At 38.8% G+C, this 1,153,433-nt stretch overlaps 8 protein-coding genes, 3 non-coding genes and 5 pseudogenes across 36 annotated transcripts; 5 read left to right on the top strand and 11 right to left on the bottom strand.

Annotated features, from left to right (window-relative positions):
- Nucleotides 1–117,131: 117,131 nt before the first annotated feature.
- Nucleotides 117,132–117,243, bottom strand: LOC116569774 (annotated as a pseudogene).
- Nucleotides 117,244–126,407: 9,164 nt separating this feature from the next.
- On the top strand, nt 126,408–302,001 carry PTPRZ1 (protein tyrosine phosphatase receptor type Z1). 4 transcript variants are annotated; one of them, XM_032305161.1, is made up of 30 exons: nt 126,408–126,941; nt 184,179–184,244; nt 219,021–219,200; nt 221,367–221,518; nt 224,623–224,718; nt 225,225–225,291; nt 233,007–233,164; nt 233,317–233,467; nt 242,847–243,031; nt 244,530–244,656; nt 251,988–252,034; nt 255,589–259,168; nt 263,964–264,108; nt 271,186–271,277; nt 273,948–274,033; nt 276,927–276,947; nt 277,126–277,222; nt 280,462–280,544; nt 281,835–281,969; nt 282,761–282,895; nt 283,165–283,328; nt 285,160–285,295; nt 286,753–286,899; nt 293,062–293,155; nt 293,470–293,543; nt 295,232–295,360; nt 296,146–296,292; nt 297,791–297,933; nt 298,879–299,014; nt 301,052–302,001. In XM_032305161.1, the coding sequence occupies exons 1-30, from the start codon at nt 126,884–126,886 to the stop codon at nt 301,190–301,192; spliced, it is 6,972 nt and encodes a 2,323-aa protein (XP_032161052.1). In that variant the 5' UTR covers nt 126,408–126,883; the 3' UTR covers nt 301,193–302,001. The 4 variants fall into 4 exon arrangements, with proteins under 4 accessions (XP_032161052.1, XP_032161053.1, XP_032161055.1 ...); XM_032305163.1 differs by having other exon boundaries at nt 126,414–126,941; nt 255,589–256,588; XM_032305162.1 differs by lacking the exon at nt 276,927–276,947.
- Nucleotides 302,002–311,744: 9,743 nt separating this feature from the next.
- AASS (aminoadipate-semialdehyde synthase) lies at nt 311,745–364,128 on the bottom strand. Of its 3 annotated transcripts, XM_032304933.1 has the most exons (24): nt 364,046–364,128; nt 357,102–357,326; nt 353,189–353,365; nt 350,013–350,097; nt 346,617–346,684; nt 346,370–346,516; nt 345,261–345,339; nt 345,007–345,134; nt 343,492–343,640; nt 341,903–342,025; nt 341,429–341,540; nt 331,923–331,982; nt 331,697–331,764; nt 329,181–329,302; nt 328,866–328,992; nt 326,370–326,480; nt 326,168–326,276; nt 324,441–324,581; nt 318,700–318,867; nt 317,360–317,455; nt 315,680–315,795; nt 314,904–314,992; nt 314,235–314,411; nt 311,745–313,026 (listed from the first exon to the last, which is right to left on the bottom strand). In XM_032304933.1, exons 2-24 carry the CDS (start codon nt 357,309–357,311, stop codon nt 312,908–312,910), a joined length of 2,781 nt encoding a protein of 926 aa, XP_032160824.1. In that variant the 5' UTR covers nt 357,312–357,326; nt 364,046–364,128; the 3' UTR covers nt 311,745–312,907. The 3 variants fall into 3 exon arrangements, with proteins under 3 accessions (XP_032160824.1, XP_032160825.1, XP_032160827.1); XM_032304934.1 differs by lacking the exon at nt 357,102–357,326 and having other exon boundaries at nt 364,046–364,124; XM_032304936.1 differs by lacking the exons at nt 357,102–357,326; nt 364,046–364,128 and adding an exon at nt 354,604–355,209.
- A 63,970-nt stretch (nt 364,129–428,098) lies between these two features.
- Nucleotides 428,099–429,465, top strand: LOC116568738 (annotated as a pseudogene).
- A 57,371-nt stretch (nt 429,466–486,836) lies between these two features.
- FEZF1 (FEZ family zinc finger 1) lies at nt 486,837–490,168 on the bottom strand. The gene is made up of 4 exons (XM_032305879.1): nt 489,056–490,168; nt 488,687–488,821; nt 488,313–488,445; nt 486,837–487,883 (listed from the first exon to the last, which is right to left on the bottom strand). The coding sequence occupies exons 1-4, from the start codon at nt 489,854–489,856 to the stop codon at nt 487,525–487,527; spliced, it is 1,428 nt and encodes a 475-aa protein (XP_032161770.1). The 5' UTR covers nt 489,857–490,168; the 3' UTR covers nt 486,837–487,524.
- A 14,538-nt stretch (nt 490,169–504,706) lies between these two features.
- CADPS2 (calcium dependent secretion activator 2) lies at nt 504,707–1,040,431 on the bottom strand. 21 transcript variants are annotated; one of them, XM_032305737.1, is made up of 32 exons: nt 1,040,093–1,040,431; nt 905,917–906,030; nt 840,450–840,782; nt 816,622–816,702; nt 808,600–808,836; nt 803,584–803,705; nt 760,053–760,164; nt 736,020–736,159; nt 688,841–688,907; nt 666,014–666,122; nt 664,789–664,989; nt 661,145–661,153; nt 655,437–655,573; nt 652,993–653,180; nt 632,306–632,407; nt 626,097–626,160; nt 622,330–622,453; nt 620,335–620,355; nt 597,484–597,587; nt 595,770–595,778; nt 583,665–583,821; nt 569,344–569,485; nt 569,099–569,218; nt 564,210–564,365; nt 562,308–562,455; nt 561,603–561,617; nt 555,955–556,029; nt 545,797–545,880; nt 545,658–545,690; nt 531,963–532,070; nt 511,082–511,186; nt 504,707–505,697 (listed from the first exon to the last, which is right to left on the bottom strand). In XM_032305737.1, the coding sequence occupies exons 1-32, from the start codon at nt 1,040,429–1,040,431 to the stop codon at nt 505,527–505,529; spliced, it is 3,927 nt and encodes a 1,308-aa protein (XP_032161628.1). In that variant the 3' UTR covers nt 504,707–505,526. The 21 variants fall into 21 exon arrangements, with proteins under 21 accessions (XP_032161628.1, XP_032161632.1, XP_032161639.1 ...); XM_032305741.1 differs by lacking the exon at nt 561,603–561,617; XM_032305748.1 differs by lacking the exon at nt 569,099–569,218.
- LOC116569746 lies at nt 550,102–550,205 on the top strand. The gene has a single exon (XR_004277175.1). It is a non-coding gene; the product is annotated as a U6 spliceosomal RNA (small nuclear RNA).
- LOC116569769 lies at nt 581,178–581,313 on the bottom strand. Its single transcript, XR_004277192.1, has one exon.
- Nucleotides 590,312–591,752, top strand: LOC116569453 (annotated as a pseudogene).
- Nucleotides 724,213–725,661, bottom strand: LOC116569493 (annotated as a pseudogene).
- On the bottom strand, nt 725,675–726,473 carry LOC116569457 (kinesin-like protein KIF22). Its single transcript, XM_032305764.1, has one exon. The coding sequence runs from the start codon at nt 726,304–726,306 to the stop codon at nt 725,782–725,784; it is 525 nt and encodes a 174-aa protein (XP_032161655.1). The 5' UTR covers nt 726,307–726,473; the 3' UTR covers nt 725,675–725,781.
- LOC116569757 lies at nt 761,895–762,000 on the top strand. The gene has a single exon (XR_004277181.1). It is a non-coding gene; the product is annotated as a U6 spliceosomal RNA (small nuclear RNA).
- On the bottom strand, nt 857,260–881,592 carry LOC116569456 (annotated as a pseudogene).
- On the bottom strand, nt 858,357–860,344 carry RNF133 (ring finger protein 133). Its single transcript, XM_032305760.1, has one exon. It carries the CDS (start codon nt 859,873–859,875, stop codon nt 858,745–858,747), a length of 1,131 nt encoding a protein of 376 aa, XP_032161651.1. The 5' UTR covers nt 859,876–860,344; the 3' UTR covers nt 858,357–858,744.
- Nucleotides 862,374–865,176, bottom strand: RNF148 (ring finger protein 148). The gene has a single exon (XM_032305761.1). It carries the CDS (start codon nt 863,454–863,456, stop codon nt 862,545–862,547), a length of 912 nt encoding a protein of 303 aa, XP_032161652.1. The 5' UTR covers nt 863,457–865,176; the 3' UTR covers nt 862,374–862,544.
- Nucleotides 1,040,432–1,121,079: 80,648 nt separating the features above from the next.
- Nucleotides 1,121,080–1,122,962, bottom strand: TAS2R16 (taste 2 receptor member 16). Its single transcript, XM_032304408.1, is given in 6 exon segments — nt 1,121,080–1,121,470; nt 1,121,472–1,121,733; nt 1,121,736–1,121,789; nt 1,121,792–1,121,946; nt 1,121,948–1,122,074; nt 1,122,926–1,122,962. Coding segments are annotated over 6 exon segments (1,026 nt in total).
- Nucleotides 1,122,963–1,153,433: the final 30,471 nt, after the last annotated feature.

Raw genomic sequence — 1,153,433 nt, 5'->3', positions numbered from 1 at the left:
GTGCATGGCCCAGCGGGGAAAAGCAAGAGTGGCTCCTTCTTGAGGCTGCACATTTTCAGTATGGCTTGAGAACAGAAAGGAGCAGTGCGGAGGGCTGTGGAGGGGGAAAGTAAGGAAAAACTCAAGTTGGAAAGTAGTTTTGATTTGGGACCTCCTGGGTAGTCACGGAAGACTTTCAAGCAGGAGAAAGCAGTGATAATGGAGGGCACATATTGCATGGAGCACTGGGTGTGGTGCAGAAACAATGAATTTTGGAACACTGAAAAAAAATTAAATTAAAAAACAAACAAACAAACAAAAAAAACCTCCCACTGGCTGGGTACCTGGGTGGTCCAGTTGGCCGAGTGCTGATTTCAGCCCAGGTCATGATGTCAGGGTCTTGGGATTGAGCCCCAGTGTGAAGCCCAGGTCCAAGCCACAGCCTGGGGTTCTGAGCCCAGTGGGGATCCAGCTTGAGATTCTCCCTCTCACTCTACCCCTCCGCCAGTGCACAATCTCTAAGTAATAACTTCTTTGGAAAAAAAAAAAAAATCCCAGTGGCTTACTTTTGAATTATAGAGAGAGCTATCAATTTTACTTTTTCTAGAGTATTATTTTTGTAATATTTCAAATATTGTTATTAATGTTTAACTCCACATAACCCCCAACTAGCCTCAATACAACTGACTTTTTATTACAAAACAAAAAAGCCTTTTATCTTGGACGAGCATGGTCTCTATAAAGAAGAAAGGCATACTAAAACAAACAAAACAGGGTATAAAAACTAAACAATAAAAATGATCTGCTCCCTTTCTCTATGGTTCTTTCTTGAGACAAAGTAAAGAGAGCAGAATACAGTACCATAATGCGTCTTGAAAAGAGTTAAGTTTTCAAGTAGGCTAAAACCTCTGAAGAGGATATCATCTTTCAAAGGATAAGCAAATAATCAGAGCACGATAGAATAAAAATGATTTAACAGAGGGTTTTTTTTTTTTTTAAATGCACGCATGATCTTCAAAAGTAGGTTACTTACAGCTCTGGGATTTAACAAAACTATTTACCCTTCTTTTCTAATTAATTTTCAAAGCTCTTTCCACTACATTCTCTCTCCCTTTTATCTCTAGTCCTGATGCCTCTTGTTGAGGGAGAACAAAAACAGGGAGCTTAGTGCTGGAGTACAGGGGAAAGGGGCAAAGCGAAACATTTCTTCCTGCAGGATAGGACTGAGACCACTGGAAACACTGAGTATGGTTTTAGGTCCCCATATCCTCCCCCGTGATTCAATCCCTGATTCATACTTAGTTATTGGGTATAATCTCTCCCCTCTTACCATAAAGAAACTCACTCAGAACAGCTAAGTGTGGTCTGAGTGCATGGGCTCCAAGAGTTTGATCATGATGCCAGGCTATCTTGAATTTCTAAAGGCAGTTTTCTTTCATCACTTTTAAAAAAAAAAATTCCTTCCAGAACTAGTATAAGTGGTATTCACTCACTCATTAATTCAACAGCTGTATATGGATGCCCATACAGTCACTGTTTTGAATGTTATTCTCCTAAAATTTCATCTCTAATATCACAAGGTATTTGTGCTTTTCTTGTGTGTTGGTTAGAAGAATATCACTAGCCATAAGTGGTATGTAGAACAAAAAGAGATGCCTACAATAATTCATTCTGTCAGACATAAAGTTGTCATGTGAGTTGAACCATAAAATCAGCAAATAGCTCAAATGCAAAGTCACTGCATATGACCTTATTTTAACCAGAGTGAAGATGTTCTTATTTCTAAAGAAGGGATGTGTATTATAGAATAAATGTTTCTTAGCCATGAAAGCATTAAAAAAAAAAAAAGATTTCCTGAGACAAAAATCATTTCTCATCCAAGCTCCACAAGGGTGGGGAATGAGGTTACCTCATGGATCAAGATGAAGAAATAATCCTTTTGGCCCCTGCCAAAGAATAGGTGAGGAATATATATAGGTATATAGGTATATACCTATATACCTATAATGGAACCCATCAGCCTGGCAGAATCCAATGGTACATTTATATCCTATAACCAAATCCATCTATTTTGGTTCCTTGTTCAAATGGAAACTTGAGCATTTGATTTTTCCCAGTGGCTTGACCATAGGGAGAGAATTCACTGGTGAAATTGATGTTAGTATTAGGTCCACTTGGCAGTTGTGGTTTTCATTGTGAATTAAACTTTCCCAGTTTGTATCAGTCACTTGGTTGCTTATTTAGCATAAGTGGTTGTTCCTAAATCCAATCCATTCCAGAGCATTGGCAAACTCGAATTCTGATTCTCTTAGCCTAACAGCCAGTCTCTGGTCTTCAATGAGTTCAACGTGGTAAATATTATCTGGTAAGATACAGCAGGGGCCACCACTTGTGATACCTCTGTCGCATTGCTTAATGCACTTTTTAAACATCAATACCAAGCTTACAAAGAGATGTGGTAGGGTGACAAATGTTCTTCCTTCCCTTTCTGGCTAGGGATAGCAGTACACATAACTGATTAGTTGACCAGGGGTGGCAGAGGACAGTGCTAAGTGTTATAAATGGGCTGACTTAGTAAGATCAGTTCTGCGTTTAAAATAATATTTGAAAATAGCAAAGATTTCCATTTCTGTCTCTGCCCCCATACACCCATTCAAAGCTATTTTTGTTTATTCTTTTGTGTGAATAAAAATTTGAGAGCAGGTTTTAATGACTCCGAGGAAAGTGAGCAGTTCGATGGAACAAAACGGAGGCTAGATTCTGAATTATCTGCATTCACTTTAAAATATTTTAAGCAATGTGATGCGTATGTATGTAAGTTAATTTTATCTACTACCCTGGGGATCAGATGGGCAGCAGTGGGGTTGGGGCGAGGGGTAAGTTAGCAAGCATTTTAAAGACTCTCATCAAATATATATACTTCAAGGATGTTTCATTAGTATCTGAAAAGCTCTGATCAGATTCCAGAGGTGCTTCTAAAAGTTTCAACACTCCATACCCAACTCTTCCCTAGAGGGTTCTTAACTGCATGAAGGATATCAGGAATGATTTTTAACTGGCAAAATGAATGTGTCTGAGATTTGTGAATTGGCATGAAATATTGTATAAGCACTTCCTTTGCATAATCTGTCTGAGTGCCTGAGGCAAGGATTTCAATTTAGTGCTGGGTCTCACCACTTGAGGATACTGCAGATCTCACTCAAGTTTCTGGACCTGAATTCTGACAAAAGGCTAGCTAAACCCTGCTTCTAGAATAGTTCGCATCTGTCTTGAGTGAACATTTCATACAAAATACCAGAGTATGCATAAAAGGACTGAAACCTGGAACTTTCCTCGGGGGGGGGGGGAAACCCAGAATAGTTAATGTTTTGGGGTCTGCTTCCTCATCAATCTTTGTGCTGGGGTATATTTGTCCTGAAACTTGCTCTGATTTGAGCTTCCATGTGCGAAGGCATGGAAGAGGAGATCTGCAGACTTTTCCATCTCTAAGGTGCGGTTCTTCTGATATCGCACAATGGCGAGTAGCCAAATTGGCTTAGGTCGGTTCATAACACCATGGATCCAAGTGAGAATGTACCCATTTTACAATTTTAATTGTAGATCCAGAACCTGCCCCGATTAATCACTGAAGAGACACAGACTAGTGAACATCTAAGCATGATAATAATTTTATTTTTGCCATTGAGATATAAAAGTGGAGTAACATGTGAGGTGCCAGTAAGGTTTTCCTCCACTCACTTTTTATTGCTCAGACTCTTCAGGAGTTACCGTTTTCAAGGAATGAAAACGAAATGCCAAAATTGCACTGGCTTTGTGTTGCCAGGAAACGAACTCAAAAGATTCCCTTGCTGGTGTTTCTATCTCAAGCCTCAGAATTTGTGTGTCTTGGGTTTTCTCTCCCTCAGAGACTCCCCTCTCACATTTGAGTAATAGCTTTTTGCAGGTGGGGGGTGGGAGGGGGCCTTATGTTTCTTTCCAGGAAGCTCCACGTTCCTTTCATTGACCGGTCTCAAATCCCTTTTCCATGAAGAACAAGGTGGGAACACCTGCTACTCAACTCCCTTTCTTTTAAGTGCATCTAGGTGCATAATGTAGCTCCTCTTCAGGGAAAGAAACCAACCATCTAGTATATTCATTAACTAACCTTGAGAAACAGCAAGAGATTCAGTTTCTTAGCTGAAGTCCCAGATAATCACTGGGTCTTGGGGACTTACTTTGTTTGCTTACACTTTAGTTCCCAAGGTAAGAAGGGTCCCAGGATAGCTTTCTAGGAAATACTTGGCCATGTTTCAGCTAGCAAGGTCTTTTAATGAGCTTTCTCATTTCAGTATTCTACTAAATATATTGGAAAGCAGTAGAAGCCTTTCCGGAGGCTACTGGGACAAGGGGGAAGAGAAAGACAAGAGGGAAAACTGGGAAAAGGCAGGAGACAGGAAGAAGAGTAGAGCTCGAGGAAGGCAGGAATTGAACAGCATCACATTTCCATTCCCCGCAGAGGCCTGAAGAGAGTCCCATCTGTTGGGCTCCTGTGGCTATCCTGGAAGCTACCATATGTACCTTCTGCAAAGACATTCCAGCCTTGATTAAGCTCATTGGTCAGTTTTAAGCTACAGGTGAAAGTCTTTATATTTTTCCATTTATCATTGTGCTGTGTTTTCTTGGCACCATTGTCTCTGAGTGACAAGAAAATTCTCCATTTAAAAAATGTTTTAGTTTTTGCACTAATTTTCTAGGGATGCTATAACAAAGTACCAAAACTTGATGGTTTAAAACAACAGAAACTTATTCTTTCATAGCTCTGGAGTCCAGAGTCTGAAATCAAGTTGTGGGTGGGGCCGTGCTTCCTGTGACTTTTCTAGGGGAAGATCTTTCTTGTCTTTTCAAGCTCCTGATAGCGCTAGCATTCCTAGGCTTATGGCAGCATAACCCCAGTATTTGCTTCCGGTGTCACACACTTTCTTGTGTGTGTTTCTCTCTGTGTCTCTTCTCATAAAGGCATCAGTTATAATGGATCAGGTTCTACTCTAATGACCTCATATTAACTTGATTAGATCTCTCAAGAGCCTTTTTCAGAAAAAAAGAAAAAAAAGATCCTTTTTTCAAATACTGGGTATTAGGATTTGCGCACAGCTTTTGGAGGAATAACAGTCTTCCAGATATGGAAATTTAAGAAGCACTAAGTGAGGCAAGAAGGACAACAGTTGCCTAGGGCACTTAATTTATCCGACGTCAAATTGCCAGCCTATGATAACAATTATAATATATACTACCTGTAATACCTTTATGAATAATATTATTTTATTTTGTTCTCTTTAAGAAACCGTGAACTCTCACAAATGAGGGAGGCCAGTATGATCTTTTATTTTCTAAGTAATAACAAAAGATCCTGCCCACCTTGTTATCAAGCATCTCACTTATCAGGGTTATGTCTTTCTGTCCCATGAATTGTCAAATGTCATGCAGTTGACAGTAGTGGAAAGGAAGGGGTCAACCCAACTTTTACATGGAAGTGGGGAGAACACTGGAGACTTCAGTCAAGGCTGCTTTTTCTTCTCTCTGCCACATGGTGTCACTCTTGAGAACTGGTGCTGCACTGGTGACTGCAGATCCCACCCAGAACCTTGTGCATCTTTGTAGATGGCGGGTCTCATTCTCTCAGACCAAGTCAGCCTACAAGATTCTGCAGCTGAGCATTCAAGTTTGCATCTCTGAGCCCTAATTTTCAGACCTTACACCATCATTCTCAGGTTACCCTCTGGCCTCAAGAAAGCTGTTGAGTCTAATAGCCACCCTTTCCCTCCATGGGGATGCCTTGCTCTGTCTTCACAGGTCACCTTGTCTCCAAGGTCAAGGTGGCTTGGACTCGTCTCCTGCTACAAATACAAGAAAGCTTTGGAGAATATGCCGTAAATGGGCCCAGCAATCCAGACTTGGAATGCAAAGAAAGAAGCCTAGTCCTCAACGACAGTCCTCCTTCAGAGCTGATGCTCACAGGGCATCAGTGCCTCCTTGCTTTCAGTTCACTTTCAAAGCCACATCCTGAGCCTCCCAGTGACCTTGAGAACACTGTGTCAGAATTGCTTCAGCAGTTTTCCACTTTTAGGATCTTGAATCTCATTCCTATCTCCCCAAGGGAATCTTTCTTACTCAGATCTGCCAACTTTTCCACTTTAAATCCTGGAGAACCACCCCCTCTTTCCACACTAGATAAAGTTATAGTCTGTAATTGCCAGCTACAAAGGGTCTCATTATATGTCCCTGTTGTCAACAAAAGGGCCAGCTACCCTATCTCTGCCCTTCTGAACACAGCTATCTCAGTGACAAAATGTCCTACTCCTCCACATTCAAATGGGGTGGAGGTCGCTTCTCTCAGTAAATCTTAGATGGTGTCCTCCTACTTCTGTTTAAGAGAAAAATGTTAATCTTTAGCAGGGCCCCGTGCTGTAAAGATAATGATATTACTTTACGTGAGAAACTGTCTGAAACCAATCTGGCCAACTCAAAACTGTTAGGTTTGGGGAATGTGAAGTGGATGGAGCTATGTATCTCCTCCCCCACAACCGCATGAAGCGATGGAAAGCAAGTCTTAGTCTATATCTTGCCTTTTGTGCAAATATTTATCAGCAGGCAGGCACTAAAATAAGTCATCCAGCCTTTTCTGTAAGCTGGGGAAGTCCCAGTTCTTGTCCTTGCAAGGACTGATAAAACCTGGCAAAAGGAAGAAAATCCTGCCATCGGTGAAAGATGTTGGTATTATTGCCCCCATTACCAGAGATTGTGATTCAATAAGTCTGAGCCCTTCAACAGCTGAGTAACTAGTTACAACAAAGATGTACAGCCCACAAATCCTAAAACATTTAGTACCAGACCTTAACAAAAAAAAAGCCTGTTGATCCCTTGTCTAGAGCAGTCCTTTTCAAACTCTCTGGGTTGAAGGGCTGGTTTTTAAATTTTTTCTTTCTTTGATCCCAATTTCCAACCTGTAGTGGACCAACACTTTTATTTATATGCAGTAAAAATGAATTTTTACAAAATGAAAAGATACAAAAATAGAAGGCCTGCTTTTGTTAAAAATTAGATTCAACAACATAAAATTTACTTTGTCAAATTACGAAGAACCTCTGTCAAGCGCTTACTCTTGACGTCTGTCCCTTTGCAGACCGACTCCTATTTGCAAGATGAGCTCTGACCTGCAGACAGCAGCTCATGGCTTAGAGGAGCACAGTCAGCTCCCAGCATATGTGCAACCTGTCGCAACCTGCCTTTGGACAGCTTGGTTGGTTGCACGACAATGAAACCTAGGAATTATCCATGTTTCCTGTGTCTAGGATGCCATCACTCTTTGGTAAGATATTTCTTTTAAGAACTTCAGCTGATGTTTTATTTACCACTCTCTCATCACAGCTGCTAGTTTCCATCTGCCTTCTTATTTCAGAAATGTATGCAGCCGCCACCGCTACTTTGCATTAAGTGGTGCACACTAACTTACTCCTGAGCTTTCAATTTTAAATATAGTATCTATGCTCACACTGCTGAAAGAACAGAACCCCCAAAGGATATCACTCTGCATACAGGGAGAACTCTAAATTTTGTTTTCTAATTGACATGCAGAGAAAATGGAAGACTCCAGAAAAAAAGATACAGGAACACACTTTGCAAACTCCTCCTGGAAAAATTACCTGCAGTCTAGGAAAATAAAAAGCCTCCAACTCCCCTTTATTAGCTAGTGTCATGTTGCTAGGCAACAAGCACTCACTAGCTCTTGGCCTGTAACCCGCAGTCAGGAGTCAGGGTTGTCTCTCCTTAGTTCCTGAGAGTCCTCAACTCGGACTCCCATCTGTCTTTTCCACCTCCCGGTGCGTTGCTTTTAGGGGACTGCCTGATTCTGGGTTCCTAGCAAATCTCTCACCTACAGCCCAACAGAGCTATGTTCCTTAGGAATCACAGGTGGGAGAAAACATAACAGGACATCTGCCCCTGTGTTTGTGGCCTGGAAGAAACACTGCAGGCCATCACACGGCGTTGTGGGCTGACCAAATGCTTTTATGCAGACCTCTTGGAATCTCAAATGTGTGCATGAAACAGACTGAGAGTATATATAGGACAGGGGTAGAAAGCACACTGGGTCAGAGAGTGGTACCTCCTGCCAGCACACAACTGTTCTCTACTTATTCCTCTTCAAGGGCATGAATAGAGCTGTCCATCATCGTAGAAAACAAGTTTCCAAAGCCCAGAAAGTGGGCATTTTTGCATTATCTATACAGCGCACACTGCTAGGTAGGCACATAAATAAAAGGTAAATATTAATAAATGTTACTTTTTAAGACATAAAAGAATAAGATCAGATGCCAAGTAAAGTTGCTGTAATAATAGTTAGTAAATTTCAACAGTATGTCCCATTTATCACCATACATAGGATCGGAAAAATTGTCCAAGACCTGCCATCAGCACATCACAATTTTGAGCATAATTTGGCCCAAATGAGAAATTCAGGAGAGAAAGGGGACTGAAATCACATAGTTTTCCTGATGAAGGTCAAGAAGGAAACTGTGTTTATTGCTCTGGTAAAATGCAACTATTCATTGAGGGCTTACAATGCACCAGGCCACTTATCTGATCCTGACAATAGTTAAAAGTAACTACCTTAAGTAGTAAAGGTAAGTAAACTTCTCGTCTGAAAAACAAGGACATGGATGCTCACTTAAGTATCTTATCCAAATTGGAGTTTTTAAAATGGCAGAGGCAGTATATGAACCTGATCTGTTTCTGCTCATTCTCTTTCTACTAATCGTAACATCTCTATTAGTGCCTCTTTGGTTGTGAATCCTAGTGCTTAGACAATTAAAGGGTCTTAAAAATATAGTTGGAGTTGGGGGGAAAAACAACAGGGTGCCTAGGTGGCCCAGTTGGTTAAGTGTCCAACTCTTGGTTTTGGCCTCAAGGCCAAAATGATCATGACCTCCAGGTCATTGGATCGAGCCCCATGACCACTCCATGCGCAGTGTAGAATCTGTTTGAGATTCTCCCTCTCTCCCCCTCTGTCCATCCCACTCATGCTTGCTTGCTCTACCTAAAATAAATAAACAAAATCTTTATAAAAACCACCAATATCTGAGACCATGATACAGAACAAAAATAGCAGGGCAGGAATCCTCAGTTAGGCTTTCAATAGCAACTGCAGAATGGAGATGGGATGGGTGGGAGGGAGGACTAGGAAGACTAGAGTAAATGCATCAATGGAATTTGAAACTCCCTTTGAAACTTCTTGTGCTTTGCTTCTCAGTCTCATCTGGCATCTAAAGTGTTAAATCTATTAAAATAATAGCTTCTGAGAATAGATTCAGTACATGGTGTTTTCCAGTTATGTTGTACTTGCACATCAAAGGGTAAACATTTCAAGCTAAATTATTCAGTGAGGATTTAGTATTCATCTATTGCTGCTGAATACTAAAGAGAAAATGAGAACAAGGTTTATCATTTTCTATTACAATAGAAGGGAAAGCTATTGTCAGAATCCCTGAGAAATGTCTTTCCTAGGTCACTAGCCTTTAAATATTTTGAATTATCAAGCAAGAAGCAAATGTTTATAAAGTATCAATTATGTATGATCACCACCAGGGAATGCGTATGTCTGGATACCTAAGTGTCTCTACAGCGTGTCTGCAGTATGTGTGTGAGACAGTGTGAATTTGGGTACTGAAAGCATGGGAATCCAAACAGGAGAATGACCTGTCCCTAAAGAACTAACATTTAGCTGAAGAAATGACACATATACATAAAAAAAAAATCCATCAAGGCAATAGTTAATAGTTTTTCAGGAATGACAAGATCTTGATTGTCCCTTGTCCCCTTGAACCTCTTTCTCTCCCTTTAGATGGCTTCTTCCTATCAACATTTAAACTTTTTGAAGTTTTCCATTAACAAAACAAACACAAAAACATTTCTTTCAACTTTATGTTATAATTCAGCTGTCACCTTATGTCTCTCTTGTCCTTTGCAATAGAATTTCTCAATCCAGTGCCTACCTCAGTACCTTCAATCATTCAATCTGGTCACATTCTCCATTGTTCCAATAACCGCATCCTCTGGACTGATGTTTACCAGATCACCAGATCCAATGCACCTGTTGTTACACTGTTCCACTTTTTAGCTGAAATACACTTTTTTTGCTCCCACCCCTACTCTCAGTTCTCTGACGTCTCCTTCTCAAATTCTTTGACTGGCTTCTACCCTAACCAATTTTCAAATGTTGGCATTGCTAAGGGACTTTTCTCTTCTTATATATACTTTCTACCTCTCTGCTATTTATAATGGGTTTAATTATTCCCCACCTATATGACCTCTAACTTTACGCAAATTTTCCCCAAATCTGCATCTGGAGTCCCCATCTTGTTTTGCCTGAATTCCAGGTACAAACACATTTCCCTATTCAGCACCTCTACTTTAATGTCTCTTAGGTACCTCAACTCAAAATATGCTAATATGGGGCACCTGGGTGGCTCAGTGGGTTAAGCCTCTGCCTTCAGTTCAGGTCATGATCTCAGGGTCCTGGGATCGAGTCCCACATCAGGCTCTCTGCTCAGCGGGGAGCCTGCTTCCTCCTCTCTCTCTGTCTCTCTGCCTCTCTGCCTACTTGTGATCTCTGTCTGTCAAATAAATAAATAAAATCTTTAAAAAAATGTGCTAAGATGAATTCATAATCTTTCTTTCTGCCTTCCCCAACAAATGAAAATGAAAACACAGCATTCTGAAACTTATGGATGCAGTGAAAGCAGTGCTTGGAAAAAAGCTCTAGCTGAAATTTTTTAAAAAAGAGGGGCCCCTGGATGGTGCAGTCAGTTGAGTGTCTGACTCTTGGTTTTGGCTCAGGTCCTGATCTCAGGGTCATGAAATCCAGCCAGACGTTGGGTTCTGAGCTCAGCAAGCAGTCTGCTAAAGTTTTTTTTCTCTCTCTCTCTCCCTCTGCCCCTTCCTGTCCTCACTTTTTCTCTCTTGATCTCTAAAATAAATAAATCTTTGGAAAAAAAAAAAAGAATAAAGATCTCAAACCAACAACCTAACTTTATACCATAAAGAACTGGAAAAAGAAGAGCTAATTAAACCCCAAACTAGTAGAAGAAAGGAAAAAAATAAAGATTAGTACAGAGATAAATGAAATTGCAAATAGAAAAGCAATAGGCAGAATTGACAAAACCCAAAATGCTTCTTTGAAAAGATTAATAAAATTGACACATCCTTAGCTAGATTGAGAAAAAAGAGAAAACATGCAAATAACCAAACTCAGAAGTGAAAATAATATTTCAGTGTGAAATTAAATGAAAAAGACATTACTGCAGCCCCACAGTAATAAAAAAGATTATGAGCATGCTATGATCAATTGCTCACCAACAAAACAGATAACCTAGATGAAACAGAAAAATCCCTAAAATATACAAATTACCAAAACTGACATAGGAAGAAACAGAAAGCCTGAAGAGACCTATAAAAAGTAAAGAGATGGAATCAACACAAGGAAAAATTCCAGTGAGATCTACAGTCTCACTTGACAACACTTCTCCCTTTCTGGATGGCCCTGGAAGGTTGGAAGAACACCCTCCATAAAATCTACTTTTCTGAGACAGCTTTGAGGAAACACCAATTAACATACATAATGGGGCCACTACAAAGCCTTGATTCTGCCTCCAGAAGTTGACTGGGTAGGAACACCATTGCTTTGTAGAGGAGGTTGGCACTTTGGCCTCTACTCAACTAGAAAATATCCAGAAGTGCTTGAGCTAGCCAGATGTGATACCATTCCTCTATGACCTGTAACTCCAAGAGCAAGAGTCAGCCCATGCTTCCTAGCAGGACAAACCTGTACATTTATGGTCAACTGATTTTTTGAGAATGGTGCCAAGATCATTCAGTGGGGAATTAATAATATCTTCAATAAATGGTGCTGAGACAACAGCATAGTTACACACAAAAGAATGAAGTTGGACATTTCAGTTATGCAAAATGAGTAAGTTCCAGAGATCTAATGTGCAACACAGTGATTATAGTTAATGATACTGCATTAAATACTATTAACTTGCTAAGAGGGTAGCTCCAAAGCATCCTCATGAAAGAAAAGAAAGAAACAAAGAAAATAGTAACTCTGTGAAGTAATGAATATATTAATTAGCTTGATTGTAGTGATCATGATCACAATGTATACACATATCAATGTACACATATGTCATGAACTATTAAGGCAGGAAAAAAACAGAGAAGAATCTTAAATGCATGTTATTAAGTGAAAGAAGCTGATCTGAAAGGGCTACAGCATTCTGGAAAAGGCAAAACTGGAAAGAGTAAAAAAATCAGTGAATGCCAGTTTTTTGAGGGGAGGAGGTGAAAATGAGTAAATAGAGCATAGATTTTTTTTTTAATTTTTTCAATTTATTTATTTTCAGAAAAACAGTATTCACTATTTTTTCACCACACCCAGTGCTCCATGCAATCCGTGCCCTCTATAATACCTACCACCTGGTACCCCAACCTCCCACCCCCCCGCCACTTCAAACCCCTCAGATTGTTTTTCAGAGTCCATAGTCTCTCGTGATTCACCTCCCCTTCCAATTTACCCCAACTCCCTTCTCCTCTCTAACACCCTTTGTCCTCCATGGTATTTGTTATGCTCCACAAATAAGTGAAACCATATGATAATTGACTCTTTCTGCTTGACTTATTTCACTCAGCATAATCTCTTCCAGTCCCATCCATGTTGCTACAAAAGTTGGGTATTCATCCTTTCTGATGGAGGTATAATACTCCGTAGTGTATATGGACCACATCTTCCTTATCCATCCGTCCATTGAAGGGCATCTTGGTTCTTTCCATAGTTTGGCGACCGTGGCCATTGCTGCTATAAACATTGGGGTACAGATGGCCCTTCTTTTCACGACATCTGTGTCCTTGGGGTAAATACCCAGAAGTGCAATTGCAGGGTCATAGGGAAGCTCTATTTTTAATTTCTTGAGGAATCTCCACACTGTTCTCCAAAGAGGCTGCACCAACTTGCATTCCCACCAACAGTGGAAGAGGGTTCCCCTTTCTCCACATCCTCTCCAACACATGTTGTTTCTTGTTTTGTTAATTTTGGCTATTCTAACTGGTGTGAGGTGATATCTCAATGTGGTTTTAATTTGAATCTCCCTGAGGGCTAATGATGATGAACATTTTTTCATGTGTCTGATAGCCATTTGTATGTCTTGATTGGAGAAGTGTCTGTTCATATCTTCTGCCCATTTTTTGATATGTTTGCCTGTTTCGTGTGTGTTGAGTTTGAGGAGTTCATTATAGATCCTGGATATCAACCTTTTGTCTCTACTGTCATTTGCAAATATCTTCTCCCATTCCGTGGGTTGCCTCTTTGTTTTTTTGACTGTTTCCTTTGCTGTGCAGAAGCTTTTGATTTTGATGAAGTCCCAAAAGTTTATTTTCGCTTTTGTTTCCTTTGCCTTTGGAGACATATCTTGAAAGAAGTTGCTGTGGCTGATATCGAAGAGATTACTGCCTATGTTCTCCTCTAGGATTCTGATGGATTCCTGTCTCATGTTGAGGTCTTTTATCCATTTTGAGTTTATCTTAGAGCATAGATTTTTAAGACACTGAAAACACTGTATGATGCTATAATGATGGATACATGTCATTATACATTTGTTCAAACACACAGAACATAAAACACCAAAAATGAACTCTAATGTAAGCTATAGGCTTTGGGTGATTATGATGTGTGAGTGCAGGTTTATCAACTACAACAAATGTAGCACTTTGGTGGAGAAACTGTTGCTAATGGGGAAGTTTATGGCTGTGTGAGAACAGGGGATATATAGGAAATCTGTATATCTTCATCTTAGTTTTCCTGTAAAACTTAAAACTGCTCTTTAAAAATAGTAAGCCTTTAAATTTTGTAAAAAGGAAAGAAAATAGTAACTATGTGAAGTGATGGGTATGTTAGTTATCTTGGTTGTGGGGATTTCATAGTGTATATGTATTATCAGAAAATTAAGTCGAACATCTTAAATATATACAATTTTTGTCAATTACATCTAAATAAAGCTGAAAAATATAAGAATAACTCAAAACACAATAATGACTTAAATCTAAGAACTACTAGTATAAAAACTCTTAGAAGAAAACACAGAAGTAAATCTTTAGAAACTTGGATTTGACAATAGATTCTTAGATATGGAAACAAAAGCACAAGTCACAATAGGAAAAAAAATGACAAATTGGACTTCATCAAAGATTTTGTGCATCAAAGGACATAATCAAGACAGCGAAAAGACCACCTAACAAATGGGAGAAAACATTTTCAAATCATATATTTGATGAGGGTCTACTGTCCAGAATATATAAAGAACCCTTACAACTCAACTCAACAACAAAAATATATATAACCCAATTTAAAAATGGGCAGAAGAACTGAGACATTTCTCCAAAGGCATAAAATGACCAACAAGCACATGGAAAGATATTCAACAGCATTAGTCATTAGGGAAATGCACACCAAAACCACAATGAGATACCATTTTATATGCACTAAGATGTTATAATTTAAAAAGAAAAAAAAAGGGAAGCTAACTAGTGTCGGGAAGACCCCAGAGAAATTAGAATCTTCATACACTGTCGGTGGGAATGTAAAATGCTGCTGTGGAAAATCTGCAGTTCCTCAAAAGGTTAAACATAAAATTACTATGTGACCCAGACACTGCATTTCTGGATATATACCCACAGAACTGAAAACCATACTCAAACAAATACTTATGCACCTATGTTCATAGTAGCCCCACTCACAAGAGCTTAAAGGTAGAAACAACCCAAATGCCTGTCAACAGATGAATGAGTAAGTGAACTGTGGTGTATGCACGCAGTGGGATAATTGCATGAATGAAGTGTTGATACATGCCACAACATCCTGGAACCTCAAAAACATTTTGCTAAGTGAAAGAAGACAGACACAGAAGATCACATATTGTATGATTCTATTCATTTGAAATGTCCAGAATAGGTAAATTCTTAGAGACTGAAAGCAGTCTGATGATTGCCAGGGACTAGGAAAGGACATAATAGGGAGGAACTGCTTAATGGATATAGGTTTTCTTATCAGGTGATGAAACACTTTGGAACTAGACATAGGTGATGGTTTGCACAACACTGTAAAATGTACTAAATGCCACTGAATGTACATTTAAAATGGTTGATTTTATGTTATGTGACTTTTACCTCAAATTAAAAAAAAAAGCAAAAGCAGGGGTACCTCGGTAGCTCAGCCGGTTATGTGTCTGCCTTCAGCTAAGGTCATGATCCCAGAGTCCTGGGATAGAGCTCTCCTCACCCACCATGGGGCTCCATGCTCAGTGGAGAGTCAGCTTCTCCCTCTCCTTCTGCCCCTCCCCCCACATCTCATGTTCTCTCTCGCTTGCTCTGCTCTCTCTCAAATAAATAAATTCTTAAAAATCTTTAACAAAATAAATACAAATTTAAGAAAAACAAAACCAGAGGATATATGAGATAGGAAGATAATCAGCAACATCTCCCTTCTTTCCCAAACACCCTTTAAAAATCAGTAACTCAGTTCTTATACCTTATGTAAGAGTAAAATTTATAATTTTTTCACACCTTGAAATAAATGCACGATTAAAGAAACTAATTTAGGTATTTTAATTGTATAGTTTCACCTTTTCTTGTTAAATTCAATGGCTTGTTGACAAATTAGATTACTTTAAGCTTTATTTATTTATATCAGAGATAGAGGGCAAAGGGAGAGAGAGAATCCTCAAGCAGACTCCCTGCTGAGTACAGAGCCTGATGTGGGGTTCTATCCCAGTACCCCAAGATCGTGACCTGAGCCTAAATCAAAAGTCATCCGCTAAACCAACTGAGCCACCCAGATGCCCCCAAGTAATATTTCTTTTAACCCACAGAATTAAGACTTTTTTTTGTATAGTTTAAATTAAGATGATAGAAAGTCTAGTATTTCAGATTTCTTGGGATGTCATGTATCTTCCATCTGTTTAGGTTTGTTAGCAGGCCAAAGAAAAAGTAAATTTTTTTCCTTTCTTTTGTTAGAGTGAAAGTAAAAGTAAAATAAAATGATCCAAGGAAAACAAATGTAATAGCACATGAACTGAAAACTTCCAGCCCTTGTACATCTTATCTCCCTTTCTAACAAAAGTTATAAAAATAGTCACAAGAACACATTTCATCACAATCAGCAAAGGAAGTGGGTGTCTGGTATTTGGTATCTTGATTAGACAGCTTCATTTTTATTTTTCATTTGATTGATAGATTTAGAGAGAGAATGAGTGTGCATAAGTGGGAGGAGGACCGGCAGGAGAGGAAGAGAGAGAATTCTAAGCAGGCTCCATGCCCAATGTGGAGTCTGATAGGGCTTGATTCCAAGACCCTGAGATCAAGACCCGAGCTGAAATCAAGAGCTGCATGCTTAACCAACTGAGCTACCAGGCACTGCTTTGATTAGACAGTTTTAAATGGACCTTTCCACAATGGGTTTTTCTTAAAAAAAAAAAACAATGTTTTTAGGGCCTCCTGGGTTGTGCAGCCTGTTATGTCTGAGACTCTTGGCTTCAGCTCAGGTCTTGGTGTCTGGATCATGAGATCAAGTTGCACTGGGCTCCTCACTCATCATGGAGTCTGCTTAAGACTCTCTCTCCCTTTCCCTCTCCCTCTGCCCCTCCCCTTGCTCATGATCTCTCTTTCCCTCTCTTTCTCTAAAACAAATACATAAATCTTTAAAAATAACTTTTTTTATTTGAGTATAGTGGACACAATGGGTTTTCTTTAAATGTAACTCATTTCAAAATGTTCTCTTCAGATGAATGGAGACCAGGTGCAATTAAAACAATCCTACAGCCCTCAACTATTATTTTCATAGTCTGTATGTGGAGTCCTATGATATTCTTTTTTCACTGTTATATATTATTTATGACTTAAATTATTTAAACTTCCAACAACAAAAGAGGAAAGTGAGATCGACACAGTAACAATGTGGCATGAAAAATGAACTACAAATCCTCAGATCTTTTCTTAGTTTGGACTCCCCAAAACACACCCTGGAATTCATAATGAGACCAAGCCCAGGAAGTCAGTGAGAGAGTGAGAAGGTTGAGAATGAAGGAGAGAGTGGTCATAAACCACTCATATGAATGAACACATTACCACTGCAGGCAACTGGAAGTAAATGTCCTTGAGGACCATCTGATAGACTGGAGGGACTAACTCCCAGTTTTCTCTCAGAAAAGTGAGAAGGCTGGGACATTTGTCCACCAATTCCCTGCCATTTCCATCCTCTTTAGGTGGGGCACTGCTCCTGGATATTAACTACCAGCTTTTCTGTCTGAACCCAAAATAACTGAGTATGCTTCCACAACTAGAGAACACCTTTATGCAGAGACACACAAGAAGCTGGCCATATGGTCTGCAACTGTCTGTAGAAGACCTCTCTGGGGGGGGGGGGCAAAGGGATACTAGCAGGATGCTGTTACAGACTGGGTTCTCCTGGAAGCAGACTCTGACATGAAGCACAATGCACAGGATGTTACCTAATGAGTGCCCTTGGGATCAAAACTATGATAGCAAAGAGCGGGAAGAAACATTAGTCAGAGGGGAAAGTCAAGCTTCTACGATGTAGCACATTTAACTTAGATGGAGAGAATGAGAGCAGCCTACTTAGAAGAGTGAAAAATCTTTATCATAGGATATTCCTAAAGGAGTATGGCCAAATAGAGGATTTTCCTACCCTTCTGTTAATAATAAACTGTAATCTATGTGAACTTGCCCTATTATCAAGAGTGCTCAAATGCAAATAGTTAACATATTAAAGCAAATAAGTTAATTTATAAAACACCTTATATGTTACTGCTAATTGACTTAATTTTAAACTCGTCAAGTTAAAATGATGAACTTTTTCTTTAAATGATGAACCTTTAAATACAATGCGTAACTTAGAAACATTAAATTAATTATATATGTTCCTCATACCACTCTTGAGTGCCTTTCTAAGCTGCATCAGCATGGGAATAAAAGTGGAGCACACAGGGGCACCTGGGTGGCTCGGTCAATTAAGCATTTAGCTTTAGCTGGGGTCATGATCCCAGGGTCTTGGGATGGAGCCCCATATCAGACTCCCTGCTCAGTGGGAAGTATGCTTCTCCCTCTTCCTCTGCCCCCTCCCTGCTTGTGCGCTCTCTCAAATAAGTAAATAAAAATCTTTAAAAAAAAAAAAAAAAAAAGAAGTGGAGCACAAAAACACACACTTACATAGGTTTCAGACCAAGGTGGTGACTGTGTCAATGTGGAGCAAATTTTAACATGCTAAAGACTTCATTCAGCATGTTTGTTTAATTTTCAGATGTTGGTATTCTTTAAGAAAAAAAAAACAACTTTTCTGGGGGTATAATGGACACACATAAAATTGGACATATTTTATGAATACAATTTGATGAGTTTGGACATAGGCAAACCCACATGAATATATCACCACCATTAATCATAGACAAATTAATAGATATATTTCACTTCCAAAGTTTCCTTGTACCTATTTTTGTTTTGTTTGTGGTAAGAATGTTTAACATGAGATTTACCCTCTTAAAAATGGTTTAAATGCCTAATAAAATATTGTTAACTATAGACACTATGTTGTCTATAGTGCCACACCACATGCATCCATCATCAGATGAATGTATCTTTAAGGGTGGGCTATACACATATGATGGACTACTATTCAGTCCTGAAAAAGAAGGAAACCATGCCATTTGCAAAAATGCTTGCGTTCTTACCACCACCTCCAGTGATGCTGATGAAATAAGTGTGAGCAAAGTACAATTAAATAAATATTCTACACCATTCTCAATCAGTATTCCAGGTACCAAAATCATGAAACACTGAGTTATGGAGGGTATAGAAGGGCTAAGCATTTTTACAGACAAGGAAAGGGAGATCTTTAGGATATTTTTTTTTTTACATAATTTACCTTTGAATCACTGATATTTTCAGCCCAAATCAAAGCATTTCAAAAATTAGCTTTATTTTGCTCTCTTAAATATTTCTGGTAGTAAGTCAGGGTAGGGTACAATGAATATAATAGCCAACAGCCTAAATTAACAAACCACAAATAACAAAGTAAATGGACAAGTTTTTAATTTTCTGATTCAAATTTTCTTCTTTTGTTTAGAATCTTATGCTAAAAAGTGATAAATGGGAATATGTGTCAACAGGCTTATTTATGTTTAGAAACTTACTTAGATTTAGTACTGTTATGTACAAATAATTAAATAATATGGCAAAGTCCTCAAAAATGTTATTATTTTAAAAGATCTTCTTTATTTATTTGACAGAAAGAGAGATCATAAGTAGGCAGAGAGGCGGGGGGTCAGGAGGGAAGGAGGCTCCTGCTGAGCAGGGAGCCTGATGCGGGGCTTGATCCCAGGACCCTGAGATCATGACCTGAGCCAAAGACAGAGGCTTAGCCCACTGAGCCACCCAGGCGCTCCCAAAATGTTATTTTTATCACCAAACCTTTCCTCTGTAATTTTGGCACTGTATTTAATTTTCTTCCTTCCTGCCATTTTCTTATAGATAAAGTAGAATGAAATGTAAGCTCCATCCAAATATAGTCAAAAGGATTAATTTTAACTAATTATTAATAATAATTATTTCTAAGAATCTCTAAATTATTAATAATAATTTCTAACTAAACACTTTTATATACATTATCTTTTGATCCACCCATGAATTCTATGTGGAAAGTAGAACAATTTCAGTTCTTATTTTTATTTTTTTTAAGATTATTTATTTATTTATTTGACAGAGAGATCTCACAAATAGGCAGAGAGGCAGGCAGAGAGAGAGGAAGGGAAGCAGGCTCCCCACCAAGCAGAAAGCCCAAAGCGGGGCTTGATCCCAGGACCCTGAGATCATGACCTGAGCCAAAGGCAGAGGTTTCAACCCACTGAGCCACCCAGGTGCCCCTCAATCCTTATTTTTAAAAAGATAATTGAATAGATCGATTGAACAGAAAGAACAGAGAGTCCAGAAATGGACCCTCAACTCTATGGTTAACTAATCTTCGACAAAGCAGGAAAGAATGTCCAATGGGAAAAAGACAGTCTCTTCAACAAATGGTTTTGGGAAAATTGGGCAGCCTCATGCAGAAGAATGGAACTGGACCATTTCCTTAGGCCACACACAAAAATAGACTCAAAATGGATGAAAGACTTCAATGTGGGATAGGAATCCATCAGCAACCTCTTTGACCTCAGTCACAGCACTTCTTCCTGCCAAAGGCAAGGGAAGCAAGGGCAAAAATGAACTATTGGGACTTCATCAAGATCAAATGCTTTTGCACAGCAAAGGAAACAGTCAACAAAACCAAAAGGCAACTGAGAGAATGGGAGAAGATATTTCCAAATGACATAGCAGATAAAGGGCTAGTATCCAAAATCTATAAAGAACTTACAAACTCAACACCCAAAGAAAAAATAATCCAATCAAGAAATGGGCAGAAGATATTAACAGACACTTCTGCAAAGAAGACATCCAAATGGCCAACAGACACATGAAAAAGTGCTCCAAATCACTCAGCATCAGGGAAATACAAACCAAAACCACAGTAAGATATCACCTCACCACCAGTCAGAATGGTTAAAATTAACCAGTCAGGAAATGACAAGTGTTGGTGAGAATGTGGAGAAGGGGGAACCCTCCTACACTGTTGGTGGGAATGCAAGCTGGTGCAGACACTTTGGAAAACAGTATGGAGATTTCTCAAAAAGTTGAAAATAGAGCTACCCTACAACCCAGGAATTGAACTACTGGATATTTACTCCAAAGACACAAACGTAGTGATACAAAGGGGCACGTGCACCCCAATGTCCACAATAGATGAACTATGGAAAGAACCTAGTTATCCATCAACAGATGAATGGATAAAGAAGTGGAGTGTGTACAGTGTACACACACACACACACACACACACACACACACACACACACACACACGGGAATATTATGCAGCCATAAAAAACGAAATCTTGTCATTTGCAATGACGTGGATGGAACTAGAGGGTATTGTGCTAAGCAAAATAAGTCAATCAGAGAAAGACAATTATCACATGATCTCACATGATATGAGGAGTCTGAGAAATAAGACAGAAGATCATAGGAAAGGTAGGGGAAAATGAAATAAGACAAAACAAAGAGGGAGACAAACCATAAGAGACGCAATCTCAGGAAACTGAGGGTTGCTGTAGGGTAGGGAGGTGGAAGGGATGGGGTGGCTGGGTGATGAACATTGGGGAGGGTATGTGCTAAAATAAGTGCTGTGAATTATGTAATACTGATAGAATCACAGACCTGTACCCCTGAGACAAATAATATGTTACATGTTAATTAAAACAAAATAAGTAAAAAATTAATAAATAAATAAAAAGATTATTGCAATTCAAAGAGTTTAAAAGATGTGTCCATGGTTACAGATAGCAAATGGAGTAGGTGGAATTAGAAACTATGTCTCCTGACTTTAAATTCTATTCTCTTTCAAATATACCACTTTGATTTTCAACTTAAAATTATTTCTTAGTATGAATCACATCAATGTACAATTAAATTCAAGTTCAAATGACTACAGAATAAGATTTTACCAATTAATATGGAGAGAGGTATATAGCAAGCTAGGAAAAAATGAAGCTAGTTATAATCTAACCAACACTCATGGATCCACTCTCAATTTTACAGCCAAGCAAGGCTGGTTGTCTTGGAGGGAACCAGAAAGAGGCCAAGATCTTTCTCTATAGATGGGCAGAGAAACAATACAGTGTCTTTGTTGGAACTACTAACAAGAAAATTTTCTAGCAGCAGAGGTTAGTACCATGTTGTAAAAAGCAATTTTCTTCCCAAATATCATTTCATAGCATAGTTTGTGATCCTTAAATTTTATGTATGTTAATGAAAGTTACAAACTATTACAGTTTCACATGATTTTTTATTCTGCTCATTTTCTTTATGGTTATCCTCAAGTCAAAAGGATTTAAAAGGGAAATTAAAAAAAAAACAAGATTTTTCATGAAACAGTTAAAAATGAAATGCAATATTTTAAACCCTAGACTTCTTTGCATCAAGTGAGGAGGCACTGCCTGAAGCAGCACTCTCTTATACCTGGGAGCTGCAAGGGAGAAACCCTCAGACAGAAAAGAATCTTAAGATACACATGACCAAGAATCAAATATAAGAGCCTGAGAACTTCACCCTGGCAGGATTCTGTGTTCCCAGTCTGCCACAATGAGCATTGCCCTACTACTGTGGCTCTACAGAGTTTCCCTTAGCTGTCCCCACGTCTCCATCCTCACTGCTGCCATGAGCATATCATTCCTGCCCTCAACCTTTTGGATCTGAGCATGATGAGTCTTGAGACATGTTTACATCCCTGTCCTTGCCATGCTTCAATATCAAACACCTAATGTTTTCCCCTGCACATGTTATGCACATCCGTGTGTCAATCAATGGCCTTTGCCTTCATTGCTCCTCTGCCTGAATGTTCTTCCTGAAAGAAAATTCTACTAATATCTGAAGTTCTCCTTTATCCTAACAGTATAATCTATATCTTGTCTGCCTCCTTGAACTTATGTTTCTCTTTAAGCACTTTTTCCACTCTACTGTATATTAAACTTGCTTGTTAATACGCTTATCCTTGCCAATAAATTCTAAGTAGCTTAAGGGTAGTGATGGTGTTTTTTATATTTAAATTTCTGAGAGCCTTGTAAAGTATTTGACTCATGGGGGCATTCAAAAAACATTGATTAGTTACACTTTTAACATCAAAGTGGTTTAAAACTGAAGACAATAGGAAATATGTCTTTATTTGGCAAAAGTAAAACATTCAAATAGTGATTATAAAAATATAATTATTTGCATTGATATTTATTTTAAGTCTTAAAAATAAAAGTGTGTTAAACAAAGAATGAGATTTCATGTACCTGTCTTAAATAATCATAATGGCTGACATTTATGAAATGCTCACTATGTGCCATGCATATAGATTAAATTATTTGATCCTTAAAACCATCCCAATCAACAGATGACGAAACTAAGATGTGGAGGAACTAATAATTTCCCCAATGTCCTAAAGATAGTAAGCGACAACACAAGGATCTGAGAAAAAAAAGAATAATATAGATGTAGAAAAATCGCATCATATTTTATTGATTTTTATTCACTGAACTTCTTTTTAAAAATATTTTATTTATTTGTTTATTTTAGGGATAGAGACAGAGATAGAGACAGAACGAGCAATGTGGATGTTTGGGAGGTACAGTGGGAAAGAGACAAGAAAACTATGCACTGAGCATGGAGCCTAACACAGGGCTTGATCTCATGATCCTGAGATCATGACCTGAGCAGAAACCAAACGTAGATGCTCAACCAACTGAGTTACCCAGACGCCCCTTCTCATTGAATTTCTTAAAGTAACTGATGTCACTGTGGTTAAGAAACCTACCATTTATTTCCATTGCCAATTGTTCAATGGATCCTTGCTGTTTTAAAAATAAAAAGCTCTAAATCATATGCCCCATTAAATATATATTTAAGAAACACTCCTATACAGCACATTTCAAAGTAAAAGTAAGTTCGAAATTTTACAAAACATTATGGTAATACAGTTGCTTGAGGAAGTGTTTGATTCTGAATATAATTTTCTACTCTTAGATTAATTTCCTGGAGGTCAAAATATTATATTTGGGGGGCATTTATTTGCATTTTTACCACTGCTCCTTCAAAGTCAAATGCTATTGCTCAGTTAAAATGACCCCAAGCATTAAAAAAATGAGAATAATGTAAAATGATTTCTTATCTCATAAAAGCAATAGTCACCACGACTCCACATGTAATTCTATGTTAGTTCTGTATTTGACTCAAGGCAAACATCTGTAGTAGAACATTAGGCATATGGCATTTTTCAAAGAAATCCCAGCGAGCTTCAACTCTTCCATCAGACACTAATGGAGGCCTGAGTTGTGCCCCAGGTTTTCAGCCAAAGGAACTGGAATGAAGAGATAGAGGTTTAATCCAGTCCTGAAATACCATGGCTTCAGCATAATTTAATATTTAAGCTCTGGGAGAGAAGTGAGGGGAAGAACTACACATAGTTGCACAAGATGTGACCCCTGACACAACTCCCATCGAGTGTGAACCCCCGTCAGCCTGTCATCATCAAGGGACACACAGTTAAACAAGGCAATTGAAGCGGATCATAGCATCACCAAGTTTAGAACCTCATTCATTCTGTTTTCCCCTTTTTACAAATTCCAATCTTTTTTCTTCATTGCTTGTGGTTCCACTAACAAAAATAGTTCCTTATATAAAAGGAGACTTTTAAAAAAGATTTTATTTATTTACTTGTCAGAGAGAGAGAGAGAGAGAGAGAATGCACAAGCAGGGGGAGCCACAGACAGAGGGAGAAGCAGGCTCCTGGCTAATCAAGGAGCCTGATGCAGGGCTCTGTCCCAGACCCTGGGATCATAACCTGAGCTGAAGGCAGATGCTTAACTGCCTGACCCACCCAGGAATCCCATGAAAGGAGATGTTTTTTCTAAAATGGAAATGGCTGAACCTTCCTAAAATATAACAACTAGAAGCATATACCTAGATTTCACTTTAACTTCTTATTGCACATCTTAGTAATAGAATCAAGTATCAACAAACATTATGTGTTTCCTTTATGTGTAGCACTGCTTTTAGTAGGAGTCCAAGAACATCAGGGAGTCCAAGAGCAGCCCATGAGAATACTTCTTATATTTGTACATTTGTCTTATCAGTTATCAAATTCTTTCACACATATGTAGCTTTAGCATCATAACAGCCCTATGAGAAACAAGGTAACATTACCATCATTTTATTTTAAAGAGGTACAGAAATTGAAGCTTGAGACATTGATTCCTTAGGTCTCGTGCATGGTCAGTGTGACGATATAGGATAGAACCCACATTTTATAAGGCAAGCTTCAAGGATGGCTATATATGTCCCACAAACAAGCATGAAACTAAAGATAGAGCTGGATGCATTTATCAAAATAACAGGCTTAAGTCAGGGAAATATTAAGAAATATAGAGCTCAGGGGCACCTGGGTGGCTCAGTGGGTTAGGCCTCTGCTTTTAGCTCAGGTCATGATCTCAGGGTCCTGGAATCGAGCCCCACGTCAGGCTCTCTGCTCAGCAGGGAGTCTGCTTCCCCCTCTCTCTCTGCCTACCTCTCTGCCTACTTGTGATCTCTCTCTCTCTTCAAGAAAATAAATAAAATCTTAAAAAAAAAAAAAAGAAAAAAGAAATATAGAGCTCAGAACCAAGGCATGGTCTGTTTGATGTTGAGTGCTCATATTATTTTAAACTACTTTGATAATAGGACCGATATTGTGATTATTATTTATAAGAAATATGTATTTGGTCTTTGTTCCCATTTCTTGCACAGAGACTCTAAAACTCCAGGAATTTCCTTTGATGAGGAGCGCAATAAAGGTGTCCTTCATTATGTTAATGAAGTGACTTTAGGAAAGGGCCTGGGGATGGGGGCTGGTTGCCAATGGTACCAACCACGTGATTAGAAGGTTAGAACTTTTACTCCCACTCCCCAACCTCTGGAAAGGGGAGAGGGAGGCTGGGGGTTGAATGGCCAATGAGTAAAGCAATCATCCTTATGTAACAAAGCCTCCATAAAAACCCAAAAAGATGGAGTTTGGAGAGCTTCTGCATTGGTGAAGATGTGGACATGTGGGGTAAGTGGTGAGTCTGAAGAGGGTGTGGAAGCTTGGGCCCTTTCCCACATGCCTTACACTATGCTTCTCTTCCATCTGGCTGTTCCTAAATTATATTCTTTTATAATAAACTGGTGATCTGTTGAGTAAAATGTTTCTCTAAATTCTGAGCCACTCTGGAAAATTATTTTGAATCTGAGGAGGGGTTTGTGGGAACCTCTGATTTATAGCCAGTGGGTCAGATGCATAAGTGACACCTGTGTTTTTAACTGGTGTTCCTCAACCTGTGGAATCTGATGCTATCTCTGGCTAGGTAGTGTCAGAATCAAGGTGAATTATAGGACATCCAACTGGTCTCAAAGCATTGGTTGAATATGTGTGGAGGCCCCACTCCACATTTAAAAATAGAGTACAAGAACTCAAAAGAGGTATGTTAATGATATACCAAAACAAATGATACTTACCAGGATTATACCAGGAAATGGGACACAAAATCACCCAAGCTAGATTACTGTGAGTAAGCCCTCATAGAAAAGTCTGGGTATTTGAGGACAGAATTCCCAAAATGGGAACCCAAAACTATTTGTTATAATATACTATAATTTTATAATATTATAAAAGTGACTGGAGGTCAGCAGAGAACAAATGGTGAGAGGAGGAAATAGACTGAACACTGTCTCTGGATCTAGTAAATGGAGAGGAGCACCTAGGTGGCTCAGTCAGTTAAGCAACTGACTTTTGATCTCAGCTGAGGTCTTGGTCTCTGAATCCTGAGTTCAAGCCCTGTATCGGGCTCCACATAGGGTGTGGAGACTATGTAAAAAAAAAAAAAAAAAAAAAAAAATTTAAAGGTAGTAAATAGAGATGCAGAGTATTGTAATAAAAATGACTATAATAATGTGAATGTCTACCATTTATTGAGTTGCTAATGGCCCAAACCCTAAAACTTACCCATTGCCACCCTTATTTTACATATGAGAGAACTAAAGTTCATAAGGTTTAGGTTATCTACATTGCCTGAGCTAGTAAAAAACACAGAGTGATTTTGAACCCAGGTCACTCTGACTCTTAAAAAATTTTTTTAGCTGTGGGGTAAAAGGACCAATACAAAACAAGTTCTTATTTGTGGTCTAGAAACGCAGAACTCAAGAGGTAGCCTGAGTGTCAGAGGCAAGAACAAGTTGAAGAAAAGGGCTAGTAGCCAAGGTCAAACTAAGTAATCTAGAGGCAAGTCAGAGTCCTATGAGTAAAAAGGGTGAGTCTGTCAATATAAACAGTCAGGGTGCTACAGAGGAGGGATTCCACTGAAGTTTTCATCTTCATCTCCTGCATCATTCCTCATCTTAAGGCTTTGTGATAAAACTTATTATCATATGAGCCTGAGTACTCAGAAAAGGGTATCTGAATCCCTGACTCAACATAATATTGCTGCTCCAGGGTCTGAGATCGGAGAATAAAGGAAGGTTAGTCTAGAAATGAATGTGAATATGCCATGATCTCTGGGGACAGAAAGAAGAATAAAATAAGTTGAGTACAGAAGGAGGTTCCTGTCCATAGAAATATATCTGAGCCAAATAAAGAAAACATGATGAGAATTTGCATTAGATTAATAGTGTGATTAGAACCCAGAATTTTGCCCAGGCTGGAGTCTCTAGATTAAGGTTAAATATGTATTGGATTCTGTTGACCTCTGCTCTTAAGTTAAACGGGCACTGAAGTCCAAAACCTTGTCCCAGGATTTTCAGAGCCATGGCAAGGGTATTCATAGGAAAGGACTGAAATGGAGAACAGGCAAATCATAACAAGTAGGATCAAGTGGAAGCACCCAGAAATGCTTCCAGAGGCCATCAGATGCATTGGGAACACTTTTGAGACACACATGAATAGACAATGAGCAATTAACATCATAAATCAGTCTGCTTAATAACCCTAAACTCACTCGGGTTTTAGTAAAGCTTAGCACACACTTGAAGAGACCATGAGTGTACCATTTAGTAGACACTGTCTTAAAGGCAGGTAGAGGTATAATCAGAGGAACACCAGCAGGAAAGACCTTGATAGCAAGGATGTAAACTCCCATGGGGGATGATCCACAGCTCTTTAGGATCCTGCTATGGTGGCTGAGGTCTTAGAAATTGAGCCGGGACACACTTTCTTGACAGAAGCCTTGAGAGGGCTGAATTCCTCCCAAGAATGTTATTTGCATATTTGGGGGTAAGTCTGGTCACAAGGAAAATGAAGTGTTTTGTCAACTTCTTCCACAGTCACATGTCCTCTACACTTTGTGGCTCCTCTCTGTAGCCTTACACTTTGTGCATGTCCTCCCCAGAATGACCCTTCTGGAGACTACAGAGGACCTGAGTAAAGGGGCATTTTGAATTCCTGAAGTGACGTTTCTGATGTTATTATTTGTAATATGTCCCACTGATTGGAAGATGCTAACATTAATAAAATCTTGTTATTTCTTTGCAGTTGGCAGTAACTGGTAGTCACAAGTATCATGATTTGTATGAATGGGCTGAACAATAAACAGCCATATTTTGATTAAAGTAATAATTACCATTTCTTCATTAATTCATCAACCACATGGGTCTTTGAAGCGTCTCTAGTGATGTCATCTCATGTCATTCTCAGTGGGGAATAAAATCCTGATTGATTTGTTTCACTCTCTCACAGTTAATAGAATGAGCTTTGATGTAGGCTACTAAACTTTATATAATGAAGTGTGGTAAGGAAATAGAACTGGGACAAAAAAGATGTTTTTATAGACTGTTACTGTTGTTATTTTGATGACATGTCATTCTCCCCATGGGTTGCTACAGTCCCAGTGCCTTTTATCAGGGGTGTTCAAAGCAATGTCTTAATCCTATAGAGTATTCTTAAATCTACCTATCTTAATCATGCCTGTAAAGCCAAATGAATATATATGTATAGTGTATGGATGTATATGACTTTATACACAGATCATCCTAGATTTATGATGGGTTACAACCAGATAAACCTACATTAGCTGACAGATGGGCAAAATCACCTAACACAAAACCTATCCTATAATAGAGTGTTGAATATTTTCTATAATTTATTGAACACTGTATTGAAAGTGAAAAACAGAATGGTTGGATGGGTACAGAATATGAGTTATAAGTGGATCATAGTTTGCCCTCATGGTTGGGTGGCTGACTGGGAATTATGGCTGGCCACTGTCCAGCATCACAAGAGAATACCATACTACATATTGCTAGCTTGGGAAAGATCAAAATTCAAAATTTGAAGTGTGGCTTCTACTGAATGCATATTACTTCTGCATAATCATAAAGTCAAAAAATCACTGAGACATTGTCAATTGAGTACCATCTGTATATGTAGATGTATACATCAATATGAATATTTTATATACCACATGTATGAGGAGAATTATTTAAAATTTAGAATAGTTCCACATTTTCTAAACGGAGCAGGATTCAAGAACAAACCTTCATCAAGTTTGGGAATGAAAGTAAAATTTAAAGACACCAAAAGAAAGTCAAATTTCACTTCATAGGTAGAGTCGGATGCCAGGAGCTGAGATAACGAAGGGGAGGCTTACAAAGGGAAAAGGATGTAGCTGACATGGCTAGAGGATAACAGACGAGTGCTGCAGTGACTGACACTGGAAGGGAATTCTGGGGAAAGACCAGACAGTTCTCAAAAACGCCCCTTGCAGGTCTCACACCATCACCCCAAGATGCATACCAAAATATTTCTTCCAACATATACAGAACTCTCCCTATGAAGAACTCTAACAAGCATTTAAGACAGATATGTAAGAAAAACTATCACAGATGTAAATGCGCTTTCGTTAAAAGGAAAATGGGAATGTGATGTTGTGATTGTTGATTTATATGTTTACTTGACTAGGCTAAAAGATGCCCAAATAGTTGATAAACATTCTTTCCAGGTGTGTCTGAGAGGGTGTTTCCGAAAGAGATGAGCACTGGAATCCACAGACTGAGCAAAGATCACTCTCACCACTGCAGGGTGACATCATCCAACCTCTTGGGGAACTGAACAGAATGAAAAGGTGTAGGAGGATAAATCTGCTGTCTGCTTGAGCTGGACATCATCTTCTCCTGCCCTTGCACATCTGTGTTTATGGACTAGACTGAATCACACCCCTGGCTGTCCTGTTCTTCCAGCGTGCAGATGGCCGGTTATGGGACTTCTCATTCTCCATAACTACATGATCCAATTCCTATAATCTCTTTCCCACCCATAAATACACACACACACACACACACACACACACACGTAGGCACCCACACATCTCTATATATATCATGGATATGTCACATATCTATCTATACCATAACGAATCTATGTAGGTTCCTATTGGTTCTGTTTTTCTAGTGAACCCTGATACAGATGTGCTAATACTTACTGATCTTAGCAATAATCCATTAGGCATTTACTGTTTATCAGGCACTCTGCTATATTGTAAACATCTCTTTGAGCCCAAAAATATAAGCTGTAGGTATGGCTAGGTGGTGTAGTCGGTTAAGCATCTTCCTTCAGCTCAGCTCATGATCCCAGGGTCCAGGAATCGAATCCCACATTGAGCTCCTCGATCAGTGGGGAGCCTGCTTCTCCCTCTACCATCTCTCCCCCTGCTTGTGCTCTCTCTCTCCCTCTGGATAATTAATTAATTAAATAAAATCTTTTTTATTTTTAAGATTTTTAGGGAAAGATTTTAGACTAGTCAAGTAAACATATAACTCAACAATCACGACACAATCACAACATCACAATATCATCACATTTTTGAGAACCGTCTGGTCTTTCCCCAGAATTCCCTTCCAGTGTCAGTCACTGCAGCCCTCATCTGTTATTCTCTAGCCATGTCAGCTACATCTTTTTCCCTTTTTTTCGAGATTTTATTTATTTATTTGACAGAGAGAGACACAGTGAGACAGGGAACATAGACAGGGGGAGTGGGAGAGGGAGAAGCAGGTTCCCACAAGCAGGGAGCCCAATGTGGGCTTAATCCCAGGACCCCAGGATCATGACCTGAGCCGAAGGCAGGTGCTTAATGACTGACCCACCCAGGCATTTCCCCCACTTCAAAAAACAAACAAAAAACAAACAAACAAACAAACAAACAAAAAACCCTATAAATAAATAAATAAATAAATAAATAAAAGCTCTATTTTACAGATGAGGAACTACGTTTTAGAAAAGTTAACTAACAGGGGCGCCTGGGTGGCTCAGTGGGTTAAAGCCTCTGCCTTCAGCTCAGGTCATGATCTCAGGGTCCTGGAATCGAGCCCTGCATCGGGCTCTCTGCTCAGCAGGGAGCCTGCTTCCCTCCCACTCCTTTCTCTCTGCCTGCCTCTCTGCCTACCTGTGATCTCTCTCTGTCAAATAAATAAACAAAATCTTTAAAAAAAAAAAAAGAAAAGAAAAGAAAAGTTAACTAACATGCCCAGTATTACATAGCTAATAGATATGGGATCTAACATGATTCCAGACCTGACCCCAGAATTAAAGCTTTAAAAAAAGTATGCTAGTATAATTAAGATAGGGTGTCCTATTAGTTTCAAATATATAATACAGTGATTCAACAATTCCATACATTACTCAGTTCTCATCATAAGTGGATTCTTGATCTCCTTCACCTATTTTGCCCATACCTACCCCCACCCCCGACCTGGCAACTATCAGTTTGCTCTTTATATTCAAGAGTCTTTTGTTGTTGTTCATTTGTTTTGTTTCTTAAATTCCACATGTCAGTGAAATCATATGGTATTTGTCTTTCTCTGACCTAGCATTATACTCTCTTGATCTATCCAGGTTGTTGAAGATGGCAAGATTTCATTCTTTTGTATGGCTGAGTAATATTACACCATATATATGTGTGTGTTTATGTCTGTGTGTGTATACATATATATGAGATATATATATATATAAATTGAGGAATATTACATCATATATATTGAGGAATCTCCATACTATTTTCCACAGTGGCTGTAGGAGTTTGCATTCCTAGAATGAATACTCTTAAGTACAATGTCACAGTATCTCTGCTAAGCTGCGTAGTGCACCATGCAGTCTCCTACACTTGAGATGATCTGATTCTATTCACCTGAATTATAGAATTTTCCAACAAAATAAAAGCAATTCTCAACTGGACTTTGGCAAAGTTTCCTTAGCATGAAGTGGAAGAAATCTTAGTAATCTTCATAGACACCTATTAAACTACTGAGCTTTATTTATTTTATTTTTACCAGAAATTGGAAACATTATTTTTTAGTGGTAATTATTTAGAGCCTCTGTTAAAAATACCATCCCCTCCAATTCACTCAAAAATATATTCCAAATCATAATATTTAGTCTTTAGGTAGGCAGATTCAGGAATATGCAAGTGTATAACTAAATTAATTATAGTTAAGGACTTGATCATTCAAATGTCTAACTCTGTATGCTTGAAGTAGTAACCCTTTGAAGTCATGGCTTCAGAGGTATATAAATTAAAGCTAAGTACATCACCACTATTTGTGAATGCCAAAATTAATTCCATTATGGGGTTCTATTTCTGAAACGACAGAACCAACCTCTAATGTTCTGAGAATATGACAGCAAAATAATAGATTCTATATCCACAATTGACTCATCTTGCCATACCAGTGGATTAGAGTGAAGGAGATCTACGTGGCATTTATTATAACCATCAATCATTGAGATTATTGCTAGCATTCCTATTTTTAACCATCTTCACTTTCCTTCTATTTCCATGGTTCTCTAACTTGAATGTCAAAATATTAACCTGTAGATTCCCAGGCACAACCCCCAAATATTCTGATAGTAGGTCTGGCATGAAGCTTTGATAACCTTTTTAAAATAGAAAGCTGAGATGATTCTTATATAGCTTATCTCTGCCTCACACTTAGAAAGATAGTGTTTCACTTAAATATTAGAATAATTTGTCCCTTATTTTGTGTTTTTGGTGAATGAAATTGGTGAATGAAAAATATGGCTTTTACTTAAAAACCATTCAACAAATATTTCATGAAAATTTGACAATATGGAAAAATTTTTAAAAAGGCAATAACTGTTACCTATTGGTTATCTGTTAACTCCTTGGTAAGTATCTTTTGGGGGTTTTCTTTCTTTTTCTTTTTTAAGAGTTGTTTATTCATCAGAGAGACAAAGAAACACAGAGCACAAGCAGGGGGAGAGGCAGGCAGAGGGAGAAGCAGGCTCCCCACTGAGCAGGAGGCCTAATGTGGGACTCCCCAGGGTTTTGAGATCATGACTTCAGAGGAAGGCAGATGCTTAACCAACAAGCCACCCAGGTGTCCCTTGTTTTTTTATTTTATTTTTATTTTTTTTTAAATTTTGTTTATTTAGAGATCACAAGTAGACAGAGAGAGAGGGGGAAGCAGGCTCCCCGCTGAGCAGAGAGACTGATGTGGGGCTGTATCCCAGGACCCTGGGATCATGACCTGAGCAGAAAGCAGAGGCTTTAACCCACTAAGCCATCCAGGCACCCCAATGTTTTGTTTTTTTAAATTGGATGTTTCTATTGCTCTATTTCAAGTTCACTAACTTTTTCTTTGGTTTGTACCCCGAGGGCTCATATAGAAGTTGTTGGATGCAATGTTCTATATCTATCCCTTAGTCTATTTACTGATTAGGTTACTCAAATCAGAAGATACAAATGCAAGATTTCTTAACTGATTTTTTTCTTTGCTTGTCTTTCAATCACTGAGAAATTTATGCTAAAGTATCCCATTATAATTTAGATTTGTCCGTTTTGTATTTCCGTCCATTGTGTTTTCTGTATTTTGAAGCTACCATATTTAGGTGCTTATAAATTATAAATTGTGAGATCTCACTGAAATGAAATTTAATCATTCTTGACTCTCTTTGTCTCTGCTAATGCTTTTTCGTTTTCATTCCATTTTGTCGATTAATACAGATAAATCAGCTTAATCTTAAAGCAGCTCTTTTCCATTATTTTTAAACTTAAATGTTTCTCTGTCCTAACGGTTTATATGTGTCTCTTCCAAATGACATTATTAGTTTGAATCAAATGAAATTGTAATTCCTGTGGTCAGAAAATTACCAGCTATTAACAATTCCATATGATATAACCTAGTATTTGTTATTTTTTTTTTCCATGCAGTCAGACAACATTTGTCTTTTAAGGAACGTTCAGTCCTCTTCATTTAATGTCGAGTGCCTCCTGTGGCTTTAAGTCTGCTAACCTATTTTGTGCTTTCCATTTATCACACTTTCTCTATTTCTTTTCTCACCTTTCTTCTTCTTCTTTTTTTTAAAAGGTTTTACTTATTTATTTGACAGACAGAGATCACAAGTAGGCAGAGAAGCAGGCAGGACAGGGCGTGGTGGGGAGCGGGCTTCCTGCTGAGCAGAGAGCCTGATGCAGGGCTCGATCCCAGGACCCTGAGATCATGACCTGAGCTGAAGGCAGAAGATTAACCCACTGACCCATTCAGGCACTCCATCTTCCTTCTTTTTAAATACATTTTTAATATCTTAAATTTCTTCTTATTGGGGAAGTTATATATATACAGTTCTTGTTTTTTTAATTCATAGTCTAGAAATTTCTACATACATTCCTAAATTATAAAGTTTAATATTAAGGGATGTCTGGGTGGTGCAGTTGATTAGGCTGGGGTTGTAATCTCAGGGTGAGCTCGAGCTCCGTGTTGGGCTCCATTTCAGTGCAAAGTCTGCTTGGGGTTCTCTCCCTCTCCCTCTGTCCTTCCCTCCCCTCTAAAGTAAATAAATCAATCTTTTAAAATAAACTTAATGTTAATACTTTTACCCTATTTTTGGACAAATTCCTTACAATAGTTCCCTCCTACTCCCCTCTCAAGTCCTTGTCATTTTTTATTGATTTCAGTTTGATTTTAAGAGACTTCAGAGCATCATTATTTTTACATGCAGTTCATACTGATTTATATATGTCAACATATTTACCATCGTTGTTGTGTTCTTTCCTATTCTTAGATTTCTGATTTCCATCTGAGATAATCCTTCTGCCGAAAGCAGATTTTTATAATTTCTCTTGAAATTGTCTTTTTTTTTTTTTTTTCCTTGCCTCTATTCTGGAAAATATGTTTTCTCAGTATGGAACTCAAGGATGGGAAATTATTTTCTGCCAGTACATTGAGATTTTTATTCCACTGTCTTTTGGCTTTCTTTATTAGGAACTATATTAGAAACTGGTTCCATAAATCCTTACCATCTTGTTAAGGTTTTCATACTTTGAAGGTGTTTAAAAAAAATTTTTTTTGTAGGCTTCATAGATGTACCTAGTGGGAAGGTTGGTCATAATTTCCCAAAACACCATTACTGAAAATAGTAAGTTGAGCTTTTAATTTTTTACTCTATTTATTTACTATTTAAACATTTATATGGAAATTATTCATGTGCTATTTACACACTAAAAACATACCAAAATTACCTATAATATACTTTTAGTGGCTGAATTCTGTTGTATAATACATATATTTTTGGCATATTTATTAATCTGTTACTTGTTTCTTGTCATAATTTTTTCATTTAAGTAATAAATACATCTTGTGGGTGAATCTCTAAGTTCATGCTTAATTATTTCCTTAGCATAAATTTCTAGAATTTAATTGGTTATGTCAAATGATTTGTATCATTTTAAAGTTTTTGTTATATATTATTCATATCCTTTATATTCCCATCAGTGTGCAAATTTCTCCACATTTTCTCCAGTACTGAATCCTACAAATGTGGTATATCTGTAGTAATTTTTATAATTTTAATAATTTAGGTCTTTCATAGGAAGGGAATACATTCTGCAGAAATTAATAATTAATAATTTTTTTTTTAAAGAATAGAAATGTACATAGGAGTTTGCTTTAGGCCAAATTTTAAATTTGCAAATTGCATGAGTTTGCCCAAATTATTTCATGTGCTGGAATATTATTATACAGAATACTACTTGAAATAATAGGAAATTAAACAAATTAGAAAAATACAAAGAATTAGCAGTGTTGCTGTAATGTAAATGAAATAATCCCTTTTCAAAAAGATTCTTTCTGCAAATACCTTGCTATCCATAAACCTGTCTTCCTAAAAACGATTCCTCACACTAATTGCCAACACTTATATGTCATGCATCATGAAGGACTGTTCTTCCTTTATTAAATGGAAATACATCTTACATATCTAATATATATACACATATATATTGCATATACATAATATACATATTTTATATATATAACTTGTTTCCATAGTCCATGTGATTTAGTAGAGCATTGGCCTAAACACAAGCTCTAATCATGAGCAGCTTATTGTGAAAATATTAAGCAATTCAGTGTATGGTTCACAATAATGCTAATTGTAATCCCATATCTCTTTGTATAACACTTTGAAATGCCCAGGTACCTCTCACATTCTTAGCGCAAAAGGACTCCCTCTTTTCTATGAACTAGTTCCCTCTTTCTCAGGGCTTCTTCCAAGCTATGCTCCCAGCACGTCACATTTCCCTCCAGGGGAAGGCAGTCAGTCTTTCTCTAGGACAGCTTCACTCAAGAGAGTTGTACTCTTCTCTTTTTGGAGGGTAGTAGGTGGAGACAAGATAAACTGGCCATATCTGTTTGTTCTTTCCCAGATTGAGGGAGAGGGAAGGCTGTGATCTATGAGGTCCCCTCCAAAACACACACACCAATAAGCCCCCTCACCGCCACTTTTGCCCAGCTGTCATCTATTCGAAATAGGAAAGCTCTTATCAGGGCTTTCTAAGACTTCAAAATTTAATGATCATGTCAGTGTGCCTTTGTTTTAAGCACAAAATAATGTATAAAGTATGCACTTATTCAAAATTAAATTAGATACTATTTTTCCCTTTATACAAGGGTACTTCACATATCTCTTTTAAGTAGGCAGCTATTCTGGTACAATTATAATGTAATTCCAAATATAGAATAAATACATCTGTGATTTTAGAAAACTGGTAATAACATAACAAAGTTGAGTTTCAACTCCAAGAGATTAATTTATAAATATATGTATCATATAATCACATCATATACTTGCCCCATATAAGTGGGGTCCTAAAGAAAACCTATAGTTCAAGGATAACCTGGGTGAGGGCATGGGAAAAACAGATAAAGGGAATTAAGAGGTACAAACTTTCAGTAATAAAATAAGTAAGTTCACGGAGATGAAAAGTATAGCATAGGGGATATAATCAAGAATATTGTAAATAATGTTGTATGTTGACAGAACAGTGACAACACTTAGCATGGTCAGCACTGAGTAATATATAGAACTGTCAAATTCTACATTGTACACAAAATTGTACATGTTGTACATCTGAAACTAATATAATACTGTATTTTAAATATGCTTCAATTTTAAAAAGGATCATCTTCCCTTCTGGAATTTAAAAATTTTCCAAACATTGAAATTACATCGCATACTTGAATATAGAACCCTTGATACTAATGGTTATCATTTATACTTAGAGTCTTATCACCGTGGCACAGTAACATTTGAGCATTTAAAAAAATTTATTATTATTATTGCAGGCCTTGATATATCAACAAGTTCATCAAGTAAGGGGCCTCGGGCAGCTGTGCACAAACTGTGTTTTCCCCTATATTTGAAGTGCAGAGCTAGAATCCTTGATGAAATAGTGACTAGGAAAAGCAGAAGCCTCCATTTTGGTGTTAACTCTGAAAAACTATTTTAATGAACTAATGGACTTGTCAGGCATTAAATCAAAACCTATTAAGAGAAAAAAACAAATATTCACTTTTACCAGATATTGAACATTTCCAAGTTAATATTTTCTTTTCATCCCCCACCCCCCCCACAAAAAAAGCTGCAAATAGTTTTGAGGAAATGTTTTTTAAATGCAAGATTTTTCTATAAGACAATTTTCAGCTAGAATTACTGATCTATAAAACCTATCTCCTCTGCAATGTCATTTCCTTCCTCAAGTAGGAAAAAAAAAAATGCTCCTTCTGGCAGTTTCATTAAGTACTTTATTAGTCTCAGTTACAGAATTTATTTAATGTTTACTGGCACTGACATTTTATTCCTTCTAACTCATTGAAGGCAGAACTACATCCTTATTCCATTCTCTCCCCACAGTAGCACTGAGTTTAGTGCATTTTTTCATCTGTATTGAATTAGTAAGTTTGGGAGTATTAAACATATTGTTTATAAAGTATTATGTCATAAAAATATGTTACCTGAACCACAGAACTAGAAATAAGACCTCAGAGAATTAAATGATTAAAGGTCAATAGCCAGTTAATGGCAGAAATAGATTTAAATCCCAAGCCTCAGTAAAATATTCTTTCCTTAACCAAAGTTTCTTGAATATTTATTCAAATATTAACTATAAATTTACATTTGAATTTTACTTTAAAAATTTTTAAGTACTGGGGACTCAATATAATTGATGTATTTTCACTTCTTAATTGTGGCATTTTTAAGAACAGTCTATATTGGATTATTTTTATATTTTTTCTTTACTTTTGTTGCTCTCATATATAAAAACAAGTTCCCAGCAACTTTAATTTTTTAAAACATATTGTGTTGCTAAATTTCATTCCCAGGGAGTATAAACTGGATATTTATGATGATGCTGTTGTTCTACAGTAAGTGAATCAAATGAAGAACTCTAAGAAGAGCTAGTTATACTTCCTCTAGTCTGGTCTTCCTCATACAGTCTGGTCATTCTATACAAAGAGGAATGTTTTCATGGCTACAAGATAGCTCTTCTTTATCAGATTAAGAGTTAAATTAATTTGCATTTATAGGATACTTTATGGTATAGAAAGAACTCAATACCTCTCATCATGCAAATGTTGAATGAATATTGAATATAGTATGTGTAGGTGATTCTTTTATCTCATTGAATCTTCATGTCAACTTCATGAAGTAGGCATGCATTTACTTACATCACAAATGAGCTTATATAGGAGAGGGCTGAGATTTTAGTTCAAGTTACCCTATTAGGGGGGTGCCTGGGTGGTCCAATAGGTTAAGCGTTCGACTCTGGATCTCAGCTCAGGTCATGATCTCAGGAGTTTAGGCTCTGCGCTAAACATGGAGTCTGCTGGAGATCCTTTCCCTCACCCTCTCCCTCCTCCTCCAGTATTCCCCCTGCTCACTCTCTCTCTCTAAAATAAATAAATAAGTAAAATAGTCAAGTTATCCTATTCAAGTTATCTCTCTCTAGTAACATTCACATATGCAAATTTCACAAGATGATATGTGTAAACCATATTTTTGCCTTAAAGTATTTATAGTACAGAGCTGTTGAGATTGTGCTTATTATTCATTTCAGTCAGAGCCATGACAAAACACACATGGCCCATTCTACTAGGTTTTGAAGGGGATTTAATAAAAGAACAATGTACAAGGGTGTGACAGGATGAAGAGAAGCCAAAAGCTAATGATGAAGGATCTAGGGAGCTAGCCACTGTGGGTAGGGAGCTCTTGCCATCTCTTGCCTAAAGGGCAAAGGGAGTAGATGGTGGTTCCATTCTTCCAGCCACGTGAAGAGAAAAAAGTGGAGACTGAATCAGGATTGGGGATCTGCCCTCAATGCCTACCTGGTTTATTAAAAAAAAAAAAAATGAATTGGAGAAAGACAGCAGCAGGGGGACTCTACTGAAGTAGTCTGCACTGCTCAGATAGAAACTGCCAAGAGGGTATCCATGCTTGAGTTGTTTTACTAATATGAACAAGCACGCCACAGCAACAGGAGAATATGAGAGGTAACCTAGAGCAGGAACCGGGTAGAACTCTTTAAAAACTCACACTTGCACTCCAGGTAAGAGAACCGGTCTCGGAATGCAGGTGTAAACATTTGGCCTCTCTGATATTTCTCTTCCCAGTTTCCAACGGAGGAGGAGAAAAGTAAACCCGGAAAGGGATGGAGCAGAATTAGAAAGGGAGAAGAAATGAAAGAACAGGACTCACATACATACATATCTCCACAGGGTTGTTTCCTTAGACTTCTAAGCACAAGACCTAAAGAGAGGAACTGTGCTAATTTGCCATGTAGCTGAACTTATGTCATTACAGAATAGAACAGATATTTTAATATCTTGGAATGGATGAAAAGTTACAGAAAAAAATCTAAGTTAATTTTAAGAGGACTAGAAAGAGTGATTTAACAGAGCATGGTTGAATACAGCAATTGGAGAACAAATAAAATCATTTTATGCTTATACCTCACCAGGGTGAAACTCTTTAATAAACCAGTTACCTATATAAGCAGGGAGCACCATCAAATATGTATTTGACAATGGTACTGCAAAGAATTAACTGCAAATAGCTTTCAGCCTTGTTAGCCCTATATTACCAATAAGCTTGGGTAAGAAAAGTGACCATAAATCTTCAGTTAATAAGAACTCGTGTTTTACTATGTATTATAAAAATGTATTTAAACATAATTTACTGTTTGTCATCAAATGCATATAGACTCCTATTATTTAAAAAACCGAAGTTCATTTTTGTTTTACCTCCTCTGTGAACGTCAAAGTCACAGAGCCAGGAATTAAGTGTCAACTTTAACTTCTGACTTGTTTTCACATTCCTCTATGTATTTTAGGTAAGCATAGAAATGAGCTTTTATCTGTTTTCCACAAGATTAGATTCTTTACTCTTTTCCACTTCCAGCCCTTTGAAAACTAAGCAAGACGAGTGAAACATATCCATCAGCTCTGTATCAAGTCACTAAGAACAGTCCAACTCTTTAACAAGACTGATCCCCCTAAAGGTAAAAGCATAGTTAATTCTTCCAGCTGGAAATTGGGTTGAACTGCTTACCTTTAGCCTCTGAGAATTATAATCATCCAATTTTTTTCAGCCATATAGCTTTCAGCAGGAATATTCTAAGAATCAAGACTGTACATCACTATATAACCCCCATATTAAAATGAGTATTTATCTCTTTGAAATACAAAGTCCACCCTCAAATTTTTCAGTGAAATATCAGATAATTTATTTTTAAAAAAAGAAAAGCAAATTTCTTCCCTCTCCTCTGCCCCCAAATGAATGAATTTCCCCTGAGCTTTCACATTCCCAGCTTTGTTTTTGGTTTCCTTGACTACAGTTGACCCACTTGGTCACTGTTTCCCTGAAATCTTCTTTCTCCTCTGAAAACGTGATATTCCTATTTCCCTATAGTTTCACTCTTACCCATCCCTTCTCTTCTTGACCCATCCTGCAAGGTCAATCAAAGCCCACTTTAATATTTTGTTCTCCTCTTTTTATGGATTCTCTATATTACCTATTCTTGCAGTTTTCAGCCATCACACTTAATGTTGGTAATTCTGAAAGTTTACAACTTACGTCTTAACATTTCATCCTTTCCCATCATCTACGTTAGAGGCCATGTCTCACGGAGCATGTGACATCTGAAATGTAAGTAAGCCTTAAATCCAGCCACATGACCTCACCCCTGTAATTGACCCCTGAATCTGCCCCCAAGTAATTCAAATGCTGTCCTGCCCACAGCTCCACCCCTGCATTTGTATCTTCCTTTTCCTTTCCCTAGAAACCTCTCAAGAGTAGACCTTCATCTCATGGGGATTGCTGCAGGCCCCCAACTATATGCTAAGCCTCTGGCTTCTGAGCCTGCCATTCTATGCTAATAGAGCTGCCAGCATTATCTCTTTCATCTCCTCTCTTATCCTGCCAGTCTCTTGGAATCTCTTTTTCTTGCCTATGACATCTCATCTAAATTCTTAAGTCTGGCATCTAAAACCCTTCATCAATGGAGTCCACAATCCACATGTTTTCCAGTCAAATGTCTCATTATTCTTTGACATACCACTGCTCTACCTTCATCAAGTAAATGCTCACTTCCCACATGTATCTTAATCATCCCCCTTGTGTTTTTTTCACAACCCCAAATTCCCTTCTTTGTCCTTCTTACTGACCCATGCTTATTACTGGCCATACTTACTATCTTTAGCCATATAATTACTATAGCATTGTCATTCCTGAGACTATAAAATTTCCTCTACTCTCAGCCTATTTTTTTATTTTCCTTGATGGTCTCATGCTTAGCAGTCATCAGAAATAACCTCTATATGTTGCTGGCAATCCCATATCATTATTCAAATAAATTGTCAACCTAAATGTAAACAAACTATGTATAATTTCAGATGAGTGGACTAACACTTAAAATGCTTCCTTTATTCATGAAATCAACAAACATTTATTTAGCATCTACTATATGACAGTGACTATGTCGGTAGCTAGGAATAAAAAGATATATTTTAAAAACCCTCCTCAAATAAAAAAATGCTCAAGAGTTTGAAAAGCTCCTCTTAAAAATCATTTTCCCATCCAAAAGCAGGCACTAGTCATTTTTGAAGTTTAATTATAATTGGGTCACTTCAATTATGCCCTTTATTTCTAGAAGGAATTATCTAATAGTTAAAATAATTCCTTCATTCAACAACTATTCATTGAGTATACCTACTAGGTGCCGAATGCATGAATGAGTGCGGTCCTCAAGGAGGGGAATTTTTTTATGTTTGTTAACATATTGTATCCTCTGTCAGAGGAAATATATTTTACCCTTTCAAAAAAATGTTGACAAAGCATATAAGGACATGGAATTCTTGCTTTTAAGAGCATTAAAAGTCACTCTCCATATTTAATAATGTTGCGTTAAATGAAAATTCCAAAAACCATCCTTATAATAACATCAATGATCTGAATATCAACTCTTCCATCTTCAAAGGCAAACCAAAACCAAAACCTTATCTGCCCTCCACTCCCATATTATAAAATTCTCTAGAAACACGTAAGTGTAATTTTCTTAACTTCTGAAAGAAAAAGATATTTTAAGCTGAAAGCAAGAATGGCATACTTATTTTATACAATTGAACTGTTTACATAATTAAACTAATTAAGACTCCAACTAATTGTCATGGAAAGAAATCCTTTGGGTTCTAAAAAATGTTCTTAAAGTAAATTATCACAATTCCTCAGTGAATGTGTTACATTTTAATTACCCTGTTAAGTTTCTAGACTCTTTTCTGTATACTTTCATTGTACAGGTCTGTTGGCTTCCCTTAAATTATCTGCTTTGTCAGTTTTACCATGTACTTATCCAGCGGCAATAAACCTATGAACTCCACGTTGACCCCAACAGCTCTGGCCACATACGCAAGTGTCAATGAACTGGATGTGTCCAGCTGCTGCCTCTTAGTGTGGTTTCTCATTTCTCTTACATAATATATATGATGAACGGGTTCTCTTTTCACCTCTTAATAGCTATGTATTAGAAAAGCAGGTAACAGTATTTGTGCAATCAGAACTATTAGAAGGCAGTCCTATGTTGGAAAACTCTGCTCTGTTCCTACCTTATCTCTGAAATGGGTCTTTCTAAGGCAATCACTCTGATCTAAGTAGCAAACACTACAGTGTTCCAACGACCATTTGTTTACAGAATGTGTATTTCTAAATTGTCCAGAAAGAGTCCTGTTGCCTGTATGAAATTGTGAACAAACTACAGAATAAGGGTCAATCCAGATTTCGTTGGGCCAAAGCTCATATAACACTGGGAGACCCTCCACAAAGAGATACAGAAATGCAGGACCTCCTGGGTGGCTCAGTCAGTTAGGCGGCTGACTCTTTGTTTCAGCGGGGATTGTGATCTCAGGGTCGTGATCTTGAGGTCATGAGATGGAGCCACACAATCTCCATGCTTAGCTTGGGGTTGGCATGAGATTCGGTCTCCCTCTCCCTCTGCCCCTAAAACAAATAAATCAACTGAAGGAAGAATGGAAGGAAGGAAGGAAGGAAGGAAGGAAGGAAGGAAGGAAGGAAGGAAGGAAGGAAGGAAGGGAGGGAGGAAAGAGAGAGAGAGAGAAAGAAAGAAAGAAAGGAAGGAAGGAAGGAAGGAAGGAAGGAAGGAAGAAAGAAGGGAAGAAAGAAAAGAAAGAAATGCAAAGACAGTATTAGGTACAAAAGTGGACATTAGCTCTCTCTTCCCTGCACTGCAAGCAGCTCTCCTGCCATCCCCATCCCCTGAAAATAAATGCTTGTGCAAAGGGAGTCTTCACCTTCTTCTTAGCCAGGATCACCTCTCAGCAGCTGAACCCATCACTGCCTGCAATGTGCTAAAGCTACCAGAGACACTGACAGAGCAGAGCCTCGGCAGCTGGGCAAGACCCACATACCCTGACCTCACTTATTCCTAGCTTCCAAACCAGTGCCATTTCAAGAAACAGTGACAGAGCAGCCAAGTTCATTGGAGCTGGGGCACAGTAGGAGTGGCTGGCTCTGGTGCTGGAATTGGGGGTGTCTGGGAGCCTGGGACTGTGTCTGGGAGTTTCATCATTGGTGATGCCAGCAACCCTCCTCTAGGGCAACAGTTCTGCTACATCATTCTGGGCTTTGCCCTCCTGAAGGCCACGGGATGCTTTTGTCTGAGGTTGGTAACACCTCTTTACCATGTGATGAAGCCTTCTCCATCTTCCACAGGTCTTTCTTCCCTTCTCATCTAACCTGTATGTTCCTTTTCTTATACCTCCCCAGGCAACCTGGGGAAAGTGGTAGGCTCAGGGTTTGACAGAGATAAGACAAATAAAAATTGTATTAATAAGAAAAAATGTGGACACTTACATAGAATTAGAAAATAAACCACCAAAAATTGATACAGATCCAAGTCCTTTTCTTTGGAGATCTTTTGGGCCATTTACCAGAGATACCAACAGAGAAATAATCCTGTTGGCAACCTGGCTTCCTCCCTCTACCTGAAACTCACAATAACTCTCAGAAACCCTAGTACCCACCAGATGAAGCACCCTGAAGCTTCAGTTCATAAGCTGCATGGTAAATTTACTTCTGCTTAGTTGAAACAAACAAAAGAACTAACAGAACCTTAATCCTCTTTAGATGATTTCTTCTATCCTAGTCTTGGCCTTCTACTAAGCTTCAGACCTTTTCCGAGTTCCCTAAAATGTGATCATCACCACTATTAAATAAGCCAATTTTCAAGCTGCAGAAGAACGTGGTATCCAGGGACTACTGGACTCGTGTCTCTACAAAGCTGTCGCCACTTCCTCTTATCCCTCACTGTGCAGAGGAGGCCAGCCTGACAGCTATGCAGCCTTCGTTTTTGCGTCCACAGATTCAGTCTGCATCTTCCAGACTAACATCCAAGCATTTTGACTCTTTGTTTGCCCTGTTTATTTTCTTGAACTTCTCCGTGTCCACCATCAGTATGGCATCTGGGGCCGTATACCCTCAGAACTAGGCAAGCAAAGGGTACTAAGTTCTTAGGTCCTCCAGCTTCCAGGAGTACCTGTAGTACAACAGCTGTGGCAAGACATTGGCTGAAGCCAAAGAGAAACATTTCCAAGAGATATTTCAGATAGTAAAGCAAAATTCCTTTACGTACTCTAGAGAACCATGGTGCAGTTTACAAAATCGCCCAGTTTCACAAAAAATTCTATGTTGCCTTTCTCTTGTACCTATAAATTTACAAAATGGCTTATACCAAAAGTATATTTTCTGATTTTTAAATAGCATATTTAAGCACACTATTCACTGGGAGATCTTGAGTCCTCAGTGAGCTACAAATAGTAATGCTAGACTGCCATTGGAGACAATCTCATAAGGATAATGAAAATAAATTTTGCTTTGATAGTTCAGGTCAGGCTTTTAGGAAGACAAGCTGGGAAAGAGCCTCAGACTGGAGCTTGGCCCCTATGGGTTAATTTCTAGTTTCTGGAAAAAAAATGTCTTTGGCAGTTAGTTCACACTAACCAACTCTAGTGAAGCTCATTAAGAAACTACTGGACATTTTTGTTATGATTTATTTGAAGGTATTAAGTTGCTTTTTCTTTTAAGAAAAAAATTTGGTTTGCCTCCATTTTAACAATCCTAAAGCAAATTCAAAATTCCAAGCTGTCTTTGTTAGAGGCCAAGCTATAGAACCTGCAGCACCATTATGGAAACTGAGTAAAAGAAAATTTTCTTTTATATAAATATATTGTTAATCATTATGCAGCTAAATTTGCTGGAAAAACTAGCTTCCCAAGAGAATAATGTTATGTTTGGGAGTGGATCAAACCCTTATCAGTGTCTGTTAATAGTAGAAATTTATACATAACTGATAATGTGCTTATTATTGCTATTTTCTTTTTATATTTTTTAAGTAAGTCCCCTAAATATAAAACTGGTCATTCCTATTAGTATTTATAGGATACAAATAGCTAGTACCTTCTAAACATGCATTGCTATTGGATATCCTAACCTAGGACATTTTTTCCAAGGTGAGCATGTTGAGATTCAACTTTATTAATATACAGATATAGAAAGCATATTAATAAATCTGCCTCTTGAGAAAATAATCCCAGTGGTTTTCCTTTTGGGAATGAAGTCATAGATCAGTGACCTTCCAAGTATAACCCAAGGACTGATACAGAGGGCCTCCTCAATATTTAGAAACTTACTAAGTGAGTATTAAAGTTTATTCATATTTTCCATTTATAAACCAAAATTACTTTGTTAGACATTTTTTTTTAAGATTTTACTTATTTATTTGACAGAGAAAGAGAGCACAAGCAGGTAGAGCAGCAGATTAAGAGGTAGAAGCAGGCTCTCTACTGAGCAGGAAGCCTGATGGGGGGCTAAAATTTTTCTAAAGGCTTTAATGCAGTGTTCTGTTAAGAAGCCTGGATGTGGGGTGCCTGGGTGGCTCAGTGGGTTAAGCCTCTGCCCTTGGCTCAGGTCATAATCTCAGGGTCCTGGGATTGAGCCCTGTATAGGGCTCTCTACTCAGCAGGGAGCCTACCTCCCCCACCCCCCCCACCCCACCCCACCCCTCTGCCTCCTTATGATCTCTGTCTGTTAAATAAATAAATTAAATTAAAAACAACAACAACAAAAAAAAACAAAAACAAAGAAGAAGCCTAGATGTTGTGCTATGCTTGATAATGCTGTAAAGTCCTACTGGGAACATCCCTTCATGCAGTTAAGATTCTTGAGATCTTCTAGCAGAATTTTACACTGTTATCAGTGTGTTGTCAGTGTAGCTTTTAGTCATTACAGCATTCACTAGCTGCTATTCTTTCTTTGTCTTTAATACTATATCATTATTCATTTTACTTTATTATTAATTTTTTGTTATAGATTGTTTTGTTTTTTCTCTCCTTTAATTTGTACTGATGCAGATTTTCATACACCTCTGAAAAGGATCTCAATTTCAATTGTCATCGAGAAGTTCAAAGGAAAACTAAAAAGTGTGGCTAAAAATGAAAAAAATATCTGGGTCTACATCTATATAATCTCTGCAGATACCATAAAGCTGAGTGTATTCTTACCACAGTTAGGGAGAGCACACTCCTGAGAGAGTTTTAGTAGTATCTCAGGAAAGGGAATAGAAACATCAGGGTATTTATGAGAATCAGGAGCCTGCTTTAAGGCTGACAGCCAATGAAGGGGCTGGATTAGGTTTGATATGGATCAACATAATTTAGTGCTGGTGGACACAGCAAGGTGAAGATTTTGAAGTATGAGTTTCAAAGAGTTTAGGGAAGTATACAGTTGTTTAATGCTAACTGTTAAGCAGTTTAACAGTTTGATGTTTATTTATATGTTTTTCTCAAAAAGTCCCTGAACAAACTATAAAGTTACCTGTGTCTTTTATTTTCCTAGATTAAGAGTTCCCTGGAATAGTAAATTCATGCTGATGAAAAACAAATGAAGTCAAGTTAAGGAAAACAGTCAAATAAAATCATGTCTATGTAGACCATAAGCAATATGTATGTACACGGTTTCAGTTCTTACTGTCCCACTGTGTGGTCATTCTTTAGCCTGAACTATGAGAGGGTTCATTAACATCCGGGGATATGTTCAGTCCAAATTCTCATCAATATTTGAGCTACCATGATACTGTATCATGTTTCCAAGGATGGCTGTTTCAATCTCCATAAGTGTCAGGTTTTCTTTTTGTTGGAAGATCATTTGTTGGGTCATTCAATGGCAGAGGGATTGCTCAGCAATATTCACAACATCTGGTGATCACACATCTGAACTTTAGAACCACATAAGTATTAAGGGAATAATAATGATTAAAGTTTATAATTCACTTGTCAGCCAGGAGACAAGATGCTCAAGTTAGACAGAGGACATATCACATCCCTAAACCAAAGAGCCCACATACCAGATAGAAGTTTATTAGCTAAACTGACAATCCTATGGTTTCTTCTTTCCCGAATCTTTTTCATGATTAAGTAAAGATATCAAAGAGGTCTGTAAGGATCTAACCACAACACACTTAACCTAAAACATCACATTTTCCCTTTCAACTGGCCAATATTATATCAAAAGAGGCTCCATTCTGAACCAGCATCTGTCCAATTTAATGAACTTCTCAAGTGGCACTTCTCTTGATGATTCTCTAGTTCTTTAGCTACTTTGTAAACCATTCCATGTTGGAATCTTCCTATTCCCTGAGCCTATTTTAAAGCACATGGTGAAATTTTTCTAAAAGAGAAAAATGATGGGCCAAAATGGTCCTAAGTGATGCTGAGACTATCCTAAAGAAAGGAATCAAATTACCAATATAACAAGTCTCTGTCCAGTTGGCAGTTAGAAATGAGTAATCCTTTGTATGCAAATCTAATACCAGTCATTGGGAGCCAGTCAATGATCTGTTTTTATTCAGTCTACCCCAATGGACTGTCGGTGTTGTAAAATTTGGCACTATCTGTCAAGCATGGTTTAGTATCAAGCAAAAATCTGCAGTACTGAGATCCTTAAGTGGACATAAAGCAAAAGAAAAATAGTATGTCTTTCTTTGAAGTTTTTTAAAAATTAGTTGGCCTTCCAATGTATACCATCTGTACTCTAGCCCTTGTCTCAGTTCTATTTTTGTGTAAGCTCAATTTTAAAAGTGAGGCCCAACAAAAGATCACTGAATATTGTTTCAGTGGAGACAGGAACTTTCTCTTCTAAGTACAATGTGATATGGGGTTTTAGATTTCTCACTCTCTGGTCTGTTGTGGGTTTTCATTCTGCAATGTTAGCTAACAGTAAAGTACAATTACCCCAGAAACCAGTGGATCTATTATAAGGAACTGGTACCAAAGGAAGCTGGGTGGCTCCAAATGGAGAAGTGTGTTTTCCATTGCTTTAGTCCTATGCATAAGCTTATTAGCAAATTGTAGCCATGTATGGGACTCACATAATGGAGTGACTAAAGTGGAAAGCATTAAAATTAGGAATAGGGTTCTCATAATAACTTAGTTAAAGCTTTACATAAGCAACAAAGGAAATAAAATGTCCAGAAAAATAAAGAACAAAAAATGCACATTAAAGCATTATAATCTACAGTACTATTCTGTGAATCTTAGGTGAAAGCTGTCTACATACCATCTAGTCATCTACTTGGCCTAGAGAGCTTGAGTTTAAATTATCTCCTTCTGAAGATTGTTTGCCTCTGGAGCTATCCAAAGAATCTTCATCTTGAGATCTTTGCTAAGGACCATCTTCTAGCAATTCAAAGATAGTTTGTGCCTCTTTATTTGAGAGACATGAATCCAAGAATCCACCACTTGGAATTGTTTTGCTAGTCATGAACAGTACCAACCGGACTCTTTCTAGAATACCCGATCTCAGGTTTTAGATCATTCTAGCATTGTTTAGAAGGAATATAAGAAAAGATGGCTCAACTCTCTTGATCAAAATACTGCATGTATTCCCTGAATTTCCTGCAATATTGGACTATTTTTTTTTAATTAAATGGAGTCCAGAATTGCAAGTGAAGTTTTAGATATATGAGTCAATCATTATTAACTGATATGGGACCATCAATGAATCCCAGAGAGAGTTGATCTCAATGGGAATATCTTAAGACTTAAAAGTTTGAGAGTCTCTGAGAAATTTGCCAGTTTGAGTTCTACAGTTCTGTTTGTTCTTTCTTCCTTTTCTAGAGCTTGGGGGCAAAATGAACAGTAAAGTTTCTAAGTGGCAGGATTTTGCAAAACTTTTAACAACAGTCACAATAAAATAGGTACTCTTGTCACTAGAGAGATAGATTAGAAATTCCTAGGTCAGGAACACAAAATTAAGTAATATTTTTGATACTGTTTCTAGCTCTCCAGGGAGAAAATGCTTCAAAAATCCTGAGAATAAGCAATGACCAGAACATACTAAAAATCTACTGGGCCAATGCAACAGAACAGAAAGCTCAGAAATAAAATCATGCATAAACAATCAACTGATCTTCAACAAGAGTGCCAAGTATATACAATAGGGGAAGAATAGTCTCTTCAGTAAATGGCATTAGGAAAAGCTCTCTGCTTTCCACATGTGAGGATACAAACAGAAGCAGCGGTATGGAACCAGGAAGAGAGCCCTCATCAGAATTGACTATGCTGGTACTCTAATCTCAGATTTTCTAGCTCCCAAAAATGTGAGAAATAAACTTTGATTGTTTAAGCCATCCAGTCTATGTTATTTTTGTTATAGAAGTTAAACTGAGATAAGGACTCTGATTCTCATCACCAATTCTTATGTGTGGGTTTTTTTTGCACCACACTAAGGAATTTTCTGACACCAGCTGGATATTCTACAATTCAGTTCAGTTCTGACACAAGCACCACCAGATCCCCCTTATATTAGGAATCTAAAATAGTCAAACTCATAGGAGGTGGTTACTGGGGGCAGGGTAGAGGGGATGTTGGTCAAAAGCATAAATTTTCAATTATGCCTATAATTTTCAATTATGCTTATAAATTTTCAGTTATGCCTATAGCTAACAATACATCCTTAAAAACTGCTTAAAAGGTAGATCTAATACAGCATTCTTTAACCCACTGAGCCACCCAGGCATCCCTTTATATAGTATTCTTATCACAAAAATAAATAAAGCAAGAAGAAATTTGTGGAGGAGATAGATTTGTTTATGGCATAGATTATGGTGATCTTTTTTACTGCTTTATCTGCAAACTCATCAAATTGTATACATTAAATATGTACAGCTATAAGTATGTCAATTACACCTCAACTATGAATAGAGGGTTGAAACTCTCAGTCCTACCCCCAATTTCCAGAAGGGGAGAGGGCCTAGAGCTGGCCTAGTGTTCAAATTAAATTTCATCAAAATCATCAGAACTAATATCTTACTATAGTCCCTCTTGACTCAATGACAAACACCTACTTATGATGTCCAAGGGCAATAGCCACAGTAGCTAAACCAATGGAGGCTTCTACCATCTTGGTTGGTACTATATGCATGTCAACCATAACTTTATTCATGGTTGGTCCCCTTGGCAACCAAGCCCCAACCATAGGTGCTTTAGAAAGTCACCTCATAAGTATAACCCAGTTGTATGGAAAAGGGCTTCTTACTAATAATAAGACACCCATTTCACCTTTATGGCTCTGAAGTATTTTCAGGAACTGAGGACAAGAAACCAAATATAACAAAAAAACAAATACAACAATGTTCCCATTGTTCTTATCTCTCAGGAAATTCCAAGAGTTTGTGTTATTGTGAGCCAGGAACAGTGGGTAAAGATCAACTATATATGAGAAATGACCAAATATATATAAGAAATAATCAAACATGTATTTCTTGTATATCACAATGCTGCAGTAACAAGGCAGAGTTCCAGAAAGAATAGGAGGTTTACAAGTCTGATTAAATAATAAGAGAGTTCCTTTAGAGGCTTATGAAAAGTGGGAGGGTATTTTGTTTATTCCTAAAAGACAAAGTCAAGTCACTATTTGGGGAGCTAAAAGAATAGGAAAAAAGGAAAGAAAGAGAGAGAGAGAGAGAGAGAGAGAGAGAGAGAGAAAAGAAAAAGATAAAAAAAGAAAAAACAGAAATAGGAAGTTGGGCCCAAAGCAATATCCCAAGTTGAAAGTTCAAGAAGTCTCAAAGGATTACTCTATTTCTAGATTGAGAATCTTGGGTTGCAGAAGTGTGATGTCTTGATCAGATCTCAATGGGCCTCCAAGATTGTCAAAGAGCAGCTTGCTATTGACATCACCAAAATAATCTCTTGATGAGACAAAGCTGAATTTCTTCTTCATGAGATAAAGGAGAACACTACTTTGTCAGTGTTTTTGTAGACTTTCTGATGTGGGGGGTGTTGTGGAGAGAGGGTTGAGTACAAAGTTGAGAGATGCATGAGATTTTGAGACTGGTTTAAGACAGCCTTTCAACACAGAGAATTTCATTGATACTGTGTAAGGATCATGATATAATAGATTAGAACTGGTGAAAACAGCAAGGAGAAGTTTTCTAGAGGAGGGTTTCAAAGAGTCTCGAAGAGTAAAAATCATTTGATGCTATCAATGGAAAAGTTGAGCAATCTGATATTTATTTAATTTGGTTTTCTGGTAGCTCTCAGAGCAGATAACAAAGCTATTTGCGAATTATATTTCTTGAGCAAGGGTTTCCTGAAATAATAAAGTCATGTTGATAAAAACAGTGAAATAGTAAAATTATGTTAGTGAGGACAGCTGAATAATGGACATACTAATGTAATGGTAAACTGTCTAGTTGCCAAAGTTTTCACTTCTCACTTTTATTCTCTCCCATAGAACAGTCTGTTTTCTATAGACTCCAAGAGCTTTGAAGAGTGGGAGGGCATTTTGTTTATCAGTAAATAATGACTGTTCTTAAGAACCCATAGAGATCACCATCTCCCGTCTAAAACTCTACAAGAGCATCCTCACTGGGCTCCTTCCTTCCACCCTCGCCCTACTCCAGGCTACTTTCTAAGTTGTAGCCAGAGTGAGACTGTGAAGATGAAAAGTAAAACACTTCAGTGTTTTCCCACCTCTGTTAACATAAAAAGTCAAATCCTTACCAAGACAACAAAGCCTCCTGGTACCATCCTTAGAACCCATCCTACTGTATGTGCCTTAGAGGGCCATTTTGGCTTCTTCCCCCTATACTACCTGCTGCCCCCACCTGCCCAACACCAGATGAGGAGTCTACAAGTTAATGGAATGTGCATAACTGGAGACTACAGCCCACTTACAGAACACACCCTGGTTTTCCTAAAGGCCCAGAGTTCCCTGCTCAGGTAACTGCCAGCTTGCCTCTAAGTCTGCCATCTATTCTTGTATATGATCCAAGACATAGACCCAAGAGGTGGCTGAGAGGCAGCTGTTTGCAGGGGTGAGAGTGGATCTTGGAGGCAATGCTCTGGGATGTCCATGTGTACATAATATCTCAGGATATAGAATAGAGCTGAAAATGGAAAGAGAAGGGGACAGACCAAGGACAGGGGCCAATTCCTTATTCATCAACCTGGAATAATGAATCTAAGAATTCTACATTTAAACCTGGACTCCTGGGTATTATAAAGGTTAAAAAAGGAAGCTAGAACATGTTTTATTTAAGAGTATGTTAGCTTGATTTATAACCTTTAAATATTCAGACATGTCATATATGGGCCTCCTTTTGCTTTTGCCCCTGGTCTCACATGTGTTAAGTGTGAACTGCCTCATAGTTAGTGCATCTCCTACTACTTTCTTCCTCCTTTACCCTGCTCCTATGGGTTGCCTTTTGGTTACTCAGTCATACCTGGCCTGCTTCTGCCTCAGAGCCTTTGCTCTTAGAGGTGCTTCTGTCTGGAATGCTCTTCCCCAGAAAACCAAAAGCACCGGTCTCAGACATCATTTACATCTCTCCTCAAAGAGGAGGGCATTACTTAAATTTCTCCTCCCTAAGGAGGCCATCTTTGAAGAGATGACCCACTGAGCCACCCAGGTGCCCCGAGTGATGTTAATTTTTTACTCATTTAAAATCCTCCAAACAAATGACAGTGCAGTTTCTCAGAGATGTACAGAGGTTGGTGAGTGAGGGAGAAGAAGCCATTTGCATGGACTAGTGCTTTAAGTACTTTTTATCACTTAATACATAGTATGTGGGGGGTGCCTGGGTGGCTCAGTGGGTTAAAGCCCCTGCCTTTGGCTCAGGTCATGATCCCAGGGTCCTGGGATTAAGCCCCACATCGGCCTCTCTGCTTAGCAGGGAGCCTGCTTCCTCCTCTCTCTCTGCCTGCCTCTCTGCCTACTTGTGATCTCTGTCTGTCAAATAAATAAATAAAATTAAAAAAAAATACATAGTATGTGGGGGCAATGAAGCCATAAAAGCTAAAGAGGAGAGAGAGTTGCTACCTGATATACCACATAAAATAGAGATCATAATATATGCATTTATATAAAATAAAAACAGGAAAAATAAGAGGCTGTCATCTTTAACTTTCATGTGTGTAATTCCTATATTAAAAATGTAATGTAAGATATACTTTATGGGGCACCTGGATAGAGCAGTCAGTTAAGCAGCTGACTCTTGGTTTTGGCTCAGGTCCTGATTTCTAGGTCATGAGATCAAGCACTGTGTCAGGCTCCACGCTGAGCACAGAATCTGCTTGAGACTCTCCCTCTTCTTTTGCCCCTCCCCATCCCCCCAAAACAAATAATTTTTTTTTTTTAAGTGTACACTTTGGGATGCCTGGGAGGCTCAGTAGATTAAGCATCTGCCTTGGGCTCAGGTCATGATCCCAGGGTTCTGGGATCGTCCCGCAGAGGACTCCCCGCTCAGCAGGGAAACTGTTTCTCCTTTTCCCTCTGCCCCTCCCCCCGCTTGTGAGCTCTCTCTCTGACAAATACATAAATAAAATATTTAAAAATAAATAAATAAAAATTAAAAAGGGTACATTTTCTATGAGCTCAAACTTTGAAATATAATAATATATTTAAAATATGAAGTCATAATGTTATTTATAATATTTATGATACAACTTATAATATTTATGATATTTCCAATACTCATAATACTCAGAATATGCATATAAATAATTGAGATGATTTAGATATTTGGTATAGGACTTTAAAACCTAAAGGATATATGGCAGCTGAACTAAGTACTGGATATACGAAAATATCAAACTACTTTACAGTCCCCTCTGATAATCTATTACGGATGACATAAAGCTGACTCTGGTTTTTCAAGATAGATACACACACACACGCCCTTTTCTTTTTTAACATTTATCCTTAATGCTTAGTCATTAGCTGGTACTTCAAAAATATTTCTTAAATAAATAAATGAAGTAGAATTGTCTAGATTAATCTGGATCCAAAAAAAAAGATAAATATACAGAAACAGAACAGAGAGACAAACACTGAAAACAACAAAAGGAAAAACACAAAATGACTGCTTTATTTATTAAAACAATAGAAAAGGGTGAAGAAACATACATTAAAACACCCATAGTTAGGAGCTAGAAGCCTCGATTAAATATATATATATATTTTTTCTAAATTGCATTCTGAATTAGTATCAAGTAATTTCCTTGACTTTTTAAATTTGCATTGCCTAATTAGGTTGTATAGGTTCCCTATGAGGAGGCTATAATTAACTCCTGTAGATTAAACGTTTGCAAGCACAATAAACATTTTATCACAGCTTCCCTATCACTGTCTTACTCCAGAGTTCAGCCATTATCTTTCCCTCTTTCATAAGAAAAACACCCTTAAACCAAGCCCCAACTTGCTTCAAGAGTGCAGAAACATCCTTTATGTGCTGTCCTATGTCGAGTACTGAGGCATGGGCCTTGAGGCTTTATGTTCCGACCTGAGAAAAGTTTAGACTTGTATCAGGGATTCCAAGGTAGAAATCACCCTCATTTTTTTTTTTCACATCAACTGGCACACTGATTGTTATCTCCCCTGAACCATGACTCATCAGTGACTAAAAAACAGAAACAGTTGCTCAGGAGTTCTGGCAGATTATTCACAAAAGACCCATCTTTATCCATCATCAATTTCCACCCCACAGAACAGTCACAGTAAATCCAAGATGTGTGCAACAATAAAGTATAGGCCTAATGCCTACAAAAATGACCTCTCCTGGGTCAGGCAAGTTTCGGGCTCCAGTGCATTAATTCTTCAAAATATCAGTAATTTCTGTTCACCCATTCAGTTTGAAATGCACAGGAATCACTTTGGGAAAATGAACAAGTCATGGCATGATTACAAATTATAAAACATTGCATTTCTCCTTTCTCCCCTCCAGCCAGTAAGCTCCAGGAGAGCAGGGACCGTGTCTGCCTTATTTACAATGTACCTGGTATGAAGCAGGCACCAGATAAATATTTCTTATTTAAAATAACTAAAAGGATGAATTAAAAAAAGTCTTTGCTAGCAGTTCTCCTTTAACAGCGACAAAGATACTTAAATCATACTTAAATATGGGAAAACTATGTGTCTGGCATCTCTAATTGGTGGCCATGAACTGAGAAGGACCAACATGGCACCTGGTAGGTCTCCAGGTAATTAAGCAGCCCCAGCTTCCTATTTGTATTTCATCATGGCTCTTTTTTCTTTGCCATAAAGCCTCAGAAATGAGAGTCATACAACCAGTATATCTGAAAACAAGTAGAGATCTCCTAAGGCTCTACCTGTAAAAAGAAAGTCAACATTTTGGGGGCGAAAAAGGTACAGTGTCCTCTTATTTCACACCATAACTGATTTCTGAACAGCCAGTTTCAGGTGACATCTGACTATAAATATTTGATATATCCATCTTAACATTAATGTCTGAGGTTTCTCTTGCAAACTTCATGGAGGATAACCTAAGCTTTTGAAGCATTTGGTTGTCAATCATCCCACTGGCTTTGGGGAGTATTTCCCCAGAAGTGAGATCTTTGGGTTACGAGTCCAAGGAGAGTTCCATGGGGGTAGGGAGAGAAGGAATCTTTCTTCAAAAAATGATAATGAACATTAGTGTAATTCTGAGAAGTCCTGCAGTTAGAAGTTTCATTTTGTTAAGACCAGAATTTCCAACCGAAATTTATTTAATCTGGAAATTTTCTTTTAAGTCAATTTTTTTTCCAAAAAAGTCCATTTTAAGTCAAAATTTTCTTTTAAGTCATTTTAAGTCAAAATATGTATACACCTATCATAGAACAGTCTTAAGATAGTAGCACTAGCACAGACTGCTTTATGTAGTTCCATATCTCCAAAATCAACCTTGTTAAACTTCATGACAAATAGTGTTATGTTGATGTATTTTTTTAAATGCTTGGATCAGGATTATGAGACTATTTTGTTCATTCTAAATGTTTGCCATGTTGTCTTAGAAGTCTTAATCCATCTCTCTGTGGGCAAACTGGAAATCTTACCAGGGTCCTACCTCTGTCGTTAAACAAATGTTCAGTACCTGGAGACGCAGTGTGAGATTATAATTTAATGTAATCCCAAACACAGGAAAATACCATGGAATGAAGGACAAGAATTCCTGGGAATTTCCTGGGAAACCCGGGGAAATGCAAATAAGCTTCATTTCCTCTTCCAGACAAATGACGTGAATATCCAATCAAAGTGTGCTTGGTGATAAAGGAAAAAGAGGAAGCCTTGGGCTGTCCATGTGAACCCATCCAGTGCGCTGCCTTTATTAAGCGCCTACCAGTGAATGAATCTATATTTTAGCCTCCTTAATAAAATCACTATATAAACCAGTTTATGATTTTCTTTCTCCGATCTTCGCAGCTGGTCATTACTGAGAACGATGATCTCAGAGTCGGCTGTTCCTGCCAGAGAGCTCGCACACAGAGAGATGCCTTTGTGAAGCCAGCCATAGAAACCTGCATAAAATTGGCCTTCTTTCCTTAATAGAACCACACGAACAAAGATGAGTTTGTTGCTGACTCAGAGCTGAAAGCTTTGTTTTGTAAAGCTCTCTGAATGTATTGCACTCTGCCAAAGGAGAAGGGCTCCTTCTTAAAAAAAAAAAAAAAAAAAATGAAGAGGAACAGTAAGCGGAAACCAGACAACAAATCAAAGTGCTCACCCTTCGGATGGATATTTGTGACTAAAGTGGCCTGAAACTTTCTTTTTTTTTTTTTTTTTTTTTTTTTGGTGAATACTGGTCACATTTCACAAGCTGAATAAAAATGAAAGGAAAAGGAACTTTAATTAATGGGATGTCTTTTGATTTGCAGAGCAAAACTGCCAGAGCAGATGTACTAGCAAAGAGGATTAGATTGTCCCTTCTATGATGCACTGAAATTTTCCTTTTTCCCCTGTAGTAACCCCATTGAAGAGAGGCTGCCTTTAGTGTCTAAGATTCAGCACTGCAAAGAAACCGTTGTCCTTGGGCACAATGGGCCACTCTCACAAGACTAGACAGAATATGTGAGGAGAGAACTAATATCCCTTTAAATATTGGCAAGACAGTTTCAGTTTTACTATTTTTAAATGGATAAAAGAGAAATTTGTGATGCATTCAAAGTTGATAAAATATGCATTAAATTGAGCCTTAAAACATTCATGAATACCGTTCATCAATTTGAAAACGCAAATTGAATCAAAAAGGACTCACTGCTAATTTTCCTTTGCTTTAATTTAATTAGTCCTAGGGTGTTTGGGAGGGTTTTTGTTTTGTTTTGATTTGTTTTCTGATTATTATTGAAATCTAAAAAGATAGAGCTATTTCCATTAAAAGGGAATAATTACCAGAATGTTGACCTTAATTGCCATCTGAGAAACCAAAATGATCTGTAAATCATTCAGATAGTAAATGGTGTGCTTCAATGAGTCTTAAGTGAGGGGAGAAATAATGTGTTGTCTCTTTTGTTATCCTTAATATGCTTCTGGGAGGAATAAGAGAAGTGCAGAAGTGCATTTGTTCTTAGTGTCTAGTGCCAGGCCATTTTGTATTTCTTCAGTTCTGGGAAAAAAGTAAAAGGGCAGAATGCTACTCAGCTGGGGTCTGATTCTACTGAAAATCGCTGTGGTTCTCTGCACAAATCAGGTTGTGGAAAGCCATGAATGCTGGCACTACCACAGAGTCACTTATTCAAGGGAAAAGTGAGGTCAAGCTACTGCGGAAGTGAAAGAAATAATCCTCTCTCTCCTTATCCTCCCACTAGGGCTCCTTAGTATGAGGTGCAAATCTGCCCTAGGGTAGGGAGAAGTATTTATGCAAATGATTTCTCTGCACTCAGCTAACTCTGGGGTCCTCTATCTCTTTCACATCGATGAGGCTTTGTCTTCTGACAACAAGTAAATATGTAATTCACATACCTGCAGACAACCACCACACAAATAAGTCTGGGTCCTTCACTCCCATTTTAAATAGCAAAACTGTATTTGTGGGCAATTATTGCTCCTTAAGACAGAATTAATGTTCCCGTGAAAAGTAACTTTCACATTCTGGTCTAAGTGATTTTTCCAGTAACATCTATTCCACTGGGTACCAGTACAGGCTGACTGAACAGCTAATAAATGGTGACCCCATTCTTCCTTCTTCCCATTATCTTAAATTTCTAAGAGAGTGGCCAGTCTTATTCTGACAGGTGGAGCAAGTTCTGAAGTTTGCTTTGCCATATCCTGGATAACTGTATAATACATTGTTGGATTTCTCTCTTCCTCATACAGACCAGCATTGCCATAAGGTGTCATGAGGACAGAGCACCGTCATCCCAGGCCCAATCTAATCATGATCATTCGCTACATGTACATAAAGAGCATACATTTGGGAGGGGGGCCTGCATATAGACCAGAGAACAGCACTCTAGAAGATCCTTGAAAGGCAATGTAACACCAACTAATGTTTAAACGAATTTCAGACACATGGACAATGGCCCAGATACTGGTCATTCTGTATTCTCACATACCAGCTTAAAAAAATCCTAATGGCCTATAAAATGTCATCTCTCCCTTTGTTTATACAAAGTTACATGGACACACTGTGGACAAAGAAAACATCCTGATGTTGAAAACTTAAGTAAAAGAACATTGGACAAACTACATTGTATTCTTAGTTTCACCCTCAGTATGACCAGAAAACAGCTGGGAATCTTCCTTTGCTTAATATCTATATGTATATAACTAAAACCTTTTATTAACTTCCCTAAATCCTTTCATTTCCATGCTAAACGATCCCAGTTTCCCTGATCGTTCTCTAAGTTTTTGTTTTCCAGATCTCTAATTTCCTTGTATGTGAACTCTTTCCAACTCTTGCAATCATTTCTAGGAGCATGTTTCACAAATGCAACTGGTTTCCTCCTCCAGGCTACAAGACCCCTTTTCATAGCTTCATTTCTGCAGTTTAAGCAAGTAAGTACTCAACTGTGAAACCACTGGTTACTGTGGAAGAAGCTGTTGGGGTAAGTAGTCTTACAAGTAAAGATCCAGTATCCAGGAAGTTCACAATTTCTTGGCAGATACAGATTTGTACCAAGTAGGCCTTGACTCAAGACAAAATGAAATAACTGCTTTAACAGAGGTTCAAGAAATACGCCATGGCTGGGCAAAGAAATACGTAATGATATTGGACTAAGGGACAGGGAAAGCACAGTCCATGTTTAGGTGACATCTGAGCTTGTATTGGAAAGGAGTAAGATTTTACTTAGGTAATGCCTGATCGCTAAAGGAATGCTTGGTGGGTAAAACTCAGCCTTAAAACAGTCCGAGTGTTATTTGACACCTTTTCTGCAACCTTCTCAGCAGGATGACTGGTAGAAGATTGCACTCAAGCTTTGCCTGAGGACAAATGGGACTCTGACCTCCTCAGTCTATTAGTGGGGCTCCCTGGGTCCTATAAGCAAGGAGTATGCCTTTCTTGTTTTTCTTAATCTTCCCCCTTTCTCATCAATGCCAGGAGGTTGGTAGATGAACCTGTTCAGAAATTTTTAATAGCAAGATGACATGAAAATGAGCTGAATGTTCAGAAAAGTTAAGTGATCCAGTATGAATAGTTCAGTCATTGAAAAACTGCGGGGCACCTGTGTGGCTCAGTCAGTTTATAATCTGACTCTTGGTTTTAGCTCAGGTCATGATCTCATGGTTCCTGAGATTGAGCACTGAATCAGGCTTTGATCAGCAGGGGGCTGTTTGGAGATTCTCTCCCTCTGCTCCCCCTGCTCCTTCTCTCTCTCTCTCTCTCAAATAAATAAATGAATCTTCAGGAAGGAAGGAAGGGAGGGAGGAAGGGAAAGAAAGAGAGAAAGACTGAACACAAAAATTAATATCACACCTATCTGCTCACTTCTCAGGCACCCTATTTTTTGGCCACATTTCCCAGGTGGGCTTTAGGAAAGGGTGGCTGAAATATATTTTCCATGGTTCTTTCCTCTCTGGTTTCCACATACTGTTTCCATGCTGTAAGAGTCCCCCTGCCCATCTCCAACCCCTCATCTGCTTGTTTTCTGTAACTTGCTCAGCTCCTTTAAGATCTGACTACAAATGTCATGTTCTCTGTGGCACCCATCTCAAACTAGATCCAAGCAGAAATGATCAGTAGCTCCACTGTGCTCTCAAAGCACTTCGCACTTAAGGTGAAGGTCTCTTATCTGTACTTAACAACCTTGTAGCAGCAAGCTGAATTCACCAACATCCTTTCCACTCCCTCTGAAGGATATAGACAGTTGTCCACTGCCTACTAATCAAAGATCTTGACCAATAATCTCTCTCCAGTGTGGCTACATCCTTCTGCCTCTACTAGGAGGCATATCCCACCACGAAGCAGTTGATTTATTCCCAAACTTCATTATGCCATTTGTATTTAACACTTGAATTATGTATATAGTATGTAAGCCAGTAAATTATGAATGAAATGAAAACCAAATAACCTGGTGGGCAAGCCTCTAAGAAAAACTTCTGTTGAGTTAGATATGGGTGAGACAATAATAAAAGTTTAAGGGGAAAAAAGCATTAAAAAATGACAGGCTTCTGTAACTGTCTTTTTAAGTTTGTCTGTTTTCCAAGTATCTTTAAAATCTCATTCTACTTTAAGAAAATTGTAATTACTAGGAGTTATATAGAATGTCTTATAGGTTATGGTTTATGGAAGAAAGGGAAGTCAGAAATTCGTTCTGTAGAGTCATACTCAAAGGAATTATACAAAATATTAAAAGATTGATCAATAAATGTATATTTATACAGGCTGAGTTGAAGACATATATGTATCATTTCATATGATATTTACTTAAATTCACTTTTTTTGGATAACCAACCCTTTATCAGTCCTAATCTAATGGGTAAATGGGTTTCTATTGTATCTCTATTGTGTACTTATTATGATAAGCGGCCATTGTTTATATGTCGGATTCCCTATCTGAGGGAAGGGACTGTGTCTTACTCATTGTTATACCCTTAATGCCCAGGAGATTACCCGACACACCTTGTTCCATAATGTTTCTTCAATAAAAGGTCCTAGGTTATCTCCGTTGATTTTTACAACAATTGGTAAAATAGCTAATGTGGAAATTATACTCATTCTATAAAGGAAGAAACCAAGTCTCAGAGGTTGAGTGATTGTGTAGGGACAAGAACTTGATGTAAAAGAAACCAAGTCTCCTATGTTCTGGTCAGAACTCTGAAGAGCTTACGGCATCATAAGTTTGATGGAGGAAGTTTGCTTTGGTGATTTCCAGTGGAAGCTGGATCTTGTCTCTCATGGGAAGTCCGACTCCATTCAGTGGCCTGTGTAGAGCTATTTTTCCTTCTCTAACCAAGTCTGTGGAAGCCATGTGTTTAATTCTTTTGGTTACAAAGTCTACATAAGGGGAGCAAATTGATGAACTTAGAGTTCCAGAAAGGTTAGAATTTTTGGATCCCTGTTGTTGCCTTAAATCTTCAAAAGTCAAAAGGAAAATCAACACCCCCACCCACTGATATCCCAAAAAATTCTCTGAGAGTTGAAGCATTTGGTTTACTCATTCTACCTGTGCCTTCACTTAAGAAAATAGCATGGGGAGAAACAATAATGGAACTGAGGGAATTGAAAACTCTCCTGAAATAAGAAGTAAATGTGAATCTTCAGTTCACGAGCATCTGAGGAACTGTTAGCATTCAGGAAATCCAGAGTTGACGGAGTCAATGGGCAGGGCCCTCAGTGAGTAAAGACCCTGAGGCTAAGTCAAATGGGAAAGGAAGACTGTCTCAAGCAGAAGTGAGAGGAAACCAGCTTTCACCACTGCGCACCTGTCTTCTGAAGGGTTCCTGGTATTTTTGTTCTCTTCCCAACTGCGAAGACTAATCTGATATTAATCATTGCCATCTCAGTATGAATAGTTTTAGATTCAGAACAGATAAAGAGAAAATGACCTAGGCCTTCTGATTAAGAGTTTCTGGAACTACAGGAGCATGTTTGTAGCAGTAATGTTTCTGGATTTCATAACAATTACATAGAATTTGTGGAACAATATCAAAAGGTTGTTTTCAGCCTGCCTTAGATATCTAAAAATCATTTCTTCTGTTTTTTTTCTTCTATAATAAAAACTACTGTTTTTTCAGTACTAAGTGACACGTGCTCTACATACAGAGTCTTATTTAATTCTCATAATAAACTGCCATTCTTCATTTACATGTCAGATACCTGAGCTCCCCTGACTAAAGAGAAATGTGATGAAATATTGATCAGGTGACTAACCCCTGCTAATGTGTCAGCTAGCTAATTTGTAACTCTGGTGTTTAGAGGGAAAAAAATATATTTATTTACTTAGGATATATGTATTACCAGAGGGTAACTAATGGCAGGAATTTCAGATCAAGTAAATATGAATCAAATTTGTATTCATGCTGGCCTTTTGAAGGCCCTCAGATTAAACAAAGGAGCTGCCTCCTCTGTTTCTTTACAGAACCAGCTCTGCGGAAAATATGTTCAGAGGGCAGGGTGCTTCAGTAACCTTAGCAATGACATGTGAACACCCTCCCCATAGACTCTCCATGACTCATCAGAAAGTGCCAATTGGACAATTTTAGTTGAGGCAAGCAGCCAGCTCCCAGGCAAACTCTTGCCCACCCTTTTCTGTCAATAGCTGTAGAACCGGATTTAGAAGACGTGTGCCTCTAAACATTATGTAACTGGATGTAACAGCTCTTTAGCAATGATAGAGACATTAAACACCAGGAACAGCTATGGAGCTTGACACAGAAACTCAAGCAGTCTCCTGCCAAGCCCCCTCTGACCCCATTTATAGCAAGACATCTGCCACAAGGATATAGTAGAGGAACAGCCCTAGAAATAAATTTAGGAAGAAACACAGTTCATTAAAGAGACACATTTGAGGAAGAATCAGAGTTCAGAGAAGATTTAAAAGCACTGGATCTTGAAATCATAGATCTTTGTTTTGTAGAATTAGTACTTTTGAGGACTTGACTTAAGTTATATGAACAGACCAGAAATAACATAGGGTACTGACAAAATTTTAAGAAGCCCCAGAACCTAGGAACAGGGTGAGTAAGGGAGGTGGTGAGGGAGTGATATTTAAGGAGAGGAGCCAGGAAGTCCTTGAAGAGGTGACATGTAAGCAGAGTATAATAAAGTTAGAGAGAAAACATTCCTGAGCACAGTCTCCCAAAGTGGTATCTCTGAAAAGACACTAGGAAGACTACAGTAAAAAGTCATTAGAGATGGCCGTGTGAAATTCTTAATGGGAAGAACGTATGGAGATAATAATTGGAGGTCACATGGTAAGTCACAGTAAAAAGGTAGTAACTGAGGACAGATGTTGATATGTAATCACACCTCTCCAATCTATAGCAGCCTCCCCCTCACCCAGCATTAGGACACAGATCCAGGTGAAGTTTCTGAGTCATTCCAAATGTCCCTGATGCCCTGGTTTTCAAGTGCTTTCCCCAAGAACTGATCCAACTAGACTCCTCCCAACGGAACCAACTAAAGGTTAGTCAATGTTGTCAGTATTTTCCTCTTTAGTGATTCAGTAATTATTCATTTCATGATTAACCCTTGAATGAGTATTTTTACAGTTACCAACCACTGTTCTGATACCATGGAATTTATGTTTAAGGATTCCTTTTCCATGGTGCAAGTTCCTAACTTAAATGACATTATATACTCTTTCTCTCGACCAGTGAGTGCTGTTTTCGTCTAAGGGAAGACCCTCTTCTGATACAGACGAAATTGTTATTATGAATAAACAGACCATTTTCCTGAAACTGCAACCTTTAGGAAAGCATAGAGGAGTGGATTTAGATGAGCGACCTATGAATGATTTTTACTAGGTGACTCCAGATATGGTCAAATAGGAAATTTCAAGGAAGAATCTGTGTTTGTTTCTGGAAATGTTCAGGATTTTAATGAATCTGAAACACATTCATTTGCTTCTCTCCAGCTTTCAGCTTACCAAAGGTACCTGTGGAATTTTATCACCTTTAATAAATTTATATCCTTATATAAACTTTAAAACTTAGTGTGATGCCCCCCATAGAATGCATTGTCCTCCTGTTTACTCAACAATACTCAGGACATTGACTCATTTTAGAGTATAATCAAATACTATAAAATGTACTTTAGTTTGATACAAAAGAATAACAAGGGCAAAGATGTATTAAGTATGCTATATGCTCAGTGCTCTACATGAATATTTTATTTAATCCTTACAACAACCATATTAGGTAGGTATGATGATCATCTCTCCTACTTTATAGATAAAGAAATTGAGGTATGGTGAGGTTATAGTAATTACCTAGATTTGCACAACGGGGTAGTATGGTCACTAGTTTCAACCACACTCACATGTACAACTGCCAAGCCATACTGCCTCCCTTTAGATAGTCCCCTAATTAAATTCTGAATCTCTAGAACTTTAACACAAATATAGTGTGTGATGTCTGGCACTCTAATCTCTTGATATTATCATATTCTCTCCTATGCCAGCAGATCCTTGTGAGCTAAGTGGGCTCTGACTCATAGCAAGCCTGTTTATGCAATTATACGTCACCTCTATCATTGTAACCTGATATATTTTTTTTTCTCAAGCTTCTACCATCACACTGTTTATCAAGAAGAAACCCTTCATTCTTTAATACTGCTGATAAGGTCATTATTCAAAGTATTAATACATAAACCTGAAGATAACTCAAGGGACATAGGGTATTTCCTATATTAGTGCTATTCAAAATGCTGTCTGAAGACCAGCTTCCTGTCTATGAAAGGTTTTGTTATCCCTAAGTGATGAGATAAGAAACTTGTGTCAGAATGTAATTCAACTCTATTCCTGTCTCCGTCAGTTCAGGTTACTATAGTAAAATACCATAGACAGGGTAACTTAGAAACACCAGAAATTTATTTCTTACAGTTCTGGAAATTGGAAGCCTGAGATCGAGAAGTGGGAAATTTGGTGAGAGCCCACTTCTAGACAATTGTCTTTCTGCTGTGACCTCACATGGCTAAAGTGGTAAAGGAGTTTCCTTGGGCCTCTTTCTTAAGACCACAAATCCCATTCATGAGAGCTCTATCCTCATGATCTAATCACTTCCCAAAGACATCTCCTAACACTATATATAATCTTAGGGGTTTGAATTTCAACATATGAATTTGGGGGGGATATAAACAGTCAGTCCATAGCAATCAATAAGCACAGTATCTAGTCCAGCTGCCATTTTCTTTTTCCACATTAAGAATTTCTCAATGAGGGATGTAGTGAATTGATTTACATTCTCATGCAAGCTTTTTATTTTATCATGGGTTGGCACTTAAAGAAGCATGGCCCCATATTAGATGAAGCCTGTGGTTGAGTAAGCATTATATTTTACACTTGTCCCATTTAAATAAGTACAAAATGTGAGGCATATTACGTCTTTTCTAGATTTATTGACTCTCCTTTTTGTCATCAGTATATTCCCAAACATAAAATCAGGTTCTTCAAGCAGGCCAAGAATCTTTAGTTTGTTCATAGTCAATATAGCATTTTTATATGAGTAACTAGAAAAGGATCATCTGGTGGCCCAGAAATATTTTGACATACACATTTAAATTGGTAAAAGCCAACAGGGAAATAAGTGTGTGCCTATCTTTGCTTTCTTGTTAAGGTGAGAATCAAAATTAATACACATAGAATTTAAGAATTATCTTGAATTTACAGAATGATGGAATAATTTCTCTTAATCTATAAATTCAAAGTATAGATATTTATCTATATAATAAATATTTCTTGTCTTCTTTTGCATCAACCAGTATTGAATGATATATAAAAGCTACAGAGTTCCATAATAATTCATTAATTAGGAATTAGGGGCACCTGGGTGGCTCAGTCATTAAGCATCTGCCTTGGGCTCAGATCATGATCCCAACGTCCTGGGATCAAGCCCCACATCAGGCTCCCTTTTTGGTAGGAAGCCTGCTTTCCTTCTCCTAAACACATACTTATGTTCCTACTCTCACTGTCTCTCTTTCAGTCAAATAAATAAATAAAATCTTAAAGAAAAGGGGGGGGGTAAGTTCAAGTACTTATTTTGGTTCTCTAACTCTGAAAGAATAATTCTCAGATTAATCCCAGGAAAGGTAAAAACTTTTTTGAAATGAAAGCTCTCACAGAATATCCATCTTTAAAATATATAAAGGTATAGTCTACTAGTTGGAGTAAACTCAGAGGGACTGAAAATATTTCTAACCCCAACCCCCACCCCTAGGAAGCACTAGGAGGAGCTTCCTAGGATTCCATGCAACACAGTTTTGAGAATCACTATTACAATCACCAAGTTCTGGGATACCATTTATAGATTATAGTTATGTGGAGTCATTTTCATCTGCATTTTGAATTGTCACTGAGAATATGTCACAGAACTGCTCATCTTTCTCCATGCTTCTAACCTTAGGATCCAATTGCTAGAAGTGACCATGATAAAAGGCTTATCAGTGCTCAAAACATGAAATGTCATGAAGTAAGGTCCCCAAACATTCCAACAAGCATCGTTTCTTCTCAATTCTATAATTTTCTCCAGCCAAAGTTCAAGAGATTTTTCTCCTAATACGATAACAAACAACCTCTAAAAATAAAATTTAACTTTTAGTAGTACATTAGGTCAAAAGGAACCACTTACTCATCCCTAGACTATGTTCCAGAGTTTTGACCCAAAAATAGGTTCTAAGCTTATAACCAATCCACCCTAGCAATTTTGCCATAAATTCCTCTTCTTTCTACAAAAAGAAGTGATTTTTCTTATAAGTTATAATGTGGAGGTTAGATGTTGTTTTTCTACAGACACTTCCTAAGATATTTATCTCTCCCTCGATTTCAAAGATCATTGAAGATCACAGGTCAATAATCGAACTGACCTCCCTCCTAATCATCCCATCCACTACATAATAGTCTCCATATCAGTCTGCAGAAACCTTTGATATTTGCCAGCCATCATCATGATTTACTGATATGTCTGATATTCCAAAGTTTTCCCACTTAAAATTCAGAATAGCTTTGAATTTTTATATCCACACATCTATTTAATCCTTAAATGAAACTGTTATGCAAGTATTTGATATTTCCTACGCATTTTTTTTTTTTTTTGGATACAGCATCAAAGGAGTGTGGGAGGGGGTGAAGAGAAGACATAAGCCTTATTTTATTTGATACGTTTTCTAGCATCTTGATCAAGAAGTTGTACTGAACTCTGAATTTTCAAAAATTGAGAAACACTGGTAGAATATGCACAGTTGTTTTGTTTTGTTTTTATTTCAGTGATAGAAGAAGATTAGTCTAAGAATGAGCACTGTTCTGGTCCCTAACAAATCTTAAAAGCAACACCTGAGACAATCAATTTCTCAAAAAAAAAAAAAAGTAACTATGTCACAGTACAAAGCTCAAGAATATTTGTAAAAATACAAACATATCTAACAACCAAGAAGGTAAAGTTGAGATGCCTGGCATCCAGTCAAAAATTACTAGGTATGCAAAGAAACAAGAAGATATGACTTATAAGAAGGAAATAAATTAACTGAGGAAAAGCAACCCAGATCTGATAAGTGTGTTAGAATTATCAAACAGAAACAGTAAAAATACAAGTTATACTTGTATTCCATGTATTCAAAAAGTTATGTACAGACATGGAAGATATTTTAAAAAGAGTCTAGTCAAATTTCTAGAAGTTAAAAAACACCAGGTGGAATAAATGGCAGAAGGAAAGATTAATATACTAAAGATATGGCAACAGAAACTATCAAACATGAATTTATAGAGCAAAAAGGAATCAAGCAAGAGGTTAAAAAAAAAATCAGAGAGCTATGGGACAATTTTAAGCAGCCCAATATACATGTAATTGGAGTCATAGAAGGAGATGAGAGGGAGAAAGGGACTGAAATTTTTTTGAAGAAATAACGCTTAAAGATATTCCAAATTTGATGAAAATTATCATCTCACAGACTGAAGAACTCAATAAGCCCAAGGAATGATACAGAGGAATAAAACTACATCAAGGCATTGTAATTAAATGGTTCAAAACCAGTGAGAAGAAAAACTTAAAAAGAGTCAGAGAAAAAAAAAATGACACACTATGTAAGAGGAACAAAGATGAGGATAATGACAGATCTCTCATCAGACAATAGACAATGCAAGTGAGAAGACAGTGGAGCAATATCTTTATTACAGTGAAAGAAAAAACTCAGATAATACCTTTCAAAACAAAGGCTAAGTAAAGATTTTTCCAGATATAAAAAGGATGAAAGAACTCATCACAAGCACACCTGCACTACAAGACATGTTAAAGAGAGAACCTTGGGCAGAACAAAATGATACCAGAGGGAAGAGAATCTGTACCAAGAAATGAAGAGTACCAGAAACTATAACTTCATGGGTAAAAAATGAAAATTTCCCCCCATTATGGAAAGCTCTTTAAAAGATAGTGATTATTTAAACAAAAATAAAAACTGTGTATTAAGGAGTTTATAACAGATATAAAAGTAAATCTATGTTAGTGTTAGCTCAAAGGTTGGACAGAAGAAATGGAAGCATGTTAACAAAAGGTTTTTTTTTTTAAAAGATGTTATTTATTTCACTTTTTAAAAGATTTTATTTATTTGTGAAAGAGAGAGATTGAGAGAATGAGTCTAAAGAGGAGCAGAGGGAGAAGTGACTCCCTCTGGAACAGGGAGCCCAGTGTGGGACTCGATCCCAGAACTCTGAGTCATGACCTGAGCCAAAGGCAGACACTAACCTACTGAGCCACCCAGGTGCCCTATTATACTATTGATGAAATGGTATTGCATTTAAAGTTAAAGTATAATAAAGCATCTACTAAAATCATAGAGCAAAAAAATCATAGCTAATAAGCCAAGAAATGAAACAAAATTAATCACAAAAAAAGTATTCAATTAATCCCAAAGAAGACAGAGAATGTTGGAAAGGGGACTAAAGAACTGGTGGGACAAATAGAAAGCAAGTAACAGGATGATATATTTACACTAGAACACATTAATGAACACAAAATATATAAGCAGCCTAAACACCCTGGTTAATAAGCAGAGGTTTTCCAACTGGATTAAAAACAAAACAAAACAAAACAAAAAAGCAACCACATCTACAGGTTGCCTATAACAAGTGCACTTTGACTTAAGAACAAAAATAGGGTGAGTATGAGAATGATACAAGATATACCATGCTGGGTGCCTGGGTGGCTCAGTGGGTTAAGCCTCTGCCTTCGGCTCAGGTCATGATCTCAGGGTCTTGGGATCGAGTCCCTATTGGCAGGGAGCCTGCTTCCTCCTCTCTCTCTCTGCCTGCCTCTCTGCCTACTTGTGATCTCTGTCAAATAAATAAATAAAATCTTAAAAAAAAAAAAGATATACCATGCTAACACTAACCAAAAGAAAATTGGAATGGCTGTATCAATATCAAAGCAAATTTCAGAACAGAGAATCCTGCCAGGTATAAAGAAATCATCTCATAATGATAAATAGGTCAATTCGTCAAAAGGACATAATAATCCTAGGCATTTATATGTACAATAAGAGAACTTCAAACTACATGAAACAAAAACTGATAGAGCTGCATAGAGAAATAGATACAAACATAACAGTAGTTGGAGATTTCAATACCCTCCTCTCAATAATTGATAGAACAAGTAGAAAAAAGATCAGTAAGGATACAGATCAGTAACTCTGAACATTATTAACCAAATTGGCACCACTCATATTCATAGAACATGATACCCAACCATGGAACACATATTCTTATCACACGTACACATTATATTTACCAACACAGACTATATTCTAGGTTTTAATGAATGTCCCCCAAAACTCAAAAGAATTCAAGTCATATGTTTTTTACCATAATAGCAGTATATTAGAAATCAATAAAAGAAAAATCTCTAGAAAAAATTCCCAAATATTTAAAAATTAGACATACTTTTTTTTAAGATTTTTTTATTTTAAAGATTTTATTTATTTGACATATAGAGATCAGAAGTACGCAGAGAGAGAGAGAGGAGGAAGCAGGCTCTCCGCGGAGCAGACAGCCCGATGCGGGGCTCGATCCCAGGACCCTGGGATCATGACCCGAGCCGAAGGCAGAGGCTTTAACCCACTGCGCCACCCAGGCGCCCCAAAAATTAGACATACTTCTAAAAAAACCCATGGATCAAAAAGAAATAAAAAGGTAAATTAGAGGGGCGCCTGGGTGGCTCAGTGGGTTGGGCCGCTGCCTTCGGCTCAGGTCATGATTTCAGGGTGCTGGGATCGAGTCCCGCATCGGGCTCTCTGCTCAGCGGGGAGCCTGCTTCCTTCTGTCTCTCTCTGCCTGCCTCTCCATCTACTTGTGATTTCTCTCTGTCAAATAAATAAATAAATAAAATCTTTTAAAAAAAAAAAAGGTAAATTAGAAATTTTAAACTGATTAAAGCATATAAAAATTTGTGGCTTGCTGTTGTAAAGCAGTATTTAGAAGAAAATTTTAGTACCAGATGCTATATTAGAAAAGAGAAAAAGTCCCAAATTAATGACCTCAGCTTCCAATTAAAAAGATTAGAAATGAAAAGCAAGTTAAACAAGCTAAATGAAAGGAAGGAAATAATAAACACCAGAGAGGAAATCAATAAACTTGGGAACAAAAACAATAGAGAAATCAATAAAATTAAAAGCTGGCTTTTGAGGGGCGCCTGGGTGGCTCAGTGGGTTAAGCCACTGCCTTCGGCTCAGGTCATGATCTCAGGGTCCTGGGATCGAGTCCCACATCGGGCTCTCTGCTCAGCAGGGAGCCTGCTTCCTCCTCTCTCTCTCTCTCTCTGCCTGCCTCTCTGCCTACTTGTGATCTCTCTCTGTCAAATAAATAAAATCTTTAAAAAAAAAAAAAAAGCTGGCTTTTGAGATCACTGAAATTGATAAACTTTTAGCCAGACTTACAAAGGACAAAAGTGAGTTAACACAGATAACAAACACTAGGAATGAGAGAAGGGAGATCACTACACATTCTGAAGATATTTAAAGGATAATACAGCAATATTATGGACAAGTGTATGCTATCAAACTCAACAGCTTCAGGTGCGCCTGGGTGGCACAGCCAGTTGAGGTCCAACTCTTGGATTCAGCTCAGGTCATGACAGCAGTGTTGTGAGACCCAGCCCACATCTGATTCTGTGGTCTGTTTGAAATCCTCTCTCTCCCTCTCCTTCTGCGCCTCCCCACACACCCTCTCACGTTTTTTCTCTCTCTCTCTCTAAAATAAATGAAGCTTTTAAAAAATATTCAACAACCTGGATAAGTGGACAAATAACCTGAACGAGACCAAAACAAAGCTCATTCAAAATAAGCTTGAATATCCTGAATAGCCTCCCTATGTCTATTAAAGAAATTGAGTTCATAGTCACAAAACTTCCCACCGAAAAAAACTTCAGTTACAAACCTTTCCACAAAGAAAACTTCACAAAGAAAACTTAAAGACAGCTTCACTGGTGGATCTTCCCAAACAGTGAAGGAAAATTACTCTTCTACACAAACTCTTCCAGAAACTTGAGAAGAAGTGAATACTCCCCAGCTTTTCTAAATAAGGCTAATATTACTCTGATAACAAAACTAGACAAAAACATACCAGAGGAAAAAATCACACATAATATAGATGCAAAAATCCTCAGCAACATACTGGCAAATCAAACAGAACAAAATATGAGAATACATGATGACCAAATAGCGTTTATTCCAGAAATGCAAGGTTGATTCAATATACAAAAATCCATCAATATTATTTCCCATACCAACAACCAAAAGAGGAAAAAACACATGATTGTCTCAATAGACAGAAAAAGCATTTGAAAGAATGCAATATCCATGCCTGATTGGAAAAACAAACCAATAAACAGCTCTTACCAAAGCAGAATAGAAGGGAACTTCTACAATATGTTATACATGCTTAAATTTCTAGAGCAGCTCACAAATCTATTTCGTCCTTGTATAAATTATTATATCCACTGTAATTATAAAGAACCGGAGGCAGCACTGCTGAGATCTATAGCCTGACATTTAAGCTACACATATTCCTTCAGCACCAGGGTCCCTTGGGGGTAAGCTGGCCACTGTCCCAGCAAGCTTGGGCTTGCCTATGAAACTCAATGACATTAAAGTGTAAATAATTAGTGCCAGCTCTGTCTTGACTCTGTTAGAGGGGTGAAAACAGAAGACCATGGAGCATGGACAGAGAGAGGGAAGAGGCAATTGGAATTGCTTCCCTTTTTTAATCCTATTAAAGGTTCTCTTTGTCTACCTCTGTCCCAGAATAAAGGCAAGGCTTTAATAAGTGTAGAAAACCCTTGGGAGTAGAGATTATAGAGGAAGAGGGCTTATCCAGACTACACCAAACTTGAGCAGGCTAAGATTCACTGACGTCATAGATCTGAAGGAGGGAAGATTCTATCACAGGATTTTCATCCCATTAACCAAAACAGTTCTTGTGCTCACTCTGGCCTAAAGCCAAAGTTGATCTCTGCTCAAGGCCTGTGCTGTCCTGCAGAATCTAGCCCAATGGCTTGCAGTTCAGAAACCTAAATGGAAGGAAATGTACAATTTAGCTCTCAATAATAAAGGTCCTCATAATCCTTCAGACTCCACGGAAGTAGTCCAGAATGAAAGAGAAAGAAGCTATGTGTTTATTTCTCTTGGGTAAGTGACTGTATGTGTCTTTGCAATACACACCCCTACCAAAACTCACAAGCACAAATGCAAGACTCTATGTGCTTCGGCACTGTCTAACCTCTTCACTCCTCTCCAGAAGTCGCCCCACTGGTTCCCACCGCTGACAGGGACATGAGAAACCGGTGCTGGATGTGCCATTCATATACCACAATGAACTGAGATATATTTCTAGAACCCACAGAGGGAATGAGAGGGAGAATGAGGGGTTGCAGAACCACAGAACCCATGTAAAGGAGTAAGAAACTCATCCGCTTCATCTTCTGATGGAGTGCCAGTCCTCCTGACAGCCTTCAGCTACAAAGAGATTATTAAATACTGACTGAAGAAGGTCAGTGTTTGGCAAAGAAGTTTCTTTGCCAAAGAGGCAAACAGCTTAGGGGATAGAGGCTACTTGCCATCCCATATCTCACTTCTTTCCTCCCTTCCATAATTATTGAATGTCTTCTGTATGACAGGTACTGTGTCATACAGTACAGGAGAATTATTTCTAGGTTCTAGGGGTACAATGACAAGTGTAGCAATGACTAGTGTACAGTTCTTCTCCTTGAAGAATTTGAAGTCTAAACAGAGGCAAACGGGCATGATGACATATACAGGCAAAAAACAGTAATGCAACGACTGAAAATATTACAAGAAGTAGATATTGCTAAGGAAAAAAAGCCAGAACAAAGAGAGTTCATACTGGGCACCTAGGTGGCTCACTTGGTTAAGCATCTGACTCTTAATTTCAACTCGGGTTATGATCACAGTGTCATAGGTCAACCTCCATGGGGCTCTGTGCCGGGCAAGGAGTCTGCTTAAGATTCTCTGTCTCCACCTCCCTCTGTCCTTCTGCCCCCTTTCCACTACATGCACGGGTGCTCTCTCTCTCTCTCTCTCTTTCTCTCTCTCAAAAAGAAAAAAAAAAGAGATTTCATACTAAATAATTCTCCTGATACATATAATATATATATATTATACATAATACATATTATATATATATTATACAGCATATATATAATTATACAAAATGTAAATGAATTCTAATGACAGAAAGTAGACTACTTAGGGATGGAGCAGAGGGGATCAGAGAGAGCAGTGGGGAGAGATTACAAAGGGGCACAAGGAAACTTTTAGGAGTGATGAATATACTCATTATCTTGATTCTGGTGATGTTTCATGGGTATTTACATATATCAAAACCTTTAAAATGTGCACTTCAATTATGTGCCATTTATTGTGTGTCAGTTGAACCTCAAGAAGATTGTTAAGAATATATTGGGGGTACAAGTGGACACAAAGGATGAGATGCTCTGGGGAAGCCTCCAAAACAGAAATTGTTATACCCCGTTGCGGCCCTCTGTATTTGACAGGGTCTTCCCATTCAAATTGTGTGATCTGGGAAGAGAATAACAAAAGGACTATTGGGCGCCTGGGTGGCTCAGTGGGTTAAGCCGCTGCCTTCGGCTCAGGTCATGATCTCAGGGTCCTGGGATTGAGCCCCGCATCGGGCTCTCTGCTCAGCAGGGAGCCTGCTTCCCTTCCTCTCTATCTGCCTGCCTCTGTCTACTTGTGTTCTCTGTCTGTCAAATAAATAAATAAATAAATAATCAAAAACAAACAAACAAACAAAGGACTATTTACAAGGGTGTGAAGAAGAAAAGGGAAAATATGAGGGACAGCTCAGTATCCCATGGCTAGCTGCAAAAGACAGAATTTTCCCTAGACGAGAACTGGAGAGGAGAAGTGGTTCCTCAAATCTGGGCAGAAGGTGTCCCACAAACAGGGACACTTAAAAGGGAGCAAAGGCCTTAGAGAAAACATCCAACCTGCACCAAACGTTCAGGAAAGGAACTGAGGCAGAAAGACCTCAACGGTACTCTCCTCCCTCCCTTTCCTCTCGTCCTGATGCTCCCCACTGCCCATCCCCAACCCAAAACCAGAGAGTAAGAAGGCGCCCATCACGTCAACCTCCTCAGCTGCAGAGCAGCATGGAAAATGCATGTGGAAAGACAAGCAGATGACAGACAGTCTGATACTCATTGTAGTCTGCTCTCTCCTTTTCTGGGCCAGGCTCAAAAGATGTAAAATTATACAAAAGTTACACAGAATTATAGTTTTCCTCTGGAGAACAATTAGCTCAGGGTTGGTCTTCATACTCTAAGCCTTAGTGCTTACGCTGATTGGATAATCTCAGCTCCTACATTTGGACTGTTACGGACAGCATGAGTTTGACAAGCAGTGTCCTTCCTATGCCAGGAACTGACAAGCCGAATGATGGCTTGTGGCCTCAATCTGGCCTACCACCCATTTTGCATAGCCTACAAGGTAGGAATGGTTTCTACATTTTTCAATGATTAAAAAAAATATCAAAAGAAGAAGATTTTTTTACACATGGAAATTACTTGAAATTCAAACTTTAGTGTCCACAAATAAAGTTCTGCTAGAACCAGGAGTGCCCATTATTTACGTATTTTCTGCTACTGCTTTTACACTACAGTGGCAGAGTTGAGTAGTTACCCACAAAACTGAAAATCTTTACTCCTTTGCCCTTCACAGAAAAAAAAAAAAAAAATTGGTGATCTCTACCCTATGCTAAAGAAGCTAGAGATGAGAGACAGATTTACCTGAGACCAGACCCTGGCTTTGCCACTACTTGGATGTGTCATCTTGACATGTTACTGAATTTCTATGAGCTTTGGTTTGTGGGTTGTTTTTTTTTTTTCTTCGAAAGGGGAAAATGATAAAAGGGGAATGATAATGTCTACTATATAGAGGGACTATTGAGGATTAAGTCATGGAACAGAAGTAAAATATCTATAGCCTGGAGGCTAATACATACAGAAAATTATTTCTGTCCTTAAACAAATAACAAAAGTGAAAAGCCATGCAACATAAAGCAATGCAAGTCTTTTTACCCTCCTCTTCCTATACCTTTTTAAACTTCACCATATAGTAAACATTTCTATCTTCTCAACATTCCAACTAGTTTCAGAGATTTACCTTTTATCTAAAGTTGCTCCCTTACCTGCCCACGGTAAATCCAATTTCTTTCAACCTGTTTAGATAATAGTTTTTTAATCTTAGTGTACTTAAAATTCATCTGTGTGTTAAAATACAGATTCCAGAGCCAAGTGAGGAGTCTGAATTTTAAAATTACTTTACAAAACATTGACATAGGATTCTCCAATCGCTTTTCTTCTCTCTCTCAGAAGATACACATACACATACACAAACCCTTCCTATCTAACATTTTCCCATCCCTTTTTTTCATAGACTCCCTCCCCCATCAGTATCCTTTATCTTAAAAAAGATCAGCCCTCCTACTGTCCCAATATACTTTCTGGCTACCTTCAGAACTCTTTGACTTTCACCATCAAACTCCTCCTGTGTGCAATCTATGACATATCTGAAGCTATTTGGGGAAACTTATTGTATGATTATTATATCTGTTAAGTTCCTGTATTGTCTCTCACTTTCCATCTATTTTTTCCCTCTTTCTTTCTTTTGCTAGCTCCTCTTTATCCTTGTTCCATCCAACACAGGACCTCCATTCTTCATTTTACTGCCATACCACCCGTTACTTTCATGAACTCCTCCAGCCCTGGTCAGACCCATCTCTAGGGAAGTGCACAGTGAAAGGTTAACACACTTCCACCACAGGCATGGGAGTTGTATTCAATGTATCCAGACATGGTTCCCAGGTTGTGAGTTTAGATGGAGCTCAAGAGGTAACATCCATTTTTCCCAGCCTGAGTTAACAGAAGAGCTAGAGAGAGAGAACACAAACAAAAAGAAAAAAAAAATATATATATATACACACACACACACACACACACACACACACATATATATACGCATGTGTATATATGTATTATACACACACACACAATAAAGAGGATATGTATATATTTGTAATAAGGAGGATATATATACACACACACATACACACACACATATATATACTCATGTGTATATATCACACACACATATATATACGCATGTGTATATATATGTGTGTGTGTATGTGTGTGTGTATATATCCTCCTTATTACAAATATATACAAATATATACAAATATATATGTATATATATACAAATATATATGTATAATATATAAATATATACATATATATACACATGCGTATATGTGTGTGCGTATATATATCCTCCTTATTACAAATATATACATATCCTCTTTATCATATATATACGCATGTGTATATATATGTGTGTGTATGTGTGTGTATATATACATCCTCCTTATTACAAATATATACATATCCTCTTTATTGTGTGTGTATATATAATCTTTATTATCAAAACAGCTGATTGTGGAAAAGATGGGTTATGTCAGCAGTCAAACAGGCTTTGCAATACTGAACTGCTGACTTGGACAGATTTATACACCGAGTCTCAGGCTTTGCTGGGAAACATCAGAAATGTAAAAGATTCCCTCAGACAACTGTGAGTCCACTCAGAGGAAGAAAGACTCTCTACCAAATCTTAATCATCAATGAAGAACAAATTGACAATGTGGAAATGCAACAGTATTGGGTAGAGGCTGAAATGCCACAAAAGACTAGGTAACAGTGATTCTTACCAAATAACAGTAATGGAAAGTTCTGTTGGAGTTTAGGAGCGTGTATTTCCAAAGTTAACAGAAAAAAACATGCTGCTATCAAGGGACAGGACTCGTGATAATAGGGATACTCTGGAATGGTCTTGAGGGAAATAATCTTAATTAAGTAATCATTTAAAATGCTCTAAAATTTTAAGGAGAGAAGAAACTTCCAAAAAAGAAACCTTCTAAAAGACACTAGGACAATCAACAGAATGTGGACACACAACCAAGGCTAAGGCAAAAGATGAGGGTGAACTTGTATGAATAGTATCAGGAAGACCAAAGTCCTCACTGAACAACGGGAGGCTCAAAAATTCTAAATACAACAAAGAAAACTTTAAAGATGTGTTCCAAATAAAAAGAAAGAGAAATAGTCTCAGGGAATATGATGTAATGGTCACAGCTGACAAAGAAAAGGCAACTGACTCAATCTTCCTCTTTGGGCACATCATTTCATCTCTCTATGGCACAGTTTCCTGCATCATCAACAGGTGAAAAGTTACTGGATACCAAGGTCCCATCCAACTTAATTTTGTTTCCAGTATTCATAAAGGAGAATGATTTTCAAGCTAGGAAACAGAGTATATATACCAGAGAGCTCTAATTATATTCATAAAATAGAGAGATAATGTAGGTTGAATCAATAAATTGAACACCTACCGTAAGCACGCTTGAAAATAAGGCGTGTCATACTGATTTCGTTTCTGCGGACGTGTTGAAAAGAAAATGTCACTGACATAAATTTGCTTGATTTCAGTGATGTGTGATGAATTCTCCAATGATATAATTTTAGATAAAACAACTGAAGAGAAAAATAAGAGTGGAATTAAATAAAAATAACGGTAGTATTATGTATCTTTATTGGTCTAACTGTGAGCTTGTAAACATTACTGTTTACCAAATATGGGTCTGCTTCCTAAATGGTTAAAAAAAAAAAAAAAAAGCACCTGGGCTGTTTAATTCTGAGCTGATTTCGTACGCCAAAATTCAAAGATTCTAAAGTTCTAATAATTTGATATCGACATATAAGAAGACCTTAGTAGACTATAATAAGACTGCCTTGGTTTTGCATTGTCCAGGAGTTTTATCAGAAACTTTCTTGAAGATAATGAAGAGTGCTGATGGAATCTAGAGATAAAAAAAATCTAGATTGGGTAACTAAAATGACACAGTGCGGAAACAGGATTTCAAAAAGGCTTAAGAGAGTAAAATTTATAGATTGCTTTTGCTCAAGTGCAAAGAGAATCGAGACTCTGGAAGCTGGAAGTTGTCATTTGAGTCCCTGAATATAGCTCTACATGGAATCAGTTTATCTCCCACTCTAGAATTTTCAGCTGGTAAATTCCTGATAAATTTATATTTGGCTTTGCCTATCTGAATGCAGCTTTCAGGCTCTTACCGCCCCAAGTATTCTAATGATATGGTGGGGTAAACTGACAGTAAGTCTAGGGTTTACTATCAAGGACACTGATGGGCCCTCTGACCAGCCTTACCCACCAGATGAGGGAGGGAGTCAGAGTCATCTAGAAATCCAATGAGGTAGACATTCCTCCATTAAGGTGGTGAAACAAAAAAGTCAAGGTGGCCTTCGGAGCCCATGCCGCTAGCAACTTTCCTGGGAGTGGAAGCAAACTGCAATGTGAAAACCCTGAGGCAAGAAAGTGATCAGAGGAAAAGCTCAAGGTCAGTGTCTCCTGGAAGGATGATTTGGGTTTCAAATTGTCATTAATTAGAAATGGCAAAAAGAGCCATAAAGCAGGCATTGAAGCTCCCTGTGCAATGACAAGGAGTGCAGCTAGTTGTACCCTAGGAACATTTTCTCATAGCTTGGACCTCACCACAAGACAGCCATAGGGTAGCATATGATGCAAAGAGGAATGCACTAACTGTAGAAAAGAGTAGCAGTGGTCCCAAACCCTAATGGTGAAAGAGCAACTGCCAACAGATCCCACGGAAGGGCTGCTGGCAATTTCTTCAATGCAGGGAAACACCCCAGTACAAAAGCAAGCAGGGCCAGTACCATGATCCCCGAGCAGCTGGTCAGTGCAGACTGTGACAGCAGCCTAGATCTGAGAGGAGGGCTAAGATCTAAGACCTGGAGCAGAGTGAAAGGAAAGGCACGAGTAGCAGCTGATGGACTGAGAAGGGGCAGTGGGAGGAGCCAGCCAGGAGTCTCAATAGCTTACAAAAGAGTAGGAACCTCAGTCCCACTGTCCGGCAGCTGCTCGACACGGAAGCTAACAAACACCTGAGTTAAATGGCAAAGTGACTCTTCTGTATCTAAAAACTGGTATTTGAGGGTATGGAATTCTGTGTTACTTCCTTCTTTTTTTTTTTTCCCCCTTATCTTTATTTCCTAATTTTTCCATAATGACCATAAAATGTATAATTTTAAAAAGTTATACATATGTATATATATAATTTCATAAAATGGCAAAAAAAGGACTTTTCACATGCATTAATAAAAAGATAATGTCCTGATCTAAGGAATTCTGCAACTGGACATAATAGCCATATTTTAACCTTTGCTTATCAGCTTGCCTCTGCATACAATTTTCACGTCACACTTTAAAGGCAAAAATGATAAATTAGAGGGAGAATGAGAGTAGGAAAAAGGATTTGACACCACATTTCTTTAAAAGGAGTAGTTGAAATAACTGAAATAAATAGCCTGGACAACAGACTTCTGAATGGAGAGAATAGTAGTTATATCTAGGACAACGCAGGTGCTTATTTCATGTTTATAAGTAATCAGCAATTAAATAAATGACATTTAACTTGATTAAATAGCTAACTAGATTATAAACTTCTTATGAGACGAAATTACAAATTATACTTTCTTCTCTCCCTTCAGGGCCTATTACCATTCTTTGTGTATGGTGAAGTTCCACCACTCACCACTAAAAAACTTCATCTTTTTATCTCCAGTGACCTCCACCTCTAATCCACTTGATCTATCCAGGGCTCCTCATGTTGGTATTACCCACTATCTTGCACTGCTCTCCCAAGATTTTAAACTCTGAAATGCCCATTGCATTGTCAAACTTCTAAACAAATGGCCTATCAGTGCCTCTAACATGACTGAGACTAAATTCATCATCTTGTCATCTAAACTTGTTCATCCCATGGTTCTCCATGCTTCTGGGAGCAGCACCATTATTGCCCTTTTAACTAATGTTTACAGCCCCCAAGTCATCACTCTCCCAAATGCAAATGTTCTTCCATCAATACTCTTTCAATCTACATTCTGGAATTTAACTACAGCATTCTAATTTGACCTTTTACTTCCTTCTTACCACCACAAATCTTTCCTATTGCTCTCAGACTGGTCCCCCCAAGGCCTCACTCTGATCATGGTATTTCTCACTGAAAAGCCTTACTTTCAGGGCTCGCTTTCTAACTACACAGAGTCTAATCCTCTGGTTTGTTACACAAAGCTTTTGACAAATTTGTGGATCAGTTGACTAGGGTCACTATTCCAGAACGATTTCCAACAACTTCCATAAATCAGCCCTCTGCTTCATATAATTTGTTCTACCTAAAATCATCCATCCATGCTTCTCAGCCCCTCCACTTTTCACTTTGCTGTCCTATTTTCAAGTCCCACTTCAAATACCATCCCCCTGCCTTGTAACCTATTCTAACCTCCACCAAGATAAATTTCTCCTCCCCCAAAATTCTGTATCAGTTTCTTCCTCCCTTGTAACTCTTTCCTCTTCCTCATATTCACATAGAAATGTATAAATGTGGCTGATCTTTCATGATGAAATATATAATATAGTGAGACCTTGCATTATACATCCCTGTATTAGTTATTCACCAATGATTTGAAATGTTTTTTGAGCATCTCATATGTGCTAGATGATGGGGATAAGGAATGGACAAGATGGCTTTGTCCCTACCCTCTCAGGGCTTCATTCAGATGAAGGACTGTTGATAAGCAAATGACTAAGTAACTGACTAATTAAAATTATGATAAATACTAAAAATAAAAAGCATATAATGTTATATGAATTGTGTTTGAAAGTGGACATATATTATAATTTTACTTTATACTTCAAAACACCCTTTCAAAATGGAATCATATTTTAGTCTAGCTTAAAGGTATTTGCTAGTTTAGTGGAAACTATTCTCCTTGATTTATAGCATGATCTGACCATTATGAGTAAAGACAATAATATCTGAAGGATGAAATAGGAAACTAGATTCCCACTCCTGGGCAAACATAACTGACTGACTTAGCTGCAAACCTAAGGCAGAAGTCTAATATTGCCTTTTTCTTCCTGTTGTTTTACTCTAGAGCAGCTATTTTCTGCTTTTACCAGTTGCACGGAGCCATCCGTCAATCATGGCCAGTAATCTCCAACAAAATAAGAAGAGCAAAATATAAAGAGGCAAGTGATTCATCACCAAGCCCTATGCCAGCTGTAAGGGAAAGAGCCCTTTCTGACTTAGAACTGGCAGGCACAATAGCACATTATTCCCAAAGGAACTATGACTTGAAATTTCTGAATGGGCTCACCACCAGTCTCAGCTGGCTGCCTGCTACGCTATGCATGTACAGGCATGTAAACTCCTCAAATATTTTTCCCCCACTGTGGGAACTGTTCCTGGTATTTCTGTGATCATCAAAAGACAAGGTTAGATTTTCATTTTTGTTTCCTCCGACTGCATTAATGCTTCTAATTGCGAGAGTATGAGGTTTCCTTGAGCTCTCCGGAACAGGGCTTTCTTTTTCGAACACAAGGTACCAGATATATTTTGGCAGCTCTGAGTGTCAGTACAGGAGTACTGAGAACAACAGACTACAGGCAATTGATAGACATATAAATGGAAGCAAGAAGGCCACCATCACGGTCACTTTTATAGTGTGGCATGCGGTTGAAAGAAAGGACACTAGGACAGAAGGCAGCATTCTAGGTAGAGGCTGCCCCATTGGGAATGAGACTGCCTAACAGAATTACTCACACAAAAGGTTACTAGGGAGAACTAGCTATTCTGCGGCCCTGAACTGAAAAGAAAATGCAGTGAACTAATAAAAGCCATTGTCATTGTGTCTTATAATTAAATGTCATTTACAAGAACTTGAGGACTATAATGAACACACAGGGCATAGAGGAAATTTTCCACATGAGCCATAAAGGTTGCCTCTGCAAACAGGGGCAAAGGGGGAATGGAAAAATAAAATATGCTTTTCCATGCATGTCCCCCTTTTCCTTAGGGAAAAAAAAGAGCGAATTTTTGTGGCAAGCATATTGGAGACATTGTTGAAGAACAGTTCCTCTTCACATAAAGGTTACCTCTGTAAAGCTGCCAAGGTCGGTGCCCTGGTGGATTATCTGCCAAGTAAGTGCCAGTTGTGGGATCTATACTGTGGCGGGCATGGAGGCAGGCTACGTTCTCCCAGCCTCCTTATGAATCACCGTTCTTTGCTCCTTTGTACCAGAGTTGCCACTTTTCCCACTCTCTGCCCTCCCTTCTCATTGGAGAGGTCTCTTTCCTCACATATTAGCTGAATGTTCCGTTGTTTGCCAGGAAGCCGGGCTTGCTGAATGCTGATTTCATGGAAGTCACACAAGAGAAGCAAACAGTAATTTTCTAAGCAATCTACATAAAAAGTGACCTTACAAAACATGAAGTGCTCAACTTGGGCCATGATGCATTATTTGTGCTATTTTATAGGAGAAGAGGAATATATATATATACAGATAAAGGCACAGATACAGATACATAAACACATGTATGCATGCATGTATATGTATGTGTAAAAATGTACATGTATATATAACATACACATAGACTTTTCACACACACACATATATTCATGTTTTTATTTCCATTTTTTGGTTGAGTGTTTTAAAGGGTTTTGTCTTTTATATCTAATGACTTATTTTTTCTCTTTTTATAAAGAACCACGAAAAAGGGCAACTTCAAGCTAGTTGTTCCATTCTTTATCTTCTTTAATATATTCAGAACACTCAATATCCAATTTCTAGGATATAATATGATGAAGGGATCTATTTCATTTCTTTTATTTTGACAAATAAAATGAAAATGGCCACTCAAAAGAAGCATATAAATGTTCAACGAAAGATACACTCCTAATATACAAGATACCTTCATAGTTATCTGGATATTGTATTCCTTTCTATAGTCCTCAAATGTAAAAATGTTTAGTATATGTCATCTCTAACTATGACCCTTTGGGCATTTATTCAAGTTATTTTTATGCTGAGACTTAACACAAATTAAAAGGAGACTAGGTAAAGCTTGTAGTAAGCTGTGTCTTTTTTACTCTAAATAGCTCCGTAAGGTGAACTGTCACTTACCTTTAGGTCATCTTGTCATTAAGGTTCATGTGGCTTGATAAATTCACAGGGCAAACACTGCTTGATTGTAATGACTTGTTTTTACAGGGCAGAAGGAACAATTTCAGAGTTATATTTTGAATAACACATGTCATAGGTATAATTCTTCAGAACCCTGTAAAACACGGAGATTGCCTATAAAGAAAAGCACACCTTAGTATATCTTAATATCAATTGTCTATATTGTGCTAAAACACAAACTATGTCCAATTTTCATCTCCCTGACATCACATACTTTCTTAATGATGAAGCAGTGAAACTACCCCAAACTGTCTTATTTAATGTTATATCCTTCCATATAATTTTAATTTCACAATTTCACAAAAGAGGGAAATGTATTTGTTGAAAAATTCAATACCCATCTGACACTAAATTGCAAATTGTGACAAGGACAAACACTGAGAAATGAAATATCCACGTTAATAGTAGTATGAATCCACCAGAGATATTTTTCATCGTTGTTATTCATTTTTCCCACTGTTTTCACTAATGAAGCCAATAAAAGCCATCAGAATTAAATCTGATGGGAAGTCAGATCACTCAGAACCTGAGAGAAATAAAGACTTAGTGTAAGCCTGACTGTTCAGCTCAGCTCAGATCGACAAACAGCTAAGAGCCATTTGGCACTCTGTTGGCAATCTTGGCAGAGATTTGAAAGATTGAATAGAGATGAATTCTTAATGACTTCCTAACATTTAGGTGGGGGGCTCTTTCCAGAAGAAGACTGAGACACAAGAATTACAATTACAGAATGAGGGAACTGGGTACTTTGAGAACTTCCCCTCGGGATGGAAATAGAAGTCAATTGTCAGCACATGCTAAGATTCTGCCATTAGATTTAAAGGAAAACAAGGGAGTTCTCAATATACATTAAAATATTAGTGTCTTTTGGGGGCGCCTGGGTGACTCAGTCAGTTAAGTGTCTACATTCAGCTTAGGTCGAGATTTCAAGGTTCTGGGATCCATCCTGGCCTGGGGTGCTCGCCTGGGGCTCTCTGCTCAGCAGGGAGTCTGCTTTTCCCCTCTCCTTCTGTGCTCTCTCTCTCTCTCTCTCTCTCTCTTGCTCTCTCCCAAATAAATAAATAAAATCTTTAAAAATATATATTAGTTTCTTTGGAACAAAGAGCATTTGTGTTGGTTGTCTTCTGAGACTTCTTAAGATACTTAAACACAGCCATGCTGCTTTCTGAACTCTTTTCCACCCTAGGATATCCATTTTTCTTTCTGATAAATTTCAACTGGAAACTACACTGATATTTGATATTTGGTCTGAATGCTAGGGATCTCTAGGTGGTCAAATTTGAATTTTAAGGAGCTGAAGTACCATGTGCTAGATTAAGTATCCTTTGCCCAGTTTGTATATTTTGGAAAGTGGTTTGAAAATAAAAGTCATCACCAATCATGAGTTGCAGAATGAGAATATCTTTCTCTGTGCAGCCACATTTTCCTTAAGTCAGATTGGCCATACATCCTCCTAGTGTCCAAAATGGAAGGCAGTTGCTGCAAGGGGCCATTTAGCACTTGATTTTGAAAATGTTGTATGAAAAAAGAATGAAGATACCTCAATACATGGTTTATACTACTTGCATGTTGAAATGATATTTTAGATATGTCATGTTAAATAAAATATATTATTAAAATCATTTCCAATTGTTTGTCTTTAGTTTTAAAAATAGGGCTGCTAGAAAATTTGAAATTACATATGTGGCTTACATTGTGTATTTTGAGACAGTACTGGTCTATATAGCTATAGCTAATAGTCAATATAGCTGCAAATCCTGAGAAAATCTTTCAATGTCTTTTGCCCAGCCCAATTCATACCTTTCATACAGCCTACAGAGATATTTTGTCTGGGAGAATCTATGAAGATCATGGTAGGCAGAATCATTTAACATACAAAAAATGGGGGTGCTAGGTGGCTCAGTCAGTTAAGTGTCTGCCTTTAGCTTAGGTCATTATCCCAGGGTCCTGGGATTGAGCCCCACATCAGGTTCCATGCTCAGGGTGAAGCCTGCTTCTCCCTCTCCCTCTGCTCCTCCCCCTGCTCAAGTTTACTTGCACACTCTCTCCCTCTAATAAATAAATAAAATATTTTAAAAAAATAAATAAACAAAAACAAAGCAAAAAACAAAAGATGGCCCTCAAATCAGCACTAGCATTATGTTCTTCAGGAAAGAAGGGTCCTTAATAATTGAAGTGATGAGCATAATCATTGATTTATCCAGAACCCCAAATCAGAAAGAAGCCCCTGAGACCACAGGCACATCTCAAAACGGGAACAGAAATTCATTATATGAAAACAATCCCTTTAAAATAAATACAAGAAACTACAAAATTTTCTGAACATTGAACTTAACATTTTCTAGTCTCATTAGAGAGCTCAATTTCTGGTTTCTGTGGTTTAAAAGGGCAGAATACAAGAACTTTCTATTAGTTTGGTGTCTACATCTTCAAGTATTTGGTAAATTAAGTAAATTTTTCAAACAATTTTTCATTTTTAATTTAAAAGCCTCTATATTTCCCCAGATCTTTAATTGTCTGCAAAATTGAACTGACATTCCCCATGTAACCCACAGCACATGTTCCTTTACTGGTCATTCTGGGAACTCGTAACAAGTCATAAAAGATATCAGACTAGGAAACAAATTCTCTTTCCATAGGACAGATTTCAATTTGTTGAAATAACTTTCTAGGCCTAGGAGGAAGCCATTCCTCTCAGGGTGACACATCACAAACTAGGTTGACTATGTGGGCCCTGTCAATCAGATATTTTCCTATTTTTTTCTTCCTTGTTCTTTATTGTTTATTGTATAAAAGCTTCTTGTCAAGGGCCTCATTTCGCACTTCTTCAAAAGGAGGCTATCAGCTTCACGAAATGTTAAAGTTTGTTTCTATCACCTAAACTGTCATCTTTAATTAGTTTTTAACAGAATTAATATTATTTTCTTTACACATAAGTAAAAACTTTGCCACTCACTAGTTATGTTCAATTCTAAAAGATGTCTGTCGTGTTTTTAAGCTAATACCTTACTTATATTTATTTCATTTAATCCATATCAACAACTCTGTAAATAAGTATTGGTGTCTTCATTTTATAGATGAGGAAACTAAAGACCAAAATGGTCAATAATTCACCCAGATTCACACAGCCTGTGAAAAATGAAGTTCTATCTGCCTCCCAATGTGTTCCCTTTAGTCATGTAACTTCACTGCCTTTCAGTGTATGAATTATGCACACCAAAGCCAGATGGTGCATATGTTCTAAATTTGCAAAACATTTCATCTGCCTAGTGAAAAGTGTGAACAAGAAGAGGACATGATTAGTCATCTTTTAATGTAAAGAGGTTGGATTGCGCAAAGGGTACTTTTTTCCTCAAACACAGAACAAGAAACTTGATAAAAATATGTAGCTCAAACGAACTGGATTTTTAATAGAATAACAAACCTAAGAACCAAGAGAATATAAAATAGTTAAAAAGCAGAGAATTATAGATAACTTATCAATTTAAAAATCTGTCTTTTCTTAATACTGAGTGCTTTGGAAAGTATTCATTTCTGTCTATACACTTTTTAAATATTTATGTTTGACTCACAAAGAGCAATGTATACATACATGATTTTGCCTTCAAATTCTCCTTTTATGCCTTTTTTTCTTTGAGAATGTTTGATAAAACTGCCTTTAGAATGAGTGCATTTTTCCTTTCGGCTATGGACTCCATCTGTCATTGTGTACAAAGTCAGGGGGCAATTAACAGAAAGAGTAGGATAGAATTTCATTGGAACAAGTAGGGAATCTTTCTGATCATTTTTTGAGTAATTTGCTCTTTTTAAATAAATATACCTGGCTTAATATAAATTAACAGCTGGTCAATGCATGACACAATAAAATAATAACAAGTTCCACCCACAAACTAACAGATTGCATTTTAGGTACTAAAAAAAGGCAGTCAAATTTACTGATTAATTTTTCAGTATCAGAAAAAAAAAAAACTTTAGCGTGTTTTAAGTAATCTCTACAGGGAATAAGGTGCTTGAACTCATGACCCCAAGATCAAGGGTCACATGCTTTACTGACTGAGCCAGCCAGGTGCCCCTAAATATACCATTAAAGTAAATAAATTAACTTTGACACATCAATTTTTACATATGTATGTATTGATTTGAAGAGTAAGCTCCTTTTAGATTCTAAATTGTTTCTAATAGTTTCACGTAGGTCATCTTCTCTTCCTTCTGTCCCATCTTTTGGCATTCGATTATATGTTTCTTTAATATCCAAGCCCTGCCTTCTTTTATTTTTTTTAACAATCTGTGACATAAGAGAATATATTTTTGGTCTCTGCCCCCTGTTCATGCACAGAGCTCCCAAAACCCTTAGAATTTCCCAAGTGATAAGGATGAGAAGGACATTTTTGTTACTTATGATAAGCCCTGCTTAATGATACCTGAGTTTATGATAATGAGGTGATTCTTGCAAAATGGAGACTGGTTGCCAAAGGAACCAACTGTGTGATAGGAGGGTTGGAAACTTTAGCCCCAACACTTTATCTCCAGGGACAGGAGAGGGGCTGGAGATTTACGTAATCATCAAGGGCCAATCATTTCATCAGTCATGCTTATGTAATGCAACCTCTATAAAAAAACCTAATTAAGTGGTTTGGAGAGCTTCAGGCGAAGTGGATCTATGAAATGCTGAGAAGGTATCATGCCAGGAGAGGACATAGAAACTCCATGCTCCTTCCCCATAGCTTACTCTATACTTCTCTTTCATTTCATTGCTCCTAGGTTATACTCTTTTTTAATAAGTTGGTAATAGTAAAGTACTTTCCTGAGTTCTGTGAACTGTTCTAGCAAATTACCAAACTCAAGAAAGGGGGTGTGGGAACCCCTGACTTATAGTCAGTAGGTCAGAAGTGTCAGAGGTCTGAACTTTCAAGTGGTTTCTGAAGTGGGGGGACAATCTTGTGGAACTCTTCACTTTAACCTGTGGCGTCTGCACTAACTCCAGATAGTTTCAGAAGTATTGTGAGTAGAGAAATAACTTTTTCTTTTACTACCCCTAGTCTATAAGAATCAACACAGGAGCAACCATAAAAATATTCCCTTCAAATATTTGAATGTATGCATGAAAAAATAATAAACAATAAGGAAAATCAGTGTAAACCTAACTTATGGAAGAAAAATTTAAGTTAAGCTAAATATTTTTAGACTATAGAAAATCAACTCAAAGAATACAATATATGAAATTAAACATTATCATTGTCATTTTTTCCTTCAGTCCTCTTACAAAAAGGCCTACTGTTTCCTAGAGCCTCACACAAATAAAATTTTTATAATCTAGCATATGAAATATATTAGCTATAAATGTATTAAAATATTCACCTACTTTTCAAAAAAATATTTGCCCGCATTTCCATATTTAAATTATCTTTGTATTTTTACTTGCTTTTATTTTTATTTACTTCATTATGTTCAGTTAGCAACTGTATTTTACTTGCTTTTAGATCCTTTCTACAGAGACCTGATCCAGCTTCCATAAAAGAATGGCATGAAATCCTCTAGCCTTCCTAGTCTGTGGGTCAAAGGTAAAGAGGTAAACCTGCAGTTATTCAATATTGCTTATTAGTTAGTCTTCTATGTTTTTTTTTTTTCAGATGATAGTGGTTTCATTAAATGTCCATATTTTTTTAAATAATGAAGACCAGTGAGCATTATTGGGGGTAGGAGGGCAGGACAAAGGGAGAGAGAGAATCTTTAGGAAATTCCCATCCAGAGCGGAGCCCAACATGGAGCTCAATCTCACAACTCATGAGATCATGACCTGAGCCAAAATCAAGAGTGGAATGCTTAATCGACTGGGCCACCCAGTTGCCCCAAAATGTCTGTATTTTAAAACATTGGATCTTTGAATATTTTTTATCCTTGGGGCTTAAAGGTGGGGGTAAAGAGAATGGGTATGTGACCAGAGGCTGTGATGGACAAAAGGAGGTTCTATTTATCATGACTGAGCACAGACCTATTGATATTTCTTACTAGCATTTTATGATTTAGGTTATTTATTAACTCAGGGAGAATTAGCATGTTTACAAATTGCATCTTTGTAATCTAGAGCATTGTAGTGCATTTCCATTTTTTCAAATATTCTAGGCTTTATTGGGTATGTGTATCTCTTGAAGAGCTTCTTATAATTCTTTGGATAAATTGGCACATTTTATGTTAAATTATTCTTACCTACATTATCTTTAGTTGTTATTGAAAATATGTTTTTTTGTTTTATTTGTAGTTGCCTAGATTTTCTTTACCCATTCTTTTATTTTTAACTTTTTAATCACTTTAGTATAGTGGTCTAAGTCCTGTTAAATTCTTTGACATCTTCTCTAGTTTGTGTATCCTAATTATTCATTCTGTTGTCTGTTTTCTTAATTTTGGTATATGATTCTCCTGAAAACTGAAAAGTGTTATATTCTGTTCTACATAACTTGTTACCTATATAACTTTATGTATTAAACTTACCATGTTCATTTGGGGTAATATATTTTTAAATTTCCTTCTAAAAATTATTTATATATCTTAACTGTACTCCCTCCATTTCTTTCTCCAACTCATTTTAGGTAATTTTAATACTTTAATAGCTTTCTTAGTTTTTGTATTTGTGCTGATATATATATATATATATATATATATATATATATATATATACCTTAATTGGTATATAGGCTTATAATTATCTTCATCTAATAAAAATAAAGAAATTGGCGCATTGACATCAGCTCCCATTTTCTTTCTCCTTTGCCTCCTACTGTTTATTAGACCATCTCCTTTCCTGCCTTCTAATTTTTCTTTTGGTTATGTTGTGGCTATAAGCACCAGCTGTACTTCAAAGTAAACTGTGCAGATTTTGAAACGTACCAATGACTGGGCTCCAGCCCAGAATTTTTTAAATTAGCATATAATGTATTATTTGCTTCAAGGGTACGGGTCTGTGAATCATCAGTCTTACACAATTCACAGCACTCACCATAGCACATACTCTCCCCAAAGTCCGTCACCTAGCCACCCTATCCCTACTCCCCCACCCCCAGCAACCGCAGTTTGTTTTGTGAGATTAAGAGTCTCTTATGGTTTGTCTCCTTTCCGATCCACCTTGTTTCATTTTTTCCCTCCCTACCCCCCACAACCCTCCATCCTGACTCTCAAATTCCTCATTTCAGAGAGATCATATAATAACTGTCTTTCTCTGATTGATTTATTTGGCTCAGCATAATACCCTCCAGTTCCATCCATGTCATTGCAAATGACAAGAGTTCATTTATTTTGATGGCTGCATCATATTCCATGTACATACCACATCTTCCTTATCCATTCATCTATTGATGGACATCTAGGTTCTTTCCATAGTTTGGCTATTGTGGACATTGCTGCTATAAACACTGGGATGCACGTGCCCCTTTGCCTCACTCCATTTGTATCTTTAGGGTAAATATCCAGTAGTGTGATTGCTGGGTTGTAGGGTAGCTCTATTTTCAACTTTTTGAGGAACCTCCATACTGTTTTCCACAGTGGCTGCACCAGCTTGCTTTCCCACCAGCAGTGCAAGAGAGTTCTCCTTTCTTGGCATCCTCGCCAACACCTGTCGTTTCCTGACTTGTTCATTTTAGCCATGCTGACTGGTGTGAGGTGGTTATCTCATTGTGGTTTTGGTTTGTATTTCCCTGATGCTGAGTGATGTTGAGCACTTTTTCATGTGTCTGTTTCCAGCCCAGAACTATTAAAAAAAAAACCCACAGATATGGATTTGGGACACTGGTATGGCTTAGGAGTTCCACAGGTGATTCTAATAGACAGCCAGGCTTGAGAACCACTGATTCACATGATATTATTTCACTGTTTTCATTCACTTTGCCAATTTGCTTCCATTATCCAGTGCCTCACCATTTCTCCCATATTCTTCCACAGAGTGGCAGTTTTCTTTTTTATGCTTTTCATGGTGAAGGTTTGACAGTTTTCTAGTATTTCATAACAACTTTCTGATGAAGGTTTTGCTTTTGTGTATTTGTTTTCTTGTGTCCTTCCTTCCATTTTGTGATAGTATCTCTAATTAAATCCTCTGCTGATTCTTCTTTATTTCATATTTTAAGGAGGTGAGATTTTTTCTAAGAAAAAGAGTTCCATTGAGGCAAGATTTCATAGATATACAACATGTACAGTAGTACAACATCCTTTGCATGGAAAGGCTTTGTGCTTAGTTTAATACTCTGCTTGACACCAAGCATAGTGTTTTTAAATTTTTTAATAAAATTTTTAATTCCAACCAAAAGACTGACATTTTCATTTTGCATCGGGCCTTGAAAATTATCTAGGTAATCCTGCACTGAAGGAAGGGAAAGGAAAGAGTTTTAGGCTAGCAAGAATTTTCCTTATGACTCCCGTGGAGATACACAATGTTGGATTTTTATAATAATTGCTTTCCCACTGAGGTTAGAGAAACAGTCTTACTTCCTAGTAATGTGACTTCATCATCACATAGTTCCTGGTTTAACCTTGAATCTTCTACCCCTTGGAAGAGACTGCAAGGAAGTCATAAAAGTCATAAAACAGTTTGGGTAGCACATTCTGATTGCAGCCAACAAGGGACTTAGGATAGGATATGTCTTTCATAACATTCTGTGGTTGGCTGCTGGGCGGCCCTGCTTCCTACTCCTTGTCTTACTACTGCTTTGCCAGCTTTTGCTCCACTTTGGGAACTTAAGATCTTTGTTGCTACCTCATTTAGAAGAAATGAGCAAACTGGTATTTGTAGTTTTAGTTTTTATTTTCCTCATTGTTTTGAATGGTTTGTGGGTGAAAAAAAGAGAAATACCTCACTTTACATGACCATCTTTAACAGTAGATCAACCTTCTGTGACCTCCAGGTTTTTGCAGACCTTCGGTATATAACATATAACCAACCATCTTTTAGCTCTGTGTGTGGGCGTGAAGGGGAGGTTTACCAACTCACATTTACTTGTACTGATATACTTAACCTTAACTTTTGTATTTACTGATATAAATACTGATATATATAATATTCATTCCTTCATGTCTTCTTGCTTTCTCATGGCATTTTTCACAAATAAGATTTTCCCCCCAGTACTGACTTGACTGTTATTCTATTTTCATTGTTAGTGATATTCTACAAAGTAACATGCATATTTAACTTAACAAGATCAACATTAACCAGTGCCTACCTTCTTTTTAACATATATCTAACATGTAGGGCTTTAACTCCCATAGCACAGCTCCTATCTAATGTACTTTTGTCCAGAAACAAGTTTTATTTAGTTGTTTACTAACCCCACAAATTACACATTGTTATGGTTGATAATTTGTGGCTAACCCACATGTTTTAAAATGTCTTAGTTTTTCATTCTTAATTGCAACTTAGACTTTGTTTAGTCTGATACATTTTTTTCTTCTTTCTGTGATAGTTTCTTCTAACACTTGAAATTAACTCCGTTTTTTGTTTGCTTGAAGATATGTTCCTCGATCCTGAGAAATAGTTTGCTGAGTATATGATTCTATGTTGATAGGTCTTTTTCTAAGCCTTATTATGGTACTATTAATTGTCTTCTGGTTTTTTATTATTGCTTTTGAGAGGCCTCTAGTGAATCAAGATGACATTTCATAGGTAGGCTCTCTTTCCAGGTGTTTTGATATCTTCTCTTTACCTCTGGAGTTTTACAGTTTGCTAAATATGTCTTGAATTGGATTTATTTTTGTTGATCCTTTTGGGATTTGAGGTGCTTTCTGAACCTGAGAATTCATTTCTCCTCAATCTGAGAATAATCAGCCACTATCTCTTCAAATATTACTTCTCCTCACTCTTGCATTTTCTACTCTTTGGGAACTCTGATTAGATGTATGTAACCCTTTCTCATCCTACTATCCACATGTCCTAACTTGTCCTTTCTATTTTCCTTCTCTTTGCTGAATCCTTAATAATTTCTTCAATTCTATCTTGCAGTTTCAGTGATTATATATATATTTGTTAATTTCTGGTTTGTTCTTCAGATTTGTTTTGCTATTTTAATCTTATTGCTTGCTTATTTTTGTGGGTTCCTATTTTTACTTCCTTAAACATGCATTCATAAATTGTTTTGTAATATATTCTGATCACTACTATGTTTGGTTCCTTGAAGGTCTAACTTTGTTATTTGTTTTTTGTACTGATGTTTGTTCATAGCAGCTTATTTCCTCTTCTGTTTTTGAAATGTTGATTTATTAGATCATTTTTTCTTTTGGCTTGCATCTAAGAAAACAGTGTTGGACATTAGATGAGGACACATCATTTCAAAGAAAATTGGGTTAACTTCTCTTTTCTCTTGACCTATCTGTCATATTTTTCCATCCCTTTATTTCTCTGTATTTCCTCCCCCCCTCCCACCCCGGAAATTTCCTTGACCTTTTGTACAATTTGCTAACACTTTTTTCAGTTATTCACTCTGCTCTGTAAACCACCCATTGTTTATTTTTAATTAAATATTATTTTTCATTTATAGAAATTCATCACTATGTTCCAAATATTCCTGTTCTAGTTTCACACTGCCCAGGTCTTTCCTTTTGTTTCTTTTTTAAATTCCCTCTATTTTACTTTTAATAAAATACTTGTTACATATTTATTTTGTATATAAACCCACACACTAGAAAGTACTCCTGAAATGTTGAAATCTTTGTTGATGTGGTGAATTCGATGCTATAATTAAGAAATCATGAGAAAAAAGAGCTAATAATAGCTGAGAAATGGCCTCTTCTATTGCCAACTTCCTATCATTGAGAGTTTTTTTTCCTTTTTTTAATTCAATTTTTTATATTTTTAATTTATCATTTAGAGTTTTGATAGGAGTTACAGCAATTACTTTACAATAATACATCATTTTATCATCAACCATATAATATCCACAATCTTTCACCTTGATTTCTTGGTCAATTTCTGAGTGCAAGACAATGGGATATTTACTCTTTCATTGACCTCACTGGACCTTGTAAAACGGTACTACAGTCATGCGTGGATACAGCTTTGTCACTGCTCCAGGGTCTTTGGTGCCTGTTACTGTGTCAATGGAGACTGCCTCAGATTCTAACTGCAGCCTCTGGTTATCTTTGTAGACATCAGAAATGCGGTCTCTTACTTCAGGGATGGCACTATATGGGGATTCAAGTACAGAAAATGTTTCTCCACCCAACTGATCAATAGTTACTCCCTTTTTAAAAATTTTTAAAGTTTTAAAAATTATATCTCTTTGGTTTAAAAACCGTGGATCATTTTTGATAATAGGATCTGGACAGTTTTCACAACAGGCCTATTTTACTTTTTAGATGCCTGAGGCTTTGAATTGTTTGTTCATTACCTGTTATATCTTCTCTTTTCCTACTGAGGCTTGTTAAATGGCCTCCATTAAATTTTTATTGATGCCCCTGGAAATTTAATATTGGGTTGCATTTCAGCTATTCCCTTATGGATGTCAGCTATTTTAAAATCCATATCACCTCATTTTAAACTTCAATTTCCATTAATTCTATAAACAAATGAGAACCTCCTATTTCACTGTCCTTAGGAATGTTTTTGGTAATTAATCATATTGCCACATATGAAAGAGCAGACAAAGCTAGGATCCCTGCATTCATTAATCTAAACTTTCAATGTAGACCAATGACATAGACATGTACCGCCCAATACTGTAATCATTGCTTACATGTGGCTATTTAAACTCAAATTTAAACATAAATAACTTAAACCAAAAATTCAGTTTCTCAGATATTCACATTTCAAGAGTTCAGGAACTACATGTGACATGTGGTTGGTGGCTACCATAATGGGCAATGCAAATATAGAACATTTGAATCATCAAAGAGAGTTCTACTGGAGAACACTGCTATAGGGGATGACCCATTTCATTCAAGGACCTCAACTGTGACTCTCATAGTGAAAATAAGTATCTTTGTGAATAACAATATAAAAAGCTTTATCTGTGAGAGCACGACACCCAAGTTCTTTTCTACTTACATGAATGACTTCATCAATTTCATTAGTTATATTAAGTAGGAACCTCATAATGCAACATAAAACTTGTACCTCTTATCCCATTTATAGCTACTGTGATAAGATTAGACTTCACAGTGAATTCTAATGAATCAAATATGACCATACAAAGTGCCAGCAATTGTCTTCTTTAAAGTAGTGCTGACCCATGAAGAGTTTTAAACATATCAACCTGACAATATTTATTTTTAAGTGCTGTCATATTTCAACCATTATACCTTCTGTAGTCATTCAAATAATACTTCTAAAAACCTCTTGTAAAATGATATTAAAGGATTCTATTCATATGGAATGACCTCTAGAAAATTTCATTTGGTTATCCTCAGTATCCAATAGTATCTTCTTGATAGCTTTCTCTCTGGAAATTTTAAGTGTTCAAAATTAAGGTGAAATAATCTTTCTTCCCAAGGTGAGTGTGTGACTGTATTTCACAATTTCTCAGAAAGCAGTAAATAATGTCTGACTTACCTGTTTTGTAACACCAATTTCTTTTACTCAAAGAAATTGAGTAAAATTTCTTTATTATTCTATATTTTCCTTTTACCTAAACTATTCACTGGGCAGACTTCACCACCACTCTGATGCTCTGGCAGGAATCCTGTCCTGATGCACTACATTTTTTGCAGATACTTTCAACTTAGCAATCTGACTTTTTGGTGCTTCTGAATCCATCAGTTTTAAAGTATGATAAGACATTGTGTGTGTGTTTACATTATGTTAACACATTCTCCATCAATCATTCCTAATTATATCACTCCAACAATACCCATTCCAAGAAATATCTCATAACAAGAGGGCTACAAAAGCTCCATTGTTTGATAGCACACCAGGTTCATTAATACCATCTGCTGCAAAAAATTACAAAAGAATTATGTTTCATAAAACTAGTCATCTGGAAAAAGATGCTTACTTGAACCATCTAATACTCACTTGTAACCATTTCTTTGTCAGAGAAACCAACCTCTCTTCCAAGACAGTACATGGGAATGCCACCTACTGAGGTAGCTTTCTTTTTATTGCCAACCACCAAAAACATGAACAGAGTGTGAAGATTTTGTTTCATTGATCACTGCGACCATCACTTCAGGGTCACCTGACTGTACCACAATAAAATCATCCACAAATCTAGCCAGTTTTCTTAAGAAGACTCTGGATTTACTCTGGCCAAAGTTCATAGCCACATGGTTAGAGCTCACCCCCACTTTCCACAGCACTGGACACCTCCACAGATGAGTATATAGGAACCTAATCTGGCAGGTGGAGGATTGGTTGCTAGTGGGTTGAGTCACAAGAAGCACCCCATAATCTACACTGGCATAATATTTAACTTCTAATTAATTGTTCTCATATTTCTAGTTATTGTCGTAAAAGCCCTCTTATTTTCAAAATTTGGTAACTCTCTCTATAGTAGTTCTTCTTATGGTGTGTGTAGTTTTTAACTGTAAGCATAACAATTGTGTGTGTGTGTGTGTTTGTGTGTGTGTGTGTAAGAGAGAAAGAGAGAGAGAATCCCACAGAACTTGAATTATGGAAATGTCCATATACCAGGGTTTTCATAAATCCTATACCAATTTTTATATTAACTTCTTCTGATTTCAAATCTTTTACTGGGGCCACTCCTGCTATTCCTTAAGCTGCTAGGTATAAAGCATCACTATCTCCACATTTGATTTTAATCATAAATTATGTTCAAGCTTGTGCCATATACGAATTGATTTTAGAGTAGAATCATCAATCAGGGATATGTGCTATTCTGAGAGCAAAAGGATGAAAAAATAATAGGAATGAAAGAAGGGAGGAATGGGGGGGAAGAAGGAAAGAAGAAAGGACTCGATAGTTTTCTCATGGGACAAATACGGCCTTACACTGAGCTCTACCCTTGCTACGAGGACCATGTAATTGGACTAGATTCCATTCCTCTGGAAAGAAAAGATCTACTCAGTAACAGTCACTGATTTATCCCATATAATATGGGATAGGGGTAGGTTCCTCCTGGAGGATACAAGGAAGAGAATAGTAGCAGGCTGTTATTAGAGATTGTGGGTTTTAAAGAATAAGTCAGTTCTCACTCCCCACTTCACCTTCTTCCTTGGCCCTACCTCTTTTTCTCACATTAGAATTAAAACTCTAGCTCTACCTTCCAAATCCCATAAGTCACGTTGGTATGGGCACCTGTTTAGTGCTTTGTTTTGATCCCCCTCAACCCTTTCTGGCATCTAAAATTTACCTGTCTCTGTTGAGTTCAACTCTGTATTTTGTTTTGTTTTGATTTTGAGCTGTACTAAAAAACATTGCTTCTAAAATGATTCATTACTTACTATATGATTAATTTTGCATGAATGAAAAATCTTTCAACATCAACTATGGATTTATTGACAGAGAACAGTTTTCAGGATTCAAAATGTTGATAATTAAAGGAAAAGGTAAAAATCAGTTAAAAATAAAATCAAGCAAAGACCCCTGGGTGGCATAGTCAAGATACTTGGTTCAGGTTATGATCTCAGGGTCATGAGATCAAGCCCTATGGGGGGATTCAATACTCAGCAAGAAGTTTGCTTGAGATTCTCTTTCTTTCCCTCTTTCTCTGACCCTCCCCTACTCTCTCTCTCTAAAATAAATCAATAAATCTTTTTAAAAATAAAATAAAGCATTACAAAGTGTCCTCTTTTATAATCCAAATAAATGTTAGAGGTCAATTGGGCACTTACGTAGTCAGGGTCAGGGTCCCCAACAAGAAAGCAAAATAGCCAGGACAGCTAATTCAAAACTGCACTAGCATCCTGTTCTACAGCTTAGACAAGACCACAACAGCATCCTGTCTCGCAGCCCCTGCAGAAGTAACTTTTGCAAAACATCTTGAAACACAACATTTAATCATAAAATATTGGTCACTATCACAAATTGAGGCAGTTACTCTCTAAGTATCAGTCCAAAAGTCAATCAACATGTGAACAATAATCCAATAGGTAGACAGGTACATGATCATCAAAACCCTGATTGGCACACCTTAGCAGCCAATTCAAAGGGGGCCCACACTCAGAATGCCTAAGATAGTTCACTGAAAGAGTTTATAAAATCCCCTTTATTTAAGTGCCAAAATGGCAACCCTCTTGGTTTCCTTCCCTCTCTGGGAGCTTTTTTTTTTTTTTTTTTTTTTTTTTTTTTTTTTTTTTAGATTTTATTTATTTACTTGACCGACAGAGATCACAAGGAGGAAGAGAGGCATTCAGAGAGAGGGGAAGAAGCAGATTCCCTGCTGAGCAGAGAGCCCAATGTGGGGCTCGATCCCAGGACCCTGGGATCATGACCTGAGCCGAAGGCAGGAGCTTTAACCCACTGAGCCACCCAGGAACCCCTCTCTGGGAACTTTATACCAGTCTCAATAAACTTTGCTTTGCTGCCCACCACTCTTCATCTGGTCTACCTCTTTATTCTTCAAAGTGGCATGATGGAGAACCATAGGCTATAAGGGAACAAAAATCCTGTAACATAAATACTCTCTGTGTTCATAATATAGCATTTTTTCTTTAATGAATAATAAAAACTGGCATTACATCATTTTTTTAAGGGAGGGAGTGGGGATGGGGCAGAGAGAGAGGGAGAGAGAGAATCTTAAGTAAGCTCCATGCTCAGCATGCTGCCCAAGGGGGCGGGGGTGGGAGAGCTTTATCTCACGACTCTGAGATCATGACCCAAGCCAAAATCAAGAGTTGGATGCTTAACCAACTGAGTCACCCAAATGCTCCAGCACTACATCAATTGCTTCAGAATTTGATGCCTCTGAATTTTCGTTAGACCTGATCTGGATTTCAATACTTTTCAAAGAATGCTCACCAATTAGGCTGCCATTTTGTCTTACTGCAAGTACTTCTCCAGGTTTCTACTTTTTTAAACTATTATTTCTCATGTTTCTTTACCAAATTGCCTTTTTAAACTATGAGTCTTATCAGACTTTAGTGCCTATAATTAACTTTTTTGTGGACCTAATAGTTCTTAATATTGTGTCTTTGCTAACGCTATGTCATAACATTGGCCAACTGTCTTAGAGAAGAAACCCTGAAAATGAGGGGATGGTGGGAGAAATGTAGTAGCAAGAGGAAACCAGACCTATTCCCTCAGCACATACATACACCCACATGTGAACCTATGTGCACCCATTCCCAAAAAGCAGAACAAAAAGAGGGCTGCTCCCAATGGCCATGGTCGCCAAACTGTGGAAAGAACCAAGATGCCCTTCAACAGATGAAAGGATAAGGAAGATGTGGTCCATATACACTATGGACGCCACTATCAGAAAGGATGAATACCCAACTTTTGCATCAACATGCACAGGACTGGAAGAGATTATGCTGAGTGAAATAAGTCAAGCAGAGAGAGTCAATTATCATATGGTTTCACTTATTTGTGGAGCATAACAAATAACAAGGAGGACATAGGGAGATGGAGAGGAGAAGGAAGATGAGGGAAATTGGAAGGGGAAATGAACCATGAGAGACTATGGACTCTGAAAAACAACCTGAGGGTTTTGAAGGGGAGAGGTGGGAAGTTTGGGGAGCCAGGTGGTAGGTATTATGGAGGGCACGTATGGCATGGAGCACTGGGTGTGGTATATAAACAATGGAGTCTGTTATGCTGAAAAGAAATTAATTTTTAAAAAAAGAGGGCTGCTCCCCTCAACTCCAGTTTTCCTATTCAATTCACTCAAAGATAAGAAAGAACAATAAGAGCAGCAAAAAATTAAAACATATTTACCACTACAGATATTTACAAATCATCAAATACCTACCTTTCATGTGTCACCTGGACCTATGGGGAGACCATCTATAAAGTTAGTCATACAACCAGAGACTAAATGAGATTTCTTGAAACTGACTCCAGTGTTATGAATAATGTGTGGAGAGTTGTAGCAAATACCTTTCACTGAAGAAAGGGAGGAGCCCTCATATTGGGATAGAGGGCAATGCTTTTAATAATTTGGAAAATAGTTCCCAAGACCAGGCATTTGAATCCACTAACTTGCTGCAGTTGAAGCCCTTGTCTTTAGTAATTAATATATGATTCAACTTAGGTCCTCATTTCCCCATTACTTTTCTCATTTCATTGTTGGGGTTTTGGGGCAGGAGCAGTTAGAATTTTTTTTTTTAATTGTGTTTAGGCTCTATTTTCTCAAACTGCAACATTTTGCTTGACTCCTCGCACAGACTTTACAGCTCTACCTCACTCATAAAACCCGGCTTCATAAACTGTACTTTCTAAGGGCTTGAGTCACTGTAAGCCCCTCTCCTCAGTCAGACCCTCTCCTCAATAAGGGGATGCAGGAGGCTAGGGAGATAGGCTTGTAAATAGTCATAGTGATAAAGGAGAAAGAAGGGAATAGGTGGGGTGAGGTGCCATAAAAACATCGCAGAAGCCTGTATGTAGTTGTAACGCCTTAGATTCAATCACAGATTTGCTCATTTCTAATTTAAAATGGGAGTTTTAAAATTATACCAAATAAAATTATTTTGATATTATACCAAATAAAATCATACCAAATAAAACTCAAAGGTTTTCCAATTCCTCTCCTCCAGATTCTTCCTTCATTAAATACCCATTATCTTTTGAAATTTTAAGCTTCTTTTTCTCCAGTTGATTAAAAGAAGAGAAATGGAAGACAGAATGAGTGCAGCTAGAACTACATTTGGAAATAAAGTAGAGAGAAACTGAATCAGCTCCAGAGGGTGGGTTCTATTTCCTCCCTAGAAATTTTCTGCTGAGAGTTGAGGGGGTTAGGACGGAGACAAGTCAGATATTTAAGAATAGAAAAGGAATGGAATAGCGTGTAATGGAAGAACAAGCTGACTTGGAAAATGAGATCAGGTCTCTGGCATATCTGGGGTACACTTGAATTTGATTATTATAAATTTATAATGAAATCTATACACCCTGTTTTGGATTTTTCTTACAGTGCTCTAGCTGTCACCCGAAAGCATAAAGAAATAGATAACTGGGTTCATCCTAGTTTGGCATTGTTTCAAATAAAGGGAAGTGACTTTGGGATATTGGCAACAGGAAAATTAAAATGATGGACTGTAGAAGTGAAGAGGATAGAAAGGGAAGAGGAGACAGGAGAAGTCTGATAGAGGGAAGAAAATATGGGGATAAATGGACTAGAAATCACAATAGTGTTTAAGCACAATTTCAATACAATTAGTTAAATAAGGAAGTTGGAAATATCAGTTGTGATTAAAGAGCAGATGATTTAAATTAGCTCTTTTGAAAGTTGGAGAGGTTTTAGGTGAAGAAAATTTCCATGATGTGCACGGAGTGAGCATGTAGTAAAGGTGGAATGGAAGTGAAAATCGTCAGAGAAGAGGAAGTATATTCGTTGGGGTAGGAATGCTCTCTACACTTATGGAGTCAGACAAGAACCAGAGTTATGTTAAGGAAAATATAAAATACTATGGGAGTGTATGAGATAGTCTGTGGGCTTCCTTAACATAGCTTTAATCATTGTAAATATCTGGTGCTTCTTTGTCTCCTTGAATGTAGAAACTACATTTATCTTGGTTATCTTTAAGATCTAACACAGTTTGTGGAACACAGAAAGACTTAATAAGTGTTAGCAGATGAGTGAATGCATAAATAAGTGAGGGAATGAAGGATGTAATGGAAGGTGATTGTAGCCACCTTCGAAGATGACTCCCAATGAACTTTAGCTTCAAGTATTCACATCTTTAAGCAGTCATGTCCCACATTTTATTAAGGTTGATTTGTGTGACCAGTCGACTGTGGAAGAAGGGAAGGTATGCCAATTCTGCAAGTAGTGTAAAGCATACAGTCTCCATCTTGGATCACTTGCATTGACAGAAGATACATCATGAGCAGCACATGGTGAGGAAATAAAGCTTCCTGTCACATCAATATGAATGAACTTGGAAGCTCATCTACCAATGCCACTCAAGTTTTCAAAGACTGGAGTTCAGCCAATAGTCTGACTATAATCTCTGAGAGATCCTGAGCCAGAACCACCCAGCAAAGCCATTCCTAAATTCTTAATCCTCAGAAACTATGTGAGACAATTATGTTGGTTGATTTAAGCTGTTAAATTTTGGGGTTATTTGTTATGCAGCAATACATAGCTAATATAGATGATAAGCTATTTTCACAGAATATTTCACAACTTGGTCTTCCACTTTTGCTCCACCCAGAAGGATTCCCCAAACTTCCCCCATGCTTCCTGCCCCTACTTTTGATTGGTATCATTCCAGGAAGAGAAGTCTTTTCAGCCTACAGGTGCATGGAAGAATCAGGACACAACAATTGTTCCCTAGTCTCAGAGCACAATTTACATTTCCTCCTATTTGTGTACAGAATCATAAACAGTGTCTCCTCTTTTTCTCTGTGTTATAATAACTTTAAGAAACTTGTATTTCTTCTTTAATAATAAAGTATCACATGAGTACAAATTTTGTGTTTGAAGACATAAAATACCACTACGTTATGGCACAATGACTTACTTTCTCATTCTGTGAGATTGTATAGGCTGATGCAGAAAGTGTAGAAGACTTTTGAAATTTCAATGATTGCCTAATCCACACTGATTTATTGCCATATTTGGCACGTTCTTCAGTTTCTCTCAAAAGCAAGTCAGTATAAGTCATAATTGACACAAACCACAATATGCACTTTCAGCACAGGATGACTCTACTAAAATTTAGTTCTGTTCATCCCATTTTTAACTGTAAGTAATTAAAGCTTCAATAATAATAAATCCAAAAATAAACTGGAGACTTTAGGGTAGTTAATATCAGATATAATACAATTCCTGCCCAAGTATTATTTTCAATTCATCATATCCCTTTAAAAAATGAAGCCTTACATGATAAATAAAACATATTATATTGAGGACAGTTTCATAATTCATTATATTTGTCAGAAAAAGCAACTAAATGAATTAAAAGGAATACTGCCTATTTTGGAGATAGGCATGTTTATTTTCAATGGATATTTTAGACAACAGTTTCAGAATAAAAATTTTAATGAGTATCAAATTAACAGTAAATTGATAATTTCTCAAATAAATTTTTAAAACAAAATAACAGTCATTTTCTAAAAATATAATTTTACCACATGAGGTTTCTCATCTGTATAAAATATAGCGACATAAAATAAATTTTTAGATAATACTGTTTCCTCTCTATATATAATGGAAGTACATAGTGTTTCCTCTGTATATTAAAGATAATATATATTAAAAACCTGGACCTACCTTTATTTATGAGATTGAGTGGATTAGGATTATTCTGTATTTTTTGCCAAATTTTTCATATTCATGAAAGATGAGAAAAATATTATCAGTTTATATAACATAGTCTAATTTACCAAAAAATGTTTATGCTTACATTATATAGTGTTATCTTAAGTCACAGTAATATATTATGATTGAGTTTACATTTGTTTTTTTTTTAAGATTTTATTTATTTGAGAGTGAGAGAGAGAGAAGGAGAGCACAAGTGGGGATGGAGGAGCAGAAGGAGAGGGAGAGGGAGAAGGAGACCCCCCCACTGAGCAGGGAGCCTGACATGGGGGCTTGATCCCAGGACCCTGGAATCATGACCTGAGCCAAAGGCAGATGCTTAACCAACTGAGCCACCCAGATGCCCAACGTTTGTTTTATATAATAGCTGGATGACAATTCAATTCTTTTGTTAGATTTGACTCCGAAAAGAGATTACTTTGAAGGACAATTAACGTTGTGAAATTTGCTCTAAAATCATTTCAACACACATTTAAACTTGCTCTTGTTCACCTACAACGTCAGCATGTATCATTATATTTTGCAACTCACCTACCCTGTATGACAGCTTGAAAAATCAACGTATCAGACAGAATAGAGTGCCCTAATGCTCAATCAAAAATCTATTTCCATAATAAAAAAGAGTACATTCTTGGGTATATCCAATAGCCACATCTAAAAAGAATATGTTAAACATAAGCGTTATAAGAACCATAGCTGAAGAGATGTCCCATTTGCTTATGTGTACGTTTGTACTAGAGACTTCAGCACTTCCAACCCACATTTACAGAGAGCAAAACTGCAACACATGTATACTCACACAATATATGTTTCACCTAACGTCCACCTGGCTGGTATTCATTAATTTAGAGTTTGACAGTTCCTTGAGGGCTAGGACAGATACCTCTCATACTTCTTAGTACCTACTTTCTCCCCCCATCCCCAGGGTATCTAGAACAATGTACAAAACAAGTGATTAATACACACATTCAGTTGAGTTGACAAATGGTTATGTAAACATTTTTTTTTTCAATCTGATAGCTTTTTATCTGCTGCTGGGTCTTATTTTGTGTTAACTATGTTAGAGATAAATTGCAACTGAACTTATTTATGTTCCTAGTGCTAAATATTACTTTAGACATTTTAGTTCTGCCAAAAAATCTCATGAAGATAGATATAAAATGACTCAATCATTAAGCTAAGAATACTAGAGTTAACAAAGCAAATACATATATATATGCATACATATATAGATATGGATATAGATATAGATACAGATATATACATATATAGCTAACAGACTTTAGTCCCATTGAGTGTAGCTGTTAGGTACCATTTGGCTATTCACACAAAAGAGCTCTCAATCTCCAGACACCCCTGACTGAGACACTAGATCCCAGGTTCACACATGAGAAGGGGCCAGCCAGCTCACCTCACCAAGTGGCCCACCCTTAAGCTGTGCTCTTCGAGTGTGGCTCTGAAAAGTGGCATAGTCTCCTGCTTCCTCCCTTGGTGCTCCCAATCATCAACACATCCCTATTCGTTCAAATTATTTTAGTAAACATTACTAAGGAAAACTGGGAAAGTTTAATGATTTAAAATGGGAAATTTCAAAATTTTCATACTTGAATAAAAATCACATGTTCTTTAAATAGCTATTTGAATCTACCTCTATAAATGACTGTAGATGCTAATTTTTCTTCTCAGGGTCAGCACATGATTGGAATCGTTCCATAGAGAAGAGTCTTCTCAGCCTGTAGGTATGTGGATGAAATCAGGACAAAACAATTGCTGTCCTGCCTCAAATAAGACCACATTTCTTCCAGGTTGTACATCCATCCATTTCTGTGTCCTCTGCCCAGAAGAAGCCCCTTTACAGGCATCTCTTCCTAATAAAATTCTATAAAAGTGAGCATGCCCTTCAGCTCATAATCTCATATCTATTAATGTATCCTCAGGAGTGAAAATTTTACTGGAGATTACGCGTTCAGAGTTATGCTCCAACAATATTCATAATAGTAAAAATTGGAAGAAATCAATTAATAACCCACAATGGAGACATTTTTAATAAAATTATGATTTAGTCACTTCATGAAATATCAAGCAAACATAATAGTTATGAATATTATATTGTAAAGTATAAAAATCTTCTGCCTCTGATTCAATAAGGCATCTGTGCAATGGGGAACTTAGTCCCAAACAGATGCCAGTCCCAGAATTATGCCGCTGCGCTGCTATCCGCACCGGTGATAAGGGAAAGAGCACATGCCTACCCACACTCACTTCCAAAGATGTTTCCCTCAGGTTATCAGATAGTGTAATTCTAGCTTTGAGTGAATCTGAGAAATGCAGTCTTTAGCTTTTCAGCTTCTGTGTGCCATAAGGGGTTAGAATACATGCAGAGGGAGATCATCCACAGGACCCGTTGCTGCTGTGAGGAAATCAACAATTGCGTTTATCCAGCGTAGTCATGCAGGCGAGGAAGAGCCAATGAGGCACAGGTATAGCATCAATGGGAACTTTTTAGGAAGCATAATTTCTAGAACTAGCATTTTCAGGAAAAAGATCTATTATCATTTTAATAAGAAAATGTTTAATAATAGAATGTTCGCCAGTGACTAATATATTCTAAAGTCCTGTCAAGTGAATGAAATCAGAAACAATAGAACTGACAGCCTACCATTGTAGAAAGAGGACTAAGGGATCCATAGATTCCTGTTTCAGTTCTGGTTTTATCACCAACTTAATAAATTACTTAGTAACTTAGTCATTTAAGTTAATAACTAGTTACTTATATGAGATCTCTGCATAATACCAGTTTATTGAAATATAGAAGAGGGGACTTCTAACTTTCTTTCCTATTCCTAAAAAGCTTAAATTTCACCATTATTATTATCATGCTCATCTAAGCTATCGAACTTTTCCTGTTAATTTTAGTTTATTTAGACTTATTTTTATGAAAAGGGGAGGCCGCTTGTGCCATGTATACCGTATGTGCATAGTTACCCTTTTTCTATAATAATGATAATTATATAAACTTTAGGTTCTTCCATGTAATTGTCTCCCCTCCCCCCCGAAAATGTTTATGCTGTGCTGGAATTTCTTTGGTACCTTATAATTGTTCATTACTGATGGGGCATTTATCTTTCTTCCTTGGATAAAGAAAGCTACTATTTATGGAGTATATACTGTACCAGACACTGTGTTAGATAGTCCTAAAATGCAAGTTGGATTTCCACGGAATTTTTAGATTTATGAAGGACATTCACAAACCTTATCTCACTGAGTCCTCATAAGAATCCTGTGAGATATAAAATTTTTTACCAAAGCAGCAACGGAGGTTTAGATAAGTAATCTGCCCAAGGTCACATAGTAAGCAAATGGCAAAGTTCTGATGGGTCTCTGTGCCTCAAAACCCACATCAGGCTTTAATTTATAACCTCCTGACTACTGCACATGAAGAAAAACCTTCATTAAATGACACTACTCTGCTCAAGGTCATTTCTCCCTTTTGCTTTAGGCAAAGTGGCTCAATTCCAGACAAAGCCAGCACTTGCTCCCATTATGTTTCTTTCCTGATTGGCGGCCTACAAAATGCAGTCATCACCTTTGACAAAGAGTGAAGCTTCACCTTGCTAAGTAAGCACCTTATATCAATTTACAGCAGCACAGTACAATTTTACTTTATTTTACTATGATTGAATTAGAATAGTACTAACTTATTTAAATTTTTGTAAAAAATGATATTGTAAAATATTGTCAAGAGACATGAGCAAGATCAGGGAAGTACAAATCAAAACCACAGTAAGATACACCTCATACCAGTCATCATGGCTAAAATTAACTAGATAGGAAACGACAGATGTTGGCGAGGATGTGGAGAAAGGGGAAACCTCCTACACTGTTGGTGGGAATGCAAGCTGGTGCAGCCACTCTGGAAAACAGTATGGAGGTTCCTCAGAAAGTTGAAAATAGAGCTACCCTAGGACCCAGTAATCACACTACTGGGTACTTACTCTAAAGATACAAATGTAGTGATCTGAAGGGGCACATGCACCCCTATGTTTATAGCATCGATGTCCACAATAGCCAAACTATGGAAAGAACCTAGATGTCCAGTAACAGATGAATGGATAAAGAAGATGTGGTATATATACACAATGGAATACTATGCAGCCATCAAAAGAAATGAAATCTTGCCATTTGTGACGATGTGGATGGAACTAGATGGTATTATGCTGAGTGAAATAAGTCAATCAGAGAAAGACAGTTATCATAGAACTCCATGATATGAGGAATTTGAGAGGCAGGGGGTCGGGGAAGGGAGAGAGAAATGAAACAAGATGGGACTGGGGAGGCAGACAAACCATAAGAGACTCTTAATCTCAGGAAACAAACTAAGGATTGCTGGAGGGGAGGGGAAAAAAGGGATAGAGTGGCTGGGGCATGGACACTGGGGAGAGTATGTGCTATGGTGAGTGCTGTGAATTGTGTAAGGCTGACGATTCACAGACCTATACCCTTGAAACAAATAATACATTATATATTAATTTTTTAAAAAGGAGACATGTGCAAGATATATAAGATGAGAAAAACTTTCTTCAACCAACATCACACTTGCAGTAAACTTGTAAGACCAAAATGAAGGGTGAAAATTAACTCCAGGCATTAGGCACAGAAGCAATGGAGTTGTCTTTTGGATAATCTTGTCACTGAGGAAAACCCAGCACTACCACTGTCAAAAGGGGAAAAAATTTGAAAAAATAAGAAACCCTTGTATGTAAAAATTAATAGATCAATAACCTATTTTCCATCATCTAGAAAAATATACTCACATTTGAATTTACTTCATAATAATAGAATAATATAAAAGAGGGATGTCTGAGTGGCTCAGTTGGTTAAGCGTCTGACACCAACTTCCGTCAAGATTCCAGGTTCCCAGATCAAGTTCTGCGTTGGGCTCCCTGCTCAGTGGGGGGTCTCCTTCTCCCTCTACTCTTCTCCCTGGCTTGTGATCTCTCCCTCTCTCTCAAATAAATAAATAAAATCTTTTTAAAAACATAGTAATATAAAAGGACAATGACCACAAATAAAAATTATTATTGCTGGAAACAGATACAGTCTAGGGTGAGCTCCTTAAATGGAATCAGAGAGCATTAAAAAGGGAAGTGATTTACAGAGTTATAAACCATTAATTATGATACCATTTAACCTTACATCCTGAGAATTTATGATGTATGTGTGCATGTTCAAGGGATTAGAACAGGTATTAAAACTGTCCTAAACCAGTAAGCATTTTTAAAAGGTAAGAAATGAAAAATGAAATACTTCAAAATATAGTAAGTGTGATTTCTTTGATTTGATTTAAAGTCTTATGCAAGTACTTTTCCTACAAGTCCTAATCCAATACTTCCACTCTTTAAATCACACAATCACATGTTATGAAGCATACCTAATCAGATCTTCATTTAGGATGACATATGCATTCTGATCCCCATGTAAACAATATTTGAAGATCTGCGTGAGTTTGTAGGAGCATAAAAACAAAAAATTTTTTTCCTACTCTTACGTTTAAGGCCAAAGATACAAGATAATCAAAAGGCACAGGTGAAAGATCTCCAAACAAATTAACTATCAACTGATTACTCAGAACAATTCTATAATTTAACTTAGGGGAGAAAAGACTTCTTACAAAAGAAATAATAACCAGTTCAGTATACAATAGGATATTGACTGGCATTTTCCCTGTCATCTCAGAATTTTAGCTAACATGCAAAGCCGAAACTTAAATGGAAAATTCTAAAACAAAACAAAAAAATTAGAATGAGACCCTTAACACAAATTTTCTAAGAGGCTATAGAAACAGGTCTGCAACCACCAATTGGAGAATTATGGAGAGTGCTCAATTCTCTAAGAAGTGTAGTGTTTGTGCTGAGAGGGGTTTCTTTCTTTGTACTATTGTTCCCCACCCCCAAGTCAAGTGATAAGAATTGGGAGGATGATTCTAAGTGAATTGTTCATAAAGATGTGTGGTGCCATCCCAAGTAAAGATGTTAAATATGGTCAACTAAACATGTATCTTTATCCTACTCCTTATAAAAACCCTACTTAAACAAGAGTTTACAGAATTTTTTTTTTTGAAGGAATGATACCATGAGAACAAAGAAAACAGGAGGAAAAAAATTGCAAAAGCAAATTGAGAAAAATCAGAATTTGAAAATCAGAATGAATGTTAATGCATCTACCAGCCCTGAGAGAGCTGTAGTCTAAACTGGCAGTGGTGAAAGCCAATAAGCAACCAATTTGCATGCTGATCCCTGAAAACACTCCAGTAGCTGGAAGCACCAGATGCTTCCAACTGGTAGAAATAAGGGGAAAGACGGTTTTTAAAATAGCAGATTGGCTGAAAGTCTGTTTAAGAAGAAGTTAGAATCTCAAATCCTCTCACTTATTTCATATATTCAGGTTAGTGTATCTTCTCTAACCTGGTAGATAATGGAAGGTTTTAGTTTCTGGAGAGGATAAAATAGATGGTAAAATGCAGCATTCATGAAGCAATTAGAGGATGCTACTTTTAAAGTATATTTAGAAGCCAAAAAAGAGCCCTTGAGAATTAAAAATATGGTAAGAGAAACCATAAACTCAAATGGCGAGTTGAAAGTGAGCTGAAATCTCCCTGGAAGCAAAATCTCTCAAGAAAGAAAAGAAGGAAGGAGGGAGGGAGAGAAGTCAGGAAGAAAGAGAGGAATGGAGGAAGGGGTGGGGGGAGAAAGGAGGGGCCAGAGAAAATAAAGTTTAGAGAGTACTTTAGTCTGTTTGGACTGCTATAACAAATACCATGGACTGGAAGGCTTATAAACAGTAATTTATTCCCCACAAATCTAGAAGCTGGAAAGTCCAAGACCGGGGCACTGGCGGGTTTGGTGTGTACTGAGGACTAGCATCCTGGTTCAGAGATCAACCCTCTTCTCCCTGTAACCTCACATGGGGAAACAGGGCGCTCTGGTTTCTTCAACGCCATAAAAGGGCACCATTTCCATCCCTGAGGGCTCAACCATCATGACCTAATCATCACCCAAAGGTTCCACCTCTAAATACCATCACACTGGGGATTATGTTATAACATACAAATTCTGGGGCAGACAAATATTCAATCTATAGTGGACTGTCAGTCTAGGAGAGTCAATATTCAAATAATGAGAATTCAGAAGAATGGAAGAAAATGGAAGAGAGGTAATCATCAGGAATACTTCAAGTACTTTACATACAGAAAAATAAACATTTGTAAATTATAAGATCTGAGTGCCAAGACAATGGGCTCAAAATAGAGCTACACCAAGAGAAGATACATTATTTTCCAATTTAAAAAAGAAGAAGAAGAAGCAAAGAAAGAAGGAAAGGAAGGATGGAAGAGAGAGAAAAAGAAAAAAAGAACGAGAGAAAGAAAGAAAGATTAAAAAGGGTCTAAATTTTGGGAGAGATGGGGAGAGGGTATAGAGATTACTCAAAAAAAATAAAAATAAAAATAAAAAAAGAATGGCTTTGGGAGCCTATCATCAACACTGTTGATGGCTGGAAGAAAATAGAGCAATTACTTCAAGATTCTGAGCAAAAATTATTTTCTTTTTCTTTTTTTTAAGATTTTATTTCTTTACTTGAGAGAGAGAGAGAGCATGAGAGGAGAGTCAGAGGGAGAAGCAGACTTCCCGACAATCAGGGAGCACAATGTGGAACTCAATTCCAGGACTCTAGGATCATGACCTGAGCTGAAGGCAGTCGCTTATCCAACTGAGCAACCCAGGTGCCCCCAAAATTCAACTCCCAAACAAAATACATTCAAGACAAGGGTAGAGATGTTTTTAGATAGACAAAATCCTCAAAAAACCTCCTAAACACACTTTCTCCATAGTGGACCCTGGAAACAGATCAGGTAATAAGCCAGAGGTGCCAAGAATCCTCAGGAAGATAATGAAAGGAAATCCAGGATGAATGGTTTGCAAAGACCTAGAAACAACCAATCCAGATTAAAGGAGATCAGTTTATGATGGTGTTTTCTCCAAAAATACTAAAAATAGAACCCTTGTTGTGTCTAAAAGCACTGGAAGAGGATTTACATTACTTGGCAAAAACTTGAGGAAGTATAATGTGTACATGGAAAATAAAAAAATAAACAGAAAATGCAATTTTAATTCCAGAGATTATGAAGAGTTACACAAGAAAATAATCGTGGTATACTACATGAATATTTACATGATCGTAACAATGTAAATTCTTAATAACGATTAAGGCAAAATTATAACATAACCCTCTTGGGAGGACGGCAGGAAGGAAAGTTTCTGCATGGTGGGCAAACATGTAGATAAAGTATATTTAAGTTTTCCATTATGGGAAGTCAACAGATACAGAAAGATCAAAAAGTAGCAGTATAAGCATGTACTTGGAGGTATGACTATGAAAAGAATAGCTAAATGAATTAAAGTTGGTTGCCCCCAAATATTGAGAGTAAGGACAGAAAGAGGCTGCTGTGCTTTTGGCCAAGAGCTTTATAAAATATTTACCCCATTTATGTACGCTTTAGGAAAAGAATAAACTTGTATGTAAAAAGAAGACCACTGCTTGTGTGAAGGGACCGTGCAATGGGTTCCCTGTATAGACAGGTACCTGGGCTGTAGAATTGTTAGTCTGGACTTTTGCCACCCAAGCTGAGGAAAGGGAGCACAGGGCTCATAGAAGAGGAAGGAGTTGTTTGGAACTGCTGGCAGCACTGGCATGGCAAGAATAGAAGGTTTGTCTAGTGTATTAGCTTTTAGCTGCCATAAAACATAACCACAGATTTAGTGCTTTAAAACTAACTGACAGTCTTAATTTACTATTTTATAGTTCTGTAGATCAGAAGTCTGACACAGGTCTCACTGGACTACAGTCAAAGTGTCAGTAGGGCTACCTTCTCTACTGAGGTCTCCAGGGAAGACATCTATTTCTTTGCCTCTTCCAGCTTCTAGAGGTCACCCACATTCCCTGGCTCATAACCTTCTTCTCCCACCTTCATAGCTAGTAAACTGGCATGTCCTTGTATCTTACCACCCTGACCCAGCCTTCTGCTTCCCTCTTCCATTCTTAAGGACTCCTGTGATTTTATTGGATCCCTCTGGATAATTCAGGATAATCTCTCATTTAAAGTCAATTGGGATCAGCAACGTTAATTCTGTCTGCAACCTTAATTTCCCTTTGTCACGTAACATGACATAGCCATAGATTCCAGGGATTCAGACGTGAAAATCTTCAGAGGACTACCTGTTCTTATCATCACTTAACACACCTAGGAACAGATTGTCTGAAAAACAATCTGAGGGGTTTGAAGTGGCGGGGGTGTGGGAGGTTGGGGTACCAGGTGGTGGGTATTATAGAGGGCACGGATTGCATGGAGCACTGGGTGTGGTGAAAAAATAATGAATACTGTTTTTCTGAAAATAAATAAATTAAAAAAAAAAAAACCACCTAGGAACCGAATGGACAATTCAGAAGGTAGATGCACTTCAGCTATCTTGCTAGTACTTCACCTGAAAGAGAGTCCCGCTGATGAACTGTAAGTCAATCAGCCACAAAGGTAGACCAATGGTTGTGTGCTTTAAAGGGGAAAAATGGAGACAACTCTAGATCATACACAAAAGAAAATTTTGTAGTGGAAAAGCTCAAAAGAAGCCATATATTTGGCTAACCATCAATAGTTAGATTGAATATTCTCCATAAAGCATAGACAGCCAACCACTGACAGTCAGAAAAGTGACAAAAACAAAACCAAAACAATTAGAGGATTGTGTATTCATACAGACAAATGGGGAGAGATTTGTCACTTTGATCTGTATCCCAAGCCCAGAAGATTCAGAACTTTTACACGATTTAGGAGTAGAATCCTGTAAGAAGAATACACTACCACCAAGTTACTCGACTTTATCCCTAGAGAAGAAGAGCTTTGAATCCTAAGATATTGATGCTCTAGACTTGATCAGGATTTTAAACAAAAGTACCTGATACAAATGTAGTGATCCAAAGGGGCATGTGCACCCGAATGTTTATAGCAGCAAAATGTCCACAATAGCCAAACTATGGAAAGAACCTAGATGTCGATCAACAGATGAATGGATAAAGAAGATGTGGTATATATCTACAATGGAATACTATGCAGCCATCAAAAGAAATGAAATCTCACCATCTGCAATGATGTGGATAAACTAGAGGGTATTATGCTAGGTGAAATAAGTCAATCAGAGAAAGACAATTATCACATGATCTCTCTGATATGAGGAATTTGAGAGGTAGGGCAGGGGGTCATGGAGGTTAGGGAAGGAAAAAATGAAACAAGATGGAATCAGGAGGGAGACAAACCGTAAGAGGCTCTTAATCTCACAAAACAAACTGAGGGTTGCTGGGGGGTTGGAGGGGAGGGACAGGGTGGCTGAGTTATGGACATTGGGGAGGGTATGTGCTATGGTGAGTGCTGTGAAATGTGTAAGCCTGATGATTCTCAGACCTTAACCCCTGGGGCAAATAATACATTATATGTTAATAAAATTTTTAAAAAATAAAAAATAAAAAGAAAGTGCCTGGAAAATTTACAGACTCTGACAAAGATGCAGTAAGAGATGGAAAAAGTAATTTATAGCATAGTAAATGTTAGTGAAAAAAAATTTTGTTAAAGATTTTATTTATTTGAAAGAGAGAGAGAGAGAACGTGCAAGCATGAGAGGGGAGAAGATCAGAGGGAGAAGCAGACTCCCTGTGGAGCTGGGAGCCCAATGCGGGACCGGGATTCCGGGATCATGACCTGAGCTGAAGGCAGTGGCTTAACCAACTGAGCCACCCAGGTACCCAGTCAGTGAAAAAATTTTAAGTTTCTTATATTTTTACCTGGATAAGTTTATATTCTTCAACAACCTGTTACAAGTATATGAAACTGGAAAGCCAATTCCATTTGTATGTCACTCAGATTACATTAGCTCTGGGGAGTACAACAGAGAGGAAAAGGACGCCCCCCAAGTGAGCTGGAGGACCGTGTTCTTTCCTCAGGCTCTTATTTCTAGCAACCATTTTCTTGAAAACTATATTCTCACTGTAAAATGAAAAAAAAAAATGGGGCTCCAGGTAAAAGTGGTGGAATCATTTTTCATTTTCTAAGCAGTGACAGAATGACTGGTGCTGTTATAAATACAAGCAATGAGTTCATGCCTTCATGATCTTAAAGTATATAAATGGAATCAACATTTTTCATTTCAAAGGTAAAAAAGAAAAAGTAGGAAAGAATCAGGGAAGTGATTTGCTTTTGCAATACAAACTATTTGCTCTGCTGTCATAGTCAGTCTCTTTACTCTTATTCATCCACCTCTTCAACCTCCTACAAAAAGCCTTCAGGGATGCAGCAACTTCTCAAAGAGTGACGGAGGGTACAGGTTAACATTTGGTGAACTGTTTCAACTTTAACAGTGGAGATGTATGTATTTTTGCCCTGAAAGACTGTAGAATAATTTTCAACATTCAGAACCTAAGATAGAAAAAACAATTATCAAGGCATTATGCAATCATAAAACATGTTCTCTATTTTCTTTCTTTCTCTTTCTCTTTTCCAAATTTTGCTCTGTGTAGGAGACATCTCTATTACACACCCCTGTTTGTTTCTCTTTTCCTTCTAGGCACATTGGAGAGCCAATGGGCTGGAAGTGAAGTGATACACGCCATGTCTGTGTTGAGATATTTAAGTTGGCAGTGCAAGGCCCCACCAGCACTCTCTTTCCCTGAAATTGTGAAAATGCATGTTGAGAAGCAGTTGGCAAAAGCTCAAAGCAGACTGGGCTGTCAAACAACAACACTCAAGGCAGACAGCCTGGACAGGTAGACAACCCTCAACTGGCTTCAGGTGAGCAAGAAACAAAGCTTTGTCTGTTCACAGAGAGTTTAATTTTTTGTTGTTGTGACTGTATTATAACCTCGCCCATCCTGACTGATATACTCACTATGCATAACCTATTTCTCCATTTTGGTTTTCATCTTAAGTTGCCCTTAGGCATTTCTTTCTCTCTCTTCTCTGTCTCTCTCTCTTTTGTTCTTTTTCCCCACATCAAACTGGTAATGTGCAGAGGTGGTAACAAGGTTTGAGGGAGGCACATGTCACACAGTACCATGAATACCCCATCACCCAATCATCACATTTATGAACTACAAAAGGATCTATCCATAGGCCTTTCTTCACCCTACTAAAAATGTGCTTGATCAATCCTCCAATTTCCATGTGTCAAACATACATATATGAAGAGGTACAGGCATAAACGCAATAAAGAACAAGTTTCTTTGGAATATAAAGCTAGTAGGAATCTTGTCGACTCTGTCTGCACCACGAATCCTCACTAGGTGATAACAGTAAGTATTGCGCTACCATTTCTTGAGAAAGATGGCTTCCTATGACTGACAATTCAAAGTAGGGTAATGGAAAAAGCACACACACTGGAACCATTCAATTCTACTACCACAAGTTCTTTGATTCTGAGTAATGCTAAATTCTTGCAGCCTTGGAAAACATCTGCAAAATGGGGAACGAGACATCTAATTTGTGGGGTTTGGGAGTGAGTAAAGATAATGTACAGGCAAGAATATTTAACATAGAGTTAATGGTCAAGAGGATAAATATTACTGTCATTATCTGTTTTCTGATAAGATTTTGGAAACTTACCAGGTGGTAGAGGCCTCGGGTTAGAAAACAAAGTTCCTAATGATATTCCCTTGTTCTCTAGTTTTGATGTCTCCTTCTGCTCAGTTCTCCTACACTGGTTTCCCAAATTTCTGCAGGGATTAGTTCCAAATCAATCTACATAGGTAACCGAAGAGAAACAAGCTCGTACAGCAATCCCCACTTCTGGGCGGGAGATACAGTCCAAGCCCCCTGGTGCCTGGACAGTGCTGAACCCTACCTATACTATGCTTTTCCTGCACCTACACACCCATGACAACGTTTATTTTATCAATTAGGCACAGTAAAAGAGTAACAACAATAAGTAATAAGCAACTAGAACAATGATAAGAGAGAACAATGATAAGACACTGTAATAAAAGTTACGTGAATGCGGTCTCACTCTTAAAATCTTACTGCCCTGTACTCACCCTCCTTCCGACGAGGGATGATAAATCGCCTCCACGAGACGAGGCGAGGTAATGACCGAGCGTCCTGACGTAAAGTTAGGCTTCTTTTGACGTTCTGCCGATTCGTCAGAAGGAGGATCATCCATCTGCAGACCCCGGTTGATGGCTGGGAAGTGAAACTGCAGAAAGAGAAACTGCAGATAAGGGAGAGTTACTGAATTCTTCTCACGATAATAATAGGTTGGTTTTTTATTTTCTGGGTTTTTTTTTTAAGATTTTATTTATTTATTTTTAAGATTTTATTTATTTATTTGATAGACAGAGATCATAAGTAGGCAGAGAGGCAGGCAGAGAGGGGCAGGTGGGGGTGGGAGGGGGAAGCAGGCTCCCCGCTGAGCAGAGAGCCCGAAGCGGGGCTTGATCCCAGGACTCTGGGATCATGACCCCAGCCGAAGGCAGAGGCTTTACCACTGAGCCACCCAGGCGCCCCTATTTATTATTTTAGAGAGACAAAGAGGGAGCTCCTGAACAGGGGGGAAAGTAGAGGGAGAAGCACATTCCCCACAGAGCCAGGAGCCAGACACAGGACTCGATTCCAGGACCCTGGCATCACAACCCCAGCTGAACGCAGAGACCCTCAACCGACTGAACCACTCAGGTGCCTAATAGTAGTCTTTGGGCAAACAGCACATTGGAATTCCTGAAATGGCATGTGCTCTCACATCACACGTTGTTCATGTTACTGACACTGACTTGCGGCAAGCTTTGTGGAGTGTATTATGTATCCGGAAAGCAAGGTAGGAACACGTCTCTGACCATGTAAGGCACCGGTCTGAGTGTGGGAAGGGGTTACTTGGCATAGGATCTCTTGATTGTCTTCAGGGAGAGGTGGTGTAGATTAATAATTAAGTGTATGAGTTCATGCCGGAGGTCTGTCACTTACAATCTATGTGACTGGACAAATAATATTGCCTCGTGTTTTTTTTTTTTAATGAGATTAGAAAAATGGTAATGTCACACACCTTTTGCTAGGGGATTGAACAGTTACATACAGCATCTTTACAGCAATGCTCAGCACCTACTAGGTACGATGTTACTGTGGCTATAATCACTATTGGGTTAAAAGGAGATTCGGTAGAGGGTTGATCATAGTTTTCTAGAACTTTCATTTATGTTTACACCAGCTTCTCAACTGCACTTTACCTGAGTTATATCCTTTCTTATGAGAATAATAAGACAATCCTCTAGGGCTATGGGACTTCTCAGCTTCTATTCCTATTTCTGTTCTTTAGAACAGAAGAAGCTGTCTAGAAATAATGCAAGTAAAAGTGCATGCTTATCGGGAATGGCCAATGGCAAATGTCAGGGTTTTGCAACAGCCCAGAAATACAGATATTTTTTAACTCTCCAAACTTAAAATAAATAAAGGCCAAATACTGCCACTGGAAACACTGGGGAAATTTTGAAGTTCTCAGGCCTGGCTGGTCTTCTGCTTGAGTAGAATCAGCAGAGAAGTTAATTGTGAAGGAAGAGGAGAGGATAAGATTATAATAGGCTAGGAATGCACTGGGGGTGTTCTAGGTCTTCTAGCCACACTGTCAGTTGAAGAACAAAAACTACCCGTGTAAGTTCTAAGTCGTGCAAATACATATAAAGTCTAAGTCTGTCATCAAGGGAGAGGGGAATGCCTCCTTAGTCTGAGGGTTAGTCTAAGTTAGTGACCAGGAACTGACAAGGGAACATCAAGGAGCTTTCTGGAACCTCGTTATAAGCAGCCACAAGAAGCAGTTGGTAGAACTGGCCTAAGAGCTGTCCTTCTTTGGCAAGTTAGTTCATATATTTAAACATTTATTAATCACTGGCTATAAATTCCAGCCCCATTGATTATGTGAAGCAACAATGATAGAAACAGAATAGAATTTAAAAGTAAGCTATGGAACTTAGTGACTGATTGGAGGGGTGAGGAAAAACAGCTAAGGAGACTTTTCAGTTTTGTGGATTCTAGAAAATACCATTTGGGGAGGAACGATGAGTTTTTAGTTTGGGGTGCACTGTAATTGCAAGGTATTAGAATGTGATTTTTCTTACCTTTTAAAGACCACTATAAATGGAATAAGGAAGGCAGAAACCTAATGTTAGTGCTTCAAGAGAAATTGGAAGGTAAGGAAATGGAGATAATGATTATGGTCTATTCTTACAAGAAAATTGTGAAGGAAGACACACCTGGTACTATAATTATATAATGAGACATGCAGTAAAGGATTTTTTTTTAGGAAAAAAATAGTTTAATAGCTTGATGAGAAGAATAAACTTGGAGACAGAGATTCAAAGAAATGATGGATCATTGACTCCAGAAGAGTTGGGGTTCAGATCAAGTTTATAAAGAGAAGGGAAATCTCATTATTTGGGTTTAGAGGAAAACAGAATTTTTTTCTACAAGGAAAGGGAAGGAAAGAGATTTGTTCTGGGTCCCTAAAATCAAATGGAGGGCTCTTAAAGAGATCATATTTTGGCTAAACATATAGACAAACAAAGTGGTTTTTAATGTCAAAAGTATAATGGATCATCTAGAGTGGTTTTACATTATTTTTGATTGGAGATAAGCAAGAAACACCTAAATGACTAATTATCAGAAATGTTTATACATTTGAAATACAGCAGCTCATTTGAATGACCCAGTCCAGTGCTGATTTTCTGATCTGCAGAACTTGTTTTACATGTTTGCTTTTTACTCTAACACCATCTTGGAGATTTTTCAAAGACCCAGAGAGCAGACAAATATTGATTTTAAATTAAGCTTCTTGGAAGACTTGAAATCCCATGCTTATATCTGGTAGGGGGAAGTACATTTTCACCTTTGAATGGCAAGGAAATCGAAGTAGCATTTAGGTTTTTTAAACCTAAATTCAACCATCTGGGTCTTTGTAATGTAATACAAATTTGAAGACACATGCCCTTGGAACTTATTTGAATAATGGAGTTCAGATGATGTTGTTGGGGTAAAAGAAAAATATGATTATGCTGTTTCATAATAGGGATGGTTGTGAGGTAGGGAGAAGGGAGCCAGATTTGTAGATGTTGAAATATCAGTCATCATAGGACCAGCACAGTGCAGAAGAGGAATCATGTCTTCTAAAGAGTACAATGAACAATTACCTTAACACAACCAACAATTAACAACATGGCACATTTCTGACTTACATTTAAGCAATATTCATCCACAAATAGTTTTCAAAGTGTATGGTTATGTTTTGACTATAATTTTAATTTTAAACTATTTTAAAGTGAGAATACATAAAATATGAAAAAAGATTATTCTATTAATACACAGAGGAAGAATTATGCTGAATCTTGTACTATGCTAAATCTTTCTGACATGGACAAAAAATGATTCCTACCTTTTTGTATTTTTATTACAATTTTAATCACTGAATTATATACTTTGCACACAATAAGTTATTTTGTAGTCGATGAAAATAAGACACTAAAAGGCAAAGTACGTAGTATACCTATGGTATTCTCTTAATCATAGTTATGCTTCTTTCAAATGGACTCAGATGACCACATCACACTCAACTCTAAACTTATCACCAAGTAGCCTCCTACCAGTTTTCAGCCTAGGAAAAGGCAGAAATGGGCCATCTAACTAAACTCCTGAGAGTCATCAGGCAGGTAGGAAATAATTGCTTATTAGGTAGAAAGTTACTAGTAGGCCAAATCCAAATAAAAGGATTGACTATGTTACAGAAAGTAAAATTACTCTTAACTCTTTTCAGAAATTTCACTACAAGTTGCCATAAGTAAATGCCATTATGTCTATCAGAGTGAACAAAATTTGTTAAGATACCAAACACAAGGTAAATCTATCTACACAATCTAAAATACAGAGCTTCAAGTAACATGATCTCCTTCTGACAAACATCTTATAATTCCAAAAACTGTCTTTTGCTTCAAAACAAGTAACAATTACTTTCTCAACCTGTAAGCATTTAAGCAATCCAACCTAATTACGTCGACTCAAATATATTTGTCAGTGACAATGAATAAAAATAAGCAATAATGTATGTGAGTCAAACAGGAACAACTTGTTACAACCATAGTATAAGAAGTACAGATACTTTACTTCCCCTTTAATTCCATTTTTTATTTAGTGACTGTACAATATTCTTAGTTTCCTAGCACTTTTTTTGAATTTATGAGCTAAGCAGATTCTACAGAGAAAGTACTCTCCTTCTTTGCCCATCTGCCCCTAACTTTATTCATATTAGAGATACTTTGGAAATAATTTGTAGAGTAAGGAAACTAATGGGAAACCTGGACATTTCACAACCACAAATGATTAGCTCTTACATTAGACAATTCCCAGACACATCAAAGTGAGATGGTCAGCTTTAGCAAATAAAAATACAAGACACCAGTAATTAAGCTTGAATTTCAAATAATAATTTTTTAATATAAATGTGTCCCAAATAGTGCATGGAGTGCACTAAAATATTACCTTGTACTAAAAAATTATTCATTATACCAAAAATTATTCACTAAATATAGTACATCATAGTGTGCTAAAATTATTTTGTACTAAAAAATTATTCACTTTTAACCAGGCATCTTGCATTTTACCTGGCAATCCTCCACAGAGACATTTTGTAGTAGCAATATCTTTTTTTTCCTATTAGACTGTGTGTTCCTTTATGGTAGGGATGGAGTAATTCGTACTTGAACAGTCAGCCCCTAAAGCAATGTCTGATACATAATGGTTATACAATAAAAATGTATTGAATGAATGAATGAATGAATGAATGTAAAGGATGAATTTAAAAGAACTGATATTGATAGATATAAATATTTACTTTGTAGCTTATTTTGTTGGCATAGCTCAACAAAATAACTATTAGTGGTACTATGAAAGAGTGAAGCCAGAGTTGCAGACCCAGCAGAGTTACCACTTTAGCCAACTGGTATGAGAAACAGCACACCTGCTATTCTCTTTCTGGCTACAGCTGTGGCTGTGCAGTAAATGGAAATGAACATAACCTTTCTTTTATGCCTGTGACCACTGGATGCCCAGCTGAAACTTTGGCTACACCTGAGAAAACCACAGCTCTAGCCAAAAACTAAGATGAAGACCCCCCTAGAAGATCCACATCTTCATTTGCATATTGGAGGATTAAGGAGCTTATGGTGAAAACTGAAGAACTGAACAAGTCTCCCATGAATTGCCACTGGCTGATTCTGGATGCAAGTCACTCAAAAATCCCAGATGAGACCCTCAAAAAACAAGATTTCCATTCATCTATGCAACCATCATATTGATTGTATCCTGGTTTGTTATTGTTTGAGGGGAAGAAAGTATGTCCCAGGAATGTGCAAAATGCTTGCATGTAAATACAAACTCTCAGGACTGAGAAGTGATTGACATGAGAGAGCATAACGTAAATTAACTTTACCAGCACTCATGCACACACCCACACACAGGCCATGCACAGAGTATAAATATATATTTTTAAAAGATACAATTATGTTTAAAACTTATAGGATATATATCTTCATATTTTTATCTGTTGATATATCGAAAAACAGATAAAAAGATAAATAAATCTAAACTCTGAATAAAACCATGTGGTTTTACAGGTTTATAACTTTAACTCACAATGGCTAATGCATATTGACTATGATGTGTCATAACACAACTCCGGAATGATCATGACCCCCAATAAAGTTGTGAAATGTGAGATACAGTATGTTTTTGTTGTTCCCACCCTTCTGATACCTTCTCTTCTCCCACACTTGGACTGTTGCAGTGACCTAATTTTCTAAGGACCTGAGCCTCTGGAGCTTCCCACTCCACCACCCTCCCCAGGACTATCAGATCCGCATTGGTTGGTCCTCCAAGTCCATTTTCCATCGTCACTCAGTCACATGGAATTGGTTGCCATTCCTCTCCCTGTACAAACCTTAATAGCACTTTGACCACTCCCCAAGGTGACTTTTGTGCCTTTCCAGGTAAATAACAATCTTTTTAAATATGGGAATGAAATTAGCAGAAACCACAGGATCTACCTGCCCCTTTTACCAGGATAGCCTTGATTTCAGCAGTATCTTTGTTTTGTGACCTAGCTCAAAAGAGTGATTAGTGATGTGACATTTTGACCAAGTAAGGGGAGATGGGAGGATATTTGTTATTGTTGGATTCTTCTGGAAGGCTGCTAGCACAGACTTGATCATTGAGACCACTTGGAACACCATGTATGCCCCTGAGCAAGCCTACCTTCTAAACAACTGAAGTTCTTGGAACTTCACTAAGTAAATATAGTGCATCATAGTGCGCTAAAATTGTTTTGTACTACAAAGTTATTCACTTTTAACCAGGCATCTTGTATTTTACCTGGCAATCCTCCACAGAGACATTTTGTAGTACCAATATCTTTTTTTCCTATTAGACTATGTGTTCCTTTATGGTAGGGATGGAGTAATTCATACTTGAAGTCAGCCCCTAAAGCAATATCTGAAGTTTCTCCTATGTTGGAAGTTTCTCCTATGGCTCTTTCTTGCTTATTACTTCAGATACCATCTCCTCCGCTAGGAAATCAGTGTTTCCCATAGTCTGACTCCACTCAATCTGCTCAAATTTAATTCACACTGTTTTTATAGCACATGATATCTGCTTTTCACTTCCACCTCCACCCCCATACACATCAATTTTTCTCCTGGCTTGTCCTCCTCGATTAACTACACATCTCTAGGAAACCTTCTCTGCCTACTCCAGCTCATGTTAACGCTTTCTTTAAGCTCTCAGCACGTTTCTAGTTTATATCTACACTTTTTGCTAATGGTAGCAAAAATTTTCTTCTTAGGTGGAAACTCACATGAGCAATCATCAATCCCCATTATAACGCTTAGAAAAGTTACAGCATTTTTATGATAATTCATGGGAAAAACAAGATCAAGGCTCAATTCCTTAGTACTTAGATGTACTCCTGAATAAACATTCCAGACAGATTTGAAATTTGTTATTACATGGCTGTAATCAATTCCTGAAGCAACAGCAAATGACATCATTAGCTCTGAACATTCAAACTAGTGTTCAGAGGCTGTGTATATTAGTGAGAATTGGTAGTAATACTCCAAATACATTCAGAACTCAATTTTGTGTGTGATAAGCTTTCTTTAAATATTTAAGCTGAAATACTATTTTAGAACCAAGAACAGGACACAGGAGTACACACTGTACCGATAACCTACATCAAATGGTTCCTAAGAATAAGGGATAATTCCAGAACTTGACTTTCAATGCCTTACAGTGGATTCCTAAAAGGCTCCAAATTGGGTCTCACATAAGTAGAAAAACGTACTTAACGCCTAAAGGATATGTAAATGAAAAGCTCGGAAAAGCACACAGATTTTCAGGGCTCTGGGCAGTCAGCCTCATGGAGGATACCCGTTGTCTTATCTTTTCATTTAGGCTTCAGATTAATCCGACAAACATTTAGGGTACACCTACTGACTATTTTGCCTTTGTGCTAGGAGCTGGGTTAGAATGATGAATAACGCGAACTCCCTGCCATCAAGGAGTTCAGTCTAGTTAGAGAGACCACTATAGAAACAAGCAATACGGCGTGACATTTCCAGCTCTGAGGCAGCAGAACGCAGGTGTTACAGTTCTTGTGTATATCCATCAATCACGCAATTAAAAAATCTTTCCGTGCAACCCTGTGCGAGGAGTTACTTGGGTAGTGCCCTCTGGGAGGAACATTCATGGAGTTGAAAGTTCTCCAAGCAGCTGTGCACAGCACGACAGTTTGACTGGAGCCTGAGGAGGGGGCAGGGTCTCACTGGTCACAATCAGGGCCAGAGATTATTTGCAGTCAACTGCCCCAGAGGTAATGGGGTTTGGAACTACTTTGGTGATTTGGTAAAAGAAAGAAAACCGAGAGGGGAACCCAGCTTACCCGGGAGCCCCCACCACTTGCTGATTGGACCCACTTAGCATCTACAGGAAGGACAACAATAAAATGAAAAAAAAAAAATTCCAGGGGTGAACCCCAAAGGTCAATCTCTGGCTGTGCGGGACAATGGGGGTCTGGCCTCCTCTTCTCTTCCCAAAGGGTGAAGGAGTCTTAATGAAGAGACATTTTCTCCGCGAAGATTCTAAACCCCAGCGGGTTCCACTAACTCCAGAGCAGCGAAGCCACGGGCAGGGACCGGGGGAGGCGGGGGGAGGGGTGTCGCTACGTAAAACGCTACTCTGGGGCTGGGACTCTGAGCAACAGCCGCACCCCTGCACCCCTCCGCCCGCCGCGCGCGACCCCGGGCCGGCTGCACGCTCCCAGCGGCGCGGTGCTGCGCCCCCGCCCCCGCCGAGCCGCGGCGCGCACACCCGGGCCGGAGCGCGCCCCCGGCACTCGGCATCGCCGCGCTCGGAGCGCTCAGACCTCGGCCGCAGCGGGCAGAGGAGACCAACTCCCGCGCGCCCGCCCGCATGCGCCTCGGGTAGCGGCACCGGGTTCCCGCGACCACCGCGCGTCCTGCTTCCAATTATTCCCGTCTCCGTCTCAGTCCCTCTGCTGGCGCTCTCTCTCTCTCTCTCTTTTTCAGACACACTCACACACGCACACACACACAATCTCACACCAATCTATACACTGGAGAAGAAAACACTTCCTTCGCGCCTCCTCCCTCCCCACCCTAAGAAGCTGAGCAGCCGCGTGGTGGGGGCCCCCCGGACCGTCTGGAAATGCTAATCCTAAAGCGCTTCCTCGCTTGTATCCAGCTCTTCTGTGTTTGCCGCCTGGGTGAGTGATCAGACCTCAGTGGGGTTTCATCTCCGGGATCGTTTGGGACGCGGTGGGGGGATTGGAGAGCCTTAGGTGCTTGCTGCCGCCGCCATCTAGCAAGGAGGGAAAACGCACGGTGGGCTGAGGATCCCACGGAGCTGGCGGCGCCGCGATGGGTGTCAGCGGCTTGGGAGAACGCACCCCCTCCCCACCTCGCACCTCCGCCACCTTCTGTCCGCCCGCGGGGTGCTGGGCCAGAAGAGAGCGGCTTCTCATTCTCGGTTGCTGTCCGCACAGCTCTTGTCTCTCCTGTTTTGCAAAGTGTGAAAAGAGCCTTTTAGGTACACAGAAGAAAACTACAACCAAGGTGCGGGGCTACGTCTTAGAAATGTTTTGCTTTTAGATTCATTATGAGCTTGAATGAAAAATACACGTGCCCTATGCGAGTTACACACACACACACACGCACACACGCACTCCCAAAAGGTAGTAACAGGAACAAGCACCAACCTGACTTTTCAGTGTTTTCCTGTACTTTTAATTTAGTCACATTCAAGTCTGGGCAGTTAGGTTAAAAAATAAAAAAGTTTCAATCAAAATTTCTTTCAGTGTTCTGCCACTGCTGCCAAAGTCAGAGGAAAGCTGCAGGTTGATGTATTTATTCATGGATTTGTCTTTCGTCCACCACCTTCCAGGTTACACATTCAGTAGTGAAATTGTGCTTTGAAACAGCCAGTCAGAATTATTTACCTGGAATGCAGATTCGAGTGTTCCAGTTATTTTCCAGAAGGATTGTAATATTGGATTTTGACATTTTATTTTAAAAAAATCTTTTTTCCTTCATGAAGATTTTCTATTACGATGGACTATAATAGGTTTGGAGGTATTGACCTGAAAGTTAGAAAATGTATCTTAACTTGTGAATACACATATTTTTCACTCTTTTCATTTTGAGGATCCCAGGTTTTTTTTAAATTTTAGATTATTCATTGTAGATATTAACCTACATTTTTATTCAGTATAGATGGTGGTGCTCTTGGCACACAGTAAGCTTTACAAGGAGAAATCATCCTCATAGTCTAACTATTGAGAGTTACATTTCAAATATGGTGATAATTGCCACCAGCCCCCCCACCCCGCCCCCCCGCCACACAGATACATGGACATAATTTAAATTCTGAAAGCTTTACAAAAATACTCAGGGGTGATGTGATACACAAGGTTGACATTTAAGACTAGCAGGAGAATCTGGTCTTGGTTTTCTCTAAAACCACAGAGTTGAATCTGGGGTGTTGGGGGCGGGGGGAGTGGGGAAGACATTTTTTGGAAGTGCTGTACACGTCAAATACACACCTGTTGAATCTGCATTTCTGTTATAGATCTGTTTTAACAAGGAAGCCAGATCCTTTTGTTATTTGGATTATTATTTAAAATAAATCTCACCATAGTACAGATATAAACCAGAGAATATTGCTTTGTATGCCATCCAAACTACTGCTTTGAATATATTGTGAATTTTTAAAAAATTGAACTATAATTTGCATAGCACACGGCTCATCTTTTTCAAGTGTACAGTTCAGTGGGTTTTAATATACTGACAAAGTTGTACAACCATCACCACTATCTAATTACAGAACATTTTAATCACCCGGAAAAGAAAATCCATTAACAGTCATTCCTTATTCTCTCTGACCCCAGCCCTGGCAACCGCTAAGCTTTCTCTTTTTGTAGATTGGCCTATTGAGCATTTTTATATAAATAGAATCATACGGTATGTGGCCTTTGGTATCTGACTTCATTCACTTAGCATAATGTTTTCAGAATTCATCCCTGTTGTAACCTGTATCTGTACTTCATTCCTTTTTGTGGCTGAATGATATTCCATTCCAATATAACATGGTTTGCAAAGGCTTTTCTCAATAAAGCATTATTTATAACCTATTATTTTTGGTTATACAGATTTTGATTTATTGGGTGTTTTCTTTAATGCTTTGATGATATAAAATTTAAATGTAAAGAATGAAATTGTTTAATAGTATTACAAGTTTATGTAATGATATTGCATATAAGCCTGTATTAGAACTCAAAATGTGCTTGTGTGTGTGTGTGTGTGTGTGTGTGACTGACAGGTGACAACTTTTGTGTATCCCTTTCCATTTTAACAAAGTTGACCTCTTACATTGTTGCCCGCATGTTGACCAAAGGGCCTTGTCCATCTCAAATCACATGACTATCTTGATTTCAAGGTAATATGTTTTGAAACACTGAAGCATATTATCTACAAATAAAACATGCAGCCTCCATTTCAGTTATTTCTCCCTCAACAATTACTGTAGCATTTGTAGATATATTTATTGCTCATCTTCAGTATTCCTGGGGCCCATGAGGTGGCCTGGTACAGGTAATAAATGCTCAGGAAAGGTCTGTCAACTGAGAGGTACCATGTTGGATGAGCTCTCCAAGACAGTTTAAATGAACGTTAGGCTGCCATGCTTATCATTATCCTAGAACGAGTTGCAGCTTTCACTAAGGTGTTCCTTGTTAGCAATTAAGAATGAGTTAGCAGTTAATGACTTTACCACTTTTTGTGTTTAAAATGTCCTGATGTTTTGAACTGGACATATAGACCAATTGTTTCTTTCAAATAACTCTCCAAATGGGGAAAAAATAATTAAAGTATTCGGACTGGCACAAATCCTTTCTTTCCAAATTAATATCAAGGATAACTGGAGACTAAAGAGGAACAAAATTGTTTTTGGTTTTGTTTTTGTGGGTGGGGGTTAAATGTATTTTGGGTCCTTCTGTTTGGGTAATTCTGTCTGGATTGGCCTGTTGTCTCAACACTCTTCGCCAGAACGAGTTAGATCATGGATCTCACACTTGAGTAAGCATCAGAATCACCAGGAGAACTTATTAAAACACGGATTTAGGAACCCACTCCTTAGAGCTTCTGATTCGGTAGTCTGGGATGAGGCCTCAGAATCTCATTGTCTAACAGATGCCTAGGATATGGTCATGCCATTGGTCCAAGTCCATACTTTGACAACTGCTGAGCTAGTTTGCATTTAAATGTTAACAAAGTTTCTGGATTACTAACGAGGTTTTATAGTGGACTTGATTTCCGATACCCAACTTAATAATATTTTAAAAAATTCTAGGAGTTAGACACATTGAATGTTATTCAGCTGAAGGCGATGCTGAATCAGAGACGGAGAAATTGAAGATGACTCCAGGATAATTCCCTAAGGGAATTTCAACCTTCTTAGAATAATTAAGAGGTTTTCTACTAGGTGGAGAACTAATCTAATGGCATCGCAACTCTCATTATTTAATCTTGACCCACTGAACAGGTAATAGGAAAAACTGCAGGGCTTTCCTGTAAGGAGGCTTAACTATGAGTCATAGAGGAGAGGTAGGTGTTTTAAGAGCTTTAAAGGAACAGTTTCTCTCAACTAATGAGAATTCAGCATGTTTGAATTAAGGGTGTTATAGCCTTGCAAGGTACACTAAATTTAAGTGTTTAAACACTGTTGTGAAATACGTAATGAATCAGATTCTGAACTTTTAGGTCATATCTTAAACTGCTTTAAGGAACACATTAACTACAAATTATACCCAATTCTTTTGCAAGAATTAATTGCTTAATTTGTCCTGAGTATGGAAGCATCAGAATCCAAAACGTTGTGACTCTCAGCTTGGTCTGTTTATTCTCTGAAAACAAATTGTAACCAGGAATAGAAAATATTCATGCTTTTTCTCCCCAAGTAATAACTAGTCTCCATTCAGAAAATTAATTACTTTTGATTTGCAGAGTAGCAATTTTCTTTATTTCATGTCTCTCCTTTTTATGTAGACTGTACTTGCTTTCACTTAGGGAAGTTTGCCAGGATAAATCATTTCATTGACGAATTCATTTATGTTCTCATGTCTGCACTAAATATTTGGGAACGTGCTTAAAATTTTATGTTGTGGGAATTTTGCTTCTGGCAGAAATTCAGGTTTTTCTGGAAACATGATCTGTGTTTCCCCATTCCCCTTACTCCAACAAGCTTTGAGTTCTGTCTAACCTGGTAGCTTTGCTTGACCACCCGTTTACCAACCGTTCAGACTGTGGTAAGGAAACGGAACCCCCTCATTCAAAACCAGATGATCTCGAAAGAAGGGCTTGGTCAACACAAGCTCCTCTTGTGTTTTATTTCCATTTACCATCTACTCAGTGTTTGCCAGGTGCTGAATATTTTATGTACAATTTTCTCATTTCGTTCTCCCCCAGACTGCTGGAGGTAGGTGTCTTCATTTTACACATTTTATGCTTGAGGAAAGTGAAACACAGAAAAGCCACAAAAAACTGGCTTACTTAATTTCACACAGCCTATCTTAGTCTGTGCATTCCTTCCGACTCTCGAGCCTGAACCTTTTTCTCTTTTCTTTCCTAGGAGACCAGTTTCCTGTTTGGAATTTTCTAGCTTGCTTCCTAAGAGATGTGATGCTACATTTCCCATTCCATGGGCTTTCTTGCAGTTCTCTATTCATGATTTTCTTCGTGTGTTCCCATATTTTGTTTTTCCCCCTTTAAAAAACAAAAAAACCAAAACTAAGGCATAATTTACTCTAGAAAGTGTACCATCTTGAAAGTTCTGACAAATGTGTGTGGTCACTTAACCAGCTGGATCCAGATGTAGCATGTTCCTGTCCATAGTATTCTAACTACTCTTGTTACGTGTTTACTGAGTGCCTGACATCGGCTAGGCAGTAAAAATTAAGCAGTCCTAACATTCATCATGCCTCCAGTCCGGCTGATCTGATTCAATCTCCACAGTGAAAACCCTCCTTAAATCTCACTTTTAAGATACTTTCTACATTTAGAACTAGTTGAGAATAACAGGCTTTCTGAAATATCTCTTAATGTGTTAAATATCTTAACTTTCAAATATTTTAGAACGTTTCCCACTTCATCAAGAAAGCCTGTGGTGAAAGTCAAAGTCATTTTAAACAAGACATAGACATGTTTAGATTGTGCTTTCAACTTTTAATGTTTTATTGGGAGTGAGCCCTAGCCCAGTTTCAGGTTATGAAGGAAATCAGTTTTTATCCACGTTTGTAATTCTTCTGAGACATGTATAACATACTGTTATAGGCATTAAGGGCAGAATTATTTGATCATATTTCAAAATCCTAAAATACTTATATTTTGAAACTATGATTTCTAATGCCATAGCCACTAGGCATATGTGACAGTTCAATTTTAAGTTTATTACAGTAAGTTAATTCAGTTCCTCATTCACACTAGCCACATTTCAAGTGCTCTGTGGTCATATGTGGCTTGTGGCCACTGCATGGTGTGGAGAACATTTCTATCACTGCAGAACATCAATTGAACAGCTGTTTTAGAATCACAAAAAAGTGGATAAAATGTTGAGTGTTAGTACTGACGAGAAGTTGTCAACAACGAAAAATGCTTCTAAAGTCATTAAAATTATTTAAAGTGTTGCATTACTTTTGTCCTGTATTGCGTCAGCCATATAAGAACCACAAAGAGGTTCTGGTGGCCTTGGGTAGAGAGCAGCAATAGAAGAAGAAAATTCAGTGACCGCTTGGTGGTCTTTATGGACTCAGGCTTCTAGTTGAGGAGTGAGGGTTCTGTCCTCACTGCTCACGTCCCACAGTTTGTTCTAGCATTCACTCTAATGTTTTTGTTTTATCTGTCTGTCTCCCGCACTAGACTAGCTTCATGAGGGCAAAGACTTTATTTCATTCATCTTTGGACTTAGTATTCTTGGCCTTAGCACCTACAGACCATGCTTAATAAATCTTTAATGCACAAGATCATAGAGAGAGAAGTCTGTGAAGCTTCTTAGCAGGACCTTTTTGCTGTTGGGATCAGCCAGTTTCCTCTGGTCTTTCCTGCTTCTGATTCTTATCCTGATCTTTTGAGTTAGGTCCGCATTCACCTTGACCCATCCATCTTTAATGCCACTTCTAATGGCACCAGGGCTTCTCTTTCTTTGATTGTCCCATGAATGCACATGAGTATCACATAGATTCGGGAACTCTCTGCATGGAAAATAAAGTCCCCATGATTGATACTGCATGTGTAGTGGCAGGAGCAATTTTGACATTTAATTATTGATGTCTTGGTACCGGTGAAGCTTGGCTATGTCCCTGGGGGTGGGGCATCAGGTCAGTGCGTGTGTGCACACATGTTCACCTGTTACAGAGGATCAGATAGTGAGGGTTAAGGGCTGGTCAGTAATGAGAAACGAAGCATCTTGAATCCATGCAGACTGTATTTTCAGTCAGTCAACTGCCCAAGACAGTTCTGGAAACTGGACAAGGGACAGGAAGTGCGGTTTTATCATGTGGCTATGCATGCTTTTAGAATGTGTCTATAGTTTTATCATTAATCACGGAGATGATGTGCTGCGCCTAGCTTAGCCCCGCATGTGGATGTTCAACAAATATTTGAACTGAGTTGAATGCAAACGGAACACATAATGGGATGAGTTAGAAATCCTCACAGGAGTTAAAAACAGAAAAAAGACTTGCTCTTCTATTGGGATATTTGCTTTATTTTCTCTCACTCACCATCCTTCCTTTCTTTTGGGGGATTGTATATGTGTATGCCTTCTTTATTCCACCTTCACTTTCTTTAAGTATGAATCTAAGATTAAAAACAACAACACTCCACATTGCTCAGCATCTTGATGAAGAGTTTGATAAAGAGGAGACTGATACTATTTGATACCATTATTTTAAAATATTTTTACTGTGTTAATATAATTTGGGGAGCTTCATAGTTGACATTATTTTTTTTTTCTTTTGGTTCTTATGTATTGATTGAAATAATCTCTACACCCAGCCTGTGGCTTGAATTTACGACCCTGAGGTCAAGTCACATGTTCATCCAACCGAGCCAGCTGGGCATCCGAGTAATTAATACGATTTTTAAAGTATGGGTTAACATTTCCTTCTTCCTAAAAATTCTAATATGTTAAAGTGGGCAGGTTGCTTTGGATTCTTTGGGGTTTTTCCTTCTGATACTTGGCAGAGATATTAGAGTAAATTCAGTTATTCAGGGTCCTTGTTAATGTGAACCTTCTGGTCTCATTCAGTAAGCATGGGTCAATTTATGTACACATTGGAGAAAGATAAAGCTTTTACAAGTTTCCTTGGAAATATAGTCTTCATATATTTGTAAAGAATAATTTATTAATTAGCAATAAAGAATGATTTTCTATTAAAATATCAATAACAATGACTACAGATAGCTTTCCACTCTTGGAGTATTATTCTTTCCTTCTCTTTCTCTGCTTTTCCTGTTAACATTTACTCCATAATTTTTCTGTTCTTTCACCGTCACTGACTGGACTGCTTGTTTCTTAAATTCTGAAGCTCTAATATATTTAACTCAAGATAGGGCTTGATTCTAGACCTTTCCTCTGAAGTGATCAACTCAATACCATGAGTAGGAATAAAAGAAAATGTTGCCATTTTAAAATGACCTTTTCTGGGATGCCTGGGTGGCTCTGTCAGTTAAGCATCTGCCTTTGGCTCAGGTCATGATCCTGGGGTCCTGGGATTGAGCCCCATATTGGGTATAGGTTCAGTGGGGACCCTGCTTCTCCCTCTTCCTCTGCCTTCCACTCCCCCTGCTTGTGCTTTCTCTCTCTCTTTCTCTTTCTGAAAAATAAATACATCTTTAAAAGAAAATTAAATAAAATGACTTTTTTTAAAGCAGAGAACGTGATCACCACTGGAGTCCTGATTGTGTGATTATCATAACAAAATCCTGCCCAGATATAAAGAACTTTCTAGATTTTCTCATGGTTTTCAATCACATTGTCATCAGAAAATTGAAAGTGATTTCCGTAGGAACATTTTCACCCTCTTGGATTTCTGGAATGGGATATATAAAAGGGGCATTCCCCTGACACATGACTTGTACAGACTCTCGGTCTGCCCATAGGAGCATACTGCACATGCAATATGGTTGTGTTTGTTTCAATGCAGAAAAACAAACTGATCACCACTGATCTCGGTCAGTAGTTCACAGTCCTGGCTGTATTGTGGAATTATCTGGTGTCGTGAACTGAATGTTTGTGTCCCTCCCAACTCCTGTTTTGAAGTCCTACCACCCAATGTGTCTGGAGTTTGGAGGTGGGGCCTGTGGGAAGTAATTAGCTTTAGAGGAGGTCATGAGAGTGGAGTCCCCATGGTCGAATTCCTTTCCTTATAAGAAGAGAGACACCAGAGCTTGCTTTCTCTGTTTCATGCGAGGACAGAGTTAGAAGGTAGCCATCCGTAAGCCAGGAAGAGCTCTCTCCAACTAGCCCCTTGATCTTGGACTTCTTAGCTCTACAACTGTGAAAACGAACATTGTTTAAGCCACTCAGTGTACGGTATTTTGTTATAGCAGACCAGGCTGACCCTGTACCTGGGAAACTTTTAAAACATACTGATGTCTAGGCTCCACCCTGGATCAAGTATATGCGTGAGTGCAGAGCCCAGGCATGAATATATCTTTTGAAACTTCCCAGGTGATTACAGAGTACAGCCAAAGTCTGAAAAACCACCATTCTAGGTCAGCCTCATGATACTGCTAATCTTAGTTCATTTGTCTTAAGGTAGAGATACTGGCAAGTTTCATGCTGTCCTAAAACAAAGCTAGTGCCACAGGACAAAGGCCCTGGAAGATTTCCCATCCCTCTCTCCTCTTCTTAAGGCAGTTTCAGTTTCAGGGTAACCTTAGAAGGAGGAGTATGGACTACAGTGGTTGACCTCATAGCCTTTGCAAGCCAGAGAAACTTCAAGAGGCCAGGCGTTCTTGGAGTTGGTCCAAAGATGGGAGTCTGTGAGGACGTGGGACAATAACTGAACCAGACTCTGAATTGGGAGGCAGTTGGCATTTATCAGGACATGGGCACATGACAGCTTTTATTTTGTCAATGATGCATATTCTTGTTGTCCCCTTGTCTTGTTTATTCTCTTTCTCCATGTAGAATTTGTTAGAATCAGAGTCATTTTTGGTTATGTAGTAGATACAAGATTTAACTGCGTTCTGGGAAGGTTTCTAGGAGGAGATGGGGTTGGATGTAGACCTTGCAAGGTGGCTGGGTAGGGCACTAGTAGGGTGGAAGGCATGGAAGGGTATTAGTGGCAAAAATAACAGTATACATAGAAGCATGGACTGGGAATGAGGGTGCTTTTTAGAAGGAGGCAAAAATTGGGAGACGTGTATACTAGCGGAAAAGTACCAAATAGTAGGAAGGATTTCCTTTGGCTAGTTGAAGGGTTTGGAGTTTGGAATTTATCCAGTACATAGTGGGAGACTCTTGAAGCATTTTGAGTCATGGGATGACTTGAGTTGGTCTCTTTATTTTAGGAAGATAACTGAAGTATCAGTATAGGATGGCTTAGAGCAGCGAGACTGGGTCTCAGGAAGCTCAATTAAAAGGCTTTTACCGTGTGACAGTCAAAGGGAAATGTGATGGATCATTTGGAGGCTTAATAGTATCATCTTTATATAATACTTCAGTGCTTAACAGATACTTTGAAATGCATGATCCCGTTTGATATTAGTGAAGTTGGTGTAGTTGCTGGGAGTTGGTGCCACTCTTGGGAGAGCGGGTCATTGGTAGTCTTCAAGGGAGTGTCTTCCCTGGAAAGGTGAGGGTGTAGCAGGGACCACTTAGGGTCAACGAAATAATCCAGGAAGGAAAAGTAGAGGCAGGAAATATGTGAAAGTCCTACAGAAGTTGATAATTGGGAGAGAAGAAAAGAGAGAAATAGAGGTGGGTAGCTTGAAGATTGCTCATGTACTGAATGGTAGAACTCCAAATTTGTTACCAGAAGATGAAGGATTTGAAGCTAAACATTTCTTCTGAACTGATTAACTCAGGGCCTTGAGAATTCATAAGAAGAAATAGTGCCACTTACAATGATCTGTTTTTATCTCTTTTAGTAGAGGTCTTAGTGATAACAACACCACCAAAAAACCCAACCTTTTTTCCCCTAAGTTTGGGAGGAATCTTGAGTATATTCATAGTGCCAGCCTAATTTTATCAAGTCTTATCAAAACTATTTACTTCACCTCTAAAATTCTTGTATTTGTGCTCTTAAAAATGAGCAGCAGGTACCACTGAGGCATTTCAATCAGCCGCCAGCCAATAAATAGGCTTTCTTAATATCCACAATTTCAGATTGCTTGAAGGTATCATATTCCCACTGCATAAACTGGTATGTTCGTAAATTGCCTGCAACTTGTATTTTCCGTAAAAGCAGTGCAATGAAAATAATCCACAGAATAGGCTTCCCAGAATTCTTAAAATTGATTTTAGCAATTGTTTTAATCTGTGAAAAATGCAGTCGGATTTTGTTATCTACTTTATGTCTCTTAACATATATTAAGGATATGTGAAGTGATAAATTAACAAATCATTAAATTTAGAAAAGGGATAAAGTGGTAGCTGTCAAGAATAAAAATGTTGGCATGTATTAACTTGTGTCATGAAGACACATATCTATATTATGCTATATAGAAGTTGGATGCAAGACTTCTGTATTTAATATATAGACCTAAATAGATTCTTTTTTTTTTTTTAAAGATTTTATTTATTTATTTGACAGAGAGAAATTACAAGTACACTGAGAGGCAGGCAGAGAGAGAGAGAGAAGGAAGCAGGCTCTCTGCTGAGCAGAGAGCCCGATGCGGGACTCGATCCCAGGACCCTGAGATCATGACCTGAGCCAAAGGCAGCAGCTTAACCCACTGAGCCACCCAGGCGCCCCAGACCTAAATAGATTCTTAATGAGTAATATTTGCTTATGGTAGTTTCCTTTGCTGGCTTTCAGAGTGAGGAAATGACATGTGATCTGTATACACACACACACACATACATATATAATGCAAATATATAATATAAACAAAATATAAATATGTATTTAAGTATTTTTATATATTTACATGTATATATGCATATATTATTTATTGTATCTATATGCATATATATATACTCACACATAAATAAGGATATATATGTATGTTTTTCTACATCTCAGTGCTTTTATGCTTTATTTTGAGCATTAAAAGATTAAATCCTTTGGGAAAATTATTACTCTTAATGGTGCAGATTGTCCTGGATGTTTTTGACCTGACTTTTTCTTGCCTCCAACATAAAGAAAGGAGAGGCGGAAGGTCTGCTTCTTCTGTGAGCTGAATCCAGTGCTGTCCTTCTTCAAAGAGGTCGAGTCTGGGTGAGATCAGTGAAACTTATTTCACCAGATGATTGAACAGCCACTGTGTGCTTAAAACTGTGCTTGGACTTCACTGGATTTTTCTCTTCGAGGAGCTAATCTGGTTACAGATATTAAATGAACACTGGTGGGAGCACACCAGAATAGAGAATAATGAAGTAAATGTTAGACTCTGTGAATCAGATTTTAAGTCTTTGGAAAGTCGTTAGGGGAGGCCAAGATGTAAATTCATCTTTAAAATGTCTCTGTGAGCATATGAGCATCACTTCCACCTTTTGAACATGGAACGTTTACTGTTTCGTTCAATGATTGAAGCCTCTTTTGTGTTCTCTCTCACACACGCCTCCTTTTTTTTGTTCCACGCAAAAACAAAAAGATACATCTATATTACTCATTTTAGATTATTCACTCAAAGAGAAGCTTGAATCCCCAAATTGGTTGGATTTTGCAGCTCTAATCTGAAATGCTTTAAACCATTCTCCTCACTACCCTACACTACCACATTCAAAATAATACTGGAAGCAGCAAAATGTCCAAGTAAAATGTGCAAGTTAAAACACTCCTCTTGTGTGTTCAATTCAACACCTACTGCTATGAAAATGTCACATAATTTCCATAGTGGAATTCTGTCCCAAATTGAGGCTTAATTTTGGTGGTGGCAGCAGCTATTTTGTGACAAAGGTAAACTCGTGGTGCTAATATTTCAAAGAATGACTCGATATGCATATGATTCTTGGCTAAAAGTCTATCAAAATGGGACAAGAATTTTGGACAGGGATGTCAGTGCTGTCTGCAACATGGATTCCTGGAAAGAAGCACAAAGGATAAAATGAAATCACTTTTAATTAGCCAAGAATGACTAGCACATGTTGCCCTGAAATCCTTTAAGACACAGCACAATCTGGGCGCCATCCATCCCACCAGAGAGATGGCATGGTCCGTCTCATCAGCCTTCTTTCTTGCCTGTGATTCCAATTTATTTTCTTCCCAACCTTTCATTGCATTTTAGCTATTTAGTATTCTTGGCAGAAGAAATCAACAAAACACAAGATGCTTCTTTGTTCCTCAGTAATTTATTCAAATTTTTATACTAACCCCTCTACCCCCCCCACCCCCGCCCCAAAATGATAAAACAGCATTCCAGTTCCCTGTCTGGCAGGAGCTTTCCAAGGCTGCAGCTTCTCTCTCTCTCCTTCCCCTCTCCCTCCCCCACCCACCCTTTACATATTTTAATTAGAGTTTTACAGCATCTGTCAATTTGAAAAAATAAAACAACTTAGTTTTTACAAACATGATGAGAGATTAAGTCGTATTAGACTCAATGGCATTCAAGCAGGTGAGGATTCAAAATTCTGTAGCCTGATAATCTCTGCACTAATGATAATGGCATTTAAAAACCCTTTTCCGGTGAGACAGGTTGGGTCTTCTCTGAATGCTGGCAGAGCAAGTATACCCCTAGTCACCCAGTTTTCCTTTAAAGATACATGGGGAGTGCTGGTTGGTTTGTTGGTTTTTTTTTTTTTTTTTTTAATGTGAGGCTTTGAGACTTTAGTACACAGTCTGCTGGAGATTTGTTTGGGTGACTGCATTACTGGAGAAAATGCACTGAAAATAGGTCATCAAGAAAAGATTGATATAGACTTTCTTGTGTGGAAGTAATTATGCTTGCTTATTGCATTCTGCTTACAATCCAGTATGCCAGACTGTGCAGTTTCAGTGAGAAAATATGTTCACATATAATCCCAGTTAGGGTTTTTAGACTGGAGTGTAAGGTCCCACTGTTTAACCCTCTCAAGATTCTACTGTGGTATTCAATAGTAAAGAATGGAGAGTTTTTGCATGTTATGTATGTTCTTGCTTAGTTACCTGTGAACCCTATACACACCAATTCGTTGGAAAGTTGTATCTTATTAAATATCATCCACACACATGTACAGAGCCAGGAAAACAGCACAGACACATCCCTGTTAACCTAGGAAATCCTTACCAGCCTGTTCTCTTGCCAAAATGTATACAATTCAGTAAACACACTATAGTCATCACGTGTTTGACATAAACTATTGCTTGCCTCAGGCCAATGTTAAAAAGGCATTTTGCCAAACTGAGGTTTGCTGGAGGTGGGGGGGGAGGTACATCGGAGGGAGGGGACAACTGGTGATGGACATTGGGAAGGGCATGTGATGTAATGAGCACTGGGTATTATATAAGACTGATGAATCACAGACCTGTACCTCTGAAACCAATAACACATTATATGTTAATTAATTGAATTTAAATGTTAAAAACATTAAAAAAAATAAATCTAAAGGGGAAAAAAAGGCTTTCGCAAACTCATAGCATTGGATATTGGAATGCTTTTAGGAACTTGCATCTTAGGAGAAGGACTTTTCCTCTTACATGGTGTATCCCTGTAATTGTCAGAAAGAAGTTCTTCTGCAAACTGACAAGTAATGAAACACAGTAGAGGAATAAGGGTCTCCATCCATGGAAACCATTAAGAAAATAATGGTTGGGATTTTGTGTTGTTTCTACTCATCATTAGGAAGGACCCATAGGTTCATGTCATCCTTGATGTCAGTTGATTTCTTTACAAGGGTATACAAGGTCCTTCAAAACCTGGACTCTGGCTCCCTGTCTAGCTTGACCTGAAAGTCCACATCTATCCTCCTTTCATTCTGGCTCAAGCCTTTCCTTTTTCTTTGGTGACTTGTGGTCCCTTGCATTCCCCCTTATCTTTCACCCCTGCTGTGAAATCTTCACTAGTGTATCTCTGTTCTTTGCCAGAAAAGGGGAAGCATCACTCACCTTATATTTCAGTTGTTTCCATAGCTCTCTTCCCTGAAGGAGTCTGTCTTCAGAAAGAAATGCACTGGGCTCTAAAGACCCCTGTCCCACATAGTAGGTGCTCAGTGAATACTTACAGCATAAATCAGTAAATGCAGTGCCTTCCAACGCAGTCACTTTTCAAAAACAGGAAATCCGGTAGGATCTGTCCTGTCCAATGTGAAGTGTTGCCACCACCTCAGCTCGTTCAGCACCCTCTTTAGCCGAAGAAACTTGGGATCGCGTTTCCAGCATTTGGAATTAGAATTCAGTTCACCCTCAAATTCACTCAATCCCTCTTATTTTAAAATGGTAAACTAAAAGTAGGTCAATCAAATTACATTCTCATTTTAACAGGTCCAAGAGTCTATATAGATTTTGAACTGAATTGGCACACGATCATGGACAACTTCCTAAGGACTTTTCCTCTTGGCATTCAGACTTTGAAGAAAGAAAATTAAGTGATTGGAATAGAGTACAATAGTGAATACAGAAGAAGGGAAGAAAGATGACTGTGGCCAGAAACATGAGAGAAAGAGAACTATAAGTTTCTTTATCCGGAGTAGCAGTGGGAGAATCTACTGGTTGGCCTGCACAGTGGATACACCATTTCTGTGGCTAAGTTTTCCCTATGTTTCCTGTCAAGCCCGGGTTTTCATGAAACAAAAAGATACCGGATCCTTCTCGCTAACACCTCCTCATCCCTCCAACACTCCAGCCTGGGCCAGCCAAGAGCATTTCTCTCAGTTCCTTTTATCCTTCTTTTATTTATTTATTTTTTTTTTACCAGGAACAGGATCTGAGATAACGTGAGATCCTGTTTGATTCAAGCTGGGAGAAAGCGCTGTATGTGTATTTCACAGCAGCTGGTTACCTGTCGCTGTCAATAGCTCCACTGTCAGAATTTTTCTTGTGGATCCAATGCATCAACATTTTTGAACGGCAGCAGATCTGTAGAGTAAGGCTACTTTCCTTTGAAAAGACACCAGTATTCTTGATACCTTCAAGCTTAAAAAAAAAAAAAAAAAGCTAGAAAAGCAGAATTATGCTCTACCCTGTGGGGGACCGAGAGGGACGTTCTAAAACTACATCTTGTGACAAGAATCAGAGTTTGTTCTCTTTGGACCACTGGCCTCGTTGACAGCGTAGTTGGAGAGGGCACAATAAGACAGGCAAAACATGAAGAGATTATGAAGAAATAGTTGGATAAAAACAAGAGTCACAATGGGGCAAAGGTTCAATGAAATGCTATAGAAGCTAGCATTCTATGCAATAAAAATAATTTACTTAGGAGACTAATAGGCAGATAAAAATTATCCACACAGACTTCTTTGACTTTCCAATTCTATGGATAAGAAGGGTGAGAAACCCAATTCAGGAAAACCAGTCCTGGTTAGAATAGGACAAAAGATGCAAGGAAATACATAATCATGATACTGAACAAAAAGGTCATTATTTTAACTTAGTGCGTATTGTACTAATATTGAATCATAGATGACTTAAATTTTTTGAGGGGCGCCTGGGTGGCTCAGTGGGTTAAAGCCTCTGCCTTCAGCTCAAGTCATGATCCCAGGGTCCTGGGATCGAGCCCCACATCAGGCTCTCTGCTCAGCGGGGAGCCTGCTTCCCTTCCTCTCTCCCTCTCTGTCTGTCTCCCTGCCTCCTTGTGATCTCTGTCTGTCAAATAAATAAATAAAATATTAAAAAAAAAGAAATTATTTTGAAATGTTTGTTTTAACATCTCCAGGACAAAATGGAATCATTATAATTGAAGAAATACAAAATTAAGAGAAAATATCACATCTGAGGAAAATAATGATAATATGCAGGGACGCCTGGGTGGCTCAGTTGGTTAAGCGGCTGCCTTCGGCTGAGGTCATGATCCCAGCATCCTGGGATCGAGTCCCATGTCGGACTCCTTGCTCAGCAGGGAGCCTGCTTCTCCCTCTGCCTCTGCCTGCCTCTCTGTCTGCCTGTGCTCACTCTCTCTGACAAATAAATAAATAAAATCTTTAAAAAAAATAATGATAATATGCAGATGTTTGATTAGAAGATGCTGAAGAAAGAAGGTGTTTGTTGAGCTAAATAGCGATGCTTGGTAGGATATTAACCAGGCTATTATAAGTTTAAAAAGCTAATATTTTATTGTATAATAGCTAGAGGCAGCAATGTGAGATCTGATGAAGAACTGACAAGTAGCCATAAGCCATGATTAAGATCCTTGTGGGACTTCCTTTGGGAGAATCGGATTTTAAAATACAATTATATAGGAAATGAATTAAATTATTGAAGCAGAGACAAAAAATGGGTGGATTTAACATTAATTTTTAAGGGATATTATATTTTCATTCTGCTGTTTAAGGAGACTCTAATTATTTTCATTATTTAAAATGAGGTGGAATATTCAGTATGAGAAGCTTGGCCCAAAAAAAAAAAAAAAATCTGCCATTACAGTCATGATTCTTTGGAAGTAATATTAGTCATTCAGTATGTGTAGTCTCTGTTTTTGGAAAAGCTTACTCTGACTCCAGAAGTTTTTGGTAAGAAATTGTGTTCTGGGGCACCTGGGTGGCTCAGTTGGTTAAGTATCTTTCTTCAGCTCAGGTCGTGATCCCAGAGTCCTGGGATCGAGTCCTACTCAGCGGGGAGTCTGCTTCTCCCTCTCCCTGCCACCCCTGCTCGTGCTCTCTCTCTCTCTCTCTCAAAAGCAAATAAATAAAATCTTAAAAAAAAAAAAAAAAAAAAGAGGAAGAGAAAAGAAAAGAAAAAAAAAAAAGAAATTGTCTTCTGGGCAAAAGCAGCATTCTGTGAGTGACTTTGGAAGGACTTCTTCCCATCCTGACGCAAGGCTCTGTGTGAATGCTTACAGCTAAAGCTCACATGTTTCCATATGAATCCAAAAGAATCCAAAAAAGGATTCTTTTTTTCTTTCTTTGTATTATATCCATTCACAAAGTGTTGGTTTCAAATTATTAGCTTAACATATGATAATACGCATTAATCAGTAAATGTGGTTAAAATAATGGGTGTTTGTTAACATACTATTGTTTTTACCATTTAACAAAAATTTTCTCAACTTCTGCTCCTGTTTCTCTCCTTCCACTGACAGCTGAACCTTTGAAAAGTGTTTTCTCTACTCACCATCTCTATTTGCTCTTTTCCCATTTGCCCTTGAACCTTCTCTAAACAGGATTTTGTTTCTACCATTTCAAACAACTGTTCTCGTTAATCTCACCAGGCTGTCTACATTGCCACATCCAATAGTCCGTATTCATGGTGCTCATTTTATTGATCTATGAGCAACTTTTGACAACTCTCTCTTTGTCTCTGGTGACGCTCTGTCCTCTTGGCTTCCAGAAAATCGCACTTGCCTGGTTTTCCTGGCTGTCTGACTGGCCACCTCCTTCACTTTTGCTGGTTCCTTCTCATCTTTTAACCTCTTCATGTGGGAGACCCCGAGACTCATTCCTTGGGACACTTCTCTTTTTTGTCTACGTGACTCACACTGCTATCGCTTCCCTATAGTTGGTACGTGAGTGATTCTCAAGGTTGTATGGCTAGTCCAGGACTTCTGCCGGAATCGCGGTTACATAGCCAACTGTCCCCTGCTCAAACTCAGCCTGCCCCAACTTGATCTCCCCCTCTTCCACCACTGCAGTTCCTAACTTCCTCTGGCTTCTTTATCTCAGCAAATGACAACTTCACATTTTAGTTGCTCAGTCCAAAATCTTGGAGTCCTTTGGATTCTTCCTCCTCTCTCATAGCCTACCTCTCGTCCATGGGCACACCTCAACGTGTCTCTTGGATTATCTTTTCTCCAGCCACCACCGCCATCTGTCCAAGCTGCCACCACCTCGTACCAGGGCTGATTCACTAGCTCTCCACTGGCCCCGCTACGTTGTCTCACAAATCAGCCACGGTGGGTTTGTTCAAATGTAAGTCAAATTGTGTCACTCCCCAATTTCCTGTTTCATTCAGAGAAAAAGTCCTGATCTCTGCAGTTTTCATGAAGCCATGAATGACCTGGCCCCCTTTTAATTCTCTCACGGCCTCCCCTGCTCCACACCCTCGTTCTAGCTTCGCTGGTCTCCCTGCTGCTCCTCTGGGCTGTGTTTTTGGCGTTCCCTCTGTTTGAAATGCCCTTCCCTAGTTCTTCACGCGCCACTTCCTTACCCTCTTTGGTTTTCATTCAGTGTCACTTTTTTATTGAGGACTTTACTGATCACTTTGTGGTAAGCTTGTGATCACCTCCCCCTACCAGATGCCTTCTGTCTACCTCCTTTTCATTTTCTTCCTTGTGCTTAACACTTAGGTATTTTCCTAAAGGATGTTTTTTATCCCTTCTTCTTAGTAAGCCTCAGGAGGGTCTGTGTGTTTGTTCACTCCGGACCCAGTCGCTAGCACAGTGCCTAGCACAGAACAGGAGCTCAGTGAGTATTTGTGAAACGAATAAATAAATAACACAACCCCTATTTTGTTTTGTCTCGTTTGATTTTCCTTGAATTCTACTTTGGCTGGTGCCATCATGTCATTCTTTCATTTGCACTGTCATGTATTTTTTTTTAAGATTGTATTTATTTATTTGACAGAGAGAGAGAGAGAGATCACAAACAGGGAGAGAGGGGGAAGCAGGCTCCCTGCTGAGCAGAGGGCCCCATGTGGGGCTCAATCCCAGGACCCTGAGATCTGGACCTGAGCTGAAGGCAGAGGCTTAACCCACTGAGCCACTCAGGTGCCCCTGACTGCCATATTCTTAAGCTGTTCTTTTATTGTGCACATTTCATGTATCTTTTCATTAAACGACCCTTACATATCATGTAGTCAGTTTTGACTTAATCTGAAATCTCAAGGTTTTTTTTAAACATCTTTCCTTCATCTTGTATCATTCTATCATATTTATGTGCCCTCATGGTCTACATCCTCTCTGATTTTTGTTTTATGCACTGTCTAGACTTCGCATTTATCTTTTCCTGGGTCAGATTTTAAATTCTTCTTTCATGTAACCAGCAGAATGTTTTAAAACCTTTTCTTCTCTGACTGGCCAGAGAAAAACTGTTGCTCTGAATCCTTCACCACAGCAGACACGAAATGCATTACCCACCACCAACAGCCTGTTTCCCTCTCCCCCAGCCGGCTTCCTTCCACTTCTCTGTGACTGGTACTTGGTGTCAAAAATACAAGTAAATATATTTAAATATAGAACATTGTTATTAAGTTAGTATTTTTTACATTTTTTTAGGCTTTCATGATTTAATTCAGCAAAGAGCTGTCTAAGATACATTTGGAATGAGTACTTCATATGCCTCAGAGGTTACAGTTTTGTTGTTTTATACTATGATTTTATCATTCTTTGTTGGGTTCCTCCTGGATGTCATTGTTTAAAGGAGACTTGGGTGACTTGTCTTCTGTACCTAGATATATACATTAAAACCTCTTTTTTCTTAACATTTGAAAGACAACCAGGATGGACATGAAATTATTTGATTGCAACCTTTTCTTACAAAACGTGCTTTCTAATATGATAACCCTTAGTGTTTCTGAGAAAAGAGTAAAAAGTTCCACAAAAGACCCCTCCTTTTCTGCCAGAACTGCATAGTTGACGGCTGGAAAAGAAGGCACGGCTGGGGGGAGTGGAGCAGCCTGGTTTCCTCAGAACCTAATGCCAGCTGTCAGAGGAGGGGACACAGACATCTGATTGGTTGAGACATTAGATCTGCAGAATGTATCATCTCTTCATTGTCAAGATATTTAAATACATGAAAAATTATGTATTTGCAGGGCACCTGGGTGGCTCAGTCAGCTGAGTGTCTGCCTTCGGCTCGGGACATGATCTTGAGGTCCAGGGATGGAGCCCCAAGTCAGCCTCCCCAATCATGGGGAGTCTGCTTATCCCTCTTCCTCTGCCCCCTCCATCCATTTGTGCTCTTTCTCTCTCTCTCTCTCAAATAAAATCTTTTAAAAAATTATGTATCTGTAGCACAATACTTAACATGGTTATTTCACAAGTATTAAATTTGGCTTTTCTGTGTCACCATTTGAAAGGCAAAGTCATTCTGCCTGGTAGGTCATGGAGTTCTACAAGCATTTCTCATACACACCCACACACTTAAATGTGTGTATACGTGTGTGTATAAATTTCATGTAGTAACTCAAGAAAACAATCCAGCCTTTCTGATAAGGCACTTGGGATTTGCCCAAAATAAAGATAATAATCATTTTAAAACTTTTCAAAATGTGCTGACCTTTCAACAGTGTATAATATTTTCTGCACGAGAGTGAGTTTCCTTGTTCTTTGCAAATATCTATTTCGTGATTATGAAATTATCATTGCAAATATTCAGAAATTGCCTAAATATATACAAACAAGGGTCCCCCATAATTCCATCAGTGATAAATATTTTTACATTTTAGTTTACCTCTTTCCTGACGTTCTTCTATGTCCATACGTACACAGACCACACACAGAGAGGGCAAGAAGGAGGAAAGCATGTGTTTTAAACAAGTTTGCCCTAGGGGGCGCCTGGGTGGCTCAGTGGGTTAAAGCCTCTGCCTTCCGCTCAGGTCATGATCCCAGGGTGATGGGATCGAGCCCCGAGTCGGGCTCTCTGCTCAGCAGGGAGCCTGCTTCTCTTCCTCTCTCCCTGCCTGCCTCTCTGCCTACTTGTGTCTACTACTACTGTCTGTCCAATGGATAAATAAAATCTTTAAAAAAAAAAACAAGTTTGCCCTATACAAATGGTGTGTGCCTTTTGAATTTAATATATAGCAGATAATTTGCCATGTGATTTTAAATTGCTGAATTAGTTAGAATATAGTTTTATTATGCAGGAGAAACCCCAAGTGACTGTGGGACCCAAACAAGAGTCCTTATCAGTCTTGTCCTTGTCAGTGCAGACTTGACGGGGCTCTTTCACCTCCGGTCATTAGAGATGGTGGGTGCCGCACAAGGTCAGAGCCCAGAGTCCTTTCATCTTGTTCCACCATCTCTGGGGGATTATCCTCTTCCCTGTGTCTCTGGTGGTTCACAGCCACGTGGGATTTCCAGCCGGCGGGAAAGGCAAATAGGGAAGTGGCATGGTCTGCATTTTTCCTTTAAGGATCCAGTATGGAAGTTGAACATTTACTCTGCCAAACGTACCTATGTTTCCACAAGGGAGACCTGAACATTTAATGTGTCTTTTGGATGGCTGGATGCTCAGCAAAACATTTTGCTACTGTAGGAGAGGGGGAGAATGATTGTTGGGGGGTAACTGACAATCACCGTCAAAACAGTATTTCATTCAACTGTGTTCTGACCAGTTCTTTTGCCATAATGACAATGTATTAATGAACATTCTCATAATTCCATATCCATTCCCTTCTTAATATTAACGTCTTAATGATAAGCAAGATTTTCTATTTATCAGGTGCTAGATAATATGCTAATAGATTATATATGTCTTCTCAGCTGAATGTAATAATCCTATTAGGCAGCTACCCTTTATCCTCATTCAGGGATAAGACTGTAAGGAAGTTGAGAAGAGTAAGCCTTGTGTAGGATTCATAGAAAGGGAAATGAGGTGTTAAATAGCTTAATCAAATTCACAGACTAATAAATGGCTGATTAAAATGCGATTCAGATCCAGGACTAGCTGACTTCTGAATCCAAGTCCTAATAGCTACTGTCTAAATACTATTTTAGGGTAAATTATTGGAAGAAAAGGTTCTACCACAAAGGTGTGCATATGTCTAAAATTGTTGATGCGGACTGTCAAACTGCCCTTGGGAAAGCAGGCGGCATTTGGTGCTCCTGTCAATAGTGGATGAGAGGGTCCCTTTGTGGTTAGATATTTAGAGGATTAAAAAAATAATAATAGGGGCACCTGGGTGGCTTAGTGGGTTAAAGCCTATGCCTTTGGCTCAGGTCATGATCTCAGGGTCTTGGGATCGAGTCCCGCATCGGGCTCTCTGCTCAGCAGGGAGCCTGCTTCCTCCTCTCTCTCTCTCTGCCTGCCTTTCTGCCTACTTGTGATCTCTGTCTGTCAAATAAATAAAATCTTTTAAAAAAATTAATAATAATAATAAATGAAAGGAAAAAGAAAAGAAAGAAAAAAAGTTCTACTTTTGTTTTAGTTTACATTTATTTATTGATGAGGAAGGTTAAACACATTTGTATTTATTATTTATTTTAGTTTTCTTTTGTTGTGTTGTCTTTGTACAGATCTTCTGCTCTTTTTCCCATTAAGAGTTTGTTCTTTTGCTAACAGAGTACTAGAATTCTTTATGTTATATATATATCTGTATCAGATTTTCCCCCATATCCTTGGATTTTGATATACTCCATTGGATTTGGGGGGGAAGAGTATATTGTTTACATTCATTATTGTTGTTATTTAGCTTCTAGACTAATTTTGGGACTTATCATTCTGAAAGTGAATGGACTCTAAAAGCGAAAAATACCCTAAATGTCATTATAGCCAACTCTTCTTGTAAGTTATTTATTTATTTATTTATTAAGCTTTTATTTATTTATATGACAGAGAGAGAGAGAGAGATCACAAGTAGGCAGAGAGGCAGGCATAGAGAGGGAAGCAGGCTCCCCTTCGAGCAGAGACCCCAATGTGGGGCTCGATCCCAGGACCCTGAGATCACAACCCGAGCTGAAGGCAGAGGCTTTAACCCACTGAGCCACCCAGGCGCCCCTCTTGTAAGTAAATATTTTGGAAATTATTTTAAAATTTATAATAATTACCAAATTATTACCAAATAATTTTAATTTGGTAATTATTTTAAAAAATAATACCTCTCTCCTAGAATGTGGAGGATGGAAGTGAAATATATTCTTATATGTCTTTTATTTGCATAAGTTGATTCTCTCCTTTATTTAAATATCTTTATCTGTTTTGAGATCTAAATGCTTAGAAAAGTTATGTTACTTCTCTTTGAAAACAGAGGATGCACTCATGGCTTTAGGTCCCATAAAAAAAGCCATTGGCCTAACACAAGTCTGGCTGTGACCCCTAGTGAGAAAAATAAACAAGACCTGTGTCTCCTTGCTGTACTCCTCTAGTCTTGTTTTGCCCCCCACTCAGAGTCTGCGGGTGTAGGATAATCAGATGGTATTTTTTGGAGACAGGTATTAGAATTCTAGTGTAAGAAAATGAGAGACTATGGACTCTGAAAAACAATCTGAGGGTTTTGAAGGAGCGGGGGGTGGGAGGTTGGGGTACCAGGTGGTGGGTATTATAGAGGGCATGGAATGCATGGAGCACTGGGTGTGGTGCAAAAATAATAAATACTGTTATGCTGAAAATAAAAAATAAAAGAAGAAAAAAAAAAGAAAATGGGGACATGTAAGAAGTTGACATGTTGGGTGGGATTGATCCATAAACTGATTAGAATTCTTTCCGACATTTACAACAAAAATAGCAGTGCTCATTTTTCTTTTTCTTTTTTTTAGGTATTTATTGAGAGATATATTAAAAAATAGTATTTTAAGGAAATATGAGCTATTGGCAGAGAGGAGAGATTTTTATATATTGCATGTTGGAGTGAAGGCTTTGTGTGAGAGGTTGTTATATTAAGTGTATCATTGCTGTACTTTCATGAATGTTCTAGTGTTGCACATGATTAATCGCAGAAATAAAGACCTCTTGGTCTTTTTTCTCATTCAAGAGTCTTCATGAGGACGCAAATGGACTTTTTGAGGATAGGATATACAAAGAACTGGCAATCTATAGTTTGCATACCAAAAAGTTTTAAGAGAATAATTTCTAAGACTGGGTCTTTCAGACACCCAGACAAATCTTTAAAAAAAAAAAGAAGAAGAAGAAGAAGTTTAGCTTAGCATCTTTCTTCACCCTTGACTTATTCTCCCCCCCCTCCCAGATATATAATGCTTCAGGCTGCGCTTGGAAGGCCAGGGTCCACTCTTGCTACACCTTCTCTGGGTCCTTCTTGCCAAGTGTTTTGGCCTTCCTAATTAGTCAGTTGTTCTTCCTCTTTTCCCTATGAAGTCTCGTATTTCTTTTTCTTGACTACTCGGTTGCATATGTCTTCACTGGTTACCTGATCAATATGCTTAATTGTAAATAACCAAAATTAATAAGGACATACATACACTTTAAGAGAGAAGCACATTAGCAATGATGATTCTGTAATTGGTGTAAGTACCAGGTAGTATGTTGGAGGGGTTGAGGCAGTAGGCTCTTTGGGGTGGAATGTTTTCATTGCTCCATACCTATGCAGCCAGTCTTTTTTCTCTATAGTTCATTTCCCTTAATCTCCAAATTGGCAGTCGATTTATTTAATAATCAGCATTGCCAATGAAGGGAGACATCAGCTTAACATTTTCATTATTGATAATAACCAATTTTTGAGACATACATGGGACCAGACACTTTGTGTGTTTCTCATATAATTTATAATGCTGTGATAGACATTACTGCTGTTCTTCACCTTATACATCTTTAGCTCCCTTAAATGCATACCTGGAAGGTGGCAGACCTAAGGTTTGAACTCAGTTCTGCTGATTCCAAAACTTCTACTTTGAACCCCTGTATCATCAGTAAACATGGCTTTACTCGTAATAGTGATAGGAATTAATGTTTGAAATTTCTTAGCATACACAGTTCAAAGCACTAATTCGCTTGGAGAAAAAAATGGAATACTATTTTTTCCAAAACCAGAATCTGGAGTTTTTTACATAGATACTTTTGGTTTCAGGCTTTACTGCTGCCGTGGTGCTTTTGGAAGTACGGACATTTGTCATTGTCATTCTTCTACCTCCCTTTGTGTATCCCTCTCTCCCTGGAGAGAGGGATAGCCCTGGGGCACAGCGCAGTCTGGTGTCTCTGTCACTGCCTGTCTTACACCTGTATTTCACCAGGATCCCTCCGTTTAGTTAGCTTACAAGGTCTTCCTCACTTTCCTCACCCAGAGGGAAACCTGTCACCCTCCTCCTGCCTGTCTCACAGTATTCCTTCCTCTTGAGCTGTGCACGCCGTCTTTCTCTACCTCTTTCACAAGCAACGTGCAGTGGATGTTTCTGCTCACTGGATAAAAAGTGCAAGTGATCCACAAACACTAAGCAATTGTGTTGGCCAGAAATACAAAGAGGCATGATGGTAGGTATAAGGCAAAGTTATCCATTTCCTGCATTTATTACTCATTCAGTATTCAATTAGAGTTTTTAAACAGTTGTCATTTCCCTTGGGTTTTATGGTACCATTGGTTGACTTAGATCAAGGGGAAAAAAAGAGAGAGGAGGAGGAGGAGAAAAAGAATTTTTTTCCTCAGTAAGTGGGAAAATAACATCGATTAGTGGTATATTTGAGAAAGTAATAGCAGGGGCGCCTGGGTAGCTCAGTGGGTTAAAGACTCTGCCTTGGGCTCATGGTCCCAGGGTCCTGGGATCGAGCCCCTCATCAGGCTCTTTGCTCAGCAGGGAGCCTGCTTCCCTTCCTCTCTCTCTGCCTGCCTCTCTGCCTACTTGTGATCTCTGTCTGTCAAATAAATAAATAAAGTATTAAAAAGAAAAAAAAAAAGAAAGTAATAGCAGAAAGTAATACCTGAAAATGTGTAGAGTCGGTACTGAAAGAGTGAGCTACTTAAGCATTCAGGGACATCCAAGAATATGTGCAGCTCTCACAGATTTCCCCCTACCTGTTGAATTCCCTCCAGAGAAGATCTCCGTTAACCATGAAAGTATCTGATGGATTTTCTCACGTTTTGTGTGGTGTTGTTATGAGACAAATTAAAAGAAGCAGGACATAGATGTTTCCCTCAATCCCAAAATGGTATTGTTCCCATACATTTCAGAATGTGTTGTCTCTGCAACTAAAGGAAGTTCTTGGAAGTCTTTTAATCTGCTGTTTTGAGTAATTATACTATACATGTAATAGCGATCATCTCTGGCATATTCAAATAGTAATTTCCAGAGCATGAGAAACTGCAGCTTGTTGTCAACCTCTATTGTTTTTGTTTTTGTTTGTTTTGTTTTGTATTTTTTAAAGATAGAGACCACAAGCAGGCAGAGCAGCAGGCAGAGGGAGAGGGAGAAACAGGCTTCCCCACTGAGCAGAGAGCCCGATGTAGGGCTCGATCCCAGGACCTGGAGACCACAACCTGAGCCAAAGGCATCCGCCCAACCAACTGAGCCACCCAGGGGCCCTGTTTTTGTTTTTTTGCATAGTGTTTTTCTTCCTTAATAGTGGCAAGTTCAATTTTATCACCATACTCCCTTTGGGTAGATGAAGGAATATTTTTTAATGTGTTTCTTTTGAGTAAATTGAGAAGTCTTTCCAAGAAGTGCCACTGATTTATTCATCAGAACAAGGTGAATGTTCCTCAAAGAATAAGCACATCTTGCTACAAAGGGAAGTATTTTGTATACTTATAATCTACCAAAGAGTGCAAGGGAGCTGTTGGCAAGTGGTTCTGGTTGGTTAGGTTTAGGAGAGAACTAAGGCGGAGTCTATGTGTGAGAAGTAGAACAAAACAGCTCAGGAGAGTTCAGGAGGAATTGCTAGGAGGTGACACTGCAGAAAGAATCCAGAAACCCAGTCTAATGCTTCTGCTTATTCGTTATTGTAAAGATGCAAATCATTGTTGTATCTTAAATTGTCTTAGATAAAACCTGTCATCACTGCTTTCTTCTCTCTTTCTCTCTCTCTTTCAGCTTGTCTTACCACTCAAGTTCCAGAGTATTAAAAATTCTTAGCCTCAAAGGCCCTTCAGTACTCTTGGCTTTCATTGGACTGAAACAGCGGGGATGAGAACGTATCTCCATTTTTCTTCCTGTTCTCTGCAAATCCTGTTAGGCGTTGCAATTCGCAGCCTGATTCAAATTGATTCCATTTATTTTCAGCCATGACTCAAAATGTCTCTAAATTCCAATGCTTAGAAATCTATTCATAAATGATTTCCAGATCTCTTAAATACGTTTTCTGCATCTGCCTTGCTTTCTTATGTGTTTTTTTTTTTTTTTTTTTTTTTTTTTTTGGACAGAATTGGTATCTTTATAAGAAGAGGAAGAGATACCTTACAATTCTCTCACTCCACATATACACACACACAAGAGGAAAGGCTGTCTGAAGACACAATCAGAAGGCAATATTTTACATGTAATGCTGAATATGTAGATGATAAATTCTGCTATCTGTACAAGTTCACATGATGTTAATGAAGTTTTGTTTTATTTTCAAAGTTACTAAAAGCTCAGATTTCATTTGAATGGAATGATTATTTAGAAACTTGATCTAGTTTCTTTCAACTCTCTCCATTCTGAGAGAGCTTAGATCCTGGAGCTCTTAGGAGTTGGAACTGAGGCTAGGAGATGGTGGCGGCTGTCGACCCGGGTCAAGGGAGACCCAGGCCTTTGCCCAGGCAAGGACCAGATCTGGCTGGAAAGCCCTGAAACTCTGTACAGGCCAGGCCCAGGCTGTGGAGCAGCTTTCAATGGGAGCTTGACCGATCCCCTGAAGTAGTGTTACATGGAGCATAAGGATTGAGGGTTCCTTTCATGGTTTATTGAAGACCACACTTGGGACCTGAGACAAGAGAGAGCTTTTAAAATGCAGGCAAATTCCAGAAATATCATTTGTGACTCAGGACCTAGTTGTGTGACCACAGTGACATCTGTTTTGTTTACCCATCTCCATGGGTAAATACTGGGACCTGCACTGATCTTGGAACAGACCCAGAACCATTTTCTGAAGAAAATTCTAGGGGGCACCTGGGTGGCTCAGTGGGTTAAAGCTTCTGCCTTCAGCTCGGGTCGTGATCCCAGGGTCCTGGGATCGAGCCCCACATCGGGCTCTCTGTTCAGCAAGGAGCCTGCTTCCTCCTCTCTCTCTGCCTGCTTCTCTGCCTACCTGTGATATCTCTCTCTGTCAAATAAATAAATAAATAAATAATCTTTAAAAAAAAAAAAAAGAAAAATTCTAGAAAAAGCTTGGTCGATAGATACTCTCATGGCAAAGTCTGGGTAGAGATAAGACTGAGGCAGTTCCGAGTTCACTGAGGGGGTACGGGAAATAAGAACAAGCACTGAAACCTGAGAGACAAGTGTCAAGAATCCGTATTTGGTTTACAGAGTGCAGAGGTCAGGCTTAGGACCTGGAAGGAAGGAAGAAACATGACCGTGGAAAGGGTAAATAGAAAGGGTGAACTGAAACTAGATCCACACAGTCATAAATATGAACGAGGTCAAAGCCTTGGCAACTCAGAAAACCACGACAACCCGGGAGAGGCCTCTCACCCTTCATGACAGACACAAACATGGTGTATCTCTGATTCCTTTCTCAGGGTCCCAAGAGGGTCACTGCCTCTTTTGTGAAATCGTATGGTTCTGATGTACCTCCTATTGTTTGGAACCCATTATATAATAATTGCACATTTCTTTTCTTGTTCTGGGCTATGAATTTCTTGGTGCCAGAGACTAGCTTACCGCATGGCATAGGAATGATTCTGAATTGTCAAAAATATGTGGGGAGTATCTGTATCTGTTTGTAGAGAAAAACAACCGATAGCCTGATACGTTGGTTCATTCTGGGATATAGGTAAGGTTAAGCCATTGTGCCCCAAACCATTTAGATGTCTCTGCCTGCTCTCAGTCTTTGCACTGGTGGAAGGGCATGGGAATATATGGATATACCTAGCACCAGAAGGTGTGTTTATTTTTTTGAGAGGCACTATAGTCAGTGTTTGAGATACAAAATGAAGATGATGAAATCATTACCTGTAAGGTCTGATAGTAAGCACGATGACCACTGTTTCTTGCACATGACCCTCGTGTTAGGCACTACTAAGTGGTTTTCATTTTTTTAAAATGTAATTTCACTTTAATGACAGACCAAAAGCTTTGTTGTATCCATTTCACAAAGGAAGATGACGTATAGAGAGGTCAAATAACTGGCCCAGTGTCATGTAGCTAGTAAGTAGGAGAGCTTGGACCAAAGTGTCTGAGCTCAAGGAGAAGGGAGGATCTCAGTATAGCCCTGTGTATGTATCCCATTCTCTGTTTCTAATATTTACCACCGTGAATGCCCTTAGATTTTGAGTAATGCGTCTTTCTTAAGAATGAAAGTAGTAACAGAGAGCGGTATTTTAAGAAGTCCCTTCCATAATTCAGGCAAAGACATGATGCATGCCAGTAATCTTATTTTCATGTTCACAACCTACTCAAAGTGAGAAAGCAAAACTAAAAATAGGGATGAGGCAATGTAATGTAAAGTTCCTGAGCAATATAATAAAAGCTAAATTTAGGTAAATATTATCGCAAAAAGAGATGTTCTTTGTTGAAGTCGTTAGTAATTGGGAAAACAGAACAATGAGCCCATAAAATCCTTTCTGTGTGTTTCTCCCAGGATATAATAGAAAACATAGATCATTTTTTAAATGATTCTGTGAATATAAAGGAATTGTAGAGTGACCAAAAAAATGTTTTGGTTAGTATATTCTAAAATTTGATGTAAGAAATATTTCACAAATTAAACCAGAATTTGTTTATAATTAGGCTTTTGAAAAAAATTTTTAAAGATTTTATTTATTTATTTGACAGACAGAGATCACAAGTAAGCAGAGAGGCAGACAGAGAGAAAGGAGGAAGCAGACTCCCCAGCGAGCAGAGAGCCCGATGAGGGGCTCGATCCCAGGACCCTGGGATCATGACCCGAGTGCAAGGAAGAGGCTTTAACCCACTGAGCCACCCAGCCTCCCTGGCTTTTGAAATATTTTTATTGCAGGGGAGTGTTTTTAGAAAATATCAGTTACTTGGCCTTTGACTTTACTTACTGAAATTGTTGTAGGAATTATTCTGTAATGCACACCAGAGCCTGAAAGATTCTTTTGTCCTTGTCATCTGTCCTCCTAAATTTTCTTTCACCTTTTCTAATTCAGTGTCACGAACAGGTGGTTATTCATTTCTTTATTTTGTTCATTTATAAAGATTTATTTGTAATATCCTTCTTGCATTCCCACAGTGAAGCAAAAACCTTAGAATATCACTTTCTGTATTTCTTCTAAATTCCATAACCATGTAGAAAAATCAGCAGATTTACTTATTAATATGGGAGAACGAAAAACCAGAGCTGCTTCTCACAGATTTCCTGTTTTGAATGCTCTGTGCGTTCATTCCATACAGAGCACTTATTCCCGTGTCAGGCTCTGGGACTCAGTGCTGGGAATACCGAGGAGAACCAGACTATCCAGTCCCTTGCCACAGCAGAACAGTACTATTGAGCATACTTTCCACTAATACAGTGCAATTATGCTAGCATCACTTAATTAAGTTTGGGCAACTGTTCTTTGTGGCTAAGTATCCTGTAATATATTGAATGGTGTTTTTATAAATGAATGTATTAATTTGATAAGAATGCATACGTAGTTTTTTTTTTTTTCCTGGCAGGTGTGACTTTGCTAGGACTTCTCTAGTTACCACTGATCAGTTACCATATTGTTTACTTACTTAAAAAGTCATTATCATGCTCATATTTTTTAACCATGAAAAAAATGGTTATGATAGACTTTTCCTGTTGTTAAAGCACAGATTTCTGTTTTGAACCGTCAAAGATCACTAGATTTTGAGACAAGTTGAAGGAGAGCGAAGGTTCTGTGGTTCATTTTGGAGTAAACTTGTAACTCTTGAGTATCAACTCAGTGGCGTACAGATAAAGGCATGTTTCTCTTTGATAACGTCATTATGTCCAAGTAGGCTAGGCTGAATTTCACTTTCCCATCATATAATGACATCTTGAGCAGGCTCCACAATTTTCTGGTCACTCTTGGTTTTTAAAGATCCAGTTCTGGCACCTGGGTGGCTCAATGGGTTAAAGCCTCTGCTTTCGGCTCGGGTCGTGGTCCCAGGGTCCTGGGATCGAGTCCCACATCGGGCTCTCTGCTCAGCAGGGAGCCTGTTTCCTTCTCTCTATGCCTGCCTCTCTGCCTGCTTGTGATCTCTGTCTGTCAAATAAATAAAAAATAAAAAATTTAAAAAATCTATTTCAAACTCAATTCCAACCCCATCTTTGACTCATTCCTTAGCTCAGACCTGCAAAATGTGAAGGATAAAGGGAGATTTAATCCACCCTTTAGCCCCTTTCCCATCCTCCCTCTCGAACACTGCTCTAATTTGAGAATCACAGAGGAGGAAAAAGAAAGGATTATTCTAGTAATCCTCTCCTTGTTAGTAGTTGCTCATTCTCCATGCCCCCATGGGTGGGGCCCAAAAGCTGAATCTCTTTTGGGGCAAGTGTACATTGCTTTGCAGGCTTCTGCGGGCTTGCACAGATCCTTAATATGGGAGACCTGGTTTCAGACTGTCGTCTTCCTCCCGTCTAAGCGTTGGAACAGTGATCACCACCAGTGATCCCTTCTGGGCTGTCCTCAACAGGCAGGAAGCCACTTGAGAAGGACACCTGAAAAATGACTCACCCTCCCTTATCTCCCCAAATCCCTTTTCCCCTGCTCAGGGGGGAAGTGGAAGATCAACATACCCTTTTTCTAAACATGCCCAACAGAATGAGAAGCTTGGAGATCTATCAGTGAAGACTTTAATGCATACACATTTAACAGAATAATACAGAAAAAGTAATCTGTAGTCGAAGGATGGCTTTCATTCGGATTTCCATTTTTACCTTTTTTCTTCAAACTCTTAAGGTCCACACACCTACTGCTTTTGTGACTTAAAGACTGGAACGCAGTTAATGTATTTCAGAATAACTTTCAGCGAAACCTTGAATTTAATTTCTTCTGCTTATTTTATTATTCATTTATTGATTTCTTCAACTGATATTTAGAGAACATCTGCTATGTATTATATCTTTTTTTTAAATTTTATTTATTTAAGTAATCTCTACACCCAGCATGGGACTTGAACTCACCACCCCAGCAGCAAGAATCACAAGCTCATTGGACTGAACTACCCAAGCATGCCTATATTTCTTCATGTACTGGTTTTGTGGTCTCATTATGTTCTTAGATGACCATAGGTAATATAATAATTGTTTTGAACTTTAACAGTTTTTTATCCATTTTAACACAACAAATAATTTTAACTCTTTGTTCCCATGAAGCAGGAAATGTATTTTAATTCTTTACTAATAAAATTTTAATGACATAATAATAGAAGATACTCAGATAATTTTGTTCCTGTAAGTTTGGAAAGATAGCTTCCAAAGTTTCTAGAATTTGGAGAAATAATTTTATAATTTCTAGAATTTATGGTTTGGTGTTATAAATAATGAGAACCTGACTTCGGGAAGGAAACGTAACTTTCATGTCAAAGCTATTTTAATAAATGCAAGCACAATTTGTTCAATTACTTAGAAAAATAACTACATTATATAATCCATAATATTTCAGTTTTTAATGTACCTAAGAACTATAGGTTGGTACTTAGCTTGACTTTGATAGATTGAAAATAATTTCATTTTTTGCTGCTTATTAAAGTTATTTAGTGTCTTTAAAGATTTTTGAAGTGAACTATGTTTCTGTAGATACATCTAGCTTTAAAACACTTGATCTTTTGCTGATTTGAGCTGTAGTATATACTTTCATGTTAACTTAGCCAAAGACACCATAGATCATTTAATTCTGCAATAAGATGCTGAGAAAGACATTTCCTTTTGCCAGGGAATTGCTGATATTTGTCACTGGGTAGAGACAAAGCTGCTTGAGTTCCAAGTTCTATAGAAAACCAACAGCTGGAGGCAGCCCCTTCCCCAGGGCATATAAAGAGAACAGATCCTACTGAGGTCAATTATCACCCCCCATCCTTCGCATTACTTTCTAGCCTTTGTGAGGACGGTGCTGGAGGGAGAGAGAGAAGGTGATTCCTGGTACTAGGCTTACTGTTAAGGATGCTTCACCTTGGGTCACCTGGGTGGCTCAGTGGGTTAAAGCCTCTGCCTTCAGCTCGGGTCATGAACTTGAGGTCCTGGGATCGAGCACTATATCGGGCTCTCTGCTCACTGGGGAACCTGCTTCCCTTTCTCTGTTTGCCTGCTTCTCTGCCTATTTGTGATCTCTCTCTCTTTCTCTCTCTCTCTCTGTCAAATAAATAAATAAAATCTTTTTAAAAAAATTTTTTTAAAAAGGGATGCTTCTCCTTACTTCCCCACCTCAGGCTGCAACAAAACCATATAAATATGGGACCCAATCATTCAGAACGACCTGTGATTTCTAAAAGAAACTAACAGTCAAAACTTTTATCCTGTGTATTTTTTTCTTGGAAGCCATTGGAGGATGTGCTTCAGTACTCCACCAAAAACAAGGGAATGAATCAATAAGGGGGAGTAATGAAATTCAGGAGACCAGGGGTGTAACCAATGAAAGAGCGATCAGAAGGAAAACCTGAGGATACGGAGTGGGCAGCAATCTATGGTGCCATCATTTGGAACAGAGGGATTTCAAAGGAAAAAATAGAAATACTGTATGACCTACTCATTGACCACATCAGACAATGTTGAAATCTATAGGTGCTTTGGTGATCTGGAGAGATTTTACAGATTTGGGGAGAATTAGAAAATGAATGAAAAATTTTTGAAAAGGCGTTAACTGCAGGGGAAAGAAACAGTTGATTAGAAAGTGTAATCATAGTGCACTACTTTGCTTGGCAGTCATCAGTATTTACGTAGTTTTAATGCTGAATATTCTAAAAGACGATCTCCACAGCGCCAGTTTGGAGAGGATGGAGGGGACTATTTCAATCGGAAGATAAACACATCATCAAAATTAAAAAAAATTCTCATCAGAATAAAAAGCCAATATATAATACTTAAAATTTGTAAGATAAGAAATCACAGTTAAACTGTGACAAAATTATGAAGATAAATTACATAAGAGATAGCTGTAATGATGAAGGTTAGTTGGAAAAAAGGCAAACAGGGACAAGGGCCACTCTCTTCCCCAGCCCTAAGAGAGAACCACCCTTAAAAGGATTTTACACCACCCTGGAAGGAGCCCAGGTTATAGGTAGATGGCAAAAACCTGATTGGATGACAGGCGCACGGAGGGTTAATCTGATTAAAACAGTCCACCAACAAGCCCCCAAAAAACCCTAGACTTAGAAACTACGGTGGCAACCCTTTCGCGCCCCCTGGGTCTTGGAGAGCTTTGTACTATCACTCAATAAACTTTGTGCTATCATTCAATAAATTTAACTTTGCTGCCCACCACTCTTGGTCTGGTCTACCTCATCATTCTTTGAAGCCTCATGACCAAGAACTGCGGGCACTTTTAAAAAGGAAAAGAAACCTTTAATAGTAAGAGTTGAAAATTGTGGTCTCAGGGAAACGAGATGCGAGAGGTTGAGTGAGGTAAAGTAGGGCTGTTTCTCATTCTCAGAACTTGAGGTTTTAAACTACATTTACGGATTATTTGATAAAATCAGGTGTTTTTTTTCTTTAAGAAAAAAAATTTAACTGTGGTAACAGCTGGAAATTTTTAGAGTAGGCGAGAATAGGCCATTTTTGTCTTTTCATGCTCAATTCCTTTTTTTTTTTTTTCAAAAGATTTATTTGCTTATTTGAGAGAAAGAGAGAGAGAGAGAGCGAGCGCGGGTGCGCGCGTGTGTGTGCGGCGGGGAGGGAGAAAGGCAGAGGGAGAGGGAGACTCCCAAGACTCTGAGCTCAGTCTCACGACCCTGAGATCATGACATGAGCTGAAACCAAGAGTTGGATCCTTAACCAACTGTGCCACCAAGGCACCCATCCTAATTTCTGACTATTCTTCTCTGCCCTTTCTCTGCCTTAGCCATTCTGGCTCCTTACTGTTCCTCAGATCCCCCTGGCAGCATCCTGTCTTAGGGGCTTTGCACCAGTGCCAGGACTGCCCTCCCCTTAGGTATCTGCAGGTGCACTCACGCATCTCCTTCAAGTCTTTGAATGGCATGTTCTAGCAAGGCCTTCCTTGAGCATCCAGTGTGAAATTGTATCTGCTCAGTCATCTGCCTTATTCTGCTCTAATACTTTTCTCCAGGGCACTTACCACCTTCTTAAATACTATATGACTAACTTTCTTTATTTACTTTCTGCCTCCCCTTACTAAAATGAGAGCTCTGCAAAGACAGGATATTGATTGGCTGGTTGGTTGATTGTTTGGTTTTCCACCAAAGTATCCCGGGTATCTAGGGTGTGGGGCTCAGCACGCAGCAGGCAATCAGTATATATTGGGTAAGTGAGTCCATTGACTAAATTAAGGGATTGAAGGAAGGCAGGACAGAAAGAATGGAGGGCTGGGCAAAACAAATGACACTGGTAAGGAGGCAGTTACAGTAGTTCACAGGCAATGGTGGCAGTTTGAGTCTGGGTAGAGGCAAAGTAAGTGGTGAGAAGTAATTTGAAATGGGTTTTGAACATGGAATTGACAAAATTGTTGGAAAATATGTAGTATGTCTAAAACCAAATTTCAGAAAGTTTGCGAGAGAAAATACCTGAGTAAAATACCAGAATACTAATATTTGTTATTAAAAATGAACAGCATTCATAACCATACAGAAATGAAATAAGAATAATTAAGTTATGGGGCGCCTGGGTGGCTCAGCTGGTTAGGCGTCTGCCTTCAGCTCAGGTCATGATCTCAGGGTCCTGGGATCAAGACCCACACTGAGCTCTCTCCAGTCAGCTGGGAGTCAGTTTCTCCCTCCCACTCTCCCTCTGTGCTCTCTTTCTCTCTCTTAAATAAATAATATCTTTTTAAAAAAGATTAATTTTTACTTAAATCCACGGAAGTTCTGAATTTGGAATGAAAGAATGGTATAATAACTTAGCTAATAACAACAAAAAACTTTTGTCAAAAGTTTTCCAATACATTTCTTAATCTATTTAGCTTGGATGTATTTTACAAAGATGATGACTTTCCTGCTTTAGGAAGTAAAAGTTCATATCTAAGGTTAATGAAAGGTTGGACTTATTATAGTCTTTTTTATTAAAAGGGTCAGTTCTTATTGATGACAATTTAGGGAAACAAATTATCACCTATAACCATCTATAACATTTGCTTAGAGAAGAAAGCCTATACATTTCTTGATAATTATATACACAGTTATGACCTACACTGATTTATTAAACTGTGAGATAATTAGAAAAAGATTCTGTTTTCATTTTGACTATGTAAATGAAAACACTGATTATGGGTTAATGTGATTACGTTATAATCAGCCAGTTTAATAAAATAAACTCCTTCGTTTTGTTTTTGTTTTTGTGGGTTTTTTTGCCCCAAGGATAGTGATAACTAGTATATATACCTTATGGTTTTCTTTCATATTAAGAATAAATGCTCTAGGGCGCCTGGGTGGCTCAGTGGGTTAAGCCTTTGCCTTCCACTCAGGTCATGATCTCAGGGTCCTGGGATCCAGTCCTGCATCGGGCTTTCTGCTCAGCAGGGAGCCTCCTTACCGCCCCCACCCCTGCCTGCCTCTCTGCCTACTTGTGATCTCTGCCTGTCAAATAAATAAATAAATTCTTTAAAATAAAGAATAAATGATCTATATTGAAAACATACACAGTTAGTATTGCCTAAATCCTCATGCACACCCAGAGCAGATAGATATACGCAGCAACCCTCCCACTATCTCTGATTCTTAACTTCTTCCTTTTCTTGTCCTTTCATAGTCCCTCCCTTTTCTGGAACCTCCCTCTTCTGGAACCTGGGTAGCAGGGGCTGGTAGGAAAGTGGTAAACTTTTCAAGGTCTCTTCAAACTTTTCAAGCCCTTGCCAAGGGCTTCTAAGAAGTTTCAAAGTGAAAAGAAAAAGTTACAGGGGAATTAATCCCATTCTCAAGTGTTTTGCAATATAAACACAGTTGTTTTCATAACCAACTGATTGTAGCTTTCCTTCATGACTGTCCCTTTCAGGACCTAAGATCTGTCGTCTCATGTGTCATACATCCTATAAGAAAAAGCATCTTCCCCCGTGTGTGTGTGTGTGTGTGTGTGTGTGTGTGTGTGTGTGTGTGTAAAGCCTTATATACACACATACATAAATAATTTTCATTTTAAGGAGCTTTTCAATATTTTGATAAGCTATTCAATATTTTAGGCACCTCAACCACTGGAAAGCAGTCACTACGATTATCTCAGTGACAAATTCACACATTAATGAATTTAATGGTAAAATTCATTAAAGCTCTATTAAAGACTTGGTAATAAAAAGTAGAGCTATTTTGGAAAGGGAAATGTTTGTTTCCATGTTATATTTGAAATAGAAAACTATAATGAAACATTTTCCAGTAGTATGAACACAAAGATTCTTTTATCCATAAAGGACTAGTTTATAATGAAGGATTTCAATAATTGAATAGAAATATTAGATAAATTTTAAAAAAACTTGCCAACTCTGGAGCGAGTATGAAGGAAATTTTATATGTATTTTTAAATTTTATATATTTACTTTAAATAACAGCCATTTTCCATGAAAATAATGACAAGGCAAAGTTTGCATATTGTTATCATTGTTGTATCCACTGTTCTTTGAGAGTAGTTAAGTACGGGAAACAGAAAATAAGGGATATTTATAACGTTGATAATGTGTTTAGTACTGCTTTGCTCAATTCTCTATGCAGGGATTTTTAAAAAAAATAATTTGTGTTAAATATGTATTGAGCACTTATTCTGTGCCCAGTACAGAGAGGATCTAAGGATTCACTGATTTCTGCTCTTCAAGTAATCACCAGACAGAAGAAATAGAGCCAAGTATCCATTCACTGAAGGAGGGTGACAGCTGCCATTACAAAAGTATATGCAAGAGCAGATGCTTAGTACGTTTGGTCAAGAGGAGCCAAGGGAAGGGAAATTTTTAGGGTACCAGATTTGAATGTGTTTTAAGAGCCCAAGGAAACAATCCAGTAAAGAGGGAGAAAAGTTCAAGAAATTTTGTAGGAGGCAGTAGGATGGGAAAGTGTGGGGACACCTTCCTCTGGGGGAAAGATGTCTAGGAGTGAAGATAAAAACTAGTTACAAAGTGGAGAGAAGGGAACTTGCAAAAATTCCTATGCAATGGCTTCTGTTTTCTCGGTGCTAACAGGATGCTGGGTCAGCACCAAATAGCAAAGGGAGAGACTTAGCACAGTCCCTGGAAAATATTGATGACTAGAGAGAGGTAAATGATTACAAATAGCAGGGAATATTCCTCTGTGGTTGTAAATCTTAAATTTTTGTAGTTTATTTACCCAGTGAATATTTCTTGAATACTACTGTGTGCTTAGATTGGGTACTGAGCATACACCAGAACAAGATAGGCGCATTTCAAATTCTCGAGGAGTTCACAGCCTGGCACAGTAAACAAATATCAAAAAAATTATTACACAAATTATTGTTCAGTAATAATTGTGAGAAAGACTGTGTAGGACTCATAGAAGAACTTCTCCGCAGAAGTGATATTAAGATGTTCCATGAAGGATGAGGAGGATTGGGTGTGGGAAAGGAGACAGAGAAGGGAGACAGTAGAGATATGCAGGCAGAGAAGTGGCTGAGCAAAGGCCCTGAGGTAAGTTGTTTAAAGGTATTAGTGCCGTGCTTCCCACCTGTGATGCTGCCATACCTGTAGCAGGTGATGAGTGTGCTTGATATTCATCTGTTCAGTTCTAATGTGCTACTTCTGCACACTGCAAAATTATCATTTTCTGAGTCATGGCATGAAAAAGTTTGGTAAGCTCTGCCTTGACCCTGAAGCGTGTTCATCTGTATCACCAGCAAGATGCCTGGAATAAATGAGGTATCTGACACTTAATTTGACACTTTTCGTGTTTACAATCATTTAATTCATTTATTTGGCAAATATAAATTTGATAAAGTGATGCTAAATTTACCCTGTGCTAATCTGATAAATGTCTCCACCCAGATGGCATGTAAAATGAAAGTTTATTTTGGGATTACTTACAAAGAGAATAAGAATTCTTCTACCTTACACAATAGGTACGGGGAAACTTTTTCTCTCATTTCCTTTTCATTGAATACTGTCAGAACAATAGGATAAGACTGAGTGGAATTTCAAATTATTAATATTTAACCAAAAGAATCCTGAATTTATTTACACAGACTCAATACATTCAGGAAATTATTCATAAAGTTTGGACGAAAGTAATCCACCTCCATTGCTTGAAAACATTGGCACTGTTGCCGGAATTATCCATCTATACAGACTCTATTTATTTTAAAAATTGTGTATTTATCTTCTTTACCTCTCTCTACAGTGCCTATTTTTAAAAAGTAAAAACCTGGCATTGCTTTTCTTAGCTGCAGGTTGTTATACCCCTGTGAAATCATTTATGTTTACCACTGTCCTAAATCATTGGTTGGCGATTGGTTGATATTATCTGAATCTTTAAAGCATCACTTTTTTTTAAAATTTGCGTAGAAAAAATTTTGAGTGTACGTTAGAGCTCTGGGAGTGATTTTGCATTGTCCCTTACAAAGGTGCAAATCGTTTAAGGTCCTAAGTAAGTAAGCTTCATGCATAGAAAAGATCCACTGCTTTTTCTTCTTGTACCCAAATGTAAACTTCTGGAGACCCATGGAGTGTGAAAGGCATGGGAGTGTGTGTCCATGGCAATTTGTTAGCTGTGTGCAGGAAGTTACAGAGGCATTAAGCCATGAAAAGGATCAATTGTTTTTGTGAAAAATCCTCAAGACATGCCTTGAATTCAAAGAATCAAGTTCATTAAAATCATAAATCATCTACTAATCTTTCTTTTTTTTTCCTTTTTGCTGAAATGTCCTTGCTGGTCAGTGACGTTTTAAAGACCCAAAGAAACAATAATGATTAAAATCAGAACATAATAGGATTGTTGAAATCCATGGAATAAAATCTTCAGTGCCTTTTCTTCTTGAAGAGTTGTTACAGGATCCTTGCTGTACGTCTCCAAACTGTAGAACTGACCCCTGTGTGTGAAGTTTATAACTTTCATTCGTTTATTTACTCATATGCCAGGCACCGTTCTGGTTTGACACATTAAAAAAAAACCCTGAGGTTTTCTTGTTGTATCTTAAAGCACTGCTGCTAGGTCTTCCATAAATAATTCGGTGGATTGGGCATTCAGAGCAACATTATAGGGGCGCCTGGGTGGCTCAGTCGGTTAAGCATCTGCCTTTGGCTTAGGTCATGATCCTGGGGTCCTGGGATCGAGCCCCACATTGGGCTTCCTGCTTTTCCACTTTCCACTGCTTTCCCACTTTTCCTCAGTAAAGAGCCTGCTTCTCCCTCTTTCTCTGCCCCTCCAAGCCACTTGTACTCTCTCTCTCACTCTCTCTCAAATAAATAAATAAAATCTTAAAGGGGGAAAAAAAAAAGAGCAACATTATACAAGGGACTAATAAGATAATGTTGGTTCCTATTCGATGTTGTTCCTCCCCAGGGAACTGGGGGTCGTCTCTCACTCTTTGAGGAGAGATGGATAAGCAAGGCCTACCAGGGCATCACAATACACTGCCCACAGTCTCCTGCTGACGGATGGGGCTGTGTGGGGATAGGAAAACTGTGTCAGGGTGATGGTATTCCCAACAGTTTTCCTCTGTGGACCATCGCCACAAGTCACCAGACACTCCTTGATCAGGAGGGAACCGTTCATTCACTGTGATAACTAGGGGGTTTCAGTGGAAAGCGAGGGCACTGTCTCAAGGGCTGTGGCTGGGATGTCCTTGGAAAATGCCAGACTTCTTGGCCTGCCAATGCGTCTTGCTCTGATACCAGAGAGGCTTTGGGACATTCCATCCTCATAGGAAATATTCCTTCCATTTAAATGTTATGTGAAGCAAACATTTTAGTTAGTTGGAGGTACATAGATACTACTTAAAACTGAAGGAGCTGACTGTGTGAGCTGGTTGGTTTTTTGAGGTTAAAAAAAGTAGTTTAAAGTAGTTCTTATTTCAGGGGCGCCTGGGTGGCTCAGTGGGTTAAGCCTCTGCCTTTGGCTCAGGTCATGGTCTCAGGGGCTTGGGATTGAGCCCCGCATCGGGCTCTCTGTTCAGCGGGGAGCCTGCTTCCCCCTCTCTCTGCCTGCCTCTCTACCTACTCATGGTCTCTCTATCTCTCTCTCAAATGAATAAATAAAATCTTTTAAAAAAATAAATAAAAAATAAAATAATTATTATTTCAGTAATTTCGATTTTCTTGTCCATGAGTTTGAATGATGTGTTAAAGAACTTTAGACATTATGTTGCTAATTTGTGGCCTCCCTTGAAGAGGCCCTGTTTTTTTTTTTTTTTTTTTTTTTTATAAACATATAATATATTTTTAACCCCCGGGGTACAGGTCTGTGAATCACCAGGTTAACACACTTCACAGCACTCACACTTTCTCCCAGCCCCCCTCCCCCCAGCAACCCTCAGTTTGTTTTGTGAGATTAAGAGTCACTTATGGTTTGTCAGGAGGCCCTGTTTCATTTAAACTGTGCAACCCTAGTGCATGGAGTTTAATAAAAGTCACTAACTGCTAATTATACATGACATTCCATTTGGCATCATTCTGGTGGAATGGGGCATTCTCCAGAACTGAATTTTTTAAATAACTAATGTGTATCCTCTAAAACACAAAATATTTGTTTAGAAATCTCCCCAGTTTATGATTAAAAAGTCTTTCTAAGATAAAAATGGATTTTCCCACTTTGCTAAAAATATCTTTAATGTAATGTAACTTTTTAAATGACATCTATAAGGGTATTCTCAGCTGTAATAATTCCTTAAGACACCATTGAAGAATGAATGTCATTTTTCATGTCATGGAAGAGTCCATTACTATTCTTCAGGTTCTCTTTTTGATTTGTGATGGTTGTTGGGTCAACTTCATCAGCCATCTGCTGTCACTTTTTGATGCTGTTTGAATTTCTTGCCTTCACATTAGATAGTTTCCCAAATTAGGTCTTTTTCTGTGGGATAGTCTTTGTGACTCTTACTTTCTTCTGGATTCATTACACACACACACACACACACACACACACACCCATAGAGAGAGAGAGAGAATGTCAAAATCTAAACCCCAGGTATTGCAAATGTGATATAAGGGGGAATCAATGTACTCATTTGCTCCGATGCTATTTCTATAACTATTCATCTTTTGAAATGAATTGATTTCAGTTTACTTACATTAAAATTGTATATTATTGATTGTTTCTCCTTTGGATCTTTTCAACTAGATTGAGTATGTTACAGAGTAAAACTGACTATATTAACATAGTGGAAAAAATGTGTTCTTCTACTTGTATTGAAATTCAGTGAACATACTCCTGAAAGTGTCTTTGTGTAAGATGACTCGCCACTCCCTATTTGTTGGCAAATTAAGCTTGTTGTTTTGCACAGAGAACAATGAATTGGTGAAACTGCTGAAACTGGGGGGAGAAAAGCAATAGCAGAATGAACTCTAAGTGAAATGCAAATATATAATAAATATATATATATATATAATTACTTACCTTACATGTATAATTACATATCTAACATATATTAATTAATTATAAATTAATATAATATATTAACATAATGTATACGGACTAATGGCTATATGTGCTTTATTCCAAGCATATGTTAATATAATTATTATGCCTATTCTGTAGGTGTAGGAATTGAGACTTAGAAACTTTGGCTTGCCCACAGAGACGGTAAGCAATACAAGAGCCATTTTAAACAATGTAATCAGGTACTATCTCACATGGGACATAAAAGAAAAGATAGAGAACACTCCAGTCTTAGCAATACATGAAATAACCATTGTTCATTTTAGAAAATTATTTGTAAATACTTTCAGCTTACTTCCCAGATGAAAGCATTTTTGTTTATGTCCGTATACAGTCTTATCCTTTATAAACACATTCAAATTAATTAATTTGAATTAATTCATTTAATTCATTCATTCATTCATTCATTCATTAATCAATTAATTCATTTGATTCTAAACTCACCGATAGAGGAGGACCTTATATTTCAAATAGGGGAACTGAGATGGCAAATGACTCTTCCGAAGGTCCACAGCTGGGAATTTTTAAAGCCAGGGTTTATATTCCGAGTTCTTCTGGCCCCATCTCCCATACCTATCTCTTTTCCCTATGATACACAGCCCTTAAGAGTATCACAAAGGAAAACCAGCTTTTTGTTTTGGGAGAGCCACCCTTGACTGGAGACATTGAGGCATTACAGGAGGCAAGTAGCTATCAACTAGATAATGTGAATGTAAAATCTTTAATGAAATGTTAGAACCACATGTTAAAGACACAAGGTCACTGATTATTCTGCTCCTGACTTTTCCTTCTGTAATCCATATTCAGTCAGTATGACCACTTAAATAATAAATATGGGAGAAGAGAAAAGTATTGTTTTTAGGCAAAAGTTTACCATGGTTATACTTTATCTTTTTGAGGGGGGAGGGGCAGAGGGAGAGGAAGAGAGACTCTCAGGCAGACTCCAGGCTGGGTGTGGAGCCAGACATGGGACTTGGTCTCACAACCCTGAGATCATGACCTGAGCTGAAATCCAGAATTGGATGCTTAACTGACTGAGCCACCCGAGTATCCCCCATGTTTATACTTTACACTTGGAGTAGCATGTGGAGCATTTCTTTATAATCAGAGATCTGTTCAGTCACTCCATTGTTTTCTATTGCAAAAATTAAGACATCAGTAAAATATCATTCCCTTGAACACAAAATGGGTATCATGAGATTTTATTTCCAAGGTTAAATCAGGATGTTTTTGGCTAGACAAATGAGAGGTGACCCAATTAAATGTTTTCCACCAAAAAAATATTTGTCGTTAGTGAAATTAATGGCAAAAGTTATAAAAGTCACAAAGGTGTAAAGTCACTTAGGTGTTTAAATGTATATTAAAGGAAACGCAAGTTTTATTTCAATATCTCAAGCCTTCATGATACATCATATGTAAATCCAAGGCTAAATCTCTTCAATAAGAAAAACACCTTTTCTTTTCCCTTCAGGTACAGAGGTCCTACCCTTGATCTGTTGTAGGATGTTCTTTTTCATTTAACCACCACGGTGAGCACATCAGACACTGCAGGAGTATGTTAATTATCTTGAGGTGTCCCAGTGGCCCAGTAACTTGAGGGCGAAATGCCAGCAGAGGCCTGGTTGCTGTCCAGGTTGAAAACACCGCATTAACTTGTTCAGTCTCTTGACATCTTCACAAACAGAAAGGTAAACCTGGAGAGAAAACATATTCATTCCAACTGAGTTAACTGCTCCAAAATAAATAACTTCCAACCTCTGGCCAGCCATTTGTGATTGTGTATAAAAAGTAACTAATGAGATGCGTTCTCCAAGGCTATTAATTATGTACTAACAGGAATGCTTTTTAAATACTGTTCCTCTGAGTGCAATGAACCTGGGCCATCTAGGCAACCTAATGAGCATCTTTGAGCATCTGCCGCTGCAGAGAACTTTCAGGCAAAAGTTGGGAAAAGCTTTTGCAACAGTGGTCGAGTAAGACCCAGTAGTGTCATTGGTGAGGATAGGTCACCAGGGCAAGACTTGAAGATGAATGTGTTGTGATTGATGGTTGAACTGACTCCTCTTTTTTAGACTTTGGTGGTTCCCAGAATGAGCATCGTGGAGACACCAGTTTCCAAGGAGAATGCACATATCTACACGAGAAAGATAAGAGAACACGTAGGGATGCTTTACAAAGAGTAGAGGCATGGTGGTGGTGGGAGTGGAAGGAGCAGGGTGAGGGGCATAAAAGTATCAAGCAGAAGAAGGTAAAGCCAAAAAACTGATCCTGCTAGCCAGGATGAACACCCCTACATTATGCCAGTCAGTTCAGCCACTAGGATTTCCACAGTTTCCACTCACTTCAAATAACTTTTACAACACGACAAATAAGAAGATGCGTGACCTGAAACAAGATGGGATCCGGAGGGAGATGAATGATAAGAGACTCTAATCTCACAAAAACAAACAAACAAACAAACAAAGCTGAGGGGTGGGGGGGGCGGTGAGAGGGGGGTGGGGTTATGGACATTGGGGAGGGTATGTGCTACAGTGAGTGCTGTGAAGTGTGTAAACCTGGTGATTCACAGACCTGTACCCCTGAGGTTAATAATACATTATATGTTTGTAAAAAATAAAAAAATTTAATGCATAAAAAAAGAAGATGCATAACAATTATCACCCGATAGTCTAGTGATAATGAAACATCTATACCAAAAAAGCAACCATGTAATCATCTTCATACAGTTATGAACAAAATCAGTGACTAATATAGGTGACTGCTTATCAATTAAAAGTCAGTAAATTAAGGATGTTATCAAAGCATTTAATTCCTTAAAATTGGTATTGGGGATGGTGGTTCTAAAATGAAGAACTTGAAGGCCTGGGTGGCTCAGTCGGTTAAGCGTGTGCTTTTGCCTCTGTACATGATCCCAGAGTCCAGGGATCTAGTCCTGCATCACGCCCCCTGCTCTACGGGGAGTCTGGCACTCTTTCTGCCCCTCCTGCTCATGCATGCTCACTCTCTTTCTTGCAAAAAAAAATTTTTTTAAAATCATAAAAAAAAAAGTCCTTTTAAAAAATAAAATGAACTTCTTTAAAATGTAAACAATATGAACTTCTAAATAAAAAATGATCTTAAACTGCCTTAAGTCTTGGGGCGCCTGGGTGGCTCAGTGGGTTAAAGCCTCTGCCTTCGGCTCAGGTCATGATCCCAGGGTCCTGGGATCGAGCCCCGCATCGGGCTGTCTGCTCTGCAGAGAGCCTGCTCCCTCCTCTCTCTCTCTCTGCCTGCCTCTCTGCCTACTTGTGATCTCTGTCTGTCAAAATAAATAAATAAAAAATCTTTATAAAAAAAAAAAAAAAACTGCCTTAAGTCTTATGAAACAAGGAAAATATAAATATTCTGAAACCTTTGCTTTTAAAAGTGTATTCATTTTGGAATATAGCTAGGAAATTAGATGATGGTAGTCTCTTTATGTTTAATTAAAATTAAATATTATGGGGCACTTAGGTGGCTCAGGCATTAAGCGTCTGCCTTCAGCTCAGGTCGCAATCCTGGGGTCCTGGGATCAAGCCCCACATAGGGCTCCTGCTCAGCAGGAAGCCTGCTTCTCCTTCTCCCACTCCCCCTGCTTGTGTTCCCCCTCTCTCTCTCGCTGTCTCTCTCTCTCTGTCAAATAAATAAATAAAATCTTTTTTAAAAATTAAATTATATTTTATGTTTTTCACCATTCACATTTTTCTTGGAGGACTCAGTTCAACATTTGAATATAGGGAGTTGTATTTTCCATCTGCACTGAGGATCCTTACCTATCTTTAAGACTAGTATCTTTAAGAATAGTATCATCTAAGAACCAGACAACAACAGTAAACAAATAAATAACTTGGTAACTGAACAAGCATATGCTGTCCATATGACATAAACATCACATTGTTTTTCTTTGAATTTTGCTTCACTCTTGAAAGAAAAAGGAAATACTTGAAAAATAAATTTAGGAAGTGATATGAGATAATATAAGCTTATGAAGAGTTATGAAGAGTGCAAGTGGTTTAACATATGCCCTATCTTTTGTTACAGTATCCTTGTTAGCAAACAGGAGAAAGCTGTTACCATTTTATAGTTGTAGATAGACAATTGTTTGTCCTAGGTCTGGACTCAAAGGGAGAGTCTAGATTTCTGACCGTAAGAATTAGTGAAAAGAGGCACCAAATACTGATACTTGTTTATAGTTTAAATTAGATCTACCGTGCTTGCCCTGATTTATCTTTGAAAGCCTGAGTAGTCTTAATGAGCAATGGCATGTGGCTTAGTTCGCTTATAAAATATATTGGCAAATTGAAAATATTTTAAATCATGAAAAATCCATTTAAAAATATCAGTCTGCTTATTCAAAGAAATATGTTTCTTGTAAATAAAAGTTTTCTTTTCCTATAGCACTAAAAGAAAGTCTTAAAAAATTAAAAGATAAAAATGAATTTTCAGTCAATACCCTGCAAAGTAGTCAAGAACATTTTTGACCTTGCCGGGACATAGCTATGTAGAAATCAGTTATAATATAGGATCCACACCTATTTCAGAATAGGTTGCCAACCCATAAAGTTACCAGATTTGCCTGCTTAATGGATAGATACTTATATGGGCTTAATTTTAGCTTAGCAAAAGAACATTGTTTTAGAAATAAGGCACAAATAAAAATAAGTCTCTTTCCTTTTTTTTTTTTAAGATTTATTTATTTGCTTATTTGACAGACAGAGATCATAAGTAGGCAGAGAGGCAGGCAGAGAGAGAGGAGAAGCAGGCTCCCCGCTGAGCAGAGAGCCCGATGTGGGGCTCTATCCCAGGACCCTGGGATCATGACCTGAGCTGAAGGCAGAAGCTTAACACACTGAGCCACACAGGCGCCCCATAAAAATAAGGCTTTTTCAAGGTTTACCCCAAAATAGATGATTCAGTCAGTCTGATCATCATGGCCTATAGGATGATCTGTGAGTTTGCTGCATTAGACAATGCACGGCTCTTGTGTTTCATTTTCTTAGGAGCCGAAATGCTCAGCCATATGTAGACTTGGCTATGATTTCCTAAACTTAAGTTAAAAATGTTGTTAATACTAACTACTGCATGCTGTCTCTTGTGAATAGGAGAAGCTTTTACTGCAAAATCCAAAATAAGAAATGGAGCCACCTGGGTGGCTTAGTGGATTCAACATCTCCCTTTTAATTTTGGCTCAGGTCATGGTCTCAGGTTCTGAGCTCAAGCCCTACCCTGGGCTCTGGGTTGGGTGTGAAGTCTGCTTGGTATTCTCTCTTTCTCTCTCCCACTCTCTCTGCCTCACCCACATGCACATTTACTCTAAATAAATAAATTAAGAAATAAGAAATGGAAAATGGATTTTTAAGTTTTTCTTTACCCCGTCTTCAAATGTTTATATATTTGTCTCTAATCTATTTGACTGTGGAATCAGATATTCCTTTAGAAGTGCATATACACTTTAAAATTTTTTTAAATTTTTAACTAACATGAATTGGTAAGATACATTGAAAGCATAAGAACTTATAAAAAAAGTAAAAACCACTCCCAATGGCATTACACATAGAAATTTGCATTTCTGAACAAACAATAGATTTAAAATTGTATCATAACTGTTGGTAATGTTTTATATCGTGTTGGTAGTGTTTTATATCGTGTGACTTTCTCCACATCTATAGTATTTTGAGACATAATTTTAATGAATTTATGTTATTTCATATTGTGAACAGTATGTAATTTATTTAAACTTCCCCCACTTTTTGTGCATGAACATATTTTCCAATTACTGACTTTTACTTAAACTATTGTAAACATCTGGGTTTATGACAATTTGTTCTCATCTCTTAATATTTGACAGCATATTCCTGGAAATGAAATTACTGTTTCAAAGTGTATGAAGCACTTCAAGCCTCTTGATAATTCTTGCTACAGCTTACTTTTCAGAAACTCCATACTAGTTCCTACTTTCACCTTTCGATAAAGGAATGTCTCAAGATATTTTGGTCATTATTGAAAATTTTAAAAAAACAAATAACACTAATAAAACTTGGCCAGTTTCATAGCTGGAAAAGATACTATCTGAGTACCATTTTAATCTGTTTCTTTGATATCCACTAAAGTCTAACAGTTCTTTATAAGTTTATTAATTAATATGTCTGCATTTTTAAAGCTTATCTGCTTGCATATTTTCCTTTTTTGATTTGTAAAAATTCTATACGTTTGTACTATGTCGTATTTATTTGATGCATTTTAGCAGTTACCAATAGCTTAACATTTGTAATTTGCAGTTCATTAAGATTTTTTCTGTACAAGTTTTGAGTGTTGGTTAATCAAAGCTATAAATATTTCCTTATGATTTGTTTGTGTGAAGAAAGGTCTTCCCCACTTAACAATAAATTAAGCATTCACTTATATTTTTTCCAGTAGTTTTGTGCGTCCTTTTTTATCAGTCATTTTAATCTGTTTGGACTTAATGTTGATGTATGTATGAAGTGTGATTTTTTCCCCAAATAACCAGTGTCCCCAATGTTGGTTGACCTTTATACTTTCCTTATCTGACCATGGTATTTCCCTTATCTTGGATTAAACTGATATCTATAGTAGGTCCGATTTTAGTACTCTATGCTTTGTTCCATTGATCTGCCTGTCAGATTGTCTTTTAGTAACTGGTTAACCAAGCCCCATTCTTTCAGTCTTTTTCTAAACTTTCTTATTGTGTATTTTTTTTACATTTAGATTTGTATATAAACTTTAGAATAATTTTGCCAATTAAAAATACCTCATTGAGATCTGACCGATATATTCATTATATGGAAAGAATTGATATTTTCCCCGTATTTTAGTGTTCCCATCTAAGGATAGGGGTGGGTCTCTTTATTTATTCACATTTTCTTGTATATTAATAATAGTTTATATTTTTGCTTATTTATGCATTTTATTGGTGTTTTATGCTTTTCAGAGTAATGTTAATGGAATCCCATCATATTCTCTAATTAGTTATTTTAGCATGCCAGTTGTCCAGAACTTTCCAAGTGATCCTAACCATAGAGCTATGGAACAGACATCCTTGTCGTGCTCCTGATTTCAGGGAAAGTGCAAGGACATAAGACTTTACAACAGAAACATTAGTTATATTGGCAAATAAGAGCACACTATTATTGTATGGGTAATAATATAACAGTATAATAATATAATAATACATAACAAATATAATGGCACATTATTTTTGTAATTTGATAAATTCCATGTTTTCTATCCACTTTTATCCGCTTTTTCCTATACAGATTTGGCTGTCTGCTAGCTCAGTATTTTTAGCTCTTTTTCTAATAGTTGTTTTTACGCACGTTGTTATTTCTGTCTCTGCGGCCATCATCACTATTTTATCAACAACTGGGTTTTCTCTTATGGTGGAGTAAATTTACTGCCATGCTATAGCAATGAGTTCGTGCCATTTTAGTGTTTTCTTGGTGTGGTGGAAGAAGATTGATAGGGGGAGAAGGTGGTCCTTAATCTCCTACAGACTTTATTGTCTACATAAAGCTCATACTAGCTTAGTGGGAACTTTCATTCCTCATATCATTTAAGGCTAAGGAATAAATTTTCTAAGATTAAATCAACTTTTTATTTTAATATCCCAAAGCAGAGAATTATTTAAATGAAACTCTTATGATGCTGGGAAACCATATTTATTAACTTGAGAAGATATCAGTTATTTATCACTAGATAAGAAAATGTGGGTCAGCAAATAATTAAATGATAAAATACAATTTCTGTAAAGTGTAAATTTTCTATAGTGCATACTTTAACATCCAGAAAAACATACATATGTAAAAAATGGTAAAGAATGGTTACCTTTAGGAGACCGGATTATATATGATTTTCAAAATTATTTTTGCTTATCTTTGTTTTTCTAATTTGTCTGAAAGAGGCATGTATTATTGCTCATGTGATCAAGATCCAAATTATTAAAATGTTTGTAACAGAAAATACCTCAATTTAGGAATATAGACAAATCACATCAGGTCAACACATATATCTATGTATTAGAGAAAAAACACCAGCTGCTTTTCCAAGACAAGCCTGTGAAAAATTTTGAACTTCATTGAAGTTTTGAATAGGTTTTGGTAGACATCCTGTCAACTTACAAATCCTTTCTGTGAAAGCATACACCGTCTTCAGTGTTAAAGGACAATAAAAATCTAATTGCTTTCCTCTAAGCTCTTCCTCAGTCCTATGAGAAATATGTATTTAATTGGATGTCTGACTATTAAAACAAGCATATGGAAGAAATGGCTTTTGCTTTCTTACATCGTCCATATGCTCAGTGTTTCCATCTGCTTTGATAATTTTCCATTCGACTTTTTGTTCATATAGTGCCTCAAACACCTACTTTTTTCATCTCTTTAACCTTATCCTTGAATAAATCACTTGGACTCTAGAAACTCGTCTCTTCCCAGAATTCCCTGTCCTTAACAATGATTTCACGTGCTGTTGTCTTTAGCAGTAAGTTACAATTTAAGTTTCGAGACTGGAAAAAGTACTTTTATTTTTAATCCTTGGTGGAGGGGAAAAAACCAATAAAACTCTTCTTCTAATGCTAGAAATCAAAGGGCATTAGAAAACAACTTGGGGGAAATTAAATGCATCTGTTTTAAAAGCAGTATGTTTTTAGGACATTCAGTTGTATCTGAAGTGACTAACAGTAAATATGCTTGAGCTGTAACTGTGTCCTAAACAAGCCTGTCCTTTGAATTACCATAATCAGCGAAATTATGTTTGGCAAATGTCTTTGCATAGATACCAGAGAAAAGTGTGTATTCCAGATAGGTAAAGACAGGATCTATTAAGACACAGTTTGACAGCAAGCTAATGCTTAACATTTGATGACAGGGAAATCCATAGAGGACAAATCTGCCCGGTGTGATAGTATAGATGCTATCCTATATGCATGGGCAGATGTAATTTTACTTGGAAAGTTTGCCTCCATTCACCAGACAAGGTTTTGGGTGAGATCACTTGGATCCTAAACTCAGCTCTCCTATCAAACCCAAGGAAACATTTGCAACAGAATACCTGCAAAAGTAAAGAAGCTTCCATAGTCAGGTCCTGTGTCCACATGGGTTCTTCAATCAAAAGCTGATTCTCTTTGTAAAGGAACGCCTATTTTTGGTTTTATCTTTTGTTCTCTGAGAGAGGTCTTTTACGGCTTTATTTTCAGTAAGAGACGGTTGTGACTGCCATGCTGTCAGCCTCTTTCATCACTGCCACCTCAGTCTTGGGCATGTCTGTACCAAATGATTTAGTGGATGATAACTGCTCTGATGCCACTATAAACAGTCTCCAAGGCTTTCCAAGCCCTTCTCCCAAGTGGTCAGCAACTGCTTACCTCTCTTCACCCACCCATCCCCAGCTTCTCTCCCTTCAATTTCATTCATTTATTCATTCATTCATTCATTCAATAGTCTTCCTTAAAATTTTGAAAATATACTTAAATATGAATAGACACACTACTTTTTTTTTATCAGTTCAGCAGACTATCTCCTTTCCTTTTTCAAAAGAAATCTAGGTTAAGAGGCAACAGGAGGATGAAGGCAGAAAGTGTGAAAATTGATATCACCCTTGTATCTTGGTGAGCTGTCACCAAGAAGTCCCTGATGACCTATATACAGACTGCACAGGAGAGCCCAACTGGCACCTCAAACTTTCGGTTCCACACTTTGCCACTTGTTAGTGCACATGCTTTTCCTCCACCTGGAATGTTTCTGTCCTTCTCCGCAAGTCTGTCAAAGTGTTATTCAAGGACTTTAAAAATTCATCTCTAATTCTGCCCCTTCTCCTCTGCCTTGCCAGAGTTCTATCATCAACTAACATCCTTTACTCGTTCTCTGTAGTTCTTTAGTGAAATATGCAAGTATCATTTATGACAGGAAAGTCCACCTTGAGAAATCTAGTTTTAAATCCTCATCTTCAAATGTTATCTGTGATTATTTCTACCTGAAGTTTCTTTTTCAGAGGACCAGTCTATTTCTTCTCACTGTCATGTTTGGCCACATTATAGCATTAAAATGTGTGTGTGTGTGTGTGTCAAAGTACTCTACTCAGAGTACTCTAGATTATAGAGTAGGATGCCTCTGAAATTATTAATCAACATGAAGCAGAGACTTTCTTTAGGGCAAATTCAGAGGCATTTTTATAATTCAAAATTTTTAAATTGTTTTTTGTTTTTTAATTTTTGTTGAATTTTAGGGAGTCTCGGGATCCAACAAGGGGCTTGAACACACAACCCTGAGATTGAGAGTCACATGCTCCACCGGCTGAGCCAGCTAGTAGCCCCTATAATTCAAAATATTTATAATGATATTTTTAGTAGGAAGTAAGCATCCAGATTTTTTTTTGCTGTTGTTTTAAAAAGAACTTGAGCAAAAAAAAAAAAAAAGGAAAGGAAAAAGTAGGTTAATCTATATCTTCTATGTGGTAGACTTTGAATTCCGTTATCTGAATGTAAGGAAAAATAAAGGACACACACACACACACACACACACACACACACACGCATATTTGCATATCTGTAGGTGCTTAAGGTAGGAATAAGATGGAATATGTTCAAACAGGAACACTTAAGGGTGCCTGAGATTTCTTCTAATTTTGGTAGCAGATCAAAAGGCCACTTCATGAAGAATATTTTTTCAGAACAAATTTTAGGGTAGCCTTAAGAAATTTAATAATGTATATTTGCTTGTACATTGCACGTACAATTCATTCCTGAAATTTCTTTTTGAGTTTTATCATTACAAAACACTCACACCAGCACAGACCTGGCAAATACTTTTAAATTGAAAGAAACAAAACATGAAAGTGAAAGAAACTAAAATTCACAGAAACCACAAAAAACATTCTATATTTCATCATTTTAATTGATTTAAAAACATGTAAGCACTTTGATAGTTTTATTTTATATAGGATTTACTGGTTTTCAAAGTATATAATACAACAACAACAAAGTGAAGCTAGCTTCTTTTTTCTTGTTCATTGAAGCTATCACATCTCATCTATCAGACCTCTAAGTAGAATTTTAAAAGTGGGGTACTCTCTCACGCCCAAGGACTATGTAATTAGCATATGAATGTGCAACGGATTGTTTGAAGTAACAATTAAGGGAACAATACATAAAGGAATTGAAGAGAGCTACCAACACCTGGGAATCCTGTATTGAATAAAGCTTTCTTAATGTAAGTAATTAAAAACCAAGGACAAATGCTCATTGTGTAGCGATAAAGCCCTACAAGGAAAGCTAAAATCTGCTGATATTTTGCTGTCATCATTTAGACCAAATCATTAAAACAAGAGCTTACAGTTTTATTTATTTCAATGGATTAGCTGTTAAATGTAGGTTTTGATCTTCAAAATGCACTTGTTTGACAAAAATGTCTTGCTTTTAAGAAATATTTATATTTAAAATATATAATAAATGACAATACATGTTTTCCTTCTGGCCAGTGCAAAATTTCAGAGGAAAATTTCAACTCACAGCCAGGTCAAAAAACATATAATCAATTCTCTATAATTTTTTTGTGCAGTTAATTTCTTCTGGTTAAAATCTAGGCCACTGTATTGTTTTACTTCGTTTCTCTTGAAAGCATACATATTATAAGGGTTCCTCTTCAGGCAAAGCACCTTAAAAGAGTAACCAATAGGTCAAGATTGTCAGGGATCCTTAATATTGGGGAAGGCTCCCTGAAGTAGGAGCCAGAGTCATCCCTTATTGCTTCCACTTTTCACTTACTAGCTGTACAAACCATTTACATTTTGGCTGCATGAATTACCTTATCTCTAGGAATTATTTTTTTGTAGACTGGTAAAGTCTCAGTCAAATGACTTTTGAGCCCTCTCTAACATCTAATTGTGTATATTTCTTGATCATGAAGAAACACTTGCTCCCAGAATTTAACCTTAAATGATTATCATTTTATTTGACAACTGTATTTGAAAAATAAATTATGAACCTAATATTACTTTTTAAGCAGAAAAACAAACATAGGCTTGAATATTAATAGTGATATTCATAGGGGCGCCTGGGTGGCTCAGTGGGTTAAAGCCTCTGGTTTTGGCTCAGGTCATGATCCTAGGGTTCTGGGATGGAGCCCTGCATCGGGCTCTCTGCTCCGTGGGGAGCCTGCTTCCCCTTTTCTCTCTCTGCCTGCCTCTCTGCCTACTTGTGATCTCTGTCTGTCAAATAAATAAATAAAATCTTTTTAAAAAATAGTATTATTCATAACAGCCAAATAGAAGAAAAAACCCGCGTACCCATCAGTTGATGAATGGCCAAATAAAATGTGGTATATCCATTCTCGAAACAAAAATTTCACTGGAGAAAATTAAACAAGAGGGACACTTTATTCAGGGTTGTTGCAATGAGGAGAGAAGACAGAACCGAGTCAGAACTCAACTTTGATGAAGTAGAAGGGTAAATTTTTTGAGGGCTGATGTTGAGCCTCCATGAAAGTAAGGCATGATATTAGAAGGTGGTGATAGGCCATTTGTTTGATAATTGGCTTTAACCAAAGGAAAAATAAATTCATACTTTCATTACAGGAGATAGTTTTTGCACCTTGGAGTAAGGTACCCTACCAGAATAAAGCTCCTCCCCTTACACAGAAACTGGGACATAAGGGTCCTATTTCCTGTCAAAGAGATGATTCCCATGTCCTTGAGTAATACATTTCTGGTTGTAAAACTGGCACATGGCTATTTAAAAAAAAATTTGCATCTCAAAGAGGCAGAGAAGGTAATGTACAGTTATAAGTTTTCTAAACTAAATGCTCTGAGGTAAGGGGGACCAACGGCCTAGAGTCAGGAAGAAGCCTGCCCAAAGTTTAATCAAGCTGAAGAAAACATTAAGAGCATCTTGGTTACCATACAATGGAGTACTATTAGGCAATCAGAAAGGATGAATTACTTGTATATGCTACAGCATGGATGAACTTTGAAAACATTAATTGTGCTAAATTTAAGAAGCCAGTCACAAAAGGCTGTATTGTGTGATCCTGTTTGTATGAAATGTCTAGAATATCCAATCTGTAGAAACAAAGTAGATAGTGGTTGTCTAGACCCGTGGGACATGGGGGTGGTATTGGGGATGGCTTGGGGCAGCTAAAGGTTGTGGAGTTTCTCATGGGGGTGATGAAGATGTCCTAAAATTGTGGTGATGATTGCATAAGTCTGTGAACATACCGAAAAACATTAAATTGCATACTTTAATGGGAGAGTTGTAAGATGTGTAAATTGTATTTCAATAAAGATGTTATAAAAATAAATATATGCTGTAATGTGCTATACGGGCAATAGAATATTTACCTATATTTATGAACAAAGTTTTACAACAAAAAGAAAATCCTTATTACTTAAAAGTAAGTTTTGGTTTTGAATGATCTATAGATTCAGAAGATGTATTTCTGATAGCATATCTGCTTTCTAGCTTTTATGAAATAGTTTAGCAGTTATTTATTATCATGCTGTACTAATCAGAGAGTGTATAACATGGGTGAATGGAAAATAATTTCTGCAGTGTCCTTGGATATTTGCATTCCTGAAATTGAGAATTATCAGTACAGAGGAAAACAACTGTGTAGCAAGAATAAGAAGAAATAGAGAGTTTCTTTTCCCAAATGATGAGGGAGATCATACCTATATTTAAATATAGGGATAGCATGATCTGGTTTAAAATTCTTGTATTCAAATGAAAGCTGTATTGATAGAAACTCCATTTATGAATAATGTTCTACACCTTTATTTGTAAACTAGCTAGTTATTCTGCAGCCTTTTCTACAGAATGTTTTGTCAACAGTGATCAGGTTTTAAATCTAGCTCACAAAGATTTATTTTGCCACAGTGTAGCTGAACTGGAGAGGTAATTTTAGTACAGCCTGGGCTTAACAGGCAACGGCACAAAAATGAGGACGAGTTACCACATCCCAATTTCTTGAGTGTGGGTGTGGCTCCTGGCAAAATTTTGAATTATGCAGAGTAAAACTTTGGCTTCTATCCATTTTCCTTTCTGTCTCACTTGCCCTATGTTCTGATTTAGAATCACTCTCTTGGGGTCCTGAGGCATCCACTTTTATGATGCCTGCACTCCCCACTGTATTACCTCACTTGGGCATCTGGGTTTCTCTAAGAGACAAAGTCACCTACGCGGTTTAACACAGCCTTTCTCCCAACCAGCATTTACACATTTAAATTCTCATTTTCTCAAAGTGGCTAACTTCACTTTTTGGCAAAAGGAAACAAATTTTGAAAAAACATCTGGGTATCCTTGATGCACCGATGGCTCAAACTTGGTTTGTAAACCTTAAAGTATCTCTAATCAGCAGGATCTCAGATATTTGACTTAGGGAATGCTGTAAGAAAAATTTAGAGATAGGACAGATGGTTCTTTCTGACCCATCTTTCTTTGGGATTAACCCCCTCTAGTCTGCTCCTGCTTTCCTCAGAATATTTGCTTTGTCCCCAACTCAACTTCAGGATTTTTTAAATGTGTCCCCTAAAATTTATACTAACTATGAGAACAGGAACAACAGAGACTATAGTGATGGTGGTTGGCATTGAGAGGAGTCATTGGGAAGGTGACATGGGAGATAGTAATTGAGGAGCATCTGTGGTATGAATGATTTGGACATCTGATGTATTTTTAATTTGGACACATATATTTTTCTACCCATTGATCAATTGATTTTTCTTGGTTGTAGATTGGGCTTATGGATACTACAGACAACAAAGAAAACTTGTTGAAGAGATTGGCTGGTCCTATACAGGTAAACATATATTGAGATTTGATAGAAATTTTTATTGTTTTGGTATCTTTTTATGTGTAAAAGAGAACTTTGTAATTCAACACATCATTTTTACTTAGCTTCATGGATATTCAGTTAGATTAATTAATAAAAATATATTATAGACAAAATGATTTCTAGTAGACCATCCATTATTAGCAAATTTGGTAGTGTAGAGCATACTGGGATCAGACACCTCTGGAATTGAATCCCAAGTCAACATTGGCCTAACCGCCTTGAGAAATATATATAACCTACCTGAGGCTCAGTGTTTTCATCTGTGAAATGGAGGATTGTTCAGAGCATTAAATGAGATCAATGGAGTTGACACAGGCCTTCTTATCAATACAAAGCTCTCAATCAATGTTACTTGCCATTGCTGTTATGATCACAGTAGTGGTTGTGTTCATTCACTTAACAAATACTGATGAAATTCTTGTTCTCCACAGGGCTTCCTTCTAAGTTATTTCTGCTGAATTAATTGGAAATCAGGGTCCAAAATGATTTTTGTATGATTGCCAAACTTGGTTAAGATCATCATGAATCTCTGAAGTTGGCCTAAAATGGCTACAGTCAAGAATTAGGATAGCAGAGGAGAAGCTCTAGGCCTGATAAGAAGAGCCCGAGGCAAATCTAGATGGCCTGTGACAAGCCTGGTGACCTTATGAAACAGAGTTGGGTATTCATTAGAAATATGATTGGGCTGATGTGACGGGATTACAGGAGCTTTAACTTGAGCCTAGCCAACTTGGACCTTATTTTACAAATGAAGGGCAGCTGCACAATGGATTTAGTAGATAAGCATGCATTTCTTTTCTCCCTTTTTTAATTCTTGCTTTAAAAGTAGTGAATGTTGGGGCACCTGGGTGGCTCAGTTGGTTCGATGTCCAACTCTTGATTTCTGCTCAGGTCTTGATCTCAGGATTGTGAATTCAAGCCCTATGCTGTACAGAATGCTTACTTTAAAAAAAAAAAAGTAGTAAATATTCACTGTGGAAAATTTAGAAAATACAAACACCAATATAAATAAATAAATAAATAAATAAATAAATAAATAAATAAATAAAAATCACTATTCATTCCATGGCTCTTCACTTAAAGAAAAAAGGAATATTCCTTTCAGGCCAGTTTTTATTGTATTATATTTGTATATCTTATATGTAGAATTATGTATCCACTCTACTCTAGAAATTATTTTGAACATTTCCTCATTTCAATGATGATTCCTAATGGTAATAATCCTTAAGGTATGCCTAATATTCCATTGAATAAATATTTTATTTTTGAGCATCTATATTTTTAGATATTTAAGCTACAATAAACAATGACAAATGGATGAATAGTTAGATGTGTGTTCTTTGCATGTTTCATACATATTATTTTAATTTTTATTGTTTATTAGATAATCTTTGGTAGGCACTTACTAAGCAGAAAAAAAAATAAATGCTTTCAACATTCTTGATACTATGGTTTAATTGCATTTTAGAGAGATTATACTAAGTCAGTGACTGCCCAACTGAATACTAACCAGGATTTAATGATTTTCATTTTGAAAATCTTCACTAATTTGATAGGTTAAAAAAATGACACTTTGTTTTAATTTGTTCTGTTTGATTATCATTGAAGTGGCAAATTTTATGTACTTTCATATACAATATAAATAATATTTATAATAAAATATAAGTGTTTTTTATATATATCATATATACTTTGTAATTTTCTATCTGACAACCATAACCTGTTTTGTATTTCTTTTTATCCAAAATAGAAATTCTAGTATTTTCTAGGAGTTACAGCTAATTTTTGACTCCCCATAACTATAAGAATCGTATTAGTTAAGACTCTGAAGGCTTGGAGTTCATGCCTAACCATGGAAGATGGCATCACAATGGCCAGCACCGTGGTTCTCCTGGAAATTACTTGCTGTTGTCACGATCTGGGCATTATTTATGCATCTTCCATTCTCCCCAAACCTAGAACTAGAAAGTGGAGGACCTGTAGCCTAGAAAGAGGAAGGGTTAGAGTTCTCACCACCCCAAGCAAGGGCCTACATGTGGAGTGGTAGAGGCACGGGTTTTTTGGCAGCCCTGTCTCCTTGAGCCACTGGATATGCCCCATCAGGTCAGGAGAAGACAGCAGTCTTCCCAGTGGGTTTAGGCACATGCTGTTGAGTGTATCTTAGGAGGAGGCCACAGGGCTCTTCCTTTTAATGGACTAGCTGTGTTTGGACATGATGCTTCTGGAGCAAACAGGATTTCGTAGATGGGTCTGTGCATAAACAAGTCACAATTCTTTGCTTCATCATCAGGTTCATCCTCCTACTCATAACTTGGGGCCTCCTGGCTTTAGCTCCTTTAGAGGACAGTCTAGTGATCAAAGGGATGGACTCATTAAGAAGTGCCATTTGGTGGCAGGGGAGGGGGTAGAGATTGTAGGTCTCAAGAGGGGATATTCCAGAACGGAGGTGAGGGTGGAAGCTTGTCAGAATTTTAAAGAATGGATTGCTCTTCTTACACTGGTGCTTCTTGCTGGGTTGGAAGATTATTTGTTCCTAGAATATTTGAGGATCCTAGGAAGAGACTAGAAAGAGTTTCAGGTGAGGACATTTTACAACTGCTTAGCCCAAAGTGAGCATGGTTGAATTATTTTGTCTGAATTCTTAGAGTGTCAGAAAGAAAACAAATGAAAGCCATTATCCAAATGAACACATCGCTTCTAAGCAGATCACAAGAAATCCAGGCATTGAAAATGTGGATTCTTTGCCATAAATTTAATATCTCTTTTTATTTTTTAATACAAGTCATCAAAGGTTGATAGTATTTTTTTTCTTTCTATACTTATTATTCCACCTAGAAAATGAAAAACCATATTAACTGTATAAAATTTCAGGATAAATTAGTTTTAAGATTCTTTTTAAATTTTATTTAATTAATTAATTTATTTTTAAAGATTTTATTTATTTCTTTGAGAGAGAGTGAGAGAGAGAGCATGAGCAGGGGAGTAGGGGCAGAGGGAGAGGGAGAAGCAGACTCCCTGTTGAACGGGGAACCCAATTGGAGGGCTCGATCCCAGGACCCCAGGGTCATGACCTAAGTTGAAGGTAGACACTTAACCGATTAGTTTTAAGATTCTTAAATTTAAGTAATTTTATGAATGACCCAAGTAAGTTTGTTTTGACCAGATTTTCGTCCAAGATCTGTTCGTAACAGCTTACGTTTTGGGCTCTGTGTTTCTGTTCTTGCGGGATTGTTATCCCCTAAATTTGTCAGATTAGCTGCAGTCTCAGAAGGAAGGACTTACCCTTGAATGTTTGTACATGTATTATTCGATTAATAATAATTACTAAGAAAATCATAACATCTGTCTGTAAGAGAGCTCATGGCTTTACCCTAAGCCATTTAAAAATACACAGCAAATAGCCAACATTATTGAAATGGAATCATTACGGCTAAGGTTGTTTGTGTAGGATTTTGCAATTATGTGAAGAAACAATGCAGATCCTCTCTGGCTATTGAAGGGGCGGAGAAACAGTGGCTGGAAGGGGAGGAGAAGGTATTTACTCATTCAGTTGTGTTTTTTAACATAGGTTAAAAACAACTTTTCTATTTGGGACGTATGCTGTAATTATGCTGGGAAATGACAGGGTTGGTAAATACAGCCGACTATCCCATTTTTAAAGTTATTACAGGAAGGTGAGCAAGGTTTGTTTGTCACACTGCTATAAGAGAGTGAATTATAAATCTGGGAATGTCAGCACTAAAATCTAGTTCTTTCCATAGTAACTGCATTTAATTTAAGGATTTCAGAAAATGAATTTCCTTCCTATTAACCTTAAATTTTCTGTGACAATGCTTAAAAAAAGACAGTTCAGTGAAAAAAAATGAGCCATTTGGTTTTTCTTTTTCTTGTTTCTTTTTTGAAATCATGAACACATAGCCCGCAATTATATGAGATGTTAAAATTTGCCGGAGGATGGGCAAAATGGGGGAAGGGGTGTGGGAGATACAGGCCTCCTGGTATGGAGGAGTAAGTCACAGGGATGAAAGGTACAGCCCAGTGGATATAGTCAATGGTTTGTAATAGCATTATATGGTGAGGGACGGTAGCTACATTTGCGGTGAGCTTAGTGTAATGTACGTAGTTGTCGAATCACTGTGTTGTACATCTAAAACTAAAGGGATCTTTTCTGTCAGTCATACTCAAAGGCAATGCATTTGCCTTCTGTTTGTGTTGTTAGACCTTTCTAACTTCAAGCAGTAAGATCATCTCAAATGGAGGGACTTCTACCACTTCGTCCTAGAAGTAGTCTCTATTGAAATATAGTCTTTAGTTCCTGGACCTTAAAAAATATTCTGTTGTTTCCTCTCCAACAGACATTAAAGCAGCTTAAAATTGAAAATTTTCTATTGATATATCTCAACTGTTCTTAAGCCTAGACACCTTTTAAAGGTTAGCTGAAGAGTCGCATGGGGTGAAAGCAGGAAGTCACTATTAGACGGGAGTCACTATTAGACGCTGGGCTGAATATACCAAAGTGCAAGAGGCTTTAAATACTGAATTTATTCGTTTCCTAAAATAGACTATTCTGTCTAAATAGTATTTCCATTCCAAGAAGTATATAGACTAGAAGATACTACTTACGGAAAACAAAAGAGCCGTAATATAAGGGGGTGTATAATGTGATTAGATGTTGGCATTTATTTTTGGATATAGTTAGGCTTAGTGTTTTACTTCTCTCTCTCTTTTTTAAAAAATTTTATTTATTTATTTGACAGACAGAGATCACAAGTGGGCAGAGAGGCAGGCAGAGAGAGGGGAAAGCAGGCTCGCTTCTGAGCAGAGAGCCCAATGCGGGGCTCAATCCCAGGACCCTGAGACCATGACCTGAGCCAAAGGCAGAGGCTTAACCCACTGAGCCACTCAAGCACCCCTCAGCACTCATTATACTAAACAGACTGTTCATGTCTCATTTCTAACTTAGGAGTGAAAAAGCAAGTTCCAGAACTCCACACATAGCATTATGTCAGTTCTGTAAAAAAACATGTATTTATACAAACACAGAAGAAAGGACTGGAAGGAGACACACCAACCTGTTGACATGGGTGACCCCTGAAGAACGGGACTATGGAAGGCCATTGGAGCCGGGAGATTTTCACATCTTACTCTATGCTGTTTGGATGGTGTTAATTTTTTTATAAGTTGGTCAAAACCAATGTTTTCAATGTACTTAGATTAGTTTTCTGAGAAGGGCAAGCTAGCTTAACAAGAACCACAGTACTGTGTTGTCAGCAGTCAGAATGTAGGGCCTCTGCTTAGCTGTTGGAGGTAGACCTCAAACCAGAGCACAGAATGCACTTTGCAGCTGACTTCCTGGACATCACTAACATCCCAACAGATCTGGCTACACCACTGCTGTGTAGTTCAGTTTTCTTACCAGTTAAAAGCCTAGGACATTAGGACTACATGTAGGGCTTAATGTCCTTGTACATAAATCAAATACCTGTTTCACATTGTCAGAGGAGATCTCCTTGAGCACATTTACTACAAATCCAAGTGATAATGATTTGACAGGGTCTTAATTTGAGCCTAAACAGATTAAACAAGTCTGGGTGTATCTGATAATCTCATGAGAGGATTTAGGAGTTGACTGGCTTGAATGCGTATTAGAGACAGGTATTTCCTATCATCTGTATATTTTTAAAAGTTTAACAAAGATTTTATATTCTGGGCAAACTTTCATAGGCTAAATGTGGTAAGTAGAGCGTGCCTCACTGCAAAAATTGAATAGAGTTCAGTTAAATGATGTAAAATTCAGAATTTATTTCTATGCAACTCTCACTTAGTATAGAATGGAAAAAAAATACACAAGGCTGCAGAATAGCATCACAATTAAATAATCATTGCTAAATTTATCTAATAGTAAAACTGTATACTCATGAGTATTTCCCAGCGAGTAAAGCTGAAATTGCCTAGATTCTCTGGTGCAGACTCTTAGCCGCACCTGCCGACAGCGTCTAGTAGAGTTGGATGCATTGGACGTCATCTAGCAGCTCAGAATGAGAAAATCTGTTTCTCCTTCTCTCTGTGTGCAGACTTCGGGGTGTGTGCCTGGATGTTCACCTTCTCTTTTCTGGACTTCTTTTGCCTCACTCTGTGTTCTCTACTCTGGCGTGCTCTAGTCCATCAAACACATCTTTCAGCAAAGGAAAAGGAAAAGAGAGGACTACATGGTTCAAAAAAAAAAAAAAAAAGTCCAAGATTAGGCTACAGTTTGTGTTGTCATACAAAGTTCATTTAAATGTTTTCAACTTTTAGGCAAAGTACCATTGCACATATTTTAAGGTGGCCTTTGTCACCCTTCTATTCTATGACTCAGTAAAGACAAAGTGCAAGGCTTACTTAAGGTTTCTTATTTTTTTCTGTATGGTAATTCTGACTCTTCAAACCAAGGATTTTTAAAGATGAAAAATATGTGACTCATTTCTTAAATGCAGAAGGATTTTTTTTATAAAGTGAACTATATTTTTATGACTGAAGCACAGAATTATAATAATGACCTTGAAATATATTCAGATCTGTTTAAGATTCATTGACTTTATTTCCTTTTTCCTTTGAATATATCTATATGGTTGTTTCTCTACCCTGCTACCTATGAATCCTAAGTTTCTGTTTTCACCATGAAGTGTGTTTTGTTTGGGTAAGGCACCCCTGGACTGCAGGACTGGCATGTTTCCTGGCTGGAATGCATAGAATCTTACAAGTCCTCCATGGCTTCTGCCATGCCAGCCTGTGAACTGTTGTAGACTGCAAGGAGTTTCTTAACTATCATAGCATATTCTGGGACGCTTTTTTTAAAAAATATTTTATTTATTTGACAGAAACACAGCAAGAGAGGGAACACAAGCAGAGGGAATGGGAGAAGGAAAAAGCAGGCTTCCTGCCGAGCAGGGAGCCCGATGCTGGGCTCAAACCCAGGACCCTGGGATCATGATCTGAGCCGAAGGCAGCCGCCTAACGACCGAGCCACCCAGGCACCCCTGGGACACTTTTGACAACTGCTCAGAGTCATTACTCAAACTGTATAAGCCTCAGATTCAGGGGAAAGGGAAGGGAACTCGAAGCCTATTTAGAGTTAGGGTTCAAAGAAGTGTCTGATAACCTAGGGAAGGTGTGCCAGATGGACGCCAGAACCTAAAGAGAGGCCATAGGGAGCCCCTGAGAGGCAGTTTTCCTGACTGGGGAGGAAACCTGGCAGCAGATGCTGAGAGCAGAGCCATGTCCGGGAGAGTGGGTTCCAGGTTCCCTGTGATGCTCCTGGTTGCTTTGCTGGGCCACTCTCCACCCAGAGCCTCCCTTGCTCTTAAATGTCTGTAGTCACTGGGCTGGGAACAGAGGCCTAGCAACTCCATTGCGGGCTCCTTCTCAAAGAGCTTGAAATGAGAAGAGGAGAACCCTGGGGGTTCCCAGGCCGACACAGGGAGCTGATCAGCGGGGTGCAGGCATCCAGTCCAGTCAAGTGGCTGCCATGGCCAGGATGGCCACCGATGGTCTGGAGCCAGGAGCAGCAACCTTGGACTTAAAAATCAGATTCTGATCTACATGGGCTAAACTTTATTCCCTTAGCGAATGCTATTCCGGTCTCTGATTTAACAGAATAACTTGTGATGACAAATGGAGAAAGAGGAGACTGTACCCCGGCTGAGGACACCAAGCACGACTGCACTCTCTAGATGACTTTCTGATGAGTTTCCCCCAGCGATGAGCTCTACAAGTCTTGAGTTCTGGGCCATTATCTTAATGAATACCTAAAGTGCCAATTTGCTATATGTTCTTTCCCCAGGTGAAAACCACTGCATTTATTTCTGATTATAAGAATAATACAAGATCTGGGGCCCCTGGGTGGCTCAGTGGGTCCTGGAATCGAGCCCTGCATCTGGCTTTCTGCTCAGCAGGGAACCTGCTTCTCTCCCCCTTTCTCTGCCTGCCTTTCTGCCTACTTGTGATCTCTGTCTGTAAAATAAATAAATAAAATCTTTAAAAAAAAAGAATAATACATGGTCATTTAAGAAAATATCATATATATGTAATTTATATAAAAATACACATTGACTTACACATAAATATTTAAAATACATGAATATATATACATATACATTCACAAAAATAAATATGATGTCAATATAACAAATATATATATATGAATATTTTAAAATGTATTTGTGTGAATATATTAAACATACAAATATTTTAATTTAGGTAAATATAGATTTTAGATAGGTAGTTGGAATTTCATCCTTCAGAGATAACTGCTATTAATGTCTTCTGTTGGGGAAATACAATTAAAAACAAAGTCCCCCAACCCATAAATGTTCTTTTTGAAGATAGTAGAGAAAGAAAACAGTTTTATTATTGAATAAGCATTAAACCAGAATGTGATACGCGTTAAGACAGTCCACTAAGAGATTGCAGAAACAAAAGGCGTCTCACCCCCTTATATAGCCAACCAGATACAACCCATTATATACATGTTTTCCAGATAAACAATGACTATTCTTCAAGAAGAGACTTGACAGCAACTTTGGTCACACATAGTTCATCCTAACCTAATTTTAACCTGGTAATTGGAACGGCTACATGGGTTAGTTTACTGGCTTTCTCCGGAAGAAAAGCAAACCTCACATTTTTATGATAGCAGGTAGCTTTGCAACTTGGAACAAGGCGCCTGCCAAAATTAGACTCCTACCTTTCCAAAGAAACTAGGAGATTGGGTGTTATCGTCCTCCACGTTTACACTTCATCAAAGATGGCTCCCCGGTCCTTGAGAAAGACATTCCTGGATCATAAAGCTGACAAAAGACATATCAAGTTTTCAGAAGGATTTATATATATTTTAAGGAGAGGCTAAAGTACTTCTGACAGTGATAATTTTCTAAAGTCAATGCTCTACGAAAAGGAAAGGGAGAAATCTCTTCCTGATATTCAACAAGGAGAATTGTCTCTAATTTTTAGTATCTATTTGTCCTTCCTAATTTTATCCTTTCTGACATTATATGGCTTATTACATGTACTGCTCCGAGACCTGCTTTTATCTTAATAATAGTTTGTGATTATCTTTCTGGTATTGTAACCAAGTCTAAGTAACTAAGTGTAGGGGAAACAGAGAACGAGGCTCCGACTAGAGCATAGCTTTATTTTCTTCAGTGTATCTCTATTCCTAAAGCAGACCTCATATGTAAGTGCCCAGTAAAAGGTAGTTTTTATCCAGATTTGTTCAGTCTCACTAGGACACAGAATTAATTTTACCTGGGAGGAACTGTGATTAGTAATAACACAATTTTAGAGAACCCAAATCTTTCTTGCAATAGATAGGGAAACACAAAAAATCAATATCATGGTGTGAAGTCAGAGAAAGTTCTAGTATATGAGAAATAGCTACTGGAAAACAGGAAAGGCTGTACTTCAAAGCCCTCTGCTACCTGGAAATAGAAGCAATAAGCAGAGCCACCCAGAATCAGCATCAGAGCAAATTCAAAAAGTTGGCATATGCCCAACTAGATATTCTCTAAACTGGGAATGACTAATCTAGCTTTTTCATAAGTGTGTTTCCTGACCTCTCATATTTCATAAGCATCCCTAGGAAGAAAGAGCCGCTTGCAGCAATTTTTTATAGGTAACATGTAGTTTTTCATTTTCAAAACCCCAGAAGTTTGTTCTAGAAGATCAGTTACATTTATGGATATAGTGCACTCCCATATCCTTGAGAAGATTTTTAGGTTTAGTTAAACTGTGTTAGAATGTGAAGGAGTCAGTTTCTTATCACTTCCCTGACTTGCCCCCTACCTGAAATAGACTCTATATTCTTCAGTAAAGGAAAATTTAAAGTTTTGAGGTCATTTCTTTTAATTATCTACTACTGAGATTATAACATGAGCCAAACACTGTGCCAGTCTCTGGGGAGGCCATGAAGAATGAACAGTCACAAGCATGCCCAACGACAATGATTACAAAGGATGATAAATGCCTAGTGGTAGATTGTGGTGACACAAGGTCTAGGAACGCCTATATAGCTTAAGAGGTTCAGGGATGGGGCTCCTGGGTGGCTCCGTGGGTTAAAGCTTCTTCCTTTGGTTCAGGTCATGATCCCAGGGTCCTGGGATGGAGCCCCACATCGCATCGGGCTCTCTGCTCAGCAGGGAGCCTGCTTCCCCCCTCTCTCTCTGCCTGCCTCTGCCTGATTGTGATCTCTGTCTGTCAAATAAATAAATAAAATCTTAAAAAAAAAAAAAAGAATTTCAGGGACAGCTTCCCAAAGAAAAGTATTCGAAATTGAGATTAAAGTGTGAGGGGGCTCTAACCCAACATGGGTGAAAGATTATTCCAGGTAAAGGGGCAGCTTTGCTAACCTGTGAGGTGAGGGGAAAATATGTAAACTTCTTCCTGCCTTTAGACAGAAAACTAAGGGTGTGATAAGACAAAATTCTTAGAACTAATTCTGACTTAGCTCAGGTATCCTTGAGCTAAGGATATCCTAAGGATAAGCTAAGGTATCCTTGTCCTATCCAAAATTCTGGGTAATAAAATGTACACCGTATTTTGAATGAGGATACTTATTTGCATTAAGGGATATTAGACAGGATTTTACAACAACATTTTAGTTAATAAACCAAAGAAGAGGAACTAGTGAGAGAGACCAAAAGAGGTGGTATGAGGAAGGGGAGACTTTTCAGAATCCAAGTGGGAGTTTCCAGCAGACAGGACTAATCAGCATCATCACCTGACTCCACAGGGAGTTCTCAGCGCAATAAAGGTTGTAGGACTGACCACATTGTAAGGAAGCAGGTTTCACTGGGGATTCTTTTGCTAGTGTGTCTGATGAAGGACACACTCTAGGGCTGGACTGTCTGAATGCTTGGCTTCAAATCTGGACTCCATAGATTTTCCCTCCTGTCAGTTTCCCCGTCTGTAAAAAGAAATAATAATAGTACCCACCTCATAACGCTCAGCGATGATTAAATGAGGTAGTATATACAAAACACTTAAAACAGTGCCTGGCACATATGAAGGGATCAATAAAGGTTCGAAAGTCAGACGAATCTTCTATAGTATCAGAAACTTATTTGATATCAGGTTTATATCCATCACACTATTACCTTTCTGAGGTCAGTTGTGGTGATATTACTCTCCTTTTAAAATCCCTTCCATTGACTCCCAGTCATTCATACAGAATGAAAAATGGACTCTTTAGTCTAGCTTATAGTGGCTCTTATGATCTGGTTCCAGCCCACACATCCATCCCCATAATCTCCTTACCCTTTGCCTGTTGCTATACCAGGCTTTTCTTTACTTTTATTTTTTTTTTAATTTAATTTTTTTTCATTGATCCAAGATTCATTGTTTATGCACCACTCTCAACGCTCCATTCAATACTTGCCCTCCTTAATACCCACCACCAGGCTCACCCAACCCCCCACCTCCCTCCCCTCCAAAACCCTTAGTTTGTATCTCAGAGTCCATAGTCTCTCATGGTTCGTCTCCCCCTCCGATTTCCCCCAACTCACTTCTCCTCTCCATCTCCCAATATTCTCCATGTTATTCCTTATGCTCCACAAGTAAGTGAAACCATATGATAATTGACTCTCTCTGCTTGACTTATTTCACTCAGCACAATCTCTTCCAGTCCCGTCCATGTTGATACAGAAGTTGGGTATTCATCCTTTCTGATGGAGGCATAATACTCCATAGTGTATATGGACCATATCTTTATCCAAAAGCAGGTCTCTCTAATTGTTCTTCCCTGTTTTGCCTGAATAACAAACCTCCGTAACCTCCTTCAGGATGTCAAGCCTTCCTGATTACTCTGCCCCTCAGGGCTGGTGGGGATCCATCACTTTTGTGAACTATCCCTGTGCCCTCCTCTTGAGTACCTAACACAGGAACATGGGCAGTCAGTGTTTATGGCATGAATGAACAAAGCTGAGAAGACAGAGTTTGCGTTTTACAAGTGTAGAAACAGAGAAATGAAGTCTCTTGCCCAGAAGCACCAAGTGAGCAGAAGACTTACTTGAACCTGGGTCTTGGTTCCCAGCGCTCTTTCCTGAGAAGCCCGTGGGTGCATCTCATTCCTTTGTTTCAGGGATATGGCTGATAACATAAGCACGACGCTGTTAGATTTTTGAACTTTTGCGTAGATATTAAAAAATGTTGACCCCAGAGCCATTGTGTTTGATATGGTCTTTTTTGTTGTTGTTTTTCGTGTGTGTGTGTGTGTGTGTGTGTGTGTGTGTGTGTCTTCTCAAGGAATTGTGTCACTCTTCAAGGAATGTTTGAAGAGCAGCCACTCCTGAAAAGTGGGAGCCTATTATTTCATCTCTTTGCTCGTCCATATCTTCTAGCCTGTCTACACCAAACGTGTGCTCGTTTTATAATCTAGCTGAAGAAAAGAGAGCTTAAATGTCTAATTAATATAACATAAATCTATTTGAATTAATTTTTATTCCACGGGGGTTAACAAGTGGGTTTGCACTGCAGGAAGTCTTCTCATCCGTATTTCCTCACTCTGTAAAGGTCTTATGGTTTATGTATCCAAGGGGCCTATATATCTATGTGACCATAGTAGGTGAACTTCTTTCCTTTCTCTTCTTTACATTATCAGTAATAGCAGAAATACGGTGTTAGTCATCTGTACCCTGAAAGGGAAGATAAATTATAATTCATGTGGAAAGAGATGATATTGCCTTAGAAAAATGGTCATACGATTGTATATTTGCATTTCCCCTGGACTTCACCTCGCCAGGGTTCCACAGAGGGCGCTTCAAGGATCACACGACTTGAGTTTCTTCTCTGTTATGGCACATAATTTTCATTTCACAATCTGGAATCATTATTCCCGTTCAGTGAGAATCGATTTCTCATAGCTGACTGTGGAATCCCTGCCAGCTCGGTCCCGTTTTCTACATCATTTACCAGAAAGTATAGTTTTTTTTGTTTTGTTTTTTAAGTCAGAACAATTATGCAGGTAACCTGTAGCCTTGATATGCCCTCCAAATTCTCTTCAGAGCGGCCGCCCACCCCTAGAGCTCAAATTCTTCTCCCAATTGATCTGCGATGTTGCTGACCTGTAGATCAAAGTACTCCCCACCCCAGTGCACCATTTTCTAAGTGCGTCTCAATGGACATGAAAGAGCTCATTCTCTTTTGAAAGGAGAACAGTTCAGTTCGTCTTTAGAGAACAGCCTCCATTGTTTCCTTTTAGCAGAATAATTACATCTCTAATTTCTGTGGAGATAATGAAGAAAGAACACATCCCATTTTGGGATGTGCTTATGTGGCTTCAGAGTAGATGAGAAGAGAAGTTTCTATGACTTTTAAGTATGATCTTTTACCCCCCAAAATGTGCATGTTTCAGGAAATTACAATAAGTCTCCTACTTCTTCCATTTATGGTGATTGCTTCTTCATGTTTAAGCATGAGAAAGAAAGCTGGATTTAAAATAAAATCTAAGCTCTATTGATGTGTTCTTATGCCATCAACATTTTTAAAAGTAAATTGAGTAGAAAATTAAGTTCTGGCATATTGTGCAAATTCCTCTAATGTATCTGGCCTTTGTTTAATCATTTATGAGTTATCACTGCAAGAGAGTTATATAGATTAGATACCACAGAGATCTAAGGAACTATATTTATTTGATCCTAATTAATATTTGGCCTTAAGTAGACAATCATACCACTTTCCAATTTCCTAATGTTAAGCAATTAAACAGCAAGCAGCTGTTGGCCAGATAAATGTTAAACTTTGCCAGATATACGCAAGTTTTTCACCACATCTGGACTATAGTAGGATTAATTAGAAGACATGTTGAAAATTCACATACCTTAGATTGTATGTTCTAAATAATCATTGAAAAATTATGTTTCCCGGTGTTAAGATTCGTGCTAAGTTATCACAGATAGTTCTTTAGTGCATGTTTGCTCACAGTATATGAACATACGTCAAATAAAAATAACTTTTGTAACAATAAAGTGCTGGATTAGTAAGGAATTCTATTTTCTCCATTGGAGTGCTTCTAAGCCTTTACATTTTGCTCCTTTGAAAATGAAATCACCAAAGCAGCAATTGCAACAGTGAGGAGTAAAGGGAGCAGTAAGTGTTGATGGTCTGTAATTTAGAACAGTGGTTTCTAAACTTTGGTGTGCATCAGAATTACCCGGAGAGCTTACTAAAATAAGATTGCTGGGTGTGACTTACAGGATTTCTGATTCAGTAACTCCGAGGCGGAGGCTACAGATTGAACATCTAGCAACTTCCCAGGTGATCCTGGGGCTGCTGGTTTGGGAACTCTTCCTTTGGGGGTGTCCAGAATCTACCCCAGTCTCTCCTTCCAGTGCTTTAATTGGTGGAGTGAATGGAGGAATGGTAAGAGTCAAAAAGAGAAAGCATATACTTAAACAAATTAATATTTGTGAAAGCGCTTTAGTTCTCCAGCTGTGATGCGCTGATGCGAAATGTGATGGCTTCCATTCAGTGTATAGTCATGTTACATAATAGTGCTAGTTTCAAAACCCGCTATCTGTATCAGCAAAGATGTGAGGTCATTGAATAACGGGGAATACAGCTTCCATTACTTTGCTTATCTAGACAGGGGCCGCTTTCCCTGCATAGGGAAGTTCCTGGCCTACGTGGGTCCACAGGGAATCCCCTCACTAGTGAGTCTGGCTGCAAGATCTCTTCACCTTGAATTATTCTAGACACATTCATCTCAAGCAATTTGCAAGGAACATTCTTTCTCATAACCTTTTTAAAATCACTTTTTATTGACCTGGCTCCCAAAGGTCCTGGGTCCTGGTGATAACAAGATTATCAGTTCTTTCGTCTTTCCTTCTTTCTTGTTTTCTTTCTTTTTTCTTGTTTTCAAATTCAAATTTCAAATTATAAAGTGTTCTAGCCCTCCTAAACTCTCTTGTTAATAATGACTTTCTCCACGTTTTTTTGGCTGTTGGTAATATACATTAGTCCTACCTTCAAAACTGTTAAATTGGATAGAAATATTTCTGGACTTCTTTTTAGTAACGGTTGTTATCCATTCATTTTTCTTTTTTCTTTTCTTTCTTTCTCTCTCTCTCTCAAATATAAATCTTTAAAAAAAAAAGGTCTAATGTTTGGCTCACCCTGCCTGTGACAATTCCGTCTCCCAGTACTTGTTCTCAGATCCTGTTTTTCTGGCTGATGAACTTCACTCTGGTATGTTACTAAGAACTCATGCGTTCATGGAAGCCCTTTCAGGGAAGATGTTTATCCTTCAGATTACCTTTATAGGTAGAATCCTTAGAAGAATAATTTCATGAGAATTTCAGGCAATGTGTCAGTTTGTGAAGGGGATAATTTTGATCAGCGAGCCTTTTTGTGCCCATCAAATCATACCAGATAAAAGAATAGTTTCATTTTTTTTTTCTGACAAGATTGGACATTTTGCTTGTTATTTCATGCTTGAGTGGCCTTCTAGAAGCCATAAATCAAAGAAGTTATTACTGCCTTATAGTTTCTCTAACATTCGTCACTCTTTTAATGTGATGAGATTTCTATAGTGAGATTAAAAATATAGGTGTGGAAAAGATGTTAATTGAAGTTTGGGTTTCGATGAGGAAAATTGGAATCAGTCAAAATGTCGAAGACTAGAAGAGGGGGTGACCATACTGTGTGCGTGTGTGTGTGTGTGTGTATGTGCGTGTGTGTGTTTGTAAGATAAATTACAGTAGATTCTTCCTGTGGAAACCATGCAGCCACTTTAAAAAAAATGTGGCAGTGATCTCAGAGACATTAGTACTGAGAGACAACAAGTACATCATATTGACATACTTAACATGATCTCATTTATCTAGAAAAATAAGAAAAATGATTATAGGTATATACACACCTATCGCAATATAAGTGCATGGGCAAAGATCTGGAGCTCCTCCTCTCTTCTTTCCTTCATTTCCCTTCCATGTGACTACTTCTGTCTTAAAGCCATCAGGAGAAGCCAGGCAAAACAAATGCCTTTGGCCGTGGAATGGGCAATGGTGGCCCAGAGCCAGGTGCCAGACTCCAGGCATGATGAAGAAGGCTCCCACGAAGGAGGACTGGCCAGGGCGGAGTGTAATATAGGAGGGCTACTTGGGGTGGGGTGTGGGAACCCACATAGGGTGAGGAAGGTGTCATCTGGAGTGGTGGCTTGGCATTAATGGGATATTCCATGACACGGAGGGAGGCGGATGTCCACACTAAGGGTGGCTTGTGGTGGAATGTCAGAGCAAGGTCACGTTTAGAAGGGCGTGAGGGCGAGGGGAGCCCTGTGTGGGTGTCAGAACCTGACAATGGAGGCAAAGGCATCTCCACAGAGGCACCATCCTTGCAGATGGTTCAAGAAAAAGAAAATGCTTTCTGTACTTGAACCTTTTCTGTTAAGTTTGAAATTATTTCCCAAAAAAAGAAAGAAAAAGAAAAGAAAAAAGGTTATACCACAACCAGTTAATAGGACTTAACTTTTAAAATAGGTGGAGGTGCTAGAAGTTCATGTGTGTTGTCTACCTTGGATTCAGCTGCCTTTGCTTTGGTGACTCCAAATATATATATATATAATATATATTACATATATATATATTATATATATTTCTGAGCTGAACAACATTGACCCATAGATAGAGACATCTCTGTACCCCTATTCAGCAGGAAGAGATATAGAAGTTAAGACTCTCCAGTCTCCAGGACCTTAAAGATGTACAGGTCAGAATTGTTCAGGGGAGAATGATGAGAAGAACAGACAAAAGGAAAAGTAGCTAAAATTAAACTCCCTTACCACGTGCAGCCCATTCACAAATACTTAAAACAGGCAGAGTACGACCTTCCTCCCCAAATTCCCAACTGTCTAAATGTTAATGCTTTGCTGGAGGCAAAAAGCAATCTTCACTTAACAATAGCCAGGCCCCTAGGATCCTGCGAGTCTCTTTTAACATACAAAAATCCTTTTGGAAACTTCCTTTGTCTCTGCCCCTCCCAACTTAAAAGTTCCTTTCTGCCCCCCTGGCCCTGTCCAGCCTTGCTTTAAGAAGACCACGTTTTTTGTACCAGGAAGAAAATAAATTATAAAAAATAAAAGAGGAGTAGCTGGTGAAGAAGGTTAAAATGGAGGCTTTTGCTGTTTTACTCGTGTTGCTCTTTTCACTTGAAATACATGCAAATTTTAATTGTTTAATTAAAAAAGGGAAAAATAATATCATAGAGCCTGCAAATGTGTGCCTACCAAAGCAGAAATTCAATTAGTTTCAACTATTGAATTACCGTCTAGTTTTAATTGAAAAACAAAGATAATTGAATTGGTAATTCTACATTGAATTTAATGATTTTTCTATAGAAATAGTTTGGATTAGGAAATAATACTGGAGCCTCAAAAATACGTCATTTAATGTGAGCGGCCCTTTATTCAAATCTGCCAAGGATTCTAACCGAAATACATGAAAACAGGATGTTGCAGTGAGAACTTGTTTTGTAACTCTTTAAGACTTCGTTATTTAGCCTCTGTTCGAAGAATTTTGTTTGTCAGGCAAAATCCAGACTAAATTAAAATGATCTGCCACAGTTACATTATCATTCTGGGTTCTAAATAAGTGTTTTCTTTTCATCCGCATACGGAAACTTCCTAATACGACTGACTGGGGCACATGAAATGGAGTTTTATGCTCCATTGAACTGGATTCTCTGTAGCTGCTTAGAAATATTTGGAGCGTTTTAGTGGATTTATTCATTGTAGTGACCACGTTTCCCCTTACCTTTGTGAAATGCATTTTGCTGCACCTTTTAGTTATTCTAAAATATGAATTCGTTTATCTGCCTGCTGCAGAGAGCACTCATGAGAACTAAGAGAAATGATAAATGCTCACAAATACCAAAAAAAGTACTAATTGGAGGTGATACTCATCAGTGTGTTCAGTTGGTAGTAGTCTCTGTAAACAGAACTGTTGACAGAGCACATAAGGTACCTGCTCTGATTAAGCTTGCATTCTATTAGGGAAAGAAAAACAACTAAGTAAGCAAGGTAATTGCAGAGTATGAGAAGTATGATGAAAAGAATAAACACAGCAAAGTTAGTAAGTAGGTAAGAGCTTAGCCGAAGTGGGAGGGCCTTTCCAAGAGGGGGATATTTCAGCTTTAGATTTGAAGAAAGGAGGAGCCAGCCAGTGACACACAGGGGAATGCGTGTTTCAGGCAAGGGCATGGCAAGTGCAAAGGCACTGGGACAAAAACAGAGTGTATGGTTGAGGAAGATTGGAGTGTGGTAAAATGGAGAAAGTACATAACCCCTTATTTTGTGTCAAGCATTGTGCTAATGGTTTCCTCTGTCTGAGCTCATTTAAGCCTCATAGTAATCCTATGAACCTCATCCTATTATGGTCCATATTTTTAAGTGGGTGATACTGATGAACAGAATGGTAGAGAAACCTGCCTGGGATTCGTCAGCTGGTGAGTGCTGGGGACTGGATTTTCACCCAGAAAGTCTGACTTCAGACCCCATGCTTTCAGCCTTAAACTATGCTATTTCCCAAAGAAAGCATCATACAAAAGTAAATCATTATTGGTATTACTATGATAAAGTTCAGTTACCTTTTATAGCTTAAAAAAAAACCCATCTATATTTCCATCTTTCATTCCCTAAAGAATGTTGTGTCCTGCTCCATTTGCCAAGCTTTACAAAGAAATGTAGACAAATCGGAGAGTATTTGGAAGAGTTAGTGAAGAGTCTTGACACATGTGAAGCAGTGTGACTCTCATGAAAAAGATGAAGCTCCCGAGACTATTTGTCTCTTTGTCACTATTCATATATTTTCAAGGGCATTGGGTGGAAAAATAACTAAACATTTTGTTGGCTCCCCCAGTAGATACAATTTGGGGAGAAATTACTTTTGGAGAGGAAGTTACTTTCATAGAAGAAATGACTTCTAGCATCAAAAAAAAAATCTAAAACTGGAATAAGCTATGCTGGGCGAGATCAAGAGAGTCCAACATCAGAGGCATTTAAGCTGAGGCCAAAAAAAAAAAAAACAAACAAACAAAAAACAACAACCTGTTGTTAAGAGTGTTGTATAGAGGATTCAGGCAACCATCGGATAATTGAACTTAGGCGGTTTTTCCCAATCCTGAGATTCTGTGATGGATTGATCAGAAACCATGAGAGTCAGATGTGGCAGAGCAGGGCATGATGACCTCCAGTGCCAGATGCAGCTGAAGAAACAAAGTAGGATCCCAAACAGGAGGGCTCCACTTAGATATGGAAACCCCATTGTCTTCTCTGGTTATCAAGGGGATTGGTGATCTGGGGGGACTGAAAAGCTGGAGTAATCCTGTTTTAGTGAACAGACACTCAGCTTTCTACTCTCAATATCCTAAACCAATCCTGACACTCCAGGGAACAGATGCTATTTAATGTCTTTCTTAGATTCACCTGTAATTCTCAATGCATTGATTTATCTATATGTCTTCTAGACCTTAGGTTCAGTGAAGGAAAATTCGTATTTTTGTTTTCAGATTTAGAGTATTAAGAGAAAGTAACAGACAGTAAGTAGCAAGCCCTTACAGGTCCAGAGCATTGGATCAGAAAGTCAACTTGGAGTTAGAAATGTGTTTGTGGCCAGCGTTCACTTTCCAATTACCCACCAAGGTCCTAGATGGTGCTCCTTGAAGAGAAGACTAAATCACAAAGTACATTTTTCATTTAGGAGATTATAAAATCCAAGTGTTTCAGTAAAATACATGATGAGTTGTGATAGAATTAGGTCTTAGATCTGGAAGACTTTCTTCATTTGTTCTAGAGTTCTACCAAATGAAATTACAGTGAACTGGTTGAAAATAAATGTGTATGCTAAGGCTATTTGTCAATTTTTATAGAGATATGGCTTAATGTCAACTTCTTTGAAATTCCCAGCATTTTAGATTTCATAAACATGGAATAGCAGTGACTTCTTAGAGTTGGGATGATTATAACCTCTTTGCTACCTACCCCTGAAGAAAAACAATGCTTTGTATGCAGTACTTTTGGTATTACTAAACTTCTTCAAGTTTGGTGTTTGAGCAGTGGGAAAGAGTGACTTATTTGAAGAACTTTTTAAATGTGACTGTCTTGAATACTTTCTAGAAGTGGTGTTTATTATTTGGTAGCGGCATTTGTGAAGATGTGGTATTGCGTGAACTAAACCAGAGCAAACAGGAATTGGCTCCTCTGAGAGTGCATTGTTGACGTGCACCTTGCTCTTAAGTTAGGCCGTCTTTCATTATCAGATAGTTAAAAATGTCTAAAACAGATGTCAGCTAGAGCCTTCCAGCCTTTCAAAGATGTCGGTAATGCTGACTCAAAAGCCATTCTGCCTCTTCATTCCCTCATCTTCCACTGCCTTTGGAAATCCTAAACCCTCTATAGGCCTTCTGTACCTTCTCAAGGGGTTTCCCGTCTCTGTGCCTGATTCCCTTCCTTTGGCCAAGCACTATGCAATCAACCAAGAGCAAGGAACCTGCTCATCGAAGAAGAAAATCTACTGGAATCTGTCATTACTGGAAAGGTTGTTAAGGAATCTTCCACTGGCTAGACCCAAGTTAAGATACATTTGAATCCATGCAGTTTTACCTTTATTTTGCGTAAGAGATAAAACCTTAAATAATCAATTTATTAAAAATCAAATATACTTGTCTTGCATGACAATTTTATCTTTATTTGGGATTGATAGTCCCTTGGCAGGGACTCATACCTTCTAGGTTAAAACACTTTCTCTTCTTTAGCCTTTTTAGGTATACAGGGAAAGAGTAGGGGCGCTTGCTAATTTAATGGACTATTGCAGTAAATCTCTTTGCAATGTAAATTGGTTGCCAGCTTGTTTTATCAGATTTACAAATTGCCATGGACTGGAATTATTTATATTCAAAAATTTTTTTACTTAAGCATCATCGGTAAGAAATACATTAAAAAAAGAAAGAAAGAAAGAAAGAGCCAGTGTTTGGACTTTTGTTCTTTTGCAGGAGTTTTCTGACTGAGACTAATCAAAAAATAAGTGGAGATTTGAGAAAACAGAAAGGCTGGAAACATAGCAATAGTCTCTGTCAGTCTCACAAGCTGCTTGATGCCATGTTTTTAAAAAACCACTATAAATCACAATTCAACTTTAAGATTTTAAGAACCAAGCAATAAATTTGCTCTTAAAAGAGAAGTTTGGTTTCATTGTCACTTACACACTTTTTGTTTTCTTGTTTCAGGCTTTTAATTTAGGTGATATTTTTCATTATCTATTTCTTTTATATTTCAGAGGTTCTGTTTGCTCTCCCTTTGGACTGTTTATTACAAATTGCTTGTGAAGAAATACATTTGAGTTGTCATTTCCCTTAAATAATATCCTTAAGAGTGTCTGTCTATAGAGTCCTTTCCCTTGCTGTGGAAGGACCATGATACAATATAGCAAGACTGAGGAAAGGGAATTTTTGCCAAAAGCAAACAGACTCTTAAGACGACTTGAATAAGAGCATGCCACCTGCAACTTAAATCCCTTCAAAAGCCCAGCAGAGAAAGTTCAAACCCCTTGTCCTGGCATTCAAAGCCTTTACATGTACTTGACCTTAACCTCTTTCCTTTCCCTGACTTGTGCCTTACATGTCAGCACATAGAACCCCCTACTGTTCTTCTGAAATAACCGTTCTTTCTTTTTCCTATGCTCATGCTGCTCCCTCTTCTCAACTTTCTTCCCACCTTTAATTTGATAATACTAGCCCATGGTTAAGACTTACCTCAGGCATCTTGTCGTTCAGGACGCCTTCTTTGTCTTTGGTCCTGTCTCGTTCAGAACAACTCTTTTGTGTCCCTGGAATATTCTGTGCATATCTCTGCTCTTGTACTTACTAGATTATATTCTAATTCATACTTGAAATGCCTTGGGTCCTAACTAGGACTTGGAGTTCTTTTTTTTTTTTTTTTTAGATTTTATTTATTTGTTTGTTTATTTATTATTTATTTATTTGAGAAAGAGAAAGAGCACGTGCATGTGAGTAGGGGAAGGGGGTAGAGGGAGAAGCAGAGAATCTCAAGCCAACTCTGGACTGAGTGCAGACCCCGACACGGGGCTCCATCTCATGACTCTGAAAATCATGACCTGAGACAAAACCAAGTGTGAGATGCTTAACCGACTGAGCCACCCAGGCTCTCCTGGAACATGAGTTCTTGATGATGGTACTCTTTTTGAGTTATTTTTTTACCAGACTTACTTTCTATCTAATTAAACAGCCCATAAATATTCGATGAATGAGTGAACAAATGAACAAATAAGAACTGTATTTAATGGAATGAAGTTTTGACGGGAGATAATTCCTGGTGGGAACAATGGATTTATGGTATTTACCCACAGGTTCTTTCTTAGTCCTTGCTTGTGATGGTGCATCTGGGAGATTCGACTTCTGAGAGTATCTTGTGATAGATAGCATACAGAGAGGAAGAGCTGATGGTTTTATACAGGAAGTAAGGCAGCTTCTTTGGTCTTACAGGGAGTATGCTCTTTAAACAAAAGAGTGAAACAACACCATAGGAAAATTGGTCTGAAGCTCTATCACAAATAGATGGATATCAGGTTATAGCCGTGTCTCAGACTTCAACTCTGAACCCCCGGTCCTCAGACCAAAAGTAGGAAAAAGACAAAGAGTTGTGGTTTTTGTTGTTGTTGTTGTTGTTGTTGTTTTATCTTCTATTGCAAACCAAGGAGTAATTTCTGGGGCTCTTTTTTTTTTTGATTCTGCATTTGTGATGTCATCGGTAGTAGCCAGACTATCGCAACAAAGAAATCTCGCTCTGTGAGTTTCTCCTCAATCAACATTGAGGTCAGTTCGTTAACAACAAATGCTACAGAGAAATCGTACAATTAATCAGCCTACATTGCGTTCAGTCTCAATCCTGAATGTTAAACAGGGGACTGGTTTGGAGAGGATCAGGCAAATATAAAGGTCATAGCATTAATCACAGAGTTACCTAAACCCTCAGACTTTTCTTTCTTTGAGAAGTGGTGCCTTGTGAAATGATGAAGGAGCAGCAAGAAGTTCCCATAGTTTTTGGTCAGTGTTACATTTCAACAAGGATTTTTCTGATTTTAATTAGTTAAATATTCCATACCAGCCTATCACAGTAGAAACACTGTAGCATGGGACTTCTTGTCACCCTTATCATTTTCTAACTTAAAATGTAAGATGGCAGAAGATGCTGTGATTGTAACTGTCAAGTAGCTTTTTTTTTAAAAAATGACCTTTCCTGGGGTGCCTGGGTGGCTCAGTGGGTTAAAGCCTCTGCCTTCGGCTCAGGTCATGATCCCAGGTCCTGGAATCGATCCCCCCATCGGGATCTCCGCTCCGCGGACAGCCTGCTTCCCTCTCTCTGCCTGCCTCCCTGCCTACTTGTGATCTCTCTCTCTGTCAAATAAATAAATAAAATCTTTAAAAAAATGACCTTTCCCCATATCAGATTTGAGATGGGGGGGCGGAGCTTCGGGTTCTCTGACCTTGAGGATTCCTTCTCACCCAGGCTCCTATTGGCTACTACAGGACTGCAGCTCCCTAGTCTCTGTGCTTGCCCATCAGGACCACTGAACTTGGGAAAACAAAACACACAGGGACACACTTTCGAGGGGTGCCACTGCAAGTTCATGGCCTCCCCCATCAGCAGAGCCAGTGGGTGCCTTCTATCAGTCTTATCTGCACATTATTGCCTTCTCCACGATTTTCCTCAAGCCCAGTCCCCTCCCTGGCTCTCCCCGCACAGCGGATGATCCTATCTCCCTAACAGTTTTCTTGAGAAAATAGGGAAAGGGGGTAAGGAGATTCATATATCCTCCAGTCCGTGCACATATAGTATCTCATTCAGTTTGCACAGCCTGAGAGTGAGAGATTATGATTCCTGTTACAGGTAAGGTCACAGGTGTGTGGTGCCTCTAAAAGGCGGGCTCCACTCCCACGCTTCTTGTCCTTCCGTGTGATGTGATCATGCTTTACAGCGGAAGCTCTGTGCTATGAACTACCAGATTTCTCTTTTTCGCATTTCTAAACACTTAGATACAAATCCATATTTCTTTGGTAATTGTTTTATGTTTCTTTGCTTCTCCTCCATCTTCTCTCCTTACGTGGACCTTGATCACGGACCTCCCTTCACTTCAAACTCTTTCTTGTAATCATTGTATCCCCTTTACGCATCTGCATGCTTGAATCTCTTTCTGCGTTAAAATCCATTCCACACACCCCTGCATCTCCGGATGCACCCCGATGATTGTTCTTCCCTCCACAGGAAGCTTTTAGAAAGCATTTTCTTAACTCTGCTTTGTCACCTCCAGTTCACTCTTCTACACACTGCAGTCTGAATTCCAGGCCCATCATTTCACTGAAGTTGTTTTGTTCCAGGAATATGAGATTTGCAGTTTAAACAAAATCACCAAATCCAGTAGTTACTCTTCAATCATGATCCTTCGGGCTCTCAGGTGCTATGATCTCTACTTCGGGACAATCTCTCATTGTTGAAACGATCCTTTGTGACTTTCCCAACGTCCTTTTCTCCTAAATTCGCAATTCTTTTCTGGGCCATTCATCCTCAATTTCTTTTGCTGCTGTCCCCTCCCCTTCTGCTCCTTCAGTGTTAGCGCTCTCCAAGGTCTTATCGTTGATCCTTTTCTTCACCTGCCAGCTCAAAATGAAATATATCCACATCCATTAAATTACCACCATAGAGAGAGACAGTTCAGAAACTTACTTCAAAGTTCCTGTTTAAAATTTTAGGACTTTTTCAAGTTAGAAAAATTCAAAATGATGCTGTTCCTCAACCTCTACCTCTAGTCCTCTTAATGGCTCCCAGACCCATATTTTTTATTGCCTCATGAACATCCGTGGGCATCGCAAAGTCTGTAGGCCCAAAACCAGATGCAAAGTCTTTCTTTCCATCCGTTCTCACAACCAACATTGACTGGTGCTGATGAGGGAGCAGGAGGCTGACTGAGGACAAAGCAAAAGCTGGCACCTTGCACCCCCTCTCCACCCGCTCCCCTTGGTAATATGTGTAACATTCCTCAGGCCCCCCTGACCGCCATATAGTTGCCTTGCAGAGATCACAATCCTGTAAGACAGAAATCTCCCAACTATCTTGATGTGAATGGCTTGCCAAAAGACAACATTGACCAAGCCTCCATACCTCTGATAAGGACACCTTGTAGGCTCTCCTTAGCATACAAAAGCTCCGTTGAAACCTCCCTTCCCCTCACCTTCCCCCAACCGCAGGGTACATAACCTGCCATCCCTCACAACCCAGGGCAGCAGCTCTTTCTGCCCACAGGTCCTGTCCCCGTGCTTTAATAAACCACCATTTTGCACCAAAGATGTCTCAAGAATTCTTTCTTGGTCTTCGGCTCCAGACCTCAGCCCACCAAACCTCACCTAGGTTCTAGAACTTCATCGGTACCGTTGTCCACCCAAGTGTGCTCTGGTCAGAATTTTGGAAGTTGTCATCCTTTGCCCTTCTCTTTTGCTCACTTCCAAATAAGAATCCTTTAAAATATTCCTGAATCCTCAACACAACATCCTGCTTTTAGTTGTTTATTGCATCAGTTTGTAACCTCCCCCCCCCATACAAACTTCTTGCCTTAAATAAATTCTTCTTTACTTCTTTATAGGATTTATTTCATTTTCGGATTAAAGCACTGGTTAATTGTGACCTTTTATGAGCAGCATCCTCTTGTTCTACTTATTGATTTCATTTCTACCCACCACAGATTAAGAGTAATAGTATTTACTCTTCTATATTAAGAGTAATAGTATTTTGCTGTGTCAGTGTCCTTAGATCTTTCCAGTTTCTATTTTTATCTTTTCCTTGTGGTCTACAAAAACCCAAGTTTATTGTTCATTGCATTATAGAGCAGTAGTTTTTACTGTGAATTGTTTTTTAGGGTTTTTTGTTTGTGAATTTTGGATTTTTCTAACTTGAAGAAGTCCTAAAATTTTAAACAAGAACTCTGAAGTAAGTTTCTGATCTTTCCGTCTCTATTTATACTAAACGTCAGTTAATAATTTCTTTTTTTTTTCCAAGAAAAAGTTAAGCTATGCAAGCTACCATCTGTCACCATACAGTGCTATTATAATACCACTGACTATATTCCCTGTGCTGTATCTTTCACCCCTGTGACTTCTTCCTCCATTACTAGAAGGCTGAACCTCCTACTCCCTTTCCCTCCTTTGTGTCCATCTCCCCCCCGCCCTTCCCTTCTGGCAACCACCAGCTTGTTCTCTGTATTCATGGATCTATTTTCTTAAATATTTTAATGCTTAAGGAACATTTGTGCTAGCATTTTTCTAGATAAATTGGTATCTACCTTCCCTGACATGTCTCAATTGGATATATGGACCAGGCTTGCCAAGATTTTCTGCTATCCTGATGTGAGGGTCCCATTAGAACAGAAGATAAAGGAAAATGAGGTCTTGGGGCGCCTGGGTGGCTCAGTGGGTTAAGCCGCTGCCTTCGGCTCAGGTCATGATCTCAGGGTCCTGGGATCAAGTCCCGCATCGGGTTCTCTGCTCCGCGGGGAGCCTGCTTCCTCCTCTCTCTCTCTCTGCCTGCCTCTCTGCCTGCCTCTCTGCCTACTTGTGATCTCTCTGTGTCAAATGAATAAAAAAAAAAAAAAAAATTTAAAAGGAAAATGAGGTCTTGACTAAACAGCTTCTCATTCTGAAGTTGTTTGCATTTGATCTGCTTTCAGTCCAGTTCTAATAACAACCATTATCTATATTCGCCAACTGCTTTGCTCTTGGGAGCCCCAGAAAACCTCTGTTTGGCCAGGAACAGAAACAGCCGTGCTAATTTGTGCATGTAAATGCATCCTCATTCTTGCTTCCACCATGGGAAGTTAGCTCAGACATCCTTCTTTGCTTTTAGTTTATGTGATGACATTTACTGATATGTTCTTGTTTCTGATCTTTGAGGAAGCCCCCTTTCTCAAGCAGATGACCGCAGCATCTGAAAAGTGTCTCCTTAAATATATCATCTTTCCTTTGTGCTGGAGTTCTAAATTCTGTATTGAATTTTCATTGATAATAACACTGATTTGTTTCATTTTTATATTGGATTTAACTGATATTTGACCCAAGTCATTCACTACCAATAGCTTTATACTATTTCAGTGACTTATATTTTGGTTTTTATTAGATTCTTTAGCATATAGGAAGGAAGCCCCTAGTAATTTATAAAGCTGCAACTTACAGTGTGTGGAATTTCGAGTGGAGTTAATTCAAGGCAATTAATAATAGATGCTACAGTCCTAACCACACTCCACACTTCAATATTACATTTCTATCGGCTCATTAATATTTTTATATGTAAATATGAAGACATGCAAACATTTTCTTACATCAAAACTGGGCTAGAAAAGTAATTCATTAAGATTAAAAGAAGTATATATTTTTATTGACAATTTTGTGGTCTTTAAAGAATCAGTTCTAAGTGTCCTATTGTTCAAATCTTGGTAAACATCAGCAGTTTATGGTAACCTTAAAAAAAAGTAAATGTTGGGGGGCACCTGGGTTAAAGTGTCCCATTAAAGTGTCCAACTCTTGGTTTCAACTCAGATCTGATCTCAGGGTCTTGAGGTCAAGCCCCAGCTCAGGCTTTGTGCTTAGCACAGTCTTTTAAGATTCTCTCTTTCCCCTCTCTCACTCACCCTCTGCCCTCAACCCCCCTGCTCGCTTACTCTCTCTCTCTCTCAAATAAATAAATCTTTAAAGAATAACAAGTAAACGTTGGGATTTTTATCATTTCTAGGAATTTTCAGTGGCTCTCTGCTCAATACTTTACCCAATACTATAATTATTATAAATATATGTATTAAAATTATTTTATCCATTTTTCTGATACTGGAAGGTAGGATTCAACAGGTATAATGCACAAAGAAAGCAAAATGGTTTTTTCTTTGAATTTCCTTTCATTTCCATCCCTTTCTCACTTTCTTCTCCAAATATTAAAAACCTGCATTGGCTTTTTGTTGTTGTTGTTGTTTTTAACTCATTCCTCTTTATTTTAAACTTTGGTTTTCTTTGGTTGATATTTTTATACCAGGTACTGGTGGACTAATATTTTTCTACACAGAATGTATTTAAAACTGTGTTTCAAGTTAGAGAGCTCATTGGTCAAGATGTGTAGTACAAGAACACCGAAGGGTAGGTAACTGCAGAGATCTTATCTGAAGTACGGATTCATTCGAGAAACAATTATTTAATCCCTAAGTGCCAGATTCTAAGAAAGGTACTGAAATTACAGTGTGATTAAGAGACAGACAAATAAGTACAACAAGGTGTTTTAGCTGTTCAGGCAGTTATCACAAATACCAGGGACTAGTAACTTGTAAACAACCTAAGTTTACTTTTTATGGTTTTGGAGGTTGGAGGTTCAAGATGAAGGCGCTAGTGAGGGCTGCTTCCTTAGATCACTATCTTTCCACAGTAACCTCACAGGGTGGGGGGAGGGGATGAGCGATCTCTCTGGGATATCTTTCGTAAGGGCACTAACCCCATTCAGAAGGGCTCTGCCCTTGTGATCTGATCGGCTTCTAAAGGCCCCATCTCTGAGTACCATCACACTGGGGATCATGTTATAATTTTTAACATGAAATTTGGGGCATTCAGTCCATTGCCCAGGGATTCTGTAAGAATCAAATGAAGACAATAGAAGATGCGTTTGAAATTGCCCCAGATTAAGAAGTGTCTCTGTTTCTTCCTTTCCCGCCTTCCTGCTGGCTTAATCTAATCTCTCTGATAAGGCAGCTGTGAGTTCCTAACTCTTCCTGAGTCTCTGTGCTTCCCGTTGGCCTATCCGGGGACAATTGATCAATCTGCCTTTCCTCTCCTTCTAGAATTGCTTGATGTCCACGCTTGCTCATTGGACCAAGCTAGATGGCTCACTTCTTTCTGCGCACTGCCCGAACTTTTCTACCACCCTGGTTTGATCTTGGTTCCTTCTGCCGGTCAATATTCTATGCTTCCCTCAACGCCTCCATTATGTGCTTTTGATCTCACATTTATTTCCATCCTGTCTACTCCTTTAGGCATTTGTCTACTTCAGACTTCACAGCCCCCCCCCGCCCCCACCTTCTGGAATGCAAGAATAAACAGACCATCAAACAAACGTGAACTCCTGCAGATCTCCCACAGAGTCTAGAATTACTTTCCATTCTGTTTGGAATAGAGAAGGCACAGAATGTAAATATTGAATATATTCATTTGGTGCACAAGGACTATATCACAAGTATTTTATTTATTTCTGCTATGTGCCAGACTCAAAGTTTGGCAATACCATATAGATGAGTTAGATAAATTAACAAACAAAATACAGTCTGTGAAGTGCTCCCATAGAGGAAAGCAACAGGAAATTTATAGGAATGATACTAATTCAGATGAGGCAATATGTGGATGAAAGAATGTATGGGTATGTGAATGAGTAATTTATTTTAATTGTCTAGAGCTGACATTTAATACTCTGCAGTCCTCTTTATGGGTAATCACCCTGATAATCTTCTGTTGCAACCACAGCGAGTCCTAATTTCTCCCTTCACAATAGTTGCTAATAACACTCAGGTGGATACAATCTAGTTCTAATGAATTCTGTCTGTACACCTGCTTCCTCAGGTACATCAACCTGCCTTTAACCGCTGACGTTTCCAGTTGTGACATTAAACCTATTAATTTGAAAATTTAAAAAATAATGTTTAAGCATAAGATTAATCTAATATTTCATTATTAAAGATAGGTAAAATCTACTTAGTGTTTCTTTGATCTATGCTTCATTCTTGTGCACAATTTTAACACTTCATTAGTTTACCTCGCTTGGCTTTCTACTTATAACGATTTGAAACAACCTTGTTTCTAGAGTCCTTTGCAAGAAGAACCTCAAGTTATTTTTATGAACTTTTTCTGTGTTACAGACTTTTGCCGAAAAAGCTCTGGATTTTTTTTTTCATTTTGGTCTTTTAATCACAAAAATTCAAAGGTCTTTGTTTTTTTCTTCTTCTTTTTAGTTTGTTTGGGTTTTTTTGTTTTGTTTTGTTTTGTTTTTGAGTGGGTGGAGGAAGGGGAAGTGCTGGAGAAGGAAAAGGTCAGAGGAAAGCCAGGTGGGAGGGGTGATGACTCAGTCAGGACCCAGTGGGGGCAGTGCCATGAGGCCGGTGACCCTGTTCTTAAAGGCAGCCCTAAGAATGGAAAGGTAAGGGGTTCAGAAGGAGGCAGGCCGCCTGTTGGGGGAGAGGGCAGCAGAGCGCAGAAGGGGCTGGCAGGACAGAGGGCTGATTGGGGAGAGGGGCTGGGAGGTGGGCATGCGCCGAGGTTGGGGGCGACCCAGAGGTGAACGTGGGGTTCCCGGGGCCTCGTCCCAGCCTGCAGGATTCCTGGCCTGAACCTGCCCTCGCCTGCCCTTCAGGAGTCTTCTTGAATGTGTACTGTCCTTGGCACCGTGATCTAGTTGGTGTGTTAAACTGGGTCCACACTCAGTGTAATCGTTTGATACACTTCAAACATAAGCCAGTCACTTAGCATTATTGGGATATAAAATGTCTAAATTTACAGATCTTGAAGTTTATTAGGACTAGCCCACAAAGTTGTCATGTCATGAATGGTCAAATATGACTTACCGCTGATTTTAGAAATGTTTCTTTAATTGTTTATTTATTTCTGTTGACATTTCATGTTAGATCTCTTTGAGGTTTTACACTTAGGAAACAAAAGCAATGATCATTTTTTATTTGTCTGATTTTAGGCATTGAGCCAGTATTTATGGAACATGTACTATGTCCCAGGCTTTTTTTTATTTCTAGCTTCTGGGGTGTGGAAACAAATAAATAAACATAATATTTTAAGAGAATAAAAATAAAGTAAAGAGAGAGGATTGAGAATGACCAAGGGAGGGAAGTGTTTTTTTATGCAGGACATTCAGACAGAGTCTCCCTGAAGAGATGCATTTGAGCAAAGACCTGATAGAAGTGGGAGAGTGAGTGAGTGGGCCTTGTGGGGAGGGTGGGGGGTATTGGGGGGTTGGGCAAAGCAGTCCAGGAAGTGTTCCTGGAAGAAGTGACAGCAAGTGCCAAGAACCATGGCTTCCCACGCTCCAGGGAAAGAAAAGAAGCCTGTGTGACTGGAGCAGAGTGATTAATACTGGGGGCTAGGAAATGAGATGGGAGAGAATAGGAATGATGGTATCTTAGAGAACCTCTTGGTCCTGGTAAGGAGCTTATATTTTCTTTTGAGTGGAATGAAAGGTATTAGAGGGACCCAGATCAGGAAGTGACACATGATCTGATATATACATTAAAAGTTTACTGTAGATACTAATTGTACTAGTTTTCTGCATAACAAATTCCTACAAATTCAGTGGCTTTTATTTTATTGTTTTAAAAGATTTTATTTATTTATTCATTTATTTATTTAGAGAGTGCAAGCAAGGGGAGGGGCAGAGAGAGAGAGAGAGAGAGAAACTTAAGCAGACTCCCCATTGAGTACGGAGCCTGACACAGGGCTCCACTCGGGGTTCAATCTCACGACCCTGAGATCATGACCTGAAAGGAAATCCAGAGTCAGACGCTTAACCGACCAAACCACCCAGGCACCCCAAATTGTGTGGCTTTTGAACACATTTATTATCTCCTAGTGTCCATGGGTCAGGAGTCAGAGAGAAGGGACTACTTAACTGGGTCTCTGCTCAGGGTCTGCTAAGTCTACAGCCAGGATGCTATCAGGGCCATGTGCTCCTGCACGGCCTAGGGCTTATACAGCTTGTCGACAGGAGTCACTTCTTTTTTTGCAGGATTGAGATCCAGGTCCCCATCTTTTGTTTGTTTGTTTTTGCCATCTTTACCATTTTTTCCACTGTGGTAAAGAACATAAAATTGTCTATATTAGCCGTTTTTTAAGTATACAGTTCAGTAGTGTTAAATGCACTCACACTTGTGAAACACATCCCCAGAACCTTTTCATCTTGCAAATCTGAAATTCTGTACCCATTCAACAGCTTCCCCTCCCTGTCTCCTGGTAACTATTCTGCTTTCTCTCTCTATGAATTTGGTGACTTTAGCTACCTCATATAAACTGACTCACACAGCATTTGTCTTTCTGTAACTGACATATTATATGTTTGTTTTTCTGGGCTGTCAGCCTGGGGGCGCTCTCAGATCCTAGCTGTATGTACCCCTCTTCCAGCCTCGCGGCCTACTGCTTCAGAGCCAGCAGGAGAATCTCTCACACTTTGAATCTTTCTCTCCTGTCTCCAATTTGCTGTGACTGAGCCTTCTGTAACAGAACATTATCGCAGCAGGGACTCCCATCACCTTTGTCATATAACGTAACCCAATTAAGGGAATGACTATCCCATTATATTCACAGCCTGCCCACCTTTGAGTAGAAGAGATTAGACAGGACCTGTATAACTGAGTGTGGGAGTTGGCCAGGGGCATCTCAGAATTTTGCCTACCATGTAGGTGGAGAACAGATTTGGAGATGGGGGACCAGAGAAGAAGCTGGAGACCTATTAGAAGGCACTGGAGATATCTAAGCCATTGCTTCTCAAAATTTAATGTGTATATGAATCTTCTGGGGATCCGGTTAAAATTAGATTCTGACTTAGCAACGTTAGGATGGAGGCCTGACGCTCCCTAACAATCTCCTAGGTGATGATGATTCTGCTTGTGAGATAGCAAGACAGAGACAGGCTCACGGGGACTGTGGCTTGGACGAGGCTGGAGACAGTCGGGATGAGAAGCTGGCTGATAAGGATATAATTTGAGAGTCGACCCAAAAGGGCTTGGTGGGAAGGAACCAGAGGCACAGGGATGACTTTCATGTTCAGAGGATGACCGAGATCGTAGGAGGAGTTTACTTCAGGGCAGAAATCCAGGTGTTTAGTGGGATTAGCCAGATTCGAACACACACAGAGATGAACACTAAATGATGTGGGAAATAGCAGGCTTATTAATCATATGCAGTGTTACGAGACACTCAGTGTTTGTGGCACCACAACCATGAGACTCTTCCTAAGGGTCCTTGAAAATTTCTTGCAGCACATTAAAAAATGTAAGCAATACAAAGGGTCTTGTTGGTGCATGTGTGGTTTCTCCGCTTCTCTTGTACTGACATTAGTGAAGCAAACAGTGTTTTCTTTCCCACGTGCCAGAGTTCTTTACAGTGAAATTAACATATCATTACTCAAATCATTAAAGCTGTTCCTGGAAGCCAAAATATGCACCCCTGGGCAAATTTAAAGCATACCACATTCCAGCTCTCTCTAGGAATAGAGCTAGATTTTAAAATAAAATGAGTTTTCAGCACCTATTGATTTTCGTAGATGCTCACAAGGAGATGAATTACCTCATTTTTCCTGGCTATCTAGGCCATTTAATGGCATGACTAATTAACATTTCTTTCCTGGGCTAAATTATGCAAAGTTCACTTTGTCACATTATGAGTGCTTTGCATGGAAGTGAAAATCTTCTCTGAAGCCTTTATCACAAAAACAAGATGGCAGAGTCTAGGGCTTTGTGGAGGATAGGCTTACTTCTAATTTCTCTAAACATTAACCATGTAAAATCGTGGCTTTACCCACACTCATTTTCTGGTTTTTGTTTATTGTTTTTTAAGATTTTATTTATTAGAGAGAGAGAGTGAAAGAGACAGCATGAGTGGCGGGGAGGGGCAGAGGAAGAGGGAGAAGCAGACTTCCTGCTGAGCAGTATGCCTGGAGGAAGAGCTTGATCCCAGGACCCTGACATCACAGCCAGATCAGAAGGTGGAAGCTTAACTGACTGAACCACCCAGGCGCCCCACCCAGGCCCATTTTCTAAAAGAGAAGCCTTTGAAAGGGAGATAAGCCAAAAACTGCTACCACCCTGTTCTTGGGTGGGATCGCGGGAGACATGTAGAAAGAGAAAAGTTTAAGACTTTTAAATAAAACATACCTGTTCTTTGTGTTGCTTGGGCTCTAGCTAAGGTCATATCCAATGACAAGGTTACAAGAGGTAACCTTCATTTCATAACCTTTATTTCAGGTAGCATGAAATAAAGGCAGCACAGGGCAGCTTTGCTTTAAAGGACGGGGCATTCTGTGGAACAGGTGGAAATTTACTTCAGCATAGGCAAAATCTTTATAGAAACCTTGTTTTCTGTTTCATAAAACCTGGTAGACTTCATGACCAAAAAAAAAAAAAAAAAAAGAGTGAGAGAGAGGAGGAGATATTTCAAGGAAAGCATAGTGATTATGTTTTTATAAATCAGACCCTGAGCAGATGACAGTTAAACCAGATCATTGAAAGGCAGGGGTGACAGAAGGTCTGAAGGAAACTACTCCCATTGAGAGTGCTAAGGAAGTCAGAATTTAACACCTGCCATCTGGACACATTTCAATCTGGAACCTGGGCTCATCCAAACTACCTGATACAGCCGTTAGGCTTTCTGTTGATTTGGAAGAGTCTGATGGCTAAGCAAAGCCATTGTTGACATAGCTTCTCTTATAGTCCTCTTTTTATAGTGTATCCCAATAGAGCCCAGAACCCATACCCATGCACATTGGTTTAATGAACCGATTCAAAGAGATTCCATTTTTTTCTACTATTGTATCTATTTTTATGGAACATATGAGCAACTCTATAATATAAAATGTAGCTTTTGCATAGTAATTTAAGAAACTAACTTCTTACTCTTTCCTTTCCTTAGGAGCACTGAATCAAAAAAACTGGGGAAAGAAATACCCAACATGTAGTAGCCCCAAACAGTCTCCTATCAATATCGATGAAGATCTTACCCAAGTCAATGTGAATCTAAAGAAACTTAAATTTCAGGGTTGGGATAAAACGTCTTTGGAAAACACATTCATTCATAACACTGGGAAAACAGGTAAACTGTTTGCATTTTGTTTGTGACTTTAATATGTTCATTGGGCTTACAGTATGTTTATATCAGTTTCATTTCATTTTCATGTCCTTCATTTTATTTCATTTCATTTTCTTTGTGTGATATTCTATGAACTGCATAGAAGCTAAAGGTAGAAGAAACCAAATAAAACACAGTAAATGGGAAGTTTCGATAACATTTTGAAAATGTGTATAAGAATAAAATGACCAAAGTCATCACATCGTATTCTTCAATAATAAAACAATAATGATGCCTCCACCAGAGGGTATGGTAAAGATAATGCAGTATACAGCTTATATCTTCCATCTCTGGTTAAATCACTTAGTTAATCAGAATTTCCTTTTCTTGGACAACGTATTGGCTCTGGTTGCTCAGCGTCATGCTACATTCAATACTAGGGTACAAAAAAAGGCAATCATCTATAATTAAATTTTAACAAAGAAATCAGTAGCATTTCTATATAGAAAGTTTAAAATTATATACTGTCCTTAGGAAGCACTCTGTAACTGCTTTTTTTAAAAAGACTGTCTTTTTTTTCTAAACATGCAAATTATAACACCATAAAAAATTCCAGTGAACAGTAGAGGGACAAAATAGTCTTGAAAAGTAAAGAGCATTCCTTCTCTGATACCATATTTTAAATAAAGTTGTATGTATATCAGGAAGTTATAGAATAAAACAAATAAACTCATAGGAAAAATATTCTAAGTTATAATAGGAGTTATGTTGAGTGGTTTTATCATTAGTGAATTCTTTCTCTGTTACTGATATTTTGGTAATGCAATTATTTGAATGTAGTAATTTCATTTTAGGTCCCATAAGGGTAAGAATTTTTCTATATCAGTTACTGATACATAATAAACATTCATTGTTTCTCAATGAATGAATAATTAATAAAATTATTATATATTGTAAGATGTTAACTAAATTCATAAAAGCATGTTGTCTCAAATCTTGACATTTTCATTACCAGTTTTGAAGGATGTTACAAAGACGTAAAGCGTGTAACCTCTGCTTTATTTTTCTTAGTGGAGTGTGTTCAAGGTCAATTTATCCTTAGAGCATGCTTTTTAGGTTCACTACTGGCACTTTAAAGTGGAACTATGAATTGTGAAAACTTTAGCAAATTATTTAAGCTCTCTCTGATTCAGTTTCCTTATCATTAACATAGACTATAATGGTATCTCTTCCTTCATTGTGTGAAGTTCTGTAAAAATCAAATGTTTAACACATGTAAAGTACTCTGTGTGAAGTATAGCACATTGGAAGTGACCCATGAATATTGCTGTTGTGCTTGTTGTTGTTATTATTACTGAGGGAAGTTTAGACCTTTAGCTAGCTAGCTGCAGTGTTGGATTCAGTCCCTAATGCCAACAAGTGGTTCCTGCCTGATAGAACAAAGACTATTTAAATCTGATGGAGGGACATTAAAATCTAGCATAAGGCTCTCAAAAGAAACATTAATCTTTAGATCATTTGTAAAATAAAGTCAAAATATCTGCTGTGGAACTCAAATAGGAGAGTTTAAGATTCTGAGTTGCCAAACATCACATGGCCAAGACCCATCAGTGGGAATGGGATTTCCCACCTGCTTTGCCACGGTGTGGGACAGAAGTTCCAGAGCCTGATGAAGCCTGGGATGATGCTTGCTTGTAGGGATCAGGACATGGGACGAAAACACCTGCCTGATAAGGAGTAGGAAGGGTTGAAAGTGAGAAGTAGGGGGCACTCCCAAGAGATGATTTTCTCCTCCACTATTCTGTTCCTTCTCTCTTTGCTGTGTCCCCTCACTACCATCAAATGCCTTAGGAAAACAGAGCTCTGGGGTAATGGCAGTCTTAGGACACCAAATGGAAGAGGGCAGGTGGACTGGTGTCTTCTGCTGTTAGAGTCAAATCGAAGTTTGTTTTAGTTTATATTTGGGGCAATAAGATACACAGAATGTATTTTGCAGAGTTACAAGTTCAGCTTCCAAATGGTGACTTCTTTTGTATTTATTTTATTATTATGATTACTTATTATTACTATGTTACTTATTTATCAAATAAATGACTTTCTTAGTGTATCTTTGATAGGAGAAAATTTAGTTGAAATTTATAATTTTGATTTTCTGGAGCATAGATACAACTTTGTGTTTTTTCTTTTAAGTGGAAATTAATCTCACTAATGACTACCGTCTCAGTGGAGGAGTTTCAGAAGTGGTGTTCAAAGCAAGCAAGATCACTTTCCACTGGGGAAAATGCAACATGTCTTCTGAAGGATCGGAACATAGTTTAGAAGGACAGAAGTTTCCACTTGAGGTAAGTCCCTGGTTCCACTGGCCACTGTTTCATTTTCTAAATCATTGAGATTTTATGTAGCATATAATTTGATTAACTTCTAATCCAATTTTATAATTTATAGTTATATTTTGTTTCTTGTTTAGCATCTTCCTTTTTCATTAGACTAAACTCAATAACGATCATACTTGATTTTCCACTTCCTGGCAACTCAGAGGGCCACCCTGTAGACATCTGACCAGCAAATGCTGATGAGTGAAGAAATAAATGAAATTCCTTCCACAGCTCAGGAGGGGAAAAAAGGGGAAATTTTATCAATTTACTGGAGAATCAAAGAAATGCTAAATAAATGAGAACATTTTTCAACTTTAAAATTGGTTATATACATGTATATAATTCTAATAAATAATGAGTATGCAGTAAAACAAACACTTTCATACATGTGTGGAAAGAGTATTAAATTGGTAGTTTGCTTGTTTTTATCCAGAACTTTAAATGTTTCATTCCCAATGCCCACCATTTCCACTTTTAACAATTTAGTCTAAAAAATAAGACATGCTCAAAAATGTATGTGCCAAGATTTATTTACAAAAATAACAAAAAGTTGAAAGAAAAGGAAATGATTATAAATACATTATGATGGAAAGGCTCCTGGCTGGCTCAGTCAGTAGACCCTGCTATTCTTGATCTCGGGGTTGGGAGATTACTGAAAAATAAAAATATATTTTAAATTCCATTGTGATGGAATATTACAGGTCTTATAAAAACCGTATGTTTGAATAATTTATTTACACAAAAATTCATCAAAAGATATTAATGGGTTTTTCTTTTTTAAGATATTACTGCTTTTTAAAAGCAGGATGTAAAATAGTATGCACAGTATTTAATACTCTGATTTTGTGAAATGTGAAAATAAATTAAATAGAGACTGAGGGTCCAGAGTCTAAGTTGAATGGACTAGGTTTGAATACTGACTTCACCATTTAGGTGTTATAGACGTGACGTTATACAAATATTTAATTGACCTAAGCTTCCGTGTCTCGCTTGTGAAATTGACATAAGAGTAGCACCTGTCTTATGAAGTTATTATGAGGATTAAATGAGAGAGGGAATTATTACTGTTGTAAAAATAATTGAGGGAAACCGAGAAGACATGAGTAGTGATTTTTCCCTGGGTGATGGCATTTTAGGTACCTTTTCTCCTATCCTTTAAAATTCCCATGTTTTTGAAATTATTTATAATGAAACTGTATTACTTTTATAGTCAAAATAGTTACTGATAATAAAAATAAGACAAGTGAATTATCTGTTAAAGGACTAAAAATTTTTGATGTGGATAAGCACATTCAAATTTATAGTTTATAAATTTATGTTTTTCAATATATTAAATATCCTTAAGGAAAAGCACATTTATCAAATTTGGTTTGTCAAAGAAATAGAAGTCAATCCATTAAACATATAACATTGTCACTTCAGGGAGTTTGCTATGTCACAATACTACTTATTGAGAGCAAAGAGAAAAAATCAAGAAAAAACCCTAACAACAAGAAAAGCCCTAAACCAGCCATATAAATGGTACAGAATCTGTGCATTAAACCTCAGATATTTTTCTTATTTAAAAAGCCTCTCAAGTTCTCAAGAACTTGAATCTTAAGAGGGATTGTTTGTTGCTTCTCCTTTTTAAAACTCTCTCCATGTAATTGTGCAAGCAGCAGAACTCGGGGATATCCTTGACTTGGTCTTTTTTTTTTTTTTCCTGGTCTCCTGCATCCTACAAGGAGGTCTTCTCAGTTCTGCTCCTAAATGATGTGGGAGGGCAGAAGAAAGTTCAAATTACCTTCGTCGCTAACTTAGATTGTTAAATGTCCCCCAGCTGGTCTCCCTCTCTCTCTAGTCTTATTCTCCTCCATTCTGAACCCTCTTCCCCGAAAGGCCTGCCACCTCCCACTCCTGTTAACCGAAGTGCATCCAGTGTTCTCTGTTGCTCTCAAGAGCAAAGGGTTGGGACTATCTCATGGGCTTCCTGGCGGGGCCCCTGCAGCCCCGTCTCCTCTTCTGTCCCACGTGCTCAGCCGCAATCACAACCAATTACTTCCCGTTTCCCACAGTTCTTCTTTCTTGCCTACTGGCCCCAGTGACTTGAACATACATTCACCTCTTCTGCTTTTTCATCATTCAGTTTTTATGCTGCTTATCCTTTAGGGGCTAGTTGAGCAGTCCTTTCTCTGAAAAGGCTTTGCGATTACCCAAGGCAGGAGCCACTGCCATTCTCACAGCAGCCCAACACCTGCTGTTTCTGCAGTCATAGCCCCCCAGCCACGCATTGGTCTTCACAGAGGCTTTCTGCTCTCCCCTTAATTATTCTCCTAACTAGCTACATTACCTGATTTCCAAGCTCATGACATGGGGAGCACCGAATTATAAGCGAGAGTAGGAGCCATTGTCAACAGACACATGGGCTGAAGTAGAAATTAACAAGGAATATAGTCCGGCAGGAGAAGAGGACACTTAAAATAAGGAACTTAAAATTCTTCTTGGTATCTTTTTAAAAAGACACCAAGTGAAACTCCTTTCGAGTTTCACTATTAATAGCATGTACCTGGGGGGTGCATCCGCTCTCACTCCTTCTCCCTCTGCCCTGCCTCGTGCTCTCTCAAATATATAAATAAATCAATCTTTAAAAAAAAAAAAGAATGCAGTATGATAATGTCCAAAAAAGGTAACTCAGACCCTCAAGAGAGGTGTGTCCCATCAAAGAATGAAACCATATTTGAAAGAATTCCAGCAAAATAGTTAAAATAACATTTGAGAATTTATAACATTAGATAATTGTTCTAGTGTATTACTACCCCAGTATGCCCTGGTAATGTCAAAGTGACCATTTCTCTCCCAGATGTGTCTAACTTTGCATTTCCCTCCTCACTGAGGATGATAAGTGATAGTAAGTACAGTTGTACATACATGGAATTCATAAAATATTTTGAAACTCTACAGAATATAGGATTATACAGTTTACAGAATTTTTCAAATAGTATTTACTGAATTGGTAAATTATTTTATTGTCTCTTTGGTGACTTTTGTGATGTCTTTGTGTATGATAAAGCTGTCATTGTTATATTTCATAGATGCAGATCTACTGCTTTGATGCGGACCGATTTTCAAGTTTTGAGGAAGCAGTAAAAGGAAAAGGGAAGTTAAGAGCTTTATCCATTTTATTTGAGGTAATCATTATATATAGATTTAATGCTAACTTAATTCCTTCTTTAATCACACGATGTGACATAACAAGGCATATTTTTTAACAAATACAAGTGCTCGCAGGTGGAATAAGTTGTGATCATTTTCAAACAGAACCACTCCTTGGCTGGTGTGTTTTTAAAAGGGGACCCTTGCATTCATTAATTGGGTACGTCACTTCCAGCTGGAGCAAATGGTTCCGGGAGTGCACAGATTTGCTTATGTGTACATGCAAGACATCATAATGATATAGAGCAGAGACTGGGAATCAGCATTTTTAAACTGTATTTTTCGCAGTGGAAAACTTCAAAGGTAGCTCTTTTTTCTTTATTTGTTTTTATCTTGCTGTGGGAAAAAAAAAAAAAAAAAGTATGCCTTGGGAGGATTTTACTTTTGGAGACTTAAAATGGAATTCACTAATCTTTTCATTTTATTGAAGAGTTAATCAAATATTTTATTCCATTCTTAGAGTGTCTCTTTTCTTTAATAGGTTGGATTAGAAGAAAATTTGGATTACAAAGCAATTATTGATGGAGTCGAGAGGGTTAGTCGTTTTGGTAAGCTGTTTGGAGAAATCTTTTTCTTCCAGATTTCTGTTTCAGATGCATATGAATTTTTATTATATTACAAAAATCAGTAATTCCAAAAGGAGGAAGGAAAGACCTTTTCAAAGAGGACCCATCTTTTTATACAATTTATACACGTCTCACTAAAGAACATTTTATCCGAAATTTTTGTCATGTAAAAATCATAAAATGTCAGGGCGCCTGGGTGGCTCAGTGGGTTGAGCCGCTGCCTTCGGCTCAGGTCATGCTCTCAGGGTCCTGGGATTGAGCCCCACATTGGGCTCTCTGCTGAGCAGGGAGCCTGCTTCCTCCTCTCTCTCTGCCTGCCTCTCTGCCTGCTTGTCATCTCTCTCTGTCAATCTTTAAAAAAAAAAAAAAAAATCATAAAATGTTAATGTAAGTAGGAAGTCGAAGTTTTCTAGTTTTATTCTTGAAAATAATCTAATTCCATCGTGCATTTAAAATATGTTTCTCTATGTCAGGTGCCTGGGTGGCTCAGTTGGTTAAGCGTCCACTCTTGATTTTGGCTCAGGTTATGATTTCAGGTCTTGGGATCGAGCCCCAAGTTGGGCACCATGCTCAGTGAGGAATCTCCTTAGGATTCTCTCTCTCCCTCTCCCTCTGTGCCTCCCTTGCACTTGCCTACATGCACATGTGCACACGCTCTCTCTCAAATAAGTAGATCTTTAAAAAAATAAAAAGTAAAATGTGTTTATCTATTCTGCCTGCACTATCCATTTGTTAAAGACTCTAATTTATAATCTGAAATCAGTTAATTTTATAAAAATCATGTCTTAAAGTGAAAGGAGAATTGATACTCGGGTGAAAACTTATTTTCTGGTGGTTTCCTCCATAGTCCCTTCGCTTTACCATTATGACAGGGGTTTTTTGAAGAAGGCAAACACTTACACAGAAAAAAGATGCCATGTGCTCTGAAACTGTTCTGCCTGCTATGTCATGGATCTTGTCATTTGCCACAGCGAATGCTTGTAACAACATTGGCAAGAGACAGCAAACCTGTTATTATTGTTATTTTATCTTTCGTAAGCATCCACATACGCAGTATTAACGCAGCCCTGAGTTATTAACAAAATAAGGATTATTCATCTCCAGGAAGCTGCAAACTCTTGAAATTGGGAACCAAATTCATATATATCCTTTTGGAAAGCTAAAGCCGGGTCTAGGATTGATTCATCTTTGTCGATCACATGTAAGGACCTTAACTGACAGAGCTTTTCAGAAGTCAGGAATTTCTGAGCTCACGCAGCGCTGCTCTCATCGGGTTTTTATGAAAGGTACAATCGACGCAAGATGGAAGCTGTTCTCTCCCTCCGTCCATGAGATTGTAAGGCTCAGCACTGAATGCCGGAACCACTTACTCTTTCCCTCGTTTAGTCAGAAAGTGGATTCTGTCAAGACTGAAAGAAGGCAGCTGGCTTGCATTCCTACACTGAAACTGGGGTAAAATATGAAGCCTGAATGTCCCCGGGCCTCGCATCAGCCCGTGGGCCCAACGAGAGGGGTGTTAACACTGGTTCGTTAGTCCCGACTTGGGGCGCTGAGGCAGCGTGGCCCCTTCTTCTCGAGGCTTCTTCTGTGATTCCTGGGGCTCTCTAAAAGGGTCCTCTGAGGGTCCTGTGAGCTGAAGAACCACTTTGCTCATGTTCTTCAGCTAAAGTTTACTTGTTAATATTGACTCTCTGCCAGCCATTGAGAGAAACACTTCATCAGAGCCCCTGCTGCCACTGAACAGCCTCCCTGAGAATCTGGATGGCCGGCAGCGCGCCTCTGCCTCCAGCCTGGCTCTGCACGTGGAAGCAGAACGTACAGTCTCGTCGCCTGCCTGGGAACACACCCTCACTGGCCTGCCTTCACTCTGTGTTCTGTCTCCCCACCCTGCTACTTGTGCACCAACTTCTTCCTCCTCTTTCTCCACCCTCCCCGTGTGTCACCTCACCCACTAAATACTTAATATTGCGACATATTTGGCGAGGACACCTAAGCGTCTACCGCTGGTCAGTGGGAGTGGAGCCGGGATGGAGCTCCTGGTCTGCCCACAGAGTTGTTCCACCACATTGTGGAGATGTGTATTAGTGTCAGTTTGATTTGAATGGTTGTTAGATACAATCTGGACAAACTAAATAAGTTCTCCTCAAGGTAAATGTTTCTATTTTGATAGCTCTTAGACTAAATCTATTTCAGAGTCTAGAAAATCCGCTCATGCCCAATAAACAGAAGGCTTCCCAGTATCAGCCCTCAGCCATTGCTGCTGGGAGCCAAGGGGACTGAAGGCAGAGCTTCTCTGTAGGCAGGGACACCGGAACTGTAGCAAAACTCCCAAACCCTGCTTCATATTCTCCATATAACGTGAGTTGTTCAACAAACCACATTTTCAGCCATCATCAGGATTATAAAATCTGTCTCGTTCCAGTGTGGGCTGATTACTGATTTCCTGTATTCCTCTCCAAGAGACAAACCCATTTCCAGTTCCTTCCCTCCCTCCAACCTTTCATTCCCTTCCTTCCGCCGCACCTGCTCTTTGTTAGGCATTGTCCTACCCTTGGAGCGGAGAGAGAGAGAGAGGGTGAGGTTGTATTAATACAAAGAGAGCATATTAATGTCCCATAAGCAGAGTCCGGAGAGAAAGAGAACTGTTGGTTAAATTCTTTCAAGTCACAAAGGAAGAGACGCACCCCAGGTAACATCATCGGTGATTCTCAAATGGGAGTTGTCATTAGAATGGTTTCTGGTTGTTTCTTTTCTTTTTTTTTTTTTTAATATTTTATTTATTTGACAGAGAGAAATCACAACTGGGCAGAGAGGCAGGAGCAAGCAGGCACCCTGTGGAGCAAGAGCCCGATGTGGGGCTCGATCCCAGGACCCTGAGATCGTGACCTGAGCCAAAGGCAGAGGCCCTAACCCACTGAGCCACCCAGGCGCCCCTCTGGTTGTTTCTTAATCACAAATTCAGCCCAGGAATTTGTATACCGAAAAGCCCTCTCAGACGGCGTTGACATGGCACCATCTTAAATCTTATTGTCCTAAGTAGGAAGAGTTGTCTTTTTTTAAAAAAACTTTTTAAAATTTAAATTCAATTAATTAACCTATATTATTGGTTTCTGAGGTCTGTGATTCATCAGTTTTATATAACACCCAGTGCTCATTACATCACATGTCCTCCTTTAAAGGTGTTTTCTTTTTTTTTAATTTACTTGACAGACAGAGATCACAAGTAGGCAGAGAGGCAGGCAGAGAGAGAGGGGGAAGCAGGCTCCCTGCTGAGCAGAGAGCCCAATGCGGGGCTCGATCCCAGGACCCTGGGATCATGACCCGAGCCGAAGGCAGAGGCTTTAACCCACTGAGCCACCCAGGCGGCCCGACATCACATGTCCTCCTTGATGCCCATCCCCCCACCCCCCTCCCCTCCAGCAACCCTCAGTTTGTTTCCTCTGATTAAGTCTCTCACGGTTTGTCTCCCTCTATGGTTTCGTCTTGTTTTATTTTTCCTCTCTTCCCCTAAGATGCTCTGTTTTGTTTCTTAAAATTCCACAGTAAAAGTTGGTTTTAACTATTTAGTGGCTCATGCCAGGTGCTTGACCCTGTTGTGGTCTTCGTCTTTATCTCCTTGACTCTCTCCCCACTCATCTTCCCCCTCCTGCTCTCAGCAACCTATAAAAGGGGAGCGCTGACTGACTGGTTAGTCACCAGCGTACGTTCAAATGAACAGTGACTGAATGATCACAATTCAGCAGCATCGAGTCAGGTGTGATTCTAGCCTGTGTTCGCTCACAGTACTGAGGTGATTCAGATGAAGCAAACGTTTTTGCTAGACACAGATTCAAAAAATCATCTTATTCCAATTTTCACGGAAGACGGGAGTCTAATCAAAAAGCTCTACTGTAACTGAAAAGTCCTGTGTTATTCAAGTCAGAAGACAGACATTTAGGACATGTATGTAAATGACATTATTTTATTTTCATTTTTTTAAAAAAAGATTTTATTTATTTATTTGACAGAGAGATCACAAGTAGGCAGAGAGGCAGGCAGAGAGAGGGGGGAGGCAGGCTCCCCACTGAGTAGAGAGCCCGATGCGGGGCCCTATCCCAGGACGCTGAGATCATGACCTGAGCTGAAGGCAGAGGCTTTAACCCACTGAGCCACCCAGGTGCCCCTGTAAATGACATTTTAAAAATAAGGTACAAAACAGTTAGCATTTCAAGAAAATTCTCTATTTCACCATCCCTATTCAGGTCTTACCTCTCCCTTTTCTGGCCTCTAGCTTTCCTGGTGTCATTTCATTTCCCGCCTAATTTAGCAGTGAGTCAATGTTTGGGTCCTTACTTAATTAGTATTCTCCACATCCACATTTCCACAGAACATTTGTAGGATAAATTTTGTCTTCAGCAGAAAAAAGAAACAATTGTAGCACACTGATGATTAAAGAGGTTATTTAATCACAACATTTTTCACATATTAAAAGCATAAATCTGAAAATGGGAAACATTCACGTATTAAAAATATTTTTCTCAGTTTCAGGGAACTTGAATCCAAGTCTGAATTCTGATCATCTCAGGATGATTAAAAAGAGAGGGGGAAATACTTTTGGAAGTTACTAATTAATCCATGAAATGGAGCATAATCTGAATTTTCTAATGGATTAAAATTAGATTTAGGTTGTATATACATGACATTATCAATTCGGCCAAGCAGATTTTTGAATTCAGACTGAAAGCAGTTATCTATAATTTTAATTATTACCAGCATCCCTCCTTCCTTCAAGAGTTTCTGGATTGTAGAAAAATGGAATTTTTCTTTTCTTTGAGGCTTTCTGGATATGTCCAATCTTCATGGAGTTTAGAGCTGAAATTAAAATAATATAGGCAGGTTATTTTACTTTATAATATGGAAAGTGGATTCAAAAAGACTAACATATCCCAAAGGCTTCCCTCTACTTTGGGGTTACAACGCTGGCTGCAGGGTTAAATCAACAGGGGATGCTTTCTTGAAAATGTAAATGTCCAGGCCCTACTGCAGGAGATTTAAATTAATATGGTCTGGGGTGGGGTCTGGAACACTGATTTGTTGTTCTGTTTTGTTTTGTTTTGTTTTTTAAATCTCCCCAGATTATTCGAATAGGGATGCAAGTGTTAACCTGCAGGGGGTTCTGGAATTTCTCAGTTCTTGTCTTCTTGAGGGAAAGAATTCAGTCAAGAGACCCGAGAGAGTTTTGAAGTAGCAAAGTTTTGTTTTTCACTTCGCAAAAATCGACAGTACACCCCTGAGGCAGAGGAGCGGGCTGACCCGGGGATGGGTGGAAACGCGCTGAGTTTCTCACTGTGCTCTTCTATGGGGGTTATCGGGTCTCCTCGCTCCCTCCCGTCTCATCATTGTCCGTCCACCCTTGGACCCTACTTGGTTTCCTCTGCTCCCACTTTTCCCCACAATTTAGTCATTTTCCCCTGAGCGCCTAAGCCCAACCCTGGACCGCAATGCAAAGGATATTATAATGATATTATGATAGCGTCAGGGTTCCTAGCGGGGGCGGTCTTTCGGAAGTGCGCATGCTCCTAGTTGAGGCGGTCCCTGTAGCAGGTGTGTCCTGCTTATCCGTCTGTGCAGTAGAGCGCGAGGGGTTGGTGTGCGAGGGATGGGGTGGTTCCCTGGGCGGAGGAGACCCCTCCTGGTCAGGACTAACTGCCCACTCTAACAGAACTGCTCTGCACGGTGCCACCGCTAAAGCTAGATTAAATTGGATTCAGAGACTACTTCTTAATGACTTAAGTCTCCTGGAGGGAACAGAGGACATGCATTGGGCTAGATAGAACAGGAAAAGGAGTTACACCCAGATCTCGCCGGCATGCAGATTGCTGCTGAGACGAGTGAGGGCTGGTGCACAAAAAGCTAAGTGGCGAGGACAGTGCTTTTGAAAAGTGCCGCGGGAGAGGTCCGAAAGCAAATACGGGACGACTTAAGGAGAAAGACTGTTTCAGAGCGTAAGGCCACATGGCCTTCGTAGGAAAGCTCTACTAATTTTTTAATAGGGATTTTCTATTCTGGATACAAGATAGAAAATAAATATTATTGTATCTATAAATAAAATCTATTTATTATCCTATATATTGTATCCAGAAGATGCTTTCCACTCTTTATCTTACCATTTATTTCCTTAATAGTAGCTGTTGATGAACAGATCTTAATTATCGTGTATTAAAGTTTGTCACTTTTCTCTTTACGATGAACACTTTTTGTGTGCCATTTCAGAAATCTCAGCCTACCTTATGGTTATAAAAAGAATTTTCTGTTTTCCTCTAAAAGCTTTAATATTTTGTTCACGTTTAGATCTGCGATCTATTTAGAACTCACTGTTTTTACCTTGTGAAGTAGGGAACCATGATTCTCTTTTTTCCATAAGGATATCCAATTGATATATCACTGTTTACTGAAAAGGCCCTCCATTCCAACTACATAATAATTTCTCCTGTCCTAAATCAAGTGACCATATAGGTATGGGTCTGGGTTCCCTATTCTCTTTCATTAATCTCTTTGTCTATCTTTGCATGAATATTTCATTATCATGATCTCTATAGTTTTATATAACAGATCTTCCTACCTGTCATGAAAGTTCTCCAGTTACTTTGCTATTGCTCAAGATTGTCTTAACTTTTATTTCCATTACCATTTAAATTTTAAAATCAGCATGTCAGTAAATACACACACATACGTACATGTACAAAAGTCTCTGGGATTTTGATAAGATTTGTTGACTCCATAAATCAGTTTGGGGACAATCAACACCTTCACGATACTAAATCTTCCTATCCATGAACTTGGCATTTCCTATCATTTTAAGGTTTTTTCTAATTCTTTCAAGAAAATTTCGTAATTTTCAATCTAGATGTTGTACACATCATTTGTTAGATTTACTTGTATTTGATATTTTGTTGTTATGAGATATATTGTTTTAAATTTCATTTTTTACTGATTGATATTGGTACATAGAGATATAATTAATTTTGGTATATTGATCTTATGTACGGTGACTTTACTAAATAAATTTACTAATTCTAAGCCTGTAAATTCTTTTCAGTATTTTACATGCACAATCACGTATTTGCAAAATACAATGGTATCATTTCATCATATCCAATCTTTATGACTTTTTTCTTTTTCTTACTATATTGTGCTGGCCCAGTCCTCCAGTTCAGTGTTAATTAGAAATGGTGATAGCAGGATTTGTTTTGTCTTGTTTTGTTTTGTTTCATTCTATATCTCTAGGGGGAAACCTTGCCCAATAAGTCATTTTTAAATATATCATTTATTATAGGCTTTGGAAGATAATCTTCACCAGAATAAGGTTTTATTTTTGTTTTCTTCAAACTGATATTAAGTCTTCTCAAATGATTTTACTGTATCTCTTAAGATGGTTATATGATTTCTGAATATCTTTTTTTCTGAATATCTTTTGTATTGAAAATAATCTCTCCAGCCTCTTGCTAGTGTAAAGTTGAAACATTTAACCCTATACATATAAGGAAATTCAGAATATGTTGGTTTTATCACTATTTTTGAATATATCTAAAATATTCTTAAAATTTCATTTATTAAATTTATAACAAAACCGATGTCTCTTGTTTCATAGAAGCTTTGAACTTCTAAGTTCCAGTATTGAGATTCCAACTGAGATATATGTTTTTACTTCTTTGTAGGGAAACAGGCTGCATTAGATCCCTTCATATTGCTGAACCTTCTACCAAACTCAACCGACAAGTATTACACTTACAATGGCTCATTGACATCGCCTCCCTGCACAGACACTGTTGACTGGATTATTTTTAAAGATACAGTTAGCATCTCTGAAAGCCAGGTAATCTTGGAATTTCAAACAAATGCAGAAATTTGAAGCAATTTAAAAATAATTATTTTCTAAGCTTTACTACTGAATATCTATTTAAAAACATTTACAGATGCCTTTGAAGCAGATACGTTAAATTGTATGTTAAATGATCTTTTTTCCAGTTGGCTGTTTTTTGTGAAGTTCTTACAATGCAACAGTCTGGTTATGTCATGCTGATGGACTACTTACAAAATAATTTTCGAGAACAACAGTACAAGTTCTCTAGGCAGGTGTTTTCCTCATATACTGGAAAGGAAGAGATTCATGAAGCAGGTATGTATTGAAATATAATTTTTCTAACACTTTTATAGATTCAGTGTTATAGGAAGTAATTGCAGAATAATGGAAAATACAGAAGACAGATTTTTAGAAAAATTTGATTATTAGCTTTATAGCTTTAGGTAAGCTGTTTTACTTCTCTGAATCTCAGTTACCACATTTATGAAATAACGTTTAAAAACAGCTGTTCTGGGGCACCTGGGTGGCTCGATCTGCAAAGTGACCTTCTGCTCAGGTCCTGATCCAGGGTCCAGACAGTAAAATCTGCATTCTGGGATCAGCCCTCATAGTGAGCTCCCTGCTTCTCCTTCTCCCTGGGACCCTCTCCGCTGCTCGTGCTCTCTTTCTCACTCTGCTCTCTCTCTCTCAAATAAATAAACAAAATCCTTAAAAAACATTTAAAAATAGAAATAAAAACAACTGTTCTTGGGGGCGCCTGGGTGGCTCTCTCACTTAAGCCTCCCACTTTTGTTTTGGCTCAGGTCATAATCTCAGGGTCGTGAGACTGAGCCCGACGGCGGGGTCTGCACTCATGCAGCCTGCTTGAGATTCTAAATGAATGAATGAATGAATAAATAAATAAAGCTGTTCTTCCCCACACATATAACCCCATTTTGCGGGTGAGAAATACTGAGATTCAGTAAGCAAAGTGATTTTTTAAAACACATAGTAATAGATGGCAAAGCCACATACGCCAACTTCCAAATTCACGTTATGGTGTTTGTGCTAAGAGCTCTAGGAAATGAATGAATAAGGGGCAGAGGTGCGCAGAGTTTGGGGAGATCCCTTCTGCTTGGGGTGGGCAAGAGCCTGTCTGAGAGAACGACATTTGAGCTGAGTTCTGGCGCATGATTGGGGTTTTAAAGCCTCATCTTTATGTGGGCAGCTCTGAGGGGAGAGCGTAGCACGCAGCAGTGATGGAGAGTAAACACACTGAATCGTTAATGAATAAAAAGGGAGTCTTTCCTTCAGTTTTTCTTCAGGGGAAAAGAAGTTTGTTAGGCCCAAGCATTGGAGTGGACACGAGGGTCAAGTCTCCACACTGCCCTCTGTGTCTTTTGAAGTTGACCCACAGTCAGAAGCCTTTGAAAATGTCCAGAGGACACGATCAGATGCATCTACTGACTTCTTTTTGGTTTACACGGAGCGTGTACTGGTTGATGAAAGAAATAGGCGAAGTGGCCTTTGCTTTGTGGACTTGAAATATTTCCAAGGACATGGGCTTCTTTGATCTCAGCTGTACAGTGAATTCTTGGCCATCTATAATATTAATCTAATAGTCATCTGCTTTTGAAGATTAGCATTAAAACAGCATGCTTTTATTATTTCAATGTAATGTTTGTGAGAATTATTTATCCTTTAACAACAACAAAACAGAGCACAAGATAACAGTGATGACTAAGCTACATTTAACATGACCATAAATTTCTAATTGAATTGTCTCAAAGTGAAGAAATTTCATTGTATTTCTACCAGCAATACTAAATACTATAATATTCTGTCTGGCAAATAATAGACAATTGTTTAGGGGAAAAAAAAAAACCCAGCTACACTTAATCATCTCCTTTTAGAAAATACAGTAGATCAAGTAGCAAATGAAATAAGTTTGTTTGGGGTGCCTTGGTGGCCCAGGGGGTTAAGCCGCTGCCTTCAGCTCGGGTCATGATCTCAGAGTCCTGGGATCGAGTCCCGCATCAAGCTCTCTGCTCAGCAGGGAGCCTGCTTCCTCCTCTCTCTCTCTGCCTGCCTCTCTGCCTACTTGTGATCTCTCTCTTCAAATAAATAAACAAAATTAAAAAAAAAAAAAGAAATAAGTTTGTTTGTTTTTAGATTTTTGTTCATTTATTTGACAGACAGAGATCACAAGTAGGCAGAGAGGCAGGCAGAGAGAGAGGAATGGAAGCAGGCTCCCCACTGAGCAGAGAGCCCGATGTGGGGCTGGATCCCAGAACCCTGGGATCATGACCTGAGCCGAAGGCAGAGGCTTAATCTACTGAGCCACCCAGGTGCCCCGAAATAAATATTTTTATTTGCTATGTACTTTTGTCAGTTGTATTTCATTAAAACTCTTCGATGGCTTTCCACTGACTCTAGAATGAAATCCAAACCATTCAACATTGCCTCGTCCTGCAGAGCACTTCCTAGTCAGGCTTAATTCTCTGCCATGAGCTTCCTATTCTTGTACCGAATGAACTGTCTGATGTCCTCTGAAGATGGATGACCAGCATCTCCCACGTTACATATTACGTGCTATTTCCTTGCCACGGCATGTTCTTCCCGTCTGTCTCCACTTGCTTGCCTCCTCCTCGTTCTTCAAGACTTAAGCCGACTTTGCATCACCGAGTCTATCTCTGAGTCTATCTGAGACCATCTCTGAGTCTATCTCCATCCTCATCAAAAGGGATGGGCACTCATGAAGGTCATGGCCACAGAGTACAAAGTCAGTGATGCTCGTCTGGTGTCGTGTCATGTTCTGTGCATCTGAAGTGCATAGCATTTGCCACAGTATGACAATTGTCCATTTACTTACTCATCTCCTCCATCGGACACTAAGCCCTGTGGAAGAAGTAAATAAGTCTTTACCTCCATTGAGGAGCTAACATAATGCTCTCATTCACCAAATACTCACTGAATGATGGAAAGAATCCATTTTCATATAATAAAAACATAGCAGGGGTGCCTGGGTAGCTCAGTTGGTAGGGCGTGCAACTCAGTCTCAGGGACTTGAGTTCAAGGCTCATATTGGTCATGAAGCCTACCTTAAAAAAAAAAAGAAAAAGACAAGACATTGGCCTTTTTCACAAACTGAAACGATTGAATTCTTAGTTTTTCCATCATGAGTATTTACATTCAAGAAATCTTTATTATCTTTTGCCATGGGTATATTATGATGGTTTTCTTCTTAATAGACACATTATCCCACTTCTACTTTTGGGGACTAAATTTGAGAATAAAAATTAAGGAATTGTGTTTATGTTCAGGATTTAATCTTTATTAAATTTAATATGAAAATAAGTTTTTACTACATGAACATTATTAAAAAGGCATGAAACACAGAAAAACACACAGGAAAAAATTAAAATTCCCTGTAGTGTCACTACTCAGACCTAACCACTCTAAGGATTTTGGTGAATATCCTTCTAGGACTTTCTCTTAAATCAAAAATATATTCTTCTATCTCACAGAAATGAGACTTACTACCTATATGTTTGTTGATTTTTTTTACTCAATGATACAAATATATTATGCACCATTCTTAATTTTGTGTAGTATTCCATTGTATTGTCATAAGAATTTACTAAACCAGTTCCTCAATTTTGAGGACACTCAAGTTTTATTTATATAGTTTGATTTTATAAATATCTAGCATCCTCATTTTGACTGGGAGTGAAGGGGTGACATGAAAATTGTCACAATTCAGCCCTCAGTAAATACATTGTGGAAAAATATATTTTGCAAAAAACATTGCAAATAATTGCAAAAAACGTGTGAGGTCTGTATGTCTATGTAAGCTTCTTGAGGGTAGAGATTAAGCCTTATTCATTTTTGTATAGCAGGATCTCAATGAACTCAATGTTCCTGTATAGCAGGAACTCAATGAGTGTTTGGGAATGAATGCATATTTTACCAGCACTTCAGTCCTCTATTTTTGCATTTTTTAAAAAGATTTTATTTATTTATTTGAGAGAGAGACAGTGAGAAAGAGCATGAGAGAGGAGAAGGTCAGAGGAAGAAGCAGACTCCTTGTGGAGCAGAGAGCCTGATGTGGGACTCGATCCCAGGACTCTGGGATCATGACCTGAGCTGAAGGCAGTCACCTAACCAACTGAGCCACCTAGGCGCCCCTATTTTTGCATTTTTATGTAGAGCTGCCATTTATTAGAGATATTTCTTTTTGGCATGATGGAATGGACACTGACCATTCTAAGAATCACAGAATTTAACAGAACCTTAAAGGAGTTAGTAAAAACTGTCTTTTAGATAATGAGGAGCATGTGTGAATCACCATAAAAACACAGCATGAGTGTAAAGTAGGTGAAGTTCAAGGTCATCTCATATTTCCCAGGTACCAGATGCTTTCCTGCTGCCTTCTTAGCAAGCCTCTCCCACTAAGAAGCAAGGACATCCTGCAGCACTGCGGGGAAGACTCTGGGTTTTGAAGTCTGGTAGACTTCTGATGTCAAACCTTGCCGGCCAGTGTTTATTTGTTAAATAAAATTTGTCAAGTTATAGGACGCCTGGGTGGCTCAGTGGGTTAAGCGTCTGACTTTTGATTTTGGTTGTGGTCTTGATCTCTGGGTCGTGAGATTGAGGCCCCCCCTTCGGGTTCAGCGCTCAGAAGGGAGTCTGCTTAAGCTCTCTCCCTCTCCCACCGCACCTCCCCCCTGCTCAGGCACACGGACTCAAATACATAAATAAAGTATTAAAAAATTGTCAAGTTACTTCACCTATAAAATTAGAGTTAAAAAGGCCCCTTTGTTGTGAAGTTTAAGTGGGCTAAAGTTTGCAAAGCAGTACAGTCCCTTAAACATAATGTGTCCCAGACTTAGAGCTATATTAATATAATGTGTGTATATACACACTTGTGTGTGTGTGTGTGTGTGTGTGTGTGTGCACATACATATGGGGGCAAGCAATCACAGCAAGTTGGGGGTGCCATTCAGTTTTCCATGTTTAAGGCTTTTGCTTGTTGAATAAAATCATAAATGCAGTTCAGATCTCATTTGCTAGACTTGCAATATATTCAATGCAAATTTTCTTTTTCTTTTTCAAGATTTTATTTATTTGTTCATGAGACAGAGAGAGGAGGGAAGAAGCAGGCTTCCCACTGAACAGGGAGCCTGATGCGGGACTCAATTCCAGGACGCCGGGATCATGACCCGAGTCGAAGGCAGACACTTAACCATCTGAGCCACCTAGGTGCCCCAGTGCAAACTTTCTTTAAAAAAAGAAAAAAAAAATTAAAAAAAATATATAAAATGCTTTTCAAGACAGATTTGCATGAAAGAGTGTCCCTGTAGCCTAATAATGTATTTGAGCTGCGAGAAATTTTCTGTACTTTCCTGAAAAATGTCATGATGAATTAAACATCAGTAGACTCACCTTCTTGAAGGTCAGTAATTTTAAGTAGCATTCGTTAAGGTCACGTGAATGTTAACACTGTGCTTCAACTACATGCAGAAAAGCGACCTGAAGATTATTTACTTCTTAGACGGTTGTATATTTTGTTGATGAAGTTACAATGTGTCCCTAGAAAAGACTGACTGAATTAGGTAGAGTCTGAAAGATTCCTTTTGGCTACTTGTCTAAAGTGAGTAATGCAGTCATTGAGAGGTACAGATCAATGGCGGATCATTTCTAGTTATTGTTTTTAATATTTGTGGCAATGTTTACATGTAGTTTCATTAAGATCTGCTGCTGCCTGAGGGGAAATCACGACCTTAATATTGGTTGTCTTCTGAGTCTGTAAATCTTCAAGTTCTTTGTAACGAAGTCATCAAAACACCTGTCTCAGTATTTTTTGAAGTAAGGCTCGTCCGCCTCAAAGGAGGATATGGTGGGTTTATCAGTGTGTATCACAGAGTTCTTTTGTCTTGGGCTGTGTTGAACTGCACCAAACATCTGCTCATTGGGAACTAAACTGGGTAAAATCTAGTGACATCTTAGGTGATTGTGACCTTTTCTCTGCCACTCCCCAAGAATCACCATTTTGTCTTTTCAGCTGCATCCACAGTCTAACCCTTAGTCCGTGGAGCTAAGGCTGGACCTTCTCCATCAGGCAATCTGTCCTTCCTCTAAACCAGGCACTTAGAACAGCAAAGGTGGAAAGAGCCTTGTTGTCTCCCTTGGCCATCAGCATCAACTTTTGTGCTTGGCTGAGAGACATGTCCCAGCTGGAGTTGTCTATACTCTCTTCATCTGTATTTCTCCTTCTTTAGTTTCCTTTTCTTTTTCCACGTTTTCCCTTTTCCCTTTTAACACTCAGTGCTTCAGTCTTTGGTACCCGCTCTGCAGGTCTTGTGTGTTCCTCTGTGCGGCGCATTCACTCTCCATTTAAGCTCACAGAAGTCGTGAGAAAACACATGACCTGGTATCAGCTGCAAGTGTGTGAAGCTTTTACAACTCTTAAGTGGCAAAAACGTGTAATTTTGAAAGCACAGCCAAACTTGGTCTCAATGGCATATTTCTTTTACAAGTTTCTTTTGCATTCTTTTAGAATGGGGTCTAGGACATAGAAACTCAAAGCACCCATTACATTTAATAGCTTACTAAATTTAAAGGTTAGCAGCTGTCATAGGAATGAGTTTCCTAAAGGCAAGAACAGTGCCATCTTTATTTGTATGTCCAGAGTGCCTGGAACCAAGGAGATGAGCATTGAATGTTAAAAATCGGTTTTGAAGTCAGAACACTTATAGCTCCCTTAAAAAGAAAACTACATACTCGTTCTTTCCATGTGAACAGACTTTGCATTTGTACTGAGGCACTTACTTGTATTCTGTGTGACTTGACATGGACCCCAGATTTGTCACAGCCTGGCTCATTGCCAAGGGCTGCAGGAACCAGATTCTCCTTCTTGGCCAGTGTTCTTGAAAAAATCCATCACTGTGACCCAGATCACGTGAAGCTTGTGGAAAGGAATAGGGCATGGGATTCAGTCTTAAAGAAAGAAATGAAGACTCAGTATGGATCTGAACTCCCCATAATCAAGGAAATTATTTTTTTGTTACTGTCTTATTATATCACTCAGTAGCTTGTATTTGGTGTCTGAGTAAATGTTGATCCTTGATTTTCAGTCCAGATGATGTGATGTATAGAGTATATATCCTTCTAATATGATAAGCAAATTTTAATAAGAAATATATAAGGTAAACCTGGAAAATTTAGTGCAAATTAATAACTTATTCCACGGTCATTACCCACTTTTTTGTATGAACACCAAGTAGTGTATATGAAATGAACTAGATTATTATTTTAAAAATCCATTCCTACCTTATAGAAAGGCAGCCCTTTGGCAAGATCATAAACAATATACAGAAGTACCGGTTTTTCTCTTGAATACGTTCTGAAGTTTATTATCTTTTTTCTGGAAGATCCCTATTTCAGCCAGCATCTAAAAGATAAAATTCAGCTGCCACTTTATAACATGTTGCTAAGCTATTGATTATCACAAAAGAAACATCTAAAAAAGTAAATTTCTCATTAAAATGTGAAATCTCAACTATTAAACAAATTACCCGTAAGCTCTAACATATTTATAAAGCAGAAAGCTAAGAAATAATAACTCAGTGACAAGGAAATACAAGTTTCTTTTTAAAGCCCTACTTTATATTAATGCTGATTCTTAAAATTCGAAACATCTGCTGATTTCAACTATTAAGGCGAAATAAACACAGACATCCCACCAAAGTAATTTTCTGCTAATTAGGCAGCAGTCCTTTGGGTATTTTTGCAGCTAATAATTTTATATTTTCTCGAGAGATTTTTGCTTTGTGTGCATGCATAAAACTTTAATGCATTTTAAGATCGTTTCATTTGGGGGGAAGAGAATAGTTCCCTTTAAATCATTCCTACTCACTAAAAAGAGGGATTGACTTTTGTAGGACAAAATCTACAAATGATATTGTCCAGAATTGCTTTCAACCTTCTAAAAATGAGCACGGGGTTCATTAGAAGCAAGATTGAGGCAATCCTGTTCCTCCAATGATATAGCTCACGTGAGTAGCGAGCTCACTTTTGAGATGCTCGATGATCTTCTGCCATCTGGTGGCCACCAAAGAAGGGCCACTGGACAGAGTGACGACGATGTAGTCTAGACCTAAATTAGAATGCATTTTCTTATTCTACATTCATGCCTCTTGATGAATTCATGTTTTTGGAGAATTGTCCTCTTACTCCGAAAGGACCACCTCACCCTAAATCCTTAATAAACAAACTAAAAAACCTATAGTTTTTACAGTGAGTAGTCCTGTCTCTAATTCATATAAGATTATACATGTATTATTTAAAGTATATATATTTATATTTTTCTGGGACACTTATATACCATTGCTAGCATAGCATACATAGGCTAAAATTCCTATTATTAAATACTGTAGATACAATTTAAGTTTCAATTGACGAGGTCACTTGTTAGTTTTGGCTGCCCTCTTGTGTTCACAAGCGAAACTACAAGTTAGTATAGACAAAAGGCTTTTCGGTCCCATTCTGATGATGCTGTTGCAATATTTTCACTGAGTCTTTAGCAGTTGACCATTGGTTGACTTACGTTAACTGCATGGTCTCATGTAGTGTCTTTGTAACTTCAGGCATCTCCTAGAAACAAAGCTTAGACTCTGTGAGCATATCAATCTTTAGCTTTAGAGAACTTTCTCCCTCTCTTTTGCAAATTTATCTGGCCTATGAAAAGATTATACTTATTGATTTGCTCCATTAGCACAATACCATAAAATTTTATAATTTTCATCCTCATAATTAGCCCAAATTACCACATTATGAATGTATTTAAGAAAGTATCAGAATACTCTTTTTGATGGTATTAAATCTTTGGCATGATTCCCAGCATGGGCTTGAATTTGCTGTAAGAAGTCCCTGAACGATTTTCAAAGTATTTTTTCAGATCAGTCAAACAAATCTTCTAATTTCCTAAAATTAATTGCTTAATCTATTTAAAAATGCCAAATTGGGATTTTTGTCCGCAGTTTCAAAACATACAGAAAGGATAGTTTTAGTTGTTCTCGTATGGTTTTCTCTGATAGAGAATTTTACATTATTTCCAGGATTTTGAAACAACATAATGTTTGGCAATAGACCCTGTGTTATAATTTTAAATGCTCTTCATCCTGAGCCAAAGATACCTGTCAGGTACCAAACAAGAGAAATAAAAACATCATGGGATTGAAGATATCCTTTGAATTGGCATGCCAAATGTATTCAAGACAGTGTTCTAAACAATAGAGAAATAAAAAGCTGTGGCTCTTCTGTTTATAACCTGCTGCAAGACGCAGGACCTGTTCAGGAAAAAATAATATAAGAGAACGTGCAATTAATGCAATAGTAGTGTTAAAGCAAAACGTACAGTTGAAAATGACACAGCTCACTTCACATTGATCAGAGCATGTGTAGCAGGAGGGAACATTCGACCTAGACGTTCCCTGAATGGGAAGGTAGGAAGCAGATAAAGGAAGGAGGAAGGAAGAAGTGTTTCAGATCTACGAAATGGCATAAGCAAAAGCTCCATATTGGAGAAGTGTTAACTTTCACCTTCTGTTAAAATAAAAACACAACAAATTTTCGTAGAATATGTGTTTTTACTTGTTAAAATGCTAGAGGCTGACATTGTAATAATAACTGGACTTTTTGTCTCTCTCTGAAGTCTGCAGTTCAGAACCAGAAAATGTTCAAGCTGACCCAGAGAATTATACCAGCCTCCTTGTTACATGGGAGAGACCTCGAGTAGTTTATGACACCATGATTGAGAAATTTGCGGTTCTCTACCAGCAGTTAGAGGGAGAAGACCAAACCAAGCATGAATTTTTGACAGATGGCTATCAAGACTTGGTAACTATGAAGATCAGTTATTTCGTGTTTTGATAACATTGTGGTTTAATTTCCATGGAAAGAACTTAGAAGACTTTTTAATTATATCATGTACTGATAGCACTAGAATTTAGTGTTCAAGGTAAAAATTAGAAATGATTACATATTGTTGCCCTAAACTTTGTGTGAAACTCTCCAGTGCAGAGGAGAGGAAGCAGAAACTATACTAAATTAGGTCAAAACTTACAGGGAATTGCACTAGGTTCTTATTTGTCTTCAGTTACAGAAAGGTCCCAGCTTTGCCAACAACAGCATTATAGAGTAGACACTTATACAAGACTTAGGACCTAGAGTTCCTCTAGGGTAGTCTCTCTTTACAAATAAAGGGACTCAGAGAACAGTTAAATACCTTGACTGTGATCTCGCAGTTGTGGAAATAATTGAACCTGGAATCTCAGTGCTCTGATACTGTCATATATCATTGCCCCACCATAGTCTATCAGCAAGAGAAACTAGAGTAGGGGACTCTTTGCATCACATTCCCAAGTAACAGATGTGAAGTCAATTGAGTCGGAACTTTTGGAATCTGAGGCAGATTCCAAAGGAATCTGATCCACTCCCTTCTCCTTTCCACCCACGCACACACACTAAAGAAAATAAACTACAGTATGAAACAGTTGAATCACTGTATTATACACCTGAAACTAACATTGTATATTAACTAACTGGAATTAAAATTAAAACTTTTTTAAAAAGTTCAGGTTCCTTCTGTGACCTGATTATCTCAGTATTAAACTTTGTCTTGATAGGGAAACATTGGCCATAGATTGGGGTCTACTTGAGAACACCTTATCTGGGTATGGCCCTAGGAGAGCCCCAATGCAGGCCAAAGGCGTTACTGAACTGTGCATTCACACAGCTGGAGTCCCACCAGGTCGAGGAACCTGCATTTAAACAAAAACTGTCCTTGATACCATGGTGTTGAATATTGTATGGAAAAAACTGATAAAATACCTAATGACTTTTTAATCCAGGTGTCTAGAACAGAGATATTATGAACTATGCATGTCATGCAATTTTGAGAATACGCGATTTTTTCATTTCATAATGATGTTAAGAAAATAATAATTCTATTACTGTTTGGCTTATGTATTGTTATCATAAAGAGGTAGAGTGGTTTTTCATTGTATTTTTCACATTTGCCCTTTGCAAATGGTACATGTTTATTTGTCTAAGATATTAATTTGTAGTTTAGGGTACTCATTTAAGAATCTGATGAGTTCTAGTTAAAAATAAAACTTTCTAAAACTAAAATTGATTTTTCAAAAAAAACAAACAAACAAAAGCCTAATTCGCAAATATCACAAGTTCAATTTAACAACATTGTGGTTCTTCTTAGATTAATAAAATATATTTTCCATTAACAGATGAGAAAATGTTTTCTAAATTCAGATGTCTGTTATGTAAGTGTCCTGTTGAGAATAATACATCAATATAACTACTGACATCTTTCTTTTAGGGTGCTATTCTCAATAATTTACTACCCAATATGAGTTATGTGCTTCAGATTGTAGCCATTTGCACTAATGGCTTATACGGAAAGTACAGTGACCAGCTTATTGTTGACATGCCTTCTGATGACCCAGGTAAGTCCCCTGTTATGCCTTTATATCTACAACAATTGAGGCTAGTTTAGTTATAGGATACAATGGTGCTTTATCTCTGAATTTATATTGTTTTGGCCAGAAGGCAAAATGATTGTTTTGGGGTTTTTTTTGGTTTTTTTTTTTTTTTTGGTCTGGATCATCAGCTAATTTTTTGAAGCATGGAAACCATTTTCACTCAAAAGATCTGGTGCAGGACAATAAGTAAATTTATTCTAAATGTTGACGTTTTCTGTTTGTGAAATAAGAACAGCAAAATCTGTTGTTATGTCTGTAATGGTCATCAAGTGAAAATACCCATGTAAATATTAAGACTTCTATTTTGATAATGAAGAATTGATTTCATTTGTGTTCATTTCCTTTTTCAGCCCCCAAAGCATTTTGTAGTAAGTATATACGTGATCATAAGATCATGTGAGGTACTTTGACATATTTATACAAAACATCTAATAGTTTGTCTTGGGTCCTTTCTTTTTTCTTTCTTTTTTTTAAATGATATGTGTATCTTAGGTATTTTCTCTCACTTTCTATAATTCTGTGTGAAGGGGTTAGAGTGCTTTCCTCTTAGTTGGTTTGCCAGGATTGTTTCACAAAGTGAAGCAAAGATGTTGCTTCTAATGGTATTTTATTTGCATGCATTTTTCTGTAAGTATTATGGGAAATTTTGATCTAAAACCTTATGCGATAATTAAAGAAAGTGCAGACCATGATAATTTGACAATTTACAAATGTATATAATTAAAGCCTTCCTTTTGTTAGCATAAACAGTTTTAAGGTAAGAGAATGGAATTATGCATGTATGTATATGTGTATATTTATATACATATAGACCTCATGCTTATGCATATTCATAAATACATGCAAACGTGCATACACAAATGTAAATATTCTGTGGTCATCCCATCATACCATGAGTCAACTCACTGATATTTTTATACATTTTTAATGGATGGTAATATATTAATTAAAGCCTATTCCAGTTTGCTGTATTGAAGAAACACTGGTATGCTGATGAGCCTTTGGTCTCTATGATACAGCAAGGACTTTGCTCCATTACAAGCTTGTTCATGGATTACCTCAACTGGGGTGTTCTCACTAGTTAAATTTTTAAGCTAAAGTATGTTTGTCAGAGCATTAGATGATAGATTATGTATCCTCCTAAACCGTAGGCTGCAGAACTTGCCCAGATATTTCCCAGATTAAAATGTGGATGGCTATTGACTATTACGACTATCACGATGGCAGTGTCACTATTTAATATTTCTTAGGGTCTGCCTCATGGCCTGGGTATAATGTATTGTTTTTATTTAGCATTGATTTTCAGAAGGAGGTTATTGTTAAACAGAATGTGAGCTCTAAATCTTATGGAAACTTGAGCACCCAGTTAATTGGCCCGTTAGCAGTTATCCCATACCGTGCGCCCCCACTGGCTGTCCTCCCTCCCCAAAGTTCCCCACATGGATCCACCCAGAAAATGACGTGTTTAACATAGCAACGTTGACTATATTGGGCCAATGTCGTATGTGAATTGATGAAATCTGGCGTATAAAAATCCCCCTGAATGCTGTTGTGTATTTTAGGGTATGAATTATGTTAAATACATTCACTTAATTTGCTACTGTCATTTAATTATACCACTCTCATTTCTGCCCATAAAACAATTTCCCAGGAGTTTACAAAAAATAATTACTTCTAGCTATTTGTGGCATGTCTTTCGGACTCTATCCACTATGTCAGAATTTTAAACTTTAGGAATTTTTTTCTCTTTTTATGTTGGTGAGATGCTTATTGCATAAAGAAAAACAGACTGAATGTTTATTTTCTGCAGAAGTGATTTCTGAGTGCTCCTGTCCAACTGAGTCTCTATTGGCCCAAAGTACAACATCCTTGTATCATATGTAGCATTTATATGTAATAACAAACATTGTAACTTGATTTCCATTTATTCAAAGGCTGAGGACACTGTTGTGTCCTCAGATATGAGGATTTATTATGAGATATGAATTTGGGCATAGCATTTAATCTCCATGGATATCTCACTCCCTTAAAGCACTTTATACAGTAATGATGTTTTAGTAAAAGATGGTATTTGATTTGATGTTCCACTATGATATTCCTCTTCCAAGCTAATGTTAAAAACTTACATAAGTTAGTCCTTAATTATTTCTACCAAAAAGCCCTCCGTCAAAAGCCAACTTACCCAATATTTGGGGTCTTCTTATTTTTCATAAAGAAGACATTTGTTCTTTTAGAACTCATTTTTCCTGATCTAAAAGGTGGTAGTGGCATTTCAATTCATATATTTCCAATTTGTTATTAAAACTACATTATCTTAAATATTGTTTCTGTGGTAAATATATCACAGTAAAAATCTTGACCAAAGTACTCTCTTGTGGTTTAGTGTGATGATATCTACAAGATTTGTGAGTTTTATGATTTATGTGGCTAATGGAGATATAGGTGGCCTTTGAGTTTGCTGCTTATTTCATCGTTTTTATTAGTACCATTTCATCCTGTTAATCATGTTGTTCATTAACTTAGTACTATTATAATGTATCCTATTGAATTATTTATTATTATTTCAGATAAGCTTTCTTCTAAATACTGTGTGTAGTTTTTTGCTTTTGTTAAAAATAGATGAAGGAGGTCATTTTATAGCTGCCTCATTCTTTCAATGGTAGATTTCAAATATTTTAATCCATATCCATGAAAGAAAACTCAACCTTCCAAACTGTGAGTTTAACTTGGGCTAATTTGATTGTTGTTTGTGCATTTTAATTACACTTGTGTACCGCAATGTCACCATAAGACTAGTGGCCATGAAACATTACTACAAATTGCCATTTTCAAATACATGCATAAATTTATATTAAGAAACAATTTGATTTTGTCCAGGAAATCTTGTTAAGGTTAAACTGAAATGTATATTCTTTGTAGAAAATTATATTTATGAATAAGTAATTCATAAATCTATTTATTTCATTATAACTAAAATAATTGTATCATTTCTACATAGAGTTAGTTATTATACAATTATAGAGGAAATTATTTAAGTACATGTTGTAGGGCCTTGATAATTGTATGTGTCAAATTTAAATGCATGGTGAATTAGATCAACACATTTTTCTGTTGTTGTGTGCTTTTCAGTCATATTATAGTTGTGTTTGTTCAATCACTATACATTTGTCCTTTCTCTGCTGTACCATCCTGTGCTATGGGTGTTATTATATAATAATATTTGAAATCACAGTTTGAAGAGATTGCAGTCTACATTGCTTTGCCCTTTTGCACTGTGAAACTTGGCTTCCTTGAATTAAATAAGCCTTGCCTGCCAACCGACGTCAGTGTTGCTTTTTTGTGTTATGGAATATTATTGTGTGACTAACGTGTTTTTTTAGAAAACTTAACATTACATGTGCCTCCAAAACCAGAATGAATCAATTGCTTTTGTTCAGTTATCACACTTAAACGTGAATTTTAAGTGTTCACTAGAAAGAAAAAATATTAACCATCTTTACTGTTGGACATTTTATAGCCTTCATGCAGTCTGTTTTGAGAACGTGAACGAGAAGACTGTAAACTAGTATAATTTTGAACAACGTAATGTATCAGTATTGCCTGAATCAGGTCAGTGGCTACTGAAACAGCAGTTGTTTGTGAGGAAGCAGCTGGCCAGAGGGCACCCAGTATGAGATCTTGTGCCCATCACCAGAATGACACCTTGGGTGCTGGGAACTCTCCGAGTTAGAAATATGGCCTCAGAATCTCCAGGAAGAGAGGAAACATTTTCTAAAATTATTTTATTTCCAAATTGTTCTGAAGAGGCCCAGGAGCAGATTTTTGGACTATAATGGGGAAGAAGTATTCCAGGGCAACCCCAGAATTTTGGTCAATTTGAATAATCAAATTGGAAACCAAAACGAAGATCCTTCGAAGTGGGTTAATACTTACAGATATGAAGTCATCCACGCTTGGGGTATTTACCCATGAGAGTGCCATGAAGCAAAGAGGGACCCAAGGACTGCTTGGAGCCATACATTCTGCCCCTCGGGCCTAAAGCAGGCCCAGAGGAAATGTCTCACTTCTTATAGGGGTGAACAGTAAAGCTAGTTTTTGTAGAACTCATTGATACTCTTCAGGGGAAATGACTGGGTAAAATCATGTATTCTAACTTACAAGAACCCAAATCCTTATAGTCAGTTTGTGCTGTGGTGAAGGGATAAAAATAGATCCCATGCAATGACATACTCTGAGAATATAGAAAGAAAAGGAAGTCAGTCCTTAATGTGGTAATTATATATACCCTACCCCAGCCTTGACAATCAGTAAGAAAATGTTTTTGCCCATTAGAAATATGAAGTTAGGTAAACTTAGATCATGGTTTGCTTGCTTGTTTTTTTTTTTTTTTTTGTTTGGTTCATTGGTTTTTTTTTTTTTTTTTAGATTTTATTTATTTATTCGATAGACAGAGATCACAAGTAGGCAGAGAGGCAGGCAGAGAAAGAGAGGGAGGGGGAAACAGGCTCCCTGCTGAGCAGAGAGCCCAATATGGGGCTCGATCCCAGAACCCTGGGATCATGACCTGAGCTGAAGGCAGAGGTTTTAACCCACTGAGCCGCCCAGGTGCCCCATGCTTGCTTGTTTTTAATTTTTAAAACATTTCCTTAATCATGTTGAAGAGAACGGATTATCACTGAGACTTTTTTCCCCACAAAGACAAATTTTTTTCCCACAGAGAAAAATTGACAGTATCATATAAGTATCACTAGCAAATATTTGTTAAGACTTGCCCTTATTAATATTAAAATATTTTAAAAGTACATGAAAAGGTGTAACTCCATTTAGAAGCATTTCAGTAAAATTATGCATTGTGTTACAGGCTGAATTTGAAGGCTTTCATGTCCATGAACTTCTCTAATTGTAGTTTATAGAAAATCATATGAAGGTTCTTGTTTGTCTTTTACAGTTTCACTGCATCCATCCCGTCTTTAAACTCACCTGTACTGATTTCCTTGGAGGTTATAGAGACACAAATGTTTAAAACTATTGAAATCAGTTTAATTTTAAAACATAAAGAATAAAGAGCATGAAAAATAGAAAATGGAGAACATTAATGATCCAAATAAAGGATCCAGACTCTTTCATGGTTGGTTTTAACAAGAAAGAAAAAAAAAATAGAGTATTGAAATTTAACTCAGGGCTAAATTAACATTGTTCAGGGTAAGTAACTTTGAGATAGCCAAAGAGTCAAAGGTATTAATTTTATCTAACTTCTCCTGAGAGGGTGAATCACTTCTCAATTTTTCTTGACTCCTCTAAGTACAATCCATGCTTAGGACTACGTGATGGTCTTATATTTCTTGCTTTTTTTTTTTTTTTTAGGGTCTTACATTTCTTAATGCCTAGAAATTTTCTGATAAAAATAAACTCAAAAAAGTCTGTGGGTTTTTTTTTTTAACTTTTCTGTATGTATATTTTATTTTATTTTTTATTTTTTTATTATGTTCCATTAGCCAACATATAGTACATCATTAGTTTTTGATGTAGTGTTCAACAATTCATTAGCTGCATATAATACCCCGTGCTCATCACCACAAGTGCCCTCTGTAATCCCCATCACCCAGTTACCCTATCCTCCCACTGCCTTCCCTCCCATAACCCTCAGTTTGAGTCCCGGAGTCTAAAGTCTCTCATGGTTTGTCTCCCTCTCTGATGGCTTCCCGTTCCGTTTTCCCTCCCTTGCCCTGTGATCCTATTCCTAATGTTCCACATCTGAGTGAAACCAAATGATAATTGTCTATGATAATTGTCTCTTTCTGACTGACTGACTTCACTCCGCATAATCCCCTCCAGTCCCGTCCATGTTGATACAAATGGTGGGTATTCATCCTTTCTGATCGCCGAGTAATACCCCATTGTGTATATGAACCACATCTTCTTTATCCATTCGTCTGTTGAAGGACTTCTCGGCTCCTTCCACAGTTTGGCTATTGTGGGGGGGTGGGGGGGATAAAGGAAAGAAAGGAAGCCTGTGTTACAAAACAGGCCTGGATGTGATCAACATTTCATGTTAATTCACTTTGAAAACTTTAGAGCTTATGCATTTCCCGGGAGGATACCTAGAGGTATAAAGCCTAGAACAGAAGCAGCCTTGGGATAGTGAAGAGCATGAATTTTGGAGATGGAGTGAGATGCTTTAGAAGCTTTCTTTTAATAATGCTCAACTCAAGCTGAAGCCATTGCAGCCCGGATGAAGCGTGAGGAACAGTGCTTCTCCCGTGGGCCCCTCCGTAATTTGGCATCGGGTCTAGAATCCTCGTTGGAGAGAGAACCAGCTCCTAATCTTTCCTCACATTTGCTGACAGGTTTTGTTTCAGGACTGAGATATCCATGTCCTGGAGATAGACTGATTCTGGTCATTGGGAACTGCAGGCTTGAACGATCCTGGCCAGTGCGTTGTTTGCGTAGACAGCACTACTGAGTTTCCCTGGGGAGGAGGGCCTGGAGTGACTCTGGTCAGTCGTTCCTGTCCATTTGGTGTGACACCCTGTGTACATATATATTAGCGTGAGCCCAGATTCACAGTAGTAAAGGAATCATGTGACCCTCAACCAGAAGAGGAACTGAAGGAATAAGTAGCTGAACAAGAAAATAAATCGTGTCAATTCTTTTTTGTTGTTAAGATTTTATTTATGTATTTGAGAGAAAGAGTGAGCGAATGAGAGAGAGAAAGAGCACACATGTAGGGGGAGAGGGAGAAGCAGGCTCCCCACCAAGCAGGGTGCCTGATGCAGGGCCCGATCCCAGGATCCTGGGATCATGACCTGAGCCGAAAGCAGACGCTTAACCGACTGAGCCACCCAGGCGCCCCTAAATCCTGTCAATTCTCTCCCTAATCCCTGGCATTGCACGAACTATCAGCCCTGCTAAGGATGAAGCTCTACACGGATGAAAAATTATTTCAGTTTTTTATACTCAGTAATATCAGCCTGTCTGCCTCTCCCTTCTTAGCTTTACTCCCACACAGAGGGGAGGGGGAAGGAGAAGGGAGTTGGAGTCGAGGATAGAGATAAAGGTTTTGAATGCAGTTTCAGATAGCTGTGCGTAACGGTGTGTTATGTAGTATTCAATAATATTGAAACCTAAAATCTGAAATTTTTATTTTTGGAGATTTTGTATTTTCAAAGCTAACAAGTCTTTTTTTTTTTTTTTTTTTTTTTCCTCTCTCTCTCTCCCCTTTCCATCCAAAGGTAAACCTGCAGGGTTGGAATTGTTGGATAAACATTTTAATAATTTTGTTTTTGATTTCGTAGAACTTGACCTCTTCCCTGAATTAATTGGAACTGAAGAAATAGTCAAGGTATTGTAGCTATTTTTATATTAACATGTTATAAAATTAAAAAGTCTTTTTTCAGTGATTGGTTAAGTTTCAGATGTTGCATCAATCAAAGTTCGTGATGCATTATTCATCGTACGGTTAGTTGCTGAGCTCTGTAGACGGCCACGTAATTGATACACAGGATTCTTCCCTGGAAGAACTGGAAGAGACTTTGATAGAATCATAAAAATAACAAAAAGGGATGATGATGAAAAAAATGAACTTTAAAGATAATTATAGCTATAAACTAAATCTATAATTTAGAATTTTTTCAGTGTTCAAGTTTTTTCTGAAAGACTAATATTTAACCAGTTCTTAATATTTCTACAGATTATTTATAAATACTTTAATGATTGACAGATTGATAATAAATATGAGCACAAATACAAGTTGTATATGTTCTTTTGCCCATTCAATATAAATAATTGTGTTTGGATTGTTCATCTGATGAGTGTCTGTTGCTAGCATAATGTCTTATATGTAGGTATTCAAGAATATTTATAAATTTTAACATCGTCTTAGTTTTTAAAATAGAGAAGATATGGTGGATGCACCTTCTGTTTCATCCTCAGCCAAAATGTACTGTTCATCCTAACTGAGATTATATGTTAAATCCAGGTGCTATTCTTAATGTCGTATGAATGTATGCATATGTACACGTGTGCATGAGGTCACAGAGTGTGGTAACTAATGCTGCCATGTGGCAATAGATGGCAGTTAGATTGTGTTCTCAAATGTATAATTGTCTCAATAATTTATATATCTTATGGCACTTCCCTCCTGCGAAGGATTATTTTATCAAAGTGAGCCATCTACCTTTCAACAAGAGTTCACAAAATTCAGCTAAAGGTATCTTTGTGTGTGTGTGTGTGTGTGTGTGTGCACATGGATAGGTGTCTACCTAGAAATGATCACCAGGTTGCAGACTGACAGCTTCTCATGGTATCTTCACATGGCAGTGAACAGAGCAGAAGAAGCAAGCTCTCTCATGATTCTGACTATAAGGACATTAATCCCATTCATGAAGGCTCTACCCTTAAGACCTCACCTAATTTCAGTTACTTCCAAAGGCCTCAGTTCCTAATACTGTCCCTTTGAGGGGTAGGATTTCAGCATACAGCCTGGGGGGAGGGCATAAATGCTTCGTCCATAATACTAGTCACTACCATTGATTCATGCAGGCGTGAATGATGGAGGTTGGCAGATTCCTGGAATTACAGATGTAATGGTTGCTAAAACTGAATTTGGAAGTGAATAGTTTGGGGGATGTTTCTTAGATTGCCTTCAAATAAAAATGCATTACTTTGAAGGAAAAAATATCTCCAGCATGATCAAGGCCTTACAGTAAAATTTTCTAAGTCGAAGCTGTGAAGAATTACAGGTGTGACACAGTTCAAAACCATAGTGGAAGAGAGATTCACAGTAACTCTGTAAGAAAATGTAGGGAGTATACATTAAAATATTTGTGGTTTCAGGTATGTATAAAGTAATCATAGAGAACGAATGATCTGTTCTTCTTGAAATGTTGACATGAGGTCACGTGACTTCATAGGTAGCATTAATAAATGGTGCATCATTTTTTTAAAGACTTGTATTTTTAGAGAGAAAGAGGGAGAGTACACATGCGCGAGTGGTGGGGGGGAGGGGCAGAGGGAGAGCTTCTTAGGCTCAGTGAGCCTAGAGCATGGTGTGGGGCTCGATTCCATTACTCTGAGATTACAACCTGAGCCAAAACCAAGAGTTGAGCGCCTAACCAACTGTGCCACCCAGGCATCCCCATCTTCATTGGATTCTGAGAGTTATCTGAACATGGTTTAAGATTCAGATTCTTTCCATGATACTGGTTTAGTTCTTACAAATTTGTACTCTGTCAGCTTTCTTCTTTTAAGGGACGTGACTTTAAAAGATCTAATAAATGACAGTGTTAGCAAACTGGCAAAATCATATCCCATGTGGACTAAAAATGCCATGTATCTTTAGTTTAGTATCTTTAGTTTAGTTTTCTTTTTTTTTTAATATTTTATTTATTTATTTGACAGACAGAGATCACAAGTAGGAAAGACGCAGGCAGAGAGAGAGGGAGGGTAGCAGGCTCCCCGCTAAACAGAGAGCCCGATGCAGGACTCGATCCAAGGACCCTGAGATCATAACCTGAGCCAAAGGCAGAGGCTTTAACCCACTGAGACACCCAGGCACCCCTGCAGTTTAGTTTTCTAAGCATATGATTAGATGTATTATAAAATGCACAGTTAAAAAAAGGGGAAAAAAAAAGAGCAGAAAGCATGGGTCTTGACTGACCTTTAGCTGGAACACTCCTGGGCCATTACAGGGACAAGTGTTCCTAGAAGATCTGGGTCACCTGAATGGTGTTTCTAAGGAAAACACAAAATTAAATAACTAGTGCTAGAAGCATACTTTGACAATTTGTCTTTAACAAAATGTCTGCCCATGGGGGCGCCTGGGTGTCTCAGTCAGTTAAGCGTCCGATTCTTGGTTTTGGCCCAGGACATGATCTCAGGGTCCTGAGATCAAGCTCCCTGAGATCAGTATCTGCTTGTCTCCTCTCCCTCTGCTCCTCCCCTCCACCCTCTCTCTCAAATAAATAAATAAAAAATTTTTAAAAAATAATATATGTTAATTCATTGAGTTTAAATAAAATAAAATAAAAAATAACTATAATAAAATATCTGCCTATGTCTTGAGTGGAAACATTTATTTATTACGTTTTAAAAAGATTTTGTTTGTTCTGCTCGCTTAGGCAGCACATATACTAAAAAGATTTTGTTTGTTTATTTATTTACTTACTTACTTATCAGAGAGAGAGACACAGCAAGAGAGGGAAGGCAAGCAGGGAGAGTGGAGAGGGAGAAGCAGGCTTCCCGCCAAGCAAGGAGCCCAATGCAGGGCTAGATCCCAGGACCCCAGTATCATGAGCTGAAGGCAGATATCCAAGGACTGAGCCACCCAGTAGCCCCAGAGTGGAAAATATTTAAAACAAAATGAAAAACCAAAACTTCTTCTAGTCTTAAGTTTTCCTTTTGTGAGGGGTTAAAAATTACGATTTATTCTGAATGTAAACAGTGAAATATTCTGAATATGCAGCTCGTTACATCTTTGAAATAAATTGTTTCATTTCATATTATGAGAAGCTAATTGCTATTCAATTTGTTGCTGGATGAGCTGAACAGAGAAACATAATACAAAATAAGTACCATTTTAAGTAACACTATCAATAAATAAATTATAATGCACCTTTCTTTCAAAGCTGTGGTACCTACTAATTTAATTACTTTCACAGCATTAAAATAAAGACAGTCATAAATAGGAAGTTTTCATTAAGTTTAATGAAAACTAGTGTCCGTAGAACGTGGACGATAAAGGCTATAGGATAGAGACATGGCTTCTGTGGGATGGTGCTTTATGAGGAGAAGTTTCCACAAGTGAAGATGAACAGTATAATGCAGTATAAGCTTTATTAAGAAGTCTTTTTTTCTTATTTCCTTATGTTCCACTAAATCTTGTTTGCCTTTCAAAAGGAGGAAGAAGAGGGAAAAGACATTGGAGAAGACACTGTTGTAAATCCTGGTCGAGACAGTGCCTCAAACCAAATAAGGAGAAAGGAACTCCAGATTCCTACTACAACAAACTACAATCACGTAGGGACTAAATACAATGAGGCCAAGACTAACCGTTCCCCAACAAGAGGAAGTGACTTCTCTGGGAAGGGTCATATTCCCAACATATCTTTAGATTCCACTTCCCAACCAGTCACTGGATTAGCCCCCCAGAAAGATGTTACTTTGACTTCTCGGACTGTGACTAAAATGCCACCTCACCCTCTGGAAGGCAGTGCAGCCTCTTTAAATGACAGCTTGAAAACTCTTCTCAGGGTTCCACAAATGAACTTGACTGGGACCGTGGAATCTTTAAATACAGCTTCTATAACGGAATCTCAAGAAGTCTCTACTGATATCAGTGAGGATGAGAGTTTATTGACGAGTTTCAAGCTCGATACAGGAGCTGACGATTCTTCGGGCTCCAGTCCGGCAACTTCTTCTATGCCGTTCCTCTCTGAGAACATATCCCACGGGTATGTGTTTTCTTCCGAAAACCCAGAGGCGATCACATATGATGTCCTTCTACCAGAATCTACAAGAAATGCTTCCGAAGGGTCAGCCTCTTCGGGTTCGGAAGAATCTCTGAAGGATCCTTCCATTGACGGAAACGTGTGGTTTGTTAGCACCACAGATGTGGTAACACAAGCCGACGCTGGATCGGGCAGAGAGAGCCTTCTCCAGACTAACTACACCGAGATACGTACCGAGGAACCTGAGAAGACAGCTGAGTCTTCATCTCCGGGCCCGCTGGTGTCACAGGGTGCCCCGGTCACGGATCTGGAGATGCCACCTTATTCTACCTTTGCCTACTTCCCGACTGAGATAACCCCTCACGCGTTTACTCCATCCTCTGCGCAACAGGACTCGGTCCCCACTGTCAGCTTGGTACAGTCGCAGACGACTCAACCGGTGTACAATGGTGAGACACCTCTTCAACCTTTCTACAGTAGTGACATCTTTCCTCTAGTCACCCCTTTGTTGCTTGACAATCAGAGCCTCAACACTACCCCCGCTGCTTCAAGTAGTGATTCGGCCTTGCATGCTACGCCTGTATTTCCCAGTGTCGGTGTGTCATTTGACTCCATCCTGTCTTCCTATGATGGTGCGCCTTTGCTTCCATTTTCCTCTGCTTCCTTCAGTAGTGAATTGTTTCAGCACCTGTACACGGTTTCTCAGCTCCTCCCACGAGTTACTTCAGCTGTTGCGAGCGATAAGCTGTCCCTGCATGCTTCTCTGCCGGTGGCTGGGGGTGATTTGCTGTTAGAGGCCAGCCTTGCTCAATGTTCTGATGTGACGTCACATCAGCCCACTGCTCACGCTGCTTCGGAGACCTTGGAATTTGGCGGTAGTGAATCTGGTGTCCTTTACCAAACGCTTATGTTTTCTCACGCCGAACCACCCAGCAGTGATGTCGCGGTGCATGCACGTTCTTCGGGGCCTGAGCCTTCCCGTGCCTTATCTAGTCAGGAGGGCTCCCCACACTTCTTCACGGTGCCCCGCAGCTCGGCAGTCCCCGTGCATGGTTCTGTGGGTGTCTCTCTCCCGGCTCCCCCGTTTAGCAGCCCTAGCCACGCTCCGGCGCCTCCGTCTTCGTTCATAACCCCGACCGCGACCGCGTCCTTGCTGCCACCTCCTCCCGGCCCCTCCGGGGATGGGGAGTGGTCCGCAGCCTCCTCCGATAGTGAATTTCTTTTACCGGACACAGATGGCCTGACAGCCCTTAACGTGTCTTCACCTGTTTCTGTAGCTGAATTTACATACACAACATCTGTGTTTGGTGATGAGAATAAGCCGCTTTCGAAAAGTGACATAATGTATGGAAATGAGACTGAACTGCAGATTTCTTCTTTCAGTGAGCTGGTGTACCCTCCGGAAAGCACAGCCCCGCCCAACCTGTATGATACCCCAAATAAGTTGACCACGTCTTTACAAGAATCCCCCGTTTCCTTTTCTAGCACAAAGGGCTTGTTTCCAGGGTCTGTCGCTCCTCCTGCCACTAAGGTTTTTGAGCATGAAATTAGTCAAGCTCCGAAGAATACCTTTTCAGTTCCACCTGCCCATGCCGCCTCTCGAGCGTTCGGTGACACTTTGCTTAGACCTGCGCTCAGTGCGAGCTCAGAGCCAGGCTCCTCTGACCCCGCTTCTAGGGAAACATTAGCTGCTTCAACTCAGCTCTTCCTTCATGAGCCCTCGGCTCCTTTCCATGCTGACGTGTTGCTGCAGCCCTCTATTCAGGCTTCTGGTGTTGACTCGTTGCTTAAAACCGCTCTGCCCCCCTTGCCTAGTGAGCCACAATCGATCGAGACCCCCAAGGTCGATCCTGTTAGTTCTACGGTGTTGCGTCTCCTGGCCTCCAGCTCTGCTTGGAGCGAGAACACGCTGCTCGCTACGTCTGTGCCTGTTGCCCATGTACTGCCTGCTTCTAGCGCACACGCTGCTTCACCTCAAGGTTTAACCATTTCTTACGCGAGTGAGAGATACTTTGAACCAGTTTTGCTTGACGGCAAAAGTTCCCAGCAAATGGTACCTGAGTTGTTCCCAACTGCCGATCTGGAGATGAACCAGGCCTTTCTCCCGAAAGGAAGGCATGCGTTTGCTACTCCTGTTTTATCGATTGATGTGCCACCAGATACGCTTATAAATAAGCTCACGTATCCCGATGATGATTTCACCTCCACCAAGGGGTATGTCACTGACGAGGTGTCCGCTGGTAGCCCAGCCGTTGTCTCTGATACACCCGTAACTGCCGCTCGTCCTGTCCCTTTAGGAAGTGTGTATGTTTCCGTTCCAGCGGTTCCTCCCGTCGAAGATGCCGCTGTCCCCACAACCAAGTCACTGTTCCCTTCTCAGACAACTTCTGAGCTGATTCAGAGCGCCACCTCTGACGCTGATCCGGTGGGTGGTGGTGACGATGGTGATGTTGATGATTATGGTGATGATTATGATGACAGAGATAGAGACGGCTTATCCCTAAGTAAGTGTATGTCGTGCTCCTCCTATAGAGAATCGCAGGAAAAGGTCATGAATGATTCAGACACCCAAGAGAGCAATCTTGTGGATCAGAATAACCCAAGCTCATATTCACTATCTGAAAATTCTGACGAAGAAAATAAAGTCCCAGGTGACCTCTCAGCCAGTCAGACCGAGAGGGACAGGAGTCCCGATAAGTCACCACCAGCAAAGGTGCTTCCCCAAAAGCCCAGTGATGGAAAACAGCACAGTGACCTTCAGACGGGTAATGCCCTGCTTCCTTTCACTCCAGAATCCGAAGCGTGGGCCGTTGTTGCAAGTGATGAAGAGAGTGGATCAGGGCAAGCTCTCTCAGATAACCTGAATGATAATGAGACCTCCACAGATTTCAGTTTTCCAGACATTAATGAAAGAGATGTGGATGGGGTCCTGGAAGCAGTTGACTCAGAAATCACTCCCGGATCCCCACAGTCCTCGGCACCGACTGTGACTAGCAGGCACGCAGACGTATTCAACATTTCAGAGGCAGGTTAGTTATGGATCCCAGAGATAGACCACGGTGTGGTGGTTTTATTCCCCCAAAATAGAAAAATCACGGAAGGAGAAATTTGGTAAAGTGGCACATCACTTTGTTTTTTTCATCAAGACACTCAACAAGGCCATTTGCAGTTTTTTAAAGTGTGATTTTACTCATTGTGAATATTCAACACGTTTTGGTTAGTGGCTAGTTAAACATTTTTTATTTATTGTCAATTTTTCATATTCTGCAAAATGCTAGTTACACGCGGGAACAATTATGTGTGCGTAACGCATTTTTAGTATACTGCTTTTTAAATGATAGATTGGAGTGTGCTGTTCTGAGACAGTTTTAATTTTTATAGTCACTTATGTTCTAAAATAAGTTGTAACCTAATTTCATTGAATTATAAAATGGATTATTAAACTCCGATAAGTAATATGTCATAAACACCTCTCTGACCCACCCCACAGTAAAGGTATGATAATTTGCATATCCACCTCAGCCTGAGGACCTTTAAAAAAGCTCTGTTGCTGAGTTTTGAGAGTTAGTGGTAAGATTTTTTTTTTTTTTTTTAAAGAACGTTTTAATTTTTGTAGGTTGTCTTTGTTGGATTATCTTAATGTTGCCTAAAGAGGGCAGTGTGAACTAACAAGATACTTTCTACTTCGTACTTGTGTTTATACACCTTTCTAAGAAGTTAGATAACGGTCATTAATATGCAGAGTCTGTATAGGTATTGTATGACAAGATGTAAAACATTAGAACACTTTCTGTAGACATGCATTTCATTTGTTAATGTATCTTATGCAAATTAGTTTATTGGCCAGATGTTTCTTCGAGTAGATTCCTTGCAACCTATATATTACAGATGTTTGCTTTAAATGCCAATGGGGAGGAAAGGGCAATTCAGTGCCATTAGGCATAGGAAATACTAGATAATTTCATTGACTTGATCATAAGAATTTTATAATATGCTTTTATTAAATTTTAAGGAATTCTTTAGCAATGAAAATATTTCATTCTTAACATAGTAAGTCAAAAGATAGGTTCAGGTAACATCTTGCAATCTTATTGCATAAAAGCAGATATGTGCAAGCCAGATCAGAGAGATCAGTCTCATTAGGATTATTTTTCTCTTTGTTATTTCCATCCTTTCTGTTAGTCGTGTATTTTTTCCTTCAGTCAGTGCAGCAGCAATTAAAAGTTTGTACCTTTTGATAGAGAAGTTTTTCTACATTCTGACTTGATCCTATTTAACATTGCATTTCAGTTTAAACACACTCTGATATGTGAGAACTAGTAATGATTCTATAGGTCACTATATTCATTAGTGTTGCCATATACATAAATTATTGTCTGGCTTCAATTATAGTACTGGTTTTTTTATTTTTATTAGATTTATTTTAAAGACATATCAGGAATTCATCCTTTTTTTTCCTGTCTTACTAGGTAGTGACATCATCATTGCATCCTTGCTACGTTATGCTTTTACGGAGAAACTATATTGCAAAATGCCAACCCTAGAATTATGAATTCAAACTTTGTGATCTCTTATCATTGCACTAATTTGATTAATTATTAAGAGTGTGTTCTCCCACTGATGAGGAGAAAAACAGTAGGAATATAATTTCCAGTATCATCAGGTAACATAATTAATGGCATAACTAAGATCAGACAAGATTAGGGAAGAATTCTTGCCTGCTTTTAAAACTGTATCTACAAAAAATCATCTGTACTCTCTCTTACAAAGTAATGGAATATGGCTCTTTATCAAATGCGTACAGACTAATTTGAAACTTATTATTTTATTATGTACTTCTAGAATGTAGGATAATTTATAATACATGTTCCCTAAAACAAAATAGATAAGGCAAATACAAGTATCTGCAATTTATGAATGCATAAGGTGAGACCCGAGACACTAAGTTACTTGATTTAGGTCCTATAGGCAGTTAACACAAAACTGAGACTGGAATCATGTGTTATTGGTGTCTGTCTCTTGGAGACTTTGCTTTCGTTATCGAGGACAATAAAATATACATAATGCTTAATTTGTCATACCAAAATTATACTGTTTTATTCTAAAAATGTATTTTAAAGAATTAATCTTAACTTTGTTTACTGATCATCTATCACTAGATTCTTGTCTTATCCACATAGCTACTGGACCATATTGAAATAGGTCTTTTAGTCTCTGCTAATGACTCTAAAGATCAGTACAACTAGTTGTTCCTCATTACAGTATGTAAAGCAACCAGTTGATTGTACTTCCTTTTTTATGAATATATTTTTTTTAATTTGGGGGGATATATTTTATTTTATTTTTTTTTTTTTAAGGTAGTCTCTGCACCCAACCTGGGGCTTGAACTCATGACCCCGACATCAAGAGTTGCATACTCGACTGACTGAGCCAGCCAGGGGCCCCTGATTATCTATACTTTCATGTGGTATCTCATCTTGAATAAAAAACCTAGGTTTCCTAATATGTAATTACCATGGGTTTATCATTCTAACTCCTCAGTGAAAAAGTTTATTCTAAAATCAGATGTCCCAGAGAACTTATGAGTAAAGTCTGTTGCAAGTTTATGTTGTGTGCATGTGTGTATATAGTGCATGTGTATAGTGTGTGTGATATATATGGTAATTTGTTACATATGTTACGTGTTATATATCTCACATATATGTCACATATATGATCAGACCTATCTCATATATGTGTATGTGCATACATATACACAAATGGTATATGTGTCTCCATGCATGCATGCATATATATACACATATATACCTATATACATATTTCTATAATTATTTGTGGTCACTGAAGACCACCGTAACTATATAAGCTCACTTTGTATGTAAATTAATGTACATTATTGGTTCTCAAACATGAATGTGGATCAAAATCACCTGGAAGACTTGTTAAAACACAGATTGCTGGGTCTGACCTACAGAGTTTCTGTTCAGCAGCTTTGTGATGGTTGGCATGGGGCCCCAATTGGCCCCTGGCGATGCCGATGGCAATATTCTAACAAGTCCCTGGCGATGCCGATGGCAATATTCTGGGAACCACATTTCAAGAATGACTAATGATATTAACCACCATTTGTAATTTCTAGGTACCCGGGACTTTACTAAGTGGATTAGTTCATTGTTTAGCCACAGAATTTCCATTGAGGTAACAATCATTTTAATAGAAAAAATGTGAAGACAGTTATGTATTGAAACAAGATGCTTTCCTAAATTTTATAAAGAAACTTTCAGTGCTTTCACCATCAGAGTTTTTAGGCGTCTAGATGAGCCTCATCGCAGTGCGTAATGACCAGAGCATCTGACTGACAGAATAGAAGCTCAAGTCTGGTCTTCTCTCATGAGAGTACTAACTACAGCTCAGGGAGCAGTTGATTTACAGTATTCCCACTTTTTATTCAGTTTTATGATTTTTAATCCCACCTTTGGATTCTACTGTTTTCTAGCAAATGCATCCGTCATTGAGAGCAAATGTCTAGGGAAATTTGGGTGTCATTTGTCATACAAGAAATGTATCAGTGGATTAAATTCTTGACCTTTTCTGTTTCAATTTTCAGGAGGAAGCTACCATTTTAAATCTTAAGTTCTCTGCCGATAGATCTACTTCAGGGCTGTGTTGAGAAATTTGTTACTCTCAAATGTATCCTTAAATCTTTGAATTAAACCAATTCCCTTTGTCTCCTATCACTAAAGTGAGAAGCTTGGTATAAAAGCACCTCATGTGCCAGGAGCCTAGAAAGCAGTGTAGACTCCCATGGGGCCCTAGGAGGTTGTTCTTCCCGACTTTCTGCAGGCAGACACTACGAGCACTTTGTCGCAGTGTCAGCATCTCGTGGCAGAGCCGTTCTGATGTCCAGTTGTCTGGGCTCCCCACTGCCCACGCGTCACAGGAGAAGGGAAGCATTGTGACTAGCCACAGACACTCTGAAGTTCTGAAACTATTTTGAGCAACCTGGAAGGATGGCGCCAAATCATTGCAATTATTTTGAAATCATTGATATCGTGTGATATTGCATGATAATGCGTTCAACTGGTCACAAAAACAGTCATGTGTCGTCTTCAAAATTAACCCAAAGAAAATTTAACCTTTTCCGTAATTTACACTTGCATATTGGGAAAGAATTTCTTCCTTCCATCTATGTATTCCTTCAGTTCGCATGCAATAGTATTATTTCTGATAGAGAAAAATAGTTGATAAGAAGGGCATTCAAATTGACTCTGCAAAAGCAACCCACGTTTAAGTTTTTAACAGTTTTTAATAGTGTTCTGGGTTGAATGGTTATCCTAATGTAAGAAGGGTTATCCTAAGATTCCCTCTTTGTGAAAGTATTCATTAATTATTAATAAATTATTAATTGCTCTGAGCTACTTATTTAATTGGAGGAGTAGAAACATTAAAATTAAGTTTGGAAAACCAAGACTATATATGGTGCAGTAAGTAGCATTGTTTTTCCTGATCATTGTATTTATAAACTGGACAGTCTTCTTATTTTAGTAGTTCTGTTTTCTTTTAAGCAAGCTTTTCAAGGCAGTTTTATGCTCATTTCTTGCCACAGCACCCATACCTAGGTGCCAATCTCTGCTCTGATAGCCTGACTTCCTTTTATACTTTGTTTTACTTAAACTGGCTTGTAATTGTAGACATGCTTTGTGTCATAGATTTGAAATTGTCAAGGTAAGCAACAGCAATGAAGGTTGCAATTGCTCGGTTGAAAAATGTTGTGACTTTTTCTTAAGCTTAAATATCAACTCTCTCAATTTTCTCCGACTACAGAGGCCAGTAATAGTAGCCATGAGTCTCGTATTGGTCTAGCTGAGGGGCTGGAATCCGAGAAGAAGGCAGTTATACCCCTTGTGATCGTGTCAGCCCTGACTTTTATCTGTCTAGTGGTTCTTGTGGGTATTCTCATCTACTGGAGGTAAGTTGAGTGCTTGTTCTAGACATGTGTTTCATAAAGCTTAGATTTTGCCTGTTTTTTACCTGAAAGTTCTTCAAAGCGTATTCAGAATTCGTTTTACTTGAGAGCGCTGTTAATTTATCTATGAATAAGGTGATTTTGTAAATCCAGAGACATAAAAGATTTGACTGTTCTTCATACTTCCGTGAAACAAAGTTAAAATGGAGGAACTCTGGCTTCAGTTATTATATAATCCAGTATTTTGACAGCATACTTTCTTATTAATCTCATTAACATTCAGACATTATCATGACGTTCAACGTAAATCTAAGCTTCTCAGCCTAAATGCTCCAGCTGTTAATAATTTCAAAAGTTACTGTTTCAGAAAACATAATTTTTGATATAGTAAAAACATAGTTTATTTATAATAGGATTTTATCACATCAAACCTCATACTGATAACCAAAAACATTTTATGATTACATATAAGTGAAAATCAAGTAATTAAAATATGAATATAATGAGAAAATAAAGTTGATGGCTCTATTAAGATGCATGGAATTTAAAAATTAATTATAATTTGCCTTGGGGATGAAATACAGCTTTTCTATCATTGATTCCTATTAAGACACTTAAAGGACAAAGAAAATTGCACCCATCAGAAGCTTCCCTTCCCATAGCAAGCAGAACACACTGCAAATTAGGGAGTTTACTGGGGAAACAATGAAAGTCAGTAGAACTATTATAACTGTCTCTAAGAAAACAAAAACTTTATGACAATATAAGGAATCATAGCTTAGTAATTTCTTCCTATGTTTTAAAAGAGAATTTTGTTCAGAAGTTTTATAATTAATTCCTTTCTTTGCAACATCTTTCTGTGAGTTCATAGGACACTCTTTATGTGTTATCCTAAAATTGATTCCCTCAGTTTATTCAAAAATATTTACCGTGTTTACTATTTCCTATGTGTGCAGTACGATGTTGACTACTATGGGAAATATAAAAAATGAATGAATGAATGAGTGAGTGAATGAGAGTCACTATGGCTGGGAAATTTATGCTATTGAAAATTTTCCATGAAAAATTTATAACATACTATATCAATGAAATTGCTAATGGGAACAGTAGTCAGAGAACAAGGGATCTTGATAGTCCCAGAAGACAGCCGCAGCTGGGTAGGACTCAGAAAGCGGAGACAAAGGAGATGAGCCTTCCGGGCAGAAACACCGCAGGCCGGAAGGATGGAAAGCAGGGGGCAGCGGGGTGTGTCTGAGACAGTGAGATCTGGAGCATGTCATTGCATGTGGTTGGACATTGGTTGGCGAGGGTAGAATGTTTCCATGACCAGCTGTATTTCATCTCTGACTACCTTGACAGAAAAGAGTAAACTGCAGAGTACAGAGAACAGATCATACTTTTGTTATCACACATGAGTTGGGAGTCCGTTTTGTGTAGAACGTGATGCAAACAAAGCTGGTTTCTTCACTGATTCCTGTAATTGCCAGTGACTCTTTTTATGGAAGATTCTGTGCTCAGCAGAGTAGCATGAACCCCGTACACAATCCATAAATGCTTGCTCAACAAGAATTCATATTGCTTTTCTCCCTACTCCCCACTAAGTTTGTTGGCCAAACTTTTTACCAACACTGATTTTGTGTTTGTTCAGATTTCTGGTTTCTATCTCATCTGATTTTCCCTGCCAAACCAATTTTTGAAGTTAATTGGAATTAGAGTTAATTTTAAAAAATAAGTTGGAAAAAAAACCCAAATTATGCTTCATTAAAAATGGTATTCTAATAAATTTCTAATAACAATTCCAGATGGTTTGCCGTTATAATGTTGCAATAATTAGAATGAAAATTTTAATCTTTTTGACTTAGTATTTCAAGTTTATTTTTTGCAAATTTGAAAGTGTCTTACTTAATATGATTTGGTATTTCATGGAATATTAAAATCTGTAATGGTTTTTATATTTTATTCATAATGGGTCACCTCATCTGTGTTATGTGCAAAAAAAGGATAGAAATTACCAGTTGAAAATATTAAGTTGACTTTCGCCAATAAGATATTTCTCTTTTCCTTGCAAATAACACTTTCTGTACCTTGAATTCAGTGCATTAGCTTAAAATATGAGCACTCTGATGATTTCATGTGTATATTTTATATCTCTCTATCACATAGTTTGATAAAACCTGTCACTTGTTTACTTATCTATTTAAAATTTAACATAACTGCCCTTGGCACATCCATTTGAAATTAACTCACTTCAAAATGTAACTTTTTAGATCAGTAATACACCAGGGATATTACTTGGTGACACAAAATGACAATGTTACTGCATTCTTCAAGGTTTTTGTGAGGTATTCAAATTCTGGTGTAGAACCATATGCTTTCGCTAGCCAGTAAGAAAATGCTTTAGACCTTTGTGGAAAGAACAGCCTGTGGAAAAGTTACAAAACAGAATGGCATACCAACAGAAGTCCTAGTAGTAAACAGTCCTTATGAGTTTTTCCCGAGCTGATATATTAAAATGTTTTTCTAACCTAATTTCTTAGAAAAGGTAATTGTAAGGTGATATAATGAGTCTTTTGTCTCTTTACCTAACTCGAGCTGGTCCCCTAAGTTTTGAGAACGAACGAGAGGTGATAAAATCTGAGTCCCTTTCTCAGTTCTGCCGGCATTAGTTCTATGATTGTGGGCACGTCACTTAGCCACCTAGGAACTGGTTTTCCTCTCTCTACCATTTCACGGGAGGGTTCATTAGATCGTGTCTAAGATTGCAGTCAGCCCTTCTTTAGGATTTCTGTGGTGAACGCAGCATAAAGAATAAATATGGTTATAATTGTATAAGGATACAAAAAATGGAATTATAATTACACATTTCTAGCTTTTAATTTTAAGTACTTACTGTGATGAAAAGGTGTAAATCAAATAATCAGATTAACATTGATTGATAGGACCTATGTCTACAAGTTTAAAACAGTCATCACTTTTTTCATCATGGCTGAGTGATAATTAGCAAGAGACATAGTTATCAACACTTAGCACATAGACGTGAAGACATTCACTGCTTATACAGAACAGATGGACTATAGATATTGAATCTTGTCATACATTAAATAATATGCCTTGAAATTATTTTCCAGATGTTTTAAGGTAGAATTTACATGAGCCAAATCGTTAAGTTTCTAAGTTGCAAAATGACTTCAATATGGAATATTGTCAAAAAAGTTCTTTTTAAAGAAGACAAAGGACAAACTTTTGAGAGCTTTTTAAATAGTTGGAACCTAAAAAACACCAAAGGTATAATCAACAAAATAGCACTCTATCAAAAGCAGTATTGAAAAAAACTTTATGTGGACAGTTGCAATAATTGGCTTTGGGAAGTGAGAAGACAAGCAATATGAGTTCTCTCTTGATCTTAAATTTGAATTTATGAGTCTCTAAGGAGAGCCACCAACCCAGAATGGAGGCCTACCAGTACCATGCTGTCTCTATTAGAAAGTCACTTCCTAGGTGAAACTGCACAATACAATACACTGAAGCAATATATTTTTACCTTCATCAAGAATTTATGCTACGTATTTTAACTTTTCCCACTTACAGATTTTTTGGTATGATTTTATAACATTCTTTTGTGGCTTGTTAATACAAGTAACACCAACGGACCACTTAGTTGCTGGACCAACAAATACTTGCTTATATAACTAAAAAAGAATAGAGTTGCTATTTACCCAGGTCCCACAATGAATATTAAATATATTAAACCCTAATGCCTATAAGTTTTAGTTTACCTTTTTCTGTTCTGTGAGGTGCTGCCTTCTTTCCGTTTTCTCTGACCCATCCTCTCTCTATGCATCCATCCGTCCATCCATCTGTCCATCCATCTTCCTCTGGATACATATATTTCACCTCTCCCTCCCAAATGTTTTGAGATTTTACGTTATCCCATTTGAGGCCCACGTAGGCAAGAAGTCTAGGATGCAGCTGAATAGCCTATGGCTAATGGGGTTTAGTTACTCCTGGAAATCCATCTAATCATTCAACATTTAACCCCTTGTACTCTTGGTACTGTAAACAGAGCATACACTATTTGATTTACATAAATCAAAAGACATGGCCCCATCTTTTAAAAACCATAATGAGTATACAGGCACAAAACAAGTATATTGAAAAATAATAACCCTAACTAACAATTAATTTAAAATTTTTTTTTAATTATGTAGAATAGAATTAGAAAGCAAAGGTCAACCTTGGATTAATTAACCATATTTTTCAAAACAGTCTTTGTAAAGAAGTGAAGGTTTGTGTTGGGTGAAGTGAAAGGAGAGAAACCGGAGTGCTGGAGGCTACTTAGAAATGAAAAGCTTATTCACAGAGAAGATACCACCAAGCTGGTATCTCAGGGGGATGGTGTTTGCCTGGCATGTTCACGAGTGAAGCGTCTTGGTCAGGAGAACCATGTTTAAAGCAGGGTATAACATACTGAGTGAGGACAGGACAAGGCATGTTCAGTGATCTGCAACTTGTTTGTATTATTGGAGCGTAAACTTCAAGGAGAAAGTCAAAACAGGTGAGGGCCATAGCTAGGTAGCATCGAAGTACTGAAAGATCTTGGGTGCCAGTATCTAAAAATCTGTCAAGTACAGAACTTGAGCCAATATATCAATGTAATAAGGAGATAGATTTTTGGCTTGATACCAAAAAAAATATCAACAAGTAAGAGGCATAACAGTGGAACAAAAAAGGCCTTCTCTCTGGGTACCACTTAGAGGTACTTAGAACGAGTTTTCAGTTAGTCTGAAAAGGAAATATCTAGCAGCTAAAGATGACTCATACAGGAGCGAGGTCCTTGTCACAGGCGATAATCTTTCTATGTCAGAGAGATTCTTAGATCTGTGATCTAGCGCTCGGTCCCTTAAGACATTTTACCACTTTAAGATTCATTGAAAAATAAGCAGAAACCCGTTTACCAGCTTGTGTGACCCCACTGTAAAGGAAACAAAGAGATTTAACTGGGATCTTAAGAGAAGTATCAAACCCAGTGTTTTCCTATCGGTGTGGCAGGACCTGCTACTTTGGAGGTTACACAGATAAACCAAGTCCCCCCGCCCCCCGCCCCCTAAACTGTAGTTTCTGCTCCAGTCTGTCTCAGTTATGCTCAAACGCGGACTTCCAGCTGGGTAGTTCCTTTATCATGAGACCTGTGGCCCTCAGCCCTCCCGTTCTTCATAGTCTGCTGTACTCTTTCCACTTTCCAGGATAACCTAGCTCAGGTCCCTCTGACACTTGATGCCACATCCATTCATCTTCCCCTACACCACTTGTTCTCTCTTGAAGATGTTTCTATGTTCTCTTGATTATCTGTATCCTCTTTCAAAGGCTTATATGATCACAGCAGAGGGCTGGTTTTTACAACACACATCATTGCTTTTGGTTGTTTTTTTGTTTTTTTGTTTTTTTTTAGCTTGTGATATTAAGGTTACAAATAAACTACATAATTTTTTACTACTCATACTTACAGCAGTGAACTCCTTGAGCAAATATTTTGGGGCACCTACCACTTTCAGATGGGGGGGGCACCTACCACTGCTCTTTGCACTGAAGACTAACACTGCGTTTAGACAAAGCCCCTTGCCTTCGTGTGGCTTACATTCTGATGAGGGCAACTAAAACCATGTCAGACAAATATATAAGTAGGGAATTTTGGAATGCGATAAGTGACACAACGCAGACAAAAGGGAAGATAATAGTGACTTGGAGGCATGAGCTGGTACTTTTCTCAACATGGTCAGGGAAGGACTGTCACAGGAAGTGGCATTTGAGCTAGTGCAAAAATGATGGGAAGGAGGCAGGTGACCAGAAGGAATGTCAAGAGCCAAGGCCCTAACGTGAACTGATGGGTCCTCTTACACGGAGAAACAGAGGACCAGTGTGGGCCTGGGCCTAGTAGTGGGGGGTGTTAGGAGAGGACACCCCTATGTAGGTGGGGGACCAAGTCACGGAGGGTCTTATAACCCTCGCTGAAGTAATCAAATATCATTCTATTTCCATGGTGAGGCCACTGAAGAATTTTATGCAGGGAACTGATTACTGAAAGAATTTTACAATTGAGGTGTGTCCTGTAAGAACAAGTGTTATGTTAAAGCGCATTAGAATAAATATCTTGTAGCTTGAATCTTAAATGGAAAAGGAGATTGGCATTTTTACCCAAACAGATATTTCTATTTAAGCCTAACCACTCATGAATAATATTTCAAATTAAATGACCCACATCAAAGAGTGTCATTAGCAGTTCTAATTATCTAAATTTTTTTAATTAAGTATGGTTTGCATTAGTTTAAAGCAGCAGTTGGTTCTTTGCTCTTCTCAATAGTGTGTAGTGTGCTCTTACCAGATGTTACTCTTATTATCTGAATGAAAATAGATTCAGGTGACATTGCAGGTCATAGTTGTCGTTGATTCCCAATATATTCATTCTCAAAACCCTCGTCAACAAGGCTAGCATCTGTTGGAAAGAAAATCACGCCTCTTTTTGGTTATAGGCTCATTATTTCCTCACTTTGTTCTGTCGTTACTGCATTACCATACTCACAGTGCAAAGCTGTCTTCCTTTTCCATCAAAAGATTACCACTGTGGAATTACATCTCTGCATAGTCATAGCTACCTTTTGCTAGCAGCTGAATATGCTCAAAAAGGTAGGGTCACTTAAATAGTGAATGAAAAAAGCTTTAGGCTTTTTTCCACTCCAGTCCAGTCCAAGGTGGCGGAACACACTGCTAGGTCACAACGGTGGGAGAGTAACCAAGGTGTTGAAGTGTCCTTAGCCAGGCAAAATCTCACGGGTGCCAACCAACTACAACTTCAATTGCCATCTCTGCTTTCAGCGTGTCTGATAGTTCCTCACTTGGTGGCATCTGACACATGTAGAATTGAGATCCATTTGGAGGTCATAAAAGTCTTTAATACTTCATGTTTTGTAAAATAGAGATAGCTTTCCATTATGTTTTAATTCTGGCAATTTCTGCCATAATTTTCAAGCAGCTCAGAAGGTGTCTTATGGCAGCTAGTAAATAAATTGCTTTTTTTCTTTCCAGGAAATGCTTCCAGACTGCACACTTTTATTTAGAGGACAGCACATCTCCTCGAGTAATATCCACACCTCCAACACCTATCTTTCCAATTTCAGGTAATAGCTTCAGGTGTGACCACGAGTAGCAGCTAGATGTTGAGTGAAAAGGATAATGCAGGAAGGTTTGTCCTGACTGAAATACTTTGCAAATGGCTCTGAAGGAGATGCTTAAATACTTCAGGCGCCCAAAGCATTTACTACTGCCATGTACCAGGCATTAAGGTTTCTATCTTATTCTCATTAATTTTGAACATTCTTAACCATATAGATGATATGGCAAAATAACTCAATATTCAGGTATAGTCTGTTAACCATAAACATAGCAATAAAATATTATTTAGGAATAAGGCTGACCTTCAGTCATTTCTAGTATTTTAGTGGAAACCGGAACCACGACAGTCAGACTAAACCAATGCAGTAAGGCTGCATAGGACAAAATAACAAAGATAAGGATAAAGCTCAGTTTCTTTCCCATCATCTGAATTTATGTGAGAAGAGTTTCCTTAACTACCGTAGGGGAAAAAAAATTATAAAATAGTGAGAGTAGAAGAAAAACACGAGCGCACAAAGAATGTGTAATTGCCTGAAATTCTTAAAGTCACAATGTCAATCAGTTTGAAGACTGTCTATTTTTAGCAGAACTTACCTGGTTAACAATATTGAGGAATTAGCCAGGGTCATTTTGACTGAGACATCCGTTGACCCTCGAGTTCACCCTGCTAAGATCACAGGCACTTATTTGATTAACATTTTATAACATTTCAGAATGAAAAGTGGTAACAAAAAAGGAACTGCCTAGAAATATGTGAACCACGGAAGAAGCTCTGGAGGGTAGAGGATAAAACAAAGACACAGAAAACCACCGAACCAGGGAAAACAGAAGGAAGTCTTTTTAAATTGACTGAGACTCTATATGTTATTGGTAGAGGCCCAAGTTCCACAGGATGTTATCTTCTGAAACCTTATGATTTAAAAAAACATTTTTGAAAAAGAGAGAGAGAAGCACTTTCTGTGTAATTTTCAGGGGGGCATAGGAATTAGAAGTATTTGGCTTATTTCTTTGATGCACTCTGAGCCTAGCCACCACTTATTTCTGTTTTTCTAGAATATTTTAAAACTCTGTTACCGTTATTCTAGTACAGCACACTTTCTCATTAACACCTTCAGAATTCTGAGGTGGGCAGCTCTCAGGTGTCTGTTGCATTTTGGTTCCCTTCCCCTTCATACCTCGTCTACAGACGCCGTCAGCATGGGTAAGCAAATTAACATGCTATCACCCCAAGTCCCATATCGGTAATTATTATCAATAAATAATCCCAAATCAGGACCTTGGCCAGGAACTCCAAGAGAAGCCCCTGTCTTGCTTCTCATAAGATTTGGGATCAAGGGCATTTCCTCATGTCACCCGGGCTGCAGGTCACCCAGAGACCTGCCTTTTCATGTAGAATCAGAAACTAAAAGCTGTGTTAGTCTCACTTGCAGACCAGTTCATGAAAGAAATGACCAAACCACGTGACGGTAACTAAAAAGTAGTCTGTTTGGTTGTGAAAAGAGGTTCACGGTGCAGGATAACATCTATGGGATTGAAGGACCCTTTTGAGAAGAGCTAATGATTTAGATGTGACAAGTTATTTCTGTTTTCTTGTCTAATTATAAAAGCTACTTCCAGGCAAGATCCTTAGGCAGATGTGAAAGCAGAATTACACCTTCGTCTTGTGTTTCTCAAGCTTAACTGGCTAATTCAATTTTAGTATTCAGGTACGCTTATCTAAGAGAGAGAACAGATGGAGACTACTTTTTAAAAAAATCAACAAATTCTTGGTAACTGAAGCTTAAACATATTAAATGGCCTAGATGCTGAACATCTGTTGATGTAAATAAGTGTTTCTAGTGAAATGTGTTTGATATTTCCTTGTCAGAGAAATCACTTGTGAAATTGCATACTGTGAACCAGTAATATGTTTAATCTAAGAAAGTCTTTCCAGAGGGGGGGAAGAAAAAAACAGAGCCAGTAAAATAATTTGGCCCCTTCACAATTAATTAACAGATCCAATGACTTTGTTTACATAGCATATTTTCAAGTTAGAGTTCTTGAAATCTTACATATTAAAAGTCCCAAAGGTTTTTGGCATAATCCTTAATGAATAGTCTGCATATCAATGTTTTATTTATAGAGAGAAGGAAGAAATGTTTTCACATGTAAACATCTGACTAACTGTAAAACATTAAATTATGTAATTTTATAAAACTGAAATTACACTATATATTAGGTCTAGTTCATGGTAAAATTGAAAATATTTCTACATTTTTTTTTTACCCAGAAATCATATTCATGTTAAATGTGTTAACAAAAATGCAACTCCTACTCATGTTAAAGAAAGTTACCCAAAAAAAGATGCACTCCCTTGATAAGATGTGACACTTTGGTGGTATTCATTATTTAACGTTAAAAATTAATTCTTGTTTCTTCAGAGTGTGAACAGAAAAGAGATTCAAGATCAAATCAGAATTATAAAATGCAAGTTATGATGGATAATAAATTTGGAGGAAAATTGATCATTGTTGCTTAATGTTTCATTGAAAGCTGTAATTACCTTGGGATTATAGGAATAATTGAACTTTGAAGCTGTTTGAGAAGAAGACACTTTATAAATTGTATAAATGAGGGGCATATTCCTTTCTGTTGAATTATCTTTTCCAAACTAATTTTTTTTTTAATTTACTTAGATGATGTTGGAGCAATTCCAATAAAGCACTTTCCAAAGCATGTTGCAGACTTACATGCAAGTAGTGGGTTTACTGAAGAATTTGAGGTATGATTTTAATATGCCTATTTTAAATAATATGGAAAATAGCAAATTTAAAAGATAAAACAGTAGGCTGTTTCTTGACTTAAAGACTATTTTCACTTCCAGGAAGAATATTAGTTCTGTAATCACTTATGTGTTTAGATGTGTTATGTTTACCGTATAATTTAGAAAACTGGTTTTCCATTTTAAAAGCCAAGTTATTGTTGTAGATAAAAAACTGCTAATTTCCTCCCATAAAGTACAGAATTCCACTATTCCTCTTTTAACCTGAATTAGTAACACTGACTCCTTTTAATTTTTAAACTATATAAATTATACTAAACTACTAAATTTCATGATTTTCAACCAAAGTACATTTAAACTCTTAGTTGTAAATATTACATCAGTATAAATGCAGAAGCATTTATTATGCAAGGTCTAATAAATATTATTCAAGGTAAAGTCCCATCTTATCCTCAAGAAAATATGCATTTCTAAAAAACATTTGAACTGCACAATCAGTAAAAATTTTTCTAGTAATATTCCATAAAATGCTTTTCATTAGAAGAGGCAGAGAAATTTGCTGCAAATTTATCATGGCCCACTGAACTATCAGTTAATTTCAAAATGAGGAATCATAAACCCAGAGTTAACAATGACAACCGCACAAACATAAAAAGTTACCATTTTTGAGCACTCCCTAATATGCCGGTCCCCACACTAAACTGCTTCTATATTCAATCTTCACCCAGCTCTGGAAGTTGATTTTTATTTCTGTTCATATTAATGATAAAAATCCGCTTCCATAGAAGTCAGTTAACAACTCCAAAATGGCAGAGCTGGGACCCTTATCATGATGAGCCTTGAGCGATGTCTAGAATCAATGAATCATTATACTGTACACCCGAAACTAATATAACCCTGCATGTTAACTTTACTTCAATTTAAATGAAAGACTAATTAATTTTAAAAAATAGCAGGGCTTGGGATTCAAACCTGGGTCTGTGATTTTCAAACATAATACTTTCCATTCCACCAAACAAGGGATCCTGAGCCTCCCCTCCAGCCCCTCCCCTCTAGGAAACATCACACTGCTTTTCTGTCCACACCACCCCCACAACCCAGAAGTGTTCTACGGACTTCCCTCTTCGAAGCACTTGGAGTTCTGATCCTGATCAGAGGGTGTCCCACTCTCTCCCTTGCACCCAGCAACTGCCTCCCAGGAGTCACAACAGCCAAGATATGTTTAGGGAAGGAAAATGCCATAAATTAGAAAACTTTAAGAAATCAAAAGAAATAGAAGTGAAATGTGATACATTTTCACTAAATTAAAAATAATAGAAGCCAATTCATAATTTTTTTTTAGAGATTTTATTTATTTATTTGTCAGAGAGAGAGACTGAGAATGTGAGCACAAGCAGGGAGAGCAGCAGGCTCTGCTGAGCAGGGAGCAGGACTCGATCCCAGGACCACGGGATCATGACCTAAGCTGAAGGCAGACGCTTAAACAACTGAGCCACCCAGGCGTCCCAAGCCAATTCATTTAATCTTAAAAGAAATCTCAGTCATTGAAATAGAAAGCAGTATGAGGTAATGACTAAGTAAAGTGGAATAATATAAAGAATTACATACTTAAAACATCAAATTATTTTTTCTTACCATAATAGAGATCAGAGGGTAGGTGATGCCGTGTTAACTTACAAAAACTGTTAGACTCGCATCAAACAAATCGTAATTGAAAGAGGGAGAATGTGTCAAGGAGGGGTTTCATTTTTCAGATGTTAAAAACCACAAGGAGAAATAGACAATTTATAATAAAAGTTGCTGATAGCACATGCACAAAGGCAAATTCAGAGTTTTAATGACTATAAAATCGTTTTCAATATTATTTATCAGTTCACAATAATTAAATTAATAAAATAACCACATTTTTACTCAAAAGTTATTCTTAATTCCATTGCTTTTAACTCACAGTCTAATTCAAGAAAACATTTCATTAACTTAATAATTAGCTTAATAACTAATAAAGCTATGCCTTTTAAGTGGTTCATAATATTAAGTTGTATTTAAATCTAGAGTCAGAATGGCTAACTGCAAAAAAGGCCTGAAAAGCTTATCTATAGGAGGTCTGGGCCATTTGCCGATGAGTCAGATTCACGTTTGGGTTATATGCTTTCTCAGAAATTATAAAGCTTTCATGTTATTATCTTAATACTAAATAATTGTAAGTTCCTATGTAATGTATTTAGATAGAAAACATCTCTGAAAAGGATTTTAATTCATTTAAAAAAGATAATTGGCAGAAATAATTTCTCTGAACCCCTCAAAGTTTAAATTAAAAAGAGGTCTACTAATTAAATATGTTGAAAGTAATGCTATCTAAATTTTGTTTCAAAATGATATAGTATATGCAATTTAAAAATTTTTATAAGAATTTTTAATGTTCTGACAGCTCTAAATCTGTTATAAACCACCTAATAGGAAGCTGTTTACTCTTTAAAATTGCTCAAAATAAATAAAAAAATGTGTCACTAATTCAGAGTTTCAAATAGTGCTATAGTGGCCAAATAATACTGTATTTGGATATCAGCAAATCCAATTAATGCAACAAAATGTGTCATCAAATATATGGTGTTTCCCATCTGCATTTTTTATATTCATATTATTATACCACTGTCCCCTTTTAAAAGTGTTATTGTTTTTCCTTTTTACATAATTTTAAGGTTCCCAATTGTTAGAAGTTTTGATTTGCATGCAACTGTTTGAAACATTCCGTTTTTGTTACGATTTGACAAATGTATATATTGCATGATCATAGTTTTCCATTGTAAACCTAATATGAACGCTTTTTTTTCTCATTTGTCGTGTGCTGTGGAATTTGATTTCTTTACTTTTTTGGCATTCATTCCCTCATTAGACACTGAAAGAGTTTTACCAGGTAAGGCATTATTTCACTGCATTTTATTTTAGCCAAGAAATAGTTATAACATGTAAAAAAAAAAAAAAGTGTTTTGGGGGATAGCCTAATTTGTTTGTGTTGTCTTCTATGTTATATTTTTAAGGCACTTTGTCTGCAAGGGTAGGTGTTCAAATGTCCTACGTACCTTTCTTTACAGGAAGTGCAGAGCTGTACTGTGGACTTAGGTATCACAGCAGACAGCTCCAATCACCCTGACAACAAGCACAAGAACCGGTACATCAATATCGTTGCCTGTGAGTGTTTTCTCAGCTCTGTCCGGGCTCTGTTAGCGTTGCCAGTCTCGGGGTCTTCCGCGCTGTCCTCACCTCTGCCAGAAGACCTCGGTAGCGCTGTTCGCGGACCTGGGGATCAGGGAATCAGGCTTGTGTGAGCGAGCACGTGGCATTAGAGTCCTCTAACTGAATTACAGCCTGCAATTAACGACAGGTCTCCTTTAAACAAAACAAACTCCAACTGTAGTCAAGACACTTCTTTAAGCCCCGTGGGCTCTAAATCTGTTCTTAGGGTCTCCCTCGTCTTTTCTATTCCCTAGTCCTGTTTTCACTTGAGATCTGTTTACTTCTAGGTGAATTTACTAACCAAATAGATTTTCTTTAGAATTTATTTTCCCTTCTAGCCTTTTCTTCCCTTTCTTGCCATTCTTCCTGGGGTCTTATAAAAGGCTAGTTGTTCTTTTTTATTCCTGCTTTCCCTTTATTTTCTTGGCTGTTCTCTCTCTCTCTCTTTTCCCTAGGAGCAGCTGTCTCTTTCGTTTAATACAAATTTATCTGTTCTTTTCCCTATGAAATTTACCGTATTTTTCCATCTTACAGCATCTCATGTTTACTTATGTTCCCTCTTATTTTCCTATATAGTCCCCTCCATCTCTAGAAATCCATCTACAGCCCCTCCCCCAAAACTCATACTCCTCTCCTTCCTTACAGTGAGCCTCTCTGAATCCTATGAACACAGTGTTACCAGCTTATTTATTTAAGTTCTGGTTCCATCCTGGAAGCCAGTGAAAGTGAAATTGCACTCCTTTTTCTTTAAGTTTTTATTTAAATTCCAGTTAGTTAACACACAGTGTGATATTGGTTTCAGGTGTATAATACAGTGATTCAGCACTTGCACACAACACCCAGTGCTCATCACAAGTGCCCTCCTTAATCCCCACCACCCATTTAAGCTATCTCCCCTCCACCTTCCCTCCGGTACCATCAGTGTGTTTCCTATAGTTAAGAGTCTATTTCTTAGTTTGCCCCTCTCTCTCTCTCTTTACTTCCCTTTCCTCATTTGTTTTCTTCCTCATATTCCATTTATGAGTGAAACTATATGTATTTGTCTTTCTCTGACTTATTTTACTTAGCATAAAAATTTAGTTTCATCCAGGTTGTTGCAAACAGCAAGGTTTCATTCTTTTTCTTGGCTAAGTAATATTCCTCTGTGTGTGTGTGTGTGTGTGTGTGTGTGTGTGTGTGTACCATTTTTTTCTTTATCCATTCATCAGTCCATGGGCACTTGGGCTATTTCCATAATTTGGCTATTGTAGATAATGCTACTGTAAACCATTGGGGTGCATATATCCCTTTGAATCAGTATTTTTGTATTCTTTGGGTAAATACCTAGTATTGCAATTGCTAGATCATAGGGTAGTTCTATTTTTAACTTTCTGAGGAACCTCCATACTGTTTTCCAGAGTGGCTGCACCAACTTGCATTCCTACCAACAGTGCAAGAGGGTTCCCCTTTCTCCACATCCTCTCCAACAACTGTTGTTTCTTGTGTTATTGATTTTAGCCATTCTGATGTGAGGCGAAATCTCACTGTAGTTTTGATTTGCATTTCCCTGATGATCAGTGACAATGAGCATCTTTTCATGTGTCTGTTGGCCTTCTCTATGTCTTCTTTGGATAAGTGTCTGTTCATGTCTTCTGCCCATTTTTTAATTGGATTCTTTGTGTTTTTTGGTGTTGGTTGTTGTTCTTTATATTTTTTGGATACTTACCATTTTATTATCACATTTTCTTAAGTAGTTTGGATAGTTGCTGCTTCCTTTCCACAGGGATGACACAAATTTTATTAGAAGGGTTTGGTAGGACATTCTACTTCATGTTTGTCTTCCTCAACGGAAGCAGCTTTCCTGGCTGCACATAAAAATTCACTGGTTGCTTGGACAGGGTGAGGTTGTTCAACTCTTCCCTCTGTAAGCTAAGTAGAAAACACCTACCAAGGAATTCAGAAGGGGATGGAGACTAGCATTTGTTTCACACCTTCTATGGACCTGACTCTGTAAATACATGATTTCATTTAATCCTTGAAATGACCTGGCACATAGATAATCACAGTCCTATTGTAGAAATGAAGAAAATGTACCCAGTAATACCCCTCTAAAAATTCTAGAACTAAAATACACCCAAAAATAGGTCAGCCTGGCATCAAACCTATCTTTCCATTGCCATATATCTGTTGCTGCAGCCGTTCCCTGCTCTCCGAGCTGCTCTTGTCCTAGAAGCAGTAATAACCCAGGATAAAATAGGTCAGCCTGGCATCAAACCTATCTTTCCATTGCCATATCTCTGTTGCTGCAGCCGTTCCCTGCTCTCCGAGCTGCTCTTGTCCTAGAAGCAGTAATAACCCAGGATGTCTCCCTACTGTCCCAGTTTGGACTGTAGTCACTTTTTTTTTTTTTAAATTCATGTCTTCATTCTTGAAAAGAATAAATAAATTCTGCCCCATGAAACTACCAATTTTCCTTCCAGAAGCACTTCCCTTTCTTATCATGTCATTCCTCCAAATGCATATAATTTCTCTGTAGAACTGAAGTTAATCTCAAAGTCCCCATTTCAGCTCATTTTCATTTCCACAGTTCGCCTGAGTTACCGTCCTTTCGCCGGACAGCCATTCTCCTGCCTCACTGTGCGCAGCAGCTCTTTGAGGTTGTCCTCTTGAACAAGCTGTTGGCTAGAACCCTTTACAGAAACTTCCCAAGTCCCTTCTACTTCCCTCTCGACTCTCTCTTCCTCTACCAGCCTCCTGTTCGGGAGTGTATAGGCTGCCATCCTTCCTTAGCTTTCTGAGACACCCCTCCGACACCCTTCTCTCCCTCTCAATGGCTCTCCGCTGTTCACAGCCCCAAGATCCATCCTTAGAAACGCACGTAAGACACCAATGTCACCTTCCAACCTTTATGAATATGTTTATTATCATCCCAAAGCCACACAATCTCTGTCTTCAAGTCCCCCCTCATGCTTTGCACCTCCCTTGATGCCCAAGCGTTTTTGTTCTGGACAGAAGTCCATGCTCATGATCTGCATTAGACAACTTGCTGAAGGATTGGTCTTTGTCATCTCCGTATCACCATAAAGTCTATGAAAAGTAAATTATATTTGCACTTATTTTAATTGTATTTGATGTATCGTTATGTAAACATATATGACCTTCATGCTGAAAAGTAGTCCATGGTATAGTGAAATATTTTCTTTTTCTTATTACAGATGATCATAGTAGGGTTAAGCTTGCACAACTTGCTGAGAAAGATGGCAAACTGACTGATTACATCAATGCCAATTATGTTGACGTAAGCATGCTTCAATTGAAACATTTATGAAATTGTGTTGAACTATGAGTTTACTATACCACTGAGCTCTACTTACATGGTGCTTAATGCATGGGTTGTATGATAGATAATAGAAGATACAAATCAGCAATAGGACATTCCATGGGTAATAGATTTCAGATTGAACCTTGCCCTGCTTCCTCTCGTGGGTGAGAGGTCATCCAGGTTGGAAATGAATGTCCAAGGTAGAATGTTTATATACATTTGGATAGGTTTAAAACTCCTTAAATGTGAGGGACAGGACATCCGCTTATTTAGAATGTCACACAGTTCCCAGCCAAATATTGTCTCGATAGCACATGATCAGCAAATCCTGATGGAGAGAATCCCAAGGCAGTCCTGGCTAAAAGGCAAACATGTGATTACTAAACCAGCTATCGACCTTATCATCTCTGGCACTTCTCAGGATACCAAGTTATGTGGGACTTATTAGAGCTCTCCGGGGACCACAGACCACTGACTAAGTTGACTGGTTTTTCACTGCGATCAATTGCATGTCAGAGGAGCTCAGTTATTTTCCTGACCCTGACCTCGCAGTCTAGCTGCCTTCAAGTTCAGTCTGTGTGGAACAGTTAATTTGAAGTGAGCACCACATAAAAACATACAGCAGATTTGGTAGAGGCAGCCCCCCCTTGTTTCCGGAGGGTGAAGTGTGTGCATCACATCCAACACAGGCTTTGGGGTTAGAACCAGTTTTGCATTCCACCCTGTCCCTGAGTGGCCAGGAAAGCTCGGAAAGCCGCTTAACTCCCCTGAGCTTCTCCCCGTCTCCAGATCAAGGGTGATGCTTCCATTTTGCAAGGATTTGGGTAAATGTCTGTAAAGCATCTGGGGTGCCAGAGGGAGCTTGGTGGAGGGTAGCTGGCAGTGATCAGCCCGGCTCAGAACCAGCAGGGAGACGGGATTTCCCAACTCTGTAGACTGCTGAGCCGCAGATGCCTTTCAGAGCATCACAATTAAAGACCCGCATAGTAAATAGACTTAGATTAAATGTACTTAGACTAAAGGTGTAGAGAAGAGTGTCTGTATCAAAGCAAAGACAACTTTTTTTTTTTTTTTTCCAAAAGGTCGTAGTTAAAGAGTTGCTGTCTTTGCTAGTACTACCAAGTTTCTCCACCATTGCAGGATTCTTTTTTATGGTTTCTCTTTATAGAAGAAAATGCACTGTCCTTAAAAACGTATATATTGAACAGCAAAAATGGTAGAGAATCAGTAATTTAGTAAAAAAGTGATTGTCATTTGTTTCTTTAGGGTTACAACAGACCAAAAGCTTACATTGCTGCCCAAGGCCCACTGAAATCCACAGCCGAAGATTTCTGGAGAATGATATGGGAGCACAACGTGGAAGTTATCGTCATGATAACCAACCTCGTGGAGAAAGGAAGGGTATGTAGGTAATCTATTATCTCATCCCCCAAATAGTACTCAGAAGTGCTTTAAGTTGCTTTTAATAGAGTCAACATCAGGAAGCAGCAGAAGTTAAGAAGGCTAATCAGGATTCCTTTCTAGTAAGTACGACAGCTGAAAGGAAACTTAACGTTGTAGGATGGCAAGTTTCATATAAATCAAGCTATCTGCTATTTTTTTTTTTTTTAGTATTTATTTATTCTTAGAAAAAGAGAGAGTGAGGGGGGCAGGGTGTAGGGGAGAGGGGGAGAGAGAGAGAGAATCCTTAAGCAGACTCCCCACTGACCATGGAGCCAGATGCAGGGCCTGATCCTAGGACCATGTGATCACCACCTGAGTGGAAATCCGGAGTCCAACAGTTAATTGATTGAGCCACCCAGGCGCCCCCTAGCTGTCTGCTACTTAAATGCATTCTTCATACAGTGAGAAAATGGGGCTGGTTGCAAAGCAGTGCAGAGTGAAATAGATTTTAATTCCCTGCAGCTGGATTCTAGTTCTGCTTCATAGTGACTCAGTACATCTGGCCTCCCTTTCCTCATCTGAAAGGGGAAGTTTGGACCAGATCCTTTCAAGTCTTTCAGCTCTGTAATTCTCTCCCCGGTCTCCCTAAAAATCCCTAAAACTCTTTTCACATAGAGAGAAAAGAAACTGTTTGGAAGAGTGAGGGAGTCCATTCCTGTCCCGCTGTTAGACTTCTGCTGATTTCAGGGATAGCTCTTACATCGAGCATCTGAAATAGGGAAATAGCATCTTTACTTTCTCGTTTGCAGAGAAAATGTGACCAGTACTGGCCTGCTGATGGTAGCGAAGAGTATGGGAACTTTCTGGTCACTCAGAAGAGTGTTCAAATGCTTGCCTATTATACTGTGAGGAGTTTTACTTTAAGAAACACAAAGATAAAAAAGGTGAGTTCACAAATGAAGGACATCGTCAGTTGAGTAATACAGCTGGTGTTTTTTTAAGTGAGCCGGTGGTACAAGCAAACAGGCAGAAAAGGTAGAGAATTAAAGGCATTAAGAGTTCTTATCACAGCCACATCTCATCCTCAGAGGTGCCTGCGAGGTCCTAAGGGCCCATCATGGCTTTGGAGCCACACCGGTGCGTGTGCATGTGTGTGTTTGCGGGCGCGCACATCTGCATGGACTCCTGTGACCAGCTCTCTGAACCCTTGCAGGGCTCCCAGAAGGGACGACCCAGCGGGCGTGTGGTTACACAGTACCACTACACTCAGTGGCCCGACATGGGGGTGCCGGAGGACTCGCTGCCCGTGCTGACCTTTGTGCGAAAGGCGTCCCACGCCAAGCGCCACGCGGTGGGGCCCGTCGTTGTCCACTGCAGGTGAGTCTCAGAGCCACGTTTCAAAACCCACAGAGTGGCTTCCGCTAACAAAGAGGGAATCCGAGGAACAAAAGTTTTACCAAAATCAGGATGATTTCGTGGAGTGAGGGGGGTGAGAGTGCATGCCCATTTTCAAAAGCTTTGACCGCTAGGACATGAATATGCCAGACTCAGAGTTTGATTGCTGAACATTTCAAGGCACCAGATACTTTTTTTAGGATGTTTATTATTCTGTTGAACTGTTGAATTGGATTTTAACGTATTAAATGTGTGAGGCAGGAGGAACAATGTTTTGTCATTAAAGAAACGTTTATTACGACATAATGTCATAGGATAAAAATGCTTGGGACATTCTCTTGTAGAGTTGTTATGTCAGGTTTATATGAGAGAAACCAAAAGGCACAGAGGGTGAAGAATTTGGCAAAATACTTTTAAGTTGTTTTTAAACAGTTTGGGATCAAAATTCTTTTCTCATTTTTTTGAGTTCTCTCCAATATATTAAGGTGTTATCAACTCATCTGTACTCAATTACTTTATTTCCAAGGCTAATTTGATGAAGAGATAGAAGGATATTTCAGAAAAAGAGAAAAAAATGTGTCAGAGGTTTTAATCGAATATTTTTCAGTTAAAATAAAAATAACAAGGCGCCTTGGTGCCTCAGTCATTAAGCGTCTGCCTTCAGCTCAGGTCATGATCCCGGGGTTCTGGGATGGAGCCCCGCATCAGGCTCCCTGCTCAGTGGGAAACCTGCTTCTCTCCCTCCCCCCTCCCCCTGCTTTTCTCTCTCACCGTTTCTCTTTCTGTCAAATAAATAAATAAAATCTTTAAAAGAAAATAACAGTTAACATTTCCTGATTGTGTGCCAAGCTTTCTGACCACACAAATCAAGCTGATTTCTATGTACACTATTTTTATCAAAGCGACGTGTGTGTTTTTACAGAAGTAAGTGTTTTCCTTTGATAAACAGCTTATCTGACACATTCTAATTATCTATCTCAGGAGTTATCCTCAAAGTTTGAGAGACCTATCTTGAGTTTTTTCATCTGTTAGCCTCATGATAAGCTGAGAGAAGGAGGAAAATGCAAGAAGAAGAGCTCTGAAGGTCAGGGATTGTTTCTTAGCAAATGGAGGAGGACCAGGGTATTGTGAGGAGCAGGTGCTAATTTTCCACTCTAGCACTTCCTACTTGTCGGAGATTTGAAAAGACTCCCTGTCTCTGAATTCCGTCCCTCCGGTAGAGGCTTTGAAGAAGTCCATAGATAATGGCCCTTTAGAAATGACTGCAGTTATGCTTTATTCCTCACGATCTCCCTGAAACGATATTTTCAGCTGAAAGCCTTATCAAATTCTTTTTCCAGTTAATGTGAAAACCTTTACACAAACATGTCTGCCCGGCAACACAGACCCAGGACCTCTTCTTTTCAGAGTTGGGTGAAGCCGATGCTTTCATTTTCCTCAGATGAAGTGTCGAGTTGCTGGGCTCTGATACGGAATATTTGCATTCTCTATCCTATATGATGATTAATAAATGCAATTACTGAAAACCTTAGACTCTCGAAGGAGTGAATGAATGAATTAAAAATCTCCCACAGAAATAGGCTGTTTTACAGTTTGACCTGGAGCCCCACATTAGAAAGCAAACAATTCGTTACTTGAGGCATTGTGCTTAACAACGAAACCGTTTGGTTTGGGATTGCTAAATTATGTATTATGTGGCTCAGTCGCTTGGGGAAGAAAATCATTTTAATTTCCAAGATAGCCAGGAGTGACCTGTCTTCAAATGTACCTAATGCTTGACGTTGAAGCGGTTCTTGCTTTGCGTCCTCTCCAGCGCCGGGGTAGGAAGAACGGGCACGTACATCGTGCTAGACAGTATGTTGCAGCAGATTCAGCAGGAAGGAACCGTCAACGTGTTCGGCTTCCTAAAGCACATTCGTTCGCAAAGAAACTATTTGGTGCAGACCGAGGTACGAGAAAAAGGATCCTTGTTCTTGTTGTTGCTCTTCTTCCCCTCCCCCAACGAGAAGGACACTATTTATCTAAGGGCTGGAGGTGTCACAGGACGCTAACCCTGGATGGACCAGACTTTGTTTTACTGGGTTGAGTCCTCTCTTAGGGCTTCTGTATTAAAGTACTGCCAGGTGGGGGGGTGGCTGACAACAACGGAAACGTCCTGCCTTACAGTTCTAGGGGATAAAAGTCCAAAAGCAAGGTGCTGGCAGAGCCATGCTGTGTCTGGAACCTCGAGAGGATGATTCTCCCCGGTCTGAGTTTCTGGTAGCCCTGCCTGTTCTGGGCGGTAGCAGCCTGCCTTCTTTCCGTCTCTGCCTCCATCTTCCCAGGGCTGTCTTCTCTGTCTGTGTGTCCAAATTCCTTTTTCTTAGAAGAGCGACAGTCACTACCTCATCTTGACTAGTTGCATCTGCGGCAAACTTGTTTACAAACACGGTCACATTCTGAGGTCCTGGTTGGGGGTGGTTAGGGCTTCAACATGTCTTTTGGGGGGACACAATTCAACCCATGACACTAGGTAATTGCAGTATATGTCCTAGATGGACCAGCTACATTTTGTCTATTTAGTGACCAAATGGGGAATAACTCTGAAATGACACTGATGACAGAGAAGATTAAAAAAAAAAAAAAAAGAGTCAGTGGATCAGGTAGCGCCCCTCCCTGGTAGCAAAACCTCAGATTTTTCCTGAATATAGTGAGTAAGTACATTCACTTTCATATTTTAGAAGTATGAGTTATGCTTAAATTATATCCCTTTTTAAGCCCATATAGTGTATATGATGCAGGACAAAAGTCTGTATATCTCTATTTTTTCCTCCTGTTTCTAAATAAAAATGAATGTAAGTTGGAAAGTATGTATGGCAGCTTGAGAGCAATCAGAGACAAATGGCCATGTGGGTGATAATCAAACCAAATAAACTTCATTCCATGGAAAAGATGACACTGTAGTCAGATTAGACCGGGGAAGAGTCCCATACAGGAAATAAGCAACAACTATTAAAAACTGTACGTAAAAGTGCAGTACGTTATATAGGACTGGCTAAAAGGAGACTTGGAATGGACAGAAGAAGAAGACCCATGAGAAACACAGAATCAGGAAAGTCCTCATGCAAAACATGGAAGTAGGTGGCAGGTTTGAAGGCTGGGCAGAGCGCGTTGTTTTCTCTCTTTCCCACCAACGCCAACACATACGAAGGAAAGAAATGAGGGGCGAGAAGAGTTGTGTTGTCTCCTGACTGCTTCCTCTCCTACATCTGATTACCTGCCAGGTCCAGTAAGCAATCTTCTGTGGGTCCATCCCTGCCATTATGTAGGACTCTTTTTGTCCATCAGTGAAAAATATCAAGTTTCGTACTTCAGTATGTTTAAAGAAAACCTGAAATAAGGTTCCCCTTTGTCATTGTTTTTCCAGGAACAGTATGTCTTCATTCACGATGCTCTGGTTGAGGCCATACTTAGCAAAGAGACTGAAGTGCCAGACAGCCACATTCATGCCTATGTCAACACGCTCCTCATTCCTGGACCAACAGGCAAAACGAAGCTGGAGAAACAATTCAAGGTGAGTTCTCTTGGAAGCCTCTTGGATGCTACCATTCAATTAAGTGTTCCTGCATCTTCTTATTTGAGTTGACAAGGCCATGTGGGTGGGTTCAGAGCACAGTTGGTGCAGTGCCTTTGTGGTGTTCTTTACAGTGGGCAACAAAGCCACGTGGTGAATTTCAAGGAGAATCTTAATTTTGACTAGCAAGAAGAAAAGTTCTCAAGAACTCTAGATTAATGTTTGCAACGGCAAACTTGGTCCAAGAAAGGAGGACACAGAGCATAACAGAAGGGACAGGCAGACCTCCTAATACAGACTGCAGAAGTGCTCTTTTCCCTTTGAAAAACCCAGACCACTTCACGACGAGTGATCCGGCTCAGGCTGTTCGTGCCACTCGTGGGGAAAAATCTGTCTCACTTGAAGGCCCTAGACTAGAGAAGAGGCCACCCCAGAACAATAGCTCTTCAACCCCAATTTCTCCTACCTACCTTGTTACAAGGTAGTGAGCTAGAGAAGGGAGTATGTTTTGTTCGATACCATACCTTCTACAATCCTAGTTCTCTGGCTTCCAGAAATCTGTCAGCAAAGAATTCAGAAAGTAGATCTTACGGGACCCTGTAGCTATGCTAGGGAGATTTGCCTAGTTGTGGTTTGCCCACAGAATGGATATCCTAACCTCTTCCCTCCCAGGATTCCCAGAGAAACAGGGCCAGTTTCTGAAGAAGGAATATCTAGAAAAAAAAATCGAAGGACCCTGGAAAAACCCAGGAGAGTGAACAAAGTTTGAGATCTCAGGGTGGTTGTTTTCGTCTTCTCTCCATGCTACAACATAAAAGATATCAGTCACTACGAATTCCTTTTGATTTTGTGTCTATCAGTCAGCACCTCTTGTGCCTTTGGAGGAGTAAAGAAAGATGAGAGGTGAATGCTGTGCTTTGAACCTCCCGACAGGAAGATATAAATGTTTTTATTCAGCAAAGCTTATCTGAGTGACAACGGAACACTGAAGAAAGAGAAAGTATGAAGTTTGGCTTCCAGAAATAGATAATAAAGGAGTATAAAACATAAACATTAGGTTGTTAGGATAGCTTTCTTCTAAATTAAAAAATGTAAATTTTTTTTCATTTTCAACAGAATTCTCCTTTTAGCATGACTTACCCCTACACAACTGTGTAAAAGAATTGATATGGCTTATGTTAGATAACCCAGGATCAAAATGGAAATATCAACTCTGAGGCCAGAAGCTTAATTAAGAGAGGAACATTTGACTCTTTTCTCTTCACGCCTAACTGCGGAGATACAGAGTGTGTGTGTGTGTGTGTGTGTGTGCGCACGCGAGCATAAGATATTGGTCATTCAGGTTTCTCCACAGATACAGTTCCTTGAAGTAAGTTACATGTCTGTTTATTTCTGGGTATTTATCTGCAGAAAACAAAAACACTAACTCAAAAAGATACCTGCACTCTTATGGTCACTGCAGCATTATTTACGGTCGCTAAGATATGGGAATAACCTCAGTGCCCACTGATGGATGAATAGATAAAGAAAATGTAGTGTATTACTCAGACATAAAATATAATGAAATCTTGCCATTTGCCACAAGATGGATAGATCCCGAGGGCATTATGGCAAGTGAGGTAAGTCAGAAATAACTCAGGGAAATAAGTCAGAGAAAGACAAACACCATATGATACCACTAATATGTGGAATAAAAAAAAAAGTTCATAGATGCAGAGAAAAGACTGATGGTTGCTGGAGGCAGAGGGGGATGGGCCAGTTGTGAAGAGGGTCAAGCTGTACAGACTTCCAGTTATAAAGCAAATAAGGCACAGGGATATAAGGTACAGCATAGTGACTATAGCTAATAATACTGTATTGCATATTTGAAAGTTGTTAAGTGTGTAGATCTTAAAAGATTTTGTAGCTATGCATGGTAAAGGATATTTATTAGACTTATTGTGATTATTTTTCAATGTATACAGATACCAAATCATTATGGTAGACAACTGAAATTAATGTAATATCATATGTCAGTTATACTTCATTTTATTTTTTAATTTTTAAAATTTTCTTAAATTTAATTTCAGTTAATTAACATGTAGTATATGATTAGTCTCAGATGTAGAGTTCAGTGATTGATTAGTTGTATATAACATAATGAGTTGACTTTAAAAAAATAAAACAGAGATTACTTTAAAAAAAAAAATTAATGGAAAGAGATCCCTGGCCATGGGTGCATGGGGGAGGAGAGATTACTAGAGGGAAAGAAGATCCCGAGAAGGGGCAAAGGGGCAGGATTCAGAATGAGGGATTGGGGAAAAATGCAGGGACACTTAAATGGGTGTGGATAGCAGGAAGTGTACGGGCTCCAAAGCTGGAGACTGAGGTAATTATTAATTCTGAGGTAATATTAATTCTGCGGCTTCTATTCCCTGTGTGACATAGAAGGGGTGGGGGGGTATGTGTGTGTGCATGGGCATGGGGTGTACCTGGGTGTTTGTACACATATTCTAAAATGAAGATGTTAAATAGCTACTGGAGGCGGAAGAGTTAATGTCAAGCAATCGGTACAGAGCTAACCCTATTCTCAGCACCTAATCCAGTCAAATTAGAAATTGATCATGAAAACCTGCCCAGAAAAGAATTCAGATATTTGGACAATGAAAATGTTCTTTTAAATAATTGAGCTATTAAAGAGCCAATTATAAAATCTTTAGAATTTAAGGTCAACAGAAGCATTACATAGCACAACTTGTACAATACAACTGAAGTTGTATCTAGAAAGAAATTATAGCCTTAAACAATTCATTTGAGAATAAATAAAAGCAAATGAAATAGGCACATCATGTAAAAATGAGAAGAGAAACATGGTACACCCAAAGAGAGAGACAGAAAAATTTTAAGAAAATTAAAGCTTTATTAAATTAAATTAATATAGATTAAATTAAATTAAATAGAAAGTTAAAGTAATTAAATAGAAACAGAGATGAAACAAAACCAGATGTAAGTTCTGTCAAGACTGTAAAACAAAGAAACCTGTAGCCAGATTCATGATAAAATGAAAGAGAGAGTACACAGAAATAAATATTAAGATAAAAAACAGAGATGTAATTATAAATATTTTAGAAGTGTTTTTTCTAACTTAAAAAGCATAGTATGAACATATTTGTGACAATACATTTGAAAACCTACATGAAATAAATTTTTTTAAGAAAAGTGAGCAAGATATACTTACAAAGAAATGAGAACTCCAACTAGACCAATAACCATTAAATAAATTGTATCATTGGCCAAAAATCTCACCTCCAAAATAAAATCTGAACTGAAATAATTACCAAACTTTTAAGGGACAGAAAATTCCAAACTCTAGGGTAAAATATCTAGGTAGAAAACAAACCCATCTATTTTACTGGAAAAACTTTGGTACCAAAACTGTACAAAGATAGTATAAATAAGGAAATGTATTGGCTAGTTTCATTTATGAACTTAAATACTAAAATTCTATTTAAAAATATTGGGGTGTTTGGGTGGCTCAGTGGGTTAGGCATTTGCCTTTGGCTCAGGTCATGATCCCGGGGCCCTGGGATCCTGTTCCCTCCTCAGTGCAGAGCCTGCTTCTCCCCTGTCCTCCCCCTCCCCTGCCCATGCTCTCTCTCACACTCTCTCTCTCAATAAATAAATAAAATCTTTTTAAAACATCAGCAACTCAAATCCAGCAGTGTGTTTTTCTTTTTGAATATTATGACCAATTAGGGTTCACAGAGTTTGTTTCAAGAATGAAGTGAAGATTTAACATTAGAAAATATGAACAAATTTAGTTACGAGAATTGTATAGCCCTCTCAAAAAATGTAGAATACACAGTAAATAAAATTAAGTGCTATTCATAACAAAAACTCTTAGTAGGTTAGAAATAGAAGGAAGCTTTCTCCATCTTACAGTGGCTAAAATATACATGTCACACACAAAATTTAAAGTTGGAAATTTTCATAGGTTAAAAAAAACAAGAAATGCCAGCTGCTGACATTATTAGTCAACATTCTACTGGAAATCAGGTTAAACAAAAACAATGTATAGAAGTAGAAAAGAATTTGCAGATGATACACTTGTCTATATAGAACATCAAAAGAAACAAAAGTGAAGATATTTCTTATTAGAACTCAACTCGGGACGCCTGGTTAAGCAGCTGCCTTCGGCTCAGGTCATGATCCCAGCGTCCTGGGATCGAGTCCCACATCAGGCTCCTTGCTCCGCAGGGAGCCTGCTTCTCCCTCTGACTCTGCCTTCCACTCTGTCTGCCTGTGCTCGCTCTCGCTCGCTCTCGCTCGCTCTCTCTCTGACAAATAAATAAATAAAATCTTCAAAAAAAAAAAAAAAGAACTCAACTCATTACAGGTCAACAAGTATATATGAAAAACAATAGCATTGTAACTCATTAGCTATCAGTTGTTAGATAAAATGTTAGAGCAAAAAGAGCCAATTCAACAACCACAGCAAAGAGAAACAAAAATTCTGTGGTCTCAAAAATAAATTTAACAAAAGATGCAATGAATGTGTAGATGAAAAAACTATAAACCTGAAATGAAGAGCATAGAATTAGACCCAACAAATGTAGATACAATTTTCCTGAATGGAAATATTATGAAGATGTTGGTTCTCCTAAATTAAGTATAAAAATCAGTACCGTACCAGTCACATTCCCTCGAGATTTTTCATGGGAAATCAAGAAGTGGTCTTAAAATTAACATTTAGAAAAGTAAAGAGCAAATACATCCAAAGCAATACTAAAAATAAAAAATAAAATAGAAATGTGTTATGCAGGTATGATATGATATGATATGATCCACTAACATTGAAAAACAGACAAATCAGCCAGAGGAACCATGCATATGTGGAAAGGGTTATTGGGTAGATAGGACACCATAAATCAATGAGGGAAAGACAGACTAACCAGTAAGGGAAATTGGGACTGTTTCCATGTGGAAATAAGTAAAATTAAGTTCTTACCACACCTTAAACACTAAAATTATTCAAGATGGATTAGTACCTAAAGGTAATAGCAATGTTTTATAACTATTTTTTTTTAAAGATTTTATTTATTTATTTGACAGAGAGAAATCACAAGTAGTTGGAGAGGCAGGCAGAGAGAGAGAGAGGAAGAAGCAGGCTCCCTGCTGAGCAGAGAGCCCCATGCGGGACTCGATCCCAGGACCCTGAGATCATGACCTGAGCCGAAGGCAGCGGCTTAACCCACTGAGCCACCCAGGCGCCCATTTATAACTATTTTAAGAACATGATCAATATGTATTTTTAAGACATCAGGGTAGAAAAAGACTGCTTAAATAAAAACATAATTTGCAGAAATCTTAAAAAAATTATTTGGCTCTGAGTGTCTCTGTGATTAAAGAGAACAAAGACCTTAACAACTTTTTAAACAGATTATAGACTTACATTCAAGACATCAAAACCCTCTACAAATTAATAAACGATAGTGAAGTAGAAATACAAAAAGGCAATCATCAAAGAAGAAACCTAAATGGCTAATGAATGCTACAATTCACAATTTCACAGTAATGAAGGAAATGCAAATCAAAACCATGGTCTACCACTTATCGTCTATCAGACTGTCAAAAATTAAATGCTGATGACTCCTAATGCCATGTGTGGGTGTTAAGAAGCATACAAGAGATGCTCATTGCTACAAATTTTAGAAAAGCAAAATATTGGAAATAATCCTGACATTTGCTAGTTGGGGGAATAAACATCAAATAGATTATTTGTGACATGGAGTACGAAAAGAACGAATGAAATCCAACTATATATACACATATATACACATATATGTATACACACACACACACACACACATACACACATCCCATGCAATTTACCCCCAAGTGCAGTGTGAGATGTAAGTAGAAGGCAGAGTGCCCACCTATAGAGGAAACCATGGGGAAGATCCTGCTAGGGCTGGACATCAAACTAGAGGACGTTCTGTGCTGCTTCTGGCTCCCCTCATGTAGAGAACATCGATGTGCCAGGGAGTAAGTTCAAGGAATTCTTGCAAAACCAGATATATGCATATTCAGTATCTTATCTTGGTTTCTTGGTTGGGTCGCATGTGTGTGTGTGTGTTTGAGTGACTCAAATAATCTATATTTTTCCTTGACTTCCTTTCTCAGCTCCTGAGTCAATCAAATATACAACAGAGTGACTATTCTACAGCCCTGAAGCAATGCAACAGGGAAAAGAACAGAACTTCTTCCATCATCCCTGGTGGGTTATACTGAATCGGGGGGGGAAAAAGTCTTTTTTATAATAGAAGCTTTGAGGCAATATGACAGTATTTTTACATCTTGGAGTGAATTGATTCGCTCAGTATTTTTCTAATTTTGCCTGATAATGTGTCTGTTAAAAAGGACTCTTAAATCCTGAAGTCCATCTAAAAAATGTAAAACACATAGAAAAACTACCTTACAGATCAAAGACACTCAACTTGAGACATGCAGCTGTGCTTTGCAATGTGGGGGTGGGGGAAGGGGTATGGAGCCGTGAGCATGGTGGTTCATGATGCATGTTCTGTGTTCCAGTGGAAAGATCAAGGGTTGGCATTTCATCTCTGAGTGGGGAAGGCACAGACTACATCAATGCCTCCTATATCATGGTAAGTCAGAGGAATCACTGGAAAGCTACCTACCAGCTTGTGCTACCAGAACCCAAACCAGCATGGGCTTCCTGAAGCAGTGGCTGCAGATATAGGTTAGCACCACTGGTGGGCGGAAGTCAAATCTAATGGCCGCAGACCACTGCCTATATGGGCGGATAGAACAACAGCATTCCTTGATGTTTTTATGTGTGCTGGGACTGGAGAACCCTCAAGAAATTCAAATCAGTAAGTGCAGGAACCAAACTCCCCATCGAGGATTGATGAGAAGATAGAACGCGTCCACTCAGCCATCTAAGAGGCTCCATTTCATTTACCCTGAACAGACCCAGGACAGGGCAGCTTCAGAAAAGCCTGTCTCCCACCATAACCCAGGGGTGCAGAAGTATTGACCCAGCGGACTGGGCTCATTTGGAGACCAGGATTTCTAAAGACAATCCTTTCCTTCTGTGTGTAGATTTTCTATGAGGAAGGCGGGGGTGGGTTTAGTGGGCTGTTTTGTGCCCATCGTTTCCGTTTCAAGTCTTTCAATCGTAGAGCTTGGCCTCAGATGAAAAGGTTGTAATTCCCATGCCAGAATCACTGTTTCGTTTATCCAGCAAAGAAAACATATAGCACTATTCAATTAGAGAAAGACAGTTATCTTATGATCTCTCTGATGCGAGGAATTTGGGAGGCACACCAGGGAGTCATGGGGGTTGGAAGGGAAAATATGAAACAAGATGGGATCTGGAGGGAGACAAACCGTAAGAGACTCTTAATCTCATGAAACAAACTGAGGGTTGCTGGGGCGGTGGGCGGGGAGGGATGGGGTGGCTGGGTTACGGACACTGGGGAGGGTATGTGCTTTGGTGAGTGCTGTGAAGTGTGTAAGCCTGACAATGCATAGACCTGTACCCTGGAGCAAATAATACATTATATGTCAATAAAAAAGTAAAAAATAAAAATTAATTTAAAAAATTAAAAAAATTAAAAATACAGACTATTTAGGACTATCCATGCAGAAAACAGGGAGATGTGTGGGCGTGACATCTGAATACATGCCACATCCAATGAGACCATGGGAAGTAGGGACAGGAACTCAGAGACCCAGAGCAGAAGAGGTCAATGAGCCATGATTTTAGTGAGCAGCAGCATGGACATCATGACCAATCCAATAGCCCCAGGTTCCACGTTTCTGCAGCAAAATCTGCAGAGTGCCTCCTGATTCCTCTCTGATGGAGGAAGGCAGGGTGTCTGGACACCAAGGGGGTTCTGTTGTCAGTAGGTGTATGATCTGGCATCTTGCCTTGGGACTTGTGGAAACTGAGAAATATAAACCCCCCTCCGGATTTCCATTCTGTCTAGTGTAGGAGACGTGGTCCATGTGCCATCTTGGTAAGTCTGCTCCTAGACGTGGTAGCTAGGTAGACTTGGGCACAACATGTAACTTCTTAAGCCTCAGTTTCTGTCACATAATACTTCTGTGAGACGTAGGGGACTCAGGAGGCAGAAAACGCTAGTCCTGTGCCTGGTGTATAGAGGCATATAGAGTGTCTTGTAGACATCAGCTATAACGATCACGTTGTTATTTACCGACACAATCTAGAAATAAAAAGACTCCCTTGAGTTAAGGTCCATTAGCTTAAACACGTATTTGGAACATTTAAAGTCATATGCCAGACTCTATCTTCTTTTTGGTTTCGTAGGGTTACTATCAGAGCAATGAATTCATCATCACCCAGCATCCTCTTCTCCATACCATCAAGGATTTCTGGAGGATGATATGGGACCATAATGCCCAGCTGGTAGTTATGCTTCCTGATGGTCAAAACATGGTAAGCCCCTCGCCCCCAGTGGCTTTTGGTACTTGCCTTATAGGAAGTAGCAAGTCACAACACCCAGAAGGCCAAGCATACCAACAAATTATGTAATTTTTTTCGGCTAATTAACTAATGTCACTGGAGTTGCACCTTGTCTATTATTGGGCCTCATTTGGTTATGTCACCTCCCAGGTCTGACGTTGTTGAATGACAGTTTTTAAAAACAGTAAGTTGAAATGAACTTACATTTAAGTATTCTGTGATACTGCTGAAGAAAAAATAGAATTGCAACATGCCGTCAGTCCATATGCTTCTGTTTACATTTAAAAAAAATAATAAAACTTGGGATATTTGGAGAGTCCCTCAGTTTAAGGAGATCTATAGAAGTACAAAAAAAAAAAAAAAGGCCTACTTTGTTCAGGCTTTGCACATATACTTAACTGGGAGATTTATTTCTTAGCTGTAAAGTTAGACTGACCATTCCAGATGACACGGGAAGCTGCCGAGCTCTTAAAATCACTTGAATCTTCTCTACTCAGTTATCGTTTACAGAAGTAACAACTTACCATTGTTACTGATGGGCTAAGCTCAAAACAACAAAGCAACAGTTTGGTGTCTTAAGTGTGATATTTTATTCTCCGCATCAAACTTGTGTAAGCCTCAGTATTTGAAGGGTATGGTTTGAGATCCAAAGAAACATTCGAGTTGAATTTTCTGTGTCAACCAGTTAATTTCATTTCGCAGTCTGACCTATTAAACATTTGATGAAAATCCTACTTCTTTGTTATTTAATCCTCTAGGCAGAAGACGAGTTTGTTTATTGGCCAAATAAAGATGAGCCTATAAACTGTGAGAGCTTCAAGGTCACTCTTATGGCTGAAGAACATAAATGTCTGTCTAATGAAGAAAAACTTATAATTCAAGATTTTATCCTAGAAGCTACACAGGTATGGACATAATTGACAAATTTTCATCTTAAGCTTTCAAGTTATGTTAAATATATGCTGGTTTAGGGGTCTTCCCTAGAAATAAAAAGGAACCTAATTTCTTACAAAACTGATTACCCAAATAATCAGTTTTACCTTACTTTTCACTTTCATTTTGAAAATCCTATAGAATCATTAAACGTTCATCGCCACTGCACTGCACCATTCACAAACAGGAAATCAATGATTTCTCTTTGACTCCAGAGTAGTTCTGACAGAACTTAAATTGAGAATAAACTCAGTAAAAAAATAATAATAATAATTTCATTAATCCTAATTCTCATGTTTTAAGGGAAATTTTTATCTTGAATTCTTCTAAGTAAAATGGGAAAAATATTATCTACCAAAGTGAGCTTACTGCTTTCTACCAAGAGACAGTGTGTTATAAATGAAGAAGCGCTCTGACAACGTGTGGTATAACGAACTAGGTTCGTTTTGCTAATTCTTGGTTATCTGCAAGACAGCAATCTGAATTCCTTGTCAAGAATTCGTTTTAGGGGGCGCCTGGGTGACTCAGTGGGTTAAGCCGCTGCCTTCGGCTCAGGTCATGATCTCGGGGCCCTGGGATCGAGTCCCGCATCGGGCTCTCTGCTCAGCAGGGAGCCTGCTTCCCTCTCTCTCTCTGCCTGCCTCTCTGCCTACTTGTGATCTCTCTCTGTCAAATAAATAAATAAAATCTTAAAAAAAAAAAGAATTCTTTTTAGAATTCTAGTACAGTACATAATCTATTATACAGCTACAGCAGATTGCTAACAGATACTAATAATAGGGAGTAAGGCATGTGAGATGCAGAGTACGTCCCCAGTCGGAGAAAGGTTAAATCATGTCTTAGATGATTTCAGTGTTGCACTTTACTATACTGTAGTTCTGAAAGTGGCAAACCGTATAGAATTTAGGTTCTGTCGCTTATTTCCCATGTAGCATCTGACTGAGTCCACTTTAGGAATCTGGGGGTCGGAGGTTGGAGGGCTCTAAAGCCACGCAGCCTGGGCTAGTCCCTGATGCGCGAACCGGCAGACTGGATGTCCGCCCCCTTGCCAGCGTCCCCCCCCCACGTCATAGAATCCCACTGTCCCCTCCACTGATGCTGGTATTTGTAGGGATCTATGCTATTTTTAAAACAAATGTGAACACTGAAGATGTCTTTTTTGTATTAAGTAGTGGCGCAGAGACGTCTTTGGTACATGGTTTCAGAGTTCGATTGCCATCATGAACCCACCAATAAGACTTATTTTTAGAATGAAAAAGAGATTACATCTACACATGGGAAATGAGGCATCACAGCAGTTTCTTCCCTCCAAGACGGAGGATGCGCCGTAACCGCTGCTGTTCCCCCGTGCGTGTGATTCGGTTTTATTACCTTCCTGTCATTCCTGATTTCCCTAGTTATTCCACTCGTCATAAACTGTTTCACCAGTAAGACTCTTCTAAAAATATTGATCTTTCTCTCTTCTTACAGGATGATTATGTACTTGAAGTGAGGCATTTCCAGTGCCCCAAATGGCCAAATCCAGATAGCCCCATTAGTAAAACTTTTGAACTTATAGGTATTATCAAAGAGGAAGCTGCCAGCAGGGATGGGCCTGTGATTGTCCATGATGAGTAAGTTCCTCTCTGCCAACTCCTTCACGCCTGAGCACTGTCCAAGTGGTCAGATAATTGTTTTCTTGGTACTAACATAATGCTCTAGGCCAATTGTGGTGACTCAGTCAGGGGAGATGATCTGCTTTTTATAAACAAGGTTAATATAGAGTCCGTTGTTTTGTTTTGTTTTGTTTTTTCACTTCTCTTGGAGCTCCTGTGGAAGGCAGAAGATGGGTACCTGATCACAGGAATACGCTCTTCCCTTGTATGCTGAGAACCCTTTGTGTGATGAGTCAGTGTTTTGGCACTTGGATTTTCACAGGTGCTAACCAGAGAAACATTTCTAAGTTATTGACGTACCAGATAGGATTAAAATTTTTACAGATTTTATTTACCAGGAACAGGAATCTGTCCAATAGATCTTTCCAGGCTCCTGTTATGAACAAATAAAATAAAAGCCTATGCTAGGATTACATGTTATAGATATATTAGATATTAGTTATAACTTGTCAGATCATTGTGATTTATTGCCAGCCTCTTCCAGAGTATAAAAATAAATGTAGGGGTGCCTGGGTGGCTCAGTGGGTTAAAGTCTCTGCCTTTGGCTCAGGTCATGGTCTCAGGGTCCTGGGATCAAGCCCCACATCAGGCTCTCTGCTCAGCAGGGACTCCTCTCTCTCTGCCTGCCTCTCTGCCTACTTGTGATCTCTATCAAATAAATAAATAAAATATTAAAGAAAATAAATGTATAAGCAAACGTTAAACTTCTATAAAGGATCCTGTTACTAATATCATGAACACTTGCTAATGTTTCAAATTAAACGTTAGTTCTCTACAAGATAAAGAGACTTTTCATTAAAAATTTCTGTGTTCCCACTACAAAGTGGTCAAGGCTTTGTGAGTTCCAAATGTGAATGTTTGATGCATCTGAATGGAGTCTTTGTCCCTTCCCTTTGCTTCAAGGCATGGAGGAGTGACGGCAGGAACTTTCTGTGCTCTGACAACCCTTATGCACCAACTAGAAAAAGAAAATTCCATGGATGTTTACCAGGTAGCCAAGATGATCAATTTGATGAGGCCAGGAGTCTTTGCTGACATTGTAAGTAAAAGAACAGTGAACCAAACTTTCACTGTTAGAGTGCTGCTTACTCTCTAGAGTCTGCCAAAATCATTTTATCTTTTTTCCAAAAAACTCACATATTGACTCATAAATATTACCAGGTAGTATCTGAGCTGAATTACAAGTTAATCAGTGCACAGTCTATGGAACTGGAGTAATAATAAACATTTAAAGTTTATCTTCCAGAAAATGGATGGATAATTTTTTTTTTTAATTTGACATGTCTCTTTTTGCAAGACTCACCGTAATTCTGAAAAATACCCTCAGTAGAACCACCGACTAATCAACTTACTCCCCAAAATAGTTACCTTGAGGTGGGGTTCAAGTTCTGGAAAGCCTGAGCACAGTCAGAAGACAGATCTCGAGGACTTAAACATTGTAACTGTTTACTTTTTTTCTGAAGCCGAATTCAATTTTGGTACTTAACGTGGCTAATTCCTGGGTACTTTTTTAAAAAAAATTTTTTATTTTTACTGAATCTTTTTTTTTTCTTTTTTTAATGTCCTATTAGCCAACTGGGCACTTTTAAAAAAGATAAATGTGGGGCACCTGGGTGGCTCAGTGGGTTAAGCCACTGCCTTCAGCTCAGGTCATGATCTCAGGGGCTTGGGATCGAGTCCCACATCGGGCTCTCTGCTCAGCAGGGAGCCTGCTTCCCTCTCTCTCTTTCTCTGCCTCCCTCTCTGTCTACTTGTGATCTCTCTCTGTCAAATAAATAAATAAATAAAATCTTAAAAAAAAAAATTTCTTAAAAAAAAATAAAAAAGATAAACTTGTACAATCAAGAAAGACAAGTCTCAACTCTGAAAATAATTTGGAAGTTTTTAATATTGTAGAAAGAAGGGCTGTAAAGACCATAGGGAAGCTCATGCAAATGCCCCAGCAGGAGACCCGTGGGTGGATACAGTAGTCACAGACACAGCTCTGGCTCCCTGGTCTGTGGACATATAAGCGCCCACCTCTAACGCTTCATTCAGTCCAGACCAGTTGGCCAGGAAGCACGGTAACCCTTGCACACACTGCACTTCAGAGGAGCACTTATTAAAAGTCATTCAGGCCAGTTGAGTTATATCAAGCTGCTCCTATGTGGAATTGTTTTCCAGAGACTGAACTTCCAGCTGGCTCATGAATGCATTGAATAATGCACTCATTCACACGTGGGCCCATAGATTTTCCACTATGATCTTCCACTACTGCCTCACATTCTCTGCAACTGCCTTTGTCCCCACCCCCAGCCCCCCATAACCACCCAAATTGACACCTGTAAGAGAACTCCTTATTCTTCTGTGTCTCTACTCTGAGACCATAGCAGGGCGCATGCTCACGTTTGCTCACAGCAGGGCATAGGACGAGGCTGGTTGAGTGTGAAGAATATTTGGAAAAAAGAGGGTAAAAAAAAGAAAAAAAAAAGTAGTAAAAAAAAGAAAAAAAAAAAGTAAAAAAAAGAAAAAAAAAAAGATTCTGCATGAGCCCCTGAGATGACAGTTCAGTCCTTTCTGGGACCTCTCCATAAACAGAGAAATCTAGTGGATTTCCTCACAGCTGGAGAAAGGGGAACGCGTAAGTTATGATGAGTAAGGCTTATTATGAGGAAGGCTTACAGGTGAGTAAGGCTTATGGGTAAGGTTTACAGGTGAATAAGGCTTATGGGTAAGGCTTACCAGGTGCCTCGTACCAAAGGGTTACACTCAAGCTGATAAATCAGAAACAGTAATCTGTCACATCACCTTCTGGGTCCATGACAGACATGACTAAGAATGGAGCGCTTACCTTTGCCAAAAGCATCTTGGCCAATTTTCTAGGTCAATGAATATCGGCTACCTGAAAAGCTACTTTAAATTTCATCTGAAAAAGATAGTAATATAGATTATGTACCTCTGCAGCCTGCAACAGACCCCTTAACACAATGCCCTTCCCTGAACAGGGCCAAAGCGTGAATGAAAACATTCCTTCTTTTCACAAACATGTGTCTTCAGTGAGCCGCTTGTTTATAACCTCACATTTTCTGTCCTCCAGGAGCAGTATCAGTTTCTCTACAAAGCAGTCCTCAGTCTTGTGGGCACAAGGCAGGAAGAGAATCCATCCACCTCTCTGGACAGTAATGGTGCAGCACTGCCCGACGGAAATATAGCTGAGAGCTTAGAGTCTTTGGTTTAGCCCAGAGAGGGGTGAGGGGAACCCTACCTGAGCATTGTTTTCCTCTTTCTACAACTGCAGTTCTTCTGTTATCTGTTTACTTGCCGTCACCTGACAGTAATTTTCATGACATAGGATTCTGCTGCCAAATTTACATCATTAACAATGTGTGCCTTTCTGCAAAACTTCTTATAATTCACTTCTTGTGTTTAAACTAAAATGGTTGAATTTTACAGTATTTCTAAGAATGGAATTGTGGGGGTTTTTTTTCGTATTGATTTTAACAGAAAATTTCAATTTATAGATATTAGGAATTCCCAACTACAGAAAACATGTTTGTTTTTAGTGTCAAATTTTAGCTGTATTTGTAGCAATCATCGGGTTTGCTAGAAATATAACTTTTAATATAGTAGATTGTAAATAAAACACTCCGTTCCCTCTGATATTCAATGTTTTACAACTGCAGTATTCACCTAAAGTAGAAATAATCTGATACTTACTGTAAATACTGCTCTAGTGTCTCCGTGGACCAAATTTATATTTATAATTGTAGATTTTTATATTTTACTACTGAGTCAGTTTTCTAGTTCTGTGTAATTGTTTAGTATAATGATGTAATTCATTACCTGGTCTCACTCTACAAGTCTCCTGATACCCTTTCATGTTATCTCAGTAATTAACTCTGTCTTAGCATGTGACTTTAACTTTTATGGAAAATAGAAATACATCTGTTTTGAAAGATGTTTTTATGAGAATAACACCTTACCCAACATTGTTTAAATGGTTTTTATCCAAGACATTGCAAAAATAAATATAAATATTGCTATCGACTTGCATTTGTTTGGTGTGTGTCGTGCTGCGGCATGTGTAGCCGAAAATTGTAGACACTGGTCCCCTTTGGATGCTGAAAGTGAAAAAAGATGGAGGGAATGCAGCAGCAGAGAGAGCTGTGTTCCCAGTCTGTGCATTGAGGCACACAGGAAACTCACTGATGCTGTACAATTACTATGATTAACTAATTTGGACCTAACTACTTACCATGTACCAAGAAATGTTGGGAAACTTTTGTCTGGAACCAAGCTGGGACTTAGAATTAGGCAGATTTGCTTGTCAGGGGGAAAAAAAAAAATGCTGACTTGGAAGCCAGATGAATTGACAAAGACCAGGAACTCTTAAATCCCCAAGTGGAAAGAAGGTAAGATGCCCTATGTTAAGGCAAATTGTCGGGATCCAAAAGCTGTGTGGAGCTAAAGTGCAGGAAAACAGAGTCAGAGTGACAGGCCTCCTGGGAGACGGGAGGCAGTCCCTCGCCTCAGCTGGGACGCATAGCGCTGCCTGATGAGGAGGGCACTGGGCCTCAAGAATGCCCAGAGCAAGAGGTCAGGACAAGTTTCCTTTCAACTCATGGCTCTCAGAGTATGTGCCCAGACCAGCAGGAGCAGATCAACCTGGGAACTTGTGAGAAATGCACATCCTAGAGCTCCATCCCAAACCTAACATATCAGCAACCCTGAGGCTGAAGGTCAGTGATCTAACGCATGCTAAAGTTCCAGAACAGCTGCTCAATAACAGCAATTCAGGGAGCCTCCGGTTTCCTTAAGCACTATCAGGAAATGGTCACCAAATCCTTCAAATAGAACGAAAATTAATTAACTTTCCTTTTAAAGCAACAGTCATGAAGAGAAGAGAAACAGGAAAAGGCTCAAAAATAGTGTCTCCAATCACATAATGTTGATAAGCACGGCTTTACCAGGCATAAGAAAACAAAATGTGCAGCTTTCTCACCTTCCCTGGGAGGAAAGCCACAAAGTTACTTTTGATTTCTTGGTTGCTTTTCTGACCTTATCTCCTAGTCCTCGTATTTTTATTCTTTCCCTCATAAGCCACAATGTTTATTTTTTTATTTTTTTAAGATTTTATTTATTTGACAGAGATCACAGGTAGGCAGAGAGACAGGCAGAGAGAGAGGAGGAAGCAGACTCCCTGCTGAGCAGAGATGCGGGGCTTGATCCCAGGACCCTGAGACCATGACCTGAGCCAAAGACAGAGGCTTAACCCATTGAGTCACCCAGGCGCCCCAAGCCACAATGTTTAATCATAAGCTGATCTGAACCAGGAGTACGTGTCACCTTAATTATTTTGTCTGTTTCTCCCTGGGCCTTTGTCCCAAGAACACATACCCCTTGGGGGGATATGGAATTTTTTTTTTGCCTTCATGATTATTTATCAATAAGGTGCCTTGTAGAATCTCTTCCAAAGCAATTATGCAAGTAACATGTACGGTAAGTCAACATTTCATAGACAAAATCTAATTAATATACCAGAACTAGAAGGTCCATCACAGTTGCAGTGTGACACTCCCTGAGAATTTATGGCAGCTCCTCCTTCAGATGTAATTAATACAAACATTTCATACATACATATTCTACTCATTATTCCAGCATAATATTCTTCATTTTCTTATTTCTGATCTAAAACTCCCTAATTTGTTAGCATATAAAATGCCTGAGACTATTTCTCTAATATTCAGAACTTGGAAATTAAGATCTCTTTATATGCAGATCTATTTTTAAATATTTCATTAGAATTGAATTCCACTTGCAGATAGAACACAGAATCAGAAGTACTAATCATTTATTGGATTAAAGTGAACTTCTTAGGGAAAATCGGAAAAATCCACATATTTGTCAAAATAAAACACATTTTTTATTATTATTATAAACCATGACTGAATATCATCCACTAACTTGCTAATTGCAAAATATTCTGGTGCATCAGAGGTCTTCTCTTCATTAGTACAGTATTAGAGTGTTAGAGTAGGTGGTATTAAATGGTAACGCATATAAGTGACACATAATACACCAGCTTGAAGAAATTAGACATCCTTCGCATTAAATTAGAGTTAGTCAGGTTTTCTTTACAGTAATCATTTTTTAAATGAAAAACAAGATATGAAAGTGGGAGTTAAGAACGGCTGTGGGTGTGAATTGGAAACTTCTCATCGCGTACACAACAATAAGTTCTGGCTCAGTCCATCCGTGGTGACACATTCTGAGCAGGCCACAAGAGACACAGACTGACCTTTGAAAAACTTCTCAAATGTGCTAATTTGCAATACTTTCCTCTCCGACTCTGGAGGTGCCATTCAGCCTATCTCTCAGATTCTTACAGTCCTGCTTCAGCCTAGAGGAGTCGCCTCAGTTCTGAATTAAACACAGAGAGAAATGAACAGATGCAAGACCTGTCTTCCTTGCTGCTCATTTGTTTAAGGAAGCCATATACCCAAAACTATAGCATTAAAGTTCCTAACGAAGCATGTTAGACTAGAAAAGACTTTCATGGCGCATTTACTTCAAGTAAATGTTTTAATGGACTCAGGAAGTTAAACCTGCCTTTCCTGGACTTTTTAGAGAGGAAATGAGAAAGCTTCCACCTTTTTTCATTACAGTATGTCCAGGTCTAAGCTCATGGGGAGACATAAAAAGGATTTGAAGAACTAGTTAGAGAAAACATAAAATGGTTAGAAAATAATTAAGGCCAATGAGGAAAGATTGATAATTGGGATCATTACCATGTCTTTGCAGAATCCCCCCACATGCCACTGTCCTTCTAGGGTGCCTTTCTGTGGCAGATGGCCTTTTCCAAAAATAGCTCAACAGTACCTTCCATCCCATGTATGACTTTTTGAAACCCATCCCGTTGAGCAGTGGCGGTCTGTGGTCCCTCCCCTTGAACGTGTACGGACTTGCGATGATGAGGAAAGTGATGAGATGTGACTTCTGAGGCTAAGTCTTAAAGGGCAATGCAGCTCTGCCTAATTCCTTTGGGATGTTCGCTCTTAGAACAGTGCCACCATGTTGGGACAAAACCCTGGCATCTAAAGATCCACATGGAAAGAAGCCAAGGTCCTGGTTCCCTGCCCCAGCCGAGCTTTCGGCTGACAGCTAGAACCACCTTGTCAGCTATGGGAACAAGCTGTCTTGCAGGGGATCCCCCAGCTCCTGGTCGACACACCCCAGATGAGACTGTCTGGAGCAGAGATAGCTGTTCCCCTGAGTCATGCCCAAACCGCAAGCTGATGAATAAAATAAATGACTGCTGTTTTAAGCTACTACATTTTGGGGTAGTTTGTTATGCAGTGATAGTATTTAGAACACTTCTTACACTTCAAAACCAAAAAAGCTGTCATGTACAGTCCTGACTCCATTGCAGTTACGGGTGTGGATATGAATCACATTCCACCAAATTCAGGGAGCCATAAAGTCTGGAAACATAGACAATACTGTTTACCATGCACTGTAATGTAATTTTAACCAATTTATTATATATTTGCCCATACTTCTTGACTATCTGGCCACTCTCAAAATACAATCACAAGATGTAGAAGACAGAGATAAGGCAGAGGCCATCTTCCTACGTTCTTTGACCCCGCTGATAAAAGGAAGCAAGGTTGTAGAGACAGATGTGGCTCTCTGCAGCCGAGTTCCAGTGAATTGAGAACCAGTAGCAACCATGACAGGACGACCAAGTCCTTTTTTTAAGAGATAGAGACAGAGAGTGTGAGCAAGGGGAGCAGGGAATGGGTAGAGGCAGAGGAAGTGGGAGAGAATCCCAAGCAGATGCCATGATGAGTGTGAGCCTGATGAGGGGCTTGATCTCACAACCCTGAGATCATGACCTGAGCCGAAATCAAGAGTTGCATGCTCAACCGACTGAGCCACCCAGGTGCCCCTCGACCAAATACTTCTGATTCATGCTTCCCAATACATGGGCCCCAGCTATGAGTGTAAGATCTTGCTCCTACTGCCTTGTATGTCTTTCTCTTTTAAAATGTCTGGGGTAGTTTCTGTTTCCTCTTTTAAACACTGATTCAGTAGCTGGAGAAATATCTACATGATGTTCTTTTCTTTTCTTTCTTTCTTTTTTTTAAGTAACCTCTTTCTTCAGGTACTGAGTGGCCTCTGCACATCTCACCCTCTCACTCTGTCCTGAATCCCTCTCAACCCTGGAGCCAAAGCTAACTTTTAGAAGCACAAATCTGACTTTACCAGCCTCCTGGATTATGACTGACATAATCTCAATCTATTGTGCCACAATGATTGTTACAGTTGGGGCTGATTCAAGTATCACAAAATGATGCCCTCTACTCATCCTTGTGCTTTGGGGAAATTTCAACAAGCACTCTAAGAGGCAACAAACGAAAGGGAAAAATATGCTTCTTCAACATTACTAGCTAATGTTAAAAAATAAACTAAAACTGCTTTATATACAAGCAGAGCTTATAACAACCTTCCCTATCTACACTTCCACCTCTACCACACCTTGCCACCATATGGTAAATATGTCAGCACATGTACATATCTCTATATACGTATATATACACTACTACATGCCAGACCTCATGATGGGTGCTAAAAATATACTGGAATCTTAGTTTGAGCTCCCACAGAAGCAGGCCCTGAGACAACGTTTCAAGGACAAGTAGTTAATTTGGTAAGTGATCCCAGAAAATACTTGTAATTAGGAAAATGAGTCAAGGAAATATCATCATATTTGTACCTTTGAAAGACTAATGTGTCTGCTGAGGAGAATGGACATTGAGAAAGTAATTCTGGATGAGGCTAGCTGTACATGCATAGAAAGACAAGGATGGATTCAGTGGAGAAGATGAAGAAGTCCTGATTTGCTGAATATGGGAGTAAGAGAAAGGAAAGCATCAAGGGTTGCATCCCGAGCAGGAAGAGGATAGTGGTCGCCATTTCCTGAGATGGGCAATGAGGAAGAACTTCTTTTGGGGGCAATTCCTAGACTGGCCCCACTGAGAAACACTAGTTTATACTACAAACTCTTGAATCAACCCTAAGTTTAAGAAGTCAGGGAGATACCCCAACAAAGATATTGGTAGGTAGTTGTATCATACTCAGCAGCTCAGATGAGCAAGTTGGGGATTCCCTAGAGATAGTGATAGTCAAAGCCACAGGGTGGGATACATACATCCAGAGAGAACATACAGAGGGAAAGAGAACAGAGGCTGGGAAAGAACTCTGAAGACTGTTATCCTCTAACATAAGGACAGATGAATACGACCCTGAAAAAGACCACTATCTTCATTAAGCTTTTTACAGATTGAACCATTTGCATAATGGTTGTGTAATTCCACCAACATTAAATTTCAAATCTCATAGACTAGAAACTAAATGGAACCACTCTGTGCCAGGCAACATTTTTTAGTTTTTTTTTTTTAAACATTATTACAGTATTTTAGTAATCCATGCCCCTCATCTTTTCTCTTGATCTTCTGTTTTATAGTCTATTCCAGTTTTTTCCTCTATCAAATCCCATTTCATTTTTTTTAAAGTATTTTCTTTTAAGTATTTTCCTCAACTTAAGAAGAAAAAGCTCCTTTTGTCAACAGTTTGCTAATAAGACAAGCACGGTTTTTCTTTATTGGAGTTATTGTGTTCTGATCAAGTATGGGGGCTTGCTTCACCCTGTGCCAGCTTCACCAAGAACCTGGCTTAGAAGTAATGAACTTCAAAATGAATTGAAGCCAAGTGCTGGGCTGCTGCATTAGTTGTACCTGGCAACAGCCCAGAATCATCTTCAATTGCACAAAGGGAGGGGCAGTATCAATGAGGTTTCATCAGGTTCAAGGCTGGCAGTGGGATTCTCCGGGTTGATGCAGTGATGTAGCATATTTTATCAATCAGCAGAACACTGGAAGACACCAGAATCTTTCTTTTACTAACCCAATAAAATAGAGGGTCAGAACCTGTCAACCTTCAAAGTTAGGACTCAACACTGTTTCGTAACTCTTGTTAATTAATAAAAATTAAAAAATCAGTGTTAGGACTAAAACAAAATTGGAAAAAGGAAGTTAGTAGATGAGCTGTCAGTAACTAACAAGCATTTCTCTAAAACAGGGAGCTTTCCTCACTGGGTCCTTCCCAGTGGAATTCATGTCTGGTAAATGTAGTTTCACTGCAGACAATCCACAAATGTAAAGCCTTGTAGAGAAAGGTGATCTATACAGTACAGAGAATATTGGCTACTTGTGTGGTTGTGCAAATTGTGCACTGCACCTAAGGGAGAGCTAATCACATCATAGGCATTGAATATTATGCCATGTACTTAAATGATCAATAATGACGGTAGTAATGTGTTTGTTCTGATAGATTACATGTTTGACAATAATTTTTTGACAGAAGTGTCTTGAGAAGAAGTGCCTTTCTCCAATTCTCAAAAAGGCACTAACTGGTCCAGTGGTGGTCCTAATAACCCACCATAAAAAAGGTTTTATAAATTAAAATGCTTTCCAAATTTTATCAAGTATTTTGAATGACTTCAAATGATCGAATTTCCATATTAATTTTTGTCATCTTAGGCAAATCATTTAACTTTGTGAGACACATTTTCTCTTCTGTAAAATCAGCGGCCCAACCAGGTGATTATTCTGGTCCTTTCCATTCTACTGTTTTAAGATTCTTCTTATGGAGCAGAAATATCTATAGCTTGTTTGAGCAGCATGGATCCTTGAGGATTCTTCCAAAGGTATCCAAATGATTGAAAAAAAAAAATCTCTAAGCTAAAATTTCATTTAATATAAATGTCAGGCAAAATGTTACCGCAGAAGAGGGAAGAACACTAGTTTTGAACATCTACGAGGTACCACCCTTTCCTTTACATTTGCTCATTCATCTTTATCATCATCCTACAAGTTACAGTTATCCTTATTCTATGGAGAAGAAAATAGCTCCTTTATCATAGAACCAACCAAATTACTCTTTAGAAGCTCCTAGTATCCACTTTGTCTAGGACAAGGAAAACCGGACAACTTAAATATGGATTCTGTATGAGAGAGACCAAAAGAGACCTAGAAGATATGAGCATTGAGTCTACTATAATGGGAGGGCCAAGGGTTAACAAACTATGGCTCAAGGGCCAAATCTGCCCGTTGCTTGTTTTACTAGAACATAGCCATGCCCATTCATTTACGTAGTCTAGGGCTGATTTCCCACTACAAAGGCAGAAATGAGCAATTATGGCCCCTGCTGACCTACAAAGCCTAGAATACGTTATATTGAGTCCTTTATAGTAAAAGTTCGCTGACCCCTGAGCAAGCCGTGTGCTTATAACTATAACCTGCTCATTCATCCCCAGATCTTACCACCATCACCTTCATTTTTGAAAACATTTTTTGAAGATTTATTTATTTGACAGACAGAGACACAGTGAAAGAGAGAACACAAGCAGGGGGAGTGAGAGGGAGAAACAGGCTTCCCACTGAGCAGGGAGCCCGACGCTGGGCTCGATCCCACGAACCTGGGATCATGACTTGAGCCAAAGGCAGACGTTTAAAGACTGAGCCACCCAGGCGCCCCTCATTTCTGAAATTTCTGCTAGAAAACTTATTGGGAGCCAATGAAGTGCGTGATTACATCCATCTTTACTCAAGCTTACTGACATTCCTTTTCTATCACTGACAGTAGACTAGTTCCTTAATCATATCTCCTTTATCATTCATTGTTATTAAGAAGCCAAACCAGTTAATTAAACTGAGCACTCAACACTCTTCCCTCACTCACCTGAAGTGCTAGTTCCCTAGTTCCCACCACATCTGGGCATTGTTCCAGATTGGAGGTAGAATCAACGTGACACTCCTATTTCCTGACTTTGTTGAACTCAGGGTTGTGATTTAAAAAAAAAAAAAAAGTGTCATAACACAAATATTTTTACTTATTAATATTGATCTACATATATTATTTTTGACAGGTAGGACTAGGCCTTCATCAACCTAGATCCTTTTCAAATATCTTAGCTGTTTTCTGAACTTCTTTATACCCCACGCATAATACCCGCTTATTTCAAGGGCAGAATTTGTTCCATACTAGGATATGTGTATAGTCCTAGAATGGCAAACAAGGGTTTATTCTATATTTCAAAAGGAATATTTAGTTTATATTTTTCCCCAAGGAACAAAAAGTTTTTTTATTTATAATCATTTTATAACAACTTGAGATATAATTCATAACCTATATAATTCACACGAAGTATACAGTTTAGTGATCTATATACTTTGTGTAGTATATACACAAAGTTGTGACACTGCTACCTCAATCAACTCTACAACATTCTTATCACCTTAAAAAGAAACCCCAATTCATTAGGAATCAGTCCCACTCTTCCCCAAGCCCCCAACTTGACTATCTGGACAATTTCATATAAATGAGATCATACCATACTGTGGACTTTTTGTCTGGCTTCTTTCACTTAGCATAATCTTCTCAAGGTTCCTCCATGTGGTAGCATGTATCAGAACTTCATTTCCCTTTTATTACCAAATAATGTCCCATTGTATGGATATGCCACATTTTGTTTATTCATTTATTCGTTGATGGCTTGTTTTGATATTTTGTTATTGTGAATAAAGCTGCCATAAACATTTACTTACAAGTTTTCGTGTGGACGTATGTTTTCATTTTTCTTGGGTATGTACCTAAGAATGGAATTGCTGGCTCCTATGGTAACCCTAGGCTTAACTTTTTTTTTTTTTAAATAACATTTTTTTTAAAGATTTTATTTATTTATTTGATAGAGATCACAAGTAGATGGAGAGGCAGGCAGAGAAAGAGAGAGAGAGAGAGAGAGGGAAGCAGGCTCCCTGCTGAGCAGAGAGCCGATGCAGGACTCGATCCCAGGACCCTGAGATCATGACCTGAGCCGAAGGCAGCGGCTTAACCCACTGAGCCACCAAGGTGCCCTATGCTTAACTTTTTGAGAAACTTCTGTCTTCCCAAGTGGCTACATAATTTTGCATTCCCACCAGCAGTTTATGAGGGTTCCAATTTCTCCACATCCCCACAAACACATTCTATCATTTTCATTATTAACTATCCTGATGAGTATGAAGTGGTATCTCATTATACGTTTGATTTGCATTTCCCTGGTAGCTCATGGTGTTGAGCATTTTTCCATAGGCCTCTTTGTCTACTTATTAAGCTGCAGTCGTCCTTTATGCAGGTTCCTCCCTTACCTGATTCATGATTTGCAAAAATTTTTTCTCATTCTACGGGTCGTCTTTTTGCTTTCTTGATGGTATCCTTGGAAGCACAGAAGTTTTTAATTCTGACAATGATGTGCAATTTATCTATTTTTTTCCTTCTATTGCTTGTGCTTTTGGTTTTAATTACTTGAGAAACCATTGCCTAGTCCAAGGGCATGAAGACTTCCATCTATGATTTCTTTTTTTTAAAGATTTTATTTATTTATTTGACAGAGAGAGATCACAGGTAGGTAGAGAGGCTGGCAGAGAGAGAGAAAGAGGGAAGCAGGCTCCCCGCCGAGCAGAGAGCCCGATGTGGGACTCGATCCCAGGACCCTGAGATCATGACCTGAGCCGAAGGCAGCGGCTTAACCCACTGAGCCACCCAGGCGCCCCTCATCTATGATTTCTTAAGTTTTATGGAGTTTGCTCTTATAATTAGGTCTTTGGTCCATTCTGAGTTCATTTTTGTATATGCTGTGAGGAAGGAGTCCAACTTCATCCTTTTGTACGTGGATATTCAGTTGTTCATTTGATGGAAAGACTGTTTTCCTCTATTGAATTGTCTTAGCACCTTTTTCAAAAATCAACTTGACCATAAATATGAGGATTGTTTCTGGACTCACAATCTATTCCTATTTTTTTGTGTGTGCTATGGTAAATTGAATTGGTTTTTTTTCCCAGTATCATTTTTGTTTTGTTTACTGATATTATATAGAAACATAATCAATTTTGTACATTACTCTTGTGTTCTGCAACTTTGCTGAATTCACATACTAGTTCTAATATTTTCTTAAAGTATTCTTTTGGATTTTCTCTGTATAGGATTATACCATCTGCAAATAGAGATAGTTTTATTTCTTCCCTCCAAATCTGGATGTATTGTATTTCATCTTTTTGCCTAACTGCCCTGGCTAGACCCTCTGGTACAAGCTGAGTAGAAGTGCCAACAGCTTCATTTTCTTGTTTCTGATTTCAAGGGGAAATCTTTCAGTCTTTAAGTAAGTTATGATGCTGACTATGAGTTTTTCATAGCTGTATTTCATCAGGTTGAAAAAGCTCCTTTCAATTCCTAGTTTGTTGAGTCTTTTTTATTACAACAGGGTGTTAAATTTTGTTAAATGCTTTTTCTGCCCCTAATGAGGTCATCATGTGGACTCTGAATTAATCCTATTTTCTTTTCAAACACTCAAGAGAAAACTATAAAAAATGTCATTTACTAGATAAATCATAATTTTACCGAAAAAACATAAAACAGAATTATTGCAAAGGCTTATAAGATGGGTAATCTAAGAGTATCTAACTGAATCCATGTGAAAAATACAAAAATATAACTGTGTGAAAAAAATTTTCTTACTAAAAAGATAAAAGTTTATCTGCTGATCATAGGAAAATATATTCTTATAAGAAAAAAGTTGCACAATAAATTAACATACAGCACAATCATCACTTTTGCATACACATGAAAAAAATACATGTAGAATTATTAAAGTTTTCTTGTAATTACTGGCATCTCCTGCTCCAGATGTTTTCATATTAAAATAGAGACTTACATTTTAAAAACATCATTGTATTGACTGACTCAAAAAATATCAAGCTTTGTATTTCAAAGTAGCACATTAGCAAGTAGGTTTGTTGCACAAATGTTCAGAGCTATGTTGCCTGGGAAGATAAAAACAAGATATAATTCTTAATTACAATTTGATTGTGCTCTGTGTTGTATATATAATGCCTTCTGCTTTAATTCGCTCCAATATTGGTCCATAGATGTCCTTTGAAAAGGGCCCCATCAGGCCTTTAGCTTTAATTTCACCTAGAAGAAAATAAATTTGTAGTTACCATTTTAGAGGTATTATTGAGGTTCATTTCCATAGCAAGAGTCTCCATACCCCAAACAGGGAAAGGTGTTAACTATAGACTGAAAGCAGAGCTGGACTAAGGGATAGTATCAGAATTTGTATTTAACTGTATTAACTATTCCCAAAATGATCAGAGAATCAAGTGAATCAAGAGTAGTAAGAGAATCAAGTGTAGTAAGAAAGAAAAGTAAACCTAACTTATCTGCTTTATTTGCTGATGGTTTAAAAAAAAAAAAAAAAAAAAGGCAAAACACCAACAGAATGAATTAAAACCAATCTGATTATCTGGGCACAGGCTTTTGTGAAGATGACCGAAACAGAAAGTCTGAGTACTTTCCTTAAAGCCCGTGATGACCTCACCCCTCATCACCTCTTTACTCTGGTTCCTCAATAACTAAGTTATTCAATCATTTAATCAATATAAGGTCATTTAATTTGATATTAGTTGATATGCTATTATAGATACATTTTTTTCAGTATTTCACATTTAGTTGCCTGATGTTGTTACTCCCTTCACACACTCACAAGGACCAAAAGAAGGATTATACTCAGAGGTAATGCTTAAAAGGTACAGATGACCTTAAGGGGAGAGGCAAGAGTTGAAATTTGAATTCACTTCATTCAAAATATTTATTGAGTGCTGATAACATACTGAGAAATGAAGATTAATAAAACATGGTCTGTATTTCTGGGGATCTGGAAGCAAATACCCTCTGCTCTTTCAGTGTTAGCACCCCTAAAATATGAAGGGAAATGAAGGGAAGAAAGGAAGAGTTACCATTGCCTGGGGCATCATGTATGTGGTAGGAGCTTTATGTATTATTTCATTTCAGCATCACAAAAAACCCACAAACTATGAATTTCTATGACAATCCCCATTTTAAAGACAAGGGAGCTCTAGAGTTCAGATATGCTGAGTAACTTGCACTGCATCACGCTGCCATCTTGTGAATGAACTGAGCCAAAAATGGGTATAACTCTAAAACCCATGGCTTTTACTCACCATCAGGTGACCTTCCAGTCAAGTCAGTACTTAAACTTCTGAGACAGCTCACTTTTAGTGAACACCAGTCTCATACTCAGGAGTAATTATTTGATATCCAGGCACTGAATGACTTGGGGATGAATGGGGACAGAGTCAGATCTCCAAAAAAGAACTTACCATCGAGTAACATTTTGGCTGCCATGGCAGTGGGTAACCCCACAGTTTTAGCCATGGCTGAAAAGCCATTGATGTCCCCATAAACCACAAGATCGATAGTTTTATTTTCCAAATGTCCAGAAGGATGTCTGATTCCAAAACTGTCTCTCATCACAATCATATCTTTCTCTCCAGGGCCTTAAAATGAATAAACAGACATTCTTAAATGTCATTATCATTACAACTCCAATAATGAAATTCATCTGCTCCTACCCTTCTGCTCCCATCATATGTGGTCCTTAGACAATTATCTATACTGCTCTTTAGCCCAAAGGCCAAGAGAAAAACTCAAGAAATGATAACTCTAGCCATGTTCCCTTGTCTAGGTCGGTATCACTGTTGCCAGGCTATAGACATGAAGGTGCCCACTCTTCCCCCAAAAATGTCCCTTCAGCATTTTCCTAATGCATTAAAAATATTTGTTTGTTCCTTTCCTATACCCCCCAAGTTCATTCCTACTTGATAGTTCTCTTATTCTTCCCTCAGGAAAAATAGCCCAAGTGTTCTTTCCCTCCTAGCGTACTTCCCCATCCTTACTGGTTGGCTCCAGCCCTCCCCTCATATTCACCAGTGGCGCTGACTGCTTAGGATGCTGCTTCTGGGATGTGTAGCTAATACCCCACAGCCTACCATAGGAGAGTTTCCTGGCCAAATGCTTGGAGAGGGCATCCACCACAGACTCTGCTTGAGGGACTTGTTCATCCCCAAGTAAGCCCAACCTGAGAAGCACAAGAGGTAGCTGTGTTAGGTGAAGTCCTACACAAAATCCCACTTGGGAAGAAGAAGGGAGCTCTTTGGATTTTTATCCTGACAGGGAAGAATCACAAGATGACAGTCCAAGTTATAGGACTCTCCTCACTGTAAATAACAGTAAAACAGTAATGTTTTAATCTTTAGAATCATCAGACACTGGCCCCCAAAGGCAGTGCTCCCTGGAGCTGAACTGACACACTATAAATCCACACTATTGTAAAACTTCTCATGAGATGAATTTGCAGGTTAGTTCTCCCACATTAAGGAGACCAGCATAATGTGCCAAAGGTGTGTGAATGAACATTTTAAAGTAGTTGCAGAAGACTAGGAGAATCTCCTAAGGGAGAGAAAAAAACATCCCATCTTACTTGGGAACTGAGGAGTCAAGTGCCTCAAAATAAGCATTTCCCAAGTTATAACTGCCACTGAATTTCTCTCTTTATCTACCTTTTATCCCCACATGAACACAGTAGATGCAGCAATCTCTCTACAACAAGCCAACATTAGAGCAGCAAATTAATCAAAGACATTGTAAAATGTCTGGTTCTATCTTGACCCTTTTTGACTAGAAAGGGCTGAAAAATCATTGATCTTTGTATTGATATTGAAGGAATTCAGTATTTTGCTCTCTAAGTCAACTGGTGGGTACCTACCCCTCAGCGGCCTCCAGCTGGGTGTTGTCTCTTCCTAGTTTCTCAAAGACAGCTTCCTTGAGCACATCATGCTTGGAGGAGGGGGAAATCCCAACCAGATCACAAAGGAGTTCTTTCTGGTCATAAAAATAGAGATAAAATTCTAAGTTCCTAATAAATAATCAGTTGAGAAATTATTGTATTAAGACATCTGTTCACAAAGGCACCTCAAACTTTAAATTAGAAATGACTAGAAATAGTAAACTGTAATACTTACACATACATACACACACGTCTACACACTCACCCATCAATAAATGATATTCCAAACAGTTTTCAGCAATGAAAATGGGTCATAACATGAAATCAATACTAAACAGGTGGCACCATATTTACCATCACGTCCTCTCCATTACTTTTTCACCCATTCTCCCTCACCTTCCAGTAGTCCATTTCGGTCAGGATCAAGTGGAAGGGACTTATTGCTACAGTTGCCAGTAGCAACCAGAGTTCTTTTGTAGGTTCAAGAGACGAGAAAGACCTTGCAGATAATAAAACCTCAAAGCAATAACACTTAAGCTATGGTCATAGCTTTTTCTACTTTCTAAATGAGAGTTTTTTTCCAGGATTTCAAGGGGAAAAGTTATGCTCTTGATTAAAGAAAAACAAACTGGTTCACAGGCCAAATTTGGCTCGTCACCTGGTTTTGTAAAGAAAAATTGTATTAGAAGATAGCTGTACTCATTTATGTATTTGTCTATGGCAGAACTGAGTACATATGACTCATGAAGCCTAATATATTTACAATCTAGTCCTTTACACACACACACACACACACACACAATGTTTGCTAGCTCCTATTCTAAATTGTAGCTACCAAAATACTGCGACCACCCCCCTAAGAACACCTGTAAAAACCCTCCCAATCCAGCTGCCTCGAACTCGGAATTCACTCTATAGATGTTTATTCACTCCTGTCCAACCTGTATATTTATGGAAGGTAAAAAGAATTGGAAGGCTCTCAGATACATGGAAAACTGAATCTAAAGCAATGGCTAGCAAGAATGCCAAAATTAGCAACACTGATCTTTTTCTCCTTGTGGTGAACTGCAGGCATTTCCACTGGAATACGGGCACACTAGTTCAAGTTGGATGACCAACTATTAACAGCTAACAGTAGGGGAAGCTCCGCTTTACGTTTAATTCCAAGTCTTCAAAGTCCCTTCCGACCTGGAGACTCTAAGATTTTAATGCAACACAAATACGGGCATCCATTCTATAACTGAAAACTCAAATTACTCATGGCTAAAAATGACCAACAGAGAGAACTGATGGGATTTGGGGATAGGGAGTCCAGTCTGTGATGCCGCCAATAGCTCTCCTGGGTTATCAGTTGTAGGAGGCCCCAGTGTATCTCCTGTCACTGGGTGACCACTGTGGTCGACAAGTGGCAGAGCCCAGAGCCCAAATCCATCTCTTCACAAGGCTGAGGAAGGAAGCAATCTAGCAGTACAAGCTGCTACAGGAACGAAGCCCAGTCGGTGCGGCCCATGATCTCCCCCTCCTTCCACAACAAGGAAAGATCAAGGGTTGGGAGGGTTAGGGTTTATCTAAGCCACAGGTACCTTTGCTAGTCCAAACCCAAGTGCAAACCTGAACATCTCTGAAGAACCGCAAACACGTAATTCTGGAGTCACTCACCCAAGTGAGAGGGCTGGCCTCAGGTCGAAGGGCGGGAAATGCATCTCTATTTATAAGACCCAGTTTTACAAATCCATTCAAAGCTTTGGCATACCCCTAAAACAAGAATTATTAAGTAGAATATGAAATATTTCCCTTCAAAGAAAAAAAATTTAGAAGTTTTATTGAAAAGAGGGACCTGTCCTTGTAATTCATATAAAAGACAGGCTGAAAGTAGTCATCTGACTTGCTTACTGGACGCAAACATCTCATGTTCAGACCAGAATCAAAAGTGTCACAGCAATTCTGCTGCTTTACGTAACAGCTCTTCAAAGACTCGGATCTTTACTTCTGTTTCTGGGCAACATGGGAGGGGTATTCCTGGCAGCAGAAGTGTAAGTGTCCTCCTGTATTATGTACTTCCAGTTTAGCAGAATAGTATTTACTAGAACAGTTCCCTCTCTTATAATGGAAGAAGGAGCTTGTAAGAATATTATACTCCCCCAAACAGATAAGCTATTCTGCTGATTAGGAGCCACTATCCTAATGCATAGACCAGGCAGGGTAAGAGGTAGGAACCAGAGAGCTTCTTCTGAAATCACATGAATGTGAGGGAGGAGAGTCAACTTGTGACCCTGAGAATGGTGAGAGAACCAATTTCTGTTGTTGTAAGCTACATGGTTTGCAGTAATTTGTTAAAACAGCCCTAGGAAACAATTACACTGATGGTCTTAAACTGGTCATACTTGTTACTACTCCTTTGTCATTAATCCTTAAATGTGTGGTGGACATTTGTGCTTATGCTCCAAGAATCTACACCCCATTTTGTGGTAAAAACATTTTAAGATTTTCTCTGGGTAAAATGATGCTGACTACATCTTCAGTTTTAGGGACATGAAACATAACACAAAAGCTAATTGGCATTTTTTATCCCACTGACCTCATGGGCTAATGAAAAAAAGATGGTATTTTTAACCACTCTTTCTCATTCTCACTGGATTTGAACCAAAGGGACTGGGGATGCTGCCATCACCATGCCATCACGTAGAGCCTGGGACTGCGGTCAGCACTCAAAGGAAGAGATAAGAGTCTCCATGAGGTCACCTGACCCCAATCTTACTCCACCTGAAGGTGACCCTTCACCTCCCCCGCCCCCGCGGCCCAACTCCTCATTAGTCAAAAGCTCTCTTTTGGCTCAGGCCTTCCTGAGTCGTCTCCTAAAACCTTCGCTCAAAAATAGTCTTGAGAAAACAGACTCCAACCTGGTTTATTATCTTATTTTGATTACCAAGATAAATTAAGCATACATATCACTTACATCAAAGGAGGAAACATGTTTCATCTCAAATACAGCTGCTTACCTTGTATCTCAGCGTCCCCCGCAGCAAAGTGTGAGCTGATGGAATGCCATATATCTCGGCGTATTTTGTACTGTCTCTGTTAGGATAGCCTTCCAAATTCAACCCGGGGAAATAATCCATGGGAGTAACCGCATCAAGAAAGGAGATGCCCCCTGCAACATTCACAACCTGAAGAACAATGGAAAGGCACAATGGGGTTACAACACTGTGCTCCCCTCAGGACTTAACCTGGATTACTAGGATAAAAAATAAATCAACATTTTAAAAGAAAGCAACAGAGGATTTGAGAAAAAAAAGCTAATGAAACTACCATAATTGACATCCCATACTCAAGCTATTTCACTAACGATTCAGAAGGCCATGATTCTCCCAAGCTCTAAAATCTGACTTAAATCTGGTAAGATGGCACTGAATTATGTCTCATTAGGGGTTTGCTTTTAAATAAACAATAAGCTCAAAGAAACAGACACATTTAAAAAGCTGTGCTCGGGTAACAGTGGCATCTTCACTTCATTCTCCACTTACACACCCCTCTGAATGCTGTCTGTCGGGCACCAGTCTTGTACATGTCTGTCACAGCTCACATAAATGGGACACCTACCACCTATGTGCCAGGATCACACTCATTGTGGAGGGAAGGAGAGTGATGAAGTTGCAATCTCTGTCTTCACCCCTTCCTTCATCCACTGAACACACATTTACTGAACGTCCACCAAGTGCCAGCTGTGCCGGAGCAAGCGCGAGGAGCTCGCGGCCTAGACTAGTCAGCCTACAGGCGTACGCTGGGGATGGCAGTGGGAGAGACGTCCCCTTACAGGAAAGACAGCACAGGAACAGACCGCGAAACTCAAAGTTAAGTGCTACCCATGGTCTTACTGATGCTGAGAAATCAATTCCCAAGCTCTTCTGATTTCTCAGTAATCCTCTGACTCACTCCCTCCCTAATCTCACACTCAAAAGGCACCGAAGCGTGTTTTTCCCTTTGAGTCTGATGAAAGGACTAATGTGTTCTTTGGGTGTGTGAGGTTTATGAGATGATGGAAAACACCTTCGTGCGATCAAATCAGGGCTGAGAATCTGGGGGCTGCTGGCAGAACTGGGTTTGTCCCTCCTGCACCACTGGAAACAGCTTCTGGCCATGTGTCTGTAGCTGCACAGAACCATAAACAGGAGTCTTCTAGAAGCTCAATCCCATGAGCCCTGGAGCTTATGTATAGATGGGTTCTGCGAGTGCCTTGTCCTGAGAGAGGAAAAGGAAAGGGCTGTGGAGGTGGCTGCAGGCCCAGGAGGGGCCAGGCCTTGGTGGCATGTCTGCAGTTAAAGGCTTAGGTTTGCAGAGCACCAAGCCCCACTACAACTCCAGGAGGGAGAAGCCAAAGGACGCCAAGGGCTTCTCATTTAACTTTCTTAGGAAACTCTGCTGGACTGCACAGTGAACATTTCCAGAGGGACCATTTCTGCCCTAGTGCTTTCACACTCATCTCTTCTATCAGAATAGTAAAATTTAAAAAAAAATCTAGCAAGAAGGCAAACGTTAACTTTTAGGGTCTCCACATACATCTCACTTCTAGAACTCATGGCAATTCTAAAGTTTGCTTATTTGTTTTTTACTTATTTGGAAATAGTCTTAAAGAAAAATTCAATAGAGACTACTATATTCCAGCACCTTACTAATCAGAAGTAAATCAGCTGGATCATAAGTTTATCATGAGATCCTTGGAAGAAAAGAGGGAAATACCAGCTGAACAGTAATGATTCATTTCGAGATTGACAGCTGCCAAAACAACTTGTCCTCCAAATTACTGGGTAATCACTGTCATCTGGCATCAATACAGAGGTCAATACAGAGATACAATACAATTAATACAGAGATACGTGGTGTATCGTGGGGTTCACGAATAAGCCCTATCCTGTTTACTATTTTATTAATGGTTTGGATGAAGAAAGACATATTTATTTATTTGGCAGACAATATGCAGTTTTTTCTGACTCGACAGTGGCTCACTCCCAACACCTACTGTCAACAGAAACAGTGGCCCATTACCCACTGCGGCTGCCCTAAGTCCAACTCTTCCCACACCCACACGTCTCCCAGCCACTGACTGACAGTAAGCTTGATTGATAAACTGACAAAACATTTAAATAAAGGAAATACAGGACTCATTCTGTGCCTGGTGCCTTATATACATTACCTTTAGTTCACACCAACCCATTTTTCAAAGGCGGAAACTGGGAGTCCCCCAGAGGAGGATGTGAACCTGGTCTGACTCCAATATCCATGTGCTTTCTACTAGACCATACTGTCCCCCTAATTGTGCTTATTTGTGTATCAGGATTTTGAGAAGGCTACTCGTTGACCAGGTGTGGCATTCCAGATCACGACACCAGTGACACACCTGCAAACTGCACGCAAAATGCACTGCAGGCAATGGAGAGCAGCGGCTCTTCCTACAAAGGAGGGCTGGGCGCTGCCCAGGTAGAGCAGGCAATGGGAAGAAAGCTACAAAACCTATCTCAGAGTTGTGTTTTCAGAGCAAGCAGGACCTGCAGAGTATTTGTTTTACCAGGAGTGGCTTGGGAGTGGAGGCTGAAGGAGATGATGGCCAAGTTCTTGCCACGTCGCTCCTCAGTGCCACCAATGTCCCACTACCCTCGGAGAGGACAGAACTAAAATACGTGGAAGGGAATCCTAGTTGCTAGAAACACCATCAGAAGTTAGAAGTTAAAAATGGTGCCAGTGGCTGGAACAATGAGCTACATCCCAGATCACAGACCACAGCCTGAGTTGCTGGAAAAGTTTAAGCCTTCAACTTTAAACAGAAACCAGAGAGGTCACCTGACCCTCCATCCCTGAATCATATGCTGCTCCGTGGCGGGGGTGACAGCGGCAGCAGGATGAACGGACAAGAATACAAGAGAAGCTTTAAGAAGTTTAACTATCTGGGTTGGGAGACAGACAGATGCACTTGAATTACTGAGCGAATAATACAGCATCCGGAAGCTTCTTACACACATACAAAGTGTAGGAGTCTGGACAAAAGAATAGTGAATGGGGGCTGGAGTGGTCAGGAAAAGCTGCATCCACAAGAGGGAACTCGAGTGGGACCTTGAAAAAAGTATCATTTTAGCAAAGAAAAGCAAAGCATCATGTTTTCTCTCAGCCTCCTCCGCAGTGTCAGGGAGATGCAAAAAGCATTCCTTTTTTACAAAAGGAGTTTGGGATAAAAGGGAGAAACTTCAAATTCAATACACACAACTTCTGCTGCCTGAAAATAACCTCTTGCTTCTCCTGAGTACTCACCACTATCGATGTCTTTACATAGCTAATTTCTGCTGGAGACTTAACGCCCTGCCGGAGAACCCGCTGTTGGGCAGACTGCCATCTATGGGAGCCCAGCGGCCCCACTGCAAGGACCCCACACAGCCTTATCTTCAGACAAGGAACCCAAAGCTAAGAGAGATTCACAGATGGTTCTAGTGCCACCCAGCTGGTCATGGTAGAGTTAGAGCACAAAGCCAGGCCCACTAACATCAAAGCTCCTACTCTTCCTCCCACGCCGGCTGCACTCTGCTGACCCTTTCATGCTTATCCCCTTCTCCCTGATATGGCTTCCTGAAAACAAGCATTTGCCCGAGGCAAGCAAGAATGTTCCCTGCATTCACATGTTAGTGTACACCCAACAAGGGCTAGTCTCTTTTTCAGGATCGCTGAAAGGAAGGAGATGAAGCAGGAGCTGAAAGCAGGAAGATGCTGCTACCCGTGACAGGAGGCAGGCAGTGGATCTAAGGATGTGCTTTGCAGAACATCAAGACTGTCTCAGGCCCAAACCTTCATGATTCTTAGAACTGGAGAACTGGGTGGGATATCGGTAGCCACATCACCATCAGGAGTTAGTGCCCAGTGGATCTTTACCATTGCCCGGACTTTGGTGGTGCCATGAGGGATGTCAGCACTTGGACCAGCACTCAGGGGTCCTGGTTCGTATCCTGAAACACATGCATGTCTTTCCAGCATCAGTGTCCTGCCTGTTTGCTAGTGTTGTTGGGTTTGTTTTTTCTTTTTTAAGATTTTATTTATTTATTTGACAGAGAGAGATCACAAGTAGGTAGAGAGGCAGGCAGAGAGCGAGAGGGAAGCAGGCTCCCCGCTGAGCAGAGAGCCCGATGTGGGACTCGATCCCAGGACCCTGAGATCATGACCTGAGCCGAAGGCAGCGGCTTAACCCACTGAGCCACCCAGGCGCCCCTGTTTGCTAGTGTTTTAAGTGCAGCCGGATACGGTCCTCCAGTCGCTAAATCAGCTCTTCTCAAATTCAGCTGCACAGCAGAATCATCTGGGGAGTTTCTGAAGATCCCCAAACCTAGGCAAATCAGCATCTCTGGGGATGGGCCCAGTCCTCATTATTTTCTAAACTGCTGGTGAGTCCAATTTGCAGTTAAGGCTACAATATACACTCAATGCATTGTAAGCACAGAAGACCATGCCTGATAAGAATGTTCACTTTGTGTCTTGAGAACTTCTTTCGACTTACTCCTTTTGAACACAAAATACGTTTAAATTCAGATACACTGGGAATTAATAATACGGCTGCTTGAATAATCTTTGTAAGACACACAGCTGATCCCACCCTGCACCACTCCCTGCAGGGCTAGGGAGAGGTGAGGTGCCCAGAGCACAAAATTTCAAGAGAAGCTGACAGTCCAGTTACACGTGTTCTTCAGGGGAATCCTTCCTTACAGATACAAGCATGAACTAGGAAGGCAAACCAAGTGCTCTGGGCCCCACCTGTGCCACCTGTGGTCTCGGGGACTGTGGCTGAGTTAGCCATGCTTCCTTCGCTTCCTACTGAGTTGGCCAGGACACCCACTGGGCGGTCGCAAGGATCAAATGCAGTTGGCGCTCAGCAGCAGGGAGGCAGTGTCCCTGCCCAGCCGGCACCTGCTTACCCTCCCAGGCTGAGCACGTCTCCTGCTGCCAACTTTCTCCCCCAGCCCCGCCAAGGTCACATCAACTGCTCTCTCCTTCGTATCCCGTGGCACTTTAGCTCCCTCTAGAACTTCTCCCACTGGACCTTAGCCGTTTATCCCAGTGCGTCTTACCTCCCATGAGGTAATCTGGTAAAAGAGAAAACACTTTGGGATTAGTCAGACCTGGGTTTGAATCCCAGCTGGATGTCTGAGCATTCTCTTCGAGCCATGGCTTCCTGACTGCAAAATGATGAAAATAACACTGAATGCCAAGGGCTCTTGTATTCTGGCACATAGCAGCTGGGAAAGAAAGTCAGTTTCTTTCCCTAATCCACTAAACCCTCCATTCCAAGAGCCATTCCAGCTATGAGTCCTTCGAGGTCAAGGACTTCGTTCAGCGTGACCACCTTTGGCGCCTTGCACTTAGTAGGGACTCAGCGCATATTTAGGACCCAATAAATGTCCTGCTGAAAGAAATCACAAGACAACCTGTATTTATACATGCAGACAAGCTGAGAAGTAAATTTTCAAACTGCAGGAAGAACTTGGAAGAAGGCGAAGAAGAAAGAATGAGCACAGGCTTTGCTGGGAACAGCCGGCAGACCACACTAACTGGAACAGACAAGACCCACGGGGAAACACTGGTGGAGGAGAGAACGGAGGACACAGCACAGCCAATAGCAAAGGCCTTGGTTTCAGGGAGGATGAGTCTGGACTTTCTGAGACAGTTACTGCAGGTGTGTATCTCTAAAGCTTTGTTGGTAATCCTGTACCTTTCCATTGAGCAGGTAGGTGGCAGGCTGTGTTATGTTCATCAGAACTCCCACTGGACTCCAGCTGAATTTGTATCTCAAAGGATTGTCTGAATGTTCAGGGGCTGGAAGCCCACCACAGTAGGAAATGTAAGATTCAATCTGAAAATAGGGATGAAAGACAATGACAGAAATGGGATAAATGAGGTGAACCTGCTGCGTTTTTCCCTGACATTTACAAAGGCTTTCAAAAGCCTTTCTTAAAGCCTTTAACCCTTCCTTAAAGCCAAACTCTATTTATTAAGTCAGTTATATTTACATGTATAAATATATATATACATATCTGTGTATTTATGCTATATATGTGTGTATATATACATAAAATCTTTAAAAATTTTGTAAATATTTAAAAAAAATTTTTAAATCCACTGGAGATTATGACTAATATTTTGCTAGTTAAAAATCCAACTATTAATTCAATTCTGCTTGGTCAGTTCCTCCTGACTTTTGTGTTCAAATGATACATTTGATTATAATTTTTTATATATTTGTAATATGTAGGTATAAATAGTATTAGTAAAGAATTAATAGACAATATAATTAATCTCTATTTAAAATATAATTCTAATTAACTTGATTCTATATGCGATTGCATACATGTTACATATATATAACCTAAAGTATTTAATCTGACTCACCACATTTTCCTTCTCATGAATAAAAGATACTTTATATACCAAAGACAGAAAATATTCCAAAGAATTTTTCCCACTTTTAAAAGTTAAGCCTTTATGCATTCATGGATGAAGAAGATATGGTATACATATACAACAGAATACCACTTAGTCATCCAAAAAAAAAGAAAGAAAGAAAGAAAGAAAGAAAGAAATCTTGCCATTGCAATCTTGCCATTGCAATTGCCATTTGCAATGACATGGATGGAGCTAGAGAGTATTATGCTAAGCAAAACAAGTCAATCAGAGAAAGACAATTACCCTATGATCTCACTCATATAGGGCATTTAAGAAACAAAACAGATCATAGGGGAAGAGAGGGAAAAATAAAACAAGACAAAATCAGAGAGGGAGACTAACCATAAGAGACTTTTAACTATAGGATTAAGAGTTTGCTGGGGAGGAGTGTGGAGGCATGGATGGGGTTGCTAGAGGGTAGGGGGGTGGGTAACTGGGGGATGGGCATTAAGGAGGGCATGTGATGTAATGAGCACTGGGTATTATATAAAACTAATGAATCACTGAACTCTACCTCTGAAACTAATAATAAACTTTATGTTAATTAACTGAATTTAAATTTTAAAATAATTAAAAATAATAAAAAACAAATCAAGTGGGAAAAAATTAAAAATGATTGTTCTTAAGGCTACTTTAAAAAAGAATTAAAAAATAAAAATCAAACCTTACTATCTCCAAAAGCTGTTTAAAACCTTTCATTAAAACAAATGTTATAGTAGCATCTATTTCTCTAAAAATCTATTGTTAAGCCTTGGACACTGTTTTACCACATAGATAGTTCTGCAGTTAAAGGATTTTACTAGAAACTTCTAGTCAAAGTATGCGTTAGAATATAGCAGCTTCCTTAATTAAAATTATAAGGAGACTATTCTGTACATAAAAATCTGGACCTTTTAGTATTTTCCTAAATGGAAAGTATTTAGTATTTAGTATTTTAGAAAGTATAAAGTACTTAGTATTTTCCTAAATGGACCTTTGGGTGTAAATTGGGCTCACCGTGGCTCCCACTTCCTTGGCCTTATCTATAGTTTCCATTGCCAGCATATGATCAAGACCAGGGTCCAATCCCAGTTCACCAATGACTGTGATGCCAGCATCTTCCACACTACAACAGGCAAGAAGGGGAGGGAGAAAAAGTTGGATATAAAATAAAAATAATGCCATGGAGCTACTTTGCTGAAAATGACTTGAAACTTACCTCTTTTCTAATTCTTTTAGTGCTGGTGTGATGTAGCTTGCAGTGATCATGTTAACTTTGCTTGTGATGCATGCCTTCGCCACAAGAGGATGCAATGCGTAAGGCAACAAGCTTAAAAACAGAGAATAATCAGAAACTTTCCCAACCCTACCTTTCAAAGTACCTTGAATTGAACTAAAGCTGAGACATCACTCTGATTATTCTAAGTGACCAATGACTCTTGGAGAACTACAGAATAAATTCATCCTGTTATCACATTTAAAACCCACCACAATTTGACCTTCACCTAATTTTTCCATTTTTCTCCCACTATCTTCTTCATAAACCATATATGGGAACCAAAGAACTTACCATAATTCTCCACCCACAGTCTGTACTTTTCCAGCTCTGGAACTTTACTATCACTGTACCTTCTACTTGGAATATTATGTCCACCCACTCACCCCCAACCAGGTCATACCCTACTTAAAGAAATGTCTGAAAAGGCATCTCCACCAAGAAGCTCTCCCAGATTTCCCCAAAGCCAGATCTTCTTCTGCATTCATTCAGCTATTTCTTTGCAACATTTAATGGAATTTATTTCATTCATCCTTATATTTCTATGATTTTCTGTCTTGGTTCCCCTACTAAAAGAGAAGGTTCCTTTTCTTTTTCTTCCATATTTCCCAAATGGTTATCAGGTTGATTAAACTAAGTCAAAGTGACCCATATGTTACACTACAGAGTATAATCTAACAAAGTCCAAAAAAACAAATAAGCTTTAATGGTACTGACCAGTGTAAAAGCTATCGAAACGGTTAGAAATCTATATGCTAAACAAAAAAATGAAACTGTGTTCAAAATTTAACTTCAATTCGGTTTTCTTAAAGTCTGGCTTTGGTATTTTAATTTGGCGCTAGGACTACACAATCACAAAAAATGAATTTCCATAAATGTTAATATAAATGAATACATTCATGTTCTATCCAAGGAATAATAAAACATCCTGTCAACTGCATAACAATATTCAAGTTCCACGAGCTTCACAGTACAATGAAAATAAAAATACAACTAGAAACATGATCACACTGTTTTACTGTATTCGTCAAATTCATCCTGCAAACTTTTTTTCGAGGCCATCGCTTTGCTAAACTTCCAAACTATGCACGTATTAACAGATTATTATCTTGTCATATTTTGCTTTGGATTTAGTTTCAAATGTGCCTTATAATGTTTTCTTTTTTTTATGGAAAAAAAAACAATGTTTTATTTAGGTACCTATATGTGGTGAAACAAACTCCCTTTGTTTTATTCAGGAGGCTAGAACATTCCATTATGAATCATAATCATATCACTGACAGGCAAGATCTTTGGGTCACCAGTAAATTCTTGCTGCATAAAAATTATTGCACATTAAATTTATATAAATAGAATAACATTCTAAGTGCCTAAAGTGAGCCTATAATTTAAATACATCAAGAAATATTACACAAGTTTCCTACTGTGTGTTTTCGAAACCTATATTGTTTTTTGTTTTTTCTTTTAAAGTAGGACATCACAGAACTTCCTCCAAGATATCACTTCAATCTGATCTAACTATTAAAGTCACCTAATTATGGATAAGCAGGTAGTTTTTTTCTTCCATCTTGAAAAAATTATATTCTAACAATAAGTGACTATTCTCATCACTTTGGTATTTTAAAACACAGTTTAATTATAGCATACCCTCATGTAGCTCTGTACCTATAAGTTACATCTGCATTTTTATCAGTAGTAAACACTATAGTTCAAGATCTGTTCCTCCAATAAAATTGAAAATAGTCATAAGGCTATAGAATCTACTCATTTTCACTTAAGCTTTATAAGTCCAAACAACAAAAGAGCCACCGAAATATATGAAACACTAATACTTCTGACATACCAATTCCACCTCTAGATAAATATCCAAAGGAAATGTGTATATATGACAACCAAAAGACAAATACTAAAATGTTCATAGCAACACAATTCATAATAGTCAAATTCCAGAAACAATCTGAATATCCAACAAAGGGATAATGAGGGTATATTCACACAATGAAATGATACATGGCAATGAGAATGAATAAACTATAATTACATGCACCAACACAAACAGCTCTCACAATCACAGTATTGCAGAAAGAAGGCAGCCACAGATTAGAACATACTGAGTTGTTCCAATTGTACAAAGCTGAAAACTAGCAAGAATTAATGTACGCATGAAAGGCCAAGATAGTGCTTACCTTTGAGGGATAGGGCTACTAGTGGAAACAGACACACGGAGGGCTTCTGGGGTACCGCTATTCTGTTTCTGGATGTGGATGATGGTTATGAAGTGGGTTCACTGTGAAAATTCACTGAACTATATACACTTATGATCTGGGCATATTTCTGGGTACATACTTCAATTGAAAATTTACTTAGGAGAGAGAGAAAATAAGGAGAGACATAACAATAACAACAATACATGGCAATCATCTCTTCCTAGATACTAACCTGATGACAAGATCCTGTTTTGCCACCAAGGAGTTCAACTTCTCTTCTTGTTTACTAATGTCCACGCTAATAGGATTAATATTATATTTCTTGCCTAACTGTTCAATTTGGTTCTTCATGTCAGAGCCTATTTCGAGGATACGAAAGTCCAGTTTTTAGATTACCCTTCACTAGTCAGAGAGTAAAACACATTTTAATATCTCCAAAAATAATTTCTCAAAGTTTAGAAACAAGATAGTCATCTAAAATTCACGGAGTAAGCATGCACTGAAATCAGTTTCCCTTCTTCTTCTTTAAAAATCAGGGCTTATTTACCTACTGTGATTTCGATCTTGTTATCTCTTGACAGATATTCCAACACAGGTTCAGATACATAACCAGATCCAAGAACCAAGACCTTTTTCTTGGTGCCCATTGAAAGTGACTGAGCAAGTTCCCTATAAATAAAAGAGGGGAAGGGGAGAAGAACTGAGTAACAAAAACATATTTAAGTAACAAAATCTTGCTGTCCCACAAACAAATCAAACCTTAGACTATGAAGCAACATTTCTTATAGTAAGAACCTCAACAGGAGTTCCCCAGACCAACACTTTTCATTAATTATTTTAGATTTTGTACAATGATTAACAGACCTGACTTCTCTGAGGTATACATCCATAGATTTCCATGAATTCCCAACCAATGGTGAGATGCACATGAAGGACCACTGCCTGGCTTACCCACAATTGAGTAACATGGTTTCACACTTTATCCTTCCAGGGGACATGATTCAAAATCATGCCACGGGCTATGCATCAGAAACCTTACTCCTCACAACAATTTAAGGGGACAACAATCTGAGAAGGAGATTATTATTTGCCACATCAGGTATCGTTTTGTCATTTGTCATTAGGGTCACTTGAAAACAATTAAAACCAGACTTTTGAAATCACAAATGCCATGGGTTAAATATAAAAATTTAAGATGAATTACTAGGCAGGATTTTAATGCTTGCAACAATTTATTCTGTTGGAATCTGTCCCTTCCTGACAGAATAACTCTCTGCCTTTCCTACAAGCTATGGCCTCCAAAACCATGACTATCTTATTAATGTTCAACAAACTTTGTCTTAAATATGGAAGATATTCATTAAAACTCTGTTCAATCAAATTCACAGATATTGATGCAAAACCATGGGAATGGCTTGGTGCCAGGGACATAAACAGAAGGCTCTGTTGTTGCAATCTTTTTGGGCAAGATGTCCTTAAACTTTAACCTTTCCATTAATTCTAAGTGAATAAAAATAAATTTAAATACAAAATGTCCCTGCTCCTCTTCACCCTCAACACTCATATTACTGGTGAAGTGAGTCTCCTTTAACCTCCCCTCCATCCATTTCACCCCACAGAAAAGAACACAATTATTTGTTCTTGTATATGTTTTCTAACAACATTTTCTATAGTTTACGTAATTAAACTATATTCTTTTGATGTCCAAAAACACAATGTTCAAAATACATTTTTTAAAACTCGCTCTTAGATTTTAATTCCGTCCACCCCATCAGCTATTTCAAACACTCGAAGTTAATAATCACTTCACTAAGTGATGAAGAGAATATTCACATAAGGCAGATCTTTAAGGTAACTTAAATTTCCTTTCAATATACAATCCTCCTTATCAGTCTCGACAGAGATTCCACCAGGAAGGAAGGTTGTAAGTCCTAGTAGATTTGCTGCTACAAGAAATATGGTGTGTAAGAGTGAAAACATCATCATGACCAGTCATGTTAGACATGTTATTAGGATTAGTAATATAAGAGATCATCAGATAGTAAGAATCAAAAGATACAGAGAGTTATGAAAAATGAATATAGTGAAGTTTCCCCTACAAGAAACACTCCTACAGGACTACAGTGCTAGCCAGTTTAAAAAACAACAACAAAAACAAATCTCTCTTGATATATTATGCCAGAATATTTCACCGACACATCAAAAGTAACTGTAAGAAAACGAACACAGATGGACAAGCACAGCAGTAGTATACTTGATCCAAGCAGATCTCTTTATTTACTTCTTACAGATAGAAGAGCTGAGAAAGAAGATAAGGCAGTTTGTTCGCTTCTTTTTAATTGTCCCACTCTGGTCTCTCCTGAGACTTCAGTGCATGGGTTATTTTGTTAAATGTGAATAGACCAATGGAGCAGACATAAACATAAATCAAGTACAATCAGCTGAAGAGGACCAGAACATTCCAAAGAAATGTCAATGTTTTCAAACTCTGAGTAGTAAAATCAATTAAGGAAACAAGGGCCTTAGCTAAGTACCTTTCTAAGAGAACTATTCTCTAGGGTACATTTACCATATTACTGTTTGGCACCTTCCTCCTAAGAACTCCCAGGGAAAACTGACCTCTCGCCATTTTCTTTCTTCACTACTTCTCTTCATTTCTAAATAAGAGACCACTTGCCTAAACATTATGCTATACAAAATAGAGTCCAAACCCTCAACTAAAAATCAAACAGAAAGTACCACAGGAAGGATTAGTGTGCTTATTTTCTTTGAGAAAATAGCTGATATTTGTATATCAATATACAAAATGCTAGCGAAAGAACAAGGGGTTACCCAAAAGACAACTTTTTTAGACTCCTGCTTGCTTACACCCAAGTCCACAACAGGAATTTAGCAAGCCAAAATGATGTTCAGAGAAAAATAATTCCCAGTGGTTTCAGCTAGTCACATAGTTTGGATTTCCTGTATCTAAAGACATTTTCAAAATTGTGTAAACCTAGTATCATGAACTCACAAAGAAACATTTAAAAATACTAAAAAAACCAAGATAGGAACAGTGCTTACCTGCTCTCTCGGAGTTTCTGGATATATTTATACTTATCAGTCAATACACCATTGGATGTAATCACTGCCTAAATGTGTATGACACAAGATATTTTAGTGTCCATATATTACACCCACAACAGGGGCTCATGTAACAAAGATGGAGAGAGGAAGGGAAAGGGAGAGAATGAGAGAGGATGGTGGTGGAAAAAATACAACCATGGAAAAAACTATTTTCATAACTTACATCTCGCACCACAGGAGAAAAATTCTGACTTTCAAGAGGCTGTGTGGCATCTGATAATATCTGAAAGGAAAATGAGACTGGTAAGAGACAAATGACATTGCAGAGAAGATCTTGGTGTTTATTTCCATATTAAAATATTAGTCAAAGGAAAAAAAGAATTTACAGGAGTTTCTGAAGATCACTGAATACAAATAATTGGTAATTGAAGTCTACAAGCAATGAATTGTCCCTCAAGAACCTACAATTTCAGCACAAGCCCCAATTTTAAAACTAAAACTTGATTACAATCATCTTTGCTTGTTAAAAACACTAAATGGTCTATCTTTTCCCAACAGTTCGATGTGTCATACTGAACATGCTGGCAAACATCACCACAAGTTTTACCCACTCCAAGGGCCTGAATCCCACCCCAAAGGTTCACACTGTTCTATCAGAAGAGAAAATGGGCCTTTCAGACAAAAAGCCGTTAACCCTGCAATAGGGAGTCTCCCTCAGGTCCCTCCGGTTCTAGTATAGGCACATCAGCATTTCAAAAGCATGGAGATTCCCATTATCTCACAAGAATGAGTCCTGTGGAAAACGACAAAAGCCACATCTCTCAGATTAACACCCACCATCCTTCTAATCCTCCTCTTTTCTTCCAAGGTATCCAACTCCTGAATAGACTGCCTAGAGTATCATGTCAGTTAGTAGTATTGCTTCTGATGGTCAGGACCTTTGGGTCAATGGGACAACCATTCCTTCCTTACCCTTGTGGGTTAAAGTCTAGAGTGGTCACCCAGCTGAGAAAGAGCAAAATTTACCTACCAGATAATGGCAGAGAAATATTTATTTACTGTATTAAAATAAGTATCAGGGGCACCTGAGGGGCAGAGTCAGTTAAGTGTCCAACTCTTGGTTTCAGCTCAGGTTGTGATCTCAGGATTGTGGGATAGAGACTCCTGTCGGGCTCTGTGCTCAGCATGTAGTCTGCTTGAGATTCTCTCCCTCTCCCTCTGCCCCTCCCACTCATGTTCTCTCTCTCTGTAAAACAAATAAATAAATCTTAAAAAAAAAAATAAAACAAATATCAAAACTACTTTCATGTGTCTAAAACATACAACACTTATGCTATCTATTCCAAGCATATGGGCATTTTAAAAAAAGATATCTATCTATAAGACCGGTAGAGCATCTTTGGGGAAGCTCATGGAATTGGCACAACTGGTGCCCTCCACTGCTTCTTTCACCCAACCACCTATGACTATTCCCTCATCAAGCTGACTCCCCCACGTACCAACCCCGCCTCCTACCAGGAGCCATCAGCAAATAACAACGTGTGATTCAAATTTTACTTGTCATATGCCTAAACTACCGAATTCTTGTATATCCTTCCATTTTCTCTGTTTATACGTAATTCTGCGGCCTTACTCAGGTCTTTCTGAGTCCAGGGGAACTACCTCCCACCTCTCTCCTTCCATTTATCTTTAATCTAAAACACAAACCTGATTGTTTCTTCTGTGTCTATTTAAAATAATCTAGTACCTTTCTAATACCCCCAAGATCCAGTCTCTAGTTCCCTATGTGGCCCCCAGACTTTCCTACAGTCTGTCTCTGCCTCTCCAACCTTAATTCTCCCTTCTGTCTCATACGCAAAACTCTAGTCCTATCAACTAGACTAAGGCTCATCTGCATTAGCATTCCCATGCCTCTGTACTAGAGCATGTGGATGCTTCACATGCGATGCCTCTGCATGGAATTCCCACTCTTCATCCTCCAAGATACAGCTGAAGAACTGCCTCCTCTGTGAAGCCTTTATCAAAATCCGCCCCTAAGCAGACTGAAGCTAAGAACTGCACTTGGCATCTTGCCTGTGCAATAAAATGGTAAATATTCAATAAATATATAAATGGATATATGCAATAATTGCATGGATTTTTTTCCCCAAGAAAATGAAATAACTATCTTGAGTCCACCCAAAGAAAAGCAAACAGGAAAGACAACAAAAGGCTGCTGAATGACTGCATTTAACCTGCTGGAGTTCAACCATGACAAAAGTGCAGGCACAAGGGTCCTTGTCACTTTCACATATAACACCTTTGAGAGCTCATCACTTTTTCCTAAATCAATTTCAAGCTCTTTATGCTGGTATCAAGACCCCTTCTAATGTAGAACCAACATACTTCCCTTTATGTACCTTACTTCACAGCTCACAGAAACCCTCTGTTAAATTAACTCCCACCTTTGCTCTCCTGTCTCCATCACATGCCTCTTATTCCCATGCAAATGAACAGATCCTATACATCTGTCAAGAGCCAAATCAAATGTCACACCTTTCATAAAACCTTTCTGGACTTTACCGAACAAGACGGAGCCTCTCCCTCCACAACTTCATTAGCATGTTCCTAATGGCTGTTGTATTCCACCTTATGGCAGGGTTGCACACTCGTCTCATCCCTTCCTAGACCTCATGCCTCTATTAGATCAGAAGGTGTATTTTAATTTTCTTCATCCATATGTGTGCCTTGTTCCAGCAGACAAAAAATATGTAACTAATTCAAGTGAAACAAACTTCTCTATTGGTTCAGAATGATAGCCTTTAATGCCACAGGGTCTGAACCTTATGTCAAAAAGGAAAATCTAGGGGTAAAAGACAGTGCATATACTTTTTTTTTAAAGATTTTATTTATTTGAGAGAGAGAGTGGGGAGAGAGGCAGAGATGGAGAAGCAGAGCCCCATGCAGGGCTCGATCTCACGACCCTGAGATCATGACCTGAGCTGAAACCAAGAGTCAGATGCTTAACGGAGATGAGCCACACAGGTGCCCTGATGGTGCATATACTTTAAATACAGTTCCCATACAGTTATCAGAGGAGAACACAGACAACTTAATTTTTTTAGTGGTAAGCAGAACACACGTATCGAGACTACAATATAAAGCCATAAATTTTCAAAAATGTCCAGTGCTTAAAGACTGTGCTGACAAAGATGCCCCCAAGACAATCCCACCACACTGTTCAGAGGACTATCATGATGTATAAAAGGAAAAAGGTGTGACAATTTAGAGAAGCCAGCTTAGTCATCAAACATCTAAGCAATATCACCTGTTTCAGTCTGATCAAAAACCTCCAACACTTCACTGTCAGATAATTTTAACCTTCTCACATTGCCTAAGAGTCTATTAACTGCCAGTTTATGTAAGCAAAAACATACCACCTTTTTAAATGTACATTTTATCTCCAGCAAAGGTGAATTCGTTTTTTCAGACCAATCTTCCCATTGAGTAAAACCAGGTAAAATGAAAAGCCTCAGTTTTTCGCTTCAAAGGGTAGATAAGACTTTTTTTGCTCTAGGGAAAATAGTGGAAAAGGAGGACCCTAAGTTCACCTCTTACCACAGACACAATTAGATGACAATCACATCAATTTAAATAACCCAGAAAATGACTTTAAGACTGGCGGAACAAACTCTCCACAGCTAAATGAAGAGAAGATGCTACACTGAAGAGGGTAGGAAGGGCTGAGATGAAGGGATTTGAAGGACTTTCCACAGGAGGGAGGGACAATACAGGCACAGGGAAGGGAGAGAAACAGACTTTCACATGGGGAAACCCACACAGGAAAGATGAATCCCCATAATTTTTGCTTTTAAAACTAGAAGGACTGAATTTTATAGCTTTTTACAAGCACCGGTACTTAAAACCTGGAACTTTAAAAATCTACAGGATTTTTAAATCTTTGGGAGAGCGCAGAGGCCAAGATGAAACTGAGTCCCTACCCTTAAAGAAACAGCATAAGAAAAAGCCCTACTGAGATATAGCACAGAAGGAGTAGTTTAAAAAATGCCTGGGGTATATGGGAGGAAGATATGTTTACTAATCTCAGAGCATGTGCTGGGGTGCAAGGTTCCATGAGAGACTTCTCCAGGAATAAAGAAGCTGGCCTGCACTATTTCCCTGCCCCACCCCTCAGCCTAAACACATGCCACAGCTGAAAGCAGCATAGGACCTACACTCCTACCTAACTTGATAACAGTGTGTCTACCCGTGTGTTCCCCTATGGACACACTCCCTCAAGCCAGACCTCAGCTCAATGTCTCCTCCCATGGAAGACCTTTGCAAGTTTTGTTAACACCCCGCAAGTGACCCAACAGTCTTCTGCAGATCAAACCCCTCCAATACAATCTTGGTCTGAGCCCATCCAAAACAGTACCATAAGACCGCCAGTATGCAAGCAGCCCTGATGGACCTGCACCACTCCAAAGTGATGCCTGCTCCAGGGAGAGGGACAGAGAACTACACACACCAGTCAGACTGAACCTCAGCAGTGGGCTGGGGACAGATAGCTGATCTGAGAGCAGGCCCCACTTACCCACAAAAGCTTTACAGAAGACAAAACAGGGAAAGCAACCTACACCTCAGTGCTACTGCATCTATGGAAAATGCCAGGTCTGACACAACTTAAACCCAAGGCATCCCCAGACCAACCTATTAATGTCACAGGGACCAAACACTGCCCATAATAGGCAAATAGGGCCATTGCAGATGATGACTGGAAAAAAAAGTGTCTCAGCCACAATAGCAGAGTGCACACAGCACATAGAGGAGACACCCCTGAAGTACCAGTTCTGATGTACAGGGAACACAGCACTGCAGGGCACTGCAGGGCCTCTTCTTCATAAGGCCACTACTTTCCAGAGCAGGAAATATAGCTGATTTTCCTAACACATGGAAACAGACACAGAGAGTTACACAAAATGAGACAGAGGAATATGTCCCAGATAAAGAACAGGACAAAATCACAGCAAGATACGTAAGTGAAGTGGAGACTACCTAAGTAAGATGCTCTTGAGGAAGGAGTGGAGGGCTCAGTGCAACCCTTAACAAAGAGAGAGAAAACATAAAAGAACCAATCAGAAATGAAGAACTCAATACCTGAAGTTAAAAATACACTAGATGGAATAAATAGTGGGCTAGAGAAAGCAGAAGAAAAGATCAGGGACCTGGAGAACAGAGTAATGGAAAACAATCAACCTGAACATGAGAGAGAATAAGTAACAATACAAAATAAAAACAGCCTTAGGGAACTCAGTTACCCAATCAAGTATAATAGTTATATTACAGGGATCCCAGAAGAAGAAAGAGAAAAAGACACAGAAAATATATTTGAAGAACAGCTGAAAACTTCTTTCTTCTGGGGAAGGAAACAAAAATCCAGATCCAAGAGACATAGAGAATCCCCCAAAAAGCTGACCCAAGGAGATCTGCACAAAACCACATAATAAAATGGCAAAAAGTAGTGATAAAGACAGAATTTTAGAAGCAGCAAGAGAAAAGAAAACAGTTACATATAAGGGTAACCCCACAAAGCTGTCAGCAGATTTATCATCAGAAACTTAGCAGGCCAGAAGAGAGTGGCATGATATATTCAGAGTGCTGACAGAAAAAAAACCTGCAGCCAAGAATTCTCTATCCAGCAAGAATATAATTCAGAATAGGAGGAAAAATAAAGTTTTCCAGACAAACTAAAGGTAAAGGAATTCATGATCACTACAACAGCCCTACAGGAAATGTTAAAGGAGACTCTTTGAGTGTGAAGGAATGACCATAAGTAGGAGTAAGAAAAGTAGGAGGCATAAGAGCAGTGAAATTAAGTATATCTATAAAAATCAGTCAAGGGACTCACAACATAAAAGGATGTAAAGTACAACTTCATGGACCTAAAATGTGGGAGGAAGAGGAGTAAAGAATGGGTTCCAACTTAAGCAGCCATCATTTTAATACAGACTACCATATGCAGATGTTATATACAAACTGAAAAGGAACCAAATATCAAAAATCAGTAATAGATATGCAAAAAAATAAAATAGAAAGGACCCAAGATCACCACTAAAGAAAGTCAACTAATCATGAAAAACCAACAGCTAACATCATACTTCATGGGAAAAAAATGAGAGCTTTTCCCTAAGGGTGCGAACAAGACAAAGGTGTCCACTTTCTCCATTTTTATTCAAGATAGTACTGAAAACACCAGCCACAGCAATCTAACAAGAAAGGGGATAAAAGCCATCTAACTTAGTAAGGAAGAAGTAAAACTTTCACTATTTGCAAATGACATCATGCTATATATAGAAAACTCTAAAGACTGCCATAAGAACTGCTGGAACTGATAAATGAATTTAGTAAGGTTGCAGGATACAAAAATCAATGTACAGAAGTCCACTGCATATCTATACACTAATAATGAAGCAGGAGAAACGGAAATTAAGAAAACAGTCCCATTTACAATTATACCAAAAGGAATAAAATATCTAGAAATAAATTTTAATGAGGAAGTGAAAGACCTGTACTGTGAAAACTATAAAACACTGATGAAAGAAACTGAAAATGATACAAACACATAGAAAGATATTTCATGTTCACTGATTGGAAAGACAAGTATAAAATATCCATACTACCCAAAGCAATCTTCAGGTTTAATGCAATTCCTATCAAAATACCAAAAGCATTTTTCACTAAAGTAGGACAAACAATACTAAAGTTTTAGTACAATACAAAAGATAGTACAGTACAATAATACAATTTAGTACAATACAAAAGACCCTGAGTGGCCAAGCAATGTTAAAAAAGAAAAACAGGGGTGCCTGGGTGGCTCAGTTGGTTAAGTGTCTACCTTCAGCTCAGATCATGATTACTTGGTCCTAGAATGGAGCCCCGCATTGGACTCTCTGCTCAGCGGAGAGTCTGCTTCTCCCTCTGCCTCTCCCCGTGGCTTGTGCTCTCTCTCACTCGCACTCTTTCTCTCTCTCAAATAAATAAGGAAAATCTTAAAAAAAGAAAAAGAAAACTGGAAGTATGACAACTCCAGATTTCAATGTATAGTACAAAGCTGTAGTAATCAAAACAGTATGGTACTGGCACAAAGTAGACAACAGATCACTAGAACAAAAGAGAGAGCCTAAAAATAAACCCACAATTTTATAGTCAATTAATCTTTGACAAGGGAGGCAAGAACACACTATGGGGAAAAAGTCTCAAACAAATCCTATTGTGAAAACTGAACAGCTACATGAAAAAGAATGAAACTGGACCACTTTCTTACAACATATACAAAAATAAACTCAAAGTGGGCTAAGGACCTAAATGTAAGACACTAAACCTCAAAAATCTCAGAAGACAGCACAGGGAGTAATTTTTCTAGCATTGGCCATAGCAACATTTTTCTAGATATGTCTAGATACATTTTTCTAGATAGGCAAGGGAAACAAAAGCAAAAATAAACTATTGGGACTTACATCAAAATGAAAAGTTTCTGCACAGTAAAGGAAACAATCAACAAACTAAAAAATGGGAGAAGATATTTTTAAATGATCTATCTGATAAAGGATTAGTATCCAAAATATAGAAAGAACTGATACAACTCAACACCAAAAAAACCAAATATTCCAATTAAAAAATGGGCAGAAGACTTGAACAGACATTTCTCCAAAAGAAGACATACAAATAGCAAACAGGCACATGAAAAGATGCTCAGCATCAGTCATCTGGCAAATGCAAATCAAAATGACAATGAAACAGTACCTCACACCCAACAGAATGGCTAAAATAAAAAATACAAGAAACAACAAGTGCAGGAGAGAATACAGAGAAAAAGGAATCCTCTTGTACTGCTGGTAGGAATGCAAAATGGTACACTTGCTATGGAAAACTACATGGAGGTTCCTCAAAAAACTGAAAATAGAACCACCATATGATCCAGCAATTCCACTACTGGGTACTTACCCAAAGAATATGGAAATACCAATTAGAAAAGGTATATGTACCCCTATGTTTATTGCAGCATTATTTACCATAGCCAAATCATGGAAGCAGCCCAAGTATCCATCAATAGATGAATGGATAAAGAAGATGTGGTATAAACAGATATGTGTGTGTGTGTGTGTGTGTGTGTGTGTGTGTGTATACACTCATATACATACACACACACAATGGAATATTATTCACCCATGAAAAATGGAATCTTGTCATTTGCAACAACATGAATGGAGCTAGAGTGTATACAGTGCTAAGCAAAATAAGTCAGTCAGAGAAAAACAAATACCATATGATTTTCCTCATATGGGCAATTAAAGATACAGAACAAAGGAACAAAGAAAAAAAAGAGACTCTTAACTACAGAGAATAAACAGATGGTTACCAGAGGGGAGGTGGGTAGAGTGATGTGTGAAACAGGTGATGGGGAATAAGGGTACACTTTTCATGATGAGCACTGAGTAATGTACAGGATTGTTGAATCACTATATTGCATACCTGAAACTACTGGAATTAAAATTTTTTAAAAATAAGGTAAAAAAGACTTGCTCCACCATAATTCTGGGGAAGAAAACCCAAAGAGATGAGTCTAGCATCTGGCATGACCTTTCATGGGTATGGCAGGAAGAGAACCTAGAGCAACCACAGCCTCCAGAATGTGAGTGGAAAATGCCAGAAAGGGCAGACTCAGAAAAAGCAAAGCCCAACTTTCATGTGAACTCTGTTTAAATCTCTGGATAACCCCCAAACTGAGTGTGTGTAGGTAAGCAACCCAGGTAAAGATGAAAGAACTGAATTTTTATTTGAGCTACCCCCAACCTTAGATGAGGCAAAGTGTTCAATTTAAGTCTAACTAGTCTAAGTCTAACCTCTGCTAATTAAAAAAAGAGAATCAACCCCTTCCAGGAAAATGTAACAATCTAGAATCTCCACAGCGTAACTATTCACATCATCCAGGATACAATCCCAAATTATGCAACTGGAAAAAACCAGAAAACTATGATCTGACCCATTTTTAAGGAAAAAGACAATCCATAAGGCTCAACCCCAAGCTGACATGGAATTTTGGAAATATGATGCAAAGACTATAAAGAGACTTTTCTAACTCTGTCCATATGATAAAGAACAGTACACTCAAAGTGTATGAAAAGATAGAAATTCTCAGTACAGAAAGAGAAGAGTATGCCTAACATAAATACTGAAATAAGAACACTTATTTCTGGCAAATGAAATAGCATTTAGATAACACAGTCTTTTGGCAGTCAATCACTGATCACAATGAAAAATACAGGACCAGAACAAAAGCTGTCACTTTACTAAGCATTAGTGACAAACATCCAATAAAATTTTCTGTATTTCTGATTTTTCAAATCTGTTCATCACAGCACAGTAAGAATGTTCTAACATGAATTGACCTAGACAGCAGAAGAGTGAAAAAAAGGAAATCTTATCTCAATGTCATGAACATTCTTAATAAAATATGCATAATGAGAGATAAATTCAATTATAATTAATCATGAAGGCAGTTATATAATCATATTTCCCATAAGACAAGTAAGCAGAATATATAAATGAATGTCTATAAAAACTTTTGAAGGAGGGCTGGCATTTCATTTTACAGCAGATTTCTTAGGTATTGGAGACCAGAACATTCCCAAGATCCCTCCACAGTCCTATTTAAAGCCACAGAATTGTGGATGCTACCAGTCAGCTTACCATTTCTTCAACGTAAGGGTAAAGCATGTCTCCAAAGTATTCTGTAGCTTCAATCGGAAGCTGTGCTGGCAAATTGTCAATGGAACACATCAGAATCCCAGAACCTTCAACACTAGGAGAAGCAATACGCTTTATTCAGATGTATAAAATGTTATTTGTAAGCTCTAACTTTTCCAGGTGTCCACTCCATTATGTGTTTCATAATAATTTATAATTGTGTACCAAAGTATAAAAGAAAATAAGCAAAACTTTCTTCAGCCACCCATCTCCCATTTAAATATAATTTACATGTTTTTAAGTATTTGAATTTGCATGTAGTTTTTCTACCATATTTTTTAATATGTTTGAGCAAAGCTCTGGATATTTGTATAGCCATCATAAAAATGTAAAACATTGAGATTTTAAACTACTACATCAAGGTTAAGTGATGTATTACCATCTACCTCTTGCGATCTGCAGCCTTAGCAAACTCACCTGTCATGAATGATATGCTGGTCTGCATCATACATACAAAAGGGATGTTCTATTGTTGTACATTCAGTCATAAACTCTATGGATCCTCCTGTGTCAGCTGAAATGTCACATATCGCCACAAGTCTGAAAATAACATGAATACTCAGATCAGAGCATGGAACTTCTCAACAAGATTAAAGATGAATGAAAATGAAAGGTCCTTGAACAACTTTCAGTGTGGGAGCCAAATATTTCCTGGGCTCTTCAGTTCTTTTTCCTACAGTTCACTGTTCAGGACACTGTATTCTTCTAGGATATGGACAATCTTCCCAATACAAGTTTTAGTATCCATACACAAAAGTAAGAAGAAAAAGAAGAGCAGGTGAAGAAAAAAGGAAATCAAAGTGGAAAACCCCATCCCTAGAGAAATCATAAGAAACAATCTCGTTAAAATTAACCTATTCAGCCAACTCTAAATAATTTATGAAGGTTTGATTACACTACCTCCACCCTGCTTAGCGGCACAAGGTTTATTCTGAGGGGGACTCTGCATGACCGAAGACTACAGAACACACAAATACATTGTTCTTCATACAAGGTGAGGCCAGTGTGTCCCATCAGAAGGTTTGGAATTGTAGGTAACTTTTTGTATCATGGGGATAGGTCTGTGCCTATCTAGCCACATAATTCTGTGCCTATCTAGCCACATAAATCTGTGCCTATCTAGCCACATAAATCTCCAGAATTATGAACAGAAATCTCAGCCCAGCTTTTGAAATCCTTTAGTGGTTGACCAAAAATGTCCTGCCCCAACCTCCAACTACCACTTGCCTTTATAAACCCTGCACTAGAGCTAGACTGTTAGACTCGCTGTGTCTTAAATTGTGCTTTGGTGGTTCCATACTTATCAAGCATCAATCCTATCCACCTGCAATTAATTCTCTTTCTCCTCAGTCTTCCCTTTCAAGGCTTTGCTGAACCCAATGTTCCTACTTTCTTCTAAATTCTTGAGCTATTTATTGCTCCAAAGTATTCCCTTGGCATTTACATCATGCCAGCTGCATGCCTGAGGGTAGCAATCATATTTTTTCTCTATACTTTAGCTTAGCAGAGTGCCAGGTAGATGAGGTATTCACAATTTACTGTGATTAATTGATTTATTTATTGACTAATTATGTAATTCAACATTTAATAATTATTTGAATACAAACTGTATGTCGGGCAATGTACTGGGTACTTGTCGCCAAAATAAATAGGACCCCTATCCTTAAGATTAAATTTTAACGGGAGGGAAAAAAATAATAAACATAAGAAAATAAATAATCATGAATTTCGGGGGGGGGGGAAAGTAACAGACTAGAGAGAGATGGGGACAGGGACATAGAAGATCTTTCTAAGGAGTTTACCTTTGAGCTTCATGTAGAGTTGAGAAGAGAGTTTTAAGAAGAAGGAAGGTGAACTGTCAAATGCAGCAAAGAAATTGAGTGAAATAAAGCAGACCACTAGTCTTTAACAGTCAAGTCCTGTGTATGTGAATCCCCTGTAGATGATACCCTAAGAGTGGGCTGTGCTGCTGAAAACTGCCATCCTTACTGAAGTAAAGTCCTTACTTGTGTGGTAATGCAGGGCAGCCTTCCACACCGGCAACAGAGGACTTGCCTGGAACCAAGAGAGTCTGGACATCTTGGCGAGTTAGCAGACGAGGGGTGTTTTGCTCCCAGTAGATTCCGTTAATTAAACAAGTTGTATAGGGTGCAATCTGTAAAGCAAGTGCCGACTTGAACAAGATAGGCAATGGCAAATTTCAAAGCAGCAGGCTGAAAGAGAGCTATCAGTAAAGTTCATGAGGAATAATTTAATATTACTTCAAACTGACTTTATTATTTGCCACATCAGTGGTCATTCTGTAAGGTGAGGACAATAAATACCCACCCAGATTTCAGTGTAGAATTACTCCATGCAAGGTAAGTCTATGAGCATAGATATATTAATATTTCTGTTTCCTAAGGTAGTGCATGGCCAAGAAAAGGAAAAGGACAGAATCAAGTGACCTAGCCCTCTATTTCCAGCTCAACCACCGGTAGTATGATCTACATCATGCTACTTCAACTTCTCTGGTCTCTATTTTCCTTACCTGCCAGACTGGGATAACATGTACCCCATTCCTCAAAGGAATGCTGTGAGGATTGAGTCAGATAACATCTATAAGCTCCATGGACAAACGTGCTACACACATGTATACATGGTAACTAGGTCATTATAAATTTTAGGAGGCATCCAATCACCAATATTTCTATGATTGGGGGAAAAACAAGGGATGGGAATGTACTAGATTCTTAATTTTTCAGTCTGAAACTAGTTTCAGAATTTTTCTTTCCCAAACATCTCAAGCATTCTCAAGCTACAGGTAAAAGTCCTTCTCTACGACATGCTCTACATGCCGTAACAGCTGTATTTCAGACCAGAATCTGCTATCTTACTGTTCAAACGTATTTCTGAACTTTTTATTTTGAACTTTTTATTTTTTGGTTTGCTGATTTTGAGGACGACTTCACAGTGACTCCTACATACATACATTTTTCTTCTTAGAAGATACAGCCAGTATGTCCCCATCAGAAGGTTCTGTATTATAGGAAACTTTCTGTACCGTGGGGACAGGCCTGTGCTTATGTAACTGTGCTGTTTCACTCTAGTCCTCTGTAATCAATGCCATGGATTCCAAGACAACTGTCTGAGGTTATGACTGCAATTTGTGTCCATAGAAGGGATGACCCTAGGTTGAGATGAAACCTCATAGACATTGTGCTTTGCCAATTGCACTGACCAGTCCAAGGTAAATACAGAAAAGAGTATTCCACAGGAAATGATTTAGAGTTATTGGGCACATGCAGACCTGAAGCAGAAATAGAGATATTGAAACTAAGGGCATATCCAGCAAAACCACTAAGTAAAGCCCGCTCCCAACATCGATAAAAGCCAACAACTTCTAAGGCCAACCCAAAGGATTCACAAGTCAATATGGGGAACTGAAAACCAATATATACATTAGTAATCTCTCTCCTTGAAAACAGCCTAACTATAGCATATTAGGAGCAACGAAGTGAGAAGCTGAGTGTGATACTCACGTCAGTATTAAAACGACTTATGTAGTGCTCAGGGTATTTGTCATACTCTACAGGATCATACACACCATCTGTTTTCCTGACAAGATGATGATGGCGACTTAACACCGTCCCATACACTTTTCTCAGGTCTTGGAGAGGAGAAAGAAATTAGTAAAGTAGGTGACAAATGATAAAGATTTATGGTGATAAAGTATTATAACACAGAAACTGTTAAAAACAGTAAAAGATACATACAGTCATTCCCCTCCCCTTACCTCCATTTTGGGAAACTTCTTTTAATTCATGTGGTTCCACATATTCACAAGGCAACTCACTGAAGATTTCTTGGGCTCCCTGTAAATAATGCATGAGTAAAAATCTAAAAATCAATAGGAAAGAAGCCAACATGTTTTCCTGCAAAGATTCCAATTCACTTTTCCCACAATTATTAGCTCCATTTGTCCTGCCCAGAGACGAAGTGTGCAACACAGAATTACAGATAAGCTTCTTTCACACAGCCTACAAACCAACTTTTATTCCAGTAGGAACAGCATCCATTGGAAGGAGCTTTCATTTTTTTTTTTTTTTTAACTAAAGTTACTCAGAGTAGACACAAAGGTGTTTAAAAATGAGGGCACAATAAAATATTTCTATTTACTTTTTGTGTCATTGCAGAGTTACTTCAAGTGACAAAACTGTATTTCCTCTGAAAAAAATCAGATGCCTATCTCACAGTATAATACGGCTCAGGTCAAGATCTCGGGGTCCTGGGATCGAGTCCCACATCGGGCTCTCTGCTCAGCAGGGAGCCTGCTTCCCTCTCTCTCTCTCTCTGCCTGCCTCTCCATTTCTCACAGTATAATACAAAGAGTGATGTCCTATTAGTAATATGTTTTCATTGAGAGAAGATCCCTGCAGGATCACAATCGCCTTCTCAAAACCATCCCAGAAGGAAGAAAAAGTATGAATTCTGATCCTGTATTAAGCTTCCTAAAATCTTCTTGGCGAAACTTCAAATCATAAAGTTTACATCCTGTGCTCACTTCCAAATTTCTGGCTATCTTTGTGATGAAGGTAAAAGAGATCACCTTAAGAACAGACCTATGTACCACTAACAATGATTTATTTCTTTAGAAAGAAAAAGTGTTCAAATACTGTGACAGACTGGAGTCAAACGACAGCAAAGAAAGTTAAGTTTGGACCATTACTGCTCTATACTGGGGAAAGGTTACCTAGGTAAAAAAAAAAAAGTACCAAAAACAGAACGCCTACTCATCCAGAAGCAAGGCTCTGAGATGACCAAAAATGTTCACATTCCTTGGGCTAGTTTCAGAGTTCGGGCTGCTTTCCAGAAAGACTTCCTTAGAAACATCGAAGAAGTTACCTTAGATACATTACCAGTCCCTGTGAACACAAATGTTAAAGGCCCTATCGACTTTGGCATCAAACCCAGAGATATTTCATAGCCAGCATCGCGGACAGCTTGCACGGCCTGGCTGCTGTTCCTGTAGTTATGGGCCATGCCAATGTGCTGCAGGCAAACACACAGGAATTAAATCAGTCAACTGCCTGAGACATTGTCCAAAAAATGATACACATTTTCCAAAAAATGAACAAAATACACATCTCACCATAAAAGGTGTGTGATGTCCCAAAGCGAGGAGCCTTAGCCCCATTCCGTGTAAAATGTTGATCATCCCTATTGCAGAATCAGACCAACAGAAAAGCCATCAGTCAGGGGTTGAAGCTGCTCTCCCCCCCTCTGCAACCTGCTCGGTGCTCTGATGAAGCACAGACCGCAGCACTGTGGATTCGGAAGGGGCCCCAGTGGTCACCGTATCCGTCCCCTCCATCGTCTGCCATCGAGAGCACTACGCAGCGGCATCCCTGTCTAGTCCCTTCCACTTTCAACCCTGGCAAATGAAAAGGGTCCTTCTTCTTTTCTAAGGTTATTCTCTCCACCTTTGCTCCAAATTCCATCCCTTCCCATTCCTTCTCTAAGGAATTCACTTTGGAAATTATTCCTTTCACTGTCCTTCCTTATTGGCTTAGTTTCTTTTTAAATTAGCATACACTGTATTATTTGTTTCAGGGGTACAGGTCTGTGATTCATCAGTCCTACACAATGCACAGCGCTCACCATAGTACATACCTTCCCCAGGGTCCATCAGCCAGCCACCCCATCCCTTCCAACCCCCTCCCCTCCAGCAACCTTCAGTTTGTTTCCTGAGATTAAGAGTCTCTTACGGTTTGTCTCCCTCTCTGGTTTCATCTTGTTTCATTTTTCCCTCCTTCCACTATGATCCTCTGTCTTGTTTCTCAAATTCTTCATATCAGTGAGATCATATACTTGTCTTTCTCTGATTGAGTTATTTCTCTTAGCACAATATACTGGCTCACTCTTATTAACATTTAAAGACACTTAGATTCCTCTCAAACCAAAACTAATGAACAAACAAATACAATGTCAGCACTGACCTTATGACTGCCATTGGCAATTTTAGTTATCTAAATAGCTAAACTCAGGGAACAACTGTCAGATCTTGACTTACCTGTCAGTGGTATCTGGCAATGTGAAACCCTCACTTCCCCAAGGATCCCTAACTTGAAAATTTTCATCCTACATTTCTATAAGTGCCTCTTCCCATGCCCATTTCTTTCTGTGTCCTCTGCCCTTTCCTTAAGGTCCTTTTTAAAAATTAGCTGGCCTCAAGATTCTGTCCAGGGACCTACTCTCTTCAATCTCTATATATTTTTTTTCCTTAGCTAATTTTATCCAGTCCTAAATTTCAAGTATTCTGTATACACTGATGACCCCAAGTCTGTATCTCTAACACAGGTTATTTTATTTCAAGACCTGATCAACTATCTTACGAATTTTTCAGTTTGGACTCAAATAGTTAAAACTCAGCATACCCACAGCAAAGACCTCAGCATCCATTCTCCTCTTCTTTTTAGGAACAGAACTTTCCTTCTCTGTATCCCTTCCAAATGTTCTTTGATCTTTTTTCTGAAGTCAACTTTTAAAAGAGTAATTTATATTCAACAAAATGCACCAATTTAAAGTGCATGGTTTGATAACCGTGAACATATGTATGCACCCGTATTACCACCAACATAACTGAGATATACAATATTTCCATCACCCCAGTCAATCCTCCCCAGCTCTTTGCCCCAGAAAAGTACTCGTTTTACTTCTCTCTGTACAGAGTAGTTAATTCTACAGTTTCATATAAGTGAAATTATTAGTATATACTTTTTTTATGTGTCTGCTTTTACTCAGCATGTTTTTGAGATTCACACATAATTCAGTGTAGTTTCAGTATTTATTTATTCAGTAGTTTACTTCTTTTTATTGACAAGGAGCTTCCATTTTATGGGTATATCACAACTTATTTATCCATTCTTCTGCTGATAGACATTTGGATTATTTTTACACTATTAGAATGAAGCTACTAGAAATAAGTCTTTGTAAAAAAAAAAGTAATTCATTTCTCCTGATAAAAGCCTATGAGTAGAATTTCTTATGTACATTGATATTCAAGTTTTTTATTTCTTGAGTTGGTTTTGGTCATTTTCATCTTTCAAGGATTTGTCTATTTGATCAACACTGTCAAATTTATTAGCCTATTCATAATATTTTCTTTCCCTTTTAATGTCTATATGAAATATAGTGATGACCCCTCTTGTATTCCTAATATTGGTAAATTGTGCCTTCTCTATTTTTCTAATCAGCCTAACTGGAGGTCTATCGATTTTAGTGATTTGCTTAAGAAAAAAAAAAAAAAACTAGCTTCTGATTTCATTGATTTTCCCTCTTATCTTTATTATTCTTTTCCTTGTATTTGCTTTGGGTTTAATTACTTCTTCATTTTCTTGCTTCATAAGATGGAAGTTTAGATCACTAATTTGGACTTTCTTCATTTCTAATAAAAGCATTAAATGTTATAAATTTCCTCCCAAGCACTACCTTATCTGTACCCCATAAATTCTGGTATGCTGTTTTAAATTTTCATTGAATTCAACGTATTTACTTATTTTCCTGTGATTCCTTCTTGACTCATCAGCTATTCAAAAATACATTGTTTACCTTCCAGGTACCTGGAAATTTTCTAGGTATCTTTCTATTATTATTTCAACATCAACTTTATTATAGTCAGAGCACATACTCTATGATTTAAAAGATTTTATGTTTATTAAGAACTGTTTTGTTCTTATGGGCCATCTGGGTGAGTGGCTCAAGAAGCCTCAATTATATCAGAGTAGCTGATGGTGTTTTACTGTTCTGTATTTCCACCAATTTTCTACTTGTTCTAACAATTACAGACCTTCGAGTTCTAATCTGATGTAGAGTTATAACATGAAGTGATGTTTCTTCAACTAAAGAAGGCTCAAAGTACTAAGTGGGCCAAAAGTCAAGAGGACTTTCCCCCCAATTCCAGTTCTTATCCTTTCTTCTCTTGATTCCTGCCCCTCTATCTTTTCCCTCTCTTTCCCCCCTTTTCTTCTCCTCCACAACTTCTCACCACCAAACTGACCTCTCCGAGTCTTCCAGATAGAGCTACCTTAAAAGTCAGATCCTATTCATAGTTGTTCTCCTTTTCCCTGCTTTTTCTTTCTAACTTTTGTAATAAAGATATGTAATGATTTACTTTTTTATTCCCCTAATATTCATCACCCTTAGCTGTATCCCTATGTTTATTTTTTTTTTCTTTTAAAGATTTTATTTATTTATTTGACAGAGAGAGATCACAAATAGGCAGAGAGTCAGGCAGAGAGAGAGGGGAGGAAGCAGGCTCCCTGCCAAGCAGAGAGCCCGATGCGGGATTCGATCCCTGGACCCTGAGATCATGACTTGAGCTGAAGGCAGAGGCTTAACCCACTGAGCCACCCAGGCGCCCTCCCCATGTTTATTTTTATCGGTGGAAATGAACACTTCCCTGCTCTAGCCATAGAAAAAAAGAAAACACAGTTACTTCCCAGGTAAATTTAAAAAGTGGGTGCTGTAAAAACCCTAGCATACCTACCTGCCACACCTGCCCACTGTCCAAACGCCACTACCCGTGTTCCTCTATGATCCACCATTTTCTCGTAATCAATAAGTCGGATTTCCTGAAGAAAGGATAAAAAATTTTCACCCAGACCAACTAAGCTTAATCTCAATGAGTAAAGCATATATATGAGAAAATAAATATATCACATTTCTTCCTCTTATAAAATATATCTTGACTTTGTAAGTTACCATCAGGTGCACCATGAAATATCCAGAAAATGCTGGGTCACAAACCACTAATAGGTCTGTGATTAGAGATGGTCCCAGTAGGGTGATAAATGCCCCCTGAATGTGGTCAATAAAATTGGGAAGGCATGATTTCCTTTACGTTTTAGGCCAGCACAATCTACATATCTATCTACAGTCCACTCATCCCCACATCCTTCCTTCTAGTCTCAAAGAAAACAAGTCCCTCCCAAGGCTAATCCCTGTGAACTGGATCCCAGCTTTTCCCCATGTCTTCCAAGACCACGCTTGGAACTTTTCCTTTCCTGCATTACCCCTTTGTACACTGCTCCTTCCTACCTTAAAAATGACAACACCCCCTTCTCAAGTCCATACACACAAATCTCATTTTCTCTCTCCCTTCCTCCTTCCCTCTTTTTTCTCTCTTCATCCTTTTACAAGTAAACTTCATTTACAAAGTAGTACATGCCACCTGCTTTTCATTTTCTCACCTTCACGGAAACCACATTCTTCTGTCTTTGGGAATCTTCCCTCTCAGCAATGTTTTATTAACTCACATTAAAAGCTACTGATATACTGTAATTACAGAATGCCTTAAATAGTCACTTTATCTCCTCAAAGAGCATATGATTTTTACCATGTGCCTGAATATAAGAATGTTTACTATTCATCCAACTCTAAGTAACTGGTTACAAAATACTGCCAAAAAGCAGTTGTTTTTGTTCAGTTCTCTTGTAACAAACAAAAGTTCATGTAACAAAAAAGAAAATCCTTCCTAAGTACTTTTATTTATTTTTTTTTTAAGATTTTTTTTTAATTTATTTGATGAATAGAGATCACAAGTAGGCAGAGAGGCAGGCAGGGGCGGGATGGGGGGGTGGGGGGAAGCAGGCTCCCCATTGAGCAGAGACCCTGATGCGGGGCCTGATCCCAGGATCCTGAGATCCTGACCTGAGCTGAAGGCAGAGGCTCAACTCATTGAGCCACCCAGGCGCCCCTCCTAAGTACTTTTAAAGGAGTTTATCTGCTTAAGGTGAAACCTTTTTCTTGTAGCATTATTTACATTAATTACTTTTTGAGTTTGTTTTTCAAAACCACTGGGAATTCACTAGCAGAGGTCTTGTAAATTTGAAATGATAGAATGTATTCTATAGGCCCATACAGAACACAATTTCCTCTCTTCCTTTTACAGTTTGTGAGGTCTCCTGTCCTCTGCCTATCCTTAGATTCTAGTCTAGTTTCTAATGCTCTAATCTAGCATTCTTACCCCAGGGCTTAGACCTTGGACTTCTCTATCTACACTTACTGCCTACCCTCATCAAGTCTCCCAGTCTTAGATGCCATCAAGCCTCTAACAACCGCAAATATGTATCAGGAGGAGTCGCCTGGAGCTACAAACTCATTATCAATGGCTCCCTCTTTAAAATTTAATGTCTAAAGTCTGAAATCTGCTTAGATGTCTAATGGACCAATTAAACTCAGCAGCCCTAAACTCAACTCCTGACTCCTGGTGGACCCACCCAAGCCTGCTCCCTCTTGCAGTACCATCATCTCAGTCTGTGGCCACTCCTTCAAATTACCCAAGCGAAGACCCTGGACTCCTCTCATTTGCTCTTTCTCTCATATTCCACATTTGTTTCACCTGTAACTTCTGCAGGATCTGACTTCTAAAATACAGTCTTTGTATCACCACCTCTACTTCCACACTTCCACTCCCTTGTGCAAGCTACTGTCATTTGGAACCTGGTATCCATACTAGTCTAGACTAACAATCTTATCAATTTTCTCCTCCCATCTCCAATATTATCCATACGGCAGGCTGAGTAAGCACTTTAGAACATGATTTACTGGGACGCCTGGGTGGCTCAGTGGGTTAAGCCGCTGCCTTCGGCTCAGGTCATGGTCTCAGGGTCCTGGGATCAAGCCCCGCATCGGGTTCTCTGCTCAGCGGGGAGCCTGCTCCCTCCTCTCTCTCTCTCTCTCTGCCTGCCTCTCTGCTACTTGTGATGTCTCTCTGTCAAATTAAAAAAAAAAAAAATCTTTAAGAACATGATTTACTAATCCTCCACTCAGCCAGACCCACAGGACCTTGCACTAGTATGCTCTCCACTTGGAAAACTCTTACCTGACAGATATGACTTGATCCTTCACATCCTTTGAATTTCTGCTCAATGCCAAATTTGCAGTGAGGCTCCCCCCGATCGTCCTATTTAAACTATCATCCACCCACATTGCCCAAAACCCCCTTTTTCCTTCTGTATTATATTTATGTCCAACACACATATCTCCAAGTGACAGATGAGATATCTTATTTATATATTTATCATCTGTCTCCTCCCACTAGAATGTAAGCTCTGTGAAGACAGAGTTCCTTTATTGCCACTGCAGTGAAGAAGATCAGTCACAATGCAGACACTAAGTATTTGTTGAATTAATACTTTAGAGTTTTTGTATAGTACTTATATCTCAAAAAATGATTTCTTCCTTCATGAATGATAATAAATGTAAAAATAATTCCCAGTCCAGTTCTGGCACTACAGAGCTGTGCAACCTCAGTCTAGTCACTTCACCTCTCTGGGCTCCATCTGAGAAATGAGGGAAGTGGATTTTTTTGATCCCCGAAGCTCTTTTCAGCTCTCAATTCTACTTGGTAGTATCTGACCAATTGGCATTATAAAATGCTAATCGTTTGGGGGGAACACTTTTATCATTTTTTTTCCATTTCAGTACAAAAGGAATGAAATGTTTGGTTTCTCTTATTAAATTCCAAACATGCACAGCAGAGAAGCCCTAAGAGCAGCAGAACTATTCAAGCACTAATTCACAGATCACCTTTCCTACTGAGGTGAATAACATGATGTATTTCCTACATGCTGAAAGGAAACTAAAACTCCACTTGACATTTAAAGATAGAAAGAAATACTATTTCTATATTAACATTTATGATTACTGGTCACTAATTACCTGTCTCAGAATCTCATCCAGCAAGCCCATATTGGCCTCCTGAGCCTTTATTGTGTGGGAGAAGAATGCATAAGTCTTCTTAGACATTAATTTTTCCTCTGGGGGTCTTTTAACTCCCAAAATTAGACAAGCTTCAGAAATATCCTCCTGAAGAATGCCACCAGCTTTGACATATTCCTGGGAATGCAATTTTGGTTAAAAGTTATTTCCCTAATTTGTTGTATTCTTATTTTCTTTAATAAATAAGTGTAGCAATTAAAGGCACAATCTTTTGAAGGCATAAAATCTGTATGGATCAGAACAAATAGTAGAATAGCTACTTCTAGTATTTTACTTTCTTGCCGAAGATCAATTTAACAAGTTTGACTTTTATAGCAAAAAAAATTAGAAAATTCACCACCTACTCCTATTTAAGAGCAGAGAATAGTGTGTCATAACTACTAGCACATATGATTTTAAAATATTTGTGAAATGTATATTTTGTATCAACAATGCACTGAAATGTTAAATGCAAAATAGCAATTTGCTACTCAGGTGTATTTTGAAAAGAAAGACATATATCTGCAATATTTACTTTTTTCTTTTCTTCTTTTCTTTTTCTTTTTTTTTTTTTTTTTTTGTTCAATTAGTATTTATTACTGCCCCACTCCATCCAGCAGACTGTGCTAGAGATGAGATGGTAAGACACACTAAAAAGGCAGACAACATCCTTCCTATAAAGAAGCTCATGAAATACAGTAAAAAGAAGTTAGGAGCATAGTAAATGAGGCTGAATTCAAAAGAATTATGAACAGCAGAATCTAAGTGATACATTAGTTTAATGGATACTGAGATAATTCCTGGGTGAGATTATCAAGGAAATATGAAACTTTAAAGTAATCTAAAAGGCTAGGTAGGATTTGGAGAGATGGGAGATGCAAGGTGGTAGTATCAGTAGAAAGAATTGAAGAAATATATACAAATATGGAGGCAGGAAAGTAAGGAGATATTTAGGGCATAGGGGATGAGTCAATTTGGAAAAGAAGACTATTATGGTGAATATGGTCTTTACTGGATAAAAAATTAAAATCATCATCAACATTTATTAATAAATTAGTAGTTGCTTTCCTAAGCTGTTTTCAGGAATTATCTCATATAATTTTCCTAAAACTCCCATGAGGTAGGTATTATTATTACGGCCATTTAATCAATGGGAAACCTGAGGCTTACACATTTAACTGAGATTGGGTATCTAGCACATGGAGGCAATAGAAGTCATTTCAGACTTCTAAATAAAGGGTTAGCATGATCCAGGCAGAATTAAAAGAGCATCAAAAGTGGCAGCTGAATAAGACGAAGATGAATCTAGTTAGGAATCTACTTTAAAGGAAACTACAGATGGACAGATACTACAAGAGTGAACATATGATTCATACCTGGTTTCTTTGAAAACAATCTATTTGTCCATTTGTAGTAGACTGGTTAAATAAATCACAAATCACGGAGTAATTATGACATTAAAACACAGCCATTAAATAGAATGAAGCGGATCTCCATGAACAGACAAGAAGTGAGTTCCAGGACATCTCACTGACTAAACAAACAAGGTAAGATAGAGTATGTATAGTTTACAACCTTCTATGTAAGACTAAGGGGGAAACTGAGAACACACACACACACACACACACACACACACACACACGCTCATTTTTACAGAAAGAAACATAGGAATAATAGGTCAGAAACTAATGACAATGGTAAACTATGGAGAGGGTAGGAACAGGATGTAAGGGATTAAGATAAGAAGACTTTCTACATTGCATCATTTTACATAGTTCAAACATTTGAAACTTTTAAATGTTTCACTTATCTTAAAAACATAATTAAATCAAAAAGGATTTAAAGCAACCTTGAAAATGTATAGAAAAAAATATATAAATCCAACTGAATATCACATAGACAATATAACTATATAGAAAGAATAACTCAAATAACTTTAATACAGCAATCTGAATATTCTTTGTGAGATATATTCTAAAAGCAGAAACACTTTGTTTATTCAAAAAATACTAAACTCCATTTAATAGGTTTATTTTTTATTGAGGTATAATTGACATACATTATATAGTTTCACATATACAACATAGTAATCGATATTTGTATGTATTGCAAAATGTTCACCAAAATAAATCTAGTTAACATCTGTCACCATGCACAGTTGCATAAGAACTTTTAAGATCTACTCTGTTAACATTTATAGGTTTATTGTTAGTTATAATAATAGCTATCATGATTCCAAAACTATTTCATGTATAATACAAGATAAAACAAAAAGCATGCCTTAATATTATAAAGAATTAAAATTTTCACTACTGGAGAAAATAGGTGTAAATATAAAATTTTAAAGGTAAGAAAAACCTGCAATGTTAAAAATTGTAGTTGGCAATATCCGTATGGATTCATGATGAAGTAATATAAAGTAATATATATGTATATGTATGTGTAATCTTATTTCTTAGCTCTATTCACTAAAAGTGCTAAGAGCAACAATATCTCAGTAAAAATAAGCACACTTAACACCAGATATCAGATCTTGGTTTCTATATACTAAAAGAAATCAGAGCTCCCTGGTGAGATAGTTGGCTAATCCCAGGTGCGGGGCAAAAAAAGCACAAGGTAAGACTAAGACCATTTGTTGGTGCAGGAAACAAGAAAGTTGAAAGATCAAGTGCTCCAAAGGACAGAGGAGCACCCTTAAAGGAACCCTCTATCTCGAATTTGGGATAACTGGGACATTAAAAAAAAAATGGTTAATAGATTATCATACATTAAATGAAAAAGGTCCATACAGCCATAATGATACTCAAAAGAGCAAGACAAAAAAAGTAAGGGCAATCTCTTTTCTATAGAAGAAAATCAGCAAGTAAACTTAGAAGAGTGATAAGGTCAGAAAATCATCACTTCGCAAGCTTCCGTGTTAAAAATAATTCAGGAAAGATCATCAACGTATCCTAACATCTTTAGCAAAAGGTAGCTGAGAAACAAACACAAGATTCACAGGTCTCAAAACATCACTCCGCAGAAGACTCAGTAATTACAAACAGAAAAAGGTATGTAGAGAATGGAGAGACCTGGTGGCAACTACCTCAGCCAAGTGACCACGAATTCCTAACCTTGGGACAACCTGGTATTTTGTGTCTGATGTGATAGAGTGGAAAGAACACGCACCACCTGGGAAATATTTGTATCAGAAGTGTTTTAACCTGAATATAATCGCCAGTAACACCCAGAAGCAGACCATTCTACAAGTCAAGTAGTCTGGACTCTTCAAAAAGAGTCAATGTCTTAGAAACAAACAAATCAAAAGGGCGCACAGATCTAAATTAAAAGAACAAAAGAGACATAACAATAAATGCAATGAACCTTAATTAAGCCTCAATTAAAATAAAAGACCATAAAGACATTTGAGAGAATGGGGAATTTGAAATGGGCTATGTGAGATGATATTATGGAATTACTATTTTTTTAGGTCTGATGGTTATGCAGGAGAATGATTTATTCCCAGGAAATGTAGTAATGTCTTAGTGGCCTTAGGCTCCCCAGTCCCAGAACCAGGGCTGCACATGGACATAATGATTAAAGGACATCGCTCCCTTCTAAAGGCAATTCCTCTATCCCTTACCTGGAGAAAGCATGGAATAGGGTGGAAAAAAAAAATACTTAACTCATTAAATTCTGGACTCAAGTAAAAATTCTAACTAGAAATCTCATTATAATGAAAACAAAGGAATATCATCATGTGGTGTTTAAGTACATTGGCAAACATTTCATTTTTATTCAGATGTTCCTTGATTTCATAAACATTGCATTTTTACTCGGATGCTCCTTGATTTTCATTTTATTCCCACATATTTAAAAAATAAGAAATATTTACCTTGTCATGAATGGCTCGCCTATTGGAAGGCTGTATGAGGACTTTGTATCCCAGGTTGGTGATCCCTTTGATGTGCCGGGGAGCCAGAGGCGCCCTCCTCTCCCAGGCATTCACATCCTCCCTCCTCAGGGCCACCACCGCTTTGTGGTGAAGCCCTTTGGAGAAGCTGAGCCCCAGCCTGCCCAGTTTGGTCCTTTGTACTCGCAGCATCTTAAAACCTGCTGACTGTAAAGACATCGTAAGAGAACAGGACAACAAAGGCAGGAGGGCTCACAGATCATTTCTGGTCTCCTGAGAAATCTGCTGTAAAATCCAACCAACTCAGGTATAAAACAGACACAAGATAGAGAAAAGGGGAGGGAAACCTTGGATGACGTGAAGTGCTCCCTTACCCAACAAACCCAAACTTCCACAAATGAGGTTATTTCCAAAATAAAAATGTACAGAGTAAATTATAGGACACTAGCCAATATTTGCCAAACCAAAAGAGTTTTTGAAATATGTTTCATCAAACATGTATTCAGCACAAAAGTTTTAAGCATGTTAACCTATGATGCAAATACAAAAAGATAATTTATGCCTATTTTGATGGCACAAAGGCTGGAATCCTTTAATTGTGTGCAAGATTCTTGACAATCCAGCTCCAACCTCTTTGGAGTTTCATCTCAGACCATTCCCTAAACTGGTGCTACTCCAAGTGTGTCTGGCAGCCTGTTGGCAGTCGGTGACCTGCTCTTTACGGGTCCTGGATGAGCAATGCACAGAAATAGAAAGGGAGTTCTTGGAAACCTCTATATCACATGACCATTTTTCTAGTAATTCAATGTTAATGCATTTTAGAAAAGTATTGGTCCTGGCAGATTGGAAATTTAAGAAAACAAAACAAACATGTTTCTCCATGACAGGTGTTGAAAGGTTAAGAAGCACTGTCCTAGTCCCCCGCCCCCTTTGTTGCTATAAACATGCTGCTCCCCTTTTCAGGGTTTCCCCTCCATACCACTTCCTCCTGCTATTATATTAAACCCAGATCTGCCTCAACCAGTTTTCTGCTACTCCAGATTGCATAACTCATTTATTCAATCAAGAAACTGAATAAACAAGGGGCTTACTATGTGCCAGCACAGAGTCAATTTTATATAGATTTTTAAAGCATAAATATCAAACAATAGTCTGTCCCTCTTCAAATGGTTACATATACTTGATAATTTCAGAGGATAATCTGCTGGATCATTTCAATGCTAAGCCTTAGTTTTTTATGTTTAAGGTTGGCATCAAAATACAGAAATTGAATTTCACACTTCTAGAAATTTCCTACCAATCACTACCAACATACACCAAAATTCTTATGAACACATTTCTGTTACATCAGATTGCAATCTCTACACCAGACCCACTTTACAGATGGGGAAGTTCTGTCTAAACAGCGGCGTATACAAGTGGATTTTCTGGGAGCAACTACTTGCCATTTGAGATAGAAAATTTATAGGTCAAGTCCCAACACAACAGACTAAAAGAACAAAGCAAACAGCAAGGAGATCAGCTAAGAAGACTTTAGAAAGAAGAAGGACAGTAAGAAAAATGATGCACACAGCAAGCAAACATACTGATAAGAAAGCAGCTCAGGCTCTCTCACTTGGCCAAAATACTAATGAGCAATATTCTGGTAAAAGACTGCTATATACACTATCTGATTTTTGTTTTTTTTATACAGCTTTGTTTTTTAAAATTCGTCTTTTTTTGAGAGAGAGAAAGAGAGAGAGAAAGCTAGAGAGCATGCGTGAGCAGAGGGGAGGGGCAGAGGGAGAGAGAATGCCAAGCAGCCTCCACACTCAGCACAGAGCTCAACACAGCTTTATCTCGCCACCCTGAGATCATGACTTAAGCAGAAATCAAGAGTCAGAGGCTCAACCAAAAGAGCCACCCACGTGCCCTTATACAGTTTTGTTTTTAAAAAAGATTATATCAGGCCCAAACTCAAGCCCAAGTCCATAGCACTCATTCTTCCCCAAACCAGAGGAAAAACTGCAACAATACCATAGGACTTAAATCCCAATGGTTCTTAAATAAAACCAATTCCAAAGATAAGTGAGTTTTGTTTTGTTTTGTTTTTAACACACAGATAAGCCTAGAAATGGTCCCATCTTTCCCACAGGGCTCTATTTCACATACCGTAGGTGACCAAGTGACCCTGCATCCTCTATTCTTAGCAGCAATTCTTGGAGCCAATATGAGGGAACACGTTCAGATAATTTGGTGTCTCTCCTCCGCCCAAACTTGATTTATAAGCACTGCCTCACCTCCCCCAGTGACCATCATCCTGTCTCTTCCTCCCTACCTCCCTTGTCCAGGATAGGGAATATGGTGTGGAGACACAGACACATACACACAAATAATACACACATATCTATTTGCAAAGGCAGACTTTTTTTTTTTTTAATAATAAAGATTATTCATTTAAGAGAGAGAAAGAGAGACAGGGAGGGCAGATGGGAGGCAGAAGAAGACTCCCTGCTGAGCTGGGAGCTCAACTGGGGACTCTTCCCAAGTCCTGGAGATCATAACCTGAGCCGAAGGCAGCTGCTTAACCACCTCAACCACCCAGGTGCCCGGCAAAGGCAGACTTTCTATGGAGACTAGAAAAGAAGCGTAGCAGGGAGTAGATCCTCTCGTTTCTTTGGGAAGCTGCTTTCACTTTCACTTTTTGTAGGGAATTCTCAAATCATAATCCTAACTTTGTTTTTAAATAAACATAACAATAGACACCATGCTAAACACTATGCTGAACACTTTCCAGACATTATTTCATTTCCTCCTTGCAAAAACCTTAATCAGTAGATACTATTATTATTTTCATTTTACAGGTGAAAAAACTTAACTGGAATCTGCCTGGAGCTGCTGCTTCTAAGTAGAAGCAGGATTCCTGGGTTAATATTTAACACTCAGGATTTTTCTCTTAGCCAAAGCCTACAGGTCCACACCATGTAGATCTGATGTATGTTAACTGCTGCCAGCTCATTTCTGAAATAAATTAGATTCATATGGCCTCGACTTTAATAGAGTAAGTGATCAGTTCTCTCCCCAGCATGGGGTGCTTCTACCGATCCCTTTCCTATGGGCCACGGAAAATCCTTCCTGAGTCATTGCCAAGGTAAATTCTCGGTTTCTGGGTACTTAGAACAAGAGATTTAATTGCATCAGGTATTACTGCGTTAGTAATTGCTTGAACTTCGAAATTTGGTCTCAACGTGGTAAATCTCCAGGCCCACAATTCATTTCATTCTAAGGTCATCAAGAAACTGCAGCAGTGAGGATTTCTTAACTGTTCTTAGAGCATGGTGGGTGTCTATTTCATGGAAATGTCTAGGTGGACTGTGTTAGATTTCCCTGTCCTGAATTTTGTGGGCCTTTCCAAGAATATCAGGCAGTAAATGTGAGGTATATTTCTGGCAATGCTTTCAGTGAAACAATGCACGAAGATCCCTGGTTTACCTACTGGTTCTAGTGAGATCACTTGTCAGTACTACCGACAGTCTGTAGGATGAGCGAGGAGGAGGTGGGAAAGCAAGAAAAGGAGATGAAGAGACAAAGAGCGAGCTAGGGAAGATAAGGAGGAGGATGAGAAGAGGAATAAAGGGTAGAGAGAGAAGTGTCACATAGCAGAGGGAAATAACTTCCCCTGCCAATTTCTAAACAGTCTGTTTCCTTCAACACATAAAAGGCCACTGTTCCAAATAGCACAAAAATGAAATTTAAAAGATTCTTCTCTATGTTTTGTAAACCAAGAACAGCACTAAGGTATACATTTTTTTTAAGGTATACATTTTTAATCAGGAATTTGAAATAACTCTAAAAAGTCACGGGAGGATTACAGTGAATTGCACAGGCATGCACTGAGATAGGAGGACGATGAGTGGATGCACTTAGCAACAGAACATCTCTATGATACCACCATACCTCTCTTCCCATCTTTCAATGGGGAAAAGACTTAAGAACGTCTTTTAATTGACAAATTATCGATCTTTGCAATGTATACATGACAATGTGCCCCAGGGAGGACATCTTTAGATGTTCTTGGTATTTTCTACTCTTTTCAGAAGTGAAAAGGAAAATGGTCATTAGAGATAAAGATGACAGATAGATAAATAGATGGAGCAAGCCCAGAATTCCATACATACCCCACCACTTTCTTTCAGTTACTATGAAATAAACTATGATCACTGATTGTATCACCATCCTAAATCACATGAAGGAAGCAAAGATTTTGTGAGATGTATTCATAAAAGATTATATCTAAGTAAAAGCTGCCTTCAAGAGCAGAAGCCACAGCTCCACCACCATGAGTCGTGACCCACAATACATATTTGGTTTCCAGACCATAATAATCCCAGAGGCCCAAAAGGGTTCCAAATTAACAGAACACCTGGTGATGGCCTAGAACAAATCCAAATGCCTCCCAACCCCAAGGCTTGCCAGAACAAGCCTTGGGCAAGCAGCAACACCATCCTCCAGACTTTCACTTCCTGTTGCATAGGTACATTCTTTTAATGCTTCCATGTTAAATTCCTTATAAAACAGTTAACCATATGTTAAAAAACAAACAAAAAAACAGCAGACTTGGGGCAGGAGGAATCTACTAATATTAATTAATCTGGTCTAAGAATATTCATGTTTTCAAGCAGCTACTCAAAGTCATCCAAAGATCTCTAAAACCCATGACTCTTCTGGTCTTTAGCCCACAAATTTAGTATCATTGAGATGGACTGCAAAGTTAATTTTAAATTGGACTCTAATCCAAAAAGTTTACCTGCTTATTTGTCTTTTTGCTAAACTATGAATGTTTACTCTGTGACCTTGGTACATAACTGGGCCTGTTTGTGCCTCATCTGCAAAATGGATTCAGATTAGTATCTACCTTGGAGGGCTACTGTGAAGTTTATCTGAGCCAATATGCACAAAGTACTGAGTACTATCTTGCACACCATTAATACTTAATAAATGTCAAGAAAAGAAGAAGGCTCCAAGCCTGCTTACTCCTTGAGGGGGGGACAACCACACCACTAACAGAAAACACCACCTTCCCTTTCTCTTTGTCACAGTGTAGGAAGACCTTCACAATGGCTCCACATTGACCCCCTCCCTCCTTCTTTTCATTTGTCAAGGAAAACAAAATGGAGCCCAGTAAGCCCTCTCCTCAATTTCACCCTTCAGGCCTCGCTGTTCAAAATATATATAACTTAGCATTTTAATGCAGTATTTCATTAAATTTATAACACATTTTTCATATTTTAGCCCTAAAATAGGGATGTATTTTATTATGGATGGTATCTTAGATTCAATGAAAACAGTAATGTTATTTCCTATGCCAAATGTACAGTTTCTTAATTCCATAGAATTTTCTTGTGATCTCACCAAAAATACTTGCCACTGTATGCAATGTTATTTGTATAAGATAATTAATAAGGGATTTTCTGGAAAACTTTTCTGTTAAAGGGGGACTGCACACATGCCAAAGGTCACTTCCAAAATCCTGAGCTGTTAAGGACTGTTAAGGCTTAACAGCTTGGGAGTGGGGGAGGAGGCGGGTAAAAGGGCTCCACTGCAAATAAATCCAAGTAAAGTTCTGATAATGCTGATACCAGTAACAAGTGAGACTGAAAACAAGTATGATTTTCTGGAGAGTGGTAAAATCACTAGGGAAAATTGGCCTAAATCTTTGTCCTCTAACTCACTTTGCAGAATGGCCACAAACTTTACACTGCCAGAAGGTCGTACACCCCTAGATTCACTCATCTATGGGGAAAAGGCAGAGGGGGAGTGCAAGTGACAAAACATACACGCAGAGACAGAGAGGCATCTATGCAAAGTGCTCCTGCTAACTTTTTATTTCTACCATAAAATATGTGAAAGTTACCGCCTGAGTAAATGATCCTTCAGTCCCCTGAGTAGCTACATGGGCATAATTATAGCCACAACTTCCCCACTTTCTGATAACTGATGGCCCACAATATCAAAAAATGTCCACCTTTGTTCAGGTTACTCAACGCTCTCTCCCTTCCTTCTTTCCTCTCTCCAAGCCCACCCCACTCCCACTCCCCTAAAATCAGTGTCTGAAAAACACATCACTTCTGGAAGTTGTTAGGGCATTTAGCCCAACTCAGTCAGGCAGAGGAACTGCGCCTGCTTGTGCCCCTTCCCAGCCTAAGTGCTCACACTGGACACACAGGCCCCGCAAGGTCTCAGGAGTTGAGGAGTGCCCAAATTTCTTAAATCTTCTTTGTCCGTTAGAGTATAGCCAAGCAACAGCAGTATGCTGGGGGGGACGGGGGAGTTGGAGAGGGTGTTGGTGAGAGGAGTCCCCACCTCAAAGAGAATGGCCAGCCCGAGATGGTCAGGTTGAAGAGTCTGTGATCAGAGTTTGTCTAAGCAGGCCAGAAATGGAAAAGTCGACCGGCAACCGCATACAGAGAAAGCTGGGGTTAAGGGAGAGGGCTGCCCCCCAAAATCTCCATCAACCACACCCCGCCGCCAGCCAACCCAAATAAGTATACAGTCCGAGAATTAACAGGGTGTTCGTTCTGCAGCTTCCACATCTATCCTTTATTCCCCAACGACTGCCCTTGCTTCCCCGGCCAAAAAGAGAGAGAGAAAAAAATAATTGCCATCCCTTCCCTTTGCTATTCAAAATTCCAGGACTGCGCTGACAGCCCTCCCTCGCTCCAAAGGAAACGCTCGCAAGGGAGCTCGCCACCCTCTCCTTCGCCCGGTCCGGGAAACCGCTGGGTTCCGCGGAGTCGCCGAGTGGCCCGCGGCGCAGGGCGTGGGAGAGGCAGAGCTCGCCCGCCCCTCTCGGAGGACAGTCGGAGCTCGCGGGCGATCTCCAAGCGCATCTCGCCGGCTGAGCCCACCGCCCGGCGGCTCAGCCCCCTCCGGGCGGCCCTCCTCACCTCGTCCCCGCTGAGGTGCCGACCGGTCCCGCCGCCTCCGAGCTCCGGAGAGGGTAGGTTCCGAATTCCCAACCGAAATTGGGATGCGGGCCGGGAGGAGGAGGTGTTTGCTCAACTTTTGAGGACGTCATGCCGCTTCTTCCCGCAGCCAATCAGCGGCCGCCCTGAGGGAACAACCTTCTCCTCCGCCAATCGGCGGCGCTGCCAGGTGCTAGGTCATGCCCTGCCCCTGCTCCTCCCCGAAAATCCCTCTGCCTTCTGGATCTCTGACCTGCGTGCGTCCTTAGCTGGGGGCATCACAGTTATTGACCACGTTTGTAACTGTCCGTAGCAGAGGACAGGCGGAAACGCAGGAGGACGAAAACAGTCCGGGCATTACACACTAGAGAGATGTGTGTCTCTCCCGGAAAAAAGTTGTGAGCTCATGTGTATTACGTTTGTTTTAGCGATACACACTTTTCAAAGCATTTCTCAGCTTCATAATAAGCCTGTGAGGCCAGACGACAGTTCCTAGAACAGTTTTAGAGTCCAACAAAATGAGACTACCAAATTAAGTGTAGTGTATCTATACCCAGTGAATATTAAGTGTAGTAAGTGGCAAAGTCTACTAGTCTTAAAAAGTCCTAAGTGGCCCTACAGGGACAGGAGAAATGCGCTTCATAAAGACTAGCCTCAGTGCTAGTGGCTGAAGAAATGCCAGACACCCATCTGTGGTCCTTCTAGGAAGTCAATGGCCTAAGGGTAATTGCCCCTCCTATTCTCATAACTTTCTCCAACAGACTTTTCTTATACCTACCTTTTCTCATACCTACCACTGAAACAGATGTGTTTCACCATGGAACTCTTGTGTCAATAATCTAGAGCCTAGAACATTCTTATAAACTCCAAGTGCGGAGAAAATTAAAATCTTTTCTGGAAGCTGAGACTGTCCTCTGTATCTCTAGATTCATATTCCTAATGACTCCTCTACAGCCTTCCCTTCGTATTAGGTTTCCCAGCTCCATTCTTGATGTCACCAGCTTCCTAATTACCACTGAGCCAGGCCTGAAACACGAAATTTGCTTCAGTTCTTCTTCCATCTGTCAACCCTACCTCTGGTGTTGACTCCGACCTTTAAAATCCCTCTGTGATCTGTCTCACCCAAACCCCTTTTATGTACTGACTAGGTCATATTTCCTTAAGCACACAACTCTGATCATCTCATTAGCCTGAGCAAAAGCCCCTGGGACTATCCACTATTTGTAGACCACTGCCCCAAGTCCTTCACACAGCATGTGATTTGCTTCAAGATTCAGCCAAAATCAGCCATCTCAGCTTTATTTCTATGGTAGAACCAGCCTTAAACTGACACTGAAAGACAATCCGTGCTTTGCTATATCGCTAAGGGTTAGGAGTCTGAATCAGAAGCCTTAATTTCTCCCTCAAGTGATAAATCATGAGGAAGTTACTTCATTTTCAGAAAAGCCCAGGTTCCCTTATCTGTTAATAGAATAATAATAGGAACTACTTCGTGGGGTCATTATGAGAATAAAATAAGCTGACATCCAAAGTTCTCAGCCAAGTGTCTTAAGAAACGGACAATTATTATTTCTCTCCCCCAGTATCTCATGCTGTCCACTTTTCTGTAATTCTCATTTACAAAAATGTCCACCTCTCCAAAACTAATCCATCCTTTAGGGTTCAGCTCAATGAATCTGTCCCTGAATAACAAGCAGATAAGATCTTTCCCTTCTCTGTGTCTGCCTCTCTTAATGTCCTTACCACTGTTCTCCTTATACAATAGCCATTTGTATCAAGCCTATCTCCGTCCCTTACCTGTTGTCACTGTCAGCTCACAAAAACCTTAATAAAAGCAATACATATGTGAGCTATATATATCCTTACTCCTTTTTTCCCCATTTTGCTTCTAACACAATACTATGCATGTCGTAGATCAGAGTCTCAGAAGGAAACAGATGGCACAATCCAACCGAGTAAGTTAGGAGACAGAGAGACATGAAAGGAGTAAGTGTGTGCAGCAATAGAGGAAGGCAACAAAAAGATGCTGCCCTCCCTCTCACGCCCCAGGGACTAGCAACAGTGAGAAGTACCCACAGGCCTTCATGTGGCCAGGTAAGGGATGGACACCAGAACTCAGAAAGAGCTCAGAAAGAGCTCAGAAAGAGCTCTAGCTAAAGCTATGGGGGAGTGCCACTTGATAGTGGTGGCTTTAAGCCATCATGGAGGGAGCTGCCTAAGAACAAAAAACTCCACCTAGAGGGAGCTGTCTAAGACAGAAGTCAATAAACTTCTTTTTGCAAAGGACCAGAAAGGTCTCTGTCACAATACCTCTGTCATTTGGAGTGTAAAAGCAGCCAGAGACAATACTTAAGTGGAGAGGCATGGCTGTGTGGCAATAAAACTTTATTTATAAGAACAAGCTGCAGGGCAGATATGGACTGGGAGTCATAGTTTATAGACCTCTGGCTTAAGGAATGAATAACCTCCCTTCATTCTCCTATCCTCCCATCTCCTGCTGGTGCTGTCTACAAACTGAACACAAGAAAAACCAGAGGGTTGATGCAGTCCACAAATGTTAGTCCCTCAGGGATAGAGCAGGTAGAGAAGGGGGCAGAAATTCTAGAAGATTCCAAGGAGAATATTCAGCAAAAAAAGGAATTCAGCAAACGCTTGTTGAAATTAATGATTCATATTGATTGGTTACTGTGATCACTCTGCAAATGGTTGAACACTCATGGGAAAGCTATCAAAATTGCTTCCCTGAATGCATGAATTTGGGAAAGGGCCCTGGGCCATGGTGACTCCACAAAGGACCCATGAGGCTCAGTCAGCTTCTCTCCTGCTTTACTTTGAAACCTCATCACTTCTGACCTGCCCCCACCTTGAAGAAATATTAACCTGGCCCAAATCCCTCCTGTGTGAATTCCAAACTACTGTTCAAATGCTTATGGTATTCAGGAATTTTGCAAAGCATGTGAATGAGAAATACTGTTCTTAAAATGGGGAATTCAAATGTTTTTCATCATACTAATATTTGTTGTAATAAATATGACAGTTCTCATAAAGAGGAAGAGCAACACATGAGATTAAAAACAAGACTTGGATTCACCCCAAGCTGGCTAGCTCCCACAGTCAACCCCTCAGACACCTTCAGTATAGGAGACCCCTGCCACCCATGTGGGGTGCTAAGTTGACACTCCTAAATTAGAAAGCTTGTTTGGGAGCATTCAAGCTGCCTCTCTTTCTCCCACCATCTTTGGCTTCTCTCTTCCCTAACTGTTCCTTACTTTGGTTCTGTCTTTCCTGAGACACTATGAGGGTAGTTAGGCATCTGAACACTGCAAGTGAGCAGGACCTAGACTTAATCCCTCCTTTTCCACTCACTAACAAGCTATTTCGTCTCTTCATTTTTCTTGTTAGGACAGTGGTATATATCATAGAGTTCTCAGAAAGATTAAGTGAAGCATGTTCTCAATATATGTTAACTATTATTAGTGCTTACTATTTTATTCTGTCTTATCTTCTCCTTAGAATCCACTCTCAATCTTAAGTAAACTCTGCCATAAAGAGAAAACCGATGGATATTTGGAAAGAGGAAGTGGGAGCAATCTAGCGTGCAACTAAGTTTGCTCTATTTTGCAAGACTTTATATTTCTTACGTGAACGGCAATTTTTATTATATTATCTATAATCGTCCCACCCTAGTAAATTATTCTATTACAAAGACAAGTTTCTTGTAGATAGTGCAAAATCAAAATTAAAAAAAAATAGTTTAGGAAGGCAAAGTTTCTAAATGACAATTACTATTGTTGCCTCCCCAGTTATCTTAGGTATGAAACAGATCTTCTTTATCTTCAAGCAATTTAAAACTCTGATCAAGTAAAGCAGAAGCAGGAAACACCCACAGATAAACCGTAATTCCTGCAAACAGACTCTGGATGGAGACAGAGATGACCTGGGTCATCCTTTTGTAAAAAAGCAGAGAAATCTAATTCCTAGTTTACCTCCTCCACTATTAGCAGTCCTTAACAAGCATTCCTGACGAAAATAAAATTCAAGAAAACGGAAGTTTTCAGCAGTTCCAGCATCAACCTTTACTGGTTTTTAATGTTTCACAGAGTCATCCAGGGTCTTGCCATCCTGTGAGAGTTACGCGTGTGTAGGTGTACCTCACTGCGTGAGTTTGCTGCCCATCATTGCTTGCTTAGTAACTGGTATTAGAAGTCTACTAGGACTTGTAGTTTTCAGTTACATACCACTGTATATTATAAATTGGTTCAGAATTATAAGTTATAATAATATTAGAAAATTTGAGGAATGCAAATTTTGGAGTATATGTCCCTGACAAATGATGGACCTAATAAATCCAAATCAAGGAAGAACACCCAGTGCTTTTCCTCTGAGTCTTGTCTGAATGAAAGTCTCAAGAGAAAAGGTGACTGAGGGACTGAGAAAAGACTGGAGAAAGAAGGGAGGAGGTCATCAAAACAAAAATAAAACCCAAGTATAGTTTTTCTGGAGTACTTGTAAATGTAATTAAGCCAGAGACAACTAGCAGGCCAGGTTCAGGAGTCAGGACCTTCTCATTCTAGTCCTAGTCCTGGTGAGGTACTGTATGAAACCAACCTCTTACTGTTGTCATCTAACCATAGAACTAGGAAGGAAACACACACACACACACACACTCTAAAATTTGTGGGTTTTTGCAATATAAGAAGTAACAGCTAAGAGAAATAAGCTCAGCATAGGCAAGGTCACAGCAGGAAGCAGAAAATCAGGTGCAGGAAGCAGAAAATCAGGTGCAGAAAATGTCCAACATTGAACTGACTTTCATAATTTCCATTTGTATAGTTACTCAGAAAAATGTAGACAAATTTCAAAAGAACAGAAAAAGGACACCAAAGGAGGATATTCCTGTTGGATGGTATACTGTTGACATGGCCCATGGTAGGCACAGGCCTTTTTGTCACTATCACTTACTAGTACCGAAGGACCCCAACCCTCTGAAATAAAACAGATAAAAGGCAAAAGAAGAGAATTTACAAAATAGCCATACAAAATAGCTGCCCAGACTAATATACATAGACTAACTCCAAATGTTTATTAGGTATTTTGTAAACATTTACTTTAAATAAACACTTCCCTACCCTAAGAAATTAAATGCCCACAATGCCAAAGATATATCAAGACAAACACCACACCAGTGTATAAACTCCTAGGAGTCAGAGACTCGCTCTTTGTCTTTGGAATCCACCAGTGTCTACTGTTCACGCTACACACACCATGCTCGAGGGATCCATGCAGTAACGTGAAAGAAATAGGCCTGGACCACCGGTAAAACAGGGAAATGAAAGAACAAAATGAGGGAGAGTGGAAAAAACAAGGATAAAGAATGAGGTGAGTGAAGGGGGCCAGGCTTCCAGCAGAGAATTAAAGCAAAATGTATTCACTGTGTGCAAGTCCAGTGCAAGGGAAACAAGAAAGAGCCGCCATTGAGAATAGGAATGTATTTCAGAAAGGGAAAAAGAGTCAAAGGTTTTGTGAAAACACCCAAATCTTAGAGCTTCTCTACTGAATTTTAAGAAGGGAACTAGTTTGGGGGCGCCTGGGTGGCTCAGTCTGTTAAGTGTCCAACTGTTGGTTTTGGCTCAGGTCATCGGCGGTGAGACTGAGCCCCGCATTGGGCTCCATGCTAAGCTTGAAGCCTGCTTAAGGTTCTCTCTCTTCCTCTCCCTCTGCCCGGCCACTTGCTCACACTTGTGCTCACTGTCTCTCTCTTAAAAAAGAAAAAAAAAGAAGAAGGAGGAGGAAAAGGAGAAGAAGCAGCAGCAGCAGTAGCAGCAGCAAATTAGTTCAGGAAACCTTTCACAGCTAGCAATAACTTCCGTTCCTTAATACCCTTCTTTCTAGGGCACAGGCTGCCCTTGCCTCCTTACAGCCTCAGCCTCTTCCTGGCTGCTGGGAAGTCTCCTTGGCTTGGCTTGTGAAGCACGGCTGTGCTATCCGCTGAGCCACAACGCTGAACCTTCTCACCTGAAAGGAAGGGAACTGTGTCCCTAAGCACCTAATGGACTTCCACGCCTTTATATTGAGTTGAATAATGTCTCCCCAAAATTCATGTCCACCCAGAACATCAGAATGTGACCTTGTTTGGAAACACAGTCTCGGCAGATAAAATTAAAGTAAGAGTTAAGATAAAATCATATTGGATTCAGGTGAAAATGCCATGATAAGAGACAGAAAAGAACACACAAAGGCACAGGGAAGATGGCCATGGGAAGACAGAACCGAAGACTGGAGTTATGCTGCGCCAAGCCGAGGAACCCTAAAAGCACCAGGAACTAGAAGAAGCAAGAAAGAATTCTCTCCTTCTCCCCCTCAAGACTACAGAGGGAGCATAATGGTGCCAACACCTTGATAGTAGACTCTGGGCTCCCGAACTGTGAAATAATAAATTCCTGTGGTTCTCACCCAGTGTGTGGCACTCTGCTACAGCAGCCCTAGGAAACTAATATACTTGCAAATCGCCAAAGAGCCAGGCTGCCATCCACTGCTCGGGTGATTATTCGTGTACTACTATCTGAAGACACAAAACAAAATCATACAATGAATAAAAAAGATTAAAACGTACAATAACCGCATAAGCAGGAATTTAAAGTCAAGATCACTTTGTTAGATTGATCTTTGAAAGACTATTTGCTCTAAATGTCTAGAAAAACTGAAGTTGACTTAGAGCTCCACTGTGAGCTCTAAAATCATTTTGAAATATAGGTACAATGAAGCTCTTTGATCCTATTTTTAGAAGACCTCTGCCTAGGGATTTTGGAGAAAAGGCCTTATCCCTTCAATTTCTACAGACCCATTTAGCAAGAGTATCTCACTTACAAAAACCTGTGAAAAGAAAAGTGGTGGAAGCAAACTTGTTTTTATCATTTCATTCTTGACAACTTGTCAGTAACTTACGTTCCCTCATTAGGTAGGCTGAAAAAAAGCTTATCAGAGAAATGGTGAATTCTATCTTGAAAACAGCATCATTGTTACTATAATACATGGTACACTGGGCACAATAACCCCCAGAATGTGAGAAAAAAGTCAGAAAAGTATCACCGTCGAATGAAACAGACGAACAACAGTAAAAAAGAGAGAAGTGGCCAAATTTAGAAATTGTTTTTTAAACAAGTTGCTTAAAGACTAAGAAATTTCCCAGCTCTTCTTTAGGAGACCCTGTTGTCTTCTCATGAAGATCTCTATGGGATACAATAATATAAATGAACTGTAACTTAATTGCTTGTTTTCTGCCTACAGGAATAATGTGATTAACAGAAGAGCAGTCAGATACATGGAATCGAAAAAAAGGTAAACAGGACCTTGTGCAATGAACAGCATGTCCTCTGGCCAAGCCAGCAGAATGTCTATGTCCCTACACTAGAGACACAGGGGTAGATCCAGACTTAGAGGAAATACAATTTGGAGGACCTTCTTTTGCTTGCTTGCTTTTTTTCTTTCTTTCTTTCTTTCCTTTTTTTTTTTTTTTTTTAAAGTAAGCTCTACACCCAACATGGGGCTTGAACTCACAACCCTGAGATCAAGAATCAAATGCTCTATCAATTGAGCTAGTCAGGCCTCCTCTAGGGACCTTTATTTTTTCTTTTCTTTCTTTTTTTTTTTTTTTTAGATTTTACTTATTTATTTGACATAGAGAGATCACAAGCAGGCAGAGAGGCAGGCAGAGAGGGGTGGGGAAGCAGGGTCCACACTGAGCAGAGATGTGGGGCTCGATCTTAGGACCCTGAGATCATGACCGGAGCTGATGGCAGAGGCCTTAACCCACTGAGCCACTCAGGTGCCCCTAGGGACTTTTCTAATATAAAAGGCAAAATTGTGAATTCAAAATTAAATAAAAAAGTAAATATTTATACAAAGACAAGCATTCACCATGAATTATTAGAGACTTGCAAATTCAAGTCCCATTCTTCTGAAATCTCTTTAAGCAATTTACCAAAAATGTGTCTATAAAAAGTCTTCTGGCTTCCCCTCTCAACCTAGAACACACTACAGCTCCCAACAGTTCCCAGCACTTACATTCCTCACGTACAGAAGGGGCCAAAGCTGGAGGGTTTCTACGTTATGTTATATCTACCTCTGTAGAAGGTTGCATCCAGACTGTATCGTAACACAGACTTCCCTGAGCAGGAGAGAATGCACTGTCAAGCGATGGCATGTACTTCTAATAGCAGATTAATAATAAACAGACATTCTGGCTTTCAATCTTTTTTGAGTTCAATCTGCATAAGATAGTCCCTAAGAACAAAAAGTGCTGACAACAATGAGGGAAGTTGAATATTGGGGTTCCTAGAAAATAACGGCATACTGAGATTCATAGTTGGCCAGCCAACCACACTGAATTTTTGACATCTTCACCAGTCCCACCAACTTCCAAGACCATATATCCACTTAGCAAGAAACACTTGATTCTTCCCCTTCCCAGACACACACACACACTCCTCACAAGATACAGCTCACTTCATTCCCTAAAGACTATGATCTTGGTTTAGGGTGAATTTATATCTAATACAGTGGTTCTTGCCCTTGCCTGTGCATGAGAATCATAAATAAGAAAAACATTCTGATAACAATATACAAACAGATTTTTTAAAAAAGAGGAATGCCATTGGACCAAGGGATAAACCAGTGCCTTTGTTAAAAAGAATCACATCTTGCTTCCCTGGTCCAAGGTCACAGCAGTGCTGTTTATGAAATGGAATGGTAGAGGAAGGGATGGGCTAAGAACAAGAGTTAAGTTTCATGCATATTTCATTTGCGATACTACAGAATATGTCTAGCTACAGATATCTTGTCACCACGTACTGCAATTACATTCATGCGTGTCTTTACCTTCTGGTATACTGTGAGCTCCATGAAGTCAGATAATGTATCTTATTCACCTTTATAATCTTGGTGTCCATCTCATAGCCTACAATACAGAAGGAGCTCAATAAATAGTTTATGAATGGATGAACAAATACACAGACATATGAAGTAAACAAACCAGTGTTTGATTATCTGTTTAGGAACTGAATCATCTAAACTGAAGCTTTTCCATGCACTAGCCAAGCCCCAGAGACAAGAACTCTGGCACCTGAAGCCTTGATGTCTGGAAACCCTGATTCTCTCATTCTCTCTGCCTGGTCACCAGATTCTCCCAAAGACTACCTTCTCTTAGAGTCTTCACTCCCCTACTCCACATGCTCATCAATTCACACCACTACTCCTTGCTATTACTCTGTAATGCCAATTGCTCATCTAGAATGCCAGCTAGTTACCTGCCCATATTCTCTGTATTCTGTGTTCTGCCTTCCAAGCTGCATGTCCCCTACCACTTGTAACTGTGTCCCAATGCCAACGGCACGCCTCACCCGATCCCTCTCAATTTGTCCTTCTTTCCATGGTGTATCAGTCCATGTACTAGCAGGAAGGAAATGGTAAGCACAAAGGCTATACCTGAAAGGGTTTAATGGAAGTATTATTTAAAGAACTATAGACCAGAATGGCTAAAATTAACAAGACAGGAAAAAACAAATGTTTGCAAGGATATGGAGAAAGGGGAACACTTTTATACTGCTGGTGGGAATGAAAGCTGGTACAGCCACTCTGGAAAACAGTATGGAGGTTCCTCAAGAAGTTAAAAATAGAACTATCCTATGACCCAGCAATTGCACTACTAGGTATTTACTTCAAAGATACAAATGTAGTGATCTGAAAGGGCATCTTCACCCCTGTGTTATAGCAGCCCTGTCCAAAATAGAGCCAAGATGTCCATCAACAGATGAATGGATAAAGAAGCATATATATATATATATACACACACACACACACACACACACACACACACACACACACACACACAATTGAGTATCACTCAGTCATCAGAAAGGATGAATACTTACCATTTACACTGACATGGATGGAACTGGAGGGTATTATGCTGAGCAAAATAAGTCAGTCAGAAAAAGCGATTATCATATGGTTTCACTCGTATGTGGAATATAAGAAACAGTGCATAGGATCATAGGGAAGGGGAGGGAAAACTGAATGGGAGAAAAACTTGGAGAGACTCTTAGCTATAGGAAACAAACTGAGGGTTACAAAAGGGAGGGGTGGAGGATGGGGTAACTGGGTGATGGGCATTAAGGAGGGCATGTGATGTGATGAGCAGTGGGTGTTATATGCAACTGATGAATTACTGAACTCTACATCTGAAATTAATGATGTACTACATGTTGGCTGATTGAATTTAAATAAAAATAAATAAATAAATAGATATGGTCAAGGCTAGGAGGAGCAAAAGGCCTAGAGAAACACCCAGGGAACAACAATAGTGGGAAATCATTGTCAACCCCAACTGAAGAGGCAAGAATAGGGAGCGCTGTTGCCAGAAACTGGAAGAAGTTTGGAGCCATAGAAGAACTGCTAATAGAAGCTATAAGCTTAGAATACAGCCTCTGCCAAAACTGTGGCCAAGTAAGGGTGGGAGAGGGGGAATAAATACCTTAACCTCTTTCTCTTCCAACCTTCCAACACTCCATGGCTCTCTTCCTTCGACCAACCAAACTGCTCTAGAAGCCAAAGGGCAAGGGGACACTGGTAATGGAATCCACAGAGGTTGGTGGTCTGGGGCACACAAGGTGAAGGGCATGGTATGAATCAAGATATGGGTGGGGGGAAGAAAACTGAGAGTAACCAATACAGTCCATCTCCCTTTTGCTACTCAGTTTCCACTCTTGACTTTTAAATGGATGGAGAACTTCTGATCCCACCACAAAGAAACACAGTCTCATCAGCTACAGGCTCATTGTTGAGTGATCTCAGTTCTGCCATACTTCCTACTGGAACCTAAACTGTAATGTTAGCCACCATTAGCACTCTTCTTATAATGTAAGGGGAAAAAAAAGAAGAAAACAGTTAATGAACTTAAAACTAGCTTCTACAGTGCTCTGAAGCTGGTCATAAGACCTAAACTGATAACAATAGCTTCCCTGTTTTATCACTCATTTCCTTGCCCACTACCAATACTTGGCAGTACAGAATATCTTTTTTTTAATTTCAGTATATTGACACACAATGTTATATTAGTTTCAGGTGTACAACATAGTGATTCAACTTCTCTGTATGTTATCTTACATATACAACTTACATATACATATTACATCTTACATATCATACATCTTACATATACAACTTACATATACAAGTGCAACTACCATCTGTCACCATACAATGCTATTCCATTATCATAGACTATATTTCCTATGCTATGCCTTTTATTCCCATGTCTTACTCACTCTTTAACTAGAAGACTGCATTTCCCACTACCCTTCCCCCATTTTGCCCATTCCGCCAAGTCTCTCCCCTCTGGCAACCATCTGTTTGTTCTCATTCATAGATCTGATTCTGCTTTTGTTTGTTTAGTCATTTGTTTTTTTAGATTCTACACGTAAGAGAAATCACATGGTACTTGTCTTTCTCTGTCTGGCTTATTTCACTTACCATAATACCTTCTAGGTCCATCCACATTGTGATAAAGGCTAATCTTATCGTTTTTTAAAGCTGTGTAATATTTCTCTCTGTGTGCGTGCGTGTGTGTGCGTGTGTGTCTGTGTACATACCTGTCAGAATGACTGAAATAAAAGACACAAGAAGTAAGTGTTGAAGAGGCTGTGTAACAAAAGAAAAAGGAACCCTCATACACATACACTGTTGATGGAAATGAACAGAATTCTTTATCTACTAAGTTAATCAAACATCCTTTACTGCAAATTCTGAGTTCTTAGTATTTCTGACTTTATTAAGCTATTGCAATTTCTCACTAACTAGTGCTTTGAGCTGGGAATTGTAGAGTTTACGTCTATCCCTTTTGTACACTCTCCAAAGCAGCCAGAAGTGTCCAATCCGTTTCACAATTTAATTTCATGGTTGCCACGGCAACTAAGTGCCACAGTTATTTGATCTCTCTTTAGTCCCCTCCCTGTATTCCATCACATGCTACCCTCAATAATAATTTGAGTAATGTGATGTCATCACGTGATACAGTATATCCTATTTTGCCCCCCAAAGGAAGTTCTCCATACACTCTAATATGTGAGCATTGCAATCCTACAAAGCCACTTTGAGGATCTGCCTCCTGGGGTCACTTCTCAGAACAGTATCAGCCATGGTCTCAGTAGAAACACGATAGTTCACTCAAAGAGTCCCTCAGCATTTTTTTCTTCCCATACCCCAAACTTTGGCGAGAATATCTCATCAACCCAACAAGAAAACTTAGGGAAAACTCTGGTGATGCAATCCATAAAGGTCACAGAACAAGTCAGAGAAACCTGGAGGATGGGTGGGGTGGAGCAGTCAGATAATAATGAGACATTTTTTAAATGGTAACTTGTTTTTGTAAGTTGTAACTCCTGAATTATAAAATTTAAGCTTAAGAAGATTTTTAAATCTTCTTTAGTGGATAAAAATATCAATATCTGTTTCTTTAAATCAATTGATGTATGAGACTACATGTGTATGGAAGACACTCTCCGTTCTAGAGGCCTGGGATCCCACTATCTAAGTCTGTATCTTTGCAAACCATAAGAGACTCTCAACTATAGGAAACAAACTGAAGTTTGCTGGAGGGGAGGTGGGCAGAGGGATGAGGTAATTGGGGGATGGGCATTAAGGAGGGCACTTGATGGAATGAGCACTCAGTGTTATATGCAACTGATGAATCACTTAATTCTACCCCTGAAACTAATAATACACTATATGTTAACTAAATTGAATTTAAATAAAAAATTTTTTTGAAAATCCATTTCTTAATGGGAAGATTACTTGGCGAATGCCAACATGACTTTATAATTATTTTCCTTTGATTATATTTTCCTTTTGAGGTTTAATGAGTTGAATAATTTGTTGGTGCAATTTTGTTAAAATGAAATTTATCAGTTTTAGAATATAATTTTATTACAAATTATATTTGATATAATTACAAGTAGAAATATTCCTTCAATAATACTGTACGTGTTTGCCAATGCTATTTAGAGCAAATAAAATTACCAGAGCAAATGTGACCTTTTTAAAAATTTCTCATCACCTGGCCAGAACGCCTTTATTCCCACCCAGTCATATCCATTTCATAGAGCCAAAAACAAATCTGAGGAAGAGTGGGCAAAAACCTTCATTTCCTGCATGTCCTTCTCTCAGCCTCTCACCAGCAACACCTATTATTGCTTCCCATAAACTTTCCATTTTGGGTGAAGGAGAGGAACAGGAAATAGGTGGCTTGTGTTCAGGCTTTCCTGTTGTTGCAAAAATAAATAGATTCATTTCAACATATGTATATTTAAAATGACATTAGCATGATTTAATGACTCTTGTGTATACTATCATCTCAATATATGATGAAACTAGAGAAATGACATTTCCTTTTTTCTATACTTCATTATGATCACCAAATTTGTCCAGGGTCTGTCTCACTGAAGCTTGATCATGAATATTGATGTCTTGTGCCATGAATACATTTTACTGTTTTTATTGATAATGTTATTTTATTGATAATGTTAGTTTCCTTGCTAGCATCTCTGTAACAAAATACCATAGACTGGGTGACTTAAACAGAAATTTATTTTCTGGGCACCTGGGTGGCTCAGTTGGTTGAGCAACTGCCTTCAGCTCAGGTCATGATCCTGGACTTCCAGGATCGAGTCCCGCATCGGGCTCCCAGCTCCTTGGGGAGTCTGCTTCTTCCTCTGACCTTCTCCTTTCTCATGCTCTCTCTCACTCATTCTCCCTCAAATAAATAAATAAAATCTTTCTAAAAATTTTATTTTCTTACATTTCTAGAGGGCACAACTTCAAGATCAATATGTCAGCAGATGGGATTTCTTCCACGGCCTCACTCCTTGGCTTATAGGTGGTCAGCTTCTCAGGGTATCCTCACATCCTTCTTCTGAGCTGGTTCACCCCTGGTGTCTGTATGTACTAATCTCCTCTTTTTGTAAGGCTGCCAGTCAAAGTGCCTCATTTTATCTTAATAGCCTCATTTTAACTTAATCACCTCTTAAAAGTCTCTTCAATAAATGGTGTTGGGAAAATTGGACAACCACATAGAGAAAAATGAAATTGGACCATTTCCTTAAACCACACATGAAAACTCAAAATGGATGAAGGACCTCAATGTGAGAAAGGAATCCATCAAAATCCTTAAGGAGAACACAGGCAGCAACCTCTTCGACATCAGCCGCAGCAACATCTTCCTAGGAACATTGCCAAAGGCAAGGGAAGCAAGGGCAAAAATGAAATACTGGGATTTCATCAAGATCAAAAGCTTTTGCACAGCAAAGGAAAGAGTTAACAAAACCAAAAGACAACTAAAAGAATGGGAGAAGATATTTGCAAATGACATATCAGATAAAGGGCTAGTGTCCAAAATCTATAAAGAACTTATCAAACTCAACACCCAAAGAACAAATAAGCCAATCAAGAAATGGGCAGAAGACATGAACAGACATTTCTGCAAAGACATCCAGATGGCCAAGAGACACATGAAAAAGTGCTTCATATCACTCAGCATTAGGGAAATACAAATCAAAACCACAATGAGATAACACCTCACACCATTCAGAATGGCTAAAATTAACAAGTCAGGAAATGACAGATGCTGGTGAGGATGCAGAGAAAGGGAAACCCTCCTACATTGTTGGTGGGAATGCAAGCTGGTGCAGACACTCTGGAAAACAGCATGGAGGTTCCTCAAAAAGTTGAAAATAGAGCTACCCTATGACCCAGTAATTGCACTACTGGGCATTTACCCTAAAGATACAAACGTAGTGATCCGAAGGGGCACGTGCACCCAAATGTTTATAGCAGCAATGTCTACAATAGCCAAACTATGGAAAGAACCTAGGTGTCCATCCACAGATGAATAGATAAAGAAGATGTGGTATATATACACAATGGAATACTATGCAGCTATCAAAAGAAATGAAATCTTGCCATTTGCAACGATGTGGATGGAACTAGAGGGTATCATGCTTAGCGAAATAAGTCAATCGGAGAAAGACAACTATCATATGATCTCCCTGATATGAGGAAGTGGAGATGCAACATGGGGGGTTAAGGGGTAGGAGAAGAATAAAAGAAACAAGATGGGATTGGGAGGGAGACAAACCATAAGTGACTCTTAATCTCACAAAACAAACTGAGGGTTGCTGGGGGGAAGGGGGCTGGGAGAAAGGGGGTGGGGTTATGGACACTGGGGAGGGTATGTGCTATGGCGAGTGCTGTGAAGTGTGTAAACCTGGCAATTCACAGACCTGTACCCCTGGGGATAAAAATATATGTTTATAAAAAATAAAAAATTAAAAAATATATATATATATATTATATGTTTATAAAAAAATTTTTTAAAAAGCTTATCTATATATACCTTATATGAGGTATTAGTTTATAATATCACATAATATGCATCCTTAACTGCTTGTTACATGAACTGTCAGTAATGTAATAAGTATAGCTAATGGATATATTGGTATTAAAATGAGGAAGAGAAAGATAAGTACACAATATTATTTAGGATCTAGTTGATAGAAAATTAAAGTAAAATCAAACTAATACTTTTATTTCTTATCTATAAAATATTGTGTAAAATTTAAATACTATATTCGATATAGTATATATATACAATAACCCTTAGTTTTATCTGGCATTTTACTAATTTGACAATAAATGTATAAAATGGTTATTGAATTTATTTTCAAATCATTTTCTAATGAAGTGTAGTTTTAAGTAACACCTATTAATGTTTATAGCTGTCATGTGATCAAACTATTTTACAATTGAATTTAGCATTCATTTCAACTAATTTGGTTTTACGTTGTTGTAATTTCAACATGATACACAAAATCATTTTGTCCAAAACATCAGATGTACTATCTTTTTCATTTATTTACTATGGTTAGCATATGACTCTGTGGGATTTATAGGTTATTTTCTTAACAAATTATCCATAGTTACAACAACATGGACTGTCAATATACTTAAATTTTGTTTCGGTTTCAAGCATCAGCTTTTTACATATAACTACTATTAGAGCTTTTTTCCCCCCCAAATACCATGTTTCTTTCTCAATGTAATAATAAAGCAAATACAATAAATATCATTTTATTAGAAAAAAAAAAGTCTCTATCTCTAAATACAGTCACGTCTGAGGTACTAGATGTTAGGGCTTCCAACATAGAATTTTTTTTTTTTTTAAGATTTTATTTATTTATTTGACAGAGAGAAATTACAAGTACACTGAGAGGGAGGCAGAGAGAAAGAAGGAAGCAGGCTCCCTGCTGAGCAGAGAGCCCGATGCGGGACTCGATCCCAGGACCCTGAGATCATGACCTGAGCCGAAGGCAGCGGCTTAACCCACTGAGCCACCCAGGCGCCCCCAACATAGAATTTTGAGCGGCATACAATTCAACCCGTAACTGGTATGTTTATACCGCAACATCAGCCTTGCACCGTGTACAAGCCATATTCCTCCTTCTCTGTCAACACCAGGCTAACATTTACCTCCTTTTCTTTCCTCCTTGCACTGACTGACATGCAGTTCTTATTTTGAAAGCATATGATGACAGCCTAGTAACAGGTAATAAAAATCAGACTCTAACCCCATGCCAATATTTTTATAACTAAGTGATTCCAGAAAGGTATCAATGTATCTCAAAAGACTAGAGTCTGACTCTGTAGATAGTAGAGAATCCTGGGGACTACATGCTGAGGTAGTGAAGAAGAAAAAGGGTAACTAACAGAGTATGATGTGAAACTAAAAGGGGCAATACAAGGGGAATTTTAATGTAAGAAGAGTAAGAGAGTGTTTGAAGAAGTTTCCAAACCAAAGTGTAGGCAGTTGAAGAGACTTTTCAATTTTCATGACCGTTGACATCGCTGTGTCTGGGCACTTGAAAAGCAGAAAAAGAATGTATAGGCATGAAAAGCAAGGTTCATATTGATAAGAAAAACAGTGCAGTGCTACAATCAATAGAACTTTGAGGATGCCTGGAAACCAGGGGAAGACAGGGGAAGAATCAGCAGAACTGAAAACAACTGAGTAGGAGGATAATGCCTACCACAGCAGACAGAGTTGAAGAGTTGTACTAGAAAATCCAAATGCAAGGGCACCTGGGTAGCTCAGTCAGTTAAGCACCTGCTCTTGATTTTGGCTCAGGTCATGATCTGAGTTGTGGGATGGAGCCCCATATCAGGTTCTGTGCCCAAGGGAGAGTTGGCTTGAGGATTCCTTCACTCTCCCTCTGCCCGTCTCCCCATGCATGCTCTCTCTCAAATAAATAAATAAATCTTAAAAAAAAATCCAAATGTAATGTTCCAGCAAGATACCTACCTGACCATATACAGGGAAATTCAAGACTAGAATTAGAGAACTTAAGGCTGTTGATAAGGATTTGGTGTGTGTATACAAGGCAACACAAACCAGGAGTTGGTGAGGATACTGAAAGCAAACAAAAAGAAAAGTAGAGGACACAAACTCTTCTGGAACCCTTCTGGAGTGCACTATGGTTCCATTTATATGTAATTCTTGAAAAAAAACAAAACTATAGCAACAGAGGAGAAATCATGGGTTGCCTGGGGTTAAGGATGGGAATAGGATGTTATTACACAGTATGTCACTAGCATGAGGAAGTTTTGTGGATGATATAACTCTTCTGTATCTTGACTATGGTGGTAGTTAGGGTTTAAGAATTTATACATATACTAAAATCCATAAATTTGTTCTCAAAAAAGGGTAAATATTACTGTATTTTTATTTTTATTTTTTGAGAGTGTGTACAGTAGGGGGGCAGAGGGAGAGAATCTTAAGCAGCCGTCACAACCAGTGGAGAACCCAACACCCCGTTGGATCATACAACCCTGAGATCATGACCTGAGCAGAAACCAAGAGTCAGATGCTTAAATGACTGAGCCACCTGGGAGCCCCATGTACATTCATTTTTAAAATAAAGTAACATACACAAGTTCTTACTTTGATTTTTTTCTTCCCAATCAGGTGAAAGACACTGATTTTCTTTCACTTGCTGACAAACTTCTCAAGACTACTGAACACAAGAACTCCCCAAACTGGTTTACTCAGGGAAATGATTCAAGAGAAATTAATAGCTTTGACTGTGGGTAGGGGTGGGGTGGGGTGAAGAAGGGACTTTCTTGATGCAGTCAAACAGGTTGCTTTTCTTTTTTATTATGATGAAGTATTTCCTAGATTCTTTAATATCTCATTGTTTCTTGTGAAGCTCTGAGAGAATAATTTACGACACATTACCCAAACTTCTATGACTAGAACATCTATTATTCTTGGTGTATTAACATATCCCTGAGGTAGCAGTTGTCTTAGCTAAATCTGCTACAGCAAAATACCATGGACCGGGTGATCTAAACAACAGAAATTTCCCATAGCTTTGAGGGCTAGAAGTCCAAGACCAAGGCACCAGCAAGTTCGGTTCCTGGTGAGATCTTTCTTCCTAATATGTTATGTGTTCATTTGCTACTCAGGAGGGGGATTATGAGGTTTATGGGAACCTTAACTTTATAAACCACTGCCAATCTGTTTTCCAGAATGGCTCAATCATGTTTTATTACCACCAGGAAGCCAGAAGAATTAGTTTTTCTGCATCCTCACCAGTACTCAGTATGTTTAGTCATTGTAATTTCAGAAAGTCTAAGACATGTATTAAAATTGTGTGGTTTTTTAAAAATATATATTTATTTATTTACTTGAGGAAAAAACAGAGCAAGCAGGAGAGACAGAATTGTTCTATCATGCTTTTAAGTTTTACACTTGAACTTATGACCCATTTAAAATTATCATGTAAGATGTGAGGTTATATCAAGGTTTTTGTTTTTCGTTTTGTTTGGTTTTTTGCTAATGGTTATCTAATTGCTCCAGCATGGTTTAAAAGTCTACCCCTTCTCCACTGAAATGCCCTTACATCTGTGTCAAAGATAAACTGACAACACTTGTATAACTCCATTTCTGGACTATATATTCTGCTCCATTGATGTATGTGTCTCTTTGCCAATATCACACAATCTCAATTGCTCTACCTTTATAGTAAATCTTAAAATCAACTATTATAGTTCCTCTGATTTTATTCTTCCCTTTTAAAGTGTTTTAACATCCTAGTTCTTTGGCCTTCACACACAAATGTTTACATATATGTATTAAAAAAAAAAACCTTGTGATTTTCATTTGAATTACATTAAATCTATAGATCAATTTGGGAAGAACAGATATCCTCATTTTTAAGTCCTTTAATCCATGAGCATTTATTTAGGCCCTCTTTGAGTTCCTTCCTCAAAATTTGCAGTTTTCAGCATACAGATCCTATACCTTTTTTCATTAGCATCGTGCTTAAAGTTTTGTAGTTATTAAAAGGCAATTTTATTTTATTTTTTTAAGATTTTATTTATTTATTTGACAGAGATCACAAGTAGGCAGAGAGAGAGAGGAGGAAGCAGGCTCCGTGCCGAGCAGAGAACCCGATGCAGGGCTCGATCCCAGGACCCTGGGATCATGACCTGAGCAGAAAGCAGAGGCTTTAACCCACTGAGCCACCCAGGCACCCCTCAATTTCCTAACTTTTAAACATATTACAAAGCTACAGTAATAAAAAAATATGGTACTGGCACAAAGACAGACATATATATCAATGAAACATAATAGAGAGCACAGAAATAAACCGACACTTCTGTGGTCAAATGATCTTTGACAAGGGTGACAAGACTACACAATGGGGAAAGGAAAGTTTCTTCAACAAATAGTGTTGGGAAAATTGGATACACACATATGCAAAAAAATGAAACTGGATTCTCACCTTACATCAAACACAAAAGTCAACTCTAAATCCCTTAAAGACTTAAATGTAAGATCTGAAACTTAAAACTTCTAGAAGAAAATATGGAGAAAAAGCTTTATAACATTGGGTTTGGTAGTATTTCTTGGATATGATGTCAAAATCACAGACAACAAAAGAAAAAATAGACATATTGAACTATATCAAACTAAAAAGCTTCTGCACAACGAAGTAAACTGAGCGAAAAAAGAGCTATGGAAAGGGAGAAATTATTTGCAAACCATGTATCTGCTAAGAGGTTGGTATCCAAAATAAATAAGGAAGTCCTATAACTCAAGAGCAAATAAGCAAATAACCCAATTTAAAAATAGGCAAAGTACTTGAAGAGGCATTTCTCCAAAGAAGATATAAATGTTCAACAGGTATATGAAAAGATGTTCAATCTTACTAATCACCAGAGAAATGCAAATAAAAACTTTAATGAGTTACCACCTCACCTCACTTGTTAGAATGATCATTATAAAAAAAGAAAACCTCAAAATAGAAAATGATGTGTTTGAGAGGATGTGAAGAAATTGAAACCCTTGTGCACTGTTGATGGGAATGTAAAATAGTGGATCTTCTACGGAAAATAGAGGGAGGTTCCTCAAAAAATAATAAGCATTATTACCATATTATCCAGCAATCTTATTTCTAGGTATTTATCCAAATGAATTGAAGAGAATCTCAAAGGGATACCTGCACTGTCATGTTCATTACAGCATTATTCATTATAGCCAAGAGGTGAAAACAACCTAAATCTCTATTAGTAAATGAATGGATAAAGAAAATGCCACACACACACACACACACATATCCATGCATGCATGCAAAAACAAGAACATTATTCAGCCTTAAAAGAAGAAGGACATTCTATCATAAATTGTATCATGGATGGACTTTGTAGACAATCTGCTAAGTGAAATAAGTCAGTCACAGGAGGACAAATACTGCATGAGTCTATTTTCATGACGTATCTAGAATAGTCAAACATTCTCAGATGAAGGAACACCAAGAGACTTTGTTGCCCCTAGAGCTGCTCTAAAATAATTGCTAAGGAACATTTTTCAGACAGAAAGAAAATGATACCAGGAGGAAAGATGACATATCAGGAATGAAGGAGCAGCAATAGAAATGGTAAACATGGGGCGCCTGGGTGGCTTAGTGCTTTAAGCCTCTGCCTTCAGCTCAGGTCATGATCTCAGGGTCCTGGGATGGAGCCCCACATCAGGCTCTCTGCTCAGCGGGGAGCCTGCTTCCCCCTCTCTCTCTGCCTGCCTCTCTGCCTACTTGTGATCTCTCTCTGTCTATCAAGTAAATAAATAAATAAATCTTTAAAAAAAAAAAGAAAGAAAGAAAGAAAGAAATGGTAAACATCTGGAGGCACCTTACCTTGGTGGCTCAGTTGGTTAAGCATCTATCTTCGGCTCAGGTCATGATCTCAGGGTCCTAGGAATGAGCCCCTCATTGGGCTCCTGCTTGGTGGAGAATCTGCTTCTCCCTCTCCCTCTGCCTCTCCCTCTGCCTCTCCCTCATGCTCTCTCTCTCTCTCTCAAATAAATAAATGAAATCTTAAAAAAAAAAAAAAAGAAATGGTAAATATCTGAATTAACATAATAGAATGTTTACTTCTTTCTGAGTTCTGTAAAATAAGTTAGATGGTTGAAAACTGAATATAAGACCAAAGAAGATAAATGTTCAACAGGTATATGAAAAGATGTTCAATCTTACTAATCATCAGAGAAATGCAAATAAAAACTTTAATGAGTTACCACCTCACCTCACTTGTTAGAATGATCATTATAAAAAAACCAACCTCAAAATAGAAAATAATTTGTTTGGGATCCCAATACAAAAGTATTGATTGTATTTCTACATGTTAACAATAACAGTTGAAACTGACATTTCATTTTATTTTTTAAAATATTTGATTTATTTATTTGACAGAGAGAGTACTGAGTAAGGGAACCTGACATGGGGTTCAATCCCAGGACTCAGAGTTCATGACATGAGCTGAAGGCAGATGCCTAACTTACTGAGTTACCCAGGCATCCCTGAAACTGACATTTTAAAATTGCCTTTAAAATTGCTCTCTGCTCAGCAGAGAGCCTGCCTCCCCCCTTCTCTCTGCCTGCCTCTCTGCCTATTTGTGATTTCTGTCTGTCAAATAAATAAATAAAATCTTAAAAAAAAAAAAGTTAGGAAATTGAGGCCTCTAGTTTTATTCTTCTTTCTCAAGATTATTTTGGTTATTTGGGGTCTTTTGTTATTCCATATGAATTTTATGATTTTTTTTCTATTTCTATAAAAAATGTCATTAGGATTTTGACACAAATTACACTGTATATTGAGTCTGTAAATTACTTAGGGTAGTACGGAAATTTTAATAATATTTTCTCTTGGAACACTTCTTAACTCATTTTGTGAGCTCAGTGTTACTTTGATATGAAAGCCAGGCAGATGTTACAAGAACATTACAAGTCAATAGCTCTTATGAATATAGATGCAAAAATTCTCAACAAAATACTAGCAAGAAACATACACCAAGCACATTTTAATAATATTTTCTCTTGGAACACTTCTTAACTCGTTTTGTGAGCTCAGTGTTACTTTGATATGAAAGCCAGGCAGATGTTACAAGAACATTACAAGTCAATAGCTCTTATGAATATAGATGCAAAAATTCTCAACAAAATACTAGCAAGAAACATACACCAAGCACATCAAGAAACATACACCAAGACACCTGGGTGGCACAGCAGATTAAGTGTTTGACTCCTGGTTATGACTCAGGTCATAGTCTCAGGGTTGTCAGATCAAGCTCCATGTCAGGCTCCGTGCTCAGCATGGAGTCTGCTTAAGACTCTCTCTCCCCCTCTACCTCTTCCCCCTCTAAAATAAATAAATAAATCTTTAAAAAAATAAAAGGAATATACACCATGATCAAGTGGGATTTTTATGAAAAATGCAAGGATGGTTCCACATATGGAAATCAATCTGATACATCACATTAATAGAACAAAGGATAAAAATTACACAATCATCTCAACAGATGTAGAAAAGGCCTTTGACAGAATTGAGACCCTTTCATTATAAAAATACTCAGAAAACTAAGAGTAGAAAGAAATTACCTCAATATAATAAAGGCCAAATATGAGAGGTCCACGGCTAACATCATTCTCAATGGTGAAAAACTGAAAGATTTTCCTCTAAGATCAGGAATAAGATAAACATGTCCAGTCTGGGCATTTCTATTCAACATAGACTGGAAGTCCTAGCCAGAGCAGTTAGGCAAGAAAAAGAAATAAAAGGCATCCAAATCAAAAAGGAAGAAATAAAATGATTCCTGTTCACAGATGACATAATCTTATATGTAGAAAACCATCAAGATTTCATCTCAAAAATTGTTTGAACTAATATACAAATTTAGCAAAGTTGCAGGCTACAAAATCAACCACAAGTATGTATACACTAATATCTCTATACACTAACAATCCAAAAAGGAAAAAAAAAAGAACCAGCATTTACAATAGCACCAAAAAGACTAAAATGTTTAGGAGAAACACTTAAGCAAAGAAGTGAAAGATCTGTACACTGAAAACTACAAAGCATTGATGAAAGAAATTTTAAAAAACACAAATAAATGGAAATAATATTTTGTGTTCATGGACCAGTTTTACTCTAAACACAGTGCACCTTGTACTTGTGACTTCTTGTCCCCCTTTTGTTCCATCTTACCATATCATTACAGAATATCATCTTTTTTAAAAGGATATTTATTTATTTATTTATTTGAGAGAATGCAAGAGCAAGGGGTGGGGAAGAAGAGAGGGAGAGGAAATCTCAAGCAGATTCCACACTAAGCATGAAGCCCAGTGCAGAGCTCCATCTCAGGACCCTGAGATCATGACCTGAGCTGAAATCATAAGTTGGATGCTTAACTAACTGAGCCACCCAGGCACTCCCAGAATATCATCTTTTAACTATTTATTGCACCCATGATTTTTTGTCCCTTCCTGTTCTCCAGTTCTGAAAATCACTAATGACTAGAATTGCTACTTTAGAATGAAGGGTTATAAACTTGTGCTGGAAATGGTTAAAAGGAGTAATAAAAGTAACCTCATGCTCTTTTATCTTCATCCTGTGATAAAGGGCTAAAATATCTAATAAGGTACCCAAAGTACTATAAAACATAAATATAGTTTCATCAGACAAAGCCAGGGTTTTGTTGAGTAGAAAAGTAATAGGATTATTAGGAATATTTTGGAGTTTGGTAACAACAGTCTCTTGGTTATGGATAGACACAGAAACATAGGAAAGAAAGGGAAATGTTTTCCTTTTTCCACAGTAGTTAATTAACCCAAAGATTTCAACAGGACCACTGGTGTCAGAAGAGTACCCTGTACAAACAGAATCATAGGATCATTTTAAACATCAAGGAAATAGAATTAGTTATGGGGTTCTAGTATTTTTTAAGTGAAAACAAGGTCAGCTGACTTGATTTTCAAGGAAACTCATGAATTATGGAACAATGAAAACAGTAACCAGATGTTCACTGCAATTTATTCTTTTTTTAAAAGATTTTATTTATTTATTTTTGAGGAGGGGAAGGACAGACACAAAGGGAGAGAGAATTTTAAGCAGACTCCACGTCAAAGGCGGAGCCTGATGTGAGGCTCAATCTCACAACCCCAAGATCAAGACGTGTGCTGAAATCAAGAGTTGGACACATAACCAACTGAGTCACACAGGCACCCTCATTGCAATTCATTATTGAGAAATGAAAGTTTCCATACCTTACTTCATGAACTGGTACAACCTTCCCAAATCATAAGATGCTATCCCTTATCTGTCCCTCAGTTTACATCCCAAATTTTAAGTAACTTCTTCACTTCAAGAGTGAATGATAAATTCCTTGTGGACCAGAACATATTAATTAATCTCTTTATTCTCATGAACATCTAACATGGTGGCGAACACAGAATAGAGGTTCAATAAATGTTCATTCAATTAATTAGAGAAGGAAATGAATAGCAATGTACTGGAACCAACTGGAGCTGGATATCACTGATGGTTAAATATTTAGACATTTTGAGAGCCACTAATAGCTTAGAAGCCACCATGATGGAAGTATTTACACCATAGAAATCAGCAAACACTGGGGCACATGGGTGGCTCAGTGGGTTAAGCCTCTGCCTTCTGCTCAGGTCATGATCTCGGGGTCCTGGGATTGAGTCCCGCATCAGGCTCTCTGCTTGGCAGGGAGTCTGCTTCCTCCTCTCTCTCTCTCTGCCTGCCTGTCTGCCTACTTGTGATCTCTCTCTATCAAATAAATAAATAAAATATTTTTTAAAAATCAGCAAACACTATGAAATCATGTTTTTTTGTTTGTTTGTTTGTTTATTTACTTACTTACTTAATTTATTTAGAGGGCTAATTTTTTAGCACACCACTGCCCATCTCTATCACTGCCACTCACGCTAATCTTTCCACTGTGGGAATATCTCTCTTCCAGACCTAAACCTAAGTTTATTAACTTCTGACAGATGGCAATACAGCCAAATGTCTTTCTATTTTGCATTATCAGGTATACTTTGTTTGGTCACATCTTAAGAAAGTGTCAAAATATGGATGTATTAAGAGCTTTTTTTTTTTTTCAAAGATTTTATGTATTTATTTGACAGAGAGAAATCACAAGTAGATGGAGAGGCAGGCAGAGAGAGAGAAGAAAGCAGGCTCCCTGCTGAGCAGAGAGCCCGACGCAGGACTCGATCCCAGGACCCTGAGATCATGACTCGAGCCGAAGGCAGCGGCTTAACCCACTGAGCCACCCAGGCGCCCGTATTAAGAGCTTTTAATCAGGATTTAAAGATATATGGATGTGTATTCTTCCCCCTTGGTTTTAAGTATATATTCATGTAGACTTTTTTGAAAGCCTAATAGTTAAAAGTTAGCATTGGTCAAGGGAACCCAAGGCAAAAGCTAAATAAACTCTGGCAAACTAAAAGAATTTATGAAATTACAAGTACACATAAAGATTTACTGACATGGGGCGCCTGGGTGGCTCAGTGGGTTAAAGCCTGTGCCTTTGGCTCAGGTCATGATCTCAGGGTCCTGGGATCAAGCCCTGCATCAGGCTCTCTGCTCAGCGGGGAGCCTGCTTCCCCCTCTCTCTCTGCCTGCCTCTCTGTGTACTTGTGATCTCTCTCTCTCTCTGTCAAATAAATAAATGAAATCTTAAAAAAAAAAAAAAGATTCACTGACATGATGGAGAAAATAGTGAAGCTATTTGTTCCCATGCAGAAGCAGCCTGTTTTGTGCCTTGAACAAAAGGAATAAAAATTAATCCTTCAAACACTTTTACCAACATTTCAAAGCCAAGGTCCAAATATATTGAATACTGCCACTTATAAGCATTCCTGAGGCTCTTACAAAATATCACTCAGCCTAAACTCTATATATGAAGGAAAAAAGGAGAAATTAAGTGCCTAACCCTAATGCACAATGTTTCAAAAGCATTATTTGTGTCTCTGGTATTTATTTTAAATGACTCCTTTTTTCAATTCAATGAAAAAATGCAGTCAAATAGATTGATTTTAAAAGATCACTAGTCTCAGAACCCTGGTAATTTTCATTGCCTTCCTGATATTGAAAATTCTTTATTTTTTCAGAAAACTAGACCCAGGCAGAGAAGAGTGAGCATTTAGAACTAACAAAATTTCTCACAAGTTAGCTACTCATAGGTACTGACCTTTATTATTCTTAAATACATAGCAATAGAAGCAAATGACTCTATTTACCCTCCCTATTTGATATGCTACTTCATATAACCATGAATTTCCCATTCCTCAGGGGTAAAACACTGGATCATCTGGAGCAATCCAATGTAATTCCTTCTATAAATTCAACCAAGAGAAATCACTGAAGACTAATGGAAATTCATGAAATAAATGGCCTAAGTAAATAAATGAGGTTATAAGACTTATCTGATCCAAAATTGTTAAGTTTTTCTGGATAAATCTTCTTCATGCCTTCCTTCTCCTTCTCTATGTCCTCCCCAGGCAGAAATTTATCTAAAGTGAATGAAGTTTTTTATTTTAGCCAATCTGACAGGTATGAGGTGATATCTCATTGTGGTTTTAATTTACATTTCCCTGGTGATTAGTGATGTTGAGTGTATTTTCTGTTTCTGTTGGCCATCTGTATGTCTTCTTTAGAGAATGGCTAAAATAAAAAAGACAAGAAAAAACAGCGTTGGTGAAAATGTGGAGAGAAAGGAACTGTCATACACTTTTGGTGGGAATGTAAATTGGTATAGCCACTGTGGTAAACAGTATGGTGATTCCTCAAAAAATTAAAAGTTGAAGTAACAGCCTAGAAATAAACATACGATTATGTGGTAAATGAATCTTTGACAAAGGAGGCCAAAATGTACAATAAGAAAAAGACAGTCTCTTCAACAAATGATGCTGGGAAAACTGTACAGCTATATGCAAAAGAATGAAAATGAACCACTTTCTTACACCATACACAAAAATAAGCTCAAAGTGGATTAAGGACCTAAAATGTGAGGCCTGAAACCATAAATATCATGGAAGAGAGCTATAGGCAGTAATTTCTCTGACATCAGTTATAGCAACATTTTTCTAGACAGCTCCCTTGAGACAAAGGAAACAAAAGCACAAATAAACTTGGGACTACATTAAAATAAAAAATCTAAATACAGCAAAGGAAACAATAAACAAAACTAAAAGATAACACACTGAATAGGAGAAGATATTTGTAAATGACATATCCGATAAAGGGCTAGTATACAAAATATTCAAAGAACTGATACAACTCAATACCAACAAACCAAATAATCCAATTTAAAAATAGGCAGAAGACATAAACAGACATTTCTCCAAAGAAGAAATACCATATTGTATACCTGAAACTAATATGACACTGTATGTTAACTATACCGAATCAAAATTTTAAAAAATTTAAACAAAATTAGTAGAAAAATCAATCAATTAATGAAAATCAAAATAGAAATACCATATGTTCTAGTAATTCCACTACTGGGTACTTATCAAAGGAAAAAAACTCGCTTACTGAAAATATATATGCACCCACAAGTTTACTGCAGCATGATTTACAATAGCCAAGATATGGAAGCAATCTAAGTGTCTATTGATAAACAAATGGATAAGTAAAATGGGAGATATATACATATATAATAAAATATATATATATGGAATGGAATACGAGATAGATAAGATAGATAAATAACGAAGTATTACACAGAACATAAAAAAGGATGAGATTGCACCATTTGCAACAACATGGATGGAACTAGAGGGTATTATGCTAAGTGAAATAAGTCATACTGAGAAAGACAAATGCCATAGGACTTCACTCATATGTGGAATCTAAAAAACCAAATGAATAAACAAACAAAAAGTGGGATCAGACCTATAAATACGGAGAAGTTATGGTGGCCAAAGGGGCAGGGGGTAGAAGGATGGGCAAAATGACAGAAAGAAAATGAGAGTACAGGTTTCTAGTTATGAAATGAATAAATCATAGGGAAAAAAAGGTACAGCATAGGGAGTATAGTCAATAGTATTGTAATAGCAATGTATGGGACAGATAGTAGCTACGCTTGTGGTAAGCAGGGTGTCCAATCACCCTGTTGTACACCTGAAATTAACAGGGTGTGTCAATTATACTCAGACAAAAAAATAATAATAACAAAGTAAATGAAACTTAAGCTTCAGGGTCTCTCTTACGTGGACCATCCTAAAGGCTGGAAATGTTCCCTTCATGGTTAAGCTTTTTGAAAACTTTGCTAGGCTACAATCCCCAATAATTCAATCACACACTAATCTAGGTATTGCTGTGGACATATTCTGTAGATATGATTAAAGTCCACAATGAGTTGACTTTAAGTAGGCATTTTACACATTGAAGGCCTTAAGAGCAGAGCGGAGATAACCCTGATGAAGAAGAAATTTTACCTCTACAGAAGTTTCATGCCTGAAAGCTCCAGCCTGCTCTAAAGATTTCAGACTTACCATAACCATATAAATCTATTTTTTGTAACCACTCTCTTGCTATACCCCCTACTGGTTCTGTTTCTATGACTGAACACTGACTGTGTGCATATGTTTTTTTCCAAACACAGTATGTAAGATATTTCAATCACACCACATTGCAACAATGATCTCTTTCCACTCTGACTTGCCTACAACACTGGTGGAGCAGTGGAGCAAGTGTTGCAATTGCCACAGGCATCTGGGGGATCTTGCTAAGGGGAAGATGAGCTGGAGATATATTCAGTTTGAGTTTAGTCAATATATTTATGAAGCAGTCACTTCCATAAATCATTATTTCTAGCTATTGCAACACGGGAATGCCTTCCTAAAGATAGTCCTAAAATTTCAATGTTGCAACACGTCTGGCATCTGATAGAAGAGTGAAGAGCCAGAGGTCATATCAGATATAGATGTGTGTCGCGGCATCTAGGACAAGATACATGTGGGTAGCAGAGAGTTAGAAAGCTTGAAAGGTATGCAGCCAGAAGCCAGCGAGTGAAAAATCCTTCCAAAGGTAAAACATGTAAAATTTCAGCAAAGGAGATGATTCTCACTGACATCTTGTGTAAATGGAAGCTCCCTGAGTAATACATTTATGTACCATCATAATAAATGTACTGAACAATGATTTTTTTATGGAAAGTACTTAAAACAGAATTTATTATAACCCCTATGATTATAGTGTACAAACTTATAGCAGTACTGTAAATGTTACATGTTTTATGTTTCTCAACAGTCAAAATACAAATTTCAATTAACCATGTTAGACGAAAGACTGGACTAATTTTCTATTCTCTTTAAACCAAATGTCATTTCATATGAAGTGATTAAAAAATAATAACTATGGGGAAAAAGTATTAACAAAGTGTGTCACTTAGTTTTTCTTGATTTTGTTGCATTTACCACCTTTGAATGTATAACTTGTTATTTCTTTTCTCCTTCTAAATAAATATAACTTTTGTACCTAATTGTGCATTTATAATTTTGTGTTATTTTTCTTAAAGAGGGTCCTTCAAACTGTTTAAGCTTCAGACCTCACAAAACCAGGATCTACCGAATCCATAACTACGTTTGCGGTTTGTCTGTTTTGGGGTCTCTCAACATTTTTCCCACTTCATCATGCTACTCAGAGCTCTCAGTAAGAACACACTTCTCCTTCCTTAATTCCTATTTCCTTTTCCTTCCCCAAACAAGAAGAATTTGCCAATATTCATGCCACTGTAAAAACTCTCTTGGTAATAAATACTATAGGACTGGAATTGTAGAAAAGATGGTTATAAATGAGAGCCATGCAGTCAGGTGATCAAGCATTGGATAAAGTGTTTGGACGTGATCACATGAAAGGATTTTCCAAACTTGAGATTTCTACAATTACAAGAATCTTTATTCTAACATGCATTCTCTTAGGATTCTCTTCTCTGTCAGAGACTATAAAACAGTTTGAGCTAAAGGCTTAAAGATAAATGTGCTTCAATGTATGCTATATTAACATAAACACAGAGAACAGTTCACATTAGGATACAGAGATGTGCCCTTATTTCAGAATCAAGAGATTCTCCTAAGAATAAATTTGTTTTGGGTAAATGGCACATGGAGAGAAGAGCACAGAAGCATGAAAACTGATAGCAGCTGAGCTTCCCTTTCTTTAAAAAAAAAAAAAGCGTAAAATAGTCTATGTAAAATATGAAATTATATATTCTCTAGGTTTTTTTAAGGATGATCTTAGTGAAGAAAGCGTAGTAATTAACAGATTATAGTAATGAGAAAGTCTAACCTGTTCCAGTATGATGGGATGGAATCTCACAAAACAGTTGAATTTCATTCAAAATAATATTTAGGTGATACTGTCTTGCTGCTATGGTTCATTCAAGGAAGTAGTGGCTCTGAGTTTGACACTATATATACCACTAAGTGGATGCTCTTAGAAAAACCAGGAATGACAGTCTTGGGAATAAGGAGATGCAAGGCTCATGATGCAGGCCTAGAAGAGCTCCAGTACGAGAGAAAGGGAAAGGTCAGGAGAAATTTTTAAAGTTTAAGGTCATAATGATAGAGCTGTCCCACTCATTCTTGCCCACTCTTCCTATGTACTTACTGTGAGCAGGTCATTGTACCAGACATGGGGAATTTCAAAGAAAGTAGAACCTGCCCTGAGTAAGAGGAACAATAACACCTTCAAACATCACTAAGTTAAGTATGTGCATAGTTCAGGGAATGGCAGTATGCAAAGGAATTTCAACATTTTATGCCCAGCACCCAGGAAGTTAAAATCTGAAACAAAACCAAAATGCTCAGTTTTTCAGGATGAATTACATCCTCCTCTTCGGGGGTCGTGCATGATTGATTTTCTATTATCTGCTCTGTGCTATTGCTGTGTCTATGGAAATCAACTTCCTTCTAAAGAAACAGACTGTGTTTTTTTCACATTTCCTCACACCAGGCCGCAGAGTACCTATGGCAAAGATGGCTAGCAACAACATTTCCTAAGGGCCCTGAATGGGCATGTGACCCATGTGACCAGTTCACCAATGGAATCTTCGTGGAAGAGTCCTGCTCGGTGCCAAGGCTTTAAGAAACACACGCACCTTTACCTTCAGCAGCTAGATTCACGTGACTACAAGTGTCCAGGATGGTGAGGTCACAAGATGGAGTTTGGCTTCCTGACTCATTGCATGAGTGAGAGTCAGCTAGGAACACCTTCTTCAAATTATTATGTCCCAAGAAATAAATGCTATCATGTATAAAAAGCAGACATGCCCAGGTCTTCTTGTTCTGCAGTCAAGCAATCAGATACAGTGCCTATATAAATGCACCTAATATAAATTTACTGAATTAAAAGTGACAGGCTAAGACAAGCATTCAAGTCCTTGCATAGAGCCACACACACATCCTATTTCATGCTCTGTAGTTACTCAAGGGAAGGAAAAAAATGATGGAATGCATGACCTGTAAATTAAGGCCATGGTAAACAGAAGGTAGAAAAAGATGCAATGGCTGAGTTTTAATTAGTCATGTGAGGTGGGCAGTTACAGATTTGCCAGCTGACACCCACTCCCCATTCCCATGATCATCATCTCAGTTGCACTTGGCACGCCCAGTTTTTCCTGCCCTCAGTCCAGGAGCTTAAGATGGGGCTCTACTTCAAGCTCCAGGGATTTCAATGTGACTCATACCAAACCTATCAGAATTCCAAGTTCGCTTTGTCACAGTGACTGGTTCAGGAATGAATATGAACCCAATTAGTACAACAACTTCATCTCACTAACTATAAAAGTTGGCTCAGGGATAGGTATGTGACACAAGTCTGTCCATTTCTCATGAATACATGGAATTACAGGGAAGTTCACAGGAAGAGAAGTCCCTGGCCACTTCTGGGTGACAATATGAAGTTGGAACTGCTGTAGCCATCTCCCTGTGGCAAGGTGAGAGCCCATTTGAAAATGATATTAACCTGTGGAACAGAACAATGCCAAGGGACAGAGATAGATCACGTTTAGCCTTTGAAGCAATGTGGACCTAAAGCAGGCACTATCCCTGTACATGTCTCTCATAGTAGATAAAAGCTCTGACAAATATATCATAGAAGGTTTTAGGGTATAGGCAATATACTCTGCCATATCTGGGTGCAGCTAGCAATTCTGTGAGATCTCTCTCATGGGCAATCAAAAGCCTAAGCTGGAGAACAGGGTACTGAAATCTGTGGTGCTTAAAAATGAAGGTCTGGGGCTATGCCACAGTTTTATTCCCCACTCCCATATGATTTCCATTAATCATCTATCTCTAAGCCATCACCAATATTAAAATAGACCAGAATTCCTGGGTCCAAGTATTTTCCCGATTTTATCCCTAAGTATCTTTTTAAAACTTTGCATTTTAATTGCTCTGTAATAAAAAGCTGAATCAAAACAATGTGTTAGTCACACATGAGCAACTTGTCTACAGCACCCAGCCCCTACTCTTCTACCTTCTCGCCACCCCTATGCTTTTCCCAAAGAGAAATTCCAGAATTACACCAGCTTAAAGCGAGTTGACAATTTTGCTCAGTAGAAAAAACCAACAGCAGGGCCAAAATGGCTCTTCAGCATCTAGAGGAAAGATCTAAGATTTTCAGTGAGATTGGCACTGAGTGCCAAGGACCAGGAGCTGATGACCTGATAAAGAAGACATGGGTAGTGAGAAGGAATGAATGGGATGCTGTCTGAGTTGCTTTGGAGACAGTCAGTAATGAGAGCAACCAGTCTTTCATGTGATTTTTGTGACATGTCCCATTTGTTGCCTTGATCTATTTAAAGAAAAAAAGAAAGTGACCAAAACTGGGGCTTGGAACATTCACTTGAAGTTCTAAAGACACAGTGGACAACCGCTATTTATATCAGCATTGCTAAATCAAATACTCAGACTTTTCACAATTTTGTTTCTCTGCCTCCCCACGCCTTATACTGAAACCCTATATAAGCATTAATAGGCAGCACAGTCTTGGTTCAGCTCCCCCAGACTTTGTTTAATGGACCCCTTCCAACTACCAACCCATATTCTCACAGATTCATTTTAGATAACCTATTGAGAAAGGTCAGGAAAGAGACCTGCTCTAGCTACAATGTAAGGAGTCACAAGTTCATATTCCATTTATGACTCCAGTAATTGTATTTGTTTCTATTGCATTAGATGTTCCAAGATAATGAATACTTCCATAGCAACAAAAGTCGACAATAAACTGTTACCTTGATTTTCACATTTTCCAAGAAAAATCCAAACCAGAAATCTCAGCAATGAATGTGCAATAATGGCTACAAGGTGAACAGTTTTTCTATTCCTTTTTCTTAGCAACATCATTGATTGATTCTCTCAGAAAGGAACATAGATTAGATTAGATGATTTTTTTTTCAGTTGTAGAGCTTGTCACTAGCAATTAAAATATGTAGTCTCTTTTGAACAGTACAGGTGACATCAGTGAGATTTATTACATTCTAACAGAAATGATTTACAAATGAAATTTTATTTTAAAACTCCCATTCTTTCTGTCTCTCTGGTTACAACTGTCAAAGTATTCCAAAAGCAGAAAGTATGTGTGTAACTGAAGAAGAAGTACAAAATATTTTAGATAGTAAATGCTTTATAGGCTGAATGCAAAGGACTGCTACGGCTATATCTTTTTATTTTTTTTTAACCAATCACCTTTCTTCTTGGCACAACATGGCGGGGGGGTGGGGGTGGGCAACCTCCTTTACATTGTGGAAAACCAGGAAATACTTTGTAATGAATTATAGTCAAGGGAAGACTACACCTGTCAGCCACAAGGAAACTGAATTCTGGCACCTGGAATTTAAGTCCTGGAAACGTTGAGGGGTCAAGACTCCCAGAAGCAGCAGCTGCCTTTGTAAGGGTTAGACTGGACCCCCATATAGAACACAGGCATGTCCAAGAGAATCCCTGAAGATTCAGAGCTTCAGTGAAGTCAGCATAAGTCCTAAAGTACAGATTCCTAAACATCTGCCTTAAATGTTTCTAAACCAGCTTTACTAGCTCACTTAAAAAGTAAGGATTTCATTTTTCTGGACCTTGCGATTGCAGTTTTAGAGGGCCAATAAATTGCACTCCTCTCTTTCCTAACCCAGAAAGATGCAGGATTCTGACGAAAGCATGAATTTCATTTTTTTAAAAAGATGTCTTTGAGAAAGAGAGAACATGAGCAGGGGGAGGGGCAGAACGAGAGGGGGAGAGAGAGAATCCTCAAGCAGACTCCCCACTGAGTGGGGAGCCTGATGCCAGGCTCCTTCCCAGGAGATCATGACCGAAGATGAAGGTAGACGCTTAACCGAATGAGCCACTCAGGCACCCACAAAGCATGAACTTTATTAATGATAAAACTACAAGGATGAGGCTTAAATGATCAGTCTCAGGGCGCCTGGGTGGCTCAGTTGGTTAAGCAGCTGCCTTTGGCTCAGGTCATGATCCCAAGGTCCTAGGACAGAGCCCTGTGTCCAGCTCCCTACTCAGCAGGGAGTCTATTTCCCCCTCTCCTTTTAGCCCTCCCCCTGCTTGTGTGCGCGCTCTCTCTCTCAAATAAATAAATAAAATCTTTTTCTTTTTTTTTTTTTTAAAAAAGGTCAGCCTCAATCAATTTCCCAACACTGCCACCATATTGAGCTTGTGCTTAGGAATATTCCAGTGAACTCACCATACTGGGATCTGAGACAAGCACCTACTCCTTGCCTGAATCAACAGGCAAAAGCGGGGATGATCACACGGCTAGGGGTTGATTGGTGAAAATGGGGAAATTGAGGTTGCTAATACATGAAAGAAATGAGTTTGGAAAAGAGAAGTTCCTGTAGGACACTTCTTAATACTATAATGTCCTGTGAGTAAAGTTTACCGAAAACAACAATTTAAGTAGAAATGTAATGATTCAGATCCTTCGAGGATGAGAATTAGTGTCCCCTCACCAGGCAAAGAATCAAAACTATGGAGGTAAATGCTCACAGCAAAGGAAATATTGAAGGGGTAGTAGAAGGCAGTTATAAATATTAGCTACATCCATGTGACCTGTTGCAGAAATGAGAACTGAAAAAGTTACCAGTGTTTTTACTTAGCTTTATATGACTATTTTTGTTTTCTTACCTCCTTCCCCTCTCATTATCTAATATAAGATGTGTTAATAGTAGTTAAATAAATACTCAAATTAACAGGATATCAAAAGGAGAGTGTAAACCAACTAGGAGAAGAATGAACACATAAAAAAGAGACTTGTAGAAATGGATGAACTCACTTAGGGAGCTAAAGAGAAGAAAGTGATCTGAGAATGGAAAATGAAAGAGGACAAAGAGTTGGAAAAATGAAATTGATCTGCCAAAAGGAGATTAAGAAGGAGCAACCAGTGATGTGGAGAAAATGGTGTCCAACTGTGTCAAATGCTTCTATAGATCAAGAGAGATAAGGACCTAGATATACCACTGAATTTAGCAATGGAGACGTAATTTCTCACTTCAATTAGAACAAAGTGATAGAGATGGAAGCCTGACTTAGAGTGGATTCATGAGGAACGGGAAGAGAGGAACTGGAGACTGAAAACATGGTCTACTTTTCTGAGAAAATCTGCTGTTAAGGGGAGCAGAGAAATGGTGGAAGCCAGTGGGAGGGAGGGGGTCGTAAGAACATTTTTTTTTTTTAGGTGAGAAACGCTAAAGCACATGTATATCCTAATCTGAATGATCATATAGATCAATATAATTTAATAATTCAAGAGGGAGGGGAGAATTTGCTTGAGCAATGCCCTTAGGGAGGTGAAAAGCAATGGAATCCAGGGCACAAGTGGAGAAAGTGGCCTTAGATTGGTACTTAAACTGTTCATCTCCTTTAAGTGGAGGTAAGAGTGTTATGTGGGTTTAGATATAGAGGCTTTCGTAGATTAGGTAGTGGCATCCTGTGCAAGTTCCTTGCTAATAACTTCTATATTCTCAGCAAAGAAAAGATAAGCATCATCACTTGATCCTGTGGTTCAAGGAGGGGAGTGCTGGAAGTGTAATGAGATAAGAGAAGAATGGGGTATTCATCTGGGGGAGTAGGAGTGGGACAGAACTGGGAAACTGTGGTACAGTCACTGGGAGGAACGTGAGCTTAGTTAGCAGACATGAAGGTAAGGACACAGTCCACGTCAGACTGCTATACTACGCCTCAAGGACCAGGATACAGTTTCTTTTTGCACAAACAGAACTCAGAAGGGGGAGAATGTGAAGGAGCAGAGCCAAGCATACTCAACTTCTCCAAATCTCTCCACTCAGGTAATTCAATCTTCTCAGAGGGAGAAGAAAGAAAAGGAATAGGGAGAGGATGGAAGTGTTCCACTTGTAGGTTTTCCCTCCTTGGGAGGAGAATGGAAATTCCCTTCCTTCTAAGAAAACATGAGGAGTTAGGGGTAGATGGTCCCCTAACCTGGAGGAGCATTTAACAGTACCCCAGTGGGATATAACCTTCTGCATACTGGGCTAAGGGATTTCTTTGAGACATTTCTTAAAGAATCTAGCCAAATTTATGCAAATACTAGACAGATCTCACTGTTGAGATTCATTTTAAACCATAACAGAAAACAAAAACAAAAACCTTTGACCCCAAAAGTGGAAATCTGGAGCACAAAGAAATTATTGGTTCTAGTAGGTATGTAGCCAACAACTTCCTGGTCAAACTGGATTACATCAAGCTTCTAAGGCTCCCAGTACAACCCAGAATAGCCTATGTGTTGGCAACAGTAGAGAAAGATTATGGTTTCTGAAGAGTTTTTCCATCAATAAAATTGCCTCTCTCTCAAATCTTTTAATGACAAAAGAAAGTTTTAACCATTTAACTGTAATCAAGTTATTTAAAGCTACCTAACAAGTGAAAATGTTAGGAAATTATATACAAACACAGGTGTGTAAAATGGTAGTTAATTTTATTGCTGATGCTACTTTAACATACCAGTCGAAGTTGGGGCAAATTTGAGATTCAGTGAAGTGCTCATATGAGAGGACTAAATCTACAACATAGTTATAGTTTCTTATCCCAGAAACTGCTCTTTTAATCTCACAGAAATGCTCCATAAATTCGAGTATAAGTGTCAGTATGTAGAGTGGCCAAAAAAAAAAAAAAAAAAAAAAAATCACAGAAGAAACTCTTTTCCATCTTGAGCAGAGATGTTCAGCCCTACTTACAATCAGAATTACTTCAGAAACTTTTTAAAAACACAGATGCCTGAAATCCACTCCAGATTAACTTCAGCGTAATGAAATGAAGGGTGGGATGGGGGATGGGCACAGATATACTTTTAGAAGTCACTCATGTGATCCTGAGATACACCAAGTTCTAGAACAATGGTTCTCAATCTTGATGCAGTTCGAATCACCTAATGAGGTATTTATTGAAATTTGTTGATGGCCAAAGCACACCTTAGACCAATTAGATTAGAACCTCAATTGCTTGATTCAGGCATCAGTATTTTTCAAGCTCCCTTAGTGATTACAATATGTAACAAAGGCTGAGAACACTGCTTTTGAACTATTGGTTAAATGAAACCAGTTGCATTGGTTTACTTTCTTTCTTAATTTTGGTATAATTAAATTAATTAAATTAATGTATACATGTATATTTCACAAAGAGAAGAGTATATTGGCTTGTTTTGACCAGATATTCTATTTTCTAAGAAAACATGAACTTATCAGGCACAGTAAGTCTTGAACCATACTAGTCCTGAGAACTGTCCTCTGCCCATTTGCCTCCTATGGCTTTAAAGATGGAGAAGTATAGAGAAAGCCATGGATGAAAAAGGAACAAGGCAGCCATCATAGACAGAAGCTGCATGTTCAAGATCACAGATAAAAGAAGCCTGGGTCTTGATATCCAGGATCTATAAAGAACTCCTGAAACTCAACACACACAAAACAGACAATGATATCAAAAAATGGGCAGAAGATATGAACAGACACTTCTCCAATGAAGACATACAAATGGCTACCAGACACATGAAAAAATGTTCATCATCACTAGCCATCAGGGAGATTCAAATTAAAATCACATTGAGATACTACCTTACACCACTTAGAATGGCCAAAATTAGCAAGACAGGAAACAACATGTGTTGGGGAGGATGTGGAGAAAGGAGAACCCTCTTACACCGTTGGTGGGAATGCAAGTTGGTGCTGCCACTTTGGAGAACAGTGTGGAGATTCCTCAAGAAATAAAAATAGAGCTTCCCTACGACCCTGCAATTACACTTCTGGGTATTTACCCCAAAGATACAGATGTAGTGAAAAGAAGGGCCATCTGTACCCCAATGTTTATAACAGCAATGGCCACGGTCACCAAACTGTGGAAAGAACCAAGATGCCCTTCAACGGATGAATGGATAAGGAAGATGTGGTCCATATACACTATGGAGTATTATGCCTCCATCAGAAAGGATGAATACCCAACTTTTGTAGCAACATGGACAGGACTGGAAGAGATTATGCTGAGTGAAATTAGTCAAGCAGACAAAGTCAATTATCATATGGTTCCACTTATTTGTGGAGCATTACAAATAGCATGGAGGAGAAGGGGAGGAGGAGAGGAGAAGGGAGTTGAGGGAAATTGGAAGAGGAGGTGAACCATGAGAGACTATGGACTCTGAAAAACAATCTGAGGGTTTTGAGGATGCGGGGAGTGGGAGGTTGGGGGAAACAGGTGGTGGGTATTGGAGAGTTCACGGATTGCATGGAGCAGTGGGTGTGGTGCAAAAACAATGAATACTGTTAGGCTGAAAATAAATTTTTAAAAATTAAAAAAAAAAAAAAGAAGAAGCAGCAGCAGCAGCAGCCTGGGTCCTGGATAATGACAGACATCGTAGAATAGTTCCCTAGTCTAAATCACCTACTCAGACTTTAACATGAGAGAGAATTTATCTCTATCTTATTTAAACACTGTTATTACTGGATGACTTCCAACAGCCAAAACTGCATGCTAACTAATAAAAGTTCTGACCTGTCAGTCTTGCTATGAAAGTGGATCTCCTGTTCAAGGAAGTGTTTTTAACCCATAGGGTTGTCATTAAACTGGATGACAAAAAACTTCCCAGTACTGCCACAAAATACATCCGTTAGCAGAAAGGGTCTCTTACACAATGGGTATTTTCACTCTTAATTTTGGCACTTAGAGCAATATTCCTTGTATTTCACCTCTGAATGACTTTCAAAAGTTCTTTCAAAAGTTCAAGGCTCTTATAAGTGGAATAAAACATTTAAAAAATCTCCAGGGGTGCCTGGGTGGCTCAGTCAGTTAAGCATCCAACTCTGGATTTTGGCTAAAGTCATACACAGGGTTGTGAGACTGGGGCTCCCCCACTGGGCGAGGGGCTGGATGTGGAATCTGCTTAAGATTCCTTCCCTCTCCCTCTGCCCCGTCCCCAATATTTTTTCAAACATGTAAATGTAAAGATGTTATTTAACAGAGCGTGATACACAAAACTTGTTTATAATCAAATTCAGTCAATGCCAAAGTATGATATGTAATTGTAATTTATATCTTAAAAATACAAATTGTCCAGCTCTCTGCCATCATGTAGGTAACATTCCGATCTCACAAATGAAACAACTCCAGAACATGTCTCCAGTCTCTTAATTCCAAGTTTTAATTTTTATATTATATTATGTTGCAGTTAAATGTAATACCAAATTTATGCTATTTTTCTTTTATAATTATTAATATCTCTGTGAATTACAGGATATAATAATGAGCCAGTTACCATTTCAATTTTAAATCCTTTCTTCCCAAGTGAGCTTGTGCTGCAATTTGCAATTTTGCCACTGGATGGCACCAAATTTTACCTTTTAAAATCAACTGACTCCATTGAAATGGAGACCGGTGCACAGCAGTAAATATAAATTAATCAAGTTAATCAAGAACTAAATGCTTTAATCAGGTAAAATCACACCCTGATCCCCAAGTTAGTGCTAAAAAAACAACACTGTTTCATCACTTTGTAACTGAAGAAACAAAGTATGTATATAGTGAACATTTCAATTCCAGAGTGCTGACTCAAAGTAAATTCTATGTAACAACACTAATGAATGTTTAAACTTGAAATTAGATTAATCCAAAGGAAAACTGTGCAAATATGTAAGTCACAATAAACTCTAAATCAGTATAAAGACACATAAAGTAATGCAAATATGCTCCAACTTCGTGAATTCAGGTTGGAGAGTATCTAAAGCTTATGATAACCACCTATTTTCTTGAACAATCTGCTCTAAGAGTTCTCTCCCATGTTTTGTGCCCTTGATAGGTTTTCTCAGTCCTTCTGTGGTCTGAGAAGTCATCTTTTGATTTCCCTATCAAAGTGGCCTTCTCTTAAAGGGAGTGAACCTTCTGATCCTTCCCTTTCTTCTCTGATGGTAATCTATACATTCAATCCAAAATTATATTTTAATAATTTCATAATATACACATATGTATCAAGTCACCACATTCTGCAATGTGATGACTTAAACCTTCACAATGTTATATGTCTATTTCAGCTGAATAAAACTAGGGGTAAAAAGCTGTACTTTGTATATGGGTTGGGCTGGGCATGGTAACCAGCCTTCTCAAACACTACCGAGAAAAACTGTGCACAGGAGAAAGAGAACACCAGAAAAGGACAGCTCACAGGAGACAAGAGAGAAGTCCTGCAAGACAGCTCCTTTCTCCCAGTTGCCTGGACAAGAAATACATGGTATTATCCTTGACTCCTCTCTATTTTTCACACTAATCCATCAGCTCTATTTCCCAACCTGCAGGACTGCTATGGTCTGAATATTTGTGTCTCCCTAAAATTCCTATGTTGAAATCCTAATGCCCAATGTGATGATATTAGGAGATGGAGCCTTTGAGAGGTGCTTAAGTCATGAGGGTGGAGCCTTCATGAATGGGATTAGTACTTTTCTTTGAAGACTTTTTTTTTTTTAAGTGATCTCTGTGCCCCACATGGGCCCCAAACTCACAACCCTGAGATCAAGGGCTGCACGTTCCACTGAGCCTGCCAGGTACCCTGGGATAAGTACTTTGATAAGAAGACCTCACAGAGGCCTGGTCTCTTCTGCCACATGAGAATGTAACAAGAAGTCAGCAAGCCTTCACCAGAACCCAACCATGCCAGTACTGTGATCCTGGACTTCCAGCCTCCAGGACTGGGAGAACAGATTTCTGCTCTTTATAAGCCATTCAGTGGGAGGTGTTTTGGTATCAGCAGCCTGAAAGGACCAAGACAAGGACTCAGTCACTTCACCCTCCTCCTCCTGTAACCCTGTGCTGAGCCACCACCATTTCTTGCTTCCATTTATCAACAGCCAAATAAGAGCCTCTACCACCACCTTCCCTCCCTGCAGCCTACTGTCAGCACAGCTGCCAAGGATCCTGCTAAATGGGAAGTATCACTCTGCTGCTCAAAAGCTTCCAATGGCTTTTTCTTCTTCATTGAGTGGGAAGGTTGTGATTTTTAAGGTAAATCTTTGTATTTCCTGACAGCAAAATTTACCTTCCTGAAGCAAACCTGTAAAGAGTCAAGCTACCTTCAGCATAGCCCCTTCCTTAAAGCATCTGCCTATCCTACTGTAGTAAAACCAACATCAATGATGAAGAGAATGATAACAGCATGTGTATATATATATATATGCCCGGGCTCTGTGGTATGTGGTCAACAACAACCAAATGTTCTCAACATTATTTGAGATAGGTATTATTATTTTCTCCTTTCACAGAAGAGGATCCTAAAGTCCTAGTAACTGTCCAGATAAGCAATAAGGTCATGACCCAAACCTGGATCAGCCTATCTTTTTTTTTCTTTAATTTTTTTAAAATTTTTTCAATTTATTTATTTTCAGAAAAACAGTATTCATTATTTTTTCACCACACCAAGTGCTCCATGCCGATCTTTATGCCATTGTCCTCATAATGCCCTCTTGCACTGTTGCAGCGGGGCGGGGGGGGGGGGCGGGCAGTGGGCAGAGGCCACAGCAGCTGGTTCTTCTCTGTGTTTCAGATTCCATCACTCCTTCCACCTCACTCAGATCAGAACTCCCTAGCTCTGCCTCAGCTCTGGGCTGGGAAATTTTATTAACTGATCTCAATGACAAAAACTTGGTTTATGAATTCTAATGTTTATTTTTAAACACAATTATATTGTTTGGTATAATTCTCTTGTTGTAAAGATAAAATGTCTTCAAGCAAAAGAGTGGCCTTGGTGCTGAGCTCTGTGGCAGAGGCAGATATGTGGGGTAAGAGAAGTTATTTCCAATGAAAGGCAGGAAGTTGGGGCACCTGAGTGGCTCAGTGGGTTAAGCTTCTGCCTTTGGCTAAGGTCAAGATCTCAGGGTGCTGGGATTGAGCTCCACATTGGGCTCTCTGCTCAGCAGGGAGCCTGCTTCCCCTTTCTCTCTGCCTGCCTCTCTGCCTACTTGTGATCTCTCTCCATGTCAAATAAATAAATAAAATCTTAAAAAAAGAAAAGAAAAGAAAGGCAGGAAGTTGAGGGGCAGAAGAAAACCCCCCTGCAGGACACTTCCTGTCATGCCTAAACATTGCCCACTAATCTTAATCTTTACATCAAAATGAATTCTCTCCATATTTTTTATTAACTCCATTTCACTATTTACCTCCAAGGAAATATGCTGGAAATACTCGGGAAATATACTGGAATTGCACAATACATAATACAGACGAGTTATAAGAAGGAAAGCCCCCAATATTAAGTCTTGGGTTCCATTATCTTTGAGGGTCAGTGGAACCCCAATCTCTTAAGGGTATTTTTAAGAATTGTAGCAATGCCTATCATCTACTTCCAAAACTCCTCTCCAGCATGTATGAACCAAACTTGGAACAGTTATGCCTGGGAAGAATAATTAACTTTCAGATTTCTCAGGGATTGATTTATGTTATTTCATAAGCTTCCTTGCATGTTTTTCATATATGTATTATATTTCTATGTTGGTCAGAACTGTTAGTTGAAAATAACAGAAAGATACCTCAACCTGTGTTTTCAAACCAAAACTGTAATTAGGAAGTTCAAACACAGCGAATTTGAGGGCCCCAACAAAGGCCTTGGTGTCTCCTTCCCCTATCTCTCAACTCTGTGCTGCCTTCTGTGCTGGTATCCTTCTCAGGCATGTTTTTGTTGCTGTAGTTACTTTGCCTTTTCTGATGACATTTGGTTTTGGCTTTGTTTTTTGGGGGCTTTTAAAAAAGATTGTTTGTTTGTTTATTTATTTATTTATTTATTTGAGAGAGAGAGAGAGTGCGTATGTGTAAGAGCAGGGGGAGGGACACAGGGAGAAAGAGAAGCAGGCTGCCTGCTGAGCATGTAGTCCAACATGGGGCTTGATCCCAGGCCTCTGGGATCATGACCTGAGCCAAAGTCAAAAAGTTAATTGACTAAGCCACCCAGGAGCCCAGGGTTTTTTGGTTTTTTAAATGATGGTCCATGAGCAGCTTTAGACTTAAATTTCCTGGGGTAACAATTTATACAAAGAGTCTTTCCCAACTCCTCCAGCAAAAACCTTAGTTTATTGAGCTGATGTAGGTCTTATGCTCAGTCTTGAAGCAATCATGAAACAATCATGATACCTTGGAACTGGCCATCTCCAAAAGGCCCAGCCTGTGACATAGATGCCTACCTCTGAAGAAGCCCTAACCCCACATACAAATTTAGAGTAAGGTGGTCAAGTCCTGAAAGGGTGAGAAAAGATGCTGGACAGGAAGAGAAGAAGAAGAAAAAAAATTTTTTTAAGATTTTATTTATTTGACAGAGAGAGATCACAAGTAGGCAGAGAGGCAAGCAGAGAGAGAACAGAGAACAGAGAGAACAGAGGAAGCAGGCTCCCCTCGAGGCCTGATGCAGGACTCAATCCCACGACCCTGAGATCATGACCCAAGCCAAAGGTAGAGGCTCAATTCACTGAGCCACCCCGGTGCCCAGAAGAAAAAAAAAAATTTTAAGATGTCCTTAACTCTACAACATCTGTATCTTCACCAGGCTATAAACTTACCAAGAGTAAGGACTATTTGTGACAATTACTTGTACTCCCAAGATAGTACCCAAAAGCATAAAAGCTTATAAATAAATGTTTATTTAAAAATTCCCTAGGTGCCTGGATTTAATGGGTTAAAAGTGACCTTTCTCTAGATCAAAAGATGTGTTTCCCTCCCTAAGTAAGTTACTTCTTAAATTCCACCGTCTGTGCAGTAAAAAACACGCACAAGACATACATATGCTTAGTGTTTTGATGCGTATTATTTCACGTAATAATGAGTCCAACCATACGCTAAGTACTATTTCTTTTACAGAATAAGGAAACTGAGCTTCTGAGAGGTTAAGCAATTTGTTTAAAGCCTCCCAGTTTATAAATGAGGAGGGCCTAGGGAGGTTTTTCATTCTAATACCAAATTATTTCCACTAGACTAGAGGTAGACATTTAAAGGTGACAGAATTGTGTGGACAGAAAGCTATGTTAAATAACTGAAATGGGATGCTTTTAGGAAAGACTTGTATTCATGTTTATGGTATAAATCGATCTTAAATGACTTAGTGCTGAAGTCCTCGTACATTTGATACTTGCCTGGTTACCAGAAGCATTTGAGTTAGGGCTCTCTACAGGACTATGAGGGGCTTAGAGAAAGAAGCCATTCGTGCTCTATAACTTCACATCAATGTTACTTCCTTGTTAAAATGAACAGTATTTATACACATTTGCAAATTACATCTAAATTATCCAGTATTGGAGGGCCTGGGTAGCTCAGTCAGTTGGGTGGGTGACTCGATTTCGGCTTGGGCCATGATCTCCGGGTACTGGGACTGAGCCCTGTGTCTGGCTCCGCGCTCAGCAGGGAGTCTGCTTCAGAATTCTCTCTCGCCCTCTATCCCCTTCCCACTAACTTGCACTCTCTCTCTCCCTTTCTAAAATAAATAAACAATTTTTTTTAAAAAGACGTAAGCTGTCTGATATGAAATAAACTAATAAATAAATAACAGTATTGACAGAGTCAAAGAAAAACAGAACAAAATGGTGAGTACAAAAACATACAAATTTATATGATAAATGTAAATTTAAATTTTCCTAATCAGTAGGAAAGGATTGGCTATTCAGTAAGTGGTACCACCATAAATGGCTATTCATTGGGGAGGAAAATTAAATTTGGTTTATATGACACATAAAAGGAAATTCTAAAAGAAATGTAGTACTAAAAGAAAATATATTTAATAAGAGATATTTTCATAATTTGGTGGTGAAGACTTTGTAAGCATATTATGAATGTCACAGCCACAAAAAAAAAAAAAAAAAAAGAGTGAAATATTTGACTAGAGAAAGTTAGGACCTTCCATGTGATGGAATGAATTACAAGCCAGTAGCAAACTATGGGGGCCAAAGAGTGCTTGTAAAACTGATGAAATCAGAATAAACTAGGTGGCATGTGCCAATGTCAATTTCCTGGTTTTGACCGTGTACTATCATTACACAAGATGTTACTATTGGCAAGTCTGGGTGAAGAGCACATGGTGTCTCCCTATGCAGTTTGTGTGTAGCAACTTTGTATGTATCCCTCTTTTTTATTTTTTTAAGATTTTATTCATTTAAGTGACAGAGAGAAACACAGGGAGAGAAGAACACAAGCAGAGGGAGTGGGAGAGGGAGAAGCAGGTTTCCCACCAAGCAGGGAGCCCGTTGTGAGGCTCAATCCCAGGACCCTGGGATCATGACCTGAGCCGAAGGACACTTAACAACTGAGCAACCCAGGTGCCCTTGTGTATATCTCTAAATAATGGTTAATTTTATGTATCAACATGACTGGGACATGGGGTGCTCAGATTAAACATTACTTCTGGGTATGTCTGTTAAGGGTATTTCTTGATGAGATTAGCATTTGGAATAGTGGGTTCAGGAGACTGTCCTCCTTAATGTCCTCCTGTCATCATCCAATCCATTGAGGGACTGAATAGAACAGAAAAGCAACGAAAAGAAGAGCCCACTCTCTCTGCCTGACTGGCTGAACTGGAATATGAGTAGTTTCCTGCCCTTGGATCAGGACTTACACTACTGACCCTCCAGTTCTTGAACTATACCACTGGCTTTCCTGGGTCTCCAGCTTGCAGACAGCAGTTCGTGGAACTTCTCAGCCTCCATAATTACATATATATTTATATCCTCTTCCTGGTTCCGTTTTTCTGGAGAAACCTAACATGCCATAGTTATTTTAAAGTAAAAAGTTTTTAAAAAGCTAAATATGATGAGTGTGTGAACTGAACAATTAAAAAAAAAAAAACTTGTGTTTAGTTGTGGGAAGTGATAAATAACATGAGTATCTGTAGAGAAGATAAGCAAACACACTTAATATTCCCCTGGAACAGCACTGTCAAGGAAAGTCCAGGCTTGACAACACTGGAGCCCAGCATCCTCTACTGGGCAAGAGTAGGCAAGTTCCTCAATCTCTAAATGCTTCTGTTTCTTATCTATAAAATGGACCTCAAAATAGCTATCACATTGGGGCTGTTGTGAGAACTGAATGAGCTAATATCTGTAAAGCACTAAGACCAGTGGCTGGCAAGTCGTAAGTAATATTTGCTCAATACATAAGTAGTTAACAATTAAAATTATATTCATTCATATTTAACTATGCTGTATAAGTGTCAATATCTATATAATTTTGGGTTTTGTCACAGTTCTAAACCTAGTACAAGTCTAAAAAATGGTATGAGAGTTATTTTCAAACTCATTTTTGTATTAGAACATAATTTATGAAATCCTTATACAAGACCACTGGAGCTTTAATTTTCTTCACTCTCTAATTCTCAGCATGCTAGAGAGTGTATTATCCTATGGGCTATTTAGACTTGGAGTTTCGTTCACACTGTCCTCAGGAACTGTTGCCAAGGTGCACAGAAAATCAGAATTGTGAATCTTTCTTACCAATATCTCACTGCTAACTCCACCTCTGATAGTTGGTCATGTTAAAAACTAAAGTGAGTTGTTATAATGTGACTTTTAAATTGCATAATCCTTTTATTCAAAAAGCTTTATTCAAATGGCAGCAGAGAGCCCAGAGTCCACATCTGCTTACAGAGTTTTTGAATAAATATAAGTGATTTTCTGTACTGGGGAGAAAACACAAAAGGACTAGATATTGGAATGACTAATGAAATGGGTGTGATAGACAACTTGATAAAGGATAAAGATACAATTAAATGTCACTGACCAATCTCATTACCACTAGGACATCAGATTTTTTTGGAACATTGTTTTTACAAGCAAGTACTGAAAGCTGTTTGGGTGAAAACGATCACCATTGGGTGAAAGCAAACATAAGGAAAATTCAGGCTTAAAATTCTTCACATAAGTCAATCAGTTCATCATTTCAAACTATTTGACTGCTAAATTTTTAAAAATCAGAATTTATATTTCTATTTAAAACTTTAGATGTGACATGCAAAAAAATGAGTAAGATTTAAATTTAAGTAGTTGTCAAACAATACATTCTAGTTAATTGAGAGACAGAATTATATAAGCTTTTGTCAGGAACATAAGGGATTCTAACTAAAATGATTAGTTCCATGATTACATGAAGAAGGACATTTGCTCTGAAACCTGCAGGCTGCAGCAAGTATTCAGGAAGCAGCTTTCTCTAATAGAAGGAAGAAGTTGCAGACTCTAACATTTTTTTTTTTTTTAAGATGTATTTATTTATTTGAGTGAGTGAGTGCAGGGAGAGGAGAGGGTAGAGAGAGAATCTTAAGCAGACTCCACACTTAGTGCTCAGTGTGGAGCCCGACAAGGGGCTCGGTCTCAGGACCCTAAGATTACAACCTGAGCTGAAACCAAGAGTCAGACACTTAACTGACTGAGATACCCTGGTGCCCCTGCAGACTCTAACTTTCAATATCAATTATACCAGCATCCAGGCATTTGAAATTTCCCAAAGCTGACTTGTAAAAATTCTTAAGAATTAATTCTTAAGAAAGTATGGTTTGCCCAAAATGAAGTTCATGTTATGGCTTTATTAAGGATCCTAATTTGGGCCTCATTTTGATTTGCACAACATTTATGGTTAAGCAGCCCTGGCTACTTCTCCCAAAACCCACTGTACAGTGTCTCCGGACATGGACTACATTTATCATTTCTTAAGATTGGTCAGGACTCTTCTTATTGTGAGTGACAGAATTCTTACTCAAACCAGCATAAGGAATAAAACAAAAGAAAATATATGGGCTCATATACTCATTAGTTCCATTAGAAAGTGATATTTACTTAATGCTCAACCCATTTTCCCATTCTTTCCCTCTTTAACCCATAAAATGTGATAAATTTCTTCATTTTTATTTATTTTTATTTACATTATGATCTAAATATATGAATGACTACAATTGCTACATTAGGCAACTATTTTAGCTAAGGAAGATCAAAAAGGCCTAAAAGTAACTGATCCAGCTCAGTCACTTGTTCAACTTAAACAATTATGATAATTTGGGACATTCTGATAGGCTATGCCCAAATTATATGCCCAAATCTTGTGCTTTCTCAGATGAAGGGGGAAGGAGGGTATAGGTACTAAAAGCAGACTGGGGTGTCTAGGTGGCGCAGTTGTTAAGCATCTGCCTTTGGCTCAGGTCAGGATCCCACGGTCCTGGGATGGAGCCCCACATTGGGCTCACTGCTCCGCGGGAAGCCTCCTTCTCCCTCTCACCCACCCTGCTTGTATTCCCTTTCTCACTATCTCATTCTCTGTCAAATATAAAAATGAAAATCTTAAAAAAAAAACACCTAAATTAGTGCCCAACTTTTAAAAATTTAATTATCTATTAGGTATTTAAAACATGCCATGCACTATAATTATGATAAATATAATAACTATAATTATAGTAATATATACTCATAAATATTTATATATGATAAACACATATTAAATTGAATAAACAAAATAATGCAATGCACATTTATGTATCAATTATTGATATACTTAAAAATATAATTATATATTTCAGCTTATACAATTTCATATTATATAACTATATAATAATATATAGATATAATGCATGTATAATTATGCTTATATATATTTATATAAACATTATAATTATAATTAATATAAATAGTAATCCTCGTATCCCTAGGGTTGCTTCTCATCCATTCATCACCACTAAGAATCAAGTGTTACTCTTAACTTATAGTCAATAACACTAAGGATTCAAGAGTTACTAAGTAACTTCTCCAAAGTCTCACAGCAAGTGGAGGCACCTAGACAGTCCAAGTCCCTCTTGACTATTACACTGTGCAGTTAGTAGCACAGCTGCAGCCCTCTTTACCTTCTGGTGTTTCCTTATCTAGTAAAATATGCAATCCCTTTGGTTTTCAAATATCTGGCTTTCACCTTTTTCCTATGAAATATGAAGTACTAGGAGAGGCCAGATGGCAGAGGAGTAGCGGACTGAAATGACATCAGGTCACAGGAGTTCAGCGAGATAGTTACCAAACCACTCCGAACACCTACAAACTCAACAGGAGATAAAAGAGAAGAGCAGCAATTCTAGGAACAAAAAATCAACCACTTTCTGGGAAAGGTAGGACATGCGGAGAAGTGAATCCGAAGCAACAAGAAGATCAACCGCGGGGGTAGAGACCAGCTCCTGGCAAGCAGCAGAGCAGTGGAGCACAAAATCAGAACTTTTAGAAGTCTGCTCCACTGAGGGATGTTGCTCCAGAGGCTAAGTGGGGGTGGAGCCCTTGCAGGGACAGTGTGGTCTTAGGACCCACGGGGTCAATGAAAGATCACGGGTGTCTGAATGTGGCAGAGCTCCCAGGTATCAGAGCAGGTAAACTGACTACAGAGACAGAGCAGAGGAGTGAGCTCTCAGCTCGGGGTTACCTTAAACCGTGATCTGTGGCACAGTCGGACCACTGCTCTTTGAGCAGGGACCCCACAAGTGGCAGATTCAGGGAGACTCACCTTCCTCCTCTAAAGGCAAGAATCTGTTGGGTTTGGAGACTCCAAATGGGGCTGTGCATCAGAGAGAGAAACGCTCAGTCACAGGCCCAGAGAGCCCAGAGCGTGGCTGGAGAGACCAGGGAGACAGGAGTGATTGACCCCTTTTCTCTGAGAGCACACTGAGGAGTGGGGCCCCGAGCTCTCAGCTCCTCTGGGCTGGAGACTGGGAGGCCGCCATTTTCATTCGCATCCTCCAGAGCTCCATGGAAAGCATTCAGGGAACAAAAACTTCCCAGAGCAAACTCGAGCGGATTTCTTAGCCTGGCCCCTGGCAAGGGTGGTGCAATTCCACCTCGGGCAAAGACATTTAAGAATTACTACAAGAGGCCCCTCCCCCAGAAGATCAGCAAGAACATCCAGCAAGACCAAGTTCAGTGATCAAGAAAAATCAAAGAAACACATTCACAATAATACAATAATAGTAAGGAACATTAATACCATCCTCACTGAAATGGACAGATCATCCAAGCAAAAGATCAACAAGGAAATAAATGACACATTGGACCAGATGGACATCACAAATATATTCAGAACATTCCATCCCAAAGTAACAGAGTAACATTCTTCTCTAGTGCACATGGAACATTCTCCAGAATAGATCACATCCTGGGTCACAAATTACATCTCAACTGGTACCAAAAGATTGGGAACATTCCCTGCATATTTTCAGACCACAACACTCTGAAGCTAGAACTCAATCACAAGAGGAAAGTTGAAAAGAAATCAAATACATGGAGGTTAAAGAGCATCCTACTAAAGAATGAATGGGTGAACCAGGAAATTAAAGAAGAATTGAAAAAAATTCATGGAAACAAATAATAATGAAAACACAACTGTTTAAAATCTGTGGGACACAGCAAAGGCATCCTGAGAGGAAAATAAGCCTTTCTCAAGAAACAAGAAAGGTCTCAAGTATACAACGTAACCCCACACCTAAAGGAGCTGGAGAAAGAACAGCAAAGAAAGCCTAAACCCAGCAGGAGAAGAGAAATAATAAAGATCAGAGCAGAAATCAATGAAACAGAAAAAAAGAAAAGAAAAGAAAACAAACAATAGAACAAATCAATGAAACTGGGAGCTGGTTCTTTGAAAGAATGAATAAGATTGATAAACCCCTGGCCAGACTTCTTAAAAAGAAATGAGAAAGGACCCAAATAAATAAAATCATGAATGAAAGAGGAGAGATCACAACCAACACCAAAGAAATACAAACAATTATAAGAACATATTATGAGCAACCCTACACCAGCAAATTTGACAATCTGGAAGAAATGGATGCATTCCTAGAGACCTATAAACTGCCACAACCGAACCAGGAAGAAACAGAAAACCTGAACAGACCCCTAACCAGTAAGGAGATTGAAGCAGTCATCAAAATCTCCCAACAAACAAGAGCCCAGGACCAAGACACCTTCCCAGGGGAATTCTACCAAACATTTAAAGAAGAATTAATTCCTATTTTTCCTGAAACTGTAGAAATGGAAGGAAGACTTCCAAACTCATTTTATGACACCAGCATTACCTTGATCCCAAAACCAGACAAAGACCCCATCAAAAAAGAGAATTACAGACCAATAATCTTGATGGATACAGATGCAAAAATTCTCACCAAAATACTAACCAACAGGATCCAACACTACATTAAAGGATTATTCACCACGACTAAGAGGGGTTTATTCTTGGGCTACAAGGTTGGTTCAATATCCACAAATCAATCAATGTGATACAATACATTAATAAAAGAAAGAACAAGAACCATATGATACTCTCAATAGATGCTGAAAAAGCGTTTGACAAAGTACAGCATTCTTTCTTGATCAAGAAAGGCGCCCCCTTAGTTGCACTTTTAAATAATATTCAGAAGAATGTTGAAAAAGAAAGCCAAAGTTCGTGGCATCACAATTCCAGACTTCAAGCTCTATTACAAAGCTGTAATCATAAAGACAATATGATACTGGCACATAAACAGACACATAGGTCAATGGAACAGAATAGAAAGCCCAGAAATAGACCCTCAACTCTGGTCAACCAATCTTTAACAAAGCAGGAAGAATGTCCTGTGGAAAAAAGACAGTCTCTTCAACAAATAGTGTTGGGAAAATTGGAAAGCCACATACAGAAGAATGAAACTGGACCATTTCCTTATACCACACACAAAAATAGACTCAAAATGGATGAAAGACTTCAATGTGAGACAAGAATCCATCAAAATCCTTGAGGAGAACATAGACAGCAACCTCTTCGATCTCAGCTGCAGCAACTTCTTCCTAGGAACATCACCAAAGGCAAGGGAAGCAAGGGCAAAAATGAACTATTGGGACTTCAACAAGATCAAAAGCTTTTGCACAGCAATGGAAACAGTCAACAAAACCAAAAGACAACTGACAGAATGGAAGAAGATATTTGCAAACAACATATCAGATAAAGGGCTAGTATCCAAAATCTATAAAGAACTTATCAAACTCAACACCCAAAGAACAAATAATCCAATCAAGAAATGGGCAGAGGACACGAACAGACATTTCTTACAAAGAAGACATCCAAATGGCCAACAGACACATGAAAAAATGCTCGACATCACTTGGCATCAGGGAAATACAAACCAAACCACAATGAGATACCACCTCACACCAGTCAGAATGGCTAAAATTAAGAAGTCGGGAAACAACAGATGTTGGAGAGGATGCAGAGAAAGGGGAACCCTCCTACAGTGTTGGTGGGTGCATGCTGGTGCAGCCATGCTGGAAAACAGCATGGAGGTTCCTCAAAAAGTTGAAAATAGGGCGCCTGGGTGGCTCAGTGGGTAAAGCCGCTGCCTTCGGCTCAGGTCACGATCTCAGGGTCCTGGGATCGAGTCCCGCATCGGGCTCTCTGCTCAGCGGGGAGCCTGCTTCCTCCTCTCTCTCTCTCTGCCTGCCTCTCCATCTACTTGTGATTTCTCTCTGTCAAATAAATAAAATCTTTAAAAAAAAAAAAAAAGTTGAAAATAGAGCTACCCCACTACCCAGCAATCACAGTACTGGATATTTACGCTAAAGATACAAATGTAGTGATCTGAAGGGGCACGTGGACCCCAATGTTTATGGCAGAAATGTCCACAATAGCCAAACTACAGAAAGAACCTAGATGTCCATCAACAGATGAACAGATAAAGAAGATGTGGTATATACATATAGGAATACTATGCAGCCATCAAAAGAAATGAAACCTTGCCATTTGTGATGATGTAGATGGAACTAGAGGGTATTATGCTGAGCAAAATAAATCAATCAGAGAAAGACAATTATCATATGATCTCCCTGATATGAGGAATCTGAGAGGCAGAGTGGGGGGTTTGGGGGGTAGGGAAGGAAAAAATGAAACAAGGTGGGATCAGGAGGGAGACAAACCATAAGAGACTCTTAATCTCATAAAACAAACAGGGTTGCTAGGAGGAGGAGGGGTATGGAGAGGGTGGTTAGGTTATGGACATTGGGGAGGGTATATGATATGGTTGAGTGCTGACAAGTGTGTAAGCTTGACAATTCACAGACCTGTACCCCTGAGGCAAATAATATATTATATATTAATAAAATTAGTTAATTTTTTAAAAAGATATTAAGTAGTTTTGACAGTCTGATCTATTATTCAGGATATCATGGCAAGGAGAGGGGCCTCAATTTATACAAGTGAAGAAACCAGAACACTAAGATACCTAGTAAAGATTGGACAGCTCAGGGCGCCTGGGTGGCTCAGTGGGTTAAACCTCTGCTTTCGGCTCAGGTTATGATCTCAGGGTCCTGGGATCGAGCCCCGCATCGGGCTCTCTGCTCAGCGGGGAGCCTGCTTCCCCACTCCCTCTCTCTCTGCCTGCCTCCCTGCCTACTTGTGATCTCTGTCTGTCAAACAAATGAATAAAATTAAAAAAAAAAAAAAAAAAAGATTGGCCAGCTCTGTCTTTAAGCAGAAAGCAACCTAGAACTAGGAGCTCACACAGCCCTGAAGACAGAAGTATCCCAACAGCAAGTCCCAGTTAGAGATGAAACAGTCAAAGGTAAGATGGTGGAATGGTTTTCACTTTCTGATATAACTATTTGCCCAGCACATCCATTCAGGAGGATAAGAACACTTACACTCTAGTTTAACTGATATCAGTAATGCTGCTCAGAATCTGCAAGACAAATAAGCTTTAGTCTTCTTTTAAAGCTATCTGAGCTCCCCAAATTCATACCTACTAAAAATGCAATCAGCATACTGATGTCCCCTTGCCTTGTGTGAATCAAAGAGCTCAGAGTAGCATAAACAGTACAAGAAGAGAATAAATACAACCAGACGTCCCTTGTTCTCAGTCTTTGATCATAACAATGGAATAGTCCCTAAATGATATGTGAAGGGATTATACTAAATTCTTATCGAAACTTTCCTTCAACTGTTTCCTTCATTAACCAATTCTGAATTGGTATTCCAGTGATGGTAGTATATTTTATTAAAAGCTTATATGGAAGCATAAATACTATCCAAGATATATGCCTAGTAAGGTGATAAATGACTTCTCCAGAAATGCATGCAAATTAAATTAACATTGGGAGTGAAGTTCTTTTTCAAAAGAATCCCACACAATCTACTGCTTTCCCCCCTGCTGAGAGTGCTAATTTATTTTTTCTTAACTAGAAAACCAGGAGAAGATCTCTCTTAAGACTGGGTTTTCTGTTTATTAATTTCTTTCATTGATTCTAAGATACTTTAACAACAACAGTGCATCAATGGTTACAGTATTTTCAAGCTATTTAATATAATGTCAGACAATATGTTTCATAGCAGAAAGAGAATCCCTTCGGAGTGTTATGCAGTTTGCCTCCTTGTACAAGGCATCAAAAGACAAACAGTAGCGAGTGTTTATCACAGCCTCAGAAGCCTAGTGATTGGACAGGATTTTTTGGTCAAGGACAGATACGGAGGTATTAATATCAACTTTCCAAGCATTTTATTTGTAAAGCACTTCAGGCAAACATGTTCTGTTAAATAGTATTAATACTGGCTGTTTATGACTTTTCCCTCTGTTCACAGGAGCCGAAAAGCTTAGGAAATTAAAAAACAAAAACAAAAATCAGCACTGCTCTGTTTGTCAAATGTAATCTATATGAGACGTAGTTAGTGAAGACACCCAGGTTAAATGATTTATATGTGTCTCCAAAGCCCAAGATTCCAATTTGAAAACTGCTTCTGTTCTAAACATCAATCTGTAGCTTTACACAAGTGAGGGAAACCAGAACACTAAGATACCTAGTAAAGATTGGAGAGCTCTGTCTTTCAGCAGGAAGCAACCTACAACTAGGAGCTCACAGAGCCCTGAAGATAGACACATCCCAAGAATTAAATATTGTCAGGATAGGACATATAGTTGTGTGATCTTGGTCAAAAACTTAGTTTATCTGAGTTCAATTCTTCATATACAAAATGGACCTTATTTGGGGTGCCTGGGTGGCTCAGTGGGTTAAGCCTCTGCCTTCAGCTCAGGTCATGATCTCAGAGTCCTGGGATTGAGCCCTGCATTGGGCTCTCTGCTCAGCAGGGAGCCTGCTTCCCCCCACCCTCTCTGCCTACCTCTCTGCCTACTTGTGATCTCTCTGTCAAATAAATAAATGAAATCTTAAAAAAAAAAAAAGACCTAATTTCTAACTTATAGGATTATTGTGAAGATTTAAAATAATGAATGCATAATATTTAGTACACTTCCTAGGAAACAGTAGATGTTATACAGAAAATAGCCCAACAAGGCCAATTTAAGCCATTTTAAAAACTGAACACAAATATTAAATATGTTAGTATCAAACAGTTATCAAGAGTATACAGGTTTTTTTTTCAACTTAGCTTCCTACTGAAATATAAATATGAATAGCAACATACACAAGTAATAAGTGAATTACTCAATAAGTATTTAAAATATACATGGACCCAAACTGAGAAAAAGAACATTACCAATATTTCAAAAGCCTATTCTTTTGTTTTTCTCTTCCCTGTCACCGATTCCTTCTCAAAGGTAATTGGTGTTCTGACTTCTAACACCACAGTTTAGTTTTTCTCATTCTTAAACTTTATTGAAATGGAATATACAGGGGTGCCTGGATGGCTAAGTGGGTTAAAGTCTCTGCCTTTGGCTCAGGTCATGATCTCAGGGTCCTGGGATCAAGCCCCACATTGGGCTCTCTGCTCAGCAAGGAGCCTGCTTCTTCCTCTCTCTCTGCCTGCCTTTCTGCCTACTTGTGATCTCTGTCTCTGTCAAATAAATAAATAAAATCTTTTTAAAAAAAAAAAGAAGAAGAAGAAGAAGAAAGAAAGAAATGGAATATACAGTATGTACTGTAGTGCCGGGCTTCTCCGCCTTCAGCATTATGTCATGAGATTAATCTCTGTTGCTGTGGTGTCACAGTTCTTCATTTTCATAGCTCCATGTATGACTATACTACAATTTCTCTATCCATTTCAGAGTTGATGGATTATTGGAGCTATCACTGAATAATGCTACTATGAAGATTCTCTGTATGTCCTTTTTAGTGCATATATGTCCACTTTTCTGTTGGGAGTGGAAGTTCTGGGTCATAGGGTATACATATGTTTATTTTCAGTAGATATTCCCAAACTGTTTTCCAAAAATGTTGCATCAGTTTACACTCCCAGTTGCAGCATATAGGAATTCCACATGTTCACAAACAGTTGGGATTGCCAGTCTTTTTTATTTTAGCCATTGTGTCAAATGTATATTAATTATTTAATTTAAGTTTTAATTTCCCAGCATCCTAGTGATGTTGAGCACCTTATTATAGGCTTATTGACCATTTGGAAACCCTCTTTTGTGAAGAACCTGTTCAAGGTCTTTGCCCAATTATCTAATGGCTTGAAATTTTCTTACTGATCTAGAGGTACTTTCTTTTCCCTTACTCTAGATATGTCTTTAAACAGATATATGGGTGCAAAAATCTTTCTAAATATTTACTTTTAATTTATTAAAGGATTTGTTTTAGATTATATTTATTTATTTGAGAGAGAGAGAGAATAGGCAGGGGGTTGAGGAGAGGGAGAAGCAGAACTCCTCACTGATTAGGGAGCCCAATGTGGGTTTCTATTCCAGGAACCCCAGATCATAACCTGAGCTGAAGGCAGACACTAAATTGACTGAGCTACCCAGACGCCCCTTAATGGCTTTTCTCGATAAATTAAAGTTCTTGATCTTAATGTGATCCAACTGATCTATATTTTCCTCTTTAGTTACAAGACCCATGAGTAACAAATTGCATTAAAAACAAACAACAGAGGGGTGCCTGGATGGCTTAGTCAGTTAAGCATCCAAATCTTAGTTTTGGCTCAGGTCATGAACTCAGGGTTCTGAGATTGAGCCCCACCCCAAATGGGGCTCCACATGCAGTGGGGAGTCTGCTTGAGATTCTCCCTTCCTTGTCCTCTGCCCCTCCCCCCCCAATAAAAATAAATAAATCTCAAAAAAAAAAAAGATTCAGGAAACTAAAGGCTTCAGATATTGAAATTAAGATATATAATGTCAAATTACTAGATGGAGAATATTTTGAAATAGAAAACAAATTTTTTTTTTTTAATGAGAAAAACAATTATTTAAAACTTCCAACTGCCAGAAGAGAAAGGGTGGGCGGATGGGCAGAATAGGTGAAGGGGATTAAGATGTACAAACTTCCACTTATAAAATAAATGAGTCACAAGGATGAAAAGTGCAGCATACAAGTATACTTAATAACACTGTAATAACTTTGTATAGTGACAGATGATAACTATATTTATCATGATGAACTCTGGGTAATATAAAGAATTATCAAATCAGTATGCTGTACACCTGAAACTACCATAACACTGTATGTCAACTACAATAGAAAATAATAAGAATAAAATAGCCCAAAAATAAAACATCTGAGGTAATTTGGAAACTTTTATTATTTTTATTGGAAATTAGGTGTACAGAGTTGGCTTAATCATAACCCTTAACTGATGACACATTAGAATCATTTGCCAAGAATGGCCTTTTTAAATTTTGATCTATGTTAAAAATATAATGAGCACTTGGAAATTCACCACTAATCTAAGAAGTATTAACTTACGTTTATTGCTGCTACTACTACTACTAATACTACCTCAGTAGATAGGTTAAATGCATGTTAAGTACAGTTGAAAGCAAACTGAAGAACCAAAAAAGAGAGCTTTAAAGTTACCATAATGCAACACAAAAAGGCAGGAATATGAAAAATATGAAAGAAATTTAAGAGATAAGAAAGTTCAAATAAGATGGTCTAATTGGAGTCTAAGAAAAGATAAGAGGGAAGATGGAAAAAAGGAACTATGAAGAGTTAATGGCTAGCAATTTTCAGAACTAATAAAAAAATACCAAGTCTCATATTTTAAAAATATCAAAACCAAGCAGACTGTATAAAATTCACACCTGGAAATGTTGTAACGAAACTGGAGAAGTTTGAAGGAAACATTCCCAATTTAAGACCTTAAATTTTTACAACAGCTGGAAAGCAAGGGCTGATGGACAGACCAACAGTCACTATGCTAGTATCCATAGTTGCTAAAAAACAGTAAAATAATATATTCAGAGTCCACTGAAGAAAAAAACTAGAACCCTCAACCTAAAAAATAAAGGACACATATTCTGTCCACTACACAAGAAACGAAAAATTGACCACAAGCCATAAAATAAGGCTCAAGAAACTTTGTTATCATTCAGACCATGATTTCTTTTTTTTTTTTTTTAAAGATTTTATTTATTTATTTGACAGAGAGAGATCACAAGTAGGCAGAGAGGCAGGCGGAGAGAGAGAGAGGAGGAAGCAGGCTCCCCGCTGAGCAGAGAGCCCGATGCGGGACTCGATCCCAGGACCCCGAGATCATGACCCGAGCCGAAGGCAGTGGCTTAACCCACTGAGCCACCCAGGCCACAGTACAAATACGTTGGAAATTAATAAAACATTAAGACCATGTATTCTAACCATAATGCAAATATTTTGGAAATTAATAAAACATTAAGACCATGTTTTCTAACCACAATGCAAATATGTTAGAAATTAATAACAACAAAAAGCTATAGCCACAAGGCAAACTTAAAACAATTCTAAATAACTTCTGGGGTCAAATATTTTGTTATAAGCACTGAATCTACTCTAATATAGAACTAAGACAAACAACTATGGAAATATGATTGCAGAAAATGAAGGCTTTAAATTTGGGCACTTATAAAATAGTAAGTAACAATTTGGAAGGTACATGGGAATAAATACAAATTTTATACTTTTAGCACTTTTCTTAGTGAATAAAAATATTCTTATTGTGATAAATGAAGATTTATTTTTTTAAATACTACCGAACTACCAAAAGTGACTGAAAATAAGAATGTAAATAATAACATTTGGAAAGTGGGAGCTAAGAAAAGAGCTAAAAGAAGTGTAATCTGCTGGTTTTCTTATTTCCTACTACTGTCTAAAGTTGCTAAATTTAAAAATAAAAGATTAAATGTAATATATAAAGTTATAAATGTAAATAGAGTTTTAAAAATAAATAATAATTGTCCAAATTATAAGAAACACACACACGTAAAAAAAAAAAAAAAATCCATGCAGCAAAAGACAGACTATGGAGAAAGCATTAACAACTTAACATAAAATAACAATAAATAAAACACAATATATTTGTTATATCAATAAATACAATGTATAAGAGATGAATCACTAAATTATACTCCTGAACCCAATATTACACCAAATGTTAACTAACTAGAATTTAAATTAAACTTTGGAAGAAAAGAAGAAGACAATGAAAAAATAAATATAGTATAAATTCATTGGCTAAAATGAAAAATTCAGATATTTTTTAAAATTATATATTATTTATAAGAACACATTTAAAACAATGTGATTCAGAAGAAGTTTTAAAAATGAGAATATATAAAAATGGTTACAAAAAGGTAAATAAAATAAAACAGGAATTAAAATATAAACTGTTTTGTCATTGTAATTTGAAGTGGTACATGCACCCTAATGTTTATGGCAGAATGTCCAAGTAGCCAAAACATGGAAAGATGTCCGTCGACAGATGAATAGATAAAGAAGATGTGGCATATATATAATGGAATATTACTCAGTCACCAAAAAGAATGAAACCTTGCCATTTGCAATGACATGGATGGAACTAGAAGATATTATGTTAAGCAAAATAAGTCAGTCAGAGAAACAAATACCATATGATTTCACTTGTATGTGGAATTTAAGAAATAAAACAGATAAACATAGAGAAAGGGAAGGAAAAATAAAATAAGACAAAAATAGAGAGGGAGGCAAACCATAACAGACACTGAACTCTAGGAAAAAGACTGACAGTTGCTGAAGGGGAGATGGGTGAGGGGATGAGGTAATTGGGAGATGGGCATTAAGGAGGGCACTTGAAGTAATGAGCCCTGGGTGTTGTATGCAACTGATGAATCACTAATTTCTATCTCTGAAACTAATAATACAGTATATGTTAATAAAATATAAATTTTTAAAATAAAAAAAGAAAATATAACCTATTTTGATAATGAACTATCAGAGAGAGAAATTAACAATCCCATTTACAAAGCATCAAAAATAATAAAACAGGAGTAAACTTAAACAAGGAACTGAAAGACCTATACACTCAAAACTATGACACTAATGAAAGAAATTGAACACACAAATAAATAGAATGAGATTCTAGGTTCATGGATTGATAAATGCCCATATTATCCAAAGCAATCTATAGATTCAATGAAATCTCTATCAAAATTCGAATGGCATTTTCCACAGATATAGAAAAAAAAAATTCTAAAATTTGTGTGGAACCACAAGACTCCAAACAGCCAAAGCAATCTTGAGAAAGAAGAATAAACCTGGAGGTATCACATTTCCCGATTTCAAACTATATCACAAAGCTAGAGTAATCAAAACAGTATGGTATATCTTCTCCCATTCCATGGGTTGTCTCTTTGTTTTGTTGACTGTCTCCTTGCTGTGCAGAAGCTTTTGATCTTGATGAAGTCCCAAAAAGTTCACTTTTGTTTCCTTTGCCTTTGGAGACATGTCTTGAAAGAAGTGGCTTTGGCCAATGTTGAAGAGGTTACTGCCTATGTTCTCCTCTAGGATTTTGATAGATTCCTGCCTCATGTTGAGGTCTTTTATCCATTTCAAGTTTATCTTTGTGTATGGTGTAAGAGAATGGTCAAGTTTCATTTTTCTACACATAGCTGCCCAATTTTCCCTGCACCATTTATTGAAGAGACTGACTTTTGTCCAGTGTATATTTTTTCCTGCTTTGTTGAAGATTTTTTGACCATAGAGTTGAGGGTACATATCTGGGCTCTCTACTCTGTTCCACTGGTCTATGTGCCTGTTTTTGTGCCAGTACCATTATGTCTTGGTGATCACAGCTTTGTAGTAAAGCCTGAAATCAGACAAAGTGATTCCCCCAGTTTTGTTTCTCTTTTTCAATACTTCTTAGCATAAGGAGTAACATGGAAGACATTGGGAGATGGAGAAGAGAAGTGAGTTGGGGGAAAATGGAGGGGGAGACAAACCATGAGAGACTGTGGACTCTGAGAAACAAACTGAGGGGTTTGGGGGGCGGGGTATGGTGAGCCTGGTGGTGGGTATAATGGAGGGCACATATTGCATGGAGCACTGGGTGTGGTGCATAAACAATGAATTTTGGAACACTGAAAAAAATTAAAGAAAAAAACTGATCTGGGAATTTCATCACTGACCAACCTAATGTGAAATTTTGGGAGTAGATCTCAGCTATATAACTCAACACCCAAAGAACAAACCAATTACAAAATGGGCAGAAGACACAAACAGATATTTCTCCCAAAAAAAGACATACAGATGGCCAATAGACATATAAAAATATGCTCAACATCACTCATTATCAGGGAAATACAAATCAAAACCACAATGAGATTTCACCTCACACCTATCAGAGTGGCTAAAATAAAAAACACAAGAAACAAGTGTTAATGAGGATGTGGATAAAAAGGAACCCTCTTGCACTGTTGGTGGAAATATAAACTGCCATAACAACATTTTTCTAGATATGTCTCCTGAGGCAAGGGAAACAAACAAAAGTAAAAATACACTACTGGGAATACATCAAAATAAAAAACTTCGGCATAGCAAAGGGAACAACCAACAAAACTAAAAGACAACCTACTGAATGGGAGAACATATTTGCAAATAATACATCCAATAAAGTATTAGCATCCAGAACATATAAAGAACTGACAGGGGTGCCTGGGTGGTTCAGTCATTAAGAGTCTGCCTTCTGCTTAGGTTGTGATCCCAGGATCCTGGGATTGAGGCCAGAGGTGGGTTCTCTACTCAGCAGGAAGTCTGCTTCTCCCTTTCCCCCATCCCTCCCTCCCCACTTGTGCTCTCTCTCACTCTCTCTCAAGTAAATAAACAAAATTGTTAAAAAAAAAAACAAAACAAAACCTGATACAATTCAACCCCCTCCCCCACCCCCCCAATAATTGCACTGCTGGGTATTTACACAAAGAATACAAAAACTCAGGACACCTGAGTGGCTCAGTTGGCTAGGTGTCTGCCTTTGACTCAGGTCATGATCCTAGAATCCTGGGATCAAGCTCCACATCAGGCTCCATGCTCAACAGGAAGCCTGCTTTTCCCTCTCCCTCTCCTCTGGGTTGTGTTCCTTCTCTCTTATCTCTCTCTCTAACACATAAATAAATAAAATCTTTTTTTAAAAAGATATGGTATACGGAAATATATATATATATGATGAAATAGTCTTCAGCCATAAAAAAGAATGAGGTCTTGCCATTTGCAACAATATGGATGAAGCTAGGGAGCATAATGCTGAGGGAAATAAGCCAGTCAGAGAAAGACAAATACCATATGACTTCACTCATAAGCGGAATTAAACAAAACAAATGAACAGCAACCAAAAAGAGACAAACCAAAAAAGCAGACTTTTAACTGTAGAGAACAAACAGATGGTTACCAGAGAGGAGGTGGGTGGGGAGATGAGTGAAGTAGGTTATGGGGATTAAGAGTACACTTATCTGGGTGCCTGGGTGGCTCAGTTGGTTGAGCGACTGCCTTCAGCTCAGGTCATGATCCCGGACTTCCAGGATCGAGTCCCGCATCGGGTTCTCAGCTCCTTGGGGAGTCTGCTTCTCCCTCTAACCTCCTCCTCTCTCATGCTCTCTCTCACTCATTCTCTCTCAAATAAATAAATAAAATCTTTTAAAAAAAAGAAAAAAAGAGTACACTTATCTCGATGAGCACTGTGTAATATTTGGAACTACTGAATTACTATATTATACACCTGAGACTAATATAACACTGTGTGTCAACTACACTGGAATTAAAATTTTAAAAATTACATTCTGGTTACAAACCACATGACCTATTTTTAGTAAACATGGAAATGAGGAAATTCAGCTTAAGATTGTAGAGGTTATATAGCATTGCTGTTACTCTGCAGAGAGAACAGTCAGTAGAGGAATGCAAAAATGCAACAAAACCTTTAACTCAGAGAAGCAAAGCCGTACTCCAAGGAACCATCATCAGCGTCACCAACAGCAGCGACAGCAGCAGCCACCACCACCACCAGGACCCGCAAATGGACAACAAGCCAGCAGCCAAAATGAACTCTTGACTATTAACCTGAAGAATTTTAGGAAACCAGGAGAGAAGACCTTCACCTGACACAACCAGCTCTTTGTGGGCAGTCCTCCTCCTGATCTCACTGAGGATGAGACGAGGAAACTCTTTGAGAAATATGGGATGGCAAGTGGAGTCTTCATTCCTAAGGAGAAGGGCTTTGGCTCTATCCGCTGGCAAACAGGAACACTAGGGGAGATCTCGCACGCAGAGCTGGTCAATGTGCCGCTCCATGGAAAGCGGCTGAGTGTGTGCTCTGCCTGCCACAGCGCACCCAGTGCAGTCCGAAACCTTCCTTGGTGTGTTTCCAATGAACTGCTGGAGGAAGCCTTTTCCATGTTTGGCCAGGTGGAAAGGGCTGTCGTTACTGTGGAAGGAACTTGAATTCTCAGGGAAGCCAGCTGCTCGGAAAGCTCTGGACAGGCAGCGAAGGCTCCTTCCTGCTGACCGTATTTACTCAGCCTGTGACTGTGGAGCCCATGGACCAGCTGGATGATGAAGACGGACTTCCCGAGAAGCTGGTGATAAAGAGTAAGCCGTTTCACACGGAGTGAGAGCAGCCACCCAACTCTGCACAGCCTGGCTCCTCGGAGTATGAGTATGCCACGTGCTGGAAGGCACTCACTGAGACGGAGAAGCAGCAGCAGGACCAAGCGGACTGCAGCATCAAGGGACTTGTGAGAAGCTGGAGTTGGAGGCTGCCCGCCGTGACACCAGCTCATGCTCATGAGACAGAATTTGATATAGCATCAAGAACTTTGGGGGATGGAAGCGCTGCACAACCAAGAAAGGCAAAAACGGAAGTAACTGGAGCTCAGACGGGAGGAGGAGCGCAGGCGCTGTGAGGAGGAGATGCGGCGGCAACAGCAAGAAATGAGGCAGCTACAGTGGGAAGGATCCAAGGGAACGTGCCCTGATGCAAGAGAACAGGAGATACAGATGGGCCGGGTGGCAATGGGAGGTGCTGTGGGCATCAACAACAGAGTCACCGTGCCCCTGCTCCAGTGCCAGCTGGCACAGCTCCTCCAGGACCTGTCACCATTATGCCAGATGGAACCTTGCGATTGACCCCACCAACAACTGAACGCTTTGGCCCAGCTGCTACAGTGGAAGAAATTGGGGCAATTAGTGGAACCCCGCCTCACCCCCACCCTGCGTTCAACCATGCAGCTCCTGGAGCTGAATTTGCTCCAGACGAACATCTCTGATACTAACAAAAATCTCCATGTCTAGTTTCCCATAAACCCTTAAGAGAAGGACCCTAGCCTAGCCTGAATTCTGCCATGGAAAAGTGTTAGGGGTTTCTCCCAATAGTTGGGTCTTCCTTGCCTGCACTACTCTGAGGGAGTTTGCTGGAGGCTGAGGGTGAGGGAGGGGCGGTATTTAACAAATCAGTTCTGTGTGGTTTATCATTTAACAAGTTGATTCTGTATAGTGCATTCCTGAAGTCTCCCTTGATTATTGAGCGCCTGGGTGTGTGGGTGGGGAGGAACTATGGCAAAATGGATCCAGTTAGAGCTCCTATTAATCTTGATCATTCCAATCTTTACTCATCCTGTTGTATTTGCTTTCTCATTCTTATACTCTCCAAACCCAGGGGCACTGCCACATACCAAAAAAAAAAAAAAAAAAATCCCATCCCAAGGACCTTAGTCCTATTGTCCCATTCACCTGCAGGTGGGAATTCAGGCAAATGTCCAGAGAGATCACAGACAACAAACATAAAGTTCTATTCTACCCCATACATCACCCCTTCGTGTCCTAAGGAAGACATTTTCTCTTAGAGATTTTCATTTTAGTGTATCTTTAAAAAATCTTGTGTTAAGTTTCCTCCATCTTTTTTCTTGGTAAGGACAATCCAGGAATGGCCCTTTTGTGTCTGTGATATTGCTATTCACATATTTTCTTGATAGGTCTAGTACAATCTTGGAAACAAGCTTACTACGTGCTGAAGGTCAAACAGTCACTCTTAGCCTTGCCTATCTTAGGTAGTTATGCTGCGCATTATTTTTTACTTGTATACTATGTTTGACTTGTCCCTGATATCTTTGGAGTTTTCTGAGAAATGGAGCAGTAATGCAGTGTCTACTTATTAAAATACATTTTAAACCTTTAAAAAAGGAAATGAGAAATTTTGTGCATTAGATATTATCATTAATTTTTTCAAAAATTCTTCCATCAAGTTCATACTTTTATAATATTAAGTAAATTGTCAAAGAAATAAATTTACCCAAGTCCTAGTATCTTAAAAAAAAAGTATGGTACTGGCATAAAGGCACACAGATCAATGGAACAGTATAGAGCACAGAAATGAACCTGTGCTTATATGGTCAGTTCATTTTCAACAAAGGAGCCAAAAATAAACAGTAGGGAAGGACAAGCTCTTCACCAAATACTGCTGGGATAACTGGATGCCCACCTACAATAAAATGAAACTGGACTCCTATCGTATACCACACAAAATCAACTCAAAATTTTTCCAAAGAGGACATACAAATGACTGACAGGTACAACAAAAAAAAAATGTTCAGCATCACTAATTATCAGAGAAATGCAAATCAAAACCTCAATGAGGTATCACCTCATGCTTGTTAGGATGGCTCTTATCAAAAGGCAGATAACAAATGCTGGTGTGGATGTGGAGAAAATGGAGACTTTGTGCTTTGTTGGTGGGAATGCAAATTGGTACAGTCATTATGGAATATAGTATGGCGTTTCCTCAAGAAATGAAAAAATAGAACTACCATGTGATACAGCAACCCCACTTCTGGATATATATTCAAAGCACACAAATCTATTTTCTCAAAGAGATAACTGTACTTTCATGGTCATTGCATCATTATTCACAATAGCCAAGATATGGAAAGATAAGGAAACAACCTAAGTGCCTATTAACGGATGAATGGATCAAGAAAATGTGGTATACGAACAAACAGGATTTTTTCCTGGGTTACAAGGTTGGTTCAACATCCACAAATCAATCAATGTGATACAATACATTAATAAAAGAAAGAACAAGAAACATATGATACTCCCAATAGATGCTGAAAAAGCACTTGACAAAGTACAGCATTCTTTCTTGATCAAAATTCTTCAAAGTGTAGGGATAGAAGGCACATTCCTCAATGTCATCAAAGCCATCTATGAAAAATTCACAGCAAATATCATTCTCAATGGAGAAAAATGGAGAGCTTTTCCACTAAGATCAGGAACATGGCAGGGATATTCACTATGACCACTGCTATTCAACATAGTACTAGAAGTCCTACCCTCAGCAATCAGACAACAAAAAGAAATTAAAGGCATCCAAACCACCAAAGAAGAAGTCAAACTCTCACTCTTTGCAGATGATATGATATTTTACGTGGAAAATCCAAAAGACTCCACTCCAAAACTGCTAGAACTTGTACAGGAATTCAGTAATATAAATCCAGTACAGGAATTCAGGATATAAAATCAATGCACAGAAATCAGTTGCACTTCTATAAACCAACAATAAGAGAGAGGAAAGAGAAATTAAAAAGTTGATCCCATTTACAATTGCACCCAAAACCATAAGATACATAGGAATAAACCTAACCAAAGTAGCAAAGAATCTGTACTCAGAAAACTATAAAGTACTCATGAATGAAACTGAGGAAGACACAAAGAAATGGAAAGGTGTTCCATGCTCATGGATTAGAAGAACAAATATTATGAAAATGTCTATGCTACCTAAAGGAATCTACACATTTAATGCAACTGCTATCAAAATACCATTTTTTTCTTAAGAACTGGAATAAATAATCCTTAAATTTATATGGAACCAGAAAAGACCTCGAATAGCCAGAGGAATATTGAAAAAGAAAGCCAAAGTTGGTGGCATCACAATTCCAGACTTCAAGCTCTATTACAAAGTTGTCATTATTAAGACAGTATAGTACTGGCACAAAAACAGACACATAGATCAATGGAACAGAAGAGAGAGCCCAGAAATAGACCCTCAACGCCATGGTCAACTAATCTACAACAAAACAGGAAAGAACGTCCAATGGAAAAGACAGTCTCTTCGACAAATGGTGCTGGGAAAACTGGACAGCCACATGCAGAAAAATGAAACTGGACCATTTCCTTACATCACACACAAAAATAGACTCAAAATGGATGAAAGACTTCAATGTGAGACAAGAATCCATCAAAATCCTTGAGGAGAACACAGACAGCAACCTCTTCGATCTCAGCCACAGCAACATCTTCCTAAAAACATCACCAAAGGCAAGGGAAACAAGGGCAAAAATGAACTATTGGGATTTCATCAAGATCAAAAGCTTTTGTACAACAAAGGAAACACTCAACAAAACCAAAAGACAACTGACAGAATGGAAGAAGATATTTGCAAACAACATATCAGATAAAGGGCTAGTATCCAAAATCTATAAAGAACTTATCAAACTCAACACCCAAAGAACAAATAATCCAATCAAGAAATGGGCAGAGGTGGGGGGGTGCCTGGGTGGCTCAGTGGGTTAAAGCCTCTATCTTCAGCTCAGGTCATGATCCCAGTGTCCTGGGATCGAGCCCCGCGTCAGGCTGTCTGTTCCGCGGAGAGCCTGCTTCCTCCTCTCTCTCTCTCTCTGCCTGCCTCTCTGTCTACTTGTGATCTCTGTCTGCCAAAATAAATAAATAAAATCTTTAAAAAAAAAAAAAAAGAAATGGGCAGAGGACATGAACAGACTTCTCTGCAAAGAAGACATTCAGATGACCAACAGACACATGAAAAAATGCTCCACATTACTCGCCATCAGGGAAATACAAATCAAAACCACAATGAGATACCACCTCACACCAGTCAGAATGGCTAAAATTAAGTCAGGGAATGACAGATGCTGGTGAGGATGCAGAGAAAGGGGAAGCCCCCTACTGTTGGTGGGAATGCAAGCTGGTGCAACCACTCTGGAAAACAGCATGGAGGTTCCTCAAAAAGCTGAAAATAGAGCTACCCTATGACCCAGCAATCATACTACTGGGTATTTACCCTAAAGATACAAACATAGTGATCCAAAGGGGCACGTGCACCCAAATGTTTATAGCAGCAATGTCCACAATAGCCAAACTATGGAAAGAACCTATATGTCCAGCAACAGATGAATGGATAAAGAAGATTGGTATATACAATGGAATATACAATGGAATATACAATGGTATATACAATTGAATACTATGCAGCCATCAAAAGAAATGAAATCTTGCCATTTGCAATGATGTGAATGGAACTAGAGGGTATTATGCTGAGCGAAATAAGTCAATCAGAGAAAGACAATTATCATATGATCTCCCTGATATGAAGAAGTTGAGAGGCAACGTGGGGAGCTTGGTGGATAGGAAAGGAATAAATTAAACAAGATGGGACTGGGAGGGAGACAAACCATAAGGGACTCTTAATCTCACAAAACAAACTGAGGGTTGTTGGGGGGAGGGGAGAGGTGGGGGGGGAGGGTTATGGACATTGGGGAAGGTATGTGCTATGGTGAGTGCTGTAAAGTGTAAACCTGGTGATTCACAGACCTGTACCCCTGGGGCTAATAATACATTATATGTTAATAAAAAAATTAAAAATTTTTTAAAAAAGAAAACGTGGTATATACATATATAATGGAATACTATTCAACCTTTTAAAAGGAGGAAATCAGGGCGCCTGGGTGGCTCAGTGGGTTAAGCCGCTGCCTTCGGCTCAGGTCATGATCGCAGGGTCCTGGGATGGAGCCCCGCATCAAGCTCTCTGCTCAGCCGGGAGCCTGCTTCCTTCTCTCTTTCTCTGCCTGCCTCTCTGCCTGCTTGTGATCTCTCTCTGTCAAATAAATAAATAAAATCTTAAAAAAAATAAATAAAATAAAATAAAGTAAAAAAAAATAAAAAGAGGAAATCTTTTCATTTGCAACAACATGGATGAAACTGGAGAGCATACTGCTGTGTGAAATAAGCCCTACAGGGAAAACAAATGCCGCATGGCATTACTTATGTATGAAATCTAAAACAAACAATTAAACAAAAAACAGTAAAAAAGTGGTTGCCAGGGGCTTCAGGGTGAGACAAATAAGTACAGGTTGATAAAGGGGTACAAACTTGAAGTTATAAGATAAATAAGGACTAAGGATCTAATGTATGACACAATAACCATAGGTTGGTGACACTGTATTGTACAACTGAAATTTGCTAAAAGAGTAGAACTTAAACGTTCTCACCAAGAAAAGGTAATTATGTGATGTGATGGATGTGTTAACTAATCCTTTCACAATGTATACATATATCAACTTTGGTTTGTACACTTAAATATCTTAGAATTTTATTTGTCACTTATACCTCAATAAAACTGAAAAACAATCTGTTTGGCATAAGCAGTAATTGTAGTTTATATTTCCTGAATGCAATATGCCAGGAGTATGTTTAACACAACACATTCAATCCTAAAAGTAACCCTCTAAGGCTTATTAGCTCCATTTGACAGATGAAAGTACTGAAGCCACAGAGAGACTAAATAACTTATTCAAAGTCCCACAATGTCATTGGAGGAGACAAGATTCCAGCCCAGATTTTCTAGTTCCAGAACCTGACTCCCTGGCAGGCTTGCGCTGTTTTTATAGTCCAATAAAAGGAATATGTACAATATATATTTTAAATGCTTAGAACATTTTCAAGAAAGATATACTAGAAAATGAAAAAATAGTAGTTTCCTTTAAAGAGAGTACCTAGGGATAGAAGTTTTTACTTTTCATTTCAGTCAGTTTTTGTTGTTCACTTATTTTTATTTTTTATTATTATTATTGTTGTTGTTGTTGTTTTAGAAAGAGTGCATGGACAGGAGATGTGGGGCAGACGGGTAGAGGAAGAAGGAGAGAGAGAATCTGAAGCAGACTTCATGCCCAGCACGGAGCCTGACATGGGCTCAATCTTACCATCATAACCTGAGCAGAAATCAACACTCAGATGCTTAACCAGCTAAGTCACCCAGGCACCCCATTTCTTAATCATTTATTTGAGGGAGAGTTAAAGATTGGCATCCATGTAACACTGGATGCATACAAAACTAGATATGAAAAATTTACATATATTTTGCAGCACAATAATAAAAAGAATTCCTGTGAATCACACATTGTCAAACATTACCAATACTATATGTTACCAATACACCAAGAGCCCTATTGTAACTTTCTAATCATATCACTGTAGCACTTTGTCTTTTTGTACTGGAGATACTTGGATGGCACAACTGCCTCACTTTTGTCTTCTTTATACTTGTCCAAATATTTAAGAAACTAAAAAGTAAAGTGGAGAGGTAGATTAGAATGTTACATTCTCAAAAACTTAATAGCTGTGCACCCCAGTCACATTGTATGTGAGAGCATATTAAACCTAGCAATGCCCTGATTAAACCCGTATATTCCTTCAGGTGCCTGGGTGGCTCAGTTGGTTAAGTGGCTGCCTTTGGCTCAGGTCATGATCCCAGGGTCCTGGCATCCTGCCCCACATAAGGCTCCTTCCTCAGCGGGGAGCCTGCTTCTCCCTCTCCCTATGCCTGCAGCTCCACCTGCTTTTGCTCTATCTCTGTCAAATAAATTTTTTAAATTAAATTTAAAAAAAAACCTATATTCCTCACCTGATGCAATGTGAGACACTACTGAAATATCTACCATAAAGTTCATATAACAGGTTATTCTACAACCTCTCAAAGGGTAAGTTAGTTCCAAAGGGAAAAAAGCAATTTTATGCAAGGACTTTGCTTTTTAAAAAATACGTATATGAAAAAAATTGCCCATGTTTAAAGACTGTTATCACTATTAACGATAACATGAGAACTTATCTCCACAGGTACTATCTGCTTTTGTCACTCTACTCATTGTCATTGCCAACATCACTTTTCATTTAAAAAAAAAAAAAAAAAGAAGAAGAAGAAGAAAAGAAAAAAGCAACTGAAAACCTTGAAACCCAAAGATTTTTTTTATGTGATTCTGGGATGAACAAACAAGTATTGTTCAACTGTTCCATAATAAGGTTAAGGACCTTCAATAATGTCAGTGCATTGATGATACTGTCAAAAGCTTTATTCTAATTCTGAACACACAGGCAGAATAAACTGTTCACTGGTGCTTTTAGGTGTTCTTTTAAAAACCTTTAAAAACCTGGTGCCATATGAAATCTTTAGCACTTAATGGAGAAGTTTCAATTCTTGAGAAAGCGACTTATATGAAATAATGGTTTTTTTTCATTAGCAAATTGAGACCCAGCAAAATTTTTCAAATAAATTCAAGTTTCTTAGAAACACATTTTATATAATACATTCTTTTCAAGTGATAGTTTACTTCTTTCACTGCAAAGTGTTAAAATGACAATTCAGGAAATTGGATGTGAAGATGCTATTTGAAACACTACACACACAAAAAACATATGCTTCAGCATAATCTTGGCATTGCTGGTGCAGAGATGATTTCAGTAGAAGGATCTTAAAAGTATGAGCCAACACAAGCCATGTTTCTAGAATAATCTATATACTGTTATGTTCACTTTAGAATACATTTTAAATACACATAGGAGTCACTTGAAATAATTTATCACTCTGCTCCCAAATAGTTATTACTGTTACTATTTATATTATCATTACTGTTTTCTGAACACAATTTATTTATGTTCTAGTAGATGCCAAGAACCTACTAGGGGCCTTATATACACTTTCTCTAACCCACACAATTCTACAATTCTCTCATGAGGAAATGAAAGGTGTCCCAAGGTCCCACTGCTGGAAAATGGCAGCACTGGCTGGTAGCCCGAGCCCAACCACCTCAAAGTCTCTCTTTAATGACCTATACATCCTTGCATGTTTCTGTATATAAACCATAGTTTTTCATCTGGGTTAAAAATCAGCCTACACTGTAATTTTTAATAATAATTTTATAACAAATTACAGAGAAAATGATACTTTCCAACCAGCTGGCATTTTTAACAATTGAGGCAGCTGATCAATTTGTAATAAGCTGGCATTTTTATTTCTGACCACGGTGCTCTCCATCGGTCTTCCTTCCCTCTCTGCACACAACACTTCAAATCCACCTATCCACACACTTTTATGATAAAATCAGATGCTATGAAGTGCATTAGGGATGACCCAGAAAGCAAGATAAGAGACTGATATATCCGGCAATTTGAAAAGTGATTAAAAAAAATTATCTGTGGCATAGGCCAGCTTTATACATCAGCTTAGATAGTGGCTCAAGAGCAAGATTCTTTGAAGTTTTAGAAGTTTTTGATAAATACTGCCTTCTGGCATAGATTGGAAGCTGACTCTGAAACCGTGATTAGCCTGCAGAAAGTTACCGAGGAGTGGTCTGGGCATCACCCTTGTGTAAGACAGGGGTAAGAACCAAGACGGGGTAAGGCGATAAGGTGGGATGGGATGGTTCCCACAAAGGCCCCACCTGACCCCATAGGAAGCGTGGCAGCTGGGATGCCCATTCAGAAATATCCAAGCTGGGATAAAGGTGCTGAGAAACCATACCCACTCATTGCTCAGTTTTTTTATCCAGACTGCCCTAGAAGGAGCCAGATCGCTGGAGAGGTCGTTTTCTTCAGCTGGTGGCAATGCCAGGAAGGTGTGATGGCTGCATACCCTCTTCTAGCAGTATCTTCAGCAGCTGAAAGGGGTCAGGGCAGCCCATCACAAGTTCATCACATGTTATCGGCTGAATTGTGATTCTCCATTTATGTTGAACCCCTATTCCCTAGGACCTCAGAATGTGACCTTATTGCAAAAGTAGTTAGTTGAGAGGAGGTCATAGTGGAGTAGAGTGGGCCTTTAGTTCAATATGACTGGTGTCCTTACAAGAGGGAATTTGGAGACACACACACTGGGAGAACAAGTTCTCACTCAAGACCCACAAACCCATGTATAATTCAGTGATTCATCCCAGATATAGACCTATACACAGGTGCATAGATAAGATGTAAAAGTTATAGGGGTGCCTGGGTGGCTCAGTTGGCTAAGCAGCTGACTTCAGCTCAGATCCTAATCTCAGGGTTCTGGGATTGAGCCCCAGGTCAAGCTCCCTGCTCAGCAGGAGTCTACTTCTATCTCTCTCTCTCCTTCAGCTTTTATCTCCTATTTGGGCCCTCTCTCTCTCTCTCAAATAAATAAAATATTTTTTTAAAAAGATGTGGAAGTCATAAAGGGGCTTTTCCAGACATCTTCTGGAATTCTTTTTAGCTAAAATTCAGAATAACTGCTGTCCTGACTTTTAGAATGCTTTAGCTTTCCGAAGAGAACAAAAACTGCTTCTGATGAGAGCTCCTAGAGTAAGCACATAAGGCTCTGACCTACCTTTTCACCATTTGTTTTAATAATTTAGGTAAGACACTGATACCATGTTGTAAGGACCTATTTAGTCAGAGCACTTCCATCAGTTAAACGATAACTTTGTTGTCTAAAACCTAAACTGTCCCTGCTCTCCTTCCCCCACAGGGGACTTACTTAAAAACAAGTCCCAGAAACCAGCCCTAGGTAACAAAGCCCAGATACAAGGGTGGGTCAGGCCAGGTGGAGACATTCGATCAGTGGGGGGATGCATACTGTCTCCCTAGTTACCAAGGAGCATGGGCCCCGCCCTTTGGGCACCTTTTGGGTGCCAATTCTAACCAAGGTGATAGGCTAGGTCAAATGTCTACTATAGGGTAAACTGTAATTCAATTGGTCACTTATGTGTGACCTAACATGACTGTGGAGTTTCCTCTGTGTGTTACAATCTCATTGGCCACCTGTGTGTGGCCAGGCCCAACCACATGGCCTCTGCCCTTAAAAGTTAGTCTGTGAAACAGAGAAAGGTCGCCCTCTCTTGTAAGAGGTGCAGCCCCGAACATTTGGTTTGATTCTTGATGCATGGCACAAAATAAAGCTTTGCTTGACCTTCGCTTTGTATCAGTCTCGCTCCTTTAATCATGGACACTCATTATTGGGGGACCTATCATTTCTACCAGTGGAGGGAAGGGGCATCCCTGCATCCTCTCCAGCCCTGGGGAGCATGGCTGTGTCCAACTTCTCCCTGGTGGGCTATACTTTGGAGCTCCGTACCCAGACAGACAGATTGATCTCACAGAGTAAAATCTGGAGACCTTACCTCCGGAGGCTTTTTCCAGAAATTCTGATGCTGGCTCAGTTCTCGTCATTTAATCTCAGACGAGCCCCCAAATGATAGGTCCCCCAATAATGTATAACTTCCCTGTGTCTGTTCTGTCATACAGAAAAGAGAAATTATAATAGTACCTACATTACAGTACTATTATAAAGACTGAATGTGTTGGGGCACCTGGCTGGCTCAATGGAAGAGGTGCAACTCTTGATGTTAGGGTTGTGAGTTCAAGCCCCATATCAGGTGTAGAGATAATACCTAAGTCAATATTTAAAATAAATAAATAAAGATTAAATGTGCTAATACGTGTAAAACACTTGAAACAGCACCTGCCAAGTAAATGCAAAGTAACTGTTAGCAAATACCACCTTACATACACTTCCTTCTCCATCCTAGGCTTCATGTTTTCCGCAACTCCTTGTGCTTTTTATTCCTCTTCCCCCCACAATACATTCACCCATAACCTTAACTAAGGTGCTGCCAGGAATGGTTTTGAGTATAGGCAAGAGACGCACACTATGGTGAAGCTTGTTCCCTGTTATTCTTCCATCTGGACGATTTCCCCTACTGCATCTTATAAAAGTAGTAGTAAAAATAGTTTCCAAAGGCCCATTTCCTGAACTAAATCATGTCACAGCACTGGTAAAATAACATTCTACAGGAGAAGTAGTGATGAAAACCATCTTCTGCTCGCTCTCTCTCTGCCAAATGTCACCTTTTCATTCATGCTGCTGGTGATAACATTTCTCCAGTGGCTTATTGTACCAGCAACCTTCTAAACCAACCATCGACACATAGACCACAAGCCCCCAAATCAATCAGCCTTGTGTAATAATTACTTTGCTAGCCTTTACAAACCCATTTCTATCCCCACCTTTACCCCACCATTCCTGAAAGACCTAAAAGGATAGGAAGAGACCGCCCTGTTCAATTGCTATCATTATGATCACAAGTTTATTAGGAACCACAAGGGAAAGGTGTCTTTCGTAAGAGAAAATACAAATAACAGCACGAACCTAAGTTATTGCCATCGGAAACTAAAACTCCCCATGTTGCTAGTCTCTCCCTTTCCTGGATGTCGTTCACAGCCAGCATGCCCCAGGCCCACCCGCATTTGCTCCTGGCAGCTACAGCCCCATTCCTTCCAAGCCTTCAGCTGGAAGCTTGATTCCTTAGATTACTTGAAACCCATCACTTATTTTCCAGAGCCTTAAAAGTTGCTTTCTTTGCTGTGATACCATATGCCCTGTCCTGCGCTCATCACACTTCCCCATTGTAGGTCCCTGGTTGGGGAGGGGGTGATGCAGGGGCAGAGAAAAAAGTTGAAAGGCAATCACCAATCACCCTTGGCAGGAATTCTGTAACTCACAGATCCCACACCGACACTACCATAAGAATAGTTCTTTCCAACTCATACCAGGTTATCAACCAGTGACAAGCCACATATGAACTTGTTGTTTACAAGCTGTTAATTACAATACAGCCTAATTCTGTTTCTAACATGGCTCTGGCTTGGTAGGCAGACCATCTCCTGCTACACCCTTGAGAGAGAATGACTCAACGGGAGAAGCCAAAGTATCTTTTATTACAATTCATGATGGTTAATTAAGACAACCTTAGGAGTGATGGAATAACCTTCCTGCTTACCTACAAATTCTAGGCCTATAGAAAATTAGAATAAACCTAATCTTTGAATGATGGCTGATTCCATGGAGCACAGAAAAATCCTTTCCTCCAGGGGATTCTGATCTAGATGCAGTTAGACCTGTTGGAGATTATCTTGAAACAATTTAAATAATGTTTCCAATAAAAATCCAGTAATGCTGTACATAATTTTAATTGATAAGTCTAGGTATTTAAGACTTTTAACTGTAAGTAGTTAATTAATTCAAACCCCCAAATCAGATACTTAATAACATTTTAATAGGAAAACCTAGTAGACCACAAATGTCTCTCAATTAGGAAATGTGTAACATGGGGAAAATTAGGCATATATGTGTGTATGTGTATGTGTGTGTGTTAAGAAGTAGGACCCATGGGCCCCATTTTAGGTTAACTGAAAAAATAAACCAGGGATGGAATAAGCTTAAAACCCCAAATATTAAGTTTTTTTTCTTTCATTTCAGGTAGGCTCCATGCCCACCTGACTGAGCCAGCCAGGCATCCCAAATGCTAAGTTCTTATCACTTTCCAAGCAAATGCTTTTTGTAACCTCAAAGACAGTCACCATTCTTTTTCTTTTGATAATTCCCATTAAACAGATAACAGGATGGAGGGGGAAATGTTTAAATGTGCCAAAGAACTTGAACTGTTGTAAATATATTTCTTTTTAAAAACTGAGTTGAAAGTAAAGTCAAACAAACTAAAAACAAAACAACAACAATAAAACAATAAAAAAGAGAACTTGAGATTGAGTCTTTTTCAAGATACCAAAGACAAATACCAGATTGCTTTAATGATATTTAAGTTTTTATGAAAATATAAGGACAGTCACTGGTTTGGCTGATATGTCCTTAATGGAATTGTTTGTTCAAATAAGCAGCCTGGTTTGCTACTAAGTAGATCTATCTTAGACTTTCTGAATTTATTCTTCTTTTACTGGTACTACTTTTTAACACCTTTTGAATTACCTATTTGTTACTTCTGGCACCCGGGTACATAATATGGGAAGGTTTCTAGCCACTATTTTTCATGCAGTATAAAAACTAGAATCTAAAATAAGTACTTGCTCTCCTGAACATAATGACAGCCTCATTTCTGCAGTCCAATTAGGTAAGTCATGGTGCTTGATATAAATTCTCCTTCTGCTAGATCTAATTGGTAACAATTAAATTTCACCAGTAGGTCTATTCCATATTATTTTAAGAGGTACCATCCCAACTTAGCCACAGGTAATAGATGCTGTTCTGAAAAGGACTCTCAAAGGTAAGGCTACTTTGCAATTACAGGACAGCGTGAAACTTCCATCTGTCTGCCCTTCTGAATTCAACAACCACAGTCCTTGGGTTACAGCCAGCTAACAAAAGACAATATATTATCATCCTTCTTATTAGATTATCCTGTTGACAGTATGATAATCCATGTGTGTGAGCAAGGCTGAAAAGAAGGTGAGTGAACAGAATTGCCTTTCTTCACAGCAAGCCTGTGGAAAACGTCATTTGGATTTTGGCAAAAGACACTGCCCTCAGAGCATCCCTGGTTGTAGTTCTGCGACTGCACTGTTGAGATTGTATCATCAAAACATCTGCTTGATTTGTTTGTGCTTTGCCCCATCCCCACCCCATGTTGTCAGCTTATTGAAGGCAGGAAATCCAGTGTGTATTTCTCTGAGATCCCTAGGGAAACTGTGATCTTCTCTGAACACTAAGTAATCAATGAGGACTTGTTTAACTAATTTGTTTGCAACTCCTGTTTGCCAACAGTTCACAGCTACACCATATTACTTGATATTGTGCTTCAGTGAATCCCATAAAGGTCCTCAAAACAATGTCACATAGTGGAGAATGTGGGAGACAAGGGATCCTAATACCTGCATTTGGGTCCCTCTTTGCTGCTAAATTAAGTGTAATGGGAAATGTTCGGAAAAAGTCCCTTCATTGGACCTTCAGACTCCTTGCCACCCTCCCACAGAGAATCTATAATATCACCTTTTTCATGAGATCTTTCCTAACTACCTTAGTTAAAATCACAACTACCACCAGTTCCAATCCAGAAGCTCTATCCACTGTTCTTGTTTTATTTTTCTCCATAGCACCTAACACCATCTCACACATTAACTTATTTATTGACTGTTTCCCCTCACTAGACTATAACCCCCATAAAAGCTTTTGCCTCTTTTAACAAAAGTATCTCCACTACTTGGAACAATGTATGGGTGACTATAGATACTCACTGAATGTTTGTTAATAAGCAATATATAACTACCCTTCCCCCCTGGGAAGAAGATGGAATTAATAGATTGGGACTAGACTAGGGTCCATGGCTTTAAGATTTGTGGGCTCTTTCCCAGAAGACAAACTACATATTGCAACAAAGAAAGAGAACATATAATATTTCTAAATTTCCTATTATAAGTCCCTCTTTGTTTAGAAATTATGCAAACCCATCTTTGTGTTTCTTCTGGAGAACAGGAAGAGACTTTCCCTCTAGTGTCCTGTTTAGTAGAAATTATCAAGAAAAAATGAGTGATGACTAGGTCCCGGGTTATGTAAAGCATTTGCTGGAATTTGGCATCCCAGAAAAATTCAACAAAAGGGGTCATATCTCTTTTGGGAGACAGCACTTCAATACAGCACAGTCTCAGTTGCAAGTTTCAAGAACCTCTCTGCTCATAGCCCATTCCCAACATGGCGAGGGTAATGTCAATTCATGGCTCAGAATTCTTCAAAAACTGAAGAATCCTACCTTTAGGCAAAGGAGTGGGAGCAGTAATGAAACATCTCAGTACTGCTCAGCATTCTATTTGATGGTATAAATGGATTGAAAAGATCTTTAGCATGTTCTGTCTCTTGGCATCCTGCAATTTTCCATTTAATGTCACTTTAAAGAGTTAGAGAATAATGTAACCTAGAGAGAGAAGTGCTGTGAGAAAGAGCCATGCAAAGTCTGGCAAGTATATATGATAAGAATTCTTCTAATCCTTCCCCAAAGGCTCAGAAGCCCACATACTTGGGTAACAGTAAACTTGGGAGAGGGAATGCACAGTTTGATTTGTTGTTTTTGTTATGCTTTGTTTTAGGACTCTTGGATAAATGGCCCAAGTTGAAACTGATACCCAGGGACTTGAAGTGCCATTAGAGTCCAACTGTTAGAATGGAAACATATGGGAATTAAATAATACATGGTGTTCTGACCTAGATTTGATTCATGGCAGATCCACTGAATCCAGTTAATTCATGGTCTCATCAAATGGTCATTTCTCTGGACCATGAATGAATATACTTAGTGCATGGCACAATGAACACATTAATTCCTTATATAAGAGCAGTTACATTGAAGGAAACCAGGTGGAATCTTCTGAATCTTCCCTTACCTTACCTGAACAGAAAAGCAAAAGACTTTCACTTCCAGTTACACACAGTAATGAAACCACTGCTCCAACATCATTGCCAACAAGCTAAAAAACTAAATTATGGCTTTATTCAACTGATGAAAGGGCTTAGAACACAAACCAAAGTAAACTAAAAAACAGAAAGAGCTGAGCTACTTCTGTTTCTGACAGAGCAGTAGGAAGAGGAGGAATGTACCCTCAATAATGGCAAGGGGAATCCGAACAAACCTTTAATAAGCCTCTGATAGCAGAACATGTGGACTGGAATCCCAAGAAGTTCCCAGCCAAGAGCGAGTCTGCACCTACCCTAGGCTAACATTTTCCCACAGGTTTTCACCAAGTGCATAAGGATTATAAATCAAAGATTGGTGACAGTGTGGCGGAACCAAGTGAAACATTCCCTGAAGTCCTCTTCAGCAGCACTGACACCTGGCAAATAGGCTATGGAACCCAAAGACTCTAGAATCTGGGCAGAACTCAAATACTAAGCATGGCTGAATGAAAACTCCTGATGTTGCCCCCCCAAAAAAGAAAAAAAATTCAAAACAGAGGTGAATTGAATTTAACTAAGTCCAGATTCAGTTCAAAGCCTAGATTAGATTGCCTAAAAATCTTACACTGATGACCTACCCAACGAAGGATCACCATAGTATCTACTTCAATCTCTGCTATTCTCTTACACACAATGTCTGGCCATATAATCCAAAAAACATAAGATACAGGAAGAAAAAAGAAAATCTGATTCACGGCCAAACAAAACAGATTAAGAGATACCTCCTACTATAAAATATCCCACAATTAAAAGCTAGTGATTTTAAAGTACTTATAATAGAGGCCCTGGGTGGGTCCGTTAGTTAAGCATCTGACTCTTGATTTCAGATCAGTTCATGATCTTGGGATTATGAAATCAACCCCAGCATTGGGCTCTGTGCTCAGTGGGGAGTCTCCTAGAGATTCTATCCCTCTTCTTCTCCATCTCCCCCGCCTGCTCGCTCTCTCTCTCTCTCTCTCTCTCTCCGAAACAAATAATCTTTTAAAAAATAAATATGATATTAAGAAGAGATATAGAAAAAACAAAATATGAAAACAGATAAAGAATTTTAGAAGATATGGAAACTATAAACAAAAGTTTAAAAAATTACTATAAAAGAAAAATATGGTATCAAAATTAAGAATTCAAGCAATAGACTTAATAGCACAATGGATACGGCAGAAGAAAAAATAAGTAAACTTGAAGATAAGTCAATGACAATTACCTGAATTGATATGTCAAGAGAATAAAGAATGAAAAATGAAATAGAACATCTTAAATTACTGGGACAAATACCCAGGACTCTGATATACATATAAGCAGAGTGCCAGAGTAAAGGAGTAAGAAAGTAGAACAGAAGACATTAAAAGAGATAATGCAATTTTTCCCCAAAATGATAAAAATACATCATTCCATGGATCCAAAAATTTCAGTGAACCACAAGTGGAGAACAAAACACACACACACACACACACACACACACACACTCACTTATGCACAACATAGTCAAATTCCTGAAAAACAAAGATAAAGAGAAGATCTAAAAAAGCAGACAGAACAAAAAGCACATTATATACAAAGGAAATCTGGTATCACTTCTCATCAGAAAAAATAAGAAAACTAGTGGAAAAGACCAAAAGAGAATGGAAAAATATTTGAAAATGCTGTAAGAAAAAGAAAAGGCCAACCTACAATCTCATACCCAGCAAAATCATTCTTCAAAGATGAAGATGAAATAAAGACGTTCTCATTAGTGGCCACCTAAAAGATTTTTTTCACCAGAAGATCTGTATGGGAAACATTAAAAGAAGTTTCTCAGGCTGAAGAAAAATACTATCAAATACTGGATATGAGGAAAGAAAAAAAGCGCTAATATATAATCACATATTAAATTTTTATTTAAAAGATTATCAATTATGAAAAATAAAAACAGTAACATTAGTAATGTAAACTTTATAGCAAATACAGAAGTAAAATATGTAAGAATAAGAGAACAAAGGTCAGGAGAAGGAATAAAAGTACTTGCATTGTTTTAAGATTATTATAGTTTTCATGAGGTAATAGGATATTACTTAAAGATAATCTATAACAAAATACATACCATAATCTCTAGAGAAGACACTAAAATCAAATGCAGAGATAGAGCTAAAAATAGAGGAGATAAATGAAGTTTCTAAAAAATAACTTCATCAAAAATAAGGCAGCAATGGGGAGTAAAGGAAACAAAATACCAATGGTAAAATTAGGGAAAGAAAGTAGACAAATTCACAATTATAGTCGGAGATTTTAACAGTTTTCTCGCAGTAACTGCGAGAAAAATTATACCCCTCCAAAATCACTAGGGATATAGAATATTTGAGTAACACTATCAAACAATTTCATCTAACTAACATTAAGACTAAACCACAGTCAAAATTTCATAATACACATTCACATGCATAAGGCCTGTATTTAAAATGATAAATATATAACAAAGTATGTTCTCTAACCATGATGGTTTTAGATCAGAAATCAATAAAAAAATAAGACACACAGAAAATCCCTAACAGTTGTAAATTAAGCAATACACTTCTAAATAACCCATGAGTCAAATAAGAAAAAACTATAAGAAATACTGGAAAATATTCTGTACCAAAATATCATGAAAAGATTATATTAGAATAACAAAATTTGTGAAATACAGCAGAAGTAGTGCTTCGAGAAAAAATGTATTGGTTTAAATACTTATATTAGAACAAAAAAGTAAAAAATCAATTAGCTAAGATTCCACTTTAAAAACTTATTTTTTTTTAAAGATTTTATTTATTTATTTGACGGAGAGAAATCACAAGTAGTCGGAGAGGCAGGCAGAGAGAGAGAGAGGGAAGCAGGCTCCCTGCTGAGCAGAGAGCCCGATGCGGGACTCAATCCCAGGACCCTGAGATCATGACCCGAGCCGAAGGCAGCGGCTTAACCTACTGAGCCACCCAGGCGCCCCTAAAAAATTATTTTTTAAGTAGAATAAATTACATCCAAAATAATGGAAGAAAGAGGATAATAAAAAGAATGAAAATCAATACAATCACAAATAGACCAAAAAAATCAACAAAATTTTTTAAAAGTTTAAAAGTCTAACTGAATTTATAATCCTCTAGTACGATTTATTTTAAAAAATAGAAGACACAAATTACTAATAGTAAGATGAAAGGGGGGACTTCACTATAGATGCTACAAATATTAAAAAGACAGTAAGTGGATATTGTGAATAACTTCATGCCAAAAAATTTGACAACATAAAGGAAATGAAAAAAATCCTTAAAAAATACAACTTTCCAAAGTGGACAGAAGACAAATTAGAAATCAAATAGCCTTCTATCTATTAAAAAAAAGTATATTTGTAACCAAAATCTGGTAACAAAAACAGCTGCAGGCCCAGATAGCACGACCAGTGAATTCTATTAAATACTTAAGGAAGAACTCATTCCAATTTCACACAAACTATTTCAGAAAATGTAAGAGGAGGGAACACTTCTCAAATCAATTTAAGAAATTAGAGTTGAAAAGATACTAACAAGAAGTGAAGGCTACAGGGAACTTTAACACTCCCCTCACTGAAATGGACAGATCATCCAAGCAAAAGATCAACAAGGAAATAAAGGCCTTAAATGACACACTGGACCAGATGGACATCACAGATATATTCAGATCATTTCATCCCAAAGCAACAGAATACACATTCTTCTCTAGTGCACATGGAACATTCTCCAGAATAGATCACATCCTCGGTCCTAAATCAGGTCTCAACCGGTATCAAAAGATTGGGATCATTCCCTGCATATTTTCAGCCACAATGCTCTGAATCTAGAACTCAATCACAAGAGGAAATTTGGAAAGAACCCAAATACATGGAGACCAAACAGCATCCTTCTAAAGAATGAATGGGTCAACCAGGAAATTAAAGAAGAATTGAAAAAATTCATGGAAACAAATGATAATGAAAATACAATGTTTCAAAATCTGTGGGACACAACAAAGGCAGTCCTGAGAGGAAAATATATAGCGGTACAAGCCTTTCTCAAAAAACAAGAAAGGTCTCAGGTACACAATCTAACCCTACACCTAAAGGAGCTGGAGAAAGAACAAGAAAGAAACCCTTAACCCAGTAGGAGAAGAAAAATCATAAAGATCAGAGCAGAAATCAATGAAATAGAAACCAAAAAAACAATAGAACAAATCAACGAAACTAGGAGCTGGTTCTTTGAAAGAATGAATAAGATTGATAAACCCCTGGCCAGACTTATCAAAAAGAAAAGAGAAAGGACCCAAATAAATAAAATCATGAATGAAAGAGGAGAGATGCCAACTAACACCAAAGAAATACAGTCAATTATAAGAACATATTATGAGCAACTCTACGCCAACAAATTTGACAATCTGGAAGAAATGGATGCATCCCTAGAGACATATAAACTACCACAACTGAACCAGGAAGAAATAGAAAGCCTGAACAGACCCATAACTAATAAGGAGACGGAAACAGTAATCAAAAATCTCCAAACAAACAAAAGCCCAGGGCCAGACGGCTTCCTGGGGGAATTCTACCAAACATTTAAAGAAGAACTAATTCCTATTCTCCTGAAACTGTTCCAAAAAATAGAAATGGAAGGAAAACTTCCAAACTCATTTTATGAGGCCAGCATCACCTTGATCCCAAAACCAGACAAGGATCCCATCAAAAAAGAGAACTACATACCAATATCCTCGATGAACACAGATGCGAAAATTCTCACCAAAATACTAGCCAATAGGATTCAACAGTACATTAAAAGGATTATTCACCACGACCAAGTGGGATTTATCCCAGGGCTGCAAGGTTGGTTCAACACCCGCAAATCAATCAATGTGATACAACACATTAATAAAAGAAAGAACAAGAACCATATGATACTCTCAACAGATGCTGAAAAAGCATTTGACAAAGTATAGCATCCCTTCCTGATCAAAACTCTTCAAAGTGTAGGGATAGAGGGCACATACCTCAATATTATCAAAGCCATCTATGAAAAACCCACGACAAATATCATTCTCAATGGAGAAAAACTGAAAGCTTTTCCGCTAAGGTCAGGAACACGGCAGGGATGTCCATTATCACCACTGCTATTCAACATAGTACTAGAAGTCCTACCCTCAGCAATCAGACAACAAAAGGAAATTAAAGGCATCCAAATCGGCAAAGAAGAAGTCAAACTATCACTCTTTGCAGATGATATGATACTATATGTGGAAAACCCAAAAGACTCCACTCCAAAACTGCTAGAACTTGTACAGGAATTCAGTAAAGTGTCAGGATATAAAATCAATGCACAGAAATCAGTTGTATTTCTTTATACCAACAACAAGACAGAAGAAAGAGAAATTAAGGAGTCAATCCCATTTACAATTGCACCCAAAACTATAAGATACCTAGGAATAAACCTAACCAAAGAAGCTAAGAATCTATACTCAGAAAACTATAAAGTACTCATGAAAAAAATCGAGGAAGACACAAAGCAATGGAAAAATGTTCCATGCTCCTGGATTGGAAGAATAAATATTGTGAAAATGCCTTTGCTACCTAAAGGAATCTACACATTTAATGCAATTCCTATCAAAATACCATCCTTTTTTTTTCAAATAAATAGAACAAATAATCCTAAAATTTATATGGAACCAGAAAAGACCTCGAATAGCCAAAGGAATATTGAAAAAGAAAGCCAAAGTTGGTGGCATCACAATTTCGGACTTCAAGCTCTATTACAAAACTATCATCATCAAGACAGCATGGTACTGGCACAAAAACAGACACCTAGATCAATGGAACAGAATAGAGAGCCCAGAAATAGACTCTCAACTCTATGGTCAACTAATCTTTGACAAAGCAAGAAAGAATGTCCAATGTAAAAAAGACAGCCTCTTCAATAAATGGTGTTGGGAAAATTGGACAGCCTCATGCAGAAAAATGAAATTGGACCATTTCCTTACACCACACACAAAAATAGACTCAAAATGGATGAAGGATCTCAATGTGAGAAAGGAATCTATCAAAATCCTTGAGGAGAACACAGGCAGCAACCTCGTCGACCTCAGCCACAGCAACATCTTCCTAGGAACATTGCCAAAGGCAAGGGAAGCAAGGGATCTTGATTTCATCAAGATCAAAAGCTTTTGTACAGCAAAGGAAACAGTTAACAAAACCAAAAGACAACTGACAGAATGGGAGAAGATATTTTCAAACAACATATCATATAAAGGGCTAGTATCCAAAATCTATAAAGAACTTAGCAAACTCAACACCCAAAGAACAAATAAGCCAATCAAGAAATGGGCAGAAGACATGAACAGACATTTCTGCAAAGAAGACATCCAGATGGCCAACAAACACATGAAAAAGTGCTCCATATCACTTGGCATCAGGGAAATACAAATCAAAACCACAATGAGATATCACCTCACGCCAGTCAGAAGGGCTAAAATTAATAAGTCCGGAAATGACAGATGCTGGCGAGGATGCAGAGAAAGAGGAACCCTCCTATACTGTTGGTGGGAATGCAAGCTGGTGCAACCACTCTGGAAAACAGCATGGAGGTTCCTCAAAATGTTGAAAATAGAACTACCCTATGACCCAGCAATTGCACTACTGGGTCTTTACCCTAAAGATACAAACATAGTGATCCGAAGGAGCACGTGCACCCGAATGTTTATAGCAGCAATGTTTACAATAGCCAAACTACGGAAAGAACCTAGATGTCCATCAACAGATGAATGGATAAAGAAGATGTGGTATGTATGTATACACACACACACACACACACACACAATGTAATACTATGCAGCCATCAAAAGAAATGAAATCTTGCCATTTGCAACGACGTGGATGGAACTAGAGAATATCATGCTTAGCGAAATAAGTCAATCGGAGAAAGACAACTATCATATGATCTCCCTGATTTGAGGAAGTGGAGATGTAACATGGGAGGTTAAGGGGGTAGGAGAAGAATAAAAGAAACAAGATGGGATTGGGAGGGAGACAAACCATAAGTGACTCTTAATCTCACAAAACAAACTGAGGGTTGCTGGGGGGAGGGGGGTTGGGAGAAGGGGGTGGGATTATGGACATTGGGGAGGGTATGTGCTATGGTGAGTGCTGTGAAGTGTGTAAACCTGGCGATTCACAGGCCTGTACCCCTGGGGATAAAACTATATTATATGTTTATAAAAAATTTTTTAAAAAAGAAAGAAATGAAGGCTACAAAATAACATTCTTTAGGAATACAAGAACAAAATAATCTTAACAAAACATTAGCAAATCAATTTGGCAGTATATATATATATATGGTATATACATATATAGGGTAATACAACATGATCAAATGGGATTTTTTTAAAAGATTTTATTTATTTGACAGAGATCACAAGTAGGCAGAGAGGCCCAGAAAGAGAGAGGAGGAAGCAGGCTCCCTGCTAAGCAGAGAGCCTGATTCAGGGCTCGATCCCAGGACTCTGGGATCATGACCTGAGCCGAAGGCAGAAGCTTTAAACCACTGAACCACCCAGGCACCCCCATCAAATGGGATTTTAACCCAAAAATTCAAGGTTAGCTTAACATTTTTAAATTAGTCCATGTAATTCACCATATTAATAGAACAAGGGGGGAGGATCATATTATTATCTTAATAGATGGAAAAAAGTATTTGACATCTTAATAGATGAAAAAAAAATTATTCATGATAAAAACTTTTAGCAGAGGCACCTGGGCACCTCAGGCACTGGCTCAGTCTGACTCTTGATTTTTTTTTTAATATTTTATTTATTTATTTGACAGAGAGAGATCACAAGTAGGCAGAGAGGCAGGCAGAGTGAGAGGGAGGAAGCAGGCTCCCCACCGAGCAGAGAGCCCGATGTGGGTCTCAATCCCAGGACCCTGAGACCATGACCCGAGCCGAACGCAGAGGCTTAACCCACTGAGCCACTCAGGTGCCCCCTGACTCTTGATTTTGACGCAGATCATGATCTCAGGGTTGTGGGATTGAGCCCTGCGCCAGGCTCTGTGCTCAGCATAGAGTCTGCTTCTCCCTCTCCCTTGGCTCCTCCCCTTGATCTCTCTCTCTCTCTTTAAATATTTAAAAAACAAACAAACAAACAAACAAAAAACTCTTAGCAAACTAGGAAGATAAGGAAACTTCTTTTTGATAAAAGGCATCCATGACAAACCATAGCTTAACATTACACATGATGGTGAAACACTGAGCTCTTTTTCATTAATATAGGAAGAAGTACAAGGATATCGCTGTCACTTCTTCCCTTCAACATTATAATGCAAGTCTCAGCTAATGCAATAAAGCAAGAAAAAGAAATCTTAAAAAATATTAAAAAGGAGGAAGTATAACCATTGCTATATTCCAACAGCATGTAAGTATACATAGAAAACCCAACTGAATCTCCAAAAACACTAATAAAATTACTAATAAAATAAAATATAAATAATACTAGTAAGAAAAATACTAATACTAATGAATTTATTAAGTATATATACTAATAAGTACTCTTACATATAATACATGTATAATATATAAATATTACTAATAAGTATACATATTTTTTTAAATTTTTATTTATTTATTTATTTGACAAACGGTGCAAGTAGGCAGAGAGGCAGTCAGAGAGAGAGGAGGAAACAGGCTCCCTGCTGAGCAGAGAGCCCGATGTGGGGCTCGATCCCAGGACCCTGGGATCATGACCTGAGCTGAAGGCAGAGGGTTTAACCCACTGAGCCACCCAGGTCCCCCATTAAGTATACATATTAATGGATATGTATTATATATACTACATACAATATCTAAGTATATATACACTAATGAATATATTAAGTATATACAGTATGCAAAAATTGACAGTAATCCAACACACTTCAAAATAACATTTGAAAATATATAGTATATAATTCCATGGGAAACATCATACAATTAAGAATAAATCCAACAAAGGGTATGTAATACATCTACATTGAAAACTACAAAAACACTGCTGAAAGAAACTAAAGAAGACATAAACAAATGGAAAGATATATGCCATCGTGTATTGAAAGAGTCAATGCTGTAACTATTCCCTGTCTTTCCAAATGCAATGCAATCCCAGTCAAGATTCCAGTAAGGATTTTCATAGAAATTTATGAGCTGATTCTAAAATTTACAAGAAAGTGCCAATGAATTAGAATATCTAAAACAATCTTGAAAAAGAAGGACAAAGTAAAACACTTACACTGCCTGACTTAATAATTTTACAGCTACAATAATTAGGACAATGTTGTATTGGCGCAAGCATAGATGAATATATCAGTGAAAGAGAATAGAGTCCAGAAATAGACCAACATACATATGGTCAATTCAATGGGATAAGAAAAGTTTTTTTCCCTAACAAATGATTCTGTAACTGCATAAACACATGGAAAAAATGGACCCAACCTCTATGTAATCATACACAAAAATTAATTTGCGATGGATCACAGCCTAAATGTAAAAGCTAGATTCATAAAGCTTTTAGCAGAAAAGTAGGTATGTATCTTCACGACTTCAAGGTAGGAAAAGGTTTCTTAAATCACGGAAAGCATTAACATAAAAGAAGAATTTCTGCTCATCAAAGTCACCTTAAGAAATGAATAGCCAAGGGGCACCTGGGTGGCTCAGGTGCTGATCCCAGGTCCTGGGATTGAGCCACATAGCCCTGTCTGGATCCCTTCTCAGTGCGGAGCCTTCTCCTCCCTTCTCCCTCTCCCCCAAGCCCCCCGCCTTCCTTGCTTTCTCTCACTCAAATAAATAAATAAAAATCTAAAAAAAAAAAAATGAAATAAATAGCCTAAACAAACAAACAAAAGAACAGACTCTTAAATACAGAAAGCTAGTGGTTGCCAGAGGGGAGGTGTATAGCGGAATGATAAAGGGGATTAAGAGATACAAACTTCCAGTTATACAATAAATACGTCATGGAGATGAAAAGTACATCATAGGGAATACAGTCAATAATACTGTAATACCATCTTATTGTGACAGATGATGATTACACTTACTATGGTGTGCACTGAATAACGCATAGAATCATCAAGTTACTATGTTGTACACCTGAAACTAATATAACATTTCATGTGAAATATACTTCAACTAAAAAAAATGAAAATCAACCCATAGACTGGAGAAGATACAGCATATCCTTAAGAAAGAACTCATAGCAGCAATGTACTTTTAAAAATGGTTACAAACTAACTATTAAACAAAATCTTTTTGACGGACCATAGAATTAAACAGACACTTAGTAAGAGAAGATTAGGTATAGCCAGATTACATGAAAAGGTGTTCAAAATCTTAAATCACGGAAATGCAAATTAAAACCACAATGAAATACCATTTCACACCTCTTCGAGTGGCTAAAAAATACCATCCCAGTGCTGAATGTTGATCAGGATGTAGAGCAACTGATACACTCATATATTGCCAGTGGGAGTGAAAAATTAGTACAGTCTCTTTAAGAGAACAATTTGCAAGGTAACTTTTTAGTTAAACAATTTCTCTATGACTCAAAAATTCAAATTTTAAAAAATTTACTCATTATAAATGAAAACATATGTACACACACACACACACACACACACACACACACACACTAGATAGGAAGGTTAATAGCAGCTTTACTCACAATGGCCATAACTGGGAGATAATTCCAGTGTCCATTAACAGGAGGATGGACAAAAAAATTATGATACATTCATTTACTGGAATACAGCTCAATTATAAAAGGGATAAACAACTGATACCAGGAACAATACGAATGAATCTTAAAACATTTCAGTGAGAGAAAGAATCCAAAAACAAAATGGAAAAAAAAATCATACTGTATGATACCATTTATATAAAACTCTAGAAAAGCCAAATATAATATATAGGCAGAAAGTGAATCAATGATTGCCTGGGGTCAGGGTTGAAAGGACAGGCAGAGTTAACCTGAAAATGGTATACAAAAAACCTCTTTAGATGTAGAGATGTTTTATATCTTGATTGTGGTAGGTTGTACATAACTGCCAAAATTCACTGGACTATACACTTAAGATTTTATTGTATGTGAATTATACTTCAGTGAGAATCAACCAACCAAAGTAACTGAATATACACTGTTTTGAAAACAGAGTAGAGATTTACAGCATCCTTAAAAATCTAAAGGTTGTAGGGGTGGCAGTGTATAGCCCATTTTCATTTAATTTACTTGTGTGGCCCCTATAATATGATGGATCCTAAAGAATGACAGTAGATATGTTCAAGTTCAAGCCAGTAGTAGCCCCGAATGTACTTACGGCCCCAGATATGAAATACTTTCTAGAGAAGATTAACATGATTCCAGATATATGATATGTAACTATTGGTCTGGCAAATGCTTTCTTTTCCATCCCTCTCAAGGAGGACAGGAAACAATCACATCCACACAAGACAGACAACAGTATACCGTTACAGTCTTTCCCCAAGGCTATATTAACTCTCCTGCTCTCTGTCACAGTATAGTCCAAAGAAGCCTAGATCATTTGGATATTGACATCCAGTGTGACATAACACTGACCCACTCCACCAATGGTATCATGAAAATTGGACCAGTTAAGCAAAAGCAGCTAGTATGTCAGAGACATCCAGTAAAGCTGTTTTTTGTTTGCTTGTTTCTCGGGATTTCAGTGGTCTGAGGTATGCCAGGATTATCACACATGAAGTTCTGAAGACAACACACTTCGCACTTATAAATACTACTCCAACCTAATTACCGAGTGATGTGGAAAGTTGACAGCCTGTAATGGCATCCAGACATGTAGACGACTCTGTGGCAGGTTTAGGCTGTCGTACAAGAAGCCCTGTCAGTCAGCCCATATAATCCAACGACCCTAGAAGAATCTGTGATGAGAAAAGTATGGATTTCATGGCAAGTTCCCATAGAAGACTTACAACATTAGATATCTAGAGTTCTGGAATAAGGCCATGGCATCTGCAGGAGAGAAGTGGCCACAGTAAGATATAAGTGGTACTTCAAAATCAATCATAAGCAAGACCAGAGAGCACCAGTAAATGCAGGAGCAGATGAGCCAGATTCCTACGACATCCATTTTTACTGCAATTATGCCTCCCCTCCGCTCACAACTATAGCAAGTATTATCTTAGACCCAGAGTCTAGAGGTGGAAAAAGGCCATGCTGAGTTCACAGATGGGCTGGCTCAGTACATTTGTACAAGCCAAAAATTGGCTGCTACTGCACTGTATCCTGACTTGGGGGAGGGAAGGTGTCCGAGAGAAAATGGCCCATGCCATATAGAACATCCTCCTGAAAGGCAGGTTTGGACCTGGACTTCCCCTGGAGAAGGGGCGATTCAAAGGCTCAGCCCCCTTGCCTCACTTGAGGACCTCTCTGCAGAACTATGCTAGCTTCTTAGTACACCAGGGGTTCAGCCAAGGCTTTTGTTATAATTGCATCACCGTTCAACTTCTCCCTCTGCCCCATCCTGCTTCCCTCACATGCTCACAGATGTCTTTCCCAAGAGCATATCTCAGTAATCTCCAACTCAGTCTGTTTCCCAGGAAACCCAACTTGAAACAATTAACACAAAGAATCAATGTAATAAGTCAGGATTAAAAGTTCTACATTTAGAAAGTTTGTGGGAGTCAGGTAGGAATGGCTGTTCTGCTTGGAAATCCAAGTTCTCCATTTTCACACTTAAGTTTTTTAGTTCTTTTGTTCTGACAGGGGAGACACAAAACCTTGTGCTGCAGCCTAGACTGGTGACACTCAAAACAGGACTGTCACACCACTCTCTGAAGGCAGAGGGCGCTTTTGCCTGGCACATGTGTGAACAAATTACTTTCTCACTATTTTTCTGCAGCAAGGGGAGAGTATCTCCCAAAAGGCTAATGCTTGCTGGTAGAATTGAGAGTTCTCTAGAGAGATTCACTTATTATACATATTTATCTGTATTTAAAGACAGGAAGAATAATTAATGTTCAATATTGAGTGAAAGAAACATACCATACAGGAACAGCCATGCTTAGAGTCTGCTACTCAAAGGACAAATATTTCTTTAACCCTTTCCTTCACTGTATTTTTAAAACTGGACCTCAGGTGCACAGAACTGCTTTAATCATAACCCTAAATTCATAACAGGCTTCCATCATTTATACATAGAAGGTTCTTATTTATTTATTTGTTGTTCATTTGGCTTGTTGATTTTAATAATAAACAATTGTGAAATCAGCACCCAACAAAAATTAAAATGATGACAACAACTGATCATCAGATCCCTGACCATCCTATCCCCCTGCTCCTCACCTCAAAACTTGAGTTCATTGTTGCCTTGCTTTCCTTTGGATGTTGTTATATTACGCTTACATGTATTTATTAATAGCATATACTCTCGGTTTGGTTGTTTTTAAATGTCTAAAAAGGGTATCTCTATACACTTTCAGTGTATTATATCTCACAGTAAAAAGGGTTATTTAAAGGTATCATGCAGGATGTAATTTCTGGGGACTTTTCACCTAAAATTATATTCTTAAAATTCTATTATATTATTATCATATGTAGCAATATTTATTCATTTTGTTTATTGACTTCCTTTCCCACTTTTTTTTTCCTTTTAAGGATTTTATTTATTCACTTATTTGAGAGAGAGGAAGAAACAGACTCTGCACTGAGGACAGAGCCCAACATGGACCCTGAGATCATGACTTGAGACAAAATCTAAGAGTCAGAGGCTTAACCAACTGAACCACCCAGGTGTCCTACTTCCTTTTCCATTTTAAAGACAAACTGTTAACACAGAGCAACACAAAAAACCTCACCCATTTCTGGAAATGCATCTATAGATATCACCTTTTTTTTTTCATCTCCTCCTTTAAAAACATTAAATTTTTGTTCTTTACTTCCTCTCTTTTCAACAATATTCTCATTTCACTTTACTCAGTAGCTTGTACATGCCTTGCTTTTTCTTTTTCCGACGTAGTTTCAAGGAACCCTGGAACCTGTTCTTCAGTCTCAGGAGGAAGGGTGCTTGTTTTTTAAAAACTCAGAATAGAGAAATTAAAAATGCCTTTAATATAATGCCACACTTGAATATCCCCTGTGCCTATACATAAACCTTGTTCTTGTGGGTCCCTTAAGCCCACCTGAGGCCTTACACCAGTTGAGCTGTTTATAAAGATTCATTTGGTTGGGCATAAAGAAATCTCCTGTGGTATTGAAAACACATCCCTCAGAGAATAAAGGACCAAGCTGTTGGGCATAATGAAAATCAAATATAAACCTAAGCCATACTGGCACTTCATACACCTGGAACAACAGCCTGATGCTTTGGAGAGACAATGGCAGAAAACGAATCTCATGTGTATTCCAGATGGTTCTGAAGGATCACAGACAAAAAGCATTCATCCCCACCCCCTTTTCAGAGCAAGTCCAATTAAAATTTCCTCCTACTCTCAACTCAATACTAAAAGTTAATAAGCCCCAAGGATGTGACAGGTGATCCTTGTCCCACTGACTTACATGTGAATGTGAAGTCATCTTGCAGGAAGAAATGACAAACACCCCAACTGTAAGGTTACACTGACTTCTTCTTTGTGGATGTAATGACCAACAGAATACGCAGATTTCCACACTGAGATGAATGCAGATGAGAGCTGAAAATGACCTGAGCTCCACAGTGCTGGAGAGGCTGGGCAGGACAGAGAAAGCCCCAACTTGAAAGGGTGGCAGCAGTGGACAGCTCAGCCACATTTCTGCAGATACAGAAAGAATACACTTCCACCATTCACAACAGCTTTTAAAAGAGCAAATATTTTCTATTCAATCTAAAGAAAATTATGTTTGTGAGACTAGAAAATTGTGTGGATGCAAATTCTCCAACCTGGTAATTATCTCTGATCCATTTCAATAAGCAAAGGTTTGGGGGAATTATTCACATATGAATCATTTTCACTGTTTTTTATTTGCAGAATAGATTGGAACTGTATGAATAAGAGACCTTCAACTCCTATTAACATTTTTGCATGCAATTGAGGCTCTCCAGAAATTGAAAGACAAACATTAGTAAATCAATAAGAGAAAACATTATTTTATTTCACCTTGGGCTCAGCCACCCACTGCCTATCTTCTCTCCGTCCCTGGAAATTTTTCTATTGAGCTGACCCAGCTAGAATATAGACAGGTGGTGAGGAGGTAGGAGTGGGCACTGCAGGTAAAGGGAGCTGCTTGAGCAAAGGTGAAACTTCATGGAGGGGGGAAAAAAACCAAAGTGACTCCTTTAGCTGGACTGAAGGGTTCATGTGGGGAAGTGGTAGCTTGTAGAGGAGGATGCTATTTGTGGATGGATTTGAATGTCAGGAAATTGGAAGCCAGAGAGGCCAATGGAGTGAGTAAGGGGGGGGGGGGGCATGAGTGCCAGCCAAGGACTTCGGCTAACAAGGGACAGCTGGTAAGTGCCAGTAAGTAGAACACCACAGTGAAAACTGAAGGACTGGTATCAGACCAACCACAACTAAAATATTGGTTCAGCTACTCCCTAACTCTCTACTCCCTTGGGCAAGTTACTCACCTTGTCTAAGTCAAAAATTACCTACTTTCTAAAATGGGGATGATATTAGCAAGTCCTAATTCATGGATTGATAGGAGAATTAAAAAAAAAAAAAATCATGTGTAGAGGGGTGCCCGGGTGGCTCAGTCAGTTAAGCATCTGCTCAGGATGATGTCAGGGTCATAAGGCTGAGCCCCATGTAGGGCTCTGCTCTGAACGTGGAGCCTGCTTAAGATTTTTTCTTTCTCTCCTCCTCTGCCCCTTCTCCCTGCGTGCGCTCTCTCACTCTTAAAACAAACAAACAAACTATAGAAAGTACTGATCACATTGGAAGATTAAGCATAAATATCAGACACCATCATTATTATCTTCAGTATTACAATTATTATTTCAGGAAAATTAATTCTATGAGATGAGTAGAAATATCCATCCACTACTGCATGGCAGAAAGAACCCAATTATCAGCAATTATATAAAGCAACTGTTTTCATTTTGAATAGCCTTTAAAAAAATGTACCTTTCTTGGAATAAGCTATTACAAATTCCATATTTAAAATGTCCTTAGGGTAAAGTGAACTTTACCACTTTAAATTACAAAGAATAAACACAGGTGAACTTCAACTTAAATTTCTCTGTAAATTTTCTGTGGGAAAAAAATTGGCCCAAATCTAGAAAAAAGAGCTAACTCACATGCGAAAGGCAAGTCTGTGCAGAGAATATACAGTATTGGCTGCATCAGCCAGGAATCACCTCCCTCGGGGAGGAGCAGGGTAGCTACAGATTGTAGCAGATGGGGATCATGTTTTCTTTGTTTGGCTTTATGGGTCTGAGGCACAAGAACACGGTGGAACACAACTGCAGAATTAGGCAATTCCATACCCACCTAGTGACTCCAGTTTTCTTTTTATTGAAGGAATGAGGAAATTCAAAGGAACGGCCATGCTCCTTTTCTAAATAAGTTACTTAAAAGTCAAGATTTATGTTACTTATTTTTGTGGGTGGGTGTGTGAGGCAGAAGCAAGCTTGGTGACATAAGGATAGGATAACTCAGGTCAGATCCCTGCTCCTTACTTAGGAGGGACAGATTGTGTACTACCTGATCCATAAGAAAGGAAGAGAATTTGAATTAGATGATCAAAAAATTTCCTCCAGATCTCAAATTCTGATACTACATTAGCCACAGTTTACATAGTAATGTCTCCTAATTCCTCTAAACCACTTATGATCTCTCCCTTCATTAAAAACCTGTAAGATTTTCCTCTTTTTTAGAACACTTGCTATGTTCCACCTAGTTAAGCATGTGTCTATCTCTTTAGTCCCCTCTAATTAACTATAAGATTCTTTAAGGCAGGAGATTTTTTTTAAAATTCATATTTTATTAATCCAACAATGTATAGAAAGATGTACCACAGCCAAATGGAATTTATTCCAAATGTCCAAGGCTGGTCAACTTTCAAAAATCAATTAGTTTAATCCACCATATCAGCAGCATAAAGAAGAAAGGTCATATGGGCATATCAGCTGATGCAGAAAGAGCATCAACTTTCTACTTTAGAGAGAAAACAGGAACACCCAATAGTGATAAAAACTCTCAGCAAACTAGGAATACAAGAGAACTTCCTCAACTTGATAAATAACATTTATATATGTTAACTAAGTGCAATTAAAATAAAAACTTAAAAAAATAACACTCACAAAATATCTACAGTTAACATCAAGTTTATGGTGAGTGACTGGATGCCTTCCTCCCAAGACTGGAAACAAGACAAAGATCTTTTCTCTTACCACTCCTATTCAACATTATACTAGAAATCCTAGCTAATGCACTAGACGAGAAAAAGAAATAAAAAGATATACAGATTTGAAAAGAAGAAATAAAACTATTTTTAGTGATAGATGACATGATTGTCTATAGAGAAATCCCCAGAGATTCCAAAAAGAACTTCTGGAACTAGTAAGTTAGTATATCAAGTTCAGAGGATACAAAGTCAATGTGAAAAAGGAATTTTTTTAATGTACCAGTAATGAATATTTATAATCTAAAAATGTTTCTTAATACTATTTCCAATAACATCAAAAACATATATACTCTGGTATAAATCTAGTATAATATATACAGAATATATATGTGGAAAACTAGAAAAATCAATGAAAGAAATTTTTAAAATCTAAAGAAATGAAGAGATGGTGAGAGAGAGAAGAGATCCCCATGGATTAGAAATCAATCACGGAGAGGGACTGAACAGATGAGGCACAGATTTTGTGGGGTCTTGAAATAATTCTGTGTGGCACAACAATGGCCAATATATGATACTATGTATTTGCCAAAACCCACAGAACTTTATAGCACAAAGAGTAATCTTTAATATGTACACATTTTTAAAAACATGACTTAGAAGATCTTGGAATCCCAAGAAGGCAGGCAGACTGGGCGAAGATCATCTCACTGTATTACAAATACGGAAGACAACCTCACTGAAAGGAAAGGGATAAAACGTGCTGACCTAAGTAATGCTGGAAGTAAGTGGTCAGCGTAAGACAAAATTAACTGTACATAAGCGCTACATTCTAGCTGATGAAGGTTTTTTTTCCCCATAGGTGTACAGGCTACCAGTTCAGAAACCATACCTGAATAAATCAGTAAGTGGATAATAGAAGGAAGGAACCAGATTTCTCACTGTTTGAATGGAAGATTATAAAGGCGGTGTAGAATGATCACTGTGCTACTTGACTCAAGTTTGAGACATCAGTACAAACTCATGTTTCACTTCATATAGATACACATAGAAATACTTGTAAGTATGTATATATATATATGCCAGTTATTGTTAACACCCATATATCCTTGTTCTGACAGCTCTCAGGGACTGAAAGCAATGAGAGCCCAGCAGCAGAGTGCCCAAACCTTGACTTCTTTCTCTTTTTTTTTTAAGATTTTTAAATTGATTTTAGAGAGAAAGAGAATGAGGACAAGGGAGAGAGGATCTGGAGCAGACCCTGTGCTGAGTGTAAAGCCCACTGTGGGGCTCAATCCACAATCCTGAGATCATGACGTGAGCTGAAACCAAGAGTCAAACACCTAACTGACTGAGCCACCCACGTGCCGCACACCCACCCCCAATCTTGATTTCTAATGTCATTCTCCCAAAAAAAAAAAAAAAAAAAAAGGAACCAGGGATCCTTGGGAAAATGATTGCATTTATGACTAGAGAATGAAATTTGCAAGATGAGCCTGGAACATCTTGCTGTGCCAGCATATAAGGGAATACTCAAACACACACACACACACACACAATGATGGGGTTATGTTAAAGGGACAAGGGAGCCGACTGAAAAAGTTCCCAACTGCCAAAGCTGGAACAATTGGAGCAAAAAATAATGATAATAATAATAAGTAAACTAGTATTGTATTACAACCCAAGATATAAAGTGAATATCCACGAGGTCATACTGATATACATAGATGATTAAACAAATAAATGAAAAAAAGGCAAATCTCTCATGCAGAAGAATTCCAAATAATTTACGTAGATGCTCTGCCTTCAGAGAGGTGGAACTCCTCACCTGAGATTGAAACCAGTCACATTAGTGGCATAAATCCATTCAGTTTTGTAGTTTTTTCCAGCAGCATGTTAGCAACCTATGTACAGTATGAGAGAAAGCAGGTACATGAATTGATTCAAGACTGAAGCTCAAGGTGAGGGGGCAGTAAAATCAGATTAGGATGCTGAAAATACTGGTGAGCAAGTGGCTGACATTGTGCACTGTGAAGCATAGGCCAATTAGGGAGGGAGGCAAGACCATGGGGTGGCAATGACCTAGATGAAAAAAGATGAAGAGGCCTCAGAGAAATGTAGTGAAGAGAGGTTAGCAATGGAATTGATGAATGGCTTGAAAGATGACAATTACTTTGTGTAAGAGCAAAACTGACCAGAGAGACCTGCATTTTGGGTGTGGCACAGGATTCAGGGATAAGAAGACAGCAGGACTGAATGGTCTTAAGTCTCATATTTTAAGCAGGCTCATTGGAAGCCCTTAAGGGTGTCAGCGACTATATTGTCCCTAACCGAGTAGAGTACCTCAGATGTTTAATGTCACAAATGAAAGGGTAGTAAGTAACTACGTGGCTGCTTTTGAAAGGCTGAAATTGGAGCTGCCTATTTTTTATCCACCTCTGAGAAGCTGGTCATTTCTCAAAAGCATTGGCAGTGTCCTTCATTGACTATGAGTCTCAGTCTTTTTTTCTCCCAGCTTTATTGAAGTATGAATGACAAAGCTGTATACATTCAGTTTGTACAATGGGATGTTTACACTGTATACTTTGCAACACATATTGCAAACATTACATTGTATATTTACATGTGGTAAAATGATTACCACAATCAGGCTAATTGACACCTATATGCGGTGACATCCATCACCGCATATAGTTACCCTTTTGTGTGTGTGATGAGAACACCTGAGATCTACACACTTTGCAAATTTCAAATATATCATAGATGTGGCTAACTATAATCATCTCCAGATGATTATAGTCCCCAGAATGTATTCATCTTTTTTCTAAAGATTTTATTTATTTATTTGACAGAGAGAGCACACAACTAAGGGGAGCAGCTGGCAGAAGGAGAGGGAGAAGTAGGCTCCCCACTGAGCAGGGAGGTCGATATAGTGCTCAATTCCAGGACCCTGGGATCATGAACTGAGCCGAAGACAGATGCTTAACCAACTGAGCCACCCAGGTGCCCCCAGAATGTATTCATCTTATAACTGAAAGTGTGTACCCTCTTACCAATATTCCTCCTTTTCCCCCACCCTCTTGCCATATGTAGCCATCACTGTCTTCTCTGCTAGTATGAGCTCAACTTTTTTCTTCAGATTCTACATATAAATGATACCATTCAGTATTTGTCTTTCCGGCCCTGGCTTATTTCACTCTGTATACTGTCCCCCAGTTTCACCAATGTTGTTACAAATGATAGGATTTCCTTCTTTTGAGGGGCTGAATAATATTCCATTGTGTATATATATGTTCATCTGCTGATGGACACAGATAAATACATTCGTCTGTTGATGGACACTTAGGTTGTTTCTATATCTTGGCTATTGTCAATAATGTTGCAACAAACATGGGAGTGCAGGTATCTCTTTGAGATAGTAATTTTATTTCCTTTGTATATACAACCAGAAGAGAAACTGCTAGATCATTAGTTCTATTAATTCTATTTTTAATATTTTGTGGCACCTCCATACTGGCTACACCAACTTAAACTGCCACTAGTAGTGCATAAGGGCTTCCTTTTCTCCACATCCTTTCAGCAATTATTTTCTTGAGTCTTTCACTTTCAAGAGTTGAGGTGCATCCAGTCCCCAAAGAAGACACAGGCTCATGTAGCAAAGGCAGGACATTGTAATCCCTGAAGAAACCAGCAGTACCCACCTAAACAAAATTCAAGCTCTATCTTCCAAAATATTCTCAGTCTATTCCACCACAGTCCTGATTCTTTCCCCATTTTGGAATCTGAGCTTCTCTGATGTGCACTTCATACCAGGTTCTGTGCTGGTTGGATAGATGGATGGATGGATGGATGGATGGACGGACGTGTGGATGGGTGGGTGAGTGGGTGGATAAACATGGATAAATGTTTATTTATCCTATGCTTTAAGGACCTGTGCTTTAAGGACCCTCTTGAATACTATCTCTTCACTGAATGTCTCCTTATTTCCTCAAATGAAAAGCAACCTCTCATTTACCTGTAAAACTCATGGAAAAATTTTTTGTCTTACTTATTCAAAAGAGTACCTCCATCCTCTTATTGGCACTAAATAAGCCTTGAATTAAATAAGCCTTTGAGGGGTGCCTGGGTGGCTCAGTGGGTTAAAGCCTCTGCCTTCGGCTCAGGTCATGGTCCCAGGGTCCTGGGATCGAGCCCCACATCAGGCTCTCTGTTCAGCAGGGAGCCTGCTTCCCCCTCTCTCTCTCTGCCTGCCTCTCTGCCTACTTGTGATCTCTGTCTGTCAAATGAATAAATAAAATCTTTAAAAAAATAAAAAATAAAAAAAAATAAATAAGCCTTTGATTACACTACCACAGAATAGGTAACAGTATATATTCAATTATAGTTTATTCTATAAATAAGTATTGAGCTGAAATTTCTATAAAGGCAAAACTCACATTTGGTCCTAATTTTTATTTCTTTTGGCTCTTACCACTATCTTACCAGTAGTAGATGTTCAACTAATGTTTGTAGAATCTAAAGGTATTAAGAATAACATACCTGTGACACCTGCATAGCTCAGTCAGTTAAGTGTCTTGATCTCAGGTCAGGTCTCACTCTCAGAGTTGTGAGTTCAAGCTCCGTGCTGGGCTCCACACTGGGTATAGCGCCTACATTAAAAAAAAAAAAAAAAGAATGACACACTTGTCCAACTTTTCTCCAGGATCTGCAAATCAACATCCTATAATATTCCTCTAGAATTTCCTGGTATAATTTAAGGGTCTGATACCAGCCAGTTACAAATTTGGAAGAAATATTTCTGAGGTTTTCAGGCTGTATAAGTGACCACTGTTAAGTGAGACCTAAGCAGATTTGAAAGTTCATCAATAAGAGAAGTGTGCACTGAAAAAGGGTTTCCTTATGCTCATCGTAAGGAAGAATAGTTAAGGATCATAGTCCAAAGGGGAAGTCAATGCTGACTAGACTCATGATAGGGAAGCTTCAGATCATTAATTTTTCAATCACAATCACCAAGTCCAAATGCCAATAACGAGGACTAAATGAGGGTTTATAGAGAGGGCCTGACCCAGCAAGGAATCCCAAAACCCCTTTCCATATTTATGCTAGAAATTTCTGTCCCTTAGCCTATACTAAGCTACTTTAATTGAATTGACTCTATTCACATTTATTAATTACTTTGCAAGGCCAATACTACATAATATCTTATTACCCTTGACTACACCTCTTCAAGGTTTCTTGATTTCATAATTTGCCCATTGCAGCGCCCCACCATGATGATATATTGCTGCTTCCTCTGCTCTAGACCCAAGGCTGAATGCCACCAGGTGACCTCCAATGCTATTGTCTGAGTGGGTTCTTGGCAGCAGTTAATCAAGGAACAAAAAGCAAGAAGCCTGGTAAAAGAACTGCAGAACTCATGAGAGATTGGTGCTTAGTGAAGGAGAGGTAGAAACAAGAGACTCCAACGGAAACCAAGAGAACAGCAAGCTCCAAAGCCACACAAATATGCAGAAAGCAAGACTGATGGAATTGGAATGTGCTGGAAACTGGGAACATGCTGGCAGATGGAGATAGCTAGCAGCACAAAAAAGAAGCTTGACAGCAAGAATGTGTTGACCCTCAGTTGATTCCTGATTAACTCAGGAGAGCATCAGACCTAAATAAGACTCGCTAAGCGGACTATGGCAAAAGATTGCAGATTGCCCCTGGTTTGGGAGGCAGGTCAGAGGCAAGAGTCCTGCCCTCTAGCAGAGTCACTCCTTGGAAACATAGGCAAGACCAGCAAGTGCTCAGCAGCAGCAAAAAGCTGGAAGTTCTACTGAAAATGAGACTCCAAAAATTAGACAAAGGGGAGCACCTGGCTGGCTCAGTCAGTAGAGCATGTGACTCTTGATCTCAGGGTTCTAAGTTTGAGCCCCACTGTAGACATGGAGCCTACTTAAAAACAACAGACAACGGACATAAGCAGACAATGCACTGATGACAAAAATTTATCAGTGGTTAATGAATATGCAAAAACTATTCAAGTTCATTATCAATAAAAGGACATCAAAATGCCTTTTTTTTTTAAAGATTTTTTATTTATTTATTTGACAGACAGAGATCACAAGTAGGCAGAGAGGCAGGCAGAGAGAGAGGAGGAAGCAGGCTCCCCACTGAGCAGAGAGCCCCATGCGGGGCTCGATCCCAGGACCCTGGGATCATGACCTGAGCCAAAGGCAGAGGCTTTATCCCACTGAGCCACGCAGGCGCCCCTCAAAATGCTTTTTATTCTGTCATTTAAGTTTCAACCTTTATGAAAATGGTACTTAATGTTGGATAGGGTGCTGGTGAGAGTATGAAGGGAAATATCTCTGAAAAGCAGTTCCATTATCTTATATACATATATTAAATATGGAATAAATTCACTTACTCGTTAATTACACAGTTTTCTATTGTATGCCCTGTGATAGGTATTATAATCAGCACTAGCCCATTAACCTTGCCATTAGAAGCCTGCAGTGTAGTAGGGAAGAGAGAAATTAATCAAATAACCACAGAAATGTATCACTTCACTCTGTGATTAGTGCTATAAAGGAAAATTATAAGAAGCTATGAAACCATAGAAGAGTTCTGACATAGACTTAGTGAACCAAGAAAAACTTCATTCCTCAAGGAACTGATATTTAACCTGAGATTCAAAAAGTTGAATCAAAGGAAGCGAGGACTGAGGGTCCCTGCAGAGAAGAGAACGAGAGAGGATACAGCAAAAGATTTAGAGGTGATTACTCCACCTTTGACCTGAAGAAGAACTTTGTTAAGAATGACCAAAAAAAATTATTCTGAGACCTCCAGAATATCTATAGATCTATGCCCATATATTTATATCAATATCTATATTGGGATGAAAATGTTCTAAAGCTAGATTTTAGTAATGGCTGTACAACCTGGTGGATTTACTTTAAAAAATTAGGCTGTACACTTTAAGTGGATGTTTTTTCTCATATGTATATTATACTTCAATACAGCTGATTTAAAACTTGCTTTGGGCTTTTCCTGATCTTGTTCCATGTTTTAAATTTACAGAGAGGAAATGATTTTAAGACAAGTTCCACCAACTCTCAAAGCCATGAAGTTCATGTCCAAACTTTAGGGTCATGCTGGGTGGCAGGTGTTACGCAAAATAAAGATTTCTTTTCTCTCCCTTCTACTGTAATAACTTGAGGATGGCAGCTCCCCAAGCTAACAGTATAGCCAATTTACTGTCCCAATTGGCTATATATTTACAACCAGTTTATCTTGGAAAGTTCATCTATAAGCAAAGTTTTATCACCCAATGTTATAGACTATAGAATAATCTGAGGTTTCATGGGGGCAGGGTAGTTGTTTGTTGTGTGTATGGGGGTTGTGTGAATTGTTGTTGTTTTATGGCTGAGGTGAGTATTTGGTTATAATTGCTTTGAAATTTCTCTAGGCTAAATCCAAAACAGCTCTGCCCTATAACAGAAAAAAAATGGATTTCAAGATTCATTGTAGATAAGAGCAAAGTCTCAATTTAACATCCTACAGGAATCTTGTCCCTGTATAAATGTATCCCTCAGACCTCCTCTATGCCATTGTAGTGTAGCAATCTATTCCATCGCGTAACTTAATCCGATTACTCAATTTTCATAATGGGATTTTAATGCAATCCTCCATCTCTACTGATATTTAAAACATCGCTTATTGATTTAGTTAGCAATACATATTACAGGTTACATAATCTTAACTTAATTTTCAGTTATGCTGAAAATATTTTCAATCTCCATTAGGGGAGACTCAACATTCATGAAAAAGTACCTGAAATACAGTCTAACCATACCTACAGAATCTCTATTTTGGAGGGGGGGCGGGGGGGTGAAGAAGAAGAACCGAATTCCTGAATCAAAGGGCTAGGCCCTCCTGTGGATGTTCTGTTAAGTTTTACTTTCACATCTCATCAATGACCCAAGCAGAGCAAAGCAGTAGGACACACTTTTTAAGAGTTGGGTGTTTACGGTAAGGGACCCTTTGAGGATGAAATTCCCTACCTCCACTCTGTGGCAACCTTCACCTTGCCTCACTCCGAGTGTAGTTTACTTCTTTGCAGCAAATTTTGGTATAGAGACAGTCATACCACTGATGATTTCTCCCTTTTCACGTTTCTTTTCGAACGCATAAAACAAAACTTGTGTCTCACTGCCCGTAAAGCAACTAACATTTTGCCAACACAGTTTAATGTCCTAAACCCAGTTCAGGCTTGATTTTATCCTTCCTGGCTTCATTTTCCCATCTGTTAACTTTAGACTTTATTTTCTTATTGTATTCATATATTTTAGTAATCTATTTTACATTCCTCCTGAAACAAACAAAAAAAATCATTTTTAATGCTCTTACAGAAACTTTTCTCAGAATATGTTTCCTTCCTAAAATTCTGAAGGCATTTCAGATAACCAAGTAGGAAAAAAAAAATTGTATTTTATCAGAGGGGTCCTCCCTTAAATGCTCCTCTTCAATGTACTCTACCAGTCTGCATAGAATGTTGCCGTGGAGGAAGAAAGAAAGGATCTTTTGTAACTCATTTTTGAGGAGTTTTTAATGAGCCTTGGATCTATAACCTGGGGAAGCTCAGGAGGATGAGTGGAGTAAATATCTAAGCACGGTTCTCTGAAAGGCCAATGTAGTATTTCTGGCCAGGATTCTTTGTTCTGCAATATTAGCACCGGGACCCACGGCTGTGCTGGTGTTAGGTATCCAGCGGCAATGGTGCCTATGACATTCTCCTGTGCCGAATCTTGACTACTCCTTGCCTCTCTTTGCTTCTGAGTTCAGTTCAAAGCTCTGTGATCCAAACTGTGAGCAACTGAGTTGTAAGTCAATTTCCACTCAACAAATCCCTTTTCTTCTCAGATACACAGATCCAGTTTTATGGGTTATCCTCCAAAATCCTAATTAGTTACACAGGGCCACTCACTTTCTAAAGGAGAGAGGCCCCACCCTCTGATTCAAAAGTAAATATGATGATGATGATACCTGGCTAGTGGGTCCCAATTGTGAGACTATGCTCTGACAAAAGAGGGAAAAATAAAGAAAAGACAGAATTTATTTTATGTCAGAAGACGCTAAAGGATATAAACACCACATTACCTCTTCATTTTTAAGATGCTTTTAGCTCCAAATAACAGAAATCACAAGTGAAAATGACTTCAACAGGGGAAGATCTTAGGTATATACAAGCATTAGGAAAGCAAAGCTTCTACCATTTTTGCAGCTCTCTCCACATTTGGCATTGTGGTGGGCATGTAGTGGTATCTCCACTACATTACAAATTTAATACTGCTAGGCCAGGGGCGCCTGGGTGGCTCAGTGGGTTAGGGCCTCTGCCTTCAGCTCGGGTCATGATCCCAGAGTCGTGGGATCAAGCCCCGCATTGGGCTCTCTGCTCCATGGGGAGCCTGCTTCCTCCTCTCTCTCTGCTTGCCTCTCTGCCTACTTGTGATCTCTGTCTGTCAAATAAATAAATAAAAATCTTAAAACAACGAAACAAACAAACAAACTCCACTGTGCTTTTATAAGCTAAAAGTAAACAATTAGAAAGTTAAATTTAGAAATAATTCAATCTACAATAGGACCAAGAAAACATGAAATATTTAAGAATAAATTCAACAAAATATGTAAGACCTCTGTACTGAGAACTGTGAAACATTTCTCACAGAAATTAGATACTCTCTAAACTGGAATGCCTGGGTGACTCAGTCAGGTAAGCATCTGCCTTCAGCTCAGGTCATGTTTCCAGGGCCCTGGGATCAAGTCCTACATTGGGCTCCTTGCTCAGCAGGGAGCCTACTTCTCCCTCTGCCTGCCACTCCCTCTGCTTGTATGGTCTCTCGCTCTATCTGACAAATAAATAAATAAGTAAATAAATAAATAAAATATTTTAAAAATAAAATAAATAAAGAGATAAACCATATTCATGGATTGGAATTTTCGGTGTTGTTAATATGTTAATTCTCACTAAACTGATTTATAAATCCAGTATAGTTCCAGCCGTACTTCCAGCAGGTTTTTGTAAATAACAAGTGATTCTCAAAGAGGTATAAAAATCCAGACTTGTCTAGAATAGTAAAAACAGTCTTTAAAAAGTAATAATAAATACTATAAAGCCACAGTACTCAAGATGGTATACTGTTAGAATAAAGATAGTCTTTGGAATTAATCAATGGAATAGCATACCAACTCCAGCTATAGACCCTCAACTATATAGTTATTTTATTCTTAACAAAGGCACCAAAGAAATCCAGAGAGAAAAAGAAAGTTTCTTGACAAACAGTTCTGGGAAACCTGGATATGCATTTGGAAAAGAAGTGATCCTCAAATTCCTGCTTCATATCAAACTCCAAAATTAAATTAAAATGGATTCCAGACCTCATCATAAAAGCTACAACCATCATACTTCCATAGAAAAGCAGAAAAAAACATCATGACTTTGAGGTAAAAATACATCTCTTAGAGAGAATGAATAAAAGAAAAAAATTCATAAATTAAGTTTCATCAAAATTAAAAACTGCTTATCAATAATCACCATTAAGAAAATGGATATGGAAGCTACAGGCTGGGAGAAATACTTGCAAAATTATTTCTGAAAAAAGACTGGCATCTAGGATATATAAATAACTCCAACAACTTAGATATAAAAATGAGCAACCCAACTAAATAAATAGATAAAATGTTTCAATAAATATTTCATTAAAAAGAATGAATAGCTAATAGGCACATGAAAAAGTGCTCAACATCATTAGTCCTCAGGGAAATGAGATACCACTACATGCCCACCACAATGCCAAATGTGGAATACTTGGGGCTTGCATTATTTTTTGTAAACACCTTGGAAAACTTTATTATAAAATTAAAACACATTTTCCTTTGGCCCAACAATCCCACTTTTAGGTGGGTACTCAAGGGAAATAAAAAGATTTCCACAAAAAGATTTATATAAAATGTTTATAGCAATTTTACTCAAAATAGTCAAAAACTGGAAAAATCCCAGAAAGCCACTAATAGAACACACAAACAGTGGAATATTCATACAACACATTCTAGTAACTACTACTAGTTACTAGTAATTACTAGTACAGTAATACTACAGTATTACTATAATTTAAAAAGGAATCATTGACACATACAACAATGGAGATAAATCCCAAAAACCCTATGCTGACTGAGGAGTCTTACACAAAAGAATACATAATATATGATTCTATTTATACAAAATTCTAAAATAGGCAACATTATAATAAAAAAAATAGAAAGATGCTTCTTGGGGGAAGAGGTGAGGATTGACTTAGAAGGAGAATAAGAGAACTTTCTTGAGTGAGAACAATGTTCTGTATGTTGGTGAGAATTTGGGTTACACAGTACATATGTTTATCACTTGAGATTTTTTACATATAATTTGTAAATTTTATTTCAAAAGAAAAAAATTATAAACAGATAATGAACTCTAGTTAATATTATACATGCTGATATATCTAGTGAGAAGGGTATTGACATCTGTAATTCACTCTGAAGTGCATTAAGAAATAAGACAGATCAATGGAGTTATAGATGGGTAGATATACGATAAACCAAATATAGTAAAGTATTTTTTACTATGAAATATTTTGTACTATCTATCATCTAGTAAAATCTATCATTTACTATCTATCATCATCTAGTAGAATCTAGATGAGTATATATGTTAACTGTAAAAATCTTCCATCTTTGCTAATTGTTTTTTCACAATAAAAAGCTGGAAAAGCCCCCAGAAGAAAAAGGATTGTTTTGTTCTTCTGAATCTCTTTTGATGAGTAATGAAAGCTTTCCCCCCAATAATTCCCAGAATAATTTCCCTCATTTCTCACTGGCAGAAACAATCAGATGTTCACTCTCAGGGGTGTGTTGTAGCTGGCTCATACTGGTTTGCGAGAGTCAATTGTTAAATTTTCAGGAATTCTGTGAGCCAGTTGATGTCACATTGGTAGACTCAATCAGCCACAGTGGGAGTATTTACACCAGGGAAATTGTTTAATGTTAACAAATCAGGACTTTTTTTATTTTTTTAAGATTTCATTTATTTATTTGAGAGAGAGGCAGTGAGAGAGAGAATACAAGGGGGGGGGGAGTGGAAGAGGGAGAAACAGGCCTCCTGCCTTCTCCACTTGCGGGGTGTGGGGGTAGGGGGGATCTCAATCCCAGAACCCTGAGATAATGACCTGAGTAGAGACAACTGCTTAACTGACTGAGCCACCCAGGGGCCACTGGCTTTTTTTTTTTTTTTTTTGAAAGCCAACCACTGCTCACTCTTAAAAACCTCTGACAAGGTTGGGGCGGGGGGGGACCACCCAGTATGATAAGCACAAATTAAGCAAAATATACCTAAGCTAAAAGTCAGACTCTGATGTCACAAGTCAGAATGTGAACACGTGCACCCAATCAGGTCTATTCCAGCGTGGAAGAAAGGAAAACAACCGATAGGCTAGGAACGTGGTCGGCCACACACATACAAGGACTCACAATTCGAAAGGGTGTACAATGCACTTCCGGTTCAAAAGAGGATACGGTAGGGGCGCCTGAATCGCTCAGCCATTAAGCATCTGCCTTCCGCTCATCTAGGCCCCCATCCTGCTCCCTGCTTGGCTGGGGAGCCTGCCTCTCCCTCCCCCTGCTCATGCTCCCCCTTGCTCCCTCTCCCCTTCTCTCTCACAAATAAATAAATAAATAAAATCTTAAAACAAAACAAAACCGAAAGGATATACAGTAGTCTCCCCTTATCTTCAGGATATAATATTCCAAGATCCTCAGGGGGTGCCCACAACTCGATGATGAGTCTAAGGTACCCAACCCCGTATATACTCTGCTTTGTCCTATATATGCACACACCTATCATATGATTTAATTTATAAATTAGGCACAATAAGCGATTCATAACAATAAATTAGTAAAAGAAAACAATTATAACAACAGACTATAATAAAAGTCACGTGAATACTGTCTCTCCCTCTGTATCTCGAAACACTCTGCTGGGCTGTACTCACCCTTCCGGCGGTGACGCGACAGGCTAAAATGCCTACCTGATGAGATGAACCGAGGAGAATGACGTCGCATCCTTGAGGTAAAGTTAGGCCGCTATTGACGTTCTGCAGATTCGTCAGAAGGAAGATCCTCTGTTCCTGAGTTGCCTTGGCCAAAACTGCAGATAGTGAAACCGCAGGTGGGGGGTGATGATGTAGGTAAAACGGGCCCCCCCACTTTCCCACCCTTACAGCTGCCCATTCTCGGGTAAATTACCAGTTTCTTGCATATCCTCCCAGGAATATTGTGTTCATGTACAAGTAGAAGACATTTATTTCCCTCTCACGATGATAACTGTAAAACTTTTATTTGGTTTTTATTTTTTTAGTTGGTTAAAAACTATCCTGAAGGGGTGCCTGGCTGGCTCAAAGGAGCATGTGACTCCTGATCTTGGGGTCCTGAGTTCGACCCCAGTGTTAGGTATAGAGATTGCTTAAATAAAACTTTTTAAAAAACGGTTTTGGGGTGCCTGAGTAGCTCAGTCAGTTGATTATCTGCGTTCAGCATGGATCATGATCCCAGAGTCCTGGGACCCTGTCCTGCAAAGGGCTCCCAGCACGGAGGGAGTCTGCTTTTCTCTGCCTGCTGCTCCTTCTACTGGTTTCTCTCTATCTCTCTCATAAAAAAATAGAATCTTATTATTATTTTTTTTTAAAGAACACAAAACTATCTTGAAGGTAATTTTTTAAAGATTTATTTATTTATTCATTTGAGAGACAAAGAAAGAGACAAAGAGAGCACAAACAGAGGGAGAGGCAAAAGGAGAGGGAGAAGCAGATTCCCTGCTGAGCTGGGAGCCAGACATGAGGCTCAGTCCCAGGACCTGGAGATCACCATCTGAGCCACCCCAAAGATAATTCTACTCTCATTATATATTTAAAGCCTTGAATTGTCCTCAGATTTAGATGTATCCTAGAGGTTCCAAAATGTAGTGATTTTTCTAAATCTTTTTTTTTTTTTTTTTTGAAACTGAGAAGGGGAGAGAGAGAGAGAGAGACAGAGGAGGTGTGGAGAGCATCTTAAGCAGGGTCCACACTGGACACAGGACTCAATCTCAGGTTCCTGAGATCATGACCTGAGCCGACATCAGAAGAGTTGTTCACTTAACCAGATGAGCCACATGGTGCCCTAAACTTTTTCTATTAAGTATTAATCAGATGGAAAATAATAGCTATAAAATCTATCAGGAATTCATCATAGCCAACATCTCTGTAATAGTCTATTTGAACAAAAAGACCTTAACTAATAGCATTGATACCTCCTGCATATCCTTCCTCATTTGTTTATTTCCTGTTATTCCAAATTTCAGTTCAGCTATTCCAAATTTTTTGTTCTTCATTCTTGGATCTTATTGGTAGCTTTATCACAGATGCTTTTAAAATTTTTTATTAATGGATTCACATAGTGTGCATCCTTCAGTAACCTACATATTTACTCAAACTGTGTTCCTGAGATTTATCCATGTTGTTACATGTAGTAGTCATCATTTATTTTCACGCTGTATACTATTACATTGTGTAAGCGTACCACAGTCTTTGTATTTTCCTGTTAATAGACATTTGAATTGTTCCCAATTTTTTATAATTATAACAGTGCAATTATGAAGACTTCTACCCTTGTACCTACATGTCCCTGGTACCATGTACAAGAAGTTCTCTAAGTTTCACAGCTAATGGAAAAATTTTGAGGTGATAGGAAGTGTACAGATAAATTTGCTAGATAATGCCAACATGCCTTCTTTAAAGTTATTTCTAAAACTATTATGGGTTCCTTCCCCCTCAAGAACATGTAGGTATTGTGGGTGCTCTTTGTGCTCACCATTCTTGCTGTTGTAAAAATTTTAATTTGTCCAATTGGTTAAGTATGAAACTGTATCTCACTGGGGTGATAAATTTGCATTTTGAGGATTACTAAGAAGATTAAGTGTCTTTTCACATGGATACGAGCACTTTTGGTTTCCTCCTTTGTAATTCCTTGTCAAGTTTTTGCTTGTTTTTCTATTAGTTTTGTCATTTCTTTTTTTTTTTAAGATTTATGTATTTATTTATTTATTTGACAGAGAGAGAGAGAGATCATAAGTAGGCAGAGAGGCAGTCAGAGAGAAAAAGAGAGGGAAACAGGCTTCCCGCTGAACAGGGAGCCCAATGCGGGGCTCGATCTCAGGACCCTGAGATCATGACCTGAGCTGAAGGCAGAGGCTTAACCCACTGAGCCACCCAGGCACCCCTGTCATTTCTTTTTAATTTACAAGTTTCTTTATATATGTTGAATAGTATTAGTCAGTTATGTTTGTTGAATGGTTTACCCATTTTATTCATTGCAAATACCTCCCATAAATTCACTACATATTCACAGGTTCCATTTTCTTGCTATAATAGTTCTTGATCTAAAAAATTCATGTGGCATGAAGGTAAATGAGGAATTTAGAGATTTCATGGATACAAGTGCTGGCAAAAGAACACCATGTACAAGACAGACAAACTGCTATACATGACAAATGTCTACTCCAGCAAGGACAACACTCCCTCCATGAGGAGGGAGTCCAGTGCAATCAGTATATCTCCATGTAGGCAGTTGGTCCTGTAGTACCATACCAAAAGCTCTTCATTAGATCCCACTATTAGCAAGGATGTCATTCATCCACGAAAGCCACATCAGTCTTAGTGACAAGGAAGTCCATTGAGCCCATACATAACTTTCACCCTTGTCATCACGGCCACTTTGGGGTTTTTTTGCTTTGTTGTTGTTGTTGTTTTTAAGATTTTATTTATTTGACAGAAAGAGAAAGAGATCACAAGCAGGCAGAGCAGGCAGAGAAGGGGGAGGAAGCAGGCTCCCCACTGAGCAGAGAGCCTAATGCAGGGCTCGATCCCAGGACCGTGAGATCATGACCTGAGCTGAAGGCGGAGGCTTAGCCCATTGAGCAACCCAGGCACCCCCACAACCACTTTGTTTTTGAGTCCAGTGGACAGGTATGGGATCACTGGGGAAAGAGGTAGTCTTGTCTACCTGATAATAATGATGTTTCATCACAGTTGTGGATTGTCCCAATCATATAGGACAGAAATATCCTCAGATGTGGGGCTACTCAGAAAGGTCCATTCACATGTCTGTTTCTGGGGATTATAGTGTTCCAGGTTTCACTTCTGACTAGTGTCAGCTTATCATGTGGAGCAATCTTTATACTAGGCTCATACTTTTCTTTTCTCAGTCAATTATTATAAAGAATGCTCCCCAAAAGGGCATTCTTTATAATAGTCTTATAGACTTGCAATTTCCTGCTCAACAAAGCTAGTCAACATGATATAATCAATACAGTGGATCGACATGATTTCCTAAGGGATAATGAGACTCAAGTGTCTAGTAGTTCAGGTTGTGCAGAGAACATGAGAAATTACATAGCTCAAAGGTAAGACAAAGTATACTGCTATCCTTTCCAAGTGAAAACAAATGGCTTCAGGCCGTCTCTACTCATTATTACAGAAGAAAGGAGTATTCGATAGATAGATAGTGATATGCCAGCCCAAGGTACATATTTATTTACTCCCCAAGACAGTCAATGGACAACAGCTATAATTAGAAACAGCCCCGATTAAGTTTCATAATCCAAGTATCATTCTTCAAGATCAACCTATCTTTGGCACAGCCAAAAATTGTTATAGAAATGCTTATATTCCTTATCTTTTGTATGTTTGAGATTAATATTTAAAACTGCCCCCAAGATATCCAGGACTAAATGTGGATTTTGAAACTAAGAAAAGTCATTTGTTTCTTGAAAAAGCCTAGATTTTAAGACTTGTCTCACCATAGATTCTAAAGACCAACTCTGAGGTTCAAAGTAGAATGGTAAACTTTTTGTTCTAGAATTGTATTTTCTTCCATTCTCTAAGATATGTCTCTTGCCAAAAAAGATAGGGTTTTTTTTATTTTTATTTTTATTTTTTTAAAAGATTTTATTTATTTATTTGACAGACAGAGATCACATGTAGGCAGAGAGGCAGGAAGAGAGAGAGGAGGAAGCAGTCTCCCTGCCGAGCAGAGAGCCCAATGTGGGGCTTGATCCCAGGACCCTGGGATCATGACCTGAACCGAAGGCAGAGGCTTTAACCCGCTCAGCCACCCAGGCGCCCAAAAGAAGGAATTTAGACAAGGAAGACCCATAAGGTGGCAAAAATGCTCCCATTAAAATCACTTCCTCAGGAAAGCTTTTTCAAATACCCTCTTCTCCCACTCCAAAACTTTGTTATAGCCTCTTCAAGAGACTCTCAGTTCTTTCCCACAGTACTTTTTGTACTTCTAATTATTTTTAGTTACTTCTAAACACGTATTTATTTCTAATATTATATTTTAAACTCACTTTATGAAAATATTGTGCTTAATTAAACAATATATATGCATGTATGTTGTATAAATATGTGTGAAACTGCATCATGGATTATGCAACATTTTCTGCCAGCTTGTATGAGATTAAGGGTCATCCTGAGTCCTGGTCCACTTCTCATTTTACTTTTCTAATTTTTTATATAAATGATTATATAAATGAAAGAGTAAATTTCCTCAAAGGTAAAAATACCCAGCCACCCCACCAACCACATGGTATTCCATCTTCTACCTTTAGTAATGGAGACTTTTTACAAAGCAAGGCACAGGGAAGTGAGTCCAAATAGAAAGCAACCATCTTGGGGTGACTGGGTGGCTCAGTCATTAAGCGGCTGCCTTTGGCTCAGGTCATGATCCCAAGGTCCTTAGATTGAGCCCCGCATTGGGCTCTCTGCTTGGCAGGAAGCCTGCTTCTCCCTCTCCCACTCCCGTTGCTTGTATTCCCCCCTCTCTCTCTATCTTTCAAATAAATAAATAAATAAAATCTTAAAAAAAAAAAAAAGAAAGAAAGAAGGCAAACATCTTGCTGGATGGAGAAACATACCAGACTGTGGGACTGCTGAAGTGTCTGGAAATTGGAGAATAGAGTAAGAACTGTATAGAGGGAGGCTCTCCAGAAATATGCCTGGGGTCTCCTTGAGTCTTTGGCCAAATATTAAGCTCTATATGTGTAGAGAGAAATTTTATGAAGCCTGGAAGAGAATAACTGGGGGACTCTGAGCTACACAGAGATTTTATAGTTTGCCAATGCTGAACATTGTTGGAATTCTGATCAGCAAGAGTGGAGAGACTTGCTGAATATCTAAGCCTTAAAACTGAGACCTCAAGAAAACTACATCTTAACTATGGCTACTACGCACTATTCTAACACAACATAAATCCCAGCTTAAACTGGATCATGCTGATTCACCAGCAAATTAACTGTGTATTTTTAAAAATATTCATCACTATTTAAAAGATATAAAAACTAATAATATAATAACTCATATTACATATCTAGTAAACAATAACAAAATTAATACACCTAGAAGCAAAAAAAAAAAAAAAAGTGACATAAGATCTGGAGAATAAGCTATAGAAACATACCCCAAGATGACAAAGATGTTGGTATTAGCAGGAAAGGACTCTGAAACAACTATTATAAAAGTTTTCAATAATTCAAAGAAAAATATTAGGCATAATGAGCAAATAGATGGGGAATCTCGGTAGAAAAGTACAGGAGACTACAAAAGAAGAATAAATGGATATTCTAGAACTGAAATGTATAATATCCAAAATAAAATTTTTACTGAATGGGCTAATAGCATACTAGACACTGCAGGAGAAAAAATTGATACTTTTGGCCCCGATGTCGTAGACTCATGAATCAATAACCAAACAAACAGGTCAAATGAAGACACTGAATTGACCCCATCAGAACCTAATGAGGAATTAGACCCTCTAAGATCAGTTTCTCAATCTTGGCACTATGGGCATCTTGGACCAGATAATGTTTTGCTGAAGGGAAATGTCTTACACATTTTTAGGATGTGTAGTGGCATCTGTGGCTTCTACTCAGTAGATGCCAGTTGAACTACCTTTACATTTGCAGAAACTGCAATGTCCCCAGACATTGCCAAATGCCCTCTAGGAGAAAATTGCCCCCAGATTGAAACCACAGCTCTAAGTGAATGAAAAGAAATAGAACGTTAGATTTCAGTCTGCTCCAAAGATCAGTCTTGTTATCTGAAAACATAGTACTCTGTTCACACTTATGAACAACTTAAAATCATTGTTGACTTCTATTTCCCTTGCTAGAATATAAATTCCAGGAAGATAAAATAATCTGAGTCTTATGTTCTATCACACATCTAAGCTGGTGCCCCTTGCACTTTGAATGAATTGATGAAATGATGAATGCAGAGTTTATGTTCTGTTTTTTGGGGACTCAGAGTGACTATACAATGCTGAGATAGTTTCCCTTTATGTATCACCTTTCAATAAACCCCTGAATATTGGGACACCTGGGTGGCTCAGTTGGTTAAGCACTCAACTCTTGATTTTGGCTCAGGTCATGATCTCAGGGTTATGAGTTCGAGACCTCATGGATCTGGTCAGCCAGGAATCTGCTTGAGATTCTTTCCCTCTGCCCCTCCTCCTTCAATTGATGGCCGATCTGATTGATCCAGACCTAAATTCACTTCCCTTCTCCTGTATTATTTTTAAGCAAATCCCAAACATATTATCATTTCACCCTTAAATAGTTGAATACATAGCTCTAAAAACAGTTTTTTTTTAACAAAACCAAAATCCTTTCTTCACATCTTAAAAAGTCAACATAATTCCTTAATTTCATTAAATACCCAGTCAGTGTTCAAATTTCCAGTACTCTCAAGTGTCATAAGTGACTTTTATTTTTACAGTACATTTGATTGATTTGGGATTGAAATGAGCATCATATATAGCAATTGGTTATTCTGTTTTTATTTAATTTAAATTTATTATTATTATTATTATTATTATTATTATTATTATTTTAGAGTGAGAGGGGAGGGGGCGGGAGCAGGGGGAGAGGAAAGATAATTTTTAGCAGGCTCCATGCCCCATGGGGAGCCCTATGCAGGGCTCCATCTCACCATCCAGAGATCCAGAGCTGAAATCCAGAATGGAACACTTAACAGACTGAGCCACCCAAGCGCCCCAGTATTCTGTTTTCAAAATCTCTTTTAAATGATAGGTTTTCTTGTTCTCCCTGTCCTGGTCCCCTCCTCCTCCTTTTGCCCTGCCTTCTTCCTCCCCTTTCCCCTCTTCCTCTTCTTCTCCCTCTCCCCTTTCCTATTATTCATTAAAGAAATTGGGTTCTTTGTCCTGTAGAGGTTTGTCCCAAACTCTGGGTTTTGCTGAAATTTTAAAGATGCAAATATTTTTTCAGGGATTTGTGTAAAAAAATTACATTTGTAGAATGTCTCACCTACTCCAGATTTGGTTCATATTTAGTGGAAAAATTACATTTCTATGGTATGTTATCAGAAGATGTCACCATATTTGTTATGTGATCTGAGGGATCTGCATCAGAAGGGTCTGAACTTTTAGACCATTTACACACAAAATGTCTATATTATTGTTACCAAGAAGAACAGTTAAATCAAGCTGAAGATCTGTTCTTCCTTTTGTGATAGATTTCTAGCTCCACTTAGGAGCTGTTACATGGTGTTTTCTCTCCCCACTCCTACCTTTGTGCCCAGGAGCAGCATTTGTTTGTTTGACAGAAAAATACTAGCCCTGAAGACTTGTATTGACAGAATTTTATTTCATCTTTATTTAGTAACTTGATCTGCATAAGACCAATAGCAATTTGATTTCATTTGATACCAATGTCACCTCAAACTTGAACGACAATATACATGGGTATTTGTAATAACTTAGTGCCCGTTCAAGTGTATGAAGGATTCTGACTTTTGCTTGAAGTTCATTATGAGCAACATGTCACAATACAAGCAGAAAAATATAATAACAGAGGCAGATTTTCCTGTCAAGGTCATTTAAACACCGGCTTTCTCCTCTTGTCTATCGCCTGGAGTAAGATAACCTACCATGGTTTGAACTGGCAAATTGCTTCAGCACTAGGAGTACACAAATGACGAGTGTGTTGATTAATATATCTTTATACTATTTGCTTTTAGTTAGTATGCCCTGGAGCTGAAATGAACATATACATTGATTCTCAAAACAATGAGATTCATAATAAGGTATCTTCTACTTACAAATATGGTTTATTTTTTGGTTTAGTTAACCTAATGGAAGTATACAATTTCTTGTGTGAAAGTAATCTGTGGTTTGGCAAAAATATACCAGAAAGACAGTGTTTTATCTGGTTCAATTTTTTTTTTCAGGACTACTCAACAACTTCATATTCTTACCCATTAAAATTTAGGATTGTCTTTAATTTTCATGCTTTTAAATATGTACTGTTTGGTAACAGAGTAAGTCATGATTCCTTAAAAATCATAAACCTGAAGTGTAACAGAAATTGGCAAAGGTTTACAAATGTGACCAAGAAAACATTTTTTGTTTGTTCCCCAATTTTGAGTTTAAGATTATTTATATTTTATATTGTCTATTTGGGGATGAATGCTTTACAAAGACAAAACATACCCATTACAGTTATAATTTACTCAGAGCTTTGAGTTGTCACCAATTCTAACAAAATTGTGATTTCTGACATTGCTAACTACCACTAAGAAAGAGGCATCTATCAGACAGGGTGCAAAGATTCTGAGAATCATGACTCTGTTACACCTTTGAATTCATTTCTTCCACATTCGTACAGGAGCAAATCTCTATTAAAAACTCATAAACCTTCAAACTTCACTAACAAGTAACTCCTTTGATTAGGGCCCTAACTAATACTTTCCTTTACTACTGGAAAAAATATAACACCTTAGTTCTAAACTTGCACAATAACTTGTTCTCAAACTAAAATTTTGAGTCTAAACAAATTATATCCTTTGGGAAGAGATATTTGGAAATAAGGATTTGCACTGAGTTAAAATTGGTAGGAATTAACTACTTACATTATTAGTTCTGTTCCGCATTACTTCCAAAACTGACCAACACATAAAACTTCAGGTGAGTAACTTTTTAAAACTGGTCCTTGAAGACCTATGGTCAGCCTTCCTCTGTACCAAAAGTCAATTTCAACAGAGAGAGCTGAAGATAAACCATTTTCTTCAGCAGATAGTCTGAATGTTGGCCACTCTTCCTTATTAAACGTGAGTAAGTTTTCTGGTAAAAAGAAGGTGGGCTGGGATAAGCCAATTTACTATTCATACTTTTATGATACGTGTTTCATGAATGAACATCAACATTATGTAAGCACGTACAGACACACACACACACACATACAGGTTGGACAGCTAAGGGGCAAAATCACCTTTTAGTATTTGTTGGAAGGGGCAGAATTGTAAGGTCTTCCATTGACTATTGGCCAAGTATCCCTCTTCACCAATTTCTATCTGCCCACCCCCCACTTAATCTCTAAACTCCTACTGTCTTTAAGGAGATTCTCCTTGATGTTTAGTAAGCTCTAACAGCTTTGTCATAAACCAAAGTTCATTGATAATTCGCCTCCTGACAAGTAGTTCTCCTGAGTGCTTATTTTAGAGAATTTACTTCTGGCTTCTTCTACTTAATCACCACCACTTCAAGCTACTCAAACCTGTAAGCAGACAGACAACCGTTTCCTTTCGCCTGCTTTCTCTGGAACTGCTGTACCATCCCAAATTAGACCTATACAGTCATTCTGGTTCACAATAACAGACCCCGCCCTCAACACACACACACTGTTTCTCTCTCTCTCTCTCTCTCTCTCTCTCATTCTTTCCCCCTCTCCCCCACCCACCGAAACCAACTCTATCCTTCCATAGAAGACTTCTGTTTTCAATATTAAGTCAAAGCACATTAGCATGGGTTAGAAGGTGGGAATACCACATGTAAGTACTTCCTCATTGTAAGTATTTTATGGTTTAGTAATTTTCCTCAACAATGTTCGGCTTGCTTCTTACCAGGACAATCGTGTCACCTTGAAAGTCTGCAAGAATTACATCCTGGGGTTTTGAGAATAAGTTGAAATACTTACTGAGGATAAGTTCACGAAGCAAAGGCCATTTTCTGCCCTTTAAAATGACCCCTGACCTCATTATGTTTACTCAAGGAGAACAAATGCTTTCAAGATCCACCTAAGCCACCTCCAGAAGGTGGTTATCTATAAACTACGACATTTCCAGAAACTCCCTCTCTGTGGCGCGGGCTGCTGTGAGGGAATGTAGCCAGCGCCTGGGACGAGAGTTTTCCATCGGCGGCGACATTGGGAGAGAGGCTGCACTTCTGCCAGCCCCGTCGATTCGGAGTCCACCCAACCACGGAATTCCCCAACTCTCCATCACTTTCTGAGTCAAATCTAGCATGGACCTGGTCGCAGCAAAGGATAAGATGAGGTGTGGGGGTGTCAGGAAAAGAGAAACGTGGGGATTCGATGTAATAATCGCTGGGCCTGGCCTTAGAAGCCCCAGTGCGCGAGAGCTATGGGATGGCGAAGGGCGTGCGTCCTAGGGTAAGAGCTGGGGGCTGGTGGGCCCCAGTCCTGCGCGGAGAAGCAGTAATTCCCTGTTCTCCGAACCCTCCGGTACGACTCCGCGCTCCGCGTCTTGGGCTTCCCCAACCCGAGAGGGACCGGGGTTGGACTTGGCGTGGATATCCAGCGGGGCCCGCTCACCCCCTCGCCCTCGGTCCTCTCCGGGGCTGTCGCCTCCTTGCCCTTTGGGCCGTCGAGGAGCCCCTCAGGTCATGGGCGCACGGCACCTGCGTCAATCTTTCCCTGCCTTGAAATGCGGATTCTGGTTGCTAAGGAAATCGAGGCCGTGCCCCTGCGGTGCCCCTTGCCCATCTTCGTCCTTCGTCCCGCCTTTGGCTGATGGCGCCCCATTTCCTTGAGCTCCGCAAGACGGCAAAAGTGAGGCGGGACAGCAAATCTTAGACTCATTCCCCGCGCCTCCCTCCTGCATCCGTCGGGGCGCTCCAAGAGTTGGCGACGCTGCCCTGCCCCAGGCGCAGGAAGGAAGTCTTGGGTTCTCTGGAGCCTAAACCCGTCGCCTGGAACTGCGGCGGATAGTCGGCGGCGGCCAGGCCTGCCGGGAGCACCAGGCCGAGGGAGGGGCCGAGACGCACCCAGCAGGCCGGCAGGGGTGCGGGGACCGCGGTGGCGAGGCGGGGACCCCTGCGGCCCGCTTTCCCCAGCACCTCTCCCCGGACGTGGTCCCGCTGCGGTGGGATGGCTGCGCTGCGCTGTGAGTTTGTCTGGCAGCTTCTACTGAGCAGCTAATAGTATAACAACCCGGCTTTGATAAATCTGAACTAATTACCCCTCTTAATTAAAGTCTTTAGCAGTTGTTTCACTGTTTTGGCAAGAAAACAGGAGAGACTTGCAGTTAGAAAACACCAGAGCCCGAGCTCACAGCGGAGCTGCTGATTAACACTTGAAGCATTTCAAGGACCTGGCACCCTCCACACTTTGGTTTTCATCCATGTTTGCTCCTTGAATGGAAGTATATTCGTCTATAAACACATATACACACATAAAAACATGGAGGCTCTTTTTGCCAGCTGCATAGAAGTCAGTATGTGCCTTCAGGATGCAAACAATAGACATCCTTCTGAATGGTATTGTCCTAAAGCCTGTTTGGTATGTATATTACACACCTCTCCTAGATACGTTGTTTCCGTTTAACTGAGCGCTACAAACGTATCAGATGGCCCAGACATGTTTCTATTAGAAAATCCACATCTACTGTCTCTAAACTTTGTCAAATTTCATTACTTTACCAAAGTTATAACTGTTTAAAAAGACTATTGTTTGTTCTTGGTGAATATTTCAGATCAAACCTTAGGTGATATTAACCCAGAGTTGGGCTTTTAAAAAATATGAAGGATGAGGGGGTCAGAAAAGTGATCTCTAGTTGGATCATATGAACAGAACCCTAAAGTTTGTTGATTAAATAAGCATGTTCCAAGTCTTTATTTCCAACAGTCAATGAATCAATTCTCACGTGCAATAATCAAAACCGAAATTCAAATTCATCCATAATGAACCACCTTTCTCTAATGTGTATTTGTGTGTATGTGCTCACGAATGTGGAACGTGCCTTTACAGGCACACACATCTATGCGTGTATATATAACATATACACAGTGTCTCGTTACCTCAGGGAAAGAGGAAATGATAATAAACAATCGGCAGGCATCTTGAGACAGCAGAATAACACAATGGAAATATATACAATCATAAAATTAAAATGGTGCAGCATTCCCGGGTAGGATAATACAGATCTCAATAAATACAGCAGAATTTTGTTTAAAAAACAAAACAAAACAAACACCATCTCTCCACCCGAGATGAAGTCTTTCCAAATTTAAAAAAAAAAAAATGGAAACAAACCCCCAAATTTTCTCATAATTGTTAGTGCCTATATAGGATATAATACACAAAACCATTTAGCAGGTGCATGCAAGAGGCGAAAGGCCAGGAAATGCAGAGGCTTCTGATCTGCTTTAACATGTGGGGCCCAATATGCCCAGGGGTCTGCAGACAAGCTTGGATCTGCATGACCCAGCTCTATTCCCTTGTTGCCTCAGTAGTGGGGACCCTAAAGGGGCTGGGAAGGGACTTTGGCCTTGATCACTGATGGGCCGGGTGGAGCCCGGGCTGCAGGGGCCCAGGGGGTGGCAGCGGTGGTGGAAGAGGTGGCAAGGTCGCAGGCGGCATCTGCTGTAGAGGGGGCGATGGGTCGGTGCCGGGCTCCCCAGCAGACGTGCGGGCCAGCCCCAGGCTGCTGTCATGCAGCTTCCGGACGTGCTTCTTGAGGTCAAAGTTCCTGCAGAAGCCCTTGCCACACGTGGGGCAGGTGAAGGGCTTCTTGTCATTGTGAGTGTGCATGTGGAAGGTGAGGTTGTAAACCTGGTGGAAAGCCTTGTTGCAGATATTGCACTTGAACTGCTTCTCCCCGCTGTGGGTCAACTTGTGGTTTTTGTAATTCCCTGAAACAGACAAATGACAGGGATGTGGATCTGAAAAGAGAGCTTGAAAAGAGAGGAGTGGACCCTTGGAAAGCAAGAGGAAGAGCAGCCACAGCTCGGACAGCAGGTGCAGGGCTGCCCTCCCGCCTGCACTTCTCTCCCCAAGTTTACTTGTAAATATCAACAATGAGGCCGTTCCCTCCACATATTAAAACATATTTATTAATCCAATTTTATAAAATAAGAACAAGCAGTTAGGAAATACCCCCTCAGTATATAAACTATGCTTTTCTCTAATATTAATCAGTCACACAGCTAAGAGGTTGAAATGTCAACGTAGGTGCCAGTAACCACCTGCACTTCAAAACATCATTTTTCTCCCCCTAAAATATCTGGAAAAGATTAGAACTTTCGGTAAGACTGCCGTGAAAAGCCTCCTGGGTTCTATACCTTTTTGATGAAATCCTTTGCCACAGAATTCACACACAAACGGTTTGTAGCCTGCGTGTATTCGGGTATGTGTGTTTAAAGTGGAACTTCTATTAAATGCTTTGCCACACTGGTTACATTTGTGAGGTTTTTCCTGAGAGAAAGGAAAGAAAAGTAGGAAGTTAGGGTATTTTGTTAAGAGGAGCCCTGCAAACTCAAAAACACAGTAATGCTGTCTCTCGTGCTTTTAAGCAGAACAAAGGCAAAAACATAGCATTTCCCCCGTCCAGCTAGCACATTTCAAACCTTATGCTAAAGAAGAAGAGTTCAGCAGCTATTTTTCTACAAACTGTTTGGAAGTAAGCCAGTTGAAATTGAGACAGATGAACACACACCTGGGTGTGAATGATCTTGTGCCTGCACAGGGTGCTGGCTTGCCGGAAGCCCTTTCCACAGACTTTGCAAACGAAGGGTCTGGCTCCTGTGTGCACTGGCATGTGACGGGTTAAGTTATAGTGTGCGTTAAAGACCTTAAAGTTAAACACACAGAGAACAGGTTAGCCCAACAAGCACTTTGAAATCAAACCTGGCAGGGTGGGGGGCGGTCCGGGGAGGGGGTAAGGAAATAATCTTATAGCAAATGTCTACAAATAATAACAAAATAAAATGAAATTTGAAAGGAGGGAAGGAAAGGGGGAAGAGCGAAGGAAAGAAAGAAGTAAAGGAAGGCAGGCGGGCAGACCGTCCTTCTACAGAGTACTTGCCTTTCCACACACTTCGCAAGTGAAAACTTTGGGCTTGGTATTAGGAGAGCCTCGGGTGAAGTCAGAGGTTTTGAAAGCGATTTTTTCCGACAGAAGCTGGGCGCTTTCTTTCATATAATGCTGCAGTTGAGCCTGGGACAAGTCTTTGAAAGCTACTCCCGAGGGGTACTTCTCCACCGCCGGGACCACCAGTTTATTCCTTTCAGCTAAATACGTTTTTGGCTGAGGGTGCAGAGGGGAACTGAGGAAGTAGGAGGCCACCGGGTGGATGTTAACGCCGGCCGCCGGGTGGCACGGGCCATCACCTCGATTCAGGTAGCACAGGGCTCCCATGGCGTGGAAGGAAGAATGGTTGACCACGCGCGGCCTTACCAGCTTGTACTGCTGCAGCGGCAGCGCGTCGCGGGCCAGGTCGCCCTTGAGGCTCAGCGCGCAGTTGAGCAGGTCGCTGCAGCTGAACGCGGGCGCTGCGGGCGCCGCCGCCGGGGCCGCCGGAGCCTCCAGGCTCGTTTTCCGCGGCTCCGAGCCAGCCATGCCGGCCTTGGAGCTCGTGTCGTACGCCACAGGCACGAAGGGGATCATGCAGGGGATCGACGAGTTAAGATGCAGAGAGTGCTTGGGGTCCCCCTTGGGCACGGCTCCCTGCAGGAAGTGAGGGACGGGCAGGGCCTTGGGCTCGGGAGTGCGCGCCATGATTCGTTCGATGGAGAAAGCCAAGGGTTTGGAGGTGCTCATCATGTTGCCCCGGGCCGGAGCAGTAGCTAACATTTTGGCAGTCGCGTTGTGGCAGGTACTGTCCATGACTGAGTCGCCAGCGTCCGTCAGCCGGGGCCAGGCTGCGCCGTCGTTGCCTTGTTCCCTGCTTGTCACAAACCTGCGGAGAGGAGGACGGGCACCATCACCACCAGCAGCCTCCTCCTCCGCCTCCCCAGCATCACCAGCCGAACCTGCCTGCCCAGCCCAATGGACTCCTGCCAGCCCATCGCAGAGTTCTTGGCGCACCAATGACTCGAGGACAATCACTACTTATTTCTATCAATAGAAAGTGTTGTGTCAATAACGCAGCCAAGATCTCGCCAATCGTTAACTTCCAAGAGGAGAAGGTAAACTAGATAATTGCTCAATTCGCTTCCAACAGTCAACAGGAAAACTTTTTTTTTTTCTCTGCAGTCAGTGACTACTTTTCATTGGTGAGTGAAGTTCCCCCGCCCAGAAGAGGCGGGGGCGCTCTTCGCTGCGCGGCACGCCCTCCCCTCGGCTCAGTCTTTCCGGCGCACACCTCGCCATCCTCCCCCGCCCCTTTGCTTTTTCCTCTGTCTTTTTAATTCTCAATCTGCTTAACCAGGCTTTAAAGGCCAAGCAAATCTGAGATCAATTTTCTCGTTTAGCTCTAAGTGACATCATCTAAAATCATTGTGCAAGGGCTAAATAAGGAAACAGAGTCTAATTCAGGGGCAAACGCCAGGCTATATTTATGAAACGCCAGGCTCCAGAAAGCCACGGCCAGGAAGCCGACCTCAGCGAAATCCGAGCTTTCCCTGCACGGTTCCGCCGGGCAGAAACTGGGCCCGGGTCAGAGCAGCGCCGCCTCCTCCGCAGCCCTCTTTCTAGGGCTCCTCTGGGGCGCGGGGCTCGGGACTACCGCATCCCAGGGTCTCTGGCCCGAACCGAGTCTGGACCACTTGGAAGACGCCAGCAGGTAACTGGCCTCACAAAACGTCCCTGAGTATTAAAGACCTTGGGAGGCTTGTTATGTGTTTGTGGTTTTGTAAATGCGGTGTCACGACAGGAGCTTGGGAAAGACGCACTCCATCCACAAAGTTGAGGAGGAGTTGCCAGGAATAAGCGGGTGTCACACCAAAAGAAGCCTTCGCGACGGCCGGACCCCACCCCTGATATACACCAACACACACGCGCGCGCTTCCTCACCCACTGAGAGCACGGAAAATGTATTTAAATACCTGCTCTCAGAGCTCTGTCGGAGCATTTTAAACATTGAAAGTTGAGCTGAGAAGGGAAACAACTAGGTGATCCCACCCCCAGGCCCCCATGTCCCTACTAGTGGAGTCCGAACTCCTCCAGCCAGCGGCGCAGGAGGCAGCCAGGGGTGTGTGTGCACCGCGAGGCGGCGAGCACCGGGACCTGCGGGAGGGCGAGCACGCGGAAACCTATCCCCTGCAACTCCCGCGTATGCAGGCGCCCGCGGGTCTAGCGCCCGGGTCAAAACTCTCCTCCGGGAGTGGTAGAGCCTAAGGAGTGTTCCGGAAAGATTCCTCTGGCTGCTCCTCCGGCTGCGCGAGGTCTCGAAGTCTAGGCGGGCGCAGCCCGGAGCGCACCGAGAACAGCCGCACTCCAGTCCGTGGCTGCTCCCCTTTGCGAGCCTGCAAACAGGCAGAGCATAGCCCCGGACTAGCGGCAGCGCAGCGAGGAGTCGGCGGCCGGGAGCTCAAGCCAGCGAGTTAAGTGGAGGAAGAGCGCAGAGGTGCCAGCTCAGAACCTGGCGGCCTGCACGCCCCGGTGAGTGGTCGCCCGCAGCAGTCCAGGGTGCCATCTACCTGGTGAGTTACCCTCAGCGAGTGCGCGCAGAACAGGTGGTGACGGGTGCCAGACATCGGGTGGGTGAGATGAAAAGGAGGCTTGCAAGAGCCCTGAAAAGGAGCCCTGAAAAGGAGGCTGGATGCAAACTGACTAGAAACCTTGGGATTGTTGAGCCCCTGAGGAATGCCACCCCAAAACGCGAAATTGGACCTCAAACGGAGGAAATTAACCTCAACACAGTCCCTCCTCCCTACCCCATTGCTCAGTCCAGGCCACTCACACGGGCTCTTCGGGAGGGTCTGCCCCGCCCCCGCCCGGCGAGCCCAGAAGGGCAGAAACCGCAGAGAGCCGGGGCTGGGAAGGCGCCCTAATGCCCAGAGGCAAAGCAGGGCAGCTAGAGGTGTGGTGGAGAAACTCAATTGCTAAGGATGTGGGGGAGGAGGCGTGAGTCCTATTGGAAGTTGAAGGCAGCCAAAGGGCTAAATGAGGAGAAAGGTCTGGATGCGACTGGCCATAACAACTAGGCCAGGGAAGTGCCTCCTGTCAGGTCTTGGGGTGGCTTCGGGCTAGGAGGACAGATGAAGGGGTACAGAAGTGCCGACTGACTGAGGCAAGCGTAGGGCACTAAAGCGCCACGCTACTTCGGGGCAGTTCTTGGCCCGGGCTCGGTCACCCGGGGCGCGTCCACCCTGCAAAATCGTCCTTCTTTTTGCTGTTGGGGCCTCAGAACCTGCCTCCTCTTCTTCCCCGCTCAGACAAAGAGCGCGGGACGGCTTTGCTAGGCGAAAAGGCAGGGTTGGGGGTAGGGTGCGCCCCACGACAGATGGGTCGTGGTTAAGACTTTAATTGCTGCCTTTTGGGGCAGATCAGATTTCCTCTCCTACCTGCCACTTCCCAACATCGAAAAATCCCCCTCATGCCGCACTGCTCCCACATAGGGCCAGGTTTAAAGAAAAAAGCAACGAAGCACGAAACGGCCTGGCTCTGGAAAGCTTTGGAGCCCCCAGCTGACTTGTACAACTCACCCGCTTCCGGAGCGTTACCTGCCTTCTGGACTGAATGCCACCAGTTTGTTTTATGTTCGTCGCGTGTCCCTCCCTTTCCCCTTTTTCTCCCCTCCCCCACTCCCTCCTCCTTAAGGGCAAAAGAGCCTTGCTTTAACCTCAGTAAATTTCTCCTTCAGTGGACACTGAACAAAAAGGGAAAATTATTGGCTAAGGGGTATAAGTGTTTTGTATAGTTAATATTTCAACTATTTGCAATTCACCGGTCTTTTCGGGATTTGCCTTTTTGACAAGTGTTTGAAAGTATGGTGTCATTCGAGTAACACGAACATCTCAAAGTAGCAATTACGCCCTTCCTTTAAAACATCAGACCCGAGCTTGCTAATCCTGAAGACTGAAGAGGTGCTTTTATAAATCAAGGTCTTGATATTCCAACATTTGTTAATGAGTATTTTCTATTCAAAACCTAACCTAAAACTGTTAATTTAAAAAAAAATCTCTATTAACTAAGGATTACCTTAAACAAAATGCAAAATGTATTTACAAAAGGCTTCCGTCTTATTGTCAAATCTGTCCAGTACTTGGGTTCTTCCCCCCCAAACACATTTGAAAGATAAAAAACGAACAAACCAAAAAACAAACCAAAAAAACCACCCAAGAAAAGCAGAGCATATTTGGCAAATTTAGAAGCTTCTAAAACGGTCCAACCCTTTAAAATTGTTTATTCAAAGAATGCAAGAGAACCTTGTTCACTTCATTAATGGCAAAATAGAAACTCAGTTGTAGTTCCTTTGGATTTTCTCGGAGAATCTTATAATCCCCTCTCTCTTGGTCAGAGCTGGTGATTTAAGTGTCCCTCCTCTCCCAACCACAGAAAGGAAGTATTTATTTGCCTCACTTTAAATCCTTATAGGAGGTGAGTATTAAGTGTGGGGCTTATCCTGCATGAGATGTACTGAGGAGAGCAAAGCATTCCTCTATATGAACAGACCAGATAAACTCTGAGTTAAGACCTTTTGAGAAAATAAAAGGTGCTATTCCTCTAAAATAATTTAAAGCTGTCGTGTGGTTTTTTGTTTTGTTTTGTTTTGCTTTTGTTTTTGTTTTTTGTTGTTGTTTTGTTTTGCCTACAGAAGCTAATTTTTATTTCAGTGCTACCTAAACTGCATTCTTGATTGCTCAAGAACTTGCATGATTTTCACAGGCTTTTTATTTACAACCCTATCCCAAGCAAATGCAGTTTTTGGTCAAGATTATTGCAATCTGAAATAAAAGGCAATACAGTGGAGCCTTCAATGACCAAATAATCCAGAATCTTTTATCTCTTCTTCCTTAATAAGTCACAGAATATCCTGAATTTTTAAAAAAATGGATTGAGAAATATTACAACCTATCTCACCTGCCAAGTGCATTACTTCATCTCTGGTCATGCTTTTAGGATTATCAGACCTTTCTAACATCCATGACCTCTGCCTCTTCATCAAAAATAGCAGTCTGATTTTTTTGCTTCTTATTAGGGGCTGTGAGCTAAATGGGGGAGACAAGATTATTATTTTGACCACCCCCCCTCCCCAGGCACTCAGACCCATCCACATTTCTTCCTGTTTAATAAATAGCAACCTACCTTCCTTCTAGAGAGGCAAAAACATTCCTAAATTCTCCTACAGTTTTGCTCAGTCTTTATCTCTGACTGGTCTTTTGTTATTTCTTGTGGTGTGTGATGGAGGCAGGGTGTTGGAGTAGGCCCCAGACAGGAGGGTCTGCAAGGTTCAAGGAAAAAGTCTTGTTGAGTACTTCAGATTAGCTAATGAATACACAGTGAGAACTAACTTTCTAGCACATCAACCAACACTTAGGCAACAAGTTCAAATTTAAGGCTGCTAGTGTACTTTTAGTACGGAAGCAGATAAAGGGGTTTTTTCCCCTAATTTTGTAGAGCTTGTGAAGGGCAGTGTCACTGGTTAGTTGTAAAGGAGGGGTCGGTTACCTCACAGAGCCCTCCTTTCTTTTGGGGGAGGGGAGGCAGGCCAGTGGTTCGTTGTTTATCTTTAGACCTTTATTTTTACCACTGTTTCTTCTTTAGTAGGGCTTCCTTGCAACCTAGTGAAATTATTGTCCTCAGAACAGTATTTACATATAAAATCCGTTTGTAAAAGTAAACGAAGAGCCCCAAAGGTGAGAGCTGTTAATGAGCCCGCAAACATTACAGACAGGAATCACCTGCCTGGGTTTGTTTCTGCCCCTGCACTAATGCTGGGATTTTTCTCACCGTTCCCACAGGCCTGTGAGGTGTGTTCCCTACAGACTCGACTCAGGGCTGGAATTGATGGAAAAAGAAGTTTATAAACAAGCAACCCAATTTCTCAACTTATTCGAGAAGCTGCCTAGAAGTGAAGCTACAAAAGCCAGACAAGTTTGGCTTGCAATTTCCAACGGTGTTGTTGAAACCTGGGACGTGATCAGTTAGAAGAGGACGCCCCAAATATGCGCTCTCGTTCTACACCGAGAGCTGGTTGTGCAATTGGCTGATTAGCGTTTTTGCGCCAGTCCCCAGATAATTTTTTGTGGGCAAAATAAAAACTACATTCAACACAGCGCGATTCTTTCCTTGATAACTACCCAAGAGGGTTAGAGCAGTTTTTTGGGTTTTTTTTGTTGTTATTTTCAAACTTTCTTCCTTATTTCCCGCGAAATAAATGTCTATAATAGATATTCAAATAATACAGAGCAGAGCGTGAGGTTAGAGCAATGGAGAAGCAGAAGAAGTAAATCAAAATCCTTGAGCTAGAAATCTCTGAGAACCGTTTAACAATGTAGTTACCTCCCGGCCCCCGGTCGTCGGCGGCTCCCGGCGGGGAGCGCCCCGCGCGGACCAGCTGCCCTCGGCCGCGGGGGCCTCCATAACCGCGGCGACCTCGGCGTCCCCGGCCCCGGCCTCGGACGGGAACTGCGTTCCCGCTGCGGGTGCCGGCGCAAAGGTGCCTCGCCTCATTCACGATGCGTTGCCCGGCGCAGAGCCATTTAACGGAAGCCCGAAGTGGAACAGAAAAGCTGATCCCTCTCCCCCGCTGGATTCTCCACTTATTGGTCCTGGCTCAGGAGTCCCGAACAGTTACAAAGGCGTTGGCGAGGCCGAGGGCGACCGGGCTCTGTGACACTGCCTTGGAGGGGCTGCGGATGGTGACTCAAGCGGCTTAGAGGGGACTGGGAGCTGGGCCGCCGCTCCCGCAGCCCGCCGCCAGCCAGACCTCCCCGCCCGCCCCCTGCGCCGCCGCGCGTCCTGCCGGGCTCTGGCGCCCACGCGGGGCCTCTCCGGTGCCCCGACTGCCTGCGCCGCGCGGTCGCCACCCGCGTCCCCCTGACCTCCGGCCTCCACACCTTCGCCCCCCGCGGTCCTTTGGGGCGCGATCGCGCTCCTCCCTCTCCCCGCCGCACCCCCGCGGATCCTGCGGCGGTTCTGTCCCTCCCCTCCTCACCCCACCCCGGGGCTGGGAGAAGGGGGCAGTCACCAAAGAGTTTCGGGAGGGGGTGCGGGATCAGGTTTAAAGACCAAGTAACAGATGGCGGAGGACTCCCGTTTGAAAAGTTTTTGAACAGAACAGTCGCTAATAGACTTGCTTTGACGACTCAGAGTGTTACTGAAGGGTCATTTAATCTAGATGTCAAGAGAAAGAAAACAGGGCTGACGCTGTGGCACGCCCAAGAAGCAACTGGAGCATTTTTTTTTTTTTTTAAATAAGTTTTGCCTGTCATTTTCAGTTTCCCGGAAAACACTTTCTTAAACCGATGTTAAACGGGGTTGGGGTGGAGGGTCGGGTTGGTGGGGAGGGTCACCTCTGAGTTCTACTCCAAAACCCTTTCATTATCCGTTGTCATATATTTCTGTACCCACCCCTGTCCCCGTCGAATCCTCCCTTCGGAGCCGTTTGGCTTGTGCTTAGAATTACTGGGTATCTGCTGACGGTTTCGGGGAAAGCGAGAGGATTTTCTAACTAGATTCTTTGGCTGAAGAGTTTCCTTTTACCTCCCCCTTGGGGCCCCACCCTCCAATTTGTCCTTTCATTCCGCTTCCTGAGCTCTCCCGGCCAAGCCCTCTTCTTCCTTGCTAAAGGGGGAGGTGGGATGGCTGTCCTCCGCGCACGGTACCCCTCGGCCACCTCCAGCTGGCTTCCACAGTCCCTGAAAGAGGGAGGGAGACCCTCAGCCACTGGCCGCCCCGCTTCTCCTGATACAGGTGGATTACCCGCCAGGCCTCTCTCAGACCCGATCCCACAGGCATCGCCCACATTTCAAGAGTTGAGATGTAAATGCCAAGAAGAGATTCGATCCGTCTTTAAGGAACCTTACTAACTTTGACCATGTTAAATTGTTGCTGCCTTGCTTTGAATTAAGTTGGAAGTCGTTTTTCTTTTTCTCTCCCCTCCGTGTCCTCTTTAAGCTCAGTTCACTCGTTGACTTCCACTAAGCCCTCCTAGTTTCCCACTAGACTCGGACAGGAAGAGGGTGCTGGAAACACTGCAGAGCGTCAATGTAGACGCGGGCAACAGGGGAGCGGCACCTCGCGGCCCGCGGTGACCTCGTGGGGCCGGCCGGCTGATGTCACCAACGTGCCCGCCGAGGCTCCTGGGGCCTGCGTGGCAGCTCTGAGGTCCTGCAGGCCCGCGGGGTCGACGCTGGGGAGAGGGGCTGGGTCTGCGTTCAAAAGCCGGAAGAAGAAGAAGAAGAAGGCTGTGCGCGTCATTCAAAGACTGAATGGGGTCGGTTCCTGCTGCCTGTGGAGGGGGGAGAAACCCCTCCTCTACCTAACCCTGTGATTCACAGCTTCTCACAAATTTACATAATACAAAGGCGTGGATGTAAACCTAAAGGACAAAAATAATAATTCAACAGCACATATTCCATTTTCGCACCGTGGGCCTGGATATGTTCCCGGTGTTGGCACATTAGCTGATTTCCAAAGCTTTTTACTCATGACAGAGAATAGCTGAACTTTCACACCACTGTTGAAAGAAGAGGCAGAGAGGGAGAAAAAAGGGAGAGAAAGAAATTGGCTTTAATGACGCCGATTTAGATTTCTTAGGAACGGCGAAAAGAATTTTAAAAATTAAGAGCGTATTCTGTGTTCAAAAGGCGGTAGGCTTGATGATAACTGGGGTTCCTTACTTTCCAAAGGCTCTCTTCCCCTTTTATTTGGCAGATACCGACGTTTTGTTTGAAAAGCCAAATCATTACCCTCTAGTATTAATAAGACATGCCAATTTATTATTTCTCAAGATAACTGAAGGCCACAACATTTACTGGCAGAGTGACCCCGCTGTCCGCCGGGCTCCCACTGGCCAATTGAAATATAAGATGGAAAAGCGAACCGTGGCAGCTGTACGATACACGTGATTGCTGTCGTTGCCGTTCTAGGGTTAAGGCTCTTTCTTTCTTTCTTTCTTTCTTTCTTTCTTTCTTTCTTTCTTTCTTTCTTTCTTTTCTTTTCTTTTCTTTTTTTTTCTTTTTCTCCTGAGTTTGAACTTAGATACCCCTGGTAAATTCAAATTCTGGAGCTCTCTTTGAGGCATTTTTTTAGTGATTCCCTGTGGAACGCAGGGCAAGGGCAAATCCAGACGCAACATCTGTGGGACACTAGCGTCCCCTTATTTTAGCCACGACGGCCGCGGTGGTGCTGGGGCCCTTGGGTCTGGCGCTAGGCCTCGGCCAATGAGTCTCCCGTCCAGCCGCGGGTGAGCAAGGGCGCCCTCGTCCCCCTGGTTGGGTGCGGGGCGGAGGAGCTGGTGGTAACTGGAAATTCGCAACACGGAAGACCCTCTTCTCTACTCTCTTCTGTCTCTTACCGTCGTGCTCCCGGTTTCCCTTTTCTCTGCAAAACTGGCCATATTCTATAACTTGCAACCAACCCCTCCGAAGTTTGCAGTTGTTGTTTACATTAATTTCCAGAGCTTTTAATTAAACCTGTAAGGGCAGGAACTTAAGAGGAGAAAACATGCACTTTTTCAAGTAGGCAGTGAATTCTGCCCCCACTTGCCCCACAATTGCTGCCTCATAAAAAATACATTGTAACCCCCTTGGCTCCTCCAGGTGCCTTACTATCCTTTTAAAGCTGGATTCTTCAATTATCCATTGAAATGGAGAACAACTTCTCCCCCTTTCTAAGAAAGTTCTTCATAAGTACTTTTACCAATTCGTCCAGACATTTTGAGGGCTAGAATAAATGATGCCAGTTTCCTGCCCTGTTTTGGCCTCCTAAACTAGGGTGCCTTCCTCTGGGGAAGGCCACACAGCTAGTGGGCTCCTTGTTAACCAGAACAGATGGTGGCAGTTCCCTTTGCCTTGAATTGTTTTTCTGTGAAATGGGACTAAATCAAAGCCCACTTCATTCTTGGGAGGCTTGGAGATTGAAAAGAGATTTTAAAATTAACTACTTTACATATGAAAAGCTACCTATCATCTTGTTAAAAAGTTAGGCTATAAACTTTTCCAAAATATTTTTCAGACAACTGTATTTAAAAAACAACCCTTCTGCTCAATGATTCAGGGTTAGATACATAGACCTGTTAAAATACATACAAAGAATCACATTTGTTAAATTATTTTTCACAACTTTGAGGATTTTCCTTATCCTCGGGGGCCTGCTCTCCCACATTCAGTCCTGAGGTCCCCAGGGGACACTTTCTTCTAAAGAACGACGAATTAACCTTTCACAAAAGCTTTTCAAAAATCCCAGTTTGATTAAAGCAGATTTCATCTCTTTAGAGGCAGTTATGCATTTCTAAAATTAATCAACTTTCTGATAGACTATCCTAATTATACGGAAGAACACACCTAGCAATCACACAATGTAACAACAATTAAATAAGAACTGGGCAGTTTGAATGAATGACAATGAAAGCAGTTCTTCAATACAGCAACTTTGAAGTGTGTTTTAAAATTATTACCAGGCTTTGGGGGTGGGGAGGTTCTAACAAAGCTCTCTTTTGCCACAATCTGCCGCTACCCCAGCCTTTCCGTGTTTCACTTTCCACTTTCTGAAATACAGTCCTGTTGGGTTCTGACCTTTTCCTAAGTAACCCCCCTTTTAATGAAACTTTTCCTACTTCCCTACCAAAATCTTGTTGCAAAGTTACAATTAGTTTTGCTTCCTTGGCGTTTTAGAGAAATGCCCTAAACAACAAATTTCAGCATTTAAATGTATCTTTCTGCCAATCACACCCAAGAGAGGTGTTGACTTATTGGGTCTTAGTAAGGAAGTAGTGTTAAAAGACAAACTAGAACTGATTTAAAGCAGAAAAGGACATAATGGGACATACAACTCTTAATTTTTGCAAAGGTACACAGACTGTGTAGGGACTCCATAAAGCAAGTATATGCCAGAGCTCAGGAAAGGGGAACTACCCTGCCTGAAGATTCTTGAATTCGAGATCAACTCTTCACTTCCGCTCTTGACTTGAGAACCACGGATCCTAGGGATGGAAACTTAGACAATATGAGAATGTGTTTGTTACCTCTTAAAAGTCACCCACAAATAAGCACATAAATACAGTCATACAGTCACTTTTAATGTAAAGTTGCAAAGTACAGGGAGATTAAGGGCATCTGCGGTATTCCGGAGTGGGGTGTGTGTGTGTGTGTGTGTGTGTAAGTAAGTAAGTAAAATTCTTCCCTGGGTCTGGAACTCAGAAGCTGAAGGCAGCCTACCTTAAGGGAATGATTAAAATGAGAAACATCCCTTCGGTTAAAAAAAAAAAAAAAAAAAAAAAAAAAGTAGCTCTAGTCCCACCCCAAAGCTGGGCGAGGCGTCTTCGCCTCTGGTAAGCGATGGGTTTCTGCCTCCCCGAGGCCACCGAGTGCCTGGCCCCAGCACCACCAGGGCACGCTCTTCCTCGTCACGGACACGCTGGGATGTGACCCTGGGGCGTGCCCTCGGCCCTGACCGGTCTCCAAGTTACTGGCTTTTTCCTGACAGCCTAGTAGCGCTGTCAGTTCAGCACTTTGGGCCAAGACTCTGCACTGACTGTGGCCCTCAGTGTCCGGGGTTTTTGCTCGGCTTCCGCGGCTGCGGGCAGCTTGGGGCACGCAGCGACGGTTTGCTTTCCCTTGCTTCTCTCTCGGTCCCGCTACGCGTTTTCCAAGCGCTTCTTGCGTGCTCATCTCTGGGCTCAGACGCAGGACGCCAGCCTAGGTTTCCTTCAACGTTGGGAAACGTTAACGAACACTAGTTTGCCCCTTAAATTTTCTTCAACTTGACCTACTGGGTACGGGCCGAGGTCTGAGTCCCTTGCTTATACGTCTAGCATGTCTGGATCATACCTGTCCGGTTTCAGAGCCCCTGACCAACATCATGCCCTCGCGGCCTAAAGGCATGTCTCCAGCTGCCTCCCTTCCCAACCCCTGCTCCAAGGGCTGCTGTCGGCACTGCCGGCCCTCGCAGCAGACCCGAGCAGGTTTGCCCCTCCCCGTCTACTCCTCTCCTCCCACTTGGCTGGCCTTATATATAACCCAGGAACCGGACAATTCTAGCCAGTTCACGGACACGCCAAGGTGAGACCGGTCTGAAGATCCGCGGAGCCGGCTCTGATATCAAAGGACCCTGAAACCACTCCGGGGAGAACGGCCAGAGAGTAGTGGTGCACGTTGGCAAAGGCAGGCCTACCACGATGTCTTCTCAATCCATTCCTCACGAAGAGCTAGTTAGTACTGGCCACAACTTGCTACATGCCTCTAATTCTCACAGTCACCTCCGTGATTAATTGGCCATTTTACGGAGAAGTGAAGTGACTTGCCCAAGGACACAGAGCTCAGACGCAGGCAAGAGTGTATCAGTTAGGAGGCAAATCCAGGGTTTTCTGCCTCCAAGGCCCTGCTCGCTACGATTTACCAAACTGTCTCATGTACGCCTGGTTCTGGGGTATTTCTCTAAATCTGGGGTCTTCTTCATTTGGGAAGCACATCGAATTCTTCTACCCTCACTTCCTCTTTTCTCAGTAGTATAGTCTCACGCTCCAGAGCCTATTCCCTTAGAACGATCACAAATTGCACACGGACTAAGGGCGCGATTGACTGTCAGTCCTGACTTCGGGAACCCAGGCTCGGAGCGCTGAGCTCACGGTCTGTATCCGCTTCGGTTCCTTTAAGTATCTTAGTTCAGCGTCACTGAGAAGAACAGATTAAGTCCTCTTTGCCCCCCATCTTTCAGCCAACGCTGGGGGAAAGCCTCACCCTTGGAAGTGGGTGGAGTGGGCAGACGCCGGCCGTGCGCTTCGGGGACTGCGGGGTTCCCAATCCCTCTTCGCCTCCTCCCTGCTGCCCGGGTCCTTGGGCTCCACTCTACTTGCCGCAAAGGACCAGAGCCATCTGAGCCGTCCGCTTTCCCCAAGGTTCCTGCCCGGCCCGCGAGCAGAGCTTGAAAGAAATAGAAGACCGGTTCCCGACCGCGGCTCCCCGCACAGCAGTCGGGCAGGGGGTGGGGGTGAGGTAGGGGGACCCCATGCAAAGGTAGGATGAACACTGTCTTCCCAAACTGCCACAAATCAGGCCTTCAAACTCTGCACACAACTAGTCCACTTTTTTGTTTGTTTTTTCTTGGCCCCGGTGGGACGCGCGGGGGGCTGCAGGAGGGGGTTCGGGCGGGCGGTGGAGGCAGAGCGCGCAGGGGCCCACCCGTTTGCTCTCCCCGCGAGCGCTCGCCCCGCCGGCGGCGGCGGTGACCGTCTCTCAGGAACATCGATCTATCGCTTCCCTTAAGGGACCCGGACCGGGAAATTTCCATTTTCTGTTTGGGGAGTAAGACATGAAAGAGACCGAGCTCTCGCTCCAAACTCCCCGCTCTGGTTCTTCTACGAAACGCGTGGCGGGAGGGGCTGGGAAGGCAGGCGCTGGGCTCCGGCTCGCGGGGAGCCGGCTCGCTTGGCCCCTGCGCCCAGGGCCGGCCCCGGATCCCCGCGGGTTTTCGCGGCGGGTGGTTGGGGGCACGCGCCGCCCGGAGGGCAGACGGTCGCGGCAGGGGAGGGCTCCGTGAGCAGCCGTGGCCGGGTGACCTTTCTCACCAAGCGCACCTTCCAGGAGCTCACGGACCCTTCAACCGAAGACTTCGCGGGCCAAGGAGGGCGACGCCGGGCCAGGCCGGGCTCTGACCGTGGGGGGCGGGGTGGGAGCCCTAAGACACTTTGCACCGGCAGCGTTTACTGCAAAAGTAGCAGGAAATCCTTTCTGCAGAGCGAGGGACAATGAACAAGAACTAAGGGGAATTCAAGTGGAAAAATCCGTGAACACAAGAACGACCCACAGCTGGAGCTGAGAGGTTTACGTTAAGCTCTGCGTGGTTCTTTCCCTTTCCGGGAAAAGGGGTTATTATTATTTTTCTCCATGAGTTTGGAGAAACTTTCCTTTTAGACGTGTTATTTTAACAGACCCATTCCAGCTGGATATTAGACTGCATTATTTTCTCATGCAACACTTCTTAAAATGCCCAAGGGATGCACTTTTGGCCCTTCCCCCAAGGAAGGTAGAGCTTTTTCTCTACCATTTAGGAGGGTAGAGCTATTTCTTTTGAGTTAAAAATGATTTTCATTTTTTAAAAAATTGTAAGATTTGTTAGGCTTTCAATTAAATCCCTTTTAATGAACTAATACTTGAAAAATAACACTTGGCTTCATTTAATAGACAGATGCTTGGGTATTCACCCTAACAGTTACACAGACCAATGAACAATTATTAAGTCATTTCAAGCAATTTGCAGTTATGTTGAAGAGAATTTCTGGGCAAAATCCCAAAAATGACTTTTTATTCTTTTTCATTTACTTTATAAATTTCTCTTCATACACCTTTCTATGGCTCAAAGGCTGGTCCACAAAGTCGTCATATACCCGTGAGCATCTCCACTACCTGCCTTCGTTGCTGTCCTCTCTGTGGAAGCTACTGGACATTGGACTGGGGAATGGAGCTTTTAGATATCTCCTGGGCACAGAAGGGAAGGAGCAGAGAATGTTCAAATCTGGAGAGAAACTACAGAAGGCTGACCAGCAAGGAGGGCCAGTAGGCAGTTGAAATAGCTCAGATCAGCAGCAAGACCCTGCTGACCCCAAGTGCTTTCCCCTGCATATCTGAATTGGATTAGCTAGGTATTTCCTTGAGTATCTCTATATATGGCTAAGGGGGGCCATCAGTAATTCATCATTCATAGTTCAGGACAACATGGGCCAATTACTCAGAGATGAGCTATATCAAAGACACAGACATTTAGGGAAAACAAGGGTGGGTAATTTCAGAGTCTACAAGCGCTTGAGCTGTGCAGCAGCAATCATGGGGAGGGTACCGCTGAGTTTAGGGTAGCAGGACTGGACATCTGGTAGCCCGAAGACAGGGTGCTATTGGATAGAGAGAGGAAAAGGGAGCATTTCAGGGCAAAGTGCCTTCCCACAATACTGAGTTGGGAGACTTAGTCTCTAATCCAGGAAAGGTGAAGAAATCTCCTTTCGTGTTTATCTCGTGTCAAAGGGGGTCTTACCCCTAGGACCTAGATTTGATCCCAAACCAGTATCATATAATAACTAATCAAATGGATTTTTGTGGACAAGTCCAGCTCCTGAGGCATCATTTACAACACTGTCAGAGAATGAATTTGGAGGTCTAAGAAGTTGTTTCACTTCCAAAATTCCCGAACTAGAGTTTACACAAATTCAGGGATACCTCTAGTTATTCTGCATTAACTGACCTCATTTAAAAATTACTATGAATGAATGTAGTAGCACAATATGCCAGGATATTTTAGGGAAAAAATACAAGAATTAAAATTCATAGAGAAATTATATAGTGTAATCTACTTTCAAAATTATAGCAAGAAAATACTGTGTGTGTGGGGGGAGAAATAACTAATACATCAACTGCTAGTTAAATCACTAGCACTCCTAGTATTATTAGTTAACACAAATTGCTAATGTTAGTAATATATGAGTATGTAGTCAACATTACTTTTGCTATGGAACTATGCTTTCGTAATTATTCTTTTCAGAAGTGTGCGTGCCGATTAGGTGCAAAGCAGTGTTAGTATCTTTTACTCATCTGATTGTAAACAAAACAAAACAAAAAGGAAAAACACAGAGCCGAATTGTTAGGATGTTTGTAATACTGCAAACATTTTTTACTGCATTTAATTTATATAAGTCTAATAAATACAGAGGTGGTTTGACCAAATATATTTTTATTGCCTGCAAGCTGTTACATTGAGAAGTAGGAGAATGCGGTATGTTGATGGCAGCACACTTAATTACCTTACGCTTTGGGATTTTTTTTCCCCTAAACTTGAAAGGTATGTTCAGAATAGAACGGGACACAAGCTGACGGAGGATCTCGTCTATATTTGGTTTGGCAGTGCTTTAAGCCTGCAGATGAATTCAGAGTACTAAGAACCAAGGTTAAAGTTTTTACACACATTACAACAATGGCAAATTAACTATGAAAAAAAAAACAACAAACCCTGACACATAAATGATAAACTATTAAATACACACCATTTTAACAAGGGTACAAGAGAGCTGACACAGTGATCAGGAGTGGTTTCTTCTCACAATATCATACTCTGAGAAATGCAGATCTCATTACACACAGAGGACATTACTTTGATGGAATCACAGAAGAAAAAGTCAAAGCTTCTAAAAAAAAAAAAACCCCAAAAAATCATGTTCCAATCACAAACAAAGCCAAAGCTCATTTTAGGTCAAGCTGCACTGGAGAGGCTGATCCTAAAAACAAAAACCAAAAAAAAAAACTTGGCATTTTCCCCTTTCACTCTGCTTCCTGGTTGACTCCTTGCAAAGTGGAGCGAAATACAAGCATTTTTATTTGGTCCAGACAATCAATGTAATTACAAAGACGGGGTACAAAATAAACGGGGTCAACATCTGCCTTCCTTCTAAGCGCCAGGGTTATCAGCCTTCTTCTTCATCACTGTCTTTCATGGTGATGCCCTGAAGTCCTCCTCCTTCCGAGACAGAGGCTGTAGCCTCCTCCACTGTTAACCGCCTGTGCAGAGTATCGTAGGTCTTACTGTTCAGTGTGCCTTCCAACACACCCTGCAGTCGGAAGTCCCTGTACGTTTTCTGGAGGAAAAAGAGAGAATCTGCTTAGAGAACTTAGGGGTTGTATGTGTGGATGTCAATATGGATGTCTGTATGCATATATCCTCGGTTGGCATTTCAGAAATGATCTTGGACAAATCACTAATGGATCCCGATCCTAGCTGCCCATGTCAATCAGCTTGTTGGTGTATTTCTGGGGAGAAAATGAAATGAGACTTTGGATACTATTTTTCAAGCTAGGATCACTCTGAATAGATCAAAATGTTGTGACAGATGACAAATGAGCTTTCCTCCCAAATATTCCTGGTTGCACAGACTTTACTATTTGAATGACTTGGAACAAAGGTGAAATGATATGCACTAATGTACATTTTTAATAGAAAGGAATTCTTGGTTTTTCAGTTCCTTTAATACCAAAAAAATATATTTTATAAAATGCATTAGCTTTTTGGAAGGAGATGTGGATGGAGAGAGTTACTCCTATTATTGGTAAAAGAAATGTGCACTTTCAGTATTTCTGAATTATAACATTTATTATATGTACCATGGGTAAAAATGTGTGTACACCTAAAAGTCTGTATGAATTCTGCCCTTTCCTTTTGAAATTCCCTTGGAATGTGAAGTGTCAGATTCTGGCACAGAGCTTCCATAGATGGGATAATAAAACATGTATTTGTATTTTCTGTGAAAAGTATATAATTTGATGTATTATATGTCAAAAATAGGATGAACACATTAGTGTTTGTGTAGTGATGCCTAAGAACAGTGACAAGAACAACAGAATGCTGGGCTCTGTGGCACAGAAGATACATAACCTATAAATCTTCCCTTATTTCACTCATCCCCTTAAGGCCAATCTTCCTCGGATATGACTTTTCTTTGGCAAACAAGACTGGTATCTTATTATTGATTTTTTAAAAGAAGATATCCATTGTATGGATGCACTTCTAAGGCTGTTTTTAATGCTATCTTTCAAAATTTTGTTTCCTGTCCTAGGTTACATTTAGAGGTCAATGGATGGGCCCTCAAGTACCAGTATCTTGTGCCGTTGTTTTGTTCTAAATGATTTCTAGTGGGCACTTTTTTTTTTTTTTTGCTGTTTGCTTTATACTTCATAGATGAAGAAAGTCAAATAAGAAGAAATGTTGTACTTCCTGGCCCCATACTCTAACTCCAGTGGCAGAAAATTAACATTAAGAGATGCTTGGTTTCCCTCATCTATGGAAGGAAACTTTTAATATTCACATGGTTGAATTTTAGGTACTTATTAGTAGGAGGTAGGAAATGCTGCTGATGAATGGCATCTTAATCCCCTTGATATACACACCTGGCTTACTAACAGACTTGGGGGAAGGAGTAGAACCATAGAAAGGACGTGGAAGCCCTGGCATTTCACATATCTTCCTGTCTTCTTTACTCTGACTCATGCTCCCAGTATCATTCCAGGTTTCAGAGGTGATATGCCAAAAGCAGTACGGAAGGTGAATAACAATTTTTTTTCATTTGGATAATCACTTGTTATAAATTAAATTTATATTTGAAAAGTTCACCCCCACAGTCCACCAAAAATAAACTGAACTGTGAGAAATGTTATACACAGTATCAGATGCAGTATCTTAACCGCAAATAACAATTTGATTCAGAGACCGTTTTTTTTTTCTTAAATGATCAGAACTATTTTTTACTTACATTTTAAGACACCTACACCCACCACCCTCATATTCTCTTTCTAAGCTCTTTCTAAGATTATTATGACTAAGGTGGTACTCTTTATACCAAAACTTACGTAATTTGCATCAAAACCCATCGAAATAGCTCTGCAGGGCAAGTTTTGTCCCGAAAATCTGGTAACTGATACACATGGTGTTATTACCACAGACTTGTGTGCAAGGCTGTAACTGTTTAATAGTTTGATTAAAAATATAACTAGCCCACAAAATATTCACGTACAGATAACGCATTGGACACGAAGTATGATTGTTCCGCTGATAATCATACCCTGAGTTTGTGAGTCCTACTTTATTATTAGAACTGACTTTCCTTAGACTTAGCTTAATCGTCAGTATGTTGGTGAGGACGTATTTGTATTGTGGATTTACAGTCCTGAAAGCTTTCTAATTGACATGTTGTTAGGACTCTACTTCCTTATTTTATCACCAGGCAATAAGCAGTTAGGGGAGCTGCAGGACAGGTACCCCTGCTATCTCCTCTCTTTTTAGGATTCATAAAATGTTATTGACTTTGGGACATCCTCTGTGGCTGCCAGTGAAGGTCTGCTAGGTCCTACTTAAGACGAGGGCCTGCCATGAGGGTGCTGCTCACTTGTCTTCTTTTTCTTAGTAAAAGAGGCAGCTGGGGCGCCTAGGTGGCTCAGTGGGTTAAAGCCTCTGCCTTCCGGCGTGGGTGGGTCGTGATCCCAGGACTCTGGGATCAAGCCCCACATTGGGATCTCTGCTCGGTGGGGAGCCTGCTTCCTCCCGTCTCTCTGCCTGCTTCTCTGCCTACTTGTGATCTCTGTCTGTCAAATAAATAAATAAAATCTTAAAAAAAAAAAAAAAAAAGAGGCAGCTGATTTATGTTCACTGCTTTTAAACATCATATGGCCACTAGGGAGAACGCAAACTCATCAGTCATTTTGATTTCTGGAGGAGTCTATTTTTCTCCCTTCCTCAACGCCTCATTCTGATGTTAAAACCTTGTGGATAATTTCTTAGTCCTAAACTCTTTGTGAAACTCTTAGGGGAGTTTGTTTTTTCTTAGCGAACAACATGAATGAACTGATTACTATCTAAGCGTCTTTGTGGGGCCAAGCTGGCTGTCACAGACAGCTTGATGGCATCTGTGGGCACAGATGTCTCCGGTGGGCACAGAAGATTGACTATGCCTGCGGAGTAGTAAGGACGAGATTGCCAGAGTTGTGCAGCCCGGCTCCCGCATGGGATGCCCTGCTGTGTGGTAACATGCTGGCTTACTCTAGGTGATGTGGATGGGAGGAAAGCCTATGCAGGGACCTTCACCATTGTACACATTGCTCTTTAACAGCTTCTTAAATTCACTGAGAAATGAACATTATAAATAACCATATAGGTTCTGAAGAATTATAAATCTATGTATGAAATTGGTTAAAGTCTGTTTACATTCAAAGTAGGAAAAGGAACAATTAAAACATTAAATTATTAATTCATCCTGATTTTCACTGTGAAAATAATAATTTTTAATTATTAAATAAAGCTCTATGATTTGATTAGGTGTATCAGGCAAAGAAAGCATTTTGAGTCTGGAGACCTGCTTGTGAAAAACAAAGTATGGAAACTCAAACATACTCATGAAACTTCTTTTCATATTTATCAGTCTTGACTACTGGTAGCCCATAATGAAGACTATGTTAAAATAAGATAAGCTGATTGGCTTAGAGTACAATGGAAATGTCACCGTATAGTTCATGACACTGCCATTTTATTCTGCTAAAATATTCATTGCTGCTTGATCTTTAATTGTAATGACAATATGGATATGAGAAAAGGAATAACTTCGAAAGAAACAGATGATGGGCTGGTAAACAATGGAGACTTTTATTCTGAAAACAGAGAACTTAACAATCTATCAACGAATGTCAATGAGCTGACTAGGTCCTTTCTGAAAAATATGGCTAATTGTAAGGGTAAGCAGTTCATCCCAATATTAGTCACAGTACAGACTGCAACCTTAACATACACAGATATATAGAAGGTATACCACAGATAAGCCGGATTCTCTTTGATGACAAACAAACTTCATTTGGAAGCTCTCCAAGCCACATTTATAGAAACAAGGAAGAAACACTGCAGAAATGAAGGCAAATATGAATGGATGATAGTGTGCTTTCAGTTTCTTTGTAAAATAAATAACACCTGGTAAGAACAGCTCTGGACCAAAGACATTCTGTCCAATGAAATGCAGTATGTTTAGTAGTATTAAAAATGAGTGGGTGGCTATCATTTTACTTGTTATTTATGACTAATCGTGATTGCTATTACCGTGACATGATGGGTCTGGTTTTATGTTCCAGCGGACTGGCCGATTTCTCACTTTAGAACAGAATTTTCCTATTTATGGTTCTTTCTAATTTGTGATAACCTGTGTGGCTATGGCACAGAAGAACTTGTATTCTAATTAAACTGTAGGAACCTAGAGAATGCTGGAAAATATTTTAACGTGGATAAAACTTAATGATGCAATGCAGTAATAGTTCTTCTCCTACTCTAACATCAGAATCATCTGGTGGGCTTGTTAACATATAGATTGCTAGTTTCTCATTCAGTAGGTCTGGGGTGGGGTCCAGAAATTTGCATGCCTGACAAGTTCCCAGGTGATGCTGATAACAGCAGGTCAGGAATGACATTAAGAACCATTGAGTGTGTGTGTGTGTCATATACGTACATACATACACATAAATATAAATATATATATATATGCCTATTAGACATATACATATATGGGCACATATATATACAGATCTGGATCTATACATATGGTATATATATCCCATTCAATAAATGACACTAAAATGGAAGTGAAGGTCACCTTTTTTTTCTTGAAGGTCATCTTTTTAAAAGAACAGCCGACTTTCAATAACTTATGCTAACAGAGTTGTTTTTAGGCATAAGGTAGGATTTGCCTCAATTTTAAGAAAAAGTTATACTTGTGGCAAATTCTGTGTTTCCACTAGAATTTACAAAGTGTGAAAAATCATGTTAAATAAATATATGATTTTAAAGTCCTTACTTCCTAAATAACCGTAACTGTTATTTAGCTATTAACTGTAGCTGTTAATGTTTTCTTTCAAAGAGCAAATGTCAAAATGGCCTTGCTGAAGTGATGTGACACCTGTTGGTTGTCTGGGATCAAACTGATGATCAAACTGATCATCTCTTACGTGTGAGATGGGGCGTGCTTCCAAAGGAAGTCAGGCAGTGACTGTGTGACTTTCGTGTCAGGATATGACTCTCCTTATGCTGTGGGTAAATAACATTCAAAAGCCTTCATAGATATATGATCCTAATAAATATGAAGGAAATGTATTAGGAGAAAGTATTTCTATAATCAAGAAAATTAATACCAAATTCCTGTGGACCTACTATAATCAGGTAAATGTGTCTGAGGCTTTCTGTACATTATCTTAAAATGTGATTACTGGACCAAATATATTTCATTAGGGAAGAAAAGAACGATTAGCATTGACTTAATAATCTAACTGAAAATGTAAGTGAAGAGTAGCCTGTCATTGCCGAGAGTGATGTTTTTAAAGTACTTATATCCACCCAGTTACATCAAACACCATTTTTTTTTTTTTTTTGTATGTCAATATCTAGCCATTACCCTTCATAGCTTGGTGGGCAATTCACATCCAAACACATTTTGTTTACCTTCACAATCTTGATGAGCGTCTTCAGTTGGTAAATATGAAGCTGAAGGTCTAATCTATCAGCCAACCAGACACAAATGACTTTCATGGAACTGCTGTACCATTGCTGGAAAGAAGGATGGGGGCACAGGGGAGGAGAACAAAACAGAAAAACAGCCTCTGCAGTATTCATGTAACAGATTCGGTAATGAGGGGGTAATGACACACTCTGGAATGACCACAGATCAGCACTTGAAGTCAATAATGCTATAATTTCCTGTTAACAGAATTGTATGTTTTGCTAGAAAATCTGCTACGTTGACCTGGGCTGTTCTCTACATGAATTAACATGAGTCTTTCAGCCGGAACATATTCATGGGAAACCGTGTTCCCGCACTTGTAGCCTAGTGGCCTGCTTTGTAATCTGTAGGTAACAAAGGGCACTAAATACACGTTACGGGTTGAATGGGCTCCCGAACAGCAGGACGAAGCAGGTGAATTATTTTCGGAGGGAAATTTCTTATTAGCCTGTATATTACGTAAAAATCAAAGAGTGGATGCGTTATGCCATGACACACGCAGTCAGTACCCAGAAATAACAGGCTAGAGAAGCGACGGAAAGCCCTGCCACGGCTTAGGAGCCAGGGATCTGCAATCACACCCCTACCTACTAGTGGTTGCGGAGTATTTGCCAAGATGTTTTAAAACCACCTAAAATAAAGATTTCGGATCTTAGGAAGGCACTTTATCAGGATGGAATTGCTGTCTATCAGAAACGAAAAGAAGAGGTTGGTTGACTAAATCGTGAAAGAACTGGTTTCATTTTGCTAGTGTTTTTGGAGGGTTCCTATTTTTTCTTCTTTATTCCCACTCTTGTGAGGGGAAAATCAAAATTCTTCTCTCATGTAATTTCCTGCTCCTAGGTAATGTCTAGGAGTATAGTAAAAGAAGACATTTTTTTTTGTTTTTGTTTTTGTTTTTTAAAAAGGGCTATCTACCATTAGTGGTAGCATTTTAAGAGATTCGCCACTCCATGCTAGAGCTAGGTTGGGGTGATACTGTAAAAATAATAATGCTCCTCATTCAGATAACCTTGAGAAATAGCAAAGTCCATTCAGCTCGTAGGAAATGACAAGAGTTTTTGGAAAGAGAAGGGATTTTGAGTCCCTTTTGTATACAGAAATATAGTGACGCTAGAGGTCATGAACATGGGATGCGTGTCTGTTTAGGTATACAAATACAGGAAAAAAAAATCTTAAAAAATATTTTTCTTCCATAATTAAATAGTAAATTCAATCGTTAAGAGAAATCTTATTTGCTACGAATAAGTATGAAATTTATCTGGACTTGTATCTAACATTGTTCTGATAAAATTTAGTATAAGAAATGGTATTTTAAGCCTAAATGAAACATGAATCAGTGTCACATTTCATAAGACTTATTTCTATTAATTTGTTAGTACACTGAACATACATACATAAAATGAGATAAGCTAATTAAAAGGAATAACTGATTTGCTCAACATTATGATAGCACACGGATGAATGAAAATTCCAGGCTTTTAAAATGTGAGATAGGCTATGATTGTTTAAAAAATGTTATTCATGTACCTAATTTTGCTCTTTCCTAAAGGTTGTTTTCTTAATTTTCTAGACATTATAAATTATCAGAAACAAGTTTTATAAAAATAAGATATACCCTTAAATTCTTAAAAAAAAAAAATCGCTAATGAAGTCATGACACAGTAATTGCCAATGGTATTTCAATCCTATACTTCCCTATTTCAAATTATGTATAGTCTCAACCTCTTGAGTTCTATTTTAATATAGGTAAACACTCGGGTATTGGTGATAGCAAATATGAGATATTAAGTTAAGACTCTCACCCTATACCAGTCTCCAGATAATTTGAAAGCTAAAATGCAGTCATCATGGTTATGACTCTTAAATTATAACCCTTCTGTAAGAGATAATTTTTTTTTGTTGGGGAGCAAAATATGATATATGAAGTCTAGCATACCTTACTAGTTAATCTGTCTGTTAGAATATAAAGTTACTATATCTATGGTAAGTTGTATGAATTTGAGGGAAATGAAAACACTTTCTGAGAATTTCTCCATAGGCACCTTTATGTTTTTTAGAAAATCTTTACACAATTTAAAGTTAACTCCTTTTCCCATTACACATGATACTTCTGATTAAGTGATAATCAAAAGGACATCTAATGTAACATAGAAATTTATTATTAACAGCATGTCTTCAACACAATGCCAAAATTGTAATTTTAGAGAAAAATCAACTGGGGATAAAATGATCGTAAGTTAACTATAAAAACAGAGAAGAAAAGAGAACCATTGTGAAGTAAAAACTTCAGCTACTTTACCATCATCTTAGTTTGAAAGGCAACCAATTACTCGATAAGGAAAGTTCTATAAGAAAAATTATTCTTTTCAGGTAAAAATGCATATTTCTTGGTTTCCAAGGCAAAGCATTTTGAGGATTTTCAGCTAAATCAGGTAATTAAAGGAAAGCAGCACTTTAGTTCAGAGTTTATGTTGTTACTAACAACAGCACAAAACCCACTAGGACTGTTTCTTTCTTGTATATGGTGAAAGAGACACACAAACACAGCCACACACACTCCATGCAAACAAATAAGCAAACAAACAAAACCACCGAAAAGAAATCTCCAGCACTTTCCTATTTCTGGTGCTGGAATTGATATGTTCCTCTGTTGGATGCTGGCATATGGTAGGTTCCATTTTTTTTTTTTTTTTTCATCTTAACTCAAAACTCACAGGTAGATCCGCTTCATTTTCACCCACCCAAGCAAAAGCAACCTCCCCAACACAAAGGAGAGGAAAAAAAAAAAAAAAAAAGAAAAAAAAGAAACATTCAAAAGGGCAAATGTGCAGGATAGTCTGAATGTTAGCAAATGTCCTTTCATTTCGGGAAAAGTGAACTTTATAAAACAATCTGGTTGACCATTCACTTTTTCCCTTCGGGGGAATGACAAGGAAGGGGCACTGCAGATTGCACTGAAGTCATGGGTATGGCATTACCGCTTCATTCTTTGCTTTGGTCTACTTAGGAAGAAAGCAGTAAGTGTATATTCTACACTCCCCCCACCTCCACATCAATCCATGACAGCAGCCTACCACTTTAACAAAAAATATATATATTTTTTTCTTCTTTTTGTGGTTCATTCAACTCCTGTAAGGGCATGCATTACTCACTTCATTTTCTTGAGATATTTCTTTTAAAGCAAAAATAAAAGAAAAGGAAAGGCTAGGGTTGACTCTGTAAGACCCCTGTATTTATTCACACTTATTGTGCATGACTGTAGACTGGTAAATCATATTAGCAGCCCGTCTCCCCATCAAGCTGCTACTTGCTTTCCAGCCCTGGGAAGGTTCAACAAATCAACAGGAGCACGGAAAACAGAACATCAGTCTAATCTAGTGTTTAAGGTGAAGTTTTCAAACCCAATCTAAGAAGATCTTTAGAGCAAGCAACAAGCTGAAGGGCTCAGAAGGTGGTATTGACAATGAAAGAGTGTTGAAATATTGAGAAGCGTAGCACTTGTGCATTTTTAATAACAAGAGGGTCAACAAGGACACAGCTCCCTCAGTGCCAGGAGTTGCCACTGACTATGGAAATTGCCACACCAGGGCTATAAACGCTCGCAGTTCATCAGCTTTCTTAAACAGTTCATCAGCTTTCTTAAACACCCTGAACCCCCTCAGTGGACCTTTAGTCTTGAATTAACAAACCAAAGCAATGAAAGAGGGTGCAGTCTGAATGGCTGGCATTGATCCCCGACTGTGTGAGCACTGCTACAGGCCCTGAAAAACTCTCTCCATTGTCAATAGAAATTGACAAACCTCCTCTCCTAAATAGTGCAGCTGAGCCGGGCGGGATCCACGCAGCTGTAAAGGGCTCTGCTCTTGGGGCCAGGGAGCACTAACAATGGACCAAGCATGAGCTCTTTGTCAGTCCCAGACTCGGCAATTTTCTAACAAGGATTAAAGTTGTTTCTCCGCGGTGCCGGTGAAAAGAGATTTAGCAACATACCGTGCTTTCTTCGTGCAAGTTAAAGAGAAGTAGTTAAGGAATTTCATTATTCCGTTGACTAGGGGAAATATAAAACAAATATATTAAATACGCACAACTCCCTTTTCTGCCTAATTTATGATGTTTTTGAGGATGATTCAATTAAATAAAAGACTCGCTGCCTGGAAACAAGCGCTTCCCATTTATTTTGGAAATTTTGTTTTTAAAAAGTCCAGCTGCTGGCCACCTGGAATGAGGTCTCAATACGTACTAATGCACAATGCCTTTAGACCCTCTGTGGCTGATATTCCTAAATCTGAATCACGAGACCACATAGGGTTTATATATCACGGCTGCTTCAAGCAAATGATTTCTGTCAGAATGTGGCTTCTGATGATGATGGCAAGGCAGAAATAGCTGCTTTGCTAGGAACAAATCTGTGATAAATTTTCTGCTTAACTGTTTAGCTTTTTATTGATTATGAATTGGTACAACTAGTTGATATATTTTCATTCTTCTCCAGCTATGCTTAACTCAATAGGTGAACAACAGAAAAAAAAAACCAAACCAAAAAACACAAAAAAACAGAAAACAATCCAACACTTTTTTTAGTGCACTAAGATCTGGAATGGCTCAATTTCCATAGTCTATTTCTTCATTTATTTCAAGGGAAGCTGTCTGTTTTAGAAGTGTTGAAGAACCAAGTTGAAGTGAAATGCCATCTGGAAAAGGTCATCTTGGGAAACTACCTTTCAGATGCTAGGTTGAATCGTATTAAAGAACAAATAACATTTTCAAATGCTGAAGGTTGACTTGATAAAAGCATTCTTTAAGATCATTTTGTAGCTTTGGAGAGTGACAAAATATTTAGAAACATTAATGCCCTACAGTTTCACCAGTATATTAGAAAGTAAATGCAAATGTTTCATTGTACATTGTGTGTTCCTTTTGTCGGCAGCATGTCTATTCCACATAGCTAAACTTGTGGCCAGTCACTTCCCATTTCCAAACACTAAAATGCAAATTTTATATTAATGGTAAATTTGAAACAGTAACACCAACATCACTACCCCCCCACCCCCGGCCCTTCATGAGGTATCTCAGAAATGATGTTATGTGTTTCCATAAAACAGACTCCCGAAACACAAGCATCTATAAAGTTTTAAGTGTGCTTTTTTTGTGGGCTTGGAATAGGAGTAAGGGCTACATTTCAGGAAAACTGAAACCAGTGTATTATGGTGAGAATTATGGGAAGTGTTCAACCCAACCTATACCTATCAACATTCCCAGCTAGACCCAGAGCCTGGTTCATGCCGGAAGGAGAGACCTGCCTCTGAACATGGCAGCTGAGGGCTGACTGTCCACACCCCGGAGAAGGACATCAACATCGAAGCTGAGAGGGCAGAATGGCCAACACCTTTTATGTGGCTAGTTGACTGACTGAGCCTGTCAAAGCTTCTTCTCTCAGTTTTCTCTTCTGTCAGATGAAGGACAAATGAGGTGAATCTAACTTTTAAATAAGATTTTGATGTTCTCCAGAAATCCTATGATATTAGGTTTAATTATCAGAATAAATGAAACGATTGGAACCGATACAGCCTGTGATTGTTATAAGAATGAACTGCAGGGAAAAGCCAAACTATCACACCTTTTCCCTTTTTCATGGTGTTTAAATACAGCTTTATTGGGAAAAAAAAAAAAAGCTAGAGTTCCAGAACTTTCTATCACCTGTTATTTTGTCTGTTTTAAACTTATTCATTTTGGCCTTTTTAAAAAAAGATACTTATTTATTTATTTATTTGTCAGAGAGAGAGAGAGAGAGACAGAGCATAAGCAGGGGGAGTGGCAGGCAGAGGGAGAAGGAGAAGCAGGTTCCTTACTGAGCAGGGAGCCTGACATGGGACTTGATCCCAGAACCCTGGCGTTCATGGCCTGAGCCAAAGGCAGATGCTTAACTGACGGAGCCACCCAGGTGCCCTCATTTTGGCTTTTTAATGAAGAACAAACACATTGTAAAAATGAAACAATCACATGTCATGAGGAATAAATGAGATTCCTAATGAACTGTAAGGTGCAGTTTTCATGTAATTATTTTTATGGATTCCGATTACAAAGGCATCTGATATACTTGCTAAGTCTTCCCTGAGAAATTTAAGTTCATCAGTTAAAATTTCATTTAATTCTTAAAACAACTAGGGGTGCTGGGTGGCTCAGTTGGTTAAGTGTCTGCCTTTGGCTCAGGTTGTGATCCCGGGGTTCCGGGATTGACCCCTGAGTGGTGCTCCCCACTTAGTGGGGAGCCTGCTCTCTGCCTCTCCCCCTGCTTGTGCTCTGTCTTGCTCTCAAATAAATACATAAATAAAATTTAAAAATAAAATTATTCTCACAACAGACTTCATGAGATAGCTATTATTCCCATGTTGCATATGTGGAAACTGAGCTTATATGGGTGGAAAACTGAGTTTAGATAAAGCATGTTAGTCAGGTTTATACACTAAGTATAAGTGGGATTTATATTTTATATCTTATTTATAAGACATAATTTTATATCTTATATCCATACTTTAGAGTCTGTACTTATGACTGCTAGGTTTATTCCATTTCCTTCTAGAAACCAGTCTGTTCTGTCAATAAAATCAAGATTCTTTAAGGGTAGTTCCCTACTTCCAGCAGACAACAAGAAATCTGTATTCACTATTCTTGGGGGTTCCTGATAGTCTTGAAACACAGGACTGTGAAGTAAACAGGAAATTGCTTATTGTTTCAAAGAAGTCTATCACATTTGCTAGCAAGTTAAAACAATCTACATTTCCAAAGACCAAAGATATTTGTAAACCTAATAATATGTAATGCAAATAAATTCTTTCAAGAATCATACTCTGTTAGGATAACCAGCCAAATGGCCCTTGCATTATACCATCCCCACGTATCTCATTCTTAAGATTTTTTTCAAAAAATCTTGAGCCCAGCGTGGGGCTCAAACACATGACCCTAGGATCAAGAGTCTAACGTGTTCCTGAGCCAGCCAGGTGCCCCTGATTCTTAAGATGCTTCAAAGTGCTATACACTTTAATGCTTAGGAATACTGGGAAGGGCTCTTTTTTTTCAACTGTAACAAAACAATGCAAGGTGGGAAAGAATCCTCGGTTCATTCATAAGGGGGCTCGATCTATATATACTACTTTCATCATTTTTTTTTTTTTTTAAACATCGAACCGAAGAGCATTTGATTCATGTTTTTCTTTTTCCATGTTCAATAACCTCATACTCAGGGTGGTTTTCATTTTCTACCTCTATCAGGAAGTCTGCAAAGGAGAGTTTATGAGTGCTTTGATGTCTGTTAAGAAAATGTAGAAAGTGCTAATAACACAGGAAGATTGACATACAGTAGGATAGTAGGTACCTAGTATGTTTGTTGAATGCTGAAAAAGCTTTCCTATTCTTGAAGTTCAATACTTCTGCTCCCACACTTTCTCTTTTAAACAAAAATGTAGGGGTGCCTGGCCAGCTCAGTCAGTAGAACAGCTGACTTTCTTGATCTCAGAGTCATGAGTTTGAGCCCTACATTGGGAGTAGAGATTACTTTTAAAATCCTGGGAGACAAACCATAAGAGACTCTTAATCTCACAAAACAAACTGAGGTTTGGGAGGGGTGGGAGTGGTAGGGAGATGGTATTTGGGTATGGACATTGGGGATGGTATATGCTATGGTGAGTGCTGGGAAGTGTGTAAGCCTGACGATTCATAGACCTGTACCCCTGGGGCTAATAATACATTATACATTAATGAAAATAATAATTTTAAAAAGTTCAGTAAAAAGCAAAAACAACAACAACAAAAAAAACTGACAAAAAAATGTATAAATACCAAGCTATTTCTAGGTGAGTTAGATCCTGTTCAGTTACAAAACAGAGTAAGTTACAGAACAGGATAAATTCCGTAATCTGGGAGTTGTAGAAGCTCTTTCCTGCTACTATTTCATTCATCCAAAATTCCTGTCATTCCAAAATATCCTGATAATAATATTATTAAGCTAGCCTATCTTTACCTCCACTACACAAAGTCATTAAAGTTTATACTGTTCTGGGGGCACCTGAGTAGCTCAGTCAGTTGAGTGTCTGACTCTCAGTTTCTGCTCAGATCATGACCTCAGGGTCCCAGGATCTGGGGCTCTGTGCTCAGCAGGGAGTCTGCCTCCTCCCTCTCCCTCTGCCCGTCCCCATTCTTCCCCTCACTGATGAGCATGCTCTCTCCCCCAAATAAATAAATCTTTAAAATCAAACAAAATCAATACTGCCCTTTATTATTCATGATTATCAAGCAGGTAAGTGCCTCTGTCGTTTTATTCTGGGACTCCTCAGCTGGTGTTAAAAAGATTATAAGTGAGGCACCAGGGTGGCTCAGTGGGTTAAAGCCTCTGCCTTCAGCTCAGGTCATGATCCCAGGGTCCTGGGATGGAGCCCTGAGTCAAGTCGGGCTCTCTGCTCGGCGGGGAGCCTGCCTCCCCCTCTCTCTCTGCCTGCCTCTCTGCCTACTTGTGATTTCTGTCTGTCAAATAAATAAATAAAATCTTTAAAAAAGATTATAAGTGAAAATTTCAGATAATCAGTTGTTCTCCCTCTCTACTGCTTCGTGACAAATGATGGGATGTGGGCTGGCTTGACTAATTTTTTGACTAAAATGACTAATCCCAGTTATTGGTTTGGCCAAACTCGGCGGTCAGTCCAGTTACCACTGTTGTGGAGAGCGGTCTGGGGCCCATCGCCACTGCATGGTTCACGTGGGCACTATGACCTTTTCATCATGTTGAATGACTCATGTTAAACACTATATATAGGGCGCCTGGGTGGCTCAGTGGGTTAAGCCTCTGCCTTCAGCTCAGGTCATGATCTCAAGGACCTGGGATCGAGTCCCGCATCGGGCTCTCTGCTCAGCGGGGAGCCTGCTTCCTCCTCTCTCTCTCTCTGCCTGCCTCTCTGCCTACTTGTGATCTCTGTCTGTCAAATAAATAAATAAAATCTTTAAAAAAAACCCCACTATATATAAAATTTTGGTCAATATTGCATCTAAATTCATACATAGGATCTGAATAAAAATAAATCAGACTCCTGGCATGGTTATTGAATGGCACAGTTTGAGAGAAAATCTAGGCCTGAGAATTAACTAATAGCAGGTCTTCCTGTTTCAGTTTCCTTATAAAAATGGAGAACAATCATTCCCAAATTACTTTTTGAGAGTGCCGGAAGGACTGGACTAACTAGCTACCGTTCTGTCTCCACCTCATGGGCCATGCCCATAGGATCCATTCTCCATAAGCTGACTGATCTGCTCCTCTGCTCAATGTTGGGTTTCTCTAAATCTAGGATTTCTGGGCATGTCAGTCTCTCCGCCTAGACTTTTATCCTGAGGTATGTTTCCTGGCCAGATCTATGTCCACCTTTGAGATTCATTTCAACCACTATTTCTGCTAGGAAGCCACTACTATCTCTTATTAGGCAGAATCAGATGCTCCCATATTTTCTGCACCTCGAACTCTGTAAGGCATCTATGAAAATATTGCATGGTGTGCTGGTATGGCTGCAAAGGACGGGAAGCATCCAAGGATTATTTTTATTGCTATCTCTAGCCCTTAGCAGATTGGCACATATCATGCATTGCCTATTTGCTTTTGAATATTTGGAGACAGTGGGGCGCCTGGGTGGCCCAGTGGGTTAAAGTCTCTGCCTTCGGCTCAGGTCATGATCCCAGGGTGCTGGGATTGAGCCCCGCATCGGGCTCTCTGTTCAGCATGGAGCCGATTTCCTCCTCTCTCTGCCTGCCTCTCTGCCTACTTGTGATCTCTGTCTGTCAAATAAATAAATAAAAATCTTTAAAAAAAAATTTGGAGACAGAAAGTACTGCATGTATGATGACGACAGCGCATTTTTTTTTTTTTTTAAACATAGAGAGGAAAGAAGAGTATAAGAGCCAGGTTGTTGACTTGATTCACATGTTTCAGTAATAGAAAAAGTAGTTGAATAGATGTGAAAGTTGTAGAAATCACCAAAAGATAAACAATGGCATCGGGCTAAAGAAATTGAACATGGGACCTAAACAGAGCTTTAAATGTGGCAGTCTGATTTCATTTTAAGGGATGAATTGAATAAAGGAGAATGTGCCCCCAGGCTAGGTCATACATCAGTATCCACATACACAGTCTTACACATAAAGACATAATACTACGTACTCAGATGTTGATGTGCTCAGCTCTGAGCAGGGAGCTGGCTCTCCAGCATATGCTTAGGGGCACTGGTCCCCACTCCTGGAGGTTATCTAAGGCTGTGGGGGGACATCTGGAATAGGGCTGGCAGTGCTACCTGTGAATTTTCACCACCAAGGGACATGTCCTGCATGACTTCTATACTTGTTGGCTTTATGAGCTTTTTTTTTTTTTTTTAAAGATTTTATTTATTTATTTGACAGAGAGAAATCACAAGTAGATGGAGAGGCAGGCAGAGAAAGAGAGAGAGGGAAGCAGGCTCCCTGCTGAGCAGAGAGCCCGATGCGGGACTCGATCCCAGGACCCCGAGATCATGACCCGAGCCGAAGGCAGCGGCTTAACCCACTGAGCCACCCAGGCGCCCAAGCTTTTTTTTTTTTTTTAAATGCAGAAAAATATCACCGTTATGGCATTGTTGACTTCAGTAAAAGGGCACAAGAGAACTCTCCTGGGATTTGAAATAAGCCTGGCTTTGAGCAAGGAACCCATGAAGGGTAGAAAGGGAGAGCGTATCTTTCCCTTTACATTACCTTGTAGTCATGGAGCTAGGTACAAACCTTGCATTGGCCCTAACTTTTGGCAAGTTTTCAGTCTTCCATCTGAAACAGACAAATAAATGAATTTTATGATCACTGTTACCCCTTTTGAAAGGGAATTAGATTTTACTTCTCCATAATACACCCATTTGAAAGAAAATATGTTCATATCTATTCCACAGATGAAAATGTAAAGCATTTTAATGAGAAATTCACTTTTTCGGTAGTCCCATTTGATCATAAGATTGTAAGTTCCCTTAAATCAGGGACTTGGTATATCTTCTTTGATGTTGCCACATAGTGTGTGGCCTCTATGGAATAAATATTGGCTGGATGAACAAATGGTTAATAAGGGGAGTTTCAATTTCCTATTTTATTTTATTATTATTTTTTAAAGATTTTATTTATTTATTTGATAGAGAGATCACAAGTAGGCAGAGAGACAGACGGGGGTGGGGTGGGAGGAAGCAGGCTCCCCACTGAGCAGAGGGCCTGATGCGGGACTCGATCCCAGGATCCTGGGATCATGACCTGAGCTGAAGGCAGAGGCTTAACCCACTGAGCCACCCAGGCACCCTCAATTTCCTATTTTAATTAGAATCCATTGTCCTCGTGACAGAGATACCCAACTCTGTGGGACAAAACAATACCAAACCTTTTTACCCCAACATTCCCCACCAGGCTTTACGCATAGTAATTGAACAGTGAATTGGAGATTTCCTTATGCATCTAAAACATCAACTGGGGGCGCCTGGGTGGCTCAGTGGGTCAAGCTTCTGCCTTCAGCTCGGGTCATGATCCCAGGGTCCTGGGATCAAGCCGCACATTGGCTTTCTGCCCAGTGGGGAGCCTGCTTCCCCCCTCTCTCTGCCTACTTATGATCTCTGTCTGTCAAATAAATAAATAAGATCTTTTTAAAAAAATGTTTAAAAAAAAATCAACGGAATGGACATTCTCCAACAATAAACAAATACATTATTTGCGTATAGTGCAGGCAGTTAACTGAGGGGAACGTCAACACGTTGACACAAAAAAATGTGGGGAGTATATGGAACCACATTTATGAGCATCTGTAGAGCCAAAGTATGGGAATGTTATTTATCAGAATGCACAGAAGGAACATGGCCTGAAAGAATCTTGTCCAGCCGCATTCAAACACCGCATCTGATTCCTGAGTCAAAACCCTAAGCCATGACAGAGAACGCTTAGAGAAGTTTCAAAGGACAGCCACAAAGATGATTAAAGGGCTAGGAAAGGGGCCTATGAAGAGAAGTGAAACAAATAGGGATTATTTATCCCAGAGTGGACAAGTATGACAAGCGCCTTAATAACAGTCTTCATATACAGGAAGGATTACTCCCTAGAGGATGCTGGCTACCTGTTTTTTTTCGCCACTGAGAGGAAAAGAAGAAATGGGTTTAAAAAATAGCATGAAGAATTCAGGGGAGGTGGGGTTAGAACTCTATTTCAAATGAAATATTTTGCCCAGATTAATACAGGAAAATTTAGATGGACTCTTACCTAGTGCTGGGTCATCATCAGGAAATTAAGGGCCTCTCTAGGTGTTTATAAGTACCTTTGAACACTTCTCTTTATAGAGTTTCCTTTCAATCCACTCAATAAACACACCCAATCATGGTTTTACCACAATAGCCACTTCCTTAAACAGTTTTTTTTCCAGCTGGACTTAGTCTAACAGTGGCGTTCTCGCTGCCATATCATTGGTGAACATAGACAGGGATGCAGGGGAAGACTGACAGAGGAGGACTTGAAAAAGCCACCACAGGAAATGGCTTCAGGTTATGTGTCATATGCTGATGAAGTTAGGTCCAAAGGGAAGGTGAGTAGCAGCTCCCAGTTCTATGAAAACTTGGCACTGGTCAACAGACCGAGATGCTGGTCTCTGGGGAAGCCCAGGTATTTTCATGAATGAGTTACTAGTGGCCAGTTGCTGTACAAGCATGTGGAGTTGCTGTGGAAAAACCAGGCTCTGTGTGGGGAAGTCAGATCTTCCAGAAGATCTTCAATGTGGAAGTAGCGTGAAATCAATACTAATGAACTTCGAAAATGCTCAATGTGTTGTCCTCATTTTAACTATCTTTTATAAAATCAGTCAAGAGAATATTCTACGTTCTTCAGTGACTATAAAGTCATTGATATTGGCGTGGGTGAATGAATGCCAATGTACATTTACACATTTGCTGTGGAGGAAAACTGCTCGATGGAAATGAACGTTTTGTCATCTTCCATTCCTCAAAGACAATTTTACCACTGCTAAGGGATTTTAGGTGCTCAACAACAATTCCTTTCCCCCTTCTTCAAGGAAAAACCTCAGATCAGTTCACATGTGTGATTTTCTTTTTTTTTTTTCCTTTCTTTCTTTCTTTCTTCTTCTTCTTTTTTTTTTTTAAATTCTGAGCACAATTAAAGGTGAGTTAAGGCTCTGGTGGAAATCTAAAGAGCATCGGCAAATCTGAGCACTGCTCAGCTTTTGAATTGCTTTTCTACTCCTCAGTTCTTTTAAATGGTTTTCTATGGCAGGGACATTTTTCTTAATTAGTCACAGCTAATTAGTGTTCTGGCATAGACAAGTAATCAGAAATGTCAGAGCTGCAAGGCTACATCTCCCTAATCCTTTGATAATAATTTAGCCTCCTGGGAGGGCCCCAAGCTGCGGTAAGTAGTGACTGACAATAAGGCAAAATTAGGTGGGCAGCAGACCATTAGGATAGAAAAATAAAAAGCACTACCCAACCCTGCTGAGCACCATCAGGCAACTGGCTGCATCGCCAGATGAGGTGCCTGTTTAAGCCTGTGTTGTTAATTAGCTGATTCTACCAGACCTGCCACATATGTCCAGGTGCCTCATGCAAAGATGCGTATTTCTGGGAATGTGCCAAATGACAATTGTGTTTCATGATCACATTTCAAGAATATAAGTAAGAAGTCCACATAGTTCTTGAAGATCCTTTTGAATTATCAAAGAAATCAGATCAACCCGCTACACGACATTTTCTTGCTGAGTTTCTTTTAGGCGATTAGGCACGCGTAGCTCAAGTTTCTCAGGTTTTTAATTCACCAACAGCTTAGATTCAAATGAGGGGGCCTTTGGCTGCCCTAAGCTGCGTCTGGACTTGCCAAAGCTATTTTGGCACCCACCGTACATCAAAAGTAGATTCTTTTATAAATTCTTATACTTACAAATAATAACTTCACATTAAAATAAGGATTATTAACAAAGATGAGCCAGACAGCTTAATTCGAGAGGGGAGGTTTTAAAAAGAAACAAACTTTGACGGGATAAAAAAAAAAAAGTCAAGGAGCAAGGTCTGTATGGCATTTCCTGAGGCAAACAAGGCAATCTAGGGAATGGGTTTGACTATGACTATCTTAAAAGAGGTCAAAGGACTTCAGTGTGAGTCCAAGTACTGTAGGTAAGACGAACCAGAAATTCAAACAACTAAAAAGACAGAACAAAACCCAAAAACACTTTGGAAACAATGTGTCTCAGCAGCTAAATCACACAGTGCTAAAGGTAACACAGATCAAAAATGGAGATTGAACTTTTTATCTGCCTTTAGTACACAGAAAGGTACCAGCGTACATAACATCACCATGTTTAGAAACATGTGATCTCAAATAGCCGCCAGTATATCGATGGACCTACATCATCCATCCCTTTCTAATGACAAAGAAGGAAAATAATGGTAACGACAGGACAATGATATTCACTTTTCGCTTTGCATGTTGACAGAAAAACCATGGTTGGGCATAATGGTCTAACAGTTAATGTCTTACATCTGAATTCTTTTGCTATAGAGACAACACCAAAAAGAAAATCCTCTGTAATGGGAATCTATACTAATTTATGTAGTTCATGTAACAACTTCAGAGTCATTTGAAAGTGGAAGATTAATGAAGAGAAAAACTATTTTTAAATCAACATTAAAAGAGAATATACCTATAATATCCCAGAATTGTAAGAAATGCAAGAAGACAAAGAAGTCTTCAGGCTTAATGGGCTGCAGCCTGCATTCCCAATAACGAGGATGATTACACACACAAAGAAATTTATCCAAAGGAAAGGACTGAAAGAGTAGACATTCGATTCTAAATATATACCACCAAGGGCATCCTGGAAGGAAAGTTGTATCTAGCAGCTACTCCTATCCATGCTCTGTTGATTTTGATTTCAAATACTCTCATGAAATCAACATGATAATAAACTGAATCTTTAAATAAGTTAAAAATAGTAGTGTTGATCTTACTGAGGATGGATAAATTCCTGAGACAGAAAGTTTGGGCACTGGTGTAAAACACTACACTTAAAAAGTCTGAGCATTTCTGCCCTTTCTTATTTGAGAGTCCAGAGACAACAGCACAGAAATGGAAAATGAGTTGTATTTTGAGAAACATATTCTCTTGTAACAGGTTCAGTTTTTTTCTTTGTATGTTACCGTATCTTAAAATGGCTACTGAACTCATTTATATAGTTTAGGCCAATTTTACTTAAAGTGTTTAATTTAGAGTTTCTTTAGTGAAAAGAATTCTTTTCAAGGAAAGTCCTGAGAAATTAATCCTTTATAAAATACTACTTAGATGAATATAACTGATTAACTATCATTTAAAGAATTACTTTTAATTTCACAAGACATCACAACAATATTTAAAAAAAATCTCGTTGAGATGAAACTCTTCAACAATTAAATATTTAATCAGTTTATAACACAAGAGAACGTTTAATCTGCATGATTTATCAATTAAATGCTGCACCCTGATGTGTCTTCAGCAACACGAGAGCTGAAATGAAATTGTTTCAAAGGGACTCAAGAAGGGTAATGCCCAATAAATGTACAAAGGGTAGAGGGGTAGGCAGGTTTAGTATGCATCCTGGACAATAAGATGTATTTCAGTCAACCTCTAACTACCTTCAGGTTGTGATATTCTTGGACATTATGAAACAACCACAGAGGGTGCTCTTGGGAAATTACTGCAGATGTCAGTTTTGACTTTGGAGATATCCCCGTGATCCAACCCAGGGATCCAAAGCTCTGAAGGGACTGTCCAGCATCTCTCGTGACACACGGGCGTCAGTGGCTGCCACTGTGTGTCCTGAAGCCTGAGCGTGAGGGAAGAAATATCATACCATAGTAGACATAAAAAATGGAATTTAAGCATTGAAAAATCTTTGTCATACTTCTGGATTGGGATCAGATGAGTTGTAGATGGTTCTGGTTTGATTAAAAACTATCAAAGGTTGCTGACAATGATATTTCATATAGAAGAAAAAGAACACACTGGGGTAAGAGAGATTGCATACAAAGCAGAGAAACATTTTGGGTGAATCTATGATCTTACTACAGGAAACTTCCTTAAGATTTCTCTTATCCAGAGAAGACACATTTTTCTAAACTGAAAATGTGAATTTAACATGTGGATTTTAAACTTCACATGTGTAACGATGACCATTTGAGAGGAAGAGATAGTCTCTGTTGAAAATATTCTGGTCACTCGGAAAGATTTAGCATGGATATGAAGTAGCGGAGTTCCAATCAATTTTCTACATTGGGGTTCAGAGCCCTTGTGGTAGATACAGAGAGTGTCATATGGCACAGCATTTTTAATCTCTCTTCTACCTTATCTACTGCACTCGCTATTGCTTTGTGGCGGGGATACCTTCCTTTACTCAGCTATGACCAAAAAACTTACTGATGGTTACCGGGGGTACAAGCCTTAGCATTCAACCATCCACTAATTTTTGTCACCACTGCTTAAATTAAAATGAACTTAATCTATTGGTTTAAAATCTGGAAGATATCTCAGAAACCATCTGGAGTTCTAGACTAATTTCTTCAGTTTACACGTACCAACTCTACTGTGTCTGAAGCAGGGGACATACCTTCTTGAAACTCACTCTGACAATCCATGGTGGAACTGTGGCTGGGAATCAGGTTTGCAGATTCCTGGTCCATGGCTGCAACCCGTCCCCCCCCACCCCAGTACTGTTTTACCACTTCAGATTTTGTAAGTCTAAAGGATGGTAGAGATAGCATAGACTTTGAAACTGGAGAGATGCAATTTTGAAGTCTGATTCAACACTTAACAAGTCACTTACCTTCTCTGAGTGAGTGGGAGAGTGTCCTTAACCTGAGAATGAGGTCAAGTGGGGATGATGGCATCTGGACAGCAGGTTAGAAATGATGAAAGTGAAGCGCCGAGCTCATTGCCTGGTACATGGAGGTGCTCTGGGAACGGTGGTGACAGCTCGGGCTCGGATTACTATTTTGATAATTGGAGATTACGGATATACCTTAAAACAAACTCAGTTCCTTCTATGAATAGCATGAATCTGCTATTGTTTATTTAGACCTCTAGAAAATTATTTCTGTGTTATGCAAAAAAAAGTTTCAGAAGGTTAACCATTTATGGAATGAAGTAGAATGTCTTGGTTATTTGCCTTAATATTAACTTTTTTGGTCTTCCAAGGGTACATTTAGCTTTACTATTTCAAGATTTAATGTAAAAGTGTAAGATTATCCTATTTTAGGGCCTTGCAGGGAATACAAATTTTAATCCTCCCTAAGACTTTGGCAATAAGGAGCACAAAGACTATGGGCGGAGGCCAGAACAATAATACTAGCTGTGCGAGATGCTCAGGACCTGGGTCATGGCTTGTGGTTCTGTGGGTTGTATATGGACAGCTGTAGGAGCTACATTCTCCTTTGTCGGTGCATCCCAAATGGGATGGACACAAATCTAGGGTAATTGCCATTATGTGGCCTTAGTCACTGGTATAGTTATTTAAATAGAACCCTAAAGTATTTCACTACAAATATCAGGAACAATTAAGATGCTTAGTGGATCAAAAAGTTTTTGAGATCAGAAACACCACAACTAATTACTATTCTCCAGGTAAGTTTGCCAGAATTTTCAATAGTTTTTTTTTTTTTTTCCCCATGAGTAGAGCACCATGCAGAAAAAAGATTATTTAGTAAAACACACAAGTGTTAAAGTGTTGGTATTGGAGGTAGGATGGATAGGTGTCTTCAGAATAACTGTTTTATATAAAAATGTTGCAATTTGTGGTATTTCCAAAACTGAGCAAATCTTATTTTGGTTAAAGGCCTATCCTTTTGAAAATGTTTTGAATTAAAAAAAAAATTTCAAATTAACATATAGTGTATTATTTGTTTCAGGGGTGCAGGTCTGTGAATCATCAGTCTTACACAATTCACAGCACTTACCATAGCACATACCCTCCCCAGTGTCCATCACTCAGCCCCACCATCCTTTCTACCCCCTCCCCAAGCCCATCCTTCATAGCCCATGCCCAGAAACTGGATGCCCTATGCCCTTATTGGGGTTGGTTAAGCCACTAAGTGTTGACTTGCTGTGGGGCATGTGCGGGTATGTGTGTGTGTGCGCACATTTTCCTCTGCATCTGAAGTTATGAGTGTCTGTTTCCTTCCTTTCTTTCCTTCTATTCACGTCTTACTTTAATTGGAATAGCAAAAGTTTGTCATGATGCCTGAGTAAAATCGTTCTCATCAATCTTTTTCCTCTAATAGACTAAGGTTGCCAACAGTATTTATAGGGTCATTATTTTCAACTGTTTCTTGACACCTAACAATATTATTTTAAGCTCCAGCCAAGAGGATTTCCAATAATTATATAATGCCTCTCAGTAATGATCTGTTGCTTAAGATACACATTCTACTTTACCTTTCAACACATACTTGATAACCTCTCATTTACTAACTATAATTGAGGCAAATTCAGTCTTGGCTAATTAGGGGCTCTTAGTACCCCCTCATACATGTTATTCTTGATGACATATCAATAGAATTAGGGTCTACTTTTTATTTTTAATTACAGTAATAAAAATGTGCAATTTAAAAATATTAGAATGTTTAAGGACATTATTACTATTTCACAAATAATAAGTCCAGTATCCTACTGGGGATATGCAAAATGACAGAACCTTCACAACCAAAACAGTATTGCTTGTCAAGCATTCCTTTCAATAGCTAACTTACAGCCATGTCAGATGTTTAAGCATCAAAGAAAAGTATACCTAAACAGGACAATTAAACTAGACATAATTTTGTGTTTTTCTTTTTAAAGTAAGCTCTACGCCCAACATGGGCCTTGAACTCACAATCCTGATATCAAGAGTTTTATGCTCTACCAATGAAGCCAGCTGGGTTCCTCTAAACTATACCTAATTTTAGTGTTGCCCTCCTTGCATCCACTTTAGTTAGCTCTGTTGGTTCCTATGGCCACACCAAAAGTCTTTGAAAAAAGTTTGGTAAATGGGAGGGAGTTGAAGTAGGTTATATCTTTTTTTTTTTTTTTTAAGATTTTATTTATTTATTTGACAGACAAAGATCACAAGTAGGCAGAGAAGCAGGCTCCCCACTGAGCAGAGAGCCCGATGAAGGGCTTGATCCCTGGACCCTGGGATCATGACCTGAGCTGAAGGCAGAGGCTCTAACCCACTGAGCCACCCAGATGCCCCAAAGTAGGTTATATCTTGATAGAGAAAGAAATTCGACCTCTGTTATGAATTGATGGCAAGCTTTGTAGTAAATAGATCACCAAGATGAAAAATTGAACATGTTAAGACAGACATACACACACACACACACATTCACTCTCTCTCTCTCTCTCCCCTACATACAATGGCCTATTTCCAGATGAGTCTACCTTTTTCTCATCATAGAATACATGCTTTAGCTATACAAAGAATAAACATAAAGGGTATAACATCAATCCAATTTTCTTATTCTGTTCAGCATTTCTGAAAATTACCACATAAGCAAAAAAGAGTCAAAGAGGATCTGGAAGTAAAACATATGCTTGCACATTCAGAGCAATACCAAATGGAAGCAGAAGTTGCTAATATGGTTTCAGTATTTTGTAAAAGAGCCAGCTGGATAGATGATAATTTTTCTACCCCTGCAGGGCATCAAAAGCTTTTAGGAAATCATTTTTTTCACACGTATTAACACTTAGCTTATTAAAACAGATGATACTTTTATTGTAAAACAGCCCGGGTAGAGGCTTGAAGCACAAAATCTGAGAGGGAAGACTCCTTTTGACCACCCGACCTGACAAACAGCGAACACTGACGCCACAGACCATGGCGGAGAGGGTGACGCAGCAAGACCTTCCGTACGTACCACTGCGGAGTGTCACCACGAAGCCCGTGAATTGCTGTTATGAAAACATTTGCGGTAACTTGCATAATTAAATGAAACTGCCAGAAAAGCATTTCTAAAATGCAGGGGAGATGCGCGTAAATAAATACAGTTCAAAGCCAATATTCCGTTTCAGAACCAGCGCTGTGCTGAGTTACGTGAAATTACATCCCGGCAAACCATTTTCCTTGGACTTGACTGTTAAATAATTATAAATGAGTGACAACGTCGTGATTGAAACGGGTTGCTCTCTTAGTTTCCTTTGCAGGTACTCGACAAATGAAACTTAATGATCATGCTCTTTAAACCACAATCCCCCATTTCTGGGAGTTGCCATGGGTCAGTGAAGACTTCTGTCCTGATAAAACTACAGGGTTATGTTGTTAGCACGCCATCAGCGCTGTAAACCAAGATAAAAAATGTTCCAGAAAGGAGAATGGCAGGTACTTGCCTTTACTGCCGCTTTGGTCTTGGTTTAACTAAAGAGCATCCTATCGACTCAAAAAACTTTTACAGGAAGAGCCAAATCCGTTATAACATGATTCTGTTTATGGAATGCGGCAAAGGCGAGTAAAAGAATGCTGTACACAGTGACAAACTGGTTATCATCTTGCTTGTTAAAATTAACCTTCGAAGGTTTTTGAGACTCTCATTCTAACAGTGACAGTTTTCATGTACAAAAGAAGCCAATTAGGCTTCTGTCAACAGTCAGAGAAATAAAAATATCAACTACATTAGCTGTATAGAAGAAAAAGGATCGGAAAAGGAGTCTGCTTTGCAAGCACACCATCAAAATGCAATTTTTTCTACACCTATTTCTACGATGCCGGGAAGCCTTGCAAGGACAGTTACTTACATCAAACAGCTTTTCTATATACATTTCCTCATTGACCTTTTCTCGAAGAATATCCTGGTTTTGCCGAACAAACATAATGTAGGTGTCTGCTAGATCCATTCCCGGTTTCTGTTGTGAGGGAAAAGCATGGGGAATAAAAGATCAGGTCTCAGTTGTGAAAGCATTATTTATTTAATCAGAACCTTAGAAAATAATTCCCAATATCATTTCAAAAATTACATTAGTAAAATATGCTCAATACCAAATCGACAATGAGCACCTTCGGTAAATTCCATAATGTAAATAAATAAAAGTTTATTATTGATGACTGTAATTTGAGGTCATTAGTAAAAGAAGTAGAGATGTGTGGTTATAAACTAACCAGGTATCTTCTTTCTTTAAGGGCTATCTTGAAAGGTTAATACGCCAAGTATAAATGAATGTTTTTTTTTTTTTTTAAAGTCCCCACTTGAAATAATGATTTCCTAATTGGCAATATAAGTTATTGTCACTATTTCTGGCTGGTTATACATATATGTTAAAACCCAAAATGCTAGTTTTCCTTGGACTGCTTTCCTCAACTACTGTAGGTGTTCAAGGCATATAAGCTAAATTTTCTTATTAATTTGAATAAAAGATTATTAGGAAGATCTTGGGCAAAACAATTTAATGGATTACAAACTGAAATGGAAACCAAAATTTTGAGGATCACCCATTGGTTCTGCTCATTCCTATTTATCAATACTAGCTCAAAGATCTGTTTTATTTTAGAAATACAGTAAGAATACTGATGAACCGATTTCATAGGAAGAGTTTAAAGTGTGAATTAGGTAACCTTCTGAAGTTATCCAGCATCTGGTGTCTTGTAATGTTAGGGGAAATAGAGCAGAGTCTACAAAGCCAGTACCAGGAAGGGACAAAAACCTGAATGGCTTCTAAAGGGTTTTCCTTCCGGACTTATCTTTAGTTCTTTTTTGAGTTTCAAAGAGCTAGACTAGTTATTAAATGATTTGAATGATCTCCACTTGGGGTTGATCCATAATCTGTATTGAGTCATTCATTTGCTTAGAAGATGGCATTAACAAAATGGTGGAACTGATGCCCAAATAAGCCAGTCTTGTATCATCTCCTATCCATAGAATGTACTGACAACCTCCATCAACAGACTCATTTTGCTAAAATCTTGCAGAGAAATGAGGTGAAAGAGAATATGGGCCGTTTCACTATTACCACTGCAGGAAAAACAAGGCATACCTCTGAGTGTTGTGGTAGCGCTTCTCCTTAAAAGGACAACGTTCTTATTGTTTTTTTGGTGAGGGGAGTGTATTTTATAAACCATGATAAAACTGCCCATCTCTTTAGCAGTGCCCAGTATAGGAAGTACACATCTCATTAATAAAAATTACTTTGATTTTTTGGTAACGAAGTTAGTTCTGGGTAATAAGACTCACAGGAAGCTCTTACTGCTCTTATATTTGGCCTAAAGGGAAATATATACCACATAAATTCAAAGATCCTTTCAAACATGACCCAATAAAACAAACGGTTATTAGCTATAATTTGAAACAACTACTTATGTCTTTGTAAGATGTCTTCACTGGTCTTCCCTTGATGAACACGCACATACAAGGTAGGGAGTATGTTTCAAACCTAATGGAGGCAACTTCTATTCATTTCTTCACTATTTTTATGCATAATTCTCTTAAGCAATGTCTGAAAGTTTAAACAAAATGACAAGGCTAACCAAGAGAGAAACCTAGGTTGTTTCTTCTTTTTGGGGGCGAGGAGGGGAGGAGGTGTTATTAGATCAGTTTTTCCCGTGAAGAGGCAGGGTAATTTGCACAAAGTTTACTACTATTAATACTTGAAGACAGCTAACCCATAAGATAAATACTTCTCTCCATGTTTCGCAAACTTTGTCAAAACACCAAAAAATGAGAACATTCAGAAAACATACTGCCACAGGATGAAAAGGAAAAAGAACATTTTTCTACGCATAATGGATCGTGTACAGGAAGGTAGCTCAGCATCGGAGGTTCCATCAGGTGCCTGGAAACATACTACTATGATATACATAATAACAAGGCAGTTGGGCACAGCTTAGCGAAACTGGGGGTTAAAGAATATGCAAACAAGAGGCTTGCTTGTTCTACTATTTCTCACACCCGCCAAACCCCATTTTTATTTCTTTCGCCAGAAGAGTAGGCTTACAAATTTAATCTTGTCAATCACTTGACCCATCAGACTCATTGGAAACCAAGCTATAGCTTGGAGGACTGGGGAATAGTGACTTTAAACACTTGCCATAGATTCTAAGGTCTTTTGTCCTATTTCTTTAATCCCTTTCGAGATAACATTCGACATAATGAAACCCCATCCAGGAAGAGTTTATCTTCTAACATCTAAAACTAACAAACACTTTATGGTTTAAGCCTAAAAGAAAATTAAATGCTGTTCCCTTTGGCAGACCCAAGGGAGAAGATACTGAAATCTGTAGGTTGAGACAGTTCTACACTTCCTAAGGAAATAAGAATCTCTGGTTGAGGGTGTGAAGTAAAGCTCATTTAAAAGTTTATTTCAACAAAATTAAGGGCTTTTTTTTTTTTTTTTTTTTTAAAATTATGTTCTTCCCCTTTTGGCAAATTAAGATCCACTTGCCTGGAAAACAAAACCTTGAATTCTTACATTTCTCATTAGCATTATTTCTTTCTTTATCTTTGAGCTGTTTACCTATTCTTGAAACTGTGACATATGGGAATTTCACACCTAGTGAATATATTTTCATGTAGCTGTGGCATGAGACTATAATCATTAAAAGAATATACACAAGTAAAAGTAACTGCAACAGTTGGTGACATTTACCAATTAGAATTATAGTTCTTTATCCTTCCTTTAGTGTATGAAGGGTAATTATCTCTGATAAATTGCTGAAAAAGATGTAATTTTCCTTTTAAACAGTTTCTACTTATAGTACAAATGTGTTTGGATAGAAGACATTATTGCTGGTTCAGTGCTCCTTTGTGCAAAGACTCTGTTTTATGGCAGTAAAATTTACATACTTTGGAAGTCACTGCATCTAATTCCATTATTACATGTTATGCATTTGATTCCATCATTCCATAGAGTCTTAGTAGGAAATGAAGTTCTGCTAAAAAGCAGAAACTGAACATACTCTCTTAAGGTTTGGGTTTTTTTGTTTGTTTGTTTTGGTTTGTTTGGTTTTGGTTTTTTTGGGTGTGTCAGTAAATGGGATGCCTGTCACTGCCCGGCAGAGATGACAAATTGTTACATGTGCTGGTGCAGGTGGGCGTCCACTAGCCTTAGCAAACAGATATCTAGTAAACTTCAGGAACTGTTGATTTGGATGAGTTTTTATCAAGAATACTGTATTCTGCAGACCTATATTTAGAAATCTTTTCTAAATGGTAATTATAGTTTTCTTAATGAATAGGAGAGGAGAACAATTAAAAACCAAGTAGCAAGCACTTTATGGATTTAACGCCACTTAGAGTCCATGTGTTTTTTTTTTTTATTCCCTCATTTAAAGCTCTGACATCCATGGTTTACCAAGCACTAACTCCTCCATCTTGTTTATTAGGATTGTAATCTCTAAATCAAAATAGGAATTCTCGAATTCTAATTTGATTAAAAAAAAATTTGGCTAACAAAGTTATAGTAAAAGGACACAAACATCTAAAAACTTCGCCCATGAGCATCAAGAAATCAATAAAAGAGGAAGGAAAAGAAGGACCTTCAGGGGAGTGCCCCTGACATTGGGTGCGAAAGTAAGAGAATAGAACAGTGACTGAGTAAGTTTGGGTAAGGGTGTAGGCTCCAGCAATTTTTTTTCAACCATTAATCACCAGTTAACCTAGTGAGTTGAAAATGCTGTTGAGAAAGAGAGAAAAAAAATTCCTTGTTAATTACACGCTGCAAATGCTCTTACTTCCTGCTGCTACACCTAATCCCACAGGTGCAAGTCTTCACTCTCCCTATTCACGGGTAGGTGTGTGCAATGCTGCAGTCATTTTCCACAGCAACGGATTTAGATGCAGAGGAAGCCGCTTAACCTTCCACGGGAGGTTAACAAGACACTATGCAAACACTGTCATGGTGTCTATTTAACAAGGAGACGATTTCTTAACTATTCTATTCCAGTCTCAAGGATGAACTAGAAGCTACAGTATAATTGACTTAATTTGAAAGTGCGCTTCTCATAACCTACAAAAGCTTGCCTCGAAGAAATAATCAAGAGTGGGACTGTGATATCCTGGTTTATGATAATCTGTGCATAAGAATCTTCGGAGATTTAAAACAATGGCAGGTCTCCTCAGTTCGAAACCGTAATAACAATTTCTACTTCAGCTCCAGCACTGCAAGTTCGAAGTCAGTCTGTAACTGATCATCAGGGAACGTAGGGCATCATTCTACAAACACAGAACTTATCCCAGGTTTTTTAATTTTTTAATTTTATTTTTTTTAAATATTTTTTACTTAATAAGACCACATTTTTAAAAAATATTTTATTTATTTATTTGACACACAGAGATCACAAGTAGGCAGAGAGGCAGGCAGAGAGAGAGTGGGGGAAGCAGGCTCCCCGCTGGGCAGAGAGCCCGATGTGGGGCTCGATCCCAGGACCCTGGGATCATGACCTGAGCTGAAGGCACAAGCTTTAACACACTGAGCCACCGAGGCACCCCTTATCCCAGGTATTTTTAACAATACATATCTTTCTTTCACTGTGTAATATATTCCTTATTACTTGGGCACTTATGCAGAAATTTCTACAGTTTTCCATTTGAGTGAAAATGTTCTTAAAGTGAAGCTTCTCAAAAACATTTGCAGTAGGTTAAGTGAATTATATAGTCTCAAAAACCTAAAAAAATAGGTTTGAGTACACCTGTGATGATTAGGTTGCAAAAATATGTATTTACCAATTTTGTACAAAGTAGAATAATTATATTGTATTCACATAGAAAAAGCAAAAGCAAAAGGAAATAAACAGAACTAGAGCCTTCGAACTAGATTAGCCCATCTTAAAAATATTACCAAAGCCCAGGAAGAGGAATAATTCATAAGTTGGGGTGGGAGAGAAATGTGAACAATGAAAATGTCACAAAGATATAAAATTTTCAAAAGCTTCTAATAATAGTTTATCTAACTCTTTTAAAAAAATGAAAAAAAAAAAAACCCAACCCCTCATTGTTCTAAAAAAAAAACAACGCTCCTATTATTTCCAAGCAGTGAAATGGCCACAGTCATCTTTCTCTTTGTTAAATTCAGAAGTATTCAAAATTCCCTTAACTCTATTACACATTTTGACTCCAAATTAGAAAGCAGAAAATTCTGAATTAAAGGCAACAGCGCCCACATCCATTCAAAAACCTCTTTTAGATACAGAGCATATCATAAATGTTTTAAGTATGCACGTTTCCTTCAGTCGCACATTTCTGAGGGAGAGAGTTCCATTACTCCAGCTTTCTTGCTCTGGATAAGGTTCTTCTGTCTGCCCCTGGGAGTATAATTAGTAAAAAGCACATTCTGACCATAATGCTATGAGAGTAGATCATATCAGAATCTGCTATCCTCGTACTCATACTAATACTCATACCTTATGTGATCATATTGTTTTTAGTCCTAAATTCACATGGATGCCTCACACTATGTGGTGATATATTTCACTATTCACAGATCTAAGCATTTGCATGTATACTTTGTTGTATCACTGGGGGAAAAATCCTTCCAAAGAGGAGGTTCTTTTAAGTACTAAGAGGGATACTGAATAATAGTTTAAAATAGCAGCCTGAAATGCTCAAGGCAAAGAGGTAGGTTGACTTTGAACTGAGATTTATGGGCTCATAGTATTTCTCTTGCTAGTTCTAATCTGTAATGAGGATCACTAACATCTCAGAGTTTGGAGGAACAGGTGCTGATACAGCACCACCATGCCAGGAAAGTGCTAATACGTGTAGCACATGATTCCTTTCTACTCTTATTTTCATGAGTAATGATTGTAATGATGATGAAGGTATTCAATTCTCAGTCTCTAACAGTGTTCACTAACCTCTCCCTCATCTGGCTACAGTTGTTATGAGGAAACTATACTGAAGACTTGAAGACGTGAAATTAAAATGTTGTGGGTATTATTTCATTTAGCTTTTAAAATTTAGATTGACTCGGACTGATTTAATCAGTCCCAGTTTGGAACATTTCAGATTTTGGCTTAAAGGAGCCTTGAGGATGTACAAATGTCAAAGTCCAGAGGCAGTCGGTTGGTCCATGGACTTCCCTTGTATGAGAACAGTCAGCCAGCCAGAACAGAACAAACGAAAGGAAAAACAAAGGAAGAAAGATGGGAGAAGTAAAATGCTTATCTAGGAAGGGCAGCAGGCAACCTCCTCTGTTCCTATAATGGCGAGACTTTAGTCTGGTCCTGGTGTGCATCTCTCCCTCTGGGGGAGTATTTCCCAGTGGGCAGGGGCTCCATCCTCTGGGTTCTGCCTGGCTCTCATTCTGACAGAAAGCACTGAGTATTCAAGTGGCCTTATCTAAGAAATAAACAATATCTGAAGCAAAGGAAGGAAGGAAAATACCATTGTCATTGAACTGACCAACTATTTATTAATTTATTAATTTATTTATTTATTTATTTAATTTCCAGCATAACAGTATTCATTATTTTTGCACCACACCCAACTATAACTATATTTTTAATTAAAAAAATCTTTATCCAACTGTTAACCATGACCAAAGGGTACTAATATATTTTTTTAAAGTAATCACTATACCCAACGTTGGGCTCAGGCTCACGACCCCAAGATCAAGAGTCATATGCTCTACCAAGTTGGCCAGCCTGGTGTCCCGTGACATGGTGGTCTAGTTGGTGGTCTAGGTGACCTTTAAAGGTCACCACTGACATGGGGCACTTGGGTGGCACAGTCAGTTAAACCTTCAACTTGTAGTTTTGGCTGGTGCCTGATCTCTTGTGGTGAGACCTAGCCTCCATATGGAGTGCGTTAGGCACAGAGTCTGCTTGGGTTTCTCTCTCCCTCACCCTCCCTCCTCCCCTCAGCACACTCTCCTCTCTCACTGAAATAAATAAATAAATCTTGAAGAAAAAAAAAAAGTTACCACCGATCTATGCAAAGTGCTTAGCATTTGAAAAAAATGAAAACAATCTGATTTTTTTTCACTCTGTTGAATGCAAATGATTTTTCTTTTAGAAAACAATCATGTTCTGAAGCAAGGAATGATAAATGCACAATGTATAAAAACAGGAAGCATCATTCCAGGTAGAAGCAGTAACAATCCCATTTATTTCAATTGTGCTTTACCTTTACCATGAACTTCTATACTAATAAGCCTGTTGGAACTCCTAAGAACCTAGTGAGGGAGACAGCACAGGGATTATCCATTATCTTCAGTGTACGGTGGGAAAATGGAAGCCCATGAGTCAGACAGCTAATAGCAGGCAAAGGGTGGGATGTAAACTAAATCTTGGACTCAGAGCAAGTCTGTACAGTATAGAGTTGAATTTAAGCCACACTTGGCAGATTAGACATCTTTGGCTGTGTCATAAAGAAGAGAGAGCATTTGAAAGAACTATTAATGAAGACAAGAGAAAAATCATCTCCATTTCTCAGGACAGACAACCAGGCTCGGGTATCAGCACTAGGAAGCACAACAGTGGAGCGTTTCCCCTTTGCTTCCTCCTTGGTCTTGGTCACAGTCATCCTTGACATGCCCTCCAGGTCTCTTGAGCTGTGTCATCTCACTATCTTGCACAAAGGTCATATGCATTGTGTGTGCTAATGTTAAGACAATTTTCAATAGGCATTGTACACCTATCCCTCACCCCCCAACATGCCCCATAACTAACATGACCTATAATTTAGTCGTCCATAGAATGGGTATGTTACAGAAACTGCAGGAGTCCTGCTAACTGTGACATTTTATCATTCTATGAATTCTTAATATCTGTCCTGTTCCATGCAAGAGACAGCAGAGACCAAATATGTCACCTGGAAAATGATGAGAAGTTGAGGAACTAGGGAAGAAATACTGTGGACAAAAGGAGCAACACCTATCATGATTAGACCAGGTTTTTTGGAGGAAACCACAGAGTATTTATTAAGAGAAAACACTATGAACATAATTTATCACTCTTGCTGTTGACCTCAATCAGTTGGCTGAGGGAGTATTCATCAGGTTTCTCCATGATAACCCAATGTCTTCCTCCCTCGCCCCCACCCCCGTCCCATCCTCCTCATAGGCAGTCACTATGCACAGCCTTTGTGGTGGTGAATTAAGCTGTCTCCTTGCAAATAAAGTATCTACACTAACTATTGGGAACTCTTCTGTAAGGGAGGTTTATCTTTCTCATCATGTGTTTGCTCAAACATTTACTTGTATGAGTGTGGACTAATGGATGCTTATTTTATACTTTGGGTTATACTCTAACACTACCTAATTTACTTACTTGTTCAAATGATCCTAGCTCAGGCCATTGGGAGCTCTTTCAGAGGCCTCCTGTGTCTCTTAATATATCCCCTATCATTGTGGGTTATTTTTTTTTTTTAAAAAAACACCTCCTTACTTTCTGTCACTATAAGATGCTCCAGGCTCATCTTGTGTATTTTCTGCCCCAATCCTAGTATCTGCCATTTCTCCAGAGAGTCCTGGTTCACTTTATGCGAGATCAGATACTAAGAGCTGGGCAATAGGTATGGTGACTGCTACTGGGGTATCGTTGCTTCTGGGCTCTCTCAGTTAACAAGCTAAGGAAATATATGCATATATTAATATTTCTACATGTAAACAGCTCTATGTTAAGTTCAAGACAAATTTACACTAATGTCTCCAACTCTAACCCATTACCACACAGACTGTTCTATCCGCCTCCTTGTTTCCAACCTCTTACTCCAACAGGGAGAAACTTGGCTTTCACCAAACACCATCCCTGTACTTAATCCTTCACTTCCAGTGGATAGGTGTAATGGTTTCTGAATTGTTAGCCTGTGGGGAAACGCTTTATCAACTAGACCACCAAGCTTATGTTCAGTTTCTTTCTCCTTTATTATTAGAGACTCCAGTCATTTCCAAAGTCACTCAAATCAGCACTTTTTCCTCCGTCTTTTTCAGTGACGTTATTCCATACATTTGCAATAAATTCGATTTTTTAAAAATCCAAATCTCCTTTCTGTCCTGGGATTCCAGGATATCCTATTTGATCTTTTAAAAATTTGCCCATGTTCAGGTTCGATTTTTGCTGCAAAGTTAGGTTTTGACAAGTACATAATATCATGGAACCATTACAGTGTTGCATAGAATAGCTTCACGGCTCCTAAAAGTTTCCTGGGCTTCACCTTGTTGTTTCACTGACCTTGAACTTATGGCAACCACTGATCTGTTCTGTAACCTTTATAGATTTTGCCTGTATTAAGAAGGTGATACAAATGGAATCATAGCAGACTTCTCAGACTGGCTTCCTTCACTTGGCAATATACCTTTAAGATTCATCTTTATCTTTATCTCTATGTGGCCCATTAGCTGATTTCTTTTTCTTTTTTTTCTGGATAGTATTCCAATTGTTTCATTCATCTATTGAAGGATATTTGGGTTGCTTCCAATTTTTGGTGATTATGAGTAAGTTTGATAGGAATATTTGTGTGCAGGTTTTGGTGTGGACGTACATTTTCGGATCATTTGGATAGATACCTATCCAAATAGGTATCTGGTGGGTTGCATGGAAAGACTGTTTAGCTTCTTACCATTTGCGATGACGTGGACAGAACTAAAGGGTATTATGCTGAGTGAAATAAGTCAATCAGAGAAAGACAATTATCATATGATCTCCCTGATATGAGGAAGTTGAGAGGCAATGTGGGGGATTTGGGGGGTAGGAAAACAATAAATGAAACAAGATAGGATCTAGAGGGAGACAAACCATAAGAGACTCTTAATCTCAGAGAACAAACTGAGGGTTGCCAGGGGGAGGGGGGTAGGGAGAGGGTGGTTGGGTTATGGACATTGGGGAACGTATGATCTATGGTGAGTGCTGTGAAGTCTGTAAACCTGGCGATTCACAGACCTATACCCCTGGGGCTAATAATACATTATATGTTTATAAAAAAATAAAAATTTTTAAAAAAGATTGTTTAGATTTGTAACAAACTGCCAATCTTCCCCAGTGGCTGTGCTGTATTACATTTACACCAGCAAGGAAAGAGAGTCCTTTTGCCCTGCATCCTTGTCAATATCTTGACAATTTTTTGGCAGACCAGGACAATACATTGCCAATTTTTAAAAATTAAAATTAAAATTTAAACCACACTAATAGGCATGTAGGGGTACCTCATTGTTTAACTTGCATTTCCTGGGGCGCCTGGGTGGCTCAATCAGTTAAGCATCTGCCTTCGGCCCAGGTCATGAACTCAAGGTGCTGGGATCAAGCCCTGCGTCAGGTTCCCTGCTCAGTGGGGAGCCTGCTTTTCCCTCTCCCTCTTCCTCTGTGCTTTCTCTCTCAAATAAGTAAATAAAATCTTAAAAAAAAAAATCCTTGAGTTTCCCTACCAACAAATGACATTGAGCCTCTTTTCATATGTTTATTTGATAGCTGTATGTCTTTGTGATAGTGTCTTTTCCGATTTTTTTTTTTTTTTTGCCATTTTTCAAATTGGGTTGTTTCCTTATTGCTGAGTATTAAGAATCCTTTGTTCATTTGAGATACAAGTTCTTTACCAAATATGTGTCTCTGGCTTGTCTTTTCATTCTCTTACCAGTGCACAGTAGTTAATTATTAAGTCCAATATAGAGACTTTTTCTTTCATGGAGGTTTTTGGTGTTGTACCTAAAGCCTCATCACCAAACCCAAGACCACATACATTTTCTCTTACGTTTTCTTCTAAAAGTTTTATAGTCTACATTTTACTGTAGGTTTTTGATCAGTTTTGAGTTAGCTTTTGTGAAAGATGAACTAGTGTTCTTTACCCTCATGAGGTTCTCCTTAAAAGACTGCTTTAGAAAGGCATAGTTGTTGGGGTTTTAGCATAAAAAATAGTGTACAGTCAACAGCAACTTCTGGCTGCTGAAGTTAATCTTCACCGGCATCAGTAGTAGAGACGTAGTGTCAGGTCTGAGGGAGAAGCTCCTCCATTAGTAATCTGCCATGGCCAGACTGTGTCTATGGTTGAGTATGCTCTGCTGGAGCAGGGGGGCAAGGTGATTTAATGACACTGATAAGCTGAATCCATCTACACAGTGATGAGTGACTGGCATGATAAAGGGCTTGGGTACAGTTGTTGTAGCTGTTTTAGTGCATGTCTATTTCTCTCTCTCTCTCTCTTTTATCCTGGACACTGATTGGCTTATGGGCAGTCAATGTATAGTTTCATCATGTAAGCTTGGGACCTAGCACTTAGTGTTAGATAAATATTTAATTAGTGAGTTCAGTGAAGAAATTGAAGATGTCTAATATAGAAAGTAAGAATTCCTCAGACAATATATCTCTTTCAATAGCCACCACATCCTTTGGGAAGAGGAGGCATGATTAATTATCATCAAATATTTGGAGGGCTGTCATGCAGAAGAGGGATTAGAACCAAGGTAGAATTCACAGAGGTACAGAATTTCAACTCATTATACGTAAGAGGAGGAAAGCCTGCAATCACTGAGAAAATTAAAAAAGCCTGAATGAATCCTTGTAAGGGATATTAAGAGAGGAACTTTCTGCATTGAGAAGGAGAATGAACGAACCACTTTCTATATCTTTCAACTGTGAAGCTCTATAAGGCATAACAGGTCTAGAACAGGGTCAAATTAAGAACTTCAAAAGCCCTGGAGCGCCTGGGTGGTGCAGTTGGTTAAACATCCAACTCTTGGTTTTGGCTTAGGTAAGGATCTCAGGGCTCATGATACTGAGCCCTGAGTCAAGATCCTCCACTCAGTGTGCAGTCTGCTTGAGATTCTTTCCCCGTCTCCCTCTGCCCCTCCCTCTAAAAAAGATGTAAAAAAATCTTTAAAAGAAAAAGTCCCAAAACTTCAAAAACCCTAAGAACAGAAATATTTATATGGTGTCCTATTCCACTTGTATTTCAAAATAAAAACAAAGCTGTATTGTAAAATATGTTAGGAATTCCAACAAATTTCACATGTTCCTAGTATGATCTGTTTCTTTCTTTTTAAGACAGGAAATACAAACTCTCCTTAATCTTCCCTCCCTCTCTTTTCTGCTGTCATTTTTGCAAGACCCTATACCTGGGATTATTTCTGTTTATCACCCAGTGCTGATTTTCTGATTCTAGGTACAAGGAGTATACCAAGACTTCTTTGGGAATCATCTGTGAAATAAAAAAGCCTTGTTCCAAAGAAACCCAATGCAAAGGCAGCAAAGTCCATGGCCTTTTCATTTAAAATATCCATTTATACTCTTAACTATAGGGAACAAATGGATGGTTACCAGAGGGGAGGTGGGTGAGGATACAGGGATTAATGAGTACCTTTATCATGATGGAAAAAGGTTAAAAAATCTATTTACAATAATTATGGCAGCAATAAATCTGGGGCTATTCAGTCCATAGTATAAAATGTGGTTCTGCACTTTAAAACTCTAGCACTCTAGAACTGCTATATATAGCTGGGCAGCCCTTAAACCACCGGCATTCACAATGACAGTCGAGATAGGATGCTACCCAAGCACAGTCTTGAGCAAAGATGAGATGACTTATATCCCATTTAGTTTTAATTTGTAAGTTTCATTTTCATTGTGCTTAAATTCTTCGAAAAGTGATACATATGCCAAGATATATGGTTAAGCAGAACATACTAGGACTTGATCACATAATATGATAAGAGGATGAAGGCAAAAGTAATTTGTGAAGATTACCCATTTAAAAGACTGCACTAACTTGTTGATTACATTTATCCTGTGAATTTTCTTTCTTTCTTTCTTTCTTTTTTTTTTTAAAGATTTTGTTTATTTATTTGATAGGCAAAGATCACAAGTAGGCAGAGAGGCAGGCAGAGAGAGAGGAGGAAGCAGGCTTTCTGCCGAGCAGAGAGCCTGATGCGGGGCTCAATCCCAGGACCTCGGGATCATGACCCGAGCTAAAGGCAGAGGCTTTAACCCACTGAGCCACCCAGGTGCCCCTATCCTGTGAATTTTCTAATTGTAGCTCATGGTATCTTAATCTTTGAACAGATTTACAGGTTACAAATTATTTCCCAAGAACTGTGCGAAACACCAAATGCTAAGACAACAGAATATTGGCTTATAACACTTCTGTATTTAGAAAAGTTGTTTTTTAACTGGTTCATCTTTTTTGTCACTTTAACTCCTATTAGAAACCTGTTACAGCTTCCATACAAAGGGAAGAGAGAGTGAGAATTTTTCTATAAATGGTACGAGGCATTCACTACCTGGTCCTAGAGTATTAGAAAAAACTACCCTCTGCAACTGAGCTGACATGTTCTCATAATGACTTTACCTCCATAAGAGTTCCCAAGCTAAAATGGAAAAAGTACACTGAAATGATCATGTCAGGCCTTCTTATGAGGGTTAGCACTTGCTTAAGGAAAATAAACTGCTCCCTGAGGGAATGGCACTCACTGCTTTAAAGATCTGAAATAAACCTTTGGTAAACCATAATTATTTAAAAAAGAATTATACACACATACACATACAGAGTTTTTAATAGCAAATAAAAAAATACTTACCGGAACATCAACATATTTTGCAGCTGCTTTCACCTTAAGTGGAAAAGAGATAATTATGAGAATTATTTTCTTAACTGTGAGATAAGTACTTTGACAACAGTCAAAAGACAACAGAAGAGAATCTCATGCAAATACTTACAGTGAATGACAGAATGGATGAAAAGAAAGTGCCTTCATCATATCTTGACAGCTTAGATAACACCCCTTCCAACACTGAAACAAACTGTAATTGTTTATAGTGAGTATTTAGACTATTAAAAAATTAACAACAGGGCACATAATTTCTGGACCAACTTCTCCCACAGCACAAAAAGCCACAATGAATAAACTGATAGTCAAGGGGCTGACTTGTAATGTTTACTCTTTCATTTTGAAGGTGGGCTCTAAGGTCCTTTTCCATTGCTCGAAATAATAGACCAAGTGCTTTTGTTTCTTTGTTTTTTAAGATAAAAGAATAACATGTTATAGGATCCTGGTTACCAAACATGTGAGATAATTTAAATCACTGATAAATAACTTGACATTCCTGAGACTTCCTTAAAATGACTTTCAACTTCGGTAGAGATGTCTAGAAGCAATGATGGTCAAGTGTAATCAGATTCCTTTCTATCACAGATCACTTGACCATTCCCCAACTTCTTCTATCTACAGGAGAGTTTGAATCAAAATGACCAGATAATGGAAGGAATGTGTAACATCCGAGGCTCCTGTGACCCTGCGACCAAGTCCCACATTAGTTAACAGGCATTTATGGAGCAGTTCTAATGAGGACATACAAGGATCAAATCTGCTTTCAGAGGCTTAGGAAGCACTTGGAGATCTAAGACATATGAACACTCTATAGGCTACGAGGGAAAGAGCACTAGAGTGAACTTAATATAAGCTCCTGATTCCACACTACTGTGTGGGTTCAGGCCAGCCACAGCACCAGTCAGTTCTTCTATCAGTTAAATAGCGTGTGTGTGTGTGTGTGTATGTGCGCACGTGCGTGTGTACTGCAAGTGGTATGGAATTAAAATTTGTCTCACAAGTGTTTTACATTTTTTAAAAATATTTTTATTTATTTGACAGAGATCACAAATAGAGGGGCAGGCGGAGAGAGAGGAGGAAGCAGGCTCCTCACTGAGCAGAGAGCCTGATGTGGGGCTCGATCCCAGGACTCTGCGATCACGACCTGAGCTGAAGGCAGAGGCTTTAATCCACTGACCCACGTAGGCACCCCGTGTTTTACCTTTGTACCATTTTATATTTCTCTGAAGTTAAAATTAAGATGTGTATACCATAATATGATTAAAAATGTGGAGAATTACATTTCATTGAGTGGAAGCACTAAGATCTGGCACTAAGAAATTAGTAGAAATCTACTGCAGTGTATCTTTCCTCTTTAGAACTAAAATAATACACACTATTGACAAATTACATACTCCCAAAGGGAAAATACTGACAAGGTTTTTTAAATACGAAAAGGGAAATTAACGAAGGCTGGTTTTTGTTCACATCGCAGCTTCTTCAACAAAGTGATAATAGTTCCAGGGACAGAGCTTATTGGTCTCTGGTGACCAGAGAACTCACTGAGAGCACACAGGAGATAATCTTTTCTCTGTGGCTGGTCAATTACTGCAAAATAGTTTATGCAAAAGAAACAAAAACTTCCCTATAGGTTTCTCCATCACATCATGTGCGACATGATGTAAGAACACAGAAACAAAAGCACGCGAACGGCTGACTAAAATCGTATTTTTAAAGAATGAAAACTATGTGTGGCTCGTTAGTTATCCTAAGGGATACAAACAGCAAAAAACACAAAATTACAAATTGCTCACAACTAAAAGTCAATTTAGCGCTTCCTTCTGCCCATTAGGATTTCTTACCAGTCACAGCTGGCTAAACTCAACTTGATGTGGTTTGCGAAGACCCAGAAGACCAATACCCCAGGGCTCGGTCAGACCAGGGGAAGGGAATTCCAAACTTAATGGCCCTCTGTGGAAAATGCCTCATCTCCTCTAACTCAAACCTTGAGAGTCAGTGTGTGCTGGGTGATCTCATTTGCCACGAGGAGAGCGACAATTGCTATGGTTACCAGACTACCTGAGCCAGGGAAGGCTCTAGCACAGCACCTGGATCTTGGTGCCCTCAAGTGAGTATGTGTGTACACGCGTAAGTGGTGCTGAGGGACCAGGCAAGGTAGAGGCAAGAACGCTGTGGCTGGACTTAGAGGGTCTTAGGTCAGTCGCAGCCCTGACCTGACAATTGCCATCTCTGGCTCCAGGGTGATGGTGAAACCTTGAGCTTCTTTAGTGTTAGCACATTCATCAGTCGAAGGGGGAAAACGCCAGCCATCCTGTCTGTCTTACCAGGGATCAGTGAAGCTCAGTTGAGAGGATTTATGTGGAAGGACTGAGAAAACGGCAAAATACTAAAGAAATGTGAAGAATTACTATTGCCCATATGATTAGCTAAATCACTACCCATTATATAGGTCTAAACATCTATGCAGGTTAAGTCACAGATTTGTGGGGAAAGCCTTGGGATTGCTTAGTGATGAGGAGTAATAATGAGTTGGGCTACTGGTGAATGGGTCTAGTTCAATAAAAGAAACCTACTGAGGTAGAAGAGAGTTGAGGATGTGAATCAAAGACCTGCGTTCAAGTTCCACCTGCTTCAGGGCTGTTGGGCTCACAGCACGGGAAGGTGGCTTTGAACACGGGGGGTCTGGCTCCAAAGCTCATGTTCTTTACCATTAGGGGGACACAGTGGTAAGCATCAAATGAAGTCAGTCATGTGCCCAACCTATTTGTACTCAGTAAATGTCATTTTGTTATTATTGAGCCCCTAATGTGGGAAAGGAAGACAATATGAATCTTCGATCTTGCCTTCCAGGAAGATGCAAACGAGCGAGAGAGACAGACATGTACGCTACCGGTCATGACAGGCAGCAAGTTTGAAGGGCCAGTAAAGATGGGCAAACAGGGTGACTGAAATACAAGGAGGGAAGGCATGACTTCTAACTGGACATGTTGGAAAGCTCCCAGGTGGCCCAGGAGCTGACGGGCTTCAGGATGGCAGAAACGGAGGGGATAAAGTGACAGTCGGGGGAGCCTACTGGTGGGTGGTTTTAGGGCAAAAGTCCCCCACAGCAGCAGCCAGAGCCTGTCTGGCTCACCTTCTCTTGCGAGCACCTTCCAACACCGGGTTATATCCATGTAGGTCCTACACAAGGACCAGTGGCCTGCTGTCCCCGTGTCACAACATTCTTTGCCTCCATTTTAACAATAGCGGAGAGCCTCTCCGTGAGTCCCTCCCCACCCCACAGGGTCCCGGGGGAGGCATAACCCGGCGGGGACCCTGTGCTTACATGGCAGTGAACTGTGTCTGTACCCCTGGGATCAAGCAGCTGAGCCATACCGTTCCTCCAGGAAGACTGTCTTTGTGAGATTTCTCCGAGGCACACGCGGCAGAAGAGTGGCCTTAAAAACCAAACTCTATTAAAATCAAGATTGACTAATAATGATATATTTTCCATCTGGCTGTTAATTGCACAAAACAGCAAGATTCCAAAGAAATCCAGTTAAACGCTGGGTTTAGTTGCTGTGTCTTTAACTGCTTCCTGTGAACTTTCTCAGTACAGCTCCGGGAGGATATAAATACTTAGGGGTTTGCCTTGTGCTCTCTGTTCTCCTGAGGGTGTCAGGTTGGAATGAAACACTGTAATCTCTTTGTTTCCCTGCTCTTTATTGTAGATGCCATTTACTGGGTTTGTTTGAATAATATTTAACACCTAAAGTCTGTCTGGGTAATTACCAACTTTACCCCACTATGCACACTCCCAAGGAAATTAAAGATGAAAAGCACTTTGAAATGACGAGTAGAATGAAACATGCAGTATGCCACAAGGCATGGCGGTTTCAATTTCCTGTTGAATTTTAACAGGGTATAAGATTCATTTTCCCACATGTCTGGAAAGTAGACCACAAATTCTAAAACGTTACTGGGAGGATTCCAGCTACAGATCGGTGGGTTCCAAACACAGTTCCTGCTTTTTCAGCAGTGACACTGCACGAAGGGATATTTGCCTCATTTATACTGCAAGTTGTAACATCTTCCACAGAGAAGAGATTCATCCAAATAAGACTGATCGTGAAAAACTAAGTTCTTTCCCTTCCTTCTCTTTTTTCTTGGAGGGGAGGGTTAGTGGTGCTGGAGATATTGGCAGATTCTATATTTATCTGGTAAGATCAGGACTAGCAAGTATTGTTAAAAATCCACATGCATACCATGGACTGGAAAAAAACCAGGCTTCCTTCCCTGAATCAGAATCTTAATGTTATAATACAATGCAATTGTCCCTTCCTCGTCCACTTTTCTTTGAACCTTTCTTCCAACTGATTTCCAAAAGGTCTTTCCAGATTTTCTGTTATCTGTGTTTGGGATGCATACTATTTGAGTGCTTGCTTCAACAGCACATATACTAAAACTGGAGTGATACAGAGAACATTAGCATGCCCCTGCCCAAGGATGGGTAGTATTTGGCAGCAAATATTTATTTGTAACATACCACGTTCCACAAAGTATCTAAGACAACCTCCGAAAGGACACATCCAGCCCAGACACTAGTCAATTCTCCACACTCTTCTCCTTGTTCCTTTTTGCATTGCCCCACAAAGAGAGTGATCTATAGTATTTTGTCTTTCCTTTCTCCTAGTGGCTCCTAATAATTCTTTTAAGCATTTAGTTGAATTTGGACAGGTATCTCCTGAATATATACCCTTGATCTAAATGAGCAAATTTAGGGGCGCCTGGGTGGCTCAGTGGGTTAAGCCGCTGCCTTCGGCTCAGGTCATGATCTCAGGGTCCTGGGATCGAGTCCTGTATCGGGCTCTCTGCTCAGCAGGGAGCCTGCTTCTCTCTCTCTCTCTTCCTGCCTCTCCATCTGCTTGTGATATCTGTCTGTCAAATAAATAAATAAATAAAATCTTTAAATAAATAAATAAATAAATAAATGAGCAAATTTAATCAAATTACTTTAGGATGAGTTGGAATCTAGGTAGTCAGGTGTGATGTATCCTCTGCCATATCTTATTCTTAAGAGAAATTTACAGGAAAATATTCTAGGTTATCAGAAAGAATATACATATGTGTCTGTATATGTTTACACATACCTCTATACCTACTCAGGAAGGTAGTGTGTTCTCTTTCCTAAATCCCTTTCTGCAATAATCAAGGATTTAGTAGGTTGAATATATTACTATGCTCTTTTATTTCATACCTGGAATTTACCGAGCCCCGTTAACCAGAGTATGTCATGAGAGTGGTCACGCTCTCATTCTGTGCTCTGTTAACCACTTCCCCGATCTGTTCTTTCTCACAGCTCTCTCAGCTTTTCTTAAGCATCCTCCTGTTACAGCCATTGAATTCCATTCTCCTCCAGCTGCCCAGGCTGGTACCACAGCCTGTATGCCTCGGTGGGACGACTGTCAAAGACGACTGTCAAAGAACGGACTTGTGGGTACAACCCAGGTACAAAGGGGACCCCAGGAGACTGGGAGGTGAAGCTCCCACTCTTTTCTCTCCACTCTTGCTGCATTCTGTGTAGCGTGATGGAAAGATGACAGGCCTAGGGACCATGAGGGCCAGGTCCTGGCCCCACAGCTACCGACCATGTGACCTAGGGCCTCTGTTTCCTCATCTGTGAACCACAGAACTGGACTCTGGGGTAAACTCTGGTTTACCCTGGGAGTTGCCTTGGGAGACGAGGCCCCACAGGCAGAGCTCTAGGCTTCCTTCCTCTCTTCACTCAAAGCAGCTTTGCACTGATCAATGTTATACTTCAGGGTGCTACCCAAGATATATTTGAGAACATTAAGTGTGTCTTCTAAACATTATAAAAATATTTGAAAAGTCCTTGCTAGAGGATCTCAGGGTTCCAACTCTAGCACTGTATGTGCCATGGAACTCTGGAACCTGGGGAGAAACGATGTGCAACCCCAGAGCCTTCTATAAGGAAATGTATGTAAGGATTTTTGTTTTAGATTGACAAAAGGCTATAGATATTTTTTGTTACCCAATACTCATGCTTTTTTGATGAGGAAATGAAGTTATATAGGGAGACCCAGATGGTAACATGAAGGAACAGGACCAGAGTTCAGATCCTCCGACACTCCCACATTTTGGTCAACTAAATTATAAGGTAGTGATAAAAACGGCATTTTTGGTATCCTTTCCTTGGCAAGATTTAATGTTCCCGCTATCATTTTCTTCCCTTGGTAAAATTATCTAAGTCCCTTTCTGGCTAGAAGCATCTTTACTTTTTTCCCTTTTAAGGTTGATTTTCATTTCTCCATAGGGTTTCGAGTTATGGCACATCTGCCTAAGAACAGCAGCCATTGATATAGAATCATTCCTAATGGTGAAATCTTATAATAGCATTGATAGTTCGGCTCCGTATACTTCCTCTGAATTCCAGACTCAACTATCTGATGGTCTCCTTGGCCTCCCCTCCTTCAGATATCAGTCAGCTCACTCTCCACACGTCCAGTATGACATTATGGTCTTTCCCTCAAAATCTGTTCCTCTTCCAGGCACCCTGTCAGTCGATGGCTTCAACACGCACGTTGTACTTCCAGCCATACTCCTGGGAGCAAGCTAGGTTTTCCCTTCTCTCCCCATTACTAACCTTGGGGCTGCTGTAATAGGACACCCTAGTCTGGGTGACATACAAACACACTTGTATTTCTCACAGTTCTGGAGGCTGCGAAGTCTACAAAAAAGAGGATGGTATATTCTGTGTCTGGTAAGAACCCCCTTCCTGGTTTAGAGATGATGGCTTCTGGCCACATTTTTACATGGCAGAAGGAGTTAGGGAGCTCTATGGGGTGTTGTTTGTTTTTTTTTAAATAAGGGCATTAAATCTATTTATGAGGGTTCCATCCTCGTGACCTAATTACCTCCAGGAGGCTCCATCTCCTAATACCATCACCTTTGGGGTTATTAGGTTTCAACGTATGAATTTGGGTAGGGAGACACAAACATTCAGTCTATAGCACTCTTTAAATGTCTTCCGTGTCTTTGGGTTAGTCCACCAAAGACCAACAGAACACTCTCCACAGTACCCTCTCTGTAATCTATTTGCTACAGGCAATCAGATGGATCTTCTTATAATGCAGATATGATTAATTCCTCACCTTTACTTGCTGCCTCCCAACCCTTCCATAGCTTCCCAATGTTCTGAGATGAAGACATTAGGTTCCTCAGGTCTGAAGTTGGGCTTTTCACCACGATTCCACTCCGCCTCTTAGGCACAGAGTTGGGCATCGTTAGGACACAAAATCAGAAGTGTGAAAGTGACAGAAATTTGTGGAATGAGCTCAAAGAAGACGAAAGATGGCAACCCAAGGGCTACCAGCATTTAGGTACTAGGTGGAGAAAGGACACAGAGATGGAAAGCCAAGTTCTTTTCTTAGCAAGGAAATGTACATGCAGTTGGGGCACATACTGCTGAGTGCTAAGTATGATCTAGAGCTCGGGCTCATTCTCCAATCATCTGTGAAGATGTGTGTAATAAGAGGAGGATATGGAGGTGGGATTGAGGAGAGGAGGTAAAAAGAAGGACGTATGCTTTCTAACTTAACCAAACGTAACAAGCATATTCATCACGAAGCATAGAATAACTAAAATGTGGGAAGAAACATTTGGGATACAACGCAAGTAATTCACTGTTCTACTCTATATTGAGTTAACTATTATGCTAAGATAAAATAAAAATGTCTAGGATATGACTCTTGAAATCTGACAGGGTAAAAACAGTAAATGTAGAAGTTGCCTGTTTTAATTTTTAGAGTATTTTGCATTTCACTGATTTCCTAGACATCTAGAATCGGCATGTACATTGGATTAGGAATCTGAAGCTCAGAAGTTTGGTTCCTGACTATCTTACTTAATTAGGTGTGTGGTCAGTTTAGTAGACTACTGTGAGGATAATGTTTGTTTCTGTGAATTAGGGTAAAACTGCCCATCCCATCGGAGTTTCACAACTGGTACTTCATAAATATCCTCCTTTAAGATACCATTTCTCCAACAACAACAAAAATGCGAACATACTATCTTAGAGGGTTGTTTTGTTTTTAAATACAATAAACTGGAGTTTAAAGATCTTTCACATGATAGCGTGGATAGCGATTCATCAGAGCAATGTTTCCCAAAGTCCGGCTCACTGAACCCTTATGTCAAAATTACCGTGTTATCTGATTAAACATGTACCTTCCTGCTCCCCTTCTCAAACTTCTAATTCAGAATTGTTGGAAACTAGGCATGGAATCCACATTTTAAATGAACCTCAAGTAATTTTTGGCTTGCTAACATTTAAGAATTGAATTATAGAGCCTTATTTTCTTTGTTTAATAAAATTTAAAAAAAAAAAAACCCACCATTTATTATCATTTCCTATCTGCGTAAACTCTCCCTGAATGACTCACAGACAATGAAGGCACCAAGTTCACTTCATCTCACTTTAGTGGGCTGTCTGTGCAGTACGGCAAGCTGCTATGCTGGGCCCCTGGGAGGACGGAAACCTGCCCTGCTCTGCCTCTGGAGCTTTGTTCTCTAGTGCTTTCCCTCTCCCCCACCCACTGGATGCTTTCCCTGTTCACCTTTTCCCCTTCTACTTGTTGGTGGGTGTGTGTTGTATGTGAAGGGGCAGGTATTCCTGTGGGGGTAGAAGTCAAGAGAATGGGAGCAAACTGGATGGCTGGTGTTATGCTGAAATCTTCCTTGTGGCTATTTTCCATCTCAAGACTTGCTACCAAGGAATTTGGGAAATATACAGACAAACCCTCCCAAACCCTGAGAATCCCCCTGCCTCCAAAATCAAGTATAATCCCACCATCCAGAGAAGCTCTGCCAACTTTTTGGTGTTTAGCCTCTCTTTTCTCTATGTGATGCAAATTCAGATTTGAGTTTCTAAATATTTCTATTTCTGAAATAGTTTCCATTTCTAAAATATTAAGCTTTTTTTCCCATTTCATATTATATTATGAAGCCTTTCCTTTATCAATAGTCTCTGAAAGCATGGTTTCTTATTATAGATGTGTCATAGTTTACTTTACCATTCCCTTCATGTTAGATATTAAAGTTGTTTCCAATTTTTCATTAGAAGTAATGTGACCATATCAACATATATATATTTTGTGCATCTCTCTGAATCGGAAAAAAATGCAAAAATACTTGTTAGGTAGAAGGGTGTTAATGTACTTGATATAGTTCCAAACTATCTCTAGGAAGGCTGTAATGAGTTATACTCCCGCAGACAGGAAGTGTGAGTGTCCCACCTCACCTTTTCTAAAACCAAGTGTTAGTTTAAAAACATCTATGCTAATTTGCTAGAAAAAGTGGTATGTTAATTGTAGTTTTTCTTCATTCCTTATAAATGATGAGTGAGGCTTAACATTTTTCACGCCTCTTGGGCATCTCTGCTTTTTCTTTTCTAAACAACATGTCCTTCATTTATTAAATTGGGGGCATTTCTTCCCTTGCTTTTTTGTACGTTCTTCTGATTGTTTTATGAGGCCTGTTTGGGGGTTCTCTGACCAAGCCTTGCAAAGAGCAAGGGCTCCATCTGCTCCTGTGAATGTATCGCTGGACCACGCCCATTCTGACTCCTCACCCTCCCGAGTTCCATTTTCTGTCTCTTTCCCCCAGACCCGGATCTTGACTGTTAGCTCATGGTGGTCTGTTCCACCTTGGTGGGATTTTAAATAGTCTAATCATTCCATGGAATACTCATTGATGCTTCATCTCTGCTTATACAATGACAGGCCATAGCCTTCGTCAGAGATATTTAGAGCATCAGATCGGAAACCATGAGAGCCTCCCAGGACTGGGGAACCTCAGACTGTCATCCTTCTCAGTCTGCCTGGGACCAGCTCTGGAGCCTTGGCACAGTCATCCCCATGACTGTGTCCCACTCAATGACCGGTGACAACTCGAATCAGCCAAACAGATAGACACATAAGAAGAGAACATAAATGTGAAATAATAAAGTCTTACTGGAAGACAGAGTTATTTTTAAAAGCCAACAGCTGCAAGAAAAGCCAAGATGAACTGTAAACACAAAATCAAAGTTGCTGACAAACAGTGTCCACATTTTGTTCAGAACTCTTCTTGAAATCTGAACTTTTCTTGCATCTCTTTGTAAAACTGTTTTTCCATTAGGTATTTAGAAACATGAGACAGATTTTTCTAAAAATTCTCAGCAAAATGATTTTTGAGTCTGACTTAAAAAGATGAATAAATAATACATTACCTTTGAAACTAGCAGTGAAATGATTTCTTTTACAGCGTTGTCAATCAAATCATCTATTTTTGAATGGTATTGTTGCTGGATATTAAAAGACAAAGATGTATTAGTTGATGTAGACACAAAACTTTTGTCCTAAGTCATAAATGCTTTAAAGCTCCTAGTTATCACATATCAGATTTACTTAAATTGATCATTTTGAACATCAGAAGAACAAAACCTTGAAAATGATCCACCCAATCAACACTTTTTACATTGTGGCTCGGAAATTTTCCCATGTGCACTGTTGAGTTAAGCAGCTAATGGGGTTATTATATAGATGAATTGGGTTCTTATTCTTATTCAGGCAGAGGAATGTGAAGGATACTTTTTGTCTTCTCCTCTATAATTAAGGTGGCTGTGTATTTTTCTAAAGGGTTGGTTTAGCTGGAGAAGCAAAAAGACTAGAAAAAGATTTAATTAATACAGCATTTCATGTCTGACAACTCTCATTCATAAGTTATTTTAAATGTGCTCCAGAAATAAAATGAGCTCCCAATTGTTCAGTCTAAAAGGACCGTTTTTGTCAGCGCGGGGAGCAGCAGTTTATACAATCCTTACAATATGCTCAAGCAAGGGCAAAATTAAAATTTCATCAACAAAGGTGAATAGATGGTAACAAATTAATAAGCCATAAAAGGTATAATGAAACAGCACTCACTCCTCACAGTTTTATCACTGCTTCCTCATGAAAAAGACGCCTTCAAGTAAATATAAAAAAGATGTATTTAAAATAAACCTGAAAGCCTCCTTTTCTGCTCTGAGAGAATACAAGAGAGTTGCATTCTTAAATTAGCCGCAGCTTCGGCAGTGTGTGAAGGCACATTCATTTAAACAGTAATTCTTGCTTTAGAAGCATTTATCTGACAGCCGATTGTCCCCAATAGCCACTTCAGAGAAAATGTGACTTGTAAAGACTAACCCTATCTTGATGGTTCAAGGCTTCTCGGAACAGCTAACATAATGCATAGAGTAAAAGTACTCAGGTCAGTATAAACATTAGACCAACTTAACAGCTGCCGGATGAATGGTTTCCTAGGATGTAAGTTTTGGAAAGTGATTTTTTTCTTCTGAAAACATGTCTCAAAGTTTCCACACACAACAAAACATCAGCGTAGGTCTGCTCTGGAATACACAGGAATGATTTCCCCCCCGTAGGCTCCGACCGTTACCAGCGGCTGTCTACCTGCACACACAGAACAGGAAGGCCCGTTCTGGGGCATGGGAATTCTCTGCTCTGCGTGTGTGCGTGTGTGCTGACAAGTGGTCTAAAATCAATAGCACACACATCAGTGTGGAACTTTCTGGGCATGTATTTCACCTAGTGAAGGGAAACATTATGTGACTGTTTTCCTGAAAGACTTACTGATTCCCAAACTTGTGCTCCCCAGAGACGACTAGAAAAGAAACACAGAGCGTGGATTTCTATTAGAGTAGGGCCATGTCCTTTGCTTTTAGAACAGCTTGAAGGAAAAGGGAAGACAGTAAAGAAAAAACGACAGAGAAGAGAAAGAGCCTGGAGGTCTGGCTGCTAGTGGAGGTGGCTGGGAAACGCCTTCCAGACAAAGGTACCAGAAGTCCGGGGCTCCAGCCAGTTCTACAACTGACCTGGTGTGAGGAGCTTAAGCAAATGAGGTCTGCCCACCTCTCCCTCCCTGCCCCTCTCTCTTCATACACGTCTCTCTCCAAATCTGTGTCTGTGCAGCAGGAGGAAGTAAAATACCAGACTGAGGCTCCTCTTTGGGGTAGAATAGAGGTGATGGGCTCCAAGCTTCTCACTTCCCTCTTCCCTGGAAAGTGCCACAGAACATACACGGATCAAGGTGCCCAGGCCTCTGAGCGATTAAATATATACTTGATATATTCAGGGTTTCTCTGTATTTTCCATAAGTTTCATTTTTTAAAAGATTTTATTTTTAAGTAATCTCTGTACTCAATATGGGGCTCAAACTTACAACCCTAAGATCAAGAGTTGCATGCTCTACTGACTGAGCCAGCCGGATGGCCCTGCCCTATGTTCATTTTTTAAACTCAAGAGTAATCAAATGTCATCAAAAGGCTATTGGATATAAAACTGTAGAGCTTCTACATTTTAAACTTTTGGACTGGATCAATTGGGACATATCCTAAAATCAAGAGATGAGCCACTGAAGAGGTTCCTTCAACCCTTTTTATCAAAAGGCAGGGAAAGGCATGGACCCCAGAAGCCATCACGTTTTCCTATAATATACACCTGTCGACTGCTGTTTTCTTTGACACCTGATCGGGCCAAAAGCAGTGAGAAGAGAAGGAGGGAGGGAGGGAGTGGAGAGGGGACAGGGAAAGAGGAGGAGAGGGGTAGAGAGAGAAACGCAAAAAATTAAAAAGGAAGAAAAGGATACTAAATGTACCACCCAAGGGGCAAACACAAATAGCATAAGGGTTGTGAGGTTTTTACGATATGAGATTTTGCTGTTGTTGACTTATCTGATTAGCTGGGACTTTCACTAATGTTAAAAGTGCCAGAAGCTTCCAGAATCTGTCCTAGCTGCACAGTCCGTGGCGGTGGTCTGGAAGCACTGTGGGTGGGAGTGGCCCGCTGGCCTCAGAATTCATATTTCATATGTACATTCCACAAAGAGAATAGCTCACATATGCCACACAGAGATGCTAGAAGGTTAGCTAGAGTGAGTTATAGCTTCCAAAGACAAACACAGACACACCAATAGAGATCAGAGAAGAAAAGACTTTATCTGCATAGATATTTACATTACCTTACCTGAAATTGGTATATATTATTTAGATCAACACATCTAATTTTTGATAAAAATCTGCCAAGTTTTTTTGTCTGATAAAAACCCATAAAATTTCTATCAGAATATTTCAAGTCAGGTTGATAATCCTACATACCAGGGCTTTGGCAAATCACAGCCCATTTCTTTGACGAATTCTCCCTACATCTGCCCCCAAAAGTAAAGTGTATGTGCTCCTCCAGCAGCGGATGCTGACTTTAGATCAAGAGTAACCTTTAAGAAGTTCGTACTTCATGGAGTCCAGGGAATTCAGCGATCAAACACGGGTCTGAAATCCTGGTGTCCCTATACTCATGTACCTATCCTCATGTCCCGACTGTTGTTAATATAAACACTACAGAAATGGAGGCTGACCAGATGCCAGTACAATCCAGCATTCTTAAAAGATTTTGGTCCTTCTCTTGGGAAGAACTTTAAAGGTACTGGATTGTCAGTTCTGGAAATGGGAGCATTCTACTGTAGGTGAGAACAAATCCTACACAAGGAGCATTAACGTACTTCCATCCTCAATGGATGGGCCATCGGATGTGGGGCATCTAAGTGAGACCCATGCAATTGGTAGAGAACAACGATTTCTAAACATGGGTGGTTTTGTGGTCCCAACATCTGTCCCTGAGGAACTGGCCTGAGACTGCTGACTCATTACACACAGCTGTCGCGCGAGCAGATCATTCGCTCACTAATGACTCCATTAAACACCATTCCGGGCTGCGGTTGAGCACATTTTCCTCAGGTGCCATGTGAGAAAACAGAATCTTTACTCAGGAGCACAGAAGGGGCTGCCTTGTAGAAAAGAAGTTGAGAAGGCTTCATCTCAGCAACGACTTGTAACAAATTTACTGAAGATGTTGGAGAGAGAATTCCTTAAAATTCGGAAAACTATCCCTACTGGGTTTATCTATAGAAGCATATATTTTACAAGGCTCCAAATTGTGTAATAATCTAGTTTTTAATTTGTTGCTTACTACAGAATGAGGTCACTGGCTCACCTCTGCATGTAATGCATTTGCTAATTTGCCTCAATTCCAAAACTTATCTCAAGCACAGAGCGGGAAAGCCAGTGCAGTTATGTGGGTGTATTTATTGGTGATTAAAAGCAAAGTATAAAGTCCTTTTGCACTGAAATTCTTGCTAACCACTTTTCACAGTTGCTAATGGGTTTTACACCTGCACATTTTGAATTATATTAATCGTGTGAAAGTTGTGGGGAACTAATTGTCTCTGGTGAGAAGGTACAGGTGCGAATATAATGAACAGTAGCAGATTACTTTTCAAAGCCATTTACCTATTAATATAAAGAACCATTTGACAATGCAACAATGTTTTGTCATTTGTGTGTGTGCCTGTTTTTCTTCTGAGGTACTATCGAGAGTTGTTTCTTAAAGGGGAGGATTTTTAAAGTGGTGACAAGAAATCAGTCTGGTCATTCAAGCACTACTTACTAAGTGCCTATTATGTGTCAGGTACTACCATGTATATTAAAACAGATGGATAAATCCAATATCAACAGGAATAGGCAGAGATGATCTTATAAACCTGATAAGAAATGGATGGACTTATGGAGAGACTTAAGACAATATTTCTGAGTAGACCATCAAAGACTTACATCTGGATATCGAAAAACATGAAAAGATAGAGATATGAGCCATTGATATCCAAGCCAGCTGCCTCTTCAGATGACTAGAGACAATAAATCATGTTGCAGGCATTCAGAATGATAATTATTAAACATTCTATAACATGTATCAGTTACTTAATATATATGTAAGGTTGTATGCTACAGTATTAGAAATACATCTTTTCCCCTTGAATTGCTCAAAGAATTAAATATGTGTGCATGTGCATAAATTATGGCCAAATAGCTAATGTCTACATCTGGGTTAGAGAAGTATGACATTCACAAACAATGGGCCCTCTTACCCTCTTTCAGAGCTACCTAGCCTTTCTGCTTGGATGAGAATTGTCAGCCCAGTAGAGTCACCCTGAGTGTCTTACAGTGTCTTACTACAAGACTTGTAAGATTTAACATATCCATAGAGCACAAAACACTGTAAGATATCAAAACACATATATAAGATGGGTAAGTATATATAATATCCAGTTAATTTAATATGCATAAAATTTTTCATATCATGTTTCTCTGAGGTTCTGGGTGGCAATTCAAGACAACTTTGTTCTCTCAGGAGAAGAAAGGTTCCTGACACAAAGGCCTGCCTCTTCCCCATCTCTGAGAATGGTTACTTCCCAGGCCACGAATAGGAAGAGAAAGAGTGTATCACTGGTGGGCATGTACCTTATTGAGATCCACAACTGGGGACTTCTGCATGAAGTGGCCTTAGGAATGGTCTCCTGGTCCTCAAATTTAGAGGTACCCGAATAGTATATATTTGTTATCTAGAGCTCCAAATTTTTCTAGTATCGGTGAAAGTATATACTATAGGTAAATGCATCTTGAAAATATTAATAATCATCCTGCTTCTGAATTTGTTTAAAGGAGGGTGAGTTCATTTTGTTTTAAATAATTTTATCCTTAAAAAAAAAAAATCTAAGAGCAGTTTGCAGATCCTGCAGCCTAACAGGAAAGAAACATTCCCCTGGCATTATTTAGAGCATAAGTATTTATATGTGTTTTAATGTGTCTCTGGGTATTGCTATGCTATAATAAGCTATTAGTATTAAACACATACATGGAAAACATAAATCTGAAAATGGAATTAATTATATTAATTTGAAAAGATGAAAATAAAAAGGGCACATTTACACAAATAATAATTCAAATAAAAGTGTGTTTTTACAAAAAAAAAAAAAAAAAAAAAGACTTACCCATTGACTACCAAACTGGATCATGCCATGGAGAAAAAAAGATAAAAAGACGATGAACATAGGGGAAGAGTAAAGAAATGATGAAACAGTAATTACAATGAACAAAATGTCAACTTAAACAGATAATCTAAGAAAAATTGATCCACTTTCACCCAATCAACACTCTTAACAAAAATAAAAGTAAAGTAAGCTGTGTTTCTGAATATAGAACCAAACAAAACATGAATCAAAGTAAAAAAAAATGGGACATTTATTTAAAAAAATAAGTAATTATTTTAGCACGTTTCTACTTGATCTTTAAAACACGGAAACTTTTGTGTAAATAAAAATATTTCATGCGCTATTTTCTGTGCCTTGTGTTTTGAATGCAAACTCTGGGTACTCTAGATTTGTCTAAACAAAGCAGGTAGCTTTCCAGCCTTCTTATTTGCTTGTGAAAAGCGAGGTTTATGTAAATACACAACACCTAAGCTGTTAAATCAATGGACACGTGTAAAATTTGGGGCAGTCTTCATATAAGACAGAAGAAACTGACATGAGCAAAGGGGTAAAGGGCCTTCCATTATTACAGTCCAGAAAAGCTCAAACACCTCTATTGAAGGACTTGGGTCTTTTCATCTAATCAAGCGGGAGACTTCCGGAACCCGCCTCCAGCACCCTCCTCTGTCAGGGTACCTGTCCGTACCTGACACTCAGTTCACTCACCTCTTGTCCTCCATCCAGGGCACAAAGCTTGGTGCTTTGCTTTTTGGCATCGACTAACACATTAAACATTGTACACACGGAAGCCGGGATGCGCAACTCGGTGGTTTTGCTTGCCTTTTGCAGCTTGGCTTCGAATGCAGTTCTTGTTCTAGCCATTAAAACACGAATTTGGAGGAAGAAATTCAGAAATATGTCTCACCTGTTTAGTAAAAGTGAAATCAACACTACAAGATGCTGATTTAACACATGCAAATAAGAAGTGTGGCATTGCTTGCGAGCGAGGGGCTGAGATGCTCTTCTTGTCTCAGGTGTCTCATGTAAAAGACCAGGGAGCTGGGGCGCCTGGGTGGCTCAGTGGTTAAAGCCTCTGCCTTCGGCTCAGGTCATGATCTCAGGGTTCTGGGATCGTAGTCCCGCATTGGGCTCTCTGCTTGGTGGGGAGCCTGCCTCCTCCTCCTGTCTCTCTTTGCCTGCCTCTCTGCCTACTTGTGATCTGTCTGTCAAAAAAAAAAAAAAAAAAAAAAAAGACCAGGGAGCTATTTTATATTAAACAGCTTTGGCAGTCATTCAGACAGTATCTCTACCCAAACGAAACTATTCATTACAGCTAGTGTAAATCTTTTTACGGAAACACCTCTTAGTTTTACTTAACTGCCTGAATTAATTTCCAAGTATAAAAACCACTTGCGGGGCGCCTGGTAGCTCAGTGGGTTAAAGCCTCTGCCTTAGGCTCAGGTCATGATCCTGGAGTCCTGGGCTCTCTGCTCAGCAGGGAGCCAGCTTCCCCCTCTCTCTCTGCCTGCTTCTCTGCCTACTTGTGATCTCTCTGTCAAATAAATAAATAAAATCTTAAAAACAAAACAAAAAACAAACAAAAAACTTGCTTCTCCGCATTAAAGCAGAACAAATCTGAGCAAGGGGTTTACCACATTTTTAAAAAAGTGCAAGTCTGGAAAACTCTAAAACATAATGAATGTACAATAGAGAATGCGTCATTCTTTCGTGTCCCTTAGGTTTTCTTTCAAATACCCAAAGTTGTAGGTAGGCGTTTGAAAGAAAGTGTGTTGCAAATGTTTTTGTGGAAGTAGCCAAAGAACACCCACAGATTTGAGACATTAGAATCGCATATGACAGTAATGATATTTTTAAAACATTAGAAATCTAATTGGCGGCCTTGCTTTAGGAAGCCATTAAAAAGACAGGATTTTTCTTAATTTTGAAGAATTCAGGATTATTCCGTTGCTCCCAGCAATGTTTATTCCAATACGCTGCACACATCATTCCGTACCTATCATGAATGAGGGCAACGGGAAAACACTGCTTGGCTAATTAGAGATTCGGTGCTGATTTTCTAAGAACTACTAAAGAAAATGAAAGCCCTTTTGGAGAAATTCAAAGCCTCCTAACTTATTTCGGGTTCAGTTCTGAAGAATATAACTGGATAGTTGGAACTCATTCGATGTGCGAAGGGAATACCAGAAAATAGAACCATTGATGGCGCGGATCATAATCTGGGTTTGCCACGCCATTTCACAGCAGACACTGCGCATAATGCATCAAGTACTTAACAGACCTTTTCCATATGTCTCAGCAAGTACTGCCTCGGGAATTGAAAGCACAGTATTCCCAGAGAGACAACCATAAGCACCAAAGAAATGATTAATATAGTATGGATGTTACTGATGAAGGCAATGTGAGAAGGTGTGTTAAAAAAAAAAAAAAAAAAAAAAGTTTCAGGCCAATTTTATCAGTTACAGGAGGCCCCAGGATTTAGGTCTGAGAACGCAATGTTCATTAAATTTTGCAGTGGTAGTATTGCGACCACTAAGTAACAGGTACTCGGCGAAAAGCGCTTCTCTGGGTGCTGGTGTGCAAAGCAGCAACTTGAAAACACAGGTCTACCTTTTGACACAGGCCTCTATCATATCACTGGCCATTAGTTTAAGTCTTTGCTCTAAGTGGTGGGCAAATTCTTGTTCTGGCCAGTGCAGATCAAAGACAAACATCTGAAGGGCATCGAGTTTCCAAAAGAGGTCTTCTGATGTTGCTGAGCCATTGCTAGAAGAAAAAGGAAACATGAAAAACATCGTGAACTTCCACTGTTCGCTGTGACGATCACCAACACACTGTTTTTTGCCTTTCTGTATCAATTGCCATTAATGAAAAAGTATCACATAAAATCTCTAATAATTGGTCATTTCTTTATTCCTTCTGAATCTCTTCCTTTTCACTTCTTAATGAATATACGGTGAGGCAAAAAAAAAAAAAAAGCACAAAGAGAAATGAATATAGTAAGGTTTCATAAAAAGGGGTAGAATGTATAAGGGTACTTGACTAAGGAAAAGAAATCAAATTCTATACAGAAGAACAAACACGTTAAATGCTTTTTACCAATCTATAGGATACAGATAAATACAGAAGTATTTCTTCCTGGAAATTCAAAGAGTGTGTTTTACGTAAGAAAGTCCATCTGACTGCCACCAGGAGGTTCACTCCTTCGTGCACACACACGTGCCTCTGTCCTCGCAGCGCCTTCTGTCCGTCTGCAGACAGGTGCACAGTGTACAGATCGCAAATCTCTCAAGGACAGGGGAAGTGGAAGTGGAGTGACAGGCTGAGGAGGGCCCACTTTGAAATGCGTTGTGACTTTTCTAGCTCGTAAGGAAACCGAACAGTACAACACACAGCCTAGCAAGGAAATGATATCCACGGTGCTCGGAAGGCAGAACATGGTCATATATTTCAGGTCATTCCATCTGTCTAACTTGGGGCGTGTGGCAAAATCCCTCTAGGAGACTAAAGTTTCATACCGTGCATGAAGGTAATTTGTAGCAAGATACATATAATATTTGGGCAAAGGATAATAACTACTGCTTTCCATTATGCAAGTAGAAAGCCCAATAGGGAAACAGAAATTTTGAAAGTAAAATAATCCTATGTTCAAACACACTGAAACTTAATAGTAAAAGAGAACAAAAGGAGAAAAAGGGGCTGTGTGATTCAGTTCTCCTCAGCTTGCCTGTAAGCGCTTAGCATAGACTAACCTAAAAATTGTATTGTTAGTGTGCAAAAGAAAAAGAGAGAGAGATAAAGTAATTTATCACGAGAGCACAGTGGAAAACTTTCATAAAAATAAAATTCTTAAAAAAAAAAAAATTCTTTAAATACCCACTTTGTTTAGCCAAATACATCTTGGTTAGTGGCTTAAAAAAACAGCTCCTTCCCTGGCGAATTCAATGTGTACTTCCGTCCCCCACCCACCTCAGTATCTTTCCTGCATCACCAACCTCCTTTGTGTTCCTCCTGCCAACCTGCCAGTAACTCCTCATGGTCTCCTTGCCTAGCCAAGACGTGCTCAGAGTTCACTTCTCAAAGGACCATCCACAGCTCCTTACTCAGTATCTCGTAACTTTAAAAATCAGTGCCCCCAAAGTACCATTAAACAAAGGAAATAGTCAACACCACGTTGACGTTGCTGTAAAATGTCAGAAAAAAACACATTTATTTTTCCCTTTTGCCACATACATAATAAAAATCAGAGGGAAAAAAATGTCCAGGCAAAATCCTCTTATTTGTCCATAACCATCACTATTTATAATATTATAATATTTATAATATTATTTATAATATAATTATTTATTATAAATAACCATCATTCTTTCATAGTGTGCAATGTGGTAAATTGGAGAACCTATATTTTAAGAGTAATTGAACCTAATTAGTTAAAAAAGCAAATCTACTAATAATTTTTTATTTTGGAGAAGGAGAAGGTCGCTATTTGAAGCAGGTATGTAGTCTTAATAAAGTAACAAAACAAGAAAAACCATCATCAGAGCAAAACCTGAAATAGTGAAGATGGAATTCGATTGAAAATGGACTCTTCTAACATGACAATTAAGTCTTCACAGAGAGTATGGATATATGTTTCTTTTGTTTTTGGATGCTATGGAATGATAAATGTGCTTAATTAGGAATATAATTAAGGTAACAAGTGTTTGTTATAATTAAATGGATAAAAAATGTAAATAGGTTTTCTGTTGAGCTGGAATTTATAGCCTTCAATTTACTCAGAAATTTTCATCTTAAATTTACTTTTAATCCCTGACCTATGCAGAAAGTATCATTAACAGATTAAAGAACTCAAATGTGAATAATGGATCCTGAGATAACTTCCTAAAATGCCAGTAGGAAACTTATCTTAGTGATATCTACTTTTAGAGCTAAAGAACAAAAATAACAAAAAACAAAAAACTGCGAGGGAAGAAATGGAGAAGCACCTTGTAAGGTGATACTGATATATAGGTAGGTAGGAATGTACCTTTCAAGCCGTGGTTGTGTTCTATTTTTAATTCCTTACATATGAAACAGGCTTCTTATTTATTTATTTATGTTTTATAATTTAATGCTTTATAACAAAATTTCAAAAAACTAAGGATGCCTGGCTGGTTCAGCCAGTGGAGCAGGAGACCCCTGATCTTGGGGTTATGGGTTCAAGCCTTGCATTGGGGTTAGAGATTACTTAAAAATAATAAAAATAAAATCTTTAGCAAAAAAACCCACTCAGAACCCCAAAAAACTAGTGATTACATCATAGCACTATAAGTAACTTTGAGCATCCTGTGAAGAGCCTAATGTTGATAATCTTAGCAGGTAAAGATAACAGTGATTAATTTGTAAAACATGTTTTTTATTTACTCAGAATGCTGAAAGTATGAGCACTTTATTTACAAAGCCACAATCTGTCATGATTCCTGTCCTGAGATGCGGGTCATTTTAAGATGGGGCTCCCAACAAATGAGATTCAGGCTTCACACATACCTCAAAGCCAAAAAATGATCCCCCCCAAAAATCTAAATATCACAAGGTAATGCCCACAATAATGTTTCTGGTTAAAATTGAGGGTGTTAAACAGAGGAGGAATGAAGAAGGAGAGGAATTAAATTATAAAACAATGTTAAGGATCACAAAAACACATAAACTTAGAAAGATACATTATACTTCTCAGATAACTGCCAAGCACACACAGACATGACTCTATACACTAAAGCTGCCCAAAGCATCTGCCTGAAAGAAAGAGATTCACATGTAACCTAACCTCCTGGTAGCTATTGTGGGCACAGTGATGACATTTAACTTGGAGAGATCTCGCTAAGCTATTTCACAAGTTATTCTGGTCTCTTTTTTCTTGAGGGTATGTAGCCTTGACTGGGAGCAGGTTTACCAGTGGTGGGAGGACAGGCAGAAAGGATGCTGGGCAAGTTCTTAGCCAGTATATTCTCTGGAAGCTGAATACATGGATAAGGAGAGAGAGCTTTACAGTCTCCCAGACCTGGGTTCAAAGCTTGCCTCTTTCACTGACTTACTGTAGGACCTTGGGCAGGTTCTGTTTCTTAAGTTCTTTATGACTTAGTTTCCTTATTTGTAAAATGGGGACAATGACATTTACCTACCAGGGTTGTCGTGAGGCTTAACTGAGATAAAGGATTTGGCCCTTAACCTGGAATATAGTAAGTGCTTAATGAGTGGTAGCTATTTTTCTTCTTCTAATTATTATTTTTTCTAGCTGATGGCATGAGACGTTGGGTAAAGCATGGACCATTATTGAGTTCATTTGATTGCTCTGAGGCTCATACATTGGAAAACTATACAGTTAGGAATAATGATGATTGATGATGTAATAATGATAAAAATAATGATAAAAATCATAATGTAGCATAGGAGTAGTTATTATTTATTGAGAGCCTGGGATGCGCCAGGCACTTTTCATCACTTTTTTTTTCTTTTTTATCCTCACAAGAATGTCTTTAAATTAGGAGTCATAACCTTTTTAGCATTCCTTAGCTAAGGAAGATTTAATGATTACTAAACTGGACCTAAATTCAAATTTCAAAGCCTGTGTCCTTTTTGTTCTAGCGACGCTTAGTTACCGAATCTGCAGTAGGTGGGCTGAATCACAGGGTGGAACTAACAGATATAGATTTTATGATATAAAGATTATTTAGAAATAACAAAGTACATCAACTGATAGATGAAAGGACAACAGAGGAACCTGCTGGTGTCAGGAAATAAAGGACAGTCACTTCTCTACAACCGGAAATACTATTTAAAAGTGCAACTAAGGGGGCGCCTGGGTGGCTCAGTGTGTTAGAGCCTCTGCCTTCAGCTCAGGTCATGATCTCAGGGTCCTGGGATCGAGCCCCACATCAGGCTCTCTGCTCAGCAGGGAGCCTGCTTCCCTCCCTTCCTCTCTCTCTGCCTGCCTCTCTGCCTGCTTGTGATCTCTGTCTGTCATATAAATAAATAAAATCTTTAAAAATAAATAAATAAATAAAAGTACGACTAAGATAAAATAGAAAAACATATCCTTGACCTGATTCTTAATGATGGTTTTCTACGTGTACAAGAGAAACTATGCGGGTAGTAACAAAGCTGAAGCCAACTACGGTTCCGAGACACACTGTTACCACAGCGATTGCCTGAACCATGGTATATCGTTTAGGCTCGAGTCTACAACCTGGGTCACAAAATGACCTCTCACCTACAGATCCCATATGAACTACATTGAACCAGTGAGTGGGGTTGTTTTGTTTTTGTTTTTGTTTTATCTGTATCATTTATTACCAATTTGCTCAGCTTCGCGTAATAGCTTAAAAAACTCACACAACACTAAGACATAGGATTCCTCAACCAATGATGATAAATGCCATGCAATCTGAACACATGTGCACAGAACACAGCCCAGGCCATGCACTAGCTAACACACCACCAGGAAATAAGTGAGGGATACACACGTGGACTCATATAAAGGAGCCATCCACGAAGGAGTAGAAAAGCTAGGAATCTGTGGAAGATTAAGAGGCAGACTTGGAACTTTTGGAAGAGCTACATTGGGAAGACTGTTGGCGATATTCCTGTAAAGAAACAGACAACGTGGGAAGGGACCACCATAAGCAATAACTACAGATGGCCATGTGTAAAGTCATAAGGTCAGGACTGAAGAGACAGATGCTCTATGGACACTAGGCAAGATACCTACTTGACAGGCTGCCATGTCTCTTGCTCAAAACCTCTGTGAATTGACTGGGCGATGGAGGACTCCATGAGATCGACGTAGCGGACAACCAAGGGCACAAAGATTTCTTGCAAATGTTTGTGAAATTTTCCATTACACAAAAGTGCTGAAATAGTCAAGCAGAAACAGTGTTCGTCAGAGGGATCATATCAGGCATTTGGGAGACAGGGGTGAAAACACGTTTCCTGAAAGAGTCTGACACAGAAGGACGGGTATAAAATACAGATGATATCGGGTCTTGCTCCTCGTGTTGAATATATCATGAAAGCTTATCAAGAAGTAAAATTAACCTCCTAGGTATGGCTGTCAGCATGCAAACAGATTATATCTCGACAAAATCTTCGTGGCAGGTGGGCTGTCTTTACCTTCTAAGAGGTTGAACACATGAGGCACATGACCACTTGCTAGAGACTCAACAGAGCTGCTGGATACCCTGAAGGTCTTGACACATGTAAATAGAGCAATAAAGAGAGTTACAATCCCTGGGCTAGATGGTATGTCACGGGAGAGCTAAACCCATTCAATTCTAAGAGCTAAGCTTGATGAATTCTAAGAGATACACTTATTTAATTCAGCAGCAGGATGACTGTGGCCTTGGGACTACCTATTCAGATTCATGAACTTTTCAGTTATTTGTAGATTTTCTTGTTAATCATCCAATTTTCTACATGTATCTTTCGAAACAGCACATCATATGCATTTTTCAGGTGTCCATTTGTCTTTAATGAAATACACTGTGGGACATCCTACCTAAAGCAGTTGTGGAAGTCTTAGAATTTCTGCTATTGGGATAGGACTATCAAAGAGGTAGGTAATAGTTAAGGTGCACCTCCCTATACCAGGAAGTGAGTGCTTTCTATGCCCAGGATGCAATTTCATTAGAAAAAATTCAGTGCTAGCTATAGATGGTGTCACAACCACCCACGCCCTGTCAATTCATATGTTGAAATTCCAACATCCAATGTGATGGTGGGGCCCTGGAAGGGAAATGAGGTCATGGGGGCAGAGTCCTCATGAACAGGATTAGTGCTCTCATAAAAGAGATCTCAGAGAGATCCCGCACCCTTTCACCACGTGAGCACACAGTAAGAAGAGGCCGTCTGTGAAACAAGCTCTCACCAGATATCAAATCTGTGGGCACCTTGATGTTGGACTTTTCAGCCTCCAGAACTGTGAGAAATAAACTTGTAGCTTATAAGTTACCCAGTCTCTAGTATTGTGCTATAACAGACTGAACGGACCAAGACAGTATGTGTCTATACTGTACCATGAAAGAATAGAGAATCTGTAGGAAAACACTAAGTAATGTTAAGTAATTTCAATAAGTCATTTGTAACTTTTTAGATGATGGTACATATTTGTTTCTCAAGGGAACATATCTTAAACCCAACTGTAATTTTTCTGGACTCTCAAAGTGAGAACAGGTTCATGTAAAAATATACATCATGGCTGGGAAAGGTATTTCTGAAGAGATGGTTTTTTTTTTTTTTAAGATTTATTTATTTATTTGACAGAGAGAGATCACAAGTAGGCAGAGAGGCAGGCAGAGAGAGAGAGAGAGGAGGAAGCCGGCTCCCTGCTGAGCAGAGAGCCCGATGCGCGACTCGATCCCAGGACCCTGAGATCATGATCTGAGCCGAAGGCAGCGGCTTAACCCACTGAGCCACCCAGGCGCCCCTAAAGAGATGGTATTTTAATAGAGCCTAAGTGACAGGGTAGCCATTCACAGGAGATTTGGAGGAAAGATCTCCAAGCAGAGGAAATAGCTAGTCCGAAAGTTCCAGGCAGGGAACAAGCTGGTGTACTTCCAGAAGGACGAGAAAGCCAGTGCGGCAGGAGTAGAGTGAGAGAGGGGAGAGAACAGTCCGAGATTATGTCCAGAGAGTAGGACATGGGGAGAAGTACGGGGTTTTACTGAGTACGCAGGGAAGCATCATTATGTTTAGTATTACCATGATATAAAATATCTCTCGCTGCTGTGTGGAAAATGGAGTAGGTGACCATGGGCGGAAGCCCAGAAGACGGTTCATGCTCAGTGCTTGATGGCAATAGACCAGGTAAAGGATGATGAGGATGATGACAGTGACGGTGACCTGGATTAGGGCAGCAGAGGCGGAAGATGGGGGAAAGTCTCTCAGGGATCCCATTCACTTTTATGACTTGGAATTGCTGTATATGCTTCTATACGAAATCTAGTCACTAGAAATTTTAAAGTAAAGCCTCATCAAACACGCAGCTAAATATGCCACTTGCCCCACATAATCTTCTTCAGGGCAAAAATACCCCAAAAGCTAAACAGTGTTTTAAAACTTGGGCAAAGTGTATGATGCTTACCACAGTGGCATGACTATTGTTTTAATGGATTCTGAAATTTGTGAGAAGCTGGAAAACTATAGACACAAAGAAGTGGGGGTAGGAAGCAATTTTAAATATAGAGGAAAAGACAACACTTCTTTTTTTCTAATTCTAGTTACTCTAGTTTAGTATTTTTTGTGGTTAAATTATTTTTTTCTGGCTTATCTATATGCTAAAAGATTTCCTATTAAAGTGGGAATGATAATCATAATTAAAGATAAATGTCTTATTTAGGAGACTCATGTTATCTTTTTAAAATCATTTTATGTTTTTATTATGTCAGGGCCTTTAAACACAAATAACCTGTTCTCTTTTCTTGGAGTACTTTCTTTTATTTTCTCTTCTTTTATTTTATTTTTTTTTCAGTGTTCCAAGATTCATTGTTTATGTACCATACCCAGTGCTCCATGCAACACGTGCCCTCCTCTTAATGATGTTTTCATTAGCACACTGAAAGGAGCTTTATTTATTCCTGGAGATTCAATCACAGAGCTAGAAGGTACTGTATAGATCATGCAGTTCAGTTTCTTTTGCCAAATGTCACCTAAATAAGATGCTGAACATTAAGGATGAAATATTCTCACTCAAACCACCTCAACAATTGTGGTAAGCAAATTAAAAAAATATGCCCATATCTGAATTTATTGGCTCTCCACTTAAGAGCTCGCCCCTCCTCCTCCTTGCCGGCATTTTTGGAGCATCAACCATGGGACTAAGTTCTTTATATGCATTCTCTCATTTAACCACCACAAAAATTCTATCAGAGAAGCACTATTTTTTTTTTCAATCTTATCAATAAGAAAGCTGAGGAACAGAGAATTTGGGGACATGTGGTAAAGTCATCTAGTTATCAGACAACAGAACAAGAGCCCCTTTTAACCTCTATAGACTATATTACCATCACCCCACAATTTACATTACCATAAATTATTATCTATCCACCTAGCCATTCATACAGTCGCCCAACCTCTCAGCAGTATATCAGCATCTTTTAAGAACTAGAAATGCAGAGAGTATTTAAGGTAGAAAAAAACCTTGCAAAGGACATATGCATTACTCTGTATCTTAGACGAATTATGTTTCTACAATTAGAATTTTGAAAAACTCAGTTACACTATGAAAAAGTCAAGAGACTGAAGAAAACTATTATATTCAAAATGAACGAATGCTGTGAAAATATTTAATGTGCTTATAATATATATTGAAAGCTGGACAACGTTGCATTGCTACACAGCTAGACTATAGCCTAACTCTTAATTTATGTGGCCTACTAATAATAAAAACAGAAAGACTGAAAGGCTCTACATCTTGATAGGTGCCATTAAGCACTGTCATTATTTCTAACTAGTCCAAGACACACTCACTTAAGAAATTATTACATTTACAAATACAAATGAGTACTCTACCTCATCAATTCAAATGCTTCTTTATTATACACTTAGAGATTATGCATGTTGGCTATTAAGTCATACTTAGTTTGTTAAAATGAAGAAGCACATAGGAGAATCAACACTCAATGTTGTTATTAAATGTTATAATGATTCTAAGATTAAGTACCAGTTGACTCAAATGTAATTCTAGCAAGAGCTCTCTTTTTTGATATGCTTGATAAGCACTGAATTCATCAACTTGTCAAATAAGCCTCCTTCTCTTGTATTCCCACCATGGGAGTGAAAACAGATTGTCCACTAGATCACTATATATCAGTACCTGGTGATTATACCACAGGCTTGGCCTTTAGTTCCTATATCCAATTAGTAATCAAGATCTGTGTATTTTTTTTTAATTTAAATTTAACATACAGTAGCTAACATACAGTGCAAAATTGGTTTCTGGAGCAGAATTCATTGATCATGGCTTACATAAAACACCCAGGGCTCATCATAACAAATGCCCTCTCTAATACCCATCACTCAGAGTATTTTGTATCCTTAATGTCCTTCTTAACATGTCCCTTCCTCTTCAGCACCACTGCTGTTGCTCTACTTCTTTTTTTAAGATTTTATTTATTTATTTGACAGAGAGAGAGATCACAAGTAGGCAGAGAGTCAGGCAGAGAGAGGGGGGAAGAAGCAGGCTCTCGGCCGAGCAGAGAGCCCAATGCGGGGCTCAATCCCAGGACCCTGAGATCATGACCTGAGCCGAAGGCAGAGGATTAACCCACTGAGCCACCCAGGCGCCCCTGTTGCCCTACTTCTAATCTTCTCATCTCCTGCCTTGATTAGTGCAATAATCTCTTTAGTGGTCTTCAGGATCCCAATTTTCCCTTTGTCAACCATCTTCTTCAAATCTCAAAGCAGACAGGCTGGCCAAAATATGAAACTAATAATGCCCTTCTGAAAGATTATATCTTTTGGTGGGTCATCACAACAAATTCAAACAAACTTTGCATGGAATGAAAGCTATCTATGATTTATCTTAAAAAGGAGCGTGGTGGCTCATCTCTGTGGCCTGACCCCCATATTTCCTGTGGTCCAGCCATAATGATTCACATGGTTCAGTTCAAGTCTACACTTAACTCCTCCAAACTCTTCTGGAAATGCTTTGTTCTCCTGTCCCCCTGCCCAGTTACTGGTTTCAACTGTCTATTCTCTACCCTGTGCAGGCTTCCACTGTGATCCAAAGCATGCTTCTGCACCTGTTGACGCTTCTGTTTCTTCCTACAAGTGTGTAAGGTCTTTGAGGGAGGGACCGTATCTGTATTCTTAGTATCCAGCAAAATGCCTGGCTCCAAGCAAGTGTTCAAATGTTTGTTGAATGAATAACTACATGGATACAACATTAAGATGACCGCATTATTTTTCAGGAAATTGTCTAAGAACATACTGAAGCCTGCATAGAGTCTTCATATTTTCTATGCATATTTCTTGATAGAATATGCAGTATTAAATAATATTGGCATGAACATCTATTTTTGATCCATGTCCAAGATCAGACTGCTAGAAATTCTGCTGGATATGAATGTTGGCTATTTTAGGTCTCATATTTTAATGAATGTGGCAGAGGGAGGTTTTTTTTGCTCAGTCATGACCCTTGACAGCAAACTTTCACATCCTGAAGATAGGGGGAGAAAACGGAATGTTCCTATATTTCGGTCACAAATGCTTAATTCTGGCCAAATTCTGCTCATGTTTCAGCAGTGTTCCTTTTTACTTTTTTAAAAAAATTAAATTATAGACCCGTTTTCCAAAGTCTCAGAAAACTGGCAACTGGCAGTATTATTTCTTTGGTAATTAGACTCATGAAAGGGGAGGGAGGGAAGGAAAGAAAGAAAGAGGGAGAAACAGAGAGAAGAGGAGAAAAGAGGAGAAATAAAGAAAATCTGCAGAGGGGCGAGGAAGGAAAAGAGAAAGCATGGTGTCAAAAGGCAGGGCGACGGGAAATACACACGCGCTGTACTTGTGTATGGAAATGTATGCTCTTTTTTCTCAGTTGCCCATATGCCAGTTTGCATTCTGCTCCTATCAGACACTGTCAAAAGCCCTCTTAATACTTAGCCCCAGGCACCAGAATGAGTGCTTCTATCTTCTCCATCTGGTTTAGTCAGGATAGGTTGTGATTTGGGCTGCCACCTGTCCCAATCAAGCCTCTCCAAGGCACCCATTCTCACAATTCATTGGAAGAGGCAAGTTCTCAGTGTGGCCTTATGCAAGAATGCTCCTGACCTTCTACCTGAGGTGTGGAAGTCGAAAGGACTGCTCAGAAGTAGTCTAAAACAGTGGCTGGCAAGAACGTAAGCGGGGGACCAGCATCCACTTTGTTAAATCATCTTTTTTTCCACCCAAAGATTCCACGTTTCCAAATATCACCTTGTCAGAAAAGGAAGCATCAGTGAAGCATCAGTGACATCAAGCCCGAGAGTGCAATTAGAAATGGCAGAAGAAAGCAAAAGGCTTAAATAAAAGGTAAACTAGGAATGCAGATGTGCCCAATTATTTTGAGCATCCCAGTAATTAAGAAATTAGTGTTGATTATTTACATACCAAAAAGAGTCTTACGTTTACAAAAGTACTTGTCAGAAGCTTCTAATAGTAAGAGTTCGACTGAGAATTTAAACTATGATCCAATTAACAATAATTACTGAGATAATAATCATGGGATAAATGAAGAACAAGCAGATAAAAGAGTTCCTGTATACTTTTTAGGGTAAAAATATGCTGTTGACTCCTGAGCCCATGTAACCCAATTTTATAGTATGCCACCCCTTTCCAATTAGTCAGCATTAATGGATTACTAGAAAGAATGACCTTCCCACCTAAATTTCAGAAGAAACTAGTAATTCGTGACCAGCAAAACAAACAACACCGACCACACTAAAAACAAGACTTGGCCACAAAACAACAATTATTCAAGGGATTACAAACTGCAGGGATCCTGCACAATGAATGCCCACTGGATAAAGATATAAAATTAACAGGCCACTTTCCATGTTGACAAATGCTTATGATGAAGATTCCTATCACTGAAAATATGAACATGGGTTTCGCGAGAAAAGTCAGGAAGACTGCAGCCTAGAACACACTTAAGTAAAAGGAAGAAAATTCATACAACCAAACAAAAAGATCTCCTGAGATCTAGGAGCAGCCTCCAGCCAAGAATCTGGCACATTATTTAGGCACTCAATACACTTGTGTTTACTGAATAAATACCAACAAAAACCCACTGCCTAAAGGAGACTTAGAGAGTATGCTTTTTAAGTAGAATAGAAAACTCATTGAGTTTTATTTTCCTTTTAATTAAAACCTTGATAGGTAAATTTATATAGTTTGGTAATATTTAATTTGTATACTTACTAGTATAACAACCTCCTAAAACCATGTCCACTTCCTCCTTTCGTGTTCACTTGTTAAAAATGATCTACCTTTTGGGGTGCCTGGGTGGCTCAGTGGTTAAGCCTCTGCCCTTGGTTCAGGTTATGATCTTAGGGTCCTGGGATCGAGCCCCACATCAGGCTCTCTGCTCAGCAGGGAGTCTGCTTCCCTTCCTCTCTGCCTGCCTCTCTGTCTACTTGTGATCTCTCTCTGTCAAATAAATAAATAAAAATCTTTAAAAAAAAATGATCTACCTATTTATCTACCCACCCATCCACCTACCTAAGGAACTGAAAGCCCTGGTATTATAATGTTTCCTATATTTTGGACAACAACTCAAAATCCAACAAATCCAAGTTTAAAACTATAATTAAAAAATCCTTAGTACAGTAAAAGTAATCGAGTTATATTTTATAAATTATTGCATTATAGTAGGTAGGGTATATATGGCCATACGCGCTACTAGATGATAAGCTTTTCAAGGGTCAGAACTGTTTTTAATCCATGTTTCTGCAAGGTGTTTGGGATTCGTAAATTTTAGGCATTCAGCACTTATTTCTTACAGAATTAATTCAGTAAAAAACAACATAAACATTAACCAAGGCTTAGCGTAAAGATGGAGAAGTCTCACAGTCCTACAGTTCTCATACTGTCTTTTATGAGATTAATATAAAAGCCAAAGGGGAAAGTCTAAACTTTTAGTCCAGTTATGTACAACTTCTGATTGGGATTACGTTCCGCGCTACTCGCTCTAGAAGAGGCAAACAATTGAGAATGGCTGTAACGTGATCAACAGCCCCCAGACGTAGGATCCTTGATGCTCACAGCCTCCAGGACCAATCAGAAGTCTCTGCCAATCTACTGTGAAGGACACGTAGGCCTTCTAGAGCAGGTTATTTTCCTGAAGGCATTTAGTTGTATGAAAATATAAGAAGCAGACTAAGAATTTAAAATATCTACATGTCAGAAAATCTAGAACAACACTGTGGAACTCAACGAAAAAGAAAAAGCTAGCGACTCCTCGTTTTCCTACTGATACACTCTGGCAAAACAGATTCTGATGTACAATTTTGAATTCAGTCAACCTGGAAATCGGAAGTAAGTATGTTTTCGCATTTTTGTGGTCATCTCATCATTTAAAGAAGGGTCTATCTATAAAACAAGGCTGGTTCACAGCCCTGCGGTAGTCTAAAGTCCTATCCGTCCTGCATTGTTCCTAGTAGATCTACGTATAGATGTATCTATAAACACCGCCTCGTGAATTTCAGAGGCACAGCTCATTTAAGCGCTCGAGGTGGAGGAATATGCAGGTGTCAGCCCTCCATATTTCAAAGCTTGAAGATTAACCTCATATACAATATGGCGACCTAACAGTTCCTCATTTGAAAGAAATCTGAAAAATAATCTCTGATAACAGCCCGACTGTGCGAATAACCCAGCGGGATTTCCACTTCTTCATTTCTTAATGAGTTTTTTGATAATGAGAGGTGACTTTGCCAGTCACTCTGGGCTCTATTATGGCTAATTTGACTCCACTTCACTCTCCTTGTTAATTATTAACACTAGCCTTTTTATCCTCATGAGACCACATTCCCATTTTTCTTTTTTCGATCTTTATGAGCCCATCTTTATGAAGGTGAAAGTCTTGGAGAATAGGTTTTCACTTAGTGTAGAGCCCGAACATTTATTATTCGTTTAGGCAGAGACGCTGTGACATTGATTATATAAGCACGGGTGTTCTTCAGGATGGCTTTAATGTGCTAGCAATGTGAAAAGGCTGTTAATTAAAGACGAAGCACCGTGGTTATTTTTCACTTGGGAATCCGTTCCCCAAAGAATGGTCATTTGCCACTTGCTAACATATCCACAGATTAAAAGGTGACTAGCTCCAAGGGTTTGCCTTTCAGGAGTGCTGAAAGAAATGATCTGTGCCATTTGCAGATGGCTTTCGTTTGTCAGAAGCAGTCACTTGCCATATTTATTATCGACAGGACAATTGCAGAAGATGGCAGGCAAGGGTAGAATCTTTTTGTGCTAGCTTTCGAGTCACACAGCACCATTTAGCTAGCATGCTAATTGCTTCATTATGAAAACATTTATTTTCTCTCAATTTTAATACATCTCTTTCTCAAAACTGTTTCCTTAGATACCATTTAAAGTGATTACCCACTTAATTATCTCTTTAGTTGGGGGTGGTGGGTTGGGGTCGACGGAGGGAGGACGGAGGGACAAGCAGGAGCTGTCTTTTCTGGACGGAAATCAAGGAGCTGGAGTTTGTTTTCATCATCAGTCCTGCTCTGGGAATCAGTGGGTGAGTCTGCGAGGGGCAGGAGATTGGGGACACTTGCTAAAATTATGGTGCAGCTGGTACTCTTCCCTTGAGGAAACACCACATTTCATCTCCAAGGGTTCTTAAGGCTAAGACTTTCCTTAATCATGACCAACTCTAAGGAAAGACGTAGGCCACCGGCAGAATTTTCTTCTTCTTAAAATAGAAACTGAATCTGCTGTCTTGAATCTTTCCCCCGACTCACTGGGTTAGTTCCTGGCACTCTCATCACGGACGTTTTGTCATGTACTCGACAGGACAATATATACCATTTTCTGGTTCTTTCTGTACCTTTTAACCATCTCTCTTCCCCTGCCCCCATAACTCAAGGACCTTCCGAGAACTTTCTAAGGTAAAAATAAAACTTCAAGGAATTCCCTCTCTTCCTTGAAAAGATTATATTGTTTTATAAACACCCCAGAATCTGCTTTTTTTAGTGCAGAGCCAGACTGAATCGGAGACCACCCAGGGATCCTTGCCAGCGAGCTCAGACCCAGGCACATTGCCTCTTAGGGATTTAGTTTCCTTGGCTGGAAAACGAGGAGCTTTGTCAAAAATCCTGTCCACTTTCCAAAAGATAAACGCCTATTTTAAAATATCAAAGCATCATGATTTTAATAAAAGAAAGATGGTAAACCACCAGCGGGGACATCTGAATTATTCGTTAAAAAACAAAACCCCAAACTACTCGGCTACCAAATTTTCGAGGCACAAATAAAGTAAAAATTCTAACTAATGCCTCCAACTACCTGGAGATGTTGTTAGTAATTTCTGTTTTGGAAAAGCAAACATAAGCAGGAACATTGTCATAGATCAAAACCATTTAAAATCTATACAATTCATTGTGCACTGCGTGTGAGGTTATAGCAAACATTGTTATCTAGCAAAATATTTCCTCTTCCAAGACTGGACCTTGCAGAGCGGTCCGTTTCTATTAGTCGTGGCTAACGTTGTAATTAATTAGAATTGGGGCTATAATGTTATTTGGGTCAAGGTGGTAAAAGCCGTCATTCCAAGGCAGTGAGGTAAGGCTGTTTCCTTCTAGGTGGGATTAAACGGAGAAGTTTTATGTTTTCCTAAAGCTTTCCAAAAGGTCAATATGGGGGCAGCAATAGGGTGACATTTAACATTTGGATTGCATTCACTAAATCGCTATTTGAATACTTCAGGAATTTAATAAAACAAGCACATAATTATTAAAAAATTCTTCATTATTATCAAGAGTGATATTTATAGCAAAAAAAAAAAAAGTATGTTTTACTGATCATTAACATACTCAGGGGCCTTGGTTTTTGGATAGTAACTTGTGAGTTTGAGATGAAAGTCACTACATTCTATTTCAATTCCCCAGACTCTCCTGTACTCCCCATACCAAAAGGAAATTATGGCACTGGGGAACTTTTCTATTTACCTCACTACATGGAGGAGCTGTTTTTCTCTGAAATAATTGATGTTTTCTCAAATCTGTTAATTACTGCAAAAATCAAAGCCAAGATCTAGACTTACCCCAAAACTGACATCGCTCCAAAAGGGATCAGTAATAAATGCTTCCATGTTTTAACTGAATCACGTGGGACAAAACAGCATACAATTACACATTATGAGTTTAATAGCAGCCGATGTTACATTGGTTTAAAACAGGAAAGGGAGTAAGCAACTCTTTTGAATTAAATATTTGCAGGTCTAGATAAAAACTCAATTTCTGCTCTTCTCATTTTAGTGGTTTTTCCCCCCACCCCCCAACAGTCCCACAGAAAGTGATTTATTGCTTTCAGAACAAAGTAAGATATGTCAGAACTTTAGTTAGTGAAGAAAAACTGTTTGACTTGAAAACTTGTCTCAAGCATTATTTTGTCGGAGGATGGATATAGGCACTTCAACACAGAAAACTTTCCACTTGGAACCGTGTGGAGCGCAAGCTGGCCAGTTTGACACAGCTAAGGGGCCGAGAAGTGGGGTTTGCACTCACAGCTGGCATCCCCGGTGTCAGGGCTGACCTCCTTGGCTCCTGATGACCATGGCGCTCCTTCTCCTCCAGCACCTGTTCCCAGCTCTTCCTTACCACCCCACGCCTTGCAATCCTGTGCAGAACCCTGCTTAGGTGTATTTGTTAGGTGCTGTCTTTGGAGCAGGCAGGAGGCCAGGCTACTTTTGGGGCAATGCAGGTCAGCATCAGCCCAGGGGAGTCTGGCACTATCCCAGGAGAGCCAGAGGTCTCATGTCCAGCACTGCCACTTCGCTCCCTAGTTTGGCTGTGGGGTCAGCAGCCCTGCTATAGACCAAGTGGGGCTCCCAGCAACTACAGAGGTCTGAGACAGGAAAACAAAGCTGCCCGCTCATGGACACCCAATAATGATCCTCGAGGGCTGATCTCGGCCTCCAACCCTGGCTGTGGAGAAAGGGGAGTCACCCCTTCCACAGCCCCATGGGTGAGAGGTCCTGCATTTTAGTGTTCTTAGTGATAAAAATCTCATAAATTTACACTTGCAATGCAAGAACTCTTCTAAAAACAAATATTAAAGGATGCTAATTCACTGGAGTTGTAGTAGAGGGTCCCCGAAACCCGATTTTTAAGAAGTCCACACTTGTTTTCTCCATAAATTCCGAAATGTTGAATAAGTTAAATGATTCATCATCTTTGCTGTTTGAACATTAATAAATGCCCCATCTTTGAATAAACTCTCCAATAAATTTAAATATGGTCAATTATTGAGTTCTCATGCAAATGGAGAAAGCAGTGCCAGAAATAAGCCTATGTTTATTTACTCTCAGTTAGGGACCTAATGCATAATATAAGTATTTATTTTCTGCCCAGGTTTATGGTCTTAAGACAGTATTAAACCTGAGTTATAATTCTTAGCAGAAAACTAATGATGCTAAAAGACCGAGAAAAGAAGAAGGTCCCTAGCTGGCAGGAGGGAACCAAAGTACAACTTAAAAGCTGGCTGGTCATCGTTTGCAGAACAAATGATCCACATACAGATAATTCAGTGTGGGGTTAGTAACTTCTGAGAGTAGACACTGGGGTTAAATCTTTAAAGTAGGAAACAGAGCTTAGTTCTCTGGCTTTCTAATAGGATCTTTTGGAAACGGAACTGGATAGGAGATGAAACTGGTCAAAAGAGGCAAGACTGAAATTTTCAGTTAGTTTCAGACTAGTATCTGTAATATTTATTTTGTCTTTACTACACGTGAGCTGGTATGGTTATTAATCCTCACCACCAATGACACCGTAGTACTATTATTTTCCTTCCCTTATAGATGAAGAACCCAAAGTCCACAGAAGTTGGGCCATTGTCAAAGGTCAAGGTGCAAGTGGCAGAAACAGATGTGAATCTGTCTGGCATCAAAGTTCATGCTGTTGGTTACTAAAAAATGATGCTTCTCTTACCATAACAGAGGTTCCTGACCAGCTCTCCTAAATCTAATGTCCATGGGAAGTCTAATACTACACAAAATCTCATATTAGTATGGCTTCCCCCACCCCACAATAAAATAGTAGTTTCATCAGAGGTTCAAAGGGACGAACAACCAAAGAAAAGTAAGAAATAATGGAGGGATGAACAAATCCAAAAAAGTAATTTTTTAAAAAGCAAAAACAAATGTATAGACCTGGATTTAAGTTTAAACCCAGAAGTACAGAGTAGCGGTTCCCCAGAGGGGAAGAGAGCAGTTAAAAAAAGCTCTGGAGCTTTAATATATAGCAAGTTTGAAATGTATCACAGATGGGTCAGAGAAGCGTGAGGGCCCCTCTCCCAGGGGGCTGGGTAACTCGGGTCACACTGTAGGCACCATGTCCTCCACAACACCACGGTCCAGAGCAATATTGGAAACTGGAGGGAGGTCGGGGCAGGGGAAGGTGAATGGAAGGGTAATGGGCCCAGAAACCCCACCATGTGGGGAAGAACTGAATGACCTAGCAGCAATGACTTGGAGAAGAAAACACACACTGGGAGAAGGCTGTTCCATCCATCAAGCAGAGCAAGTCACAACCAGAGGTCAGGAGGAGGGCAGAGGTCAACTTGGAATAATAATGGGAAGGACTGTATAGAATAGGTAACTGGAAATTCTAAGATCAACGCAAGGGTTAAAGCAAAGGCTGTCAGCAGGACCCAAGGTTGAGTTTAAGGGAGACTTTAAAAAGAATCATCACAGGAAAAGCCCAAGAATCTGTATGCTAAGAAATATCCCTATAAAATCCTGTTGTAAAGCTAGGTCTGTCCTGGCTGCTAGAAGACCATGCATCTGAAAATTCGTAAACCTTATTGCACCGGGAAGAAATGTCTCAACAGAGGACCTCTACATTCTCTTAAATGTCTCAGTACTGAGAGAGCATCCATACGGCACAGCAATACCACACCATCATCTGTGGAAGTGAATCCCTTATCAGAATGCGTATGAGTAGAGAAACCTTAACAAAGCATGAATTCCTAGAATAATGACACATTTCTAAGGTGTCTTTCAGAGATGTAAGTATCTCAAGTGCTTTAGAAGTGCTGACCTTTGAAGATTTTTCTGATTCACAAGGTGCAATGAGAGAGATGTCCATGTTAGCAGGAGGCTGCATATAAGAAGAGAGCTTCAGAGGCCCGTGGAGCAATGTGGGCATGTTCCTGGTGTCCCCCAGAACCAGGCCTGAAAAAGTCAGGGAGCCTGAGCAAACACTAATGTTATCTATGTCCGCCTCGCCGAGTGAGTGCCAGAGCTCTATACACATAGCACATTCACACCACACAGCATTTTCTCCGTCCCGCCCCATCTCATAGACTAAAGAAAACGCAAGTGCTTACTGTCATTTCTGAGGAAATTATTGAGTAGTTGGAAAAGAGGAAAACTATCCCAGGAGTCTTGTGGTTGGGCCTCCAGTGCAGTATCCATATCTACTGTGAATAAAGCCCAAAATTTCTCCGCGTGCTCTGCCAATAAATCAGGCCACCAGGCAAATGCCTGTAAAAGGACAAATAATGTAAAATTAGATTACTTCTTAGAAATACACACAAATATCGTGCCACCTGAAAACATGTCACTGAAAATGAAATTGTAGAATGTCGTTGAAGAGGACACCACATTTAAAAACATTTCTATTCACAGAAAAAAGGAAATATTAAAATATATAAGATATCATAGTAGTTACGCTTAAATTAAGAGATACTAAAAATTTTTCCTTTTTCTGTTTTATATATTTTGCAAATGTTCTAAATTAAACTTGTATTTTTAAAGTAAAGTAATAAATGTCATTTTGCATTTTAATTCTGCTTTAGATTTCATATGTTACTCAATGCCAAATTTGCTTATTTAAAATTTGTGTATAAAATTTCTTCTCACATTTAAAAAATGTTACCTTTTATTTGTAGTACTTTAAAAAATAAATCTAAGGTCTAAAGCTCAAACATGCTCCAATGTAAATTAGGTACTCTGGTAGGTAGGTAGTCTTATCAAATCTTACATAGTCTCTCTGATGCTCAGCATTTTAATTTCACAAGGCTTGCTATTGCATATATGACTACATATGTGAATATTTTAATTTCTGCCACTTAAATTAGACTGTAAACACTACAAAGACAAGTCTGTACATGTTGCTTATTACTTTATACTCAGCTAGGTATTTTCTAATGCCTTCTGCTAATGGCAATAATCACCCTAAAAAATCTGCTGCTTAGATGAGTGAAAATACTATTTACTTTTTAGAAAGTTCTTGAAAACAATGTGGTCTGATAATGGATCATAGCCCCAACACCACCTGCCCATGGAACCTAGCAGCAGGCCCAATTTCCCATGGTCCCTGCCAGCCAGCTGGCCCAGAAATCCTACCAACCACAAAATTGCCAAATTGTTCCCTAAACTACTAAGTAGATAAACAGGACTATCATGAATAAGTTTGGGTTTTGTAAAGAAAAATCAAATCCAAATCAGATAACTCATACTGAAATGCAAAGTTTTTTTTTTTTTTTTTTTTTTAAAGATTTTATTTATTTATTTGTCAGAGAGAGAGCGAGTGAGAGCGAGCACAGGCAGACAGAGTGGAAGGCAGAGTCAGAGGGAGAAGCAGGCTCCCTGCGGAGCAAGGAGCCTGATGCGGGACTCGATCCCAGGACGCTGGGATCATGACCTGAGCTGAAGGCAGCTGCTTAACCAACTGAGCCACCCAGGCGTCCCTGAAATGCAAAGTTTTAAGTGTCTTTTTCTCTCAGATCTATTTGATTTATATTAAAGGAGCAAACTGTAATATAGGAAATTATGTGACTTTAAATGTGGCATGCATTTTAGAAGTTGGTCCAAGTAAATAAAAATACCTTTAACAGAGAGTCAGAGAGTCAGGTTTCCTAAGAAATCCATATTTAGATAAATAGAAGATATTAACAGTCAGCACTTTTTCCCCCCAGAGCCTTCACTGGGACGAATGTCAACAAAAAATTTAATATGGCAGTCTTGTATTTTAAGCTCAAGCTTTTGGGGATAAATTCTCAGGTCTTCTTCTTTTTCTTCTTCTTTTTTTAAGATTTTATTTATTTATTTGACAGAGAGAGACAGATCACAAGTAGGCAGAGAGGCGGGCAGAGAGGTGGGTAGAGAGAAAGGGGGGGAAATCAGGCTCCCTGTTGAGCAAAGAGCCCAATTGGGGCTCGATCCCAGAACCCTGAGATCATGACCCAAGCTGAAGGCAGAGGCTTAATCCACTGAGCCACCCAGGTGCCCTCATTATCAGGTCTTCTTTAATGTGCAAACTACAAATGCAACTGCCAGTATATGGTAATGGGAGTTAAAGAACGTAGAGTTCTTATGGAAAGATTACAATATAATTTTCTCTTAGCTCTTCAAGGACAGACTTTCAAAATGCTTGATTCCACTAATCTCATGCTTCAGTGAATAGACTGATTATTCCCCACTTATTAATGTGGCTGGGCTATGTGAAATCTGATATCAATTGATCAAGATGTTAGATTCAGTTATGGATGAAAATGGTCTCAATTCAACTTTTATGACTCTCATCATGAGAATGCAAAGTGTTAACGAAGGCTTTTTTTGAATCATAAAAGGGAAAAGTATTAATAAGGACTATTACCAGAAAAATTTGTTAATGGATACACAGTATAGAAGAATTACATTCTCACATCAGTAACATAGCTTGTATGTGTATGTGTGTGTGTGTGTGTGTATGTGTGTAGGGGGGTGGTAGTAAATTGTAGTGTTTCTGTATGTGATTAGATTTAAGTTATTACTTTAAAATGGACTGTTAAAAGGTCTGAAGTCCAGTTAAAAGGTAAATACTTGCCTAAGAATAGTTTAAGTGTAAATGAATTAAACAAGAGACACAGACTGAATAAGCAAATAAAACAACAAGATCCCATTATATGCTTTTGAGAGACTTTGGATTTAAGGACACACATAGGTTGAAAATGAAGGAATGGTAAAAGATATTCCATACAAATGGTAACCAAAAGAGAGCAAGGGTGATTATAATTACAGCAAACAAAACAGGCTTTAAGTAAAAACTGCCATAGGAGAAAAAGTGGGTCACTATATCATGATAAGAGGGTCAATTTACCAGGAAGATAAAACAATTATAAATATATATGCACCTAAATATATAAAACAAACACTGACAGATCTGAAAGGAGAAACAGAAAGCAATACAATTATGACAGGAGACTTCGATAGTACACTTTGAATAATCAACAGATCTCATCCAGATGGAAAATTAATAAGGAAACAGCAGACATGAATTACACTATAGACTAAATGGATCTAAGAGATAGATATACAACATTTTACCCAACAGCTGCAGACTGCACATTCTTATCAAACATACACCCAGGATAGATCTCATGCTAAGTCACAAAAAACTTAACTTTTGAAATCACCCCAAATGTCTTTTCCAGCAGCAGTGGAATGAGATTAGAAGTCAGTACAAAAGGAAAACAGAAAAATTTACAAAGACATGGAGGTAAACAAGACATTCTTGAACAACCTTTGGGTGGAAGAAGAAACAAGGGAAACAGAAATATATTGAGACAAACAAAAACCAAAACACAACATACCAAAATTTATGGGATGCAGTAAAAGCAGGACTAAGAAGGAAGTTTATAGCAATAAACATCTATATTAAAAAAGAAGAAAGATCTCAAACTATAACTCATGTCACATCTCAAGAAACTAGAAAAAGAAGAAAAAACTAAGTCTGGAATTAGGAAAAGAAAGAAAATAAGATTAGAGCTTAAATAAATGAAATTGAGAATACAAAACAATAGAAGAGATCAATGAAACTAAGAGTTAAGTTTCTTAAAATATAAATACGAACAAAGCTTTTGACTAATAAAAAGATAGAAAATCATAAATGAAAGAGAAGACATCGCAACAAATGCCACAGGAATAAAAAAGATTATAAGGGACCATTAACCAATGACTCATTGAATATGACACAAAAAGCACAGACAAGAAAAGCAAAAATACATAAGTAGGACCACATCAAAGGAAAAAGCTTCTGCATGGCAAAGGAGACCATCAATAAGATGAAAAGGCAACTTATGGAATGGGATAAAATATTTGTAAAAAGTTTATCTAATAAAAGGGTTAATATTCAAACATGTGTAAAGAACTTCTACAACTCAGTAGCACGAGAACCTCAAATAACTTGAATAAAAGATGAGCAAAGATCTGAATGGACATTTCTCTGAAGAAGCCTTACAAATGGCCAACAGCTATATGCAAAGGTCCTCAACATCATTAATCATAATTTGATTTTTCAAATGCAAATCAAAACCAAAATGAACTATCATCTCACTAGGATGGTTATTATTAAAAAAAAAAAAAAAAACACAAAACCCAAAAGGTAAGTTTTATTGAAGATGTAGAGAAAAGAGAAGTCTTGTATACCGTTGGTGAGAATGTAAATTGCTACAGCCACTATGGTAAACAGTATGGGGATTTCTCAAAAAATCAAAAATAGCAGTACCATATGACCTAGCAATCTCATTTCCGAGTTTACGTTTGAAGGAGTTGAAATCAGAATCTTCTTTTTTTTTTTTGAAACCAGAATTTTAAAGAGATATCTGCATTGCCATGTTCACTGTAGCATTATTCACAATAGCTAAGACATGGAAGCAATCTAGATATCCACCAATAGATGAATAAACAAAATATGACATTTATATACAATAGAATATTTTTCAGCCTTAGAAAAGAAGGAAATTGTGCCATTTGCAGCAACATGGTTAAGCCCAGAGGATGTTATGCTGAGTGAAATACCCCAGACACAAAAGGACAAATACTAAATGACCTCATTTAAATGAGGGATCTAAATAGTCAAATCCCTAGGAGCAGAGAGTAGAACTGTGGTTTCAGAGGATTGAATGCTTGGGGTGGGTGGAGGGGAGTGTGAAATAGGGAGGTATTAGTGAAAGGATACAAAGATTTGTTATATAAGACAAACCACTCTTAGAGATCTGTTGCACAGTATAGGGCCTATAGTTAACTGCTATTATTACCTACTCAGCATTTTGCTTAGAGGTTACATCTCCTGTAAAGTTAACTCACACAAGAAAGTAATGTGGATTTCTCTGGCTATCTGATCTCAGTTTTGTTTTAATTTGCATTTCTTTAATTAAGAATGAGTTTGAACACATTTTTCAAATGAATAAGGATCCCATACTGTTTTTAGTGAATTGTTTTTCAGGTCTTTCCCCCTTCCCTTAATAATTTTTTTTTTTTTTTTATTAAGTAAACTCTACACCCAACATGGGTCTTGAACTCATGACCCCAAGAGCAAGAGCCACAGACTCTACAGACTGACCCAGTTATGCACCCCCTTCCTTCCCTTTTAAAGTTTATCTTTTGCTGGTGTTACAACTTTTTAACCAAATAACTACAAAACATTCACACTTCTGGGATATAGAATTTTTTATTATTCTTCCAATCGAAACTAATCACTTAAAAAAGGATTCATCATACTATAGCCAGAGAAATCAATATTTACTTTCAAGAACTTTCTAAGAGATACATGGTTGTAAAACTTCCATTTAATTTCTTCAAAGGTAAATTACATTAAAACCACATGATAGTCAAACCACAAAACAAAATGGATTATAAAATATCAACACACTGGGTATTTTCTTTCTTTTTTTCTTTTTAAAAATATTTTATTTCTTTATTTGATAGAGACAAAGTGAAAGTTCAAGCAGGGGTAGGGGCAGAGGGAGAAACCCTGCTGAATGTGGAGCATGATGCAGGGCTAGAAGTGGGGCTGCTCAGCGCTTGAGCCCAGGACCCTGGGATCATGACTCAAGTCGAAGTCAGATACTTAACCAATTGGACCATCTTGTTGCCCCATCACATTGGGTACTTTCTTAAAAACTTGTATCACAAGAATAATGTTCAACATATTAATAAAAGAAATCACCATATGATGAATTAATGGGTGGCAAATATAAGAAAATATTGCCTACTAGGAAAAATACAGATATTAGACTTAGGGACACTCAATGCCTGGCTCAAGGCTTAGGACTTTGACTTTGCTGCTACAAATATATAAATGTGCAAAACTGCTGGAAATGGTATGCGCTATGTCATGAGCTATTGCTCTTTCAAAATATTACCTTTGAATCCTTTTAAACTGTCTACTAAAATGGGTATATGACAAGTAATACATAAGTAAACAAATAAAACAGTATAATTCCATGACATGGGTTTTACTCTTGTTTTTTAGAGCTATAGCAGTGACGGACCTGACACTCTAGGTCAAACAGGATAGAAATTCTAATAAAAATGCAGCATGAGGCACCTGAGGGGCTCAGTTTGTAAGTGTCTGACTCTTAACTTTGGCTCAGATCATGATCTCAGGGCTGTCAGACTGAGTCCCATGTTGGACTCCATGCTGACTGTGGAGCCTGCTTAAGGTTCTCTCTCATTCTCCCTCTGCCTCTCCCTGCTGGAGCTCTCTCTTAAAAAAAAAAAAAAATGCAGTACTGCAAAGACAGTTTAAAGTCTCACCTCTAGCTCATCATGCTTTTTCAAAAGATTAAAATTAAGAACATAGGGGTTTCTGGGTGGCTCAGTTGGTTAGGCAACTGCTTCGGCTTAGATCATGATCCTGGAGTCCCAAAATTGAATCCTGCATCGGGCTCCCTGCTCAGTGGGGAGTCTGTTTTTCCTTCTGACCCTCTGCCCTCTTATGGTTTCTCCCATTCTCTCTTTCTCTCAAATAAATAAATAAAATCTAAAAATAAAATTCAATAAAATTAAGAAAATAGCAATTATGTTAGGTCAGGATTATTTCAAGACTTGGAAAAATTTCCATAGCTCTTTTTTTTTTTTTTTTTCCATAGCTCTTTTTAAAGTGAACTTGGAAGACAAAGCCACAAGGGCAGAATGAAATAAAATGGAATAGAATTTTCTTTAAAAAAAAAGGGGGGGGGGGGAACTTTCCAGAACGCTCAGTGAGACGCGGAGGAGCGGCAGCTACCCGAGCTGCGCCCAGCAACGCGCTCCTTCCCGCTCCCCCACATCGGCCTCGGCCCTCTCACCGGCTGTAGAAAATGGTGAAAGAAACCACTTATTATGATGTTTTGGGGGTCAAACCCAATGCCACCCAAGAAGAACTGAAAAAGGCCTACAGGAAACTGGCTTTGAAGTACCACCCTGATAAGAATCCAAATGAAGGAGAGAAGCTTAAACAGATTTCTCAAGCTTATGAAGTACTCTCTGATGCAAAGAAAAGGAAATTATATGACAAAGGAGGTGAACAGGCAATTAAAGAAGGTGGAGCTGGTGGTGGTTTTGGCTCCCCCATGGACATCTTTGATATGTTTTTTGGAGGAGGAGGAAGAATGCAGAGAGAAAGGAGAGGTAAAAATGTTGTGCATCAGCTCTCAGTAACCTTAGAAGATTTATATAACGGTGCAACAAGAAAACTAGCTCTGCAAAAGAATGTGATTTGCGATAAATGTGAAGGCCGAGGTGGTAAGAAAGGAGCAGTTGAGTGTTGTCCCAATTGCCGAGGTACTGGAATGCAAATAAGAATTCATCAGATAGGACCTGGAATGGTTCAGCAAATTCAGTCTGTGTGCATGGAGTGCCAGGGCCATGGGGAACGGATCAGTCCTAAAGATAGATGTAAAAGCTGCAATGGAAGGAAGATAGTTCGAGAGAGGAAGATTCTAGAAGTTCATATTGACAAAGGCATGAAAGATGGCCAGAAGATAACATTCCATGGTGAGGGAGACCAAGAACCAGGACTGGAACCAGGAGATATTATCATTGTTTTAGATCAGAAGGACCATGCTGTTTTTACTCGGTGAGGAGAAGACCTTTTCATGTGTATGGACATACAGCTGGTTGAAGCACTGTGCGGTTTCCAAAAGCCAATATCTACTCTTGACAACCGAACCATTGTCATCACCTCTCATCCAGGTCAAATTGTCAAGCATGGAGATATCAAGTGTGTGCTAAATGAAGGCATGCCAATTTATCGTAGGCCATATGAGAAGGGTCACCTCATCATTGAATTTAAGGTAAATTTTCCTGAGAATGGCTTTCTGTCTCCTGATGAACTCTCTTTGCTGGAAAAACTCCTACCTGAGAGGAAGGAAGTAGAAGAGACTGATGAAATGGACCAGGTAGAACTGGTGGACTTTGATCCAAATCAGGAAAGACGGCGTCATTACAATGGGGAAGCATATGAGGATGATGAACATCATCCCAGGGGTGGTGTTCAGTGTCAGACCTCTTAATGGGGCCAGTGAATAACACTGCTGGCATTTTATGTGCAGTAGTGAATGAGTGAAGGACTATAATCATAGCTCACTACTTGCTATTGTTTTTGTTTTAATATTCAACTATAGTAGTGTTTTAAAAGTTAAATGAAGAATAAACTCAAATATTAAAAAAAAAAAAAGTATCTTCAGGATAGCAAGATTTTGCCATCAATTCAAAATTTTCATCCTGTTTTGCAGAAATATACATCTGTGTGTAAAACTGTATTCCTGACGAATGTCAGCCGGTCTGTGATGAAAGCTTTCAGCAATCACAGTTGTTGAAAAGGAAAAGCCAGGGTCACAGTCTGCTGCCTTAAGAACACAGGGTGGATTCTACACCGATCCCCTCATCTTTTCTGCCATCCTGCTGCGGGGCAGTCCTCTCCCCTCCGACTGTCAGTAAGAAGAGAGGCTGTGTGATGTCCTCCCCTGAGGACCACTTCATGGGAGATGGTAGAGGGTCCAGAGCACCAGGATCTCCACCAGGGTGAAGGAAGCCCCACTCAGAAATGCATACAGCTATAGTGCACTAACCAAGTCATGATCATCTGTGTTAAAGTCACCCTGGCTCTAATGCTAAGCCACTAATTAGTATAAATGAGATGGCAGAGGCAGAGGCAACGTTTAATTTGATTAAGAGGAAAATACAAAACAAAACTTGATGAAAAGTCTTTAGCCAAATCATTTCTATCCAAGTTCTAACAATAAAAATCTTATATAGTGAAAACAATATATGTGTCCGGGAGACAATACTTTAAAGCTGTGTTTGTTTTCTGAATGTTATTGGAAACAGTGGCAGCTAAGAAGGCACCCCGAACCTGGCAGTGAGTACTGAGCTTCTGCACGTAGTGGGGAGACTTGAACGCTCCTGGGCAAATCAGTTCCCTGGGTGGATTTCTATTTCCTCATCTGCAAAATGGCAATAATAATACTTGTCTGAATATCCCCTCGCATCGTAATGAAAATTCTATGAATATGAAAACCTCCTGATCTACAAAAGTAAAAAACTAATCACTATCAGTAATTACAGACATGAGCTGAAATCCATACTGATCTTATAATGTGAATTGAGATATTTTACATGCCAAGTATTGTTCTAAAGGCTCTTTATACGTTACATTGTTAACCCTCCAAATAACCCTTCCAGAAAGGTAGATGGCATAATTATCCTTAATTTGTTGGGTGGCAAATTCAGGGAGATTAAACGACTTGCCCAAAGTCAAATAGTTGGTAGGTGACAGAATAATAATTTGAATCCAGGTCAGCTGGAGTGCAGAGATCAAGCTCTTACATATGCAGACTCTTCTTAATTAACTATATATAGCACATTACCTGTCTGTCCGTCTGTATATCTATCATATTTTGCAGCTCAGACCACTGGTAATGTCCTGTTTTGTTTTATTTTTCTTCCTGTAAGAGCATCTATTAATATCTTATTTCTTTATATATTTTCTAATTTCTCTGAGGGAAGAGGCTTTTCATTACTTTTACACTCACCATCTAGTTAAAATTTATAATTTACAACCATAAAAAAGAAAATGGCTGCCTAAATGAGGAAACCTGTGAATCTGGTTTTGGGCTGCTGTGTGTGCTCATTTTTCCCCAAGAAAAGATTAGTTTGCAATCCTGTATTTTGTAGATGATCCTGAAAGTTCAGGAGATAGTCCAGTGTCTTGAATAACCTCTAGCCCCAACACACACACACACACACACACACACACACACACAGGCAATGTAACACTGATGGGCGACATTCTAGAAACATGTAAGCTGTTCTGAGGAGCCAGGAGAATAGACTAGAGGGTGACAGCTAAACCACTGTCAGGCCAACCATCAGTGTTTTACAACTCTTTCAATTCAACAAAATCACTCCCTAGTTGGGCTCATATATGAATATAGATATTGAAGTAACTGAGTGTGATGATAAACGGAAAATATCTTAAAGCATAAGTCAGGGTAAAATACTACTCTTATTGTTATATATTATTATATATACTATATGTATAGTATTAAAAATTACTAAATAATTAACAAACATTTTTGGTGGGATATTCATACCCATGGAATTTCATTTGAGAGTTACAGTGGCAAATGCAATTCTGCCTCTCTAACTCTCCCATCTCAAAACCACTTGCTGGTCTTCATCTTCCGTGATGAGGGGTATTTGTTGGACGAGAGTAATCTAACCCTAAACTTAAAACCACCTCTAAAAAAATGCTGGTTTATCTAAATGGCTATCTACCTGGCTGTCCAGATATAAATACTATGTAATTAACAGTAATTCAATTGTTGAGATTACTGAGATTTAGTTAGTAGTAGGTAGTAAACAGACCTTATTCATGAACAAATAACCAGACTTTAAGATGTTCCTTAGATGTGCATGCTAGTGAGAAAAGAAGATCACAGAGAAGCAAAATATATGGGAAAAAAATATCAAATACCCCTTCTCTTTGTGTTAGAATCCAACCAGAAACATAACCTGGTTCAGATGCTGATGTTTATGTGCGTGAGCAGATGTGCAACTGTGTGTATCCACACTGAACTCCTTTCCTGTCCTGCCTCTGTTGCTGGAGGGTCTGGGGCACAGGCAACTGAAGCGCAAGGTGAACCAGCTGCGTGCACTGAACCTGTGATGCAAATACCAAATTGCTGCCAAGCATCGTTTTTGCTTCAGTTATCACCGACATGGTGGACAATATTACATTTAGACTATTTTAGGGACCTAAGTCAAGAATCTGCTGTCATAATAACCAACAAAGAGGCAACTTGAGCTGTGCTTGAATTGATCTTATTGATCTTCTGATCCTTTCAGGACTCCATCCCCCTAGGCAGGGTCCTAGGCTACACCAGCCAGCAAGGAAAGGAAGAGAATGAATGGAAAGGGATATCTCCAGGCTTGCACCATAATCATCCGCTCTGCATTTACATCCCTGCTATGATGCCTGGTATGAAACTTGGCAACAGATCCAGGGTCAGACAACCCCTGCGCCCTTCTACTGAATGAAAAATAACAGTGTGGTTCTCTGCAAAGCGCCCAGGTCTGGAGTCCCATCACTAACCACCTGTGTGCATGTGGCAACTTGCTCAACCTTTCTGGGTCAGTTTTCTTATCAGTCCGATGGTGTATGTGGAGACAAAAGCCCAAGGCTTTCTCATCAGCATCTGGGACCTCCCGCCATCATCAAATGGAGAGGCCTTTGGATGAACGGTATACAGATCTGTTTGCCTAAATTCCTGGTCAGGCACAGTCTAGTCACTGGAATGTGGAGGCAGCCTTAAAGATCTTCTGGAAAGGATCTTAAGTGATCTTTTTAAAGAGAAAACAAGTCAGAAAAAAGCCTGAGAGAAGAGGTTAAGAGGCCATCCGAGAGAAGGGAGGACTGCCTTCTAAGCCAGTCACTGTCAAAAAATGTGAAGGACACAAAGATTGCTTGACCGGGAAATTGCTGAAAGATCCAAACAACCTCTTAGCCCCGAAAGTAAACTGCCCTTGGGAGACCGGTAGAATGAAAGTAAAAGAAGCCTGAGCAGGAGCCAAAGGGAGGGCTCTGTGAGGCAGACGTGCTGACCTCCACCAAGGGAGCCGAGCCCGGTGCTCTCTCACAGAGTAAAGAGACCCCAGCTTGAACATTCAGCAGAATAAAGATCAGTGCAGAGTTCAGTCTCCTAATTCACTCTGGAAATGACTTTAGAATCAGACCAATTCACTCCTCAGTATTGTTTGGAAAAGTTGGATCTTCTGGTTAAAAAAAGAAAAAGGCAGGGAACTTGGCTGGCTTAGTCAGTAGAGCATGTGACCCTTGATCTTGGGGGTTGTAAATTTGAGCCCCATGTTGGGTATAGAGATTACTTAAAAAATAAAATAAAAATCTTTAAAAAAAAGAAAAAAGAAAATGACAAAAAAAAAAGAGAGAGAGAAAACTGCATTATCCAAATCCTTTCAGCTGGCCTTAATTATGCATGCAATTATTAATAACACACAATTACCAAAACACAACAATTGTAAGCCCATTCCAAGAAATAGTCTTTAATTGGAAGGAGAACTACGTTGGCTTTAAAATTAACTATCGTCCAAGTGAGTTCTAACTTACCTTGACTAAAAAAGTTATTCCATGCTAGAATAATAGTGGGAACAGTTTTACTCACCTCTCTTCCCTGATGGATTCCAAGAATTTGGAAGCATTGGGGGATGGAAAATGCCATAGTGTTACTAAGCATTTTTAAAAGAGGTCATTGTAACAGTTCTATAGTTATAGTAGAATATTTATAAGTTATGATTATCTCTGTTCAGTAAAGTCAACCACATTTTTGTGGAGTGGAAAATACTATTTACGGTTTAATTGTGTTTGGATACATTATCTTTAACAAGCATGTAGTCATTGCATGGCATAGACAACATTTAATAATTATATTTAAAAACAGGAAAGTAATTATTTTCCTTACAAGGGCAGGAAAATTAAATAGTGTTTCTGTGAATTGTATGGGAATATTAGATGTACCTGTTTAGGTGAATTATACTGCAATTGCATATCCAATCAGAAATAGTTTTTAATTCAAAAGGTCTAATACTCTGATGATAATGGCTTTTAATAGAAGACAAAGACAACACATACATATATTTTATCACACAGTCATTCTCATTGTAACATAGCAGTGGTACCAGCCCAGAAACTATCCTCATGGGGATTCATTTCAAATTATTGAAGCAGCTGTTTCTTCAGTTTAAAATACAATATCCATAACAAGTTCACACATGACAGATGCAAGGTAAAAACTAGATTCCATAGTGTGAGCTAAAAGCAGATGTTTTGAATGATCATATTTATAACCAGATACAATAAATCTTAGTAACCTATAGTAAGGTTTCATGAATATTCTTTTTTAAAAATTTGCTTAAAATGTACTTCCTATAGTTTCTTATATTTTTGGGAACTTGGCTTCATTACATATAAATATTGTATAAATTCTTAAGTATCTGGGCTTAAAAATTTTTTTTTGCCCATTTCATGTGCTTCTTCAGGAATAAGAGCACTGTTAGAACAGTGAAATTTGTTATATTTACTTAATTCCATATATTTTCCCCATCCAATCTGTTCCAATTTTAGTATACATGCTGCCAAAGTGAGCACTCTCCACCCAATTCTAAGTGCCAAAAAAACCTTTTTTTTTTTTTTGTTTTGTTTAAATAAACTCATGACTATTAGAAAGAGGTTTGGAAAGACTATTAGAAAGACTTTTAAGTCTTAGAACAAGCAGTTGGCCTGGGGAAATACTACTCCACAGAGGGAATGTTAATATCTAATGAAAACTTCAGAAAACTATAAACAATAAAAGCTTAGTGAAAATTTTAAGAAAAGTCTGATGGTAAGAATAAAAGACTAGTTCTAAGTCATAGAGTTACGGATGTCTTCTATTTGATTTTGTTAAACAGCTTAACAACAGCTTAACAATAACCCACAACCTTCGGACCAACTTCTATTTGATTTTGTTATAGCGGATCACTACTTTTCCTTTTGCACACTGATGAATTTACATTTCCAAACTAAAGCAATCATGGCATCAAGAGATGGGGTTTGTGCTCTAGCTTTGCTTCTTACTACTGGTACATCTTTGGCAGACCCCATAAGCTCTCCCATGTGCTGGACTGTTGTCAGCAATAGATGACAAATCATACACACAAACGGCCCCTTCGTAACATATAGGAATTGTGTTTCAGGGAAATGCACACATGGTCTCAGGTTTTTACAGGTAGATGGCCACACGTATATCAAATCTATGGGCAGGCCACTCCCTCAGTGTTGTTCCCACTACAGCAAAGCATTATATGACGCTTTATATGACATTTAGAGCAAGTCATCACCTCTGCATGATGCTCTTCATTCTGCTGTAAGACTTCTATGCAGAGCTCTGCTAGATGAAGAACCTCTTCCAGCTTTCTAGCAGGAGGTGCCTGGTTCATGGTCTCTATGTTAAAAAGAAATCATAATAATGTGACCTTGAAAATAAAGAGCCAAACATATTCCAGTTTACAATGAGGAGACCAAGGGGTTGAAATAGAATAGAAAGCATATTTTTGAGAAATAAGAGATGCAAAATACACAAATAGATATGTTCTTAAAAAAAAAAAAAAAAACAACAAACAGTTCACCAGATTACAGAAAATATTTCACCCACAAAGCAATCCCAGGAACTGCAAGTGCTGTGACATTTAATATATAAGAACGAACAGGTGCATCAGCACATCAGATGCTCAACTTCCGCAACAAACAAGTTATAATTCTCCTCAAGGTCAAAAACACAAAGAGAGCAGATACCACAGTCTTTTCCTTCTCTCTGTATTGTATTACCAATACAATACCATTCTTACCAGATGAGTCATTCCTGACAGCAAAAACCATGGTTTTCTTTTTGTTGTTGTTGTTGCTACTTAAATTCTCAGCCTGAAATGTCTATATAGTTTAGGTTGATTAAATCAAGAAGTATAAAGTCACCTAAAGTAGTCTGACAACCTTCGATGAGCTGATTTCCTCCCTTCCTCCCCTATCCACCTTTATGTCACCCTGTCCCCTCCTCTATCTGCAGAGGGCTGGGGAGGCATTCTTTAAAGCTGAAGGTTCTTTCGGCATCGAGGCAAACTGGTATGAAAAGGCCAGGCCACAGATTAAGTACAGCTACCCTAAATTCAGTAACAGAGAAGGAAAAGCAGTTGATTTTAGAGATACAAGAAACTGGCAGAAATTAGAGGGGCCCTATGTAATGAAACCATTTCAAAATTGAATGTGAAGAACACTGTTTCCAATAAAGACATGGAAGATAAACCCTGTCTTATATTCATGGACTCTCTCTTTGTTCCAGGAAGGAGGTTGTAAGGAAGAGAAGTAAAATATTCAGAAAAAGAGCTTTTGCTGTGGAACCTAAGGAGTTTTGTTTTTTGGCAATGCATCTTTTCCTTTAACTTCTTTCTAAAACTTCAGCCTTAAATTTGGAGGATGCTCTTCCATTTGCTCGTTTCCGAAGGATATGCAATGATGCAGTGAAACATTGCTTATGGCTGGTGCTTGTTCATTAAACATTCACTGTAAGTTTACTATAGGTCCCGGTGTGATAAACATGGGGGTTTCCACTCCCTAACCCTGCACTCATCCTCCTAAACCTCCCTGCAGGATGGAAAACCACTGTTTGTCTGCGACAGGGATCAAGAGCAGAAAACCAGTCTGCCAAACACCACGTAATAGAGTGTGCCTACAATGTTCTTAACTGTGAGAAGTAGGAGGTATAAGCCATGCCCCTGATCTTAAACAACTCAGACTCCAACAATCACTACTGAAAGGATACTTAGACATCAACTATCCAATCTTCCATCTGTTTCATGATCACTTCAACATCCTCAAAAGAGGGTGAAGTCAAGGAGGCTCATGACTTTGCAAGACAGTCTACTCCACTTGGGGGCAGCTCTACTTACTTAAGTCTGGTGAGGAAGACAAGATCCTTAAGAAGAGTTTGGAAACATTGTAAAGCAAATATGGCAGTAATGTAGGAGAGGTGAGAACGGCTGAGAGCAGGTGGGTTTGGGGAGAGGAATCAGCAGGAATGTAAGTAGGATCTGAAGCAGGTCCTAAAGGAATAACAAATGACCTGGGTAAGTAGAGGATGGGTTTTTAGAAATGATTGTGTGACAGAGATGCAGTGCATTCCAAAGGAAGTTGATGATGATGATGATTACAAATGTTACCATTTACTGAGAGCCAATGAATGTGTCAGGCATAGCACCAGGCACTTTCCATGCATCATCACACTAAATTCCTCAAAAGCTCTAAGTTGTTTGGTTATTTGTCCATGTAACTTGTAGATAAGGAAACAAGCTTGGACAGGTGAAGTGCAACAGCTAGCAAGTGGAGTAGGTGAGACCTGAGCTTAATGTGGGCTCTAACCCTCTCTGCCTTGCCCTTGGCTGGCTGGAGTACAAACGTGCTGGAGAACAATGGGTGATGAGCCCCAGGTCAGACGGTGGCAGGCTTTCGGTGAGATGATAAGTACGCTGTATAACTATGTCCTGTGTCTAACTTAAAGTAAGTGTTTCTTTGTAAGGCTTCAAACTAAATTCATTTTAGGAAAATGCATCTGTGGTTGTGTAGAAAAAAACGATTGGTGAGGTTGTACAACCCGGGTCAGGTCTAGAAAACAGAGAACTATGGGAAGATGATAGCGGAAACAGAATAGGGAGGTGCAGGGATGCACTGAAGAAAGAAATTGCAAGCCCTTGTGAGTAACTAGAAATTGCAAGCCACAGAGGAGAATGACCCCAAGGTTCGGAGACTGTGGCTCAGGGAGTGAGGGCGCATGGTTGATGAAGCTAGGGAATGGGTCTTCAGTGGGACATTCCATATATTTTAGGACTAATTTCCATATATGTATAAATTAGTTATTCTAAACTAAAAAGATAAGTAAGCATTGCAAAATCTGCACACATACAGGGAATTAAGATATTTGGATTCTCTGCCTACGAAACTCCTACTTATCACCGAAGATACAACTTGAACGTTACCTTAAATGTGGGACCTTTTCAAAGTTGGTGGTCTGAATGAGTTGCTCCTCTCTCTGAGCTTCCCTCTTATGCACTTATGAGCCTGTTTACTCCACAGTGTCCAAATCAAAGTCAGAGACGGGGTCTCGTTATCTTCTGCTCTCAATATCACAGGTACCTAACGAGTGTTTACTGACAATACAAGAACACTTTCTTTTTTTTTAAAGAAAAACCCTGTTAAAAGTAAAATCAATACCCAAATTATTTCAAGTAACTGTGTGTGAGATGGCAAATAGCTCTTCTGTCACTAACACACCAATGGTGGACTAGTCAGCAAGTCTACCAATGACGTGCAGCAGCAGTCCGAGAACGAAGCTCAAAAAACTGATGGGCGCTGTGTTCTTAAAGGATTTGACAAAGACTTCTTTGTAAAAGAGTTCTTAAAATAATTTTTAATTCTCAAGAGCATGCCACTTCTATGCCTTAATTTTTCCATCTTGAGATGGAAAGTGGTGAATTACATTGAGAACTCAGAGCCCAAGGGATTTAGGGATTAGGAATAGGTTTTAGGGTGTGTCCTTCGAATTATATGCTAATTTCTGTGTAGAGAGGCATTTGGAGGTGAGAAGGATTGTAACTTTCAGGTTTTCAAAGTGGTCCATAAGCCAAATACATGCTAAGAGTCCACTGAACTGTATAATTTCTACACTTCTAGCTAGTGAATTCTATGCCTCCTATAAATATAAGTGTTGGGCTTTCTTGACATTGTATTATATTGTTTAAACATATTCCTATGTTTATTTTACATCACGTTTCATAAGCAAATAGAAAGGCAACAATCTTCATTTTTGTCACAAAAGAATTTATTTTTCCTACCTACTTCAGTACATCATTACTGAATCCTTACAAGCATTCTGCCAGTTAGATAATCATGGCCCTCATTTCCAGATTAGGAAAAAGAGTTCTTGGGAGAGGTTAAAGAACGTGTCCAAGGTCATACAGGGCACTAGCTGAGAGAGAATTAAAATCTTACCTCTGCTGCCAAGTAAACAGCAGTAAGACAAAGACTTGAAATCTTTTTCACTTTCAGCTCTCCGAATAACATACACACATACACACATGCTAAACTGCTCGTATATATTCAATAGAAAATTCTGAAATGGCTGAATGTTTGAAGAGTTTATAAAGTCACCATATCCTTAGCCACAAGTATGCAATAATCGAGACTAATCACAGGAACAACCTGAAGACTTATTTCTGTGTACATGTGAATATGTCAAAACCAGCTTTTACGTTTGACACTAGCTTGAGTAAATCTCTGAGAGGACCCTGTGTTCTACTGAAACTTAAGAACAGTCTAAAACGTTTTATTTTTCCTAGACTAAATTTATTGAGAGGAGCAGAACTTTGTACTTAAACATAATGGCCACTCTAATCCTTTAAATAAATAGCATTTTTATCAAGTACACTGTGTACACCATCTCTGGCTGTCACTCATTTGACTATCGCCAAGAAGTTTAATGCGTTCTGTAGTCAGAACTCTATTAGACAGCAAGGTTATCAACAGCCCTTTAAAAAATCTGAGCACTGAATATTTGAGAATGCCTCCTTAAAATATTCACTTTCACTTTTTTAACATTTTTACAGTGTTACAGATATCTCTATATTCTACAAACTTCACACCAAGTTGCTGATTATTGTAATAACATTTCAAATAATAACAGTTACAGTGAATATGCCCAGAGTAGTGAGGCTTCTTTATGACTTTCAATGCATTGCTCTTAGGTATGTTTCTTCATTTTGGAACACTTTTACTGTTTTACAATAACACTCCCCAGCTGCTCAGAGCAATTCCTTTTAATTATACCTCTGTACACTTAAGAAGAGGTCTCACTGGAGAAAAGGTAGGGAGGTGGGGAGATGTAAGAAGAAAGCTTGGTAGGTTTTAATTCTGCTCCCCCATTGCATACTTCCAGCACATTCTCCCCAGCTACCTCCCTTCCAGCCATTTCCTGTCAAAATCTCTAGTGGTGGATACACAGTAATGCTCAGAGTGAAGGTTGTGAGGGGACCTGGAAAAAAGACCAATAAGATAATTTCAGTCCTTTTTTCCCCCCATATAGGATATGGAAAAATTTATAGGGTACTTGACCTTAACTCTTACAAATTCATACCTATACTTGCAACTAAACAAAACACTGATACTAAACAAAATAATAATTAAAAAAAAGTTTGAAAATTCCAATGGGGGGAAAAGAAAAGAATTAAAGATGGTGGATTGAAGGACCATGGTAATAACGCCATCATAATACTTCTCTCCCTTGCATCTAGGTCATGATAACCAGCTAGAGTGCATCAAAAAGTAATTCCTATATAGTCACTAAGATTTCTTGCTTGGTTCTTCAGTATCCTGATTTTGTGACCCTGAATTTGATTCAATAAACACTTTTGCCTGGAAGGTAATGTACTAACAACTGAGGGGATACAACGATGAACAAGGTAATATTTCTGCCTCCAAGAATTTCTGTATCTTTCTCCCAAACCAGATTATAAGGTAGAAGATAGATGCATACTATCTGTTTTTGTTAAGTATGAGGAAGTCCTGCTATAAAGCTCTGATAGAGACTGAATTAAATGCACTCAATATGCAAGAACAGCATTATAATTGAGCATGAGATAGGATCAAAAATAAGTCAATAGGAAGGCTTTAAATTGCTCATGGATAACATGGGGATCTTTAGAAAGAAATGCTGCTTCTTTTAATGGATATGTGTTTGAGGTCGAAATCTTAGATCAGAGAAAGCTAGCAGCAGTCTAACACTGAAGGCTCCCACTTTTCTATTCCTTCTGTCTGAAGAAAAAAAAGAAAGAAAAGAAACACACTCACTCTTTTGCTTCTCCCATCCTCTAAGAAACATCAATCAGACGGATGAGGAGAAAGCCCTGACACTCAGGACACTGAGGTGAGAAACTTGTAAGACTTAGGGAGGAACTGTAGGGGTAACTGTGGGTCCTGAGGAAAAAAGAAAAAGAAAAAGAGGAAAGGCAAACATGAACACTTTGTAGGGAAAGGAGACGAAGGACCCCAGCTTGGAAGGAGTAGGGAGATCAGCAACATGGAAGCCTTCCCCTGGGATACACGGAGGACCCAAGCAGTAAGGTTTGGCCTTACTGGGTATAAAAATTCAAGAGAGTTGGGTCAAGGGTATGACATCTGATTTCTTCTACCTGGAAACCCGAAGGTCATCCAGAGGCAAGGATGATCAGCATCCACTCCATGGACTGCTGGTTGGAAAGCTTACCTACCTTCAGACCTGGCTGAGCAACGGTAGAATGGATCCCTCCATTTCCTTGTGCTGTCTCCCTCCACCAAAGCAGGTACTAACTGCTTCCTCCTTTCTCACCTTACAGAAGTATAAGGCACCACATCTCTGTCTCTCTCTCCCTCGCACACACACACACACTGCACACCGCTATGGGTGTGTAAAGGATGTGTTCCTATTAGATCAGAAAAGGTTCCATCTGAGCTACTGCTCCATGTTACATGTCTTCTTCCACTTATAAAGCCCTTTAGATCAGTCTAGCGGGTTCAGGGAATTTTTACTGGCCCCTGATTATGTCCTAATTTTAATCTTAATTTCTGTTGGTGTCAATGTTCTCCCCCTTTGCAGGATCTCGACTGATGACTCAACTAGAAAATCGAAACTTTCATTGAGGTGTTTCTCTGACCCATCGTCTGGCTCTAGCCACAGCAACCTGTGGTGACACAGCACCAGAGGCCAGCCCCACCAGGCCCCTGAGGGTCCCAGTCCTGACCAGATCTCAGTGCTCGTGGGACTTCTCATCCCAAAATGGAGAGGAGGGTAAAAAAAAAAAAAAAAAAAATCAAATACTTTCTTTCTCATTAAGCAAAACCACCTGTCTCTCTCCAAGCCTGCCTGCCACTGTCCAGACGTATGACAACCTAATTTTGGGAGCTCTCCTTTGACTTAGTCACCTAGAAGGAACAGGATGTAATTTGCTAAGAAGGTTGCCTCAGGATCTAGAGGAGAAGAGGTTTCTAAAACTAAACTCCATTTCCCCAACTCTTCAGGGCCAACCTGACTCCAACTTGCCCAATATCTCACCCCCCAAGACTCGATACTATCAATTAATGCAAGAGAATAACCTCACATTGACCCGTTCCTGGTCTGAATGAAACCTAAATGCGAGCGTAGTTCTCTGAGTGCTGGAATATATATTCTTTTAATCAATGAACGGAATATATATAATTCCCAATAGGCTTGTCGTTCTCAACTCCAGCAGGCACCAGAACCTCCTGGAAAGCTTGTTAAAGCACAGATTGCCTGGCATTACTCTCAGCGTTTCAGATCAGGAGCTCCTGTTTGGGACTCAAGAACTCACCTTTCTAACAAGTTCCAGGGAAACGCCAGTGATCCTTGTCTCGGGTATGCACTTTAAGAACTACTAGTGTTTATGGAAAAAGAGCTTACATACAAAGGCAACTTGTTGAAACTTCAGGCTACTTCCTCCTTTCCCTGAAATCAAGCTACATCATTGTATAAATTTCGTTTTAGGAGAAAAAGGTGACTTTTTCCTGTAGAATCTGAACACGTTTTACTTTTCTGTAATGTTAATTCTAGACAGGATAGTATCCATAGTTGAACAATTCTGTATGAATGAAAATATCTAGATGTCACAGCCCCCCTACAACGGTTTAAGATCTGTGAGAATACTAATACTGCAGATGTTTGGAAACAAATAGGTCTGTGGTCTGCTAATTCCTAGCACCCCTTTGGGACCAGCTCATTGAATGATCCTGTCATTGAAAACAAAGTTCCAGTTAATACCCCTTTGGAATTAAACCGGCTAATGATGTAGTACTTTGGAATAATTGTCCTGTGGTGATGGTCACATTAACTACTTTACCTGGATTATCTTACCCACCAATAAATTCATACTTAAGCAAGTGGTCAACTGTGGAACAAAGGAGAATTGGCCACTGGGGTATATAGGCCAATAGCAGCCAGATTGGACCCAAATGGAATAATCTGTAGAAGCCAAGAACAAGGGACGCCTGGGTCGCTCAGTTGGTTAAACAGCTGCCTTCAGCTCAGGTCATGATCCCAGCGTCCTGGGATCGAGTCCCACATCGGGCTCCTTGCTCCGCAGGGAGCCTGCTTCTCCCTCTGCCTCTGCCTGCCATTCTGTCTGCCTGTGCTCGCTCTCGCTCTCTCTCTCTCTGACAAATAAATAAATAAAATCTTAAAAAAAAAAAAAAAGAAGCCAAGAACAAGAGAGATCCAGGACATATGATGGGCCATAAAAAGCCAGATACATACGTGAGGTAGATGTCACTGATGTTTTGTGAGACTTTCTTCGGGAGGACTATGGAGACACAGTTTTCTCTTAAGATCTTAAAATAAGGAATGTTGGTGATGGAATTAGAGAAACATCAGTAGGTTTTAATATGTAGTTTAACAGTTGTCACAGGCTTTTATGTGATTTTATGAGTGGAGAAACACAGACAGCTTGGTTTGAGTTTCATTAAAGTTGTCCTTTTAACTCCTGAGACACTGGCTCTCAAGTTTGTGAAGGAGGAAGATCCAAGATCTCACAAGGGGAAAAAAAAAAAATCATTATAGTGTTGTTGGCTGCAAGGACTATGAAGGCTTGGAAGAGAAGAAAACTCTCTCCAGTGGATATTTAGCTAGGTCTGGTTAGCCCTGGCTGGAATATATGCCGCAGGATTCTAATGAGAGCATAAAAATTTTCCACTGGCAATTCTACCTGCTAATTGTATAACAGGGGTTTTCCCAAAGACTGGTCTTTAGCCCTGATATATATCGATATATCCTATATTATCATTCGTATATAAATATACACACATACCTCACACTGATGCATATTTGGCAGCTGAAACTGACAAATGGTCTCCTTGATATTACTGTTATATATTACTTGATATTACTTATTACTTGATATTACTGTTTTTTATACATACATTGTATATTTCCTCTCAATATAATTCTGATTCAGGAATTAAAAACCCTCAGAATCATCTCAGTTATAGTGACTGCCAGGCCAGTACTAAATTATAATATAATTAAGGTCTACAGCATCTTAAATTTCATGCCTAGTTCCTCTTGTCTTCAAACTACATTTACTTAGAACAGCCTTTCCATGGCCATTTGTTATATTCATGCATCAAAGAAGTACCATTACACCTCCACAGGCCCATTCTCCACCTGCCCCTTAAACTCTCTTTCATTCTCAAGGAGAAGGTCTGCCATAAACAATGGGAGTCAGGCAAGGCAGGATCCCAGGAGGTGGTGGGAATGAAGGTGTGAGGACATGGGCAATAGGAGGGTGAAAGGGACTACAGAGGCTGCCCAGCTGGGGGACAAGCTGAAGGAGAAGGAAAGAAAATAGTAGAAAGATACACTTTGAAAGGATTTGTAACCCTGGGTGTTAAGAAATGAGTTCAAGATCTTGCTGTCTATATGTACCTCTGTTTCCTTTGACATGGAAGAAAGATGTGTTAGGGCAGCCAAGTGATGTGTTAGTAGTGATTTTTTAAAAAAATTTTTAAATTAAAAAAAAAAGATTGTATTTATTTGATAGAGAGAGAGAGATCACAAGCAGGCAGAGAGGCAGGCAGACAGAGCGGGGGAAGCAGGCTCCCTGCTGAGCAGAGAGCCCAATGTGGGGCTTGATTCCAGGACCCTGGGACCATGACCTGAGCTGAAGGCAGAGGCTTAACCCACTGAGCCACCCAGGCATCCCAGTAGTGATATTTGATGCATAAATTTGGACAATGTCTCCCAGTTGGACAGGTGTAAAGACCAGGTGTAGAGAGGAGGGTAGGGCTTAGTAATATTTGGAATATCTCTACAGTTTTAACATCCCAGGTTTGCTGGCCACAATGAACATATGTGTAACCAACATACCGCAGGAATATTTTATAGGTTCATTTTTCCGAAATTAAAAAAAAAAAAAAATCTGACATTTCCAAACACTGATCAGGCCTTTCCATTTAGTGCTTGAAGCTATATGGCCACTTAGTTATGGGCCCATAAGTAATGAACTCTCATCTGCCCAGGCTGTGAGTCCTAACAAACTCTGGGGAGAATAAAGAGGCGAAATCTGTCAGTTTGCATTACTCTGGTTTTGTCCAATTGGAAAAGACTTTTGAATACATCTGAAGTACTCAGATTAACAAGGTGCTGCACGAGCCACACTGGTCTAGGTCACTCGGTTTACCTGCCGACACATGTTAATAAATAAATGAACAGGTCACCAACCAGTCGGTTTCAAACTCTGGATATGGAGGATAATAAATTCTATCAAATTGCTCATGAAAGAAAGAAAACTTGCCATGTCAAGACTGCATTTATCTGTGCATCGCAATCCATATACAAGTAAAACAGACACACACACACACACCACAAATATATGACACATTGTCAAGTGAGCGGAGTAAACTGACATCCTTTCTGAGACCTTTTAGAGAACAGGTGTTGAACGCTTGTAATGAGATTTCTATGCATCTTCAGAGGAAAGAGACAAGATTGTAGCAAGAGCCATTCAGAGTGTGACAGATCACGGCTGAGGGAATAATTCCCAGTCAGGGGCATGACAAAGGAGACATTACATAAATGCTCTGTTTTCTGAGGAGGTGCTTATGTTCTGGCTTAGAATCCCTACAGAAGACAAATATTCACTGAAGAAAAGATTCGGAAGAATAGATTTTTCCAGATCCTGGGGAATCTGGGATATATTCAATTAACTAACTCCTGATGCACTCTTTTGTAATTATTTTACGAATCTTTTCCTCTTGCAACTGGGAATCGATAGGATTCATAGAGCTTTCAAGGCATCACTTCGGAGGGGGCTAAGAATTTTTTTTTCAAGCAGAGATGGTTAGCTGACAATTCTATGTAGAGAATGAAGTAACTAAAATGGAACATGTTATGTTTTACAAGAAAGTTAAAGCAATTTTGCTTCAACTCAAATAGATATCAGGTAAGCTTTGAAAATCAGCACGGAAAATGAAAAGGTAAAAACATTCGTTGGGGATAGTCACCATAAAGAGAAATACTAAATCCATAGTGGTTGACATTTACTTCATTACCCTGATCTCTGCTCTCTAATCGCTCTGGAGACCATGTTTCTGTCAGAGGATGATTTAGTTTTTTTCCATGTAGAAGTCCTTTTTGAAAAACAGATCTTTAGGGGCACCTGGGTGGCTTAGTGGGTGAAAGCCTCTGCCTTCACCTGGGGTCATGATCCCAGGTTCCTGGGATGGAGCCCCGCATGGGGCTCTCTGTTCAGCGGGGAGCCTGCCTCCCCCTTTCTCTGCCTGCCTCTCTGCCTGCTTGTGATCTCTGTCTGTTAAATAAAATCTTAAAAAATAAATAAATAAATAAATAAAGAGAGAAAGAAAGAAAGAAAGGTGGATAGATAGATCTTTAGGGAGAGAGCATGTGCACACGCACGTGCAGTGGGGAAGGGCAGAGGGAGACAGAGTCTCAAGCCTACTCTCATCTCAGTGCTGAGCCCCCTGCAGGGCTCCCTCCCAGGCCCGATATCATAGCCTAGGCCAAAACCAAAGTCAGGCTCTTAACCCACTGCACCACCCAGGCGCCCCAGTAAGCCCTTCTTTCTAACTTCATCTCTGAAACAGCCCATCCTTTCCCCACTGACTTATGCTCCCACTTTATCACAGATGAAGCATAGCAGGCGTTTCCCATTTGTACATGAGTCTACATTCTTCTTCACAGGCTTTGGTGAAGGTTTTCTAATTGTAGTGTCAGGACAAGACGAGTCTTCATCCTTTTCCCCTTAAAGTTGATTTATTCAATATCCTCTATTCTTCCATTTAAATGTGTCATGTTCTTAAAACAAAACAACTCTGGAATTCTGATGCGACTCCGCAGTGAATTATAGATTAATTTGGGAGTGAGCTTATATATTAGGCTATCAAGTCATCCCTCTTAGGGCATGAACCATCTTATAGTGATTTTTTTTTTTTTAAAGATTTGAGAGAGAGAGAAAGAGATATAGCATGTGTGAGTAGGGATGGAGGGGAGAGAGCAGGACAAGGGGGAGAGAATCTTAAGTAGGGTCCACACTGAGCACAGAGCCCTGACCAAGGGCTCGATTTCATGACCCTGAGGCCAGGACCTGAGCTAAAACCAAGAGCTGGTTGCTTAACCTACTAGACCACCTAGGCGCCTCGTCTTGTATCTACTTAGATTGATCTCTATAACCTTTGATTTTCAAATGTTTCTTTAGAGATCTAGGAAATTTTACATGCTTTTGGCAAACTCAATTCCTGGTTGCCTTGTAGTTTGGTTACTGTAAAAGACACTTTTTGTTTATATTTTTTAGCTAGTTGGTCTATGGTGTGGAGCAGTAGTTCTCTGACTGTGGTCCATGGACCAGTGGGGATCCTCAGGACTCTTCAGAGATCCGTGAGGTCAAAATTATTTTCATAATACTGAGATTGTTTTTTGTCTTTTTGGCTCTGTTGGTATTTACAGTGATGGTACAAAAGCAACGGCAGGTCAAACGACTGTTATGTCAGCATGAACCAAGGCCATGGTGCTAAATTCTACTCATTGCTGGGTTCTTTACCCCCCCACACACCAGAAAAAAGCCAGTTTTCTATACGAAAGTCCTTGATAAAACAGTAAAACAAGCTTTGTTGAATCTCTGTCCTTGAGTATATATTTTTAAATAACTGACAAAATGAAAACTTTGCACAAAGCATGACTACATACTGAAGTGTAATGATTGTCTAAAGGAAAAGTGTGTCATTGTTTGAGTGGGGAGGGGCACTGTTCTTTTCAGAGAACCATTTCTAGTTGAAAAGACTACTGATGGACAAAGTATGCTTATTTAGACTTGGGAATATTTGGCAGACATTTTCTGAAAAAATGAAATCAACCTGTTGCTTAAAAAAACCAGTATTTGTTGTAATTATAAAATTAAAGGTTTCAAAGAAAACTAGAATTTTAGAAAACTTCTGTCATGAACTTGACAGTCTCCGAAGACTTTAAGTCTTTCTGATGAGGCAGGTGATATTAATAAAGATGACTTTTTGATATATTAACACTAAGAAGAAGATCTTGGGCACCTGGGTCACTCAGTTGGTTAAGCGACTGCCTTCAGCTCAGGTCATCATCCCAGAGTCCTGGGATCGTGTCCCACATCGGGCTCCCATCTCCATGGGGAGTCTGCCTCTCCCTCTGACCTCCCCTCTCATGCTCTCTCACTCTGTCTCTCTCTCTATCTCAAATAAATAAATAAAATCTTAAAAAAAAAAAGAATATCTTAACTCAGTGGATCAGTAGTTTCCAAATGATTACTTCATTGTGTTAAAAAAAATCACGCATGGCAAAAGATCTTTTCAAAGCAGATGATGCACCAACTGGATTGAATAGTATGAAAAATTCACTGATAAGCTTTCAGATTCTACATTGCAACTAACCTGGAAGAAATTATCACCTGCCAAGCTTTGGTATAATATCACAGAGGAAAACCCACAATTACTTAAAAAAGTCTATTTAAATACTCCTCCCTTTCCAACTACATATCAGCATGAGGCCAGATTTCTTAAAACTTGCAGTAGACTCAATGCAAGAAGCACCTATGAGGATCCGGCTGTGTTTTACTAAGACAACCATTAAAGAGGTGTGCAAATAATATTTTTTTTCAAAAGCGATTTATGTTGATGAGTTGGAGATTTAGGTGATGAGTTTCCTGTTGTTAATTATAAACATCAATATTTCATAAATTTCTCAGTTTTACTTCTATTATAATAAATATTGGTAGGAACAATCCATCTAAAGAAAAGTTCTTTGGGATCTGAATCTTTAGAGTGTACTAGTTTGTGAGAACAAACATTTGAGAACCACTAGTGTAGAGAAAGGGTATTAATTTTAGCAGGTTGACTTTAAATCCGGCAACCTTACCGAACTCTTACCTAAAAGGTTCTATGTAGGGGCACCTGGGTGTCTCAGTGGGTTAAGCCTCTGCCTTCGGCTCAGGTCATGCTCTCGGGGTCCTGGAATCGAGCCCCATATCAGGCTCTCTGCTCAGCAGGGAGCCTGCTTCCCTCTCCCTCTCTGTCTGCCTCTCTGCCTGCCTTTCTGCCTACTTGTGATCTCTGTCTGTCAAATAAATAAATAAATAAATAAATCTTTAAAATAAATAAATAAATAAAAGGTTCTGTAGATCCTGTTGGATTTTCTAGAGAGATGATCATTTCATCCGCAATGATGGGCTTTTTATTTTTTTCTTCCATCTGCAACGATAGCTTTATCTCCTCTTCCCATTCTTTGGAATTACTTTTTTTATTTCTTTACTGTTGTCCAAGACTCTCAGTGTTGTGGCAATGATTCTGTAAGTACTCGTCCCTAATCCTAGTGGGAATGCCTCTAAACTTTCTTCATTATGTAAAATATTTGCTTTAGGTTTTTTTCTATATGGGCTTAATAAAGTTAAGGAATTCTAGGATGCTAATAATGTAATTTTTAATCATGTTAGCACTGAACTGTTTCACGTACTTTTTTTTTTTTTTACATCTCTTGAAATACGAGTTTTGCTTTTAGTTTGTTAGTTTCCTGATGCTGAACCCCTTTTATATTATTCCTGGGATAAACCCCATTGGTTATTTTCCCAATACACTGCTGGATTTTTGTGAGCTTTTACTTAGTGATTTTGCATATATGCTCTCAATGAAATGGGCTTATATTAATCTTCCTTTGTTCAACTCCCTTTATCAGATTTGGGAATTAAGATTGTATTTGCTTGATGAAATGAACTGGACAGCTTTCACTCATTTTCCATTTCATTGAACTTATTATGGATAGGATCTGCTCCTTAAAAATTTGGTAGAACTCCCCTCCAAAACCAACCAGACTTACGGATTTCAGAATGGCAGGGTTCTGACAACTATTTAAATTTCTTTAAAACTGATTGGCCTGAGATTCATTTCTTGTGTTGATCACACAGACACAGTTTTTTAAGAAATGTATCAATTTCATCTAAATTCTCGATTTTTGTCTTTGTTCATAATACTCTTCCATTATTTTCTACATCTCATATCTCGTTATTTTTCTTTCATACTCTATTTACCTGAATTTTTTTCTTACTCTGATGAAAGTCGATCTGTTTCTATTCTCCACATCACTTATCAGCATGAGGCCAGATTTCTTAAAACTATATATCAACCAAGAGAAGATATTGCATGTAAAAATTCCCTTTTACATTGTCTACACCTTTTTGCCTTTCCTGCTGCCTTCACTCTCATCTCCCAGAGGACTAATAAGTTCTTCAGCTGTATTCATCCTGTATCCAATGTTTCTTACAACCATTTATTACTTTCATACCTACTATTTCCATTTGGTTTTTCATGACTTCTGGTCCCTGCATCATATTGCTAGACTCTTCCTACATGTCCTTGAATATATGTATCATGCTTAATTTAAATTTTCACTCTTAAGGATAATAGAGCTTGCCTGTGTCCTTTAAGGATAGAGGAAAGTTCAGCATTGGAGCACAGGATCCTAGAGTACAGAACCAATATGGATAATTCCCTTTTGCTACTAACCCATTCGGCAACTCCTAAGCATAGGGATTCACTGTTAATCTGTTAGATTCAAAGCTGCAACACTTGACCAAGAGTCCCCTTAGGTTGTAATTCACTAGGCTGGAGGTTGGGATGCCGAGGAGGGAAGGCGTGCCTGCCTAAGAGTGGTGAGGCCCTTCCCAGTTTTCATCTCATGACAGCAAAGCTGGGCCCAGTCTTGATGATGCCACAGATACCAGCCCCTGCTACCTACTCCAAAGGCAAAAGGAAAGGAACTGATGGTCTCAAGGCAATGCCCCAGTCACTCTGCTCAGGCATACTCCTAGCTAGTGTAACTCCCCATGAGACAGGCTGGTGAGATTGGAAACCAAACTCCTTTGGGCAGACAAGCGCAGTGAAGATGAGGAAAAATAAAATGGAGTATATGCTACTCTTTGGGTGGCAGATGGAAGGCAGTGGAGAGGTCAGGGTAAGGCAGCTTTATTTAGGGAGACACCAGGGTTATAGATGGAAAGGAAATATGTAGAAAGATGGAGGAACAGGAGAAAGAGATACACGATAAAGTAAATTCCATCCAGAAAGGAGTAGGTGCAGTTGAGATCAGTATCACAGGTGCATGAGTCAGCCTTGAAGAAGATACCTCATCCCTTGATGCTGGGGAACAGGAGACACAGGTGAGCGGCGATGCTGAAAAGTGTGTAGGGGCGGAGCTACAGAGCTGAGGCTTACTGTGTTTCCAAGGTGGAAAGGAAGGGGCTGCTCTTGAATACCCTAAACTTACTTAAGACCAAGAGCTTAAGTACTTAAGATCAAGTTCCTGTGAGAGCTGGATTTGGAAAGAGAACATCAGTCAAGATTGCATCCAGGTTCATTTTGAATATGGGACTAGCTATGATCATCCCTGATGGAGACGGTCCTCATCTATTACAACTCACACTACAAAAATAAAGAAGGGAAGGGCGGACGACTCATGACAGAGACTGTGAGTCAAGGAAGTCAAGGAAAGGTGGCACTACTTGAGGTCACAGAACACCTCGGCACCTCCAGTGCTGGCAACGTTAACGCCGACATGAGGTATGGAAAGCCCAAACCAGAGGTAGCAGCAAAGTGTTGTCAGCAGCTGTTTTTAATCGAGTGACAAATACTAATGCCTCCTCACAATTAAACTCAGATAAATCAGGAAGGATGGTAATGAAATGCAGATTTAGAACCAATTTCAGAAGTGAGGGCACTCAGCGTCCTTAAACGTCTCCACAGTTTGTCTGGAGCTGAGACTCCTCCTTGTCCTTCCTTCGGTCACTAGAGCTGAGGGTAGAGAGTGCAGTGGCCCCGAGACTGTTCCCAGCATTACCATCATGTTGCCACTGGTATCCCGGGTGCTCCTATGGCCTCACTTGACTTGTCCTGTCATTAGTTACCCATGTGTGCAGAGAGTGAATGTACACTTGCACAACACACTTCCCGCGTCTGAAGTCTGCGATGAGCTAAACGAAGGTACACACACACAGCTCCAAAACCCTGTCAGATGGAAGCCAATGTCTTCCTTTGCCTCTTCTAGTCAATAGTCCCTGCAACTCCTATTTATTATGTCCCAACATCTCCTGATTCATAGGAATTAATCTGTCAACATTATCATGAGCTAACACATTGGTGTGAACACAAATTATACAGTGGGGTTTGCCATCTTGTGTGAGGTGGTGAGGAAAAGAGCCGAAGCAAACAAACATACTACAATTGCTCATTCATTCCAGATCAGCTGTGGAAATGGCCAGAGCAAATTCCCATCACTCATAGAGTACATAAAAGAGCATATGGTTGTAATACTCTCTGCTATATACATTATATAAACTAAGGCTACTGGTGTAGCAAGGGAGTCGTGTGAAAGACATTTAACTCAAATATATTGATGAGAAAAAGATAGTTTAAAACAAACATTTCAATTGCATATTAGATGATGGAATAAAAGTAATTTATGGCTGTCAGAAAAAAAATTTATCTTCTTAGGTAATTTAAAGCATCCACTGATCATCTGAAAAATATCCAGTTTTGCTTTGCATATAGGACAAAAATAAATTTTAATTTGATCCCTATCCGGATGATGCAGCTCAAGCAACAAGTTTTTACTCTATATACACATAATGGGTTTTTTTTTTTTTAAGGTTTTATTTATTTGACAGAGAGAGTGAGTTAGAGAGGGAACACAAGAATGGGGAGTGGGAGATGGGGAAAAAGCCTCCCCACTAAGCAGGGAACCTGATGCAGGGTTCTGATCCCAGGACTCTAGGATCATGACCTGAGCCGAAGGCGGTGGCTTAACAACTGAGCCACCCGGGCACCCAAATATATACATATTGTTTTATAAACTAAAAGCCCTTTATAGAGTTATGATTTTCTAAAAAAATTTAAAGATATCAATAAGTCATTCTCTCTCACAGCCAGAAATTACATTTATCAATTTGTCTCTAAATCATCAGGTGACTTAGAAGCAGAAATGGTCACAGAGGTTTTACTTTCATGCCAGAGTCCCACTGTCCAAGCAAAGCTGTCCAAAAAGGCTGCAAAGAAATTCTTTAAATCTTCCATTTTGCCTTCTAGTTTTAAACCTGAGAGGTCTGTTTCTTCCAATATGCGAATTACCTCCGTCCAAGTATCATCAATTCTAATGGGAGTGCATAATTGCAGGTCTATTACTTAGACATTAGTAACCTGAATTCATTGTAACATAGACTACTCAAAAAAATTTTAAATCAAATTTATAACACATACAACTTTTATGAGAGAAAAGGGTCATTCTAAAAATATTAGTAAGAAATTATTCACTAACAAAAACTATCCTCATCACTGTGCAGTTTATCTACTCACTGCTATACAACAGATTTTATTAGTTATCGTTACACTCTGACAATGGAGTGCTAAATTAAAATGCTACCTGATGGCAAACACATCCTAATGACGTAAGGACTGCCAAAGTACAACTTCTCTCAAAGAAAGCAAGCAGTGTGGCCCTCTGGGAAAGCATCTCTACCTGTTCAACAGAGACTTTGAAAATGAGAGCACTTGGGGGTTAGACCTGGAAACCTGGCAACCAAAGGGCCCAGACAGATCCTCAGTGTACAAAGACTTTGCCTGTTCATTCCATGCTACCTTTTGTTTAGGGCACCTCCATGTTTTGAGATTCACCACAAGTCTAATTCCCAAATCTATGCAAAAGATCTCAGGTCAAGGCAAGCTGTAGGAGCCGGCTCTCTCTTATCGTAAGTCCTCATACGGTGCATAGTTTTCAGAAGAAAGCAGGGACTGTTATTAGATGTATTACTGCTGTTCTGGTGTATAAGAAATTCCCTGAATTAAGGAATTGATTCTCCTTTAAAAGGACCTACTTTGCATCAACAAGGCATACAATTAAAAAGAAAAAGGAGACACAATTAGGAAAATGAAGTTCCAGTACTTTTTGAACCCCATATTATAAATACTGTAAAAAGGATCTTACTATTACATAAACAGTAGTGATAAAATTAAATCAAGGAAGAAAACTAGCTGATTCTGCAGCCATGTAAATCTCAAACATTTCTTAAAATTAAAAAAAAAAATGCTTTCTAGACATTTTAAGTTCTCAAAATGAACTACCTGTTCTCCTGAAACAAATGCAAAGAATTCCTGAGGAGAGAAGACATTAAGAAAGAGGGCATTTGTTTTATTTCATTTATTACAGAGTTGTAAAATCCCTTTCTTCTGCAAATTTGCGTTGCAGATGGAGAATGTGAAGAATTCCCAAGGATGGAAGAGAACTAAGAGTCCAACTGAGCATCCCGCTGAATTATAAAAACAACTGAAACAGGTTAGACCGCTAAATACTGCTAATGCAATTGTTCTCTATAACCTCTGGGTTCTGTGATTCAGATTTAGTCTCACCGCCACCACCTCCCCGCACCCCCGCCCCCCCCGCCCATGATAAGAGCATGAAATTTGGGTTTAATTTTTCCAATCTTATTATTTTTAAGTGGTTAGTTTTTGCTTTTATATTGTTAATTATTCAGTGATTGATTTGAATGACCTTTTGCAAGCCAGTTTGCCAGTTTACAGATGTTCTCTCTGCTATAAATAGCCTGATCACTCTCTGCCATAAACTCATTCATTTATTCAATAAGTATTTATCGAGTACCAAATACGTGCCAGGCGCGGTCTTCAGCACAGGAGATAGAGCAGTTATTCAAATACAGAAGTCCTGCCCTTGTGGAGCCAACATTCTAGGATAATCGAAGGATGAATGAACTATACCATGTGTTCGATCGTAAGGGCCACAGAGAAAAATAAAGTAGGGAAGGGAGGGACATGGTACGGGTTGGGGGAGAGGGGAGGTCACCTTTTTATTCACTTTCAACATCTGACACTGTGAGATATGTTGTGTGTGTGGGCGGGGCGGGGACAAAAAGATTCAGATTCTCGAGTCCAACTCTTAGCCTTACGATAGGATCTGTGTTGCCCAATTAATTCAGCAGCCACCAGCCACAGGTAAACAAGTACTTGCAATGGGGCTATAAAATGTGCTAGCAGAGTAAAATACACACCAGACTTTGAAGACGATGTATGAAAAACGAACGTAAAATATCTCATTAATAATTTTGTATGCTGAATACATTTTTAAATATTTTGGATATATTAGGTTAAATGAACTATTATTAAAATTAGTTTCTCCTGTTTCTTTTTTACCTCTTTAATGTGACTACTAGAAAATTTTAAGTTACATCTATAGCTTTCATTATAATTCTATGGGCCCTACGGTTTCTGACTTCCTTTCAAATGCCCACGTATCTTAATCAAGTGCAAATTTAACTACCCAAGTTGCCAAGAAAAGGGAGGGAGGGAGACTCAGGAAAATAAGACAACAGCTCAACAGGTAGATAGTGTGTTGTAACTGCCTACTTCCTAGCTGTCTCTGGGCCGATGGCTAGTAACCTCCCTGCTTCAGTTTCCCGGAAAAGCAATAATAGAAACATTTATTGGAAAGGGTAAATAGATACATGTAAAGTGCTTAAAACGGCTCCTGGTAATAAGCCTTTGCCCTCCTTAAATAAATATCTGTACTTTTGGCAAAAGTGACACCGTGGCCCTTGCGATGTGCCTGAGGCGTTGAGGTCAGCACTTGGAATCAGACAGCCCCAGAGGCAGGGCACCCCGGAACATGGAGATCCAGGGGTGCAAATCCCACGTCTGCCGAACTGAATAACAACGGCACATCCTTGGGCAGCGTACTGACTTTTTTCTGAAGTCCTGGTTACCTCTTCTGTAGAGTGTCTGTTTTGTAGAGTTGTTTAAGGAGCTAATGAAGCAGAGTAAAGAAGAAAGCCTCTGAGGGAAAAGGCAGTCAATAGATGACAAAATCATGACAAATCTTGGGCAGAATTCGACTCCTCTCTAGATGGTACAAACTGACTGAAGAAAAGGATCATATTGCCCAAGAGAATACAGCTTGGAAGTCTTATCAAGCGTTCGAGCTCTTGCACATGTAACCGACTTTCTCATTTTTAGTCACTTTTAAAAGTGCCTCCAAGAACATTTACTAGGTAACCCTGTTAACTTGCTACCAAATGCAACCAAACAAAGAGAACTACATTTCTTCAAAACCTCTCCTCTGTTACTTCAGAAGATTCTTCAACGGAGATTAGCTTTCCCCTTCAATCCACTTAAATCACCTAGACGACACTGATTTTTTTCCCTCTTTTCTAGTTCTTTATATTAAAAATTTAAAGATCTTTTTAAAAGATTTCACTGAGAGAGAAAGAAAGAGCAAGCAAGCGAGCAGTTGTGAGGGGGGTGGCGTGCAGAGGGAAAAAGATCTTTAAGCAGGCGGTGCACGGAGCATGGAGCCCAACCTGGGGCTCTATCTTGTGACCCTACAATCACGACCCCAGCTGAAACCAAGAGTCAGATGCTTGACTGACTCCACCATCCAGGCACCCTTTAAAGATTTTTAAGTAATCTCTCACCCAAGATGGGGCTCGATACTCATAACCCCAATAAGAAGCCTCCCACGTTCCACCGACGGAGGCACCCAGGTGCCCCGGTGAGCATTAATTTTAAGGAAAATGTTTCTCCAAGAGTCATCAGCCTGTACCGTTGAGCAGCAGTATGAATGTCCAATACGTGGAAAGGGAAGGTTTCTGTCTGGAAGCGAGGTATGTGGGAGACAGCAACTCTCCCATTCTCTCCTCTCTCTAATGGGAATGTGTGCAACTTTACACGATGCCTTTGCCCGTCCTTCCTGAAGGCGCTCTGTGACCCCTTCACACCTCACAGGGGAAGGAGCACAGCCTTGGCAGGCTGGGGATCAGGACACCCAACCCAAGCCCCAGCGGGCTTACTTGTTTACTGTGTATCAGTGGGAAAGCCCCTAACAACTCTGGATTTACTGTGGGTCAACTACATACAAACTATCTTTATGACAGAAACACTGTGAGGGGGGAAATGCCCTGAGAGATTGTGAATAAGTTTGTCACGGAGCACTGGACAGCGGCTGTTACGACGCACTGTCAAAAGACGCGATGGTGTGCCTAAAGGACACTTCTGTGATCACTGCCGGTGTGTTCTTTCACCTTCTCCCTGCTCAGAGCTTTTAGTGCCTGATGCTTTCTGGGGTCAAATACTGAAACACAACTGAAAAAGTTAGGAAACATAGGAATAGAGCCCTTCAGTCGAAGACTTCAGTGAAAAACAAGCCAAACTTGTCTACGACTCCCCATGCAGGGTTTGAAAGAGGGTCGGGAACTTGGACTAGGCAGGTTCATCCCTGGTCTCTTGTCCTGTGATTTGCAAATAGAACTAACTAGCTAAGCTCTCATCCCTCTCCAGAGCACTGAGAGCCTACTTGATGCCAGCGGCGTGGGGCTGGGTGCTGGGCCCCAACAGTGAACCTGTTCCAGCTGGACCCTGCCTGTGAGGGGCTAAAGAAGAGACAGGTAGGATAAACAGATAATAGCACATGCAACTAAATTAATTGCAATGGTGATAAGTGGCATAAAAAAAAAGTAACAAAACCTTTACAGATTCAGAGACCCAGAGAAGAACGGCTTTCCTAGCAACTGCCTGAGGTTGGGATTTCAGAACCCCTGTTCCTTCCTCGCATGAGCAACTTTGAGAGTTAAGAGCGGCTTACTTCTTATTTAATAGCATTTACGCTTTTTACTGTTATTTTTCAGGAGTGATAGAGGAAAGATGGTCCTCTTTTTTTTTTTTTTTTTTTTTTTTTTTAGATGGTCCTCTTTTCTAGTTGTAAGAGCCCTCCAAATATTGGCAACAGCTTCCAACTAAGACTAGTGTCCCTGCTTCAAACATAAGGTATAACATCAACACAGCCTCAGGTTTTGTGCTTTGAATTTATGTAAAGAATATCGCTGAACTTTTACAGAGATAAACGGCCTGAAGTTTCCCTACAAAGCATTAATAATAGTTCCAACAAAATCAAAGTATTGTCAGTAACTTAACCAAAGTGCCTAACAGGAGCCCTGAAAAGCAGACAGCTACTCATCTCTATCAAACATCACGCCACCGCAACAGAAATCACAACACGTGCATGCACAAACATTCATTACCTGCTTCCTTTTCTGCTGGGCCTAAAACATAAGAAAAGACAATTTAGGAGAAAAACGGATTCTACGTTTGCTGCTCACATAATGCAGGCAGAAATCAAGCAAAGCAAAGTGGCCCACTTTATATTTCTAACTTAAGAGTTTGTTTTTGGTCTGGTCCGGAGCATAAGCAGTAAGTTTATTTATTTATTTTTAAGGGGGTTAGAAGAAAGCAAGATAATGCATAGAAGTTTTCTCATATAATAAACATGCATTTTTTTTTTTTTAATGGAGACCGTTCAGTAGTAGTCCCACCCAATTAGGTTTCTAGGATCCATTTTCTAGAATATTCTCACAGTCAACTAGATGTAAGAGACGGATGACTCCAGAAGGGAAAGAGGAGGGAGAACTCCCTGCCCACTGTCCATTTAGTCCTATAATAGGCTCTTCTCTAACACAGACTTGTTTTTTTGTGTGATCCAGAAGAACAGCTATGTCTTTTGACCACCAGTGTTAACCCACCTAACTAATTAAAAAAAAGCTACCCATGGTGGTGACAAATAATTTTATTTGTCCATGTTAAAATAGACTATGACTAGAAAATAGAAATATTCTGCATATATTTTCAGGATTCTTGGACAAGACAACAGTAAAAATGTTAACCAGAATAGACCGCTAAGAACAAAAGGATTCTCCTAGGTTTTTTGGATCGAGTTTAAACATTTGGGTAAAAAAGTATTGTGTTTATTCAAGTTATGCACAAACTTTTTTCCCTTTATCCAATTCGAAAGGTTTTAATATGTCTATTTTTGTGTCAATTCTTTCAAACCATGTTCACAACACATAATATTCCAAAACGCAAAAATTGTTTGAATGAGTATTCAAGATGTGAAAACCAATCTGTTTATCTTCCACTTTCTCCAAATGATCTAATATTCATTGCTTTTGCTTTAACACAACGTGATATCATAATTAATGATGTTAAACTGGTAACTAAGGAGGTTTCATGTTGTTACTCTCGTGATATAATATTGGTTGCTATAGTGATGGGATGGCTTTTTTGTTAATCACTCAGGAGGTTGGTTATTGCATGCTTGTTAGAAATCTTGATCAGATTTGGAGAGAAAAAAAGGATATAACATAGCCAATTATAATCAATTTTTTTCATCGTCTCAATTTTGATAAAACTATCCTAATGTCAATAATTGAAAAATTTACAATTAAGTACAATTTTAAAGTTACTAAAATTTTTCTAAAAAGGATTTGCTTTTATTTTTAGATTAAGTATTTAACACTATAAACTTTTTTCCTAAGTTAATGCTACATGTACTACAGAAGCCATTTGCATGATGATTAAAGCAAAATATTTGAGCCTCTTCCTATTTTTAAAGGATTGTTGAATAAAGCTGATTTGGGGATTTTGCCACAAATTTTAATCTAGCTATTTCTAAGCACCTTAAATTTCATCTTAATGAATGAAACTGGAAGGAAGAAGAAAAAATGTGCAGTCCTCTCAAGAGGTCTAATCTTTCAAGTGCATTAATATTGCAAGCCATGAAAAGTTGAAGGGACTTCTATCAGTTTATTTTGGCCCTCACCGTAATCAAGTTTCCTCCTTCTCTGAGAGTGTTGAACAGAAAATAAAATTATGTAACACTATACAGTTACTGATCAGGAAAGAAGACACTACCCATAATTTAAATGTTAGACATACTTACGGTAATATAAAAAAAATACAGCCCGTGAAAACACCTTTTGGTTCCTTGAAAACTCAAAATAAGAACAAAGGACAACTTAAGCACGAATCCTGGGTCTTTCATTCAAGCAGAGTCCCAGGAGGCATATTAAAGCAATGAATAGGAAAAAGCTCTTCAGTTCACCAGCTGAGATTTTAATGAGACATTTCCCTTTGCCACGGTACAGGTTTGCTCAGGAAAGGAAAGAACTTCTCACAGAAAATTCAGTTAATAGGCATTGTTGGCTCTCACTGCCACTTGGGCAATTGCTCAGTGCACTGACCTTCTATTTTGGCATATTCTGTGAGTCTAGTGTAATTGATCAAGGCCGCTTTCTCGAGACATTTTCTGACCACTTTTTTCACCTCTTCTGCTGGTATGGGAGTGGCGATATCTTTCATTAAAACCTAAAGAGGGGGAGAGAAAGAGACTGTGTAAAACAGAAACTATAATCAAATTACACAAACTGTCCTAGATCTGTTAGGAGGAAGGGGTCCTAGGTAATACTGGGGGAAAGTAATGAGTCGGCACTTCACAACCGGGATGTAATCCTCCAGTCTTGGCTCCTCCTGTCTAAGCCTCATTTATGCACATCAAAACCTCCCATAGGCCAAACCACCATTCAGTGTGATGACTGTCACTTTTCCTCCAGGGGCCCATGACACCATTAGAGCAGCTGTTTCAGATCAGGATTATAGTCCTTGGGACAAGTAATAAAGTTTGTCTTGCACATCCCTAATTTAAGAGCTTTAAATCTTTTGAGCAATATATATGAAAACAGTAACAAAATGCTATGAAGAATAAGCACTGTTTTTGAACGATATAAAAATCAAGATCTCTAATTCTCACAATTAAACTTTAATCTGTTGAGGGGGGAGAAAATCTTTTCATGAAATGAACGGAATATCAAATGTTAAAATACACAGGAACTTTCTGAAATTAAAAAACAACAGATTATTTTCTGTTGAGTTCCTAAATATATATATTTGTTTTTTTGGGTCCCCCCCCCCATTAGAAGTATTACTATTACCAAGGGGAAAATACAATTACATCCAGAATTTAAAACATAATATATTTAGGCACTTTTATAATTATTCACTGATAATTTTCCTCAAAACATTCTCAGTGATAAAACTGCTTACAGTCAGTTTTGATTATACCACTAGTTAACCTCTATCTTTTCCATATAGTTAATGCAGGTTTTCTGGCTTTACTTACATTCAAATTATAAAATAGAAGGCAAAATGTGAATATAGAGAAGACAAGAATGGTAAGTATTCTTACCACTCTATTAGTCTTTTAACTTAAAGTTTCATCAAAAGATTATGAAAACATCCATTTCATGCTTTATTATTTCATTCTCTTTCAATCAACCTTGGTACTAAGGACTTTTACTCAACCATTTAAGCATCAAATTTACTCAACCATTTAAGCAATGGTGATCCTTTACAACACATTTTAATTTTGTTAGTCAAGCTTTCTTTTTCAAAACAGCAAACCTTAGCACTTAAAAATTCGCTTGCCATCAAATTCAATTATTCTTCATAGTCTCATATTAAAAATCTTTAACACAGTTACATATATTTGGCACTTTAATTAGAAATGCACCTTAGGGGCACCTGGGTGGCTCAGTGGGTTAAAGCCTCTGCTTTCTGCTCAGGTCATGATCCCCCACATCGGGCTTTCTGCTCAGCAGGGAGCCTGCTTCCCCCTCTCTCTCTGCCTGCCTCTCTGCCTAATTGTGATCTCTCTCTGTCAAATAATTAAATAAAATCTTAAAAAAAAAAAAAAAGAAATGCACCTTAGAATCTTAATAGGTAAAAAAACAAAACAAAAAAACCCCAAAAAACCCCTTCTGCTCATAGTTAAAAACAACAACAACAAGCATTAATGTACTATTATTTTTGTTTTTAAATGTACAATCATTTTTAATGTGATCATTACTACAGTTTAAATTTAAAATTAATTTTGTCCCATATACAGAACCGGGAACTTTACTACTAGGCTTTCCCAGGGTGACATGCATTCCTTCCTTCATTCATTCAGAGACAGTGTGAGCACAAATTGTGGGGGAGGGGCGGTCGGGGGAGAGAAGGATGAGGGAGAGAATCTTAAGCAGGCTCGATGCTCCAATATGGAGCCCAAAGTGGGGCTTGATCCCACAACCCTGAGATCATGCCCGGGGCCGAAATCAAGGGACAGATGCTTAACCAACGGAGTCACGCAGGCACCCGACACAGTTTTAAATAATAGAAATAGCTGTTAAAATTAGAATGTATATGTCTGTTACAGAGGTGAGTCCTGGGTCAAAATATTTAATTTGGAATTGGGGGGAATTGTACCCCCTTTCCTGGCAAAATACAGATTACGGGCTGGCAAAAGCAAAAAGGGAGACACAGCTTCTTTCCTGTATCCACTCCATTTCTTCCAAAGCATATTAAGTATGAAGAATTCACATGTAGATTTTGTTTTCCTAAGATGTCAATAAGTACAGAGATGTGAAAATGAAGAAATGCCCCTACCATTTCTCTCTCAGTTCAGCAAGAGACATGATAAGTGACGATAACTGGAAAAAAGGTCACTGTTGATCTCGCCACTTGTCAGTGTGTGAGGGCATCTATGCTATTATGAGCTGTTTCTTGCTGGGGGAGGAGGGAAGCTCTACCATGGAAACCAGCACACGGAAGGCTGCATTAGGTACCCAGGATGGGATGCCATTCCCAAAGTAAAACTCTCTGTAAAGATTTCATCTTTTCCTTGATACCTCAATGGATTAGATGAAATGAATACTTTCGACAAGCCTGGTTTACATGCAGTTTTATTATAAAAATTCTAATATAACAGGTAACTACTACAATAATAGTTCTATCACATGATGCATAGGAATCAAGGATGATGCAATCAATGTATACAGTCATCAGTTCTCGCCCTCATCTTGCAAGTCCTTAAATCACTGAAAAAAGTCTTTTCTTTTTGCTTTTAGAAGACGTGTTAATAAATAATGTAATATAGCTAGACTTCCTTGGCAGAAAAGTGGACAAGACCAAGTGCTTTGAAGTCAATAAATCAGAACCAGATGGGGCTCCTGGGTGGCTCAGTTGTTAAGCATCTGCCTTCAACTCAGGTCGTGATCCCTGAGTGCTGGGATCAGGCCCTACATTGGGCCCCCCGCTTGGTGAGGAGTCTGCTTCTCCCTCTCCCTGCTGTTTGCCCTATTTGTGCTTGCTCTCTATCACATAAATAAACATCTTAAGAAAAAAAATCAAGACCAGAATAATCAAGTCATGAGTTTTATATGATACTTAGAATTTTTTTTTTTTTTTAATGTTTATAAGGAACAGGAATTGTTCACATCACTTACCTGTTAGGCTCCAACTAGCATACGAATAGTTCTACAAATAAATGAAAATGATATTTCCCTTTCAAACCTTGTCTGTTACATAAACAGGAGTGGAGAATGTACTTTCATTAATAAATTATTTTAGCATGGATTGGAAAGCCTTGTGCTATTTATTTTTTGAGGGAAAACGAATTTCTACAATTCATGAATCCATTTAAAGTAACACAAGTTGAAATGGATTCTGAGATTGATTTAGGATGGAAGGAAGGATACGTTTGGGCATGTTAAGTGATAAACCTTTATAGGTATGAGAGATGGGAAGGTAGACAGACAAATAAGTCGGGGGGAGGAGGGGCGTAATGAAAGACAACTGTGAAGTCTGAAAAACAGATGATTATACTTAACTGGAAAAAAAAAGACTATTTCATGAGGGAAAGAAAGAGGTGGGGAAAATGGGTACTACCAATACGACATCAACTCAGCCTCAGATGGCAGGGGCCTGCTTCAGGAAAGCTGCGGGGGAGGAGGAAGTAGGAGGTAGGGAGAATAGGAATGTAGTTAGGAGTAGGTGAGAAAGTGATAAAATGTGAGCAGACAGCCCCACAGGACACACTCTTTGTGAGGAATGAGCCTATCTGGCTGGCTCAGTCACTAAAATACACAGCCACTACGCGTGCAAATAGCATTTATAAAGTAGCATTCAAACGTACCCTTTCAAGTAATGAAAGCGTAGCTTTGAGAGCACCTTCAGGTCGTCCAAAGGGAAAACAGTATCTTTAAAAACAAGAGGAGGAACAAAAACGTCAAACATTTACTATCCAAGACTGCTCAAAAATTCCTTCTTCTACTATGTGGCATTATGGAAGACCAGCGAAAAGTGGTTAAGCTAGCATCAGCCCATCTGGGAAAATCTTAACGGCAGAAGTTTACTTAGTTCCATGCTTTCAGTTTCTTTCAACAGTAAGGGTATCAACTGTGATGAAAACGTTCTAAAATTTTGACGATGTATGTTCAGAAAGAACAGAGTAAATTAAGAACAACAAAAACAAAAAAAATCTCCAAGAGTCTACTAGTAAAAAGATAATTAAAATACATTTCCTAAAACCTTCGTAAGGTTTGCTGTTATTCAAGCCTTATGCTAAAAGAAAGGACCCCCCCCCGCCCCATTTCCTCCTGTGTTTATGTGTGGCTTGAGATGGACACACACCCTGTAGACATAACTGCTAGTGCAAAACACGTTCCAGCTCCCTCCTTTCCTGACACCTGCCTATTAATGCCAGTAGCTAACTCTACACCCTCTCCACACAAAACACCAACTTTCCACAGCTCAGCCACTTGCCAATGGAGATGGTCATCCTCAGTCTTTCTAATGTCATGCATTCCTAATAGACACCAACAACCAGAGGGCAGGTCACGCCAGCATTCTGAAATCAGGGTCAGAGGCTGGACGAGTGAGTGGGCTCCTCGGAAGTTAGCTGACACATGGTGGTAACAGATTTATTGCTCTTTACACGGGTCCCTGTTCAGGTCACTTTCCACTTAAAAAGCAGAGAATGTCAGGGCCTCTTCTTCCTGCTAGAGCTGCTCACTCTCTTGAATCAGGCTCCATAAAGCACCTCCTCCCCAACCACCACTCCTAGCCTCAAGATCAAGGGCTGCAGGAGGCTGAGCTGTCCTTGGGCTGCTGCTTGGCTCTGGACTAGAAATCTCCAAACCAGTAACTTGAAGTTTATGTATTTCCATGTCCTTTGCCATTATTCAGGGGCTTGGTAAACACATCTTCTAAGACGTAACTCACAATGAAATTATTTTTTTTTCCCACAAGGCAATCTGAACAGGTTTCCCTAAAAACACACACATTTTTAAAGAACATATATTTTAAATTCAGTTTCTTCTATAGCAGCAAATTTTAAAGACTGATTAAAGAGGCATTTTTCACAAAGCAGTTGTTAAATCCATATTAGGACAGGGTTTTGATGTTATAGAACTTTTATTAGTGTCAGATAATTGCAAAAAAAAATCATAAGTCTAGTCAAATTTTTCTTCAGAAGTCTATTTATTTCATTTGCTGTTAAAAATTTCCTTCAACTAACTCTTACGTCAATGCATTCTCTTCCTCCTCTCCTCTACCATGCACAAAAGCAACAACCAATTTATTTTTGATAGTTTTTTTCTTTTTCCTGTGTAGTGTTGCATCTTGGAGCATTAGCAAATTAGCAAAGTGGCTTTCATCATCTTGTATACCATAAACCTTAATCCACGTTTAACTAAAACACAAATTGGGTTCTTCTAGTCCCCTCCCCCTGCTTAAATCTTTTCAGTGTATTTGCATAATCCACCCATTGTCTTTCCTATTGTTTATTTCCATTAACCTGTGGGTGACACATTTTATGAATGGAATGTTACTGATCCCCAGATTACATTTAGCATTTCAGGGCTCTGAGGTCCCACTGGGTATGTTCTGAATTAGCATTAGCTGCTCATGATGTGTAAATAATTCAACACATTTACAGAGTACAAGTAATCCTGAATCAATAAAGTACAGAAAATAACTACACAGAAGCCTAATTAATCTTTACAAAATGAGTTTTAAAAGAAAGGAATAGTTTTGTTCTGCTTTCAGGATAAATATTTTAGGTTGTTACCACTTTGACAGCTCTGCAATAACAAAGCAAAGTGGAAAATACTCTACCACCAAATAAAATTCAACCAATCTTAATATCTAATCTGAATAAATTAAAATCGTCTTGATTCCCATTAGTAAGTTGATTACAGATAGATGAGCCTGCATAGACGTGTCTCACAATTAAACTTTTTTTCCTTTATCATTTTAATATACAGTATTTTTAATCAAAATTATATATGCACAAGTCTGAAAGGAAACTTCTTCTAAAGCTTTATTATGAAAAACAGAAGTTCTTTATGTCAAGTCCACCCCACTCCCCAAGTAATTTCTCCAGAAAAACAAAAGTCTTTACTTTAAGCTTTCTTTCTGTATTTAAACATTATATTCCTAACCTACATGCTACTATTTCTAATTCTCAATTTTTCAGTTTTATATATCCTTCTACTAACTTCCCACCATAGAAGTTAGACTCAGAGGTATAAATGACATATAACTGCACATATTTAAAATACATAATTGATAAGTTTTGACATAGGTATACACCCGTGGAACCATCACCACAATCAGTTTAATATACATATTCATGACAGCCAAATGTTTCCTCCCCATCCCATGAGCCCAAGCAAGCATGGATTTACTTTGTATTTGGGTTGTTTGTATTTCCTACAATTTTATGGAAGAGGGATATTATAGCACATATTTCTTTGAGTCTGATTTCTCTCAGTGTATTTTGATAGTCATTTATGCTATCAACCATTCATTCCTTTTTATTGCTCAGAAGTATGAGAATACACTGCTTATCTTTTCCTTGTTGATGGCCGTCTGGCTTGTTTTCATATTCTGGCTCTGATGAAAAATGCTGGTACTAATGTTCATTATAAGAGTCTTTGCGTGGATCAAGAAGATGTGGTATATATACACAATGGAATACTATGCAGCCATCAAAAGAAATGAAATCTTGCCATTTGCGACAACATGGATGGAACTAGAGCGTATCATGCTTAGCGAAATAAGTCAAGCAGAGAAAGACAACTATCATATGATCTCCCTGATATGAGGAAGTGGTGATGCAACATGGGGGCTTAAGTGGGGCTTAAATGAAACAAGATGGGATTGGGAGAGAGACAAACCATAAGTGACTCTTAATCTCACAAAACAAACTGAGGGTTGCTGGGGGGAGGGGGTTTGGGAGAAGGGGGTGGGATTATGGACACTGGGGAGGGTATGTGCTTTGGTGAGTGCTGTGAAGTGTGTAAACCTGGTGATTCACAGACCTGTACCCCTGGGGATAAAAACATATGTTTATAAAAAAATAAAAAATTAAAAAAAAAAAAGAGTCTTTGCGTGGACACGTGCTTGCATTTCTCTTGGAGAATACCTACAAGTGGAATGGCTGGGTCATATGTTCGGTGTTTGAATTTTTAAAAACCTGTGAACTACCTTATACAGTGGGTTGTACACTTCTATACTGCTATCAAGAGTATATGCAGAGTTCCAGCTTCACATCCATGCCAACACTTACTGGAAGGTAATTATTTTTCTAATTTTAGTTATACTAATAATGTAGTAGTACTGCATTGTGTTTTAGTTCATATTTCCCTAAAGAATAAGAATGTTGAGCACCTTTTCATATGCCTTGTCACCATGTGTCTTTGGTGAAATATCAGAAACAATTTTTTATTGGGTTCTTTTATTTCTTACTAATTTTTAAGAGATACTTAAATATTCCAGATAGAAGTTTTTTGGGGGGGTATCTAGTGTGCAAATACTTTTTCCCATTCTGAGATGTGTCTCTTTATTCCCACATCAATGTCTTTAGAAGATCAAATGTACTTAATATTGATAAAGTTCAAGGTAACATTGTTCCATTTATGAATCATGATTTTGGTGTTTTGAAGAATCTTTGCTTAGTCAAAGAGCAAAGAGATTTTCTGTTTCCTAGATCTATCCATTTTGAGTTAACTTTTTTATCAGGTATGAGGTATGGGTCCAGGTCAGTATTTTGCATTTGGCTATTTAATAGTTCTAGCACCATTTATCGAAAAAAAGTGTACTTTGCAAACTATCTTTGTCTATCTTTGAAAATCAATTGACTGTGTATGTGTGAGTCAGTTTCTGAACTGTCCACACCACACAACCTTGATTACTGATTTTTGAGCAGATATCCTTGCCTTGCTCTTGATCTTAGGTGAAAAGCATTCAATCTTTCACTGTTAAATATGAAGTTGCAGGTTTTCCACAGATGCCCTTAACAGGTTGAACATACATTTGGTAAGAATTCTTTTAATACTATTGTTTGCTAATTCTATCTTCTGTGTCACTTCCACTATTGGCTGTTTCCAAATCTCTTCATTGGTCATATTTTACCATTTCTTTGTATGCCTAGAAATTTCTGACTGGATGCTAGGCATTATTATTTTACATTATTGGTGACTCAGTACTTTTGTATTCCTTTATTCTTGAGCTTTGTTCTGGAATGCAGTTAAATTACTTAAAAACAGTTTGATTTATTTGAAACTTGATTTTAATCCTCATTAGGAAAGACAAAAACAGGGTTAATTTTTTTCTGTTACTGAGGCAAAAATTCTCTTGAGTATTTGACCATCTGTCCATGACTTAGGAGCTTTCCACCCTGGGTGGTAGAAACTGGTACTCCTCTTAGCTCTGGATTATCTCCTGTAATCCTACAACAGAGTGAAAGGATTATTTGTCTGACTTTAGTTTCCATATATACGTGCTTAAATCAATACTGAGTTGAATACTCCAGGGGGACCCTCAGCAAATACCTGCAGGTATCGCCTCTCTTTTCTTTAGATGTTTGACCTGCAAACTCTGGCTGCCTTCCCTGGACACCCATCTCTGTCTTGTCAAGGTGGGGGTCCACTAGGATTCTCCTCCCTGGCCATGGCCCAGAAGCACTCTCGTGGTGCCAAGCAGAGACAATGAAAGGGCTTAGTCATTTATTTTTCATCTCTCAAGAATCACTTTTATTCATTGTCTTATGTTTAATGTGCTTTAAGAGCATTTTTCCACATTTTAAAAAAATTAAGAAATTTGTTTCAGATGGGAGGGTAAATATAACCCTGTTACTCCACCTTAGACATATGTAGCTTTTTTTTTTTTTCCTTTTTTGGACTACTTTCCCCCATCCTAAATGTAATTCCTATCCTTCCTATCTTTCTAACAGAGTTATGCCATTTTGGGATGTTAAATTCAGTATTTATATTATGTAAATGTCCTAGATAAGTGAGGTATAGTATATACTATGATTTATGTGCCATTATTTTGTTTATAATTAATACTTGTCTTTGTTTTTAATATCCTCTTTTTATATATGTAATCTAATGTAACTAATATAATTAATAGAACTCCAAACTCAATTCCAGGTGAGTAAATCCTCTCTCAACATACTAAAACAGCTTAGTATTTTGTCAATTTGATTTACTTGAAGAATTTTTCTGATCTGCTCTCATCAGAACTGGTTGCTTTCTAAGCTCAATCACCACTTGGGGTTTCTATTAACTATCACTATGAAGACTCCCTCCTCTTTAACACTGATTTTCTGTTCAGAGATCTTAACTACCCTTCTTTCTTTGTTTCCTTTGTCTTGAATTGTATTCTCCAGAAATATTTCTGTTTTTAACCATTAGGTTTTATTGAGCTACCTGTAATCAGGGGAAAAATACCAAGATTTTGATCTTTCATTCTGTATATGTTTTTTAGTATCAATGATTAATTTTTTTTTTTTTTAAATTTTGAGCAAGGAAATGTGCCAGGCAACATGGCCCTTGTTCTCATATAAATAATGTAAATTAAATTACTAATGACTTAAGAAATGGACATTATAACTATGTGATAAGTTACTAGTGATGAGTACAGATGATAAATGCTGAAAGACATCAGGTTTTCTAGGCTTTGCTAGAATGATCGAAAAACAGCTCTACTATGAAGATAGGACACAAGAAGCTCCTTGCCTGGTGACTCGGAGAGAGGAAGGACTACTCACCAGAGCTGGAAGAGGCTACTCAAGGATGAGAAATGCACGAGCAAGTGAGAGAAGCATTCCACAAATTGAAGGGGTAAGGGACCTACCTTAATGAATGGTGGAAACTGAATGGCAGGCTTAGAAAGAGACCACAGACTGAGGAATATGGATCTTACCTGACAGGCGATGGAGAGGAAGCTACTGATAGTTCTTGAGTAGCCACGGAAAGACATAATAAACCTCTATAGGGAACTGGAGTGTTGAGTGAAGAAAGCAAATACTGAATATTAATGAAAAGAGTATAATACCTGAAATGGCTTATCTGGTTTTCTAAAAGGGAAGAGAGTCTTTCTTTTATCTCCTCAAATCTCTCTTTTTCTTCCACTGAAACAGTTCCAATTCCATCAGGCCTGGAAAACAAAAATCAGAATCAATAATTTATACTGATAGAATGTTTGCTTTCATATATTTTATATCTTTATATATCTTTATTTATATATATTTATATATTCATTTATCTTTATGTCTCTATTTCTCTGAAGAATAATTAAGGAAAATGCATATTGGTCCACAGAAATCATATTACTTGCCCCTATAATGGAAATTTATTTAAAGGGGTTATTTGTAGCCATTTGCTTCATATTTTGACCTGGAACGAATGGAATGAAATTATTCTGTTTTAGACAGCTTTCAAGGTAAAGGATTACCATAAATATTTTCCAGATCTACTGAATCAATGACTAGTCCTTGAGAATGGTAGTGAAAAGTATTTTATGTGGTACCAAACATTTGACAAATTGAATAAATATTCCATGGATGAAAATATTATAAAAGCATACTGAATGCAAACTAAAATGTTTTAACTACTTTTCTTCCAAATAAAAATTAAGCTAATGTGAGGCAAGAGATTTCATTCTAAGTGTAAAAAACACAGAAAATTTGAATGCATTTGGTGACTTATTGCATTATTTTTTCACTTAAATGTGTGGGTTTATAATTCAAAACAAATAGCTGAATAAAAGCTTATAGAGAACACAGATTAGCTACATTTCTGGAGCTTGTGCTCAGCCAAATATCCCTGTGCAATCAAGGCAAGTTTTACAAGGACTTTTAGAGGTAGTAATGAAGACTGAACAGAAATCTTCTCTTACTAAGGTCTGGATTAAAAGAATAAAATATTTCTAATAATGGATTTAGAATTTATTCTGTATCAGTTTAAGTACCAGGTTGTATAACAGTCATCAACAATTTTTAACACGTGAACTATAACTTTGTTAATGCAATGAGAAAGACCTATTAATCTCATATTCCAAAAATGTCTATTTCAATAAAATGAATCTTTTGCATTTGATAATTAATACCAATCACTTCCTCCTCTATTAACTTATTTTTCTAAAGACTGCATTTTAGTTCCCAAAGACTTATGTATTATAATTTAACTAATTTTTAATATTATGGGTAAAATAGGTAGAAATGATTATGAAAAATAAAGAAAAATGAATGCTTGATATAAGTTTCCTTGGAAGATTTTTATTTGGTGCTCCCGCTCTTTTTTTCATCTATATATAAACATATATGTGTGTGTATGTGTATCTTTGATGCTTGCACCTAGTCAATTAGGATAAAAGCAATTAATTTTAAAGTTATATCTGAATCATAATGACATAAAGACCTTTTATACATCTCAAATCATCATTTCAGTCTGAAAATTTTTTTGCCATTATAGAGAACACAATGTTATTTCAGATACTCATATGCTGCTGGAATTTATGCTTTGAAAATCTTACAATTATACTCCATTCCTAAATAGGGAAACACCAATTATTTTATTTCATAGTCAGAATAATACATCCTACCAGAATGTATTTTCAATGTGAACCGCAGGAAAACTAATGGCAAATACTGGTCTTTCAGATACTTTAGGAAGGAGAAAAGAAAATCTGATCTATAAATTACAAAATAATGAACTCTGAGCTAACCCCCATAATTGATAAAAATTTATATTACAATAATTTATAATATAATGCATTTTATCACATATTACTTCAGAGTCAATTCCCACTGAGCAAATGATAGCACAAAACCAAGACTATAATTTAAGTATAATAATGATCACAAAACTTCAAGTGGAGAGTTCTATATAAATCATTAACTTGGGAATTTGAGCATTCAGATGCAAACTATGACTACATTATGTTATCATATAGGTAGCATAAAAACTCACCACTAAGTTGTGGGTGGGTATTTCACTCTATACGTCTATGCAAACTTGATGAAAAAGAGCAAGGAACTTCTATTTATTATTCTGATGACTGATACGGTTCTGTGGCTTTGCTCTCTGACAGACACCACATGGTTATATTAGAGTGAATTTTACTGTTTGCTTCAACTGTCAAAGGAGATTGTGATTCACAGAGATTCAGCAAGTCATCCTGTTATATTAAACTTCACTGGGGCCCTCGCCTTCCCAACACAACAGAGCCAGAGGTTTAGGTGATGAAAGCGAGAAAGGTAAGTCAGAGGAACATCATTTGTGTCAACTTTCACTAAGACAAAGACTGTTGTATACAGTGAAAAGCCATCATTTTACTGAGTTTATTATTAAATTAGGTATACGTCTGACAAGTTAAATACAATAGTTCGTATTTTGGACCTGTCCTTATTTACATGTCTTTTAGTGCCTACACCAGACTATGTACTGAATATTAGGTATATGAAGTGGATATCTATACCTAAGTGACTGGGAATAAATAACAGCTTTGATGCAGTCATGCCTAAAAGTAACAGCTCCTTCTAATATTATTTTTCCTGGGGTGCATGGGTGGCTCAGTTGTTCATCAGCTCAGGTCATAATCCTGGGGTCCTGGGATCCAGCCCCGCATCAGGCTCCCTCCTCAGCAGGGAGTCTGCTTCTCCCTCTCCCTCTGCTCCTACCTTTGTGCCTGCACTGCCAAATAAATAAAATCTTTAAAAAATATTAGAATTATTCTTCCCAATAAATGCAAATATGTCCTGTGTCATCAATATCTTATCATAACCATTTATTAAAATTTACATAACAATGATCAGTAACAAAGTTCTAAATATGCTCCTGGTACTGTGCTGTTTTATATGCATAACACAGCATGCTCAGAGCAAACCATTCTCCAGCATCTAAGAAAGGAAGCTGCTGAAGCTCAGAGAGGTTAGGTAACTTCCCCAAAGATGCACAGCTAACAAGAGCCAGAGCCTAGACTTGAACCTACGTCTCTTGCATTCCAAATCTAGGGCTCTTAGAGCCCAAGTTTTATTCTCTTTCCCCAACACTTTCAGAGAAAGTAATAAAGAGGGGGGAAAAAAGACCCACCTCTATTAAAAAATGTGAACTGAATCTGACAAGCAATGTGTAATACTTTAAATATACTTATATCAGACATTTTCCATATTACTTATATAAGGCAGAGGGCTTAAATAGCTATAAAATTTAAGATAAATGACATTGAATCAGTAATTATTTTGTTTTAAAGATTTTCTTTATTTATTTGAGAGAGAGAGAGAGCACAAGTAGGCAGAGCATCAAGCAGAAAGTGAGGGAGAGGCAGGCTACCTGCTGAGCAAGGAGTGCAATGTGGGGCTCAATCCCAGGACCCTGGGATCATGACCTGAGCCAAAGACAGAATCTTAACTGACTGAGCCACCCAGGCACCACTGAATCAGTAATTCTATTAAAAACAAAACAAAACTCAACAAAGTCAGTCCTTAAAATTTGTACTTGCAGAAAGTAGCTTTAAGAGAAACTTAAACTATTCGTATTTTATGAACATCCATCTAGTAGACCCAGGGTAACAGAGATTTAAAATAATAGCTTTATAAACTCAGCTTATAAATTAATTTCTGTTACCTGTACCCTTCAAAATATCCCAAGTATGGTTACTGCCTCCTTAGTCTCCTAAGGAGACTTTTCTGTGTCAGAGTATCAGCAACACACTACAGTGAACTTATTCCAAGCCTAAGCCATACCTCGTAATTCTAATACCCATTCCAAAACTGAAAATTCTTGGAACTATCTGCAAGACCTTGTAGGACCTCCTCCTTACCCCGTACACACCCTGATCTTCTCTACCCCTCATAGGTTCCTTCACTCTAGCCATTCTGGCCTCCTAGCTTTTCCTTAAACACAGGATACATCCTCTGCCTCAGGGCCTTTACACATGCTGCTCCCACTGCCTGGGATGGTATTTTCTGAGGCACACAGAGTTTTCTCACTGCCTTCTCATCTCTACCCACATGACTCAGGATGAGTGAGGTTATCTCTAACCACTTGCTGTAAAGATGTAATCTCCCATTCCCACAGGTCTCTTCTCCTTTAACATGCTTTGTTGTTGGTTATTGTACATAATGTGTCATCACCCCACATGTGATAGATCTGTTTATTGTTTGCCTCCTTTGTGCTGCACCCCTGGTACCCAAACAGTAGCTGGCAGATTGATGCTAAATGGCAATTAAATGCTAAAGAAGTGAATAAATGATACACCAAATATAAAAATACCAGCTATAGCAGATAGTAAAAACTCATGAATGAGTAGTATCACGAATATTATTGCTTATTAGTATTAATAGGGCATAAATTAATTGGAATGTTTTAAATCATATAACAGCAGGTAAAACAGGAAATTTTTTGAAAAGCAAACAGTACAGGAATTATAGTTAAGTAGTCTGGGTAAAAAGATCTCTGACAAAAGTTAGCTGTTTTTATATTTAACAGAAAATTTTTAGTATTTACCTGCCATTTTAATTATTAGTGAAATCATTTTTTTTAAATATCAAGGATAGAATTTTTCCCCTGAGATAATAAAAGTAAAATAACGAATGCCTCTTTGATACTGATAAAAAGACAATATTAAAATATGGTTATTGGCAGCACCTGGGTGGCTCAGTGGGTTAAAGCCTCTGACTTCGGCTCAGGTCATGATCTCAGGGTCCTGGGATCAAGCCCCACATTAGGCTCTCTGTTCAGCAGGGAGCCTGCTTCCCCTTCTCTCTCTGCCTGCCTCTCTGCCTACTTGTGATCTCTGTCAAATAAATAAATAAAATCTTTAAAAAATATACGGTTATTGAAAATTCTAAGGTAAGAGGCCAATTTTCTGATTTAATGTTAATTGGAGCTTAATTCTAAGACTGATAAATAGCAAAGTTGTTCTGATGCAAAAAAAAGGGCATTTTCATGTACTGAGATTTAAATTTTTCATTTTTTTTCTGGGGCCTGTAGTTATTTAAAATCACAGGATTTTTTTTCTGGGGCCTGTAGTTATTTAAAATCACAGGATTTTAAATGTTTTCCATGAAAGTTTAAGAGCAAATTATAAAATACAGTTTAAAGGTAGATGCATTCTTTTTTTTTTTTTTTTTTATTTGACAGAGAGAGAGATCACAAATAGGCAGAGAGACAGACAGAGAGAGAGATGAGGAGAAGCAGGCTCCCTGCTGAGCAGAGAGCCCTATGCGGGACTCGATCCCAGGCCCCTGGGATCATGACCTGAGCTGAAGGCAGAGGCTTAACCCACTGAGCCACCCAGGCGCCCCGCATTCTTTTAATTATAGATAAAAACAAGTAATGATACAGAACTTCCTTCTGGTGTTACATAATGAGCAAAGGGACCGCAAATATATTTAGGCCTACATTAATTATACTTGATTCTTAAAAAAAAGGAATTCGGACCCAATGGAAATTCTGCCACTGATGCTTACCAACCGTCTCTTCTATCTGCCTACGGGTCTCAATCTGCTTCTAGAGAAAGCATCACACATAGGCACACATAGGCGCACACACACACACACACACACACACAAAACCTTTTTCTGAAAGGCAGATTTGTCCAAAAATAGTTCTTATACATATTAGGGCCTATACATATTAATTTCACTAAATTCCTGCATGAACTAAGGGATCTCATGATGGATTTTTGAACTTGTGTTATTCATCAATCTGGCAGAGTAGGCGTTTAAAAACAAACAGAATCCATTCTGTATACTGGACATCTTGTCATCACTATCAACTCTTTCTGTAAACAGTACAATATAAGCTTTAAATTGAGAAGGCTCTTCTTGAAAGACTACTCAGGAACAAGAGAGAGAAACTGTATCTTCTTCTCCATCTTCTACCTCTCACAGCTTTTGAGGTGTTTCTGATAAGAAATTAGTTTCTATGAAGGGAACAATCATTTTTCGAGAAAGATCTAAGAGGAAAAGAATGTGAAACTGGGTTGCAGAGTCAGGCATTTGAGCGGAAGAGTAAACATCAATGGCGGAATCTGCTTAAATATTTAAATATGGACTAACCCCATAGCTCTACTTCTCTTGAACAGTTTACAGTTCACACATTTTATGGTCTTTTTTTTTTCCAGTATAATATAACCTTTCAGAAGCCCATAAAGAACAAATTTTAATATCCATTTCATCCGGCTGCCAACAGGTTTTAAAAAACAATTGTCTGCCCAAGGATGTTTTCTGAACATTACAAGACCTTGCTGGAGGTCCATAATGGAAGCAAGGCATATATTAAGGAGCTTGAGAAGTCTGATAGTAAAGAAATCTGCTTAACATCACTTCTCAAAATTATTTAATCATGGGATCTCCCCACAATTTCCACTTAAAAAGCATCATTTTGTGCTGACAAGCCATCTGTTTTATTACTTAATGAAAACTGTACCATATTCTTTGGTTATTTTCTCAATCATTTTATCGGCTAGACACACCTCTAGATACTTGAGGGATATAAAAGTGTCCTTGGTTTTATAATCTCTAGGAGCCTGTGTGTTGCCTGGAACAGAGTGCTCAGGAAGCCTGTGGGTGGAATAATACCCCAGGAGTGAACACTGTATAGAAAAGTCTGGTAAACTGATGAGTTTGATTTCCTTCACCACTCCATAGACCCCCTGACTCCCCAGTGCATCAGGTGTGACCCCCCTGTCCTGGCACTTTGGAGGCTTGCAATAAAAGCTGTTTTACAAGCAGAGACAGGGCAGAGGACCAAGTTCATGGTCCTTTGAGTTTCTTAGAGGCTCCTTTTCATGTGCCCTCTCCCAGGAGGAATGTAGGACATCTTAGCTTCCTCTAGACAAAGTGAGAAGGGGACAGACACGTAGGGGGTAGCGTTTCTGAGCTGTCAATTCTGCCCACAGCGCAGCAGGTAACCCTACGTGTAGCGTTTCTGAACTGTCAATTCTGCCCACAGCGCAGCAGGTAAAAGTCACTTTGCACTTCGTGTCTTTCCCACCAGTACCCATTTGTGAACAGAATGACAAGGAGAGGAAGACACAGCACAAGAATAAGAAATTATGGGAAGAGGAAGCAGAAACAACAGCCTCATATTTCTGTTCCCTAACCTAGAACACTTCTTACTGTTCCAAACAAAATGGTACTTCATTTGGATGGTCATGTATTGGTCACAAAATCAGTGTCCTTTCATTTTCCTTGAGATTTTACTTATCCAGAAGAAGTTAATTTGACCCATATAGTTATTGAGCTAGAAACAGCATTTTCTTTGAGAAAATATTTTGTAAATAAAATTTAAGATTCCTGTTTTGTTTCTAAGCACTCCTTCCTCCTAATTCTTCTATGTATTTCCTACTGTAGTCTATTTTTTTTGGTGGTTGTAAAAAAGAAAAAAGATACTTCTTTAAAAAATGCAGTAATTGGACTTTTTGAAGATATGAGATCTTGTGACTCAGTTTTTGTGTTAAGTTGCTGACGAAACACAGGTCATGGACAGTAATCAAGGTGTTTGATAACTGGCTTTTCCTGGAATCAGACTAAATTCACTACCACACATCATTCTAGAATTCAAGAGAAATAGAATATCGAGGTGATTTTTAGATAAAAATAAAGGGTATTAAGATTGGTAATACTTCTCTGATAGGTCATCTTCACCCCATACCTAATATTATTTTTAATAAACCAGATTTTAGTTCATGTCTTTGTGTTTTTCTGAATTACTCTCCTAAATTACATATATATAGACCTTTAACTAAAAATTTCTTTAAATGTCCCAATCATAATAGGTAATATTCTTTTGTAAATATAATTCCAGTTTTCATTCTACAAAATCTAATCATGTTTTAACTGATTTTCAATTTGATTCTTTTAATTTTTTTATCCTTTTAATGAAGTATCAACATCTCACATTATTCAAATATCCTAATATATGCTCTTTAATGGAAGCATACTTCATTTTGTCATGTACCAGAATTTATTAATCCAATATTCCATTAGAATTTAGACTTTTCCCCTCTATTTCTTCCTACCATATATATACATATATATATGTATACATAATATACTTATCTTCTTACAGATATATAATCTTACACTATAATTTTTTTAAACCATCTCTTACTGTTTCATTGGAGTAAATTCCTTTTTTTTTTTTTTAAAGGATTATATTTATTTGTCCTACAGAGAGAAAGAGAATAAGAACGAGCAGGGGGAACAGCCCAATGTGGGGCTCGATCCTAGGACCCTGGGATCATGACTGAACTGAAGGCAGGTGCTTAACTGACTGAGCCTCCCCAAGTCTCCTCTTGGGGTAAATACCTAAAAGTATATTGTTAGTTTAAGTGGTGCTGTGGACTGAACTGTGTGCACCCTGAATGAAAATTCATACATTAAAGTCTTATCCCCCAATGTTACTGTATTTGGAGATGAGGCATTTATGAGGGAATTAAGGTTCAAAGAGGTCAGTCATTAAGTATGGAGCATGAATCTGATAGGATTGGTGGCCTTATGACACAAGCATAAGGCAGTCATCTGGAAGCCAGGAGAAGAGTCTCTCTTAGGACCGTCCGTGTAGGCACCTTGATCTCTGACTTCAACTCTCCAAAACTGAAAGAAGATACATACCTATTGTTTAAGTCACCCAGGTGATGGAATTTTGTTACGGCAGCCCAGGCTAAGGCAAATGTAATGGTATTCTTAACATCTGATAGATACTACAAAATTGCTTTTTAAGAAAGTACTTATCAGTTTGCACTGTGACCCATGTGCATGAAATGAATAATTTCCCTGCAACCTCAACAACGGCAGTTTTTATCATGTTTTATCATTTTCAATTTTATACATAAAAAATGTATTTCATTGTCTTAATCTACTAACTTCTCTGTGGTAAAACCATACAATTTTTCTCATTTACACAGGGTCTTTCCATGGGTTATAAAAATCATCGCACTTGATTAAGAACATTATTTAATTGTGAACTCTACCTACCAAGGGTCTCAACATTTCACCCATAAAATCTGTAAACCAATGGTCCCACATCATTCATTTCCTTACTTACCAGATATCTACTGAGTACTTACCTAGTCCTGGGGATAATACAAGCACAAGAGAAATGTCTCCTGCCCTAACAGAGTTTATAATAGGGAAAGGCATAAATAAGAAGAATCAGACTATAATGTACAGTTCCACTGAAGAAGGGCGAAAGTACAAAGCTGTGAGGTGGTATGGCTTTCCAGGGAAGGAGTCAGTTGGGGAATGGTACAGGAGTTGAGATGTGCTAGATGAGCAGCAGAGAATCAGGTGGGACCTGAAGCAGAGGCTACGGAAAGTGCGCCAACAGGCTCTCCAGAGAGAGGTTCAAAGATTTCTTTCTTGCTTTTTTTTTTTTTTAAAGATTTCTTTTTCAAAATGCAAATTTCATCATGTGACTTCTGCTCCGAGTATAGATTGACTGGATATCCCCCAAATCCCTTTTCACTACAAAACACCTACGGTGTAAATTGTAATAAGCATACAGTTAAATGTTGTGCTAAGCTTATATAAGAGTCAAAAAAATTCTCCCAAGGCCAGGAAAATGAAAATGAACCAGACACTGAAACCAAAGTAGGGATGAATGTGAACACCAAGGCTCCCTTGGGGGAAAATGTAGGAACCAGGAGGCTTTACAGCTATATTTAAGAGAATGCCCCACTGGGTCAGCGACCTCACAGACTGCTGAACCTGAGATTCCTACATTCGTGAATGGGCTGTAGGATACGTTAAAGGATGGTCCAGAAAGGGTCAATATTCTCATAAGGGGGAGCCAACAAGAAAATCTGTCTGTTCTACAACATCTAAAGAGAGAGTGAAGGAGTCGTTCCTGAGAATATGCACCACATGCCTGGCCTCATTAAACTGGGTACTGCCAGTGCAATCAAGAAATCACGAAGATAAGAAAATAAAGTAGCTCCAGTAGCACCTCCATCACCAAATAAAAGAGCAAATCCTCTTTAAAAGAAAGTATTCTCAAAACAGGCCTTGCAGAATTCTCATAAATTTCAAGTACATGTGCTTACTGAAACAACAACAACAACAAACAAACGCTTAGCTCAGTAAGAAAACAGTGACCATGGCAAAAATGTCAGGGTAAACAAGACAAACACCTAGAAAATTTAGTTATTAAAATTGATCAGAATTTGGGGCACCTGGGTGGCTCAGTGGGTTAAAGCCTCTGCCTTTGGCTCAGGTCGTGATCCCAGGGTCCTGGGATCGAGTCCCGTGTCAGGCTCTCTGCTCTGCAGGGAGCCTGCTTCCTCCTCTCTCTCTCTGTCTGCCTCTCTGCTTACTTGTGATTTCTCTCTGTCGAATAAATAAAAAAATCTTATAAAAAAAAATTGATCAGAATTTATACAAGGCCTAAGGAAAAAGGAGGGGAGGGAGGGATAAAAACCAAGAATCAGAGATGTTCAGAAATAATCAGATGAGTTTTAAAAAGAACCCAACAGTATTTCCAGAACTAAAATATCAGTAATTGAAATTAGCAATATGTGGTTTGGAAAGTAGATGTTATAGCTACAAAGAGAATAAAGTAGAGAGAGAGTTGGCAAACTATAGCCCACCACCTGTTTTTACGAATAAAATTTGATTTGAACACAAGCCACAGTCATTCACTTACATATTGCTCATGGCTCTTTTTGAACTAAAACACAGAACTGAACAATTGTAGCAGAGACCATATAGCTCACAAAGCCCAAAAGAGTTATCGTGGGGGTGCCTGGGTGGCTCAGTGGGTTAAGCCGCTGCCTTGGGCTCAGGTCATGATCTCAGGGTCCTGGGATTGAGCCCCACGTTGCTCTCTCTGCTCAGCAGGAAGCCTGGTTCAACCCTCTCTCTGCCTGCCTCTCTGCCTACTTACGATCTCTCTCTGTGTCAAATAATAAATAAAATCTTTCTAAAAAAAGATTTATTGTATTTACTATCTGGCCCTTTATATAAAAAACTTTGCCAAGTTCGACTAGAAGAGAGAACTGAAAATATAACATAGAATGTACCTGGAGAAATAAGCAGACAGAATTTGTATTACAGACAGTAAGAGAGATACAGAAGATAAAACGCCTCATATATGATATGTGGAATTGTAGAAAAGAGTGGGGTTATAGGAGAAACAGTATTTAAAGAGATGACAATATTCCAGGATGATGACAAACGTGGATCTTCACATACACATCCGAGTAAATTCAAAGAAATCCACACTCACTCAATAGCAGGGCACATGGGCCAGAAATCCCCAGGACTCCCAAGCAGAATCCATGAAAAGAAATGCACATGTAGCTATGTTACAGCGAACCCGCAAAGCACTAAAGCACAAAATAATCTCGAAAGTATCTGGAGAGCAAAGACAAATCCCCCTCAAAAGAATGGCAATCCGACTGTGACCAGCCTTCCCACTGGTAACACAGGAAGCCACAAGAAAACGGAGCACTACCTTCAAAGTGCTGAGAGAAAGTAACTGTCAATCCACAACCATACGCCTAGCAAAATTTTCTTTATAAAATGTGGATGAAACAAGCACAATTCCAAATAAAAATTCACTATCTATAGGGGCTCCATGATAGGAAATCCCCAGGAATATATTTTAAGGAAAAAGGAAAATAATTTCTAAATCTAAGCAGGTACTGGGCACGCATTTGAAAACAGAAAATAAATAAACAAGGATACAACTAAAATACCAGACAAAATAAGCCTGTGAGCAAGGAAGGGCATGTCTGGAGCGAAGTGTTCCAAGGTCTCGCCACTCTTTAGAAGGATAGGAAATTTGTTGATTCGCATAAAGCTTAAAAATTTAAGAATATGCACAGTAAAATCTTAATGCTGGAAAATGTAAAATATTGAGGGTGGAAATAGAAGATCCTGGATGAAATAAGAAAGCAAGAAAAAACAAAAAGCAGGGCACCTGGGTGCCTCAGTGGGTTAAGCCTCTGTCTCCGGCTCAGGTCATGATCTCAGGGTCCTGGGATCGAGCCCCGCATCGGGCTCTCTGCTCAGCAGGGAGCCTGCTTCCCTTCCTCTCTCTGCCTGCCTCTCTGCCTGCTTGTGATCTCTGTCTGTCAAATAAATAAATAAAATCTTTAAAAACAAAAAACAAAAAACAAAAAGCTTACAAACATGAATCAAAAAAAGAAAGGCCAAAATAAAATGGTAGAAACGAATTTAATCGCATCAACACAGTGCTAATTATAAAAGTGTTAAGTGGATTAAAAAACAGAATTTGTCATAATGGAAAACTAAATCAGAATCTAGCTTGTTATTTATAAGGTACACTAAAACACAAGAGTACAGAATGGCCAAAAGTATGAATAAACATATCAGACAAATATCCACCCAAAGAAGGTTACATTAATAACCATCTAAGTAAACTTGAATGCAAAATGCATTGTTATTTATGAAAAGGGTCATCAAATAATAATAATTTCCATTTACAAAGAAGATTTAACAATTTAAAACTTGAATGTACCTAATAAATAATCTCAAAATATCCAAAGTAAAAATTGGCCTAAGTAGAAGGAAGAAACCACCACAATACCAACAGCTTTCCACTCACCAGTCAGGGAAAATACAAGAGGAGTTTGAAGCATGTTTTAGTACCAGAAAGTAACAGGTACTTTAAAGTAAAAAAAAAAAAAGGATGGGGCACATCACAGGGAGTCAGTCTAAAAGAGATCTCAATGTCTCAAGCTGGAACGATTTGAGCAACAAAATAAAGCCGCATCAGATTACAATGCAAAGTACCAAATAACTACCGATGAATCCAGACTGATATAAACAAATGGTTGATTAAATAGAGAACAATTTTCCTTGCAGAAGAATTCCAAATAAAGTATGTAACTGGTCCTCCCTCAGGGAAGTGTCATTTAATTCCACTTGAGTGTGAGTGGAACCTAGTAACTTACTTCCAAAAAAATATACAGAAAGCAAAATACTATCTTTACAGTGGAGAAACCTGGCATATATTACCTTGACTAACATGACCAGTGGTGTCCTATGGATATCACGTACTCCCTGACAGGATGAGGGGAGAGAGCATTTCATTTCTTCAAAAACCCATCACCTCAGTCTAACCATGAAAATGTCACACAAACCCAAATTGAGGGATGTTTGACAAGATACTTGACCAAAACTCTCCCAAACTAACAAGGTCGTGGAAAAACAAGACTGAGGAATGGCCACAGATCAGAGGAAACTTGACAACTGAATGCAGTATGAATGGCATCCTGAGTTGGACCTTGGAATAGAAAAAAAGGACATCAATGAAAAAAAATGGGGGTGCCTGGGTAGCTCAGTGGGTTAAGCCTCTGCCTCTAGCTCAGGTCATGATCCCAGGGTCCTGGGATCGAACCCCACATCGTGCTCCCTGTTCAGCGGGAAGCCTGCTACTCCCTCTCCCACTCCCCTTGCTTGTGTTCCCTCTCTCACTGTGTCTCTCTCTGTCAAATAAATAAAATCTTAAAAAAAAAAAATGGACTGTGAAATCCAGATAAGAACCAGTGGTTAACAGTAACATGCCAATGTTGGCTTCTTAAGTCTTGACAAATAGACCATGCTAATATATGATGGTAACATTAGAGGAAACCAATACAGAAATTCCCTGTAGTATCCTCACAAATTTTCTGCAAATCTAAAATTACTCTAAGAAGTTGATTTAAAAAAAAAATTAATGAAAAGGAGAAGGAGCAGTCTTGTTTAACAAAGCCAGAAGTTACATGATTGAAAAGACTAATAAAGTTTACATACTTCTGGCAAGATGAATTGGGGGGAAAAAGAGAAGTTAAAAATAAACAATATTAGGATGTGCAAAAAGCTGGTGGAGCAAAAACTACAAAGAGAACAATGTGAAATTAATATCAACGCATTTGAAAACTTAGGTAAAATGCACTATTTCCTGGAAAGCCGAAACCCTACAAAACTTGCTCAAGAGATAAACGGAAAGCTTATACAGTTCTTTAACCACAAAATTAACTAATGCAGTAAGTAAAAATCTTTCCACATATTAGGCTCAAAGCCCAGATGGCTTTAAAGATGAGTTATTGATAAATATTAAAAAAATAAGTCATTTGACACTTATCCAGAGCAAGCTAGAAAACTCTCTAAACTCATTTATGGCTATGATAGCCTGGATGGGAGAAGTATGAGAAAGGGAAATAATTGGCCAATTTTGTGTATCAACATGGATCTAAAAACCCTAAACTGACTGGTAACAGTAAGTGGTATGGATGTGCATAGATGGCTTTTTATAAAATTTTTAAAAACTTTTATGAACATATAATGTTTTCTCAGTCCCAGGGGTACAGGTCTGTGAATCGCCAGGTTTACACACTTCACAGCACTCACTAGATAGCTTTTTATGTAATAGCATTACATACTACCTTCTTAAAAAACTTTAATACATTAGAAAGTCACATGGAGATCCAACTGAAGACTCCAAACTTCTTCATACCTAATTCCAGACTTAGAAGGCTCTAAATGCTTAAGAAAAGCTACACTGAGGGGTGGCTCTTGTTTCTGTTGGTAACCTGATCTGAATTCTAACACATATCGAAAAAACCCTTTCCTTTGCCTCTTTCTCAAGGATGTACCCTCCCATGGTCAATCCAGTGGGCTCTTTTATATATTATTTCAGAAAAATCCCAAGTTTTATGCTGCGAATGAATGGCATGCAGGGAAAACAGAGGCAAACGACTAGTGACCTTCAAAAGCAGTCCTCGGGTTGCAGTCTAGTGACTGACCTACCTTGGATGACGGCCTTCTTGACTCCTGTTTTGGGCCATGTCTTTGCCACTGTCCCATTAGGCCCACAGGGTCTTCCAGCAACATGAGTTATGCAGCATTGATATAACTATTCATAATGAACAGATGGGAAACTGAGGCTCAGACTGGACCAACTGCTCAAAAATGAAATAGCTCCTAACGGGAGAGCCAGGACAGGAAGACAGATGTTCTGACTCCTGGCTCAGTGCTACCGGCAACACACTCAGTCTCTCCGCCTACCGCTCACTTCCTGCTTTTGTCTGTCTTGTTTGGTAAGGCACAGTTCCTTTACTCCAGTACTGAACTCCCCATCAGTGGGGACAGATGTTATTGCTAGGCAAGCTTCACTGAGGCAGATCTGAGGTTGCTCTATAGGTTCTGACAGAATCCAGAAAGCAGCCTCAGGGTATACTGAAAAGGTACTCAGTGACCACTGCCCCTTCCACCTTTGCACCTGGCAGAGGAAGCCTGTTTAACAAGCCCCATGACAGGAAAACCACCCTTGCTCCTAGCAGTTGATCGAGCTGCCCACCGGTCCCAGAAGTGAGTCTCCAGATTCACAACTGATAGAACATTTAACTTATTTTCTCTATGTCCTATATCAAAGATTAGGATTAAGAAGCAAGTGGTAAGGGGGAAAAAAAAGGAGTAAGGAAAATCGTTGATGAGCCTATTGGGTGCAATTCTCTATGATTTTACTCAAAAATGCACCCGGGTCTCTAAAACTAGAGATGGGAAAAGTTGAGGCCCAATTTCTGCAGTGATAAGTAAGAGGAAATGTTATCATCTGTGAAGACAGGGACATCATCCTATCATAGCACGAGGGATCCCGTGAAGGCCACCTACTGCTCTGTGACACAAGCTGGAGTCCAGAGAAAGCAGGGATGACCTTACGGATGCGCCCCAGTTGTGTCCCAGTCCTGGGCCCGGCCCGCCTTCGCCAGGGCGCCGCATCCACACCCGACAGTCGGCCGAGACGTCCCAGCCATTCTGTGCTGCTGCTTTAGCTCCCTCGCCCCGCGCGACGAGCAAAACCAGATTGTATAACCGCACACATCGACCTAGAACTTTGCCCTGCGGTGCATTGTCTCCGAAAGGCCCTTTTCTGGCTGCTGTGGGTCCCCAGGGGCGCGCTCGCCCAGGGAGTGGCTGTGCTATTCACGGGCGCGTGCGGCCGTCCTCCTGCGGGAATGTGTCTCTGTCTGTCCTTGACTCGCTTTTTGCTTTCTGCCTTTCTTTTCCTCTCTCTTCTCAGTCTTAGCACCAGCCAGACCTTTTCTGTTGAACTCTCTTCTTTCGTCGCTGAGACGCTCCGAGAGCTATTCAGGGGAGACGCGGCGGCAGGGAGCCCCGGGAGAGCTCGGAGCCTGCAATAGAATGTGCTCCCGGAGACGTCGCCGCCCAGACAGCACGGCTGTCCTTCACTTCAGTCGGTAACAAAAGGCAATCCTTTCTCCTTTTGAATTTTCGACAGAGGTAGCTCAGGTAATGAGCCAAACGGTGCTCTGAATGTGTGTCTCGACAGACATAAAAATGATCCTAAAGAGAGACATGCAGGGACTGTGGAAAAGTCAGACTTGATGCGGACGGTATTTTCAACCAAAGTCTCTAGGAACAGCAGATACTGCAGACCTGGGGAAGAGAAGCTTACGTTCCCGAGGCCAGGTTGCAAAAACCCCGAACATTCTATCAGCAAAAAACTGAAGAGTTCTAATTACATATGCGCCACAGTCTTTCCACTTGGCATGAGGTGTTACAGCTCTAACATGCTTGCCTTGGCCACCCAGCCACCAGGATGTACATTGTGAGATGAGAAAACCAGGAAAAGTAGGTAGAGCTGTCACTATTGCCCCTTCTACATATGAACCTTGGAGGTTCAGAAAGGTTAAGTGATTTGCCCAGCCTAGGTCACGTTGCAGATTTCAGAATCAGATTCAAGTAGGGATCTTTTGTCTCTTTTTGATTCTTTTACGGTGACAGCATGACATTTCCGAGCGATATCTGTTAGACTCTGAAGATTACAGGAAACACGTTACCCTTCAGTTTATCTTAGATAGCTTCTACTTTAAACTAAGGTTCAAATTTCCCTAAGACCGGCATTTCTCCTTTTTTCCTTAATCTATGTGTCAGTGTCATCTAAATGTTGAATCCCATACTGACTCAAATTTGTTTACCACCACCCAGCGACTCCGAAAAATGTACACATTTTAACCTAGAAAATGGATTTAATGTGTAATATTAGGTATAATACATACCGGAACATATAAACACAGCTGAAATTATACTTTACAGTGTACCATTATAAAGAAAAACAATAGTTTTATAGAATAAAAGTAACTATGGCAACCTATAGATTCAAATCAGGCTGTCTCCGAAGCAGCAGTTTCCAGGTGCCTCAGTAACTTTCCATTAAAATGTGTCTCAAACACACATGTTTTGGGGAAGCATTAGCTGAATTTCCTACTTAATGTTTTCAATTTAATTATCCCTTCCAGTGTTAATGACTAAAATCATCTGATTACACTAAATTCTTAGGGCATGTCTGTTTCACTGCCATCTTTTTAACCTCTTGCATTTCCGAGTCCTGCCTAACGTCAACAGACCTATCTTTTTTTTTTTTTTTTTAAAGGTTGTCCGTGATTTTTTTTTTTTTTTTTAAAGATTTTATTTATTTATTTGAGAGAGAGACAGTGAGAGAGAACATGAGCGAGGAGAAGGTCAGAGAGAGAAGCAGACTCCCCGTGTAGCTGGGAGACCGATGCGGGACTCGATCCCGGGACTCCGGGATCATGACCTGAGCAGAAGGCAGTCGTCCAACCAACTGAGCCACCCAGGCGTCCCGACAGACCTATCTTTTGATATCCACTGGTCAGGGGGAAGTCATCCACTGGTCAGGAGCTAAGAAACTGGTTGAGTTAAAAAAAAACGCCCAGGTTGGTTGTCCATCAGCCATCCCAACTGTCCCCTGTTCTTGCCACTCCCTTACTGCTCCCTACCCCCCAGTAAAGTTTGTGGAGTGGAGATGGCTTACTTTGGAGTAATGGGAAACGGGACTATGATCTACAACTTCTCTCTCATTCCCAAGTAAGGCTCAGTTAAAACCCTGAACTGAGGTAAAACCCTGAACCTTTTACTGAGGTAAAACCTTGAACACATCCTGAGACTAGGATTGGTTTTATTTTACTGTGGGATGAGAAGTGGCAACAATGATGACTTCAATTCAGCAAATACTTATTGTGGCCAAAACATGCAAGGCAATATGGTCTGTCCTACAGAGCGTAACAGGTGACGAGAACCAGTTTTTGCTTTCAAGATAGGACCTTGTGGGATAGAAGCAGGGGAGTGTGTGTGGATTTAGCGTGTAGGTTTATATGAGAAAGTTTATAAGGAAACTACAGATAAAAGGTATTTTGTGTTTGCGATAACAGAAGTCCTCGTCAAGGAGTTTTATGATAATAGACTACCACATACTTGGAAAACGAGAAACATTATGTGGAGAATAAATGAGCTGCCTGGGGTAAAGATTATTTGGGGAGGGATACTTGGAGAGAAGTCTGGGAAGATGGGACAAGAACGATGTTGAGAAAGCCCTCATACTGTAGCTTGGAACTTTTATCTTTAATTTCATAATCAAACAAGAACCACTGAAGTTTACTAAAAGGAGTATAATAGAAGTTAATCTGTAATTCTGAAGCTGATTGCTAGACTGCTGTAGGGAGAAAAAGTAGTAGAGAGATGTACAAAGATCCATAAACAAGAAGAAAAAGAAGGCTCGAATTTGGATAGTGCAATGGAAGTGATCAAGTCTAACGAGGGGTGCTACGAAGGCAGAACATTGGCACGGGCGACAAACTGGGTCTAGGAGATAAAAGAAAAAGATGAATGCAGAATGAATAGGCCACGAATGGACGTGATATCCACATTAACTAATGCAGTTGTTCATTCATCAATTGAACGTTTATTGAACACCTATTCTGTGCCAGGAGTGTTACTTTTTGCCAGGCAGCCTGCTACGAGCTAAAAGAGGTACAGGAGCCAGTTTAGTGAGATGATGGACTTAATTTTTTTTTTCAACATTTATATTTTAGAGACGGGAGGAGGGGCAAGGGGAGAGGAGAGAGAGAATCCCAAACATCTCGTGCACTGAGCCTGATATAGGGCTCAATCCCCAAGACCCTAAGATCATGACCTGAGCCAAAAGCAAGTCAGATGCTTAACCACTGAGCCACCCAGGCACCCCAAGAGGATGGGCTTCATTTTATACCCAGAGGGTTGAAAGTGCCAGACCATTCAAGCTGTCAATTGTTGATAGAGACCTATAGTTTAGGAGAGTAATTGGTTTGGAATTATCTGTATAAAGACAGGTCACCAAAGCTGTGGAAAGGGGCAAGATCACTGGAGTACAATTTTTCTGTGAGGTAGAAAAATCCTCAGAACAGAGCAAGTTCAAGAACACATGTGAGAAAAGAACTATACTGCACTTGGGGTCTGGAGGAAAAAAGTTATTAGCAAAGAGAAGGGCAAAAATAAGTAAGAAGGGAGCCAAGATGAGAGAGTTGTGCTTCCGGGAAGACGAGCAGCATCTCAAGCGGCACAAGCCCTCAGAGAGTCTGCAGCACCAGCTCTTCAACAGGAGTAAGGAGGGCGAAGCCGGAGAAGAGGCTACAGGACCGGGTCTTTACTCCATCTATTTCAAGAAGCCTTCTTGGCAAGCCAGGAGCCGGAAGCCCAGTGAGAGGAATGGAGAGCGAAATTTGGTTGGGAAGATAGAACAATGGAAAGGTAGGCTGGCAGCTTGACAATACTTACGACAATGGGAACTACCAGTTAACTTGTTTGGACTATTCATGTGCAGGGCACTGTTCGAAGTGCTTGATATACATTAATGCATTTGATTCCCATGATGATTCATGGATTCTGAGAGAGATACCATGTTTTATCTTCCTTACAGATAGGGTAGTTCAGACAAGACTGGAGTATGAAGCTTGCCCTACAGCTTACACCATGAATTCGTATTCCTTTGAACCCTGGCAATCTGACTTCAGAGTTCCTTGACCACGCTGTTATGTCGTGAGGCTAGGAAAAGCTTACACAGGGTTGTAGAAAGAAAGGAAATACAGAGAGAGAGAGAGAGAGAGAGAGAAGGAATAATGATTGAAACAAATTAAAAGGGGGGTGGGAGAAAGGGTACCTCCTTTGTGGGAGGAACCCCAGAAAAGGTTCCCTGGGAACAGGATTAGGAGAAGAGAGGGATTAGAGCATGGAGAGATTTTAAGCTTAGAGGCACATGATTGTGAGGGCCCGCATTAGATGATTTTTTACCTCTTTGGCTCAAAACACTAAAAAGGGACACTTGTTCCTAAAGTACGGATCGGGAGGATTGGCAAGGAGCCTTCTCCCTCTGCCTGCTGCTCCCCTGCTTGTGCTCTCCTTCTCTGTAACCAATTAATAAGTAAAATTAAAAATAAAATAAAATAAAGTATAGATTAGGGAAGGGGCTAAGAGAAGATTCCACATAAACCTCCCTGCTCATCTTGCTTGATCAATGAAAGCTTATTCCACAGTGGAAAAGGAAGAATCATTCGGCACACACAAACCCGCTAGCAAGCCTCACCCTGACACACATATGCATAACAACAGAAATACAGAGGACACTTAAGCTGTGCAGCCCCTAGTACTAGGTGGTACCTAAGAACTAAAAGGCAACTTCTAATCTCATAGATATTCTCTCCCTTTCTCTTTCAAGTGGCTTTAACGGCAAAAAGAAACATAAAGTGCACCCAACCTAAATCAACAGCATATTGATGTACATTTTTCCTTTGTGGGTTTTTTCCCCACCTCTTGCAAGAAGTGTTTGCTATTTAAAATCTGTTACTAGGTGATAGTGGCAAAGCACATTTTTCTCTCTTTCCAAGTCAACCCTACCCATTTCACACTGTGTGTTTGCAAGTAAAAATACCTGTTGCCATGCACATGAGAGGCGCAGAATGCAAAACTGTAATGGAGCAGGGTTGGGTCAATGACAGCACCGTTTTCTGAATGTTCCATCAGTTCTGTCAGGTAGCAGAGATGTCTGTGACAGCCTCTCACACCATAACGGGCACAGTACTCATCTAACACAAAGACTTGGCCAGGACTGAACCAACCCTGCAAAAGAAAAAAAAAAATTTTTTTTCCTTTCTGTACTAGGATTTGCTTTTCTGCAGGCACTCTTTGACATTATAAGGAAAAGCTGAATCCAAGTGTCTTCTGATTTTTTTTTTAAATTAGTGGTATGTTTTATGTTATTTTCATAAAGCTAATGTCATCAATTTTGGACCTGATCTGGGACACTCGTAATCGAATACGATTCTCTTCACTGCTGTGGCAAGGCACAGACTACCTGCTTTTCTCCACTGTCATTCAAAATGGGCCAAATTTATTCACGGTATCTAAGTCGTCAGTCACAGAGAAGAACATTCTGACAAACTTCAATCCCTGTATGGATCTGATAAAAAGAGAACGGTTAAAGCAGACACTAGAAACTAGAAATTGCCTAGTTGCCAATGACATGTTATAAAGTGAATTAAGACAATTCCAGTTAAGTCTAGTGGTGGTGAACATGCAGTATTTGGGAATTTGCATATTTGGGACACTGTTCTCATTCAGTTTGTCCTTCTAGGACCAATATAAGCAGAGTTAATGCCTTACAATAGCTTTTTTGTTCTCTTGAAATGAGACGAAAAGGGTGCGTGTGTGTTCGTGTGTGCGTGTGAGCCTGCTCGGCTGACACTGGAGGTCAGGGTTAAGCAGAGTTGCTTTATAAAATGTTTCGATGAATCATATAGACTAAAAATAACAGTTTTGAAAGGAGGCAGGAAAATTGTGCAAGGGAAAGAAAAGACTGGTGAGCCACGTAGAAAGGTAAGACAGCAATAACACAAAGAAGAGGAGGGAAAAAGAGCACCTAAGGACCATGGTGATGGGGCAAGCCCTCGGCTGGACAAACAGCACGTCTGTGTCGTATCGGAGGCACCATGCCTGTGAGTTACTACGATCTCCATGTAATTCAGTGACCTTCAGTGAATGGCTCAGGACACTGAAAATCACTTGTTGAGTCACAATCTACTTCCAGGACCATCCTGTCTCCAAACACTCCCATGACACCATGTTCTAGATACAGCTGAAGACATGGTGTAGGTGAGAGGTGTTTTCAGACCTCTCATGACACGTGGGATGGTTTTTCAACCCACCAACTTCTGATCACTCATCAACTAACTCCACTGAGTGGAATTCACCAGGGAAGCCCCCCTACTGGTGTCCCCTCTAGGTGTGCTTCCCCCTGGGAAGATACCACAGGGTTTTGTGATGCTCTTACTCTTCACGTAAAGTTGGGGTTGGAGCGGGTTTCGGCCATACAGTGACATGTTGAGTAATAGGTACTTAATAAAGAGTCTATGAATGATTTATCAGGAAAAAAAATTCTTCTAAAAAATGCTTTATCAGGCAGTAAGTTGTGATCACAGCAGTAAGTGGTTGCAGTTCTTCCTGTCTATGCAAACATCTCCAGTGAGCTTAGAGCACATTCTGTCTGAAATCTTAAAGATAATGTAGCTGTACTGTCGGTAGCTGACACATTCAGGAGCCAAGAAACTCTGTGGTGATAGAAACAGGGAAAGTCCGGCTGGATACATTTCAGAGGAATTGTCACCGACAATATAAATCCTTGGAAGGGCCCATATAGATGCTAGGCTTCAGTTTAATGTCCATATTCTGAGCAGTCAAGCATTCCTTCAGAAGGTAAATTATACTTTCTATCCCAAATTTTGTCTGGTTTCAACCAGAGAGAGTAGAAGTTTTCTTGATTTAATTTAATTTTTTAAGGAATCCAAATGATATTTTGGAGGGCTAAATGAAACCAAAGGTTTCCTCTGTTACATGTAGCCCTGTCATATCATTTCTCACACTGTTTCCTTACCCGTCACCTGGGTTGTCTCTCTAGGAACAAAAGAGAGAAATGGAGAATAGCAACATTTGGTAAGCAGAATTTAAACCTCCACATGTCTATATAGGTCTTAGTAAATCCTTTCCCAGAGGTTTTTTTTTTTTTTTTTTTTATCTTCATTAAAGCCTTTATTTTCATTCAGCCTTCTCCAGAGGGACTGATAACCCACAATTCAGTGTCTGTTTGAGTCTCCTCTCCTGTCTATTGAGTGGCACAGCAGTGGTCTTCAAGTGTATAATTTTCAAATTGGGAAGCAATCGATTGGAATCCTTTATCCTTAACTCCCAACTACAGTTATTAAAGGAGTCAGGAATAAAATACCGCTTCATAACAAGTGCTTCTCACTTAAAAAAAAAAAACCAAAAAAAAAAACTTTTATTCTAACCTATAGGAGACTGGAGAGACAGAATTGTACTTACCAAGCAAGAATAGGAATCATTCAGTCTGTGATCCAAAGTCTGCCTCTGGAGTATTCGAAAAAGGAAGGCGTGGTCAAGCTTGCAAGGATTAGCAGAAATAAACTCATCCATACCATGTTTCTGAAAACGGTCTGCATCTGTAAATTCAGAAAAGGATGTACAATACATTTATTTTTCTGGCTTAATAATGGGCAAATACAGTTTTTGAACACATAATGCATGCCTCATGATACCAGACTGTTTTGTATTATAAAAAATACAATGCCAAGAATTCAGCATAGTAACACAAATTGCAATTTTTTCGGAGCCTAATGAATGATGACCTGGAAAAATCTGCAAATCATTTGAAATGAGGAAGTTTCTATATTCCCTCTAAGCTACTTCTAATATTCATCAGAGAACTAATCTTATTTTCCAATTTTAAGAAAAAGAGATGCATTTTAAGTATGCATTTACAAAAGGAACCAACTGGAAAAGAACCCAGGTCTTGTCATATAAAAACAGCAAGGATGGGTAGAAGCTTGCTTTCCAAATGGCAAACTAGGGCAGAAATGAACACACAGGCTTCCACTGGACCACTTCCAGTCTTGTTTTTTTTTTTTTTGAGTCTTTAATGGGACCAACCTTAATGTAGAAATGGCAATGAATGCTCTCAAGCTTTAAGTTTAAGAGACATGAAAAAGGGAGCATCATGTTTGTGCAAATATGCAGACAAAGCACAACGTCCCAAATGGCACTTCAATCAAAGGTCCAAATTTATTGTTCTTTACAGATTGCATCTTTCAACGCCTGTAGACCCTGCGGGTTTATCAAAAGGCAAGCTCTTATGATTGCTTTCATTAATGGTATGTTTTGTCAAAGTCTTCAATGCGAGTTATTTACTAAGTAGAGAGAGAAAAAGCCACACACCATCCAAAAGGAGTGCTGGGGTGTTACTACATTAGCTCGGTTAGAAATGAAGCATGCATTGGGCAAGCAATCAGTTATTGGGATAAAAGTGGATTCTCCTGACAATGGTAGAGCTGAGGCTCCATTGTTCCTTAAGATTCATAGATAGATCTCATTCTGGTAATTATAAGAAGTAGAGTCTTAAATGTAAACTGAATGTAGTTCTTAAAACCTATATGGTACAATCCTAAAATTGCAAAGGAAAGGAGACAAAAGTTTATTGATTAAAAGCAATTATAGAGTCAGGCTCATAATAAAACTCAGTATTGATCTGTGGACATGATGCTAACATAGTCAGTCACATTTAGATATTTAGCCCAGATCATATTGATCCTATGTCAAGTTCAACTTTCAGCCATATTTGTGGATGGAAGAACTATGTAATTCAAGCTGAAGGGTCTTCAGAATCACATTAAAAAAAAAAAGATCTCACATCAGTGACAGCTATCAAAAGGTGAACATAGCATGTAAGCAACGAATGGGCATTCATTGATGATGGAAGGTATGAGGTTATGATCCATGGAGAACCTGGCATATGTATTCCTTTACATTCACTAATTACTTAACTGAACAATTAAATGCATTACATGTGGTAAATTAGTATTAATTAGATGAACACCGAATGTTATTAAACTGCTTTTCCTAAACTGAGAAATGAGACAATTCAACTTCTTTTATATTTCATTCTTATGTCTGACAGTCTTTCGAAAGAAAGTCTTTCAAAGTTACATATATGATAATGTGAAATCATATGAGTAGACAGGATACTGAAAAATGCAAGGCATTTTGTATTTTAAATAATCTTAAAATCTTCATTTATCCATTTAATTGAGTAAAAAAAAAAACTTTTAGTGTCACCTTTATGTAATTACTAGTTTTATAAAACAACTGCTGAATTTTATTCATTATTTCTTTCACCAGAGAAGGTCATAACAAGAAGTTAAAAATAACACCCATTAATGACTTGTCTGTTGAAAATAGGATATATAAGAAATTCCACAGAAAATCCATAATTCTTTCATTCTACAAAATACATATATTACAATTCATATAGTACCTGCTATATAATTATCTTTTTACCTTTATCTTTTATAAAGGTTTATAGAAGCAAAATTTCTATTTTAAAGCAATGGCATATAGTCTTTAAATATCTACAAGTTCCTGAAAAAAAAATCTGTTTCATTTCTATAATTAAATCATATTTTCAAAAATGAATATATTTTATGAAGCATTTTCCTCAAAAAATAGAATTCTAAACTATATTTTGCTAATGTGTCAAGACTTTTGGAATCATACATATGAATGAAAAATTACTTTGCTAATGATTACCTTTAGTGATAAAAAATATTTGTAATAGCAATTTAAGCCATAAAAACAGACCCCATATTGACAGTGATAAAACTTGTAGGTGAACAATAGTCTATTAAAAAAACAAACAAACCCTACAATCTCTCTGGTGCTATAATTCTATGAAAGTGAAATGTATTCTTAGGGAGTATCCCATCTTCAAAAGACAGGCTGTAAAGGCCAAGAATCTCTATCTCGTTCTTTTTAGGTCTGATAAGCACAATTTAAAATATTTTATGTAAATATACTTCACCATGAACCACTGGTTCATTAGTTTCCATGAATTTATAAAGAAATAAATTTTGAAAAAGCAACAGTTTCGAGCTACCTGTGTGATAAATCGCTCACTTTAAAATCCTCTCATGAACTCAAGTAAACTAAGAAAACATCTCTTGTTAAAATATTACCTACTTTTTTATTTCTGTGAAATATAGTTTTCTCTTGGCATAACATATCTACATCAACTCTTAGAAACCAGTGATATCATCTGGATCAAATGAATTGTGTCTTTAATCAATTATAACCAAATACAAGGCTTGGAGACTTGCTTTAAAACTGGGTGATGCTTGATTACCTTCAATTAATGTTTATTAAAACACAAAATTGTGATGACTAGTTTTAAATGAAAAATCATTCATGGCACTAATCAAATGTTCACTGATAATGACAAATTTCAGTTCAGTTTATCTTCCAAAACGGTATAAGAAAATTATCAAAAGAAACCAACAAGATAGGAGCTTGAACAATGCACTGCAAAACTGTCATAAATTGTGATGATTAACCTATGGACTAACTACAGATGTGGGACACGGTAATTGAGGAGACTGGTGCAGGGTTTCTATGGTAACAGCTGGATATATGCTCCAGTGTCTTTAGGGTGGTACTGTCACCAGGTGTGGTAAAAGTGGATGGAATAAAACCCAAATTGAGAAAGATTATTATTTGCTATAGATTTATGGAATTATAGAGGCTTATTCAAATGCAACCTGAAAATTTATATTTTTCATTAGGGTAATAGCTGTTGGAAGTCAGGGGAAACGAATAAGTATGCTGATGGTACCAATTTAAACAGTTAACACTGACTTGCAAATAGCTAGCCTACAAAACAACGTGAGGACTATTAACAAGCTAGTAGGCCCCGCTGTGGTATGTGCGAGGGGGCTTTTTGGTGGGTACGGACCACATCCAGCCCCTATGTGCTCAAGAATCCAGGCCCCAGGATAGGTATCTAAGTCAGAGTTCCAAATGTGAGATGGGGAAAAATTTAACTGAAATGTTTTGTCTTCCTTTGCAACTAATTCTAAGGATGCTGCATTTTTTCCCCTTTTTCCCTTCCTTTCATTTTTTTTCCTCTCTTGCTCCTGGTGTTGAGAGAAATTAGGGACATAAAACAAGGGAGGAAAAGGAAGTGGGGGAGAGGCAAAGGGGATATTGCAGGAGAAGAGGTGGCCGTTCATAAGCATCCGGAGACTACTCAGGGGTCCAGGTCCGGAGGTGGCCGTTCATAAGCATCCTGAGGCTACTCAGGGGTCCAGGTCCGGGGCCCATGTACCAAAAGGCCTATGAAGAAGGTGCTGTTACCTAAGAGCTCATCCTCTTCTCTGCAAAATCCTGAGCTGAACTAAGCAGCATATGAACCTTCTGAAATACAGTGACTTGGTTTAAAATGGTCCTATGGTTTAAGCTTGCCCGTAGTGGCATTTACTGATACCACATCTGATTATACTTTCCTTGTAGCTCAAACTCTCATTGAGCTTGAAAATTCACAAGAAGTTAAACATGGCACAGAGAAGGACCTCATGTATTTTTATATCACTGATGTGGCCACTAATAGGAATTCTTATGTTACAAAATGTTCTGTAGATTATCTTGGTTGATATTCTTTGTTTCATGTACACATTTTATGCTGAGCACCAAAGAGAAACATCAATACATACATTAATTAGGAGTTTGTTCACACCTCTGTTATTGACCCAGATAATTTCTTAGCTTGTTTTTGTTAAATTGACTAAAAATGGATGTATGAATGTACACATCTTGCTTTCTGAGGCAAATAACAAATAAGTAGTATTTTCACATGACAATTTTAATCAACACATACAGACGTAGAATTGTAAGCAAAGCAAACCAATATTCAACATTTACTTGAAATTATATACTCAACGTAAAGTAAAACATACCTATGAAGTGTGAAATTTAACTTAGTAGGTTAATCAAGAAAATAAGCTCAAAAAATTAAATGTAAAGTCCTATTCCGATTTAAGAATTTTTTAAAAAATTTTTTGACTTAAAAAGAAGGTAACTTTTCTGGTTCATTTTTGACATTTCTTTTTTTTTTTCTTTTTAATTTTATTTATTTATTTATTTGACAGACAGAGATCACAAGCAGGCAGAGAGGCAGGCAGAGAGAGAAGAGGAAGCAGGCTCCCCACTGAGCTGAGAGCCCGATGTGGGGCTCGATCCCAGAACCCTGAAATCATGACCTGAGCTGAAGGCAGATGCTTTAACCCACTGAGCCACCCAGGTGCCCCTGACATTTCTTTATTATTGGAAGTCAACTAGTACTGTGTTGTACTTTATTATGTTACATACAAATTGTATGACCTTATATACCTAAGAGAGAAAAATAAAAAACAGGTGCTTTGCATAGTGAAGAATAGTTTAACTGAAGAATGTCTGTCAAAAGTCTCCCAAAGGCAATGCACTGTTTGAAGCAGAAAATCTGGATAACAAGCAGACTCCCTACCCACCCATTCAGTTTACCATATTTTCTTATAATTTCTAAATATCTTCAAAATCAAAGAAATAGTGAAGTCAAATAGATTCACATACCAGAAAAATCTATAAATACATATCATCATTTATATCCTAAAACAGATAATAAGGTTATCTTCAAATAAGATAGACTTTAGAAATCCATTATTTCATTCTATCTCAACATTAACTCAGTGTGTTTAATTTTTAAGAGCTTTCTTTAAGTTATAACATAGATACTTCAAAGATAAGTCAGAAAACTGGGGAAATGAACCAGTAACTAATTCCTTTGAACTCATCCACTGTGAACAGTTTAGGTATAGGTCTACCTGTATTTATACAAATTTTTAACAGTTAAAATATCACATACATAGTTTAGTATTTTTCCAGTTAACATTACTGAGTATTTCTTTTCCATGCTATATAACACCTTCTCAGCCATTATCTTTACATCCACGTGATTGGTAGATATTGTTTTTCCTCTTGTGGCAAAAATAGACTTTTGTTTCATAAATGGTAAAGTTAACCTAAACATTCTCAGTTTGCCTAGGAAATAGGAGACTAACATTGTAAACAAGATCATGATATTCCTTCAAATATCATATTATTATATAAATTTTGATAAATGAAGCAAAGAAAAAAATCATGACAATACTTACCCTTACCAGCTATTGGTCAGCAAAGGAAAGAAAAAGCATATTTAAATAGATTAGGAGCATACTGATTCCTATAACTAGTCATTTTAATTTCATATCATTTTCTTACTTTCTACTAATGACTCTGAAAGCTGTTCTTCCTAGAGATGATCAAAAAAGAAGAAAAGGCAATGCCATGGAAATCGCAGAAGGGAAGGAAATACCAAGGGCTAACTACTCTCTGAGAAGTCCAATGGATGGCTTCTCTGATAGAGGTCAACATCAGTATTCTCATTCAATGAGGTAGAAACTCATTTTTTCTCCTTCCTCCCCTCCCCCACCTTTTTGAGAAAGATAAAACAGCAGGGTCTGCAGGGATAGAAAATTTTACTAAACATCTGGAATACATGAAAGCTGTTGGCAACATAACCAAAACAGTTTGGCTTTTTAGAACAAGTTTGGATATTTTGGAACAAGTGAATCCAGAGGCTAAAAACCCCATTCCACTTAGCCTAATCAGCACTGCTTTGACAACAGGCTGATCTCTGACAGTAGAAAGGTTTTGTGAAAAAGAGATTACCATGGCTATTTGAATCAACTGATTACTAGATCTTCTATTCATTAAATCTGTATTGTGTAGTCCTGGCCTTCATGTTCTAGGCCAGTGGTTCCGGACCACTTCTCTTGCCCCAATACAAGATGGATGATATCCGTAACTCAGTGCACTCCTTGGGTATTTCTTGCACTTAGGATGTGAAAAAAAAAAAAAACTGAAATACAAATGAATGAGGAGACCTTTTCACAAAAATAATTTTCAAGTCACTGTAACTCAGTGGTTCTCAAATGAGGGTGTTTCTAGCCCATCTTTAACTCTGCGCCCACCCCCCTTGACATTTGGCAATGTCTGGAGATATTTTTGGTTATCATATTGTGGGAGTATGGTTTGCTATCAGCATCTTGTGAGTGTAAGCCAGGCATAAAGCTAAGCATCCTATAATTCACAGGACAGCCCTCCTGGCAACCCCTGAAACAAAGAATTACCTGGCCCAAAATATTAATAGGAGGGGCTGAGAAATCTGGTTCTAACTTACAAAAAAACACCATTCTGTTTCTTGTCAAGAGGTCGTTGTGGAGCACGGATTTACCTCCTATCTGAAACAGCTACAAATTCAGGAAAAAATACATTTAAAAAATAGTTCTCAAAACACTGAACAACCCAGGAGACAACCCAGGAGAGTGATTCCTGAGAGACAGGAAACAAATGTGGTGAGCTGAGGCACAGGGAACAAGAGCCCACAAGCACTAGTGGGCTCCCCAAGTTGCGAAGACAGACCTGACAATTCAGGAAAGCCAAAATGGCTATTGTCCGCCTTCAAGAATACAGTTTCATCCCCCTTCCTCTTTCCATACTCAGCTGAATAGTGACCCCTTCACACATGTGAGGAGACTACCTCTGGCCAGGGCAGAAATCATCCTAAAGGATGAGAGGCGGCAGAACCCGCAACTCACACAGAGCTTGGAGCCTACAATAGTACCTGTTCTCAACAGCCTACAGGAAACCTCAAAATTCATGGGTCTTTAGTTAGAGTCTTTAAGAAGAACCCTGATCCAGAAATGGGGAAAATGGATTAATCCAAGACTAGAAACTGTTTAGCTCCATCTAAGAAAACTTAAGAGTAAAACCTGAAAAGATTGAACTGTTTCCAAGTGACTTAATTGTGTCTTAGAATAAAACTCAAGGACATTTTCAGAAAGAAAACTACATCAAGGCACATTATAAGCTAACTGCTCAACACCAGTGTTAGAAGATCTTTAAAGCAGCTACAGGGAAAAAAAGATACATTATGTATAGAGGAACAGGCAAAAATGAACACATTTCTTGTTACATAAAAAGGTGTTAGAATGTAAGGCAAAATCTTTAAAGTACTGAAAGAAAATTTTTTTCAAAATGAAGGTAAATTACGTTTTCATATATAAGAAAGCTAAAAGAATTAATCATCACCAGACTTACACCTAACTCAAAAGAAGTCTTTCAAGAATTTTTTTTAGGACTTATTTGACTCAGGAAAAGAATGAGAGAGAGAGCAAAACCCAGGGAGCAGCAGGCAGAGGGAGAAGGAGAAGCAGGCTCGCTGCTGAGCCGGAAGCCCGTTGCAGGGCTCGATCCCAGGACCCTGAAATCCTGACCTGAGCAGAAGGCAGACGCTTAACGGACTGAGACACCCAGGTTCCCCAGGAAGTAAAAGATTTCTACGAGACAATGGAGAACACTGGAACTGGTAACTACCTGGATAAGTATATAACAGACGTTTTCTCATATTATTTAAATTTCCTTAAAAGGTAACTGACTGTTAAGGCAAAAATTATAATAGCAAAACACTGTGGATTTATAATATGTGTAGAAGTAAAGTGTAGGACAAGAATACTCTAGAGGCTAGAAGCGGAGAACTACTATTTATTTACAGGTTCAAACACTATTGATGAGGTGTTATGAAGATGGACTGGGGTAAGTTTTAAGATGTATACTTTAACCCTGTAACACAAAGGTAGCCGGACTTGAGCTCATCTTCCATCATTAACTGTTCAGCTTACTATGCCATTAAGGTGCCCAGATGTGACAGTGAAAACAGAGCAGTTATCTGATACAAGAGAAGTACAAGAACAAAATATTGCATGTCAAGATGTTACTCTCCTGTAGAAGAACCTTAATAGTAGAACCTTTTGACCAGAAAGTCAAAAATTGAATTTAAAGTCAAAGAAAAAAGCTGACTTACTATAGAAGAGACCAGGGAAGTTTTGCAAAGGAGTATAGTAAGTTAGAATATTTGGTTTAATGATTATTAAAGCTGTGTTTGAAAATGTTTCTATGATTATTACATCATTTGTTATTAGTCACTTATATATTTAAAGGAAAAATAAAAATTTTAAGTGATTTAAATTAGCATACAAAGGATGACAGGAATACTAAGGTATTTAGATAAAAAAAGTTGGCTTGATGACTTATCCTTTTTTAAAATGAATCTACAACAGAACATATAGCCCTATTATTCTTCTGGAGCATTAAGAACAAACCTAGGAAGGGGTGGTTCAACACTTTGGTGTTCTGGAGTCTTGTCAAGGCCTATTTGTTTTCACAACACTTTTCCCATTTTTATAGAACACATAAAGTAAGATGGTATTTTATTAATTTTTAGTTAAAATATTTATTAAATTTATCATACAATATTATATAATATATATTATTATAATATTTTATTAAAATGAAATAAAATGTTAAATATCAAATATGTTTATTATATTATAATAATTATATAATATAGGTAATTATATAATATATGTAATTACATAATTATTATAATATAATAATAAACATATTATTTTATTAAAACAGTATTGGAGAAGTTTTGGAGAGTTTTCTTATATGGTCTTGAGATTCCCAGAGATACCCAGTGCTTGGCAAATTCATGACTGAAAAACCCAGGCCATATTTATTCCAGAACTGTGTGAAAAAATTAGAGTGCTGATTCTATGGCTACTAACACAAATGATTTTTATTCAATTAGGAATTCATTAATGATCTAAACTATGATACTGAACAAATGTGTCTCAATTTTATATCTTATTAAGGTTATTAATTGATAATCCAATTATTTTTCGACACAACTTACAAAGCTGAGCATCTGCATGGAGAGTCCCTCCTTTAGGATTCAGCTTCTGGGTTTGAATCGCAGGAATGGGTTTATAGGACTGACCTGTGGCCCTATACATGGCCTGAACCCATAATACTCTATCTTGCTCATCGTCACTGGCAAATATCACAGTGTCTCCTTCTTTAACTGCATTAAAGAACATCTGACCACCTTGAAGGCCTGTGGAGGAAGAAAGATGTCATTAAAAACTTACATACTGGGCAGATTTCAAGCTCATTCACTCAATAGTCAGACGGAAGAGAATCAGTTTGACATTAGTAGCTCAATGCTATTAATAAGAGAAAGGCTTAAACTTCCATGTCACTTTAAAAATTAAAAACAGCTTAAGGAAATGAACAGTTCATGACATAGTAGTAACATTCTGCAAGCCGTACAAACCTCCATAGAAATATATAGCATGGTTTGCAAACTCATGTCAGGAAAGAAAGTCTTATCTTTTGGCACATTTCTCATTCTATATGCAGGAGAAATACATGGTGATTTTAGCAGAAACGAAAGGCAGGGCAAAAGTGATACTTGTTATCTGTATGGTATTTTATACTTTGAAGAATTCTTTCATAAAGAAGATATTTTGCATTTTTCTGTGACCAATTAGTGAATGCAAACACAGATTCCTACTTTTAATCTCTCCATATTAAATTCTTAATCTCTGTATTTATTAAATCTCTGTATTTCTTAATATTGCTTTATTAATTTCATTAATCTCCACATAGTCATTAATTCATTCCCTCACCAATGGTATATACCAAGCATCTAGTACATACCTATATTACTATGGAAGTAAGGAGAGAATTTAAGAATGTGGTACTGGGGAGAAAATTGGTAGAAAATGCAAAAAATTCATTTGCTACTTCTTTCCCTATTTCTGTCTCTTGTACCTTTTGGTTTCTAGTACAAAAGTTCATATGAGCATTGCCGATGTTTCTTATATAATTTTTCTATTATAGTAAACTTTCACATATTGCACCCTTGTCCTAAAGAAAGCAGAAATGATGAGTTATGCTAAAGCTAAGTAGCCCTCAGAAAAATATAGTTTGAATCTCATGAAGTTTTCTCCAGGTACGTAAGTGAAATATGACCCCTATTCATTCAACAGAGTTTGAAACCTAGAACAGAAAGAAGATATTTATGAGAATTTTATCAGTACATGAATGACGGAGAAAGTGACACAGCTTAGAATTACCGGGGTGGGGATCCGTGTAGTCCACAGTGTATCCTTCCAGCTGCATTAGTTCTTGTGGTTCAGACTTTTTCTCTCTATAACTGCACATAGCAAATGTGTATTGGCTAACCTGCACAAGAAAAGGTTGGCAGAGTGCTTGTGTTAAATTAATTTTTTTATAAGACTCTTTGCCAAATTTGAAAGACAACATGTATTGCTCATACATTAATTGTCAGCATTTTTCAAAACCTAGCTCAGAGATAAAAAGCAACTTTAATCTGTCAGATTGCCGTGAAGCTTGCCACACCTATGATCCAGCATTTCCCAAACCAATGACCTGCTGGCCAAGAGTCTGTGAGGTATTAATAGAAGCACCATAAGAAAGCATTCATGTTAAAAATAAGTTTGAGAATTACTGAGTTAAATAAACAGCTTCTTCTACTGCATGTTTTCTTAGGACCTTTAATAGGCTGACATACTTCGTGAATCTCTAAAATAAGACATAAGAGGAGCATTCTCAAACTTACATGGTCATGGAACTACATTTTTTTTTTTTTTTAGAGAGAGAGAGAAAGAGAGCGTGTGTGCACACAAGATAGCAAGGTGGGGGGAGGCAGAGGGAGCGAATCTCAAGCAGGCTCCAGGCTCAGTGCAGAGCCCATGTGGGGCTTGATCTCAAGACCCTGAGATCACGACCTGAGCTGAAATCAACAGTCCAACCCCTAACCGACTGAGCGACCCAGGGGCCCCATGGGACTACATTTTAAAGCAGACTTATTTTAAGCCTTTAATTAAAGCAAAAAACAAAACCCAAAACAAACCAGATTTTAATAAAAGTTGAGAATTTCCTGGCCTACGTAACCACAGCCACAGGAAAGTTCAAGGTGGAGTGAGTTTTAGGCAGCCTGTGACATAACACTGCCAAGATCTGCTGCTGCCTCTCCATTCTACTTCTCTTTTGGAACTGGCTTCATTTTCATGGGCTGCAGTCTGACTGACCTAGAACTACAGTTGCAAACAGCTATTGGTCACCTCCCTGACTGTTGCACCCCAGGTCCTAAGGCCGTATTTGCACCAGTCACTGTGGCGAGGGGTAAAAGTAACATTAGCCCAGTTGTGGGTCAAGGGCTTACATCTGTGGCCAAGAATATGACATGCTACAACAGATAGGCTCTGAGAAGTTCCCCCAAAATAGAGAGAGGAGCTGCTGTTCCCAGCAGGAGATAAGAATGTTTGGTGGGTTAATACCGAAGCTTCAAAATACCTTACAACATAGGATCCACAGAAAACCATTCTGGGTAATGTGAATTACGCCCCCTTTCCACTTTTAAGTACAGATGAAACTAAGGAAACATAAAAAATAGCTTTTAAGGGGTGCCTGTGTGGCTCAGTGGGTTAAAGCCTCTGCCTTTGGCTCAGGTCATGATTCCAGGGTCCTGGGATCGAGCCCTGCATTGGGCTTTCTGCTCTGCGGGGAGCCTGCTTTCTCCTCTCTCTGCCTGCCCCTCTGCCACCTTGTGATCTCTGTAAAATAAATAAATAATAAATCTTAAAAAAAAAAAAAAAAAGCTTTTAAGAGACAAAGATTAAAGAGGACTCAAAAGGGAGCTAATTATGAGAGAAAGAAATTACATGGACTACGGTAAAATTAAGAAATTCTCATTAAAAGATACCACGAAGAAAGTAAAAAGGCAAAGCCAGAAACTAAGAGAAGATGTAGGCAAAATATATATTCAACACAGAATGAGTATCTATCGGTATGGAGGGGACAGGTTAGAGCAGCAAATGAGGTTACCTAGAGATGGGGCGATTCTGCTTTCAGACTCCACCACTAGCTCCTGCCTGAGTCTCCAGACTGCTGGAAACTTATAATCGGTAAGCCTCACTGTGTATTACGCATCCCCCAGATCCAGCATAGGTCCTTCTAAGAACTTATTCCAAATAAACAAGTGGACAAGGATTCAAAGACGCATGTATAGTGTGTTCACTGCAGTACTGAATATAAGCAAAAACTGGAAAAACCAACTGTGGCTTGGTTAAAGACACTGTGGCACGACCACACAGTCAATTGCTATTCAGCCATCAAAACACGTATGGCAGATTTTTTTTTTTCCCCCAAGACACGGAACTATTTCTAAGATTACATCACAACATAAGAAGTAGGTGAAAGACACAAATGTAGCATGTGCTCTTTTGGGTAAACACTATACATATGAATAGGATACAGATGAAAATATCTGCAATAATTATGAGAAGGTGCCATTGTGGGTGATTTAATTTTTTTTTAGTGTTCTCTACAGAGTAGATTAATCTCTACATTGAATATGGGGCTCCAGCTCACAACTCCAACATTAAGAGTCCCATGCTCAACTGACTGAGCCAGCCAGGTGCCCCTGAGTTATATCTTAATGAGGAAAAAGGAGTGCAGCTAATTTCCATTTTGAAAAACAAACAAACAAACAAAAAACCCATAAAAACTTGTTTGGGAATAGTGAGGCAAAACCCCAAAACACGTAGAAAAATATTCTACAGTTTTCCAATATTTCTTCCAATGTGTCAATTATTGAGAGGTATGTTAAAATTTCCTATCAGTGCTGTCTGTGAATTCTTCATGTGATTCCCTTGAATGTTGCTTTATATCTTTCGAAGACACAATCTTACACATATATGCCTTTGTTATACCTTCTATGTCTGTTCCCTGTTGCTGGTAAACAGCTTCATTTATACTTATGTAGGTTTTTAAAAATATCTAAAAGGGTTTTTTTTTGCCTTGAAGTTTATTTGTTGGATATTCACCAAGCTATACAACATTTCTTTTGGTTAGTATGTGCCTGAAAATGTTTTCATCTTTTTATTCTCATTTACACTGTGTTCTATTTTAAATTTCTATTAACAATATATAGTCAGATTTTTTAAATCTCCAAAAATCTAATCTTTTTTTTTTTTAAGATTTTATTTATTTATTTGACAGATAGAGATCACAAACAGGTAGAGAGGCAGGCAGAGAGAGAGGAGGAAGCAGGGTCCCTGCTGAGCAGAGAGCCTGATGTGGGGCTCGATCCCAGAACCCTGAGATCATGACCTGAGCCGAAGGCAGAGGCTTAACCCACTGAGCCACCCAGGTGCCCCCCAAAATCTAATCTTTTAATAGGCAAGTCAAGATCATTTATATTTTTATATTCTGTAATATATTTGGAATTATTTCTGTTACTTAACTGTGCTCATTAACATGTTTACTTTTCTCTTATTCCTTGTCTTTATTAAACATTAACAAAATCCCTTTCCTCTGATAGTGAGGAAACTACACATTCTGTCTTTATTTATTTTTTTTTTTTGGTGATTGTTCTCTCAAATCCTATTGTGTTTTTAACTCATCCCTCTTGAATACAGAGAACTTTGAGCGCTCCATTATCATTACCTCCCCTCTTATAATAAAATCAGGGCTCGTGTTAGTTTTCCCTTGTTTTAGTAATATTTAGTGTGTTAACATTTAGTAAGAGGAAACATTAAAATATGTTATCTGATACAGTCAATATTTATAGTGGCCCTTGTCTTTACCCATTTTTTTGGCCATTACTGTCTATTGATTCACACGCCATCACTGAGTTCAATTTCTTTCTTTAGTAAAACCTTTTTGAGTCAGTGTTTATTTTAAAGTAAGTCTAATTCTCCCTTATGAATGACTGGTTGGTTCTATAGTATTCTAGGCTGGTAATTCTTCAGCACGGTGAAGATATCATTCTATTGTCAGAAAGCTTATATGTCCGTATTGAAAATTTTGATTAAAGTCCAACTGTGGTCCCCTTGTAGTTAATTTGCCTCCTCTCTCTGGTTTCTCTTAAGTGTTCTCTTTATCTTTGTTATCCTGTGTTTTAATTTTTAATTTAAAAAAAATTAAGTAAACTCTACCCCCAATGTGGGGCTCGAACTTTCAACTCTAAGATCAGGAACCACTGACTAAGGCAATCAGGTACCTCTGTTATCCTGTAGCTTTACTGTGACATTTGGAGGGAGTTTTAATGTTTATCCTGATTGATAGTTGTAGTATTTCTTGTATCTGAGAATTCATGACTTTTATCAGTTTAATAATCTTGTTCATTATCTTTCCCAATGTTGACTCTACCTTCTATCCCTTTATCCTTTCTTCAAATTCTATCAGAAGTATTTTGAAACTTCTGATCCATTCCTCCCTATCTTTTAAGCTCTCTGCATATTTTATGCTTCGTTATTTCTCTATGCAGATTACAGAATAATTTCTTAAAATTGTAATATTCCATCATTAATTACATCACTAATTTTCTCTTTAAATGTGTCTAACCTATTATCTAACCTGTCCAATAAGGGTGTAACTTCAATGACTGTTTTAAATCTTTACTAGAAGCTCTACATAGTGCCATTCCAAATCAACTTTTTCATTTTTCATAGTGTTATTTTTTTTTTTAAAGATTTTATTTATTTATTTGACAGACAGAAATCACAAGTAGGCAGAGAGGCAGGCAAAGAGGGAGGAGGAAGCAGGCTCCCTGCAGAGCAGAGAGCCCGACGCGGGGCTCGATCCCAGGACCCTGGGATCATGACCTGAGCTGAAGGCAGAGGCTTTAACCCACTGAGCCACCCAGGCGCCCCAATAGTGTTATGTTCTTTGTTTTGTTCTTTTCTTGTACTTTTGAATCAATTTATAAATTTCATCATTGTAAATAAAATTATTTTATAGTTTATACATATGACAATTATTACTGAAATTCTTGGGTGTGCAAATAATTCTTTTTGTAATTTTTAATATGAGCTCATATCCGGCACTGGTACATCTGTGGATATTTTACACAACCCCTGTTCAAGGTTCATATCTCCAAAAACAATTTTTTTTTTTTTTAAATGCCAGATGCCTCAGACACATCATCAATCCAGAAGTACTTTTTATGTTAATTTCTTAACTTGGGTGTTCCCCTTATATTAGTATAAAATAAATTAGAACTTCAACATTCTCTGAGTATAGGTTAATAGTTACAAACTCTCAGGAGTCATTTTTATTCCATATTCAGAGCCTAAGGCCGAATATAGACTTACAAGCCTGGAGGCAGGTTTTCTTCTAGTCCACATTTCACAGAGATCTAGCTCTTCTAAGTGTTTTATGAGAACATCTCATCCAAATCCCCACTTTGAGAAAGCCTCTGGATATGTTTTCCTTCTCTGAGTGAACAATAAAATCCCTACACAGCAACATCAACACCTTGTCCCCATACTTCAGCCTGAATACAGCTACAGTCTCAATGCACAAGCTTCACTATTTGGTCCCTAAGGTTTTACTCCTTGCAGTACAGCTATGCATTTAAAAAGATGTGTATCAGGGCGCCTGGGAGGTCAGCCTCTGCCTTTGGCTCTGGTTGTGATCTCCAGCCCCGCATGGGGCTCTCCGCTCAGCGGGGAGCCTGCCGCCTCCCCCCACACCTCCCCCCCCCCCCGCCGCCACCTGCCACCTGCCTCTCTGCCTACTTGTGATCTCTGTCAAAAAAATGGATAAAATCTTTAACAAAAATAAAAAGATGTGTATCGTACCATACCCAGCATTTCTAGGTGTTTTCCACAAGCGAATTCTTAGCATTACCTTAGGACTAGCCAAGATCACCAATTCAAATCCTTTGGCTAATCTTTCCATTTCCTTTCTCCTTTTTTATGGAGATTCTTAGTAACAGGTCTAACTTTCATATGTATGAGAAAAACTACACATTTCCACATTTCACTACATTCCAGGAAAAAAAAATCTATGATGGGGTGGTTATGAAACCAAAAGATGTTCAGATTTGTCTTATTAAAATATAATTAGTGGACTCCATTAGTACTTAAAATATAATTAGTAGACTCCAGGAGATTACCAAGTAATACTTTTGTGACCAATTATTAACAGAAGAGAATAATATACTGAGCCAGTAATCCATAAGTTTCCTGTTTTGTTCTTTCTTTTGGAAGAATCTTAAAAACCTGGCTGAAAGAAAGTCTCTTGACACGTCACCACACGAACAATCTGGAATCTGCTGGGAGAGAGATGACTAACACAGAAAGGTCTGCCTTCCCTGCATGGCTTGCAAAAATCTCCCACACACAGTAGTTGGAATTTATAGCTACCTCTGTGTTTGGTACTCCAGACAGGTTCTCCAACAAGACTTGCCCATTTTTATTCATTTTTCCACCTGAACTCCCAAGCAGGAATATATCACCTTCACCTTTAAAATGGCATGATTCATATTTCCTAATCTAGTAAGCCCCCCCCCCCCCCCCGCTCCAGGACCCTTACAAACGTGTCCCCTTTACTTTTTAAGGGCATTTACTAGTGTGTGTTCTTTGTTTTTGACTCAATGGCTCCCACAGTGTCTGGCATATGGCCCCTGCCTTTTAATTCCTCCATGAAATTAAACTTATTTCAATTCAATAAAATACTCAGTCACATTCAAAAATCTATTTGACAGTACAGATCACATACTTACCTTGTTTAGAAAACATACTGAGTCCAGCAGTCCAAATTACCCAACTTGTATTCTTTAATGAGACTTCCTCCACTTACAAATAATATTTGATTTTTTTAAAAAATGTCAAACACATCAATTAAAATGTTCAAGAAACGATAAGCGTGAGGCTAAATTCATTCCTTTTTCTAACTAGGTTGTCTTAAGCATCCTTCGTGTGATGGACCCAGATTTAAGAGCCGTGGAGGAACCAAGTCTTATTCTTTCAGGTATACTGGTAGCTGTGATGCGATCACAGTCATAAAAAACACATTAAAATGCTAAGATATTAAAAAAATGAAATAAATTAAAAAATGAAATAACAAATCAAAAAATAAAAACAAATAAAAAAAGTGATTATGGAGTGATTATATTAAAAAGAAAGTCCTACTTTCTCAAAAACATCTGATTCACTTAAGTGAGCTCTTGCTGTATTTTATATGTTTTTATTTCGAGAGAAAGGTAAAGCCAAAATATTAGAAAGAATTGCAAATTGAAAACTGAATAGGAAAAATAATAAGACTTGGGAATTGTAATGGAACTTAATAATATAATTTCATTCATGTACATGAATGAAATTACATGATATATATCATATATATACTTGTATGTATATATATATGTGTACACACACACACACACACACCCCACAAGATACACATTATGTAATTGCAGAGATAGGACTGGATTTCATAACAGTATGGGTTTACTTTCTGATAGTACTATCTTAACACTCTACAAGGTATTTATTTAATCAGTAAAAATTAACAAATGAAATATTGTTACGTTTGATAGAATTATAGATTTTGTGTGGTAAGGACCTTAAGAAAACACATTTGGAAACTGGAGACTACGATGTCTAGGGAACTCAAGTCTCACTGAATCACAAATAGTTAAACCCAGAGCTAAGCTTCAATGAAAAGAAGAGATTATTCTCTAGAGCACAGTGGTATTAAGGGATCAGGGTGCTGGGCCCTTGAGATCATGATCTCAACTCCAAAATTCACAGATGAGGAAAGTGACTTTCCCAAGCTCACCTAAGAGGAAATCATTATCTTAAGGCTAGAAACACAAGTATCCTCAAATGTAGTTAGATATATTCCTTCTAATATACCGTATTATTTTATAATTCACATTCTGAAACTTATATTGCTTTTCTAAATAAGGCAATTCCTCTTATTTTCTGGCAAAGTTATTATTTAAGATAGCTGTAAGATATATATTTATCCATAAGAAACTACATCAAAGACTATTAAGACTACTATGGGTCTGGGAGACAAAGGAAAGTGAATTGAACAGCAAGTAATTTGAGGCATTATCCCTTTATTATCTTCTCACATATATATATTCAATAAATCACCATCATTTGTTTTATCATAATTATTGATTACATTTTCATTGAATATAAAATTATCATCCTTTGATGTGTTTAATACTGCTCTCAAATTTTCCTTGGTCTGAGTACTGTCAGCTACTTTCTCTCCATATTCTTGCCTTTATGGTGTAGCTCTTAAGATCACCAAACAAATGGATTTTGTTGTTTAATCCCATTTTGAGAATTGGACTCTTAATGTGTACATTTAATACATGTATAGTAAGAACAGGTGTCTTCTGCTTTAGGTTTTTAAAAAAAAATTTATTATGTTTAGTTAGCCACCATAGAGTACATCATTAGTTTTTAATGCAGTGTTCAAAAATGTTTTAGGTTTACTAAAGTTTCCTCAACACCCCATTTTTATTCTCTGCCAATTACTTTAAAACTTTTCAAGGACAGAGCTAACCTCCTATTATCTCTATTTTCAAAAATCATTTTTGCTGTTTCTTTTTTTTTTTTTTTTAAAGATTTTATTTATTTGACAGAGAGAAATCACAAGTAGACGGAGAGGCAGGCAGAGAGAGAGAGAGGGAAGCAGGCTCCCTGCTGAGCAGAGAGCTCGATGCGGGACTCGATCCCAGGACCCTGAGATCATGACCTGAGCCGAAGGCAGCGGCTTAACCCACTGAGCCACCCAGGCGCCCTTTGCTGTTTCTTATATAACCTGAGGAGTACAGCCCGTTTTTAATCACTCCATTGATTAACTTTGACAAAAACCTGGAATTTAGTTTCACATTTTGTTATAATTCTTCATCGGGTGCCTGGGTGGCTCAGTCAGTTGAGCATCTGACTCTTGAGTTCAGCTCAGGTCATGATCTGAGGGTCCTGAGCCCTGCATTGGGCTTTGTGCTCAGCAGGGACTCTGGGATTTTCTCTTTCTCCCTCTCTCTCTGACACCTGCCCCCTCCAACCCCCACCACTTCTAAATTAAATAAAATTAAAAAAAAATTACTTCACATGTCCATAACTTGTTCAGGAATCATTTTTCATGTTTATGTTTGACTCAAGATATTTTATAACCGTTAATAGAGATTTAGCTCTATTATCATTACTCTTTAATTCTTTTATATTTTAATTTTCATATTTCTGAGAAACCATACTCATTCACCTCAAATACCAGGAGTTTTGCTTTAAATATTTTCAGGAAGGTGACTTACGGAACACAGATGTTACTCGATTCTCAAGTCCCACACAATTTCCCATCAATTCTCTATAGATGTAACTCTACTGACTTCTGCAGTTGAGTGTTAAGATGTAGGAAGCAACACATTTTTTAAAAAAGATTTTATTGGAGAGAGAGAGCACGGGGAGGGGGTGGGTTTGCGGGGTGAGGGAGAGGGAGAAGCAGACTCCTGGCTGAGCAGGGAGCTCTAGGTAGGGCTCCATCCAAAGACCCTGAAATCAGGACCTGAGCCAAAGACAGACCCCTAATGCACTAAGCTATCCATGCACCCCAATGCACATATTTTTAATTGAAAAAAATATTTTACAAGAAATGTTTGAAGGTATCTTCTCACTAAATTTCCTGAAATGTGGAGGTTTGTTTATCTGCAGACTCTTCTAAATACCAGAAAATGTTTTTGTTTACTTTCACTGTTGCTTTTATTACTATTTCTGTTTTATCTGTATTCTCTTTCCACTTCAATAAGCAGATTTTTTTTATTATCATATTGGGTATTTTCTTTCTTTAATATTTGCCGCTGTGGGTAGAGTTTTCAGACTTAGAGCTTCTCGAAGTCTTCTACGTTACTTATTCTGTATAGTGTTCATTCTGTACATTATTGCCTAAAATGTGGATATCAATTTTTTTTTGTTTGTTTTCCTTCCTTATTTCTGTCAGCTCTCTTCTATTAATTTCAGGGAGCTCTCATTTCCATATACTTTTCAATGGAGTCCATGTTTCTTACACATTAAGCAAAATCAGGATTAACATTACAGAATCCCTTCACAGGTCTCCATTCCCCTTCCTCCCCACACCACCTCACCTTTCCTCCATCCTTAAATAACAGGGATCTTTCCAGGTCTGAGTTTGCTGAGTGACAGGAAAGTCTCATTGTTTCCCCTTCGTCTCCCACTAGAGAACTTGACAGGATTTACCCCCTCAGTCTCAAGTTGGAGAGAAAGTCGAAATGAACAGCTCTCTCTAACCCAGCTTCGGGTAGGAACTCTTCCGGTGGCAACGGTATGGTTCTCTACATTCAGAGGCAAAACAAAGGATTTAAATATTAGGTGGTTTTGACATTTTATTTGCTTTTGGTGAAATTATAGAAGGAACTAATTTAGTTATAAGATGATGGAAGAGTAAAAATATTTTAAATGCTCCAATGCTATGTGTTTGGGGCATCTAACTAAGGAACTTAAATATATAACTGAAAACCAGTTGAGAAAATGAGTGCTTCTGTGACAAAACTGTTCCCACCGGCGTGCTTAGCTGGGCCAGGGTTCTCCATGCTTACATCTCTAAATAATGCTGTACATAAGGAATCAATCTGAAAGTCTTTCTCATTTTAGAAAAATTGCTCATGTACAGGAAGATTGGGCAGGGAAGCCACCAGTCCATGAAGAGGAGCATTTCCAATAAAATTTTCCTTTTTTATGTTTAATATGGTTCTTCAAGTTTTGTCACTTATCTACTTTTATTAGTTGTCTGCTAGTTATGATGGCAAATGTACATCAGTATAAGATAATTTTTAATACTTAAAGCCTTTGTTTATAAGAGTTTGTTTTCTCCTTTTCCTTCGGTCTTATTTTTATTCAAGTGAGGTAGTTTAACTAACTTGGTTTCCTCAAACAGAAGGAGAAGGGGAAATAAATCTGAGTGTTCAGCAAAAGAAGTAGTAAAGAAAAAGCTGTTTTTAGGGAAAGGGGCTTTCTGTCTTTCCTATGTTATTTTTTGTCTATCAGATAGGTTTGTTCTCTGCTTAAGTTTGCTTATTTATGTGGCATAAACAGAAGTTTATTGTCTCCCTGTTTTGGAGGCTTGAGGTTTAAAATCGAGGTTGGTTCCTTCTGAGGGCTGTGACGGGGACTCTGTTCCTGGTCTCTGCCATCACGTCTGTCAATGTTGGGCACGTCGTGGCTTGTAGAAGCATCATCTCCATTTCTGCCTTCACCCTCCCATGGCGTTCTCCCTGGGTGCCTGACTACTCCCCAAACCTTCTTCTTTAGAAGGACAGCAGTCATGCTGAATTAGGGGCCCACCTTTTTCCAGTAAGACCGCATCCTAATTAGGACACTTTTTCCAACTAGGGTCACATTCTAAGGAAGGTTAGGACTTCATGGGAGTTGTTTTGTTTTTTTTTTTTTAAGTCCCAACTTTGTACACTTCTTTTTACTTTCAGAGAAGCATGATAGGGTGATGAAGGAGGATTCTGACACATAATACTTACTTCCTAAGAGTAAAGTTCTGTTGGGGAAGACCCAGGGAAATAAGAATTCAAGGAGAAAAAGCTAATAAAACACAATTTTCAATGGTTACAGGTAGCCATAGAATCACAGCGGCACTTAGATCCTCTTTGGCGTGCTTACAATTGATTAATGGTTTTATTTTAAAAACTGCATCCATTATAACTATTTAAATTTATGATGAAAAGTTTACGGTGACCTGGGGCACCTGGTTGGCTCAGTTAAAACAACTGGCTCTTGATTTCAGCTCAGGTCATGATCTCAGGGTCGTGAGATCAAGCGCTACACAGGGCTTTGTGCTGGGCATGGACCCTGCTTACGAAGCTCTCCTTCCAGGGTGCCTGGGTGGCTCAGTTGGTTAAGTGTCTGCCTTTGGCTCAGGTCATGGTCCCAGGCCCCTGGGACTGAGCTCCACATCGGGCTCCCTTCTCAGTGGGCAGTCTGCTTCTCCCTCTGCCTGCTGCTCCCCCTGCTTGTGTGCTGTCTCAGTCAAATAAATAAATAAAATCTTAAAAAAAAAAACACAAAAAAACCTCTCCTCCCTCTCCCTCTGTCTTCCCCTGCCCTGCCCCCTGCTCTCTCTTTAAAAAAAAAAAAAAAAAAAAAAAGACCTATATGTTGTACAAAATTATTTACTGGCAAAAGAGTTTGAACAGTAGCATGAATGTAATCTGGTCTTTTAGAAAGATATATTTGGTCATTCTTTGATACCTTGCACAGATCTGAGAATTAGTCTCTCTTGGCTTACTAGTCAGAACGGTAAATAACTGCCTTTAGTTCCACATGCATTTATAATTTTGATATACTTTCCTGTTCTTGTGGTATTTTCCCCTCAATTCATTCATTCGACACATATCTACAATGAGTATTTCTAGGTCAGGAGTATTATAACAATGTCTTCAGCATTAGAATCAGAAAAAAATAATCAGAACAATAAAATCAGTCTCAAAGAGAATGGAGAAGACTCCACAAATGAAGTATTGTCAACGACTTTGAGTGTGAATCATTTCTGAAGAAAAATAAAACCGTAAAGAGAATGATATTAAAGGGGGTGTATTTTTGATAACTGGGCCAGAAAAGGGCTCTCTGAAGATAATCATATCAAGGTATTTCAAACAGCAGGAAAGGGGGATAAAGCCAGGTTTAGTAGGAATCTGCCACTGCGAAACAGAAGTCCCACTCTCATTTGCCCTCACCTACTCTTTCCCACTCATCTTAGATATGACCTTGGGGAAGTCACCTTAACTCTTCCATACCTCAGTCAATTTCCTATCAAAGGAGACAAGGATGATGGCCCTCCAGAGCTCTGAGAAAATCAGAGACAACTGATGTAGGGTGCCTGGCCCCCACTGGCCTGTGGCGCAGGAGTCCTCAACAAACCACACCTTGCCATCAGGAGATCACCTCCCTCTCTCTCTCCTCCTTTACCACTTCCAAGAATCATTGCCTTGGGGTTCAAGATGGGTCTTATTGCTGTAACAGAGTGAAGGCGCCTGGCCAATTTTGATTTTGGGGACCATAAGCTTCTCTGCTGTGAATGACTTGACGGCTTTGGCTTTCCTCCCTTGGTTTTCAGGTCCCAAACTCACTTGGTTCTCCCTGCACCCCACCCCTTCCCTAGGTTGTTTCTTTCCCATCAAGATCACAGACTTGTTGAATGAATACGTAAATGAACAAGAACCTGAGAATGAGAAAGAGAACACGGAGATGCCTCTGAATGTAGTTTTAGATATGATCCCCTTTATTTCTAATGGATATCATCTTGATTATACATTTCAATGTAGCTTTTTGGAAATGGTTACTCTTTTTAAAAGCATTCATCTCTAAAGATCTCTATATTAACTACGTTCATGTGGTTGTGCACTACAGAACCCAGATATGATATGTGTAACCTACCTAAAACGCTAAAAATTTGACATTTATGATCTAGTTTTTCAAAATTACCCATCAAAAGGCTTGTTTTTTCACACACAATGTAAAATGCCTAACATCAGTGTTGTTTCTTTCTTTAATATAACTTGATACAGGTCCAGCTGCTATTTTATGCTTTAAGCACTTATATTTCTAGCTCACTTTAAATTATTATTTAACATGATGGATACATAAAATTTTAAGTACCAAATTCAAGATCTTTAGAAATAATAAAAAAGCACAACACAAACAAACAACAAACAAATAGCCCTTCACCCTCAAAGGAATCACCTACTTTCTAAAGCCATGGTGATTTAAATGATAAAGTATTAAACATGTGTTTTATTTTGTACATCTTTTAATATTTTACTTAATGCTTTACTATCTCAAAAGTCACTCACCAGACTCAGAATCAGTCATGGATTACTGGGCAGTGGGTTTAACAAAGAGTACAGATGGAAGAGTAACAAAACACCAACGACTAACAAAGCTATCACTGAGAATTAGGAAACCCAACCCAGGAGACAACTGAAAAAAAGTACAGATTGGCTTTTGAATACACTGGTTCCAGAAACGACGGACTACGAATACCATCCTTTTAACTCCCTGCCTCCTGGTTCTAGTTCCATAAAACGATGCTGCATTTTACACTTCCCTGGAGTTCTTTAGTATCCCCAAGAGCTTTCACATTCCCCATCTCTTTTGCAAGGTCATATTAAAGCACATTCCTGAGGCAAAGTCTACAATGAACCTGCAGGATATGTTCTAGTGAATGCATTAACACCTTATACCTACTGGTTCTCTAGCCAATATCCAAACTGAGGGTAATTGGGAGAAGCTGGAGTCTGAAAAACGTGTCACCCTCAGTTGGCACTAAGTTAAAACACGTCACTGAAAGAGAAGATATGGGATCCAGGAGTGGGGGGTGGGGAGGCAGTTATCCTGCTCCCTGGGCTCCCAAGGGAGGTATTCTGCGGCCTCTACTCTGCTTCATCACCACATGACAGGGAATTACACAGAAACAGGTGGTCTGACCTAGTATTTGTTTTCACTTATAAGCCTCCTTGTACATTGCCGAATAAAGCTGATATAATGTACTGTATTGCAATTGAAAATCCTTCCCGTGGAAAGATATAGCAATAATAAACATTCAGTATACTTAACACAATCCACTCTTAACTCCATAAAGAATGGATTTATTGAGAACTGGGGGATAGAAACAGACTTTAATCTGAGGACAGCATTAAATCAGGTTTTGGCATCACTACCTTGGACAGGGCACCCTCACTTAAGTTGCTCAGGTCCCACGAGGTCTCTGCATCTGGTCTGGGAATCCGCCCATGTCATTTTCAACGGCCAGCCTGTACAACACCTGTCTGTGTCCACGTGTAGGAGCGCTAACAACGAGTTTTGAGAGACCACAGCATCCACGTTTCATGTTGTATTCCTACTGCAGAGATCATGTTAACAGCTGGCAGCTTAGCAACTGCCACCATCTAATTTCAGTAAAGATTAAGGCTTAAAAAATCCTTAGCTGGAAACTCTCTTGGTAGAGGCCAAAGGTGCTGCTAGAATTATTTTTTAAAAAATCCCCATCGCTTAATTTAATCAAGGAAAAGGAATATATCTTCAAGATCATGATGGATTTGAGGGGAATATATATTTATTGTCTTGACCAAATGGCACAAAAAAGATTTAGCAATTGGTGTATAAATTAAAGAAGAGGAAAGGCAGTCTTTTAAAAACAATGGTCAGAGTGATGCCCATATATTAAATTATTTCACAAATAGTTTCTACTCACAGTAGATTATAAGAAAGACTAGGTCCTTGTTTTCATGGAGCATAAATTCTAAAAGGGGTAAAGAAATAATAGGAAAATATATACATAAAAAAAGGCCATTTTGATGAGAAATACATGCCCTGAAAAATATAAGATTGGGACAGGGGGTGAGTTGAGGGACACTCTGGATTGCAGGGGGGCACACAAGGCCACGTAAGGTGACATTTGACCTGATACTCCAATGGGTCAGTAGAATGAGCCAGCCGTGGGGAAATGAAAGCAATAGACTCTTCAGAGTTCTTATAGATGCGTTTAAGAGTAGCTGAACAAGCACTAGATGAAGAAAAGGCAGGGGACTTAATTCAAAGGGATATTCACATTGCAATCCCCCACTAAAAAATAAGCTCATATTAAGTATTTATTTGAGGTACATTTGGAAAGGGAGGCTCGTGATGCTGAAGTACTGAACTCCAGTTGTTGGCCCTGTAACTAATCTGGGGCAGAACATGCAAGTTCAAGTGCTGCTCGGTGGGACAGAGGACTCGCCAAAGAGGAAGCCAGGGGCCAGAACATGTAAGATCTTCTCCGGGTCACGGTCGGGGTAATTCTATGCATAATGGGAAATCATAGAACGATTTAAGCAGCAAGTGGCAAAATCGGAGGTCCGCCTCAAATAGATTATTTTGGCCATGCAAACAAGAGTTTATAAGGAGAATGGCAGGAAGCAGAAGTCGCTAGGATGATGCTGTATATGAGAGCCGTGTGATGATACGAGTAGTTTCGGCTAGCACAGAGGCAGAGGCAGAGAAACTGGAGAAGGTGCATCTAAGTGGGACTGTTCTGGCTGTAGTTCCAACAGGACACTGAGGCTTGGTCATGTGTGCCCAAACAGAAGTCTGTGTTATGTTCCATATAGAGGTGTGAAAAGGAATCCAAATTAAGGGACAGATAGCACTTCCTTAAATATTTGAGTCTGCACTACGTGGCAGGCATACATGTAGGTACGTAGAAAGATCTATGTTGACTATAAATAAATGCATACACACAGGCTACACACACACAAATTTAGAAATTGAGACTTGTAAAGCAATTTTCAAAAAAAAAACCCAAACAAACCCTAAGCCCACCAATGTCTCATTCTGACTTCACAATATTGCACAATTCTCATTCATAGGTTCTTCGTGCTTTTTTGGTAGGTACAAGCTCTACAAAGAGGAATCAGGCATTTCCCTGGAGTCAAAACATGAAGAAAATAGCAAGTTTTCAGGGACTACTGGGCATTCCCGAATGCAATGAATGAAAGAGGCATTTTGCATTGGGATCGCCACGGGGTCCACACCAGATTCTCCTTACAAAATCCAGCCCCATGTTCGCTTCACCTTTTATATTTTAGCTCCGGAGATACAGGTGAGGGATCATGTAATAGCTCATCTTTTATAACTATTTTGAAAAGTAAATGTATTGTTGATGTCCAGGGGTAAACTGTATAATTAATATGACCGTTGTTTTCTTTACTATGGAAAATTCATTGGTCACAAAGCAAGAGTTATCTTAAAAAATACATTCTAAAGAAAAAATTCTTGTCTGCTAACATTTTGTTCCAAATAAGCCCCACAACCCAGAGAACTTTCAATTTTCTTTCATATTGGAGGTGTGCATCTTGAAAGATAAAATAATTTTGCTGACACATAATGACTATTAATTATAAAAAATGACAAATGAAAAAACAAGCCAAAGTTCTGATGACTACTTGAGTATTCCTGAGTCATCTAAAGCTTTATAATCTTACATATCATAGGTATCCATGCCCTTTGGCCCAGTTACTCCATTTCTATAAGAATATTCCCACATACACACAAAGCTTAACATACAGGGGATACACACACACACACACACACACACATACATATGTTTACATGTACACACACACACACACACACAGATTGTACCAATGCTTATTTTTTGAGGTAGAGAGGAAAAGGGAGGGAACACAGAAGAAGGGGAGATGGAGAGAGCAAGAGAGAATCTTATGCAGGCTCTACACTCACTGCAGAGCCCACCTAAAGCGCTTGATCTCATGACCCTGAGATCATGACCTGAACTGAAATCAAGAGTCAGATGCTTAAGGGACTGTCACTCAGGTGTTCCCTCCATTGCTTATTTAAAAAAAAGGAAAAACTTCAATGTCCAAAAAAGGGGAACTGTTACATAAATTATGTTAAACCCATACTATGGGATCCAATCATCAGTCAAAAGAATAAAGTGGATTTTTATATACTGCCATGGCACCTCATCTGTAATATTTTTAAGGGGGATCAAAGCAATATATAGAATATATATATGGAATGATGCCATTTAGAAAATAAGCAAACACCAATAGAAAAAAAGTGTGCATGTGTGTGTGTGCATGTGCGCACACACACACACACAGATAGAATTTCAGAAAGCCATTCTAGTGGCAATGGTCCTCTGAAAACAAGAATGGAATAAGGTGGCAATGCTGGCAGGGGTGTTGTTGATGAGAGCCTTTCATTTTCTCCATAAATAATTCTGTATGATTTGATTTCTTCCTACATTGAACATGCCCTCGGTTTGCAAATTTCAATCAAAGACAGCCACTATCCCATGACTTTCTTGATCTGACAAACAATATACTTCTTCACTTCCCATTGCTCTCAGCAAACAGCTGATGTCCAAAGACTGGATCTAGATCATATAATTTCATGTCGTAGTGGTATTCTCAAACACATGAGAGCAGCGTGCCACAGTGGGTCTCCCCGTGTACCGATGAGTTCAGAGAGCAACAGGCTGGGGCAGCCACTTCTTTTAAGTCTCAAGCAGATTTCTGATGGCGTCTCACTAACGGAGCGCTTCTCCCGTGTGTGCAGCACGTACGGATCCCTCAGTGACACGGCTCCCTGTTTACATCCTGTGCCAACTCAGCTGATGTGTAATTAACATTACGTCTTGATGGCCTGCTGTTGTTTGCAGCAACTTCAAGTCATGATTCTGACACGTCGACAACAAGCAGTGAACACTTTGAGACAGGGCCAGAACAACACTGATGTCTACTTCAGTTTCCAGTGATGTCACACAGTAAGTAGCCTTCACCAGCATGAGAGTCTCTGCGCTTTCACTTACTGGCCGGGTCTAGTCAAACTGTCTTGTACCTCATGAAATCAGTGATCCGCAGTGACTATTCCTATAGCTATCTGTCTTCAGACCAACACTATTCGTGTGCATTAACTGAATCGTACCTTTAGGACAGGGAACATGAAAGTTTACTCTGTAGACTGAATTTGGATTTAAATGCTTGACTCTGCCACATACTAACTTTAAAATTCCAGGTAAATGATATAAATTCTTCATACAACAGGGATCCTGTTTATTACCTATCCCTCAAACATACCTTATTTTGAGGATTAAACAAAATGATGTGTTAAAAGTGCTTCACATTGGGGCACCTGGGTGGCTCTGTGGGTTTAACCTCTGCCTTTGGCTCAGGTCATAATCTCAGGGTCCTGGGATTGAGCCCTGCATGGGTGTGTGGGTGGGTGGGTGGGGGGTCTCTGCTCAGCAGGGAGCCTGCCAGCTTCCCCCCACCCCCTGCCTGCCTCTCTGCCTACTTGCGATCTCTGTCAAATAAATAAATAAATAAAATCTTAAAAAAAAAAGTGCTTCACATAAATGCCTGCTACCACTGCTTAATAAATATAAGATAGCAGTAACTGTGGTAGGTGAGTGCTTCGAACATACTGGATTTATCACAGAATATGCAATATGTGGAGACATACGGTTATTTGAATAAACATTAGCAGATTATAGATTTAGGAAATAATTCAGTTTGATTAAATCAGAGAATTTTAAAGCTATTAAATGCTTGTACTATAGTGAACAAAAATGTATTGTTGTCCTAAGTACTTTACAACAATGATATCCTCCAAATCTAATACTAGAACACTGAATAAGCTTAAGAAAAATGAATAAGAAACACTTAAGTTTAACTTTGGTAAGATTTCAAATATATTCTTCAAAATCAATTGCTCTTTCCATTTGGCTTGGACCCACATTTACCACCTTCACTAACAAACAAACAAACAAAACCCAGCCTCTTAAAAACACATGGATATCTATTCAATACTGTAACTACACTCACTTCAGAATCTAAATGGGGACCAAACCTAATCTTACTTACAATCTTACCTGGAAGTTCAATAAGCACCCCACGTTAATAAATAATTTATTGTCCTATTTTGAACTGTGCTTTAAATGTTTATATGGAAGTCTTTTCACCTCAGCAGCTCTTCGAGTGTTCACTTTGAACAATGACTTTGCAGCTGGCCAAACCGGACTCTCAATCAATTTTTATGAGGACAAATTCTTGAGCTGATGGCTACATCTCCGGCTAGATCACTCGTATAATACACACTCGCAAGTGGTGATGAGATTCCCATTATCGCCAGAGCCCCATTCTGCCCGTGGCAGCAGCAGACACAGCAGGGGTAGAGTGTCCTCCCTCGAAAAATGACTCCTCCACCTTTCAGTAATGCAGCCTGCAGGTATGAACCTCCAAGCTGCGTGCCAGGAGAATGAGAGCCCTCTTTAAAAATACTAATAAAAACTAGCCAGGTCTTCCTGAGGGGCCCTCTCACTGAATCTCCATACGCATCCATCTTGATTCTGAAGTGTGTGCATTCCATTTGTCTTCCTGTTACATTTGGAATTGAAATGAAGATTCAGTTGTATTTAAAACTTCAAAAAGTTGCCAGAGTACTGGCGGGTTTATCTCAATACCTTTGGCGTGGGGTTCTCTGTAGGAGGGCATGTATGTACATATATTTGTGCAAAATTATAATGCTTAAATAGGACTTCAGATTTTAAGATGATACCTCAGATAGAATAAATATGCATTCATCATATTCTGGTAGTGTTTTTTCTAAATTTCAATTATGGGGTATATAGGTTTACATTTAAATTTTAATTATGGGTTTAAACTAAATTTTGCCCTTTAAAATGTTACACTTAGGATGTCTGGGTGGCTCCGTTGGTTAAGCATCTGACTCTTGGTTTCGGCGTGGGTCATGATCTTAGAGTCATGAGATCAAGCCTCAAGGTGGGGTCTGTGCTCAGAGGGGAGGCTGCTTGAGATTATTTTCCTTTGCCCCTTCTCCACTCAGTTCACATAGTTTCTCCCTCAAATAAAAATCTTAAAAAAAAATGTTAAACTTGTTTTTGTTACTGAGAGAACTTCATAGCTTCCTAAAGACATGGTTAATGTTCCTCAAAGACATAACCAATTAATGATCTTAAAGAACTCTAATTCTTTCTTTCATTCCTAAACTCTTTTATAGGGTGACCAAAGAACACACATTTGTTCTGTAACTTCTGGTTAGTTTACTCCTTACTTAGGTAAGGAGCAAAGGATTACCTTAAAACTCACCTGGCTAAAACCATGAGGTGATCATCTGATCTCTCAAGACTGACCTAATAAAGCCAGTTTTCACACATGCAGTCAACACAGTTGAAATTCTCTTGGCCTGTCACTTAACTAGATCTCCAGACTAATGAACACTCTGATTCATTCTTTAAAACATAATAAATATGATCCACATACAAGTAATAAATATTGTATTTATTGGTATATTGTAATATTGGTATTAACCCAAAGGAGTTGAAAACGAAAATCTACATAAAATCTTGTCCAAGAATGTTTATAGCAACTTTATACACAATTGCCAAAGCTCAGAAACCACCAAGATGCCCTTCAGTAAGTGAATGGATAAACTGATTCACCCAGACAATGGAATATGGAATATTATTCAGTAATGAAAAGAAATGAGCTCTCAAGCTATGAAAAGACATGGAGGAAACTTACAAGCCTATTACTAAAGTGGAAGAAACCAATCTGAAAAGGCTATGTGCTCTAAGATTTCCATCCTGGAAAAGGTGAAGCTACAGAGACAGTAAAAAGATCAGTGGTTGACACGGAGGAGAGAAGGGCCAAATTGGCTTGGAACAGGATTTTCAGGTCAGTGAAAACACTCTGTGTGACATTTCAGCGTTGGATGTACACCATTACACATTTGTTCAAAACACATTTAATATACAACACTATGCACACTGGATGACTATGATGTACCAATGTTGGTTCATTCTTGGTAACAAATGTATCAAGTGATGTTGATGATGGGGAGACCATGGTATGTGTGGGGGTAGGGGGTGTATGGAAAAATAAAGTCTTTAAGAAAGTAAAAATTTAAAAAAAGTGTAATGACTAATATGTAAAACTCTGTGCTTACTAAGAGTCAGCTAGGTTTGTTTGTACCAATAACATCAGCTATTAAAACTATGAAGTTAAAAAAGAGTCTGCATTATAATGCATGAAATAGGAAAATGAAAAAGAAACTGCAGTTTCTATGAAATATCAGTTGAATGACTTAGATTTGATAAATTTGCTAATACAAACCTGTTAAATTATATGTGAGACATCTATAAATAGGAATAAAATCAAATGCCCAGAAAGATCTGCATGAAAACTGCCTATTCAATGCATTTAAGTCCTTGTAATGATGTAAAGAAATTAAATATGGAAACCAAAAAAGAGGTCTTATGGGTGTGGTTTTGGAGGACAGATCACCCAGAACTCCAAACGGAAGACACTTACCCAAAGCAAATGTTTGGGCTTTCTATCAAGACTGCCAAAGTACTTGCATACAAGTACGTGTATCTTTTGTTAACTTAGTTGACCAAATATTGGTTCTAATCACATAAGGCTACATTTTAACGAAATAGGCTGGCTGCCTGCCATGCAGATAAAACTACTTTTGATGGAATTTTTATACTTTTCATGAAGTTACCATGCATTGTGGCACATCCAACAATGGATAGATTACCTTACACCTGGAAGACAGCAACTGACAGTTATCCTTCCTTGGCATTTCACCATATTATTCCGATAGACTCCATTTAAAGTTTGCTTAATGCATGGGTAGGAATCAACAAGATTTTAGAGACTTTTTAAATGTTAAGAATACCAACGATGATTTTCTTTTCATATCATATATATCCATTGGGGATAAAATAGCTTGGATTCATCATAGAATGGAATGACTGCTACTTAGAAAGTATTCCTTACTGTAAATTTATTTTGATGAGTACGTTCTATGAGCAAAGTTTATCTGTGATTAACAAACAAACAAAACAGAGTCAGTCAGAATAAATATCCCAGTAACCTGTCTATATTCAGAATCCTATTGCAAACCAATCTACCAGTCCAGGTAATTTACCGATGTAATTATGTGAACAGGTGATAAAAATGGAATATCTGTACAAAAGTGGGAGCTTCTAAGTATTATGGTTTATTTATAAAACATCAGAATGATGCAGTTTTTCCCAAGGTATGGTCCTGTTATCCTGAAGAATTTAAGATCTTTTCAGGGAATCTGTGAGGTCAAAACTATTTTTGTAATAATATTTAGACATCATCTGCCTTTTTCACAGCTATCGTCTCACGTGCGTATGGTGGAATTTTCCAGTGGCTAAATTTCATCTGATATTGCAACAGATTGAATGAGGAAGCTGATATGAAAATACAGCTGCATTCTATTAAGCTAGACATTAAAGAGATGTACAAGAGTGTAAAATAATGCCTCGCACTTACCTAAATTGATTCAGAACACAGTTATTTTACATAAAACTGTTACTTGTGTTAGCATGTAAAAAATTGCTACTTTTATTTTGAAATGAAGTATTTAAGGATTTTTTTTTTTTAGTTTTAATTTCTAACACAGTGAATATCAATAGATTTAACCCACTAAACAAAAGTTTGAGAACTGCTGTCTTAGATTCATTGTGTAACAGGAAAATAATTTACTAACCTGAACAAGAACAAAGTAACGTTTTTTCCATCTTTTCCAAACCTTCTGTCCTAGGGCATACAGATATCTGGCAAGAAAAACAAGCAAAGAATATTTTAGATGAATAACGTTGTGGCTCTGTGTAATCGTATTTCTTCCATAGGTATTTAATCTTGAGACCAGCCTGCTAAAGGCAAAGTTTAGTTCATTTGGAAGCTGAGACAACATGTAGCTTCTGTGTTACAAAATGACTGAGCTTATTCTAGGTTCTTGAAAGGGAATTGATTTATGTGGCTTATCAATTTGTCAGTTCTTACTACAAATTGAGCGAAGTTGGAGCTAGAAAGGATAATCAGAGAACCAGTGGGAATTTTATTCTTAACACACTCTTCTTAGGAGAGACAAAGGCTATAAAGTAGGGATAGAGGATTCATGTTTCAGCTCTTAGATGACCACGGCTGAGAAGTGTGGCCTAAGGGGGAGGCATCTGTAGAGTCAAGAACTCAGAGGGAAGGGTCACTGTCCAGTTGGATGACCCCAAGTTATGTTGGCATCGATCTCAGTTTCTGTTTCTTCACCTATAAATGGCAGGAATGGGTTTGCTGATTTCTAAGGTCTCTGCCAGCCTCAGAATTTGGGGGCCTAGCTGACTTACGGAAGTATATTGCTGCAAATTTTCCTAACTATGGAATTCAGGCAATCATGAATGTGAAGAAGACATAGCCTAATTCAACATAGTTACCGCCAGCGCTTTTGTTTAACTTCGCATTGCTGATAGGAACGTGAATCAAGAGAACTAACATGCATTTCCTAAAATGAATAAAGCAGACAATCATCTGAGAACAAAACTTTTCTTCTTACTGAATATATAGATGTAAGCATATATATCAAGGAGGAAAAGGAAGATATTAAACATTAATGAAGTAAAGCATATCATGGAGAGCTATTTTGAAATTATACCATAGAAACTTATACACACCTCCTACAAAAGTAGAAAAGATTGTTAGGTGCTTGAAATATGACAAATATAGGCCTAATTTTTAAATTAAAGATTTTAAAATATTTTATCACTGTCCTTTTCTTCTGAAGTGAAGGTTCATCTCTGTAAAGGCTACTCTAATTTATATACAGTTCTGAGTATTAAAAAAGTACTATGGTTATTCATTTATTGGGGGGCTTAAAGTCTTGAGACTTTCACAATGTTTATTTTTTATTTTATTTGTTTTCAAATATTTATTATTCAAAGAGCATGTGAGATGGGGAAGCCACAGAGAAAGAGGGAGAGGAAGAGCCCATATGGGGCTCCATCTCACGACCCAGAGATCATAACCTCAGCCTAAACCAAGAGTCAGATACTCAAGCAACTGAGCTAGCCAGGCACCCCAGAGACTTCCACAATTTTAAAAACTAAAATCTTAGCTTGAATTTTTCATCGCTTATTAAAATAATTTTCTTTTGTGAAGCAAAGCAAATGCTCTTGCCCCCTCTTAAAAGAAATTCAAGATATTGGCTAAGGTATGTTGAAACGAATGGGTACACTTTAAAAATTTTTTTTTAATACCCCTTCCCTCGTTTGTCCCACCGTAAGCTTTCCCTCCTCTGGCAACCGCCAATATATTCTCTGTATCTATGGGTTTGATTTCTTGGGTTCTAAATTTTCAGAATCAAGAAAACTAACATGCAGTTCCTAAAAGTCAAAATAAAAACTAGGCTTTTACATTGGAAATCATCATCCACACTGCCTAAATTACTTACTTTCTTTCAGACACATCAGCTAGCTAGATGAACTTCTCTTTGGCTCGCACAAAACCCTTGATACCACATGGCCTGCACTCCTGGATATGATGTGAGTTCATTTAGTGACCGACAGAGACATCCACAGTTCCTGTTCTCACCTGTTCACCTCTCGAGGTCCCGTTAAAACCTTTTGCCCCACCTTTGCTCCAGCTTCTCTAATTTCTTCTTTGTGGTTTTGGTGAGAGGTGTTCAGCTGCTCTCTTTCTGTCTGTCCTAGGTAATTTCCCTCTCCTGAAATGCACACACCCGAACTTCTATCACAGGGTTAACAGCAAAGATCTCAGGGGCTAGATACAGGAGATAAGACCGATGGCCTGTATGAAGTGCACAAGCAAAATGTGCACCAAGGCTGCCTGAGAGCCAGAGAAAATGTGGCATCACCTTTGCCAGTGACCACTGCCTGTTTCTGAGCTCCTTCAAGGGTCTCACTTAGCATGCTGCTGGGCAACTTGCGTCATACATAAGTGAAAGTGAATAGTAATCCACAAACCATCAACACCATCAGCAAGTGTAAGTCTTGCTGAGAGTGAAGGTCCTACATAAGGAATACTACTACCTGCTGCAACCATCACTCAAAGCCATGGATCAACACACTGGGAACGACAGGGTAGGATGTCTCTGAAAACAGCACAGCAGAGGGTGGACACATGCATGTGTCTACTGGAGGTTGGGAGAGGATATAAGAAATTGAAAAAAGACAATTTGAGACAGGAACCAAGGTAAGCACATAATGTTCAGTTGGGCCCCGAGGTATTCTGGGGTGATACACTTTAAGGAGGAATTCAATCAACCATACACGGGAGTCACAAATGAACAAGTGTATCTCGGAAGTAGCTGGGTGGCAGAGTTTTACTCTCTGCCTAAGGAAAAAAAAATTACATTCAACAAAAGATCGATTGCATAAAAGAAATAGTATAAATGTTATGTAGCAAGAGTAGATAGTTTCTGCCCTTCAGTTTTCACATTAACCAGACTAATATTTTATAAAATAAAATGGACACGAATACATCCGAAAAGCTAACTATCCTGGATAAGAACACATTAAAATTAATTTCAACAAATTTGAGGGTTGTTTTTTTTTTTCACTCTAAGAATGATTTCTGGCATTAGGTATCTAGTATCACTGTCTTGCTGCCTTTTCACTGGTATAGAATTAGATTCTGGGCATAAGAGATATTTAAAACCGAGGGAAGAATGAGAACAAGATATTCATCAATATTGTTTAAAATAAAAAACTCAAAGCTGCCTAAGAATCAAATGGTAAGGAAGGAGTTAAGTTGCTATTAAAAGTGATGTCAAAAAGAATGATTTGAGGGGTGCTTGGGTGGCTCAGTGGGTTAAAGCCTCTGCCTTTGGCTCAGGTCATGGTCCCAGGGTCCTGGGGTTAAGCCCCTCATCGGGCTCTCTGCTCAGTAGGGAACCTGCTTCCTCCTCTCTCTCTGTCTGCCTCTCTGCCTACTTGTGATCTCTATCAGATAAATAAATAAAATCTTAAAAAAAAGGAATGATGTGAAAAAATTATTATAAGGCTAGGTTAAAAAAAAAAAAAGCAGTCACCTGAGCTTACAGTACATGCATGGGGAGAAAATCCAGAAAGACACATCAAAATATTAAGCCTGCAATTAATACTGGGCTGTTGAGATTAAAGATGAATTTCATATTTTTAAAAAATAATCTCTATGCCCAACATGAGGCTTAAACTCACAACCTCAAGGTCAAGAGTCGCACGCTCTACTGAACCAGCCAGCTGCTCCTCTGTGTTGTTCTTTATGACTTCACGTTTTCACCATTTCTACACTAAGCAGGTCTTCCTTTGTTTTTTTTTTTTTAAAGTAGGGTTTACTGGTATGGTTTACAGAAGGTAAGAACGCTCCATTTCAGGTATATAATTTGCTGAGTGTTGACATCGCAATGGAAGTACCAACACCACGGACCTACAGAACATCTGCCCCCTCTGCACCCCCCTCCCCCACCAGAACCTGCCCCCCCCACCCCCGAATTTCCTTCAGGTCCTTTCCTGATCAGTCTCTTCCTCCCATCCCCCAGCTCTGCAACAACTGTTCTGATTTCTGACTTTTCAGTTGTTTTCCAGAATGCCATAGAGATGGAAAAAAACAGAGTACGGAGCCCTTTTGTGTTTGGCTTCTTTCATTTAGTCAATGGCTTTTGAGATTCGCCACTGTTGCTTGTATCAGGAGTTCATTCCTTTCCGTTACTGAATATTATATTTCATTGTATGCAGTCACTTCAATGTGTTTACCCATTCGCCAGTTGTCGGACATTTGGATTGTTTTCTCTTTTTCTAGCAATCATAAACAAAACTGCTAGAAATATGCATGTAAAGGTCTTTGTGTGGGCATGTGTTTTCACTCCTCTCAGGTAAATATCTAGGAGAGGGATGACTGAATTGTATTTCAAGTGTGTGCTTAACTTTATATGAAACGGCCAAACTGGTTTTCCAAAGTGGCTGTACACTTTTGTATTGCCACTAGCCATGTTTGAGATGATGTCATTTCATTAACAGAAAAAAAATATTATGAAGGATTTGGGAGACCTAATCACTATAGAGCCATAAATCATATTTTCGATATAACAAAGTCAAGTACAGTGACAAATATCCTTATCTTTAGTCTACAGGTATCATGAGTACAGTGGAGGATCCTACAAGCTTTAATAGTTCAATGGTTTACTGGTTTTCAGGGTGATTTCCAGGTTGTGGTGTGGTGCTCTTAGCTGTAGGAGGGTTGAACTGTGGAGAGAATAAAGAAGAAGTCGAAATCATTTGAATATTTGTCATAAGCACAGATCCATTATTAGAAACGTGTAAAAAAATCAAAATGCATTCTCGCCACACTTTTTTTTTTTTTTTTAAATGTTGTGTAGGGTACAAATTCTCTTTTATGGATAAACTGTAGTATGATCTACTAAGATTTTTTTATTTCAGAAAAATATACTAAAGTTACATTTAACACATATGCTCTACTAGGCAGTAAGATTCAGTTCATTACACTTCCATAGCAATATTTGAGTATCCTTAATTACTAAAAATTGAGTTCCTCTATATAGAGACTATATCCATAACAAATTTTTGAAGAATTTGTCTACATAAGCCAACTTGGTCATTATTATGAACATCAATTATAACTGTAAGATTCTGTGAAGGAGAAGGTATGGTTGATAAGGCTAAATCTAGTGATAGTATTAATTAAACAGATCTTTGAAAGTTATTTTACTTGTCATCCATTTCTGTTTCATAAAAATAGAATTTTTAAAAATTCTATTAAAGTTTAAAAAATATATTATTAATATTTTCCTTTCTGATTTCTGAACAAATTGGTTTTTTATCGCTTGATGAACTCTGATTCTACCCAATAAAGGTGTGTAGAGAAGATCTTCCAGGAAGCATATTCGTCATTCTGGACAGAGACTACCTTGGTTAGTCTGTCGTTTGGTCTGCATAGCAGCTGTATTCTCCCTGAATGTTCTATAACCTGCTGAGTCATTGTTAGCTTCCTCTCAATTGATTATATGATTAACTCAAATAAAAATGTCAGGTTTTTTTTTTTTTTTAGGGTATGTAAATCAGACCTGCCAAATACCAGTCAAACTGGGAACACACAGTTAACTGGGCTTTATGTGACAATTTACAATGATATCCAGCAAAATAAATACTTATCGTATAGCCCAACAGTGACATTCTCTATGGCATACTGCTAGTTTCTCTCACCTTATTATGAAGAGGTCTTAAAGAGGAAAGTGAGTTTTTTGCTTTTTTTTGTTTTTCTTTTTTACATGAAGCTTTCAACATTTTCATCAAACTAGAGAATCTGGTTTTAAACAAAGTGTTTTTACTCATCCTTGTTAAATTATCTCAGCTAAGTAACAAATGGATGGAAAATAAAGGAACACAAATTAGCAATTTCCATAGTCCTACTACATTCTCCAGACCTCAGAGTATGGCCCCAGGGGGGATAAAAATCCCTAGTCAAAATTAAATTTGATCCAAGAATTACTTGAATGGAAATGAGAGAGAGAATCTACTGTATATAACATACTTGAAAAGGACATACTTCCAATCCTCATTTGTACTAAATATAGAACATTTTTTTCCACTGAAATATTTTCAACACAGCACAATACTCATGTAACTAGAGTATTTTGGATTACTTAAAAGTAACTGCTCAGATACTATTTAATAGTGTTTGCTTTCATCAATACATCCAACTTAAGGTATTAAGAAGTTGTTCCCTTTGAACAAAAAAATTGCCTGCTTAACTTTAAAATCTTCTCTTCTTACATGGGATTAGGTAACAAAGAAATTAGCAGCACTGACACAAAGCTTGGATTTAACACATAAGGCTTAAAGCCTTGAAGCATTTGGTTTTATAGATCAGTATAAACACAGCAATAATCTTAAAGAATTAATCCCTCTTCTAGGGTAGCTCCTAATGGGGAGTACTATTTGCTCCAAAGAGACAGAGCATTCATTGCTAGAAAACGACACAAAACCAACTAAATATGTATTGATGTGTCATTTGCCTATGACTATTTTTCTTTTTTTTTGGTGTTATTGTTTTTGGGTCATACTCTATCCTCAAATATAGAAGATATGCCTCCCTGAATTTTAAGATTTTTGATTGCATCTTTAAAATAGGATGTGAATGCTGTTAGGTAAACTGTCAAGTGAAGAGAAGAAAGGAGAAAAAATTAAAGAACTTCGGTAAGGCCAAAACTCAGGTTACATTCAACAAGACAAACAGAGCACTATTTTTCATCTTCTTTATCACTAGCTATAGTCAGGAGAGAATCTCCACACTAAAAATGGTATAATCTTCATGACATCACTATGATCCTTAAAAGAGTTACGTGTTAATAACCCAAGTTGCTTCTAAAAGTTTTCATTTGTGGACAAAAGCAGAGCCTTCATGAAATCTGTCAGAATGATCTATGACAACAGGAATAGACACTTTTCTTTAGATAAGTGTGGCTCATTAGCAATGTGTATTATTATCAATAAAATGGTCTCATCAACAGATTGAGAAAAGTGGAGTTTGGTGAAAATGAGCTTCAAGCAAACAAAAATCAGTACTATGACTATGCTTATTTTTGTTGAATTTTCGAGAGAGATTTACATTTCATTACATGTTCATACTGCAATGCTTGTGAAATAAAATTAGGTTAAATGCTTGTTTTTACACAATGCCCCCTTGAATGTTTTTTTAAAAGTAGATTCACATATATCATTCTGTGATTTGTCTCCCTTTAAGCCAAAAACCCTCTCAAATTAGTTTTAATAATAAGTTAAACCATTTTTCTGTAAATGATATAAATTCTCTGCTAATATATAGAAGCACAAAAGTTAATGAAATTTCAAGAACTCATTTTCCGATTAGTTTTCAAAATTGAGATTTAACTCAACTTTGTAACACAGCATGTCTGACCTCAAATATATCCTACAATATTCTGGCAAATAAACAGCTAATATTCTCTAGGCCATATTTGAAATGGAAAGTGGGAACATGAAATAACTAATTACAACTACCCAAACACTTTAAAAGCGCTTTATAAAACCTAACTTAAAGATTGTTCAGAGAATACTTCAACATACAAAAATTCTCCAAACATACTACTAAATATTGTAGTTAAGTTTCAATTAGAGTGGTGGCATACAGTTCTAATAGAAAGGAGGCTATGACAATTTATTTGCAGGGAGTACATGCTGTGGGAGTTCACGGTTTCACTTTATGATGAAAAATCATCACTAATGAATATTTGAAAAACATAATTGTATACAGAATATGGGAATTACTCAGTGCTTGGATAAAAGGACCGTTACTTTTCTCAGATCACTTGAGTCTAGCTTTTAATTCCAAGAAATGGAACAATCCATCTACATGTTGAATGATAAAGTCTTCCTTATCCAAGGTTTCATTTTTCAAGGAAAAAATACAAAAAGGAAAAAAAAAATCAATATATAGAGTCGTTTAGTCCTGGAAAGGGCTTTCTTAAAGAGAAACCTCAGTCAAGGTTGAAGGAGCAATTAATGCAGGCTCAAAAATCTGGGCCATTCTGATAGAGTTCGGTTAACATGTGGCAGAAGTAATCATCCACTTGTGAAAATGATTTTCGGTTCATTCTCAAACACCTTTCAGACACTCATGATCCCATTTAACTGACAACAATACAGGCTATCTGTGGGCACCATTGCATCTGATGTGAAAACCAATAGGGACCAAATACCCTCAGGCACTTTCAGTCATCCTGCACGGTCTCTGCTGCCTGTAGAAAAGAAATCTTCCTTTCACTGCATTCTTTCTTTTATTTAACCCTGCCAGATACGCCTTTTTTTTTTTTTTTTTTTTTGGTTTTATTTTTCAGCTAAGGACGACAGAAAGAAACTGATTTGAGACAACAGTGTGACCTGGGCATTAAGAAACCTAGAAATAAATACTTTCCAATTGGCTTTTATTCTGCCTGAATTCTTGTGGAAAAGGGTACGGGAGGTTGGGAGACAAGGAATGGATCCCCACCAAGCAAAATTACTTCACATTTTGAGAGAAATTGTGAATGAAGAAAATCCGAGACTCCGACGGCTGAACAAGAAGTTGAAATGCGTGTGCTGTAGAAACAGACTTACAAAAAAGCAGATGAGTAAAATGTAGAGCCCTTCACTCATTTTCTGGATCACAGTTTACAGAATTGGTAACATGAAGGGGGTCTCCCCTCCTGGGCCTCAGGAGTCCCATCTTCTGGTAGTTCACACTCAAGTTAAATCGGAGTTAAATCTCAGGCCGCGTCAGCATTATCAGAGTCAGGAGAACAGCCTGAGGTATAAAAGCTGTGTTCTGGAAACTGGCCTGCCACTGCATACTCTAGGATGTGAACGGAGGCACACGGACAAGAGGCAAAGACTACCGCCCCAGACTCAGCCAAGACCCTGAGAACGATGAGCAGCCATTCCTAAAGGAGTTCTGAAAGAAAGGACAATGCGCTGTCACCTAGAAACAACACTGAACTGGGGAAATTACAGAAGTACTGTCCTATGGTTAGGACTTTTAAACAATGACACACAAGCCAAACAACGTAAATCAAACCGTACCCAGAAATCTGTTAGCAAGGCAGTTTTTCCTATTTTTATCTTTCATAACTGAGCAGCAGCATTCTTGTATATCTCAACAGAAAACATGCCCTAAAACCGTTTTCAGATGGTTCATGGTCTCATCAATACTGATATTCCTTAAGTTACACAAACATGGTAGAGTCTCATGCGCAAAAACTCTAAAACGGATGGTAGATTTTGTAGGCGTGGTTGCATGTTTCTCTCACTTCAATGTCCTTCAAGATAAGCAATGCTTTTCTGCATGTGCAGAAGCTTTACTGCTTTGTTAGAAGTTGAAGAAAATTAGCTTTCTCAGTGGATTATAAAATATCTCAGAAGGGGATTAAAATAGGTCCAACCAAGGTGCAAAGGAACCCACTCGGACCAGGCTGCCTTGCACAGAGGCAAGTCTGTGCCTCCATCTCCTGTGAGGAGGGTACAGGCTGGGAAGATGGGACTCTCTGGGGGGTCATGCTAGGGACACATTCCAAAAGGAAGTGCACACCACACTTGGTGAAGCAGCTCTGGGGCACATACCAATTAAAATGAAATAATTCAGGGTGCCTGGGTGGCTCAGTGGGTTAAAGCCTCTGCCTTCGGCTCAGGTTATGATCCCAGGGTCCTGGGATTGAGCCCCGCATCGGGCTCTCTGCTTGGCCGGAAGCCTGCTTCCATTCCTCTCTCTCTGCCTACTTGTGATCTCTGCCTGTCAAATAAATAAATAAAATCTTAAAAAAAAAAAAGAAATAATTCACTTTGGCAATCCTAGATGTTTTTGTGAGATAATCCATTAAACTCTCCTCTTTTTAAAAATGTAAGTGGTTTGGTGATAAGGAAAAGTTTTAGTAAGGGGAGTCTATGTATCAAATTGTATCTTTTTTTTAAATGTCATTTATTTGAGAGACAGAGACAGCATGAGCTTGGGAAGGGATAGAGAGAGAGGGAGAAACAGACTCCCTGATGATGAACATTTTTTCAGTGTCTGTTAGCCATTTGTATGTCTTCTTTGGAGAATTGTCTGTTCATGTCTTCTGAACATTTTTTGACGTAATTACCTGTTTTGTGTGCGTTGAGTTCGAGGAGGGTTTTTTTTTTTTTTTTTCCAAGATTTTATTTATTTGACTGACAGAGATCACAAGTAGGCAGAGAGGCTGGCAGAGAGAGAGAGGGGGGGGGGAAGCGGGCTCTCTGCTGAGCAGAGAACCCAACGTGGGACTTGATCCCAGGACCCTAGGATCATGAACTGAGCTGAAGGCAGATGCTTAACCATCTGAGCCACACCAAGCACCCTGTATCAAACTCTATCTTACGACTACTGGAAATACCTTCCTTTTGGGGGCACAGTATTCCCAAGGCAAAGCAAAATAATCACTTTTAAACATTATACACAATACAACTAATCCTGAGTTAGCACAAAATTTAAGGTCTGTAACTGGGGTTATCTCCTCTACCTCCTTCATATTTAAGATATATTTGAGATGAAATGTGTACACAAAATGCCCATTTATAAACTATAGACATTCTAAAAAGGAAATCATCGAGAAAGTAATTTGACATTCAGTGTTTTCCACTGTGTGTCTTGGGACATCTGGATACAAAGCAGTATTAGGCAGAAAAAGAACAAATTTGCTGGGTAATATAAGCTAAATGGTCTGTATAAAGGGATGAGTAAGAGCTTGTAGTCGATGTGGAAGACACACCAAGAAGTACGGAAAGGAGGAAAGAAGAGCAGAGGGAACATCTCCACAATTACAGACTCTTCTTCCTAGAATATCTCTTAGGAGTCCTGTTCTCCAGCATGCGCTTCGGAAGTTAGTTAGACCAGGACACTGAGAATGAGTGTTTAAGCAATAAAATTATACAACTCAAATTTTTACATGTTTAAAATTAATGAAAAATCCTAACTAAAGTATCTTCTTTGCTTCTAACATCATTCTAACTAGGGAGTCTATACATATTTGTTTGGGGACAAAAAAAAATTTTTCTGTAATATTTGGATCGTGATGTCCCTGGATTATATTTGATTTCGGAAAGATCTCTCGTTCTCTGATGTTCAGTCTCTGGTCTTGGTTAATGAGAAGAGTTTTGGAGGACTCTGAAATTTAGAAAACAAACTCTATCTGTCTTCCAAGTAACTTATCCTCATGGGAGTCATTTACAAAGGCATTTGAATTCCTTCTGACATCCAGCAGGTCTCACAGATTCACTTCCCGGACAGCCTTGTTCCACCTACACTGGGACACTGGAACGTCAGCATTGGGTCTCGTGACCAGTCTTATCTGTAGTCAGGGAGGACGGCGTGGAGCTCTGGTTCGCAACAGGAGGGACTATCCCTCCAGCTCTGATGCTGTACCTTGGACTCAGTGTCTCATCCCCTGCCCTCACTGTTTGGATAAGCTACTGAAGATACACAGGCCAAGGATCCAGCTTCGCTCTTGTTTGTTTGTTTTTTAAGATTATTTATTTATTTATTTGAGAGAGAGAGAGAGAGAGAGAGAGAGAGAGCGCGCGCGCGAGCGCACCGGCAGGAGGCAGATGGGGAAGCAGGCTCTCTGCTGAGCAGAGAGCCCAATGTGGGAGTGGATCTCAGACCCTGGGATCATGACCCAAGCTGAAGGCAGACGCTTAGCTGACTGAGCCACCCAGGTGCCCCTGCTCTTGTCCTTGCTCATCTTCCTCTGACACCGTGGCTCTTGAATTCCGGACCCGTGCATTGGTCCTAGGTCTCAGTGATGGCTCACATCTGTAAACACTGCCTGTGCTGAGATCCGCAGATACTTTTCTTGACATCATGTACTCCTCCTCTGCACAGATACTCTATTCTCCCTGCTCCTCTAATAGTTTGTGCGTTCACGGTCTTATCCCGTCAGCCCCACGCTTCTTACAATTTCATTAATTTCCCACAATTTAAATTAATTTAGTTCTTGAGTCTCACATTGCCAGTTGCTTCCCATCCCTCAAATCAACTATTGCCTTTCTCAGAGAAGCCCTCCCTGATATCCCTGATAAGGTCATATTCCTTTATTTTATTTTATTTATTTATTATTAAGATTTTATTTATTTATTTGACAGAGACCATGACCTGAGCTGAAGGCAGAGGCCCACAGAGCCCCCCCAGGTACCCCCTTTATTTTATTTTATTTTTAAAGATTTTTTTATTTTATTTTTTTATTTTATTTTTTTTTTAAAGATTTTATTTACCTATTTGACAGAGAGAGATCACAAGTAGGCAGAGAGGCAGGCAGAGAGAGAGAGAGGAGGAAGCAGGCTCCCTGCTGAGCAGAGAGCCCGATGCGGGACTCGATCCCAGGACCCTGAGATCATGACCTGAGCCGAAGGCAGCGGCTTAACCCACTGAGCCACCCAGGCGCCCCAGTTTATTTATTTGTTTGACACAGAGAGAGAGAGAGAGAGACAATGAGAGAGGGAACATAAGCAGAGGAAGTGAGAGAGGGATAAGCAGGCTCCCCACTGAGCAGGGAACCATACATAGGGCTTGATCCTAGGACCCCCGGGGATTATGACGTGAGCCGAAGGCAGACACCATTTAACTGAGCCACCAAGGTACCCTGGTCATATTCCTCTATTACATGTATTGAGCAGGATGTGACCCCTTCTCCCATAGCCCTGCCACAGCCTATGGCAAGTCATATTGAATTAGTTCGTTTCTAACAACAAGACCATAAGTCCTTGTAAGGGCAAGGGCCACATCAGCCAATCCCCACCACTCCAGCCCACCACTGTGCCTTCTTATAGCCAGTAGTCCATAAACATTTTTGGAATGACTAAATGGCTTTTCTAGGTCTGTCATTAGGAACAATCATAATAAGAACAGAAAGAAAGTAAATCTTCAGCAAAAATTTATATAATATGTATTAAGGTAAAAGAAAAAGCCTTGGATCGACTTTGGATTGTCTATAAAGTTGATATTTTTATACTTATTTAATCATGAGTATTCAAATAGTTTTAGCAGAATATTATTCTCATATTTAACTTAATATGGAAGATCAAAACCTAAGGGGAGCAGGAAGCAGCTGCTATGAAATGCAAACGCAGAAATTCAAGAGTCCAGTCCACACACCTCGTTATCCAAAAAACGGAGTTCTGAACTTTTTTTTTTTAAGATTTTATTTTTTTATTTGACAGACAGAGATCACAAGTAGGTAGAGAGAGAGAGAGCGGAGGAAGCAGGCTCCCTGCCGAGCAGAGAGCCCGATGTGGAGCTCGATCTCAGGACTCTGGGATCATGACCTGAGCCAAAGGCAGAGGCTTTAACCCATTGAGTCACCCAGGCGTCCCTGAATGTCTTTTTTTTTTTTTTTGGGGGGGCTTGAACTCACAACCTTGAGATCAAGAGTCCCATGCTCTACCAGCTGAGCCTGTAGGGCGCCCTGATGCTTTAGGTACCACAGTTTGAACCACTGCCGGAAAGGGTCCTGAGGCCACACTATCACAGGGGCCTTTGAGTTAAAATGGAACAGAGTACATTCTATGTCTCACAATCTCAAAATCCCCCCAGATTTCTAGCTCTACTAATATTCTTAAAAAATTTTTTTTTGCTGATATATGGACATTGTTGGAATCTCTCAGAAGCCCCAATACTTCTTCATAAAGCATTTTTCTCTTTTCTTTGTCTTGGTTCTGAACAAGTTGGTTCAGAGAACAGAGGTAACAAGTGGCAAAAAATATCATCACCTTAGTACTATCATCAGACATTCTGTCTGAACTGCAGTCACAGACCTCGCTGAATGGTCTGTCTGTGTGAAGATCCTGCCACGGACAGAATTATTTAGGGAGAAGCAGAGAAGGGGGACTCCCTATGGACAACTGGCCTTCAAAGGACAGAGTGGAAAGGGCTGGTCTATGCATGCCCTGTTCCTGCCTCCCAGCTAAGCCGTCAGGTAAGTCTGATAGAAGGGTGGAAAGAGGCCAGGAGTAGGAACGTCATGGGTGTCCCCTCATGTGGAGGCAACTATCAGACATGTGCAATAACTTTTTCAAAACAGAGACGAAAAAGTGAAAATATTCAGAAAGAGACAGAGACAGGGAAGGAAAGGGGAGAAGAGAAAGCCAGAAGCAAATGCTATTTTTAAGTCTCTTTAACTGCTATGTGCCTGGTATGATTTTCCCTTTTTTCCCATTTAAAACAGGAACAGCAGTACTTGCCCTGAGTATCAGCAACAGTGTCATTACAAAAACAGTGTGGTGATGTATGTAAAAGGGCCTTTGGAACTACAAAGCACAATGTCAATCAAGATATCATCATTATAGCAGTAGTAGTAAAACATACTGAAAAAAAATTCAATCTAAACTTTTTTGAAGGACTTTCTGGAAAGTGTGGGGGAATGACAATAAATTTTCCAATTTTGTCCATTAAAAAAAACTTTCCAAGAGTGGGGCAAAAATTTGTCCATTTTCCTAAAATCAAGTATAACTAGGATATTGCACAAGTTACAATAGAACTAGTTTTTCTCATTCATCAAATAAAAGTATTATTTCTATGTAGTACATGTATGTTTCCCAGTTACTGAATTCCTTAAGTTCTGAATAAATTGCTATTTATCAACAAACAAATTCTAGAATACTATGGAAAAATGCACTTTGATGTAGTTTTTTTTCCTCACCTCTATCTATTTATTGGGGGAGAATAACAAAATGAAGGCAAAAGTAACAAGGCGGCCATGTACAGTGACGCTGGGATTTTAGGGCTAGGCTTGTAAAGTGTTTCCCATTCTCCTTTAATTTTAAAGCTTAAGAATTTCATTTATTTATTTGCCTCTTAAACTATATTCACAGTACTTCTGCCTATGAATGCAGGATAAAAAGAAAAATGAAATCAAGACAGTTAATAGAAAAAAAACCTTTGACATTTACAAAACATTTTCGGAATTTCAAGTTACAGGCATTTTTGGTTAATACTGACCTTAGTGATATCTTTGATCATTCACCTACTACTAAGCATTAAAGTTTTTCTACATTAATTCGATAAAATGTCTTGACAGGTTTGATATGTCCAAAATGAACTACCACTTCACCTCCTTCTAACCTTTCTTCTTACTTTTTTTTTTTTTTTTTTAAAGAAAATGGCCTTAAGGTTGCTTCATACTCCTTAAAAAGTGCCACCTTTATTACAAGTTCTCAAAGGACAAAAATATTGTTCTGTTTTCAGGGAGTGCTTGCGCCATCTACTGGAGGAATATAGGACTACTTCTGCCAAACAAAAAACTAACTCAAAGACATTTTCCTTTAATATACAACTTTGGAACAAAATCCTGTGCTTTTCTTTCTTGCATTTGAAGGCACGTTATCAGTCTAGGAGATCATGGTTTTCCACAGGGTTAGCGTACATTATTTCAAATGTATGCAAATATACATTAGTTCAAATATCTCAATATTCCCTTCTTCATGGAATCATTTGAGAGTTATACATTCAAAGGCAGAACTGTATGTAAAATAGAAAAATACAGACGAGGCAAAGGAGATAAATAACCATTTTACTACTTATTAAAAAAAATATACCAGCATCTAGTTTTAAAACAAATAGAAGCAGAAGCCCTCTGCCATTTAGCCATACAACTAGGGATAAAGATTAAAATGGTGTTCCATAAATTTGTAGAAGATCAAGATTACTTCACAGAGAAGAATTAATAAAACCATTCCAAAAGTATCTTTGATTTTTTTTTTTTTTTCAGAGACACAGTGAGAAAGCATGAGCAGGAGAAGGGCATAGGGAAAGAGAATCTCAAATAGGTTTCATGCTCACACGGGAACTGATACCGTGAGACTGACAGACTGAGCCACCCAGATGCCCCATTCTCTGAATTTTTCTTGCTAGTTAAAACCCCAATAATAAAACATAATGAAAAAAAAAAAAAGTAGTACACAGAAGACCCTGACCTGTACCCTTTTTCCCCCAGTTCTTTTTATGGTGGCACTAGCTAAACAGCAGAAGAACCACAAAGAAATTTGAGATTCGTTCATTTTCCATTAAGGAGGCATATTTTTTTCCTAGGAAAATTAAATGGGAGGCTTGTTTGAAGGTCCCTATCATAATTACATCCTGGGGTCTAGGGGTTGACTCAGTTGGTAGCACATACAGATCTGCTTTTCAATAGGATGCAGGAACTAGAAAGTTATAAATTACAATGTAACTGTAATTGACAAGGATCCAGATAATTTTCAGTTTATCGGAGGACTTTTCCTGCTGGCCTTTTCTCTACAATCAGAAGGAAATAGACAAGAAAACAAACTTACTTCAAAGATTATAAGACCTTTCTTGGAAATAGTGCTCTTTAGTGATATTTAATATCTACTTTGTATAGTTCAGGATACCAGATATGCTCCCCAGAAATATTAACATGATGTAGAAAATACTATGAAAAGTGAAGATAAGTTATCATAGGAATTCTCACAAGTCTGAGATTTTAAAAAAGATGACCATAGGTGAATAAATGCTCCTCAATCATCAACTAAAGTTAAAATATATTTATGAACTCTAAAAAGCAACACAAAGTTCTAGTAAATATTAAGGGAATTTTCAACAATAGAGTCTGAAATAAGGTTTCTGGTCAGACTTCCTCTGCTAGCATTCAAGTTAATTACCCTTCCTGTTCCATCAGCAAGTAACAAAAAGTCAAAACAAAACAAAACAAAAAACTGAGTAAAATGGCAGACTATAATATTACAATAGAATATATTGTCATAATATACATTCTACACAGATATTCTTCAACTATTATCAATTCATTTCATTGTTTCTTTGTAAAAGGTTACATTTTATCTTTTGAGATTTATTAAATTGCTGATACTGTCCGTTGTATTTCACATACCTTATCTCAGTTAATACAATAATCCTATAAGGTAGGTGTAGTTATTGCTGTAAACCACAACAAAGATAGTTTCTAAACCACTTTTGATACTTTTAATACTACGAAGACTATGTTAAGGACTACCATTAAGTATTATCTAGCAATATTCATTGAATATTTATACTTTCTGACTTTGCCAAAAGATTCATTTTGATTATAGTTCATTGTGAAGGAAAGGTCCCCAGCTGCTACATCCATAAAACGATGATGTTCATGGAAGAGTTTACCTCTTACCTCTGGAGGATGTGGTCTTTAGCTCAGATCAGTAACATCAAGACCACCCCTTGCAAATTGGCTGAGAGGCATCCCGTCCTGGTTGCTGGCTGGGTTGTGAATAAGACAGTGCTTCCTTACACAGGAGGCCATCCCCCAGATGCAGGTGTTAAGATGTGAGTCTTCATTTGGAGCAAAGACAGAAAGCAAAACAGTAGGGGACCCTCAAAGGGTGCCATCTAAGTCAGGTCAGCCTTTTGGGGAGAGGGCGTTTATCAGACGATAGCAGGTGAACTGTCAGAAGCCAAGAGAATGATGGCGAGCTTTAGAGGCAGCTTCTCCTATTCTTTGTGACTTTACCATTTGTTCTCTCAGCATAAAGACTTTCAGAAGTTCTACACTACCTTAACTGAACAAAGAGAAACAAGGAAGGAATGTCTACAGTGGCAGAGAAAAGAAATGAGGCGGAAACAGGGCATATCACAGGACTCGCATAGTTTGAAGGATGTGAGAGATTCTCTTCAGGAAGGGAAAACTCACAGTCCCAATCCTGCCATCTGGTCACCCCGATCTCCAGATCTTCCCTCCTGACTAAAGCATTAGAGGTCTGGAGTTCTTCTCTTAAGTGCAGCAGTATTTCCTTCCAGTAGTTTCCACGAACTCTCAGGAAAAGAGGAACAAAACTACTTACTAAAAAAAAGAATTAGTATAGTTGCAGTATGAAATGTTACACTTAGATGGATAAGAATTCTAAAACTGGTCTCAGCAGAGTCTATTTTTACTAACTGTAAATAGATTAAATGATTTTTTAAAAACTTTTCTTATTTTTTGGATTGTTTTTTAAAGTAAATTCTAGGCCCAGCATGGGGTTCAATCTGACCTTGAGATTAAGAGTCCACTGGGTCCACAGACTGAGCCAGCCAGGTGCCTCTAATGATTGGTGTCTTAACTGCCTCACAGGAGAATCTGATAACCCAACCATTGATAGATCTTTAAATGTAAAGATACTTATAAACTGGAAAGAAATACTATCAGCAGCATGATGTTGAAATCTAGGCCATGTCTGGATGTCATCACACGGAGTTAAATTTGAGAAATTCCATTAACTGACTGATTAATCTATATAAAGCAAGTGGTATTTCAAATTTTCATTTGATTAAAAAAATTTGTTGGCGGGGGTGGCGGGGTGGGAAGGGGGGAATGAACGTGATGTATCAGCTAACCATTCTGATTCCTATGGACCCAAATATAATCATGGGCCAAAACCAGCTTATTTTTCCAGACTCATTTACTTGTGGTGTATTACTTATAGTGTATTACTTATAAAATATATTTCCTGGAAATATATTTTCACAATATTTCAGGCATATCTGATACACAATTTTTAACGTAATAATTTTTGAATAGTTAGAAATTCAAAAACACGTCAAAACCCACTTATCTTAATTCAGTGGTTCTCGAGTGTTAGCCAACGATGATATCTTACACAGAGAGCTTGCGAGAATACAGACTGCTGGGCCCAGACTAGATCAGGCCTGAGAATCTGGCCAGAGACCAAACATTAACACACTTACTCCTCTAGACCTGTTGTGAAACTTCAACAAAACAAAAACCACAGCCATGCCTGTTTATCTTAAAATATATTTTTACCTAAAAGTATATAATCAGTTAAGATTTCCTTTTCTAAGTGACAGAAATCAAAGTAACTTTTCTGTTCTTCTAAAATTTGATCACAGTGCCCCCAAGTGGATGAAAAAATTACTGACAAGAAAGGAAAAGGGTTCTCCCTGGGACGGAGCTTAAGTAAATTTATCTTTGTATTTGCCAGAATGTCCACCCTCAGCACGGGTCAGCTCTGTAGTAAAACTGGAGCCTACTTTAGTGAGACCTACCCCTCTTGCCCTCTGGGTTTTCCTTATACAACATTAATATTGGGCCAAGTAATCCCCAAATCTCTTTTAGCTCTTTAAATTTATGATGGTATGATATAACCCCAAATCCTATTTAGAAAAAAGTAGAATATAAAGAAATGACTAACAGGAAAACTAACTTTATTCTGTGCTCTCCATTCTCACCATCACATTATTTCCTCAAAATTGTGATAATAATTTAGGGTTTAGGGGAAAAAAGTGATTTGTACTTAAATGATTGAATATAAGGCAATAGTTAGTTAGCAGTTAGTGGTGAAATGGGCTGTGGCCCCACATCGGCCTCCGCAGCGCAGGAGACCGGTGGCTGTCTGTGCCATATCCTAGAGGAAGTCTTTGGAAGGAAAAAACTTTTCTTCTTAGGTGTTATAATATCTTTACATACACGCCATAGATATTTGTGGATTATACTCTGTAATTCATTTAAAAATGCCTCAGCTTCTACTTTTTTTTTTTTTTTTTTTTACTTCAATGACTATATATGGAATCACTAAACTGAGGGGCTTGAGCTACAAAAGGAAACTGCTGATATGCCAGAATTATTTAAAACAGAAAACACTGGCAAAGAGGGCTGGAGCTTAAAGGCTTGATACGGACTGAATCCTAAGAACTTTCTTACATGCACGTGTGTATCTCTCTGCCTATATCCCTCTCAGCTACTACACCTTCCATCTCTTCTTCACTTTTTTTTTTTTTTTAAAGATTTTATTTATTTATTTGACAGAGAGAGATCACAAGTAGGCAGAGAGGCAGGCAGAGAGGCAGGCAGAGAGAGAGAGAGAGGAGGAAGCAGGCTCCCCGCTGAGCAGAGAGCCCGATGCGGGACTCGATCCCAGGACCCTGAGATCATGACCTGAGCCGAAGGCAGCGGCTTAACCCACTGAGCCACCCAGGCGCCCTCTTCTTCACTTTTTTAAAAGAATTTATTTATTGGAGAGAGAAAGAGAAAAGAGAGCAGTAGCAGGGTGAAGAGCAGAGGCAGAGGGAGAAGCAGGCTCCCTGCTGAGCAAGGACCTGGGGTCACGACCTGAGCTGAAGGCAGATGCTTAACTGACTGAGCCACCCCGGCAGCCCTCTTCTTCACTTTTTATTATTCTCTTAATTTCAGAAAAGAACCTTCTATTTCAAATGTATACCCAGGGTCTGCACGTTTTTGTTACTACTCGAACTAACAAACTCGTTCGACATACTAGAAGAACGTTAATTTAAAGGGCAGAAATACAGGTTTCGGTGACACCAGCAAATGCTGTGAGGGGACCAGTGAGTACCTTTGCCTCCCTGCATTTCCCGTAACTTCCTTACGCACACTATAATACCCAGTAAAGTCTCATGTGATTTCATGCCAATTAACAAATTGCCAACACGTCATGCTAATAAAAAAAGCAATTGACCTAAGTAGAGGGGCTAATTAAATGGAGTAAGATAATTAAACGATTCTCAATATGTAATCAAAAATTATGGCTGGAAGTGTTTCACAATGTTGTCTTTTTGTTTTCAAGTATCTGCCTATCGGCAAAATCCTAATCACTGTATCCATATGCATAAAAGACAGATCCAGTGCAGATGTTAATTTGTTGCATGATAGAAATCAGGTGTTCAATTACAAATAATGGAGTGTATGAGAGAACGTCCAAGATTTCCATTTAGCTGAACACACGCATCTCAACCGGCAAATGATTGCAAAGCGTACTTATTGGAATTAGCTACTAACGTGCACCCGAGGCAGAGCACATTCAACTCCTTTATTATCCTCATTATATAATATTCACATCTCCAGCCCCGTGAATTACCTAATTTGCCATTGATTTAGGAGTGGTAAGAAATTCTATTTATTGAACTCTTTTAAAGGGATGATTTTGATTTTTATCTAAACTCTAGAGCATTTAACGGGAGGACTTTTGTTACCTAATGTTATATTTAAGCAATCTAAACCATTTGCTTTGTTCTAAGGTAAATTCCTTGAACTAGGAATACTGTAAGCTTATAACATGTAAAGCCTATTTCCACAAAGCCCTCCCCACAGAGCATCTAAATGTTATTTTAGCAAAATAACTACATAGAGGCGATCAAGTGTATTCACTTGGCTAAAAGGTTTTGCAGATTTGCTTTTTTTATTTATGACCATGACACAGACTTAAAACATACTTACGAATTAAGATATTTATCATTCCAAGCCTACGGATGGACACAATTCTGAGAAGATGAATAAATATATTAGACTGATGTTGGATTATGTCCTAAATCAAGACCCTAATATTGGAGCGCCTGAGTGGCTCAGTCATTAAGTGTCTGCCTTTCGCTCAGGTCATGATCCTGGGGTCCTGGGATCAAGCCCCGCATCCAGCTCCCTGCTGGGTGGGAAGCCTGCTTCTCCCTCTCCCACTCCCCCTGCTTGTGTTCCTTCTCTCACTGTGTCTCTCTCTGTCAAATAAAAAAAAAAAAAAAAAAAGACCCTGATATTTGGGATTTTCCAATTAGTTATTCAGTAATCATGAGTGCCAAACCTCTAAAACCTTAATATCAGGTAACCACAATAGAGACAATGGAAAAGATAATTTGATTAGATGGCAGAGTAAGAGGGATGTTCATCATTGAGGACTTCATTATTTTAAGTGAACATATGAAAGTTTCAAAAATATTATGAAATTCCTTTCATTCTCTTACCTCAATGAAATCAATGAAAAAATATGTAACTCCTTAAGGTCCCCTACTCATTAAAAAATAAATGCTATTTCTGAGTCTGTGGCCATCAGCAAAGCCTTAAAAAATTTTCAAAGGTAAGAACAGAGAGAGATCATTTCCATAAACCAAGAGATGCAAAATGGTGACCTTATGGGACAAATCTGGCCTGCAGATGTGCTTTGAAGGCACAGCATTAAAAAGAGACGGTTTGAACTGCTTTTCATGTTCTCTCGATTCCCATAATCCAGACTTCACTCTTCATGACCTTATTCTAAATGGCTTCATGCACTTACTTGATTGGCCTGGCCTTTGGCAGCATTTGACTTCTGTGAACTCCTAGTGTAATCCCTTGAGAAAAGTACTCTGTGTTATTAGGCAGTGTTGTCTAATGGTTTAGGAAACAAGCTCTGGAATCAGACAAATGGGTTTAAACCACAGTCACTAACAAGTTATAGGACTTTCATCAAATTCCTGAACTTCCTTTGCCTCAGGAATCTCTCTGTAAATTGATGTAATAGTGACTTCAATATCATATAAGTGGCATATATAAATAAGTCAAATAAATTATATCATATATATTCTCACATCATACTGTAAGAACTAAGTAAGATTATATATAAAGGGCCTAGCTCCTTTAAATATATTGAAAGCAATTACTTTGCTTTATTTTGACGTCACGGGTATAAGAAATCATATGCTTTATCATCTTGCTAATTAGTAGTGTAACAGATGTGTACTCTAAAAGGGTAATATCCTACCAGATTATGGATACATGTCCTACTTCAACTGCTGCTTGCTGCGGTCAAGGACTCCTTCCAGTACACTCACATGACTTGACTTGTACAGAAGGGACACAAGCTATTACTTCTATTGACCATATATTCCTTTCAGAACTAATGAAGAATATCACTGCATCACTGATGAAACGTTGACAAGAATTCCATGGCAAATAGACCTTGTTTTAAAGGGTAATGGTGTGGGGCGCCTGGGTGGCTCAGTGGGTTAAAGCCTCTGCCTTCGGCTCAGGTCATGATCTCAGGGTCCTGGGATTGAGCCCCGCATCAGGCTCTCTGCTTGGCAGGGAGCCTGCTTCCCACCACCCCCCACCTGTCTCCCTGCCTACTTGTGATCTCTGTCAAATAAATAAAATCTTTTAAAATAAATAAATAGAAGGTAATGGTGAGATTGCAGGTTGATGGGATGCAATATTGAAACCATCACCACCAAAAATGACTCTCATGTTATTTGGAGCTTTTTAGAACTTTTTCAAAGAACTTCACCATAAGTCTTACTCTTAATTTCCAACCAAACCAGAGGATGAGGGGATAAGAAGACCTTAGAAGAAGAAACCCTAGACCACCTCTCACTGTTAGAGAAAGGGAGAAAATCTGTAATAGGGCAAGGCATCCTTATAGAAATCATGTTTGTAATTGGGTTTCTCCAAACCCAAATTTTATAATATAATCTCCACAGAACAAGCCAGAAGACACAAGAAAATATTAGACAACATTTAAATATTTTCCAAAACTCAAGAAAATGGCTAAACTTTACCAAATGCAAACACTTTCCCGTATAAATACTTTTTCTCCTTTAACCATCAGTATGGTGATTTACCTTGGTGGGTTTTCTGATGTTAAACATCCTTACATTTACAGAAAACAATGTTTTATTAAGTTAAATTAGATATAAATATTCTCAGCATTGGCAAAGAACACAAATCACCAAATTCATTATCTGTAAATTGATGATGATTCATAACATTCACACACAGACACTGAATGACTTCAACAACCGTAGTCTGCTTCAAAAACGGTATACACCGAACAGTGGAGTGAGACAAGAAAGGAAATATTTGTTTTAAAATTCCAATAGATACTATTTTTTGATGCAACATGGTACACATGCCATGTTAGAATCTAATTCTTTCATATCTAGTCAAAATTATTTTTCACAGGTAAAATATTAAATATTTATGTCGTGAGTTTTAGTTTTTGGCCACACATTTTTTTTTTTTTGGAATTGTGAATCTGTCAGATTTCTTTGTATTTATTCTCCTTGGATGTCCCTGAACGTCTTTGATGTAAAAACTAGTATTCCTCAGGGCCCCTGGGTGGCTCAGTGGGTTAAGCATCTGCCTTCAGCTCAGGTCACGATCCCGTCCTGGGATCGAGCCCTGAGCCGGGCTGCCGGCTTGACAAGGAGTCTGCTGTTCCCTCTCCCTCCATCCCTTCCCAAAGCTCATGTTCTCTCTCGCTCTCTCAAATAAATCTTTCAAAACTAACAAAAAACCATTTCTCATCAAATTTGGGAAGTTGTTGGCCATTATTTTCAAATTATTTTTCTCGCTTTTCTTCTGAGAGTTCCATTAGGTGTCTGTTGGTGGTGCTACACGGATTTCCAGCCATCTCTGGACAATCACTGTTCCTTTGTTCTTCCCTTCCTTTATTTCTGTTCCTCGGACTGGATAGCCTCAATTGCCCATTATCATTTATATGGATTCTTCTGTCAGCTCCAATCTCCTTTTGAGTCCCATTAGTGAATTTTTAATATCCATTAAAAAATTTTTTTTTAAATCTATTCGTTTGACAGACAGAGATCACAAGTAGGCAGGAAGAGAGAGAGAGAGAAGCAGGCTCCCTGCCGAGCAGAAAGCCCGATGTGGGGCTCGATCCCAGGACCCTGAGATCTTGACCTGAGCCGAAGGCAGAGGCTTTAACCCACTGAGCCATCCAGGCGCCCCTATTTTTTGATTTTTAAATGCCAGATTTTTAAAAATAATTTCTTTCCTTATTGACATTCTCTCTCTCTCTCTTTTTAAAGATTTTACTTATTTATTTATTTGTCAGAGAGAGAGAGAGCGTACAAGCAGATACAGTGGTAGGCAGAGGCAGAGAGAGAAGCAGGCTCCCTGCCAAGCAAGGAGCCCGATGGGGGACTTGATCTCAGGACCTGGGATCATGACCTGAGCTGAAGGCAGTGACTTAGCAGACTGAGCCACCCAGGCATCCCGGCATTCTCTCTCTCTTTTTTTTTTTTTTTTTAAAGATTTTATTTATTTATTTGACAGAGAGAGATCACAAGTAGGCATAGAGGCAGGCAGAGAGAGAGAGAGAGAGGAGGAAGCAGGCTCCCTGCTCAGCAGAGAGCCTGATGCGGGACTCGATCCCAGGACCCTGAGATCATGACTGAGCCGGCATCCTCTTTTTGATGAGACATTGTTTCATAATTTTTTCTATAGTTTTTAGCTTTGGAAAATATTTAAATGTTGTCTAATATTGTCCTGTGTCTTCTGCCTTATTTTATGGAGATTATATTATGATAAAATAATAGCCACACTAGGGTTGAACTCAAGATCCTGAGATCAAGACTTGAGCTGAAATCAAGAGTAGGATGCTTAACTAAGCCACCCAGATGCTCTTTTTAAATTTAGACAGAATTAAGTAGAATAAAAATGTTGGCTCCTCAGTCATGCTAGCCACATTGTAAGTATTTAAAGCCACATACAGTCTCCACATTGTGATAAATAAAATAATGAAAAAAATATCAGACCCCGTGGAGTTTAAGACCCTGTGGAGCTGAAAGAAACTGGGAATTCAAGTTAGATCATAGCAGTTCAACCTACTGGATGGTTCAGGTACCTATTTCCATCACTGAAGTTCTACTAGACAGTGTTGATACAGAGAAAGAACATTCACAAAACAATTGAAAGAATTTAAAACGGAAAGTGAATTGGCAGGGAAGAATGAACACATGAATCACAAAAGAAGAAGCCTGAGTAGTAGAAAGGCATAGGAATAGACATTCAAACTTAGGAAACATAATAAAACATTATTTCCCACTCATCAGGAAAAGCAACAATTAGAAATGTACATGTACTAATTTTGAGTAATGATACAGGGAAGTAGGATTGTAATAGGAACAGATAATCTGGAAAAGCAATCCTGGAATACTTCATTAAGTATGTGTATGTCTGATTCCTGGCTACATGTGGTGGAGAAATTTTTACATAGGCCTACAAATGGACACAAAGGGAGACAATTGGGAGTACTACTTATTATGACGGAGACAATTCAGGTGTTCATCATTAGAAGACTGCATAGATAAATGTGATAAAAACTATGGAATGTTACATAGTAAGAAGAAATGACCTAGAATAATATGCAACAATGTACACAATCTCAAACTTACTATTTTATTCTTGAATTTTAAAAGTCTGTTGAATCATAACTACATTTATAAGTTGCCATGTAGTGTTAACAGACCTTATAATTCATACATTATCATGTAACTTTGTGTTGACATCATTTATTCATTAAAGGTTTTTCCCGAATTGTGATACATGCCAAAGCAAAATATCAATATCCCCGAAACCCGAAAGGAATTTAGGAATTCAACTTAGTGTTACAGCAATATAAAAACCATACTAAAGTTTATGATTCTATGAACTCCATTCTTTCAACTTCAATAATCCAATAAAAATTAAATTGTACCAAATTAAAGAAACATTAACAATTTTATGATTGTTAACCTTTCTTAACCATAAATCATTTTAACAAAGTCTGTTGTGGGTATGCTGTTGAGTTTGGAACTAAATTTATATCTCAGCTCTTACAAATAGTCAAACTAATTATTTCAGAATGAATGTAGAATGACACTTTAATTAGTAATGCGTCTCCTGGCAATTAAGATTCTCTTACTTGTCTTAGCAATTAAAATGGCAAGACATATTATTAAGGTCCCATGATTCTTCATACCTCTTCCTGACAATTACTATGAGAAACATTAAAGGGACGATCATAGCTATAATCCATTCACCGAATATTTGGTAGCAGGATAAACACTTACTCCTCTCTGCCTCGTAATTTTTCATTTCATGCATATTACCTATCAATCATTAATGCAATTTGTGCTCTGTATCATAAAGTTCAATTTTTCATTTTATATAATTACAACCAATTGATTTTATAGAAATGTAAGTTGCAGGAATAATTTTAATTAAGAAATAATTTTTAACCCATTTATTCATGAAATGACTTTAATGGTCAGAACATTAATGTGGTTGATGGGAGCAAAAATATCAGAGCTGAAAATGAGACCTCTAAAACTACTCTAAATCAAATATATTAAATAATGAAGATATATGCATAAAATTATTAATATTGCTGATAGGATCAGAGAATAAAGAAGGACTTTCATTTCTAACTTTTAAATATCTAAACTTTTAAGAGTATGAGGTAGACTTTTATGCCCTCTTTGATGATTCCCTTATAACTCATTTTTTATAATGCCTGTTACTACTATAATATGAAAACATCTCAGTGTTACACAAACTATACAATTCTATGCCATAAAATTAAAACATGGTACCTAACACTTCATTCTCTCAGATTTACTTAGAAAGTCTAATGGTCAAACCTTTGAACAATAGAGATGTCTATAATTAAGTGCAAGTTTTGGAAATTTAAACAGAACCTATCAAAAGTCTACAACTGTGCCTTAAGGTCAAGGCAAAGGCTAAACTTATGGGAAACGTGTCCTCCTTTGAATAAAAAGGTGTATTTGTGTCGGGGCGCCTGGTTGGCTCAGTGGGTTAAAGCCTCTGTTTTCGGATCAGGTCATGATCCCAGGGTCCTGGGATTGAGCCCCACAACGGGCTCTCTGCTCAGCAAGGAGCCTGCTTCTTCCTCCCTCTCTGCCTGCCTCTCTGCCTACTTACGATCTCTGTCTGTCAAATAAATAAATAAAATATTTTTTAAAAAGGTGTATTTCTGTCTAAAGCTAAAGTGGTAATGGCAAAGCATTATTAATTTTTAAATGCCAGATTTTTAAAAGAATTTCTTGCGTTATTGACATTCTCTTTTTGATGAGACATTGTTTCATAATTTATTCTAAGAAGCTTATCCATACTCTCTGAAGTATTTCCAACCTGAAACATTACCTTCCTGTTCTCTTGTAGCTATCATGCTCATCTTACACTAGTTTACTCATTTCAGGTCCACTCCTTATTCATTTTTGAAATCGGGGTATGAAGGACAGACAACACTGGTTTCAGGTGTACAATATAACAATGCAATACTTGTATATGCTGGGAAACGATCACAGGAAGTCTGGTTAACATCCATCACCTCCCAGTCATGCATTTTTCCCTTGTGATGAGAGCTTTCAAGACCTTCTCCCCTTAGCAATGTCCAAATATGCAACACAGTATTATTAACTCCAGTCACCGTGCTGTATATTATATCCCCATGACTTACCTTATAACTAGAAGTTTGTACTTTTTGATTCCCTTCACTCAGTCAATTTTTCTGCCTTGGTCATCATAGTCTATATCAGCCTGGAGATCTAGATGATCAAGTTTGATTAGCTTTCCTCCTGTAGCTTTTCACATTTCATTACCGGAGTTGAGCCCTCTCATCCTTCTTAAATATTTGCCATATTTGTTTCATTCAATATTCATAAAAACACAATTCTCACAACCACGACCGACTGGGATAATATTTTTTCAGTAAACAGATACTGATCTCAAATACTCATATTCTTGTTCTGTCACTGACCAATGAAAATTATACTCCACTGACTCGAGCAATACTTCTGTGTGTCTATCAAATACCCACAAGGAGTTAAAAAGCAAAGATTGTCTGTTTTTGAATTCTTGTATAAGGGCTTTTGGAAACAGCTTCAAACCACCATTTAAAATAGATTTTGTGAACCACTTATTTAGGATCTTTTTTCAACCGGGATAGTGAAGTCATTGAAGAAGCATCACCTGTTAGACCACTATATTCTCTCTATATGATTATGCTCTATTTTGCCAGCTTGTTCCCCATTTTACAGTTCTCTTCATTTTCTTTTTTAAAGATTTTATTTATTTATTTGACAGACAGAGGTCACAAGTAGGCAGAGAAGCAGGCAGAGAGTGAGGAGGAAGCAGGCTCCCTGCTGAGCAAAGAGCCCGATGTGGGGCTGGATCCCAGGATCCTGAGATCATGACCTGAGCTGAAGGCAGAGGCCTTAACCCACTGAGCCACCCAGGCACCCCTTCATTTTCTAAGCCTACGCTATTAGGTTAACAACTGTTCTATTTCAATGGGGGAAGTGAGGAGCTTTAATGTATTTCTCCTGCTGATTAATGTTAAATATCACTTTTTTTTTTTTTTTTTTAATAATCTCTACGTCCAACATGGAGCTTGAACTCATAACACCGACAAGAGGCGTGTCCTCTGCCAACTGAGCCGGCCAGGCAGCCCAAACACCACTACTCTAACAGCAGATTTCACCCATCCATTCTTTCTCTCAAAGAGTCTGGCACACGGTTATCAATAAATGCTGTGGAATGACTCATTTGGAAAAACCACACCTGATCAAACAACAGTGACTAATATGTTCCAGTCTACAAGAAGCTAATCATAACTGGCCACAGTGTGAATGATTCTAATTCTATGATAGAGGATGTTCTGGGCATCTGTGCACGCAAGGTCAGGATATCTAAGTTAGCCTGAAGTGGAAATAGGAGGAGTATCAAGTAATTTTTATAACTGCCTCTTAATTTGAAAGTACATAAAAATCAACCAACTGTCATTATTTAATTTGCGTTGGCCAACGTTCTGAAGCCTAGATGCAAAGTAACAGTGAAAGTCAGGATTCCTTCCCTGTCTTCAGAAGAATACACAACTCTACAAAGAAAATAAAATTTTTGAAGGTCTATCAAAAGAAGACAGTATGGTAAAAGCCAAAGATGACAAAAGAATCTTACAGCTGAAGGCAATGCATATTGCTACAACTGTTGGTAGAACTTGAGAAAGGGTAGCATTATCTTGTAAAGGTAACATTTACACTGTCATCAATTCAGCATTTTTACTCTTAGGTAAACTCTCAAAAGAAACAGCATATATGTACCAGGAGAGCTACACAAGATGCTTTTAGTAGCACTGTCTCAAGTAGCCAAAATATGGAAAATCTGGAAATCACTAAAATGCCCACTTTGGTAAAATGGATAAATTACCATATATTTATAGAAGGCATACTATACATAATATACAGGCAAGATCACATACATAATTACATGTGTAGATAACTATTATAGACTATAGCAATGGCCAAGGATTAGGACTAATCCAATTCTGTGCATCTGATATGTAGAAGAGGGGGAAAAAGTGAATAGGCTTTGGCAGCAGGGTAAGAGTGTACAGTATCAGCCTTTGTTATGTAACATATCACCCTAAAATATCAATCATTTATTATTTCTCATAAACCCATTATTCGCTGAGCATTACTATGGATCTGATCAAGGCTCTACATGACCCACTCATCAATCTATGAGTCAGTCCTAAATTGGTTAGCTGGCTCTGTTCATTTCGTTGGAGCTCACTCACGTCTGAGACCTTGGCCAGAGCAACTGGGCTTATTCCTTTCTACTCCTGTAGTGATCGAGCCTATATGTATGTCCTCATGATGAAGGCAGAGAGCATGACAGGAAGTAAGAATTCCTTGAGTGCTTTCTGAAGCCTCTGCCTATGCCAAGTTTGCTACTGTTCCAGGGGCCAAAGCAAGTCACATGGCTGAGCCCCATGTTGGAAGGAACATATAGGGCAAAAGATGAAGTTGAGGGAGTCCATTTATTGGATCCATTTACATAATCAACCCACCATGTGTACAAAGAATGAATTTTCCAAATAAACCTGTCTCTTCTTTCAATACAACAAAGGCCATGTTGGCTGACTAAAGGGTTTATGTAAGGAAGGTGCTAGGCAGACAGAACGAAGGAAAGCCCATTCTTCTGGTATAAGACGACCCATGAGAAGATGACCAGTTCCCTCAAAACCAGGGGTGTGGGGACAAAGTTATTTGGCAGTCAGTGGACAGTCTGCTCCTGAAAAAGCTTCCAGAGGAAACAAAAGGCTTTTCTTGGCACACCATACTAGTGCAAGAAAACATGTAACCTCATACTAGACCCATGCTCGTTAAGTATGAATGGAAGAAATAAGGTTGAGTTGGTAAAAGCATGGTTGGGCATGTGAACAGACTGATTTTCCTCAAGCTAGAGGTTTGCACTGAGTAGCCGAAGGTGAAAAGTTTGAAAAAGATTACATGGTGGGGTGAGGGGGCACCTGGGTGGCTCAGTTGGTGAAGCATCACCTTCAGTTCAGGTCATGATCTCAGGGTCCTGGGATTGAGCCCCGCATCAGGCTCCCTGCTCAGAACAAGGAGTCTGCTTGTTCCTCTCCCTCTGCTTCTGCCCCTCCCCTGGCTTGTGCTCTCTCTCTCAAATAAAAAAATAAACTCTTTAATAAAAGGCTACGTGGGGCCACATTTTTGAGGCATTGGAATGCTAGGCTAAAGAATGTGAATGTAATCCCATTAGCAGTGGGAAGCACCGAAATTTGGGGGCAGAAATAAAAGTAGTATTCTGAAATCCTGAACAGTTTGGAAAACAGATGAATACAGGCAGATCGGTATAAAAGTGTTGACACAGGGTTTTTTTTGTGGGGGGCGGAGTGGGGGGGTAGAGACTGAATTAGTGTTGGGAGAAGGAATGGAAAGAGATTTGTTGTTGGAAATACTGTGGAGAGAGAGGGATTAACTACCGAGTGAGGAGAAAGTGGTTAAAGACAAACTTAAAGACCTAATGGGCCAAAATGTTACCAATCTCACAAAGGCAGAAATAGCGCATATTCAGATTTTCTGGCTGATGTTTCGTCTACTGCTATAGCTCTCTAACACACAGTCATTTTAAAAATTTCAGAAGTATGGATATACGAAATAAGCAAAGGCACTAAATTATATATTCACATTTTGTAAAAAGGTTTTATTTATTTGACAGACAGAGATCACAAGTAGGGAGAGAGGCAGGCAGAGAGGGAGGGGGAAGCAGGGTCCCCGCTGAGCAGAGAGCCCGATGCGGGGCTCAATCCCAGGACCCTGGGATCATCATGAGCTGAAGGCAGAGGCTTTAACCCAGTGAGCCACCCAGGCACCCCTATATTCACACTTTTTAAAGGCAACACTGATTTTCTAAATCATGAAAATAAAATTTTCTTCTGATGTGGAGACCAATGTACTATCCTTAAGGATATGAAGGGTCCCAGGATGAGTGATTAGACATTTTAATACTTGAGAACTCTGTGCTCTCTCTCTTCATGTCATTAACATTGGTATTAATGTTAAAGTTATGTGATATTAATGTTAAAGTTGTGATGATTCTTTTTATAATCAGAACATCCATCCATCCATCGAGCTGAAACAAGTTCATTTGCTATCTTCCTCATTATCAACTGAATGATTTTCAGACATTTCAAATAGAGTCTTGATATGAAACCATGGCTGTGATGTGATTTTATGTCCCATTACCAATGCCCCATTTTGTTAAACTCTAGTATGATCACACAGAGAGGATTAGCAATACTTCTTAGGACCGGATATTCTTTGTGAAAAGAATGCCAGGACTAAATACATTCATAGAAGAGTTAGGATTACTTTAAAAGAGATTTCATTTAATCGATTCTGTATTCCCATGTGCTGTTCTACCCATAACTATTTTCCACTGACACCCATTTTCTTCACTTTGGGTCAGTCATTAACAGCACCCCTCCCCCCCCAAACCTACTGTGCTCTTTTGTCCAAATGAGGCTAGCTTTGCAGAAATGAATATTGACTTAGTTTTTTTTTTTTTTTTTTGCTGACATGGTCCTTAACTACTGCCTGGCTTCATCCTGTTTTCTAGTTCATGCACTCTTCAGGCTCCTAAATTTCTTCCTATTTTGGACCCACACTAGGCTCTGACCTCTTTGCAATCTTTACACAAGCTGACCGCACTCACAGATTCTTGGCTTGGCTTGGTTCCTCCTCCGTGCCACTCCCTCCCCTCTGATGGACCCTTGAGGCTTCCTGTCTCTGACAGTCAAGGCCCTGGTCTTTCTCTTTGTTCTTCTTTGTCAGTTGTTGGGGAGAGTATTTTCATGAAGTTTTTGGGGGGGCCAATGTAAATGGAGTTAAAGTGTTCATGACACAGAACTGACAGAATAAATTCTGAAATAAATATGACTTTTAAATCAGGAATTACTGTAGAAAGAAAAAAGCAAAAGACTTTTACTGATTCCACAAAGACAGTCTAAGGACTTTGAATTTCAAGTTTTTTAGACAAGAATACGTTTTTTCATAAGTCTCTAGATTTCTAGTCCTATTTAAGGCTTTGGACTACTAAAACCTATTGTAATTCCTCTGGAGAAATATCTTGAACCATATTCCAACAAAGAGTGGTATCAATTAGATAATGGCATAATTTGAAGTTTATATCCAATCAATCCAATGCTTCTTTCAAATACAGAAGAACAATGAACATAAATTCTGTATTCTGTTCTTTCTTTGGAAAGAGAACACTCTAGTATTTATTTAGCTTCTACTAATCAGTAGGCAGTTTTCTAAACAACTAGGTTTAAAAATAGCAATAAGACAATGTAAATTTTCCTCTGGAAATTAGACTTCGTTGGGGGTGGGGCATTAGTCAACAGCAAATCACCCAAACGGAGATACCGCTCTAGTGATAAGACAAACAACAGCTAGTAAATATAACATCAGGTAATGAGAAGAGCTTAAAGAATGAAGCCCGTCGGAAGAGAAACCCGGCAGCGAGGAGAGAAAGGCACTCTTTGGTGGAGGGTGGGAAGGATGGGCACCCCAGCCCGCTAGCTCAGAGAACCAACAGGTGCGGGGGCAGAGGTTGGGGGAAAGTTTTAGTAGTGTCCCCCACTGGGAAGGGCCTGTTACAGGAACCAGCTGAGAACACTCAAGCAGCACCTTCAGAACCCCCATCTCAATGACGCCAACCTCTCCCAGAGATTATTTTCATAAAACATCAGCATATTTAATTAGAGGAATTATTCAACTACATGAATGTCTTGGGTGGTATGGTAACTACAGAGTGCACGGTTTGGAATCAGTAAGTGTTGAGTCAACTTTTCAATCCCTCCTTAAATGAGGCACATAAAACCAACTTAAAACACACAAATTAAAACTTATTTGGTATGTAAAAACAGAGATCAACAACTTATTGAAGAGTGGACAGATTTGAATACCACAACTAGCAAAACCTGACAGACTGCTTAGACCTATAAAGGATCCGTGCTTGTCTAATGAGTTAAGCAAGAAAATTAAAAGTAAAATTAGCCGCTGTCCTAAAAACAGGTGAGACATCACTAGTTATTTAAGATAACGGGCTTTGAAAGCTTTTTCCCTTTAAAAAAATAAGTTTAGAAATTTTCCCTTTATTTTAGCCCAGTGCAGTCATAGTAGCTTACTCTTCTCCTTGCTAAGAAATAATCTCCAGGTGTTTGGTTTTTTTGTTTGTTTTTGTTTTTGTTTTGTTTTGTTTTTAAAGATTTTATTTATTTATTTGGCAGACAGAGATCACAGGTAGGCAGAGAGGCAGGCAGAGAGAGAGGAGGAAGCAGGCTCCCTGCAGAGCAGAGAGCCCAATGCGGGGCTCGATCCCAGGACCCTGGGATCATGACCTGAGCCAAAAGCAGAGGCCTTAACCCACTGAGCCACCCAGGTGCCCCTGTTTTGTTTTGTTTTTAAGAACTTGAGCTTATCTGAGTGCTCATATATATTATTTTCCTTTTTTCTTCCTTTGGACAGAGAGAAGGCAAAATAAAGTTAGCAGCAAAAAATACACACACAAACCACCACTACCACCACCATCAGCTACATCCATTGTAGTTGTCAAATAAAAACACATTAAAGCCTAACAATTAAAGCACTGGGTCCTAGTGGGAGACATAATTTTTATATTCTGAAGGTATCAGGATATACACACCATTTCCCCATCTGTCTTTGAGAATTTTCTTCCAAATAAAATCTAACAATGTGTTTAAAACTAGAAGGTTTTATTACAGCTCATGGGACTATAATTTCTTAAAATAACCTTCATTCTGATAACCACCATTACTAGTTGACGGCGCATCTGCAGGGAACAGGCACTGTGCCACACGCTTTAGGAGTACATCTCATTTCTCGCTCGGGACAATTCAACTTTAGAGTTCAGAATAGTGAGGCTATGAGAAGTTAAGGAACTTGACTAAGTTTGCCTAAAAATGACAGGGCTCCAGTTTGAACCCAGGTCCAACTCCAAAGCCTGTGCTCTTAACCACTCTGTACCCTGTGCCTCCTGTTTATGGAGATGTCCTTAAAGAGAATGAGGTGGCTTGCAAGTCATTTACCTGTTTCCATCCTACCCGAAGAATGTGAACTAATTCTACCTTACTTTCCTTAGGATATCAAGTTTTAGGTTTAAAATAAAATTGAAAGAAATTTCAGAGCTGGAAAAAAACAAAAAATTTTTTAATGAGCTCAATATTCTGTTTTCAAGATGAGGAAACCAGGAAGGCACATGACTACAGACCCAAGGCAACCTGCAGGCAGAGCTGGCTAGAGCCTAGGTCCCCCCTGCTGCTCGGTAGCAGTCCTCATGGGTGCCTGAGAAGGAGCAAAAGGAAGTTGTCAAAGGTTGGGGGTAGTTGGAAACGGTGCCTTATTTTATTCTTTATCCATTTAATTGTTAACGGGGTTTCTTACTCAGCTAGTTAAATCACAGTGCAACAGGCTTAGTGTTTAAATTCCCAGAAAGACTTTATTAGAATCACATGGAGGACTGCTGCTCAAAAAGATTCATTTTCCCTTTTATGACCACTTTTAATCTGGGGGGCGCCTGGGTAGCTCAGTCATTAAGCGTCTGACTTCAGCTCAGGTCATGAACCCAGGCTCCTGGGATCAAACCCAGCAGCAGGCTCTGCCTCTCCCACTCCCCCTGTTTCCCTCTCCTGCTATCTCTTTGTCAAATAAATATAATCTTAAAAAAAAAAAAAAAGGACTCCCTTTAATCTTTAGAGCATCCTTTTGGGATTAGGCAGGAAGAAATAGAGAAGAGGAATAACCTAGAGCCCAGCAAATTTCTCATCAGCTCAACTTATTATCAACTCATTTCATAGCCAGAGGAAGCTTAGTTTCTCTGCCATCCATTTCCTGACACGCACTTCTGAATGATACTCTTCCAAGTGCAATGGTTGCACGATGGGTGAGAAGTGCTTGAATAGTGAAAAGGCTAGTCTATCACATTCTCACAGAAACCTCAAAGACTGAAGGACTGACCCTCTCCCCTAGCCAAGATCAAGTACCAGGTCACCTTCAACTCTAGAATTGAACAAATTGTAGATAATGCCTATTTCTCCGATAGTTTTTTTTTTTTTTTTTTTAAAGGAATGGATTTTGAGAAGATAAACTATGGGGCAGAGAGGTACAGAACAGAAAATGCAAATGCAAGGTGTTTTACTAATTGTTTTATTGCCACAACTAATTTGTCCAGATACTGACCTGTACGAAACACAGTAAATGTTCAAAGATTGAGGGGTTCCCTGACCCCTCAAGGCTAAAGATTTCAGTCTCTGGTATTTGGAATTTGGGTGGCAATCCTTGTTTTTGGCTGGATCACGGGTATGTGACACAGGCGATGCTTTTAACCAGACTGAAAGAGCAGAAAGGCCAGTTGGCCCAGACAGAAGCGGACGAAGTGTTTGGTTTCATGTGTCACCCAACTACCGAAGTTCCTCCCTCCTCACCATGCAGGGCCGGGGGGGGGGGGGGGGTTTTACTCCTTAGTACGGTCTGCAGGTGTCTTCTCTACATCCTGTTCCTCTAATGCCTGAGCTGCACACTCCACACAGTCCTGTTCTGTCTCCTCTGACATACTGGCATTGTTGATCATGGCCTTTTGGTCTCTCTCTCTCTCTCTTTTTTTTAAAGATTTTATTTATTTATTTGATAGAGACACAGGAAGAGAGGGAACACAAACAGGGAGTGGGAGAGGGAGAAGCAGGCCTTCTACTGAGCAGGGAGCCCAATGTGGGGCTCAATCCCTGGACCCTGGGATCATGACCTGAGCCGAAGGCAGACACCTAAAGACTGAGCCACCCAGGCACCCCTGTTTTGTTTCATCTTTTAATTATTTAATATTTATTTTTCCTTCTTTTAGAAGTGTCTCAACTCAATCATATACTTCCTTTAGGGTTTTATCAATAGTTAAAACACATTACTGCTGTGAGCTGGCCAGCTACTCCTGCCTGCACGCTGTACACATTAAGATACTCCTTCTCCAAATATGAAAACCCACAGCAAACACCATACTTGATGGTGAAAACGGGAAGCTTTTCCTGTAAGATCAGGAACAAGACAAGGACGTGTACGCGCACCACTTTTATTCAACATAATACTTTCCCCCCCCCAGAGTAAAAGCTGTATTTACATGACACGCAGTTATATGAGGATTTAAAAAACAAAACAAAAACATGGCACTGGAAGGAAAGGAGCTGGCAGTCAGGAGGGGCCTCAGTGCTGGCTCGCGGCGAGACCCAGGATGTTCGCCTTCATCTGTTTCCCGGATATGCCCTCCACGCGTTCCGGGTCCTCCAGCTGGCTGAAGGGGCCATGGAGCTCCCTCCTACCCACGATGAGCTGGGCCTTCTTTTGGCCAATGAACTGCAGGCTGCGCAGATCCCGGGCAGAGCCTTCATTCAGCAGATCTAATATTTTTTGGCGCCCATGAGCCAGTAGCTCCGGGCTGATCTGTAGCTCCCAGCAGTCCTCAGCCTTCTCCTCTGGCTCTGAAGCATCCAGGGACTCCAGCATTCTCTTCCAGCCTTTCTTCTTCAGGAAGTGGATCTTAGCATTTGGGGATGCTGCCTGCTCCTGAATCAGTTGTAAGGGCATCACCACAGCATTTTCGAGGGGCCTTGCTATAGTGTCTGTGCGGCGGGCAAGCGGTGGGAGCATTGTGGGAGACGAGTTCTCTTTATCCTTTGGGTCCATAGCCTCCTGGGCCAGAACCTTGGCTTCCAGTTCTTTTTGCTTCATCTTAAGCCTCTCAATCTCAATATGTGTTTGTCTGTGTCATCTTCAATTTCTTTCATGGTCGTTTGATAGTTCTCAGAGTACCAGTATTCCACCTCCTTGGTTGTTTATTTTTTAGGTACTTCTTTTTTTAAGATTTTATTTATTTATTTGAGAGAGAGAAAGCACAAGCAGGGGGAGTGGCAGGCAGAAGAGAAAGGGAGAAGCAGGCTCCCTGCTGAGGAGGGAGCCCAATGTGGGACTTGATCCCAGGATCCTGGGATCATGACCAGAGCCAAAGGCAATTAACCGATTCATCCAGGCACCCCTATTTTTAGGTATTTCTGATGCAATTGTAAATGGGATTTTTTTTTTATTTCTCTTTATACTACTTGGGTTTTGTGTAGAAGTGCAGATTTCTGTGTATTTTGAATCTTGTAACTTTACTAAGTTCATTTATCAGTTCTGATAGATTTTTGGTTGAGTCTCCAGGCTTTTCCTCAACATAGTATCATATCATCTGCAAATAGTGACAATTTTACTTCTCCCTTACCAATGTGGATCCTGTTCATTTCTTGTCCGACTGCTGTGGCTAGATATTCCGTGCTGATGAATTAGAATATTGTTGAACTAACCATACTACAAAAAAATCTACAGTTTCAATGAAATCCCTATTCAAATACCAAAAGCATCTTTCATAGAACTAGAATACTAAGTTTGTATGAAACCACAATAATCTTAAATATTAATAATTTTAAAATGGACCTGAACAGACATTTTCTAAAGATACGAAAAGATGCTCAACGTCCCTCATCATCAGGGAAACACAAATCAAAACCACAGTGAGATAGGACCTCACACCCCAGAATGGCTAGTATCAAAAAGGAGTAACAAGTGTTGGTGAGGATGTGGAAAAGGAAGCTGCACGCACTGTGGATAGGGATATAAATTGGCAGAGCCACTGTGGAAAACAGTATGGAGGTTCCTCAAAAAATTAAAAATAGAAATACCATACAACCCAGTAATTTCAGTACTGGGTACTTACCCAAAGAAAATGAAAATAGTACTTTGGAAAGATTTATGTAGTCTAAGTTCATTGCAGTATTGCTTATAACAGTCAAGAGAGTGTTGGATAAAGAAAATGTGGTATCTATATACAATAGAATATTATTCAGCTATAAAGAATGAGATCTTGGGGCGCCTGGGTGGCTCAGTGGGTTAAGCCGCTGCCTTCGGCTCAGGTCATGATCTCAGGGTGCTGGGACTGAGTCCCGCATCGGGCTCTCTGCTCAGCAGGAAGCCTGCTTCCTCCTCTATCTCTCTCTCTGCCTGCCTCTCTACCTACTTGTGATCTTTCTCTGTCAAATAAATAAATAAAATCTTAAAAAAAAAAAAAGAATGAGATCTTGCCATTTACAACAACATAAATGGATCTTGAGGGTATTATGCTGCCAAGTGAAATAAATCAGAGATGGTCAAACACCGTACGATTTCACTTCCATGTGGAATCTAAAAAAATAAAAAGAAATGGAAAAAAACCCAGATTCTAAAATACAGAGCACAAACCGGTGGCTCCCAGAGAAGATGAGTGAAATAAAGAGGATTAGGAGGTACAAACGGCCACTTATAAAATAAATAAGTCAGAGGGGAAGAGTACAGCATTGCACAATATTGTAATAATGTTGTATGGGGACAAATGACTACATTGATCATGGTGTATTGATTTATACATTACTCCATGCTCCTCATGATTGGAGTAATGTATAGACATTACTATACATTACTATACATTACTCCAATCATGAGGAGCATGGAGTAATGTATAGAATTCTGGAAACTATGATGTATACCCGAAACCAATGGACTATTGTATGCTAATTATATTGCAATTAAAAAAAATACTCCTCTAAAAAATTCTATGAGGTAGGCTCTACTAACATTTTCATTTTGTAGGTGAGGAAACCGAGGCGCACAGAGGTTTTATAACTTTCCCAAGATCCCACAGTGATCAGCTGGTACAGCCAGGATGCGAAGGCAGTGGTCTGGCTCCAGAGTTTACGTTCCCAAGCCATGCTGACTCTTTAACTATCGGATGGACAGAAGTCCTTCAAAGCTCACCTTAAGGAATCCTCTCAAACGATTTCCCCAAAAATCAGATATTTGTACAACAAATTTACCTATTTTTAATTAGAAGAAATTATTTGATCTTTAGTTTGATAACTGCATTCTTTCATCGTAACAGTAAAATCTGGAAAATAAAATTTCACCTATAGATGCATTATTCTATTTAGTATATTTAGTGTATTTCATTTCTGAAGTTGCATACATACCTTTTTGTTTGTTTGTTTGTTTGTTTTTTAAGAGAAGGAGGGGGCAGGGTCAGAGGGTAAAGGAGAAGGAGAAACTTAAGCAGGCTCCACGCCAAGTGCCAGGCCTTACTCGAGGCTTGATCTCACCATCCTGAGATCATGACCTGAGTCAAAATCAAGAGTTGGACACTTAACTAAGCCACCCAGGGGCCTCTATATCCGTCTGTTTATTTTTTTGTTTCTTTCTTTTTTTTAGTACCACTACTATAATCAGATTAGAAGCAATTCCATAACTATAGTGTATTTTTTAATTAATTTTACATAAAAGCAACCTAATGTTTCAGTCTTCGCACTTCCTTTTCTTGTCTTGAGAAGATTCAAATAAACCCCAAATGTCTCATCTTCCCAGATGTCCTTTCTTCCACCACCTCTAGTCACCCTAAGCTCCGCACACCGTCTCTGTGCAGCCACACCATGGGATGGGGGGACTATGCTCCTGGAGGGGCGAGGGAGGAAATGATCGGGTAAGTCATAAAGTTCTGGGGACTCAAGGGGCCATTCAAATTCCCTAGTCGGATGTCCCCTTTAGCAACTGATGAAAGCAGGCCAGGACAGGTGTGATAACTCACCCAAGTTAGTGACAGAACTGAGACAATACGCACAGGTGTCCTGGCTCCAACACTGGACTCGTTCTATGCAAGGATCACTGTCTGTCTGTCCTCCACCTGCACCACCATTCAGCTACACCTATCAGAAAAAGGAACTAAAAGCGAGTATCCCTATAAAGTCCAAATTTTTCCTGACCTTCCACAATGCTCACTTTACAAGCCCAGTATTTTGGCTTTATAAATTCAGTGTTAATATTTTAATACTTCTGGATGCATGCAAAGAAACAAAAAGTACTACTTCGTCAGCACACAGTACAAAAAGTTTATGGTAAGGCATCAATGGAGATGGAACATACCTATTATAATTCTGTATTTTAACTGTTTATAAAATTATATAGTATTCCAAAATAGTTTTCACTATAGTTTTTTAAATGTCCCCAAATAATTAGGATAACCTATGGATATGGTCTGTGGCTCCTGAAAGAAAATTTTAAAAGACCTCATATTCCACTTTTAATTATTTGGCCTGATTTCCAGACAGGACACTGAAGGATATTTAAACAGCTAAAGAGCATAGTTATTGGATGCATGAAAGAGAAGAAAGTAATGTATGTTAAAATATTACACCCTGGAAAAAATCTCAAGAATAAAAGGGTGTTGAGCAGAAAGTCACATTTAAGGTTAAAGTTAAAGGCAAACTAACTTATTACAGGAGAAATCAGAGAAGTTTTACAAAGGGAGTATAAGTTAAAACATCTAGTTTAGTGATCATTAAAGCCATGCCTGAAAATGTTTCTACCATTATTACATAATTAGTCCCTAGTAAACTGAAATGAAAAATAAAGTTCTTGATGTAAATCAGCATACAGAAAAGGACACAAATATAAGGCATTTGGAAAAACAAAGTCAGCTTTATGGCTTATTCGTTTTATCATTCTACAACAGTTACACTGAGGTTTATAAAGCATCACAGACAGACTTCTCTTCTGAAAGTTGAAAGCTGCATTTGGGAAGAAAAGATTTATTAAGAACCTACCAAATACTTGGTCAGAAGTTTTGGCAAGGCAGTAAGAAGTGGGATTTCTATGAAATTAAAATAAGTCAGAATAAGGTAAATTCATATTGGGAAGGCAAACAGACCTACATGTAGGTTCAAATGTCAAAACATGGTTATTTTAGACAGGGACATGTAGGAAAATCATTCTAAAAGGTCAGCTTAAATTGGGAATCAATTTTTTTCCAGGAAATTAAAAAAAAAAAAAACTAGACCCATCCTTTCCATAAAGCCTGGACTCTCTAAGCAAATGTCACCTTGAAAAAAGTTAAGATTTTCCTCCCTCTGATCATGAGACTATCCCCTAACCTAATTGAAGATCATAAACCTTGAAATCATCAACAACGCAGTTTTATTAAGAGTGCGGTCATTTCATTTCATGAACAAATGCCATGTTTGACAGCACGACACCCTGGCGCCTGAACGCATGGCTGGTCAGCTCTCTGGGAAACAGGGGACCACGATAATGCAGCCAGTGTGGTGTTCAAGCCCTCCCTCCTGCTGGAACCTGAACTATGGTCTCTCCCCTGCAGCAAGAAACAGGCCTCGTGCCTTTTTTTTTTTTTTTTTCTTTAAAGATTTATTTATTTATTTATTTGACAGACAGAGATCACAAGTAGGCAGAGAGGCAGGTAGAGAGAGAGGAGGAAGCACGCTCCCTGCTGAGCAGAGAGCCCGATGTGGGGCTTGATCCCAGGACCCTGGGATCATGACCTGAGCTGAAGGCAGAGGCTTTAACCCACTGAGCCACCCAGGTGCCCTTGGCCTAGTGCCTTTTAAACCTTTATGGTATAAATTAAAGAGAGACTTTTGTCAATGACAATTACGAAATATTTCAGTACCTCTGTTTAATCAACAAATATTTAAATAGCCAAACATGACTCTGCACAGAGAGAAACAGGAGATCTACAGGATAGTACTTTGGCCAACATTTTATCTTACCAGTTCTTAACTGTAACGAAACTCTCACACAGTTATACATTCATTTTCTCCCTATAAAATAATCAGTTGCATGAAGATCTCGGCTAGGTCCACGCTGTCTCCCTCTACGTATTTGCAACCATTTAATTTTCTTCTCTCTCCTTTACCATTGTAGAACTGTCCTAAGAGTCATTTGTTTTATTTAGGTCCATTTTATTTTACCTTTCTTTTGACTTAAAAAATTACATTTGAATTAGGAAAATGTTATTTAATAAAAACAGGAATAGTATTCTGAGATTTAAGTTAATACTGTTCCTCAGCCACTAGGCTATGCTAAAGGACCGTCCATTTGTTCAAAACAGTTCTGTCTTCAGGTATCCAAAAAAGGAGGAAAATAAATTCGAAAACTGAGTATGAATTATTTAACCTACCTAGCTACCTAGCTGGTAAGTCATTTAATAGATGTATATGAGTTTATATAATTAGTTTATAAGACATATTCCAAACGAATAAGTAAAAGCCCTTTTTAAAAAAATCAAATCTATGTCATGTGGTAATGTAGTTTGGTTTTAAAAACATGAAATCATCTTTATGTTTATTTTTATACAAACTGAATGTATTTTCATTTACATGTAGTCAATCCTATTTTTAAAAAACTATAATGTCTAGTCATGGACTGATTAGTTATCAAAACATGAGCTTTTTATCAGATATATTATTCTGCTTATAAAAAGGTTATTCAAAAATGCAAGAGAACCGAACACATTTATTTTAGATATTTTTCACATTAAATTTATACTCTCTCTATATATAAATTTATATCTTATTAATATAAATCATTAATAATTATTAATTATTAATAATATATTAATATATAATTAATATAGATTAAATTTACATCTAAATTTATACTCTAATTTGTGTTTAGAACCCCTTGCATTTCAACTTAGGAATGCAACTTACTGCCATTTTTTCCTTAAAACTCTAAAGAGCATACTACTATTTTTATCATCATTATTATATTAATACCTATCCTTGACTGCATACTGCACAGGGCACTGGGATTTAAATAAGCCTAAAAAACTCACAGGGTGGTTGGGGGCACAAAAAATAAACACTGTTAAAATACATTGAGGGTGGGGCGTCTGGGTTGCTCTGTGGGTTAAGCATCTGCCTTCGGCTCAGGTCATGATCCTGGGGTCCTGGGATCGAGTCCCACATCTGGCTTCCTGCTCAGTGGGGAGGCTGCTTCCCCCCTTCTCTCTCGCTGCCTCTCTGCCTACTTGCAACGTCTCTGTCAAATAAATAAACAAAATCTTAAAAAAATATATATTTAGGGCCCACACAGGTGCTATATATATGTGATAAATATTCATTTACATGTTATAATAGTTCACATAAGAGATGCCATATTCCTAGAACATCCAACAGGCTTTTTTTTTTTTAAGATTTTATTTATTTATTTGACAGACAGAGATCACAAGTAGGCAGAGAGGCAGGCAGAGAGAGAGGAGGAAGCAGGCTCCCTGCTGAGCAGAGAGCCCGATGTGGGGCTCGATCCCAGGACCCTGAGCTGAGGCAGAGGCTTTAACCCACTGAGCCATCCAGGTGCCCCAACAGGCTTTTTAAAATTAAAGACCCAGAGGATTTCAAAGTCTGGTTCCCAAAAGTGCTTTGAAGATAAAAATCCATAACCTGCCCAATTTACTGTTTAATCCACTTGACAAGTCTATCTAAAAGAGGGGTTTGCCATATTTTAAAGATAAATTAATCTTTTTTTAACTTGACTTTTTCTTTTTTTTTTTTTTTGGTTCCTCTTTTTCAATTATTCATTACTCATCTGTTAATTATTCATTATAGGATGAATTATTGACAAAACACAATCCAGCCCCCAAACTAAACACTATTAATCTACTACTCATATTCTATTATCGCTTTGGCATATGATAGAGTACTTGGAAGAAAAAGGTTAGTGGACTTTCTCTTCTTAAATGTAATTAAATTCAGTAAAATCCATTTATGAAACACTGCAGAAAAAAGATGGATACAGTTATGATAGAGGTCAAATCATGTTTGCCCATATGCACAGGGGTGATATTTAAAATATTTATGTGTTCCCACAAGCTCTAAGGAACCCAACAGCTGTTTGTGCTAAAGCACCTGTAGCTGCCATAGGGAAACATCACCATCACAGTTTGGAAACCTTTAATTCTGGTTGATCATTGTCATTATTATTATGTCCAAAACAGATATTAAATTAGTTTTTACAGAATTGCTATTATAGAATATGATATTAATTACGCCACATAAAATACCAACCAGCAGAATAGCACCACAGGTATTTTCAGTTCTAGAATTCCTTCCTTTTACATACTATAAACTAAAAAGATACCCGAAGGTCTAGAATTGCCTGTTAGTATCTTTTAGGAACGGCAGATACTAATTCATGTGGCTGGATCTAAAGCATTCCTGATCCGAATCCAAGGTGAGTTCTCAGGCTTTCCATATTAAATTGAGAGGCTATGATATATTCTCCTTAGTGATCCCCGTCACTGTCTAGTCTTAGACAGAAGTTAACTCCGGACCTACCTTGAGGTTCCTGACTTAGTCAAGGGCTTAGAGATAAGATCTAAACCTGCTCTCCTTCAGTGCAAAGGATTAATAAAAAAAGTTTTTTAAAAAGGGAAAAACCACCCAAAAATAAAGTCTTAGCAGGGGGATGGATGGACCCACCTGCCCTGGAACATTCTATAGGAAGGAGTTGCCAAAGAGAAGAGCAGGGATTTCCACAGATGTAAAAGGCTGTAGAACTTGTCATGGGCCCAACCTCATGTTTAATCTTGGTCCTTGGGATACTCTGAAGGCTCCTGGGGTATTCACCAGGGTACAGGCCATTTGCAAATTAAGGACTGTGTTGGGATTATAATACACAGGTTCCAATGTCTTAAGGTGCCCTTCATCAAAAGAGATGGATATAAAAACAGTAGCAAAATAACTGAGTGCCTGGAATTTATGTTCCTTTATGCCCAACTCTAGACTCTACTAGTTTCTAAGCACTTTAGAGTAGTAGTATTCTAACTTTCGATTCTCAAACCCCTCTATGCCAGCTGCACCCAACTTGTTTTCATTGACCTGAAAAGTCTTTCCAGAGCTCTTTCTTGCCTGTGAATGTGCTATGTCCTATGACTGAGGTGCCCTTCCTCTTCCTTGCCCACTCGAATTCATACTTCAAATTTTATCTCAAAAGTCAGGTGTGGGGGCGCCCGGGTGGCTCAGTTGGTTAAGCGGCTGCCTTTGGCTCGGGTCATGATTCCAGGGTCCTGGGATCGAGCCCCGCATCAGGCTCTCAGCAGAGAGCCTGCTTCTCTCTCTCCCCATCTCCCTGCCACTCTGCTTACTTGTGCTCTCTCTCTAGCTGTCAAATAAACAAATAAAATATTTAAAAAAAAAAAAAAAAGTCAGGCGTGTTGTGAGATTTTCATGACTAACCGCAGCTAAAATCAGGTGTTCTTTCCACCAGCTCTCATTCCTCTCTTACAGCGCTTATCGTTCACTATCATAATTATTTGTATACAAGCCTGAATCCCTGACTAGCCGCTTCCTTTAGGCCCGAGAGGGTATACCACTGAGGTTTGTTCTGGGAGGAACATAGTAAGTGCTCAATCCGTGCCTGCTAAAAAACTCCGTGGTGAGCAGGAAGACGGAGTAATGAGAAGAACTCTAAACATTAAATCCCAGAACTCCGTCTGCATTATGAGCTGACTCATGTTGGCCTTTAGTCTGCATTACTGCACCGAGTAATCTGCTACCCAAATTACGGTTTTCTTTCAAACAGTCCCCCTGAGCTGTTCTTCCGTCAGTGAACCTTGTTCTGACTCGGCTTACGTTGCCCAGGCATACCAAGGAAGCAATGTGGTCATTAGGCCCCGCTAGTCATCCAAAAAAGCCTTATCTTATTGACTGATCTGTTCACTCTGTCACAGGGCTGGTGATTCGGCTCCGGAGCCGGCAGACGACACGTCTCCGTAAGGGAATGGACTTTCTTAGGCTCTTGGGGTGGCTGCAAATCTCAGAGGGAGCCACTTCAGAAGTGCTTCTCTCCACTGTGAAAAAAGGTCATGTTCCTCACAGCCCTGTGCTGGGGTTTGACTGCAGTGAGTCCTACAGCGTTAATCTGAGAAAGACCCCGGGTTTTTGTTTTTTTCTTTTTTTTAAAAAAAACCAAACTCATTTTATTGTCTTGAAGAGTTCAGACTTGTTACGTCACCAACTACAAGGGAACAAGAGCCCTCGCTGAGATGAGGGCTGACCCCGGCCCATGGTAGTTCCCCGCCGACAGGCCCTGTGGTCCGGCTTCCCCCCCAGCGTCGGCTCCTCCATTGTCGATGTGGCTTTCCACTCACACACTGCATGGACACTACAATCCTCCCTGACAAAACTTTTCACAGCCTCCTGAGTTAGATCTGAATGACATTTTAGCTTTAATATGTAAGTGTAACCATTTCCAGAGACCTGAATGCTATGCTTGTTTCAACCATCATTATATTTTGGAAAATATCTTTTAGAGCTTTCCAGCTATCACGACTCTTCATCGATATAAATGGGGTAGAATCCCACTGGGATCGATCACCGACATTATGTTAGCATGGACACCGTTATTTTAACTAAATACCCATGTGTTTAGATATAAAGCTGTCTGGGAGTTTAAAATAGTAAGTTGTCCCATAAATGTCATTTTGGGGGAAAATTCCATGATATACTGGCTCTGTCAGTAAATGGACAAAAGGGATACACTGAAATTAAACTCAGTAATTCAGGAGAAAAAGATGTCAAGTCCACACTTACCCACTATGTTTCATATGTGCTGGTTTATCCATTCGCACTGCTAATTTGATTTTTAAGTCAGAGTCCTGGCTATTTTTTGGAACTACCATTCGGTGAAACTCCGCTGACTTGGAGCTATTAGAAGTTGGGTATAATATCACCTGTAAGAGACCAAAAAAAAAAAAAAATTAAGTGCACAATCTAGTGTCTAATGATCGGAACGGAAATCTTTTCTATGTTTTCCTGTGTAAAAAGAAGGTATCGTGCCCAGATGTGTCTAAACCATTTGACTCCCACCACAACAGATGGGTTTTCAATACAGACTCATTTATCTTTTTGACAACTATGTGTTTTCATATTATCACGTAATGAGTTTTCTTCCTGTGTCACTTCATAATGAGGTAAGAGCGCAGAGGCTACAGTTGAATCGACAGTTGTGAAATACTTGTTAGACACCTATAATTTCAAGCTATTCTAAACTCCTTGGGACAAAAGTTCAGAAAGAAATATTTTCTGAAATGATAGATAGCATGTTTAAAAAAGTAAAACCAATTATTTTAGGCAGCAAAAATAGAACTCCTGTTTTAATATTTTCATTGTGAAACAGTATGAAAGGAAATCAACTCAATTAGTGATGGAGAAGACTGATATCCTAGCACATTTTCTGCCTTAGATCAATACCAAAGGATTTTTTTTTTCCCCTGATGACATGTTTTCAAAACCATGAAGATAATATTAGGACAGAAACAAAGTAATTATTTTTTAGCAAAACTTCCAAATTACCAAATGATTATTTCATAACTCGACTCGACTCTACAGCTTCACAAAGCCAACACAGAAGAAAAGCTTACTCTTCAGATATTACATGCCATAGACAAGCATACCTCATCTTACTACACGTCACTTCATTGTTCTTCACAGAGCCTGCATTTTACATATTGAAGGACTGTGGGACCCTGCCTGAGTAGGCCTCCTGGTGCCGTTTCGCCAACAGCATCTGCTTACCTTGCATCTCTGTCACCTTTTGGTAATTCTCAAAATGTTTCAAATTTTTACTTTTTTTTTTTTTTTAAGATTTTATTTATTTATTTGACACAGAGAGAGAGAGAGAGATCACAAGCAGGCAGAGATACAGGTGGGGGGTTGGGGAAGCAGGCTCCCAGCTGAGTAGAGAGCCCGGTGTGGGGCTCGATCCCAGGACCCTGGGACCATGACCTGAGCCGAAGGCAAAGGCTTAACCCTCTGAGCCACCCAGGTGCCCCAAATTTTAACGTTATTATTCAATTTGTTATAGTGATCTGTGACCAGTGAAAAACTATGATGTTACTACTCTAATTGTTTTGGGGCTTCACTAATCATGTACCGGTAGGACAGCAAACTTTAATGTGTGTTTATAAATGTGCTTTCTGACTGCTTTACCAATTGATTATTACGCTGTATCCCTCCCTCTTCTTGAGTCTCCCTGTTCCCTGAGACAAAACAATATTGAAATTAAGGTAATAACCTTACAACAGCCTCTGAGTGTTCAAGTTAAAGGAGGAGTCACACGTCTCACTTTAAATAAAAAACTAGAAATCACTAGGCTTAGTGAGGAAGGCATGTCAGAAGCCAAGACAGGCTGAAGGCTAGGTCTCTTGGGCTAAGTTGTCATCATCAAGGAAAAGTTCTTGAAGGAAATTAAAAGTGTAATCTAGTGCATGCATAAGTGATAAAAAACAAAACAGCTTTATTGCTAATATAGAGAAAGTTTTACTGGTTGGGAAAGAAGATCAAATAAGCCACAGCATTCCCCAAAGCCAGAGCCTAATTCATAGCAAGACCCTAACTTTCTTCAATTCTCTGATGGCTAAGAGAGGCAAAGAAGCTACAGAAGGAAAGTCTGAAGCTAGCAGAGTTGTTTCACGGGGGGTTAAGGAAAGAAGTCGTCTCCATAACATAGAAGTACAAGGTGAAGCAGTTAGTGCTGATGTAGAAGCCCCAACAAGTTATTTGAAGATCTGAGTAATAGAAGTGGCAACACTAAACAACACATTTTCAATGCATTCTAAACAGTCTTATGTTGGAAGAAGAGGTCATCTTGGACTTTCATAGCTAGAGAGGAGAAGTCAATTACTGGCTTTAAAGCATCAAAGGGACAGGTGAACTCCCTCTTATTAGGGGCTGATGTAGCTGCTGACTTTAAATTGAAGCTAAAGCTCATTTACCTACCCTTCCAAAAATACCTACCCTTCCAAAAATTCCAAGAATGATACTAAATCTGCTCTGCTTGAGCTCTATACCTGGAATAACAAAGCCTTGATAACAGCACATCTGTTTACAACACGGATTACTGGCTATTTTAAGTTCACTGTTGAGACCTACTGCTCAGAAAAAAGATTCCTTTTGGAAAGTTTACTGCTTAGTGGCAATGCACCTGGTCACCCAAGAGCTCTAATGGAGATGGACAATGAGATTAGTGTCCTTTCCATCCTTGCTAACACAGCAACCGTCCTGCAGCCCATGGATCGAGGAGTGATTTTCACTTTAAAGTCTAATGCAGGAAGCACATTTTGTAAGGCTAAAGCTGCCATAGAGAATGATGACTCTGATGGATTGGGGCAAGGCAAAGAGAAAAGCTTTTGGAAAGGATTCACCATTCTAGATGCCATTAAGAACATTTATGATTCATGGGAAGTCAAAGTATCCACGGTAGCAGGAATCTGGAAGCAGCTGATTCCAATTCTCCTGGATGATGTTGGGAGATTTCAAGACTTCAGTGGAGGAAGTACTGCAGATGTGGTGCAAACAGCAAGAGAACCAGATGTAGAACCTAAAGATGTTATTGAGCAATTGTTCCTTGAGATACAACAATATTGGACTTAGACCAATTAATTATCCTGCCACTGTAAATCCTTCCACTGACTTCACTTAGAAGTACCCATTAGGAAACTAAAATGTGGCAGGAATGATGATATTCAATAGTGAGATGATCCTTAGTTTGTGGATCAGATGCTATTACTTGTTTTGGGACCTTATTCAGTAACCTGTCATCAGCATTTAAAGAATGAGAAAATTGTCCAATGTCTTCATTTAAGTATTCTCATCTGTATAAGACTTTTGGAGTTTGGAACAGTACCAATTTTTGTGTAAACATAGAAGAAAGAGTTAAAAAGGGATAAAGTCTGTAGGTCACTCATGCCAAAATAAATTTGGAGGGAAAAAGGATGTGGTAGGGAGAACAAGAAAAAGCTTCCCAGAATTGCTAGGGAAATGGCAGCTCTAGTTTCAGGGGTGATTATACAGCTCTTGATCTTTGTTTTTACTTGTTGTGTTCAAGTGACACAACAAATGGCTGCAGTCTCCTGGTAACCCATTAGCAGGTAAGGAGGTACTTCTTGTGGGCGAGTGATGGAAGTGGTTTGAGATGGAAATTCCTCCTGCTGAAGATGCTGTGGAGACTGAATTCACAACAAGGATTTAGAGTATTACACAGACTTAGTTGGTAAAGCAGTGGCAGGGTTTGAGAGGACTGAAACTAATTCTGAAGGAAGTTCTACCGTTTGTAAAATGCTAGCAAATGACAGCATCCCAGGCTAGGGAAATCATTCGTTAAAGGAATAGCCGATCGATAACAGCAAACTTTGTGCGGTCTTAATTTAAGAAGGTACCATGGCCGACCGAACCTTCAGGAAGCGCCACCCTGGTCAGTCAGTAACCATCGACATCACGGCAAGATCCTCCACCAGCGAAAAGATGACAATTTCCTGAAAGCTCAGATGTTGGTTAGCATTTTTAGCAGTAAGTATTTTTTAATGAAGGTTATGTACTTTTTAAAGACAATGTTATCACACACATAGAAGATTACAGTATAGTGTAAATATAACTTTTAGATGCAATGAGAAACCAAAAAAAATCATTTGACTCACTTTTTCAGGATATCCATTTTATTGCAGAACTCTGGAACTAAACTCACAGCATCCCTGAGGTTTGTCGGTACATAAAATGATGTATTTCCCCTCTTTAGTCAGTCATAACATTATTTAGACATGGCCTGTATCCAAGCCTTGATATTTTTAAGTGGGAGGACTATATTTTGAAGAATAAAGATATGAAAGGAGGTGTGTATTTTAAGCTGCTCTTATTTTATAGCAGTGTGAAAAGTAAACAAACTTGAAATTTCTGTGTAAATAAAAGAATTATAAACATGCTCAGGTATGCTAAAATATTCTGAAAAACAAAACACGGCAACTGAATTCGGCACGCTTTGCCAAAAAACAAAACTCTTCATTTCCATGTATAAGTGGAACTAGTCACAGAGAAATTTTGAAGCAAAGCTCCTTTTCTCTCTAGGAAAGACAGCAGTCATAAAAGCTTCTTAAACTATTCTCAACTTCCAACTTGTTAAATGCAACTGCTATTTTGAGCCTTTCCTCAAGCCTATCCTAAAAGCCACAGCTGAGTTGAATCCAGCATGTCTATACACTTAAGCATATAAAGGCACATCCAGTAATAGATAAAATGGCATTTGTGATATTTTAAAAAGTGTTATTATAGAATTAATCCCTTGTGACAGCTAAAATAGCCAATGAAATATTTTATAGATTCTTTCTTAAATGACAGTTAAAAACAAGTGATAATTTTTGGCTCACACCAGTAGACAAAACAATGTCATTATCAACTTAGAGGATGATGCCAATAAATAAATAAATAAATAAATAAATAAATAAAATAAAATAATGAAAAAACAAAGATGAAGAGCTGTATATCCTCCCTCTGAAGCTAGAGCTGCCATTTCCCTAACAATTCGGAGAAGCTTTTTCTTGTTCTCCCTACCCCTTCCCCAAATTTATTTTGGCATGAACCACCTACAGACTTTATCCTTTTTTAATTCTTCTATGTTTACACAAAATTGGTACTGTTCCAAACTCCAAGTCTTATACAGATGAGAATACTTAAATGAAGACATTGGACAATTTTCTCATTCTTTAAATGCTGATGACAGGTTACTGAATAAGGTCCCAAAACAAGTAATAGCATCTGATCCACAAACTAAGGATCATCTCACTATTGAATATCATCATTCCTGCCGCATTTCAGTTTCCTAATGGGTACTTCTAAGTGAAGTCAGTGGAAGGATTTACTGCTTATCTCTGTTCATTTAAACCTTTGAGGGCCTATTATGTGGGACACTCCAAGATGAAAACTACGGATGGTTCAGATCCCTCAGGGAGCTCAGAGTTTTTTCTTACCAGAGCGAAGAGCTCAGATACTCTGATGATCTTACTTCCTCTTGCTGCCCTTCTATCCCTGCGACGGGCCAAGGTTTTCTGATTCTGTCAGTCTCTGGGTTTCTGCACTGTCAGTTCTTTAGTGGCTCTGTTCTATCACATGTGAAGCTGATCCCCTGGGTTACATTTCCTCCTTTTAAAAGACCTAGTATTAGAATTGTCTGCTTCTCCAGACAAACACTGAGGCATGTAACAAATGGAGGTTCATACCTATGAAATACATTGTTTCTAAAAGAACTGTACTGATGGATAAACCCTGAACTTAGTCTTAACAATGACTGTAAACAGGGTTCCAGGTCCCCAAATCGCACATCCGTGAAGTGGTCATGGTCATCCACATGATGGTGCCACAGATGGTAACAGATAAGCCACAGCTCCCTATGAGTAGAGGCCAAAGGGCCAGGAGAAATAAAGGACAAAGGAGTTCTTTTTCAGAAGTAGAACAAGGGTCTAATCAAGAGATCCTGAACACTGCCAGGACAGGATTTCAGTCTTGTCCCTGGACAATTATTCCTAGGTATTTTCCATTTTACCTTTTTTTTTCCCCCCTTTTCCCCAAATGGGCTACTTGGTTGTAGCTCTCCTGTGTCTGTTCCACTGCTGTAGAGTGGATTGCTGCTAGGGCAGGGTGGGGAGGGCAGGTGGAGTAGTAAGTAGTTAACATGAATTTTAGTTCATAGGTCACCAGGCTGTAGAAAGAGCCAGGGCTGGACCTATTGGAGATGCTGGATTCTGGCCTGGAGGAGACTTCCGGTGGAGTCCCTTGAGTTGAAGTGAATGTGTTCTACGTGTAGGAGGAAGGGTAACACAACTATTCTCATATTTGGCTACAGGGCAAACTAGAGCTGATCTTCTGTTTACTGGGATTCGTGCTTTCACTAGCATAGAGCTGTTGCTAGAATCAGTCAGTAAGTAAGGCAGAGATTGTATTTTCTAGCTCCTCTTACATCCAAGTAGGGATACATGACAGTTCTAGCCAATGGAACATGAAGAGAAGTGGTAAGCGCCACTTTGGGCAAAAATAATGAAGATATAGGTATGCCTTCATCCCTTTTTGCTCATCTGCTAGCCAAATGCAGAGAACTCCTATGCTTAGGAAATGAAAGCCATAAAATAAAATGGAAGAAACTACAGCCCTGAATCACCAAATGGAGGAAATCTACCCCATCTATCAGGAACACCCAATGGGAACTGTTAGACAGGTGTTACTCTTTTGAACAAGTGAAATGTTTGTTGCAGCATTTAGTAGTAACCTAAGTAGTATATTAACAGAGTTTGGCATCATAGGTCTTTTTTCACAGCTAAGTGCTTAAAAATTTTAAGAATGGCAGTTGTACTTGACTAGAACTTGGCACAGGAATTAAAATATTTAACAGATATAAAAATTAACTAAGGATACTGCTATGTTCCAGGTTTACATCTAAATTAATTATAGCTCTGTGCAAAATATTTAGATTCTTCTATTATTTAGCAAAGTTGCCTATTCTTTGCTATTCATTTCTCTGAACTTTCTGTACATATTTCTGCTTCTTCTAGTTTATTTTTGTCACTAACATTTTAAATGTCTTGTCACTTAGCAGGACACATTTTATGATTCTTTATCTTTTTTTTTTTTTTAACCTTAGATATAAAACCAACCTATCTTCTTCATAATAAAATGTCAACATTACTTGCCATCTTTGCTGAGGTGTAATGAAAAACACAACTTTTTTTTAGGCTTTGTTTAAAATTCTGTCAAATTTAATATACAAAAAAACCCCCTTAAGAATGAAGTGTTTTATATATGTGTGTGTGTGTGTATTATATATAATACACACACATATACATACATCATGTTTAGAGTAATATGAGGTTCATGGGATCTGAACACAAGCTGACACCCCTATACTGTTCTTCTATTAAAATATTAAAGTTCAAGCCATGTGCATTTGTGCACATTTCACATTAGTTTAATGTTGTGACCTATATATTTAAGGCCTTCTAAATTTCCAAGTGATTTCAATAAAGGTCTGAAAAATGTAAAAACTAAGGGAGGAAAAATCCAGAACTAGGGGAGCCAGATAAGCCCTGGGGCTAGGCAAGCAATTCATTGCCCTTTTCTATAAATATTTGTTTGTCTAGAGGAAGAAAAAATGTATGTGACCACAATACTTGCATTTTAGTCTTAAGATAGAGATACATACTTGATACAATTCTAGCTCAAAGAGGGGTACAACCACCAATTCTGGAAGAAATGCATAGGGAAATTATTCCATTTGGGAGTCTCAAAGAACACGTAAGAATTACAAGGCAAGACATGGGGAAGAAGTTGAGGCATAGAAATGAGGCTGTTGGCACTGAGTCACCTTAAGAGTGGCACTCTAGGGGCACCTGGGTGGCTCAGTGGGTTAAGCCTCTGCCTTCAGCTCAGGTCATGATCTCAGGGTCCTGGGATCGAGCCTCAGATTGGACTCTCTGCTTGGCAGGGAGCCTGCTTCCTCCTCTCTCTCCTCTGCCTGCCTCTCTGCCTACTTGTGATCTCTGTCTGTCAAATAAATAAATAAATAAAATCTTAAAAAAAAAAAAAAAAGAGTGGCCCTCTAGAAAAAGGCACACAAAGCTATGCTAATATTCTTAACTACTATCTTTAGTTCTCAAGCCCTTCCCCAAGCTTAATTGGCCAGATCTTTTTTTTTTTGTTCCCAGAACCTACCCCCAGTCAGCTACTATTGCTTGCCCCCATAAGGACTTCAATCAATACAAATGCTCATCAGATCTTCTGCCACATCAATTCTCTATCTCCTCAACATATAAGAACACCAACAGACAGATGAAAAGATCCTCAACATCACTAATTATGAGGGAAATGCAAATCAAAACCACAATGAGATATCATCTCACACCTGCCAGAATAACTAAGCTCAAAAAGATACAACATAAGTGTTGCTAAGGAGGTGGAGAAAAGGGCACCTTCATGCACTGTGAATGTAAACAGGTACAACCACTGTGGAAAAGAAGACTGGCAGTTCTTCATAAAAAAAGAAAAATAGAACTATCATATGATCTAGTAATTCCACTACTGGGTATTTATCCAAAGAAAACAAAAACACTAATCCAAGAAGATATACTTATCCCTGTATTTCTCGCTGCATTATTTACAATAGCCAGGATATGAAAGCAACCCCAGGGTCCATCAACAGATGATAGAGAAAGATGCAATATAAATACATAATGGAATATTACTCAGTCATAAAAAAGAACAAGAGCTTGCCATTCAAACAACATGGGTGCACCTAAAAGCAATTATGTTTAATGAAATAAGTTAGAGGAAGATAAATTCCTTATGACTTTACTTACATGTGGAATCTAAAAAAAAAAAGAACAAAGAACAGAAAAAAACCAGACCCTCAAATACAGAGAACTGGTGGTTGCCAAGGGGTGGTGGATAGGGATACAGGCCAAAAAAGTGATGGGGATTAAGAGGTACAAACCTCCAGTTATAAAATAAGTGCCAGAAATAAAAGTACAGCATAGGGAATATAGTCAACAATACTTTTCGGAAAAGAATGTGAAACACTAACTTTTGAGAATTAGGCAGAGAACTCTATAATTGAGACTAGAGGCCAAAGAGGCAGAAAAAGCAGAATGTGATGTGCTGTGTTCAAGGTAGACAGTGTTTCAGGGAGAAGGAAATGGCCAACAGTACCAAATGGCAAAAGAGAAAATAAGCACGGTATACACGGAAAGGGTATTGCTTGATTTAACAGAGAAACCACTCAAGATCTCAGCAAGTTATGTGAGGCCAGACTGTGATAGTTATAAGAACAAAAATCTATCTGAGGAAGAGGAAAGCACTTCCTTTAACTCTTAGGTGATCAAGATAGGGCAAGTTGGGCAAGATCACTTTGCCTAGAAGAGCACTGTTCGCAAAGGTAGGGGCAAGAAAGCCAGGGAGGGTGCAGAGGGTAAGGAGATAGGAAGTGGTACTGACAGATGACAGCAGAAAGGAAGACTGGGGATAGGCTGTGAAGCAGCGTGTTTTGCTAAGGAGTTTATAGGTTATCCCTTAACAAATAATTAAAAGATGCTTTTCAGCCAGGGACCGACAATAAAATTTTTATACCCCTGAATGGAGAATAATCCCGTGTCACCCGGCTGTATACATCCAGGAGCCGAAGAGTGGGGAGGCGTCCTAGCATCCAACTGAGAGATGAACTGGACTTAAAAATACATCCTTAAAACAGAGAGTAAAAATGCTATTAGCTAGAATCCTGTTTCAATTTGTGATTAAAATCCTTTTTGCTGATAATCAGATGTCCTTGAGACACAGAGTTCTTTAAGGGCACATGTAAAGGAACATCTCAGATAAGTAGAGCTATCTCTATGACAGACCTTGACTTTCTGGGTTCAGACCTTGACTTTCTGGGTTCAGCTGACTTTTTTTTTATCTTCTTCCTTCAAATGCTGGAGACTTTACACTTTAGCTAAGATTGGCAATGACTAAGCTTTTATACTTTAGCTAAGGTTTAAACGTGAACTTTTCAAGTACCAAGTGCCTTCCTGAGAGCTATGACCTTGAGAGACAGACTAACTGAATTTACTTGCTTTCAATAAATTTGTATTTAGCACATGTTAATAACTAAGATATATTTTCCCCAATATCAGAGCCTCTGTATTTTAAGTGTGAGAAGATAAATCAAAAGATTTTTCTGAGAGAAATCTACATCCTTAGTAACAATTTCCAGTGTTTTAATACACCTGAGGCTGCTTTGTCTAAATTATTTCCCCTTCGATTTAATATCAGGGCTTCCTGTCCCACTTAGTTGAAACAAAGAACACCTGCTCACTCTCACTAACACAATGCTCTTTTGTGTACCGAAAGATTAGCATTAAGTCTTCCGTCAACTTCATTGTCCGTAGGCTAAATCCAGTTTCCTTTATTTTCAAAGTTGGAAAGAATCCTGGAATTTATAATACGGAACTGAACCAAACTCCCAACTCCTTACCTAATGTGCAGTTGGTTTGACAGAGTACCATTCAACTCCTTCCTTCTATATAGTACTTTTTAAAAAAATTTAACTATATAGCCCTTTTCAAGTAAAACAGTAAAAGAAAAAAATATTATCTAGAGTCAGTACTTTCTCCTGACATTAACTTGTTAAAAGATAGAGATTAAAAACCTTGTCATTTGCATGATGGTGGCTGCGGAGAGCGTACGGAAAAGAAAAACCAAAGTGTATAAATTATTCCTAAAACTTTGCTGACATCTCTATTTCATAATGGACCATTTTATGATGCTCTTAGAATGCATTTAGGAGACTATGCTCCCTGAAGCCAGGAGCTATTCTGTCTTCAAGTATCTCATTCGTGGCTTCTAGGTTAATGTAAGTCAGTATCTTCAATTAAGCCTTTTTCACCATGACTCCTCTTCATATCCTAGAGTAGACACTTATCAAGTATTTGTTGGTTGGCTGACTGGATAGATAGATGCTCAGAGAAGTTAGAAATAAAAATGCAAACCTAAAATTGATATTTCACTGAGGTGAAAAGAGAAAAAGGCTTACCAAATTCGATAACAGAAAATGATGGTAGTAATAATTTTGTAGGCCAGATTTTGCATGCCAATTACATGTGGCCAGTCTATAAAAATTTATTAAAACTCCCATCTTTCCAAAAATTACTGTGATAGGTAGAGTAAGTTTCCCAAAGATGTCTCTACATACCTAATCTCCGGAAACTATGAATAGATTACCTTAAATGGCAAAAGAAAATTGAGGTAGCTGGTGGAATTCAGATCGCTAATTAGCCAACCTTAAAATAGGAAGATAGTCCTAGGATATCCGGGTGGACCCAATACAATGACCAGAGTTATTAGGGAGGAGGAAGGTAGAAGAGTGGGTGTGAGAGCCATGAGTTGTGAGAAACGCTCAGTTGGCTAATGATGGCTTTGGACATGGGAAGGGGCCATGAACCAAGGAATACAAGGAGTCTCTAAAAGCTAAAAAGGTAAGGGGCGCCTGGGTGGCTCAGTGGGTTAAAGCCTCTCCTTCGGCTCAGGTCATGATCCCCAGGGTCCTGGGATGGAGCCCCACATCCAGCTCTTGGCTCAGCAGCGAGCCTGCTTCCCTCTCTCTCTCTCTGCCTGCCTCTCTGCCTTCTTGTGATCTCTGTCTGTCAAATAAATAAATAAAATCTTTTTAAAAAAAAAAAAGCTAAAAAGGTAAAAATAGGGTACCTGGGTGGCTCAGTGGGTTAAGCCACTGCCTTTAGCTCAGGTCATGATCCCAGGGTCCTGGGATCGAGTCCCACATCGGGCTCTCTGCTCAGCAGGGAGCCTGCTTCCTCCTCTTTCTCTCTGCCTGCCTCTCTGCCTACATGTACTCTCTCTCTGTCAAATAAATAAAATCTTTAAAAAAAAAAAAAAGGTAAAAATAAATTTCATTCTCCCTTAGATCCTCTGGAAAGGAACTCCACTCTGCCAACATCTTGATTTCAGCTTACTGAGATTCCTTTTGGACTTCTGACCTCCACAAATGTAAGACAATAAATTTGTCTTGTTTTTGGTAATTTGTCACAGTCACAATAGGAAATGAATACAGAAAATAAAGGCTGAGATTTGATCATAAAAGAACATGGAATGTGGAGATTTGATTTTAAAAAACCCCTAAATTTACCTTTTAAATTTCTTCTGCCAAGTATGTGATTCAAAGATACTTTTAAATACAGACTTCTATCAGTAGCTTTGTCTGATTCACAAGAGGTTTTTGTGTGTGATTATTTCTCGCATACCCATAACCATTCTGCTTAGATGAAATCTTTTGAATCTTTATTTTGCTAAAGTTTTAACTTTCCTTATAAATTTTTTAAATGATTAATAATGAGGCTGATTATTTTGGTTTCATGGTGATGAAAATCACCATGCATGTATTTCCAACAAATTTAAAGTTTCTTATACCCAAATGATCAACGATTATTTCTTTTATTACAACGTCTTTCTTGAAGATTTTGAAAGACATAGTCAAGGCTGTCACTATATTTTTTATGGCTCAATTAAAGATAGTGGCCTTTATTCATCTTCATACATCACTTTTATTGCTTGTAAGGTGTCGATTTCCTACCTCTCCTTGGATGGAGCAATATATTCCATCACAGCTCATCTGTGTTTTTTAAGACTTATCTAGACAGAAAAGCATCATTATTATTCTTGATCTATTCCCCTCTACCATAAATTATGAATAGCAGTAACCTTTATATTTCCTTACCAATACAGTTTCTATTAGAGGATACTGCATGAGTAGCTTTATCGCATTCCTTTTTACTAGCCTGGTTATAATAATGCCTGGCATTTATAAAGAATCTTTCAACTGAATGCCTCAAAGTGCTTTGTGAAATTTAAATTAATTCTCACATCACTCTTAAAAGATAGGCATTACTGTTGTTATGTAAATAACTGGACACTGAAGTTAAATGAGACACTTCCAACGCTATATCCCCCTTCTTCAATCCAACAAATTATTCCCTTAATTATTTTACAAACATTATAATAACTAACATAGCTTTGTTCTTGCTTGGGTTATTAAATACTGTAAGAATACACATGTATGTATTTATCTATCTATTGATTGAAGTACTCTAAGAATTTTTAGAGCCCACTCCATCTTATTTCTGTTAATCCAGAACATATAAAGGAAGGATGGGAAGAAGAAGTTACAGACTATGTCTAAACTTCAGTAACTCCAGCTGCATCCTGAAATATATTTGATACGTAACTTAATATACGGTAAGGTAAGACAGAGGGTAGTAGGCAACAAAGGTCAGGGCAGAGACTGAGAAGTTCCGTGACTTCTCCATTTGTTCTCATGGCTATTTTAACAGAGCCAATACCAGAATCAAGTTCTTCTGGAAGCAGGTTTTAAACTTCTGAGTTTCAGATGCTCAACCATCTGAATCTTATACCTTTTACTTAAAACAATTTGTTTTTTACTCAAACACTACAGGTAATAAATAGTAGGGAATAGAAGTACTTAGCTTTTGTGTAGGAGCGCTAAAGACCATGAAGGTTAATATTCTTAAGCAGCTTTGAAGCACTCCAAAATGCACAGGAACTTCTTTTCTTAATGCAGCAACTAGAAGAGGAGGTTCTTAATGGACTTGAGGAAGTTCTGAACTGCTTCCTCCATGTATTAAAAGAGAAGGGTTGAACTTACTAGAACCTCACTCTGGCTGTAGGGTCTAAACCAGATTATTATCCTTCAACTGTTTCAGTTTATCACTTGGTAAGGAAGCTCAGGCATTCAAACAAAGGGAGTTATGCTAGAGTCTACCCCAATTTTGCTCAGGAGAAATGAAACTGAATCAGGCAAAGTTCAAGAGATTCATTGGCTCACTCATCTTCCCAACATTAACTGGACATGTATTGTAGGTCAGAAACAATTAGATGTTGTTGAAAGGACTCACCTTCAACAAGAAATGGAAATACATCATTGAAAGTTTTTTAGACTCATATAGTCTAATAATATCACTTAAAGTTAGGCTGTGATGAGTTAAAACAACACCTAGAGTAAGTTATTGATAATAAGTCAACAAAGAAAAAAACAGAGCCATAAAAATATTCAACTAGTCTAAAGAGAAAAAAGAGTGGGAATAAAGGACAGGAAAGACAGAACAAATAGCTAAATGACAGATCTAAACTTAACCATACCAATAAATTATAATAATGATTAAAAGATTGCCAGATTGAATAAGAAATAGAAACCCAATATATGCTGCTTAAATACACATATTTTAAAAGTAAAGAAATAGATTAAAGGATGGAAAAAGATAATATGCTAACACTTGTTTAAAAAAATCTGGGATGGCTAAAATAGATTTTATTTTATTTTATTTTTTTAAAGAGTTTATTTGTTTATTTGACAGACAGAGATCACAAGTAGGCAGAGAGGCAGGCAGAAGGGGAAGGGGAAGCAGGCTCCCTGCTGAGCAGAGAGCCCCATGCGGAACTCGATCCCAGGACCCTGGGATCATGACCCAAGCCGAAGGCAGAGGCTTTAACTCACTGAACCACCCAGGCGCCCCAGGGATGGCTAAAATAGATTTTAAACCAAAGTATATTACAAGGGATAAGGAAAGTCGTTTCATAATGACAAAGCAGTCAATCAGGAAAAAGGATATGGAGATCATTAATATTTAGGCACCTAGCAACAGATCTTCAAGAGACAAAAAGCAAAACAATGATAGAGCAAATACAAAAGTACACCCAGAGATTAATAACAATTTATCAAAAACTGATTTAAAAAAGTAGATAACCAATAAAGATATGTGAGATCTGAACAATAATTTAAACTCTTTGACTTTTCTGAAACACCCTATTAAACAATGGAGGAAAACAGCCTTTAGAAATGCATGTGGAACATTCACCAGATGGACCATATTGTGGGTGATAAACTAAGCCTCAGTAAATTTTAAAAGGATCAAAGTTCTCTAAGTATATTCTCTAATTGTAACAGACTTCAATTAGAAATTAATAACAGAACTCTGAAAAACCCTAAAATATGCGGAAACTAAATAACACATGCTTAATAACCTAAGGTCAAAGGAAAAAAAATAAAAATAAAACTTAGTATTTTCAAAAGGATGAAGGTAAAAATTTGTGGGATGCCACTAACACAATGACTAGCAAATGGGTATTTATAGTACCAATACTTAGTTTAGAAAAAAATAGATTTTTCTCAAATCAATGGCTCCCACCTTTTAGAAATAGAAAAAGTATTGTAAATTAAACCCAAGATACCACAAAAAATAGTAAATATCACAGCCCAAATAAATAAAAATGAGAAGGAACTTTATCAACTTGATGCAAGGATCTTCAAAAAACCTTATACAGCTAATATTATACTTAATGTTGAAGAAAAAGACTGGATGTTTTTCCCAAAAGATTGAGAAAAAGACAAGGATGCCCATTTTCACTACATCTTTTCAACACTGTATTGGAGGTTTTAGTAGTACAATAAGGCAAAAAGAAATGGTTTTAAAATCTGCTTAGAAACGAAAAACAAAGTGTATTTTTACACAACAATATTGTTTATGGAAAAATGATCTACAAAATAGTACCACAAGTAGTAAGTTTAGCAACACTGCAGGATACAAGATCAATATTGAAAAGTCATCTGTATTTCAATATACTGGCAATCTAATTTAAAAAGTTAGAACAAAATGATACCATCTAGAATAGGACCAAAAATATGAAATACTCAATGACAGATCAGACAAAAAAAATGCAAAAACTTGTTAGGAGGAATGAAGAAAGACCTAAATAAAGGGAGGGATATAATATACTCATGGGTCAAATGACCCAATACTGTTGATCAATTCCCAAATTGATCTACAGATACAATGAAATCACAGTCAAAATAACACTGAGTGTTTTTTAAAGAAAGCTACAAACTGATTTCAAAATTTAAAGGAGACAGCAAAGAACTTAGAATAGTCAAAAGAATTGGAGGGGAAAAAAAAAAAAAACAAAGCTGGAGAACTACCAGTCCTTGATATGACATGACAAACTTACGATAAAGCTTATCAGAGCAGCACACCTTTGGCATTAAGACAGGAAAACAGATCAATGGAACAGACTAGAGAATCCAAAAATAGACCACAGATACATATACAATTGATTTGTAACAAGAGTGCTAAGGAAATTCAGTGAAGAAAGTTTTTTCAATAAATAGTACTAGAACACCCAGATATTCATACATCAAAAAATGGGACTTTGAGCTATACATAGCTCTAGATATAAGAAATTAACTAGAAATGGATCAAAGATCTAAATGTGAAAATCTAAAACTATAAAACTTCTAGAAGAAAACAAAGAATTCTGACCGTGGGTTCGGCAAAGATTTCTTAGATACAGCACCAAAAGCATGAGCCATAAAAACAAATTCACCAGTTGGACTTCATCAAAATGAAAAACTCCTGCTCTTTGAAACACGTTGCTAACAGAATGAAAAGACAAACTATAGACCCAGGGAATATTTACAAAACATATCTCTGATAAAGAAGGTGTAAATAATTTATTATGGTCTTTCTAGACTCAAGAACAACAGGCAACTCAATTAAAAATTGGGTATTTATGGGGGGCACTCAGGTGGCTCAGTTGGTTAAGCACCCAACTCTTGATTTCTGCTCAAGTGATGACCTCAGGTTCGAGAGAGATCAAGCCCTGGGGTGGGGTTCCATGCTGGGTGTGGAGCCTGCTTAAGACTCTCTCCCTCTGCCCCTGCCCCCAGCTAATGCATGCACACTCGCAAAAAAAAATAAATAAATAAAATTAAAAATTGGGGATTCATCAAAGAAAACATACGGTTGACAAGCACGCAAAAAATGTTCAATATGATTACATTAGTTGTTAGAGAAGGGCAAATTAAAACCATACTGAAATAACACCTCACCTATTAGAAATAAAAGATAAGTATAATGTGCATGTGTCTAATATCTGTTCTGTGTGGGAGAGAGCCAGACCTCTATTACTATAGGGAATCTGAAATGTCAACTTCTGCTAATATTACCACCCACATGGACCCACCATGGAGGATGCCTATTTATATCCTCTGCACCTTCCTGAATGTAAGAAAGCAAGAAAATGCTTTCCTTCACCGCTACACTGAAGAGGCCAGCCAACTGCTTAGAGAGGGCCTGAGGTAGAGACACTAACAACTGAAGTCAGACTCTGAACCATAAGTCCTCACAGTACATGATTAATGAACCAGACGTAATTAATTGCAGTGAGAAAAAGTATTTAGAAGGAATGTGCGCCATGTATGAAGAATTATCTCTGGCTCTTTCCACCTCTCTGCAGTCTTGCCTCTTGTCACTGGCATGGCTCTGGAGATAGGACAGCAGGGTTCTGGGACAAACGGCTACATGAGTGGACTGAAGGAGGAAGGAGACCTTTTCTGTGACTTGTAGTTTCAGAGACGCTACACTATTCACTAAAACTACAAAATGTCCACAGTATAGGGTGAGTTGAATTACACACATAAGATGCAAACGAGTCTCCATTCTACTTTACAGTAGAGGATGTGAATTTGCTGGGCATGGTAGCAGTCATCCAATGCTGGCAATTTCCATAAAACTAGATAGTAAGTTCTGCTTGCAAAGTGAAGAAAATACATACTACGTATTTATATGTGTGTGTGTGTGTGTGTGTGTGTGTGTGTATACAATGTACATATATATATAAATGTATTTATATATACACATTTGTTATAAATACTATGTAAAAATACATACTATGATTTCACTAGTAGCTTTTCTAAAGCTTGATTCATATGTAGATGAATCAAGTTCACATAATGCTGGAAACTTTACTTTTTAATCCTCAAATATAAATTTTGACTGTTTGAGTAAAAAAAAAAAAAGTCCCAAAGTGATTTTTATTAAGTTAACTGTATATTTTTTAAAATTTAGGATGCTTACTCAAAACATCTGTAGTCTACTCATAATTTATTACTTTGTATATTGATATTGGAAGTTTGATGACTGTGTATAAACCAAGCAATTAGAGAAATGTTTAAACTTGATGGGTTCTAACCAGTTATATAGGGGATATCCCATTAAATTTGCTAAGTTTGGATAAAATAATTAAAGTGACTCCTAAAAGTTTTAACATTAATGAAGAACTTAGAGAATTCAACTCACCCAAAGCTGTACGAATGAGAATAACAGAAAAGGATATACTCCAGAAAAACTAGAGGGACAAGAGAGAATATTAGATTGACCGATTAATTGGTTAACTGACACTATTTCTCTTCCAAGAAGATAGATCTTTTAACACACCACTGTATCACTTCTTTCTTGTCAAGTTTCAAAAACAAAAATTGTGCATTTTCTGATCACTCTTCAGATATATCTCCTTTGATGCTTCATAAAGCAAACAGAAGAAACAACTCCACGAAGAAGGCAAATATATAAGTTAATTTTTACTTGCTACATTAAGCCATTACAAGCTGCTTGAAAGGTAATAGTTCATTTTAATGGACTAATCAATTAAGCAATTCTAATGCATCTGAAATTAACGGCCAGCTGCTGTTTCCATATAGTATTTGTATTTGTGAATCAAGCATGGTGACTGTCACTGTGAATTATCAGGGATGAACATCTCAAGAAATGTTACATGGAAGTACAGATATTCAAACAGAAAAAGTGAGAGAAATACTCAAAATAAAAACCTTAATTTCAAGAATAGGACTACTCTCAAAACGTGTATCTAAGAGGTAAGCAAACTGTTAAGTCTTTTGCGATCTTAAAATATTGTCTAATCAAGTTGGAAGAAAGATGCTCTGGCTCCACGGTGTCGCAAAGGAAAACAGATTCTCTGATTTGCAGGAACCTCCATCCTCAGAGAGGCAGAAGGAACAGCACTCTCCCGTGTGTCCTGAAGATGTAGGAATAAGGCTGTCAACTCAAAGCGAATGAATAGACACTAGGCTTTTTCTAACAACAGTTAGAATGTCTTAAGAGTGATGCTTCTAAAACTAAAAAGTCACTTGGGTGTCAACTTTTAAAAATTCATTTTGGGGGTGCCCAGGTGGCTCGGTCCATTAAGCCTTCAACTCTTAATTCAGCTCGTCATACTCTCAGGGCCCTGGGATCGAGCCCTGCATCAGAATTCACACTCAGCAGGGAGTCTGCTTGAGGATTCTCTCTTCCTCTCCCTCTGCTTCTGGGCTCGCTCTCTCTCAAATAAATCTTTAAAAATGGAAAAAAGTAAATAAAAGTTTATTTTGTATTCAAGAACATCTTTCAGCAAGTTTAAAAGTTACTAAGGAGTGCAAGAAGTCCTTCTGAGAGACTCAGTGGAAAACTTGCTGTCTACAAAGAGATGTCCTGTGACATACTTATTTAGATTTTTCTACGGCTATGCTAAGTAAGCCTCACTTTTGAAGTTTTAGGAACAAAATCATCTTTGAATTTCTTTTATTTGAACATAGTTGACACAATGTTACTGATCTGACAAGTTGATACCTTATGCTCTGCTCACCACAAGCGTAGCTACCACCTGCCACCACCCAGCACTATTACAGAATCACTGGTGAGCTATATAATTTTGGGTGCTTGACTGGTCAACTATGTGCCTGCTAGCCCAAGCTCATAATATGAAAAATTTGTTCTTCTGCCTCCTGGTTTTCCCTAAGGCACCTGGTGGAGGGTTGGCCACCAATTCAGATGAAAAATCTCCATATGCCACCTCCATTTCCATAAATAGGTGTTTGCACCTGCCCTCTACAAACAAAATCTGCATCACAAGCACTTGCCTAAGAATATAACCTTCCATTGCCCAATGCCTACTTAAACTCAAACCACCATTTTGCAAAACTATATGCTATAGTAGGTTTTTTCTTATCCCTGTGACTTACTAGGTCTCAACCCTGGCTGCCCAGTGATACTGTTGGCACCGGGCTTCTCAACCTTACATGCACATACGGTCTCCTGAGAAAGTGCTTAAAATACTCCTGGTCTGGGCTCGCCCCAAACCAACTGAAAAAAAAAAAAGTGTGGGCTCACAGGTTGAGTCCTTTCACACACTCCCTACGGGGGGTTCTTACGCACACACAGAGTTGAGAAGCACCGTCACATTAAAGAGCAGCCCCAGTGTACTGTAATAAGATGCAAACCATGGCACAAATTGATATGAAATGTATTAAAGGACGATGCATAAAATGACATTAGCTTAAATAATACCCCGTTCCTGCTTTAAGCCATGAAATTAAATCGGCTCACACTCATACCATAATTTGTACAATACTGCCAAATTTCGTCATCTCATCCGGTGTACTAGTTAATGATTTAGAACATAGGCTTTGGGGTCAAAACACCCGAGTTCAAATACCGACTCTCCCACTTGCTGAGTGGTCTTAATCGGATTCTCACTTCTCTGTCTCAACCCAGAAATGTCACCACCGTTCTCAAAGAGGATTAAATGGGGTGAAGGGTCTGATTTCTTTCTCTTGCATTAAAGTTTCATCTATCTTGTTGCATGACTTAATAGTTAATTTCTTTTTATCACCGAATAGAATTTTATGCACGTACCCCAGTTTGTTCAGCCATTCCTCTGTTGAAGGACCTTTACTGCTCCCGGTTTTTATCTTATTTTTTTAAAGATTTTATTTATTTGACAGAGAGTGTCACAGCAAGAGAGGGAACACAAGCAGTGGGAGAGGAAGAAGCAAACAGGCTTCCCATGGAGCAGGGAGCCTGATGCGGGGCTCGATTCCAGGACCCTGGGATCATGACCTGAGCCGAAGGCAGATGCTTAACTGACAGAGCCACCGAGGTGCCCCTGATTCCCAGATTTTAGTGATTATGAATAAAGCTGTTATAAACATTCCCCTAGAGATATTTACTAATAAACCCTTGTGTAAATACCTAAGAGGGCAACTGTTGGGTTGATATGGCATGTCTATGTTTCACTTAAAAAAATAAATAAATAAAAACCACACCTGGCAAATTGTACGCCCGAAGTGGCTGTATAGTTTTGCACTTCTACCAGCGGAGATTAAGTTTCTGTTGTTTTGCATCTTTGTCCACGTTCGTTATTGTCAGCTTTCTCCTCCCTTAGCCATTTTACCAGCTGTACAATGGCGTTATCTCCTTCTGGTAGGGATCTATTTCATGGACGGTGTTGCTCCTCTTTGAATGCAACTGCTATGCAAAATTTTAATTAGAAAACTTCACTTTAAAACTCAGATCCCCAGATATCTATTTCTAAAAGTTTAGACTATAAACTTCAGATCATGTAAGCCCTTTTCCTTCACATTAAAAAAGCAAAAAACCAAAAAAAACTGTTCCTGCTTCCCAGTATAAAAGTAGTTAAATATATAGCAAATATTACTAGCAGCTCTATGACCCAGAGAGGATCACCAGTTTCTTCTGTGCATGCGCATGGGCTCAGACTATAACCCGTCCCCAAATCCCAAGTTTAAAGCAGGAATGAATCAGGTATGTTTGAGGCACAGAAAGAACGCCGAGTCTGAAGGAAGGATGAGGGTCAGCAAGGTGGCTGAGACAGGGGATGAAATCAGAAGAAATCAGTGCACGTACAGCGACGGACTTCAACGCTGGTGAAATTACCAGGAAGCCTTGTTAAACGGACTGCAGCCCACAGTCTTCAGAGTTTCTGGTGCCGCAGAGCCAGTGTGAGGCCTGAGAGTCTGCATTTTGAACAATTTTCCAGATGCTGCTGTTGCGGATTCAGGGTCCCACCCTGAGAACCATTCTTGGATATGCTACACTACGATGAGGAGTCTGATTTTTATTCCAAACAAATGAGAAGACTGGAATCTTTTAAGGGAGAATGATGTGATTTGCTTTGAATTTTAAATAGATCATAGTAGCTGAAGTGTGAAAGCTAGCTCAGAGGGGACAAGATGATAAATGGGGAAGTAATGAGGAAACTATTACCAGCAAGGAAGGATGGTGTCCTGAATCAGGGTACAGGAGATACTATGACGTGGATATAGTCGGAATAAATTTAGGGAAAGCTGACAGAACTTGCAAATAGATAGGAGTATTCTATGTCAAGGTCACTGGCTTGAAAACCAACTCTCTGAAAAACTTTATGGGGGTGCTAATCGTAAGTTCTATTTTAGAAATATTTAGTTTGAGATAACTGTTAAATGCCACTAGAAATACCAAGGAGGCAGACTGGATATACAAATCCGAAGACTGAAGAAAGAAAAATAAAAAACTGGAAGTCATTAACACGTAAATGATAATTATCATCACAGAACCTACTCAGATCATTAGTATAGTTCAATGGATTTCTAAGTAGGGTGACGATGTGCACGTCCCAGGGCAATGTCTGCAGACATTTTGACCATCTTGACTTAGGACTTGGTGAACTACTGGCATCTGACTGCAGGTTACAGATGCTGCTAGAAAAGCTCCTAGCAACAAAGCATTTTCCTGCTCAAAATATCAATAGTCCTGGGGTTCAGAAACTCTGGCACAGAAAGAAAAGTGGTCTTTTATGAAGGGAGCAAAGGGGCATGAGGCTTTTCTCAGACATACAACTGACTGGAAAACATACCATTTACATACCTAACTTAAAACCCGTGTATATATGGCCAGTGGAGAAATGAATTAAAAATATCTAAAGCATGGGGTGCCTGGGTGGCTCAGTGGGTTAAAGCCTCTGCCTTCGGCTCAGGTCATGATCCTGGGGTTGTGGGATTGAGCCCTGCATCGGGCTCTCTGCTCAGCGGGGAGCCTGCTTCCTCTTCTCTCTCTGCCTACTTGTGATCTCTGTCTGTCAAATAAATAAATAAATAAAATCTTTAAAAAAAATAAATCTAAAGCATTACATTATAGCTTTAGACTTAGAATGGCTGCTTTTAAGGAAATAGGGTAAAATTGATGGCATAATAGTTTAAATGAAAAATCCTGATTCATAAATCCGTAAGACCAAAGGTAGTATCCAGAGCTCTTCTGTGAGATTATGCTACCTGTATACTTCTGATGAATGGATCAGTGCACAAATATGTAAGCACATGAATGAATGGTATGGCCTAGCTCCTAAGTCTTAATAAATACACGTAGCAAGAAAGCAAAAAACAAAATCCAGAATGTGAATACTGACTCAATCTCTAGAGTGTGGGTACAGATTCACAAAATTCCTAGAAATGGAAATATTCTCAAGGAGGCAGAAGAGAAGGTTTTGCAATGAATAGTCACAACTTTAGGGAAAAAAAATTCCAATATACCCAATGATCCCAGTATCTTTCAACATCTAGCACTACATAAGCTGTCAGTCTTCACCAGAAATTTTCAAGGAAGATTTGCGAAGGCTTTAACCTCTGGAAGAAACCTATGAATTCAGTCTTCAGATCTGGGTAAGAAGAGATCCATGGTACAGAAGATAACTTCATAGCCTTCGCACTGAAGTCCATCTACTTTATAAATGAGACTGCACATGAACTTTCACACAGAAAGGTGTTAAGATCACAAATCTACCCTACTCTGAATGCTTTTTTAACTGTCAGAAGAAGCTGAGTACAGTGGAGAAATACTGGCATTAGAAGATATATTCTAGGTATGAAGTGAATGCAGGATAAAAAATTCAATGTTTGGGGCGCCTGGGTGACTCAGTGGGTTAAGCCTCTGCCTTCGGCTCAGGTCATGATCTCAGGGTCTTGGGATCAAGCCCCTCATCAGGCTCTCTGCTCAGCAGGGAGCCTGCTTCCCCAACCTGCTCTCAGCCTGCCTCTCTGCTTACTCGTGGTCCCTCTCTGTCAAATAAATAAATAAAATCTTTAAAAAAAAAATTCAATGTTAAAAGATGTGTGGAAAGGACCTCACAGGGAAAACAGGAGAGGTAAGAGAGATGTAGCCTTAGGTATTCTGTAATCAGTCTGATCATAACGGACCCAAACAGAGGATTCCAAACATCAAGATGCTGCTTTTAACTCATCGACACAAATGTTTAAATGAGAATTCTCTCTCACCAAGAAGGACAAGTTGGCTTGTCCTTCGCATCCACTGACCAGTTCATGGTAAGAAAAGTGGGTCTCCGACTGTAAACTTACATACACAACATTTTCATACCCAAAGCCTGTCACACTACTTTCTCTATTATTGACAATTATGTTTAATAAATTGGAGCTATAATCTGGGACCGTGGAAAACTACAAATACATTGTTTTACACAGTTTATGAACAGAAAATTCACACACTACATACCAGTGTACTTTAACTATGACTCGAAAGAAGTAAAAAATTGTGTGACCTTGAACACACAGGGTTGAGCACAACTCACCCTTCCCAGCTCTTTATCTTCAAGGGCCAGGACCCCAGTGCTTTCCGTGAAGAGTTTTACTTTGACCACAGGCCGAGGATGGGTGGTGGTAAAATCACCTTGAGTTCCCCATCTGCAATAAAGGAACAAAGATTTTCTTGAAGATGCAGCATTAATATTTTTTTCCAGCCAGATGTATCTCCTTAGAAGTCCCATTAAAGCAATACAGAATCTTTTGCAGCTCAATGAGATTTTTGTCTTCGCTTTTGTTTCTGACAGATGGCACAGTCAAGAAGAAAAATAACAGTAAGTTTTACAGCTTATAATAATTTCAAAGCTGTTCTAAAAATTAGCACATTAGAGTATAAAAGACAGTGTGCAGTGAGAATTTAGGTTAAGGTAAAGATATGTAGCCACTGAAATGTCTTATTTATTCAAATATAAATTATAACCCCATTATTACAGATGCCTGGGGGAAATTACTAAAAGTTTGTTTATATAGGAGACGGTTTCGCGGAAACCTTTGTTTGCATGCTGAAGACTTTACCCCAACACTTCTTGGAAAGTCTATTAAGTTATATGATTTTTAAAAGCTCCTACCAAAAGGAAAGAAATAAGCATTATAAAAATATGAACGTTTTGCAGTTAATTTCCCAATACACTCTCCCAGGCATGGAGTTAGTCTGTCGACATCTGGCTTTTCAAGTCATCGTAACAAAATAACATTTTTCTTGGCTTATCTTTTAATTAGTAGCATCTCAGCTTTACCACACACCAATTCATCCTAGCGTATTTACAAACACAACTGGCACACACCCGATATTAAAAAATCTTATCAATATTTCTCCTAACTCTGAGATCGCAGACATGCGATGCAGCACAGCAGGAAGAAAATGCCATTGAGGAAAACACACAAAAGTGGGATTTAACAACATAAGGAACCCCGCTACAAATAAACTGCCATATAAAAATATGGATTTTCTTATATTGTTTTTTAAAATACATTTACCCTTTTCAAGGCATTATTTGAACTTTATTTTATAAACCATATTTAGAAAGCTTGGGATAGACAAAAAAATGGGGAAAAGTCTAATAAAAATTGAGTAACTGTGACGTCTTCCTCTCCTACTGCGGCAGTGATAACAGCATAATGTGAGCATAGTAAAGCAGAGGCCATTTCAGGCACCGAGGAAACTAGTATCCAGAGGCAATTTGTTCTCCTGAAATTAAAGTCATGTGCCAGAGGGAAAAGAGGGGTTCAATTAGGATGGAAAAGAGGCTTAATTTTTATTTGAGATATCTAGAAAAGGTTTAGCCAAGAATTTTTGCCATTTCTTAGAATTAAGATGGTCTGAGATAAAGTAGAGCTGAAACAAGACTATAAATGAAAATGGATTCGAATTAAGGGAGAAAAATTCTCAATTCAGTGTGTGGGATCTTTAGCCTTGAACGGTCAAGGCCATCCAGGTGACAGCTCCAGAACAGATTCCCGGGACATATTCATCTTTATTTGGCGCCATGTGATTAAATATGGCAAACCAATCCTTTGCGACATTGTCTTTCAACTGAAATCAAAGATCTGTCGTCGTCATGTGCACACAGCCTAATAGGTCTACACAGAATTTGCTCATCTTTTAAACTAATTCTCTTCATCAGCATTCCTTTGTTGGTTTTTTCCTCTAATGTCAAAATCCCTCAAAAGTACTTATACTGTATTCTATGACTATTTGCAATTCCCCATCTACATCAAGGCGCAGTTCTCCAAAGAGAAAAATACTGACGACCCCGCGAACCATCACTGGGGGATGCAGTGAGTTTCCTCTTTTACCCCATCTCCCTGCCACTTTACATGAAGGGAAAGGCGTGTTCTCTTCTGCAGCACCGATACTAAAACTGGAACAATACAGACAGGATTAGCGAGGCCCTGCGCAAGGACAACACGTGAAGGGAAAAGTGCTGCCAGTTCCATTAGAGTAAGACAAATGAAAACTAATATGTATGTAAAGAACTGTGCTCACTCATGATCCTGTGAATGCCCAGGAACTGCCTTCTATCTCAGATCCTTCAAGAACACACATCTTCAGCAACTATTCTTTGATAGTTCCGGACAGGCCACTCCAATATATGCCATTTTAGCACAGGGAGTACAGTAAGGAGAGTCTGACTCTTTCTTTGTGCCCCTAAAACCAGGAAATACATCTCCCACATGAAAGGTACCTTCCCCAGCCATCCGTACGGGAAGGTAGAAAACATCCTTATTACCAGAAACAGGGACTTTAAGGCCAAAGAGACTGTATAAGCAAACCTCATTACTTCTTTACTAACTTGCCATCCCCAGAGCTCAAGCTTCTGTCAATTCTTCATAAATTTATTGTTTGTCTAAGAAATATTAAAGCAGCTTGCTTTGGTCACTTCTTGGAGCCTCATATTTCATGTACATTCAAATTAAATTTGTTTTTCTCCTGTTAATCTGTCTTACGTCAATTATTAGACCAGCCAAGGAAACTAGAAGGAAAATTTTTCCACCCTGACATCTCTAAATCTTTATTCACTAGATATCGCTTGTTTACTCACTAAAAACATTTAATTATGTAAATAATACATTAAGGGTCCAAAATGAGTGGCAGTTTAAATAATAAATATCAGCATTCCCACCACTCAGGTTCAGAGGAAGACCATAACCAGTATATCAGAAGCGTCCTCTTTGTGCCCTGGTCACATCTTCCTCTCATCCCAACCCCCCCACACTACCACCAGAGTAGCTAGGATTCTGGGTTCTATATTCATAATTGTCTTAAATTTCTTTTTAGATATCCTTTATCTAGCAAGGTAAAAGTACTATCTCCCAACAAGATAGAGATTTTTGATAACTTCCTTTCATATTTTTGTCAACATTTGGTATCCTATTTGGTGATATAAAATATTTAATAGTAACCATGGCCTTTGAATATGCACTATCTTTTATCACTGAAGGCCATGATTACATTTCTACCATTAGACTTGTGTAAAATTAGAGAACATTGTGCTAGGAATGGTAATAAGGTACAAAACATGCTTAGAGAAGTCACACAAGGGACCTAATCAACATATTCCAAGTATACCAATAATTTATTAGAAAACAGAGAGCTTAGAAGTTACCAGGGAGATATTAGTAAATTAGAACTTGAAAAGCAATCCAGGATATCCATTCCGAAAACCTATGCCAACAAAGGCAGGCTACTACTGGACTGTCACAAGCCTCAGTAGGCAAGCCACAAGAATTTGTTGACCTATTAGGTCTGGGACCTAGGAGGTCTGGGACCTCCTGAGACAAGGACAAGCAATGTTAATGGCCAGCTCCTGTGAAAGAAGGGAGAAACATTTAAAAACATGCTTTCAGGCAGAGAGAAGCAAAGGCACAAGGATCCCGGCAGATCCTAACTGTAAAAGCCAGAGGACTAAACTTTTATGATATTTGACAAAAATGTGCAGTTTTAAAGGGGTGCATAAATATAAGTATAGTGGTATTTAATAGTCCTTATAAACCGTAACATTCTAGAATACAAACTGATACCCCCTTGATAATTTCTCTTATAAAAGCTAAAAGTAAAAAGATATATACAGTTAGAAAATGCTTATGAATTCTACAATAAATGAATTAAAAACAAAAGTCCTCCCTCCCACCCCATCCCCCAAAAAGGCAAGGAAGGAGGGAAGAAGGTAACAGGTGAATATTTTCGGTATTCACCAAGATATTTCCTTGTTTTCTACCTAATTGGCATGTTTAAACACTTTCAGGAATTAATACCAGTCATTATCTTCCTACTATTTTCTCTGTATTCTGTGATAAAAGAATACATTACCCTTGCTGTCAATTTGCTTTGACTCAAAATACATTGCTTTTTTCTACTTCTGTGAATGTATTATTTATGAGGATTCAGACTTCCAATGTAAATCTTCAAAAGAATAAAATATCTACAAAGCACCTTTATGAGGACAGCAGGACTTCCTGGCTATGAAAACAGAGTGGTTCACACACCGACTGAAATAACTGACATTAACTATGTATTTGATATTAAATTAAGTGTACTGGAAATTCATATCATGCGCCAAAATATATGTACATGTCTATTCATCCAGTAAGGCTGTTTCTAGGAATCTGCCCTAGCAAAATAATCATAAATACTGGAAAATAAGCAGGAACATATTCAGTATAGCATTATGCGTAAAAGCAAAAGCAAGCAACTGAACTATCAAAGATGAAGGGAAGATTATATAAATTTTGTGGCATACAATGGCATATTTGCTGCTCCTTAAAATGATGCCTATGGAGGTGATGTAAGGCTAGGTGTGATGTGATGTGGTGGGGGAGAAGGGGAAGAACATAAAACAATCTGGGCCTCTTCTTTCAAAAAACTGAGTACTTTAAATTTGTCAGACCATAGTCTAGTGTCAGCGACCAACATCCCTAGTCTCTTGGAATTGACATTCTAATAGCTGATAGGCAACAATAATTTGAATATATACTGTAACATATAACCTCTGAACCTTGCCCTGCGTACCTGACACGCTTCTAAGAGTATCTATAGGACTAGATTCGAACCGTGACCTAAAAGGATTCTCAAAACTTACTAGCATATTGGTTTCAAAGTATGTTGAAAATCATTAACAGTGCAATAGTTATCAAAGTCATCCAAATCTCTTGGTTCAAAATTGTTATTGAGCACGTATAATGCAAACATGATGACAGAAGCTACAACTTCAACCTACATTCCTTGTCTATGACCAGCACTGAAGAACAGGGCATATGGAACTTCAAAAATTATTTCATCTATCTATCTCTCCATCCTTTTATCCATTCAACTGTGACAGGCATTGGGAAAGGGCAGGCATTAGAAAAATAAGAATGATAAAATATCAAAACCACAGATCCTGTTCTAGATGACCTCAGACTGGCAGGGAAAAAGACATATAAACTCATAAATATAATAAATCCAATCACACAGAATTGAACAGGGTTCTAAACTGCACTTTTAAAAATTACTTCAGAGACTGAGCCTTTTCTCTTTATTAGTCATCTGAATTTCTTTTATGACTTGCTCTTTTATTATAGTTGTCCCTTTATATATTACATTAGGCCTTCTCTCTAGTAGGCTTTCTTTTGATTTAAAAAAAAAAGAACCTCTAAAGATAAAGACATGGACCGTTTCTGATACCATATATGGGAAATATTGTCACAGCTGGTTACTTTCTATTTAACTCTTCTTGTGGCTTTTAAAAATATATATATAGTTTTAAAATATTAGATAGCCGCATTTTAGCATTTTAGTTTCTGATTTTGACTTCCTGCTTAAAGAGTCTTTACTTAACCAAAGATTATATAAATATTAACCTTATTTCTTCAACATGCTTCTACTGTTTAAATCTTCAAGTTGTCTAAAATTTAACAGTGATGTTAAATGGCTTTTACCTTAATTTTTCATCTATCTGGAACTCATTTACTTTAGAAGTCAAATTATATTTATGCTATTATTATAAAAACTATTATAATAAGAACTGGGGTTTGATGCTGAAATTTGTCCTAAAAGTCAATCTCCTGAGCTGTACTATACCGTTTGAATTCTCATGGCTTTACGAGATGTTAGGATACCAGTTAGAACAAGAAGGAAATAGATGTTTCCAACTTACTATATTTCTTTTCAATAAAAAGGGAATTCTCTCCATTTATTAAAACCTATTCTAATATCTTTTGATAAAGTCAAACTTTTTTCTACTATGTAGTTCCTACACATTCTGTGTTAAAATCATTTCATAGTATTTTATATTTTGGGCTTCTAAAGAATATGTGTCCTTTATACTGATGATTGCTGGTATACAAGAAAGTTAAAAACTTTTTACAAGCAATAGTTTTGCTTTATTTTCAATCCAGTGATTGCTTTCAAATGTTTCTTTACCAAATTACCATTAATTGTATTACAAAAAATTGAGTCATTAAAATCAACAATGATCTATAATTCCAAATGCATCACTTATTTTGTAAGAGAAAACATGAACTAAGGATCTAACTACGGGGCACCTCTGTGGCACAGTCGGTTACAGATCTGACTCTTGGTTTGGGCTCAAGTAGTGATCTCAGGATTGTGAGATCAAGCCCCTTGTCCGGTTCTGTGATCAGAGGGGAGTCTACTTGGGATTCTCTTTCGCTCTCTCCCTAGCCCCTCCTGCTTGTGCTCTCTCTTAAATAAATAAATCTTAAAAAAAAAAAAAAAAAAAAACCTCTAAATACAGGATAAAATAAAATTCTTAAAATAACTGTAGCATGAAAAATAGAACAATCCAATTACAGATTATCATTTTCATAGCAGGCATTGTAAGATTAAAAGAACGTAACATTTATCCAAGATTATTTGCTTCAGTAAAGTTGAGGCTCATAACTTCAATATTCCAACACCAGATTCTGGTGGCACTGACTTAGATATTCACTTAGGAAGTAGGAATTCTTCTCAAGTTTTCAGCAATCGTGTGGGTCTAAGGTCTCTTTCTGCTGCCCACAGGGGATTTGTCCCCCACACTGATTTAGAGTCACCGCATTCATGATAAGCCATCAGGATTGCTTTGTGTTACTTTTAATTACTCGTATATGGTGACAAGATGGATGGACACTCTTCCCAAGCTCTTGAAGAGGGACCAAGAGGGAAAAAGTTATGCTTGAGAACGGAAGGCAGCAAGTCAATCAGGAAGGTCTGATGCTAGGTATCTTTTGGAGCGTCAACAAGTCCTATCTGCTGCTGCGTGCCTTCCTGGGACCCGGATGCAGGCAAACCTGCCTGGTTGACTGAGAGCCCACAGCTGTGTCCTAGCTAGCTGTGTCCTACGTAGGGGAGCTTTAGCAGGCTCTGGATGCGTAAGGAAACCTACACCCCTTGCCTGTATCTGTGGGTGTCTTTCTGTCATTGTCCTGCTCACAACACTCAGGAAAATGCTAACACTATAATGAAAAAGATGTGTATGCAAAACAGGTACATTAGTAGGACTTGTAAAATATACAAATAAAGGCAAGATGTCACTATAATCCACATACAGGGCTCTCCCTCCTTCACTGAATAACTGAAAATTGAGACGTTTAAAAAGAATTACCAAGAGTCTCTTAAAAAGTACAAATTAACTACGACCCTGAAAGCAGTCTCAAAATCATATTAGGCACTGAACAAATTCTTTTAAATACAGCATTTCTGGTTAATAGGAATAATGAAGGCAGCTTTATGGAAAGCTCTTTCTCAGCAGAAGACACTTTTGGAAGAGCAGCTTTTGATATTTAAAAAGTTCAACACTTCTGTGCCATTTCCCAGGGCCCCGCTGTATCCGTTTATCAATTACTGGTGGACTTAAACCAAAGAAAAAGGATAGAAGGCGGAGGATAACGACATCCTACAGATACGTGCACAGATGGCACAAGAGGTGAAGGGACTTATTTGAAAACTCAAGCATCTGATTGCAATAAGTTGCTGGAAATTCAGTCTGGACCTTAACTATAAGGCCGCAAATATAGATACAGATCTGAGAGTTATCCACAGAGTTGACAGTAGAAAGGAGTGTCCTTTCTACCTTTCTAGTAGAAGAGTGTCCTTTAAAAACTCCATGACGATAGGAATTTGTATCTTAACAAATCCAGGCCTGTCTATACTATGTACTTCTATCCATGTGTGTGATGTGTGTACCCAAACACAGGTTTTTATTTATTTTTAAATAAATGGGATATTCAGATTGTTCTGTAATTTGTGCTTTTACATAACACTACATATTGATCTTCTTTACACAATTTTTAAAAAGATTTTATGGGGGCACCTGGGTGGCTCAGTGGGTTAAGCCGCTGCCTTCGGCTCAGGTCATGATCCCAGGGTCCTGGGATCGAGCCCCGCATCGGGCTCTCTGCTCAGCGGGGAACCTGCTTCCTCCTCCCCCTCTGCCTGCCTCTCTGCCTACTTGTGATCTCTCTCTGTCAAATAAATACATAAAATCTTTTTTTTTTTTAAAGATTTTATGTATTTATTCGACAGAGAGAGATCACAAGCAGGCAGAGAGGCAGGCAGAGGGGGAGGAGGAAGCAGGCTCCCCGCTGAGCAGAGAGCCCGATGCGGGGCTCGATCCCAGGACCCTGGGATCATGACCTGAGCCGAAGGCAGAGGCTTAACCCACTGAACCACACAGGTGCCCCTTCTTTACACAATTTTAAGACAGTAAAGCATTCCCCCACCCTTGTACGGCTGTGCCAGAATTTATTCAGTCGCTCTTCTACTGATGGACCTTAACGTTGTTTCCAACTCTAACTACTACAAAAGTGCTGCAATGACACCTTCATATATTACAATTGTTTTTACATAAATATTGAAAGGACAAAAACCGGGGCACCTGGGTGGCTAGGTCCATTACGTATCCAACTCTTGATTTCAGTCCAGGTCACAATCGCAGGGTCATGAGATCAAGCCCTGCACCTGGCTCTGCACTGGGCATGGAGCCTGCTTGGGATTCTTGTCCTTGGCCTTGGCCCTGCCCCCACCCCCAACTCACGTGCATGCTTTCACACACACTCTCTTTAAAAAAGGAGAAGAGAAAACCAAGGACAGAAATCTAAGATAGCCAAGATTTTAAATTATTCTTAAATAGAAAAGAATATACTAAGTCATTCTAAAAGTTGATTCATAAAATATATACCTATGTAAATAAAATGTAGTATAAAGAGCCCTGTCCAATAAAAATACAAATTTAAAAATAATTCACTGTAATATAAAATCCAAGTTTGTTAGGATTTCAAAATTTTATTGTAAACATCCTTCACTTTCAGTTTTAATAACCTGTAGGACAGATTTTAAACTTCCTTTAAAAAGACATCGAGTGTATCAATAAAACAAATTTCCTATATACATTGAATGAAATTAGTTTAAGTTGGGTGATCAATAAGTGTTTATAAAAAACTGTTTTACTTATTGCTATTACTGTTGTTGACATACCTTAAACATACTTGAGATTTCAATTTGGTATCAAATTTGAACCACAGGGCTCCAGTAATATGCCCAAGGCAATATTGCTATGCCAATGAATGAAATCATGGCATGACTTTCTAGGTCATAAAGATAACAATTACTTGACAAATTACATTATTACTTAGGAGAAAGTATTCCATTCTATTCTTTCAACAAAAATCAAAGGAATTACTCTGTATAGCTATACAATGATAGCAACCCTCAAGGAAATTAATTACACAAATATAGCAAGATTCTGAATAGTTTCAGGTGAAGATGTGTGTGTGTGTGGGGGGGGTCAGATCAATTAAAAAAATAATAATAAATCAGAACCAGTACCAGAGTCCTTGCCCACAGCAGAGTATAATGGTGGAGAGACAGTTAAACAGGGCAGACACCAGAGAGTTTCGGGACTCAAAGACCAATTCCAACATGCACAGGGAGCCTGGGCAAGCACCTTCAGCATAACTTGATGATACTAGTTTCCTCACCAAAGTGATGAGGTGCAAATGAAGGCAATTATGTTAACACCCATAATGGCACAGCACCTGTCATACAGAAAGTGTGCACGGAATGACTATTATTATTAGTATCCAGGGTAGTACTATTTTAGCTTTACTGCACAAGCAAAATGATACGTACCTGAAAAAAAAAAGATAGTTTGGAACATGAAAGTTTAATCAACTTCATAAAAAGGCAACACTAAAATCCAGACAATGTAAGAAACTACAAAGAGAGAGGCTTCCACTAATAACAACATGTGACAAAAAAGAGGACACAGAGAAAGAAAGACAGAGGGGGAGGCAAAGGAAGAGATGAGGGGGTGGTGAGGTGAGGGGGAGAGAGATTGGTAAGAGACCAACTCAGGATAAGGAGAGTTATAATCTGAGTGTTACTCTAAATCTTAAGTTTTTGCACATTAATCTTCCTTTAAAAAATAATTCAGTCATTGGGGCGCCTCGGTGGTGCAGAGGGTGAAGCCTCTGCTTTCAGCTCAGATCATGATTTCAGGGTCCTGGGATCAAGCACCGCATCATCGGGCTCTCTGCTCAGCTCCCCGCCCTCTCTCTGCCAACCTCTCTGCCTACGTGTGATCTCTCTCTCTGTCAAATAAATAAAGAAAATATTTAAAAAAAAATCATTCAGTCGATAATGCTGACATGATGCAAATTTTAACAGAAAAGACTAGAAAATATCCTTTATTTTTAACCAAGTATTATCACTAGACTGCTGGGATGATCTTTCAAAAATGCTACATTCAAACTTCTGATTAGGACAGAAAGACAGTACAAAGTCATTTGGGGATGGCTTGCGGTGGGTACTGACCACTTTCAAATTAAGAGAAAAAAATCCCAGGGGCTTCACCTTCATTCTCTCTTGTTGTGTCCTGGACATTTCCATTTCCCTTCAAAGAGACAGCTCCCATTTTGCTGCTCTGAAGATTACTAAAGCCTCAAGAATAACAGGATAAAATTATCCTCTAAAGTCTCTATTTCATTTATGAAGAATTCATGCCATTAAACCTCTATATCCAGAGTAATCATATTATACTTATACCATTTTCTTCTGGGAAAGTCTAGCAAGCATGTGAGCACAAAATCAGGTTTCAGAAAATATAATCCCTCACAAGCATTTTCCTTTCTCTCCTTCATAGCAGGGTAGTTCAAAGATATTAGCTTGAAGCATCTAATTTTGAAAAGAAAACCATTTGTCATATCTTGTATTACAATTTTACTTGGCCAAGGCAATACAAAGAAAGCGTAACTTTTTAGAAGATGGAAACCAAGATTTTAAAGCACTTAGAGAAATACGAAACAATGGATATAAGCTACAATAATTTAACTTTAAAGCATGAAGTGTGTTATACAACAGATCTCCTAAAAGAGGTTCAAATAATAAAATGTAATGGTGCAGAAATGAGTGCAACTATACTGAATAAACCAATAATTAATCACCTCATCTGTACACACAAATCAACATACGCTCATCCTGGGGTTATAGCCTCAACTTTGAAGTAATAGGAGAATATGAGCCTGGTTTGTTCCTGGCTTTTTGGTTTTTGTTTGTTTGATTGTTTGACACAAAAATAAAATGTGATTGTGTTATATGAACTGGAAAAAAAAAAAAACGCTTTCAACTGTGAAAGGATGCATTATCCTTCAAAGATAAAACATACTACAGAAATTTAAAATATAGGGCTTCAAACTATTACAATTATCACTAATCGGTACAGTATAGTGTTACTAGTAAATTGGAAAATCCATCAGTTACCAGTACTTTTTTACCAGATATATTCCAATGGTTAATTCTCTCATGTGATGGAACTTCAAGGTAGGTTAATGCTCTTGGAAGCCAGACATAGGAACGTAAAAACGCTTTCCTCTATATCTTCCTAATTTGAAGACCTTGGAATTGCCAAGGTACTATAATGTCAGCGCATCTATTCTTAATGGCTTACATTTAAAAGCAAACGCTCCTCCAATGTTTCCGGCTTCTCCCAAGGTAAAAGACTCTTGGTCCTTAAAGCAGTAACACGGGGGCTCTAAAGAGAGAATACCAGACTGAATTACCTTTCCTGCTTCACTTCATTTCTCCTAGGAATTGTCCTCCTGGGGGTCTCCCTGCAGATAAAACTTTCTCTTTCCTAAATGACAGTTTCTTTGGGCAAAATAAAAAAACTTTTCAACTGCACAGGAGCAGCTTGGGAGGATAGGAGTTTCTGAATTACACAAACATCTGAGATTTCCAGAGGCTAGAATTCCTTGAGATCATTCCTGAGGGGGTTGAGAAGATCATAAAAAGCAGGAGGTGCTCAAAAAAGGCATAATGCAGGGAGCAGAGGCAGGCAGACGCTACAGGATGCCAAATAAGGAGGCGGCTGAAAGCAGCCCCTAGAGCACCAGCCGAGCACACAGCTGAGCGGGACACCACAAGCTGCCTCCGGAGAAATCCGGTCAAGCAGTCCTCCCAAACTAAGCAGCCACTGCTAGCACTTGCTGCCCTGCTTCCTCAGGGACCAATCCCCATGTTATTCAGGAAAAGAAATCCCTGCTTGCAGATCTCTGATGGCCAGTGACTAAGTTTTGAGATAAGCATACAACATCAATGCAACACAGACATGCCTTTAGAACTTAAGGACACTCACACTGATACTTTGGAAAATTTTAGGACTCATGAGTTAAGAGAAGAAGAGAACCTGTTAGGGTTTTAAAGAACTGGAAACTGCTGCCTTGATCTGGGTTTCTCCAACATTTACCTTCCCGGCACTTGAAGGAACCTTTAAATAAGGACACTTTCTGTAATCCTGCCCTCGCTTGTGACAACCTCTGGAATGGCTCTGTAATAAGCACTTAGTCTGTGCCCATCACGGAGCTAACTGTGAAGAATACAAAGATGAAGGAACACAGACTCCAGCCCCTAGGGACCTGGGCTTGTAAGGAAAGGGAGAAGCAGGAAATGGAATAAATATTATCCTGTTGAGGAAAGCTGAGGAGTGACCATCACTTTAAGGCAGAACGCTCCCTGTACTGCTTTTCTACCTTTAGGATCTGTCTTAGCAGCTCCAGCTGTCTGTCTACAGCCATGTTAAGCAGCTCGTCCCTCACCGCAGCCACCACGGTGGCTCTGGATGTAACCGGCACATACTCCAGAGATGGTACTCCGGAGACAGCCTCAAAATGACCGTTTCCGGGGGAAGTGAGTGGGAGGCTGACTTAAAACAGGTGATAGGGATTAAGGTGTGCACTGGTTATGATGCACACAGGGTGACGTATGGAACTGTTGAATCACTGTATCACACACCCGAAAATAATATAGCACTGTATGTTAACTGGAATTTTTAAAAAAATGCAAATTTAAAAAAAAGTCAAAACAAAAGAAAACAGAACAAAACATAGTACCCAAGGGACAAGACTGTGTAGGAAGAATGTGGGCTTCGGAATCAAAGAGAACTGGTTTTGAATACTGGTTGCTCCACGCAAACCATGGATATGCTGGTTAGGATTTTCCTAAGGATCCATTTCCTTATCTATAAAAGAGGAATAGTGGTAAGTCCCACCTGACATAAGTATTCAGAAGAATAACTGAAACCAATACAAAAATATCAGAATGCCCGGAAAATTAGGAGACATAAAAAAATAAATGCTTGTTCTTAATTTACTTGGGTACGCCATTTTCTTGACGTCAGGGATGGAGGTCCAAATGACCAATTCCTGACTGCTTTCCCATACCAGCTTCTCTGCAGGGAAGGAAGTCCTGGGAGTGATCATGTATGCTCTTTGCTGCAGAAAGGAGCAGCAAACTTATATCAAGTGTGATAGAAGACAGGTCCTCAAACACTCTAGGTGTAAACCATATTACTTGGTAATAAGCTTTGGCTAAAGGTTGACCTTTGGGAAGCCCATCACTGCTAAAGGAGCGCCAGCAAGCCTGGCTAGTGCCAGTTTTGGCTTTAGGCACTCTTCACTCGGTGAATGGAAAGCACCGCTATTTGACTTGTGGTACTCCAATCTTAAGGTAGGAAGAAGCATTTTGGAGACTATTATGTCAAATATATTTGGAATTCTTGAAATATTTATAAAATCTTCACAGGTCCTGTTCAGAAGAGATTCTGAAACCAAAGAATTCAAGATGCCAGTCCTTATAGTATTTTGTAGCGGCATAAAGCTGGAGCTTATCTGGGTCCGTCTCAGAACCTCCTGTTTCAGGTGGGGCTTTGATCAGTATATTTGTGGAAAGTCTAGTCTAGAGATGAATTTAAACTATCTTAAGATGGAAGACTCTAGCCTGAAGGTCTCTTCTCTTCTGTTTTGTTTGATATCCAAAAAGGAAGACCCTTCAGTTTTCTTATTTTTGTTTTCTTTTTTTCTCTTCACTTACTCTGCCCTTGAGCTATAATTGTTACCAACAGTCTTCTTTTCAAAATGTGGAGTGAAAAACAACAACAACAACAACACCACCACCACAAAGAATGACTAAGTAGATGAGCTGACTAAAATGACCAGAGAGTCAAGAAACATGCCCTCCACTCGTCTGTTCCTTCAGGAGTAGCAGGGATTCCTTCGTCCCATCTCCCTCACCATTGTTTGGGAACTGTGCATCTTTCTGTTGAAAGCTCAAGGGTTCCTCTCAGAAAGACATCCTTAACCATTTCCACCTGCTCCACTGGACAATCCTCCAAACAAAGTCCACTTTACTTCCATAGAATTATATTCATTTCCTTCAAAGCAGTTACCCAGTTTGTAATGGTATGTTCCGCGCTTAGCTATGGACGCCTGTCTCCCCCGCTTTAGACAAGTGCCACTGGCTGTAGCTATGTCTGACTTTAGTCATCATTTCAATCCCAGGACCTGTGCAGCGGTAGCAGAGCTCAAAATGATTTAATAAAATGACACCATATACTTTATCCTAATAAGTCCTCAAAGGATGATGAGAGGAGCTACAGTACTTGGATGACCAAGTTTTCTTGACAAGTCTATTTTACTATGCTAAATACAGGAGGGGAACTGGGTCAGATGAGGGACTGCGCTTCTCTATTCTCCCACACGGGATGACTGCACAAGTTCCATGTGCAATAGCTCCAGATCAGACTGTCAGGGATACGAACACATGCAACATTTTTCATATTTATAGATGAATCATTTTTATGGATAATGCAACCAACTCTAAGGAAGGGGTGGGGGTATATTGTTAAATAAAAGCAATCAGCTGAATTTGAAAGCCACTTCTGTCTTTTAAAATCTGACATCGCTTTTAACTAATATCATCTGTGGTTTTAGCATATTTATAGTGGTAAATATTCTAAAGCAAGTGGGTATCTTCATATGAGAACTGTCACAGCTGATAAACTCAAGGATACATTTAATTTTAAGGTTTATTTATTTGACAGAGAGAGGGAACACAAGCAGGGGGAGTGGGAGAGGGAGAAGCAGGCTCCCCGGTCATATGGGGCTCAATCCCAGCACCCCGGGATCACGACCCAAGCGGAAGGCAGACGCTTAACTGAGTGAGGCGTCCCAAGGATATGCTTTAATTGTGTTTACCTGAGACTACTATTCATTGCTTACCCAATCTGTCTGAGCAAACAGTGAAAAAGTAGAGCTTTCTTTAGGCAAAATTTGTTAATGAGTAACAGGTGGGTTTTAAATTATTCATTAAGCATCTATTTTTGAGCACTTACATTTTTCCTTACGCTTTGCAGTGACTGAATAAAACTATTTCGTGGTTTTTTTTTTTTTTTTTCAGTTGTTTGGGTACTTTTTTTTTTTTTTTTAAAATCCTACCATCATTGTACCTTTGCCTGGCCGGCTTAAGTAGAGAACACTCCGCAATAATTAAATGCTACATGACTGCTTTAGTAGCAGCCACAATTTTCCCTAGGAGGTAGATCTCTGATCTTTTTATTCACTGAAGTCTTTCCTGGCATTAAAAAAAAAAAAAAAAAAAAAAAAAAAAAGAAGGAAAAAAAAAAAGGAGGCAAAGACTACTTGGACATATTATAAAACTAAATACTAACTTCAGATGAGAAAGGTGGTGTACTTCTAATTTCCCTTTTAATACCTCAGAAACATTAAGTTAACCAAATATGTCTGGTATGTTTATAATGTCAGAAGAGTCAGCCTATAATTTTTTTTAAGATTTCATTTATTAATTTGACAGAGAGAGATCACAAGCAGGCAGAGAGGCAGGCAGAGAGAGAGGGGGAAGCAGGCTCCCCGCCGAGCAGAGAGCCCGATGCGGCACTCGATCCCAGGACCCTGAGATTAGGACCTGAGCTGAAGGCAGATACTTAATTGACTGAGCCACCCAGGCACCCCCAGAATCACCATATTTAACTGTGGATTTGTATTCCAGTTCAAACCCTGTAAGATACATTTGTCATGTTTTTCAATGGAAGCATACAGAACTTGTGACGAAGCCAGACTTGGCATCCTAACATTTCTTGTAATAAAGGGAATGATTTGGAGCGCCTGGTTGTTTCAGTGGGTTAAGCTTCTGCCTTCAGCTCAGGTCGTGATCTCAGGATCCTGGGATCCAGCCCTGCATCAGGCTCTCTGCTCGGCAGGGAGCCTGCTTCCCCCTCTCTGCCTGTCTCTCTGCCTACTTGTGATCTCTCTCTGTCAAATAAATAAATAAAATCTTAAAAAAAAAATAAAGGGAATAATTTGTTTTTAGAAGACAAAATATTATCTGGGTCCTTTGATCTCCCAAATCCTGTGTTTACAAAATAGAGCTTAGCTGCTTGGTTAGATATCTAATTATTTTGGAATTACAACTTCTTTTCCTTAATTACCTATATGTATATATTTTTTAGTTGTCACTTGTTAATACTTACATATGCGAAACAAGTAAGCAATGTGGGTGGAAAATTTTTAAGTGAAAACAAGCACAGTTGTGTATTTGGTTAAATAAAAACATTCTACCTTTGTTACAAAGATATTTTTGAAAAATACTTTCATACTTAAAAAAATTAGAATATTATAATAACTTTAAGGAATGTTAGAATTCCAGCTTAAATTTAAGGGGTGTTTTCCCCCAAGAAACTGCATGTGATTTACAGAGGAAATTTTAACATACACTGTCTAGTCACTGTACAAATGTTCCGGATATAAAAGATGAGATGTCACTGTTAGATTATTTGCAATTTAAGAAGGAAGTTGTGGGACACAGAAAGTGATCTGTACAATGTCACTTAGCAGATTGTATTTAACTGTGTGGTGGGTGGAAATTAGGATGCAACTGGCTCCCAGCTGCTCGTTAAGTCCAGACCCATGTTTAACTTTCTTATGCATGAACACTAGAAAACTTGTTAGCGTTTAGCTACAGTTTCATAGGGGTATCTAGTTCTTGTTAATCAGTATGTTCCCTGTAGATGACTTAATCTCAGTGGTATTCAACTAATAGATTCTAGAGAATACTGTTGCCCGTTAATCCCGGTCAAATGTGTCATCCACAGAGGTCACAGAGCCACTGAGAATGCAATGCTGGACAAGAGCCAACTTCTGCCTTCAAGGAGCTCACAGCTTTGGAAGGGGGGCAAATAGAGGAAACAACAACACACAGAGGTTGGGGAGGGGGTTGCAGAGTACACACGGTGCAGAGGAAGCCTGCTGGGGGAAAGTGAGGGCAGGGGCTCGAAAAGACTTCAGAGAGGAGAGCACCCTAAATTTACCCTAGGGGAGACAGCCAGGGGCAAAAGACAGGCAGGCAGACCAGGCACAAGGACAGAGACTGGTTCTCGCCACAAACAGTACCTCTTCCTTTTCAGGGCATTTAAATATGTGTATGGGCAGAGGCTACGGGAGCTAAATTACCTAAGATGCAGGGATAGTTCCACTGATGAAAACTGCTCCCGAAAAAATGCAATATCCCACTCCTGCTTCAAAATAAGGTGGCTGGCCAAATGCAAGGGAGGGCGGGGTGGAGAAGTGGAAGCCAGGCAAACGCAGAACCAGGCAAAGGGAAGTCACCCAAACACACTGAGGGCAATGACATAATCTGGTTTGTTTTAGAAACTGGACTACAGGGGAGGCAAGAAGGGAGGCAGGGAAACTAAGTAAAAGCTCATGAAATAAAGTTATCAAAGGCTGAACCAAGCTGCTGACCACGAAGGTGTAGGAAGGGCAATCATTCTGTTGGGCACCGAGGAGGCACAAACAACAGGGTTTAGACATAGGACTGGAAAGAGGAGGCAATGTTGACTCCCAAATTTCTGACTTGGGCACCTGTGTAGACGGAGGTACCACACACTGCAACAGTACACAAGAGGAGCATTCAAGGTAAAAAAAAATAAGTGTTCCTATTTTGAATGCATTCAATTTCAGAGTCAGATACCCAAGTGAAGATATCCAGGCAGAAGGATATGCTAATCCAGTATCAATCTGGAAAAAAAGGGATTCTGTCCATTGTAGAATTACTTTCAGTAACAGCCTTCTGAACCTAAAAGCTCTTTTTCTTTGTGTTCTATCCCCAGGGTTGGCCCACTGTAGAAGTTTCTTTCAAAAGAAATAATGCCACATACAACATGAATTACTCACATATTAAGGCAATGCAGAATAAATTGTATCTGTCTCCTCTCTCATAAAAGAGAATGATTATATTCTACTGTGAAATCCTGGCTCATCCATGCCATATGGATAAATATTTCTAGATCAGATCAATTATCCTCCTGGTAATATATCTTAATTTACGTAAGTAGTGCTATGAAAACTGAATAATTGTGATCAATTTCTAAGAACGTGGTGTTTGCGTATTACATCTTTGCACTGGCTTTAAGAAAAGAATGATTATAAACTGGATGTACACTTTTGGTCCAAGCCATCGCAAGCTACATGATGGCAAGAAAACAAAGCAAACAACAGAAAGGAGCTAAGGAAAGGAATTAGCCTCTTTGTGAACAGAAAGAGCAACCCCATGGAGTCAAAGCAACAAAGCCAAGCTCAGCTTGAAGTAAACAAGCTTTCTCTTTTTAAAGATCCCACCAACGGAGGGGAAATAACAAAGGTCACCGGCTAGGTTGGGGACCTTCTCTGAAAAAACGAAGCTATGAAACATTCACAGATATGCCTAAGAAAATATTAATGATGAAATTTTAATGTAATCACCAATCTGTCTGATTATGGGAGAAACAGGTCCATCTGTCAGTAAGTCTCATCACAAAAGTGACTAATTGCATTAAGTCCACAAACCTGTTCTGAGCCTTCCAGAAATAGTTCTGCAATTTTAATGAGTTTGCCACAGAAATCCAGTCGCTTAGTCTCAGCCGTTTATAATTCTAGTCCCACCATAAGTAGGATGTGGGCCTAAGCAAGGAGCTCACAGAAATACTGAAATTCACCAGAATCTATGACATAAAGGCATTTGGAGGGGAACTTAAAAAATGTACAATTGTTTTGGTCCTATTTCTCACAAGCCTAATTTACTAAACAAGTCTCTCTCCTAGAAGTTAGCTCGGCAGCCTTCACCTGGAATCCAGTATTGCAGAGAAAACAGGAGAACAAAGTGATCCAAAACACTGGCCCCTATCTAAAATAAGGAACTGGATGCAAATGTTTTGAATTTTTCAAGGGAATCTACGGGAAAGTTGTCTGATGTTGATGTGAATATTGACCTACAGTTACTGATTTTGACAAAAACATAAGATGCCACTTTATGAACACAGTTTTTAAATATGGAAGAAGAAAGGTTAAGCTGTTTTATCCCTAAAATTGTATTTGTAATTCATACATTCACTTTCTTCCTAGACATTTACCTTATTTATTTTATCTTATTTTATTTTTTTTTTAAAGATTTTATTTATTTATTTGACAGAGATTACAAGTAGGCAGAGGCAGGCAGAAAGAGAGAGGGAAGCAGGCTCCCTGCCCCATTTACCTTATTTAAATATGAAGTAATACAGGGTATGAAAATAAGAAAAATGCAGAAGACTTTGCCTCTACCATTTTGGCAGAGCTATGTCAAATTTGTGGGTGTTTTCACATGCAAATATTAAAATTTTTGAAGAGTCTTATGAGAATTTGCCAAATTCTGTATGATCCAAATGTTGCCATCTGCCAGCAAAGCTATATGATGGTAAAAAGAGGAAAATTAAACATAAGAACACAGTCAGAATTTCAAAAACTTGCTCCAGGTAAAATCTTGCTGTTTTATAAAAGCCAAAAGATATCACATCTTTGCCAAACAAATCCATCTTGCATTTTATATAATGAGGAAATCAGAGCCAAGATAACAAAAGTGTTACTTGTCTAAAAATTGACTAATACTTCACTTTTATTTCTTTTGCCAAATTACCATCACTGTGGTTTCTTTTGGTGGTCTTTTGTTAAAGAAGCCTTTCCAAGAACAAAAGAAACTTAAAAATCGGCTTGTCTCCCAAACTTTAAAAACCCTATTTAAAATGTTCATGTCATTAGCCTTGCAGCAATATTTCTGAAGCCTATAGTTTTAATTTGGAAGATGTTAAAGTGTAAAAAAAATAAAGCCCACCAACCCCCCCCCCCAAGTTTACAGAAGACTTACTCTTTCCTTAAAACAAAACAAAATTTAAGAAAAAACACTGTCCTATCTTCTAGGTAATAGGGTTCCTACACTTAAAGATTTCTTCAAGTTGTATAGAGTCAGAACAACTATGATGAATAATAAGTCTCATTCTGCCGAAGTCGCCTGGTAATTGACAATACTATAGATATATTCATGTGTCCCCTTTCTTCTAAACAGGAAGGCTTAAAAATTATGTATTAAAAAATTATATAAATTTAAAAATTATCAACTTATTATTAATAAATTAGGAATAAAAAGTGTTAAAATAGAAAGTCACTGTCATGATACATTAATCAAGGTGCCTTGATAGGGGAAGAAAACATCACTTCTGTGCCTGGAGCAGAAATTTCCTTTTCTTTTTTTCTTTCTTTCTCTCTCTTTTTTTTTTTTTTTAAGATTGTATTTATGTATTTGAGAGAGAGAGAGAGAGCATGAGAGGGGAGAAGGCTGGAGGGAGAAGCAGACTCCCTGAGGAGCTGGAGCCTGATGTGGGACTAGCCCTGGGACTCTGGGATTATGACCTGAGCGAGCTGAAGGCAGTTGCTTAGCCAGCTGAGCTACCCAGGTACCCAAGGAGCAGAAATTGCCTAAGGCAAATTGTCCAACCTTTAGCTAGATAGGATAGTACAGAGAAGACTCAAAATCAGAAGCAAAAGAGAACTTACAACTGAAGCCACATAAATAAAACCATGTAAGAGACTGTTCTGAACAATTAATGCCAACAAATGCAATAACCTAGAATAAATGGATAACTTCTTAGAAACATACAAGACGGATGAAGAAATTTTTAAAAAATCTTATCACACCTATAACTAGCAAGGAGATTGTCTGAGTAATCAAAAAGCTATCAACAAAGAGCCCAAGATCAGATGGCTTCACTGGTAAATTAAATCACAATTTTTAGAAAGAACTAAGTACTAATCACTTCTTAAACTCTTCCAATAAACTGAAGAGAACACTTTCCTTTCTTTTTTTGGCGGGGAGTGAGGCAAGTGAGCAGGAGGTCGGAGGGGTAGAAGGGAAGGGACAGAAGCTTAAGCAGACTTTCGCCCATTGTGGGGTCCATTTAACGACCCTGAGACCTGAGTGGAAATCAAGACTCAGACGCTTACCCAACTGAGCCACCCAGGCGCCCCTGAAGAGAACACTTTCAAATTCATTTTAAAAGAACAGCATTTATTGGATGCCAAAACCAGACAAAAACATATTAAGAAAAATTACAGACCAATATACTTGGCATATATAGAAACAAAAGTCCTTTACAAAATACCAGCAAAACAAAACCATTAAAAGGATCATACACCATGACTAAGTGAGTTTATTCCCGGGATGCAAAAATGGTTCAACATATGAAAATCAATGGGATACACCATAGTAACAGAATAAAGAATAAAAAAATCACATGATCACCACAATAGAGAAAGTATTTGATAAAATTCAACATCTCTCATGATAAAAATCTCTGAGAAAATGAGGTATAAAAGGAATTTAACTCAATAAGATATTGGTCATATATGACAAGCCTACAGCTAACATCATCCTTGATGGTGAAAAGTAGAAAACTCTTCTTCTAAGATCTGAAATTAGGCAAGGATGCCCACTCTTAACACTTTATTCAGTATAGTACTGGAAATCCCTGCCAGCACAATTATGAAAAAATAACTTAAAAAGCATACAAATTAGAATGGGAGAAGTAAAATGATCTGTTTGCAGATATTATTCTGTATGTAGGAAACACTAAAGATTCCACAAAAAACTGTTAAAACTGCATAATAAATTTACTAAATTTGCAGGACACAAAGTGAATATACAAAAATCAATTGCATTCCTATACACTAACAATGAATTATCCACAGAGGAAATTAGGGGGAAAAATCCCATTTACAATAGCATCAAAAAAATATTAATTTAGGAATAAACTTAACCAAGGTGGTAAAGACTAACAGAATTAAAATTACATGAAATTGATGAAAAACTTAAGAAGCATTTAAGAATAAGTAAACAGAAAGATAACCCAGGTACATGGATTGGAAAATTTATTATTGTTCAATTATTCCTACTATCTAAAACAATCTACAAATTCAAAGTAATCCCTATCAAAATTCCAGCAATTACAAAAATTTAAAGAATCCTAAAAAACAAATGAAATCCCTAGAGACCCTGAACAGCCAAAGCAATTTTGAGAAAGAAAGTATCACACTTCCTGATTTCAAAATATACTACATGAAGCTATAGCAATTAAAACAGTAGGATACTGGTTAGAAATAGACATATACAGAGGGCCTTGAAATACACACACATCTACAGGATATTCACATGCAAAAGAATGACCCTGGACCCTTATCTTAACACCATGCTCAAAAATCAACTCAAAATAATTATTTAAATGTTAAATCTGAATCTATAGTTTCATAGAAGAAGATAATGGTAAAGTTTCAGGACATTGATCTAGGTAATGATTTCTTGGATGTGATGCTAAAACCACAAGCCACAAAGCAAAAACAGCATAGTGGGACTACATCAAAGAAGCCTCTGCGCAGCACAGGAAACAATCGACAGAGTGTAAAGACAACCTACGAATTGTGAGGAAATATATGCAAATCTTATTATCTGTTATTAGTAATTTTGGTTAATACCCAAAGCATATAGAGAACATGACTCCATAGCCAAAACAAACACAAACAAAAAAAAATTAGAAAATGGGTAAAGGATTTATACAGACACAGCTCCAAACAAGATACACAAATGGCCAAAGACACATGAAAAGATGCTCAACATCTGTAACCATCAGGGAAATGCGAGTCAAAACCACGATGGAGACTACCTCATACCTGTTAGGATGGCTCTTAATCTAAAACACAAAAGATAACAAGTGCTGGCCAGGATATGGAGAAAATGAAACCTTTACTAACAGTGCCGATGAAAATATAAAATGGTGCATTCAGTATTGACAACAGTACAGAGGTTCATCAAAAAATTAAAAAAAAAAAATAGAAGCACCACACAATCCAGTGCACTCCTACTTCTGGGTATATACTTAAAAGAACTGACATAAGGATCTCCAAGAGATACTAGTACTCCCAAGCTTGTTGCAGCATTATTCAAAATACTTACGATATGGAACAACCTAAAGGTGAAATCAATGGATAGATGCATGAGGAAGGTGTGTAAAATCACTCCATCTTAAAGAAGAATGAAATCCTGCCACATGTGACAACAAGGATGAACTTTGAGGGCCTTATACTGTGTATAAGTAGCTAGTCACCAAGGGACAAATAAAGCAGAATGGTGGTTGCCAGTGGCTAGGGGGAGGTGGAATTGAGGACGTGCTGCTTATGAAGTAAAAAGTTTCTGGGGTTCCTGCGTGGCTGGGTTGGTTGAGCGTCTGATGCATGGTTTCAGCGCAGGTCACCATCTCCGGTTCATGAGGGGGAGCCCCGTGTAAGGGCTTCGCACTCAGCAGGGAGTGTGTTCTCTCCCTATCCCACTGCCCACCCCACCCACTCTGCATGTATGCACGTCCTCTCTCTCAAATCTTTAAAAAATAAAAATGGGTAAAAAGTTTCAGTTACAGAAGATGAATAAATTCTAGAGCTCTAGTGAAAATCATTTTGCTTATAGTAAAAAATATTGTGCACTTAAGAATTTATTAAGAGGGGAGATCCTGGGGCGCCTGGGTGGCTCAGTGGGTTAAGCCACTGCCTTTGGCTCAGGTCATGATCTCAGGATCCTGGGATCGAGTCCCGCATCGGGCTCTCTGCTCAGCAGGGAGCCTGCTTCCCTCTCTCTCTCTCTTCCTGCCTCTCCATCTACTTGTGATTTCTCTCTGTCAAATAAATACATAAAATCTTAAAAAAAAAAAAAGAGGGGAGATCCTATGTTGTGTTCTCACTACCGTAATGAATAAATTTCACTTGCAAAGGATGTCAGTCTTCATCTATACTGCAACTGTATTTCATACAGTTACCAAGCTGAGAAGAGTATCTATATAATGTATAAGCATTAATGTACACACTATAGATATATCCCCAAATGAGTCATTAGAATGAATATAAAAATTTAAAAAATTATGATACATTGCATTAATATCTCACTATGTTTAAGTAAAAAACAAAAATGCTTTAGTAAAGACAAGACTATGCTGAGATCAGTCTGTGTGCAAAACCTTCACCCAGCTCAACTGGTCTTGGAACAGTACTTGGATTTCTTAGAGAAAAGGAAGCGCCTTGCTACCATGTGCAGAGGCATGGTGGAGTATGGCATTTCTGACCACAACTTAGCTGCATCTCCAGGTCATTAAGCCATTTAAACACTGATTTACACAAACAACCTCCTGTATTCCCTTCTTCCCACTAAGGGCCCACAGAGGATTCCAAGAGAGTTTTACAAATTGTTTCAGATTGCCCTATAGCCCACACAATCCCAGTAATAGAGGGTTGCACTGAATTTAGGATTATCCTTTCTTTGGCGGATCCATGTCTCGATGGTAGTGGGAGACCCCAGCTGCACAGCAGTTCCGCAGCCCCCGCACAAGTCACAGCTGAGTACCCTGCACATAATGTAGTAACAGGTGCCAACATGGAAAACGTGGCGGCGGGGTTACCATCAACAACTCAGAATACTCTGATGCACAGTGCTAGCAATCCTTTGACAGCTGCATTTTACCAGAGCAGAGATAAATCTTCAATGACGTGAACTGAGAAACAAAACCAATGCTGACAGTAAATATAGGATAACCAAAGAATGCTGTGCCTTCATAACTGACACTAAGGCCATTATTCATGTTGAAAATTGCCTACAGTTGATTGAAACTAACTCTCAAATCTTTAAAAAAAAAAAAATGGCCATAGGATTCTTACCAAGTAAATATTATAGAACAATAAAAACACCCCAGTCAAAAATCTCAGGCAGGACTCTGGGGACAGAAGCTCATTTCGCTTCATAAAATAAATTTCTTTCATGCTGTCAGGAGTGCTCAATCCTTCATCAATTGTGAGGTGTGAGCCCCCTTCTGCTAATTCCCTGGACTTTAAACAGAATGCTAAGAAACCATGTACACATTTTGAAGCAAGAAATATATTTTTTAAGATTTTATTTATTTATTTGACAGACAGAGATCACAAGTAGGCAGAGAGGCAGGCAGAGAGGGGGAAGCAGGCTCCCTGCTGAGCGGAGAGCCTGATGTAGGGCTTGATCCCAGGACCCCTAGGTCATGACCTGAGCTGAAGGCAGAGGTTTTAACCCACTGAGCCACCCAGGTGCCCCTAAAGAAAGATTCAAAAATTCAGTGACAAGCACATAAAACAAAGGCTGAAAGAAAAAAATAGTATATGGAGTGGAGTGAAAGCAGAAGAACGTGGTGGAAAGTTCCCACACCCATTATCTCACTTCACGATATAATCCTCGATACAAGCATATTGCCCCATTTCACCAATAAGGACACACACTGAAGACAACCAGCCGTGATAACATGGGCTCATCAAAAGATTAGCGCACCTATAACCAGCATCTGTGGCAAAGCTGGGATAATTTTATATTCTGGTCTCTCCTATTTTTTCCTGAAAACCATGTTGTCCTGACAGATGCCCACTATAAGCACTCTGAAATTATCATTTTAAAATCTTGAAATCTGAATTCTTTAAAAACTCCACCTTCTTTACTCTTACTTCCAATATGGGTCTTTCTATGTCTAATGTTTATAAAATCTGGTCATTTCTGGAACTATGAACTTATTCACCACTTCACATTACATGCTGTTCAACTTGGTTGCCTAAAATGTCTTTTCTACTTCTTGTTATCAACATCATCATTCTTCATTCATTGTTCAAGGATCTCGGCAAATCCCTTGTATGTGCTACCCCAGCTCTCTCCTCACAGCAGTTTTCTAAGCAGTTATCATCGCACAGAGAAGTCTCCAGGGAAGTCTGGTCCTGTGTTGCACGCTCTGGGTTGGGCGAGGATCTGCAGCAGCCTCAGTGGAGGCGGGTCCCAGGGACCTCTCCAAGAATGCCCAACTGAATTCTTGATGGAAGGACAGGAGAGGCATCTAAGGGCGTTCTTCTGACCACATGAGTTAATTAGTTGGCATCTGAAGCATATCAATAGTAATATCTTCTGACCTCTGGACTCAGTCTGACTTTAATGCACGGCATGCTTGAAAACTTACATACACTCTTCATTTAACATAAAACTGTGATGTCGTTATTAAGGGAATTCAGTGGACTCTACTATGATAGATAGCAAGATAATCCCACCACCATCCATGTTAAAAACACCATTAAAGAGTTAATAACTCCTCTTTAATGGAAATTTGAGGGGCCTCTGGGTGGGTCATTCAGTTAAGCATCCAACTCTTGATTTTGGCTCAGGTCATGGAATCAAGCCCTGTGTCATGTCAGGTCTTCGCACTCAGCAGCAAGTCTACTTGAGGATTCTCTCTCTCTCTCTCTCCCTCTCTTTCTGCCACTCCCCATTTCTCAGACTCTAAAATACACAAATTAAAAAAAAAAAGAAAGAAATTTGACATTAACTTCTTTTACCTTGAGATTCTACTTTGATTCCATTTCCTGCTTCAGAAACTTATTCTGTGTTTTAATACCTGAGTATGTTTTATTGAGGACCCTATTTTAATCATCTGTACCAAATTTATATATAAATTTTAGTTTCTCTGATAATGCTCTGTAAAGAAAATATATATTAATATGTATAATGCCATATCTATAAAGGTACCTATCTATAAAATACTTGTTTATATAAAAATACACAGATTCATCTCCTTTAGGAATATACCTGAATATGAAAGTCCCATGTGACAAGCGCCCAGCTAACATCACACTCAACAGTGGAAAACACAAATCATCTAAGATTAGGAACAAGGCAAAGGTGCACATTCTTGTCACTTATGCTCAAGATAATATGGAAGTCCTAGCCAGAGCAATTAAGAAGGCAGAAGGAAGGAAGGGAGGGAGGAAGGGAGGAAAAGGAAAGAAGAAAAAGAAGGAAAAAGAGGAGAGAAGGAAAGACACAAAGAGAAAAAGAAAGAGGCATGCAAACTAGAAAGGAAAAAGCAAAACATAATCGAACATATAGAAAACCCTAAAGACTCTACCCCAAAAAACCTTTTAAAAGTAATGAATACTCAGTATTTACCCCAAGGATACAGATGTAGTGAAAAGAAGGGCCATCTGTACCCCGATGTTCATAGCAGCAATGGCCACAGTCGCCAAACCATGGAAAGTCAAGATCTCCTTCAACAGATGAATACATAAAGATATGGTCCATGTATACAATGGAGTATTATGCCTCCATCAGAAAGGACGAATACCCAACTTTTCTATCAATATGGACAGGACTGGAGGAGATTATGCTAAGTCAAAGAAGTCAAGCAGAGAGAGTCGGTTATCATAAGGTTTCACTTACTAGTGGAGCATAAGGAATAACACGAAGGATTTTAGGAGAAGGGAAGGTTAAAGTGAACTGGGGTAAATTGGAGGGGGAGATACAGCATGAGAGACTGTGGACTCTGAGAAACAAATTGAGGGTTTGGGAGGGGAGGGGAATGGGGGTGATGGGTGAGCCTGGTGGTGGGTATTAAGGAGGGCACATATTGAATGGAGCACTGGGTGTGGTCTATAAACAATGAATCTTGGAACACTGAATAAATAAATAAATAAAAGTAATGAATAAATTCAATAAAGACGCAGGATATAAAAATCAACATACAAAACCACTTGCATTTCTATACACTAACAATAAAGTTTCCATAAAGGCATTAAATAACAGTCCCGCTTACAACAACAACAATTAGAATAAAATATGTAGGAATAAAATTTAACCAAAAAGGTGAATGATCTGAACACTGGAAACTATAAGATGTTCATGAAAAGCACTACAGAAAATACAAACTGTAAGATAACCGGTGTTCATGAATCAGAAGATAATTGTTAAAATGTCTATTCTACCCAAAATAATCTAACAGAGTCAATACAATCCCTATCAAGATTTCCATGGCAGTTTTCAAAGAAATGGAAAAAAATTCTAAAATTAGTTTGGAGCCACAAAATCCTTGAACAGGTGAAGCAATCTTGAGAAAGAAGAATTAAACTGAAGACATCCCACTTCCTGACTTCAAACAATTATTACAAAGTTATAGAAAAACAATATGGTACTGCCAAGAAAAAAGACACACAGACCAAGGGAACAAAAAACATGGCCCTGAATCAAACAGGCATGAGTGTTCAACTGAATTTCATCAAAGGCACCAAAAATGTACAATGGGAAAGGAGGGAGTCTCTTTCATAAATGGTGCTGGGAAAACTGGACATCCATATGGAGAAGAGTAAAAGTGGATCCTTATCTTATACCAAAAAAAAAAAAAAAAAAGGATTAAAGACTTAAACATAATTCCTGAGACCATAAAACTGAAAGAAAATGCAGAGGAAAAGCACCCTGTGTTGGCAAGGATGTTTTGGATTACACCAAAAACACAGGCAACAAAAGGAAAAATCAAACTAAAAAGCTTTTTCACAGCAAAGAAAATAATTAACAAATTGAAAAAGCAACTTCTGTAATATTTGCAAAGCATACATCTGATAAAGGATTACTGTCTACAGGGTGACAGATGTTGGGGAGGGTATGTGCTGGTGAGTGCTGTGAACAGTGTAAGACTGATGACTCACAGAACTGTACCCCCAAAACAAATAATACATTATATGCTAATAAAAAATAAAAAATGATTTTTAAAAAAGGATTACTATCTAGCCCATATAAAGAATTCCTACAGCTCAATAGCAAAAATCAAATAACCTTACTAAAAATGGGTAAAGAACTGAACATTATTCCATAGAAAACCTATAAATGGCCAATACGTATTCAAAAAGATGCTCAACATCACTCATCATCGGGGAAATGCAAATCAAAACCATGAGATATTACCTCACACCTGTTAGGATGGCTATTATCAGAAAGTCAAAAGGTAAGTATTGGTGAAGATGTGAAAAACATTTGCATTTTGGTAAGAACATAAACTGGTATAACCATTATGGAAAACAGTGTGGCATTTCCTCAAAACATTAAAAATAGAACTACCATATGACCCATCCATTGCACTCCTGAGTATATACGTTATATATTATATATACAGGATAAAAGGAAATAAAAACACTATCTTGAAGACATATCTGCATTCCCATGTTTGTTACAGTATTCTTCATGTTAGCTATAATATGGAAACAACCTGAGTACTCATCAATAGTAGTAGAAAATGTGGTATATACATACAATGGAGTATCATGCAGCCTTAAAAGAGAAGACAGTCCTGTCATTGGTAACAACATGTAGGAACCTGGAGGGTATTAGGTTAAGTGAAATAGGCCATATGCAGAAAGAGAGTTACTGCATGGTCTAGCTTATATATGGAACCTAAAAAAAATAAGTCAAACTCATAGTAACAGCATGAGAGTGATGGTAATCAGAAATGTAGGGTGGAAGAAATGGGCAGATATTAATCAAAGGGTACAATGTGTCATTTATGAGTAAGTTCTCAAGAACTAATTACAACATGGTGACTATAGTCATATGGTTTACAATGTATTATATACTTAAAGTTTGCTAAGAGTATAAGTAGAACTCAAGAATCTCAACACACATACACCAAAGGTAACAACGGGATGTGAAAAATATATTGGTTTGATTGTCATAATCATCTCATAACACATACCAAAACATTTTATACTTTGAATATATACAGTTATTTGTCAAAAACCAAATACAACTCTAGGAAATAAAATTCCTTCTGAATTTAGTTTTTATTATAATGACTAATAATATTCAAATGATCCAAAATAAATACAAGTAATTAATAGTAAAAATGAAAAAAAAATTTTTGATGTGCGTCTTACTGAAATGGACAGTGCTTCCCCCCCCAACAATTAGTTAATATATCTAAAAGGTGACTCCTACTTAATTCTAGATTGAGTTCATCATCAATTTCAACTGATCAACTACTAGGATTTAATTTTACTATTATAGATACGAAAAACAAGTACACAGACATTATTATAGCAATTTCCATCAACTTATTTTCTACTTAAATGTAACCAAATACAGTGATTGATAAGCAAAAATTATTTTTCAATTATATAGCAGTTGAAAACAAATCCTTCATCTTTGTTGAAAGCAAGGAAGTATAAGCCACTTAATTTACAGAAGGGTTTGTGACATCATTTGTCCATCACTTTCTCAGAACTAACACATCACAAATTTTCCTTTTGAATGGTAACATGAAGGTTTTGCACTCTGGGACAGTAATCACGGCAAGACTCAAGTTGGTTGAGAGATGTGCCTTTCGTCTGAAAAGTCAAAGTAGAGAGCCTATGAAAAGGGAGTGGAGAAGGAACTTGCATATAGCAGGCTCTTTTCTAGAAAGAAGAGCTTTAGGAATGAGTACTTAGGATCTAAGGAATCATATATTGATTCTATTAAAATTATACTGTCCCTGTGTCTCCCTGGAGAAGTGGTCTTGCTTACCCAGAAGGTCCCCAATGTCAGGAAAGCCAGGGTCACAAGAGTGGGAAGTGATCCTGAATTCTAGTTGCCATTCAGCATGCACAAGCAGAAGACCTGGCCCTCAAGAGCATGTTTTCCAAGGATTTTATAGAAAAATGGAAGCTTGGGATGGAAAAACAAGGAAATGGGTATTCTGATTATAAGCTGTGCTGTCTCAGGTGTCCTACCATGAAACATACTGGAGACTGTATGTTTCACTCTAATGGGTAAATATATAGATTACTGAGCACTATGTGTCCATATTCCTGCAGCTGGTGCTAGACAGAAACCAGGAGGTATAATACACAGTCCTTGTCTTCAAGGAGCTTCGACCTCATTGGAGCCACCTGCTAAGGAAATGAAGTGCAAGCAGGAAGAGGCTATGTGGGTAATAGTGTTAAGTCAGTAGCTCAGGGAAGAGGAAGAGGGCAGCTACAGGATGCATCATTCTAGGAGGGAGGAGCGTGATGTCCCAAGCCCCTGCTAGCAAGGAGAGCTGCATTAGAGTCAACTTCTGTGTGGACGTGTGCCATAACAGAAAGCATTTGCTAATGGAGAGGACTACAGAGAGCCCGTACACACAGAAACATGGTGCCCCTTCATCTCTCCCCCTCCTCCCAACCTCAACCCTACCCAAAAGTGGTAGAATGAGTATATGAACAGACAAAAGAAGAGTGAACAGAACGGATGACAGCAACTTTTCCCCTCCCCAAAGGTTTCTGGATGAGCTGGAAGAAAAGGAACAAGTTTTGAAAAGGCTTAAGCTGTGACTTAAACTGTCTGAAAATGTCAATACCTGAAACATCTTATTTAATACCTAGCGATGAGCAGAACAGCCATGGTTTCTGCGAAGACACAGGATCCATATCAAAGGACATGGCAAGTGAATCCTGGAGCGTGTCTGAGAGTAACCCAGGGATAAAAATTAAGTTGTTTGCTACTCACACTCCCCCACATTGAGCCCATTCAATACGCTGGTTACATAAATTGAATGGACCAATACTGAAAACGACTACAAAAGGTTGCTCTAAAAAAAAAAAAAAAAAAGTCACAGATTATAAAGGGAAGTTATTTACAAACTATAAATCTGTCCTAGAGATGTTGATAATCATAATTATATGAAGTTTCTCCCAAGCCCTCTCACTCTCATTTTCTGTTTTAGCTCACTAGGGCTGTTCAGCATCTGGAACCTTAATCTAGCATTTTTTTCCCTTTAATTGGGATATCACTAATTACAAGGATCCCCAAATCATCTTCCTTTACTTCCAAGTAAATTCTTAGTGAATGTAATTTCTGTATTTGGCCAATGTTTATCTCGTTAGGCTTCATTTTGTTTTGCGCCAGTAGCATCAGCTTAGAGAAATGTTACTTCTGATGAATTTATTTATATAAGACGAAGCAATCTCGTGTTTTTAAAGATAGAAACGAGAAAAGGTGAAACTTACACCATTCAAGTGTTTACCTTTAGGTTCATTAAAACAAGCACACTTCTTGATAGATTTTAAAATGTAGTGTATTTGATCTCTGGTTCTCAAGAGTAGCAGGCTAATGAAAACTAATGCAGAAATAACTAAAATGAAAACTCTGCTTTTATAAAAAGCATGGCTAGGTTCCTGTAGTTTATATGCTGTCTGTATTTAATCTCTCAAACACTTGTCCTAGCACCTTGTCACTCTGATAAGCTTTCCATTTGTAGCTGCACTATTCTCTCCATAGTCTGATAGATTATTACAATTCTGATTCAGAATTTAGAGTTTCTAGAAACAGGTACTGGAGCCTCTATTTCCCATCATTTTCATGAGGTTGAAGAATGTTCTGTCCTCTTATCTGTAAATATATCTCGCCAATGATACAACTCATCAGTTTTTCCCACTGCTCCTTACCTTTCTATTTTATAACTTTCAGAGGGTGGGGAGTAGAGACTAACCTTCAAATATCTTTAATAAAATAGCTCTGTGCATCAAAGAGATACAGTATGGTAACAAACAACAAAACAAGCCCTCCCCCAAACAGTGCTGCTTCCCTTTAAATTTTTTTTTTTTTTAATTGTGGTAAGAACATATAACATGAGATCTACCCTCTTTTTTTTTTTTTAAGATTTTATTTATTTATTTGACAGAGAGAGAAATCACAAATAGGCAGAGAGGCAGGCAGAGAGAGAGAGCGGGGGAAGCAGGCTCCCTGCTGAGCAGAGAGCCCGATGCGGGCCTTGATCCAAGGACCCTGAGATCATGACCTGACCCAAAGGCAGATGCTTAACCCACTGAGCCACCCAGGTGCCCCGAGATCTACCTTCTTAAATGTTTAAGTGTACAGTACAGTATTGTTCACTGCAAACCTAATATTGCACAGCAGCTTTCTACAATGATTCATCTTGCATAACAGAAACTTTATATGCCTTGAAGAGCAAATCCCCATTTCCCCTTCCTCTGAGTTCCTGGTTTGTTTTTAACAACCAATTTCTTTGCTTTTATCTCCCTGGTACACAGATCTACCCTTGCCTTCCCTGGGATATTATTAGCTCTTGTGTTTTTAGGCACTCAAAGGACGGTCACCATTTGCAGGCACAATGTTATCAAGAGATTCGTGGCGACTGCATGAGTCCTCCCTCATCAGTCTGGCATTCTTCTCAGGCTCCCTTTCCTTTCTGGTGGTATCATTAAGGGTATGGGCTAAAAGTCAAGTAACAAAATGTCTGGAAAAGATAAAAAAAAAAAAAGCTATACAAGTGTAGCAACATGTTTTTGTACCTCTGTTTACAGAGAACAAAACCTTTCCAGGCTCACTGAGAGACTATGAAACAAGGACTTAAAAATCCATGAACAATTTCCTCCCTAACTGAAATACAGTTTACCTACACTCCCTTCCCTCCAGTAAATACTAAAACTTTAATAGATTAACTCATTACTACTCTTTATAAATCAAATTTGTCTATAAACATACTTTTATGAGATCTCAGATTCTCTATTCTAAGTTAATGTACCAAGCTCACATGCTGTTTCTACCTAATTGCTGGCAGGAAATAAGAACTACAGGAATGAAACAGGCAGTGGTTAGAAATCCCAAGTTTATTGGAAATATGGACTAAATAAGGCTCTTTAATTAGTATCAGACAGAAGGATGAATTGATCTCCAATACGACACAAACTGTTGAAGCTATAAAATTTAGAAAACGTGTCTGAGGCACAATTCACTATAATGATGGAGGAGATGAGTCTCTTTCCTGTTGTGCTAGAGGGAGAAGTAACCACACTGCCGGAAAGCGACAGTCGGTCAGCATTCAGAAGACACATTTTTAATTTAAAGTGGTCTGCCCCTGGGATACAATGATAAATATAAATCATTTAATTCATTTTACAGTTAACTCAGTATTCGCGAGGAAAGAGAAAAGCTATTTTAGCCAAATTTCCTTGTGGTAAGAATAAAAAGGAGTACTGGAGATTGTGATCATATTTTCTAACTTGTAAGCATGTTAATACATTTAAATTATCCAGTTAGATGTTGTTCCCTATTATCAGAACTCTTTATGAATATACCATAAGCTATATGACTACTGATAAAAAAAGTTAACTCGTTTACTCACCAAATACTTAAGTATCAAATAAATTTTGTAGAAATTATGCTAAATGAAAAAACCCACACTACAGAGGGCATGATTTCATTTATATGAAATGTCCAGAAAAAATAAAACTCTAGCGCTAGCAAGTAGGTGAGCAGCTTTCTGAAACTGGCAGTTCCAAGACTGCAAACGGACGCGAGAGACATTCTGAAGTGATGTGTTTTAAAACTGAATTGATAGCAGCAGAAGCTGATAGCAGTACAGGCGCCTAAATTTACTGAAAATCATCTACTTGACAATGGAAGAATTTTATGCTGCGTAAATTATACTTCAATAAAGCTTTTAAAAAAGATTCTCTAGGGGTGCCTGGGTGCTCAGTGGGTTAAAGCCTCTGCCTTCAGCTCAGATCATGATCTCAGGGTCCTGGGATCGAGCCCCGCATTGGGCTCTCTGCTCAGCAGGGAGCCTGCTTCCCCCTCTCTCTCTCTGCCTGCCTCTCTGCCTACTCATGATCTCTCTCTGTCAAATAAATAAATAAAATCTTTAAAAAATATAAAATAAAAAATAAAAAGATTTTCTAAAAAACAACAGGGTATTCGAATTCTTAGGGCATTCGCACGCCCTGAAGATTTCATGGACTACTGCTGTCCTAGTGTTTATGGCCCCCACTCCCAAATACCCATGTTGAGGCCCAAAACCTCAGTATGATGGTCTCCCCACTCTGTGAGGGTACAGGGAGAACTTAGCCCTTATAAAGCAAGAAGAGGCCCCTCACCCAGAACCCGACCCTGCTGCTGCCCTGATCTTGGACTTTTATCTACAGAATTGTACAAGATAAATATTTGCTGTTTAAATCACCCAACCTATGGTATTTTTATTGTAGTAGCCCAAACTGAAAAGTGTGGTGCTGCTGTAACAAATAGCTAAAAATGTGGAAGCAGCTTTGGAATGGGCATAAGGGCTAGGGGCAGGAAGAACTTGGAGATCCGGGCTAGAAAGAGCCAGTATTACAACAAAGGGCTTCTAAGGGAAGATCTGGTGAAGGTTCAGTAAGAGAAGAGCTATAGACAAAGCTTCCTTCTTCTCAGAGAAGACATATTATGAACAGAATGTTGGTAAAAATACGGATGGTGAAGGCTATTTTGATGAGATCTCAGTGGGAAAGAAGAACATGTTACCGGAAACCGCAAGAAAGATTATCTTTGTTATAAGGGACAAAGAACCTGGCTGAATCATGTTCATGTTCTAGTGTTTTGTGAAACGTAATACCTCTGTGCTATGAAACTGGAGAATGACCTGAGGAAATTTCTGAGCAAAGTGTTGAAGGAGCAGCTTGGTTGCTCCTGACTGCTTACAATAAAATGCAGTAAGAGAAAATGAATGAAAGACAATTGTTATGTAAAAAGTTAGCAGATCATAAAGATTTGAAAGATTCTTAGTCTGTCCATGCGAGAAAGTGTGTTCAGAAAAGAACACTCAAGGTGTGGGAGACCAGCCATTTGAGGAGGAGGTAAGTGTAGGTATGAACCACGAACCTCATCAACCACCTCAGCAGGAGCACTGTTGGTTTGAACTGAAGGAGATTGAAAGAAATGAAGGAAAGCTGCTGAAGTTCTTAGACCCTATAAAACTGGACCAGAGGGCGCCTGAGTGGCTCAGTGGGTTAAAGCCTCTGCCTTCGGCTCAGGTCATGATCTCAGGGTCCTGGGATCAAGCCCCGCGTCGGGCTCTCTGCTCAGCAGGGAGCCTGCTTCCTCCTCTCTCTCTGCCTGCCTCTCCACCTACTTGTGACCTTTGCCTGTCAAATAAATAAATAAAACTGGACCAGAGATTCAGCTATGAACACATTCTAGTCTTTAAGACAAGGGAGGAATGACTCCAAAGGTGACTCAGAGATCATTACGGCTACCAATCCCAGTACAGGCCTTTAGTACAACAAGCCTGCAAGGGTTTGGAGGAAGGCAGGGCACCAAAAGGATGATCTCCACCTCAGTTTCAAAGGCTTAGACCTCTGCCCAGCAGGCCTTGTGGATGGGGCCACTGCCTTTGTTTCAACATGCTGGGTGGCAGCCACCAGAAGCTGCAGGGGTTAAACACCCAACCAGCAGAGCCATGCAGGTGTGATCACTGGCCTGGTGGGTCCAGAAGGCAAAGCTTGGAACCAAAGAAGAGCACTCCTGAGGCTTCATGTCTAAAGGAGTTTATGGTGCTGGGCTTTAGATTTACCTGGGACTTGTCACCTACTCTTCCATTCCCCATTTCTCTGTTTTGAGCTGGAATATCTCTTCTGTGCCTCTCCCACCACTGTTCTCACGAAGCATATAACTTATTTGGTTTCATAGGTTCACAGCTGGAGAGGAACTTGGCCTCAGAATGAATCATCACTCATTTTACCCATATCTGATTTGGATAATATTTAGATGAGCCTTCGGATTTTAGACTCCAGAACCGATGCTAGAATAAAGTAAAAACTTCGGGGGCCGTTGGGATAGAATTAACCTATTTTGCAGGTGAAAACATGAATTTTGAGAGGACTGGTCGTGTACCCCCAAAAGTTCAGATGCTGAAGCTGTAATCCCTAATTTAATAATGTCTTGAGGTGGGGCTCTGGGAGGAAACTGAATGTGGATGAGGTCATGGGAATAGAGCCTCCGTGATGGAACTGGTGCCCCTATAAGAAGATGAAGAGATGCAAGAGCTCCCTCTCCACCGTGGGAGGACCCAGGAAGGACCCTCCCATGTGGGAGGACCCCCGAAAGAGGGCCCTCCCTATAAACCTCAACGACTGTGCTGCCAGCTTGATCTCTCACTTCCAGCATCCATAACTGTGAGAAATAATGTTTGTTGTTTAAGCCGCCCAGTGTTAAAACAGTATTTCTGTCACAGCAGCGTGAAGTAAGATGTCTAGAAAAAAATATAATTGCCATAAAAGAGCTTCCCAACCAGTGAGTGGTGATATACTGTTGTGTTCCTAGTGGGTTTCAGGAGGGACTTCTGTTCTCCTAGTCCCTGGGGTGACGTGATAGGATCTGAGTCTTTTACTTTCTTGCTAATAAGAAACTTCTTCCATTGACTGTTTACTGTACAAATAACACATTTTCCTGATCCAAATTCTCCTTGCTGAGTGAAAATGTAGAGAACATATTGATATTTATGGGATGCTGCTCAAGCAGTGCTTAGAAGGATATTTATAGCTCTAAGTACCTGTATTGGGAAGATCTCAACACAAAAATCTAACTTTCCACCTTAAGACACTAGAAAAAGAGGAGAAACTAAACCTAAAGGAAAAAAGGGAAGGAAATAAAGAAGATTAGAGTGAGAATCAATGAAACAAAAGTTGGGTATTTTAAAGATAAAATTTTTTTTAGCTAGATGGACTAAGAAAAAGGAGATTCAAATACTAGAATTCATTGAATTCATTTTAGAAATTGAAGAAGGAATATTTTATGAAAATAAAAAACATTGTAAATGAATACTATAAACAAATGTATGCCAATAAATTAGGCAACTTGAATGAAATGGACAAATTACTCTAAATACACCAAATCCCAAAACTGACAAGAAGAAACAGACACTCTGAATAGATCTACAAGAAAGATATTAAATTAGTAATGGAGACCTACCTACAAAAAAGGCCCAGCCCCAGAGGGTTTCTTCAGTAAATTCCAACAAACATTAATGAATTAATACTAATTTTCCATACTTAAAAAAAAAAAAAGAGACCACTTCCAAACTCATTCTATGAGGCCAATATAAAATCAGATAGGTCACAAAAAAGATATTATAGATCACTATTTCTTAAAGAAATGTAAAAGTCCTTAACAAAAGACTGGAGAAGTAAATGGCAGTAACAAATAAGTATTAGGCATCATGACCAAGTACAAACTATGTCAGGGATACAAGACTAGTTTGACACCTAAAAATTAAATAAGGTGGGGCACCTGGGTGGCTAAGTGGGTTAAAGCCTCTGCCTTCGGCTCAGGTCATGATCTCAGTGTCCTGGGATTGAGCCCCAAATCGGGCTCTCGGCCCGGCGAGAAGCCTGCTTCCCCCCTCTCTGTCTCTGCCTGCCTCTCTCCCTACTTGTGACCTCTCTGTCAAATAAATAAATAAAATCTTTTAAAAAATTAAATAATGTAATGCACCATGTCAATAGGATTAAAAGCAAAACCTACATGATCCTCTCAACAGAGGCAGAGAAATCATTTGACAAAATCCAACACCTTTTCACGATAAAAACACTAACAAATCTATAAACAGGAACTTCCTCAAATTGGCAACAGGCATCTACAAAAAATCCAGAGCTAGGATTATACTTAATCATGAAAACTACATGCTTTTCTACTAAAATCAGGAAGAATGCATAAAGGTCTACTCCTGCCACTTGTACCCAGCACTGCAGTGGAAGAACTAGTCAGGGCAATTAGACAAAAAGAAAAAAAAAAAAAAAAAACAGAAATAAAAGGCATCCAGATCAGGCAGAAAGAAACAGAATTATCACTACTTGCAGATGACATGATCTTAAATTAAAAAAAAAATCTAAGAAATCTCGTAAAGTAACAACCATTAGAATTAACAAGTTCAGCAAAGGTGCAGCATGTAAGATCAATATTTAAAAAATAATCTTTATAAACTTACAGTAAACAATCCAAAATAACTTAAGAAAAGGATAGAATACCAGGAATAAATTTTACCAAAGAAGTTCAAAACGTACACTTTGGAAACTACAAACTATTGTTAAAAGAAACAAAGGTCTAAATAACTAGAAAGATACTATGCTCATGAATAAGAAGACAACACCATTGATTAAGATGGCAGTACTCTCCAAGTTGATCAGATTCAATACAATCTCTAGGAGAATCCCAGCTGGAGACATTTGCAAAACCTTTGTGGAAACTGGCAAAGTTATCCTTAAGGTCATAAGGAAATTAAGAATAGCCAAAATAATATTGAAAATGAATAGAGCTGGAAGATACATACTCGTGAAATTAAAATGTGACAAAAGGCCAAAAAAACCAAAACCAAAAACAAAACCCCCAAACAAAACCTACTTCATAAAAGGCAATGGTAAGCAAAATATTGTGGTATTAGCATAACAACATCAATGTAATACTATTCAGAGTCCAGAAACAAACCCATGTTATTTATGGTAAATTGATTTCCAAAAGGGTACCTAGAATATTTAATGGGAAAGGAATAGTTTCCTCAACTTAAGAACTGGACAACTAGGGGCACCTGGGTGGCTCAGTGGGTTAAGCCTCTGCCTTCAGCTTGGGTCATGATCTCAGGGTCCTGGGATAGAGCCCTGCATTGGGCTCTCTGCTTACTCCCCCACCCCCTGCCTACTTGTGATATCTGTCAAATAAATAAAATCTTAAAAAAAAAAAAAAGAACTGGACAACTGAATTGTCACATGCAAATAAAGGAAGTTGAACCCTTACAACCTACCACAAATAAAAGTCAGCAGCTGACTCTTGGTTTCTGTTCAAGTCACAATCTCAGAGTCATGAGATCAAGCCCCACTTGGGGCTCCACACTCAGTGTGGAGTCTCCTTGAGATTCTCTCTCCCTTTTCCTCAACCCTTCTCCCTGCTTGTGCACGTGTGCATGCAATCTCTTTCTCAAGATAAATAAATCTTTAAAATGGGTTAATGACCTAAATGTAAGAGGTAAAACTATGAAAGTCTTAGGAGAAAACATGGGGCTAAATTTTTGTGACCTTGGATTGACCACCAGATTCTTAGACCTGGCTCCAGAAGCAAAGTAGCAACAGCAAAATAGACCGAACAGGATCAAAAGACAATATCAAGAAAACAAAAAGATAATCTACACAAAGGGAGAAAACATTCACAAATCATATATAAGAATCTAACATCCAGAATATAGAAATAGCTCTTACACTTAAAAGATAAACAACTCAATAAAAAAAGGAGGGAGAGACTCAAATAGACATTCCTCTACAGAGATATACAGATAGCTAATACAACATATGAAAATATGCCCAACATATTAGCCAGGAGCGAAGCATAAATCAAATCACAATGAGATACTATGTCCCCCCTACTAGAATGACTGTGTATAGGGCAAATAATAAGTACTGGGGAGAATGTGAAGAAATTGAAACTCTTCCACATCGTCGATGGGAAAATAAAGTGGTGCTATCACTGTGGGAAGCAGTTTGGTGGATCCTCAAACATCTAAACATGCAATTATTACCCAGTCCAGCAATTCCACTACGGACAGACTTAAACCAACCGAAAACAGGGACTCAATTTGCACAACTTTCCTTGCAGCATTCCCAGCAGCCACAAGGTGGAAACAACCCAACTGTCCTCAATCTAAGTGAATGGATAAACAAAATGTGGTATATCCATGCCAGGATTTGGTCATAGAAAGAAATGAAGTTCTGAACACGCTAGAAGTTCTGAAGTTCTGATACATGCTAGAAATTAGAGGAAGCAGAAAACACTATGTTAAGGGAAAGAAACCAGTCACAGAAGAGCACACACTATATAATTTTATTTATTTGAAATGTCCAGAATAGGCAAATCTATAGAGACAGAAAGTCACTTAGTAGTTGGTCAAGATGGGGGTGATCTGAGGTTGATAGGTAAAGGGGTATGGTGCTTCTTTTTGAGGTAATGAATAGGTTGTAGAATTGCTGATGATTGCACAACTCTGTGAATATACTAATACAGACTAATATAACTGACCTTTAAAACAAAACCACACCTCTCCCTTGACTTCATATGCTCTGCCCAAAATAGCCCCAATCAATTTCCTTCTGTCTCATGGCCTCCTCCCAGGTCTAAAGAATCTCTTGAAAGAGTTGTTTATTCTCTTTATTTTCACTTTATTGTCACACTGTAACTCAACTCTATTTGCCTGCAGGAGTAAATACTGCACCCTCCAATATTTACTGTGACTACGTCATAAAAATAAGTGTAAGCAACTGAATCAATTCTGACAGCCTACTGGGTACTAGAAGATCGAACAGGACAAGATACCTACCTTTTTCTCAAGGGGGAAATACAAAAGGAACAGAGAAGAAGCACATTAGTCTAAAGATTAAAATGAGCCAGAAAGTATCTGCTTCATAGTGGGTTATCTATTTTTTTTTTTCATATTGGGTTATCTAAAAGAGGTCTTCTCAGCAAGTGAGGTTTAAGATTTTTTTTTTTAAGGTAGGCTCCATGCCCAGAGTGGAGCCCAATGCAGGACTCTGAACTTCATAACTCCAAGATCAAGAGCCCAATGCAGGACTCTGAACTTCATAACTCCAAGATGCTGAAGTCGAGCTACTCAAGTTAAGATTTAAGATTTTTTTAAGACTTTTTTTAAAATTTAAATTCAAGTTAGTTAACATAGTGTATTATTAATTTCAAGGTAGAGTTTAGTGATTCATCAGTTGCATGTAACACCCAGTGCTCATTATCATCAAGTGCCCTCCTTAACGCCCTTCATCCAATTACCTCCTCCCTCCCACCCACGTCCCCTCCAGCAACCCTCAATTTGTTCCCTATCATCATTAAGAATCACTTATGGCTTGCCTCTGTTTTTATTTTTCCTTCCTTTCCCCTGTGTTCATGTGTTTTGTTTCTTAAATTCCACATGAGTGAAATCATATGGTATTTTTCTTTCTCTGACTCAATTCACTTGGCATAATAAACTCTAGTTCCAGCCACATTATTGCAAATGGCAAGATTTCATTCCTTTTGGTGGCTGAGTAGTATTCCATTGTATATACATACACACATCATCTTTATCCATCCATCTGCCAATGGACATCTGGGCTCTCTCCTTATTTTGGCAGTTGTGAACATTGCTGTTACAAACATTGGGGTGCATATGCCTCTCCAAATCACTATGTTTGCACCCTCTGGATAAATACCTAGTGGTGTAATTGCTGGGTCATAGGGCAGCTCTACTTTTAACTTTTTGAGGAACCTCCATTACTCTTTTCCAGAGTGGCTGCTCCGGCTTGCATTCCCACCATCAGTGAAAGAGGGTTCCCCTTTTAATGCATCTGCACTGACATCTGTTGTTTCCCGAGTTAATTTTAGCCATTCTGACCAGTGTGGGGTAGTAACCCATTGTGCTTTTGATTTTTATTTCCCTGATGATGAGTGATGTGAAGCATTTTTTCATGTGTCACTTATTAGTCATTTGTAGGTCTTAACTTTGGAGAAATGTCTAATACTAAGGAACCAGCCATACAAATATAAATGGAAGGCAGGCAGAGGGAAAAACAAGTGTAAAGATATGTTTGAGGAATTATAGGAAGCCCTTACGAAGGGCTAGGGGAGGTCCCAGAGGTAATGAGAGTCTGGTTAGGGGTAGACCTGTAGGACTTTTTTTAGGCGCGGTCAGAAATTGCTACTTGCTTCTTCTCTATCTCATAATGCCCTGTGCATTACTACACTCGTATCTCTGTCCCCACCTTAAACTTGTGCCTGCCCTAAGGAAAATGAAAGTTTTTGTTCACCTCTATCTACCCACTGCCAACCAGGATCTGATTAGACACTTCCTGAATGAACAGGCCACATCATCATGCTGTGATAAGACAAAAATCCCAAGTCCTGAGAAAGGAAAAATATCTTTTCTAAAGGCAGTGTACTGTTGTACACTAGTGTTTCATGCAATATGTGCCCTACATAAACAATGAATCTTGGAACACTGCATCAAAAACTAATGATGTATTTTATGGTGACTAATATAACACATAACACAGCATAACACAATAAAAAAAATAATTAAAAAAAATAAAGGCAGTGTACGAATGAAAGCCAAGCAATTTTCACTCAGATTCCTCAAGCTACCTTGGTTATTTCTACCAGACACTGTGATGTTTCCCAAGTTTCAATCAGTTAAAGAGAACATCTTCCAAACTTAATTAAACTCATTCCCAGAATTTGAAACCTAAAACTACCAGCTAAGAACAGCTTTAGCTTCTCTGATTACTGTGCGGTTGTCAGTAATTGGTTCTCTAACTCAAGCCTATTCCCTAAGTATTCTACGACACTGTGCAGAATTATATCCACCTCAACATCATCAGTGTCGTAGGGTCATCAGCAATACATGGAAATGGAAAAGCTATTAGGTTATAGTATAGGATCAAGCACCACCTTTTAAATAACACATGAAAACACATGCTTTCTTTTTAAATGACTTGCAAACAGTGACTTCCTGAATAACTAGCTTCTCATTTGCAGGTTAGATTTTCTGTTTGTACTACACAGGGAATCTGTTATAGTTCTAATTATAGCATCCTTATCGAGAAAGGCGCACAATGATTCTAACACAGTTGAAACAAAGCTAACCAATAACCCTTGTGGAGTATAAAACCACACAATGCTGCAAATGAATAAACCATGTTTCTTTGGAAGGGGAAAGTTGTTTCCAGCTGGCTTACTGTGGCCTTGAGGCTTCAGCCTGGTCTGTCTGCAGTTTTTCTCCTCCGTCCACTTCCATTGTACAGTAAACAATTCGATTGGGAGCAACGGACTTCAAACCTTGCACTTCCATTATGACAATCTAAAGATGAAAAAAAAGTTTTTTAAATGATACATCAAATTAGCAGTCTTTAACAAGACACAGAAGTAGCAGCATTGACAACAATTAGAATGACCAACTGATAAAATTATCCGGCAACATCAATGGTATTTTATCTTCGCTAGGATCATCTGTATCCATGGAAGGTATAATAAGTAACTTTCTGAGGAAGTCTGATATTGAAGAAATATCTCCTGCCAGCTTATTAAAGTAAGGTTAAGATCTCTAAATATAAGCCTTACTGAGGTAAATGAGGTATAAACTCAGATTCTTTAAAAATGTTGTTAAGTCTGCATAAGGTAAAGCGGAATCGCCCATGAAAATTCAGGGAATGTGCTAAAAGCAGTACCAGTTGAATTCCACATAAAATGAAATCCTATTCATGAGTGGTGTCCATCATCATCAACCCAATTCGTGGTAATCAGTATGTAACATCATCAGAACTTTATCTCTTCACTTATTTAGATACTATTAGTATTTATAAAAGAATATTCATTATAAAAAATGTATATCTTATTATGAAGTATGGGAGATACAACCTCCCAATGACTATCTTACACTAACTTGGCAAGGGAAAAAGGACTTTTCCATCCACTAAAGGTATGTGCGACTTTAATGCAGCACACTGGGAATGGGTGGAATGACTGATACTGTTTTATGCACTTATAAGTCCTGGAAAAAAGGGAAACAAATATTTTTCAAGTGAGCTTTAATGTTCATATTTTTGTTTTTTTTTTTGTTTTTCAGTCAAATCTTGCATCCTGAAGTTTCCCAAGCTCTTGAGACTCATAAAATATATTCAATGGCATATTTATAATATGCACAGGTTTTTACTAATCTCATGTTGTATTTGTACAAACAAGATTAACAGCATCCATGCCACGTAGCTACAAAAATATCTACTAAAAACAGCATGTATTGATCATTTAATACATTATTAAAATCATTCCACTTTTCATTGAGTTGTGATATGAATCTCAAGGCAAAAGTTCTCCAAGAAGCCATCTTAAAAAAACTATCCTTCCTTTCACTCTTCAGCACAACAGAAGGGTTACATTTGTAAATACAAATGCCCATTTTCTTCCCCATGAAAATAATGGGAAACTAATCACTAAAAAAGAAAGGTCAAATTCAGAACCATTTTCCTTCCACAACCAAGACTTTTGGTATTTTATCACAGTGAAATGTATACCAACGCAGGAATAAAAATAAGGGCATAACAGAAAACAGACTAAGAGCTAATAGAGAGCAGTAACACCTTTCCTAGCTTCTGTAAGACATTCAAGGAAGTTAGAACAAAGCACTTCATCTTGTTGATGGAAAGTAAGCAAAAGGAGGTATGCATTCTTAATAAATCAACGTCGTTGTTAGTCATTTTGAAAGTCATTAGATCCTTATACAAATAAAACTAAGCAGAAGCTGAGACAAATGACTGACAGGAAACCATATCAATCACAAGCCAATTCCACAGGGACTTACCAACATGCTCAAAATGACTTAATAAAATTTTTGGAAGGTCACTTAAAATACGGGAAGCAATAGAATTGTGTATACATAATAAATGTAGATATCTTTAAGTTCATATGTGGGAATATGCTTACTTGCCCTGCATCTTTTTCTATAGTGTGTTCAGCAGTCAAAGTGCAAGAGAGAAGAAAGGAAGAACCTGCTTACCACTGATTCTGTCACCTCTCTTACAAACTACTGCAAACAGGACCTCCTGAAACACACAACTTGTGAAACAGTTTCCGAGTCCGCAAACTAATACTCCCGTCTGTGCTGGGAATGTTTACTTCTGCAGAACTGCCACTTTTAAAAGAAGTAACTTCTGTTCTGAATCCATACATATAAATAAAATAATACAATTCTACAGATTTGATTTCCAAAAGGAATTAAAAAAAATATATAGTTGGTCTCAATCTGTAATGATAAAGACAGCCAAGAAGTCCGTGGACCATCAACCTATAGGACCTATCTCCGGTAACTGTTCCGACCAGTTCCCCACAACACCTGGTAAGGGAACATGGAAAATGAAACCAGTCTCATTTCCATCTTCTCTTCCCCAATCTCTCTGCGACAGATTTAATAAAGATAAAATATGCAGAATTATTCTAGGTGCAAAAAGAAGGGAGGCATGTCCAAAATATAAAACTTGGTACCATGCTTCTGAATGATGCATTGACCAGAGTTACATGGCACCGAGTCACGGGCAGGTTTGAGAAAATACAGCTGAGCTGTATGTGGGACATGGACTATCAGATAAAGAAGTGGTCACCAGCTTTGCCAACCTAATACCGATGAAAACTACGAAAAATCAGCCGTACTCATGCCAGTGACACCATCCCTCTTCGGACATGCGGACTCAACTTCACACATTAACCTTTGTTGTCCTCCCCTTACTCGAATATTCATATTCAATAACTGGCTTGTGGTTTTGCAGGTTAGCTTTGCTCTTGGTTTTGTTATTCTCTCTGAAGCCTTCATCCACGGACAGACCTAAAAGTCATCTTGTTGTGGCTACCTTCTGCCTTTTTATTTTTTTCACTGCTATTTCTTAATACCATCAAAGTCCCTAATTCAATCAGTATTTATCAAGTCAACTGTGTGCCAGGCAGTGTTTTAGGCCCTTTTGATACTTCAGCAAACAAAACAAGACTTTAACTTCCCGTAGCTTACCATTTAGTCGACTCTGTCAGATAATGAATAATAAACAAACTGAATTAGGTGCGTTAGGTGGTAAGAGCTGTGGCAAAAATTCAGCTTGCTAAGAGAACAGGGTGTGGTGAGAGAAGCGAGCGGTTGGTAGCAATTTTAAAGAGGTGATAAAATTTAAACAGTTTTTCAGATCTGCACTTGCTCCCTAGACTCAGACTTCAGTTCGTAGAAAAAACCTTTCCCACTGGACCAATTTTAAGCCTGACTGACTAAATGTGAGACCCTGAAATTGGATTAACTGCTTGCCTTTCAGAACTTTCTTAGGTTGAGAAGCAAGGCTTAGATAATGGGCCAGGGATAATTATGGAGTTTAGCTAGGCTGAGGTCAAAGGCCCTGGGGACAGAAGGGGACCTCATCTGTTCTCTCAGGTGTCCACAGGTAAGCACTGTGTAGTCTGCACGGAATGTGACTTCATTTTGCTGTTGAAAATACAACTCCTATTTATAATACCGGAAGTACATCACAGAAAACATCTCTATTATGCTATGGAAGGAAAACATCTGCCTTACATAGACATAGCAGTAGAGGACTATCAAAAACAATTTTACAAATAGGCAAGCTTCTCAGGCCATGCAAAATGAAGTTTTAACTCATTTTCTCTTCCTAACACCATTCTATTGTTAACTGAGCAGCCTTGTTCCATACTCTGGCAATAAAGGACTGAACAATTCATAGTTTCACACCAACGTTAACTCATTAGGATAATTTTATTTTCAATGGGGAAAAGAGTTCATAAAAGCCAGTTATTTATAATTTTGTTTAAAAACTTTTAAACAATAGAGAAGAAAGAAGGTGTTTTGAATGGTTTCCAGTTCTGCTGGTAGATTTATACATTACAAAAATAATTTGCTTTACAAATTATACTGTAACAGATTTTATTTCATACAAAGACTTAAAAAAAAAATCACCTTGGCATTCTACACCTTGGTCAGTAGGAAAACAGATTTCTACATGTAAGATACTGTGTAGTTTTCCATTAAATATCTAAGATACTGAAGAGATTGGGAAGAAACCCAGAGTAATGGCAAAATCATTAGGTCATCCTAGAACAGAGTCTCAGGTCAGAAGAAAACCCATTTCTAACCTGATAGTAAATTTAATCTATTAACCTACAAAAAAAAAATCATTAGCCTGGAAGTTAAGAGAGAGGCAGTTGGCTTATCCTCAAGCCTGAATTTATCTTAGAGTTGAACAGGTGGAATAAAGAACAAAAAGCACACACTTGCTTTTTCTGTTGCAAACTAAACAAGCCAAAAGAAATAAGTTATCAACAAAGAAATTTAAAACGGTGCCTCCTAAAACTCCATCAGTCAATCCACAAACTTCAGTAGTAGTACTGGGCACCAGCAAAGAGAATTTAACAAAGCAAGGAAGGAGTAACAAGCTTTAATTTTTGAGCGCGCTCTGAATTTAAGCTCGATATTGCAACTATATGTGTTTGTGCCATGTATAAACATGGATCAGCCCCAACACACAGATGAGCAAAGAAGAAATGTAATCATAAAAAAAAAAACCCAAAAAAAAAAAACAACAACAGGTGGCTGTGCTGAGTCTGCATATTTGGTTTCTAGTGCATTGTATAAAAGGGATAAAACTCAGCAGTCTGAGAGAACACAACTTTAAATGTGTGACATTTGTTCCTATTCTTTATACTATGTACTGTATCTATAATGAAACTGGACATCCTGGAAAGGAAGAATTCTCTCCATATCATCTCTATGCACCCAATATTGTGTTTCAAAGCTGGCTGGTGGGATTTGATTCTAGAAAAATACCATCGGTGAAGTAGGTTAAAAACAAAGCGAACCAAAACCCTGCAAGCAATTTCCAAGTTACAGAGAATTCGGTTATGTGTTTAAATACTATTTCCACCCAAATGTGCTTTTACTGATAAACTTACACCAAGATAGTTAGCACAAAGACAAATTTTCTCAAAACTTACTATTTTATTATTTAATCCTGAAACTAGGATTATGTTTAAAGAACAATGTGTATTAGTTTGCATTCACAACCAGATTGTCTAGCAAAAGAAGAATAAGGTAACTTCTTCAAAATATATCACACTGCTTTCAGTTCACGAAGTTACCATGAAGGTGAGCAGAAATTATTCTGCAGTTTCATTTACGCTGTCAGAGGTGAGCAGGGGATCATATCACTTACCTCTAAGGTGAATGACAGCACCACATCTGACTTTGACAGCTGAATCTCATTCTCATCGCCTATGTCCAGAAATGCAGAATTCTGTGAACGTTTTAGTTTTTGTAATTTAAATTCCGGACCACCTTTTGAAACTGGAAGACTTTCCAAATTGGCCATTAGCAAATTCACTGAAGACCGCAACTCTTCTATATACATAGTCTCCATTTCTTTTGTTATAAATTTGGGGAAGTTTCTCTCCTTGAAAATAATTAAAAAAAAAATGTTACAAAAGTTACTATTTCAATTTTGTCATAGAAGATTATACGATGTATATCTCTGATTGTCTTGGAAACTATGACATTCAATATAAAGGCAACTGCCCTGTTCTTCAGTCTCCAGGCTTTAAAATCATCAAATTATGTGTAAGAGTACATTACATCCTTTATTCAGAATCATTATGGAACAAAATAAGTAACATTTTCACATTAACTATTTTTGATAAGGTACCTGCTTAAGGAAAAACTAAAAACCTACATGGAAGAAAATTTAGCGTCTAGATCAATCTTAATTAGTCACTGTTAACTTTGAATTCCTTACGGGTCGGTAAGGAAAATCCAGTATATGAATGTGTTTGCCTGTTAGGAAACAAACATCACAAACATCTTTCTAATCACAAATATATATCAAGAGGATATCCTTTTTATAAGTAAGAATTCAAGTTAAAAAACACCTAATAGCAATACGCTGAAGATTCTAGAATTAATTTTTACATGACACAAATGTAACCAGATCCCTTATGACCATAAATTCAGTTTTTTAGTAAAAGGTTTAGAAATTTTTGGGATGCCTGGATGGCTCAGTGGGTTAAAGCCTCTGCCTTCAGCTCAGGTCATGATCCCAGGATCCTGGGATGGAGCCCCGCATCAGGCTCTCTGCTCTGCAGGGAGCCTGCCTCCTCCCCCCACACCCCCTGCCTCTCTGCCTACTTGTGATCTCTGTCTGTCAAATAAATAAGTAAAATCTTTAAAAAAAAAAAAAAGGTTTAGAAATTTTTATGTTAAAAGCAAAAGGCCAACTTATAAATAAAGCTACACCTGAAAAAGAATAACATCAATCTAGAAGATTGATGTTATATCAATCTAGAAGATTCATTTTTCTTTCTGAACTATATGAGCAATGCCATTTGGTCCTTGGATCTCTGTAATCAGATTTTGGTTTCTTTCAACTCGATGAGAAGGACATTCCAAATACTGGGATTTAAAAAAATACGGACAGATATTGGCAAATTGCCCTTAAAGCAGATGATAACCAATGACATTCTTACCAACAGCAAAAGTAGGCTTTCTCCTACTACTGGTTCTTTCTTAATCTTTGGAAACCTGGCATTGGGCCTCTCATTAAAGAAAGTTTATAGCTTTATGATATGAAGTAGGACATTACGTGTCAGCTTATTTGTACAAAACTGGCTGGGAATGAAAGCCTAAAGCAGCCACCTTGCAAATGACTGCTTAATGCTCCAGGAAAATTAGTACCTTTCTCTTAGTTTCCCTTGGCATCATTCGAAGCGTAACCTAAGAAATCCCTGTCTCTGGGATGACAGGAACACATCCCAAGTGCTCTCGTCGACCTGCACCTAACGTGTAACTCACTTCCACCTGTTTGCTCATAGGCTGGAAAGCAACATCTGGTACCACTTCACAAATCAGTCCCAGAGTCTCAGGCCACCTGTTTTCTTCTCCCCGAATATAACTGGCACCCATTTCTTTTAACATAATTTACATATAATCAATATTAAAACTGTGTATTTATTATCACATAATAATTGAGTATCCACATTCATAATTAAGTTTCTTAAGGAAGACTCCTAAGTATCCTTTTAACATTCCTCTAGAGTTTGAAGCAACATTCCAAAAAAGTTTGCAACCTCAGAAAAAACACCTAACCAGTTACAGAATACCTTGGTTTCCTTTGGGGGGGGAAGCAATGTTTTGGAATGGTTTCTCAGAGCATGCAAGAGAAAAAAAAACAAGCAAAATAAGCTATAAAAAGATTTTTATATTTATGCACTGTCTTTATTTTTGTATTTAAATTCAATCAGCCAACATACAGTATATCTTTAGTTTTTTGTGTTTTGTTTTTTTTTAAAAGGATTTAATTCATTTGCGAGACAAAGAAAAGCATGAGCAGGGAGAAGGGCAGAGGGAAAAGCAGGCTTCCCACCGAGCAGGGAGCCCAGTGTGGGGCTGATCTCAGGACAGGAGCTGAAGGCAGATGCTTAACCAACTGAGCCACCAAGGCGCCCCCAAGTGCATAATTTTCCTTAGTTTTTGACATAATGTTCAAGGATTCACTGAACATACATGCTGTGTATAATACCCAGTGTATGTACTGACTTTAAAAGCTGTTATGAAAAGTATCCAAAACTCAAAAATAAGGCAAAAAGGTGAGGGGGTAGGTCCTTGCAATGTCCTACAGGGGCAAAGAGCATCCAAGGGTCATCTGAGGAAATATACTTAGTTTAATTTACTGTTTATTGATTCAAGGTCCCAAACAGTCAAGTTACATGTTACCTTACAGAATTTTGTCTGGAAAAGATGCAAATAATGTGTGTCTGCTGAATAAGATAATCCAATGGTTATAGTTTAAAACCTTGTTGGAAACTGACCACTTTTAGATCTAATCCAGGAATCTTATTTTAAGCTTTTCTAAAAACACCTAATTTTGATACGCTCTTTGGATTAGTTTTAACATGTAACTAGTTTGCTCATTCTTCATGCACTGAATGAAATCTTTATTGTGTGTTTATATTTGTAGGAGTCATAATTTTGCCTTTTTAAAATTTTTACTTTATCAAAGCAAAAAAAAATATGTTTGAAAGTTTGGACGCACTAATTTTTTTTTCCAAAATTTTAAGCTTACTTAGCATTAGCACATAAAGAGTCCAATTCTTATTTAGTTTTAGTTAAAAACATGTCACTCGCCATCACTGTTCAAGGAGGAGACTGGCAGGAATCACCAAAATTGATAGTCTTATTGGCACTTTCCAACTTTTCAAGAAATAGACTATACTCAGTTTTCTTCCTCTCTGGGGGAAAGGACAGACAACTCTGCTTTAAAGCTCTGAGGTTTATTAATAGTATTTCAACTTTATTTAGCCCGCTTATGTTGCCTCTTTCTTGGAAACAAAAATCAACCGTACTTCAGGCAACTATACATGTTAAATTTAATCTTTTAAATTAGAACAGACTCAGAAATAGGGTTATCCTCTAGTTTAACTGTGAGTTGTTCTTATAAACCATGGTTTGAATATTCTAATTTATTAGCTCATTAGTGGTCCTAAAGCATTATATACATGAAAATGTTTAAAAAAAAAAAAAAGAAAGAAAGAAAGAAAAAGAAAATATTTTCTCCATAAAAAAAAATTCTCACCATTCAAATTTAGTCCCTTTTTAAGTGCTCCTAACCTTCCACTAGATGAAACCTTGACCAGACTGGTAGGTGGAAGATGGGGACAGCTGTCAGACTCTAGAAATACTCTGAAGACAAATGCGAATGGATTTCCTAATAAATCTGTCATGAGGCACGAGAAAAAGAAGAGAGTCAGGGATGATACCAACTTTTTTTTTGGTGTAACTGACAAAGCAGTACTGCCAAGAAAGAACTGGCCTAACCTGACTTCTTCACTGAAAATTTTAAGCACCCTCCGTTCCTCCTGCACTCCTGATTCCCTCTTGTCTTTATTTTCCAAAATAGCAAATGATCACCTTCCATAATTCAGTTATATGGAACATTCTTTTCTTATTATTGGCTCTACCAAATGCAAGCTCTACCAGGGCATGGCAGAAATATTTTTGTCTGGTTTTATCCCAAGACAACTACACACTTGTCTGGATGTATTCTAAGTGCCTACAACATTGCCAGGTTATTTTAGGAGGTGTTCAATAAACATTTATTCATTGAATTTATAGATAGAAAAATTCAGGCTCTAAGAAGTTAAATAAACTTGCCTAATGTTCTATATCTAAGGAAACAGCAATCACGGATTTGCCTACACGTTTTTCTGGCCCAGTCCACATTTTTCCTATGACTTCCTAATAATTATGCCTTGGCTAAAGCATTAAAGTCAATACTTCTATCCTTTGAAAAAGATTTCTGCCCTGGGGCTTTGTTGTTATTATATTGTGCTATGAAGTATGATAGGAAGTGCTACTGATTACAAATTATTAAGGGGCCACACTTCTGGATTTATCAGACTGAAGGGGCAGCGGGGCCCAAGACAGCAAAGTCCAAAGACCCGGTTTTTGAGGCCAGCCTCCACAATGTTATTTGTTATGTAATCTTGAAGTCAGTAATCTTCCCTAAATCTCAATCTCCTAGTCTATACAATAGACTCATTCTGTCCTCTGTCCTTGTGGGTTCATAGGATTATTATAGGAATATAATGCAACAAGATCAGTAAATTATAATTAGCTTTATGAATATTTTATGCTGATGGCTTACAATTGGTGAAACTGAGTTAGAAAGCAATTAAACGTGTTTTATCTCCTATGTGAATATATTCACCAAAAGCCATCTTATGTTTGGTGCCTTTTTTCCCCTTCCAATTCCACTGGCTTCACTTCCTTCTCCACACTTCTTTAAACGTATCAGTGTTTGTGATGAAGCAACTGGGGTGTGGTCAAAGTCTCTGTCTGTGCATCACTGATCCTTCCCTCTCAAGTCTGGAGGTTATAAACCCACACTCTCCTCCCAGGCATGAACTTGAGACACCCAAGACTCTCCCTCGTGTTTCATCACCCTCCAGAAATTCATCTAAACTTTATTCTAAAGCAGCACATTTTCAGCCAGGATCTTAGAGAAACAAATCCAACTCAAACAATGTGCATAAACTCAGTACCCATATCTATATACACCTAGAAAATCTACAAATGTGGATCACAGACCCAGAGACCTGCCCCCACAGGGTCTGGAACATCTCTCTGGATGCTCTCTCAGTCTCAGGTCTTCAAGAAAAACAAATCTCTTTCCAGCCAGTTCTCCAGTTCATATTGGGGAAAGCGTTTTCCTCTCTAAAGCTTCCAATAGCCTTAACCTACTTGACTTCCACTATAAATTCGACACTTGAATCTCCACAGTTCTTAGTGCCTCTCCAGATATCCAGAGGATAGTAACATGGCATGTTGTCCTCTGAACCACTGTCCTATGTGTGAATATAACTCTTTAGCCCCTAATTCATATCACTGTTGGTCTTTATTCATCTGGAAATTCCTCTTCATCTATCTCTGCCTTAGTTCTCACAACTTACTATCATCTCTGCTACCTTAATTTCTCATTTTCTCGACTTTCCTGCTTATCTCTAGTTTTTCAATAATTTCCCTTTTTAAAATTTAATATACTTCTAGATAACACAGTATTAGCTTCTTAAAACTTACGCATTATTCATAAACACATTTTTCCTTGCAAAACCAAAAATATTTCAATTGTTAAAATCAGCATGGGACGTATGTTCTTCTCAATGGCTGGAAAGTTCAATACCTTGATTTGGGAGATGGTTAACAAGGACAATGTACACATACATTCACTGAGCTGTAAACTAAGTATCTGTATACTTCACTATACACATTATACCTAAAAAGAAATGAAGAAATTTCCCTCAAAAGGGAGGATTCTTCAGAAAGATGGAGGGAAGTAAAGGAAGAGTCCAAATATTCAAAGTTTTGATTAGCAGAAGGGAAAAAAAAAGGAAAACATATCTCAGATTAACAGCACTATAACCTCAAGTCTATTGGGAAAGATAATTTTCTTTTACCACTATTAAATCAATGCATCAATTTACTAAAGAATGATGCAAATAATAAAGTTCCATGTACTCTAAGAAATCTTAAGCATTAAGAAGAATAAGTTTGAATTGTTATAATGTCTATACTGCCTAAAGCCATCTATACTTTCAATGCCATCCCAGTCAAAATTCCACTGGCATTTTTCAAGGAGCTGAACAAACAATCCTAAAATTTGTATGGAACCAGAAGGGACCCCACACTAAGGAAATGTTGAAAAAGAAAAAACTGGGGGCATTTCATTGCCTGATTTCAAGCTTTACTATAAAGCTATGATCACCAAGACAGCATAGTACTGGCACAAAAACAGACAGACCAGTGGAATAGAGTAGAGAGCCCAGATATGGGCCCTCAACAATATGGTTAAATAATCTTTAACAAAGTAGGAAAAAATATACAGTGGAAAAAAGACAGTCTCTTCAATAAATAGTGCTGGGATAATTGGACAGGTACACGTAGAAGAATGAAATTGACCATTCTCTTATACCATACACAAAGATGAACTCAAAATGGATAAAAGACCTCAAAGTGAGGCAGGAATCTATCAAAATCCTAGAGGAGAACATAGGCATAATCACTTCAACATTGGCCACAGCAACTTCTTTCAAGACATGTCTCCAAAGGCAAAGGAAACAAAAGTGAAAATGAACTTTTGGGACTTCATCAAGATCAAAAACTTCTGCACAGCAAAGGAAACAGTCAACAAAACAAAGAGGCAACCCATGGAATGGGAGGAGATATTTGCAAATGACACTACAGGCAAAGGGCTGATATCCAAGATCTATAAAGAACTCCTCAAACTCAACACACACAAAACATATAATTACGTCAAAAAATGGGCAGAAGACATGAACAGACAATTCTCCAAAGAAGACATACAAATGGCTAACAGACACATGAAAAAATGTTCATCATCATTAGCCATCAGGGAGATTCAAATCAAAACCACACTGAGATACCACCTTACACCAGGCAGGATGGCAAAAATCAACAAGACAGTAAACAACATGTGTTGGAGAGGATGAGGAGAAAAGGGAACCCTCTTACACTATCAGTGGGAATGCAAGTTGGTGCAGCCACTTTGGAAAATAGTGTGAAGACTCCTTAAGAAGTTAATAATAGAGCTTCCGTATGACCCTACAATTGCACTACTTTGGGGTATTTACCCCAAAGACACAGATGTAGTGAAAAGAAGGGCCATCTGTACCCCAATGTTCATAGCAGCAATGGCCATAGTTGCCAAACTATGGAAAGAACCAAGATGTCCTTCAACGAATGAATGGATAAAGAAGATACGGTCCATATATACAATGAAGTATTATGCTTCCATCAGAAAGAATGAATACCCAACTTTTGTATCAACATGGATGGGAATGGGGGAGATTACGCTGAGTGAAAAAAGTCAAGCAGAGTCAATTATATGGTTTCACTTACTTGTGGAACATAAGGAATAACACGGAGGACATTGGGAGATGGAAAGAAGTGAGTTGGGGAAAACTGGAGGGGGAGGTAAACCATGAGAGACTGTGGACTCTGAGTAGCAAACTGAGGGTTTGGGAGGGGAGGAGAGTGGGGGGGTTGGGTGAGCCTGGTGGTGGGTATCACGGAAGGCACGTATTGCATAGAGTACTGGGTGTGGTGCATAAACAATGAATGCTGGAACACTAAAAAGAAATAAAATAACATGGAAAAAAAGGAGAATATGTTTGAAATTTATTCCTGTTACATAGAAACATGTGACTGTACAAATAAAGTATACTGGACACACTACCTGTGAAAGTCTTTTACTAGAAACTTCAGTTAGATTTTTCATCCATTCAAATATTAGTTGACCCCACTATATGCCAAGCACCATGTTAGATAGCTTGGAATACGTGATTTTGCAGAGACAAAATTTTACTCCCTGATTAGGTTATATTTAGCACAATATTAAAATTCTTTTAAATCTGGTCATTAGAGAAATTCAGGCATCACTTTCAGAATAATCTACAAACGTTATTGAGTTTAAACATGTTCTATGTCTAAGAAAGGATGTGTAAAATAGAAAATACGCTCCATTTAGATAATATGCACTCTGATATTTGGGCTTAAGGAGCATTCACACAGAGAAGAAAATGATAGAATTATACTATCTATACAGAACTTTTTCAGCTCACAGAAATAGGAGTAAAAAGAAATGTACAGGATGTCAAAGTTAATAATTTACCTTTGCCATTTTCTCTGCCAGCTGTAAACGACCATCAAGTTCCCTCCTGATCTGGGCTGCTTGTTCATCTGCGTTATCCAGCTTTAAAAACAGAAATTACACATAAGTGATTACTAAATGACAGTGACTTACAGATTAAAGTAAAGATTTAAGGACTCAATTGTTTTTAATAAATTCCCTCAGCTACTTATTGAGAATACAGAATGGTACTTAATTAGATTGGCAGTCCAATTAAATTTCTTGGGCACTTTTCATTTTGGTTTTGTTCACCAAAAAAACGTTGTTAAACTGCTAATGGTGATAGCTCAGTTTATCAAAAATCTAATTATAATAATTCCTGGTCCAGCCTCTCCACAACAACTCTAAAACCAGGAAGTCCTTATTTCCTTGAAATTACAGTAAATTGTCTGGAAGCTTTTTCAGTCCATCCCTCTGTCCTTGTGAAGGTCAGCCCTGAGTAGTTCCAGATAGATAAATATCTTGTTTTGTTCTTTCAGATTTCCAGAGTGGTGAGATACTGAATAATGTTCTACTTCTTTGTCCTTTTGAAAACATTCCCTTCATTTTCATAACAAGTTTGTGTGTTCGTGCTAAGTGATTAAAGTATTATTTGATTAACTGATAGAACTTCCTACCATTTAAATCTTCATATTCTCCTCATTCTAGTATCAAAAGCTTCATGCTATCAAGAGACCTTCCACTCTCTTACAGATTGGCACCATATTTGAGTTCCATTCTCTTCTGCTAAATTTCATTGAAAGTAGGAGAAGCCTGCTACCAACATTTTTAAAGATGTTTACATGGAAAATTATTTTCACTGATCCAGTGAAATAATCCTTTTCTTGTATAATTTCTTTGAACTTTTCCTTATGATTCCCTTCTCTTCAACAATTCATAATCAATTTCCTTTATTAGCTCACCATAAAAACTGCTAAATTGAGGAGGTCCTATGAACCATGCACTGTGTGGGATGTACTGGGTGGGCTACAAATGTTTCTCTGGACTTCAATTCCTTTTCCTTTCTTACTTCCATCATAAAGTAACCTGGACCACATAATACAGGTGCTATAATAAAGGTCTACCTGAAGACTGGATTAATACTGAGTACAACATTAAACACCCAGGAGAATACAGATTAACTTTTCTATTTCCTGAAGAACTTTAAAATTGACCAGATTGCATTCTTTAAAGCAGCTTTAAAAAAAAAAAAAAATGCCTGAAAAAAATGAGTAGGGGCAATGCAGGTCAACAGGATAGTAGGATCAGGACATATATAGTCAAGAAATGGGGAAAGGTGTTCTAGTAAAAGAGCACCAGTGGGCGCATGGGTGGCTCAGTGGGTTAAAGCCTCTGCCTCCGGCTCTGGTCATGATCCCAGGGTCCTGGGATTGAGCCCCCCACCTGGCTCTCTGCTCAGCCAGGGAGCCTGCTTCCTCCTCTCTCACTGCCTGCCTCTCTGCCTATCTGTGATCTCTGTCTGTCAAATAAATAAATAAAATCTTTAAAAAAAATTTTTTTTTAAAGAACACTAGGACTTTAGAGATGAGATGAGATGATAGAAATGATAGATATTGGGGGGGGGCAGCGGAAGGTACATGGGAGATGGGGCTGGAGAGAGGTCAGCTACTTCATAAACTACTCTTCACAGCCACATTAGGGCATCTAGAGTTGATTCCCACAACAACAGGATTTCACTGAGAGGTTTTAAATAGGATTTTGGAAAGATCACTCTGTCTCCAGCTCAAACAACAGGTTAGATGAATGTAGGAAGTCTGATATTTATTCATTAGAAAAGCAGATCTGGGGTTCTCTTCTAAAAAAAAAAAAAAAAAATTCCAGGTTGATTAAAAAAATCAAATTCATTTAAAAACAAATTTTAAAAAAGCCAAGATTTTTTAAAAAGGTTTTATTGATTTATTTGAGAAAGAGCACCAGAGTGTGCTTGGGAGAGCTGGGGAGGGGGGCACTGCAGAGGGAGACTGAGCAGGACACTCCCTGCTGAGCAGGGAGCCCCAAGTGGGGCTCAACCCCAGGACATTAGGATAATGACCTGAGCCGAAGGCAGATGCTTAATGGATTGAGCCACCCAGGTGCCCCTACCCAAAATTTTCTTAAACTAAATCACTAGTAAATAATTTTTTATGTCATCTCAAGAACAAACACAATTTAATTAATAGGATGCAAAGTAAAAGAAACAAAGTTCCTCTTCACTGTGTTCAAAGTCAAAATGATTTCCATTAAAAACTAACAAAAGTGTTAAAGAATGTGTGGCATATTTGTTCCAGGTAACTGAAATCAAAGTCCTAAAAGCAAAAATTATGTTTAGCAACCTGTAATTACAATACTTCAAATACACTAAAATAATAAGGAATATGATCTCATCTTTGCTTAAATGCTGATAAATATCTTTCCACAGAAAAATTAAAGTGGTTATGTGCATGCATGTGCATTTAAGGAGTTCTAATTCCAGTAAGAACTAGTATTTAACATCTTAAAACAGGTCATAGTTCAAATTCACAAAACACTATTTAACATCTTCAAATAGGTATATCTTCATATTAACAGCTCTTAATATTAAGTGAAGTTATTTGACTCACTGCTGGGTTTTTAAGCATTTTCTTTGTAAGAGACATTTCCTACCATTTCTAAAAAAATATGCATACCCTAACTGCATTTGTCTGAAAAAATGCAGGCCGAGAAAAGCAGAGCCTTGCTGCACCAAATGACCTCTGAATAGCCTTCTCTCAATAAAATTAAATTTTCAAAAAAAAAATTAAATTTTCAGAGATTGAAAGCTTACTAAGTTTGCTGACTACTGGTATGACTTTGTGAAACTAGAATTGCATACTTTCAAACATGTCAAAAAAAAAAAGGAAAAGCTAATACAGTAAAGACAATAATTTTTTTTTACCCTTGTATACTGTAATGCTAGATAAACTTGAAAGAGGTAAATCAGTTGGTTAACTTTTTTTTTTTTACTTGTAAGAATGTTAATGTCCCATTTTTGCTTTTTTGGTTTGGTTTAGAGATTTATTATTTGAGAGAGAAAGTTGCATTCACAAGCAGGAGGGGGAGAAGAAGAGAGAGAGAGAATCTCATGCAGACTCTGCTGAGCACAGAGCTGCATCTGTGGTTCAATGTCATGACACCGAGGTCATGACCTAAGTTGAAGCCAAGAATGGTGCTTAACCAATTATCTCACTCAGGCACCCCTTGTTTTCTTGAGTGTTTATTACCTTTGTTTTTAAATTAACGGAAAGCTTATATAATTGTTTTCTTAAGAGTTGACTTCTCAATTGAAATTAGTTTCACGGGCAGTTTTAAGAAACAGATACACGCATTACAACTGCCTAGTGTCTCTGATGGCAGCATTTTATAAAACTATAATTGTATCACAACCGGGATCCTGACTTTGATATAATCATCCATTTTATCCAGAGTTTCTCAGTTTTATGCTTATTCATTTGTTTTAGTTATTTATGTAAATTCAATTCATATATTCACCACTACAGTCAAAACACGAATATTTTTTTTAAAAGATTTTTATTTATTTATTTGACAGAGAGAGATCACAAGCAGGTGGGGAGGCAGGCAGAGAGAGAGGAGGGAAGCAGGCTCCCTGCTGAGCAGAGAGCCCGATGCGGGGCTCGATCCCAGGACCCCGGGATCATGACCTGAGCTGAAGGCAGAGGCTTAACCCACTGAGCCACCCAGGTGCCCCAAAACACTGGAATATTTTTTAAGATTTGAGAGAGAGCGAAGATGCGCATGTACATGAGCATGTGTGAGTGGGGGAGGGACTCAGTCAGACTTCCCTGCTGAGCACAGAGCCTGACATGGGGCCCTGGGACCATGACTTAAGCCTAAACCAAGATCCCCAACCGACTGAGCCACCCTGGTGCCCCAAAACACTGAGGAGTTTTAACATTATATATTGCTCTTTTATAACCACACCCACCTCCCTCCAGCCCCCTATTGGTTAGTTTTAATAATGCACTGCTCTTCAAAATGTTTAAAAACAGGGGCACCTGGCTGGCTCAGTGGGTTAAACCTCTGTCTTCGGCTCGGGTCATGATCCCAGGGTCCTAGGATTGAGCCCCACACTGGGCTCTCTGCTCAGCAGGAAGCCTGCTTCTTCCTCTCCCTCTCTCTCTCTCTCTGCCTGCCTCTCTGCCTACTTGTGATCTCTGTCAAATAAATAAAATCTTTTAAAAAAATGTTTAAAAATAAATTCTAATAAGGCAAATGAATTTTCCTTTAATTTCCATTTTGAAGCTGGAGATGTGCTCCCATGAGAGGTTAACATTTGTAAATACTGGATGGGGTTCTCGGACTTCTTAATCCACAGGTTCATCACCTGGGTGCTCTCCTAAAATCACATGGTCATAAATACCATGTATCTATAGCTCCAACCCTTCGGAAGAGTTTGACTTAAGCTTCCAACTGCTTATTTACCATTTCAGTTTGCATGAGGACAAACAAGCCCAAAATGCAATCCTGTCTTCCAGATCCCCATACCAATCATTCCTTCAATGAATTATGCTATGTCATTAACAGCAATCTATTCATCCAGCTGCTCGAGCCCAAAACGTAGGTGTCATCTTTGGCCTTTTCCCTCACAGCCCACATCCAATCCAATCTCTAGTCATGGAGAGTGAAATCTAGATCATGTTAAGCAGACCAGAATTCAGGTACTCTGATTTCTTGGCCAGGACTCTACTCTTTGGGGAGGGTGGAGTGGAGGCTCTTCCTGGCCACTTCAAGTAGACCTCCTTTCACCAGAGGAGTTGTACATATGGTTATGGTACAAGTAATGCTTACTTCTTTTCTGAACCCTCCAGAGACTTGGGTTTTCATACCACTTCCTCCACCTCTCCCTCCTCAAAATAAGTAAGTAAAGTCTGGAAGATGGTTCACAGATGTGGGACATCAGATTTTAAAATGCTGGGTAACACATCTGTTGCTAATGTCTGATTTGGGGTAGGAGATAAAGAAAATGGAGATACACGGACACTGGAGTCCATGGTAGGGCCCAGACACAAGCCTCACTCTATGGGGACAACTTCATTTTCTTTAAATTCTTGATTTCAACACATTGTGACAATAGATTACTTACTTCACAGATGTCCTTTCCTGGCACAGAGCATTTTCCAGGTCTTTTAAAGAGGATTATTCAACCCTGACCATAACAGATGCCCAAATGTATTTTTTTTCTCTGCAATGCCCCCTAGTATCCATTGCACAGAGCATTTTCAATTATCAATTAAAAATTATCAATTTCAATTACCACTTCAGAATCAATTATGACTTCAATTATCAAGATATTTTTCCCAACTGACAAATATTTAAAATAAGAAATGTACTTTTATTTTCCTCCTCTTCATTACATAGGAAGTACAGTTTCCACATTCAAAATCCTGTCACAGGATGTTTTTCATGTCTTTTAAAAAGAGTCAATGGTCAGGGCCGTAACAGATGCCCAAATGTATCTTTATTCTCTGCAATGCCTCTAGTATCTACTATACAAAGCATTTTTAATTATCAGTTGGAAAATTATCAATTTCAGTAACCACTTCAAAAATCATTAATTGTCATATTAAAAATCAGTGACTTCAATGATGAAATTATTCCACTACTTTGACAAATTTTTAATACAGAAATACTTTTTCTTCCTGTTCTTTACATGGGGCTTGTGGTTTCCACATTTAAAATTTTCTATGCTATGGAGCTCTTAACCTGGACCTTTGGGAATCTGAACCACTCAAGTTGTGAGCAAAATTTTGTGGAGTTATGCATTTTTTCCCTTGGGGAATGGTTTGAGTTTCATAGCTCAAAAGGGTGGCAACTCCCTAACTCAAGAAGAACCACACCATGGGGAAATCTTTCCAGAAGCCTCTATCCATTTCTTCTAGAAGAGGCTATGTTTCTTTTTAAAACATAAACCATGGAAGATGGTCACCTCAGACCTACACATCATTGACCTTACTCCATACAGCAATTTGTTAAATCTTTGTAAAGGGACACTAAGACAAAGGCTCTCAACACTGTTGGCAATGGTCTGGTTATTTTACTATTCACCCTTTCTTACGCTGACCATACAGCAACCACTCTAAAGGCTCTTCAGTAGCTGTAAAAGTAAGAACCTTCTAAGAGCTTATACTTTATTTCAAAAATAACTGAAAATAGTACACAGAACAGGATGGAATTGCCACAAGAAAGCTACTGATCAGGTGCTGTAAGAATTCAGTGATGGAAGAGATAGATTTCCCTGCTTGATTACATCATGATGGCTTTGCAAAGAGGGAAGTACTAAAAAAAATGGACTTGGAGGAATAGAGAAAATGCTGACCTGATGCCGCAGCCTTTGGGTCTGGACTTGCAAATCTCCAACCCTAGACTTTCCTTGCCACATCCCCCACATCCCCCTCACATCACTGGAAACAAGCTCCAAGAGGCCACAGGGATGAGCAAATCCCTTTACAGAAGGGCTCAGGAGGACTCAAAGCCTATGTGGTATTCAACTCTCTTACAGTTACGAAAATTTTAAACAACATAAAGATAACTTTACCACGTTTCACCCAACACCTCCAATTTTATAACTAGTGATATTTTTCCAATGCTTTAAAAACTACAAATATCAAATACTTGAATCATTAAATTTGCTCTTATCTTTAAAAAAAAAAGATAATTTATAAAAAGCACTTTTCACAGCACTGTTTAGCATCATTACCCTCTCTCGTTAATCTATTTTCTAGAACCAGAATAACTGTATTAACATTGTCAATCACTGAAAAAAGGAATTAATAGCTATTTTTCCATTATGACGCCTTCATACGTGCTGACCTCACTCAATTAAGTTCTTCTTTTTCCCACTGAAGAAATTAGTTTTTCCTCTGACTTCACACTCCAATTATGGTATATTTCTTTTCAAACAAATTATATTCTGTCATTTTCTTGTAATACTTATCTTTATTCTTTAGTATGAAAAAGGCAACTAGACTAGGATTTGTTTATAAACAGTGTTTTCCCTGAGATTGTTCATATGCTGGTCTACTGTATTTATATTATCTATAAATCTGGTCATTTACAAATAATATATCATAAGAAGTAACTGGCACAAACCTAACACTGATTCCAAAAGAAGACTTCAACCAACACTTATCATATATTTTCTAGTAGCCAAGAGTTTGAGAGTAGCAAATATATATGAATTTAGCAACAGAACCTAAAACCACTGATCAAAAGCTTTAAGTGTTAAATTAATCTACTTCACCAATAAGTTAATTCTCTATTATTACTTGAACCACAATTTATCATAAAAATAGAGCCTAATTCTACCCTACTGATTATTTCTGCTCTGTTTTCTATGCTGCGTTCCGATCCCTATATTACAAACACACACACAGGTCCTTGGCAGAGTATCTCCAGTTATTTCTCAAAACAATGTTTTGAATCAGTACCTACCAGTGGCCTTTCTCCTGAGTTCCAGCTCTCCAACTGAAGGCAAGGCCTTTCCTTTCAGGCACCCACAAAGCCCTCACATTAAAAGTGAACCTGTTTTTATTTTTTTGTTTTTTTTTTAATCATCCACTCCTCATCATGACTCCCTATTTCTACATATTGTTCTCACTATCCTTGGTCAGTCTACAATCTCAGAGGAGGGAGGGAGGTAAGGAAAAAGAAAGGTGATGAGGAATTAAATGAATAAATGAACATGAATAAAGAGAATGATACCCAAACACCTTTAGTATTCTGGTCCTCCCAAATTTCATTCCATTCTCTTTCCAATCTCTTGGATAATTCCATTATCTGTACAGATCTGTTGTTCAATGTTTACTGAAGATGTTACATTTTCCCAGTCATGCATTTTGCTTGTGTTCCTTCTGCCTGGGACACTCTTCTTACCCTACCTTCACTGTCTCGATCAATCTCCAAATCTGAGATTACTTAACCAATCATTCAATAATAAAACAGGTATCATCTGCTGACCTATCTTTCACAGTTTCCTCTTATTGTTGAACTTCAGACATTTATGACCTCTACTTCAACCTGCAATGTAGGTCCCCTGCCAGCTCAGCCTACCCTATCAAAAGGAGTAAAACAAATCCATCTTGAATGGTGGAATTCACATAACAGGTCTCAATTTTAATGCAAATATAAAGAATAACTATAAGGCTCTTGGACCCTAAAATCCCCTCCAAGCTGATCCACCTTGTATGAGTCAATCTCCCTCATAAAACAAAAACCCCATTTCTCCCTTTTAATGCAAACATAAAGAATAATTATAAGGCTCTTGGACCCTAACATCCCCTCCAAGCTGATCCACCTTGTATGAGTCAATTTCCTCATAAAACAAAAACCTCATTTCTCCCTTTTTCTTGATCACAGAGATGAGGCAACAACACAGTAATAAACTTCTTGTGATTTCATACAATAAAAAGAATGTAATAAGATGAAGTTATTCCCAATGTGTTTCAAGAGAAACACATTGCATATTTGATGTTATGTATGATTAAAGTAACATTATGTCTGCTAGATGCAAAGCATTTTTTAAAAATTCCCTTATATCGATCTAATCTTCCAGATTATATGTATAAAAAAACCTGACACAAATATCAGTTCTGCTATGCTCCTTGTAGAATAATTCTAAGAGTCTTAAAAATGCATTTCCAGAAGGAAGAAGGAACATACTTATCTCAGCATAATAAACCAGCCCACAGCTAACATCAGATTCAATGGTAAAAGGTTAAAGATTTTTCTTGAAGATCAGGAGTAACACAAGAGTGCCCACCCTCAACATTCCTATTCAAGATAATAATAAATGTCCTAGCTAAACAAACTAGGTAAGAAAAAGAAATAAAAGGTATTGGAACTGCAAAGAAGTAAAATGGTATCTGTAGAGAATATGGTTTTACATAAGGAAAATCCTGAAGACTCAACCAAAAGAACTATTAGATTTAATCAATGAATTCAGTAGTTACAGGATACAAAATTAACCTACAAAACTAGTGGCATTTCTGTACACTAACAATGAATTTTCTAAAAAAGAAATAAAATGCATTAACATAGTATCAGAAACAATAAAATACTTGGGCATAAATTTTACTAAGGAGGTGAAAGATCTCTACTCTGAAAACTCTAAGACACAGATAGATAAAAAAAAAATCGAACATATATAAATGGAAAGGTATCCAATGTTCATGGACTGGAAGACCCTATCAAATTCCAATGGTATTTCTTCTTTACAAAAGTAGAAAAAAACACTCCTGAAATTTATACAGAACCATAGAAGACCATAAAAAGCCAAAGCCATCCTGAGAAATAAAAGCAGGGGCCATCACACTTTCTGATTTCAAGATCTACTATAGAGCTGTAGAAATATAGTCATCAAAAATAGTACAGTACTAACAACAACAACAACAACAAAATAGTAAGGTACTGACATAAAAACACAAAGACAAATTGAACAGATTTGAGAACCCAGAAATTTGAGAAACCAAGTACATACAGTCAACTAATATTTAACTAGGGAGCCCAGGATACTCAATGTAAAAAAGAAAACCTCTTTAATAAATGTTGCTGGATAATTAGATATTCACATATAAGACAATGATATCTATCATTGTCATATATCCTATGCCCCTCACAAAATATAACTCAAGATGGATTAAAGACTTAAATAGAAGACCTGAAACCATGAAAATCTTAGAAGAAAACACAGGAATAAAAGCTCCTTGACCTGGGTATCTTGGTAATGATTTTTTTGGACAGGATACCTAAAGCAAAAGCAACAAAATAAAATATAAATAAGTAGAACTAATCACACTAAAAAGCATCTTCTAAGCAAAAGAAACCATCAACAAACTTAAAATCTATGGAATGAAGAAATATTTTCAAACTATACATCTGTTAAGAGGCTAATATACAAAATATATAAAGAATTCATACAAACCAAAAGCAAAAAAAAAAAAAAAAAAAAAACCCAAAAACAACTCCACACAATTAAAAAATGAACAAAGGACCTGAACAGATATTTCTCCAAAGAAGATATATGAAAGGCCAACAGGTACATGAAAAGATGCTTATCGGAAGTCATTAGGGAAATGCAAATTAAATCCACAAAAATAGCACCTTATTCCTGTTAGAATGGCCATCATCAAAACAAGATGTAACAAATGTTGGAACGGATGTAGAGAAAAGGAAACCTGTGGGCACTGTTGGTAGGACTATAAATTGGTGCAGTCACTATGGAAAAAAGTATGGAGGACCATCCAAAAATTAAAAATAGAGCCACCATATGGTCTAGTATTTCTACTTCTGGGAATATATCCAAAGGAAATGAAAACACAAATCTGGAAAGACATCTACGCCTCCCATGTTCATCACAGCATTATTTACAATAGCCAAGATATGGAAACAACCTAAATGTCCATTGATGGATGAATGGATAAAGAAATTGTGGTACACACACACACACCCATAAAAAAGAGGAAATCCTACCATTTACAATGGTATGTATGGACCCTGAAGGTATCATGCTAAGTAAAATAAGGCAAAGGACGATAAATACTGTATGATCTCATTTTTGTGTGTAATCTAAAAAAAAAAAAAAAAGCAAAACCATTTTTTTTCCTAGCTTAAAAAATGAAATTCATAGAAGGAGATCAGACCAGTGGTTACCAAAAGACAGGCAGGAGGAAGTGAGGGAAAATGGGAGAAAGGGAGTCAAAAAGTCCAAACTTTTCCAGTCATAAGACAAATAAGCACTAGGGATACACTGTACAACATAAGGAATATAGCTAACACTGCAAAGAATATATAGAAAAACTGTTAGGGTTCTCATCACAAGGAAAAATATATTTTTTCTTTACTGTATCTGAGAAGATGGAGGCTAGCTAAACCTATGTGGTAATAATTTCACAATGTATGCAAATCAAACCATCATGCTGTACATTTTAAACTTATACAGGGATATAGGTCAATTATTTTTTCAATAAAACTGGGGGGAAAAGTACATTTCCCAAGCCACACTTTCATTTGAATCCTAAAAAGTAGGGAAACGATGAATAAGTTAATTAGATGTAAAATTACCCTACATGAACTGAATTATATTAAATAATGGATCAAAATGTTCAAAAGCAAGAACATAAGAATGTAACCTCAAACATAAAAACCATGGGACTTCAATAGCCTGAAGACAATGCATGCATATTCTCTAAAATGGTAGATGGCAAATTTTATACATTATGAAATCTTTAGTATTTCATTTGACATTAACATTTTCTCTTCTGGACAAAAGTAATGAGCTAATACTTTCAAGCAACTACTTACTAACTATTCACCTCCATAAAATAGTTGAGTACACATTCACATTAATAATTTAAAAATGCTGAAACTGAAAGGGCTTAGGATATTAGAGGGATCCTCTAATCCTAATATCATTAGGATATTAGAGGGATCCTCAGGGATATTGGAGAACTTGGTCAGAGCACATTAGAACTCTAGCTTCATCAGGACTAGTAAGAACGGAATTTATCTTTAAAAACACCCACAAAATTTATTTATTTATTTATTATTTAAAAATTTTTTTCCCAAAGATTTTATTTATTTGACAGAGAGAGAGAAACAGAGCACAAATAAACAGAGTGGCAGGCAGAGTGGAGAGAGAAGCAGCGGAGAGTCCGATGCAGAGCTCGACCCCAAGACCCTGGAATCATGACCTAAGCCAAAGGCACCACTTAACCAACTGAGCCACCCAGGCACCCCAAGAACAAAAAGTATACAGCACTTACTACATGTAAAGACTGTTCAACACATGAATGTAAACCTTGGAGCAATCTTACGGGACAGGTCATAACTTTATCTCACTTTAGTGATGAAAAATCTGAAGCACAGATTGCTTTAAGCAATTTTCCCAGGTCAAGGTCACACAGTTAATAAAGGGCAGGACAGTTTGACTGTAGGAGTCAACTCAAATGCTTCACAGCTTTCTCAATGCCATACACTCAATTTCCATTCTTTCAGTCATTCGATAGGTATCTATAGATACTCATAGATCTGTGAGTTTTTACAATAGGAAACACATTAAATATTATTGTAGAATTAATGATACAAAGATTAAATATCTTATGCACAAGCTATTAAAGTAAAGTAGAAGAATTTATTATATATAAATATAATACAAAGCTGAATAGGATAGGCTTTGGGGTAATGATAAGGAATTGTAGATTCCTCTTTTTTTTTCCTTCTCCTCCAGTATTTAAGGAAAAATACTGGGTGTGGGAGCAGGGAATTTCTTTTGGGTCTTGAAGAACGAAGAATGGGAATTCCAAGTGTAGAGAGTAACAGAAGACAAAAACTAAAACCCAAGAAAATATAGGGAGTGGTTCAGTTCATACAGAACACAGGGAACGCAAAGAATTGCTACACGGGAAAGAACATAAGCAAGGCGGGGGGTGGGGACAGATGGAATACCAACGGCTATGAACTTCATTCTGTAGACAGAGAGGAGCCATCCTTCCTTCTCTTTAAGTTGGGTCATGATGAGAACATGATGGTGCTCCAATAATACTAATCTGGTCACAAAAACATGTAAAGTTGGAAGGGGGAAGCAGTTCAGAGGTTACCGCCATGCTCCATCTGGGAGGTAATAAAATCTTGAGCTATGGCAATGACCATGAACATGAAAGAGATGATGCAGTATTATGGAGAAAGCAGCAGTGCAGATAATTGGCCTGGAAAACACAAAAAGACTGATGGTTAGGAGTCGGAAGGCTGAACACAAACAAAAGGAGAACCACTTTGGGATGAGAAAAAAATAGCATTTTGAACCTACTGTGTCTGAGAAGTTTCAGACTCATCAGTTTGCCCTGAGCTATAGTGAGACAGAATGGAAAGAGGGGAGCTGACCTAAGCAAAAAGGGTAAACTGCAGTGATACTCAACATAAGCAAAGGGAGTTTTGTTTTTTTGTTCTAATCACTGCAGTATTTTTTAGTGGCTCTAACTCAGGGCAACAACCACAGTAGCATCTCATTTTTCAAAATCAGGGTACTGAGCCTATCTCTATTTTTCAAACACTATTATTGCTCTTGGTACCATACCAGGTACAAAATGAGTTCGCAAACCTCTGATGAGGATTCACAGGCTGAAAGACGAGCCTTATTAATCTGGAGATCTTCTTATCAGAATCATGAAAGCACCCGCAAATAGAAAATGACATCATTTTAGACAGTGAACAATGATAAAGGTCTTTCTTTAAGTTTGTCAGATAGCCAGAATCAATCACTGCCACCGACTACACAAGAAAATCTTACTAAGATAATGATCAGTTGGCCCTTCTCTAAAGTGATTAGGGTAAATGGAAATTTTTTATAGTCTAAAGCAAAGAGGATTTGGGATATTATGACCTTGATAATCAGCTCAAAGCATTAAGTATTACTGGGTATTCTTTGGTGAGAATGTGTCAATCTCTTTTCCTCAGCCTTTTGAAACCACTTTTTTTAAAAAGTACATGATAAAAACAGAGAAGCTGGTCTAACCATCTACCAAAAGAAACAGGTGTTAAGTTTTCTGGGCCATACATTTCTAAAAGTTGAAAGATAATAAACGCTTAAGAAAGTCTGATGGTGTGAGCTTGGCACAGAGTAAATGCCCAACGAATTTAATAAAATGATTCAAAGTACTATATAGAAGGTTTTTCTTGAATATACAATATTCTTACTGGTTGATTCCCTAAAGATTTTTCTGTTTATTCTTTTTTCTTACCTCCTTGATTCTACTCTTAACTGACTACAGGACAGTCAAGAATGCTTTCTTCTACCATGACAAATTCAAGGGTCACTGCATTGTCATCTTACCTGACCTCTGAGCAGCATGTGGTGCAAACACTCTCCTTCTTTGACATGTCTTCTCTTGGCTTCCTTGACATTCACTCTGGTCTTCCTCCTACTTCACTGGCTCTGTCTTTTTTACGCAGCCTCTAAATGCTGGTGTCCACAGGACTCTATCTTGGGTCCTCTATCATCTTGAGCTCCAGACTCTCCTAATATGATCTCATCGTGTCTCCTGGCTTCAAATACTAACTTTATCTAAATGATTCCCAAATCTGTATGCCCAAACCTAACCACGCACTTGAATTTCAGATTTACATACCCAACCACCACCTGCCATTTCCACTTGGACATTTAGTACTTCGTTTTCAGCAGGTACAAAAAAGAATTCCCGATTTCTCTCCTACAATTCTCCCTCCAAAAACATTGCTCCTTGAGAAGAGGGAATGCTATATATTGAGAGCGTAAAACAATGCTTGACTAGAATAGGCATTATCTTGAAAGAAAATTCTAATTACAGATGCCCCATCAGACCATGGCTAATGAACGCTGCATCATACAAACATTAACAAATGGAAAGATAGCCATTAAGGCATACTACCTTTTCTAGTAAAAAAAAAAAAAGAAAGAAAGAAAGAATGAAAGAAAGGGAGAGGAATAGGCAGTCTTACTCAAGGTTCTAGTAAACGGTATGTTTTATGCTATAGACCCAAGTGGACTCCCAGTTTCTGCTGAATACCTAGATTCCATCTTTGTCCCTTTCCAGGCAATCAGGAGTTCTACTGTTCTGCCTCATGCCAAAGTTCCCAAGTGTGGGGGGAGCCCAGCAGGATTCTGAAGCACAACACAGGACACAGACCCAAGAGGACATGAAAACAGACTCCTAGGTCAAATCCAGTAGTCCAGGAACTTCACAGGCAGCAGAAAAATAAAACAGGACCATAGCATGGCAAGGAGCAGAGTGTAGAGATGACTTGAATAATTAACACGCAGATCTTCTTCCACTTCTGTTTTAATAATGCTGGGTCAGGCCCAAAAGGTGGCAGGGTATGAAAGATATGCAATCCATTCTTTAGGCACCAGAGAAGGATCTTTCCAGAATCCCAAACTGTTCCTGTCATGTCATTGCTTAGGGACTACCTGTGTTCCCTAGTTCCTAATAAATTCCAAGCTCTTCTGGCTAGCATTTAGGCCCTTAATATTCAAGTCCTAACTCTCAGCCTCATCTCCTGCTACTCTAGCAATACATATGACATACCTTCCGAATAGATTCCAAGCTTTTCACTCTCCTTGCGCCTTTGTAAATGTTATTTTCCACCTGTCTTTTAAATTTCTTTCCATCTTCTAAAATTCAGGAATTTGCGCTTTCTTAGAATCATTAAACTTTCATTAAAGCTCCAAGTGAAAATTAGGTTTTCCACACTGCCAAATCACCTCTTCTTCCTGGACACATGGCTGGATGGTTTCTCAGTCTCCCTACAGTTTGAGGTCACCATGGCATTAAGTCCTCAATGGACCATCAGGCCAGGGGTCCCCAACCAAACCATGCATCTTTATCAACATAATGTAGAAAGAAGGCTTTTAAAAAATAGACAGTGGGTCCCATTTCCACAGACTGTTTCACTTAGTCTGATGTAAAGCCTAGATGTCCCATGGTTTTTAAAGCTCCTTAGGTCATTCTAAAGTGCAGCCAGGGTGAACACCAAAGATATCTGTGCAAACTATCCCCTGTTAAAATAACTGTCCCCCACATGCTCACACCATGCTGTATACCTACCCTCAGTAACATACTGTTGAACTATACCATTACATTTTCTTTATAGGTTGGTCTCCTCAACACACGCAAATACCTTCAAAGAACCAAATCTTGTCATTTTCCCTTGCTGACATTTTTAAATATCTCATTTTTATAGAATATTTTCATGAAAAATCACAGAAAAGATATACTTATTATACTTGAAACAGTATATCCATATGATCTTTCTTCATTAAGAGGAGAGAAGCTCTCTAAGTACTTTAGCAAAAATACTCCCCACCTCCCTGGCCCCAACTAGTACTACTACCAGGATGTCTCATCTCTGAAGATATGTGTTCACTTATTTAAAAAATGGGGTGCCCTGAGTAACTCAGTCAGTTAAACATCTGCCTTCGGCTTATGTCATGATCTCAGAGTTCTGGGACCGAGTCCTCATCTGTTTCTCCCTCTCCTTGCCCCTCTGTGTGCACACGCTTGCTATCTAGTAAATAAATCTTTTAAAAAAAGTTGAAAATTTTTCAAATTTTCCAAAGTTGGAAAAGTTGGAATACCACCTTAGTTTTCATAGGCTAGATCTGGGTAAAGAAAAATCTAAAAATAAATGTAAGGAATGTCTCAAGATATCTTATATTTGTGATCTAGTCTGATTTATAAAAAAGCAAATTTAAACATTGTAGGAGAAATCTTATTTAGGAATATTCTTATGTAGTTCCCTTACATATAGGCTGTAGGTAAAAAGAACAAAAAAAAATGCATAGCCAAATGAAACAAAACTTATGATTTTAAAAACCCTATAATTTGTTTTAATATATTAAAATTGTATTCACAGAAATTTTTAGAGAGGAAATTGATTCAACATTACTAATCAGATATCCAAATTCATTTGAATGAAATCAGTCTTCTAATTTGTATCATGACATATTCATTTAAAAAAGTGAACATGGGGGCACCTGGGTGGCTCAGTCGGTTCAGTGTCTGCCTTAGGCTCAGGTCATGGTCCCAGAGTCCTGGGATCAAGCCCCACAAGGGCTCCCTGCTCCACGGGGTGTCTGCTGCTCCGTCACCCTCTGCCCTCCTCTCTCCCTCTCGTGGTAGGTCTCAAATAAATAATTCTTCTTTTAAAGTAAACATTTAGGGCACCTGGGTACTCAGATGGTTAAGCATCTGCCTTTGGTTCAGGTCTTGATCTCAGCCTCCTGGGACTGAGCCCTGAGTAGGCCTCCCTGCTCAGTGGGGAGTCGGCTTCCCCCTCCCTCAACCCCCGCCACTATTAGTGCTCTCCCACGTGTACGATCTCAAATAAAATCTTAAAAAGTGAACAGGTATATAAATATTATGGCCATTCCAATTATTAATTCCAGAATTTAAAAAATCAGGTACGATAAAATTTACTCATTCTTGAGGTCTGAAGTGTCTTCTTGCTGTATCCTAAAACATAACTGCCATTTCATGACATTTATTCAAATATTTTCCTCAAGCATTTTGAGCTAGAAAATTACCTAGATTTGAAAAATATAACCTTCTAATTGTCATTTCTACAGCTTTATTTTCTTATTTTGAAAATGATTTTTGTTATCAAATTTAACTGCTTCTGTAGTGTGTGCTTTATTTCTGCCAAAGTAGACAACATATATATATATATATATATATATATATATATAAATTTTTTTTAAAGATTTTATTTATTTATTTGACAGAGATCACAAGTAGGCAGGGAGGCAGGTAGAGAGAGGAAGGGAAGCAGGCTCCCTGCTGAGCAGAGAGTCTGATGTAGGGCTTGATCCCAGGACCCCAAGATCATGACCTGAGCCAAAGGCAGAGGCTTTAACCCACTGAGCCACCCAGGCGTCCCGACAAGTTATATTAAATAAAAAGTATTATCAAATCACGTGCTACTAGTTGAGAAAAAAAGAGGTGAAAGGTAGATAGTCATTTCCCCTGAGCATTCATATTTCTATTTTCCTTTGACTTCCTGAATGCAGATCTTCCAAAGGAAGACTGACAGTGAGAGGGGCAAGAAACACAGCAGCTGCCTAGATTTGCTGATTTTCTTAAAACTCGTAAACCCAAAGTACTTAAACTCCAAGGCTAAAATTCCTAGAGAAAGGGTATCATAAACTTACATTTAAAAAAATTTTTTTATTTAAGAGTGTGAGCGAGCTGCCCATGCAGTTGTGGGGGGGGGAACAGAGGGAAAGGGAGAACCAGACTCCCACCCCCACTCTGAGCAGGGAGTCTGATGCAGGGCTTCATCCCAGGACCCTGAGATCATGACCCGAGCCAAAGGTAGACACTTAACAGACTGAGCCACCTAGGTGCCCCCTGAACACTACATTTTAACTGTTTGTGAATTATCCTTGCTTATCCCTTAAAATATCCAACAGTTCTGTAGCATCACTCGGAGTTCTTGCAGTCTTCAGCGAAGATAAGAAATTTGGGTGGAGGGATATTTAGAGGAAGATTTCAGTTAACTTTGTTTTGACCCTTGGGTGAATATGGATGGATCACTTTCTTCGGTGAATGGAATGGGATTATGAAAGATTAATGAAGGTAGCCTTGGGCAGAAAAGATGAGGATTCAGATAGCTGTCAAATTCAGTTACTAATTCTCTTAAAATAATCTTAATAACCTATTTTTGTTCAAAGGCAGCTGATAACTAGGACCATGTAAGTAGCAGCATTTTATAAGCAATAGGTGAAAAAAATTTTAACTTAAGATTATATAATACAGGGGTACCTGGGTGGCTCAGTAGGTTAAGTCTCTGCCTTTGGCTCAGGCCATGATCTGGGGGTCCTGGAATCAAGCCCCGCATCAGGCTCTCTGCTAGGTGGGGAGCCTGCTTCCCTGCTCCCCACCTGCCTCTCTGCCTACTTGTGATCTTTCTCTTTCAAATAAATAAATAAAACCTTAAAAACAAAAGATTATAAATACAAACCTTTAATATCAACTAACTTTGTTTCTTTAAAGGTATAACTATATTGACTTGAAATTTACCACATTTCCTTAAAATGATTCTGAAATTAAACTTTTCACTAACAGATTGCTTTTCCTTCAGTTTCTGTTACTCTATGTCTGGTCTGATTCAAGTAAATAATGGCTAGCAATTTCAGATTCTTATATTGTTATGTTGCTCATCTTAGAATGAGCTCCTTCCTTTTTTACCTAGTATTTTGTTCTGTAAATCTGCAACAATACAAACACATTACTCTCCAACCAAAGAATCTGAAGTGTGACAGGTAAGTTTTGCTACCACAATAGCTAATCTATGAAATATGAATGAGATTGTTCTCATTCTTTGTTTTTAGTAACATGTAGTAAGTTTTCTTTCAATAATCCCAGTTTTATAATTTAATTGTGATATCTTCTACACTCATGTTTTACTTTTATGCCTTAATTTTGATAATGACAAAGTTCCTGGCTCCAATCAAAAGGAACGTAACCACCTATGCTTTTTTAAACGACAGCTTCCTGTTTTTCCATTCCTGATGCTGATCCTACAGTTCCAGGACAAGAGTTATGACCACATGAAGCTCTTGTTGCCATCAGGCTGCAGCTCTGGCATTGCTCCCTTCACATTCCAGTTCTTCCTTAAGTAACAGGGACTCTGGCTGTTGCCATCCTGCACATCTTAGCAGAACAGCTCTCTGGGCAGATCTTCTGACCCTGAAGCGAGCACACATCTATGAGGTTTCCTAGGGGACCACTACCAGCAAAAAACAAGGGACGAGCTAAGGGTAAGCAAATATAGAAGAGTTATCAAATTTTAGTTAGTAAGTCTCAAAGTCTTTTTGAGATGTCAGGAAAGTGGAGTAAATTTCACCAACCTATAGCTGGAGCCAGGTCCCAACAGCTCAGCTAGCTTTAAAGTCCTTTCTCTAGTCCCCCAACCTCTGCTCCACTATTCCTCTTCTTGAACTATTTCTTTCCTGTAAAGCACAGCCTATTGTCTGTGTTTTCTATCATCTTTTCTTTTGAGACCTCTGTTGAAAGACAATGGAAGAACAAATAAGATACATACGCCCTTGAGAAGGAAAAAAGAATCTCAGTTGTTTTCATCCATTTTCATTATTTCATTGATTTCATAAAATGATTGTTATGCCAAAATAAAGCTGTTCCTTTATTTATTTGAGGATTTTTCTATTTTTTTTCAAGCCTATCAAAGAAATAATGCTTAGAGCTTTTCAAATCTCAGAACCAAAGTAATTGTTTTGAACTCAGACCAGTAAAGAGATTGGAAATTATCACTCCCATTCTTAAAATAAAGTGCTACACCAACTGAAAAGCAATGACTTTTCTTGGACTTGTCAGAGAACTAAGGTTGCAGGGTAAACTACTAATCCAACACCTGGAGACACAATCAAAACCAGAGAGCTGAATACCAAAAGCAGAAACCAGGGGAGGTCATAAAGAGTTGAACTACTTACTTGACGAGTAATTTGGACAAATTACTAGAAGCTGAGGGCAGAGAGTGAGAAACTCCTGGGGCTGCAATCAGAAGGGGACTCCCACTTCCTACAGTAATTCCACCAAGTTCTCGTTGTCGGGATCTAAGACTTAGCAGGAAGAGGGGAAGAAAAGCCAGTGTTAAACCTCCCACATTTTTCTACCTGACTTTGCAAAACGGAAACACTGAATAACTGTCCCAGCTGAAGAGAGAGAGGTCTGCCGTCTTTGGCGACCTTCTGATCTCTTCTACTGGGAAAAATAACACCTAAGTGAAGAGGAGGCACAACTTCAAGGAAATGGACTGGGGATGCTTTAAGCAAGGAAGGGAATAAGGCACATGGTGAGGAGGGAAGCCATGTTTCTAGACAAGGGACAGAAACACTTGTGAAGGCTACTGCCCCAAGACATAGGCCTACTAAAAATCCGAGATGCAGTCAGACTGTAGAACAGTCCCTACTCCCCAACACTCTACATCAAAACACCAACACAGCTCCAGTGTAGCAGCAGAGGGGCTGTAAGAGAGACTCGTTCTAGATGAATACTTGTGAAAGCCCAGAGTCAAAAGACAAGGACATTAGAAAAATCTGAAGCTTCTTGTGCCTGCTAACATTACAATAAACACAGCCTACCTTCCAGTCAGATCAATGTAAATCCTCACACTAAAGGCAAATATATCTGATACAACAGGCCTGCCTTTCAAAAAAAAAAAAACTTACAAAACACACCAAAAGAGAAAAAGAAACACAGATTGGAGAGACAAAGCAAGCATCCCAATGGGATTTAGTGGTGACAGAGATGGTATAGGTATTAAAAAAAAAAGAGAAAAAAGAGTTTAAATAGCTTATATTAATAAATTAAGGGCTCTAATAGAAATATATTCATCAATATTTAACTGTACAAGTTAGTTATTGTTTTGTTAAAAATACAAAGTCCCTGTTGCACTTACCTTTTAAAACAGAAGATTGTGGTTTTATAGTCATCCTCCATTGTGATCAAATAACTACCTGGTTTAATAACAGTGAAAATAATTATGATGAATGCAAGAACAGATGGGTAATGTAAACAAGGAGAAGGGAAGTCTAAGAAAGACTCAAAGGGAAAGGCTAGGTCAGTAACACTAGCATAAATGAACAGAGCCTTTGATGGGCTCACCAGCAGACCTGAGGATTTTGAGGAAGAGTTGGCGAACTTGAAGAAAGGTCAACATCAACTTCCCAATCTCAAATGCAAGGAGAAAAAAAAAACTTAAAAAAAAAAAAATAATCCCATAACTGTGGAATGATACCAAGTAGGGGTGACATAAACATAATTGGACTATCAGAAGGAGGTAAGAATGAGACAGAAGGAAAACCTGAAGTAATCACAGCCGAGAATTTTCCAAACTGAATGACAGACATCAACCCACAGATCCAGGAAGCTTAGAGAATGCTAAGCAAGAGGATCATAAAGCCTATCCCTAGGCATATCATTTTCAAACTCAGGAAAGTAAGATAAGAAGGAAATACTGAAGTCAGAACACAAAGGCATCAGACTTCTCACCAGAAAGCATGCAAGCAAGAACAGCCTGAATTGAAACCTTCAGAGTGTTGAAAGAAAAAGAAAAAAGCTAACTGATAATCTTATATCCAGTGAAAAACTGAGGAACTCCTCACCAGTTGTCCTGCCTTGCAAGAGGTGTTAAAGAAGGTTTTCAGAAAGATTAGGAAAATGACATCCAGTCAGAAATGTGGGTCTACATAAAGAGTGTCAGGAGAAGAAATGAAGATAAAATATAAGAGTTTTTATTTTTCTAGTTTTCTTATTCTTAATATCGAAAAATTAACTATTTAAAGCAATAGTAGTAACAGTATACTAGACAAAAACTTCAGGGAAATGAAGGATAGAAATATCAGTGAAACAAATGACAGATGTCACCAGGGATGGGAGGGAGGGATTGGGAATTCTCTTATGGGACAGCTGTATTACACGTGAAGACTTTTAGTGTTATTTGAATATGGAGTTGAATATTTTAAAATGTAGACTGTAATCCCTAGAGCCACCACTAGACAACCCCTAAATAAGTTTAAAAAAACAACAAAACAGTAGTACATCAAAGGAAAATCCCATAAAATTGAATCACATAAAATACTCATTTCAAATGAGAGAAGGCTGAGAATAAATGCAAAAAAGTGACAACACTTACTAAGACTGTAGAACTTCAGCCAGCTATATCACTTTAAATACAAATAATCTACACATAGTCATTAAAAGACAGAGGATGGCCAACTGATTAAAAAGAAAAAAACAAGAGGCAATCTGATGCTGTCTACAAAAACCTCCCTTTAAACATAAGGAATTAGATAGGTTAACAGTAAACAGAGAAAGACACCAGGCTAACTGATCAAAAGAAAGACTGAATAGCCATATTAGTTTAAGACAAAGCAACTTCAGGAAAAACAAAATTATCAGGGATAAAGAGGGATTATTATATCATGATAAAGGAGTTAATTACATAAAAAGACAGAAGACTATTTCAATTATTAAAAAAAACCTGATAGGTTCACTGATCAGATGTTATGACCCTGTAACACTCAGTATACGTTTCAATGCATTTGTAATAACTCATTTTAGAGATCCATCTGCTCTACTAGACTTTAACATATGGAGATATAGAGAACAAATATCTTCATTTGCTCAGCTTGGTTTCCCCAACACCCAGCAAGTCAAAAACTTGAATAAATACTCAATAAATACCAAATGTGTGAATCTGAATTTCACTAAGTTATGTTCATCAATATTTAACTGTAGAAGTGAGTTACTATTTCATTAAAAATAGAAAGTCCCTGTTGCATTTATCTTTAAAACAGAAGACTCTGGTTTTATAGTCATCCTCCATTATGATCAAATAACTACCTGGTTTAATAATAGTGAAAATAATTATGATGAATGCATGAATTGTTCACAGGGTTAAGATGCTACATTGCTTTACTATTAATTGTCAATTTATTCACTTGAAGGATTCACAAGTTAGTAATGCAAAGCAAATGATACACATAGAATGCTGAAATTGAAATTTGTGAAAAGATTAAAAATACATGTAAATTATGTACATTATAGAAGTATAAGTCTAATGAATGCATGAATTTTTAAATGCCTGAATTATGTCTATTTAAATTGTATATTAGGGCATAGTTTAATAATTTATACCACTAAAATAAACAAAATGCAAATATGAAATGAATGCATTATTAGATAAATCATGGGGCCCAAGGATGAAAGATGTGGAATATGGTGTTTTATTCAATTTGTCCTATGTATGATTAGAGTAACAACTGAAGAGAAAAAATACTTTTTATTTGGTCATCTCTAAATTTCACAGTTCTGCAACATCTTTGTTTCTATCCTGTTGGGTTAAAGAAATTCTGAAGTTTCAATTACTTCCTCAGAACTTGGAAGACCAGCTTACCTTTAATAAAAAAATTATTTTGCACTCAGGAATAGCTGTTTATTATAAACTGCTGAACTTTTTTAGATAACAGAGGATCTTTATTTTATTATTAATGTACCAAACAGGTGAAAATCTGAGGTCCTAACATAGGACATATGGGAATGGTTATTTACAGATAGAATGTACTTCTCCCTCTATTAAATAATTCTTTCAAAGTTTCTTTCAAATACCACGACTCAATTTATTAAAATTTATTTTCACTCAACTTTTCAGGCAAAGTGATTATAAAACATACATTTTCATAGGCTTGTAAATATTTGATATTCATTCTGAGCCAGGTGGCGGAATGGGAAATATGGACCACTTACCTGACATGCATTATAAAGGAGTTGGTGTTCTAATTTTTTAATACCCAGAATCTGCTGAAACATCTCATAGAGTTGTTCCTTGCTCAGAATAAGTTCAGACACAGCACTTAGGGCCATTCTACTGGACTGTTTGCACATGTCCTCTTCACCTCTGTAAATGGCATCATATTTGGCTATCCATGAACTGAGCACTGTCTCTTTGCTCAAGCCATCAATTTCTGGCAGACTCCGCACACGCTTTTCTATGTTTTTCTTAAACACCTCTCTGAAGTCATTAGCAGAACATCCTCCACTCTGAACCATTCTGGCCACTCGATCACTCTTCAGAAAAACCTGGAAGACACACACAAAACAAAAACCCCATTTACAATTAGGCAGGAATAGTAACACTCCTTGTTTTTAGCAATCCAGCCAGAATTATGACACCAAATGTTCTACAATGATTCAAAATGTTTTATAACACATGGTAACTGGTGACATAAGAAGGACCCAAATCTTCTAAAAATGATGAAATGTTTATAAAAGGCAGTAATGAAAGCCAGGAAACCATAAGATGAGCCAACTCAAACTACATGTGCCCCCACCTGAAGGTCATGGGCATCTCTGCAACTGAATCCTTTCAGAGTTAAGAAAGTAATTGGAGATGTAAACTCAACTTCTTTATCTGTACTTGAGAGTTCTGGCTAGTTTTTCAGCAGGGAGGGGCTTCCCGATTCTTTGAGTGAGGATCTGAAGGCCAATATCCTGGTATCCAAGTCAGTACCCAACACGTATACCTTAATCAAACCTGCTCCACGGCTGGGAGATCACGGTGCAACCATCCCCATCCCTGACTTCACCAGTTCCCTTTCTTCTTGCACATGTCTCAGAGTTGGTAAGAGTGGATGACAGAAAGGCAAAATCTTTAACAAGTATCTAGATGTTCCCTAATACTAGGTAATAACATACAAAGACAAGCACAGAGAAGGGGGTTCAGAAATGGATAGGAAGAGATGGGAATTAAGTCTTACTGTGCAAAACATTAGAGTTGGTCTTAAACCTCTTCTTTCTTCTAAGCTGTAGACCCAAATATCAACAAATATCAGTCAAGATTCATTAAATATCTATTCCATCAATAGTCCTAAAAATCCTCTGTGTAGCAGGTAAGATGGCTTTTATTCCTTTTCTTTCCTATAATGACCAAAAAAAAAAAAAAAAAAAAACCTCTTCCAGAAGAGCCTGTAAGATTATTCAGTGCAGACCCGTGAGTTCTGTTAAGTTTATGAAGAAAAAAAAAAAAAAATCAATGTCAACTTTTACCCTAAGAACTGACTTGAAATAATGGTACTCTAAGTTAGGACCCCACTACTTGGACTAGACTATTATCATGTCTGTCTGGCATGTGGTTAAGCAGCACGCATGGTCTGTAGAAAGTGGTCTCACTGACCATCACCTGACCCCACACCTTCCCCCAATGTTTGATTTCTCCCCTTTTAGTGTCCTTCATACAAAATGTTGTTTCCTCTCTTTGCTCAATAGCCAGAGGACTCCTGACTTCTGAACATTTTAGCGAATATACTGAAATACGTGTTGTAAATTCTACATTAGGCAAACACTGAACACATACAGTGTTTCCGTTCTCTTTATCAGTTGTGCCTCAGTCACTATAGAAAAGACTGATTTTCTATTTCTAAGCTGAAACTAATTCTTAAGAGACAGGTATAAGAACAATGCCTTTACTTCATGCAGATCAATGAAAATAAAGGTAATCAATAATGTACTTTTGCCAAGAATACCGTTAACTACTTTGGGACACATCAGGGTGCCTTCATCTCCTTTGTCATCCTCTTCTAATTGCACAACTCTCACTGGGTACTAGAATTCAAGATAAATTTTATATATACCTATTTTTTTCCTAATTCCTATAAGACCCTTATATTTTAAATGGGAACCTATGGAAGCTGAGGAATCAAAGTCGTCAACTTACCACTTTTATGTGCTACTTTTCCTAGTACCCTGCCTGTGTCAGTTAGTACAACTTTGCAAACTGTTGGAGGGACCCTGGAGGACAAAGGGCTCTCTTCTTACACCTGGAAGCATGGCACAAATGTGTGGACAGCTTCTCCCAGCCCGACGGTGGCTTCCTAGTACACCACTCCCACTGGCAGACCCCCAGCAAGTTCTACTGTGAGGCACCCCAGAAGCCAGACTCCCCAGGACTGCAGTCAGACTCTCTGCCACACAGTAGGACATGCCACATCTTCTCCAATGAGGTCTGGTCCTCAGACTTCGAGATGTGGGGAGCAGGACCCTCTGCCTCGGGCTCCCTGCTCATGGGAAGCCCGCTTCTCCCTCTTCCCCTGCTTGTGTTCCCTCCTCTCTTGCTAGCTCTCTCTCTGTGTGTCAAATAAATAACATCTTTTAAAAAAAAATTTGGTAATTGCGTATGAAGCTGGAACACCAAGGCAGGTTTAATTTGCAATATAAATACCTTAATGCTGGCTTCGGAAAAGCTTTTAATTACTTGGTATCTAATACTCTGAGTTGCCAGGGATTTTTATTTTTTCTCAACTTCCGCCTAACTCAGGGCTCAATTCTACCAAGTAACCCAACAATGTTTTTTGAAGCAAGGATAATAAGACTTTGTAGAGTCTTAATTCCCCTATAAAACCATACCTAGACCATACTAAGGCAGTCAAATTACATGTTATTTATGGATACTTAGGCAGTCATCTTGTGTCAGGCCTTTTGCTAAGTACTGAAGGGACAGAAGAATGAATGGGCCAGAGAACTTGCTCTCAAAGCTCACACAACCAGAGACACGGGCTAAATAATACAGTAAGAGCAAGAATGGCATGGGGCACCTGGGTGGCTCAGTGGGTTAAAGCCTCTGCCTTCGACTCAGGTCATGATCTCAGGGTCCTGGGATCAAGTCCCGCAGCGGGCTCTCTGCTCAGCAGGGAGCCTGTTTCCCCCTACCCCCTGCCTGCCTCTCTGCCTACTTGTGATCTCTGTCTGTCAAATAAATAAATAAGTTAAAAAAAAAAAAAAAGAAGAATGGCAGCCTATGCAAGGGGAGGATAGAAAAGGAAGTTATGAACTCCACTGTCTGGGGACAAGGCTGAGGACAAAGGGGTCACAAAACAAAGACAGGGACCTGTGATCTGAATGACTGCGGGTTGAAGGGGAAAAGGGAGAAAACATTTCAGGAAAACAACAGAAGTAAAAAGGAGTGAGGCATAAACAGCATGGCCTTTTGAGGGCAACGTAAAACTTTCATTCTGCAGAAGCATTAAATTTAAGAGAGAGGGGAGCAGAAGTTGTGCCAAGCAGACCAACAAACCAGACGGCAAAATGCAGCATGTGCCAAGCAAGTGATCTGAGCACTCTGTGACAAGTGATTCAAGGATGGCTGCGTGACCCAGGTACTAACGTGTTGAGAAACAAGAGTTACACAAAACTGGTGGCAGCATCCAGGGTAGACGACAACAAATCAGAACAGAGAATGGGATATCAGTTATGCAACAAGTACCGCAGACCAAAACAGGAAGGATTTGATTGGAGTTAGAAGACAGAATTAACATATGTTGGTTATTTACAGGATGTAGAAAGGCAGGAAAAATTTGATGGTTTTTTTTTTTTTTAACTGGGTTGCCTAGATTCCATTAACCAAAGAACAAAAGGATATGGTTGAACAATGTGTGTGTGTGTTGGGGGGGCAGTATCGGTGTATGGTGGGGGGTAAAGGGGTCAGGGATTATCAGCTTAGTTTTGCGGGAGGTCAGCTTTGAAGACAAGGTAAACTAAAAACAAAGTCAAGAACACAACTCTAATAAACACCTAAAATTAGAAGGTTGGCAGAAGAACTGGATCCAAGAGAGGCTGGTATGTCAGAGAAGGAGGCAGCAAAATGCCATATTAGCAATCAAGAGGGGTGATCATCTCAAGAGAAAGAATCAAATGCCACAAGAAGAATCAGCTATATTAAGAACAGACTGGGGCACCTGGGTGGCTCAGTGGGTTAAAGCCTCTGTCTTCGGCTCAGGTCATGGTCTCAGGGTCCTGGGTTTGAGCTCCACATGGGACTCTGCTCGGCGGGGAGCCTGCTTCCTCCTCTCTTTCCGCCTGCCTCTCTGCCTACTTATGATCTCTCTCTGTCAAATAAATAAGTAGATGTTTAAAAAAAAATACAGACGGGTCTTCTTCAATAGAGGTCACGTTTGACAGATTTCCTGGTGTGGAAGAGAGTGGGAGCCCATCTACAGGAGAGGAAAGAGGACAAGTGGCAAAAATTAAGACCGGAAATACCCGTTTTAGGAAGCATGAATAAAAAAGGAAATGGGAGAGAAGCAAGAAGCTGGACTGGGAAACTGCATTTAGGCAATGAGAGAGACAAGTCAGGAAAGGGAGGTAGTTTAAGGTATGGAGGAAAAATGACAGTATGCCACTCCTGGGATGAGGACTGCGACTTCATGTGAGTCCCGAAGCAGAAACATCAGCTAAAAGCTATGCCCTGGTTCCTAATGCTGAGGGATTATGAAAGGACATGTGCATATTCATCATTTCAAATTGCTCAATTCCAGGATAATTTGTTATACCGCAATACATAATACATTCATAGACCCACATGGTTTACTCTTACTTCATGTGGGTCTCCATTATATCATTTTCTGAGATTCCCCCCCACCCCACGCCCCGCCCCCTATTCATCATTCTCACCCTTTTATCTTGCTCTAGTTTTCTTCTTAGTACATGGCTCCAGATATGTATTTGTCTCCCCAAAACAGAAAGTATGTACCACCAGAGCAGACACTTGGTTTCGTGTGCCTCTGGATCCAGTGCCTAATACAGAGCCTGTCCTATAATTAGAGCTGAATAAAGATTCCTTGAAGAAAGAAAGGACAATCTACAGACACTGAATGCTTTAAGACTAAAGAGGCTGAGAGAGGCCCCGGGCTCACAGATTTCCTGACCTATGGATGCCTGTGTGAGAGGAACTGGAAGATGGATACACACTAAAAAACTGAACATACACGATGTGGTATCATTGAAAGGAATGTACACCAGAAGGCAAGAGAGATTTTGCATGAGGAAGGAAAAGCAATGATCTGAAAGCAGGAGTAAGCTACAGACCTCCCCTGATCCTAGGTGTAGGAAAGGCAGGCCTATCATCACAGACGTCTGCTTTTCTCTTCCATGTTCTCCTTAAGGATTCCATGCTGACATGCATCAGTTAGGTCTGCGTTACTCCATTTTGCATGTGCTTCCGATTCTGACACCATCACAGAGTGCGATCCACCAAATGCTCCTGGTATCACTCAAGCTTCAGACATGGCTCTCTAATACCAATCAAGAGCTCTCCTTACTTGTAAGGTTAGGGTGTCAGTGGGACAAATGTCATGATGGAATGCATGACTTGATTGTTTACTGCACCTTCTATTCCTGCTTCAGTCAATGTCAGATCCTACTACTTCCTCTGAGACCTGGAAACCATTCTCAACTCCATCTTCTCCATGTTCATTTCCCAAATTACAACTTGTCACTAAACCCTGTTGATCCTACCAGCCCCTAAACTCCTCTCAGATCATCTTTGCCTCTTCTTGTGCCCACAAGAGTTCTTCATGGCCCTCATTTTATCTCAACTGGCTAAGAGCATTAGCCTCTTTACTAGTCTTCCCACCTCAGAAGTTTTCCTAAAAGCCACTCACCTCATTTCCCCAAATTTTTTCCTTTAGTATTAGTATTTTTGTATTCACAAAAAAACTAGTATTTTTTTTTTAAATATGGTCATTTCAATTCTTCTCCAGCTTACAAATTCTTCACTGACTTTCCACCAAAATTGTCACCAAGGTCCTACTTCAAATGGCTCCAAACTACCACTCTGGCTTCATCACTAGGCATTCTCTCTCTCAGTCTCCGCACTCCAGCTCCACTAGTCTTCTTTCCAAAACTTCAACTGTCCATCTCACCATCATCTAATTTTCTTAGTAATGCTTCAGATCCCCACTCCATTAACGCTTCCTTAGTGATTCATTCCCAAATTGCCTTGAATCAGCACGATCCTCTGTTGTTTGTATGCAAACCTAGTACCATTTTTTCTCCTTTACAATACTCATCACTTTGTAATTGTGATAATTGAGTGAAGGTTCTAATGCTACTTTATTTTTACCCACTAGAGAGTAAGTTCCATGAGGCCAAATATAGTTTCATTCTCCACTGTATCTGTAGTACCTACCACCAGTGCAAGCACAAGAGCAAGCACTTAGAAAATATCCATAAAATGAGTGAATGAGGAAGGAATGAATGGTATGGATGGTTATTTCCCCATCCATGCACTTGCAAAACTTCAATTAACCACTAAAGTCTACCGATTTTTAAATACACGCTTAATCTAAGGAATAGACCTTGTCCACATGAATAGGAAAAAGACACCTCAGAGATAAGCATGAGTGAAGTCACAGAGGAACATAAAACTAGCTTTGTGAAGAAAATAAAACGCATTTTGCCTAAAAACATAACATCTAAATGACAATCTCTGTAATTGTAGCAATGATAGTTTTTAAAGATTTTTCAGCTATTCCAAGTCCAACAGATATAAACGATCTTAATCTTATATCCTTTCACAATAATAACTATTAAGTTTAAGGCAGACAAAGTGTGGCCGCATAAAGAGGCTGGTCCTAGAAGTTGGTCTCCAAGCCTTGGGTGCACACAGACAGATTTCTGCTGTCCAGGATCCTCAAAGAGGTTTTGTCTGGGGTACATCTAGGGCGCCATATTGGTGCTGAAGTGGCCATGGGAATTCAGCTCACTGACGAACTCACTGATGAGCAGGTATTCGGTCTCCCCACAGCTCTTCACATATTATCTCCTTTTGTCTTCACATATTATCTCCTGTGCCACTTTTGTTATCTTTTTCTTTTATAGATTAAGTGATTTAGGCTGTGAAGTTCACTGACTGGCCTACAGTCACGTATTGGAAGAACAGAAACTAATCGAATCCAAAAGCAACATTCTTCTCCCTCCCTTCTCCCACTCCTATCAAAGGTTCACCCTCTGGCAGCCACATACTCTCATTGGTAATTCCATACATGGTGGCCAGCACCCACCATCAGTGACCTTTATGTGAAAATGCCACTGAACACCCAACCAATTCAGTGTGGGAGTTAGGAAAGGGACATCAAATAACATGGCATGTAGTCACATTTTGCCACATTTTAGCAAGTTTTATCTTGTATAGGGGCCCGCTGAGCACGCCAATGGTGCTTTCCATTCACCTGCACCGTCTACATACTAAAAACGTTATTGAATATCTTAAAGTCATGGTGAATAACAAAATTGAAATGTGATGACAACAGAAAACTGCATCTGCAAAAGGTAAGGCTGCTCAGCTGTCCAAATAAAACTTGAAATACACATTGCCACAGAAGCCTTTATTGTTCACACATTACTTTTGATCTGATCCGTGCACTGCTTCTTTGCTTCAGAAGGATTGTATCATGACAAGAAAAACATTATCTGCTTGCCACATCATGGTGGCTATCCAGGAGATGGTTCCTGGGAAGGCTGCCAGCATGCGTTCAGCCAGAGAAAAACACAGGGAAAGTACAAGAGCCCCACTTATAAGAGAGGACTTTTTCTCCTTAATAATGCCAACTACTAATAATTCCCATAAGGTATGCTGTGCATAGAGAAACAATGACTGTTCTTAAAACTTTTTCAGTTGTTCCTAATTCTTGAAGCCTTTTTTAACAGTGATGAATTTAGTCCCACTACTTGTCCATTTCTCGTTTTCCACTATCAACACCAGTATTTATCGGCTCACTTCATACGCCCAAAGCCAGTCCTTAGTTAGGTTCCCTTTCGGGACTGTATTGTATCAGTTTCTTCATCCATCCGGGGCTCTTTCGAGTTGCTTTTCCAGTCTTCTCTTCCACCTCTCTGGAGAACATACTTTCTGTTCCAGTAAAGGGGCACACTTGTTTGCACAGCACTTGACAAGTTTCCTCCCCCATACTTCACCCCTTTGTTCCATAAATACATTATCAAAACATACTATGTGCTGGGCAATGTGCTCTGTGTTGGGAATGTACCAGTGAGCCAAAGACAGGGGTTTGCTGCCTTCACAGAACTTACGCTGGAGGAAAACAAGTAATTACAGCAACTAAAATGACTGTAGCTTAGTGAATACTATTGGGAATTTCTGGAGCCATGAGAGTTTGTAACCAAGTTCTGAACTCATTTGAGGAGGGCACAGAAGATTCCCTGAAGAGGTGAGCGGAGTGATGAAAATGGAGAGGAATTCCTTTGGAAATGTGAGGAGACCAAGCGATGGTGGATGGGGGAACACAGCTGGTCTAAATGGCCTTGGAAAGGTCCTTGGGCTTCAGTAAAGCAACTAAGGATCTAGTGGAATGAGAAGATGCTAGAGAGGAGGGACAGGATTCACAGGCTGTGGAAGGTACTTGGTTTTTATCTCAAGAACATGGAATGCCTTCCAAAGTCAGGGAGTCATGTGATTAAAATAGCATTTTGAAAAAAGGGAGAATATATTCTAGGGTTTTACATATATTAACCTTCACAACACAAAGTAAGTGCTAGCATCTACTCCAAAGTCTTTAAAAACAAACAACAACAACAACAACAACAACAAACAAACCCCACATTGGTGGGGAAAGCAACATGCCAGGGATTACACAGCCAGGAGTAGAAGACTGGAAAAGTAAAAATGTAAGCCCAGATGATCTCACTCAAGAGCCCTCCTCTTCCCCACCATGCCATCAGACTTGAGGATTTACCAAATTGTGGTTCACTCAACTGAGGAACAGATTTGAGTAGATGAAGAGAATCTGGAGGTAGAGCTTTCTCCTGTTAGTCTCTCTGTCCTTTGTGAAGCTTCTCACTGCTTGATACCATTTCTTTATTCTGAGCCTCCAGGGAGGAGCTCCCCATCCTCTCTGAAGGGACCAAACACACCCTTCCTCATGCTGCAGCAAATTCTCTAGAGCATCACTGTATCTCTCTGTTGCTTAGGCTATGGATTTCATTAGACTGCACCTTTAAAGTTTCTGTAGGTCTGGTATCATTCAATCCTCAAATTTTAAAGGAAATCATGAGAGCCTTTTAGTAGTAATGGACTTTGGAAAGCTATCGAATCCAAAAGTACTGTTTTGACCCCTGTGGGAAGCAATTATCCCTGACTCAGTGTAAATTAATGTAGATGGCAACGTAATTTCAGTAAAGCTAAATTTATTCAATATTATAGTAGAAATCATAGGTTCAACAAGTCACTTATTTATAGTACAATGCTAATAAATTGTGGGCGTTTTCTTACTGTGGTTAATGATTTTTCTTGGCAAAAAACGGAAAGGCTATACTTGACCTTGGTGTTCATCAATCCATGAATTCCAAAGGCCTGGAAACCAATTAATTAACCAGTCCCATTCCCTTATCAAATGTAGAAAAGTAGGAGCGCTGGGGTGGCTCAGTGGGTTAAAGCCTCTGCCTTCGGCTCAGGTCATGATCCCAGGGTCCTGGGATCGAGCCTCGCATCGGGCTCTCTGCTCAGCAGGGGGCCTGCTTCCCCCTCTCTCTCTCTGCCTGCCTCTCTGCCTACTTGTGATCTCTGTCAAATAAATAATCTTTGAAAACAAAACAAAACAAATATAATAACAAAACTGATAGAAAAGTAATAACAAAACTGATAGCAAACAATCTCTTATTGAAAAATAAATTAGGTAAGTGATACCTTTAGGCTTCTAACTTTAAACTAGAAAGCAGGTGCTCTCAAGTGACCCTTCCTTATAACTAATCTAACGCCCCTATAGCAATCTAAACCCTCTAAACTACAAATATCTTGTATCGTCTTGTCGTTTGGCTGAGAAAAGTTTATAACCAAATAAACATAAATGTGATCTGAAACATACGAAACTTCTTTTGAAAAACTATATGCATGCTATTGTTACCATAATCAGCATTAGAGTTTTTAGAAGCTTTTTTTTTTAAATCTTATATCAGCTAGTAGCAGATCCTTTAGACTTCTTATAGGTATTTTCCAACACAATGATTTCCTTAAACTTCCCTAAGCCAATGGCACACTTTCCTTAACCCTATAACAACAGAGCCTGAAACTGAAAAATTTACTAAGCCACTCATTCTAAGGACAAACCTACACAGAGAAGCAAGATCACGGCACCAGCCGGGCTTCCAATTCTGAGACTGGGATGGTTTAGGGTTAAGAAAAAAGATCATTTCTACAGTGGAAAGGCTAGGACATAGCAGATATGAATTTCTACCGTAAATTTCTATATGAATACATAAAGTGAAAAAAGAAGCTACCCTCTCTCAACCCTCTTATTTCATTCCACATTTCATGGTACCACTGAAAACACTAAGGAGTACCTGGGTGGCTCAGTTGTTTGTTTAAGTGTCTGTCTTGGGTCTGGGTCATGATCCCAGGATCCTGGGATGAATCAAGTCCCATTTTCAGGCTTCCTGCTCAGCGGGGAGCCTGCTTCTCCCTCTGCCCCTCCCCACCACTCTCATGCTTTCTCTAACAAATAAAATCTTTAAAAACAAAACAAAAAAAAGAAAACACTAAGTTCCTGGGTTGAGCTATTTTGTTCCACCTATTTTATAGAGTTTTTTTTCCCCTCATGACGATAAAGAAAAAAATTTTAGTGTATTACTTCTGTAGTCTCATAGTATCTAATGTTCAATAAATCCTTTATTATATGCAACAAAGAAAATGTGCTCAGTCTTCCGGCTTTACAATACTCCAAAGTCGATCCTGTAATTCTGTTCACCTCACGCTCACTTCTGTGCTACCCTCCTTTTGTCAGCAGGAAAATAATGTAACACACACTGGAGGGGAATCAGACCTGGGCTTTCAGGCTGTGACCCGAGCCGAGATCCCCTGCAGCAACCTGGCTCAGTTTCCTCCCTGGTGGAAGAAGGATAACTTTCTTAGCACAACTTTTAGTAGAATAGAATAAATTAAGGGTTGAATCGGTGCTATGGGAAGTGGGAGCCATGGACCAATGCCAGTACCCAAGTTATTAATATCTATCACTAAGTACAAAGAATTTTTAGAAACTTAAAGTGATGTAACATTGCCCTGACATCCGAAAGCAGAATTTTATACCAACATTAGGTTATGAAAGTGTCCACACAGAAAAACTGAATGAAAGGTTTGTAATGGTTTGAGAAATCATTTATTTAACCAATCTCATTCCTTTATCAAACATGAAATCGTGAGTTTAGACATGTAACTGCCCTTTGTCCTGACATGTACCTCCAGCCTAGATGCTGCAAATGACATTTTAGTCCAGTGTTTCTCTCGCCTACCCATCTACACCTCCAGCAATCCAGATTATTTTTGTTATGCAATTCAGAATAAGCCAGACACATGATTTTTATTTTAGAAAATAACCCACAATGGATTGGAAAACAAATACTGGTCCCTTTGTTGCAGATTCAATACCTCAGAAACTTTTGAGAAGACGGGTGATATACTAATGTGGACACAGAAATTGAGAAAGAATATTTCTAAAAACTGGGCACACAGGTGGCTCAGTTAGTTGAGCGTCTGCCTTCGGCTCAGATCATGATCCTGGAGTCCCGGGGGAATGAGCCCTGCGTCAGGCTTCCTGCTCATCGGGGAGTCTGCTCCTCCCTTTCCCTTTTACCCTGCTCTTATTCTCACTCTAACAAATAAAGTCTTAAAAAGTACATATTTCTAAAAACCAAATCACTTTATTTTCTACAATACTGTCAGGACACCAGAGAATGAGCTACTACCCTTTCATACTCTAGGTTTCTAAAGCATGAATCTTAAGGATACCAAGTTCTTCACTCTTGATAAGCCAGGAGCCTACAGCAGAGAAACGAAGTTCCAAAATGAAAATGAAAAAAAAAAAAATTCTGGAAAGTCAATCTTCAAAGCAAACATTCTGCTAAGTCAGAGAAAAATGAACCTCCAAAATCACTGAACTACAATCTCTCCGGCATCCACTGGCTCTCAATATTTGTTGATTCAGTTTCTGCAGGTTTATACCTTGTAGTTATTTGTTTTTCCACCAGAGGGCCACGATGCATGAAACAACAATATTGGTTTTTAATCCCAGGATTGGGTTTTCAGGAAAGTGAGGGACTTGAAAGGTACAAACCCAAGAGCCCTTTTGGAACTTGGATACCCCTCGGGTGCCTGAGTGGCTCAATCAGGTTAAGGATCTAACTCCTAATTTTGGCTCAGGTCATGATCTCAACGTCGCGGAATTGAGTTTTGTGTTGGGCTTGCGCTCAGCAGGGAGTCTGAGGATCCTATCCCTCTGCCTTATCCCTTAATGCCTGGTGGCAATGCTTCCCCTGCAGCAGTCATGCTCCCACAGACTCACATCTCCTATAAGAGCAAAGAAAATGTAAGTTCTTCCCAAGGCCATTCTTCGAATTTTTAATGGCAGCTAACATGGTGTTCAACCTTCCAGGTTAACCACTGCTCAAGGGACAGCCCCCTTCACTAAGCTGGTGGCTCTCCGCACATGGTGCACTCCCCAAGCATGTATCCCCGTGTGGAGCCTGCATTCTTTCCAGGTCTTTGGTTCAGCTGTTCACCTTCTTAGTGAAGCCTCCTCCATTTAAAACGGCAACTTTGGGGTGCCTGGGTGGCTCAGTTGGTTAAGCAACGGTCTTCGGCTCAGGTCATGGTCCCGGAGTCCTGGGATCAAGTCCCGAATAGGGCTCCCAGCTCCATGGGGAGTCTGCTTCTCCCTCTGACCTTCTCGCCTCTCATGCTCTCTCTCACTGTCTTCTCTCAAGTAAATAAATTAAAAAATCTAAAAACAAAAACAAACAAAAAAAATAGCAACTCTGCCTTAGACTGTTCCTGTCCTGTTTTCAGTTTTATTTTTCTCCACAGCACTTAAAACCATTTAAAGTATTGCGTTTTTACTATAACTTAATCCCACTCAAGCTCCACTAGGGCAATAGGATCTATACGGTTCACCCCTGTATTTCCAGACCAATATTTGTTGAATGAATGAAATTATCAAGGAATTTGCATTAGGGTAAGTTCTCCCCATTAACATGAAAAAGAGTTAATTCTAGCTACAGAAGCAGTGGTGTTATTAACACAGATGCCATGCAGCTTTGGGTGGCCTGCTTAGACGTATTTCCGCTACGTTTTTATGGTCACTAGGTCTCCCTACAGCATTTGTGAAGCTGAGTTTATGAACCCAAACCTAGGAATTTATAGAATTCCCTTCTGCATTTCATCTATGCCCCCTGTTTTAATATGTTATTTTCAGAACTTTACTAAGTAGGTGGTGTCAGAAACCAACTTTACCCAGTGTGGGCTGCCCAACCTAGTATGTAGGCTGCCCTAAGCTCTTTCTGTTTTTTTTTTTTTTTTTTTTTTTCCTAATCTTCTACTTTGGGAATCCTATGTTTTCTCACAAATCCCCTGGCAGTGTGATAGTGCTGGTAGAGAAACCAGAACCGGGAGAGGAAAGGAGTAAGCATTTATATGCGAAAGTCACGCATAAATCCGAGAAGTGGGGCACATAATATGCTTAAATGTGTCTTTTAATGTAACATAGCAACTTTTATCTGTGTAGCGCTTCAAGATGCACAATTATCTTCATTTATACTTTCTCCTTCTGATTACACCTGTGTGATGCATTCTTTTTTGAACATAAACTGACTTTGAGACCCAGTAGAGGTCCCTAACCTTGAATGTTCATCAAAATCAGCAGGAGGACTTGTTAAAACAGGTATCTGCCCCCCACCACAGTCCCCAACTTTCTGACTCCATAAGTTCTGCTGTGGAGCCTGAGAATCCGCATTTCCAACAATTTGGAGCGATGCTGCCACTACTGGCCTGCAGACTACTGTTCTGAGATGCTCTGCCTTGGGTTGAAAGGACACACATACTGGTCATCTGATATAAAAGCATAGTGGCCTTTTCCATAGGCAACTGTATTTATCACTGAACTTTCAAATGGGGAAGGATATCAATTGTTGGGGGGGAATTATAAAAATTATTTTTAACCCTCTCAAACTGCAAAGGAAAAAGGTTACACAGACAATCCCCACCACACACACAAATTCACTCTTTACACAAGAGATCAATTCCAGAATCAGTACATCCTAACTGTAAGCAGGCTTTCCCCTGGAGCTCAACTCTCCCTTCTCAGATACACCCTGCCCACAAACTCACCCACCAACCCCCCTTTATCACTAATTACATTGAGCTTTCAACAGTTACCACTTCTACCCTCCCATTAGCATTCCCAGTATCTTTTAGCTAGAGGTTTTCTTCTAAGGCCCAATCCCTAAAGTCCTTTAAACAGGCCTCCTCTCAACACTCTCTCCTTAAACACCACTTGTCAAGCTAATTGTAGGGTAGTGGTGAAGACCAGGAGCTGTGAAACCAGACCAAGGTCAACCACACATCCTGCCACAAACTGCTTAGCCTCTTATAGAGCTTCTCTAATATTCTCGTCTAAAGAATGGGATACTAAGTTATTATATTAATAATCATTTATTAAGTAAGTTCTACGCAGTTATTGATGGGTACGTGTTAAACTGTTATAGGTCATGTCAGCAGCTGAAGTCATCAAGCAGCAGTATCCTGGAGGTCAAAGATGACAGCACAATTGTGAAGCCACATGTGATGTTTGTAGATGGTCTCTCTATGAAAAAGGGCGTTTTCTGTGGAGGGAGGTGATGCAGAGCTTCGATACCTGTGTGCACAGGGGTCTGCGCATTTCAGGTGCATCACGCCCTCCTCTGCCAAAAATGGTCTTTTAGTTTTAGAAAGCCAGGCATATATTAAGTCATATGTTGGTAATCGTAATAACTCATAATCCTTATTCTCCATCACTAAGCACTAAGTACTAAACATTTTAAAATGCACTAAATACAAAGCCAAATAAATGATAAAATCCAGAAACTGGGGCACATAGTAAATGGTGGAGCAAGAACATGGAGTTGTTTGACTCCTCACACAGGAGCAATAGGTGAAAGCTTACTCTTTTTCCATCAGTGTTTCTCCAAATTTTGATCCCCTCCCCCACTCGATTACTGTGTGCTATTTCAAAAACCAGTAAGTTTGTAAAAGGAATAAACACTAACTAGACCCTAAAATACAAGATCTCAAGATGCCAGATCCTAACTCACTAAACCGTCTGAAGTACTCACACTATGGTAAATATTATGGCTGACCAACATCTCTCTAGAGTGCAATTGCCTTGTAGTTCATCTATGGTAAGAGACAGGGATACAATCAGTTTAGTGTGTCCTGTAATACAAGGAAATGTATAGATAAAATCACCTATTGCATCACCCAATCAGTAGTCGCCTTCTTTAGAATCCTTTTCACTTTACTAACATTAAATCTAAATTGTTCCAGTAATTTTAAAAAGTTGCATTTTTATAAGGAATATCAACCCCCATTAGAGGTGAGTGTGGGGAATCAAACTACTAGAGAATGCAAAAATATACAAAGAAGATATACAAGGGAAATCCATCGTGACACTGGTGTTAGGGGCAAAACACTTCACATTATAATCCCATGCCATTATGACAATTTATTTACATCACTATGTGTAAGAGAAAATGATGTAACCCCAAAGTAGGTAGAAATCTACTACAATGAATACCTTACACTGGACATAGTAGTCTCATTTCCAGGTCCTAGTTATTACACACAGACTAAAAGTGGTTTATTGATCTGTTTACATCACTCTAAAGATAAAACTAAAACTGTTTTGTTCTGACATAAGAAAAAGCAATGGGAAGCACTCAGTCCACTGCCTGCTACATGATAGGCACTCAGCGATACGAGTTCCCGAACTCACTGACCCAAACGTAAGTTCTAACACCCTTCAAAGGGCATCCACTGAAAATCGTCATAATGGAGGTTAGCACACATTGGATTAAATGCCCTTATTAACAAGACACTGAATTATTAAAGTAAGTAAACATTCATTTCGTACACATGATAGGTCAGGTTTTAGGCCGGCAATGAGGAACCAAGGAAAGAAACCAATGGGGCTCCAGAGGACAGAAAGAGAAGCCAAGAGCAAGGTTAGTGTGAAGAGCAAACAACATATTCTTCAAGTTCTGGGTCTGTTAGAGAACACACACCACAGGTTAATTTGCTAGGATGACAAAGAATGACAATGATTCTAGAACCTGGATTCGGGGACTCCCAGCCCTGCCAGATACATTCACTTCCAGTTAAACTCTTGGACAGCTGGTGGAAGCCACCCTAGCCACCCCATGAGCTGCTAGCCCTGGGGGCAAATATGCCAACAGTGGCCAGTCTGACAAAGTCAACTTATCTTGGTTTAGCCTCAGATCCTACTAGGTGTGGCCCCTCAAAGCATCCTCAGGGTCGTGCCTTTTCAATGCAATGCTTAGTACCTCAGAATTTGACTTCATTCTGCCAGATAAACTGAGATCCTCAAAACCGCGTTCCTACTAAATCCTCCACAGTATGGGTGCTCTACGGTTCTTTCAAAGGACATCTCCTTTGATTAACTTAGTCCAAGCTCTCCAGGATTGGGTATTAAAAAGCCTGTGTATACCCAGTCAGGTTTCACCCACCTCTCACCACCACCCCCGCCCCGCCCCCCGACCTGGTCGTCTTGGATGCACTGTGCTGTGTGGCGATTCTCCCCAGCCTTAGAAGATTGATTCTCGGGGTGCCTGGGTGGCTCAGTGGGTTAAGCCGCTGCCTTCGGCTCAGGTCATGATCTCAGGGTCCTGGGATCGAGCCCCGCATCGGGCTCTCTGCTCCACAGGGAGCCTGCTTCCCTCTCTCTCTGCCTGCCTCTCTGCCTACTTGTGATCTCTGTCTGTCAAATAAAATAAATAAAATCTTTAAAAAAAAAAAAAGAAGATTGATTCTCCCTCTTTCAGTCTTGCTTGGTGTTATACTTAGAACCAACAGCGGCCCATCCACCTGTCTCTGAATTCCAGTGTTAGCCTTAAACTCCAGAAATCACTCCTAACAGATCTCTCTCTAGTGTTGCACAAGAACTAAAACCTCACTATTAGTCCGGGAGATTTCAAAGGTCCTTGTTAAAATTATGCACGCTCTGGAGCACTGGGTGTTAAAATGCAAATAATGAATCATGGAACACTACATCAGAAACTAATGATATACTGTATGGTGACTAACGTGATAAAATAAAATTATGCATGCTAAATTGAAATAATGGATTCTGAACTAAAAATCATAGTTTTCCATTTTCTCAAGGAGATTTAGGGTGAAAATTTTCAGGATTAACTTCCCATTATTGTGTATTATGGGGATAAACTGCCCCAGTTTTTCATATTAACACATATTTACATTATGAGTAAAGTATTCATTCCTTCACTCCAAAAGTATTTGAGTGCCCAGCACTATGCTAGATCCTGGGAATACAGTGAACAAATCCCAAGTAAACACAATACAGCAGACACAATCCCAAGATGTCATAATTAACATCTACATTGTGATACCTATCGCTCCAAAATAACCTAGCAGATTTTGAATATTTAATGGCAAAACAAACTGGATAGTATGGTGGAACCCATGGGAAAACTAAACATCAGAGGATTTATCACTTAAATCTTTCTACACATTATAAACGTGTATTAATTATAAGCAACACTGGATGTAGAATTATTTAAAAGAGCTAATGTTTTGCTTTTAAAACTGCTATTATTATGCATATACGAATCACATAAAGGGTACTAATACCTTGAAAAGAACTGCTTGTTAAGACTAACAGTAATAAGATTCCATACAGCATAATTTTCAGGCTAAGAATGAAAAAGCACAGCACAATGACTTCAAAAGTAATATATTGCACTATATATATATTTATACATATAAGTATATATATAGTCTCAAAACTATTACTCTTCCTAGCATGTAAAGGATAAATTTTTTTTTCCAAACTTAATTGGTGGTTTCTGTATAAGAAACATGCAAATATATTTTCTTACCAAAAGAGAGCCCAATATATGAACAAACATTTAGGGGGGAAAGATCTGTCCATGATTTTAACATGCACCTGTATGTAGAAACAAACATATATACTCACAGGAGTGGCAGACAGACAAAAGGTTAACATTTAGCAAAGGCAAAAAAAGGAAACAAACAAAAACCCTGCTAGGCCTTTTTTTCTGCTTGACAGAGAATGGAGAAAGTTAGCAAAGTAACAGAAAGGGACACAAAACCACACTTCAAACAAACCAACTGCTTGTCAGTATTAGGACTTGAGTTGACAAACAGGTTTAATCCACTTCCTCAAAGGCCATGCTGTCAAGGTGAAGGAGGAACGTCTTCTGCTACCGCAGGAGGCTGGCTGTCATTCCGAGGAGTGGGCTCCTCCTCCTCCACCACACTGGTCACTTTGTCGGACTCTCTCGCAGGAGGAAGTTCGTTGTTTGTCCCCTCTTCGCTAGGGAGGTTACCAGACAATTCATTCGACATGAGAACTTGCAAAGATTCTGTTCCATCTTCAACATCCACCTGAATGCCCAAAGCTTTAAGAATGTCGCATTTGCACATAGGACATGTCCCATGGGCCAGAAGCCAGGGGTCGATGCAATTCTTGTGGAAGAAGTGTTTACAAGTGAGAATACGAACTGTATCGTTAGGCTTATAGGGTTCGAAGCAAACTACGCAGCTATCTCCGTTGGGACTGATTTCCGCGTCCCCCTCCTTCAGCACCCGAAGCTGGAGCTGGCCAAAGGCTTTCTTGAGATCGGTCGTTAAACGCTGCCATCTCCGGTTCTGAATCCTTGCTACCCAAAGTCTCCAAATATGATAAAAGATGAAATATGCTAAAGTAGCAGTTGTGACAATCACAAAAGACACAAAATAGTGATTCATCCAGATGATGTGTTTTCTCCCCACCTCAACTATAGCTGTGACGTGAACTCCCTTCTGAATTAAGTGTAAAATCTCCATGCCCTTCAGGTTACCGATCATCACCACGACGATGTCTTCAAATGCCTGATGAGACATGGGAAAAACCTGATTACCAGTTCCAGGAAAGTTGTAGATGATCACGCCACTGGCTCCCTTCTCCACGGCTACCTTAACTTTCTGCGTGAAGGTACAACCTCCCCGTTCAACGAGTGCGAGCCAGGTCTCGGAGTTCTTCGATCTTCTGAAACTGGTAGTGGGATTACACGCATTTTGAGTTTTCCCTTCTGGTGGCACGATAACTCCTGCCACTCGCTTCAAAGTGGAGCTTCTTCCGAAGACTCCGGTTTCCCCCAACTCCGACAACATACGATTCCCAACGTGAAAGGATATGTTCATGTAAGCAGTCCAAACAGCACTAGCTCTGCAACAGTTCTGACAAAGAAGCCAAAGAAAACCGAGTTTCACAAGCCAGGAAGATGCAGGGTTGTTTCCGTGAGTGCCAAGCCTGAGCAGATTCATCTCTCTCCTTACCTAGAGACTGAAGTGCCAACCCAAAAGAAAGATGTGGCTTCCACATCTGTTGACAATCAATGGAGAATAACAACATGAGAAAAATCTTCTGGGTGAAAACAAGTTTCACAGTCTTCCAGCATGTTTTTTGTCAGAAATTTTTAAAGATGTCTTAGGAGGTTCAGATGTTTTATTAGAGAGAGAGAAAGAGAAACACTTTAGATTGAAAAAAAAATCGCAGTCTCACTAATGTAACTCCAGATGCTGTTTACAGTTGGGTAATGTGATTATGACATAAAAGGCAACACAGCCAATTAGAGAAGAGCTTTGAGCCTGCTAGAAATGTACTGGCCTGAATGGTTCAAATACTGTTATGGGTGATTTCTAGGTTGTAAGATCAACTCAATCCTTGAGCTACATGTTAACAGGTAGCACTTGCAACAAAAAAATATAAAATTCATACAACATGCACACATACAAAACTTGAAAGCATATGTAAGAAAGCCACGGGATTGCCATTTTTCTTGACAATACATCAAGGAAACGTAATAAAATGGCAAGTTTTAAATAATTAGAAATTAGTACTAGGAATAATTATGTGGTAAAAGCAGTGGACTCTAATACCACTTTTGACTCACATTTGGTCACCGTGCCAGTGAGCCTATAAACCATTACACTAAATTTATTTAATGATTGCTTGCTTAGGTATGTTGGTTCACTTTGGTTTTGATTCTGATTTTTAAAAGGAGGATTTTGATTTCCAAATCCTGTTAGATTACTTCAGTTCTCCTTCTTCACTCTTACACGGATTCTCCATAGGGATGACAGCGGTAAAGAACACTAATCTCTTTTCTCCACAGATCTTGGCATCTGCTACTGATCTAACAGTATTTTGAAGGAAGAAAGGAAGAATAGAAGCAAAAAATTATATGTAGCAGTCTAGTTTAGCATAATTCATTTTAAGCAAAAAGGCAGCTATTGATTTTAAAAAGAAAAACGTCAAGGTTCCCATTTAGAGTTAACCACCAACAGCAGTTAAAGGTCATAGATGCATGGAACAAAACCTTTGTCAAAATCAACATCCCTGATAGACCCACCCTCTACACATACACCCATTGTCAGCTCTGCCTTTATTTTTGCTGCACTTACACCAATGGCACAAAATGACTCGAGACCAAAACAACGTGTGAGCTAATGAATGTGGCCAACCCCTGGTGCTGTCACACACTTTCCTGAGGGTATCTCAGTGGTTCTTATCCACTAGCTAGGAAACCAAGAACTTTGACATTGAACACAAAGGTCTGACCTTTACACACAGGACACTAAGAGACCATTTTGGTTGGGTCTTACCAGGACTAAGGGAGCTAGTTCTTTTTATGAAATGTGAATCAAAATAATTTGAGGCAGGCAAGGAGGAGGAAAAGGCCCTACAGACCTAACCAAAACAGAATAAAAAGAAAATATTATTGTGTAAACTATAGCTCACCACGGTCCATTTTCTATCCCAAAGGCCATTAATCTGATTTTATATCATACAACCCATTCTCCCAAGTGTGTAGTACATGTTTGTAGACTCATAGTGCCATCCAAATTGGATATCAATGGTTTAGCATTTCACTCAGAAATATTTGTCAAAATCAGAACTCAAATCTTTCAGCCGCTTATTGTTACACATAGGTGTTTGCGTTTATCTACTCAAATAGAGAAGTAAAATACAGAACTTGAAATGCTAATTAAAATTTTAGTTCCACTCTAGATCTATATCAAAATGGCCAGAAACACACTCACCACACACCACCAGTATTTTAAGAAAACAATTATTTACTAACATCACTTCTAGAAAGGAAATCTGCTACCACAGCTAATTCACTATACTTGGATTTAAAGGGCTTTGGCAAACAAAAGTGATTTTTTTTTTTTGGTGTGATCCTGCCCTAAATGAAGCTTATAATCATTTAAAATATTTTAGTTACATAACCAGAGGTGTTATCATCTAAAATAATTACTTACAACACATTACTCAGTACCTTTGAAAACCATTTCCTGATATTAATTAACCATGGAGAATTAAATCAAGATCTAACTCTATAATCAAAGTTAACAGCAATATGTTGGGCGCCTGGGTGGCTCAGTGGGTTAAGCCGCTGCCTTCGGCTCAGGTCATGATCTCGGGGTCCTGGGATCGAGTCCTGCATCGGGCTCTCTGCTCAGCAGGAGCCTGCTTCCTCCTCTCTCTCTCTCTGCCTGCCTCTCTGCCTACTCGTGATCTCTCTCTGTCAATAAATAAAATTTAAAAAAAAAAAAAACAAAGTTAACAGCAATATGTTATAAAAAATACGGAAATAAAATATAAAAAAGAAACCTTCAAGTATCACGACTCCCTGTGGCCTCAATGTCACAACCATTTTAGCTTGCAGACTAACTTGCTTTTAACATATACTAATATTCTTACTTGGATATGGGCAAAAACGTAGCAACCTAATGAAAAAACAACAAGTTCAAATAACTGGGCATGATATGGAGTTTTATTTTTAAAACACACAAGTGTCATCCTCTTTAGTACTTAGGTAGAGAAGATGAAGTTGTTTTTTTTTTCTCTACATAAAGTGCTAAAAGAGAATTCATCTCATTTTAATCTTTGGAAAAACTTGGTTACATCTTCGGAAGCTTCTCCAGGTTTAAGTTTTCAAAATATCACACTTGCACATGGGGCATGTCCTATGGGCTAAAAGCCAGGGGTCAATGCATGCCTTATGGAAAAAATGTTTGCAAGTTAAAATACGTACTACATCTTGGGGTTTGTAAATGTCAAAGCAAACAACACAACTGTCTTCATCTGGATCTAGTTCCTTATCCCCTTCCTTGAGCACGCGCAGTTGAAGCTGACCAATAGCTTTCTTCACATCTGCTTTTATCTGTCTTCGCCTCCTGGTGGAAGAATTGGGCACCCTAGGTCTCCACGCACAGTACAAGAAAAGGTAGGCAACTGTGGCAGCCAGGAAGGTGAACAGAGACATGATATAATGGCTCAGCCATGGCAGATGCATTCTCCCCACTTCGATGATGATTGTCACATAGACTCCCTTCTGAATCAAGTGCAAAAGTTCCATGCCTTTCAAGTTGCCTATCATCACGGCAACTATGTTTTCTGTTCCCTGGTGAGACATGGGAAACACTTTGTTGCCCGTACCTGGATAGTTATAGATGATCACCCCATTTGCTCCCTTCTCTGCTGCCACATTGATCTTATGTGTAAAAGTACAGCCTCCCCGTTCGATGAGGGCCAACCAAGAGTCTGCCTGTTCAGGCCTGCTGAAGTTGGTCATAGGATTACAAGCATTCTGATTCCATCCTTCAGGAAGTACCACCGCACCAGACACCCTTTCCAAAGGAGAATGATTTCCGAAAACGCCACTCTCTCCTAATTCTGATATAATCCGATTTCCCACCTGAAAGGTTATATTCAGGTGGGCTGTCCAAATGGCTTTTCCTTTAGAAGCAGGAAGGCTAAATAGTAGAAAGACGCTAAGCCTCAACAGTTGGGATGAAACAGAACTATGAGTTGAAGGAGTAATTCGAAGTAGGCTCATTCCTCCATCTGCCTAGTAACTGACGAACAAAAACAAAAAGTCAATCGTAAAACAAAGAAGCTAACTCCAATGGTTGGCAGTGGATATCAAAGCGCATTAATGAAAAAAGGTCTGCGTCGATCAAAGGTATGCTGCTCCTTCCAGCATTTTTATTTTTGGTACATTACGTTTCTTATAATGAAACAGAATAACAAGAGCTGTTATTACTACAATGTGATTTCAAGAAAACTATGACTTCCTAATGGGCAAATTGTGACATCAGAGGTAGTTAAGCCAATCCAGTTGCTTATATTAGAGCCTTGCATGCTGAAATCCTATTGGCCAAAAAGCTACTAAGCTAGGACTCATGGGATAGAACAATTTGAATAAACTCTAAAGCAATAAATGGGGAAATTTATTATTTTTAAGCCTTGAGTTTCTTCTCCAGTTCTGGATTAAATGAAAAGCTGCCTAAAAAATACTTTATATTCATTGTTTTTCTGTTAAGCAAAGTATAAATCATTTATGTATTAGTGTATGTGGTTGGCCAGTCACCAGTTCTCATGCATGGTTCTACGCTATCCAATATGCTAATCTTTGGACAGTAGGAACAACTCATTCTCACTCTCTTCCAATATTAAATGCTTATCCCAGATTCAACATTAAATGCTTATCCCAGATTCAACATGAGGATAATAAACATGCTGTAAGACTGATACACTGCCAACCTACAAGGGGAATTCAACTTTTCACTAAAATAGTTACTAAGAACCCAATGTGCATTAGGCAAACACTAAGTCTGGTTCATACAGTGGAGAAGCAAACGCACACACACCTATTGGCGCGCACTATCTGGTGGGGGCAGATTTAAACACAAACCAGGTGTATAGTTGAAAGTTGAGACAGCATGGTTCTGAGAGGAAAACCAGAGTATTAAGAATAATATCAAAGGAGTCAGACTTTGATTAGCCGTCCAAAGCATTGCTCCCCTAAGGAAGTGGTACTCAGTCTAAGACTTGAAAGACACGTCAGAATTACCCAAGAAAAGAATACTATTTCAGAGAGAGGAAATGCCAGTTTCCAGACCCCAGCACAGCAAAGAACACAGCAAGTAGAAGGATCGGAAGCGATCGGTGTTGGCCAAGATGAGAGGAGAGAGTGCGAAAGTTAATGAGAGGGGAAAGCAGATAGCAGTCAGCGTTCAGGGACGTAAATGTTACAACCAAGGGCTTCGGATTAGGTCCCCAGGACAAGAGAACCATGCTGGAGGGCTCCAGGCTGGGGAGGCCACTTATAAGCATTTCAAAACATTCACTTGTTATCCAGTGCACTTTGGCTGCCTTCTGTGGGAAGTGAACGGGAGTCGTTGAGTAGAGCGGTGAGATGAGCTTAAGTAGACAGTGGCTTGGACTCCTGAAAGAGCGCAGAAGAGAAGCAGAGGCACAGACAAGTCTCTGAGTTACTGCAAAGGTTGAATTAACAGGTGTGGTAACTGGAAGGGTAATAGCGGATTGAGGAAAGGAAGACCACAACCGTCACCTATCACTGTATTACTTCATTGTTGCAAACCATGGCATCTCTACTGCTTTAAAGATCCTTTAATGCTGGTTTGCTTCTATTTGAAGTCTTCACCTGAAGTCTGTTTCAAGGCTTCAATAAATTGGCAACATTCAAACATTTGTTATTCCCTTTATAGAGGACACAGCGTATGCCCTTAGGCATGCTCTAACACCCTGGGGATACAACAGCAACAGTACCTCACCACCACAGACAAAAAGACAAAGAAACCAGAGTCGTGTTGAAAGAATTTTTCATTTTGATAAAAACATTTAATTGTACTCCCCTGCCCATAATATTTAATATTCATTTTTAAAAATAAAATTGGAAACAAACTTGGATCGTTCCTACCATTTTCTTCGATCGTCGTGTTGTAAAGATAGATAAAATGTAGACTTTTCCCAGCTTCAAACCCAAGTGAATCCCTGGCCCATTCTATTAACAGCAACGAAGAAAAGCCTGGCTAAGACAACGGTTTACATCATCACATTGGAGACTGTTTACACCTGTGATTATTTAGCATTTGGGGGTAGGATTTTAAGAAGTCATCTCTAAGTCATGGGTATAAACACCATAGCATAAGGAATATAGTCAATGGTATTGTAACAGCACTGTGCGGTGACAGATGGGAGCTACGCTTGTGAGCAGAGCATCACGTATAAACTTGTCCAAACATTATGTGTACGCCTGAAAGTAATGTAACATGGTGTGTCAGCTGCACTTGAGGAAAAACACCACTGGAATAGAATTTAAAACACTGGAATTACCTCCTTCCAAATGAGTTTATTAAAAAAATAAATCATTAAGTTGTAGAGACCTAATGCCCAGCATGGTGACTATAGGAAATAATAATGTACACTCAATATTTGCTAAAAGAGTAGATCTCAAGTGTCCTTATCTCTTACACAAAGGGTAACTATGTGAAGGGATGGGCATGTTAATTAGCTTAATTGTTGTATCAAAATGTATACATATATCAAACCATCACATTGTACACCTTAAATATGTACCATTTTTGTCATTTATGCCTCAGTAAATGGTAAGAAAAAACAATTCTAATTTTTAAGGGTAAATAGTTTAAATAGTAAATATATTTTGGCTCAAAACAACTCAAATCTCAAGGTTCTTTGTATGTTTGGGAAGATTTGACAAATTTACTAATTAACTATATTTTTCTCACCATAAGGTGAAGTGATTAAGGCAGTGAGAGTCTTCTGCCTGCGTCTTAGAACAAATGCAACCATAAGAAACAATCCTTTGCCTTCAACACAGTGGTTTCCGAATGGGGGACAATGCTCCCTTCTGAGGGACACTTGGCTATTTCTGGAGATTTTTTTTTGGTCTGGAGATATTTTTGACTGTCACAATACAACAGTACTACTGGCATCTATCTATTGGTAGAGGCCAGGGACACTTTCAAACATCCCCAAATGCATATGATGTTCTGTGAATTAATTAGCTGGTCCTAAACGTCAATACTAAGGCTGAGAAACTAATGGAACAGGCTTGGGAGGAAGGAACCATCCCAAAACTCACTTCTCCATGAAAAACAACCACATCTGAGTTCGTATCAGGGAGTAAGTTTTTATAACTGACAATACATCTATCAAAAATGATGCCCTCATCCTATCACCATTTCCCCTTTTCCTTGGAATAGAAACAATGGAGACCTGCACAAGCAACCTATCAGTCCATGAAACCTCATTACAAACTGCATCTATTTTATCAGGACCAGACCCCAGAGTCTTCTATCCTGGGGCTGGGACAGTTGACTAGAGAAGAAGCAGAAGGGCATGTGGACTGAAGGACTGATGCTATTCTAATCTGTTCCTTTTAGACTATTTATTCAATCTATAGACTTCCTTTCTTTTCACCAGCAAGGTGAAAGAAGTTTTCACTCTGAACTCTGCAGGACGATTAAAGAGAACTGACTTATACTTCTATGGTCGGCTGATCCAGGGGTTCAAAACTCCCCTCTGCTTCCATCTTGTCGTTCTCCCCATGTACGCTGCTCTTCGTCTTACGTAGGCTCACCTCATGATCCCTGAAGGCAGCTCCTCTTGTTCCATATATCAACAGGCAGAATGGCAGACCCTCTAGAAGCACAAAGAGACTCCTTCTGCCACATCTCTAAAAAACTTGATGTCACTCTGGCTAGCAGTGCTTCACAAACCCATGCCTAACGGATCCCTTAGAAAACGTAGTAGAAACTCAGGTTAATCATGGTTTACCTTGCTGGGGAGAACAAGTCCCCTAGCAGAGCACGTGGTAAGGGGGACTGCAAACCTCACTGGTACTCTGCCACTAAGGGAAAAAGGTATAAAGTGGATGTGAGTAGGGAAACAAAACAGTTACAGGCTCTAAATTCCTTGGTTTTACCCAAAGGAACAACATTTAAATTATCTTTAACCATAACAAACATGTAAAGCACACTCCATACTCTGTACTGACAGGAGCCAGGGCCTATATTACGAGGAACACAATATGGCTCTTGTATTAAGGAGGTCATCGTCTAGACAGGAGAAAGGAGTTATACACTAATTTGGAATGTGCATATATGTATTTTAACTTCCAGGTTCCAATTAAAATTTCGAGGAAGGTTATAATTTTCATTAAGTTGTGGGTGAGTAAAGCAGGTGACCTCTCTCTATCCCTCTGCTCTTCATCAACTTCTGTTAAGAATGCTCAAACTTCCAGAAATCTCTACTCTGATGAGAGAAATAGGCCAAATATATTCACATAGCATCACTCCAACAGTATCTTAAAGATACAGGGAATATTGAAAAAACATTGTTCAATTAATTATTTCACAAGTCATGGTACCCCAGGCTATGATATTCGAGATCTCCAGGAATCTACAAAACACACTGGATGTTCATTTAAGCTAGGAAACTATGTAGCTTTTCTGCAAGTAATTAAATGTAGCATAATGGGATTTGGCAGAACAGATTACTGACCCAAAGTAGTTCATGGAGAATCACCAAAAAGAAAATAAGGCTCATATTTTTTGAAAGTAGTTATCTTAAAAGATATTTAAAAATAAAACAATCTTAGCTTAACATTTTATTTTATATACATATATATATATATATATATAGTTTTTTTTTTTTTAAGATTTTACTTATTTACTTGACAGACAGAGATCACAAGTAGGCAGAGGTAGTAGACAGAGAGCGAGGAGGAAGCAGGCTCTCCACAGAGCAGAGAAGCTGATGTGGGGCTCGATCCCAGGACCCTGGGATCATGACCTGAGCCGAAGGCAGAGGCTTTAAACCCACTGAGCCACCCAGGCGCCCCAACATTTTATTATATTTTATTGTAAACTGTAAGTTCTAAACAATGTATTTTCTCAATTTCTCCCATAAGTTAATCACTACTCTTACATATTCTCAGACGTATGCAAGAAAAGATTAACATACAAATGGACCTCCTCCTCTTAGTATTTCTCAACCCAGAAAAGAGTTCTGAGTATGGTAAAGTGAAATACAGTAAGGTTGTAAAATAACATAGGTTTCTGAATTACCTTGAAAGTCACATATTATGTACTAGGGCAGGTCCAGATGTATGAAAAAAGAAAACAGAACTTACTCAGGCTCTTCATTATTCTTTATATTAACCAACATAATGACTTTCAGTATCATTAAAGCTCTGGTAATTAAGAATATTAGAAAAAACAAACAGCCAAAGCACACACATTTTAAATCACCACATCACTAACCATGATTTCTTCACTACTGTGAGCCAGGATTACTATTCCTTTCTATTTACTGCATGCCTAACAGTCAGATGCATGAAGAAGCTTAGTTGTATAGAGCTCCAAAGCTCCAAGATGCCCAGAGAATACTCACATTTCTCAAACACTTAAGAGCACTGGCTCAAGAGAGCTTGTTTGAATGAATGATTAACATTGGTCAGGTTCACCACACTTGAATGAGTACTTTCCCACTGCTTTAGTTTAGCCTTCAAAATTATTCCCACAGTGTACAGTTCTGCAATAGCATCTTATCTCCCATCACTGTTTTGCTTACCTTGGATTCATTCTGTTGCCAGAGCAACCTATAGACAAAAAGTAATGAAGTTTACAATAGCATTCATGTTTGCTGAAAACCTTAGATGGCTTGCTCTCACCAAAGGATAACACCCAAATGTCTAAGGATGGAATATAAGCCTCTCCAGCTTGGTCCTCTTTCCTGAGATCCAGCCTCATTTTCTACCATTATCAGTCCTGAAATTTATGCTCTCTCAATTCAAACAGCTTATGGTTCCCTGAACTATTGTAGCAGTCACTATATAAGACCTTACAAAGGCTTTATTCCTTGTGCAAAACTGTCTGTCTCTATAGTAGGTAAGCTGATTGCAAATGACACCAATTACTTCCCTCCCTCTAGCAACACCACTTGTAGGTCCTTCCATCAGGAGATGGGATTTATTTCTAAACCCCTTGAATCTGGAGGGACTGGTGACTTACGCAGGTGAACAGACTAGGACAGAAGTACTAGTGAACAGACTAGGGCAGAAGTACTGATGTGTCAGTTCTGAGCCTAAGCATCAGGAGGCCTTATACTCTTCCCCATTCCCTAGCTTCTAGAATGCCAACACCCTCAAGTAAAGAAGACTAGCCTAATAGATGAGAAGAAATTACTTGGAAGAGAACCTAGGTATCTTCACTGAAACTACTCTAGATCAATCTACAAATGGGCCAACATGTGCAAGAGCCCAACACAAGTAAAGATGTCTGTGTGATCATAAAGACGAAGTCTAGGCAAGACCTTTAGACTCACCTAGTCAACCCTAGACTTCTGAGCAGTAACAGATACTGGCTCTCATTTTTTAGTTTATGAAAAAAAAATTCTCTGATATAGAGTTTTGGGGTGGTTTATTATGTAGCAGTTGATACAGCTCCTCTAAAATATTATCTATTAATCTCCTTGAAGGCTGGGACTCAATCTTACTTTTTTTCAGTATTCATCCTCTACTACGATATCTAGCACATCTTAAGTTCTCAGTGAAGGTTGAATAAATTGTTAGTGTCATTATCCTCCATATTCTAACCTATACTATTCCTCATGCAATAATACTTAGTTTTATCTTTATAAGGGTGATAATTATAGAGCATAATATAGTTAGAATATGCATCATGAGTTCAATCGTTAATTGTTCTGTAGACTTAATATTCCAAAGTGGATTTCCTAAAGCCATACTTGAACACAAAGATAAATGAGCATTTAGGATATGACCAAATCCCTTTAAAATGTAATGGGTGTAAACCAAACTAATTATATTCCATTGTACATTCAGAATTCAAGGTTCACATAACTAACACTAAACTGAAGGACAATTTTTTCTTCTCAGTCTACCTAGTTAGAACATAGAACAGTAATCAACGGAGAAGGAACACATTACTAACAAAATGTGAGAAGTAATTGGGGAAAACATTTACACTGTAACCTTTGCATTTAGAAGGACAGAGGGAGGAGATGAAGGCCCTTAAGTAAACATAAGACTAAGGAAAATATATGATGGTATGGTCATCTTACTTTGATCCCAGGACAAAAGACATCTTAATATTAACTTAATCATTCAGACTGGATTTTTGCTTGAAAGGCTGGAGAATAGGCAAAATATACTCAATAAAGGGGAGGGGGGGATACCAAAGCAGAATCTTCTGAATAACCACCAAAACTTGTCCTGTTGTCTTTTTTTTTTTTCCTCAAGATTTTATTTATTTATCGGGGGGTGGGGGAGAGCGAGCACAGGCAGACAGAATGGCAGGCAGAGGCAGAGGGAGAAGCAGGCTCCCCGCCGAGCAAGGAGCCTGATGTGGGACTCGATCCCAGGACGCTGGGATCATGACCCGAGCCGAAGGCAGCTGCTTAACCAACTGAGCCACCCAGGTGTCCCTGTCCTGTTGTCTTAATAGACTATTTTGCTCCTGTAGTTAACAAAAGTCAACAATGAAGACCAAATGTATATGAAAGGCTGCTTTTGAGGCTCTGCCTTTTTAAAGTTGTTCTAAACCCTAAAGTAGTTTCTAGACCTTCCTAAGCCAAAGTCAGTCATTGAAAGTTTCTATGTTTTGCCTTCCTAAGACCAGTCCCACTGAGCACAGTTAACTCTGAGTAAGCTCTTAGCAGTCAGAAATAGCAGGGTAGAGGTGATTAAGAAGATTTTCCCACTTAGATCAGTTGTATTTTTCCAGGTCACAAAACCTTTCCTCATTTATGAGGTAACTGAATTCCTCCTGGGAGGCAGCAGACAATCAACAACAGGAGAGTGGAGTCATCATACCCACAGCAACTGTGCTGAAGCCCCCAGCTGTGTGACAGACCTGCTAGGAATCCCAGTCCTGACCACATGCTAGCTGAGTGAGGGGAGCCACACTGTGCCTCCGTTTTTTCATTTGTAAGGTTGGAGAAGTACCTTCGGCCTCCCAGCACCACGGAGGAGCATCAGATGACCACGTCCACATTATTGGTAAATCACCAAGTACACTGCTGGCGTGGCAGGGGCTCCCCAACTGGGCCCTCCTTCCCCTTTCTGGTTCTCTACAGCCTATTCCCCTCCATTTTCTATCACATAAAGTTCTTCTCAACCTTCAAGACTCATCTCAGTCTTTCCTTTGCAATCTCCCCAGATGAAAGCACCTGCTCCTATGACCCATTGTTTTTGCATCTATTTGACAGTCAAACTTGCCATATAGTCCACATAGTTAGAGGCCTGCGTCTGTTCATACTTTAGCTTGATTTAAAATGTCTTGTGAGGAGCAGTGTTCACTTATTGTTGTAAAACCTGTGTTCCTCCCCTCCTTGCTGCTCTACTAGTACAGGAGCTAGTACTCAGTCTCTGTCAAATGTTTGACTTTTCAAGAATTTATTCTTCAAAGGATTAAGATATACCAGCAGCTATGGCAATCTCTGTTTTGTAAAGCCACCCATTAAAAAAAAAATTACATATATATATATATATATATATATATATATATATATATATTTATTTATTTATTTTCTGGACAACTGTTGTCAAGGTCATTCTTAGTGGAGGAAAGACTTGTCAAATCATCACCTCTTAAAGATGATTTGACAAGTCTTTCCTCCACTAAGAATGACCTTGACAACAGTTGTCCAGAAAATCCTTCTTTAGTACCATAGGATCATTTTCTCTCCAAAAGAATTCCATCCACATGTCTGTATTTGAAAAATGGAATAATATACAGCCATATACAACACTTTCTATTGTATAAGTAGACTCTACTGAATTAAAAATCCTTTAGGCTGTGTATCAACATATCTATATATCTCAGTCATACCTCAAACTGTTATAAGAAAACTGTATGAGATTAATTTTGTTACATTTCAGCACCTCAAAGCCCTAAATCATATCAGCAGTAACACTGAAAACACAAAGTTCTAAATGAAATCAACTTTCCCAGCAACCCAGAAGGCCCTCTATTATACCCCCAGCCAAAATGCAGTCAAATCCTCTAATCCCTAGAAGCTTTCTGATTAAAATCCTAGAATTCTAAGAAAGTCTCTATATTGACACAGAACATCTGGTATCACTTTTCTACATATAACATTCGCTCTTAAAGACTAGAGAGCTATTACATAAATGACTCTTACCACCTCCAACTAAACAGCTAATATGATTGCCCATTAGACTAAGTATTTTGGGATTCACAAAGGTGGGAAGAAAATAGAATTTGCTTATTTTGATTATTATTGTCCTAGTGTACATGATGAACTTCAAACAAAATGTCTTTTTTATTCCCTCATACCCAGAAACCTCCCATAAAAACAAAATAAAGTAGCAAACCTTTTGATAACTTCTCCTGGCATGGTATTATTCAGTATGATGAAAAGGTGTCTTATTTTATCAATTAATTGTTGCATTACTAACCCACATCGAATCCCAAGAACATTCAGGTCACCAATGAATCAAAACTTAATCTGAGATTTAAGGAAACGAAGGGTTTGTAAAATCCACATAAAAATTCATTCTATACAAGATATAGAGTTGAATTATTTATGCTCCACTGCATTTTATTGGGATGATATTAAAATTATGCAGGTGGGAAAACCAAATGATTGACATTCCATATAAATCAAGAGGGAAAGTAGACTGTGGGAAGATGGCAACGGAGCAGGATGACCCTAGGCTTGCCTTGTCCTAGGAATATAAGTAGGTACCTATGAAATCATAGTAAATACCCCAGAAATCAATCTGATGACTGTCAGGACAACTTCTACCCACTAAAGACAGAAGAAGCCACATCAAGGAAAGTGGGAAGTGCAGAGATGCAGATTGGGAGAAAATGATTGTGGACCCTGTCATGGGGAGAGAGCTGTGGTTTCAGGAAGGGTGAGAGACAGACTAAGGATAGAGTGGAGTACACAGAGAAAAATGAACCTCTATGGCAACTGGCTTGGAAAGTGACAGGGTCCCAATTTCTTGAGGTCTTGCAACCAGCAGGGCTAAAAGCCTGGAGTTTTAAAAGTCAGCACACTTGGCTCTGGGAGAACTCAGAAGATACTGAAATTGCTATTTGCAAGAAGGAAGGATAAACAGCCCATAGGCATACGAGGTGGAAATGCCAACCTGAAGAGCATCTGGGTCATACAATGGGGGAATTTAGTTGCTCATCTCAGAGGATGTCCCAGAGAGGAAGCATGAAGGGAGAGACCCCCCACCCCCACCCCAGGAACAAAGGAACCAGTAGGTACTATTTCCTTCCCCACCCTTCACACCACACAGGGCCACCAGCAGGACCTAGCCAGCACCCACACTCACTACTGAATTGCTTACACCAAGCCCTAATCCCCACACTCTGGTGGAACTACCCTTCCTGTCACACTTGCTTCAGTCTTGGACCTGGCAGGACCCTCCTCTCTCAGAAGACTGGCTCAAACCCTCTACCCACATTGAAACTCCCACCCCAGAAGTTCTTCCAAGTCCTGCAAGTCCTCTGTTCTGGTGGCAGCAGAGAAAGATCTCATTTCACAAACAAATCAGAGCATACCTAGTTAAAATTTGCCACATTCAGACCAGGGACCAAATACTGCCCACAACACAGACAGCCTCTGCCCAAGACTGACCTGAAGGAAAAAGCGGTCGGGACACGATAGCAGAGTGCATGCAGCACACATTGAAGACAACCACAGAAGTGCCAGGCCCTGGGGAAGAGAGGACACTAAAGTGCAGGGCACTACAGGACCTCTTCTTCATAAGGCCTTTACTCTCAAGAACAGGAGAAGCAAATGACTTTCCTAAGACAGAGACACAGGCACAGACTTAGACAAAATAAGACAGAGAAATATCCCAAATGAAAGAACAGAACAAGGCCACGGCAGGAGATCTAAGTGAAACAGATATAAGTAACATAACATGCCTGATGGAGAATTTAAAGCAATGATCATAAGGATACTAACAATGATCATAAGGACTTGAGAAAAGAGTGGAAGACACAAGTGAAACCCTTAACACAGAGATAAAGAATAACACAGCAGAGATAAAGGGCTCAAAACACAAAATGAGAAACACATTTGATGGAACAAACAGCAGGCTGGAAGAAGCTGAGGAACAAATTAATAACCTAGAAGACAGAGTAATTAATGAAGAGAAATCGAGCTTAAAGAAAGAGAAATGGAATTATGCAAAATGAGAATAGAGTTAAGGAACTCAGTGAGTCAATCAAACGTAGTAATATTCATACTATAGAAGACCCCCAAAAAAGGACAGAGAAAAGGGAACAGGGAATCTGTTTGAAGAAATAATAGCTGCAAAATTCCCTAATCTGGAGAAGGAAACAGATATCCAGATCCAGGAGGCACAGAGACCTCCAACAAAATTAACAAAAGCAGATCCACACCAAGATGTATTGTAATTAAATATGGCAAAATATAGTGATACAGGAAAAAAAAAAAAACACCAAAAGCAGCAAGACCAAAGATCCCCCATGATATACAAAAGAAACGCCATAAGGTTATCGGCAGATTTTTCAGCAGAAAGTTTGAAGCTAGACAAGAATGGGAGGACATATTCAAAGTGCTGAATGGGAAAAACCTGAAGCCAAGAATTCTACAGTATTAACCAGCAAGGTTAGCATTCAGAACAAGAAAGATAAGCAGTTTCCCAGATAAACAAAAACTAAAGGAGTTCATGCCCACTAAAGCAGCTCTGCAAGAACTATTAAAGGGGACTCTGAGGAGAAAGGGAGACCAAGTGACAGTGTAAAGGTAGAAGACAAAAAGCAGTAAAAATTAGTATTTCTGTATACCTAAAATGTGGGGAGTAAAGAATAGGTTCAAACTTAAACAACCATCAACTTAGCTGCTTCTGGTCTGACTCTGGAATCTCTGCTAAGGATCACATTGAGCTATGAGGTGTTGCTGTGATGTGTTTAGAGTCAGCACCATGGCAGAAGACATCAAGACCAAAAGCAAGAACTACCAGACTGTCCCTTTTGACAGCCACTTCCCCAACCAGAACCAGACTAGGAACTGCTGGCAAAACTATCTGGATTTCCACCGCTGTGAGACAGCAATGCTGCTAAAAGGGGCAATGTCTCTGTGTGCAGATGGTAAAGGGATTGAGCCCCGCATCGGGCTCTCTGCTCAGCAGGGACTCTGCTTCCTCCTCTCTCTCTGCCTGCCTCTCTGCCTACTCATGATCTCTGTCTGTCAAATAAATAAAATCTTAAAAAAAAAAAACAGCAAAAAATGAAAGAGAAAAGGTAATAAAATGGCTCTCTTTTTCTCTCTCTCTACATATATACACATAATCATATATCAATAATTACTTTGAATGTAAATGGACTAAAAGCTCTAATCAAGATGACATAGGGTGATGGAATGGATAAAAAAATAGGACTATCTATATGCTGCCTACAAGAGAGACTCATTTCAGACCTAAAGGCACCTGCAGAATGGAAATGAGGGGATGGAGGGAAGCCTGGGTGGCTTACATGGTTAAGCATCTGCCTTTGGCTTAGGTCATGATCCCAGAGTCCTGGGATCAAGTCCTGTGTTTGGCTCCCTGCTTAGCAGGGAGTTTGCTTCTCCCTTTCCTTCTGTCCCTCCCTCTAGCTTATGTTCTCTCTAAAATAAAATCTTAAAAAAAAAAAAAAAGAAAAGTGAGAGGATGGAGAAGCATTTATCATGCAAATGGATGCCAAAAGGAAGCTGGAATAGCAATTCTTAAACCAAACAAAACAGACTTTAAAACAAAGACTGTAACGAAAGACAAAGAAGAACACTATATAATAAAGGACAATCCAACAAGAAGATATAGCAATTATAAATATTTATGCACCCAATATGGGAGCACTAAAATAGTTAAAAGAGTTAATAACATAAAAGAACTAATCACTAATAATATAGTAATAGGGAACTTTAACACATCAACAGACAGATCATGAAAACAGAAAAATCAAGGGAAAACTGACTTTGAATGACACACTGGACCAGATGGATTTAACAGATATATTCAGAACATTCCATCCTAAAACAACAGAATACACATTTTTTTTTTCCAAGTGCACATGGAACATTCTCCAGAATAGATCACATATTAGGTCACAAAACAAGTCTCAACAAATTGAAAAAATCCAGGTGATAGCATGCATCTTTTTCTGACCATAATGGCTATGAAACTAGGAGTCATCCACAAGAAAAAAATCCAGAAAGACCACCCCACCAAAAAAAAAAAAAAAAAAAAAAAAAAGCAGGTTACTACTAAATAATGAATGGGGCAACCAGGAAGTAAAATTTGAAAGTACAAGGAAACAATTGAAAATAATGGCCCCAAACCTTTGGGATACAGACATATATTGATGGAGGAAATAAGATGGTAGAAGTAGTAGGGAGAACCTAAGCTTGCCTCATCCCTTGAACCCAGATAGATCAGCATCAAATCATTTTGAAATACTAGAAAAATGATCAGAGGACCTTAAAAACAACAACAACAACAACAACAGCAACAACAACAATTGGCCCAACTGGAAGGAGAGAACATGGCCAATATGAGTTCTGGAGACATGAATGGGTAAGAGAAAAGCCACAGTGCTGTGAAAGTGAGGGAGCCCCTTCTGTGGAAAGAAGTCAAGAAGAGCAGTGCATAGGGCTCAGGCAAGATGCCTCAGTGTGTGGGTGTGCAGATTCCCTGGGTCACACCTGGTCTACTTTCCTGGACTACACTGGAAGAGGGGATTTTCCCTCTCAAAGGACAATAGACCTGCTGGGCACCATGGAGCAGCAGTTCAACAGTAGGAGACAGAGATGTGCAGAAGGCAGATAACCTGGTTGCAGTTTTTGTTATGCTTCCTTATAGACTTCAGGCACTCATGCAGGCAGGAACTGCTTTTCTCAGACAGAAGGGCACCAGGAACAGCTCTGTGAGGCTCTCCTCCAAGGGAGGGGGATCCACACCTAACTGAGTCCATTAAGATTTGGAGTTTGAGGGGCACATGGGTGGCCAGCTGGTTAAGGGTCCAACTTCTGAATTCCACTCAGGTCATGATCTTGGGGTTGTGAGATGAAGCCCAGCATAGAGCTCTGTGGTGGGCCTGGAATTTTGAATTTCAGCTGCTGGCCAGAGATAAAACACAGAACTGTGACTGTGGAGCCAGGCAAGCCGATGGCTTGGCACAGACAAGTTGAAGGCAGGAATCTGATGAAAGCCTGGGACACAAGAGGGGAGACTATTTGCTTTTTTGTGAAGGCCTCCTGAACAGCAGTGGTCAGGAGTTCCCCCTTCCCAGGGACGAGAAGGCAGAGTGACATCATTTTTACTCCCCTGCCCACCATCACAGTCAGACTTCAGAGAAAAACACAGTGCCTCCAGGCTAAAATCAGTTATAACAAACCCTGTAGCTCTGTCCCCTACCCCGCTGCACCCCCTGACAGAGGAATAAAGAACAGGTCTGATTGTGAGCCAGTGCAGCAGGCCTTTCCCCAGCAGTCCAACACAACCCCCCCCCCACCCATGTACCAAGTCTATGGATCATAGAGTGCTCCAAAGTATCAACTTCAGTTCTGGCAGAAATAGGGTCAGGCTTTCCTCTTCCTAAAAAAAAAACTTCATAAAAGTTTTATGCTCTTTTTAAAAATTTCTTTTTCTTTGGAATTACAGGTCTAGTTTTTTGTTCATTTGTTGGTTTGTTTCCCTTTCTTGTTTTTTTAGGCTTTTTTTTTTTCCTTCTTTATTTTTCTTTGGAATCAGGATTACGCTTTTTTGTTCGCTTTTTTTGGTTGTTGTTGTTGTTCTTTTTTCTTGGACTACTTGTTCACCACCTTTTTTTTTTTCTTTTAAAGATCTTATTTGAGAGAAAGAGTATGTATACATGAGCAGGGGGAGGGGCAGAGGGAGAGGGAGAAGCAGACTGTCCCCCAAACCCCATTGAACCAGGGAGCCAGACACAGGGCTCAATCCCAGGACCCCAAGATCATGACCTAAGCAAAGGCAGATATTTAACCAACTGAACCAGCCAGTATCCCATTCACCCTTCTTTTTAAAATCAGGCTTATCTTAAAGAAACCAAAGCACACCTAGTTAAAGGTCCAAACAATTCCCAAGGAGGAGGAGCAAGAAGGAACTCTGTAGAGGACTGACATGTAAAAAAGAATGACAAAATAAAACAGAGTGCACCCAGTGTACACCAGAAGCACTTCCTGAAGCACCAGGATCTGTACAGTGTATGAACCCTTCTTAATATACTATTACTTTCCTGAGCAAGAAATATAATGACAAGACAGAAGAATTCTCCACAAAAGGAAGATCAAGAAGAAATCAAAACCAGGAATTTTTCCCAAAATAGATGTAAGCAATGTATCTGAACAAGATTAGAACAACAGTCATAAGAATACTAGCTGGGCTTGAAAGAAGCCTAGAAGACACCAAGGAAATACTGGCTGCAGAGATAAAAGACCTAAAATCTAGTCAGGCGAACATAAAAAATGCTGTAACTGGGATGCAAAACTGACTAATGTTATCACAACAAGGATGGAAGAAGAAGAGGATTGAATAAGTGATATATAAGTTAAAATGAAAGAAAATAAAGATGAAAAAAACAGGAAAAGAAAACTATCAGATCACAAATATAGACTTAGGGAACTGAGGGATCCCACAAAACGCAATAATATCCGCATCATAGGAGTCCAAGAAGAGGAGCAGCATGGGGGGGGGGGGGAATGGTTAGAAGGTATACTAAGCAAATTATAGCTGAGAACTTCCCAAATCTGGGGAAGGAAACAGGCACTTGAGTCCAAGAGGCAAAGAAAATCCCCTCAAAAATCAACAAAACTGGTCAACATGAAGACATATCATAGTCAAACTTGCAAAATACAAAGAGAATTCTGAAAGCAGCTAGGGAAGGTCCTTAACCTACAAGGGTATACTCATAAGGTTAGCAACAGACCTGTCCACAGAAACTTGGCAGGCCAGAAAAGAGTGGCATCATATATTCAATGCGCAAAAAGAAAAAAATATGCATTCAAGAATACTTTATCCAGTGATAAGGTATAAAATGATAAAGCCAGGCCTGGTTTCCCTGTCTGGACACCCTCAGCCCAGGGCTCCCCAGAGTGGGTACTAATAAACCACCTTAGAGTGCGCACGTGCACACCAACACACACACACACACACACACACACACACACACACACAAGGTTTCTCCTGAAACCAATACTACTACACTGTATGTTAACTAACTTGAAATTAAAATTAGCCCTTTGGAATGCAGCAAAAGCAGTTCTAAAAGGCAAGTTTATAGCAATACAGGCCTATGTCGAAAAGATAACTCTCAAACAAACCAGCTAACCTTATATCTAAAGGAACTAGAAAAAGAACAAACAAAACTTAAAACCAGCATAAGGAAGGAAATGATAGTTTGGAGCACAAATTGGGCGGGGGGGGGCAGAGCTTAATGAAACCAGGGGCTTGTTCTTGGTGGTGGGGGGAGGAATCAACTGATAATTCTCCAGCAGACTTATTTAAAAAAAAAAAAAAAGACAAAGTACCCAAATAAAATCACAAATGAAAGAGAAGTAATATCACATACAAATGTTATTATTATTTTTTTTTTGACAGGGGGAAAAAAAAGTTTTTTAATTACGTACTCAATCCATTTGGTGTATTTCAAAAGGTGCAATACTTCATTTATCAGTGAAAGAAGTTAGAAATTAACTTCAAAAAAAAAAATCAGCACATGGCAAACAAATTTCCTTGAAAGTCACAGTCACATATATAGTGCATCCTAGAAAAGAGGAGGGGCAAGACAGGTTCCACCCATTTCATGAGTTTCATCAAATACTGGACCTACTCAAGGGTGGAGAGAAAAGGCAACTTTCAAAAAGGAGTATGTTATTAAATGAGGCATTTACTATACTCCTTCCTAAGAGCACCAGGTGGGGAACAAGTTTTCTAAACTAGATCTAGGAAGTGAAATGTGGAATCAATCAGTCCTCCTCCCCTTAAGGGCTATCCGATGGTTAATGAATTTAAAAAACATAACTAAATAAAAACAAACCCCACACACACTCCCCGCACCCCACCCCACCCCCGCAAAAACAAAAACAAAAAACCCTAAATGTCCCAGATCATTCTCCAGAGTGGATGGAGCCCCGGAGCAGCTTCAACAACCCAAATTAGTCTGTTACAGAGTCATCACAAGCATGCCTTGCTTTTAAAAAAAAAAAAAAAATTTTTTTTTTGAAACAACAAAACAAAAACTAGTACTAATCACTTTTCTGACAATACACAATTACTCAAATTAACTAGTACTGAGAGGGGGAAGGGGACCATACCTACGGGCCTTGTCTCACATGAATGCATGTGGGTAGGTGCAGGGCATTTGTCATTATTGCAAAAACGAATTTTAATCTTTAATCTTTAGTTTGATTTAACATTGCTTTTAGTATGATGCTGATACCAGCTGTGCGGAAAGGGCTCTGGAGACACGTTCATAGCAGCACACACCAGCGGCTCTTCTTCGGTTCGGGAGGCTCCAGGGCAGCCAATATTGCTTTGTCAAATACATTCTTTAGGCCTTTCTGTGTGAGTGCAGAACACTCCACATACTTGACCGCCTTCAGGTCACGGGCCAGCTTTTCAGCAGTCTCTGGAGTGATAGGCTTCTGTTTGTTCTTGGCAAGTTTCTCAATCTTAGAGGGGTCATCTCGGAGATCAATTTGGGTCCCAACAAGCAAGAAAGGAGTCTTTGGACAATGGTGAGTTATCTCAGGAACCCACTTTTCCTTCACATTTTCAAATGAGGATGGAGAGACGACTGAAAAACAGACTAGAAATACATCTGTCTGTGGATAACTCAGCGGTCGTAATCTGTCATAATCCTCTTGCCCTGCAGTATCAAAAAGTCCAAGAGTATATGGCTCTCCACCAATCATAACTGTGACTGCTTAGTTGTCAAAAACAGTCGGTACATACTCAGATGGAAATTTGTTTGTTGTGTAGGATATCAGGAGACATGTTTTATCAACGGCACCATCACCCACAACAACACACTTAATTGTCTGCATTGCTGAAACAGTTTTGTATCCACTTAAAATACTTCAAAATTCAGTGATGACCTCAGCTTCTCCGCCGGGGCGTTGGCCTACAAATGCTATTATGAATGCATGTAAGCAATCTAAAGGAAATGGATAGATCTCTAGAAATATAACTTACCAAAACTGAAACAAGAAGAAATCAAATATTTTAAAAGACCAATTACAAGCAAAGAAATTAAATAAAAACAAACAGAAGTCCAGGACCCACTAAGGCTAATTCCATTAAACATTTAAAGAATGGTTAATACCTTTCCTTCTCAAACTATTCCAAAAAATAGAAAAGGGAAATTTCCAGCTTCATTCTATGAGGCATTACCATAATACCAAAATTAGATAAGGACACCAAGAAAGGAGAACTAAACGCTAGTATGTCCGAGGAACATATAGAAATTTTCAACAAAATATTACCAAACTGAATCCAACAATACATTAAAAAAAAATTCATCATGATCAAGTGATATTTATTCTTCGATTGTAAGAGTGGTTCAGTATTCACAAATGAATGTAACACATCAATAACAAATGATAAAAACTGTATGATATTTCAATAGACACAGAGAAAGGATTTGACAAAGTACAATATCCATTCATGATAAAAACCCTCAGCAAAGTCAGAAGGAACACACCACAACATAATAAAGGCCATCTATGAAAAATCCAGAGCTATCATCCTCAATGTTCCCTAAGATCAGGAACAAAAAAAAAGAATGTCCATTCTCACCACCATTTTTTGTTTGTGGGTTTTCGTTTTTAAGATTTTTCTTAAGTTATCTTCACACCTAATGCGGGGCTCAAACTTACAATCTTGAGATCAAGAGTCACATGCTCTGATGACTGAGCCAGCCAGGTGCCCGTCCCTCTCACATTTAGTCAACATAGTACTGGAAGTCCTAGCCATAGCAATTAGACAAGAAATAAAAGGCATCCAAATCAGCAAAGATGAGGTCCAACTTTCACTATTCGCAGATGACATGAAACTATCTACAGAAAACTCAGAGGACTCCACCAAAAAACTGCTTGAACCAATGATAATCAAATTCAGTGAGGTTGCAGAGTACAAAATCAATCTACAGAAATCTGATGCATTTCTCTACACTGACAATGAAGCAGCAAGAAATTAAGAAAACAATCCCATTTTTAATTGTTCCTAAAATAATACCTAGGAATAAGCCTAAATAAAGAGATCGAAGACTCTGAAAACTATAAAAACACTGATTAAAGAAACTGAACATGATATAAAGAAATTGGAAGACAATCCATGCCCATGGATTGGAAGAACACATATTGTTAAAATAGCTATACTACCCAAAGCAGTCTACACATTTAACACAATCCCTATCAAAATACCAACAACATTTGTCACAGAGCTAGAACAAACAATCCTAAAATTTGTATGGAACCACGAAAGACCCTGAACAACCAAAGCAATCTTGAAAAAGAAGAGCATAGCTGGAGGCATTATAATTCTGGACCTCAAGTTATATTACAAACTATAGAAATCAAAACAGTATGGTGCTGGCACAAAAAGACACACACGGACAAATAATAGAAAATCCAAAAATAAACCCATAATTATATGGTCAATTAATCTTTAACAAAGCAAAAAACAATATCCAATGGGAAAAAGACAAGTCTCTTGAACAAATGTTGGGAAAACTGGATGGCTATAGGCAGAAAAATGAAATTGGACCACTTTCTTACATAATACACAAAAATAAACTCAAAACGGCTTATAGACGTAGATGAGACCTAAAACCATAAAAATCCTAGAAAAGAGCACAAGCAATAATTTCTCTGATATCAGCCACAGCAACTTTTCTCTGGATAGGTGTCCCAACGCAAGGGAAATCAAAGCAAAAATAAATTATTGGGACTTTATCAAAATAAGAAGCTTCTGCATAGTGAAAGAAGAAATAAACACAACTATAAGGCCACCTAGGAAACAGGAGAACATATTTCTAAATGACATATCCAATAAAGGGTTATTATACAAAATATATAAAGAACTTACACAACTCAACACCTCAAAAACAAAATTTTAAAATGGGCAAAAGACATGAATAGGCATTTCTCCTAAGGAAATACATAGATGGCCAACAGACAATGAAAAGTTGCTCAGAGTCACTTATCAAGGAAATAAAAATTAAAACTACAAGGTTATCACTTCACAATTGTCAGAATGGCTAAAATCAACACCACAAGAAACAACAGGTGTCAGTGAGGATGTGGAGGAAAAAAAAATCTTACACAGCTGATAGGAATGTGAACTGGCACAGCCACTGTAAAAAACAATATGGAGGTTCTTCATAAACTTAAAAACAGAACTACCCTACTCATCAGCAATCACATTACTGGGTATTTACCCAAAGAAAACAAGAATACTACCATCAAGGGGTACATGCGCCCCTGTTCATAGCAGCATATATATATATATTTTTTACAATAGCCAAGATACAGAAGCAACAGAAGTGTCCATCAACTGATGAAGGTGTAGCATTTATGAAGGGCACTTGTGTGTGTGTGTGCACACACACACACACAGAGGAATATTATTCAACCATAAAAAAAGAATGAGATCTTGCTATTTGAAATGATACGGATAGAGACAAAGAGTACCACGCGGAGTGAAATAAGTCAGGAAAATACCATCTGATTTCACTCATGTATAATTTAAGAAACAAAGCATAAGAGCAAAAGGAGGGGGGAGACAAACTAAGACACAGACTTCACTATAGAGAACAAACTGATGGCTACCCAAGGGGAGGTGGGGGTGGGTGGGTGGTATTCTTGTGATGAGCACCCAGTGATTAAAAGAAAACTTTAAAAAAAGAGGGAAAGTAATAGTTAACCTGAAAATATGTGAGTGACAGTCTCTTTACCTCCAAGTATAAAAAGTTAACACTTTCTATCCTCTCTACAACTTTCTGAATTATTTCTAGTGGTCTTATTTTCAATTCGATTTTCTATATTACAATATTTCCTTTTAAGTTCTTTGGAAAACAACACTGTCCTTTCATCAATCATGGAATAAAATCAAGCAAAAAGTAGGGCCACAGGTGAAACAATTATAGAAAGAACCCATGAAAGATTATGAAGACTGAGACACACAAAATTTGTGGGGTTTTTACATTCTTGTCTCAGAAATATGCAGGATGGGCTACTGAGTTTGAGATATAGACTGAGAGCAAATTAGACAAAACTCACCTCCACATATAGGAATAAAAAGTACTCAAGGTTATTTGTGTAGTTTTCTTACAAACTCTTCTAGCTAGGATTTCATCTATAGTACTTTTATAATTTGTTGAATTATAGTGATTTATAATCACTATATATGAATTTATACATGAGCAACACAAGTTCCAATTTGAGGCTTTACTGGATGTTGGTAATTAATACTTTATATATTTTACGGTTCACAACACAATTAAGTAAACCACTTAACAATCTCCGTGCTATAAATAAGAAAACTGAAGCCAAGCAAGGATTCTATTAAACACCATAGAGCTAGGTAAGTAGATCAATTGGGATTTGACCCCAAAGTCCATCTCAATGTCTCATAGCCCAATTACTTGTTTTTATAACTAGGTCTAGATACATAATTATTTTCCATATTGGATACTGGTCAAGAGCAACTTATTCTGATGTTGAATTAGTCCCACCACTTTAATATTTAAAATCTTAATGGACTATAGGAAACATTCTGTTCGGGTTTTACCAGAAGGATTAGGCAGGATTCCATCTGTAATATTTGGAGCACAGCTCACTGACAATTATGTACATGTTTAGTTTATCCTTCAGCTCCATCAAAAAGGTTAATTATAGAAAATTCAATCAAATTATGGGGGAGTTGTTTAAGTATTTTTAAGATGCAATAGTAAAGACAGGATTTTAGAATACTCAAGTATTCATCACCCAACTTCAGTGGTTCACTCCCATGGCTGCCCCGTCTTCATCTTCTCAGGGTGGTGCCTCCCCATAGCCCTTTTTTATTCTGACAATAGAAATCAAGATTTTTTCTGCCACAGAAATTAAGAGCACGCTCTACTCCAGTATGCCCTCACCTTAATTATATCTGCAACAATCCTACTTCCAAATAAAGAAATTCCTAGGATCTAAATAATCTGAATTTGGTGGAACACTATGCAACCCAGTATAGTATGTTTATTTTTAAGGAAAGTAAATTAGAAGACCTTTATACACCATCTAGTAACTTAGAAGCCCTTTATATGTCATCCTCAAACCAATAATCCAGAGTTCCAGAGATAAACCCTATTCCGAATGTGCTATTTTAGTAAGCTTTATGTGCACGTATTTATAGAAAACTATACTACATATTGTAAAACTATATAAATAGAACTATACTATACAAATCATTTTGCAATTTTTTTGATCACTGTCTTTGAGATTTACCAATTTTATAGTATTCTACTGTATAAACAGGTCCTGTTTTATATTTATTCACTCATCTATTGATAAATATTTGAGCTGTTTTCACTTCTTTAATGCTGCAGACAATGTCACAATGGACCTTCCTGTATGGGTTTCCTTGTACTTGAATTTCTCTAAAATATACCCTGGAAGTTCAATTTCCAGGTATAAGGTATAAGCACTAGGCAATTCCAGAAACTGAAAAGAATGTTTACAAAGATTTACAACTTAAGCCAGAAGCACGTTAAGTCCTCATTCTCCTATACCCTTATTAAAGTTTCATTTTTCCAAATTTGCCAAACTGAAAGACAAATGGTAGCTCATTTTAATCTGAATATCCTTGATTACTAGGGATGTTAATCATCTCTTGATTTCGTAGTGAGTTGAATTATTCCAAGATATATTTGACATCCCTGTCAAATCCCTGGAGCTTGTGAATGTTACTTTTGTTGAAAAAAAAAAAAGTCTTTGCAGGTAAAATTAAAGATCTTGAAATGAAGAAATCATTTTCGATTACCGGTGGGTCCGAATCCAATGACAAGAGTCCTTATGAGACACAAGGAAGATTTGGCAGACAGAAAGAAAGGCAGCAATATTAAAAGGAAGGCAGACTCCGGAGTGACAGGATCCGAAGACTAAGGAAGACAATGCCAAAAGACACGAAAAGCAAGAAGCTTTTGAAGGAGTCTCCCCAGACATTTCTGAGAGAAAGGAGCCTTGCTTACATCTTGATTTCGGATGTCTAACCTCCCAAACAAAGAGAATAATTTTAAGCTAATTTGTGGCAACTGTTACAGCGGCTATGTGAAAATGTTACTGTTTATTAACCACTTAGATTTCCTGTTCTTTGAATTGTTATTCATCTCCTTTACTCATTCTGTTCAGGGAATATTTGCCTTTTCATACAGATGTACAGGAGTTATATATATTTTAGGTATTAAGCCTCTGATGATCATTGGCTTGTTGATCATAATACCATCTGTTTAATCCCCCCTTTGTCTTGTCCTGTGAAATATCTCAGCTTTTAGAATTTCAATCACTTACAGTTTGTGCCTTCTTTGCCTTAAAAATCCTGTCATCCTTTGTTTTCTCATTTTTCTCAAAGTTCTTTTAGCATTTCCCTATATAATGTGTAAAATCTTTTTGTGCCGACTGTGAGGGCAGAATGCAAGATTATATTTAACGTTCTATGTGTATCCAATTATCTTAGTAATGTTTATTCATCTATCATTTCATTAAAAGTTTGATGTTTATCCATCATTTCATTAAAAGTGTGTAATGCCACTTGTGAAACCTGTTTATGTCTATGCATGGGTTTATTTATGACCTATGATGGCAGTATTAATAGTGAGGGAAGGTAAATAAGCCATCTCTAATTACAACCACTTGTCCCTGGTAGGGCAAATCTCCTCATGCCCTTTCTCCTCTTCTGCATAATCTTGGCTGTTCTTGATCCCTTGCCTTTTCCATATAACTTTCAGTATCAGTTTATCAGTAATCTAAGTAATGTAAGACAAAGCACAATCCTGTTGGAGGTTGTAATTCCAATGATTTCCTCATTACACTGAGGTTAACTGACAAGTCAGGACATCAAATATTCCCACTCAGAAACAGGTCGTGTATGTTCAGTAATGTTTCATAGTATTTCTCCCCTGGGGCCTTACAGTCAGCTTTATACCTAACAGGCACTTTGTTTTAATGCTTTTGAGAATTATTTTTTCTTACTGCCATCTTCTACTAGGCTACTTAATAAAGTGCTACAGGTCTCTGTATGTCTGTCTAGTTTTCATCCAGCAGTCTTGAAGTTGTTAGTTTTAGTAGTTTCTCAATAGCTCATCCTGAAATGGTCTAGGTGGAAAAGTTAGCAGCCACCACTATGGATAGTTTACCTTTAGAAGTTTATCCTTCCCATTTGAAGCGGCTAGGAGTACATTATGTTAAGGGAGGATAGTAAGGGAGAGTAGCCTTGTCTTATTCCTGATTTTCTTTTGAAAACTTCAAGTCTTCATCATTAGCTAGGTCACTTTTTATAAATTTCTGATATTCAAGAACCTTCTTTGTAGTGCCCATTTTAATCTTGGATATTTTTACCTTGAGCACATGTTGAACTGTATTAATATTATTTGTTATGTTAATATAATCACGATCTTTCTATCCCAATGATATCAGTAGTTCTAATATTGACTCATTCACACACACACAATATAACATACTTCATGATACACAGCACTGAAATTTATTTACTAATATTCTATTAAGGATTTTTGTACCCATGTAAAAAGACTGATATTCAGTTTTCTGTTCTTATATTTTCCAAATTTGGTTTGTACAAAGGTATACTAGCTTTATCAGAAAAACATTTCTTCTAACTTCCAGAATACTTAACAATAAGAATTTATTTTTCCTTGAAGGTTTGGTAAAACTATTTGAGCCCAGTGTCTTGGTACCACAGACATCACTTCACTATCGTAATAACAGATCATTCAGGTTTTCTATTTCTTCTTGAGTCCATTTTTCCAAATAGTCGCTTCATATGTTTCCAAATTTGTTGGCATAGAACTGTTCAAAGTAGTTAAAACCCAATTTAACTATAACTGTACTATCTGTGCTTATCTAGCTGTTTTTTTTTTAAAGATTTTATTTGTTTTTTGACAGACAGAGATCACAAGTAGGCAGAGAGTCAGGCAGAGAGAGAGAGGAGGAAGCAGGCTCCCTGCTGAGCAGAGAGCCAGATGCAGGGCTTGCTCCCAGGACCCCAGGACCCCAGGATCATGACCTGAGCCGAAGGCAGAGGCTTTAACGCACTGAGCCACCCAGGCGCCCCTATCTAGTTGTTCTTATTCATACATTTGTTTTTGCTTTATCTTGGTAACATTCATCTCCCAAGACTACTATAACTAGACTTTAGTGTTAGTTTTACTACTTTCATCATGTTTAGTACTTTCAAGTTTATTCTTTGTGGCTATTACCTAAAGAATTAAACACCCAGACACAGCACTACAGCAATTACTTCAGGCAACGGTATATTTAGCAAAGACACAGTAGAGATAGAAAAGTAAAAGTTAAAGGCTTAAGGAAAACAAAACAAAACAAAAACCCCAAAGCTTTGGTTTTAGTGTTTCCAAGATGCTCTCTAGTCCATGGCAGATGTTCTGACTCAGACCTGTGAACCTAAACACTCTCATTACAAGGCTGATGTTAACACTACGAATTTACTAATTGGGTGGTGGAAGAACCCATCTTCACTTTGAGAATGTCACTGAAGACACTGCTTCCTTCTTAGTGATAATGAAGGCCTCCCAGCAGGTTTCGAAATTCTTGAGCTCTTCCATCATATATAAAGCCTTTTTACCTGCATATACCCTTTACCCCCCAGTACTAAATAGCATGGGTGTCCTCTCCAGTGACAGGGCATTAACCTTTTGCAAGCAAACACTCTTGGACTGTCCACTGTTACTAGTTAGGATTAATTAAGCCTTATAATTCTGCCTCCAGGAGAAGGTTTCTCTCCTCACAGCCAAACTGGTGGGGTACAGAACCTGAGCCCATGGACAAGGAGCGTGAATGCAGATCTGGCTCATCTACAAGGCACACAGGAATCCTTTGCCCTGCAATTGAAGGATCAGCAAATGTTCTTCTGCCTCTACCTAAAAGACGTGAAAAGATTATTTCACAGGAAAACACCAGCCCTATTCTAGGCCTGTGTACCAGGGCCACCTGTGTGGCCCGCCCGCAGTTCAAACTGAGCGCATGCTCCTTTGAGTAAGGTGCAGAGTGTAAATACAGACCTGCCCCTAATACAGAGGTGCTTTCCCACGGACAAAGCCAGTCACTTTCATCTGCCATGGTCAAAAAACTCTCCTTGGTATAAGGCTTAAAACTTTCACACAATCTGTGAGGAAAGGAAAGCAAGTTCAACAACTATAAAACTGAACAGTATGCCAACTCCAAAGTAAAAACCCAAATTGTCCACTCTTAGTAATGTACCACTGAAGCTTAAAGATCCCTGTGACCCTAAAAGAAACATGAACAACATGATTGTGTTCCCCCAGATTTTACGAAGGGCTGTATCTTTCATACACATTTGAACATGAAAAATTACATTTTTCTTCAAAAGTTTACAATAAACGCATTTGGAGCAAATCTGATCTGAAGTACTGTGAATCTATTTAGAGCCACTCCACGCTGAAGAAAATGTTTAGTTTCTACATGGAATGTGAACATGCTTTTCATTCTACAAGAAACCTTTAAATTTTGTCAATCTAACACAGGTGTTCTGATTTTTTTTATATACCAACAAAATTTGCCACTTAAGGTAAATTTGTAATGAACAAGAATGACAAAACAAAGATTATTTTATAGTTCAAGTTATCTTTCCTAATATTAACTGTTCTGTACATTTAATATTTTTGAATTCAGCCTATGACAGATTCCCAGCCTATTTTCATGTCTGGCGTTATCTATCACATTTTTATCACTTGGCATTAATTTTCCAAATAGCTTGTCAAGAACCCAATTAGGAAGTTTTCTCCTCTTCTCAGTTTGGTCCCACCAAACAAGCAAAATAGGACGGATATTTAGTAGCGATGCCTAAATAGTCTGGCAGCTTCAAAAAAATGTGTAAATTGAAGGTACAAAAACATTTTTCTTTTAGAGAGCACACGCACGGGGAGGGTACGGGGCAGAAGGAGACCGAGTCTTAAGCAGGCTCCGCTCCCAGCATGGAGCCTGACAGTGGGGCTCCATCTAATGACCCCAAGATCACGACCTGAGCCTAAATCTAGAGTCCCCATGCTTAACCAACAGAGCTACCCAGTCATCTTAATGGTACAAAGACATTAAAAAAAAAAAAAAGAAAAAAAAAAAAGCAAACAAAATAACCCAGATTCTTGTAGATAAGTTTTAATGTTTAAGTGAAAACATATTGCATCCTCATATCAGGGAGATCATATGATAGTTGTCTTTCATGGGGGCTTAAGTGGGTAGGAGAAGAATAAATGAAACAAGATGGGATTGGGAGGGAGACAAACCATAAGTGACTCTTAATCTCACAAAACAAACTGAGGGTTGCTGGGGGGAGGGGGTTTGGGAGAAGGGGGTGGGATTATGGACACTGGGGAGGGTATGTGCTTTGGTGAGTGCTGTGAGGTGTGTAAACCTGGTGATTCACAGACCTGTACCCCTGGGGATAAAAACATATGTTTATAAAAAATAAAAAATTAAAAAAAAATAATAATAATAAGTGAAAACATAAAATGGGTGAGACCATATAATTTTCTACACAAATTATAAACAACATGACAAAGAAGTGGCAGAGACTTTTTTCTCCCAATGAGACTACAAATTGGCTTACAGATAATATTTAGATTTTCCATGTGGAAGTCATCTTATAAATGAAAAAGTGATTAATCTTCATACCCTAAAGTTAATAGCAATAATGAAGTAGCTTTAAAATAAGGAGTAAACAACACTCTGCTATAGAAAATCTTACAGAACACTGAGCAACTGAAATCTTACTATCTTTTAGCTCAAGGACCTTAAATTTAACAATGCACCCTGGAAAGAACCATTTTATTCACATAGTAAAAGACTGGGCAGAAAATAATGAAATACTACTTCTCTCTAGTATATTCCACATTTTCTGATACACACTTAAGGTTTACTAAGGTCAAAACTGAGTAGCTTATGTAACAGTCACTGTGCAATTTGATCATGACCTCTTCATCTGACAACTCCAGCAACTTTCATTTTCCATGTTCTCCATTATATTCCCACGTATCTGTAAATCTTCTGACATAGAAAAATCATGTGCAGATAAGGGAAGAGGAAAAAAGGGAGAGAGAAGGGAAGGAGGATGTAGAGAGGAGGGAGGGTTACAGGACAGAAGTCCCACAGGACAGGTCGTGCTCTCTGGATAGAGGAACGTGGCAAGAGCCAACAGGGCATATAATGAAAGGCAAGATGCACACGTTACCCTCACCAACTCCTGTTTCTCTCCCCATTGAGGACTAGTCAAGTAGTCAAGAGGCAATTTAGTGAAATGAGGTGCTATGACTTGAAGGCTTGGGTCCCACCAAATTCCCAAGTTGAAATCCTAGCACCCAATGTGATGGTATCAGGAGGTGGGGCCTTTGGAAGATACTTAAGTCCTGAGTGTAGAGCCCTCAAGAATGAGACTAGCGCTCTTATAAAGACTCCATGGTAGCTCCCGGGCCCCCTGACTCGGCTCCACAGCAAGAAAGCACCATCCATGAACCGGGAAGTAGTTCCTTGCAAGCCACCCCCCTGAATCTGCCAGAACCGTATCTTGGACTTCTCAGTCTACACGACTTTGAGAAATAAGTTTCTGCTGTTGTAAGTCGCCTAGTGGATGGTGTTTTAGTCCGTTCAAGCTGCGAGAACAAGACAAAGATAAAAACTGTCAACGAAGTGATCAAACACGCAAGCATTCCAACACGACACTGAAAAGAATGAGAAAACACTATGGAGCGGAGAAGAGCAAAAAGAACCACAGACTACCAGTCAGAGACAATGCGGGGAGCCAAGCATCTGGACTGCCCGTGAGTTCCATAGAGCAGTCAATAGAGGCTAATAAAGCCCTTTCTCAAACAGAATTCCGTCAGGAATCTAAAATCAGGGTGCATTTGATCTTGCTTTTACCTACAACCTGCTGCATTTACGATAATCACTTGCCACTTACTGTTTCAATAGTAAAACCATCCTAAGTGTAATAACTTTGAACAGATTTAAAAAACAAAACAAAACAAAACAAAAACCAGCCCTAGCCAAGATGCAAATCCCTCTCTGTTCTAAGGACTCAGCCTCCTTTACTAAGGACTTTATCACCTTTCCTGGGTGATAGCAATGGGAAACCAGGATCTGTGGGGGGGGGGGGGGTAGAGGCGGGGCCAGCAGTCACTGCAGGGGCTGGTGTGGGGTGGGGGGGCGGTAGAATATACAGAGAGCTCTTTAAAGGCAGCGGAGGAGTTGGGGGGGGGGGGAAGGAGAAAGAATGGCAAGGGAGTGAAACAGAGAAGCACCAAATACGACTGAGGTGTGCAGCTCTGGGGAGCCAGCAGGGACGTCTCCCAAACACAGCCCTTCCTCTCCACTCCCTAGCTTGCTCAACTCATCTACTTTCTCCATGCTGCAAGGAAATCAGGGGCACCAAGATCACAGTACCCCTCATCACTCTCAGTGCCCAACCATCGCTCAGTGCCCAACAGAGTGAAGCCAATTTTAAAGACAAAGGCTCCCAATCAGAAAGAGGGAGGGAAGCTCCCTTCCTTTTCTCCCCGACATGCATGGAAGAGACATGAAGCCTATTTTAATGCCTTACCCCTTGAAGGACCCTTCCTAATCCACCTACAATGATCACAGCTTTAACACCTATCCCTGCTATTCCAGATGTGCATATAACCTTATAAAAAAAGTAGAAGGTAGGGGAATTTAATTCCCATCCTGGTCTATGTGACATAGAAACCTACAGAACAGAGAAAACTAGTTAAGCTAAAATCCCAGCAGTATAGGAAAGACTAAACATGGTCCAAGCTGACTGGGGTGGGGGGTGGGGGGGAAATCGCAGAAGTAGGAAATCGTCACTTACTTTTCATCAAAATCATGTAGCGATTAAAGGCCACTGGGGAAGAAAATATTTCCTCTGCAACTATTGGTTGTAATTTAAAAAATGAAAACACGAGCATACCATCTCAAAATGGAAAAAACTTACTGAAAAGGGAGGGTTCCTACAATAGAGAACTACAATTACTAAAGTGTTTCCTAAACATTATGTTTGAATTCAACAGTTCACAATTTTCCCCTAATCCTGGAGCACAGGCAGGGCTACTCCAAATCCACATGATCAAGGGACACCCAAATGTTGCTTGAATAGAAATAAAACAAATCAGAGGGTCATGCTGAGGGTGTCCTGCCAAACGAGTCCTTGTTAACTGTTTTAGAGACAATAAATGTGTGCCACAGTGAAAACACCATCTCATTGAATTAAGGAATTTAAGCATATTAACTCGATTTGGAAGAACATGCCAGACATTTGGAAACAAAATTAGGAATGCATACAGATTTTTTTTTTTAAGATTATTTATTTGACAGAGAGAAAGCGCAAGTAGGCAGAGTGGCAGGCAGAGGGAGAGGGAGAAGCAGGCTCTCTGCAAGAGAGCCCAATGCGGGGCTCCATCCCAGGACCCTGGGATCATGATCTGAGCTGAAGGCACCTGAGCTACCCAGGTGCCCCACACACAGAATTAATGCTGTTAAAATCGTAGATGCTTAAATAGACCTTGACATTAAGTGTAAGGTATTATAAAAGTACGTATCACCATCACATGAAGAACCTTTGGGCTCTTCTACTTTGTCCTCTAAATGATCTGTCTCTCATCCTGTTCTTAAAAGTGAACCATGTTTGATTCTTGCTCAATAATTAGATGTTCCTAAGATTACTGCCACACGAATAGCAAGTAGAATTATTTCAACTTTAAATACTATTAGGTGTATCCATAGGAAGCTCTTTTTTAGCACATCAAAATCTTTTTTAGTTGGTTGTTCAACTGAAAAGTTATCTTTTGAAATGCATTATGCACCACACCCTGTAGCAAATGAACATGCTTCATCTAATTTTCACAGCTTCATAAGAAATCCACAGAATGTCAACTTCCACGGACATAAGATTTTCATGTTGAGATAGGTGCCGACACATTCCAATCTTCCTGGGTTTGCTCCACAGAGAAGGGAGAACTTTAGAAGAACCATGTGGTCTCAGACATCCCTACCCCATGCTAGTGAAGTTGGCCAGGATGATTTTCATCATCAACCACTCATGCATCCCTCTTTCCCAACAGACTGGACTCTTGGAGCTCAAAAGACCTTGCCTTATTCATCTTTTAATTCCAGGGCTTAAGACAGTACCTGATTAGCACTTCAATAAATGTTTATTAGATGAGCTGTTTAATTCAACATTGATTACCTAGTGTCTAAATGTTCAGGAGCATATAAACCATGATTTCCTGCTCTGAAAGAGCTTTTAATTAGGAAACAATACACATGATAATATGAATTAAGTGCTGAACGGGGCAAAAAAAAAAAAAAAAAAAAATGCCAGGTACTTTTGGGAAAGCAATGCTCCAGGTAATAATAATGCTCACATTTAGCACTGTGCTTAGCAATTTAAAATTCATTAATTGGTTTAATCATCAACAATCCTGGGAGGTAGATGCATTTATCACTATTTTACAGATGAAGAAAATGAAGTAGCAGGGTTCAGTTCCAGAAGTCACACAGATAAAAGGTGTTAAATCTGCAATTCCAACACAGAAACAAACCACCATTTTCTCTGCCTGCTATTACCCCTTGTGCTTTAAACTATTTCCTCTGTGATGAAGCCTTCAAAATTCCTCTAAGTCAGATTTCTAACCATTTTGGTAACAGGAACCTTCTGGCACTCTGGCAAAGCCTCTGAATACCCCCCCCTACCCCGCCATGAATAATGTTTTTAAGAACAAATTCATAGGATTACAAAGGAAAGATGTTTTACTGAAATACAATTATGATAATATTTTTAAGAATGTGTACCATAGCAATTCATGTGCATCTTTAATAACTCATTAACAAGATGTACTAAGGGATTTAAAAGTACTATAATTTCAGTGTAGTTCATGAGCTTCCCCAAGATAACTGCCATCAAATATGTGATATGAAAATAAACAATTTTTGAATCCCTGAATTCTACCTCTGAAATGCTGCACTGTATGTTAACTAGAATTTAAATTAAAAAAAAAAAAAAAGAAAATACATGTATTTTGATAGGGGATAAAACCACAGATATGGCTAGTACTACTGTACTTTGTTGTACACATTTATTAAATAAATGCTAAATTTCAAGTAGCAGTTAATGAAAATAAAAGATTCCCTGAGGTTTTTTTTCTTTTTTTAAAGATTTTATTTATTTATTTGATAGAGATCACAAGTAGGCAGAGAAGAGGCAGAGAGAGAGGGGGAAGCAGGCTCCCCGCTGAGCAGAGAGACCGATGTGGGGCTCGATCCCAGGACCCTGAGATCATGACCTGAGCCGAAGGCAGAGGCTTAACCTACTGAGCCACCCAGGCGCACCCCCTGAGTTCTATCCAGAATAAGAACCGCAACTGTAAATTACAACTAATCAGTTTCTCTCTGAAATCATCTCTTTTGGCATTCTTCATGGTCCTTCCTCTCATCACAGCCAGGAATGTTGGGAATGTGTCTTTACCCTCAAAAGCTAGTACTTTAGAGCAATGTAGAAGCTAAGCACCTGGAGGGCACCTGCACAGGCCCTCAAACACAGTGGAAGGTTGAAGGATTACAGGATAAATGCTAATCACTTTCTTTATTATCCCTTTGGCTAATAGCAAGTACTTCCCAAGCAGCTTCATTTTTTTTTTTTCCAAATAGCTGTCCTACTTAAATAAAACTCCCATCAAATACCTAGATTTGTATGTAAAAGAATGCTCTTCCCAGTGCATTCTTTCAGAAGAATGCTCTTCTGAAAATAAGATTTTCCATCCTAGAGGTACCTTCAACTGACAAAATAGTTTCTTCAACTGTGAAGTACAGAAGAGTAAGGACTATGTCTATGGTGAGTTTTGGGGTCCCAAATGAAAACAGGCCTTTCCATAAGCACTTTGAAAACAACAAAGGTTAAAAAAAAAAAAAAAAAAAAGAAAACAAACAAAGGTAATATACCAAAATGTACTAAGAGATGATCAATGACTATCTTAGCCAACAGCATATTTTATTGCATATTTTACCTGTTTAATACCTTATGCTTTACGAACTTTTTTCTAATCTTTTTTTTTAGGACTATGGGAGAGAAAAATTTAGACATATCAAGGTGAGACCAGCACCCACTTGGACTAGGCTAACAAGGGTACATGTGATTCTTCTCAAAATCTCAGCCCTGAAACCACTGAACAGACAAAAAGCTTTAAAAATATAAGCTCAATGCAAAAGACTCTACTGAGCAAACCTGGCAGAGATAAGCAAAGGAAACACTTCTGAATTAGGAGTGATGTACAAAGTCGTGACACTTTCAGGGTCGAAAAGCCTCAGGGAAACCATTTACCCCTGAAAACATTTAGAAATTGAAAAATGTTTCAGGTATCAAAGAAATTAACTATAAAATCAGAAAGAAATTTGATACCAAAAAAATCCATGTAAGATACAGCTTGCCTCATGAGGTAGATCAAAGAATGATGGTTTTTCAAAGAAATGTTACTCTTAAGATAACAAAGTAACAGGAATGAAACTAAGTTCTCAAAGAAAGACACCGAAAGAGCTTTTCCCTTATTAATGAAGGACTATACTTATAAATGTGACCTGCGACTCAAGAGCTCACCCATAAGAAAGCTGCCACAGGGTGACCACACAGATTCTCTAAACACTAACATGGTATTTTTTCCAGAAGAAGATATGGCTTCGCCGACTTGGATTTTATCTAAAGAACCAAGAGTGCCTGATAGCAGGATAGACCAAGATAGGTCTAAATTCTTCCTGAATCATGATGTCAAGTTGAAGTGTAACAAGACTGTGGCACCACTCAAAAAGAAGCATGTGAGGGGCGCCTGGGTAGCTCTGCCTTCAGCTCAGGTCATGATCCCAGGGTCCTGGGATCGAGCCCCACATCAGGCTCTCTTCTCAGCAGGGAGCATGCCTTCTCCTCTCTCTCTGCTTGCCTCTCTGACTACTTGTGATCTCTGTCAAATAAACAAATATCTTAAAAAAAAAAAAAAGAAAAAGAAAAGAAGAAGCATCTGAGATATGACAAAGGCCTTCCCTTGCAGTGCAGTAACCCAGCCAGGAGAACGTGAATACTGGGTCTGGGGACTAGAGGAAGCTGAACTGAGTAAGCCACATGTGCTTCTGTTCCTTGTGGCTACCTGGCTTGGGTTAAATTTCCAAATCCCTGGCTAAACTGGAACATTGCACTAGATCTACTAACCCGCGGCTACTCTAAGATATGCCATCCTTATATGAGAATGCAGATACAGAAGACTAATGGTTAAAGAGAGAAAGGTAGAACCATGCCCTCTGCCACAAATATGTCATGTAAGCCTGAAAAACTCAATCACCAATTCTTCTAAAAATATGTGAAAAGGAAGAAAATGCTCCAAGTGATTTCCTCGGCTGCTTTCAACCAACAAAATCCTACTACCTATGGACTATGCCTTCCTCACCACAAAATGGAAGCCATCAAGAAGGCAGGCAAGGCTACAAAATGCATTGACAGGCAGCATACAGCAAGCTCCCTGAAACAGAAATAGGAATCTCAGACATGAAAACATTTCCCAGATTCTTACAAAATGCTTAATTGAAAATGCCATCCTTAGAATTTAAGAAAATGTGATGTGAAATAAAACCACTAATATCAAAAATAACAAACACAATGTGATCTGCAGAGCTCAATGCAAATTTAAAACCTCACTTCTCATTACTGGTTCCTGGGATTTCATCTATGAATGTGCTGACCTTTTTTTACACCCTCCTGTCACAGGCTGCCAATCTTGGTTTACTCAGCATTCATCAATTCACTATGAAAAAATAGGCCTTTTCCATGGCATTATTTCAAATTTTAAAGGATTCTGACAGGTCAAACATCCCTTGGAATACGAAAAGTAAATCTTTCTATCCCAAAGTAAAATGATACAGAAATTTTCATCAAAATATTTAAATGCAGACCTGCTCAGCCTCTCTCCCTCAAGCTGGCACACACAAGACAAAGTAACATTCAAGTAGTGCCTATTAATTCTAAAAGAATGACTACATAAAGCAAAACAAAAATGCATTAAAAGGTTCTCAGTTTTCACAAACCAAACAACTGCACTTTTTTAAATTAACTGACAATTTTATTAAGGTTAACACAAGGTAGCAGGGGATAGAGATCAAGGGCAGAGACTAATCTCTATCCTCCAAATATATGCCAGTCATCCCATTGATCTCTGTTTCCAAGGCTCTCATTCTACACCGTATGTCACTGTCACCTGGACCAGCACAGTAGGTGAACCCTTGAGGTGAGCTCTTTTAAGTAAGCTCTACACCCAATCTGGGGCTTGAACTCATAACCGTGAGATTACTATTCATAGTTACTGAGTAGTATTGACTGACCACTGACTACTGACTGAGCCAGTCAGGCACCCCTGCACTTATTTTTATAATGTCAGGGAAAGACAGTAGGTAAAAGAAAGGATACCAAAGTGATTGCTGGTCCTAGGAAGCTGGAACGGATATCCCAATTTCCAGCCACGCTTTGTTCTTTTCATCTTCAAGATGTGAGAGTATACAAGACAAAGAAGGGAAAAGTGCCAAGACACAAACTACCTCTCAGAAACTCATGCAATTAGAGACAGTTTGAGATCTTCTTCCCCCTTCAGCAGATGAAGAAACAGGTCCACAGCTATGACATGAATTATACCAACCATTGGTTATCTCATCCCAGAGCTCCTAATCCAAGAAGGGTGGTAGCTGGAAGGGTGGAAACATGGGAGGAAAGCGCACTCACAAATCGTTCGTGAACAAGAACATCCAAAGCAGACAAATGGATGCAGTCCTATTTGGGATGTGAATGCGCTTTTCATTCCACCAGAATAGGAAATGCTGCATTGTGGGTAAGGAAATGTGCAAAAGAAGTAACCACAGGGGCGCCTGGGTGGCTCAGTGGTTTAAGCCTCTGCCTTCAGCTCAGGTCGTGATCTCAGGTTCCTGGGATCGAGCCCCACATCGGGCTCTCTGCTCAGCAGCGAGTCTGCTTCCCCCTCTCTCTCTGCCTGCCTTCTGCCTACTTGTGATCTCTATCAAGTAAATAAATAAATAAATAAATCTTTAAAAAAAAAAAGAAGTAACCACAGCATAACAAAGTCTCTTGGTCTATAACGAACACTTATAAATTAGTGTATTTTTTTTTTTTAAGATATTTGAGAGAGACCAAGAGATTAAGCCAGTGTAGGGAGAGAATCCCAAGCAGACTCCCCACTGAGCAAAGAGTCTCATGCAAGGCTGGATATCATGACCCTGGGATCATGACCTGAGCTGAAACCAAGAGTCAGATGCTTAACCAACGGAGCCACCCAGGTGCCCCTATAAATCAATGTTTAAAAGAAGAATACTCAAATGGAAAAATGGACAGCTCATTCATAAAGAAACAAGAATGACCAATATATAGTGCTATAACTTACCAAAAGCAGGAACAAGTGAACCAAATAGTTGGGATTTATTTTATGTTTTAATACTGTTTTTTATACAGCTTTAGGATAGCAAGTTTTCCTCCTTATTAATTCCCTAACATAAGTATGTGTTAATTCTATTTAAAACTGTTCTTTAATAAGGTAGAAATCTTCTGAATCCCAGAATTTAAAAATGTATTTTAAGTATGTAATAAAAGGGCCTAAATCAGAGTTCAAAATATTTTAGGATTCAATTTTTCATTTTATATAAAAATTTGAGAAACACTGAAAACATTTTTAATTTCAATTTAATTTAGTCTTAAAACTCAGTCTGTCTTATTAGCAGGAGAAAATCTGAATAGCAAACGGTGATGGTGGGGGTGTGACTAATGACAATATACTTTTGGCAGCTTTTAAAATGCTAAACACCCCTATAATCCTCATCTGTTCTTCAAAACCAGAAGAATATAAACCAGTGGAATAAGAAAACCACACCCTTTCTCAGAAGTTGTGAACAAAGCCAACCCACCACCACCACCAGCAGCGAAAAAACTTTTAACTTTGTTATGCTGAAAGCTACTATTAAGCAATTGTATATTCTTTTGGAAATCTCTGAGAAAGGCCATTTACTTTCCTACATGTCTGTTATAAATCACAATGTCATTGTTTATATTTGGATGAAGCCCACTTGATTTTTGTGGAATGAGCCGGTACCTGATGGCAAGAACAAGTTAGAGAGTATTAGGTTGCAGTAAGACCTACGTTTCCCCATTTCCAGAATCAGCTCAAGTTTCCTATATTGAAAAACAAAAAAAGCAAATACTTGTAAAATTAATGTCCACTTTATGCTTTCCTCCCAATAGCAAGTTATTTATAGGGGATAAAACACACATACATACACACACACACACACACACATACACACACACTTGGAAGGAAAAATATTTCAATTAAAAAAGAAAGTGCAGCAGAATCTACCAACCAACCATTAGCAACCATAAAATAACCAAGATTATTACTGTTAACTTTTATTAAGTAGCTATGTATACTACCTGCCCTTTCTTCTTTTCCTGTTCTGGTCCCTCGGTACCACTGTGGTTGCCTTGTTAGGTGATTTACATGCTTGGGTCCATTTTTTTTTTCTAATTATTCTTAACTTTATGGGAACAAAGACTGGTGATATTTCACCAAAAACAGACTTATGTTTAGTACTCCACAGGCTGATATTATAGCCAAACTTTAGATATCTTACCAAAATACATGTGATAAAAATTATGTTGTCAAAAAAAAATCATTACCTTCACAACACATAGAGCATTCTGCATAGTATTCATGATAAATATTAAAACAAAGACACATGAATGCACCCCTAAGAGGGCACCACATAATCCCAAAATCTAATCCTCTCATGATCTACTTGAAAGATGATCTCTTAATGAATGCACCTTGAAGAAATGCTTTAGGTCAAATAACATGGAGGAAAACTGTATTTTAAGTGTTATAATTAAGATCCCAAGTGTAAAGGAACAAAGAGGTAATCTGAAGTTATAACCAACAAAATACACACCAGTAACTCTTTATTGTCTTTAGAAACTAGACATTCAACCAAGCTGGAAAAAACATCATAAAATCACTAAACAGCATTTATGAAACTAAAAAACAAACAAAAAATCAGTAGTCTACAGACTTTGGGAGAACTTGAGAATATGAATATGTATTGTTGTGTCAGTAATACACACTTACCAGGATTTTTCATGTCTATCATTACAGTTAGAAATGGCCATCACAGCTAAAGACTACAAAACCTAATAAAAGAGAAAACTACTACTGATAAGATTAGTAGTAGTTGAAAACAGTTGTATAAAAGCAAACAAAATATCCTTGAAAAAAATAGACCTCAAAGGATGTAAGAAGCCAAAAAAGATCACAGAACCATAGGCTACTAAGTTAGAGAGAACACAAAAGCTCAACCATGCTTCTGAAATGTTTCACTCTTTGAAGAAACAAACCATGAATGAGAACAGTTACAATCAAAACAAATACCATACATTTACAAACAATACCTTTAGAAAAAGAGTTGTGGGGGAAAAGAAACAACCAAATAAACAATTTCCACATAGAGAAATAAGTGCAACAGGCCTCAATCACTTAGTCAACAAATATCTGCTGAATGCATTATTGTGCTACACACCAGGGATACAATAACTGCCAGGACAAAAACAGCTCCTTCGGAGAACACCTCTGCCAGCAGTTGTAAGATCTAGTTCAACGTGTTTCTCAAAATAGGGTGAGTCGAAGTTATCCAGATCCAACTTCAAAATTCAGATGCTCTATCCTCAGGAATTCTGACTCAGTAAGTCTTGGGTGGAACCCAAGAATCTACTTTTCAGAAGCTTTAGTGGAAAGAGAAATTTTAGCTCTATTAATTAACTGTACAGATTTTAGTACTCTTGTTTTAGAGATGAAATAGACGAATCTGTTTAAAGGGTTTATTCTAAAGAATGAAATCTTTTTCAGCATGCTTGGCACATACTACCTGACACAGGTGTATTCAAAAAGGCAACTGTGAAACAGCTCCATGAGAATGAGTCTGAAATGTAGATTCATATTTAACTCAGATGCTTCCTCAATATATAGAAGCAGACAAGTCATTTAACATCTGTGAGCATTAGTTTCTGTCTCTATAATTTGCGAGTAATACTTGAACTCTTTACCCGGAGATGCTGGAGGAAAAAACTTGGGTATTTTTATTAGGCTGTTGAGAGAGACTACCAGCACTGTTAGTCATAGCGAAGTATACAAAACTGTAATCCTAATATAAAGGGAAAAGTCTTATAAGGAAGAAAATTGAGATGCAATAAATAAATAAATAAATAAATAAATACCGTATTTATCCCAAAAAATGTCCTTATTCAAGAGTTTAAGTACCAACTGTGTACCACCTAGAAAGTAACTTCCAAATTCAACTAGAAGTATAACCCCATAAACACATTATTGATATTACTAATTTTAACACCGCTTTGAGGGTTCCACAAAGACAAGGTGGACATAGTCTCAGAAATAAACACTGGCCAGAAAGACTAGATCACCCAGTCCAACCACCTCTTTAGTTCTTACAACTCTTTCTGTAACAATTCCAACCCATAATCCTCTAATTCCACTGGTGAGAAACCTACCAATTGTACAACAATCTGAGGAGCTTTGATAAGTACAGATTCTGAATTTCTGATTCACTAAGTCCAGGAGAGAGTTTCAGGACCTGTTGGGGCAATAGGCTTTCCAACTGATCGTGAAGTGAAGCCAGAATCTGACCTCCAGGGACGCTGCCCTCACCAACCAATTCTGCATTTGGACAGTGCAACAAAACTCTGATGGTGGACTGCAAACGTCCCACTTTAGTGGCCATCTTAGTCCTAGTTTTTACTGTAGTTTCCAAAAACACAACTTAATCCATCTCCAGATTAAACATCTGTTCCTTCAAATAACCTACATATGATATGTTCCAAACCAGATTAACCCTAAGTTTGTCCTTTTTTTTTTTTTTAAGATTTTTATTTATTTATTTGACAGAGATCACAAGCAGGCAGAGAGAGAAGGAGGGGAAACAGGCTCTCTTCCGAGCAGAGAGCCCGATGTGGGGCTCGATCCCAGGACCCTGGGATTATGACCTGAGCTGAAGGCAGAGGTTTTAACCCACTGAACCACCCAGGTGCTCCGTCCAGAAGAGAACACAATCCTCATGTAGAATACAGTGGGGATGCTCTTTCTTCTAATTAAAGTTACAATCTTTTCATCCACATGGATTAAGTGTGCCTTTTGCGAACATATGGCCATGTCACATTATGCGTTTAATGATTTTGTTTTGTTTGTTTTGTTCTTTTAAGAGAGGAGTGAGCAAGCCAGAGCAGGGGTTAGAGGGTGAAGAGAGGGAGAGAATCTTCCATCCAAGTACTAACCAGGCCCGACCCTGCTTAGCTTCAGAGATCAGACGAGATCGGGCCCATTCAGGGCGGTATGCCTGTAGACGAGAGGGAGAGAATCTTAAGTAGGCTCCAGTGCCCAGTGTGGAGCCTGATGCAGGGCTTGATCTTATGACCGTGAGATCATGACCTGAGCCAAAAATCCAGAGTTGGAAACTTAACCAACTGAACCACCCAAGTGCCCTACATTAAGTCATTTAATAAGCATATTAAAAAATAGTTTGGGTTATATTTTGGAATAATTTTATATTTAGACACAGTGGCAGATATATTACTGCAAACTCCCACACGTTCCCCTCACCCAGTTTCAGTTTTCCTAACTGAAACATGCCCAGGGTCCCTAATACATTTACCTGAGCCAAAATGAGCTGTTTAATTTTTAAATTACATCTTTTTTTTTTACACAAATTACTTTCCTCAACCCCATTTCCTTCTTCCTGAACACAGACATTTAGCTTTTCTTTCACTACATGACACTAGGATAGGCCCTCATACTTCATCTTGTAAGATTCAAGGCAAGATTTCACCTTGGAAGACTGACTAAAGATGAAATGAAATGTCCTATACTTAAGAATTTTTAAGGGGCACCTGTGGCTCAGTGGGTTAAAGCCTCTGCCTATGGCTCAGGTCCTGATACCAGGGTCCTGCAATTGGGCCCTGCATGGGGCTCTCTGCTCAGCAGGGAGCCTGCTTCCTCCTCTCTCTCTGCCTGCTTCTCTGCCTACTTGTGATCTCAGTCTCTCAAATAAATAAATAAAATGTTTAAGGTCCTATACTTCAGGGATTTCGAGTCAGGATCCGGTTAGACAGCATCACTTCTGTCGTGAGACTCATGCCATTCACATAACTGGTAAGCAAGACTTCTCTGCTTTCATACAATTCAACGGGCCAACACTTGGGGTAATGTAAAGCCCTCTTGGGTTGCACGAAGTAACTTCTAAGGCATATCATCAATCAGTTACAAATCCAACCAATTATCTGTATATCCAGTTATTCTCCATGCAAAGATATTCCCCGTGTCAGGGAATATCTGACCTACAGCATTCTCCACATTTTCTTTTTATGAGTCGAATAGGTTTGCCTGTTCTGGTTCTACAGGTAAAGATTTAGATTGTCCACCCTATACAAAGGAATGCATTCCCCCCATGGCTCTGAGACACTTAGGATAAAAAGGTAATTTTCTACATTTAACATCCACTGGCAACTCACTGAAGCAGTGAATGACCACGTGTGGACACTGGTGCTCATAGAGGATCCATGGGGAATTCCTGACGAATCACAAACTAAAACCACAGCAAATAGCAAGGTGGTATTGATAGTATTCCTCCAGGAAGAAAAGAGAATTCAATTTATCCTACTGAAATTAGCACTCGTCTTAATTATAAGCCTTGCAGAACAAAATGGCACAAGATAGCGATTTACTATTGAAATCCTGATTAAGAAGGATAATTCAGACACGTGGACCCAACGACAGCTATACTCAGCTATATCCATCACTGCCAGAAGATTTTTTTCTGAACACTTTACTTCTCCTCAAAAAATGTCAATAACTTCCCATTCTGTTTATCTCTGGAAACCAGGTCGTGGAATTAAGAGTTTTTAAATTGCAAAATAAAACTGACAATGCTTTCAGGAAGGCTGCAAACTCACTGCCTTCCTATCATACTAGTGAGTTCCTTAAAATGGGAAAGACACTTTTAAAAAAACATTTAAAAAGCATCATAATGTCAAAAACAAAACTCTTTAAACTTACCTCATAGTAACTCCGAACTGCATTGCAAAATGCTTCATCGGCCACGATTTGGGTCTCTCCGTTGAGGAAGGCCTGGAACCTTTCTTTCAGTAACTGCAACTGTTGCTTGTTAAGCTGTAAGAAAAAAAGGGAATTAGCCAAAACATTAACGAATCAGAGAAATGCAATGATTCTTAAAGATTATGATCACTGAAAGCTCACTTAACACCTAGAACCAGATTTATGGTAAAGAAAAAAAAAAAAAAAGCCAAAAAGCTCCTTGTACTATGGCTCAATTTTAAAAGGTTTCCAATTCACTTCTTATACTCTGGAATCCTAATATTACAAGGCAATATGAATTTCTACAGATGGGAGTTCCTGTATTTACTGCCCCAGTCTCTTTACAGAAGCAGGTAAACATCTAAAATTTGGAAGAGAAATGAACTGTTGTGCAAAGTCGCCAACTGTCCTGAACAGAAGAGCCAAAAGGACAAATATCCTGGGGGATGAGTGAACAACAGCTGCCTTAGATGAAGGAAAATAGGAAGAAAGAGCACAGAGGGCCCTGAGAAAGAATCCTCTGGAAAGAACACCTTTTGAACCCAAAGTCTGGGTTCCATGCACATTCCTCAATGCTAGAGGTGAGGCAGAGAACTGATGAGACAAATCCTGAGAACAGAGAGGCCACAGGCAGACAGGGAAGGAATATTTAAGCACACCAAAGGAAGAGCTGTACACGAGGGGAGGGGAGTTCGAGTGCACAACCAGATTTCCTCACCCTAGATCTGAGAGCCATCACTATTACTGAAGGTGGGTGGGACATGAATCGTGAGTTACCAACCATGTCCTCTGGTCACCAGCAACAAGCAGTGTCGGCTACTTAATCTGTAGGGCTTGGTGCAATGTGAGAATGAGGAGCCCCGTGTTAAAAAAATTAAGAATTTGAGATGGTAGGAACAGAGCCTTACACCAAGCATAGGTCCTTCTAAGCATGGAGCCCTTGCAACTGTCCCTGAAGTCAGCCCTGACCAGGGGCGCAGACTTCAGCAGAGGTGGGCCACAGGAGGTCGGGCACCAGTTTAAAATGCTCAACTGTGAGAGCACAGTGTTGCCGATAAAACAACACAATCCCAAGATACCATAAGGAACAGGGAAGGAGTGATCTTCATTTAATTTGATCGTCCTCCCACTACTGAAGAACTCAGTCCAGTTCTGGATTCTACAGAGAGAAACGTGAAGCATTTGGAAATATGCTGGGGAGAAAATGATGAAAAGATCAGGAAGGAAGACGAACTGGTAGGATTTGGCTTCAAAATGAAGGCTGATGCGACCTCCGTTTAAATCTGTTCAAAAGACTTATTAAAATGCCATTCAAATAGGAGAGACAAGAGCTTTCAAAAAAAAAAAAAAAAAAAAAGAGCCCCCCCCCCTTTTTTTTGTTTGTAGAGAAACTGTTACTGGTAGTAACAGAACAGTAGAGAACTGCCTTATTGTACCCCAGAGTAAGAAACCTCTTCCCCTGCACAGTGAACCACTCTGTGTAAGGTCATTGCCTTCATTTTTGGGAAGCTAAACCAAGCTCAAGAGCAGAGCCATCACCGTTATATTACACTTTCTGCTTCTGTGGATACGGAGAGCATCGAAGCAGGAACCTCTTGTGTGTGTGTACTGGCAAGGTCAATTAAGTCCCCAACTTCAGCTAAGCATGCTCAGGAAAGGACCAGATGGAAACAGGACAGCAGTTGCTGAGAGCAAGACATCTGAGAACAGTTTAGCTGCCAAGCCCAGGAGCTGCTACGAAGGGCTTCAATTTGCAAACCACGTGTCCAGGTAACATAATGGACGTGGAAAAATGTAGGAAATAATGGATTGGAGGGGATCTTACTGAGCCTTTGCCCCATCTCTGTCATTTGATTAAAACAAAAAATATAAATAGCTTTCAAAACCTGAAAACTTCCATTTTCTTTCATCAGATGCATTCTGTTCTTTACAGTGTTTGTTTCACCAATGAGTTACTTTTTGAGGATTATGGCACGGGAAATTCATGAATGCCAATCAAGGAAAGAAGATCTGCGCAAACCATCTTCTTGGAAACGCCAACAATGTTAGTATAGTTCACAAATGTGCCAGACTTCAATACTTTTATGAACAATTACTGCAGTTACATTTAAGACCTAAAATGTCAGTCAATATTATAGTGATAGAAGTCAATCAGTAAGTACTTTTAAAGGAGAGACGTCTGTATTTCCACAGAAGATTGGGAGGGAAAACATTAAATTTTAAATCTAGCTACAGGGATAGCCATTTAGAATGCAGAGTTCCCTGAATTCTATTTGCATTATCAAAATAAACCATATTATACATCAACAGAGAGACTAATGGAATAGATCCAAGCATTAGATCCAAATGCACTCAGAAACGTACTAGTAAATATCTTTATAGCACCTCAAGTCAGTAGTAAAAGATGGCCTATTTAATCAATGGTGTTAAAGTAACTGGGTAACCAAGCAGAAAAAAATTAAATTGTATGACACATGACACATGTGTTACATTAAACAGTATGACATTAACAGTATGACACATACTGTTACATTAAAAGTTTTTAATTCACTGGAACGATAAAGATGAAACCATAAAGGTACATGATAAACATAAAAGTTTTCCTTTTAACGCTAGTATGTGAAACACCTTTCTAACCATGAACCCAAATCTCCAAGTCATAAATTTAAACATTAAAAAAAAAAAATCGTTCATGGAAGAAATATCATAGGCAAAATCATTAGAAAAAGACCAATGAGGAAAAAACATAGGTGTCTAACATCCATCTTTAAGAGCTAATTTCCAAACATAGATCCCAGAAACTATTAGGAATCTGACCAATAAGTCAATAGAAAAACGGACAAAGTGGATATATTTAAGCTAGGATAGCATGCCTAACTCCATTCATAGTAAGTAAAATGCAAATTAAATCTGCATAACAGAGGGAGGATTCTGGGAAGACGGTGGAGTAGAGAGCACCAGAAATCTCTCTCGTACCTAGACTACAACTGCATTGGCAGTTTCTGCCTAATGTAAATATTTTGGAATTCTGGAGTCTACTGAAGGCTTGCAACTTACAAGGAAAGGTTTAAATGTAAACTGCAGGGGTGCCTGGGTGGCTCAGTCATTGAGTGTCTGCCTTCCACTCAGGTCATTATCCCAGGATCCTGGGATCGAGCCCCGCATCAGGCTCCCTGCTCAGGGGGAAGCCTGCTTCTCCCTCTCTCACTCTCCCTCGTGTTCCCTCTTTCTCTGTCTCTATCAAATAAATAAATTTAAAAAAAAAAATTTTTTTAAATAAAAAAATAAATGTAAACTGCAGGAAATTTTGGCCAATTTTAGCTCCTAGCACAGTAGCAGCTAGTCATCTCCCAGTCCTAAGCTCAGTGGCAGAAAAAAAGGAAAAAAAAGCTAACAGCCCAAATTTTCATAGATAGAGGGCTAATAAATGCTACATTCAAATACTGGCAATACTATTAGCTCCATAAAAAGAACAAACAGGTTCCCTTATGTATGGATATGAAAACATCTTCAAAATACCTATGGGGAGGGAAGTTAGTTATAGAACACTGGGTAAAAATAAGCCACCACTCCCATAGAAAGGGGGCAAAACAGAACATGTATGTGAACTTGTTTCCATATGCAGAGGCCAGCTATGGAAGAAGGATGGCTGTGCGCACTGGACAGATGGAAAATAAGTGAAAGATTTTCCAACCTATTCTGCTATATTGATTTTAGAATTTTAAATCACAGGCTTCACGAAAATTTTCATTTCAATTTAAAATAAGCTATGATAGTCACTTTGCAAATCTTTTAACTCAGAACGATTATGATCCATTGCATGAAGGTTAGATCTGATCATCCTGCAGGGAGACTGGACAACAGATGAACTGACTTTTCAAGTCTCCTTTCAAGTAGAAGATGTGAACTTGACAGTGCCCCACTTTTTTTTTTTTTTAAACATTTCAAGGTTGATAAGATCTTTGATATTCAGACTGATTTTAGTATATGAGTAATCCTGTTTAATATCCTGATCAACGCAGTAATCTTTACAAAATCCCTATGAAGTCCTCTCTCAGCCTTTCTTTGAGCCTATTAAAACCGACACACTTTCATTACCTCACAATAAAGCCTATACTCATTTTCAAGAATTGAAACCTGTTGCCCCTATGACCTGCCCACAGTCTGAGTTCTAACACCAAGACAAAACATTATTTTCCTTCTTGCACAAAGCAGTTCAGAACCTGGAACACAGGGGGTGGCTTGTTGGTGAGTCTTCTCCTTCCCAGGATGAACTCTGCCAGTTCCCCAACATACCAATGGTACTCTCTAATTTGTTCATAAATTAGGCATTTAACTGTTAAGTAAAACTTAGTTATATCTAAGTACAAAAAAGCACACTGAAAGCTGTAACATACAAATGAAACCCATTACAATAGGGATATCCCTCGTCAATTGTGCTGGGTAGACCCGTCCTGAGTCTCTGAAGATAGGGTGGCCAACACAGACAAGTGGGAGGGCCACTTCCCACATTCCAAGAACTATTAATTCACACCAAAAACAAATGAACTCTTCTTGGCAGTCACATCAACTGACTCCCATCATCCTTACCAACAAAAATTTCTACAACATTCTTATATGTTTCATTAAGCCACATTTCAGCTTGCTGGAGTTGGTCTATTGTTCCAGTCGATTAATATTTTGGTAGAATTCGAGTTCCTTCACCTAATGACCCAGAACTCTCCTAGCTTTATGTCCACTGACTTAACGTATTATCCACAGGTCTTTGTCCAGGTCATTGGAAGAAACTTGCAGTTCAGATTAAGACACAGGAAACCTCTAATTGCATGGATTCATCCATTTGGACACAATTAACATTCTTTGGGGCAGTTAACTTGATCATGATTTATCCTGTATTTTTGTTTTCCCCATATACTGTCTCTACCCTAGTATGTTTACCGATGAATGCATAACATTTTTCAAATACAGAGAAAATTTTAGACTGATCTTTTTTTAAGATTTTATTTATTTATTTGAGAGACAGAGATCACAAGTAGGCAGAGAGAGGAAGGGAAGCAGGCTCCCCGCTGAGCAGAGAGTCCAACGCAGGGCTCTCTCCCAGGACCCCGAGATCATGACCTGGGCGGAAGGCGAGGCTTAACCCACTGAGCCACCCAGGTGCCCCAAATACAGAGAAAATTTTAATGTGGAAATTATCCAATGGGAATTTTTAGAGAGCTTTTTATATGCAATTAAAATGCAGAAACTTGAACATAAATATCCTTGCAAATATCTAAATACAGCCAAGAGATTAGCCTTATAAACAAACACTTTGAATACTGACAGTGAAAGCTAAAATTTGGTGAATCTTGGCTGGCAGGGATCAGTTATGAATAATAACTGCCACAGGAAAAACACTTAATTTTCAAAGTTCAGAGATGTTTTAGGTTTCTTAGGTGTTTGTGTGTTCAAGTTAGATTCTAGCCTTTTCATTCTAAGTCACAATCAACTGAAGACTTATGTCAGTATCGTGACTAGCAGGACACCAGCCACTTAGGATAGTCGGGAACTCAGGAACCCAGCAAGCACTGCTGTGCGAAGCCTGCCCTGACCCATGCTCCCCCATCTCAAGTCTTCACACTTGTGGTGGGGGCTGTGTGACACCCCAGGAAGTAAAGCTGATCACAGCGGCCCCAGCAGAGTGGCAGGGGACTAGAAGGTATGGTACCTTCAGGGTTGGAGGGTGGGTGATGGTGTATGCGTATACCTCAAAGATACTGACAAATGGTTTCAAGGAATTAAAAGGCCTTACTCCAGGGCACGGATGGTCTCTGAAATCTACAAGCATAGCTTTGATGCCTGCTCATGAGATAGAGTAAAAGATATTAACAGGGCAAGACTCAAGTACAGGTGTTATTTTCATCTTCCCTCCTTAACACTCCATCAAAAAGATCTATACAAAACCATCGGGGCAAAATAATCAGTACCTTCCATGTTTCCAAACCAACAAACTTCTCCAACTGCCCTTCAGAACAGAACAACAAAGGAGTTGTGACCATGTCTCCTACATTATAAATCCTGTGGGAGGTGTTGCTCTTAGTAGTTTCCTACCCAGGTAACTTTTCTTGCACTTTTCTGTAACCAGGTAACTGGGATACACCTATCTAAGACTACAAGTAACAGTCTTACTTGGTATTTCCAAGTTAGGGCCTAGGAGACAAAAGCAGTGTGACTTGCAGGAAACCCTAAAAGGTAGCTGAAATCCAACACTTTTAACTCTCTCCTCTTCTACTAGCTGGAATTTGAGGAGTTTGTTGGACCGCTCAGGTTGCCCCATAAAGATGGGATAAGATAGAGCCTGATGTCCTTTCCAATGCGAAGCAGCCATTGTAACCCTGGACCACTACCCCCCCCCCACACACCATTTCCTTTAATAAAAGAAGAAATAAACTTATGCAAACATCACTCTTAATTGGAGCCTATTACTGACCGAACCAAATCCTAATGCATACAAATCCCAATGAGGTACCCAACCAAGATAAAAATGCCATGGGTCACTACCATCCCTTGCTGGTAAGGCTACCTTAATTCTGAGATAAGGCATTCATTCCATAAGTTACTTTCTATGAAAAACTCCTGATCCAGTAAACTTGCCCCAATGAACAGTGAACACCACGGTTTAAGTGCCTGAGGCAGAGTAAAAATTATTTTGGCAGACAGAATTCTATTGTCCCACAGTACTGAAAGTGGGGATGAAAAAGTCCCAAATTTCCAAGTACTCCTTAAACATTTTATAATGAAATATATACTGTGATGAGTACAGAACAAAATGCCAACATCAAGAACAATTGGGCTCCAGGCTAGGCTTACTCAGCCACTAAGTGAGCTACTTCTATCCATCTTTTCAATGGCCTCCTAGTCCAATTCAAGCCTCAGCAAGATTACATGCCATTATGTGATTGGTGGGTGGGAGAGGAAACCTGCTGGTGAATACTGCAACTAGGAATGTTCAATCCATTAATTCTATCAATTTCCTTGCTACATTGTACTAAACACATTCCACGCACATCCATTAAATCTTCCTTGGTCTGCTACAGATTGTTGATCCTCATTTTATAAATGAAGGAATTAAGCTCCAAGAAGTTAGGCACCTTACTTTACTTCACATCTGGTAAGAGCCAGGGAAAGATTCTAAATCAGAATCCTGATCCAAAGTCTATATTCTTTCTACTCACCATACTATGCTGGTTCCCTCATGGTCACTGCCCCAGCCACACCCCAGTAAGAGGGGGTTTGTCACCATCTGATGTGTCATAGATGGCTTGTATATTTTGCTTTTTACATATCCCCCTAGAATAAAATCTGCATCAGGGTAAGAACACGATTTCTAGCTCATAAAATATGCTCAGTTTTTTAAAGGATGAAAACGTGAACAAAGGACAAAGGCCAGTTGCTATGAAACTATTCCTCAGTAGTACAGCCACGACTTCCACTCATACTCACCGACCCCCACGAAAAAGTTGGTCTAGCATGCAATTATAAAACCTCAAGACTACCTCAGTCCACCACAATGTATCAGCAAACAGCTATCAGAGGTGTTCAGTGGTTCATTAACAAGATTAGAAGTGACAAATGGGGCAGTAATGAAGAATACTGCCTCTGGTGTCAGACCACCTTTGTCAGTTTCCAGGATCCCCCCAACAATTTGTAGGGGTCTTCGGGTCACTTAACCTCCATGTCTCCATTTCTTATCTAAACAGTGATGATAGTAATAACATACAATTTAATAAGGCTGTTGTCAGTAAGATAATGGGGGGAAAGTGCTTAACGCATTAAATGCTTTAACTGCTATTTTAGTAATACACTGTGAAACAAAAAAAAAAAAATGATTTCCAAAATTGCAGAAGTCAAAGACAAAAACCAATCTTAAGATGGATGCAGATGGACAATTAATGAGAGACTGCCCAGAGCTATTCTGTCCAGTGCACAACCATGCCTGATCACCAAGCCCTTGAAATGTGGCTAGTCCAAGGTGACATGTGCTCAAAGTCTAACATACCAAATTTCAAATACTCAGTACAGTAATATGCAGCATCTCACTAATACTTATGTATTGGCTATATATTGAAAAACATTTTGTATATATAGGGTAAGTTATTAAAATGACTTTCTTCAGTTTTTAAAGGGCCCCTAGAAAATGTCATATTACTTACATGGCTCACATTTTATTTCAATTGGCTGGCAGTGGTATCGAGCAATGCGTATGGTGATCAAACAGCCACTGAAGGCAGATGAACAGAGCCAAGCTACATCCCACCCAACAGGTGTGGCCTCACTCACAGCAGTAAGACCCACAGTCTACAGCTTGTAGCCAAGTCCTGTGGTAGGGATGACTGAGGAGAAACTGAGCAAGAGCTGAAAGGCAATACCTAAGTATTTATCAAATGTTTTCCATTGCCAGAGAGTGAAGTGGGTATTCTTAGTCTCACGTTATGGAGGAGAAAACAGGCTTAGAGGTTAAGGTACAAAACCAGTTAGGTCATAGGACCCAGATCCTACCCTAGCCATCTTCAACCCAAGGTCATGGTTTTTACCCTATCACTACCTGCTGTCTATGCCACTGGCATGATCTTATTTGACAGTCTTCATTCGGTTTCATCTTACAAAAGACAATCTGGTCTAGTGTGGAGCCATTATCCAATAAGACTGTTTCATGTTCTGAACGCGAAGACAAGTTGAGAGCAAACTGGCAAATCTTGCCATTATCCTCCAACAACCTGCATTAAACCCACCTTATTCATTCCAGCATCCACCTCACCCACTACTCGGATGGAGATGGACCTGTGAATGCCTTTAATGGTCCCAACTAATAAGCTCATCAAAAGCAAATAAAAATTATCACCCTTGGTTTGCATCTGTCCACTTACTAGAGCTGGTAAAAGACCGTTTCTCAGTACGTCTGTGGAGGCGTTCCTAGAAGCGATTAGCATTTTGTTCAGTAGACTGAAAAAAGAGATCCACCGTCCCAATATGGGCAGGAATCATCTAATTCATTGAGGGCCCCAACAGAAAAAAGCTGTTAAAAGGTGAATTCTCACTCTCCTTGAGCTGTGACATGCATCTTTTCCTGCCCTTGGATATCAGAGCTCCTGGTTCTTGGGTCTTTGGACTGAATTATACCAGCTTTCCAGGTTCTCCAGCTTGCAGGAGGACTGTGGGACTTCTCAGCCTCCCTAACCATGTGAATCAACTCCTATAATCAATCTCATAGGTCTGTGTCTGTATCCTATTGGTTCTTCTTCCTCTAGGGAACCCTAATGAATACTCCGATGGTCATATGTAACCATCTTAGCAATATGCTGCCGTCAAGCATGTCACAGAGGACTATGGGTGTACAAACCTTATGAGGCATTCTGAAATGTTCTCACTGCCATCAAGATTCACCCTCTCCTCCATTAAGATCTGACAAAAATCATTAAGGTTTCCCAAAAAAGTCATCTTGGAGATGAATGATGGAAAAAAAAAAAAAAGGACAGAAATAGGAAGCAGTCAGCACACATTCTGCTACCTCACCACTTGCAAAGTCAGAAGCAGTCAGTCAGAAGCCAAAGGTTCTAGTCCCAGCTTCCTACAAACCTGGTAGACCATGTCAAAGTAGGTAACAGGATTGCCCTTTTGAAACAACAGGACAACAGGACTTTCCCCTGACCACCCTTAATAAATGTGTAATTCAATACTTAGTAACAGGTAATACTAATTGACCACTGACCTCTCCACACCCAGCTCAAGATGCCAGACCATTAGAGCCTTATAAAGCTTTCACATGATTTGATCAGCCTGACTAGGTAAGTAAAAGCTCTTCTCCTTCACTCCAAATCCTTACCCCATCGTGCTTGTTCAATGTGTGTTAGTAACCTCTCTCTAGATTTCCTTTCTTCCTTTAGAAAGTAACCCAAATAAAACCTCCAGGAAAACTCCTTCCTCCTGCCCCCTCAAATGAAGTCATCCCATCCTGTGTGTCACTCGTACATCCCATATGTACCCTATCATTTGCGTAACAGGACTTTCTCCTTACTAATGTACGTGTTCCTTACACAGGGATGCCAGTCATTTATAACCTCACCCACACTTAGTATTTGCTGATACGAATTCATCTACAGTGGAAGAAAATCCAGAGTGGAAGAGGACATCACCATGCACTACTGCTTTTCTGGGCATGCATCCTGTCCTAACCACCACTAGTAGTAACAAAACTGAGTGAGGAGTTGGGAAGGAACAGTCTTAAAATTCCAAGATAGATTGTGCGTTGTCTAAGGAAGTTCATGACCAGACTCAGGGGGGCCTAAGAAACAGCAAAGGATTTCTTTGCTGAGCCGCAGTGTGAGTAGTTCTGTTTTGCAGACGATATTGTTCTCCAGCAGGAAGAACTTTGTGCCTCGGTACCATCTGGTATTTCATGGCAAAGTTCCGTATGCTGAAGAAACAGTGATTTTATATTCGTCACAAAGAATTTGGACAGACTCGGCAACAGACAACTGTGTACTTGTCTAAAAGCTTAAACACGCTGACCAGCTCCAAGCCACACAATGGCCTTTTCCAGTAGCTGGTAAGGGCTCTGGGATTGCTTTTGCAAGAAAAGAGGATCTCCATTGGCTTTCTTCAGAAATGTTTTCAGTTTTTGCTTTCCTTCTTATAAAGCAGATACATCATGGATGAGAAATGGTTATCTGTGAAAAGTGGAAAGGACATTTCAGCTTGCCGTCTTTGTCACCCCATCTCTCTGACACACACAGTGGCAGATTCTAGTGAGACTGCATCTACCTTACTCCTTTAATTTGGTTCCAGTGCACTGGACTGAAAGTAACAGAAGGTCCAACTCAAAAGGGCCTAATAAACAATAAAGGGGTTGACTGGCATATCTCAAGAAAAGAACATTCCAAATCAGTTAATTCAGTTACTCAGTGAAGTTATCAAGGAGTTGTTATCCTTCTCATGCTGGTTTGTCCTCAGTTTCCCTGCCTCTGAAGAAACCCATATAAACTCTATCAAAGCATCCTCCCATCACAAAAACCCAAGATTGAAGTATTTTTACTCAGGAAAGTGGGTAGAATGAGAAAACTTCCCCAGAATCAGCACACCCCTACATGTGGGATTTCTCCCTACATGTAATTATCCAGAAAGGATTTGTGGGTCCACTCCTAAAGAAATCTAGAAGTCAAGATCAAGAAAATAGAGTGTGACGACTGACAAAACCAAGAGTCACTATCGGAATTCAAGAGAAATCCAGCTACTCCTGAGCAATGGTGGTCTGGTATCTGAATAAATACAAGGGTTTGGTTAAGGAGAAGGACAATTATGCAGGCAAACTAGCAGTGCTCTTCTGTCCTGACCTTTCCAGTAAGGAGGCTGACTGGAAAATTGCATCAAAGAGATGAAGACTAATGTTTCCCAATGCCCAACAATATTTCCCTAACAAATTCAAGCCTGTACCTAAACAAATCTTAGCTGCAACAACTTTAAGAATTCAAATGAATTAACTCAGGCTTATTACTGCAAAGATCACATCATCCCTTTAAAGGGAAATATTTCCTTCTTTAACCTAACAAAATTTAATCCAGCAAAAAATGCTGATACTTCCACAATGTCATGGCATAACGTCTGTATCAGCAAATTCAAGGATCTGTGAAGATTAAACAGATAAAAGCCCTTCAAGATTAACATTAAAAGAAGTGAATACCTACACGAGAATGACATAAATATTTTTAAAATTATTTGTATTGACATATAATGTATTATTTGCCCCCGGGGTACAGGTCTGTGAATCGTCAGGCTTACACATTTCACAGCATTCACCACAGCCCATACCCTCCCCCAATGTCCATAACCCAATGACATAAATATTTGCTTTAGTTTTTTAGATTCTAAAAGCAATGCTCAATTCCTATACAGAACACTGCTGGTAAGTAAAGGCAAATGTGTAGTACACTTGTACAGAAAGTGAGGTCAAACCAGACTATATAAACATTTCCCGACTAAGAAAAAGCAACTAGTTTATTCTGTCAACTACAAAGCTAGCTTTCAAGTAACTGAAAACAATAAAATATTTTAAAGCACAGCCTTCTTCTAGAGCTAATTTAGTCAAATGGCTACTTTTTGCTACACTTTTGAGTCTAAGCAGGATACCATGGCCTCCTTTTACACCAGTGGGCTTCCAGGTAAGGCTGCCAAATATAGGCTGTCCCAATAAATGTGACTTTCAGATAAGCAATAGATAATGACAAAATATTTATGCTAACCACGCATTGGGGGTAGTTTTTCGTATAAACACGTCCCATGAAATACTTAAGTTATACTTACGTTAAATATTATCTACTGTTTACCTAAAATTCTAATGTAATTTAGGTATCCTAGGGTATCCTACACTTGTATTTGTAGCCTACCTTCTGACTCTCTGAGGCTCTGTAACATCTTCTCTTTTTGTTCTCTGCATTGCCTTGCGTTTCTCTGCCTCTTAGGACCTGACAATGTGTCACAGTTACAGTCACTTCCAACTCCTTTATCTTTTCAGTGCTATCTGAAAAGGAAGCTCAAAAAAGTTTTTTTCTCGACACAACTCAATATGCTATGTAAGACGCAGACTGGATAAATAGAGGAGATACAACTAAGGTAAGTGCGATGGCTCTTAAAAGAATGAAAAGAACAGTGAGTTCTCAAACCAGGCTCATCGCAGTTTTTGAAACTTTTCCAGAAATGCAGATACTAAAGACCTACTATGCCAGAGTTCTGAATACAGTAACCTAGCAAGTTGGTCAGTGAAAGTCTGCAGGGTTTAATGTGCAGCTCCGTTAGAGAATTGCTGGGTCTGGTATCCACAGGTTAAGATATCAACCCAGCTAAACCACGTGGAGAGAGGCATCAGTGAATTGATTTTGGTTTACAGAAAATGCTAATTAGTCAAAAATCCAAACTGTAGAGTTGAAGCTAGCATAAAATGGAAAAACAGAAGCCTGATCCACAGAACTAACAACAACTTTGAGATTTTTGACTCATGACAAAGAAACGAGATTTGTCTTCTGTAATGATGAGTCATACTTTAAGATACAGGAGCTCCTTAGATCTGAAATCTTATCTGCTTGGAGTGCACATAACGTAAAATGCTTACCTATAAAGGAAACTTCTCATTAGAAATGATACAGGATATTTGCAGGGCATGGGGAGTTTAACATACAGAACCCAGGAGGTTCAGCCTCCTACGCTCCTGAGGCAGAAGTCTCAGCACACAGAGTGTGGTAGAAAGTTAGAAGCATGCCCAGGAAAGTTAGATCCTGACATGCCTAAATCTTACAGGAGGTGGTGACTTTATACACCAAACCTACAAGGTAAATACAAACAGAGTGCCAGACACATTGTAAGAAATGAAAGTAATTCAAATAGACATGGAAAGACTTTGGCCACACAGAACTTCCAAACACAACAAAAGCCCCAGGGATGGAGAAGGGTCACTGCATAGTACCACTCGTTAGTGACCACACGTCCTATATATTGCCACATAATACATTTCTCTCAAGAGAAAACCTACGCTCCAGCAAAGGCATGAAAATAAAGGCTGCTGAACAGTGAAGTGCCATGTAATTCAGGCCATAGCATTTGCATTTGGGTCCTAAAACCGTCTCTTAGGACTGCCTTTGGCTCTGCTCCATTTACTGCCCACCTAAAGAGCTAGAGCCAAGTCAACTAGAAGAGTCCTTATTTACTCTTCGTTAATGTTTAGGACTATTATCAGTTCCATTTTACAGGAGAAAATGTAGATTCACAAAACAGATGTCCAAGAAAACTCAAGATAACTCAAGAGGGATTCAAGATGCTAAAAACTGAAAGATAATCTAGGATGTGAATATATAGAACAGAAAACTTAAATATTTTGTGCTAAAGTACATTTAAAATTTTTTTCCATATTGGAAGACATTCCAGTGTTAGTTTCTGTTTAGTTTCTCACAAAAAATTCTATGAACAAACCCTACTTATCCTATAAAATATCTATTGACTTTGCTAAACTACAATACCATCCAAATTACTTTTGTAGCAAAGAATAGCACATTCTCATGCCTTCTGAAACAGTTTTCTGAAGGCCTGAGTAGTATATATTCGTGAAATGTTCCTGGATATCACAGCAAAATTTGTCTCCAAGACAGAATTATAAACATCAATAGAGAAATTAAAGCATTAATAATTTAAGATATAATTTTGCATTACAGTCATTAGTATATTGCAAGAAATTATAACAAGCAGCTAAAATGAAAAAATACTGGGTATGTTTCATACAACTCAAAAGGCTCCCATGTGACAGTCCTGTGATTTGTCACATCTTCCTAAACATTACTCACATACCCTACCTTTGCCTACTAAAATGACAAATTCTTTGAGTTATAGTATCGTTTCCAGAACCCATGCCTTGTTAAAAGTTCCTGCAGCAGGTCAGTATTTAGACCCATTAGTTTTTTAAAATGCATGGCAGCTTAACATTGGTTCACTTAAGCCAACAGTCTCTTCCTAAAGAATAGGGCACAGATAATTTTCCCTCCTGCTTAGGAAAGGAGCCAGCAGAGGAGAAGGAGAAGGAAGAAGGGAGAGAGAGCAGACAGAAGGCTGTGGGAAAGCAGGGGAAGAGGGATGAACAGGGAAGCATAATGTGATACTGAAATTGCAACTTCTACTCCCCAAAGGGAGTCATCGCAACGAAGTGCCCAGTGGGTGCTCTGGTAGTTGATCCCTTAGCAGCAGTCCTCAGGAAAAAAATTACTTGTCACTGGAATCAACTGGCACCTAGACATTAGTCTCTTATTAATATACAGCTTAAAAGCACATTTTTAAAAATACAATCTTGTATAATTAAGTCAAAGCTAACTTATCTAGGGAAACAAGATACATTTTACGCTGCGTACATACAAAGCACAAAAATTCATTCTCACATTATTGTTTAAGCCTAAAATTCTACATATCACTTCTCAATAACTACATTGCCCTACCATTTTCTACATGCACACAAATAGGAAACTTCAAAGCAATAACTGCCTCAACTTTTATTTAGGAAGACTTCATATTTAATGTTTCTTCAAATATTCAGTAACTCAATTCAACAAATATTCAAGAACCTGTTGCATACCACATACTGTGATGAAGATGGGTAAAAAAGAAATAAGCCTACCTTCAAAGAGTTTAGTGATCTTTTAGGAAAAATACATCATCTTTTCCCAATTATTTTGTAAAATGAACTATGATACTTTGAAATACAGTTGCGATTTAAGGAAATTTTTTTCTTCCTGTGATCTTGGTTTGCAAAGATACACATTAGTTAACAGTTATGACTACCAAAAAATAGGACTTAGAGCACAACTGTATACATATTAACACACAGATGCATATGAATACGTGCAGAATATACACATACTCCCCTACCCACTCACAGGAGGGGGGGTGTGGTTAACAAGTTTATAGAGCAGAGCTTCCCAACTAAATGCCGCAAGGACACCAAAAATAAACTTTTCAAACTACTATTCAAAAACTTTCAACCGAGTCCTGCTTGAACATTATTTATGTGGCTCCTTCCATGAACTGTCTTTGTGACGTCCTGGTAATTTGGGCAAGGAAGGCTTGATGCAGAGCACTCCCAACCAAATGCACCACTCCCCCCCGCGGCCGACTTCCAGCTAAATCATTCAATCGTAGGATTACCAACCTCAGTGTATAACCAGAGTTTGGTTTAGCATACACCTGCAAGATATTTAGTTTTCATTCTGTTTAATTTGCTTTTGTATTTCAGTTTTTCCTACAATCCTAGAAAGTAGCACAGGTTATCATTACTACTACTATTCCTATTACTGTCTTTGTGTGAACTTGATCAACTGTTTACAAATTTATCTACTATTGCTTTTATTAGTTAACCAAAGTCTGATTCTTGAAGGAATCTTTCCTTCCTTTCCATAGTACCTTTCCATAGTACATCGACATTAAACATTAAAAAGTGAAGGATTTTATGAACTTTGAAAATTTTATGAGCTAGTTGATGTATGTATCAAATTGGACTCTAGAACTCAAGGTCATGCAATTAAAAGCTAAAGCCTAAACGGCAAAATCAGTTACACGTTAATATTAGACTGCATACGGGACGAGCGAAGCAAAGGATATTGAAAAAGATGTCATTTGCCAAAATCCTTAGCGATGAAGAGGTCAGGAAAGACAATTCTAAAGATTATTAAAAGAATTTTCAGGGGTGCCTGGGGTGGCTCAGTTGGTTAATCACCTGCCTTTGGCTCAGGTCATGATCCCAGGGTCCTGGGTTCAAGTCCCCAAGCAGGCTCCCTGTTCAGTGGGGATCCTGCTTTTCCCTCTGCCTGCAGCTCCCCCTGCTTGTGCTCTTGCTCTGTCAAATAAATAAAATCTTTAAAAAAAAAAAAACAAAGCTGAAAACAATTTCCATTACATATTAATGAATTTGCAGCTGTTTAAATGGTCTATTATTTACCTAAAATTCCAGAACAGTCATGGTTAGAAAGACACTATCTGTTTTGTAGAGAAATCCCCTAACAAACAACAAAGGACAAAATATCCTCTGTAGCAGAAGAAAACCGAGGAACAAATAAGACATTTCACAAACAAGGCCGGTGTTTATGCTCTGCACTGACAGAAATGTGTAAAGGCTTCAACATCAAGCATTTATCCTGAAAACATTGCAATTTAATTAACACATCATTTTCTTCCAAAGAACCCTTCCTATAGAAGTTTGCCTGGATTCCATATTAAATTATGTTAACAAAATGGTGAAGATAATCCAAGTTGCGACTGTCCCATCTGTTTTCAGCTTTTATGTGAACCAACAGGATCAGACCATCATTTGGTATTGTTTCCTGCCACAACACCCTGATGGCACAGAAAAGTTTGTCTTTAAAAAAAAAAAAAAAAAAAAATCACCTTTTAGTTTCCACTTTAAAGAGAACTGTCAATGCTGAATTCTCATGTTGCAGATTTGCTGTTGGACAGTTACTGGCTTCAAAAGGTGGATGACACTGGCTTTAATGTGGATGTACTATGTACTATTATTATGTATTATTCCTTCTGGAGCACCAGAAGGAACTAATGGAAAATTACACTGACTGGATGAATATATATATTAACATGTACTGACAAAGCTGACAGATTCAAAACAATTCAGCTTCAGCGAAGTGGGGTTAAAACAAGTCACTAGCAACATTCAATTGGTATTATCCTTTATATCCTAATACTGAAGATCATCTAATTATGCACAATCATTTTGAAGTTCTTGATATAAGTTCAACTTGAAATTTGTATTACATAAGTATACCTACATTGATCAAGGATGTTACATTTAAAGAGTATTTGTACTCTTAATAACTGAATTTCAAATACTTAATGTTTTCGTACATCATGGTCCTTCATCGTAAGAAAGTGCCTTGAATAGTTTCCAACCCCTACAAATGAACCCTTTAGTTCTCACCCTACAATGCAGCATACAGAACTGCTATATTGCAAAACTCTGGGGGGGAGGGTATCTTCTATGTTGAATAAATGTGAATGGTACTTCCTAAAATTCTGCTAACAAGGCAGCCCTTGGTCATACACATGATGACCATTTTTAGTGTGTTCTGGCATGTAAGTGAGAAACCTCTGAAATATGGCCAAAAGGCAATGTTTTGAAAGACTGCTGATCAGCTTCTGTTAAGTTGGGCATATTTTTCAAAGTGCTCCTTACTATAAATGTGGCAATAGAGAAGACGGACATACCTTTGGTTGAGGCTCATTTGGCCCAAATCAAAATCCTAGGCTCCTGGTCTAGATGCTTTGTCGTCATTTATGTTACAAAATGAAGACAGTCCTGACATTCATGTCCTGAATACTGGCTGAAATTTGGAAAACGGAATAATCCTCTGACCTAACATTCCCCTGCTTGGACATTCAATCTCTCATTCAATTAAAAGACTATCAGATCATGACATTTGTATCTTTGGGGTAAATACCTAGTAGTGATCCAAAGGAACACCTGTACCCCACTGTTCATAGCAGCCCTGTCCACTGGGCTGTGGACATAGCAGCCCTGTCCACTGTAGAAAGAGCCAAGATGCCCATTGACAGATGAATGGAAAAACAAGACGTGGATTTTATACACACACACAAAATGGAGAATGACTCAGCCATCAGAAAGGATGAGTACTTAGCATTTACATCAATGTGGATGGAACTGGAGGGGATTATGCTGGGCAAAATAAATCAATCAGAGAAGGACAATTCATTATTTCACTCATATGGAATGTAAGAAACAGCACAGAGAATCATAGGGGAAGAGCAGGAAAACTGAAGGGGAAGTCATCAGAGGAAGACAAACCACAATGGACTTTTTTTTTCCTTAAGATTTTATTTATTTGACAGGGGGTGGGCACAAGCAGTGGGAGCAGCAGACGTAGACTAAGAAGCAGGCTATTCACTGAGCAAGGCACCCAATGTGGGGCTCAATCCCAGGACCCTGGGATCATGACCTGACCTGAAGGTAGATGCTTAACCAACTGAGCCACCCAGGCACCCGGAGACTCTTAAGCCTAGGAAACAAGCTGAGGGTTGCTGGAGGGGAGGTTGGTGGGGGGATGGGTAACTGGGTAATGGGCATTAAGGAGGGCACGTGATGTGATGAGCACTGGGTGTTATATGCAATTGATAAATTATTGAAATTACATCTAAGCTAATGATGTACTATATGTTGGCTAATGACCTTAAATTAAATTTAAAAAAACTGAGTAGGAACAATTACATACTGGAAGAAAAATTATAATTTTAGACCCAACAAAAGGAGGTGCTCATTACCCACATGATACTGTTTAAGCAGTTCATTTTAAAGTTATAAAAGCTTATCTACATCAAACCCTTGGCTGTCTTCATGAGTATATCCACATAGTTCAAAGAAAAAATTAAGATCATCAGAAGTGTAAGATAACCATACAAATATAGCTAGGATTTCCTAAAATAATTTTCTTTCTACATAAAATGATAAAGTTTAAAAATCACTTGACAGTAACAGTCACAACCTAGTACTTTAACAGAGAAGTCAAATCTATTAGAAGCACATGAAACAAATCAGCTTGCTTCCCTTTATGCTTTGTTAAAAAGCTTCCTTGTAGTTTTTACATCTTGGATTAAATTGTGTTTTTCCTTTTATTTACTATGACTTCTTTTTTGGTTGATAACTGCCAACAAATTAGACAACTTAGAAGAATGGATAAGTTCCTAGAAACAATATTCCAAGTCTGAATCATTAAGAAGTAGGAAATCTGAATAGACAGATTACTAGTAACAAAATCATATCAGTAATCAACAAACACACAAAAGGTCAAGATGGCTTCACAAGTTAATTTCAAACTTTTTTTTAAATTTTTTAAGATTTTATTTATTTACTTGAGAGAGAGAATGAGAGAGAGAGAGAAAGCACGAGAAGGGGAGGGTCAGAGGGGAAGCAGACTCCCCGCTGAACAGAGAGCCCAATGCGGGACTTGATCCCACGACTCCAGGATCATGACCTGAGTTAGTTAAATGAATTCCAAACATTTAAAGAGTACCTATCATCCTCAATTTATTCCAGAAACCTGGAGAGGGAACAAAACAAAGCAAAACAAAACCAAAAAACCAGAAACAAAACATTTCCTTACTCGTTTTAGGGGACCAGCATGATCCTGATACCAAAACCACACAAAGACATTGCAAAAAAAAAAAAAAAATATATATATATATATATATATGCTAGTATCCCTGATGAATATAGATGCAAAAATTCTATCAGTGAACTAAATTCAACAATACATCAAAAGGATCATACACAATGACCAAGTAGGATGTATTCCAAGGATGTAAGGATAGTTTAACACCTACAAATCAAAATGATACACCACATTCACAAAATGAATGATAAAAGTCATGATTATCTCAATAAATGTAGAAGTAGCATTTGATAAAATTCAACATGCATTCATGCTAAAAATTCAGTGGCCACAAACAGAACATACCTCAATGTAATAAAGGCCATATGGCAAGCCCACAGCTAATGTCATACTCAATGGTGAAAAACTGAAAACTTTCCCCCTATGATCAGGAAAAAGGATGCCTACTCTTACCGCTTTTATTCAACAGGACTAGAAATCTTAGCCACAGCCACTAGGTAAGAAAAAATAATAAAAGTCATCCAAACTGGATAGTAAACTGTCACTAGCTACAGATGACATGATAGTATATAGATAGAATACTTGGAAGACTCCACCAAAAAATTAGAATTAAGTTGCAGGATACAAAATATATAGAAATCTGTTGCATTTTTATATACTAATCACTAAAAGACTTTTTAACAAATCCCATTTATAATTGCAGCAAGAACACCCAGAAATAAATTTAACCAAAGAGGTGAAAGACCTGTATTCTGAAAGCTCTAGGACACTGAGGAAACAAACTGAAGATGACACAAACAAATGGAAAGATTTACTGTGCTGAGAAACTGGAATATTGTTCAAATTTTCATTTTATTCAAAGTAATCTATAGATTCAATATAATCCCCATCAAAATAACCAATGGCATTTTATACAGAACCAGAAAAATTCAAAATTTAGTATGGAATCACAGAAGACTGCAAACAGCCCAAGCAATCTTAACAAGAAAGCTGGAAGTATCATACTCCGTGATTTCAAACTATATTACAAAGTTATAGTTATTAATACGGTATGGTACTGAACAAAAACAGACACACAGATCAAAGGAAGAGAACAGAAAGCCCAGAAATAAACCCAAATTTATATGGTTATTTTAACTATGGCAGAGGAGGCAAGAAAACAATGAGGAAAAGACCATCTTCAAGAAATGGCATTGAGAAAGCTGTAGCTACATGTAAAAGAATGAAACTGAGCCATTTCATTACACAACACAGAAAAACAAACTCAAAATGCACTAAGAACCTAAATGTAAGACACTATGCCATTAAACTCCAAGAAAACATAGGCAGTAGCTCTTTGACACTGCTCTTAGCATTTTCTTTTAATAGCTCTCCTCAGGCAAGGACAACAAAAAAACAAGACAGAATCAAACTGAAAAGTTTTTATATAGCAAAGGAAACCAATAAAATGAAAGGGCAACATACTTAATGGGAAGATATCTGCAAATAATGTATCAAGAGTTGAATCTCAAAATACATAAAGAACTCAAAAAACTCAGTAACAAGAAACAATCTGATTAAAAATGAGCAGAGGACCTATATAGGCATTTTTCCGAAGACATACAGATGGTCAACAGACACATGAAAAGATGTTGTACAACACAAATCAGGAAAACGCAAACCTAAACCAGGACAAGCTATCCCCTCTCACCAGTCAGAATAACTAGGATCAGGAGGAGGAGAAATAATGAGTGTTGATGAGGATATGGAGGAACCCTGAAGCACTAGTGGTTAAAATGTAAATGGGTATGGCCACTGTAGGAAACATTACAGAGGTTTCTCAAAACATTAAGAATAGAACAATCAGAGTGCCTGGGTGGCTCAGTGGGTTAAAGCCTCTGCCTCTGGCTCAGGTCATGATCTCAGGGTCCTGGGATAAAGCCCCACATTGGGCTCTCTGCTCAGCGGGGAGCCCGCTTCCCCCCCTCTCTTTGCCTGCCTCTCTGCCTACTTGTGATCTGTCAAATAAATAAATAAAGTCTTAAAAAAAAAATTCTGTCATAAGATCCAGCAATTTTACTTCCAGGCATTTAACCGACAAAAAAGAAAATACTAATTCAAAAAGATATGTATACCCCATGTTCACTACAGCACTATTTACAATAGCTGAGGTATAGAAGCAACCTCACTGTCCTTTTGGTAGACGGATCAACAATGTTGGTATATCCACATAATACTATATTACTGAGTCATAAGAAAAATGAAACCTGGACATCTGTGACAACATGGATGGACCTAGTAAAATAAGTCAAAGAAAAACAAACATGAATTCATTTGTAGGTGGAATTTTAAACCATCACCGACAGCAACAGACTCTAATACAGAGAACCAGTAGGTGCCCTGGGGAAGGGGAGCAAGGGGTAAAGTGAAGGAGATTAACAGACACAAACTTCCAGTTATAAAGTCACAGCGATGAAATGTACAATACAGACAATATAGCCCGTAATACTAAAATGACTTTGTATAATAACAATAACGTGACCTACCCCAGTGTTATCTCCAAATGTACAAAAATAGTTAATCACTACCTTGTATACCTGAAACTAAAAATATTGTGTGTCAATTATAATTCAAAAGTAACAAAAATAAAATTGTCAGACCTTATTTTTATATAGTCCCTCTAGGTTCTCAAGAGAACTTCTAACTCCTTTTGGTGTCATGCACTCAACCTCAGCACGGCAAGAAAGTGGTTAGGCTGCAAATAAAGCCAACTTTTCACTGTTTTTTACTTCAACCTCTAAAATCTCTGATCATTCACATTAAGACTCATAAACATTCTCATACATACTGTAGTGGCCACACAGATGAAGCAAATGCAATCTTGCATCTTATTTTGAAAGCCCCTACTGGATATAAAATATAATGAATGCATAATGTAATTATTTTGAGACAAATTAAGAGCCTGATTTGGGTATAAACAGCATGAATTTTAGCACCTATATTTCTTAGGTTTCCTATTCAAGATATACTAAGTTCTTACCACTTTTTAAACAGGGACACATCAAATCATCTGTATTTCTTAAAATGTGAAATCAGACTTGCAGGGACATGGGGGCAAAAGCTACTTAAAACCAAAGGAAGATGTGATTAGCATATGTTTACTGACCTTTCTCTAAGCAGTCATCAGAGCAGAGGCTAAATCACCTTTCAGAATTAAAAAGAATCAAGTTCATTCAATTATTTCCTCTACCATGAAAGCCTTTGGGATTTAAAAACAAAAACAAAGCAAAAAACAGTGATAGCTGCAAACCATCAGTGTTTCTTAAACCAATCTTTAAGAAAGTTCAAGGGGAAAATGACTAGGGGAAAAAAAACAGTTTAAGGTTAACACATTTCAAATAGCGCATTTGTTTAGAAAGGAAAATTTTATTTAGCACAAACTAAAAATTGTGTCTAAGGGCTTTCTTATTTCAGGGGAGGGGAGAAAATCAAAGTCCTTAAAGGAAAAAAAAGAGGCCAAAGAATCCATGTAGTTTCAGAGCAGTAAACCATATTTTTATGAAGCTAAATAGGACAAAAAATTCACTATTTCCTCACCAAATGGATAACCACAGTCTCAGGAGATATTGCCAAAACCATTAAGATTATTATGGCTCTGAGTAACCATTCTTCTACTGAAAAAGCATATATTCTGAAGAGTAATGAAGCAGATGTGAGTAGACAAAAAGAATTGAGACACATGACAAAGGGTGGATTGAAATGCAAGGTTAGAAAAAAAAAACTTCATGAAGTTATGTTTCTGATTTTTCAGAAACACAAAGAGAAAAATTACTACTTTGGTACATTTTATCATGTGAATCACCTTGTAATAAAACAAGGTGGTAGAGATAGAGCTTCTGAATTCTGATTATGAATCAAAGCACAACAACTGTAACAAAAAGATGAATTAGAATGGCTTCAGACTCACCAGGAATAAAGACAATGGAGCAAAGTCTTTTAAAAAATGAGGGAAATGGATTTCTACTTAAAATTCTTTACCTAGTCCTACTATCAATTGAGTGGGTCAGTGAAATAGCCTTTTTCGAATTTCAACAATTTAAAAAATATTCCTCTTATGAACCACTATCTCTCAGGGACTTATTGGAAGATGTACTTCATCAAAATGAGATGCTCTCCCATGAAAGAGGACGTCCTCCAAGAGAAGGGAACTTTCAACCAAGGAGCGAGGCAGATGGCATTCCCAAGATGGCAGAGGTCATAGGATGACGGGTATGCACCAGCCACAAAGGGCAACGCTATCCAAATTGGAGGGCTGTGAGTCAAAAGGCAGATTTGTTAGAGACTGTCATCACAGTGCACTTTGCAGCTGTGTATTTTTGGGTTTGTTTTCACTAACCTGATAAAGCTATTAGAGAACACGTTCAGCCAAAACAAGAGATCTTGGTAAGAGGGAAAATGATTCAAAAGACAAAGGGTGGGGCACCTGGCTGGTTCAGTTGGTGGAGCATGTGATACTTGATCTTGGGGTTGCGAGCTCGAGCCCTTCATTGGGTGTAGAAACGTCTAACAAACTCTTTTTTAAAAAAGCAAATGGGGGAACCCCTGCAATATGTTTAAAAAAAAAAAATCCCTCAGGGACACCCAGCCCTCCAGAAGAATAACAATAGGACTGGAAGCATCAGAACCCTCTGTCAGAAAAGTAATAGAGGCCCTGAGAAGCAGCACACCTAAGTCAACTTTACCCAAGAAGCCGGAAGCAGCACAAGTATGCTCTCTCAAGACAGAGAAAACCTACCTGGTGGTTACTGGTCTAAGTTCTAAACCAAGCCAAAGGACAAAGGTTATTTTCAAAGTGACATTACACATAAAAATTGAACTTCTGGATAACGAAGGAAAGGGAGAAAGGAAGAAAGAGGGCAATTTTACTATACTGGGATCATAACTGTTAGCTGCAACAGAGAAGTAATGGACTCCTTCATCGGACACGTGCTCTTGAGCTATCCCTCATTTTCACCATGCCTTGTTGTGTCTTGGTTGGTTTGTCCATCCACTCATATTTTCTGATTACATGAATAGGTTATTGAACAAACCAGTTAACAAAGACTGAAAAGCAAGAAAGAAGGGACTATCAAAATAGTACTTTCCTACTGTCTTTTAGTAGAATAGGAACACTGACTGCATATGTGGGCAAAGCAGGCAATGGAAGATTTCTAAGCTATGCTCTCATAGGGAGTCATTTGTATCTTGGAAGTCACTGGTGATCTAGTCAAAGCATCTTTACCACCTGTGTTTTAGTTGGCCCGAGAACTTCCAAGGTAGGGGAAAAAAATCAGCTAATGACTGATTTGCAATCTCATTACGAGTAAACTCTAAAATGTCAAACCTATGTGGCTAAGTGTAGCTTTACTCATGAGATGTTAATTTTAACCCTTGTCAGTTTGTTTTTTTTTAATATAGATTTGGCACTCTTATTTCTTTGAACATCTTATTTATTTTTCTCCCCACAAAAAAAAGTTTCTTTTGCTTTTGGTTCAAACCATCTAAATGTCTGTAGTTCCTAAGATAGTCAAATGATGACTACATCGAGGCATGCTCTATGTCAACCCTCAATCTAGTACCCCAAAGCTCTGTGGGCTTCTACACTGTAGTTTGAACTTCTGATATTCCTGTCTTAAAAAGGAATACCTAGGATAACAGCAGAAGGAAATTCTGACAAAACCTAAAAGCAGCCTACAGAGCACCCAATCCACATAATCAGTGGAGATCTCTAGAGAGATGGGACCATAAATAAATAAGTAAACAAATAGATAATCAGAGAAGAGGTTTCCGTTCCTCAAGATGATCAACTTGTGGAGAGCTGTGTTGAGAGGCTTTTAGATAGTGAGGGAAAGTCTGTAATTAGAAGTTTTAAGTAAGAAAATGAATCATTATTAGCTTCAGGAATACTGAAAGGACAACTATTACAATTCCCAGTTTTGAATACCACAAAAGCAAAAGTTAACAAATCGTGATGTAAGAAAAATATAACCTTATGCCAGTAATAAGACAGGGAAGCAAAGGGGATATAGGATAGGAGGTAGGACAACAGCACTAAATCCTAAACCACAATGACAGGAAGCCAGCTGATAATGACTAAATGGATTTTTATCAATATATAAGCATTAATATGGCTATGTGTAATTCTAAGAAAAAAAAAGCAAAAATTATTTTCTTTACATTAACACTAAATCTTTGTCCATTTTCAGTCACTGTGCCTGGCACAAAGGAGTTGCTCCACAGTGTTTATCACTGTATGACTAATGATGTTATCAAAGTAAAAATCAGCAGCTCTGGAAGACTTCGTTAGGTAACCCCAAAGGGGTTCTATGTATGACCACACTAACACGGAAGATACATGCTAAAAGTCTGACACATGTCAAATTATTGCAATAGGAAAAGGCAGGATTTTTATTCCTAGGGGATATAGGATTTAATATACCAATATTTGAGTACATGTACTTGACTATTTCACCAGTATATCTACAAGTTTATATATTCAAATGGGTCAAAAAATTTTCCACATCTTCTCATCCAAGCAACCTAACCCCTAAAATGCTCTCAGGTCCCCTATTTCTCTATACATTTCCAACTGGAGCTCCCTCTGCCTGGTATCCACTGCCCCCAGCCCAACACCCCCACACTTCTAAGACTCAGACGATCACATTCTCAGGACACCCTCTCTGATCTCTAAGCCTGGAGACCCTCCTTTCCTGCATGTTCCTTTATCACCCTACCAGTATGCCTACCACAGAATATCACACACACTAAATTTGTTTTGTCTCTCTTCCACTGAAGAGTAGGATCTTGACAGAGTGACTATCCTATTTATAACTGTATCCTCGGCAACCAGCATAATACTTGGTGATTGTAGACATATAAGTGCCTGATTAACAAGTCTGTTCCTTAAGTAATATCTAGCACCTACTATGTGCCAGGCTTTTCCCAGGCACTGAGAATAAAACTGTGAAGACTACCCATAGTCAGCCCTTGTGGAACTTACGTTCTAGATGGAAAGATAAAGATGCAAATAAATATATATAATTGTGTAAGATGGTGCGGAGTGTTATAAAGAAGGAAAGGAGGAATGCTATTTTAGATAAGATGGCAAGGGAGGGAAGAACTCTTAAAGCATATAAGACTGGAGACCTCACTGAGAGAGTAAGTCATAGAAGTCTCAGTGGGAAGTCTGTCCCAGGTGGAGGAAAGAGCCCAATACCAAAGCCCAGAGAAGGGCCAGTACTGGGTATGTTCAAGACAGGTATGCCACTGACTGGTTAAAAATAATCGGCAGGAAATCATCCCATCCCTCTAAGCCTCGTTTCTCCACCTGCAAAACCCAGAGACTGTTACACTAAAAGCAAGATTTGCAGCCTAGGCATCCTACTATACCTGCCTGTCCTGCTCCTGTCCCCCCTCCCACTCACCTCTGCTCGGGGCAGATGGCAGGCCAGGTCAGCTGACTCTCAGAGGTACACAGGGTCACACTCCATGGCTTGTATGCTCATCAATCCAGACCCACCGCAGGGGCTCCTCAGACACCGTGATGGATTATACCAATTGAATCGTACATGTTCTGCCATGTAGCAGAGTTCAGGAGCTCCCAACAATGCATTGGCCAGATCAGGGCTTTGAAGGCTTAGAGCTGGATTTTACTCCAGCACAAAGTCAGGGCTCAAGTAACAACAACATCAAACGGGGTCTCAATTGGCGGGTTTATCTCTAAGCCAAGAATTTTTAAGCTGAAGTCCAATGGTATACTTAATTCTCCCTCCTAGAAGGCATTAGAATGGCCACAGAAAATCTGGTCGCTTTCTACTGCTTACTGTTGATCTATGGGGGGGGGGGGGGCGAGATAAACCCTGGAAGCTAATGGGGGTTTTAGCAAGCACCCGGAAGAGTACCCAGAGTACAGTAAGAAACTATTATTTGCTAAGTGCATGGACCGATGACTGACCAGTGATCAGTGGGAGAGGGCAGCAGGAGTCAGGAACTCATGAATCCCTAATTCTCCGGCTCTCTACACCTGAAGGACCATCATTATCAACTTTTGCCTCAGCTTCTTACAGCACCCACTCCACTAACAGTATTACGATGTCTACTCAAAATAAAGCTGTCTGTAATATTGCTAAAACTCAAGTGCCCTCTTTGTTAGAGACATTAGGTCCTTTGGTAGAAGCATTAAAAATCAGTTGAAGGAGAGCCTTCAATAACTAGAAGTGTCCTGTGTAACTATGCTGCCTGGAACGGAAACCCATTTAATCACCTAAACAAACCTATGGTGTCATTTTTATTAACTCTCACTTATAGTTGGAACAAAACACTCCAGACGGGGGCAAGTTTCACAAGGTCACTCAAGAGCCCGCAGTTTGTGGAGCTACTGTGCCAATCCTCAGCTGTGTTTGATTTCGGGGTTCAATTTCTCTCATGAAGGTAAAGGACAGTTTTTCAATTACTTGAGCCACGGTCATGTAAAGTTAATGCAGAGTAATTGCTAGGCAGCTGTATCTTTAGAAATGTTTTCTACTGATTTAGTATTTTTTTTTTTTGCATTTGTGATCCTTTTACCCCTTTCTGTTCACGCTCTTCCAAACAAACCCCCAACAGTTACCCTTCTGTGTCCTACAGTCTACATGGTTCTTTGAACCATGAGGCAGGGAGAGAACCGTTCTTTCCCTTTCGATATACAGATTTGGCTCAGAAAAAAACCTTCAACACGAACCAATATCCTTCTGAAAAGCTATCTTTCTCACACCTATCTTACAAGGGTATATGCCAGGGCAAAAGGCTCAGCTACATCTGGGCTATTCTGAAAGCTTTTAAAAGGACTTTGTGGCACTGAAGTGTGGGAGAACGTATTTCAGCAGATGACGACACCCGAGCTAACAGGATGAGGAGCGACAGGTAAGCTGTCAGACCCTGTTGACCGAGCCCGCGTTAAATGCCAGCTACGCCATTTGCTCGTTATTGGGAAAGCAACGCACTCTTCAGAGCTCGCTTTCTCATCCGTAAAGTGGGGATAATAACAGTTCTTCCTTCACAGGACTGACATAAGAATGAGATGACTAATACCTACAAAATACAAAAGCCAAATAGAAAAGACAAGCATTTAACCCTTATTACCTACTTAATAAGAAGTCATTATTCCCCTAGATAATATAAGATTCAGGAGAAGGCCTCCTGCCAAATTGTGTTTTCAATGCTATCAAATTTAGAATGCTTCTAAGCAAACACTCTCAGAAACTTTAATGAGTTTTTAAGTGTGCATGTAATGTCATTTTAATTTTTTCCTAGATAGTTACAAGATCTTCCTTTATTGAATGCTTCCTAGGTTTTAGGGAATAATCTCACTCATTCAATGACGCAGAGCCTGGAAGTGACAGAGACAGGATATTCCCAACCCCGGTCTGTTAATTCCAGACGAGATCGGGTGTGTTCAGGGTGGTATGGTCATAGACAGGTCTGCTAATTTCAAAGTCTACACTTTTGAACACTATATGTCATCCTACCCCTTTATTTCCTCAGAAAATACCAGAAGTGCCACCCACTGTGCTTTTCAAGAAACGTAAACTCCCCAGTCAGAGAGGAATTACAGTCTGATTATTTCTACAAGGAAAAGTGAATAGATGAGAAGACATTCAAAAGCACGCAGGGAGACCCACGAAGGCCCTAATTCCAAACAGCTGGCACACACACCCACTGTGCCTGTGACTTACTCCCTGTGCCTTACCCCTCCAGTGTAGTAGAGTGTGTAAATGATTTTAGTAACTGTAAATTAGTCACTTAAACCCAAGCATTTTTAGTAAATATGGTGAAGGGGACTATCAGTGATTGGAAGAACTCCCAGATTTTCTATCATTTCACAAGATTATAGTTAAACTGGGTGGGAAAATGTTTCATAAGAGAACTTAGATAATGTTGAAAAATTAGGGTTCTAGAATGCTGGTTTCCTGTGACTGATCTGCCTCTTACTATTTCACAGAGAAGAAAGTCAGTTGGTTTTTTTTTTTTTTTTAACAATTCTAGAAAAATTAGGCCAGGTGGCAATTATGGCTAAAATGAGTTTCTGGCCTTATATATACAGCTTTTATTATAGTCTATAGCCAGGTGTCAATCATAAAAGGAAATGTGAAATTAAAGCCAAACTGTCCCCTAATAAAGGAGGGCTTGTAGTAGGCACCTTCAAATGTCTAATCACCAATTTGGCTGAGTGACATAAGTACCTGATAATCAGAGAAAAACTGTGGATATTACCAAGCCTAAATTCAGGTTTAGGACTTTCATTTCCTAGCTACTACTCGAGGGCTTGGTAGAAAGTATGACAGTAACATGAACATTTGGTTAGTCTCATAAGAAATATACAAAGGCATATATGAATCTGAGTAAGACCACCCTATTAGAAAATTTTAAAGGAAACGTAGGAGGCAAAAAGAGGATAAATCAATCTTAGGGTCAAGTAAAAGCACTACCTCAAAGGTTTTCAGAAAGGTCACCTTACCTTACCCATTGATCATTCAACAGCGATCTTTAAAACACTATCAGTCATAGAAGACTAATTTGTTTTTTTTCCCAGACTGAAAACAAAATGCCTAAAGAGGACACAAAATACTGTCTTCAGTTTTGCAAAAGATATATGCTATTTTTAGTTTCTGCGGATAATTACATAAGTAATAACGTTCCATCAGAAGCTACATGTTTAGACTTAAATGTTTTCCCTCTTAGGTTTCATCTTCAAGTACTGAGTGGCCCAAAGATCCCATGCATCTAAAGTCTTAAGAAAGTATAGAAGATACATTTTACTCTAAAAAGAAAACCCAAATGAAGAACCATCACCATGCTTCAAAGCAGAGCATATGATAGAAAACAGATAACCTGAAAGATAGCATATGCTAAGTACCACCCCTCTCCCCCAAGAAAAAAACCCTCACAGCTGCCTTAAGTATTTCCAGATCACACCAAGGCTGCCATTCAAATTGCATGGTCAAATCTGGTCTACGTTTCAAGTGAGATGCATACCAGCATGAGAGTTACAGAATTGGACTTTTTGGTATTTTATTAGCCCTGCCCTCAAGACAACTCCCGTCAAGTCTTGTGATTGGATAAGACCCCTCTTATTCCTCTGCCAGCACATGGTTTTACAAGTCAAATATTCAAGTCCAAAACTCATGTTCCTCCTTTGCAAAGGGCCTCACCAGCTTTTCTCTTCCCTCCAGATTCCTAACCTGGCAGAGTTAGTTGTTCTTTAGGAAAGCAGCAGCTGGGATCCATGGGCTACCACAGCACTACTGAGGACTCGGGGCCCCACAGGCCACAACACCAGCAGTGCTCCCTGCCTCTGCTTCTGTTCAGACTTTGTCACCTTACATTACCCGATCTCTACCCAAAGACCCCTCTCCTCAAAATCATTCCCTATGTGCAGCATAACCTTCTGGAATGACATGAATCCCTTAGTCAAAGGTCAATATTCTCAGTGGTTCTCAGATCAAGTAAAAATGGCACACTTCCTAATTGAAGACTTCTAAATACGTACACGTGGTTCAAATACCTTCCTCTATTTCAGGAGTGATATGCTATAACCCAAAGTAGAGGTTTCAGGCTGAGACACACATGAATCTGAATCTGCTGTTAAATCATAGGTCTTGGGTTATTCAGTTAACATCTCTCAAGCTGGTTTTCCCCCTTTCAAAATGGTGATAGTAAGAGAAATCTCAAATGGCGGCTGTGAGGGCTACAGTCCGTAATTATAGAAGTGTTTAATGAATGTTAGCTCTATGTCAAGTACTATTTTAAGTACTCCACATAATTAACTCCATCCACATAGCCACCCATAAGAGCTGGTATCTGTTTTACAAATAGAGAAACTGAGGCAGGAAGAGGTCACGTGGCTACCCAAGGACACCAACTATAAAGGATGGGTTAAAAACGGGAACCCCAGGGCACCTGGGAGGCACAGTCAGTTAAGCGTCCAACTCTTGGTCGTGGCTCAGGTCATGAGGTCACAGTCCTGAGACTGAGCTCTGCATTGGCTCTGGCTCCGTGCTCAGCACAGAGTCAGCTTGAGATAATCTCTCCTCCCCTCTGGCCCTCCCCCAACTCATTCTCTAAAATAAACCCTTAAAAAAAAAAAAAAAAATAGAGCCCAGGTGTGTCTATAGAACTCCTCGCTCTTCAGGACACCTTGTCTCACTAAGCACACAGTGTCATCAGTCTGTTCACAGCACCAGCCGCACAAACGTTTTCCTACACCAACCACACTCCACCCTCCATCATGCAGATTATAAAGGCAATACCTTTTTTTTTTTTTTTTAAGATTTTATTTATTTATTTGAAGGGGGCAGGAGGGAATACAAGCAGGGGGAGTGGGAGAAGCAGGATTTTCCTGCTGAGCAGGGAGCCTGATGTGGGGCTCTATCCCAGGACCCCAGGACCATGACCCGAGTTGAAGGCAGACGCCCAACGACTGAGCCACCCCGGCGCCGCAGTAAAATCAGTACCTTAAGAAAACTCAAAAAAAAAAAAAGGATAAGAATGTGAGGGATTAGCAGGGTCCCCCACGTTAAAAAAAACAAGAGCTCCCTTCTAAAGAGTTTGGCAGACCATTTTGTTAAGTGAAAAAGTATCCTTCTGCGAGTTTAATGGACACACAAAACATCTGCGACTCAGGGGCCACTGGTCCCATGTTGGAGAAAGTTTGTGACCCTCCCCTCAAAATTAGCATTTAGAAATCCTAATCCCACGGTGAGGGTTTATGAACAAGGAAGCATGCTCACAATAGAGAGGTTCTGCCTCTCTCTGATCTTGGACTCCCAGATCTCCAGAATTGAGGAATGTTTAAGTCTCGCAGATTACAGTAAGTATTCTGTTACAACCACCTCAGGGAAGATGCCCCACAAACTTAGTACATACTGGGCTTCAGGTAGCTTCACTTCTTCTGGTGGCCATTTAATAAGGAAGAATGACAAGACAAGGATGGCAATCTTTCTTCCCCCCCAGGGCCCAAAACAGATTAGGTAGAGCAAACACAGAAACAAACTCAGGAGAGCTGCAAAGAACAGGGCCCACTTAGGCTCAGGTCATGATCCCAGGGTCCTGGGATCAAGCCCCACATCGGTCTCTCTGCTCTGCGAGAGCCTGCGTCCTCCTCTCTCCCTCTGCCTGCCTCCCTGCCTACTTGTGATCTCTGTCTGTCAAATAAATAAATAAAATCTTAAAAAAAAAGAACAGGGCCCCGCTTCGGCACACGGAGGACGTGAGGTGCCTGCCGTGTGTACAGTGGACCCGTGGGGCAGTCCTGACAGCAAGCCTGCTGCTGCACAGTAAGGCAGCAAGTGCTACCACTGGCTTGCAGAAGACCGGGGGCATCAACGCCTTGAGGAGCCAGTCTCCAAGCAAGGAAGCAGGGATCAGCAGAGAAGTCAAACAGAGCCAGGAAGAATTCTCAGTGCTCCCCAGGCCTTGACACAGGTCCTTCCAGATGAATTGAAAGACTGGACTAGAGACTGCTGGAAATTTTCAAGCGATGAGCTGGGCAAATATCATCTTGTTGCATATTAGAATCAAGGGAATTTGGGAAAATACCCATGTTGAGGCCCAAACCTCAGGGATTAATATATTTGGTGTGGGGCAGGGTGTAGACCACCCCATTGCTTTTCAAAGTTCCCTAGAAGATCTAATGGTCAGAAATTCAGAACCACAGCCTTGGGCTGTTGAAGTCCAGAGAAACTGCTTATGGTCCCTTATAATGTGGGTGCTGAGAGTCATTAATGGATATACAGAGCTGTTATAAAGGAATTGGATTTATCTTCTAGTAAGTCTACTATAATGCAGGCCACAGGTAGTCTTTCCATCCATTTACTCATAAATATGGAGCCTCTATAATTAAGGAGGCACAGCCAGATGGGCAAGGCCAAACATGCTAGCTCTCCTGTATAGTGATGGAAAGGCCAGAAAAATAATTAAAATACTGTGCAATAGGTAGAATATAAATGTGAAGGATATTAATGGGAGTAGAGCATTATGACACCCAAGTTTCATATGCACAGCTAAGGTATCCTAACACTTCCAGGATGAAGAGGATTCTGAGCCTACGAGGGAAGCTGCATTAGTCACCAGGCCAGCTAGGCAGTAGGTCATTCCAGGCTTGCAAGAACTTCATACCCTGCGTCTGGAAAGTGATGCAGCGAAGACAGGAACAAGGGCCCCTGTGGGAACCTTGTCATCGAAGCTAGAAGTGATTGCACTGAAGAGCTTCAGTTTCACAATGAAGGTAATGGGGGGGCACCTGGGTGGCTCAGTCTGTTAAGCAACTGCCTTTGGCTTGGGTCATGATCCTGGGGTCCTGGAATTAAGTCCTGCATCGGGCTCCCTCTTTAGCGGGGAGCCTGCTTCTCCCTCTCCCACTCCCCTTGCTTGTATTCACTCTCTCGCTGTGCCTCTGTCAAATAAATAAATAAAAATCTTAAAAAAAAAAAAAAAGGAAAAAAGGTAATGGGACACTACAGGCTTTAAAAATTGAGCTGATGTGATCAGATCTGTGTTTTAGGGCAAAGAAGGTGGGGAAGGCAGAGTCCACTACTTTAAGGGTAGAACTGTACTGATCAATTCACTGCAGAAGAGTGAAAATGATCTGACGCCAAGAAGGGAGAACAGTACAACGAGCTGACGGAGAAGGGGAAGCACATGAAGAATTCCTGAAAAATGTGATTTCAGGCATTTGGGAAAATAAAAGTGGTTCAATTTCATTCTTACGTTAAAATAATAATCCATCAAGACTAGGTCAGATTTCTTCAAGAATGGTTTAAAATACAAATTTGACTACTAGGTCACTTCAACAGGTCAAAGTCTCCAACACCATATAATGATCTTACTATGTGTTAGAAAGAATTTGTCAGATTCTATATGGATTCCGAATTTTAAAACTTAAGTAAATCTTGGGAAGAACATTACAACCTGCATCTCAAAACAACGAACAGCATTCTTAATGGGTGGAAAACCAAGGACAATCCCAACCAAGAATATTGCCTTACCGCTGGGTACTACTTTCTATCTTGAGAAGCTGAATTCGGGAGCTTCTGGGGCTTAAGGGAGTTCAGGAACTTCAACAGACACAGCTCGATTTGTGAACAACAAATTAATTCCTGAGGAGTAAAATCGTTTGATGTAATAGAAAAATCCAGTGGCCAAAATAATCCCAGAGTAAAATACAGGAGAAGGTATGTAAGATTCAGAGTCCACACAAAGGAACATCTTCACTGAGAGATTTTAAAAGTGTAAATATGTGGAGAAACCCACCATACATTTCTGGAAAGTTGGGCATCGGTTCTTCACAAATCCACAGGCTTACTTAATGCAAATCCGGTAGATACAAAGCACTCTTCTACACCTAGATGAGACACTTAAACCATGTAAAACTACAAGGCTATCAAGGTGAAAATATACCCTATTGATATGACTTTCCAAGGCAAGGAGAAGACAAAGAATCCATAATCTTCAATACATAAAATTTTTGTATGTCACAGATGCCCCATAGGAAATAAGCAAAATGTTAACCTTATTAGAATTAGATCAAGCAGAAGAGAGAAGACAGGAGTAATTCATAGGAATTAAATGCTTCTAAAATGTCCAATTGCTGTAGTAATAAAAAAAAAGCACACTGAATAAATTATTAAATTAACTAATACTTTAAAGTTGTAAAGCTCAGTGCTGGAAAGGATTTGGTGCTATGGGAACTTTTAAACCTAAATGAGCACAAAAATTGGCAGCTGGCATTTCTGAAATGCGAAGTGGCCTAAGACCTACATATTGCGTGTTCTGCTTAAATAAGCAACTCTTCTATAATCAATCCTAATAATTGGTTCAAAAATCGGTGTTCATTTACTGAGTGCTGCTCTTGGGGACAGGACCAAACTGCTGACGTGAAACACTGTTTAAACGTCAGTGCTACCTACACTAATAAACCTAGCTGAACTACCGTGCATGAAACACCATGGAAAGAGTGGCTAGAGGGTACATCTGGGACACAAGAACAGAATCCAGCCCAGAGATCTGGAAAACACGTCACAAAAGAAACGTAGGATTCATACTGATTCTTTTTATGTTTACACATCCTAAATGTTAGAAAATGAACAAGTCTTTCTGGCACTGCTTTAATATCAGAAAAAAGGTTGGCATATAGAATACTTTTTACTCTTTACTACTGTAGCAAACTACTTCTCTGTGACAGCACTTCAAATTCTCAGTCCACTTCCCTTGTGAAGCTTTCCTCGAATCACCTTTTACATTTTAAAGGAATGAAGACAGATCAACAGTTTTGCTCTCTGATGTTTGGCATTCATATTTTCCTTCACCCTGTTTGTTCTGCATGCTCTGTGGATTATAAACTTATGTTTGCTTAGTTCTGTCTTGTGCAAACTTTGTGTATTATAGGTCAAATTTTTTATTAACAGCCTGTAAAAAGGAAAAAAAAAAATCAAATAGCCAGGAAAATCAATGTAGTTCAGAGGCTAAATTAAAGTCTTATAAGCATTTTAGATTTAAGAAAATAACTCTTCAATCTCATTTAAATTTCAAGCACTACATATTGTCATATGTATTAATCTCTAAAAGGTAGGTGTAAGTTATTGAAAACTGCTTTTGAATATAAAAAACTGGCTGAAATTTATTCAAGTCTTCCTATAAAAATAAAAATACACACTCTGGAAACATACTAGCTGACAAAAAAGCCTTCTCAAGCCAATTTCTTTCAAAGCTAAAAAGCTATTTTCTTTTCTAAAAATGGAACAATGTGTTAGCACAAGCTTATATTTAGCAGGAAGAACCAGAACCATTTCCAAGGCAAAGTTAGTTAAGACTCCCTCGTTTCTAGGTCTGAATTTTTCATTTATTTTCATATCCCTTTGTTTAATCAAAGCATAAGGTTATGCATTTTCTACCAACTATGGTTTAACCACTTACCATAACCTTTGCTACAGAATAGGTCTCTTGTCAAGCAGTGTAATTTTACATTAGATATTCTCTTTGATCCTAAATTTATTTAGAATAATGTTTCATTTCTGTTTGGTTAGGATTTTTGGTCATTTCAAGTTTCTTAGTTTAAATGGATTTAGGAAAGCAAATGAAGACTGAATTGTTTCTACTTTTTAATAGCAATTCAACTTTCTTTGGAAGGCTACACTGTAAGTATTTCAGGTACTGTTTTTTTAATACATGGTGTATGTGTGTGTGTGTGTGTGTGTGTGTGTGTGTATCCATAAATATTTTTTATCAGCAAGCTTTTTGAAGGTGATCAATAAAAATTGGGGGAGATCTGACCATCTGTTATATTTTGAGAGAACTGTGGTAATGTCTTTCAAATAGGACTTCCAGAAATTTTAGTTTTTAATAGACTCAGTTACTACATTGTTTTGGATTATAGAAGTTCAATGACAATGATACTCTGCACATGCTGTACCTCTGATCCAGGAGTGATATGCAAAATATTCGACACAGAGTACAGGAAAATATCTGAAAAGGCTGAGATTTTATTGTTTGCAAGGTAACAAATAGGCTTGCCATTATTTTATAGATGCTGGCATGGGAGAGGAGACTCTTGGGTCAAAGATTAAAAGAGATTATTCACAACACGAAAGTTAGCATTAGCTTCATGTTCCACGGGTTCTCCTTGCTAAGTCCCATAGAGGTGATGCGAGGTAGCTTGATGCAAGAGGCTTGCATGCGCAGTGGGTCAGTGTCAGAGCTAAAGAATCCTGGAGTTTAGGAAGTGTGTGTGTGTGTGTGTGTGTGTGTGTGTGTGTGTGTGTTAAGATTTTATTTATCTATTTGACAGAGAGACTTCACAAGTAGGTGGAGAGGCAGGCAGAGCAGGGATGGTGGAAGCAGGCTCCCTGTGGAGCAGAGATCCTGATGCAGGCAGGGCTCCATCCCAGGACCCTGAGATCATGACCTGAGCCGAAGGCAGAGGCTTAACCCACTGAGCCACCCAGGCGCCCCTGTTTTGTTTTGTTTTAAAGTTGCTGCTTGCACAACTCTCCAAACTTCCTCCCAGGAGGAGGAAAGACAATACATTTATTACCCTGGTTAGGAAACATAGTATCCCTCTGTCACACAGGGCAGATTTTTTTTTTTTTTTAATACTGCATTTTCTTCTTATCTTTAATTGAGCCTACTTGCACCTATATTTGCTTATCCCCATCAAGAATCAACTCTATATGATCTTCCCCCCCTAGTATAATATGACTGTAAACAAGTTTTTAATTTCCCTTCTCCAGTAGCCTCCTGAAATTTACCGAGCTTAGACTCCTGATACTTTTTTCAACACAAGAGCTCTTGAGTTTTGAAAGCCCTTTCCTCACAACTGCTTTACCATTCCCAGCCTTCTTATGAAGTAGTATTTCAACTTTTATGATACATTTTACTAATTTTGGTGATCACAGCCGATTCTTCCATTCCACCTCCAAGTTTCTGTTAGGATTCCTTTTCCATTTGGGTGGAGTACTTTTTCCTCAAGCTCAAAAAAAAAAACACTTTTTTTTCTAGTGAAGTTAGAAGAGCCTATAGTTCTTAGACCTATAAAACAACAACAGGTTCTTCCTCTCTACAAATAGCCTCATTCAGCTATTGCCACAACCAACCAGAGAACTCTAGTAAGAAGTATTTGTTCTCACTAGTTTTCAGCTGAGGTAGCTCTGCTTCCAACTACTGGTCAACCAGGGTGACTCTTCTACTGGTCTCACTCTGGGACGAGGCTGAGGAACAGAAGGGTTCACCAAGACTTTCTTCTCATAGTGGAGGCTGGTAGCTCTCAGAAGTCCAACCCCCAACCCGGTAGCACATTTCGAACCTCTGCTCAAGTAATACCCCAAACACTGCATTTGCTGAAGTCAAAAGCCAAGCTCAAAGCAAAGGGGCAGGAGAGTAAACTCTGCCTAGAATGAGAAAGAAAATCAAGTATTTGCTAGACAATCTAAACTAGGATGCTCGTCTACAAATATACAATGGACTGTGAACCTTGATTCACATCCCCACACTGCACTACCCTTCTCAGTCTTCAATTGAGTGTCCACACAAACCCATTGCAGTAAGGGTCCCATCTGTTTTTCAGAATAGTCTTCAGTGAGAAAGTCAGGAGTCACACAGGTAAAATTAACTGATATATGATCATTTTGTTACCCTGTGCACCACTCCATCACCCACCCATCATGTCTCACTATCCTGCTCCTCTGAAACTACAGACTTACTGAAGCTTTTTGGGTGAAACCCACCGGCGAGTCCCTTCCTGGAAGTCCCACTCTTCGGTGTTGAATCACCTGCTTGCCAGCACTACTGGACTTTTCTCCTTACTTCACCCTGTCTGCTGCAGAACTGCTAGAAATTCCTCAATGGCTTAGGCTACTGAGTGGCAGCCTTCCGTGTTTTCTTGTTGTTGTTCTTATTTGTTCATCCTTTTCATATTTTTAGGAGAAAAGAGGTGGGCTAGCTCAAGTTATCTTGAGGTCAGATACAAAGACTGATTTTAAAACTATCTAGATATCCAGAGTTGTAAATAAACCCCTACATATCACACAATCTTTCTTTTTTTTTTTTCCTGCTTGAGTCCATACTCTTCCTCACTAATCTTCATTTAGTCTTACAAAGAAACTCAGAACACTTCTACCACAGATACTAAAAACTGATACATCTTTGGCTATTTTTCTCCATATTCAATTACGTAGATACAAATATGCACACAACTACATAAAATACACAGGTATTTTAAGTCATAATTGTTTTATGAGAATGGGAAATTACAGCTTTTTTTTTTTTAAAGATTTTATTTATTTATTTGACAGAGATCACAAGTAGGCAGAGAGGCAGGCAGAGAGAGAGAAAGAGAGAGAGAGGAGGAATCAGGCTACCCACTAAGCAGAGAGCCCGACTTGATTCCAGGACCCTGGGATCATGACCTGAGCAGATGGCAGAGGCTTTAAACCACTGAGCCACCCAGGCACCCCGGGAAATTACAGCTTTTGGTAGTCTACATTTCAACCAGCACAAACGACGACTCTCAAGCAGTACACCTCCAGAGAAACCTCCCCTCCCAAGTAATTTGATTTAGCTCGGAGCCCTTCTCTTAGGACCTGCAGACTACTGCACAATACTTGGCCGTGCCACAATTCATATGGTCATTCCTTCTGACAGCACTAAGGTTGTTTCCACTTTTGTATCTCTACAAACAGTGTACCAAGAACCATTCTCACACATGTATCCGTACTTAAGGGGGTACTTTTATTCTAAAGCGTAGCCCCACATGTGGAAATACTGAATTAAAGAATATATTAAATTTTTAAAAAGAACATATTAAATTTTAATTAATAGATCACTCTAACATGTTATAAGAATACCCTTCCTGCCATATCCATGATAATGTGTTATTTTAAAGTTGGTAGTCTTGAGGGGCACCTGGGTGGCTTAGTTGGTTCGGTGGCTTACTCTTGATTTTGACTCTGGTCATGATCTCAAGGTCATTAGATCAAGCCCTGCATCAGGCTCTGTGTTGGGTGTGGAGCCTGCTTGAGATTCTTTCTCCTTCTCCGCCCACTCTCAACCCTACTCCTTCTCACTTCCTATCAAAAATTATTCTGATAAGTAGAAAGCAATATTTTAATTTGCATCTTTTCATCAATTTGTTGATCATTTGGATTTGCTCTTCTCTGAATTGTCTGTTTCCTTACTCATTACCCTATTCTTGTCTATTATCAGATCCTTCCACATAATTGCAATAAATACATCATTTGTACTATATTTGCAAGGTGGGGAATGGGGGTGATTTTCCCTATGGTCTCTTCTGCTATTGAGAGAACTTATCTTTTCAAGTTGTTGTTTTTCTCTTACAGCTTGTGCTGCTAGTCTTGGTTATAGAATCCTCTACTACTCTGGACCTTTTATGTCTTATTTCATTTGTTATTTTATCTTAATATAAAAATTCTCATTTCCTTCAATTATGTCAGTGCCATTCAGTAAAGAATATACTTTCCTAGTACATCCTTCTCATAAAAAATTATCACCATGTGTTAAATTCCTTTCTACTCAAGCAATTTTTAATGTTATTCCACTCACCTAAACTGTTCTCAGCACAGTACTGTATTGATTATATAGAGTTTGTAGTACTGTATTTAGAGAATACTCTGAGTAAGCCAATTTCCCACTCAGCAAATTTTCTATCCAAGCACTTATTCTCCATAAACCATTTCTTCCAATTTAAAAAATAACCATGTTGGGATCTGAAATGAAAAGGCTTTAAATGTGTATACTGAGTGACTTGATATTTATTGGTATTGAACCTTCCATCTTAGGACAGTGTAAGTTCATTTGTTCAGATGTGATTTTACGTTGGGAAAAACTTTGGTTTATTTTCACATATGTAGGTCTTATGCTTATCTGGAATTTGTCACTAAAATATATGGTTCTGTCAATCTAAATTACTTTCATTTTTATTTCTAGATGCTTAGTGTGTAGTGCAGACCATTGATATTTGGGTATTTACTGTGTACCTACCAACCTTATCATATTCTGTATTTTACTAGACTGAGTTTCCTACGTTTAAAATTGCATCTCTCAGTAACGGGGTAACATCTTTCAATGTCTTTGCTATTTTTACTTTTCATTTTACTAAGATTGTTCAAGTAGTATTAGATAACCTGGTTATTACTGAAACTGTACTAGTAACCATTTACTCTAAATTTTTACCTAGTGCCTTGAAATTAGTTTTCATTGGAAAGGACCTATGAAGTTCTAGCCCATCAGTATAGCTAAGGAGTTATTTGGTGCTGGGAGGTGGGGCAGGGGTAGCGATAGGGTGGCGGAGTTATGGACATTGGGAAGGGGTATGTGCTATGGTGAGTGCTGTGAAATGTGTAAGCCTGATGAGTCACAGACCCGTACCCCTGGGGCAAATGATACATTATGTTAATAAAAAATAAATGAACCAAAAAATAAATAAAAGAATCTTCAAAAAAAAGTAGTAGTAATATTTGGTCCTCTACACCAAACATGAGGATGTAACGGATTACATGTATGAATTTCCTGTTCTTTATTTTTTCTTTTTTTTTGCTTTACAGTTTAACTGCTTTTTGGTGTCTATTTTTACCTTGTCAAAATAAGTGTCTTTACTCAGTATCTGTTCTTTCCTATCCTCAATCCTATTCACCTTTTCCATTAATACTGCTCTGACTAATTTTGGATTTTCTAAAATGGTAACAATGATACTTCATTTTAATGTCTCTCATTCAAAAGTTCTTAAAACCAGTTACAACAATGGCAATAAGCCATAAACAGGATCTAGCTTGGTTTTACTCTTCTAATTAGTCTCATATCTGGCTTTAGTTTTGTCATCATTCTGTTCATGTTTAATATAATGATTAATATTTTAGTACTTTATTCCTTTATGTTGTAATTTTCTTTTAAAGATTCATCAATTTCTTATTTACCCCTCCCCCTTATTAATTTAGACATTCTACTTTCTTCCATTAGTCACCTTCCTTTTCCCTGTTCTCGACCAATGATAGGGCTCCATTCTTTGAAAACATTACATTCTTTGAAAAATTACAACTACTTCCACGAAGATAAATGGAGTTTTCCCTCTATGACCTTCTCTTTACCCTTTCACACCCCTGGTAAGCTCAGTGTGTGTTTTAATTTTCCCTCAACATTCCTATGATCTTCTTAGAATGCTTCCGCTTCTCTGCCCGCCCTTCTCAACTTTAAAGTTGTCCAATACAGTTTACTTTTAGGCTTTTCCAGGAAAACTTAATGTGTCCCTATTTTGCACTTAAGTTACAAATTCCCCAGACAGCTATCTCCATCCATTTAGGTTTAATTTCCAACTGTCCACACACAAATATGTTATGGTTTATGGTCAATATATGCTCTATCTTATCTTGAGCTTCCCCTTCAGGTTCATTTAGAATTTGGTTAGCACCTAAGTTATGTATGGGTCATTCTCTGAATTCATGCATATCCTCAAGCATCTTTCCTGTAGGCAGGTAAGTTACATAAGTTGGTAATAGGATTCCAGGATTCTGGTCCATTTCTCTCAGTAGTCTGTGGTTATCCCCATCTCCTCTCTTCCTGACTTGCAGATGAGAAAGCCAATGCCAGGCTGGTTCCCACCTCCCACTGTTTTCTAAAGTAAGTGGATTTTTTTTTTCCTCCCGGGAGCCATCTATAGCCTCGGAGAACATATTTTTTTTTACCAGAATAGGTCTAGACCGTAGGTCTTTATCAGGTGAGCCTAGACCTTAGTAAGCCATTTATATTTGCTGGCCCAGATCTTTCCTATGCTCAGGTCAGGAAGACAGTTTACAATGACGTAATTCTCATCTTCACTATTTTTCTTTTTTCACCATCACTAAAACTTGTTCCTTTCACTTCAGACCTCCAGGATCTACTCTCCCATTCTCCTATTTTTCCCTCATGATTTTTATCTTTTTAACATCTTTTAATACTTCTGTAATTTGAAATAATTTTGGTACTCCATCTTCCAGAACACTAACTCAGGCCTCAGGAGTGACCAACTTCCCTTTTATTCTTGAACTAAGTAACTGGGAATCACGCTTAAGATTTTTAGGTGCTGCAAATGAATCACCTTAGGTTTTGTTTTGTTTTTTGTTTCTTCTATTTTTAAGTATTTAATAGGTCTCCTGCAGTAAAGTACTTCACTCCCAATTTGTTGTGATTTCCCTTTCCTGGCTGCAGGTTCTCTTACATAGATTCTTATCTTTGCTGGTTCCAGTCTGGTGGTTCTCTGGTCTGGCTGCACATGAGATTCACTTGGGTGGTCAGGGAGTTGAAAATTCCTGAAGTCTAGGGCCTATTAAATAATAATTCCTGGAGTAGGTACTCAGGCATCAATACTTAGGTCAATTGCCCAGGTTAAGTGTGACAACCAGAGCCCTAACTTGGTTCTAAGTCACACCCATGTGAGCTCCTTAGAGGTTATCAAGCCCTTGCTGAGAGCAGAGGGAAGCCTCTTTGCTTTCAAGCCTATCATCCTCTCAGGCACAAAAACATGGGTGACCCAGTCTGGTTATTCAGCTTCGTCCTGTGCTTTTGGGGGTTAGAGATATCCAGCACATTTTCATACTCCTACTCCTAGTAACCTTCAAATCTCTGAAGGCCAGGCTTTTTCCAGGATCTCTTCGAAGATCATTATCCTGCGGTACCAATACTACTCCCAGAGCAAGGCTCAGATTATTTAGAGAAAGCCTCCATCAATTCTTTTCCTTGAAGCACCACCCTACAACTTGCTGCCCAAAGGTCCTTGTAGCTCAGAAGAGCCAGGTAACAAGATTCTAAGGGAAAGAAAACATACCCAGAAATACCCAGACCTTCTATACCATCTGAGGAGGGATCACAGGGACTTTCATCTTTTACATTTCCTATGTTATAGTCAAGATCTACATACAGGTTTTGTTCATTTAGGCAGTAAATCAGCAGCATTGGGGAAATAAGGGGGAGAGGCCAGGCAGAATGGTAGGTCAGCTAATATTGAGCGTTAGAATGCCAACAGCAAATTTCAAAGGGGAGGGAGGATGATTAAGCAATCAAGAAACTAGGAGAAAGAGGACTAATCAGAATGCCTGCAGCAAAGCCGAAATGATTTGCAAATAGATAAGCAGCACATTTATAGATTAGATTTGTATAACAAGGCTGTTTAGCAGAAAGTGGGTGAGCAGGGAGTGGACATTCTTGTAGCACTTCTAGCATTTGTCAACGTTGGCAAGTTCTGCTTGTAAGAACTTAATTTTGATATTTATGGATTTAGCAGTGTGTGTGGTACTCAGTAGTGAGATAATATACAGCACAACTTTTATGAGTAATTTTGCCTTCTAATCTTCAGGTGTAAATGTTTTTACTCACGTTGTGAGTCCCAGGTTTCAGACAGGATTACAACTGGTATTTTCAGATCTTTACTCCATGGGAAGTAGAGAGCAATCAAGCATCACCAGATTCCACTTTTTTCTATAAAAGTGGTTTTGTTTTCAAACTGATTTTGGCTACCCTCTATTCAAAACAAAACAAATTTGAAATAAAAGCTCACACTGGAGAACACATGAAAGAAGAATCAAGATTGCTTATGACTCCATCTTCCCAGCCCAAATCATCCTCTCTGCTAAAAACCAGGTTGCAGGAGAATGAGGTGTTGGTGTCTCTCACAGCCACAGCCACAGCCCCAGTGCTAGAACATGCTGGGTAAGGCTGCCTATATGCCTGGCATATGAGAAGTAACTCCCTTAAGAATGCACAGGACTATTTGGAAACAATTCCTCATTCCTCTGTCTAAATATTCTCTGGGTAAGTCATTCCTAAAATAAAACTAAGCACCAGGAACAGCTCATGTTCTTACTAGTTGAGTGATTTGAGATATTTAACCTCCCTGTATCTCATGAAAGTTTCACAAGGTGTCTCTTCCCACTCAGAGGCACGATGTCACAAGGTGTCTCTCCCCACTCAGAGGGAAAAGCCAAAAGTTTAATTACCCATTTTTCATGCCATCTGACAGCAGGGTCAAGTATCACGAACTTACGCACACCCTTTCTTGGGGCATCACAGAAGAGTCTATGAAAACCACAGGCCTACCTGCTATTTTATTACAACACTTATGGATGATGTGTTCTCCAAACTGTTGGACTCCGTGGCCAGATATATTCCAAAGTAAGGCCCAAATTCCAGGTAAATCAATAGTCATTTAAGTTCAAACGGCAGTTAGCAACAGGCATGTCACCAACACCTACTCTGTATCCAACAGCCCATCTTTACTGTTTTAACACCCGGTATTACTGCATCCATTTGCTTCCATATCCATCTCCCCCAACAGAGCTCCCAAAGGACAAACACACACACACCTTGTATCAACGTTAAGTGCCTGGTCAATTACAGGGCCCCACTGCAGGCTCTCAACTGTGTGTCTGGGGCAGGGAAATGGGAGAAAATTCAAACCTAACAAAGTAATCACTTTCTGGGAAATCTGACATTAGCAGAGGATCCTTCAGGATTATCTTCCACCGCCCACAGAAATTCCTATTAGTCTGGGGATGAGGCAATGCAGTACTGAATATGTGATCCACCCACCCCCCCAACCCCTCACTAGATACCTCTCAAGGTCCAACCAATAGCCTAAAACAACTAGAAAGGTGTTCGCACAGGCATGGCCCGTCCAAAGAGGACAAGGAGTCCCTTTCGAACAGTACTCAGGCTAGATGACAAATGTCCTTTGAGACTGAGCACACACTACTGAAGAATGAAAAAGTACAAATAACTTGAAGTAAAAATCTGCCCAGCCATTCAACAGGCTGGAGCAACAGACAGGGACAGAGCCACCTTCTAAGTGAATAGGAAGTATTTTCCTCAATGACCCCTACTTTACAGTAACTCTTTACTGTAAATAATACAGGAAATAATATAATATAAATATTATGTATTATTTAATAAATATTGTATATGTTAATATATAATAAGGTATTTTAATCTTATCTAATAACCCCCTTTGAGTGTACATTTTCTTACTCATGATGAAACTTAGTTCTCTAAAATTAGACTATCAAAAATTTTGCTGTTTGAAATCGTAATGATCAGAATGAAGCATTTATTTCACTTTTGCCTGGAGGACCTAAGTCACTCGGACAAACAAATAAACCTGGTTTACAACACAGGTGCAGAACTTCAGAAAGGTCTATGGATATAGCACTTGACATCACTCAACTTTGTAGTTTCCAAGGAAATGGGACGTTGGTCCACTGTTAACCTATTTACACATCATCATGCTCTAAACCTATCGCAAAGTTTATTTACATTTCACCTAAACTTCACTCTTCTCTAGAATCCTGTAATAACTCTGTATTTTCCTTTAATTGTTGAGAAACTGAGTGGTTCCTCTGCTGTGTCATCTCCTTCCTTGCAAAGAATAAACATGACTTTGTTGTACAACATCTTTGTCCCTAATGGTTTTAGGCTGATCTGGCAATGGCGAGACCCTCGGGAAGGCTTTAGGTAACCTCCCTTTCTGTGACTGAGTTTAGCATCTAGCAAAAGCTTATGAAGTCTGGTCTCCCCGAGGTCACAGGGCTCCACTTTGCCGCTTGTATTCGGTCAGACTTAGGTGGACTTGGTCTCCCCAGGGTTCAAGTCCTCAAACCATCACCACAATTAAGGAGTTGCCTGCTTCAGCAGTACAAACAATCCTTATTTTTGAGCCCTTACTCTGAAGGCTCAAAGCACCCTGGCTGTCATCACTGACCACAAAGGAGGAAGCAGAACTTGCCTGTGTCCCAGGCCTTAAGATACTCCCAAGTCCACAAGTTCTCAGAGATGCAAAGTGTCCAATGGCAAAGGCAAGGAGATTGGTGTTTCCAGGTCCTCAGACTGGACCCGTGTGTGACAAAGAAGGATGGGAGTGGAGGGTGTCATCTGGGCTGGAAGTGCGGAACGCCCGCTGTAGCATGGAGAGTCTACTTGGGACTTCACGTTTTTATAACCCCTTTTCTGTCTGTCAGAAAGGCTGTCTTACTGCTTTCCTAGCCCATGTCCCCTAAGGCCAATACATTTCAAGGAAGGGTTAGTCTCTAATTGGTTCATTTACTCCCAAGTCCCAGTAATCAGTAGTGAGAGCTCTTACGTAATTGCCTCAATCACTTTAGAAAGCACTCAGAAGGCAAGGTCTTACAGGGGATACCTGCAAACAAACAGAATATGCTCAACCACTTACTACAGAAGCATTGCAACCTAACCCCAAAACATCCTCGGTCTCCAGACTCACAGAACGTCAACACAAATCCCCCTGCTTCCACAGAAATGCTTTAACTTATAGCTAAAAATGTCTATAGATAAGTGTGTATATTCAATAAATCCCTTTCAAAATTTTTTATACATAAAACCTAGAAGCCAAAAGGAAAACATGGTAATTTGACAACGTAAGATTTTTAAAAACTTGTGCATGGAAACACAAAACAAAAACAAACCCAAAAAACACCAAACAAACAGCCAACAAAACAGAAAACACCACCATTTATGAAGGCAAACTGTGTGGGGGAAGTATCAGTAATGCTAAGAGCTACAGAGCTCATTTCCTTAACAGAGCATGGACTTGACTACAGAGTTCATAGAAAATTGAAATGGCACTTAACCCATTTTCTTAGAAAAATAAACTGTAGGGTACTAACGGGATGCCTGGGTGGTACTGTCAGGAGAGTGCCCAACTCTGGGTTTGGGCTCAAGTCATGAGCTCAGTCAGAGTGGTGAGATCGAGCCCAGGGTCAGGCTCCATGCTCGGCACAGAGTCCGCTTGAGATGCTCTCTCCCTCCCATGCTTGGGCACGCACTCTTGCGCTTCTTTATGGTAAGCTTTGAGGGTGCCTGGGTGGTTCAGTTGGTTGGGCAAGTGTCTTCAGCTCAGGTTATGGTCTCGGAAGTCCCAGGATCAAGTCCCACATCAGGCTCCCAGCTCCACAGGGTGTCTGCTTCTCCCTCTGACCTTCTCCTCTCTCTTGCTCTCTCTCTCTCTCTCTCTCAAATAAATAAATAAAATAATAAAACAAAACAACAAAAAAAAAACACCCCAAAATAAATCTCTGGAAACAAAAAGGTATGGTGCCAAAGGAAGGAGGTAAAATGTATTCACATAAGAATAAAAAATCCTATCATGCAGGTTTTGGGGTTGTTTTGTTTTTTTTCCAAGAAATATAGATCCCAGTTTCGAAGTCTGCAATACGACTGTGGATTAAAAACAGAAGAACTGTCAGAGTAGATGAGTTTTCCCTTAGATGCAATTTTATTAAAGTTATTCTCTAACTCAAGAAAATGCTCCTAATCCTCCTGCATCCAGTTTAGTTTTTTAAAATAAAGACTGTAGAAACGAGTGTAAAAATGCAGGAAATACAGCACTTTAAAACTCGTATGAGGGGCGCCTGGGTGGCTCAGTGGGTTAAGCCGCTGCCTTCGGCTCAGGTCATGATCTCAGGGTCCTGGGATCGAGTCCCGCATCGGGCTCTCTGCTCAGCAGGGAGCCTGCTTCCTCCTCTCTCTCTGCCTGCCTCTCTGCCTACTTGTGATCTCTCTCTGTCAAATAAATAAATAAAATCTTTAAAAAAATAAAAAATAAAAAAAATAAAACTCGTATGAAACATTTAACTTAATCCATATGAAACTGATTTTTTTTTTTTAAGTATCTACATCTAGTACTCTGCCCTTCATTCTAGAAATTATAGTTCATGAATACCAGCTAGGACCGATATCTGTTTAAAGACAGCTCTTAAAAGATACTCCAATGTCTGACTAGTTCTGCTTAATTGAGCTGCTACTTGAAAATTCACAGGCAGAAAAAAAAAATGTAAGCCTTCTGTAGAAGCAAAGTCTCCCAGGAGCCCATCTCTAACTTTTCCTTGGCTCTCATGCCTGAACACTGAGGGATTTAGGAAAATCAACTATGAGCAAGTACAAAAGCAAGTGGGAGCACCTGAAGTAAAACAAAGGGGAAAACAGTACAAATCACTTTAAATTCTGAGCTCCAAATGCAGGGTTTCCACAGTGAAGGCAAAGGTGTCTCCATTTTACCAGTTGTCTGAATTACTGTTCTTCAACACTGAAGACCATTTTGACCAGAGCAGAATTAAGCATGCTGTATGAGACTATTCTAGTGGAATGAGAAAGTATAAATGACCAACCTGTAATACAGGAAGTTCAGAGGCCAAAATTCTTACTTTTACATCACAGAGAAATTATTTCACATAATTTATTTTTCTACTTTGGTTTAAAATATTACCTAACTTTTAAACATTATAGAAACACACTGGGGAAACCAGAGATGGGGATAAGATGGTGTAATGCAAATTCTCAAACTTTACAATGCTTGGTTCTTCTTTTGAGCATTCTTCGTCTCCCTTGGGTTATTTCTCAATGTCAACTAAATCTTGAGTATGTTCTGAATTGGGCAAAGGGTAAGAGTGAAACACATAGTGAGATATACCAGCATAGTAATTAACAGCATCTGCCAGATTAACAGCTTTTCAAACACTATCTGGAGAAAAATTATACAGGATGCCATTACCAAGTACATTGTGATTTACCAACTTTATCAACATATTTTATTGCTATTTATTCTCAACATAGCAAGACGAAGAATTTTTATAAAAAGAGGCTATCTTGGAAACTTTCCAGTTTGAGTAAATTTTTAAATTAAAAAAAAAAAATGAACTTAGTCTAATTATAAACCACAATCTAAAGTGTGTGTTCAGAATTGAAGGCATTTAAGCTTTAGAAATTACCAAATGGGCTGATTAAACCAAATAAATGCATCTTTATCTCAATGTTATCATGAAATGATTTATATACATCTAATTATTTCTCAAAATCTGATGAAGAAAATACATTTTATATTCATGTGTGATGCCCTAAAGGAACTAAATCAAGTGGCTACGTTCGTCTGTAAGCAAGAGCGCAAATCCCACGTATCACATTTGCCTTCGTATACTGAATATTAAAAACAAATGAACCTAAAAAAAGCAGACTCAGTGTCTATCAAATAACAATCTTGTCCCAAGTGAAATGTATTTCCAAGTATACCCTTTGGGGAACAGAGATCACCATTCCTCTGGTAACAAACTGTAACAAAGAGTCCAGAAAATGTATCATTTTAAACTACCTTTGTTAAAATTCAATAGCCTTTATAGAAGCACCCATTAGATTCTCAAAGGTATTTACTAGCATGAAATTATGGATTTCAAGTAAACTATATCTGATGTCTTTCAAGCAGCTTATTTTATAAAGCAAAGACATTTAAACATAAATGGAGTGAACAAATAAATGTAGATCATTCACCCCAAGCCAGAAAATTAATAGAAAAGCATCTGGTCTCTTAAGATCAATGGATTACCCTAATAGCACCATGTTTATCTTATGTCAACCTCTAGTCAGTACAGGATGGACAGGATTTGCACATTTCCAGTGTGATTCTTGACTACATGTCTGAACAATCCATTGAATACTTTAGTTCACCCAAAGAGTACTGAGTGCAAAGGAAGAAACCTAGAAGCTATACTCTTCAGCCATACCATGTACATACACTAAAAGCTTGCCTAAAAGCAGCAGAGATTCATGGTGTCAAGTGTGCAAAAAGATCACTCAGGCCCTTTATGATTTCCCATATCTTTCCACTTCCACTGTTTAAAATTCCTTGGTCCATCCCTCCAACCCCTAACCTTTGAACATTATTCTCTGACTGAAGTTCAGACATGGACCCCTCATCTTCACAACACCTTCAAGAACATCTATAAAAGCACTCTAACTCCACAGTAAAGCTTTAATGAAAGAATTATTTCCTTCCCTAACTCCTCATTTTAACTATCGAGAGTAAATAAGGTCAGAAGACACTATGAATCTCCGTGAACACACCATCCTCCTCAACTTAACCATCATTGCTTGTTCAAGGCTGTAGCTCACACTCCCTCAGGCCCTGGGATCAAGGTAATATGCTCCTCTCCTTGATGGAAAGCCAAAATAAGCATATAAACGTCCCCACAAAGTTATCTAAGATAGGAATTACGAGCTGAAACAAGGATAAACTCTTAAAAGTAGAGCCACTGCTACCTACATGTTATGTATGGCCTCTGTCTCCACATCAACCAGACACATGTTCTTTATTACCCCAAATCCTACGAAGCCAATCAAAAATTAATCTTCACAAAGCTTTGGTCAATGCAAAATATTACAAAACCACCTTTCAAACCAAAGACTTGACAAGGATCTCTTATTAAAGTCATAAATTCTACCACAGCCTCCATCATAAGCTTTTTTGGAGACCCAATGGTACTGGGTCCCTAGAGAATTCCATTTTATTTTAAACTCTACTTCATGAAACTTGTTCCAGGAAGAAAATAAAAGAGCTACATTATGGGAGGAATATTTCAGGTTTCCTGAGCTCAACGATATTTATATAAACTTGTCTTAGAAAAATTCAAGCAGCAGGTAAGACAAGACAGGGAAAGACAACTCTCCTCTTTACAGAAAGTACTCGATGGTTACTTTGGGCAGCTAAGTGTGCTGGGCCACCCCCCACCAAAAAAGCTCTCTATCAACAGCAAAGAGTACTAGACCAATCATCTGTTCAGGTGTAACCCACATTTAAGAAAAATGGTCTTCCTCTATGAAAATGCTGGTCACATTTTCAGTCATATATCTAATGGCTTTGTAAACTAAATCAGATTCAAGTTTCACATCTTCCTACCATTCGATGATTTAGCACTTAAAATACCAACCCTGAGACATTGCCAATTTATCTGAAAATATTAACTACAAAATAGTGGCCAAATAATTCAAGAAACGATTTTTTAGAGAAGACAAAATGTTTTGAATATAGCTCATTAAGTAAATGCATAACACATAGTTAACCTAAAGAATTAAAATGGAACCAAATTAAACAAAAATCTTTTCATCAAAAACTCTGAACAAGGAGATAAATAGAACAGTGGCACTTAAATTAGTTAACATAGGCCTAACACTCCAACTCTTTAAGAATATTCAATTATTCACTTTCTCTTCTAGAGGATTTGGTTTAATGCCTAGTACTTATTCATTTGTCCCCCAATTAATACATTTATTGGTGTAGGAGAAAAGTCACTGAAACTCAAAATCAGGGGAAATAAATCTACAGGTCCTGGCCATGCCACCTACAAGCCAATGAACCTTGAAAAAGTTGCCTTTGACTTCTCCACAGTAAATACAAAACACCTAATATTCCCTTATCTTGGGAAGTAAACACTATCACATGTAAACAGTGCCCCATAAATACCATTTACACAAAGATTATTTCTCTGTCTATAGTCTAGTTCAATACCTGGAATATATTACACAGTCTCAGTAAATGAACAGATACATGCAGAGCCATGATACTAGTTCTATTCTTGTTAAACATTTGATTCCCAGTATGAGAAATACTTTGATAAATGTGGTCATGTTGGAAAGTTTAACATCTCGAAGCACAGTGCTCAAGCTGTCAGAATAAGTGAAAATTTTTCACCTCAAAGATTAATACTTTTTAAAAATTAGTATGTACCCTTTATAAACAATCACCAAATGCCAGGAAAATGATTCTTCAACTTTAACACTCACATAAGTCACCTGGGAGTTTTTTGAGAGAGAGAGCAGGGGGTAGGGGCAGAGGGACAGGGAGATGCGGGGCTCCATCCCAGGACCTGAAGTCACGACCTGAGTTGAAGGCAGATGCTCAGCCAATTGAGCCACCTGGGTACTCCATCTGGGATTCTGGTTCAGTAGCCAGAAAGGACCTGAGAACCTACATTTCTATCAAGCACCCAGATAACAATGTGCCTAAACCCACTACGGTTTATGCCAGGAATGTGCAGTTGGTTCAGTGTGAAAGAAATATCCTAGAGAAATCTATTAACAGATTAAATAAAAGCCATGTGATGATATTAAAGCTTAAAAGGATCTAAGTCGTCTTTTGCTAATAAAATGTTTAGCAAGCAAGGAACAATATTCAAGTTTCTTTATTTAGTAAAGGGTATCAAAGTGCAAATTCCTGCACAATATTTAACTGAAACATTAGGTAAGCTCCCATTTAGATCGGGAAAAAGACAAGGACACCTAGTACCACTAATACTACTTATATACTGAAGATTTAAGTCAATGCAATACTACTACTAAAAAAAACTTGCATTTTTAGAAAAGGTTTGTCTTTACTGGAAATCAGATCTATCTACATGGAAGAGCCAAGAGAATTTAAAAAAAACAAAAAACGATTAGACTTTAGGAAGGATTTAACTATATAGACTTACAACAAAATTTAAGTCTCATAATAGAAAAAAAAATGTCTAAGTGTCAATATGGGTAAAATCTTAAAAGTTCCCAGACTTAATAACCTGAGTTACGGTTCTATTATGAGGAATCTATACCATGAATGCCAACTATCCCCCTGAAATTTCCCTATATACATATATATATAAAAAGAGGCTAATTTAAAACTGACGCTGAATTTGTAATTCATCTTCAAAGAGGAGAAAGAAATAGATGCTCAAAGATCTCTTTCTTTTTATAACAAGCTGAGACCATTGCTGCCTCAGGGACTTAGCACTCCTTATTCTTTCTGCCTCAGATGCTCAACTTCATTTCTCTAACAGCTGGAAGGCCTCACTTGGACTTCAGCTCAAAAACTTCCATTCCTAATAGCATGGAGGTTCCTCAGAAAGTTGAAAATAGAGCTACCCTACAACCCAGCAATCACACTACTGGGTATTTACCCTAAAGATATAAACTGATCCGAAGGGGCACGTACACCCAAATGTTTATAGCAGCAGTGTCCACAACAGCCAAACTATGGAAAGAAACTAGATGTCCATCAACATATGAATGGATAAAAATGATATGGTGTATATATTTACAATGGAATACTATGCAGCCATCAAAAGAAATGAAAGTTTGCCATTTGCAACGATGTGGATGGAACTAGAGGATATTATGCTGAGCGAAATAAGTCAATCAGAGAAAGACAATTATCATATGATCTCCCTGATATGAGGAATTTAAGAAGCAAAGTTGGGGGGGGTTTGGGGGTTAGGGAAGGAAAAAATAAACAAGATGGGATCGGGAGGGAGACAAACCATAAGAGACTCTTAATCTCAGAAAACAAACTGAGGGTTGCTGGGGGGAAGGGGGTTATGGAGAGAGTGGTTGGGTTATGGACATTGGGGAGGGAATGGGCTATGATGAGTGCTGTGAAGTGTGTAAGCCTGACAATTCACAGATTTGTACCCCTGGGGCTAATAATACATTATATATTAATTTAAAAATTTTTTAAAATAAAATAAATTTAAAAATAAAACAAAAAACTTCCTCTCCTGATTTCATCTAATGTAGATTTGCACACCCCAGGTGTAGGCCTAGCCCATAATAGATCTCAAACCATAAGGATCTTGTTTGTTCCCATCCACCTGCCTACTTTTTAGCACTTCCATTAGAACATAAGCTCCTTCACTGAAGAAATCGCATCTCATCATCTCCAAGGACTGGCATCATGTCTGGCACAGAGGTTTGTTCTTAGAAGAACATGTTCCTCAAAAACAGTTTGTTGTTTTTTTTTAAACTATTAACCCTCCAAAAGTCTAAATGGTTGGTTACATAGTTACACATGCTTACAATGGAATAACATACACCATTAAAACAGCATTGCTGATGAGTGGTTAAGGGTAGCTGGTAAACTGGGACAATGCAGACCACAGTGCCCATGTTGTGATCAAATGTATACATACAAAGGGATACAATTCTTACCATGACTACCTTTGATGAGCAATGTTTTTCATGTTTATTTTAATGTTGTTTTCATTTCTGTATTTCTATAACCATGGTTTCTAATAAGAAAAACCCAATATGGGTGTATTATTAGATGCATGTATTTTAAGGATATAGACCTCTTCACTCCCCAACTCCTTTATTACCTTATCAAACTGTTTATGATCTCAAACACGAAAAATATTTACCAGGGAAAAGTCATACAGCTCAGTGCTGTCTACAAAATCCACTTAATCCCTTATCTTGCTGCTTTAAACAAATATAAATCTTCAGGGAAATAAACACATATTGCTAGTATTTTGTGACGAGTAATCACAACCCGGGGAGACCCATTTCTTTAACTTTGCAAGGTAGGAATAACCACCTCTCTCAATTCCTGCCTGGGGAATGTAAAAGGAAGAGTAGGGAAGCCATCACTTTATTGTGGAGTCTCACCTGGGGATGGGCAAGAATGCTGGATCGCTACCGCCATGCCAGAGAACATAGTGGGAAAGGACCAGCTTTATCAGAACCATGTATAAGAATGTACCTTTAACCACTAGATGGTGATCTTGTGGCTTCATAGTCCAGGTCTCTGACATCACCGGTCTCTTCAAGGGGAAAATGTTGGCTAAAGAAGATACTCAAATTCATCCTTAAGAGTTGTATTACTTAAGAAAACCAGATATTGTCAACTGAGAATTACCACTTCAAACAGAGCAGTTTTAAATAACCAAGGTAAATGCTTAAGTCCTGGTTCTTCTAGTACATCTACACTCAAATTTAACTGAGGTGGGGGGATGGATTACTTAAAAGACAATTCCTAGCCTTGTTTTTTATGTGAGGCACCTGGGTGGCTCCGTCACTTAAGCGTCTGACTCAATTTCAGCTCAGGTCATGATGGCAGGGTCATGAGATTGAGCCCTGTATCCTAAGATTTTCTTCCCCACACCCTGGCACCCTGCCCCCAGCTCAAGCAGTAAAAATTAAGGACTTTATAAAACAATGTTTGTTTGTTTGTTTAAGGAATAAATTTTTAAAGAAAAAAAAGTTTTGTTGTTTTTTTTTTTTTAAGATTTGAGAGAGATTGAGAGAAAGAAAGCACAAGAAGGGGGAGGGTGAGAGGTAGAAGCAGACTTCTCCTCCGCCCATCCCCACTTCCCCGTCCTCAGCAGACAGCCTGATGTGGGACTCAATCCTGGGACTCTGGGACCATGACTTGAGCTAAAGGCAGACACTTAACCAACTGAGCCACCCAAGCACCCTAAAATGACTTCTTGTATGACAAAACGAGGCATATCTCTAGGTATTTACATGCACACACGCACACACGCACACACATACACACAATGAATTGGAATATAAACACTCACAACCACAGGAGGCTTTTTAACAGGCACAGACATAAATTGAGTTATCTTTCAGGAAAATATTTGATGTAATAGAATATCTGCTCTGAAATCCTGTTCAGATGAATGGCTGACAGTTTTAGAATCATTGATAGTTTCAGTTAAAGCCAAGAGATCGATTTACCATTTTCATAGATTTATTCTAATGGCATTTTAAGGAAATGCCAAGCATTTTTGGTTTAACTAGATAAGGTATTGAGTCAATGAAGCAGAAAACACATAAGCTTTTCTTAAACCTCTGAATTACTGTGACTGGAGGCTACTACTATAGGTTACAATAGAGATGCCCCAGGATACCATGTACCATGAAGGGTCAGTTTCCCTGTATTTAATGACTGGACTGACATACCTGAAATTCTTATACACCTGATAGGATTTTTTTTTTTTTTTAAGATTAATCAACTCAAGATTTATTAAATACCTAAAAAAGCCAATCATAATACCAGTTAATAAGAACACAAGGATGGAAGAAACCATAGTCTTTGCACTTGACAAGTATTCAAACAGCAAGAGGAGAATAACAGCTGACTTTTTTTTTTTAATAATCATAAAAATACATTCATTTTAATTTTTACTGGCCACAAAATAATTTGTCCCATTATCTTACAGTCACAGCTTGTACACATGCAAGAATATTACTAAATGTCAATTAAGGTAATATTTTTCTTATTAAATGTTAAAATAATTCCTTTCAGTTAGTTTAACAAAAGCTTTCTTACCTCAAAAATTTCCCATTTCTGCATATAAAGTACATTTCTTTTTTTTTTTTTTTTTTTTTACAGCATAACAGTATTCATTATTTTTGCACCACACCCCGTGCTCCATGCAATCCATGCCCTCTATAATACCCACCACCTGGTACCCCAACCTCCCACCCCCCGTCCCTTCGAAACCCTCAGATTGTTTTTCAGAGTCCATAGTCTCTCATGGTTCACCTCCCCTTCCAATTTCCCCCAACTCCCTTCTCCACTCTAAGTCCCCATGTCCTCCATGCTATTTGTTATGCTCCACAAATAAGTGAAACCATATGATAATTGACTCTCTCTGCTTGACTTATTTCACTCAGCATAATCTCTTCCAGTCCCGTCCATGTTGCTATAAAAGTTGGGTGTTCATCCTTTCTGATGGAGGCATAATACTCTATCCCCAGGGGTACAGGTCTGTGAATCACCAGGTTTACACACTTCACAGCACTCACCAAAGCACATACCCTCCCCAATGTCCATAATCCCACCCCCTTCTCCCAAACCCCCTCCCCCCAGCAACCCTCAGTTTGTTTTGTGAGATTAAAAGTCACTTATGGTTTGTCTCCCTCCCAATCCCATCTTGTTTCATTTATTCTTCTCCTACCCACTTAAGCCCCCATGTTGCATCACCACTTCCTCATATCAAGGAGATCATATGATAGTTGTCTTTCTCTGCTTGACTTATTTCACTAAGCATGATACGCTCTAGTTCCATCCATGTTGTCGCAAATGGCAAGATTTCATTTCTTTTGACGGCTGCATAGTATTCCATTGTGTATATATACCACATCTTCTTGATCCATTCATCTGTTGATGGACATCTAGGTTCTTTCCACAGTTTGGCTATTGTGGACATTGCTGCTATAAACATTCGGGTGCATGTGCCCCTTTGGATCACTACGTTTGTATCCTTAGGGTAAATACCCAATAGTGCAATTGCTGGGTCATAGGGCAGTTCTATTTTCAACATTTTGAGGAACCTCCATGCTGTTTTCCAGAGTGGCTGCACCAGCTTGCATTCCCACCAACAGTGTAGGAGGGTTCCCCTTTCTCCGCATCCTCGCCAGCATCTGTCATTTCCTGACTTGTTGATTTGAGCCATTCTGACTGGTGTGAGGTGATATCTCATTGTGGTTTTGATTTGTATTTCCCTGATGCCGAGTGATATGGAGCACTTTTTCATGTGTCTGTTGGCCATCTGGATGTCTTCTTTGCAGAAATGTCTGTTCATGTCCTCTGCCCATTTCTTGATTGGATTATTTGTTCTTTGGGTGTTGAGTTTGCTAAGTTCTTTATAGATTCTGGACACTAGTCCTTTATCTGATATGTCATTTGCAAATATCTTCTCCCATTCTGTCAGTTGTCTTTTGATTTTGTTAACTGTTTCCTTTGCTGTGCAAAAGCTTTTGATCTTGATGAAATCCCAATAGTTCATTTTTGCCCTTGCTTCCCTTGCCTTTTGCGTTGTTCCTAGGAAGATGTTGCTGCGGTTGAGGTCAAAGAGGTTGCTGCCTGTGTTCTCCTCAAGGATTTTGATGGATTCCTTTCGCACATTGAGGTCCTTCATCCATTTTGAGTCTATTTTTGTGTGTGGTGTAAGGAAATGGTCCAATTTCATTTTTCTGCATGTGGCTGTCCAATTTTCCCAGCACCATTTATTGAAGAGGCTGTCTTTTTGCCATTGGACATTCTTTCCTGCTTTGTCGAAGATTAGTTGACCATAGAGTTGAGGGTCTATTTCTGGGCTCTCTATTCTGTTCCATTGATCTATGTGTCTGTTTTTGTGCCAGTACCATGCTGTCTTGATGACGACAGCTTTGTAATAGAGCTTGAAGTCCGGAATTGCGATGCCACCAACTTTGGCTTTCTTTTTCAATATTCCTTTGGCTATTCGAGGTCTTTTCTGGTTCCATATAAATTTTAGCATTATTTGTTCCATTTCTTTGAAAAAGATGGATGGTACTTTGATAGGAATTGCATTAAATGTGTAGATTGCTTTAGGTAGCATAGACATTTTCACAATATTTATTCTTCCAATCCAGGAGCATGGAACATTTTTCCATTTCTTTGTGTCTTCCTCAATTTCTTTCATGAGTACTTTATAGTTTTCTGAGTATAGATTCTGTGTCTTTTTGGTTAGGTTTATTCCTAGGTATCTTATGGTTTTGGGTGCAATTGTAAATGGGATTGACTCCTTAATTTCTCTTTCTTCTGTCTTGCTGTTGGTGTAGAGAAATGCAACTGATTTCTGTGCATTGATTTTATATCCTGACACTTTACTGAATTCCTGTATAAGTTCTAGCAGTTTTGGAGTGGAGTCTTTTGGGTTTTCCACATATAGTATCATATCATCTGCGAAGAGTGATAATTTGACTTCTTCTTTGCCGATTTGGATGCCTTTAATTTCCTTTTGTTGTCTGATTGCTGAGGCTAGGACCTCTAGTACTATGTTGAATAGCAGTGGTGATAATGGACATCCCTGCCGTGTTCCTGACCTTAGCGGAAAAGCTTTCAGTTTTTCTCCATTGAGAATGATATTTGCGGTGGGTTTTTCATAGATGGCTTTGATGATATTGAGGTATGTGCCCTCTATCCCTACACTTTGAAGAGTTTTGATCAGGAAGGGATGCTGTACTTTGTCAAATGCTTTTTCAGCATCTATTGAGAGTATCATATGGTTCTTGTTCTTTCTTTTATTGATGTGTTGTATCACATTGACTGATTTGCGGATGTTGAACCAACCTTGCAGCCCTGGAATAAATCCCACTTGGTCGTGGTGAATAATCTTTTTAATGTACTGTTGAATCCTATTGGCTAGTATTTTGTTGAGTATTTTCGCATCTGTGTTCATCAAGGATATCGGTCTATAGCTCTCTTTTTTGGTGGGATCCTTGTCTGGTTTTGGGATCAAGGTGATGCTGGCCTCATAAAATGAGTTTGGAAGTTTTCCTTCCATTTCTATTTTTTGGAACAGTTTCAGGAGAATAGGAATTAGTTCTTCTTTAAATGTTTGGTAGAATTCCCCCGGGAAGCCGTCTGGCCCTGGGCTTTTGTTTGTTTGGAGATTTTTAATGACTGTTTCAATCTCCTTACTGGTTATGGGTCTGTTCAGGCTTTCTATTTCTTCCTGGTTCAGTTGTGGTAGTTTATATGTTTCTAGGAATGCATCCATTTCTTCCAGATTGTCAAATTTATTGGCGTAGAGTTGCTCATAGTATGTTCTTATAATAGTTTGTATTTCTTTGGTGTTAGTTGTGATCTCTCCTCTTTCATTCATGATTTTGTTTATTTGGGTCCTTTCTCTTTTCTTTTTGATAAGTCTGGCCAGGGGTTTATCAATTTTATTAATTCTTTCAAAGAACCATCTCCTAGTTTCGTTGATTTGTTCTATTGTTTTTTTGGTTTCTATTTCATTGATTTCTGCTCTGATCTTTATGATTTCTCTTCTCCTGCTGGGCTTAGGGTTTCTTTCTTGTTCTTTCTCCAGCTCCTTTAGGTGTAGGGTTAGGTTGTGTACCTGAGACCTTTCTTGTTTCTTGAGAAAGGCTTGTACCGCTATATATTTTCCTCTCAGGACTGCCTTTGTTGTGTCCCACAGATTTTGAACCGTTGTATTTTCATTATCCTTTGTTTCCATGATTTTTTTCAATTCTTCTTTAATTTCCCGGTTGACCCATTCATTCTTTAGAAGGATGCTGTTCAGTCTCCATGTATTTGAGTTATTTCCAAACTTCCTTTTGTGGTTGAGTTCTAGCTTTAGAGCATTGTGGTCTGAAAATATGCAGGGAATGATCCCAATCTTTTGATACCGGTTGAGTCCTGATTTAGGACTGAGGATGTGATCTATTCTGGAGAATGTTCCATGTGCACTAGAGAAGAATGTGTATTCTGTTGCTTTGGGATGAAATATTCTGAATATATCTGTGATGTCCATCTGGTCCAGTGTGTCGTTTAAGGCCTTTATTTCCTTGCTGATCTTTTGCTTGGATGATCTGTCCATTTCAGTGAGGGGAGTGTTAAAGTCCCCTACTATTATTGTATTATTGTTGATGTGTTTCTTTGATTTTGTTATTAATTGGTTTATATAGTTGGCTGCTCCCACGTTGGGGGCATAGATATTTAAAATTGTTAAATCTTCTTGTTGGACAGACCCTTTGAGTATGATATAGTGTCCTTCCTCATCTCTTATTATAGTCTTTGGCTTAAAATCTAATTGATCTGATATAAGGATTGCCACTCCTGCTTTCTTCTGATGTCCATTAGCATGGTAAATTCTTTTCCACCCCCTCACTTTAAATCTGGAGGTGTCTTCGGGCTTAAAATGAGTTTCTTGGAGGCAACATATAGATGGGTTTTGTTTTTTTATCCATTCTGATACCCTGTGTCTTTTGACAGGGGCATTTAGCCCATTAACATTCAGGGTAACTATTGAGAGATATGAATTTAGTGCCATTGTATTGCCTGTAAGTTGACTGTTACTGTATATGGTCTCTGTTCCTTTCTGATCTACCACTTGTAGGCTCTCTCTTTGCTTAGAGGACCCCTTTCAATATTTCCTGTAGAGCTGGTTTGGTATTTGCAAATTCTTTCAGTTTTTGTTTGTCCTGGAAGCTTTTAATCTCTCCTTCTATTTTCAATGATAGCCTAGCTGGATATAGTATTCTTGGCTGCATGTTTTTCTCGTTTAGTGCTCTGAAAATATCATGCCAGCTCTTTCTGGCCTGCCAGGTCTCTGTGGATAAGTCAGCTGCCAATCTAATATTTTTACCATTGTATGTTACAGACTTCTTTTCCCGGGCTGCTTTCAGGATTTTCTCTTTGTCACTGAGACTTGTAAATTTTACTATTAGGTGACGGGGTGTGGGCCTATTCCTATTGATTTTGAGGGGCGTTCTCTGAACCTCCTGAATTTTGATGCTCGTTCCCTTTGCCATATTGGGGAAATTCTCCCCAATAATTCTCTCCAGTATACCTTCTGCTCCCCTCTCTCTTTCTTCTTCTTCTGGAATCCCAATTATTCTAATGTTGTTTCGTCTTATGGTGTCACTTATCTCTCGAATTCTCCCCTCGTGGTCCAGTAGCTGTTTGTCCCTCTTTTGCTCAGCTTCTTTATTCTCTGTCATTTGGTCTTCTATATCACTAATTCTTTCTTCTGCCTCATTTATCCTAGCAGTGAGAGCCTCCATTTTTGATTGCACTTCATTAATAGCTTTTTTTATTTCAACTTGGTTAGATTTTAGTTCTTTTATTTCTCCAGAAAGGGCTTTTATATCTCTCGAGAGGGTTTCTCTAATATCTTCCATGCCTTTTTCGAGCCCGGCTAGAACCTTGAGAATTGTCATTCTGAACTCTAGATCTGACATATTACCAATGTCTGTATTGATTAGGTCCCTAGCCTTCGGTACTGCCTCTTGTTCTTTTTTTTGTGTTGAATTTTTCCGTCTTGTCATTTTGTCCAGATAAGAGTATATGAAGGGGCAAGTAAAATACTAAAAGGGTGGCAACAACCCCAGGAAAAAATGCTTTAATCAAATTAGAAGAGATCCAAAATCGTGAGGGGGGAGAAAGGCGATAAAAAGAGGTTCAAAAAGGAAGAAAGAAAAAAAAAGAAAAAAGAAAAAAAAAAAAAGAAAAGAAAAGAATTTAAAAAAAAAAAGGAAAACACCTAAGAAAAATGTAAAAAAGAAAAAATATATATATTAGATAAACTAGTAAAAAATCGTTAAAAAAGAAAAAGGTAACAGTTAAAAAAAAAAAAAAATTTACCCGAAGGCGAGGAAAAAAAAAAAAAAACAAAAAATGAAAAAGAAAAAAATTAAATTAACTGCAAGACTAAAAAAAAAATCACAGGGAAAAAGCCATGAGTTCCGTGCTTGGCTTTCTCCTCCTCTGGAATTCTGCTGCTCTCCTTGGTATTGAAACCGCACTCCTTGGTAGGTGAACTTGGTCTCGGCTGGATTTCTTGTTGATCTTCTGGGGGAGGGGCCTGTTGTAGTGATTCTCAAGTGTCTTTGCCCCAGGCGGAATTACACCGCCCTTACCCGGGGCCGGGGTGAGTAATCCGCTCGGGTTTGCTTTCAGGAGCTTTTGTTCCCTGAGCGCTTTCCGTAGAGTTCCGGAGGACGGGAATACAAATGGCGGCCTACTGGTCTCCGGCCCGGAGGAGCCGAGAGCCCAGGGCCGCACTCCTCAGTGCGCCCTCAGAGAACAGCGCCCAGTAACTCCCGTCTGCCTGACCTCCGGCCGCGCTCCGAGCTCTCCGAGCCTGCGACCAGTTCAAGGTAACACCGAGCTGTGAGCTTACTGTCGGCTCTGTCTCTGTAGCCGGCTTTCCCGTTCCAATACCCGCAAGGTCTGTGACACTCAGACACCCCTGATCCTTCTGTGACCCTGCGGGACCTGAGGCCACGCTGAACCCGCGTGGGCTTCGCCCCGGTTTAGCCTCTGGAGCCATGTCCCTCAGCGGAACAGACTTTTAAAAGTCCTGATTTTGTGCACCGTTGCTCCGCCGCTTGCCGGGAGCCGGCCCCTCCCCCCGGGGTCTATCTTCCCGTCGCTTTGGATTCACTTCTCCGCCGGTCCTACCTTTCAGAAAGTGGTTGTTTTTCTGTTTCCAGAATTGCTGTTCTTCTTCTCTTCGATCTGCCGATGGATTTTCAGGTGTTTGCAATCTTTAGATAAGCTATCTAGCTGATCTCCAGCTAGCTGAAGCAGTCTCAGCCTGCTACTTCTCTGCCATCTTGACTCCTCCTCCCACCTGATAGGATTTTTCTAGGTCTTGCCTTGAAGTCAACTATCCTTTTTCCCCCTTATAATCCCTATGCTACCTCTACAAGTTCTTGTCACTTACTCACGGTTTCTAATACACTTAAACTAGAGAAGTATGATAGAACCTTATGGAAAACAGCAAGTAAACCCGAGGGATCGGTAAGGAGCATTCTTATCAAAAGCTTGTGTACTTCAGGAGGACTTTGTTTTATTTAACAATGTCATCTAGTTAGTATTAATAGTAGTTAACAATGGAACATCCAGGCCCAGTTTCTTGAGGGCAAAAGCTACATGATTCCTCTTTATTTCTCCATAGCTAAGACCCAGCACAGGGACTTGCTAAGTACAGGAGATACTTAGTTTTTTCTTCTTCTTTCGTACATTCCAGAGTAAAACACAATTTATCTGAACCTAATTTTAAACTGTGGAGGCAGAAATCAAAACCCTCCATACTTCTTTCCAAGTATAGTCTTCCAAATCTTTTATCCCAACAGGTCATAAGCTTCTTCCCTGGTTATGTATGATTCAAGCAATTACACTATCAGGACAGGTATCAGGAGAAGCCACAACAAAAGGTCTCAGAATTACCAAGGGCTGATGAAAGCCAACAATGACAAGTGGCAACATTACACACTCCAGAGTTAACAAAGAATAACAGAGTTGCAAGTTACAATTCACCTCTCACCTTAAAGACTCTTCCCCAAACACAACAAAACAAAAAGAGGAAGAGAAAAAAATATGTATATGGATAACTACGGATTTGCTGCAGCCCTTCCCCTGCTTAAACGTGAATGGTGGGATAAAGGGACACAGGCACACTGACCCAGAACACTAGCTCTTTTTGGAGGTTTTTTAGGTTTTGACATGTGAACTCTCCAACAAAGCAGTACTTTCTTCTTTAAGTCAAAGTCATGCCTTTTTCTCTGTAGTATTTATGTTAGAACCCTGGATATGCCAACTGTTGCCACAGGATCCTTTCTGAAAGTATAATTAAGAGCTACTAACCCCAGTGACGTCAGGTTTTCAGATATTCTTATTGTGGCAGAGCCACGAGATGGAAAACTTGAACTGTCAGAAGCAACTCATAATGTAGGTCATTTAAAGATTCATAAATCAAAGCTACAAAAATTTGTCCCACGCAATTGTTCCTAAGGATGTAGAAGATTAGTGTTCCCTTCTGAGTAAATAAATCACTTTTGTGACCATCTCAGTTCTACACTGAAATAAATTTGCTTAGAACTGGCAATAAAAATTTGACCTGTCATTTCTTTTCCTATTACTGCACCCAAATGAAAAGAAAACACATATAACAAAGTGTTCTGATTGGGAAATAAAGGCCAAAATCTAGAAAGTATTGCCTAATTCCCCCTAGTGACTTCACTATATTGGCAAGGACAATTAATGGATTTATAACATAAATGGTGCTTTAACACAGACTTAAATAACTTCATGTGTCTATAGCGTAAGTTTCCATCCAGATTCCTGTCATCCATTAACAGCAACACTAATGATTTCTTTCTCTTGCAGTTTACCTAATACAGAAATTTCAGTGAATATAACAGATTAAACGATGACTTCCTTAGGTTAGCACTAAGCATTTTTGCCAAAACTATCATGACCTTTTCCTCACAGTTAACATAGTTATACCTAAGTCTAGCAATCTGTTTAGCCTGTTATTTGAAAATTGCCCATCTTTGCATTTTTATTGCAGGGTAGTTAACTTACGGTGTTATGTTTTAGTCTACAGTATAGTGACTCGATTCCAAGCATTATTCAGTGCTCATCAGATGTGGACTCAATCCCCCTCGCCTATTTCAACCATCCTCCCCTCTTCCCCCTGGTAACCATTTTATTGTCTACAGAGAAGAGTCTGTTTTATAGGTTTATCTAAAGATGGGCAATATTAAGAAGTAAAGTAAGTCAGTTGGAAGTTTCATTCCCAACCAAGGTTAAAGACTGTTCATTTATGGAGAAGAGGGAGAACATGTAGGACAGCTGACCTTCTACTGCCCCTTGGCTCCAAATCCACATTTTGCCTACTCTTAGAGAGATGACCACACAGAAGTCTTCCTCCTTTGCAGTGAACATGGCATTAAATGGTAGGTGAAAGACGCTGGTGGGACACTGCAGGAGGAAGGGGCATTCTTCCCTGGTTCCAACCTGTCTGTGGTTCATGGCTTCTTGGTCCTATTCCCCAACTGTAAGCAGTGTGAACAGGGAACACAGTGCTCTACCCCAGTTGTATGCCCCAAACTTTGGCCCAATGAACACTCTACTACAGTCCTCAGCCCTGGACATGATACACCCTAGGCCTCACTCCACTTGGCCAGTGGGCATGCTTCCATTGCTAGAATCCTTCTGCCTTCTTCTACCATCTGGGCACATCTGAGCCCCTAAGAAGCATTCCCTGTGTGCCAGACTGAAGCTGTTTCTAATCTGGAGGGGTAGTATCCCTGCTTGCCTGGCAACCATGGACCAGCACTGGCCTGGACAATTCCATAAACTTCTCATCCACTGTGGACTGTAACATACTTCCTAAAATGAGCTCTCACTTCTAGCCTTGGACAGGGGGCTCCCTTCCTAACTTTGTTGCTTCCTCAGCCTATTAGGTTGTTAAAGCTGCCATAACACCACCATAGACTGTCTTGAACAACAGGAATTTGTTTTCTGGTAATTTTGGAGGCAGAAGTCCAGGGTCTAGGTGTCAGCAGGTTTGGATTCTTCTAAGGCCCCTCTCCTTGCCTTACAGATGGCTGCCCTCTTTCTAGGTCTTTACATGATCTTTCTTCCAAGCACATGCATCCCTGGTGTCTCGTATGTCCTCATCCCCTCTACTTATAAGGACACCAATGAGACTGGATGTAGGCCCACTGTAACAGCCTTATTTTAACCTGGTAACACCTTTAAAGAACTTATCTCTAAAGAAGATGACATTCTAACATACTGGGGTGATTAAGATTTCACCATATGAATTTTGAGGGAGCACAGTTCAGCCTATGACACTTGGATGGGCTCATGTATCCCATTAAGGTATCATTTAAAGTTCTGTTTACTCTCTTTGTGGTAAAGCGTTAATCTCAGTAAGCTTTTCTTGTTCAAATTACTTTTCAAGTTTCTGCCTCCAGATTGAAATCTTTGATACTTGGATGGTGCGGTCATGTTGGGACTGGAATCCCTACACTCTACATTCATGTTTCACTGCACCATTCCTATGGTTACATACCTTTCTGATCTAGAATTAAGTTTAGTTTTACAGAATTCTAGTATTGTTCTGTTGACTTCCCTGCCACTCATTCTTAACCATCAAGAGAACTTTACTGATGAAGGTCCTGGAGCATACCATTATGAAAATGAGTAGCAGCAGCTTCAGCTAGTGCTAAAGTGACAAAACCTAACAGTTTGCTTGATATTGGACAAGAATGCAGATACTGGGGTACTGTTTTGAGGGATACGGAGTTTGAGGTTAAATTTCTTAAATTGAAACTGAAGTTCTCATTGTAAGTATAAAGCAAACCAAATTGGGCGCCTGGGTGGCTCAGTGGGTTGAGCCGCTGCCTTCGGCTCGGGTCATGATCCTGGGGTCCTGGGATCGAGTCCCGTTATCGGGCTCTCTGCTCGGCGGGGAGCCTGCTTCCCTCTCTCTCTCTCTCTGCCTGCCTCTCTGTCTACTTGTGATCTCTGTCTGTCAAATAAACAAATAAAATCTTAAAAAAAAAAAAAAAAAGCAAACCAAATTCACATAGCTCTGAACACAGGCATACTATCCACCTGACATTTTCTGAAGGCCCAGAATCTGCCACAACAATGTTCTGTTTCAGTAAAACTAAAATAACAGATAAATTTATGAAAAGCAGTATTTCAAGAACTCAGTCTTGGCACGAGGGGTGCTCATTAGTACTAGATTATTGTTTCTATGTATTTTCAGTAGAAAGGAAAGCTAGGTTTACCTTTAACTTTATATAGAGATGGGATTTTGATACACAGGCATGCATACATACATATGGAACTTGATACTGGTAACTCCAATTTAAGTTTAGGACCTCTGATTACTTATATTCTTAGAGAGGACACTGATGGACTTCTGGAATACTTGGCAAGTCTCTACCACCTTGCCACCAAAACAAGGCTGTGTCCCTTTAATAAGGCATTAAGCTGTTTCACATGGTTTCTGCATGAATGTTGTATAGTTCATACCACAAAGATTTTTAACTAAAAATTTCAAATGACGGCAAGTGTCTAAGAAATGCTTCCTTGCATCTCAATATGAAATAAGGTTGTAATGTATTTTAAAATACCCACAAATATCAACTATCAAGTCATGAAAAGACACGGAGGACTTTTAAATGCATAGTACTAAGTGGTGTTTTTATACACAGAGATAAAACATCCTTGGAAACCACGGTTTTATTCCATTCCCCACTGCTAGGCAAGACTACTCATTAGGGAAATTATTTGCTAAACTGCACACCCTTATTTATTCAACCACTTATATCAATTGTTGTTGCTTTTTCCTCTTTTAAAGATTCTAGTATTCTAGGTCCTCAGCTAGTTGGGCATTTCCCTTATTTCTCCCCTTCCGACCCCAATTCATGAGAGGAAGTAAAGTCCTCAAAGACTAAACGCCCTACCTGTGCCAGTGCTCCAGAACCTGCACCAGATCCTGGCGGAAGAACCAAGCGGCACTCAGAGACCTTGGAGGATGGGAGGTTTATTGAACACCAGCGGGCTCAGAGGAGGTAGTTCTCCGAAGGTCTGAGCCCCCAGCACAAGCAGGGAGGGGGATTTATCCCCTTCTCCTTCCACACACTTGGTACTATTTGCGCACGCGGGAAACCAGGTAGGAAAGAACCCAGAAGGGCTTTGAGACCGGGGCTAGACTTCCCTTGCTGGTCTGGTCGGCCATCTTTGAGTGCAGTTTTTCCCTATCACCCGTATCTTGTTCAGGGATACCTGGTAACATGCCAGTTCCCCATATGTATGATGCCATACATCCATTAATTAGGACTAGATTCCATGAGCTATTCAAGAATTTTCATGATATACTGACACAAAATAGAACTTCAAAAAAACGGAAGCAGCATTTACTTCTAGTCAGTTATAGATCTAAAACACTGAACAAATGCTAAAAGCTAAAAAAGGTCTCTCAGATGGTAAATGTTGTAGGAAAAAAAGAAAAATGGTGTAAAAGAACTTTTTAATGTGGGAATTGCAAGTATTAACAGTCTATGGGAATGGGTGTGGAGGGCATCATCTTTATGCTAGATCCAATACCTTATTGTCTTCAGGATCTCTCCCCAGTACCCAGCACATACTATCTATTCATTTAATATTTCAATCCTTAGCATCTTCCAGTTATTGTAGTTTAGATGCTAAAAATATCTAGTTCCAGGATGCCTGGGTGGCTCAGTCAGCTGGGCAGCTAGCTGCCTTTGGCTCAAGTAGTGATCCCAGGGTCCTGGGATCAAGCTTTATTTTAAATTATGGTTGCTTTATTTTTTCTAAAAGATTTATTTAACAGAGACACAGCAAGAGAGGGAACACAAGCAGGGGGCCTTGGGGGAGGAAGAACCAGGCTTCCTGTCGAGCAGGGAGCCCGATGCAGGGCACTGTTTAATACACAGAGAAAACCTAGTGGTTATTTTCAGCTCAATCTACTGTTTGTCAACTGCTCCTTGGACCTCAAAGCTAGCAATCAAATCTTCTGGTCTTACATCCAATATGGAACACAGCAGGAAAATACAGGAACAAAGAGACGAAGGTCCTACCACTTCCCGTTCTTCTTCCACTCAGATTTTAAAGCAGCAGGTAGGAGGAAAGAGGTTTCAAAGTCGACATTAGAGAAAAGCACAAGCTAATTATGTCTTTATCTGTACTAAGTCCCTTTTGACCCTCCCTGCAAGATGTAAATCAATACCTGCATTTATAGGGTTTTTCTTCTCTTCCTACTCACAATTAAAAAACAAAGTAAAATCACGAATAAGAACACTTTCATTTTCTATTCAAGTCCAAGCTCCAAATTATATCAACAGCCTATAATAATCATATTGCTTAATTATGCTAATTTGTGATAATTACATTTAAGTCCTTTCGCTAAAATGCTATTGTTATATAACTCATCATCTCTAGCTGTTAACCACAAATAAAGTGTTTACACTTCTATAGTCACAAAAGCAAGCAAAACCACCATCACCTGTAAATTACCTTGCTTATGTAGGTTAAGAACCTTTTCAGATCAGAAATTCTCTTAAAAACTGAACTTTAACATCAAGAAGTTTGACTTGAGTAAATGCCTGGAAAAGCATGTAGGCTATAATACCGTATTCTGACACCACCACTGCATTAAAACGGTACAGTGTTAAGGAACAACTTTGTCTCAGTTACTTTTCAGAGATTTGGTAATAACATTTTAAGTGCTGCACAAAAACAAAGCAAAACTAAAAACATAAGCTGGGTAAATTGGGTAATAATGGGAAATACTTAAGTAACTGAGGATCCTTTTGAAGTTACAGATGTACTAGCTTTCCCTTTCCACCCCCCTCCACCTCCCCCCAAAGGCCATCCCCTCTAAACACTGAAAAAGGAGTATGGCCCCTAAAAATGGGAAGCAGGGTGTTGAGGACACTTGTTATTAGCAGCATTGGGTGTTGTTATAAGTGATGAATCACCGTTTCTACTCTGAAACCAATAATGTACTATATGTTAAATTTAAAACTTTACAAGGGAAAAGAAAGTTCCGGGCACCTTTGACTCAGGTCCTGGGATCAAGCCCATGTTGGGCTCCCTGCTCGCTGGAAAGGCTGCTTCTCACTCTCCCACTCTGCTTGTGTTCCCGCTCTATGACTCTGACAAATAAATAAGAAAGGAAGAGAGAGGGGGAGAGAGAGAGAGAGAGGAAGAAAGAAAGAAAGAAAGAGAGGAAGGAAGGAAGGAAAGTTCACCAGGGAGAAGGGAGGTCTGACCTAGGTTCTTTTAATTTTTATTTAAATTCGATTAATGTATAATGTATTATTGGTTTCAGAGGTAGAGTTGAGTGATTCAGTCTTATAAAATACCCAGTGCTCGTTACATCACATAACCCCCCTCACAACGTCCACCGTTACCCCATGCACCCCCTCTACTACCCTCCAGCACCCTCAGTTGCTTCCTACAATTAAGAGTCTCTTATGGTTCGCCTCCCTCTGATTGTCATTTTTTCTTCTCTTTCCCCTATGATCCTGTTTTGTTCCTTAAAGTTTTAAAAGTAATGTTATCCATGCTGGCTTTTAATAAAAAGGTTTTAGGTTAATAAAATAAAGGTAGGTTTTTTTAGGTTAACAAAATAAAGGTATAGAGATTTCCCATAGAAACCCCCTACCCCAATAAAGGCACAGCCGGCCTCCTCATCAAAATCCTCCCGAATAGTGTATTTGCTACAGTTGATAAACCTACACCGACATCATAATCATCTAATGGCCTTCATTTGCCTGAAAATTCATGGTTGGTATTATCCAACCTATGATTTTGGACAAATGTATAGTAATCACATGTACCCGTGATTAATATTTTCACTGCCCTAAAAATCCTGCACTCTGCCCATTCGTCCCTCCCTTCCCTATCCCTAACCATTTATTTACTTTCTCGCCAGTTTTGCCTTCTCTCGATCATAACTGGAACCATACAGAAGCCTTTCCAAATCTGTTCCTTCACTTAGTAATACATATTGAAGCTTCCTTCACATTTTTCATGGCTTGATAGTTCCTTTAAGCAGTGAATAATATTCCACTGTCGAAATAAACCAATTTATCCACTCACCTACTGACCACCACCTCGGTTGCATCCATGTTCTGGAAATTATCAATAAAGCTGCCAGTGTGAACACAAGTTTTCAAATACTCTGGGCAAACACGGATGAGTACAATTGCTGGACTATATAGGTAAGAGTTATGTTCTTTTTCTAAGAAGCCATCAAACTGTCTTCCAAAACAGCTGTTCCGTTTTATATTCTCGCAGCCACGGCAGTTCTTGCTATGCCCCATCAGTACTTGGTGTTGTCGATGTTTCAAGTTTGGGTCATTCTAATAGGTTTGTACTGAGAGCTCATGGTTTTAATATGCATTTTCTCCAGCTTCAGTTTTGAAATTCCTTCATTTGTGTATGTCTAGGGACATGAGGGCAAAGCTAGTCCTATTATTCCCATTTTAAAGCTTAGTAAAATGAGGCTGAGGAAAAGTAAGCCCAAATCACACATAGCTAGCCTGTGGAACCTGATTACAAGGTCTAACTACATCAGGCTATTCTGCCAATTAATATGCTGTTAAGTGTTTTGAAAAACAAGCACAGAATATTCTAGGTGGCAGTATCAGCAAAATCCTCAACAGACAGGAGACATACTAAGCCTAATACACAAGCAAAATGACAGGAAATCTTCTCAATTTAGTGAAGACTGAAACAAACGTACAATTTTGAAATATCCAATGAAATACTCTAAGCAGTTTTTTTACATTTTTTATTAACATATAATGTATTATTTACCCCAGAGGTACAGGTCTATGAATCATCAGGCTTGCACACTTCACAGCACTCACCATAACACATACTCTCCCCAATGGCCATAACTCTAAGCAGCATCTTAACAGCACCACCGTAATCATAACGGTGTCAATAAAAACTACAAAATCTGTATTATAGGGCTTAGCAAGCTTTGTCGGTCCTACCAAAATGGTATTCTAGTATTAACTGTTTTTTTTTAAATCAAGTATATTATTCACCACATACCAAAAATTTTATGAAGTTAAAACTTGGGTCCACAGTTTTGTTGGGACATAGCCCTGCCCATTCATTTGCATACCAGGACTGCTTTTGCATTGCAAGAGTTAATACAGAGACACTGACCCACGAAGCCAAAAATATTTAGTATTTATACCATAAATACAAATTGAGTTATTTTATTGTATGGTTTTGAAGATAGTCAACATTTCACTATTTTTATTATAAGCCCCTATGAATCAAGAAACTATAATGTCTGTTCACATACAGTTGTCATCTTATTAAGCTGATTGTATTTTGGTTAATGAAAACCACTTTACACATTTGACTCAGGGTCTGTGCACTGTAATGAGCGAGTGGGAATTATTCCTAGGTCGATCCCACAGAGCTTTTGCACAAAGCTTAACACTCAATTAGAAAGCATGAAGGAAAATAAAACCGAAGCAGGCGGTTTTTACAGGCAAAAGCCAAGATGTATTTAATATGTAAGGAAGGCTTAAAAAAACAAAACAAAACAAAAAAAAAACACTTCTGCATAGACTTTGCAACATAGCTACAATAAAATGGTTTCAATAGGTTACTTCTGCAACTCATTAAGTTATTCCACACATCATGTATGCTTTCCCTAATCAAAAGTGTTAAGAGTATCTGCAAAGCTCACCTACTAAACATGTCCTCCTAAACTAACCCAACATGCTAGCTAATTTTCTTCTAGAAAGGAGTGTGCTCAAGGTCCCATACAATGCTCGAGAATAAACTTCAAATGATTACACTTTGACCTCACATCTGGAGAAACTGCTGATCTCACAAAGCTGTACCCCAGCAAAGTTCCTCTACAATTTTTAAACAAAAGATCGAAACATTAACCCTCTTTTAGAAATAAAATATGTAATTCTAGAAGTTATTCCCTGGCTGCAGCGTAAGCAAGGAATATTCTAGGCAGGTCAGACCACAGAGCAATGCAACAGAAATAGACCTCAAAGGGGAAAGAAAATGAAAAACCTGCCATAACTAATAATGAAAAATGACAATTCCTAATTCATAATACATTCCAGAGCATCATTAAAACTTGACAAAGTAAACACATTAGAATAAACTCACCAGTTCCTGCATGATTATGGAGCTACATCAATTACCACCTCTAACCCACCAGTCCCTGATAGCAAAGTTTTCTTTCATCTCTCAGACAGCAGCTCTAATTGCATTCATACTGTTTAGGAATTAACCTAGTTATTGTTAGAAGATGAATTCTACTGTCTAGAAATGAAGTACTACTTCCTAAATTTTTACATTTTATTTAACTTTCGAAGATTTTTTTTTTAAATCAAGGAGTGTGCTCCAAATTATTCAATCCTTTTCAGGTGAGAAACACCTGATGCTCATCTCACAGTGAGGTCTTAAATGCACAATATTCTATTTCAAGGAAGAAGAGGCGGCGGGGGGGGGGGGGGGGGGGCTTCCCTTGTCTCAGTTTCCCCCCACTGTAAAACAGGTAGACTAGAACCTAACTCCTAAGCTTGAGGTATTAAATGACAATGATGTACCTTGTTTAAACACCATCTTAACATATAAATGACTAATAGATTCAGATACAACCATGATGTCTCAATACTGGGAATGAAAAAGGAAACCAGTCAGGTAATAAAGTTTTAAGTTGTTAGTATAGTCTCTTTCTCCCACTCTCCTAGATATCTCTCCTCTAAGAGTCTCAAGTAAAACAGTGCTTCTGATTTTGAGATACGCATACAAATACCTTAGAAATCCTCTTGAAATGCAGTCTAATTAATAGGCTTGGGGTGGGGCTAGAAATTCTGAACTTCTAAAGGTAACTGTCCTCCAGGTCCACAGTCTGAGCAGCAGGACTTTCTAACTATGGATGGAGATCAGTTGCAATTCAAAGTTATTTTCACTGCAAGATATAGACTCCACCAAGTGCGTTCACTCAGTAATTTTGACAAAATAGAACCTGTGACAGACTTAAGCTTTGGAGCTGGGTCTCTGAAAAAGTCTCTTGCCCACTTTGCACCAGGTTCTGTCTTCTTTTTTTCTACCCAGGTCCCTCACCATCTACTCTGCTAGGTGAATAGCCTGTCCCTAGAAGGGCAGAGGTGGTTCAGTGTTTTCAAAAAAGCACTCTGAAGTTTTGCTATACCTCCCCGCTTGCAAAGCTCCAGTTCCACACCTGATCTTCCCAAACACTGTGACTTGTACAGGCAAAAGGCACTGGTTTGCAACTACTCAGTCCCAACCTACAAGTAACTTCTTGTACTCCTAGATTTTCAGCTTAATGAGTTCCTGTAACAGCCATGTAACAAAAATTAGGATTGTGATAATACAAGTAATGGGGGGGGGACTATTTCTTTCAGTGTATCCTTCTCACAGAAATCACAAGATAAATGTTTCTTACCATTCCTAGTACATCAACAAGATCAGCAAGGGGAATTCAAGAAATTTGTGCAAGGATATGTAGCTAAAGGAATATTTATAACACCTAGTAAGTGTTCATGCTCTTAATCGCACCTTGAAAAACCTTCTGCACAAGCACTGAATTTAAACCACTAGGCAATGTCAGAGTGCGTTTTCTCAGTGCTTTGCCAGCAGAAGGATAAACTTGTAGAGTTCTGCCACTCTGATAGTTAAAACAAGGAGAGGTCATTTCTTCCTTAACAACTGCTCTTCTATGTTTAAGGGCCACTTTCCTCTTACCCTTTTTTCTTTTAGATTATTACTTTCAGTTTTTAGTAGCTCCTTACAAATCAAGATTAGCCCTTATTCTGTGGGACATGTAGTGAAGATTTCTAGTTCGTCTGATTATTTCAACCTCGCTTCTAATTTTTGGCAAAGGTACTAACGTCTTAACCACCTCTGGGTTTGACTCTTGTATAGGAATGTTTTCTCCCCTCCTAAGTGCTTGTACTATTTCATTTTCTGTGTTCAGAATGTATTCCTGTGCATTATGTGAGGAACAAAACTAAGTTTACCTTTTTCCATCTGGCTATCAAGTTGTTTCAGCACTATTAATAAGTCCATTTTTTCCTCACTGAGTTGATATGCCCTCCTTTTCATATAGTAAGTTTTATGACCAATGAATTATAGACATACTCCAATAGCAAACAAACAATGCAGGGCCCTTCGAGTGTTGACAGAAAAGTTCAAAGTAGAAAAATAGCAAGAATAGCTAGAAAAAGTACCGTAATTGGGTGAAGGGGAGGATTATCCCACCCTAGTATTAAGTATTGATTCCCTAGAATTAAAAGTTCTCATAAATTGGCCAATATTTACACTTAATCCAGAAATCCCATCTCTAGTGTATTCCAAAATACACTCATGAATACAAAATTACAAAATAACCACTGCTCAAAAACCGTGTCATTATCTCTAAGAACAAAAAACTATGATTTACCCATGCAATGATAAAGAGCTCTAAGAGACTGGTCTACAGATCGATCAACACAGAGCGATCAAGGAAAATTAAACAAAAAAGCATGACAGACAATCTTTCAATAGGATTCTTTGTAAGTGGGAACAGCAAGGGAGCAAAGTTAAAATGGACATAAAATGTATTTCCAAAGCAACAGAACAGCAGCAACAGCAAACAAAAAACATTGACATGATTATCTAGGGAGAGAGGGAGGGAACGCCACTGAAAGGAAGACTGTGTGGATATACCTTACCCTATAGTTTAGCTTTGGAAACAAAGTTTTGTGTTTTTCAATTAATCTGTGTTCAATTAAAATGTTTATGGAGGTAACTGCAGGATCACACACAGCTGAAATAAAGAGGTGCAATGTCTGGGTTTTTTCCATGGTAATAATTTGCAAAGCTAGAGTGATAATAAAGCCAGTATACGGACCCTGACACAATCCTCTAACTTAGATTTCTCTCGCTTTGTGTTCCTTGCATATGAACATCAGGTCATAAATGATTTTGTCCTCAGTGATGGTTCCTGTAATTCAACACCATCGATACAAACCAGTGAGGATTCTTCACACTGCCTGCTTAGACCACCACCCCACCTGGTCCTAATGCCGTGAAAGCTAATCTCTGATTTCCAGAATTTTATCCTTCAAGTCGTGTTGTAAAGCACATTTTTGCTTCTGGGAAGCAGGACTAGATGTACTTTTCCTTATTCCTCTCATTAAGTAGAACTAAAAATTGTGGGTATCATATATAAAAATAAGGACCAGAGTATTTAAGAGAAAAAGGCTGGAAACCAAGAAACACTGGTTGGTTCTGCCTCATACATTCCAGATTTGGAGCTGAAGACATAGGATGCCCAGAAACACCAATAGGTCCAAACAACAAAAAGGTTTCTCCAGCTAACAAAAAACTAGCAGACAGGCCACTTAAGATGATTAAAAAAAAAAAAAAAAAAATTAGACCATAGCCACTCTATTCCAAACACACATACTCTCAAAAATAAGACACCAAGAAAACCCCACGAAACTACCATCATTACACCAAAACCTCCTTATCTTCACCTGTGTCAGCAAAGGTCAAGTGGAAGCCTAGAATTCTACTTTCTCTAGAGACTAACATTTTGAACACACCTGCCTGGGCTGTGCCAGACACTGCCAAGTAGCGAAAGAAGCTAGGATTATGGTCCCCGGGGCAGTAATGAGCACTCCCCACTCCCCTGCTAGGTCGCTGGAGGCAACATGGGGAGTCTGGAATTCAGCCCCCACACAAGGTGGCATCCCTCCCATTTAGGTGGGGACAGAGGAGGGCTAGTGGAGACTGAAGACTTTCACTATCACCCAGTGGGAATACCGTGGGGTCCAGGAAGAGAAGGAGGAACAAACTCCACTCCAATCAGCAATATTTAACAGTCTCTATTTGCAGGTCAACAGCTTGAATAAGAACCTAGACTTCTATCTTTTCCTGACAGTGATGAGGCAGTTCCCCCCCACACACACCACTTTGCTCCTACCAGCAGCAAACAACCAGTTTGAACACAAAGTTTAAGAAACACCCAGAGTTTCTGATACAAAAATATCTAGGTTTCAATAGGAAAATCATCATAACCAAGACCCAAGAATATCTCAGACTAAATAAGGAGACAATCAAATGTCAACACTGAAATGACGAACGAATGTTAGATTTATCGGACAAAGATTTTAAAATGGCCATCATTAAAATACTTCCTAAAAACAATTACAAATGTTTAAAACCCACACACACACAAAAAAAAAAAATAGAAAGCCTCAGAAATAAAAAGTCTCTGCAAGGAAATAAGGGGGAAAATAGATTTTGCCTATGTAGAACTGATATTTTAAATTCAGTGAATGAGTTCAGTGATAGAATGGAACCCGTGAAACTAGAAAAGAACCCGTGAACTAGAAATCAGAACAGGAAATGTCCAATGTGAACAAGAAAGGGAAAATAAACTGAAGAAACTAAACAGAGCCTTGCCCAGCTATAGGATTATCGTTAACTTCTGTGTTATTGGAATCACAGCAGAGGAGAAACAAGGTTGAGTCTGAGAAAGGACAGAATGGTGGCTGAAAACTCCAATTTTGGGGGGAGACATAAACCTACAGATTCAATCAGCTCAGAAAACCCCAAACACTAACCCCCCCAAAATCCATGAGTTGAATCCTCATAATTGAACTTTTGGAATCTTAAAATCTTTAAAGCAGGTAAGAAAAATTTCTCATTGGAAATCCTGGAGACTAGAAGTGCCACAATGTTGTGCAAGAGGGGTTAGAAACAGTCAACCTACAATCCTATAGCCAACAAAAGTATCCTCAAGAAATAGAAGGGAAGGGGCACCTGGGTGGCCAGTCATTAAGCAGCTGCCTTAGGCGCAGGTCATGATCTCGGGGTCCCAGGATCGAGCCCCATGTCGGGATCCCTGCTGGGGGTGGTCGGGGAGAGGGGGAGAAGACTGCTTCTCCCTCTCCCATTCCCCCTGCTTATTCTCCCCCTCTCACTGTGTCTCTGTCAAATAAGTAAATAGATAAAAAAAAAAAAAAAAACAGAAGGGAAATCCAGACTTTCTCCAATAAAGAAAGACTAGAACTTTTCGCAATCAAACCTACTTTAAAGCAATGGCTGAAGTTTTTCTAAGCAGAAAAGAGACCAAAAGAAATTATCCCAGACCACAGGAAAGCAGAAAAACAGAATAAACCAAAATACAAGTAAACAGAGAAGTTTTCCTCCTTTTCAGAGTTCTAAATTATATTTGATGGTTGAAGCAAAACTTGTTTCATACACTCCAATAGTAGGTATAAGAATTTACTATTTCATCCATTTTGTTTTTCAGTATAGTCGACACACAATGTTACCCTGGTTTCCAGTGTATAATGATTTAACTTCTCTATGTATTATGCTATGTTCATCACAAGTGTAGCTAGCACCTGTCATCATACAACACTATTACAGTATCACTGACTATTCCCTACTCTCTTTACCTTTTATTCACGTGACTTATTCATTCTGTAACTGGAAGACTCTCTCCCACTCCTCTTCACCTATTAGCCCATACCTCCATGCCCTTCCTTCAGGCAACCAGTCTGTTCTGTGTTTATGGGCCTCATTCTGCTTTTTATTCTGTTGTTGTTGCTTTCTTTTAGATTCCACATGAGTGAAGTCACATGGTATCTGTCTTTTTCAGTCTGACTTATTTATCAGAATACCCTCTAGGTCCTTTCAAGTTGTCATAAATGACGAGAACTCATTTTTTTTTTTTTAATGTCACTGTAATCTGTTCTATATAGGAAAAACCCAAAACTCCACCAAAAACAATATTGAGAGAATAAATGGATTCAGTCAAGTTGCAGAATACAAAAATTAATATCCAGAAATCAGCAGCATTTCTATACACTAGTGACAAAGTAAAAGAAATTAAGGAAACTATTTCATTTAAAATGGTACCAAAAAAGAGTAAGATACCTAGGAATTAACATAACAAGGAGGTGAAAGACCTGTACCCTGAGAATTATAAAAACACTGATGGGAGAATCTGAAGACTACACAAAGGTATTCCAGGCTTACGGGTGGGAATATTGTTAAAATATCCATGTTACCCAAAGCAATTTACAGATTTAATGCAATCTTTTCTCAAAGTATCAACATCATTTTTCCACAGAACAAGAATACAAAGATTTGTATGGAACCACAAAAGACCACAAACAGCCAGAGCCATTCTGAGAAAGAACAAAAGCTGAAATTATCAATTCCAGATTTCATAATCGACCACAAAGCAGCATTACTCAAAACAGTCTGGATCTGGCACAAAACGGACACAAATCCATGCGTATATGGTCAATTAATCTATGACAAAGGAAGCAAGATGATACAACTGGGAAAAGACAGTCCCTTCAATAAATGGTGCTGGGAGAACTGGACGGCTACATGTAGAAAATGAAACTGAACTATTTTCTAATAACCTGCACAAAGGTAAACTCATAAAGGATTAAAGACCAAAAGGTCAGACACAAAACCACAAAACTAGCAAAAATAAGCAGTAACTTCTGACATCAGCCATAGCAATATTTTCCTAGACAGGTCTTCCGAGGTGAGGGAAACAAAAATGAAAATAAACTATCAGGACTATCAGGACTACAACCAAATCAAAAGCTTTTGTACAACAAAGGGAACCATCAACATCACAAAATGGCAACCTACAGAATGGGAGAAGGTATTTGTACAGGATATATTTTAAATAGAGTTAATATCCAGAATCTATTAAGAACTTACATAACACCAAAAAACAATCCAATTAAATAGGCAGAGGACCTTATTAGACATTTTTCCAAGACAACATACAGACGGCCAGACACAGGAAAGAACATTCAACATCACTCATCAGGGAAATGCAAATCAAAACCACAATGAGATCTCATCTCATACCTGTCTGAATGCCTAAAATTTTAAAAAGTAACAGCAAGTGTTCACAAGGATGTGAGGGGCGGGGGCAGGAAAGAACCCTTGTGCAAAGGGAAATGCAAAGTGGTGTAACCACCATGGAAAACAGTATTGAGGTTCCTCAAAAAATTAAGAATAGAAATACCCTATGAAAGTTGAGATGCAATGTGGAGGGTTTGGAGGGTAGGAAAAGAATAAATGAAACAAGATGGCATTGGGAGGGAGACAAACCATAAGAGACTCTTAATCTCACCAAACAAACTGAGGGTTGCTGGGGGGAGGGGGTTAGGGAGAGAGGGTGGTTGGGTTATGGACACTGGGGAAGGTACGTGCTATGGTGAGTGCTGTGAAGTGTATAAACCTGGTGATTCACAGACCTGTACCCCTGAGGCTAATAATACGTTATATTAAAAAAATTTAAAAAGTTAAAATTAAAAAATTTTTTTTTAAATTTAAAAATTTAAAAAAATTTTTAAAAATACCCTATGATCCAATAATTGCATTACTGTGCATTTATCCAGGGAACACAAAAACACTAATTCAAAAAGATATGTATACCACTATGTTTATTGTACCACTATCTGCAACAGCCAACATATAAAAGCAAGCTACATTTTCACTCACAGATAAGATATGGGGCATGTACACACAGGAATATAGGAAATGTTTGGGGTTTTTAAAGTTTTTTTAAAGATTTTATGTATTTATTTGACAGAGAGAGAGAGATCACAAATAGGCAGAGAGGCAGGTAGAGAGAGAGAGAGAGAGGGAGAAGCAGACTCCCTACTGATCAGAGAGCCCAATGCGGGGCTTGATCCCAGGACCCGGAGATCATGACCTGAGCCAAAGGCAGAGGCTTAACCCACTGAGCCACCCAGATGCCCCTAAAGATTTTAACAGAGAGAGAGACACCAAGAAAGGGAATACAAGCTGGGGGAGTGGAAGAAGAAGAGGCAGGCTTCTGGCCAAGCAGGGAGCTGGATGTGGGGCTTCATCCCAGGACCCTGGGATCATGACCTCAGCCAAAGGCAGATGGTTAACAACTGAGCCACACAGGTGCCCCTGAATTTAGGAAATATTTAGAACACTATAAAAATGAGAGTCTAAATTTCAGTGGGACTGGTAAAAAGGTAGATTATCACAGGTTATGTGTGTTTAGGTAATACCTAGAGCTACCTCTTAGAAATCTGTCAAGACTCATATGTAGGTATAGCATGACTTTAAAATATAAGAAATCCATAGGAAGGCTGGACCAAAAGGGAAGTGAAAATGAGGAAACAAAATGAAATGACAGACTCATACCCTAACATAGAAATGGCTATATTAAATACATATGGCTTAAACATACCAATTAAAGACAGATGGACAGCACATTAAAAACCATGACCCAATTATATACTGCTTACTATAAAAGGACACAGATAAATGAAAATAAATGTAAGGAAAAAGATATCATGCAAACACCAATGAAAGGAAATTAAGACTCAAATAAAACAGACTTCAGAACAAAGAAAATTAGTAGACTGATATTATATTGGTCAATCCACCAAGATGTCATCACTAACCTAAATGTGTTTGCAAAACACAAGGCTGTGAGATATGTAAAGCAAAACTCAAAACTGAAAATATACTATTCTACAGTTACGAACTTCAATACTTCAAATTACTGGGAAAGCCCATCAGCAATAACACAGTATTTGGCACCTTCAACTAACAATCCAATGTTATCACTCTGCCCAGCAGAATATATTCAAGGGCCATGAGCGCACACCTCAAGACAGACCATATTCTAAGCCACAAACTTCAAAAAAAAAAATTTTTTTTTTAACTGATATAGTGTGTTACCTGACTAGAGTGGGACCAAACCAGAAATCTGTGACAAAGACAACAGGAAAATGTCCAAACATCTGAGAACTAAGAAATGCACTTCTACATCATCAGTGGGTCAAAGAGGGTCTCAAGAGAATTTTTTTTGAGAAACATTGAATTGAATAAACATGAATATATGATGTATCTAGATTTGTAGAACACAATCTAAGCTCTCAGATCAAGAACCTAGAAAAAGAACAAGATAAACAAAATTTAAGCAAAAAAAATTGAAAATAGGCTATCAACAGAGGGTGGGGAAGAAACACATCAATGGAGCAAAGTGCTGGTTCTTGGGCAAGAATAAGTCCGTTAAATTTCTAGAAATAACCATAGCGAAAGACACATATCACCATTATCAGGAATGAAAGACAACACTATTGATCCCACAGCTATTAAAAATTATGAGTGAATACTATGAACCCTATACTCATAAATTTGACAGCTTACCAAAAACAATGTGTCAATTCCTCAAAAATCAACCTACTACAAGTCATGTAGGAGGAAACCAATAACCTGAATAACCCTGTAATTAAGAAGTTTGAATTTTCAATTTAAAACCACACAAAAGGGGAGTCTGGGTGGCTCAGTGGGTTAAAGCCTCTGCCTTCAGCTCATAATTCCAGGGTCCTAGGATGGAGCCCCGAATTAGGCTCTCTGCTCAGAGGGGAGCCTGCTTCCTCCTCTCTCTCTCTGCTTGCCTCTCTGCCTGCTTGTGATCTCTGTCAAATAAATAAAATCTTTTAAAAAAATAATAATAAATAATAAAACCACACAAAAAAGTGTTCTAGCGTAGATGGTTTCACTGGAGAATTCCAGCTAATGTTTATAAAGAATTAACCACAGTTCCATACAATCTCTTCTGGAAAATGGAAGGAGTATATCCCCTTTTAGAAACTTGTCATTTGGGACACCTGGGTGGCTCAGTCAGTTAAGCAGCTGCCTTTGGCTCAAATCATGATCCTGGGGTCCTGGGATCAAGTCCCACATCTGGCTCCCTGCTCAAAAAGGAGTAGGTTTCTCCCCTTCCTCTGCCTGCTGCTTCTTCTGCTTGTGCTCTCTAAATAAAATCTTTAAATAAACAAACCTGTCATTACCCTGGTACCCAGATTGGACAGATCATGCAAAAGAATTACCAGATGCAAAAATCCTCAAAGTATTAAGGAATACAATTCAGCAATACAAAGAACTCTCAACTATGATCAGGTCGGGTTTATCTCAAGGAAGTACGTACTTTGACATTCATGGTGGTGTTCAGCTTTTCTGAAACCTTTTTGACTTCTGTCTAGGTGCTCTATATCTATGACTAGAGTGATGTGCTTATGTCCAACTAAAATGTGGAGGTCTATTTCATTTCTACCAATTTTTGCTTTATTGAGGCACTGTTTAGTATATACACATTTAAAAATCCTGTCTTTATTTTTGCTTTATTGAGGCACTGTTTAGTATATACACATTTAAAAATCCTGTCTTTCTGTTGTAATTACCCTTTTACATTAGGTAGTGTCCCCCTTCGCAACAATTTTCTTAGCTCTAAAGTCTAACTTATCAGATACTGAGAGTCACTCCTACTGGGTTTGTTAAGAGGTTATGAGAGTGAGCGAACTCCAGCGAACAGAAGAAGGGCGAAGGGAGAGGGAAAAGCAGGCTCCCTGCTGAGCAGGGAGCCGGAGGCAAGAACCCTGAGATCAGGACCTGAGCCCAAGGCAGATGGTTAAGCAACTGAGCCACCCAGGTGCCCTGCTCTTACTGTTCATTAACGTTCACAGGCTCTGATTTTTCTATCCCTTTACTTTAAACTTACCAATGACATTGAATGTCAAGTTTCTTATAAGCAGAATACAATTGGGGTATTTTTATCTAATATGCTAATCTGTTGGTTGAGACACCTAAAATTCTGTTGGTCAAAGTAAGGAACACCTGGGTGGCTTAACGTGGTTAAAGCTCAGACTCTTGATTTCTGTTCAGGTCATGACCTCAGGGTTGTGAGGCCCGGCGGGCTACAAGGCCCCATACACTGGGTGTGGAGCCTGCTTGGGGTTCTCTCCCCCTCTCACGCTACCCTTCCCCCTCACCACCCCCTTTTATCTCCCTCTCAAAAAGAAAACAACAAGGTAATTGAGATGTTAGTTCTCAAGTCTGTTATTTGTTCCTTTGGCTTTTAGCTTGTTCCTCTGATCTTCCTTCAGGTTGCTTGAACATTTTAGAACTCCATCTTGATTTCTTTACTGTTTTCATGTATCTCTCCATATAGTTCTCTATGGGGTGTTCTGCATATGAGAACTTAAATTAACTTCTGGATATCAGCATTTTATTACCTCCAGTAAAGTATGGAATTCTCACTTCCACTTAGATCCTTTTACCACCCCAACTTTTTTTTTGTATGTTTTTGACTATTATATGGTGATAATTTGTGCTCACCAAATACTGGTTATGAAAGTCATAAGCAAAAAAGATTCTTCTCTATGCTCATACTTATGTTTCATTGCTTTTTCCTTACTGATGTACCAAGTTTTTTCCTTTTTGAAGAAATTCAGCAAATCCTTTACAAAAGTCCATTTGGCACCAAATTATTTGTTTTCCTTTTTTAAGATTTTATTTATTTGAGAAAGAGAGAGAGAGGGAACAAGCAGTGAGGACAGACAGAGGGAGAGAGAGAAGCAGACTCCCTTGTTGAGCAGGGAGCCCGATGCTGGGCTCGATCCCAGCACCCAGAGATCATTAGCTGAACTGGAAGGCAGGCGCTTAACCTCCTGAGCCACCCAGGTGCCCCAATTACTTGTTTTCCTTAAGGAAAATGCTTTCATTTCCCCTCTTTTTACTTAAGGATAGCTCTACTGGGTATAAAACTTGAAGTTAGTGCTGTTCTTTTAACACCTGAAGATATTCCAGGCTGCAAGTCAGGGGATGGTAGGTGTGGCTGGTATTCTGTGGGAGGAACACAAAACCTCCCAACACAGTGCTGGCCCAACCTAGCTCATCTTCCCATTTTACAGTTCTCTGTCTCTGATGCTATCTTTTCTTGAAAATTAAGTGTGTAATTTTTTTTTTTTAAGATTTTATTTATTTGACAGAGATCACAAGGAGGCAGAGACGCAGACAGAGAGAGGAAGGGAAGCAGGTTCCCAGCCAAGCAGAGTGCCCGACTCGGGGCTCGATCCCAGGACCCTGGGGTCATGACCTGAGCCAAAGGCAGAGGCTTTAACCCACTGAGCCACCCAGGTGCTCCCTTCCCCCCCCCCTTTTTTTTAAGATTTTATTTATTTGACAGAGATCACAAGGAGACAGAGAGGAAGGGAAGCAGACTCCCAGCCGAGCAGAGAGCCCAATGACCGAAGTGTATAAATATTTTATTAAACACTTATTTTATTAAACACTTTTTGTTTAAAAAAAAAATCTGTTCATCTCCAAATCACCATTTTAAAAGACAAATAACAAAAATATCATGGTCCTATCCTGTCCTCCAAGAAGGAATAGGGCCATACTGACTGTAAGCTCACGGACCAAGGTCTGCCGTGATAACACCAAAGTATTTTTTTGTGGTCAAAGAGCACTGTTCTCTGCTCTCCAATCCAACCCACCATATTTTAAAGTAAAGTTTACACAACTTGCACCAATTCCAATGTGTTCTATTTTCTTTCAACGAATGGGGAATTCAGAGAATCCAAAAGCAAAACTTAGAAATTTTCTTCCCTCCACACTTTGAAGAGATACATCAATTTTTTTAAATGTGTTTTAAAAGAAAAAACCTTTGTGAACAGCATTACAAGGTCAATGTCCTGCATTCCCGCCCTTGCAGCAGGCAAAAGCCACACCCAATATTTTCAGTTGCCCTATGAAGGAAGATTAATGTTAAACTGGTAGATGGACTCAGCTTTCTTTTAGATCATGTGAAGAAGGTTTAAGTTTTGTAGGAAAAGCTTACAATATAGTTAAACGGGTACGTAAATGGTATACTTCACTCTAACCTTAAGCCTTTACCTCCTATCAGTTTATGTAGGAAGTGTATTTTAGAACTGTTTAAAAATATAACTTGAGGGGAGACCTGGGTGGCTGAGTCCTTAAGCATCTCCCTTTGGCTCAGGTCATGATCCCAAGGTCCTGAGATCGAGCCCCACATCAGGCTCCCTGCTCAGCAGGAAGCCTGCTTCTCCCTCTCCCAATCCCCCTGCTTATGTTCCCTCTGTGTCTCTGTCTCTGTCACATAAATAAAATCTTTTCAAAAAATTTATATATATATAAAAATTATATATATTTATATATATTATATATATTTATATATATAATATAAATATATTATATATTATATAAATATAATATAAAATATATAATTATATATTATATAATTATAATATATATAATAAATATATATTATATAATTATATATTATTAAATTATATATATTAAATTATATATTTATATATTATATAAATATAATATATACTTTTTTATATATATATAAAATTTTCAAGTCTTAACCCTGCAGAAAAGATGCCTTTTTAAAAATTGTTTAAAAACCTTGGACAAAAATCTTAACAAAGATGGCTTTAGTATCTCAGAAGTTGACAGTAAGAGTAAAACTCATCCAGGCCAACCCAGCTCACTCAAAACAGAAGAGCACCTACCTTTTCAAGTATTATGACATGCAGGAAGACAAAAGCCCTTGTGCATTCACAGAATGAGGCATACAACTGTATATATACAACTATCGAGTATACTTTACTGCAGTGATCACAGTATAAAGAAGTACAAGAAAAAAACCATTCTCCCCATTTCAAGGTGAGAATACTTTATACACAGGAAGGTTAACTAGTTTGGCCAAGGTGACACAACCAGTAAGGAGACCCATCATTCAAAATGTGGACAGTTTCCCCCCACAGTCCCTGCCATCAACCCAACACTGCAGAGAAACTCCAGTCCTGGGAAATCACCAAAAGTATGTCTACTGCAAAATTAAAAGGCAAAGTCAGTGTAAAATCTATAGAATGAAGATTCTATTTTAAATGAGGACAAAACATGGCATTCTATTCATGGAGAGTGCTATAGAAATAGCATGAAATCAATGAAGCCTTCTTAGAGTCAGAATGTTGCTAAAAATCAAAGGATGAAAATCCCACCGGTAAAAGATCTGCAGAGACAAACTATTCTGAATATGCGACAATTTAAAAATAAGCAGTAAGTACCAATTTAAGAATTTTAACTACTCCCATATACTGTGCATTAGAAGAGGATAATCTAAACACTAGGGGATCTTCAATTTCTATTTAGTAGGTTATTCAGAAAACAGACCAGAAGATCATGGAGTAAACAATTTGTTGGCTATAAAAATAAAAGGTTAAAGACAGTTCCAATTCCAATAATTAAATATCCCCCCTCAGCTATAAAATAACTTCATTCTGTAAGAAAAATAAAGTTTCAGGTTTTTCATTTATAAATTCCAGCTATAACACCATGAAATTCAAAAGATACTTTAAAAAAGTATCATTAAATGAACACAATCACCACTTCCAATGAACAGAGATTATGATTTAAAAAAAAAAAACGAACCAGGGACTTTCAGTGGAAATAGAAAAAACCCAGCACCAGTTTTGGGGGTGGGGCGGTGGTGTTTTGTTCTGTTTTTCTTAGTAGGCTCCACACCCAACATGGGGCTTGAACTCACAATCCTGAGATCAAGAATCTCATGTTCTACCGACTAAGTCAGCAAGGAACCCCCCAGAATCTTTTAAATGACAAAAACATTTGAGGGACATATTATTAGGCTTTTCTAGGAGACATTTAGAACCTTTGCTGGAGGAAGTAGTACTACCACGAAAAATTCAGTGACATACTAGGAAGTAGGCCTCCTCCTTTTCTTTCTTCCCCTTGAACATGATCAATGGGGCTATTATTCAGATGTTCTTGTAATAAAACCAAGTCCAAAATTACAATAACAACAAAAAGGACTCAGACCTCTATTACTTCATCACATCAAGCAGTATTATGCCCTACTTGGTGTTATTTTGGGGTTCCCAATAAAATACGAAGGCAACCCTGCATCAGTCCAAAACAACAAAACAAAACACCAACAACAAAAAAAATATATTCTAATTTGCAAAAGTAATCAGCATCTTCAATTATGGATTTGCACCACAACCTATGATCACATTTATATTTCCATGAGAGTTATACAGAATAAATTTTTTGAGTAAGAGGGCCTGAGATTTGGGAGTTATTTCCCAAATAAGGAACTACTTGGGTTCCTGTTGGGATGTGTATGGTGGGGGGGCGTGGGGGGCAGGAGGGTGTTCTACATGAAGTCCTTGGAATTACTGCCAGTAAAATTTCAAATCACAAACTTCATTAACACTCTACCTCAGCAGGGGCTAAAGCCTCAATGATAAAGTCCTCTCACACTAAAGCAATTTTACCAAAAATTGGAAAGCCCTTCCCATTGTTAGTACTAAAGGAAGAGGATAAGAGGCACCCCACACACACCTCACCCCTAACCCCACAAAGCATACATGGAGATTGCCACCGTAGCTCTACTCTCAAATATAAGAGACTGAAGTTTGTAACAAATTATGGTATCTTCCCCCTCTAAAAAAGGAAACTATCTAGAAAAAGGGATGCAAATACAGTATGTAACAAAAGCTCCAGGTCAGCATTCCATAAAGGAATGGTTCTGCTTAACGACTATGAATGCAACATAAATCATGCTACAAAATGCTAGCACTTTATGTATAGACATATTTATGTGCACATGCATATTTCACTCTAAGAATCATTCAAAAACATCTCACTACATGCCAAGCATCATTAAGATACATATATGAAATAGAAGTCCTGTCCTTAAGGGAATTCTAGTCTAGTCCAGTGGAGAACATGTAAATAATTCCCTCAAAACATCAGGTTCTTTTAAGTCTGCAGTTTGCAAAATCTTAGTCTTAAACCAGTTAAGCATAAAAAGCATGTTAAAACTCATATACAGGGCGCTGGGGCGGCTCAGTGGGTTAAGACCTCTGCCTTCAACTTGGGTCATGATCTCAGGATCCTGGAGTTGAGCCCCGCATCTGGCTCTCTGCTCAGCAGGGAGCCTCCTTCCTTCTCTGCCTACTTGTGATCTGTCAAATAAATAAATAAAATCTTTAAAAAACAATAAATAAAACTCATATGTGTGTACACATGCTTACTTAAATGAAAGTGAGAACTGACAAAAGAATCTTCACTCTTATACAGAAATCTATAGTCTTCTAGGTGGCTCTTTATTAATACTTTTATTAATACTTGCTCAGGAAAACATGACATATAGATTTTCCAAGTTTATTTACCCTCAGGTAATGATATCCTATCATGCCTGATCAGAAATCATTTAGAATTTTAAGGCCTTATTTTCCTGGGTCTAATCTTCCATCTGCAGTAGGGCGAAAGAGAACATAGATAGATGACCCCTGCGTGTGTAACCAGAAACACACCACTGTATCCATGGCAATACAGGGCAATACTGTGATCAGGTTCCATCTACCACTGAAAGGAAACCAAACTCAACACCACTTATGTAAAAATGTTGCTATAGGAAGTAGTAATTCAAAACCATAGCTTGCTATACTGTAGAAGCCAAGAAATCACAGTACAATATGGGAACTGCCACAGTAGTGACCTCTACATGAGCACTACCCAAATCTTCCTTTGTCATGAAACCAAGCCATTTTGACATGGAAAATGACAGACTATCAGATTCTAAAAAGGCAATTTTGGCAACAAACTAAGCATCATACCGTAATAGTAAATACATATTATACATTTGTCCAAACTCTTAGAATTTACAACTCCAAGAGTGAATCCTAAGATTCACTTTGTGTGATTATGATGTGCCAAGGTAGGTTCATCAATGGTAACAACTGTATCATTTGTTGGTAGGGATGCTGTTAATGGGGAAGTTATGTATGTGTATGGGCAAGCTCTACAGCCTCCCCTTAGTTTTCTAAACCTAACACTGCTATAGAAAAATTAAAATCTTGTTTTTTTTTAATAGAAAAGTAGTTTCATGGGGCACCTGGGCTCTGGTGGTTAAGTGTCCGACTCTTGATCTCAGTTCAGGTCATGATCTCAGAGTTGTGAGTTCAAGCCCTGCTTCGGGCTCCACACTGGGCATGGAGTCTACTTAAAAAGAAAGAAAGAAAGAAAAGAAAAGAAATAAAAAGCTTTCATGATGAAATAAACCATTTCTCACTTTTTCCTTAACTCATATGAATACAACTCTTCCTCTAAGTACAAAATGACAATATTGTACTTAGACATCTATTTGTATCAAAAAATTTGGGAAATTACCTAGGGAGGGAAGGCAGTTGTCCATGGATAGTGAGGCTAACATTTTCTTATTTCCTTCTAGTGTTTGCTCTGTCCATTACATTTCTATTCTATTTTACTTAATTGTGATCATAGGAGATAGTATTTTTAACAACAGGTCATGACAGGATTCAAAATCTTGAACAGATAAAATGGCTATCTAATGGTGTGCACTGTTTTAATTCCTACTGAAATGGACCTTTCCACCCTATAAAAAATTTTGTGAATCAGATCAAAATGTACATGTATCATTTTTTATCTTTAAATACTAAACATGAGGAAATGGTTTTAAGAATTTATACCCGAAAAGACATTTCCTTTAAAAACCTTTACTTCAACAGCTTTAAGGTTTTTTAATAAAAATTCATTCACATTAATAAAGTCGTTGATTAATTTATGGACTTTATAAGAATGTACCGTTTCAGGAAATATCAGATGGGAATTCAGATGGGAAACAGATTTGAGCTGGTTCTTAAATAAGTAAGGTTTGACCTGTTATGGAAAAATGACAGCCAGGAACCACAGAATACCTTAAACACATTTGGCTACAATAAACTTATGAACTGTTCAGGAAGGAGTGTCAAAGATAATGACTAACACAGGCCTTCGAGAGCGGAGGTGACAGCTAATATCATGGGAATAGGTCAAATAGTAAGGTAGACTAAACAGGTAATAACTGAAAATCAAGGTCTAACTCTTGGGAAATTACCCTGAAAGAGATAAAAAAAAAAATCCCAGATACAAAAAAAGAAAACCATAGAACCACCAAAGCATTACAAACTTAGGGTAAGGGCAGAATTACCAAAATTCAGTGAGGAGACAGTTTTAAGCAGGGCAACATCCCATACTACAAAGGGGCAGGAAACCAGATGAAGAGGCCAGTGGATTCAGTGGTGAAGACATTCAAGAATTCCATTTCGACAGAAGCACAAGCAGAAATGCCTCCTAGATTGTGCAGTTTACCTTTTCCAGAAAGACCAGCACAAACCCAAGTTCCCTCATTAACTAAGTCGATAATTGCATAGGGAAACTGAAAATCCAATCCATTTTTTAAAGGATGATCAGGTTTGTCTGAGGCAAGGTCATATATATCCCTGAACACTTCAGGGCAACCAGCACGGAGAGCCTGCTTAACGTACAGAAGGCAGTGCGAAGAGACTGCTGGTGAGTAGGTGAGACAGGACAGGAAAGGGCTGACAGCGCAGATCGTGCAGGTCCCTGTAAGAACCTGGGCTTTTCGGAATTAGGGAACCACCAACATTTCAAGCAGAAGAGTGAAAAACACCTGACCTAGAGCCCTGAAACACGGAAGGACAGCAAACCTGAATGACCGGGGCGGTTCCTGCAGTGTTTTGTGGTTAGCAAGAGCAGGACTGAAGAACGGATTCCTTGTCCTGCCTAAGTCTGTCCTGAGCTCCACACAGAGCCCCTGGGGCACATGTGCCATGAACCAGGAACAAAGCTGGGACCACGGCAGCAAGAAGTCAGGTTCCAACGACTCCTAAAGAGGGAAGCACCTGCCCAGTTACCAGGAAATACTAGAAAATGACCACTTTTCTAAGTGTGCTAGGACACGGCGGGGAAAAAAAAAATGAGGAAGTGCTTCTCTAGAGCATTAGTTATGTAAGCAAGTTAGTTACAATTTTAAAAGGAAAAGGAACCCAGGGCACCTAGCTGACTCAGTCAGTGGAGCATGGGACTCGATCTCGGAGTTGGGAGTTCGAGCCCCATGCTGAATATAGAGATTACTTAAAAATAAAATCTTGACAATTTTTTAACAGGAATCCAAAATAAGATCAGATTACATTTTTTAAGTCTTTTATAGGGCAAACCAATCCCATAAGTGTGAGAATTCAAATTATCTTTGGATTTACATTTTGACAAAATAGGAAATGAAGATAAAGGCAAGCAATTGAAGCCTCAGATCTATTACTCAGATCTACTCATAAGTGGAAATTTTTGGTCCTTGCATTCCATGTCTGTTCAATGATGCCTTCCAAGTCATTTAAGTAGTGAATATTGCATGTGAAAAATAAGTTATTAGATAGAAGGTAATGTTATATAAGTATCTGGGCACCTGGGTGGCTCAGTCATTAAGTGTCTGCCTTCAGCTCAGGTTATGATCCCAGGTTCCTGGGATGGAGCCCTGTATTGGGCTCCCTGATCTCAGCGGGAAGCCTGCTTCTCCCTCTCCCACTCCCCCTGCTTGTATTCCCTCTCTCTCCGCCTCTGTCAAATAAATAAAATCTTAAAAAACAAACAAAAGAATCTAACATGTATTAGAATTTACTTTCTATGGAATATAAACCATTCTGTTTTTCAGGTTTACTGACACAACTTGGTTGTAAAGATTCAAAGCATCCAAGCCCCTAAGAATAGAATTTTATAGTTAACAATTTGGTTTTATTAGTTGACTTACAAGATTACAACACTTGGCCAGCTCCAAGAATGTATTTATCACATGCATATGCATGTATACACGTCTACCATGCAGGTTTCATTTGTGTAATAACATTGACTTTATAACTACAGATCTGCTTTCTGTTTGTAATGTCGACCATTACCCCGAAGTATATCCATCCTCAACAATTAGTTTCAAGAGTTTTGAACAATTTAAACTCCAATACAAGCATCAAAAGGAATTTTTTTATCCTGGCTTAAAAAAAAAAAAAAAACACTCTGCTAAGTGATCCTCTTAGATCACTGCATATAGCCTCTAGCAGGGCGGTCTACAAAACAGCACTGGAAAGGAAAATAAGCAATCTACCATCAACTTCTAGATTCCTTCTGGCTTTCTTGCTGTCTTTTCTGTTCCACTGTATACCAGAGCTGAGAGAATGAACTCAAGGGTGCCAGAGTCACAACAAACCTCTTTAAGGGGCACAGTGGTCCGTGGCATAGATGCCCAACATAGTCTGAGAGCCTAATACCAGCATATCTAAAACCAATGAAACAATTACCCCAAAACATCCACATATTACAGACTGAGAAACACTAATAGTGGCAGCCTCCAACTTATAAGGGGTCTTATTGCTATATCAAGTATCAAAAAAAGATTATAAAACGATTTTTCCATTTTTTTAAGCTAAAACATTTTAGGAACAGCAAGAAGTTGATAAACATGATAAAATGTACCACACTAAACAGAAGCCACAATATTCTTCAAGGTAAACTGGAGAACTTCTCTTCAAATATATCAGATACTTAAAAAAAAAAAAAATACCATCATTAATATCCCTTTGGAAATTCTTAGTGTGATATGAAATGGATGGCAAAGTATTATATAAATTGCTCTGTTATTTGCAGATCCACTATCTATAGAAAAGATTTTTTACTAAAGCCATATGTATAATAAAACTTACAGGCTCATACAGCAAAAAAGTAGAAATTTTGAATATAAAGGTATGCAACATTACTATTCCTTTATGAAAAAGCTAAGTATTGCAAAACAATGTCTTTTTTTAAACTAATATTCCAAAAAATGCACGTCTATCAAACTACCCCTGCTGTTTCACAGACTGCCTATGCTAGAGGTTATATGCAATGATCTAAGGGCGGCATCATTTAGCAGTCCTTTACCCACGATAAATTCTTTTCAGTGCTTGTACTGGAGTCGGAACTGTTGAACTCTTTCAACTGTTTAGGGTGGAGATTTTGTGGGGGTAATGGTCAACATTACAATTGGAAAGTGGATCTACAGTTCTCAAGTAAACGTAGTACACAAATGAGACACACAAGGTACATATATACTTGCATATTGAAGTGATAGACAAACTGAGTAGAAATTCGTTGACAAAGCTTATTTTGAAAGAATGTTTGATACAAAAACATGAAAGGGACAAGTCAGTTTAGCCCTACCTTGTACATTACACAGCACTAACAATCAGAGCAGATGGAGGCAAAAAAATTAGAAGTGTAGGATCTAATTACATGGAATGTATGATAAATTTACTATCAAGTTCAAGGATTAGGAAAAATAGCTAGGTAACAGCACTACAGAAAAGTTTCCATTTAACTCTACCTTGTAGCATAACGCATGCTACAGCAACCATAAATTTTAAGCCAATTTATTAAAGTAGAAGTGAAGATGAAAGTTGAGTATTTATTAGGTTTCCACAGGGATATTAATTTTTCTCAAAGTCTGCTATAAGAGTAGGAAGAAACATCAAAAAAAAAAAAATCTAACAATCGGATTATGGGGAGAAAAAAGAAAACAGAACCTCTGCCTACCATAAAATAGCCAAAGGAAAAAAAAAAGTGGACTTGAATTCTCAACTATTCTTTCTAAAACCATTCTAGAACTGAAGATCTTCAGGTCTGAGTCAACTGAATCCAAATTTCTAGAGTCTAATTCCTACCAAGTGTGGTACTCAAGAGTTTTCTACTCCAACCTAAATATCCAGGACGACCAGTCCTTCAGAGTCCCAGGAAGAGATGGGACACTCAGACCGAGATAAAAGGAACTTATTTACAGTAGAGTGATTTACAAGGTGGGGATGTAACAGAACCCCAAAGAATGGAACTCTGACCTAGACAGCGGTGGCCGAACTGTTACCACTCCTAGACCAGAAAGAGGTGAAGGAGCAGTTTACCGCCACCCTGAGAAACAGCCATACAGTTGGTTGCTTTGTGGAGAGCAGTGAGCTCCAGCTCCAGCAGAGAGAAGCACACCAGATCCAGACAGTCCTGGAGGACAGAGACAGGGGTTGAATACTCAGACTTCTGTCTTCCCCTCCATCTCTAGCTTCAGCCAGGCTCCCCAGGGCCAAACCTAACCAGAAGCCTGAGGCTAAGAGTCCACACAGGTCAGCCTCTGGGGCTGAAAACAGGGCAAGAAGGGATCAAAAGTAGGTCTAGAGGAGCAAACAAAAAAAGTCTGCTATGACAAGGTGAGCCTAGTCTCCTGACCTCTCTTCTTTAATTCTAGTTTGAAGCTTTGTTCTTGGCAGTTTCAGACCATGCCCTAAAACCCAGCGGAAGGTCCCTGACCATGTGCAACCTTCCTCCATTCCTCTTTAACCATCTCAAACTGACACTTATTAAAAATATTCACACTAGGGACGCCTGGGTGGCTCAGTTGGTTGGACGACTGCCTTCGGCTCGGGTCATGATCCCGGAGTCCCGGGATCGAGTCCCACATCGGGCTCCCAGCTCCATGGGGATTCTGCTTCGCTCTCTGACCTTCTCCTCACTCATGCTCTCTCTCACTGTCTCTCTCTCAAATAAATAAATAAAATCTTTAAAAAAAAAAAATATTCACACTAATCCTAAGTAACAAAAATGAAAAAAAAAAAATCACTAAGATTATAAACTCCAACAACATAGTGCTTATGAATGACATAAAAAGAAAAATAAGCACAGAGCCTTTGTATGTTGGAGTTATAAACATGTGAATCTACATGTTGAAAATGGTAGGTGTTAACACTCTAGAAATTCAAAGACCACTATCTAAACAGAGGTAGGAAAGGGAAGAAAGACCACAAGAAAAACAGGTCTCTTATATCATCCAGTAAAGGGCCCAGGCAATGTTTCACTTGAAAACAATCATGATTTTTCTCTAAAGATAATTAAAGGAAATTAGAGAACTTGTTAATAAGCCTTTCAGTAGCCACAACACCAAGAAGTTTTTTTGGTTTTGTTTTTAAAACACCTCACCCTAGTCAGGGCAGAAATCAAAACCTACATGTGGAAGAAGGCACAAAGAAAAACAATGCTTTAATATCCTGTGATTAAGGTACTTACAGATTATGTTGCTTTTCACAACTAGCTAAGGATACCAAGTTGGAAAAGAAGTCTTCCTTCGAGCTCTGTGACTGCTAGACTAACTCCCATTTCTGAAAGAACACCAACAAGAGAACATACTCCTTTACTAAATGGGGTATTTTTCTTTCCTACCAAAAGAAGGATGAACGTTTCCCTCAACACCGGAGGATGAAGAAAGCAAACCACAGGTGGAGAAGGCTACCGAAACATCCACGTGTTAAGTTTAGAAGGAAGGGAACTAACCTGCCCCTACCACTACTTTGCCTTTGACCTGGCAGTCTGTCAAAGAGTGACCCTCAAACTTTGAAATGAAGAGATATTTGAGACAAATAGGAGACAACTTGAGAGGGACTATCACCGATAGCAGCTGGGAGCCTCTGGGCAAGCTAACTCATAGGAAGTGAATTCCCTCCTCGAGCCAAATAAAAACCATTTCTTTTGAAACAGGAGCCTATCATCATCAATTGCCCTGGTGACCCTTATCAAAATCTGTTTACAACGCTATTAGCCTCTGAACCTTCCCGAGAGCTCAGTCTGACTCAGCCCAGACCTCCAGAGCCAAGAGGCTCATCAAGGTACCTGTATCAGTCATCTCAAAGGCAACATCTTCACCCAGTCACTCACGTCTGACAGGTAGGTTGGAAGCTCACCTACAAGTGTGCGTCACCAGCCCAATGACTAAGAAAGCCACATGCCACCCTCATTGAGGGACACTCTGAAAATCTGTGTGCTGATTTCTGTTGTCCCAATGACAGGCAGGTGAAGGGACATAGCTGGCATCAGAGAAGGACCTGGTTATGCTAAATGATCCAAACAAGGGGTGGTCCAGGGTCTTTAAACACCCTCCAGGACATCCACATAAATGAAAGACATTTATCTTTATGAATGAACTATGAACTTAACTTTATCAACTTACGAGCCTAATGCTAAGTTCATATAGAAGTATTTGTGTCATTTTAAATATATACACAATTCTTCAAAAATACAACTACTATGCAAATCCAGGAAAGACTATATTTTTACTAGAAATCTTTACAGTTATTTACTATTTGGAAAATCATATTGCAGGCCATATTCTTGGAATCAACAACCAAAAGACTTACGTCAGTCGGCCTTGGTGATCGGTACATTCTAGACAGCTGTACTCAACTATTTACACGTTGATTTACACGTTCGTTTACTATAGTTATTTTTACTTCGTGTTATATATAGGGCATTGTACTATCATCCGTTTGTTATAAACATGTAAATATAGCTATGTGATCAAGGAGTTCTGTTTTGAGACACAAAACGTAGTATTACACGTTACTGGTTATAAAAAATTTTTTTAAAGTGCAGGTCCTAATAGAATTAAGAACAAGTAATTCAGTGTCCTCACTATGGAATTTTAAAATGCACATATTTAAAAGAAGTTTGTGCCCTAGTCCTCCAACATGAGTTTTTTTGATCCTTTTCTTGAAAGTTTAGGCTGTCATTCACATATTTGAAATCTCCTACTCTCCTGACCCAAGAAGTCTCATTTCCTTATAATCCAGCTTCCCTAAACTCCCAACAGCAATTACATCAGCCCTGTAGCAAATAAAGTCACTTTATGTCCTATCCAGGCTATGTAACTAGAGACAACTTCCTGAGGCAAAAGACAGGGAATCAAGATCAGCTTCACCACCACCCCAACGTTACGGATTTTTGCATTAACCTTTTTAAAGAGGGCTACAGGAATCAAAGATCAGCAAGAGGTAGGTCGAGTTCTTGGTTTCATCTCTGGCTTTCCAATGTGATCCTGGATGAACTATATAATATGTAAGCTTTAAATTCTTCAGCTGTCCCTCAGGCTGTACATCAGTATATATACCTTAATATGAAATCATGAGGCCAGTTGTTACCAAAACAAAGTGATACCCTGGAGAGGGAAACAGGAGGAAGCAAAGTTGGAGCTTTGATACAAAGGATCATATTTTAAAATGCACAGCCAGTGATGCACGTATGAGGTCTCTAAAGAAGAATCGAGTTCCTTGGGGGGGGGGGGGGGGTTACTCTATCATGCCAGATTAGGACATCTGACAAAGGGAAAATAATTTCACCATAAAATTAAGCAGTCTGACAAAACAGACTATGGAAGGCCTGACTTGAAATTCCACACTGATCAGAGGACAAAAGCAAGAGAAAAAGTCAGTTAATGAAGAGTGTAGAGCGGGCCTGGTTGTAAGGGATCTGAAAGAAGAGGAGCCTACAGGATGAAAAGGTCGGGGGGGGGGGGGCGGAGGGGGCAGGGGCGCCAACGTTTGAAAGTGAAAACAGAATCCAGGCGGAGGACAAGTTAGGAGGCATTGTGAGCACGTAGGTCTGATGAAAAGGTGGACAAGGAATTCAAAAGTAGTACACTGTGTCTGAAAGGAAACCAGAACACCCAGCAGAGAAGCCATCACAGCTGGGCAAGGCAGGAATTCAGTTTCCAGGCAACGAAGGCACCAAGAGAACACCAGCCCAGCAAAAAACTGAATCTATGGCTTTCTGCTTCCAAACTCCTCATACAGACCCCACTCAAGACAAAACTAGCCCTGCCTAGGGGCAGGAGTGAGGCTGAACCTGCCAGATATGGTTAAGTGTCAGGGCTTAAGTTGGATTTCACACTCATATTAAAGTTCACCTTCTAAGATTAGTGGCAAACTCTTTCACAGCTTCAAAGCTAAGACAAATACCCTGCTTGCCCTCTCGTCTAAAAAGGGATACTTCATAAAATAGGAATCCTGGTCAACCCTGCTATCTAGATTGGTCGTCAAAGGGACATGTATCTGCAGTCATTCCTGTGAGTTCCCCTCTCAAAGAATATACCGTAACAATGCATGATCCCCAGAAAGCCTGTATCCTATTTACACACCGGGAACAATTTAGAAGATTGGCACTCAAATATTAGAATGGAAAATATAGGTTAAGTAAGCAGAAAATACTCTTAAAATATCTCTGCAATGATGCATCCCAAATTACAGTTTGGGGACAAAGATTCAGGTATAATGTATGCAATCATGAGACAACACTACCCAAAGCCACATCAAATAAAGGATTGAAATCGGAGGTTTGGTCTGGTTAGAGAGGTCAGCTATATGAGTTTAAAATACAAAAGAGATTTACAGCAGGCAATTTCAAGAAATTGAGAAAAACTCAGATGTACAGACATGTGGCCTAAAGCAATATTTAAATGAAAGATGTACCAATATTTTGTTCTGAGGTTTCGTTGCCAAGTCCATATATATGCATGCGTGTGTATGTGTGTGTGTATATATATATAGTAGGTTGTTTTCTCTAGTTTTTCTTAACCCATAAGCTCACAGCAGGGCAAGATTAAGGTGCTTCTGAGATTTAAAACTTCAAATTAGGCTTTTTAATCACCATTTCCCCACTGATAGGATCTGAGCCAAACAGATATCCTCAATTTTCTACCACAAATATTAGGAATGAGGGAGAAGAGGGGTTTATCACTGTCCATCAGAAGCAGGATAATGGCCCCAAAAGACTTGAGATGATTAAGAGCTTTATAGTCCTTGGATTGGTTGCTGTGTGACATCACCTAAATCCTTTATCACATCCTTGAAGATCATCACGCCCAGCTCAGACCTCATGCTGGGCTGAATGTGTACTGAGATATAACTACAAAGTATTCCCAGTTTCTTTGCATGGTACTCAAACATCCATAAACTGGCCTTTCCAACTTTATCACCACCCCCTCATGTCTGTTATACTGCAAATCCTACAGATTATACCAACTGCTCTCAACATACCTGCCACTCTCCTATTCCTTCAAAACCAACTCCTTTCACCCTTAAGACCTCATTTGAATGCCATCTCCTTGGTGCCTTTTCCAATGAGCCCTCTTGCATAAATGTCCCACGTGTTTATTTCATATTTGTTTCCCCCCCCCCCAGGGTTTTGTGTTGCTTTTAAACACATGAAGCTTCATTTGTAAATATCTCCCACTGCACTAACTATCCCACTGCAAGCTTCAGCCTAAAGCAGGCCCTCACATAGGAGGAAGATCTTCAAATCTCGAAGTTTGGGGGTTTGACTACAACTTAAAATTGAATATTAACTACAAAAATAAGATTTGTAGGACTAAGGGCAGCAGAACTGATCTATTACCCAAGTTATGGCCCAGGAAAAGTTACAGTACCTACTGGAGATTCCATGGGGGGGGTGGGGGTGGGAATAAGAGTTTGAAGGAACAAAAAGTAGTTTTGTTTTTGCACATCAACACAATTGTTAAGATATCCAAAGAGAAAACTGGCACCTGTATCTCTATCCTAAAAATCCAGGGGTAAGGAAATACACTGAGTTCTGTTTCTTTGCAGGGATTTCACGATTATGTTTGAGACATTTCTTATAATGCAAGGTACTAAATGGTAAGCACTGCATCTTACATATTCCATTTAGTTGTATTAAAATTAAAGTGCTGAGGATGTTCAAATATTAAGTGATAAAGGTACTATAAAACCTAGTAAGCAAGGTTTATTCATCTCCACTCTAAGGAATAAAAAGATGAAAAACTGATTTAACAAGTCTGTGCAAGAAAAATTGCTTCATATGCTAGAGAGATTGTATACTAAATTGTAGCCTAAAGCACAAGGTACAAATCTCTCAAATATCAAGAAAATTATGGTAATTTTTTAACCAGTGCTGAGAATCTTTATGGATGTGCTGAAGTCTCAAAAGTAAACTCTAGGTAGAGTTTAGTTAGATGCAAAAGTCGCCTAACATAGAAAATCTAAAGCCAAGGATGAGGTATTTGAAGTACCACCCTAATTTTAAAGTGAAATACATTCAGGGATTCAACATGAGAATTACAGAAATAAAAGTTGTGATAGAAGCTATGAAATAGAAGTCTGTGTTGCTAACTCTAACAGCCAAAAACATGAAGGCAGACAGATCAGTTATTTACATCTGGGTAGGGAACAACCACGAATAGGCCCAAACACAATCAAAACTCAAGCTCCAGGAAACAAACAATAAAGCCGATGTGAGGATTTTATGCATCGAGGTCACTGAACTAAAAGGAGACCCAGAGAGCTGGTCAACATTTCTGGGTGTACAGGAGCGAATTTCCCCAGAGACTAGCATTTGAATCAGGAGACAGAATAAAGTCTGTCCTTCCGCGTGCTGACGGACACCATGAATCTAGTGAGAATCCAGTTAAAACGAAAAAGATGGAGGAAGGTTCCGTTTGCTGACTGTGTAGCAACATGCATCTTCTCTTGCCCTCGGACATCAACGCTCTTGGTTTTTGCATCTTCAAACGTGTATGAGGACTTAAACCACTGGTCCTTCAATTCTCGGGCCTCTGGAATCAGAATGAATGACATCAATGGCTTTCCTGGTTCTCCAGGTTGCTGACAGCAGACTGTGGAATTTCTTAGCCTCCATCATCAGGTGAGCCAATTCCCTTACTAAATCTCTTCTCTCCTGAGCATTCCCCCCCTCCCCATCAACCACAAAGAGGTTCTAGTTGTCTAGATAATCCTAATACAGGTCCTTAATAAGGTGAAAGTCAACTGAAACTTCCACATCCTGAGACAACCCTCAAGTTGGCATCCACTCCCTTCCAGTAGGCCAGGCTACACACGGCCTTGCAACACCTGTCTACCAGAGACTGCTCACGTAAATTCCTGTGCCCTCTCCCACACGTGTTGACCCAGAATGCCTGGCAGCAGGCTCAGGAAGGAGGGTGCATCCAGAAGGTTCCTGTTTGGTGGCTAGCACATGCTACAGTCTGAGAACCATAGCTTTAAAACCTTGAATTTAATAAAAAGTAAAAATCTGAAGTCTCTCTAGTCCATTATTATTATTATTATTTTTTAATATTTTAGAGAGCATGCCCACACACAAGCAGGGACGGGGAGGGGGGTCACGAAAGCAGAGGGAGAGAATCTCAAGCCGACTTCTAGCCAGGGCAGAACTCAATCCCAGGATCCAGAAGTCATGGACCCTGAAACCAAGAGTGCGATGCTCAACCAACCAAACCAACCAGGTGCCCCAGCCTCCTTCATCTCTTCTGATCTAGTCCAATAGTTACCTCCTACCCTAAGTCTTCAGTGATGAACTGATGGGTCTTTTGCTTTCTTTGATAACTGTGTGTAGCTCTCTCTTTTTTCATTTTATTGTATTTATGTGATTTCGCTTATTTGAAAAACAGGCACCACATTCTCTATGTCTAACTCAAATTTTTCTTCATTTCATCCTTCAGAGTCCCCCTGGGAGAGATAATATTCTTTTGCACATTTAACACAGGGGAAAACCAATTTTCATTACTTTGCTTCAGCTCACACTGCTAGGAATTAGTGATGTTGCCATTCCAAGCCCATAGCCTTTATCAGTTATTTAACTTCCCTAAAGCAAATATTTATTTCATAGTCTAGAAAAGAGAAAGTGTTCCTGGCATAGAATAACTAACAGTAGTAACAGTGATAGAAGTATTATAATAGTGCTGGTTAATATTTAAGACTGAAAACAATTAGCAAAGCCAATAAAAAACATCCTGCCTTGACCAACTATTAGGTGGAAACAAGAGGACTTGTTACAGAACAACCACATGAGAACCTGACAGAAGTCTTGAGCCTTCTATCTAAGGAGATGATCTCCTTAGAATACCCTGTATCTTCTGATAGCCATGCTCTTGCAGTTTTAGAAATGGCCCTGACAAAAGCAATGCCCGTATTCTCAAGCCTGGTAACTAGGACTAACAGTGAAGTCCCTACTGAGGCAGTATTCCAAGGCAGACAAGCTCTTCCTCAGATACCAGAGTCACTGTGGGAATGAGGACAATCTGAATCTCTCAATTTACATGGAAAGGGTCAAAAGGAAAAGTCTCCCCTCAAATTGGCAAACACCTGCAAAACCTTACAGAGAAAAGGCCATTTCTCTACAGTCTACGATGCGCCAGGTCTATGCCAAGTGCTTTCCTGGATGAGAAGCCAGGGCTCACAAAGGCTCTAACATCAAAATCAGATGTGAGCAAGGGACAGAGAACACCACCTCCAATGCCTCCCCCAGCATGGCTCTTCTCAGTGGTCACTGCAAATTGAAGTATTTCATGTCAGTGGACTTATACAGCTCTGCATCTGTGTGCAACATGGAATTCTAACTTCTCCCTCAATTTTGGACTCCCAGGCAACAAAAAGCTTCAAGTACCTTGTACTAAATTCAGAAGCAGTGGAGCCAGAAAGGGGAGAGAAACTGCATCTCAGACACCTCAAGGTTTACACACCAAAGCTACAGGAAGGAAATTTGCCACCCTAAATCATGCCTCTTTGGCATAAGGATTATCTTGAGCTCATGACTTCCAAGAGCAGACACAGGAGAGGCTCTGAAAACCTAGTGCAAGTTACCCTTCTGAAAGAGACCGTTAAAAACATTTCTAAGCAAAGTCTCCATTCCTAAGTGTATGTCATTGATACAGGAAGAGGGGGATGATTGAGTCTCTAGAAACTCTTAACAAAGGAGAAGGCAACTGACTTAGATCTGTAACCACCCCACGTCCTTGTTTACTGTGCTTTGCCTGACAACCTCCCATAACTGGCTTTTCCTCCCCGCTTTGTGCCCGCACCCAGACTACCATCTTTTGTTATTAGCTGTAGATGCTGTTTAATGTTCTGGCTTTAGCCACTGAGGCAATTACTGAGTTTTCCTGGGTCTTTCCCATGTGTAGGAGGCATACAGAATATTAAACCACTGTTTCTCTTCTTTTAATCTTTTATTATGGGGGGGTGGTCTCAGCCAAGAACCTAGAAAGGTTAAAGCAAAGCCATTTTTTTCTTCCCTACATTTTTAAGACTTCACAAGGAAGAGAAGTTCCTGAAGCATCTTGGAACAGCTTTTCATGTTCTATTAAGAGAACAGATGCAAGAGCATGGAACCTGCTTTCCAAAGTCCCAGGCAGGTTAAAAAATAATTACTAAACCTCTCAGCCTTCTGCATCGAACAGTTTTCATCTGAAGGCTAAGAAATTCAGCCTAAACTCAGCCCCCTTACTAAGCTATCTAGAGACAACTCAAAGTCCTAGTTCCATCAGCGATTAGTAACTGTTAGTTGTCCACTATTTGATAAGCATGAATAAATCACATTTGTGCTTATCAAAATTTTGCATAGCTCTATTGAAGAATGTTGGTACATTCTGAATTTCTCCTCAGTCTGTAAGATGCCTGGGTGAAACTTATTTTCATTATGTTTAATCTGCTTAGTCAAAATTCATCTAAAAAAAAAATCACATAAACCTCCTAGAAGAAAACATAGGCAGTAAGCTCTTTGATATTTTGATATTGGTCTTGACAATTTTTTTTTTTTTTTGGGGACCAGTCTCCTCAGGCAAGGTCAACGAAGCTAAACAAATGGGCATTACATCAAACTAGAAACCTTTTTGCACAGCAAAGGAGCCAAACAGGCAACCAAAAGAAGATATTTGCAAATCACATCCAGGTAAGGGGCTAACATTCAAAAATACATGAAGAATTTACATAGCTTAATATAAAAAAACAATTAAAAGATGGGCAGAATACGTGAATAGACATTTTTCCAGAGACTTGCAGATGGCTGACCGGAACATGGAAAGATCCTCACTATCACTCATCAGGGAAATGCCGTCAAAGCCACAGTGAGGGGGGCGCCTGGGTTGCTCAGTGGGTTAAAGCCTCTGCCTTCGGCTCAGGTCATGATCCTGGGATCGAGCCCCGCATCGGGCTCTCTGCTCAGCAGGGAGCCTGCTTCCTCCTCTCTCTCTGCCTGCTTCTCTACCTACTTGTGATCTCTTGTCTGTCAAATAAATAAATAAAAATCTTTAAAAAAAAAAAAAAGCCACAGTGAGGGACGTCTGGGTGGCTCAGTCATCAAGCGTCTGCCGTTGGCTCAGGTCATGAACACAGGGTCCTGGGATCAAGCCCCATGTCAAGCTCCCTGCTTAGTGGGGAGCCTGCTTCTCCCTCTCCCTCTGCCTGCTGCTTCCCCTCGTTGTGCTCTTTCTCTGACAAATAAAATCTTTAAAAATTCACAATGAGGGACGCCTGGGTGGCTCAGTCGGTTAAGCCTTGGCCTTCAGCTCAGGTCATGATCCCAGGATCCAGGGATCGAGTCCCATGTGGAGCATCTTGCTCAGCAGGGAGCCTGCTTCTCTCTCTCTGCCTCTTGTGCTTTCTCTCTCTTTCTCGCTCTGACAAAAAAGCAAACACATAAAATCTTTAAAAAAAAAAAAAGTCACAATGAGCTATCACTTTACAACTGTCAGACTGGCTCTTCTCAGAAAGACAATACGTGTTGACAAGGATGTGGAGAAAGAGAACCCTTGTGCACTGTTGGTGGGCACAGGTGGACATATAAATTGGCACAGCCACAGTGGACAACAGGACAGAGGATCCTCAAAAATTTAAAAATTGAATTGCTAGATTGTATGGTAATTCCATTTCTAGTTATCCAAAGAAAATAAAAGTACCAATTCAGAGATACATGTACCCCTCTGTTCACTGCGACATCATCTGCAATAGTCCAGATAGGGAAGCAACATTAAGTGTCCATCAATAGATGAACCTGTGGGATATATATGCAATGGAATATTCCTCAGCTATTAAAAAAAATGAAATCTTGCCATTTGTGACAGCATGAAGAGACCTAGAGGATATTATGCTAAGTGAAATAAATCAGAAATACCATATGATTTCACTTATCAGGAGACAGAGTGGGGAGGAGAGAGACAGGACAGGGGGACAGGCTCACAAGGTAATACTATTAGCAGAAGCTCCAACATAGCAAGTAAAGACAAGTTTATTAGATGCTCTCCATTCACCTTGGCAATATTCTTAGTCTGTCCAAGAGCGCAGTAAAGCTAGTGGCCTCCTCACTGATCATCCAAGCATTTCTGCTCTGACTAGGACAAATTAGAAGTCCACAATGAGATGGTTGTTTTTCAACTAGCTAGATTACCTCTTTGGTGTTCTAGAACATGCTGGCATTTTCTCACATCTGCCCCTTTGCTCTTAGTGTTCCTTGAACTTTGAATGCTTTTCCTCCAGAGAGCTCTCCCTCCCCCGACCTCCTTTGCCTTTGGCTCAACAACGAGGATTTTATTTCAGTGTCATTTGCATTAGTTTGTGTCCATCGAGAAGCCAATATTAAACATGTAAAAGATATTAGAGTAGGGTCTCAGTCCATTCAGACTACTATACACGAAGAACAGACTGGGTGACAAGCATTATTTCTTAGAGTTCTGGAGGCTGGAAAGTCCAATTAAGGCACAGGTAGATGTGACATCTGGCAATGGCCCACACTTCCTGTTCACAGGTGGCCATCTTCTTGCTGTCCTCACATGGCAGAAAGGTGAGAGCTCTCTGGAGGGTCCCCTTTTATAAGGCCATTAAGCCCATTCATAAGGATTCTATCCCCATGACCTAATCACATTCCAAAGGCCCCATCCCCTATTGCCATCACATTTGAGGTTCGGATTTCAACTTACCCATTTGGGTGAAGGACAGCAGGTAAAGACAAGGGACATCCTCAGACGGGACCAAAGGAAGAGAGGATGACTGGACTTTTGGCAAAGGTCCAAGAAAGGTTCAGCCAAGCTGATAGGAAGTCCTTAAGCTCAAGTCACCTGATAACAGTGGCACTATTCAAAGGATTTCCTTAGGATTTCTTTTGTCCCAGTTCAACTGGCTAGACAAAGCCCATGGGAAACTTGGCCTTCTAGCACAAGGGAAGAAAAAGGGCAGCAAATGGGCTATCGATTATGCCCTGTGGCAGGATCCTCAAGGGGGGTATTTTCCCAGTCACTCCAGCTTGTAAATCCATTAAAATATCTAAGATTTAGTGAGCCCTTAGTATGTGGACTAAACTTTACCCCTTAATAGTCACAGCCCTGTAGCAGGGCGCTATCACCAGACGTTACAAAGGAAGCAGAAACACCGGGAACAGACCGTGATCAGGATTTGAACCCATTTGAACCTTGAGAGTTTGAAGTTTTCTATTGAAAAATTAAACAAAATACTCGTTAAGAATTGGTAAAATTTTGTCTCATTAAATCCAATATAACTGAAAAAGAAATCCTCACAATCTAGGAAGATTTTTTCTTGCCATTCCTTCAAAGACTGCAAGTGCCAGATGTTGTATGACCAAAACTGGCAAAATTCCTTGCCCTCACTGAGCTTATGGGAGAGAGAAGGTAAGGATTACTCAGTATTATATATTGGGTGATCAGTACAACAGGGAAAATTCAAACAGAGGTCGAGGAGAGAGAGCAGGAAGTGTGTAAATAGAAGAGGCAATTTCACATAGAGATCAGGATAACTCTACTGAATTGATGGTTGAGCAGATTGAAGGAGGGGAGGGAGGGATATCTAGAGGGAAAGCATTCAAGGTTCAGGGAACAAAGAACAAAGGAGAAATAAGAACATGCCAGCACATTCTGGAACCGCAAGGAGGGAGTTTAGCTAGAGTAGAAAGATGAAAACGGGGGAAGCAGAAGGTCTGAGAGAGAAAGGGGACACATCAAGCAGAGCCTTGCAGGCCACGGTAAAGGCGTTCTAGGAGTGCAGTGGAACCCAGTGGAGGTCCTGAACAGAGAAGCAATCGTGCTTTTGTTATAAAGGAAACATTGACTGTAGAGATCAGATTCAAGTTGGAGGTGGTAAGCACAGAAGCAGGAAAACAAGTTCTGAAGGCTACTGCAGAATCCTGCATTACAATCTCCACTCCAAAAGTCGGAGGAAATTAAAGAACTAGCACCAATTTAAAGAATCTAAAGCGGAGACATTAAGAGCGCACCTTATGCTAGAGAAGTAACAGGACTACAATTTTTAGAACCATCCTTGAGGAAAAGACCCTGGCCTTTGTGCCCATCCTTGGCCTGTCTGCCTTCCCATCTATTCCTGTCTTCCCCTTCACATGACTAAACCCCCCAGACTCTAGTGCCCAGGCTTCCTGGACAGCCGGCTGAAGACGGACTAGCCAGAAACTGGACATCATGAATAGGAAGGTCAAGGTATTTCTCACCCAACCACTTCTATGTCAGGTAGCATCTCCAGCAGTATCACATCTCCACTGTTCCACATTCCCAAGGGCAGCCCCCTCCCCAGTTGCAGTAACCACTGGGTGGCCCCAGATCCTGGGTTCTGCTCTCACCAGGTAGCTCTTCTGCTACAGTTCAACTCCCACCAGGCAGCCTGCCCCATCCCTGACTCTAATAACACCAACCTCTTCTTTCCCCCACTTTAGCCCAAGGATTGGGAGCTGCTTTCTGCAGCTGATAACCTCTGTATTGCACAACAGATTCATATTTGCTTTTTTGGCTTCCCTAATACCTTTGCAATTAGTTCCCTATGTTATATCCTCTCTCTTAAACCACTCTGAAGGTTTTTCTGACTAGATCCTTATGTACTCCTCCATCAAAACATACAAATAAATGCTTATATGTTGTGTTAAGTTGTGTTAAGTTAGAATCTGGAAGGTATGTACATATTCTGTAATGATTTACACTATTCATATACCACATTTCCCAGGAAATCAGGCTGAAGGAATATCAAGGGGGCGGGGATGGAAGAAAAGAGGGAAGCAGAAGGAAAAAAGGGCAGTGGGGTATGGGAGGAAGCAGAAGAGGTGGGGGACATGTACTGCCCTGCCACTGTTCAGTGCATTGCAAACACTCTGAAGAGTGTTTGTAAATGCTCCTTTACAAAGAGGCTCCTGATGGCATACAGCTCAGAAAACCTCATCTCAGTCCTTCTGGAGAACCTGCTGCTATCAGCCAACACCACAAGGCTTCAGGCATCCCTGGAGCCATGTCCTAGGAGCTGCCAGAAAGGAGCCTGGCTTTCACCCACCCTTACTCACAGCATGTAATTATTGGAAAGTAAAAGGAGGTGAAGTCTACACGCACAGGAAAGTCAATAGAGAAACTTGAACTATTAAGGTGCCAAGACAAAGGTACCACCCACATTTGCTACAGAACATGGGCAAACCAGACCCCTCCACCACACTGCTCGGCTGGGTTGGAACAGGGAGTGCTGTACACACAAGGATTAGGGAGACTTGCACGAGCAACCTCTGGGTTAACACTTATTATCCTTGCAGATAAACAGTATGCATAAACAAGGATAGAAAATCTAGCTTTGAGTGCCTGCGAGAATAACAATTACTACAGAAAAAAAACACTTACGGTGACATTGTGTTGCATAAGCGGCGTTTGGTATAAAGGGAATGTAGGATTGACCCCAGGGAAGAGAGGTACCCTCACGGATCTGAAAACTTGAGCACAACTGTTAGTCACCACCAATTCAAAAATGAATCATGTCCTTGAAAGTCATAGTATAAAGGGACACCGCCACATTTGCATCAGACCGAAAAAATTAGATAAGGTTTACAAACTTGTTATATATGAAAATACAACCCATGCAAATATAACCTATAAAAGCTTTGAATTGCTTAAAAGCCTTTCTCCCCAGTGAGGTAGTAGTCTGGAAGCTTTTTAAGTGTCACTTTGATCCCCCATATGCTGTTGTCAGGACAGAAAAGGACATGGAGGGGAAAAAAACAAGCACCATCCTATGAAAAGAGATTGCAAACTCCCTAGAAGGCTCACTTCCTTTCATTTAGTATCCCTTAGCAGGTTCTCCCTTAGAATGGTGGAAACAGTAAGGGATCATTGGAATTTAGAGTTACTACACACATTTAGTCTTGGAGCAATCCAATTCCCCAGCTTTGTAAAGGTATAGACACTGAATCCTTCAACAACGCATGTGTTAGGGGCACCCACGGTTGTGTAGTCCAAAATCCAAGTATAACCTGACTCCCCCAAAACTTAACAGCTTCCTGTGGACTGAAAGTTTTACCAATAATTAACACATTTTATAGGTTTTATAATATACTATATTCTTACAATAAAGCCTAAAAAGTCTTAAAATCACAAGAGACCCTGAATTTATAGTACTGTAAAAAATCCACATGTAAGTGGACCGTGCAGTTCAAATCCAGATTGTTCAAGGGTCAACTGTATGGACAGAAGTTGAAAAAATGTTTGTCTTCTGATAAACCACAGACTGGAATCCAAACTTCAAACATGGATAAAGGACCCTCCCATCCACACTATAAACATACCAAGAATTGAGGACATTTAAGGAAATAACAGTACACTAGACCAGGATAAGAGGTCACAGGGAATCCGGCCTTGCAGCAGGAAGGTACAGGGTGTGGTCTTGATACAGCCGACGGACAGGAGACCTACAAAATGGAATTTAGAAGCCACAGAAAAACCTTAAAGTCCTTTCTTTGTAAGACTAAATATGAAGGACAGACTGCACCTAGGTCTAGACCTCAAACCCTGACAACTTCTGAATTCTAGGTAGTATTTTCCATTGCACAGAAGTCTTCTCCATAAACGTGGCCACAATCTAGTTTATGTTCTGCCCCCCTTGTTGGCATACACTCCGTGGCTTCGCTACCCTTCCAAATGCCTCCTCCTTTGCTTTCCTTTCGCACAGACACTGGTAAGAAAAACCGAACATCTCAGCCTCCTTACAGCTACGGTTTGCCAAGGAGGTAGAGAAAGTCAAAGTGGGGAGGAGATCTCCTTTCCAGAACAAACCCTACAATGAAGCCCACGGCTCCTCCTTTCTTCCCACTTAGAACATAAATGCGTCGCGTGGAGAAGCTGCAAACACAACAACGAAAGCCGCAGGGCAGGGATGAGCGCGCAGGTGAGCCATGTCGGCACGGTGTCCTCGGAAAGGGAGAGCAGAGAAGCCCAGTGGCTTGAGCTGTCAGAGGGCCAGCAAAATCCTGACTGGAATATCCCCACATCCTTCTCTCCTGTTTCATAACCCACAGGTGGCACCAGTGAGATCCTATCGTGAAGTCCCCATTCATCTCGGCCCTTTGGCTTCTCAGTGTTCAACATCCTGCAGCCCTCCGAGTTCCTCCACTCATGCTCACCTCCTCCTGACCTACGGAGACGCCCAGCTCCTCGCTGCCACCAGCACACTCCTCTTCAACACACACTCCTCTCCTGACAAGCTTTCCAGACACACCAACGTGGATTCCTGGGTCCCTCCCTGTCTCACAAGGTGCTTCACAGTAATGGGCCCAACAATACCTACAAGAACATGTGAGAAGCCAGCATGTCAACACTGTTAAGATACAAAGAGGTCTAACTCCTCAGAGCATAATAAGGCTGTCTCTGTGTAACCAAAAGAAACCAACTTTACAAAGATACATCTTTAATAGGACAGTCAAGGTTGTCAAGGGTGCAGTGAGACTGGTACCCTAGACTCTTCCTAGGTGTGTATGTATAGATCAGTAGAAGTATTCAACACACGGCTGACCCTTGAACAGGAGTTTGAACTGTGTGGGTCCACTTGTATATGGTGTGTTGTTTTGGTTTGGTTTTTTTTCCCTTTAAGTGCAGCTAATGTATTCTCTTAGGATTTTAACGTTTTTCTCAAGATCTTATACACATCATATACATAACCTACAGTATATTGACTTTTTTTTAAAAGATTTTATTTATTTATTTGACACAGAGAGCGCAATCACAAGTAGGCAGAGAGGCAGGCAGAGAGAGATGGAAGCAGGTTCCCTGCTGAGTAGAGAGCCTGATGTGGGGCTCGATCCCAGGACTCTGAGATCATGACCTGAGCGGAAGGCAGAGACTTAACCCACCGATTGACTTTTTATCAGTAAGGCTTCCAGTCACCAGCCAACTATTAGCAGTTAAGATTTTGGGGAGTCAAAAGGTACACAGCGTTCACTGCATGAGGTGCAGGGGGCTTGGCGCCCCAACCCTGTACTGTTTGGGGTCAACTATATAAGTCTCAAACGTGCACACTCATAACACTCAGTCTAGAATTATTATGAAATCTAGACCTTATCCCTATATGCTAAGCTCGTCATGGCATAAACGTTAAATGAGAGTGTGTAGGAGGAAAGAATACATGACCATAAAGATTTTCCAATAGGGAGTGTCTGGGTGGCTCAGTGGGTTAAGCCTCTGCCTTTGGATCAGGTCATGATCTCAGGGCCCTGGGATCGAGCCCTGCATCGGGCTTTCTGCTCAGCAGGGAGCCTGCTTCCCCCTCCCTCTGCCGCTGCCTCTCTGCCTACTTGTGATCTCTGTGTCAAATAAATAAAATCTTAAAAAAAAAAAAAAAAAAGATGACCTTTCAATAGGAAAATAATCAGAGTATTATGCTGAGTGGCCAAAAAAAAGCCAAGATACAGAATAGTTTGTAGCACTGATGAATGGCAAAGTAGGCACAGCAACAGTCATGATGAACCATTCAGCACTCATCACTGGAACCTCTGTTCAGATCCTGAGTAGTTCCTCCTAACTTCTGTTTCTGACTTTGCTACAAGCACATTATTTCTATATTCAGGAAAAATATATGTTCTGCAGATACAAGAGAAAAGAAACAAGATAGTTTAAAAAAAAAAAAACTAATAGTACAAAAAACCCAGGTTGAGCTACCACTAAGTGAGGACCGTTTTCCATAACCAGATTCAAGGTTGCTTTGTGAAAGGAAATGGAGCTCTCCGTCCACATGCCCGTACAGCATGCATTTGGAATCAAGATCAAGAACCCTCTTAGCAGTTTGATAGACTCCATTACAGTTTATGAGAATTGAGAATTCCCATTATGAGGTCCTGACATTTTAAGATCTCTTACTCAAACAATTTCCGATACAAGCTCAAGTAATTCTCCTTATAAAGCCACTACAGAAGATCACAAAACTTTCAAGGCCCTTTCGGTCAGGCTGGAACTGGAGATAGTAATGCGCTATCCTGACTTCAGTGCAATCCAACCAGTTTTAGGTAAGAGCTCTTATACCAGAAATACAACTCTTATTTTGAAAGGAAAAAAAAAAAAAACCTTGAGAAGTCCATGAATTCAAGATCCAAGGATGTGGAGACACAGATCAGAGAATTCTAATACCATCATTTACAAATTGACCTAAGACAGACTGCTTACATTCTGAGCAAATACAGAAATAGAAGATGGGCTCAAACATCTAATACATTTAGTGTGCACACTGTAAAGTGACATTTAATCCTACTCATTTATTTTAGAAAGCCGTTATCTATTTTATCCTTTTTTAACCTTCCTGCTCTGAAGAATACCTTCAGCGCCTGGTCAGCAATGTTTTGGGCACCTTATAGACAGCTGACATTTTAAACTATTTTGGTGAAGATAGGCAGACTCTTCTGCTGTCCGGCCTCTGAACAGCAATATGTAATTCTGAAATTACTGAAAACACTAGGGGTCTTATGTGCTTTCTCATCAGGGACCTCACAAGTAAAAAAAATGTAGGATTTAAGCAAACACCACTTTAATGAAAAATAAAAGTTAAAGTGTTCTCATTGTCACACACTGGGCTCTTAGGGAAAAACACTGATGTGACTACCTACTGAAACCAATACAAACTGAGCTTGTCAGGGAGCACGGCCTGAGGGCCACACACTATGAATATAACTTTCCAAAGTATTACTGATAAAATTCACATCTCTTCTTGGACCATAGCTCATATCCCACAAATTCTTTTTCAGAACATACTCCTGATTCCCCTTCAATAGTCCCTTATTGGTATGTTCTTAAGACTGCTTAAAAAATAATCGGGACAGAGGTTCCTGGGTGGCTCAGTGTAAGGCTAAGCCTCTGCCTTTGGCTAAGGTCATGATCTCAGGGTCCTGGGATCAAGCCCCGCATCGGGCTCTCCGTTCAGCAAGGAGCTTGCTCCCCCCCTCACCCCGCCTGCCTCTCTGTCTACTTGTGATCTTTGTCAAATGAATAAATAAAAACTTTAAAAAAAAATAATCAAATGAACTGGGTTTTGGTTAAAGTTTACACTAAAATCCCCAAAGACTCCATTTCATAAGTGACTGACTAAACATGGGAATCATACTACCTGTGTTGAAAAAGTTGGTTAGGTCACAGTTTAACCTTTGCAGCAAATGGTTAATGCCCCTATGCAAGAATAATGCTGAGCGACCAATCAGTTTCTTCTGAAATCCCTTCCTCAGCCACATGCTTCCATTTCATCATCAGGGTCATTGGAGACTATGGGCCATACCCTAGTTAACAGTTCCATTAGTCCACATGGAAGGCAAAGATAGAACTAGTAAATCATAGGAAATTAAATCAGAAGATAGGGAGTATTTTAATTACACACAATATGAATACACTCTTCTGTTCCTGGATTTGCTGAAGCTAACTTTGTATTAATGGTGCTTAAAGCAAGCCAAGAGGTGGCCAAGAATACTTCAAAAAATCTCAAAAGTAGGATTAGAAAATTCATCCACATAGAACCCTCTGAAATTTCTAAGTATGCTAAGACAGTAGAGTGACTCCAAGGAGCTGCTTCACCTTCAAGAAAAGCAACCACCATCCTTTATAACCCAGACTTTGTCTACTACAAGTTCACAATAAGTAAGAATTTCCTTGTGTTAAAAAGTGTCTATAGACAGACTGAATTAACAAGTACCCAGCACAGACGTCCATCAACAGATGAATGGATAAAGATGTGATACATACACATACATACACACACACATAGACAGACACACAGGAATACTACGCAGCCATCAAAAAAACCAAAATCTTGCTATTTGCAATGATGTGGATGGAACTACAGGGTATTATGCTAAGCAAAATAAGTCAGAGAAAGACAATTATCATATGATCTTACTGATAAGAGGAATTTGAGAGGCAGGGTGGGGAGGGGTGGTCTGTGGGGGGATAGGAAGGGAAAAATGAAACAAGATGAAACCAGAGAGGGAGACAAACCATAAGAGACTCAATCTCAGGAAACAAACTGAGGGTAGCTAGAGGGGAGGGGGGTTGGAAGGGATGGGGTGGCCGGGTGATGGACACTGGGGAGGGTATGGACTGTGGTGAGAAAATTTAAAAAATAGTAATAAGTAAATAAACAAACAAACAAACAAGTACCTAGCACAACAAATTTTTAAAGCTAAGAGATTTTAACATTTTAGAATGCTCTAAAGTCAATGCCAAAAGCATGAGAAAGGAAAAAATGGGTCTTCTAAAAATGAAACCAGACTTCAAACTTTTCATTGGCAATACTGGAAGCTGGAAGAATGTGCATTAATGCCTTCAAAGTTCCAGAGGAGGAGGATTTCAACCCACATTTCAATGCCCAGTCAATTCCTCTATCAAAACAAAGAAAATTTCAAACCCACATAGATTCAGAAAATTTGTCACACTCTTTCAAAGGTGCATGTGAAAAGGTTCAAACAGTATTAGGAAATAAGAACAGAAGGTCTTCAACTTACAAGAACTATGAAAAGAGAATCCTAACTTTAATTCTCTTGTTCAGCTAGGAGTTCACATTAGAGTAAACCAGAGCAATGCTTTGGGGTGGGGGGGACAGATGTGGGGGCAGGAGTGCGGGAAGAGGTAAAGAGATCAACGTTAGCCATTACAATGATCTCCAAACCTAATCAGGAGTCCCATGTGCTAGGTTCTCCCTTTGCTCTCCATACCCATTAGGCTCTCTCATCTACCCAGCTCTGTGGTTTGTAGGACTAACAGGCCCAACAGCCACGCATGTCTGCTCTTTAGCTTCTCTTTGGGATTCTATTTTCATGAGGGAACTGCACAAAATCAGAGAGGGAAATACAAGCCAACAGGAGACCATCTCTGGGCTCACTCACTACTACACACCCTTTTGGCCATGACTCGATTCTCCTCCAGGAGACCAGAGCCTCTGACAGAAAGCTTACTCCCACTCCTTGGTTCCTGGTCGGTTCTGGCCCAAGTCCCCTTCTTTTGCCCACAGAGGCCTACACACATTAAGGCCTTCCCTCTGTTTACATTGAAGGCTTCCCCATTCCTCAACGGTTCCCTGAAAGCTGCCTGACCCTCTCATTTGTGAGTTGCCCCTTGGTGTGACAGCAATTTCCGACTGGTCCCTAATTCGTAAGTCTCCCCCCTTTAGAAAAAGATAACCCTTTTGCTACACAGAAGTGAAGCTTATCACTAGGTTATAGAATTTGCTCATATTTTCACAAACACAACATCCTAACTGGAGTAAGAGGAGGGGAAATAACATGTATTTCAGATATAAGTGCTTGGGCATAGCTGGTCTAAGAAAATAAACTAGACTCACATATACACATATATAATGTGAAAGTCTGTTTAAGGTAAATGAGCTAGTATTTAACTGAATGTTGTCAACATTACTTCTTTGATATTTTGAAGGGTTCAATAGTTCACTTATCCATAAAATCCAGGAGAATAGGACAACTCAAAAGCAGACACAAGCATCCTGTATCAGAAACAAAATCACAAGCACCAGTGCTGTTGGTGACATTTCTTCGCTAGAGAGAGCAATTCTCAGGAAAGTTCCTAAAAAAATGAAGTTGAGTCTTTCCCTGAATTTACCCAAAAGTTGCATTTCTAGGAAGATCATACATATTAAACGCACACAAAAGATACTTTGTATTTTATAAAAAGTTCTATTCTAGGTTCAAATAACTGAGGACAGACTTTACCTACATAAACCCAAAAGGACATTCGAATGCTATGTAGGATGAAAGACAAACTGTTGTGTATTTCAGGTTTTCAGAATCCCTGGACCCTACCCACTAAATACCAGTAGCGACTCCCTAGTCATGGAGAAAACCAACATACCCACAGAATTTTTTTCAGATATCTGCTGGGGGTGTTGACTATCCCCATTGAGAATCACTGGTTTATAATTTGCAACAATTTAAAGAGATAATGAAGGGAGACAAAAATAGAGAAACAAGAACTCCAAAAAAAAAAAAAAAAAAAAAAAAAAAAAGTATTTTTTCAAGTATTATAAGAATTGCAACCAACGCATACTAGGCGGTTTCCCAGTAAAAGAGAGTCTTCATATAAACTCCGCTCAGTATCTTACAGGTTCTAGAGTCACCTACTCAAACAGAAATCTTCAGGATTCTTAAAGATAAAATTAACCTTGGGAGGGCATTTTACTCACAGAAGGGTCTAGCTGCAGGTGTTGCTGGCAATGGATTTAAATTCCAGCGTCTGAAATCCCTGCAGTCTCTCCCCCATGGTGACAAGAGGAGCGTCTCCTGCCTCAAACACGAGGACAAGAAACAAAACAGCTGGTTGTTTCTGTTAACGGGACTAACTGTAGTTAGAGCATGGACAGAACAGCCCACCTTAACAAGCAAAAATCAAGTAGCTTGAAGAATACACATGAACAGAAGTTCACTCCTCACTCTTGCAGAAGAGTGAGAGGTGGGGTCTCTCTTGCCCAGCATGGCTGCTGTGCTGTCCTCAAGTAGAACCAGGTCTTCATCCAAATGTCTACTGTAACTGCCAGACAGAGCCTGCTCCTCTGGCCAGTGGGCAAGGACAAAGGAGTTGGCAGCGGGGACATGCCCCTCTTATTTTAGGTGTAGAGCCCAAGAGGCAGGCTGCCCCAAGATGAGCCACTCTGGCATTTTTTTAAGGGAGAGGGGTATAGGGGAAGAGAGGATTCCAAGCAGACTCCCCACAGAGCATGGAGCCCCCACACGGGGCTCAGTCTCACAAGATCAAGACCTGAGCCGAAATCAAGGGTCAGACGCTTAAGCAACTGAGCCACCCCAGATGCCCCTGGCATATTAAAGTTACTTGAGACAGCCTCTGCATGGAGGACAATCAGACCTTGTTCTGTCCCCTTACAGCAGGAAGTCATCTCACCCAAGATGTAGCCTCCCTGTGCCAGGAAATAAACATAACTTTATCATTAGAGATGAGAAATTTAGGGCCTGGAAAGCTATACAAACAACCTTTTTTTTTTTTTACTAACTTACTACCTTGGCCTGAATTCTGTTTAGAATTCCTTACTAATTGAAGCTCCCTGAGCTCATTTCTTTGTCCTGTCAATTCCTCCAATTTATCTTTGGTTAAAAAATGAAAAACTGCCCTAGTCATTTATGTCTCCAATTACTGGGCCTCTGTGTGCATGCAATAAACCTTTTTTCTCTTGTTGGTCTGTCTCATGTAAATTTCTTAGGCCAGCCTGAAGACCTTAAAGGTAGAGAAGAAGGTTTCCTTCCCATCACAGAGAATGGCCCATACATTTGCACCCGACACTTCCATTCATACCCCACCACTCTGAAATCCATCTTCTGGCTATGGCCAACTACAAAAGCTGGAAAAAGTATCAGATTCTGATTGTCCCCCAGCCACCAACAATTTGGGACAAGATTTGTCTGCTACATACTTGCTCTTATTCTGGTAAGACTCACTTCCTGCCTTCTTCAGTGAAATCTCAAGTCTGTAGCTGGTCTTCCAGAATTGTGTAAAAACAAAGACTACCTGTCTAATTCCTCATCAAAACTGATGATGCCACGGGACGTGGTCCTGTTCTCATGTGGGAGAAATAAAGCTCCTCCAGAGCTATGTTCTCGACCCACACACTCTGAGCAATCATGCTCTGTCCCATGGATAAAAGGAAAGGGAAGCGGAGGGCAAGATAAGAAATGTCATCTTCAGCCAGACAGCCACGTGCCTAAAAATTCTACTGCTTGTAAGAAAGGGATAACATTTTGGAACCAACCAGCAGAAACCAATAATTATAAAGAACCACATTCCAAGTAGAAGAAAAGAAGCCAGGTGCTTGTAGGAGTGAGCAGACCCTCCCCACTGTGTATTCTACAGGAAGTAATGGCTAAAGTCTAGAAAGAATAGGAGAATGTGGTGTGGATCTTTCGGTTTACAAAGCATTTCCCAGAACAAAAAAAAAAAAAAAAAGGAAAAAGAAAATGTGAAGAGTTAAAAAGGCTCCTTCTAGAAAGCTGACTGGCAATGCAGAGGCACAGACAGACTAATTCTAAGTCCCACAAGGTTTGTGTTTAACTACATATATACATAATAGCCCAGTCTCAGCATATTATAATCTCAAAGTAGCACTGATTATTTAAGCTCAAATACACTATAACGTGGAGTAAATACCCTATGTTATACACCACCTCTGAGGTGACCATCCTATTCAAACCCGAACCATTGCCCAAACCTCCTAACCGGTCTTCCCACTTCCACTCTTGCCCCCATAGCCTATTCTCAAGGCTATACAACTCTAAGGGGGTGCATTAAATTCCACATAAATGGTGGCCGCTGGAGTTATGCAGTGTATTTTCAAGTCAAAGATCCTTTTAGATTTTTTAATCTGGTCACTTCCTGTATCAAATCAAAACTCAATGGCTTCCCAACCTTGAATTCTGAACATCTTAACAGGACTTACAAAATGCAGGCGAGCTTCCCCATGCCTACAAGCCCCAGACTCACGCCTTCTCCACCTTCCGGTGCTCATCCCACTCTTGCCACCATAACTTCTTTGCTGTTCTTCCTAATTTTATTCCACCTCAAAGCTCTTCATAATTGCTGGTAATGCCACCCAGATGTTCTTTCTCACCTACACCCCATTTTCAAGTGGCTCAAACACTCTGGCTTAATTCAACCAATTTCTGCTCCTCAGGGAGCCTTTCCCTGAACACCCTAAAGTAGCCCAGATGCCAAACCCCCTTCCACAGTGACCATCCCTCAAAACTTACGTATGCACTTGCTGATAATCATCTCCTCTACTAGAACTTTCATGAGGGCTATTTTGTCCACACCTACATTCCCAGTGCCTAACATAGAGCCTAGTACACAATGCCTGCTTAAATATTGCCTCAATATTTACTGCCTAAATGTAATGGGCTTTATAGAACGTTTTTCTAAGTGAAAATGAGAAAACAGAAACAACCACCACCTCCACCGTTTGAAGATCAACTCCATGCCAGGCACTGTGCTAGGTACTTTTCAGAAGTTTTCTGTGATCTTCACATTATCCTGAAGTAGCTATCCTTTTGCACATCAGACAACAATCTAGAGGGGACAAGGGCAGAACCCTGCTCTGCTACAGCTAGGGGCGTCCCATAAACAAGAGTGAAGGTTGTAAAAGCAACAGCAACAGGAGGGGAGAGAGATTGCCAACAAGCTTAGAGTATTAACCATCTTCCATCCCACTTTTTCTAGCATCTGCACAAAGTCTTTGATAGTTCTACAATCCATTGAAATTAAGAACTCCTAAACTCAGTAAATGCCAACTTACATCTAAAAATCTGCTCTTCACAGCATACTTCATGTAGATCTCAGTTGTACCACATTTGAAACCTGTGCTTATCATTTTAATCTCACTTTTATAAAGCACAATACATATGCATGTACATCTATACGTTTATATTTATATCGTTGCTCTACACAACAGTCTATACAAAGAACAGCACTGAAGCTTAGTTTTCGGTGGCAAAGCTACCATGTAGAACTCAAGCTGTTCGTCAGATAATCTAAGAAAGGCTGAATTCAGCATATGAATTACAGCTTAGAAATAACATGAAAAGTGGGTTTTGAAATTAAACCTAAAACGAGCTGGTAGTGTCAGCTCTATATTGTTGAGTCCAAATAGCCTTTCCTGTCCCCATCCCACTTGACCTCTCAGTAGCACTTGTCCTTGTTGTCTACTTCATTGTGTTAAATAGTTCTTTCCTCAGTTTGTGAGGTAGACCACGCTGGTTTTCTTCTGTATCAGCTGCCCCTTCTCCATCTCCTTTATCAGCTCAACCTTCTCTCCCCCTTAAACCCTAAAGTTCTAAGACCAAAGCATTAAAACCTCCTTGCTGGATTCATTTTTCTACCACATCATCCAGGCCCATGCTTGCAATTAAAATACACAAGACAATTCTCAAATTTACCTCTTGTACCCAAATTACTCCTTAAACTACAAACAAGTGTCCTTTTGGTCTCTACATTATTTGAAGGACATGAAATTCAACATCTCATGTATTAGATTTTAGCTCCCTTATGGCATGATCTGTCCTGGATTAAACTGTGTATCCCCCACACCACTTCTCTCACATATTTGTAAGAGTAAGAAGGAAATAAAGGCCAAAATCTAGGATTTATAGGAATTCTTATGGAATTATACACTTGAACCAAAATTATGAAAAATGAAGGTTATTTGGACATTTTATCCTCCCCCAGTCATTTCAGGCATACTGTTCTACCATGGAAGGCATGGTGGCCCTCTAGTTGAAGTAGCGTTGAGAGAACAAGAACATGCCTTCTAGCTCCCTACCTCCCACTGCTCAAGAATACATAAGTCCTTCTGGTTAGGAAAACCAGAGCTTCACAAATGTAGCCAATAGTGGTCTTGTTACAGTTCAGAATGGTTCCCGAGGACACTCAGCATTTCATAAGCCTTTTTGGCTAAAGCAGTGTTTTGAGTTTTAGATCATTTTCTAGAAAACTAAATGAAAATAAGATTCTCATCTCTTTAAATAAAATTTGGAATATATTTCCTTAAAATTTATGAAAGTAATAAAAATACAGGTTTCAGAGCAGAATTTAATTTTCCCACATTCCAATATTCATGCAGATACATAAAAGTATCTTTAAAGGAAACACCGCCAACTGAATATAAAACTGAAACCCATTCAGAGGAACGTCCACTAACTTCATAATCCATGAAGAAAACCAGAGACACATAAGCTACATAAAATACACACATGCTCTGTCCAGTGAATCAAAACCGTAAGCACAACCATGAAGAAGGCATAAGATTTATATCCTGTCACTCTGCGTCCCTGGCTCCAGAATGGGAGAGTTCAAATGTCATAGAGTAAAGATAAAACAAAAAGCAAAGGAAACTGAAAACAAAACAAAAAAACGGAAAAGATGGATACATTGCTTTTATAAGAGCTTGAAACCGTCATTGCCAAAGACTTGGCAAAAATTGTTGTATTCATTCTTCTCAATATAAAATAACCTCAAAATGTGTATGCACGCATATGCAGATGTATGTGTTTACATGTACATACAGGTGAACAGAATCAAGTAGATTATGGATATCCACATCTGAGACTCCAACAGTTTAATTTCAACTTTAAAGGTGGACAAAGAATTCTTGTCTACTAAATGAATCAAAATCAGTGATAAAGGAGCTTCCTTTAATTATATACTTACTTTACACTATTAAGAATTTGGGATCAACACCCCAGTATTCATGGCAGCAATGTCAGTAGCCAAACTATGGAAAGAGCCTAGATGTCCATCGACAGATGAATGGATTAAAAAGATGTGGTGAATATATATACCATGAAGCTATCAAAAAAAACCAAAATCTTGCCATTTGCAATGACGTGGGTGGAACCAGAGGGTATTATGCTAAGCAAAATAATCAATTAGGGAAATCAGGTATCGTATGATCTCACAGATATGAGGAATTTGAGAAACAAGACAGAGGATTATAGGGGAAGGGAGAGAAAAATGAGACAAGACGAAACCAGAGGGAGACAAACCATAAGAGACTCTTAATTTCAGGTCACAAACTGAGGGTTGCTGGGGGGAGGGAGGGAAGGATGGGGCAGCTGGGGATGGTCATTGGGCAGGGTATGTGCTATGGGGAGTGAATTGTGCAAGACTGATGAATCACAGACTTGTAGCCCTGAAACAAATACATTATATGTTTAAAAAAAAACCAAAAAACTGGCATCAATATATAGGAGTTAAATACTTCTGGAAATAAAGTAAAGATACAATTATAGCAGAGTAATGTACTCACTATAAAAATTACAAGAAAAGGGCACCTGGGTGGTTCAGTCATTGGGCATCTGCCTTCGGCTCAGGTCATGATCCCAGAGTCCTCGGATCAAGCCCAGCATTGGGCTCCCTGCTTGGCAGGGAGCCTGCTTCTCCCTCTCCCGCTCCCCTCTGCTTGTGTTCCCTCTCTTGCTGTCTAAGAAATAAAATCTTTTAAAAAATGACAAGATAGGAATGATTACTATAAAGCTAATTATTAGATTTATTAAAAAAAATCCCAAAGTCAGAAAATTTGCCACATCGTTTGTAATATAAAATATATTAATAGTAAGTGGGGGTGGCTGGGTGGCTCATTTGGTTACACATCAGACGATTTCAGCTCAGGTCATAATCCCCAGGTCATGGAATCAAGCCCTTTGTGGGGCTCCACAGTCAGCTCGGATTCTGCTCCGGGTGCTCTGCTTTGCCCCCACCCTCACTTACACTCTAAAAAAATAAGGAGCACCTGGTGGCTCAGTGAATTAAGCCTCTGCCTTCAGCTCAGATCATGATCTCAGGGTCCTGACATCGAGCCCCACATCTGGTTCTCTTCTCAGCGGGGAGCCTTCTTCCCCCTTCTCTCTGCCTGCCTCTCTGCCTACTTGTGATTTCTGTCAAGTAAATAGAATCTTTAAATAAATATTTAAAATTAAAACCTTATTACCAATTATACTACAAAAAAAATTGTTCAGTGAATTGCACAGTCAACATAAAATCAGAAATTAGAGAAAACCTCAACACTAGAAATTTTTTTTTAAGATTTTATTTATTTGACAGAGAAAGAGATCACAAGTAGGCAGAGAGGCAGGCAGAGGGAAAGGAGGAAGCAGGCTCCCTGCTGAGCAGAGAGCCCAATGTGGGCTCGATCCCAGGACCCTGAGATCATGACCTGAGCCGAAGGCAGAGGCTTAAACCACTGAGCCACACAGGTGCCCCAACACTAGAAATTTTTTTTAGTATTCTAGTTAACTATGTTAATACCAGTTCAAGAGAAAAATAACATTTAGCAAAAATTTAATATTACAGACGATGCCAAACTGTATCTAGAGATAAATTCATAGCTTCATATATTTTCATTACAAAGCAGAAAAAGATCCTAATTAAGCTGCCAGATCAAAGAACCACCTTATAGCTCTTACTTAGCCCTCCCTGCCACAAAAAAAAAAAAAAAAAACACACTTAGGCAAATAGAAACTATAAAACAAAACTTATGAAGTTAACACATATTTTTATAAAAATATCTGGGCTATCCAATTTTTATTAAAGTTTTTATTTTTTCACCTGATAGAGTATGCACTCATACTCTGTTGAGACCAAGAGCACAAACAGGGGATTGGGTCAGAGGAAGAGTGATAAGGAAGCTCTCTGCTGAGCAACTCGGGGCTCGATCCCAGGACCCCGGGATCATGACTTGAGCCCAAGGCAGATGCTTAACTGACTGAGCCACCCAGATGCCCTTCAAGCCAATTTTTAAAGAGAATAAAATCTGAAGACTGAAAATGTAAAGAAAACAAAAGAGATATGTCCAACTACATTAATATACCTGAAAACCAATGGCCAATTTTCTGAAGTCATAATGTTCATATTTGAATGTAGAATAAGTAAAATATCTAATAAGATAAAGAGGAAAAATTCAAAATAGATTCTATTAATTTCATGAGTGAATTCTTTCTTCTATCAAACAAGCATCTGCTACCTTACATACAAAAAAAAATTCTTGAGCAAAATTAATATATTCAGTACTATTCCTTAAAAATCAAACCTGTTACAACAGCCAGCATAGAAAATGAAATACCTTTCTGAATAGAGGCAAAAAAATAAAGTGGAAGTCTAGGGAACAGGAAATCAAGTGTTTTAAAAATCACAATCAGGGGCACCTGGGTGGCTCGGTCGTTGTGTCTGCCTTCAGCTCAGGTCATGATCCCAGGGTCCTGGGATGGAGCCCTGTATGGGGCTCCCTGCTCAGCGGGAAGCCTGCCTCTCCCTCTCCCCTGCTTGTGTTTCCTCTCTTGCTGTGTCTCTGTCAAATAAATAAAATCTTTAAAAATAAAAAGATAAGTAAGAATCACAATCAGGGAGTAATTATCCTAGAAATGTAAATATGATTTAACAATATTAAAACTAGTCACAGAGTAATTTGATAACATTCAAAGTCAATTCCTGATAGCTTTATCCTTTTAATGTAATGAAAAAATAGAATAAAGAACATCCTAAAATACAGTATATTCCTTGGTATAATACCAGAAGCACTCCCCCGTAAAGCCTGGATCAAGACAAAGGTATGGCAAAAAATACACTATTATGAACATTTTTACTAGTGACATCAACAAAAGGTAGAGCTATTTGATAGGACAAGTCATTACTATCAGGATTCAAGCACCCACAAAGACCATCTAGAAGGATCAGGTAATCATTACTGAAGCCATCAGTAGTATAGAGGAACATGATCAGTTAAAACGTAGTTTAGGAGCACCGAGGTGGCTCAGTCGGTTAACCGTCTATCTTCTGCTCAGGTCATGATCCCAGGGTCCTGGGATCCAGAGCTCAGCAAGGGAGTCTGCTTCTCCCTCTCTGTGCCCCCCAAACCCCTGCTTATGCTATCTCTCATTATTTCTCCCTTTTTCAAATAAAATCTTTAAAGAATATTAAGTTTAAAAAAATTTTTAAAACAAAGTTAGTTTATAATAGTAATAGAAAAAGATAAGCCACAATAAAAAAATTTTAAAATGTTTCAAGATAACCTTGGTTATAAACCTCGGTCTATATAAGAAAACCTACAAAACATCACAAAGACATAAGTAAGAGGCTTTACTAACTGAGGTGATGTTTATGTTGCTCAAAGACTGAATTTAGTGTCATAGTTTCCCCCACCCCGCTTAACAAAAAAAAAAAAAAAGAAAAAAAATGCTAGCACGTAGCCTGGACAATGCGCATCAGCAGGCACTAAACTAAGCACTTTATATAGGTCATCTAATTTAATTATAACGCGAATTCTATGGGGCCATTATCTCGATTTTACAAGTGATAAAACCAGGACCCAGAGAAAGGAAAAGCCTTCCTCACACAATATATGGATACTACTGAAGAATGAAGCCCAAGCCCTCTGAAGACATGATCTCCAAAATGCTGCTCTACTGCTACAATTTAAAAGGGGGGAGAAGGGGGAGGGTGGAATAGGATGAAAAGAATTTGACAAATGGGAATTAATCCCATCAGGTTATTAAAACAGGATTATCCTAAATCAAAGTTACATGGTACTAGCAATAAGAAGAGCTAGATCAGTTAGAATAAGTAACCTAGAGAAAGATGTAAAGAAAAACATACACAGCCTATAACACTAGCCTGTGAGCGGGATTTCGGCTGGTTTTGTTCTTTACTGAATTTCCAAAACATCTGGTAGTGTTAAGTAGAGGTTCAATAAATATTTGACCAATGAGTTAACGAAGGAAACAATGTGAACTTGCCTTATAGCTCGGTAATGGAAGTAGAGCATAATCAATTAGGCTGCAAGAATTGCTTAGCTATTTGGGGGAATAAGTCAACTCCCTGCTTCAAACAATTCTAGATGGGAAGTTGTTGAAGAGAATAAATGTTAAGGAAAAAAAAAATAAACTATATCTAAAAACAGCAAGAGACCTATTAAAGAAAGCCTTTCCACAATGGAACGCTATCCTCAACATATTGATAAGTGTTCCCATCAGGAAAACCAGGATCTCAATAAAAAAAATGCGAAAAGGATGTTAGACCATACACATACATTCATCCTCACAATCAGCAAAGAGCAAGTTAACAATCATCTCAGCTACCAGACTGGAAAGATAGTCTTTAAATTGTTCATAGCCTTTGCCCCAATAACATTTTAATTGTAAAGATTCATCACTAACCAGGTTAGAAAATGAAAATATTCAAACCATAAGGTTTACAAGGTGAGGATATAAAGTTTCGAGAAGACCATCCATGATGCTCTACAAATAAACTCCCAAATGCAAACCAACTTAACCCATTAATGCTATTTTTTTAATGTTATTTATTATAGTTGATACACAATGTTCATTTCAGGTATACAACACTGACCTGACACTTATATAACTTGAAATAGGTTTTCTACACTAAGATTTTGCCAAAAGACTGCACAGAAAAATATCAAAAGACTTAGAACTGTTTAAACAAGAAATTTAAGCACTTCACTCAGAACACATTTAGGAATGCCTTAGGAGGTTCACTTTTTAAAGATCTTTATGCACTACTACCGCATACACAGGGGAAATATTTCTCCCACTAATGATCTTGAAAAGACCTTGGTGAATTTACTCTTCAGTGAGACATTACTCATGTCAACTCCTACTCAGATTTCACTCTACTTTCCCAGTTTATTTCGGGATGGAAGGCAACACTCAGGCTTACCCTGAGCATCCTACATTTTCTGTTGCTAATTCTGTGATCTGTGGTTCTACAGTGAATTACACAATTGCAATTTAATTGCCTCTTGTATATTACCTAATTAAAGACCTTTTAGAAGTCTCATATGTACTGATCTCCCACTGTATTGATTCATTAGAGTCTAGAATATTCGGATATGTTGCTTCCACCCTTAGAGCATCCCTACTGCCTTTACCTTAATATGGAATATGGGTTTAATTATACAGTAATCTCATTACTGCAAATACTTTCACCTTGCCTAGATTAAAATAAGCCCAGAAGTCTTAACAAGCAGTAGCAGTTTTCAGCCTTGTTTTTATACTGGAATCACCTAAAAAGCTTTGAAACTACCACATTGGGGAGCCTGGGTGACTCAGTCAGCTTTCAGCTCAGGTCACAATCCCAGGGTCCTGGGATCAAGCTGCATATTGGGCTCCTTGCTCAGCAGGGAGCCTGCTTCTCCCTCTCTTCCTCCAGCTCTGTCTCTCTCCAATGGAAATCTTTTAAAAAATAAAACTGCAACCGCAGAGATTGATTTCATTAGTGAGGGGTGCAACTTGGGTGATGGGATTCTTAAGAGCTCTCCAGGTAATTCTAACACACTGCTAAAGACAGAAATCACAGGTTTTTGGTTTTGGGGGGGGGGGGGTTGTTTTTAAAGAAAGGAAATCCCACCAAATTCCTTAGCTGACTTTGAAACAAAGGGACCAATACAGCAGTCCTAAAATGAAGTGTTACCAATTTAGGACAATAGTTTCATAATTTGATTCCTAAACATTCTTAACTTTGGGAAGATGTCCTTTGTTCCAATGATTCATCCACTGGTCATTAGATATAGCCTAAGAATGGAAGCACCCAATACTACATGACCCACCACTTCTTCCAAAGAGCTAAATCAACTTGAAATATTATATAAAATAGCACAATCACTCAAGAGGCCTGCCTCACTACCAACTGGTAACTGGTGGGATTTTCCACTCAGAATTTCCATATTTCATAACCTGGCAATTCGCTTTCAGTTTAAAGTTCTTTAATGACCTTACAAATCGTGCTATTTATCTTGTGAGTGTACAGGGAAATGGTTTCCATTAAAAGGAAAAAAACTAGAGAGGGAAAACAGGATTACGTTATTCTACCTCAGTTTATAAGCAGTCACTATATCACAATTGCCTCTGATTTCATTTTTGAAAGAAGCAAAGGCCAGTATCACTTAATCCATTGGCGTTCTCATTAGCACAACTCATTCCATTAAATTAAGTGCAACGGTCTCAAGATACCCTGGGGAGGGTTAAAGGAACTGAAGCAACACACGCCTGCCTGAGACACTGAAGTCAGTCTGAGGTTCTTCAGTGCGGTTCCCACCTCGCTCCCCAGAGGACAACGTATTTCCGATTAAAAGCCAACATAACCCAACCCTTCAACATTTGTATCATCATGTACCAAAGGCTGAGAGCACATGGAATGAATTATCTTAACTCCCGAAGAGGGTGGCTTTTTAAGACTTTCACATCATCTGCTGGAAATCTGCAAACAAGAAAGCAAGGCATACAACTGGGTTCCTACACTGCTTGTCTCTTGGGTTTGATAGAGGCATTAACAAAGTTTTGCTTGGCAATCCTTTGTTCTATATCAACAGGTATAACCATTTTGATGGCTTTTTTATGGGCAGGGTGGGGTTAGGGGAGGGATCCTGGAGATCTCAAAAACACGGAGGGTTGGGGGAGTGCCTGGGTGGCTCAGTGGGTTGAATGTTGACTCTCAGTTGCAGCTCAGTTCAGGGTTTGAGTCATGAGATTGAGCCCCTCATTAGGCTTCACAGTTGGGGGGGGGTTCTGCTTGGGATTCTCCCTCCTCTACCCCCCCATGCACATTTGCTTTCTAAAATAAGGCCAAAAAAAAAAAAAAAAAAGTTTAAGAACATTAGTTTCCAAAGATGAGATGACTTTACTTTTGTTCCCTTTCCCCAAACTATACCTAATTCTTTGAAACATCGAGTAAAACCGACACGTCCATGTATCCAGACGAGGTTTTTATAAGATACACTCTAAGAATGCATCCAGGCCACAGATGTAGCTCTGGCACCAAAGAGGGGCAACACTAAGACAAGGGCTCTTAGTGGAAGGTAAGGAATTTTCAACCTTTGTAAACCTATAGGGTTTTTTTTCCTAGAAAACTGGCTCTTTCCCTGAACTTGGTGTGGGGGGCGGGGAGTGATCGAAGCAGTCAGAATGTTAAAAACCTAATGGACTATCCAGAGATTAAAATGGCTGTTTTATTGTAACGGAACATGTCAGTTCTAGGAAAGCCCCCTTTTTCACCTAATACTATTTCCCTACAATGCACTCTTCCTGATGAGTTTTACCTAATGGCTTACTTCCCCCACAACCGTGATTTCAGTATTTGTATACACTCCTCAAACTTAGAGGTAAATTGTGCAAAGTGGTGGGAATGATTATTCCATGTGAAGGTTTAATAAGTCACAATTTATTGTGATTACAGTGGCCATGCACACAAAATGCAAAGAACATAAGTATAGGATTCATATACAAAATGATTACATACTTTTTTTTTTTTTTTAAAGATTTGAGAGACACACAGGGAGAGGAAACACAAGCAGGGGGAGTGAGAAAGGAAGAAGCAGGCTCCCTGCTGAGCAGGGAGCCCAATTCGGGGCTTGATCCCAGGACCCTGGGAGCATGACCTGAGCTGAAGGCAGAGGCTTAACCCATTGAGCCATCCAGGGGCCCTTTTTTTTTTTTTAAGATGTTATTTGACAGAGATCACAAGTGGGCAGAGCAGTAGGCAGAGGCGGGGCGGGGGGGCGGGGAGCAGGCTCCCTGCTGAGCAGAGACCCTGACGTGGGGCTCAATCCCAGGACCCTGAGATCAGGACCAGAACCAAAGACAGAGGCTTAACCCACTGAGCTACACAGGCGCCCCCCGCCCCGTGTTCCCCCCCCCAGGAATTATTTGACAGAGCACAAGCAGGGAGAGTAGCAGGTAGAGGGAGAGGGAGAAGCAGGCTCCCCACTGAGCAGGAAGCCAAATGTGGGGCTCAATCCCAGGACCCTGGGATCATGACCTGAGCCGAAGGCAGTCACTTAACCCAGCCACCCAATTCCTGTTCATTTCTAACTAGCTGGCTACTTCAACAGTTGACTTTAGTAAATTCAATAAAAAACCATGTAACCACCCAGCTAAACTAGTAGTACATTAGTACATTAAGTCCTATACATCTAGAATGTAGCTCTAAATGATGGCCTGTAGTCTAAGTCCGTATCTGTATGAGTGAAAGTACTTAACCTCTGTTATGGTGGCCATTATGTTTGTCAGACTCTTCCTACCTTCTAATCACCATGGACACCACCGGTTTTCTCCTGTGCGGTCCCCGGTTTTCCAAAGGCTTGACAAATTGCCTTTTAATTTGCCTTATAAGGAAACAGATCTGATTATCTGTGTTATTGTTTTGTAGCTTCAACACTGATCCCACCTGTAACCAAAGACCTAGAGTAATGCAAGGTCATACAAAGTCTAGGTCTTTTAAACAAAGATCTAGAGTCCTACATACAGGCTCTAATATTCTGATGGTGCAGAAGTAACCAAGGCAAAAAAGCATCAGGCTTAGGCACTTCACAGATGAAGTCCTTTCCCCATCAGTGGTTGCATCATATTTATATCACATGTGAACCCCTGGATATGTTCGTTCAGGTGGTAGGACAACTGGGTACAAAGCTTTGTCAGTATCTGGGTCCAGTCATCAATAGTCAGGGCCTAAGTGGCATACGCCAGCCACTCATTCCTCCGAGTTGAAGTTTTCTGGCCAAAAGCAAAGAAAGGTATGTTTTAGTCAACTGAGTTTAATGCTACTAAGCTTTCTCAGATAACTCATGGATAAAACCCCTAATTCAATTTGTGGGCCTTAGAGCCAAGAAAGGGGGAAACCACACACTCGCTCTCTCTCTCTCTCTCTGCAGATCAGCTGCAGTTCACTGAAACTCACCTGCCCTTAACAGAGGGAGGACAGTCAAGGTATGGCTCTTCCATCATTTATAGACACTTTCAGATCTTAATCTGAAAGTTTCTAAAATTCTCAAAGTTTTAAGTAAGCAGCAATATGCATTTCAGGAACACTTGAGCCTTTAAATCCTTTTACTAGGTATCTGACTACTTGAAGATAGAGAATAAAAAATATACGATGGATTAGTGATTTTGCAATTATGCTGTTATTTTTATACAACCCAACTGTGTAATTCAAGACTTGAAGATTTTGGCATTAATTGACTTGTGCATCAAATTCACAAGAATATAAATTCCCACTTCACTGTCCTAGGAGGAAAACTACTGCCAAGAAATGCTCCAGCTCTCTTTAGTAAGCAGCATGTTAGGAGGGGGAAAAAATGTGGAGCCTTTTAAATACGGGAAATACAGGGCGCCTAGGTGGCTCAGTGGGTTAAAGCCTCTGCCTTCAGCTTAGGTCATGATCCCAGGGCCCTGGGTTTGAGCCCGCATTGGGAATCCCTGCTCAGCAGGGAGCCTGCTTCCTCCTCTCTGCCTACTTGTGATCTGTCAAATAAATAAAATCTTTAAATATATGAATATGGGAAATACATACTTCGACTGTTACATGGCCTCCCCCTTAATAAAAACTCAGGCTAATCTGAATGCATCGTGCAATGCTCTCCACATTTACAGAATTCAAGTCTTCAAACATGCCAAACATTTTTGCAGAGATCAGACACAGGATTTTGTTGTTTGGATTTGGTAACACCTAGATAAGGTTATAACCGTTTCCTTCATATTGTGAATGTTTCAAAGTTCAAGTTCTGCAAGAACTTTTTAAATAGGAATCAGATCTGCAGCTAGGACAAGTTTCAGTAACAAAATGCGACAAGTACACACATTATCGATCAGCTACCACTGACTTTTTACAGAAGAGTCAGAACAGGCATACCCTTAGTCTAACCATAGTCACTTTAATACATCAAAAATAAGCTTAAATTCTGCATGAATGATCAACGTGATGACTGGATGACATTCAGAAGCATGCTATAGGACCAGAGAACATAGGTCAATACTTACACTTAGTTAAGGACTACTGAGGTTGAAAGCTGCTTGACCTATGGAGTGGAGAAGCAACAGGTGACAGCAACAGAAGCAGCAGTGAGGAAGTACTTAGCTAGGAGTGGGATGGAAGGTGCACAAGAACTCCATGGGGTAGCCACAGCTGACCTGACCCTCATGGTCTGAAATTAGGAAATGGTGCTTGGATATACAGCTCTCCTGCAAAATGAGTCGTCTGCCTACAGGATACATCTTTTCCAGCTCCAGCCTTGTGACTGAATTACCTACAGGGTTAGGTTCTGGAAGGATCTGTGTAATTAGACCACAGCTACAGAGAATCATCCCATAGGTACTCCCAGAGAATGACAGGTTCAAAACCGCTTCTTAGTTTTAGGTGTGTTTTTAAAAGCTGAATAAATGAGGGTGGCGGGAAGACTGTTTAGTGAAAGCTATAGCAGTGTTTCAGAAAGCAATTCACAAGCTCTCCAAATTTAAGAGATTGCTCACAGGCTTAATACTTCAGAAAACACCTATGCAGCTAGATATGCCTTGGGCAAATTACAAGGTCTCTGGGTCCCCACATATTGTCCAACTAAGGAGATGGTTATATTTTTCCTGAACATTTAGGTACAGCATTCTATTAGATTTCCTAGACAAGTTTTATTTGGAACATTTACCCGATTAGGGCAATTTGAGTCATGACTTTCATCTGTTACAGTACATTAGACCCCTGGAAACTGGTTTTAAAACTAAAGTTGGCAGACATTACACCTGAAATTCCTTACCACTTTGGGATTAAAAAAAGAAAGAAAAGAAAAAAACCCGCATTCCTTACTGAGGGGCAATGTGCCAATCCTTTGTTTTTCATCAATAGTGCGTTTCATTAGGCCGACTCAGACCAGGAACTACTCACCTACAGCAACTCTACAAAACTGCGTACCTTCTCTAGGGGTTGGATTTGAGGTCCTAGTTTTCCAGCGGTATAGGAAGCTTAACTTTTTTATTATTATTCACGAGGAAAATTCCTACCCCTTCGCCCTAGTGAAGACTTCAAACAGCAGTGTCCAGATTTCACCCATTTCGCCTAACTACACAATCATTTACACCCAGAGCGAAGCCCAGCTCCAGCTGAAGCGGGGGACAGGAATGCACCATGGCCGTTAGAAATTAAAGTTTATGGGAGTTGCATACTAACCTGGCCGAAGGGGAGCCCCACCGGGTGCAGCCACCGCACAGCCGGCGCTAGCGGTGAGTCTCACTCCTGCCAAGCTGACAGCTTCTCCCGACGGGAAAGGGGGCTGGGGGAGGACGCGTCCTCTGCAACCCGAAACCCAGCCGGCTCAAGCACGGTCTCCCCCCGCCCCCCGAAAATCCCCTTGAAGCTCAAAGACCAACAAAACTAGTACCCGCGTTGAACAAGGGCAGAGGGCAAGCGACCCGGAGCTCTCCCGGGAGAAAACTCCGGAGAGGAAGAAGTGGCGGCCGGAGGCAGCTGGTCCTGCGTGCAACTCACCTTCTGCTGCCTCCGGGCCATGTCGGTGGGCTGCTTAGCGTTGAAAGGGTACGCGATGCACCTCACCACGAAGACGTAGAGCTGCAAGCGGATCCGCCGCTCCTGCTCCTCGTCCAGCTGCCTCTCGGGCTCATCTCGCCCCTCGCTGAGCACCGAGGGGCTGGGGCTCACCGGTCTGGCCGCGCTGCCGCCGCCCGCGCGCCCCGGCGCGTCCCGCCGCCCTTCGCGAGCCGGGGCCGGCGGCGCCCGCTGCGAGCCGCCGGCCGCCACCAGCACATCGCGGCTCTCCTCTTCCAACCCTTCGTCCGACTCCTCTTCGCTGGAAGACGGGTCCAGCATGGTGCTCGGGGACGCCCCGCCGCTCGGCCCGCGGCCCCCAGGCGCCTCTACCCGCGGCAGCTGCGCCTGCCGGTCGGAGGGAGCCGCGCGGCTCGCAGCCGCGGTCGCAGAGCGAAAGGGAAACTGGCCGGAGCTTTCCGGACACGTCGAGTTGGAGACGGAATGTTTCCTTCCACCAGGGCGAAAGGGGCGGGCAGCAGCCGGAGGAGAAGAGGGGGGAGCCGCGGGGATTAAATAGGCGGAGTTAGCGTTGGAGGTGAACGTGAGCGCCTCGTGAATTTCTCTGCCCGCCCGGGGCCGGCCAACCCCGTGATCCTGCCGCGCCGGTGGGCAGAGGCGGGGCGGCTCGAGGGCCCGGGCGCAGGTGGGGAACCTGTGGCTCCCACAACAAGCAACACGTGGAATAAAATGTTGAGCGGGCGCGGGGTCGTGGAGTGCGCGTGCGCGCGCCGCGGCTGCTGCCGGGGCCCAGGTGCCGGCCACCCGGGCGCGCAGTGTGCACGGGCGGGGAGGGGCTGGGTGTGCGGGCTCCGAGTGCGCACACCCGGGGGTGCTTGCACGGCCTTGACCCCCACCCCACGTCCTTTTTCTTCCACCAGACTCCCGAGGGACGGGTGGACGGGGGCCGGACAGCTTCCCCCACCCTCCGCCCCGCGCAGGTGAGGAGAGGGGACAAAACGTCGTTCAGACCAGAACCGGATGCCCAGGCTTGAACCCAAGTGCGTAAAAGTGGGACCTGAGCCGCTCACCTCCACATAACGTTGGGAAGAGACTTTGAAAAGTCTCTCGCTCTGCTCAGTTTGACGCTTTTGCTGTTAGTCCAAATTATAAAGTCAGAGGAACGTTCTTGACAAGGGGAAGAAAAAAAAAAAAAACACGCCAGGCTTCCTTTTTAAATTGTTTTTATTCCCGCAGACTCATGAACAAGATAGATTTTGTATTTGCGAAATGGCACTCACGTTCAGCTCGCACATAACCGGATTATAGTGTAGGTTGGGATGCGGTTGACTCAAAACGGGTTGTGCAGCCGCAGACATATAGCCAACAAATATTTGAGCCCACGCCCGGTATCCAGTACTGTTAGCATTTGGCCGAGCCCGCGGAGCACACGGACAAACACTTGGTCGTTGTTGGTTCTGGCCTCAAGTGGGCGTCTTGAGGCTGCACCTGAAGCCTCTCTTATCTGCACAGATTTTTCGGTCCCACTGCCGGAACCACCCGGGAGTTTGTTCTGGTGATTCTGTTTCTGATGTACTTAATCCCGAGAACGGGGAGGGGGGGCGGGTAGGAAATCTAGTGAATTCAACACAAGGTGCGGGTGCTGTAGCCAAACTGGCAGAAGGATTATGAAGCGAAGGGGAACCTCTGAGCTTGTCTACTCTGTGGCCAAAAAAGCAGTCTTTCAAGCCACTTCCACCGTTAGGTACACAAGAGAGAGGCTTTCCTTCTGCATTTACTGACATTCTCCCTAGATGGGGGTAAAAAAAAAAAAAAAAGAAAGAAAAGAAAAGAAAGAAAGGAAGGAAGAAAGAAAAAGAAAAAAGCAAGGAGGTATTTACTCCTAGGGACTCTTGCCTATTTATCAATCCTTAATGGATGCCCACAGTGATAAAATGTTCATTGAGGGCATTACTACTGGCGGCTTTCCAGCTGCTGAGGAAGAGGAAATCTCAGAAACTGGTTTAAAGATAATGTTTTATGCTTGACAAGGTGAATAATAAATGGCAAGCCTACCCATTGAAGTGATAGTATCTACTGCTCATATACACAGCAAATTACTTTTGCAAAGTTTTGTAAATGTGCCCATGTAATATGACCAAAGTAACCTTTGGTTAAAAGGTGATGATGGGCGGGGGGGGGGGGGGGGGGGGGGGCACCTGGGTGGCTCAGTCGGTTAAGCATCTGCCTTCGGCTCCGGTCATGATCCCAGGACCCTGGAATCGAGTCCCTCATCCGGCTCCTTGCTCCACCGGGGACCTGCTTCTTCCTCTGCCTGCTGCTCTCCCTGCTTGTGCTCTCTCTCTCCTCCCAACAAATATATAAAGAAAATCTTAAAAAAAAAAAAAATAGTGATGATGATGGTGATGATGACAATTACCTTTTATGGGCTTTGTAGCCATGACTGCACAAAACCCTTTATATACATAATGTCATTCATGTTTAGTTTCTTTGTACAGATAAGGAACCTGAGACTTAGAGAATCCTCTTCCTACACAACTAACTGTTGGAACAAAGACTCAACATAGTGAGTCCTTTCTAGTTCCAAATAGTGGCTTTTTCTATTATAATCTGATTATAAGTCAGTATATTAAATGTATTATTTTTTAAACTGATAACTAAATAAGAGTTTAATTTCTAGCAACATAAAAGTATAATTTAAATATAGCAGCTCTATTGCCCTTATTTTTCTTACTAAGAAAGGTATATTTTTGTTTCCTTTTTTAGTTAGTTAATACTACTTGATGTGTTAGCTTATGATTCTCTTCCTACCAAAAATAGTTACCAAATTAAGGGTTCTTGAACCCTTGGGGGACCCCACTAGAAAATATCTAATAATTTTTAGAATAAGCTCTACAGTGTTTTCTCTATGAAGATGAAAATGGTTTAATGGGCATAATTAAAGAAATATCCAAAAAGACAACAAAGGACATGTTTAAGGATTTTGTTAATTAAACATACATTGCTTAAGAAACTAGTATATGTTAAAACCATGCTAGGTATATTTAGAAGGACAACATATAGTCTTGGACCTTAAGTTTGTAGATTGAAGAATGACAAATGAAAAAATAACTTATTTTAAAAAACAAAAAACATATGTTGATATTGCAATCTGATGATTGTTCTAATAACCCCAAAGATATGGTAATACAGAGAACTACCTCATACAGGACAGAGTAAGGGAAGGATGCTGACATACGTCTTGAAATATGATTCAGAGCTACTGGGGTGAGAGTACTGGAGGCAGGAGGAACCACGTTTGCAAAGGGGTGAAATTGCTTGCACATTTGGAGAACAGCAAGTACACTGGCATGCCTGAAGTGAAGGATATATATGAAGATGGAGAGGGTGAGCCTAGAGAACAGGCAGAGACAAATTCAGCATTGAGCAGGGCAGTGGGCAGGCATCTTGTTCTTCTATGTCATGCTTTGGAATTTAAACCATATTCTGATGGAATCAAGGATATACATAAAGGGTTAAGTAAGGTACAACCTAAGGTGATCTGTAACTCGTAAGAATCGGTCTGGAGCACGGTAAGGGCAGTGAAGTTAGTAAGAAAATCTGGTGGAGAAACAATGAGGGCTTGAGTTTAAACAGGAGAGAAGGGGAAGAGGGAAGCTTAAGAGATAGGCAAAGGAATTATAAGAATATGGATGGGAAGCTGAGGAAGAGGGTTAAGGAAAGAACATGGTTCTCAGCTTGTGTAATCTGACTGATAATAGAGGAAATATGGACTTCTACGAGACATATAGGTTTGGAGAAACATGAAGTTTTGAGAAGCCTATCACAAAGATCCTAGGCTCAGCTGGAGATGCAAAGCTGGTACTCAAACCTATTAGGGGAAAAGGGAATTGTCAACATATTAGTGCTAGTGGAAGCTACAGATACAGATGATTAGGGCCAGAAATCGTGTATTCAAAGTGAGAAGAAGGCCAAGGATGTGTCTCTGAGGAACCCTCCCTGCCTTGCCTCCAATTAAGGGATGGTTCAAGGAAAAGGAACCTGAAAAGACAACTTGATCATTAAAAATTAATTGTTCATGATTAATATTTTTAATTTTGTGCTTATAATTTCTACCTTAAATATTACCTTTTCAGGTCATTATAAATCAATTGATGCTCCCAGATAATTAAATAAATGATGACTGATTGGTTTGTACGATTTCATAAGACTATGGTTTGTACAATTTCATAATATAAAACTATGATTGGTTTATACGATTTCATAAATATACAAAATACATATGAACTTATTCAATGATTCATTTTTACTTTTTTCAAGGTGAATATAAAAACAAATTGAACTTTTACTGCTTTTTAATGAAACACCTCTAATGCTAGGGAAAGATGGATGCACAGTAATAAAATAGAATATAAAATGTGTTTTGGCAATGATATTTAAAGAAACAGGTGTGTGACCTGAATAGCTATAGGTGGCCTGTTTCCTGGTAGAGAATTGATTTGTGCATTTGACCTGAAAGGAAGATATTAACTCTTTCAAGTCACAGATGAAATCATTCTTTCATTGAACAGACATTTTTGTGGGCACCCACTCTAAGCTATGCACTATTCTGAGTAGATAAAAACAATAAAAGTTAGTCCCTGAGGCAATGCATATGAAATAGACATAAGCAAAATAAGAAATTATGGTAATATATGCTCTTACAGTAATAATGAAAAAATTCACAAAATATTCCCTTAACTGTTTTGGAATGGGGCAGTCTATTATTTTTTTGTAGTCTAGTTCTCGCTAAAATATTATTACAACAGAGAGAGGAATCTTTTCAAGTCAAATAGAAAGACCAGTTTTACAAATATGCATGGGCAAACTGTCAACTCGCAAACCCAGCTAAGAAAAAGAATATGCATTTACAGAAGTCAGAGAAGAACAACAAATTTAAGGTGAGTATTTACATTTTCTGAGGCAATAATCCTCCTGGCAACCTCATTTAAATCTCTTTCCTCTCTTTGCTCAGCTTTCTCTTTCTCTCCTCTCCGGTTAGAATTCAAGTCTAGCAGAGAATTGTTCTAGGACTCCCCTTTTTACAGATAATGTGTAAAAAAATATGCAAATGATTAGCACAAATGGACCAGGATATGAGTAGTTCACATTGATTGATACACAGACACATGCACACACACACACACACACACACACACAATAGTCAAAGGATTAATTTGTGAAGATTAAATAAGATACTGCATGCAAAATACTTTAAAAACTCTTTGATACAGAGCAAATGCTGAGTATTTTACTGTTATTAAAATTGCTTTATTGTTTTTTAATTTTTTTCTTTTTTAAAAATATTTTATTTATTTATTTGACAGAGAGAGCAAGCACAAGTAAGGGGAGCCATAGGGAGAGGGAGAGGGAGAAGCAGGCTACTTGCAGAACAGGGATTCCAATGCAGGGCTCATTCCCAGGACCCTGGGATCATAACCTGAGCCGAAGACAGATGCTTAACAGACTGAGCCAGACAGGCACCCTAAAATTGCTTTTTTCTTTAGCTCACTGCTAACTATAGAACTACAGAAACAAACTGTAGATAGGATAGTAAATGATTCTATGCATTTTTATTGGGTTTTACATAACTTAGAATTTCTATTTCTAAATTATTTGTCTTGAAACAACCAGAATAAAGTAAATTCCAAATACGTGTTAAGGTTTTTTGTTTGTTTTCAGAAAGAGAGAGAGAGAGAGAGAGCAACCATGAGAGTGGGGAGGGGTAGAGGGAGGAGCAGACATCCTAGTGATCAGAGAGCCTGATGCAAGACTTGACCCCAGGACCCTGAGATCATGACCTGAGCCAAAGATAGATGCTTAACCAACTGAGCCCTCTTGTTAAGGTATTTTATTAAGATCTCAGAGATTTCCTAATTTTTGTAAGAAGGTCTGACCTCACAAGCAGCAGCTACTTTCCTTCTGTTCCTATTCAATCTGTGGGCATTCATTAATGATTGGTTACAGTTTTGTTCTTTAAGTTTCCATTTTGTGAGAAATTTGGAGGAAGTAACAGAAATGAATTGGTTGTGAAGTACAGAGAGGGAAAAAGGTAGAAGCATATTGTGACCTATGTGCTCAAAATGTCATGAGAAAAGTCTTACATTAACTCAAGATATATAATGTATGTGGTGATTATGTTTTCCTAGAGAAGTGGGCATTTAGCCTAGAAGACATATTTGTGTTTTAAATGTTAAGAAAGACACAAACTGAGTTTTTTGTGGCAATGGATAAAACCTAGGAATTATGCCCACAAATGGAAAAGCAATAAGTAGAGGTTTTTTCCCCCTAGCTTTCATAGTTTTTTTTGAACTTACATTGACTTTGTTGCTAAACGCATTTTCTGCCAATCAATAATATTTATTGAGTGCCTATTCTATATTAAGCACTATACTAAGACACTGTAAAGACAGCTTTGCATTGATTGACTAGAAATACAGCCAATGTCTCACTTAAGAGATGAAAATTCTGCTACTGTAAAAAATAAAACTTATACCATTTCAATAATAATGCTCAAAATAATCAAACCAAATTGAGATAGAGTTCTTATTGAAGACAGTTATAAGTGACAGTCAAATTATATTACATGGGAAAAATAAAGATATTTTTACTAAATGCTATTACTCTGGTCTATGGCAGAGATTAACAAACTTATTCTCAGGACCTATTTACACTCTTTTTATTTTATTTATTTTAGTCACCATACAGTACATCATTGGTTTTTGGTGTAGTGTTCCATGATTCGTTGTTTGTGTATAACACCAAGTGTTCCATGCAATATATGCCCTCCTTAATACCCATCACCGGACTAACCCATCTCCCCACCCACCTCCCATCTAAAACCCTCAGTTTGTTTCCCAGAGTCCATAGTCTCTCAAGGCTCATCTCCCCCTTCAATTCCCCCCTTCATTTTCCCCTTCCTTCTCCTAATGTCCAGACCTATTTATTTATACTTTTAAAACTTGCTAAGGACCCCAAGACCTTTTGGTTATGTGGATTATATTTATTAGTATTTTTAATATTAGAAAAAATAAAACTAAAAAAATTTAGAAATAGTTCTTAATTTATTTAAACACAATAATAACAAACCTATTATATAACATAGGTTACATATTTTTATGAAAATTACTGTATTTCCAAAATAAAAAGCTGGGTGGGAAGAGTGGCATCGTTTTACACATTACAAATCTTTTTAATGTCTGACTTAATAGAAATCATGTAGATTCTTGTATCTGCTTCTACATTCAACGTGTTGAAGTATATTATCTTGTTTGAAATAGATGAAGAAAACACAATCTCACATAGATATGCAATTGACAAAGGAAGGGGTATTTTAATGGCTTTTTTATGTAATTGTGGCTATTCTACTTTGATATTACCCCAAAACTCAACAAGCAGTTGTTTAAGATTAGTTGCAATGTGGAATCCAAAACCACATCATTAATAAACCTTTCTTATACTGGTTCACTGGGTAATGTAAATCGTCCAAAAGTCAACACGTTTTTGTTAATTATAAAGCACCCCTTAAAAATAACCTTCATCAATAACCAGCAATCTCAGCAAAAAAAAAAAAAAAAGTCATTAAGTACCAGAAAACTACCAAGCTCACAATTGCAGACAGAAGTTTTCCAAATTCTCATTTTTGCTTGAAAGCTTGCATTTTATCACTGGCAAAATACTGTCAGTTGTGACAAGCTCCCTTCACTCATGTTTGAGCAAATGTCTGCCCAATTATCTAAGTATGGATAATTATAATTTGTTTGTCAAGTTGTTCTCTCCAGTAAAAATTGTGTTCTAGGAAGAAGCAGCTAGTTCAGCTTGCAACTCGAACAGTCCCTTCTCCTCCAGATGACTTCATTAAGATGCAGAGTTACTTTTAGGTATACCTCTCATTTCACATCACAGAATATTTCTTTAAATGCATCCCCAGGGGTGAGATTGAACAAAATTAATACTTTTTACTTTTTCATCAGGAATATTTGTTTTTTTGTTTTTTAAAGATTTTATTTATTTATTTAACAGAGAGAAAGATCACAAGTAGGCAGAGAAGCAGGCAAAGAAAGAGGAGGAAGCAGGCTCTCCGCTGAGCAGAGAGCCCAGTACGGGGCTCAATCCTAGCACCGTGAGATCATGACCTGAGCTGAAGACAGAGGCTTAACCCACTGAGCCACCCAGTCACCCCTCATCAGAAATGTTGTTAAGTGATACTAGTTTTTGTTTATCTTCCTCCTGTGAGTGTATGCAGGTGACGAACACCATGATTACTGGTGGATTTTGGAGCAATGGCCTTAATTCACACTAAAGCTCCACCACAGATCCACCATCACTTCAGTGGCATTTGTGTGATGTCAACCTGGTGAAAACGACAAGTGACATTTTAATATTCATATGAAAACATTTTCAATCTCTTTGAGAGGCCATTAGGGATACTCAGGGGCTTAAGGACCATATTTTGAGAATGTTTAGTCTTCAAATTTCTGATTTTACTATTGTATAACCCACACGTTGTTACTCAGCAAAATCTACTCACAAATATTCTTCCCTCTGCCTGATTTTAAAATAAAGTAGGTATTACACTATGTTGAACAAATGTACCCCATGGATCTTATTACAGGTAAAGGTATTGCATGTGAAAATATTTAAAAATATTTTAAATGATCAGATCTTTAAATTTTTCATATATTTTATGCAGTCTCTCAAAAATTAAAGCATTGTATTTGCAAGATATTTCTAGAATATTAATAAATAGTAATTTCTATATAGAGATAATTCTACATTTGATTTAAAAATTTAACATCTAATATAGTGTCTTGGATCTAAATTTTAACATCATACTATTATTACAAGTCCATTAAATTTCCCTGGGTTTCTTATTAAGCCATAAAATATCTGTCTACATTTAAGAAGTAAACATAAAAATATGTATGTAGTATGCTTAGAATTTTTCTACTTTATGTTCTATTTTTTTCCACTAATGTGGACATCTAGGAATAAGTTAATTTTATTAATTGGTGACAAGTTTCCATTTGAAACAAAATTTAAATATTTAGATTCAAGAGTCTGCCTTAAATAGAAAATGATTCTTAACAGCATATTGTCAAAAACTATACTGTTTGGATAAAGCCAAAAATTCTATATTATTTGTCATCATCATAGTTTTAGATCTCACTCTGAAGTAAATAGCTTGAAAATAAAATCTATATAAAAACAAACCAGTAAGAACCTCTTTGCTTACACTGATCTTTCTATATAATTTAGTTGTGGGGAGAAACGTGTTAAAACCAAATAGAGAGAGAGAGAGTGTGTCTGTAAATTATAGATCCTCTCTACTATAAGATTTCATATTTTTAAAACTTTTTAAAAAGATTTTATTTATTTATTTTACAGAGAAAGAGAACAAGCAGGGGAGACGGAGAAGCAGGCCCCCGCTGAGCAGGGAGCCTGACATGGGGCTCGACCCCAGGACCCTGAGATCATGACTTGAGCCAAAGGCAAACGCTTAACCCACTGAGCCACCCAGGTGTCCCAAGACTTCATATTTTTGCAATTAAATTCCTGTGGGGCTTTTGCTTATTAAAATAGGTCCTGGGCGCCTGGGTGGCTCAGTGGGTTAAGCCGCTGCCTTCGGCTCAGGTCATGATCTCAGGGTCCTGGGATCGAGTTCCTCATCGGGCTCTCTGCTCAGCAGGGAGCCTGCTTCCTCCTCTCTCTCTCTCTGCCTGCCTCTCTGCCTACTTGTGATCTCTCTCTGTCAAATAAATAAATAAAATCTTTAAAAATAAAATAAAATAAAATAAAATAGGTCCTAAATAAATAAATGTTAAGATAAGAAGAATATTATTTAAAGTCATAAAGCATGGATGAGCACCAAGGAGTCCAGAGCTCCTAAAATTGTAGGCAAAATGTATCGTATCTATGGACTGTTTTCCTAAGAAGAGGTTCCAAAGCTTTTATCATGGAGTTCAAGACACCAAAAAGCAAGGAATCACTGAATCTCTATTTTATAGTAGAGTAATTCTGTAAAATATGAACAGGGTAAATCATGTAATGTCAAAGGCCCATACTTGATAACTAAGGTGAACTTATGTTATAGATATAAACCATGCATACCTAACTATATCTTAACAATTAATTGGGGAGTTTTGTTCATCAATTTTTCTGTAATCTCCTTAAACTGGCTTTGTGTTCCACATTGCAATAATAAGGATTGTTAAGGAGCATTTATTCAAGAATATCATCTAAAACCTAAACATAATAATGGGTATACATTACTTATGAAAACATTTAAATACTAGATAAACATAAGGGACTTTATTACCAGTTACACAGTATGAGCAGAGAGTTAAATAGGTTTATTATCACCTAAACTCGGCATTCTTTAGGAAGTGTGACTCATGGCTAGTAACACTTCTACTTCTCAGTAGTTCTGTAGTTTTAAAGCATCTTTGCAAGGTGATAATCAGTGACGTTGCAGTGTCATTTAGAAACTGACAGTATCCTGGGCTTCATGTCTTATTTCACAAAGTGATGAATTTAGACTGTAATGAAAGTTGCTTATTTTCTTTTTATTAGAATTCCTAATTTGGGGGACACCTGCGTGGCTCAGGCGATTAAGTGTCTGCCTTCATCTCAGGTCATGATTCCAGGATCCTGGGATCAAGCCACACATCAGGCTTCCTGCTCAGTGGGGAGTCTGCTTCTCCCTCTCCCTCTGCCTGTTACTCCCCCTGCTTGTGCTCTCTCTCTCTGTCAAATAAATAAATAAAATTCTTTAAAAAAAAAATTCCTAATTTTGAAAGGAAAAAGAATTACAAATCTCAGTTTGTAACTTCATTTACCGTGCCATCAGAAACACACATATTCATATATGCACGCATACATTCAGATTATTCAATTCTATATCATGTTTCTTTGTTATGTTAAAATAGTCTTCTTCTACAGTTTTTTTCTGGTAAAGATTTCCCTTCACAAACTCAAAATGATTTGTGCATTTCCAAATTTTACAAATATAGAAATATCCATAAGATGGTGCTGTATCTTTAATTTGGTCAAACACTTGAATGCTAAAATACATCTTTTACAAATATGGTTAAAAGACTAGGTTATCATTTAACCTGTAGTAAGTCTTATTCTGTAGAGATGTCAGGCTAAGTGTAACCAGAATCTTTACATACTGATTTTTCATATATCACACAATTGCTAAAATAACTTGATCCCAGATTTAGTCACCAACTCTAGGTGAAAAAAATAATTGAAATTCTCATTTCAACAGACATTTTCTAAAGAACAGCCACTTCTTACATACCATGTTAGACAAATGAAGGAGTTGAATTATATACTGTATCAATTTCTACAAGTTTAACAATAGTCTTTAAAAGTCCTCTGAAATATCCAATTTGATGGAAATTAGAAATGACATCACATGCAAGCACTTCCTTTCAAATGTTGAAGGACTATAGAGGAACTAACTCAATAATTTTCTCTATCTAGTAAGATTATTTACCCAGTAAGGGAAAGGTAATTTAAGATGTGCTAATTGTATAATGTGTTTCTGATTTAGGGTGATGTGATCAGGAGAAGTAATAGCTCATATCCTATCTAATTATCACTCATAAGCAGATTTAATAAAGAGAGTACTTAAAAATTGGTTACAGGATCCTTTGTGTTTAAGATAAACAATCTTATGCCAAAGGAATAGAAACCATTATAGATAGGGGAGATGAGATCCTGAAAGGAATTATTTGAAGTCTTGAAGGGCAATAATGTAGGTATATTAAGGCAGGAACCAAGTCTCCTTCACATAACCACACAAAAATCTCAAAGAAGATATTTACTGCTATAATTGGGGGGCATATTTAATTTTATGGATTGGCTTTTCTGTCAGTTGCTCAAATTTTTTTCTCGCTTTGAATAGTGCCATCTTCTGATTGACACCATCATTACACCTTGGAATCTAATACAATGCTGGAGTTTTGTAAAAAAACTTTGAATAGATTAGTCATCATCATGAAGTACTGTACTAGTAAAGAGAAGACAGCCTGAGACAGGCAAGTATGACCCCTTCCGACAGAGGGATGAGGGAAGCAGGTGGTGCTTGAGCTGAGATCATAAGGATAAGCGTGAATTAGGAAGTGTCTTTCATAATATATTGAGAACTTGCTTCAAAATTATCTGGGCTGGTGATGGGGTGGATGGTGCCATAGATGAAATAAGATTAGTATTGCAAGCATAAATATGTTTGAGAATTTCAATAATGCGTGTGTGTGTGTGCGTGCGCGCGCGCCTGTATACATCTAGATCTCTATAGTATTTCGGGCAGAAAGGGGGATGTATTTAAAGGCTCTGAGACAAGAAGGAATCTGGTTCGTTCCAAGTCCCTGAAAGAAGGCCAGAGTGGCTGGAATGCCCAGAACTGAAGCCAGATAGCCTAGGGCCCTGTGGACCGTACCCAAGATTTTGGCCTTTATCCTATGAGCAATGATGGGTGTTAAGCATCAGAATTATATACATATGTTTTATTTTTATTAAAAAAATCATGCAGGCTGTACTCTAGAGATGACAAGAGGGCAAGAATAGATGAAGGCAATGACAAAAGGGGAAAGGAAATAATTGGAAAGAAATATAGGAGTTACAACTGAAGTAACTTAAAGAAGAAATGGGTATTACACAAAAATGAGAGGAAACTGTTAAGGCGTCCCAAAGTTTTGAGTCTGTACAACATTAAACTTGAGAAATTCTTTTAATTAAGACAATTATTCTTATCTGTGGTCTTGGTCTTTCTCAAACCATGGAATCTTGAACAATTCTGTCCTTTATTTTCTTTTGAAAAAAAAAAAAAAAGTTCAAAGTTTCTACTGAAAAGCTAAATTCTTCCTTTTTAGTTTCTATTTCCTCCAGAGTCTGGGGACCTTAAAATAAGTAAGTTTTTTTTTTTTGTTTTGTTTTTTAAAGATTTTTTATTTATTTGTCAGAGAGAGAGAGAGGGAGAGAGAGCGAACACAGGCAGAGGCAGAGGGAGAAGCAGACTCCCTGCCAAGCAAGGAGCCCGATGTGGGACTCGATCCCAGGAAGCTGGGATCATGACCTGAGCCGAAGGCAGCTGCTTAACCAACTGAGCCACCCAGGCATCCCAGTAAGTTTTTTTGAATAGACTGAAATCAGCTTTAATACTCTGGATCCTGTCCAAAAAATGAGAACATCATAAACTCATATTTCTGATGTTTATTTCCCTTATCTTACAGAGTGTCCAAGTCAAGAACTGCAAACATGTGGTCTTCGAATAGATAGCATAGATTTTCAAGAAAGGAAGCAAATCTTTATGAAAATCTACAGCAAGAATAATGAGAAAATTGATCTTCTCCTTTCTTTCAATACTAGGATTAGTTTAAACCCTTCACATACTACTGGTACTGATAGATTAATTACATTCCTAATGGAGGCCAAAAATGGTTCAGGATTAGGAGTAGCTATTAAAGGATTTTTTAGCTGAGACAGAAGGAGTTTCACTCGAAACCCTCACTGGAGACTCTCATAGGGTGAAGCACTCACTACAATGAAGGATACTTAAGTAAAATTTATTGCTTCCAGATTGTTAGTCAGTTTCATGGTGGTGATATAGTACTGTTCAAATGTTCCCATTTAATATTTTAACAGGAAAGTTTGGAGCTGGTGTAACCCTTTATCTATGCCACCAAAATTTTTCCTGGGAAATCATTGAAGTTTGGGGATAAAAAGGCCGTCTGTGTTATGGTAGAAAACAGAGCAAGATAAATAACATTTCTAGTCCTTGAATTTTCCTGTGATGATGTAGGGAACAAACTTCTCACCTAATCCAAACCAAACTAACCATGGTCATGACCTGAATCCTACAGTGATTTAGTGAGATGTCTCATCTGGTTAGAGCTTGCTTTGTTTGTGGTAAAAAGAGAAGGAAAAGGGGTAAATGGACATTTTCTATCTATCATAGTGACCCAACTTTCAAACCTTTCAAATTTTCTGACTTCTAATTCTAATTCTAATTCTAATTCAAAACTTTCTGAATGAATTGTATTTTATAAATAAAACTCAATTTTTAAAACTACAGAACAAATACTAAATCCAACTATTTTCCCATTAATAAAAAACCACTTTGGGGCAGAAGGTATCCTAGTATAAGACTTCAAGAAAATTCTCACTTCACTTAAAGTGAGGATTTACAGAGCATTAGTTTGGATGCCATTAGTTGGGTGGTGGGGCAGGAAGCAGACAACCTCTATACAGTCCATTCCATACAGATCTGCTATAAGAGGAAATGAATTCCTTGACTTTACTTCCTTAATGATAAACATACTTTGTGATTTGTCATTTACAAACTGAGAATGCTATTCTAAAAAAATTCACTTTAATTTCTCTCCACAAATATTTAATGAGTGCCTATTCCAGGCACTAAGAAATAGCAAGAAAGAAAATAGACTTAAAAGAGAAACTAACATTTCCATAACACTTTTACCATATTCAAAGAGATTTGATAGCTATCACAGCATTTTCCTTTTTCACAATGGTTTTATAAGGAAGGCAGAGAGGGAGTCAATAATTTGCCAAGGTTTATTTCTTTAATTGATTAAAATATCCTTTTAATTCCAGACCCATAAATTCCTCCTGATTGTCATTCACCCTCCAACCAATTATCTCTGCCTAGATACCTGAAAATAACTGAATAAGTGGTAGTGTGGTTTAGACTCCGTGGCCATATTGTCAAACCTCAATATCATTTCCGACATTTAGGGGGCTGAATAACACACCACACTAAAATTCTGGGGAAAGAACAATAACCAACTATTCTTCCTCACTTGTCTGTGGGTTTGCCTGATCTAGGTAAGCTGGGCTGTGCTCTAAACTACAGGTTGGTTCCAGGACTGCTCCAGTTCTGCTCTGCCTGTCTTTTATCCTCTTTGTACCAGTAAGCTATCAAGGGCAAGTCCATTTTGTTGTGATAGCAGAGACATTAGAGGAGAAGGCATCCCTGCACACATATTTTAAGCCCTCTACTTGTGTTATACCTATCAGCATCCCATTGGCTAAAGCAAATCTTTGAAAGACTTTGGCCAAACCTAAAGTCTTTCTAAGTGAAGGGTCAGGGAAGAACACTGTCTGCCATGAAGCCAAAGCCAGTCACAGGACCAAACCAAGTAGCAATGGGGTGTAAAAGTAAGGGTAGGGGGAGTGAATTTTTTAAAACAATCATTTAATCTACCATAGTAGCCCTAATACGTCCTACCTCAGCTTCTCTCTATGAAAAACCTACCTAAGGTTGCCGTGAGAATTCAACAAAACACCTGGGGCGTTCTTCCTATGGTGAGCTCTGGGTAAATAGTAGGCACTATTTCTGTATGTCTTTGCCTACCTCCAGGTTTCTCCTACCCATCCATTTTCTCTCAGACCCATTCCCTTTTTCCCAGAAAGCACATTTGTTTGATACAGGACAATAGGTTGACACTTGAGTGAGTCTAGCTCTAGTGATCATATCCATATATATGGCCTATCTGTAAGAAAGGACTATCAGGCAAGTCAACCAGGTTTCTTCTTATTATTTAAGGCACATCTCCTCGTTCAGGTTTTTTCATCCATATGAGATTGCTAGCATCCAAAATGCAGTTTGAAGAAGTAAATATCCTTATTTTTTTTTTTCTAAATTTTCTGTTATAGGGGGTGCCTGGGTGTCTCAGTCAGTTAAGTGTCTGCCTTTGGCTCAGGTCATGATCCCAGGTCCTGGGTTTGGGCCCCACATTGGACTCCCTGCTCAGTGGGGATCCTGCTTCTCCCTCTCCCTCTGCAACTCTCTCTGCCTGTGTGCTCATACTTGTTCTGTTAAATAAATAAATAAAATCTTTAAAAAAAATAAATTTTCTGTTATAAATGAATTTCCTTTTCAAAAGGAATTAATGGAGATAACTCAATTTGAGCATCACCACATCTGTGAAATCTTCTCCAACTTTTCTTTCTTCCTCTGTGACCGTCAATATATTTTTCTAAACCTTTACGATGGCAGCACATAGACTGTATATAACATTTTTTTTTTCATTCTTGTCTCATGAAGTGAAATCTTTTAGGAAACAGTTTCTTATTCTTGTCTCTTTCCTATCACAGTACATGACACAAGGTAGATGATCAATTAAACTTATTAAATAGAATTAAGGATAGGGCAGAAATGCAACCTAGCAAAAGACAACTGAGTTTCACTTCTGCCCCACTTCTATTTTTTTTTTTTAAAGATTTTATTTTTGGCACATCTGGGTGGTTCAGTGGGTTAAGCCTCTACCTTCAGCTCATGTCATGATCTCAGGGTCCTGGGATAGAGCCTGGCATTGGGCTCTTGGCTCAGCAAGGAGCCTGCTTCCCCTTCTCTCTCTCTCTGCCTTTCTCTCTGCCTACTTGTGATCTCTCTCTCTCAAATGAAAAATAAAATCTTTAAAAAAGGATTTTATTTTTTATTTGAGAGAGCGAGAGAGCACAAGGGGGGGGGGCAGAGGGAAAGGGAGAAGCAAGTTCCCCACTGAGCAAGGAGCTTGACATGGGGCTTAATCCCAGGATCCTGGGATTATGACCTGAGCTGAAGGCAGATGCTTAACAGACTGAGCCACCCAGGGATCCCTTTGGATCCCTTTGCCTCACTTTTAAAAGTGATGTTCACTAAAGTGATTAAAACCACAATAACACAGTCCTACATACTCACCTGAATTAACATTAAAAAGACTAGAGGATGTGGAGCACTGGAACTTACACTCTACAAAGTGAGAATGTAAAATGGTATACTTTGAACAACTGCTTGGCAGTTTCTTATCCATTCAGACATATAATTACCATAGGAGCCAGCAATATTATTTCTAAGTATGTATTTACCTTAGAGAAGTGAAAACCCATGTCTACACAAAGACTTGTAAATGAGTGCTCAGATCAGCATTAATTCACAATAGCCAAAAGCTAGAAGCTATCCAGACAAACAGGTGAATGGGGGAAAAAAGTATGGCACATGCATATAATTTATTACTACTCGGCAATAAAAAGGAATGAACTACTGATGTATGCTACATGGATGAATCTCAGAAATACCATGATGAGTGAAAAAAGCCAGACACAAGAAGTACATATGCATAATTCTATTTATATAAATGTATGGAAATTGCAAACTAACCTGTTATAACAGAAGGTAGTTTCCCGGGACTCGGAACAGAGGGAGAAATGGATTGCGAGACACCATGGGGAATATTTGGGGGTTATGAAAACATCCTCTGTGTCTTGAGTCACAACAGTAGTTTCACAGATGCATACGTCTGCCAAAGCTCAACAAATCATACAGTTTATATGGACGTAGTTCATTATTTGTAAATTATAACTCAATAAAATTGATTTAAAAAATAAAAAGTTTTCCAAAAGGCATGCAAAAAAATGACCTATAGAGAATTAACATTTTATTGACAGATGATAGTCATTGTAAGATAGAAGAAAGTAATATGTCCGAAGTCTTGTAAACATCTCCCCTTATCTGCAGTTTCATGTATCACGGTTTCAATTACCTTGTGTCAATGGGCGGAAGCAGATGATCCGCGGGAAGAATCTATGAATCTGCGGAAGGTCAATAGTAGCCTAGTTTGGACATGATGCCCGAGTCATCCTCTCCGTTTCATCTCCTCACATGGTCATTTTATCATTTCAGGTCATCACAAGAAGAGTGAGTACAGTACATTAAAACATTTTTGAGAAAAAGGCCATATTCACACAATTTTTTATTATAGTGGATTATTAAATTGTTCTATTTTATTATTAGTTACTGTTGTTAACGTCATACTGTGCCTAATTTTTAAATTGAACTTTATCATAGCTTTGTATATGTGGGGGAAAAAAGTATATATAAGGTTCAGTTTTATCCACAGGCATTCACTAGTGGTCTTGGCACATATCCCCTGAAAATAATGTGTGTGGGGGGGCTATTGTAATAAACTGTAGCTAGTGCTATTAGTTTAGGCACTGCTGATACACAAAAGCTTTTTTTTTTTTTTTTAATTTGGGAAAGAATTTTCAGGTGTAAAATTAAATAGTAGAGGTAGTACCTATAATCTCATTAAAAGAATTAGAAGTACTGACCAAAAGATGAATTAAACATTTCACACACAGTCTCCAGAATTCAGAGAAGGTACTTACGAGGTCATGGTAATGTATAAGTGTTTACAAAAGCTTACAAAATTTGGATCCAATTCAGTGCATCTCTGAGGAGACTGTTACTGGTTTCTCATTGCTTTCCCTCTTACCGTTGGCACATTTGAATCCACAAGCTGATCTTACATTTGTTTTTTTCTTTCCTGCATATGAAGTTTATAAAGCACAGAGTAGAGTTTCAAGGGTCAGTTTCCAAAATAAGCTCAATTTTTCTGTTGTCCAGCCAAAAGTCAGTTAAGCTTTTAACAAGACAGTCTCTATTAGTTCCAACTAATTTAGTTTTTTCAACTTGAATATTTCAAAGAACAAATAATAAAGAATCACAGTAAACAGTCATGTGAGTCTCTGAAACTATAATAGACTACATATTTGGGGATATTTCACCAAGAAACATCGCCATATACATAAATAAATTTTCCTCTGGCAAACATATACCTACACATATTTCCACCACACACAAGTTTTCAAGAGCTGGAATTGGGAAGAAAAAATAAAGAGTTAGTGGGAAAATACTAAATAACCAGAATTTTTAGTTAGTTGTCTATTTTCCAAATTTCTTACAACCCATACCTTTCCAAAATGATAAAGCATGCAGGGAAATACAAGGAAGTTTGCAGCATTTTGCATATATAGCAAAGTACTATTAACATTCCCCCCCCCATCACTATCAAATGTTTATTTGAACTCTAGAGTTTGTGTAATAAGATATCCATATGCTAATGCTCTGAAGATAGTAAGCATTGAATTCAAATCACAGGTGGAATACTGACTGAAAATATAGACTGACAGGAATATAAAACTTGTTTTCTTGTAAAAAGATAGCCTATGGAGGCACCTGGGTGGCTTAGTCATTAAGTGTCTGCCTTTGGCTCAAGTCATGATCCCAAGTCCTAGGATCAAGACCCACATCAGGCTTCCTGCTCCTGTTAGCAGGAAGCCTGCTTCCCCCTCTTTCATTCCTCCTGTTGTGTTCCCTCTCTCTCTGTGTCTCTCTGTCAAATAAATACATAAAATCTTGGGGCACCTGGGTGGCTCAGTGGGTTGAAGCCTCTGCCTTTGGCTCAGGTCATGATCTCAGCGTCCTGGGATCAAGCCCTGCATCGGGCTCTCTGCTCAGCAGGGATCCAGCCTCCTCCTCTCTGCCTGCATCTCTGCCTACTTGTGATCTCCCTCCCTCAAATACATAAATAAAATCTTTAAAAGAAGAAGAAGAAGAAGAAGAAGAAGAAGAAGAAGAAGAAGAAGAGGAAGAGAGAAAAAAAAATCTTTAAAAACAAAAGGTAGCCTATGAACAATAAAAACAATTCTGGCATGAATGCTTCTTGTTGATACTATTAGTTCTTAGCTATAAAATTGCCAGGAAAATAAAATAAAATAAAATAAATTTGCCTGGAATTTTTCCAAAGCTACCTTCTCATAACAGAATTTCATTACTATTTGAAATGTAATATCCAATCACACTGAAAGTAAAATATTTAGGTAGCTAATAATAACAGTAATAATAATAGCTAATGTTAAACTCAGGAGCCCTTGGCATATATGTAAGGGTGAAAATGTGCAGTACAGGCCAGGCATTGTATTAAGAGCTTTATAAAATTTTTTTCACTTGATCTTCACAAAACCCCCATTAAGTATGCTCTATTATTATGCCAACTTTACAGCCAAAGAAATTGAGACTTGGAGATATTAAGTAACTTATTCAAGGTTGCTCAATTACAAAGTAACAGAGCTGGAGTTTGAATGCAGACAGCCTAACTGGAGAAACCAGCCCCTTAAACTCTATGAATCGGAAACATTTCATTATAGAGAGGAAGTGAAATGTAACTGTCTCCAAAGTTTAGGTAAAGAATGGCAGAAACTAGGCACATTCCTTAGAAGACCGTAAATGAACCAAGGGTGGCTATAGAGGATTCTAGACAGCCTTACAAAAGAGGTAATAATATCTAAACTCACCACTAATCAATGAATAATTTTCTTGTCAAATAATTTTTAAAACATGGCCAAACACTTGTGAAGGAAGCAATATAGTAGATGTGAAAGATTCTTTGTAGTGGGGCTTGGGTACAAACCTATGGTCCAGGAACATAGCAACTGAATAAATTCTTAGTAGCCTGAAATTTGAGATTTGTTAAAACATGTTAAACATGTTTTCTCCTAAAGCTAATTTCTGGAGAGTAAATCAACTAAGTACTGGTGAACAAATAATGAGGGGGAAAATATCAAAACACCGAAGTAAAAGAAATGGAGTACTACTTGCACAGATTGGAAATCAAATGCAATTTGAGAGGATAGTGATTTGAAGATAAAAGCCACAAAAAACTGTTAGTTTGACTTTTGAAAATGGTCACATTAGTTCTGAATTTTTTTCCTCCAGTGTACATTTCCTTGATTTCCAATATTATTCTGTATTTTTAAAAGGGTAATAATTTCAGAATATTTAACATAACATGCAAATTGTACTGTTTCTACACATTAAAATATAGTATAAAATTCATAATGCATTTATTTTAGTTTAATTTTTATTTGTCTCATTTCTTTTCATTTAGGCAAAACCACCTTAGGTTAGAATCATCTCATTTTTCTTTCTTAGCAGCCTGCTTCCTATGAAGGACAGTTCTGAATAGAAGCCCCATGTTACCCATATACTAATCTAAGAGAAGAGGACTCATAAATCACTGGGTACATCTCTTGGCTTTGTACTACATTGAAGCACTACTTACATTACAAAGAAAGTACGAGAAAGAAATCTATTGTTTTATATGTTAATCTGGAACCAAAGGACATACCAGCACAAACAAGTGGAAGATTTTCCTGGAAGAACGGTATCTAAGAAGTCTTTAATTCTTTGGTATATTCTGGAATTGATCAGGAGATCCCCCCAAGATTTTTATGACCTGAAGTTCTTCTGGCTAAAATACAGTAATTTATAAGGTCAAGCGAACTGGATAAAGGGCACACTGGTCAGAGGATGAACCAAAGCTCTCTTGATACAGAAGCCAATTCACACAGAAGTACCTCAAAATTCAATTCAAACTTGATACAGAAGCCAATTCACACAAAAGTACCTCAAAATTCAATTCAAGTCACCTGGGTGGCTCAGTGGGTTAAAGCCTTTGCCTTCAGCTCAGTTCATGATCTCAGGGTTCTGGGATGAATCCCCACATCGGGCTCTCCACTCAGCTGGGAGCCTGCTTCCTCCTCTATCGCTGCCTGCCTCTCTGCCTATTTGTGATCTCTCTCTCTTTCTCTGTCAAATAAGTAAAATCTTAAAAAAAAAAAAATCCAATTCAAACTGGCTTAAACAGTAAGAAGATTTATCATCTTATATTACTGAGACTCCAGAGGCCTAACTCTAGGTCTGTTTAATTCAGAAATTCTGGTTCTGTGTCTTTCATAGTTTCCCCCTGCCTTCCTCTGAGTATTGGGTTTTTCCGTAGGCTGCTCTCTACATAGTAGTGAAAATGCTATTTTGCACGGCGCCTGTTATTACACCACAGAAAGACACAAAGGATGCAGAGAACCATCTTATAATACCAAAGATACTCCCCCCGCCCCATTTCTAGTAAATCTTTCCCGATTAGCCAGAATTTGGTCATATATCCACTTGTGACTTGCAGCCTAAGGTGTGCTATGTGCTGATTGGCTTAGGCCTAGATTCCTGAGCCAATCACTAGAATTCACCTTCACTCTTAGACCAATCAGGCTAAGCCCTAGAGAAGAAGGAACAGTCCCATGATCAAAGAAAGGGGTTTTGCTAGGAAAGAAGAAAGAGACCCAGATTGCTAGGACTAATAAACTTCATCAACCACAAACCTATCAATATAATCAACTAAATGTTCAGTGGCATTTTGAGGAAATTAGTGGAAAAACTAACTCCCAAGAAGGCATGGTGTAGGTACAATCAACAGAAACTCTGGATGGTTCTAACCTATCTAGGAATGAAAAGGAATCAGTTAATAATATTCATAACTCTACAATGAGAAGGATCTGCATTCCCTTCTATTTCCTCTACATCTTGGGATTTCCAGGCTCAAATGAAAATTCTTTTGAATACTATTCCTGGTTGCAACACTTCTCTTTTCTCCCTTTGGTTTTTGCCATAATAATATATATAAGATATATAATATGTATATTCATGCTTAAATGGCTGAACATACATACTGCATATTATTATGGCAAAAATCATACATAGACATGAATGATCCTTAGAGGGTCACTTAGAGGGTCACACAGCCACTTGAATAGGAGAGTTAGGATGCAAACTCAAGCTAGCAAGAGACTGTTCTCATCCTAGATTATACCTACTACCTTATGGAATACTTGCTTCTTCATTCTGGGGGGTTCTCTTCCCTTTTTTCCTACTCTTATTTCCTATTACTTTCAGAATTTATTCTGATGTTTTCATTACTATCCTTCTCTTGCAATGAGCTCCTCAAAGATCTCCTGACCACAGGACAGCTTTCCACTGGTTTTCTTTTCTGTTATTCAAGATCTATTCCCTTACCTATTTGATTCTGCCTATTACAAGCATCTATAAATATTCTTCAGTGTTAAGTTTTTGTTCTCTTATTTTGGGGAGTTTATTATAAGTGTTCTCTCCCCATATCTTCTAAATCAGAGCATAAGTGTTAATGCATGGGCTTACCTTCTCTCTTAGCTTTATATTAATATATTGCTTTCAAGTTCATGCTATTTGTTACATAATTCTTTTTAAGAGCATTTAATAGGAGCGCCTGGGTGGCTCAGTGGGTTAAAGCCTCTGCCTTCGGCTCAGGTCATGATCCCAGGGTCCTGGGATTGAGCCCCCGAGTTGGGCTCTCTGCTCAGCAGGGAGCCTGCTTCCCCCTCCCTCTCTCTCTGCCTGCCTCTCTGCCTACTTGTGATCTCTGTCTGTCAAATAAATAAATAAAATCTTTGAAAAAAATTTAAGAGCATTTAATAGGCAACTACTTGCTTCTTTACAATATTCTTTAAGTAGTTTAATGTACCATTATTTTTCTGGTTGTACTTTTAATTTCATTGTAGTTCTTATATTACTGTTTGAATGTATTGTTCATTAAAATTTTTTCCTGTATTTTGTCTAATTGTACTGCATTTCATATCATGATGTTCAACATTTTTAGCCATTTTTTTTGACTGAAATAGACTAGGACTGCAACAAGAAGGAACCAATAATAAACTCAGTAGGTTTCTATTTATACTATAAATGCTAATCATCTTTATGATTTTATTTCATAATATGGTATCCTCATGATAGTCACTAAATTTCTTGAGGAAATATTACATTTGAATTTCCATATGTTTTCACAAAAGGTGAAGGTTAATTGAAGCTATAAACTAATCAGGCAGATTCTGGCTTATTGCATTATTGCTTTTCAGGGTGTATCTAGAGTCCGAGTCTAGCTGCAGCCTTAGTAAGGTTTTTTGTTGATATAAAGAAAAAACCTTCTCTTTCTCAAGCCTGTACATCCATCCTGACAGATCACCTGATAGACACACAAGTCCAGGGCAACCATGAATGTGAGTGGCCCTCCCTAGAGCTGTGCATAACCAACCATATACCCTGCCCCCAAGAGAAACCACGTCAATGTTCTATTTATTCACTGAACTTTTCCTGGCATTGCTCAGCCAGCACAGCAAAGTACTAAAGTAATCAGACATGATTCTTTGAATTCTTTGCAACTGACAAGCAGATATGCTAAGATAAAATAAGAAAATAATTTGATCTTTTGATTTTCTTGGCATCTCAGATTCTGCTGAGGGCCAATGAATCTTGCCATTTATCAAATTTTTGCCGTTTATCAGAATGGCTTTATCAGACTTATCAGAATCTTGCCATTTATCAATTTAAACCCCAATTTTCCATGTTCTAATATTTTTGAATGTAGCATTTCAACACTCTCTCAAACAATATTAAATGAAATAACATTTTAACTGCTAAATATAATGGATAAATTGCAAAATTTTACTATATTTTTTAAGAAATCACATTCCTAATGATATGATAATATATCATATTTTAATTAGAAGAGTCATGTTCTCCATTTGTAATTTTCTTGATTACCATTGAAAAGGGTAAGACAAAGTAGATGTTTAAGGCTATTATTAAAATTCTTGAGGGGTGCCTGGATGGCTCTGTCGGTTAAGCGACTGTCTTCGGCTCAGGTCATGATCCTAGGGTCCTGGGATTGAGCCCCACATCTTCTCTTTGCTCAGCGGGGAGCCTGCTTCTCCATCTGCCTGCTGATCCCCTGCTTGTGTTGTCTTTCTGTCTCTCTAATAAATAGAACCTTTAATTAAGAAAAAAATTGGGGGTGCCTTCGTGACTCAGTGGGTTGAGCCTCTGCCTTCAGCTGAGGTCATGATCTCAGGGTTCTGGGATGGAGCCCTGCATCAGGCTCTCCTCAGTGGGGAGCCTGCTTCCTCCTCTATCTCTGCCTGCCTCTCTGCCGGCTTATGATCTCTGTCTGTCAAATAAATAAATAAAATCTTAAAAAAAAAAAAAGTTCCTACACTTGATGGGTAACTAAAAATCAGTTGGGTTTTTTTGGAAGTGGAGGTAAGGATATGCACGTGCTTTATTTTAAATGAGATTTATGATAGCTTACCGTGAAGCAAAAATCCACCTCAATAACTAATTATTTGTAACATACAAAGAGAATATTCTTTAACAAGTGAAATAACAAGTGAAAATTATTAGAAAGAATTTAGAGAAAATTATAGAAAGAAAACTTCAGATATTAATCATAAGAGAGGTACAAAATATTATGGAAAATTCAGAAAATAAAGGAGAAACTGTGTGTGGGTGTGTGTGTGTGTACATGTATGTGTGTGTATATAGATGTTTATATGTGTATGTGATATTTGTGGTTAAATTCAGAAGTACTGTTTAAGTTGTACCTTGAAATATATATTGAGTTATTAATATTCATTATTTTCTTTCATTTTCCTTGCCTAATTTCCACCAAAATTATATATGGAACACCAAAGAAATTCTACAGATTAATTATTCTTTCTATTATCAAATGTCCATTTTCACTACATGTGTTGTTTTTAACCCTGGATGAGTATGACAAGGATTACATATTTTATGCATTTGGGGTTAAGTTGGAATAAAGTTTTGAGATTAGTAAACCTATACATCTATTACCCTTTTTCTTACAAAGCATGGAAATGAGAGATGAGACGTAACTAGCCATTATATTCACAAATATTTTCAATTTTTGAATGAGGTTTGTAAGGTTTTATAGGTGAAATAAACACGACACCAGGTGAGGTAGGCACAAGGCAAGATTTATTAAAGGCACTCTCCGGCAAAGTTTCAGGGCTCAGGAGAAGGGGAGCCGGGAGGAGATGGGCACCCTCTGGCGAGGTTCTGCGACTCCGGAAAGTGGAGTCGGGGAAGTCACACTGGGAGGGAGTCCGCGGGGGTCTTTTATCGGCCAAGGCAGGGCATGGGCTCACATCAATATATGGTAGGGTATTTGGTGATCGGAGGGTATGGGGTGGGGGTCCTGATACTTCTGTTTCCTGCATAGGTATCAGGTTACCTATGGAGACGTGACCTGGGCATACATCCTTTTTGCAGGAGGGTGAAGGGTTGAGGAAGGGGGGGGGGGGGAGGGGGCTGGAAGATGGCGCCTGGCGGTCATTTCTATTGTTCCTTCTGTATTCCCGGAGCCACCGACCCAACAAGGTTCAGATGAATAGTTAGTTTGATCAATAAAATTAGCTCAGGACACACCACCAATATGTATCATAACCATAATTCAATCTAATCACAACCATGAACTCACAACCTAAAAAGTTTGTTAGTAAACAAATGAAAACTGAAATGCTAGAGAATAAGGTAATCTAAAATCAAAACTAAATCAAAACTAAGTGCCCCAAACTTCAAATGAACACAAATTTCAGTAATTTCATTTCATTTTATCTTTAAAGGTTTTATTTAAGTAATCTCTATACCCACCGTGGGACTCGAACCTACAACCCCAAGATCAAGTGTTGCACCCTCCACCAACTGAGCCAGCCAGGTGTCCTTCAGTAATTTTATATCTTAAGCAATTTATACATGTGTAGCCTGGCTATAGTTAGGTGAAGTATATATGTAGTTTTAAGTTCTATATAGTACAGAGAAAAACTGATATACTAAAAAGGAGTTGTTCCGGATAAAAGTGTGCCAGTGTATTAAAGGGCTGAATGACAAAATGAGCATAGAAGAAATAAATAGAGATGGGAGCTTGTTATTAGAATTTCACATGAGGGATCAGGGACCAAGCATGTTCTTGAGTGAAAAGGTCAGCAGCTCCAGATCGTCAATGGCATCTTGAAATTTCCCAGAAAACTGATATTTCTTTCTATGTTAATGCTAACTAAGAGCATCTACAACAAAGGTAGAATAAAATGGGCATTTGATAATAGAAAGACTAATTAGCCTGTAGGATTTCTTCAGTCTTCCATATTTTTTTAAATGGAAATTAGGCAGAGAATGGTGTTCTCTACCTGCCGTCTACCAAGCCCTGCATCTGAGAGATGTGCAGATAGAAACACTGAAACACAATGTTTTGTTTTCTTTCCTTCATTCCTCCGTAGAATACCTATTTCTTTCTACCTTGATAAATTCCCTTGGAAATCCCAGAAAGAAATGTAAAGGCATCCCAAGACTAACCTCTTTTTAGTGCAAAGCTAAGAGCAAGATCTAAACAGACAAAATGTGTTTTATCATTCAGCAGCTTTTTCTAGGGAGACAAGTTTTTCCAATCTGTTGTCTTCTTGTTTCTGAAGAAATTTTGCATGAAAATGTGTGTGTCTAAAGTAATTCATTAGGGAAAGCCTGCTGGCTATTTGCTAAGAGTCTAAGCAGAATAGTATTCATCTTGGCAATTCATCAGAGATTGGAAGTTGGTTCTCAGATTTACAAGCCTAAAAACTTGGTAGCATAATTAAGAATGGACTCCTCTTTAAAAGAGTACTAACAATAATCACAGTCGCAGAGACTGATGTGTATAATCAAATGCTTATTATTTTATAAGGAGAAAAATAATAATGCATGTCAAAAATTCTTGCAACTATTTAAAGCATTGGATGCAGATTGCTAAAGGAAAGCCATTTATAATCAAGAATTTAGAATAAGCATGGAATTAGACCAAAGGGAGTTGTGTTGGAGAAATATAATTAGAAAGTAAGTCTTTTCCTAGCCCAGAAAACCTTACAACAAAGGTAGAAGAGAAGGTAAACAATTTTATTGTTGAATAAGCAGTTAACCACAATCTGATACACATCACTGGCAATCCACCAAAGGAATTGCGAAAACAAAACGTCTCACTCTTATACAGCTAAGCAGATACATACATTATATAAATGTTTTCAAGATGAACAATAACAATTTCTTAAGAGAACAGTACCATTGTCACACATAGTTCATCCTTAAGTAACATGGTAATTGAGAGGACCACCTGTGTTAGCTAACTGGTTTATACAAAAGAAAAAAAAATTCTTATATCTTTATGACAGGAAGCAGTTTTGCTGCTTGGAATGAGACTCTCACTGAAGTTAAGCCACGAACCTCCCATAGACACTAGGAAATAGGGGTGTTATCTGTCTTGATTATTACATTTTCAAAGAGAAAGACTTTTCTAGCTCTTAAAACTAGCAAGAGTCTTATCTCACTTTTTTGTTTAAAGATTTTATTTAATGTAAATAAATGTAGGGAGCCCTACATGGAGCTCAATCCCAGGACCCCGAGATCACGACCTGAGCCAAAGGTGGAGGCTCAACAGACCTAGATCTCCAGGCTCCCCTAGGTTTATCTAGTTTTTAAGTTTTTAAAAATTTATTTATTTAAGAGAGAGAGAGAGCGTGAGAACATGAGAAGGGGGAGGGTCAGAGGGAGAACCAGATTCCCCATGAGCAGGGAGCCCAATGCTGGACTACATCCCAGGACTCCAGGATCATGAGCCCAAGGAAGTTGCTTAACCAACTGAGCCACCCAGGCATCGGGTTTATCTAGTTTTTAAAAGAGTATATACCATATGATCTCGCTTACATGTAGAATCTAAAAGAAACAAAACACACACACACACAAAACCCTACAAAACCAAAAAGCACAAAAAACCCTAAGCTTATGGATACAGAGAAGGCAATGGTGGTTACCTGAGATAGGGGATGGGGGTTAGGAGGACAAAATGGATACAAAGGGATAAGAAGTAAAAGCTTTCAGCTATAAAATAAATAACTCACAGGGATATAAGTTACAGCATGGAGACTATAGTTAGTAATACTGGTTTACATATTTGCGAGTTGCTAAGAGAGTAGATCTTGAAAGTTTTCCTCACAGAAAGAACAGTTTGTAACTATGTATGGTGATGGATGTCAGACTTGGTGCAGTGAACATTTCACAGCATATACAAATAGCAAATTGTTATGTCATACACCTGAAACTAATATAATGTTTCATGTCAATTATATCTAAAAAAAATAAAATAAAAGACATACTCATTTCAAAGAGGAGAGAAAGAACTTACAAGCTTTCTAAGTAAATTCTCTAAGAAAGGAGAAGTAGGAGAGAAGTTCTCTTATTTTCAACAGGGAGAATTCAGCCTCTTATTTTTTGTTTTTACCCATAGAGGTACAATATTCCAATGCTTAAGTTATATCAGACTTGTGTTAGCCTCACTACTTTTTTTTCTCCCCTAGATACTTGGATTTTCACATTCTTTCTCTCTCTCCCCTCACTTCCTCTCTCTCTCTCTCTCTCTCTGTATCTAGCACTAAATCTTTCTCCAGTCTTTAACACAGGCTTGCTTTACATATGCTATTTCGTTCAATCAAGTTACCATTAGCCAGGGGAGCCATTTACTCTCTGAGGCAAATCTGCTTATTGCTGCTTTACATGTTCATTTCAACGTTTGTCTCTTAAAGCAAACTCATTTCCCCTTCTTCCAAATTTTGGAAAGGCATTCGTAGCTATACATAGAAAATCTAACGACACAGAGTTTACCTGGAAAAGTGCACCCCTAGAGCAGGCAGTCATCAACTATTGCTGATTGATTGAGAAACCCCATTAACTGAAAGCCTGGCATAGCTTCCACTCCAGTAGGGTGGGTGTCTGTGTAGTGTACTGGCAATTACACCAAGCCCTCACATTTCCCTTTTCTGCTGGAGGAGAGGAAACCTCTCTACCTCTCTACTTCCTCTCTACTTCCCTTTGAGTTGCTTTGGCTGGCCTAATAACTAAATTGACATAAGACACAGATGAGCAGGGAAAAAAATTTAATTTCATATGTACAGGAGCCCATCAAAATGCAGTACTCAAAGAAATAAGCAAAGTAGATGTCTTTTATGCCTTTTACACAAACCAAAAATTTGTGAAGAATTGACAAGAGAAAGAAGTTTGGGCTTGGGGAAGTGAATTAGTGAAGACACAAAAAGGTTTGTTTATATATCCTTCTCAGTCCGAAATTTTCTGTCTCTGGTGATAAGGATGTTTTTCTTCCTCCTGGTATAGGGAGGATATCTTTTACAGGGAGATTTATTTTCTGCTTTCAGGGGGACAAAGGAGGGTCAGAAACAGTTCAGAGTGTCCTTACTGTTTCTTAACTTTGACTCCAAATAATCAATATGCCAAAATGACATATTAGGGGCAGTGGTACATACTCTGTACCTCTATTGTTAAAAAAAAACTAGCAGTATTAAGCAATCAATAGCATTACCAAAATAATGACTACATTTATATTTCATTATATATGACTACTTCTTAAAACTTATTTAAGTCATCTCTACACTCAACGTGGGGCTCGAACTCACAACCCCAAGATCAAGAGTCGCCTACTCTACTGAGCAAGCCAGACAGCATCCATTTTTATGACTACATTTCAAGTGGAAACATTCCAATGGGCTTGTGAATCATTATTCAACCTCTTGAGATTTACCTGAGCTTGCATAACCACTTTGTTGTGAAAATGCAGAATAGAAAGAAACCTTGTGGTTGAACTAGACTCTCTTTCCCCACCTGTACATCCAGCCACTTTATTAGCATGCTCATTGCTGTGGGATCTGTTGCTGCCTTAGGCACTGTGAGACGTACTCAAATTAACATATGTGTAGGAAACCATTGCCTTGATTCCCTAGGGCTTGATTCATCTGAAATTACTTTTGGAGGCAGCCTTGCTGATCTATGACCACTGATTTAATAAGGAACGATCACTACTTTTAAGAGTTAGAAACTTTGCGCTGCTTTGTTGTGCTTCTTGTCTCAGAATCACCTTCCTCCAAATAAGGTAATTTATTCTAGATAACAGAGAAAACAAAGAGGGAATTAATATTGCTATCCTTAAACAGATCCTAAATTAGTAACCCAATATCATATTTCTGCAAGACATTCTAGTAAGACAGTTTTTATAAGACTACTACCAACTGAATTTATGGCTTTAGAAAAGAGAGCACCAAAGTGTACACAAGCACAGGCACACACATGGGGAGGAGGGGCAGAGGAAGAGGGACAAGCAGCTTTTATGCTGACCATGGAGCCCTCTGGGGGGCTCATTCTCATTGACCCTGAGATCATGACCTGAGCCCAAATCTAGAATAGGACACTCAACTTACTGACCCACCCAGGTGTCCCCAATTTGCCCTTTTTTATGTCAAGATTTCATACTGTTCACCAGATAATAACAATTTACTTAAAAAAAAAAACCCACAACTTCTCAATATTATTTCCTGCATTTCTATAGACTTTTCCTCATTTGCTATATATTTTCTTCAGATTCAAATGTGGCAGAAACATTCGAATGTTTCATGGGGAACAACTTTCCTGATGTGAAATAAGAATGCAAGGCATTCTCTTTCTGGAGATTGTAAATCACCATAATCTCAAAGCGGGAAAGACAATGATCTCATAAAGTCCAAGAGACTTGAGAATGGATCCATTCTCACTGACCAGATCAGTGAGTTTAGGTAAATTATTAATCCTTAAGCCTCAATCCCCTCATCATTTCCCCATAAATATTTTATCTCATGGTCACTAGGTACAACACTATAATATGGTTTATAAGAGAGTGTTAGAGAAAACACACAAAAAAGCTGACACCTAGCACCTGTTCAATAAAGAGTAGCTACTATGATCTTCCTACCCAAGGTTCTGTAGCACCCTATTTAAAGATCACTGACAAATGACAATTGTAATTTGTTTGGCCCTATTCTTTTTTTTTTTTTTTTAAGATTTTATTTATTTATTTGACAGACAGAGAGATCACAAGTAGGCAGAGAGGCAGGCAGAAGGAGGGGGGAGCAGGCTCCCTGCTGAGCAGAGAGCCCGATACAGGGCTCGATCCCAGAACTCTGGAATCAAGACTTGAGCCAAAGGCAGAGGCTTTAACCCACTGAGCCACCCAGGCGCCCCTGGCCCTATTCTCTTGGACTCAAATGTATCATTTCTGTACCTGATAGGAGTGCAACCTGTTTTCATAATGAACTCTAATATATTCCCAACACATTATCCTTGTCCTGCAAAAATATCCAAATCATGCCTTAGAGCAGAAAAACAATTCCATCAAAATATGTATGCATGCTTCCATGAAAAAATATTCCTTATATATTTATGATCAAATACTGCAGTTTTGTTTTTATTCAAAACCCAGTACCAGACAGTGAAATTATTACCATGGCACATATGTGAATAAAAACCATGAAGCATGAGATGTTAAAAATACCAATTTCTTCAAGGGAAAAGAGGAAAATGAGGTTTTGTCTAATCAATTATATTAAAAGATCAAGAAGCATAGACTTTTTAAGAGTATGGAACTCATCTTACTCAAGTCCCTCTCTCTCCTCCTCCTACATTTTTTGAACAAGGAAACTTGTTCATATATGTGTTCATATATATGAAATAATTTTGTTCTGATATTACTAAGATAAAGCTCGGATTCCTGACATTCTATTATGTCATGATGGTCATTTTCTTCATTGTTGATTTGTATCATTCTATATCTCACTACACTGTATCTAAGTGTGTATCAATTTGCATTTATCCTCATTCAGTTCTACCTTCTGTATTTTTTTTTAAGATTTTATTTATTTATTTGGCAGAGAGAGACACACACACAGAGAGAGAGAGAGAGAGAGAACACAAGTAGGGAGAGTGGAAGAGGGAGAAGCAGACTCCCCACTGAGCAGGGAGCCTGATGGGGGGCTCAATCCTAGGACCCTGAGATCATGACCTGAGCTGAAGGCAGAGGCTTAACTGACTGAGCCACCCAGGTGTCCCTACCTTCTGTATTAATTTTTCATATTTTCTACCTGTGCTGTATTTTTTGGTTTTTCAGATCTGTCTTCCAGTCAACACATTATTACTCATCTGTGTCTAATTAGCTGCTTAATCTTTCCATTCAGGTTTGTTAATGTAAATTTTATTGGATTATAACATACATTTTAAAAGCATACAAATCATATGAGTAGCTTAATGTGTTTTCACAAAATGAACATGCCCATTTAACCAGCACATTACGAGCATCCCAGTAGGTCTCTTTATGCCCCATCCTGTCCTTCTTCTTATTTCAAGGTAACAAATATCATGACTTAATGGAATTAGTTAGTTTTGCCCATTAAAAAAAAAAAAAACTTTCTGGGAATGGAATCTTGAAATATATTCTCTTTTGATAATGGCTTCTTTCTTCTCACAGTATATTTGTGCTATTATATGAAACTGTAGTTTGAACACTGTCACTAATTTATAACGTCCTGGGTTTTTTAAAAATCTTTTTTCCTTTTTTTTTTTTAAGATCTATGCATTTACTTTAGAGGAAGAGAGCACAGGAGGGAGGGGCAGAGGGAGAGAGAGGGAAAATCCAAGTAGACTCTGTAATGAGTGCAGAGCCCCATGAGGGGCTAGATCCCACAACCCCTAGATCTCATAAAATCCAAGAGACTTGAGAATGTATCCATTCTCACTGATCAGATCTGTGAGTTTAGGTAAATTATTAATTATCTTTAAAATTATTAATTATAGTTTAAAAGATAATTATCAATTATCTTTTAAAATCTTTAAAAAGATTTTATTTATTTGACAGAGAGAGAGACTCAGATCATGACCTCACCTGAAACGAATTGCACAATTTACTACCTGCACCACTCAAGTGTCCCTACAGCATCTTGTTTTCAAAAATATGCCACCATCTGGGGTTCCTGGTTGGCTCAGTGGGTTAAGCCTCTGCATTCGGCTCAGGTCATAGTCTCAGGGTCATGGGATCAAGCCCCACACTGGGCTTTCTGCTCAGCAGGGAGCCTGTTTCCCCTTTTCTGTCTTCCTGCCTCTCTGCCTACTACTCTCTGTCAAATAAATAAATAAAATCTTTAAAAAAAAATTGCCACCATTTATTGGCACCTGAGTAGCTCAGTTTTGATCCTGGGTTCAACAGAAGGAAGGCGGGACACCTGAGTGGCTCAGTCAGTTAAGCGTCTGCCTTCTGCTCAGGTCATGATCCCAGGGTTCTGGGATCAAGTGCCACATTGGGCTCCATGCTCAGTGGAGAGCCTAATTCTCTCTCTGCCTGCTACTCCCCCTGTTTGTGTTCCCTCTGTCAAATAAATAAACAAAATATTTTAAAAATAAATATCACAATTTACTGATCAGTTTTACTGTAAGTAGACATTGACATTAATCCAGTTATGATTTATTCAAACAACACTGCCATGAATATTCTTGTATATGTCCTTATTAACATTTGTAGGCATTTCTCTTAAGTATATATCTTGGAATAGAAACTTGATAAGGGGAAGATGACAGAGTAGGAGGACCCTGGACTCACCTCTTGCCATGTGGCTGCCTAGAGAGCACCCACAATGGCATAAATAACCTGGAAAGCTGGCCAAGCAGACTCTCCTTGGCATGACATAGGTAAGAAGCCGCAGCAAAGCAGACCGACACTCTCTGATTGCTCTTGGTAAGACCCCATCAAAGCAGTGCCACAAGCCTGGCAGTGTGTACACAGCCTAGACAAAGGCCAGCACCACTCCAAGGGAGTCCTGCTTTGAGGAGAGGGGCAGATAACCACATGCCAGCCTGACTGTGACCCCAGCACTGGGCTGGGGGCAGGCAGCTGGTTTGACTGCAGACCTCACCCACCAACAAAATCTTCTTGGGGACAACACAGGGAAAGTGCCTGCAGTTGTGTGCTACTTCGTCTCTGGTAAACACCTGGTCTGACTCAACTCAAGATGAGGGCAGCTCTCAACTGGCCCACTAATACCACAGGGACCAGACTCTGCCCACAACATGCAGAAAGCCATAGCAGGCTGGACTGAAGGCAAACACAGCTCCACCACAACAGTAGGAAACCGCTGTAGCAACACACATAAGAGACACCTCTGAAGTACCAGGTTCTGGGGAACAGGGGACATTGCACTGCAAGCCCTTTTCTTCATAATGCCACTACTGTCAAGTGTGGGAGAGAAACAGACCCAGAGTTAGACAGAATGAGGAGACAGAAGAATATGTTCCAAATGAAGGAGCAGAAGAAAATCAGAACAAGAGACCTAAACACAATAGAGATGAGTGATATGTCTGATAGTGAATTTAAAGTAATGCTCTCATAAAGCAACTTACTAGAACTTCCCTGAGACCCTCCACCAAGAGATGGTAGACATAAAAAAAAAAAAAAAACCCAGTTAGAGCTCCTGGACTCACTGAATGGAAATAAAATAGAACACCTGGAATAAATAGCAAACAAGAGGAAGCAGAACAGATCGGCCACATGGAGGACAGAGTAATGGAAAGTAATTAAGGTGAGCAGATAAGAGAGAAAAAATAGACAAAATGAAAATAGACCCAAGGAACTCAGCAACATTGTCAAGCATAACAGTGGCATGATAGGGATAGGAGAAGAGTGAGAAAAGGGACAGAAGATTTGTCTGAAGCAATAATAGCTAAAAACATCCTGAATCTGGTGAAGGAAAGAGAAATCCAGATCCAGGGGGCACAGAGAGCCTCCAACAAAACCAACCCAAAGAGGTCTGCACCAACACACAAAGTAAATAAGATGGCCAAAAGTAGTGACAAAGAGAGAATTTTAAAAGCAGCAAGAGAAAGAAAAGCAGTGACATATGAGGGAAACCCCATATGGCTATCAGTGGGTTTTTCAGCAGAAACTCTGTAGGCTAGAAGAGCGCAGCATGATAAAATTCCAACTGCTAAAAGGAAAATATCTATAGCCAAGAATACTCTACCCATCGAGGCTTTCATTTATAATAGAAGGAGAGAAAGAGTTTCTCAGAAAAACCCTGCAATTGCACAGCTGGGTATTTACCCCAAAGATAAAGATGTAGTGAAAAGAAGGGCTATATGTACTCCAGTGTTCATAGCAGCAATTTCACAGTCACAGCAAGTTCACAGTCACCAAACTGGAAAGAATCAAGATGTCCTTCAATGGGCGAATGAATAAAGAATATATGGTCCATATTTACAATGGAATACTATGCCTCCATCAGAAAGGATGAATACCCAACTTTTGTATCAACATGGACAGGACTGGAGGAGATTATGCTGAGTGAAATAAGTCAAGCAGAGAGAGTCACTTATCATATGGTTTCACTTACTTGTGGAGCGTCAGGAATAACATGGAGGACATAGGAGAAGGAAAGGATAAGTGAACTGGGGGAAATTGGAGGGAGAGAAGAGCCACGAGAGACTGTGTACTCTGAGAAACAAACTATGAGGGCTTGGGAGGGGAGGGAGGTGGAGGGTTAGGTGAGCCTGATGGTATTAATGAGGGCAGGTATTGGATGGAGCACTGGGTGTGGTGCATAAACAATGAATCTTGGCACACTGAAAAAATTTTTAAAAAATTAAAAAAAAAGAAATTTTAAAAAAAGAAAGAAAGAAAAACAAAAGTTAAAAGCAAAACCAGCCACATCCCTATCATACGTGATGCCATCAGCCTGTGGGACCCAAAAGCACCAGCTGCCCTCCTGCCCAAGTCAGCATGCACTGCCTACCACCTGCTCAACGCCAAGTCAACACACCTTCACTGCAGATTTGCCAAGGGCTCAAACTGATACTCTTCCCCTCAGATTCCAGCCCCTGTGCTCAAGTTTGTGCGCAAAAGGGGGCATAATTATTTTTTTTTATTTTTTTTTTTAAATAGGTTTTTTTTTTTTTTTTTAAGATTTTATTTATTTATTTGACAGAGAGAGATCACAAGTAGAGAGAGAGGCAGGCAGAGAGAGAGAGGGAAGCAGGCTCCCTGCTGAGCAGAGAGCCCGATGCGGGCCTCGATCCCAGGACCCTGAGATCATGACCTGAGCCGAAGGCAGCGGCTTAACCCACTGAGCCACCCAGGCGCCCAAAAGGGGGCATAATTATAACAGCAGAATGAAACAACCCAAACAGTGACACTAATTCTGTGGAATATATAATGGATAAAAGGAGTATGGTAGGCTGAGAGCATCTCCAACACACGCATCAAAGAACAATACATACAGCATGATTCTGGTTCCTGAAAGAAACAAAGCCTGGAAAAATAAAATAAGACAAAATCAGAGAGGGAGACAAACCATAAAAGACTCTTAAGGATAGGAAACACACCGAGGGTTGCTGGAGGGGAGAGGGGTGTGGGGATGGGATAACTGGGTGGTGGGCACTAAGGGGGGCACATGATGGAATGAGCACTGGGTGTTCTATGCAACTGATGAATCACTGACCTCTACCTCTGAAACTAATAATACACTATATGTTAATTAATTGAATTTAAATTTAAAAAGGAACCCTCCAAAACTTGATAAGGTGTGTGTATGTTCCACATGAGTAGATATTGCCAATTTTCCCAGGTGATAATATCAGTGTAAATAGACATATACTGCAGTGTGTGAGAATTTCAATTGTTCTACATCCTTGTCATCTTTTTTTTTTTTTAAGATTTTATTTTTATTTATTTGACAGAGAGAGAGACAGAGAGAGGGAACATAAGCAGAGGAGTGGGAAAGGGAGAAGCAGGCTCTCTGCCAAGCAGGGAGCCCAATGTGGGGCTCAAGGCCAGGACCCTGGGATCATGACCTGAGCCGAAGGCAGCCAGCCGCTTAATCAACTGAGCCAGCCGGGTGCCCCAACACATGCTTGTCATCCTTGTCTATTCTTCTCATTCTGATATTTTTGTGGAGTTTAATCGTACAGTAAACTTGAACATGTTTTTATGTACTTACTAGCCATTTCACTTTCCTCTTCTTTGTAATGCCTGTTACTGTTTTGGGCTCAATTTTCTCTTGTGTTGTCTTGTCTTTTTAAATGGATTTGTGTGAGTTCTTAAATATCCTGGGCAATTGTATAAACTGTTATATAAGCCCTTGACAGTTGCAGAAACTGCAAATATCATTTCCTGGTAACCTTTTCAGACCCAATAATGGTGTCTTTTAATGAAAAGAGGTTCTTAATTTTAAAGCAGTCCAACATATCCATTTTTTATTGCTACTGCTTTTTGTGTTCTGTGTAAGAAATATTTGCCTATCCCCAAATAATAAAGATATTATCCCCTGGGTTTTCCCCTCTTATTTTTGCTTCATTTATTTACTGTTCACATTTGCCTTGAATAGACCTCAGTTTAATTTTTGCATAGTGCATGAAGTAAAGAGGCAAGCTCCTTTTTATTTTTCATAGATTTTCAATTACTGCAGAGCAATTTATTGAAAAGCAATTCATTTCTCCATGAATTGCTATGGTGCTTTTGCCACTTAGTTCAATCATCCCATTTACCTATCCTTGCAACAATGCTATAGTTTTAATTATTGTGGCATTATAACAAGTTGTGAAATATGATAGTCTAAGTCCTCCAAGTTTGTTTTTATCTAAGATTGTCTTGGCTTTTCAAGCTTCTTTGAATTTCTATGTGACTTAGAAATATCTTGTCAGTTTACATACTCACAAATACACGTCTTCTTGAATTTTTGGTTGGAATTACATTGAAACCAGAAGTTAATTAGGAGAGAACTGATATTTTAAAAATATTGAAGCTGCCAAGCCATAAATATGGTGAATGTTACTTTATTTACTTGATTTTTCTTAATAAGTTTTTGAAATTTTTATTGTAGAGGCATTGCACATTTTTTATTAGATTTCATTTTAGGTATTTGATGATCTTGATGCTATTGCAAATGACAGTGATTTAAAATTTTATTTTCCTTAGGGGGGCTTGGCTGGCTTAGTCAGAAGAACATGTGACTCTTGATCTCAGATTCGTGAATTCAATCCCCATTTTGGGCACGGGGCTCACATAAAAAAGTAAAATAAACCTTTCAAAAAATAAAAAAAAATTAAATTTTACTTTCCACTTATTCATTGATAATATGTAGAAAAAGATAATTTTTTTAAAAAGATTTTATTTATTTATTTGACAGAGAGAAAGACTCAGCAAGAGAAGGAACACAAGCAGGGGGAGTGAGAGAGAGAGAAACGGTGATCAGGGAGTCCAATGCAGGGCTTGATCTCAGGACCTTGGGATCATGACCTGAGCCAAAGGCAGACACTTACAGACTAAGCCACCCAGGTACCCCCCCCCCCCAAAAAAAACCCACCAATTTTATATATTAACCTTGTTAATAACTTTGTTATTGATCCTGTTAATCCTACAGTTTTGTCAATATCATTTATTATTTCCAATAGTTTTCCTGGCTTTTGAAAAATATACACAATGTCATAAACAAATAAAGTTTTGTTTCCTTCTCTCTGATCTTTTTATCCTTTATTTTTTTTACTTGTCTTATAACACAGGCTAAGACCTCTGGTACCATGTTGAATAGGAATGGTGGGTGTTGACATTTGATTCTTGTTCTTGACTTCAGGGTGAAAGTATTTACTCTCTCATCAGTAAGTATGATGTTAGCTAAGGAGCATTCATAGACAACCATTATAAGAATACCATTAGTCCTTTCTAGTCCCAATATGGGAAGAGTTTTTGTTGTTTTCTTTTTTTAAATTATGGGTAGGTATTGGATTTTATCAAATACTGTTTTTGTACTTAACTGAAATGATTATTTTTCCTTTATTCTGTCAATGTAAAAATTACACAGGTTAATTTTTGAATGTTTATCTAACCTTATATTCCTGGGATAAACCCCAGTTAGTTTTGATACATTATCCTTTTTATATATAGCTATATTTGACTTGACAATATTTTAAAAGGATTTTTGCCTCTGTATTAGCAAAAGAGGGTGGTCTGTAATTTCTCTTTCTTGTAATATCTATGTTGACAAAAATGAAATAGGACGTATCCACTCTTCCTCTATTCTTTGAAAGAATTTATTTAGGAATCCTCTTATTTGTTAGGTCAGTGTTTGGAAATTTTCACTAGTGAAGTTTTCAGAGAATGTGGCTTCCTTTGTTTTATAAAAGTATATTTATTTTCTTTAATAGATTTAAGAGTATTTAATTTTTCTATTTTTTGACAAATAACTGTATATGTTTAAGGTATACAATGTGATGTTTTTGATATAAGCATACATTGTGAAGCGATTAACACAATCAAGTTAGTTAACGTATTCATCACCTCACATAGTTACCATTTATTTTTATCTTTCTATTCTTTCTTACCTTAGGTTTTGGTACTGTCAAAATTTAATACTTTTTAATAAAAAAGGGTACTAACAATTTCTCATTTTTGTTCAACTGAAATATATAAAATTGCTCCTAAATTCACAAACTTAATTATATGTAGGACTGAACAAAGCTAATTAAAAGACTTTTTTTTTTAGCAGAACACAGGCTGCCAAAATAGCAAATTTGCCAGAATTTGCTAATTTATCTATTGAATGGTTTCTATGGTTTCTCTACAGTGCTATTCATTCATTTGGAAAGTATTTTTAGACTGTGTATTTGGCATAAACATAGAATTAAGAAGTAACATAGAATTTACTTCTACCATATTTGCTTGTTATTAAGCCATTTTCTTGCTGCCTCAAACCTACTGTTTTCTATTCTGCCTTGTATTACTAGGGCTGGGACTATGCAAACCGCATTTCTGTTTTGCCAGTTGCGTCTCTCATAGACTTTGACAACTGAGAATTCTAAAGGAAGACTGAGACTGAAAAAGGGAAGAGGGTTGTGTTCTTTCCTGCCTTGCCTCTTGTCACCATCAACACCACCTGAGCAGTGGTTATTCACGCTGGAAGTGGCAGAAGTTAACAGCAGCAGTTGGTTCTGCTTTTGACTTCTTGCCCCAGACTGCTACCAGCACCATTGACTGGCGTCAGATTCTCAGCTGTGTGAGTCCCAGGTCCTTGGGGCCTCTTCTCTAAAATCACTGAGTTACAAGCCCCAGGTAGCAACCTGTTTTCAAACTCCTAGTTTTTGTAGTATTGCTTTTTTCTTCCCCACAGGTGGTAGCTTCCTACTGCACTTGCTACCTCTACGATACTTCCAGGTTCCTATTTTTCTCTTTTTGATCCTCCTGTAACAGTTAAATCAATTCCTTCTATTCAATTTTCTGGTTAAAATTGTTAGTGCGTTTTCCACTATCTTAACTGGTAGACTATTTCTTAATCTATACTTTTTCTTTGCAAATAACAGAACCTTACTTAAACTAGCTTATCATAGGATTTAGGTTTCTCCTGGAATCCTGAGACAGGAAGTACAACCAGGCCTGGTAGATTTTGAAAGAGCTCAGAACTAGGATTACTCCTTTTCATCTTTCCGTTATGCCACGTTCTGTCATCTTCTCTGTTCTTTCCTCACCTTCTTTCTATCCCTCAGTAGGCTAATTCCCTCTACCTTTCTCTTACAACATTACCATAGCTCTGGGCTCGTTTGTTTCCTTTAAAGATTTTATTTATTTATTTATTGGACAGAGAGAGAGAGAGAGAGAGAGAGAAAGGGAACACAAGCAGGGGAAGTGGGAGAGGGAGAAGCAAGCTTCCTGCTGAGCAGGGAGCCCGATGCAGGCCTCAATCCTGGGACCCCAGGATCATGACCTGAGCCAAAGGCAGATGCCTAATAATGGAGCCACAAGGAGCCCCTGGGTTGGTTTGTTTTCAGTTCAGGCATTGCTCACCAGTCGATCTGAATTTCAGTTCTAGATACGGGGAAAGAGACTCTGAGTGGCCTTGTTTGTACACCCACCTCTGGTTCCAACAGCCGTTTTAAAACACAGCTGTGGGGCTCTTCCACCAGGGTGCAGAGGGGCAGGTGTCAGAGAGGGGGATGGATGGCTCAACAGGTTTTTATATCATTACCCAATTTTCTTTCATTAAAAAGGAGATTTGGGGGGATGATCTATTTGAGGCATAGGCCATTTTTGTAAAATAATTAGATTATTTTTAAAAACTTTATTAAATACATGATCACTGCACAAAAATTATAAATGTAGATGAACAAAATAGAATAGTGAAATAGAAATAATAGAATAGTAAAAAATAGATATCACAGACGTTTCCTGGTATATATTCTGGAAATTACATGTATTTATATTTATATATGCATATACATTTTTATTCTTTACAAAAATGAGCTTTCTGAGTAGTGATAATTTTGAGTAACTCTACATATCAATTTGTGAAACATGAGTACTTAACCTAGATTACTGGACATTTATAGCCCTTAATGCAGCTATGTTTTTGCAAATATCATTAAATATATCCTCTGAACGACTTTTAGGAGAGGTCTTTCTAAGTTGATAAACATATATTTCCAGATGTTTGGTATATATTTTTTTAATTGCCAGAAAATTTGTGTACATGTCACCCTGTTGCCAGGAAGGCTATATCAATTGATATTGCTTCTATCAATATAAGGGATTAAATTAAAAAAATTTTTTTTGTATTCTTAGTGCAATTGCTGTTATTAATTTTTAAAATAGGACAATTTGAGGGGCTCCTGAGTGGCTCAGACAGTTAAGTGTCTCACTTTGGCTTAGGTCATGATCTCAGGATCTTGGATGAAGCCCCCTTTTGTGTTGGGCTTCCTGCTCAGGGGGGAACCTGCTTGTCCTTCTCCCTCTGCCTCTCCCCCTACTTTCTCTCTCTCTCTCAAATAAATAAAAGCTTTAAAAAAATAGGACAGTTTGGGAGTTGAAAAACAAACAAACAAACAAACCCTAGTATCACACTGTTGTCTTAACATAGTTTTTTTTTTTTAAAGACTTTATTTGACAGAGAATGAGAGAGCATGTAGGGGGAGGAGCAAGGGGAGAGGGAAAAGCAGGCTCTTCGCTGAGCAGGGAGCCCAGCGGGAGATACAGGACTTGATCTCAGGACTCTGGGATTGTGACCTGAGAGGAAGGTAAGTAATTAACTGACTGAGCCACCTAGGCACTCCGACATACATTTTATTTGTAAATATTTAGTCAAAGACCTTATTATGTGTTGGTCATGTTTTTTTCCTTTGTGAGTTGCTTTCCTTCTGTAGAGTCATTCTTTAACTGGTAATTTGTAACTGCTGGGAAGAGTTTATTAAATTACCATTTTAGTTGATAGTTTTGATCCTTGAACCCATCAACTTTTTAAGTCCACATAACATTTATCTTGAAAGTACCATTTAGGTTTAAGCTAATTTCTCTGCCTCCTTGTCTCAGTCTCTTATTTTATTAAAAAAAATTTCTATCACTGAAATAAGGGTTGGTTAACATGTATGGAATTGTGTATTAACCTACTTAACCTGGTCAGAAGCTAAAATAAAGTTCTCTTAATAAATAGCACTCAAAAATAATAAATCCATGAACAGAGGAATTAAATTAGTTATAAAGAATACCTAAAATTCAACAAACTATGTATATTGACTAATTTGATTATAAAAAGTATTAGTTATAATGAGTGGCTCAGTGAGTTAAGTGTCTCACTTAAATAATAAATGTTATTTATTCCAAGTATGACATTTGAATTTTAAAGATTTTATTTATTTATTTATTTATTTATTTATTTATTTATTTATTTTAAAGAGAAAAAGGGAGCATGCAAGCGGGGGTAGGCAGAAGGTCAAGCAGACTCTGTGTTGACTGTGGACCTGGATGTGGAGATCAAGCTCCTGACCCTGAGAGTAAAATCTGAGCTGAAACCAAGAATGTGACACCCAACTGACTGAGCCACCCAGGTGCCGCTCACATGTGAATTTTTTTAAACAAAAAAATTAAAATATTTTACTTATTTATTTGAAAGAATGTAAGAGAAATAAAGTGTGCATGCACAAGCAGGTGGGAGGGGCAGAGGGAGATGGAGAAGCAGACTCCTTGCTGAGCAGAGACCCCAATGTGGGACTTGATCCCAGGATCCCAGGATCATGACCTGAGCAGAAGGCAGATGCTTAACTGACTGAGCCACTCGGGTGGCTACATGTGAATTTTAATAGGACATTAATGAATCTAAATATTTTAATTTAAAAGGATGAAAATTTCATGCAAGTAAGGAATATTTAGGATATTTATGAATTCTCTACAGTTTAAATGTCATCAGCAGTTGTTCACCAACCTCACCTGCAAGTGACAATGGAGTAAGAAACTGCGTAAACTCTAAACACAGGAGATGAAAAAAAAAGGTGAATAGTAAAAGCTAAGTAAAATTCTACAGAACATGAAATATAAAAACAAGCTTATACTTAAAAGATTTCAAAATGCAATGGAGACATCTTAAGCTCTTGCAGTTACTGGAAGATTACTACAAAGTTATAATTCAAATAGTTTGTAGTCACTGTATTCTAATTTTTAGTTTCACATTGTATTATCCTGAGTACTGTTTTTTTTTAAGATTTTATTTTTAAGTGATCTCTATACCCTAAATGGGACTCAAAGACTCAACCTTGAGGTCAAGAGTCGCATGTTCTACTGACTGAGCCAGGCTCCCTGATCTTGAGTGCTATAAACTCTTTGCCTATTTCCTAAGTACATAAAGAAGTTAAAAAACACTGAGAAATGTTTTAGACTTTTTAGGAAAATAATCACTCTGAGTATACATATCTTTCAATTCTGTCTTGTGGGAAACAGCAGAAGAATTACACGTATTAATGTTTAATATGTGGAACATATCCTGACACTGCTTGAAAGGAAGAACCCTAAGCCTGCGATGTCAATTGCTCTGATTTGTTATTAGGATGAAAGGAGTCTAATGAAACAACCTTAGAACTTAAAGAGAATAAAAAGAAATCCAGGAAGGCCTGAGTGTGGTATTGGTTCAGTGGTGACAGATGACAGAGATTATGACACCAACCCAAAGCATATTTTCCAATTAGGGAAGGATCTGTATGAGTTAACTATATGTTCAAGAGTGATGCCAGCAATATGGCTGAATAAGATGTCCCTTGTTGTATCCCGCATTCACAACAACAATTTAGCATCAATCCACAAAGTGTATCTGTGGGAACTGTTGGATCCAGCACAATATACAAAAAAACCGAGAGGAGTCTCACCTACCCATGTGTTGAGTAGTAGGTATACAGACCTTGGACCTGTTGGTGGGCTCTGCAGTGGCCTGTGAGCTGGCTGTGGACAGTCTTGGACAATCATCCATGGATGGGAGAAATTTTGTGGAAGACCAAGTTTTCAGAGAAGAAGCTCCAGCCCAACATCGGAGGGGGAAAAAAAAGTACAAGTTTAGATACATTAGAGAGAGTAAGAGGAAGAGTTTGACTTCACCTGTGTTATGCCTCCCCAAAAAAGGGGCACAGCTCAGTGCCAAGCAAGAACTTCCTGGCCTGTGATCTCTCTCCCTAGGGGACAGTGAGTGCATGGGACTGTCCCCATGTGAAGCTTCCCCAGCCCTGTGGCATGTTGCCATAGAGGCCTAATTCCTTCTACCGTATACAGAGTACTGAGTCCTGAGCTGCAGGAGGAGAAAGAGGAAGGAGTCCAAGAGAGTGGCTGATCAGAGTCTCAGAAGACATTAAAGGGATGCAGATCCTGCTAACTGAATCAGGAAACGCACCCATGAGACACTGGGGACACCTCACCCATGGATCCCCCAACTGGAATATGAGCAGCCCTAGCACTCATTAAAGAAAATGAGCTTTAACATCTATTTACTGTCTGTCTGTATTGTTTGAAGAAATAATATTTATTGAATGTTTATATCACAGTGTAATATTCCCTGGTTGCCATTATGTTCAATAAACAGAGCTCAGAATTTAGTTCCTAAATTTCTTATTTGTCCACTATGGACTCATTGAGCACTAACACTTAGTGAACACTTGTAACTGGTAAACCATTGGCTAGGTTTTATGAAATTTTGAATTTCGTAAAATTTGAACATGTGTAAATGATATGAAATGGTATAATAAATGGTAAATGGTAATGGTCTGAAATGGTAAATGGTATGAAAATTTGAATACGTGTCAATGGTGTCCTTAATGTTGTTGCTTAAAATAGGAAACTAAAACCAAGATTAGGATAAATCAAAATCATATGTTATAAATAAATACTGATATCCTAATGTGGAAACAGAACGTAAATCATTCTGATTTGCTACATTAAATCTTTCCCTAACCTTTAATTTTAGCCTCAAAATATAGTAAGAAGTATAGATGTAAGAAACCCTTTCTTACCCCTCCTTTGAACATCAGTGATTTTCTCTCCAAGCTTTACTGGCCTAAAGAGGGATTGAAAGACTTTCTCTAAAGGGCTTTGATTTGGACTGACCTCATTGATTGTTTCCTTCCTGACATTACTTTGTGAAATTAGATTGGGACATGCTTTTTCCCTGAAGAGCTCTACATCCACAAATGTTTCCGATTACATGAAATCACTCAGAGTGTGAAGGATCATCATACAAAGAAGAGTGTCCAACTCCTCCCTGCTGTCATGAATGACAGAATAAGAGACGAGGAGTTTAAACTGAAAAAGAGGAAGGATTTGGCTTACCTGTGGGAAAAGTTTTATTATTTAAACCTTTCTGTTTTAGAGCAGCGTGACTCTCCTGCGGTTAAAAATAAGAGCCAAGAGCTACTTGGAACTTGCTATGTGCCAGGTACTGTTCTACGTCCTTTACCTATGGTAAATTATTGTCTCTTTCCGACAGTCTTCTGAAAGAGATACTGTTATTATCTGTTCTTTACAGATAGAAAAGGGTTAAGATTACAAGCCTAGGCAAAAAAAAAAAAAAAAAAAAAAAAGAGAGAGAGAGAGAGAGAGCATGCACGAGAGACAGAGAAGAAAAGGTCCATGCTCTCAACCACTCCATTATTTGGCCCCTTGTCCTGTCTTAGTCTTTACCTAGCCCAGCTTATCTCCCGTTGTAATTTTTTTTTCTTCTGTTGTAATTTTTTTCCTTCAGAGCCGGTATTTCCTTTCTTGCTAGTTGACACTGCTTCTCCAAATTCTGTATGCTAAATTATGTAGTTTTAATTAAACCTCCCATAATATATTAGAAGCATTATCCATATAATCTTTCCAAAGGGGGTGCCTGGGTGGCTCATTTGGTTAAGTGTCTCCCTTAGGCTCAGGTCATGATCCCAGAGTCCTGGGATGCAGCCCCACATCAGGCTCCCTGCTTGGCGGAGAGCCTGCTTCTCCCTCCTTCTGGCTCTGCCTGCTGCTCTGCCTACTTGCATTCTCTATCTCTCTGTCAAATAAATAAGTAAAATCTTAAAAAAAAAAAAAATCTTCCTGAGGGAGGTACATGTAGAGGAGATTGGCCTCTATTGCTTCCAGATAAAGTAGTTTATAAGTTTTGTATTGTAAACCCAGCAGCAAAATTTCCCAATGATGTTTTATGTCTCTTTCTAAATTAATTCATAATTCATAAACACCTGTTGAATAGAAGTAATGAATTGAAAAGTATTTCAAAGAAAGCCTTGCAATGAAATTATCTCTCTGCCAATATAAGAAGATAGATGATTATATTTAAATTTTCTATAAAAGAAATGGTCTATTCATGTTAGGCAAAAAAGCTTTTCTAAAAGCTCCCACTACATAATACTGAAGGCTTGGATCAGCTTAGTAAACTGAACTTAATTTTCTCATTAGATAAAGATTATGGTGTGTTACCTCTCAATATGGATCCTCATTTTCCTGCTATCATTCACTTGTGCTTTGCTTTATTTTCCCAGCTACCATCTGCCACTGGGCTATGATCTCATCAAGTTTCCAAACCCAGCTGGGTAGAGTCTTCGAAGAGCCTCCATTCTAGCAGCGTCTAACAGTGTAGAAGGGAGGACGGTGGTGAATTACAGGCATTTTGCAGAAAATAATTTCTGAGACAGCATTTTTTTTTTCTTATTTTGATGTGATCGGTAACTTCCAAAGCTACCTTTGTCCCTAATGAGTTCTCTTCTTCTATGGGTAGCCTGGTCTGATTCTGAAACATTTAGAGTTTAAAGAAACTTCCTGCAAGATTATGTGACCAGGTAAAACCCTGAATAGCCTCAAGTGACTCCGGAAAAAGCAGAGCAGACGGAGAAAACATCAATTCCCAGATTTTCTCTCCACAGAATTTCTCAAAGTGCGATCCTCTACCACTTTCATCAGAAACACAGAAGGTGCTTTTTAAAAATGGAAGCAGTAGTCTCTCTCTAGATTTATTTAATCAAAATATCTAAGCCCTGTGGATCGAAAGCTCTATTTTAAATAAGCATTGCAGGTTAATCTTACATACTCACATTTGACAACCAATGTTTTTCTATTTAGGCAGGACCTACCTACAGAAGCAATGATACCAGAAAGGCGCTGTGGACAAGGGTGACCTTCAGAGCCTTTATAAGGAAATGAGGCTCTGTTGTAAGTGACTGTCGTTTATGGCAGGTGCACAAAATGAAATAGATACAGGGATCCAGCTATGAATAGGTGTCCTGTATAAAGTAAACTTGGACATAAAATATAGACATAAAATATGCCATCTTATAGACGTAAGGTATGCCATCTGCTACTGAGATGACTTGATGCGATATTCAGCCAAAATGGGATGTTCCATAACGGATGGTCTGGGTAATGTGAAGTTACCCCAAGAGGAAGTGGGGTCCTGGGCCTTTGTCTGAAAAATCCTGGGAGAAAATGGTCCCTTGCTGCTTTGTCATGGAATTCCCTGCAATCCTGTCCCTGGAGGTGATGCCCTTCTGAACAGGAGTATGGCTGCTGAGATAGTTTTCCATGCTTCTTTACTTTTCAGGGCCATCCTTATAATAATGTAACATCATCTCACTTGGCTTGTCTTTCCCTTGCAACCTCAGAGAGCTTAGTAAAGAATTAGTATTAAAACCTCATTTAATAGTTGCTACTCAATACCAGCAAAGGGAGAGAGATCATCAGTAATAGGAGCAAGGCAATTTTCATTTTATTAAAAACACCCAAGCTCCTTATGACTAGCTATGTTTATGATTGCTCTCTCTTGATAGTAAAAGAAGAGAACTGCAGAATTGGTAGCCTAGAAAAAAAAATAGTCTTGAAAATCTTTCACTGAACATGCTTACTGAACATTTTTCTTAATTAATTTTTTTTTTTTCAGGAGGATGCACATAGGTTTGGGGTTAGGTGCCAATTAATTGAAAGTGATTCGTTGAAAGCCACATTAGGAGTTTGAAGGTTACTCTTCCTCTCCTATTCCCTCGGAATTCTTAAACAAAATAAGGAAAATAAACAAAGTAACAAACATATAAATTCCAACTATACTAGGGCTATATTGAGTTTTTAGATTGAAAATAGGAACAATGAAGTAAAAGGAAAATATCCAAGATAATAAGGTTCATTTCAATGGGAAGACTCTAAAAGTTGGTTTACTCTTATGGGGCAAGAGTAAAGAGCACTTCTTATATCTATGTCTTCGGAACCTAAGATTGTATGATATATATGATTTTCATATTTAAATTTGGATTTATATATATAGGTCTGTAAAGATTCTGTTAATGGACATGTACTTTGCTACTGAACTAGAACTGGAACATTATGTCTCAAAATTGAGGTTACTAAGTACATAACATAATTTAGCACCTAAGTCATGAAAAAATTTATTGTTACATATTCACCAATCCAAAATGCCTGGCTATAATCAAGTGTAGTCCAGTGTATTTGGAATACAATTAAAATGAAAGCTTATGAGACTGCCAAGGCAAATCAAGGTGAAACAATGCATATTTTTCTATAATGTTCACCTTTTTATTCCTCTTTTCTTTACCACTAATGAGCATTCACAGTTTTGAAAATCTGTTATTCCCCATCGATCATTTCTTCCCAGGCCCTGTGAGACGGACTTTTGGGGAAACATCACTGACTGTGATACTTAATCTTTTTTCACTTTTCCCCGTCACCCAATATCATAATCACAAGCCAGCTGTTCTTCACAGACATACTTATTCTTCACCTACCCCCCTGCCTCAGTCCCGTCCCCACGCCTGTATTACTTGCTTCCTCTCTCATTGTTCACCCTCTCCCCATTGTTTCCAGCCTGCTGTATGCAAACATGGGAGGAGGTGTGTCCCCTGCCTAATGCGCACTCACCCTGAATGCTTCTACATCCTCTCTTTGTCTCATCTTGGTCAAATAGAATATCCCTGCAGCTTTTCCCTGTTGGTTTTGTTTTGTTTTATTTTGGTTTTTGGTTTTTGTTTTTTTTTTTTTTTTAATTTTGTGGCTTTCTGTTGTGGTTTCCATTATTTCCATTTCACTGAAATCATTCCAATTAAAAAGTGACCAAAGATATCTAAAGCCAAGAGTCTGTTCTTTTCCTTTTTGACTCCCTATTTGACAATACTGTTAGACGTGCCCAATTGGACACAGCTACATTATGCTTGTTTCTCCATTGTTCACTTTATTTGCTTTTGAAGTTTCTTCTTTTCTTGCTTCTTCTTCATGACCCTCTTTGATTTGATTAGGATCCTTTCTGGAGGACCTACTATTTCCTTGGGATGCTAATTGCCTTGAAGAACTCCTTGTATCTTACCTTCACAGACACTAAACTTCATTGCATCATTCTGGCATTTCTTTTTCTGAAATTTCTATTTATATACTCCAGTAAAATTTCATTTTTCTGCCCCAGGTTTAGTTAAAAAAAGCAGAATGCTTACTGTCATTGTCCATGCTTCCCATGCTGCCTGACTGTTCCCCAGCTGTTCTCGCAACTCTTCGTCTCCAATACAACTTTCTTGCTAATTTAACTTAACCCATTAATTCCTTTGGGTCGTATTTCCCACCTTCTATGTCTAGGCCTTAATTATTTTATGTTTGAATCCAGTCAATGAAAATGTGTTGAAATTTGCTGGGAATTTTTCCAATCATCACAGATAAAGAGATTAACACATCATATTCTCTGTTTTCAAGGAATTCTTGACATAGCAGAGAAGGTAGTAGACTTTTAATGAACTACTTTTTAGGGAATCTGAGCCATTTGATTGTTGTTACTTGTGCTTCAAAACCCATCTGACTCTGATCTCATTTATACTACTTTTTCCTGATGAGGGAGTGTTACTCTTACTATGATGTAGGCAGCAGACAACTCCCAGTTCATCATGGGCATCTCAGAAAACATATTAACTCAAGGGCCAGTGGTCAAGCACTTGGTCTCTATTTACCCTTATTGGCAAGTCATAAACTATTTTTCCAAAGGGGAACAGTTCTCTGCAGATGATAGCATAGCTTTGCCCTAAAATATATTTCTGTGATGTATTTCCCCTATGGGGACTGGCCAAGACTCCATACAGCATCCTTATCTGCCCAGACATTTCAGACATTACTGGATCTACTGGGTCATATGACTCAGATGGCAGAACAACCTGTACAGCATCCTGGAACAGTGGTAGAGCTATATTTTGTTTTGGGCCCATTTAAAATTTGCAGCCTTTCAGGTGTTTCAGTAAATGGTTTGTAGCAATTCACTCAAAGTATTTGATGACCCTAAACTACAAAGAGACTATCAGGCCTCTTTTTTTTTTTAATATTTTATCCATTTATTTGACAGAGAGAGAGGATCACAAGTAGACAGAGAAGCAGGCAGAGAGAGGGGGGAAGCAGGCTCCCTGCCGAGCAGAGAGCCCGATGCGGGGCTCGATCCCAGGACCCTGAGATCATGACCTGAGCCGAAGGCAGAGGCTTTAACCACTGAGCCACCCAGGCGCCCCCAGGCTTCTTTTTTAGTAGCTGGCAGGACTTTTAAACTATGGAAGGGCTGTTTAAACATGCCCCAAACTACTGTACTCCTAGGAATTTCACTAGGAGTAGACCCTTGAATTTTCATAGAGGTTATTCCCTACCCCCTAACCTATATGTGACTTACCAGGGTTTCTATTTTTGCTTACCAGGAAGGTCCAATTAGTGTAATACCACTGTATTAGACCAGCATCATATCCTATGGGATGGATAGGTTATCGAAATGTCTGAAGACTAAATATGACAGAGAGGCAGTAGGTTGAAAGCAAACTCCACTTGGTTGTTTCTCCCAAGTACAGAGGAAAAGATATTCACCAGTTTAATAGATGTACACCAGGAACCAGGGACTACCTCTCTCTCTCTGCCTGCCTCTCTGCCTACTTGTGATCTCTCTCTGTCAAATAAATAAATAAATAAATAATCTTAAAAAAAAAAAAAAGAAACACATCTAGACTAGCACTGCAATAGGCGTCACCATCTCATTAAATTTATGATAATTCAGTGCAGTTCTAGGGGCTTCCACTTGGCTTTTCTTACTATAATTCCTGCCTTACTCTACAGGTCAGGGAACTACTATGGGGATTCTGGCAATTGTTAGGTATGTCTATTTCAATTCTGTTTTCTAGGATTGGAAAAATTACTACAGTGGATAGAAGTCCTACTGGAGTTGTATGGGGCAGACATGAACAAAACCCTTTAGTCACCTGACTTCCATAAGCCTCTTGGCCTGACTGGTATGGTTTTGTCCTCCAAATTAGCTTTAGTTTATAGCCGGGGCTCAATAATTCCCTCAGATCTGGGTGTTTCCTTTTCCTCAATGCAGTCACATTGGTAAATGTCCATAATCTCTTTGGAGAAGGCTAAGAAGTTTTATAAGATAATTTGTTGGTAATGGACGAGGGTCCCTCCTCAAGGAATCCCAGTCCTACCATCATTCAAGGGGCTTTCTATCTGTAAATTGGGTTAAATCTGGGAATTGGTTGAAGGACCAGGACTCTATTGAGATGATTTTAGTTAGATTTCTGTTCACCATTATTCAGTTATTAGAGCTGTTCTGATTATTCAAATAAAGCACAGCTTTTATAGGCTGCTCATATATTTCAGACCTAGAATCACCATAATCAATTTGCCATTGCCAAAGATCACCCCTGGTCAAATTAGTCTGCTTCCTGTTATGGTAATTATACCTTCTTTGACTGACAGTTACAACCTGGAACTTGGTTCATAGTACACTGCAATTGCACTCTCCCACATGGAATTCAGAGAACTTATTTTATTTTATTTTGTTTTATTTTATTTTTTATTTTATTTATTTGAGAAAGAGAGAGAGAGCATGAGCAGGAGGAGGAGCAGAGGGGAAGGGAGAAAGATGGGGAAAGAATTTCAAGCAAACTCCTTGTTGAGCATGAAGCCCGATATGGTGCTTAGTCTCTCAACACTGAGATCATGACCTGAGTCAAAACAATGAATCAGATGCTTAACCCACTGAACCACCTTGTCACTCTGAGAGATAATTATTTTAATAGCAGCATTGCCCACTGTTATTCCTGGCCTCGAGCGAACAGCTGTTACAGAGGTCTTCAAGGATACTGGTGATCCCTTCACTAGTTTACTTCTCAAAGCCTTTATAAAGGAAGTGTCCATCAGACCTTCCTTGGGGACATAGTTTAATTGGTGGGTGAGGAAGTCATGTGTTATAAAGTCATTATAGGCCTCCAATAACTGTTAAATATTTGATACATTTCTCTGCAGAATATCAGGGTAATTTTGGTTTTTCAACTTCAGTCAGCATAAACCACATTTAACTCCAAATTTCAGGCATTGAGCCCATAGTGCCAATTCAAGCTACTTTAGGTAACACATTAAATTCAAAATTTCTCATTAATCCCCATACATCAGGAAGTTCGGCTTTGGCCAATATTTCATTCCTTCTACCTGATTCCAAACTCTTAGAAGCTGTTATAATAAATATTCCTCAGATTTTAGTTTGTGTATATTGGCAAAATATTGCAATATTGTGTATGGTACTTCTTCTCAGGTCATACTTTATTCTCAGTGTCCTGGATTTTAATATAGCTATAGGTCAGGAGTAGTAGTAAGAAGAAAATTAAGATTTCTTGCATTGGCCACTCTCTTAGGAAAGTCATTACAAGTTCTATAGTCAAGAAGAGTCTAACCTCCTTCTACAGTGAAAATAGGCTACTTTTTCCGGCAAAGGAGACACAGCAGAATTTGGAAGTTCAAGTTCTGGAACTTACTCAGTTTTCAGAGTTTCCACTCTTTTCTAATCAGTTCTATAACTTTAACATAAAAAGAGCCTGTGACTGTGAATTCTGTGTACATTATAATTAGCCACCCGCAGGATTGGACTTTGGGTTTATTTTCAGAAATCTCAACCATTTAGCTATAGGATGTGAGGAAGCTTTCTAAGTATTCCCTAGACGTTGACCTGGGAATTTGAAGCTCTAAACTCATCATTTTTCCCCCCAAGTTTTTAGAAGTAACCAACCAACTCCACAGTCTCTATACTCTTTATTTCTATTAAAAAACCTAGACTTCTAGAGGCACTTGACTACAGAGGACAAAAGGCAATCTCATGGCCCACCCTTAGAGCTGGGAATGGTTTATCCAATCCAAATGACATGACCAAAAGTGAGCAGGGCATGACTTTTTTCATGGGAAACAGGGTGCTATTTGTGGAAAAGAGCAAAAATATCCAGCCATCCTGTCCTTTTCTCTTCAATGTTGAATATGAAATGTAATGTACTATTGCTATCATGTAGAAGGTCCTTCTCTGAGAGTAAGAATAGCATGGAGCGAGTCAGAAGCTAGGACATGGGATAGGGTCGAGGAGAATGCAAGGAGACCAGGTGCTAGAAAGATAAGGGAGAGACACCAGTAGGAAGAGGAAATTGCAAAACAGCGAGGCTAGAAGTGAAGACAGAGGTTCTGCCTACTTTACAGTTTTGTTTAGAGCTATACCTAATAACAGTTAGGCTAATTACCTCTGGTCCAGTGTAGCATTAATTTTTAAGACTAGATGGACACAATTCTTTTCATACTACAAATATTCTGAGATTTGAAAGAGAAGTAGTGTTAGGTCATATAGGCTTAAATGAGAACATGTTCTGCTCTGATATATGAGCGAATTCTTACATTCTGATATCATTTGAGTAATAAGTGATAATACTACTCTATTATATTAATGATTGTTTGTACTCAGTTATCACTGTTATATTGGAATGGAATCTGTGTATCTCTCAGGGAGGGTGGGCAGGGTGTCTCACTAAACTTTCTGCTTAGCATGTGTTGCAATCATTTCCAAGATACTGAAGGTTTATTTATTTATTTATTTATTTAAATTCAATTAGCCAACCCATAGGACATCATTAGTTTCAGATGTACTGTTCAACCATTCATCATTTGTATGTAACACCCAATGCTCATCACATCACGTGCCCTCCTACACTTGATCTTAGCCAAAAGGCCGAGAAGCGTGCCCTCCTGATAACGAAAGTTTAAAAGTATTTCCCCAAAGGTGTTATCTTGATTTTGAAAATTATTTAAGATCCTTAGATTTAGGACAGATTTCATGGGCTTCCCATAACTCAAGTTACATGATTTTGGGGGGCCTCATACAAAATGCCCTGGAAGAAGCAAGTGCTAACCACTCTTCCTGCCACTCCACAAACCTTGGGTATTTGCTATGAAGTCTTAGAATAGGGCTTTTTTGATGCTTGGGTAGACTTAAATTGGATGAGCTGTGGAACAGAAGCATCTGGCTTTAACTTCTGTTTTTCTGAAGTTTTACCAGAGGAATTTTTATAATGATTCTGTTTAACCTCATTTCCATTTATCAGTGTCAGCCTCTTCTATGGGAGTCTTAAGTTTACCTTCTGTGACCTGCCGGTTATTAGCAGAGCTAAAAATATATAAATACCTTTCTAGGCTTTTTTTTTTTTTTTTTTTTTTTTATTTGTCAGAGTGAGAGAGAGCGTGAACACAGGCAGACAGAATGGCAGGCAGAGGCAGAGGGAGAAGCAAACTCCCTGCCGAGCAAGGAGTCCGATGTGGGACTCGATCCCAGGACGCTGGGATCATGACCCGAGCCGAAGGCAGCTGCTTAACCAACCGAGCCACCCAGGCGTCCCACCTTTCTAGGCTTTAATGTCAGTTGATATCATCAAGAAATAAACCATAATAAACCATACACATAAGCTCTTAAATGCTCAAATTCCCATCTTGCTTAATTTTCAGATTTGCCCAGATAAATTCAGTCACATTGCGTGTTTTTTTTTTTTTAAAGAAGCTACTCTAATATGTTGCCATTTTAAACTGTCTTTGCAATTTAATATATTTTTTTGTTGTAGAAAATTGTGAAGGTACTTGAACTTTAGGCCAAGAGGTTTGTATTTAACTTAATATGGATTAGAACCATAAGATACAATAAAACACTATAAAGATAAAATAATACTAAATATAATTTCATCTTTTCTGTATTAAGAAATCCCTTAGACCTTTAAACAGACTGCTCTCTGCCCATTAATATCCGTTCTCTTTTTCTATATTAATGGATTTTCAGTGGACCATATGACCAACCAATCAACCTCCTTTATATTGAAAAGTGGCCATAGGTTTTGGCCCTTACCAGGATAGAGCCTAAAAGGGCAGAGCTTTCCCTTTGGCCTCTTCCTTCCTCCCCTTACGATGAAGCATAGAACATGTGCCAAGCTGCTCCAGCAGGGCTAGAGAAGCAACAAGAGAAATGGGAACATCCGGGCCACTTGCAATATACCTATTACAGGAGAAAGAAATACAATTCTATTTTATCTGAGCCATTTTTAACTCGGTTACCAGTAATAGCAGTTAAACCTGCATCATAACTGAGTGTGGTTTTACACATGTAACTGTTCTTTACAGTGGAATATCCCTTGTGAAGAACAATTCAAAGTATAAATACAATAGCTTCAGTAGACAGCAAATAACCTCTCATGATACTGTCTGTTTCTGCGTGTCACTTACAGCAGTGACAACCAGTTTGGGTGCATGTACGCTGCAAGATTTCCCCACACAGTTTCCCTAAGCCCATTTATTTTTGTACTAACTTTGTAGTACTTGCCATATCCACATCCATTTTTAATATTACTTATTGATCATATTCCTTAACTTGGCTTTCTATAACTAATATGAGTAGAAATTGATATGATTTGGAGTAAGCAGAAGACATTTATAAAAGTAAGTGCATTGAAAACAATAAGCAAATTATAGCAAATCCTACTGCCTGCCAAAGGCCCGTGGCCTGAGGTCTGATCTCTATTTACTTAAAGAGATCAGTTTATTTTATTTTTTTAATTAAAAAAAAATTTTTTTTTTGATGGAGAAAGAGTGCACAAGCAGGGGGAATGGCAGAGGAAGGGGGAGAATCGGGCTCTCTGCTGAGCAGGGATCCTGATGTGGGGTTCAGTCCCAGGTCTCTGGGATGGTGACCTGAGCAGAAGGCCGACAATTAATGGACTGAGCCAGGTGCCCCAAGTGATCAGTTTATTTAAAGTATGTTTAAGATACTACCAAGAGGTTGAGACTTCCTCTTTGGTATAATCAATGGAAAGATATTTGGAAAGGGAAGATCTTTATCTCTGTGTGATTAATTTTTTTTATAATGCCGCAGGAAACTTGAAATCATTCAGGAGTATGAGTCTTGCACATCGGAAAATGCTGCTCTTTGATTCTGTTTTCTTAAAATATAAATAAATGAAAGATAGTAATGATCAGAAAAAAATATTGGGTGGTGAGGGTCAGCTGTATCCCACACATAGCACAGTTTTACTGTGATCCTATGTAGTCTTTCACTCTGGAAGTAGATCGGAAGATAGGCAAATACCTAAACACTAGCTGTCCTTGTTACTTATATCTTCTCAAATTTTTGTATGGAATTAGACATTAAACAATTTTAAGAAGTAACTTCATTTTCCCCAATATGTGTTTGCAAGAGTAAATTCGTGACCTCATTCCGGTATAAGCCTGAAATAGACGTCAGGATCTAACTGGTTAAACTTGAATGGACATGTAATCTTGGACATGAAAATAATAAGCATCATTAAAGAACAAGATAAAAAGAGAGTAGCTCATTTTACAAGCAAATACAGATTTGTTTAGTTTGAATGGTTTCTGATTACAGAGCAATTGTTCCAAACCTCTGAGGTTCTTGTTTGGAAACCTCAGGCTACTCATGTGTTGGCTTCCCGACCACATCAACTTGGTTAAGCTGGAATTACTTTTCCTACAGTCTGCTTTCTTACATGGTTTTAGGTTAGAGCTGGACAAAAAAGGAACTTTTGCAAGGCTTGGGAGGCAAAAATGGAGCGGTCATCTCCCTCCATCGCTTCCTGAGGCGGCTGTCATAAAGCACCCCAGACTTAGTGGCTTTAAACACCAGGAAATTATTCTCTGAGTTCTGGAGGCCAGAAGTCTGGTATCAGTGTCAGTGACACCAAGGTGTCAGCAGGGCTGTGGTCTCTGGAGGTTCTAGAAGACTCTGTTCCCCTTCTTCCAGCTTCTGGTGGCTGCCGGCCTCCTTTCCTGTAGATGTGGCCCCATCACTCCAGCCTCTGCCTCTACGGCCACATTGCCTCCTCCCCTGCCACATGCGTGGGGCAGGTCTCTCTTCACCTCTCTCTTCTAGGACATTCATGGTTAGATTTCAGGCCCCCCTGGGTAACCCGGGATCATCTCTCCCTGTCAAGATCCTTCACTTAATCACACCTGAAAAGACCTTTTTTCCTTATTAGGTAGTATTTGCAGGTTTCAGGGACTGAGACCTAATATTCTTAGGTGGCTATTACCATGATATTCAATTCTTTCCTCTATGCAACGAATAGATTTTTCAGCCGTGTCCCTTCTATTCCTTGCTGATTCTAAGCTATTGGTTAGTTCTGAAATAATGTGGGTTTTTTTCCCCCAATTTGTCTCTTTATAGCTGTTTATATAGCTGCTTTATCTTCTTCTCCTTAAGTTTATATTTTATTGAATTCCAATCCATATTCTATTTTTCCATGGCTCAAATCATTCTTGGAAGATTTTCTTTCCCTTGGATAATGCCTTCTTCTGTGACACGTTCTTCATCTCTGCATGCTTTGCTCTCATCCTTCTCTCTCTGTTTTCTTATTTTTTCCTTTATGGTGGTTTTTGCCTTTTTTCCCTCAGCTTGCTCATGTTTGATGTGGCTGTATCTAGACATTCTCAAGGTTTTGATGTTAAGTGATTGAATTCTTTTGAGCAGGCTTAACTTTATCTAAGACTTATCATCTGCTTAAAAAGTCGGGATTACATGGGGCATCTGGGTGGCTCAGTGGGTTAAGCCTCTGCCTTCAGCTCAGGTCATGATCTCAGGGTCCTGGGATCGAGCCCCGCATTGGGCTCTCTGCTTAGTGGGGAGCCTGCTTTCCTCTCTCTCTCTCTCTCTCTGCCTGCCTCTCTGCCTACTCTATCTGTCAAATAAATAAATAAAATCTTAAAAAAAAACTTTTATAAAAAAAAAGTGGGGATTACATTTTATTCACCTTTCTGAAAGATGAAGTGTGTATGAGAGCTGGAACTAGAGTATCCTTCCTCACTGGACTTAAGTGCTGACTTGTTTAATATTTTCTTAATGACCCTCTCCAGTCTTTATAGGATCTACACCATCTAGTGCAAGGTATGCTGTATTTTTAAGAAGACAATGGTTTAAGGCTTTATATTCGTCCTCTATTTTGGGATTAACCCCTGCACAATGGTAATCCTTAACAACATATTCTGCCTCTGCTGAGCTTCTGAAAACCTGGAAAAACATATTGCTTTCTACTCATAAGGTTTCCCCTGCTTCCTACTCACCTTATAGTACATTTCTCTCCACATTGATAGTATTAGTAAGACATTAAGGATTTCAATTCACCTTTTCCTTTAATACTCCTTGGGATTTCAGAGCCATGTACAAAAGCCCCAGAATTTTCTATTTTTTTCTTTGATTGCAATATATTTGTTATTATGGATTATTGTTTATTTCATTTGTGCTTGGGAGAGGGAGAGCTTGTAATCCAGTTTTGCTTTGTCCCCACTGAAAAGACATTTGACAACACGTTTGAAATAGTGTGATCAATCTGAAACTGATTTAGGAGAAAACAATGGAGATAATAAAGCATTTCAATTTTGACAGTTAAGAAACACTTAAAAATTGTCATTTAAGAAGGAACAAAAGATCTTTACTTACAGAAGACTCAGACACAATCAGCCGTAATTAAAAGCCTTCTTTTGAAAGAATGAATAGGCCTAGTGTGTGTGACCCTCAGAGGCAGGAGAAATATCAGAGGGATGGAAATCACAGAGCATCTGATTTCAGATGGAAACAGGAAAGAATCTTCAGAAATAAGCGATGCCTACTTCTGGGCCTTAGCTCTTGTTTTTCACCTTCTTTTCAAATTTTCTTTCCCGGTGATGTCTGTGGAAGGCACTGCATTATTCTTACCAGTCCACGGGGAATTCTAGATCTTCTCATCATTATTTTTATCTCTCCCACTTCTGATCTCCCACTGTACTGTTGAACTATTAAAGTACATATAAAAGCAAGTATGGTTTTGTAATTACTTGTATTTTTGTTTCTCGCTTAAAATATTTGACTCATCTTGGTCCCTAGTACAACAATTTTGACTGAATTAACTTAGGAAATGTATTTTTAAATATATTTATCTCTACAAATGATTAAATTAGCTTGCTCTAACACAGTTGTCCTGCTACTAGAATTTAAGTTTATTGATTAGCCTCTTTACCTATTATCGTATGTCTTTAATAAAAAGTTTCTTGCCTGGTTATTATTCTACTTTTGTAAAAATTTATTATTTAGAATTTTCAGAAGAAAATTGGACATAGAACAATCCAACAATCTGTTGGGTATGATCATCAAATTTAAAAAAAAAGTAAAACCTTACAGGATGTATAATATTGAGTACAAATAAATATTTAGCAATATTGTAGTCCTTCATTTTTGCAATCTAATAGATTTAGTTTTGCAATCTAATAGATTGCCAATCTCATCTTTGCTTAAATTTAGAGGATTTTAACACGTTCTATTAAGAGCATCTCATAGAAAGGGACCAATTTGAATGCCTTTTTACCCCACTATCAGTCTTCATAATTAATGAAGTCTTTCATTATTTAAATACATACGCTAAAACCATTTGTCTGGACTAGCAGCTACATCTTAAGTTAAATTATTAATACTTCGGAGTGGGCAGGATTTAAGAATTTATGCGTGCTATAACTTTTTAAGTGTTACTAATATATTTTTTCAACAATGTCCTTAGCCATGATTTTGCTTCCTACTTCCTAAGACCTTTGATACTGTTGAGACAAAAGCCTTTCTCATGGATTATCCTACTTTTGCTTTAACTAACTGAAAGCACTGAATAGATATATTTTAATAATCCAATTGACTCCCTTTCTTGTTTGTTTGTCTTGTATTAGCCACTGATCCTATTTCTTTCCTCATTAGCACCCTCTCTTACTCTTTCTTCTCCGTTGAGCCTGAAGGTTACTAGAGATTATTTGCGGGAAACTTCTCCTCCTTCTTGCTTTCCTCCTCGCTCTCCATCTCCTCTGCCTGCTTCTCCCTCTCTTTCTTCTTTATCCCGCTTTTGCGGAGAGGAAGCAGAATCGAACGGATTTCCCAAGTGTCCTGTTGTGTTTCTTGACAGTTTTCTCCATTTTATTTAAAAGAAGCACTTCTGGGGCGCCTGGGTGGCTCAGTCAGTTAAGTGGCTGCCTTCACTTTAGGTCATGATCCCAGGACCCTGGGATCCAGTCCCACATCGGGCTCTCTGCTCGGTGGGGAATCTGCTTCTCCCTCTGCCTCTGCTGCTCCCCCTGCTGGTTCTCTCTGTCAAATCAGGAAATCAAATCTTAAAAATAAAAATAAAAACAGTATTTCTGTATTGCTTTACAACTTGCCTATCTCTTGCTCCTGGGGAAGGGGGAGGGGAGGGAAGATAAGCCAGAAAAGAAGTAGAGGGAAGAAGAAAAGAAAAGGGATAAATATGGAAATGTGAAGGGAAGAGAAGGAAAGTTTGGAGCGGTGTTACAAGGCAGACAAAGATTATGTTTAACGTGAGAGTCAAGAGTTGTGATAAACTATTGGAAGAATCAGAATAGAGATTGGTAACATCCCCATCCCAACCCGGTTCTTTGTAGATTTTCTTTTATTATTTTAATCTCTATCACATTTAGTTTTCTGTCTCTAACATTTTTATTTTATAAAATTAAAACATTTTAATACCCCTGACAAATTTAAAAAAAAAAAAAACCAATTTGTCATACTCCAAAAGTTCTCTAAATCCAAGTTATGTGCCCTAAATCTCCCATGCTTATGCTGGTCGCTGGGCCCAGTGCTCTCTACTATACCATGGACAACCTGCTCTGCCCATAGACGCTGGGAGATAGAATAAACTTAATTTCTTTTCAGTCTTTTTATTTTCTTTGGTAACTTTTTTTTAAGGTTTTTTTTTTTTTTTAATTTGTCAGATAGTGAGTGAGCACAAGAAGGGGGAGTGGCAGGCAAAGGGAGAGGGAGAAGCAGGTTCCTTGCAGAGGAAGGAGTCCAATGCAGGGCTCAATCCCAGGATGCTGGGATCTGACCTGAGCCCAAGGCAGACGCTTAACCGACTGAGCCGCCCAGGGGACCCTTCTTTAGTACCTTTAAACACAGTCTTAACTGTAGATTATTATTACACACAGCTTTATAAGACAGAATTTAGTATTCCTTTTTTTTTTTTTTTGATGTGACCAGACATCCCTTTCCCCACTTCTGATTATAAGGTAAAAATGGTTTTCTTAATAGAAATCAATATTTCTAAAATTTCTTTGTGGATTAGAGTTGGTTAATATGGTTTAAGTCAGTAGCATTCCCTTTTTCTTCCTTCCTTCCTCCCTTCGTTGCTTGCTTGCTTCCTTCCTTCCTTCCCTTGGATAATTTTTCTCCAACACAGTGGAAAGCTTCCTAGTCCCTCAGCACAAAGGAAGTAGGTGGTATTTCTTGAGGGAGAGGCTGTAGCAACTTCTAGTGTTTATACATCAAGACCTTCCACTGTATATAAATACAAGCTGTGCTCCACGTAAAAACAAGGATCTCTCCCTGCTCTTAGAGTTGTTTATTTTAACAATTCACCAAGTATGGGTTTTTAGATACGAGTGAAAACTTCAGTCATGAATACTCCTACTTTAGCCGACACTATAGCCCTGCCCTTAGCTTATAATGGTTTTTTTCCCCTCGCCCCCCCCAACTCTCCCCCATATAGGTAGGAAGAGAGGATGAGGAAGACTGTTTTCCACCAAAAATGCAAATAGTGAAACTAAATTATAAAGCATATAGGCAAAGTATTGATCATACCGTACAGGTGTAATCTGAAACAAAATTTAAAGGAGTGAACCATAACAGTTGAAATTAGTAAGGTTAGAAAATGCTGTTGTATTATAATAATCCTCCTTCAATGTGAAAAAGCAAATTTCAGCTGGAGAATAAAAATCTCAAACACCAGAGTAGAAGCTAATCCCAGCTTTCACATATAAAATATTTATGTGTTAGTAAAAGACAAATCCTTATCTGCCCTTTCCTTTCAGCCTTCCCTGTCCCCACAATGTTTTATCTGTGAAATTATTTTTTCTAAGAATGGAAGAAACTAACGTCCTAGAAAAATCTTTCTAATATGGGTTGTTTCCTTAAACTATCCATTCTGTAAGACCCTTAGGTTTGTGGAGATTGTGTTTCATGCGGATCAACCTGTAACATGAGCAACAGCATAGACAGCCCACCATGTGCTCTTATGGGACAAACAGTGGCATTCAATGGCACAGCTCCCCTTAAAGAATAGCTTACAGGGAATGGAACGAGGGGAGAATGGAACTTCTATTGTTTCTCTGGCCAACATCAGCCCAGACTAGAGGAAAAGCAGCTTAGGAAAGGGGATTGTAATTCAACACAGATATGTCAAAACTCTATTTAACCTGCTATCAAATCATGAACATGGGGATCTTAGTTTGTATCTCTAGATGGGGAAGCATAGAATAGGATGGCAGAGCCAGTAGCCTTAAAAGTTAGGGAAGGGTAGAGATGAAAAGTTATGGAGAAACATAGCAAATGTTTAGAAATCAAAAAAAGTTGCTGTATGCAGGCCAGTTTATTTTTCTGAGGTGTGTTTTCCAGAAGAACCAAAAACCTAAAAAGAATTGACAGTTGTGGAGGAGGTGATTGTATGTTCTCATTATGTGTAAGAGCAAGAAAAGGGATGAAAACATTCAGAATCCTGAAGAGAATGGGAAGAGATATACAGCACAGGGGAGCTTGGGGATTAAGTATGGTCAAGAGGACTTTTTTTTTCTTATTTTTTTTCTATCTCTCCAAGTTTTGTTTTTTTTTTTCTCTTTCTGGTTATGTAAACAATATCTACTCATTGTTAAAAATTTGGAAAATAGAGAAATGTTAGAGAATACATAAGTCAATACATAAATCCAAAATAAAATCACTTACAATCTACCAATCAGGCAACCGATACCATCATGAACATTTTGGTGCATTTCCCTCTTTTTTTTTCTTTGGCTTTTACATTTTGAGATGTAGTTATAGCTTTTATCCAAGTTACACATGCAAAAGACTTTGAGAAAATAAGAGTTCTGTAAAGATTGTTAGGAAAAGTGACACTTTCAAGTTTTAATGGATTTTTTTTGACATTCACTCCCATTCCTCTAAGTAACATGTTTATTTTGTCTCCCCCCACCTCCCCACCACCCAGTTTTAGGCATTATCTTAACTTGAGAAAAATGGAGACTGGCTTTTGCTAAAACATAGTTTTAAAAAGGTAAGACCATGATTCACCTGCAGTCTTAAAGTGAACACATGTCAAAGTTGGTGGTTTGAAACATTTTCATTTACTATTTCTCATGATTCTGTGGGTTGACCGGGCAGTTCCTGGGTTCTAAGAGGGCAAGAGCAGAGGCCTTGAGGCTCCCTTGACACACTCTCAAAGTACTTCACCAGCCTTCCCAGATTCAAGGGGGTAGAGAAATGCACTCCCTTGATGAGAGGAGAAGCAATAACCCCCTTGCAAAGGGGGTGGCCACAGAGAACAGGGATTTACTAAGGGAGGTTCACCACAAAGTCCTTTCAAATTTTTGTTTCCCCGATGTTACTGTTATTTCTTTGCCTTTCCTATTAGAAGATTTCTTCAACTATCTGGAGATGCTATTTAATTCAAGACTGTTCATATCCTTTATTTATTAAAGAATATGGCACCAAAAGGCTGATGGAAAGCTCTGTGCACAGCTGGCATGAGTTGAAGGTAGGATTCACTGCTGGGTGATCTGGCTTGACATTGTTTAGGAAGTCCCTAGTAGTTGACTTCCCCCAGGAAACTGTTCCTAATCTCCTGCCTGAAAAGTATAAATCAGCTGCTGGCATTCTCTATCCTGAGTCCTGGCAGAAGACATTTTTCTGCCAGTTCTGCCAGTCCCCCCACTTCATGTGTCCTCTGTTCCAGCCTCCCTAGAGAATAAGCCTCCGGCTTTGCCAGGGCAGGCAGAGGAACCGGGGATGCCATTACTCTCTTAACAGACTTCAGCAATACCTCCTGTTCTTACTCCATTTCTGCTCCCACTTCCAGAGGTGCCTGGTACCTTCATTTCTTTCATGGGTTACATGGTGTAAATTGGTTTGCTTCCTGGTTTTCCATATTTTCAGTTCAGGATTTGACTTTCTCAGTAATGCTGAGTCAGTGACCAAATGTCTGCTTTCTTGCTTAGAAAATCTTGTTTTGGTCTTTTCTTCCTTTCTCTTTGTCTGTGAGGGTTTAGGCTTCCACCCCACCCTCCTTTGTCATCATGTAGCGTGGTTTCAGGTGTGACTACTGTGTACATTCAATGCAGTCAGAAAACTCTCTGCTTTATGTGTACTGTACATATGTACTATGTATTAATTCATTGTGTATTTTTTTAAAGCTTATTTCCTCATAAGCTAGGCCATGTGAAGGGCTCATGGTTACAATGACCATTTTGGAAACCATAGGGCTGCTGTACCCATGGTTTCCACTAAAGAATCTTTAGGTTACATGAAGCCATGTTTTATGCCACAACCCTAGCCATGACTGATTGAAACAGGGATGAGCATCTGACCTAAAAGAGCTAAATCTGAGGATTTAAGTCATGGCCTTGGAAGTGGGCACAAGTGCTCTGTCATGTGTGGGTTGTTCCATATTAAACAGTGACTGTCATTTTTCTAAGGGAATTGGTATTGGTCATATGCACAGAGAAAAGGGGGAAAATTTATTATTAGTAAAAACATGAGTATTAAGTTTGGAGATTAGCTGAGTCAACATCATATCAGAACACTGAGTTAGGGAACAAAGATGTCACTGTTGAATAGGAACAAAAACCTGAGGTCCCTAGAATTGCTTTGCACTAACCTTCCAGCACCCTGTGAGGCCTGGTTATGGGATAAGCAATACTGTTTACTATTTAGTTTACTCCTGGTATATTTATGAAACAAACCCAAATTAATCAGCACAAACTAATCATAGTTCCTTTCTGTATGCATTCTGAATATAGCTAGTTCCCCTGAACCCTGGGCAGTGGTGAATACACAGCTACTCTTACCATGCTGATAATGATCCTGGAAGACGGGGTCTGGAAGTAGCAGTCTTGTCTCATATGGGTTAGGATGAGTACACTCTGCTAAGGGTGTGTGAATAGAAAAAACCGGCATCATAATTGAAATACAGTTTCTAGGGGCGCCTGAGTGGCGCAGTGCGTTAAAGCCTCTGCTTTCAGCTCAGGTCATGATTCCATGGTTCTGGGATCGAGCCCCACATCAGGCTCTCTGCTCAGCAGGGAGCCTGCTTCCCCCCCCCCTCTACCTGCCTCTCTGCCTTCTTGTGATCTCTGTCTCTCAAATAAATAAAATATTAAAAAAAAAAAAAAAGAAATACAGTTTCTAATTCTCATTTCCCTACCAGCTACTTAAATTCCTGAATTAAGCCACCTACTCTCTACTCCTATTATTTTTTTCTTTCTCTGTTGAGGGCGTTGTACTAGAGGTCTCAAAGATCTCTCCTTGCTCTCAAAGCCTGTATCAACACATCCGTGCTATCAATTCTTTCAAGATCTCGAAGACAAAGATTTACACAGTTCATTTCATGCAGTCAGTGGGTTTCGTGACGATCCCAAAACAACGCTTTCTCCACTCGTTTCAATTCTCTTCCTATTTCTCTGTTATCATCCCTGGATTTTCTCCAAGGCAAACACCTGATTAGTAAATGAGCAAAGCCCAAGCAACAATATTGAGGTGTCCTTGGAAAAAGAGGATGTGCAGCGTGTGTCGGTGTGAGTGTGCGTGAATTTGTGTGGTGGTTGTGGGAAGTAGGCCATGAGCATAGTAAAGGCAGAGAGAGAGGTGTGATGCTGGGAACCTGAGCTATCTAAGAATGCCTTTGATGAAAGTGTACGTTTAAAAAGAAACTTACGCCTCTTGGACATAGCAGTATTTTGGTATAAAATAAAAATAAAGCTGATACTAAAGTTCAGATATTGGTTCTAGAAAATTGTAATAATTTGGTACGAAATAAGTTTTGTAAACATAAGAGTACATTCATCTTTCTCTCCCTTAACGTTGAAAGAATCGGGTCAAAAGACATTAAGCCAAAAAACGACTGGTAGAGATTTCAATGGGGAGTATTATAATTTGTCCCCAGAGCTCCAAAAGTCAGAGGCAATTTCTAAATAAGCTACAAATAAAAGGAGCACTTAATTATGATTGGAGTTTCTAAGTTTTCTTATTAAAAATGCAATTAGAATTATTAAGTTTCTTTTAAAAGTAGATAGCACAGGGGCACCTGGGTGGCTCAGTGGGTTAAGCCTCTGCCTTCGGCTCAGGTCATGATCTCAGGGTCCTGGGATCGAGCCCCGCTTTGGGCTCTCTGCTCAGCAGGTAGTCTGCTTCCCCCTCTCTCTCTGCCTGCCTCTCTGCCTACTTGGGATCTCTGTCAAATAAATATAATCTTTAAAAAAAGTAGACAGCACAAAACCATTCTGGATCAAAGTATAGTTTTATCACATTATCTCCTCCAAAGTGAAAAACAGAACAACCAGATGATCCAGGAATCCCATTTGTCAGTATTGATCCAAAGGAATTAGAACTGGGATCTGTACTTGTATATTCCTTGCAGCACTATTCACAGTAGCCAAGAGAGGGAAACCACCTGTGCCCGCTGACAGGTGAATGGCTAAAGAAAAAGTGATGTATACACAAAATGGGATATTCGGCCTCGAAAAAGAAGGAAATCCTGTCATTTGTGACAACATGGACAGACCTAGAGGACATTATGCTGCGTGAAATCACCAGATACAGAAAGACAAACACTGTATGGTATCATTTATAAGTAGAATCTAAAATAATCAAATTTCCCAGAAACTGTGAGTAGAAAAGTGGCTGCCAGCGGCTGGGCAGGGAAATGGGGGAAGTAATGGCCGAAGGCACAAAGTTCCAGTTTTGCAAGAGAAGTAAGTTCTGGCCATCTACTGGACAGCACAGTGCCTATAGCTATCAATACTGCATGGTAGACTCAAAATATACTCACAGGATAGACCTTCCCTGAGAAGTTTTTACCACACTGAAACAACAATGGCAATAATAATAATAAAGGTGGCTGGAAGAAACAGTGGGAGGTTGTGAATATATTTATGATCTTAATGATGGGGATGGTTTCATGGGTTTGTCCTTACTACCAAACTCCTACAACTGTTTACATTAAATATGTACAGCTTTTTACATATTAATCATACCTCAAAAAAGTAATTTAAAAGTAAAATAAGAAGACTCAGTATTGGCCTTTTCCAGAAAACATCATGGACCCATACTCTAGGGCACTGATTTTTCCAGCGTCAATGTTCATCTAAATAATTTGGAAGACCTTTAAAAATGTAGTTTTCTGGATTCCACATTTAACATACGGATTCTGTAAGTCCAAGGATGCCTAGGAATTAGCATGTTAAACACTTAACTTCAAACACTTCTGACTCCAAGAATCTTGAGCCAAACATTAAGAAACACTGCCAAAAACAAAACAAAACAAAACAAAACAAAAAAACCCCACTGCCTGAGAGTCAACAATTCGAGATCAGGAGGTAGTTTGTAGGAGAATTCAAAGAACTCTCTGCAGTAAATAAAAACTTAAAAAGCAAAACAAAACAGGTCTCTGCCGTGTTTTCATCCTTTTCTCCCAAATTAAAACCAAGCTTCAATGCCTTTCATCTTTATTACAAAAGACAAAGTTCCCTCATTAGAAACTCCTTTCATGTAAAACAAATATCTTTCCACTGAAGTATGTAGTCCCAGATAGTTCACCAAGAGGCTCTCGACCTAGTTCAGTCTGAAACATACTCTCAAGAGGTTTGGAGCAATGATTCTACTCTCAGTCATAGGTTTGTGGATAAATTTTGATTTATTCCTGCTCATATAATTTTACATGGATGGGAATAATTTGTTTAAAAAAGGTTATCTGTTGTCCTTGAATAATTCTCTAAAGGAAGTTATTCAGGCAAAAATAAAACACTTTGGTTAGCTTGCTACCTACTGGTTCTTCACTCGAATTTAGCGTAAAGTGAATTAAACATTGAGTTTCTTCTGTTTGTATCTCCAGAAAGGAAATTATAGTTTAACAAGCACACAGGCAGCTCCTGATTTTTAATATTTTAGTGTTAAGCATCAGGAACTTCAGGCCTTGATCATCAGAAATGATGAGCTAGTAATATAAAAATGCTGTTGAAAGCAAAGAGGTTTTTTTGTTTTGTTTTTTTAAGATTTTATTTATTAATTTGACAGAGAGAAACACAGCAAAAGAGGGAACACAAGCAGGGGGAGTGAGAGAGGGAGAAGCAGACTCCTGCTGAGCAGGGAGCCCCATGTGGGCCTTGATCCCAGGACCCTTGGGATGGGTGACCTGAGCCGAAGGCAAATGCTTAACTGACTGAGCCACCCAGGCATCCCAAGGCAAAAGAGTTTTTGAAGAGACCGTGTGCTGGCTATGTTTTCCAAATAATTCTGATCCAAGGAATCCCATAGATCTTGGTTGAAAGCACGTATTTTATGGAACCTTTTCTGGAGATTCTGATTTGTTAATCTGGAATGTTCCCAGGAATCTGTATTTTTAATAAAAAGCCAGATGATTCTTATATTAGGGAGAGTTTAGGGAACACTTCTACAAGGTTCTGTCTTACCGGTCAACAGTATCATTGTAGGATTTTTCTCCTCAGCATATGAGAATTACAAAAAAAGAAGATGGGTCATGTCTTTCAGGTCTTAGCTTGCAGATGTTCCTGATTTCTTCATGGGGATCTCTGCTTCTGATAAGAGACTAGAGACACTTCATCTGAATTTGTTCCATCACCTCAGTTCTCTGGCTGTAGGTGCTTACCACATTTGGCTTAGACGCGATGAGTCCTTAGATGGTATGTTCTGTTTTGTTATAATCCCTCTTTCAACCCTCTTGCAAAAAGAGATAGGCCTGACCTCCCACTCTCTGTCCATGTTATCTATCCCCATCCTTGTGATAACCACACTGGTGTGTCATGTCAGTACAAAGAATCCACTGTAAGAAACGCTTTTCTCTGAAAGGCACATATACGGAAGAAAAATACTTATTTGGTGAGTGTCTGGAATAATGAATTATTTTCTAATTATTTTCTAATGAAGAGTCCATACAGTGGTGTAACCAGAATCAGGAAAGACATTTATGAAGAGTTTGAAAACATTCTCAATGTTATAACTTTTCATTTGCTATGCTTTTTATTTCAGCCAAAAGAAAAGTACGATAGATGTTTTTTGATTGATATGGATGTGCAGGAAACATAGTGATTTTTAACTAGAGGATTCTGGAGGGGATGTGAGGAATAAAATTTTAATTTTAACAAAACAGGACACGGCCTGAAGATTTTATCTAGGATAGATGGCTGCTAATATATTCCTTGTAGTGGTAAGATTCTATGATTCTTTTCAAGCCTTCAGAATCTCTTGTTTTAAAATATATGATTCTAATCACTTTCATCTATTTCATTCCTCCCAGATGCATGCTTGATTGTAGTGTACAAAGTTAGAGAGAAATCTCTGTGGAGTTTTTTCTCACACCTAGGATGTAGGAAGCTGAAAAGAATATGCTCCCATCTATCAATGAGAAAGAGCTGGATAGATGACAAAGTCATAAATTTTCTTGAACCCATAAGAGAGCCAAAGACATTGGGTGATTGAGGAGTCTGAAACCTATGGAGGAACAACCTCCTCCAAGGAGGGAAGAGATGTATGGAAAGGGTATCCTAGGGTAGAAAAGGCAGGAGGACATGTCAGCCGCCATACTTGCACCCTGGCAGAAGAGTTGCTGTTTCCTCCTTCCTTCCTTCCTTCCTTCCTTCCTTCCTTCCTCCTTCCTTCCCTTCTTCCTTTCTTCTTTCTTCAAGATTATTTATCTATTTGACACACAGAGAGAGCACACACAAGCAGGGGTAGGGGCAGAAGGAGAGGGAGAAGCAGGCTTCTCACTGAGCAGGGAGCCCACCCAGGACACTGGAATTATGACCTGAGCCGAAGTCAGATGCTCAGCGACTGAGCCACCCAGGCGCCCCTAGAACATGCTGTTTCTAGGTACAAATATTATTTACCTCAAACTCTATGTAAGAGGTCTGTCCTTCAATCAAAACATGAAACACAAGGAAGAAAAACAGAATCACTCTTTAATTCACAAAGAATTAACCCAAATATTGGAAATATGAAGCAGTTGAATTGCTCTTTAAAAATAAACTTAGAGGGGCGCCTGGGTGGCTCAGTGGGTTGAGCCGCTGCCTTTGGCTCAGGTCATGATCTCAGGGTCCTGGGATCGAGTCCTGTATCAGGCTCTCTGCTCAGCAGGGAGCCTGCTCCCTCCTCTCTCTCTCTCTGCCTGCCTCTCTGCCTACTTGTGATTTCTCTCTGTCAAATAAATAAATAAAATCTTTAAAAAAAAATAAACTTAGATTTTAAATAGTTTAGATTTACAAAAGTTTCAAGGATCGAGCAAAGAATGCTAACACTTGGTTTCCCTGATTGTTAATTAGGGTACATACAGCACACTTGTCACAACTCAGGATCTAACATTGATATGTTATTATTAACTAACTTCTGAAGTTTATTCAAATTTCACTAGCTTTTCCTTAGTGTCCTTTTTCTGTTCTGGAACCTTACCCATGATATCACATTGCATTTAGTCATAGTGGTGCCTTAGCCTCTTTTGGTCTGGCGCGGTTTCTCAGAGTTTTTTGAGGGCTTTTGAGGAGTACTGCTGAGATACTTTGTAAAATGTCCCTCAGTTTGTGGTTTGTCTGATGTTTTTCCTCATGTTTAGACTGTGTGTCTAGGAGGAAGGCCACAGAGATGAAGCGTCATTCTCATTACTTCAAACCAAGCGCCCGTGCTATCAACATGACATACCACTGATGAGGTCAACCATGTCACCTGGCCCAGGTGGTCTTTGCCAGGGTTCAGTCTGTTCAGCAATTTACTCCCTGTTGGGCTAGAAAGGCAACTTCCAAGCTCTTTCCATGTGGAGCCAAAAATGGGAAGTCCCTCCGTTGTATTATTTTAGAAAATGATTTGTTTCATCTGTATTTTAAAATGGATTTGCTCAGGAGTGTCTGGCTGGTGCAGTCGGTTAAGCATCGAGTCTTGGTTTCGCCCGGAGGAGGGTCGTGATCTCAGGATCCTGACATCGAGCGCTGCGTGGGCTCTGTACTCCGCACGGAGTCTGCTAGAGACTCTCTCGCTCGTCCTTTCCTCCCCACCCCAGCATGCCCTCTCTCTTTCTGAATTAAACAAATAAATCTTTTTATTAAAAAATTGATTTTGCTCAGTTTCACAAAGTAATTTCATTATTTTCCTTAAAACTTCTGTTTTTGGGGCACCGGGGTGGCTCAGTTGGCTAAGTCTCTGCCTCGGCTCAGGTCATGATCTCAGGGTCCTGGGATAGAGCCCTGCATCAGGCTCTCTGCTCAGCGGGGAGCCTGCTTCCCTTCCTTTCTCTCTGCCTGCCTCTCTGCCTACTTGTGATCTCTGTCTGTCAAAAAATAAAATCTTAAAAAAAAATTGTTTTTATTTTATTTTTTAAAATATTTTATTTATTTATTTGACAGAGAGAGAGAGATCACAAGTAGGCAGAGAGGCAGGCAGAGAGAGAGGAGGAAGCAGGCTCCCCGCTGAGCAGAGAGCCCTATGCAGGGCTTGATCCCAGGACTGTGAGATCATGACCAGAGCGGAAGGTAGAGGCTTGACCCACTGAGCCACCCAGGTGCTGCCTGTTTTTATTTTAAAGATTTATTTATTTACCTTAGCAAGAGAATGTGAGTACAGGGAGGGATAAAGAGAGGGGAACAGAGATAATCTGAAGCAGACTCTGCCCTGAGCTTGGAGCCCCAGGTGAGACTTGATCTCAGGATCCTGAGATCGTGACCTCAGCTGAAACCAAGAGTTGCAGACTTAACTGAATGAACCACCCAGGTGCCCCTTAAAGTTTTAATGGTTACTTCTCTTTTGTTATAATTTTGGTTTTCTCTTTTATTTCTAGATTAAATTAGTAATCTGTCTATTGCGTTAAGGTTTTTAACTAACATTTTTGGATTTTATTGGTTTAATTCCTTTTCAGTTTTCAAATCCATCAGTTTTTGCTTTTATCTTTATTAATTTCCTCTTGCTTTGTTTTCCTTCTACAGCTTTTTGAGTAAGGTGTTTAATTAAAAATTTTACTTTTGTATTTGTATTTTTAGAGGCATCCAACACTAAAACTGCTTTAGTTGTATCTCATAGATTTGATGTTATATTTTCAGCTATTACCAATAAATTTTGAAATCTTGTTTGTGTTCTCTCTTGACTCAAGAGTTGTTTTATTAGTAAGTTTTTCAAATATTTATGTAAAAATGTCCTTTTAAACATTTTAAAATTATTAATGTCTAGCTTTATTGCATTGTGCCAAATAATGTTGTTAATATTTTTTTTTCATTTTGAAACTTTTTGATTTTTTTCCTCTTTGATCTTATGTGTGGTCAATTTTCATAACATGTTACATGTACAATTAAAAATAAGGTTTATTATCTACTGTTAGGGCTTGGAGTTCAACATACACCCATTTTTTTTATACTGCTAGCTCTCATATTTCCCTTTACTAATTCTTTGTGCCTTCTTATCCTTTGCCCTTTTCTATTTTTCTACTACAACGATATCGAAATTAGCTGGTTTCTCAGCTCACCTTAATTCCCTGGAAAGAAAACTGGAGCAGCATCTTGTTCAAATGGTGTACTGTTGGAGGGTTCTCGGGAGAAAATGAGTGAGGGAAGCTGGGTTGGGCAAATCAGGGGAAAAGCTAGGAGCCTAGAGGGACTGCTGAGTATCAATTGTCCCACAGAGTTAGTCCGGCTCAAGGGGCTTGGACTTTTATACTCTGTTTCGTTCTGTCATTGGCTGTAGGCTACAATATGTGGGCTGAAAATAGTTTCCCGAGTAAGGCTGTTTCTGTCGCTTGTTGGCAATTCTTTTAAGAAGGGAGCTCCTGCGAGCTATTAGCTGCTGGTAGTGACAACAGCTGGGAGCTAAGAGCACTGACTTGATAAAATGGATCAGGGAAGCAAATGAAGCCCATCTACTACAACTAGTAATCTCTTCTTCCCCTTCCCCGCCATTACATCAGAACACAAGAGACGTGGGGAGCAGTACGGTGTGGACGGCCAAGCTCACCAATGTCTTACATGGGCTTCACATATTTATATGACTAGTCCTGAAATTATTAGAGTTTGGGATCCTTGATTTTAACAAATGTCAAGGTAGCTATATTTAGTTATCCTTGTTGATGTCATATATTCATGGTTTTTTTCCTGGTATCCATTCCTTGAGAAGGTTCATGATTTATTTTCATATCCATTTCAGGTACAAACACATTTTTGGCTATAGTTCACCAGTTATTTTTTAGTGAAAACTGGTAATGGATGTGTGTGAGGTCTATAAATTATAGAATGTGGGTATTTGTAGAAGAAAGTTCTGGAGAGATTGCTTTGTCTAACTCTGTACCCCCCTGCATCTCCCTCCCTATGAGCCTTCAGCGAGGGCTGGAATACGAAATATGGCATTTTTCAGACTCGGCAGCTAGTGATGGATGTGTGATCCAGGTTCAGTAAGCAGAGGCGCCCACCAGAGTCGCGCAAGGAGGAAGTGGGTGATGGGGGGGAGGGGTGGCTGTGTAGGTGAGATCTGATCTTGGGTCACAGGCATCTGAGGCTCTCGGGGCAGATGTGATGCTAGTTCTGTTGCCTGTTTCCTAACGTCATGGATGCCAAGTGGCAGATGGTGTTGCTGGAATAACTCTGTGGTGCGGTTGGGTATTTCTGCTGGTTGCGTTGCTTCTGCCTCATTTCTTAGCCCTCCCTGAAACTATATACTGACTTAAAAGTTATGCTCAAGGCACCCATTTTCTGGTTAATTCTTAGGTTTCTACATTTAGAGCAGAAGGTATGGAGGAAAAGTTGATTCCTTGATTTACTCTTTAGAAGATAATCTTATTTCCAAGTTCTGGGAGTGGGCCTCATTCAAACCATCAAGTACTGAAAACACCAATCTGCCAATATTCTCAAGAAATATCGACCTACACAGTCTATCTTTAGATGTTAAGAGTGAAGGCTTGTGAAACTTATCTTTCTTCTAATTTGAAACTTAAAATTTGAGATCTATTTCCCTTGTGAATGTAGGGGGATTATTTGCAGTCATTTTGACTGTATCTTGGCTGTGTTTCAGTTTCTTACATCTAACATATTTTAATAAAAATTTTTTTTAATAATAAAAATAGCTTTTAAAAAATCTATCATTTAGGTTAAAATTTAAAGAAAAACTTAATTCATGATAAGGAACTTATCTCTTATCCTACCAGTTTACCCTGTCATTTTTGATATATTTTCCCTAAAAAAAGTTTTTGAGGAGACTTGGCACTGCAAAATAGCTTATACAACTATATCCTTGCCACCAAAACTAGCAAAAAGTCAATTCACACTTAGGATCAATTTTGTAAGTTTTAATAAAAATAGAACAAATAATCTTTAAAAAATGTTGCTTTGGGAGCTTAAGACATGACTAATAGATGGTGGATGTGTCTCAAGAATTCCATTTAAAGCTCTTTCTAGAAAGGCCAAAGAAGATGCATTTTTCTCTTCCTGTTAGGAAGCATTTTGACATTAAGAATAGTCACAGGAATAACTTACTTTCCACTGATTGTAAGAAGATACTCCTCTAGGCTTTACAAGAGAAAGTTCCCTAAACTCTCTCCTTTAATATGTGTTTCTGGAATAAAAGTAAATCTGGACAGTTTTTAAAAATTGGTTTGCAAATATAGTTATGTCATGATTGAATTATTGCTTCGATGTTACTCTTCCATTGTCCCTGGCAAACTTTCTTTGTTTTCTCTTGTTCTTTCTTTATCTTTCACAAGACCAATTATGGAAAGAACTTGCCACAATTTGCAGTTGAGATCCAAGATCAATAAGGACCATTAATAGAGCAATAGCACCATGAACAGAATGTAAACAGAAACACCAGAATGGGCAGGAGAGCAGAACTCTGGGTCAAGAATATCTCAGAAAATGATTTTCGCCCAGAGCACTGTTGAGGGCTGCTCGATCTGGATTCAGGGAGAGGGAGTTGTGGAGGCCAAGGTGGCAAAGAAAGGAAGGAGGTAGGCCTTTACCTTGAACTTTGATTTAGCCCCTTCTGAGCAAGGAATTTATCTTGAGGTCTTTTTATACGGGGAATGTATTACACAACATAGGACAAGCAATCTCAAAGAAAATATAGAGGTATTTCACATCTTCTGACTTTCAAGTCTCGTGTAACAAATTTATTGAATAGACTGAGCTCCCAAGAAACAAGCTTTCCTCCAACCTCTGCCTCCAAACATATTCCACAGATCATCCTTTCTCACCTCTTGATGTCATTATAGATTCCACAGGTTTCAAGGCTCATCTCATTTTCAAGTTTTAAAGAGTCCAAATCAACATTACTGTCATATCTAATTAAAATCTTCATCTCTTCTCCTATCTTAGGTCTAGTACAGAGGTTGGATATCAGCAGGGAAGAAAGTGCGGGTTCAATTTTTTTCACTTCCCCCTCCCAATCCCTTCTTGTTCTTAAAGGACCACTGAGTGGAGGGGAGTATAAAATTATAAAGTCTAATTGCCTGATGCTATTGTAATCTGGCCATTGGTGCCCTCTGTTGGGGAAGGAGTGTAAATGCAGGCTGTTTCCTGTTCTCAAGATAGGATTTCTGCGCTTGACCATTCCTTGGTATGGTTGGGAGAGGCACTTACTACTGAGCTTCTTTCATCTCTTGCCCTATTGTGGAAGACCCAAAGATTCTCTTGAAGCAAGAAGGGCCAAAGTTAATCTAAGCAATCCACGTGGATGACAAAACTCACGTGTGAATTCTCAGGGAGGAGCCCTTTTTTTCCCCCAGGAGGAGCCCCACTCAGTGCAGCCGCCAGCCCATCTTCATATTCCCAACAGTGTACAGTAGGTTGATGGTAAATATTTATGGAATAAATGAGATTTGAGGCAATTCCTATGTTGTCTTAACAGAATTCAGTGTTGTTCCTTATCATCCATTGTCACCATCACTATTTAACATTAATTGAATTTCTTATGTATAGAAAGCTGCATTGTCAAGGAGCTGATAGAGTGACATCAACTCAAGGAGGCATAAGGTATCCTTCCATTTTTAAGGAATGAAGACATAAGATGCTTCTTTAAAAAAAAAAAATATATATATATATATATATATATATATATATATTTATTTATTTATTTATATTTTAGAGGGTGGGAGGGGCAGAGGGAGAGAGAGTACACAGGCTCCATCTCACCACCCTGAGATCATGACCTGACCTGAAATCAAGAGTCAGATGTTTAACTGACTGATCCACCCAGAACACCTTCCTTTTTGAACAACATAAATTCAGCATCCACTCACAAATAGATGTACCTCTGTGATAGTTGTGGGATCCAGCACTGTAAGTCAGGGGACCTGGGAGGTGGCTTGTCCACCTGTGGTCAGGAAATAGGCAAACAGACATCGGTTTGGGCTATGGAGCCGGCAGAAGCCTGTGAACTGGCTTCAGCCCCCGTTGGCTGCTGTTTAGGAGCACGTGGATCTCAAGTTAGGTGGACACTCACCGGAGACAGAGTCTTTGTAGAGTCAGGTTCTCCAGAGGAGAAGTTCCTGCACTCTACTGGAGAGAGAGAAAAAAAGAAGAGTTTGGACATTGGCGTAGGTGTGGCCACCTCTGCCATAGGAGAAAGAGAAAGTGTTGAGTGAGTGCTTGATTTCCCCAGCTGTGGGGGACACTCCTTTCTGATGACACCCAGAATATTCAAGCAGGATTTCCCTGACTCGGGGTAGGGAGGAGAATGGAAAAGAGGCACATAAGAATATCAGAGGACATTAAAGGGATGGGGTTGAGTTGCTGGGAGAACTTCACCTGAGGTTCACTCCTGCTGACCCACAGGCACCCCCAATGCCCTGAATGCCAAACCCTTATCTTCCCTGACTCTGTGGCTGGTTCCTATGCGCAGTCCCCAGGGAGGTGACGCAGCTATGGGGGGGGAGGTGGCACGCAGAAACCAGACTGGACCAAAACACACTTTCAACTCGCCAACAAATTCTATAGAGTTTCAGGCTTCAGCTCATGGGGCATTGTGTGAAGGGTGGCAAGTTTTGGTGTGTACATAGGATATGGGTGCATTCGGGTGCCGGCCGCAGCACCCACATGGCTCCTCCTGAGCTCATCACCAGCACCCATGGGCTTCTAAACATCTGCTCCTAAACACCAGGGTCACAGCCTTCTTTATCTTTCTACTCCTTGTTTATTGCAAGTTATCAGGCAAATATACTCTATGTATGTGTGTTAATGAGTGTTAATAGTGATCATTATATAAGGGCACCTGGGTGGCTCAGTCGGTTAAGCGGCTGCCTTCTGCTCAGGTCATGATCCTGGGTTCAAGCCCCGCCCTGGGCTCCCTGCTCAGCGGGGAGCCGACTTCTCCCTGTCCTCTCAGCTCCTGGGCTCTCTCCCTATCTCTGTTGCTCTCTCTCTCTCTCTAATAAAGAAAAAATCTTTTTAAAAAAATGAGTATTATATAAAGTAGACTATTTAGAAGTTGGAAAAGTTCTAGCTAACTTCAACGTTCAAAGAGAATTTTCCTTATTCTTGGTCCAAACATCACTGCTATTCTTTATAAAGTGTTTCCCTTGTTAAGTGCTAACCATCTTTTCCCAAATCAAAACTCTTTGCTTCTTTAAAATTTATCCCTTGGTTTCCTTTTCTTTTCCTTTGATTCTTAGGTCTGATATTAACCAGCAGTATGAATTTAGGTAATTCACTGACCTTTCAAGGTCTCTTTTCCAGCTGAGTTGGATTGGATGATCTTGCCTTGTCTTTTTGGTTGGAAATGATAAAAGGTATGTGAAAACTCTTCGTAAATTATTAGGTGCCACAAATATAAGGGATGGTTATTATTTCTATCCTATTATTTTTAAAGTTTCTATCTTACTATTTTTTTTTTGATTTCTGGATCCCTTCATCTACCCCTAATACCTTATGTATATCCAGAATAACTTTTCTGTTGCACTTTATACAAAAGAAGACAGAGTATGACAAATATTTAACCACTTCTGGAAGAATGTCTATATATATGATACTTGAGGGGAAGTTTTTTTTTCCCCCCTCCTGTTCTCTATACATATATGGAGATTACAGTTTGGGTTTTTTTTTTTTTTCAGCTTTCTGAGATTTTACAGCATGCAAGATATGGATACTACAATTGACCAATGGCAGTAATTCAAATTCTACCAGCTCTTGTCCCACCATTCCCACTGGGATCCCAAATCCTTGCAATTCACCCCCAGACCAGCTTCCTAAGTATTCCTGGAGATATCCTGTCTGATAACACAAGGCTGATATCTACCTCTTACTTTCCTTTTTCCTTCTCAGTCCCGCTTCACTGGGTTATGATTGTGCTCCCCAGATACTACTGCACCCGCCACGTTCCACCCACCTTCTACCAGAGTTGAATCCTTGGAGCTTGGGAAATGCCAAGTCCTCACAGATGCTGTGGTAAAGTGGTACAATAGACTTCACTGCCCTCTCTGGGCAACAGTAGCTGTGCTGCTGAGGTAGGCCGAGCTGCACAGAGTCTCTAGGGAAAGTGTTCTTTCCAATGGTACTTCTACTTTGCAAATACGAATTCAAGGGATGGCTTGACCAGGAGACAAATTGGAGGACAGACCAAGAGCAGATGAGAATTTCCATTCCCTGTCAGGGCCCAAGTCTTTCATTCACAGTCTAGCTTGACATCGTTTCTCTCGTAGGACGGTTTTCTCTCAGAAGGTGTTTCAGGCTTCTGAAGAGAGAGCCAGAAGTTCAGTTCATCAGCCATGTCCAATTTATATAAAAGGCGAAAGCTCTGGCCCCAGAATACCTTCAGATATGAAGCTGCCTTTAGGGAAAAACACCTTGATGTGTGTCTGGAGCAGTTGGAAGTTGAGGCTCAAAGGCCTGAGAGTTGGCTGTTGCCAAGATACTTTGTTGCTAGTGGGCGAGGGTGCAGAGGAGAGAAATGATGAAAGAGATGTCGTGGGGAGAAGGTAGGACTGAGTCTTGCAAGGAAAAGGGTATGAGAGAAATCTGTGGGGTTAAGGAGGCTGAACAGGGCTTCTAGAGAACAGGGAAGTCCTATAGGTGATTTTCAATTGAGGACTAGGAGGTTCTCATATTCTTATCTATTTTAAAAGGGCTTTGGAATGTGACAGAGCACAGATAGAAGAGAATAGAAAATTTAAGCCAATATAACACAGATTTTACAAAGTAAGAGGAGTTCCCAGCTGACACTTGGGCTATATGTCCCAAACCAGCTAAGCCTCAATCTAGGAGTCTTCCTAAAGTTCAGTCCAACTTGAAGTATAATAGAAGGACAAGAATCCAGCCAATGGAAACCATATACAATTGATCCAATTTGGTTATTAATATATGGATAGATTCAAGGGTGAACCCAGACTTGTGAAGTATTCTGCTATTCTGGGAAGAGTATAGTGTCATGGTGAACAAAAATAAAAGAAGAGTTACATTTTAACTTGAGTTTTAAAGGAATGAAGGAACAGTGTTTGGTAGAGAAGCAAGGAAATTTATGTCATTGGATAAAGATTCAGAAGCAGCAGAGGGAGAGATGGCAAGACCTTTTTTTGACTAAAGTTAGACAAGTGGATTGAGGGCTTGGCATGGAGAGCATTCAGGGCGTGGGCAATAAATTCTTGTGGGGAAGGGATTCGTATTAATGTGGAAAGTAACTGGCCGTCATGAAAAGAATAAAATAAAAATGGTCTATGGGCATATGGTTTTGGCTATACTGGGAGTCAGATTCCAGGGGTAGACAGGACTGAGTTATGGGTAGGTCATGAGAACGTTGAGACCAGCTTGGGGACTGTGGAAGGTAAAGGAGCATCCTAGAATGGAGAAAGGATTGGTTACAGTTAGGTGGCTGTGGGGCTGAAGGAGAACGTGGCTAGCATTTATGGTGTGTCACTATCCCATGGGGGAATGTCAAGAGCAGTGCTGGTTATTAGCATTAGTTGTGTCAATGCAAACTCCCCTTTGCCCAGGGATCTTTTTGTACCCTGTGCCTCGGGCAGCCTCTAGGCCCCAGCACCTTACTTTGAAAACCTCTTTCAATTTAGAGCTGCTCAGCATTAGAGAAGAGGAGTGAATAGGGACTATTGCATAGATGACAACTTCCCAGACCCAGAACCAAGACCTCTTGTCCAATGAGATGCTCATAACAGAGATGAGTAGGGTCAGAAGGTAAGAGATGAAGAAAATAAGGAAGATGGCAAAAGACTTTAGGGCAGTGGTGTGAGCTTCCATGCTAGAACTGTAGTTCTAGTGGCCAGGGCTGGGGTGTTGCATCTACTCCATGTGTTGGAACAGGGAGGCTGAGTGAGTTGGTGGAGGCCAAGAATAGGAGGAAAGAAATAAAAATTGCAACTGTTTGATAAGATATGGTAAAATACAGGTGGAACGTCTTAAGTCTCTCAATCCTAGGGCTGTTTATAGAGAAAAGCCCCACAGTGATTAAGTGAACATTCATATAATTCCTAGTAGCTGAGATGGTGATTGACACACAAGAAATCAACAGAGCATTTAGCAACAGCCAAAGAACGAACCTGAAAATTTTCCACGTTGGCCAGAGGAAGATGGGTAGGTAAAAGAGTTGACCCTTGATCAGTGGAAGACAGCGAGCAAGCTGGTTAACCCGTAAGAGTACTAGTAAATTCCCAGGTGATTGATCGGTATCAAAATACATAGTTAGGGTTAAAATAGGAGCAAAAATTGTTCAGCACTGACACGCACTGTAGACAGAAGCAGCAGATGCCCAGGCAGGTGGGAAACAAGTCCATCGATGACAGCCTCTCTGCTCAGCACTGCAAAAATTAAGTTGCTCTGCATAATTACTGTCAAGGATTCGAGCACATAGATGATTATGAAGAAACAGTGAGTTGGAGGGGGAAGGCCATCACCTTTCCACTCCCAAGTATGTTCTTGGACACAGATTCAGAATCTCTGCACTGATTTCCAGGTAGGGATAGGCTCCAGGTCCCAGGCCCGTTGCATGCAAATTTTCCCTGGCTCAATTTTATTTTGCCTTTCCCCTAGTTGCAGGATTTGCTTATGCTTTGCTTGCTGGTTTATTATCAGGCCTGGATGCAGGGAGATGTTTTTGAATGTAGTTTCCTGCTCCTGAGGTGATTTGATTATTGCCATAAAAGACATACATCTTTCATTGTCACGCTCTTTTTTCTGTTGGAGGTGTCTTTAGCTTATTTTTCCATCTTCTTTAAATGATACCCCTACTTTTTTAACCTAAAATTTGAACCACAGGAAAGATAAGGCCTTCACCGTTCATTCACGTCCTGGGTAGTATTTCTATTCTGTGCACTGAGCTCCGTAACGGAGAAAACTTCAGAAACCCTGCCTCCCTGGCTTCTACGGTAGCAGAGGATGAGGCTACAACCAAAGTGTGAGTGTAAATTAAAAATAATAAAGAAGGGATGCCTGGGTGGTTCAGTGGGTTAAGCCTCTGCCTTCGGCTCAGGTCATGATCCCAGGGTCTTAGGATCGAGCCCCGCATCGGGCTCTCTGTTCAGCAGGGAGCCTGCTTCCCCTCCTTCTCTCTCTGCCTGCCTCTCTGCCTACTTGTGACCTGTCAAGTAAATAAATAAAATCTTTAAAAAATAATAATAACAACGAAAATCCTTTACTCTCAGTATCCACCAAGGTCCTGGAATTCTAGACCTTTGAGTGCCCCCATCCAATACAGGCCACTCTCATAACTCCCCACTCAATTCCTCAACTCCGAGAAGTCACTGCACACCCCCACCACACCCCCTACGATGGAGGGTAGCATCTGTAGCTGTTGCTTTGCCCATGCCAATGCCTTGAGCCTATGCCTTCTCTCTCTTCGGGAGCTGTTCTTGTTTTATCGACATCACTGTTTTCTGCCTCCTCACACGACTGGGCTCGTTTGCTCTCTGTCGGCAGTGCTCCAGGTGAATAAAGGGGGCCCTCTCACCACCGGTAAAACAATTTTTTGAAACGTTAGGCTTGCTGAATAGAGAAGCCTAGAAGCTTGGCTCTCTTTGGAATGCTGGAAAAATGGAGTCTCTGATGGCCGTTACTTCAAATGCCCCTGACTCTGGTGTAAGCTGGTTCCATAAAATTGTAGCCCTCTGTGAAGAACCCAGGAATTATTCCTGGAAGTGTCTCCTGTGGGCTCACAATCGGGTCTGGCCACGGGAGACGCTGGATGGTCTGATTGATCAGGCTTCTGCTGAGGACTCTACACCTGCCAGCTGCTTCCCTTTCCAGCAGAGCATCTTGGCCTCTGCGGGACTATTCTCCATCATATGCTGCGATGCTCAAAGCCTCATCTCTCCAGAGCCTGAGCCTGAGCTCAGCTGCCAGTGATCTCTGGTGAAGCAGAGTGTGCCCTGTGTTCACACCCTGAGCTATCACAGGGGACTTGGAAGCCTCACCCCTTGCTCTTCTACCCTTCGCGTTCTGCCTAGAGGCAAAGTTGGTTAGCAGTTGCTCAGACAGTTACAGTGGCGCCCCCATGAATCTAGCTCTTCTTCTAACTTGATTCAGAAACCACAGTTCCGAGTATCCAATGCTGTTCGTGTGGGGGTGAACACGTGGTGGTATGTGGCACCTTGGTGTGGAGGGTTGATGCTCCAGGGGCCCGGAAATCCGTCAACCTCAGAGCTTTGCAAAATGGCGCCTGGCGATTTGCCAGAAGGTGTGTCTAGAGTGACTGATCGTAAACAGAAAGTACTACCTATTGGCTGTTGAACTATTGCTATGCTGTGGGTATTTGGTAACAAGCTTAAGATTGGTGGATGCATATCGCTGTCTATGCTGATTGGCTTAGCTCCTCTATATAAGCGATGGCCATATGAAATAAAGCCCGCTTTTTTGAAACCCAACGGGAAGGAGAGTCGTTATTATCGCTGCTGGACGCGATACCTTGGAACATGAAGACGGGATTGAAAGACTGAAAGACCCCTATAAGCAGAAACCTGTGCATTTGTAGACTTCAAGCACTGTCTGGACAAGGGATAAACTACACATGACTTCCAAATATCTTGGAATTAATTCATAGGTATCTAGGCAGAGTAGAAGATGAATTCAGGAAATGAGTTCAGGAAAATTATATGAGATAGGTACCAAATATTTAATTAGTGACTTCAAAAATGAAAGGCAAATTCTAATAATTGCTAGTTAGTGAGAGAGACAAAGTGAAAGTCATTGACCTTATGAGTGATAAGCACCATGTCTAATGGACTTTTAATCATTCAAGGAAGAGAAAAAAGAAATAATCCTAGATGAAACTTAGAATTTTTTTTTAAATTTACGTATAATGTATTATTTGTTTCAGAGGTACAGGTCTGTGATTCATCAGTCTTACACAATTCACAGCACTCACCATAGCACATAGCCTCCCCAGTGTCCATCACCCAGCCTCCCTATCCCTTCCACCAGCCCTCCCTCCAGTCCAGCAACCCTCAGTTTGTTTCTTGAGATTCGCAATCTTTTGTGGCTTGTCTCTCTCTCTGGTTTCATCTAGTTTCATCTTTCCCTCCCTTCCCCTATGATCTTCTGTCTTATTTCTCAAATTCCTCATATCAGTGAGATCATATGATAATTGTCTTTCTCTGACTGACTTATTTCACTAAGCATAATACCCTCTAGTTCCATCCACGTAATTGCAAAAGGCAAGATTCTGGGTTTTTTGATAACTGCATAATATTCCATTGTAGATATACACCACATCTTCTTTATCCATTCATCTGTTGATGGACATCTAGGCTCTTTCCATAGTTTGGCTATTGTGGACATTGCTACTATAAACATTAAAGCTTAGAATTCTTAAACACAACACAACAAACCACTGAGCTCAAGATACAAAGGTAACCCACAGTTTAAAAAATGATGCTAGAAAACAGAATATTAGAAAGCATCTGTTTTGCATTCACCATAAGATGCAAGAATCAGAAAATGAGAAAGTGAGATGACAGTAGTTTGCAGTTAAAAAATGAATGGGTTGAAATGTATCCACACCTATGGAGGGAGAAAGAATAGATAAGAAATGAGAATGAATGAAATATGCAATAACAGCAATAACCTGTGTGTTTTGTCCTGGATACACTATATATGCCCCCTATAGACACTGCCTCACTCCGAGAAACCTCAGAAAGCTCATGAATGCTCCAGACCTCTTTCTGGGGGTGGTATTTGAGACAAATCCTCATGCTTTAGCTCTCACGACAATACTGGCCACAGTAGTTTGACCAGGAATGAGAATCTGTCAAAACCAGCCATAGGTGGGCTGGCTTGCAGCCTGAGAGGTGGCATGGCTCTATTCCACAGAAGCACTCTCTCTGTGATGTGACCCATCAAGTAATCCAGATTCGCTGAATGTGAGATGTTCAAAATGAATCCCTCTAGCCTGGTGGTTGATCTTCTCTGGGGTTAGGAGTTCAAAGGTTGAGTCTTTTATCATGTATGCATGTGAATCCTGTGGAGTGATTTCTGGGGTCTCTTGATTGAGCAACTAAAATGCTACAACACCTAGTTAAGGACTTAGAAATTATCTATTGAATGAATGATGAGCACAAGGAGGACTGCCTCAAGCACCATATGTTCTACTATATTGTAAGTGTAGGGGCCAGCGTCCTAGCATTACAGAGAGTACACACAAGGATTACACTCCTCTGCCATTCAAACAACGGAAACTGGCAAGGATGCTGAAATAGAAGCGTGCTCAAATTGGCAGCTATTTTTTTAGGAAAAAATTGTGACTTGGCATTTCATTTGAACAAATGCATTGAAAAATTGAATGAGACAAATGCTGACTTTATGATCATATGTGACATTGTAGAGAGAGATTCTCACAATCCTCACTGCTATGAATATGTGCTGTTGATCAGTGTTTGAACCAATGGGACTGGCAAAATGAACCCCAGCTTAATACAATGTAAATTCAATAACGCTCTGGTCATGTCCCATCCCATGGTAGTTTATTTACCTTATTGTAGGTAAAATAGTGGTCCCCAGGGGTGCCAGGGTGGCTTAGTGGGTTAAAGCCTCTGCCTTCGGCTCCAGTCATGGTCTCGGGGTCCTGGGATTGAGCCCCACATTGGGCTCTCTGCTCAGCAGGGAGCCTACTTCCTCCTCTCTCTCTGCCTCTCTGCCTACTAGTGATCTCTCTCTGTCAAATAAATAAGTAAAATCTTAAAAAAAAAAATAGTGGCCTCCAAATACATCTGACTCCCCAAAACCTGGGGTTATGTTACCTTTTATGGAAAAGGACTTTGCAAATGTCATTAGGTTAAATATATTGAGATAAGATGATGATCCTGGAAAAGGTGGACCCCAGGTAGACCTAGTGTAATCACAAAGGTCCTTACCCCAAAAAAAAAAAAAAAAAAAAAAAAAAAGGCAGGAAGGTGAGAGTCAGAGGAGACGTGATGATGGAAACAGAGATTAGAGTCACAACCCAAGGAATCCAGGCAGCTTCTAGAAGCAGGAAAATGCAAGGAACAGATTCTGTCCTAGAACCTCTAGAAGGAACACAGCTATGTGGGTACCTTGAGTTAGAACCGTAAGAATCACTTCAGATGCTGACCTCCAGAACTTGTAAGGTGATAGATTTGTGTTGTTTTAAACCCCTATATCTGTAGTAATTTCTTACAGCAGGAATAGGAAATGAATAGAGACAACTCTAAGAAATAGATAACCAAACTCTATGTCAGTTTGCATTTTATTTATGGGTATCTATATGTGGTAACTACCAAAATAATGAGTTTATACACAGGGAAAATCTCAGTAGAATAGACTCAGACTCCTGTGACAAATCATGTTGTGAAAAAGGGTAAATACAGGTAGGCCACTTAGGACCTATTACACACAGGAGTTTCACCTGAGACCCCTAGAAGCAGTAATGCTGTACAGGGAGTCATCTGCAGAGCATTAGAAACAGTAACTGACATCTTTGAGAAAATGTTCAAGTCCTTTATCCATTTTTAAGCCAGGGCATTTGCTTTTTGCTATTGAGTTTTAGGAGTTCCTTATACCTTTTGGAAATCAGCCCTTTATTATGTATGTGGTGTGCAAATATTTTCTCCTATGCCTTAGGTTGCCTTTTTATTCTTGTTGGTTGTTTCCTTTGCTGTACAGAAAATTTTTAGTTTGATGTTGTCCTAACTTGTCTATTTTTGCTTATGTTGCCTGTGCTTTTGGTGTCATCGCTAAGAAGTCATTGCCAAGTCCAATGTCAAGGAACTTTTCCTCTATGTTTTCTTCTAGGAGTTTTACAGTTTGTAGTCTCACATTTAAGTCTTCAATGCATTTTGTGTTGATTTTAGTATAGGGTCCAGTAGCATAGTTTCCTTTAGTACAAGGGGACGAGTTCTTTCTTCTGCATGTGTGTATCCAGTTTTCCCAACAATGTTTGTGGAACAGACTATCCTTTCCCCATTCCTTGTCAATGATCAGTTGATTATTTATGCATAGGTTTATTTCTGGGCTCTCTATTCTGATCTGTTAATATATATGTCTGTGTATGCCAGTACCATGCTGCATGTTTTAATTACTACAACTATGTAATATACTTGGAAATCAGAACATGTGATGCCTCCACCCTGTTTGCTCTTTTCCAAGCTTCCTTTGGTTACTCTGATTCCTTTATGAAACCGTATGAACTTTAGAATTATTTTTATTTTCTATAGAAAAGAAAGTTAATTCCCAAGTATACTATCCTTTTTGATGTTATTGTAGGTAGGATTGTTTTCTTAATTTTTTTTAAGATGGCTCATTATTAGTGGATGGAAATACAACCAGTTTTGTATATCAATGTTGTATCCTGCAAAATGGCCAACAGTAGTACAGAAAGAGGCTTAATGTCATTAATTATCAGGAAAATGCTAATCAAAAGTATAATAAAGAAAGGGTGGAAGATAAACGATTTACTCTTTGTTATGAGGTTAAAAACATCACAGTGAAGAAGAAAAAAGAGAAAAAGTACCATAAGCTGTCACTTCATATCTGCTAGAATGAATATTATTTAAGAAACAAGAAGATAAGCATTGGAGAAGCTGCAGAGAAATTGGAATACTGTTGGTGGAACTATGAAATGGTATAATAGCAACTATGAAAAATAGTATGGATATTCCTCAAAAACTTAAAAACCTTATATCCAGCAATCTCACTTCTGGGTAGATATCCAAACATTGAAATCAGGATCTCAAAGAGATATCTGTGCTCCCATGTTCATTGTAACACTATTCATAATCGTGAAGAAGTGAAAATGACCCAAATGTCCCTCAACAGATGAATGGCTAAAGAAAGTATCACATACACACACACACACACACACACACACACACACACACAGTGGAATATTATTTGGCCTTAAAAAAGGAGATCTTGCTCTTTGGGACAACATGGATGAACCTAGAGGACATCCTAAGTGAAATAAATAAACTAGTCATAGTGGGATGATTACTGCATGATTCCACTTATATCAAAGAGAGCCAAATTCAAAGAAGCAGAGAATAGAATATTGGTTTCCAGGGACTGGGTAGAGGGGAAAATGGGTTATTGTTATTTAGTAGGCAAAATGTTTAAGTTCTGCTAGATGAATAAGTTTTAGAGATCTGCGCGGCATCATGGAATCTAAGGTTAACAACATGGCGCACTCAGAATTGGTCAAGAGGATAAATCTCATGTGAGTGTTCTTACCACAAAACAAAACAAAATAAAACAAACAGACAAAAAAACCCAGAGGGACACAAGAAAACTCTGGGAGGGTTTGCATATGGCTTATTACCTTGTAGCGATGATATCATCAGTGTTGGCACATGTCTAAACTCATCAAATTATAAACATTAAATATAGGTAGTATTTTTGTCCAGTTGACCCTTGAACAACGTGGGGATCAGGACCCTAAGCATACCCCCCATGTAGCTGAAAGTTGACATATAAGTTTTGACTCTCCAGAACTTAACTACAAATAGTCTGTTGTTGACCAGAAGCCTTACTGATGACATAGTCATTTAACACGTATTTTATATGTTATATACACTATAAACTGTATTCTTACAATAAAGTAAGCTAGAGGGGAAAATGTTATTAAGGAAGCCATAAGGAAGAGAAAATGCTTTGATTGTAGTGTGCTGTAGGAAATTTGCATATGAGTGGACCCATACAGTTTAAACCTGTGTTCAAGGGTCAACTATGTGTATCAATTATACCTCAATATAGCTGTACAAGTAAAAATAATAATAAAATCAATAACTGCAGCCTAGGGTTCATCCCTAATACTCTGATTTAATTGTCTTGGACATAGCCTGGGTATCATGTTTAAAAAAAAAAAAATCACCCTACCTAAGCTAAATGGCAGCTCAGTTTTAGATCTATACCTTAGAGCCACCTCTGTGGAGAAGATACCTGAGCATGTAGTGACAATTACAAAAGGATCCCATGTATTTTTACTTTGAACATCATCTATAAGGCAAAGTGAGCCCTCAATTTCACCAGTTTTTAGCAGCTGGAAGAATGATGAAAGAGTCCACTTCTTCAGGAAATATTTCTCATGCATCCATAGTATGAAGATGGTCTTCTTTAGAACTATCTTATCCCTCAGTGCATTCACACAACACACACTTTGCTGGGGCTCTCCTAGTTTCCAAACTTGTGAAAAGACATATGATTCTTCTAATACCATCGCTAGATCTGGCACATTAATTTTACTAGAAAAGCCACCATTTTTCTGAAACTACAAATATAATGTTTGATGCTGTTTGTATCATATTTTCAAAGCATTCATGCACTCCATGCATGTTTCAATAATCTAATAACATTAGAGCCTGGATATTATATAACATTTAGGGCTATGGCTTCTAAACGAAGCCTTCTCTGAAGATCCTATGAAGAGTTATACTCTGTATACCCCTTTTAAAGTTTCTTTGTGTTATATAAGTCCAGAGATAATCCAGCTTTGGAGATGATTTTAAACCTACTCTCAGTCCTATACATAGTAGGGGAAGCTTCTCTTCCGTCTGTGACAGTCTCATTTTTTCCTGGTATTTATTTGTTCTGTGGAGGAAGATTACATCTGTCCTTAAAGACTGTAGGAAAAATGATTTCATTTTCACCCCAAAATGAGCAGCACACTTTATTTACCTTCCTTCTCCCTCATAACTCTCTTTCCTGAAAAATAGAACTCTTTCCCCTCACAGACCTGGTCATGGAGTTTTGTATCTTCAACCCTTGCTAAAGCAAGCCCAGATATATAAAAACAAAAACAAAAACAAAAGCAAAAAAACAGTGGATTTACCTGTTTTCCAGTTAGCCAAACACATTTTCTTCTTCGTGTCACTAGCATGCAATAATAATCAGAATTGACCTTTTTTGTTTGAAAAGGGTCAGCAGTTTAAAAGAATATCTAATGGCAACAAATGTGTGTGATCCATGAAGAAGGTTAGGGAGTGTTCTCTCTCCAATTTCTAATTCTGCCACCAGCCTCTGTGGCCTGAAGCAAGTCATGTTTTTCTTTGCTTTTTATCTCATTCTTTAAGTAAGAATCATAGCATTAATTAGCTTAGTCTCTAATTTATTGAATGTACACATTATTGAAACCCTGGGAGCATGTACCCAGTCAATGGGCAAATTGCAAATTAAAAAGTTCAAGAACTATAATTTGATACTAAAATGATGCCACTCAAGGGCCTTTGGCAAAATTCTGACCGAAGAAGTTAAAGTCCACCAGCACGACCGTCATCAACAGAACAAGTGTGTTTCAGGAGACATACATACCAGCACTGAGCACTGCATCTGTTTCATTGTTCCCACCAAGCACTCTGTGATGTCTTAGAACCTTTGAACACTTGAGGTGGAGGGCTCTGACTATGGGTGAGAATAACTTCCCCCTTCTCCTGTTAGATTCAATTAGAAAGAGACAAAAACCAAGTACTCCAGAGCCTCAGAGATGTTTCACTTACTTTGTTTCTGTCTCGAGAGGACACAGTGTCAATCCATGAGGCTGGAAGGGGTCCGGACTGCACCCTACACACTACTCTCAGAGACAGTCCTTCCTTGCAATGTCCGAAGTCAGGGATCCTGTGGATGAACAGCATCATCAACAGCTGGAAGAGACTCAGACATGTAAATTCTTGGGCCCTACCCCGACCTGTTGAGTCAGAAATTCCAGGGGTGGGACCAAAGGATCTGAATTTTAACAAGGCTTTGTAGGTGATTTTGAGGCCTGATAAAGTTTGAGAACTACTGATAGGAACACATCCTATCTGGTTCCTTCTAACCTTGGGAGGATTTAGGACCTCGTCACCTGACCACCCTTCTTCAGGATGCTCCGGTTATAAATACATTCATCGTGACTCGAAGGGAAGACACACTCTGGCCCAAGCAGAGACTCTCTATGCATATAAAAGAAGTACGATTTTGCTTTTGTTTTTAATAAACAACATCCCGCTGTGAAGATATCCTCATTCTAGTTTGGGGCACCATAATATTTTCAGAGGTCAAGTATCTTAGAGAGAGGTTTTGGAATAAATCTTAATGATAAGATTAAAAAAAAAATGAGTAAGAGACAGATGAGCTCCTAAAGAGCTGTGAGAGACCTTCACTTGGTTTCCTTCTGCCTCTTTCTCAGCTCTAAGGTCAGTAATTCCTCAGCCAGCCCCGGATGCAAACAGTGGTGGCGCCCCTCATGGAAAACTTGGATACCTCTGGACTGCCCAAAAGATTTGCGTAGGAACACAGGGAACAAGAAGAATGACAGTGCAAGAAGAAAAGAGGAAGTTGGAAAAAAAAAGGCTTGAGAAATAAAGAGAAATAGGACAAGAGTTCTCAAGCTTCCTGTTTTTGTCTTATCCCAGATTTCAGAGTTGTTCAGACACTGCCTAAACCTCCTTTGCAGAGAGAGGCAAGTAAAGCTTTGCTGGAATTATGTCCCTGGAGTTAGGAAACAATTATTTCTCAAGGGTAAAGATGCCAACCACATGTGTCATCCTACTAGGACCAGCCCCTACCTTCACTCCTAAGCACACAAAGACCAGAAGAATGAAAGCTGTTAATTGCTTCTGCGGTCAAAGACAAAAGGGGTGTTGATGGTATAAACTGCCTTTGATTAAATCATAGCTGATAGCTGTTTGTCACATTTTTTTCTTAGAATTTCTGATGCCGGAAATATCAGGTGCATGTCCAATCTGACTCAATGTCTTTATATCCAGTCAGTCTACTGTTTCCATGACTCAGAGTCAAGAAAAAGCTACAGTGCAACACTTGGACAGGGAAATATGCAAGAGCCAGAAGTTTGTCAATAGGTTTAGAACTCCCTATGTAAGGTTTTCCATGAAAACTATATATATCAAATGCAAATACAAGAGACATAATTTTCAAAAAAATTTTTTTTAAGATTTTATTTATTTATTTGACAGAGAGAAGAGAGAGAGAGAGAGCGAGCAGACAGGGCCCTGGTTGGGAAAACCTGGGATACTTAAATATGGGATGGAGGATATCTGAATGTCTGCCCTTCAGGATTTAGGCTATACAGATACCAGTGAACACTCAGAACTTTCAGAACTACCCCACCATTCCCTGTAAGAGCTATTAGATCTCCTATGCTGGAAGATGCTATAGAGGCCTCTCTCTACAAGGCAACAAAGGCAACCCTGATGAGCTGCCCCATCTCCTTTCCTGGGTAGCAGGCTGTGAACAAAAAGTCCCAGCAGGACCTAGATTGGGATGTGGTAAACCTGATAAAAGAGGAAAGAGATTAAGTGCAAAAGGAACCACAAGAAATTGGCTAGATGGATTAAAAGTAGATTAGATTCACGTCAGGGAAAGGCAAATCAAAACCACAATGAGGCGTCACCTCACACCTGTAAAAAATGGCTATTATTAAAAGACAAGAGAGAACGAGCATTGGCAAGGATGTGGAGAAAAGAACCCTTGTGCACTGTTGGTGGGAATGCAAACTGGTGAAGTCACTGTGGGAAAGCAGTATGGAGGTTCCTCAAGAAGTTAAAAATAGAACTACCATAGGATCTAGCAATCCATTTCTAGGTGTATTTCCAAAGGAAATGAAACCACTATCTTAGAGATATATGCACCCCCCCTGTTTATGCAGCATTAGTCACATTAGAAGATATAGAAAGATATAGAAATAATCTGTCTACTGACGGATGAATTGGTAAAGAAGATATGAGATCTATATCTGTATCTATACATTTATATACATAGATACCTATATATACCAATGACATCGATGGAGACCTTGAGAACATTATGATAAGTAAAATAAGTCACCCACAGAAGGACAAATACTATATATTGTCACTTACATGTGGAATTTTAAAAAGCTGAATTCATAGAAATAGAGAAAAGGATGGTAGTTGCTAGGGGCTGGGGAATGGGGAAAATGGGGAAAAGCTGCTCAAAGGGTGGAAACTCCCAGTTATAAGATGAATAAGTTCTGTGGATCTAAATATCATGGTGACTATAATTAATAATAATGTATTATATACCTGCAAGTTGTGAAGAGAATTGGTTTTAAATGTTATCACCACAAGGGTGCTTGGGTGGCTCAGTCCGTTAAGCATTTGACTCTTGATTTTTGGCTCAGGTCATGATCTCAGGGTCAAGGGATTCAGCCATCCCTGTAGGGCTCTGTGCTCAGCCCAGATTCTGCTCGGGATTCTCTCTCTCCTTCTCCCTCTTGCTTACACATGGACACATGCACTCTCTCTCCTGCAACTAATCAACCAACAACTTAGTATTCATTAATTAATCAATTAATGTTATCACCACACACACAAAAAGGTAATTATGTGAGGGGATGGGGTGTTAACTAGTTTTATTGTTGTAATCATTTCACTGTATATGCATATCAAATCATTACATTGTATACTTTAAACTTACATATGTGCTATGTCCTTAATATTATTGCAATCAAGCTGTAAAAAGAGCAGATTAAACTCTGCAAATGAAAAGATTAGGGAACTTAAGGAAATAACAGTAGATCAATACTATAATGTTTTTATTAAAAAAAGAAAACGAGGCTGGTAGAACGTAAGTCTGTGGAGAGTACATCTGGTTAATCACACATTTGGACTATCTGTGCATCGCACACATTTTCACTTATTTGCATTCTCTCTCATTTTCATATATATGTACATTTGCGACTCAGTATCCTATATCTTCCTTTAATCACCTTCTGGAGAAAGATATGGGATACAGAAAGACTCAAATGAATTCAAATATTAGCATATATATATATATATAATATAGAAACATTAAATTAAAACATACGGCATGCCAGTTTCAATATCTCTTCCCAGCTTTTCACAGTGTAATCTGTTTTGGATGTGATTCCTAAGCTTATTTCTTTTCTTTGCAACTAGATAAACATAAAAAGTGTCCTCCTGGAATAAAAATGCATGACTTAGTTAACTAACTAGTTGTTTAGTAGTTTATGGAAGCCTTTGATTCTTATGGTAGCCAACACAGGGTAGCTAAGGAATCAAAATCTGGATCAGGGTCTTCAGGCTCTTACTTGACCCACAGTAGCCTCCCTTCCACAACTGCAGTAAAGATGGGAAGAAAGGGAACAGAACAAAGAGTGTCAACATGAAGGCCAAATGTTTCTAAATTGGGAAGTTGTTTTTGTTTTTCGATTTTTTTGTCTTTTTGTAGAATGCTTTCAAAGACTGTCTTGCCTTGTAAAGAGAGAAAACGGGAAACAGAAAAAGTTAAAGATATTTAGGTTAGTCCTACTGTATTTGGGGTAAAGAAAAGTAGATACAACTTTTAAATAGCAGCAAATGTTTTATTTCAAAATCACTTAACTTGCCTTCACTGCATAAGAGAATTTAGATGATCCAATAAGGAACATTATCCAAAAGAATTGGATTTTTCTTGGGAACCAATAAGCGAATTAGAAATGAACTCCTGCTATTGGTGGAACAACCCTGAATGGGGGGGTGATGGTCGATGGGACTGGTAAGGTGCAGATCCTTACTTGTGGTGCTGTAGCAGGAGGGAAGCAAAGACAAACACCCTTGAATCCTACTCAAAGTCCTACTGCACACCATTCCTCCTTCAAGAAGCTTTGAGAACCAAATCCAATTTTTGGTTATCACCCATTCTCTATTGCTATGAAAATGTTACCAGATGTCACCATTAATTGAACCTCACTACAAGAAGAGCAATTAGCCTTCTATCCATTGCCTCTGTCCCCCCAGCTTGGAGGAGGACACCCTGGCTGAGAGAGGAACTTCTCATCAGACCACAAGGAACAGATAAGAAAGATGAGAGCTGGGGTCTCTCTCTACTACTTTCGTTTTTGGAGCAAAATATTTGACCTTTGCTTCATGAGTCTGGGTTTGACGAATATTCAATTTAAGTAGACTGGGATAAACTGTCCTCAATCCCTGTTCTTCTAACTAACTTCAGCCATCTGGAAGAATTATGTATTGTTTCTTACATTCTAGTTTATCATCTTTGAGCCTCCCAGATTTAACAGGATCAGTAGAGAAGCAACGTACTTGCTCTCCCTATAGTCATCTCTATTTCCCCAAATGGCACATCCAACTTTCCATTTGCTCATGATGAAAATAATGGAGTCACTTCTGACTCCTTCTTTCTTTCATATCCCATATTTCATCCACTAGCAAATATGGATATCCAAAATTTACCCAGAAGCCTATCATTTCCTTTCTTTTCTTTTTTAAGATTTTATCTATTTACTTGACAGAGAGAGAGAGAGACAGTGAGAGCAGGAACACAGCAGGGGGCATGGGAGATGGAGAAGCATGCTTCCTGGCAAGCAGGGAACCTGATGTGGTCCCAATCCCAGGATGCTGGGATCATGACCCGAGCCAAAGGCTGATGCTTAATGACTGAGCCAGCCAGGCACCCCAGAAGCCTATCAGTTCTTAATACTTCTGTTAATGCTCTTCTAGAGCAAGCACCCATCATCTCTCACTTCAATATTGCGATTGCTTTTCCACCATCTGTAGGACTCTACCATTGCCATCTACTGTTTATTCTTAACACAGTGTCCAGAGTGATCCTTTTAAAATGTGAGCCCAATCAGTTATTGCCCTGCACAAAATCCTCTGATGTCTTCCCATATTATAAAAGTCAATAAGATCTTCCTCTCCTCAGCCCCATCATTTCTCTGACCATCCCCGTTCCAACTTTAGGGTCTCTTAGGATCTTTTGACCTGTTAGTCCCTGTCCCACTGAACTACTTTTCAAAGATATCTAATTTTCTGTGTCAATTCCTTCTGATATTTGCTTATATACCACCTTCACAAGGAAGGATTCTGTCAACATTTATGTAAGATTGCATTTTCTCCCTCCCTACCCTACTCCTCTCTCTAATACTACCTCAATCTATCCTATCTTTTCCTTTGTTTTTGTTTTCCTCATGGCACATATACTCAACTGCTCTACCACAAATTAAATTATTTGTTTTGTGTTTGCTTGTTTCATCAGAATTTAAGGTGCATGACAGTAGGAACTTTGTTTTGCATACTACTGTGTCTCCAGTGCCCATACCGTGTTGGGATCATAAGAGCCCAATGAACATTTTCTTGGATGAGTTGTTGAAATTTGCTAATACAATTGTAAGCTTTTCTAAAGCTATTCCTAACTTCTTGAAAATATTTACTCATTACCAGAAAGGGGACCAAATGAAGAAAGGTGGAAAAATGATTTGAAATCCATGCCATGTTGGGCAAATAATTAAACATGAATGCTGTAATGGTATGGAGACCATAAGAGATCTCTTCATGGAGAAATCTCACATTTGCATTACCACAGCTAAAAGTTACCACTGGTGGAGATGTGGCCTTGTATCTGGAGTACATACGGATTTACTCATCATTTCATGGAGCAATAGTTCAAGATTTCATTCAACCAAAGAGATAAATTTGTAAAGAGTATCACGGTAGCAAAATGTAGTGGTGGTGAGGAAAAGAAAAGGAATACCTGAGAGAAATGTCAGTGTGGAATGATGACTCTACGATTATGAAATATGATAACAAATAATATGCTGTTGTTTTGAATACCTCAAAGATTAGATCTGTACAGAATGTTCTTCTTTTTTCCTGTTTTGTCATATGCTAAAACAGCACATTTTTTCAAATGACCTTCTAATGCAATGACCTGACTAGAGAATGGTTATTGGAGGAAAAGTCTACTCGATTCTCATCTCCCTCACACACCTCAGTCCTCTCCTCCAGATCTTCATCCATTTCACTGGCTGCTTTTCATGTCGGTGGTTTCCCTATCCTCTTGCGACATCTCCACTAGCTCCTTGAGTATGGCTCTTACTATCATCCTCACTTGCCCGTCCATAACAATGTTCTTTGATCACTTTTCTGTGCCTAACCTCCCATGTCTAGTTCATGGGTCCCTTCTTGGCTGGACACCAACATTTTCCCTCTCTTATTCCTTTTCATCTAAATCTCCTCTCCCTCCTCAATACCTCAACTAGCAATCGTGCCTGACCTCAGGTTGTTGTAAAGGAGATTAATTGTTGTTCCTGTGCCTCCGTCATCCCCTACAGCTCAGGAAAATGGACTTCACTTTCTTTGCTTAGGCTCTGCTCTTCATTTACCCCCTCATCTCACGCCATCCCACTTCCTCAGGAGTTACTTTTACATTTTGTCTTCTCCCTTACAAACATTACCTTTCTCCTTATTTCCTCAGACTTTTTATACCTCAAACATTTTCAACATTCCCAGGTATTAAAACCAAAACAAACAAAAACCAAACAATCAGAACCAAAATTGCACAAAATCCTGCTAAGCTTTGTAACCTTTATTTAATCTCTATTCTTTTCATGCGAAGCTGAAGGGTATAGACTCACCTGGCATTTCTGCTTTCTTTTTCTGACCACACTTTATTATTATTTTTTTTAAGATTCATTTATTTATTTGAGAGAGAGAGTGAGTGAGATGGCAGGGGAGAGGAGCAGCAGGAATGGGAGAGAGAAACTGTAAACAGACTGCATGGAGACCCACACAGGGCTCCATGTCCTGACCCTGAGATCACCACCTGGGCCAAAATCAAGAGCGGGGCATTTAACCAGCTGCAACAGCCAGGCAGCCCGCTCATGCTTTATAGTCTATTTTTCCCTCCACCTTCACTTGAAACCACTTACCAGTATACTATCCATTACCACCTTCTAGCCATCTCACATGCTGTCTCTAATTATTTAATGAGCACTTACTTTATGCAAAGGGCTATATTAGGCAATATAGAACAGTGAACACGCTAACTAACCCTAAATTGCTTCTTAGTAGAAAAGCTAGATTATTTATCTAGTGCCAGTTTAGATAATGAGGGGGAAAAAGGGAACTGGATATAAAAAACAGAAAGTAAAGGCGATACAAATTGTATGTAGAAGTAGCATAACTGATCATTGATAATTACAGTAAGTGATAAGTGAATAGTGCTATAGTATAGTGAGAACAGCATTCTCTCATCAGTCTGAGTGAGGTAGAGTCTTGGTTTCACCACTTAATAGTTCTATGACTTTGTTTAATTTGTTTTCTATAAATTGGGATTAAATTATAATCACCTCAAAAGCTTGGTTTGAGGGTTTTAAAATGTAGCTCATTTTCTAGCACTTAGGTTGGCCAATAAATGTCAATTATCTTTACTATCAAATTACATATAAAAGATAAAGGTGATACTGTAAGATGAGAAGGGGAAGAGATTAAAATTTAATTTGCCAAATAGTCCTTAAAACAAGAAATATTTGAAAGAGTTTTCTTTCCAGTGCTACAATAGTTATTTAAATATGATTTTGTCTGTAGTACATATTATTCATGGCATTCTTCATAATTTTTATGTTACTTTTTTTAAGAATTTGTGATAGAGACTACTAGATGTTCACAATATTCATTTTCCCCTTTTTCTATAGTACAGAATCTTGATGTTTAGCTGGCCACTTTGTAGCCCATTTAAGCGCCTGCATTTCCCAGACTCCTTTGCACTACTTGTGACCATGTAACTAAGCTTTGGCCAAAGAGATGTAAGCCCCTATGATAGGTAGAGTTTCAGAGAGTCCTCCTCTTTCTCCAATTTGTTTCCTGAAATATAGATATGATAGCTAGAGCTCTAGCAACCATACTGGAACATGAATCAGCCTGCTAAAGATTCTGAGACAGTAAGTTGCAGGAAGCCTGGGTCCCCGAAGACCACAGAGCCACTATTCCTTCCAGGGACTACCTACTTTTAGAATCCTTTTATAAGAGAAATAAATTTCTATTTTACTTAAGTATTTTTCTTACTATCTTTATTACTCTTGGTACATGCAGCTATGCCTAATTCTGAGGTAAGCTGCTTATTAATTACATTCTTTTGATAATTCAGTTTTCTCTGCTTTACGTACAGTCTCATCTAAGATTTCTAAAATTTATCTACAAAGGGCAGGAGGCACTCCAAATGAATCGAATTGAATTGAATTTTCAAAATAGATTCTATTAATTTGTGTTATAATGTTCTATTAATTTAGTAGCATTGCTTCATTGTTTTCGAGATTATATTAATCTGTTCCTTATACCCCGGTCATAAAACAAAAAAAGCAAATAATAGTTTTTCTAGATAGGAAGGTAGAAAAGTGGATGGCTAATCATCCATTGGAGAGAACTGTGAAGGAATAACATTGCTAAAAGAGGTTAAAAAGATGTTACTTTCCTCCAAGTGTAACTTGAAAAGGGGCCAGTTATTTTAGTGCGAACTTTGTCATGAGAAGTGAGAAATACTGAAAAAAGTGGTGTTTGTGTTCAGAAGCTTCAATCACAATGTAGGAAGACTGCCTCCTTTAGAAGCTATTGTGGTGTGTAAGTAAGAGGCCGACACAGATGGAACATAGTAATCAAGATTTAATAAGCGTGGGTCACAAAGGTAGTGTAAGTCATTGAGGCTGAATTCGGAAGATGAACAACACAGACCTGTAACCATGGAAACACAACGGGCCAAGGATAATTCTCAACCTCTGATCAGCTTTTGTTTAGTATTAAATGCCACTTGGCAAAGAAGGAAAATGAAGTGCTGAGAATACCCAGATGTACACTTCACAAACCTTTTTAAAACCAAATAAGCAGAGGGATATTGAATGTTTGCCATGACTAAAGGCAGGCTTGTACACCGATACTTGTCTAATCAGACACAGGAATGGATCCTCACAGAGGATTGTCACAGGACTAGCAAAGTTTTCATTTTTTCATTGGTGTGAAAGATAGAAAATCGAAGTTCCTAATATGTGACATGATTGATAGAAATAAAGTACTGTGAACATTTATAGGCCACTTAGTCTGTAACACCTTTACACTGACAGAAGACTGGCCACCACGTTACTAAGTTTCAACTTATTTCCGTTTCATTCAGTTAGCAACCATCCTTGGCATTTTCTATGTGCACAGGACTGCAGATAGCCACCGCATCCTGCTCAAGACTCTGTTCTTATGGAGAATATTGCAGAGTCCAGAGGCATGGGGAGGTGGCTTTTGGAGATTAAAATGCATTTCAAAGAAGTCTTGGTAATCAAGCTCAACACTGCACAAGGAAAATCTCTCAGCTGCTCATTCATAATATATCTATTCTTATTTACACACAATTGAGCTAAATTTGCATCTCTGGCTACCAAGCACTTAAACAGCTTAGAAGCAAAATCTAAGAAGAAAGAAAAAAAGCCACTGAAATGAGCATATTGAGAGCATGTCCTCTGAAATGGGCATATCCTCTGGCGACAATGACAAGAGTGACCACTGAGTACACGAATGATGGAAAATAACATGAAAAGAGGTTTTATATTTTATAAAAAAACATTTTTTAAAAAGGTGAAGAGAACCATGAGGACAATAATTTGCAATTATTAGCTTTAAGAATTGATGACTCTACTTAACTTATGAGCCATGAAATTACCATATGTAACAGAGAACAATGGTTGATTATAACTAAAACTTATTGTGTTCCTAGTATGTAGTAGTATTATGCACTGGGTAGGCATTTTGAATACATTTATTACCTCTGATTTAATCCTTGAAACAACTATATCTATATACTATAGATATTAGTATTGCCTTTATTTTATAAATGAGGTATTTTAATTAATACTAGACTCTGGTCTTTAGGATGGCACAGCACAGCCCATGCTTTCTGAATATCTTTATAACCTTCTTCACTATCCTATGCTGCATCTTACAAGAGAGATGTTGGTTTTAAGCCATTTTCTTTTTATCTAGAAGAGAAGTGAGCTGTTATATTTGTAATAGCCAGATTTAAAAAAAAAAATATATATATATATATATATATATATTTTTATTGGGCAGAAAGAGAGAGAATGAGTGGGGCTAGGGGCAAAGGTCAGAGGGAGAAGCAGGCTCACCTCTGAGGAGAGAGCCTGACATAGGGCTTGATCCCAGGAGCCTGGGATCATGACCTGAACCGAAGGCAGACACTTAACCAACTGAGCCACCCAGACACCCCTGAAGTAGCCAGATTTATTGAAAGTTTAATGCCAATCACCGAGCTAGAATATATGCATTATTTCATTTACTAGCATAGCTATAGCAGCGGACCACTATTAGTATCCCTGTTCAACTGCCAAAGAAACTAAGTCTTGGAGAATTTTCACTTGTCCACACTTGTGCAACTTTTAAAGAGTGGAGTGGGATTGGGAATTAGAACCTGGATATTCCTATTTCCAGAACATGGCAGCTCTGGCTGGCTAGAGAAAATGAGTTCTTTCCACTTAAGTCAGGTTTTCATCTCAGTCTTTCCTAGGCTTCTCCAGCTTCTTTATTCCATTCACATAGTCATTTCCCACCACTGCAATCCTTGCACGTATCTGCTTCTCAGAAAACCTGGACTAAGTTACTTGGTGAGTGCTCAAAATTTGAGAACAGAAGACTCACTGGCAAAGGGTGAAATGTTGTTTCGAACAATAGTAGGTATTGAAGGCTATAGGTTGGACAGTCACTTCAACAGCTCCAACCTTTGGTGTCCAGAAATCCATTTCATTGTTTATTTTAAAAAGCCAATTATATTGTGTCTGTTCAAAGTAGGGTGTCATTCCCATTTTGACTAGTTCCTAAAAGAAACCAGAGCAGGACCTTGAAGGCTACTGGCTGGTTCCAGAGCAGCTTCTGCTCTGCAGAAGGTTTGGTCCCGGTGCCTAGTTAAAACACAGAGCGTCTGTGAATTAAGGACTAGACCCTGGGGGTGGCTGGGTGGCTCCGTCGTTAAGCATCTGCCTTCTGCTCAGGTCATGATCCCAGGTTCCTGGCATGGAGCCCCGCGTCGGGCTCTCTGCTCAGCAGGAAGCCTGCTTCTCCCTTTCCCACTCCCCTTGTTTGTGTTCTCTCTCTTGCTGTTTCTCTGTCAAATAAATAAATAAAATCTTAAAAACAAAAACAACAGGACTAGACCCTGTAGGGCCTATAATCCCTCCCACCTTTCTGTTCCATGAGGAAATCCTTTCTAGGTTTTCCTCATGGAACAGAAAGGTGGGAGGGATTATAGGCCCTACAGGGTCTAGTTGTTGCCTTTCCCAATCAGTTATTTGGTGTGACTTTTTCCTAGGTTCTGACTGGTTTTCCTACTTGTTACACTGTTGGGAGATTTTTTGATGATCTCTTTCTTAAATAAACGTATTTGTTTTTAAAGATTTTATTTATTTATATGACAGAAATCACAAGCAGGCAGAGAAACAGGCAGAGAGAGAGGAAGGGAAGCAGACTCCCTGCTGAGCAGAGAACCTGACCGGGGGCTCCATCCCTAGACCCTGGGATCATGACCTGAGCCAAAAGCAGAGGCTTAACCCACTGAGCCACCCAGGGACCCCTGATGATCTCTTTCGGTTTTCAAGTCTATATAGCAGGCAATTGTGATTCTCACTATGAATTTGAATTAAAGTTAAGTGAAATGAAACTGCAACCTAAATGTGCACTGTTTCTTCAAAAATGTGACGTATTCCTCATGAGTAAAAAGATTTAGGTTTTGTGGAACATGGTCTCTAGACTCCCTGGGAGAGCTAATGGTCTTTGAGTCTATACGTCTTCAAGGATGTAAATGAAACCCACTTCTTCCATTGATGTAAGACTTATGACCTTATTAACTTGGGAATCCACAGATGGTCTCTGAGCACTTCCAAGCATTTTCTATGTTCATGAAGGCTAAAGTAAAAAAGACCACATATTTATAGTCTAAAAGATGACCTGCAATAATTTAACAATAACTACACTTGGTGACAGCAGCTGTGTTAGTTTCTATTGCTGTTGTAACAAATTCCCACTAATTTAGGAATTTAAGACAACACCAACATATTATCTTACAGTTCAGAGATCAGAAGGGCTGTATTCCTGTATCCTAAGCATCCTAGGGAAGAACCTTTTTCCTGGCCTTTTGAGCTTTTCTAAGGCTACATGCGTTTTGTTGTTGTTGTTGTTGTTGTTGTTGTTGTTGTTGTTTTTGTTTGGCTTGTGGTGCCTCCTTCCATCTTCAAGGCCAGCAGCGCTGCATCTTTATCTTTCCCTCTCTGTCCTCTGCTTTGGTCATCACGTCTTTTCTGCCTCTGCTGTCCCACTGATCTCTTGAGGCCATCTCCCCCTTATAAGGATTCTTATGACTACATTGGGCCCCTAGTTTAGTCCGAGATGATCTCCCCATCTCACGTCTTCATCACATCTGCAGAGTCCCTTGGGCCGGTAAAGGAACATGTTCACAGGTTTTGGAGATCTGGGCAAGGACATCTTTGGGGGACTATTCTCCTGTTTACCACAGTAGTCTTAATAATAATAATAATAATAGATGCAAGTTAAAACAACAATTTAAAAAAATACAGGTATTCCATATTTGTCTGGTAGGAGTATAAATCATTAAATTCTGTAAGGTGTTTTTGTTTTAGTAATACGCACGAAGGAACCTCAAGATAGCTCTATCTTTATGCCCCCATATGTATGTGTATGTATGTGTATAAGACATATATTACATATATACATAAATATTGTTTATCAGAAAGAAATTTAATTACAATAAATGGAAGCAACTTAATGCATCATAGGGAAGCTAAACACATTTTGATATATCCATAATAATGTCTCAATGGTATTTTTAGTAAGATCATTTTTGAAGGATATTAACAAATAGGGAAAAGTCTTTATGGTATTTTCATAAGTGGAAAAAAAAGGTAAACTACTGTATATCATATGACCCCAATATTTCATATTTATATCTAGCCATATATAAAGGCTAAACAGGTAAATGGCAGAATTCTCACTGATCTCATTTGTAACAGAGTTAGTAATTTTAATTTTTGTGGGTATGCCTCCTTATATTTCCCAGTTTTCCAAGTTGAATATGTATTACTGTTACAATAAGAAAAAAGAAATCTGTTTTTAGAGACTTCAGTATTCTTAATCCATAGGGAATAAAGATTTTTAGAAGTAAGTTTTAATTATGTAAGCATATTAACCATAGGCTCTAAGATGATAAAGCAAGGATGGATGGACAGTTTATAGCATTTTAGTTAGGACCATCACAAATACTTTTTAAGCCTCTGGTATTTCTCAGAAACACCTCAGACCTCTTATTTTTCTGATTTTTAAATTTTGATCTTATTTCTATTCATTCCTTAAGCTTTCTACTTATGTAAAATTCACAGGATTTATTTTTCTTGTGTGCTTACTTAAACTCCTTTTAAAATATTAATATTGTTATTGGTTATCTTGCTGTCAGATTTTAGTCTGTAGAATTACCATATTTTTTAAAATTGTAATTCCAGTGTAGTTAATAAATAGTGTTATATTAGTTTCAGGTGTACAATATTGCGATCCAACAATTCCCTATGTTACTCAGTGCTCATCAAGACAAGTATACTCTTAATTCCCTTCACCTGTTTCACCCATCCACCGCCCCCCGCTTCCCCTCTGATAACCACCTGTTTTAAAACACACTGTTAAAAAATAAAGCCATGCAATTGGAGATCTAGGAGATTTTCTGTGGCAAATCTTCGCATTGCTCCAGCAATTTCACTATGTGAGGAGGAATAATCAAAACAACCTATTCCTCAATTAAACCCGTTAATAAATATTTGTATATTTAATACTTCCTTGTACCAAGATTTTAGAAATACCCTGTAAGTATATAATACTCTTTTTTCTAGTATCCCAGGTAGGCTAATTTTAGTAACTGAGAGACATCAAAGACATTCCTTAAGTCATTTGGAAGGTCAACAACAGGGATTCAACTATGATCTTACAAGTAATTTTCGCTGGAAGTAGAATGCATGATATTGTCTGACCTATAATGGAGACCCATATGGTGTTAGAGCTCTAATGGTCTAGGGGGTGATTTTCCGTAAAAGTGCAAGGATTGCTTCTGTGGGAGCCCTGGCATTTTTCAGGGGTTAGCCCCAAGAAATAGGTACATCAAATGACCAATTCAGTGCAGAATCAACTGAGAACATTCTTTTAGTGACTGTTTTAACATCCCAGTGACTTTTCAGCTTTTCATATTTGCAGATCTAAGAAGGGAGAACCATTAGTATCATGATGACAATAGAATAATATTACTGGATATGATCAAGGTGTCCTGTGCCACGACTGTTGTGTCCTTAGACAAGTTTCTCAGCCATCTGGGCTTTGGTTTTCTCATCCCTTCATGGAGAGCAGGAGACAGTGGTTGAGGTTTTAAATGCCCAAGTGACTTCTCCAGTATCTGATAGAGAATGCAGCTGGAATTTTGACTGGATGCTCTTTTGAAAATTAGGAAATGTTCAAGAAACAGATGTCAAGGCTAGAGAGGAAGCAGGTAAATGTCTCATATCAGGATTTGGGGACATTTACCTAAGAGAAGACAGAGCCTATTTTAAAATATAAGCAGAGCCATCACATAGTAGTTATCTGGAAAGCTACAGTAAAAGATCCATCTGAAGGACATATCCAAATGGCAGGCAGAACACCCTACACAGAGAAGGCAAATGGTATTGGTGCTTTGAAGATGAGGGGAAGAAAAAATTGATTCCACTAAAGATAGGATAACTCAAATAGTGGAATAGGCAGCCATATACAAGGTAGGATGCTTCCTGACACTTTAATTTTAGAAGAATTCAGAGGATGTGATATGTTGTTGAAAAGATTTATGGATAGAGTGAAAGACTGGAATATAAGACTTTTCTCATTTTGAGACTCTGTTTTTCAATGATCAGAACAAGAGTATTTTATGAATGAAAATAAACAGACTTAGTCAAATTTCATTTTATTTTGAATGCACAGAAAGACAGTCTGGGGAGTAGAACCAAATGTCCTTGTGTTAGTCAAGGTTTTGATTCCTCTGAAGTGGGTGACTTTGGTCAAGTCAGTCGAATTTTCTTACTTTCCACATCTGTGGTATCTACTAGCTAGCTAATTCTTTTTTTTTTTTTTTTAAGATTTTATTTATTTATTTGACAGACAGAGATTACAAGTAGGCAAAGAGGCAGGCAGAGAGAGAGGAGGCAGCAGGCTCTCCGAGGAGCAGAGAGCCAGATGCAGGGCTCGATTCCAGGACCCTGGGATCATGACCTGAGCCCAAGGCAGAGGCTTTAACCCACTGAGCCACCCAGGCGCCCCTAGCTATCTAATTCTTGAGATTATTGTGAGAGCAAATTAAAAAGTAAACAATATGAAACCTGCATATGAAAGCCCTTTACATTGCTGAAAGTGCTAGACAATCATTTGCTTTGTGTTATCATTATTCCTACTATAACCTCTTTTATTGATCATATAATAGGACCTATCACCAACCTTTCAACCACTCTAAAGGGATTATTTATCCCTATTTTATAATTTAAAAATGAGACTAAGTGCAGATTAAATTCTTAGTGCTATCTAAACCCAGAAAAGGGCACATATTTTCTTCTTGGCACAGAAAGAAAGATGCTCTTTTCAGGTAAGGAAGACATTGCTCTGGGCTTCTTCGTTTCAACTTTCTGTGCATGGAAATTGGTGTTTCAAGGTTCCTCATGTCTGACATGTAATTTAGTCTGCAAATGGGTGAAAGCTGGAAAATGACAGGGAGAAGTAATGGGACCAAAACTAAGGGGTAATTCACAGGGAAAAGGGAGAGAGTATTTGTAAATTGCTCAAGCTAGTCCGGATCCTGAGTAATCCTGATGGAGCTCAACCACCTGACGAACAATTATGGGATGGGGGGTCACTTAATTTGACATAGATTTTATCAGACTTTAAGCTGTCTCTCTCTATGTCTTTTTGAAAGGTCATATTTTCAATTTCTCCAGTGGGTGAAGGAAAAATTGCCTTTTATTAACTTCAGACATTTTTTTTTCTCTACTTTTTGGGAAGGCCTGAAAGTTTGAGAATGAAAGTAAAAGACATCTTCTATATTTCCTGGCTGTCGGAAGCAGGAGAAGAAAATAGAAGGCAGGAGGAACAGATAAACCCAAAAAAGATGAAACAAGTCCTGCCAAAGGTAGAAAAAAAAGTCTGAAAGGTTACCTGAGCTGCCAAGAATATTTATCACTTGAAAAATGCAATTGTTATTAAGGAACCAAAGAAAGCCATAGTGGGGGTCAACTACTCGCTAGGCGTGGTCAGCTCAGGAAAATCTGTGGTGTATTGTCTCCAAGCTGAGAGAATGTGTAGGAACATCTTCCGTTTCCTAAACTACTGCGATTCTCGGTCGATTAAATGGGTCTTTCAAAAGACATGAAAAGGACTCTCGCAATGGAGGCTCATGGAAAATAAGATTCTTCAAGGTTTTGTGTGGGATTATTTTCATAACATTGTCATAGCATTTTCCACTAAGTATTAATTTAGAAAGAAAATAGGATGGTAATTGAAAAGGAAACGTATGAGTCACAAAAGGAAAACTGTTGAAAGGAGTAGGGTGATTGGTGGGTATGATATTTTTAAAGGCAGAAATGTCAGAAGTTGATCTGTTTATATAATAGTCATGATCGCAATAAATGATTTTTATTGAATGGGCCATTGCTTAGACAAGGAATATCAAATGGGTTTTTTTGAAAGAAGATGCAATAGTTAGCCAATGTTGTTGTACCAACATTTGATAGAGAGAATGCCAGAGTACACACCAAGAACACAGGTTTATGAGGCAAGTTTACCAGTAAACAAACACCACAAATTGACTGTATCTTTTGCTAGAACTAAAAGGCCCTCATGCAACACTGAGCCAGAGTAGAGCATTCCAGCTTTGTTTCTCATCTCATCGACATGCCTTATGTTGACATGTGGTCTAGTCTTGATGTGTTTGAAAATCTCTCCCAGCTGCATCAAGTTGCTTAAATTAGTGGTCAGCTGGAAGGGATCTCTAATCTGGAAGGCAGAACAACAGTTTGGCTATGACCAATAGCTGTGGAGATTAACACTGCTGACATGTGCTGATCCAAAAAAGAGCTCAGGCCTTGGGTCTTTTCTCTCCCCTCCTTCAACCAAAATTTGTACTTAAAAAAGAAATTATATATATATATATATATATAATATATATATTATATATATAATATATATAGGATATAGGATAGGATAGGATAGGATATATAGGATATAGGATAGGATAGGATATATATATATATATCCTATATATATATATATATATATATAGGTTACATCACAATGCTTCTACTTTCTTATCGTATGATGACATGTATAGAAAGGCATAGTAAGTAAGGATAGCCACTAGTACAAACTTTATGATTCAGATATACTTGAACTATTTTCAATATTTACTATTTTATTTTGATCAATGCTCTTCTTCGTGGTCTCAGCATCTAGAAATGAGTATGGCACAGTCCATGTTGAAGGAGAGAACAAACTCATGGTTAGTTGATCAGATACAAATGAAAGCCTGTGGGAGTGGGATGTGAAACTTTACTTTTTGCAAATAGTAAATACTTTTTGCAAATAGTAAATATCTGTATATACAAAGCCTACTTCCCACGGGGATACCTTCTCTCTCCAGGCTCTCTAGCCTTTGGTTACCCCAAAGGGTCCAGCTTCATTCTGGAGGCAAGTTTCAATGTCTCTAGGAAATCTTAACAGAATGATTAAACTCAACTGGCCTTTTGTCCTCTCCTTTTTTTTTCCTTTTACCTTTGTGGAATGTGGATATTTTGGCTAGGACTACAAATGCAGCCATTTTATGACTTTGTGATGACTTAAGGCACGAAACCACCAGAAAACATAGGGCACTGGAAACTCCTAGGGTGTCTGGGTCATAGCTCTTACTCTGGAGCTAAAGCATCAAGTCTGGAATACCCAACTCCAGGTTGGTCAAGCTGCATGGCCCCCAAAAATCTCAATCTTATTTAATCCACTTTCTACACAGTTGTTATTCACAGTTAGGGCAGTTCCTAATGGGAACAGGGTAACTGCAGGATCTATAGTTTCTAATACTTGATTTTTTTTTTTTTAAAGATTTTATTTATTTATTTGACACAGAGAGAGATCACAAGTAGGCAGAGACACAGAGAGAGAGAGAGAAGCAGGCTCCCCGCTGAGCAAAGAGACTGATGCGGGGCTTGATCCCAGGACACTGAGATCATGACCTGAGCCGAAGGCAGCGGCTTAATCCACTGAGCCACCCAAGCGCCCCTCTAATACTTGATTTTAAGTACACACAGAGCCAATGGCAACATTCGATATTTCCATGGGCATCTTATGTGTCCCTCTGGCATTTTGCATTCAAAGATTACTCTAATGTTCAACTCATCCTTCTTGCAAAAGCTCTTTCTCATCTTTTTTTCTTAAACTCAGCAAAAGGCATTTTTCTTTTCTTGGTCAATGAATCCTGTGGGTGCCATCCTTTTACTTCCTGGGAGAAATTAACTGTACCTTTTATTATCAATTCTCAACTCCGTACTTGGCCTTTAAACCTTCTTAATCTTTTATGCAATTCCTAGTGATCTTTCTAAACTGCATGTGATTTAGGAGCTTAAGTAACCTATTACCCACCCGAGTGTGTCTCTACCTTTCTCTTTATCATGGCACACATAAAAGATTTTATGTATCTAGGTGTGAATGGATGCAATTACTTGTTCAGAGGGACTTGCCTGGCGGGGTGGGGAGCTTTTCTTGCACCTTCAGTCACTCCAGAGCTGAATTGTTCATGGAATGTGAACCTGTAACAGATTTAGTGTTATCAGTCAGCCGTGGTGCACTGCTTGGCCTTAGGAGATACAAAGTCAAAATACCTTACTATGTCATACAAAGTTCTTTTAGGATCTAGTCTTTGACTTCTCTCCCAACCTCATCTCAAGCTGCATTTCTTCCCTTGCCCTCCCCAGTCCATGTTTTATTTCTCACCCCCCCATAGTTTTATATATAAAAATATATATGATGTATAATATATGATGTATTATATATAGATCCTATATGTGACATAATATATATGTTTGTATATACACACATATGTATTTGTCTGTGTGTATACTTATGTCTATCTATATCTATCTCTCTGACTATTCTGAATTTTTTTCTGGACTGTGACAAATTTTTTTCATCTTCCTGGCCTCTGCTTCCTCATGTCATTGCCATCTTCAGTGAACATGTGGAACATCACCTTGTTAGACTCAGTTCACGTGCTATCTCCTCTATGAAGTCTTCTCCCTCAGATACAATGGATATTTCTCTTCGTATATCCAGTGGTCCTTGTTAACACTTCTGTATTCTTGACTGTCTTTTTTATTAATATGTTGTTCTCTCCCTATGAAGCTTCTCTAATAGAAGTCAGAGGCCATGTAATATTCATTGCCATGTTCCGTATCTATTTTCAACAGTGGCTGACTCACAAGGGATACTCAATAAATATTTGTCAAATATTGTTTGTTGGTATAAAAGAAAAAAACACTTTGGCGGAAATGTTCAGAAAAATGATTAGACCATATTCATTGATCCCACTGACAGAAAATTTCCAAGTTTACCCTGCTGATGACCTTAATGCTAGTTAAAAATAAAGACCCCTGAATTTGTCCTTAAAATTTGTTCCCTGGCAATTGAAGTCTATGGACCATGGCTAATTTAAAGACAAACGCTTCATTTGAAATAGTTCTTGAATAATTTTGGCCTCATCACTCTGGTTATAGATATAGCCTTAAAATGTAAGGCTTTAAATCACTTTTGGTTCTTGCATAAGAAAACAGATGTTCAGCTTGCTCCACTGGTTAGCTATTTTCACAAGTGATTTGCCATTGAAGGGATTTATTGCTGGAAGGAAATTGACTGTATCTATCAAAATTTAAAATGCACCTCCCTTTAATCCAGCAATTCCACTTCATATGTGAAATAATATATTTATAAGGATATTCATTATTGCTTGTACTTGTACAATCAAATGTTGCTCGTACTTGCAAAATTGGAAAATAGCTAAATGTTCTTTAATGAGGTACTGATTAAATGCATTATGGTAGATCCACCTTTACGTAGACTAATATGGAAATATTATAATAACTCTAAGTTATGTTACTTAGTGAATAAGACAAAAGAGTATGTATACTATGCTATCATTTATGTCAAAAGGCAGAGCTTGTATGTATAGCTTGTAAAGGCACAATATTTCTCTAGAAAGATATATAAGAAACTGGTGAAAGTATTGGCTGGGGGTGGGGTGGGGGACTGATAACTAGAGAAGGAAAGAGATTAAAATTTATTTTTCACCGTTTATATATTTTATCTTTTGAACATCATGCCAAATACATTTATCATGTATCAAACAAACAGACATGCATTTCAAAGAAAAATATTCTTATTTCAAAAAGAATGGAATTCATATATCAATAACAAGGTCTCAACTAGTCAGTTTTGCTAAGCTGCCTAGAGGTTTTTATGGCAAAAGATCAAGAACACAACATTTATCTCTGAATAGCTACTAATCAGGAGTCTATGCTCTTGTATAAGTATGAAGCACATTATTTAAAAAATAAAAACTCTACATTTTCATAGCTTTATGGATCTAGAAACTTGGAATACAGTGTATGGCCTTATATTTATTTGTATGTACACAGTTTTCTTCCCAAACTAGATGGTAAGCTATCTTCAGGTCAGTGACTTTATTTTTATTTTCTTAATGCATCAAAATACCTAATATAGTTTCTTACATGCAGCAAGACATTGAAAATGTATTTCCTGATTGTGCAAGGGAAAGATTAGTAATGGGACTTAGCATCATTAGTAATCCCTACCTCTAGCCGTGTGGGATGAAAATGTAGTCATTCATTTCAGTGCCTGCATGTAAAAATTTAGCATGTGCTACTTTCTTTAGCAACTGAGTGGTCTTAGAGAGTTATTAGCTATTAACTGGATTTATCAAGTGTGCTCCTCAAATGGGCCTCTAGATATATTTATAAAACTATGAAATAAAGATGGAACTGTTGCTATTAAGGTTTATAATGAAAGTGCTCTAGAGGCAATTCATAAAAGCAGGTACTGGATATAATCACACATGTGCACCCTACTGCTACTCATCTAGTTTAGGAAGAGGAATGACTTCAATGTTTCTCTTCCCTTCATGTGTTTATCTTTCTTAACATCCTATCATTACCCCTTTATCCTATATAGATTTTTTTTTTAAACGATGCACTGAAAATTTGGAAAGGCCTCCACACATTCATTTCAGGAAAAGAATGTGGAGGGGTTACCTAGCTTCCCTGTGGCTTAAGGTTCAAATAAGTCTAAAGGGATGGACCTTCATGAGGGACTGATTTGCACAAGGCCTTTGTTTATGACAGTCGAGGAAGAGGAAGGAGACGCCAGTGCCAGGATGGCTCCTGTGGGAAGGAAGTGATGAGGAGGAAGTTGGGGCGGACGGTGTGCTGTAAGCCTCCCGCTGAAAGTCTCTGGGAACAGGGATGTGCCCAGAACAACAACGGCCCATTTTCAAGGAGGAACACATGAAAGGGCAGAGGCACCGCTCTGTCAGAACGTTGGTGTCCTGGTTCTTCCTGGGGAGGAACTCCAGGGGGAAAACGCGTGGTATGGGGACAGCGCTGTCTTACAGAATTCGAGTCGTTACACTACACAGGTCGTCCAGGGGAATCCCAGAACTAACGACGGGAAGCCCCGTGGCGGGGGTTGCAGCGGACGGCAGGACAAGATTGAAAGGAGCTGCTACCATTACGGTTTCTCCATCATTTATAAATAAATATGGGTAAGGCCTACTCAAGCGTACACGAATGAATTTGGGAAGGAAATACCACCCCAAGCATATGTAGTTGACTCTGGGACAACACAGCTTTGAACTGTGCAGACTCCCTTACAGGCAGAGATATATATATATATATATGTATCAAT

This window comes from Mustela erminea, chromosome 11 (assembly GCF_009829155.1).
Source record: "Mustela erminea isolate mMusErm1 chromosome 11, mMusErm1.Pri, whole genome shotgun sequence".
NCBI classification, from domain to species: Eukaryota; Metazoa; Chordata; class Mammalia; order Carnivora; family Mustelidae; genus Mustela; species Mustela erminea.
Note: the sequence above shows the minus strand (reverse complement) of the source record. Positions and strands in the feature narration are given on the sequence as shown.

What these genes read in the sequence shown, in the direction of transcription:
- PTPRZ1 (XM_032305161.1), top strand. Translation starts at nt 126,884, where the DNA reads ATGCTAATCCTAAAGCGCTTCCTCGCTTGTATCCAGCTCTTCTGTGTT. An exon ending in ACCTATCTTTCCAATTTCAG is followed by an intron (nt 271,278 to 273,947) that starts GTAATAGCTTCA and finishes TAATTTACTTAG; the next exon opens with ATGATGTTGGAGCAATTCCA. An exon ending in CCCGTCGTTGTCCACTGCAG is followed by an intron (nt 283,329 to 285,159) that starts GTGAGTCTCAGA and finishes CGTCCTCTCCAG; the next exon opens with CGCCGGGGTAGGAAGAACGG.
- AASS (XM_032304933.1), bottom strand. Translation starts at nt 357,311, where the DNA reads ATGCTGCGAGTACAAAGGACCAAACTGGGCAGGCTGGGGCTCAGCTTC. An exon ending in AGAAGTTTCCCAAAATGGAG is followed by an intron (nt 345,135 to 345,260) that starts GTAAGGGGAGGG and finishes CTCCTCTCCAAG; the next exon opens with ACCTGAGAAAAGTGTATGGG. An exon ending in GGGGGACGCTGAGATACAAG is followed by an intron (nt 317,456 to 318,699) that starts GTAAGCAGCTGT and finishes TTCTTGTTTTAG; the next exon opens with GGGTATGCCAAAGCTTTGAA.
- FEZF1 (XM_032305879.1), bottom strand. Translation starts at nt 489,856, where the DNA reads ATGGACAGTACCTGCCACAACGCGACTGCCAAAATGTTAGCTACTGCT. An exon ending in CTTGCGAAGTGTGTGGAAAG is followed by an intron (nt 488,822 to 489,055) that starts GCAAGTACTCTG and finishes TTTAACTTTAAG; the next exon opens with GTCTTTAACGCACACTATAA. An exon ending in CAAAGGATTTCATCAAAAAG is followed by an intron (nt 487,884 to 488,312) that starts GTATAGAACCCA and finishes TGTCTGTTTCAG; the next exon opens with GGAATTACAAAAACCACAAG.
- LOC116569457 (XM_032305764.1), bottom strand. Translation starts at nt 726,306, where the DNA reads ATGAAGCAAAAAGAACTGGAAGCCAAGGTTCTGGCCCAGGAGGCTATG.
- RNF133 (XM_032305760.1), bottom strand. Translation starts at nt 859,875, where the DNA reads ATGAATCTGCTCAGGCTTGGCACTCACGGAAACAACCCTGCATCTTCC.
- RNF148 (XM_032305761.1), bottom strand. Translation starts at nt 863,456, where the DNA reads ATGAGCCTACTTCGAATTACTCCTTCAACTCATAGTTCTGTTTCATCC.
- CADPS2 (XM_032305737.1), bottom strand. Translation starts at nt 1,040,431, where the DNA reads ATGCTGGACCCGTCTTCCAGCGAAGAGGAGTCGGACGAAGGGTTGGAA. An exon ending in TCCTTTATAATGCATGTCAG is followed by an intron (nt 816,703 to 840,449) that starts GTAAGTGGTCCA and finishes CTGTTTTTAAAG; the next exon opens with CTGGATAACGCAGATGAACA. An exon ending in TCTCATGTGCATGGCAACAG is followed by an intron (nt 632,408 to 652,992) that starts GTATTTTTACTT and finishes TTTGTTTTCCAG; the next exon opens with GCCTGATGGAATTGGAACTG.